The following is a 1,153,433-nucleotide window of genomic DNA, read 5'->3' on the forward strand; positions in this document are numbered from 1 at the left end:
AAAATAGGGGCATGGGAGGGGGAAATCACCAGAACCATTACTCTCTGCAGAGCTGCCTGACAGACCTTGGCAGTGGTTAGTCACGGATTTGCCTTTTTGGAAAGGGCACACATGCATTATTGTAGTTGATTGATTCAAGATATCTGGAAAAGTACAGACTTCATCAGCACAGGTCATCCAGAAACCAAAGTCAGTAGTTTCAAGATATGGAGCTCCAGAAGGTCCTCATATCTAATAATGAGCCTCAGTTTACCTCTGAAACCTTCCTAGCATTTGCACAAGACTTTAATTTTGAACATTGTACTAGTAGTCCACATTATCTTAGAGTAATGGGGAGGTGAAGAGAAAGTCCACACTGCTAAAAAGACTTCTGCAAAAATCACTGGACCTACATAAAGCATTCTTTAGCATATCGGTCAACACTGTCTGAACTATCTCCTGCAGAACTTCTGATGGAAAGATGATTTAGGATGCCTTTACCTGGTTCAGCTTAAACCTAAGTGGTCCAACCTGAAGAAATTTAAAAAACAGTATACCAAAATAAAAATTCAATAACGAAATTTGAATGTTCAGCACAGAACAAAAGCACTCCCTGAACTGACACCAGGGAACAAAGTTTGGCTTAAAAGCTCCCAGAACTTGGCAGAAATTCACACTTCCTACCTAGCGGGAACTCTGCCAGTATTTCTCTGGAGGGATCAGGTTCATCTGCAGTGTTTCCTGATAATAGAGGATCTGGAACCTGCAGGTACTTTGGGAAGTGATCCTTCTCCACAGGGAACTCCCTGCACAAACTCAGTATGGAAATAAGAACATGGCCTGGAAGACTGATCAGATCCCTTCAAATATTTGAACTTTAGAATACTGCTCAGGACTATTTAATTCCTTTAAAACTATTTGCACTACTCTAAATGCAATTGATAAGGGGCTAAAGTTCATTTTGAACTGGGGGGTGGGGGGATGTATATGTTGTCTTAGTCTTTAATCTTCTGTTATAAAGAAAGGGAGATGTGATGGGTTTATAGCATTCATAGTCCTCCAGAGAAGACCAGGATGTGTTGCAGCTGGGTGTTTAAATAAAGATAGGAATTTTCTGGGTGAAGAATTGGTGCTTAAACATGGCTCTTGTGTTTGTTCTCATACTACACCATTTCCACAGAGTCAGAACATGACCGGTCCATCACTCCTTTCTCAGGCACAGAACAAATACAGGAAAAGCAATAGACCAGAGACAGCAGAGAGTTAAAACACAGCTTGCAGCTGGGCAGGAAGGAGGGGAACTCATGAGCCTCTCCTTCCATTGGGCAGTGGGGAAGGAGCAGGATTGGGGAGGAAGCCAACAGCTCAGAGGGTGAGATGTCAGAGGAACTGACAGGCTAAAGATACTGATCTTCAATAGCAGAGAGTAGGATGTTAGAACAAGTATATAGGAGAAGATCAGTTGGCTTAGAGCTGAAGTTAGAATTTTATCCATTTAGGCATTTATCATCCTAGTATCTAAATGTGTCACTTGGTAAGTCTTCAGTTGAATGGTAACCCCTAACATTTCTTATATTAAACTGTAAAGTAACTGTCATATGGAAATGGTGAAGCTGGCCCCTCCAGTTGGTAAGACAAACAGAGGAAATGGAGGCCTGTAGGGTATGGAGTTTATCCCACCACTGAGATGAAGAGATCACAAAAGAGGGAAAGAGAAAACCCACAGGTGACTTTCCGTTGTGAGAAAGTGCCCTTTATACAACCAGTTCCAGAAATCATAGGGCCTACTCTTACCATTGATTGAGAGGAGGGGGATAAGAAATCCTTTGAAACTAATAGTTGCTATGTTGAATTTTATACAGCTGCCGGAAGTCAAGATTTGCTAGCTTGTGAAACCTGTGGAAGACATTTTGCACAAGATGTTCTGGTAAAACAAAGGCCCTTTTCCCTCTACTTTAAGTTTTATGCATCTATGGGGGAATTGTGAGGGTTGGGAGGCAGGGGGCAGTAAATGCCAGTAGGTTAAACACAGATGTTGAAAGGAATTTTCACTATGACTGTGAAAAAAGACTAACTGATCTGATCAGTATTCAGAGTACTGACCTGCCTTGGGGTGTAAATAGGTTATTTGTGCTTTCTCTCAACTAGCAATATTCCAGAGTGTGGCAGAAATAATTACAGAAGCAGCATTAAGAAAACATAAGGTCTTTGCCATAAGATTTTGTTTTTTCTTTGCATCCCAGTTAAGGCACGAGCCAATATGCAGGAAAGTCTTCAACAAAAAGCGCAAAACTTTCAATTCTTTGAAACAGAGACTGCAGGGAACTGAAATTCCCTCAGTGAAGAAACAGCCACCACCAAAGGTATCGTTGAAATTGTAGCAGGCATGTTGACTTCATTCTAATATTTTTGGTCAACGAATGTTGTCATTCGCTCCAGCAATGAATGGGTGTCCTGAATGAGCCTAGGGTTCTTCACTGTGTGTGGCATTCTCTCCAGAACGCTGTCTCCTTGACTGGGTCTGGCTTTGTTCTTGCCTTCCCCTGTCCTCAGCCCTAGCCTTTGTTCTTTATCAACTGCTAATAAGTGACTTGTTGCCTCCCCTAACTTGAGGCTTCCTCTGGTGCAAGAGCCATGCTGGTGTACAGTGAAACCATTTGGAACACATGGAGGCCTCAGTTCTTATAGGCGTCTTCCTTAAAAAGAAAATATATGAATAATGTACAAAAGGGGTCAGCAACCTTTCAGAGGTGGTGTGCCAAGTCTTCATTTATTCACTTTAATTTAAGGTTTTGTGTGCCAATAATACATTTTAAACCTTTTTAGAAAGTCTCTTTCTATAAGTCTGTAATATATAACTAAACTATTGTTGTATGTAAAGTAAATAAGGTTTCAGAATGTTTACAAAGCTTCATTTAAAATTAATTTAAAATGCAGAGCCACCCGGACTTGTGGCCAGGACCTGGGCAGTGTGAGTGCCACTGAAAATCAGCTCGTGTGCCATCTTCGGTACCTGTGCCACAGGTTGTCTACCCCTGACATACGAGCTTCTGACAGCTTCCTCGCTAGTTAGGTCCGTGAGAGGAAGTGATGGTAGGACACTGATCTAATGCAGGAATGCTCAAGGTTTAGCTCAAGAGCCATCTGTGGCCTATAAAGTCCCAAGGACAAAGCTGCAGCCCTTCATTGCTATTAAATTCAAACAGTAAGCAATTTTTATTCCTTTATTTAAGGAAGATCATTATCTACATTGCTGTGGTAGCCATAGGGTCTAAGCAGGACTGGGGCACACACACAGCATTTATCTCACAGATGCCAGTACTATGGTTGTGTGCTCTTTATCATAGAATCATAGAATATCAGGGTTGGAAGAGACCTCAGGAGGTCATCTAGTCCAACCCCCTGCTCAAAGCAGGACCAATGCCAACTAAATCATCCCAGCCGGGGCTGATGATCTAGTAACAGCAGTAGGCTATGCAGAATCCAATTTCAGACTTTGACTAATTTGAGGAAAGAGGCAAAAAAATGTAAGAGGAGATCAAAAGGGAGGGGGGAGAAGTGATTGCCATGCTAACTTTCATATTTCATCCAGTATAAACTATAGTCCTCTGTGACCTAAATGTCTTGATATGAGTGGCTATTCTTTTATTGGTCCCTTGAAGCACTGGTTAACTTGTGAGAATGGGGAGATAGGTCAAATCCACTTTCCTGAGTCTTGCTAAGATTTTGTTCTGTTTTTAATATTTCTTCTTCCTCTTGAAATTCTATTTAGAAAAGAACCCTCAGTCAAAGTCTTTATATATCCCAATAGAGGGATATATATACAGTTTTTGTTGCAATACATTTCCTTTACAGAAACAACCAGAAAAGAAATCTAACTGGAGACAGCTGCATGAGGACTTTATTAATGCTATTCAGTCAGCCAAGCAAGTCGCAAAAGCCATGAAAGAAGGCCGACCCCTTCCTCCTCCACCACCTCCAAGCATCAATCCAGGTTTGTGATTTAGTTTCACTTACTGCTACTCTTGTGCTTGCTTATCTTTGGTAAAACAGTGAGCTCCTGTTATTCACAGCTTTACTCCATTCTGGGCTTCAGCTTTACTCCATTCTGCACAATCCAAGGTGAACATTAATTCCCTGATTCCTGATTGTTTTTTAAAATGTAGTGGTGGAGCAGAGCATGAATTAGGAGCAGCCCTGGAAGCAGCTAAAGAGGGTTTCTGCATTCAGTGAGTAGTAGCATCAGGGAGAAGTAGAGCAACATAGATGAATTGCAGAGGAAGAAAAATAATTGGGCCTTTCAACCTTAATGGTAGCAACTCATCAGTCTAGTAGCAGAGCTCTGGTGTGGGAGTTGGGATGCTTGGGTTCTAGTCCTGACTGGCATTGACTAACAAAGGGTGAAATTCACCCCTTACCGCTTGGAATAAACTGTAAGTCAGGCATAGGCCTCATGCTGGCCCTCTGCATTGGGATGAATGTCACCTTTTGGATTTTCAGGGGTCAGTGAGGGAGGTGTGGGTGCTCAGCACCTTTGAAAGTTGAGCCTCTTGCTTCTCATAGACTTTAAGGCCAAAAAGGACCATCGTGATAATCTAGTCTGACCTCCTGCACTTCACAGGCCACAGAACTTCACCCACTCCTTCAACAGGCCCATAACCCCTGTCTGAGTCACTGAAGTCCTCAAATCATTAAAGACTTAAAGTTACAGAGAATCTACCATTTACTCTAGTTCAAACCAGTAAGTGACACATGCTGCAGAGGAAGGCAAAAACCCACCATGGTCTTTTCCAATTTACTCTTCTTGTAAAGTAGGTTCTCCATTTCTCTGATCATCCTTTCTGTTCATTTGTTCCAGTTTGAATTAATCTTTCGTAAGCATAAGAGACCAGAATTGTGCACACTATTCCAGATGATGTCTTACCAGTGCATTGTACAGTGGTAACACTTCCCTGTCTCTACTGAAAATACCTTGCCTAATGCATCCTAGGATTGCATTCATTTTTTTCATGGCCATGTCATATTGGCATCTCTTAGTCATCTGTGTTAGACCAAAACACCCAGGTCTTTCTCTTCCTCTGTTGCTTCCAACTGGTAAATCCCTAGCTTGTAGCAAAACTCTTGTTAGTCCCTAACTACATGACCTTACACTTTGAACTATTAAATTTCATCCCATTTCTACTACTCCCGTTTTCAAGGTCATCCAGATCTTCTTGTGTGACATTCCCATCCTCCTCTGTATTGGCAATATCTCCCAACCTGTGTCATCCATACATTTTATTAGCACATTCCCATATTTTGTTTCAAGGTCATTAATGGTCAAAAGACTGATCCTTGAGGAACTCCACTTGTAACATCCTTTCAGCCTGATAGGTGAGCTATCAGTATGACTCATTGTAGTCTCCCCTGTAACTAGTTCCTTACCCACCTTTTCAATTCTATGTTAATTCCCATCTTCTCCAATTTAATAATTTCCCATGTGGAACTATATCAAATGCTTTACTGAAATCCAGATAGATTAGATCCACTGCATTTCCTTTGTCTAGAAAATTGAAGATATTCTCAAAGAAAGAGAACTGGTTGGTCTACCTTTTTTGTAAAACCGTGTTGTATTTTATCTCCTTTACTGTTTACCTCTGTCTTTTATTACTCTGTCTTTCAGAATTTGTTCTAAGACTTGGCATACAACTGAGATCAAACTAATGATCCTTTAATTTAAATATATGTATTATATTTGCAATTCTCCAGTCATAGGGTATAACCCCCGAGTTTACGGATTCATTAAAAATCCTTGCTATTGGGCTTGCAATTTCATGTGCCAATTCATTTAATGTTCTTGGATGGAGATTAGCTGGGCCCCCCAATTTGTTCTCATTAAGCTGTTTGTTTTGCTTTCACTTTGCATCTGGTAATTTCTCCTTTAATATCCTTGTTCCAAATAGCCACCCTGTAATTGTCCCCAAGCTCCTCATTCTGGTTTATTTTAATACTGAGGCAAAGTATTTGTTTAGATGTTGGGCCCTACCTAGAATTATCTTTAATCTCCACCCCATCCTCCGTGCTTAGCAGTCCCACTTTTTTTTTTCTTTTTAGTTATGGTTAAAGAACCTTTTTTACTATTGGTTTTAATGTCCTTTGTAAGGTTTTTCGCAGTTCTCACTTTATCCTCACATTTTTCGACCTCTAAGAGGTAGCTTTCCTTGCTGATCCCTCACTTTTTCCATTCCTTGTAGGCTTTTGAGGTGCTTGTTGATCCAGTTTGGTCTTTCGACCCTTCTGTATGAGATTTCCCCTCTCTTCTTGCCCCCCTCCTCCCCCCTTGGAAGGCAGGCTTCAGATAGTTTCTGCAACTTTGACTTAAAATAATTCCAAGGCTCCTCTATATTCAGATCCCCGAGTTCTTTTGTCCAGGCAACTTCCCTAAAAAATTCAGGGAATTAGTTAAAGTTTTCCTTTTTTAAATCAATGACCCTAATTGCAGACATACTTTCGTTTATTTTTCCATTTAGTTTAAACTGAATTAACTCATGTACCTCTATACCAGATGACTGGAGGATAGCAAATGTAATGCTGATTTTTACAAAAGGCTCCACAGGCAATCCTGATGCTTACAGGCTGGCAAGCCTAACTTCAGTACCAGGCAAATTGGTTGAAACTATAGTACAGAGGTGGGCAAACTATGGCCTGCGGGCCACATCTGGCCCTCGGGACTGTCCTGCCCAGCCTCTGAGCTCCCGGATGGGGAAGCAGGCCCCTGGCCCCTCCCCTGCTGTCCCTCCTCCCCTGTAGCCTCGCCTTGCTGCGCCGCCAGTGGTATAGCCTGCCGCTCCTGCCCGGCAGCGTGGGCGGCGTGACTGGCTGCGTCAGGGCTGCGAGCTTCTGCTACTCTGAGCAGCGTAGTAAGGGGGTGGGGGTTGGATAAGGGGCAGGGGGTCCCCAGGGGAAGTTGGATGGGGTGGAGGTTCTGGGGGGCAGTCAGGGGACAGGGAGAAGGGGGGGTTGGATGGGTTGGGGATTCTGAGGGGGGCAGTTGGGGCGGGGGCCAGGCTGTTTGGGGAGGCACAGCCTTCCCTACCTGGCCCTCCATACAGTTTTGCAATGTCTCGGGCCAAAAAGTTTGCCCACCCCTGCTATAGTATATAGTACAGTAATCCTTTTGGTTAATCACATAGACATTTAACAGAAAAATGGCAGATTTTTCTAGAGTTTTATTCAAAAAAAAATTTTTTTTAAGCCAAGCATAATATAATCCTCCACATTTATGTGAAGAAATGCTACTCTCTGATCCAGGCTACACAGCCTCAACGTAGCGCTCTCTTGCCCACTCTGCATTCATTCCACATGTGGAACTCCAGTTGTGCTCAGTGAATGCAGAATAGAGATTTGTAGTGCAATATCAGAGGGGAGAGAAACTTGCATTGATTTCAGTGGGCTTTGGACCAAACCTCATATGTCAACAACAAGAATCTCAACACTTTGCAATTGATCATGACACCCACCTTCATCCCTACAACAAACAGATCAAATGAACATAGTTGCCAAGGTGTGTGGAATTTTGCCAAGGGCAGTTCTTAGCATTGATGGGGAAACTGAGGCACGGTGAGGGGAAGCGACTTGCCCAAGGTCACCCAGCAGGGCAGGCAAAGCTGGGAATTGATCTCAGGTCTCCTGAGCTCTAGCCTCCCAGAGAGTAATCAATTTTCTCTCAATATCTTATAAGCTATTGATTCAAACATACCTGTTCCTTTGTTGTAATCAGACTATATTCAGTGTCCCTACTGCTTGAGAAGGTTTAACGAAGCTGCAGCAGAGAGGCATATCAGTTTTTGCAAAGAACAAGCTACACGACGTGTCTTTGCACCAGGCCAGAAAGCAGCCAAACAGGCCCCGGTAAGTAACACATTTGCCTTGTGTTTTTTTGCAGACAGACTCACCAGACAGAATGGGTTGTGATGTAGGGAAGGAAGAACCACATTCATATGTAGCTTTAAACCACAGTGAAGTTAATGATATTTTTGTTTTTTTTTAATTAAATGCCATGTGAGTTGCTGCAAAAAAGAACCCCTCTGTCTGCAGGAAGTTGCAGAAAAGTGTGGTAGCAAACGCTGAGGAGAAAATAGCTTCTTCAGACTCTTCTCTAATTGGATTCCAGGACAGAACTGTAGAGTAATGGAAACTAATACAGCTTCCATGCTGGATACAGAGTACTACTGTACTATCCTAAGGAATATATCAAAGGCCGAATTTCTTCGGTAGCCTCCGAAATGAAGTTAATCCTCTGTATCTTGACCTGTGCTGCTGTATTTATTCAATGTTTATACAACTTCTACTGAAAGATTTAAAAAAAAAAGATTTTATTAAAACATAAATTGTTAATTAATAAAAAAGAGTAAGTGACAGAGTTTGTAACTAGTAATCAGCAAAGTAAAAATCTTATTGTTATGCCCACCAGTTCATTTCCTTTAAGTATTTCAATTTTAGAGGAGGATCAGCTTTCTGATGAAAGGAAAGGTAAATTCTGCAATGGAGGGGAAAAAATCGAGGATAAAATTCTTTATCTACCACCAAAAGTCTTAAAATACTCCATAGTTAAGATGGTAAGTGTCTAATCGAGGGAGTTTCTGGAGAACCGGATGTTTCAAAGGGGTAATGCCATTGAGAGGGAGATGCCTACATGTGTCACTGAAAGGCTGCTTCTCTGAGTGTCTTGTTTGTTTTAGCCCATGTCCAGACTAACCCGCCGTATCGGCGGGTTAAAATCGATTGCTCGGGGATCGATATATCGCGTCTAGTCTAAACGCGATATATCGATCCCCGAGCGCGCTTACATCGATTCCGGAACTACATCAACCCAAACGGAGTTCCGGAATCGACACGGAGAGCCGCGGACATCGATCCCGCGCCGTCTGGACGGGTGAGTAATTCGATCTTAGATATTCGACTTCAGCTATGTTATTCACGTAGCTGAAATTGCGTATCTAAGATCGATTTTCCTCCCCTAGTCTGGACGAGGCCTTAGGCTGAATGGGAAAACAATGCTTTGGGGAAGACGGAAGGTACTAGTGGCCTTGCCCTCTGCCTGGCCTGCTGCTGCTGTCTCCGAGGGGATTAAGAACATGGGCTGCTCTCAACACCTCCACGCAATCTCTCCTGGAGTTGAGTCCTGGTCAGTTTTGTCATGAAACTATGCAAACTGCTTGTGTTCTCCTCACCAGGGCAAGCAACAAATGACTCAAAGAAGAGAACCAACCTTAACAAGTGCTGTGGAATCACTGCTTCAGAACAGAGCCCAAGAAGCTGCCATTGCAGGTAAAGTTGCAATCGATTGGGTGAGTGAACATTCAGAAATACTTGCACAAGGTCATTACTACTCTGCAACTGGGCATCAGTTACTGCTACCACTCAGATGTCACAGAGTAGCATCACCCTGTCTGCACTACCACTTTTAGCCAGCTCTGTACCCAGTTAGGCCTCGTCCAGACTAGGGGAGGAAAATCTATCTTAGATACGCAACTTCAGCTACGTGAATAACGTAGCTGAAGTCGAATATCTAAGATCGAATTACTCACCCGTCCAGACGGCGCGGGATTGATGTCCGCGGCTCTCCGTGTCTATTCCGGAACTCCGTTCGGGTTGATGGAGTTCCGGAATCGATGTAAGCGCGCTCGGGGATCGATATATCGCGTCTAGACTAGACGCGATATATCGATCCCCGAGCAATCAATTTTAACCCGCCGATACGGCGGATTAGTCTGGACATGGGCTTAGTGACCCGGCTGGCTCTAACAGCGGTTTGTATCCTCCAACAACATGGTTAACATTATTTTAGAACCCCGGCAGCTAACAGCATTTCCTCCTGCCAGCAGCATAGACTAGTTACAGGAAGATAGCCATCTATGGTAACTAGTCATCAATCCATCTGTCTGTGCAGTCTGGCCCAATCCTGCAAGGTGCTGAGGAGCTCATGAGGCATCAAGCACCTTCAGCTCTCATTGAGTTCAATGGGCATTGAGGGTGTTCAGCAACTTGTAGGATCAGACCCTTCCTGTGAAAGCACATGCCAGAATGCATTGGCCCCTGTGTGGTTTGGTGTCGCTCTGTGTAGAAATTGTTCAGGCACTGTAACACCTGCTGAAGCACTATGGAATAGCTTCTAAGACTTTTCCTAGAATGCACTACAACAGTCAGTTAGGCAGCATGGTTGGTATGGCTGCACAAATGTAGTTTGTGTTGTTTTTGTGGGGGTTTTTTTTTTAAGCAACACTTCTGCTGTGTGGACAAAATGTAACAATGTTTGTAATTGGATCACGTGAGTGAGTCACAGACTGGCAAAGAAAATATGGCTTTGTTTGTAGACTAGGATGGGAAGGTGTTGTTATACGTGTAGAACTTGGTAAATGAACAATAAATTCAGATTTCAGCTTAATTCTGTCATGAGCAGGAGCAGCTATCTCCCTCTTCCTCTGCCCTCCCCACCCCCCCATTGGAAAGGACAAACACACAGAACTAATATACTTAGCACTTTACATCTTCAGAGTGCTGCACAAAATCTAATGGAATCCTTACAATAATCCTGGGAGGTGCAGGGTGAGAAAACAGAGGCAGAGCAGTTAAGTGTCTTGACCCATAGCCAATGACTGAGTCAGTGGCAGAAGCAGAATTAGAACTCAGGAGGTCCTGACAAGAGCTGATCACAAAATGGGATTTCCATGCTGTTGGAAACTAGTATTTCTACATTCCTTTTCATCCAAATCTGGACAAAGTTAAATGGCAAAATATTTCACAGAATGAAAAAGTTCAACTCAGAAATGCCCAAATGCTTTGTTTTGAGTTGTCATTAATCTCTGCATTTGGCTGAGCAACTGCAGCGTCTCATGGTAGTTGTGGTTCTGAGTCCCCTCTGCAACCTGGGCAGATTACATCTTCCTTAATGTACCACAGTGTCTCCTTATTATTGAGATACTGCAGTGCTTCATGGGACTTCTGTGGCTGAACGAGTGTGGTTCTTTATGGGACCCAGAAGTATACCTTCCATAAGGCATTGCAGTAATTAAGGCAGATGCAGAGATTGTCAATCCAAAGTAAAAACATCATTTCAGTTTTTTCTATGGAAAATGCCAACAAAATCATTTCCCAAAGAAAAACTTCACTTTTGACACAACCCCATTTTCCAATTGCAACATTTCAATTGAAAATCTTCAACCAGCTCTAGTCCTGAACTCACTTCCCTAGAACATCCTTGAGGCCTGGTCCACACTACAGCATTAAATCGATTTAAACAGCATTAAATCGATTTAACGCTGTACCCGTCCACACTACAAGGCACTTTAAATCGATTTTAAGGGCTCTTAAAATCGATTTATGTACTCCTCCCCAATGAGAGGAGTAACCCTAAAATCGATATTACTATATCGATTTAGGGTTAGTGTGGACGGAAATCGAAGTTATTGCTCTCATTCTTTTAATGAGCTACCCAGAGTGCACGGCTCTGGAGATCGATGGTAGTCTAGGACCATGGACGCACACCACCAAATTAATGTGCCCTAGTGTGGACGCGTAAAATCGATTTTATAAAACCAGTTTTATAAAACCGGTTTTAATCATTTTGATTTTATGCTGTAGTGTAGATGTGGCCTTAGAAAAGAAATGCAGGAGGGAGGGAGAGGTTTTAAAGCTTCCAAGTAGGAAGCATTGGAGAGTTTTTAAGAATTACTTGTCTGTATCCCTTTGTACCTTGGGTTTTGTTTTTTCCTAAGTCTTTGGGTTTTCAAAAATGACTAGAAATGCATTAAAAGTGAGCTAGGCATTTTTAAAATGTAAACATTCCCCTGCATGCCTTGGAACCCCAATACTTGCAGCATGATGCAAATAAATGCATGATTCCAGAAAGTGAAACTAAAGAGAGAGATTTTTTCAGTAGTAGTCCTTGAGGAAGAGAATTAGTTTTTAGCATTTGAGCTCTATTATTTGAGAAGTAAGGTTAATGGCAGTGAAGGATTTTGCTAAATGAAGAATTCAGTATTGCTGCAACCTCTTCCTTTTGCTCTCAAAGAACCAGGTTGTGACTAGAAGCAAGAGAAGGAGAAGAGTAATGAGAAGGGTATTGCACCAGTATTATTCCTCTGTCTACTGTAATAGTTATTTTGTAGATGGCAGCAATTTGAAATTTGTTGGATCAAGCTTGATGTAGGTTTAATATTAATGTGAAATAAAAATACAGCTTAGTAAACTGAATCTTTCTGTTAAAGTGGACCTTGTTGAAGGAATGGGGCAGAATGAGATTAATTTCCCTTGCCACTTGGTGTCACTATAATTCCAATATATATGCTGTCCTTTATTTCATTTCTTACATATATTGCAATTGCACATTATTGGGCTGGAAACGCTGGAATCTTTTCCTTGTAATTCGGTCTGAGATCTTTTATAATGAATGTTTAAAGATAAGTATGTACCCAAATTATAAGAAGGGGGCCCCATTATCCTTCTGCCCTTTGAGATCCCTGAATGAAAGGTGCTATGAAATGCCAAGTATTATTGATAGGACACCGCTGTCAGCGGGCGTGTAATCTGTATGACAAGGTTTCTTTTGACCCACACGGGGCACCCACATTTTTAATCTTACTGCAGTCAGTAGACATTATGACTTGTTCATTCTTCTCTTACACTGATTTATTTTTATTTGATTTTGACATCCCTTTATCTGAAGCATATAAGTGCATGGGACAACAAATTAGTAATGATAACATGGAGGCTATGGCAGTCTTCCCATGCAGAACAAGAAAACCCCTTGAACACACCAAACGCATTGAATTTGGCATTCAGTATTTTTTAAGAGCAGGGGATAAGTTAGAAACCAGGTGCTATTTGTTATCTCTCCCACTATTGGGCTTAGTATGCTTCTTTCAGGGTCCGTCTCCCCCCGCCCCCACCTTATCAGACTGTTTTAAAAATAAGTTACATTAATGATTATTGGAGGTATAACCCAGGCAGTTATATGTATGTGTGTATTTTGCAATAATTAATTTAATGTAAAAATTATTGAGATATAGTACTGTGCTTTTAAAGGACCTGCTGTGCAGTCCTCTGCTGGAATGCCAGAGAGAACCAAAAAAACATCCGGTGTACCTTTTGGAAAAAATACTTCAGGAGAGTCTCGGTAAGAAATATCTTATACTGAGGCTCTGAAGGATTAGATTTTTATCAGTAAATGTTGGTAAACATCAATTTCACTGTACACACATGCAAAGTGACATATCAAATACAAAATTTACAGATAGACAAAAACAATGCTTGAGAAGTTATTAAGAGTTTGCTTCAAGGATATTTACTTGGTATGTTTTGATTTGTGATGTTGACAATTTGTTTTAACAGTTATAAAGCTTTAACTTCTTAATCTTAACATCTATTGTCATTAAATAATACTGACCCTAACTTCCCACAAACGTGAATATTTAAATTGATTAAAATTGAAAAAAATTGATATTGTCCATCAAAATTATTTTTAAAAAACTCAAGCCGATGTATATTTTACAATAAGGTTAATCAAATGATCAGCTCTGCGAGGCTTGTTAAATGTAAACAGCATATACAGTATGTAGAAATATGTCACAGCTAAGGCCACTGGAAGTTAATGTAGGAGAATTTCTACCCATTCTGTGCCGGGAGGGTTTCCTTATGGGCTTTTCTGGTATTCTTTTCTATAGAACTTGAGTTTTCTCAAGTGTTGGGTGGAACTCTTTTGGCAGGTAAGGGAACAGTTTCAATGTAAACTGATAGTGCTTTCTGCCTGAGTCTGCAGACACAGTGGGTATATCTACACAGCAACTAGACATCTGCAGCTGGCCCATGCCAGCCGACTCAGACTTGGGCTCGGGTTGCACATCTGTTTCATTGCTGTGTAGACTTTCAGGCACGAGCTGGAGCCTGGGATCTAGGACCCTCCCACCTTGCAGGGTCTCAGAGCACGGGCTTCAGCCCATGCCTGGAAGTCCACAATGCAATGAAACAGCTGCGCAGCCTGAGCTCTGTGAGCCCAAGTTGGCTGGCATGGGCCAGCCACAGGTTTTTCTTTGCTGTATGGACATACCCCAAGAAACATTAGCTTTAAGAACTATGAACTTCCCTGTTGCTCTCAGTGGAATAATCACTCTGAAGTATACTAATAAAAACATCCAGCTATGATACTTACCAAGCATAGGTAGACTATATGAAAGTACGTTCCATACAAATTTCAAGTTTTACGTTTTACCAAAAATCGAATATTATGTCTATAATATATTTTTTGTCCTTAGAATGGGGCCCGCGAGGTTGAGGACAGAGAAAATGTCTGATGGGGAAGTGGAAAGTCTCCAAGGCAGGGGAGGGTTCATGTGAAAATCTCAAGTAGGCACTGAAAGCTCTGAACTTGGGGGGACAAGAAATGTAAAAGAAGACTGGGCAACAGTTTTATTTCAAATTATTCAATACAAACAAACAATTTGGTATGAATTTTCTTTTAAAAATCCAGTAGATTTTTCTGCAAAATCCAAGGCAAAAATTCCAGTGAATAGGGAAAATTTGCTGCCAATTTCCACTGGCTCTAGGCATGAGAAGATTTAATATTAGGGAAAATACCACACTGAGAAGTATTCCATAATCCACAAGCAACAAAGGAATAAGTTAGAAAGTAGAAAATTTCTGAAAAATCAATTTTTTTCATTGAAATTTAAATTATTGAAAAATGTAACCACTTGATAAACTGATAACAACAGAGCAAGCAGTTTCTGTGAAAACATCCAAAAAACACATGCAAAGAATTTGTCAAGTTTGAAAGCATCCAGTCAACTCTAGCATAAGTAAAGGGTGGGGCAATCTAAAAAGAAATGCCCTAGCTTTCACTCACCTGGCCAAGGCTCATTTAGTTTATTCTTTTATTACATATAAAGGTATGTCAGGTTCATGGGCAGTGTGTTTTTAATATTTTTTCTACTTTAAAAACAGAAGAATGGGTCTGATTTTTGGGTTAAGCATTTTTTGTTGTTCCTTTTTTCTACTCAGTTTCAGCTCATGAACATATGGAGCCTTTCATGAATGCCTAAAGTTATTCCATGGTTGACTGAGTTCATCTAACTGGCTGTGATTATTTATGTTGTTTCTGTTGCTTTGGTTTAACCTTATTTTGTTAGGAAAAAAAATATAAGTAACACAGTATGAAGGGTTTGTTCCAGTACTAGTAGTAAGTAAATGTCACTTCACTGATTTTCAGACTCCCAGCACAAAGCAGAAGATAAAGTAGCAGATCACCCATGACTTGAAATGGCTGCCTTTACTTGTACAGCATTGCTACTGAAGATCCTAGGAAACCAGTTCCATAAAACCATCAGCATTCCAACTTGTCACACAGTTTAATACATGGAAGACAACTGTGTGTTACTGATTACAATACAATGTGCAAGCTGAAGCTTACAGACTTGCTTAGTTTCTTTTCTGGGATACAAATTATTTTCTAATACCCTTTTTAAAGCATAATTTACTTGACTGATTGATTGGTAAATTGTTCTGCTCCACTTATGACTGGTTAAAAGAGGATTCCATCAAGATATTGAAAATTATTTTTAAACATAATTGTGATTGTAATAGTGTGCTCGGAGGACCAGGAAGCCAAGTGGCTGGCATACGTGACTTCTGGCCCCTTGCTTCCCTGGCAAAGGTACCTCAGTCATTAAGAAGGTATGATAGAGGGACTTGGGCCCTCCCCCTCTACCAGATTCCAGCCCAGGGCCCTGTGTGAGGCAATGGCAGCAAAGCCATCAGAGTCCAAAATCTGGTCTACCCTAGAAAATTAGTCAGCTTAACTACGATGCTCAGTAGTGTGAAAAATCCACACCCTTGAGCAATGTAGTTAAGCTGACCTAACCCTTAGTGTAGTCAGCGCTAGATTGACAATAATTCTCCTGCCAGCCTATTTACTGTCTCTCAAGGAGGTGGATTCCCTATGCTGAAGGGAGAACACCTCCCATCATTATAGGGAGTATCTACACTGAAGCACTACAGCAGCATAGCTGAGCCACTGTAGCATTTTAAGTGTAGATAAATCCACTGCCCTGGGCTACCGTCTGTGTCTCTTCAGTTTTGGGAACAGCCACTATAATGTGTAGTGGTTCAACTCAAGCAGCACCCCCTTATGGACCTTTTTGTAGCATCCTGCCACAGTCCCAGGACAGATGTAAGATTGGAGGGGTCTAATCTCACAATATCATTCTCACAACTCAGCCACTGCTGGGTGCTCCTCAGTAATCTCCCTCACTCAGGGACACAGTGCTTCTTCCCTGGAGGCTGTCCTAACTATCAGGCTCCTAGTGATACTCCTTTCATGTAAGGAGGCAGCTAGCTCTGAACTGTGCAAGGTTCTCTCTTCTTTTCTTCTCCCTCTAGGCCTGGCATTGGCTGCAGGATTAGGGAGGGCCATAGGCTCTCTTTAACCCTTTTTGTACTGGTGTGAGGTTTCTTAGATTCACCACAGTTAATAAGCCCAAGATGCAAATACCATCTTGCATGTCTTTGTGCATACCATAAAAACATTTATGCCACTCTAATATACCTGTTTGCAAATCTTGGGTGAATTGCTCTCATCAGGTGTTAACCAGAGCACCAATCATATTGCATTAAAATGTTGGCACCAAGAATTCTTGCCATGGGCCCTTCTTTCTGACACCTCCAAAAATTTCCTAATATTTACAGTACACATACCTCTAGAGCAAGGTAATATCCCTGGAATATTACCAGAAATTAAGGATCTCCAAAAAGTAGTGTGTCCCCTGAGAAATTGTGTGCTTTACACTAAACCCAGTGGCATGCTTGAGTGATCTACAAAGTTTAGTCTGGGCCAGGTGTGCAGCTATGCCATGAAAACATTAAGAAGTCTGATAGTTATGTACCCTACTATGCAGACTCACCTGAGACATGAGTGTGTTCCTGCTCCTCCTTCGTAGAAAGAGGTGTACTGCAGGAGAAGAGGAACTTCTTGTGAGTCAAAAGGCAGATAAACTGAGAAAGTGGCAGAAAATGTTTAATAGGTTGAGAGCTATGTCTGCTGGTCTGTTTACCTCCACTACCATCAGGATTCCAAACTGCTGTTACGGGAGGGTTTCAGAGTTGTCTGTTCTAGGACACTCAACTTCTAGTAGTTATAGTGAACCTTTCTTGACCATGCTGAAGTCCACGAAAAATGTAAGCAACTCAGCTCAGTCTGTCTAATTTTGGAACATCTAATGCTGATTTCAATTTCTTCCTGCCTAACTTAGCTTCCCACTTGGCTAAATCTTTTGTAGAAGTTAGAGTACAAGATGAATTCTTTATTCAGCCTAGCCCTACTCTGCCACCTAAGGTCAGGCCTACTTCCTCAGCCAGAGGGACACAGATAATGACCAGTCTTTGTCCACAGTTCTCCACTTTTCTCCAATCAAGATGTAAATATTAGCTTAAATCCTCTTTCTTCTCAACCACTGAAGTAGTAATATCCTCTTCCAATCAGTAGTTATGAGAGATATGGTATTCTGAGCAAGAAAAGTGCTGCAAGAGAGACCAGTTCCTGCCGATGAGTTCTGCTAGAAGAGTTGCTTATGTGTCAGAATGTTACTAAAGAATATTATTACAATTCAGTCTGCCATTACTTGCAGGAGAACTCTCCCTTTATTGAAGGAGAAAAGCCTGAGGATTGTTTTTTCCATCCATCAGTAAATTCCCTTATTGATAAAAAACCTAGGAAATTCATATGAATTATGCCTTTTCTGCTCACTCAGTTAAGCTTTAAACTCCAAGTTGCTAAGGTAAAATTAAGGTCCTCAGTCCCTGCAGTAGACACTGCAGTGTCCTCTTCTTTAAGCAAACCGTTCCTCTTGAAAGGAATGCCAGTCCCCAGAATATACTGGAAATGCCCTCAGTAAAATAATATGGTAGAAGGTTGCATTGGCTGGCTTAGACTTGCTGGGGCCTGGGGCCAAAGCCTGAGGCCCACCACCCAAAGATGAAGCCCAAGGGCTTCAGCCCTGGGCATCACAGCTCAGGTTAGAGGCTTCCTGAAGCCACTGGACTTTGACTTTGCCCCGCCCCCTCTTTGGCCCCCACTTCTGTAATCTAATTTATCAGTTGCTGGCATATTGTCAGGGGACACTATCCTGTGAACTTGCTGCCAGCTGATGTGAGAGCAGTATGCACTCTGGTATCCATCTGGGGAGAAGTCTATCTGAAATTGATCATGTGTCACATCCTGGCATGTGACAAGGCAGCCAGGCATGGCTGACATGGGCACCAGTAAGACTGGCAAACAGGCCATGAGAAGATAAAGGAACCAAAAACACAAGGCCTAGGATGATGACCCCCTGCTTTGGCTTAGAGCAGAAAATGTGCCTCGTTTTTTACAATGAGCTGGACTGAATCTTGAGAACTGAGACCAATCTGCTGGTAGATACTGCACAGAAGCATCTTGAGGCTTAATTGTGAGGGATGCAGAGGAGGAAACACAGTTGTTCCTTGGACCAGGAGATGCCTGATGCATTCCTGGGATCTCAGAATCAATTTACTGGATCCAGGATCCCGATCCAGGAGCACAGATGAATGATGATACCTGAACCAGCTTGGAAGGAAGAGGAATCTGGAATCAGGAGCCCCTACTACAGATATGTAGCTTGCTTTTTTTTTTTTTTGTAAGTTGTACTTGTGAGAGTTGATTTTGCGGGGTCAATAGGAAGAGTTTTCCAAGTTCTTACGAGTACTGCTTTAAGTATCTGCAAAGGTACAGATAGAGCCTCATGTAGGTACAAGTGTCCATTTGTCCCACTGCTTTGCCATTCTCTGCTCTTCAATGCCACCCTCTTTCCTCATGCAAGAGGGGCAGCTTTTAAGCCTGACTCTCAGATCTCTGTATATCTCCTCCATCTGTTTCTCTGAAGGTAGAGCTAGGGCATATGTAGTCACTTCTTGACTGTTTTAAAAACTCCAGCAGAAACCTTTCTTAACTGAGCAAGACCTGAGGTTGAGAGCTGAATGTTCACTCTTCATTTTAAGACAGTCTAGGAAATGGTGGTACCAGGACTTCTGGGGTATTACTGGAGTTTGCTATATTCTCAGAAAATTTCTAGTTTCCCAAGTCTTTGAAATCTCCCCAAATCCACTGTTTTAGGGAGCTGGATAAGGAAATGAGATTGCAACTGCACAGACATGGGACAAAAACTGAAACTGAAAACAGCCTAGCCAGTGTGAGCATACTGCCCTGTTGATAACTTACAGCAGTGGCATCCCACCAGTTCAAGTACTAGTGATTCATTTTGTTTAGACAAGATAGGAGTAGTTCATTAGTTTGATGGGGGTGTGAACTGTGAATCCAATTCATATTCTTAATAGTCTCATATTCTTCTTCCAATAGAGAGAGAGAGAGAGAGAGAGAGAGGTGTAAACTCTATCTTGTCTCTCAACTTCAATGCTCTACATGTTCCCTGATTAATTCTCAAGTTGATTTCTTTTTCTGGATACACAAATGTTACACTTTTTATAAAGGAGTTGTCATTACAAATTGTTCAATAGTATATATAGGAAAAGGAGGGTACCTTTCATCATTCTGTTTGTAATACACTAATTTCAGCACAGTGATTTCCAAGAGTTCTTAATTCAAAAAAAAAACAAAAAACCTGAAGGAGGTGCTGCTTCCATATAAAATGTTTATACAGTAAATGAAAGACCAGAAATAATTCTCAAATAATGCCTAGTAGGATACAACAGTGGTAGAGTAATATAGACTATATAACAGTTTACTTAAACTAGTCAGAGTTAAGTTTGTCAGTTATGACAGGTTAAAATAAGACACGTGGCCAAATTCAAACTAGTGTGACTCCATTGACTTTCAGGGGTATAGAGCAAGGATAATTTTAGCTCAGTTACATTAGAAAACAGTATATTTAAAATAAAATTCCCTGTTGTTAAAAAATGAATAAAGCAGTAACATACAAATCTTGTCAAAATATTTCAGACTGACTTCAAAAAACACTCTTGAGAATTAGCAGCAGTAAGTTGATTAAGAAGAGAGAGAATCTAAACAAGAACAGTACCTGAAATGAAACCAGAAAAAATGATAGAGAAACAAACCTCTTGGAGTGCTAAGGTTGCATAGTTTCCATCATACCTTTCCAAGACTACACCTTTAATATATGGCAATTAATTCACTCAAATTTCTCCATTATATTTTCTAATCTCTGCCTGTTGATGGTTATTCTATTAGCTGTTATATAGCACATTTTATCTATAGTGTGCACAGGAGGGAAGTATTGTCATTCCTGTGTGATAGAAAGTGAAGTGCTGAAAGGTGAAATAACTTGTTCAAGATCACATAGTAGGTCAATGGCAGAGCTGAACCTAGAACTCAAGTCCTTCTGTTGTCTAGCCCAAGGCCCTATCCAGTGGGCCATGCTGCCTCTGAAAAGGTTCTCCCCCTGCCCCACTCAATGAGTGAATAGGATACTGTTTTGCTAATTTTACATAAATATAGCATATAGTATTTCATCCTGCTTGATTTGCACACATTGATTTCAAGTGCAAAACTCTGACTGACTTCCACAAAGCAGGCTCCAAAAGACCCACTTTTCATGCCTGATAGCTATATTCCTGATTTGCACTCAAATCTTTGTTAGAAAGAGTCAAAGCCATCACATCATGTAAGATTTGAGGTTCTACCACTTGCCTAGTCTCTCCCATGCTGTCACCACAGGCTTTAAGTTAGTAGCCGCTGATTAACATAGTAAACATTACACATTAAAATAATTCTCCTCTACATAGCTTATTTTATTACAATATAAAAGTTGTTTATAAACTACATGGAAATATTACACAGAAACTGCTTTAGACTTTAGGGGACAGACATTATGAAGTATTTTGCCCTGTTGTACTGTATTGCTTTAAAGTAACATGTAGGTTCATATTAGAGATAGAAAAGAGTGATTAGATCATTGTCTATTCCAAGCACAAAAACTAGTCTTGCAGTAGAGGACATATTAGATATTAAAGTGATATGATGGTATAACCCACTAATCACTGTGTAGTGTCTCTCCGTATATGCTCATTCCACAGAGGACATGGGTTTGCTATAGAGCCTGCCTCTTTCACTCTAGTTGTAGGGATGAATGCAACAGCACTTGAGGTCACAAGTTCAATCCTAAGTGTCAGCCGTGCTAGAGGATATCTCCAGGAAACAAGATGGAATCACCAAACCAGCAAGAAAACGCCCAGGCCTGAAGAAGGCCATTGTGTAGCTCAAAAATGTGTCTCATTCACCACCAGAAGCTGGTCCAAGAAAAGATATTCCCTCACCCACCTTGTCTCTCAGGCCTAATTAGGTAACTTATCCTGCCTGTTCCTGAAAAAAGAGCAGGATATGTAAAACTTAGTGTACATCTACTTTGCAACCATGAGGTGTGATTGAGTAGACATACTGAGCTAACTTCAGTCTAGCTAGCTTGGGTCCACAAGTAGTGAAGTTGCAGTAGCGTGCAGCAGCTCCATGAGCAATTAGGGTTCTGGGCGAGCTGGTTCAGCCCACATTATAGCACACCCTGCCATGGTTTTATTGCTCCGGTACCCAAACTAACTAGATTTAAGCTAGTTCATGTATGTCTATTTGAGCTGTAACCACACCCCATGATTGCAGTACTGATGTACCCTTTGTGGTTTTGGTTTACACAAAGGATAAACATCAGCAGCACCGCCATGTTGGGAAGCTGACAATATAAGAATGATGCACATAAATACTGCAAAAATAGAGACAATTCAAGAAAAAATCAGCTGTTTCAGTACTCAAGTTGGGGAGAAGAACAGTTACATGATGCTGAGCTCTGATTTTAAGCTCATCCTTGTTCTAATGGGTGTCATCCCCAGCTGTCTCCCTCTCTTTTCTTCTCACTAACACCTGCCATTGGAAGCACAGTTTATAGTGTGATAACAGTGACAATGTGTAACTCATGCTTGGTTATTGAACCAGAGGAGTTCTGTGAGATGCATTACTGTAGTGATAAGTGTAACTTCACTTTTCTGTTCTATATTTGTTTGAGACTTTATTACAGACTCCACTAAGATAAAGGATGTAAGGAGTGGTGGTGTGAAGTGAAATGACATAATTGTGTTGGAAAACTGTTGTAGAGGTAGCTTGATTTGTATGCTGAGGTAGCTTAATGTGAGTTAAATCAACTCCTTTGTTAGGAGTTTACCTGGGGCAAAGTAGCTTTTCAAAAGTGCATGGGTGATTTAGGAGCTTACAGCCTCTTGGTTTTTCCCATCAATCATTTAGACACTTTTGAAAATTTTGCCCAAGATGCCATTATAACTTGATCATCTTGTTGAGTTTACAAAGTGCACCTGACTTGAAGTGAACTAGTATTAATACTCACAATGGGCACCCAAATTTACAACTGTGCAGACCCAAATGCATAAATGTATGCATGACTTCTACAACTTTGTGTTAAGGTAAGCAATTGTGCTGTGCTGGTATAGGATAATCTACGCTAATCCATACTTCTGTTTCGCATTTAGGCATAAATGAAACCTTTGCAATGGAGTTGTGTCAGATAATCTAGAAAAAGAATAATCCTGTTTACAGAAAAAATACACGGGTATGGGGCTATATAATGTACAGAATACTGCTTCACACTTTACATATTCAAAGCTGTGTAGAGATGAATGTTCACGCAAACCTGTGAAGTAGGTAAGTATCACTATCCTCATTTTACAGATTGGGAAATGGAGCCAGATAGGTGAAGTGACACTGCTGGGATAGTATCAGAGGGGTAGCCGTGTTAGTCTGGATCTGTAAAAGTAGCAAAGAGTGCTGTGGCACCTTATAGACTAACAGATGTTTATTAGGTGGCCATCCTGCAGCAAAAAACTTCAGGACCAGACTTCAAAGAGAAACTGCTGAGCTTCAGTTCATCTGCAAATTTGACACCATCAGCTCAGGATTAAACAAAGACTGTGAATGGCTTGCCAATTACAGAACCAGTTTCTCCTCCCTTGGTTTTCACACCTCAACTGCTAGAACACGGCCTCATCCTCCCTGATTGAACTAACCTCATTATCTCTAGCTTGCCTGCATATATAAACCTGCCCCTGGAAATTTCCACTACATGCATCTGACGAAGTGAGTATTCACCCACGAAAGCTCATGCTCCAAAACATCTGTTAGCAAAGAGTCCTATGGCACCTTATAGACTGCTTTTACTGCTGGGATAAGAATTTGTGAGTTCTTGGTTTCCAGACTGGTTGCCCAAGCTCAGATATTTCAAACACCCCCCAACATAATAATGTCACTTCACATATCAACATTTTCCTTCCACTGACATGAGGGCTCACTCCTAAAGCAGCTCAGCTACTGCAGCTTTTGCATAAAAGTGTGGAGGAAGCTATTGTGGGCCTTGTCCTTGTCCTATGGATGAACACACATCAATCTCCAGGGCTCTCAGTGGAGGCCTTCTTAAGAACACTAAATGTACAAAAAAGAAAATCTCCCCCTGCCCCTGCCCCCGCCCCAAACTCCTACTTTAAAATAAATGATACAAATCTTTAGTATTTGTAGTGTTCTGAGATTCTAAAGATAAAAATTCTTACTGGACACATGGCCTGTGCTGCCCTTAATGATTCAATACAAAACGGCCTGTGTTCAGGCTCCCCCTACATTTAAGCTTTCAGGAATGTTAGAAGCTAATTTTGAATTTATTGCCAGGATTAAAATAACCAATTACCTTTTTCATTAGAATGTTTTAATCACCATTACCTCATACTATCTAGAAGCTCTAGTAACACAGTGATATATGTTTTTTTTTTATTTGAATTTGAAGCACTCTTCATTAACTACAGAAGACTAGCACCCCTCTAGAAGGCACAATGCTGTATTTCAAAATAGCTTGAAAGCAGGTATGGGCACAGGTTCTTTTGATGGATCATAAATCTGAACATTTCCATACAGAGCATGGTCATGATTCTTGCTCAATATCTGTGTTGCATTTTCTTTTAACCATGACCTTTAAGTGAAGGAAAATTATTTAAATATTTAGTTAGACCTCTTTGCAGAAGTTCAAATCAAGCTGATAAAATGCTCATTAATATTATATGTTTAGACAATGCCTATAAACATCCATATTGTTAAAGAGATACAATAGCGGATGAAGCAAAGTGACTACAATATGAAAGATTAGAAAGGACAACACAGTAAATGAATTCATCTAAATCTACACCCACACAACAAATTTTTAAAGCTTTATCCATAATGTCCTAGAATAATTTAAAAATGCACAACAGGCATACATTATCATTCTCGAATTTTTTCACAGAAGGGCTTTTTTTAGTAGTTCATTAATAAAGCAATCTATTTTTAAACAATGGGACTTAAGGGCAGAGAGCACCTAGTGGGATTTGGACTTTACACTTCAATGTTTTCTTTTGATGCAGAAGAACCTAATCAGCAACAGCAGCAAACTAAAAACACAGGATCTTTGTGAAGTGGTTTAGGGGAGATGGATGGACCCTGAAGGCTTTCTTTACAAACTGTCCTTAAAAAACATTAAAAAAAAAAAAAAAAAGTGTGGTATCTTTTGCAATTTGCATGAGTTCACCATACCTTGTCAGTTGATGGCACTTTGACACCTGAAGACTTTTAGAAAGGAACTATATACAGACAACTTACAAAAAAAGAGCATATTTCTGTTTTGGTTTATATATATGAATGTAACTTAAGGGCTAGATATAACCTGTTAAATATTACTGTGCTGAAACCATAAATATAAAATTACTTAACATTTTGATACCTACTGTATATTCATCCAACTTTAGTAGGAGTTAGACACTGTATGTAGCTGTGGAAGGCACACCATGGGACCTTGTCTGATCTTGCAGTCCTGGATCCAGACCAGTCATTGACTGTAACAGAAGCTACCATGCATATGCTGAGGACTGTAATATTAAGCTTATGTTGCTAGTGTAGTTTAGCTGCCAAAGAACATTTGTACTACAGATTGTTACACTGAATAAGTATCAGAGGGGTAGCATGTTAGTCTGTATGCCACCGGACTCCTTGTTGTTTTTACAATGAATAATCACTTTTCTGATTGAAACAAAGGCCATCGTTATCAACCAAAAGTGAACAGAGCTTGCTTGGATGGGGAACATAATCTTTACTGAGGCTATGTCTACACTACGGATTGTACAGTAGCACAGCTGTACTGCTGCAGCTGCACTGCTGTAAGGTCTCCTGTGTAGTCACTCTATGCCAGAGGAGGAGAGCTCTCCTGCCGGCATAATTAAAACACCTCCAACAAGCAACGGTAGATATGGCAGCGGGAGAGCATCTCCCGCTGACATAGTGCTGTCCACACCAGCGTGTTTGTCAGTGAAACTTTTGTTGGTCGGGGTGTAGTTTTGCCAACAAAAGTGCTAGTGTAGACATAGCCTGAGAGCTAGATTGTGCAAGGGGCTGAGTCAATGGGGCTATTTGTGCTTAAAGCTAAGTATAGGCTTAAGTGCTTTCTTGGATTAGGCCCAGAATGCCTAGCATCTTGCAGGATCAAGGTCTAAATTAAAATTAATGTATTGTCTTAACCACATACTTCCTCTTCAGAAAAAGCCATTTATACAAGACATCTATTCTTAGGCTACGACGGTGGTAGTTATTTCCAGTCCTGGAGAAAACACCGTATCTCCACACACAGGAAAGTGCACTTCAAAAAAACAAATTCTAGTTCAACTTAATCACCACAACAATGTTTTGTTTTTAAAAAAGTGAGAGGAGATAAAATAAGTGAAGTCATAACTTAAATTAAAAATTCTTAAAGCTCAGTGATTAAGTGCTTGCCATAAAAACCTACTGGATCCTCCTAGATTCTACATATGAACAATGTTCAAGTCATTTGTATACAACGGGGTAGGCAACCTATGGCACAGGTGCCGAAGGTGGCACGCGAGCTGATTTTCAGTGGCACTCACACTGCCCAGGTCCTGGCCACCGGTCTAGGGGGCTCTGCATTTTAATTGAGTTTTAAATGAATCTTCTTAAACATTTTAAAAACCTTATTTACTTTACATACAACAATCGTTTAGTTATATATTATAGACTTATAGAAAGAGACCTTCTAAAAACGTTAAAATCTATTACTGGCACGCGAAATCTTAAATTAGAGTGAATAAATGAAGACTCGGCACACCACTTCCAACCCCTGGTATAAAATTACTGCAAGTCATGGCTCATTTAAAAATATATGTTTCCCACCCTCATCCCCATAGCAGCCATCATGTTTTGTGCCTGTTATAGATACATTTGTATTTCCACTGAAGAACACTAGTTCAACTATTTGGTTTAACTGTAAAAACATGGAGGGTATTGAGGGGAAAATATGGCATTGTTGCAAGTGTCATATGCTACGAAACTAGTAAATATTATATAAAATACATATATTCATTCTGTTACTTCCTGGAACATTCTATAATATTTACAATGTCCTTTTTAAAAGTTTGAGATGGTTTAGGGCTTTCCTCCTTTGCAAATCTGGGTATGAAAAGGAGCCCTAAAAAAGGTGATAGTTATCTGAATGCATGGTGAAAATGAGGCAATGTTACAGAATTTGTACTAGATGGAAAAGAATGGGGGACATGATGAAGCTGGTTTAGGGCCACTCCACCCAGAGCTAGCTGTGCATCTTGCTGTTGACTGAGGCAGCTCAGCCTGTGTGGTGCTTCCTCCTGACCAAATGCCATTGTGATGTCCCCACTGTTCTGGTTATCACTCTGAGGGAACTGCCAGAAACCCAGTATATGAGTAAGATCCATGGAGGGCATGCTAATAGATTCAACTGTTGTCACAGTCTCCTTGTGCAATATGTACTTGCCAGCATCACCTGCAGCCCCCGAGGAAGCTTCTTCCAGATTGACTTTGTGAGGTTCTGGTAAAGGCAGGTCCTCGAGTAAATTCACATTATGAGCTTTAACATCCACTTCCATGGGTAGATTTTTGAGGGATGTTGGTGCAAATGAGGTAGTACTCAGTTCATATTTGTTGTGCCGATGAAGATTCTGGTTGGCAGGAATTGATGGTGGAGATGGTTTAGAATGAGTGGCTGAGAGACTATCTACACAGCTCATCCTTAGCAAATGAGGAGGTTCAAAGGAATGAGTAGACTGGAGGCTTTGTTGACAGTGAATATGTGGGCTGCTGTACTCTTCTGCTTCTAATGTGTTCGGAAGCCCATGCTGCATAGAAGCCCTCTCAGGAAAAGAGGACAGGATACTGGCATCTTCCTTCAGTCTGAATGGAGAGAAAGGGGCAAAGAGACCCTGCAAGTCACCATTCTGCAACCTGCCTTTCAGCAGCTCTTGTGGATGTGTTTTCTTCATGTGGCGAGTCAAGTGGTCCTTGCGCCCAAATCTCTGGGCACAAAACTGGCACAAGAAGTCCTTGCAGCCTGTGTGAACCACCATGTGACGCCGCACATCTTTGCGTGTATAGAAATAGTTTTCACAATGATCACACTTATGTTTCTTTTCCTTGGTGCTGCTGCCTGACTTCCCTGCATGAGTTTTGAGGTGTTCTAACAATACCTCAGTGCCTCCAAACTCTTGGGAACACACCCTGCAGGTAAGGTCACCACTAGTGGCTGCATGAAGAGCCAGGTGTCGTTTGTAACCCAGCTTGGTGTTGTACTTCTTGCCACACTCTTCACACTTGAAGGCCATTTTGTTGGGGTCATGAGTCTGAAGGTGATTTTTCAGATGGTCCTTTCTGTGGAAGGTCTTTTCACAGTAACCACATTGGTGAGATTTCTGTGGAGAGTGGGTGGCCGAGTGCCTAAGACAGAAGAATAACAACATGTTTACAGAACTCATGCACACAAGTGGGATACAGCTTCAAAATGTGAAGGCACTTGCGCTCTCTAGGGTAACAGTTTTTTTCAAAAAGCCAGACTCTATTAAATAGTAAACTAGTGGGTTTTTTATAGTCTGTAGAGCTAGATGAACATTAATGCAAGAAACACCTTTCGAATAGCAATCATAATTGTACTTGAGAGGCAGAGAATAGCTAGTGCCGAAAACAGAGGACTGGGAGTTGGAATACCTATTGTCCTGCCACTTATTCATCCTCCCTGTGCCTGTTCTCTCATCTGTAAAAGGGGTATAACACTTACTCTCAGAAGTGAGGTGAGACGTAATCAATTGAATGTTTGTGAAGTGCTCAAGTTCCTTAGAAGAAAGGACCCATATATAAGCGAATCTGACTTGGGTCTCAGGTGTATGCACACGCTATCAGAATGGATAGTTATAAGCAACATATGGCAGTGAATCTATTTTAGTCACATACCTTGAACAGCATTTATTTAAATCTTAACATCTTATATAGAAATATGACCAATGGAGTTTAGCGAGTAGTTGTCACTAGTGCATGCCAAGAAAAGACATCTTTTTCTCCCCACACCCCCACTGGGAAGGGCTGCTATCCCTTCAGGAGATGTACCTTATCAGTTTGTATTTGGAAATGAAAGCTTTCGTGCATCCCTGCTGGGAACACCTGTAGGGACGCTCTCCTGTGTGGGCATAAGTGTGGGCTGTGAGCTTTTCAACAGAAACAAATATCTTCCCGCAGAGTGGGCAGTGATAACTGTCTGGCTGCTTCACTTCTCTTTCCTTTAGTAGTGAAGACTGACCATTTCTCCATGTAGGCACAAATCTCACAATGGAACCACAAACACTTCCTGAGCTGGCACAGGTAGACTTTGCACTAGGGGAACAGGAAATGGCCCCATAGCACTGGACAATGCTTGCGCCCATGCCAGTTTCACTCAGTTTGCCTTTGGTTTTGCCCTTTGCTTTTAGAGGTTCTAATTTATTTGCTGGTCTGAAGCTGGTGAGAAGTGCTTTGTCTTTACTGATGCATTGGTGAGATTCCAGCAGAGCTAAAGTCCCAAAAACGTTACTACAATTGGAGCATATCCAAGCGTCGGCACACTGTCTCTGCAATGAGAACAGAAACAGTTCCCTCAGATTAACCATTACAAAGAGAGAGAGGTCACATTCTTCTCACCAGCCCTATGTTGTCTTTGGTCGTCCCAAGGCCTCTCACTTCCCTCGGTGACAGGAGCAGGCACAGCACGTAACTGTCCCACCCAGACTGCTGTTCAGTTGGAGACATATTAATCTTAGCTGTGTACAAGCATGAAAACAAATGATTGGTAAATGATTATTTCCATGTTCTTGTCTGGTATATGCTATTCTAGCTCATGCTGAGCCATTGGTGATTTCCCCCCCCCCCTTCTTTTTTTCAGTGTCTCTGTGCTTGTTCTTATTATGGAAGTGCTAGTCACAGTTCCATAGTTAAGACTGAGTCAAGTTTTCCACTTAATTTTAGACTGAGAGCATTCTGTGATACTGCAGCTGTACAGAAGTCATGGGCCTGTGGGATTATTCTGCCAACAATGCAGGGTATATGTCTGTGTGTATCTCTCTCTCTCTCTCCATAGAGACATGGAGAAAGAAGAAAATAATGAGATGTAATACCTTTTGTGCTTTAACGCTGGGGGGCGGGGAAAGGGGGCGGGCGCTGTAACATGCAGCACATGTATGCCAAAGAATTAGGACATAACAAGTTAGAGCAGTGAACGGGTGAAAGGAGAATTTTAAGGACTGGTGTACTCAGTTTCCCAAGAACGTATGCCAGCATGTTAGTCTTTCCAGAGTTTAGCATTACATGCCAACACTGTATTGTGCTCTGTTTAGAGTACAAGTACGGTACACACAATAATAGAGCTTCAGATACTTTTCTTTTGCTATTTGATTGAAACTGTTAATTCAATGTTGGACTAGTTGACAATCATTTTCTGTCATGTGAACTGAGGCAAGGTGTTGGCCTGCATGCAGTCCTTGGACACTTACTGTTGTTAAAACTGGTGATAAAGCACAGATATCAGATTCTTCTTTGATGACAACTGCAGAAGCTTCCATAAACTTGGCGTAATCTGCAGCATACCACACTTTTAATTCTGTGTGGGGTTCAATTGGCTGTGAATGGAAAAAAATCCCCATTATTTTCTTGTATTGTCTTTGTTTCTATAGGAAACGTTTACATCTTATTTAAAACAGGTGGTAGTCTAGTTGTTGCCTTTACAGCAACTGTTTTCTTCACATCTGCTTAAACCCTTGATAGCTTATGTGATGCTGTATGGAATATGGGTGACCATTTATAATATTATTGATACCAATAGTATAGAATTGCAATGAATCTTACAAGATGCGCCATGTAAGGTATCAGTGGAAAAGTTCTGATTTGCTAAGTATAGTGGCCTTGTTTATATGCATGCATCATCTTTGTATCATGAGTTATTAATATGTATGATATCTGCATCTCCAACCTGTGCTGTTTCTGGATGGCATTGCTGAGGCCAGTCTGTCTGGGACTATCTAGACTGTTGGATGGCCAATCAAGGGCAATCAGCTCTACAATGAACCTACTGAGAGAAGCCAGGAGCTATGCCTATGAGCAGGGCCGGCTCCAGGCACCAGCATTCCAAGCAGGTGCTTAGGGCGGCAATCTGCAAGGAGCGGCAGTCCCTGTTGTTTTGTCCCCAGGCAGCGCGCCAAATTGCCACCGCGGACAGCGGGGGCAGCACGTGCGCCCTTAGGGCGGCAGGCGCGTTTCTGCGGCGGCCGCAATTCAGCAGCAGCTTCTATATTTAGCTGTCAGCGGTAGCTTCAGCTAAACATAGAAACTGCTGCCACCGCGGAAACACGCTGCCGCCCTAAGGGCACACGGACTGCCCCCGCTATCTACGACGGCAATTCAGTATGCTGCTTGGGGCGGCGAAAACTGTAGAGCTGGCCCTGCCTATGAGTCAGCAAGACATGTTGGGACATGCCTGTGGACAGGGGATTAGAAGATCTCTTCCATGCCCGTGAGCTTGGGTTTCGGACAGAAGATGTACAGGCCACATGGCAAAGGATAGTGAAAGGCAGCTGCATCTTCTCCATTTTGTCTTCAGTCCTGCTTCTCACCTCTGGAGAAACTTCTCTACGAACTGAAGCTTTGAACAAAGGACTGATAGACCCATCCAAGCTTTGGATGTGTTCCAGAGGAACTCCACAAGCCAGCAAACTCACCAGTGCTGCTAAGAACCTGATATATGGACTTTGAAATCTTATGTATGTATACAATTGCTTTCATCATTTAATGACTCTCTTCTCATTCTTTTCTAATAAACCTTTGGTTTTAGATACTAAAGGATTGGCTGGCAGGGTGGTATTTTGGGTAAGATCCAACCTAATATTGAGCTGGTTATGTGGGTGGCCCTTCGGGATCAGAAGAACATTTTGTATAGTGACTAGAGTTTTAAATAACTTCTCACATTACTGAACCTATTTGCTGTTTTGGAGCCAGAGACTGAAATTCAAAGGGAGCTGAGTGATTTCTTTTTTTTAAGCTTCCTGATAACCAGTGTGGGGTCAGGAGCACAGTTTAGTTAGATTAACCAACCAGTCACACAGTTTTGGGAGAATCTGCTCTCCTTTTAGCAGCCTGCCCTGGTCTTGACATTTTCAATGTGGGCTACTCTAGGCACCTTAGTTCACAGCTTAGTTTCAAAATTCAACTTTTTCTTTTTTTAAGAACAACTGTTCAATGTGAGTTGAAAAATCAGTTATTTATTTGTACAATTCCTAAAGACAGGGAGGAGGAAATTTAACAAAGGTCACTGAGGTTAAGACTAAGGTAAATACTATATCATAATATCTTTAGCCAATAATAATGCAAATTACAGAAAAATACAGAGTGAGCAGCAGTAAATACATTAGCATTTCACTCTTACATACTTTAAATTATTTCCATGCTGCTGTGGAGGAAACAGCAAAGATGATCAATGGCTGGGTCTTGTGCTACGTGTGACATCTTTACATCAATATTTTTGTTCTTTCCTAGCCTCAGTGTTTAACATGGGAATGATGGGGTAATACACACAAACTCTTAAGTGGCCAGATGGACTTTGAGCATGGATGATGCTTACTCACTTGTATACTGTGGGATTTTTGTTTTTAAAATGTGTGTTGTAGCGATTTGTCGTTTGCAGTAGTATTCCTCCAAATTCTCTAACAGTGTCCTCTAGTCACTCAATAGGCAAATGAGAGCTAAATAAGTGCCACTTAAAACTGCTGCTACAAAATGTGTATATGTACATGTACATGTCATTTTTATTTGTCTCATTGCAGTTTCTTTTCTTTGTTCCAAACTGAATCTTAAGGATCTTCATCTCTGTATTATAAAGGGGAGAGGAGGTGTCACCACTTTTTACCAGTCTTAACAGATTTTTTTTTTATGGTGTTCTTTCTCCTGCCTGTAGGAAATAGCTTTCTCTGTGACCAACTCCATGGCTATTCTGTGAAGCAAACAGCAGGGTGTGCTTTAGTATAGCAAGTGGCCCTCTCTCTCTCCCAGGAAGAGTTCATCGCACTCCCACAATACAGTGAGCAATGCTTTTCCTCAGGAGTGAGAGGAGCAAGGTCACTATTGAACCAGCCTCTCATATAATGCAGAATACACCCAGGCTGGTAAGACTCAATCCACCATACCCTGTTCTTCATGTTAGATATGTGTGACCAAATTTTCTGCTGGAATAAATGAGCACAGTTCCATTGAAGTCCATAGAACAGCACTCATTTACACTTGCAAAGAGTTTGACCTGTAACATTTAAATTATGCAAGAAAATATAGATTGACTAACTCATTATCATAACCTTGAAGAGAAAGCATTAGAGCTGTTGATTAATCACAGTTAACTGATGCAATTAATTACAAAAAATTAACTGCGATTAAAAAAATTAATCGTGATGAATTGCACTGTTAAACAATAGAATACCATTTGAAATTTATTTAATTTTTTTGGATGTTTTTCTACATTTTTCAAATATATTGATTTCTATTACAACACAGAATACGAAGTGTACAATGCTCACTTTATATAATTTTTATTACAAATATTTGCACGGTAAAAATGATGAGATAGTATTTCTCAATTCACCTCATACAAGTATTGTAGTGCAATCCCTTTTTTGTGAAAGTGTAAACTTACAAATGTAGATTTTTGTTGTTACATAACTGCACTCAAACAAAACAATGTAAAACATTAGAGCCCATAAGTCCATTTAGTCCTACTTCTTGTTCAGCCAACTGCTAAGACAAACAAGTTTGTTTACATTTATAGGGAATACTGCTGACTGCTTCTTATTTATGTCACCTGAAAGTGAGAACAAGCATTCACATGGCACTTTTGTAGCTGGCGTTGCAAGGTATTTACGTGCCAGATATGCTGAACATTTGTATGCCCCTTCATGCATCGGCCACCATTCCAGAGGAGATGCTTCAATGCTGATGATAGTTAAAAAAAAATAAATAATGTAGACTGAACTCCTTGGGAGAGAATTGTATGTCTCCTGTTTTACATACATTCTGCCATATATTTCATGTTATAACAGCCTTGGGTGATGACCCAGCTCATGTTTGTTTTAAGAACACTTTCACAGCAGATTTGACTAAACACAGAGAAGGTACCAATGTAAGATTTCTAAGGATAGATGCAGCACTCAACCCAAGGTTTAAGAATCTGAAGTGCTTTCCAAAATTTGAGAGGGACGAGGTGTGGAAAATGCTTTCAGATGTATTAAAAGAGCAACACTCAGATACGGAAACTACAGAACCCAAACCACCAAAAAAGAAAATCAACTTTCTACCAGTGGCATCTAACTTAGATGATGAAAATGAACATGCGTCGGTCCGCTCTGCTTTGGATCGTTATCGAGCAGAACCGTCATCAGTATGGACACACATCTGCTGGAATGAAGGTTGAAGCATGAAGGGACATATGAATCTTTAGCACATCTGGCACATAACTATCTTGCGATGCCGGCTACAACAGTGCCATGTGAACGCTTGTTGTCACTTTCAGGTGACATTGTAAACAAGACATGGGCAGCATTATCTCTTGCAAATTGTAATCAAACTTGTTTGTCTGACCAATTGGGTGAAGAAGGACTGAGTGTACTTGTAGGCTCTAAATTTTTACATAGTTTTATTTTTGAATGCAGTTATATTTTGTACATAATTCTACATTTGTAAATTCAACTTTCATTATAAAGAGATTGCACTACAGCACTTGCATTAGGTGAACTGAAAAATACTATTGTTTTTTACAATGCAAATATTTGTAATAAAAAATAAATATAAAGTGAGCACTGTATACTCTGTATTCTGTGTTGTAATTGAAATCAGTATATTTGAAAATGTAGAAAAATCCAAAAATATTCAAATAAGTAGTATTCTATTATTGTTTAACAGTGCGATTAATTACAATTAATTTTTTTAATCGCCTGACAATCCTAAAAAGCATTTTTGTGCTTTCCAAATAATGATACTTTTACCAGTTTTACTTATACAGCATAGATGTAATCATACTTTGTATAAAATCACAAAAGTAGCGTGGATACAGATCTATTCACTTCTACAAGACAATGTGACAATCTGTTACATATTACCACCTGTCACTTTTTACACTAACTTTCTTATGTAGCCAAATACTACTAATACTTCTATAGCACTGTATATCTTAAAAGCACTTTACAACCATTAACTAATTCTTGCAACACTCCTGTGAAGTAGGCAAGTATTATTCCCATTTTACAGATGGAGAAATGGAGAGGAAATCAGTTAAATAACTTGCCTAAAGTCGCACAGAAAATATGGGGTAGAGCTGGTATTAGATACTGTGAGTTCCTAACTCCTAAGCCTCTAAAAAAGTCCTACTTTAGAGAAGATATACTGTAGCTCAGGTAAAATATGGTTTAATAAAAAAAGCAAAACAAGAAAAATTTGGCACATTTACTCCAATACTAGAAAAGCTTCAGCTTTGTGAGATGGTAAGAGAATAAAATTGCATAGTCTTATAGTAAACCAAGATTTACAGCTGCTGTAGTCTTAGGATCCACTTTATAGTGGTCAAAACAACAAACAAACCCAAGAAGCAAGTTGCTATATTTCATTTCCACCTATAAATACAGTTTCTCTCAGAAAAATAATAATCCAGAGAATCTCTCAGAAACTGGTCACCTTGCAACAGGATCACAGTGCTAGAAATTCTGAAAAGTAAGTCTCTAACTAAATCACTGTTCTCGAGTATAGTATTCATTACTGTACCGCTTTCAAATTTTTCTGTTTAGTATCCAGTTTCTGAGCAACTGGTCTCCAAAAAGTTGTTCCAATATATATCTAAGAAAAGAAAGGTACTGTTTGTCCTTTCCGGAGCAAAGCTGTGCTAGAGCAAGCTCATCACAAACCAATTCAGATTTAAAAAAGAATATTTTTATAACAGCCATGCTTAAATTACAATTATCAACCATGCTATTTGAGTTGCGTTTTTTTTTACCATCACTATCATTGTCTTTCCTATCCTTTGCAGCAGATTCCATGACACATTAGGTCTAGTCCAGTAGTTCTCGGACTTTTGTACTGGTGACCCCTTTCACATAGCAAGCCTCTGAGTGAGATATCCCTTATAAATTAAAAACACATTTTTATATATTTAACACAATTATAAATGCTGGAGGCAGAGCAGGGTTTGGGGTGGAGACTGACAGCTTGTAACCCCCCACATATAATAACCTCCTGACTCCCAGTTTGAGAACCCCTGGTCTAGGCAGAAGGCCCAGTAAGCAGCCTGTTTGATTGATTGAACATTAAGTGTTATGAAGGGATGTATGTAATGGAGAAGAGGTTACTTAACCATAATCAGTCTCTCATCTGTGATGAGGTGAGCCAGTCTCCTCAGTTTTTGGGTACAGTAAGCTATCATTTGCATGGTAGTCATGGCGGTGGTGTAGCCTTAACTACCTTAACAGTCGTGAAGTAGACTTCTCCAGCGTACTGATAGGCTACAAGGGTCTGTTCTTCCTGGTTCCGGGCAAGTCGGACAAACATCATCCAGTTACCACAGTCTTCACTGGGAGCATCCAGAAAGTACTTTCTGCCATCTTTCAATACCTAAAGAAAAAGGAGAGAGGTTATGGGAGAAGGAATGAGTTACACCGGAGCTGTGGAAAGGAACACACTAAACTTTTCTGTTGAATTTGAGTCAGGGACAGGGCTTTTTATATATTTCTTTCATACACAGATGTTTTTAAAAACAAAATAAATGACACTTAAATGAGCCAACTGAAAAAAAAAAAGGTTAAGACTGTACAATTTTTGAGGAGCCCAGGCACAGAAATAACCAGGTATTTGTTTGAAATATGTAATTACAGGTTATATTATTTGTCAAATGATTTTTAGAATGATGTAAAAAGATATTTTAAAGGTTTAAGCGTAAGCAGACGGAGAAAGATAAGCTTTGAACTGTAATGCATTTTAAGTGCTTGATATCTCAACCTTCGGTTTTGTGCTGAAGTTTTGTTTTGTATGGAACAATAATATAATGAGTCTAATGGATAACATGCAGTATATTGATACGTCAACGCTCATCCCTCTTGACTGACCACATGTTGTATTCCCATAATAATAAGGACGTCATACTAATGAATGACAATGCCTGGAAAGTCTCTCATTCTCTCTGCTTCACTTTATTCCTTCTGGATTCCTTTTAGATGGAAAAAGAAAGGAATGTGTTGGGCAAGAGGCTTCAGATCTGCTGCCAGGATGTCACCCTTCAGTGACATACACTGAAAGATGGATTGTCTTGCTGTAGCAGTATGTCCATTTTCAGTATGTTGACACTTCATGCACAAATATGCCATTTATCTGCTCCACGGCTCATTTGAAAGCTCTTGAGAGTTAAGAAGCAATTATGTGAAACACTCTACATTTCCATTGCCTTTGGGAGCTTTTCATCTAACGTAGTTGCTGATGAAAATACATTTCTGCTGCATAAAGGCTGGTCTCAGTCACACTCAGGATTCTGGCAGATGGAAGGCAAAGCTCCTGCTGTTGTGCTGAAAGAAATTCAGGGTAAAGTCTCATGCCATTCTCTCTCTCGTGAGGTAACTCATCAGCCATTTAGAATATAAATCTTAAGATATTTAAGGGGATAGAGAGACTGACAGAGGAATGGGGGTGGGTGTTGTTTGCACTGTCAACCTCCCAAAGGGTTCCATCAGAGGACAGCTTTAACTTGCTGGCAGAGGCTATAGGCAGTCTTTGCTAGTGGGGTTCCTACCAGGTGCATTGTATCAGCTATTGCTGGTCACTTTCAAGGCTGCACTGGTTGTCCATGAGCCTGCCTGCACAGTGGGGGTAGCGAGTGTCCTATGCCAATGCAACCTTCCCTAGGCAGATGGCTAGGCTAGCAGTGGATAGTGTAATTCAGAAGGGAATCAAGGCTAATAACTGTAAACAAGTATTTTTTAAATTTAAACAAAGGTGTGCTTGATTAGGATGGTATACCTAGATACAACTGTACACAACTTTAAGATGCATATTATTTATTTGCATTGTGGAAGTGCCCAAAAGCTCTCATCATTGTGCTGGACACTGTACAAACTCACAGGAAGACATGGCAAAATAGATTATAACCAAAAGAAACAAGACAACAACGATATAAGCAATATGTCAAAGGTTGTGTCTCTTGTGGTTTACATTAAAAAAATGTGCCCCCATTATCCTGTTTTCCTCAATGAACAGGTGCCTTAACCAGTTGCTGCCATTATTGCTGAGTCAGCCACAGAAAAAGATTAATCTTTGGTGTGAGTGGGTTGTTTTTTTATAAAGTCAAATGGTGCCTGGATTACTGGTTAGTGAAAATATAAAAGGACAGACTTTGCCAAAGCTCTGCCTGCTCTTTAAAAATCCTCTGGAAAATTTCCTAACAGCAATGACTGAGGAATAACACTCCCATTAAACTAGCAGAACCCCCGGCAATAGACATTTTAAAAATTGATTGGACAAATTCTAGATTGGGCAAATCCAAGCCAGAACACCTCAGCATTACACTAGAAGATCAAATTGGTCTGCATCATATATTAAGTTTGTATCAAATTATGCATCACTAGATCAAAATTGGAAAACCAGTTGGCAATTAAAGTTACCCTGACCTGAAAAGCATGAAACTTTGGACATGACTGCATGTGCAGTATGAATACTCTTGCATATGAAACTTGAATAGGAAAAAGAGAGATGCTTATGCCACTTAAAAAAGAAATAAATACAAAATTGAAATATTACAAATCCTGCTGCAATAGTTTAGAACCCAGCAAAGAAAATCTTCAAAAGCCCGCTTGAACCTCTGAGTTTATTACCTGTAGAACTAGCCTGTTGTCATCATAGTGGGTAAGTTTTGTAGATAGTTTCCCAACATAAGGACCAAATTGTGTTCTCTTCTGTATAACTTTCTTAGCAAACACTCCAAGGACTGTGAATAAAAATAAGACCAGTCTAAGAAGAATATGCACATCATGATCTAAATCCCAAATATCTTCAACTGAGGGAACTGAACATAGGGAAGTGTAACATAGGAGGGACACATGGAATTCCTCTCCTAGACTCAGGCTGAGGAATAAATCAGGCAAGTACTTCTAAATGCAGTGGTTCTCAAATTGGGGGTCCTGACCCCTCAGGGGATCACAAGGTTATTACACGGGGCATCTTGAGCTGTCAGCCTCCACCCCAAAACATCACTTCACCTCCAGCATTTTTAATAATATTAAATATAAAAAGTGTTTTTAATTTATAAATGGGGTTGAACTCAGAGGCTCTCTGTGAGAAAGGGGTCACCAATACAAAAATTTGAGAACCTCTGCTCTAATGGGTAAAATTTTCAGTCACTGTTAAAATGGGACTGGGTAACATTTCCAAAACCACCTAATTCACAATGAATTGCCAATTTTCATATTAAACTGTGGGCTAGAAGTATGGATCAGTCAGAATGATGTGAGCGTCAGCAGGGCTATTGTAAGCTACTAAATATCACTTCCCCAGGGTTCTGCACCTTGGCATGTTTGACAAGGTTGTCCTCTCCAGCAATCAGTGTGTATAGCTATGAAAATACAAAGTAAGCTATCTTACATGTTCCATTATTCCCCCATATTAACAGTGATAGTACTGCACAGAAGACCTTCATTTTCAGCAGTACTATCTAGGGAGAATTAGAGTTTTATAACAATCATTAGGGAATATCTGTAAATTAGCAAGGAGTTTGTAATTCCCCTTCTCTCTCCAAACTCCAATGAACTACCATGTGGCCTGAAAGAAACAATACAATCTTTCTAAAATGCTGACTTTAGATGCTGAAAAGGTGAATTGTACTGAACCTTCATATGCCATCTGAATTTTGTTTCTTTCATTGCTACTTTGTTTATTGAACCTCTTTCCCCCTTTGCACACCTATGTCACAATTAAGTGAAGTACCTATAGGTAGGGCTACAATTTTGTCAAGGAGGTCACAAATCATGAATTTGAATAACATCTATGAAATCTTAGAAATGGCTGTAGAAATACATTTGATGAGGACCCCCAAACAAAGTGACATTGTCACCAGGTGCACGGGGTCACAGCACTGCTCAGGTTTGGTCTGTCTGTCCCTCTGTCTCCATCAGTGGTGGGTTCTGGGATTTAGCTGTGCTCAACCGAAAATTAAGATAGGCTGTTTAGAACTATCTGAACAAAATGCCACTTTTAAGTTACTTCTGAAAACAAGCACTGTTAGTACCTTTTTGTCGCTTCTTTCCCAAGCCATAGCCAAAAGAGCTACGATACTTACTCTGTTGGTTCCCAGCTCGCAGCTCCAGCACTCGCAAAGTGAGGTAGTGAGGTAGGGTAAGGCGGGCTCGACTGGGAATAACCCTGTCTTTAACCCTGAAGAGTGGTCCATGGAGTTTGCATTCTCCTAGAAGGCTTTTGCTGCAGTCCTCACACCCTATAAGCCAAGAAGAAAGTTCCCAATTACAAAAGTAATGTACTATCTTCCCCCTATTCCCAAGAAGTTGAGCATGAAAAGGAGACTGCAAAATAACATCTTACTCTTCTAGCACCCTTCATACTGGAGGATCCCAAAGCCCTTTGCAGACTTAAACTGATACACTTGCTAATACAGGGCTCACTTCACCCTCAAATGAAATACAGCCACCTCAGAGGCATACCGCAAAAAAAAATTCTGCATTTCCATGGACACAGAATTTGCCCCCTACTGCAGAATTTTCTGCTGCCATGAAACTTGTCACATCTGTCCCCTCCTTTCACTCTCAGCATACGTCTACACTGCAATAAAACACCCGTGGCTGGCCATGGCAGCTGACTCAGGTTCAGGCTGTCAGGTTATAAAATTGCAATGTCCATATTCAGGCTCAGGCTGGAGCCCAGGCTCTGGGACCACAGGCTGAGATCAGCGGACTGGTTTTTTTTTTTTATTGCAGTGTAGACACATCCTCACATGCCAAAGCAGAGCAGGGAATTCATGCTAATCAGTACTACGCTCTCGCTACCTGAGCTCATACAGAAGGAGTACAGGCCAGCACAGATCAAAGTACTGCTCCTAACCCAGCGCTCCTCAAACTTTTGAGGTCTATGCCCCCCCACTGCCCCTGAGCTGGGGTCAGGAGTGGGGCCATGGCAGACAGGGTTAAGGAGGCCCAGCTGGGGGTAGGGGCTGCAGCTGGGGCCAGAGCCGCCACCAGGGCTGTGGCTGGAGGTGGGGGTGGAGCCACAGCTGGCTGTGGTGGGGGCCAGCAGTCCAGCCCTGCGGCCAGGTGCGGCTCCACTCCCAGCCTTGCCCCCAGCCTCAGCCCCAGTTCGGGAATGGAGCCATGCCCAGCAGCTGATGATGGGAACGGGGAGAGCTGTGCATGTGGCCAGGAGCCGGGGACACGGCTAGGGGCCGAAATGGAGCAGAGCAGGGGATAGGAAGGGGCCGTGTGGTGCTCCTTTCCTGATCCCATTGGAGCTGGCCTGGGCCCTGCAGCACCTCCCCAATGGTTCTTCATGTCACCCTAAGGGAGCGCGTCCCACACTTTGGGGATCTCTGGCCCAACCTCTAATGCTGCAAGGTCCTATCTCATAACAAATATATTTTCTCTGCATTAGCAGTTGTATAGAAAAACTGGGAGAGAATTTCACCCATCCCCTTATCTGCCCAACCTGCTGGCTCTTTCGGTCATGACTAAGAAGGAAATGTGCCGCCTGCTCCATCACCAACAAATTTCCCTGAAGCACTTAGCTTCAGGACCCAGCCTGACCACTTGCTTGGCTTGATAGATCTTCGCACAAAATAGTTATACTGTGTATTAACATAATAAAGCTTAACGTCTCCTCCTTACCGCTCATAAAAACTATACCTAAAATGAGAACTAATTAAATCAAACTATTTTGGAAAATGTGCTATTTTTGGATTTTTTATGCCTGTACCTTAATGGATATGATTGTTTCCCCTGTTTAGGGTGTCTTACTGCATAGTATTGCTATAATATTTTGACATGTAATTCACAGAAAACATCCTTTTTTTGGACTATAACATTACAGTTAGACTAAAGTGGCTTAGAAAAGATTTTGGGGGTACTTTGGAACATATGTCCCCTCAAAAGATTGGATATTTTGAGTACTCAACTTCATCCGAAACAGGTAACTGACATCAAAAAATCAAAGCAGATTAATCAAGACATTTATTTAGACCTGTTTAGCACTTGTCTGCCTTTGTTGATGTTGTTTTTCACAGAGAGAGAATGAAAATGATAAATCTATTATTCTAGAACATGAATGCAGTTTAATGTGAAAGACAATTAGTTTCTCCGAGTGCTGAAATTAAAGACATTAGCAAAGACACTTGATACAGGGTTCAAATAATTGTCTGTGCATGGGTTTAAGTGGGTATGCAATTTTATTTGCCAAAGTATTTGAAAAAAAAATGTAGGTGTTGCATGTTAATGGGAAATATATATGCACACAGAATTCTCAAAAAAATTGTTTACATGTTTTGAATGCCAAACTTCAAAGGAACTGCACAAAAGCTATATATACACATGTTCTTAAAATTTGTAAGTGAGGTCCATATTTAATAGTTTATACTAATGACTGTAAATCAAATTTTCAGTGCAATGTATAGCTGTTAAGCTCTAACATACCAAGATCAGCAGGAAACGTGTGGCTGAATGACTGCGCACCAGTTCAGAAATGGGCCCTTAGTTAATACCACAGAAACAAGCTTACTACCAAGGACTCTAGAATTCAGGTAAGAACGATTCTTACAATGAATAAAACTGTCCTTTTTTAAGGAGCTACAAAATCCTATTGAGGCACATGGATGAATGCTCTAATCAGTATAATGCTTGTTTTCTTATGCAGCACAAAAGACTATTTTCACTCTTTTTCCCCTCCTAGATAGCATTATCTTTAAAACAAATCCTGCTACTTTAACTTTTCATTTTAGTCCATTTTAAAAGACTGATTAACAGTATTTAGGCAGTTATACTCAAAGCTTAACCTTTTCAATTTTAAAATCACTTTGTTTACCAATATTTAATATAGTCCCCTTAAAGAGTATAGTTAACATCGAAGTGATACAGTATGTTGTTCAAGAAGATCAGGAAAATGAGCTATGAGCTTTCATTCAAATTCTCCAGATACTCACTTTCTATATGCAATGCAAATCATCTATCAGTGTTATAAAGAAACCAGTTGCAACAGATTAGTTAAACTCCACATAAGTTTTTATGATTTGGTTAACTTTCAATTAAACTATGCTGGTGGACTATGCAACTGTGTTCAGTACAGAATTCTGCATACCAAAGGTGAAAGTACATCCCAAGATGATGGGGAGGAATCAGAATATTTTAAGATGCTCAATTGTACAATAAAAGTGAGCACTTGCATAGTTAAAAATTCCAGTGCATCTTGGCTATGTGTCGAAAGAGATTTTTAAATCGTATGCAGGTTCTGGCCAAATCTGAACTTCATGAATATTTATTTCTTTAAGACTTAGAACACTTACCAGACTTCTTAGGAGGATGTGTCTATAATATATGCAGTATTAAATAAAAACTCCAAAGTAATTACATGAGTTTGAAATCAATCAAATTGTGCCCTCTGGTAATTCCTGTATAATTCCTTTTGAAATCAAATGGAACCAGAAATGCCTTCAAAAGCAGAATCAGGCTCAATAACTAATTAAAATGGAACGCTTATGCCAAAATTCATATTTAGGCACCTAAATTAAAATGTCCTGACTTTTTTGAGGTTCTGAGTCCTCAAAACTCCAATTTATTTCCATGGGAATTCAATATCTCTGAAATTTACAGTATTGCCAATCCCAAGCATTCAAAAACCATAAACCATGACTGGCTAAAACAAATCATTAGACTTTAATAAATAACAAATTGGGATCTTTTTCAATTTCCCTCATGATGTTTAAACTTTCCAGGTTCATATTTTCCTGTTAATTTTGGCATTATTGAGGGCTAGAAACCTACTTTTGTTTTGTATTTTAAATGAAAGCTGAGATTCTCACATATTCAATTATTCCAGAAGCTTGAGCTACAGAAAAATTATCAAAAATCATGAGACTTGTAATAAAATCACAAGTGTTAGCAACAGTGAAATTAGGCCATTTTTATTCAGGTACCCAACTACGGACTTTGGGGCCTATCCTTTGGCACTAGATTTGAAAATGCTGACCTAAATTTTTATTTTTTTTAGGAAGCCACTATTTGGATAACCAAATAACCATAGTTGAGGAGGTAAGAAGTGGTAAATCAGCATGAGACAGGTTAAAAAAAAACTTTCAGTGGATACTAAAGCACTAGGAAGGGGGGAAAAAAAACAAACAAAACCAGATAATTAACTTAGTTTTACAACAACACTAAAAGCCTCTTCTTGCCTCTCTGACTTTCCTGTGCTGTCCTTCCTGCATCTAAGAATGAGTCATCAGAGCAGCCTGAGAAGTATCAGCAAGATCGCAGTTCTTGGTAAAGATGGACATTGGAGCTAAATGAAACCGTGGCAAGTGTCTTGCCTGGTCTACACTACGCGTTTATACCAAATTTAGCAGCGTTAAACCGATTTAACCCTGCACCCATCCACACAATGAAGCCCTTTATAGCAATATAAAGGGCTCTTAAAACCGATTTCTGTACTCCTCCCTGACGAGGGGAGTAGCGCTTAAATCGGTATTGCCATATCGGATTAGGGTTAGTGTGGCCGCAATTCAACGGTATTGGCCTCTGGGCGGTATCCCACAGAGCACCATTGTGACCTCTCTGGAAAGCCATCTGAACTTGGCTGCACTGGCCAGGTAGACAGGAAAAGCCCCGCGAACTTTTGAATTTCATTTCCTGTTTGGCCAGCGTGGAGAGCTCACCAGCACAGGTGACAACGCAGAGCTCATCAGCACAGGTAACAATGCAGTCTCCTGAGAATCGAAAAAGGGCTCCAGCATGCACTGCATGGGAGGTACTGGATCTGATCGCTGTATGGGGAGAGGATTCCATGCTAACAGAACTCTGTTCCAAAAGACGAAATGAAAAAACATTTGAAAAAATGTCCAAGGCCATGATGCAGAGAGGCCACACCAGGGACTCAGTACAGTGCCATGTGAAAGTTAAGGAGCTCAGACAAGCCTACCAGAAAACCAAAGAAGGAAACGGAAGGTCCGGGGCAGGGCTGAAAACATGCCAGTTCTACGCTGAGCTGCATGCAATTCTAGGAGGGTCCGCCACCACTACCCCACCCCTGTCGGTGGATTCTGAGCTGGGGGTAGTAATCTCAGCCATGGCTGAGGATTCTGCGGACGGGGAAGATGAGGAGGAGGAAGAGGAGGATGAGCTTGCAGAGAGCACACAGCACTCCGTTCTCCCCAGTAGCCAGGAGCTCTTTCTCACCCTGATGGAATTACCCTCCCAGCCCTCCTAAGCCACTATCCCACACAATGAAGCCATGGAAGAGACCTCTGGTGAATGTACCTTTGTAAATATAAAACATGGTTTAAAAGCAAGCGTTTTGTAATGATTAATTTGCCCTGAGGACTTGGGATGCATTAACGGCCAGTAAAGTTACTGGAAAAGTCTGTTAACATGTCTGGGGATGGAGCGAAAATCCTCCAGGGGCATCTCCATGAAACTCTCCTGGAGGTACTCCAAAAGCCTTTGCAGAAGGTTTCTGGGCAGGGCAGTCTTATTCCGTCCTCCATGGTAGGACACTTTGACCACGCCATGCATGTAGCAAGTAATCTGGTATCACTGCATGACAAAGCCTAGCTGCGTATGGTCCCAGTGTTTGCTGGCATTCAAGCAATATCCGTTCTTTATCTCACTGTGTTATCCTCAGGAGAGTGATATTTTCATGGTAACCTGGTTGAAATTCAGGAATTTAATTAAGGGGACAGAGATGGTTGGGCTGTTTGCCTGTGGCTTAAAAGAAATCCTTCCCTGCATTTAGCCAAGCAGCGGGAGTGGGGGGGGTGATTGGCGCTGAGCTTTTTTGCATTTGGCTAGCTGGGATCTTCCCTGCTACCAGCCACGTGGTGGGGGGAGGGTGGCTAGCAGCGATCTTCCATGATACCAGCCATGCGGTGGGGGGAGGGGTAAAGCAATCATCCCAGAGATTTGGATGGGGGAGGTTCTGGTGCTGCACGTTAATAGGAAAGCAGCAGCACTGAATGGGCTTTTCTTGCTATTTGGGAAAGGAGGGTGCTGGATATATGAAGGCTGCAGAAGCCGAAAGACAATGGCTTACCATGGCCACATGCAAGCCGAATTCTGAGGCCCGCACCTGCGTCTGTGATCTCTAACACCAAAGCTGCAGGCACTCGATATTAAGATGCAAAATGTGACCTTGTAGTGAGATCACAAGTGCTATGTAGGGTGAATAGTGTTGTTCACCAGGAAGAGTATAACCATTGTTCTGTAAAATGTATCTTTTTAAATACTTCTCTCCCTTTCTTCCCTCCCTCCTGCAGCTGCAAATTTTTCAAGTCTCCCTCCTCCATCCCAAAGGCTATCTCAGATAAGGCGGCAGAAAAAAAAGATGCGAGACGAAATGTTCTCAGAAATCATGGAAGTGACCTGCAATGAAAGAGTGGAAGGACGTGGTATCAAAGTACAGGAAAGATGCCAGTGACCGTGAGGACAGGAGGGACCAACGTGAGGATAGGAGGGACGAACGTGAGGAGAGACGCTTGAAATGAGAGGTGGCGGCAGGAAGATCTGAGGTGTCGGGATGCAACTCTGGGGCTGCTGCGTGATCAAACGGACATGCTTCGGCATCTGGTGGAGCTTCAGGAATGGCAGCAGGATCACAGAGTGCCGCTGCAGCCCCTGTATAACCACTCTCCCCCCTCACCATGTTCCTTAGCCTCCTCACTCACCAGACGACTAAGAACGCGTGGGGGGAGGCTCTGGGCACCCACCCATTCCACCCCAGTGGACAGCCCAACCAAAAGGCTGTCATTATTTTGAAATTTTTTTAGTGGCCTTTTCCTTCCCTCCTATCCTCCTCCCAAACCACACCCGGGCTACCTTGTCAGTTCTCGCCCTCTTTTTATAATTAATTAATAAAGAATACATTATTTTTAAACGAGAGTGATTTTATTTCCTTAGGAAGCAAGCGGTAATCGAAGGAGGGGGTGGCTTACAGGGAATGAGTCAATCAAGGGGGAGGGGGATTTCATCAAGGAGAACAAACAACAGTCACACCGTACCCTGGCCCGTGATGAAACTGGTTCTCTGATGCACACCACTTCCTGGTGCGCTCTTCTAATCATCCTGGTGTCTGCTGTGTGTAATCAGTGGCCAGGTGATTTGCCTCAGCCTCCCAGCCCACCATAAAGGTCTCCCCCTTACTCTCAAAGAGATTGTGGAGCACACAGCAAGCAGCAATAACAATGAGGACATTGGTTTGGCTGAGGTCTGAGCGAGTCAGTAATGTGCGCCAGCGCGCCTTTAAACGGCCAAATGCACATTCTACCACCACTCTGCACTTGCTCAGCCTGTAGTTGAATAACTCCTGACTACTGTCCAGGCTGCCTGTGTCTGGCTTCATGAGCTATGGCATCAAGGGGTAGGCTGGGTCCCCCAGGATAACTACAGGCATTTCAACATCCCCAACTGTTAATTTCTGGTCTGGGAAGTAATTCCCTTGCTGTAGCCGTTTAAACAGAGTAGTGTTCCTGAAGACGCGAGCATCATGAACTCTTCCCGGCCATCCCATGTGGATGTTGGTGAAAAGTCCCTTGTGATCCACCAGTGCTTGCAGCACCATGGAAAAGTACCCCTTTCGGTTTATGCACTGGATGCCCTGGTGCTCCGGTGCCAAGATAGGGATATGGGTTCCATCTATCGCCCCACCACAGTTAGGGAATCCCACTGCAGCAAAGCCATCCACTATGACCTGGACATTTCTCAGAGTCACAACCTTTCATAGCAAGTATCAGAGGGGTAGCCGTGTTAGTCTGGATCTGTAATAGCAGCAAAGAATCCTCTGGCACGTTATAGACTAACAGACGTTTTGGAACATGAGCTTTTGTGGGTGAATACCCACTTCGTCAGATGCATGTAGTGGAAATTTCCAGGGGCAGGTATATATATGCAGGCAAGCTAGAGATAATGAGGTTAGTTCAATCAGGGAGGATGAGGCCCTGTTCTAGCAGTTGAGGTGTGAAAACCAAGGGAGGAGAAACTGGTTTTGTAGTTGGCAAGCCATTCACAGTCTTTGTTTAATCCTGAGCTGATGGTATCAAATTTGCAGATGAACTGAAGCTCAGCAGTTTCTCTTTGAAGTCTGGTCCTGAAGTTTTTTTGCTGCAGGATGGCCACCTTAAGGTCTGCTATAGCGTGGCCAGGGAGGCTGAAGTGTTCTCCTACAGGTTTTTGTATATTGCCATTCCTAATATCTGATTTGTGTCCGTTTATCCTTTTCCGTAGCGACTGTCCAGTTTGGCCGATGTACATAGCAGAGGGGCATTGCTGGCATATGATGGCGTATATTACATTGGTGGACGTGCAGGTGAATGAACTGGTGATGGTATGGCTGATCTGGTTAGGTCCTGTGATGGTGTCGCTGGTGTAGATATGTGGGCAGAGTTCGCATCAAGATTTGTTGCATGGATTGGTTTCTGAGCTAGAGTTAATATGGTGCGGTGTGCAGTTACTGGTGAGAATATGTTTCAGGTTGGCAGGCTGCCTGTGGGCGAGGACTGTGAAAGTGTGGGATCATTGTCCAGGATGGGTTGTAGATCCCTGATGATGCGTTGGAGAGGTTTTAGCTGGGGACTGTATGTGATGGCCAGTGGAGTCCTGTTGGTTTCTTTCTTGGGTTTGTCTTGCAGTAGGAGGCTTCTGGGTACACATCTGGCTCTGTTGATCTGTTTCCTTATTTCCTCGTGCGGGTATTGTAGTTTTGAGAATGCTTGGTGGAGATTTTGTAGGTGTTGGGCTCTGTCTGAGGGGTTAGAGCAGATGCGGTTATACCTCAGTGCTTGGCTGTAGACAATGGATCGTGTGATGTGCCCGGGATGGAAGCTGGAGGCATGAAGGTAGGCATAGCTGTCGGTAGGTTTTCGGTATAGGGTGGTGGTAATGTGACCATCACTTATTTGCACCGTGGTGTCTAGGAAGTGGACCTCCCGTGTAGATCGGTCCAGGCTGAGGTTGATGGTGGGATGGAAGCTGTTGAAATCGTGGTGGAATTTTTCCAGAGTCTCCTTCCCATGGGTCCAGATATGAAGATGTCATCAATGTAGCGTAGGTAGAGAAGGGGCGTGAGTGGACGAGAGCTGAGGAAGCGTTGTTCCAGGTGGGCCATAAAAATATTGGCATATTGTGGGGCCATGCGGGTGCCCATAGCGGTACCACTGATCTGGAGATATATATTGTCATCAAATTTGAAATAGTTGTGTATGAGGATAAAGGCACAGAGCTCAGCAGCCAGTTGTGCTGTGGCATCATCAGGGACATTGTTCCTGACAGCTTGTATTCCATCTTTTTGTGGGATGTTCGTGTAGAGAGCCTCTACATCCATGGTGGCTAGGATGGTGTTTTCTGGAAGGTCACCAATGCATTGTAGTTTCCTCAGGAAATCAGTGGTGTCAAGGAGATAGCTGGGAGTGCTAGTGGCATAGGGTCTGAATAGAGAGTCCACATATCCAGAGAGTCCTTCAGTGAGAGTGCCAATGCCTGAGATGATGGGGCGTCCAGGATTTCCGGGTTTGTGGATCTTGAGTAGTAGATAGAATAACCCTGGTTGGGGCTCTAAGGGTATGTTGATTTGTTCCGCTGTTAGTGTAGGGAGTGTCCTGAGTAGATGCTGCAGTTTTTTAGTGTATTCCTCAGTGGGATCTGAGGGAAGTAGCCTGTAGAATTTGGTGTTGGAGAGTTGTCTGGCGGCCTCCTTTTGGTAGTCAGACCTGTTCATGATGACAACAGCACCTCCTTTATCAGCCTCTTTGATGATAATGACTGAGTGGTTTCTGAGGCTGTGGATGGCATTGCATTCTGCACGACTTAGGTTATGAGGCAAGCGATGTTGTTTTTCCACAATTTCTGCCTGTGCATGTCGGCGGAAGCATTCAATGTAGAGGTCCAGACTGTCATTTCGACCCTCAGGAGGAGTCCATGTGGAGTTCTTCTTGTGCTATTGGTGGGAGGGTATCTGTGTATCAGTGCGCTGATCAGTGTTGTCCTGAAAGTATTCTTTGAGTTGGAGATGGCAAAAGTAGGCTTCCAGATCGCCGCAGAACTGTATCATGTTGGTGGGGGTGGCAGGGCAGAAAGAGAGTCCCCGAGATAGGACAGACTTCTCTTCTGGGCTGTGTGTGTAGTTGGATAGATTGACGATATTGCTGGGTGGGTTGGGGGTACCACGGTTGTGGCCCCATGAGGCAGGTAGGAGTTTAGACAGCTTACAGTCCTTTTTCCTTTGTAGAGAAGTGAAGTGAGTAATGTAAATCTCTTGTCTTATTTTAGTGAAGTCCGTTTGTATGGAAGTTTGGTTATTAATGAGAGTCTCCAGGTTGGAGAGCTCTTTTTTGATGTTTTCCTGTTTGCTGTATAGGATGCTGATCAGGTGGTTCCTCAGTTTCTTTGATAGAGTATGGCATAATCTCTCGCTGTGGTCTGTGTAGTATGTGTAGTATGTAGATAGCAGTGGATTTTTCACCTTTAGTCCATTTGGTATGATGTCCATCCGTTTGCATTTGGAAAGGAAGATGATATCTGTCTGTATTGTATGATATCTGTCTGGACAATCGCTACGGAAAAGGATAAACGGACACAAATCAGATATTAGGAATGGCAACATACAAAAATCTGTAGGAGAACACTTCAACCTCCCTGGCCACGCTATAGCAGACCTTAATGTGGCCATCCTGCAGCAAAAAAACTTCAGGACCAGACTTCAAAGAGAAACTGATGAGCTTCAGTTCATCTGCAAATTTGACAACATAAGCTCAGGATTAAACAAAGACTGTGAAGGGCTTGCCAACTACAAAACCAGTTTCTCCTCCCTTGGTTTTCACACCTCAACTGCTAGAACAGGGCCTCATCCTTCCTGATTGAACTAACTTCATTATCTCTAGCTTGCCTGCATATATATACCTGCCCCTGGAAATTTCCACTACATGCATCTGACGAAGTGGGTATTCACCAACGAAAGCTCATGCTCCAAAATGTCTATTAGTCTATAAGGTGCCACAGGATTCTTTGCAACCTTTCGTAGCAGCAGCTTAATGATTGCTTTAGCTATTTGCATCACAGCAGTCCCCACAGTAGATTTGCCCACTCCAAACTGATTCCCGACTGACCAGTAGCTGTCTGGCATTGCAAGCTTCCAGAGGGCTATCGCCACTCGCTTCTCAACTATGAGGGCTGCTCTCATCTTGCTATTCTGGTGTTTCAGGGCAGGGAAAAGCAAGTCACAAAGTTCCAAGAAAGTGCCCTTACGCATGCGAATGTTTCGCAGCCACTGGGAATCGTCCCATATCTGCAACACTATGTGGGCCCACCAGTCTGTGCTTGTTTCCCGGGCCCAAAATCGGCGTTCAATGGCTAGACCCTGCCCCATTACCAGCATGATCTCCAAAGCACAGGGGCCCGCGGTTTGAGAGAATTTTGTGTCCATGTCCTCATCACTCTCGTCGCTGCGCTGCCGTAGCCACCTCCTCCTCGACTGGTTTTGCAGGTCCTGATTCAGCATTGACTGCACAAGAATGCGCAAGGTGTTTACAACGTCCATGATTGCTGTCTTGAGCTGAGCAGGGTCCATGCTTGCCGTGCTATGGCATCTGCACAGTTCACCCAGGGAAAAATGTGCAAAATGGTTGTCTGCTACTTGCACGGAGGGAGGGGTGAGGTTGTACCCAGAATTACCCACGACAATGTTTTTTGCCCCATCAGGCACTGGGATCTCAACTCAGAATTCCAATGGGCGGGGGAGACTGTGGGAACTAGGGGATAGCTAGGGGATAGCTACCCACAGTGCAACGCTCTGGAAATCGACACTAGCCTCGGTCATGGATGCACACTGCCAAATTAATGTGCTTAGTGTGGCCGCGTGCACTCGACTTTATACAATTTGTTTTTAAAAAACGGTTTCTGTGAAATTGGAATAATCCCGTAGTGTAGACATACTCTCTGTTTAAAACTCATCTTATTTAATAATTTACCTATGATAAGTAACCACTGCCATTTTCCTTTCAAGCATCTGTCTCTCTACATAAGGTGGTGATAATATAGTCTGTTTTAATCTGAAGATTAAGGCTTTTGAAACAGAACCACTGAATTTTGCACCCATACTTGTGTAAATACAGCTAAATAGGCCCATAACTTCCAAAGACTTATATGCGTGCTTAATTGTAAGCACTGTGAGTAGTGCTAATGGGAACTAGGATTAGTGCAAGATGAATTTAAGTACGTACTCTTGTGTACCATGTCCAAGATGTATACAGAACTGCACAGGGAGGTCCTGAAACTACAAGGAAGACTGTGCAGAGTTCCAAGGAGGGTAGTGAGGCTCTGTGTGGATTCAGAGGTCTGCGCATGCAGTTCTCAATGCAGGATTGGAGCCTCAGAGTTGTCATTCAAATAAACAATTGGTGCAATGGGTTCTTCTATTTCCAACCACCCAGACAATCATGTATGGCAAATGCAACTGACAATGTCAGAAGTACTCTACAGAGCATACTCGGGAGTCTCCCTGCCATTATTCCATAGGGATGGCATCTGAAAGGCTATATAACTGACCCAGTCAGAGAGGGCATTGATGGGGAAACTAATGTCTACAACTTCCAGCATTACTACACTTCTTAGACCTATACTTTTTGATACAGTCTCTCTCAGATTGGCTGACAATGCAGTGGTGGCTCCGTGACAGGAGCTTCCTGGACTTAGTCAGAGAAGAGCCAGGGGAGTTGAGGTTGGGAGTGTGGAAAGAGTTCACAGCAGCTCTAACACACTCTGGCTATCCATCTGGACAAAACAATAACCACCACCTTTTCATAGACACAAATGTCTGAACCAGAGAGAATACAGCTTTTCATAGCTGACTTCAAATGTGAAGCTGATGTTGGTCATCTATGTTTTATTTCCATAAAGTTTATAGGAAAACCCTTAATCAAGTAAATTGCAGTAATCCAATGACACAGTGAGCAGGAAAGATGGATGAGGAGAGAGGATGGGAAAGATGCCATATGAGGTCAAAAGGGCTGTGGGAGACTGGAGAGAAGGCTGGAAGGAAGGACTTCCAGTGGATCTGTGGGTCACAACCATCATGGGCCAACAGCTAAGCTCAGGTCAGGGAAAGCCTTACGGTGCTGGGGAGACACTGAGGGCCACTGCAACAGACAGCAGGTTTTCTAAGGAAAGGGACTGGTAGCATATATGCAGGTATTCACTGTTAGTTCCAACAACAGGTAATCCCTCATTTGTCAAAGCACTTACACACATTGAAATGTTCTGCTGAATCTGGGGTCTATGGGCCTGATCCAAAACCCACTGAAGTCCATAGAAAGATTCCTGTTGACTTCATTGGGCTCTGGATCAGAGTAAATGAGGAAGTAGATTTATAGGCAGTTCAGAATATTGGCAAGTATGTATGGTAACTGAAAAAGGGGAGATGTCAGCAAAGGCTATCACCTAACAATATTTTTTAAATGGTAACACTTCCCAGATTCATCAATCTTGATAGATAAATAAATGTAAAATATTTTTAACAAAGTTAGGAAACCAGCCGGAGTTTGAAGCACTGCAGTGGCTCAGGTTCTACAAAAAAACTGGGAACTATTTCCATAGGGCAAAAGGTTACTTTTTTTGTTATTACTCCTTAGCTGTGCGGTCACACTGCCAATAGTTGAAATTGATTTTTTTTTTGTTAGTGATACTGATCAAGTACATTTCATTCAGAAGGCATACAAATTAACCTCACTTAAAAAGCTCACAAAATTTAGCTGCAAAACAGATTTTTTCTTGCTATACATTGTTTTATGTATTTAAAACTTCCATATAGCTAGGCTTCAAGAAAGCATCCATCTCTTTGTGATTTAACGTTAGAGACATTACAATAAATCACCGACAGTCTGTACGTCTTCTGAGGCCAGCAAAAGTGTTAGGGGTCCTAGTTTGGCTTCCTGAACTAAGGTGGAATAATGGTGGCTTTTGTTTCAGATTGTAAGGCCACTGCTAGAAAAGAAACTGTGGGCTTTGTTTTGTGCAAACCACTGAAAAACACTGCCAAAAGCAGAAAAGAGACAAAGAACTGCTGTTATAGGGAGGATGTATCTAATCACAGAGTCAGTGACCTTATCAATCCATGCCATTCCTCTGTGATTCATCAAAACTGAACTCTTGAACAACCCTTTTAACAGTCCCCAGGTATTTGCCCTTTAAAGAGTTAGCTGCTATGTAAATAGCCTTGCTGACTCCTCCCCCTGTAGGACTGTAGATGTCAGGAAGAATCACAGCAGAGTGCAACTTTTAATAGTGTCAGGGGTACAACCACCAGAGCAGGAAGCTGACACCTCTAGGGCTAGTGAGAAGGCAGCGGGGGCAGGGGGGAGGCCTGAGAAGGGGGTAACTGGAGAAGGTGGAAAGACGAGAGCAATTTATCTCCTTTGAATGCCTCCTCAAATTCATTGCTCCTAACTAACTAGCAACATATCACATCATAATCTCCACTCAAGCATCCCTACTGCCAATCAAGTGCCTGACTTTATTTTAGTCAACAAATGAATGTAGCGTAACTAAAATGCTTGCAGCCTAAAATTTCCACACACACATCAGTCACATTATAAAAGGCTTTCCTAAGCACTTCTTTCTCTCTTCTCCTGTTTGATCACCCCACTAATATTAATGTGGTGCTGATCATTCCTCATGTTTCTATATAAATTAGATTGTAAAATCCATGGGGGTTTTATTTGTCTGTCCTGAGACTGCCATGGTATCTGAGCAAGTTACTAAAATCTGTTGGCCTGAATTTCAAAATTGAGTTACCGGAACGCTAGTTGAAGTCAGTAGGAGCTGCTGATACCCAGCACTTCTGAAAATTCAGTCCCCGTAAATTCTACAAGAAATCTAAACAAAGTTCTGTCTTTGGTTCTCTTTCCCAACCACCATTCCAACATAGGTAGAGGTTGATCATTATGTGTGTGTTGCTGTTCTATATACTACCATAAATATCTTTGACAGTATGCAAATAAAGCGTCTTCCCTACAAGCACACTAAAAGTGCCTACAAGTCTATATGAAACTAGAAACTTCACTTCACAGTCAATTTATTTGTGTGTGTAATCACAGTAAGCAAATTTTTATCACCCTTAACTTCACTATTTCTTAATGAAACATTTTCTAATGTAGTATCTTAGTAAAGCCTATGTTTCTTTTTGGAGACTTATGAACAACCAGATTTGCACATTTAAAGTAAGACATCAAAAAAAAAAACCATCTTAGGCAAAACATTCAAACTTGTAAAGCATTTTTCTTGCTCCTACATAGTATTCTAAAAAAAAAAAATTCCACTCGGCTCCACCCAAAAGTTTCAACAACGACAAAAATCACCTTTAGGCTCTCTGAAAACAAGCATGAGAAATTTCAGACCAAACTTTGGAAAGTTAGAAGAACTTAAAATAGGGAGGAAAATTGCATAACTATCTTATCTACAAAGTTAGGTTGACATAAGCTGCCTTGTGTCAACGTGGCTGTGCATGTCTACACTTAAATTTATCTCCCACCAATGAAAGCTCTCCATTATGCCAACATAGTTACACCATCTCCTTGATCATTGTTGAGCCATGGTCTATGTACTGAGGTCAGTGCAGTATGAATGTAAACACTGTGTTTCTTATATCAACCCTAAAGCCATGTCTACATTACAGTTTTGTTGACCTTAGGCAGCTTACATCAACCTAACAATGGGGGTGTACACACTGCAATGCTCCTCCTGCCACTTTAACTCACCTGCTATGCTGACATTAAACCGCCTCGGTGAAAGGAGTAGAGCTTAGGGCAACAAAGTTAGAGCAACGCAGTATCATTGTAAACACTGTATTGCTTACATCACCCTAAGTGGCCTCCAGGAGGTATCCCACAATGCCCACCATGACCACTTTGGTCACCATTTTGAACTCCAGGTACACAGGTGAACGCCTCTCCGCTGTTAAAGCCCCAGGAAGTTTTGAACTTGCTCTTCCTATTTGCTCGGTGTGGAGAGCTCACATAGCAACTGCCCAGCTGAGTAGGCCAGTTCCATGCAGCAAAAGTGCTCCTGCCTGGAGTACATGGGAGACTGTGGATCTCCTAGGTCTGTGGGGAAAGGAGGTTGTGCAGGCACAGGTCCAGTTCAGCTGCAGGAATTTGCTTGGGGCATGGAGGGGAAGGGCTATGATAGAGACATGCAGTGGTGCTGGGTAAAATTCAGAGCTGTGGCAAGTATAGCAGAAGGCGAGGGAGGCAAATACCTCTGGTGTGCAGCCACAGACCTGCCACTTATAACAAGGAGTAGTCTGGGGTCAGGGTGGTGGTGAATAGCCCCCACATGCCCTTCCCCATTGAGCTCCTCTCACAGCCTAGTGTTCATAACGCACAGCATGATACTGAAGAGCAGTGCAGGACCCATGCTTTCTGACACAGATAGCTGGCTCACTGGTTACCAGGGCAGTTGAAAAGCAGCTGGGAAACCTAGTAGGATGCCCATGGAACCGTCATCATGTGATGCTGAACCTACCCCCATGAGGCATTGCAAATCCTTCTCAAAGCACCCTGCGGCCAGTTGCACAGTGGGATAGCTACCCACAGTGCACTGCTCTTTGTGTCAATGCAAGAGCTGCTTCTGTGGATGTGCTCCGCTGACATAGGGGCATAACATGGACATGAAACAGCAGTTTAATTACAGCAGTAACTTAAGTCACCTTAACTTTGTAGTGTAGACATAGCCAAACAGTGCTCCAGCTGCTGTCCCAGAATGCCTGACACTGAAAGCTCTAATAACAATTGTGAACTCCACTGCCCAGGGGACACAAACACCTGACTCACCCCCTTTGAAGCCCTGCGAATTTTTAAAAAAGCTTTTCCTGATTGCCCAGTTTGGCAAGCACATCCAGCACCTCTCCATAGTTGTGTGCAACTGCCCTGCTGACCCTGCTGGCTACATGCGCGAGATGCACTCCTGCCTGGAATAGACAAGAGATATTGGAGCTCCTGGGCCTGTGGGAAGAAGAGGATGTGCAAGCACAGCTACGAACCAGCCATAGAAACATGAACATCTATAAGCAGATTGCACAGGGGATGCAGGTGGTGGTGTATGACAAGGATCAGCAGCAACGCACCGTAAAAACAAAGGAACTATAGCAGGCATATTAGAAGGCCAGGGAGGCCAACAATTGATCCAGTGCTGAGCTGCAGACCTGCTGCTTTTACAAGGAGCTGCATGCCATACTTGGCAGACTCCACCACCACTCTGTGCATCACTGTGGATACCTCTAAGGAGCCCAAGTCACAGGACCGTGTTGTGAACAGTGAGGAAGAGGAGGAGGATGGGGGACATGCGACTGAGGGGAAATGTGTCCAGTAATGCTGCATGACCTGTTTGAGACTTCACTGCAGTCCTGTCCGTCCTAACAGTCAAGCACATGTGAGCCTAATGCAAGGGAAGGAACCTCAGGTGAAGTGTGCACATTTATTTTCCATTACAGTGATGATGCCTCCAACTTATCAGGACACAACTATCAACTTTTTATTAAATTTACTCCTACTAGAAGATGTAGCAGTACAACGAAGAGAGGCAGAGTTTATCTGCTTTTCATTCCCCTGTACAGTTCCACGGGGGGTGAGGAGGAGGCAGGCAAAACAATTTGTTTATGTACACAGGTATGTCCCTTGAATCTTCCTGAGAGATCCTGATGAAACTTTCATGGAGGAACTCTGCAATCCACTCCTGAATAGTTGTAGGGATAACAGCCTTATTTCTTTCTCCATGATTTTGTTACAGAATAAAATGATATTCTTTGGAACGTAATTCACCTTTATTATTTCACTAAATATGTGGTGTGGGCTCAACCCATTACCTGTTACTGCACGTCACACAACTAATAGGGTAATTCACAAACAAAATTAATTGGTGCATTGACAATGCTGTATTTCTACATGTACATTAATCACCACATGATTCCTACCAGGTCACAAAAGAGCAGGACCAGATAGAGCACACCACAACAACATACACACTACTCTAGTTCACTGATAAAATTATCTTTCAAAGGCTCCCTGAGCCATATAGTTCTGTGTTGAGCTCTTCTAATAGGCTTTGTATCTGGATATCCAAATTCAGCATACTACCTCCGCTCTCCACTCCACTGGAAACTTTTGCATCACATATATTATGCAGGACACATCAGGCAGTTGTGAGTAAACAGCACCAGCAACCCTTCAAACAACCAAAAGCACATTCAACTGTCATTCTGCATCTGCTGAGCTGGTAGTGCAATCGTTCCTTGGTGCTGTCAAGGTGGCTTGTGTATGGCTTCATAAGCCAGGGGAGCAATGGGTAGGCTGGGTCCTACAGGTTCACTATTGGCATTTCAACATTCTCAATGGTAATATGCCATTTGGAAAATAAAGTCCCTCCTTGCAGCTTTCTGAACAGTCTTGTGCTCTTAAAAAATGTGAGCGTCATGCACCCTTCCTGACTACCTCACACTGATGTCACTGAAGCATCCTGGTGATCCACCAATAATTGCATAACCATAGAAAAGCAGCCCTTTCTATTGATGTACTCTGTAGCAAGGTGGTCTGGTGCCAGAATTGGGATATGCATGCTGTCCATTGCTCCTCTGCAGTTTGGAAACCCTGCTGTTGAAAATTCATCCATTATGTCCTGCACGCTGCCAAGATTCACAGTAGCAAGAGATTATTTGCCACACAACAGCCTCTGCGGTGGATGTCCCAACTCCAAATAGATTTCTGACTGATCGGTAGCAATCTGGCATTGCAGGTTTCCACAGGGTGATCGACACTCACTTCTCCGCTGTCAGTGCAGCTCTCATTCTGGGCCACAGCGAGCTCAGTGCACAGATCCAGGAACATGGCCTTGTGCCTCCAAAAGTTCTGCAGCCACTGCTCATCATCCAAAACCTGCATCACAATGCAATTCCACCAATCAGTGCTTGTTTCTTGGTCCCAGAAGCAGCACTTCACCATCTGCAGTTGCTCCGTGAATGCCACTAACAACCTAGAATTGGTTCTCACTATATCTCACAGCAATCTGTCCTCCAAGGAATCATCATGTTCCCCACTTATTCGGTTCTTACAGCTCTGCAAATACTCCATGATCACTTGCCCTGTGTCTGCAACACTCATGACAATAGGGCAGAGCTGTGTAGACTCCATGCTTCTGTGAGAGATGGTGGACAGTGACAAGTCCTGTATGGGTTTGTGGGACTTTGAAATTTTTTTTAAAAGGCACAAAAATTATGGGATACATTTAACATTATGGGATGGAGATAGTTGCAAACTGGGAAGTTGACCCCATGCTCCCAGTCACCCCTGCATGGACTCATTTCAACCCCATCATGCATTGCTAAAATTTCCCAAACGACTGCGCATTGGACAGTGGTAAGTTGTACAGTTGGATCCCGACCCACAGTGCACTGCACTTTGCATTAATACAAGCACTCCTGCCTAATACACACACTGCCGACAAAGAGCCAAGTATGCATTCACACAAGCAATACACTAACTGCGGCTGCTATATGCTGACATAACTTGAGTAAATGAAAGTTTGTAATGTAGACATGGCTTAAGAAGATTGGCCACAGAAAGAGGACTAGATGAGACATGACACTCTAGTTGTGGGGAAGACGTCTGAGCAAACTGCCACTCATGGAAGGACTTGATACACTGGAAGATTGTTCATCATATTTTGATATTTTAATTGAAGAGTCTACCTATGATTACCATAGTGCTAGCCTAGCCATGATTTTACCTATTTATTATTTATTGTGATTTTTTTCTCTCTTATTTTTAATCCTGTGCATAATACCTTGTTAGATAACTGGAATTCATGGCAGAGACTTTGGTTGGGGACAGGCACAGTACACATTTCCAAGGGAAGGAACCTGATCTCCAGTCTCAATGATGCCAAGTCAGGCATGCAGTATGAGCCTAGGCCAGGGGTAAGCAAACTACACCCTTTGGGCTGGTTCTGGCCTATCAGTCGTTTTTATCTGGCCCTCAAGCTCCCATCGGGGAGTGGGGTCGGGAGCTTGCCCTGCTCCACCCGGAGTTCCTCAGCCCCCGACTCACAATTCTCCCAGTCTCCTACGGCCCCATCCTAAAGAGCCTCGAAACCGCCCAGGGACCACACCTGTCTCAGCGAGGGTGCCTCCACACATAGTGATGCCTGATACAGCTGCTTTGATGTCACTGCTGGCAGGGTCCCTAGGAGTCCCCGGTACTGCCCCTGTACAGCCACACACATCCCTGTGCCACACCCCATGAGCCCCCCCTTCTCGGTAACATCCCTTATAGAGCTCCCCCCATGCTACACCCCTTAGAGTCCCCCTCCCCCACCAGGCATTCATGACCCGCCATACAATTTCCATACCCAGATGTGACCCTCGGGCCAAAAAGTTTGCCCATCCCTGGCCTAGGCAGTTGTTCAGAAGAGTAAGTGAACTCTAGAGGCACACTCCCAAAAATCTAGGAAGACAATTGCAGTAGGGAACAATGGGCATTAGGTGAGCCATAAAGCTTAAGGAATGCTAGTGATTGGTTTCACAAAGTGAGCTAATGTTTATTTTTCCCAGTATTTTCTGCACTTTATTATCTGGCGAATACTTGATCATTTAGCTATGTAACAGTCAGACCGCTGGTGCTAAGTTTGTAGACAATATTTACAATCCTTTTGTTCACATATTAGAAACCTGATCCTCAATACCTTGTGCACCAAAAATTCCCCATCTGCTTCTGCTGAACATCGGTTGTGCCAGGAATAGACGTTTGTGCCCATGTAGGAAAAAATAATTGGATTGTTCAGAACGTCGACCTTTTCAGGAATTAGCATGTGAGGGTGCCCGCCACCATTTTCTTCCAAAAATTCTGAAATATGTCAATCTTAAATTTATTCTCTGAAGAAAATTACATGAGAACTCATAACTTATTGCAAGTAGGTATACACTGAATTAAAAACATTGCCAGGAAAGAAGCATGTAAGTTACGCAGTCCCAAAATGGCACCAACTTCCTGGTGACAATTTATACCAGTTCTATATATCCTTTTAACTGTGCTGTTCAAGTAAAAAATGGATAATTCAGTTGTTTCTGCAATACAGAACATTTTGCTACAGGAAACAGACATGGCCATGCTGTGTACTTTACAGAGTGTTAGTTGTTGGGAGTGAGAAGGAAATGTGTTTTGACAGAAAAAAATATTCTGCCAAAAAATTATTTCCCAATTTTAATAGTAACTTTAACTTATTGTTCCATGCCATTATCCCCTTAAATTATTAAGTGTATGTAAACAAAATTAATGGATTCCATTTCAAGTTTAAAGGACCATTTGACAATGTGTAAGCATGTCAGAAAAAGCACAGAAACTGCAGAGACTTGCCATGTCATTTAGTATATCCCTGCACTGGTTAATACAAGATTATCCCGCTGTATTTTTGTTAGTGCTTTGTCCACTCTATTTTTAAACATCCCAGATGATGTGGCTTCTGTGTGTTCCTTTGGAAGCTTATAAATAGCCCAACAGATCTTGCCCCTAGGAAGAATTTTCTCATATTTTGCTAAATTTGGCATTGGCCAGGGTGAGGGATATAAGTGAAGCCAAACATATTAGTTCATACTTCTGACATCCAAACAGAAAAACTGTTTCTGGCCATTGTTGCTATCTTTTGGCTAGCAAAAAAATGGGGTCTTTTTCTACCAAAGGACTTAGACACGGTAGATCACTCTATGCTGGACTCCTACTATCCACTACTAAGGGCTGACCACAAAGGCATGTACAACTTTTAGCTGATCCAAAATACAACAGCTGAGTTCCCAAATGGGATGGATCATTGAGAGTACAGCTCACCTGTAGAGTTTTCACTACAGTGGCTCCCTCATCCAGTTTTGGATCTGGTTTAAGGTCCCAGAGCTCTCCTTTTGTAACCACTCAATGGACTTAAGCTGACTACCTCAGGGACTGTCACTTTCTTTTTGCACCCCACTGTGAATATTATAATTACTTGCACTTTTTCAGCTAACTGAGCCCTGGGTAAACTGTCAGGCATCAAATACCTAGCATTTTCAGCAACAGGCCTACAGCTGTGGAATTCCCTAACACAAGAGATCAGGATGAGTTTGTGGCTTGTGTCTTTGCAAGCACAACACAAGATACACCTCTTTGTCGAGGCCTTCCCTAAAAAAAAAAGAACCTACAAATGGCCAGTGATTTTTTTCTTCCCTTTAGGAATCTTTGTCTTAGAATGACCCAAAGGTCTACCACCTAACAGGAGTAGAAAAGAAGGTTCATAATTGGATATGGTTAGGAGAGAACGTGAACCATAGTTAGCCAAAAGCATAAAAACAAAAGCAATTATTTAAGTATAGCAGAAGCAGAAAGCCTATATGAGAATCAATGGATCTACCTGATCACTAGGCAACCCAAGGCACAATTGAGGAAGGGCAGAACATTGCGAAAAAGCTAAATTATTTCTCAGCATCACTCATAATCGGAGATGATGTTGGGGAGATCTGACTTAACCATGAGATGCTGGCCTATTCCAGTGCCTAATTTCCTGCTGAAAGAAGAGTCTGGAGCCCAGTTTAGTGAAATAGCAAAAATTCACTCTTTCTCACCAAATAAATGACTGGAGGGAAGTTGCATAGGCAGATGACTCCAGGAGATCCACTTAGGCTTCTTAGCTTTATCTTCTGTCTTATCCATTTTGAGAGCCTGGCTGTCTGCTTTTGTAGTATAAGCCAAACTAAGTCCATGTGTTGCCTAGAAATATTATACAATACAACTGACAGCAAAAACCCTTTGAACAAATTCATCTCAACTACCATAAGACAGGAAATTCTACTATAGCCATGTCCTTTTACATTTTCTGTGTTCTCCACCTTCAAGTGACCAGTTCAATTCTTTGAAAAGCCAAAACCAGTTGTTCACACAATTATTATAAAATAATGAATGAGCACATTGAATGTAGAGAAAATGCACTCCTTTTAGAATGTCTAACTGCAATAATCTAACCTCTAAATAGGTTTCTGTGGCAAAATGTTGTCCAGATGAGCTGTATTTAAACTTTTACTTTGTTCTGCAGGTGAAAAGGCTAGAAGTAGATGTTAAATGTAACCAATGAACAAAGATCAAGATATACAGTACTCCCAATCTTGGTTTAACCACAATTGTAAGATTTGCGTAACAAACACAAGTAATTTATCCCAGAGTAAACTGCTCTGTCCTATTATCATTTAGTTTTTATGTAGTGGAAGGCTTTTTGTTGGCTGAAGAAATAAACATCCTGGGAGAATTTATTTGTCTAACATACACTATAATTGCAGTACATATTATATCAGATTTGTTTTCTATTATATTGTGACTCACAATATTTCCTCTGATGGAACGCAATAGTATGAACAAATCCTCTTCTAAAATTACTTAAGAAGAATACAGCAGCAACACTAATGGATGCAAATCTTGGCTCTCCTTACTTAAGAGTACACGAGGTTTTCTCGCTTTGTGTTTGTTCTGAAGAGTACACTGTTGGAGAGCTTGAAAAGCTTGTTTCAGAATGTAATTTCCTTGGCAGAAATTCAAAAGTGCTCAATTAGTGAACAGTTAATCCCAAATAGTTTTCCCTTTACCTTGGCCCACAGCCACACATTTCCATTGTTGAAAATGTGTTTGTGAAAGAAACATTCAATATTCTAAGCTTTGAGTGCACAGTGCATTTATATGTAAAGTATCTGAAGATCCGAACTGATTAATAACAAATTCAGTTTATATTGTGGTAGAATAGCACATCAACTACAATTACAGAATTATGAGGCCAAGAACTTTATTTGAAGTATTTTAATTAGTCTATAATTTTTTAGTCTAAAATTTATTGTAATTATTGAATTTCAATGTTTAGCTATAGTAACTGATTCCTTATCTAACAAGAAGACTGCAGAATGTTTTTTCAAATTCTCCATGACTTCATTCCTTATTTCAGTCTTATGTAGCCTTAATTTTTCTATGCCATGCAAATAGTCTTACATTGAAAGAGCATTATGGTTGGGCTCATGAAAAGTGCTACAGAAGAGCTAAGTACTGTTGTTATTATTATTATTGTACAGTTAAGCACTTAAGTCAGGAAATGACAAAACGAAAGTTGTGAATGCATAACCTTAACTCTGCCCACTTGTGTGACTGCACTAAGCTACAATCTTTAATATACGTCACACATTGTATTATTAGATAAATGGTATGGCACACTATTTTCCATAATCATAGATCCAGAAAAACATATAGAAAGAAAGAGCTTTAGTCTTCAGCACTTTAAAACTCAGATGCCTTTCAATAAATTTCAAATAGTGAATGAAAATTCCATAATTTGGAACTAATTAACTAGACATCTCACATCCATGTAGCCCTTATGTCTGCCACATCCTGCTGGGGAAGGCACAAAGACTTTCTTCCCCAGCTGTGAAACCTTCAAGGCAGTGGTTCTCAACCAGGGGTATGCATACCCCAGGGGGGTATGCAGAGGTCTTCTGGGGGTACGTCACTTCATCTAGATATTTGCCTAGTTTTACAACAGGCTACATAAAAAGCACTAGCAAAATCATTACCAACTAAAATTTCATACAGACAATGACTTTTTATATTATATTACATGGTAACGTAAAGTGCAAATATGTCCAGTATTACACATGTGTTTTAGTCATTTACTGATGCATGCATGCATGTTAATGATGTTGCAATTATGATGTGCATGCACTTGCGATGTAAAAATGGATAGATATTTAAAATGAGGAAGTGGTAGTGGCAACAGTGAAAATTTTAAGAAATTGAAAATGATTGGAAAAAAAAATCAACCCATTGTCAGTTCTGCAAGGAATATATTGCTTTTGAATTCACATCTACAAATATTGATCCACCTCAAGCTTTGTCTTTCTTTTGCGGAGAAACTCTATCAAATAATAGTATAAAGCTGGCGCATTTGCAATGACATTTGAAGATAAAACACCCTGTGCATAAGGGTAAGCCAGTAGAATCTTTTCAAAGAAAGTTTAATGACTTCCAGACTTGCCAGCTTAAAATGAAAAAAGCTTCAACTATTTCTACAAAATCACTTGAAGCTTCAAATAAAGATCATTTGGCCCATTGGACATCTGAGTTCAAGTCACATTTCCCCAACATTCAACACTACCCAGCTCAGCTTGAATGAGTAAGAAACACATTCATTTTGTTAGATGTTAGCAGCATTCTGCCAATCAGCAATCTTCTTAAGCTGTCCTCAGACCTAGTTTGCAAATGAAGTTTAATGACTCCACACTAACCGAGTTCTGGTGTTTAGTACAGAAAGAGTTCACTGACCTTGGGAACCACATTTTGGGTTGTTACACCTTTTGGGTCAATATCTCTTTGTGAAGTCTCATTTTCTGCTATGACTGCTATCAAAAACAAAGAGTAGAAGTAGTCTCAGTGTGGAGAAAAACTTAATTGTTGCTATTGTTTCACTGCCTCCCAGAATGACAAAGCTCACAACTGAAAAACAGGCTCAGGTATCACACTGAAATGTAAGTACAATATTTATATTCCAATTGATTTTATTTGATAATTGTATGGTAAAAATGAGAAAGTAAGCAATTTTTCAGTACTAGTGTGCTCTGACACTTCTGTATTTTTGTGTGATTTTGTAAGCAAGTAATTTTTAAGTGAGGTGAAACTTGGGGATATGCAAGACAAATCAGACAACAGAAAGGGGGTACAGTAGTCTGGAAAGGTTGAAAGCCACTGCCTTAAGATGTTCCTGAGTGGGTGTCTTCTAATAGATTCTCCTAAAATATGTAAGAGAATGGGTCTCTCTGCTGAACTCCTAAAGCACACAAGAAATGGGTCTTCCAGTTGTGTCTAATAATCTGTAAGAAGGAACTCTACTCTGGCACATTTTAGGAGATTCACAGCTGAGGGAAAGCCATGAAACCTACCTTCAGTTTTGGAGCTCCTAAGGTGCACTGGAGTGGGGTTCACTTCTGCACATTTTAAGAGGTGTTCAAAATGGAACCACTCACTTATATATAACAGTTTAAATTATGTTTTAAAATGTAATCAAATTTAGGTGGAGAGGAGGATGTGTGCTTACACATAATTGACCTGCACACACATCCCACTGCCAATCTGCCACATAATTCTAAAGTCATTCCTAAAAGACAAAAGTCAAAAGACTGCTTATATTTTACACTTAGGAGTTTGGCAGCTTGGAGGTCACCAAGACTTCCCAACCATGCCGCTTTCTCCCAGCAATGCCCTCTACATTGGGGGCTGGCATAGGAACTGCTACGGCAACCCTGCACTAACAGAGGTTCTTCTTCGAGTGCTTGCTCATATCCATTCCAATTAGGTGTGCGCGCGCCGCGTGCACGTTCGTCGGAGACTTTTTACCCTAGCAACACTCGGTGGGCCAGCAGGTCGCCCCCTGGAGTGGCACCGGTATGGCACTTGATATATACCCCTGCTGGCCCGCCCGCTCCTCAGTTCCTTCTTACCGCCCATGTCGGTCATTGGAACTGTGGAGCACGGCTAGCCGTTCTCCACCTCCCTAGCGTTTCACTCTTCTACAATAGTGTATATAGTTCTGTAGTTATAGTATTAGTTGTAGTTATAAAGTTAGTTAAGTGTAGTTTGTAAATAGTTATACAGAGGATTGGGGGGTTGCCCCCTTTTTCCTCCCCGCGGTGCTGGGGCCCATGCCCGGTTCACCCGGGTTTAAGCCTTGTGCGGCCTGTCATCGGCCGATGCCCACAGGAGATCCGCACGACTCCTGCCTGAGGTGCCTAGGCGAGTCCCACCTTGCAGACAAGTGCCGGATCTGCAAGGCATTCAAGTCCCGAACGAAGGAGCGGGACAGTCGCCTGAAGCAGATCTTGATGGAGGCAGTGCTGACTCCCCCACTGTTGGCACCGACTCCAGCACCAGGACCAAGTGTCGCCTCCGCCCCGGACCGCCCAGCGCCGGCAAAGGCTTCAACTTCCCGCTTGGCACTGGCACGGCACCCTAGCCGGCACCGCTCCCTCTCCCCGAGGAGCAAGCAGCACAGGGCTCCTGCAGTGCCTACAATTGCACCGCAGTCTGAGCATGCCTCCAAACCTGACCGCCCGGCACCGTCATCCACCGCGGCACCGAGCGTCGTCGCACCGTCGACTCCGGCCCCTCAGAGACCGTTGAGTCTGGTGCCTCTCAGCTCCCCAGTGAGGACAGGGGTTGAGCTTGTCGCGCCCTCCACGCCAGAGACCTTCTCCGTTGCAAGCGACCTCATCGCTCTGGCAGAGCCCGAGCTGCCCCAACCCCCGGCACCGCCGGTGCGGGTTCTCCAATCGATGGGCAAGCCCGCCATGGTACGGCTGCATTCGCCAGGCACTACTGGACATTGGTCCCGTTCCAGATCGAGGGACCACTCCCAGCATCGCCGTTCGAGATCTAGACGCCGCTCGCAGTCCCGGGACCGCTACCTGCGGCACCGGTCGTACTCGCGGCACCGTTCCAGATCCCGGTCGCCGTCGTACTACTCTCGGCACCGGTCTAGATCGTGGCACCTGTTCCTACCGCAGCCGATCCCAGCACGGCAGCTTACGGCACCGGTCGACCTCCCGGCACCGAGCTGGTAGCAGGTCCCGGTCCAGATCGAGGTACCGCCATGACTCCCGGTACCGTTCGCCGGCACTGCGCAGCAACGTCGGGATGCACAGAGGCCTGCCACAGTCATCGACGGCTCCTCCATGGCCTTCAAGGCACTCGTCCGCTTCTTCCCATATGGACAGCGCCTCTTACGGGGGTTCGGATGTTCATGCCCGCACGGACCAGGGACCACCTCAGTGGTCCTTTTGGACACCCTGGGCATACCACCAAGCCCAGGGCGAACCTTTGGGCCAGGCTCGCTTCAACCAATCAGAGCGTCATGCACCAGAGGCCACAGTCAGTCGCGCCCCCCCCAGGTATGGAGGAAGACCCCACGGATCCCCTGGCGCAGCAGGATGCCCGGGAAGCGGAGGTCCCTCTGGACGAGGCTTCCGTTCAAGAACCACTCCTCCCTGGGGTGTCCTCTTCCTTGTCCCCAGATGAGGTGGTAGCGGGCGCATCTTCATCAGGGCCCCCGCCGATTGATCTCCGGGCACATCAAGACCTTCTGAGGCGAGTTGCCCAGAACATAATCCTTCCTGTAGAGGAAGTCCCGGAAGTAGAGGACCTGGTGGTAAGCATCCTCTCTGTGGAGGCACCAACCAGGGTAGCCCTCCCCTTCATCAAGTCAATCCAGGCGAAGGTGGACACCATCTGGCAGTCTCCGGCCTCCATTCCACCCACTGCCCCGCGGTGTGGAAAGGAAGTATATGGTACCATCCAAGGGGTATGAGTACCTCTATGTGCACCCCGTTCCCTGCTCCTTGGTGGTACAATCAGTCAATGAGCGGGAACGTCACGGCCAACAGGCTCCTGCACCAAAATCCAGGGAGGCCAGGCGCATGGACTTGCTGGGCCGCAAGATTTACTCTGCTGGAGGCCTTCAGCTCCGTGTGACGAACCAGCAAGCCCTCCTGAGCCATTACAGCCACAACACCTGGGAGGCTGTCGGCAAATTTACAGAACTGCTTCCCCAGGACTCACGCCAAGAATTTTCATCTCTCCAGGAAGAGGGCAGGAGGGTCGCCAGGATCTCGCTACAGGAGTCCTTAGATGCCACAGATTCGGCAGCGAGGACACTGGCGTCGGGCATAGCCATGCGCCGTATATCGTGGCTGCAGTCTTCCGGACTACCGCCGGAGCTACAGTACACGATCCAGGACCTGCCATTCGACAGGCAGGGCCTCTTCTCTGAAAAGACGGATCCCAGGCTACAGAGCCTGAAGGATAACCGGGTCATCATGCGTTCACTGGGAATGCACACGCCCCAGACTCAGAGAAGGCCATTCCGTCCCTACCATCAGAGCGTTTACCCCCCGCCTCGCCCCAGACAAGATTTCAACCGGAGGCGAGGCCGGCCGAACCGCAGACGTCAGTCAGGTCCTCAAAGGGGTAATACTTCTGGGTCCGAAAAGCCACCGCAGGGACCCAAGGCGAACTTTTGAAGATGCGCCCGAGAGCAGCTTACCAATCCCCTCTCTGGATCCACTTCATTTCCTCAACCGCCTCCGCCCCTTCCTACCGTCATGGTCCCAGCTAACTTCGGATCGTTGGGTCCTGAGCACGGTGCAGTTTGGTTACCATCTTCAGTTTGTTTCTCCACCCCCCTCCCATCATCCCTCCTCGTCCCTCTTCAGGGACCCCTCTCACGAGCAACTTACCGTCCAGGAGGTTCGCAAGCTCCTGTCCATTGGAGCTATAGAGGAGGTGCCAAGGGAGCTAAGGGGCAAGAGGTTTTATTCCCGGTACTTCTTAATCCCCAAGTCAAAAGGGGGCCTACGACCCATCCTGGACCTGCGAGGCCTGAAGAAATTCATCAAAAAGTTCAAGTTCCGCATGGTAACCTTAGGAACCATCATTCCTTCCCTGGATCCCGGAGATTGGTACGCCGCTCTCGACATGAAGGATGCTTACTTCCACATTGCGATCTTCCCCCCGCACAGACGGTATCTTCACTTTGTGGTAAATCAGGACCACTACCAATTCACGGTCCTCCCCTTTGGGCTCTCTTCGGCCCCCCGGGTATTCACCAAGTGTATGGCGGTCGTCGCCGCTGCCCTGCGCCGTCGTCGTATCCATGTCTTCCCTTACCTCGACGACTGGCTCATTCGGGGCACGTCGGAGGCGCAGGTGACCGGACACATCACCATCATCAGGGAGCTGTTTGCGAGCCTAGGTCTGACCATCAACCCGGACAAGTCCACTCTGGTGCCTACGCGGAGCATAGAGTTCATCGGGGCAGTGCTGGACTCCAACCTCGCGACGGCCAGCCTTCCCCGGCACCGATTCCAAGCCATAGTGTCCATGGTCACAAGCCTGCAGGCCTTCCCGACCACGTCTGCTCGAACGTGCCTCGCTCTCCTGGGGCACATGGCCGCATGCAGCTTCGTCACCAGACATGCAAGACTCCGCATGCGCCCGCTGCAGACCTGGCTCACATCGGTCTATCGACCAGGCAGGGATGCCACAGACACAATCGTAACGATTCCACCGAATGTTCTAGGTTCCCTAGGCTGGTGGACAATGCCCTCCCAAGTGTGTGCGGGCCTACCGTTTCACGCCCCGCAGCCCTCAGTGTCCCTGACAACGGACACATCATCGTTGGGCTGGGGTGCGCACCTGGGGACCCGGCGTACACAGGGTCTATGGTCACATAGAAAGTTGACTCTTCACATCAATGTGCGGGAGCTACAGGCAGTTCGCCTAGCATGCCAGACATTCCAACGCCATTTACACGGTCGTTGTGTTGCGGTATTCACGGACAACACAATGGCCATGTATTACATCAACAAGCAGGGCGGGACCCGGTCCTCCCTGCTGTGTCAGGAAGCAATACGTCTGTGGGACTATTGCATAGCCCACTCTATTCATCTAGTGGCCTCCTTTCTCCCGGGAGTGCGGAACACCCTTGCGGATCACCTGAGCAGATCCTTTCTGTCCCACGAATGATCCATCCGTCCGGATGTCCTCTATGTCGTTTTCCAGAGGTGGGGGGTTCCCCAGGTAGATCTGTTCGTCTCTAGATTGAACAGGAAATGCCAGGTGTTCTGCTCTCTACAGGGTCGCTCCCCGGGCTCCCTGTTGGACGCGTTCCTCATACCGTGGACGGGTCATCTTTGCTACGCCTTTCCACCCTTCCCTCTCGTCCACCGAGTCCTGATCAAGGTCCGTAGAGACAAGGCCCGCCTCATCCTGATCGCTCCGGCGTGGCTGCGGCAGCCTTGGTACACCATGCTGCTCGATCTGTCCCTGGCGAATCCAATTGCCCTACCTCTTTGGCCGGACCTGATCACACAGGACTGCGTCAGGATGCGCCATCCGGATCTACAGTCCCTCAATCTATCTGCATGGCTCCTGGCTGGTTAAGCCAGTCCGAGTTGCGCTGTTCCGATGCAGTACAACAAGTGTTGTTGGGCAGCAGGAAGCCTTCCACGCGTTCAACCTACCTAGCGAAATGGAAACGCTTCTGCTGCTGGTGCAGCCAGCACGGCCACGACCCACTCGCCGTGATAGTCCCCACCATTTTGGACTACGCGTGGTCTCTCAAGCAGCAGGGCTTGGCGATGTCCTCTCTGCGCGTCCACCTCGCGGCTATATCCACCTTCCATCCAGGCGAGGCTGGCAAGTCCGTCTTTTCTCACCCGATGGTGTCAAGATTTATCAAGGGCCTGGAGCGACTATACCCTCAGGTCAAACGGCCTACCCCTACTTGGGACCTGAACCTTGTCCTAACCAGGCTCATGGCGCCCCCCTTCGAACCCTTAGCCACATGCTCGCTGCTGTACCTGTCCTGGAAGGTGGCCTTCCTAGTCGCTATTACGTCGGCCCGGCGAGTCTCGGAGCTTCGGGCTCTGACCGTGGACCCTCCGTATACGGTGTTCCATAAGGACAAGGTACAGCTGCGACCACACCCGGCGTTCCTCCCTAAGGTCGTCTCTGCCTTCCATATTAACCAAGACGTCTTCCTGCCAGTCTTTTACCCAAAGCCGCATTCATCCCGAAGAGAGCAACAGCTCCACTCCTTGGATGTCCGAAGGGCTCTCGCGTTCTACATTGAGAGAACTAAACCCTTCCGACGTTCACCACAATTGTTTGTGGCAGTAGCGGAACGAATGAGAAGCATAGCAATCTCCTCCCAGCGTATCGCATCCTGGGTCACGTCCTGCATCAGGACATGTTACGACTTGGCCCGTGTGCCAACGGGACCCCTTACCGCCCATTCTACCAGGGCTCAGGCTTCGTCGGCCGCATTTTTGGCTCATGTCCCCATACAGGAAATCTGCCATGCGGCCACGTGGTCTTCTGTGCACACCTTCGCATCACACTATGCGCTGGTCCAACAAGCTAGAGACGATGCCACTTTCAGCACAGTGGTTTTACAGTCCGCAACGTCTCACTCTGACCCCACCGCCTAGGTAAGGCTTGGGAATCACCTAACTGGAATGGATATGAGCAAGCACTCAAAGAAGAAAAGACTGTTACTCACCTTTGTAACTGTTGTTCTTCGAGATGTGTTGCTCATATCCATTCCACACCCGCCCTCCTTCCCCACTGTCGGAGTAGCTGGCAAGAAGGAACTGAGGAGCGGGCGGGCCAGCAGGGGTATATATCAAGCGCCATACCGGCGCCACTCCAGGGGGCGACCTGCTGGCCCACCGAGTGTTGCTAGGGTAAAAAGTCTCCGATGAACGTGCACGCAGCGTGCACACACCTAATTGGAATGGATATGAGCAACACATCTCGAAGAACAACAGTTACAAAGGTGAGTAACCGTCTTATTTAGGGAGCTGGTTCTGCTGCCTTCCTAGCTGCCTTTCAGCAGCCAGAGTGAGAGCTGTGACCGGACCCAGTGTGAGCGTCTGATTTAGGAGGCGCCATCAGAAATAATAATGATTTTAAGGTTTTGTCTCTTTAATTGCATAAGTTAACAGATTTATATTACTAATAACGCTTTCCTTTATTAAAGGTCAGTGATCTTAAAATTCCAATTTGCTATTTATGCACTACATCCAAGCTGAGACACAAAAAGTAATCAGTGGAAATAAATGAAATCCCTTTCTTATTTTTTAAATGGACACTTTCATTTTTAGGTCATCCTTGCTTCTGGGTTTAGATTTCAAACACTGCAAGGGAATGTTTATCTTAAAACAATTGTTCTCATTTGTTTTTAAATACAGTAATATTTCTATTAGTTTTTATTTTTTTAATAAAATACTGATTTTTCCGATATTTAAATCTGGCGACAGCTTACCTTACAATTGTAATCAATAACTTGAAGCGTTCACTTTATGGAAAAAAAGTTATCAAATTGAACTCTATGAAGTTGTTCTTTCAGATTGCTTTGGATATCTGTTATACATAGGCTTGGCAGAATTTGCTTTTTTTTTTTTAAATATAATTTCAACAGATAATATGGACATTAAAGAGTTTTTCATTTATTTAAATTTTCATCAATGTGCAAAATTATGGGTTTTAAGCATATTTTTGATTTTATCTATTTCAATTTTCACCATTATTATGGAGGAGGGGGTCAAACAATTATTTAATGGCAGTAAACAATGACATTCAAAAAGTTAATGCTTTTTACAGCAAATCTTTCTGTTGATATATCTTCTAAGTAGCCTTTTCAATTCAACAAGTATAATTCTGCGGTTTCTCTTTTCATATATATGCATGCATTATAGGAATAAAAACAAAAATATGCATCAAAAATAATAATAAAAAAAATTCAATTTTCCCTCTTGACACTCATTCACTCACCCACCAACTTTACAATGGTGAAATCAACCTAGATGGTGAATTCAGCAAATTTTCCATTTTTATGAACAATACAAAAATAGCATATTGTGGTGACATTTATAAAAAGAGAGGTGATTTCAGACATTGGAAGGCATATCAAGTTTAATTTCTCTACTTCTTTCAAACCAAATTGTTTATCCAAATTTTCAGCATTTTTCTCCTGTTGAAAATGAATTGAAATCTAACTTTCAGTGGTTTGAAGGGTCAGTAAAAAATTATCCTTTTCTGATTATTCTCAAGGCTAAGATATATGTGTCAGACTTATGATGGGCCACAATGTTTTTTGGTTGCTATCAGAATTCATATGCATAATAGGTATAGTTCAAATGAACTCATTTCCTGTAGTCTACATGTAAGTTTCTAGTAAGCGTGAGCAAAGATACTTCCCCTCATTGCTGAAAGTTGAACCCATTTCAAAAAAATCAAATTGAAAAATAGTTTGACATGTTTTCAGCTTTTCTCCTCCCTTCCCACAATGGTTTGGCATGAAGTCACATAAAATTACTTCCAGAAATAGTGGGGAAGTTAGCAGCAGTCAGAAAAATGATTGCCAATTTGGTTGAAAAACAGTTCATTGCCTTATTGCAAAGCTAATCTTCTGCTGGTCTCAGCAGGGTGACCAGACGTCCCGATAAAATAGGGACTGTCCCAATTTTGAAGAGTTTGCCCCACATCCCGACCAGAGTACGGTCGGGATGCCATTTGTCCTCATATTTTGTTTCCTGGTCTTTGGCGGCAATTCGGAGGAGAGTCCTTCGGTCGCTGACAGTCTTCGGTGGTATTTTGGTGGCAAGGTTTATTACCAGTTGCCGAAATACCGCCGAAGACCGTCTGCAACTGAAGGACTCTCCGCTGAATTTGCTGCCAAAGTCCCCGACGGGTGAGTATAAACCCCACCCCCCACCCCCACGGCGATCCCGATTTTTCCCCTTAACATCTGGTCACCCTAGGACTCAGCCATTATGCAATTCTCTTTAGGGAGACTTTTTGCAGGTTGTTTGTTTTTCTTGCCAAATCTCCTAGTGAATGATACTTACACAAAACAACCCCGACAGAACACTGGCATTTTCCAGCGTTGACCCAGCCAAATGTGCACTTAGGAGGACACAGGCATATGTGCACAGCATCCAGAGTTTTAACAAAGCTGGCAGTTTTACTTACGGATAGTCCATGATTTTGGTGTCAACACTCTTGAGTGCAAACCTGCATGCTGAAAAGTGAGGTACAGAGACACAAAACACCAGTGTTAGCCACCCAGGATTTGCTTAGTACCTGACTTTTTAGGTGGCTGGTGGAGGGTTGCTGGGGTATATTTTGTCTTCCTCTCCAAAAAAATTCTGAGCTGGAACCACTTGGTGGAGAGGGTCTGGGGCAAGGAGAGGTGGGGCACAGATGGCGAGAAGGGAGTGTGGGGTGAGAGATCCTCTGGAGTAGGGGGAGACAGCAGGAGTGGGGTGGGAAGGGCTGTTGAAGAGGGGGGAAAGTCTAGAGCAGGCAGCAGGACAGGGGGTAGGAGCGGGAGTCAGGACAGCCTTACATAGTTTTGGGCAGAGAAGTGGGGGGGGGGGGTCAGAGAAGCATTGCTTCTTGCAAAAGACTAACCCAATCCCATATTGTTTTTTACAATGTGATGTTATCACATATATGAATAATTTGTATAGGTTATTTAATATGTAGATTTGCAACTCTTCAACCCTAAAAAGTAACACAAATTCTATGTGTGGGTGTGAATCATGTGCATTAGGTCAGTGGTTTTCAAACTATTCACCAACACACCCCTCTTTTATCACAGAAAATAAACCAGGAAGGGGTGGAGTCAAGGCAGTAATAGAAAACAGATGACAGTTTCCCTCTCTTCCGGGTGAGAGGAGAGTAAGCAGAGCCTCCATCTGAGCAGCCAGGGAGAGGCATGCATTTTTATGTAGATTAAAAGTTGACTTTTTAACTTGAAATTCTCTCGCATGCACACACCGGCAGAGAAAAAGTGGGGAGTTTAAAAGTCAAAAGACAGACTGAAAAACATTCAATGTTTCTATTTTTAAACTCATGATTTTCCAGGGTCTGACGCATGACTTTTGATTACTTTAAGGTTGGCAATACTGAAAATGGGGCCAGATCCTCTAACTTTGCTAAGATGCATGGGAATAGGAGTCCAGGGGTAGCCAGAACTCTATGCTTCAGTGATCCTGAGATCATGGAATAGCTAGAACAGCCTGCTGTAACATACTGGGGCTGAATTAGATCCTGGCCACCCCTAGGACTGGGGGAGTTTGATTAGGACTCTCCACCTCTTCTCAGGTCCCACACTGAGCAAGGACTTTGCCCAGGGTTCTTTTGGGGGTACAGCAATTTAAGTACAATTTTGAACGTGCTGAACATAGCTGTAATTGTTGTTTTCCATTTCTCTCAGCATAAGGCACAGAAATACAGGATCAAAAGTTTTGGTGAAGATTTGCAAAAATAACTAGTGCTTCAGTGAGTGCTTTAATTTTGGGGTGCTTAATTTCATACCTCCAAGCATTTAAAGTGGCTAAAATGGGACACAGCACCACTCAAATTTAGAGCAGGCACCCCTCCTTCTACAAAAGGGCAGCCAGGTCAAACATGCATGGCGCTGCGACCCCACATGCCAGGTTGCAACATTACTGGGTTTAGGAGCCCTCTCAAATGAGGTCCCTGGAACAAATTTGTCCTTCTTTCTCCCTCCCCTCCTGCCCCCATGTGGCAAATGTTCTCCTTTAACTGGGACAGGGAGTCAAAATGAGACATTTTCTGCAAGACTGTTGGGAGGTCTGCAATCTTATTAGGTCCACTCTGTAAATGCTGGGCATATGCTGTCTTAAGATGCCTCAGAATTACACCTATAAATTTCCTAGAGACAGAGACAGAACAAATAAATATTAATATCAGCATTTAATAATGACACTGGGAAGAAGCTGGCAAAATAACTGTTAGGAGCAGGGCCTTAGGTATTCTATATCCCCCAAATTTGCTATGGAATCCTCCACTTGCTACATAATTATGTTGTAGAATCAAAACTTCCATTTAAAAAAAATGTTTCATGCTTTTCTTTGTGAAGAAACTTTCATAATGGGAAATACTGAAGCTTTCTCTTCTGGGTCGAAACAATAGATCATTAGTGACTGAAAATTATTACCAGCTGACAATCAGATGACCTAAATGAAATTAAGTTGGTAATCTCACTCCAGTTCCTAATATACAAGACTCCACAGTATATTTTTAAAAAGCCAGCCATCCCAACTGGCACATGTTGGCAGGATCAGTAGAGAGGTAAAGGACTGAGTGGGTGTGGAGAGTGAACTATCCTCTCTCTAGCGGTGATTCAGGGAGTTGGCGTGATGACATGAGGAGATGATTGTATTTATTTTCTGATTAGAAAACTTCAGCCTCCGGAGTAGAAAGTCTGACACCTGTTACCAGCACTAAATTAACTGAAAAGAAAAAAACAGGCATGTTTTTAATTATTTCCAAAGTGTATGTTTGGATAGGATACTCACACATGTCTGGACAATCTTGATCAGACACCGCCTCTTTTCATAAAGTTCTTCTTATAAGTGAAGGTCATTACTTGGCCCAAAAGTGTAGCTTTGACCTTTTATTACATCATTAGTGAGGTCAAAGAGGCTATAACTAATGGATAAAACAAAAACATTCCCTCCCAACAAATATTTTCAGTTAGACTAAGAAATGTCTAATTTATATAATAAGGAGGGTCTTTTTTACTATGTGTTTTAGTTTTCACTCGGACTTGGCATCTCTCAGCTCTATCCTGGATAAGTCTCTGTTTTCTGTATATTCCTACTGCATGCCTTGTTTCTCTGATCAGCTCCCTAAGATACCAGCCCTGCAAACATTTTCACATGTATTTTACTTTGTTCACAAGAACTTTAAACATTTGCTGTACATCCAAATGGAAGCATAGGCAGAGTTTTTTATTTTAGTTTTGGAGTGGAGAAGTTGTGTTATACATTAAGTAAAATTGAGAAGTCCAGTTCATAAATAGATAAAGCAGCAATCCTGTCTTTCCAACTAAGGAGCTGTGTTTCCATTTACTTGTCTGATTGTACTTCTAGACAGTCATCATTACAGGTCCAGAATAAACTTCTAAGGAATTATATTTCTGACAGCTTCACAGATCATAACAGGTTCATAAGAAAATACTCTAAATCTAATGCCTTGCCAGCTAGGTTGCTAAAAAACTGGCAACCAGTTTTTCTAATAAATAGCATAATTGGTCAGGAGACCAAAACAAAATTAGCAGTGACTGAATTCCTCAGGGCTTGGATTTGGTCATAATGTTTGATGACTCCATATAAGAATTATCCTTTTTGGGTAGAAGAGGATTTTTGAGTAGATGTCTGTGAATTTGAGAGTCATGTACACATACACCTTTCGTTTTAATAAAGACTTTGTTTTCTCCTTCCCATAATTATACTGTAATCTGAGTTTGGAGTGCCATTTCACTGTAAAGCCCTGTTAATTCTCTCATTAGGAAACATCTGAAAGTGAAATAAAACTAAAAGTGAAGAATACAGTATCTGGTTAGTGAAAAGATATAGCTTTCTAGTCACTTTGGCCCAGATCCTCAAAGGTGTCTGGGAACCTAAATTCCAGTTGGAATTAGGCACTTAACTACCTCTAAGGATGTATGCCTTTGTTCCCAATGTCCCATTCCTGCCTAACTTATTGCTACACTTGTTTCCACTGTACAAATAGAGCTAGAGCAAGTGGTGATCTGGGTGCATTATTTTTTTTTTTTAATAAATGTTGGGTCAACAAATATAGCAACCACTCTGCCTGAGGTGCAGATTTTTACTTCTCTGCCTAAATCAGGCCTGCACAACTCGTAAAGTGGCGAGGGCCACATTACCCTAAAGAAAACAGCTGAGGGCCGAAACCCCCCAGTCCTGTGGAAACACACACCCCCAGCACCGCCCAGCCCTGCAGAAACAAACCCTCCTTCCCCAGCGCCACCCCACCAAAACAGCTGTGGGCCAAAAAGGAAGGTTGGGGGTGGGGAGGTGATACTTGATTTTAAATCAATCAGGGGCTCCCAGCTGAAGAGGTGGCTGGGAGCTATCAGGGGCAAATTAAAGGGCCCAGGGCTCCAGCAGCTGGGGGAACCCGGAGCTTTGTGGGCCTGGGGCAGGGATTTAAAGGGCCCAGAGTTTCTGCCACTGGGGGTAGCCCGAGCCCTTTAAATCCCAGCCCCAGCCCATCCGCTGGAGCTGTGGCCTGGATTCAAAGGGCTCTGGGCAGCCTGCAGCTGCGAGGAGCCCTGAGCCCTTTAAATCTCAGCTGCCGCTGAGATTCAAAGGACTCTGGGCTGCCCGTGGCGGCGGGGAGTCCTGAGCCCTTTATATCTCAGCCGTGGCTGGGAATCTCTGCGGGCAGCCCAGAGCCCTTTGAATCCCGGCCGCGGCTGAGATTTAAAGGGCTCGGGGCTCCCCCCAGTTGCGGACAGCCCAGAGCCCTATGAATCCCGGCCATGGCTGGGATTTAAAGGGCTCTGGGCTCCCCGCGGCTGCAGGCAGCTCAGAGCCTTTTGAATCCCGGTCACGGCTGGGATTTAAAGGGCTCAGAGATCCCCACGGCTGCGGGCAGCCCAGAGCTCTTTGAATCCCGGCCGCGGCTGGGATTTAAAGGGCTCAGGGCTCCCCGCCGCTGCCGGCAGCCCAGAGCCCTTTGATTCCCCTCACGGGCCACACAGTGAGCCTCTGCGGGCCGCATGTTGTGCAGGCCTGGCCTAAATCATGTACATAGTTGTTTTTTATTGTTGTTGGTTGGTTTGGTTTTGGGTTGGTTTTTTTTGGTTTTTTGTTTTTTTGTGGGGGGGGAGGGAGGGTCCTGAAAATGTTGGGGATATAAAAGCAAAACCTGAAAACTTACATACATATACTCTGCAATACCACTATTTCATTCACAGGATTTCAAAGCATTTTACAAGCATTAGTAAATTAAATCTCAACACCTCTGAGAGATAAGTAAGTAAGAGTTATCTGTTCTACAGAACAGGATACTGAGGCAAAAAACAGTGAAGTTACTTGGTCAAGGTACTACAGCAAACCAGTGCCAGAGATGGGAATATAGGCCCAGATTGAACCAGTTCCTTAAGTTTATACATAACTTTAAATATGTGAGCAGTTCCATCAAAGTCTATGGGATTATTCATGTGCACTAAAGTTACACACATATTTAAGTACTGTACACTGCTGAATCAGGGCTATAATGCATGAATCCTGACTGCCCCTTCCCACTGTAACTAGTAGGCATCGTCATAATTATCATTTCATCTCAAGTTTGCACTTGGATTTAAGTCGGTATATAAGGAGACTACTGGTAGGTTGTATAGCTTTTTGCCTTCGGTCAGTCCAGCTGTAATATCTGAAAGGTGTAGTTTCATGAACCAAAAGCCTTTTACTTTGGTCACCACTCAAACTAATATAAATACTGTCGGGTTTTGTTTTTCACTGCTTTTATTAGTAAATTTACATTTACATTACAATTCCTTTCCTCTGACAATAATTTTGAACATGTAAACAGAAAAAACATTGGTTCTTGGTTATCTTCTTCTCTATATTTTTACAGAAGACAACTGGCACCCCAAAGTCATCAAAAATTATCAGTGATGGCAAACCCTATCTTGCCTTTGGTGCACCTAAATGGAAAAGCAAAGGTAGAGAGGTTTCTTTACAAACAATACTTATGTTCTGAGGATGCTAGGTTTCCTGCTAAATAGGCCTATCAATCAACTGTCCTATCGGTGAATATTAAGGTTGTGATATACACTGGTCACTGAAAGATCCCATGCAGTTCAATTAATTTTCATACATGTAAAGACCTGCATATAAATACTACAGCCTACAGAAATGAATGAAGGGTAGGGACTTAATTTAAAGAGAGAGCCTTAAATGTCAGTCAAAGGAAAGTATCAGAGGGTAGCCGTGTTAGTCTGGATCTGTAAAAGCAGCAAAGAATCCTGTGGCACCTTATAGACTAACAGACGTTTTGGAGCATGAGCTTTCGTGGGTGAATACCCACTTCCTCAGATGCATGCATCTGAGGAAGTGGGTATTCACCCACGAAAGCTCATGCTCCAAAACGTCTGTTAGTCTATAAGGTGCCACAGAATCAAAGGAAAATCTTTCATTCTATTTCTAGTTATTATCTTTTTACTTTCATTAAAAGTTCTCGTTATTTCTGTTTTTGTTTAAAAGAAAAGTTAAGCAACAAGCTAGTGTCATTTATATGTTCCATGGGAAAGAATACAGTGAGATCAAACTTTTTGCATTTAAGAATAATACAGTATAAATACTTCACAAGCCTATTATGTGTCGTAAAACTGAAACAGCTCTTACCAGATTGCAAATTCTATTTTTAGACAGAATTACTCTAGTGCGAGATGGCAGGAAACATGTCACTCTCCTTCAGCACTATTTTCCAAATATCCCCATGTTAAACTAAAGTCTAATTTTGCTCTGCCTTGTTTTCACAAGAGGACCCATTCAGTACCATGTGCTCCTTTTCAGCTGTCAATAAACAGAAGCAGCGAATTCCCCAAGGCTTCACGAAGCTAGTTAGGCATGGCCATTCGGGTTTTCAGGAAAACAGGGCATTCATTTCAGAGAGTTCCCGAGGAGCCAATACAACAAAGAGATCAAAGACCCATCTCCTCTCCTTCATTGTTTTCACTAGCCCTGGCCCAGATGAACAGCAACAGGTTTCCGCAAGACAAGGAAAGGGCCCTACAGACCACTTCAGGGTTCATTCAAATTAATCTGCTTCCTACATTCCAGTGACAGTGCAGAATGCTAACTGTGACAAACTCACATATTCAGACAGCATTATATACTGCCCACTAGTTCATCCAAGGTAAGAAAGAAAAACAAGCTCCAAGGGAAGTTACTTACTTCCCTGGTCAGTCAAGCTTCAATAAGTGTCTGACATTTCATAAATAAACTCTCTCTTTTCTTAATTTCCCAGGTTAAGGCTACTAGTCAGAGTTATTTGCTGTCTTGTTAATTTATCATATTAAAATTTCATTATGACTTTGGTTTTCAGTTTACTTCCCAAAGTTTGTTGACACTGTTACTGATGTTCGAGCTGTGGGCATGTTTGTCTGTATTACGTATCTGTGAATCTTTCTGTAGAATCCACCCCTTGCAGCAGATGTGTGTTCTAAGATTTCTAAGAACTTGAGATTTCTTCTTTATTATTATATTTCTAGTCATCACGTTTAGGAGGATAACCTTGAAAATGTGACTGGACTCTGCACACAACATGAAACAAGCCCCGAGAGATGTGAACTGTGTCATTCATGTCAATGGAGTGTTGACTCTGGAACGTAAAGGAAACATCTTAAAACGTCAGCTGAACTATTTTTACTGCTAATCATTTTAGCAGAACCATCCAGCTCATTCACTTAACCCAAAATGCCTCCATCGAAGCCTCAAACCCCAAATTGTCCCCTGACCAGTGGCCAAATCCTCCTGTTTCCCCACTGATAAATGCAGTGCTACCAGTGTTATGATGTCAATACAAACATCAGTATCATATCAAAATCTGAAAATGCAGAAAATGTAAAATACATGTAATTTAATATCAAAATACATGAGGCTACTGCACTGTTTGTCTTATTCATTTTCATATTTAATATTTCAAGAAATCTCTAGTTTTTATTTAAGCTGCTGCAGAACTTTCAGTTCACTGCACCAGAGTGTTGCAGAACTCAGGGGACTGTGCAGCAGAATTTGGATCCAACTTGATGCACTATATACATACTGGTGTAATGAATGACGTTACCCACACTCATTAGCATCACCTTCTGTTTTGTATACCTTTTATTTAAAAAGATATCAATGTACTGTCACTGGGTCCTTCAACTACTCTCTTTCCTATAGCATTCCCTACATGTGGCAAGATTCATCCTGATCTTTGCTGCCAGAAAGCTGCAGAGGCAAGCATCCTACCCTGAAAATGCAGTGTTCCCTGTGAAAATTGTCCTGGTTCTTGATAGTCTCCCTGCAGCCCCTAGGGTGTCAAATAACAGTGATGACATTGACTCATCTTGTTAATTTCACTCTGCCGCAGTATGTGAAAGACAGGAGCACAAGAAGAGCACTGTAAGTCAGCAGGCTTAGGAAGACAGCAGAGCATTGTTTTACATTCAGTTCTCTCTAAGACAGTCATCTTCACAACCATTTTAATTAAAACTTAGATTCTGCAAACACTGATGGCTCTCACTCAGGGAAGCTTCCTACTCATCCGGGGGAGTGGATTTTTTCAAGTTCTGTATATACCTATCTAAATTCTTATGTTATGCCCATAACTGTGTCATCTGAGTGTCTCTCAAACTTATTAAAGTGACTACAAAAATGTGTCTCTCTCTTTGCACCCCATTGTTTTAGGGGATGTGCATATGTGCGCGTGCACAGGTATTTCATATGAATTTTGTTGAGTTACATAAGAGAGGCTTGGTGTGAGGTTCATAGTCTTCCTGATCTCTTTTGGAGATAACTCCATAGTAGTGAACCAGCGGCAGAGAAAGCCTTCTCCTGCACATGCAAGTTTCACTGCTGAAGTTGACAGTTCCATTGCCCAGAGGAGAAAGTAAGCCGGTACGGCTTCTTTGGTGGTGATTTAAAGGGCCCAAGGCTCCAGCCATTGCGGGGAGCCCTGGGCTCTTTAAACTACCACCAGAGCTCCAGCAGCTGGGTTTGGGCAGGGATTTAAAGGTCCCGGAGTTCCGGCCCCTGTGGGGAGCCCTGGATCCTTTAATGTGCTGCCTGAGCCCCGCTCCTGGAGCTCTGGCGGCTATTTAAAGGGTCTGGGGCTCCCCGCAGCAGCTGGAGCCCCGGGCCCTTTAAATCGCCTCCGGAGCCCTGCCGCCACTATCCTAGCCCTAGCCCGAGCCCGAGCCCGAGCCCTGTCACCCCAGGGTAGTGGCAGCAGGGCTCCCGTGGTGATTTAAAGGGCCCAGAGCTCTGCGGTGGCCGGAGATCTAGGCCCTTTAATTCACCCCTGAGCCCCGGGGCTCCCAGCCGCCTCTGTAGCTGGTAGCTCCAGGGTGGTTTAAAGGCCCTGGGACTCCCAGCCATAGCCGGAGCCCCAGGGCTGTTAAATATTGAAAGGTCCCGCCCCTTCCAGTTAAGGCCACACCCTGCTCAGGACTCCAGCGTACCGGTAAGTCCTTTAAGTTACTTTCACCCCTGCCATTGCCCCAATGGACTGGAGCCCTATGATCATGTACAGTAGCCACACCCTCAGAAAGCTGGGGCCAGTCCCATAATTGACTTAGAAAAAGAGGAAAGGAACCTTGAATTTGACGTGATACTCACTAAGGGCTTGTCTACACTGGCTCTTTACAGTGCTGCAACTTTTTTGCTCAGGGGTGTGAAAAAACACCCCCTGAGCACTGCAAGTTTCAGCACTGTAACATGGCACTGTAGACAGCGCTACAGCGCTGGCAGCTGCTCCCCTCATGAGGGTGGTTTTCTTACAGCACTGGGAGAGCTCTCTCCCAGTGCTGGTGCTGCGACTACACAGCTGCATTTAACATGGCTAGTGAAGACATGGCCTAAGAAGCTAGGAAAGGATGGCCTTGGTGTTAACCAAAGATCCAGGTTCTAGTCCCTACTCTATCATAAAAGTCCTGTATGATCTTGAGCAAGCCACTTAGTGTCTGTGTGCCTCAAATCCCCATCTACAACCTGGGGAGAATAGCACTTCCCTACCTCACAGAGGTATAGGATAACTATCTTAATGACAAAGAGGCATTTAGATATTACAGAGATGAAGGTCATATAAATACACAGAAAAGAGTAGAGAGCTGAAGTAATGTGCATGTGCTGCTGAGAAAGAATCTGTTGTGTTCTGAACCAGCTGAAACTTTCTAAGTTAGCAATTTAAGTCCTAGGTACAACAATTGAGCAATACATGCTGACAAGCTCCCTGCCACATGGCAGATCTGGTTTAGAACTAATGCTCCAAACACGGACCACTATTTGTGCCAGCCTGTCATGGACACAAACAAAAGTCTCTGCTTCCAGGAAAACAATATTTGGAGCAGAAGCAAAAGCAGCAGCATTATGATGTCAATTACAAATCAGAAAAACAAGATGCTAGGAGTCCAAAACCGGGAGTTTTCCTTGTTACACATCATATTGCCAAGTATATACGTACATTATAAACCTTTATGTCTGAAGTTTTCCTATACTTGCTAAAGAGCACTAAATCATCCACCAATGTCTCCAATTAGTTGCTGCGTGCATAAAATGTACTCTCTCAAATAACTGCGTTAAAGCAGGTATATCACCTCCAAGATCAGTTGCTATCTGCCAGCTGTTAGCCTATATACATCTATTATCTGATTTCAATTCGCAAGAAAAATCTAAATTTTCCTTTATTCTTTTTATGGAAATCACTCACCTCTGATACAATACATTTCTGATACTTCCCTCCCTTACAGGTCATATCCCCTTTTTTCCACAGTTCATTTCTTTAGTGACCGTGTTTCACCTAAATATGGAAAGGCAGATAACTAAGCACACATAGACAGACAGACGGTATTTTATTGTTTACGTGAGATAAATGGATAGAATATAAAAAATAAGTAGAAAATCACAGGCATCACAGATGAAGTGGGTCTGCAGGAGAATGTAAAGGAGAGAAGAGTAATTTTGCATACCACTTCAGAAAGGGCTTTGTGGAAGAAAAAGCAGATGTTTACTGGAGATGTAGATAGCTCAACACTGGTAGAGTGAGACGGCAGGGTGCGTCACAATAAAAGTAATTTAATACTTGGACAAGTCAAAAAAGTCAGGCTGGAATGGAGTTGTGTAGGGACTTGAAGGCAATGCCAAGAAGCTTGAACTTGATGCAGTGGAGCGATTTAAAGAGAAGGTAGTTTTTAAGTGAGATAAATCTTGGGGTATGCAAAACAAATCAGCCTTCTGAAAGGGGTACAGTAGTCAGGAAAGATTGAGAGCCACTGCTGTATATAGCACAAAACAGAACAGTTTTGCTTTAACCATGTTAACAGATAATTATAATGTAATCACATGCCCCAACACTGACACACTCATACAGGTCAGTCCTCAGCAGATAATTTTGTGATCTTCAGGAATATATACCGTATGTACTCAATCATAAGTCGGTTTATTTATAAGCTGACCCCCCCACAAGATGGATAAGTAAAAATGGAAATCTGTTATGACCCGTTCATAAGCCGACTCTATAATTCAGGTGTCAGCAAATTTTGGCTCCTGGACCATCAGGATAAGCTGCTGGTGGGCCGAGATGGCTTGTTTACCTCGAGCGTCCACAGGCATGGAGGTAAACCTAAGTACACCAAGTGTCCCAGCGCACCAACTGCTTACCCTGACAAGCCGGGACTGCAACTGGTGGGGAAATTTTTTTGGGGGGAAGAAGCTGGGAGTAACCCCTGTGACCACCCCCCACATGACCCCACCCCTAGCCCAGGACCCCCACACTCTCCCCATCCCATCCCTTCCCACCTTATCTGGGGAGGGCCAGGGGAGGATGTCTCTGGTCTGGCTGGAGCTGCTCCAGCAGGCTGGGCAGTGTGGCTGCAGCCTGCTCCGGCAGGCCGGACCAGGCGGCATGTCCACACCATGTTCCAGCAGGCTGGGCCAGGTGGCACAGCCACAGCCTGCTCTGGGGAGCAAGGCTGAGTGGTACGGCTGCAGCCTGCCAGTCCCGGAGCTGCAGCTACTTTGGAGGCCGGGAAGAGAGCCGCGTGGCCAGAAGTGGAGAGATTCTGGCCCTGCCTCTTCCCTTCTGGCTCTGCTGGCTGTGCTGCCTCTCCTTGCTCCCTCTGTTGGGGGGAGGATCTCTCCCTCTCTACACTCATTCCTAAGCTGACCCCCTTCTCTGGTGCTTCCCTTTTTTACTAAAAAAATTCAGCTTATGAATGAGTACATACGGTAAGTACTAGCTTGTTTGCCGCCAGGCAACGTTCTTCCCTTTGAATCAAGTAGAGACACCATCAACTTGAAATCTAGTCAGCCTAAAAAAATGTGCTTAAAAAAATAGTCTCAGTTGCCACACCTTCCTTGAGCTTCTCTGACAATTATTCATAGATTCTAGGACTGGAAGGGACCTCGAGAGGTCATCAAGTCCAGTTCCCTGCCCTCATGGCAGGAGCATGTCTAGACCATTCCTGATAGACATTTATCTAACCTACTCTTAAATATCTCCAGAGATCGAGATTCCATAACCTCCCTAGGCAATTTATTCCAGTGTTTAACCACCCTGACAGTTAGGAACTTTTTCCTAATGTCCAACCTAAGCCTCCCTTGCTGCAGTTTAAGTCTATTGCTTCTTGTTCTATCCTTAGAGGCTAAGACGAATAAGTTTTCTCCCACCTCCTTATGATACCCTTTTAGATACCTGAAAACTGCTATCATGTCCCCTCTCAGTCTTCTCTTTTCCAAACTAAACAAACCCAATTCTTTCAGCCTTCCTTCATAGGTCATGTTCTCAAGACCTTTAATCATTCTTGTTGCTCTTCTCTGGACCCTCTCTAATTTCTCCACATATTGTGGTTTTACAATTCTATGTTTCTTCTTGTCTCCCCTCTGTCACTGTGTGAAAGGCAGGTATGCAACAAAGAAAACTGACAATAATGAAACAATTAATACAGAACATGCTGTCAAATGAAGAAAGAAAGAAAGAAGAAAGAAAGAAAGAAAGAAAAGAAAGAAAGAAAGAAGAAGAAAGAAAGAAAGAAAGAAAGAAAGAAAGAAAGAAAGAAAGAAAGAAAGAAAGAAAGCTTATTGTAATCTTAGGTTCACTTGCAACAAAGGCGGATAAAACACTTTTAGACAGAAGTGTGATTTTTAAGTTGATGGTGTCTCAATTAATTTGTGCCTGTTCTTCAACTGATTTTCACAACTTTAATCACGGCAATTAGTACCTTTTTCCAAGCGTAGTGTCACTCACTAACAATAGTGTTTCACAGATGTCTCACAAAATACACAAACATAAAAACAGTTCTTCAATTTAAAATGAAACATCAGTCCTGAGCACACCTGATCATTCTAATAAAGCCATGTGGCACTAACATTTATTAGGAGGGAAGTTTACTTACATAGCAGATCCATGGACATGTTTACAGATCAGGTAAAGGAAACCTAAAATAAAGGAAATGGAAAACTTTAGTTTTCTATAGGGGAAGTGTTCATGTTTAACCCTGAAAAAGACAATCATATGTAGAGCTGACTACAGAATCATAATATTATAAGCTACAGACACATGGACACATCCTCATGTGTCAATTTTGTTGCAGTTGGAAGAGTCTGACAATGCAATGATCAGCATGGGCAATTTGAAGTGACTCTTAGACAGTTGTTCAGTTCCTTTATAAGTCAGAGGGATCTTATCTGCAGAGGTTTAATAAAGAAAGAATCTCATACTTTGGAGAGCAAAAAAGGAGTAAAAATCTTAATTTAGTAGAAAGGATTCTCTCTTTAATTCACAAACGCTCCCAAAAGGTCAACAAAAAGTGTTTCTTTTTAATGAACCCAATGCTATTCAGAATAAGCCATCCTTTGTTAATATTTGGCATAAAAAGAGCATGTCCTGATGCCTCAACTTTTATGTCCTTAACTGCCATTTTTATCTCTGAATCTATTATTTCTGGGTCTGATCTTGGAGTCCTTACACTGGCTAAGCCAAAAGAAGTTTTGACTGAGTCAAGGACAGCAGAATCAGGTTCTGTGTTAGCAATTTTGGAAGCCTTCTGGGGACTTCTGTTTTTCTGCTAAACTCTATTCATGTTATTTCATACTCCCACCCACCCTAATTATCTGTTTCATCCATCTGTTGTACCCTAACACCTAGATTGCAAGCACTCTGGGCACAGGCTGTTTCCTTTGTTATTTGTCAGTTCAGTGCCTAGCACAATGGGTCCTTGATGCTTGGATGGGATGCCTAGAGCTGTGTAATACAAATAATAACAAGACAACACTACACAGCAATGAAACAGCCCCACAGCCAGATCCCCGCGAGCCTGAGTCGGCTGGTATGGGCCAGCCACAGGTGTCTAGTTGCTGTGTAGCCCTACCGTTAAAGGTTTCAGGCAGTGGATGAGGGTACAGAGACACAATTGTTAAAAATCAAGTGTGAAATCCTGCCCCCGCTGAAATCAGTAGGATTATGCCATTGAATTAAATTGATCCAGGATTTCATCTTCACTTTTAAAAATAAATGAGCTGTTAATAAGATGCTTCTAACTGAGACATTTTGGGGTTAGGTATGGGGACTGATGACATTGGTTTGAGACAGAGGAAGTGACAGAGGAAGAGGATGTTTGGAAGGATGGGTGGAAAAAGAGCATGAGCAGGGGGGCAGGAATAAGTCCAAGAGGAGAGAAAGAAGTGGTAAGTTCAGTAGCTGCAAGGCATGCTGAGGCAGGAAAATCAGTAACATGTCAGTGGTATTAAAACTAGGACAGAAAGGTTGCGGCTGGCAGTCATTACACTGTTGTTGGAAGCCCATGGCTCTGCCTCTTACCCCTGGCTGCCAGGGAACTGATGGTGATGCCAGACAAGGCAGTGTTCGCCTGACATCGTGGGAAAGGGCATTTCTCCCAGGTTGGCTGACAACAGCAGAGATTTCTGACTGAAGCAAACATCCCCTGCTGACATCCCTGAAATTATGTGAGGACAAGTCATCGTCTGGGTAAAGAACCCCTCCACATGGCGATTGGTGGTGGGCAAGAAGAGAGGAAATGTGTCTTCCTTTCCCCCATACACATGCACACATCTTCTCTGCAAAAAGGTAGCATTTAATAATTCTACTCACCCTACCATTTCCCCTGTAGGGCAACTACATGAGGGATAATTGCAGACTTAGGGTAGGCAGCAAAGGAAGAGATGAGGAACAGGATCCACTGGCTGGTGCTCAAATTGGCACAAGAACTTCATTTACAGGAGGTCTCCACCCCACCACGCAGGACTGCATCCCCCACAGAACAGGTGACGTCTGCATCCCCTTCTGCCTGCACCCTGCTGAAGAGCCAGTGGGAGCTTATCCACTTCTTACAGACTGTGTAAGCAGGCCATAGACTAGTTTGTATTGTTTCATATAATGGTCAGAATAATCAAAAGTGTATACGAACACACATGCTGTGTAGCTAGACTCCAACTCTCTCCTCAGCAACAAAACATATTTGGTTTTGTTCTCTTAAGGGAAGTTGGGACACCATAAACCTTATCTTCCTTCCATATTGTAGGTATTTGTTGATTGTCCTAAGCCATATGATTCTCCATGCTTGTTTTTTCTCTTTTAACTATCACTGACACTTTTGTGTTTGCTTGTCTGTATTTCTTCTTATACAGTTTCTGCTGTCTTTAATTCATAAAAGGGGAAGAATATCATAGTAAAGTAGAAACTGTTTAACTATTAACAGAGTCCTAATGGGAAGAGACTAATATACAAGACCAAATTTTAACTTTGGAGACACATGCATAGCTCCATTGAAGTTAAAGGAAGCTTCACATGTGCGTCCAAGGTTAGGATTTGGCCCATGTTAAGAATAACACATCAGGATTTTCTATGAGTGAATCTTCTTGAATGTGTGTGTGTATTTTGGGTCTGTCGTATATAGCGTAGAACAGCAAACACTAAACATGGAATCTTAAGTTACTGGAAGAGGCTATTATATTTGCTATAGGATTTTTCTTCAGTATATGGGATTACAAAATATTTTTTTTAAAAAGAGATTGCAATTTCCTCTGGTTGATCCTTAGCAGACAGAAAACCTTGTATTCCAATTTCAGAAGGCTGGCTTGTTAACATAGCAGAAGTTTCCTGATGTGGAAATCTTATGTATAAGCAACAAAGCTAAAGAATTTCAAATGTCATGGGAGGAATGTATCTCTTCCATACAGGATCGCACAGATATACAACAAAGGAAAACATGAAATCACTAGGTAGATGGTGTAGGTGGAAAGTAGTGAAGCAATTCAGGATTCAGTTTCTCTAATGTGCTGTGCATAGTTTTTTTTATAGTTTTGTGGTATTCTTTTAAAACAAATGACATGGCTTCTGAGGAATACTTTTCTTTAAAACTAATTTTTAAAGGCACCTCTAAAGGCTATTATGGCTTGATTTTCAAATAGTGATGAGCACCCTCATTATTCATTGATCTCAGAGATCAATCAGACTAGGAGACTCCCATTGACTTCAGTGAGCTTAGATTAATGGCCTATGTTTTGCCCAAGCTTACATAGAGTTGCAGAGTTGGAAATAAAACCCAGACATCCCCTGCACTAACTAGTACACATATCCACAAGTTCACAATAATCTCAAAATACTGACAAATATATTCTGCTTCTGAGCAAGCTCTATCAAAAAGTCTTATTTTAGCTAAAAAACACAAAACTCAGTGGCCAAGGTCCTGTCCATTACTGCACTCTTGTCACATACACAAGCTTCCCTGTCCTGAGATACAGCGTTGGGACTCTCACTATGGTTTTACCACCATTATGCCCTTTGGATTGCGTAATGGTATTCTGCCCTGACCAGCAATGTCTCCATGGCAATAGATGTACCAAGCAAGGTCCTCGCTCATCCTTACTGCATTAAGGAAGGCAGAAGCTCTACAGATTAAATTTTAAAAAGTTCCATTAAAATCCAATTAAATTGCAAGTACATCGGAGAGAACCTCAATATAAAGTTATAATCTAGCAGCCAGCAAGCCAAAGGGAAAAAAGAAGTGTACAAATCTGACTGACAAAACAAATAACTATCAGTTTGATTATTTCCCTCCAACTTTTAAGCTTCTATGATAAAAACACCAGATGCCTAAATTCATAAGATATTAAAAGAAGCACGGACTTGTGGTTAAAAACTAGGACTCAGGATATCTGGGTCCAATTCCCACTTTTGCCCCAGACCTTAGGCAGGCTCTCTGTGCCTCAGTTCCCCACTTGTAAAAGGGTAATAACAACACTTCATTTCTCCCACCCTTTGTCAGTCTTGTTTATTTAATCTGTAAATTCATTGGGGCAGCAGCTGTGTCTATTTATGTATGTGTGTACAGCACCTAGCACAGTGGGGCCCTGATCTTGGATGAAGCCTCTAGCTGCTACTGTAATATGTAATAGCAATAATTTTTTTAAGTTGATAATATACTGGGCAACGAATAATAGGATACAGCAGGAGGCGAGTCTCTGTAATAATCATAAGACCATTTTAAATTTTGTATTTGGACAGTAAAAATAGAACTTCATGAAATTGCTGTTAAGTATAGCATACAAAGACAATTAGGGTGTGGTTATATGCAGTTGGGAACATGCCTCCCAGCAGTTGACAGACACATTCTAGCTCAGCTTGAGTTAGCATGCTAAAAATAGCAGTATGGCCACAGCAATGCGGACAGTAGCTACCTGAGTACATACCCAAGCCAGCACCCGTGCTGCTGCAGCCACACTGCTATTTTTAGCATGCTAGCTTGAGCAGAGCTAGCATCTGTCTATCTGAACTGAGAAACATGCTCCCAGTTTTTGTATAGACATACCCATAGGGACTGACCCCACATGCCTTACTCAGACAAAACTGCAGGAACATAGAATCATAGAATCATAAAATATCAGGGTTGGAAGGGACCTCAGGAGATCATCTAGTCCAACCCCCTGCTCAAAGCAGGACCAATTCCCAGCTAAATCATCCTAACCAGGGCTTTGTCAAGCCTGACCTTAAAAATCTTTAAGGAAGGAGATTCCACCACTTCCCTAGGTAACACATTCCACTGTTTCACCACCCTCCTAGTGAAAAAGTTTTTCCTAATATCCAACCTAAATCTCCCCCACTGCAACTTGAGACCATTACTCCTTGTTCTGTCATCAGGTACCACTGAGAACAGTCTAGATCCATCCTCTTTGGAACCCCCTTTCAGGTAGTTGAAAGCAGCTATCAATTCCCCTCCTCATTCTTCTCTTCTGCAGACTAAACAATCCCAGTTACCTCAGCCTCTCCTCAAAAGTCATGTGCTCCAGCCCCCTAATCATTTTTGCTGCCCTCTGCTGGACTCTTTCCAATTTTTCCACACCCTTCTTGTAGTGTGGGGCCCAAAACTGGACACAGTACTCCAGAGGAGGCCTCACCAATGCCAAATAGAGGGGAATGACGACGTCCCTCGATCTGCTGGCGATGCTCCTGCTTATACAGCCCAAATACAGTCTCAGTGTTTGATCCTGCAAGGAACTGAACCCTCTGATCCTGATCTAGCAAAGCGTTTATGCACATTATTAATTTAACCAGTAACCTGTGATCATTTACTTCAGTGGAATTACTTTGTGTTTAAAGATAAGCATGTGCTGGATCAGGGCTAGGATGTTCATGACCAAGTCCCACAGAGAAGGTATTATATGCAGATAGTTGTTATAGGAATCAATGAAACTAAAACTAAAAATTCATAAAAGTGTGAGTTTTTAAATGACAAGTGACCTAGAACACTTGAAGAAGAGTTCTGTGTAGCTCAAAAGCTTGTCCCTCCCCAACAGAAGTTGGTCCAATAAAAGATATCCCCTCACCCACCTTGTCTCTCTAAAAGACCAAGACACATATCTAAAATAATATATATTCCAAAGCAGAGGGAAGGAAATCTCCATTTCAGTGTGCCTGCATAAACAATATTGGATCACCAGTTCAAATTCTGGATTTAGCTAGAAGAAAGCAAATGAGAAACCCATTCACATGAAATCATGTGAAAAAGGATTTTCTCAGGTTACGTCCTTCCTCAGCATATCAACTAAACTATTTTCAGTGGTTTGGATTTGAAGCTGAATATGCATTTTAGGATACCAGGAGGGACACTCATCACAACTTTACTCAACTTATTTGACAACACGGGAAAAAAAGAGGGGGTGGGGGTTGTTTTGTCTCTCTGAAGCATTGTGCTCCCTTGCAACAAACTATCAGAAAAGGCCAACAAGCCTTCTGGAGCTAAACAGTGGTTTTACAAAAGACTTGGCTCTAACACTGTCTTTTTTCATTTTCCTACACAGCTCACTATGAAGAAATCAAACACTACAGGCTGCCAAGTTTCCAAACATGAGGATTCAAGCTATAGTAAAGAACAGAGAGATATGCCTGCATCCTACCACATAGACCAGGGGTCGGCAACCTTTCAGAAGTGGTGTGCCGAGTCTTCATTTATTCACTCTAATTTAAGGTTTTGTGTGCCAATAATACATTTTAACATTTTTAGAAGGTCTCTTTCTATAAGTCTATAATATATAACTAAACTATTGTTGTCTGTAAAGTAAATAAGGTTTTTTAAATGTTTAAGAAGCTTCATTTAAAATTAAATTAAAATGCAGAGCCCCCTGGACGGTGGCCAGGACCCAGGCAGTGTGAGTGCCAGTGAAAAATCAGCTCGCGTGCCGCCTTTGGCACGCGTGCCATAGGTTGCCTACCCCTGATATAGACCAATCATGCCTTGAAACTCCCCCTTCGCCTCCCCCCCCCCAAAAAAGGGGTGGGGTGGGGATCTGGTCATATGTAACACCCATTTCTGTAGCAGAAATAAATCATAAAAATAGATCTGACTTATGTAAATCAACATGCTAATTTCACATCTTGCTTAAATTATTTTAGAATCCCTCAGTTTCATATACTCGCTACTGATATTGCAAATACCTAGCACAGCGCCCATAAATGCATTTCCTGCCCTGTTTTACGTACTTGTTTTGTCATTGTTAAGTATGAAAAAGTGATGTCTAAACTTAGTGAGCTATGTCGTAAGATTTTGTTAAAAATACAATAGTTTGTCATTTTTAAACCTACACACATCTTTTTACTGATTTAGGCTCCAGTTCTGCAAAGGGACTATTCACTTCCTATGGAAGTTTTGCCCGAATAAGGACTTCAGGATCGGAGTCTTGATATCTTCACAGGTTATTTGCATATATTTTTTCGGATCTGTCATACACTGTTAAAGGTGACCTGTAGGGGTTGAGGAGAAGATTGTGTCTCTTTGGCCTGTTACAAGACTGTTACATAAAAGAGAGGTCTGTATATAGCAGAGGTAGGAAAACTTTTTGGCCAAGGGCCACATCTGGGTATGGAATTTGTATGGCGGGCTATGAACGCTCACAAAATTGGGGTTGGGGTGCAGGAGGGGGTGAGGGCTCTGGCTGGGGGTCCATGCTCTGGGGTGGGGCCAGGAAGGAGCTCAGAGTGTGGGAGAGGGTTCCAGGCTGGGACAGGGTGTTGGAGTGTCAGGGAAGAGGGCTCTGGCTGGAGATGCAGGCTCTGGGATGTCATAAACAGATAGTTAAGGGTTAATGTCTCTTTTACCTGTAAAGGGTTACAAGCAGTGAACCTGGACCACCTGACCAGAGGACCAATCAGAAGACAAGATACTTTCAAATCTCGGTGGAGGAAAGTCTTTTTTTTGTGTTGTTTATTTGTCTGTTGTTCTCTCTGGCTTCTGAGAGTGACCAGACATACCTACGGGCTCTCTAATTTTCTGTTTAAATAGTAAGTACCAGTAGAAAGGCGGTTTAGTCTTTTTGATTGTTTTCTTTATTTGCAAATGTGTATTTTGCTGGAAGGATTTTAATTTGTATTTGTGCTGGGGGGAAGGCCTCTCTCTAGTGTCTATAAGCTGAAAGACCCTGTAACCTTTACCATCTTAATTACAGAGACAACTTTACTTTTTTTCTTTCTTTTATTAAAAACTTTTCGTTTTTAAGACCTGATTGATTTTTTTCCCCTTGTTGAGGCTCAAGGGAATTGAGTCTGTACTCACCAGGAAACTGGTGGGGGACAGGGAGAGAGAAGGGAGGGGGGAAGGTGGAATCCCTCTGTTTTAGATTCACGGAGCTTGAATCTGTATTACCTCCTGGGGAGGGGGAAAGAGGAGGGGGCAAGGTGCACTCCTCTCTGTTTTAAGATTCAAGGAGTTTGAATCACAGTGATCTTCCAGATAACCCAGGGAGGGAAAGCCTGGGAGAGGCAACGGTGGGAGAAAGGGTTTACTTTCCTGGTGTAAGATCCAAGGGGTCTGGGCTTGGGGTCCTCTAGGAAGGTTTTGTGGGGGACCAGAGTGTACCAGGCACTGCAAGTCCTGGTTGGTGGCAGCACTACAAGATCTAAGCTGGTAATTAAGCTTAGGGGGATTCATGCTGGTACCCCATCTTTTGGACGCTAAGGTTCAGAGTGGGGGTTATACCATGACATGGGGTGCATCTGGGAATGAGGGGTTTAGGGTGCAGGAGGGTGCTCCGGACTAGGATTGAGGAGTTTGGAAGGCAAAAGGGGGATCAGGGATGGGGCCAGGGCATGGGAGGGGCTCAGGGGTGCAAGCTCTGGGCGGCACTTACCTCAAGCAGCTCCTGGAAACAACGGCATGTCTCCCCTCCGACTCCTATGCAGAGGTGCAGCTAGGTGGCTCTGTGCACTGCCCCGTTCACGGGCGCCACCTCTGCAGCTCCCATTGGCCACAGTTCCCAGCCAATGGGAACTGCAGGGGCAGCACTTCAGGCGGGGGCAGCATGCAGTGTCCTCTGGCTTCCCCTACGTATAGAAGCCAGAGAGAGGACATGCCGCTGCTTTCGGGAGCCTTGCGAAGCCGAGGCACGTATGCATGGAGCGGCCCCCAACCCCGCTGCCTGGCTGGAGCACAGGAGCAGGTCAAGCCCCTAACCCTGTTCCCCAGTGGGAGCTCGAGGACCGGATTAAATCAGCTGGTGGGCCGGATGTGGCCTGCGGGCCATAGTTTGCTCACCCCGGAATATAGGTAGACAGTGATAGATAAAATGCCAGTAGATGGCACCCAAGAATATGCAGCATTGTTTCTTAAATTTTATAGGATCAATAAAACTTCTGGTTGTCTGCAGCAACTAGCTTTCTTTTTGCAGCTCTTTACATCAGCTTGTAGCAGGCCCCAAATGTAGACAAGCACCCAAGCGGCATGAATGAAAAGTTACATTCTGCCACAGGAAACACATAGATAATGCCACCTTCTAATGCTTCTTAATCATAGAATCATAAGACTGGAAGGGACCTCGAGAGATCCTCTAGTCCAGTCCCCTGCACTCATGGCAGGACCAAGTATTATCTAGACCATGTGTTTATCTAGACCATGACAGGTGTTTGTCTAACCTGCTCTTAAAAATCTCCGATGATAGAGATTCCACAACCTCCCTAGGCAATTTCTTCCAGTGCTTAACCACCCTGACAGTTAGGAAGTTTTTCCTAATGTCCAACTTAAACCTCCTTTGCTGCGATTTAAGCCTGTTGCTTCTTGTCTTATCCTGAAAGGTTAAGAAAAACAATTTTTCTCCCTCCTCCTTGTAACAACCTTTTATTTACTTGAAAACTGTTATGTCCCCTCTGTCTTCTCTTTTCCAGACTAAAAAAACCTTTTTTTTTTTTTCAAATCTTCCCTCATAGGTCATGTTTTCTAGACCTTTAATCATTTTTGTTGCTCTTCTCTGGACTGTTTCCAATTTGTCCACATCTTTCCAGAAATGTGGTGCCCAGAACTAGGACTAATCCAGGACTATTGCTAAGCAAAGACTTCTACCTAGACATAAAGAATTTAACATATAGAAATGAGGAGCAACAGGACTGTTGATTTATTATTAAATATTGGGATCCTTAACAGTGGGTCCTAATTAGGGTAACTGGATTCCATTATATGTCTCAGTGCTTTTCTGAGTCTTTCCATTTTCTCACAATTCCCAGAGGTATTAAGGCTTCTGCTTTCAATCACGCCTGTGCTGATACATTGACTACTGAAGGGGATATGTTTCAGTATGTAAATTCTTCAACATCTGTAGGACTGGCTTTCAGGAGAGGCTTAGTTTCCCAATTCCACTACTAATTAGGGTGTTATATGATGAGGTGTGTACTCCACACAGGCTCTGAAAGCATTAGTTGGGCCTAAGAGGCATACTGAGCTGCACCTGGAGGGTAGGTCAAGCTTCCCTGAGGCAGCGGAGAGCAGAAGGGTGCTGCAGAGAGAGTGTGAAGAACTTTCCAGTCACTCTCTGGGATTAGAGAATGTAGTCACCAGGACGGTTAAGGAGGAAACCCAAGGTAAAAAAGAGTTGGCTCTGGGATCCTCTCCTAAGTGTAGAGGTCTGGTAGGCAGCTAGGAGAGACATGGAGCAGGCTTTGGTAGGAAATCCTAACAAAAGGGTCAGGAACTGAAACTGTAGGGAGAGAGCCCCGGGAGGCATTCCATTAGGGAACAGAGCAAGAAAAAGTGGAGAGGGGTCCAAAGTTCAAGTGAGCCCAAGTTGGGATGAGAAATGGGTTATGTACATATTTTATGGTTTGGGAGTTTGGTAGGAGCATGAAAGCCCTGGCCCTGAATGAAGGTTTAGCCTCGGAAGGGGAGAGCCTGAAAAACGTTGGATGGAGAGCAGTCTAAGGATCCAACAACAAGGAGTTGTGCGGAGCAGTTCATGAGCTAGAACCTGGTGTAGTGGGAAGGCCTGGGTTCCCCTACCAGCCACCAGAGAAGGTGATCTGAAGTCCCATTCATGGGGATAAGGATGACTGGGAGCTCTAAGAGAAGGGTGTGAGGACCATGCAGCCCAGAGATAGGGCTGAAGACCTTTTTGGAAGAACATCAGGACTCTTGTTCTGTTGGACTTTCTATTACCTTGAAAGCAGTGAACTTAATCTGATCTGATTGGAGGGCCAGGTTATGGAAAGAGAGACCACTGTCTGGTGGGAGAGACTGTCGGCAGAGGGTGGGAGAGAAGAGAGAGTGTGTTACATCTAGCTACGAGGGAGGTTGTCAGTGATGAGACACTTTTTCACATACAGTACTCTCATACACAAATGTTCGGATCCTTCATGTCCTTTGATCCCAGATGTAAAAAGACCAATTTAAGATCACAGTAAACACCATTTGAATATGCCATGGATCAGGTGTTAACATTTAACTCTCTCTAGCCTTATCTATGCTACCATTTTTCAGGAAGTCTCCAATCACTACACTAGCACTGCCCTGGTGCTAGCAACAGTAGAAGTACTAGTGTAGGAATGGGGCATGTATTTTTACCACCATGTCATCTAGACTTGCAGTGAGCCATGGTGGCCAATCCAGCAGTGAAAACAATGTCTAAACCAGGCCTGCACAACATACGGCCAGCGGGCCGCATGCAGCCCGCAGAGGCTCACTGTGCGGCCTGCGACGGGGAATCAAAGGGGTCTGGGCTGCCCACAGAGATTCCCGGCCGCGGCTGAGATTTAAAGGGCTCAGGGCTCCCCGGCGGCTGCAGGCAGCCCAGAGCCCTTTGAATCCTGGCCGCGGCTCCAGCAGATGGGCTAGGGCTGGGATTTAAAGGGCTCGGGCTCCCCTCAGTGGCAGGAGCTCTGGACCCTTTAAATCCCTGCCCCAGCCCTGTAAAGCTCTGGTTTCCCCCAGCCGCCGGAGCCCCGGGCCCTTTAATTTGCCCCTGACATCTCCCAGCCACCTCTTCAGCTGATTGATTTAAAATCAAGTATCACCTCCCCACACCCAACCTTCCTTTTTGGCCCACAGCTGCTTCGGTGGGGCAGCGCTGGGGAAGGAGGGTTTGTTTCTGCAGGGTTGGGCGGTGCTGAGGCGGGGTGTTTCCGTGGGCCGGGAGGTCCTGGGGGGGGGTGTTTCCGCGGGGCTGGGGGGTTTCGGCTCTCAGCTGTTTTCTTTGGAGTAATGTGGCCCTCGCCGCTTTACAAGTTGTGCAGGCCTGGTCTAAACCAACATTCTCACAAATGTTGCCACGAGTGGAACTGCAACAGTGGGAGACTTCCTGAAAAATGCTAATGGAGACCCAGCCCGTCACTGAACTTATAGGTCACGGAAGCAGGGGACATATGTTAAAACTACTTTATTGAACTTGTAGAATTAGTTCCTGTAAATTTAAATAATAGTTCAAGAGTTGAATTACAATTTGTGGAGTGAGTTTATTTTTCTTCTAAGCAAAAAGAAATAAAATACAATTTCTAATTTTAGGGACATCCTTTCTGGGGAGTATTTGGTGTGACAGAAAAATTCTGATTTCCCAAGACTGCATATATCCCTGACCATCAAGAATATTACACATTTACCAAAGTCCTTTGGCTATTTTCTTCCCTTCCTTCTTGTTTCTTCTATTAGATAAATTAACCACGCAGCACTATGATAACAGAATGAGATGTATGGCTCATGAGTAACTGCTGAACAGATACTGCCACTGGGTGAAAAGTCAGTATAATTATCTGTTTCTCAGATAGAGAGAGAGTTCAAAATGGGGAGTTTGTCCCGTCACCCTGACTTGAAGACTAGTTATAGAGACATAATCAGACCCTTTCTCATCTTGAGTGCTGGTTGGAATTGTTACTTGGGCTACGTCTACACTACAGCATAAAATCGAAATAACTAAAACTGGTTTTATAAAACCGATATTATAAAATCCATTTTATGGGTCCACACTAGGGCACATTAATTCGGTGGTGTGCATCCATGGTCGGAGGCTAGCGTCGATTTCTGGAGTGGTGCACTGTGGGTAGCTACTGTAAAATGATGAGGCCAATAACTTCGATTTCCGTCCACACTAATCCTAAATCGATATAGTAATATCGATTTTAGCGTTACTCCTCTCATTGGGGAGGAGTACATAAATCGATTTTAAGAGCCCTTAAAATCAATTTAAAGTGTGTTGTAGTGTGGACAGGTACAGCGTTAAATCGATTTAATGCTGTTTAAATCGATTTAACTGCATAGTGTGGACCAGGCCTTAGATACTGTTAGTAATGTCAACATTCTGCCTGGCTTTTGAACTGGTAAGGAGAGGCTCCTTGCACCTTTGTTCAAACAGGAAGCCAAAATGTAGCACTAAGTCTACAATACTCATCATGCTAGTTTGGTTATGTAAAAATATTAGTCCTTGCTATTTCATCTTTCATAGTATTATATCTCTTCTCTTGAATGATGCAAACAAACCTGAAGCTCGGTTAGATAAAAGGTTGGCTCTTTTCTGTGCAAGGTTCTCTTAAGTACTGGGGAATGCGGAAGGAATAGTGAAATCTGAGTCACCTTGTATTAGAATAACAAGGCCCATGGCTCAAGAGCTCTGTAGGAAGGCAGAAGAGGAAAGAAATACCTTCACAGAATGAAGGAGCTCTGAGAAATAAGAATACAAGCAACAGACAGTTATTTTCCATTCCTCTGTTGAGCTAGAATCTTGAAATTTGGTTCACTCATTCATTATCCAAATGTCAAATACAGCAGAATGTCAACTATGACCATTCCCTCAGAGGTCACTGAAAGATTAAAAGACATTCTTATGGGATTCACCTATTTGTATACCCCTTTTCAGGTATAATCTTGAACTTTATTAAATTCACAGGCTACTTTTCCAGCATTGGAGAGAGAAAGAACCCAGGATTTATGTAATTCATAATGGAAAAGAAACTCCAGAAGAGGAAAAGCTTGCAAAAAGAATTTTAAAAAATCCTAAATTTGAACTTTGACCTTTCAATAAGAGGTCACCAAAAGATCATCAGTCTTTCTTATTAGATTTCAACCAATCATGTGCCCTTTTTAGCTCCCAACTTGACATTCAATACATTCAGTATGGGCCAATGTGTCATGAAAGAACTGGCATTTGACATTTCTATCCCCAGTCACCAAAAGGTCACTCTAATTTACAACATTCCCTCTGCGAGGTGGTCATGTTTGGTTTGAGGTCTCCAATTTGGAGAAATTAAGGTCATCTAAGGAAAACAGCTGTAGAGCATTTAAGAGACTTAAGCTAAGAAAATTGTCAGCAGTGAGGAAGTGCGTGATGTTGATTGTTAAGTCCACTAAAAAAATGGACTTCTATCAACTAATTAATAACATGCACAGGAAACTATCCATTGTATAACGTTTTTATATTGGCTTTCTAAAATGTTATGCTGCTACCAAACTTTCAATCTGCTGCAGATGGTTGCTATGGAAATATGTAACTACACTGTAGAACTTACCAAGTGGAAAGCTGAAGATTGTTCCCTAACCAATTGTTATAATTGGGGATGCTGGCATGCAGTAAGGTGTGGAACCAGCTTTGGTGTTTTGGTACCTAGTAATTAAGGCTTTTGGCACTGGAGAAAGAATGTTGTATCCTTCCCTCCCCTTCTTGGGCAAGGACAAAGATCAAGTTAAATTTGAAGGTTTTGTGAGGAATTCCTTGTTCTCCACCCTAACAATTTTTGATAGCTGCTGACTGCTCTACTATGCCCTCTGATGGGGTATATACCTCACACAGGCTCCAAAAGAGTTAATGTATGCCTGAGATGCCAATTAGAGTACAAGGTTGCACCTGGAGAGTGGGATAGGCTTAATTAGACATGAACCCCAGCTGGGTTGTGACTATAAATGCAGGAAGCCTAGCGCAGAAAAGGCTGTAGGGAGGAGAAGAAGAAATTCTGTATTCACTCTGCAGGACTAAAGTTAGATTTATTCTCCTTCTTTCCCCAGGGGAAGAGCAAATGCTGAGATCCTCACCTAAGCAGAGATGGCTGGCAGAACGCTAGGAGCAAGACAGAGAGGCCAGTAGGTGGCACAGGCTCTGATGGTGCATACACCCTGAAAGAAGGACAAGAAGCAGACTTCCAGACAGTGAGCCCTCAGAGGCATTTGCATGGGGAATAAGGCAAGAGAAACAAGACAAGGATCCAAGTCAAGCCCAAGCAGGGTGGAAGTGGGTTTAAGTTTATATTTGTTGGTTTGGGATGTTGTTGGATTCCAGGGGAGGGCCCTGGGTAGCCTTGAAAGTAGGGTGAACTTAGAAAAGCTGTAGAGGAGAAGTCCTGAGGAAGGCTATGATAGGAAAGAGTCCAGGAAGGCAGCACCAAGCAGTTGAATGGAGCAGGCCTTGGCAGCTGGTCACGGATTCCCTGGACTAGAGCCCAGTGGAGTGAGAGGGTGTGGGTTCCCTTAGTGGCATGAGGCTTAGGAAGGAAATAAGAATGGCTGAGAGGAGGGGGTTGAGGATCTTTTTGTAAGGACATAGCCTTTTATTTTATTGGATTTTGTACCCCAAGAGGGGTGGGTCTAAATTGTTGCCACTCTGGAGGGCTGAGTTATGTGAATAGAGAACATCGCTGGGGCACTAGAGAAGCGAGAGCCTGCTATGCCACATTCAACTATGAGGAGGCACTTTAGTGGTGAGTTCTTTCTCCACCCACTTTCATCTCCAATATCTGCTACTATATAACAAAAGTTAGCTTGATGTTTCTATTCAAATAGTCAACAGTGAAATACTTAATCATGTTAGCAATAATGTAAATGTCATCTTCAGAATTTTCATTCCTTTGAGAGAAATGGGAGATGCAATTCAAGCTTATTTCAATGCTATTGTTTCAGGTTCTCTGCAAATTCCAGCAGAGATTATTTTTAGGGAAAATAACCTTCAAAATATGAACCCATTCAATAAAGGGCTGAAGAATTATTATTTAATAATCAGATTCTAGATCACAATTATGTTCAGGGCTTTTGTGAGGATCTGCTGGTCTGGAACCTGGATCTGCAAACTCCTGGGCAGTTGCTGTATCCACACTACCACCTCTATTGAAACAGAAAACAGCAGCCTATGATCCCTACAGGTTCAAACAACCTGGGATGTCCTACCCATAGAGGTTCTGACTGGTAGAGCCTACTGTGTTTCCTGATTTCCCAAGGTCTTAAATAGTGTGCCTGGGCCAAACACCTGCAGCCTGTCTGTGCAGTTAGGCAGATACCTGGCTTGCTGCTGCAAACAGACCTTGCTCTGCACTCCTGATGCCTTGCCTTGCTCCTGGTATCTGGCCTGGTCCTGGTCCTGGTCCCTGATCCTTGCCCCCTAGCTCTGCTCCTGATGCCTTGCATTCCCTCAGTTCCTGGCCCCCAGCTCCACTCCTGACTTTTTGACGTGCCTCCATTCCTACTTCAGCTGGTTCACTTGGCTCTGACCTGCTACAGCTCATCAACCTTGACTATGACTTGATGCTGTGGCACAACACTGGGATTGACTGCTGCTTCTGGCCATGACCCTGTAGACTGAACTCAGACCACATTCTCATGTCTGCTCCAACCAGCCCCTGGCCTTGATCTGCTGCTCCTCCTTCCCCTCAGTAGCTGGGGTCCTGACAGCTTCCATTTTTTTTTACTTTTAATCAATAAACACTGATTAAATATCCCAATACAAAAAAAATGGTGTTTATCCAATGAACACCAGAAATGGTTACTTGCCCAAAGTCTTGTCTACATGGAGCAGTAATGAAGACTATGTTTTTAAGCTAACAAACGTGTGAGACAGCAGGACCAATTTAACTTAAATTTATTCTATTATATTTTTTTGTATACACACATTCAGGACCTGAAAACTACACATTGAGTTGAGAGTTGCTTGCTGTACCAAAATAGCTCCTAGGAACCAATAAGGAGTTTTAGGCCAAGGTTTTCAAAACTGTCTAAGAGATTTTTGGAAGCTCAATTCCCATTAAAACAAGAGAGAGAGAAGCATCAAACCCCCTATGCACCTTTGGAAAGTGCTGTGTTTAAGGCATGGTAACTGGTGAAGCAGGACTCAAATTGAAGAACGTGGTGGTATGTTCAAGCTCTGCCCAAATGAGATACCAGCACTACTGATGGTGCAGATGTTCAAAATCTAATATGCAAGCTCTGCTGGTCCCTTTACAGTGGGAAGGAGCAAGCTCAGATATGACTTTGGGCTCCATTAGGATGGAGGCAACTTAGAACAGGTACCAGAATCATGTTACAGTGTCAGAATCTAAGCATTTATTAACAAAAAAAAGTATGCTTCTAGCCCTTGCGGCAGTTAACAAAAGTATGAAAAAGTGAATTAAGCATAACTAATGTCTGCCTGAGTCTGCAGGGCTGTATATATAGACAAGCCCACAGAGTTTTCTCTCTCCACTTGAAATTCCTGGATACAATCAAGCAATAAAATAAAATTGGAAACAAAATATTTACCTGATTTTTGGGGGCGGGGGGGTTATATATGTCATTAAATTTAGTAGCTGAACTCCAGGGCTACCTGTACTGATTTCAAAGCAGACTAACCTTCCTCCTGTCTTAACAAGCAGCAAGAAAGAAAAGTTATCAGGAAAATAGCAGCATCCTTGAGATAGCTTTCAAGAGGTGTTTCCTGGACTACTTTTTTTTGGTACATTTATCTACCCTTGTGAAGTTGAAAAGCACTTTTTTTTTTTTTTTTTTTTTTTTTTTTGCACTGGCAAAATAGAACCAAAATAGTCTTTGCTATTTTAGTGACTTGACTAAACTGTATTTTGTACTACACTGCCATATGCTGGAGCATGAGTGTAAGATTGCTGTCCATTTAAAACTCTTGTGAAAATTAGAGGTGAATCAAATGAGGCTATTCCAAATGAGAACATCTTAATATAAATAAAATTGATGTGAGACCACTGAGGAATTACCTGACAATGTGTGCTTTAATAAATATGGCCCTGATCCCATAAACATTTCATGCACAGGAGTACCGCTAGTGAAGTCACGGATACTACTGATATCTGTAAAGCTAAACATGGGGGACATGGATCAGCATTCACATCGCACTTCCCCTCAGTACCCAGCCCAAGCTGGGGAAGCTAATGATCCAACCAGCGGACCAAATTCGGTGATGAATTCAGGTCACATGCCACCTGAGGCATGTCGTGCATACACTAAGAAGAAGCCGCAAATATGTGCATACGTGTTTGCTGGATTGGGAGCCTATATCTACCACTGTAAATATACGACAGTAACTGACTTTTTTTTTTAATGGGGGGGTGGATTCTACCCCTATTACTTTACACTTTGGTGGTGTAAAGATGTCATAAAAGGCTAGGAGTGGATTCTCCCCATGCAGCAGCAGTATAAGACTGACATAAGCAACCTTACATTGCTTCCTCTCTCATAGGCAGTGGTGTAGACGGGTAGGCTGGAATGCGTGTGCTTGTGACACTCAATGCTTGGGGGATTCAGGACTACAGAGAAGATTACTGAATTCAAAGAGAGCTAAAGATAGTCTTTAGTTCAGAAGAATGAATCTGTGCCCTATTGGTGGGTTAGAGTGCATTTTTGAAAAATAAGGTGCATATGAAACATCTCCTCACTAAAAATGTTAGTTTATAAATAGATAATACAGAGAGGACATATTAACCTTCCATCACTGATTTTAAAATACTCAAACTCAGTATTATTTAAAACTACACAGTTATTATGTGGGCTCTATGGACACTCTACCTGGTCAGACTCTGAGACTCAATTAGATCAGGGTTCTAAATTATTTTTCCTTAAGGTCCAAATTTCTTGGCCAAGATATAGTCAAGGTCCAGACTCCAGAGAAAATAATTTTTAAAAAAAGTAAATAAAAGATGTTGGGGTCCATTCAAGAGCATCTGGCAATCTAGATTTAGCCCACAGTCTGCCTGTTGACTACCCCAGGATTAGATTACCTGCTGTCCTCAAAAACCTGTTTGGAAAAACTACATACCCCTCCCTCTCATTTTTTCTGTCAGTTGTGGCCCTAAGTTTATTTTATATAAGTCTAGAAGAACTAGTCTAGAAGAACTAGTTCTGGTTTAAAAGCTAGAGCAAGACCTTGAGACCATTCAGAAACTACTAATATGGCAACTGACTTATTAAGTGGAGTTTCATGACAAAAGCGTGCTCTGGGATCTACAGATTTTCAAGTGGCATTCTAGCAGCCTAAATCAAGATGCAGGACAACTGAATGCAGCCATTTACAACAGTGCAAGGTAGGTGTCAAATGCTGCCATTCTGACTTGATAGCATTGCACACTCACTTTACAAATGGTACAAGTGACTACACAAGCATTGGAGTAACTGAAAATCAGATTCAAAGTGTTATTAACTTTGCAACCAAAGATTTGGGACTTGGAGTTTGGCTTCGTGTATGCTGATGCAGCAGCACTGCTGCACTTCGTTAGTGAAAACACTACTACACCCATGGGAGAGCTTCTCCCATCAGGGCAATTAATCTGCCTCTGTGAGTAGTGGTGGCTACATCAATGGGAGAAGCTCTCCCATTGACACAGCGCTGGACTACACCAGGGGCTAGGTCAGTATAATTACGTCAATCAAGGGTGTGGATTTTTCACACCTCAAGTGACATAGTTATACACATATAAATCTGTAGTGTAGATTTGGTTACTTGTGAGACTACTTCTCTCCATGAGACAAAGTTTCATAGCAGAGGCTCTTCAGCTGGGGCTCCCTCACTGCAAATGGAGAGGAGCTTTCTGAGAGGGGTCTTCAACTGTGGAATTTGCTCTTCCCTCATTTGGTCAGAGCCTGGATGTCAGCTTTTTGGTTATGCTGTGAAGCACATTGTTTTCTCTGGGCCTCTCTTCCTCCTGGGTGTTTGACATGAGGTGAGCTAAATGGTTTTGGGTTTACTAATGTGGATGTGTGTGCATCAAGGTGAGATGAATAGTCTTGTATATTGTGCTATGTATTTTTTTAATTTAAGTAATTGGTACCCAAAGCATAGGATGGGTATCTATAGTCTTTTATAAATCTAAATAAAATATTCATCCTGTGAAACATAAGTTTATATTAACCCTCCACACTAAAAATAGTAATAATTTACACTTATAGTGTCTTTCACCAAATGATTTCAAAGTACTCTACAAAAGTTATTTGCATTATTTGCCCCCTTTGCAAATGGAGAAATTGAGATACACAGGTGATATACATATGGAATGCAGGAAGCAGTAGTATTTGGACTAGAAATTAGGTCTCCTGGCTGCATCTTCCCAGAAAAGTTAAATTTTTGTTTGCTGTCTTTGTAACAGAGCTTAAATTCTAACTGAACAGTTTAAAAAACCCCAGAATATCATGAGGCAAATTCTCTCCTAAGATACGTGCACAGAGCTCCCTTAGAAGTCAATGAGAGCCAAAGACATTCAGGATCAAAACTGACTCCACTATCTGAAGTGAGATGTTTGTCTCTATACAGTATTTTTATAGAAGGATAATTCCACTTTCCTTAAATTGTAGTATGACTGGGTTAGTCAATGGGAATGTTTTGAGTGGTGGTTGCAATAGTTGGCCCACAGAAGGGGTTTTTTAAAGGAAAACATAAAGCTCTCATGTCAAAACATGAAATTTCACACTGCATAGATGCTACAGAATGTGTCAAAACACAGTTAGCTACTTCACATCCACAGACTCTCTTACAGCACAATTACCGTGGCAAAATGTAAACTAGCAAGAACTAGGTATAGATGAACAAAAAAAAATTCTGTAGCCTTTTTGTTCATAAAGTCAATAGAAGTTGTATCGGGCCCAAACACCATCAGCCCATCCTCAGGCTTTTGTAAAAAGCAAAGAAGAAAGACAAGTGGGAAAACCTGGCTTGTGGTTGGATTTGCATTCCACTGAGGGCAGAGGTTGAGACTTGTGGATAAAAACATTTGGAAAAGAAGAAAAAAAATCTTTTGGAGGCAGATATATGTGCAGTAATTTGCTTTCCTGTTACTCAGTGGAGTTTCCCGTGCCTCAGAAGGCACCTGTGATTACACAGAAAGTGGTTCTACTGCCTGGAAAAGGAAGGAGGCTGTATATGTCTGTAGCTGCACAGCACTCAATGGTGCTCCAGGATCCTGGTAAGGGCATATCACATATAACATGAAGATATCTCACATTTTGTCCCCCATACCTCTTAATTGCCCCCAAATTTTGAAGCACATCATTTGTTTTAGCCTTAATGTTACCTATGTTCCACACCAGTGGTTCTCAACCAGAGGTAAGTGTACCCCTAGGGGTACACACAGATCTTCCAGGGGGTACATCAACTCATCTAGATATTTGCTTAGTTTTACAACAGGCTACACAAAAAGCACTAGCCAAGTCAGTACAAACTAAAATTTCATGCAGACAATGACTTGTTTATACTGCTCTATATACTATACACTGAAATATAAGTACACGATTTATACTCCAATTGATTTATTTTATAATTATATGGTAAAAATGAGAAAGCAAGCCATTTTTCAGTACTAGTGTGCTATGACACTTGTATTTTTTATGTCTGAGTTTGTAAGCAAGTAGTTTTTTAAGTGAGGTATAACTTGGGGGTACACAAGTCAAATCACACTCCTGAAAGGGGTACAGTAGCCTGGAAAGGTTGAGAGCCACTGTTCTACACAAATGTATAGTGTCCCCTACTTTTTAATGCTGAAAAATATTTACATCAGAAATATTAAATCATTAACTGAAGTTACAGAAAATTATTTATATGGAAGGAGGGAATCCCCCAGTATTCTAAATTTCCTCCATGAATAATTTTTGTCTTTGTCATACACTGCATTCCCCATTTAGACCTTTGTAGATTTTGAGGAATGTCACTTTGTCCAATCCTTTGTATTTCTTTATTCTAATAGTGGGAATATGTTGTTCTTCCCCTCTGCATCCCCTGCCCCTCACTTTGTAACTTGATCTGATTGTGCAGCTCTTTACTCATTTCAAGACTGACAACAAGGAAATGCCTGTACATGTAAAAATGAAAATCACCACACCTTACACACATCTTGTAATCCCTTCCCATCTCTCACTTCATTCAACACGGGAGAATCTACTTTCCCAGAATACTTTGCAGGAGAAGAAAACACATTTTGTACATCATTGTCCTCAGTCCAGTTCAATACACAATACTTTACAAATGGCAGCAGCAGCTTCCTCTTTAGCCCAAGAAGGTGGCAATAGAGAAGGGTGTGAGAGGGATAATGTCTCAGGAAAAGCAGTAACAAACAGAACTATCATGTGTATCTCCTTTAAATCTGTGAGGCTAATAGGTGCTGACACTAAATATCTTTCCCCTCCCACACTCAAAGTAAGGCCTGGTCTACACTATGCGTTTATACCGGTTTTAGCAGCGTTAAACCGATTTAACGCTGCACCCATCCACACAACGAGGCCCTTTATGTCGATATAAAGGGCTCTTTACACCGGTTTCTGTACTCCTCCTCAACGAGAGGAGTAGCGCTGAAATCGGTATTACCATATCGGATTAGGGTTAGCGTGGCCGCAAATCAACTGTATTGGCCTCCGGGCGGTATCCCACAGCGCACCACTGTGACCGCTCTGGAAAGTGATCTGAACTCGGATGCACTGGCCAGGTAGACAGGAAAAGCCCGGCAAACTTTTGAATTGCATTTCCTGTTTGCCCAGCGTGGAGCTCTGATCAGCACGGGTGGCGATGCAGTCCTAAATCCAAAAAGAGCTCCAGCATGGACCGTACGGGAGATACTGGATCTGATCGCTGTATGGGGAGATAAATCTGTTCTATCACAGCTCCGTTACAGAAGACGAAATGCCAAAGCATTTGAAAAATATCTCGAGGCTATGATACAGAGTCCACAGCACAGTGCTGTGTGACAAGCGTAACGGAAAGTCAAAGAATCAAATGGACGCTTATGGAGGAAGGGAGGTGGGACTGAGGACTCCAGCAATCCCACAGTCCACACAGTCTCCAAAAAGCATTTGCATTCTTGGCTGAGCTCCCAATGCCTGTGGTCAAACACATTGTCCGGGGTGGTTCAGGGTATATCTCGTCAATTTACTCCCCCTCCCCCCTCTGTGAAAGAAAAGGGGAAAAAAATCGTTTCTTGACTTTTTTCAATGTCACCGTATGTCTACTGCATGCTGCTGGTAGACACGGTGCTGGGGCACTGAACAGCAGCACCCTCCCTCCTCGCTTCCCCGGTGGCAGATGGTACAGTGCAGTAGGACTGGTAGCCGTCCTTCTCATCATCCCATGAGTGCTCCTGGCTGGCCTCAGGTGAGGTCAGCCGAGGGCGCCTGGGTAAAAATAGGAATGACTCCCGGTTATTCCCAGCAGATGGTACAGAACGGCTGGTAGCTATCCTCATCATAGCAACTGGGGGCTGAACTCCATCAGCCACCCCCCCCCATTTCATATCTAAAGAAAAGATTCTGTACTGCTTGGACTATCATAGCAGCGGGATGCTGGGCTTCTCTCCCCCCCACCGTTTAATGTCCTGCCTGGACTATCATAGCAGCTGGAAGCTGCCTCTCCCTCATTTTACCTCACTAAAAAGTCAGTGTTTCTTATTCCTGCATTCTGTATTACTTCATCACACAAATGGGGGGACCCTGCAACGGTAGCCCAGGGTTTGGGGAGGAGGGAAGCAACAGGTGGGGTTGTTGCAGGGGCACCCCCTAGAATGGCATGCAGCTCATCATTTCTGTGGGATCTGACATGGAGCGGCTCTGCTCTCTGGTACACTGGTTCTCTAGTACACTTGCCCAATATTCTAGGCAGGACTGACTCTATTTTTAGATACAACATAAAGGAGGGAATGACCGGGGGGGCCATTCCCATTTTTGTCTTTGAGCCCTCAGCCGACCTCAGCTGGTCAGCCAGGAGCACCCAAGACAGCAGCAGACGGTACAGAACGACTGATAACCATCATCTCATCGCCAATTTACAATGGCACAGCAGACGATACAGAACAACTGGTAACCATCTCTGCTACCTTGCAAAGGCAAATGAATGCTGCTGTGTAGCGCTGCAGTACCGCCTCTGTCAGCAGCATCCACTACACATACGGTGACAGTGACAAGGCAAAATGGGCTCCATGGTTGCCATGCTATGGCATCTGCCAGGGCAATCCAGGGAAAAAGGGCGCGAAATGATTGTCTGCCGTTGCTTTCACAGAGGAAGGACTGAGTGACGACATTTACCCAGAATCACCTGCGACACTATTTTTGCACCATCACGCATTGGGATCTCAACCCAGAATTCCAATGGGTGGGGGAGACTGCGGGAACTATGAGATAGCTACGGGATAGCTACCCACAGTGCAATGCTCCAGCAATCGACGCTAGCCTCAGTACATGGACACACACACCACCGAATTATTGCGCTTTGTGTGGCCGCGTGCACTCGACTTTATACAATCTGTTTTACAAAACCAGTTTATGTAAAATCAGAATAATCCTGTAGTGTAGACATACCCGAAGTTGCTAACTACGTATCAATAAATATGCTGTCACCCATATGCATCTCACAGCATATGCCTACAGGGCAATAAAACACTTGTGGCTGGATGTGTCGAGTGATGGGCTCAAGCTGCAGAGCTATAAAATTGCAATGTGGATGCTCAAACTGGAACCCTGGTGGGGTCCGAGCCTGGGCTCCAGCCCAAGTCCAAATGTACACAGTGCAATTTTTTAGCCCCACAGCCCAAGACCCACGAGCCTGAGTCAACTGACAGGGGCCATCCCCGAGTGTTTTATTGCAGTGTAGACAAACCCTAAAGCCTATATGTCTACACTGCAATGTAATCATGGGGTTTGAACTCAGGCTCAAGGGTAACCTCTCTTTCGTCCACACACAAATAATGCCAACCCAGGGCTTAGACCCAGGGTCCAGGGTTGCCAACTGTCCCGGATTGCCCTGGAGTCTCTGAGAATTAAAGATTAATCTTTAATTAAGGAATTCATCCAACTGAAGTTGGCATCCATACCAGGGTCCCAGAAGTCCATAGAGGAGTGCGGGGGGGCAAGCTGGGACACTTCAAGCCTTATTGTTTTGTACTGTAGATGCAACCCTATTGGACTCACCAAAAGTATCCCACAATTCCACAGCTTGTCATTCTTTGTCCTTGGGACAGTCAAGTGTTCCCACACTGCACCATGAACAAAGGGCTAGAGCAGCCCCATTTTGGGAGGATGCTAGGAAGTGTGGGATGGGGGAGGAAGCCTGTACAAATTACTGGGGCCCAGAGGTCCGGAAGGGGACCCGGGGCCAGGCTTCTCCAGCCCTGCTTAGCTGGTCCGCCCTTGCTGGGGGGACCCGAACAATTTTTTTCACCGTGGCCCAAACCCGCTCTTGGCGGCCCTGGACAGGGGTGGTTGAAATCAGGCCCCCCCAGTGCAGTGCTGATGCTGGCGCTGCTGGTTGAGACCAACCGTTCAACAAGTCCTAACCTGGGGTCACAAATGAATGTAGACACTCAAGCCCTAGGTTAACAAACCCAGAGTCTGCTAACTCCAGTTCTACTATCCCTGGCCTGACTGCAGCCTAGTCTAGACATAAGACTCCCAGTGCCTATGCGGGTCCCATTCTTGCCGCCTGGCTATTTAGCCTGTAAGCGCCTAGGGACAGGGAGTGTGTCCTGGGTACCCGCTAACAACACTGGGGAGCAGAGCCAGTGCAACCATTTAGGCAGACTAGGCGGTTGTCTAGGGCGCCGAGATTTGAGGGCGCCAAAAAGCGCCCTCAAATTTTTTTTTAAATGGTTGAGCAGCCGTTGATGCTGGGACAGAGAGGGAGTCTGAGCTGCCGCAGTCATGCCTGCACGACCGCCCGCAGGCACCACTTATCACTGTTTGGAATGTTCAGTGTCCCCCTTAGAAATGCTAACAAGCTTATTCAGCGAAGTTTTGATGTACTTGATGCATGCTATTAGATCGTCAATTAAGCATCAACGAGATAATTTAAGAGTAAATGTCTTTTTGTTTGAAGTACCACTGAACACTAATCTGTCCATTGCCCCCTCCCTCCTGTGTTACTGCTTGAAGCAGAATCCTGGGTAACAGTAATGGGGATGCTGGATAAGCCTTTTTAAATATTTCCCCTTTATAATGCCACATTTTTAATACAATTTTAAAATTAGATCCCATAATTTCAAGGCATCGATTTCCCCGTTTAGTCAATTAAATTGCAATTGTCGGCATGAACATCATTTTAAAGCTGGGTTTTGAAAATCTAATTTAACTTCAAAAATTAATGACCAAAAGATAGGCACGTGAAGTTAGGTAAAAGTAATTAACCGAGGGTCTAGCATTCACTCCCAACACTGCAAAAGAACTGAGGGATTTCCAAAGAACTCCGACACCACTACAGTGTATTATTCAAATGTGAGAACATAGTTACTACAGATAATAAATAATAAGTTACCTGGGTTGGAAATAGATCTTTGTGGAAGGGAAAGCAGGAAACTTGTCTTTTTGATTACAGAATTATTTTGCGTCTGGATCCATTAAAATCATAACCGATTTCTTGGGAGAGGGGATGTGGGGAAGAAACTCTTTTCTCTACTAGGTTTGTTTATAGGCAGCTGAAAAGAAAAGTTAACTGGCTTTGCACAGAACTGAAACCTAAAGGTCTCTCCTCCCTCCTTCTCTACTCTGACCCCTCTGGGCTATTCCAAGTTAATTGTCATCTAATTGCCCAGCAAAGAAAGAGATAGTGGCAGCAATTAGGCATAGCCCCCACCAGTTCAGGAGTCATTAACACAGTACAAAGATATGCTGCATGCTTTCCGTGCACCCAGGCCTAATGAGGGACTGGGGGGCAAGAGGAGCAGGGCTGAGCCCCTAGGGAGTGAGCCGCAGAGAGCCAGTGCCCAGGAGGCTGAGGCCATGTCTACACCTAAAATTTTGCAGCGCTGGTTGTTACAGCTGTATTAGTACAGCTGTATAGGGCCAGCGCTGCAGAGTGGCCACACTTACAGCAACCAGCGCTGCAAGTGGTGTTAGATGTGGCCACACTGCAGCGCTGTTGGGGGACTTCAAGGGGGGTTCGGGGAACGCGAGAGCAAACCGGGAAAGGAGACCAGCTTCGCTGCGGTTTGCTCTCGCGTTCCCCGAACCACCCTGCAAACCGCCGGGAAGGAGACCTGCTTGCTCGGGGGTTCGGGGAACGAGAGAGCAAACCGGGAAAGGAGACCAGCTTCGCTGCGGTTTGCTCTCACGTTCCCCGAACCACCCTGCAAACCGCCGGGAAGGAGACCTGCTTGCTCGGGGGTTCGGGGAACGAGAGAGCAAACCGGGAAAGGAGACCAGCTTCGCTGCGGTTTGCTCTCGCGTTCCCCGAACCACCCTGCAAACCGCAGGGAAGGAGACCAGCTTCGCCGCGGTTTGCTCTCGCGTTCCCCGAACCACCCTGCAAACCGCAGGGAAGGAGACCTGCTTGCTCGGGGGTTCGGGGAACGAGAGAGCAAACCGGGAAAGGAGACCAGCTTCGCTGCGGTTTGCTCTCGCGTTCCCCGAACCACCCTGCAAACCACAGGGAAGGAGACCTGCTTGCTCGGGGGTTCGGGGAACGCGAGAGCAAGCCGGGGAAGGAGACCAGCTTCGCCGCGGTTTGCTCTCGCATTCCCCGAACCACCCTGCAAACCGCAGGGAAGGAGACCTGCTTGCTCGGGGGTTCGGGGAACGCGAGAGCAAGCCGGGGAAGGAGACCAGCTTGATTACCAGAGGCTTCCTCAGGTGTGCTGGGATACCTGCTTATTCCACGGAGGTCAAGAAAAGCGCTGGTAAGTGTCTATACTTGATTACCAGCGCTGGATCCTCTACACCCGAGACAAAACGGGAGTACGGCCAGCGCTGCAAACAGGGAGTTGCAGCGCTGGTGGTGCCCTGCAGATGTGTACACCTCCTAAGTTGCAGCGCTGTAACTCCCTCACCAGCGCTGCAACTTTCTGATGTAGACAAGCCCTGAGAGAGCAAGGGGCTGCAGGGGCGTCCCCACTGCTATTTAAAATGCAGATCCCGCAGCGGTACCTCTCCATGGGACAGAGCCGGTTCCTCACAGAAGCTTCTGTCCAACAGCTCTTCCTTCTGCAGCTGCTCTTTGTGCTCCAGCTCCATCCATAGCAGCTGAACCCCCTGTCCTGACTGCAGCCAACCCCTCATCCCCTGCCCTTCCTCCAGTCAGCCCCACATCCCTTGCCCTGCCCACAGCCAGCCTCACACCCCCTGCCCTGTCTCTAGCCAGCCCCACACTCCTGTATCCAGCCAGCCTCTCACCCCCTGCCCACAGCCAGCCCCGCACCCCCTTCCCTGCCTCAACCAGCCCCGCACCCCCTGCCCTGCCCACAGCCAGCCCCTGCTGCACCCCCTGCCCTGCCCACAGCCAGCCCCACACCTCCTGTCTCCAGCCAATCCACACCCCCTGCCCTGCCCACAGCCAGCCCCTCACTCCCTGCCCTGCATGCACCCAGCCCCTGCTGCACTCTTTGCCCTGTCCATAGCCAGCCCCACACCACCTGTCTCCATCCAGCCCCTGCTGCAGCCCCTGTCCTTCCTGCAGCCAGCCCCACACCCCCTGCCCTGCACGCAGCCAGTCCCGCACCCCCTGTCTCCAGCCAACCCCACACCCCATCTCCAACCAGCCTTGCATCCCCTGCCCTGCCCAGAGCCAGCCAGCCCCATATACCCTGTCAGGTTATTCAATTATTTTCATTAAATATGTAGGCTAAATAATGAAATTAATAAATTTTCAAGCCAAATATGTATTAATTCTAATGAACAATGCCACATTATGCAGTATTCATTTTTGAAAGTTTATAATAAGCAATGCTCTGGGGGGAGGGCACAAGGTGGAAGTTTCACCTAGGGCACAAAATATCCTTGCACCGGCCCTGCTGGGGAGCAGGGGCGAGGAAATCTCTCTCCCCTGGCGCCTCTCACGCTCTGTCCCCAGCCCAGGCAGCCCCTCCAGGGGAGCGTGAGGGCAGCGCCCCCGCCTGGCTCACCTGGCGCTGGTCCGCAAACAGCCGCCTCACTCAGCCCCCAGGCTCCCCAGCAGCGGCTGCCACTCACCCGCAACTCTCGCTCATCTCCCGGCTCCGCAGGGGCCGGCCGCCCGCTCCAAGCGCTGGGGTTGAGCCGCCTCCCCGCCGCCGCTGCCTCCTCTGCCCAGGGCTGGCGCGCGATGCAGATCCGGGGGAGGCTGCGCTGCGGCGGGGAGCTCAGCCGCGGGCCGGCGGGCGCCGGGACAGCTGCTGCCGCTGCGGCGGGCGGGGGACTTGCCCAGGCACGGTGAGCGGGCGCTCCTGCGTTGTATGGCCGCTCGGCCGGCCGGCCCTGCCCCCGCCTCCCGCTCTGCCCGGGCGGAGCAGCTCCCGCTCCGCGCGCAGGAGAAGCCGCAGGACTGGTTTGGGGGCGAGGTGGGTGGCGAAGCAGCCGGGGGAGGTGAATCGGTTCTGCCTTCTCGCGGTGTAACTGCGGAGTCACTTCCTGGCGGAGCCGGAGTGAATGCGGGCGGGCGGACGCTTGCCAGCCCCAGGAGAGGGATGCGCCCGGAGCACAGCGCTACAAAGCCCAGTAGCGCTTCTCCAGACTAACACATGCTTAGCATTGGGCCAGTGAGCAGCCCCGCTGAAGTCCTGGTGCACAGCTGGATAGGCGCTGGTAGGATTGGGGCCTCAGACTGTTGACACAACGGTGGTTAATGCTGGTCTACTGCACTAGCTGGCCCCAACCCTAATTCTTCAGTGCCTCTTGTTTCAACTCCAAAATTACCCATGTGGTTTCACCAACTCCAAGCCTTCAAAATCGTGAGATTAGCTTTGATTGTGAAAGAATCATGCGATTTCAGAAATAACTACTGGATTATTTTCCATTTGCCTTTTGATGTTGGAGGTTTTTCCAGCTTTTCTCTGCAGACTAGAAACTGACTTTATTAGGCAAGGACAACTGAGACTCAGCTCCAGCAGTTGGGAACTTTAAGAAAACCTCCAAAATCACTAGCCATGATAAAATTGCAAGAATTGGTGATGCAGCCTATATTAACCACAAATGTGGTGTTCCCTCACTCTTATTGCAGAAAATTATTTAAATTCAAAATCATGAACACGAGATTGTAGAAGGGGTTCTTTGCACTGAAGGAAGGAATCACACACCATTTTAAGTATCAGAGGGGTAGCCCTGTTAGTCTGGATCTGTAAAAAGCAACAAAGAGTCCTGTGGTACACATTTTAAAACATTTTAAGTTTCCTGAATGATTCCTTTTTTGTGTCCCTTATTTTGGATCTTTGTGACACATTATGGCCAATGGCCCACCTTTGGGCCTTGGTTGGTTAAGGGTTATTACAATATTAACCTTAATCTATATAAAATCTTCAAATTCTGTATACATAAACAGGGCTTCAGGCAGTTATAGGTATTTTAAGCACTGTGTTCACAGAAGAAGAATCATAGAAGCTTAGGGTTGGAAGAAACCTCAGCAGATCATCTAGTCCAACCCCCTGCTCAAAGTAGGACCAACACCAGCTAGGGTGTTGTCTACCCCAGCTTGAAACAGAGCTACATTATACCATGATTAAAATGGTGGCACCTAGTCTACTAATGCTCCCACACATTTAAACAGGTTCTTTGTGGTTTTCAGTAACCTGTTGCACTCTGTACCCTCCAACGCTACCATACTAAAATGAAATGTTTCTCAAATGCAAGTATCAGAGGGTAGCCGTGTTAGTCTGGATCTGTAAAAGCAGCAAAGAATCCTGTGGCACCTTATAGACTAACAGACGTTTTGGAGCATGAGCTTTCGTGGGTGAATACCCACTTCCTCAGTTTACATGCATCTGAGGAAGTGGGTATTCACCCGCGAAAGCTCATGCTCCAAAACGTCTGTTAGTCTATAAGGTGCCACAGGATTCTTTGCTTTCTCAAATGCAAATAATTTTACTTCCCAATATGGGATACAATAATGCTTCCCACTGAGCAAAATTTTGCCATCAGTTGATTTTTAATGGTAAATTTTGTCTGAATAGGGATTTCAGGGTCAAATTAAGTCCCATTGCAGCAATTTCTTTACATTTCTCTCTCACTCTCTCTCTCTCTCTCATACAATTTCAGCCCCATGCTTACATCTACATTTTCTGTTAATGAGGGTGAGAGTAACCACCATCCCACAATATCAAAAAAAATAAACATTTTAACCACTTAAACCTTGAGATATTTTAATTTATGATTGCCAATGGCATATTATTATATAGTAGGCAGCTGTAAAAAGCAACATGATTATTTTCAAACTATTTTCATATGCAAAATATTCTGAATTATTTTAAACTCAGATGATCAATTTAATCTTTGTCTCAGGAAGATCTTTAGTGGTCCAATCCTGCAGTCTTCTGGGTAAGCAAAGCTCCCACTGAGGTTTAAGTTATTTACTCTAGTTTCAAAACAAGACTGCAAGAAACTCATTTGTAGTATTTCTCAAATTCTTATTTCTAAAATCCATCTTTTCATGTGAGACTTAGCTATTTCTATTAATCTTATGCCACTGTGTCTTTTTATGTGTTCAAGGTGAAGGAACTAGGAAAATTTTAAAACTACTTACAACTCCATTTTTAATTTCTTATAGTCTTGCCATTTATACAGCTTACCAAAATATTTATATATAATGTTTATTTCCTTAACAGTCCTTACCTGCTGTAATTGAAACTTCTGTGAAGTCATAATTATGATGAATTTTCATATCACGGTAATTCTCCTGGCAACTGACTAATCTAAAGTCAGAATGTAAGGATCAAACAGAGAAAGAGTTGGAGAGAAGTTCGTTGTGAAAGGAAAGGAAGTAATAGCACTGGAAATATCTAAATTACTGTCAAGTTCTTCTTCCATTAAATTTCTTTTGTCAAATATGCCATGGAATTAAAGTCTCTTTTTGAAACATTGCCAGGAAAAGTCATTAGTTCCTGTTACTGCTGGTCCATAGATATTTTGCTGAATTCCTGCTGTGCAGGCTAATCCTAATTTTGTAGATAAAATGGATTTTTCCCTTGATCTTTGAAAGTCATGCAACTCTGCTTTAACGTTGTCTATTACCCCGCCCCAGTATCTGATTCCATTCACCATACAGTATTGCAATCAAGTGCTGGACCATGTGTCAAAGGGAATCCACTGAAAATGCTCAAAGTGGCCCCAAACATTTTAACTTAAGTGCTGAGGTTAAAGTAAGGAGAATGTGGAAATGGCAGAGGAGTGCAGCTTCCTGTGCTAAAATAAGAGGGGAGGTTCCCCTCCTCAACCTGTTTTGGGTAAACAGGGCTCTTCCCACAGCTCACCCTCTTCCTTAGCTGGGGCAGAAAGAGCTGCCTGACATTGTTAAATCTACTTTAACCACTGTTAAAATGCATGTTCTTACCTAACTTCATGGGAAGAGGGAAGCATTGATGAAGTAAGGGCAAAATTCTGGCACAGACAAAATTCAGTCCCTGGCTAATGACAGGGCCGCTCGGGGGAGGGCAAGTGGGGCAATTTGCCCCAGCCCCGCAGGGGCCCCACGAGCCCTGGCCCAGCGGCGGTCTGGATGTTTGGCGGCATTTCAGCGGCAGAGGGCCCTTCAGTGCTGCCAAAGACACAGAGTGATTGAAGGGGCACCTGCTGCCGAAATCCCCCATGAGCCCTGGCACAGCAGTGGTCCGGGTCTTTGGCAGCATTTTGGCAGAGGGGGGCCCTTCAGTGCTGCAGAAGACGCGGAGTGACTGAAGGGCCCCCCGCTGCCAAAATGTCACCGAAGACCCGGACCACCGCCAAATGAATATAAGCACCAGAGCTCCCCCACTTTGCCCCAGGCCCCCTGAATCCTCTGGGTGGCCCTACCTAATGAATGGATGGAAGGTCAATCAGCCAGGAAATAATCTTAAAGTCAAGGAACCATAGTCCAAACTTGTAGTGGGTGATGGTGGCACTAGTGTTTGGGGGGAATTATTGGGTTTTGGGTTTTTTCCCCCATGGGTAAGCAGTACTATCAATTTGAACAATAGATGTAAACATTTGTATGTATATGTTCTATTAACCATTTATAATTCTCTTCTTTTCTTTTATTAATAAATCTTTAGGTAGGTTACTAAGGATTGGCTCACAGTGTGATATTTGGGTAAAATCTGAGATTCATTTTGACCTGAGGGTATGCATCTGATCCTTTGGGATTAGAATGAATCTCACATATGGTGACATGGGTTTTCAAAAATTATATTAGATTGGGTTGTCTGGATGGGAGCCAAGGGTTGGAACACCTAAAGAGGACTGTATTGGGCTTCCAGTTAACCAGTGTGGTGCTGCAGAAGCTCTTTTGTTACTGGATTGGTGAATCGAATTATAGAATAAACCATCAATTTGGGGGAGATTGCAAGAAATATGGCAGACAGTCTGCTCTGAGTATGGTATTCTCAGTGTTTCCCATCCCAGGCATGTGGTCACAGTATTATCTTTGTTTTTGGCCTGATGTGACATCTACAGGAATACTGTATCCAGTTCTGGTGTCCACCATTCAATAAGGATGTTGATTAATTGGAGAGGATAACAAGAAGAGCCATAAGAATGATTAAAGAATTGTAAAACATGCCTTATGGAGATGGACTCAAGGAGCTAATTGTATTTATCAAAGAGAAGGTGAAGGGGTGACTTGATCACTGCCATTAAGTACCTACCTGGGGAACTAAAATTTTATAATGAAGGTCTTTTCATTCAAAAAGGCAAAGTCATAACAAGATCCAGTGGCAGGAAGAAGAAGCTAGACAAATTCATACAGAAGATCAGACTAAATGATAAAAGTGGTCCCTTCTTGGGCTTATCTCTGAATCTAATGTTGTAAATTCTGTACCTCAAGTAATAAGTGGTGTAAGTTTGTGCTGCAGCACTGAAGGTTCAGGGTTCAAAATGAGCTGAGAATGCATGATTTATTTGTTGGTGAGGGGAACAGAATTTTTATAGACTCATAGACTCATAAGTCAGACCTTCTGTTAAAAAAATACCCTAAGTAATTACATTTTAAAATAACCCTAATATTAAAAGAACATTATTTAGATTGGAAAGTCAAGTACTTGAAAGTTGGGAAATCCCAGATTTATAGTTTCATGTCCAATCTTAATTCTGCCTTCTCATGTGTATGCATGTCATAAACAGATAGTTAAGGGTTAATGTCTCTTTTACCTGTAAAGGGTTAAGAAGCTCAGGGAACCTGGCTGACACCTGACCAGAGGACCAATAGGGGGACAAGATACTTTCAGATCTTGGTGGAGGGAAGTCTTTGTTTGTGCTTTTTGTTTTGTTCGTTGTTTGCTCTTGGGGCTAAGAGGGACTAGACGTACACCCAGGCTTTCCCAATCTTTCTGAATCAGTCTTTCATGTTTCAAAATAGTAAGTAAGAGCCAGGCAAGGCGGATTAGTCTTATGTTTGTTTTCTTAACTTGTAAATGTGTCTTTTTGCTGGAAGGATTTTTACCTCTGTTTGCTGTAACTTTGAATCTAAGGCTGGGGGGCGGGGGAGTCCCTCTGGTCTATATGAATCTGAGTACCCTGTAAAGGATTTTCCATCTTGATTTTACAGAGATCATTTTTACCTTTTCTTTAATTAAAAGCTTTCTTTTTAAGAACCTGATTGATTTTTCCTTGTTTTAGAATCCAAGGGATTGAGTCTAAACTCACCAGGGATTGGTGGGGGGAAAGGAGGGGGATGGTTAATTCCTCTTTGTTTTAAGATCCAAGGAGTTTGGATCTGTGTAAGCCTCTCAAGGCAACCCAGAGAGGGGAGAAAAGGAGGGGGATGGTTAATTTCTCCTTGTTTTAAGACCCAAGGGGTTTGGGTCTTGGGTTCCCCAGGGAAGGTTTTGGGGGAACAGAAAAAAGCCTTGACAATGCATTATGGTGTTTAATAACTTGATCACATACCATTTTTTTTCACGACTCTACCTGTAGATAGGTGGACTAGAGAGCAGAATTAATGTTACAGGGCAACTGTACATGTAATTTTCTTTCAAGTATGTGACTTTGCTATCTATATGTTATTAACTTTTTATTGGTAATTTCTATTTATTTTATATATTGCTGTATATATATATATAAAAAAATAAATGTAAGGCAGAAATGCATTACTTAACTTTTCAAGTAAGTGTCATATGAGTGTCATGTATGGGCTTTTCAAACAATTAAGCTTCATCACTGCGGACAAGACATTCTGACCAATTTTACAATTAGGGATACTGTGTCACAGAGTGATTCCTGGCTGAACCACCGTCAGCTCTGTTGCAATGCAACTTAGTAATATAGTTAAAACATGGCTTACTGTCATTTTTATAGCCAACACTAAGCTATATTATAACACAGTAAAGGGGTCACCACTGAGGTATGTGTCCTCTAAATCAGTGTTTCTCAACAACTGCCAGTGTAGGAAGAATATTTTCTTCCTATGGACTATTCATTCCAAATTGAGAAATCGTTTGGGACCTGAAAAAGCAGGAAAGTTTGTTTTTCTTTTCCAGATTATGAACAAACAGGAAAATGAAGATGAAGACAACTGAGTTAGCTGCAGAAGTCAATATTTTAAGTTTCTCAGGTTGGACTGGCTGACACAGTCGATTTGTTGCTGTTGTTTTTTTAATATTTAATTTAACAATTTTAACAAAAAAACTGATTTTAAAAAACTTGAATGTTTACCTAATTCAAAAATTTACATGCTTCTTTTGTTAAAATATTATATGTTTGCTCTGGAAGAAAAAAATCCATTGTTGTTTTAGTTAAATAAAACAATTTAAATGTCTGTCTGGTGATGTTCTCCTAATATAGCATGGCAAGAAAATCCTCCAAATATTAATAATTAACCTGTTAAATTGAAGATAATTATGAAGTCATTGGTTATATAGTTCACCTACCAATCATTCATTTTCTGATATAGCTATAAAATTAAAGTTTTCAAAATAAATCGCTTTAAAAATGTAGTGTGTACCTTCTAAAAATGAAACCTACATCTATCTCCGAGTTGTGAAGAATATGTATTAAGGTTATAACAACCAACAAGAATGCACTTTTATGTAGAAATCCATGATTAAATCAAGTCTTCCTGACTAGTGAATTAAATCAAATCCACCCTGGCACTGTCCCATTGTCTTGAAGATGTTCAAACCGGGCAGTGATTGTAAAGGATGAGAGTATATAGAGAGGTGACATGTTGTGGACTTTCTGAAAGAAATCAGTTGTCATGGAGAAAGCTGTCCCTTTGCATGGTAAGTGGCTTGAGGATGGTTTCTCTGAATCCTGATATTCCTTCAATAAGAGTGCCACAGCCAAATATGATGGGCCTGCCTGCGTTCCCTTGTTTGGGTAGCTTGGGAAGAATGTAGATGATCACTGGGATGAGTTGGGGGGGGGTAGCGGTTTTGAGTGTTTTTGAAGTTGTCTGAGGAAGGATTTGATGATATCCTTAAATTCTTGGTGAATTGTGATGTGGGGTCTTCTTTGAGCGGTGTCAGAACTGTCAACTGTGACATCATCAATGAGGCCAGTTGACTGACTATAGTACCCCCTTTGTCTGCTAGCATGATCATTATCTGCATTTCAGGGAGTGTATAGTTATCACCATTCTTCTCAGCTGCGGAGAGATTGCAGAGGATGTGATGTTTACAGATTTCAGTCAATTTTTTTCCCGAAGTAATCAGTCTAATGATCAAGTGTGTAGCTTCATCCATTGTAGGGTGTCCAGTCTGATTGTTTTCTTGTAGTAGTGGTGGGTGGTGTCATTATTGTGAAAGAATTTTTTGAGGCAGAGTCAGTGAGCATTTTCTAGTTTTTCGTGTTAGTATAGTATCAAGTTCCGTGGTGGAGCACAAGTTCAGTTTCTTGAGGAGTACAGCCAGTTCAGCTCGTTGGGGGCACTATTGATAAATTGATGATGGTGGGATGTCATGCAGTGTCCATGTGGTGGGACCCAGTGCCATGGTTTATTCTGGAGATGAAGTTCCATGGGTTGTGGAGTTGTTGTAGTTGGCTCCACTTTTTGTATTGGATGGCTGTCATTACTACAAACAATGTAATGCAATGTAAACTGGTTGGTTTTGGTTTTAACAGCAAAGTAATTAATATAAGAAAGCAGGTATTTTACATTCAGAGTAACCACTACTGCGACCAGACATTGTCATCACCGAGACCAGTAGAACATCATGGTGGACGTCCCAGTGCCCTTCAAGAACAGGACTCCGGCCTTCCATGATACCTGAGCTCAAAAGGTAGAAAAATACACCCCTCTGGACCCTTAAAAGCTAAGGGTTGTCGGGTTCAGACACGCACTGATTGTTAGAGCCCTGCGCGTGGGACCGCAGTAACATGAAAGTGCTGAGAGAATGCGGAATTGGTCAACGCTCTGCTGATGTGGAACCTCATGTTGTCCGACGCCATCAGGTGGTCTAGGAACATCTACATAAAACACATCACCAGATGTTGGCAATACCAGGAGGGATGAGCTGGAGTGCTAATGAGAAGCGCAGTCATGAAAGTAACTGAAATATTTTCCTCACGGAAAGTATTTCCTAAATAGACCTACCTAATTCACAATTACTGAGGGACAATCTCCACTCATTGATATGTACTTTGCTTTCCACAACCAAATCTCTGTACAACTTTTCATGAGTGATGTACCTGACTATTTGGATTCTATTATCTAAACTGTAGTTAAATCTATTCACCTAAATTTGGGTTATTGCTGATTGAGCTCTATGTATCATATGTCTTTAAAAACAAACTTTGTGGATAATCTAAGCACTATACCCAGAGGTACAGACACTCTTTTCTTAACCTATGTATAATATTTTTTAACATTAACTTTAATAAAAATTTTGGATTGGACCCATTATGGATCTGATTCTGCAAACATAATTCCCACTGAAGTCAGTAGGAATTTTTTGTCCCTAAAGACTACAGAATTAAGTCAGAAGTTAGTAAATGTCAAGGGCTCATATTAGTATATATGTACTGTACACAATTTATTACCCATTATAAAAGCTTCTTTATAATTTTTAAACATTAAACTATTTTGACCTCAAATGTTTCACAAGTAAAGCAACAATACCTACTAAAAATCCTTTGGTTTTTTTTTTGGACAGAAAAAAGGATAACATTGCAAATTTGCATCACTTATTCTTTGATTTGTAATCCTTACCCACATGAGAAGTCCCACTTGTTTCAATGGGAATACTTCAGTAGGAATTCTCATGTGAATGAAGGCTTGCAGGGTTGGGCCTTCAATTTATAACAAATTTGAGCTTTTGCAAAACGAGATGTTGTTACTTCTGCAGTATTCATAGCCTTAGCAGTCCAGCATTTTCTCATAATACCCTTACAGACTTTTAAACAAAGCGGTGGCTTTTGGACGAGAAGCATTTTTAATTAGCCTCCGGCAAATTAGGTGTCATAGCATCGCTGTTTACTAGCTATTCAAACATTCATATCAAAGTATATCCCTTATAATCTGAGACCTGAATATTGAGTGGTCAAACAAAAATGAGTTAGGATAACCTGAGTCCTCATTTCTCTGGTGCATTTCTTGTATAATAGCTTAACTAGTTTTGAACCCTATGAAAGATGAGGGTTTGTTTTTCTTAATTCAAACCTTTAAATTGTCTAGCGTATATACATTCAAATTATATTTTTGTCTTTTGAAACAAATCCTTGTAGCATTATACAATAGAATATTGTATTAAATTTAGGGCTGTCGATTAATGTCAGTTAACTCATGTGATTAACTCAAATTAATCGGGCAATAAAAAAATTAATTGCAGTTTTAATCACACTGAACAACAGAATACCAGTGGCGAACCACAGCCACTGGGAGCTGCAGGGAGCTGTGCCTGTGGATGATCAGTATCAGCAAAATGTCTCACAGCCCACAATCAGATTACCGTGATGGACTGCATGCATCCTGCAGATTGCCCACCACTGATGTAGACACTGCTGATGCACATTAAGTTCCCTACTGCACTGCCCTAAATTCCATTTTTTAATGTAATATGGACAGGAACGTGCATTGTTACACTAGATAAGCCAATTAATAAAGCTTCCCCATAAAACATTTCATAAGGTTTCTTCAGGAATGGATTTAATAGTGGGCAAGGTAGAGCCTTTGGATTCTTTTTTCATTTTAAGAGATTCAACCTGCCATTTTTAACCCATAGGATTGCAGGACTTTCCTGGTTTCCTGTCTGCCCCTGCAGGAGCTTCCTCACCCTCACTCTACCCATCTGCTACCTGTTGAGTCTTGCCATTGAAGGTCCAAGTTACCAACAGTGCTTTTATCCTTCAAGCTGTGGGCTTTACATATTTGTGCATCATCTGGCACAAATAACCACACTTTCAAGAACACCATCAATTTTTTAAAAATTAAACTATTTTAAACTTAGTCACTTGTTACACCACGTACTTTGTCTTCAGACAGGAACTGCAAGCATTATTTGTGTAAAGCTGTATCAGCCTCAAGCACCATTTTTACATCTAGTATTAGAGGGGCAGCCGTGTTTGTTGCTTTTTACAGATCCAGAGTAAGAGTCCTGTGGCAGCTTATAGCCTAACAGACGTAAGGGAGCATAAGCTTTTATGGAAGCTTATGCTCTAATATGTCTGTTAGTCTATAAGGTGCCACGGGACTCTGTTGATTTTTACCTCTATACATTCAATGTACTAAAAGTCAAATGCTAACAGAGCAAATATTAGCTAATCACTGGTACTTCTAGAACAGGGTCTCTATTTAAGGCCTTGTCTACACAGGAAAGGTTCAGTATAACCTAAAGCTGTGAATTTAGAAGTGATGGAGTTATATAAAAACCTCCCCCCTGTGGCCACTTATAGTATTAAAAGCTGGAGGGTTGTTTTTCTTTTGGTTTTTTTTTTTGGTTTAGCTTGTTACTGGAGAAAGGATTTAAGCTAAACCAAAGTCACTCATATGGTATCAACACCGGGAGGTTCACAGTGATATAAGTGGTAACTCATGAAAGCAAGGCCTTAATAAAATAATAGGCAGCACAGAAAGGTAATCTGTCTCCCCTAAACTTAAAACTGTTGGTTTAAAACGACAAACTTTATATCCAGATACACCTCTACCCCAATATAACACGACCCAATATAACACAAATTCGGATATAACACAGTTAAGCAGTGCTCTGAGGGGCGGGGCTGCACACTCCAGCAGATCAAAGCAAGTTCGATATAATGTGGTTTCACCTAGACCGCGGTAAGATTTTTTGGCACCCGAGGACAGCATTATATCTGGGTAGCGGTGTATATTGAATTGTAATGAAATGCATTTCTGTATCTATCCTGTGCTAGATAAAAACAGATTTGCTGAAGCTTTATTTTAGCTTCTGCCTGTGTCCAGACTACATGTGATAATGGTGTATGCCCTACTAAATAGTTGAATTAATAGATTCCCCTTCATCTCATATGGAAAGGGTTATAATTTTGGAAACACGTTTGCAGGAGGGAGGTGACAATGCAGCTCCAAACTGCACACAGTACTAAACTTCCACTTCCTGAACTAGAAAGACAAACCAACACTTCAATTTGGAACTAAAAAATAAAAGACGGTGGCCATTGCCATCCAGTTCCCAAAATAAGAGCTCCATAAGTGTTACAAGGTTCTACCTCCCAAAATTCGAACTATTCGGTTTTGCAAGCAAACAGTATGATATTCTCAAGTTAGAAACACGCCAAGAGCAGCAGAATCCACTCTGCCAGTCAAGTTAACTGTAGTTGCAAGTTGTTGCCCCAGCATTTTATCACTCTGCCCAACACTCCTACACTAGGGTTTTACATACTTTACTCTTCCAAGATAGAAACATGAACATTATTAAAAAGATATCTGCACAGAAAAAAAAAATAGATTTTTGCTTGTTGTGGAAATGGGTAAAAGTTTATGTAAACTACTAATAGGGGAGAAGTCTTTCAGCAAAAGTTATTTCATCTTTCCCAGACTTCCCGCAGTGTTTTACTCTGTTGCTGTATGCAGTCAACATTTAGGAGATGAAGTTCCACTTTGCTGTTAGTAAAATAGTCAAAATAGAAGAGGCAACAGAACTATATACCATGTAAGGGAAGAAAAGAGTGAAAGCGACAAAGGAGAAACCAGAGGAAAAGACACACACCACACAAAATGAGGTGGTTTAGAGAACCCAGCAGCGCCCAGTGGAAACAGAGACAAGAGCAAACAGGATACTAGAGAAAATAATTAGTGAACAGTATCCCACATAGTAATTCAGGGCCAGGGAGCATCAACTTACTTATTGTATAGGGTGGCTGTGCTGCGCCTTTTACTAGCACACTATACTGATGACGCCAATTAATCCCTGGGAGCACCATAAAAATCTACAGGTTGTTTGAATTTTGGTAAGCAAATGCATGGAATGCAGGATGGGGAAATAGCTGCAGTTATGGAAGCCACAATTCATGCTTCAGAAACAAATGCACCCAAAAACTCTGCAAACACACAATACTATAGTTACACAGAAACCAGGAGTCCAGTGGCACCTTAAAGACTAACTGATTTATGGGGCATAAACTTTCATGGGTAAAAAATGCATTTCTTCAGATGCATGGAGTGAAAACTACAGATGCAGGCATTATTGGTCAATGTAATAATGCCTACATCTGTAGTTCTTCAGATGCATGGAGTGAGAACTACAGATGCAGGCATTATTGGTCAATGTAATAATGCCTACATCTGTAGTTCTTCAGATGCATGGAGTGAGAAGTACAGATGCAGGCATTATTGGTCAATGTAATAATGCCTGCATCAGTAGTTCTCACTCCATGCATCTGAAGAAGTGCATTTTTTACCCATGAAAGTTTATGCCCCATAAATCAGTTGGCCTTTAAGGTGCCACAGGTCTCCTCTGCTGTTTTTGTGGCTACAGACTAACACCACTACTCCTCTGATACTTGACTGGTCCCTGGTTTTCCTACCAAGCCTTTAGTTACCCCAAGGGCAGTTCACCAAGAGCAACATCTGAAAGCATTCAAAGCATTTTTATTTCACATATTTAAAAAAACCAAACCGGTACAGCTAAACAAAGGATGGCGTAGGACAGCAAACAGTGCTACCCCACAGGAAAGGCCTAACGGCTAAGTCCCTCCAGCCCAGGTCAAGTCCTCTCAGGAGCAGCGGGCCACACAGTGGCTGAGCCCGACGACACGTGCTTTCCTCGTAGTTAGGCCCCATATCGGGAAGTGGGGGTCCCGGGTCCCTCACAGGGCACGGCTGGAGGCAGGGCGACGGATCAATGCGTCTGCCGGGCTAGGTCGTGATCGACAGCGGGGAGGAGGTAACAAGGTCCAGCGCGGCCAGCCCAAGCTCCCACCCCCGGCGGCGGCGAGGCAACTTCGTCTCACTCCTCCCAAGAGCCGCTCCCGCCCCGAGTCCATCCCGGCTTCGCTCCCCTGAGGTCGGGCGAGTTCTGAGGAAATCGGGCCCGGTCCAAACGTTTTTGGCTGGCCCTCGGGCAGGGGTCCCCTGGCAGGCGGAGGGCGGGGCGGGGCTAGGACTCCTCGGGCTTGTCGGCGGGCGGGCCGCAGGGCTGCAGCATCTTCTCCATGAGGTTGAAGCGCACGCGCGCCTTGCTCTCGTTCTCGGCGATGGCGAAGTAGTTGAGCAGGTCGAAGTGGCCCATGTAGGAGCAGTACGAGTCGCGGTGCTGGTTCACCAGCCACTCCCACTTGGTGGTGTCCGCGTGGCCCGTGCCGATGTACTTAGACTGCAGGTGCTCCAGCTGGCTGTGGATGGTGTAACGATCCGTCATGGCGACAGCAGGGGAGACCTGACTCGAAACCACCGAGCCCCAACCACTTCCAGACTTCACCCGGCTCAGCCACAAAATGGCGGCCGGAAGTGACGTTTGGGAGGAAACGCGAAATGTTCCCGCATCTAGCCCTTCCGCCCCTCGAGCAATACCGCGTCGATGAGTCACCGGAGCAGTTTTACCGTCCGCCACAAAACTGTGAGGAGAAAAACGGAACTGTGGTGCGCGTCGCCCAAAGGCATGACGGGATCGCGCCCGGCTGAGGAACGAGGTAAATGCACCCGCCTCTGGACGGTGTATGCGCTGACTGGACTAGCGCGTCCCCAACTGCATGCTGGGAGCTGTAGTTCCGGGGGGGGGGAGCGCGGGGGCAGAGGGTTGGTTCCGTGGACGGGCCCGAGCTGTGTCTTTCTTTTCACAAATGGCCACTGGATGCCACGCGCGCTGCCCCTCCCCAACTCCGCGCTCTCGGGGAGCCTCGTGCAGCGCTCTCTGAGCCCCGGGCACGGAGGTGAGGGGAGCGCCGCCCGCCCCGTGTGCCACGGAAACGCCCAGCCTGGGACCGGCCACTCGCCCCCTCACCGCGCTCTTGGGCAGCCCCGAGGCTGGGGCGTGTCTGTAACGGGTTTAACTGTTCGGCCCAGCCCCCATTGGCCGGTCAGACGGGTTCCCCACAGCCAAGTGCAGACAGTGCAGCGGGGCAACCCGCGGGGCACTGGGCAGCGCCTCAGCAGCCCCCGGGCAACGTTCCCGCTCTGGCTCTGCTCAGTGCGGCTCCGTCTTGAGCCCCAGCCTGAGCCTTCGCTGCTTGTCCGAGCCCTGCACCCTGGCCGGGGAGAGCTGAGTAGGGTCCCTGCAGCGGGAGCGGCGCTGCTGGCGGAGCGAGGACTAGTCCTAGGGACAGAGGTGAACCCAGAGGGGGATGTTTTTCCGGATGGCTTTAGGAGTGGATCGGTCTGCTGCTGTGCACGTGTTTGCTCCTTTCACTCACGTCTCGGGGTTACTAGCCCAGACTGGAGACGTGCCTCTGAACAGAGGAAATGGTTAGAAAACAAAACACTTTAGAAAAGAGGCTTTACTTCCCTCCAGCTGCACCACAGCCTGGCTGTTTTCGGTACAGTTCTGGCTCTTCAATGTGAGACTTCCTGGGGTGCTTATTTATAAAGCAGGAATGAGATTCTGCTTATCTAAAGGTAACCTCAAGAGCTGGAATAGGCTGTGCCCTAGAACACTAGCTTTAAGGCACTGTGGGAGCAAAACCACACTCATTACACAACTATGTTTAAATAGTTTGCCTGATAAAAATAGGTGGGTTTTTTGTTTGTTTTTTTTTGGTGGGATGGCAGAGAACCCGTGGTTGTGGAACCAGCCTATCCTATGCAATTCCCCAGATAGTCTTTAGCTTGGTTTTATAATACGGTGCTTATCTGATTCTCAGATAGGTGAATTATGTAATACCTGCATTATCAAATCCACATCTTCACTTCACGGAACTACTTGATGCTTGAGCTTACACCCATGGAGGTCAAGGAGAGCTTTGGTTTTGACTTACTAGTTTGGGTATATGAAATCCTGAATTACTGACAATCTTCAGGCATATATTTCACAGTAATAATGTATTAAAGGTATTGGCCTATACTAGTAACTGTCAGTTGGCTCACTTTTAGAATTTTCAATTAAAGTAATTAAAGCTTCAGTAAATGATTGTATACAAGATTTATGATGATAATTAAGGATTTACAGTTTCTCCATACTTGGATTCTCTGAAGTTACTAGTGTTTTTACTTGCAAAAATATGTTGATGTAAACAATAAAAACACTTGGAAATTGTTTATTATTTGCTGAGATTCATAAGGAGTAAAAGTTGTATCATTCCAAGTTGTTAGGAGATGCAATAACCAGACGAAATCTACACTTGCAGTGACTCGAACTGGCCATTGGATGTCAGAGTTGTCCTGTACTTGAATACAATAATAGTCTGGCTGTGCAGACTCTCTTCTCAGGCTCTACCCTACCAGCACTCCCGGCTATCTTTGAGACAACACTGACTTTCTGAGGAAATTACAATCCATTGGTGGTCTTCCAGAAAACACCATCCTAGCCACTATGGGTGTAGAAGCCCTCTACACCAATATTCGACAAAGATGTAGTACAAACTGTCAGGAACAGTATCCCCATTAATGTCACAACATACCTGGTGACTGAACTTTATGACTTTGTCCTCATCCACAACTATTTCAGATTCAGGGACAATGTATACCTTCAAGTCACTGGCACTGTTATGGGTACCCACATGGCCCCACATTATGCCAACATTTTTATGGCTGACTTAGAACAATGCTTCCTCAGCTCTCATCCCATAATGCCCCTACTCTGCGCTACATTGATGACATCTTCATCATCTGTACCCATGGGAAAGAGGTCCTTGAGGAATTCCACCATGATTTCAACAATTTCCACCCCACCATCAACCTCAACCTGGACCAGTCCACACAAGAGATCCACTTTATGGACACTACAGTGCAAAAAAGCGATGGTCACATAACCACTCTATACTGGAAACCTACTGACCACTACACTTACCTGCATGCCTCCTGCTTTTATCCAGACCACATCACATGATCCATTGTCTAAGGCCAACCTCTAAGATACAACCACATTTGCTCCAGTCCCTCAGAGACAAACACCTACAGGATCTCTTTCAAGTGTTCTTAAAACTACAATACCCACCTGATGAAGTGAAGAAACAGACTGAGAGAGCCAGAAGGGTACCCAGAAGTCACCTACTACAGGACAGACCCAACAAAGAAAGTAACATAATGCCACTAGCTGTCACCGTCAGCCCCAACTAAAACCTCTCCACCACATCATCAAAGATTTACAACCTATCCTGAAGGACGATCCCTCACTCTCACAGACCTTGGGAGACAGGCCAGTCCTCACTTACAGACAGCCCCCCAACCTGAAACAAATACCCACCAGTAACTACACACCACACAACAAAAACACTAACCCAGGAAACTCCCTGCAACAACCCCCATTGTCAACTCTGTCCACATATCTGTGCAAGGGAATCCATCATAGGAGCTAACCACATCAGCCACACCACCAGGGGCTTGCTCACCTGCACATCTACCATTGTGATATATGCCATCATGTGCCAGCAGTGTCCCTCTGCCATGTACATTGGCCAAACCGTATAGTCTCTACGCAAAAGAATAAATGGACACAAATCAGACATCAAGAATTATACTGTAACATTCAAAAAGCAGTTGGAGAACACTTCAGCGTCCCTGGACACTCAATAACAGACTTAAAAGCGGCAATTCTTCAACAAAAAAACTTCAAAACCAGACTCCAGTGAGAAGCTGCAAAAGTGGAATTAAATTGCAAACTGGACGCTATCAAATTAGACCTGAATAAAGACTGGGAGTGGATGGGTCACTACAAAAACTAAAAACTAATTTTCCCCATGCTTATTTCCCCCTACTGTTACTCACACCTTCTTGTCAACTGTTTGAAATGGGCCATCCTGATTACCACTACAAAAGTGATTTTTCCTCCTGTTGATAATTGCGCACTTTCACTTTAATTGAATTGTCTCGTTAGAACTGACCACCCACTTGGTAAGGCAACTCCCATCTTTTCATATACTGTGTATATATATCTGCCTACTGTATTTTCCACTCCATGCATCTGATGAAGTGGGTTTGAGCCCACGAAAGCTTATGCCCAAATAAATTCGTTAGTCTCTAAGGTGCCACAAGTGCTTAGTCTCTAAGGTGCCACAAGTGCTCCTCATTGTTTTTGATAATAATCAGTATGGGTTGCTGCTGCAAAGTCAGTGGGACTGTTCTTATGTGAGACAGCTAGGTAATGGAGAAGGACACTGTGATTTTCTACTTCAAGGTTTACCTGAGCTTTTAAGCCTCCCATTGGTCCTGCATGTAACAGGAGAGCCCACAGATGCTATGTTTGACCCTACAGTTCGATCATAGGGACAAATCAACCCAGAAAGAAGGGCATTGTTATATTTGGCATGCACCTGGAAACATTTCAAAATGCACTTTGCTAATTTTATGACACTTACTAGAAATCACAGCATCCCTTACTATGTTGGTTTGTTGTCCTGCTGATACAGTATCACAGAGATCTCCCTGACAATAAATTCCTTGAGATTTCTCCAGAGACCAGGCTGAAAAGAACGGAAGTATGTGAGAATAATGTGGGGCTAGGGTTGGAAAGAATTCTCATTCCTGGATGGAAAATACATTGCATAGGAAAAGATTATTCATTTTCCTTATAGCAGGCCTCTCTGGCTCCTGAATAACAGGATTCTTGGACAATTACTTGCACAGATCCTATCACCTCTGTCATGGTAGGCTAATAAAACCTATCTCTTGTTAATTCTGTGAGGTTTTTTCCCCCAAGATGTCCCATGGTGTCATATACGTTGTACATACCTTTTTATATGCACATAATTGGCCAAGTACTGTGATGACTTACAGCTCATGTAACCGCAGAGTGTGCATAAATTGGTCCAGTATCAGCTGGAAGATCTCTTTTCTTCTCTGCTGAACAATCCTGTGTAAAGCTCTTTCCGCAAACTAGACCTCTCCTTCCCTCTCTCCCCATTTCTCATCCTTGCTATCCAAATCTTGATTCCTTTCCAATAAGTGAATTGCTCATGATATATCTTAGCATAAAACAAGGAAGCCATGGTAAAAAAAAAAATTAAATTATTTCCTAGAAATTTTGCTTTATTTATTGTTTTGAATCTGTGATTTAATGATGTTAAAAAAAAATTCTTAGAACTGGATTGTATCAATGGATCCTAGCCAAAGCTGTGCATAGTAAGAAAATGATTTTAAAAAAGGCATAAAAGCAATAAAATACCATGTCCTACCACTTCAAAGCATATGCTTCGAGTATGTGTTTGGCTTTTTTAATCAACCTGCAACTAAAATGTTTTCTCTTTTGTCTAAATCTAGCATCCCCTCCCAAAATATTACATTGTCCTGAAGCCCAGGGCAAGCACTATCCAGAACTGGGCCTGTGACATGTTTAAGGTTTGATATTTAGCAATGCATCCCAGCTAGCGAGAATGGAGTGATTCCGAGCTTATGACCCTGGAAGGGCCTGAAATACTAGATTTAAAAATTTTGAGCTTTTTAAAGGAAATTTGTAGAGAGGTTATTTCAATGTTTATTTTTCCTCTGCAGCATGTACTGTTGGATGTACACACCTCCCCTTATCAAAACTCTCTGAAGCATTTTTAAAGTAGTTTTTCTATAACATGTGGCATGTATCTGATGGCATAGAGGGGGATAAAGGCCCTGACAGGGCCATGCTCAGGATTTATGGGGCCCTATGCAGTATTATTAAACTGGTGCCCCTAAGCCCTATGGCAGCCCTGGCTCACATGCGTATTTTAGATAACGGTGGTCTTTTTAAGGATTTATTTAAAAAACTATATGTCTGAAAATCCAAGCATTTAACACTAAAGATGAATACTCAGATTGTGCATATAAAAATCTATGCAAGGATTTTTTAGAGATGTGATTTTTATAATCTTCAGCAACACACTGAGATATTTTAAAGCAAATTTTAAACTAAGGTCTTGTTGACTAACATGTTGTGCATTACTGTAATATTTATTCAGAAATGTTTTTGTCAATAAATTCAGAAATTGTCAGTATATACCTGGGGGTTGGCAAATGCCTGTTAAATGGCTTCATTACAACTTGAATGGCTCTTTAACAGTTTCAGTGTTGTGCTAATAGGTCTGGCAGGCTGGAAGGCTTTTTCACTTTCAAGTACTAGATCCCATCTGGAGAAAGATTCACCAGGCTGCAGCAGCCAGCTGTGGTAGGAGCCTGCAGGAAGGGTCAGAACAGTGATAGGAAGAGTGGACACTAAGGCCATGTCTACATCTAAAATTTTGCAGCGCTGGTTGTTACAGCTGTATTAGTACAGCTGTATAGGGCCAGCGCTGCAGAGTGGCCACACTTACAGCAACCAACGCTGCAAGTGGTGTTAGATGTGGCCACACTGCAGCGCTGTTTGGCGGCTTCAAGGGGGGTTCCGGGAACGCGAGAGCAAACCGGGAAAGGAGACCAGCTTCGCCGCGGTTTGCTCTCGCGTTCCCGGAGCCACCCAGCAAACCGCAGGGAAGGAGACCTGCTTGCTCGGGGTTCCGGGAACGCGAGAGCAAACAGGGAAAGGAGACCAGCTTCGCCGCGGTTTGCTCTCGCGTTCCCGGAGCCACCCAGCAAACCGCAGGGAAGGAGACCTGCTTGCTCGGGGTTCCGGGAACGAGAGAGCAAACCGGGAAAAGAGACCAGCTTCGCCGCGGTTTGCTCTCGCGTTCCCGGAGCCACCCAGCAAACCGCAGGGAAGGAGACCTGCTTGCTCGGGGTTCCGGGAACGCGAGAGCAAACCGGGAAAGGAGACCAGCTTCGCCGCGGTTTGCTCTCGCGTTCCCGGAGCCACCCAGCAAACCGCAGGGAAGGAGACCTGCTTGCTCGGGGTTCCGGGAACGAGAGAGCAAACCGGGAAAGGAGACCAGCTTCGCCGCGGTTTGCTCTCGCGTTCCCGGAGTCACCCAGCAAACCGCAGGGAAGGAGACCTGCTTGCTCGGGGTTCCGGGAACGAGAGAGCAAACCGGGAAAGGAGACCAGCTTCGCCGCAGTTTGCTCTCGCGTTCCCCGAACCACCCTGCAAACCGCAGGGAAGGAGACCTGCTTGCTCGGGGTTCCGGGAACGAGAGAGCAAACCGGGAAAGGAGACCAGCTTGATTACCAGAGGCTTCCTCCTTCCACGGAGGTCAAGAAAAGCGCTGGTAAGTGTCTACATTGGATTACCAGCGCTGGATCACCAGCGCTGGATCCTCTACACCCAAGACAAAACGGGAGTACGGCCAGCGCTGCAAACAGGGAGTTGCAGCGCTGGTGGTGCCCTGCAGATGTGTACACCTTCAAAGTTGCAGCGCTGTAACTCCCTCACCAGCGCTGCAACTTTCTGATGTAGACAAGCCCTAAGACCCAAGGGTGCCCCAAATTTTCGGGTGCCATACGCAGCCGCATTTGCTGCATATGCCTAAGGACATGTTACCAGATTTGGCCATTATTTTGGGGTATGCTCATTTATTCGGGTTACTCTTTAGGGGGGTGGTTTCTGTAATTCTGTCAATGTGTACTGCTTGTATCACTTGTGTTGTCATATGGAGCTCTACTTCTCCCTGCACTGCAAGTCCCCTCCCAATGGAGCTATCCTGCAGGACCTAGGTTCCCTAGGGCTGGGTTTTTCCAGCCCCAGAACCGGATGAACACACACGCACCCACACGTACATTAATAGAGCAAGTCTGAGCAGACCGGGTCAATCAGCACTGTCAAGCTGACACCTTATATGTCTCTATACTCACTGGGCTGGATGGAGCAGCACTTTAAAGCTTCCCTCCCCAACCCACCCCATATGCCCCTGGGCTCCATGGACTGGGTCAAGTAGCACTTTTAAGCTGTCACCTTTATGTGTCCCAGATTCAGCACGTCCCTATCCCCACTCACAATTGTACGGGCAGTAACCTACTTGATGAGCAAACCCCACAGTATTTTGGGCACCGCAGGGATCTTTAACTTAGGTAAAAGAAGTGTTGCTGTAGAGTGAATGTGGGAAGCTAAAAACATAAAAGAGTAAAGTTCAGCAAGAGAGAGAGAGAAGCAACCAGCTTAACCATACAAGTTATTTATTGAATAATAGTGCTAACTACACAAGGAGGGCCTAAACAAACATAACAGTTATGTTATTAAAGATTAACCCCTAAGGTAGAAAGGAAAACAGAGAGAAAAAAGGGGATCTTGCCCACTCCATAAGGCTTGAGCTGGTCGGGGTTCCCAGGTGGTGGTGGTAGTTCAGGGTCCTGAGTGCTGGAGACAGGCAGAGCCCCCAGCACAATCAGTCAGGAGAAGATGGAGTCCCAGTGGAACTGATGCATAGTTTGGATCTAAGGATTAGAACATTGAGTGGAGGGTGATTAGGGATTTTTGTAGAGAAAATACAATGGTTCAAGGGAGAACTAGATTTCTTTATAGGTAAACTGATGACTCAAAGGTTTTCTTTAGGCTAGACAATAGGAGCTGATCACTCAGGCTATGGTTGATGTTTTTGTCCAGGGAGCTCACAATGCAACTAGGCTGCTTCGGTATTTTGGATATCAATCAAGGATTCATTACTGGAATTGGTCTGATAACTGCTGAGCTGAGTGTGGGCAGGCGTAGGTTCATTAACATCTGGAGCAGAGATTTCCATAATGCAGTGCTTTTCTGGTCCCAGAGTTCAGTGCCGTTATCAGTTCTTCATTCTGCATGTCTCCTTGTCCCCTCTTTCATGCAGATGAGGCTAGGAGAGCTGTCTCTGTTCTTCATCCTGTATGCTAATGCAAATGTCTTAATCTTGTCACTGTTATCAGGAAGAGTATAGATATTCCTACACTACGGGATTATTCCGATTTTACATAAACTGGTTTTGTAAAACAGATTGAATAAAGTCGAGTGCATGCGGCCACACTAAGCACATTAATTTGGCGGTGTGCGTCCATGTACCGAGGCTAACGTCAATTTCCGGAGCGTTGCACTGTGGGTAGCTATCCCGTAGCTATCCCATAGTTCCCACAGTCTCCCCTGCCTCTTGGAATTCTGGGTTGAAATCCCAGTGCCTGATGGGGCAAAAAACATTGTTGCGGGTGGTTCTGGGTACAGCCTCACCCCTCCCTCCGTGAAAGCAGCAGACAACCGTTTCGCGCCTTTTTTTCTGGGTGAATTGTGCAGACTCCATAGCACAGCAAGCATGAACCCTGCTCAGATCAAGACCGCAATCATGGACATTGTAAACATTTTGCGCATTCTCGTGCAGTTTATGCTGAACCAGGACCTGCAAAGCCAGGCGAGGAGGAAATGGCTACGGCAGATCGGTGACGAGAGTAATGAGGACATGGACACAGAATTCTCTCAAACCGCGGGCCCCTGCGCTTTGGAGATCCTGCTGGTAATGGGGCAGGTTCTAGCCATTGAACACCGATTTTGGGCCTGGGAAACAAGCACAGACTGGTGGGACTGCATAGTTTGCAGGTCTGGGACGATTCGCAGTGGCTGCGAAACTTTCACGTGCGTAAGGGCACTTTCATAGAACTTTGTGACTTGCTTTCCCCTGCCCCAAAACACCATAATACTAAGATGAGAGCAGCCCTCACAGTTGAGAAGCGAGTGGCAATAGCCCTCTGGAAGCTTGCAACGCCAGACAGTTACTGGTCAGTCGGGAATCAATTTGGAGTGGGCAAATCTACTGTGGGGGCTGCTGTGATGCAAGTAGCCAAAGCAATCATTAAGCTACTGCTACAAAAGGTTGTGACTCTGGGAAACGTGCAGGTCATAGTGGATGGCCTTGCTGCAGTGGGATTCCATAACTGTGGTGGGGCGATAAATGGAACCCATATCCCTATCTTGACACTGGAGCACCAGGGCACCCAGTACGTAAATCACAAGGGGTACTTTTCAATGGTGCTGCAAGCACTGGTGGATCACAAGGGACTTTTCACCAACATCCACGTGGGATGGCCAGGAAGGCTTCATGACCCTCGCGTCTTCAGGAACACTACTCTGTTTAAACAGCTGCAGCAAGGGAATTGCTTCCCAGACCAGAAAATAACAGTTGGGGATGTTGAAATGCCTGTAGTTATCCTGGGGGACCCCTTGATGCCATGGCTCATGAAGCCATACACAGGCAGACAGTAGTCAGGAGCTGTTCAACTACAGGCTGAGCAAGTGCAGAATAGTGGTAGAATGTGCATTTGGCTGTTTAAAGGCGCACTGGCGCACATTACTGACTCTCTCAGACCTCAGCCAAACCAGTGTCCTCATTGTTATTGCTGCTTGCTGTGTGCTCCACAATCTGTGTGAGAGTAAGGGGGAGACCTTTATGGTGGGGTGGGAGGCTGAGGCAAATCACCTGGCCGCTGATTACACGCAGCAGACACCAGGGCCATTAGAAGAGCACACCAGGACGGTGCGCATCAGAGAAGCTTTGAAAACCAGTTTCATCACGGGCCAGGGTACGGTGTGACTGTTGTTTGTTTCTCCTTGATGAAATCCCCCTCCCCCTTGATTGACTCATTCCCTGTAAGCCACCCCCTCCTTCGATTACCGCTTGCTTCCTAAGGAAATAAAATCACTCTCGTTTAAAAATAATGTATTCTTTATTAAAAACTCATTATAAAAAGAGGGAGAGAACTGACAAGGGAGCCCGGGTGTGGTTTGGGAGGAGGATAGGAGGGAAGGAAATGGCCACTAAAAAAATTTCAAAGCAATGAAAGCCTTTTGGTTGTGCTGTCCACGGGGGTGGAGTAGGTAGTGCACGAAGCCTTCCCCCACGCGTTCTTACACGTCTGGGTGAGGAAGATATGGAACATTGTGAGGGCTGAAGGTGGTTACACGGGGGCTGCAGCAGCACTCTGTGACCCTGCTGCTGTTCCTGAAGCTCCACCAGACGTCGGAGGATGTCAGTTTGATCACGCAGCAGCCCCAGCGTTGCATCCCACCACCACTGATCTTCCTGCCGCCACCTCTCATCTCGAGCGTCCCTCCTCTCCTCCGTTCGTCCCTCCTATCCTTACGTTGGTCCCACCTGTCCTCACGTTCACTGGCATCTTTCCTGTAATTTGATACCACGTCCTTCCACTCATTCAGATGAGCTCTTTCATTGCGGGTCACTTCCATGATTTCCGAGAACATTTCGTCTCACGTCTTTTTTTTCCGCCGCCTTATCTGAGATAGCCTTCGGGATGGAGTAGGTAGGCTTGAAAAATGTGCAGCTGCATGAGGGAGGGAAAAAAGGGAGAGAAGTATTTAAAAAGATCCATTTTACAAGACAATGCTTTTACTCTTTCATGGTGAACAGCACTATTCACCTTACATAGCACATGTGATTTCACTACAAGGTCGCATTTTGCATCTTAATATTGAGTGCCTGCAGCTCTGGTGTTAGCGATCTCACAGATGCAGGTCCGGGCAGCAGAATTCAGCTTGCATGTGGCCATGGTAAGCCATTGTATTTTGGCTTCTGCAGCCTTCATATACACAGTGCCCTCCTATCCCAAATACCAAGCAAATCCCGTTCAGTGCTGCTTCTTTCCTGTTAACATGCAGCAGCAGAAACCCCCCCCCCTCCAATTCTCTGGGATGATTGTTTTACCCCTCCCCCCACCGCGTGGCTGGTAGCAGGGAAGATCCTGCTAGCCAAATGCGAAAAAGATCAGCGCCATTCCCCCTCCCCCCCGCTTGGCTATCTGCAAGGAAGGTTTTCTTTTAAGCAACAGGCAAACAGCCCAGTAGGAATGGCCATCTCTATCCCCTTACTTAAATTCCTGAATTTCAACCAGGTTACCATGAACGATATCACTCTCCTGAGGATAACACAGGAAGATAAAGAAAGGATGTTGCTTGAATGCCAGCAATCACCGGGACCATACGCAGCTAGGCTTCGTCATGCAATGATACCAGACTACTTGTTACATGCATGGCGTGGTCAAGTGTCCTACCATGGAGGACGGAATAAGGCTGCCCTGCCCAGAAACCTTCTGCAAAGGCTTTTGAAGTACCTCCAGGAGAGCTTCATGGAGATGTCCCTGGAGGATTTCTGCTCCATCCCCAGACATGTTAACAAACTTTTCCAATAACTGTACTGGCCACGAATGCATCCCAAGTCCTCAGGGCAAATCAATCATTAAAAAATGCCTGCTTTTAAACCATGTTTTATATTTACAAAGATACACTCATCAGAGGTCGCTTCCATGGCTTCGTTGTGTGGGCTAGTGGCTTTGGAAGGCTGGGAGGGTAATTCTGTCAGGGTGAGAAAAAGCTCCTGGCTGTTGGGGAGAATGGAGTGCTGTGTGCCCTCTGCAAGCTCGTCCTCCTCTTCCTCATTTTCCCCATCTGCAGAATCCTCAGCCATGGCTGAGATTACCACCCCGACCTCGGAATCCACGGACAGGGGTGGGGTAGTGGTGGCGGACCCCCCTAGAATTGCATGCAGCTTAGCGTAGAAGCGGCATGTTTTCGGCCCTGCCCCAGACCTTCCGTTTGCTTCTTTGGTTTTCTGGTAGGCTTGTCTGAGATCCTTAACTTTCACTCTGCACTGCACTGAGTCCCTGGTGTGGCCTTTCTCCATCATGGCCTTGGACATTTTTTCAAATTTTTTTTCATTTCGTCTTTTGGAACGGAGTTCTGTTAGCAGAGAATCCTCTCCCCATATAGCGACCAAATCCAGTATCTCCCGTGCGGTTCAGTTCTCAGGAGACTGCATTGTTACCTGTGCTGATGAGCTCTGCGTGGTCACCTGTGCTGGTGAGCTCTCCACGCTGGGCAAACAGGAAATGAAATTCAAAAGTTCGCGGGGCGTTTCCTGTCTACCTGGCCAGTGCATCCAAGTTCAGATTGCTGTCCAAAGCGGTCACAGTGGTGCACTGTGGGATACCGCCCGGAGGCCAATACCGTCGATTTGCGGCCACACTAACCCTAATCCGATATGGTAACACCGATTTCAGCGCTACTCCTCTCGTCGAGGAGGAGTACAGAAACCGGTTTAAAGAGCTCTTTATATCGATATAAAGGGCCTCGTGTGGACAGGTGCAGCGTTAAATCGGTTTAACACTGCTAAAATCTGTATAAACGCGTAGTGTAGACCAGGCCTATAGGTGTGTCTCCCATCTGCCCTTCTTTGCTCTCTGCAAGTCTTTTCTCTGATGGATTTTGGTTTAAGCAGAGGCTGGGGGGTATCTTTCATGAGTCAGAGAGGCTGGATACTGCACCCTGGTTCCCCAAGAGCTGACTGGTATCAGATGGCCCCGGGCCCTGATCCTGCAGGCTGCCTTCCACAGGCCCCTACACCAATGCTGAGCACCATTGACTTCACTATGGCTCTGCATAGCCAGAAGGATCCACTCAGGTGGAGCAGTTTACAAAACATAGGCTAAGGGCTTGTCTACATCAGAAAGTTGCAGCGCTGGTGAGGGAGTTACAGTGCTGCAACTTTGAAGGTGTACACATCTGCAGGGCATCACCAGCGCTGCAACTCCCTGTTTGCAGCGCTGGCCGTACCCCCTTTTTGTCTCGGGTGTAGAGGATCCAGCGCTGGTGATCCAGCGCTGGTAATCCAATGTAGACACTTACCAGCGCTTTTCTTGACCTCCGTGGAAGGAGGAAGCCTCTGGTAATCAAGCGGGTCTCCTTTCCCGGTTTGCTCTCTCGTTCCCGGAACGCCGAGCAAGCAGGTCTCCTTCCCTGCGGTTTGCTGGGTGGCTCTGGGAACGCGAGAGCAAACCGCGGCGAAGCGGGTCTCCTTTCCCGGTTTGCTCTCTCGTTCCCGGAACGCCGAGCAAGCAGGTCTCCTTCCCTGCGGTTTGCTGGGTGGCTCCGGGAACGCGAGAGCAAACCGCGGCGAAGCGGGTCTCCTTTCCCGGTTTGCTCTCTCGTTCCCGGAACGCCGAGCAAGCAGGTCTCCTTCCCTGTGGTTTGCTGGGTGGCTCCGGGAACGCGAGAGCAAACCGCGGCGAAGCGGGTCTCCTTTCCCGGTTTGCTCTCGCGTTCCCGGAACCCCCCTTGAAGCCGCCCAACAGCGCTGCAGTGTGGCCACATCTAACACCACTTGCAGCGCTGGTTGCTGTAAGTGTAGCCACTCTGCAGCGCTGGCCCTATACAGCTGTACTAATACAGCTGTAACAACCAGCGCTGCAAAATTTTAGATGTAGATATGGCCTAAAGGTTATCTGCAATGACCTGGGTAATGCAGTCATAGTTTCACAAAACGTGACTAATACAGTTAGTAATACACCGTCATTCTGATGACAGCTTTAGTCCAGTTCCGAGCATTACATAATACATATGTAATGGATTATGTAATACTAATAAATAAATACCCTAAGTCAATATTTAACACTATGTCAGTTTAGTTTAATTTAGAAAGTGATTGATAATCTATTCCATAGCATTCAGGAGCATTTAAAGGAAGTTTCACACTAGAGTTTCACTAGCACAGCATCTATGGAAAAAACTTGAAATAGAGCAGTTTAAGAAACATGAGACAGAGAGAGAGAGAATCTGTCTAAAGAACACATCAAATGTCTCAAAAAAGGGATAACTATCACTTGATATTTGGAGAGGAGCTCTGTATTCCTTTATTTTGAAAATAAAAGCCTCTCTAAACAAATGTGCTAAGTTTCTGCTAAAGCTAAAAATAGAGCAGTCAGTCTGTCAGGTGAATTTAAATTGTTTATAATTACTGAAGGATAATTTTTAAAAAATCACAAATTGTAAATGGATCTTAAAATCAAGAACCAGTAATCAGCAGTTATGTAGGTAGCTATGCTCTGATTTCTCCTTTCCTTAATCTGTCTCACCTTTCTTCCAGGACCTTTTTATGTCATTAATCCCAGGTAAAGTATCACAGCTAATACAGAGCTGAGGGATACAACAGTCTGCCCTGAATAAGTGAGCTTGTATGGTAGCATAAACACATTTAAATCACCATTAACAGAAAACCCCCAGTTTAACTTTTTATGGTCAGCCTAAAATAGAAGGAGCTGATCAGAACAATGACCAATATTCTGTATCCACTACAGTGTTTCTGTGCAATAGGACAAGTTAGGACAGAGAAGAAGACAACTCTCATTCTCCCTTCTTTAAGTCTGACCCTTAAAAAGCTGCTTAATACCACAGTCGTCTTGTTCATGTTTTTTAAAGATGTATTTACTTTTTTAAATAAACTATTTTAAAATTTCTTTCCACAAAGAAGCCTGTCTACTTAAAAAACAGTAATGTTTATCATTTCAATTAGATACTAGAACAGTGGTGTCATAATCCTTATCTTGACAGAACTCTTAACGTTTCTATTCCGCTCAAGTCTAAAACTCATCTGTAAAAACACTGAGTCAATAGATAAGACATTTGAGAAAGTACAAAAAATACTTTCAGTAGAAGTGCGGAGATGTTGATCTCTGAATCACTAACATGACTGACCAAAATGGATCATTTTATGCTGTTGTAAATGCATTATACTAATTTATTTTATGGAGTTTTGATCTGAGGATTACTGACATGACAGACAATAATGGATACACAGAAATCATTAAAAGCAGCAAAGAATCCTGTGGCACCTTATGGACTATAAGGTCTATAGACTATAAGGTGCCACAGGATTCTTTGCTGCTTTTACAGATCCAGACTAACACGGCTACCCTCTGATACTTGACAGAAATCATTGTGGTTGATCATGGCAATAGATATTTAGGAAAGTTTAACCTCAGGATAAGTTGAACAATACAGTAAAACTGGTTCATCTTTGTTACTGGATTCTGGGGTATCGATAACAGAAGAGACTGTTAACCAGACCAGTGCTTTACAACCTTCTGAGGTTGGCAACCTCTTATTCAAAAGCAAAAATTTTCATTACCCTCTTATGGTTTTAGCTTACATTACTATAAAAGTATTAGTGATAACAATGATAAGCCTATATTAGTTAATATGCGCACGCGGGCACACACACACACTACATTAAAAGAACATTTGTAAGATTACCAAGTCAAGTACTCAAAAGTTAGAATGCGTCAAAATTAAAGTTGTCTGTGGAACCTTAGTTTGATCTCTCCTTTGCTTTATGTATCAGGCAGATTCCTTGTCCATGGTACGTGGGCCCGGCCAGGTGACATTTGAGAGCACAGGAGAGACAGTCTTCGCTCACGAAAGCTCATGCTGAAATAAATTTGTTAGTCTCTAAGATGCCACAAGTACTCCTGGTTTTTTTGCAGATGCAGACTTACACGGCTGCTACTCTGAAACCAGTCTTCCTGCTGTTCGTTGAAGTGCTTGAACCTAGACCTGGCCCAGCCAGTAGCAGCCCAAAGCTGCAATATCTGAGAAAATCCTGGGCAAACAGAATCTTCAGAGATTTCAGTAGCTACAGTCTCTGAAGTCTCTACTGAGCATGTGCTATCTGCAATTTTTACAAAGGCTTTTAAATTGGCCCAGTTTGGGTGAATTATAATAGGGGACAGCACAAGTCACCTGCCTGCCAAATTTCACATCCCTGCTCCAAACCTGGGGGCACTAGAGCTGTTCAAAGAAAAGGTCACCAGATTAATTTTTTTTTAACGTTAGTAAAGCAAAGTATTTTTTCCTAATCTCATTCTTGGAAATGGCTATACTGTTTTGGCTGAAAACTTCAGCCTGAGGAAGACACCAGCATTGAAATTTCCTCCCCAAATGGTTAAACTATGACAAAGTTACAGGCAATTGAAAACAGAGTTTTATAATGTGAAGTGTCAGGCAACCTTAATAATAGGCAGTGTTAGCAGTCCTGCCTATAGTTTTTGTGTGTGTTTCGAGAGCTTGTCAGAGAATACTTGACTTTAAAGGGTAAGAGTGGGCAGGGAGTGGGGTAGTGAGAATTTCTATGCTTTAGATCAGCGGTTCTCAAACTGTGGGTCGGGACTCTGTTTTAATGGGGTCACCAGGACTGGAGTTAGACTTCTCAGGGTCTGGGGCTGGACCCCACTGCCTGGGGCCGAAGCCTGAGTCCAAAGGCTTCAGCCCTGGGTGGCAGGTTACAGGGCCTCCCATCTGAGACTGAAGACCTTGGGCTTTGCACTGCTTCCCTCCACCCCCACTCTGGGCGGCAGGGCTTTGAAGCCTGAGCCTGTCCATCTCCCCTCCTGGGGTCCTGTAGTAATTTTTATTGTCAGAAGGGGGTCACAGTGCAGTGGTGTTTGAGAAGCCCTGCTTTAGATTGTAATAATAATTTCAGTTCTGCAAGGGGTCATCGTGACCAATTGGTTGAGAAACACAGCACTAGACTATTTGGTACAGAGTACTATACATAGTGTTGCCAACCCCAAACATTCAAAATTCATCTTTCAGACCCTAACAATCGTAAATTGGGTTAAAAATAATGAGGTTTTTAAAAACTGTGATTCTTTTTGTCTTCTGTATTTTGAGCCATTAGATTTCACTGAATCACATTGTTTTTTTCCTCTACCATGAGGGCTAGACACTTACATTTTTGGAAAAATAAAACTGAGATTCTCATTTATTCAGATGATTCCAGGAGCTCAAGCTTTAAGAAAAACACCTATTATTGTGAGTGTTGGCAATACTGTCATAAGACCAGGAAGGCAGTCAAAAAATCCATGTGAAAAATAGTTTCCTTGCATATTCATGTACAGCAGCTGCTTCCTCCACCTTGGTATTTAAACCATACAGAAAAGCCCCTACAGAACTGATTCATGGTGATTGTAAACGATCATTCTCCTTGTGTGCTCTTTGTTTTTTCACTAGCTTTGTCTGTCTTAAACATTTTGATTTCAATCTCTCAGGGACAAGGACTGGCTCTAATTCTGCTTTGTACGGAGCCTACCACAGTGAGGCCCCTAGGCACTATTGCAATAAAAATAATAATGTGGATATTGGTAAAATTGACCTCTGTGCAGAGGGCCAGCACAGGCATCTGTCAACACTAGATACCTTTAATTTTTTAATTAAATAGGAATGTATGTTTTTGTAGATAGGGAGAAGGAAGTAATGGAAAATTATCACAAGCATAGTTCTAGGGTGTTCTCCAGTTTTCTGCTCCAGATTGGGCCTAAATATGTGGTCACTATTCACTAGGGGCTGGGTGTTGCAAGATGCTGAGCACAATGTCCCCAATCGACTACACTTAGCACTTTGCAGGATCAAACTCTAATTGTAAAGAAGAAATGTTATTCCCTGATGTGCCAGAAACAAAATCACTATTGCGAGAACAGAATGATAGCTATTCCAATTGATGCTCACGCATGGTTTAACGTTGACATTTGAATCCATGTGGCACACTAAAAGATGTGAAATTATTTCCTGCCTTTTGGGGAAAAACACAAAGACAATTAAAGAACTTACTTTCAGGCTGGTCTTTACAGTCATACACCACTCACTCTATACAAGCAAGGAACAAGTGCACATCAGCATCAATTGGAAATGGCTTTATAAAAGTATATTTAATCCATATATCACATACAGCACAAGCACTGATCAGTCCAATCAAATTCTGTTACAGTTCCTTTCTTTCCATACATAACAATTACAATTATTTGGGGTGGGGAAAAGTGGCAGGGGGCAGGTGAGGTGGTTACCATTCTCTAAAAAGTATTTGTCCTGTCCTATGCTAGTTAACTAGTCAGTTACATCAGACACAGTTGTTTCCATCCCTTGGCTCTCTTGTACATGCATCACCGTTTAAAGGTTCTTTCTGAATGACTCTTTACTGCAGAATTGATTTATATTGTAAATGAAGAATGGAATCTTGCACAGATTTCTGAGTCATAAACTTACTTACATAATTTAAAAGAATAAAACAAGCTCGTCCAGTGACTCAGCTGGATATCACAGTCTTTCACACATGCACACACACCTGTAACCTGGAGTGGAGATCAGATTTAATTACAACATGAACCATTGCAGTGACATGTCTACTTCAGATATGCTCTTCTGTCCAAATTTCTGCTAAACAAGGCATGATTTATGACTTCAGGTACACAGTGTGATCATGCAGTCAGGAAAATAGGACTTGTCATACTGGATCAGACCCATGGTCCTTTTTGTTTGGTTTCATGTCTCCAGCAGTGACCAGCACTAGATGTTTCAGAGGAAGGTACAAGAAGCAACCCCATGCTCCCAATGTCCCTAAATCTCCAACTGATAGAAGTTGGGACCGGATGACAGGAATAGATCATTTGAAGTTGCCCTGTCCTGTTCATTCTCTCTGAAGCATCTGGCACTGGCTACTGTTGGAGACAATACAGGGCTAGATGGACCGTTGATCTGACTTAGTATGGCCATTCTTATGTTCTAAAACTTGCAATAAGCAGATATGGGATAATCTGGCCCCCAAATCCATCAAATATAGATTGTGATTACTGGACTACCCTAAGCATTTGCTTTTTCAATAAGATACCGTTACATATTTTAGGAGTAGCTGAGAAACTAATGTTTTCATGGTGACTCTTTGTAGAAAGAAAATGGTAATTGGAAAATGTCTTTAATAAAACTCACCCACCTCTCATTTGCATTTGTTTGCTGCGTTTTTGGACTTTCTGAACGGGAGTAGAAATACTAAACTTATACTCCATTAGAAAAGAGTAAATGTAAAAGGGCACAGACTGAATCATATGTTCACTTATAAGTAAGATCTAGAAAATAGGATGGAATATCTGAGTTGGTGTAAAGTTTTTAAATGATGGAATGGAAACCAAGAGCCAAATGTGGTAGCTGGTATGAATACCTGAAAGCAGAATTTAGCTTTTAATTCAGGAGGTCTAGAGGACAAAGGAAAATTAGGGAGAAACTTCTTTACACTAAGGAAAATTAGTCTGTGGAATGTTTCTCCAAACAAAGAAACAATAGCGACTAAAGTATGATTAAACAGTCATGGAGCCTTATGTCTGGCAAAAAACGTATGAAGGGTAACCACCAGCCAGGCAATTACACATCACTTCCTTATAATACAAATGAATAACTTTTTAATAGTACTTTTCATCCAATGATCTCAAAATACTTTAAAAACATTAGTTCTTTAACACTCCCAACCCCTTTGTGAGGCAAGGAAGTATTATTAGCCCTGTTTTATAGAATAGGAAACTGAGGTAGAGAGCATTTAAGTGACTTGCCCAAAGTGAGTTAGGCATGGATCTGGCATAGAACCCAGATCCTCTGATTCCCATTCTCCTGTGCTAAACATCTGACTATGCTTCCCCAGTCTAGCCCATCTATTTTCTTGTGAGTCACAAAAGCTAAATGCCCAAGCACAGTACATAATGTCCAGAAAAGCTTTGCTTATGACTACAAGCAAAAACATGGCCACAAGATATAACTGCTTGCTGTTTGTAAATTAGCCCTATGGAAAATTTCATTATCAGTTAAAATTCTGTTTCCTCCTACATTCTCAAGTAGTCATTAAGCTGAACCCACACTGTCACTGACACATTTCTTACCCTTCACACTTTTAAGCATTACAACTTCTTTGTAACCTGATAGGTATGCAAAGCCAGTCAAGTGTTTAACCCCAGTAAAATCTAACACTTCTACAGCAAAATGAGAAACTGTCACTTCCTTGTCAGAACCTCAATTAGTCAGCATCAAGCCCATATGAATACACTTTTAAAGCAGTACCATCAATGTAGCTTGTACAAACAACACATGTATATCTTGAAATACTGAAGAGTACATTGGTGCTGTTGAATGCTGCAATGCTTTGAGTTACTTAGGTGAAGATGCTCTTTAAGTGCAAAATATTATTTATTCTACTAGTACTGTATTTGTTTATCTGGTAGTGGTGGGAGTCACTAAGTTTGGATTCAGATCTGAAATGAAATTTATTCAAAATTTGGGTGCATTAGAGCCAGAATTTTGGTTTAATTGGTTGTGAAATACGGGCGCCAACCACAACGTTCAGATATGGCTGCGAACTTCTAAAATGCTCTGTGGGTGGTTGGATCTAGGGTAAGGGAGGCTACACAGCTACTTACCCCCTCCCCAGAGCAAGTGAGTGGGAGAGACCAAAGAATGGGCACAGTGTGGCTTCACCCCTGTTTCCTCTCCCCAATGTGCATACACACACTCAGTGGCCAGAGTAGCTGAGCCATTGTGCAGTAGGTATAGCCCTGCAGTAAATTACTTTTCCTCAGGAATAAGGTTGAAGCAGTGAAGCAATTCTGACTCAGAGGTGAACCTACTCCACCATGAAAAATATTGCAAAGCCTGCCTCAAAACCTGGTGAATTCCCAGAAATCCTCTCTCTGTCTAGAGGCTCCAGCCCCCATGGAGGGGCTCTGGAGAAAAGATAATACAGTCTTACCATAGGCTCCACACAGCTGGAAGGGAGAAGGTGAGGATTTCCCTAGCGCTGTCCAGTCTCTCTCCCTGATATCCTCCACAGGATCTGAATGAGGGGGAAGACAGTGCTGCCAAGGCAGCTGAACCTCATTCTTTGGTGAAGAAGGAAGATCTGTGAATGAAGGGGTGATCTGTGTGTCTGTTGGGTGTCCAAGTATTTGATGCTAAAAGTGTATACTTACTCCTGTTCAAAATAATGCATCTATAGCTGAATAGTGAGCATTGTTTACTCATGAAAGTAACATTTAAAGCACTTTTCCATTTACATTTTAGATTAATGCCTGGTCTACACTAGCATAACTATGTCACTCAGGAGTGTGAAAAATCCACACTCCGAGTCATGTAGTTAAGGTGACCTAAGTCCCCATGTAGAGAGTACTAGGTCGATGGAAGAATCCTTATGTTGACCTAGCTACCGCCTCTCTGGGAGACAGATTACCTACGCTGACTGGCGAACACCTCCCATCAGTGTAGGTAGTGTCTACACTGAAACACTACAGGAGCACCACTTTAGTGTTTTTAAGTGTACACAAGCCCTAAGAAATCATGTTTTGGGTTTCTACATCAATGAACTGTGTTTATCTGCTCCTGAATGCTTTTATAAAAGTGTTTGGGGGCGGAGGTGATGTTTTACGGTGAAGGATTATACATCCGATGACATGACAAATTATGAAAAATATATAGCACATCTACTCTGACTCTAGGAATGGTGTTCACATGCTAAATTTGAACATAGTATATTAAAATATTATTTACATAAACTCATACATCTTGTATAGAGGAGCATATTTCCATAACTGCAAAGAAATAATTGTTAGGTTTTTTTCGTCAGTCCTTACAAGTATTATTCCATAAGGAGTAAAGTTTATTTCGCAAACTTTGTATAGCTTTTTTCCTACCAATGTGTCACAAAACACTTTTATTGTATTCTCTATATGTTTGGAATTACTCTGCATGACTCCATACAGTTAGTTTAGACTGTATTGCATTTTGTCTTGTGGTAGATGTTTCCTGTGTACAGTAACTCCCCACTTAAGGTCCTCTCGCTTAACATTGTTTTGATCTTACATCCCTGCTCAATTACAGAACATGCTCCATTTAAAGTTGTGTAATGCTTTGCTAAATGTCGTCTGACTGCCTGATTTGTCCACAGCTGGCAGCCCCCTTATCAGCTCTCCTACGCCCTCCCCCACATACACAGCACCTCCAGTAGACCCCGTGTTTCAGCACCTTCCCCCTCCTCCGCCCATGGCAATCTGCTGGCTTGTGGCGTTTTGGAGGCAGGAGGATGCGAGGAGGAGCGAGGACTTGGCGCACAGGCTTCCCCTGCCTCCCAAACATCGCAAACCAGCTGATTGCCGCGGGCAGGAGGGGGCGGGGAGCCTGCATGCCAAGTTCTCGTTCCTCCCTCCTGCCCCCTGAATGTCACAAGCCAGCTGATTGCTGCAGGCAGGAGAGAGGAGGGAGGAACAAGGATGTGACGCACCTTGCCCCTCCCTCCCCACCTCCTGCCCACAGCAACCAGCTGGCTTGCAGTGTTCAGGAGGCAGGGCAGGGAGGGGGAGCCTGCGCGCCATGTCCTCGCTTCTCCCTCCTGCCTCCTGAACGCTGCAAGCCAGCTGATTGCCACGGGCAGGAGGCAGGGGAAGAAGGGGGGAGGAGCGAAGACACTGCGTGCAGAGTAAAGGAGAAGGGGGGGAAGAAGAGGCAGGTTAATAATGGGGGCTTGGGAAGGGGGGGCATGGGTGGGCCGAAGGTTGAGCCCCCCCACCCCTAGTGCTTGCAGAGTAGGGGAAGCTGCTGCTGCACAACATGCTTCTCCTAGCCTACAGCACCTTCAGTCTTCTTGCCTGCCTCACTGTCTGCAGTGTCCAGGGGCTGTGCCTGTGTGGGGTAAGGCAGGGGCACCTCCCAACTATAGTACTGTACAGTATATGGCAAAAAAAAATTTCCCTGGAACCTAACCCCCCTATTTACATTCATTCTTATGGGGAAATTGGATTTGCTTAACATCATTTCACTTAAAGTCGCATTTTTCAGGAACATGACTACAATATTAAGTGACGAGTTACTGTATTATTTACCCTATTATAGTGCCTCGACCAAGAAGGGATGCTCAGTGTGCTAGCCACTGACAGTTACTGCCCCCAAGAGCTTCCTTTGAGTAAAGGAAAAAAGTAAGAGTAAAAAGATTGTACAAAAATACTCCCCAGAAACAAAGTTCAGTCATTTGAATTTTCTGTTGTAGCTCTAATATGTAGCTTTATATTAATAATGTGAAATTCATTGCCTCTAAAAAATAATCTTTTCTCGTCATACATATATAGTAGACCCATTATCCCTTGCAGGTAAAAAAAAAAAAAATTCTGATCAACTCTGTGTGGATATTCTGGAATAAGCGAGTCCACACATGGAGATAATCAGGAATAACTCCATGTGTAGACAAGCCCACAGACCTTGGCTACATCCGGATTTTTTTTTTTTTACCTGCAATTCCCAATGGGTACAGATCCGTTGATGGATGGTGTAATGTAGCCAAGGCTTAGGTCGACTAAGGTATTTTTAAGGAGCCACAAGTACTCTTGTTCTTTTTAGAGACTAACAAATTTATTTCAGCATAAGCTTTCGTGGGCTACAGCCCACTTCTTCGGATGCATAGAATGGAACACACAGACAAGAGATCTTTATACATACAGAGAACATGAAAAGGTGGAAGTACGCATACCAACTGGAAGAGTCCAATCAATTGAGATGAGCTATCATCAGAAGGAGAAAAAAAACCTTTGAAGTGATCATTGAGATGACCCTGCTGACTAACTTGACTTTGAGCCATCACCTGTGGGATTGCGCTCACTAGAAATTACTGGTCCTTGTATTGATACTGTCATACAGTTGCCCTCCCACTTGCCACCCCACTCATTTTCATTTATAAATGGTGAGCCAGTTCCCTAGCTGATGTAAATCACTGACTTCAGTGAAACTTTTAAAGGACATTTATAACTATTCAGTGCCAGTAATTCTTCACTTTCTGTACTCTGAGTGCTTGACTGTGGCTGAAAAACTATTCGCAGCATCTTTTAAATAGCCACAACTTTCTGCAGCTAGGTTTCAAAAAATAAAACACAAACCCGTGTTTTCCTCAGATCAGGTTCATGACTTGTTTGACATATATCCCTGCACCTCAGTATGTACCATTGATTTTTATTTGTTTCCTTGCTAGAAAAGTCTAGGACACAGCTACCCTCATGGTACCTCTCCCTTCTGATCTGCCAGGCAATCTGCCCAATCACTTTCCTAAGGGTGACAATTGAGGAGGCTAGAGGCAGGGCATTCTTGGTAGCAGGAACTGTCCTCTAGAATTCACTGCCAGAAATACACCTAAACCTGAGCCAGGCTGTGTTCAGAACTTGTTTGAGCTGCACCTCTCTGATCAGGATTTTTGCTATCTTCTGGCTCTAGTATTTCTAATATTGAGACCATTGGCACGGTTTTTCCATCTCTACTCTTTAAAGCTGCAGTGTCACAAAGGGTTGTGCTCCTTATGCTTTGAAAGTTTTATTGTTTGTAATGTAAGCCATATTATGTGCATGCAGGTATACTGTGATGCTAGTTATGGTAACTTACTTGTATTGTACTATGGTGATAGGTGGTGGATAAATACCTTTTAATAAAAATAAAATGTTCACTCAAACAAAAGCTTACCCTTATCACACATATAAGGATTTTATTCTGCATCCAAAAGCTAATGAAAACAGTGCAAAAATCCAGTGGTTTATTACTAGCCCATTATTAGAAAATACTTTGAATTTCCATTTACTCAGCTATTAGGTTAGTCAAACATGCTGGTACATGTCATCTCTTCTATGTCAACACAAGACACAAAATTCATCCAATCTGGCATTTGATACAGTCTTAACTGGCTCTGAGGCTATTAAGAATCCATGTAGATGCAATAAACCTAAAAAGCCATGCATGGATGCCAAGTTGTGGTTCACAAGGAATTCAGAAGTTTGTTTCAAATGCTTTTCAGGTGTAATTGAAAAAGAATTCTACCCCATTGCTAAATAAACAAGAGAAAAGTCTCTAACATTGGAGCATTATGTCTGTAGATCTTTCAACAGTCCATTCTTTTTCAACAGTTTCTCTTAGTCCAGTGGTCCTCAAACTTTTCAGTGTCATGCCCGACCCACCCCTTTCTGTGCCCCCAGGAGCTGGGCTGCAGCTCCCAAGAGGTGAGGCCACGGCCAGGAGTAAGGGGGCTACAGCTAGGGGTGGGTCTGGGGCCAGGAATAGAGCTGTGGCCAGAAGCAGAGCCACAGCTGGGGGCTGAGGCCAGGTGTGGACCCACAGCCTGGCTGCGGCTGAGAGCCAAGGCTGTGGGCTGGGCCAGGCTTGGAGCTGGGGCCGTGGCTGGGGGAGCAGCTGAGGGCAGAGCGAGGCTGGTTGGGACTCCCTCCCTGCCCCCCATGGGGGTTGGCCCAGGCCCCGCCAAACCTCCCCAATGTTTCTCTGTGCCCTCCTAGGGGAGCATGTCCTACAGTTCAGGGACCACTGGCTTAGTCCTTCTAATGAAGGACTGGAAAGTACATAGAACACCATTCACTCGGCCAAATACTACTCTCATTTATTCCCTTGTAAATCCATGGGTTTCAATTGAATTAATCTGGATTTACACATGTTTAAAAGTATTTGGCTTCTGAGTTCTTTTCAGGAGAATTTATTTCACACAGAAAGGTAAGATTTAAAAACCCAGCAGTTTGGTACATTTGACGGTCTCTGTCCAAGGCAGAAGACTAGTGCTGAAATAGTAGGTGTAGGTTCAGATACAGATCCATTGGCAGACCAGTATGGTGAGGAAGTTTCCAAAGCATCTACTCCACATCATATTCCACTACTCAGCTCAGCAGTTAGTCAATGTTTCAGCTCCATGAAGACTTAAATTCACCCAGAAGACTAAAAATAAAAATGTGGAAATTAATTAATCTAATGGTATGTGTCCAGGGGCTTGGAGTGCTAATATCTGTGATTATTAATATGGGCTAGATTACATTTTCTGAACCTTACTTAAACTAAGGTGACTTTACATTGCTCTGGCAGTATAAATGGGCTTACAAGTAAGCGTAAATTGTGATGGGGCAAGGCCAGATGGCTACAGTAAAGTACTGAGAAACAGGTATGTTAGCCCCAGGCTAAACAAATCCCTAGGACCCTGGTTGCCTCCTGGCGAAGGACGGCACCCCCCTCACGGATCCGGCGGAGATGTGCCAGAGGGCCAGGGCCTTCTACGCCACTCTTTTCTCCCCGGATCCAACCGATCCTAACGCTTGCAGAGTGCTCTGGGACGGGCTCCCGACGGTCAGCACGGGCGACCGGGACCGGCTAGAGCTGCCTCTCACTCTGGCCGAGTTCTCGGAAGCCGTCCGTCGCATGCCCACCAATAAATCTCCGGGCTTGGACGGGCTGACCGTGGAGTTCTACCACGTGATCTGGGACGTCCTCGGCCCAGACCTGGTCACCGTCTGGGCCGAGGCTTTGCAGAGCGGGGTCCTCCCTCTCTCGTGCAGGCGAGCCGTGCTGGCCTTATTGCCGAGGAGGGGGGCCTCCGTGACTTACGGAATTGGCGTCCCGTCTCGCTCCTCAGCACGGACTACAAAATTGTTGCGAAGGCCATCTCGATGTGGCTAGGGTCCGTGCTGGCGGACATGGTCCATCCAGACCAGACCTACACCGTCCCGGGCTGCACCATCTTTGATAACTTGTATCTGGTCCGGGACCTTCTGGAATTGGGGTGTAGGGATGGTCTGTCGTTCACCCTCTTGTCCCTGGATCAGGAGAAGGCGTCCGACCAGATGGATCACGGGTATCTCCTGGGCACTCTGCGAGCGTTCGGCTTCGGACCCCTGTTTGTGGGTTTTCTCCAGGTGCTGTACGCTTCTGCGGAGTGTCTGGTCAGGCTCAACTGGACCCTGACCGAGCCGGTCAGCTTCGGGCGGGGAGTGCGGCAGGGGAGCCCCCTCTTGGGCCAGCTGTACGCTCTGGCGATCGAGCCCTTCCTCTGTCTCCTCTGCAAGAGGTTGACGGGGTTGGTGCTTCAGGAGCTGGGGCTGCGGCTGGTCCTGTCGGCGTACGCTGATGATGTGCTCCTCGTGGTCCAGGACCCGGGCGACTTGGCGCGGGTGGAGGCTTGCCAGGCTGTGTACTCGGCAGCCTCCTCCGCCCGGGTCAACTGGGTCAAGAGCTGTGGCCTGGTGGTCGGGGACGGGTGGCAGGCGAGCTCCCTCCCACCCACACTTCAGGCCATCCGGTGGAGCGCGGGTCCACTGCTCTATCTCGGCGTTTACCTTTCTGCCACGCATCCGTCTCCGCCAGAGAACTGGCAGGATTTGCAGGGCAGGGTGACGGAGCGGCTCCGGAAATGGACAGGACTACTCCGGTGCCTCTCCCTTCGGGGGAGGGCACTGGTGCTTAATCAACTGGTCCTGTCCATGCTCTGGTACCGGCTCAACACCCTGGTCCCGGCCCCGTTTTTCCTGGCCAACCTCCGGACGGCGATTCTGGAGTTCTTTTGGCCAGGGACGCACTGGGTCTCTGCAGGGGTCCTCCACCTGCCCCTGGAGGGGGGGGGGGGCAGGGCCTGAAGTGCTTACACGCTCAGGTCCATGTCTTCCGCCTCCAGGCCCTGCAGAGGCTCCTGTTTGGTGCGGGTAGTCCGGCGTGGAGCGTATTGGCGCACGCCTTCCTCCGCCGCTTCCGAGGGCTCCGATACGACCAGCAGCTCTTTTACCTCCATCCGAGAGGTCTTCCGCGAGACCTCTCTGGGCTGCCGATCTTCTACCAAGACCTCCTCCGGACCTGGAAGCTCTTTTCAACGACCAGGTCCGTGGCGGCCACCGTGGGGGTTGACCTCCTCGCGGAGCCCCTGCTACACAATCCCCAGCTTCGTGTGCAGGTGGCAGAGTCCCCCACGGTGTGCCAGAGGCTGGTCTCGGTGGGAGTCACCAGGGTCGGAGACCTCCTGGACTACGACCGGGGAGACTGGCTGGATCCCCTGACGCTTGCTCAGCGCATGGGGCTCTCCAGACCTCGTACTCCCCAGTGCGTACTTCAGGAGGTGAAGGCCACTTTACTGCCTGCTGCTCGGGCTTACCTCGACTGGGTCCTGCGAGAGGGCACGCCCTGCCCACCCTCCACCCCAGGCCCCGTGGACATTTTTATCGGGCCCCTGCCCCGTGGACCCAATCGGCCCCCTCACCCTTTCACTGCCAGCCGGCTGCATGATCTGCAGCCGGTTTTGTTCCAGACCGCGCCACGGAAACATCTGTACTCGCTCGTGCTCCATACTCTTCACTACCTCACCCTCGCGTCCCGCCCCAATACCAAATGGCGGGACCTCCTGCCGCCTCTCGAGGGTGAGGAGCCCCGGTGGGCCAGCCTGTACTCTGCCTTGGTCCCGAGGCCCGCCGGGGATATCAGTTGGCGGCTCCTTCACGGAGCCGTGAGCACGGGCGTGTTCTTGGCGCGGTTCACGTCTGTCCCTAGCACCTGCCCTTTCTGTGGTGAGAAGGAGACCTTGGCGCACGTTTATTTGGAGTGTGCCAGGTTGCAGCCCCTGTTCCGGCTCCTCCTGAATATTTTCCTGCGTTTTTGGTTGCACTTTTCCCCTCACCTTTTTATCTACACGCTCCCCATCTGTGGCCCCACGAAGTCGCGGGATCTCCTTCTCAACCTCCTCTTGGCCCTGGCCAAACTGACCATCTACAACACCAGGGAGAGGAGGTTGGCCGACGGGATTTCCTGCGACTGTAGGGCCTATTTCCGTTCCTCCGTCTGCTCACGCATCCGGGCAGAGTTCCTCTGGGCGGCGTCCACTGGCTCCCTTGACATCTTCGAGGAGCAGTGGGCATTGTCCGGGGTTCTCTGCTCGGTGTCCCCATCGGGTTCCCTTCGTTTAGCCCTATGACCTCACTCCCGATCCTGTTTTTTTTCATTAGTTGTCCCCCGTAATTATTTGGTGTCCCAGACCTGTGGGTCCTCCCCTTAGGCTGGGGGGAGGCCCTTTAGAAGTGGGCGGGCTTCGCCCGCCCACCCCCGCTGGATGCCAATAGGACCCTGGTAACCAAATGGCAGTTGCTCCAGGTTAATCAAGGCACCTGGGGCCAATTAAGATCTTTCTAGAAGGCAGTGGAGATAGCTACTTTAATTAGAACACCTGCAGCCAATCAAGGCAGGCTAATCAGGGCACTTGGGTTTAAAAAGGAGCTCACTCCAGTCAGGCAGGGAGGAGCCAGAGGAGAAGGAGCATGTGTGAGGAGCTGGGAGCAAGAGGGCAAGGAGCTGAGAGTGAGAGAGTGTACTGCTGGAGGATTGAGGAGGACAAGCATTATCAGACACCAGGAGGAAGGTCCTGTGGTGAGGATAAAGAAGGCGTTTGGAGGAGGCCATGGGGAAATAGCCCAGGGAGTTGTAGCTGTAATGCAGCTGTTACAGGAGGCACTCTAGACAGCTGCGATCCACAGGGCCCTGGGCTGGAACCCGGAGTAGAGGGCGGGCCCGGGTTCCCCCTCAAACCTCCCAACTCCTGATCAGACACAGGAGGAGCTGACCCAGACTGTGGGTTCCACAAGAGGGGAAGATCACTGAGGTGAGCAAATCCGCCAGTAAGCGCAGGACCCACGAAGGTAGAGGAGGAACTTTGTCACAAAATGTAGTTTACACTCACTTTGCACTGCAGTGTACTGCCAGAGTGGTGAAAAGGAGTTTGACGTAACTAAAAATTGGGCCCATTATGTAGTAGCTGATTACTAGCAACCTATTATGTTTAAAATTAAAATTTATCCTGACCCAAAACAAATAATCAAAACAATTATAGATCCACAACACGGTAATTCACTATTTGAAATAGTTACAGGTGTGAGAAATGGAGTTTGATTTAGCATCTGATGATCCATGCAAGCTGATCCATGCAAATGGCTGTTTAAGCTTCGGCACAATTCTAGTGAAGTCAGTAGGGCTCTACACAGGCTTAGGGACCTGCCTGCATAGACTATCTTGCAGAATTGGGGCCAGGCGTGTAACTGCAGATAAGAGTTGGAGAAGATGTAGTATCTGTCTCATCTAATATTGCTTCAAAGGAAGGTGCCAGAAACCCCACAATTGAATTATGGAATATCTGCTTGTGAGAGAAGACTACAGAATGAGAAATCTTCATGCTTCTAGACATAAACCAACCATGAATATATATGATTTAGGAAGAAACTTCCCTATGCGCAGGGTATTCTACGTTGGAGTTTGTAAACCATCTATTGAAACATATGGTATTGGCCACTGTCAGAAACAAGATACTGTACTAGAGGAACCACTGATCTGATCTGGCATAGCAATTCTTATTTCCATCCAGTGAAACATTGAAAGAGTACAGTCTATGTCAAGGAACTGAGGGTGATATTTTTCAACAGTTGTATCCCAAATCACTGCTGTTCCACGTCTATGAATGTTTCCATTATCCATATAACAATACTTTATATGTTCAAAGCATTCGTAAAAGAACATTAACTCATTAATCCTAACAACCTCTCTGTCAGATCTGAAGGTGGTCATTATTATTTCCATTTTACCAATGCAGAAACTGAACAAAAGTATAACTTGCCCAAGGCTACATAGTGAGTCAGGTCACAGAGCCAAGATTGGAATTAGGAATTTCCTCATTCTTCGGGACCACACTCAACATGTGTAACTTTAAAAAAAAAAATCCTAGTATGATCTTGGTATAAGTGATACTCTTTGAAAATGAGTCACATAGTTGAACTATCCATTGTGTAAAAATGTTATCTCAAAGGGGAGCCAAGATAATGCGGAATGCATAAATGGTGCAGGTATCAGAATAGGAACAAGCCCCTTTTTCCAAAAAGAGCAGTTTCATCCTCTGCTGTATCTGTCACCAGTGGACTGGTGCAGATTTCCTCCCCTCTTTCCTTGTGTGGTGTACAATAAATAAAAACTGGTAAAGAAATAAGGGTTAAACAACAGGTAAGTGTATTAAGGGATAAACTACAGATAAGGGAAGGGATAAATGTGAACGAGCAATAACTATATAAACAACACAAAACCAGTGACACAGCAGCCCTTCCTATGAGCATAAAGCAAAATTGAAACCAAACCCATCCTGGCATTGAAGAAAATATAACCCCAATTAAGAAATGCTAATTATTTGTCTCACTATATTCCCAGCACTTCAGTGGCGGTGAAGTCCAGGACCTCTACTCTGTGGGTAATTGGAACCCGTGGAGCAGGAGCACTGGAGAGTCCCTTGATGACTGTTGGAACTGAAGGAGCGGACCGAGAAGCCTCAGGATGTTGGTGTCTTTTTCTGTCTTCTGGTATTCTTCGGTAGTGTACTAGTGCCACGAAGACCTAAACTGCGCACACAGAGTTGCTGTGATGGACTGCGCCACTGGTCTGTGATTACAGTTCTTTTATAGAGTCTGTGGTGGGAAAACATGGTATGATACTGGGAAAGGCGGGAAACAGTCTGAGGTGGTGTGACCTTGGGATCGCCCAGTGCAGGGAACAAACAGTTCAATCCAGTTACATCCAGGCCAAGCTGACAGTGCACAGAGGGGGTCACAAGATGACAGTTCAGATTCATCTTGGATTGCTGCAATATTCTTAAAACTGATTATTGGGTCTGATACACACATGTAACTCAATAAACCATAACAGCTTATACCCAACATATCCCCTCCTTGGGGCCTTTTACTTAACTAAGTACAAAGGTCCCAAACAACCTTGGTACAATGTAGACAATTATAACAAATGTAAGTATCAACATAATAATGCACATATTAAGATTCACAGATAATATAACAGGCAAGTATCTAACTGAATAACTATACCTAGGTATTAAGAATAGAGATGTCAAAGGGAACTTGCTTAGACCTTTTCTTAACCTTTCTGAGCTTGCACAGATAAACATTTAGTACAACTGCATAAATGATTAAAAGAAATTGTATGATTAAGAATACCATAATTGGATGGAGCATGGTGATCCAAGCAGCATGAGCTTTACCCGCATGGGTGGTAAAAATACCTTCCCATTGTTGGTGTCACTAGGCATAACCCTAGGTAACTCGTGAGGGTGGAAGATCACGAGTGCCGATGAAGCCCTCCTGCTCAGGCCTCAATGAACCATTGTTCCTCCATGTTAAACACTTTGTGTAACCTTAATGTGTTAACAGCTGCAAAAGTGTAGTGTCAGCAGCCAGTGATTTGTTGTAACAGACTGGAGTTAGGCTGAAATGAACTCAAGGCCGCTTTTAGATATGTATATGTCTACAGCTGGACGGAAGAGGGAGGGGGGAACGGGGGATGAGCTAGTCAGCAGATTTTGCAGTAAACAACTCGGGTATAAAAGAGAAAAGCCGCTTGTTTTAGGTGTGCTTGATCTGAGGCATCACTTTCCTTGCACCGCTTTGAGATCTCAATTAAACTTGGTTTGCTTCTCCATCCTGGTGTGTTTATTGGTGCTACGCACACCAGGCAACAGACCCTGCTGTTGCTTGCCTTGGGCACCCTGTGCCGGCAACACCACCAATGTAGAGATGTGGTTTCATCCTTTACTTTCTTAAGGATTTGTTTGATTTTATCCACTGAATGATGGACAGTGAGAAGAGTCTTAAGACCTTCTGTTTTTAAGTTGTTGATATAATAGGTGAGCTGTTTATGGCGCAGTAATTTCTTGATAGCCTCTAAGTCAGCTCCAATATGTATAGGCTGTATGTAGTCGTATAGTTGATATTCAGACTGAATGAATTCTGACTCTGGGTCATGCAACGTCACATTTGTATCACACCCCCTTAGACTAGATACTTGACACAAATATTTGCAGTAAAATTGTTTGATTATATGGTAAAACCTATTTACAGTAAACATTGGACACAGACTTTTTACACAGACACAGTGTCTATCTACCTGCACTATGGCCAACTGGTTACCAAGGAAATGGTGGTGCAGCTTGTAATTACATGTTCCTGACAAAGAGTTTAGGCACACATGGGCCTCCTCCCATATGCCTGAGGTGCAAGTGTATCCCAACCCTTTCTGCTTAGTACAGGGTTTTACATTAATGAGTTTATACTTTTTCTCTTTAAGATGCACCCATTTACTTTCTTCCACAAAGGCACCATTAGGGATTGGTTGGCAAAAATTCCTAGCAGAATGAGAGGATAGATATTTTTCTCAATAGCTGACCTTAAGGTGAGTACAAGGGCTATAATAGTCTCATTATGGAGATAGTACATAAAATTAACGAGTCTCCACCATTCATGATGCCTTTTCTCAAGTTCATTGGAGTTATTTCTGATTATTCTTTTTAACTCCAAAGGCATGGTTCCATTTAGGCCATCTCTTACAATTGATTTTGCCACACTTAATAACCATTGCTGGGCTTCCATACAGGTAAGTGCCTCAGACAGATTTGATTGGAGGATGTCAAGAGCTCCCAATACCTGTAGGTGATATTGTTCCTGAATATCCAACCAATAAGGGAAGATATTTACAATATTGAATTTGGTGGGTCTTAATCCCATCAGTGCTGAGGATAGTGGCTTCAATAAGGTTGATGCGTCATGACCTAGATCACCTATTCTTTTGGCAAGGAAGTTTTGATCGATGGTATTAATTACCCCAAGTCCAGCTCCTACTCCTCCAAGCACCTTTACTGTCACATCTCTTTTCTTCCTTTGTTGTAAGGAGGATGGCAAGATTCCTTGTAGCCATGCTCTCCATCCCATTAATAATGGCATCACAAAGGGTGCACACAGAAGATGTAGTGGAATGATAGAGATTTGAATAGGCATTATGAACTTCTTTAGGGTGAATTTAAGTTCAGTGATCATAATTCTTGATACATCCTTTTTGACAATAAAAGGTCCCACGTATGGGGGCAGCTCTATGTATTTTGCTGCCCCAAGCACGGCAGCCAGGCGGCTTTCGGCGGCATGCCTGCAGGAGGCCCACCGGTCCCGTGCCTTCAGCGTACCTGCCGTCAAAGCCGCGGGACTGGCAGTTTTCCCACAAGCACACTGCCGAAAGTCGCCTGCCTGCTGCCCTCACAACGACCGGCAGGCCACCCTCCCGTGGCTTGCCACCCAGGCATGCACTTGGTGTGCTGGTGCCTGGAGCAGCCCCCGCCCACGTAACTAGTTTGTGGTGGTGGAGCAATGGTCAATTTGAACAATGTTTTTTCAGTTCAAACGGGCCTCTAACAATCCACACCCCAGAGTGAAAAATACTAGTATTAACCATGAGAATTCCTGTGCAGGTGAAGTTGTCATTTTACTGAGTCATCCAACTTGCAAAATTTAGGTGAAACCTAATTAGTCAAAGAGAGAGAACATTGATTTCTGCATACTTGATAGGATAGATTCATGATTAAATGTTCGTTGGTATAAGGGAGTGCACATGTAATTTAGTTGAAGTGGATTGAAAATTATGGTGATGTAGGCTAGAAGTAATATTTATAAAGCCTGGTGTTGTGGTAGAAGGTGCACTGGTTTTAAAATTGATACACTTGGATGAGTCCCAGTCCTGTGAACAACCTATGAAAGGGGAAAGTTCCAACATCCATGCACATCCATTAGATAACTTTTTAATATATTTTAGCTATCCGGTTGGATTTAGCACTGGGTCGTGTGTTCGATTGTCGTGTAGGGTGAATGACACCAGTGAGTTGTTGCCTTTATTCTCCTTTATAACTAAATAACAATACCCTTCCATTACGTAGGAGTAAATGCTGGATAATCCAGTCATACATCCTCAGCGACTACCCAATATGCAGGAGTGAGAGGGATTTGAGTTGCTGACAGATCTTGTTTTCCCCATTTAAATCCAAAAGTGTGTATTTTAAATGGTGTCTTAGGCAGTGCTTCTGCCCTAATTTCCTCCTGGAAAGGGTTTTGTAGGGGCTTTAGGTGGTGCCCTTGGCATCATTTGGATTCTATCTCCTTTGTTTTCCTTCTCGTAATTCTTGTCATACGCCTCATCATATTCCTCATTTTCAAAGTCCTCTTGTGTATATACCTCTTTCTGAATCCTTGTCCTGGTCATACTCAGAAACAGGAATCTTCCATTTGTAGAGTAGACTCTCATTCACTTTACAAAACCAATGCTCGTTTTCTTGAACTATTAGACTTTGGCAAATCCATAGGCATAACCATGCCATAACTATAGACATCAGATATTTTCCAAGAGTGTTCATGCTTTCTTCAGTACCCTATAAAAGAAAACATGAAAATATCCATTTTACCTAAGGTGGTTTATGATTATTTTTCCTCTCTTTTTCCTTTACAGTGTTGTCTGGGCAGATGTTTCACTTCCACTGTGCGCTGTGAAACCATTTGGTGACTCGTTTCTTCCGAGACTTTATTCCAGCTGGTAAGTAGTCGGACTTGCTTTGTTTATAATGGTAACAGGACCAACCCATCTAGGACTGAGTGGATGGTTTTATTCTGAATAATACTTGAATAGAACTTGATCACTCACATTCTATTCAATGAATTTAAGGTTATTATTGAGCCTTTGGTCCATCTTCCTACAATTGGCTTTTAGGGTGACAGCTACTGCCCTTTGCACACCAGTGATGACCCTTAGCATGGATTTTATATATTGGTCTGTTATTGCTCTTGGTCAGTATTCATCAGGAGGTCCCCCTCCTGGCACCCACCATTGTTCCAGCATTACCATAGGTCGTCCGAATAACAACACTTGAGGAGTGAAACCATGGGATCCTATGGTGGATCTCATTGCCATGAGAATTAATGGGACCTATCAATCCCAGTTTTTGCCTGAGAAATCAATTACTTTCCAGAGTGCAGTCTTCAGACATCTATTTGATCTTTCTACAAGGCCAGATGCTTGAGGGTGGCCTACTACATGGTATCTTTGATGCACCCCAGGGCTATACAGAGTTGTTTGGTTATTTCCCCGGTGAAATGAGGACCCTGATCAAAATCGATGACTCTTGGTAGACCAAACCGACTGAATGCATTTTCCGGCAATAACTTGACTGTAGTTTGAGCTGTACAATTACATGCTGAATAAGCCTTGATCCACTTTGAGAAGGGGTCAATGCACACTAAACAATATTGATTTTCCCCTATTTGTTCGAGGTAGGGGACCAATATAATCAATTTGCACCTTAGCTATGGACCATCCACTGGTTGATAGAGAAGAGGTCCTTTGATGATTTTGGTGTCTGGGTTATTTTGAGCACATCTCAGGCAGTTGTTGATATAATGCTCTATATCTCTTGCAATCTCTGGCCATCAGGCCACAGTAGCCAACTTACATAGTGTTTTCTGGACTCCAAAATGACCCTGTCTATGTGCCAGTTGTATCAGTTCTTGTTGAAGCACAGTTGGGATTACAAGCAATGGAATACCACCCTCTGTAGATTCCTGGTCTCCAACCTTGTTTTTAGTTGCCATAATTAAATCAGATGAATGATGTTTAATGGTATAGGATTTGTATTTGCCATCCTTTACTAGCTGCTTAATTTCTGGGTCTTGTGATTGTAACCTTATGATGTCCTGATGATCAGTGGGGTCTGTTGATGTTAAGGCATCAATGGTTGCTTTTACCTTATCCCATCTGAACTCTGGTCCCAAACTTGCAGCTTGTTTTGACAGTCAATCCACCTTGCTATTCAGGAGAGTGATTTCTGATTGATTCTTTCAGTGGGCCTTAACCTTAAACAAGAAAGTGTCACCCCTCCTGGACTCAGCTAACTGCCATGCATATTGCAGATATCGGGCATAAGCCACTGGCTGGTTATCTGCTGTTCTCATTTCCCTCATTTTCCAAATAACCATCCAGTCCAGCAATGCCCTCATTGTCCAATCAGAATCTGTGCAGATGGTAATATCTGTGGAAGATTAAACCTTTTCCAAGGCTACAATGATTGTCACTATTTCTGCAGCCTGGGCTGAGTTGTGTGCGATGGTTCCTTTGAATGCTTTGTCAGATGCAACATGTAAATCCACAAACCCTGTGGCTGCTTTTCCATTGACATACACGCTGCTTCCATCCACAACCCACAGGTCTCGGTTATAAGTTTTAGCTTCTTCAAGCACTGATTCTAACTTGAAAGGTGATATGATCTCAGGATTCATATTCTCGGGAAGAGGACACTCATGATTTATCAGGAGCTCTTTTGGTGCAGGAACGCAAAGTGTGAATGGTGCCAGGCTGGGACGTGCAACCTTTTCTACTTGTATTTCTTTGTTGATCAAAGCTAAGGTCCAGTTAGCTAGACCAGGGTGGCTTACTCCTCCAGAGTTGGCTCTCTCAGTCAGCACATACTTCACAGGAGTGTGCAGGGTCTTTAACACTATAGGAGCCATGCCCACTATATACCCCCAATATATGCCCATATAAGAGCCAATACCTCTCATTCACATTTAGTGAATTGCTATTCCACTGCTGATAACATTCTGAACCCATATGCTATGGGCTTCAGGGAAGTTCCATGATGTTGCAGTAGGATAGCAGTGATTGCTGTGTTAGTGGTTGCTAGTTAGAGGTGGAAGGGTTTGTTTACCTGCAGAAATGCCAGGACAGATGCTTCCATTAAGGCTTGCTTCAACTGTTGTACAGCTCTTTGCTCTTTCCCTCCCCTCTTCCATAGTTGACCTTTCCTAAGTAGCTGGTAAAGTGACCTTGCCTTCTCACTATAACCTTCTCGAGAAAAATCAACCAGGCCTAGGAAGGACCTGAGTGTGCTATCATCTGTTGGAGCAGGCTGTTAAGATATTAGCTCTGTTCGACTGGTATCAGGTTTCCTCCTGGCAGGGCCCAGTTGCATCCCTAAGTAGACTAATTGTTGTTGAACTAGCTGGGCTTTGGTTGGGTTTTCTAGGAACCTGCTGTTTTCAGAATTCCTAGTACTTCATATAGAACTTTGATGTTGTCTTGCTTGATTTTGGTAACTATCAGTATGTTGTCTACATAACTGACAATGTTGTCATGGTAGGAGGCAGTTTTCCATAAGGCTGCTACGATGCAATGACATAAACTTGGAGTATTGTGATACCTTTGGGGAACCCTTGTAACGGTGACTTGTTCTTAAGTGAAGGCAAATTTAAAGTAGTAGAAGGGATGGAGTTGTTTGGAGAAGAAGGCATTAGAGATGTCTAGGACACTGTACCAGCATGCACCTTCAGTGATTAAATTCATCACCTCTGGAAATTTAGCAACAACAGGGGCCAACCTGAGTGTCACCTTTTTAATCTCCTAGAGTCCACGGTTAACCTCCAGGAGCTTCCATTGGCCTTTCTAACCAGCCAGATAGGAGAGTTTCAGACACTTTGACAAGGTATCAGCACTTCTTAATTCAATAATGTTTCTATTGTGGGTCGAATCCCCTCCTTCGCCTCTGCAGAGTACTGGTATTGACGTATAGGCTTTGGATCAGGACCTTCTACCTTTATTGAGGCTTGAACCTTTCCACAAATTAGTTTGTTAGGAGCAAACACTTCCTTGTGATTTTTTTGATAACTTGTTGGATTTCTGTCTCCCATACAGGAAGCTGCAATTCTTCTGGAGCCTTGACATCACAGATGTGGTGTCTTGCAGGAATTAGAATACCTGCTTCTCCATGTTCGGCTTGAATCAACATCTTATCAGGTAAGTCAATAGTTATATTGAATTGTTGCAACAGATTTATTCCTAATATGCCTGTACCATCCAATTTTTGCAGTCCAAATGAGGCCTGTGTAGATAGAGAGACAATATGGCATGTAACTTCATAAGTAAATGGAATGACATTTTCTTTACCATTATATGAGATCAAAGATTTCAATTCTCATGCTGGCAAGTTCTTAGCTGTAGGACTTCCCTTGAGACATGACATAAACTAGTGGAGTCCCTGTATCCACCAGCATTGATTGTTCTATTTTTCCGAAGCTTCCCATTATTTTAATTTTTACTGTAGGCCTGCCCCATTCGTCGTTAACTACAGTAAGTATGCTAGTGGAGACAGACTCTACAGGAGCGTCAAAACTTGGCCCTCCAGCCTTTTGCCCAGATTCGTATTTAGCCAATTTTAGAAACATGTCCTCTGCTGACAGTCTCTGCTTATTTAGCTTGTCCCATGGCTCATACTGAGACAATCTTTTTAGCATAAGCTTTTTAAAAATCCTTATCTCATCTCCAGTTCCTCTAAACATAATGTTTCTGTTGTCCAGGGGTTTCGTAGTGACGGAACTTTGTCCTATGTGGCCGCTTTTACCACTTGTTGTCTCCTTACTATTATATGCTGATACCTTCATTTTTGCTGATGTTCTTTGATGGACTAATTGCTGGAGTTCAAAAATCTCCCATGCTCTTGCTTCTAGTAAAGGCAGCTGACTGTTACATGTATCTATTGGACCCATAGCTAGTCGTATGCTAGGAGATAAACCCTGCACATAAAGTTCTCTTAATTCTTGTGTATCATAAGTGATTATCCCATTTCAGTTCACCCCTAGTCTAGCCAACCAGAATAACAATTTTTTCCTCAGAAAATATTTTTCTGGCCTTTCATCTACACTCTGCTTTTCTGAATATGCCTTTCCCATTACATTATCATGTGGATAAAACAATCAAAATACAAATGAATAGATAGTAGATGGTTCATTATTTGCATCAATTAATACATTATAAGGAAGAGTTGCAAAATCATAATTAGACATACATTCCCTTAGTATACATATCACATCATCTTGAGGTAAATGTGGTGTAACAGATAATTTGGCTAACCAGTTAAGCACTGTATCTCAGTCACAAGGGCCCATGTGCTTTCCCATGGCTCTAGCCTCCTCTGGTGTAAGAGTTTTACTTCCATGTTTTACCAAGGGCGGTTGTCCAGTGTTTTTAAATTGTGTAACTGTGGTCACCATAGGAGCCAATGGGCATCCTTTCTGTGCCACTTCCACCTCCTCGCAGCTTGAAGATGCAGAGCGTAGCTGCTCTTTCCCATACCAATTTTCTGGTGGATGTTCTCACATTGACCATTCAGATTGTTTGTGTAGTTCCCTCTGAAATTCCACACCGTCGTCTTTAGTCTTAACTAATTTAAATTATTTTATTTTCTGCTAATTATGGCATCTCACTGTTCATTCCCTTTTCTAAAACATTAATTAGTAACAGTAATACAGCATTGCAGCAAATCTATTGAGGAGATAATAAAAATTGCATAGATCATGAGAGAGACAAGAGCCCAGGAGGATCCTCAGTCCTGACCCATCTTATCTTTCATACCATATCTGTAAGGCTAAGGCCTTTATCTGCAGCCATTTTGTAAGGCCTAAGGCCTTCGTCTGCAGCCAGATTGAAAGAGCAGCTGAGCAGCAGCCATTACCTGAGAAGCAGGAAGTCACGTCCTCACATTCCATCTAAATTGCATTAAAACAATGTAATATCAGGCTGTTAAGAAGGAGACCCTATCCTAATAGCACCCACTATCACCAGATAAAGAAACAGATCTTAAGATGGCTAAAGAAAACTTAGTTTGTTTGCATTCTGTCTGCAGGGGTGGCTCTAGACATTTCGCCCCCCCAAGCATGGCATCATGCCGCTGGGGGTGCTCTGCCGGTTGCTGGTCCCACGGCTCCGGTGGACCTCCCGCAGGTGTGCCTGCGGAGGGTCTGCTGGTCCCGCGGCTCCGGTGGACCTCCCACAGGCGTGCCGGCGAAGGCAGCCTGCCTGCCACCCTCCCAGCAACCGGCAGAGCACCCCCGCGGCATGCCGCCCCAAGCATGCGCTTGGCGTGCTAGGGCTGGAGCCACCCCTGTCTGGCTGGCAATAAGTCACTTATCAATAGTTGTGGTTGTGAAATCCTCATTTCTTTATTGTTTTGTCATTATTGTCCCCACTTCCCTATTGTTTATCTGTATGGTCTCTGTAAGGTTCTTAAATTGTTTCTGTCTGTTACATAATTAATTTTGCTAGGTGTAAATTAATGAAGGTGGTGGGGTAGAGTTGATCAGAGAATTTTGTTCCACTGTGTTAGGATTGGTTAGACAGATTTCAGTATGATGATTGGTTACGTACAGCTAAGCAGGACTCAAGTTTCACTATATAAACTGGGGTCTGTGGGCTTGTCTATACATGGAGTTATTCCTGATTATCTCCATGTGTGGACTCGCTTATTCCAGAATATCCAGGACACAACCCCAAAGATCAGAGCTGCCAGACCTCAACACTCTGCTAATGACACCATGCAGAAACTGGAGTCCCCCAGATGGACCTGATCCTGACTGACCATCAAGAAAAGTTCATCTGGCTTATTGAGAGTGGTGAGCACTGTATGTGTAGCATGTGCAGTCTGTTTTTGGTAATTGTTAATAAATAGAGGTTATGTAGTATATTACTGTGTAAGGCTCTCGCACTGGTAAAAGGTCCTGCAAATCTGCAGTAGTAGTATACGCCTAGAGCCCTACGAATTGGGAAAAGGTGGGGGTACCTAAATTTACCGGGTTATGCCTGGAGCTCGAGGGCCTGGAAAAAGAGGGGTGCCCTAATGTGTGCAGGTAACAGTCTCCACCAATGATGTTGCAGGCAGCAAATGTTTCTGGACAAGCATCTCATTCCTCGCTTGGTCAACTGGCCTGTCACACAGTGCATTGTTCACTGCAGTTTTGCTGGAACAGCCTACGATTTAATTGATTTAATTCTCAATCAATGTTTTATGTTATACCAGCCAGAATATATCCTTGATTACCCATGCAGTTACATTAACAAGGAATTTTATTTCTAGATGTTTGCTATATTGGTTTTTATTTTCTAAATTGTCCTTTAGTTTCTTCAGTGCAGTGTAAAGGAGAAAGCTGTGTCCTTAAAATCTTGTGATGTAGTCAGCCTTATGAAGGAACACTATGTTTGAAGAGGGAAAGCAAGAAAGTATCCAATCCTGTGATCCTGCAGATACCCTTAAATGGATGCTGGGATCCAGGCCTAACTGATCAGTACTACCAAAGAGATGGATCTAGATGGATGTGAAAAAGAGAGGGAAGAGGAGGAACAAGTCTTGTATTTAGAAATGTAAGGTTTTCTTTTATGGCTGCTTAATATTATTTATAGAATGCTTTTAAGTGTACGCTTTGATTTACATGCAATAAACCTATGGTCCCTCCCACTCTGATTCAGAAAAATATAATGGGTGAAATCCTGGCCCCTTTTTAAGTCTTTGGAAGTTCTCTCATTGACCTCACTTGGACCAGGATTTCACTCAATAAATGGAATACTCTACCAAGGGTCCTCAAACTTCAACGCACTGCAATCTCTTCTGACAACAAAAATTACTACAGGACCCCAGGAGCAGGGGCCAAGCCTGAGCCCCACCACTCCAGACAGGGGGACCGAAGCCCAGCAAGTCTAACACCAGCCCTGGCATCGCATTAAAACGGGGTTACGACCCACTTTGGAGTCCCAACCCATAGTTTGAGAACTGCTGCAGAAAGATTTCATGAACAGGGAGGGAGATTAACATAGGAAGATTATATAAAAGCAGTAATTTTGGAGAAAGATTTAGAGGATAAGAGAAGAGGTCATATAATTTATGAAATTACTTCTTTAATATAAACTTTTAAATAAATTTTAGTTAAAATTATTTGTTTGTGAAATCAGAACAAAGCCCCAACTACATCATGTCAAATGGAAAGTAATTCTCTCCAAGACTGAATAATATATATATGTGTGCGTGTGTGTGTGTGAGAGAGAGCGCTTTTAACTAGGCCTTTGAATATCTCTGGAAAAATCTTCCGCCATAAAATGCTGTTTTGTTTCTTTCACAGCTTGATTCTGGCTTTGACTTCAAGTTGTTCTTATTGCACTTCATTCTTTCATCAGTTCCTTATCTGAAACTGTCACATGGTTTTGAGAACTAGATATTGAGTAAATGTACCAATTTAAATAGGGTCAGCATTGGAACATATTACATAAGATTACTGATGCAATATCTACACATTGTATTGTGAGTTATGTGACTAAGAGGGCCAAAGATCCAGTTCTATAGCTTGTACTCATATTGAATGTGAGTAAGGGCTGCAGGATCTGGTCCCAAATCTTTCAGTCTTTATTCAGTCAAAACTCCTGTTAACAATTTGTGTGTCTGTGAACTGACTTGGCTTTCAGTTCTGTTGGTAGGTAAGTGTGTCAAGGAATGAACAGTCAAGATAAGATATTTAAATATTCAAATTCAGTCATAGTTTATCTCTTCAGATTCTATTACTTACATCAAAAATATGACCCATTTACTATACAAGTAAGCATAAAAATATCAGTTATAAGCCTATATCAGTTATTATACACACAAAGCTACATTAAAAGAACATTAATGTTGCAAAATGAAGCACTCAAGCGTTAGAAAATGATAGAACTAAGGTTGCCTGTTCAGTCTTAATTTGGCCCCTGGTGGATAGCATAACAATAATTTTTAATTACAGGATCATGTAGTATTTCTTAGGGTTTTTTAAAAAGCTAACTGAAAAACAGAAATTCCATCATGTGGCATCATGTGGACACTCACATGGTGCAGCCCTGTGTCTGGAACCTTTAGATCCACTGCACATACCTCAGTTACTTGAGCTAAGGTAGTAACAGATAGCAGTAGGAAATTGTCATCATCCATGTGGACCAGCACTTAAGGGAGAGGAGACACACACTTTGCCAGGGGGTTTTCTGACAGCAGAGGAAGGGTGAGTCTTGGGTTCCGGTCCAGACTCTGCAAGGAGTGGACTGTAGTCGGCACAGGCTCTTCTGCCTGTTTCCTCCAAAGCCTGACCCCTTCTGCCCATCCCCTCCGACCTATTCCTCTCCCAGTCCTGTCTGTTCCCTACTCCAGCTCTTGTTGCAGTGTCATTGCCTGCTGCAGGGGTGGCCAGCCTGAGCCTGAGAAGGAGCCAGGATTTACCGATGAACATTGCCGAAGAGCCACAGTAATAAATCAGCAGCCCCTCACCAGCTCCCCATTCCCAGCATCTTTGGGATGGAGTTTGGGTGCTGGGTACAGGCTCCGGGCTGGGGAAGGGGGTGGGTGTGCAGGCTCTGGGACTGAGTTTGGGAGCAGGCTCTGGGCTGGGGGTGGGGGTGTAGGATGGGGTGAGGGGTGCAGGCTCTAGGAGGGAGTTTGGGGGTGGGAGGCGGTACAGGCTCTGGGAGAGAGTTTGGGGGCAGGAGGGGGTGTGTGGGAAGGGGGTGCATGCTCTGGGAGGGAGTTTGGGGATAGGAGGGTGTTCAGCAGGGAGGGCTGTGGGGCTAAGGATGAGGGGTTCATGATGCAGGAGGGGGCTCAGGGCTGGGGCAGAGGATTAGGGTGCAGGAGGATGAAGGTTGGGGCTGAGGATGAGGGGTGCGTGATGCAGGAGGGAGCTTAGGGCTGGGGCAGAGGATTAGGGTGCAGGAGGATGAAGGTTGGGGCTGAGGATGAGGGGTTCATGATGCAGGAGGAGGCTTAGGGCTGGGGCAGAGGATTAGGGTGTGGAGGGATGAGGGTTGGGGCTGATGGGTTTGGGGCATTGGAGAGGCTCAGGGCTAGGGCGGAAGAGCAGGATAAGGGCAGCCTGCCCTGCCATTAGGGGGAGGGGGGCGCTAGGACCCTGGGGCAGCAGACAGCAGTTCTGCCGGGAGCCACTCTGCGTAGGAACGTGCAGGGATGCAGCAGTGGGGTGATGCGTAGGGGAGTGGGGGCTGGGGCCCAATCCAGGCAGGGCCGGCGGAGAGACCCAGCTCCAAATATTGGTGGAGCAGGGCCCTCAGCCCTGAATATTCCTGGTGCCTGAGCACCACAAAAGTATATAACCTGCCGCCTATGCCAGCACCCTGTTAGGAGGGGGATCCACAGTTTCTCCCTGAGAGAAGGGAGTTGGGATGCTGGCAAGCTCAGTGAATGGGGAGACATGAAGGTAGGAGAAGGCTTGGGGCATAGCAGCAAAGAATAGCAGTGCAGGCCTTGGCTGCTAACTGGAGGGCGCCTGAGCTAGAACCCAAAGTAAAGGATGGGCCCAGGTTCCCCTACCAGTCACTGAAGACGTGGCAAATACCAACAGTGTTTAGCTAAAAGAGTTTTTAAAACTGGTTAGAATTTGGGGGAAGTTTTCTGCAGTAAAGACCCAATTTAAGGCAGAGTATGTTAGTACAACTCCTCTGACTGAGGTCTGGTCTACACTACGCTGTTAAAACGATTTTAACAGCGTTAAATCGATTTAACGCTGCACCCGTCCACACTACACTTCTCTTTATATCGATTTAAAGGGCTCTTTAAATCGATTTCTGTACTCCTACAAAATGAGAGGAGTAACGCTAAAATCGATATTACTATATCGGATTAGGGTTAGTGTGGACACAAATCAACATTATTGGCCTCATTATTTTACAGTAGCTACCCACAGTGCACCGCTCCAGAAATCAACGCTAGCCTCAGACCATGGACGCACACCACCGAATTAATGTGCCTAGTGTGGACGCGCACAATTGACTTTATAATATCTGTTTTATAAAATCGGTTTAAGCTAATTCGAATTTATCCTGTAGTGTAGACGTAGCCTGAGTAAACTACACTAATCAACTCACAACTGAATTTGGCCCCAACTCTTTGGGGCACTGTCCATGCAATACTTTTTCATCTTTATTTGATAAATGGTTACAAGTGATGGGGTATAGTTTGTATTCCCAGCCGTTTTTCTGCCATCATACTGTGTTTGCATATCTGCCCTGCCATGTTTGTATTAGTGAATTCTGGGAAAATCTGGACAACTATCCCCTAGTGCCTCAGTACCCTGTTCAGTAAGGTATTCAAGCACATCTGGTGTTAATTACCCAAGTTGTCCCATTGAAGCCAATGACACTATTCACATTTAAATACCTTTCTGAATCAGGACTTCAGTAAGGGAAAAAGCAACTAGAGGACATGCACACTGACCGATTAGTATCAGCAATATGTGGGGCAATGTGTGGGCTTTGTACTTCACACAGAGCAGTGAAGAAGGACTAGCCAAACTGGTTATACAAATTTAGTTAGGGTGTCCAGTCCACACTGCAAAAAAGCTGAACTTGTTACAGCATGATGCTTTGTCTACCCCTAGGCCTCTGGTGTAGCAAAATATGGTTAGCTCAACACAGTTAGTATACTTACCACAGACACAGAGTTTTAGCCTTGTTGTATTCAGACACAAGCCATGTGTACAGCCAACCATGCCAGCAACTGATTACAAGTTATAACATGAACGGAGCCCAAAAGACTGCAGTCTGACTTTCTGCCACTTCTGTTGCTGCTGGTGGTTGTTCACATTCACTGAGGCAGCATCTGTTCCATCCACAATTCTCAGTCTATCACTTACCTCCCTTCTCCTGTATCATTCTGCGTAGTGCCGCCTACTGCCCATCGGGGCATAGCCACCCACCAGCCCTGGCTCTGCTTCAGCTCCAGCTTTATCCCATTCCGTCCACCCAGCGCTCAGTTCTGCCCGCCTGGCACTTCAGCTGGGGAGCGTGGTTGTGACGTGGGGGTTTTCTCCGCCTGCCTGGTGCTCCAGCTGGGGAGCAGAGTCAGGGCACAGGGGCTTGCCCTGCTCTCCAGCCAGGGAGCAGGCAGAGCAAGGCAAGCTCTTGTGCCCTGACCCCGCTTCCTGGCAGGAACACCAGGCGGGGAGTTAGAGCAGGCAGGATGCCCATTTTTCCCTGGGCCCACAATTGGCTGGGGGCCCTGGGCATGCTCCTTTGGCCCAGTGTCTAATCTGCCACTGGCAGGAGGGTAAGCTTCAGGCAAACCAGTGGCAGCAGAGGAATCCTCAAAAAAGGTAGTCCTGCCACTTGGGGAGCCAGGACTGGCATGGGACTGGGATGGGAGCCATTGCTGCTGGAAAGCAGCTTCTCCTCCTGGAGCTGGGTGCACGAATGGGGCCCCAGAAGGCCCTGGCCAGAGCATCCATTGCCCCCTGCAAGGCTGGCTGGAGGGAGTGTGGGCCCCCCCATCATTGTCTGCCCACCCAAATGTCCCATCCTACCTATGCCATTGCTCCTGATATCCCATGCTCTGATCCACCCCCACCCACTCTGGTCCCCAGGAACTCCTGTGCTTCTACCCTTCCCATAACTTTACTCTTCACCCCCTCACTCCTTCATACCTCCCCAGGAGCGGTGCGAGGGTTTTTGGCACCCTAGGCGCAGGGCCGGCTTGCTGGTCTCGCGGCTCCAGTGGGCCTCCCGCAGGCGTTCCTGCGGACGGTCCGCTGGTCCCGTGGCTCCGGTGGACCTGCCGCAGGCGTGCCTGCGGATCCTCCACCGAAGCCGCGGGACCAGCGGACCGTCCGCAGGGACGCCTGTGGGAGGTCCACCAGAGCAGTCTGCTGCCCTCCCAAATTCGGTCACCTAAATGGAAGAACCGGCCCTGTACCTCCCCCCACTCACCCAGCTGCTTCCTGCTCTGATAGTCCAGTCTCAATCATCTCCACTTTCATTCCTCTCCCCCACACTGTTATTTAGCTCCCCGACCTGCTCTAACTGCGCTAACAATAAGGAGTCCTTGTGCCACCTTAGAGACTAACAAATTTATTTGGGCATAAACTTTTGTGGGCTAGAACCCACTTCATCACATGCATGGAGTGGAACATACAGTAGGCAGGTATAATTTACACAGCACATAAAAGACGAGAGTTGCCTTACCAAGTAGGGAGGCGATCAGTGCTAATGAGATCATTCAATTAAGGTGGAAGTGGCCTCTCCTCAACAGTTGCCAAGAAGGGGTGAATACCGAGGGAAGGGAAATCACTTTTGTAGTGCTAATGAGGCTAAAGCAATCCAGGTGGCCCATTGCAAACAGCTGACAAGCAGGTGTGAGTCTCAGCAGAACAGAGTTAAAAGAGCCGCTTAAGCGAGGTTTTGCTGACCCCTTGCACGAAAAGGCCCCCTCTAAGCTAGAGCACCAGGAAGGGAGTAGCATGGCGCAGTAGGGCACTGCAGCCCCAGCAGCTGGCTACAGCCAGAGCCACCCACATTTCCTAGCAGCTGGGGAAACCCCCTCGGCCTGTTCTCCGCTGTGACCCACCGCCAACCTCTCCCCTGAAGCAGGCCTGGGAAGAGTAGGAGGGGGCTGCACCACGGCTCTCGCAGCAGAGCCTTGGCGAGCCCGGCGCACCCCCGACCCCCGGGCTTCCCCACCATGCCGCGGCAGCCACTGGGAGACCCCCTCCCCCTGCGGGCTCCCAGGCTCTGGAAACCCCCAGCGCCCCGCAGCGCTGCATCCCGCGGCCGATCACTACCCCGGCCTCGAACTGCGGCCAATGGGCCCGGACGGGGGAGGAGCCTGGGCGGGGCGCGCGAGGGGCTGGGGAAACTCCCCGCGCCCAGCCCGGCTTGACAGGCTCGCTGCAGGCAGAGGCACGTTTCTCCGGGAGGACGCGGCCGAAGCAAGCAGCGGGGACTCAGCCTCTAGCCCAGCTTCCTGGAGCGGTGAGTTCCGCCGGGGTCCTCGGGGGCTGGAGGGTTTGGCGGCGTGCGCCCTTCCCCGCTCTAAAGCCACCGTCTCTTTGGGCTGCTCGTGGGAGCCCGGAGTCTGCCTGTCTCCTCAGCCTCCCGGGTCGGGGCGCGCTCCTCTCTCGGCTGGGTGGGGTGGGCGTGAGCCGCGCCGCGCGCCTCGGGGGAAGCTGGAGCATCTGAACTTTGCCGAACAGGCCGATGCGGTACCTGCTGGGTGGCAGGGGACTAAGGGAACAGTCCGCACACCGGGCTAGGAAGGGGGCTTGGGGCGCCCGGGGCGGATGGTGGTTTTAATTGGAAGATCATCAGCCAGTGAGAAACTACACACGTTCAGGTTCCCTTCAAATTGTGCCACATCTGGAAAGCTCCGGGGAAACTAACTTCTTTCTGTCCCGCCAGAGAAGTGCTTGAGACGCAGGTAAAGTACCACGGCCCTTTCAAACAAAAGTAAAAGAGAGAACAATTAGGGTATAGTAGCTAGCTAGTGTTGTGAATGTGGGTGTGCTCTGAAATAGTCCTTTTGTTTAAAAAAAATAAAACAACAAATTTTTGAAAAAGAGATGCAGTGTGTCTGTTTTTCAAGAAAGTACCAGGTTTGGAAGGTGGAAGGTGAATTTGTGATATGTCTGAAAGCTCTTTTAAATCCTATATATAACATATTCAGCTGTCATTTCTTAATCTTGTCACTAAGAACAAAATCAGGATCCCCCTACTCCTCCAGTTTATGTAACCTAACAAATGCTAACTTCATTAACAATTCAAACCTAGCTAATGTGTATTACAGTCCAAACCCAGCTAATATGTGTATTTGCCTTTAGATCCAGAACATAAGTCATTTTGCTCTCCCCTTAGTCACCCCAGAATTACCTGACTGAACAAGTTACCTGAGTGAACAAGTTTAGCTGACTGAACAAGTTACCTTTCTTTGGCTCTACCTACTAACTGATTGGAATTGATGTTCTTGCTAAAATGAATAAGTACCTCCATATATTTGGGATAAACTTTTGTAATACAAACTGTATGGTAGTGGGACAGGAAGTGTCCAGAGGACTGGCATTGGCCTGAAAATGGTAATTTAAACTTCCTGTTCCGACTCTTGAATTGTGATAGTAGGAATTAGAACTGTGAGGCTTTCTTTCTTTTTTCTTTTTAAGTCTTCAGACATTGAAGAAGGAAAATCAGTGGCTTTTATATATGGGCGAACAATTTGAGGAGAACTTAAAGTGGGGCATGATTTTCTGATAATACTGTTACTTGCACCTTAAATTTTCAAAGGGCTGTGCAAGTGTGATGCTCCTGTATGATAGGTAACACAGTATTCTTATACAAAACTAAGGCTGAGCCTTTGGTCACTCTTTCTTATGGTGCCCTCCACCCATGAATAATTCACTTTTCTTCTGCTTAAAGCTTGAGATTAGCTGCTGCTCACAGACTAAATATGGCAGGTGTGTTTATGAACCAGACAATGGATTTAGCCAGCTGGTCCCCATGGTGCTTTTCTTTTTCCCTTTAGTCTAAAATGGTAAGGTAACAAGTGGTGTTAGGGTTACGTTTCAATTAATAGAGGGGTGAGACACAGCATCTTCTTGTGGGTAATGTGTCTAATGTTTCAGATTATCATTTTCTGTGGTAATAGCAGCTTCTGATCATTGCAAATAACTGCAACACAATAGCATACAAAATTACATGCCGTACCATGCTGTCATGAAAGTTAACCATGTAATTTGGTTAGATTTACTGCTATAGTTTTAATGGTAAATAATAAACTGCTATTATTTTTATAGTGCTGCGAAGTCTAGACCTATACTTGTATGTCTGGGGGGCAGAATGTGAGAAGGAGAGGACTTCTATTTGACAGAAATGTAACAGTAATTTAACATTAGTCAAAGTCGCTAACTGCTTTACTGTAATAGTTTCTTTGCATGTTTATGGGGCAAACTAGTGTGGGGAGTGGTGGGCGGGGACAGTACTATAGTACATTACAGCTATAGACAGGCACATGTGTTGCACCTGACTCAGAATTGGGGGAGGGAGCACACAGAGAGCAAGAGGAATTTCCTGTGGGTTTGTGGTGTTGGAGCAGCACAAATAGGGTTCCACACTGCAGGCAGGATGTAGTAGGAGATTTAAAGCGATGTTCTGTACCAAGGTACAGAGTAATAGAGTAGCAGCCTGGTAATTTACATGCTTAAGTTCACTACAATTTTCCATCAGAAACACTTTCAACTATTAAAAAAAAAAAATGCAGTGTCTGCTTTCCTCAACTTCTTTTTTAACTGAAAATGGTTGCCTAAAAATGAAAATATTTTCATTTGCAACTGCCAAACTCTTTTTATGAAAAGTCAAAATGTCTGCAGGATGATTCCAGCCATCTCTCACTACCACTGAGTATTGGATTGTTTCACTGAATGTTTTTATTTGAAAGAGAAGTTTGCAAAATGAGACCACACACAAATGGGTGGGGGGGGGGGAGTAGCCCTGGTCACTAATGGTATTTGTCTGAAATCATCTGGAAATCTGACCAGCGCCTCAATTTGTGAACTTCTTTTAACAAACAGACCCGTGGCCTGCCTGAATGAAAGCAGAACTAATAGTTACTTTCCCCCCTTCACTGTAATATCTGAGTCCTACTTGGCTCAAGTCTGAACCAGATCACTGTTACAAATCCTTCAGGGCTTGGCTACATGTGAGTTACAGCGCTGGTGGTGACTTTACAGCGCTGTAACTTACTCCCTGTCCACACTGGCAAGGCACATACAGCGCTGTATCTCCCTGGCTACAGCGCTGTCTGTACTCCACCTCGGCCTGGGGAATAACGACTATAGCGCTGCTCTTGCAGTGCTGGGGTGCCATTGTAAGCAGTGATTAATCTTACTGCGGTAACTGACCTCCGGAACCTTCCCATAATGCTTTTTAAGTAAAGAGAACACTTTATTTTGTTGTGATGCCTCTCTTTGTTTTGTTGTGAACACTCCCAGAGCTGCTTATCTAAAAAACAAACACAGCTACTGTTTGCTCCAGCAGAGGCAGGCAAGGGGATGAATGTCCACAGCTAGTGTTTGCTTGAGGAGAGAAGCAGCCCGGAGGCAGGGAGGAGGGGCTCCATTTTGGAGCAGCTGCTTATCTGGTCTGAAGGCTATTTGCATCTAGTGAATGAGAGAGGGGTGGGGGAAGAGGTCAAAACTTTTAAAATGATTGAAGGTTGGTGCTGTGTATCTTCCAAGTCCTTAGAACTTGCAAGGCAGGGAGCTGACACAATATCCAATATCCAAAAATCCACACACTCTTCTGTCTCCCCCACGCTCCCTGTCAGATTCCACCCCACCCCCTCTTTTGAAAAGCACATTGCAGCCACTTGAATGCTGGGATAGCAGCCCATAATGCACCACTCCCAACACCGCTGCAAATTCTGCAAGTGTGGCCATACTGCAGCACTGGTAGCTGTCAGTGTGGCCACACTGCAGCACTTTCCCTACACAACTGTACAAAGACAGTTTTAACTGCCAGCGCTGTACAGCTGCAAGTGTAGCCAGTCTCACCTAAACCACAAGAGACACTTGGCTACACTCTCCAGGCCCGCAATAAAGCTGATGAATGTTGCAGTCATTCTGAAAACACTTCAGTCCATGCCTCCTTGCTAAGTCTTTCATACATCTAGAACAGGAAAGTACCCAAAATAACCCTCTAGAATCTATTGGAAGGAAGGAAAAAGAGAGAAACAAAAATTACCAGGGGCAGCCACATATACTTCTACAAATCAGCACCTCATTATCCATAGATCAATGACTGCTAATAGATCTAACAACATCAGCACTGCAGAGCCTTTTATGATACTGACTTGTGTGGCTGCAGTTGTGCATTAGAAGTCAATTTGTAAATACAAGCAAGAAAAACACCTTGTGAGGTTATATGCTTGATCAGGACGGGACACTCTTAAGTGCCATATGCCATAATATTCCTAGTTAGGCTTTTGCACCATTTTCAACATTGCTGGTGTCCCAGGAATATATGACAAAGAATACATTTCCCCCTCTCTATTTAGGGAAATCTTTCTTTTGAAGGATGATCTCGTTAATCAGTGCTGGTGATTTTAATCTTTGATTTGCCTTTACACAACTCTGTATGTGACAAGTGGCCAAGGCAGATTACAAGCTACTGCTTTAACCTCTACATCTTCTTGTACATTTAACTTCCTCGTGGTGGCTTTCTGTTTTAACTCAAATTGCAGGCTGGGAGGATAAGGGGGAGTGACTATGGGTCTTGCACATGGCTGGACGGAAATGAACTAGAGTGCAAGAGCGACCCTCTGCTTCAAATTAGTTTGTTTACTTCTCAAAAATATCTACTCTAGAAGAGTATGTGTATGTATATAAAATATGCATTAAAGACACAAATGAGATAGGGACAACATGCCCCTGCCACAGAAAAAGAACAATTTATGAACCCACTCCTGGGCTCTCAGGCATGATTCCCATTAATTTTAGTCAGGGGCTTGCCTTGGGAAGAAGTGCAGAATTAGACCCAGTGTCTCAAAGCAGGAGTGGTTACATTTTCTGTATTTGGAGTGGAATGCTTGTCAATATTTTGCAGCTCTAGACTAAAGATCAGGATCTTTGCTCTCTGAGTGTAATAGGGCATGTGTAGAAAAGCGTGTGGTGGGAAGGTTAGCATTGCAAAAGTGGGTTTTCACTTCCAGGATTCATTCTTGTTAAGGGGCTGGCATGGATTGGTATGCACTACAGAATAATCAGTACAAAGCATTCCAGCTATTGGCATGTCCCTGTGCTGAGTTCATGGGGTGTGAGTGTAATTGCTGGGGGTATCTCCTGCAGCTAGTTAAGCTGGCTTTTTGGACTCTTTATAGCTCTTGAGCTGCTGTAGAAGTTGCAGTAAACTCCAAAATTGGTCCCTAACTCTGTCAAAGCACTAATTTAGATTAATACTATTGAACAATAATCTGTTGTAACACAATATGTTGGTTGGAGATAGTTTTAAAAAATGCTGTCAGATCAGCAGCATAACTGTATGAGAATGCAAACCTCCCCATTGTGTGCCCCACCCATGATATTCCAATATGTGCGTTCTGAAGTGTGTTGATTTTATCTGAAACGTAAAAATTTCCTCCACTCTTATCCTCAAACTTGCATCCTGGTGTAATAAGTATGGTCTATGGGCTTAGACAATTCTGAACAGTCTGTCTTTAGAATTCTCAGTATAAATGGGTTTATCTAACTGGTAACTACTGACAACCTCATTTTACTACTCTGCTGTATGTTTAATGTCCCCTTGCTTGTTTGTTTATACATTCTATTTCATAACAGAAGTAGCATTTCTGTGATCATATTGTACTTATGTGGTGTGATGTTTTGGGGATCACCCAGACCAATAAATGGTTCTGTCACATCTCCTTGTAAGTTTGAGTATCTTAATACTGTGCTGCTATGGCTCAGGGCTCTGACACCAGTAGCCACCTTACAAGCATAAGGTCCCACTCTGGCTTCCACCAGCCTCGTTACTACTTGCATGGCAACCTCAACAATCCCTTTTGGTCCGAGTTCCTCCTCTCCAAATCCATCTCCCCAAATTGTCAACTATCAGACACTTGGGATTTTCCCCTCTAGTTCATCACCCTCAAGACGTGAAACCTGTCCCCAATTATTAGTGCACTTTTTGGCACACACTCCATACAGTTTGCCCAATAGAGATCTGCTTGGGGTAAAAGTAAACAAAGTTTATTTAGTAGAAAAATCCTTGGATTCAAAGATGAAATAATAAGGAAAAGCAAATGCATCTGAGTTGCACAGAAAATAAAGACGTAATCTCAGGCTTTACACTTCTATATTAGAAAAGGGAATATAGGTTACCTGTTGCCTTAGAACAGTTTCCCAGTATGCCCTTGGTCCTAAAGGGGAGTGCTTTCCAGAAAATGTCCTCCTTTCTTGTTGGCTCTCAGTTTCTGGATAGCCTTCACTTCAAATCCCTTCCCTTTTAACAGGGTTTGCGGTTCGTTTGTTGTTCTTCTCTCCCCCCCCCCACCCTTCCCTTTTTCTCAGAGGGCTTGGCTACACTTGAGATTCCAGAAGACTGGAAAAGGGCAAATATAGTGCCCATCTATAAAAAGGGAAATAAAAACAACCCAGGAAACTACAGACCAGTTAGTTTAACTTCTGTGCCAGGGAAGATAATGGAACAAGTAATTAAAGAAATCATCTGCAAACACTTGGAAGGTGGTAAGGTGATAGGGAATAGCCAGCATGGTTTTGTAAAGAACAAATTGTGTCAAACTAATCTGATAGCATTCTTTGATAGGATAACAAGCCTTGTGGATAAGGGAGAAGCGGTGGATGTGATATACCTAGACTTTAGTAAGGCATTTGATACAGTCTCGCATGATATTCTTATAGATAAACTAAGAAAGTACAATTTTTAGATGGGGCTACTATAAGGTGGGTGCATAACTGGCTGGATAACCGTACTCAGAGAGTAGTTATTAATGGCTCCCAATCCTGCTGGAAAGGTATAACAAGTGGGGTTCTGCAGGGGTCTGTTTTGGGACCGGTTCTGTTCAATTAAATCTTCATCGATTTAGATGTTGGCATAGAAAGTACGCTTATTAAGTTTGCGAACGATACCAAATTGGGAGGGATTGCAACTGCTTTGGAGGACAGGGTCAAAATTCAAAATGATCTGGACAAATTGGAGAAATGGTCTGAGGTAAACAGGATTAAGTTCAATAAAGATAAATGCAAAGTGCTCCACTTAGGAAGGAACAATCAGTTTCACACATACAGAATGGGAAGAGACTGTCTAGGAAGGAGTATGGCAGAAAGATCTAGGGGTCATAGTGGACCACAAGCTTAATATGAGTCAACAGTGTGATACTGTTGCAAAAAAGCAAACGTGATTCTGGGATGCATTAACAGGTGTGTTGTAAACAAGACACAAGAAGTCATTCTTCCGCTTTACTCTGCACTGGTTAGGCCTCAACTGGAGTATTGTGCCCAGTTCTCGGAACCGTATTTCAAGAAAGATGTGGAGAAACTGGAGAGGGTGCAGAGAAGAGCAACAAGAATGATTAAAGGTCTTGAGAACATGACCTATGAAGGAAGGCTGAAGGAATTGGGTTTGTTTAGTTTGGAAAAGAGAAGACTGAGAGGGGACATGATAGCAGTTTTCAGGTATCTAAAAGGGTGTCATCAGGAGGAGGGAGAAAACTTGTTCACCTTAGCCTCCAATGATAGAACAAGAAGCAATGGGCTTAAACTGCAGCAAGGGAGATTTAGGTTGGACATTAGGAAAAAGTTCCTAACTGTCAGGGTAGTTAAACACTGGAATAGATTGCCTAGGGAAGTTGTGGAATCTCCATCTCTGGAGATATTTAAGAGTAGGTTAGATAAATGTCTATTAGGGATGGTCTAGACAGTATTTGGTCCTGCCATGAGGGCAGGGGACTGGACTCAATGACCTCTCGAGGTCCCTTCCAGTCCTAGAGTCTGAGTCTGAGAGTTACAGCGCTGGTGGTGGCTTTACAGCGCTGTAGCTTACTCCTTGTCCACACTGGCAAGGCGCATACAGCGCTGTAGCTCCCTGGCTACAGCGCTGTCTGTACTCCACATCAATGAGAGGAATAAAGAGAACAGCGCTGCTCTTGCAGCACTGGGGTGCTAGTGTAAACAGTGATTAATCTTACTACACTGTAACTGACCTCCGGTACCTTTCCATAATGCTTTTAAGTAAAGAGAACACTTTGTTTTGTTAACTCAGGGCTCCTGGAGCTGCTTATCTAAAAAACCAACACAGCTACTGTTTGCTGAAGCAGAAGGGGATGAATGTCCACAGCTAGTCTTTGCTTGGGGAGAGAAGTGGGGAGGGGGATGTCTGCTTTGGAGCAGCTGCTTATCTGGTCTGAAGGCTATTTGCATTTAGTGAATGAGAGAGGGGTGGGGGAAAGGGTTGAAACTTTTTTGAAATGATTGAAGGTTGGTGCTGTATCTTCAAGGCCTTAGAACTTGCAAGGCAGGGAGCTGACACAGTGTCAGCTCCAAAAATCCACTCTGTCTCCCCCACGCTCCCTGTCGCACTCCACCCCACCCCCCTCTTTTGAAAAGCACACTTCAGCCACTTGAACACTGGGATAGCTGCCCATAATGCACCATTCCCAACACCACTGCAAATGTGGTCACACTGCAGCACTGGTAGCTGGCAGTGTGGCCACACTGCAGTGCTTTCCCTACACAACTGTACGAAGACAGCTTTAACTCCCAGCGCTGCACACCTGCAAGTGTAGCCAAACCCAGAGTGTGGTAATTCATGGTGACATAGAGCAGGGGGTTCCCAGACTGGGATTTTCTTTTCAGGTTTCAAATTGTTTTCCCATAATGGTCCACCATTGTCTACCTAGTAAGAGACAATGTAGGTGCTTGGAACTGGTTTTGTATAAACATCTGGCCTGGGAGAGATCTTTCCTGCCTGATTGCCTCATCATGGTTCTATGAGATGATGCTCTAGATGTACTATAGTTACAACTTTCTGCACACATTTATAACAATAACCTGTGTGTGAGGATGTATCCTCATGACCACTGAGTTCAGGACACTACAAGCTTTCATAAAAGATCTTACTTGACTTTTTTATATACACAGTAACAGTATGTACAAACAGCTGATTCAATTGCTTATTCTTTGGGATCCATTTTCTCCTTGGTGTGTCAGGACCCTGATTCTTATATATGGGTACAGTCACTTGATCCTGTCTTCCATTCAGAGATATCATCGTGATTATATGTTCTAAGCATTGCAGCAACATTACATTATGTGCATTACAGTATGAGTAAGTGCTTAGTATTAATACCTTGCCTACTGAGTCATAGTGAGCCCAAGAAGTATAGTAGTTGCCCAGAAATGCATGGATGGCTGTGTCTTACTGCTTGTATTAGTGGTATGTATGTAAGTGTTACTGTATGATTTGCATAATGTATGATTTCTGTGACTCTATTCAAGTCACTTAATTCCTCTGCTCTATTTTACATAATTGCCAAAATTGATATAAAGATATATTTTGTGAGATTATTTAAAAAAAAAATCTAGAGTAAGAGCCCAGAACACTGTATGGGTAGCTATAGTTGTATTTTTAAAACATTGAAGAAATATTTTATCAGGAGTTCCGTGATGAATAGCTGTTTTTTATAAAGCGCCCTGCAAATGCTAAAAATTTTTACTAGAATGGGTCCACTAGCCCCAAGCCTTCAGTGTTTCTGATAATTGCCTCTTGCAAAACCATTTTAAAAGTTGGTAGACATGCACAGTCTCCAGTACAAGCCTGTAGAATTACTTTCCTGTACACCCAAAGGCACCCAATTAATTTGTCCTCTCCCCAACCCTCACCTAAATCCTTAGAATGCTTTTGGCATAGACATATTTATCTTCAGTTGAAAGGAATCAGCAATATCGAGGGCAGGGGGAGGACAAAAATGCTAAGGGTAACTCTGTTTCATGGGCCTTATAGTGAGGGTGAATAAAACTTTTTTTTTTCCCTCAGTCACCACAGCCCTGGTATAAGACACTCAAAAACGAAACTTACTTAGCTGTAATCAGTCAAATTCAGAGAGTGACTTCCAGCATGCTAGATTCCACTATTCATACCCTCTTTCCCATATTTGTATACCAAGATGACCAAGGGACTCCTACTAGTAATCCAGGTCAGAAGACTGTCATAGGATGCTGGAAACCGGTCAGTAGCGATACATGAGCTGTACAGAATTCTCTCTCAGAGAACTTGGAAAATGAATTTATGGTCTCTAATTCTTGAAGAGATTTGAATCTTAGCTAAGTGCTGTAAAACAGGCTTTCTACAGGGCTGGAGCACCCACAGGGAAAAAAATTGGTGGGTGCTCAGTACCCAATGGCATTTTCCCACCCTGCTCCATCTTACCTCTACCTCCTCTATGAGTGCGCTGCTACATCCTGCTTCTCCCCCTCCCTCGCAGTGCTTGCATTGTGAAACAGCTGGTTTGCAGGGTAGGGAAGGAGGGGGAATGTGGCATGCTGGGGGAAGAGGTGGGCCGGGGGGATTTGGAGAAGGGATCCAATAGGAGCAGAGTTAGGGCAGGGACTTTGGGGATGGGGTTGGAATGGGGGCAGGGCCGGGAGCAGGGGGCACAGGCACCCACCAGTGCCAGATGAAGTTGGTGCCTATGCTGGGAACTATGTTGACTTTCATGTTGTGGTGCTACTAGAAAACGAACAATAAAAAATACTTTAATTTCAAATTCTTGCCCGCTGCTGGCATATAAATACATCAAGGCGGGAAACAAAGCAATTATACATGTATTTATATCCTCACCTGTTCCCAGCGCCCATTTACCGCAAGCCTTCTGGATAAAAGGTCCAATAAAACTCCATCCTTGCAAAAGATGGCTGGTACCACCTGTAAGGGACTCATTAATACTGGCATCCAGATACCATTTATCATTTTATGTTGGAAATATCAAGATAGACAGGGTTATGGAATAAGCCTGGGAAATATGAGATATGAATAGAAAGACCTGGAAAGAGTTACTCAGGAAGTGCAATACAACCTTACTCTGAAGTTGTTGAACACTATTACAGAAATGTGGACTAGTCAAACAGGACACTCAAAGGCAATTAACATTCAAGTGGTTAGTGCTTCATTTCATAGTGCTAGAGGCACCAACCATTTGAATGTTAATTGTTTTTGATTCCTAGTTCTTCTTGTCACCTAGGGAGGACAAAGGCCTGGTCCACACTACGCTGTTAAACCGATTTTAACAGCGTTAAATCGATTTAACGCTGCACCTGTCCACACTACACTGCTCTTTATATCGATTTAAAGGGCTCTTTAAATTGATTACTCCTCTCGTTTTGTACGAGTACAGAAATGCTAAAATCGATATTACTATATCTATTTAAGGTTAGTGTGGACGCAAATCGATGTTATTGCCCTCATTATTTTACAGTAGCTGCCCACAGTGCACCGCTCCAGAAATAGACGCTAGCCTCGGACCACGGACGCACACCACCGAATTAATGTGCCTAGTGTGGACACGCACAATTGACTTTATAATGTTTTATAAAATCGGTTTAAGCTCATTCGAATTTATCCTGTAGTGTAGACATACCCATAGACATCCTGAAGACAGATTACTGGATAAAGAAAGCCATCAAAAGTTGGAAGCACCATTGAAAGCCAACATGTCCAGGGTATTAGATATGGCATAATTAACTTGTTCTGGGATGACATCATGCTCTGAGGTGGGACTCAGTATTCAAGAACTTTGCTATTTAGCTATTCCATGGGGTGAGGGGAAGCAAGCTTATCCTGAAAAACTTGATTAAACCTTGTTAAGAAAGGGAAAAGAGAAGTGTGTGAGCAAGTCTTTAAAAGAGAATTGGCCCTATGACCTTGTCAACTGGACACATTCCCAGGTAGAGTAACTTAAAACATAGTGGTGGATAGGATGATGGATCTCTCTCTCTCTCTCTCTCTCTCTGCCTATCAGAGGAAAGGAAGCAGGTCTTAGCTGTAACGTGAAATGGATAACCAATATTCTGTTGATGAATTTTTGATAGTTGTATGAGATTTCTGTAGGTCTCTAAATGTTAGTGTTAAAGGATGCCTTTACTTACTTACTTTCTCTAAATTTGGGGAGAAATAAGATGATTAGTTTCTTAATTCTCAGTGTTGCGATAAATCCCCCACTTCCTGGTTTTAGAGACTGTGTATGTTCTACTCTGATGTTATGAGCAAGAGCTCTTAAAACCACTCCAGGGCAGACAGGCAGAGTCCCAATTACTAGGGTGTGACCTTGCCTATGTATATGTAGCATTGTCCAGAGCTAGTTTGGGGAGAGAGAAAAAACAGCTAAGTGGCTTGAGGGATGAGAGGGCTCCACAAGCCTGCTGGCTATGGTGGAGAAATTGCTTCTCTAGACTGTCAGGGAATGATGTTTTGGGAGCTGACAGAGTTGTGATAATTTCAGAAGTACAGGATGCTTTCCCTAAGCAGCCCTTGCTTCCCTGCTTACATCCCCTTCCTTTCCCTGCTACTGTTAACTATTTCTTTAGCGTTTTAAAAACTTCAATAGCTAGTGATCTTTTTATTCCTATAATTCAAAGGCCATAATTTGAAAACATTTGGTTTGGTGCGTATTGTGATCTCAAGAACTAACTTCAATATCAACTACTACTTGCTGTGCACAGTGACTCTTAAAATATACAATATGCACTCTACTCAACATTGTGATACCTTTGGAGAGATGACCATCACTTTCCTGTGAAAGCCTTCTTAGCTTTTACAACATGGATTTGTTATCTGTTCTCCCAAGTTTGTGTTGTATCACTATTGCATTAACATTCACCAGACAAATTATTTAAATCTACTGTACAAATAAGTACTACTTTCATAACAGAAATAAGTCATTAGAAAATTGTCACGCGATCAATGTTGACATCTTTTAAAATGAACATTTCAGTTATATTTTAATGTTTCTCTTACGTAAAATCAAAATAATTTAAGGAACAGTGAGACTGTTGTCTTGTGACTGCCTTCTAATCTACTGCCAGACAAATGAAAGCTCATCTCTCACCAACAGAAGTTGGTCCAATAAAAGATACTACTTCACCCACCTTGTCTCTCTAATATTCTGGGACCAACACAGCTACAACAGTGCATATATACATAAGAATGCTTGGACAATCAAATGATCTAACTGGGCGAAAGCCCATCAGCACTGAATTGTCCACAGTGTGGGAAAACTACTGAAATGTACTGAGATGGATTATAAAACATCTTCCTTTGTGACCAGATTATTTCAAAATTGTCCACTGCAAGGTTTCTTGTATCTTACTCTGACACATTGGGTACTGGCTATTGCTAGAGACAGGATACTAGAGTAAACAGACCACTGGTCTGATCTAATATGGCAATTCTTATGTTACAATATTGATTAGCTCTTAGCTTCTTGGAAAAAGGTTAAGATGAAAGAAGAATGTATATTGTCTCAATGCATTTTACAAATGTTTGTATTTTGTCGTCTTAGATGGCAACTGACACTGTTTCCATATATCAGGTTGCTATATCTACATCCATTTTAGTATTAAGATTTTCACCAGTACTTAAGGAAGTAAATGCTATTAACCAATTCTCATTAATATTACTCTGTGGATTAATTATTAATGCTACAAAAAAAGGAACAAACATACACTGAATTTCCCCAGTGCTGTTTTGATCTTTGGAGCATTGAAGGCCTCTGAAACTTCACTAAACTTCCTTCTCAAAAATCAAGGGCACTGGACACGTACATCTTAAAATTTAAACAAAGGTTTGTTTTGTTTGCATGTGTAAGTTCCGTTACCAATAACTTTTGGTGCTATCTACCATCCAAGATCTGGCCTGCTATGATACGCATCAGGGTTTAGTTGACTGCCTGAATCAGCAATAATAACACTGCCTAAACTGAAACTAGTCCTTTGCCATTACAGATACAATGTTTTTGGTTTTTGCCTCTTTAAATTTGGGAGGGTGAATGCTGCTTGGAGTTGGGATAATTAGTGAAGCAGCATGATGTGTAACACTGGAGCAATAGTGGAAATGAAAGCTTGCAGTACTGAATAATAAGTCACCTGTGCCCTGAATTCCTTGTTGCAAATGTCTTGTTTTGACAAGAATTTTAAATTGCATCAATTCAGAGCCCTCATTATCTGACACAGCTTTTGCTTGTACGTAAAGTGTGCTCTGCTCAAGCCACTCAGTAACCAGGCATTTCAGAGTGCTAAATGTAGTTGCAATCTTATTGCAACACATACCACATCAAGAATTTGTAACCCTCCTGTGCATCATGGGAAAACTGTTTGCTTGTGGTGGTTGTTAATAGACAGAAGTTTCATTCTGTCATGGGAGGATCACTATGGGACCGATTCTCAGCTGGCTAAATTTTAAAATTTACACCAGGAGAGTATCTAGCTTCAGGCACCTAACCTGACTGTTGCAGACATTAGGTAGCCTACTGTGTGTGTGTGTGAGAGAGAGAGAGAACAGTTGAATTGCAAAAGGAAAATACTCTCTCTAGGGACAGACTTGCTGAAAGTGTACATTTCAAAATGAAGAATATTAAAAATTGCATATGAAATAAATGAAGGCTAAACCAGGACATTCAGTCAGCTTTTTCTATAGAATTGGAAGTAGCTCAAGAGGTCAACTAGTCCAGTCCTCTGCACTCGTGGTAGGACTAAGTATTATCTAGACCATTCCTGACAGGTGTTTGTTAACCTGCTCTTAAAAATCTCCAATGATGGAGATTCCACCACCTCCTTAGGCAATTATTCAGTGCTTAATCACCCACACAGTTTGGACATTAGGAAAAGTTTCCTATCTAACTTCCTTGCTATGATTTAAGCCCATTGCTGTTTGTCCTATCCTCAGAGATTAAGGCCACGTCCAGACTAGGAATTAAAATCGATTTTAGATACGCAACTTCAGCTACGAGAATAACGTAGCTGAAGTCGAATTTCTAAATCGAGGTACTCACCAGTCTGGACGGCGCCGCATCGATGTCCGCGGCTCTCCGTGTCGATTCCGGAACTCGGTTCGGATTGATGGAGTTCCGGAATCGATGTAAGCGCGCTCGGGGATCGATACACCGCCGTCCAGACTAGACGCGATATATCGATCCCCGAGCAATCTATTCTAACCCGCCGATGCCGCGGGTTAGTCTGGACGAGGGCTAAGAAAACTTTTTCTCCTTCTCCTTGTAACAACCTTTTATGTACTTGAAAACTGTCAAGTCCCCCACAGTCTTCTCTTTTCCAGACTAAACAAACCCAATTTTTTCAATCTTCCCTCATAGGGTATTTTCTAGACCTCTAATAATTTTTGTTGCTCTTTTCTGGACTGCAATTTGTCCACATCCTTCCTGAAATGTGGTGCCCAGAACTGAACGCAATACTCCTTTTGCTCTACTCAAGCCTCAGCTGAATTACTTCTTGTATCTTGCTTACAGCTTGCCTGCTAATACATCCAGAAGGATGTTCGCTTTTTTGGAACTGCGTTACACTGTTGACTCATATTTAGCTTGTGGTCCACTATGACCCTCAGATCCCTTTCCACGGTACTCCTTCCTGGGCAGTCATTTCCCATTTTGTATGTGTGCAACTGATTGTTCCTTCCTAAATGGATTACTTTGCATTTGTCCTTATTGAATTTCATCCTATTTACAGTACTTTAGACCATTTCTCTAATTTGTCCAGATAATTTTGAATTTTAATCTTATCGTCCAAAACACTTGCAAACCCCTCCCAGGTTGGTATCATCCACAAACTTATCAAAGTACTCTGTATGTATGCCATTATCTAAATCATTGAAGATATTGAACAGAACCAGACCCAGAACTGATCCCTGTCGGACCCCACTCATTATGTCTTTCCAGCATGACTGTGAACCACTGATGATTACTCTCTGGGAGTGATTTTCCAGCTAGTTTTGCACCCACCTTATAGTAGCTCCATCTAGGTTGGGTTTTCCTAGTTTGTTTATGAGAAGGCCATGCAAGACAGTATCAAACTTTACTAAAGTCAAGAATATACCATATCTACCACTTCTCCCTTGTCCACAAGGCTCGTTACCCTGTCAAAGCTGTCAGGGTTAGTTTGACGTGATTTGTTTTTGACAAATCCATGCTGACTGTTACTTCTCACCTTATCTTCTAGATGTTTGCAAATTTGATTATTTGCTTCATTATCTTTCCAGGTACAGAAGTTAAGCTGGTCTGTAATTTCCTGGGTTGTCCTTATTTCCTCTTTTATAGATTGGCACTATATTTGCCCATTTCCAGTGTTCTGGAATCTCTCCCCCATTGTGCTTGATCCTCACAATATCACAGTATTGGACAGTACTGCATATCCCTAAGTGAATCTTTATGCTAGTGTGCAAAATATTCACACCGGTTCACATAGGGCTTAACGAAATCAGTTGGAGTATTACCACTGATTTCAAAGGGTGAGTGTTTAGGCCAATACTTATGTATGCAGTGTGACTGTAGCTCTGTTGGTCCCAGGATATTAGAGAGACAGCTGGGTGAGATAATATCTTTTACTGGACCAAATTCTATTGCTTGTACATGTCCAAAGAATAATATTTAATGCCCTAGTGCTAGTTAGTTATAACCCACCCATAGCTAAGGTTGCTGATACTCTCCATTTTAAGACCTGCTTTCAGTTGCTTATAATTAGCTAAAATGGTTCAGCTGTTTCTGAGAGTGAGATTGGGAGAAATGCATTGGTAAAAACAATGTTAAAAGCATTTATACCCATTTTGCTGAGATACTCTAGTCTCTTTGGTGCCTTGGAGCAGGGAATTTGAAATATGGCAGCTGGGTTGCCCTTGCTGTTGGGGATGTGCCTTTTGCAATTGATGGGAAAATTCACCCAACTTTGACCAAGTTACAAGCCTTTGAAAATAGTAATTTACACATACAATGCTCAGTAGAGATTTGTTAGATGTTGCTGGCAAAATTTCCTCAATTCCAGCTGCAGTGTGCATGCTCCAACCTGACAACTCTTGTGTGCTGATTAGACTCCTGCATGTGCCAGCCATACAGAGTGACTGAGAATGTTCCATCCCAGAGCCGTTGGGGGCCAAGCAGGGACTTTTCCTGCAACTGCTGCTCCTTATAGCTACAGTCTGGTGTGCTTTCAGGTACCAGAACAGAGAGCAGGAATACTGTGTCTTGTGCTTTGCATACCTCCTGGTGGTGCCCAGGTAGTGTGGTGAAATGGGAACATCCTGACATGCTTGAATGTATAGGGATGTAGTGAGGGAGACAGACAGGCAGGATGGAGGATGCATTCTGGGAACAGAGGGAGAAGGAGAGGGTTCTGGGAGGACTGGAGGAGAGGAAGTGGACAGAAGGGCTCAGATGGGGAAGGAATGGCAGGGTCAACTGGGTGATATGGGGCAGCTATCTGCAACCAATAGAACATGCTCTTTCAGAATCTGGAATAGAACCCAGAATTCCCTAGTCCCAACAGTTTCTTTGTCTGTCAGTAGCAGTAAAGTGGCGATGTGTGTTGTCCTCTAGTGGCTTTCCCAAACAGCGCATAATAGCCTCTTAATGCTACCAGTTGACCCATTAACTGAAGTGGAAGAGGTCTGTTCTGTGGATCTACAGTGGATCTGCTGATGACCTACAAAATTGCACCAAAAAAAAAAAAACTATATTCAAAGAAAATTATGGTCGCTAAATCAAGCGGTCAAAAGTTAGGAAATGCCAGGATTGAAGTTGCCTGTGCAGCCTTAATTCAGCACCTTTGTGCATCTGTATTATGATCCAGTTTTCATTACATGGATCACATCCTTTCAGAACTGGATTCTGTTCCTGCCTCTGCCACAGAGTTGCTCTAAGATGCTGGGCAAATCTCTTAAAACTAAACTTTGTGTGTAACCACTAATTGTGTTCCTCATTAACTTATGGCCAGCTTGAGACCTTGGGATCAGATTCACAGAAGTATTGAACACCCACTGCTGCATCCTGAAGTCAGTGGGAGCTGTGCTTCAAATATGTGAAGTACTACAAAAGCCTTTATCTGAAAAATCAGGCCCTGAGCATCTCAAATTGGGCACCCAAAACTAATGCACCAATGACAGTTTTGCCCTTAATCTTTACCGCCTTGCCCTTTTATAGATGAGGATTAACACCTTTCCCCACAGAGTTATTCTAAAGATAAACTATTAAAGTTTTTGAACACTCCGTTATTACAGTGAGTACCATGGAAAAGCCCATGAGGAAATTAATACTGTACTCAGGTATGGCTCAAATGATGTGCAATAAACAAAACTTGGTCATACATGGAGTATAAATATCGAATAGCTGCTCATTCAGTGAACACTATCCATCCTGTTCAGTGAATGTGGCAGGGGCAGGTGTGTGTGTGGGGGGGGTAATATTATGTGATCATATAATTAAAGACTGGATCACAATGCTATATGCACAAGAGGGGAGCAAACGAAGGTTGCACAATCATCATCTTGGCATTTCCTGGGTTTTTTTAATGCTTGACTTTGCAACTTTAACATATATCGAAATGTAGTTTTTTCTCTGTTAACATGACAATGGCACTTTAACCAGGATTCTGCAGGCTTGCCAGGAAGGAATTTTCGGTACATAGTTTCACATTACATGTTGTCTCCATAGTATGAATTGGCATCAACCACTCTGACATGATATTCCAAGTCATCTTCAGCTCGACTATGGCATTACAATAAGTGTAGAATTATGAACTATCTCTCTTGCTCAGCTGTTTCCAAAAGTGAGTGAGAATTTTTTCCGCTTCTTAAATTGACACACTAGTTACTGGGCTGTAACGGGAGGTTTTGACCACCACCAGGTAGGGTTTGTTTGGTTTTTTTGTTTTTCTTTGTTGGGCTGTTAATCAGCATGTGAACCTCATACTTAGGGTAAGTTAGGTGCCTAGTGAGATTTTTCAAAACTACATATCTGCATCTTTAGACACCTAAATAAGCAATGAACATCTTGCCCTAGACTAATTGTTGAGCTGTACAATTATGATGATCAGCCTGTGCCTATAGACCTATATCCAGTTTCTCTTGTCTCTGTCTAGAATTTGGGTTTGATTAGCTTTCCTCTGTTTACCTAATTTGGGGGAGCACTCACTATAGGGACCAGAACTGCAACCCTCTATCAAATACTCTGTATGCGACAGAAGAGTTGACTAGTCACATAGTACAGGCTTTCCTAACCTCCAACTGCTGAATCACATTAAAAGACTATTAAAAATACACTCCTTGCTTGACTTCGTTTTTTATGTAAGTAAAGTAACTTCTCTAGTTACTGCAGGGATGTCATGATTGACTGACTGAATGGGAAGGAGTGATCCCCAAGGCAGTCTCTAAAATTGTGGTCCACACTATAAACGTGAGAATCTCAGTGTAAATACATCTAGCTATATAATTCTCCTTTGCCTCTCTTTTAAAGGAATTAAATCTTGGAGCATTCTTGAAGATAATTTGATAGCAATGCTGAGCCATATTGATGGTTGTGAAGTGAATAGCTTTCAAAAACCAGTGCCCTTGTAGAGAAGGTGTGTATTAGCTTTTTAATATATAAAATCATGACCCATCCTTATCTCAAAAGGGTGTTAAAACTAATTCATTAAAGTTGGAGCAGTGCTCCGATTGAAGCCACTATGTCTGCGTGTGCTTCAAATTGCCTCTATCTCTAAGGGATTTTAAATGAGAACATCTTTCTCAGCTGACACTGTGTTTTAGTACCTTGCATCTCACCCAGAGATTAGCGTACTATTAATTAGTGATTATATTTATTTTAGATCTATTGAAAGCAAATCAGTATCCCTATATATTTGACACTTCACATTGAGTATGGGCTAGATGATCGGCAGTACAAGATTTTTGCATCACTGGACTCGGTATACAACCATACTGGAATTATTGCTGGTAAATGAAAGCATAGTTAATAGATTACAGTGGTGACACTCAATTGAGATGAATGTGGTTCATTTTTCACCTCTTTATATTTGCAAGAACAGCTTATGTTAAAAAAAAAAAGCGCAAATCTAATTACATTTTAATTAAAATAATCATTCCCAGCAATATTGGGAATGCAACTATTACAGCATGGAGGACCCAAAAGTGAGAGTCTAAACAAACATGAACTGACCTCATTGTATTCAAGTTCTCTGTTTTAACAATGAAAATCATACATACACGCATGCGTAGATGCGTGTACACACACACACTTTCCAACAAGCAGTGACAAACACTTCTAGTGATTTTAGATATTAGTAACATAGTAAAGTGTGGTCATAAGTTGACAATGTTCCTTTAAGTCCATTCTACATACTAAGGTGTGAAACTAGTGGTGAAGGCTGTTGGCGAGCTGTAGCTGGCCAAAATGACATCTCTCTTGGACTTTTAGAGTTGGTGGTACTTAGGGGTGCAAAGGTAACCTGACAAAACCCAAAGCTATGCTGTCTTATTGAGTGCACAGACAACCTTTAAAGAGACATTTTTAGGGATTCTCACTAAAGAGAGAAGAGGGTATAGCTATTTAGATTTCTCTAACACAAATGTTTTTTTGTTTTACTTCAGTTGCTGTTTGTGGGTTTTTTGTCAATAGTCCTCCTGTGGTGGCTATCCCCAAACACTTTAGCATTGTGCTAGTGCATGATACCTGGGAAAAAAAACAAATTTGTAAGCAAAACTATAAACTGTCCTGGTTTGTGTGTTTCTTCTAAACTGAATGAAATATAGAAAATAAACACATGGTGCACACAGTGAAGGATAGTTTAGATTCTCTAAAAATACTCTTGCAGTTTAAAAAACCTTCAGATCCTTTTAAGAGTAAGGAATTAATTTTCTGTTTTTTATCTTGGATTTAGACTACTGTCATACTCCATGAGCAGATTGATCCTTTAGTGTGGCTCAATCCATAGTCTGCCTCTCCAGTACTTCACAACAGTGCCCAAGTCAATTTCATATTATTTCACATTTTCTATTTCATTAAGGGTGGCATGTAGAACTTGGCTATAAAACCTGACCATGAGAACAGGAAGACAAACATCGTCGTCTTTGAAATCATTAGGAGTAAATCATTCTGTTTCATGAGAAGGTGCTCTGGGCCTGCTTTTAAAGCAGAAAGAGGCAAAAAATATCCTAGCAACAAAATCTTACGCTAGGTCCCCATTTTCACTTTGTCACAAGCTTTTTGTGGAAGACTGAATTCTATATCTTAACAGGACCAAAACCATCTTTTCCTCTTTCTTTTTGGTGTTGGGAGGGGATATCTCATGCAACACTTCATTTAAATTAACAAATTAAAAACTGTTTTGTTTTGGCCTCAGAAAATGAGGTTTATGTGCCTTAGCTCATTTCTGCTACCGTAGTGTGTATTTTTAAATCACCACAAACACTTTGATGCTATTAGCTATCTGTAGTATAGAAACGTTGTGCTGTGTAATCGCTGTTTGTCAGTTCTCCTGCTGACAAAAAACTTCCACCCCAAAGAGTGATGTTTGTGGTGTCGACAGGATAGCGCTCCTGCCAACAATGTGCTGTTCACATTGGTGCTTATCGTGGTGAAACTTTTGCCTTGGGGGGCGGGGAGGGGAGGGTTAATACCTCTGAAAGACAGTTTTGTCATTCAATTGCCAGGGTAGACATAGCGTTATACAGGTGTAAAGAATGTGGGTTTTTTGTTTAGCTTATTGCCTGGAAGGGAATAAAGCTAAATCCAAAAAGCCACTATTATGCCAAGGTAAGAGTGTCTACCCTGGAGCTATACTACTATAATTTATATAATCCTACAAACACTTGCACGTGCCTCTTTAAATAGAGTTATTCATGTTCCATGAGTAAGTGTATGCATGAGCATTTGCAGAATTGTGGCTTAAAAGTTCTTTAAAATCCCTAGCAAGAGTCCTGCTAAGCCTGTTCTACAAAACTTTAAGATATGTGTATCAAAGAGGGTAGTTACTGTGTGAGGGGGACTGCAATTAGGATTTTGTTTTTGTTCCTTAACTTTTTTAAAAACTATGCAATAGATCATAAATCTGCATTTTTTTTGACTGTCACTGTCTTCACTGGATCCACACCTATACTCTTTGGCTGTGTCTGCACTATGTTTTTTAAACCTTTTAAATAGTTGACACTAAATTAATTCATGGTAGTTAACACTTTTGTAAAGGCTAGTGTGGACATGCCCTTGAAAAATGAAAATGTAATTTGATTCAGTATCAAAACATAGAACACAAGACATAGCATGCCTATTGTATTATTCATGTATGTATCTAATTCAGTAATCACTCTTTAATCTAAATGGCTTTGTCATGGAATTCCAGCTTCTCAATTGCAGTGCCACAGAAAACTTGCTTTAGTAAATTTGATTTCTTGTATTTGCTGTCAATAGTTTTGTCTCAAGTACCAAGAATTTGAAAATAAACAAAGTGCTGCAATAATGGAAGAGACGTGCCACTAGGATAATCTGATGTTTAGTTTTAGTTTTTATTCAGCTCTATGAAGAGTTGGTTCTCCACATTTAGTGCTCACTGAATTTAACAGAAATTCAATGCGTTGAATGATGCCAGAATTGGGCTTTAACTGACATAGATCCCCTTAGGAGCTCTACTCCTTTCCTAAAATTCCAGCCTGAACTTTTCCATATCAATCCTTGTAACTAGAATCATAGAATATCAGGGTTGGAAGGGACTTCAGGAGGTCATCTTGTCCAACCCCTACTCAAGCAGGACCAGTTCTTTCCCCTTTGTGTGTGTGTGTGTGTGTGGTGTGGTGTGTGTGTGTGTGTTTGTACTCTGCAAACATGTTGACAGGTTTTATTGTAGGCAAAAACAGCAAAGGCAGAAATTCTAAGGTTTCTGATCATTGAAGTTAATGATTCAGTAAAGGGTTCAGGGTCTAGAAGGCATCTAGATGCAAAGAAATCTGGATGGGTTTTTTTCCAATGAGATGTGTACTGCTGTGTGTAGAACAGCAATGACTGCAAGCTTCTTATTAAACCTTAATTATTTGTTTATAAGAATCATGCAATTCTTTTATTTTAACTATTGAAAGCTGTACATCCAAAAACTTGTTAAGGTGTGTGTCGGAGGGGGGGGGAGGGTATTACTGAGCCCTATTGCAACCACAAGGGGACTCAGGTGGCCAATGTCTAGCGCCTCTATTCCAGTGACCTGTGTCAAGCATGCAGGGCAAGTTGAAAGGATGGTATTTTGTGATGTTTTATGCAGAAGATAGTTTTAAAAAAATTATTTAATACATTCTTTAATTTTTCTGTTTTGTTTTTTTTCCCCCTTCTCCCCAACCCTCTTTGCTTACAGGAGGGATGAAAGACCGGTTTATGTGAACTGTATGAGTTAGCTAGGCTTTATAACCAAACAGTTTCCTAACAATGAGGATGATGAGAGTTTACCTCATGAACCCTCCTATTTGAGACTGATTATGCCCTCGCAGCTCTTTACAAAGATATCCAGAGTATCAGAACAGACAACCTCCACCTGAAAGAGGACGTCAAACGGTTAGGTAAACAAAATAATCGCTTTCTTACCTCCATGCGGCGTCTTAGTAGTATCAAACGAGATACTAACAGCATCGCCAAAGACATCAAGGCCCGTGGAGAAGGCATCCACCGAAAACTCCAGACAATGAAAGACTTCAATGAAGATGCAGAAACAAAACATGGCACAATGTCTGTTATAAACCCGTGTATCAAAGAATCACTATGTTGACCTCATGCATGCCTTTCAGGAAGCCATGTTTGAGTACAATGAGGCAGAGATGAACCAGCGGGAGAACTGCAAGATTCGGATCCAGAGACAGCTGGAGATCATGGGCAAGGATGTTTCCGGAAACCAGATTGAAGACATGATCGAGCAAGCAAGTGGGACGTCTTCTCTGAGAATCTCCTGTCTGATGTCAGAGGGGCTCGTGCAGCATTGAATGAGATAGAGACGAGACACAAAGAGTTGATGAAGTTGGAGAGTCGCATCAGGGAGGTTCATGAGCTCTTTCTACAGGTGGCACTACTGGTGGAGCAACAAGCTGACACTTTTGACATCATTCAACTGAATGTGGAAAAAGTTGAGGACTATGTCGAGAGGCTAAATGTCAGTGTGAGGAAAGCTCTGGAATACAGGGGAAACACCCTTTCGAACGCTCCTCTGCTGTTGCTTTTCATGCATAGCAGAAGATGATTCTCCTACTCAAGCCGGTACAGACCAACTTGAATGTGCCCTAAGAATGTATAGTTGAAATAGTGCTTTTTAAAATGGGCTAACTCCTGGAACGGGGTTGCTTTTGGTTTTGGGAGGTTGGGGTGGTTACCCCTTATCTTAGATGGAGATGCCTTAAGCACATTTATATGCTAATAAAAGCCAAATGTTGCTTTCAAATAACTTTTTATTATCTTAAAAAAAAAAAATCAAGCCTAACCGATTTGACTAATCAAGGCTAGAGTGCTTAGAGAGCCTCATAAAATGATACATGCTCCAATCTGACACCACCTAATTTAAAGAATGAATGAAAGGCTCATAGCTTCCTCAATGAAGGATGAGTGTTGTATACCACAAGGTGGCTATTTTCTATCTTCCACAGTGAGACTGCATGGGGTACAGCTCTACTGCTGTAGTGAAGTAATTCTGTGGTGCTTCGTAAGTTTGCCTACCTTTAGGAAATTTGGAGCACACATGATGCAATCCTTGAGCAATTCATTGCCACATTCATTTGAAGAAACAGTAAATCTGTTAAACTGTTAACGAAAATATAGAATTAGTTTCTTAAATCTTTTACACAAGGAGCTTGATGTGATGTCACACTGGTTTTACACCAGTGGAACTCCCTTGAAATGAATGAAGTGAATTTTGATCTATTCCAGTGTAGATAAGATAAACTCGGTCCCAAGAAGTGGTCATTCCTTCCCGCCCCCCTCCACCAAAAAAAAAAAAAAATCCCTTTCATCATGTGAACGCACCAGAACTTTGAACCAGGTCACAGGAAACACTGTCAAATTAAGACCTCTCCAACTGATTCTTACTTTAGTCATTAAAGAACAACATTACAACTTTAAATACTATTTAAATGTAGTCTGCTGAAGACTGAAAATGGTCATGGCAAACTTTTCAAGATTTTTAGCCCTGTGAATAAAATTAATACAACTATCTCCTCTCAAATGTGACTTAAACACCCATAAATGGACACTTGTCTGGAGGGCAAAGGCAACATTTTAGAGATTCAACATAGAAAACAAATTTGAAGTGTAGTGACAGATTCCCTTGTAATAGATGCTTATTTTGTAAGATGTATTGATATATTATGTTTGTATATGTTAACATGAAGGTATTAATAACAATGTTTACTCTGGTTAATCATAAGACTGATGGGGCGTCTTGTGCCTCTGGGACAACTGCACATTGAAAAGAGAATAGACCCCTTTATTCAATATTCTGTATGAGCCAACATTTTGGAGTCAAAATAACACTTCTTTTATTGGGTTTGAAAAGTTTTCCCTTCTCCCTCTACCTCTCTGACCATATTAGGTTTGGACAAAAAGGGAGGAAGGAGAAATTAAAGGCCAAATTTGCAGTCCCTTAATTGATACAGTTCTCATTGGTTTTTCACTTGATTGAGAGATGAAGATTTGGCCCTTCCTTTTGAATATGCACAATATTCCAACTACAGTATTTCTAAGCAGCTTTCTGCTACATTGTGATTTTATTGGTACTTTGACTCATAAGACTTTTCCAGAAGTTAGTGACTTCAAAGATCTTCTTTTGGTTAACTTAATCTCCCTTTTGTCCTTTTTAATATGTTATTTTAACATTTCACATTTGTATTTTGGTGGTTTCCTGCCCAGATGCACCCAGCTATTCTTCTGCACCCTTCACAGTTAAGGTTTCTCTGTCTTTTGCACACTAAATGTATATTGTAACATTCTTTTAATTACTTATAAAACAATAAGGCCTTGCAAAAACAAATTGATACTCACTTCTAAGCTTTCTTTGCCTAGCAAGAAAATGTTTCTGGTCAGGCTTGTCACATGGAGGATGAGGGAGTTAAATGAACTTGGACAAGAACTTTTCTTTTCCTCAAGCTGAAAGTCACTTTGCTTTGAACTAAATATTATATGAAGCACCTATGTCTGTATTTCATGTATTCATTAGTTAGAATTTATGTAGGGGACAAATGAGCCTCAAACAAGAGTGTCTGTGGTATACAGTGAAGTCTTGAAGCCATCAGTGTTAGATTTTGCTTGGGGAAATGCAAAACAATTCAAATCTGAACTGCAAGGGGGGAAGAGAAGGGGGTGTAAAATGCACTGGCTGGCACCCTTTACTAATATTTAAGAGCTGTGTCATGTTGAGTAGCACCTTACTCCATAAGTAGTCCCAATCAAGTCAGTGACACACTTCCTGAAGAAAGGTACATGTGCATGAGGATATCCGAATCTGGACTTAAAACAGGCCACAGAAAACCTGAATCTATTTGCTCTGTGTATTTGTAGCTTTTTCTACCCCCCCTTTTATGTAGTTATGTAAATATTCTAGTTGTATGTTTTTTTGTACATGTATGTACCTAGAAATGCAATAAAAGTATTTGTGGTATAATGGTAAAGATACATAGTCACACTTTGAATCAGCAGATCCAAATAGTTTCTTGCACATGGATATTCTATGGGACTGGAAAAGTCACATTACCAAACTGTCTGTCCCTCTTTCATCAACTCACACATGTGCCTGAAACATTAATGTGAAAAAATGTTCTATGTTTCCCTGCCAATGTAATTCACACTTCATGTTTTTTCAGAAGATCTTAAACATTCATCCAGTGCAAGAAATACAAATTAAATCCAGCAGTTCTGAGATCTTTAAGATCATATTTAAAACATCACATTGTGAATATCCCTTCTAATGCTGCATCCTCAGTGGCACTCAGGAAAAGGAACTGAGATAAGCAAGAAGAAACCAACCTATTTTGAAACAAGAAAAATACAGTGAAGGCTGCATGTATCCAAACAGGCTCTGCTTGGCAATCCCCGATTATATAGTTTTTCTACCTTGGATAGTATATATAGGAAAGGTATATTAATTTTATAGTATATATCTTGTACAATATATTCTTAAGAAAGCTAAAACTTGCAAAGGTGCTTTTTAAACTCCTCCAGCAACAAACATTTTTAAATCTCTTTTGAGTACTGTAGTCCTGTTTGAATGTGCATTGCACAGTCAATACAGGCCGGGAGAGTGAGCTAGCATCTATTCAGACTTGTGCATCATCAATAAAACTCTTACAAATTACTAATGGAGGGCCAGCTTCAGCCATTAACACTCACATAAGCCTACAGAAAACAAGGGAGTGTACATGTGTAACTGTTGTCCAAATTTGACCTGCAAAACACTATTGTCCTGTCATGGTGATGTTTGAGCCAAAAAGCATTTGAATACAAACCCACACAGAGAGCTTGACCTTGAAATCTTGGGGAGTTGGGGATGAGTCAGAGAAGAGAAAATTGTTTAGCTTCCAGATGGTGGCAACTAGAGCTGGAAGCTATAGAAACAACAGTGTGGAATTTTTCAAAATTAACATCAGTTCCATTTTGTTGTAGAAACCATGTCAAGGTCCTTCCCCACTCTGAACGTTAGGGTACAAATGTGGGGACCTGCATGGACACTTCTAAGCTTATTTACTAGCTTAGATCTGGTAAATCGCTGCACCATCCAGAAATTTTAGTGTCTGGAGCACTTCCTGTTTCCCAAAAACTCTCCCCTCCCTGGGTGGCCTTGAGGGGACTTCGCAATTTCCTGGCGAACTCGGATCCAAACCCCTTGGATCTTAAAATAAGGAAAAATCATCAGGTTCTTAAAAAGAAAGGTAAAAATCATCTCTGTAAATCAGCATGGAAAATACTTACAGGGTAATCAAATTCCATCTAGCCCAGAGGAACCCCCTATAACCTTAGGTTCAAAGTTAAAGCAAGCAGAGGTAAAATCCTCTCAGCAAAAAAAAGGACATTTACAGGTTGAGAAAACAAAATAAGACTAAACTGTCTTGCCTGGCTATTACTTACAATTTTGAAACATGAGAGACTGATTCATAAAGATTTGGAGAGCCTGGATGGACCTCTAGTCCCTCTTAGTCCCAAGAGCGAACAACCACCAAAACAAAGGAGCACAAACAAAGACTTCCCTCCACCAAGATTTGAAAGTATCTTGTCCCCTTATTGGTCGTCTGGTCAGGTGGCAGCCAGGTTCACTGAGCTTCTTAACCCTTTACAGGTAAAAGAGGAATCAACCCTTAACTATCTGTTTGACAAACCACATGTTAAAATAGGGAACTACTTTCAGGAATTAAGATTTCTGTTTCCTGTAATTAGGTATTGCTTAATGCTGTGCTTTTTGACTTTAACCCATCTGTGACCTTGCCTTGTCCTGCATAGTTTTGGAAAGGATAGATTTCACTGTAGTTACAGAGAATGAACACAATGTCATGTCCTTGTAGATGAGTGGGGGAAGAAGATAAAAGGGCTTGATAGCGTGTCAGGCATTTATAAAACAAGCTAGGCAATGAAAGCAATAATGGGAAAGAATGAGCTACTAGTAAATCTAGAGCCATGCTCAGGGGAGATGCAAACAGTTTGATTGCATGTACCTTTCCTTTTTCCTATGACACAGCAGTACCTTCTAAGCCACAGGATTGGAGCCAGGAGCAATGGCATTAAAGAAAGAGGGTGTTTTGGTTTGTTTTGGGTTTGGAGAGAAGGCAGTTAATGTAAAAGAGGAAGTGTTGGGAATGACAGAAGCTTCATGAGGAAACTGGTGACAGTATCCTCTTGATACTGGCAGAGGGGAACTGAAAACCAGACAAGCCCTAACGCAGTGCCCCACTTCCTCTAAAATTATACACTTGGCTTTGAAGAAAAAATTGTATTACTCATACAACATGCTCACTAATAGATGAGGAATATTCAATGCTATGTGTTAGTGGTTACTCCATAGCACCTTTTGGGGGTTCAATGTTTGTTACACTGTAAAAAATTTGCTTTGAGTTACTGGGGTAGAACTCCTAAATTGTAACTTCAACATGGAGGGTTCCCGCCCTCCCAAGAACTGCAGCAGTCTAGGGGGCATCTCTATGGCACTTGTTTTGAGAGAATCTTCTAGAAAAAAATCTTGTACAGCTTCTAGGTGCTGTGTTCTCTCCCCCCCCCCCATTTAAACAATAAAAAATAGTCATTGGTGAAACTTTTTTCCTCTCTTCTCTAAAGCTACTGAGGAGGGGTTGGGCTGAATGGATATATTTATTGGCAGCCCTCTATTTACTTTGTAATATTTAATTTATGGGATTTGTGGCCAGCACACCAGATTGTGGCATTAATTTACATTTAGTTACATTTTAGAAATTTGAAATAAACTTTCCAGCACTGTCAGAAGCCAGTAACAACTGGAAGATAAATGAGATGGGCACAATTGCAAGACTTGATGCTTCATATCTCTCTCAAAATGAAAAGGATATGACCATGACAGGAATGAACTATTTTATAGACAGTTTACATGACTACCTCTAAAGCAATAAAACACAATGTGATTTTTCATGTGAACCTAATACTTTTTTTCTTCAGAAATGTAATAAGCAGCCACTGTGCCCTATTCTCAATTATTACCCTGTTATGTTAAATGTGCTGACAAAATTCAGATACTTAACTTTAGTGCTATAGGTGCACACTGCACAAATAGGATGGTTTTGCAAACACACTGGGAAATATACAGTAATGAGAGAGTACTGAGAGACAGTTTTACACACTCCATTTACCAGTTTCATTGTAGGTCCTATGTATATTGAACCTATGCTGTGGAAGAGCAGGGGATATTTTACAAAGTTAGGGTGCAAGTGCACTCCCCAGTTATAAGCCCCAATCTCACTATTGTGCTACTGTTTTACCACCCGCAGCATGGAGACTTCTACTAAAGATGCCAGAAAGTTGCAACAGTATCAAGAAAACTGAGGCAACACACATTGGGATCAAGCAGAAGCACAACATGGGAGAACACTCAAACATTGTGTGTTTTAATTGTGAGAAACAGTATCACCATGCAGATAATTGTTGGTTCAAGGAGAGAACCTGCAAGAAATTGGAGCGCACACACAAAAGACAAAGGTCAACACAAAACACTCAATCTTTAAAAGGCCGTACCAGCAATTTCACATTCACTAGTTTGCAGGTGCCAACATGGAATCCCCCAGAATACTGAAGCATCTCTACAACTGTATAATTTAGATGACAATAATTGTTGTAGTATTTCATTTAGAAATAGAAGGAACTTAAAATGGAGCTTGCTGTGTGCTGTTTCTGTAATTTCAGAACAGGGTTAGCAGAGGCTACTTAAAAGTGTGAAGTTGCAGAAAACTTCAGTGCTTCTAAAACCACACACTGGTGGAATCCTCACTCCCTTGGATGTTATTACAGAGAAGGTGATACGTAATTGTAAACAGCTGTGAAGTGCAGTGCTTGGGTACACGTCTGTAGGGAAGCTTTTCAGCATTCAGGTTCCTGTAGATGCTGCTGATCTGAAATGCTTAAAAGATTTTATTCTTGTCAGGAAATTGCAGAAGAGTGAAAATGTTCTTTAAAATATTTATCTTGTAGCCTCTCAACTTTTATTATCATCCGTCACTTTCTGTTAGCTAAAGAGGTTACTTTTAAGGATTGGAATTTATACATACAATATATGTTGCTGTGGCACAAACTGTAAAATATAGTTTCCTTCAATAATAGACAGCTATAAACATTCACTATAATTCAGTTCTTGAACGAGAGGTAATTTTAGTCTGATAAAATGAGTGATCTTAATTAAAATAGTAATGAAGGAGAGAGGTGGAGAATAAATAATTGGATATTTTAGATTAAGAATTACAGTAATTGAAATAGTGTTGAATTGGGGTGGGCTAATGACTGAAATATTTATTTTTATCAATTGACAATTAAAATATTAATACTCCATTGTTCAAATAGTGACTAAATGTTACGTAATGAGAGACATTATATTCACAGGTGCATGCATCCAGCTGTTTAAATCCTAGTTTTGCATAGGCCTGTGATTGTTCATCTAGGAGCAAAATGTCTCTGAAAGGTATCAGCATTTCATTGCACTATCAGGAAGAACCACTCTCTCTTAGGAAACAGTTGTATGTGACTTTTAAACCTAGCCACATATCCATAATACTAAGGAAATCTTAATTACATTACTTATCCAGCTCCTTTTCACTTCTCTCATAATCATTATCTTAATGATTTTGCAATTGTAAAAGAAAGACGATTATCAGATTAGTTCTGGTGCCTAGCACCAAGAACATTTATTTTCATCCAAAAAGATGATGGACAGTGATTATTGGATCTAGCCATTTAACACTTTTTGTTTGTTATAAAGTCCTGTAACGTTCTTATTGAAGTCAGTGACAGTTCCCAATATATGTATGAGGGAAGAGCCCAAATTTGGGTGACTCAAACTGAGGCTATGTCTACACTACAAAGTTGTCCTGATGCAATGCATATAGCTGCTACATTTAACATATCACTTGTGCGTGTGCATACTTGATTCCTTGCATCAGTGCTGCATGTACTCACTAGGAGGGCTTGCGCTGATGGACAGTGTGGTGCACCATAGGTTTGCAACCTGCCACCATAAGCACACTAACTGTTGGAAAGTTGTGACAATGATTGTTGGGGCAGAAACAAGTTGCCCTGAAGAAAACTGGGAAAAAGAGGTCAACTTCCCATAATGCATTGTTCTTCATCTCATTATGTCATCTCTATCCTAAATTTTTGTGCCCATTTTGCAATTTCCCATGAGTCCACATGGGACTTATAGCTGTCCACTATATAGTCTGCACACCTCTGTGCTATTGTTATAGATGTAAGCAGAGTGAGGCTGAGCTCTACCCTGACATCTGGTGATGAATTATGGGAAGTGGCGGAAAGAATGTCAAGAGGTGAAATCTCAGATATTTGCAGTGGCACACCCAGCAAGGCAGCCTGGGATGGTTATTTTGACAGCTCTGGGATCCCCAATTTCTTTGTTACTGGGGCAGGATAATAAAGTGTTGCCACCTGATTATGTGAATGAGGAACTACCAGACTGCTTTATGACAGAGAGTCTCAATATAAATTAAGTGACACTTGCTAGACAAGGGACATGGGTTCCAAAATTGTGAGAGGTTGGGGATTGGTGTGTGTATCTGATGGTATGGGTGCTTTTTGAGGGCCTGGAACACCAATTGCACATCCTCCTCTCTCCACTGTTAAAGAATAGAACTAATTTTGATTCCATTAGGAGTCCATCTAGAGATTGCTGAGCTGAATTTATGTTGGGCTAATAGTGCACCAGCACCAGGGCTCCCCTACTAAAAGCTGAAATCACTGAAAGAGCTGAGCTGAGATCACTGAGTGCTGTGTTAACTAGTGGGGGAGCCTGAAGACCTATTGTTAAGCGGCTGGCAGAGCGGAGCAGTTTGCAGCTTGTTGGAGCAGCCCATGGAACAGTGAGCGAAGTGTAGTGGTTTGCAGGGACAGCTGGAGAAGCGGCACAGCTGGTGTGGTGGAGCTGGTCGTGGTGAAGGCTGCAGCAGAACTCCATGGAGAGGCGGAGCAGTTGGCCCTGGCCCACGTAAGGTGCCTCTTAACACCCTGTGTGGACTCCCCTCATTTCCACCCAGGCTGGGGGGGGAAACTCTGCAGATAAACTCTTGAATTCTGGGGTGGCACTGACCAGAGACTTTTGGATTGTTGGACTTTGGGGTGATTGGACTTAAGACCCTAAGGGGAAAAGGACATTGCCAAACATACTTGGAGGTGGGTTTTTGTTTATGGTTTGTGTTATAATCCTGTATGTGGTGTTTCTCCAATGGGATGCCGCATTGTTTCCTTCCTTTATTAAAAGGATTTTGCTACACAGACTCCGTGCTTGCGAGAGGGGAAGTATTGCCTCCTAGAGGCACCCAGGGGGTGTGTATGTAAGTGTCCCAGGTCACTGGGTGGGGGCTCGAGTAACCCCTGGATACTGAACCCAGCCCTTGTTGCTGCCAACTCAGAGGGGCAGAAGGGCGACATAAGCATTTTAAGCACAGGACGCATGAGCCTCTGTATTTGCAGAGCTGCAAGAAGAACTATGGGGAACATGATGATTTCCTGGTGGTCAGTTTGCTGTGGGTCATTGCGAGAATCAATTCAAAGTTATTGGTGGCATTCATTGAGGAGCTGCAAATAGCAGAGCACTACTTCTGGGCTCAAGAAACAAGCAGTGACTGGTGGGTTTGCAACGTAATGCAGGCTTGGGATGATGAGCAGTAGCTGCAGAACTTTCAGATGCACAAGGCCACATTCCTGGATCAGTGTATCGAGCTTTCCCCAGCCCTACAACACAGGGACACCAAACTGAGAGCTGCACTGGCAGTGGAGAAGCAAGTGGCTATCATGCTGTGGAAACTTACACGCCATTTTGCTACCAGTCAGTGAGACGACATCATTTTGGAGTGGGAAGATCCACGGTGGAGGCCATTTTCATGCAAGTGCCCAGGGCCATTAACTATCTCCCACCATACAGGATTTCAGCTCTCGGCAACATGCAGGACACAGTGGATACCTTTGCAGCTATGGGGCCAAACTGCAGTGGCACAATAGAGGCATGCACATCCCTCTTTTGGCCCCAGAGTACATCAGCATAATGGGCTACATGGTCATGCAAGCACTTTGCCAACATCAGTGTGCACTGCTCATGAAAGGTATATGACACGTGCATCTTTAAGAACACAGAGCTGTTCAGAAAGCTACAAGCAGGGACATTCTTTCCTGACCAGCGGATTACCATTGGCAATGCTGAAATGCCAATAGTGATCCTGGGGGACCCAGCCTATCCCTTAATCCAGGGGTAGGCAACCTATGGCACGTGTGCCTAAGGTGGCACACAAGCTGATTTTCAGTGGCACTCACACTGCCTGGGTCCTGGCCACTGGTCCGGGGGGCTCTGCATTTTAATTTAATTTTAAATGAAGCTTCTTAAACATTTTAAAAACCTTATTTACTTTACATACAACAATAGTTTAGTTATATATTATAGACTTGGAGAAAGAGACCTTCTAAAAATGTTAAAATGTATTACTGGCACGTGAAACCTTAAATTAGAGTGAATAAATTAAGACTCGGCACACCACTTCTGAAAGGCTACCGACCCCTGCCTTAGTCCCTGTCTCATGAAGCCATACAGTGGCCACCTAAACAGCACAAATGAGAGAGTCAACTACAGGCTCAGAAGGTGCAGAATGACAGTTGAATGTGCTTTTGGTAGATAAGGGACAGTGGTGGTGGTTCCTCACCAGATCGGAAAGAATATTGCAATGGGTATAGCTGCTTGTTGTGTCCTGCATAATATTTGTTAAGCAAGGGAGGAAAACTTGTTGCAGGGTTGGAGAGTGAGCGGTTGTCTGCTGCATTTGAACAGTCAGTCACAAGGGCTATCAGATGAACTCAGCGCGGAGCTATACAGCTCCAGAAGACTTTGAAAGAGCACTTTACTGTGGCTCACTGTTAATGTGCTGTGATGTTTAGGCTCAACGTGGTGCTGCAGTGCATATATCACTGACAGTGCACTTATTAATGGTGGGGGCTTGCTATACATTTATGACTACACTGTTTGTCATTGATCCTATGGGTTGTGAGTATACAAGACCATTACTTTCACTGCCAGCAGGCATTATACACCATGTGCTGTAAACTAATAAAGATGACTCACTTTCAAAACGAAAGAGTTTTATTCACTTATGAAAACAGCTCAAAAATTTCCTGAAGAATTTAAAAGTAAATACATTTTAACTTAATTTTTTTTAGGAACCTTAATAAATAAAGCAGAAGAAGGAACACTGATGTCCATTGTAGCTACACATACATGAACCATGGTTCTCACAAGTCAGCGTAGATGAAGCGGGGATTGTCCATGCTTTCTCCCAGCACAGTGTGGAAGCAGATGTGAAGGCTCTGAAGCCATGTGGAATACTGGGTGGGGGCGGGGGAGTGCTGTAGGGAACTGCTATGCTGCAGTTCTCCCCAGACAACAATGGTATTGTGGAACCTGGAGATCCACAGGAGTCTACACTACAGCATCTGAGTTTGCTGATGGAGAGGACCCATTAGCTATGTCCTGGTGTATCCCGTTCTCCTTTTCATGTGTCTTTCTCCTGTCTTCTCTTTCCCTCTCCATACAGTCTGCAATATTCACCCTTCATGCTCTCTTTCGAGGTCTGATACTGCACTGGCATCCAGAATCTCAGAGAACATGTCCTCTTTTTTCCCCTCCTTATCTGGGTTAGTTGTTCCAGTGGTGTGGAAGGGAACCCCTCTCAAGGCCACAGCTACAGATAAAACTCACTGAAGTACTATTGTTAAGAATATAAAAAGATTAGAACATAAGAACAGCCATACTGGATCAGACCAAAGAACCATCTAGCCCAGTATCCTGTCTTCTGACAGTGGCCAATGCCAGGTGACCCATTGATAGTATAACCATGGAAAGCAAAACAAACATTGAGAACTCCCCCTTCCCCTTGATCCCCTAAAGTGTTAAACAAGATGTGCTTATTGACACTTCTACTTTGAGTGCTTGTGCTGGTACCACTCTCATCTCAAGCCATGGTGAGTATGACCCACCGGGGTAAGGGAAATGAGGACAGAATTGCTTAGTTCCATTAAACTATTAGTATAGGACACTAGCTATGAATACTGGCACCATTTTCCACAGGCAGTGGTTCTAGCTGATATCTAACTCCTGAGGGTAATAATGGCAGAGAGAGCACAGCTGCTTCTGGCATCTTAAAATCAACGAGGTCCATATGCCATTAGCTTGTTTACTGCAATGGTGCCTGCTGGAGTTATCACTGACTGGCATGGGAAAGTGTCCTACAGTGGAGGAAGAAATAAGGCTGCCATCCCCAGAAACCTTCAGGAGAGGAGTATAGCGTGTACCTCCAGGGAAGTTTAATTGAGATCTCTCAGGAGGATTCAAGCGACGTCCTTATTTACAGAAACAAACTGCTATGCATGCCCCTCCCGCCTAATTCTAGAGGGGAATGAAAAGCAGATAACAACTAAGTTGGGGCGGGAGGGGTGCGCCATCATTATAATAAGAAATATATTTACGCATTTACCCAACGTTCTTTCCCCTCTATTAGGATCATCCACGCTCGACTGCAGGGACTGGCTGAATCTGGTGCAGTCAAAAACAGGTCCTGGCTCACAGCTGGACTCCCTGGTCACCCAGCCCCCAAACTCCTCCTCCACCTTGCAGTTCATGATGGGGGCCTGTGACTCAATCTCCTTGGAGGTATTCACGGTGGTCTGCAAGGTGATGGTAGAGTCTTCTCCAAGTATGGCACACAGTTCTTTGTAAAAGTGGCAGGTCTGTGGCTTGGCATTGGATCAATAGTTGGCCTCCTTGGACTTCTGCTGTGCCTGCTGCAGTTTCTTGTCTTTCATGTGACACTGCTGCTAGTCCCCGTCATACCTCATCTGCTGCACTCCCCAAGCAATCTGCTCAGAGATGTCAACATTTCTACAGCTGGTTTGGAACTGTGCTTGCACAGTGTCTTCTCCCCACAGGCCCAGAAGATCTAAAATCTTCTGTCTACTCTAAGCCAGAGCATGTCTGGAGTGTATAGCTGGTATGGTCAGCTGGGCAGTTGCTCCGAACAATAGAGAGCAGATAGAGGTGTGCTCACCATGCTCAACAACCAGAAGACGACATGTCAAACATTTGTGGAGGTTTTAAGGATGGATGGAGGCGCTCCAAGTATGTGTGACACCTGGGCAGTGGAATTCACAATTGTGAACAGAGTGGTCAGTGCTGGGCATTGTGGAACAGCAGCTGGAGGACTGTTAGGGTTGACATAGGTAACATAGGGTCTACACTCGTGCTGTGTTGATCTCCATACATTGACCATGGCTCAGTGCTGCTCAGGGAGCTGATGTTACTATGACAGCGTAATGGGGCACATACATTAGTGGGAGAAAAATTTAAGTATAGCTATATGCACAACTAAGTTAAAGCAAGATGTTACGTCAACCTAACTTTGTAGTGTAGACCAGACCTGAGTGAGTCTCTCTCTCTCTCTCTCTCTCTTATGTATAATATAAATGGGGTAGAGGGGGTTGTTTTTTTGTTTATTTCTGGGGGGGGCAGGGCAGGAAGAGGTGAAGCGAGGATGGTGGGCGCTCAGGGAAGGGTGTGGAATGGGGCAGGAAGAGTCAGGATGGGGCCTTGGGGGAAAGAGTAGAGTGGGGGCAGGGCCAGGGGGAGAGCAGGGGTCAAGCACCTCCAGGGAAATCAGAAAGTCGCCACCTCTGCAACACTCTCCTGACTCCCTATGCCCAGAGTCCCCTGGACCCGCTATGCCCAGCATCCCCACACACACACAAATGCACAGCACCTTGCACACCACCCCTGCACAGGGCCCCCCAGCCCACAGGTCCACCACAACTGCCCAGCACCCCACACAGAACCCTCACTCCCTAGTGCCCCAACACACACAGATCTTCCCTGCTCCCTCACAGCCCAGAACACCCCCCAGAGACCAACTCCCCCACTCTCTGCCTCCTGGCCGCATTCACTGGCCCTGCTGGGAGGCGACTGTGTCTGCTGGGCTGAGCCACCAGTGCAGCCAGGGCTGGTCCCGGGACGGGGAATCGCTCCATCTCTTGGGAGTGGCGCAATTAGCTAGGCCAGGGCCTGCCCTGGCCTGGCTCCCTCAGACCCATTTGTCTGGAGGGGCCAGCCAAGCCCCCCACACTATCCCCCACAGCTGGTCAAGACTGGCCAGGCTTCTGCACCAGTCCCAGGTGGCTCAGCTCCAGGGAGACAGGTAGGAACCCACAGGTGGTGGGAAGCAGAGACTGCCTGGAGCCTGAGGTGCACTGGGGTCCATCCAGGGAGCGGAGAGGAGCCAGCAGGTGGGGCCAGAGGGTGGAGAGGAGCAAGTGGTGGGCATGGGGATGGGGAGCAGGCTGGGGGGGGTCTTGGGGCACAGTGTAAACAGAGCAGGACGCGGCACCTTCTGAGCATGGGCCCGGCTCCATGGCACCACTGTAAATCCAGCACTGCCGTGACCTTAGGATCCATTAATATAAACAGCATATGTTACAGAATTCTAAGAACATCAGCTAAAGGAATTATAGATGGTTAGAAGCAATGGATTGATCTGTGCGATACTAGCAACTGATTAATGATTTGTTAAAGAATTAATAAATGCTATTTATAAATGGAACCTCAATATAAAGTGTCCTACGTATTTACAGAAAAAGAGGAACATGAAAGACATGAAACATTTTTAATGGTCAAATCCTGCTTTTGCCTTTAGTTATTGCATACAGAAAATATGCCTTTGAAGGGAAAGGTGTGGTGACACTGTACAATTTCAGGAGTAACATTTCGCCCCCTAAAGAAACCTGTTTAACTAGAGAAGCCTGTTTCTATCAGCCAGGGCAGTTATGTTCCAGCATATAATTAAATGGGGATAAGTAAAATGTCAGTAAATAATAAAGTTAGTGTCTGTTTTCTACTCTTTCTTTCCTTTTTCATAGGCTGAGGGTCTCTTCATTATCACAATTGATTGGGACTTTTTCTAAACAGTTCTTCGTTTCCTTAAGGAAATGCTTTGCACCATAGGGTTTCACTGCCATAGAATGTGACTGTTTTGCCAACTTAATCTCATTTTCAGAGCATTAATTAAATGGCCAAAGAACATACAAAATGTCATTTGTTCCCTAAGTGTGAAATAGAGCAGGAAGGATTTGTTTTCACTTTCATGTAGGCTCAAAGGCCAGTTTCACATGCAGGACTAAGGGGAAAGGGGAAACATCTAATACGGCTTTTATTACATAAATTAAACAGAAAACGAAAGGCAGCATTTCAGCCATGATACCTGCTTCTTGCTGGCTTTGGGCAAAATGGAGCAAGTCAGTAGCCTGTTATGGTTCTTAAGAGTGGCACTTTCATGACACAGCACCACAAGAACATAAGAATGGCCATACCGGGGTCAGGCCAAAGGTCCATCTAACCCAGTATCCTGTCTACCAACAGTGGTCAATGCCAGGTGCCCCAGAGGGAATGAACAGAACAGGCAATCATCAAGTGATCCATCCCCTGTCGCTCATTCCCAGCTTCTGGTCAACAGAGGCTAGGGACACCATCCCTGCCCATCCTGGCTAATAGCCATTGATGGACCTATACTCCATGAATGTATCTAGTTCTTTTTTGAACCCTGTTATGGTCTTGGCCTTCACAACATCCTCTGGCAAAGAGTTCCACAGGCTGATTGTGTGTGCTGTGAAGAAATACTTCCTTTTATTTGTTTTAAACCTGCTGACTATTAATTTCATTTGGCGACCTAACAAGGGCACTGGAATGATGGGGGTGGAAGCACTTCTAAACTCCACAGACTGCAACTTTTCAGAAAAATTTACCCTTTAGCCAGGCAGAAGTTTCCATGTTCTCTGTCTGGCTATTTGTGAGGGAGGGGAGTGTGTTAGTGAATTGGGGAGGGGGTACAGTAGTGCAAGTGTTTGTGTACGGAGAATGTAATGGTGCGTATGGGGTGCAGGTGTACAGGGAGGGGCAGGGAAGGGCATAGTGGGTGGAGTGTAAGCGGGGCTGCATATAGGGGTGCAGTGGGTGTGGGTTAATTTAGTAAAGGAGCGCAGGAGTAGGTTACAGTGTGGGGGGGTGCAGCTGGAGGGTGCAGTATGGGGGGAACAGTGTGGAGTAGGGTGCCATGTGGGGTGTGGATTGGGGAAGCAGGGGATACAGTGTGGGGTGCAGTATGGGGGGAACAGTGTGGAGTAGGGTGCCATGTGGGGTGTGGATTGGGGAAGCAGGGGATACAGTGTGGGGTGCAGTATGGGGGGAACAGTGTGGAGTGGGAGTGGATTGGGGATGGAGCGTGGGGGGTACACGGGAGGGGTGGAGCAGGGGATACAGTGTGGGGGTGCAGTATGGGGGAACACTGTGGAGTGGGGGTGCCACGTGGGGTGTGGATTGGGGGGAATACAGTGGCAGTGTGGAGGGGGGGGCGCCGCGGGGGCACCGAGCTTCGGCCTGGATGTGGGGCCCGGGGCGGAGCTCGGCGCTGCAGGGGGAGGGGGGCAGGTCCAGGCGCTCCCCTCTCGCGCGGGGGTGAGGCCGTGACCCGGCGCTGCCAGGCGGAGGCAGCGACCCCCGCTGTTCTCACTCCAAATCTCCCGCCCGCCTCTCCCCGCGCGGCCGCGGCCCGCCTTCCTCCCGGCGAGCGCCGCTCGCTGCTCTGGGTTCTGCGCCCTCCCGCGCTGACGATGACAAGTTGCAGGGGCCCCGCTGGGGGGGTCACAGCCCAGTTCTCTTCTCATAGATGGGGCAGGCAGGGCTTGGCGGCGGTATGAGCTATGTAGTAGTGTCTGCGTGCCATTCTTGCACCTGCACCAGGATGGCCGAGTGGTTAAGGCGTTGGACTTAAGATCCAATGGACGCATGTCCGCGTGGGTTCGAACCCCACTCCTGGTAGGTGCTGTTTTTTTCCCCCGGTCCCTTAAATTAACAAGGAGGGAATGTAACAAACGCCGAAACCCCAGTCATGCCCCAGGGAGACTCCCACCCTCTGCCTGTCACCCAGCTAACACCAGGAGGAGTGGCACGTAACTGAGCTGTGGCTGCTGCTTGCACATTGGGACGGGGACTGGGCAGAACTGTCTAAAGAAAAATCTGTGATCACAGCACCCCCAGTGTCACCACAGAGTAAACATGGCTTCAGGCATGGTCTCTGCACACAAACAGGGGCAGATATGCCAGATGCAGACATACAGGGACTGATACATGGGGACAGGTACACAGACGCTGAGACTGAAACACACACATACATGCAGAGATTGACAGACGTGCACACACACAGACGCAGGCAAAAACTGACACACAGACATATGGACAGGCAGAGAGACGTGCAGAGCCCGACACACAGACTTCTAGAGACCCAGACATGTAGGGACAAGCATGCAAACACATAGGGAGAGATGCATAAAGATGCACAGACATGCAGAAACACATACACAGGCATGCCATGACAGAAGTAAAGACCTGCACACACAGGCAGCCACAAACACACAGCAAGAGTGAGAGAGACACACAGAGTCTGAAAATGACGGGAAACATACAGCGACAGATGCACACGCAGGAGAAGACAGACACGCGGTCACTGACACAGGTATGCATGTGAAGACTTACATACGCAGAGGGACAGAGACATAAGAACATGCAGTAATACACACATAGAAAGAGACAGAAAAATACAGGGACAGACAGGAGTACAAATGGAGACAGAGACTCAGTCGGAAACATATGTATTGAGACATGAAAGACATGCTGAGAGGAGATTCCAGGCCCAAAGCACCTGAGGAGGCAGCAGCAGAAAGGCTGTTAAAGCTAAAGTGTGGAAGAAATGGCCCAAGAAGGGGGCCCCGACCCAGTTCAGAGGAGACAGTGGGTGGCCTGTTTTACCCAAGGTTGTGGGATCTAGAACAGGGGTTCTCAAACTGGGGGTCGGGACCCCTCAGGGGGTTGCGAGGTTATTATATGGTGGGGGAGTCACAAGCTGTCAGACTCCACCCTAAACCCTGCTTTGCCTCCAGCACTTATAATGGTGTTAAATACATAAAAAGGTGTTTTAATTTATAAGGGGGGGGGGTCGCACTCAGAGGCCTGCCATGTGAAAGGGGTCACTGTACAAAAGTTTGAGAACCACTGATCTAGAAGAACATATAATGATGTTCCTTAAGAAATGCAGGGCAAGGAACATAGCCAGAGCCTAGTTTGTGGCTGGGCTCAGGGGTGGCATGGGGGGTGGGAGGGAAGCTGCTCTCTGGCCTGGCAATTGAGCAGAACCTGGGGACCTGCCCCTGAGACAGGCTTGGAGATAAAAGGGGCCTGGTAAGAAGCAACTAAGTGATATAGCAGCAATAGATTGGAGTCAGCAGTGCATGAGGGTCCCTGGGTTGGACACTGCAGTAGTGGGCAAGCCCGAGTTTCGCCACAGGTAAAGAGGCATAAACTCTAAGAGGGTAACAGGCCTTATTTGGGAGTAGGGTGACCAGATGTCCCAATTTTATAGGGACAGTCCTGATTTTGGGGTCTTTTTAATATATAGGCTCCTATTACCCCCACCCCCATCCCAATTTTTCACATTTGCTATCTGGTCACCCTATTTGGGATCCTGAACAAGTGGCTGAATTTAAAGGACCCAGAGCTGAAGACCCTAGGGAGGGCAAATAATCTGTTTGCTAGACTCTTTCCTGCCCTGGGCAGGGTGCATTTGGACTTTGTGATGTGGCGAGAGGGTCAAGCTGCTGAGGACACACCAAGGTTGCCTGGCAAGCTGCAGAGGGTACCAGAGTTGAAAAAAAGACTGCAGAAAAAGGTTGCACGCTTCTCCATTAGGAGACACTCAAGAAATATGTTCCCTGTTACAGAAGTCAATGGGAGTTTTGCCATTGACTTCAACAGGAGCAGGAACTGACCTTTTATTTTAATTTATTCCTTAGATTTAGAGAGCTACTATACACAAGCTACATGTGCCCTCAACATAACTTTAAACTACATCACAGAGAATACTCTAAAAGTGCAGCGGTATAATTCAGCATAACTCACTATGATTTCAGTCGTCGTGCCATGATTTTTGAGATGTTTGAATTGCCACATCATGATAGTGATGGGAGGGGCATAAAACTCATGGAATGACAATATTATGCTAGCCCAAAGAATATGTCGGGATAGCCAAATGCAAATCAAGAATGCCCCACTATAACTGAGATGGGCAACCTTTACTATTAGTTTAGCCAGAATATTCAGGTCTAATTCCAGCTGAGGTAATTACAGGTGATCCTGCTGAATTTTTCCCCTATAGTTTGACTTGGATATGTGATTTTAAGCTTTCGGTCTAAAACTGTGGTGTAGAGTTGAAAATGTTTAAAAAACTCAACTTTGGTCAGTACTGAAACTCAAAGGACAACAAAAGACTCAATGTAGTATAAAAATAAAGATAATTTATTTCATACAGTCATTCTTTATTCTGTACCATACAACGTGCTCAGATATCACAGACATGACTACATATGTTTGATTGTTTAGATGAAATTAAGGAGGCAAACATATGCTGTTGGTAAACTTCCAGGGAATATGAGTATCTACCTACATGGTTTAATTATTCATCATTTGATCTTCACTGAGGTCAAACTCCAAAATTTAAAAACACAACAGCAGTTCTTACAGGTTAAAACTATGCCAGGCTGACAATATCCTGAACAAACCGTATGAAATTAAGATAAACTGTATTGAATTAAGTTAAACCTCATTGAATTAGGGTTAATATCTTTGAGGGTCTATTGTATTAAAAATGCAACTATGTATGTGTTGTGGCATTGTATGTACCTTCTCAAGTAGGGAGGAGAGATGCTAATGAATGTCCTTAGTTATCCATCTTTGAAACCCCCTCCTGGGAAGATATATCTATACTAGTTCAAACCTGATTCTCCAGAGACCAACAAACAAATTAAAAGACTTTTGGGTAAAAGCCTGGGTTTTAAGTGACCCTGTAAATGGACAGGACCTCTGATCTATGGAGATCTCCAATCCTTAGGTGTTGATTGGAAGGACTTGGCCCACCAAGACTTCATAAGACTGTGTGCTTGTTCTGAGCTGAAGCTCTGATGAATATATAACTGCAACTGTCTCTGCTGCAATTTTTAGCAGCTCAGCTCTCACAAGCCTGAGTCAGTTGACATGGGCTCTGAGACTTCGTGCTGTGGGGTTTTTGTTGAAGTATAGCTGTACCCCTGGTTACCAATATTTGATACTAAAATGAAAGGTACCAAAAAAACCAAACAAACAAACAAAAAAAACCTCATGCGATATCTGGTCAGTTGTATAATGGGAGAAAAAATAATTCCTCTTGACTCTGCGACCCTAGTGCTGCAATTAACTTTACAGGCTGACTGCACAATGTGTAAAGAAGTATTTCCTATAATTACTTTTAAATTTACCTTCATTCAATTGTTCTCATATTATGAGACCCTAACCCTAACCCATGGAACTCTTCCCTTTTCATTGCAAACTAATCCTTCTTTGGATCACTTCCCATTGTGTGTGAACCCTGCTTTAATGATAATCACCGTCAGTTCCCTTCTCTAGATCTCTTCATTATCACTTGACTAAACTCAAACTCACTATTCGACAGGGATGCATATAATTGTTATTAGCATATGCATTAGTTTCTATCACTTGAAATGCACCCTAGCCTCTTATTTTCATTTTTCTGCTGCTGCACAAAGAGCTGAGATCTTCAATAAGCTACCAATACTGATGCCTAATTCTTTCCCTTGCAGGATACCTGTGCAGAGACCACTGGTACTCGAGTTTAGACTATTTTTTGCCATTGTGTATAATCTTGCATTTATCTAAAATCCGTTTCAATATCTGTAGTGTTACTCAATCCCTCCAATGTGTCTAATTCTATATGAAAAGAATAGGAGTACTTGCGGGCATATATATTTCCTTACTATATGTTCCATTCTGTGCATCTAAAGAAGTGGGCTGTAGCGCAGGAAAGCTTATGCTCAAATAAATTTGTTAGTCTCTAAGGTGCCACAGGTACTCCTGTTCTTTTTGTGGACACAGGCTAACACAGTTGCTTCTCTGAAACCTGTCGTAATTCTATGTGGAGTTTACCCAATCATCTATGGGATTTAATAGGTGCAACAATTGAGTGTTGTCAACCAGACTTCATTAATTCTTTGTCTACTTCCTACTCCAAATCCATATATAACACTAGTCTCTAAACAGACCTTTTAAGAATTTTACTACTTAATCCCATCACTCTTTGGCCTATCTTGAGAGGCAAAAAAGGATGTGTTTTTTTTTTTTCAATCACATTGGGTCTTTGTCTTTATTTTAACAGGATTGAAAAACTTCTTTAAGAAGCAGGCTAAGAAATGTGAAAACATGGCTAGCTGTATTGTTGCCTAGACTCCAATAGGATCAGACAACATGGCTTCAAACAGGTTAGTCTGCATCTTACTGGGCCTTTTCAGTTGTGTTAAAGTAATCTGACTGAGCTAAAAGGATTGCAAAACACACTTTTTGCCTCTCAAGACAGGGCTTTTGATCAGAGGCAGCAGACAAATGTAATATCTGCTGCAGTTTGTTTTCTTCAATAGGAATTTGTTAAACTGTCTTCCTTTCTCTTAAATGGGGTGTAACTATCATGGCATTTTTAGGAGTAGAGTACATCTTACAGGATTCCTTTGTTTTCCTGCATTCCTTCTTTGCCGCCCTCAAGAATTCTGTGTTATGGTGACCCTCCCTCTTGCTGTAGAGGGCTCTATGCTCTTCCCTTCAGAATTTATCAACCCCACTCCTAGGTGTTGGCCAAAGTGGATCAGCAGATTATAGGCAAGAGGTCCTCCCTCATTGTAGTTACTGACTCAGCTGGTATCTCGGGACATTAGGCCACTTTGGGGTCTGATTTCTATTTAAACCTTATCCACCATTTTAGGCCTGGTCTACATACACTGTTTATATGGATATAACTGTGACTCAGCGGGCTATATTTGTGTCAAAGTATGAACTCCGTGTTGTACTCTTGAGTAAAATCATCCAAAGACAACCTACTGTACTGCATTCAGACAGCTGCCCTGGCCAGTTAAGGTTTTTCACCCCTCGTTGAAGCACTAGCATTGAAGAGCCATTATTATTATTATGATTATTAATTATTTATTTATTCTACAGTGTCTAGGAGCACTAGTCAGGGACCAGAGCCCCATTTGCTTCTCCAACTACTGTGCCATCTCCCTTTAATCTTCTAATCAAATTGTGTGCTGTTTAAAATCACTCTCTGAAATTCCTCTCCTCAAATTACATCCTAGACCCTCTCCAATCTAGCTTCTGATCTTTGTACGCAATTGAAACTGCTCTTACCAAAGTCTCTAGAGACGTCTTCTTTGGCAAATGTCAGAACCAGTACTCCATCTTCATCTTCCTTATTCTGTCAGCCAGCTTTGACAGTTGACCATGCTCTTCTTCTTCAAGTCGTGTCTTGATAACTCTTTCTGTATATCACTAAAAATGGAAGTGTCTGAAGTTACTGCTTTTGCTATGTAATCCATTTTCTGTATGTAGCGCACATATTTTAAAAAGGTTTCAGGGGTTAAAACTTTTCGGAATTGAGGCAAATGTATTTAATTCTGCTCTGAAGAATATTTTATTTATTTCCCAGACAAATCTCATTTAAATATATTTGAAACAGTGATACCCCAGGACTGGCTTTGACAATAACTGTCAGACCATTTTTAGAAATATTTCCTAACATGCTGCAGAGGTAACTGACAAAGCTATTTAAAAAGGGAGTGTCTGAGCTTGTGTCTAATATTAGCAAAAACCTGTAATCCTGAATTACTTGCATGAAATGGAGATTTAAGTGGGTTATTCCCTACAGAGTCTATCAGATAGGCCATGATATTTTCCTATTGCTTTTATTCCCAATAGTTTGTATTGGGGAAGTAATTATTTTATCGTTTGTGTTCTTATAGTGAACACAAAAGATCTTGGGTCAGATTATGGCCCCTTCTCCAGGCCCTATACACTGCTCCGCTTATAAAGGGAAAGCAATGGTCTGAGAGTAGCATAGGGTTCATGTGAACAGCCTCATGCTGCACTCCTGTGCTGTCCCTGCTGTAGGGGCATGTATAGAGGGGCAAGGGAAGGAGTTGGAGAGAGTGAACCTGTAATACTTAATACTATGGCAGTTCTGGATTGCAGAGCCACCCATAGGCAATCAGGTTGCTGCTCAAATTTATACTAATCTGGGTCATTTTGATTCCTGCAGCATCCCAGAATCCAGGCAATGCAGGATGGTGTAAAACTTGCTTTGCCTCCCCTGCTTCTGGGCCTCACCTTCTGTATTGTGTCTCCCAGGAAATGCAGCACAGACTTTATCAACCTGATCCCTATCAAGGAAAGAAATAAACTGGAAAAAACAGATGGGTTGTACTGTAGCAAGACAGCTGCATCGTACCCTGACAGCTGAAATCCCAAAATAGTGACAACTATTTAAAAGTTCTTCTCAAGAAACCTCCAATCAAGAAAAGCACAGGAAGTGGCATTTGTGAGCCAGTAGGTGGTGCTCTTCCCTCTGAATTAATTACAGAATCCATGCAGTTTGGTGCATGTGTACAGAGACAAATGTTAGTAATTAGAGGACTGACTATAATCAGTAAGAACAAGTTCAGAGCATAATGTAAAACGAAGATGCACATAGTATGTAGCATTTTCATAGCCTCTAACATTTTTAAATAAATGCACTTCACCTTTGATCCCAGATTTATGCTTTCAGTCCGTCCAGTGATAGATCTATTCTTCCTGATACCCTGGGCTAAGACTAAAATTGCTGCTCCCTAACCCCCTTCACCTGATGAAAGGAACTAATCAACTTGCTACCAACTATTTTTCTTGCTCCTCAGATCTGGCCAACTTCTGTCCTTGGGACAACACCACTATGCACAAGGCCAGTCTAAGGATCCTGGCGTGGGCTAAGGGAGGTGATTGATTGTGTGTTTGCTTGTTCTGCCCATCAGACATCACCAGCTCCTCCTCCCCCAAACCTGAGTTATTTTATATAAAAAGGAGGCAGGTAATCTTCAGGTTACCACCAGTCTCTGGCTGTATGAGAAGTAGAACCCAGCTGCTTGTGCCAGGGTCAATGCATAGTTCTCAACACCGAAACTAGAGGTCTTGGAGCCTCTAGTAGATGCAGGAGGGGTTGTGTGTATTTGGTGAATGTTAGCAGTACACAGAGCTTTACAACCATTAACTAATTCATTATCACAGAATTCCTGATGTGCAGAACCAAACTTTTTTCAGGAAAGGGTTGTGTGGTTAGAAGACTGACATGGGAGAATTGGGTTCAAGTCTCTGATCTGGAGCAAGGACTTTAACGAGAGTCTCTTACATCACAAGTGAGTGCTCTGACTACAAGCCTATTGTGTGTGTATGCGAAAACATTTAAAATATCTTTTTTGTCCCATAGTGGACTGGGAAATGTTTTGAAATCTGAAACATTTTCACAGAATGGGACAAATGTCTCCTGCCCACTTCTAATACTTAAGAGGGTGCAGGATCAAGACTTTGATAATTATTTACTTGTTATTTTCTGAACACCCAAAATATGCTAGGTACCTCACATAAACAAACGAAAACAGCCCCTGGCCAGAAGTGTGTATGGTCTAAATTTGACAAGAGACAACAAAGTGAAAGTCATAAGCGGACAAAAAAGGGGGCAAGGGGAAAGGACAGACAGCCTGAGGATACTAAGATCCCATGGTTATGCATCTCAGTAAGCTATGTACACATCTGGAGGGTTATTGTATCTTTTTTTGTTTTTGATGAACATTTCCACCATCTCACTTCTTCTGAGTTAAATGGCAGAAGCAAGTTTTTAGGAGGATGTGAGTCTTCATCTTAGCGTATGTGCAACATGCCTCAACTGGCACATGACTAGGATTCCTCACCAAATTTGGTCTGCTGGTTGGCTCATTAGCTTCCCTGGCTTGGGCCAGGTACTGATGGGGAGTGCGACATGAATGCTGATCCATACCCCGCAGGATATTAGTGAAGGCTTGGCCAGCACGTTTGGAGAGAGCTTTCCAATAGGGCTGTTGATTAATTGCAGTTAACCCACATGATTAACTCAAAAAAATTAATTATGATTTTAAAAAGTAATCACTGTTTTAATCCCATTATTATAGAATACCAATTTAAATTTATGAAATATTTTAGATGTTTTTCTATACTTTCATACATATTGTATTTTGTGTTGTAATTAAAATCAAAGCGTATTTTATTTTTATTACAAATATTTGCACTGTAAAAATGATAAACAAAAGAAATCGTTTTTCAATTCATCTCATACAATGCAATGTTTTTATCATGAAAGTGCAACTTACAAATGTAGATGTTTTTGTTACATAACTGCACTCAAAAATAAAACACTGTAAAAATTCAGAGCCTACAAGTCCACTCAGTCCTACTTCTTGTTCAGCCAATCGCTCAGACAAACAAGTTTGTTTACATTTATAGGAGATAATGTAGCCTTCTTCTTTTTATAAAGTCACCAGAAGGTGAGAACAGTCATTTGCATGGTACTTTTATAGCTGGCATTGCAAGGTATTTACATGCCAGATATGTTCAACATTTGTATGCTCCTTCATGCTTCAGCCATCATTCCAGAGAACATGCTTCCATGCTGATGACACTTGTTAAGAAAATAATTAAATAGTTAATTAAAATAGTTAATTAATTTTGTGACTGAACTCCTTGGGGGAGAACTGTATGTCTCCTGTTCTGTTTTACCTGAATTCTGCGATATATTTCATGTTATAGCAGTCTCGGATGATCCAGAATATGTTGTTCATTTTAATAACACTTTCACAGCAGATTTGACAAAATGCAAAGAAGATACCAATGTGAGACTTCTAAAGATAGCTACAGCACTTGACCCAAGGTTTAAGAATCTGAAGTGCCTTCCAAAATCTGAGAAGGACGAGGTGTGGAACATGCTTTCAGAAGTCTTAAAAGAGCAACACTCCGATGTGGAAACTACAGAACCCGAACCACTAAAAAAGAAAATCAACCATCTGTTGGTAGCATCTGACTCAGATGATGAAAATGAACATGCCTCCATCCATACTGCTTTGGATTGTTATCAAGCAGAACCCATCATCAGTATGGACACATGTCCCCTGAAATGGTGGATGAAGCATGAAGGGACATATAAATCTTTAGCGCATCTAGCACATAAATATCTTGCGACGGTGGCTACAACAGTGCCATGAGAACGCCTGTTCTCACTTTCAGGTGAAATTGTAAACAAGAAGTGGGCAGCATTATCTCCTGCAATATAAACAAGCTTGTTTTTCTGAGCAATTGGCTGAACAAGAAGTAGGACTGAGTGGACTTTCAGGCTCTAAAATTTTACATTGTTTTCTTTTTGAATGCAGGTTTTTTTTTACATAATTCTACATTTGTAAATTCAACTTTCATGATAAGGAGATTGCACTACAGTACTTGTATGAGGTGAATTGAAAAATACTATTTCTTCTGTTTTTTTACAGTGCAAATATTTGTAATAAAAAATAAATATAAAGTGAGCACTATACACTTTGCATTCTGTGTTGTAATTGAAATCAATATATTTGAAAATGTAGAAAACATCCAAAAATATTTAAATAAATGATATCCTATTATTAACAGTGTGATTAATCATGCAATTAATCATGATTTTTTTAAATTGTGGATTAATTGCGATTAATTTTTTTAATCGCTTGACAGACCTACTTTCCAGACAAGGCAGCATCAGAGCTAGGGTTAGAACACAGATGTCCCTTGCTACCAGTTCTACATATAGAGGTTGATCCTGATCCTATTGAAGTAAATAGCAGAGTCCCATTGATTTCAGTGGTGCAGAATCAGGACTTTATTTACTGGACCATGTTGCTTCTTGTGCTGTTGAGCTGCTCCTTCTTGTGATCAGAAGCTATGCTGGTTAATCAGTAGAGGAGGTAGTTGACTGAGAAGGAGCTTGATGTGTTCCTTCTGCTCACAGCCACAAAATTAGTCTGGCCTGCTCTCAAAAATGGAGGGACCTAAGAGCATGATTTTTAACAGAACCATTCGTGGCTCTAAGGGGGACTCCAAATAAGCACACATTAGGAGAAATCAATGACAGCCTTTCAGTCCTAGTGATCAGCTTACATTTTCAAGATATTTCACAAGGAGAAGGGCTAGATTTTTTTAAAATTGAGATTAGTCCTGACATTTCCCATTCCCCAAGATTAAGTGGGAGTATGGGCATGCTTCACAGGTTCCAAAGGCTCTGCATTGGCTCTATATTGAGATTACTGATGCTGCATTCAGTGAACATTCCAAGCTTCAGGCATGCATAAGAATGCATGAGATAGTGTCCACATGACCAGAGAGTGATCCAGTGGGCTGGAACGAACCATGAGACCCAATCTAAACAAAAATGGAAACATTTGTGGAAAATTTTCTGTTTTCATTTTTGATTGGTGGACACTGTGTCTTGTTCACTGCAGCCCCAGGCCTTGCTCCATTGGACCACAATTAAATACTGCTCTCTCCGTTCCATTGTCCCATTGTTTTCCTCAGGGGATTCTCTGTATCTTTCTGGAGCTCTGCCCTTAGGGTGACCAGATAGCAAGTATGAAAAATCGGTATGGGGGTGAGGTGTAATAGGAGCCTATACAAGAAAAAGCCCCAAATATTGGGACTGCCCCTATAAAATCGGGACATCTGGTCACCCTACCTGCCCTCCTTCTCTCTCAACCCACTATAGGGCTCTGTGCTGCTCTGGGAGTTGAGTCCATGCAGGAGCAAGCTACAGGTGGGTGAACCACAGAGCTGTCTGCTATATCCCTTGCTTTCTGGCATGAGCAGGAAGTGGAGGCGGACCCAGGGCATGACAGCACCATTGTTCTCACCTTCTTTCATGCTCTCTGCCCTCTGTTTTTTGGCCCCTGCCACTCTCCTGAGGCATCTGGTCAGTCAGAGAAAGTGGGAGGATAAGGAACAGAGCTTCCCTTTCCTTTATATTCTGAAATTAATGGCACTACAGGCCAGGTAGTACCAGTGGCCAAAGAAGCCAGAGCTTGTTTGTTTGTCTATTTATATTTTAGATTTATAAAATATGATCTCTTTTTTTCTCATTGTGCAGCACCCATTGCAGTCTACCTAGAATGCGCATACCTAATGCACCCAACATGTCAAGAACAGGTGCCGTATTGTATTTGCTCATCAAATGATTTTTAGTACTGCACTCTCACTAAATAGTACCTTAAACAGCACCTTAAATATACATATGTAACACAGTATTACTTCATAAAAATTACTGTTTAAGGGCAGACCATGTAAAAAACCAAAAGGCTTTCTTGTAGTGCATATGCAAAAAGAGGAAAAGTTAAATTTGCTGTAGGACCCACCACTGAATATCCTGACTGCTTTGCAATTAAAATCTCAAACCTAACCTTGTACTTATCCAGCTTTTTGCATAGCTTGTAATATATCAAGTGTTCTGTTGCTAGAGACATTTTACTGTTGCCTCTTGAGGTCAGAATAAGGTCAAAAGCCTGGTGTTTTAGGGTATTTGGCATTCTTAGATAAAGCCTTTTGTATTCCATTCATGTGCACACACTACAGATGGGGATGCGGTATAGGAAAAGACCCAGCTGTCTGTGTTAAAGGGACAGACTTTCATTTGCATTTCAGTACATTGCATGGCTCTACTTTGCATTCGTCAGCTTATTGCCCCATTCCTCTTTATAACACTCTTTTGCCTTTTTTTTTGTACTGCAACTGTTGGCATTTGGTGCCTGTTGCTGTGAAGAATCTGTCATCAAAACATTCGCTTCTTGAGCCAAAATGTATTTCAGTTCTTCCAGCACATTCATATCAATATGATTACAGCTTTCAGGGGTTTAAAGTGAAATTATTTTAACATATGGTAAGAGTATTTACTGGTTTCCTTTGGGAATTCCACCCACTGCGTTAGTTGCACACAGCTATTTTAAGAATACTGTTCTCATGTTTTAAACACTTGTAACACTGTTCCACCCAGTTCAGCCTCTGTTTCAGAATGACTTCTAATCTGTAAACTAAATGAGCTTTGGAACTATCAGCAACTCTGCCTTGGATTTTTTAATTATTTCCCCCTTCCAAAATACTAACAATCTCTATTTTATTATGACAAAACCAAAGTTTGCATAATTATCATAAAAGCCAGGTGTTCAGGCCTTCATTAAGCAGAGGAGATACGTTATTTTGATTTGCTGTGAAAATGCAATAAATAATTCTGTCACTACAATAAAATCAAATCTAGCATATAAAGATATACTTTATCTTAAGTAAAATAGAAATTTGACTTGCATTAGGCAAAATGGTCTCTTAATTACAATTTAAGTCAAATGAAGAATAAATTTCTTTAGTGCAATTTTTAATTTTGTATATATACATTTTAATTTAAGGCTTACAATCACAGCTACAAATAATCCTGGCATGATAACAGCACTGCTCTAAAATAGTATCAACATGGTGATAAATTTGACTGTATTATATTCCATAAAAGCACTGGACTATCTATCAGGATAATGTGGAACTTTTTTTGTTTGATCATAATCCTCAGATAGCTTTTCTCACCCTAAAATGAATGGTGTTATTATTTTTTGCTTTAATGGGATCCTATTCTTTTGCCTCTCTAATGTGGTAGAATAATTGGGATAGGTGACATGGAATCAATGTTGTTCTATTAATCTGGTATCTTCATCTCCTGCAAAGTTTAGTTGTTTTGGTAATAATGTCTCAAAAATCAGTGAAAGTGGATAAAGTTGTATGATGGAGTGGCTATACCCAATTCTGAGTCTAGTGGGGAGATTATTAAAAACCTGCTCAAGATCAAGGAAATGACCGGTATCTGCCTTCTCCGTAGCAAATGGAGAGAACCCTTTCTGTGGTGTGAAGTGACAAAATGAGGCTGGTCTCGGCTAATGAGCATTCACCTCCATCAGGAAGAGGCAGGGGAAAGACTTGCTTATGAGTTGAAGTGGAAAATGAGCAGACTGTACTTGAGACAATGGAGCCTGAGAGATTCTGGTGCCAGAAGCTTTTCTTAACTTGTTAAGATTCTGTCTGCACGAAGCTTTATAATCTTTTGCTTGCTCAATATGAATGCCAGTTGCGAGAAGCAGTTTATTTTGTATTGGACTTTGACTTCTAGAGGACTGATATTATTTTGTGGTAGCTGAGTCAGGCAAGTCTCATTGAACAGCTGAACAGTAGGCTGGTTCTGCTATAACAGGAACTAGAGTGATGGCTTAGACTAAACATATTGTACATGGGCACATGCACAAGCTTGTGGGACAGAAAGGCCATATGATACAACCTTATGTTGAACCAATATCTCTTTCATGCCCACTTTTTGTAAACATCTGCTTTAAAAAGCAATGCAAGATAAAACAAAATCCACGTTATGTGTCTGCAGTAGCGGGCTCTCAGTGTGATACAACAAACTAGTCAGACTTGTTTCCTTGGCAGTCTTTACTTTCTTTCCCCCTGAATCCACACATCCATGGTAGGGGTGGCAATAATACTCATGGCAATAGAGGTTCCTCGGTTATTGTTCCTTGATAAATAGAGATTCCTTCCCCACCCAGCATCACTCATGCTGGCACTATGCCTAGGATGATCAGGAAGTGTCAGAAAGTACCTTAATCCATCTCTTGCTTATTAGGAAGATTTTCCACTTCATTCTGGATGAGGGCCTGGCCCTTGTAATCCTTATATAAGGATCCATAGGATTAGAAGCTGGATCTACAGAGCCTGGGCCAGCTGACATTCCCACATCTCCATGCCACAGGAAGTATTGCCCAAAGGGTCCAGAGTGATACTCTGATTGGACGGTGCTCACAATTTAACTCTAGAGGACGGCCCAGGAAGTTGTCTGGGAAACCACACGGACTTCTGGACTACTGTGAGTCCAGATCTCATATCATTTTCTGAAACTGCATATGAAAACAATGCGAAGGCATGAGCAGAATGCAGCCTCCTCAGTCGGGTTCCCTGTTCTGATCACATTACCCCTCTGCTCCGGACTGTCCTCTAGCTCCCACTCCACATCTAAATTGACCTTCAAAGCCACTAATTGATAAGGTCCCAGCTACATTAGAGACTGAATCTTCATCTGTGAAATGTCTGAACAATTGTATCCTCCTGAGGCAATGCAGATCACAAAACCTAGGTCAAAGCAAATAAGATAGGAGGCAAAGCATTCTCAGTCAAGTGGATGGATGCACTGCAGAATAAATTCCCAGAGGAGATTAGACTAATCAAAAATATACAACTTTTAGGCTGTGCTGCAAGACCTTCCTCTTTGATAAAACGTTTCTATCATTATTCTCTCACCACTGTGAAACTCCCTAAACCAAACCAAAAACACACCTCAAACATAACTTCCAGATACCAAAAGGGAGAAGAGCTGAAGATCACATGAAACCTACTGAGGGTCATGCATCCGACGAAGTGGGTATTCACCTACGAAAGCTCATGCTCCAATACGTCTGTTAGTCTATAAGGTGCCACAGGACTCTTTGCAGCTTTTACAGATCCAGACTAACACGACTACCCCTCTGATACATGAACCCTACTGAGGACTTCTCTATGCCAATCCAAATAACCCAGAGAGTGCTCAGATAGCAGAATTATGGGTGCTGCTATTACAAACAAACCCCTCAGCTTCTTAGAAATAGTGTGGGTAGAGCCTTTGCCACTTTCCTGTTAAGAGATTGCATGCTTCGCTGGTAATTCTGAGACCTCGTCATACTCCAAAGCTTAGGGGTGTTGGGAAGCTTGCAAGGCTATGTGGACAGCACTTTGAAAATAATGTACTACATAAATGTTTGGGGCTTCAATCTGCTCTAGCCACTTTGTGCCAGTCATGTGACACAAAAAAGCATGGATTCCAGCTGGAAAAAGTTAATGGAAAATTCTCCTTGCAGAGTGGAACTCCCTGCTGGCAAAAAACCAGCAGAACCAGTAGAGCAGGCCCTCACTCCAGTCTGCTGTACCAGACGTGGGGTGGGATAGAGCCTGACACAGGCATGGTGCGCTAGGGATGTTGCAGAGTTGGGCTCCATTATGCCAATTCCTCATTACTGCAAGTTAAAGTAACCCCTCAGTTGCTCTAAGTAATGCCAGGGCCAGGTCAGCACTGAATCAGGGCTCTTCATTGGCTTCCTGATGGTGCCTTTCTCCTCTGTGCTAAGCGGAGCTCAGGTACACAGAAAACTGAATCCTTGGTAATTCAGTGCTGCCACTAGGGTGGCCAACCCTCCCTATTTGGCTGGGAGTCTGCCAGAACTGGGCTCGATCTCCCAGAGGCTACTGAAGCCAATCTGGGAGATTTTAGGCTGTTTAAAGTCTGGGGGTGCATCAGGGCTAAGGCAGGCTCCCTACTTGCCCTGGCTCCATGCCACTCCTGGAAGCCCTAAGCACAGAAGGGGTACTGCCCCGAGTACCAACTCCACAGCTCCCATTGGCTGGGAACGGGGAACCATGGCCAATGGGAGCTGTGGGGGCAGTGCCTGCGGGTAGGGGCAGTGCCTGCGGGCAGGGGCAGTGTGCAGAGCTGCCTGGCTGCCCCTGAGCCTAGGAACCATCGCCGGACATGCCGCCACTTCTGAGAGCCACCTGAGGTAAGCACCTCCTGGCTGGAGCCTGAACCCTTAACCCCCTTCCACACCCAACCCCCCTGCCCCTGTCTCCTCCCAAACCCAAACTCCCTCCCAGAGTCTGCACCCCAAACCCCCTTCTTCACCCCAACACCCTGCCCCAGCCCTGAGCCCCCTTCTGCACCCTCCAGGAGCCAGCACCAATCACCCCCTTCCTCACCCCAACCCTCTGCCCCAGGCTCAGCCCACAGTCCCTTCCTGCACCCAAACTCCCTCCCAGAGCCTGCACCACCTCCTGCACCCCACTCCCCTGCCCCAGCCCAGTGAAAGTGAGTGAGGGTGGGGGGGAGTGAGCAACCGAGGGGGGCTGGAATGAGTGGGAGTGGGGCCTCGGAAAAGGCACAGGGGAGAAGTGTGGCTTTGGGGCAGGGGTGGGGTAGGGCAGAGGTGTTTTTGCGATTAGATATTTGCCTACTTGCCATCTCATGTGGTCTTGTCAGAGCTCATAACCGAAGCAGTTAGTATTTGGCTGGGAGGCTGCTTAAGGAAAACATAGGGAGCTGCAGAAAGGTGTTGGTGGCATTTTTCAGTAGGTGGAACTTTTCTCTCCTAGGTTATAGCCAGACTGCAATCACTGGTGATTAAAAGTCCAGATCCTGCATCAGGGAAGCTGTTGCAGCACAGGCTGTACAGACCTTCCTGGAACCCTGGGCAATTACTCGTGGGACTGGCGCACGGTGCTGAAGCTTTACTGTTCTGGTACCTGAGCAAACTCGACTAAGGCTAGCGGGGGTGCGCTGGCTCAAGCTGCAGTCATATTCCATGAGCTCAATCTACACATACCCTTAGTCATTACTTAGCCAATGACCCTACAATGGTATTAGAAAATTGCTTTGCTCTTAGGTGTCCCATTCTTTGGCTGGGAGTTAAAATGGAGATGGCAGCATCCTCCATCTCTTCTGAGAAGAGTACAAGTGTTAACCCTGATTTCCTGGCTAAATGCTGACATGTGTAATGACATTCCATTTACCTACATTCTAGTTTATTTCAAATTGACAGAGTAGCCTTTGCATTCTGTGTTGAAATGTGCAGTTTTCCTGTGTAGTCTTAGGCCCTAATTACACATGCAAGTAACTTCACCCTCCTTAGTCACTGGCATGACTATTGCAGGCTCAGGGCCTCGAACAGTTGTTACTCATCAGAGAGGTAGCTGTATGGCAGTGGTGGGTAAAATGATCCTATTATACATACATATCATTATACAGTAGGTGGTGTGGCCTAGTGGCTAGCACACTGGCCTAGCCTCAGGTGACCTGGTTCTATTTCTGGCTCCTCTACTAACCTGTTGAGTGATCTTGGGTAACTCTTTGTTTTCCTCATTGTAAAATGGGGATAATGATCCTGACCTCCTTCATAAAGTGCTTTGAGATCTACAGGTCAAAAGTTCTGTATAAAAGCTAGATATTATTAGAGTCTGTGTGTCAAATCAAAGTGATTGATTGTATAATAGGATCATTTTGCGCACCAATGAAATGATGATATAAATAAAATGGAGGAATTTAATTATTAAAGAAATGCAGGATCATTATTCTTCTTATTTCAAATAGGTGAGGCTGCCAAAAAGCCATTATTATGTTACAGAAATTTTCAGTCAGTGACAACTTTGGTTGGATTTGAATTTGTGTCTTGGGGGTGTAAGGCTTTGGATTAGCAAGACGCTTGAGCCAACTCTAGGGATTTGCAGGCTTACTCAAAAGCACTGAAAGGATTTTTTATTTTATTTTCATATTCTAACTTGTTAACATTTCTTTCCTGTTGTTGCTGTTACTCTGCTTCTGTTTATTTGTTGCTTCCAGAAAAATCCAGGTTTAAATAGACATTCATGGGAAAAGATATTCAGTGGGAAAAGAGAGAAAGTCCTTTGGAAGATTTGTAGCATTTGATAATGTTATGAATGGGTCAAACAGCTATTTTAAAAATAGTTATTCAGTGATTTATTTGCAATAGGAATGGAGGAAGCCAAAGAAAATCCTCTATATTATCTGTTCTGAAACTCAAAATAGTCAGCCAGTTGTATTTATCCTTCGGCTGCATTCTATATCTTTTGGTGGTGGTGGCTGCATGATAATTTGCACAACACATTATTTATTTCAGTCTACTACTCTGAGACCTTTGGCCCACTAGGAATGTAATAAATAATTTCTTTTCACAAATAAATAATCTATTATTTAAGTTGGGCAGAAAATTAAAAAAAAAAACCAAACAGCAATTTTAAAAATGTTTTTGTATGTTTCTTTGATCAGCTATACCAACTATTTATATCCAAGGAGGTATAAACAAGCAGCACAACTAACCAGTAATCTAAACTTCTATATGTGCTTCTTCTGGCCTTCCTGCTTTATATTTTAGAAACCTGTTACTGTGTGCCCATAACATCTCCTCTGCAGATTATTGCACATTGTTTTAATAACACATAATTAAGGCTTCAGTGATTATTTTTGCAAAGCTATTTGGACCCTATTCTCCAAAAAGAACCATATGAGCAGACCCAGGCACCCACTGAAGACCTTACTGCGGTTCCTTGGAGGCAGAGGGATATGTCTGCATGATGCTCTTGGCAGCACAGGGGCCTAGAGGAGGAAAGATGCTCATAACCCAACCACCTAAATCTTCCTCTCTGTTCAAAAGAACCCCCCCGCCTTTACTTTACATATGCTGCAAACAGAATAGGTAAATCACACTTGACCTTTAATAGAAAGAGTCCTGTTGTAAAATCCTACGTTCCAAATTAACCAATCAACAATGCCTGCAACAAAATGACCATTTAATTGCTAACCTACATTTCCCAAAAGGCCATGGTCCCAAGGTCTATGTTCACTGCATCCTCCCAGGCCTAAAAAGCTCCATTTCCAGCCACATCTGCAATGTTTATTCTCTTGAATTATCTTCACTATCAGAAAGGTTAATTCCTCCAATGAAACCTCTAGGCCATCAGCCGAACTAAGAATAAACGGCAGAGGGCAATCGGAGGGAGAACACATGAACAACTGAAACTCTAATCCCATGGTTGTGGTGGCATAGTTGAGAAACCTCATGAATGGTGCTGAATATTTTTGTTTTCTGCCTGTAAAGCCATGTTTCTCAAACTCTTCTGTTGGTGACCCCTTTCACACAGCAAACCTATGCGTGCGACCCCCCACCCTTATACACTTAAAACCAATTTTTTTGTATTTAACACTATTATAAATGTTGGAAGCACAGTGGCGTTCAGGGGTGGAGGCTGACAGCTTGTGACCCCCCATATAATAACCTTGTGACCCCTCAGGGGTCATGACCCCCAGTTTGGGAACCCCTGGTGTAAAGGCTTATGTCCTTCAAATACTAGGAATTGATCTTTTGGGGTTTTTCTTTTTTAAATTCAACAGCAAAACAATAAATACATTAGGCTTTATTCTTCACTCCCTCTGAGTGCAGTTTGGATGGAATAAAGAGGGTTTGTAAGAAGACATTTGCAGCACCCTGATTCAGGGCTGTCTGTCCCTCAGTGCAAGTTAAGGCTTCAGGTGGGCCACCTCAACTTAAATCAGTGGAGGACTAGGCAGAGTAGAGCTGAGCTCTGCCCTGATCCCTTCTATATTCATCCTGCCCACTCTCTGACCCTGGCACAGTCCCAACATGCTCCCCCCTCTCATTAACTGAAGTAAAGGTGGTGGCTGCTGAGGTGGCGGGATGGTTGGCATAGGAGATAGTTGAGCTATCTCTGCTAGCTGAGCATTCCCCTGTGGAGAAAGAGATGGTGATGCAAAGTAGCCGTAACTACCTGGAATACTGCAGCCCATTGCTGATCCGAAATATGGTTTTACATTAGCTTTTATTTATTTAACACTAACATCAACAAATGGCAATAGAGCCTTGAAAAGAATATTTCATTGTCGATATTTCATACAACGACACGCTTAGACAGCGAGGATCCATATCACCGAATGTCTCTGGCCTCATTATACAGCTTTATTCCAGGCATCCAAAGGCTCCACAGGATTATTACCGAATCTGGTGCTGACAGGTTAATCACGGATGACTGCATTCGTGGCCTTTCCCAGTCTATGGCCAGGCAACGTTCCCTGCTGACCCAAAGTCTGATCTTCAGGGCTAGATATGCAGGGACTTTCTCTCTGAGGCAAGCTATGTAACCAAAAAGTACCAGGTAGAGGTGACCAATGATGACTTTAATCCTCTTGAGGCCAGTGTTCAATAATATATACCTATTACTGATAAAATCAAACCATCTTATGCCTAGTAGTTGCTTCTGGCAAGGCAACACATATGAAACGCCTCCAGCCTCCTGCTCTCTTGTTTAAGCAATATCCACATTTCAGATCTGCATAAGAGGATCAGAAGTACACAGGTTTGATAAATCTGTACTTTTGTATATAATTTCACCTTTTTGGGGCTCTAGACTCTATATAGATCCTTCATGTCTGAGGTTGCTAAACTGACACTCCTTAGGATGTCTCATTGGCTGCTCCCATTTGGTGACAATTTATTGCCTAGATAGATTAAATCTTCCACTACTTCCATAGTTTGTCCACCAGCACAGAGGTCTTGTATCACAACTTTTAAGCTGCCACTCTGGATTTTTGGTTTTCTCCAAGAAACCCTTAGCCCACGGGCAGCTACCATGTGCTAGAATCTCTCTATTACATCTTTAAGGTCATTTGTGTTCTGGTTGAAGAGGATGACATCATCCATATATTCCCAGTCAGTAAAATAAATTGAACCTACAGTTATACCGGTATTGGTGGAGATCTCTTCAGTGAGCCAATCTGTTGCATGGCAGAACAGGGCTGGTATCAGGATACATCATCCCTGCTTCTAGTGTAAAACCTATTGGGTCTATGGGTCCTCCATCGCACCCTGCCCCAAGTCATTATGTACATTTTGAATTAACCTCAGAAGGGTGTTGGGAATGCCTTTCACAGGGCAGCTCTATTGACAGAATTGAAGGCTACCTTTAGGTCTACATATGCTGCTGTCAAAAGATGATTGAATTCATGACAAGTCTCAGATAAAAGACAAAAATCAAGTATAGCGTCCATTGCAAATCACCCAGCAGCAAAGCCCAATTGGTCTAAGTGATAGGGTGACCAGATGTACCATTTTATGGGGACAGTCCTGATATTTGGGGATTTTTCTTATATTGGTGCCTATTACCCTCCACACTCTGTTCTGATTTTTTCATACTTGCTATCCGGTCACCCTACTGGGTGATGGCATCTCACAAGGATAGGCTGGAGCTGGGTGAGAAGGACACGTGCAAATGCTTTTCTGGAATAGAGAGCAGAGCTATTGGACTGTAGCAGCTACACTCAGTGTGTGGGCCTTTCCTCTTATAAAGTGGGCTAATGATCCCTTCTTTCCACTCTGCTGGTGTCTTCCCAGTAGTCCAACCTTGGACAAAAAGCTGGTGTAATGCTACACTTATGGGGTCTATGATACACCGGAAAACTTGGGTCAAGCAGCGCGGCTGCTTCATAGTTTCTTTATGACAGATTGAACCTTTTTCAATATAGGTATGTCTACACAGGTGTCATCCAGATCTGGACATGGAGTCACAGGATGGTTATGTGCAGCTTCATAATATTCTTTTCATCTTTGCAGGACTTCTTCTTAGGTTGAATATGTTTGACCATCAGCCTTATTTATTGTCACAAACCCCACGTAAAGTCCAGTTTTGGATCAAAGTGACAGAATAGCTTTGAATGCAGGCCGTGATTTATTAGATCTGATTCCCTCTTCTGCCTCTCTTGCCAAGTTCCCAAATTAAGCTTCATCATCTACTTTTTCTCTTGCCCAAAAAATACCTTGTAAACGTTTACATTCAGTGTCATCATGGTGCTGTCTCACCTCAGATTTCTTTTGCAGAATTTCAAATGTCTCATCAGATGACCAAGGACGTCTTTTGTAACATTTCAGTTTGGGAATGGCATCTGCATCTTCTCAGATGACTGTGCTTATGGCTGTCCAAAGTGACTCTACATCACCCAGGACATTGCCACATGTGTCACATTTGTTATGCGCTATGACAGAGTACTTGTTAGCAAGTGCTGAATTTTCACAGATGCATTGTGCCTAATGTGTCATAACGGATGCACTTGTCTAGAAATTGGGGGTTAATTGCCATTTTAGCAACAAGGAGACGATGGTCAGTATTTTCCAGGGCTTCTGCACCTCTGTAGACCCAATATGACCTTGCTATACTATGATTCCAGTATATGATCCAGCTCTTTCTTCGTCCAGCCATCATTGGATATCCAGGTTTCCCAAAGAATATCTAAGCGCCTGAACTAACTGCCAGTGATGGTAGTATTATTAGAAGTGCAAAAGGAGAGAAATCTCACATAGTTGTCATTTATGATTCTCGAGCAGAAGGGCCTGAGTATAGTCTCCAAGCCATTTCTGGGACAACTTGGTGCAGCATTCATATCTACAAGTATAATAAGATTGTCTTGCAGTGGGACAGAGTAAGTCACTGCTGTGAGCTTTTGACAGAATTCATCTTTATCAGTATCTGTAGCTTCCTTGGTGGGCACGTAGGCTATCCTGATGAACAGCTGCCCATGGCAATGTACCAATCCAGTATATAGCAGTCAATCAGAAATAGGGTGCCACATCGTAAGTGATTTAGTAAAGGGTGGACAGAGGGACAAGTGCTACCCTAGTTATATGGCTGGTTCCTCCAGAGTACAGTAGACTTGCATCCTCCACAGAATGTTCACCATTTTTCATGAGTCTCACCTTGGTTATCCCAGTGACTGCAACTTTGTATCTTTTCAACTCTTGGACTAATGAAACCTGGTTTCCAACCTTATTTAGGGTTAGTACATTCCAGGGGGCAAACCTAGTATATTTTCTTAGATCTGTCAGGCAGGGCCGGCGCTTTCATTTAGGTGGCCTAGGCAATCGCCTAGGGCGCCAGGATTATTGGTGGGCGGCGTTTTGCCGGACGGGGCGGCAGGCGGCTCCGGTGGAGCTGCTGCAGTCGTGCCTGCAGACGGTCGGCTGCTTGTGCGGCTCCGGTGGACCTCCTGCAGGGACCACTGCGGTAGCTCCACCAGAGCCGCAGGAGCAGCCGACCGTCCGCAGCCACGACTGCAGCAGCTCCACCGGAGCTGCGGGACCAGCGTGCGGGGCGGCGAATTGCCGTGCGCCTAGGGCGCTAAAACCCCTAGTGCCGGTCCTGCTGCCAGGGATGCCATAGGCATTATGGAGTTCGGTCTAAAGTGTGGACCATGTTTTATCAGATGCCTCTTGATTCGCTCTATCTCCTTGGGATAGGGGAGATGTAGGGTGGTGATTTTGTTTGGAAACACCAGGAAGAAGATGGTTCTGAGGTCATAGCTCATCCGCCTTCACCATCATTTGGGAAGTATTTTGCCTTCTCTGCTGGGTCCGTCATTGGCCTTTGCTTATAACCCTGAGCAGGGGCCCTTATCACATGCTACTGGCTGGTGCCTGCTGGAACTGAGGTTCATGTTGCCAGGGGCAACCGCACCCTGAAGTAGCACAGCAAATACTGCTGCCCAACCCTCTACCCAGTGGGTACTTCATAGGCTTCTTATGAATATTTATTGGCTGTTGGGTGGGATTTGCTGCTGTTCTGCTGATGTTGGGTTGTTTTGTTTTTTTTTGCTTTGCTTTGTTTGTTTCTTGTTAAGGATTGTGGTTTTAATTATTTGTCAAGGCACCTGGAGTCTGGAGAAGATGCTTTTTGTGTCTTAAGTGAATTAAATCAATACAATTAAGAAACAAGTATCATGATGAAGATTAGGGTTTGATTTCACTTATTACTGAGCATTGTTCTAATTACTTTGAGTGTCCCCAGGGACTTCAGCAAAGCCTCTCCCACAAATACCTCTCTGCTTTGCTTATCAATGGAACACTCTCCCTGAGCTCTGTCATGCCACTACCTTTTCCTCATTCAAATCTCTCCTTCAAACCGTTTCTGCTGAAATACCTACAAAAAACTGTTGATTGCTCGATTGTGTAAGGGTAGCTGATTTTATTATTATTTTTAATTTCAAATGATTTAAAAAACTCAGATTCTACCCAAAGCTAAACTTTATAATCCTATGATTTATTATTGTTATCCGCATCTTCTCTTTCTCCTATTGTTTATCCTAGCCTACTTCACTTATTGTTTATTACACTTACTGCATCATGTTTCTGATTAGATTATAAACTCTTTGGGTTTGTCTTGACTAGGATTAAAAAGTGTATTTTTAAAACACGATAGCTAAAATGTTTTAACTTGCCCTGTCTACACTTCAGTTTTAAAATACAGCTTTTATCCTAGTCTGAACAAGCTCTTTGGGGCAGGGACTGTCTTCCTATGTGTCTTTATGCTGTCTAGCATGATGGCATGCACATCTCAGTTGGAGCTTTCAGCACTACTGTACTGTACTAAGCACTACTCTTGGTAGTTAAGTGTTCGCAGGATCAGTCCCTAAGATTGTACAGTGCTTGAATATTATATTACAAATGAATAATGTGCTAGCATACTAGTTCCTCTAGAAAGAATCTGATCCCTGTATGCTTGGCAAAACTCTCTGTTCAGTGACAAACTTATTTTCTGAAATGAGGAATGTTGCTATGACTTCTTTGCTAGGAAGAACTAATTATAACATTTCATTTTCACTTGCACATTAGCATCCAACTCCAGTTTACAGACTTCACTGATTTTCTAAGTGTGTCTTTTTCCATTTCCCCCTCCTCTTCTCAGTCTATTCAATTATACCTTCAAAAAGGAATAACTGTTTTTTTCCCTTGAACATCAAAACGGTTTCAATAATCTTTTCAGATGGTTCTGTGGTCTCTGTCTCTTTGCATTACAATGATAAAGTACTTGGCAGGGCTGGACTTATTTAAGTTCCTGTCTGGATTGGAAGATCATTTTTGGCTTTGGTTTAGAATGTCCCAAAGTAAATGATGTTCAAAAGTTCCCCCTCTGTCTGCTGTAATTTTAAGGCAGTTTGTCTGGCAGGGGTTCAGATCTGCTTCATGGAAGAAAATGGAGTAGGAATAATTACATGCAGAAATTCTAGCACAGCAGTTAAATAACTGGCTTCAAAATTATTTAAATAGCCAGCAAAAAAAAATAATAAAAGTCTTATTGGAAAATGTCTAATTTCCTAAGGAATTACATACATTGGGCAAAATTCTTCTCTCACACACATGCATGCAATTCCCATTGGAGTCTGAATGCAGAATTTTTCCCATTACACCAAGTATATAAAGACCAAGAATACAATTCATAGGCCTGATTTGCAGAGGTGCTAAATTCACACAGGTTCCACTGATTTTGTCTGGAATTGTGGGTGCTCATCATTAGTGGAAATCCAGCCCTGCATGCACGTTGAAAATAGTCCCAAGAATATAAATTAGACTTATACACTGTTCAAAACCACAACATCTGTGGGGCTCAGTTCTCTTGGTTCCAGCAACACAAAAGCAGCTGGAAAGCTGCCTTAAAGGGGCAGCCAAGATTTTCCTCTGACACAGAGGAATCCTCAGAAGCTGCAAAACTGGCATGGCCAGATCTATACCACCCACCTCAGCATAGGGAGGGAGGAAGGGAGGAGAGCAGAGCACGTGGCATTCCACCAGATCTTGCTGTAGGCAGGGCTAGCCTAAAGGCTGCAGAAAGGGTATGTCTGCACTGCAACTGGGAGGTGTGACTGCAGCATGTGTAGGAGTGGTGAGCAACCTGTGGCCTGTCAGGGTAATCTGCTGGAGGGCTGTGAGACAGTTTGTTTACATTGAACATCAGCAGGCACGGATTAAATGGCGGCTGCGGTTCACCATTTCCAGCCAATGGGAGCTGTGGGAAAAGCGCAGGCCGCACAGATGTGCTGGCTTCAAGTTGAGCATGTGCATAAATATTTGCAACATTAGGGACTAAAACTGTATTTTTATTATAAGGTTTTCACTTAGAAGCATAAAATCTTTGCCACTTTAAAACACAATTGATTCAGTGTTGACAAAAGTGATTTAGACTTTCAATGCATTAATAACGTTACTGAACATTTTAATACACACAGGCCAAATTCTTCAAAGCTCGGAGCCTAAACTTAGGCACGTATGGATGGGGCTTCAAAAACATCTCAGAGTATGTCTGTCTTGCAATTGAAGGTGTCATCACGGGGAGCTAGTGCGACTAAAAGGAGCGGTGAAGACATGGCAGCACAAGCTTCAGCGTGACCTAGCAACACAAGTACAAACTCGGGGTCCTGGGCAGCCTCATACAGCCGTCGCTGAAGCCTGCACTGCTGTGTCTTCATTGATTAAAGCCAGCACAGGTCTACTTATCCAAGCTGCAATGATACTGCTGATTGCAGTGAGGGCACCCGATGTGACCTAGGAGCACAAGTCCCACTGACTTCAGACTGTAGACCCTGGTGGAGGAGTATAGTGAAAGTGTTCAATATAGGGAAAGTGGAGCAGGTTGTAATGAGAGCGCCGTCAGTTTGCTTGTTGATTTTATGTTTAAGTCTGTGGCCCTTGGCTTGTCTTTTTCATCACAGATGTGCATTTTAAGAGTCTACAACATTCTATATAAAATCTGAAAATCTAACAGTTAGGGAACTGTATAAAGGAACAAGTACAAAACATCCACCTGAGCCATTTAAGACTCTACAGTGGGAAGAAAATAAAGAACTAGCAAATTTACATAAAAATCTGATTTAAATTTTCCAGCACTGATCTAAATTAAACAAATCACAGTTTAATTTAAATGGATTTTCTTTGATTATTTTTTAAACCATGCTTATAATTCATCCTGTGCTGGGGGCATTTGGTTGACTCAGGATCAGAAGAGTAAAAAGGTGGGTTTGGGGACTGAGTCCATTAAGTGTTACACCCTCCCCCCCAAAGCAGACCCTCCCAAAAACCCACCCTATCTTTCAGACCCTCTAGATTATGAATATTTTCAGCAATGTGGGACCATTAATTTGTAAAATACATTTCTGTATCATCTTTCAGTGTTTATTTTACAAACATTAGTTACTGAAGCCAGGGGCAGCTCCAGGCACCAGAGCACCAAGCGCGTGCCTGGGGCAGCAAGCTGCGGGGGGCGGCCTGCCTGTTGCCATGAGGGCGCAGTCAGGCTGCCTTGGGCAGCATGCCTGTGGGAGGTCTGCCGGTCCTGCGGTTTCGGCGGCAATTCGACGGTGGGTACGTTGAAGGCGCGGGACTGGCAGACCTCCCCCAGACATGCCGCCGAATCCACATTACCAGTGGACCTCCCGCAGGCATGCCGCCGAAAGCCACCTGACTACCGTGCCTGGGGTGACAAAATACATAGAGTAGCCCCTGACTGAAGCTTCTCTGAAGGAATTCTTATCCCTATTTTACAGATGAGTAAACTGAGTGACAGAGAGGTTCAGGGAATTTTTAAAATTTATATAGTAAGCCAGTGAAAGAACCTAGTTCCCTGTTCTAACTACTAAATGACACTCTCTTTAAAAAGAAAGAAGTTACAATTTGTCTGCTCAACCGTTGTGTATTATATGTCTAGCCACCAGTCAAGCCAAGCCAATTCTATAACTCAGACTGATAAAATAAGAACAACTTGGAAACAAATGGAATAAAAATAAAGAAATAAAATGGAAAACAATCTGTAGCAAACATGACTTTGAGTAATAATTTACATCTGCCCATAATATGAACACACCATTTTATTAACCTAAAGCTTCCTGTCTTGCAAAGATACTTTGTTGTTGGTGGTGGTGTGGTGGTGTTTTTAATTGTCTAATTCAGTTAAGAAAATCAAACCCAGAAGGTAAATTGATGGCTATAATTGTTCATTAATGTAATATTTATGTAGTGTTCTTAAGGTGGTTATCTTCTAAATTATGATAAATTATAGTAGCTTTGACTGGTGTCATAGTTAAGGGAATGTCAGCATCTCTATTATAAACACAATTTCCAGGGTTCTATAACTAAGCCATAAAAATTTGCTGCAGGCTGAAACTTTATACACAAGGTTCCAACACAGACACAAACACACAAATATATATATAACAGCGATAATATATATATTTGTGTGTTTGTATCTGTTTTCGAACTCTGTGTGTGTGTGTATGTATTTTATGTATATAATTCCATTGAATCTAATGAGCTAAAAGTTTCTGCGTGGAAATTACCATGTTGATTGAGATCAAAGAAGCAACCAAATCTAATAAAGCTGTAATAAGTGGTGAGCATGTTGTTTTTTGCTGCTCACTGTATTCAATATGATTGTTTCACTGTTCACTTGTCCTCCCACTCCATCTCTCTGTTTTTCTGCACCTGTTGTCTCATGTCATCTGTTTAGAGTGTAAACTCTGCGGGGCAAAGACAGTCTTGTGTATTATGTTTTACAGCGCCTAGCCCAGTGTTCTTCACTGCTAGGCCCGTGAGCCAGTGACGGCTCCTATAGACCCTAAGTGTGGCTCCCTGTCGATCGCAATCTCTGGCAATCTCTGTTGGTGTAACGGGGCTGCTGCTAAGGCTGGCTCCTTGCCTGCCTCAGCCCCACGCTGCTCCCGGAAGCGGCCCTTGAGGGGTAAGGAAGGGGAGCAGAGGTCTCAGTGCACTGCTCCTGCCTGCAAGCACCGGCCCCGCAGCTCCCATTGGCTGGGAACAGGGAACTGTTGCTAATGGGAGTTGTAGGGGCGGTGCCTTCAGAGAGGGCAGTGTGCAGAGCCACATGTCCCCCCAGGGGCCACAGGGGTGCGTTGGCCCCTTCCAGAAGTGATGTGGGACCAGGGCTGCCTGAAGTAAGTGCTGTCCCCTTCAATGGGCAGGTTCTGAATAGTTCTGCAGCATTAAGACCAGGAGTAGCATGAATACAGCAGTCCCAGCTATGCTGGACAAGCATTTCTCTTCCACCACCCAATCTGCAGCCTCCCGGGGCCAGCCCCCCATACTCCCTCCTGCAGCCCAAGTCCCTGCCCCAGCCTTGAGCCCCCTCTCAGAGCCAGCCAAAAAAAAAAAAGAAAAGATAAAGGTATGTTCTTTGGAAGATGTAAACGGAAAGTTTCAAGAAAAGTGGACTGATGAGTTTTTCTTTGTGCTTAATGAAACATGCATGAAACCTGTTTGTTTAATTTGTCAGCAGACATGCTCTGCTTTTAAGCACAGCAATTTAAAATGCCATTACACAACAGTACATGAAAGTTTCAGCAAAAATTACCAACCTAGAAGTAATCTAAGAAAAAGTAAAATTGAACAACTTGCTGCTTCACTAAAAGGCCAGCAAAAAATAATACAGAGATCGAGGTCCGTTGCAGAATGTTTGACAGAAGTATTTTTTTTAATTGCATGGATTTTAGCTAGACATAAGAGGGTATTAACTGACACAGAGATCGTTAAAGAGTGTTTTCTGGATTCTGCAGAAATCCTGTGTGCTGATTTCATTAACAAAAATGCAATCCTTAAGCATAACAATCATAATGAGAAGGATGGAGGAAATCGGAAAAGAATCTGACAACAGTTAACTGCAGATATTTTGGCAGCACCGTGTTTTAGCATAGCAGTGGATGAAAGTACAGATATATGTGACATCTCACAACTGTGTGTCTGGGTTCATTTCCCCAAAGAAGAATTATTCCAGGAAGAAGTGCTGTGTTTAATACCTTCGAAAGGTGAAACAAAAGGGGAAAATATTTTGAGTGCCCTACTTGATTTTTTTTGCTGAGAATAACTTGGCCTGGACAAAGCTAACTTCTTTGTGTACAGACGGTGCTCCAAATATCTGAGGGAAGGAGAATGGATTGATTGGCCTGATGAGGAAATGAAAGGAAATACCCAAATTTGCAGAGTTTCATTGCAGTATATACCAAGAAGCAATTGTGGGTAAACTAAAAAATAGTGAAATGCAAAGTGTTATGTAGTTGGTTGTAAAGGTGGTCAATTTTATTCTTTCAAGAGTGCTGGATCACCGACAGTTTCGAGTATTACTGGAAGAATACGAGATAGAGTATGGCGACCTAGTGATGCACAATCAAGTGAGATGGTTATCTCATGGCAACATCCTTGAAAGATTTTTTGGTCTCCTTCCTGAGATTTGTGAATTCCTTGAGAGCAAGGGGAAGAAGGAGAAAGGCGTAGGAAATCCAGAGTGGATAATTAAGCTGGCATTTTTGACTGACATCACTTGCCATTTGAATGCACTAAATCTCCAGTTGCAAGAGAAACAGAAACTTCCTACTAACAAGCTGCATGTCGTAACTGCTTTTCAAAACAAGATTATGACATTATTCATTCCCGACATGCAGTTTGTTCACTTTCCAAAACTCAGAGCAGTCACCTCAGAAAATCCCAAGCTTTTGAAACATTTAGAACATAAGAATGGCCATACTGGGTCAGACCAAAGGTCCGTCCAGCCCAGTATCCTGTCTACCGACAGTGGTCAATGCCAGGTGCCCCAGAGGGAATGAACTTAACAGGTAAATATCAAGTGATCTCTCTCCTGGAGTCCATCACCACCCTCTGACAAACAGATGCTAGGGACATCATTCCTTACCCATCCTGGCTAATCACCATTAATGGACTTAACTTCCATGAATGTATCCAGTTCTCCTTTAAACCCTGTTATAGTCCTAGTTTTCACAACCTCCTCAGGAAAGGAGTTCCAAAAGTTGACTGTGCACTGTGTGAAGAACTTCCTTTTATTGCTTTAAACCTGCTGCCCATTGATTTCATTTGGTGACCTCCTAGTTCTTATACTTTTCCTTATTCACTTTCTCCACATCACTCATGATTTTATATACCTCTATCATATCCGCCCTTAGTCTCCTCTTTTCCAAGCTGAAAAGTCCTAGCCTCTTTAATTGCTCCTTCAATTTCAATTCATTTGTACAAGTATTGAGACAATTGAGGGTGGAATTCAAGTCTTGATTCAAAGATGTAATGGAGTACAAGGAGTTTTTTAATTTAATTGAGAACCCCTTAAATTTATCAGTGACGTCTCTGTCACCAGTTATCACAGACATTTGTAATAACTGTGCTAAACTGGAGAGTGAAATTGTGGAACTTCAGACAAATGACAAGAAGTCTGAAGAGGTGTTTATCATTTCTGGAACATGGTCCCTGATACACAATCAGGGATGGCTCTAGGTTTTTTGCTGCCCCAAGCAAAACATTTTTGGCTGCCTTCCACCCCAGCCCTGGGCTCTCACCCCTCCCACCAGTGCCCTCCCCCACCTGCACCCCCTGCCGCCCCAGCCCTGGTCTCTCTCTTCCCCCTCCACCAGCATCCCCTGCTGCCCCAGCACTGGGCTCTCTCCCTACCCCACCTTCACCCCCTGCTACCCCAGCCCTGGGCTCCCCCCCACCAGTGCCAACTCCGCCCGCTCCCCCCTTGCCTCCAGCCGGTCCAGCGCTGGCAGGGTCGGGGTAAACAGTGGGAGTCCCGGGCCACACCTCAGCCCAGGGTCCCTCCAGCCAGGGCTCCTGCCTCTAGGACTGGCCGGGACCGAGAGGGCAGAGGTGGAGGACCGCCCCAGCAGGGTAGCCCCAGAGGGAGCAGAGCCCCAGAGAGCAGGACGTGGGCCCTGCAAGGCACCACCCCACCCTCTATAGCCCCACTGCTACTTCTGGCCACCCTGCCGCAGTCTCTGGGTGGCTCGGGCCGCTTCACTCAGCCTCAGCTGCAGCGCTGAGGGGCGGCCCCCAGCCCAAGTGTCCCCTGTTCAGAGCCCGCCTGGTCCAGTCACAAGGTGCGGGCGCTGCTCCCCCGCGACATGAATCGCAGTGGCTCCAGGGCATTCTCCGCGCACGACACGCTGCTGCTGCCAGGGCTGGCTCTAGGCTTTTACTGCCTGAAGCCAAAAAAAAAAAAGGATGACCGGAATGCCCCCTGAAAATGTGCTGCCCCAAGCACATGCTTGGTTTCCTGGTGCCTAGAGCCGGCCCTGTACACAATACCCATCTCTGAAACACTGTGTGCAGAAATGCTGTCATATTTTGTCAGTATGAATACCTGTGAATCTACATTTTCAACAATGAATATTTTGAAAGGAAAACAGAGGAACAAATTGACTAACGAACATTTGGACTGTCTTACTAGGATTACGATGTGAGATTACAACTACTACATGAACAAAGTCAAGGAGGAACAGGCACACTTTCACTCATCCAGTTTTTAAAGTAAGTTCTACATTATTCTGCTCTGAAAAAGTTTATTTGCATAGGTGCCTTTTTAATTCCATATATTTTCCTGGTTATTATTTTATAAAAGGAATATCGTTTTATGGTACAAGTAGATGTTGTTTTAGTTACATGAGTGGCTCTATAACATTACATCATTAAGTAGTAGTAAGCAATGTAGTAATTTAGTAGTGGATGTGGCTCTCACTTTGAAGGTTTTTTGCCAAAGTGGGCCCAGTTAAAAAATAGTGAAGAGCACTGGCCTAGCCTACTGGGACCCTGACTGGGACCTGTAGAAGCTACAACAATGCAGATAATAAATAATCATAATTAAATAATGTGTAACTTTAGCTCTACAGGTGGTCATATGTTATGTTGGAACAAGATTCTATACAGACCTTTGTTGATCCATGGAAGAAGGCCAAGATCATCTCTGCAGAGGCCTTGTATCCTTGTAGCAGTTCTGGTCTCTGGTGCTGCTTCTACTCTGCTCTCTGGAATTTCCAGCAGACAGAGGCTGCTCTTGCTGTACTGCCTCCAGGTTCCTTGGAGGCAGAGGGACCTGTGGAAAAATCAGGGCAGTATGAGTCTATATTTGTTTTTGGAGGCAACTTCTGTCAGATGAGAGAGGACAACGTGCAACTCTCCAGCCCTACCCTGACTCCACCCTATCTACAGGACCTGAGGATGGTGTGGTACTGCAGACACACCTGAATCTCTAATTCCATGCAAAAGAGGCAAGATCTGTGTGTGAGAATGGTTCTAAAGGTGGGCCCGATCTTGATCATTACAGTTTGAAGTACATCAGAAGCAGAAAGCCTGGGAGAGAGCCTGCTGTGCTAAGGACATGTGAAGGGAACAATGAAGGAGAATAAGGACATTGCAGAGAAGCTAGATAATTTCTTTCCATCAGTCCACTGCAGAAGATGTTGTTGAGGTTCCTACCTTGGACTTCCTTTTTTCTGGTAATAAGGGTGAGGTACTGTCAGGAAATGAGGAAGAGGTGCTGAAACAAAATATAAATTAAATAGCAACAAGTCATCAGGACTGGATGATATACATGTAAGAGTTCTGAAGGAATTTAAGCACAGAAATAGCTAAGTTATTAACAAAAATATGCAGTCTCTCATTAAGTTCAGCTACTCTAACGGAGGGCTGGAGGGTAGCAAATGTTGTAGTACCTATTTTTAAAAATGGTGCTAGAATGTCTCCTAGTTATTGCAGACCAGTGAGCTGTGTTTCAGTACTGGGAAACTGGCTGAAAAATAATTAAAGGGAAAAAAGCTACAAAACACTTAGATGAAATCATGTGATAGGGTAAAGGAAAACTGTGCCTGTGCAAGCTACTAGAATTCTTTGAGCATGTCCCTAAAGGAGTAAATAAAGATAAACTAGTAGATATCGTTGTCCTGGATTTTTCAATGACCTTTGATCAAGGCCCTCACAAGAGGTTATTATGGAAAAGTTAGGTAAAGTTTTGTCATAGATCAGAAACTGGCTAAGAGAGACAAAACAAACAGCAGAAATAAATGGCGAATTTTCAAAATGGCAAACAGTTATCAGGAGGTACCCCTAATTCTTATACAAGAACCAGGATTTTTTAATGCATTTCTGAAATCATGAAAATGGATGGCCAATGAGGAGCAAAATGTACAAATAAACCACAATAATCTGGCTAGTCGAGATTAGAAACAACTGTAAGTACCTTCTGAGGGACTTGACAAGGGTTTGTGAATGGACAGCATGATCGCACATAATATTGATACTCCTGTGTTCATATATATATACAATGGAATATATTTCTAAGTTTACAGATAATGTTTGTTGTTTATGTATTGTCTTGTCTTCTGAGAAAATGAGATACAAAAATAATAAGAGGCTTGTATCTACAGATTTGTATAATATATCAACATGGAAGCACTGTATAACTATTATCTGAGCTAAAGATACAAATGCTGAAGAATAAATGCCTGCCAAATTACAGTCTACCTAATACATTAACTGAGAATGACAACATGATGTGATCTGCAGGTAGGGACAATGAAGCTGTTCTGTTTACACAGCAATCCATATGGTATCTAATGTCTTTCTTAATGTAGAATGGTTTTCTGAAACCATGACAAAACATTGATGAATGGGTACGTATATTATTATAGCAGTCTATCACCAGCTACTGACACACAGCATTCTTTGTTATATTGTAATCCTATCAATCATGAGTGCATCCTAAAAATAGCAGTAACGAGAGCAAAGGAAACAAAAGAAGACAAGGTAAGACTAGCTGAGGGTAGAACAGTTACATTGTTTTAGTGGGTAGGAAAAAAATATTTACTGATGTGGGCCAAAATTGGAGGGATACATTTCATTTCAGCCAATTTCTTCATGCTTTCTGCTGCTTTCCCCCCTGCTTTTCCTTCCTTCCCTTTCCCTGGAGGTATTCTCAGCTTTTCATATATTTTTCTTAATTTCTTTTACATTGTTTAGACGTTTAGATCATGTCATATGATGTAATCTTAAAGTCCCACAGCAATCAAGGGGTCTTGTTGAAGTATTTTAGACAAATACTCTTGTGGAGCCCTCTTTATGCTTGAATGAATACACTGTTGTGCTATAGATTACTTTCCCATTTGTGCTGACCATTCCAATCCAAAGCCCCAAAATATACATATGTGTAGAATATACATTATTATAATTATTTACATTACAGAAGTACCTAGAAAGGCCAATAAGATTGGCACTCCATTGTGCCAGCCACTGTATAAATACGTTGTAAAAAGAAATTCTCTGCTTTTGCCTTATTTACAGTCTAAATAAACTAAAGGATGGATGCACAGAGTTTAATCACTTGTCTGAACAGAGGCATGTTTAAAACCTTAGGACAAAATTTTCTTCCCATATCCATATGACAATACTTACCTTAGGTATTCTACTCACCTTCCATTGACACTGTGCAGGTCAGAGAAGAAAATGTTACTGTGTTTATTACAGTGTGGCATAAGGAGCAACCAAGAATTAGAGCCCCCATTGTGCTAGGCACTGTACAGAGTAGTAGACAGTCCTGCCCTGGAATGATGTCCCTTCTTTGTAAAACGTTAAAAATAGTTCTTTAAATGTAAAGAGGAAAAAGATCTCACCCGATTAAACCAAAATTAATTGATTTACAGGAAAAGTTTAATGCTTTAACTTCTTTTTAAGTAACTGTCAAAATCAGTTTATTAGAGAGAGAAGGTGGGTGAGGTAATATGTTTTTTGGACCAACTTCTGTTGGGAGAAAGAAAAGCTTTCAAGCTTCACAGGGCTCTTCTCTGGGTCTGGGAAATGTACTTAGGCCAGATCTACACTAGGAATTTACTCTGGTATAACTACATCTCTCAGGGGTGTGAAAAATCCACACCCCCTGAGAGACATAGTTATACCAACCTAATCCCTGATGTAGATCAGAGCTAGGTCAATGGAAGAATTTTTTGCATCTGTTCTGGCAGGATCTGGTGTCACTTTGAGTTGGTGCATCCTGGTTTGTGGGGAACTTGCATCTGATGATTAGATTGGCAAGGTTGGGGTGTGGGGGTTGTTTGAAGGCCAGAAGGGGAGGTTCAGGAAAGAGATAATTCAGGCTGGGGTCCCATTGAGTATAGGTTATTTAATGATACCCATTATGGATTCCAGTGTGGAAAGACAACTATAGGTGTGTGGTCAGAGAGGATTTTAAGTGTAGACAAACCCTCAGAGTATCATAGCTAAATAGAAGGCGGAATAGATAGGTTAGCGTAAGGAGTTAACACATATTTCAAGGGATCACACAAGGTGAAGTTGCTTGTTAACACCCCTCTGTTAATAGGGGGCAATGAAGGGGGGGAAGGGTTAGAGATTGTTGTAATAAGCTATAAATCCAGTGTCTCTGTTCAGTCCATGATTTTTAACACCCAGTAAAGTTATGAATGTAAGCTCTAGGCTCATCTTTTGAAAGTGTTGTTCAGATTGCCTTTGAGGATAAGGGCGGAGAGGTCAGATACAGAGTGATCACTCTGTGAAAAGTGTTCACCCATCGGTGACTGGGTGCTTTTGTCTTTTATCATTTTTCTGTGTGAGTTTGTTCAAAAGAGTAGTGATTGTCTAGTTTCATCCACATAGTTGTTATTGGGACACTTAGCATATTGGATGAGATATATCACATGTTGTAATAAGCATATGTAGGATCCATGGATCTTGAAAGGTATGTTGCGGGCAGAGGTGGATTAAGGTTTCCTGAGGTCCTGGGCCAGACCAAGTGGGAGGCCCCTCGCACACCCCTTTTGCCTGCAGCTGCAGCCACAGCCCCATCTCTTTCTGCCCCTTCCCTGGGGCTGGGACCTGCTCCTCTTCCACCCAGGGTCCCTCCCATTCTGCCCCCTACTGTAGCCCTGCAAACCTTTTGCTCCTTTCTGCCACTCCCCACTGCGGCCCCAAGACTGGAGAAGCTCTGTCCTCATGCCACGACCTCGGGGCACAGTGGGGAGTGACATCTCCTCCAGTCCCAGGGCCGCAACGGGATTTTGGCTTCCCCTCTGCATCTTCTGTGCTTCTGTGGGAGACCAGGGTCGGGGCACTGGGGCTTCTCCCACTGCACCCACCTGGCATTTCTGCTAAAGAGTAGTGTTGGGCACCCGGGTTTCCCATGCCATCCTGTGGCTTCTGCTGTGGACGTGTGAGGGGCACTGGGGCTTCCCCTGTCTGGGGGCTTCTGCTGAAGGAGGCTGTTGGGGGGAGTCCCCCATCCCATGGCTTCTGCCAGGGATGGGGGCTACTGGAGGGGGCTTCCCCCATCCCGTCACCCAGTGCTGCTGCCAGGGAGCCAGGTTGGGCCTTGGGGGTTTCCCCAACCGTGCTCACCTGGCAGCCAGGGCTCCAGGCTTCCGCCGCCTGGTTGCAGATTTTTTCCAGGGGCTCTTTAGTTGGCTGGCGCCCCTGGGCATTGGCCCAGTTAGCCCAGTGGCTAATCGGACACTGGTTGTGGGGTGGGGGGGGTGTTGATCATTGTAGCAATGAAGATATATCTGAAGGTTTTGCATCTATTGTTCTGGCAGGGTCTGTTGCTGCTTTGAGTTGGTGTGTTCTGGTCTGTGGGGAGCTTGCCTCTGATGATGAGCTTGGAGAGGCTGGACAGTTGTTTGAAGGCTAGAAGAGGATGTTCAGTAAAGATTTCATTCAGGATGTGGTCCCCTTTGGGTATGGGTTGTAAGTATTTCATGATACCCTATATGAGTGTGCAGTTGGAGGGGAGTTTATTTCCATACTGAAGCAGATTCTCTTGGGATATTTGGTTGGCCCATTAATGGTGCAATCTACGTCTCTGGTGGAGTGTTCTTTGGTGAAGGTGGTTTAAAGTGTGTTAAAGTGTATACCCGAGACTTTCTACTTGGAGCAGATTCTGTGGTATCTCAATGCTTGAGATATAGATTTCTTAGTGTGTTTGGGGTGGTTACTGGATCTGTGAAGATACTATGGTGATCTGTGGGTGTCAGTTTATGAAAGTCAGGATTTTGTAACTGGATGCTGAGAGAATTTGTAATGGGATATAGAGCCTTTTAATCTAGCCCAAGGTGTAATGACTGAAGGCTATTACCGTCCCATGGCTCTTTGGTAACCTGTGTGAAATGATTCTGATCATGTCACTCCAGTTTCCAAAAGACAGACCTCTTTTTCCATCCTTTCACTGAAGATTCCCCTACATACATTAAGGCAGACTCAAGAATTGCTAGACTCATTGCTAATCCTAGACCACTAGGTAACAACAGCGGTGAGAAATTACTTCTTTTTCATCCCCAACTTGCTAGGATACTCCTTGCTCTTGGATAAGTATTGAGTCATAGAGATCCATGTGTTTGTCATCTTCAGCTATTATATTTATGGAAGCTCTGTTATAGCAGGATTCTGGAATTTTACTGTTGTGTTATTTCATGCTATTGTTCAGGCACTGAAGCATAGATATTCGGTATGTACTGGGAATTTCTGGGATAATAGTGGAATTACAATATAATATGTATGCGAACAGTTGTTCATTTAAGAACAGTAAAGCGGAATGCAAGCAGCAAAATGTGTTTCTGTATATATGCAAGTTATTTTTTATACTGATCTATCGGAGTAACATATAATAGACAACAAACAAACAAAACCCCCAAACAAGTTATCAAACAACACATATAGAGGTGTGTGATATATTACATAATTAGATTTTAACATAAATAAAACATTGCATTTCTATAGTGCCTGTCATTTCAGATCTGAGGCTATCAAAGTGCTTCAAAACATGAATAATCATAAAACTGTAGGGATGTAGTTTAGTATTATTATTTCTGTTTCAGAGGTGGGGATACTGGGGCAGAGAGAGATTTATATTGCAGTAGGGGCCCCAATCAAATATCAGGGTGCTAGGCTTTACATTATTAACAAAACTCTGTATTGTACAAACTCAGAACAAAAAGACTGACTCCCTGTTCTGAGAGATTATTTTTCTTAAATTACCTTCTGCATCTGAGTCCTGTGTGCTTACTGTAAGACTAGTACAATATTTCTTTGGCATGCAAGTTATAAGCCTCCACTGTCTATTTTATTTACATCACTGATATAGATGATAGAACCATTTTTCTCAGTTTCTGCACTATTCCCTACTATGTCCAGTGATCTTCCAGTATTGTGGACAGACTCGTTTTAATCATTCTAGGGGTATGTGTGTGTGCGCGCATGTCTTCTTTGATCTCCCTAAAAATGTTTCACATGCAAGAAAACATTGTGTCTCACTTCATTGTCTAGGAATGAAGGGTCAAAGAGACTATATTACTACATTAACGCCAATAGACACATTCACTGTGGAGGCAAATTACCTAACTCATCCTTCTGGCCTGAAATCGACTACTGTTATTTAGTGGTTTTGCTTTTGGCAATGAGTCTCTACCAGGGTAAGTATGAATTTATCCAATTTCTCAATGTCAATTGGCATTTATATAATTTTTTTAAAATTATTTGTATTACACTAGTACCTAAAGGCCCCAAATCAGGACACCTTTGTACTAGATGCTCAACAAACATAGTAAGACACAGTCCTTGTCCTATACCAGGGGTCAGCAACCTTTCAGAAGTGGTGTGCCAAGTCTTCATTTATTCACTCTGATTTAAGGTTTTGCATGCCAGTAATACATTTTCATGTTTTTAGAAGGTCTCTTTCTAAGTCTATAATATATAACTAAACTATTATTGTATGTAAAGTAAATAAGGTTTTGTAAATGTTTAAGAAGCTTCTTTTAAAATTAAATTAAAATGCAGAGCCTCCTGGACTGGTGGCCAGGACCTGGGCAGTGTGAGTGCCATTGAAAATCAGCTTGTGTGCCACCTTCGGCATGTGTGCCATATGTTACGTACCCCTGTCCTATACATTCTAAACAGGCAAGATAATCAAGGAGGTGGTACATAAATATTTTGATTAATAATGTCACAACCTCTGTGACTTCATGTTCTGTCAATACCCCATGAGCTGAGGTTCTTTATTTATGGTGTAATGTCATTGTAAATGGTAGTAATGTTATGATATGAGACCCAAACAATCTGAGACTTTAACTGTTCTGCAGATGTATGAGACATGCCCAGGACAGCAAACTCCTGCTCGATACACAAATCTGCATGAATTTAATCGTTCTTTCATTTTTAAAAATCCCTCAATATACAACTTTAAAATTAACTGTAAATGTGATTGTGCTCACAACAGCAAACCATATCAAAGTGAACTCAGGACATTGTTTGTGTTGCAGTTGTTAACATCCCTTCACCTTATTTACAAACTCATTCCACTTGAAGCTAGAATGCAGTAAATTATATATTTATAGCATCTCCCTTGCATTTTATTTTGCCCCTCAGTAGTGTTATTCCACAGAACAAATGTCCAGCGCAAACTCCTCCTCTCCTGCTGTCACCAACTGGCAGAGATTTATGTGTTAAATTTAAAGAGAAAAGGAATCCACAGAAAGATCTTGAGGTGGAAAAATGAGGTAAATAGACAATTGATATATATTTAGCAAAGAATAATGAAAAGTGTCAGCAAATATATAGAGGAGGAGAAAACCCCTAGACAGGAAAATATTTGAACTCCTAGACTACAGAGAGGGCCACCTTTTTTAAGCTAGACACTCTGGTCTAGCTTAAAAGTTTTGCATTTCTTCGCTGCCTGTCAATTGTATGTACAAACTGGCAAAAATGTGTGCACCATTATCCCATTTGTACATGCAGATATGTGGTTTGGAGGGCCGTCTCTGAATATGCAGGTTGCTCCAGCTCATTCCTTCAGTGTGCAGGGTCCTTTCCCTACTTTCCTCTTCCTTCAAGTAGCTCAGTCCAGCTAGGGAACAACTTGGAGCTGGGCTCTGACAATGTGGAGTCCTGAACCACCCACAGAGCACAGCCTTCCCTGCTAGCAGACACAGCCTGTAATCTTCACCCAAGCTGCAGAGGGAGAGCAGGCACCCCAGACAGAAGGGCAACCTGAGGCTGAGTAGGGGAGAGGCGTCTGGCGTCCCGTGCCGAGGATCTCCGAGGGCTGATTGACAGGGCAGGCGGTCACATGACGCTGCCACGCCACTTTCCCATAACCAGCGTGCAGCAGCAGCCACTGCTCTAGCTGGAGGGCGGGGAGGGGGGTTCTGGGAGCAAACAAAGTTCCCGGCGCAGCAGCAGCTGGGAGCACTCGTAGCCCGGACGCTGCCTGTCCTGCCAGCTCTTGCTCGCTTGGTCGGAGGGAAGCAGACGCGCGGTTAGCGCCAGCCCCGTCCAGAGCCTCAGCCCCGTCCTGTCTCACCTACAGACAAAGGGGAAGTCCCGGGGGCCAACACAGCAGCAGGAGGAACAGCAACAGCTTGTACAAAAAGTTGCTGAGAGCTCGCCTGCAAAGGGCGCAGCTGGAGCCGCTTCCTACTCCCGAAGGACGCGGCGAGAGGGCGGAGGAAGGTGTTCCGGAGGTGGGAAGATTAAGCAGGAATTCTTCAGCTGGAAAAGTTTTTTTTTTTTTTAAAATCGAGTGAGTGTTTTGCATCCGTTGCCGCTTGTTTGGGGCGACTTCTGCAGCCGCTTGCCCCGGCTCCGGCGGTGGGGAGGCCAGGCGGGCGCAGGGGAGAGGCGCTGCCGCCCGGGGCGCTTCACGTTAAGCTGGAGCTCTCCGGCCCCGGGGTGCAGCGGGGCCGGCCACGCAGCGCCGTAGGTGAGCTGGTGAGTAAGCGCTAGCCCGGGGGCGGGACGCCGGCGCCCCCGCGAGGAAGGGGACGGGGGTGTTGTGCCCTGCTCCGGAGGGTCCTGGCTGAGAGCTCCCCCTGCGGGATTGCTTGCTCTCTCCCCGCGTGGGGGGCGGGTGTGCGGGGGGGGAGCCCCCCGCACGAATGGGGCAGGGGGTTCAACATTAGCCAGAACCTTTCGAGGGGAGCCAGGACCCCTAGCCCGCGTGTGGGGCCGCGGGCGGCTCGTGTGGGGCTGCAGGTGCCTTTCCCGCCCTCGCGCGGGGCTGGGGCGCGCGTGGGAAGAACAATGCCTGTAACGTGGTGTCTGCTGCTGGTAATCGCCTGTGGGGTTGGCAGCAGGTCCCGAGGGAGGGGCCAGGGCGACGCCTGGACCCAAGGGAGTGGAGCCCCTCGCGGCTCAGGGGGCTTGCGGGCTGTGTCCGCTCTAGCGCTGCCCCGCCGCCCGTGGGGATGATCCCGATTGAGACCATAGGTGGAAAGGTTGCTCTGGGTCACTCGGGGGCGGGGAGGGGGGAGATGGTGGTGTACCAGTTGAATCCAACTTGCAGCCCGCCTTGTTGTTGCTCTAGTGATCTGACCTCTTGTTTGGTCACTTTCCTCTTTCCCCTTCTCCCACCCGATTTGTTACAGTTGTTTCTCACCACATAATATCTCGAGGCTACTTCTTTCTCTCTTCTCCCTGGGCTCTCCTTTTCTGCAGGTGTCATTTAGATGAAAACAAGTGTGTGTGTCGGGGGTGGGAAAAGATGGGATGATGAAGAAGAAAAAGTCACGCTCCTCTTTCATGGTATATGACTAAACTCTATAGGAGACAAGTCACTGAACCCCCTATATAACTTTGTGACCAGTGTGTGTATATATAAAGTCTGGGAACTGATCCAGGCTCTGGGGTAGTTGGCAAACAACTTCCTTCATAATTAGTAAGGGTTAAGCCAGCCAGTCCTAGTTTGTTTCTGTTCTGTGGAGAGTGACTAGTAAGTGGTGAGGATAATGTTCTTAATAGTGGTTTGATTAGTGTTGCATTGGAAGAAACTTGGAACTGATTTCCAAATACCTAAGATTTCAAAGCCAGGTATAGAATCCTGATATTCCAGTTATGACAAGCTTCATAATTCTTGATCTTTGCTCCAAAGTCTGTCTTTGATGTCCCGCCTAGATTTAAAGAGTAATGACTTCATTTTCATTTCATTTGTATATTTTGCACTTCCCAGTATACTAACATTAAGCAGTTTCCTTGGCTGTGTTTTTCTGTATGAATTGTAATCAGAGTAGAAAATTTTAATCTTTTTTCTTTGTGAGTTGTGTTGAAATGCTCTTTAATTGGAAAAGGAACAGAAGTTTTTAATGACAGTGATATTTATAACACTTGATAAGCACTGAAAACATGTATGAATGTCAAGCATATACCATTGTTCACATGTATAGATTTTAATAACTTCTGGTTTTAGTACAGGGAATGATCACTTAACTACTTTTTTCCTTGTATGTTTTAGGTATTGTTGCTGAACTAATCCTGTACATAGAAACTGTTTTTGGAAGAGTTTAGATTATACCAGAGAAGATTTTCAAGACTGTTAAAGAATGGCCACGGTTTCAGATCAAGAGGAAGGACCTGGTGGAGAACACAATGAATTCAGTGATATCATTAAGTCCAGATCTGGTAGGTTGCAGAAAAACAAAGTTGTATATCTCTCTCTCTCTTTATAGATCATTGATGATGAAAATGTCTCAAATTATGTGATGCAAACTGCCATTTAATTGACAAATTCCTAGCTTCTGTTTGCAAGAAGCTGGGAATTGGCCACAGGGGATGGATTACTTGATGATTACCTGTTCTGTTGATTCCCTCTGGGGCACCAGGCATTGGCCACTGTTGGAAGACAGGATACTGGGCTAGATGGACCTTTGGCCTGTTCTTAAGTTCTTGCAACTTTTTTATCTCTTTATATGTTTGTATAGTATCTAGCACTAGGAGGCCCTGATTCTAACTGGGGCTTCTTCATACAACTAAAATGTGTCTGCGTATGTATAAAAATAATAATTGAATATCTCTAAATTGGTAACCAAATCTCTTTATAATGCAGGAGGTGGATCTTAAATAATTACCTCTAGTTTTGTAAATAAGCAAGTGTTTAAATAAGTGCTCTTATGCAACCCAGTTTTGGCGGCTGCTTCTGTGTTTATTTCGAGCTGTGGAAAATGGCTACTACAGGTTGCAACACTGTAAGGTGCTTTATATGTTTGTTAGTATGCTGTAAAATGAATCTACTTTTTTGACTTGCTACTGTCTGACTTTAGCACCACAGACATATCCTGTATCAAAAACATTTGTGTCAAAGAAACAGTTTCTGGATAATGTTCTTTTCAGAATTGTTTTTAAATGTTCCGCTTATGGGCCTTTCTGTAGTTCCTATTACTGTTGTATGTGAGTGCTTCACAAACATTAATGAAGTTATTCTTACAATAAATAGGGAACTGTTACCCCGTTTTACAGAGGTGAAATGACTTGCTTAAGGGCACCCAGGAAATCGTTTTGCAGAGACAAAAACTGAACACACTCTGATTACTAATTCAGTGCTTTATCCTAAAGGCAGGGTATTTGATATCCACAATGTAACAAATTGGAACTTTTCCAATCATTTACTACAATAGTAACAAAATCGCTTTGTAATTAAAAAATATATTTGTGTCCTAGTGTAAATGCAGGTAGATAAGACTCAAATTATGTATATGCAATTAGTATAATCAGGTTATATAACAAATTAAGTAGGATACAAATTTGAGATCAGATTCAAAGCCCATTGAAATCAGCGGCAATCTTTCAATTGATTTTTCAGATGTCTTTGCATCAGGCCTTTGAACACAGCTTTGAGTAATCACCATTTTTGGTGCATGAGTTCAGAGGGTGGAAAGCTTTTTCTTAACTTCTGGAAGTACAGTTTGTGAAACAGTATTTGTGGTTTAATTCATATATATTTTTTTTAAAGTTCTGGGCTATATTTGACCTGGTTGGAAATGTCTGCTATATGTCAAGGACTCTGGGTTGGTGAGCACCTGTTTTTTTGTGTGTGACAAATACTATAACTTTTGCAGGCATTTTGCGGAATCATTGCTGTATTTGATAAGTCCTCTGTATAAATAGAATGTACTGTAGTTTCCATTGTTCTGATATGGACCTGCACCTATCTACAGTAGTCCTTACTTCTCTCATCTAATAAATTAATTTAAGATATTTTTTATACTAAAATCAGGAATGACTTAATTCAACTTTTTAGCCTAAATTGAAAATGGAATTTTTTTTATATCCCATTTTCAAAACTCCTAAGAACTAAATTTGGATCTCAAGTATGCAGCATGCATCCCTACATATTTTAAAGTTAATTATTACACTACATAGCTGAGATCTGAACCAGCCCCTATAACTAAGCCTGTGGGAGGGATTTTTTTAATGAAAGGGACATAATGTATCCAAGCATAGACAGCAACAAATTAAAGGCCAATTGCCAGGTCTAAAATATATATTTTGCATACTTTCCCCCTCCTCTTAACTCACTGAAAGAGAGAGAGAGAAAAAGCAAAGTTAAAGGGATATTCATGTTGGCACTTAAATGGAATACTGGGTTGCTTTCCATTAATCATTTGTATTTTCAGTTTGGGTTGCTGTTCATGCTAGAGATACAAATGGTCAGAGTCCAACAAAAATATTAGCATAAAATAATTAACTTCTCATAAAACGCTCCCAAATTATTTTTAACAGCTGATTGCACAAATATATTTTTGGGAGGATATGGGATGGGACTAAATAAGGAGTCTTTATTTTGATTTTCTTGTATGGTGAGGGAGGGTCTCTTTATTGTTTTTGCTTCTGAGATGTAAGTATGCACGCACAACTTTTCATTATTAGTGGAAGCAAGAAAACAGCTGCTTGTCAAACTTTTATTTACACATCAATTTAAATTGTCAGAATATTTGTTTAAAATTTCTCATTACTGTGGTGCAGGATTTTTTTTTAAATAGTAGGGATTATAAAAAAGCAGCTAATTTGAGTCCTCTGTGGGAGGGTAATATAGTGCCACTTATAAATAGACTTGGCTGAATTCAGCTTTTCAATTTTTTTTATAGTTTTGACAAATATCAGTATGTACTTTCAAGCATTTTTATCAATTTACATTTTCACTGTTGTGGAAAAGTGTTGGGGGTAGGAGCCAGACAATAATAAATAACCATAGACCGTGAGATTCAAAACATTTAACTTTTTTCCAACTTTTCTTCCATTCATTATTAGTTCTTTTTCTAAATAAACAAAGCTGCCAAACAAGATGTTGTTTAGGATGCCCAGATTATTTTAATGATTTAGGGAGCAAAATTCACCAGTAAAATAGTAACTTGCGTTCAGTAGAATGTCAGAATTAAAAAAAAGGGACAGCAGGGAAAGAATATATAATATAAACTTAAGAAGACAGTCAAACTGAGTATATAACCAATCTTTGTAAGATTTGATGCTTTAATTAGTTGGCTTTGGAAAATTCAGTAGCAGATAGTATGAATGCATAGAAAATTATAGAAATAGCTATTTTAATTGATGAAACCATTGATAGAAATGTGTGTTGAGCTAAAATGGTATTTACTCATGGTAATTTTATTAAAATACACCTTTATCTTGATATAACGCTGTCCTTGAGAGCCAAAAAATCTTACCGCGTTATAGGTGAAACTGTTATATCGCACTTGCTTTGATCTGTCAGAATGTGCAGCACCCCCCCCCCCGCCCGAGCACTGCTTTACCATGTTATATCCCAATTTGTGTTATATCGGGTCACGTTATATCGGGGTAGAGGTGTATATCAGGCCTTACAACTCTCCTAGGATATGTAGCATGTGTTGCATTGCATTTGTCTTATGTTGTTTCTCAATTTTATGGAATTAAAAGTGAACTATAACTTAATTTAAAAATACCATTAATTTTAAAGAATATGGTATTTGCTATAAAAGTTCCATCTTTTTTTTTTTGGTGTTTTTTGTACAACTTAAAAACATCATTTATACAAAGAAAAAGAATCCTGGGTTACACAATTTCATGACCAATTTGCAGGGAGACGGATCTTTTATATGCCTGCCTTTTTAAAATAAAATATTAATATCTTCAAAACTGTTTCTTAAGAATATTTGGAAAAATACTAACGTTTATAGAAAAGTTTTGGTTCAAGATCTAGTTCTGTCATTCAAAGATTTAAATTCACCATGTGTGGGAGTTCTTGTATGTTCAGATTGTGAGGGTGGTACATCATCCTTTTTTTTAATTAGGAAGAGTTACCCAGTGCGTAAATGGCTCTAAACTGGGGCGGGCGAACTTTTTTTTTTTTTTTTTGGCCTGAGGGCTGCACTGGGTTTTGGAAACTGTGTATGAAGGACCGGTTAGGGGAGGGAGTCGTGGCCCAACCCCCTCCTCCCTCCGGGGACTCCTGCCTCACCCAACCCCCCCTGTTCCCTGACTGCCCTCCGCCACCCCAGCCAACCCCTCCTCTCATTTCTGATGTGCCTCCACCCCCGGACTCCTGCCCCACCTCTGCTCTAAACACATTATTGAATGCATTACCAATTCTGTCATCTTCAATCATCAGTAAGAAAGCATATTCCAAGACAGTGATGCACTTCTGTGGCCTTCGTAAGTCATAAATGCTTGAGAATACCCTGCTCTAACCCCTCAGACAGAGACCAACACCTACAAAATTTCCACCAAGCATTCTCAAAACTACAATACCCGCATGAGGAAATAAGGAAACAGATCAACAGAGCCAGACGTGTACCCAGAAGCCTCCTACTGCAAGACAAACCCAAGAGAGAAACCAACAGGACTCCACTGGCCATCGCATACAGCCCCCAGCTAAAACCCCTCCAACGCATCATCAAGGATCTACAACCCATCCTGGACAATGATCCCACACTTTCACAGGCCTTGGGTGGCAGGCCAATCCTTGCCCACAGACAACCTGCCAACCTGAAACATATTCTCACCAGTAACTGCACACCACACCATAATAACTCTAGCTCAGGAACCAATCCATGCAACAAACCTCGATGCCAACTCTGCCCACATATCTACAACAGCGACACCATCACAGGACCTAACCAGATCAGCCACACCATCACTGGTTCATTCACCTGCACATCCACCAATGTAATATACACCATCATATGCCAGCAATGCCCCTCTGCTATGTACATCGGCCAAACTGGACAGTCTCTACGAAAAAGGATAAATGGACACAAATCAGACATTAGGAATGGCAATATACAAAAACCTGTAGGAGAGCACTTCAACCTCCCTGGCCATACTATAGCAGACCTTAAGGTGGCCATCCTGCAGCAAAAAAACTTCAGGACCAGACTTCAAAGAGAAACTGCTGAGCTTCAGTTCATCTGCAAATTTGACACCATCAGCTCAGGATTGAACAAAGACTGTGAATGGCTTGCCAATTACAGAACCAGTTTCTCCTCTCTTGGTTTTCACACCTCAACTGCTAGAACATGGCCTCATCCTCCCTGACTGAACTGACCTCGTTATCTCTAGCTTGCTTGCTAGCACACATATATATATACCTGCCCCTGGATATTTCCATTACATGCATCTGAGGAAGTGGGTATTCACCCACGAAAGCTCATGCTCCAAAACGTCTGTTAGTCTATAAGGTGCCACAGGATTCTTTACTGCTTTTACAGATCCAGACTAACACGGCTACCCTCTGATACTGGTTTGTTTGACTAATCATAAACACATTTGGTTTCATTCAGTAACCTTTCTTTTAAAACATAGTACTAAAGAAGAGTCTTTTGCGGGTGTGAGGGTTTTTTTAAGTATGTCTGATTAGGATTTATTAGTTATCAAATGTTGGAAGATACTCTACTTATACTAGACAAATATAGGCACATACTTTGATTAGACAGTGTATTAAAGCTGTATTGCATAATGATGTATTTTATTTTTAAAAATCTATTGAATGTTTAGAATAACATAATGATTGTGACCAAAACTATATTGTGTAATAACTATTTTAATCCTGGCAATTACATGGAAGCCAACCCAAGGTTTGCAGAAGAACTGTATTTACTGTTAGCTTCTCTTCTTAGTGCACAAATATTAGTGTTTTTTTCCTTGAAAAACTATAGCATATCTGTCAATTGAATGGTTATATTATATTTTTCAGTAAAATATTTACCATTTTATATAGCAGGGGTTGGCAACCTTTCAGAAGTGGTGTGCTGAGTCTTCATTTATTCACTCTAATTTAAGGTTTCGCGTGCCGGTAATACATTTTCACGTTTTTAGAAGGTCTCTTTCTTTAAGTCTATAATATATAACTAAACTATTGTTGTGTGTAAAGTAAATAAGGTTTTAAAAATGTTTAAGAAGCTTCATTTAAAATTAATTTAAAATGCAGAGCCCCCCGGACTGGTGGCCAGGACCCAGGCAGTGTGAGTGCCACTGAAAATCAGCTCGTGTACCACCTTCGGTACACGTGCCGTAGGTTACCTATCCCTGTTATATAGGGTATTGCATGCATCTGAAGACATTAAATGGGTATAGGTCAGACTTTACATATGTCTGTATTATTCCTTAAAAATCATTTTCATGGGTGTGTTTTCCATAACAGAAACTATTTATTTTTATATGTAATCTAGAATGTACCTTTTTCTTTTTTTCTTTTCTTTTCTTTTTTTAAAAAGATCCTTTTTGGGGAAATAAGTGCTTTTATGTTTGGTTTTGAAAAGAAGCTTTCAAGAAGGAATGCAAGGGGATGCGTTCTTTATAGTGGGTGAGAAAAACAGTCTGTCATCAGTGTGTTTTGAAGAACAGATTAACTTTTGCTGTGATTAATTATGAAACACTGAGGAAAAAGCCCCACTTGAAATCTGTCATGGTAGTTTCAATGGCAATGTATATAATTAAGAAGTAAGACATGACAGGCAAAACATTTCTGGAATATTACTGAGTGCTTTAGGTGTGTTTTAAGGTACAAGAGTAGATTGGTAGGAGCTTAATTCTCCTGATCTAGCTTTCATTTTTAATTAAATTAAATGTGGTTTACAGAGTCTTGGAAGAACTGATCTAAAAATTGTACTTTATTTTGAGAGCTCTTTCGTGAGGATCACTTTTGAGAGTTAACACTGGTCTTTGTAGAGAAGTATGACTGCCTGTTTTGTGAGGATATTTAGATAGCAAAACAGAGCTGTTGACTAAGATATCTCCCTGCCCTGGGACATGCTTTGAGAAGCAGACTTGTTCATTCCATAGTTCTTGGATGATGGCCCATAAAACAGTGAGTGTTAAATATATTGTATGCAACACATGTCCTAATAATCTATTTTTTTAAGTGCAAAAATTGCCAGGTGAAGCACAGGGCTGGCTCCATGGTTTTTTTGCTGCCCCAAGCGGCAGGGGAAGAAGGGAAAAAAAAAAAAAAAAGCCGCGGTCGGCGTCAGCTCCACCGGTGCCGCTTTCTTCTTCGGTGGCAGATCCTTCCCTCCGAGAGGGACCGAGGGCCCCGCCGCCGAAGAACCCGACGTGCTGCCCCTTTCCCTTGGCCGCCCAAAGCACCTGCTTGCTGAATTGGTGCCTGGAATCGGCCCTGGTGAAGCAACTGTTAACTAACTGGTGATGTAAAGAAACCAGCTGGTGATGGTATCACTTTGAGCATTTGTATGTGTATGCCATTGTAGCAATCAGAAACTTGTTAAACATTAATAAAAGAATTTGAACTAAAGGGATTGGCCTGAATCCAAAGGCTACTGAAGTCAACAGAGAGACTCTCATTGATTTCAAATGGGCTTTGGATGAGGCCTTTTCTCTGAGGCTTCTGGGTGCTTCCTTAAATAACTTTTTTGCTTGTTAAATTCAAGCTGTGAGTCTCTAGCAAATTGTGCCTTGTGAATTTGAAAACCACATCTGAAAATTTTGCAGCTATTAATATAAGTAACCCCTGAGATTGCTAAAACTTAAGTTAGCAAGTTTTTCTCCTTTTGTCTACGTATTCACTTTGTATATACACCTCTACCTCGATATAATGCAACCCTATATAACACAAATTCAGACAGAACATGGTAGAGCAGTGCTCTGGTGTGGTGCAGGGCTGTGCACTCCGGTGGATCAAAGCAAGTTCAATATAACGTGGTTTCACCTACAACGCGGTAAGATTTTTTTGGCTCCTGAGGACAGCATTATATCAAGGTAGAAGTGTAGTTATTTAGCTAGGGAGAAAATGGCTAACTGAAACAGATCTAAACATAAACAGGGGAGCAGAAATACTTCTGTTACCTGTCTTGGTAGCTGTCATGACCTGTCACTACTATCATCTCATTGTTTCATGTTACTTCCCTGTATCCATCTGTTGTGATTTGCTTGATATTTAGATTGTAAACTCCTTAGGGAAGGGACAATCTTTTTGTTCTGTGTTTTGTAGAAAAATCTGATCTGATTTCAGCCCTCTGAGTAGGATTTCCTGTTTCCAAACCTGACCTGATTGCCTGGAATGAGCGGAAGAGCCATGGATACTGGTGGGCTCTGAGGGGTTCTGGTATATGACTGGCATTATGGTAATAGAAATAAATAACTGTCAGTGCATTAACAAATTGAACTCCCCATGCAAGAGTACTGTGATGGAGAGACAACAACCAAACAAGCACCACCGTATCATTGCACTAGAATTGCAGCCACTGAGAGGTTTGAGGTGGGAACAGGGAGGGTGCCTCTTCCTCAAATTCTTAACCTATTTTCTTTTCCTATCAATGTGATTGCAGTATCTTCACATCTTCTTCTGCCTTTCATGGCTACAGTGTTTTCACCACTGTGTTTGCGAGCAATGAATCTTCATGTCTAGCTTCTTTAGTTCCTGGAATCGTATAAGTAATAGATTTTAAGCAAACATATTTCCCATATTTATGACAGACAGATTCAGAGGAAAGTGAAAACACAAGTATAGGTAACATGCTTGGACAGACCGCCGACATTCTTTGTCAACCCTACCCCCTAATACAAATGTGCATTCTTTTGGGGAAGATTTTAGCATTCACAAGTTTGAGGGGGGAGAGAGGGGATGAGTCTAATCTAAGGTGGAAACCTCTTAATTCTACTCTATTCTATATATCTATATATATCTATATATACACACACACACACAATGTCCTTAAAGATTGTAGTACTGTACTTAGTATATAAGCTAAGCCTTGCTAAATGGCTTGAAATGTCATTACTGGGATCTTTCATAAAATTACTTAATTACCTTTTCTGTCACTGAAAACTCCTCCTAGTAGAGCAAGCACAGTGTGTCGCACGTCTATGAATAGAGAGGAGCAAGGCAATATTTAACTAACACTTTTGGTTTTGGAGGACTGGCAAAGAGCCTGGGAAAATATAATTCAGAGTGTGTTAAGAAGGGGTGAGAGTGGGGAACAGGGGCAAAACAAATTGACTGTGACCATCCTTCAGCTGATACAGATGCTCTGCTGTGAAATATCTATAGCTGTAAAGATTATGCATGTTTTGAATAAGTTATTCTGCCTTCATTGTGCTGGACAGTACCCCTCCCTTCATGGAAATCAAAAGTCAGGAGAGAACAGCTGTTTTCCCTCCTGCATACTGAAATGCTCCCAGCTCAGTGCAGGGGGGAGTTGCATTTTTTTTTCCTTCGGTTGGGGCTGTGGTTTCCATTGGTGGACTTATGTTGGTGGAAGGAGAACTTAATTGTCAGCGCATGTCAGGAGTCTGGTTTTCTCTGTTAAATTTCTGGAATTAAGAAGGGACCCAAATGAACTAGAATTTCAGAAAGTGATTAATTTATTCAAAGTGAAGGAAGAGAATTTTAAATATCTGCACAAGTAACTGGGCAGATAAATAAACCTCTGTGGGACTAGAGAGAGAATAATGGAAATGGTTCCACACAAGTCAAGACCATGGGATTATTCAAGAAACTGCAGATTTATAAATGCCAGCAGCTGCAAAATGCAGTGTAGTTGTAGCTGTATTGGTCCCAGGATATTAAAGAGACAAGGTGGGTGAGGTAATATCTTTTATTGGATGAACTTCTGTTGGTGAGAGACAAGATTTCAGACTTGTACAGAGCTCTCCTTTGGCTTGGGAAATGTACTGTCACAGCTAAATACAAGGCGGAACAGCTGTGGAGGCAGTAGAAACTCTGAATGGAGGCAGAATAAAGGAACACTTAAACACTTTGGAGAGAAAGGTATAACATTGTCCGATGGCTGAAAGTTGAACCTAGACACATTCAGGCTCAAAATAAGGGGTACATTTTTGACAGTGTGAGTAAAGAACCATTGGAGGAATTTACAAAGGGTCATGGTGGATTCGTCATCACTAACCATTTTTAAATCAAGGTTGACTTTTTTCCTGAAATATCTGCTCTAGGAATTATTTTGGGGGAAGTTCTATGGCCCATATTACACAGGAGGTCAGACTAGATCATAGATTCCAAGGCCAGAAGGGGACCATCATGAACGTGAAAACTGCGATTTTTCTTAGGACATGTCTGAGTTATTTTTAAGAGGTGGTCAAGAAATATGATACAGTGATTGACCTGAGGAAGTCATATGCATAACTGACTTGGACTTAGGAAGGCATATACAGAAGCTTAGCTAATGTTGAGGGGGGTGTGTGTGTAAGTGGGGAGGGGGGACACAAAAGTCAAGTCAGAAACAAAAGTCAGAAAGCAAGCCAAAATGAGGAAATGCCAAACAGATCTACACAAAGCAATAAAGGGGCTGGGGGAGAGAGAGAGAAGAAGCACACCTCCCACTTCCTCAGCAACACTTACTGGGTTAATTACCTTGTGCATTTGCTAGGCTTGGCAGAATGAGGGGCTGTTGAGGAGCTGATTGCTATCCTCAGGGCACCCCTTCCCCCCTGGGTTACAGTAGCTAGGGGCTCCAGCTGAACTCTGGTCTTTCCTGCAACACATCTTTCCACACTCCCTGAGGTAGAGGCTGTAAAGTAGAAGGTGTCAGAGCCAGTTCTTTGCCTGTGGGGCCTCTCCCATGCTGGAGTAGAGATATGGATATCTTCAGCTGACTACAGACAGTTTCTGTTCTCTTTTCTCTCCTTTGCAATACAAAGGGAACAGAGTGGGTTTCTACCTAGAAAAGGATATTCCAAAACTGGAAATCATGGCAGAAAAATATCTACAGGAAGTGTACTATAGCTGCAGTTTCCTCTAGTGTCCAGAAATTCTATTAGTGTGAGGTTCAGAGTACTCCTGCACAATATACTCCTTTCTGATTGGCTGAGCAATTCTGAACGTGAGCCTCAGTAGCATGGGAGAAGCTGTTAAGTAAAAGGGAATAGCATGGACTAGAGTGGTGATGTCTTTAGAAAGTATTCACTGTATAGGCTAGAAAAAGCTTTACACTTCCACCTGCTGCTTATTATTAGGATTTTAAAATATAAATCCTTCCTTAAAACTCCCCTTCAGTTACACATACAAAAGAACTTGATGATGGCAAGGCTGCTGATGTGCTGAGATCACTGTTTGTTTGTTATGCTGACCAATATTGTCTCATTGTTTCCTTGTACAGTAATATTATTGCTAACTAATACCTTCATCCCGTTTAGCATGTGTCTGATTTCAGAGGTTCTGCCAACTTGTATATCTATGACTTCATTTGGAGCAGGTGCTGAGCACCTCTGAAAATTAAGCAATATACCTGTTGTGCTCTAGGTTTTCTTTCAAGTTTGAGCGGGTTAAAATTTGTTGTCTGACCTATGGAAGAGCTGTGGGAAAACCTGCTGATTGGCACGTGTATTGTGCTGATAGAATGTGGCATATTTTTGCGGACAAAGTAGTAACTTGTGTATTTAAAAATGTTGGGTACTTGTGAGTGAAAGAAATTGTGATTGAGTGACATGTGGATTGGAATTGAGGATGTATATAGTTGAGAAAAATATTTTGTCTGTGGGATATTGAGAAGGAACGTGTGACAATTTATTCTAATCACCCAGAAGTTGTGGACTGTGTTGTGCAGGAAGTTTAGACAAGGCCGTCCAAGTGTTTCTTTCTGGCCTTAAAAATCTGCTAGTTATATGAAACCTGGTGGAGGTGGAACAAAGTAATTCGGTTAAGAATGATATGGAATTGGCCAGGTATGCAGTTAAGGGCAGATGCTGGCTTATGCAGTTAGCTTGGGAGAAATGCGAGGTTTTGAGTCTTGGAACAAAATATTTTGGAAACATTTTCACAATACATTTTAACAAATAGTTTTTGTTAATCTCTCTGTACTGCCTTTTTTTTTTTTTTTTTTTTTTTTAAAATGTAGCGTGTAGTTCCCTCCTCTCCACCCTATTTGAAGTGTCAAAGGAGGGAATTTTAGGAAGGACTACGCCCCAAAAATATTAAGTCACAAATTATCGAGAAGGAAAAAGTGTTATGGATAAAATGCTAAATATTTTGGATGGTATTTAACAGCAAGAAAACAAAAAGCAAACAATTTTGGATGCACAAAGAAAATACTGCATATATGAATTTGTTTGGGCAGTTAGGTGAGTGTTGGGACTAGCATGCACATTTCTAGTCTCGAACTAAAACACAGCTATGTAAAAGCTGTTACATAAAATGAGTTTGGGTTAAATGGTATTTAAATGCCACAACAGGTCCACCCTTTTTATCTTATTCTTCTGAGACATCTATCTGATATAGCCTGGCATTGAGCAACAACTAGGGTTAGCATACTCACAAAGGGAGCCCCAACTCTCTGCCTTGACTTTCCAGAAATGTGCACTGCTGCTCTTTTCCTCCTGGGACTCCGTGGGAACAGATTTCAGTAGTGAGAGAAGGCCTTTTGCTGGGGAAAGGCTGTCCTGAAGTGATGGAACTTGCAGTTAACTCTGAAAACTGTCTGGTTTGGTCTGATGGCTTCTGGGATGGCATTACATGTTCAGATTTCTCCTGCTTTTGCTATTGCGCCTGTGCTCAGGAATTTTCATATGGGGCTTAGCTATAGTGTCCCTTTAGAGTGTCCCCCCAACTTGTTTGTTTGTGGATTGATAAGTGGTCTCTTCAGGCTTGTATATATGAACATTTAGGCTATGTCTACGCTACAGCTTATGTTGGCATAATTTTGTGTTGCTCAGGGGTGTGACTAAATCATCGCCTCCCCCCCCCCCGTGATATAAGTTACACTGGCATAAGTGCCAGTGTGGACAGTGCTGTGTTGGTGGGGGAATAGTTAAATAAATGCTCTAGTATAGTTGTGCCTTTAATCCATGGCAAATTGGGATGTGTCGCGGACTGTGTGGATCCTGCTAATGTCTATTAATAGTTTGTTAATGTGCTTTGCTCTAGTTTTATTTCAAGGAGGACTAGATCAAAGCATATTAACAAACTGTTAATGCACGTTAGCAGGGTCAATGTGGACGACTGGTCCCTGGCAGGCTAATGGGGGGTAAATTTTCACCCCAACTTTCCAGGAACTAAGTGCTCACACAGACAAGTTCTTATATAGCCTGGTTGTAGTCCATTCAGAGCATTGTAGATTAGGAGTAAAACTTTAAATTCAAATGGTGAATAAATATGGGGTCGTCAGGAGTCACAGAGCACAGGAGTGATGTGTTCTCTCTGGCCTTTGTTGCTCAATAAATCAGCTGCTGGGTGATGTGAGAGTCAGTCTGTCTTCAGCCCTGGACAGAAGGAATTGCAGCTGTCTAGCCTGGTTGGTATTGAAGGCTAGACCGGGGTAGGCAACCTATGACACGCATGCCAAAGGCGGCACACAAGCTGACCTTTCAGTGGCAATCACACTGCCAGGGTCCTGGCCACCGGCCCTGGGGGCGCTGCATTTTAATTTAATTTTAAATGAAGCTTCTTAAACATTTTAAGAACCTTTATTTACTTTATATACAACAATAGTTTCTTTATAGAAAGAGACCTTCTAAAAACATTAAAATGTATTACTGGCACATGAAATCTTAAATTAGAGTGAATAAATGAAGACTCGGCACACCACTTCTGAAAGGTTGCCGACCCCTGGGCTAGACTATCACAGTGCCAAGGACTTCATTGGAGAAGAAGGGATATGCTCTCTGGGCTCATGAAGGTAGTAGAGAATGTTCCATTCTGCTACTGTTTGTGTCCAGAAGCAGTGAGGAATCCTTCTGATTAGTTGTTGGGTATCTCAGTTTGAAGAGTTTGCATTATTTTATTAAGATCATTTGGGACAGAAGAATGGCCTGATGCAAGGTAATAAATTTCTTAGAGAAGCCATTTCTAATTCATTCTAACTCCTAAGCTAATTAATGGGTTCACTTATAAATTCTCAAAAAATTCATTCTATCCTAAAAGAGAGAGTGCTGTAATTTTTGGGGAGGATGGACTGTAATCTCATTTGAAATACAAAACTCAACTCTACTTGAATTATAGAACCACAACCGGTGCTTCCATAATTGAGCAGAGGGAAGGGGAAATAAGACTCACTAGTAGCTGCTGTCACACTAGTTCATTTCCCCTCCCCCCCCACCTTCTTTGAAGTCAATGCATCTTATACAAGTTCAAACGCTTCATTAACTTTCATCGAGAAAACAGAGTTGTTTCATAATTAACCATGTACTAATTATTGGGCTACTGGAAAATAAATTTAGTTTTAAAGAAAACTGTGACCAGTGGCTGCTCCAGATTGTTGTCAGTGCCTCCAGCCCTTCTTTGCTACCCCTACACCTACCTTTTCAGAGTTCCTCTCAGTCTTCCACTGCAGTTGCTAGGCTCTTTGATGAAATGCAGGCCATTTGACTGATGTCATCTTCTGCTGCTTGGGATGTCTGGAGTAGGTTCCCTTCCCCCCCATGAAGATGAGCTATGCTGTTAACAATTGTGGAAGTTGAATAGAATTGGGATCATGGAACATATACTCTGTCTTGGTCTAAGTTAGAGCAGTTCTTAAACTAAGGGCTGGGGGAAAGCCGACAGGTGTGGAGGAGCACGTGGTTTGGATATCCCTTCGGGGAGGATCTATAAATGGAGATTCCCTATGTCCTAATAAGGAGGAGAGGATGGACGATGATAAAATACCGGTAGGGTCTGATGAGAAACAGTCCAATGGGGGAAAAAAAGGCTCATTCAATTATGTCGTGTAACGGCAGGCAGCTAAGAAGTGACAAGTTTTTAAAGTGCTTATACAGACGTCTAGCATTGGTAAAAAGATGGCTGAAGTAGAGTGCCTCATATTAAATGAGAGTATTAAAATAATAGGCATCACAGAAACTTGGTGGAATGAGAATAATCAATGGGACACAGTAATACCAGGGTACAAAATATATCTGAAGGCCATAACAAGTCATGCTGCTGGGGGAGTGGCACTATATGTGAAAAAGTGTAGACTCAAATGAAGTAAAAATCTTAAATGAACCAAACTGTACCAGGGAATTGCTATCCATGGAGATTCTATGCTTTAATAAGAAAATATAGCAGTAGAGATGTACTGCAGAGCATCTGACTAGGATGGTGATAGTGACTGTGAAATGCTCAGGGAGATTATAGAGGCTATTAAAATTAAAAAACTCAATAATAGTTGAAATCCCCAATTATTAACTATCTCCATATTGACTGGGTACATATCATTTCAGGAAGGGATGCAGAGAGTTTCTTGACATGTTAAATGACTGCTGCTTGGATCAGCTAGCCCTGGAACCCACAACGGGAGAGGCAATTCTTGATTTAGTCCTAAGTGGAGCACAGGATCTGGTCCAAGAGGTCAATATAGCTGGACCGCTTGGTAATAGTGACCATAATATAATTAAATTTAACATCCCTGTGGTGAGGAAAACACCACAGCAGCCCAACACAGTAGCATTTAATTTCAGAAAGGGGAACTGCACAAAAATGAGGAGGTTAGTTAAACAGAATTTAAAGGGTACAGCATCAAAAGTAAAATCTCTACCAACTGCATGGAAACTTTTTAAAGACAGCATAATAGAGGCTCAACTTGTATGTATATCCCAAATTAGCTCTTTTTTGGTTCTCCTATCATGTTTGTTAATGTGGCTAAAAAACAAAGTAAAAAAAGTAGTGAGAGGCTATCATAACCTAGTCCCAGATTTGGACCTTAGTGTCCAAAATATGGGGGTTAGCATGAAAGCCTCCAAGCTTAGTTACCAGCTTGGACCTGGTAAAGCTGCCACCACCCAAAAAATTAGAGTGTTTTGGGGCACTCTGGTCCCCCCAAAAACCTTCCCTGGGGACCCCAAGACCCAAATCCCTTGAGTCTCACAACAAAGGGAAATAAACCTTTTCCCTTCCCCCCTCGAGGTGTTCCTGGAGAGATACACAGAAGCAAACTCCGTGAATCTAAACAGAGGGAGTCCACCCTCTCTATTTCCAGTCCTGGAAACACAAGCACTTCCCTCTTCACCCAGAGGGAATGCAAAGTCAGGCTAGTAAATCTATAACACACGGATTTCCCCCTGACTTCTTCCTTCCACCAATTCCCTGGTGAGCTGCAGACTCAATTCCCTGGAGTTCCCCGCTAAAGAAAAACTTCAACAGGTCTTAAAAAGCTTTATATAAAAAGAAAGAAAAATACATAAAAATGGTCTCTCTATATTAAGGTGACAAATACAGGGTCAGTTGCTTAAAAGAATATTGAATAAACAGCCTTATTCAAAAAGAATACAATTCAAAGCACTCCAGCAACTATAGACATGTAAATACAAAACAACAAACCATCTTTGTACTCACAACTTGGAAACAGAAGATTAGAAAGCAGGAAATAGGAAAAATCACTCCTCATAGCCGAGAGTGTACAGGCAGAAGACAAGAAGTCAGACACAAACTTCCCTCCACCCAGACCTGAAAAAGTCTGGTTTCCTGATTGGTCCTCTGGTCAGGTGTTTCAGATTACTTCTTTCCAGGTGTAAGAGACATTAACCCTTAGCTATCTGTTTATGACAGAGGCAAAAAGGCATCCTTTAAAAAGTGGATGTTAAATCCTAGTGAGAAAAATATAATGGAGCATAAACTCTAGCAAATGAAGTGTAAAAATAGAATTAAGAAGGCCAAAACAGAATTCAAAGAACAGCTAACCAAAGACTCAAAAAAATAATAGCAAACTTTTGCATCGGTCTTCATGGTTGAGGATGTGAGGGAGATTCCTAAACCTGAGCCATTCTTTTTAGGTGACAAATCTGAGTAACTGTCCCAGAGTGAGGTGTCATTGGAGGAGGTTTTGGAACAAACTGATAGACTAAACAGTAGTAATTCACCAGGACCAGATGGTATTCACTCAAGAGTTCTGAAGGAACTTAAATGTGAAATTGCAGGACTACTAACTGTCATCTGTAACCTATCATTTAATCAGCTTCTGTACTAAATGACAGGAAGATAGCTAATATGAAGCCAATTTTTAAAAAGGGCGCCAGAGGAGAAGCTGGCAATTGCTGGCTGGTAAGTCTGACTTCAGTACTGGGCAACGTGGTTGAAATTTGTAGTAAAGAATAAAATTGTCAAACACATAGATGAACATCATTTGTTGGGGAATAGTCAACATGGTTTTTGTAAAGGGAAATCATGTCTCACCAGTCTATTAGAATTCTTTGAGGTGATCAACAAGCATGTGGACAAGGGGAATCCAGTGGATACAGTGTATTTAGATTTTCAGAAAGACTTTGACAGGGTTCCTCACCAAAGGCTCCTAAGCAAAGTAAGCAGTCATGGGATAAGAGGGAATTTTCTCTCATGGATTGGTAACTGGTTAAAAGATAGGAAACAAAGGGTAGGAATAAATGGTCAGAATGGAGACAGGTAAATAGTGGTGTCCCCCAGGAGTCTGTACTGGGCCCAGTCCTATTCAACGTATTCATGTATGGTCTGGAAAAAGGAGTAACAATGAGGTGGCAAAATTTGCAGATGATAAAAAACTACTCAAGATAATTAAGTCCCAGGGAGACTGCAAAGAGCTACAAAAGGATCTCTCAAAACTGTGTGACTGGGCATCAAAATGGCAGATGAAATTCAGTGTTGATCAATGCAAAGTAATGCAAATTGGAAAACATAATCCCAACTATACATATAAAATGATGGGGTCTAAATTAGCTGTTACCATTCCAGGAAGAGATCTTGGAGTCATTGTGGATGGTTCTCTGAAAACATCCACTCAGTGTGCAGCAGCAGTCAAAAAAGCCAACAGAATGTTGGGAATAATTAAGAAAGGAATAGATAATGACAGAAAATATCATATTGCCTCTATATAAATCCATGGTACGCCCACATCTTGAATACCGTGTGCAGATGTGGTTGCCACATCTCAAAATATTGGATTTGTAAAAGGTACAGAAAAGGGCAACAAAAATGAGTAGAGGTATGGTACAGCTTCCATATGAGGAGAGTTTAAGATGGGGACTTCTCAGCTTGAAAAAGAGATGACTAAGGGAGAATATGATAAAGGTCTATCAAATCGTGACTGATGTGGAGAAAGTAAATTAGGAAGTGTTGTTTACTCCTTGTCATAACACAAGAAGTAGGGGCCACCAGATGAAATAAATCAGCAGCAGGTTTAAAACAAACAAAAGGGAAGTATTTTTTCACACAGCACACAGTCAACCTGTGGAACTCCGTGCCAGAGGATGTTGTGAAGGCCAGGACTATAACACGGTTCAAAAAAGAACTCGATAAGTTCATGGAGGATAGGTCCATCAGTGGCTATTAGCCAGGATGGGCAGGGATGGTGTTCCTAGCCTCTGTTTGCCATAAGCTGGGACTGGGTGACGGGATGGATCACTTGATGATTACCTGTTCTTTTAATTTCCTCTGAGGGCACCTGGCATTGGCCACTGTTGGAGGACAAGATACTGGGCTAGATGGACCTTTGGTCTGACCCAGTATGGCTGTTCTTATGTTCTTAAGTTAGATCAACGTAGCTACAGTGCTCAGTTGTGTTTTTTAAAAAAAATAAAATAAATTTATGCTCCTGAGAACCAAAGCTGTGCAGACCTAATGCCTGGACTTACTTACTGCCATTTGGGATGGGAGATTACCAACAGCAATGAAAAACCCTCCTACTGCTGTAGGAAACATCTACGTTATGGGTGCTACAGCAGCACAGATGTAGTACCAGAGCTGTGCTGCTGTAGTGGCAATAGTATAAACACGGCCTCTTATCAATTTCCCTGCCGCACCCCCCCCCCCAGCTGCTCAAGTGTAGGAACTGCTGCTGAGATTTATTCTTGTTCTCATACTTGGAAAAGTAAAGGTCAGAAAACTAGTTATATTTATAGTGTGTTGTGTTTGTTTTTATTTTTATTACATGTGGCTTCCTTTTCTATCCTCCTTGCTCCTAATAAGAATGTTGGGCTCCCTCAAGATCCTATCCATTATTCGTTTTATTCCCCTCTGTTCTCTCCAAAGTGTCATACTGTGTGTCTGTGTCTGTGTGTGTTTTAAAAAAAAAAACAAAAAAAGTGGTAGTTTTTGCCCTGGGGCTGAGGTGGGCTAGACATAGCTTCCTTTGGAGACCAGTTGTTAGTTAGCTAGAGGAGGCCACTTCATAGTTGAGTGAAATCTCTTATTTCCCTAGGTTCAGTGCAGTGCCAGCAACATCTCCTTTCTTATGACCTGAGGAGGAGAATTGAACTCTGATGTCCCTCCCAACTTCCTTTACACATGACAGTGCCTTCCCTTACACAAGAATGCTAGACAGGCCTCTCTCACATCTTTATACAGTCTCTTTTTTTTTCCTTTTACCAGAGGGAGCATGAGGGTGTGGACACAATTAAAACTGAGAACAGCTAAGCTTCAGACTTTGTTTGCCTGGATCAACCGTTGAGAAATGTGCTTATTTAGTCATGAAATATTGAAGGAAATGGGTTTAGAAGTTTGGAAGCATAATGTTAATGAATTCCATGTGAATTTTCTTTTTTCTTTGAAATAATATCCATGATAAACAGCACCAGTGATCTAACTTTCCAGATCTTTGCGAGCAAAGATTTCTCAGCAGTTCTTTGACCTCTTTTCTCCCATTAATTTCAGAGAGAGGGTTTTATGTTAATATATTCTTATCACTCCTTTTATCAGGAGGCAGAGCTATATAAAGTATATAAAGTTATCACTTAAGTATACTTGTTCAGTATTATTGCCCTATATAATGTGGATTTTCATCTCCATAAAAAAGAGACAAGTACGAGATCTGTTCTTTGCTTTCTTTGACTTGAAAAATTTCCAGCTAATTTTGGCTTTCACTTGAACCGTTCAGTCAAAACCAGTCAGTTTTTGAATAAATGTATGACATAGTTGTGCATGACTGAACCCTGTAGCAGCTCTATGCCAATGAGTTCCAGAATTGTAAAGAATGAATATGTTGATTAAAATAAATATTGGTATTCTTATCAAAGGCGATAATGTAAAGAGTAGGGACAGTATCATTTTGCTATGGGACTTGTCTGGACTGTCACCACTGGCAACTTCCCTGTACACATCTGAATTAGCACTTTACTCTCTCCAAGATAAATTGTAGGGAGGAGCAACAAACTTGGTGCCAGAGGCAAACTGAGGGAAAATTAAAGAGATTTGGGCTATGTCTATACTGGAAATTGAGCAACAAAACTTTTGTTGTTCAGAGGTGCTAACGCCCCGCCCGGACCCTGCCTGAAAGGCAGTGTCAGTGTGAACAGCGCGTTGTCGGCATGAGTGGTCTCCTGTCGACAATGTGAATACCACTTGTTGGGGGTGAAAGTATTTTGTCGGCAAAAGCGCCCGACTTTTAGCGATACGGCTGTGTCGCTAAAAGCTGTGTAATGTAGACAAAGCCTTAGTCCTGTGGTCTAAATGATGTGATTCATGAAGTGAAATGTAATATTAGCAGTAATATATACCGTATGAGGGAGGAAAAAGGATTGAACTAAAGCAAAACTCTTCCTCCCCCTCCCGGAATTCTAAGACTCCTTGCTAGTGGTATGTCCCTCCAGCTCTTGTTGCAGTGAGGCCAGCAGACTGCCAAGCTGTGGAGTGGAATGAAGCTGGAGTATAATATAAAATGTTTCAGTTCCAGTCACTGGGTTATAAAAACACATTATAAGCACTGAGGTACAGAACAGAATAGCAGTGCTAATCCTAGCACTAGGTATATTCAGTGTGTTACGACAGATTGACAAAATCTATATTGGAACATGATTTGAAACCTGTCATCTTCAATGTGATATAGTGTAGTGGACAGATGCTGTCAGCCCATGTTGCTAATTTCAGTTTTGCACGGGAAGTAAATGCAATGTAAATGAAAACTGTGAAGTACTTTTATCAGGCTTCCTGTCCTTTTTGCTCAATGGAGGATGGAAACGGATTAGTGAACCTTCCTCCCTCCACCTTCAAATGTCTGTTTTATTCTAATCTCAGTACTTTCCCCCTTAAACGGTTCAACTTCATGGCAACTCTTTGGGCTTGGAGGAGGCATTATTGTGGCTATCTTGGTAACTGTCCCTGTGGCCTGGGTAGGATCATTCAAGCCACAGGAGTGCCCTTTTCCCACTGTTCTTTCCTACCTCCCTCACCTCAGGATGGAAAAAAAAAAAATTACATAGCAGTTCTCTTCTCTGCTGGTACAGGGGAGCAAGGACCCAAACTGTGCTTCTCTGTATGACATGGCAATGCTCGGGCTGCTTGGAAACTGAAATTATATTCTCCATGCAGTGGACAGACAAACGGGTCAATCCGGTAACTACTCTCAGAAATCCAGTGAAGCCTTGTGGACAACTTAGTAAAGCTTTTTTAAGTCTGAAACAATATTGCCAGCCTCACTGTAAAAATTGTTTTTATATTACCATAGTGCCCCAGATCTGCACTATTGGACCTGAAACCCATTGTGTTAGGAACTGTACTAACACAGAACAGAAAGACAGTCCCTGCCCCAGGTTCTTATGTTTCTTCCCCGTCAGATAGGCTTGGCAGAATTTAGTTTCTTTATGCTTATTTTTAAAAGCAATTTTTATTTTTATCTTTTAAATTTTCGCAATTTTGGAAAATTATGGGGCAGGGATCAGATGATGATTTAATGACAGTGGACACTGAGATTCAAAAGGTTAAAACTTTAACTATTAAAACACAAATTCAACATGAGATGTCAAAAATACAAAGTAAATATCTGTAAATCTAACTTCTCTAGCAGCATTTTATCTTTTACCTGTAAATTGATAGTTTTTTTTAATTTGGTTTGTGCGCATATGGTGAAATTGGGATTTACTGACACAGATTTAAAAATCTAATCCTTGCAAGTTTAGTATTAAGCACTTATATGAAATCATAATTTTTGTTTCTTAAGGGTTTGCCTGCTCCTCCTGCTCTTTTTCCCCCTGAAGTCACCTTCTGTTAAGAGATGTTGCAGTTTGGTACTGCAGGTGTTCATATGATTACACATACAGAACATGTGACTTTCAGTGGAGAATGAACTGCAAGTAGATATTTAAACTAAAATTCTAGGTTCATGAAATAAGTGGATAAAAGGGTTGTTGGTGGCGGGGAACGGGGAACAAGACATGGAGACAGAGTTGTTTCTAAAGAGAGTAATGTCTTTCTCCCCCTCTACCCCTTCTTGTTTTCCCTGAGGCATCAGGAGGTAAGAGATATCCAAGCAATATCAAAGAGGGGATATGTCCATGATCTTCCCCCATTTTACCATTTTGTTGGTCACTTCCTCCCTCTCTTTGGGTATAGGACTTGGTTGGTACTGAAGCGTCGATTGTTCTAATCTGCCCCTTTGCGGTTTTCTGTTCCATAGCCAGGGTTGCTATTCCTTGAGTGAATTTACACCAAAGATGATGGATGTGACTTACTGACAGAAGCAGGAAGCGTCACTGTTTTAAGACTGATGGCTTATGGGCTGAAATTTGAGAAGTTTTGTATTAGAAGTTAATTGGAGACATGAAATGCACAAAAGCTGGCATGTGCCGCTAGACTCTGCTCTGACAGCCTTGGAAAGAGTATGATACTAGTTGAATGCCAGGCTGTTACCACCTCATGACCTGGAAACAACCGGGTCAGAGGGGTTGAAGCTAGCAAACATCAGTTATCTAAAATTGTGTAAAGTTCAAGCCCTTATCGGTGTCTAATTTTTTTCCTCAGATTTTTTACCTTTATTCCCCAGCTTCCTGAAAGTTAGAAATTTTTGTTTTTGAAAGATGATCCTCCTGCAGGATTGGCTTTTTAAAGCTATTGCAGTAGTGAGAGGTCAGGTCATAACTCACCTTCTCATTTGTTGTTTGTGTAATGCACTTGCTGTTCACAGGCCCAGTGCAAAGGAATGCCCCAGATTGTTCCTACCTTCAGGTCTTCCACATAGCAAGACCTGTTGAAGTGCTTTTAAAGTCTTTTGTATTCAAAGGACAGTTATGTTTTTGAAGGAAGGGATACGTTGGTCTTAGTGCCATGCTGATTTAAATTAATCTGATCACCCTTCTATGTCTATATCCCACACCTTGTCAGTTTATTTTAGCATTATGCCTTTGGGCTGCAGCGTGGGGTATTTTTAAAAGCATTGGCCACTATACACTGCCACTTAAAAATGACTGAGTCCACTACAGATTTGGTATTTCATACACAAGTTTACTGTAGCAGTGAACAAATATACCTGTTTGCTTTTTTTTCTCACAGTTGTTGTGTAGATTTATCAAATAACGTCTGACTAGATTAAGAACTGGGTGACTTTTTTTTTAAATAAATGTTTAGCTATGAAAGGCTAAGTTTGAAAACTTGAATCAATTAAACACACAAAAAAAAAAGGTTGCGGTTGGCAAGTATTCTTACCTGTTTCATAACTTATAAAATCCAAGCACTGAAAAGCAAAGAAAAAAAATAAAGATGTCCTTACTATTTTACAGTGCCTACATAAATGGGAGCAGAAAATTGGGCCCATAATTCCCACTGAGAGTAACAGACATAAAGCTGAGCCCCAAAATCATCTAGAACAAAAAAATTGGATAGTGCTGCAATACAAATGAATATAGCTAGCATGAGAGTTTCCGGGGAGAAGTAGTTACACCTCTACCTCAATATAATGCTGTCCTTGGGAGCCAAAAAATCTTACCACGTTATATCAAACTTGCTTTGATCCACTGGAATGCGCAGCCCCGCCGCCCCAGAGCACTGCTTTACCGGGTTATATCCGAATTAGTGTTATATTGGGTCATGTTATATTGGGGTAGCAGTGTACTTGCAAGGTTTGAGGGCGTAATAGAGAACTTTTTGGAGCTAAAGGGAAACAAAGAAACAGACAAAAGTCAAAGTTCCAAACTGGAGTAATTTTTTGACTAATTGCAGCTCAGAAATTGTTTGTCATTTCTTCTAACTTTACAAGAGGATTCTCTTTTTCACAGATAATGTTTAAAAAAAAAATTTCCTTCCAAACTGAAACAAAATCAAGTTCTGAATATCAAAACCTCCCAAAAATTGAATTGCCTTTCTCTGCCCAGCTCTAGTGGTGAGGTTTTTGATTGTCCTTAGTTCAAGATCATTCTACAGTCTCCGGACTGGCCTCCAAGAAAGCTGCTGTTTCCTGTACAGAGGATCTTTATCTTTATGACAAAGTTCCATTGTGCCTAAGAAGTGGAGGAGTTTACCATTGTCTCCAGCCCAGAGCTTTATGTTGGGGGTTGGCAACCTCTGGCACGTGGCTAGCCAGGGTAAGCACCCTGGCGGGCTGGGCTAGTTTGTTTAACTGCCGCGTCGGCAGGTTTGGCAGACCTGGGGGTGGCGGGAAGCTCCGGCCAGCACATCCTTCACCCGCGCTGGTTCCCGACGCCCCCATTTTCCTGGAGCAGTGAACTGCTATTTTCTCGTGGCTTCAGGAAACACACCATAATAAATAGAAATAAACAATTTCATTCTACCACTCAGGTTACAGAAGTATTTTGACTGTTACTATTTGTGTAACAAATCCTGTGCTCACCCTGGAAAGAGGTGCAGAATTTGCTTAGTTGTCCTCCTCGAGGTTGGAGGGGAGAATGTTTTTCCTGTATTCTCATTTACAATAAGGCCACTTTACACTGTTTTAGCGTTGTAATGGGATCTTTAAAATAAGGCCTCTTTACACGTCCAGAACAGTGTAGGAGGCTTTGCTGTAACTGAGAATCAAGCCCTTAAGTATATATGGTGGGAAAGAATGAGTGAAGTCCTGGCATTTATTGAAATCAAATGCAAAACTCTGATTTCACCCACTGAGGATCTAGATGAGTTTGTAGTTCTGATTTTTTTTTTAATGGAAGTATTTTAAATAATGATTGATGTTTTAGTACTCTCTGGTATTAAAAGAAGAGTTAATTCTGTTTAATCTGGTTATACTTGATGGCTGATATAGTCTGACTTTGGTCTGGATTTGTGCAAGTAGAATATAGCTGAATATGAATCATTTTTGTTACTAAGATATCGTGTAACTTTATTTTTCTAAGCGTTCCACAAGAAAAAAAATTTCCTTCTTTGTCATTTCTTTGTGAATGAAGAAACTGTATATATCAAACTGGGTGGAGCCATCTGGGTATACAGTCGACATACTTCACTATAGAAGGACTCCAAGTCTTGTCAGGACTTAAATAAAGCCTAACCAGTTCTGAAGCCTCATTTCTGTGGAAATGACATGAGGTACGGCATTTGTAGTTGATACACAAGATGAGCATATTGCAAAATGGCTACAAAATCTATTTGACTGACCATAGTGACTTGCTTTTTAAAGACAACAAAACTAGAATATTAAGACAAGGGTGTGGATTTAATAGATGTGGAAGTGTACGGGTTGTCGCTACAGTGACTTGAGTTTTGGCTTTCTTAACCATTATATTGTTGTGGGTTCCCCTCATCAGTCAGGGGAATAATACGAAGTATTCAGATTAAAATATGCAATGGTTAGTATAAATTTCGAAAGGCTTCCAAATCAAAATAATTATCTCTGGTTAACCAATGTACCTTTATTAAAAGGAACTGCCTCTAACTTACTATACAAATACTATATTTTCTAATAGTCTTTGATTCTTTTCTTCTTTTTCCCACTTTTTTCCTTTAGGGTGTGGGTGTGTCAAATCTCAAATTTTCCAAATCTCATTTCATTTTACAAATAATTAGCTGTTGTTTGTCCAAATGTCAGCATTTCAGCATCTTACTGCTAAACAATTGCAATACAAAAAGCTTTGCAATCTCATTACAAAATAATTATACTTCATAATGGAGAGTGTTTATGGTGGGAAAAGGTCAATGGGTTTTTTCTTTTCTAATAGTTTTAAGGAGAGCTGATCCTGTAATTTACAATTCACCTTTTTCCATAATAACATATAACTAGTTTATCAAGTCTGCTCAGCAATTTCTAAAGTCCATTTCAGGGTTCCCTTTATGTGTGGAATAAATAAATAAGTGTAATTTGCATAACCACACTTAATATTGAAAAAGATCAATATCTTCAATATGTCTTCAAATAAGAATACAGATGTAGCAGAGATTTTATTCAGGATTTTAAAATGGCGTTCTTAAAGGGAATAAATAAATCGAATGTAGAACAAACTGAAATAATGGTGGAAAGAAATGGGATGACTAAGACCTTTGCCTCAGTTTCCCCATATGTAAAATGGAAATAATACCAGCCTCTCCAGGGTGTTGAGAAACATAACTAATCCTTGGATGACAGATGCTGCTGACCAGAAAAGAGTTTTTGTCTGATTCTTCCATTTTCCTTTTTTCTTCCAGACCCCCTCCCAAACCATAATGATTGTACAGAATGCCTCCCCAAATGGAAATGCTTCTTAGTACCCAAACTTTTTAGTTTAATGCAGGGATGTCTAGTGTTTGTGATCTGGCCATCAGCAATGGAGCCTGGAGATGATTCTTTCAACCTCACATAGTTTTCCTTGTTTAGCTGAGAGACTTGATGGACACCAGCTGTGTGGAGGTAATATTCTATGCTTTTTGGTCAATTTATTGGTAAATCCAGTGAAGAGTGTTCTAGCTGCAATACAAAGTTTTTGTGTAATACCTAAAGCCTTCCAAAGAAAAGTGTCAGTTCTCTCCAGACCCATCACAATTATTTTATAGACTCTAATTCTGTCTTGGTTTTCTTTATTTTCTTTTAGGCTTGTTTTTAGCTAAAAAGCATGGCAGACCTGCATGCCCCAGTGCTTATGCATCTTTGTTGCGTCTAGTCTGAGAATTTTGGGGGAATTCTCTGATTGCGCTAGTTGCTTGGGCCTGGTCTACACTAGGGGCGGGAGATTGATCTAAGATACGTCGACTTCAGCTATGCTATTCTCATAGCTGAAATTGATGATATATCTTAGATCGACTTAGAATCACTTACTTCATGTCCTCATGGCGCAGGATTGACAGTCGCCGCTCCCCTGTCAACTTTGCTTCCACCTCTCACTGAGCAGTCGACGGGAGAGCAATTGGCAATCGATTTATTGCATCTACACTACATGCGATAAATCGATCCCTGATGGATTTAATTGCTGCGGCAGGTAGTGTAGACCTACCCTTAGTTAATATTGGTAAAAATGCTATGGGCTGGCCTACGGTAGTGTTCCTGTTGCTGCTCATACTTATATAGGAGCACCACTGGTGGGAGAATTTCCTACAATTCTTAGGGCTCAGTCTTCTCAAGTGGTCAGTGTGACTGCACCTGTGTGAAGCCCCAGTGAAATAAATGGGATTTGACATGGCCCTGGGGCCTGCGCTGCATTGATCCAATTGCAGAGTCAAACCTGATCTGTGTTTATAAGAAGGGCAGAAAATCTTTCAGGGTCTCTCAAGCTGCTCCAGGTGAAGTCAACAGTTTATTTGCAGATAATCTATTTTAAGCACAAAATGCTATTAGTAAAGTTTAAAAAAAAAAATTGGAATCAAATCTGCTAGTTTGCTACTCCAGGAAGTACAATATGTTAACTTTCTGACAGATGGTAATTTTTGTTCATTCAGATTTTTTTTAACTTTTTAAGTGTGTGTGTGAGAAATATCTTGTAGCCTCCCCCCCTCAACAGTTTGTCTCAACTTAATTTCAAATTTTAATGTTGATATTTTGACTGATTTTCTTTTTGAGTGAGTTTTAACTTTTACAGAAAATGTCTGATTGGCCTGGGGATTGACACCTCTCCATTCTGCTGTATTCTGGGCTGTGGTACAGTTCATTCTTTGAATAGGGCGGAATTCTTTTTTCCAATAAAATGAGGAGTTTCACTTTAGTGGAAAGATTTGAAGAATATTCACTTTCTTTCCTTTAATCTTTTCAAGCTGACTTTCTTTTCAGAATGGCCATTGTTCTTCTGTGGCAGCCTGCCCAGACTGAAGGGAGCCAGTGTTAGGAATGAAAAATATATTCACTTTGAAGAAGAGAGTTTAACAAATCTGAAAGGACAGAGACCATAAATATCAGAAGAATAGAGCTGGTTATTAAAATGGCTTGATTTGTGGTGACTGAAATAGTGGTAGACGTGGTTCTTGAGTAGCTTAGTATCTACAAGACAGTTCCCTCCTAATATGCACACCCAGTTACATTATGCCTGTGTCACACTTGACCCACCTGCTCTATTTAAACTGGATACAGGATGTGTGGCAGGCAAAACAATAGGCTGAATGAAACAGGAGTCACTCTTGACTTGCCTTGTGTAGTGTGGAGAGAAATAAATTATTTATGCAGCTTTGTTCAGGTGGAAAGCTAGGTAAATTTTACTGTCTGTTCTAGGTAATGAAAATTCATGCTGTAAAAGATCAGGACACTATACCTCTGTCAGTAGTTTCTTCATTAACCAGACCTAGCCAAAAATTACTTGAAGTAAAAATTTAACCGATGACATTAATGACTTGTTACAGACAAGCCTTTCAGTCACCACAAATCAGCCTGGGTCTATGAAAGTGGGCAGTACCTTGGAATACATTAGAAACCTTTTCCAGCTTAATATAGGTAAGGAAACTCAATATGGTTGATATCTATGCACTAACTTTCTGTATAGTAAACCTCAAGCAAATTGATCATGGATCCAGCGTTTGGGCAGTGACACTGTTTTAACAAATGTTTGTGTAATCTGTTTATACGCTTCTTCTCTAGTTGTGTCCTAGAAGGTGTTGTAATTAGGTTAAATGTGGCTTGTATATTTTCCTGTTGTCTTTCTTTAAACATTCATTATCTTTATCAGCATTGGCAGATCATCTAATATCCCTTTTGGAATTGCATTTAAGATGTCTTGGAAGAATATAAATTTAAGCATCAGGATACTTAAAAATATTCCCTTGTTGTAATCTGTGACTTGGATTGTAGTTACCCTGCCTCTTGGATTCTGATCTCCTGCCTTCTATGCGTGTGAGTTGGGGGTGTGGTGGTTTTTTTTGTGTGTGTTTTGGTTTTTGTTTTTTTTGCTACTCACCCTATCTTATTTTTCATCTTTCTTTTCTTCAGACTCCTGAGTTGTTTCTGCTGATAATGGGATAAGGCTTTTGTGGTTTTCCTGTAGCTGGAGACTTTGCCTGGCATATCAAAGGTTTTGTAATTCTTGTAACTTAAAATGTCTATTGATTGCTTGAATCTTTTTAAAGCAGTTCAACAGTCCAAGAAATTTAGTTGTAATCTTTCAATATGGCTGACTAACTGCAGTAGTTCTCTCTCTTAAGCACTGGTGTATGTTTGTCAGTGGGGGACACCAATATGTTTAGGGCTACTAAGGCCTGGTCTACATTGGGTGGGGGGCGTTGAGTTGATATAAGTTATGCAACTTAGCTATGTGAATAACATAGCTGAAGTCAATGTACTTAGATCTACTTACCATGGTGTCTTTGCTGCAGTATGTCGACAGCTGACGCTCTCCCGTCGACTTTGCCTGCGCCTCTCACTTTAGTGGAATAGCAGAGTCAACGGGAGAGCGCTCAGCAGTCGATGTGTCGCATCTGGACTAGATGCGATAAATTAGCCCCCGGTGGATCGATCGCTGCCCATGGATCCAGCGGGTAATGTAGACAAGCCTTAAGATTTACTTGACTCACTATCTTTAATTTAATTTGTTCTACTTGCTGTTTGTTTCATTAGGCAGTCTCTACATGAGCTGTGAAGTGGGAGAGTGTTGATTTTATTTTGGCGAGTGAAAAGTATCATTTGTGGTATTAATCCCACTTAAATTTAATCACCAAAGACCCGTTTACGTTAAGACAGTATCTCAGGGCAACACAATTATTCTTTACTAACAGTCATTGATTTATTTTTAAAGAATTATTTTCAGGTTTTGTGTACAATTGAGATTTTCTTGTTTATATTGTAGAAAAGCTTTCTTCTCTTAATCGAGAGGTAAAACTGTGAAATGAGTTTCCTTCTCCTACTTCATCTGCTTACAGATTAGTCATGCCATAACAAGTGATTATGCATAGTAGGCAGGCTCTCTGTAACTCAGGCTTTGTCTACACTAGCACTTCTGTCAATTAAAACTTTTGTCAGTCAGGGATGTGACCGCTACTGCTGCTGGGGTGGTTTAATTATGCTGACAGGAGACGCTATCTCCTGCCAGCACAGAGCAGCTACACGGGAGACCTTACAGTAGTGCAGCTGCAGTGGTACAGCTATGCCGCTGTAAGTTCTGTAGTGTGACATGGTCTCAGATGCCTGACATGAGGAAACCAGCAAAAACAGGGAAGACTAGCCTTGGGGTTTGACATAATTTTTTTAAAGATATATAAAGGCTACTAGGATGATCTGAGGAATGGAAAACCTATCTTATGAAAGGAGACTCAAAGAGCTTGGCTTGTTTAACCTAACCAAAAGAAGGTTGAGGGGAGATATGATTGCTCTCTATAAGTATATCAGAGGAATAAATACCAGGGAGGGAGAGGAATTATTTAAACTCAATACCAACATGAACACAAGAACATATGGATATAAACTGGTCATCAGGAAGTTTAGACTTGAAATTAGATGAAGGTTTCTAACCATCTGAGGAGTGAAGTTCTGGAATAGCCTTGCAAGGGGAGCGGTGGAGGCAAAAGACATCTCTGGCTTCAAGACTAAGCTTGATACGTTTATGGAAGGGATGGTATGATGGGATAGCCTAATTTGGGCAATTAATTGATCTTTGACTATTAGCGGTAAATATGCCTAGTGGCCTATAATGGGACCCTAGATGGGGTGGGATCTGAGTTACTACAGAGAATTCTTTCCTGGGTGTCTGGCTGGGGAGTCTCACCCACATGCTCAGAGTTTAGCTGATCGCCATATTTGGGGTCGGGAAGGACTTCTCCTTCAAGGCAGATTGGCAGAGGTCCTGGGTTTTTTCGCCTTTCTCTGCAGCGTCGTGCATGGGTCACTTGCTGGAGGATTTTCTGGACCTTGAAGTCTTTAAACCATGATTTGAGAACTTCAGTAGCTCGGATATAGGTCAGGGGTTTGTTACAGGAGTGGGTGGGTGAGATTCTGTGGCCTGCGTTGTGCAGGAGGTCAGATTAGAAGATCATAATGATCCCTTCTGACCTTTAAAGTCTCAGTCTAAAAAGTAAAGCATTTTTTCCTAACAAGAACAAAACAAAAACAACCCACTCCCCTTCCTCCTGTATTAGCAAACAAAATATCTTCAGAGCTTTTTGGTACACACAGAGAAATAAAGTAAAAAGGGGGCACAAACACCATTTTTCCCTTTCTTTCTAGATTACTCTTAAGAAGTAAAAGGAATATTTTTTGGGGGTGGGGAAATGGGGGAATCCCATTCAGAAGATGAGATTCCACTGAGTTAGCTGATTGGGTAAAGTTAATAATCTCTTTACACCCTGGTGAGTACAGAGTGATGGATCTTGAAGACTTTTATCAGGAGTCCTCTCTTAAAATGGCCTTTCCTAATGCTTGAAAAGAAGAGTGGAGTATTACAGGTTCTTCCGTTCACAGCTCTTTTGCCTTGAAAATCCTCACACTCTCTCTTCATTTGTGTAAATGGACTCTAGGATCTGGCTTCTGCCTCTCCTCATATTGGCTGTCTGCGGTTTAGGGCTGTTGGATGGGGGTTCCACTGGCAACCCTGTGGAGCTGCAAGCTGGTATTAGGGAGGCATGTTTTGGTGATGACAGCTCTGCTGTTGTGAATGGTAGTATTCACATCTGACAGTGGCACCATTTCTTGTCCTCAACTGTGAATTATTCAGGGATTTCTCCTTAGACTTTGTGTATCGCTGAGACAAACTCCAAATCCCATCAACTAGTTTAAATTTTCAGTACTACCTCCACAGTCAAAAACAAATCTTAAACTTAATTAATGTAAAAACTATTAAGAGTTAAAAGGGATTTCACAGCTGAGCAACAAAATGGCAGATGAAATTCAATGCTAAGTACAAAGTAATGCACATTGGAAAACATAATCCCAACTATACATACAAAATGATGGGGTCTAAATTAGCTGTCATCACTTAAGAAAAAAGTACAGAAGAGGACAAGAAAAATGATTAGGGGATATGGAACAGCTTCTTTATAAGAAGAGAGTAAAAAGACTGGGACTCTTCATTTTAGAAGAGAAACAATGGGAGGAGGGGGAATATGATCATGAATGGTGTGGAGGATGTGTTTACTCTTCCAAAAAATACAGGAACCAGGGCTCACCCAACGAAATTAATAGGTAGCAGGTTTAAAACAAACATAAGGAAGTACTACTTCATACGACTTAGTCAGCCTGTGGAATTCATTGCCATGGGATAGTGTGAAGTTCAAAAAATAAGTGGGTTCAGAAAAGAACTGGATAAGTTCATGGAGGATAGGTCCATCAATGACTATTAGCCAAGATGGTCAGGGATGCAACGCCATGCTCTAAGTATCCCTAAACCTCTAAATGCCTGAAGCTGGGAATGGAAGATGAGATGGATCACTCGATAATTGTCCTGTTCTTTTAATTCCCTCTGAAGCATCTGGCAGCGTTAACTGTTGGAAGACGGGATAGTGGGCTAGATGGACAATTGGTCTGACTCAATATGGCCATTCTTATATTCTTTAGTATTTAATATCTGAAAAGTCAGGGGACCTGTGATTTTGCAGGACCTAAAGGCTCTCCTTGCCCAAACAAGTTGCATGGATTACAATCTATGGCCTTGAATAGCAGCTGTCTTGGTTGTAAACAGAATTCATTCTCAAGAATGAATGAAATACCAGGCAGGGAAAATACATACACTTTTCTTGTCATTCCGTATTTGTTTAAAAAGTCAAAATAGACCAAATTTATGTGCCTAAGATAAATAGGGATGAGAGAGTGTGCATCTTAGACAAATGACCTAAGGGTCATCAGCCTACTAATCTCTTGCCCTCCTTTATGGTATTTCTATGACACATTTAATATGTACACATCTCTTCTTGGGCTCTGGATCAGACTGTGAATTTGAAAATCCCTGCTTGGGTTTACAAGCTGTTCTTTCTATAGCCCCTTTACATTTCTCTTTCCTACCTCCTCCAGGGTTTGTTTATATATCTTTGTCTGGTTTATATTTATATTTATAAGTTTTTGTATATATAAAAAGTTGAAAACTGTGGTTGAGCTGCTAGAATGAACGTGTAGGAAGAGGCTTGCAATTTCATGAATATGCTGGAAAATCTTACAATTGTGCGTCAACATGAAAAGGTCCCCACCCAGTTGGGCAGCCACAAATAAGCATGCACAGTTCTGTGGGGGTAGCAACAGTTGGCTAGCTTTCTTGAGCTTGACTTATTTAAAATGAAAACCTAATTTCACTTCCAGATGTGCTGTATATGGCTTTCTTTTTGATCTTTGACTTTATTTGCTGTCTAAACCTTATGTGCTCCTTCTCAACCAAGGGAGGAATTGCTTTGTGTTTTTTTATTTTAGGTTGGTCTGTGCTGGGAACTTACATTGGCATAGCAACATTGCTTTTGTGGAATTTTTTTTTTTTAACCCCAAGAGATGTAGGGTGACCAGATGTCCCATTTTTAAAGAGACAGTTACGTATTTAAGTTCCCCTACAGTGTTCTGACTTTTTCTTAAAAACTAGCAAATTGTCCAGTATTTTATTCTGTAACCGCCCCCCACCCCATCCCCTGTCAATACCAATGGGTCCTGCTGCTGACTGGATTCCTTCTCGTCAGCTGCCTGCTCACCTGCAGCGGGGGTGAGCAGTGGCAAACAGTGGCGGTGGGTGTGCAAGGTTGGTGGTGGGGTGAAGATGCAGTGCACGGGGCTGGCTGTTCCCCTCGCTGGTCCATCAGCGCATCCCCCACTGCGTGCCAGCTCTCAACCAGCAGGGTCTCACCCCCCCGTCTCATTTCTGGGAGGCACTGGCTGCGGTGGTTGGTACATATGAGAAGGCACCACACAGTTGTCACCTCTGCTGCCCACCCATTGGTCCTTTACATGCTTCTCTCTTGCTGTCCTTTTCCTGCTTTGCCCCTCCACCCACGCCCCGCTGCTCTCCATATCTCCCTCAGTGGCACGCGTCCTGCTCCCAAGGCTGTGTGGAGAACCAGCCCCTGGTTGGAGCACTGAGCTCACCAACAGGCTCCATCCTTCCCCTGCTGCCTCTGGCTGGGCAGAGCCCAGGACTCTCTGGCCTGGGGTGCTGGCCAGGAGGAGCTGAGCCCTGCATGAGCTGAAGTCCTGCACAGCAGTGGCATGGGGAAGCCTCTCTGCCCCTCAGCTAAGCTCTGGAGTGGTGGTGGTGAGTGATTTTTCCAGCCTGTTCACAACCCGAACCTGCAGGCACCACAGTAGCCCCCCGGGCAGGGGTTTAGCACCCTCGTCACCCATCCCCATCCCTGGGTCCAGCCCCCAGGGAGCATGGCTGCTCCATCCCCTAGGCACACTTCTCTGCTGAGCCACCTCTCTGGCCCAGTTCGTTGAAGCCCCTGCAGTCAGGTTCCCTGGGTCCTGGTGCACAATGCATCCTTAGAGCTTAACCCTTTCCTGCCCATGCTGTAGCTAGGAGATGGGAAGCGGCTGGGTTAGGTCTGTGGCCAGCAGCAGCCTGGATGTGTTGGCCGCCTTTTGACACTGCGGGCAGGAAGGGACAAGCTGCTTCCACCCACCCGGGAGTTATAGGGGGCAATGAGGGGAAGAGATGAGCTATGTAAAGACATGGGCCAGATCCTCCCTGCCCCACAGCTTGAAACAGCTCCCATTCCTTCCCTCCCACATAGTGCTGAAAGGCTGCTGCTGGCTCCATTCTGGTGTGAACGCTGGCAGAAATCTGGGGACCCTGTATGCCCCCCTATGTTGCCTCAGGAAGGCGTGGTACCAGGAGAGGCAGGTCTGTCTTGGGGGCATGTGAGAGAGGTAGGTAGGGGTGTGTGTGTGTGTGTGAGAGAGAGAGAGACCCCCTCCCTGTTTGTGGAGGGTAGGGTGTGTGTGTCGCCCCTCCCCGTGTGAACCTTAAAGATAAGGTAAATAAAAAGAATCCAACTATGCAGTATTTCTTTTTAACGGCCTCAGTCAACTTGATGTTAATCTGAATGTTAGTACGATTGATTGCTGTTGAACTCGCTTGAATATGAGTAATTTTTACCAGGCGTCCTGTATTCAGCATAGGGAAATATGGTCACCCTAGAGAGGTGCAACTATTATGACTTAGCCCCTAGTGTAGATAGTATTAAGTCAATGGAAGAATTTGTCTTTCAACCTAGCTACTGCCTCCTGGGGAGGTGTATTATCTATGTCGATGGGAGAACCCCTCCCATTGGCATAGGTAGTGTCTACACTGAAGTGCTATGGCTTGTGTGTTCTGCATTTGTTGTTCATAAGACCTACTTGGGTTGGGGAATCACTTTTTAGTATAAAGATTAGGTTTGTTCTAGTTTACATATCTACCTAGCGGAGGATGATCAGACGTCCCAGTAATATGGGGCCTATGTCTTATATATGCAACTGTAGTCCGTCACCTTCTGAAAAAGTGTCCTGTTTTTTCACACTTGCTATCAGGCTAGGCAAGGGTGACCAGTCTCTTAATAAGTGCATACATGCATGTGTACACTGAGTAGTTTCTGCTCTTTTGTTGCATGTCCTGCTGCTAGTAGCAAGGAAGGGAAAAGAACAGAAGACTTTATGGAGTCCAATAGGGTCCTCAGTTTGCAGGTCTTGCTTACTTGGGAAGTGGTTAGATTACAGTGTCGTGCATTATAGATTTGCAAGTAAAGTAAGTGTGTGTGTTTGTATGCTCATTTTATGTATAATATATATTTAAAAAAAATAAAACTAAGATACTCAGGCTGTTACAGAAACATCCTGGGGACTTTTTTAAACTGACAATTTTGGCAGACAGTATGGTTTAATTACATCTTATATGGATTATTGTAATTAATTTGTTCATAAGAACAATACTTTGCACTATAACATCTTTCATTTGATTGATGGACAAGTTATAAAAACTAACGCTCTGGCTACACTATGAAGCTTTTAGCAACACAGCCATGCCGCTAAAAGGCACGTAGCGTAGCTGCTGTTTGTCGTTCAATATGTACTACTTGATCTTACCCAAACACCGCACTTTTAGCCAGTCTTTAGTAAATTAACTTAAATATTTATTACATAAAAAAAAAAGACAAGGAGAATTATTAAATAGTTAAAGTGAATCATGTACATTATATAGTTGATTTCAGAGCCTATAGATCAGGATAAAAGCAGTGTTGTTAAATCTGCTAGCTTACAGCAAGTCTCTGGATCACCCAAAAGATTGGGGGTCCTCGGTCCGTTGTTCAAAGCTTCATTGTTAGAAATCATAGTCCAGAGATGTGGAACAGGAAAGAAGCAAGAAGGCATTGTTACAGTCTCCAATTTATACCTCCCAGTCCATGTGCATGGAAAGTTAGTGTCTCAAACATGGAGTCAGACCCTGCTGAGTCATAGGGCCTCCATTGTCTATATGCTCTCTGAGGTGTCCTCAGGAGGGTCCCACTGGAAGTTGACTCTCAATGACCCATTGACCCTGGTTGGTCTTGATGTAATTCTGTCTTGTGGGTGGAACACAATATGTTTGGGATACAAACATAGCAAAGATCCATAACTTCATATACAGTGATAATATACACACAGGATATTGTTCAACAGATTACAGTTTTTCCAGTGATACCTTACAAGGCATACTTTGTACAAGATTTATCACAGTTGTGCACCAGTGGTGAAAAAAGCATGGTCACCTTTTTTTCTACACAGTATTGACTATACATTTAAATTACAGAATGAAATAAGGGAGGAAAAATTAATTACAGTGGAACAGCTAGTGTTGGAGTGACAGTGACTGATGAAGGGTTATGTGGTGAGATATTGGCTGGATTCCTTAACTGTTCACTTCCAGAGCTTTCAGCATTTTTTTAAAAATGTAGAATTTATGTAAACAAAGAGTGTGTGTGTGTGTGTGTGTGTATGCGGGGGATGGGGATAGGCAGGAAGGAGCTGTTAGCTGAACTTCATTGAAACACCTTTGAACCTGAATTCTTTTTTTTGCAGGGGAAGCTTGTCATATTCCTTCTGTGCTCTTTTGGCTGTGTGCTCCCTAGAACTCTGCCACCTCTGCCTGTATCAGTTTACATCTGAGTATGATTTAAAAAAAACCCTCTAATTTTAACTAAAATTATATTTCAAGTTAAGTCGATTAGGAATTAGTTTATGCTAAACTGATATATGCTACTTTTAAACTGAAATAAGAGTGTCAACAAAGAGGTTTGCACTGGTTTAATTACACTGGTTTAAAAAAACACCTTTTAGTTAAGCAGGTGTAACCTTTTTCTTCATGCAAGGCCTAAGCCTCACTTAGGCAGAAAAAGTTTGTGCTGCAGCTTGAACCTGGGTTTCAGCTACCATCCTAGACTATAACCCACCATAAATAGGGCATTGGAGAGACAGTGTTTCTAATGGATAATGAGCTCTGGACTGCTCCCAGCATTGCCACAGATTAGGTTTGTCCTTGGGAAAGTCATTTCACCTCTTCATGCCCCTTTTTTCCTCTTCTGTCCCATGGGTTATCCTATCTGTTTAGATCAGTGGTTCTCAACTCACAGCCCAATCAGCACACAGCTGCAGCCCATGTGACATCCTCAAGGCCATACAGGTAGTGTGTATGTATATTGTGTAGATGCAGCCCACATAATACCCACAGAGCTGCATATACAGCCCACAATGGTAAATAGGTTGAGAAGCACTGGTTTAGACAGTAAGGTCTTTGTGGCAGGGACTCTTTCATACTGTTTTGTTCAGTGCTTAGCACAATGGGGCTTTGATCTTGGTTGGGGCCTTTAGGCATTCCTGTAATAAAAATAATAAATAGTTATTTTAAACAGTAACATCCCTATAATAGGATTTTAATGTGCTGAAAGGTCAAAAGCGCTGTGATGACAGAGAAACAAATTAAAAAACAACTTCAGAGTAATGCTGTGGTTGTGCCAGAAGCTGAAAAAAGCAAAGCAATACAGTGCAATACAGTTCTGTAACTTACCGTTCATACAACTCTTACAGTGTACTTAAGTTAGAATATATGGAACTGTATGTGAATGAGAAGTTATATGAAAGAGTCATGGTCCCACAGGATATGCTGTGCCTTTGACCTTTTAAACAGTCTTTCAGAGAGTGTATTCCTGCTGCTGATAATCCCTGGCCCTCCATTTTTCTCAAGGGGGAGCCCCATGACTCCCTTACTCTGAGACGTGGTCCCTGTCTTCAGTACTTCTGTTTCTCAGTGAGGCTCTTCAGTAGGTCCAAAGGACATTGGACCCCCATTGGATGCATTCTCCGCTTGATAGCTATGAAACTGGAAAATGTTGGCAGTGACAAAGGGACAGCCTTTTCAAAAGAGGACATCATTCTGAGACAACAGGGTTACCGTATAGTGGGTTAAAACGGAAAAGCAAAGCATAATATTTTCACTCGTCTTCGACTATGGACGTCAGGCTTGTAGGAAACCTCCCTCTGACTGTCTCTTGGTCAGTCCCAGTCTTTCAGCTTTTGACTGACATCCCTTGGGCAGCTGCTCCCAAATTGGTCAAAACTTCCCCCCCCTCCCATTTCTTTTCTGAGCCCCCAGCCTATAATTTTTGTTTGCTTTGCCCTCTCTTTTCCTGTTATGGCTAGAAACCTGGCCATTGTGTTTGAATGTTTTGCAGGAATACTTCTTATCTGGGCCATTGTTTTGCCTTTTGTGATAAATGAAGCGGGGGGGGGGGGAAGGTGGGAGGGGGAAGCGCCCTTTTATGGACACCCAGCCATCCAGTTAGCTATAAAACCCCTGTTAGTAGTTGTTCTCTACTTGCTTTACCTGTAAAGGATTAAGAAGTCCATAGATAACAGGAAGGGAGTGGGCACCTGACCAAAAGAGACAACGGGAAGGCTAGAATATTTTAAAATTGGGGGAAAAAATTTCCCCTTTCTCTGTCTGTCGGTCTCCCGGAGAGAGGGGCTTGCAGCTATGCTGTAAGAGCTTGGCCAGATATGAAAATCAGATCATACCTAGAAACTACTAATTTGAAACCTCAGATACGTAAGTAGATCAGGAAATGTTTAGGAAGATGTGATTAAGTTTATCTCTTTTATTTCTTTATGGCTTGTGGACAACTCCTGTGCTAACCCCAGGTGCTTTTGTTTTGCTTGTAACTTCTAAACTGGACCTTAAGAGAGTGATCTTGATGTTTAAATCCTTTGTAGGTGTTTGTTTTTTAAATCTAGCGAAAAGCCTACGTTCCAAATGTATTTTCTTTCTTTGTTGTTTTTAATAAAATTTACCTCTTTTAAGAACAGGATTGGATTGTTGTGTCCCTAAGAGGTTTGTGCATGTTCTTTAATTAGCTGGTGGCAACAGCTGATTTCCTTTGTTTTTCTTTCTCAGCTCTTCCCTGGTGGGGGTGTCTTCCTGGGTTCTCAAAGGGGTTTTGCACTTGGGTGGTGGCAGCATCTACCCATCCAAGGTCAGAAAAAAGCTGTAACCTTGGGAGTTTAATACAAGCCTGGAGTGACCAGTATTAATTTTTAGGGCTTGTCTACATCAGAAAGTTGCAGTGCTGGTGAGGGAGTTACAGCGCTGCAACTTAGGAGGTGTACACATCTGCAGGGCACCACCAGCGCTGCAACTCCCTGTTTGCAGCGCTGGCCGTACTCCCGTTTTGTCTCGGGTGTAGAGGATCCAGCGCTGGTGATCCAGCGCTGGTAATCAAGTATAGACACTTACCAGCGCTTTTCTTGACCTCCGTGGAATAAGCAGGTATCCCAGCATACCTGAGGAAGCCTCTGGTAATCAAGCTGGTCTCCTTCCCCGGTTTGCTCTCACGTTCCCCGAACCCCCGAGCAAGCAGGTCTCCTTCCCTGCGGTTTGCAGGGCGGTTCGGGGAACGCGAGAGCAAACCGCGGCGAAGCTGGTCTCCTTTCCCGGTTTGCTCTCTCGTTCCCCGAACCCCCGAGCAAGCAGGTCTCCTTCCCTGCGGTTTGCAGGGGGGTTCGGGGAACGCGAGAGCAAACCGCGGCGAAGCTGGTCTCCTTTCCCGGTTTGCTCTCGCGTTCCCCGAACCCCCGTGCAAGCAGGTCTCCTTCCCCGCGGTTTGCAGGGGGGTTCGGGGAACGCGAGAGCAAACCGCGGCGAAGCTGGTCTCCTTCCCCGGTTTGCTCTTGCGTTCCCCGAACCCCCCTTTGAAGCCGCCCAACAGCGCTGCAGTGTGGCCACATCTAACACCACTTGCGGCGCTGGTTGCTGTAAGTGTGGCCACTCTGCAACGCTGGCCCTATACAGCTGTACTAATACAGCTGTAACAACCAGCGCTGCAAAATTTTAGATGTAGACATGGCCTTAGAATCCTTGCAGGCCCCTACCTTCTGCACTCCAAGGGTATGTCTACATCTACAATTTTGCAGCGCTGGTTGTTACAACTGTATTAGTACAGCTGTATAGGGCCAGCGCTGCAGAGTGGCCACACTTACAGCAACCAGCGCTGCAAGTGGTGTTAGATGTGGCCACACTGCAGCGCTGTTGGGCGGCTTCAAAGGGGGGTTCGGGGAACGCAAGAGCAAACCGGGGAAGGAGATCAGCTTCGCCGCGGTTTGCTCTCGTGTTCCCCGAACCCCCCTGCAAACCGGGGAAGGAGACCTGCTTGATTACCAGACACTTCCTCAGGTATGCTGGGATACCTGCTTATTCCACGGAGGTCAAGAAAAGCGCTGGTAAGTGTCTACACTTGATTACCAGCGCTGGATCACCAGCGCTGGATCCTCTACACCCGAGACAAAACGGGAGTACGGCCAGCGCTGCAAACAGGGAGTTGCAGCGCTGGTGATGCCCTGCAGATGTGTACACCTCCTAAGTTGCAGCGCTGTAACCCCCTCACCAGCGCTGCAACTTTGTGATGTAGACAAGCCCTAAGTGCCAGAGTGAGGAATCAGCCTCAACACCCTTCTTGCTTGGTTTCTTTTAACAATCTAACAAACCTTTTGATATAACTCCCTAGCAAGTAACTCGCCATAAACACAGAGGCATGTACTATATTCATAAATAAGAATACTCATATATTTCCCAGTTCGAGTATAAAGGGGGTGTGGAACCACAGACAGAGGGGTAGGGAATAGATAGTAATAGGCAGTGCTGGGTCGAGATGCTGGTTGGCATTTTACTGAATTAGGTAGTATATAAAAAAAAAAAAAATTCAAAGTTAGAGCAAATCAGTGACATAGCTCTATGTGCCTTGGTAATGAAGAACCCTGATATATTTGCATTTATATGCAAGGTGTTAAATTAAGGACTGCAAGAGATCCTTTGGCTCCAATTTTGCCCTCTGGTTTTGTAACAAAAGAGCTAATCCTGAAAATGACACTAGGATTTTTGCCAGTATAGCAATGTTGAATAGGGGTGTTTTTTTCTTTCTTTTTAAAAAAAACACTGCTATGCTGTCAATAGCCCTAGTGTATGTGCAGTTATATTGGCAAGAGTGTGTTTGCCATTATAACTTACTTTGTTTGGAGAACCAGTATAAGGTATGCTGACAAGGCATACCCTAATTGGAATCAGTGGCATCTACCCTAGGAGAATTTGCTGGGATAGCTGTACTGGAGCCTTTTCTAGTACAAACAAAGCCGTAAACTCTTGTCTCTCCTGGTTTATTGACCAAGTGAATTTGCCTGGCCTTGAGTGCAAGGTTGCTTATAGGCAGCAACTGGAAGATAAGCATTATTATGCATATATTCAATAATCCATTAAATTGTATGCATTGCAATGTTCATTTTAAGTTTAGATATAACTTACTACTTAGCTGTCAGACACCTCTGTTTTCACTTACTCATGCTGGAGTATGTCAACATGTGGCTGTGTTGCCACTTCCTTGAATCAGTATAGATTGAAAGAATCGTGACAGCATGAATAAGAGTAGTGGCTCAGTAGATAACACCAAGATATTATCTCTATCTTTGATGCAGCATATTACTTCAGGCAATATTGTGGAGACATTAGTAAAGCAGGTCTTTTGATTTGATTGTACTGTATTAATATGTACTTGGGTCCTGTTAATACTTGTATGAAAATGTGTATTTGAAAAATACTATAAATTTTTATTGGGCATGGAAATAAGGAGAGTGTTAAATGTATTTTAGCATAGAAGGAATTTTGACAGAGTAGTTCTAAACCACTAGAGCTGGGGTCGGCAACCTATGGCATGCATGCCAAAGATGGCACGCGAGCCGATCTTTAATGGCATGTTGCTGCCTGCTGGGACTCCAGCATACCATTAAAAATCCTGCCCAGCCCAGCCCGGCCCGCTCTCCTCTGCCCTTCACTCCCACCATGGGGGCAGGGAGCAGAAGCATAGGCGTGCGTATGGGGTGGGCACATGGCCCCAATCTGTCGGCGCGGCAAGCTGCGGGATCCACGCTCCTGGGCCAGAGCGCCTGGCTGAGCGCAGCAAGCTGCTGGCCTCTCCCCTGCCTTCCCTCCTCCCCTGGAGCCCTCTGGGGGTCTGGGCTGCATGCTCCCACTGGGCAGTGTTCGGCTCCGTGGGGAGATTGAAAATGTTAAAGCTTTCTATAATTATTAAAATGCAAATTGTGAGCATCATCTCAAAATACACACAGAAATATTCTTAAATCAAACTCTAATATGTTCTCAAGCAGTGTCTTTCTGTATATTTTGTCATTGATGGTATTATTTTATGGTTGGTTTGTCTGTGTACAGTGAAGAGTATCTCAGTTCCGCATGTGGATCAAGGTTCTTGGGCTCAGTAAAGCAGCTCACCATAGATATTTTAGATGAAGGGCAAATAATATTCTTGTGTGTGTGTGCTTGGTCTTTTAAAAATAAAAAATGTAACACCTACATTAAGTACAATTAGAGAGGATACTTAAAACTATTTATATAAAATTTAAGGTGCCTAAGTATACAAATCCAGCAACAACATGTCTATGGCCGTAACTTTAACTTTAGAAAGCTGTTTACTGGACTTCAGTTATACGGGAAGGAGTTAATTTCTGTTGTTTTTGGAGATGGCTGTTCTTTCAGTGAGACTCAGACTCCTACGTCACTTAAACATTTTTGGAAGTTTTACCCAATATGACTGAACTGTAGGAACTGTCTGATATGATACTTTCTGTTCTTAGATTTGTACATAGATTAGTATATAGTCTCAGGTCTCTTTCTATAACTGATTTGATTCTTAGATTTTTATATATATAATATGTCATGACATACCTGTGTTTGGCTAGAGATTCAACTAGCTCATGCCTCTGCAGATTTAACAAATATAAGTTTTTGATAGAATAGCTCTGTGAACCAAGTCCAAATCAGGTTTTGTCACACCGCTGTTTTTCACATCAGAGTCAGGCGAAACAATATGAAATTCCTTTTTGTTTTCCTCTGGGTGGGTCTGCCTAGGCAGAGTGCTCTCATCATCAGAGATATGTATATAGGTAGTAATGGAATGGTTTCCCTATTACTCATCTAATAGCTATGTAACAGTGACAGCATTACTTGTTCCTTATTAGTGACACTGCTGCAAGTTTTAGCTAGCAGCCACTGTTGGGGGGAAAACCTAACTTCTGACACAGTCCGTCTGCTGACGGATCAGTCTCAGACTCCTGAATCTGTTATCCATCATCAGCATAGTACACGCTACTAAGGCAGCTAAGATTTTTAAGCTTATAAACAGCCCAGCAAGAGCAGCTGGTCTTCAGATCAGTTACAAACCCAACCCACTATCCCCCAAGGATGTGGACTTGGAGAGGAAAGAGGAAGTATATAGTAGCTGCTCCTATCTTGTAGAAGTCACATATACTGTACAGTGAGAAGCTAATAGCAGGTGCAGGACTTCAGTGGAAATAAAACTGGAACAACCTCATATCCCCAGTTTTGGTTTCACCTACTTTACAGAGGTGACATTGCTGGGGAGACACATGTGGGCTCGCTGCCCCCTGAGATTTCTGCCAGGGTTTTTGTTTAATATATATAATGTAATTTGTGAGGAGTGGTTTCATAATATGTGCCCTCTCCACTATCAACAGTTGCGAGTCGCCTCTAGGGTAAAGTAATGCAATGCCATTCCTTTTTTTCCCTACATCTGTAGCAGCTTCATTAATATTTCAGAGACTGACTCTAACCTATTTATTGGGTTTGGAATACCATTTTTTGATAATACTTTAGCTTTCTCGATTCAGGTAAAAAGTCTGTACTAAAAGCAGTTTATTTTATTTGTTCAGGTTTATTTTTAAGCTTTGTCTTAGTGTGATTCTGTTCTGAGAAGGGACTTTGTGAAGATAGTATTGTGTTCCATGTTTATAGTGTTTCACCATTTGCAAAATGGTTTTTCTCTCCCCATAAAAATGTATGTGTGTTCTCCCTTCGGTAAGTATTTCCTTCCAAGCATCATGCCACAACTCCAGCCAGCTGCCCACCCACAATAACTGGCTACCTCCTGCACCACGTAAAAATAAGTCTCTATCCCTGCCAGAGCGCTTGTTGAAAAGAGTTGTCTCTAATCCTAGGTCCCATGTTCCAGCTAGGAGATGGTGTTGAGGTGGCCTAAACCATAATGGAATGGCAGATCTGGATAAGAATGTGTTTGAACAAAATCTTCACAGGAAAGAAGACCTGGAAAACTTCTGCTGGTTTTTTGGTCATTCCATTTAAACTTAATTTAGTAGTTTATTTCAACAATAAGCAAACATACTGTAAATCCTACACCTGTGATGATTTAAAAAAAATAATTGACATAGCTTTCTTTATCAATGTTAGTGATAAACTCTTCTGTTCTAAAAGAAACCACTGACTCATAACCGTAAGGATAAGTATTATGTAAGTGTCTATGCTAGTGTCTGAATGAACCTGTGAGCATCCTTGTGTGAACTATAGCAGTGGTTCTCAAACTGTGGGTCGGGACCCTGTTTTAATGGGGTCACTGGGGCTGGCATTAGACTTGTTGGGCTTGAGGCCAAAGCCTGAGTCTCACCACCTGGTGCTGAAGCCGAAGGACTTCACCCCTGGGCGGCAGGGCTCGGGCTTCGGTGTGAGCCCTGGACAGCGGGGCTCAGGTTTCAGGTCCCCAACCCGGAGCTGAAGTCCTTGGGCTTTGGCTTTAGCCCCCCTGCCTGGGATGGCCAGGCTCAGGCTTCAGTCCCCCCTCCTGGGGTCATGTAGTAATTTTTTTGGTCAGAAGAAGGTTGCAGTACAATGAAGTTTTGAGAACCCTTGAACTAGAGGCTTCCAGAAGCATGAAGAGTCTCTGATAGAGTTGGCTGCTCATGCGGTTAATGTGGGTGTTGTGGATGCTCTCCTGATGAGCCTGAATGAGTGCTTACTAAGCACTCACTGTTAAACTACTCCTAGGAAGCCATTGAGATGTCAACCTCCATCTCCAGTCTGCATATGATGTCAGTATTCGTCACCCATTTGGTAAAATTTCAAAGATGCTTTTTGTGCTTTCTCCCATGCTGCCACTCGCACGTGAGGGCTCCTCATAAACGTCTGCAAAGTGCATTTATTGGCCTTCTCAAATCTCTCCTTAAAATTCTATTCTGTCGTGATGCCTAGAAAAAACGTAACCATGGTTGGGCAGTTGATGTGGTGAAACAGCTGTTATGGTAATTACTATTGTCTTATTATCGTGGGTTCTCCTGTTTGTCCCTTGTCTTGTACTTTAGGCCGTAATCTTTGCCCCTAAGAGATTACAGCCTGTCCTTTTTATACAATGCTTTGTAAAGTGGGAGCCCTGATCAATGACTGTAGATGCAACTACAATATAAATAATATATTCCTAAATATTTATGGTTTTCCAGATGTTCTGTGATACTGTCTCTGAAATATTTATCTCTCTGATATTTGACAAGGAACAAAATATGGCTTCTCTTAATGTCATCAGTTAGGAACACTTTTCAGAAAGAATGAGTGAAACTGTGGATTCTTGAAAGATTTAAGATTTTGTAATCTATAATTACCTCTTATTTTGCAAAATGAGTTAGTTGACTAGTTATTATTGAACAGCCACATTGGTGGTGCTGTTAATAAAACTGAATCAGTTGTCAGAAGCATATTAGAGCTCTAAAATGATTGATACCATCGCCTCTTCTCTTTGCATAGTAGAAGCTATTTGTCCTCTTGGTGTCCATGAAAATAATAAATTTTCTTCCAGGTTGACTACACAGTGACACACTGTACCTCAAAATAGAGCCCGTAACCCCCATATTCATCATTCATAAAAGATTGTGATATTTCATACAAAGCATTCCATGTAAGAGATCATGTGAAAGGTCATAATCTGCTCAAACCCATTGTTCTGTCAAAATATGTACATCATTAGCATCTATGAAGTTATGAGACTTTATGTATGGTTATTGTTGAAATATGGTGAGAGTTTGGGAGTTGTCCACAGCTAGATATCCAGTGACAACAAAGGAGGTGATCCACAGCCAGACAGCCGTTAAATGACCATTAATCAGCAGGAATGTTATAAACAAGAGACTTACAATTCTGAAAGAGTTGTGCAAGCATCACACAATGAGGATTGCTCCACTCTGGGACACAGGAAAGCACACCAGAACATGTCTGGGCTAGTGTTTTCCAGGCACATGGACTAAGGATATAAAATAAAGGTATGATGCCACTGTCTCCTTTCCTCTCCCCAACTATGCTGGAAGCCACAAGAATGCTGGGAAGACAAAAACTTGAACTGAGGACACTGGTTCCAGGCTTAAAGGGGAAACCTGTGTATTAAGGACTGTGACCTACCTGCAACATCCAGTAGGGTGAGGGAAACTGCTTGATCCACATATTAGACTGTACAGTATGGTTTAGGATTTAGACTGTGTGCTTGCCTTTTATTTTTTTTTGGTAACTATCTCTTCTCTTTTGTGCCTACCTCTTATAATCACATAATCTATTTTTCTGTAGTTAAAAAAACTGGTTCTATGCTTTATCTAAAACCATGTGTATTGGTTGAAGTGCTTGGGGAAATCTCCACCCAGCTTACAAAGGCTAGTGTGAGTCCTCTGGGTAATGGGTAATGAACTTACACACTGGTCAGGTTTCTGACCAGGGCAAGATAGTACAGTTCTGAGATACAAGGCTGGGGGCTTGAGGGGAATTGGCTGGAGCTTCTCTATTGTTGGTTCATGAGTGCAAAATGTTGGGTGTGTCCCAGACTGTGGATGGTTGTGTAAGTGCAGTCCCTGCCAGAGGTTGGTAGCTTGCCAACAACATCACAGCGTGAGAGGCAGCCCAGGTTGGTGGATGGAGGGCTCAGTGGTCCCACAGTCCAGGTTGCACCCTGGGAATCCCATCACATACTCAGGGCCGGTGCAAGAATGTTTCGCAATCTAGGCAAGAATTGCACCTTGTGCCCTCCCCCCCCCATGCCCCTGCCCAGAGGTGCCCCCCTGCAGCAGTTTCCCCTCTCCACCCTGCGGTGCCCCCTCCGTGGCAGCTCCCCACCCCAGCTCACCCCTGCTCCGTGTGCGAGCACCCTGAGCACGCCGTCGCTGCTTCACTTCTCCCGCCTCCCAGGCTTGCGGTGCTGTCATGGTATAATCCCCACTCTGAACCTTAGCATCCAAAAGATGGGGTACCAGCATGAATTCCTCTAAGCTCAATTACCAGTTTAGTACTTGTAGCGCTGCCACCAACCAGGAATTCCAGTGCCTGGTACACTCTGGTCCCCCCAACACCTTCCCCGGGGACCCCCAAGACCTAGTCCCTCTGGATCTTAACACAAGGAAAGTAAACCCTTTCCCCCACCGTTGCCTCTCCCAGGCTTCCCCTCCCTGGGTTACCCTGGAAGATTACTGTGATTCAAACTCTTTGAATCTTAAAATAGAGAGGAAAATTCATCTTCCCCCACCTCCTTTTCTCTCCCCCTCCTGGACTCTCCCTGAGAGAGAAAGTAATCCTAACACAGAGAGAGAATTAACCTTTCTCTCCCTCTTCCCTCCTTTCTCTCCACCAATTCCCTGGTGGATCCAGACCCAGTCCCCTGGGGTCTCACCCGAATAAAAAAACAATCAGGTTCTTAAACAAGAAAAGCTTTTAATTAAAGAAAGAAAAAACAGTAAAAATTATCTTTGTAAATTTAAGATGGAATATGTTACAGGGTCTTTCAGCTATAAACACTGGGAATACCCTCCCAGCCTAAGTATACAAGTACAAATTAAAATCCTTTCAGCAAAATACAAATTTGAACTCCTTCCAGCCAAATACATATTTGCAAATAAAGAAAACAAACATAAGCCTAACTCGCCTTATCTACCTAGTACTTACTATTCTGGACATATAAGAGACTGTATCAGAGAGATTGGAGAGAAACCTGGTTGCACGTCTGGTCACTCTCAAAACCCAGAGAGAACAACAACCAAAAACTAACAGCACACACACAGACTTCCCTCCCTCAAGATTTGAAAGTATCCTGTCCCCTGATTGGTTCTCTGGTCAGGTGACAGCCAGGCTCACTGAACTTGTTAACCCTTAACTATCTGTTTATGACAGGGGCCTAAGCTGATTGGGAGGTGGGAGAAGTGAAGCATGCTCAGGGAGGAGGCGGGGCAGGGGTGAGCTGGGGTGGGGAGTTCCCCTGCATGCCGCTGCCCCCCACTTTACTTGCTGCAGGCGGCCCTCCCCACGCTCCTCTGCCCCAGCGCCCTCCGCCTAAATGCCGACTGCAACCAGGGCGGCTGAAGATCCAGCCGCCACGGTCGCTGCCGAAGAAAATGGTGCCCCCCAAATGCCAGTGCCTTAGGCTACCGCCTAATTCGCCTAAATGGTTGCGCTGGCCTTGCACATACTCTCTCTGCATTCAGGGTCGGCTCTGTTTTTTGCTGCCCTAAGCACGGCAGTCAGGCGACTTTCAGCGGAGTGCCTGTGGGTGGTCCGCTGGTCTTGCGGATTCGGCGGCATGCCTGCGGGAGGTCCACTGGTGCCGTGCCATCGGTGTGCCCACCGCTGAATTGCCGGAACCGGAGGACCTCCCACAGGAATGCTGCCAAAAGCCGCCTGCCTCCCACTCTCACAGCAACCAGCAGGCCACCCCCATGGCTTGCCGCCCCAGGTATGTGCTTGCTGTGCTGGTGCCAGGAGCTGCCTCTGTCTGCAATGCTATTCTGAGGGGGGAAAAAACGAAGTTGTTTCTTTTACCTGTGCACCTGAACATCGTATTGCCTATTCATTTTATTATAGGGTCGAGCAGGGTACTTTATATTGGCCCAAAATTCTGGTGTTTGAATAGAAGTTTCAGAAGAGGTCTTAGAAATCCTTTTACTATGCAGTGGAATTAACAGTTCTATAATTTAAAGGTGAGCTTGCTTCCCAACTTTAAACCTTATTATGGATTCTCAACATCCCCCCAAAATGAAACCAGTTCTCCTGAAACATCACGTGTTGCATTTCAAACCAGGGTAGAATTTTTACGTAAGTTGTTTTTTTTGGTGGATAGGCAGGAGATTTAAAGTTAAGGTGTTTAAATTCCTCTCCATCCATTTTTAGCATTTCCCCTAACTTTTTTTTTTTTTCTGGCTCATCAAAGCTCCAAAATTGTTTAGCCTAGTTATTCAACGTCTTTTTTTGATTGGCCTTGTTGACCAAGGGTGGTCTTAGTATTGTGGTGAATTACAATGGTATAATAAAAAGAGCTTGTGATGGATGCCATGTCAATACCGCACAGAAAAACAGGACAGGGAAGGAAGGGGTTAACTAGGAGTTTATTAGAGCAGGGACATAAAGGAGGCAAAGGAAAACTGGGACAGTGACCCCAGGGAATGAGTAAAATACTCATATTACTCCTACTGGAGCAAGAAATTTCTGACCCTGCATCACCAAAAAAGGAAGAATTGGCTACCTAGCCATTTAGCTGTATTGCTTATAAGAAAGTCAAGTTGTTCCTTTTCTTTCTTCCCACCCCACAGATAAAGCAAGCCATTCTTTACTGACTTGCTTTTTGATGTGGAAGAGAAGGCAGTGTTAGTAAATGTAACTGTAATGGTAAATGTAAAGTGCAATGATGAATGTAAAGTGCTTGTGATCAGGTGCATGTACTCTGCAATAAGATAGATAGGAAATGGTAGAACAGGGCTAAAAAGAAGTTCCAGGAAAGAGAATGGAACGCCCTCCTCCTAGCCCAGGCAGCAAACAGACTCTGGAAGCTCCCAGAGCCAGAAGGCCAGGAACTAGAAAATGGTCGTAAAGAAGACTGTGGTGCTTTGAAGAGACTGTGTAAGTTAAGGACTCTGTTCCCCTGCACGCCTATCCTCTTAGTTTGTGGTTTTTCACTTTTAATTTTTGTTTTTGGACCAGGCGGAAGAACCCCTGTCCTGACACCATAGATGTTGGGGCCAGGATGGAGATTGGTGATGGTGCTTAGAGTCATAGACTTTAAGGTCAGAAAGGGCCATTATGATCTTCTAGTCTGACATCCTGCACAACACAGGCCACAGAATCTCACTCACCCACTCCTGTAATAAACCCCTAACCTATGTCTGAGCTGTTTGAAGTCCTCAGATCATGATTTAAAGACTTCAAGGTGCAAAGTATCCTCCAGCAAGTGAGCCATGCACCATGCTGCAGAGGAAGGCGAACCCCCCACCCACCCCCGGCTTTTAATCCCTAAATGCATGACTTTGCCTGTTTCACTATTAAATTTCATCCTATTTTTAAATGCTTGTGCTTCCCATCCTTTGGCCCTCCTGGGTAATCATTGGCCCACACAAGGTTGTGCTTAGCTTTAACAGATTCTACATATTTCAGTAAGATTTAAAGTCACTTGTATTGATTTATATTTAAGTTCAGCTTGTTTCATATGTATTTAGATTGTTTCTATGTATGGCATTGTGTATGTACACACTTGTAAACTAAAATGATGTAAACATGACAATGCTAAGGAATTGGCCATTAGCATACTGTGTTGAGGCAGGCTGCGGGCCTTATGAAATGCTCTGGTGGACCAAGTATGGACCATGGGCCATAGTTTGGGCACCCTTGCCTTAGCATAACAGGATGTAGATGTTTTTTTCCTCTCTCTCTCTCTCATCCTCTTCTCCTTTTAAAAAAGCAAAAAAAAAAAACCACAACCCTTTCTCCCCTCCCCCTCCTTTTCTGTTTCCTGCTGCTGTGGTCTGAGCTGGTGGATGTAGACTCTGTTTAAGTGTGGAGTTGAGATTTCCTAAAGGAAAATAATCTCTACTCAAATGTGCCTCAAGACTATATTCCTGTCAAAACTATTTATTAAAGGTGCTTTGCTTTGTGCTGGTGTCAGTCTGGCCTTGTTTGAATATCATCTTGCCTGGTAATAGGTAGCTGTATGTCAAAGACTTTTTTAGTTTGCGCTGGTGGGAGAACCAAATGTCTTTGCTCCACTTCTTACACCCTCACTCTATAGTTTCAACTGGTTCCTTGGGCTTTTTTTAAATCTTGTGGGATGATAAAAAAAACTAGGCAGCCGGCCAGTGACTGTTGGGCTATAATAGAGCTAGTGGTATGTACAAAATTTGATTACTGCTGTCAGCACCAGAATGAATAAAAGAGACTGCATACCCTAGACAGATAGCTGTTAAATAAATGGTCTATTGAATTCTGTAGTGGTAGGAATGAGACCATCTTATTAGAATGAATGAAGTAACTTGTAGCTAGAATGCATGTGTTTGAACACTTAGGATTTTGTTTTTAAACATTCTCCTAGCTCTAGTATTCAGGCTACTTCCCAAAACTCAGCATGTCCCTCTCTTGATTACCAACTATTGCAGTTGATGTATGTATTTCATATCCAGTATGTTATATTTTGGCAGAGGTTCTAGCTTCATTTTGACTTTAGATTATTTTAATGCCTTATTGTTCCTGCAACCTACTAATTCTATAAGTGACTCCTTTGCAAATCACATTTCTCACAGTTTAGTTTTACATCAGTGAGCGTCATTACTTAGATTCAAATTTAGGGCCTGACTTTGCAAACATTTAACTATGTCAATATCTTGATGAATGGGAGCTGATTACACACAGATGCAGGACCAATCGTTAGCAGTAATGAACTTTGAGTTTTAAGTAGGCCTATCAAGTGATTGAACAAATTAATCGTGGTTAATCGTAATGTTAATAATAGAACACCATTTATTTAAATATTTTTGGATATTTTCTACATTTTCAAATGTTTATTTCAATTACAGCACAGAATACAAAGTGTACAGTACTCACTTTATATTTTTTATTACAAGTATTTGCACTGTAAAAAAGAGACTTTTTCAATTAACGTCATACAAATACTGTAGTGAAATCTTCATTGTGAAAGTGTAACTTGCAAATGTTGTTTTTTTTGTTACATAACTTCACTCAAACAAAACAATGTAAAACTTTAGAGCCTACAGTCCACTCAGTCTTACTACTTGTTCAGCCAGCTGCTAAGACAAACAAGTTTGCTTACATTTACAGGAGATAATGCAGCCAGCTTCTCATTTGTGTCATCTAAATGTGAGAACAGGCATTCGCATGGCACTTTTGTAACCAGCGTTGCAAGGTATTTACATGCCAGATATGCTAAATATTCCTATGCCCCTTCATGCTTGGGTCACTGTTCCAGAGAATATGCTTCCATGCTGATGCTGCTCGTTTTTTTTTTTTTTTTAATGAGTTAATTAAATTTGTGACTAAACTCCTTGGGGGAGAATTATGTCTCCTGATCTGTTTTACTCACATTCTGCCATATATTTCATGTTCTAGGGGTCTCAGATTATGACCCAGCACGTTTATTTTAAGAACACTTTCACTGCAGATTTGACAAAACTCAAAGGAGGTACAAATGTGAGATTTCTAAGGATAGCTACAGCACTCGACCCAAGATTTAAGAATCTGAAGTGTCTTCCAAAATCTGAGAGGACAAAAGGTGGAGAATACTTTCAGAAGTCTTAAAAGAGCAACACTCCGATGCAGAAATGACAGAACCCGAACCACCAAAAAAGAAAATCAACCTTCTGCTGGTGACATCTGACTCAGATAATGAAAATGAACATGTTGGTCCACTCTGCTGTGGATCATTATTGAGCAGAACCCATCATCAGCATGGATGCATGTCCTCTGGAATGGTGGTTGAAGCCTGAAGGGACATATGAATCTTTAGCACATCTGGCATGTAAATATCTTGCGATGCCCGCTACAACAGTGCCGTCGAACGTCTTCTCTCACTTTCAGGTGACATGGTAAACAAGAAGCAGGCAGCATTACCTCCTGTAAATGGTAACCAAACTTGTTTGTCTGAGAGAGTGGCTGAAGTAAGACTGAGTGCCCGTGTAGGCTCTACAGTTTTATATTCAAAAATAAAACAATGCAGTTATTTTTTGTACATAATTCTACATTTGTAAGTTCAACTTTCATGATAGAGATTGCGCTACAGTACTTGTATGAGGTGAATTGAAAAATACTATTTTTACTGTGCAAATATTTATATTTTATTACAAAGTGAGCACTGTACACTTTGGATTCTGTGTTGTAATAGAGATCAATATATTCAAAAATGTAGAAAAATATCCAAAAATATTTACTAAATTTCAATAGGTATTCTGTGTTTAACAGTGCGATTAATCAGTTAATTTGTTTGAGTTAATCATGTGAGTTAACAGCGATTAATTGACAACTCTAGTTTTAAGTAATTTTTCTTTTATTAAATTGATCAGGAGGAAAGGTGTCTTGGTAAAATTTGTTTGGGAGAAGCTCATCAGTCTGACCTATTAAAGAAATCCACTACACTGCTGTGTGAGCACCATTCCTAAAATATACTTTTAATACAAGTACCTCAAGTAAGTTTCATGGCATCCTTTTTGGCAGCCCTTTCTTTTCTATATGGAGATTTCCCTCTGGTCCTCATCTTTATATACTCCTTATCTTAAATCACGTACCTGATGTTACTTTCCCTTTGAATATATAAATGCAGATTAATATCCTAAAATATGTAGCCTTGAATTACAAATATATTTGTAATTAAACTGAAAGACATTTAATTAGCTAAATCCAGAGCTCTCTTTTGCTTGTTGATTTCAGAACACCAAAGGGAAGATAGAGTTCTGTGCCCTGTGCTTTTTGAAGCAACACCCTGGGGTATTTGTGTATACAAATGATTTTTAACTTATTGTTAACTGTGTGGTGCTAATATTGCTTTGCCTTATTAAAACTGAATATTACTATTCTTGCCTATGTGTGTCTTGACGTTTCTACATATTGAGGATTTCAACTTTTGTTTATGCCTACATTACGGAGATGATTTTCAGATCATTTTAGCTGTACATCTTCTATTAATTTTAATGGAAGATTTATGCCTAAATCTCCTGCACTGCTTTGAAACTCCTGATGAAAGTACTTACTGGTACTTGCCTTACAGGAGTGTTGCTGTAAAGAATTAAGCAGTGCTATGTCCGTGTAAGTATTATTTTATTATTACTACAGCTGTTTTCTTTTTAGCATTTAATTTGCATATTTGTATAGCCTTTAAAGGATGTTCCATTAAATTTCAACAGTCTAGAACAGCATAGGAGAATTGCCACAGATTCTTTGCTACTTTCAGTATGTAGAACTATTGCTTTGAAGTTTTTTTTGTCAAGAACACAAATTGTTACACGGGGGCACCTTCAATTAGTTCGTCTACATTGTTTGCATACGTTCTTCAACTGTAAAATGCTTACGTGTTTCCTGAGTGGCTCACGTTGTGGTTAAGTCCAGTTCTTTCATAGAAAAACCAATTCTCTCCTCTACTCCCCCTCCAAAAATCCCAGCATGCAGTTCTCATGCTGTTATTGGTGTGCACTTCCTCTGCATCTTCACTTTTTCCTGTTTTTAAACATTAAGCTTGATCATGAGCATTCAGACAGTCAAAAGAGTTCAGTGGAAAAAGTATATGTTTGCTTTTCTTGGACATACAGATATCCAGGCTTGTTCTCTTCTGCCAGGTGAGTGCATATTTAATATTCAAATATATTTCGAAGAGTAGAGAGAATACAAAAATTTGCTAGCCATTTTTTTTAACACAGTTTGTTTGCTTAGTCCAATAGCATTGTGTCATTAAAGGCTTGGCAGGAAACAGTCCAAGGGAAGCATAGTTTACAATTTGCTGTTTTGTGGCAGAACTCCGCTGCAAGCACTGTGAACTGTGGCTAGTTAACATTTGCTGCTAGACGATTGCCACATAACAACACCTTTGGCACTGATGTATATATTTTTTAATTTAAAGTGTTAACTTGGTGAAGAAAGTTATTAAAATTGTCAACTCTTTCACTGACTGACTTCCTTGAAAATACATATTAAAGTATGAAAAATGAGCATAGACAAAATCAGAAAGTCTTGCTGACATTTCCTGTTAGCTGAGAGAGACACTAGATCTTTAGGATTTGATTATCCAATTGTGCATATATAATAAAGTTCTGCTTATTGTGGGGGGCGCTCTGCTGGTTGCCTTCAGCTGCATGCTTGCGGAGGGTCGGCTGGTCCCACAGCTTTGGCGGACCTCCCACAGGCGTGCCACCGAATCCGCGGGACCGGGGACCTCCCGCAGGCAAGCCGCCGAAGGCAGCCTGCCTGCCGTGCTTGGGGCGGCAAAATACCTAGAGCCGCCCCTGGATTTGCTGCAACCGAAAATAACACAGATGGGTTTTGGGGGGAGAGAGAACTGGGCACATGTTCTCTTCCTGTTTGAACCCCCTTTAGGAATTGAAGGAACATTTTTGAGCTCTGCTTTTCTACATTTTGAATGAAAAGCTGTTTTTGAAGACTTGTTTGTATCTGTTTTTCCTAGAGTACAGGCTTGGGTGAGTAAGTAGTGTGTTTTTGTTAATTGATTAACGGCTGCTTTTGTGAAAGCTCTCAAGAGTTTAATTCGTCCACCAATTAGCTGTGAGTTGCATTCCTTTGGATCTTCTCAGGGGAAACACTGAAGCTTGAGAAAAGAAGCTAAATTAGAAAAGGAAACCATTTCTTTAAACAAAGAATGAGGAAGTTTTAGTGAAACAGTAAATGGAAACATTGAAAGGGTGAAAGAGAGAGAGAGAGAGAGAGAGAGGTTAAAGAGGAAAAGACCTTTCAGGATATAGATGGATAATCAAAGGACCGGAAGTGAAACAGGAAAGAAGATGGGGGGGAGGGGGAAGAGGGAGAGATCTTTTTAGCAGAAATTCATAGATTCCAAGGCCAGTAAGGACCATTGTGATCAACTAATCTGATTTCCTGTATAACAGGCCACAGAACTCTCCCTGCTTCCTCCCCCCACATGCTAGACTATATTCTTAAGAAAAACATCCAATCTTGATTTTAATCATTCTTGTTGCTCTCCTCTGAGCCATCCCCAATTCTCAGCATCCTTCTTGAATTGTGAGCACCGGAACTGGACGCAGTTTTCCAGCAGCAGTGCCAAATACAATGGTAAAATAATCTTTCCACCCCACTCATGAATCTTCTACTTATGCATTCAAGGATTGCATTAGTCCTTTTTGTCACAGCGTTGCATTGGAAGCTCGTGTTCAGATGATTATCCACCACAACTCCCAAATCTTTTTCAGAGTCATGTATAGAAAGCTGCAGTTTGTAATGCTTTGACTATATGGTTTAATGGTGATTTGACTGTAGCAAATGCACAGATCTGTAAATTTTCCAGGCTTTGACTCCCTTTTGGGTGCTATAGATCAGTGGCTCTCAGCCCCTCCCAACTACTATACCCCTTTCAGGGGTCTGATTTGTCTTGCATACCCCAAGTTACACCTCAGTTAGGAGCTACTTGCTTACAAAATCAGACCTAATTTTTAGTAATAGTGTGCTGTGACACACTTCTATTTTTGTTTACTTTCTCATTTTTACCATATAATTATAAAATCAATTGGAATATAAATATTGTATGCACATTTCAGTGTATAGAGAAAAAGGGTTCTTAAACTTCATTGCACGGTGACCCCCTTCTGACAACAAAAATTACTACATGACCCCAGGAAGGGGGGACCTAAAGCCTGAGTCTGCCTGATTCCCACTGCCCCAGGTGGGGTAGGGGTCAAAGCTGAAGCCCAAGGGCTTGTAACCAGAGCCCTGCCCGCTTCCTAGGGCTGAATCCCTCAGGCCTTGGCCTGGGCTGTGGGGCTTGGACTTCGACCCTGAGCCCCGTCAAGTCTAAGTGATCCCCATTAAAATGAGGTCTTGACCCACCTTGGGGTCCAACCCACAGTTTGAGAAACACTGATATAGAGCAATATAAACAAGTCATTGTCTGTGTGATGGGTTGGATCACCTGCCACCTGATGTACCAAGACTACCTCTACCCCTGCCTGATCATCTTAGGACTTCAGTGCCCTGCCTGATTTGAGCCAGACTTGCTAGCCTGCTGCAGACCCAGACCCAGGTCTGAATCATGTCCCCTAACAACTGTAGGATTACCTGAAAGCAGCTAACAGAAATGTTCTTGTCTTTAACACTCAGATGCCCAACTCTCAGTGGGGTCTAAACCCAAATAAATCCCTTTTACCCTGTATAAAACCTATACAGGGTAAACTGATAAAATTTTCGCCCTTTATAATGCTGATAGAGAGATGCGCAGCCATTCCCCCCCCCATGGTATTAATACATACTCTGGGTTAATTAATAAGTAAAAAGTGATTTTATTAAATACAGAAAGTAGGATTTAAATGGTTCCAAGCAGTGACAAACAGAACAAAGTGAATGACCCAGTAAAATAAAATAAAATGCACACAAGTCTGTCTAATACAGTAAGAAACTGAATACAGATAAGATCCTCACCAGTTCCAGGATGCTTCCTTTTACAGAGTAATCTCCTTTTAGTCTGGGTCCAGCAATCACTCGCATCCCTTGCAGTCACTGTCCTTTGTTCCAGTTTCTTTCAGGTATCCTGGGGGGTGGAATGGCTCTCTTTTTAGCTAGTTGAAGACCAAATGAAGGGGTCTTCCCTCAGCTTAAATAGACTTTCTCTTGTGGGTGGAAACCCCTCCTCTCTATGCAAAGTCCAGCTACAAAATGGAGTATTGGAGTCACTTGGGCAAGTCACATGTCCATGCACGACTGGGTTCCTTACCAGCCAAGCCACATTCCTGGGAAAGTCCAGATGTGGATTGGTGTCTCCAAGTTCATTGTTGGCTGAAATGTTTCTTGATGGGGCTCCTACTGCAAATAGTCTTTTCTCAGGAAGCTGACCAACTGCTTCACTACAGCCTACATAGAATCAAACAAGTATGCAGCCAGTATTCATAACTTTGAATAAAAAAATGATACATGCATACAAATAGGATTAATAGATGCAGTAGATCATAACCTTTACAGAGATATGTTACATGACATATGTAGCATATAGTTATGTTATATATGTACATACATAAGCATATTTCCATAAAGCCTTATGGGTGGCACCATCAGTCTGTATTAAATTTTAGTTTGTACTGAGTTCGCTAGTGCCTTTCATGTAGCCTAAAACTAGGCAGATACCTAGATGAGTTGATATACGCCCTAGAAGACCTTGGTGTACCCTCCAGGGGTATATGTGCCCCTGATTGAGAGCCACTGCTATAGATCACCTGAACTTTTTTTTCTGAAAAAGCTGATATTTGACAGTATGAGCTAGGGCTGAATTAAACTGTTTTAGGAAGAAGAAGAAGAAGAAGAAGAAAAACTAGACTAAACCTTTTGCCAATTCCTTGTATTAAACCCAAATATTAAAAAAGCCCAAACTGTTAGGAGGACTCTTCTTTCTCCAAGGACATGTCTACAACTGCACGTGAAAGCGTGTTTCTCAGTGTGGCTAGACAGATTCGTGCTACTTGTGCTCAAGCTAGCATGGTGGTAATAGTTATGTGGTCACAGTGGCATGGGTGATGTCTTGGGTTAGCCATGAAAGTGTATTTGTGCATTTGTTGCAAGGCCCAGCTGAGTCTTACCTATGCCCTAGGGTGCTCATGCTACATGCCTGTGATCCGCTACATGCCTGTGATCCACTACATACAACAATATGTAAAAGTTCAAACCAGACGTGTGTCTAGTCCAGTGCCCCATGTCTGACAAGAGCCAGTACTAGATGTTTCTGAAAAGTGTAAGAAACCCTATAGTGGGCAATTATGGAATAACTTCTCTATAGTGGATGTTTCTAATTCGGGGCTGTCTTATGCCTTGAAACATGAGGGGTTTATTGCCATACTAATTTTTATCTGATTGAATGGGATAGTATCATTACATTTATGAAGATTGAATCTTTCTAAACTCTTGGATTCTGTGATACCTACTGGCAGCGTGGTACACGCATAAGTTGGGTTATGTAAAATATTTAATTTTTCTACAGTTCCTTTTTGCATTCTACTTATCCAAAACCTTTTTAGGAGTGATGAGTTATGTACTGGCTGTTCAGGCAAATGCACAAACTGTTTCTCTGTGTAAGGAGTTTTCAGTTGAGTGCATAAATAGAATCTATTGGGTTTGAGATGGTCTTGCATCAGAGAAGTCAGAAATAAACATTCTTCCCTGAGTAGGTTTAATCTTACAATGTCTGTCTTGTGTCTCTTTTTCTTAACATCTTAATGCTAAATAGGATCATGGGGTACAAGCTCTGTATACTTAGGAATAGGTTTGTTGCCTCATTCAGACCTCTGGCTGTGGTGCTCAATGATAAAATTTGACCTTCAATTCAGCTGGTTTGATTCTGGTGACTTGGTCCGGCTAGAGATGCCTTGGATTTTCTAAGTTTGGACCTTAACTGGGAGAAAGAATGGAGGTTCTGCCTCCTCCAGCTGTTTCCTGCTCTGTGCAATCCCATGACACTGGTAGCCTTTTATAAGTGTGTGACTTAATTGTTTCAATCATTTTAATTTTTTTGTTTTCTGCTATTTAGAAACACATTTAAAAATGGTATACATTTAGTTATTTCCTTTTGGCAACAACTCTGCCGTTTAACCTTTTATCTTGAAATACATTAGAGATACAGTCAGCTTGATACCTAATTGATTTGTAAGAATAAATGGTAAGTAGTTTCAGGTTGTATACTTCTCCTTGGGCCTTTCTGTCAATTTTCATGGCTTTTCAAGGAATTTTTTCTAACCTTTTTCTCTCTGCCATTGCTGTGTAAAAGGACCCACATGAGCAACGCAGGAAACTGACTAATAATGGTGGCAGGTGTTGATACTGACTATCCCTTAAGTGTTGTTAAACTCAGAGTAAACAACTGAAAAACAGAGAAATATTATTTTTCTCTATACTCAGAGTAATTTTTGTAACACTCCAGAACAACAAGAACAAAAAAAACCTCTGCAAAAAATAAAGAACAACCCTTCTGTACTTGTAGCATTGTGGGAAATTGGGAACCTCCCTAGACTGACCCTGAATTTGATGTTGTCACTTTCATGTATTTCCACTGAAATGCTCTGACCCTTAATTGAAGGGCACCATATGCTTCCTGTTCTAGTCAGCTATGACTACAAGAATGGCTGAAAATACAGTCTGTTATGTGATCTGGTTTGTGAATTGTATTGCTGGATGGAGTGTTTTTTGTAAAGCTTACTAAGCAAGTAATTAAAAAAGTGAGTGGTCTAACTCCTGGACTATCCTTCCATTGAATTAAAAGTAATTGTTTTGGAGGGGAAGTAGATGAGTCATGGTTCAACCCTCAAGATGTGGTGAAATGAATTTTTGTAGTTTTTTATATATTAATCTTAAAGGAGCGATGGAGAAAGTGATTGAAGTTTCTGCTTAAAAATGTAGGTTGTAACAAATGAGTTGGTTTGGTGTCCATATGGATTAGATTATGGAAACACTTCCACAAAATTAAATAATTTATAACAAAATGTTAGGTATAAACCTCCTGTATAGTTTTGGAAACTGAATTTTCTTGAAGTTTAGTCAAACATTTGACTAAACTAATCTTTTAAATTCTAAGATGAGATTTAACTGAGTGGAGGGGAAAATACCTTTTGAGTAAAGTAACTTTCATATGATAACAAATGTGTGTGTGTGTGTGTGTGTGTGTGTGTGTGTGTGTGTGTGTGTGTGTGTGCGCGCGCGTTGAGAAGGAAGGGAGATACGTTTGTCAAGTGGATTCCTTTACAGAATGGATTCTGTTGTCTGTTCAAGTAGACAGCTATTCACCCTTCTGTCCAGTCTGCACTAGTAAAATCTGTGATGTAAGCAAAACCAGTGATAACTTGGTAATGCTTGACAGTTAAAACATTGTTTAGGATTGCCTGTGCAGATGGGACCAGATAATGTTTTAATCATCTTACTGAAGCACACAAGTGTTGAAGTGCAAGGCTGTTGAATCCTTCGGTAAGATGCAGTTCAGTTACTCTAGACAAGTGAGACTACACTGCTTTTTAACCATTTTGAGCACTACCCGTTTGTAATCCGGTACTGGAGCATGGTAGGTTTTAATACTGTAGATAGAATGTTAGGCTGTCAGTACAAAATGGCATAGACAAGAAAACTCTGAATATTTTGCTAAAGATGGCTTCATATAACTGAAATTTATGAAGTAGATTTCAAGCATATATACGTGCCCTAGTAAACTCCTGTGAAAGAGTTAATCTGTTTTCAACCATTACACTATAACTTTGAAAAGAAATAATTAATGTGCCTTAACTGCATGCATTGTATATAATGGGATAGATAACTAATGTGGCTTCATCATCCTTTTTTTTTATTTGTTGATCAGTGCATTTAAAACAAGAGAATCAGGCTGGAATTACATTTGGGATTCAAAAGTGAGTCATTAACCTCTCAGCCATTGACTTGTGGCAAGCACAGCACTGCTGTGAGAGAGCTTGCTGCTGTAGTGCAGCTGAGGGTAACTATGGGAAGATGCTGAAAACGAGCCAATCTGTACAGCTCATTTTCAGCATGGGTGGGGAGACTGATAGCAATCAGGTAAAACAAGCAAAGGTAAATTACAGTTGCCCCTGGAAAAGGGTAGATTTTCTTTTCTTCTCCAGGAAGAATGTCATATTATACCTTGTATTTCCTTATGTGATGTGATGCTTCATAAAAATGTCACACAGTAGAAATATTTGGATTCTGCAGAAAATGCACGCTCTACACACCAGCAAATGCCTTAGTCCAAGCAGCTTTTCAGATTGTTAATGAAAGAGAATGTTAGATTCCAAACAGAAAGTGGCTGGCAACCGTCCACACACAGACTAGACTTCAGAAATGCTCCTGAGGGTCTGTCCTGCAGGAGTAACAGAAGATATCTAGACAGAAGGATAGAGGACAGTAGAACCCACATGACAATGCTTGTGGGCTGACAGAAGTAACATATTGCTCACCAGTTGGCTGACATTGAAACACATGACGAGCAGCAGACACAGGGTTCAGGTGGTAGATTCATCCCAGCTGATGAACAGATCACAACAGACAAAGCTTTTCAGAACAAAATTGACAGTTTGATCAGAAAGTTCTAGAGATTCAGGGATAATAGTTATTGGCAGATAGAATAGCCCTCTCTTCTGTCAGGGATCTGATTGTCATCCTGGATATATTTGTGTATTTTGTTAATTGGCTATGTTAGTTTGTGGTGCTTATTTTTGGTTATTTTTGTTTGCATTTGGTTTTTTAATGAAGAAGATATAAGAGCAGCTCCTGGGTCATTGGATACTGGGCCCCTGTCGTGTGGCAGGGTTATAACTGCTTATAATCCTGAGCCATGTCATGTGACTGTTGCCAAGAAGTACAAGCTAGTCTCTTCTGAGTGCTGCTTTTCACCTGGTCCTGGTCCTGCAAAAGGCTCCATGCAGGCCCAGAGGTTGTGGTAGACTTGGGGGTTAGAAGAAGGAAAAAGAAGAGAGAGTGTCATAAGAGATGAGTTGTTGATATTGAATAAACTTCGAAGGAAGAGGAAAAACTGGGCTTCTGCCCATTTTTGCTTCTTGTTGATTTACAAAGAATACAGAAGTCGGTCTCTTCCCCCCTTCCCCCCGCCCTACTTGAATTTCTAGAGTAAAAAACCAGATCCTCTCTACGCTGGAAGACTATGGGTTATGTCTACACCACCAGTGAAGGTACAGTTTCTGTGCAGGTAGGTATACTTGTGCTAGCTTTAACTGAGCTAGTGCAGGAAATAATAGCACCCTGGTGAAGGCCAGCAACCAGAGTACATATCCTGAGTTCCTGGTGGGTTTGTACCAGGACAGCTAGGCTTCACAACCACATCCTCACTGCCATGATTATCCGTGCTGCCCAAGTTAGTGTGGGGTGGGTATACCTACCAGTGCAGCAATTGCACCTTCATCTGTGGTGTAGATGTACCCAAGGAAAAGTATTCAAGGTTAGGTAGGGCTTAGCTAATACTTTTAAATTAACCTTACCTTAACCCTAAACTGCATTTAGACTAGGGAAAAAGGTCAACACATTTTACCTCTATGATCTCACCAGGCTCCCTTCTAGGGTAAACCTCAACTGGTTACATCAAGGTAAAAGTGGTTAAACCTGCATCTGTTGGGGATGGGTAGGGGTTAGGCTTAGTTTAAACGTGTTACTTAACCCTGACCTAAGCCCAACCACTTTTTCAAGTTTATATAAATCCTTTGACAGTAGAACTAGTGAAATGATGGTATCACAAGAATCAAGTGAGTGAAGGCTGAGCAGTTGAGAATGGCAGAGATTTTTAGGCAGACTGCTAAGGGGGATGGGAGATGTTATGTTTCTGTAACTTCCCTGGTGAGTAATGATGTAGGCTACATGTGGATAAAAAGTGAGAGCTCACATGACACATTGTCTATCACCTGGTGTATACTACATAGTTAGGTCAATTTAAAGCAACTTACGTTGACCTAATTACATCAGTGTACAGACGATATAGCCTTGTCCCACGAATGTAAGTGCCCTACTACACTGATGTAATAACACCACCTCCCAGAGAGGTGTAGCATGTGTCGGTGTAGCTAGGGTGATGCAGTGTCTGTGTAGACCCTACATTACTTACCTGGGCTGTTGGCTGTCTTGTCAATTTCAGGGCTCCAGGCTTAGTTGTGAAATTGACAATAAAGCCTGGCATCTAGAGCAGGGGTGCTCCTGGCTCTCCAGTTCCAGCTGGGCTGCTATGCAGAGGCTCCCCACTCCCAGAGCTGAGAAGCTCTGATGGCTGCCCCCCACACTGCCCCTCTTCAGTTGGTGGAAGTGCTCCTGGTGAGGATATGTACCACCAACGGAAGGAGGGTGTAGTGTAAGTCAGCCTAACATAGGCTGACTTAGGGCTGTTGTGGAGATGTGTCTTTTGACACCCAGAAGAATCACCATCGAAACAAGGGAAGACAAGACTTGACACTGCTGATGTGTCTAAGGTAAAAAACCGAAACCACCCTCAAAGAAAACCAACCAAAATTTTCAGGACTTCTTCATACAGTATCAAAGAATCCTGTGGCACCTTATAGACTAACAGACGTTTTGGAGCATGAGCTTTCGTGGGTGAATACCCACTTCCTCAGATGCATTCACCCACGAAAGATCATGCTCCAAAACGTCTGTTAGTCTATAAGGTGCCACAGGATTCTTTGCTGCTTTTACAGATCCAGACTAACATGGCTACCCCTCTGATACTTCATACAGTATAAAGGAGTAAAAAATAGTACAAGCACAATTTTTTGTTTTTAAAAAGTAATTTCAGATCATCTTTAAGTATCAAAGGTATTTACATTGAAGCTTGAGTGAATCATAATGTGAGAAATGTAGAGAATGTGGCTTCCAGGTCAAAGTATCCATTTAGCATCCTGATCTAATCTTAGAATGTGATTCACATACTCTTTTACACCTAAGTAAATTAAAACAAAGGTCCTTTTCCTATTCTAGATCTGTTCATGAGGCTAAATAGAAATAAATCTGTGTTGCTGGTGTTGCAGACTTCTAGTGGTGTGATTGGTGGTTTTTTTACTTTTTGGTGACTTTTGATGCTTTTGTAAAAGAAGCTAATCATGAATAGCAATGTGGGCTTGTTAAGTGGGTTTTGCTCATTTGGTTTATTCTGCCTGAGAAATAGCTTGAGAGGGAAGAATGTTTTACAAGGTCTTCCTATTATGTGGAATGTTTTAAATCAGCTGGATGGAAAAGGTCCTGCTAATTTGAATTCTTAGTTAAATGTCTAAACAATAAAAAGGCTTTTTTAAAAAGTGATTTTTAATTGTTAGGGTAATTTCTTTAAGAAAATCAACAAAAAGGCATTGGTTGATAGTTGAAATTTTGCCTTGCTGCTTTGTACATTAAGAAAAGGCACAAGCTAGCTAACAAACTCAATCCCAGAAATTGCCAGATGCAATTATACTGATACATGGATCATTCCATTACTCTGAAATGTAAACAGTAGAGTCAAAAATAATGCAGATAAAATCCAAGGTTGCTAAATAATATAGGACACAATTGGTAGAGAAAATGTTTTGTAGCTTCTCAGAGGATATAAGCAAAACGGAGATTTTTTTTAAAAAGTATACAAAAGTTGAATTTATTATGTACTGGGACAGAATTTTAAAATGCATGTAGTGGGTTTTTAAAATTAAAACAGCAGCTGCTGATCTACAATTTTTCCACATCTTTCTGTTTGTTTTTATCCACAAGAATGGAAACAAAGGAGTTCTTTCAGAAGTCATTTAGATTATATATAATTTGCATCTTGTGAGACATCACAAGTTGTAAATGTAAGGGGGGAAAAATCTAAATGCAGTTTGTAAAATCAGGTTATCATGAGACTGTTAATCATATGATACAAGATTCTTGAATCCATGACTACACTAATTAAGGACTCAATCCACCCAAGGTTTTCATGTGGGCGCATCCTAACACCACATCCTAACATGTGGTTGCATAAAGTTGCATAAAGTTGAACGGGACTCTGTTGCAGGATTGGGGTGCAGAGTACTAAAAGAAAATATGGAATCCATGAGATGAGGATTTGCAGTCTAATGCTGAGAAAAATCTTTAAAATTCACCTTGCACAATCAGTGTTCTGAAGGAATCCATAGAGTTGCTTACGTATTGAAGACTTGGACCTTGACCCTGCAAGCTGCTTAGTAAGGGGAGACCTCACTCAGTGGAACCTTACTGAAATCACCAAGAATACAGTAACTCCTCACTTAACGTTGTAGTTATGGTCCTGAAAAATGCGACTTTAAGCAAGACGACGTTAAGTGAATCCAATTTCCCCATAAGAATTAATGTAAATGAGGGGGTTAGGTTCCAGGGAAATTATTTTCACCAGACAAAAGACACTCTCGCTCTCTCACACAGTAAAAGTTTTAAGCAGTTTAATACTGGTAAACAGTGATGATGATTGTGAAGCTTGATTGACGTGGAGGAGTCAGAGGGTGGGATAGTTCCCAGGGAATGCCTTACTGCTAAATGAACTAGTAATTGACTAAGCCCTGAAGGGTTAACTCTCACAACATTCTACAAGGCAGCAGGAAAGGAGGGAGGGCAGACAGAGAGACACTCTGTGTGAGAGAGGAAGAATGCACATTTCCCCTTTAAGTAGCTGACCCCAGGCTTAAGTATACTGCCTTGTTTAATTAAATCAGCTTGCTGAGACCTGAGACAGCAGCTACCTCCTAGAGGCTCCCTTCCTCCATCATTTGTCCCCCCTGCTCTATGGAGAATGGGGTAAGCGGGATGCAGGAGCAGGGGGGAGGAGGAGACACCCTGACATTAGCTCTCCCCCCTCCCCCCCCCGTACAATAAGCAGGAGTCTCTAGGAGCAGCTCCAAAGGCAGAGGGCAGGAGCAGCACATGGCAATGGGAGGAGGGACAGCTGCTGCACAGGGAACTTTGGGGAACGGGGAGCTGCTAGGGGGACTGCTGGTCCACCCTGGTTCCAACCACTCACCAGCTAGCTGCAACGGGCTGCTCTTCCTACAAGCAATGGACAAAACAGGCGACTGCCAAACGATGTCAGAAGGGAACATTTCACAATTTTAAACAAGCATGTTCCCTAGTTGGTCAGCAACTTAACATCAAAACGATGTTAACCGGGATGACTTTAAGTGAGGAGTTCCTGTACTCCACAGTGAGTAAAATTCAGCAAGTTGTGTGTGTGTGTGTGTGTGTGTGTGTGCGGGGAGCGGTGGCTGCGCACTCTGACGGATCAAAACAAGTTCTGTATAACGCGTTTAAGATTTTTTGGTCCTGAGGACAGCGTTGTATCGAGGTAGAGGTGTATTTGAATCTGGATCTTAAATTTGAGTGTGTGAACAAGGCTTGAGAGTGTATTCATCTGCTTTCCACAGCCTCTTGATATGGGCCAGCAGGCAAATGCAGCCCTGTTTGACAGTTCAGTGTCCTATTTACTCTGTATAAGCCTGTAGGAGCATATCTTGTGCTGATCACTGGAGCATTCTGCTTGGTGAGCGTGTGATGTAAGAATGAAAGTTATCGACAAAAAACAAAACAACCTCCCCTTTCACTAATGCACAGATTTTACAATACCAGATTAATCCATTGCTTTGATTCTGACATATGAAGGGTTATCCTCACGAAATGTCAGTGGAAATGAGAAATGTAACAGTGAGCCTATGTATTCCTTTTGGAAGGAACAATTAAATACCTGAACTTAATAATGAGACTTCAAGTGCGAGTACTGGGGCGTCAGGATAGATCATTATCAAGTGCATTAGAAATAAAGGAAAAGTTTATCAGGTGTTGCAAAAATTATCTTAGCATCTAATTCTTAGCTTTTGTCTGAGTAACAATTGTTTCTATTGTGGACTTTAGTGAAAGTTGAGAGCTTCCTGGAAAGAAGAGTAACTGTTGCCTGGTTGTGTGTTTTACGCTGTACAGAATGGCCAGGTCTCATGCAGCTTCATATGTGACATTTTATGCCAAATATTTGCTAATATGCAATTTATTTGCAAATGACCACAAACCTCAGGTTAAATTCCATATGCCCTGCCTCAAGCAGTGGCAGGGGTAGAAATGGAGCAGCACAAAACTCGGTAGCTGTGACAAGTTAGTATGTGCTTAAGGGTATTTGGGAAGTAGGAGGCAGCTGTCGGGGGTTGGGAGTGGGGAGAAGCAAGAGCAGCTGTCTTTGTGGGGCTGTCTGAGTGAAAAGTGGGGGGTGAGTGGGCTGAGGGAGTGGCTGAGGGAAGCTGGGTTTGGGATGTCCAGAAAGGAGGATGTTTGGGAGGAGATGTGAGGCTGAAGGATAGTTAGGTTTGGGGAGAGGGGGTATCCAGGACGCATAGCTGGATAACCTGGAGAAGAAAAATATAGCTGGGTTTGTGGGGGAATTTGAGGGCAGCTGGGTGGGAGCTGAGACCTGACTGGATGCTCTAACGCGGTTGCTGAGGGGGGAGATGGGGTGGCACTTGGCCCTCCTCACCTTCAGTCCCTGCTCTTGTGGCTGCTACCTGTTTGCTCCCCACTGATGGATCCCTGCGGGAAAGGACTTGCCAGGAGGAACAATGAGACAGAAGCCATATGGCTGCTTGGGAGGCACCACAGAGGCCTCTGCTCTTTCTTTTTTCACACCACTGCCCAATGTAGGTATACAGATAAAACATTTTAGTCCAGACCAAGCCTGGGGGTCTGTTTAAACCACTACTGCCTATGCCAATGGCAGGCATTTGGCTGTTGGCATAGGTAATTCACCTCCCCAAGAGATGGTAACTAGGTTGACAGAAGAAGCGTTCTGTCTACCTACCACGGGCTACACAGGGGAAAGGGGGGGCGGGTTAGGTTGGGATAACTATCTCTCAGGGGTGTGGATTTCTCACATCATGAGACATGTAGCTATGCCTATGTAAGTTGCCAGTGTAGACCCAGCCCCCTGGCTTTGATTTTGTGTTCAGTATTTGAATTTCCATTACTGAGGTTGGCAAAGTTTTTTTCCTAGATTGTCTGAAGGATCTTGAAAACACATATTGCACAGTTGTTTTCTCTGCTAAATGTAGAGTATTCCAACAGTGCAGTCCTTCTGTGGTTAAATTGGGGGGTGTGTTTGTATATATATATAGTTTACTGGCTTACACCAAGGTAACATATAGGAGAAATAACACTGATTTAACCATATGTTATAGTCATTTGGTATACGATAACTCAGAGGAAGGAGTCAGACATTTTCCAAGTGTTTTGTTGAAGTCTAACTACTTGGCTTCTCCTGCTCTTACCTCTTCAGACCATCACATCCCACACAAACCCATGTATATGTAACCAACTACATTCAAATATGATAGAAACAAATCAAGGCAAATTTACCAGAATTTCGTGTTCCAAATGATAACACTGCCCTATTAAGTATCCTTAATCATTCTACAGAGCAGAAGCATGCACCCATAAATAATTAGCTACCGCTTGAGTGTCTCCATCTGTGAAATAAGGAAACCCTGAGCATTGTGATGAGTTTGGTTATTTAAGGAGCCATTTAAATTTTGTTTTAATGCATAAAAACAAAACATTAATGTTTAAAGGTTTTTGATAAATTCTTCTATTCCTTCTGCTGACTTCATCAGTTGAGAAATTCTGTTTACGCAAAACCCCTTCAATCAATCACCGATCCTGTATCGGTTACTAATTTAATGCTACAGTCGGAGTAATTCTTGGTGGTATGTTATTTTCTGTACTGAAATCCATTAGAGCGTGACAATAAACTCCCTGCAAGATTACTTGCAGCATTTGGGACACCCTGGACTTCCAATAGAAACTATTTGACAGCCTTGTGTTCCCCCACAAGAAAGATTCAGGAGGAAGTGGGCAAGGGGGAACCACTATATCACAAGGCTGATGTCTGTTCTATTATTATTATTGGTAATAATAACCATAATATGTACCATAGTACTTTTACAAGGTGCTTTGCCTTATGTTCAGATAAGTGTGCAGGCAATAGACCTTGAGGTGCAGATTGTTAGTAGCCCGACTTTTATTAAAATGAACAGGAGATAGTGCAGCGCAGAAGTTCAGAATTTAATTAGAGATGGCTCTCCTGAATCTTGGGTCTTGTCTACATTGCTACTTTACGTTGCTGCAACTTTCTTGCTCAGGGGTGTGAACACCGCCCCCACCCCCAGCACTGCAAGTTTCAGTGCTGCCAGCACTGGTAGCTACTCCTCTCATGGAGGTGTGGGGTGTGTGTGTGTGTGTGTGTGTGTGTGTGTGTGTGTGTGTGTGAGTGATATAATATAGCGTTTGGAGAGCTTTCTCCCAGTGAAACCAGCAAAGAATCCTGTGGCACCTTATAGACTAACAGACGTTTTGGAGCATGAGCTTTCGTGGTGAATACCCACTTCTTCAGATGCATGTGGTGGAAATATCCAGGGGCAGGTATATATATGCTAGCAAGCAAGCTAGAGATAACTACAGAACCAGTTTCTCCTCTCTTGGTTTTCACACCTCAACTGCTAGAACAGGGCCTCATCCTCCCTGATTGAACTGACCTCATTATCTCTAGCTTGGTGCCACTACTGCACAGTGCAGTTAAAGCGCTGGTGTTCCTAGTGAAAACATACCTGTTGTCATGCAAAGTTATTTTCTGTGTTTCAGAGGCATTATTTCAGTGCTTTGTCATCTTTCTTTGTATTCTCATTTGAGACCTTACCCTGCAAATGGATCTGTATGCCCGGACTCTTACTTCTGTAAACAGTCCCAAACCCAAACCAAATAGTACAGAAAAATTTGGGATGTAACGTTCTGAAATGGAGGAACAAAGTTCTTGTGTGCTTTCAGTGAGATTGAAAAACAAGTGGCTAGGCTGAGTTGGTTTTATTATCTTCTTTCTCAAGTATCACTTGGTTTATCTGTAGGTTAGCAGGGACTACTCCCTGTGGTTAGCCTTTTCTTTTTATTACATGGAGCCACCCTTCCCAAGTCCTTTGATTTCTTATTTAAATATCTGCTGTTCCCCTGCAGACATTTAATATCCTTTCATGGATAGTTTCTCAGGGCTGGCCAGAGGGTTGCCAACCCTCCAGGATTGTCCTGGAGTCACCAGGAATTTAAGAGTGACCTTTAATTAAAGTATCAGAGGGTAGCCGTGTTAGTCTGGATCTGTAAAAGCAGCAAAGAATCCTGTGGCACCTTATAGACTAACAGACAGACCTTATAGACAGACGTTTTGGAGCATGAGCTTTCGTGGGTGAATACCCACTTCCTCAGATGCATGTTACTACCCAAGATCCACAAACCCGGAAATCCTGGACGCCCCATCATCTCGGGCATTGGCACTCTCACTGAAGGACTGTCTGGATATATGGACTCTCTACTCAGACCCTATGCCACCAGCACTCCCAGCTATCTCCGCGACACCACTGATTTCCTGAGGAAACTACAATGCATTGGTGACCTCCCAGAAAACACCATCCTAGCCACCATGTAGAGGCTCTCTACACAAACATCCCACACACAGATGGAATACAAGCTGTCAGGAACACTATCCCTGATGATGCCACAGCACAACTGGCTGCTGAGCTCTGTGCCTTTATACTTACACACAACTATTTCAAATTTGATGACAATATATATCTCCAGATCAGTGGCACTGCTATGGGCACCCGCATGGCCCCACAATATGCCAATATCTTCATGGCCGACCTGGAACAACGCTTCCTCAGCTCTCGTCCACTCACACCCCTTCTCTATCTACGCTACATTGATGACATCATCATCTGGACCCATGGGAAGAAGACTCCAGAAAAATTCCACCATGATTTCAACAGCTTCCACCCCACCATCAACCTCAGCCTGGACCAATCTACACGGGAGGTCCACTTTCTTGACACCACGGTGCAAATAAGTGATGGTCACATTAACACCACCCTATATCGAAAACCCACCGACCGTTATGCCTACCTTCATGCCTCCAGCTTCCATCCCGGGCACATCACACGATCCATTGTCTACAGCCAAGCACTGAGGTACAACCGCATCTGCTCTAACCCCTCAGACAGAGACCAACACCTACAAAATCTCCACCAAGCATTCTCAAAACTACAATACCCGCATGAGGAAATAAGGAAACAGATCAACAGAGCCAGACGTGTACCCAGAAGCCTCCTACTGCAAGACAAACCCAAGAGAGAAACCAACAGGACTCCACTGGCCATCACATACAGCCCCCAGCTAAAACCCCTCCAACGCATCATCAAGGATCTACAACCCATCCTGGACAATGATCCCACACTTTCACAGGCCTTGGGTGGCAGGCCAATCCTTGCCCACAGACAACCTGCCAACCTGAAACATATTCTCACCAGTAACTGCACACCACACCATAATAACTCTAGCTCAGGAACCAATCCATGCAACAAACCTCGATGCCAACTCTGCCCACATATCTACACCAGCGACACCATCACAGGACCTAACCAGATCAGCCACACCATCACTGGTTCATTCACCTGCACATCCACCAATGTAATATACGCCATCATATGCCAGCAATGCCCCTCTGCTATGTACATCGGCCAAACTGGACAGTCTCTACGGAAAAGGATAAATGGACACAAATCAGACATTAGGAATGGCAATATACAAAAACCTGTAGGAGAGCACTTCAACCTCCCTGGCCACACTATAGCAGACCTTAAGGTGGCCATCCTGCAGCAAAAAAACTTCAGGACCTGACTTCAAAGAGAAACTGCGGAGCTTCAGTTCATCTGCAAATTTGACACCATCAGCTCAGGACTGAACAAAGACTGTGAATGGCTTGCCAATTAATGAACCAGTTTCTCCTCTCTTGGTTTTCACACGTCAACTGCTAGAACAGGGCCTCATCCTCCCTGATTGAACTGACCTCGTTATCTCTAGCTTGCTTGCTAGCACACATATATATATACCTGCCCCTGGATATTTCCATTACATGCATCTGAGGAAGTGGGTATTCACCCACGAAAGCTCATGCTCCAAAACGTCTGTTAGTCTATAAGATGCCACAGGATTCTTTGCTGCTTTAATTAAAGATTATGCCATATGATGAAATCTCCAGGAATACATCCAACCAAAATAGACAACCATAGCTGACCTATGTGGAAAAATTAGAGCTACTCAGTTACATTACTTGGGGGTGTAGAAAAATCCATGCCACTGAGCAACATAGTTAAGCTGAACTAATACCATGGTGTAGACCAGAACTGACTTTAGGAAGTGCGGAGCCCAATTCGAACATTTTCCGCGGGTCCTCGGCAGGGATGACTTAAAGGATTTTTTTTTACATTTTTTTTTTAATTTCTTAGCAACTGGTTCCCTATAAAAAGTTCTTATTTAAGGGATGTGCCACAGTATGTATTTTTTGTACCAATAGAGTTACAAAATGTCCATATTTTCTTCCCGGATGGCGATTTAAGAACCAAAAAGCCTGACATGTCCGGCAAAATACAGATGTATGTTAACCCTACCTAAAGTTTTTTTTTAAAAAGATGGACCTGAACTAGAAATGAGCTCCGTTTTACGTGTCTGGGTCCCACCATTCCCTGGGGGTGTGCTAGCATGACCAAATGTCCTGATTTTATAGGGACAGTCCCAATTTTTGGGTCATCTTCTTATATAGGATCCTATTACACCCCCCATCCTGATTTTTCACACGTACTGTCTGGTCACCCTAGGGTGTGCACATCTGTGGGTCCCAGCTGCTCCTTGCCCCCCTCATTGAAGCAGGTGTGCAGGGTTACTGCCCTGGGAACTGCAGGGCACCAGTGGACATAGGGCTGGCTGGAGGCAGGGCAGGGGCTGGCTGGAGGCAGGGGGGGTGTTGGGTGGGCTGTCTGGCTTCAGGCAGGGTCACAGGGGGATGCGGGATGGGTTGGCAGGGATGGGGACAGAGGAGTGCGGGACTGGCTGGCTTCAGGCAGTGGGGTGCGGCAGGGGTTGTCTGGAGACAGGGCAGGGGGTGGCTGGAGACCGACTGACTGGATACAGGGCAGGAGATGCGGGACTGGCTGGACACGGGCTGCTGCGGGCAGGGTAGGGGGAGTGGGGCTGGCTGGAGACAGAATGGCTGCGGGCAAGGCAGGGGGTGCAGGCAGGGCAGGGAGTGCGGGGCTGATGCGGGCAGGGGTTGCAGGTACAGCCCACCCTGTACATGAGTGCGCCCTCCACTTCCCTCACCCGCCAGAGTAGCAGCAGCAGCCTGGGGCTTGGGGGCTATTTAAAGGGCCCTGGGGATCCCCTGATTCTAACGCCCCGGCACTTTTAAATAGCCATGGGAGCGCTGGGGAAGAGGTGGGACTCCGGTGGCTATTTAAAGAGCTGGGACGGTAGAAGCAATGGGAGCCCTGGACTTTTTAAATAGCCCCCCAGAGCCCCGCAGCCCTACCCCAGGGCTCCAGCAGTGGGGCTCTGGTGGCAATTTAAAGGGCTTGCCGCTCCAGCCCCTGCTGGGAGCCCCAGGCCCTTGAAATTGCCCCCTGGGGAAGCTGGGCCACCCCAATACAGCGCACTGGCTCTTGCCGGTATGCTGTACTGGGGCTTGGGCGCGGGACCCTCTTGGGACGGGGTCCGATTCAGGGGAGTTGGCCTAAAGCAGGCCCTGGTGTAGAGAGCACTAGGTTGACAGAAGAAGTCTTCCCTCAACCTAACTACCACCTCTTAAGGAAGTGACTAAGCTACAGCAATGGGAGAACCCCTCCCGACTGTAGATGTAGTGAATGTTTAAACTGAAGAGCTACAGTGACACAGCTGCATTGCCAGAACTGAGTGGCTGTTATGCCTACACTTAAAACACAGCCTCAGTTTGTGTGGTTTTTCTCCTTTTTGTCCCTAAATAAGTCTTCCTCAAAACTTGTATAACTTCCACAAACTTATAATGCAGGATTCTTAATTGATTTAACATTTAACAAAACCTGATTGCTTTTCCTTGCTACCAGGCTTATTCAGTGGGCAAAACTAATTGAAAATGTTTGTCGCTCAGTGACCTAAGTACTTCGTTGCTGTTTTCCTTAAGATTAACACAACTGTGAGGAAAATCATTATAGGATGAGGGGGTGGATATGTATAGGAAGGTGTTTAAGGGCCCGGCAGACACTAATCTCAACAATTTTCATCTCTGTTGATGAAATTTGTTTTGTTTCAATACTGTCAGACATCTAAGTTCATATTAACAATAGAAGAGATTTTTTTTAAAGGAAATGTAGACCATAGGCCAGATCCCTGGCCCTACTTCACTTTACAGTTAACCTGAGTTTGAGCACCTGGGTTAGCTTACTGGGGGTGTGCATTCCTTCAGCAAAGCCCTACCCGTTTTACTATGTCATCACTGTTTCTGCATTTACCCATGTGTGTCTGGGGGTGTATCCCATGGTTCTTTGTGCTGAGATGCTGTAGGTATCTTTTTCTGGTCAGTTGTGTCAACTGTGAGAGAACTAGTCTGTCCTTTGGGGCAGTTGTGGGAAGAGTATTTGAGGATTATCAGCACTCTAGTGATATTTTTGCTTATGTTCTCACTACAAAGTGAGCAGATTGCAAACTGAGTTAAAACTGGACTCTAACCTGCCCTCTCAACTGTGTAAACTAGCCTGGTCTTAAGTCCTCTCCAAACACAGAGCACATATTTTTGTGTGAGGAGAATCTGGTTAAGAGCCCAGCTTAACAGTGTAGTGAAGACATACCCTTAGATCCCTTTGGGTTGTGTAGAGAAAGTAGTGCCTGAAATAGGTGGTTTAGGATTCCTCTGACTGCCAGGGATGACAGCTCTGTCATCTGGCAATCACTTTTAGTCCACTGGCTGAGAATCCCCTTTCTGCTGCGCCCACTGCTAGCTACAGTATTAGCCCTCCTGCTGAATAGCTTACCTTTGCCTATTTGACTGGCATGCATAACAAACAAGTTGAGTAACAGTTTCATTGAAAGGTGAACTGTAAATTATTTTTTAAAAAATCCACTTTCTTTAGGAGTAGCTCCGGAGTTGCCCCACTGTCCAGTCAATGAGGAACAGTCAATACATGAACAACAGAATGTTTGTTTTCTGGTTCTTTGAAGCAAGGAACTCCAAAAGCAGTATTTGAACTGATTAATTTGCAAGATGGGTGGGAGTGCATAAGTCCATGATCCAGGGATATCTTCTCCCATGACACTATTTGCATGTCATTTCTTTCTTCTTTTCTTGTTGTTCTCCTGCACCTTCAAGTGCATAGGGTGTCCAGCTGTTTCCACCACTTATTTTGTTCTTGTGCTGGTCTGTTCAGACTTCTGAGTGTCACGTTGAGGTATTCGACTTCTTTCTCTATTGTTCAATGTAATGTTTCTCTACATTGCCCTCTTTTTCACTTGTCAGGTGGTGTCCATATTATCACTTGAACTGGAAGTTGTGGTGGTAGCAGCAGCATCCTTATAGCATGTTCTAAATATATCCATTATCCTCTTCTCTCCATGTTTGATGCTTTAGGTTGGTTTGCTCTACTTAGACTTTCTAATGTTGCAAGAAAGTCTAATGAACTCTCTGAGGATCTTCTGCAGGCGTTTACTTTGGAATGACCTAGGTATCAATTTCTGCTGTAGATTTTCATGACTCTTCTCCATAAATGAAGACAGGCATGATACTGGTGTTAAAAATGTGTATTTTTATATCTTTTCCAGTCATACTACTTTCATAAACTTGAAAAGATTGGGAAAAGTTGTTAGCTGCTTTCATTGGTTGACATCTAACATGGTGTCACCATCATTGCACATCTCACTCCGTAGATAGGTAAAATAACTTGCTACTTCTAGTATTTCTCTGTCTGTTCTGGTAGCCATATATTTTCTCTTGTTGGTTGTTCCATTAGGAGCTATACTGATCTAAGCAGAACAGTGTCATCAGCAAAAATTAGGTAATTTGGTACAGTCCAAAGATAAAATTTGCTCTTTGAGTGAACCTTTCTGAGCCATGACTGCTTTAGCAGCATCTAGAAAAAGGGGTAGATTGAGCTAGAGTCAGAGAATAGTTATTTCCCCAACTGTTTGAACACTATCCAAAAGAATATAAAATTATTCTACCCCCCAAAAATAAAATGAGAAGCATGCAGTATACAAAACTACTACCTCGTATCAGTTCTCCCCTGCCGCCTAAATGCTCCATGCTTCATGGTAGGTACATAGAGCGTGTGACATTGCAGATGGATGCTTTCTTGGGAGCCAGATGATGCAACTGAATATGTATTGGTAATGTAAAGAAATATGATTTTTTTGTCAGTTCACCTTTATTCCAAACTCTTTGTTCTAAATGAGAATCACTTCTCCATTGCATGGGTTTATTCCATGAGTACTATTCAAGTATGCACAAGTAAGAGGGTAGAACAGATAAAAACACACTTCTGTTAAGCAGATGTCACAATCTATCTTTGCTTTTTACATAGCACTTACTACTGTTTGGCAGCTGGAACCTGTGTGTGTTATCTTTTAATGCTCACTTAATGAACCCAAATTAGTTTATAGATTTTAAGGATAAAAAGCTTAGTAGTCATCCTTTATTCTTTCTCTTCTTCCACAGCCACATAAAGGCTTGAGGAGTAATAATGGCCCAGAGTGACATGAATTGAAAGAATAGAACAACTCTGATTATAGACACAACTGAGGCTTTGGAGCTTTTATTTATTCCTTTGGCAAGTTATCTTTTTTTTTCCATTGTGTTGCTCTCTGTGTGATTGAAAGCAAACCTCTTTCTTGGAAAAGGTTGTAATTAAATACAAACAAATTGCTAACCAGTATAATCTGCTAGAGACAATGCTTGCGCACACTGATACTTTCTAGAGCATTCCTCCTCCTACAAACTGCCTTAGGATCTTCTCTTTTCTGGGTATTTGCAGACTTTTCTTCCCCATTTCTTTTTCTGACTTTGACTGTCATCTTAAGGTGTGTTTTACACTGCAATAAAAAACCATGGGCACCAAGTCTCAGCACCTGGGTTAGCTGACTTGAGCTGGGGCTGCAATGAGATTCTGACAGGAAATTCAACCAGAGTTTTCTACATAACAGTGCGGTAAATGAAGGACTACTTTGGTCCACTGAGGGACTTTTCAAACAGAGTCCTGCTCTTTGGGTATGTCTACACTTGGAGCTGGGATTATGATTACCAGCTCAAGGACACACAACTGTGCTAGCTCAATGAGAGCTAGGGCACTAAAAATAGTGCATAGCCATGGCAGTGCAAGTGGTGGTGGGGGCTGCCACCCTGACTGTGGGCCTGTCGGAAATGCCCATGAGACATGATGCGGTAGCTCCTCCTGCCACTTGTGCTGCCATGGGTATGCCATCTTTAGCATGCTAGCTCAGTTGGAGGTGGTGTGGGTATTTTGTTCCTCTGCTGGGAATCACTCCCTCCCGCCCCCCCAGCTCCAAGTATAAACATGCCCTTAGATTTCCAAAAGTACTGAACTGCGAATGACTGATATCAGATGTATTTTCCTACTTGAATGTGAATTAAAAAAAAATAGCAGCGAAGTGACTGATTTTAACGTGTCTTCTGGCCATCTGTACAAGCGCATAAAGTTTAAAAGTGCAGTCACAATAATTCCTTCCTCAGTGACTATGAAGTGGTAAATCCCAGGGACATTACAGAATCTTGCCACTTGTGTCACAGGTCTCTCACATTTGTCAAGACTAGTGAGTGTTGCTGCTTGCATTCATGACGTTTTTAAACAGGGTGCAAATGATGTTGTATGCTCCTTCATACATCATTGTATTCCCCCCCCCCCTTTAGCTGATTAGCTGATTAAGTTTTTTCTGCTTTCTGTAATGCATGTTATGCATAATGTACAATTTTAGAAGAACAGGTTTGGAAAGCAGTAGTGCTATGGAAAGATCTAAGGGATGGTAGATAACAGCAAATTGGGTAGAAGCTTTCAATTTGATATGGTGGTAAATATTATTCATGCAGGTGCATCATATCACGGACCAAGGAGGTGACAATCCCTTTCTAAACGGCTTTGATTGGATCTCATCTATAATTCTGTGATTTCTTCTGTGCTACTCAGTACCAGAAAGATGACTAAAAACTGCAGCAAAATTGTAGAAGAATTATTAAGATTTAATTAAGTGGGAAGATTTAAGAGCTACATATGGAAAATGAAGTTGACTAAATTCTGACTAAGGAGGATGTGATCAATCTCCCAAGTATTTGGCAGACAGGAGGCAGTTGAGGATTTTGTTGTTTATACTTTTCAAACATTAAAACTTCCTCCCATGTTGTCCTGAGGAGCAGGAGCCCCATCTGTTCCCTGCTCAGCTGCCAAATCTAGACAACTTCCACAATTCAGGTCTCTCTTGCAGTGCAAAAATATGTAGTGCTCTGAAAACTTTGACAAAGTGAAATAAGTTTAATTTAATGCCAAATGAAATATGACACACAGGATTCATTGTACTGCACTGGGGACTTGGAGAGAGGAGACTACTTGATGAGGGGAAAAAAAGTAGTGTTGCAGGGGTCTTTGCTGCACAGCTTGGGTCTAACGTATAACACAGGACATTGGATGGAGTAACCATTATTACTACAATACCATATAGAATATAAATAGTCACATACTAAGACTTTCATATTTTTAAAAGAAGTATAGTGATTCAATAAATTTTGTGTGTAAACTGCAGTGACCAGCCAACAATTTTGTGAGCTACTACAAGAAGGAAAGTGATTTTATTTTATATAGCCTATTGGCAAAATTTAGCAGACAGTTTAAATGTTCCTAATTTTGCCTGGCATGATACAGAGATGATTGACAATAGGGCTGGAGTTGCTTATAATAGCCCTGGCTACGTAATGTTTTATTTTAAATTGTTTTGCCTTCCTAAATTATATCAATGGAGCCATGAAGACCAGTAAAAATACCATTTAAATCCTAGGTCAGATATGCTATGCCTTTAAAACGAAACATCACTATAATAAGGTGGTGAACAAAACTAAGCTAAGTATTTCTATCAAGGTCTGTGCTGGCCAAATAATTAATGTTTCAGCAGATTGTCCTGTGGCTATTACGATACAGTCATGTTTCAGCATATTGCTAACATTTTGAGACCTTTCTCTAGAGATGTGCAGTGATATTCTAGTACTTTAGAAATAATAATATTCTTGCTTTAGTTTTATTTCTATTCATTTGATGCTTCTATTTATGTACTTCAGCCAACGAGAAGTATGGTATTTATTTATGTTACCATTTAACTTCATAGCCTGCCCAGAGTGTGTACAAATCACTTTATATTTATTGCTCCTGGTAACGTGTATAAAATGAATTCAACTAATTTTTAGTAGGTTTCTCCATCTTGCTGGTTTATAGAATCAGTGTGAGAGAAAAAAGTAAATCTCCAGTGACCCCTGAGGGACCCCACTTAATAGTATTTCCCATTTTTGAAGCCCAGTTGTTCTCTCTATATGTTGTCTTATGTTTAAGCAAACACAATTTTAGTATCAGAGGGGTAGCTGTGTTAGTCTGGATCTGTAAAAGCAGCAAAGAATCCTGTGGCACCTTATAGACTAACACACGTTTTGGAGCATGAGCTTTCGTGGGTGAATACCCACTTCGTCACTTGCATCTGACGAAGTGAGTATTCACCCACAAAAGCTCATGCTCCAAAACATGTGTTCGTCTATAAGGTGCCACAGGATTCTTTGCTGCTTTTACAATTTTAGTACTCAATGATATATTTTAGTATGAGGCTTTTCTGCCTCACGCAAAAGGAACTGTCAAAATGTAATAAACTTCAGCAGTGAGAGTGCTAAGTGGCGCCAGTACCTAGATGAAAGGATCATTAGGTAAATTACCTAAGTAGGAGGAAACACGTTTTTAAGTTCAGCAGTGTTCAGGCACTACTCGATCACTGCCTGCTTCTCCAGTGTGCTGCTCTGTATTGTGATGTCACATCAACCACCGGAGTATTCTGGAGCTTGGAGCCAGCATATACTGCTTTCCTCCGCTATAAGTGTAGTTTTACTAGTGTTTTAATAAGCTAATCTTCAAATGGTTCAGAGTGGCTTTTTGAGTTAGAAATCTATGCACAGTGCAGGGTTTTTTGTTTTTCTGTGTGAGGTTTTTTTTAAAGCTGCACTTCCCAGAATAAATGCAGATATCTGATTTTTACTTTAGTTCCTAATTTCTTTAACCTTGTAGATTACCCTGTCTCAATTCTGGGTAGGGTGACCAGATAGCAAGTGGAAAAATATTGGGACAGGGGATCGGGGGGTAATAGGTGCCTATATAAGAAAAAGCCCTCAAAATTGGGACTGTCCCTATAAAATCGGGACATCTGGTCACCTTAATTCTGGGCAAGCAGACGATGACCAATGTTCTTGCAGACTCTTTTGCCATGTGTTGAAGTTGACATGTTGGTTTGGCAGTTCCTGACGTACCTATTTGTCATAAAGACACAACCCTTAAAAATTAACTACTCTTTAAGTCATATTTCTCTTTTGTCAAAGAGGGAAGCCAGTAGTACAAGTTGGGTTCTAATTATGTTTAGTAAGAGCCTTTGATCCTCATTGCTTACTAGATTTGTCATTCTTAAAGGGAAAGATGCAGATACCGCATAACCTCCCCCCGCCCTGTCAAAGGAGCAGATGTGTGACCCATCCATGATGGTATTGTCCAGCAATCCTTCAGTTTATTTGAATTCCATCACCATGTTAATTTAGCCTAGTACTGCACCTGATGGACATAATAGTTATTCATCAGCATTTCAGGGTGAACATCCTACATCCACAGCAAGGGCTGGGGAGGTGGAAAACTTTTAACATGTACTACACTTCCATTCAGTGATCTCAGAACTCTATGGAGCAATCTTCCCAGTGCTCCTGTGAGGCAGTTAATAGTAATTTTTAAAAGCGGTGCATGCCAAAGTACGTAGAGCTTGTCCCCTACTGGAGAAACATTGTAACCAGTTTTAAAATTGTACTGTTCAGTTTTATATCTAGTTAAAGCCATAGTGCGGACCTAGTTTTAGGCCATTTAATGTGGCCTTGACTCTTTTATTGATACATACATACTGAACTAGTTTCAAGTCAGCTTTTACTTTAGTCAGCTAATGGCACACCTACACAGCCTGTGGCAGCCTGCATCAGTGAGCCTCCTAACCTGGGTCAGCAGACTCAGGCTCATGTTATTGCACTAAAAATAGCTGTGTAGACAGAGCTTTGAAGTTGTGGGGCTCTGGAGCCCATCCCCCCCTCTAGGCTTCAGAACCAACCTGAGCTTCTATGTCTGCATAGTTGTTTTTAGCATGGTAGTGCGAAACCCGCAAGCCCGAGTCTGTCAACCAAGGTTGGAGACTTACTGTAGACATTGCTTTAGTTTTCAGATTGGTTCAGTAGAAGTGTTTCAGGCATCCTTAAACCACCTAAAACTGAATCTGCAGTATGGTTTTAACTGGTTTTAAAATTTCTGAAGATGTTGTTGTTTTAAAACTGCTCAGAAACTTCTCCAGTGTGCACTGTCTTTGTGGACCTAACTGACTTAGACAAGGTGTCACCAGAAGCTGCAGGAGAGTTGTTTGACTTCCAGTCTTCTGCGTTAATTAGATACTCCCTTTTTTCTATATGGACAAAATGGGATGCTGATTTCCACATTCCCAATGCTACAGTTCCATCAGAAAAACCTTTAGTATATGAGAATAACAGAGTTTTGAAATCCAGATCATACTGACTTGACTTTACCACAGTCCTATTAAATAACTGAGTAAAGCATGGGGAGTGGAATGTGTGTACAAAATTACTTACCCGAGCAACTGTCTGCTGAAATCCTTTGGCTTGGAGTGCTCTGAAAGCCCTTATGCTTTGACAATCTCTTCCCTTTGACTACAAATTCCATTTCTGTGTTCTCATTTCTTTTGATACTCTGTTTAGGTAGAGTTTATCCCGGGGAACATTTTATAGTATCGTAGAAATGTAGGGCTGGAAGGGACCTTTAGGTCATCTAGTCCAGCCTGCTGCACCAAGGGAGGATCAAGTATACCTAGACCATCGCTGACAGGTTTGTCTAACCTGTTTTTAAAAACCTCCATTGGTGGTGATTCCACAGCCTCCCTATTCCAGTGCTTAACTATTCTGATAGCTCGAAAGTTTTTCCTAATATCTGTCCTGAATTTTCCTTGCTACAGATTAAACACATTACTGCTTGTCCTATTTTCTGTGGAGATGAAGAACTGATCACAGTCCTTGACATATCTGAAGACTTTTATCTGATCACCCCTCATTCTTCTTTTCTCAAGACTTACCATGCCCAGTTATTTAACATTTCCTCCTTAGGTCATGGTTTCTAAACCTTCTCTCATTTTTGTTGCTGTCCTCTGGATTCTCTCCAGTTTGTCCATCATTTTCTGAAAGTGTGGTGCCTGGAATTGGTCACAGTACTCCAGTCTTACCAGTGCTGAGTAGAGTAGGATCATTACCTCCTGTGTCTTGCCTATGACAATCTTGTTAATACACCCCAGAATGTTGTTAGCATTGTTTGCAAAGGCATCACATTGGTGGCTCATATTCAGTATGTGATCCGGTAAAACCCCTAGATCCTTTTCAACAGTACTACAGCTCTTCTCCATTTTGTAGTTGTGCATTTGATTTTTTTTTTTGATTATAGTACTTGGCACTTGTTTTTATTTAATTTCATCTTGTTGATTTCAGACCAATTTTTCAGTTTATTATGATTATTTTGAATTTTAATCTTGTTCTCCAAAGTGCTTGCAACCCCGCTCAGCTTGGTGTCATCTAGAAGTTTTACAAGCATACTCTCCATTCCATTATCCAATTAATAAAAAATATTGATTTGGACTGGACCCAGGACTGACTGCTGTGTGACCCCTCTACATGCATCCTCCCAGTTTGACAGTGAACTATTGTTACCCTGGTGAGCTACAATAAGCTCTGCAAAGTCTAGGGTTATCTGTATATAATGTGGGTCATACCAATTTGATATTCAGTGGTGGTGGTAATTGTATTAAAAACCCATCTTTCAGTGCATGCTAGATAGTTACTCTTTCCTTTAGTAGGTAGGTCTGAATTTACAAACCCTCAAGGCCGTTAATCAGGCAGGGTAATCAACATCGGGGGTAAATTGGCTTAGATAACTATTCTGTTGAAGGTAATGGGCACTTAATTAGGGTATAGGGCAGAGGTTTTCATACAGTGGGGCACACTCCCTCTAGAAGGGCATGGAGGAATGTTTGGGGGGGCACGGTGACGCCAGGCGGCTTGGGCTTCAGTCCAGTGCAGCGGGGCTTGGGGAGAGAGTGCCACCTCCAGCTGAGACTCATCATAATTGGCTGGGTTAGGGGGCAAAACCAAAAATTTGGGGAGAGGGGCTCAGCTCAAAAAGTTTGAAAACTAGTTCTGTAGGGCCAGCCATGTGTAGACCTCTTGTTATCCTGTTCAAACTGCAAGAAACAAAAATTATGTAACGTGCCAGGAGCCATAAGAAGTGACGCTTTATGAGAGATGGCATTTTACTCCAATGCTCCATTTATCGTCCCTTCTTTCCTCCTCAAATTGCAGCAATAAAGAAATATATTTGATAAAAAGCTGCTATATTCCCATTCAGAAAGGTAGTGTTTGCATATGCTCAACCATTTAGTCAGATGTTATTGTGCAAGGGCCTGTTGCTCATGACCGTGTAGAACACATTTCCCTGGCAGCGAGGCAAGTGAAAGGGCATTACTAAAGAGACTAGTATGCCTTTTTGTCTAAGGAAGTGGATTCCTTTCCCCCACTTCAGATATTTCTTGGCTCAAACTATAGTGTGTGGGCATACTTTTGATAACTTTGTTTTTTGTGGGATTTTTTGTACTGGCTTTCATAGAGCATTGCATGGATTGAAGGTAAGATTTTTAACCCAGTCTCTTTCAAGTAGTAATGGGATTTTAATTGCTCTATGCCCCACTAATGCTAGCCTCTGTCACCTACTTGTCCCACAATCATCTTCATGCATTTCTTTCTTAAAAGGGGTAAACAGAACAACGTGGATAATTATAGGTGTATCCCCTTGATGTTGATCCTAGGTAAAATGATGAAATGGCTGATATGGGACTCAGTAAAGGATTAAAGGAATGTGATATAGTTAATGGCAATCAACATGGATTATGGAAAAATAGCTCTTGGCATACTAACTGCATATCTTTTTTTTCATGAGATTACAAGTTTGGTTGATAAAGGTAATATTGTTGCGGTAATAGACTTAGACTTCTGTAAGGTATTTGTTGGTATCACATGACATTTCGATTAAGATACAAAATAAACATTGCACACCTTGAATGGATTTAAAACTGGTTGATGTATTTCAAAATGTGACACTAAATGGGGAATCATTGAGTGGGAGTGTTTCCAGTGGAGTTCCTCAGGGTTCTGTTCTTGGCCATAAGCTATTTTATCAGTAGCCTGGAAGAAACCATAAAATCCTCACTGATAAAGTTTGCAGATGACCCAAAAATTGGGAGGGGGTAAATAATGAAGATGACCATCGTTAATTAAGAGTGATCTGGGTTGCTTTGTAAGCTTGGCACAAGCAAATAATCTGGGTTTCAATACAGGCAAAGGTACAGTAGAACCTCAATTACGAACCCCTTGGCAAGGGAGGTTGTTCATAACTCTGAACTAAACATTACGGTTGTTCTTTTTGAAAGTTTACAATTGGACATTGACTTAATACGACTTTGAAACTTTACTATGCAGCAGAAAAATGCTGCTTTTAACCATCTTAATTTAAACGAAACAAACACAGAAAGTTTCCTTACTTTGTCAAATCTTTTTTTAAACTTTACCTTTATTTTTGTAGTACTGTACTTTATAACACAGTAGTGTTCTGTATTTGCTTTTGTCTGTGCTGCTGCCCAATTGTGTACTTCCAATTCCAAATGACGTGTATGGTTGACTGGTCAGTTCGTAACTCTGGTGTTCGTAACTCTAAGGTTCTGCTAGTGCAAATATTTAATGCTGCTGATGATAATTAAGCATTGGAATAACTTAACAAGGGTTGTGGTGAATTCTCCATCTTTCCTAACAGCCTAGTATAAATTCCATTTGTTTTTAAATAACCCTAGTTAATTTGTCTGCTGATGAAATAAACTGGAATAGTGGCTACAGTGCCTGTGTTGTATGATATTTAGTTAACCCTCTTTGTAGGCATGTCTAAGCAGCATTAATATATTTAAATACAGTTAAATAGTTTTATTTTATACTCCCCTCAATTTTTTTCATCTATTGGAGTCTATTTTTGTTGGTGTGTGAAAGGTTAGTGCCCTGACTTCAGCATAAATGTGATTATAAAGTTCACACATGACTGGGGAAGGGGGGAAGAGATGTTGGTGTCATAGGGTTATGTTGATAGGATCCAATCGTGTGAAGTACTCAGCATCTCCTGTGAGTTCCCTCAACACTCGATAAAGTCAACACTCGGGAGAAACCAAGCACTTGCAGGATTAGGCTGTTTATTAAAGGGTTCAGCAGAGTGGTACAAATAGTTGCATGGCTTTTAGTAGTACACTGGCATTTCACTTCTGTACCATTACATTAAACATTAGCCATGCTAGCCTAGCCTGGAGCATGTTTAACCTCCATGACATTTTTTTGACTTCTGAATTATCCGTAGTGTACATAACAACTTCACCGTCTTTCCTTTTATCTTACTGAAATACCCCTGTCAACATGAATGTCTTTGCAGGTGAGAAGAATATTTCTGTTTTATGTTTTGAAGTGTTTTTTCTAATATTTGTTGCGTGATGTTCTCTTGAGAAACTCTTTGTTTCTGAGGCATCTAGAAAATAATTATGGTAAATTCTAGACAGACTGTAGGTTGTTTTATCACCGGCATTCCGATCTGTCTCAAATTTGTAGCTATTAAATGTCAGTCGTGTGATAGTGTTTCTCCTTGGATATTTAACACAAATTACTACTCAGGAAAGTTTTTTTTTCTCTAGTCTTTCATGCTAAATTTAAAGTTCTTTACTATCAACAGTTCTCCCACATACATCAAGATTTGCAACAATAAATATAAATTGGCTGTTGGTTCACACATAAATTATAAACTGACAATTGGGACACTTTTTTTAAAATAGTGAGCCGTCTTTGGACCCTTTCTAGTTTGACTATAATCTCTTCTGAACTAAACTAGTGAGTTTTATGCCAAGAGCGATTGGTGCGGTCCAAGAACTTGAATCTATCCTATCATTGCATTCCAACTGGGATAGTGGACTATTTTTCCTAATTAATTGCTTGCTTTAATTCAAAACTCAGAGTTGGTCAGTTTTACCTTAATCCGAGCATTGTGAACGAAAAGTGTGGTGATTTGCTTCTTAAGACTCTGAATCCTAGTTGTAAGATCTTGAAATGAACCCAGGCATTTTGGCTTCTGTGGTAAGCTAAATGGAAGACAGATGTATGGAGCTTCCTCTCTGCATACAGTAGTCTAGTACTATTTGCCATGCTCTTGAAGCTTAGTTATTGCTTAAATCTAGTGTTCAAGTTGTTTGACTCCAGTTGTTGTGTGTATTTAGCCTTGTGCCTTTCTCGGCACAACTCTCTCTCAAGCAGGAAATTGCACCTCTGCTATAGAATACCAAAATGTCTCCTTCCACCTTGTATCAATTCTGTTTTACAAGTCAGCAGTTATAGCCTTTACAAAATTTACTTTTTGAAAAGTTACAAGATGTAGTAAAGATTGCAGAATAATTGGAGATATGGGTCTGCATATCTCCAGTCATTTTCGCCCTTGAAATGTTGAACAGTCTATCGAGTGCCTGGATCATTGGTGGTTCTTGATATTGTCCACTGGATTTGTAACCTTTTTTTGTTGCCATAACTAATGGTTTTTCACCTGGACATCTTACTGACAGCTGAGATGTATCGGGAAATCTACAAATTATAGTCCTCATTTGCCTGCCTGGCCTTCCTCTGCCCCTTAACAATATCTCTACTGCTATATTTTTCTCAGCTCTTAATCAACATCAGTTGGATGTCTTTTCATTCTGGTACACAGGTGGTCTTTATGTGGGAGTTACATGGTGAAATTTTATGGCTTGTGTTATGCAGGAGAGTAGACTAGGTGACTATAATCATCCCTTCTGATCTTAAAACTGGTGAGTTATCTCCATGAATGCAAGTGAGCCTAATAATTCCTAAATTAGAGAGATTAAAAAGGGAAAAAGGTAGCACATGGCCACCTGAATGTGTGGAAAACAATTATAATATTAATGTAACCTCCCTCAGAAATGTAAACACCTTCACTGTCCATTATGCAAATCTAATTCATAGTTACCTTTTTCGTATCTCTGTAGCCAGTTAATTGTCCCCTTTTCAACCTCAGCACTGAGAGAGTCAAGTGACTTGCTGAAGATCACACAGGAAGTCAGTGATAGATCAATAACTTTAGCCCAGCTCTCCCAAGTCTTGATCTAGTGCCCTAACCATTGGACCTTCCTTGTACTCTAACCTTCATCTGTGTCTCCTGCTTGCTCTCCCTGCTCCTCTTTGAACCTATGTAACAATCTGGAATCGTAATGCAAGATTTTAGCCCCGGGCCCTACATAAGTCAATAGAACAGCCCTGGATTCCTAACCACCTGCCACCTACAGTGGGTACTTTGTTGGTGTTATGACACTGTGCCTGGAATTTTTTGTTCTGCATTGTCATTGTGTAAAAACAATGCAGTAACTGACTGATATGTGTAGGTGTCTGAAAAGGGCCTATTGTCTGATATCACAGTATCATTGGTGTGTCTGCGAGCCTTGTGCGCTCTTTAGTTTCTTTTTAAATTTCATTTTTATGTGTGGAGACGGGCAACATGGCATGTCAGAATATTTTTGCTGGGAGGTATGGAAATAATTTATTTTAGTATCTCATTTTAGCAGTTGGGACACTGGTTTCCAGGTAAACTTTGTATCTTGTCAAACAAATACTGTTAGCTCAGAGGCTTGCAGCATGCTCTCATGAGAGTCACAGGAGTCCTTGATGACTCCTCTCGGGTGTTTTTTCTGATGTCATCTACCCTAAGAAATAGTTAACAAGTGAGGTGTAATTTTGTTTCAAGAGGATGTATCCTGTATTCCTTAGCCTTGCCTACATGGAGGTTTTACCACAGTTACAGTCATTGAAGTAACTGTGTCGGTGCAAGCCCCAGTGCAGACAGGCACCATCGTTACTTGCACTGGTGGAGTTATTACCCTGCCTTTTTAGTTTTGCCTTTCTTCAGTAGTAGAGTGTACCAGTGCAACTACATTAGTAGCTAGCCACTGATGACTGAATTTTGGGGCAGATTCCCAATACAGACAAGGCCTTTCAGAGAGATGAGTGGCCAGACACAGATCCCATTGAAGTCAATGACCAAAGTTTGTCTTCATTGTGAGGTGGGATTTGGCCCATGATGTTAAAGAACCACAGTTCTGGCTGACCTTCTAAAAATTTAAATTGTTGTCAATTGACCATTACTTCCTCCTTTCCTATCAGCTTCCTCCCCTCATGCCCCAACCATATTTCTCTATCCTAACCTGCACTGACTGCCTCAACGTGTCGGGGGTTAGTATTCATCCTCAGCTGATTCTTGGCTTCTCTAATGACACTGCCAACAAGGATACCAGTTTTGGCATGTAGATACTTGTACCTTAAGACCTGGACTGAGACCCCCAGCTCTTCTCACATGGACAATCAAAGCGTCAGAAGGTGGTAAGACTTGTGGTCATTGACCTGGGTGAAATGCAGACTTACAATATGGAGGTGAAAGGTTACAAATACTATTACATAACCCTTGAGCGATTCACTCCTTGATCGTATTTGAGAAGGGAGGGGATTTGCTTAATAATCTTAAGTTTATCTTTTTAAACAGTGACAGTCATTAAGATGATTATTCAGTAATTATATATGGTAATGCCCAGAGGCCTTCATCAGCATCAGGGTTGCTTGTGCCTAGCCACTGTATGAAATCCTACCATACTTACAGCATTTTTAGTTTGACTTTTATTACTCCATTAATTGAAAGTGAACACTTAAGTAGTGTCTGTTTGTTTGTAAATAATAGACACAGATTTCATATGTGAGTAAATCTCTATTTTTAAGTACACTTAAATTATAAATGCTAAATGCTTTTCCTGCTCAGAAAAACTGAGCTCTTTTTCCCTTTCTTCTGTAAACTCATACTGGTGTGATGTGGGGAGATATTTATCACAAATACAGTGTATGTACCCCAAGGCTAGACAAGTAGGCATTTCTAATTTTGTTACATTCCTAGGACCATAATTGAAAACCCAGAGGCTAATTCCTTATTTTATTTCTAAATTCCTTCTTTGTAGAAAATTAGAAGTTTAAACAAAGGGAGCAAGGCAAATTTAAGGCTGACTTAGATGAGTGTTGACTCTTGCTGGACTGGTTGACACACAAGGCAGTGAAACTGTCTGATCTGGCCCATAAAACCTCCCTAGTGCCCTTTTCATGACAAAAATGTGCTTTTCCAACTTTTTGTCTTTCAGGATTTAAGTAAAAAAAAAACCCCTGTATAGTGCAAGTATAATGTAAATGGTAAAAGGAGGAGGCTGGTTTTAAAGATGACTTCTAGAAACAGAGCTTAAGCGAAGGGCAAACCACAACTCAGTGAGGTCTCCCCCTATATGTATATCCATATGAATAGTGTGTTCAGGAACAAAAAGGAGACATAAAGCTGAAAACTGGAACAGAGCTGGAATATGAAAGTCCTGATCAACTCAAAGGATAATGTTCATGGTGGAGGAATACGCAAGGCTGCCAGTGACTTCTGTAAGTGATTAAACACCAGAATGAAGCTCTGGCATTTGATCTCAGAGACATTTGTTATGAATGCACTCAAGTGACACAAACGTACTTCTGTTACACAACATGGTACAAAATCCTTTTTTCTTTTCTCTTTGTTAGAGTTTGAAAATGTTTTTTTACTATTGTTAATGGCAGGGGTTTTCAACCTTTTTCTTTCTGAACCCCTTCCCCTTTTATTACACATTCAGGGGCCCAGCAGGGGACAGGGCACAGTTTTACTTCTGTTTTGGTGGGGGCAGGGGCTGTCAGGGCTCAGGCCGGCTCTGCACAGTGGTGTTCAGGGAGAGCGTGCCATCTCCACACTCTGACTCACCTCAGCAGGCCACCCAGCCTGTCTGGGTTGTGGGAGACAGGGGTCAGAAGCAAAAATTGTAACTGAAAAGGGGAGGAGGGACTCAGCTCAAGAAGTTTTTGAAACCACGCAGAGTGCAGGCAGGGGGTAGTTAGGGACTGTGCGCAGGCAGAGAGGTAGCTCAAAGTGCAGGATAGATGTTTGTGTGCAGGCGGGAAGGTAGCTCAGTGTGCAGGCAGGGGGTAACTTGGTGCAGGGAGAGGGATATCTAGGACTGTTTGCTGGCAGGCGGGTAGATCAGGGTGCAGAGAGGTAGTAGTTAGGGGCTGTGTGCTGGGAGGGGGCCCCCACTGTGGTCGCTGCTCTCTGAGGGCTCTGCTGGCCCTGGGGCCAGGGCCACCGCCTGGGCAGCTCTCCTCTTACTGGCTGCATGAGCAGTCAAAAGGGGCTGGGAGCTGAGGCAGAGCTGCAAGCCCAGGCACTAGCAGGAGATGGGGTGGTGGGGAGGGGGCACTGCGGCTGCCCATTCCATGGCACCAGCCAGAGCAGCAGCTGCCTGTACTTCCCAGCTCCCCACCTCCAACCTGGACATGAGGCAGGGCCTTGGGGGCAGAAGGAGAGGAGGAAGTATGTGTGTGGAACTGCTCCTCTATGGGTAAAGCACTGCAGTTGGGGAAGTCATCTCTCAGTATGTCCCCTAAACTCCACCCTATGGGCTCAGGGCTTCTGCCCTGCAGGGAGCGTTTAGGCTCCAGGATTCTGCAGCTTCTGCTTATGTCCCTGTGGGGGGTGCTGTGGCTCAGGGCTCTGGGTTTCAGCCACAGGGTCCCGTGGACCCTTGAAAGGACTGGTTGGGCTGCGGACCCCCGTTTAGAGCCTCTGGTTAACGTCCGCCACTAACTGTTGAAAGTTCATTAAATGTCTGAGGGCAGGGCTAACAAGTAAGAAACTAACCGAGGGAATGATTTATGTAATAATGGAGTGAGTTATGTGCCAGATTCTGTACTATCGTTATGCAACCCCATTGACTTTGGGGTTGCACATGTATTACTGAGAACATCATTTTGGTTCATAATGTTTGCTTATTTCAGTACCTTTTTGAGAGAATTTTATAGGTCTGTGGCTGAAAATCTTAACTTTATGTCATGCACTTCACTGAATGGTAATATTTTATATGGTCAAACATATACAGTTTGTCATCTGTGTCATAATGTCAGTCTCTGGTAGTTACCTTTACAGACAGGTAGAAATCGACATACAATTAATTGGGCATTGTGTATGTTGCTCTAGTTCAGGGGTAGGAAGCTATGGCAGGCGTGCTAAAGGCGGCATGCGAGCTGATTTTTGGTGACGCTCTCACTGCCCGGGTCCTGGCCACCAGTCTGGGAGGCTCTGGACGTTAATTTAATTTTAAATTAAGTTTCTTAAACATTTTAAAAACCTTATTTACTTTACATACAACAATAGTTCAGTTATATATTATAGATTTATAGAAAGAGACCTAAAAACATTAAAATGTATTATTGGCACGCAAAACCTTAGAGTGAATTAATGAAGACTTGGCACACCACTTCTGAAAGGTTGCCGACCCCTGCTTTCTAGTTAATAGTACATCAGAGTTTCAGATGGGAAATTCTCTTCCTGGAGATTTATAACTGAACGGTAGATGCAACCTCATATTAACTATAATCCCTAATTACTAAAATGCTACTTTCCCATCCGGGCCACACTTTTATATTTGATTTATAAAGCTCGGAAATTAACATCCCCAGGTTCTGAAAGTGAGCAGAATGCTTTGCAAAATCTTAAAGTAAATGTGACTTTTTGTGTTGCAAGAATGCTTAGTTGTTAAATTGATGAGGTCACATAAATTCCTTGATGGATAGGTAGAAAATACCTAAAACAAAGGATTGGAGTGAGAGTGTGCATTTTTGACACTTTGTCAGAGGCTGAAAAAATAAGGGCTTCCCATTTAAAGTAAAATGAAAGTCTGCTAGTCCAGTAGCTTGTGTTGTCTGCACAATCCTTGGCCCAGATACCACAGTGGTGAATGTAGTATAAATGCCTAGATAGTACTTCAGCCCTTGGGTCTGAAAACTGGCGGGTGGCGGGGGGAAGGGGGAGAAGGGGAAAACAAAACTATGGAGCAAAGCTTTGCTGGGATAACACTAATTGTAAACTCCTGGTGAGGTGTCAGAGTGTGCCTATCCGTGTATGGGGTTATGGTGGTGAAGGTCAGATCAGTTCACTGCAAATGCAGTTTCATTTGTTTCCTAATCATTGTTGGTTTACGTGATCATTGAGACTTTTTTATTTTTGCAAACATTATTAATAATCCTGATTTATTATTTTTCAGTGGTAACCAAGTTAACATAAAACTACAAATATTGGTTTAAATTATTTGTGTTGGTTCTCTCAAAGGCTTAGGAATGCAAAAAGTCAGATCGTGCCCATGAGAAGATATGTTCTACATGCATATCGAGGGAGTCTTTGTAGGGGGATGGAGATTAGTGGATGATGCTCAATATTTCAGTCTTCATCTAATCTATCATTTATCTATTTATTTTTGTGTTATTAAACACAGATGATAGAAGTGTCCATCCCAATATTTTGGCACCCCTACAAGGCTTTATGTTCATATTAATCTCCAAAATTAATATGAAATGCTTAAACCCATACAGTCCCTATCTCACTTCCAGCCCCCAAACTTGATTATCTCATGGTAATAAATAACCTCATCCAACCCTTATTCTGTCTTCTCAGCAAATGTCTGAAAAATAGATAAGCTTTATCAGTATATCTGGGCCCTGGAGGACCATAGAGGAAAGGTTTTTGAGTCAAGGGGCCCTGGTGAAGAATGTGAGGCTGGCAGCTTCCTCTTCTCTATAATGTCCCGGGAGTGCCATTTCAAGTGGCTGTATTAATCAGAACTGTGGCAATGTGGCATGGGGAGAGGGATGGTGTTTTAAGTAATTAGGTCCCCAAACATTTAAGGCTTTAACGGATCAAAACCAACTCCACTCAGATGCTGATAGGCAGCCAGTGCAGCTTTTGCATCATCAGGGTTCTGTGTCCAATGTGAGACAGTTATATTTAAAAGGCTGCTATGCTTTGGATGAATTTAATCTTCTGAATAGGCTCAATGTGTAGCTCAAAATAGTGTGGTGTTAGTCTGAACTTGTGGTGACAAAGACATAGATAAGTGTAAAAAGTCTGAATCTGAAACACAGCCTAGCAGCCAGGAGGGATGTGAGTTAAATGCATAGGTAAAGGCTCAAAGTGCCCCCAGAAATACACTGTCACTGGTTGTAACTTGAACACAGTAGATTCCACAATTGCTGTCTTAGAGTCATGACATTGCCCTGTATCCTGGATGCAGGAGGTTTGGTCTGAATCTGAGCAATTCTATCTGCAAAGTAGCCAGCAAGTTCTTCACAGTGAGGCTGGGATTGTTTTGTTTGAAATGTGCTCTCTCTCAAACACCCCAGGATTGAGGTGGTATTCTTATTTGGGGAATTTTAAAGAATAAATGTTCACTCATTGTCTTTCCCCCTTCCTTCTTTTCTCTCTAGATGAACACAATGATGTACAGAAGAAGACCTTTACAAAATGGATTAATGCTCGCTTTTCCAAGGTAGAAATAATTTTCAAAAATTCCAGTAGGAACGAAATAAATGTCAGCTCTAGGTACCATATTTTGTTTCAGGGCTTTTAGCATTTTACTAAATGTACTTGGATCAAAATTTTGAAGAACTGTCTCAAAAACATAGTAAAGTGTATAATGGCAAAATATGTTTTTTAAGTAAAATATTGGTAATGTGTCCCCCCTCACCCCCCGGCAAATAAACACACTGTATCCCCTCAAAAATATTGCAGCACTATACTCTTGTTAGTTTGTGAGAGACACTTATATTCAACAGGTGTTAAGAACTACAGTTTTCTGCAGGCAGTGTCTGTTCAGTTCATAGTTGTCCTGCTGGAGTTTACTCTGTATACAATATCTTGAGTGTATTAGAGTGGATTCTAATAACTAGCCTCCACTATGTTGATGCTAAGTCAATTCTGCTCATACACAATATTCGGTGAACCTTCACTCTGCTTCACAAAGTGCTTCCAGTTTGAGTCTTGGTTATAAACTGGTGAATAACTGTTCATTCATTTTTGCACACTTCTTTGCTTTCACACGAACTTTCCTGTGACTTAAAACCTATTGAGGACATTGCTTCTTATTGTGGGCTGGGAAAAGAAGTTGTAGCATTGCACAGGGAAGAAAAATAGCTATTTTAAACCTCCCTTTATGCCACTCTGCTGATTACTGAAGATGGAACACAATGGCCATGGGATTATTTCCTAGTTAATAGCATGAAGAGAGGAACCCTGGTTAGCCTCAAGTGAAGAACATATCTTTCTGGACCAGAAAGGCTACTGAAAATACAACAGCTAGTGTGGGTGCCTCACTTAATGGAAAGGTACATGCATGTGAAGTCCAATGTTTGAGGACAAGTACGAGGAGACAAATTTAAAAACCTTTGTGACACTGTTACGGGAAGTGATAATATAGACTTCTCAAAGCTATAGCTTGGTCTGCAGAACGCAGAGGTTTGATTACCCTCCCCTTGGCTCTCCAACTTAAAGTATATTGTTTAAATGCAAGGTTGGCATGATTTTATTCATTTTGATCTGATGGTTCATTTTGCTGGATAGCTGAGATTCTTAGCTTTTAGCCAAGGTAGTCTTGGCCAGTGTTTTAGTATGGAGAGAAGAGTGTATAAGTTGATCATGCCAGACACATCCTTCTCAATGCTGCTTAATGATCAAAGAGAAAAATGTTCTGAAAAAGCAAAAACAAATTGAGAGAAACTTGAAGCATGATGTTATTTTTCTCCCTACTTTGGGCCCCAATCAGCATATAAATAGAAAAACTGACAATGTTATTGCATTAGCATATCACAATTCAAGTGAAAGGTCAAGAGTTTTCTATTTATTCATCTCGAGATACAATTTTTGGTATGACATTGGTAAGTGCAATTTAGAGTTTCAAGCAATGAAATTAAGGGCTGTTTTTATTTGTGTGTGTGTGTATACGTGTGTGTGTATATATATGTATGTGTGTGTGTGTAATATATATATGTATATATATATTAATGAATGAGTCACGAAATTGCCAAGATCCTTCTAAATCCTTAATAAAAAATATGCACTTCACACAACACATTCTACCTGTTGGATTCTCTTTCACGGGAAGTAGAGTCTAATACTATGGCTGGATTTAGAAGGATCTTGGCAATTTCGTGACTCATTCATTAATAATACATGAAGTTATGCAAGCTAAGTTAATGGTTAGAAGATTTGTACTCTAGGGCGTAAAGTGATCACCTGTATGATGCACTTCTAATACTTTTTTCATTTTCAGCTCAAGCACTACTTTGCACAGGAAGGGCACTGGCTTAGGAAGATTAATGCACTTGGATACAGTGGTGATGAGCATGATAAAAGGTGTAGGTAGAAAGATAATATATATAATAGAAAGCTTAGTTCCTTATAGTTTTAAAAACCTAAGGAAATTAAACAGGAATACTTAGTAGTTGAAAGCAGTCTCCTCAAAATGTGTTTATGAAATCATTTTGGCTGCTTAAAATGTAATTTCTACAAGTCACAGCTGGGTTAATTGGAACACCTCTCATGATAGAGAAATGGAGATGAGAGAAATTGGATAGGTTTATGTAGCTTATATCACAGGAAATTGTCGCTCCTCCACAGTCCAAGTTGTGATTTTCTCCCCGTTAATAAATGGCCACGTGATGTTTTGAAGTTTACATTTGTCTGGTGTTGATTTTCCTCTCTCAATCAAACAATTCACCGAACCTGCATTAGGGACGGACAGAAATAAGCAATTTCTTAGTTTTATATCCATTTATAAAGAGTTTCGAAGTTCAGGCTCTAGGAACTTGAACATTAATTGTACTGTAATTGCCCTTCGTTTTTGAATGTATAAATGAGTGGAAAATAATTTATGCGGTACTTGCTGTATAACACAATTTAATGTACAGAGAAACAAAATATTATATCTCAGTTTCATAGCCTCTATAATTTCATGCACTTTAAAAATTGCTTGAACTTTAATTAAACCAATTGGACATAGTCTAAGAATCTTCTGTACAGTATAGAACAATGTCTTTCTCGTGTCTCGTCAGTCACTGTAAGAATTCCATTGGCAGTTTAATAACACCCCAATTGTACATAAACTATTTGGAAGTAACTTGCCTTTTTATAAAAAAAATTAAGTGTTAAAGAAGGCAGTTAATTTACTTTGCTAAACCTCAACCTATTGAAAGCTGTAGTATGCTCAGCTTCATCTGACTTCAGCAAGTCTATGAAGCTGGCACCATAGGAAGATCATCCAACTAATTAAAAAAATCTATATACTTTTAAAATTGTACACTTACAGGTACTGTAAGAAAAATACTCCACCATATTAGTATGTGTCCAATATAAAAGCTAAATATACAAACAATTATAAATTGCAAAAATGCTGGAAAGCTGCAAACCAACACAACTAAGCCAGAGGAATTTGCCCCTTAATATTCACTTTCTATTGTGTTGTCCAATCTACTGTTAAGAGACAGGTTGTAGGACTTCTGCCACTTTCCTAAAGAGACTATTCCACAAAATAATGTAACTGATTGTCAGGAAGGTTTACAGTGAATATCTGGAAAATGTTTATTTTTTTAATTGCATACTGCTACTCAGAGTTATACTTGTGTGTAAATGTTTGTTCTTGAAATATGTGCTCTTCAAACAATTGTTACCTCCTATCCTGTCCTTCCCCCTTCTCCTTCTGTCACCTCTAATTTAATCTATACTTCTAATTAACACATGAAAAAACTACATTAAAAGAACATTATTAGGGTTGCAAAGTCAAGCACTCGGAAATTAGGAAGTGCCAGAATTAAGATTACCTGTGCCACATTAATTCCCCCTTCCCCATGTGATTGCATTATGATACAGTCTTTAATTACATGATCACATACTGTTTTTTCCACAGGATCCCTGCCTCATGCAGTACGCAAAATGAATGAAGTTCAGTTAATGAGCCGCTATTGAATATTTTGTTCTGTGTGGCCCCAGTTGTTTACTGCACCCTATTCAAACCCTGCTCTGAAGACTGAATTATTAATTTCCTTATGGACTTTTCTCTGGCATTCATTAGAGTCTGAGTGCTTCACACATGTTAATGAATTTATTTTCACTGTACCCCTGTGAGATTGTGTGTGTTTTTTTCCTTCTGCTGATGATAGCTCATCTCAATTGATTGGCCTCTTCCAGTTGGTATGCGTACTTCCACCTTTTCATGTTCCCTGTATGTATAAATATCTCTATGCATCCGAAGAAGTGAGCTGTAGCCCACGAAAGCTTATGCTGAAATAAACTTGTTAGTCTCTAAGGTGCCACAAGTACACCTGTTCTTTGTGTGTGTGTAATATTATCTCCATTTCATAGATGGGGAAACAGACTCAGATCTTAGGTCAAAAATTTGGGGTTCCCAACTTGAGACATGTAGGACCTGATTTTTCATAGTACTTACAGTACTCAAAGCTCATCTCCCATAGATTTCAATTGCAGCGGTGACTGCTCAGCACTCATGGTTTGGAGCCCTCTGTTTTGCATGGTCTCGGTTTCCCCGGCAGCTCGCTGCTCCCCCTGTCTCATGTGGTCCCCCTCCTCTCTGCTGGTGACTTGCTTGTTACCTGATTCTCCCTTACCTCTTTACCTCTTTGCCGTTTGCTATATACTTCCTCTGCCCTGCTTGGTCTTTCCTGCTTTTTTGCTGTTTGTTTGCTTACCTCCCCTGTCCTGCCTGGTGCCCGCTTTGCTTTCTCTTTGCCTGCCTCCCCTGGCCCTGCTGGGCCAACCTTGTTCTTTGTTTACCTGCCTTCCTTAGCTTGCCCAAGCCACAGCTTTTGTTGTTTGTCCCATAACCAGATCCCTTCTGCTTACTGTTTTGTCTTCTGCCCTGTCTGGCCCTGTTTGCCCCATGCACTTGCGCACTTTCTGCACTTCCATTTCATCCCCCCTTCACTGCTGCCCCTCTCCTGAAGGAGCTGGTGCTCCCCCACACACTGCCTATTGTGCCCCTCGCCCTCCTTCCTTTGTTTGGTTAACCCTTCCTGTTTTGTTTGTGCCTTCCCACCTCCTGCATCCTACATAGCCTAGTGGGGAGGAGCAGTCAGCCTCTATTTTCCCTACCCCCATGTTTCCCTTTATTTCTTCTCTCCACTGGTTGGCTGTTCCCATCATCTGACTTTGAAGGTGGACTCTGAGCAGGCCACGTGCGAGTTGTCCTCTCTAGCAGCTTTGCATTGGGTGGGGCTGGGGGCTGAGGAAGGGGACCCCTGACCTTTGTTGTTGCCCCATCTTGGCTATCCTAGGGTGAATAAAAATCAACGATTTAAATAAAAATTGGATTTTTTATTTAAAGAGGATTTTTTTAATTTAAATGCTTTTTTACCTCAAAAAGCATTTTATCAAAACAATCGATCTAAAGATTATAGCTCAAAGATATCTCATCATGGAATAGGGATTATAAATTCTAATTCTATAGTATGAGATGATATATCCATGTAATGTTTAAGAAACGTTATGTAAATGAGTTCCAATAGTTCATGGATTAGGGACCCAATCTTACAGAGTTCCACAGGCTTCTGTATAGATTATTTAGGTAAATCTTTCTATCTGCCTAATGGGGCTCAGTGCTCAGTCTAGAAGATAGCATCAGAGATGCTTAGTTTTGCAGTTCTCAAACTGGATTTGTGTCTCCACAGATAACATGCTTGTTAACAGCAAAAATGTTTTAAAATAAATAATATAGAGAGGTGAGAAATAACAGACCTCAACCCTATTGTCCCTCTGCAAATTTGTGTGCACAGAGTCAATCCCTTACCTGTCTCTCTCGAAAAGTGCATACTTTCAAAAAGTTCAATGAATAGAAGATTGTTGGGGGCAGAATAGATCTGGACAAGAAGTCTGGAGCTAAATGTGAGAAGGGAGGGACAGGCAGTAGAAACAAAAGTGAAACTGTTTGAGCAGCATATTCCAGAATGCACTTTTATGTAGAAATCCATGATTAAATTGAGTCTTCTTGACAAGTGATTTAAATCAAATCCATGGTGCTTTCTTCCCTATCTGCCCCTGTGGCAACCCACCACTAGCATCACTGCTGATACCATCAGCATTGCTGCTGGGCAGTGGCAGCAGCAGGCAGAAGAAGGGACAAAACTGCCAAAACTCCCATTGCCATCAAGGGAGCTCCCATAGCTGACAGAAAGGGCCAGGACAGGAAAAAGGGGAAGAACCCTGCCCAGAAGGCTCCTTCTGTGGCGGCACCCACTACTGCCGCAGCCCTGCCATTGGTTGCAGCTCCCTGTCACCCACCAGCTCTAGGGCCATTGGCTACTCAACACCCCGGGCCAACCTGCAGGTGGCTGTTCCACCTGCCATCCCAAAACCATCTGCTGTGGTCCCTGCACCCGCTACTACTGCCACCGCAGCCTTCTCCCCACCCTGACCAGGAGGCATGGCTTCTCTTCTGCCGGCAAGTCCCCATTCACTTACTGGTGGCGGTGCATGGGTAGCTTGGAACGTCCTTCCTGGTTCCCAACTAGGATGCCCTGTTGGGTCCACTTCTCATCAGGGAAAGGCGCAGTGCTCCCCGTGCTGGGCTTTGGGGCATGTCTGGAGGGATGCTGGCCTTGCCTCTGCTGGCGATCCTACCTGCCAAGTTCCCTCTCCTCCACCAGCACCAGCTGACAGTCTCGCTTGGGTGCTGGGGATGGTCCCATCCTCGCATCCAGCTGAGTGAACGGATCCTGCTGCTGATAAGCCATTAGGGAGTGTCTGTGGAAGAGGAGGCTGCTGTGACATCTGGGGCCTATCTCTGGAGAAGAACAGCCCTGTCTCTGTTGCCCATCTTCCCCCCTTCTCCCCCAGTCCCGATCCCATTGCCCCCTGGACCCAACCCCACTGGCTAACCCTCCATCAACACCACGGAGGACTGTGTACTGGTTACCGGGGGAAAGCCTCCACAAATCGTGGACACAACATATCTCCCTCCTCGAACTAGGCCTCCTGTGAAAGTAATCTAGGAGAACAACCACTAGGGCTGCTTCTGCACCCCCTGAGAAGGTGGGTGAAGCTGGCTGAGCAGCCTCTGGCAGCAGTGGGGGTTGGTGCTGTCCCCCTCAGAGTCCCTTACTAAGGAGGCCTGAGAGGGAACCCTCCACCCCTTTTCTGCCATCTTTCCCCTCTGCTGGTGCCAAGATGGAATGCTGATGGGGAGGAAACCCCTTATGGCAGGTGAGGACCTCTGAGCGAGCTTGCAAGAGATCAAGGCCCTGGGTTGAACCCTGTAGGTGGGGAAGGGGGATGGATTTTCACATGCATAGCAAAAGGTACATCCCGGATGCAGAGGTCGTCATCTTGACAAATTTCAGTTTCCTGCTCCAAAGCATAGGGGTGTTAAGCTTCTAAAAGAGAATGTTTCCAGAATTGTTTAACATGGATGACACACATTTTCCTTAGTCGTCTTCTCAGAAATAGTCAATCTGAGACAGACACCTGTCATGGAAAAATTCAGCTAAAATGGTCAAAGTTTGGCTAAGTTATAAGTAAATGAAACCCCATGTTCTTAGTATCGGAAGTGGCGGGCAGCTGTAATAGATGGTGCTATCAGCCCGTGCCTATAATTACGTTATCAACTATTATTATTTTTATATATTTGTATTAACACCCAGTTGTGTTAAACACTGAAAAAACAACATACACAAATCAGTCCCTCTCCTAAAGAGCTGTTTATATGCTAAAGCACTTTGCTGAACTGGGGTTATTAGAGAGGGACTGTTTAGGTCCCAGTTTTGTGAGATTATTCCCTTGTGTCTTAAAATGCACCTTAAAATCACACTGGCCTTTTACATTTTTTCTGCCATACTTATCAGACATTAATTTTGTTTTGAGACTGAAAAGTTACTGAAATCTTCTTTCTGCAGTCACTTCTAGGTCTCTTTCAGCATTACTGCTTTGTGGTTTTCTCCCTTCCAATCTAAGGTTTGTTTTACCACACAACAAACCCTGGGCCCCTTACCTTTTTGATATTTTGCCAAATGCACTGCAGTATCTTGGCAAGTCTGATAAATCTGTGTAATGATGTTGCCTGGGTCTGCTGTTGTCTACAATTTCACGTGATTTCGGGATTCTCCAGGCCAAAGACATTGCAAAAGGGATTACATATGTCTGATTCAGGGAGATCATGGAATGTGTAGTGTATGGATCAGGCAAAAATAGAGATCATAATGATCTGTTAAGTCATGTTGTCTGTCCAAGGAAATATCATCCAAGACATCTGTAGTACTTTCTCCGGTTTAATTTTTGAGTGGCTCAAGTTAAGAAACTTTTTTCATTTATTTGTAGAATATTCTATAACCGAATTATTGTTACTGTTGCAGTAGCAAACATTTTTCAAAACTCAGTCTAGATTTTCCTTTGCTAAATTGCATTCCATTTACCCTGAAAGATGTAACCTGGCTCAGCAAGATAGCTAGAGCCTGGCAGATTGGTGGAATATCAGCATCAATTTGGGGACAGAACATTTCATGTATTGGCATAAACTGTATTTATCTGTCTGAACTGATCTAAACCTTTGAAAACATTTGGGTTCAGTTTTTGCGTCTGTTCTTATTTCTTCTTCTACTTTTACCTACTTCTTAACAGAGCTCAGAATAATGCTCTAAAATGATTTTTTTGTAAAGTAATCCTGATATGCAAACATATCCTAATTTTTAATTTTAATATGTTGGATGATATAGTCTGAGGCTAAATGGCGTTTGGCATAAAAGTAATAGGAATCAATTAGTTTGCTTCTAAGTTAGGAGCTAGAAATGAAATAGTCTGCCCATTCAGTATGATTTTAATATGTTTAATTTTGAACTGAAATATTTTCACTTAATTAAGGAAAAAAATCAAGAGAATAGAGATTCAAAATGCAGATGTTTGGTGTAGGGAGGAGGGGTTTAGATTTATTAGGAACTAGGGAAACTTTTGGGAAAGGGGAGCCTATAGAGGAAGCATGGGCTCACCTAAACCGAAATGGAACCAGATGGCTGGCACTTAGTTTAAAAACTGATCTACAACCTTTTTAATGTTAAGAGCCAGGGGAAAGCTGACAGGTCGGAGGAGCACATTGTTCGGACATCCCTTAGGGGAGGATCTATTAATAGAGAATCTCTATGACCTAGTGAGGACGAGAAGATGGAAAATGATAAAATACAAGCAGGGTCTGATCAGAAACAGTCAAAGAATCCCATTCGATCATATAATGGCAGACAGCTAAAAGGAGACAAGTTTTTAAAGTGCTTATATACCAATGCTAGAAGTCTAAATAAATGAACTAGAGTGCCTCGTATTAAATGAGGACATTGATATAATAGGCATCACAGAAACTTGGTGGAATGAGGATAATCAATGGGATATATTTTGTACCCTGGTAGTACTGTATCGGAAGGATAGAACAGGTCATGTTGGTGGGGGAGTGGCACTATATGTGAAAGAAAGCATAGAATCAAATGAAGTAAAAATAGTTAATGAATCAAACTGTACCATAAAATCTCTGTGGATAGAAATTCCATGCTCTAATAATAAGAATATAGTGGTAGGGATATATTACCGACCAGGATGGTGATAGTGACTGTGAAATGCTCAGGGAGATTAGAGATGCTATTAAAATAAAAAACTCAATAATAATAATTAATAATAATAATTTGGGAGTTCAATTGTCCCCATATTGACTGAGTACATGTCACCTCAGAATGAGATGCAGAGATAGTTAGTTATTTGACACCTTAAATAACTTTGTCTTGGAGCAGCTGGTCCTGGAACCCACAAGAGGAGAGGCAATTCTTGATTTAGTCCTAAATGGAGCACAGGATCTGGTCCAAGAGGTGGATATAGCTGGACTGCTTGGTAATAGTGGCCATAATATAATTAAATTCAATATCCCTGTGGCAGGAAAAACACCACAGTGACCCAACGCTGTAGCATTTAATTTCAGAAAGGGCAACTACACAAAAATGAGGAGGTGAATTAAACAGAAATTAAAGGGTACAATACCAAAAGCGAAATTTCTGCAAACTGCGTGGAAACTTTTTAAAGGCACCATAATAGAGTCGCAACTTAAATGTATACCCCAAATTAAAAAACATAGAGAACCAAAAAAGGGCTAATGTGGATAAACAACAAAGTAAAAGAAGCAGTGAGAGTCAAAAAGGCATCCTTTAAAAAGTGGAAGTTAAATCCTAGTGAGGAAAATAGAATGGAGCATAGAGAAATAGAGTTAGGAAGGCCAAAAAAGAATTTGAGAAACAATTAGCCAGAGACTCAAAAAGTAATAGCAAAAAAAAAAAAAAAAAATTAAGTACATCAGAAGGAGGAAGCCTGCTAAACAACCAGTGCGGCCACTGGACAATCGAGGTGCTAGAGGAGCACTCAAGGACAATAAGGCCACTGCAGAGAAACTAAATGAATTCTTTGCAACAATCTTCACAGCTGAGGATGTGAGAGAGATTCCCAAGCCTGAGCCATTCTTTTTAAGTGACAGATCTGAGGAACTCTCCCAGATCTAGGTGTTACTAGAGGAGGTTTTGAAACAAATTGATAAACTAAACAGTAGTAAGTCACCAGGTCCAGATGGTATTCACTCAAGAGTTCTGAAGGAACTCAAATGTGAAATTGCAGAACTACTAACTGTCATCTGTAACCTATCATTTAAGTCAGCTCCTGTACCAGATGACTGGAGGATAGCTAATGCGATGCCAATTTTGAAAAAGGGCTCCAGAGGTGATCATGCCAATTACAGGCCTGTAAGCCTGACTTCAGTACTGGGCAAACTGTTTGAAAGTATAATAAACAATGTTGTCGGACACATAGATGAACATAATTTGTTGAGGAAGAGTTAGCATGGCTTTAGTAAAGGGAAATCGTGCCTCTCCGATCTACTAGAATTCTTTGAGGGGGTCAACAAGCATGTGGACCAAGGGGATCCAGTGGATATAGTGTACTTACATTTTCAGAAAGCCTTTGACAAGGTCCCTCACCATAGGCTTTTACACAGCGTAAGCTGCCACGGAAGAGGGAAGGTGCTCCCATGGATTGGTAACTGGTTAAAAGGTGGGAAATGGAGGGTAGGTATAAATGGTTAGTTTTCAGAATGGAGAGAGGTAAACAATGGTGCCCCCCAGGGGTCTGTTTTGGGACCAGTCCTATTCAACATATTCATAAATGATCTGGAAAAAGGGGTAAACAGGGAAGCGGCAAAATTTGCAGATGTTACAAAATTACTAAAGATATTTAAGACCCAGGCAGACTACAAAGAGCTACAAAAGAATCTCTCAAAACTGTGTGACAGGGCAACAAAATGGCAGATGGAATTCTGTGTTGATAAATGCAAAGTATGCATATTGGAAAGCATAATCCCAACTATACATATAAAATGTCTAAATTAGCTGTTACCACTCAAGAAAGAGATCTTGGAGCCATTGTGGATAGTTCTCTGAAAACATCCACTCAGTGTGCAACAGTAGTCAAAAAAGCAAACCGAATGCTAGATAATAGGACAGAAAATACCATATTGCCTCTATATAAATTCACGGCATGCCCACATCTTGAATACTGTGTGCAGATGTGTCGCCCATCTTAACAAAGAAATATTGGAATGGGAAAAGGTTTGGAAAAGGGCAGCAAAAATTATTAGGGGTATGGAATGGCTTCCGTATGAGGAGAGATTGGTAAGACTGGGACTTTTCAGCTTGGAAAACAGACGGCTAAGGTGAGATATGACAGAGGTCTATAAAATCATGACTGGTGTAGAGAAAGTAGATAAAGTGTTGTTTACTACTTCTCATAATGCAAGAACTAGGGGTCACCATGTGAAATTAATAGGCAGCATGTGTAAAACAAATAAAAGGAAGTATTTCTTCACACAACACACAGTCAATCTGTGGAACTCCTTTCCAGAGGATGTTGTGAAGGCCAAGACCACAAAAAAGAACTAGGTAAATTCATGGAGGATAGGTCTATCAATGGCTATTAGCCAGGATGGGCAGGAATGGTGTCCCTAGTCTCTGTTTGCCAGAAGCTGGGAATGAGTGACAGGGGATGGATCACTTGATGATTACCTGTTCTATTCATTCCCTCTGGGGAACCTGGTACTGGCCACTGTAGGAAGGCAGGATACTGGGCTAGATGGACCTTTGGTCTGACCCAGTAGGGCTGTTCTTATGTACTCTTTAAAAAATCCAGTTCAAGAGGGTGAAGAAAGGAAGGATCTTTGTCTGTAGCATACATGCAAGAACCCAGGCAAGAAAAATGATCAAGAATTAATAAGGTATCTTTTTTTACTTTTAGTGGGACCAGGCTCAGTAAATTTGCAGGTGTCCAGATAAATCATTGATTTTTCTGATGCAACATGTTTGTCTTACCTGCTTGTTAGGTTTGAGGTTTGCTTTCATATTTTGTTTGCTTTTTTCTCTTTTCAACATTACTGTCAATAGTGTTTCTAGTATTCTGTGAGTACAGTGGTGGTATCTTTCTTTTATTTTTTATGAGTGGTGATTGCTATTGTATTCCACTCAGTTATGCATGCGCAACATGCTTCCAGAGATGGGGAATTTGAAAAGTGTCCGTTGGTCCACACATGCGCCCTGGCTCACCTTGTGCCTTTGTCTAAGGGGATGAAGGGCAGGGTCGACTGACTGCCTCTCCAGTTCCTTCTCACTGCGCTTATTCTGAGTTGGAACCTTTAGTGTCCACAGCTTTGGCTTTGCTCTACAAAATAAGAATGATCTAGTTTGTAAATAGTTTTAGCAGTTTTAATAGTTTTAGAAGTTCAGTGTTCTCAAAACCGCATGCCTCAGCAGAGAAACGAAGACTCCATTCCGTCAATGTTCGACAGGCCTTCTTGGCCTTTACCTGCAGAGAACAAAACTAGTTAAAAAATCCCTGAGATTATTCATCGCTGTAGCTGAAAGAGTGAGAGGGCACATCATTTCTACCCAGAGAATCTCCAAATGGATCTCAGGCTTCATTCTATTCTATCAGCGATCGAACTTTCCCTCCGCTCTATCCCTCAATGGAGTAAGAGCTCCTTCCACCAGAGCGCAAGCAACAACTATGGCATCTCTTCAGGAGGTACCCCTCCTGGAAATCTGTAAAGCATCCACATGGCACTTGGTTTGTATGTTTCCAAGACACTATGCCCTGGTGCAGGACTCTTCTGCTGATGCCTTCTTTGTGATGGTGATACTCCACTCAGCTCTACCATCTATATCGGGGTGGCTAAACTGACCCTCTGAGCTGCATACGCTAATTTTCAGCAGTTCGAGAGCTGGACACGTCAACCAGAACTGGGGGCTTTGCCCCATTCCTACTGAAGCCCTAAGCCCGGGAAGCTGCTTCTTACAGGGCAGAAGCCCCAAGACCCTCTTCCCTGCAGGGCAGAAGCCCCTAGCCTGACTATTCTGCTTCAGGGCAGAAGCCCTGAGCTCCCCGCACCTCAGTCTTGTAGGTGAAGAATGGAGTAGCAGTGTAGGGGACTCTGCGAGCTACATTTTAATTGTAAGAGTTGTATGTGGCTTACATGCCGCAGTTTGGCCAGCCCGATCTATATCCTCACACCCTCTTCCTACTTAGGTACTGCTTGTCAGTGGAATACGTTAGGGAAGATCACTTGAAGAAGAAGGGGAGGTAACGGAAGGTTCTCCGAAATGTGTGATCCTTATCTGTATTACACTACCTGCCTTCTTCCCCTTCCGCTTTGGATCCTACCTGATTTATGGTACAGAAGGAACTGTGGAGAGGTAGTTGGTCTGCCCCACCCTTTATTCCTTCGGACTGAGGCATGAGGTGAGCCAGTGTGCACACGCAGACCATCTGATGCTACTTTCAACTTCTCCAGCGCCAGATGCATGGTGTGCATGCGTAACCCTCAGTGAAATACAAATAGGGATCACACATCTTGTAGAACCTCCAATTACAGGTAAGTAACCTCCCTACTTCAGTTCTACAAATAGTTTAACCCATATCTGTCATCTATATCTTGTTTGTTTAAACTTTGCACTGTAGCTCAGCGATGAATTTTCTTGCTTTTCTCTTCACCTGTCTTCTGGAGACTTAGTTGGTTATTTGATTGTTTTCATTTTTTAAAAAGCATCAACATTAATGTTTAATTCTATTAGTTGATTTTTGTTAAGATGACCAGAAGATTTTGGCTGCTGGCAATGAGTTGCCAATTCCACAAAGGACTTAAGTATATTTAACAGGGGACTTAAGCACGGGCTTATGTCCTTTTAAAAAGAATAAGACTTAAGATATGCTTAAATAAATCACATGCATACATATTTTGCTAAATTGGGGCCTGAAAAATGTATTCTGTTTTTGTTTATGTATGTTGGGTCCTATTGTCCTTTTTGTGTGTGTGTGTGTGTGTGTGTGTGTGTGTGTATTTGGAGGACTAAGAGAAAGGAGAAAAGTTCTTTTTCATATCTTAAAAATATTTCTGTAAATTAAAGTTGTGACCTACACTTAAAAATTGGGAAACTGCAACAAATTTTATTTGTTGACACTGTAGTTTAAGTTGTACAATGACCTTTTCACTTTCCGAACTGTTTCCCACGTCAAGTTCCCATGTACTGGACTCATGATTTGGCATTGGGCATGATCAAGTTACCTTTGCTGTTTATTTGGTGCCTATATTATTGAGGAGTGCAACTAAATTGCAAAGTTCATGATGTTTTTCCCAAAGAGTTTATGCTAAAGTTAAAACAAAATAAATAGTTTGTGTTCTAGTTACTTAAATTAACTACATTGATCTCTTTCCCTCTGATTTAATCTCCACGCCTCCAAGACTAGAGTTTACACATGGCCATAATTTTATGGGAATGTCCCAATTTTGACTTAACTACTTAGCATCTTATAGGGTGCTCAAACTTGACAATAATTGCAGGTTAAAAAATCCCCAATCTTTTCACAATGTAACTTAGGATATCTGGGAAAATGACTAAATGACTGGTCTTCATGAGGCTGTGGATGACCTAATGCTTATTATAGTTCTTGCCAGCAGTGCTTTAAACAGTGGAACCTGTTTTGAGTCTCCCCCATGTAGCTAGTGGAGAATTATCCTTTGCTTTACCAGTGCATACCATTTCCCTGGTGCCCCCTAAGGTGCATCAGTGTGAAGCTGACGGGGATCATGACTTTCATTCTGTTGCTGCCATTCTTGCGACTGTTTCTGTAAGCGTAGGATTTTAATAGAGGCTGGATTTCTGCAGGCCTCCTTACCCCCCATGCTGACATGCTTACTAAAATAGTTTTATTATAGGCTATCCTCAATTCATTTAATGAGAAAAGCATGTTAAGACCTCTGCTACAAGTAATTCTGCTAAAAGTGACCAGGCACTACTTTATTGAATATATTAAAATGGCTTTTGTTTACAGATTTTTATGATTCTGGGTTGATTTTGTTTTTAAACTAACATGCATTACAAGTAAAACACACAGAGTGCAAACAGTTGAGGTTGTAAAAACAGAATAAATTGCACAGTGCCTGTAACATAAAATAAACTAAGCAAGAACCAAGAAAAAGCAAATCTCTTAATGAGAATTCATGAACTTTCTTATTTCATCATAATTGAATTTGAAATATTTCTTATTAGTATTAAATGGAAACTGAAGGATGTTTAATTGCAAAATACAACAAATGTCACTTGTTCTAATAAAACTGCACAGATTTGCAAGCTAGCAGCAGAAACTTATGGTTGTAAGTGGATTATCTGAGAGCTGTTTGTAGTATAAGATGACTTAACTTTCAGTGGGCTAGATCTTATTTTATATCATATAAATTTCAGGGATGAGGAACACTTAGCATAGCTCCACACTGATCTAATGGTGCAACACCCTCCTTTAGAAAATTCAACTCATTTGCACAACAAGTAATCCTAGATACACCGAAGGAAATTTGATTCACTATTTGACAGTGACATACATCCGCTCTGGCTGGTGAATGATGGCCAAGAGCATCTGGGCTTGCTGCTCACAGAGAGAGAAGGCTTCTTTCAAAGACTGATGCCTACTTCTCTGTTTAGAGAGGGAACAGTCTCACTGGTATGCATGAAACTGATGCTTGAGGTAACTGATCTTACAATTACTGGCTTGTGTCCAGTCACTCAGTTCTAAGAAGGTAATTGAGAAACTAGTTAAAAGGTGTCTCAGGCTACATGTGTTCTCAGCTAACCTGGTTATATGTCAATATGAGTGGTGCTTCTATATATGATTAACTGCCAAACTTGTTCTGCTCTAATTCTTTGCTGCACTTAACGCTGGTTACTGTGAAGTTCTGCTCAGAAACCTGGCAGGAGTAAACACAGCATGGTGGTTCTGTTCCTTATGGATGAATAGTACCCAGGGTGTTTGTGGTAGGCAGCAGCACCTTTGCTTGTGGAACTCTTCTCTATAGAGTTCTGCAAAGCTTCATTCTTTCCCTGCATTCTTCAACATCTATCTCTAAACCAGCAATGCATGTTTTGAAATGCAGGAAAGAGATAGCTGGGTATCTCTTATTACAGCACCTGGATGAAAAGTAGATGCCTAATCTGAGGCAAGATGGCAATGATGCTTATGCATAAAAGGAAACAGTCTTTTTTTAAAAAATCAGCCAAAAAAACATCACCTTCAAGAGAGCATGTCTGAACCACCATTCTTCAAGTGGTTTATAGCCTAGAAAAAAATCTTGCTGAATTTTAGATACCCAGAGAGCAACAGCACCCAAAATGACTCCCAGCTTTCCAAGAGACTTTGGCCTATCTTGTCAGAGGTAAAATGAGTCAGTGACGTATGTATTTATGACCTCCAGATTTGAGGTGTTATACCTTAAAATGCAACTAGTGACTGTAAAGCAAACTCCACCTGATGAAGCATGCAGCCCGCAACTTGTCTGCTGAACAGCACACTTCATTCAGAACGCATCCTTCCAGTGCTTCCATCACTTCACTGGCTACCTGTTGAGTATCTGATCAAGTTTAGAAACCGTGGGGTGAAATTCTGGGGAGAGCTACAAGGAGGTACAGCATCAAACTTGCAGCCTGAGGGAGTGGGATTAAGGTGGCATTGATATGAAATTATTATAGTACAGTTAAGATAGAAAAAGTCCATTCTTGTTCGTTAAAGTAGGGATAAAAGAAACATCTAGGTTATGTTTTTGGTTTCTGATCTAGAGCAGAGTAAATGTTTTAAGATGTTCCACTGCGGTAGTGATGAACCTGATAGCAATATCTGATGGGACAGATGTAATCAATGGGACTTCTCACTAGGCCAGGGGTTCTCAAACTGGGGGTTGGGACCCCTCGGGGGGACGCGAGCTGTCAGCCTTCACCCTAAATCCCGCTTTGCCTCCAGCACTTACAATGGTGTAAAATATATAAAAAGGTGTTTTAATTTATAAGGGGGGTCGTACTCCAAGGCCTACCATGTGAAAGGGGTCACCGTATGAAAGTTTGAGAACCACTGCACTAGGCCATATTCGAGACTGGTTTTGTCTTTTATTTCAGTCAACAGAGAGAACCTGAATGGTTCGGAGATGTAACATGAGAAGAGGAAATGTGTCTGTTAAATGTTTTCAGCGCACAGTGGGCCTAAAGTTTCATATTTCATTAGTGTTTTTGGTTGCCTCAATTTTTGGATGCTTAAACTGTCACCTTAAAGAAGCCAGGTTTTCAGAATTGCTGAGTGCTTGCACTTTAAAAATCAGGCTCCTTTAGGTGTCTCAAGCTGGGCACCCAACATTGAAATTTAGTCCTATATGAGTAATATTTTTCTCCCTCTCATGCACCTGCACTGGTCCTTCACTATTTTTTGCTGTGTTGATAGTGTCTACTGTTTAAAAGGACATTATTGGCTTAAAGTGATATGCATTTACTTGCTATTATATGGGTTACATAATGAGAGGTCAGAGGAAAAATCATATTTTTTTGTTTGTGACTTTGTACCTCTAACAGCACTCTTGTGTACAGTCAACTTAATCTTTCCCCTTGTACAGCCATTCTGTTAGTTTTCATTGTGTGTGTGTGTGTGTGTGTATGTGTTTCAGTCAGCAATAAGGAGAGAGGAAAAGAATAAAAATGTGTTCTGTAAAGCCACAACCATTGTCAGGAGGATTTGGGGCCAGTGTAATTAGAGTGACTAGATTGCAACAGTAAAATGTCAGGACACATTGGGGCTCTGTCAGCTCTGCTCCTGCTCTACTGGGGCCCCCTTGCCCTCACATCCTACCTCAGCCCCCCCCCCCGCCTGCTGCTGTCTTGCAGTGTCCCTGCCTGCTGCCTGCCGCTCACATCCTCACTCCCCTGCCATGCTGCCCCCCACAAGGAGACAATACAAGTGATTGATCCCTTCAATGGGTTTTGGGGCGGGCCCACAGAGAGTCCTGGCTTTCCCTTAACACACCCTTCCCTTCCCCTCTCCCTTAGCCATGTCCCCTCGTGGTGTCCTTGAGCTCTGTATGGATTTGAGCAGGCTATATTGCTGAGGTGGCCAAACATACTGACCTCCAAGCCGCATATGACAATCTTCAAAAACTTGAGAGATGGGGCGTGCCTGTCGGGGTTTCAGCAGCTGCGCACCATGGGGTAGAAGCCCCAAACCCCCTCTCTCTGATGGGCAGAAGCCTCTACCCCACCATCCTGCTGCAAGACTGAGATCCTGAGCACCACCCTGAGTCTGGTAGGTGGAGAATGGGGGAGGGGAGCTGTTGGGGGGACTCTGTGAGCTACACTTTAATGTTAAGAGCCACAAGTGGCTTGCAAGCCACAGTTTGGCCACCTCTTCTATAACGTTTCCAAATCACAGTATACTCTGGGAACCTAATCATGGTAGCAGGTTACACAGTCTTTCCTTGGGTAGTATCAGGATTTGGCCCTAAATATCTTGAGTTAGTTGCACAAGCCAAACCCACAGAGCAAATCCCTACTACCGACAAGCACACCCCAGCCTGTGCCCAGAGGTCTGGGCAGAGGGTTAAAAATATTTACCTTCACTGGGGAGGACTTTCTAGGATTAGGTAAGGACCCCTCCACTTGTAACTTCTGAGCTCACCTTTTCAGTGTGGTGATTTGTCTTTCATCACAAACCTCGTGTTCCGCCTAGGCTGGGGAATTAACTAGAGGCTGAGGCAGCATCCACCCCTGAAACTTGAGATTCTACCCTCGTTTACACCAGTGCAAATCTGGAGTGATTCCACTGAGGCCAGAGTAATAACTGAAGCATCCTTGAAGCCCTCCCTCTGGAATGCAGCATTCAGAAGGAGACAGCAGGAATTTGCTGGTCAGCCGTGAATATGGAGTCTCCTGTTGTGGTAAAATAATTCTAGGGACAGGGCTGATTTCGGAAAACTCTGGCTCCCTTTAGAGCAACCACATGTGTCCAGAGAGGCAGCGTCTGGATCCCCCTTGGAGTAGTCGAGGCCATGTGATTTGTGTGCCTTAGGAATGGCTGGGGTCGGGGACTTGGGGCTAACAGTAAAGCTGCTGTGTGCGGGGTGCTCGTGCTGTGCTGAGTCAGGTGCATGCCCCCCCAAGTGCAGCCTCTGCTCGCCAGTGTGGGTAAGTGACCTGGGCAGCAGCTTGCGGCCTGCCCTGGGTGGAATCAGCACATGCAGGGCTGCAGCAGCAGCCTCTGCAGCCCTGCCCCCAGTATGGTTGGGCGCCTCTTCTCCTAGGTTCAACAGTGAGTTAGGTTGGCCAGTCTGTGCACCCTGACGGTAGGAATGCAACTATAACCTCGGTGGGGCATTTTCTTCCCCCCCTCCTGATGCAAAAACAGTGGGGAAAGAAAAGCTTGGAAACGGCTTCTGGCAGCCTCCCCCATTGAACATGGAGCCATGTCTCATTTCAGAGCCAGCGGTTCTAGCCCTTCCACTGCATCCACGGAGGCAGCCTCTGTCTGGCTCTGGGTGTGAGCTGCCCTGCCCAGCCCTTCTTGGGGCACCCCGAATGCAGAGGGGTCCTGCTCCAGGGCTGTCACTCAGCCCTGGGTGCTGAGCCATTGGAACACTCCAGCCCGGGGGCTGGGCCAGGGGTCAGCAGCCCTCTGGGCTCAGTTGGCTGGGGTGGGTTTTCCTCTCTGTTGTGGCCACAGAGTGAGTCTTCCTGATGGCAGAGATTTCTGAGGGTGCTGCCCCTGCCCTTAAAATAAATGGGGGACTTCAGTTCTCTTTGGATTGGATCCCAAAGCTTGTTCACCAAGAGCTGGTTTGAATCTGGCGCAGCGCTAAACCTGGTCACAAAGCGCTGGTAGGTGACAGCTGAATTGAAGTTCGACTTTTTTGTTCCCAGCCTCAAGGAAAGGCATGCCTTTCCCATGTCTCCAGTCTGCTCAGTGATAGCCAGGAGTCAGCACTCTGGGGGTATGCTGGGTTGGGGGGGGGGGAGACCCTCCACCAGCCTCCTCATCCTCATACCTGCCTGCTGCTTGCCTCCTCACTCCTTCGCCAGAGGCCCCCCCCACCTGCCATGAAACCCCCACACTCCACCTGCCTCCTCACCTTCCCCTGGCTGCCTGCCACGCGCCTCCTCACTTCACAGCCTGCCGCTCGCCTCCTTACCTGAATATTGGGACCAACTGCATTCTGATCGTACATCAATTGGGATGTGGGACAAAAGGTAAAATTTTGGAACGTCTGGTCACCCTAAACGTAGTAGCTGAATCTACTAATTTTTGTCTGTTAAGTAGCTTTAGTGTCCCTTTAAAACTTCTCATCTGATTCTGTTTGATGAGTAGCCAGTTTTCATTTTATAACCTGTTAAATCTGTTTCTTCTGGTCGTCTCTTCCTCCTTTCACTTTCTCTCACTTCCTGGCTGATGGCCTAATGTGTTTGCCCTTGCCTCTTGCTTCAGGTCCTGGTATAATTTGTCTGCTTGTCACTTTAATAGTGTTTAGTACCTCAGTTTTGTTCAGATCTCTTCAGTGATAAAATGACTGTTTTATGGGATATCGGTAGACATTGGGCCTCCATTGCTTTGCCCTTGTGTAGTTACTTACACCCGAGAAAAGTGAATATAAAATACACCAGTTCAGAAAGGTAAGATTGCAGATCTGAAGTAATTGGGAGACAGTTATTCTGTGAATTTCCTGGGGCTTTGTATCTGGCCATTAACACATTGCCATAAAAATAACATTTATGTAGTTCACTTCCTACAAGGTTCCAAAGTGCTCAGCAAAATTTACAGAATAGTGAATTATATCAGAAACTTGGCTCTATGACTATGTATTTTTTGGGGAAAAAGGAAAAATTCCCAAGGCATATTGGATGGAAACCTAACAAAGTACTTACAAACCTTTATTATTTTATAGTCTGACCCTAACTCTCATCCTAGTACTGTGCATTGTTTTCTCTGGAAGCTTTCTACAAATGTACAAAACAGTGCATTTTTAACATTGCTTTATCTGTCTCTGTTTTGAGGATAATGAATGCTGTAAAATAAAGTAGAAATGAGTAGTTTAAATTTCAGAAATAATCTAAAGCTCTTTTGATGGCTGTTTAAACTGGCAGAAGAAAGTGTTGCTCTGATGCCAGTGAAATAAAACCATTCTTTTGAGAAAGCAGATCAAAACTTTTTCCAGCAGTACAGTACATGAAATGTTACATGTACGTGGAAAATATCATGACCTGCACAACAAAATGTCTGAGAGCAGGAAATCAGGTTTATTTTCATATACTTAAAATGAGAAATAAAACATCCAAGTGGAAAAAAAAATCAGGTGGTATGTGTCCCAGACCTCCTAAATGTAATATAGCACCATGAAGATCTTTTTATCCTCTCCAACAAAACTGCTACAATCCTACAGAAAAGTTGCTTGTGGTCTATTTATCAAAATCCATGTCAGGATATTTGATATTGGTATTTTCAGTCTCTGCACATTTTATCGATCTCTCTGAATCTCTGCATGTGTTTGTTAGCCACTAATATGAAGAGGAATGCAGTTCTTGCGTGTTGCACCCATAGCTGAAGCCTATAACTGTGGACACAAAATAGAATACTTGTTCTCCTTTCTGTAAGATGTTTGGCAGGGTTGTAGGAAACTTTGACTGGTACATCAGACTAACGACAACAGATTCCAAAGGGAAAAATCCTTGGACTTTTAGAATATGAACTTCCCTACCCTCTTCCTTTCCCCATGGCCACAAATCTGGCACCTTAGGTTTTGCCGTTTACCCTGGGCAGGGGTAGACTCTGTAGTAGCCACCTAGCCCAACCATTTACACACACATCCGCAGGTACTTGCATTTATACTGAGGGCTTAGGGCTTCCTCCAATTAGTCAAGTTCCTATTGGCCCCTGATGATCAGTGACTTGTGCTCTTTAATTGTCATGACCCATCACCTAAACCTTGATCCAGTCCCAAATTAAGTTGCCTTGCATGTTGGTATTCATGATAAAGGTAATTTGTGATGGCTGAGCTGCTCCCATGGCACACCATATATCCCCTGAAAAGCATATGCGAATACTGTCAATATGTGCTGTTCTTACCATGCTTGAAAGGGTATTGTTACACTTATTAAATAGTGACCTGTAGTGTTCCTGCTTGTAAAGGTTTGTGCATTGGCCTGCTAAACCCAGGGTTGTGAGTTCATCCTTGACGGGGCCATTTAGGGATCTGGGGCAAAAATCTGTCTGGGGATTGGGCCTGCTTTGAAGCAGGGGTTTAGACTAGATGACCTCCTGAGGTCCCTTCCAACCCTGACATTCTATGATTCTATAAACTCTAATTTGTGCACATTATCTCATAATTACTCTGTTTGGAATTATGGTCTGTCAGTTGCATTGCTCTCTCTATCCTAGATTTGTGTGTGTATATACAGTCTGTAGACACTTTTTTATAGATTGTGACAGTAATTGACTGGTAGCCCTTCTGCCAGAAAAGTTTTTTGCATTTAATTTAATGTCAGAAACCTTGGATGGTTGCTACTTTATTCTTTTTTTTTAAAAAAAAAAGGAAGGGGGGAACATTGAGTGGTGTCAGTTACATGAGCATCCTTACCATTTTTGTTCAGATGGTTTCAGTTAAAACTGGGAGCTGCGCTTTGATTCCAGTTATGCTGATGTAAATGAGATCACAATGTGGTTCAGTGACTGAAATAGCTTAACTTGATTCAATATTAATTCTTTTAATAGTATTGGACCTTTTTGGCAGCTTTTGCTCTAACTAAGGTTTTAAGTTTTGAAACCAAAAGGTAGCTTCGAAATAATAAACATTATTTAAAAAATTGGCTGTATTGAGTCGCATGGAAGTAATCCCATTTTGCAATTGTGTTGACATTACAAAATGTGACATCTGCTTTTTCTGGTTTAATATATTAGTAGAACTCTGCAATTCTTCTCTTTATAAAACTGTCATTAGGGAAAGAGGAGTCAGGATAGTGAAGATTGTAATAGCACAACTACTTGACATAACTGTGTCAGTTGACCAGTTTTGCTTTCTGAAAGAGTGGCATGTAGTTAAGGGAATAGTGGAGTGAGATTCTGAAATGCTGTGGACATTAGAAACCTTTTGGAATTATTTTGTTCTCCAATCTGGCAGTCAACTGACTGCTTTTTTTCCAGTCCCATTTCCATAGAATCTGTGATTGGATCCATGGATAAGACTAAAGGGAGGTATAGGAAAGGATTGCTATTACCATGCTGCTACCTAATTTACAGCAATTATGTGCCCATTTCAATAGAAATGTTTATTGGGAGTTGAGCTTGGGCAATTCTGTTCCTGTACTTTTTTCCCCCATGGAAATAAATACATGGCTGGGGAAAATAAGGGACCAGTTTCAAAATATTAATGGAAATCTCAATTTCTGCATATTCTAATCCACTAATCTGGACAGAAGTGGTGGTGTTCCTTCCTAAGGACTCAGTTCAAAGCCCATTGAAGACAACAGTAAGACTCCCAGTGACTTCAGTGAGCTTTGGATCAGCCCCAGAATGAAAAGCAACACGACCAAGAATCTTGTTGTTGAGATTCTGTTTCCCTTTCTCCTTTAATATTGTCCATAATCTTGGTTCTGCCTTAGGTATAGCCAGAACTGAACATTCCTTCTCAAAGAAATCTCCAAAAGTATAGCATGTGTGTTTTTTTTTTTCTTTTCCCTGGGATGTTGAAGCACCTACATTAAAGTTAGGAGAAGCTGTAGGTACTCAGTGTGTGTCGATATTAGGCTGTTGATTTACAGTGATGGAGAAAGCAAAACGGTAAGGAAAGAATTTTCATCTGTGGAGAATGGTCATAACACATAGTTGTGGGACTCTTCTTTTTTCCTTTATTCAATAACTGTGAATTGAAAATATGATGCAAAATTAAATTTTCTCTAATTTTAAAGAGGCTTTTGTTGCTGAAATAGACTTTCATTTTGTTTCCATATTGTTTTTTTCCTGTAGAGCGGGAAGCCACCAATTAAGGATATGTTCACAGAACTCAAGGATGGAAGGAAGCTCTTGGATCTTCTAGAAGGACTCACAGGAAATCCATTGGTAAGAAAAGTATTAATTAGTGATTGTGACGGAAGCTAATCATCTGACCTCTACTTTTTAAATACAAACATCCCAGTATGTAGTGCATGTAACTTTGGGCCTGATCTAAAGCCCATTGAAGTTGTAAGGCATCACAAAAGGGACAGTTTTCATGCTTTGATACCCACTTGTGACACTCCATGTTAAGCTTTATGATCCTGCAATTGGTTCTGCAGCAATAGGGCTCCACACAGGCCTGCTTCATGAGTCAGATTGTGATAGGTCAGGGGAAATGGAGTGGCCAGTATTGTCAAGGGTTGCTTTGCATTTTAAGTTCTCTCTGCCGCTACCCAAAGTAGGGCATGAAAAAAGAGGAAGTGCGGCCTGTCCCCAGTGCTCAAGGCCTCAGTTGTCTTCTGGGTGCCAAAACAACAAATTGCCTCTTATTCCTTCCAGGAGCCAATAACTCCTGCTGCTCTGTCAAACTTCCAAAAGTTTCACCTTACCCCTTGGGAACTTCCACAATGCAGTTACGTTGCCAGTACAAAATTCTGCAGCACACTGAAAATTTAAAAATTGTGGAGTTTGTGTAAGAAATTTGAAACATTCTGAAACTGAGGTTTTTTCAATATATAAGGAATATTGTATTGTTACTCTTTTACATAGTTAATTCAGTAAAAAACCCTCTTTAATTTCTGTAGTCTTCCTTATTTTTCTGTTTTTCTTTATAAAAATAACACTATAAAATGACAAATTTCCTGTTTTTTGTTTATTTTGTTTTCATCTGTCATCAAGTGTTTTGACATGAACAAAATATAACTTTGTATTCTTACTTTTAGCCCAAAGAACGTGGTTCCACAAGAGTACATGCCCTAAATAATGTCAACAGAGTACTGCAAGTTTTACATCAGAACAGTGTAAGCTTATATTGTAACTTTAAAATATTTTTTTGCGGTCAGTTTGGTTTACTAAGTCTTCTAAGATAAGTGACTTGGAATTGCAGATCAGAAACCTACCGCACACAGCAAATAAAAATGCCAGCAGACAGTGAAAATGATGAGCAATTCATGTGGTCAGTGTTTTCAACTGTCTGATGGTTTTGTGAAATACATGAATGCAAGCAATATGTTACCAAATGATATAGTTTTGGATGAGATTTTGATGAAGAGGAACTGAATGCTTTGGTTATAGGCATTTGTTCTCTCTGTGGGTTAAACTGTTTTGCATTTTCACCTCTCGTTATTTGCCACTTGTAAGTCAGTATCACTTCTAGTCGATGTATTTTATTAAATCAATATTATTTAATCTAATCTAGTTTCTTAGATGCACTCATGATAGTATTTGAGCACTACTATACCAAACCTTTGGCATATAAGCCATATAGGGCTTCTTTAGAAATCTCTGTGATTCAGCCAGTAAGTGTTCTGAAGAGTAGTTTGATCAATCCTCAACTGGTCTTGTCATAAACAGATAGTTAAGGGTTAATGCCTCTTTTACCTGTAAAGAGTTAAGAAGCTCAGTAAACCTGGCTGACACCTGACCAGAGGACCAATAAGGGGACAAGATACTTTCAAATCTTGGTGGAGCGAAGTTTTTGTTTGTACTCTGTTTTGGGTGGTGTTCGCTCTTGGGGCTAAGAGGAACCAGACATCAAATCCAGGCTCTCCAGATCTTTCTGAATCAGTGTCTCATGTTTCAAACTTGTAAGTAATAGCCAGGCAAGGCGTGTTAGTCTTATTTTTGTTTATTCAACTTGTAAATGTACCTTTTTTGCTGAGAGGATTTTACCTCTGCTTGCTGTAACTTTGAACCTAAGGCTAGAGGGGGTTCCTCTGGGCTATATAAATCTGATTACTCTGTAAAGTATTTTCCATCCTGATTTTACAGAGATGATTTTTTTTACTTTTATTTCTTTAATTAAAAGCTTTCTTTTTAAGAACCGGATTTAATTTTTCCTTGTTTTAAGATCCAAAGGGATTGGATCTGGACTCACCAGGGATTGGTGGGGGGAAAGGAGGGAGGATGGTTAATTTCTCCTTGTTTTAAGATCCAAGGGGTTTGGATCTGTGTTCACCAGGGAACTGGTGAAGCCTCTCAAGGCTGCCCGGGGAGGGGAACAAGAAGTGATCCCGACACTGAAATTTCTGGATGGTGGCAGCATTACGAGATCTAAGCTAGTAATTAAGCTTAGAAGTGTCCATGCAGGTCCCCACATTTGTACCCTAAAGTTCAGGATGGGGAAGGAACCTTGACAGGTCTAATGCCATCAGACCTTAGAAATAACACATGGTAGATATTACTTAAAATTAAAAATACAATAAATTTAAGCACATGCTTGAATGTTTGTGGGATTGGAGCCTTTGATTGTTAATTCTCTGGAGCAGAGAGTAGGTTTCTATAATTTGCGCAGTTCCTAGCACAGTACGGCTCTGCTCTTTCCATTGCTGCAATACATACAATACTTTTAGATAGTAATTTTAGAGAACATCAGTTAAAACATTTATTGCAAAAATTCCCAACTCAACAAACCAAAGGATAAATAGGATAAACAGAAGGATCCACCACTGAAGATGCAGCAGGAATCTATCTCTATCCCTTTAGGCAGAGATTCTCAGGGTTGAGAGTGTCAAAGTTAGAATCAGGACTCAATTTGTCAGACCACTCTGTTTTATTAGCGCAGCGCTCCGCCAATAACACCCAGATAATGTGAGTGGCCGTGCAAGACCCAAACAGTCTTATTTATACAGATAAAAGAGCGGGAATTAGACAAAGGGACAAAGAAAGCAAAACAGTAAAATTCACCTGGGGCACAGCATGCATATCCTACTTCCTTATTGACTCTTATCGATCTAAGGCTAATACTTCACCAGTTGCCTTTGAACGGTGCAATTGTTTTATGTTAATGTCTGTATTCCTGACACCTGGATTGCAGCATTCCAACAGTTTAAAGGTACAGACAGAATTTCTTTAATCCTTTCTATTTTCACAATATAATTCATTCTACTTTCACAAGGGGGTGTCAAACTTTTGGGGGAGGGAGAGAAGCACAGCAGGCCTTCCAGTAAATCAGTACTTAAAGTAAAAGGGATAGAGGAGGGCCAAGTTGCAACACCACTCATCACGAAGGGGTGTACAGGCCAAATTTGAGTGAGTGACATTATGTCCTTATGCGTGGGGTTGCAGTACCACTCACTCACATTTAGCTTGGAGGGTCAGATTTTAGTGGCATTGTGACCCCATGCTCCAGGTTGCAATGCAACTCACTCACAATGCCATAGATTTTTTGGGGTGGGGCTTCAAGTTTACAAACCCCCAAAAACCTCCTAAGTGGGGCTTGATTTGTAAAAAATTGAGAAGCCCTGCTTTAAGGCCTGACCCAAAGTGCCCATAGGAATCTTTCCATTGACTACATGAGTTTTGGTTCAGGTCCTTAATTAGTTGTCCCAGGCTTATAAGTGGTCAGTGGCTGATCAAAAATGAACAATACAGCTTTAATGAAAACAAGAGTTTTTAAAATTATACTGTAATCTTCTAGTGAAGCAGTTGTATTTTTTTCTTCACAGAACAGTTTCATAAGCATGCTTTTTTTTTCTAATCAGAATTGCTGTTTTGCATGTGGCAGGATTGAAATAATTCAGAATAACAGCTTCAGTGTGTTTCACTACAGTGTGTCTGAGTTTATTGTAATTAGGTTCCAGTGTATTTATATACTGCTGACGAAACGATGTTTTGAAACTGCTGTATATTACTGAGCACTTTCCCCTTTTGTATTGCTGGACTGAAATCATATTACTAAGTGACTTGAAGCAAGCAAAGATTTATTCTTCTCTGACATACTGTGCACACACTTATTTGCTTTTCTAAGGATAAGTAATGAGCCTTTCTAGCCTGAAATTAATTTAGTTTATTTTATGAAAGTAATGGGATTGAGTTAAACTACTGAGTGATTTATTGGTTCTTCCTTGACCTGCCATGATCTGTAGTTTTGGAAATGTGCGGATAGCATTAGTCTGCTGACTGCTGTGAAGATTCTGCACATGGTTTACACCAGGTGCTCAGAAATATTAAGAGTTTAAGATAAAGGAGGAAGGAGTGCAATTGAATGTGAATACTTCCCTCTTATCTGGAAGCTTAGAGACTATAAAATATCATTAACTTTTGAAAGAATTAGTATTGAGTATTTAAAAAAATTTGTTCTAAGGAACAGGTGAGTACTAGGTGTGAAAATTTACAGTAATAGCTGTGACTTCAGTTCACTTACGTGAGCAGAATAGTTTAGATTATGATGATCAAAAAGGCTATTTGAAGATCAGAACATGGAGTGGTTTTCATATTGTGTAATTATAGGGTTGGATGTAGGATTTAGTACAGATACAGAGAGGATATAAAAAGAGTTGTCTATAATCACATAAGCATTTCTGTTATGTGTTCTCAGGGCCTTTCCTTCTCCACTCAGATTAAATCACACCTTTTGCAAAATAATTTTCAGCAGACTGCACTTGGAGTACTTCCATTATAATGTGTTTGCATCCTACTTTTCTTTCCACTGTTGTGGTTGAATGATGTGTGATGACTATTTTTTCTCTCTCCCTTCTTCCCTCCCTGTGTAACTTTTGTGAGTCTTGAGAGAGCATATGTCCAGCATTTACAGACTGTGCCATAATAAGATTCTGTATGTTTTACTGTAGAGATTGGAAGAGGATCCTTTCCCATCCCATTGCCTTCCTCACCGTCTTTCCAAAAACATATGTTTCTGCTGCTTTAAAATGTGTGTCTACCTGAAAAGTGATGCTGGATTGTGGGGTTCCATGTCTGTCCCAGTGATTTCATGTCAGTTTCATTCTTCTAACAAATTAAAAGATCAGTTGAAAAGGTGACACTCGGCACTAGTTGAATTCAGTGGAGTTACATGGGCAGACTGCAGAATCTTTATTATTGGTGATTATTCAAAGATTGCAAGGGCAGAAGGGACTATTCTGATAATTTAGTATGACCTCCTGTGTAACATAGGCCATAGAGCTTCTCCAAAATAATTCCTAGAACATATCTTTTAGGAAAACATCCATTCTTGATTTAAAGATTGCCAGTGATGGACAATCTGTCATGGCCCTTAGTAAATTGTTCCAATGATTAATTACCCCCACTTTTAAAAATGTACACCTTATTTCCATCCTGAATTTGTCTAGCTTCAACTTCCAGTCATTGGATTGGGTTGTACCTTTCTCTGGTAGATTGAAGAGCCCATTAATAAATTTGTTTCCCAAATAGGTAGTTATACACTGTAATCAAATCACCCCTTTAACCTTCTCTTTATTAACTTAAATAGATTGTGCTTCTTGAGTCTGTCTCTCTAAACCATGTTTTCTAATCCTTTAATCATTGGCATAAATTATATTACCCTCCAGCATGTGTCACTTAATTTGAAGTTCCGTCCCACATGTTCACGCAGCTTTTTATTCACTACACATTATAGATAGGAGCATAAGGAGCTGGTTCCCTAGTGCGATTTACAGTAGACACGAACTAGTACCCCATCTTATCATAGAAGATTAGGGTTGCAAAAGACCTCAGGCGGTCATCTAGAACAACCACCTGCTCAAATCAGGACAAAACGCCACCTAAATTATCCCAGCCAGGGCCTTAAAAACCTCTAAGGATGGAGATTCCACCACCTTCCTAGGTAACCCATTGCAGTGCTTCACCACCCTCTTAGTGAAATAGTGTTTCCTAATATCCAACCTAGACCTCCCCCACTGCAACTTGAGACCATTGCTGCTTGTTCTGTCATCTGCCACCACTGAGAACAGCTGAACTCCATCCTCTTGGGAACCTCCCTTCAAGTAGTTGAAGGCTGCTGTCAAATCCCCTTTCACTCTTCTCTTTAGTCTGCGGACTAAACAAGCCCAGTTCCCTCAGCCTCTCCTCGTAAGTCATGTGCCCCGGCCCCCTGATCATTTTTGTTCACATCCAATTTGTCCACATCCTTTCTGTAGTGGAGGCCCCAAACCTGGATGCAGTATTCCAGATGTGGCCTTTAATAATAACTTCCCTCGATCTGCTGGGAATGCTTCTACTAATGCAGCCCAATATACCTTTAGCTTTCTTGGCAACAAGGGCACACTTCTGACTCATAACCAACTTATCCACTGTAATCCCCAGGTCCTTTTCTTCAGAACTGCTGCTTAGCTAGTCGGTCCCCAGCCTGTAGCGGTGCATGGGATTTTTCCATCCTAAGTGCAGGACTCTGCACTTGTCCTTGTTGAACCTCATCAGACTTCTTTTGTCCCAATCCTCCAATTTGTCTAGGTCACTCTGGCAGAGCTGCCTAGGGGGGCGCAAGTGGGGCCATTTGCCCCAGGCCCTGGGCCCTGCAGGGGCCCCGTGAGCCCTGGCCCAGCGGTGGTGCAGGTCTTGGATGGCATTTTGGCAGCGGGGAGCCCTTCAGTGCTGCCGAAGACAGGGAGCAACTGAAGGGCCCCCCACTGCCGAAATGCCGCTGAAGACCCAGACCGCCGCCAGGTGAGTACAAGTGCCGCAGCTCCCCCACTTTGCCCCAGGCCCCCTGAATCCTTTGGGCGGCCCTGGACCCTATCCCTACCCTCCAGTGTATCTACCTCTTCCCCCCCAGCTTAGTTTCACCTGCGAACTTGCTGAGGGTGCAATCCATCCCATCATCCAGATTATTAATAAAGATGTTGAACAAAATCTGCTTTATCTGATGAGATAGTAGGGAAGAGTTTCACTGTTGTATCAGAGTAACCATGTAAGGCAGAATGGAATTTGTTTTCCTTCTCTGTTCACATTCATTCTGCCAGTGTAATGACCCCTATTCTGCATTGAGAAAAAAATTGCTGCTGCACCTGACATATGTGTGTATGTGCTTTATGAAGTCCCTCAACCCAGGCATAATCTGAGTTCATCCACTGAGTGCCTTTCTTCTATAGCCTCTAGATTTGCTGCTGTAGGTAGGCTTATCCCATTGTCCATTTTGGATTTGGAGAGCTCATAACCCAAAACAAAAATTTCCAGTCTCTAGTTCTGGTTTCCCTACATTAAAGTTATCAATTCAGATTTCTTCCCATTAAGACATCTTACAGACGTAGTTTATGGACTGCTGAACTTTTAAAAGATAACGCTACCTTGGCATTACACACAGCTTTCTAGGTCTGAGGCACTTGGCTCTTTTCATTGCTCCATCTCTTTATTCAATCCTCTGAGAAAAACCTGTGGAATCTGACTCACTTTTTTGTACTCTCTTGTGAAAAAAGGAGTAAGAGCTGAGTTTGTTTCAAAAGCTTGATGTTGCACAGTGTAAAATGGAAATGAAGATGAGTTCAAAAGCTTCCATAGGTGATGGTCAAGTTAAAATAAGAGAGGAAATTTCAAGAAAAAGCAGAACTCATTAGTGAATAAAGAAATTTAAAAAGGAAGATAAGACCAATGTCGTCATCCCCCTTGCAGCCCCTCCTGAAAAATTAAATAAACCCCATCCAACACTGCATACATATAATTTCTGTTGAGTTGAGCCCTCATTAAACTTCTTCAGTTAAAAGTAATGCAAGCTGATTCTCCCCTGGACTCTTTTACCACATACAAAGCTTGTCATGTGTGGCTCCTGGTCAGTCTGAAAACTAAAGTTGTTTGTAATTATGACACTTTCATGGCTCTCTATAATGCTATATAGTATTTAGGATTACCTTTTACCTTGCAAAACAGACCAGTTACTGCATGTTTGCCTGTGTATTGGTTGATTTTTGTATCCCCCTATATTGCTGGTCAGGACTGAACCCTTTCTCTGTTGCCTATGTATTTTGCTTCTAATTGCCTTCATGACAAATTCAGGTAAGTTGCTCTCTGCAGAAATCTCTGCTTGGAAATTTCCACAAAATTAAATGTATCTGTTCATTTGCTAGTGTCTGGTAGGTAGATAAGAAAATGGGAGGACACTGAAATCCTTGGTGAGAAATATTGATTGACTTAGTTGAGTTAATGTCTCCAGGTGGAATTGGTGAATATAGGAGGGACTGACATTGTTGATGGAAATCACAAACTGACACTGGGATTACTGTGGAGTATCATCTTGCACTGGCAGGTAAGGACACTTTGGGGAGGTCAGTCTCTTTCTAGGAATTTCCACATTGATCTTTTTGAATTCTTACAAACCATTCTTTGTCCTCTAGTGTGGAAAACATCACTTCTCTTTTGAGTTTGTAACTGGTGTAGGTCAGAGTTTAGTTTCTGACCATTTCTGTTGGCTGAATCCCACAATGCACTTCCTAATTGTGTGTCTAGTTGTGCTCAGTCAGCTGGTTCTGTGGTGTTACCACACAAATGTTTTAAATGAAGACTAAAGAATTACTTTTTTATTCTTTTCACAAGTTTTCTGTACAGATCTACCTGCAAGGTATTTTTAAAGTATTCTAGCAGAATGGTCTTGATACTGTTATTGTGGCCTGGTTTCAGTGTCTCACCAAAGTACCTCCACTGACTTGAATGCAGTTACTCATGATTTACACCAATATGAGTAAGAGGAGAATTGGATACTTTGGGAGGGACTTTGGCCCCTCCTTAGGCATCATGTAAAAACAGCAAATGGTGTGTAAGAGGCTCAGGAGAATTCCTCATGTGGAATGATTCCCCCCCTACAAGGCCCAGTATAGAGGGATATGCTTGGGCTAGAATCAAGGACAGGAGATGGCAGAGCCATAGTGTATGCCATGTCATGCAAGCCTGGGCAGCACTGGGGATGCTGTTGTAACTTAGAACAGTCCTGGACTGTTAAACTAGGGTCCCATTCTGCCCACACAGCTGCCCTTGATCAGAAGGGTGCAAAGTGTCTTAAAGGCTCCTGTTGTGTTTAGTGAAAACAGTGTTTTGAACTCTGATACCAGTTGGTGCAACAAATCCGCTTAAGTGCAGGTTTGGCAGATCAACAGTTAACACATATGTAAAATTGTAGTTGTTACTGATTATTTACTTTCTGCAGGTGAAAGATGTCATGAAGGACATCATGTCAAACTTGCAGCAGACAAACAGTGAGAAAATCCTACTGAGCTGGGTTCGGCAATCCACAAGGCCTTACAGTCAGGTCAATGTTCTGAACTTTACTACAAGCTGGACCGATGGACTTGCCTTTAATGCTGTGATCCACAGACACAAGTGAGTGACATATTAGATCGTTAGCTGCACAAATAAGCAGCTTTTGCCTCTTCATCTTGGAGTACTGGTGGTGGGTTTTGGGATTTCTTTTTTTGTTTTGTTGGTGTGGTTACATTAACAATGGAGGGAAATTTGCCAATCCAGCATTTATGTGGAGAAGGTAAAGCTAGGGCTACATTGCAACTCCCACTATTCCTTTACTCGCTTTTCAATTACCAAAAAATAAAAATACTTGAGATTGTTTTAAATCACAACTAACATATATTAACTACAAAGTCAGCTGAATACGTCTTTACAGAGAGGATATCTTGGCTGTTAGACCATCTAACTCCTTTTCCCCCAAACTGAAAACACTTGGGAAAAAAAGGCTCCAGTCCAGCTTGTTTTTTGTAGCATCTCTGGTGAGTAGATAAAGGAACACTTTGAAACAAATCAACAAGTAATACAGACACCATGGCTCCCTCTTAGTTTTGACTAAGTGTGATTTGAGACACATAGTAATTATTCTCACAGAATTGGCATACGTTACTTAACAGAAGAATCAAAGAATAATACAATTCTTTGTTTCTATAGTGGTGGTGTTTTATTCTCCCTTGGCCCTTTTTCTAAGAGATATTGTTTAAGCTGCTCTGTGCAAAGATCACATATTCTTTGTTTTGAGAGGTGTGTTTTGGGAGTCTGTAGATATAATCATCACTAATTAAAAAAAATATGACTTTCATCAGATATTTCTGCTTTTGGTCAGTCCAGTGTAATTTTAATTTTCACAAATGTTTCAGGATCTATCATTTCCCAGAATGGGCTATTCCACAGTATAATTTATAATTATTCATTTAAAATTTATAGTTATAGCACCTGCGGGCCTACCAGATCACAACTCCACTCTCAGGTGCTCTACTGACCTATAGAAAATGACAGTCCCTGCCTCAGTGATCTTCTAATCCAAAACACAAGACATAATATTTGGATGGGATGAACAAACAGGTTGGAATGAGGTTCAGGGGAGACAGGGTAACAAAAATAATAGGAGGGGTGAAATTCTTATCAGCAAAAATTTCAGTTTCCTAGCTGCCTAATGGATAGTGTGTGTGGGTGTTTTTTCTTTTTAAACCCACACACACTATCCATTAGGCTGCTAGGAATATTTTATTTTAAATATTCCTTCTCTTTACTTTATTCCATTACACACAGGGGTATCATTTTGTAAATCCTTTCTAACCCTCCTGTTTAAACCCTTCAAATGTGTAGTCAATTATTAAAATCCTATTACTTGCAAGTTATCCTATTTATGTTAATGTTAGAACTTTTTAACCTTTTCCAACATGTCAGAACCTTTAACTCCCTATTCAGTCTTGTTCCCCAGCTCTATATTCATTCCAGTTGCATGCGAATACCCACCCCTTCCCTCTCCACCAAGTTTTAGAAATCTTTCAAATAGCCATTTTTTTCATGACTTCGGTATTTAAAAAAAAAAAAAGAAAATGATTATTCATATCCCTGTGATGTGCAGTTCAAACACTGCAGCACTGTGCAAATCATAGTGCTCTGAACTTGGAAGCAAAATGACTAGAAAGAAAAATGAAGCTGACTTTTTTTTCTTTCATTATCCAAACTAAGTGCAATACAAAAAGTAAATACTCAGCAGTAATGTTGAAAAATAAATATTTTAATAATAGATTTGTACATTTTTAAAGTTGACTATATTTCTTTAAATGTTACTACAAAAATAGTAGTTATAGCGTATATTATGTGACATGGGATGAGAATATAACTGCAGTCATATGGATATAGAGTTAGTGATTCAAATATGTTCAGAATTTTGTTAGTATTAGTGTGCACATACTATAACTTTCTGCTTGGAATCTCAGTGACACTTTTTAAAATCTGTAATTGCATTGTAATATTATTATCTGATGTGTGTGAAGTCTTATTTCTTCCCCCCCCACCCACACCTCCGTTTTTGATTTTGTTTTCCTTATTCTTTCAGACCTGAGCTCTTCAGTTGGGATAAAGTTTTGAAGTTGACCCCAACGCAGAGACTAGAACATGCTTTTACCATAGCCAAAAACCACCTGGGAATAGAAAAATTGTTAGATCCTGAAGGTAAAATGTTTCGTTTTGCTCTTGATCATAAATTCATTTTTGAGATAAGTGTTCAGAATTTACTTCCATTTACTTTTAATGTAAATACAGAGTCAAGTTGCTTTCCAGTTGTAACTTCTTGTTGTCTTCAGCTATTGACTTGGAAGAGAGATCTAGTAATAAGGGAGGGGTGCGCGTGTGTGCGCGTGTAAAAGTGACATCTATCTTCACTGATTTTTTTAACTTAAAGTAAGTGATGCAACAAATGATCATGGGTTAAGGAAGAGAAAAGCAAAAACTGGTTTGCAATCCTTTTTTTTTTTTTATTGAAGTATGAGTTGATTATAATTGTACACGTCAAAAAGTGTAGGAGATAAAACTAAAAATAACTAAGCATTTTTCAGGCTCATGTAAAACATTAAATGCCATATACTGGGTAGCTCTTCTCATACAGAAACCCACTTTGCTGTCTATGCCCACTGAACAGCAGGAGCCACTTATTAACTGCTTAAGTGCTTCACATGTGGGAACACTTGCCAGCAAGCTTTTATGACTTCTGTTGAACCCCCTCCCCTCTGAATGGACTCTGGGCTTCCCAAAGGTGTGTCCTGCATAATAGATCAGCAGATGGCCTCTACGGCATTAGGTGATCAGTCCTAGAGGTGCAGGTACAGAGGTAAGATTCAGTCTAGAGAAAACTCTTGAAACCCATCACCCAGTGTATCCCTCACAAGTGAGGATAATGGGGCCTGACTCTCCATTGGGAAAGGACTGGACTGTACAGTTTTGGTGCAGCTATGAGGAACCTGGTATGTTCAGTTACAGGATTTGGTAGCTTCTACTGCACTGTCTATACTGTGTAGGGACTGGCAGAACGTGGACTTTCCATTTTCGTTCTTTGCTCAGCTTTTGTAAACACCGAGTTTCCCAAGACTTTCCAAACTAAAATCCTTGATTTCAGGAGCCTCTTTGCGCTGAAGAAGTTGGGGCAGAATCTCCCCAACCTCTTACCAAAAATATTCTAGCATTTGAAGAAATAAAAGGGTTGTTCCATTATTATTTGCATTTTCCATTGCTGGCGCTTCTCTGATCTGTTAACCATTCCAGATGCATTGGGGAGGGTAGGCCAGACCTTTTGGCATAAAACTTTTTGATAATATTTGAGACCCTGACACTTTCTGGTATACAGACCACACTGTAGCTATCTAGGAGATTTTCTAGAAAAGCAGTCTTGCTTCATTTCTTTTAAATTTCCTGTGTAGATGTTGCTGTACAGCTGCCTGACAAGAAATCTATCATCATGTATTTGACCTCTTTGTTTGAGGTTCTTCCTCAGCAAGTCACCATGGAAGACATCCGCGAGGTGGAGACTCTTCCAAGGCGATACAAAAAGGAATGTGAAGAAGGAGCGTTTAATATACAGCAAGTACGTTTCTGTCCATCCAGGTCTGGAAGCCTCTTGGCTATAATTTTCACCTGTTTAAGTATACTGGTAGCCCTCCCCACCCCTTGCAAAATCCATGGGAGGATACTAAAATCGCACCCTGACAATCTGCCTCCTGATTCTGTCTCTCATCTTCACTCTAGCATTGCCTTTCCTTTTCCTCCTCCCCCCTCCCTCCCTTTCCCCCCCCCCTCCCTACACTGATAATTGTCTACTTGTCCTGGAAAGTTTCAGATGCTTTAAGCTTCCTGCTTCTGCCCATCTTTCTCATTCATCTTGGTATGCTGGACAGGATGGCTCCTGATCCTGAATTGAATTTGCGTTGGGAGAGTTTTTGTTCTTCTCTGGTACTCCTCCGCTCTACTTCAGTGTCACCTGCTGACTTAATTTAATAAACACTACTGAGGGTGATTTTATTTCTTAGTAATGACCTCTAGATTCTATAGTCGCCGGGGGGCGGGGAAGGAAAATAATCAGATCTGACAGTTGTCCCCTCTAGTCTACAAAGTAACCACTATCATATTTTAATATGTTAAAAGATGGCATAACAGACACATTGTCACATCACTGAAGTACTCAAGGGATCTTAAACAATCTGTGTTTGGTGCCAATTATGGAAACCACATCTCTGCGTTTCTAAGAAATGTTATGTTCCTCTTTGCTATGTAGAGTGCAACACCTGAAGAGGAGCATGAAGGTTCTAGAGCAGAAACCCCTAGCACTGTGACTGAGGTGGATATGGACTTGGACAGCTACCAAGAAGCTCTGGAAGAGGTCCTCACGTGGTTGCTTTCAGCTGAAGATACATATCAGCAGGATAACATATCTGGTGATGTTGAAGAAGTCAAGGAGCAGTTTGCTACCCATGAAGTAAGTTTGTGTTGGCAGATCTTTTTCCAGCCCGTTCTTAAAATTGTTAGTTCTTGATACTATAAAAATATCATTCTGTTTCATTTGTGTTGCTTTTGCTAAATTTATACTGAAAGTTTGTAGGATATTTTAAGGCTTGTGACATTTGCATCATGCTTTTTTTTGTGCATTAGATTTTGAGTTTTAGCTGTTTGGGGGTTTTTTGTTTTGTTTTTTAATAATAGAAATAATTGATTATTAGAATGTTACTTTTAGTGCAGTTTATCCTCATTCCTCAACTTCTACATTGTTTGATGAGAATTTTATAGACTTTGTCATGATTTATGGGCCAGATCCAATGGTGCTTGCTGATGTACGCCAGTGGAGGAGCTGGTTCTGCTGTTTCCCAATTTTTAGTACGAGGTTTCTGGTTGTAAGTGTAATGTTGCTAAAAGCTGTAGGTGCTAGAGTTGGAAAAATTCTGTTTGATACTTTAATCTATCTTTCTGTCAATGTAAAATATACAATCATATCTAATCAGAAAATAGAACTACCTTCACAATAGTTGCCCTTCTCCATGCGTAGGAGCTGTATGACCATATAAAGAGAAGAGAAGAGACCCCTCTCATGTGCACATTTTTGGACTCTTTGTTTAAAAAAAAAAAATCCAATTTTTATTTCCATAGTTGAAAACGTATTTATCCGCTTTCTTTGCGGTATGTTTTGGTTTTGGTTTTCAGTGTTTCCAATTAATATGTTTTTTACTGCATTTATTTGTAAAGGTTGTCTCCTAACCAGCAACCTCTTCTCTTAGGAAAGGTCTATTTTTATTCCTTTGCCACCTCTTTTTTGTGTTACCAAAACAAATACTTATAGTTCTTTTGAAATTTTATGATGTAGAGACCAGTGGGTTAAGGTCTGCTGTGCTTGTGCTTTTGATGATACCAGCTTTATTCTGCAGCATTGTGGTTTGAACATTATCAGGTTACTATGGGTATGTCTACACTATGGAATTATTCTGATTTTACATAAACCGTTTTTTAAAAACAGATGGTATAAAGTCAAGTGCACGCGGCCACACTAAGCACATTAATTCGGTGGTGTGCGTCCATGTAACGAGGCTAGCGTTGATTTCTGGAGCATTGCACTGTGGGTAGCTATCCCGTAGCTATCCCATAGTTCCCGCAGTCTCCCCTGCCCCTTGGAATTCTGGGTTGAGATCCCCATGCATGATGGTGCAAAAACAGTGTCGGTGATTCTGGGTAAATGTCGTCACTCAATCCTTCCTCCGTGAAAGCAACTGCAGACAATCATTTCGTGCCCTTTTTCCTCTGGATTGCCCTGGCAGACGCCATAGCATGGCAACCATGGAGCCTGTTTTGCCTTTTGTCACTGTCACCGTATGTGTACTGGATGCTGCTGACAGAGGTGGTACTGCAGTGCTACACAGCAGCATTCATTTGCCTTTACAGGGTAGCAGAGATGGTTACCGTCCCTATTGCACCGTCTGCCATTGTAAATTGGCAATGAGATGATGGTTATCAGTCATTTTGTACCATTTGCGATTGGAAATTGGCGATGACAGTTATCAGTCATTTTGTACCGTCTGCTGCTGTCATGAGTGCTGCTGGCTGGCCTCGCTGAGGTCGGCTGGGGGCGCATGGACAAAATGGGAATGACTCCCTGGGTCATTCCCTTCTTTATGTTTTGTCTAAAAATAGTTGGTCTTGCCTAGAATATGGGTCAAGTCTACTAGAGAACCAGAGAGCACAGCCGCTCCGGGTCAGAGCCCCATAGATCCCGTAGAAATGATTAGCTGCATGCCATTCTAGGGGGTGCCCCTGCAACAACCCCACCCGTTGCTTCCCTCCTCCCCCAACCCTCCTGGGCTACCGTTGCAATGTCCCCCCATTTGTGTGATGAAGTAATAAAGAATGCAGGAATAAGAAACACTGACTTTTTAGCGAGATAAAATGAAGGGGAGGCAGCCTCCGGCTGCTATGATAGTCCAGGCAGGACATTAAAGGGTGCAGGGCGAGGAGAGGAGCGCAGCCTCCCTCTGCTATGATAGTCCAGGGAGTACAGAATCTTTTCTTTAGACACGAAAGGGGGCAGGGGGGCTGATGGAGCTCAGGCTCCAGCTGCTATGATGAGGACAGTTACCAAGCATTCTGTACCGTCTGCCACGAATGACAGGGAGTCATTCCCATTTTTACCCAAGCGCCCCTGGCCGACCTCACCGAGGCCAGCCAGGAGCACTCACGGGATGATGACGGTTTTCCACTATTTTGTACTGTCTGCCATCAGGAAAGGAAGGGGAGGGGATGCTGCTGTTCAGCGCCACATCTACCAGCAGCATGCAGTAGACATACGATGACATTGAAAAATGGCAAGAAATGATTTTTTTCCCTTTTCTTTCACGGGGGAGGAAAGCGGGAGTAAATTGACGAGATATACCCTGAACCACCCCGGACAATGTTTTTTTGACCCTACAGGCACTGGGAGCTCAGCAAAGAATGCAAATGCTTTTCGGAGACTGCGGGGACTATGAGATAGCTGGAGTCCTCAGTCCCCCCTCACTCCCTCCATGAACGTCCATTTGATTCTTTGGCTTTCCGTTATGCTTGTCACGCAGCACTGTGCTGAGTCCCTGCTGTGGCCTCTGTCTATCATAGGCTGGAGATTTTTTCAAATGCTTTGTCATTTCGTCTTCTGTAACGGAACTCTGATAGAGTTTCCTGTCTACCTGGCCAGTGCATCCGAGTTCGGATCGCTTTCCAGAGCGGTCACAGTGGTACACTGTGGGATACCGCCCGGAGGCCAATACCGTCGATTTGCGGCCACACTAACCCTAATCCGACATGGCAATACCGATTTCAGTGCTACTCTGCTCGTCGGGGAGGAATACAGAAACCAGTTTAAAGAACCCTTTATATCGCTATAAAGGGCCTCGTTGTGTGGACGGGTGCAGGGCTAAATCGGTTTAACGCTGCTAAATTCTGTTTAAACGTGTAGTGTAGACCAGGCCTAAGCCTGTTACAAATTCATAAACTCCTCATGGCAGTTCAAAAATCAAGATGGTTCATTGTACATTTTCCAGGCTTTTATGATGGAGCTAACTGCGCACCAGAGTAGTGTGGGTAGTGTACTGCAGGCTGGGAACCAATTGATAGCACAGGGCAATCTATCAGAGGAAGAGGAGGAAGAGATCCAGGAACAAATGAAACTGCTAAACTCTCGATGGGAAGCTCTCAGAGTGGACAGTATGGACAGGCAAGCTCGGTGAGTTGCACTCTAAAACTTCTTGTATAGCTGGAGAACTAGTTAATGGAAATCCTTGTGTGTTTAGTCCTCAAAATCAGGCTAATGTCAGATTTTTCAGAATGAACTTGTCATTTTGTAGCATTAAATCCATCCTGTTTGTGTCTCAGTAACACATCTGGAGCAAAGCAAGAAGGAGGGAAAAATATCTGTGTTCTTGGCTACTTTAATGTAAACATTTATTTGTATGTATATAATATAGAAGGTGCCAAACTGAAAATGCAGAAGGAGGGAAAAATATCTGTGTTCTTGGCTACTTTAATGTAAACATTTATTTGTATGTATATAATATAGAAGGTGCCAGACTGAAAATGCAGTGTACTGCTTCTACTAATAGGAAATAGTCTTAAAATTGTTGTAATAATTTAAGTTCTTAACAAATAAAAGCCTTCAATCGTTGTAAAGAGTAGTATTTATATAATACAAAGGACTATCTGAAGGATTTTTTCCTGCTATGTTTTATTACAGTCATTAAGGGAGAAACTGCATTTCATTGCTGCTCTTGACATTGTCGTTAAGAAGAAACATCTGATGCAAGAAACAATTAAGCTGTTAGAAAATGTGAGCGTATTTCTGTGTACGCTGGTGGCATCTTTCACTAACTTTTGAGGAGTAAACCGATATTTAACTGTTTTCTTTAGTTTTAGAACTAAATGCTAAATAATTTATTTAGACATAAATGGCTTAGATATGGCTATATGGCTTTCCTCTTATTTATAACTAGATCTTATGCTTTTTACTTGCAAAAGCCTTTCTGGAATTATTCTGCTTTTGTGTTCTCCCATTTGCAGCCTGCATGATGTGTTGATGGAACTGCAGAAGAAGCAATTGCAGCAGTTGTCTGACTGGCTGACTGTCACAGAAGTGCGCATTCAAAAGATGGAATCTCAGGCCTTAGCTGAAGATTTAGAGTCGCTTCAAAAACAGATGGAAGTACATAAAGTAAATGCCTTTTTGCATCTGTAATACATGATATGGAAAAAAAAATACTCAGATGCTCTAATAACTTAGTGACTGCTACAATGGAGAAACTCAATTGTGGCAGCCACTTCACGGTCCTCTCGTTTTTAGGCAAGATTCAGATCTGGTTGTATGCTGAGGGGACATGCTTGATAGTTTTGATGTGGAAGGGGATGGTAATGGAAATGAAGAGACTGGACAGTTTTGAAAGCACTTTATTTACTAACTGAGTAAAGGACCTTTAGTGGAAGTTGCATTGTGACAGGCTGGATCGCAAAAACCCCCTTGGGAACTGCCAGCTGATGTGCCAAGACTACTACTGCCCCTGCTTTCCCTGCCAGCTTGGGATTCCAGCACCCTGTCTTGTTGAGCCAGACGTGCCAGTCTGCTCCAGCACAGACCCAGGGTCTGAACCACATGCCCCAAAGCTGCAGACTTAACCTGAAAGCAGTTTACAGAAGTGTTCCTGTCTTTAATGCTCAGATGCCCAACTCCCATAAGGTGTAAACCCCAAATAAATCCATTTTACCCTGTATAAAGCTTATAGTGGGTAAATTCATAAATTGTTCAACCTCTGTAACACTGATAGAGAGCGATGCACAGCTGTATACCCCCCCCCCCGCAGGTATTAATGCATACTCTGGGTTAATTAATAAGTAAAAAGTGATTTTATTAAATACAGGAAGTAGGATTTAAGTTGCTCCAAGTAGTAACAGACAGAACGAAGTGAATTACCAAGTAAAATAAAATAAAACACGCAAATCTAAGCTTACTACAGTAATAAAACTGAATACAGATAAAACCTCATCAGTTTCAGTAAGCTTCCTTTTACAGACTAGTCTGCTGCTAGTCTGGGTCCAGCAGTCACTCTCACCTCCTGTAGTTACTGTCCTTTGTTCCAGTTTCTTTCGGGTATCCTTGGGGGTTAGAGGCTATCCCTTTAGCTAGCTGAAGACAAAATGGAGGGGTCTCCCAGGGATTTAAATAGACTTTCTCTTGTGGATGGAGACCCCCTCCTCTCTCCTATCAAAGTCCAGCTCCAAGATGGAGTTTTGGAGTCACATGATCAAGCCACATGTCCATGCATGTCTCAGTTTTTACCAGCCAAGCCACATTCCTGGGAAAGCTCCAGTGTGGATTGGTGTCTTCAAGTTCATTGTTGGCTTACGTAGTTCTTGACTGGGCATTTAATTTGCACATTACTTTCTCAACAGAAATCAAACAAGTATGCAGCCAATATTCCTAACTTCAAGTACAAAAATGATACATGGATACAAATAGGATTAATAGTTTCAGTAGATCATAACCTTTACAGAGATATGTTATATAGCATATGTAGCATAAAACATATTCTAGTTATATCATATACACATTCATAAGCATATTCCATAAAGCCTTATGGGGGGGGCACCATCACATGCATATCTTGCCTTGTTTGCTGCATAAAAAATTCTCCATTAAATTGCCTATGTAGGGGAGGGGCTGAAAAATAACAAATTATTTACCCCTAATGAAAAGAAGAGTGCGCTCAAGTGCACTGTACCTCTTGCCACTTACAAAACAAACAATCTCCTCCTCACCCCCTGCAGAACCCCCCCCCCAAAAAACCCCAACAACAAACCACTAAACCAAGAATTAAAGAGTCCTGTGGCACCTTATAGACTAACAGATGTATTGGAGCATGAGGTTTCATGGGTGAATACCCACTTCATCAAATGCATGTATTCACCCATGAAAGCTCATGTTCCAATACATCTGTTAGTCTATAAGGCGCCACAGGGCGCTCTGCTGCTTTTACAGATCCAGATTAACACGGCTACCCCTCTGATACTAAGCCAAGAAGAAATTGCTCTTTCATTTGTACAGCACTCCTCTAGTGGTGTGGCTCTAAGCCGCGTTTCTGGGGATGAGTCTTGCCTTCTGCCCCAGGCGCTTTTAGATTGGAGAGGGCTTTTGGATGCTCATTACTCTTACAGCATTCTGTGGTAAGTGTTAAAAAGAACATTCATTCTGATGTGGAGGCAGCTTATTGACCACCTTCCTGTTTCCCAGTAAGGTACGTACCTTAAGGGAAAAGGGCATTAGAGATCTTATAAAAACTGCCACAAGAGTAGGCTTTGTCCTTGACTCATTGGTCAAAATTTCCCCTCCCCTCAAACTTTTGTGAGTTGAGTGCAGTGTTTGTTTCCCTCCTCCATCTTGAGCAGGGTCTACATTTCAGTGAGGCTTGAGGTATATAGATTTTGAATAATAATGTGCAGCTGTTATATAGCATTCTTCATTAGTGGATCTCAGAGTGTGTTGCAGAGGACAGTATCATTATCTTCATTTTGAAGATTGGGTGAGGCACAGAGAGATGAAGTCACTAGCTCATGGTCACCCAGCAGCCCAATGGCAGAGCTGAGAATAGAACTGAGGTCTCTCATGTTCTACGCTGATGTTGTATCTACTGGTTGAAGGATCCTTTGGGATAAAGGATGTTACAGAACATATAAAGCTATATTTCTGGGGCAGAGTTACTCTGGTAATGTGATATTTACAATAGATATTTACAATAACTACACTTCTATATTGCTAAATAACAGGAGAATCTCTTCTCTCCTACATTTTCTTTGTAGTTGTTGTGTAGTCTTTTCAGTATTGTCTCTGAACACAGTGTACAATATATATGATCAAAACCGTGCAGTTGTCATTATTGTTCCATCAAAACCTATTAAGAGTGTGCATAGTAAGCAATTTAATCTGCTGTTATACTCGCAATATCGTACTTTATTATGTATGGCAACACATTTTGTAGAAACCCTTCCTTACATGTATTTTTAGAGATTCAGAAAGTCATTTGCTGTTCAGAGCCAAACATTTGAATGTTTGGACATGCCTTTTTATTTTTTGAGGAACACAAAGTACTTTTTTTTTTTTTTTTTTTTTTTTTGTAAATGAGAACAGAAAGCTGGTAAAATCTAAATATATAACTTGTCTTATTGCCTGGCATCTTCCATCGTCTGAAATATTTTAGGTTCATTACACCTTTTCTAGTTGCCTTTTCCTAGTGCTTAGTTACATTATATATTTGTCTCCCCTTAATAAAATATTTGCTTAATTGTTGAGTCTTTAGCACTTTGCCACAGCAAGAGTTTTAACTGCTATGGCCAAAAAGCTGGCTCTTTACCCATATATAGTTTCTGTAACCATTGATTTGTTCTTCCAGGGGCTGCAGGATGATCTTGAGATAGAGCAGGTTAAGGTAAACTCACTGACCCACATGGTGGTGATTGTAGATGAAAACAATGGTGAGAGTACCACAGCTGTACTAGAGGAACAACTGCAGGTAAATGTTTTGTGTTGTTGTTTGTTGTACTACATTACATGTAAACTATGTAAGATGGCTTGGTTTTTGTACATTTGTTATCTGATAGTTAATTGTGAAGCTGCTGTAAATATAGTACACCTCTACCCCGATATAATGCGACCCGATATAACACACATTCGGATATAACATGGTAAACCAGCGCTCCAGGGGGGTGGGGCTGCGCGCTTTTGTGGATCAAAGCAAGTTTGATATAACAAGGTTTCACCTATAACGCGGTAAGATTTTTTGGCTCCGAGGACAGCGTTATACCTCAGGGTAGAGGTTTACCTCTTAATTGTAAACTAGCTTAATTCACAATTTTTCTCCATGTTAAGTCACTAGTGTATTTTGACATCTATGATTTGTTATCATATGCTTTATTCCTCTGAAATAAAATATTAGAATTGAAGTATGGAAAGGTGTTTGCTGAAAAACCTGGCTCACAGGCCCAAAAATAAGTTAATTTGTCATTACCTGAATACAGATAATGCCACACACATCAGTTTTAATGGAATTTTAAAAATGGACACATTTTTGTGCTGTAAACAAATTCTTATTAAATCACTATCTCTGAGAGATTACTCTTGGTTTCTTATAACATAAAGAATTTAGAAAATTTTACCTTGAGCAATTTTATTACGTCATAATTCCCATTTTTAAGAGTGCCAAAGTCACTTTGGAGGACAAATCCAGTTACAGAGGATAATTGATAGTCTGTTGGACTTGTACTCTTAAGAGGCAGACACTCTTTTTTGAAAATTTTACCCTTAATGCAATTTTATTTGTGGAACTATACAAAAGTAAGGGGATGATTTACAGTAGAGTTTTTTTACCTTCTCAATCAAAATTATTTATTCAAAAGAGATGTTCATGAGAAATTTGGTTGTAAAGTATATTGCTGTTTGAAGAGTTGACCTTTTTATGTTCTACCTAAATAACTTGTAGTTCTAAAGTATTTCCCCCAAAATGTTCTACATTATAAGTACTACTACTTAGCTTAAAACAAGAGATAAAGCGTGGGATTTTCAAAAGCAAATTGGAATTAGTCCACCTGTTGAGGACTCTTAAAAGTTCCCTCCTTTGACTTTTTCAGAACAATAGTTTCAATTCTAGATTTGAATAATTTTTATTTTAGAAAGAGGTTGTAGTGATTTAGAGAAAATAATCGTGTGTGAATATCTGGCTTTTTATGCATTTCAAAGTGTGACTGTGAATATTCATTAATGTTTCTTGCTGTTGTAGAGACTTGGCGAGCGTTGGACAGCAGTTTGTCATTGGACTGAGGAACGTTGGATGAAGCTGCAAGACATACAGATACTGTGGCAGGAGTTGGTAGAAGAGCAGGTAGGAAGCTGTGCAGCTGTCCAAAAATTCTGATTTTAACTCATTACAATTGTAACTACCAAAAACATTTTCCAAACTGTAAAATTTTCATCTGTAAAATTGTTTGCCACAAGATGCAAAATTAATCTCTTCTCTTTGGGACCTGCCAACCTGTACATGACAGTAATATAGGAATAACTGTAGTGGATCAGACCAATCTTGTCCAGTACCCTGTCTCTGCCATGCTTCTGAGGAAACTTTAAAACCCTTATAATGAACAATTATGCAATAATGTGATGTGATAGGATGCAATACTCTGCTGGCAGCTGAATCATGAAGTAATTAAATCCCTTTGCTCTGTTGAGATCAAAAGTCCAAGTAGTAGGAACTGCTTGAGGTTTCAGAACTAAATAAAGGGACCTGGGAACTAATAAGTTTGAAGATTGGAGGAAAGAGCTGTGCCTTATGAAAGAGAAGCCATTAAGTATCTCAGATTTTCAATGAGTCAGGGTGGAGAGGGGCTGCTAGTAAGAGATGAGCGGAGCTTCATCTCCAATGCAGAGAATTGGACTGGGGCCTGGTGAAAGGGACCCAGGTTACTCTTCTTCCTCCACTTGATACAGAGGAGGATTTGGGCTATGCGGCAATTCTGCAGCTGCTTGTTTTGTTTTTCTGATGACGGACTTCTGAGAGAGACTAACTGCTTTCAGGGAGAAAACAGCCCTGTGGAGCTGGATTTTGATTGTCATTTTGGTTTGGGTTCCTGAGCATAGTGACCCTTTTACTCAAGCCTCTGAGGAAGAAGTTTCTTAAGCCTAGGCATGAGAGCTTTCACATTTTTGTCCTGTCCAATGTAGTGGTTTCATAACTGTGAAAATACCATATATACTCATTCATAAGCCAAATATTTTTGGTAAAAAAGTGACACGTCAAGGAGCGGGGGTTAGCTTATAAAGAGGTCTAAACCAAAATTTGATGATTTTAAACTCTATGGAATCATTGAATTGAATATCTAATACATTGTTGTTTTGTTTACCTGGAGTGTCTGCAGGCACGGAGCCCCTCAGCTCCATGCCTGCAGAGGCTCCAAGTAAACAAAATGTCCCAACCCATCAGCTGCTTACCCTGGTGTCCGGGAGCCAAAGTTTGCCAACCCGTGAAATATAGGGTCGTCTTATGAAAGGGTCATACAGTTTTTGCTATTTTTACCTAACCAATTTGGGGGAGTCGGCTTATAAATGAACGGGCTAATGAACGAGTATATAATCCCTAATTGTTTTTCCTTAGTAATATGTTGTGCCAGTGTGTTCCACAGGTGAAGTGTTGTAGAAAATAAAATTTTTAACAGTTGCACGTTTTTGCATTTCAGTTTAATTTTTCTTGCATTATTAAAATAAATAATCCTAACTTCTTCATAATAATATCAGTGTTCATTCCCAGTGACTTTAATATAGAAGTAATTACATCACAGTGCTCTTCTGAGCATCTCATCTTGCAGGATCAATATCTGTGGAGTGTTGGGGATAATTTATCAACTTTGAACCCCATAGTCATTGGACTCTCCTGTCTTGTTAATTAACCATGAATACATGGTTGGTGTGTGAAACCCCCTTCGGGGAGGCTAGCCACACTCCTTCTGCCACTCCTCCCCCCATTACAGCTGGAGGAGCTTAGCTGGGCCATGATCCACCCGCACCAGCTGTCTTGGGTCGCTGGCCAGCCTGAGGACTCGGGCACACAAGTATGCCTGAGCTTGCCGCTGGCCATCAAAGCCCCAAGCTCCAGGCCACTGGCCTGAGCTGAACCCCCACCAGCTTTGGGGGAGCAGGGGAGCGAGGAAGAGGCCTCAGGGTGGAGCATGGGTAGGGCTGTGGCCTGGGTTTGGGCAGGCTTACCCTCCCCTTGCCTATTATACCTGCCGCCCATGAGTGCATGTTTGTCTGTGTAATGGTGAGACAGTTAAAGGATTTGTATCTGATTTATATTCAAACTGTATAACAGTATTTAAATAACAGATTGTTTTATTTGGGTTAAGACCAGTAAAGAATGGAGTAAAATGGAAACTGTTTGTCATTGACTCTGAGAGTGAAGTAACAGTGAATCACTAAGTAATTGGCAGCCTGGTAATTCTAGAATCTTTCCCAAATGTTTTGTACGTGCTGCCAACATGAACGAACAAACACATCATTTTCCAGCCAACTAATCAATCCTATGACTAATATTTTTACAATTATGGATATAAAATAAAACAGGCAATTTAACAGAGTGAGATACGTGCCCTATCTCAAACTTTGCTGATTTGAATATAATTTTGAGACACACAGATGGCAATATGAGTTTAAGCCTACTTGATGTGGCACTACACTTTATTTTTAACTTGCTGTGCAAATAAACATATTTAGGTCTTAGTAGAAACAGTCACACTGGGTGCTTTCTTCAGCTGTGATAGAGCCCTTGTTTGAGAGCTAGTGCTTATTCTGTAGTCCTGTTTAATAGCAATAGTTGGGCAGTACTTCGACAGCTTGGCATTCTTAAATAGTGACATGAAATGCAATAAACAATAAACATATATATAAACATAATTAAAATCTGTTTGGGTCCTATGGATGCTGGGTGTAGAACAGTATTACCTATCCCATTGTAGCTAGCAGGGTTCCAGCCTGGCTTCTGTGACCGAGAGCAAATCTACACAAATCGGTGAGCTCTGCCCAGGGCTGATGGTCACCAGGTGATGTAAGTAACACAGAGCTTACACAGACACTGCATTGCCCTAACTACATCAACCATAACACAATGCCTCTCACGGAGGTGGAGTTAAGTTGAGATAATGGGCAATCATCGGTAGGAACTACACTTTAGTGTAGATGCTTACAGAGCTAGGTTGACATAAACTGCCTTACGTTGACCTTACTTCTATAGTATATACACGAGGCCTGAGAACCATGTTATAGTAATGTTTTCTATAGACTACCAGTAGTCCTGGTTGTAGTTAGCATAGCTCTGCTGCTATTGTGGACCAGGTTTTAGAAACTGGTTTCTCAAGTATCATATATATATTCTTGTATAATCAGAGAAATGTACAGCAAAATTTTATGGCAGTTTTTGTGTGGTGTAGGTTTATATCTGAGTCAAGGAGATGAACAGAGGAGCCACTAATCCCACTCTAGGTCAGGGTACAGGCCCTCAACTACTCCCATGTTAAAGTAGCTTATGTGAACGTGCTTCTGATCTTTGCAGAACTGCAAGTGCAGTTCTTATCAGATGTGCATTCTGGAGGACTGCTTGCTAACCAGGAAGTGGGGACAGCTTAATCAATAGAAATGAGTGCGTCTTACACAGGAGTCTCTTCATGTGCACATATTTTACATAATGTACATGAACTGTGGGACTCTGAAAATAAAAAATCCTTAAAGGTTTTTTACTGTGTATTTAAAATATAGTAAGCGTGATGATGTGGAAATGTTAGTGTTTTACTGAAATGTCCTTTCATCTGAAGGTATAATTAAATGGTTTAACGCAACCATTGTTTCAGTTTGAGGTACTGGCTCAGGATCAGTCATCTATGCTACCAAGCTTAATTGATCAGTCCCTATGTTTCAGGAAAATTAAGTTAACTAGAAATTCTGAAATTAGAACTAATTTCAAGTTCTAGGAAAATATTTGTGTTCATTGACAAAAATATTTTAGAATATTCAGCTGCTGTCACTTCCACCATTTCACCAGTCAACTGGAAGAATGAACAGAGATGCATCAGTCTTTGTATGACTTCCTAAAGAATCTTTGGAAGCCTAACTGCCTAGTCTGCATAATTCTTACCACTCAGGAAACAAATTAGTCATTGCCATTTATTTCTTGGCACTGTCATAATTATAATGTTTCAGTTTCCTGGGGAAGGTTATCATTGTCAGCTAAATTAGCAGAGATTAATCATTCATGTTGAAGAGCTGCTTAACTCAGCTATATAAAATGTGTTGGCTGGAACATCAGCTTAGTTTTTCCAATGAATGTGTGGTGTTGTGGTCTTGTTCTTTCATACTTTATGGCATTTTCATCACCCTTATATTTTTCTGTCTATACATTTATGTACTCAGGTTATATAGGAATGGAAAACTAAAGTAGTGTTAGGTCCAGGAGTTGCTAATCAGTTCTGGACCAATGCCAAAACTGCACAACTAGAGTGAGGATCTAGTGACACTTCTATAGTCTAATGTCCCGTGAACTGCTAAGGCTGCTTTGAAACAAACAAACAAACAAACCCTACATCCCTGTGGTTCTTAAACTGTGCTCCATGGAGTGTTGGATGGTACATGGGCAGCTTCTCATTGCTTCCAGCTGTTAAATTATATTAAAAGAAGCTAATATACAGTACTAACATTTTTTCACATAAGGCGTAGTGGTTGCCACAACAATGATATGTGACCAATAATGAGGAAGGACAGTGGTCTTCACAATTCCAGATGAGATGGGTGGAAAAGCTGCGAGACAGTTTTTCCACACTATGAAAAAGTTAGAGCCCTTCTCATTTGTGTTGTTCGATAGTAGTGTATCCTTACAGCGTCAGTCTCTGTCTCTAGCAGTTTGTGAGGCATTGCCTGCTAAAGCTGTGTTGAAGTTGAGAAAGATTCAAGGATGGTAATTAGAATGTTGTGATTTGAAAGTTGATTGTGACAAACTGCCAAGGCTAGAAACACTGAAAGGTCCAGAGAGCAAGCTTTTTGGAGCACTAGGCCTGCTAGTGATGAGAAGGAAAATAGATTATTCTAAATATTTCACTATATTTAACTCTGGTATAATAATTTGTAAATGTAGGCTGAATTTCTGGCAGATCTCTAATCTGATATTCTTTTATCTCTGTATGTGTGCTACTCCCATTAATGCCAATAGGAGTTTGATGCATGATTGCAGAACAGTGGTGGTGTGATCTAACAGGAAGATCTGAAAGGAGGAATTTGCCATTAGTTGTTTGACACGGTAGTATGTTTCAGAAGTGCTGTATTCTTTTTCCTCTGCAGTGCTTGTTGAAAGCTTGGTTAACTGACAAAGAGGAGATTTTAAATAAAGTCCAAACAAGGAACTTCAGAGATCAAACAGAGCTGAGTGTGAATGTTCGAAAACTGGCAGTGAGTATTCCTATCCTGGTCTTCCCTGTCAATTTAAACAACATGAGTAAGTAACATGTTGTTGGCCTGACTTCATTTGACATCAGTAGGAGCTGTGAACATTTGGCATCTTTGAAAATCAGGCCATACATTCCCTCCTTATGTTTGTCAAAGTCCTTCATGGAGTTCTTTCTTTGTAAAATAACATCTATTTTGAGTATTTAACTTATTGTGGCAAACTCTGGTTCTCTGTGCTGCATTATGACCAGTTGCCTTTGTGGTCAACAGTTCCCATTATTTCACTGAAGACTGTCAGTAAAAGACACTTTCCATAATTCCCAGTGCTAGCTAAGACCTATGCAAAATTTTGTAGTAAATGTACTCTTGAATACTCTACAATATAATAGCTGATTCTGGGGCTGATTCTTTTTAAAAAATTTCTTTCTCTTGTTGCATGATAAAGAATTGTGTTTTTGAAACACATAGATCATGGGATAAGTTTGTCTATGGAAATAAGAGAATTTGAGTAAAATCTGGGAAGTGGTGGGAAAATATTTAAGATCTTTAAGTGAAAACAGTTAATGGATTTTTTTAAAATGACAGATTTTGAAGGAAGATATGGGAATGAAGCGTCAAATGCTAGATCAGTTAAGTGAGGTTGGTCAGGATGTGGCACAGCTCCTTGGGAATAACAGGGCTTCAAAGAAAATTGACAGTGATCTGGAAGAACTAACTCAGAGGTGGGACAGCTTAGTTCAGAAGCTTGAGGACTTCTCTAATCAGGTAAGCCAACAATATTAAATTGTCTTTCAATCCTTGATGTGTCCTTTGGCACCAGCTTTGGTAAAGGAAGGTTCATACAATTACTTATGCCTAAATTAATCCATAATGTAATTCTGTGGACTTCCCTTGGTCTGTCAGAGCCCAAATTTGTTACCCTTTTGGACACAGCTGTGTGAGGCCCAATTTCTTCCACTCAGGTTGGGGGAGGGGAGGGGGCAGGGCCAGCTCCAGGCACCAGCATAGGAAGCAGGTGCTTGGGGCTGCCAATTCAAAGAGGCGGCACGTTTGGGTCTTCGGAAGGAATTCGGTGGCGAGTTCCTCATTTCCTTTCTTCCTCTTTGAGCTGCCACCAAAGAGGAAGAGAGGGAAGAGCTGCTGTCGAAGAAGCGGCGCAATGGAGCTGCCACTCAAGTGCCACCACTTGTCTTTTTTGCCGCTTGGGGTGGCAGAGAAGCTGGAGCCTGCCCTGGAGGGGGGCCTCATTAATATCTTTATCTTTTACTGGTGGACAAAATAGTTTATTTTATATTGTTGGGAATTTTATTGATTATGTTGTTGTAAGGGTGCTGAGATTTGGCTGAATTGGTGATACTGTAGAAGTCAGAATAAATAAGTACATGGAATCATAGTAAGGTTGAATTTAGACCTTGTGATTTTTCTCAATATGGTACAGATTTACCATGACATATTGAAATTATACACAAATATTTATATTGGCATGCAAGAATAAGAACAAGGCTTGCGTGTTTACGCCATATCTTACTATTTAGGGCTCGAGTTAGTATCTCTTTCTTCCACAAAACTCCCATTCAGTAAGGAGTGCTGAGTAAGCTAGGCCACATTTCTGAAAAAGACTTAATCATGTGCTTGACTTTGACTATCTAGAGCACTCCCATGAGTCCAGTTCAAAGCCCTGTAAAGTCAATAGACTCCCATTGATGGTAATGGATCTTGGATTGCATGTCAATTTTTGCATAGTTGGAGTCTAGTTGTGATGAACTGGCAGCATAAGCATTTATAAAGTTTTGTGTTATACTTCAAAAAAAAAAAACAACTCCTTCAACTGTCTCCCCTTCTCTCCCCCGAGTGTTTGGTTTTTACTGGTGAATGAAAATCTGTCATTGGCTTTGTTGGTTATATTTACTCAATCTGCCGCAAACTTTCAGTCAATTTTAGAGTTTTGATGCTTAGTTTCCCCATCTGGAAGAATTAGGATAATGTTACTTACTTCTGTCTACGGATAAGAAGGGCTAAATATGTGAGGAGTTGTTTTTATTGTTAAATGGGTTTGAATGACATGTAAATGTAATTGGAAAAAAATGCACAGAGAATTTCTACCGTAAAGAATAAACTCTTTGCTAAATCATTCTGTGTAGGTAACACAGGCTGTGGGAAATATAGGAGTGTCCCAAGTGTCACAGAAGACAGATACAGAAATGATTTCTGTAAAGGAGCAGCTAATGGTAAAACAATACAGACAGGAACTACCACCACCTCCACCACCAAAGAAAAGGCAGATACCCATGGATATTGGAGCAAAAAAAAGGTAAGAATACATTATTGGTATTTGTTACTCACTAGATAATATTTTAAACTTATTTTCCTTAGTCATTATATATGAAATTGTCTCAATGCAAATAAGAAATATCTATAACCTCTAGTGCTCGATGAAATTTTTCAGCCACAACTTTTTTAAACAAAAAATGCAAGTTTGGTTTGACCAAAACATTTTGCGTACTTGTAGAATTGTTTGTTTTTGATTCAAAATGACTTAATTTTGAAATTCATTTTAAATTTTTTTAAGAAGTAGTTAAAATCTTGAGATTTTGAGATTTTAAAAATCATCTTTTTTTCCCCCCAACTTTTTGATTTGCCAAAAATTTTGTGTCAGGTTGACTCAACTATTATTTTTTGATTCTTCCGCTCCCCTCCCTCCCCGAACGGCCAATGATTCAAAAAAAAAATTAGTTGTTTTCACATATTGTCTCCTAATTGTCACATAACTGGGAGCCCCAATTATGCTTGGTTGGTCCCCTCCTCTGACAGTGACATGTATTCTGCATTGCGTTTCCATTTGTGCAAAGGTTACACAAAATATTATGGAAATTGGTGTGCAACAAATAATCATGAATTTTTCCACAAGTCAAAAAGTGAAGGAGAAGAGGCTGAGAAAACTGGGGTTATTTAGTCTGCAGAAGAGAAGAGTAGGGGGAGGATTTGATAGCAGCCTTCAACTGCTTGAAAGGGGGTTCCAAACAGGATGTTAGGAAACACTATTTCACTAGGAGGGTGACGAAGCCCTGAAATGGGTTGCCTAGGGAGGTGGAAGAATCTATATCCTTCAAGATTTTTAAGGCCCGGCTTGACAAAGCCCTGGCTGGGATGATTTAGTTGGTGTTCGTCCTGCTTTGAGCAGGGTATTGGACTAGATGACTTCCTGAAATCTCTTCTAGTCCTAATATTCTTTGATTCTATGTATCTCCATATTATTATTATTATTATTATTAAAGCATTTTCTCATAGACCTGAGTTCTGTTTGTAGCTCTGGCCTGGTCCACACTATGCTGTTAAACCGATTTTTAACAGAGTTAAATCAATTTAATGCTGCCCCCGTCCACACTACACTGCTCTTTATAACGATTTAAAGGGCTCTTTAAATCGATTTCTGTACTCCTACAAAACGAGAGGAGTAATGCTAAAATCGATATTACTATATCGATTTAGGTTAGTGTGGACGCAAATCGATGTTATTGGCCTCATTATTTTACAGTAGCTACCCACAGTGTACTGCTCCAGAAATCGACGCTAGCCTCGGACCACGGACGCACACCACCGAATTAATGTGCCTAATGTGGACGCGCGCAATCGACTTTATATCTGTTTTATAAAATTGGTTTAAGCTAATTCAAATTTATCCTGTAGTGTAGACATAGCCTCTGTGACTGCTGCACCATGTGGTTTTTGTGGAAGTCATTCACTATCTGGTTTTCAGAGCTACAGAACACCTGCAGATCTTGTTTAACTTCAAATGGAGTTCTGGGTGCTCAAGACTGCTGAAAAATGTGGTGGTCAGCCCCTCTGTGCCTCAGTTTCCCCATTGAAAAATGGAGAGAATTTCCATTGTAAAGCACTTTTAGATCTTTAAGTGAAAAGCACCATCCAAATGCCAAGTAATATTTATTTTATTTAGTAATATATAACACATTAATTTATTATTTATTTCTAATTGTGTTAAAATACATTGTTGCAACTATCTAGACAGAAAAACTGGTGGTCTGCCCCCAGCTTTCCTATATATTTAATGTATTGAGGTCTCATTGGTAGGAACTCACCGTTGTGGGTTTTTTTTAAAGCAAAATGTATTTTAGTGTCCTTTATAAAATATTGTAATTAAAACTAAATTACTATGGTCAAGATAAATGAACAGAGTAAATGCTGTGCATGCATATGTCTTACCCTTGCCATTTTCCGTTTACTCTCCATTTTGAAAAATTCAGTAATCTATCTGACCAGCGGTTTGGCTTCTGTACGTCATTAATATTACCGGCCTGAGCCAAGAGCAGGGCTTTACTGTGCTAGGTGCTGTTCATTCACATAATGAGAAATAGCTGTATCTTTTATAGCTTAAAATATCCCCATTTTAAAGATGAGAGAACTAAAGCACAGAGAGAGAAAGGAACTTGCATGAAGTCACCTGACAAGTCTGTAGCACAGTGTCTGATTGAACCCAGAGCACCTTAGTCCCAGTCTGATGCCATAACCATAATATCATCTTTCTCTGTTTACAGTTCTTGAATTAGAGGTTCATGATGCTATATGTATATGTATAATAATTTATTTTTTTTTGCTTTTTAAGAAAGTGATTGATCCTGCCTCATTTTCCCGTCTCCCTTTACTAGTGTCAAAGCTGTATCAGAGAATGAAGTCGGTAAAAACAGGTTAAACTTTCAGTTGCTTTTTTTGCCACTTCCCTATAACACAAGTTTGAGCCAATAAGTGAACAATGGCAGGAAACCTGCAAATTCTCCCACAAACAGTTTGACTGACTTAACAGTAACTTGCTCAAATACATTTGTTAGTCTCTAAGGTGCTACAAGTATTCCTGTTGTTTTTGCTGGAATTAGTTTCTTACTAGGTTAATTACAGGCTGTTCTGCATTAGGGTTTGTCTGCATGGGAAAGTAACAAGTGTGATTTTAAACCAATATAGTTAAACTGGTATAGTCCTCATACATAGCCTTATAAGAGTGTTTGTTTTATTTTATTTTTTCTTGTTTAATTTGTCACTTTGGAAATGGTTTAAACTAAAAACGCCACTCTCAGTGAGCTGTTCTGGTATAAATATGTTGGTTTAAATTCACACCTTAGCTGATACTGACTTAGCTTTCCTGTGTAGACCAGCCCTTAGTGTAGCTGAAGAGCCTGATTATAAGCAGGGCTGCCCGGGGTGGGGGGCAAGTGGGGCAGTTTGCCCTGGATTCCGCAGGAGCCCCATGAACCCTAACCTGGCGACAGTCCAGGTCTTCAGCGGCATTTCGGTGGCAGGGGGCCCTTCAGTGCTGCCGAAGACACGGAGTGACTGAAGGGCCCCCCACTGCCGAAATGCGACCGAAGACCTGGGACCGCTGCTGGGTGAATATAAGCGCCGTAGCTCCCCTGCTTTGCCCCAGGCCACCTGAATCCTCTGGGCGGCCCTGATTATAAGCTATTTCTCAATCAGCTGATCATTTCTAATGCTTTTGCTAGCTGCTCTGAGTTATTATGTAATTCTTTAGGAGCAGGTTCTTCATTTAAGTTAACTTTACAAATTTTTGCAGAGTTTGGAACAAAAATATAGTCCTTAGTTGTCTGTCATTCATATTTTTAGTTTTGTTTTGTTTTTTAGGGAAACCTTATGCTTACAAGCCTTGTAAGATTCATCCTATAGGACTGTATGTTAATAGAAATAGTAATCATGTGTTGTAAGGTATCATCTGTAAAATGAGAAAGCAAAAGGTACCATTGCATCAAAGTTCATGCAAAGGAAATAGATGACGATGAAATTGTTTTCACTGTGGCAGTTTGATGAAGAGTCTGTAAGCAGTGAGATTTGTCGCTACTCGCTTGTGGTAGGGCAGTAATGTGAAAATACATGAATGCATGTGTGCCACCTTGCTTTCTCAGTATTGATGGAGGAACATGAGGAACTTAATAAAAGACACAATGGCTGAATGGGGAGAAAAAATGATGAAAAATGTTATCTGACCTTTTAAACCAGGTTTGATTCTGAAAATGCTGAGCTATTGAACTGGATTTTGAAATCAAAAGCTGCCATTCAGGCCATGGAGATCAAAGAATACAAGAAGATGAGAGAGACTGCAAACATGAAAGAAAAGTTTAAGGTAAACTAAGAAGGTGGAAGGATGTTTCAGTGAATAGTTTGTCAGTTTTCGCTTCCTATCAGCTAGAGGTACAGTCTGATCTGAGAGCTTTCTGTGGATTAAGTCCCATTGTTAAATGGCTCTGGAATGCTGGACAAACGTGGAACTCTCTGGCTATGGGTCATGCGTACTGATTTACTGGGAGGAGTTTTTTTCCTTTTTCTTGCTAATATCCACCTTCAGTGTAGTAATAGGAAGTGCATTTCTAGAGGATTATTGTATTTTCTAGCGAGCTACTTATTTTAGCCCCATGGCTGACAACTGGAGATGGGGACCTATTTGAAAACACTCAAGTAACATTGAGAAAGTATAGAGCTGTGGGCAGTCTCTACCCACAATCCCCTTGAGGTATCTATTGACCCTTGACCCACCCTGTCCCTCAGAAGAGCCTGAAGTGTTTTATTGCTAAAGTAATTGGAATCTTACTACTTAGAATCTTAGCATAGGTCAGAGTCCCTGTAATTATACCCTTTATACAATACTGTTGCTATAAAACTGTCACCATCCTGTGAGCCAGTGTAGAATTTACAAGACCCTGTGGAGCTATGCCTACTCTGTCTTGAATTCATGTCACTGGAAGAGTGAATCCTTGTGATTTTTTTGTTTTTTTTTTAATAAGCATTGTCTTTGTAAAAGCTTACTGGAATATTAGCAGCACTTGAATCTGCTTGTGGAATTAATCCAGAAGGAGGCTCGCTTCTGAGTAGACTCCAGTGCAAAAAGATGACATTGAGGCTATATGGAAGGATGTTGTAGCTGCTGCTATTATTATTATTATTAATCATTATTTATAAAGCTCCATAAATGTGCAAGGCTCTTCACAAAACAGAGTCCCTGCCCAGAAGAGTTTACAGTCTGATCCCAATTCTGTAATTTACAACAGTCAGACGACATGCTCCTCTGTGGAGCCCCATTTAAGTAAGGGTTCCAGGGAAGTATAGCAGTTCACCTGTCTGTTGTCAATTGCAGGCTTGGAGCCTCTGTTAAGACAAGAGGTAGAAGAGGATGACAAACATGGAGAAAAGTTAATGGAGAAAAGGATGAGTGTGCAAACATTAAGTTCATAGGTCACTGGCATGTATCAAGGGGGCTTATAGTTAAAAAATAAATAAATTTAACTTTAGACTGTGGCTTGTATATCTCCTTGAAGAGATGCATTTTGGGGGGGAACTAGAAGGAGGGATAGATGCATGGCAGAAGAGGGAGTAGCCAGGAGCTTCTTGGCATGTGTGTGATTTAAAAAAAAAATAAAAAAAAAAACACCGGTTAATGTGGGTAAAGGATGTGAAGGGTTATTCAGCTGAGCTGCTTGACCTGAGCAAAACAGACATGTTGGGGAATGAAAAGGAGAGAAGAGCTAAGATGGGAGATGGAGCCACTCCAATTTCAATATGACAGACCTATATTTACTAATAAGTTAAAGAAGCCAGTCTGAACCAATAATTTTCCCCGGGCCTCCAATTTAAAAAAGAAGGAAAAAGGGAAATGATTTTGACAGTTTTGATTAAGAAATTAAATTCAAGGGTGGGGAGTTAGTATTCAGGGCTCTCCACAGAGCTGGCACAGGTTATCTGAGGAACCATCTCCCTTTATGCAGTCACACTGGAGCAATACACCCATTAGTACAGAGGACAGGTTTTTAGGCCTTCAGCCCACTGTTACATTCTGGGAGTGAAGTCTGCATCAAAAGGACCGTGACTCTCACTGCCTTCGCACCACATTTGAAAGCTCGTTAATTCGACTCAGATTTCTCTCATTACTCAATTATTTAAAAAAAAAAAAGCTTTTTTGGGGGAAGTGGTAGGAGGGAAAAGAAGCTTCAGTTATTTGAAAGAATTAACACTTCCATTTCTCATGATGAGTGTAGTATGAAGGGGGAAAAAATATGCCTGGAGCCCTGATCTTGCAAGCATTAAAGCATTCCCAAAAGAACAAATTAAAAACGTATAGGCAGGGCAAGCTGGAGAAGCTTGCATCTGCAATATCTGCTTGCTAGGTGAATTGGAAGCTTCAGATTTCACAGGATTCGATGCATTCTTTAACAGAATAACATTCTCCTGCAGGGCCAGCTCTGCCACTCGCAATGTAAATTACTGCAGTTAGCTCTACTCAGTGGATAACACTGTCCACTTACTGTTAATTTGGGGCCCAATCTTACTCCTGTGAATTTATGAAAGTTTGCCAGTGACATTTAGGAGACCAAAATGAGGCTCTTTAAGGCACACACATTTAACTGGAAAGAACATGGGAGTCAAGCGTTCAAGAATAAAAGGCCAGGAAATTTTACCGATTGTCTGTCTGAATTTGACTTGGACTAAGCATAATAAACATGGATCAAACAAAAAACCAAGAGTGCTACAATAACACTAGGAATAAAATTGCAGTGTTTTATCAACTACTTGCAACCGGCACTGGGAGAAAATGCTTGTGTTGGCTTTAAATGCAGGGAACAAAATATTCCATGGGGAGCCAGTACAGAGAGTGTAGTGTGGCGTGCTCTTTCTGGCCCGTGTTGCTGAGTAAGTGGGATGTTACCTTCACCTCATTGTTTTCTTCTGAGATTTCCAATGAAGGTGTTAATTTTTACTGTATTTTTTAATACAAATTTAACTGAAAAGTCACTTTCCCATGGGGTGCTGAATGACTACCGAATAGTTAGTCACATTCAGCATGTTTCAGGTTTGAATTGGAATTTATATATGAAAGTTTCCACATCTCATCATCACTGGCTAACCAGACTGTTTTGGTCACCTTTTATTTTTGGTGGTATGATACTATGATTGATCATTTTTTTTGACCAGTAAGTATTACTGTATAATACAGTTTGGCATTAGTTTCTGAAGTGAACAAACACTCAAAGATATGTTGCTGTTTGCAACTGGAATCTCCTGCAAGAAATCCCGAATTACCTGGGAAGTGGTAGAGAAGTATGTATTATGTGCTGTACTGAAAAAGTTTGTGTCAATTCAAATGCCCATCTTTGAAACAACGTTCTTTGTTGGGATTTGATTTGCAGGCCCTAAAAAATGAAATGGCCGAGAAAAGCCAGAGGTTAGATGATCTGAGCCAAAGTGGACAGAATCTGTTGGCTCAAATGGGAAAAGGTAAGAGATCTTTAAAGTTCTTTCATTTTGTTTTGGTGGAGACAAGTGATTTAAGCACTTGACGGAGTAGAAGCAGAGACATTTACTGAAGGTACTTTTTCCAGATGAAGCCGTTCTTCAACTCTTTATCTTCTAGAGAGAGATGAATGGGTCTTAATTGGTGTTTATGAACACAATGCATGTGAATGTTAACCAAACTTATGAAAGATCAGCTCTGAAAACATTTATCTAAAGTAGTATGTGTCCATTCACTTCGTCTTAGGGCTTCTGTTTTATTTCCATTCATCTGAAGATGTTGAAAAAGGCAACGTTAAAATTATGTATCGTTCTTTTGGAATCTTACACAAAGAATTTGTCTTCAAGACTTTTATATGTTATTGGCCTGCTATTTTAGGGCAAAGTTTGGATTGGACAAATATCAGTGTATCTATCTCTGAATATTTGTCTGCTTTATGCATGTTTGTGATTCAGTGTAAAAATTCTTTTCAGTGTGTTCGGGTAATACAGTCACTACCCATTGTACAAAGGCAAAAGAGATGATCATAGCTTGAGCCGTAATCTGAGTGAATGATTGTTAAAACCCCAACTTCTGAAAACTTACAGTTAACATGAGTGAAAACTGGATCTTTTAGCCATGCCAAAGGATTGCTAGATAATAATTCCAATAAATAGAATGAAATGCTGTCAGTAAAGCATATCTCATTCTCCTGTAAAGCAGCTCTTCACGTACTCTGGAGACAGAATGTTGGTTGCTCTGGGGTCTAGTCCACAATTGCACTGTGGTACCATAGTTATGATTAGCAGAGTCCTCAGCTAGTCAAAGGGGTAGTGTCTGTGTATGCCACACGTGCATTACATGCCCAAGGATTGGCTGTGCTCACAGGATGATTCTGTCTTGTCTCTGAACACTCATGGAGGACATGATTTTGTAGACCAGGTGGCATTCTCCACACCATGTGACCTCACACACAAGAGGTTATGCCACATGTTCTACAAAATGAGATCCTTCGCACATACAAGGTCATGACCTCACATACACATGTAGAGTTGCATTCCTTACTAAAAATGTCATGGTGCACACGGCTGATGTTGACCATTTTTTCTGATAGACTTTGTAAAACTTCTGCCAGGCTACCCAACATTTGGGCTTTTCCCACTCAGAAAGCCCTCATTTGCTCGGAGTCTCTAGCCAGACGATTCTTTTCCTGCTAGGGGTGAAATCTCTAATTTTGTTAGTGACCTGGTGTCACGTTCTGGGGTGCAGTCCAGACCAGTGAGAGGTTGTCATTGTCTGTCCCTGTACCTTAGGGGTGTCTCAATGCTTTGCTGTTGTTGCTCCCCACCTGGGCCTTTAACAACCAGCTTACCAGCATGCAGATTGCACCCTGAGTGTCTGTGTGCTAGACAGCCCTGGTTCAGCAGCACTGACCTCAGCAGCCGGTCTATGTTCCTACTCTAGATTCCACTAGCCATGGTTGCTACTTGCAGGGTGACTCCAACACACTCTCAGTCCCAGATTTTCCCAGAACCATGTGTTCTGCAATGTCCAACCCTCTCCTGGGTAGTTCAGAGAAATATGGTTTATTTAAAGACACAGAAACACATCACAGCTTATTAATTAATGCACATTTTTATTTAAACACAGTACTGAGTTGGTTTATGGTAAAGTGAAATAAATTTTTAAACAAAATTAGGATTAATAGAGACAAGGTGGGTGAGGCAATATCTTTCATTGGATCAACTTTTGATAGTCAGAGAGACAAGCTTTGAAACCACACAGAGCTCTTCTTCAGGTCTAAGAAAGGTACTCCGAGCATCACGGCTAAATGCAAGATGGAACAGATTGTTTAGCATAAGTAGTTAGCACACGTTCTCAGGGACCATTCAAGGTTGAGTAGCTCATTAATGTCTCTGCAGTCACAGGACAAAAAGAGGGGTCCATGATTTTTAGGATCTAGCAGAGCTAAGAATTTAAGCTGCCAGGCTCATCTTTTGAAAGTGTTGTTTAGGTTTCTTTGAGGATGAGGATTGATAGGTCAGAAATAGGTTGATCACTTTATGAAGTGTGTTCATCCACAGGTGATAGAGTGGTTTTTGTCTTATCATTTTCCCTGTGAGAGTTCATTCAGGAGCATAGGGCTTGTCTGGTTTCATCCACATAGTTGTTGGGGCATTTAGTGCACTGACTGAGGTATACCACATCTTGATAGGCATGCATAGGATCTGTGGATCTTGAAAAGTGTTATGGGGAGTTTTGATCTTTGTGATGGTGAAGATAAGTTTGCAAATTTTGCGTCTGGTGCCACTTGAAGTTAGTGTGTCCTGGTCTGTGGCGAGCTTGCTTCTGACGAGGAGTTTGGAGAGGCAAGGGGTGGTGTTTGAATGCCAGAAGTGGAGTTCAGGAAAGATTTTCTTTGAGATGGGGTCCTTATTAAGTATAGTTTGTTGTTTGATACCCCATATTGGTTCAAGTGCGGGGTGGCAGGTAATAACTAGGGGTGTGCAGTTGGATGGTTCTTCTGGGGTATTTAGGTGGCTTGTTCCATGATTTGACATACTTCCCTGGTGGATTGTCCTTGTTTGGAGAAAGCGGCTTTAAGGGTGTTAAGGTGTATATCCCAGACTTTAAGTGAGTTAAAATTTAAGGAATGAAGATAGTTATAAGGAAAACAAAATAAAATATGCTTCTAAAAGTCTAAATCTTAATCTAGCAAGGCACAGGCTTTGTTCGAGATGGTTTCTCTCGCGAGCCATTCTTCTTCCCAGCCACGTCTGACTTTCCCTCAATAAGGACCTTCCACAAAAGTAGAAGGTACTAACTTCCCTTGTTGTCTTAGGTGAAAGATCTTTGCCTAAGCAGGTAACTCACCTATGTTTGGTTCCAGAGATTTCAACCACCACTTGGTTGAAGGACATCCTCTCTGCTTGCATGAATTCTAGCCTCTTGTATTGTCTAGTGATGGATGACAAAGACAGCTTCTGTCCTTACTTATATGTTCCAAAATTCAATGATTTTGAGCAGGTCTATCCTTAAAATGCTGCATTTGCACAACTGCAGTGCTTAAGTGAAGATGCTCATATGCCGATGGGAGGGCTTCTCCTGTCGGTGTAGTTAATCCACCTACCTGAGAGGCGGTAGCTATGTTGATGGGAAAAGCTCTCCTGTTGGCATAGAGGGTTAGCTCAGTATAACCATGTTGAGCAGGGGTGTGAAAAATCCACACCTCCGAGCAATGTAATTTATACCGATATAGGTCTGTAAGTTAGGGTACATCTACACTATGGGATTATTCCAATTTTACGTAAACCAGTTTTGTAAAACAGATTGTATAAAGTCGAGTGCACGCGCCCACTTTAGGCACATTAATTCGGCCGTGTGCATCCATGGTCCGAGGCTAGCGTCAATTTCTGGAGCGTTGCACTGTGGGTAACTATCCAGTAGCTATCCCATAGTTCCTGCAGTCTCCCCCGTCGCTTGGAATTCTGGGTTGAGATCCCAGTGCCTGATGGGGCAAAAATCACTGTCGCGGGTGGTTCTGGGTACAGCCTCATCCCTCCCTCCCTGAAAGCAGCAGACAACCGTTTCGTGCCTTTTTTCCTGGGTGAACTGTGCAGACGCCATAGCACGGCAAGCATGGACCCTGCTCAGATCAATACCACAATCATGGACGTTGTAAACACCTCGCGCATTCTCGTGCAGTCTATGCTGAATCAGGACCTGTAAAGCCAGGCGAGGAGGTGGCAGCTACGGCAGCGCCCCGACGAGAGTGATGAGGACGTGGACACAGAATTCTCTCAAACCGCGGGCCCCTGCACTTTGGGGATCCTGCTGGTAATGGGGCAGGTTCTAGCTATTGAACGCCGATTTTGGGCCCAGGAAACAAGCACAGACTGGTGGGACTGCATAGTTTTGCAGGTGTGGGACGATTCACAGTGGCTGCGAAACTTTTGCATGCATAAGGGCACTTTCATGGAACGTTGTGACTTGCTTTCCCCTGCCCTGAAATGCCATAATACCAAGATAAGAGCAGCCCTCACAGTGGAAAAGTGAGTGGCAATAGCCCTCTGGAAGCTTGCAACGCCAGACAGCTACCGGTCAGTTGGGAATCAGTTTGGAGCGGGCAAATCTACTGTGTGGGCTGCTGTAATGCAAGTAACCAAAGCAATCATTAAGCTGCTGCTATGAAAGGTTGTAACTCTGGGAAACGTGCAGGTCATAGTGGATGGCTTTGCTGCAATGGGATTCCCTAGCTGTGGGGGGGGGCGATAGATGGAGCCTGTTGCCGGCAGATAACTGCCTGAGGCCAAGCAACAGCGGGGGGGTCCGTCGCCTGGTGTGCCGCGCCAATAAACACACCAGGGTGGAGAAGCAAACCAAGTTTATTTGAGATCTCAAAGCGGTGCAGGGAGATTGACTCAGATCAAGCACACCTAAAACAAGCAGTCTGTTCCTTTATATCCATGAGAACTTTTCTCACTGACTAGCAATCTCCCGTTTCTCCTCCCTCCTCCTCCTTCCTCCCCCTGTAGCAATTACGTAAGCGCAGGTGCATTAAGTAATCTTGGCCACGGCAGCTCGTTAGTAAGTTTTCCTTCTGCAAGTTATCTTGTCCTTCTGCTAAAGGTGCACAGGCCTCATTATTTCTGCTTTAGACCAGTTAGAACTGTTGCAACTGATAACGGCTGTTACACCTGGCCATTTAGGTCGATTAAAGTTCAAACATGGAGGGACTCTTGTCTGCTGAGGCCTAAAACCAGGAAGGCTCCATACTCTTGTGGCCTTCCACCCTCCCGAGTTACGTAGGGTTATGCTTAGTGACACCAACAACTCCCTCCTTTGAGAATACTCAACAAACTTTTGGCTGAGTGTTCTCACATTTAAAGGATAACATGTGATTAAGCTCTAGAGCTGGAGTGCTTTACAGCAAGCAAGCAAGAGAAGAGTAATGATACACAACACCACACCAGTGAGCAGGAGGTGAACAATGCCTTCCCCTAGTTCTCCCAGGTTGAGTAACCAGCCCCAGAGGGAATCAGAAAGAGTAGGTTTCCTTTCCTGGGCCTTCCATTGTTCAAAAGCCTGTTTGGCTGACAGGATGTGCTTATTAATATCCTGTGCGCTTTCTGGGACATAAGTACAGCATTCATCCCCTATAAGGGCGCACACCCAGCCCTGGGAAGCCACACTTCCACCCAGGAAGTGTCCAAGTATGTCTCCATGATCACAGATCAGATGGTATTCCTGATGCATCTGTAAGGGCAGTGGGCCAAGTCTGGTACTCAAGATAACTCCGAATGGCCATCAGCTGGTCATTTAGGAAATCGAGAATTCCTAAACATACTAGATCCCACTGCAATGCCTTCCCAGCCTCAGTTATATTTAATACCATCTTTTCTTGGTGTAGTACTATAATACACCTGTTATTTAACTATTCTCAGGTACTGTCAAAAGGCATTTTCATTAATAGCATACATTATTAGTCACTGGAATGGTTTCAATACGGGTAAAATTTCTAGTAGCAGAACAAACTCTTTGGGTACTTGTTATTTAAAATCCAATTAGAGAGAGATATATATGCTGAAGGATTTATCCAAAACACAGGGCGCAGCCTGTAGAATAAACCCCAAAATCCAATTAATACCACATTCCCAAACATGGGTCCCACAAAATGTCCTCCCACCAGTGTATAATTCTTTGTTTCTTCACCAGGGTCAGTTCTTAATGTCCTTTCTAGTCAGGAATTCCTGGACTTTGGCAATTTCAGTGGAGCGAGTGTTCCTTCTTCTTTCCCAAAACAGTCGTGGTGCAGCATCCTTGTACTTTTTCCCTACTGTCCAGAAGGCACAGTGGAGCTAGAAGGTGAAATAGGCTAATCATCAGTAGGAGAATTCTCCCGATGTGGAGGGGTCTTTTTGCAGTGAGAATCTTGGGTCCAAGCAGTCAGTCTTTGGCACTTCACAGTGGTGTTGGTAGGTAGCAGGACTTAATAAGGGCCTTTCCAGGGTGTAGCCAGAGCAGTCTTTCATTGGTGGACCTTTACATCAATCCTGTCTCCTGGTTCCAAGGAGTGGCAGGGCTGCTAGGGTCTTTGGGTAGCCCTTCTTTACCTGTGAGAAAAGAAACTTAACACATTTTATTAGTGCCTGGCAATGTTTTTCAGATCTCATAGCTGCGTGGGCAAATTCAAGCCCTCCTTTTCCTAGTTGTTAGCCAAGTCTTAACTGTGAGCAGTGTCCTTGAATGGAGTCAGTGTCTTATCTATAGCCTGAGCTTGCTAGCTAACTTTTTTTTTCCCCCGTTAACTCATTCTGTGCTTTGTTCTTCTTCCTTTCTTGTCTTCTTTTAACCTGCAAAGGAAACTTCCACTTTTTACTTATACACCTTTTTCCCAACAATGAAGACATAAACATTGTCATTATACAGTCATTAGTCTTATTATTTAATATATGCCACACACACCCTTTTACTAAAACAACCTTATTACAGAGCTTTGGAGCAACAAGCCAGGACAAGCACACCCACTTTGAGGAGTTAACTTAATACAACCTCTAGTCCAATAGCCTTCCACCATCCCCAGCCCTCTGGCTAGAAATCTGAGGTAGCCAGAAAGATCCCATGTACAATATGGGGAGTGGGTTAACTTTTCATGTCTTTGCTTTCAAAGACTGTTGGTATGCAAATTTTAACAACAATTTTTGCAATTAACAGTTTGACCAATTAAATTTCTTTTTCTTGAGGAAATGCATTAGACTTTAGTATATCACATTCTCCTGATTTATCCAAACACTTTGTATTCCAAGTTGAACAAAACAAATATCTGCATTTTAATTTAACCTTTTTGTTTGATTTTATACTAGACTATTTTATAAAAATATTAAACACAAAAATTCCGGCCACAAGACAAACACCACAAGACAGAACATAGAACACAAAACATAATTTCTGTTGTGCCAGTAAATGCATGGTATGTTGAATGCTGTTCAGCTGGCATCAGTTTTCTCTGATTATCTGAAAGACAAAAAAACAAGAGGTCTACCCACCCTTTCTGGGCAGACAATCATCACTTGAAATATACAAATACTCTTGTTGGCTTCAGGCAAAACAGAGGAATTACCCCATAGTTTCTTGTATTTGTTTCATAGGCAGCCCAGGTTTTCAATTACATAACACTGTATACATTCTTCAGCTAATTCAACTAAATTGTTCATAGCCACACCAAATGATTGCAATCCAATAACTTCTTTGCCTGAATTTATTTACAAACATTTCACAGACAACAAAAACTTTTTTTTCTTTAGCATTTTTACAAAGTTCAACTGCTGTTTTCTCCAGCAACTACAGAGTTAACTTCTCACTCTCTCTTAAATCACTTGCTTGTCTCCCAACAGCCACTTTTATCAACTTAAATCACCATTCCAAGTAAGTCCTGGGTATTTGAAATCTCCATGCTTACACTTACTGACTCCTTCCTTCCACTACACCCTTAAAGTTTTCCAACCTGCTTTCCAATCTCTCTCTCTCTCTCTCTGTTGCCTGCCTGCCTGGGCCCGATCCTGCTTTTCTTGCTGAACCGTCCCTTCCATGGGCACCAACTTGTTCCACTACCAGTTTAGCTAGGAGGGTGGGCTTCTCAACTAGCCCCCAGCCCTCCTGGTCTCTTCCCTTAAACATTCTTACTCACAAGACTACCCAAGTCCTCCTTCATGAGGCTTGCCACCTGGACAAAAACACATGGCCCATTGGGCAAAGGCCATTTACTTAACATATAATTTAAAGGACTATTCTTAGAGGGTTTACCCAGAGACTCATTCATCTGTTTGACACTTAAACAGAAAAGAGAATTACACAGAGAGCAGAGGGAATTACAGTCTAAGCCAGACTTTCCCACTTCTATACACTGACCGCTACAGGGGACGGGACAGAAGGATCTCAATTCAACCTCAGAACTTTCTCGCACGCATGGCTTCCACTCCGAGGAATTACGAACGAGAGGTTCAGTTCCACCCACACTCCTAACGTCCAAATGAACAGAGCAGGAAAACAACAGTAACCGGTTAAACAGAACAGAACCAGAACCAAATAGCGTTTTCTTATCCTATTAGGACTCACTTTTACTCATGCAGTTCTCAACATATAATACCAACAGTACCAAGCAAAGCAAACACAAAATAACAAGGGTAAAACAAATAGATGGTGTAAATTCTGCAGGGCTCCCCCCTTCTTAATTGCTCACCAAACTGTGACAAATTTCTGTTACCAATCTATCCCTCGTGTCAGATGATCAGGCTGACACTACAGGATCGTTGGAGGAAGATAAAGAAAACACACCATATAACTGAATTTTAAAGCTTCATTAATAAAATAATAAAACAACAACGGAGAGTGTTGGGAACGCTCCCTCATCACTCAGGAAAACATTAATGCCCCAAGCCCCTTTCATACCCACATACGTACGTCCAGACTGGCCACTTCTGTGTATAATGTTCAGAGAAGGGGGGAGAGGTGGACTGGAGATTATCCTGTATACAGCTTGTCCAGAATTTCTAACATGCTTCCACTCTTTGGAGGGCTGTTCTCTTGCACCCTGGAATCTTCTGCAGCGTCTCTTTCAGAGATTCCAGTCCAGGTCAGCTGCCTGCGGCTTCTTCAGTGTCACCAAGCCACACCGGCTCCAGGGTCACAAAGGCACACTGTTGGATCTCACTGGACAGTTAAGCTTTGCAAATGTAATCTTAGTTCTATAACTTGTATTGCCTTTGGTTCGCCTCTGTCTATATTTTTTTCCTTCACAGCCAGCTGGGGCCGAAAGCAGTTTTTCTTTGTACTTAGCATAGTCTGCTTTGATTCTGGACCTTGAACGCAGAGCAATCCCCCCCCCCCTTCCATCCCTGGGCCAAGATGATTTTTAAATTAACCCGTTCCTTTCCTCAGTAGACAAATTTGCTCACCCTGTGTCAGGGCTTTTTGGTGATTAAACGCTCCTCTTAGATATATGATCTTATCTAGATTGAAGTACCTTCTAGTGGGCATTGTTTAGATGGATTTTCACGCGTGTAAATATTCCATTTCTCTAAATACCTGCAGGTTGTTGAACTATAATGTACGTACATGTAATATGCTGGGGTACCCTAGGGGGTGAGGTGGAATGTTTAGACTGCCCCCCCCACCCATTTTCCACTTACACACACAGGGAGGGTGCCCTGTCCGCGCTAGCGGCTCATAAACTAAGGATTTTTCCCTACAGGGTACTCACACAGGAGAGGCTAACGAGGATGGCCACGACCCTCCTACACCTCCCTTCAGCAAAGAGCGTCGGCTAGTCTCTGGGAGACGGCGCCGCTTACTCTGATTGCATCCAGTGAGATGATCAGACTGTCAGTAGCACACACGGAAAGGAAAGGGGAAGGGAAGATGGGTACACACACTCCTAGACCCAGGCAGCTTCCTCACCGGACAATGCCAGGCCAAGTCAGCCCACCATGGGTCGGACCTCCTAAAGATCCACTAGTTACCGGGCTTGCGTTAGAGTAGTCCTGGTCACGAGCTTTTGCTTCACAGGGTACTCTGGGCGTCTTCCGGTAACAGTCACTCACACTGGCCCCCAGTACCATTCTGCATCTGATCTTGCTTTTTAGCTACAACAGGGAGAGAGTGCACTAGGACATAGGGTCTCCCTTTTCTAGACAGGTCCCTCCTTTGTCCCTGCACTATCCCTAACCTGCTTTTTGGATCCTTGCACTCTGCCAGACAGCTGGAAGAACTGGAGCTACAGTGGGGTATTTTTACAAGAGCTCTCCATACAAACAGCTTCAGAAGCTACACATTTACTGACAAAACAGGAGTAATTGGAGGATCATGTTATAATTAAGTGATCCTTCTGGTGGCCACCTTTCTGGTCCTCTAATTGATATTGAGGCCAGTCTACTATACAGAACTTTTTAGTTTGCTTTTAGTTAGTGGATCTGATCCAAGCACTTCCCAATTCGCTAGAATGCATTCTAAGGGTGTACACCGTGCCCTGCCTGTACTCTGTCCCTGCCCCATATCCTAGGGTGACACTGGGCGTCCCCAGGTCATAACAGGCAAAAATCCAGACCACTGGACTGTTCCTACCTTATCCAAGGGACCGGTTCCTCACCGTCGCCCTCAACTGCTTCTCCACTACTTGAGCGCGTTGCACCATTGTGCCCTCTGGGGTCAGTCGAACTGCGTCTCCGCCGAGGCCCCCGGTGAAGTCACCGGTGCGCGCTGGGCGTCGGTCGTCACCGCAATCCATCGACCACCAGAAGGGATCCAGGCAAGGCTAATTTTAGCCTCAATGCCCCACGTTGGGCGACAAGAACTGTTGCCGGCAGATAACTGCCTGAGGCCAAGCAACAGCGGGGGGGTCCGTCGCCTGGTGTGCCGCGCCAATAAACACACCAGGGTGGAGAAGCAAACCAAGTTTATTTGAGATCTCAAAGCGGTGCAGGGAGATTGACTCAGATCAAGCACACCTAAAACAAGCAGTCTGTTCCTTTATATCCATGAGAACTTTTCTCACTGACTAGCAATCTCCCGTTTCTCCTCCCTCCTCCTCCTTCCTCCCCCTGTAGCAATTACGTAAGCGCAGGTGCATTAAGTAATCTTGGCCACGGCAGCTCGTTAGTAAGTTTTCCTTCTGCAAGTTATCTTGTCCTTCTGCTAAAGGTGCACAGGCCTCATTATTTCTGCTTTAGACCAGTTAGAACTGTTGCAACTGATAACGGCTGTTACACCTGGCCATTTAGGTCGATTAAAGTTCAAACATGGAGGGACTCTTGTCTGCTGAGGCCTAAAACCAGGAAGGCTCCATACTCTTGTGGCCTTCCACCCTCCCGAGTTACGTAGGGTTATGCTTAGTGACACCAACAAGCCCATATCCCTATCTTGGCACCAGAGCACCATGGCGCCCAGTACGTAAACCGCAAGGGATACTTTTCCATGGTGTTGCAAGCACTGATGGATCACAAGGGACGTTTCACCAACATCCACATGGGATGGCCAGGGAAGGGTTCATGATGCTCGCGTCTTCAGGAACACTACTCTGTTTAAACGGCTGCAGCAAGGGAATTACTTCCCAGATCAGAAAATAACAGTTGGGGATGTTGAAATGCCTGTAGTTATCCTTGAGGATGCAGCCTACCCCTTGATGCCATGGCTCATGAAGCCGTACACAGGCAGCCTGGACAGTAGTCAGGAGCTGTTCAACTACAGGCTGAGCAAGTACAGAATGGTGGTAGAATGTGCATTTGGCCATTTAAAGGTGCGCTGTCACACATTACTGACTCGCTCAGACCTCAGCCAAACCAATGTCCCCTTTGTTATTGCTGCTTGCTGTGTGCTCCACAATCTGTGTGAGAGTAAGGGGTAGACCTTCATGGCGGGGTGGGAGGCTGAGGCAAATCACCTGGCCGCTGATTATGCACAGCCAGACACCAGGGCAATTAGAAGAGCATACCAGGAAGCGGTGAGCATCAGAGAAGCTTTGAAAACGAGTTTCATCACGGGCCAGGGTATGGTGTAACTGTTGGTTGTTTCCTCTTGATGAACCCCCCGCCCCCTTGATTGACTCATTCCCTGTAAACAACCCACCCTCCCCCTTCGATTACAGCTTGCTTAAGGAAAGAAAGTCACTATTGTTTAAAAATCAGGTATTTATTAAAAAGTCATTATAAAAAGAGGGAGAGAACTGACAAGGTATCCCGGGTGTGGTTTGGGAGGAGGATAGGAGGGAAGGAAAAGGCTACTAAAAACATTTCAACGTAATGACAGCCTTTTGGTTGTGCTATCCATGGGGGTGGAGTGGGCAGGTGCACGAAGCCTTCCCCCACGTGTTCTTACATGTCTAGGTGAGGAAGACATGGAACTTGGTGAGTGGTGAGGGTGGTTACACAGGGGCTGCAGCGTCACTCTGTGACCCCGCTGCTCTTCCTGAAGATCCACCAGATGTCAGAGGATATCAGTTTGATCATGCAGCAGCCCCAGCGTTGCATCCCGCCACCGCTGATCTTCCTGCCTACACCTCTGATCTTCCTGCCGCCACCTCTCATGTCAAGCGTTCCTCCTGTCCTCAACGTTCACTGGCATCTTTCCTGTAATTTGATACCATGTCCTTCCACTCATTCAGATGAGCGCTTTCATTGCGGGTCACTTCCATGATTTCCAAGAACGTTTCATCTTACGTCGTCTTTTTCCTCCGCCTTATCTGAGATAGCCTTTGGGATGGAGTAGGGAGACTTGAAAAATGTGCGGTTGCATGAGGGAGGGGAAAAAAGAGAGAAGTATTTAGAAAGATAAGTTTTACAGAACAATGGTTATACTCTTTCACAGTGAACAACACTATTCACCTTACATAGCACGTGATTTCACTACAAGGTCGCATGGCTGGTATCATGGCTGGTATCATGGAAGATCACTGCTAATCACCCTCCTTTCCCCCCCCCCCACTGCGTGGCTGGTGGCAGGGAAGATCCCTGCTAGTCGAACGCGAAAAAGCTCAGCGCTATTCCCCTCCCCCCGCTTGGCTACCCGCAAGGAAGGATTTCTTTTAAGCAACAGGCAAACAGCCCAGTAGGAATGGTCATCTCTGTCCCCTTAAATTCCTGAATTTCAACCAGGTTACCATGAACAATATCACTCTCCTGAGGATAACACGGCAAGATAAAGAGCGGATGTTGCTTAAATGCCAGCAATCACCGGGACCATGTGCAGCTATGCTTTGTCATGCAGTGATACCCGATTATTTGCTACATGCATGGTGTGGTAAAGTGCCCTACTATGGGGGACGGAATAAGGCTGCCTTACCCAGAAACCTTCTGCAAAGGTTTTTGGAGTACCTCCAGGAGCGCTTCATGGAGATGTCCCTGGAGGATTTCTGCTCCATCACCAGACATTTTAACAAACTTTTCCAATAATTGTACTGGCCACGAATGCATCCCAAGTCCTCAGGGCAAATCAATCATTAAAAACGCTTGCTTTTAAACCATGTTTTATATTTACAGAGGTACATTCCCAGTCTTTATTCAAGCCTAATTTAATAGTATCCAATTTGCAGATTAATTCCAGTTCTGCAGTTTCTCATTGGAGTCTGTTTTTGAAGTTTTTTTGTTGGAGAATTGTGACTTTTAGGTCTGTAATTGAGTGACTAGGGAGGTTGAAGTGGGGTACTCACAGTTATGGTTGGCCTGGGTCAACTGATTTGGGCTTGTGGGGCTCAGGCTGCAGGGCTAAAAATTGCTGTGTAGACATATGGGGTGTGATGCGTTGGATCACAGAACTCCCCTTGGGAGCTGCCACCTGATGTGCCAAAACTACTTCTGCCCCTGCTTTCCCTGCCAGTTCAGGACCTCAGCACTGTGTCTTGCTGAGCCAGACATGCCTGTCTGCTCCAACAGAGATCGACGGTCTGAATTACTTGCCCTCAAAGCTACAGACTTGACTGAAAGCAGCTAACAGAAGTGTTCTTGTTTTTAACACTCAGATGCCCAACTCCCAATGGAGTCTAAAACCCAAATACGGTAAATTCCTTTTACCTTGTATAAGGCTTATGTAAGGTAAACTCATAAATTGTTCACCCTTTATAACACCGATAGAGAGGTATGCACAGCAGTTTGCTCCCTCCACCCCAGATATTAATACATACTCTGGGTTAATAAGTAAAAAGTGATTTTATTCAATACAGGAAGTAGGATTTAAGTGGTTCCAAGTAGTAACACAGAACAAAGTGAATTAGCAAACAAAATACAATAAAACACGCAAGTCTATGTCTAATACAGTAAGAAACTGAATACAGATAAGATCTCACCCTCAGAGATGTTTCAATATGTTTCTTTCACAGATTGGATGCCTTCCTAGTCAAGGCACAATCCTTACTCCTGGTACAGCCCTTGTTCTGGCTCAGGTGGTAGCTAGGGAATTCTTCATGATGGCTCCTCCCTTTATTCTGTTCCACCCGTTTATATATCTTTTGCATAAGGTGGGAATCTTTTGTCCCTCTCTGGGTTTCCACCCCCTTCTTCTCAATGGAAAGACATCAGGTTAAAGATGGATTCCAGTTCAGGTGATCACATGTCACTGTAAAACTTCATTGCCCTCTTGCCAGCACACAGGTATACAAGAAGACTTACAGGTAAAACAGACCCATCTGCAGTCAATTGTCTTGGTTAATAGGAGTCATCAAGATTCCAAACCACCATTAATGGCCCACACTTTGCATAATTACAGTAGGCCCTCAGAGTTATGTTTCATATTTCTAGTTTCAGATACAAGAGTGGTACATTTATACAAATAGGATGACCTCACTCAAATTGTAAGCTTTGTAATGATATCTTACAAGAGTCCTTTTGCATGAAGCATATTTCAGTTACATCAGCATATTTTCATAAAATCATCTAGAGTGCAACATCACATGGGGCACTATGAGGGTGGAGGATCCTGGAGCTTGGGCTGGAGCCCAAGCTGGAACATGTACACGGTGATTTTTGGACTCCATGAGCCCAAATCAGCTGGCTTAGTCTAGTCATGTTTTTTATCCCTGTGTAGACATACCTTAAGTTTTACTTATATTATAAGCTTGAAATTAAAAGCCAAAATGCTTGTTACCACTATTAGACATAGTTTCAAGGAAGGCTGACTTGGAAGTAAAAAAAACAACAAAAAAACCACCTCTGTGATTTATAGATGAAACATGTATATGTTTGTATTAGTATAGCTGAAAAATGGAATGATTAGATATTTGTAAATCAAGATGTGCTGCAGTTTCTGTAACCACAATGGTTTATTTCCTTCATTGACACAGAGGGACTTTTTACTGAGGATGTGAAAAATGCCCTGGAGAAGATACTGACAGAGTGGAAAGAGGTGATAATGCACCTAGAGGAATTGGCAAGAAAGATACAATACCAGGATGAAATAAACACATACTTTAGGAAAATGGGTGAACTTGAGAAGATTGTAAATGAGAAGGAGGTGTGGCTAAAAAATGCCACTTCAGCATCGCAACAGCCACCTTTAACAAACCTAAAAGAGTCATGTGAGGTAAGGTTGGCAACCTTGTTTACTTTGGTATTAAACTTCTGGAAGAACGGAATACCCCAGATTAGTTTAGCGTGTGTCAACAGTGTAAGGGTAATCATCTCAAAAGCACTCAAATCTCATTTAAAATTATAGGATTTAGATGCTTTTGAAAACTTTATCCTAAATCTGTTGAATAGTCATAGCACAAGTATTTATACAAAATGGTTTAAATGTATATCTTGTTTTGTTTTTGTTAATTTTTCACAGCGGGAGCTCACTCATCTGTTGAGTCTGTGCCCTCAAATAGAACATCAGACTGCTACCTGTAAGGGGCTCACATCCCAACCTGATGCTCCAAATTTCATCCAAGACAGCTTGAGCAGTATTACTGGTTGCTTCAGAACTGTCCGACGCAAATTGGAAGAACGACAGCAGCAGCTGAAGAAAGGTAAATATTCCATTTCTTCTATTTAAATCACATTGATGCCTCTCTTGATTCTGTCCTTTTTAAAAATCAGATTTTGATACATACTCTTTTGGTGCAAGTCTGATGAACTCAGAGCCTGGAAAGAACTTCTGCTGCACTGTATAATATGCATGATTGTCTTGTGTCTTCATTGACACACTGCAAGTGCCATGTAGAATTTGTAGCTGTGTAGAAATATAAAAGTAGCTTTTCCATTTTCCTCTTTTATCCACAATATGACAGTCTGTTCTAAAAAAGTTTCCAGTTCTTTGTGTAGGTTACATGATAAGTCAGTGATATCCGGAGAGAGTTTCAGAAAATGATAGAAAGTGCTGAAAGGAATGATTAGAATGTCTGAAAGGTAATATAAGGACAGATGATTTCTCTTGATATATTTATAATAGTGCTCAGTATACTATGTAACATTTTTAAAGAAACCTCTTGCAACTATTTTTGTCAAGGACAGTGCACCCCTTATGAAGATGCATAGTACACTGTTGGAACAATATATAATACATTGAAAAAGTGATACATTTATCAGTCTGATTCTGTAATCCTTCACTCCGGCACTATTCCTATTGACTACAGTGGGAATTTGTAGGATTGTAGGACCAGGTCCAGCAGCAGCCAATTATAGTCTAAGAAAGGAAAAAAAATATGCTTTTTGAATTGTATATGTTAAAATTATGGGATAAATTGCTGTGCTGCCAAGAAACTTAGTTCTCTTGTGATTGTTGGCTGGTTGGTTAGGCCACAGTTCTTCGAGTGATTGCTCACATCCATTCCAGTTAGGTGTGCGCGCCGTGCGTGCACGTTCGTCGGAAACTTTTTACCCTAGCAACTCCAGTGGACCGGCAGGTCGCCTCCTGGAGTGGCGCCGCCATGGCGCCCAATATATAACCCTGCCGGCCCGCCCGCTCCTCAGTTCCTTCTTACCGCCGTGTCGGTCGTTGGAACTGTGGAGCGCGGCATAGCTGTCCTCCACGTCCCTAGCTCTCCTTGTTATCTCTAGATTATCTCTCGTACTGTTAATTAGATTGTTGAGTGTAGATAGTAGTACTTAAGTTAAACAGGTTGTAAATAGTTCTTCGACGGGGGCTTAGCCCTTCCCGGCACCCGGCACCGGGCTCATGCCTGGTTCGTCGGGCTTCAAGCAGTGTGCGGCCTGCAAGAAGCCTATGCCCACCAGCGACCCCCACGACGCGTGCCTGAAGTGCCTGGGGGAATCGCACAGATCGGACAAGTGCTGCATCTGCAAGGCTTTTAAGCCAAGAACAAAGAAGGAGAGGGATCAAAGACTCCGAACTCTCCTTATGGAGGCGGCACTTGACCCGGCGGCTTTGCAGGCTGTGATCTCGGCGCCGGCACCGGATCGCACCGGCACCAAAAAGACTCCCCGGCACCGACCTTCTCCGGCACTGGGGACAGAACCGAGGCCGTCGAAGTCTGCTACTCCGGCCAGGCAGACCCGACTGGAGCGCCCGGCCTCAACACCGGCCGCGGCGCCGCCGGCACCGTCGACTCCGGGCCCGGCGGGTCCGTCGAGTCCGGTGCCGCCAAGCTCCCCCATGAGATCTGGGGTTGAGATATTGGTCCCATCCACGCCGGAGACCTTCGCCTCGGCTCGGGACCTCATAGCCCTGACTGAGCCCACTCAGCAGCCACCCCGGTACCTCCGGTGCGGGTCGTGTCCAGAGGCAAGCCCATGATGTCGGCACCGTCGCGGGACTCACGCTCACGATAGAGGTCCCGACGCCACGGTCGCTCCAGATCCCGCCGCCGCTCGCAGTCCCGGCACTGCTCCCCTCGGCGGTACCGGTCGCACTCGCGGCGCCAGTCGGCCTCAAGACGGTCGCGGTCGGACTCCAGCCGCCGATACCGGCACCGCGACTCCAGGAGCCAGTCCCGACGTTACTCGCCGCACCGGTCGACCTCCCGGCACCGAGCTGGTGGCAGGTCCCGGTCTCGGTCGACCTCCCGGCACCGAGCTGGTGGCAGGTCCCGGTCCCGGTCGACCTCCCGGCACCGAGCTGGTGGCAGATCCCGGTCTAGATCCCGGCACCGTGATAGAACCCGGTCCCGGTCCCGATCCCGGCACCGTTTTGACTCCCGGCACCGGTCCCCGGCACCGAGACATTCGTCCATGCCGACCCGCGCAGACCCTTACCAACCAGGGTCAGCCCCGCTGTGGCCTTCTAGACAGCCGTCGGTCTCTTCCCAAACGGACAGCGGGTATGCGCTGGGCACCGACCGGCAGGCGGCGCTATTTAGCGATCCGCCACAACAAGACCAAGGCCCGCAGCAATGGGGGTTCTGGACACCCTGGGCATACCATCAAGCCCAGGGGCCCCAACAGCTCCCTGCTAGGCCTGCGACGGCGGAGCGCAGGGTGCCGGAAGCCTCATTGTCTCGCCCCCCTCCCTCTCCGGATGGGGAGGAAGGGTCCAAGCAACAAGACTCCGCTCTGGCTCCTGAGGCAGAGGCGAGGGCCGAGGGAGACCCTCCATTAGACACTCTCTTGCCGGGGGTCTCCTCATCCTCCTCCCCTGATGAAGCGGTGGCTGGTACCTCCTCCAACAGCCCCCCCCCCCCCCCCCGCTGGATCTTAGAGCGCACCAAGACCTTCTCAGGCGAGTAGCTCAGAATCTGAGTCTGCAAGCCGAGGAGGTCTCGGAAAGAGAGGATCCGATCGTCACCATCCTCTCAGCAGACGCTCCCACCAGGGTCGCCCTGCCCTTCGTAAGAACCATCCAGGCCAACGCCAACACCATCTGGCAGTCTCCGGCCTCCATCCCCCCTACTGCGAAGGGCATCGAGAGGAAGTACATGGCCCCTTCTAAAGGCTATGAGTACCTTCATGTACACCCGACACCAGGTTCCCTGGTGGTTCAATCGGTGAATGACAGAGAGCGTCATGGGCAGGAGGCTCCAGCCCCCAAATCCAGAGAGGCCAGGCGAATGGACCTCCTCGGCCGTAAGGTATACTCGGCTGGGGCGCTGCAGCTCAGGGTTTCGAACCAGCAAGCCCTGCTGAGCAGATACGCCTTCAACTCCTGGGTGGCAGCAGACAAATTCAAGGAGCTGCTGCCGCAAGACGCTCGCCAGGAATTTGCAGCCATCTTGGATGAAGGCAAGAAGGTTGCACGCACGTCCTTGCAAGCTTCTTTGGATGCCGCAGACTCGGCTTCCCGTACCCTCGCGTCGGGAGTAACGATGCGTCGCATCTCCTGGCTGCAGGTTTCTGGCCTTCCGCCGGAGCTCCAGCATACCATCCAGGACCTCCCTTTCGAAGGCCAGGGCCTGTTTTCTGAAAAGACAGACCCCAGACTCAAGAGTCTGAAAGATAATCGGGTCATTATGCGGTCCCTCGGGATGCACACACCGGGAACGCAACGCAGACCTTTCCGGCCACAGCAACAACAGCAGCGCAGGCCGTATTCCCAGTTCCGCCAGCGGCAGGACCTTAACAGGCGCCGCGGCAGGAATGGAAGGCGCAGGCATTCGGGGAACCAAGGGGGGCAGAACCAAGGCTCCTCTAAGCCCCCGCCTGGACCTAAGCCTTCATTTTGAAGGTGCGCTCGAGGGCGCAGTAACAGTTTCCCCCATGGATCCTTCCCCCCCGTTTTCCAACCGCCTTTCGTTTTTCCTCCCGGCGTGGTCCCAAATAACTTCGGACCGCTGGGTCTTACGCACGGTGCAGACGGGATACCGCCTGCAGTTTGTATCATTTCCTCCTTCCCTCCCCCCTTCCTCGTCCCTCTTCAGGGACCCCTCTCACAAGCAATTCCTTCGGCAGGAGGTGCAGACGCTCCTCAGCAAAGGAGCTATAGAGGCGGTTCCGGAAAACGAGAAAGGCAAGGGGTTTTATTCCCACTACTTTCTGATCCCCAAGGCCAAGGGAGGCCTCAGGCCTATCCTCGACCTGCGAGAGCTCAACAAATACCTGGTGAAGTTGAAGTTCCGCATGGTATCCCTGGGGACCATTATCCCATCCCTGGATCCGGGAGACTGGTACGCCGCCCTCGACATGCAGGATGCGTATTTTCACATTGCCATTTGGCCACACCACAGACGTTTCCTTCGCTTCGTGGTGAGCCCCCTTCATTGCCAATTTGCAGTCCTCCCATTTGGCCTGTCCACGGCCCCGAGGGTGTTTACAAAATGCATGGCAGTGGTTGTGGCGCATCTTCGGCGCAATCGTATCCACGTGTTTCCTTATCTGGACGATTGGTTGATTCGGGGCACGTCGGAACAACAAGTCCGCAGCCACGTCCGAGTGATCACCGGCATGTTCGCCACTTTGGGCCTCTTGATAAACACGGACAAGTCCACCCTGATTCCCACGCAGAGGGTGGAATTCATCGGGGCCGTGCTGGACGCCACTGTGGCCAGGGCCTTGCTGCCATTGCAGAGGTTCCAGGCCTTGTCGGCGATCGTTCAACGACTGCGGACAGCCCCCTTGACATCAGTGCGGACATGTCTAGCCCTGTTAGGCCACATGGCGGCTTGCACCTTTGTGACCGGTTACGCTCGGCTCCGCATGAGGCCCCTCCCGTTGTGGCTCATCGATCATTACAGGCCGGCAAGACAGCCGCTAGACATGCTAATCACAATCCCCCAAAGGGTGTTAGATTCTCTTGGCTGGTGGCTAGACCAGTCCGTGCTATGTGCGGGACTCCCTTTCCACCCACCTCAGCCCTCGGTGTCCCTGACAATGGATGCCTCAGATCTAGGCTGGGGGGCCCACCTAGGGACCCTGAGAACGCAGGGCCTGTGGTCCCAGGAGGAGGCGGGGTTGCACATCAACATGCGGGAGTTGAGAGCGGTCCGCCTTGCTTGTCAAACGTTCTGCCATCAGCTTCAGGGTCGTTGTGTCGCAGTGTTCACCGACAACAGGATGACCATGTATTATATCAACAAGCAAGGTGGCACCAGATCCTCCCCCCTGTGTCACAAGGCGATGCGACTCTGGGACTTTTGTGTAGCCCACTCAATTCACCTCACGGCTTCCTTCCTCCCCGGAGTACGGAACACGCTGGCGGATCGATTGAGCAGATCCTTCCTGTCGCACGAGTGGTCCCTTCGCCCGGACGTCGCCCTCTCCATCTTCCGGAGGTGGGGTTATCCCCGGGTGGACCTCTTCGCGTCCAGGAGGAACAGGAAGTGCCAAGCGTTCTGCTCCTTTCAGGGCAGGGAGCCCGGGTCGATAGCGGATGCCTTCCTTATTCAGTGGTCGACCCACCTGTACTATGCGTTTCCCCCGTTCCCTCTGGTCCACAGGATCCTTCTGAAGGTGCGCAGGGACAGGGCTCACGTGATCATGGTAGCCCCGGCATGGCCCAGGCAGCACTGGTACCCCATGCTGCTGGACCTGACCATAGCCGACCCAGTTCCCCTGCCCCTTCACCCGGACCTGATTACCCAGGAGCACGGGACCCTCTGTCACCCGGACCTGCAGTCGCTGCACCTAGCGGCGTGGCTCCTGCGTGGCTGACTGGTTCTGAGCTGCGCTGCTCCTCGCCGGTGAGGGAGGTGCTTTTGGGCAGCAGGAAGCCTTCCACGAGAGCAACATATTCGGCCAAGTGGAAGCGTTTCTCCTGTTGGTGCGTGGAGAGAAATCTCCGCCCTATGGAAGTTTCGGTGGCCGACATCTTAGACTACGTTTGGTCCCTCAAACAGCAAGGTCTGGCCATATCGTCGTTGCGAGTCCACCTGGCAGCTATCTCCACCTTTCACCTGGGTGCGGATGGTCGCTCTGTTTTTTCTCACCCGACGGTGTCTGGATTCCTTAAGGGGCTGGAACGTTTATACCCTAACGTCCGTCCCCCTGCTCCAACCTGGGATCTTAACCTGGTGTTGTCCCGGCTCATGGGACCCCCCTTTGAACAGTTAGCCACTTGCTCCCTGCTTTTCCTCTCTTGGAAGACTGCCTTTCTAGTAGCTATCACCTCAGCTAGGCGGGTGTCGGAACTCTGGGCTCTTATGGTAGACCCCCCGTATACAGTCTTCCACAAAGATAAGGTGCAGCTGAGACCACACCCTGCCTTTCTTCCCAAGGTAGTCTCGTCCTTCCACATCAGTCAAGAGATATTCCTTCCGGTTTTTTTCCCGAAACCTCACTCCTCAGGCAGGGAGCAGCAGCTCCACTCGCTTGATGTCCGTAGGGCTCTCGCGTTCTACGTGGAGAGGACTAAGCCCTTCCGCAAATCCCCCCAGCTTTTCGTGGCGGTAGCGGACCGCATGAAAGGGCTTCCTATCTCCTCCCAGAGGTTATCCTCTTGGGTGACGTCCTGCATCAGGACCTGCTATGACTTGGCCCATGTCCCTACGGGCCGTGTGACTGCGCATTCTACCAGGGCTCAGGCGTCGTCGCTGGCTTTCCTCGCCCGTGTGCCCATCCAGGAAATCTGTCGGGCAGCGACCTGGTCATCGGTCCACACCTTTGCTTCCCACTACGCCCTGGTCCAGCAGTCAAGGGAGGACGCGGCCTTCGGATCTGCAGTGCTCCATGCCGCGACTTCTCACTCCGACCCCACCGCCTAGGTATGTCTTGGGATTCACCTAACTGGAATGGATGTGAGCAATCACTCGAAGAAGAAAAGATGGTTACTCACCTTTGTAACTGTTGTTCTTCGAGATGTGTTGCTCACATCCATTCCACACCCCCCCTCCTTCCCCACTGTCGGAGTAGCCGGCAAGAAGGAACTGAGGAGCGGGCGGGCCGGCAGGGTTATATATTGGGCGCCATGGCGGCGCCACTCCAGGGGGCAACCTGCCGGCCCACTGGAGTTGCTAGGGTAAAAAGTTTCCGACGAACGTGCACGCGCGGCGCGCACACCTAACTGGAATGGATGTGAGCAACACATCTCGAAGAACAACAGTTACAAAGGTGAGTAACCGTCTTTTCTCAAACTTTACTATTTTGTGGACTATGTCTAAAATACATTTCTCTTCTAAAAGTTGATAACCTTAGGAAGGCACTTTATCAGCGTCTCAGTATTACCTTGTATTTCTGTTGTCTATTTTTGTATCTACCTGTTGTCTCTTGTCTTGTACTTAGATTCAGCTCACTGGAACAGGAACCATCTCACATGATTCTTGGGTACCTAGCATAATGAAGCCCTGATTGCTGCCCTTTGGCACTACAGCAATCAAAATAATTGATAATACATATAATAATAGTAAGGTTCCATGTTTATCGTGTCTCTGATTTCCTTATCAAATGTGTTCAATTTACAAGTTTTAAAAACAAGTATTAATTGCTAGCTCTGCTAGCCTTTGATCTATTATTAATCATGTTTATGATGTATGTTGTGACTAGGGCCAATCTCCTGTGGAAGCCCCATTATGCTAGGCACCGAAGAAGCACATAGATCCTGCTCTGAAGAGCTTATAAATGAGGTTATGATTTGGTCAGAGGAGTCACAGAATCAGACCTCCGTGACTTGACCCCACAGTTGCTGGGAGCTGCAGGGTACCCCCACCTCTCCTGGTGGCCAGGAGCTGCGGGATATCCCTACTGGCAGTTGTGCAGGGGGGAGGGGAATCCACAGCAGGTGTAGGGTGCTGGACCCTCTTCCCTCCCCATTTTGTCATGGCTATTTTTATTAAAGGTCAGGGACAGGTCACAGCTTCCATTAATTTTATTAATTGCCTGTGACCTGTCCCTAACTTTTACTAAAAATGTCTATGACAAAATTATAGCCTTACTTACAAGCCAAATAGATGGGACAGACACAGGGTCTTAACAAACAAAGAGAACTGTGTGATGGCAGCAAACAAAATATTAGTACCACTTTTTTGTGGGTGGATTTTGTTAGGAAGGGGATAAGTTAAATAGAAAGTGAAGGGGGCAGAGGAGTGAGTGAGTAAGAGGAGCAGGTTTGGAGTGAAGCTTAAGGGGAAGAGGCTTGAGGGAAGAGGGTGAATGGAATGAACAGCCAGTCAGCGCCATTTAAAACTGTAAAAAGTTCTGATTGTCCAGAAGTCCCTGCTTTGGCTGCGTCTGCCCCTACAAGCTGCAGTCTCTGGCTGGCTCCTCTCTGTAGTTTTCCCCCTGTGTCCCATGAAAGTCAAGATAGCTGCTTACATATTGTGACAGACCCAGACCAGTGGGGTAGAGGGCAAATATACTGGTCACTGGATGAGTAGTTTTCTGTTCCCTGAGTGACCAGAGCAGGGGCTGCACTAGAGTAATCAGGATTAGATTACCTGCAGCCAATCAAGGCAGGCTAATCAGGGCACCTGGGTTTAAAAAGGAGCCAAAGCCCAAGCCCGGCTGTAGGTGGGGGCAAACCTGAAGCCCCATCAGCCAGAGCTGATAGTCTTGGTCTGAAGGCTTTTGCCCCTGGCAGTGGGGCTCGGGCTTGGGTCCTGGGCCCCAGCAAGTCTAACGCCAGCCCGGGTGACCCCAGTTTGAGGACCACTGTTCTAGAGCAGGCCTGCACAGCTCATAAAGCCGCGAGGGCCACATTACTCCAAAGAAAACAGCTGAGGGCCGAAACCTCCCGGCCCTGCAGAAACACTGCCCGCACCCCCCGAACCTCCAGGCCCCGCGGAAACACCCTGCCCCAGCACCGCCCAGCCCTGCAGAAACAAACCCTTCTTCCCAGCGCCACTCCATCAAAACAGCTGTGGGCCAAAAAGGAAGGTTGGGGGTGGGGAGGTAATACTTGATTTTAAATCAATCAGGGGCTCCCAGCTGAAGAGATGGCTGGGAGCCCTCAGGGACAAATTAAAGGGCCCAGGGCTCCAGCAGTTGGGGGAACCCGGAGCTTTGCGGGGCTGGGGCAGGGATTTAAAGGGCCCAGAGCTCCTGCCGCTGAGGGGAGCCCGAGCCCTTTAAGTCCCAGCCCATCTGCTGGAGCTGCGGCCGGGGTTCAAAGGGCTCTGGGCTGCCTGAGCCCTATGAATCCAGGCCGCGACTGAGATTTAAAGGGCTCTGGGCTCCCTGCCGCTGTGGGCAGCCCAGAGCCCTAGGAATCCCAGTCGCTGCTGAGATGTAAAGAGCTCTGGGCTCCCCGCGGCTGCAGGCAGCCCAGAGCCCTTTGATTCCCTGCCGCGGACCGCACAGTGGTCCATATGTTGTGCAGGCCTGTTCTAGATGAGTCATCTGACCAACTAAATCTCACAAAATCCCAATATCTTTTTGCACCCTTCATGACTACTTAAATTGAGGTGTGGTGTGTGGAGCAGGATGATGTGAAATCACATACCCTTTTTTAATGTGGGTATATGGATCAGTACTTGAATATTGGCTTCTAGGGCTGAAATGGCCTTTTAGTTCATCTGTGCGACTACTGTAATGGAAGTAGCTCTGGGTACCAAAAGTAGCCTCTGTGCTGTTGAATTTATCTTCTGAATCTCAGTAACTGGTTCTGTCAAGCAGAAAAAATAGGTGATAGTAACAGTTATTGTTTAGATCACAAATGTAGAGGGATCTTATCCGGCTATGGGCTTTATCTTGCAAGGCTGTGAGTGCCCTCAGTTGCCATTGTGAAGTAAAGGGGAGTTGAAGGTACTCCCACGTGTTGTAGTCTGACAGTACACTATTGAATATATGGAAGGTTTCAGTGAAATATGATGTTTCATGGAGTCAGTCAGTAACTTCACGTACTACCATAACCTCTTAATGGAGCTATTTTTGTAATTAACTGTAACCAAATATATAAATGGTAAATGCTCAAACACATATATGGCAATGATCTGTTAGGGAATCTCATTTAAGTCTTTTATTAACATCTTTCATATACTTCTAGCATTTCTGCTGATGCAGAATTTTTGAATGGATTCCTGCCAGACTGACCTATATCTGTATCATCATATATGCCTGTAAACTAAAGTTGTCCAACTACTTTTCCATTAAGCAAAACTATTAAAATTTCTAATGTATTTTTAATTTTTAGCCAGGTTTAAACTTAGTAAATGATGATTTGGGGATATATGTACCTTTATTTACAAAAAAGTAGCATTCTTCTGAGTGAAATAAATCATAAGTAATGTGAACTATGTGTCAGTATCTGCTTGAACTATATTTAAATGTAGTGTGATCTATGTGCTGTTTGATATTTCATAGTCTGTTGGATCATTGACTTTCAGTGCTATGAGTTTAGGCTACATTGAAATGTATTGAACAGGTACCTCATTTTCTGCTCTCAAACCATTTTGTGAGTTGAACAAGGCAGTGATCTTGTGGAGAAAAACGGGATGTGCCCATATCATTCAAGACTAGAACATAATACAGCCAAAGTTGGTATTGGTAGCAAAGAGTTAAGATTCCACAGACATCCTTAACTTTGGAATTTTTTGACTGCTAAATGCTTCACTTTACAATGTTTTAAACCTCTTGCAGTGCACATCTTTCTCACTGAATGAGGTGAGGGAGTCTCTAGTCTCATTCATCATTTAATTCTGATATAAAATAAGGCAGGGGCCCTTCAGAATAAATAAAATTACTCTTGGGGGGATTCTGCACCACTGTGCAATGCAGAATTTTTCAGAAATTTATATTGTGCATGCAGAATTTCCTCCTCCCCCCCCCTCAGAAATGGGCTGCAGAGATGTTGGCTGCCCATAGGGGCTGCTGGACCCAGCAGAGCCTAGCTCACAAATAGAAGACAAGGCTGGAGGGAGTTCCCAGCTGTAGTTCCCAGAATGCCCCTGCGGAAACTCTGTGCAAGCCTGGGATCCAGCATCAGGATGTTTCTCCCTCTGGATTCCTGGGCTGTAGGAGAATAGGGGGTGAGTGTGTCTGGTCTGAAGGGGCCCCGCAGCTGGCCTTTGGGGGATAAGGGTGAGAATGTCTGGGCTAGGGAGGCCACAACTGGCCTCTGTGTGTGTCGGGGGGTGTTTCAGGTTTTTGGATTGGGAGGGCATGGCTTGGCTCTGTGGGGGAGGGGATGTCTGGCTCCCCAGCTGAGCTCTGTAGAGGAGGGGGCAGAGAAACAGGCACAGAGTTGTCATAGAGGTTTCTTTAACTCTCTCTACTTCTGGAGTAATTTTTTGTGTGTGCCTGTATTGTTACAGACATACTTGCTCACAGGTATTTTCAAATAGTTTGGTAATTTTATTTCAAGTGGGTGTCATAATGTAGTGTTGTTTTGACAAATAAAATTTGCTGAATTTTTAAATTTTTGATGCAGAATTTTTGGGTCAGAATTTTTAAAATTTTTGGCACGGAATTCCCCCCAGGAGTGTAATATGTAAAGTGTAAGGTGTACACGCAAAGCCTTAACTCTGGCATTTCTGGACTGGGGCCTGATTCAGAGTCCACTCGTGTTAGTGGAAATGCTTGCATTGCCTTCAGTGGGCTTTGGATCAGGCCCTCAAGCATTAATTTAAAAAAATGTTTTTCCATCAGTGTCACTGTCTAAAACTCATACATGAAAGAGCAACTTTTAAAAATACTGAAAGGTCACTGTGTAATTACTTTAGCAAATTAAAATGGTGGGCTCCCACTTACCATGTCTAAGTGGGAGCTCAGAACCCCTTGAAACAGTTACTTACTGTTATTTGGTAGAAAGGTGCAAGCAGGATAGTTCATAATTGGATTCAAGAATTGCTTTTTCTATGTACTGACGATTAAATTTAAGTAGTTATTTATATAGGGCCTGGTTCAGAGCCTATTGCAATTTCCGGGAGTGTTTCCATTGACATCAGTGGGTTTTTGATCAGGCTTGTAGAATGTAACAGAAAATTGGAGTGCCAGATTACCTCCTCCATGCACCTTGCTAAATATGTTCTTCCCTAATGTGAAAAGTGATTATGCAAGGGTGCTGCATTCCTGAAATTAATTAATTAGCAAGACATATTTGAAGTACATGATACAGGATAAAGAACTAGGTATGCCTATAGCACTATAGAAATAATGCTTTGGTGCAGGGTAAATTAGCCAACTACGTGCCACTGAAGAATGGAAGATAGGGAGCACTGTGAAATTGAAATGTGCATAAGAAATTTATTTTCTCTTTCAGCTTTGTCGAGCATATTAATCATACATAATTCTTTTTGGAAATACTTGTCTGAAGAAGAATTCCATCTTTGAAGCTTTTAGGAGTTTGAGCTGCTTCTCAGGAACATTCTCCTTGCCTCTCTGTATCATTAAAGCTTCACTATTAACATTCAAACCAGGCATACTGACTTCGGAGAGATTTTAAATGTAGTGCACAAATATGTAGCTTTTAATATTTTACAGCCCAATATTAAGTGCACTGATCTATAAGTAGATTCCTCACCCCTGTAGTCTTTTTTGTTTTATGCATTGAAGAGGCTGGATGAAGTGTTTTATGCTGGCTCCAGCTGGGGGAGGAGAAAAGCTGTCTTTCCAGTGCAATAAAAAATAAGATTAAACTGCTATGCTATTAAGGCAACTATTTAATGCATCACATAAGGAACGAGCTCTTTAAGTCACATTGTCAGAAAACTTTCCCACGGATCATGCTTAAATTATGGGTTTTTTATCATGCTTATTGTGACGAAGAATTATTTTGTAATTGTTATGATTTAGTTCATGTGCATATGAAGAGATATATGGGTAATGTGCATTGCAGTAGATCATTGCAAGACGTGACTAGAATATGCCTGAGATTTTTTAATATCTAGAAAATCATTTGAAGTAAGCTTGTTTGTTTATGAATGACAATGTATTTTAACCATTTATTACCTTGTAAATGCATCCTAATTAAAGGGGTCAGATAATATATTCAGGGTAGATTATAGTTTTTGAAAGTGTCGTTTGTCTGCAGATTGGAGTGCATGGTATTTGCCCCCAAGGTACTCTCCAAACTTTTATAAAAGAACTTATTGTTTGTTTGTGACTTTCTTATATAGTGGAAACTGCGTATAGTGCAGTATAGTGTGTTTTTTGTCATTTAACATAAGTTGAATTGCTTGCAAATAGAAGGGACCTTCAGCATTTATAAGCTCCTACAATGACGAGAAGTACTGGTGCTGCAAGTCTGCAGAGTTTATAAGCTTGTACAGCTCCATAGGAATATTGTTGAGAATTGCAACTTGAATTTTATTTCAAATAAGGGTGGAATTTCATTGCAAGTTCCTTATCAGCAGGTTTCACTGATTAAAACTACTGCTTCTACTTGCTATACCATGGAAGCTTTCCTTTTAAAACTGATATGGCTTCCTTTGAGAAACGATGCTACTGGATAGGTCTAATTGTCTCTAGAAGTGTTCACTCATTATTCAGTTAGAAATGGCATGAAGTAGCACTGATAGTTTTAACAATCCATTGTTGAAAGTGAGCCTTTTGATTATTTTTTGGTGATGTCAGTGAAGAACTTGCATATGTATCCAAGGCCAGAGAATATACATACCGCAATACTATTTTGATAGCCACCATGGTGTTCAGTGCTGATTTTAAATTACATATTTTTTTGATAGTTTCTGAAACACACAAACTAATGTGCCAAACAAATCCTTTGAGATTCCAAAGAAGTCAGAAGCAAGAAACCTAATTAAAAATAAATAGGCTTGCAAGGATTAGATTTCTATCAGTAAATGTTAATAAACGTTGATTTCACCTCATACACACAAACTGATGAAAAAATATTTCCTTTGATGATTGAAATTTCGAGACAGGGAAACTAAGAAAAATGCTACTTTGAGAGCTTATTAGAGTTTGACTTACGACTATATACTTTGTTTATTTTGATATACAAATTATCCACATAATGTTTTAACCATTATAAAACTTTTATTTTTTGAATCTCAACATCTACTGTCCTTTAAATAACGGTCTGATGCCCCCTGATTTCCCACAACTGAAAATTTAAATCAATAAAAATTGAAAAAAAAATTGCTTAAAATAACTGATATTATCCATCAAAATTATATAAAAAAGAATTCTGCCAAGCCTAAAACCAAATGAAGATGTGCAAACAGTCCACAACACATACTAACCTGCTGATTCATTGGTCCCAAGGTCCCTAGTTTTAGGCTGCTCCTCAGTGTTTCCAAATAACATTTGATGTATTGCCAGCATGAATTCACTCCCTGTCATTGCTTCAGGAATATTAGATGTAGGCTAAATTTTTCAGAACTCCATGTTCAAAAAGGGTCTTAAGTGTCTTAAGTCTTTTTGGCTTTCAATGAGACTCAGGCTACTAAGTGCCTAAGTCACTTTTGAAACTGGGATTTCAACTCTTGAGTCACTTAAGCATTTTTGTATCGGAGGGGTAGCCGTGTTAGTTTGGATCTGTAAAAGCAGCAGAGTCCTGTGGCTCCTTATAGACTAACAGACGTTTTGAAGCATGAGCTTTCGTGGGTGAATATCCACTTCGTCAGATGCATGTAGTGGAAATTTCCAGGGGCAGATATATATATGCAAGCAAGAAGCAAGCTAGAGATAATGAGGTTAGTTCAATCAGGGAGGATGAGGCCCTGTTCTAGCAGCTGAGGTGTGAAAACCAAGGGAGGAGAAACTGGTTTTGTAGTTGGCAAGCCATTCACAGTTTTTGTTTAATCCTGAGCTGATGGTGTCAAATTTGCAGATGAACTGAAGCTCAGCAGTTTCTCTTTGAAGTCTGGTCCTGAAGTTTTTTTGCTGCAGGATGGCCACCTTAAGATCTGCTATTGTGTGGCAAGGGAGGTTGAAGTGTTCTCCTACAGGTTTTTGTATATTACCATTCCTAATGTCTGATTTGTGTCTATTTATCCTTTTCCATAGCGACTGTCCAGTTTGGCCGATGTACATAGCAGAGGGGCATTGCTGGCATATGATGGCGTATATTACATTGGTGGACGTGCCTGTGAATGAACCGGTGATGGTGTGGCTGATCTGGTTAGGTCTTGTGATGGTGTCGCTGGTGTAGATATGTGGGCAGAGTTGGCATCTCGGGCATTGGCACTCACTGAAGGATTGTCTGGATATGTGGACTCTCTACTCAGACCCTATGCCACCAGCACTCCCAGCTATCTCCGTGACACCACTGATTTCCTGAGGAAACTACAATGCATTGGTGACCTTCCAGAAAACACCATCCTAGCCACTATGGATGTAGAGGCTCTCTACACGAACATCCCACACACAGATGGAATACAAGCTGTCAGGAACAATATCCCTGATGATGTCACAGCACAACTGGTTGCTGAGCTCTGTGCCTTAATCCTCACACACAATTATTTCAAATTTGATGACAGTATATACCTCCAGATCAGTGGCACCGCTATGGGCACCCGCATGGCCCCACAATATGCCAATATTTTCATGGCCGACCTGGAACAACGCTTCCTCAGCTCTTGTCCACTCACGCCCCTTCTCTACCTACACTACATTGATGACATCTTCATCATCTGGATACATGGGAAGAAGACTCTCTGGAAAAATTTCACCATGATTTCAACAGCTTCCACCCCACCATCAGCTTCAGCCTGGACCAATCTACATGGGAGGTCCACTTCCTAGACACCATGGTGCAAATAAGTGATGGTCACATTAACACCACTCTATACCGAAAACCTACCGACCGCTATGCCTACCTTCATGCCTCCAGCTTCCATCCCGTGCACATCACACGATCCATTGTCTACAGCCAAGCACTGAGGTACAACCGCATCTGCTCTACCCCCTCAGACAGAGACCAACACCTACAAAATCTCCACCAAGCATTCTCAAAACTACAATACCCACACGAGGAAATAAGGAAACAGATCAACAGAGCCAGATGTGTACCCAGAAGCCTCCTACTGCAAGACAAACCCAAGAAAGAAACCAACAGGACTCCACTGGCCATCACATACAGTCCCCAGCTAAAACCTCTCCAGCGCATCATCAGTGATCTACAACCCATCCTGGACAATGATCCCACACTTTCACAGGCCTTGGGTGGCAGGCCAGTCCTCGCCCACAGACAACCTGCCAACCTGAAGCAAATTCTCACCAGTAACTGCACACTGCACCATAGTAACTAACTCAGGAACCAATCCATGCAACAAATCTCGATGCCAGGTCTGCCCACATCTACACCAGCAACACCATCACAGGACCTAACCAGATCAGGCACACCATCACTGGTTCATCCACCTGCATGTCCACCAATGTAATATATGCCCTCTGCTATGTACATCGGCCAAACTGGACAGTCTCTACGGAAGGCAGTCGGGGGACAGGGAGTGTGGCGAGTTGGGTAAGGGGTGGAGTATTATGCATTAAGGGTGTTCTAGCATTCATTCAAATATATGAAATATAGCTTAATTCCTTTTAGAAATAAAAGCATTTTCCTCCCTTTTTTAAAAATAGCAACCTTTTTTATCAAAAACAGAGTTAGAATGCCAGCCTAGCCAGGATTACTTGGACACTTTGAAGAGAGTGAAGGATACATTGAATGAATTGGAGAGTAAAGTACAATCCATCATGAGCGCTGTGAGTGACCCTAGTAAGGTTGAGAGAGCCTTGCAGCAGACAAAGGTAAGTTTATTTTCACTTTTGCATCTAGAAACTTGGCTGTCTTGATAATTTACTTACCCAAAAGAAGCATTAATGCAACTGGCAGCTGCTTTTCCCCATCCCACATCCCAATGTTTTAGCCAGATTATCTGTGACTAGTGGTGCTTGGTGTACCCTAGCCAAATCCAGAGGGATAATTTAAACTTTTTCTCTGCATCACCTTGAAATTTCAGTTGAGTAAGGGATGTATCTTTCTTTTTTTTTTTTTTTTTTTTTTTTTTTTTTTTTAAAATCCTAAACCATGAAGTATTATAGCTGTGAGCTGTTGAAAGACCTGTCTTTCAGCCTGCTTTTCAGAAGCAAGGAGTACTGACCCTTTGGTACTATAGAGAGAGAATTGCTTTAAAACATCTGTAGCCAGAAAGAAGTGAGACTTCACTTTATATATGTGCAATAGTAAGTAGATATCTTTGTCAAAAGCTGTTATATAAATGTACGAACCTCCTACTTCATTTATCTGTGTGTATGTATATATACACACACATATATCTCCAAATAGTTAAATTTAAAAAGAAAAAAAATCCCCATAAATTAACTGTTCTCCCCTCCTCACCCCTTTTTGTAACCACTCTGTGTAATGGAGAAATCTTTTTCTATGCATTAGTGTAGGAGTGCGGGGATGAAGCTAGAGGAACTCTGCTGAAGACTAATCACTGGTTATTTTTTTTCCTTTTTTTGGGTTTTCCTTTCTTTTGGAGCAGGGGTTAGTTGGGGATGTTAATGTCCTAGTAAGTGAGGCTATCAGTGCTTTACTTTATAGACAACTGATTACGACATGGCAGGAATTCTGTAGCTTGATCTTCTGATGCTGCTATGTAATTTAAAGATGGCAGAAGTCTTTAGTACATGAGCTGTTGGGAATCATGAACGTGACTTTTTCTTTAGTCTCTGGGGATCTGTATGACTGGACTGCTGTTTAAGAATTCTACTCCACCTCTGTGACTAATTGACCCGAATGGACATACTGTGCAGATGTACGATAGTATAAGAATGACACACATGAGAGTTACAGAGGAGGGCAACAAAGATTTCAGAGTGATGTTGATTAGGAGGAGCCTGATTCTGTCTGCTCTCTTCCCTCACACTTACAAAGAACCATAAGTGCTACCCATATGTACATTTTTTTCCTGTTTTCTCCTTGCAGACTGTATGTAAAACAATAGAAGACCAGAAACCCATAATAGATAAACTTGCTGCAGAAACAAGAGCTTTGGAAAAACATGCTTCCTCTGATATAGCAAAGATCTACAAGCAAGAGTTCAAGTGTATACATGAGCAATGGGACAAGTTTTCTAAAGATGTTCACCTACTGGAGGAAATTGTCTCTAAACTGAGAATATTTGAGGTAAAGTGAAAAATATTTGGGTTTATATCCATTAAGAGTCCATTTTCTTCTCCCTGTGCAAGCATGAATCCAGCTAATGTTTAACTTTGACATTTAAATATGTATTGGCCACAGATTTAAGAAGAATATAAAAATCTTATCACAGGGAATGCTGAAGTATACTGTAGTGTTGTCATGAGTCTCTCCATTTTAAAACCTCTGATGTACTTCTTCATCATCTGATAGAATTGTTTTTACTTACATAAAAAATTCCTCCTTTACACTCTGTTCCTGGAATGGCAGGGGTCAAGTGTATCATTAGGAATTTACTCCTGCTAGGTGCTGAGTGCCCTCAATTCTTGATGTCAGTGGAAGCTGAGAACATTCAGCACCTCTCAGGGTTGTTAAGCACCTTACAGGATAGAGCAATAAATGCTTTGCTTTTCTGCGTCTGAAAAGTAAGAATCACATTTCTGCTCCTGAACCGGAGTCCCTTGGTGTTGTTTGTATTAAGTGTAATACTGGATTGGCACAGTGCCTTCAAAGAATAAGGGGAAAAGGAGGGTGATAGACAGGAATGGTTTTCCAGTTCCAAAAACTCATCTTTGAAATGTCAGGAAGGTGGGTAATGGTTATTAAGAATAATTAGCATTTACAGTATGTGGTGCTTCATCCTTTTTAAAAACGTTATACAAACAATCCTCACCAACAGCCCTCTGAGGCAGGAAAGGAAATATCCTCACTTTAAAATGGGAGGGATTGCTTGCTGTGTGTCACACAGATTCATTGTGTCAAATGGATTTAAATTAACTTCTGGGTCGCCATCCCAGTCTCAGTTTATTAATCTGTGCTATCTTTATGGGGAGGCAAAAACGTGAAAATTCAGTGCATCATAACTTGATTTCAAAACGTAGCTCAAAAAATATAGTACTAACCATCATTTGTAATTATGAAGTGAAGAGTGTGTGGCAATCAGAGCAGATTAAAAACCAGTCTGTCTGTTAATATGGAGTCATTGGTGTGTCTAATGTGATTAGTGTAGTGCTTAAGCAGACATTTGGAATATATTTCAGATCTGGGCTTCCTCTTCCCCTTTTTTTTTTTTTTTTTACTTTAAAATCTAGAAAATAAAAAATGTGTGTCTGGGAGATCTACTCATCTATCTCTCATTAGACCATTTACGGTAGTTCCAGATTCTGAATATAAAGTTTCCTTTACCACTGTTTTGCAGCTAGAAATTGCTGACAAGGGAGATGCTGAGCTCTCAGATTGAACTGCTGTCTGAATTATATTTCCACTTCAAGAATCTGCCTTATTTGGAGATTTTTTTTATATGCATTAAACATCTTTGAATACATTGAATTATCTCTATATTCTCTTCCATTTGAAGAATATATGTTTTATACAGTCCATATACATGCAAATTTTCTTATTGAACCTCATTTTTTGGGGCCATAAGATTCAGAGGAAGGGGAGAGGGGAAATCAGTGTGTGTGTGGGTGTTTTAGTTTTCCTCTTCTGATTCCACTACTTTTGGGGTGGGGGCAGGGGGTAGAATGTATATTTTACTTGGAGAACACATGTAAGCTTAAAAAGAAATTTTGATCTGGACAAGGATGTAACACAGGGTGTTTCGTTCCAGGGACTGCTGAGCCTCTGGCTAAGTCAGCGCTGATTACAGGTTGAGCTTCATCATAGCGGGATCAGGAAATTCCATATAAATGGCAGCAAGTGGCTGCAGTTAGCTGGGGAATGCTCAGGAAACACAAGTCAGAAGAGCTACTTTGCAGAAGCGAGAAAGATTTGACTCTTGCTGAGACATTGAACTGTGCCCAGCTCTGGGAAAAAGAAGTTAGCCCCGTAATGGAGGGGGGAAAGATGCTGAACTGGGGTTGGGGCCTGGAGGGCCTTGTATACCTGAGGACTGAATAAAATGGACCTCAGGCTAGGAATGTTTTTTAATTTCTTTTGGACTGTCTTGATTTTGAGGACCCATGTGAAGGAGACTACAGGAGCGGAGTACTGCAGAGGCACATCTGGGCACAAAGGGGTGCTTGGGTGGTGGCCAACCCTGGTACTAAGAACTCAAGTGGAGACCTACATTTGTCTATGTTGAAGCTGTTAATAGTATGGCTAGTTTTAAATGTGCCAAGTGATGAAATTTCAACCAAAGTCTTTGGTGATTATTCTTGTAAGAGATTTAGCTTGATGTTAAGCCTACAGTTGTCCTTTCTTAATCTCACCCCATTCTTCCTAGTTGTGTTGCCCTTCATCATGCTAAATAACGCCTCTTCTTCCATGTGTTCACATCATTCAAATACTAATAGACTTACAATGGTTCCCTCTTAGTTCTCAGTTTGTTGAGTTATATATCCTTAACTTTTTAAATATTACCTCAGCTCCTCATTCAGTTTTGCAGTTCTTTTCAGAACTCTCTAATTTCTTGTCATTGCAATATCTTTCTTGTAACTAGTTGCACATCAAATTTAACATTTACTGCAGTCATTTGAATAATCCCCACGTTCACCCACTTAAACATGCTTATCCTGTGCAGGATTGGGCCTTGAAAATGGAAATGCTCCCTTTTGCATATACATAAGAACAAGGTAGTGTACTCAGTTATTGTATCAGAATTATCTCAGAGATGTGATGCAGCTACAAGCTGAGGGCAAAATTCTCCTTTCTGGTCTTCACAGTAGTACTCAATGTTAGTGTACTGCTTTCACTGTGTGTTTGGGTCAACCATTGATGTTAAGGCTACTGATATTCCACTAATGTCAATAGGTGTCCTGGAGGCATAGGGAGAACAGAATGCTGAAGTTGAGTACATAGTTTTAGTGGAGGGGAAAAGCTTAAGAAAATTGCAGGAGGAGACCGTATTGAAGTATTCTGAAATTTGCAGTGATGGTGCCTGAGGAGACGTACTTCAAAGAGCTTAAATGTGGGTGTTTTTTAATACATGGAAATTTTTTCTGATAGTTTTTCCCAGCATTTCCTGAATGCTCTGTAAAGGCTATCAATATACAAACAAACCTTCATAAAGCTGCATGTATGTAGTTTCCTATTTCCTTTGAGGAGCTTTGTTAGTACATACATTGGTGGTGATATCCCGGGATGCTGTAGTTTAAAAACCATCATAGTTTGAAGATGAAGATTGAAACAAAAACTTCATGGTTAGGACTGGGCAGATCAAAGTGAAGTTTGCGTTGCAGGGGGAGGGAGGATCTAATCTATAAACTAGTTTTATTTGCATAGATATTCTATACTACTCAGCAGGTGCTGGGTACTGTTGGAGACATGATACCAAATTGGATGGGTTGATTGTATTTTACAGCCATACCCAAACTTAGTAAAACAGATAGATGAGTGGGTAGACAAGAGACATGGGAAGCAACATGAGTTGAAGCAAGTGAGATCATGATGAAGATGATGATGATGTGATCATACATAGGAAGTTAGTTTGCATTTACGTAAGGATTTTTGTTTTGTTTTAATCAATTTTCTCATGGTTTTTAAATGTACATTTTCCAGTAATATGAACACTTAGTTCTGAGAACTACACCTGCCAAATATCATTATCCCCATTTTACATTTAGGCAACAGAGACAAAGAGAGTGAAGTGACTTATTAAAGGTTGTACAGCAGATCAGTGGCAGAGCCACTTAGAAATCCTGACTCCCAGTCCAGTGCCCTGTCCGCTGGACTGTGATACAAGAGACCACGGAATTTCCCCTTAATTGTAGGAAGCAAATTCTGTGTGTCATCGGTGGCACATGGACTAAAATATGTTTTTAGATTTCACTTTGGGAAATGAGAGGAAATGTATTCATTTTACTCAGTTTTGTTATGGTGCACAGCTTTACAAATTTTAGTGGAAAATATTGTGGAAAATACTGTTGGGCAAATGATCCCACTCTAAAGAGACCATCACACTCACACAGCCTCTGGATTGATAGCTGTGTGAAGGAGTGCTGTGTAGAAATATCCAGAAGGATTCTTCCTCAGCATCTTGTCCATGGATGGCAGGGTTTGCCTCCCTGTCAAGAAGGCACCAAAATCTGACAGATCTCCTCAACTTTCTGCAGTGGTTCTGGTCTCTTATATCTCCCAGGGAACACAGCTAGTAATGGAACAGAATGGCCAGGGATCTCTCCTGTTCTGTGGTTGTAGCTGCCCCTGGGTTCCTGCTTGCAGGGACTCACTGGGGAGAAAGAATACAGACAAGTTTGTCCTGTTTTTTTAGGTAGAGTTCTGAAGGGGCTTCTAAGGGTCTTAAGATATACATCCCCCTATCCTTCACCATCTCCACTCCTTTCCTCCACATGGGAAGTGGACAGCAGAGAGGCCCTCGGCAGGGGTGGGGGCAGAGCCAAATAAGTGTGTGAGCTCCCGTTTTGTGCAGAATGCTTCATATCTGCATTGAGAGGACTACCCCACATGTGAGAACATAAGTGGTATGATCTGGCCCCAAGTTTTAATATATGTTGTATTATATGTCTTTGTCCCATGAGTTGTTTTAAAAGGAATGCTGATAAGTAACTCCTCTCCTCAAATTCTTTTTTAGATTATCATACCTCCACCATATTGTAATATTTGGTTCTCTTGTTTTCATTTTTCTTTAACCTACTGCAAAGAAATATTGCACATGCTTCTTATAGGGCTCATGTTGATACTCAGTACATGTAATCTTTGTTTCTAGTTGGGATGAAATTGGGAAATAGTCCTATTATTGAGCTCATCCCAAATTTAGAGTATAATTTAAAAAAAACCCACCCCCCTGCCTTATGCATTTGACTCATTCTCTTTCTCTCTGCATGATGTGTAAGTATTTACTTCACTAAACCTAGAACATAAGACCCATACTGGGTCAGACCAATTGTCCATCTAGCTCAGTATCCTGTCTTCCAACAGTGGTCAGTGCCAGATGCTTCAGAGGGAATGAACAGAACAGGGCAATTATCAAGTGATCCATCTCCTGTCATCCAGTTGCAGCATCTGGCAATCAGAGGTTTAGGGACCCAGAGCATGAGGTTTCATCTTAATTACATTTCATCTAAACTGTCTCAGACACAAGGGTAGGTGAAGTAAGATCTCCTATTGGACCAACTCCTGTTGGAGAAACACAAGCCTTTGAGCCCACGCAGAGCTCCCTGTCAGATTTGAGAGAGGTACTCAGCATCACAGCTCCATCTCCAAGACCTGAAGAAGAACTCTACTTAAGCTCAAAAGACTTGCTGTCTCACTGACAGGAGCTGGTCCAGTCAAAGACACTACCTCACCCACTGTGTCTCTGTATTCCGGGACCAACATGTCTGCAACACCACTGCAAACTGTCTTAATATTCTGGTTTTCTCAAATAAGAACATACGAAAGGAAAGTACTTAAGCACATGCCTATCTCTAAAGCATGTGAATAATCCCATTGCATTTAGTTTGACTAGTTATGTGCTTAAAGTTAAGCACATGCTTAAGTAAATTGTTAAATCTTAGTCTTAATGAATACATATTTTACACTGAATTGTTGTTTCACTGTTGGAGCTTCCTATGGTCTGTTTAGACTGGTTTGTGAAATCAGTTTTCAAATCAGCTGCAGAAAATTACAAAAGCTGGAGGAGGAACAAAACAATGTAAAGAATATAACCGTAAATCTTTCCAGTAGTGAGTTTGGCACAAAAATAAGTACTGCAGTGTTTTAATGGGCTTCCAATGCAGACATTTTTTTAGAAGTTGGCAGTGTAATATTTGGATCCTGAAAGTATTATTGTTACAAGGTTCCAATGAAGTAAGGTATATGTTTCTTCAGTTTTGGAATGCAGTATGGAATATATACTTTGTAAGGCTCAATTGTAGCTTTTAAGGCACAGCTCTGTATTGGGATGGTTGCGTCAGCATAAAGTGAAACTGAAGGACAATAAATTGAAGAATGAGAAAATGAATACTTTTTTCCTGCAAAGTGTAGCTAACCGAAGGACCTCTTTATCACAAATATAATTGAAGCAGAGAGTATAGCAGGGGTTTTAAAATATTGGTCGTAAATAAGAATATTACACATCCACAATTACATTAGACAGGATAAAACTTTTTTGTTAGAAGGGATACAAATCTTCATTCTTCAGGGCATAAGTTAACTGATAAGAGTTAAGAGACTGCCCCATATCTGGTAATGGCCGCTGTCAGGCTATTGGATTTAGTGGATCATTGTTGTAATCAAGTATGGCATTTTCTGCCCATCTGTGTTCCTCAGAAAGGCAAAATGCCAGTGGTCCCCAGCAGGCATGGAGGAGGAGCATCCTTGCTACTGCACCTTTTTAAAGAGATACAGTGTGCAACCTTTCTGCCTGTGTCAGTGCAGTGCAATGGGGAGGGAAATGATTCCTGTCTCCACCTCCTTGGGCACAGCGCATTCCTGGGGAATATGGTGGGGACAGTCCTTGCACTCCTGTCTAAAAAGTGGCCTATAGTTGTGTCTGGTCTTCACAGAGGCCTTTACAGTAAGTTGTGGGCAGAAACTCCTTAATCCTATACTCGCCCGCCTCTCTGTGCGCCTGTTTAGTGGCCAGGAAGAGTGCAGCCTGTGTTTAGAAGTTCTGTTACGTGCATGTAATACTTGACAATCATTCATACCAGTCTGAGGGTGGGAAACAAATCTCTCAAACAGAACAGAAATTGAAGCCATGCTAGCAGCTTTTAAAATTGCCCTCCCTTGTTGCTGATAGCTGTTGAAATGCTATAGTTATTGGCTGTACATCATGGAGTTACTGTGTTCAATTCAGGCTGATTCAGAAATCATTCACAAGTGGATGGATGGTGTGAAGGACTTCTTAATGAAAGAACAGGCTATCCAAGGAGATTCTGAAGGGCTTCAAAAACAGCTTGACCAATGCACAGTGAGTTCTGCTGATATAAGGAATCTTCTGCAATAGTGGTTTTTCTCATCTTTATTATTTTGCTGCTATTATTAAACAGAGCGTGTGACACATACAGTAAAGCATGCCAAAACATTCTTTCACTTTTTGTCTTCATCTTTTTTTGTCCAGGTAGTATTTTTCAATTAGCCCTTCAATCCATTTGACCCTAATAATACATTGCACTTCAGAGAGCTTCTTCCAAATCTCCTAGCATGCTTACAAATTTTTGTATAATTTAGTTTCACAACTGCCATGATAGATGGGTAAGTGTTTACTGCATTTTATGGATGAGGAAACTGGGGCAGAGGAAAAAGTGACTTTCCTTGGTAATAAAGGAAGTCCTGCACAGAATCAAGAATGACATTCAAATCTCCCAACTCCCCAGTTCTGAAATCACTCAGCCTTTCTTCCCAACCAATGACTGGTAGTGTTATCCCCCAATGGTTATGAATTTTGGCTGAGAGCATTTGAATAAACCCTGATATGTAGTCAGTTTGTTTGTGTGGCTTTCCCTGGTTGCTGGAAATTTGGAAATGTCCAAAACACTTGTGCATCTTCTTCAAACCTATGGCATTCCAAAGAGATGATACAGGCATCTGGCATTTTTGGAATATTAATTTGAATGATGTCATAACTGAGTCAGGTGGGCTGTACTTACATTGTCTATTATGCCTTAGACACATTAGTTTGGTACACTCTCTGCTGACTGATATATGGATAAGATTAATATTTATCTTGGTGTCGCATTGCCTTTAATACAAATGTATTTGGGAAAATTGAGTAATAGGAATGCATATCATACAGATATCTTACAAAAATGAATGCATAATTAGTGTACTCCCATAATAGAGATTAACACGTTTTTTCTCTGATACATGTTTAGATGTTTGTTAATGAAATGGAAAAGACTGAGCTATCTTTGAAAGAGATGAAAGAAGTAGAGTCCAGTTTAAGAAGCCAGCCTCTTGTAGGAGTTGATACCTGGATAAAATCTAGGCTATTAGACTGCCAGGCACAATGGGAGAAACTGAGCAAACAGGTCAGTAACTGATAGCATTATTACTTACTTGTTTTATCTTATCTGGTACTGTAATAATTAATTGCTTTTTCACTCTATGGGTGTTAATGGGCTAGACGGGTAGTAGTGTAACAGAATAGTCAAGCCTTTAGATATAACATTCCATTTATAAAATCTATTTAAAAAGGAAATTTGTAGTTTTAAGATATTGTAGCCTGCTACGAAAAAATGGTATGATGGGCTTGTTCAAGGAATTAATGCTTTACTTTGGCACTGTACTTTTTGAGTTAAATGTCTGTTTCTAATTTTTAAATGTTCATAATTTTAAAAAGTTGTTGTTACAATGGTAAATCAAAAGAGAAGATGATCAAGAATAGTTCTTTTACCAGCGCATGTGTTTTGTTTTATTAAGTATGTTTAAATCACATTTTTACATCTTGTGATGTGCGCTTTTGGTTCTATTGAGCAGAACAGCCTGCAGCACACATGCTCTATTGTCAGAAGTCTTAGAACACCCTCCTATTGACTTCATTTGGAGTTGCATTTGTGGCTCTGGGAGATAGATGACCCTTAGTTTACATTTTAAAAGTAATATGTTGATATCCTTTTTAATGAGAATAATGGAAGAAACAGGTATGTGATCGGATCCCATTGCTCTTGTCCTCTTTTTGTTTTGCACAGACTGCACAGAGACCTTCCTTCCTGTAGATACCACCATGTTGTTTATTTACAGTGTGTCACTCCACCAGCTTTTACATACTAGTGTAGTCACAGTGTTTACAGTATTATGTAGCTTTACTACTACTTGTTTCAAAGCATGTGTGTGGGGGAAGTTTCTCCTCCCAGAGAACTGCATTTTGTCAGGTCCTGCTAGTCTTGTCTGTCTGTGTTCTGTCACCTGCATTTCCTTCCTGTGTTCTTTTATACAGTCTCCTTGTTAATGGGCTCATTAGCTTCACAACCCCAATCGGAACTAATAATCAAAACTCCTCTTCTTAATCAGGCCCTGCCCAGGGCCTAGCTGGCTAAACAGTGACCAGACTGCTGGTTAAGTTCCTGATTCCCAGCACTCTGTCACAGGAAATATAGTTTTAATATTGTACTTTGTCAAATCAATATTTCATTTTACAATAAATGATCAAAGATCCAGTTAATTTAAATTTTGGTTGATTTCAGTTTAGTGCATTGTTCGAACTAGTCCATTGCTTTTTCACTCAATGCATTTGAGCACCATATTAGGAAGTGTTAGCTCAGGCATGTCTGGAAAGTGGCTTACAAAAGGGAAGAGTTTCAGATAGACAGACCCAAATTTAAAATTTTATCCTAAAAGAAAAATAGTAGCCTTCTTTTGTGTTACAATGTCTCCCTAATGGAGTTTAAAAAATCTGTTCTCTAGAGTGACTGGTAATTCTTCGCTGCTGGTAAAAATAATGTTTTTGTTTCCTAAAACAAAGCTTCTGTGTTCTAAATTACAGTATGCCTTATATATTTCACTTTTAAAATGGCTGAAACTCAACCCTGGCCCAGTAAATCCTCTGAGAAATGCATTATTCTTCTTCGAGTGATTGCTCATATCCATTCCAGTTAGGTGTGTGCGCCGCGCGTGCACATTCGTCGGAAAACTTTTACCCTAGCAACTCAGTGGGCCGGCAGGTCGCCCCCTAGAGTGGCGCCACCATGGCGCTTGATATATACTCCTGCCGGCCCACCCGCTCCTCAGTTCCTTCTTACCGCCCGTGTCGGTCGTTGGAACAGTGGAGCGCGGCTTAGCTGACCTCCACTTCCCTAGCTACTCGTATTTCTCGTATAATAACCCTTATATATATATATATATTGTATAGTTATGCGTGTTTTCTTTGCTAACATGGTTAGTTTAGTTAGCGGGGTTCAGGAAGTAGCCCCTTCCATGATCTCGGTGCCGGAGCCCATGCATGGCTCACCGGGTTTTAAAATGGGCCCGGCCTGCCAGAAGCCGCGGCCGAAGGGAGATCTACACGACTCCTGTTTGAAGTGCCTCAAGGAATCACACTTGACAGCTAAGTGCCCCATTTGCAAGGCTTTTAAGCCGAGAACAAAAAGGTGCGGGACTTTCACTTACCCCTCCACCTTGGGCGCCGAGCGATGTTCAAGCGGTGGACAGAAGCGCCTTCTCGGCACCGGACCCCGCCGGTACTACCAAGGCCTTTTGGCACCGATGTCGACTCGGCACCGCTCCCTTCTTCCGAGGTCGAGAAAGCCTACGATTCCTGCTGGTGCCTGACGGCTCCCCGGCACGCGCCGTGGTTGAGCCCCCTGCTCCTGCTGCTTCCGTGCCACCTGCATCGCAGCCAGAGAGCTCGTCTAAGTTGGATTACCCGGCACCGACACCTGCAGAGGCACTGATGACATCGGCACCGTCGATTCCAGTCCCCCAGGACCACTGAATCCGGTGCCTGGCAGCTCCCCGGCACGCGCCGTGGTAGAGCTTACTGCTCCTGCTGCTTCCGTGCCAACTGCACCGCAGCCAGAGAGCTCGTCTAAGACGGATCGCCCGGCACCGACGACGTCGGCACCATCGATCCCGGTCCCACGAGGGCCGTAGAATCCGGTGCCTGACGGCTCCCCAGCACGCGCCGTGGTTGAGCTACTACTCCTGCTGCTTCCGTGCCAGCGGCACCGCAGCCAGAGAGCTTGTCTAAGTCGGATCGCCCGGCACCGACACCTGCTACGGCACCGATGACGTCGGCACCGTCGATCCCGGTCCCACAAGGGCCGTAGAATCCGGTGCCTGACGGCTCCCCGGCACGCGCCGTGGTTGAGCTACTTCTCCTACTGCTTCCGTGCCAGCGACACTGCAGCCAGAAGGCTCGTCTAAGTCGGATCGCCCGGCACCGACACCTGCTGCGGCACCGACGACGTCGGCACCGTCGATCCCGGTCCCACAGGGCCGTAGAATCCGGTGCCTGACGGCTCCCCGGCACGCGCCGTGGTTGAGCTACTGCTCCTGCTGCTTTCGTGCCAACGGCACCGCAGCCAGAGAGCTCGTCTAAGTCGGATCGCCCGGCACCGACACCTGCTACGGCACCGACGACGTCGGCACCGTCGATCCCGGTCCCACAAGGGCCGTAGAATCCGGTGCCCGACGGCTCCCCGGCACGCGCCGTGGTTGAGCTACTGCTCCTGCTGCTTCCGTGCCAACGGCACCGCAGCCAGAGGGCTAGTCTAAGTCGGATCGCCCGGCACCGACGCCTCTGAGGCACCGACAATGTCGGCACCGTCTATTCCAGTCCCACAAGGGCTATCGAATCCGGTGCCCGACGGCTCCCCGGCACGCGCCGTGGTTGAGCTTATTGCTCCTGCTGCTTCCGTGCTGACGGCACCGCAGCCAGACAGCTTATCTAACTCGGACCACCCGGCACCGACACCTACCGAAGCTCTGACGACCTCGGTACCATTGATCCTGGTCCCACGAGGGCCGTCGAATCCGGTGCCTGACAGCTCCCCAGTATGCACTGTGGTTGAGCCTGCTGTTCCCTCCACGCCGGAGACGTTACCAACGGCGAGGGCTCTCAGTGCCATGACAGAGTCGATGCTGCCTGACCCCGACACCGCCGGTGCGGGTAATACAGTCTCTTCAGGTGACCATCCTCTGTCAGCACAGCAGAGCGGCACCGTTTATGATCACGGTCCCGCAGACACTCCAAGTCCTGTCAGCACGCCGGACACCACTGGCAGTCCCAGTGCTGTTTTCCTCATCGGTACTGGTCGCACTCGCTGCACCGGTCGGTATCCCGTTCGCCGACCCACTATCGGCACCGTTCCGACTCCCGGCACCGCGGCAGGTGCCTTGACTCCTGTAGCCTCTCCCCGAGCCTCGAGATCTCGGTCGACCTCCCGGCACCGTTCTGGTTGCGGGTCTGGATCTCGTTCCAGGTACCGATACGCCTCCCGGTGCCGGTCCTCGGTGCCGAGTTGGACAAGGTCCGAATGAGTCAGAGACTCTGCCTGTGCCTTCTTTTAGTACCTCCATGGCCGTCCGGACACGCATCCGTGTCATCCCATATGCGCAGATTTTATGCTCAGGACCACGATTCTGATATGATGGCCAGCGGGCGCCAGCCCCGAAGCCGAAAGAGGCTTGGCGAATGAACCTGCTTGGCCGCCAGGTGTACTCTGCAGAGGCCCTGCAGCTCTGGGTAGCAAAGCAACAAGCCTTGCTTAGCTGCGATAATTATAGCACCTGGGTGAAGGAGTTTCTCCCTCAAAACTCCCACCAGGAGTTCGCTGCCGTCTTGGAGGACGGGGGAAAGAAGGTTCCCAGAGCGTCCCTCCAGGCCTCGTTGGACGCAGCAGACTCTGCGGTCAGGACTCTGGCCTTGGGTGTCGCCATGAGGTGCATTTCATGGATTCAGGTTTCATACCTCCGGCCGGAGCTGCAGTATGCCATTCAGGATTTACCCTTTGCTGGTAAAGGCCTCTTCGCGGCAGGGACAGCCCCAGGCTGCGAAGCCTGATGGACAATAGGGTCCTAATGCGCTCTCACAGCATGCATACGCCAGCGACCAAAACGCAGGCCTTTCTGGCCCCAGCCGCCATACTCTGTACCTAGCCAGAGGCAGAACTCTGGCAAACGGCAAGGCCAAGGTGGTCGCAGACGAACGTCAGGACCCCTAAAGAGCCAAAGTCAAGGTCCCTCGCAATTATGGCGTGGCCCCAGTTACTTTCAGATCGCTGGGTCCTGCGCACGATGGAGCATAGGTACCACCTTTAATTTGCTCCAGCCCTGTCCCCCTTCAGCGGACGAAAGGGGCAAGGGGTTTTACTCCCGTTATGCCCTAGTCCCCCACTCGAACGCAGGTCCCAGACCTTCCTGGTCCTGCACGGACTCAATCGGTTTAGGATAAGGTTGAAGTTCTGCATGGTATCCCTGGGAACCATTATTCCATCCTTGCCTCCTGGGGGCTACTATGCCGCCCTGGATATGAAGGATGCGTACTTTCGCAATGCCATCTTCCCTCCGCACAGGAGATGCCTCCGCTTTATAGCCAACTGTCAATACTCCTGGTTTACGGCCGTAGTCGCCGCCTACCGTTGCTGATGTCGGATATGCGTTTTTCCGTATCTGGACGATTCGCTTATCCGAGGAGACTCTGAGACACAAACCACTCAGCACGTGGGCATCGTCACGGTCTTATTCACAGGTCAAGGCCTGATGATTACTATAGAGCAATCCACTCTGGTTCCCACGCAGAGGTTGGGCTTCCTAGGGGCTATCCTGGTCTCCTACCTAGCCGGAGCCTGCTTATCACAACTGCAGTTTTAGGCGATGGCAACAATCATCTGAGGTCTGAAGGCTTTCCCAACGACCTCGGCTCGTTCTTGTCTCAGTCTCCTGGGTCCATGGTTGCCTGCAAGTTTGTAACCAAACACGCCAAGCTCCGCCTCCGTCCTCTCCAAGTCCGGCCCACCTCGGCGTACCGCCTGGACAGGGAGCCAATGGTCATGGTAGTCACCGTTCCCTCGAACACCTTAGGCTCCCTAGAGTGGTGGCTAACTCCCTCCTTGGTGTGGACAGGGATGCGGTTTCATCCGCCCCAGCCCTCACTGCCCTTGACGACGGACGCATCATCTCTCTGCTCGAGTGCTCATGGTCACCTCCGAGCTTAAGGCCTTTGGTCTTCTAGGGAGCTGGCATTCCTCATCAATGCCCCAAAAATGAGAGTAGTCCGCCTGGCGTGCCAGGGATTCCAGCGGCAGCTGCGAGGCCGTTGTATCTCGGTGTTTACAGCCAACACAACGGCCATGTGCTTCATAAGTATCCAGGGAGGGACATAGTCCTCCCCCCTTTTTTGTCAGGAGGCCATCCATTTCCGGGTCTTCTGCATGGCACACTCGATGGAGCTGGCGACGTCCTTTCTCCCACGCTCACCGCGAGAGCAGGAAATGCCAGGTGTTCTGCTCCTTCCAGGGTCTCTCCTCGGAATCGATCTTGGACGCGTTCCTGATGCCGTGGAAAGGCCAACTGCATTATGCCTTCCCACTGTTCCCACTGGTTCATTAGGTCCTGCTCAAACTCCGCAGGGGCAGAGCGCGCATCATCATGATCACTACAGAGTGGTCCAGGCAGCACTGATATACCACGTGGCTCGGCCTGTTGGTAACAGACCCAATTACCCTTCCACCCCACCCAGACCTCATCATTCAGGGCAACGACAGGCTTCGTCACTCGAACCTGCAGCCTCTTCGCCTCACGGTGGCTGCTGCGTACCTGAGTCGGGGGTGACAGGCAGCCTTCCACCTGCTCAATGTACCGGGCCAGGTGGAAGCGTTTCTTCTACAGCTGCAATACGCTCGATCGTGCTCCTGCTGAGGTCTCGATCCCCCTCTATTTGGCCTGCCTCTGGCCTTCAGCGGCAGGACCTGGCAGTATCATCGCTGAGGATACGCTCAGCAGCCATCTCTACCTTCCAGCAGGCTAAGGTGGACATTCCGTGTACTCACACTCTACGGGTTCGAGGCCCCTCAAGGGCTTGGAGCGCTTGCACCCTCGGGTGCGCCGCCCAGCCCCAACCTGGGACCTCAACCTAGTCTTGGCCAGACGGGTCTCCGAGCTCAGAGCTCTTACGGAGGTTCCACCGTACACTAAGTTTCACAAAGACAAGGTGCAGTTATGACCGCACCCGGCTTTCCTCCCTAAGGTGGTTTCGGCCTTTCATGTTACCCACAGCTCAACGCAATGGGCACAACCATTGCACTCCTTGGACATCTGTGGAGTGCTCACATTATATTGTGCTGACAGAACCATTTCCTAAGGTGCCCCAGCTCTGTCCCGGTAGCGGGCCACAGGGAGGGCTTGCTTGTTTTCCTCTCAGAGGATCTCATCTTGGGTGATGGCGGACATCCCCACTTGTTATGATTTGGCTCATATTTCCCCAAGCCACATCACCGTGCATTCTACCAGGGCTCAGTCTTCATCTGCCGCCTTGCTGGCTCGTGTTTCTACCCACGAGATCTGTCGCGAAGCTCCATTGGTCCTCGGTCCATACCTTTGCTTCGCAGTATGCCCTGGTTCAACAGTCAAGAGAGGCTGTAGCCTCTGGCTCAGCAGTTTTCATTCTGCCACATTTCACTCCGACCCCACCGCCTTTGTAAGGCTTGGGATTCACCTAACTGGAATGGATATGAGCAATCACTCGAAGAAGAAAAGACGGTTACTCACCTTTGTAACTGTTGTTCTTCGAGATGTGTTGCTCATATCCATTCCACACCCGCCCTCCTTCCCCACTGTCGGAGTAGCCGGCAAGAAGGAACTGAGGAGCGGGTGGGCCGGCAGGAGTATATATCAAGCGCCATGGTGGCGCCACTCTAGGGGGCGACCTGCCGGCCCACTGAGTTGCTAGGGTAAAAGTTTTCCGACGAATGTGCACGCGCGGCGCACACACCTAACTGGAATGGATATGAGCAACACATCTCGAAGAACAACAGTTAGAAAGGTGAGTAACCGTCTTTTCCCATATCTAATGGGTATTATTGCTTTAGGTCTTTTTCCTGTTCACTTTTTAATTGTTTGTAGTTAGAGATTATCTGATTTACCAAGTCAACTTGCCTGTTGCTCATCTTCTCTTTCACTGACAGGCAATTGTAGGCCTTTTCTCAAGTTGTGTGTGAAGTCTGGAATGCTATTCCTGAAACTGTGTGCCACCCAACTTTTGACCCATCCTTCAAAACCCTCCTGAAAACCATTTTTTTCCCTGTTAATTTTCCATTCCTGACCCTCCCTCTCCAGTCTTTGGTCTGCGCATTAATCAGAATGTGTTTGTTTGTATTACTTCTGGATAGAAAAAGAACTACACATCCATATGCCCTGTACTGCTTGTTTCTAATGACTTTCCTTTAAAGTGGCAGGGACATGTACTTTTGGAGCAGGAGAATTTGTGTTTTGAGTGGCTGTGGTGAGCAACATAGGGACACCTGTGAAGTTCTTAAGTGACTACTTACTTATTCACCCACGAAAGCTTATGGTCCAATACGTCTTTTAGTCTATAAGGTGCCACAGGACTCTTTGTTGCTTTTTACAGATCCAGACTAACACAGCTACCCCTCTGATATTTATCTTTTTAGTATATAAGTATTAATAAATATGATACCGAAGGCACTTGATACTCTCTAGTACAGGGGTCGGCAGCCTTTCAGAAGTGGTGTGCCAAGTCTTCATTTATTCACTCTGATTTAAGATTTTGCATGCCAGTAATACATTTTTAACGTTTTTAGAAGGTCTTTCTTTGTCTATAATATAGAACTAAACTATTGTTGTATGTAAAGTAAATAAGGTTTTTAAAATGTTTAAGAAGTTTCATTTAAAATTTAATTTAAAATGCAGAGCCTCCTGGATTGGTGGCCAAGACGCGGGCGTGTGAGTGCCACTGAAAATCAGCTCATGTGCCGCCTTTGGCGCACGTGCCATAGGTTGCCTATCTCAGGGAGTGTCACCAGCCTATACTCAGAGAGGAAAGACATACCGTTTGTTCCCTCCAGATCTTGGTCTTCCTCCATGGAAGCAGGTGGCTTGGTCTGCTTAAAATAGCTCTAATGATTAGTTTTGAATTTCTGAATCTTTCAATCTAAAAAGAGAACTGTAAAGAATGTTTTGGTTGAGGGCAATTAATTAGTTGCACTTGACTTTGAGCCTATGTTAAAATGCTTTTCAAATGATATGAGCAACTTCAAATAGTGAAACCACCTTAACTTTTCTTGTTGGCATTTCTAGATTGTTAGTCAGAAAAATCGGTTGTTTGAAAGTCAGGAAAAAACTGTAAACTTGAAGAAGGATTTGGCAGAGATGCAAGAATGGATGACACAGGCTGAAGAGGAGTACTTGGAGAGAGATTTTGAGTACAAATCTCCAGAAGAACTAGAGAATGCTGTAGAGGAAATGAAGGTCAGAAATACTTTAGATCATTACAAAGACCTGGTTATGCACAAACAAATAAAACACAACACTTAACACATGTTGTCTGGGGGTTTACCTTGAGTTTTATATGATGATTACTTACATGGAAGGGAGTTCTGCTCATAAGAATAGTGCTATTCTCAACTATACTTTATGGAATTTTAATTTTTAAAGCACTGACTAAATAAGCAGATTTTCTCATTGGGCAAAGAGCAGCAAGAGTTCCATAATAAAAGGCTACCCACCCTGACCGACAAGCAGGGTTGGTGTCTGTAGAAAATTGGGTTGGTTGTGGAGGTGGGGAGAAGGAAAGTTGTGAAAAGTGAGAATGATAGAAATTTATTGCATGAGCCGAAAATAGAGGGGGAAAAAGAGAAAATGTGGTATTATACTTAGTAATTCTAGTAACTGATCCATCCGCTTACAGCAATTGGGTCAGAGTCCCATATGTCCTTGAATAAATATAGTGTCTCCATATGGGGAAAAAATTGAAACAAATTTGCTTTGTATTTTGGAACCAAGACAAAATTGTAATTTTAATAGTTCTAAATGCAGCCCTGTCCCTGCTCCTTTCAACTTTCAGGCCAGTAGTCCCAAATTTAAAATGTCTTTTCTAGTTGAATATAGATAATTGAGCCAACAGATGGCTATATGATCTAATATTTTTGGTGAAGGTACAGAACTGACAAGAGCATTTTTATCTGGATTAAAACAATTATAGGCCCAGGTTATCCAGTGGAATACTAAGTATAGGGTCTATTTTTACTTTCTACTCTACTGACAAATCTACATTCAGAATTGTAAATTGCTTTTCTCAAAGGGTCTTCGTGAAGTAGTTTTCAGCAAGGATTTTTCATAGATGTCAAGGCAACAAGAGACTATTATGATCTTCTAATCTGACATCCTGAATAACACAGACCAGAGGACCTCCATGCATCTTTTCTGTAGAATAAATGTCTGAGAAATCTGAGTGCAGTCTGTGTCAGTTTAGTCCAGATTCATACCCTATACTACTTAATGTGATAAGGACATTGTAGTAATCTAGATGGTTAACCATAGTTTCATCAGATACCCTTTATCAAAAACAGAAGCGTTTGGTTACTGATTAAGTATTATTTTGGGATTGAACTGAATATGTGAAAGGAAAAAAAATCTCTAGCTTTTCAAGGATTTTCAAAAGCCTAATTCCATTGTCATGGAAATTGATTAGTAAAACTCCCATTGTCTTCAGTGGGAACAGAATTAAACCAATGATAAGCGCTTTCGAAAATCCCGTTCTAAAAGAATTTTGTGAATAGAACCATGTGCATATAGTCCAAACTGGGGAGGTGAGGGCCTACAGAGAAAGAGGAGAAAAGGACCCCAAGGGCAGCGTTTTTTTTTTTTTTTTTTTTGCAGTGTCTAACCTACCTCTACCTTTTCTGACCCAAAGGCATAATATCTTTTCTGGTAAGGAGGCTTTCACTTCATGTTGTCATTCTCTTATGGACCACACTGCCTCAATCCTTGGCTTGATGTGTGTGCTGCCCTCCTGCCATTTGCTGCCACTTAACTTATATTTAGCATGCTTGCATTATGTGGTGTCTCTTCTGAGCCATAATATTGCAGTATGGTAAATTTCAGCACAAGATGTAATATAAGATAGCTTGGGCCAACAATCCCTTTCCCACCTGAATCTCCACTGACTTCACTTTGTGCTTCTCTCTTCTATCCCTTATTGCCCAGGAGTCTTTTGGGGTCTAAGTTCTGTTGGAATTAAGTTCTGCCAGCCAAGATTGAGATCCACATATCAACAGCATATGTGCTTAATCTTACACTGCTTAGACGTCTTGGGAAGCTCCCTTCTCTCTCAATAGACCATTCTGTGTGTGTGTGTTTATCATCTGTGTGTATATGTTAAATATGCACAAACACATACAAAGACATGGCCTTCAGTCAAAATATGTACAAGTCAGAATTTGGTCCATTCATACGTAAGCATAGCAATATAAGGATGAGCCTTTTAAGCCTGTAATTAGAATAATATTTAATGGTTAGTTATTAGATTAATAAATTGTTTTGGTTTCTTTTATGTTAATTACTATTGGGGAACACTGAGTTAAGCAGAGACTGATCAAGTAATACATCTTTTTGACTAGAGAGCGAAAGAGGATGTGTTGCAGAAAGAAGTGCGCGTGAAGATTTTGAAAGACAATATCAAGGTGTTAGCTGCAAAAGTGCCATCTGGTGGTCAGCACTTGACATCCGAACTTAACATTGTGTTAGAGAACTACCAACTACTGTGTAATCGGATCCGGGGGAAATGCCACACTTTAGAGGTATGATTGATAGCTCTCAAATTAACAAAACTCAGGAAAAAGGCACAAGAAAAAGATGGTGATGGACACTTACAATGTGAGGGTTCATCATTAAATCCAATATCCTTTGTGTACATAGTTTGCTATCACTTTTTTCCTTCTTACTGGAATCCACACGGAACCACCTAGTTTTTCTTTTATACTCTGTCCAGTAAGTAGCCCCACAGATTGTATTACAATAAACGTTTCTCTAGCAAAGGAGTGCTGTCACACAGCTCTGTTATCTATCACCACTGCTTCCAAAATGGCAAAAAGAATCTCCAGAGCAACATTATTATTTATCCTTTTTCATGTAATAGAACTGAAATAAGTAGAGGTTCATGTGGGATAGGAGTAAATGTGGTCATTTTTACAAAGGAAAGATGAGTGGTATGGTGTGATAATCTGAGTATACGTAGTAATTCTGCAGATAAATTTCATATGTTGCATTATGTGATTTGCAGATATCTAGATTCTTTACATTATGTGACACTTTTTTTTTTTTTTTTTTAAATTCTTATGTCCAGGAACCATGTAAAAAAAATAAATCCAACTCCAGAACCCAATTTACAGAACCTGTAATGTGTGTGTGAATTTTGTTGCATGAATAATAGTGCTCATTGTTCTAGTATCATAGGCAAATCTGTTCACACTTAGAATGCTCATAGGCATCTGAATATATGCTCTTCAGGCTAATTTCAGTTTTTCTATTACCTTTAGGAGGTATGGTCCTGTTGGGTTGAGCTGCTTCAGTATCTAGACCTAGAAACTGCTTGGCTAAACTCTTTGGAGGAAAGGGTACAAAGCACAGAAAATATGCCTGATAAATTGAATGCTGTCAATGAAGCTCTTGAGGTATTAGTCATGCTATTGAGTTGGTGACTTTTCATATAGCTCTGTTAAGAAATGTCTAAATGAACCTCAATTGAAGACAAAAATGTATATTGAACTTTTCATTTCCTATGTCAAATGGATATATCATTTATTTGAATCTACAGGACAGATAATTGTAAAGATAACCAGTGAAAAGATAAACTTTAGCCTTCCTGGTAATTGTATTGTACTTTGTATCATTTAGAGATACAGTTGCATGTTGTTTTCTGTCCCCTATAAATTGCTAAATCTTTGCAGTAGTCTTCATTTTGGAATAGTTGTGAATAGAAAATAAGTGCTATGACATCCCTTTTGAAAAAAATGATTGTTGAACTTGCCCTCTACAGTCACTGCAGTAGCAGTACCTAACTCATTCTGTTAGAGGACATTTGGAGTATAAAAGGTGCCGTGCATACAGCCAAAATTTGAATTCTAAAAACAAAGCAGAATTCAGCATCCTAACAGTTATTGTCTTTCTCTATTGTTTAGTCCCTGGAATCTGTCCTGCGTCATCCAGCTGATAATAGAACCCAGATTCGGGAGCTTGGTCAGACGTTGATTGATGGAGGGATTCTTGATGACATCATCAGTGAAAAATTGGAGGCTTTCAATGCCCGCTATGAAGAATTAAGTCACTTGGTAAGTATTTGGGGATGTGGTGGGAGGAAGTCTTTAAGTGTCACAGTCAGCTTAGTGCACTCAAATGGGTTTGAACAAAAGCTGAAATTATTATGGTTAGCCCATTCAAATCATGGACACAAGACTGAAAGGCAGTAATACAGAGAAGTGTTCACAATGGAGTCAGGAATACTTGATTTAGCAAATCACCGTAAGACTCAGATACACGATCATTTATGTTTCTATTAATTCATTATTATTTGGAAAAGCTACAGTATCTTTTTACCTAACTTTCCAAATAGTTGTGACAAAATGGAAGACATTTAATCCTCAAAACTTAAAATGTTCTTTGAAATGGAGTTCATCCCAGTACTCCAGATTAATTTTCCTCTTCCACTATTCTATATTCTAGCAAAAGAGAGATGCTGCTGGCACTACAGTGCACATTTTCCTTAACACTGAAAGAACATGAATGGTTGCCATTTTTATTCTTGAATATGATTAGAACAAAGTCAAACTGAAATAAAGTATGTGAGGAAGCCATTGCAGGAGGTCAGACTGATCTTGAAGTCTGAGTCTTTTTTTCTTTTTCTCCTCCTTGTCTTTTGACATGTGGCCAAAAGGGCTAATGCAATCTTTGGCTGCGTAAACAGGTGACTCTTGAGTAGGAGTAGAGAGGTTATTTTACCTCTGTATTTTGCACTAGTGTGACCACTGCTTTAATACTGTGTTCAGTTCTTGTGTCCACAATTCAAAAACGATGTTGGTAAGTTGGAGAAGAGCCATGAGGATAACTAAAGGGTTAGAAAACATGCCTTGTAGTATTAGACTTAAGGAGCTCAATCTCTTTATCAAAGAGAAGGTTAAAGGGTGACTTGGTTACCCAAAAGAATCTACATAGGGAACAAATATTTGATGATAATGACTCTTCAGTTTTGCAGAGAAAGGTATAACACAAGCCAATGGCTGAAAGTTGAAGCTATATAAATTCAGACTGGATAAGCTGTAAATTTTTAACAATGAAGGTAATTAACTATTGGAACAATTGGCCGAGTGTTGTGGTAGATTTTTTCACTGGCAATTTTAAAATCAAGACTGAATTCTTTTCTAAAATATATGCGTGTAAGAATTATGTTAGTGAAGCTCTGTGTTATAAAGGCCTGTGTTATAGAGGTGATCAGACTAGATGATCACAATGGTCCCTTCTAGTCTTGAAATATGTGATATAGATATAATGGGCAGTGAAATGGTAGCTGCATCTCAGAGTTATTAAATTTACTCATCATAATCACATAACCCAGCAACCCAGGCTCCTACTTGAAGGGTGAGGACAGAGAAGCATAATCTGAGTCCAGTGTATTTGGATAATTGGCTGTCCTATCTTGGAATGGTGTGTGGCGATGTGCTTTTAAAAAAAAATTATATGTCAATATTATTCTTGATTTTTTTTCACTTTGGTAATTGGTTTCCAAATAACCCTCTTTCCTGGTAGCTGCATTGATGATACTTTCTAGTGTGGTCATTTAGAAGTTAAGTAGGTGTTTCTTTCTCGTGTGCATGTATGCTGGTGGTAGGGAACTGCCATTCATTTGTGAGGAGTGATTCTACAGGTAACATTCCCTTTTTGTTCTTGAACAGATGGAAAAAGAATTCGGAAGAGAGTTTATTGACAAAGGAAATATGTGTTTGTATTCTAGTCAGGGAGAAATGTTTTTTGATGCATGTTACAAACTCCGCCAAATCCTGTACTGTCCAATTTATGAAACACAGCTGTATGAAACAACTTTCCTTCTGTTTACTGAGATGATTAAAAAAAGACTTTCTCAATAATTCAGACATAACATGAGTTTCCCTTCTGTGTAACTCTTTTTTTTTGTTTTATCATCAATTTAGTGGTATAAATCGCACACCAGGTTTCAGAAGGCAGTGCTGTGTAGAGTTCCTTTTCATGACTATTTTGTGTGTGAATTTATTTTTCATATTCTGAGGCAAAGCTTAAAAATATTTGTGCAGAACAACTCCTCCTTATACTTCTCTCCCCTTTAGGCAGTGAGCAGGCAGATTGCCTTGGAACAGCAGCTTCAGACCATGCGGGAAAATGACCACATGCTGCAGGTCTTGCAGGAAAACTTAGCAGAGCTGGATAGACAGTTGACCTCATACTTGACTGATAGAATAGATGCCTTCCAGATGCCACAGGAGGCCCAGGTATTCCAGCAGAGCTTTTTCACTGCATAAGATTTTTCTGATGTATGATGATGGTAGATTACTCCTTGGAGTACCATATTCTGTTTTTGTGTGGGAAGGATGCATTAGAATAGCTGCTGTAATGGCCATAATGGCATTCAGCCTAGCAAGCAGTCATCAAAGTCAGCATAGACTCCATAATATTTACGACACACTTCTTCAGAGTGGATTTACTGTTTGATATCTGACATACCCTGAGGGTTTTGTATCCTTTCTCTCCACCCTGTTTTTACATATTGGCAGAAAATTCAAGCAGAAATCACAGTTCATGAATCCACCTTGGAGGAGCTAAAGAAAAATGCACGGTCACTGCCTCCAGCTTCTGCTGAATGCAGGTCCCCTCGTGGTGGAACTCAGCTGGATGCCCTGCAGGTAAAGAAATCCCAGCCATGAATTTAGGCTCAGTCAGCTTCCAGTTGTAAACCACTTTTGTCCACCTGCAAATCACTTTGTGCAGTCAACCAGGTTTTAAAAATAAATGGTGGATGCATTTATATGGTCTAACTGGGGAGCTGAAAGTACCAGGGGGAGGGATTAACAAATAAGTTAATTCCTTAAGTTTCATAGACGGGAATGCGCAGAGCCAGAAGGGATTTTGTTTTCTTTTAATTGGAATGGTTACTGTGGATGTATGTGTGGTCTGAGGCCTGTTGTACTGCAGAAGAAAGATAATTAAGGCTGGATAATGTAATGTTGTTAAATTGTACTCAGAAAATGGCATATTCATGCAATGGGTTGTTTAATTATGATAAAGAAAAATGAAATGGAATCTGAAGGGAGAAGCTTTAAACATTGTTTCAGACCTCAGATATTAATGTAAAATGATCCTTTTTGGTGCTCTTATAAACAGAGGAAACTCCGGGAGGTATCCACAAAGTATCAACTTTTCCAGAAACCTGCCAATTTTGAGCAGCGCATGTTGGACTGTAAGCGGGTACTGGATAGTGTCAAGGCAGAACTCCATGTTTTGGATGTAAAGGATACTGATCCCGATGTAATCCAGGGTCACTTGGACAAGTGTATGGTAATGACTTTTATTGATGGATTTTTTCCAAATCCTTATTTTTAACCCATATATAACATTCTCTTTCTCTAAAATGATGTGCTTAGGATTTTTTGCATAGTTCTGTATCCCAGTTAAAGTAAATGCTAGTATAACTTGCCACAGTATACAAACAGAACTGTTACTAGGTAAAGGCTTGGATAAAAGTTATTACTTTTGAGTGGAAAATATGTAGTCATAAGGGTAATGCATTGTTAATTACAGGATATAAGTGTTACAACACTTATCAGAATTCCCCACCCTGGCTATTGCTCATGTTCTGGAGGCAACATACAATTTAGAGACAAGTGTTTACTTGGCTCTTCATTTTAGCTTAATTTCTAATACCTTATGTAAAAAAGAGCATGAATCATGGGAAATCTCTGCCAACTCCTTTGGTGGTGGTATACAGTAAATTATGAAGTTGAGTAAATGTTATGAATATTAGATTTAATAATAAAGCAGAAAATGGATCATCTGAAATTTGAGAATTGATCTATGATCAAACATTTTGCTTCTTACTATTTGAGATGAAGAAGATGATACAAAGCATTTATATGCATTGTGATGTCCAAGTTCTTAACAGTCCCGGGGAACAGTTACCTACAAAATCTGAAATGTTGTTAAAATGTATTTTTCTCTGATTTCAGAAACTGTATAAAACTCTAAGTGAAGTGAAGCTTGAAGTGGAGACTGTAATCAAGACAGGAAGACAAATTGTACAGAAACAGCAAACAGACAATCCCAAAGGAATGGATGAACAGCTCACAGCGCTAAAATTTCTTTATAATGATCTGGGTGCACAGGTAAGAAGAGTGACAAATATATACCATATAACCTGTCTGTGTGCTCCATTCTATGCATCCGAAGAAGTGAACTGTAGCCCACAAAAGCTTATGCTGAAATAAATTTGTTAGTCTCTAAGGTGCCACAAGTACTCCGGTTCTTTTTGCATATAATCTAGAGCACATATCTTCTTCCTTTTCTTAAATACTCATGTAGGAGCAGTGGTAGTTTTGGTTTCAGAGTTTCAAATTAAGGTTGTGTTCTTGAAACTGGCTAGTGCAATCCTAGGCTGCATCAGGGAAGGTTTTTCAGTTGACAGGGAAGTCTTAGTACCATTGTACAAGGCACTGGTGAGACCTTATCTGGAATACTGTGTCCAGTTTTGGTCTCCCGTGTTTAAGAAAGATGAATTCAGACTGCACAAGTGCAGAGAAGGGCTACTAGGATGGTCAGAGAAATGGAAAACCTACCTTCTCAGAGGAGACTGAAAGCTTAGCCTGTTTAGCCTAACCAAAAGAAGGCTGAGGAGAGAGATGATTGCTCTCTATAAATACATCAGAGGGATAAATACCAGGGAGGCAGAGGAGTTATTGAAGTTGAGCACTATTGTGGACACAAGAACAAACTGATGTAAACTAGACTTCAACAAGTGTAGGCTTGAAATTAGATGGTTCTAACCATCAGAGGAGTGAAGTTCTGGAGCAGCCTTCCAATGGGAGGGGTTAGGTCAAAAAACTTAATTGTCTTGAAGACTGAGCTAGATAATGTTATTAATGGAATGATATGATAAAACTGCTAGTAGAAAATATTCCCAATGGTCAGAGACTGGACACTAGATGGGGAGGGCTCTCAGTTACTAGAGAGAATTCTTTCCCAGGTGGCCATTGGATCTTGCCAAAATGCTCAGGGTCCAACTGACCATCATATTTGGGGTTGGGAAGGGGTTTCCCTCCAGGTCAGATTGGCAGAGACCTGTTTTTTTATTTTTTTATAAAATTTTTTTTGCCTTCCTCTGGAGCTCAGGGCATCGGTCACTTGCAGGTTTAAACTAGTGTAAATGGCAGATTCTGTGTAACTTGATTTACTGAGTTCCTCAACTCAACCAGATATTATGGATCTGATCGGAGTGGGTGGGCAAGATTTTTGTGGCCTGCAATGTGCTGGAGATCAGATTAGATGATCATGATGGTCCCTTCTGGCCTTCAAGTCTATGAGTCTGTGAACTGACAGTATGTAGGCAAACTGCTGCACCCATTCATAATCAGTTGCAGGATCATGAAACTTATGCCCAAATACATTTGTTAGCCTCGAAGTTGCCACAAGCACTCCTTGGTTTTTTTTGCAGATTCAGACTAATACGGCTACCACTGAAACCTATTACATGGGAGTTCATTTAGCTTTAAGCTTCAGTCGGTTAGTGATCACCTAGACAATGGTTACATTTGTCAGTTAGTAGCTATAAAGAAGTGACGTACCCGTTTCTTTATTCTGACCTTTTTTAAGTGTATTATGTAGTTTCAACTGTTGATCAGTTAGCAAGAGGAAATTTGGTTATTTTGTTCTTTCTAGTAAGATGTAACAGCTGTAAAGAACCTAATATTCTTTTCAGGGCACTTTGCAATACAAGACAACTTGACAATGCCATGATTTTATGTGTTCAAGTGAGTTTTAATTGCTGGCTTCTTTCTGCAGGTGACTGAAGGGAAACAAGACCTGGAACGTGCATTGCAGCTGGCGTGCAAAATGAAGAAAGAAACTGCCTCTTTGTCAGAATGGCTAGCCCTTACAGAGACTGAATTAGTACAGAAGTCCACTTCAGAGAGTTTGCTTGCTGATCTCGACACAGAAATTGGCTGGGCTAAAGTAAGCAAGCTATATTATAATAGGGCTTTTCAACTATTAAAAAAGTTAATCTCAATTAATTAGGACATTAAAAAAATCACAATTGCAGTTTTAATCACACTGTTTAAATAAATGATATTCTATTAATATTTTTGGATGTTTTCTATATTTTCAAATATATTCATTTGTATGAAGTGATTTGAAAAATACTATTTTTCAGTTTCTTTCTTATAGTGCACATATTTCTAATAAAAATAATATAAAGTGAGCAGTGTACACTTTGTATTGTGTTGAAATTTAAATCAAAATATTTGAAAAAGTAGAAAAACATCCAAAAATGTTTATAATTGTTTAACAGTGAGATTTAAATTCTGATAAATTTTTTAAAGTTGATTTGTTTTGAGTGAATTGCTTCAGTCAACTGCAGTTGACAGCCATAATTATAATTCCAGATTAATTATTATTTTTATTGTATTAACTCTGGGAATAACTAAGAATTTGGCATCCCTTTGTTCCCAAGCCTATTAGATGCTTAGTTCTTACTGGAGTTGACCATTGTGGAATCAGATCTGTGGTATCACAAATATCTTAAACTGTGAGCACATTTAATCTGTATAAGTGCCAGTACAATATTAAAGATGTTAAGAATTAGCTGTTCAATAATGTCTAACTATCTTATAATGTTTCCTACATAGTTCTTAATATTTAATAAATACGGTGTTAATCAGTGCACACACTTATATTACTATCATCGCAACAGGTCTGTTCAGAAATTTACATCAAAACTGTTCTAGGTGGAAAATTGGGTTTTCAGTGGAAAGGGTTTTTTTGGTCTGCTTTCTGTGGAAAATTTTGATTTTTGTTGGAAAAACTGAAGAATTTTCGAATTTTGCAAAAACCTTTTGGGTTTTGGTTTTTCAATGATAGATTGAAATTTTCCACAAAGGGGGGGAAAATTTCTGACAAGCTCAATTTATTCTAAATTAAAGGATTTATAGCATTACACTGATGCATGGAAATTTATTTAAGGTTTCCTGGTTTGTTTGCAACTGCAATATTGCATTGGCAAGAATACAGTCATGTTATATCTGATGCAATAGTTATTCAGCAGTCAGGTTTTTCCATTAACTCAGCTTATTTTTCTAACTATTGCTTATTTGTGTTTCATTATTTGTTGCTGTAGTTAGAGAACATAGAAGTTAATCAGTAAATAATTATTCACCTAATGAACTGAAGGAAGGCCGAGTGCCTCAAAGTACTACATATTGTGTGTGTGTGTGTGTGTGTGTGTGTGTGTGTGTGTGTGTACATGTGTGTGTGTGTGTGAAGTGCAATAATATTTTATTTATATATTTTATATAAAGTTATATATATGGAAATATACTGGTACGCTCAGTTTGTAAGCTCCTTGAAGATAGTAGGTTGGTTTGGCATGATTTGCCTTCACAAATCCCTGCTGGCTATTTCTTATATAACCCTAAGTTCCTTCTTTGATAGTGTTACTGATGTAGTGGATGGGGGAAGCAGTAGATGTGAGAGATCTTGATTTTAGTAAGGCTTTTGATACTATCTCACATGACATTTTCATAAGCAAACTAGGGAAATCTCTTCTAGATGAAATTACTGTAAGGTGGGTGCACAACTGGCTAAAAGACAATAGTCAAAGAGTAGTCATCAGTGATTTACTGTCCAACTGGGAGAGTGTATCTAGTGAGATCGCACAAGGATCAGTCTGAGGTTCAGTACTGTTTTTAATATTTTCATTAGTGACTTGGTAATGGGATGGAGAGTATCTTATAAAATTTGCAGATGACACCAACTTTGGGATGGGCTGCAAGCAATTTGGAAGACAGGATTAGCATTGACAAATTGGAGAATTGGTCTGAATTCAACAAGATGAAATCTTTATAAGGATGAGCGCCAAGTACATTGGAAGGAAAAATCAAATGCACAAAAATAGTATGTGTAATAGCTTGCTAAGGAGTAGTACTGCTGAAAAGGATCTGAGTGTTAGTTAGAATATGAACCAAAAATGTGATGAATTTGCAAAAAAGGCTAATACCATTCTGGGGTGTATTAACAGGAGTGTTGTATGTAAGACGTGGGAGATAATTCCGACTGTACTTGGCACTGGAGTACTGAATCAAGTTCTGGGCCCTACACTTTAGGAAAGATGTGGACAACTTTGAAGAGAATCCAGAGGACAATAACAAAAATGAGGGAAGATTTAGATGGCCTGCGCTTGTTTAGTCTTGAGAAAAGAAAGGGGGATGGACCTGACACCAGTCTTCCAATATGTTATCAAGAGGATGATGCTCAGTTGTTCTCCATGCCCACTGAAAGTAGGACAAGAAGAAAGTGGGCTTAATCTGCAGCAAGGTAGATTTAGGTTAGATATTAAAAATAACTTTCTAACTAGAATAGTAGTTAAGCTCTAGAACCGGCCTCCAGAATGCACATCCTTTCTTAGGTGAAAAGCAATAAACCATTTAAAAAAAAAAACTAACTGCCACCTTGCTTTTGTGATCCACTGAAGGTGGTGGTGTGCTATTAAGTGTTTCTCTTGTTTCAGAATGTACTCAGAGAGCTGGAAAGAAGGAAAGCTGATCTGAACACCATCACAGAGAGCAGTGCAGCGCTCCAGGCCTTGGTGGAAGGCAGTGAGATTTCCCTGGAGGAGAAGCTCTGTGTTCTTAATGCAGGTTGGAGTCGAGTTCGAACCTGGACTGAAGACTGGTGCAACACCTTGTTGGTAAATTGTGAATAAAATATTTCGTATGTGTGGTTCTTTCACCCCCTGGAAACATTTGCAGTTTAGAGTACTCTTTCTACATTGACAGTAAAGCTTCCACCATGCAAATTGTCTTAAAGGAAGTGGGGGAGAGATTTTTGGCAGCCCACTTGCTGTGCAGACAGAGAGAGCGAAGTTATGAAGATCTATAAAATAAGGAAGCTAGGAAATTCTTTTGAGGTGGTATGTGTTTCAGACTAGCTGACAGACGTTGGCCCCCATAAGGTCTTTGGGAATGGAATGCACATTGCTAGTCCTTACTTGCTACAGTGATGGAGTTACATAAATTCCTGAAGCAGACAGACAAGTTGTAATTTTTAGCTCACTGCATTGGAAGTGATGCTTAGTCATAATGAATAAAAACAGTAATATATCTTTATTTCAGCATTCAGGCTTTTCTTTCTGGCTGCACTTATAGAATTCTTGTCCAGGTCCTCATCTCCTGTCTGACTTACTGCAACTTCTTTCTTGCTAGTCACCCTATCACACATGCCACTCCACTCCAATACATTCAAAATTCACCTTGTCAGCATCATCATGTTAGCTTATTGCACGGATCTCATTACTTCCCTTTTTAAATCCCTGCACTGGCATCTTCTCTTTCACCACTTAAGTTTTAGCTTCTTGTCTTTACTCTCATGGTCTACCGTAGCTCTGCTCTGCCCTACTTGTCCTCTCTAGTCCCTTATTGTGACACCTCTCTGCCTCTTCTGATCCACCAGTGATGCCAGTCTTGTCCACCCATTTGTTAGCTTATCCCATAACTCTCTCCTTACCGTCCTCTACAGCCCTCCTTATACATGCAGCGCTCTCCCATGAATTAATCTGGATGGAAGGTCACTACTCTCTTCTCACCAAAATGTCACCTCAAGACCCATCTCTATTTTGACACCTATAAGAAATTATGTATCCTGTAATGGTTTAGTCATTAGTTGGGGATAGTTTATTTTATGGAATAGAATAAAATAAACCAAAATAACAAAGCAACTCGCGCCTCACCCCTCTCCCTGACACCCCACCCCCCACGACTATTTTTGGTACTTTCAGGTACCTTCTCACATCCCTTTTTTGTCCTCATTATGATCATACTCATCTGTGACCACCTCAGATTAGTCTGCAAGCCTTTTGGAACAAAGACTTTGTCTTATGCTTTTCTACAGCTCTTGCCACAGTGTGCTCCCAGTTCTGATTATGGCCCTCTCACTGCTATCACAATACAAATAAATAGCAACATAGGTAATGAATCATTGATTTGATGACTTCCTGGGTGGCATATAGTTCCATGTAACCTTTTCTAAGTAAGTTGCTATGTTGCTAGTGGTTAGCATTGTTGCATTGTAAAGAAAAGAAACAAGCAAAGATAGATTGATTGCTCGTCCTACGAAGTCTGCCAGTGCTGCTTCTTAATCAGCTTGCAAGAGTCTTTGTTGAGCAATACAAAATACTGCTTTTCCCCGCACCCTGTAGGAGGCTGAATGCAATGTGTGAGGGGCACCCCAAGCTCCTGGTGGCTTAGCTTGTGATTGTGTAATATATTGATACCTGGAGGGTGGTTTCTGTTTCCAGTTCAGGAAAGCGCATAGGAACCTGCTTAAGTCCATTTGTACTTAGGACAGTTCTTAAACACATGCCTAAATTTAAGTGCTGTCCTGAATAGAGATGCTTTCCTGAACTGGGGCCACTATCTGTATCTTAAATTAAAAAAAATCCCTTTTGGCCCCCTCTCCTGCTTATCTGTCCCCTTTCCTCACCTGTTCTTTCTTTATAATGTACGAGCCTCTTCTCTGAAAATAACTATCCTATGTTTCTCCAATGGGAATTTTGGAGCATCAGACAGAGGAGTGCGGAGATGCATGTGTCTCTGTTGCTAGTACACAGTTTAAAAATTCTGTTTATATGAGCCAATCAGAGGAGAAGGATTAGTATATTCATTGCATGACTATTTCTCTGTGAAGTGAGAAATGCATATGAGATGTGATGAATCAGAGTACAGGAATTGAATAAATGGCAACAAAATATCAAAACCACACCAAACACTGAAAGCTATATACAAAAAGGTATTTCTTCAACTTCAGACTAAAATGTGATTTTTGTTTGTAATTGTTTTTACCGAGTATTGTTGTATGACACATCTAGGATTACTATAATTGATAGAGATTAGAGGAAATATTCTGTTTTTGTCATGTGTTTTCTTTGTTAATCTGACAGTCCATTTCAGTATTTCTCCTGTAGAATCAGTCACTGTTCTTTGTGTAGGTCTCTTACACAGCTACAGGGGGAGAAAAATATCCTTTTTAAAAGGGAAAATGCACCACTTTCTGATGGTCATAGTGGACTAGTGATGAAATTGTGATGTAAAACAGGAATTCTTGAATTCTAATCCTATTTATGCTACAGAATTGTGTGGCCTTGTGGAAAACATCTTACTTACCTTTGTCCGTTTCCTTGTCTGTAAAACTGGGACACTAACTCTTACCTACATCATCAGAGTGTAGAACCATGTTTATAAAGTTGATTGAAGGTGAAAAGTGCTATAAAATGTTCAATGTGTTTCTTCCTAAAGTATGTGTAGCATTTTTATATTTCATTAGGCTTTCCCTCCCTGGGACATTGAAAAATATTTTTGTTTCCTACTTGGATATATTTTTTGCTTTCCTTTCCAGAATCATCAGAGCCAGCTGGAGATCTTTGATGAGAATGTTGCCCACATAAGTACTTGGCTCTATCAAGCTGAAGCCCTGCTGGATGAGACTGAGAAAAAGCCAGCGAGCAAAAAGGAAGAAACAGTGAAGGTTGCAAACTTAATCTTTTAAAGCAGGGAGTTATAAAAGAATAGCACTTTTTGAGTCCATGTGAGATGGAGTTAGCTTTTCTAGTTGATTTTTTCTTTACACTGCAGTAACGTTCTGCTGCTTTTGCTTCTCAGCGTTTGACATCAGAATTGGATGGTGTGAGTCTCCGAGTGGATAACGTGCGGGACCAAGCCGTTATCTTAATGAACAGTCGTGGCCTGTCATGCCGTGAACTTGTAGAACCAAAGCTGTCTGAACTGAACCGGAACTTTGAGAAAGTATCACAGCACATCAAAAGTGCTAAGGTGAGCAAGAAAGAGTCACAAAACCAGGAAGTTAATTTATATTACACACACATTATTCAAATGGTTTTTTATGTGTATACTATTAATAGGGATAACTTCATTTTAATATACAAAGATACTTTTTTCTATGTAAATCTATGTAAAAAATTTCTCTATTTGTGAAAATTAATAGATTCAGTAAGTAGCCAGTCACACCTACTGATCAGCAGGGTATGAACCCTGAATTGGATCATAGGTGAAAGGGTGCAGTGGCACTAGGGTGACGAGATGTCACAATTTTATAGGGACAGTCCCAATATTTGGGGCTTTTTCTTATTTAGGTGCCTTTTACCTCGTACCTTCTGTCCTGATTTTTCACACTTTCTATCTGGTCACCGTAAGTGGCACCAATCTATTATCTATTAGTCATTTATTAGACCATAAGGTAAATCCATATCTTGGCATGATTGTCAGCCTCTGTTAGAGAAGGGCTGCAGGACTAGACTAGCCAGAAGCCTGTAGGCTGAAATTCATTGGCAGAAACTCTCTAACATATACCAATATTCTACTTAGCTATCTCCAGTTATTGTAGCGAGGCAACTCCTGCAATTTCATTACAAGTCCCATGATATTTTGATGTTTTTCTGTCATGGTCATGTATATAATGAGAATCTCACTTTTCTTTTTAAAGAAAGCCAAGCTGCTTGCCCTTTTGGTTGTGGAAAATAGCTTGAAATTATGAACCTTAAAGGCTCAAATACCAGAATGCAAATGAAAACACTCCAAATTAATTATTTTTAAAATCTCATGATTTTGAGGAAATCTCATTCAGGATTTTTGAATCCTGGGATGAGCAATACTGTTTGTTTGAGCAGGGAGTGGGTTAGCTTTCTTTTCTGAAAATAAATAGTTCAATATACAGTTTTATGGCCTGATACTTTAGACAGGCATGTGGATTGATAACTACTTACACAGAGAGTCACATTTACATGAGTTACTTCAGTACTTGCAGGATTGATCCTTTAATGTGTGTGGTTTTTGTTTTGTTTTTGTGCTACAGATACTTGTTGGTCAAGAACCATTGCCTTATACATTTCCTGTTGAGCCAGAACCCCAGGAACCTGGAGTGGCTTCTGCAGACCTTGACAAATTTGAGAGTGATTTACAAAACATGTTAAAAGTTGTGGAAAAGCACATGGAATCAAGTGATGAAGATGAAAAGGTTTGTGAGGAATGGATGAATTAAACAGCTTCATCGTGTCGTCTTTGTTTCTGTAATTCAGCAGTGTCTTTTAACTGAACTGATCTCTGTGAAAAGGAAATTGTTGATATCTCTCTATGAATATGCAATATCACAGTTTTACTGAAAACCACCTTAAATTGTCAGTAAAGTAGAGCTGCTGGGGCAGAATGAGAGGATGAGTAGAATAGCTTCTCCTCCTCACCCTAGCATGAATAAGCTGTGCTCTCTACCTAGCTCACTGTGCTCTTTGGCTGGTGCAGTGAGAACTCCTCATCCTGTCTTAATCCGTTTTAATGATGGCTTTATATGTGCTTTAGTCTTTGCTTGTGGAGAATTGGAATTTCTCAGCTCCAGTTTATTTTGGGTGACAGTGGGATGCTTAACAGTACTGAAGTGTTAATTTTGTTAGCATTTGGGCAGTCAGCAAATCCATTTTGAATACTCTAACATGGCTTTCTGTAAATGACCATAGGCTTGTGTAATTTTAGATGGATGAGGAGAGAGCGCAGATTGAGGAGGTTTTACAGAGTGGAGAGCAATTGTTACAGCGGCCCATGGAGGACAACAAGAGGGAGAAGATCCGCTTGCAGCTGTTGCTTCTGCAGACGAGGCACAACAATGTAAAGGTGTGACTTCAGAGTTTTAACATGACTGACTTCTGATGCAGTTTACGTGGTGGACTTCTGGAAGCTTATTTGAAATCTGATTGTGACCACTTAATAGCATGGTTTGGGGGATGAAAGCCTTCAGGATATTTAGTGTACATACAGAAAAAATGACTGACTGAACCTCAGTGATCCCAAATTCAGAAATATTCCCCAAAGTTAGTTTTGTTTTTCTGCAGTTTGATTTTCCTGAATTTTTAAATTTGTCCCCTGGGCCAATCAGAACTTGCTATGATTAGTTAGTCCTCACATCCCACTAAACGGAGTCTGAGCTTGATTTAAAATAAATAAGTAAAATCCATCCCCCAATTTATTTTTCTCAAACTGCATATCCCCTCCATCCCTATTTTGTGATAGGAACTGAAGTCTTTTCAAAGGAGGCAGGTGGTGGAGCTCTCCCCTGCGTTTTCACAATATAAGAGAGAAAAGGACAGTCTGTTGAACTGGCTGAATGAGACAGAACGTCGTCTGTCAGGACTGCAAGGAGAGGAAGATGAACAAAAACTACAGGTAAATACAGATGTTCAAAAAATTAAGAGTGGAGGTAATGACTTCATATTAGAATTGTGTGCTGGGGCTCGGGGATATTCTTTTGATTCTACCATGGTAAGGAATGTGTCCAGAAGGGTTGTATTAACTTTTCTGTTGTGTTTCATCAGCTTGTGTCAGTCTTGGATTAACTTGGAGTATTGCCTCATTATTGGGGGACCGATCAGTAGCAACCATGTCTAACTTTCTTTTAAATCTGTTATTTTGTGTACACAATATTTATCATGGGCAAGTGTTTAGTGCTGCCTCTAGTTAGGGTTTTCAGCTTCCTCTAATCTTGATGCCAAACTTTGCAGATTAGCTTGATGTATACTAGTAATATTTTTGATCTGTTAAATTTTCAGATATTTTTCTCAAGATAGTTTGTTCACTTGAGACTTACTTTTAGCCAGTCCATAATTTTATCTAGTCTCAGAAGGGAAGCCTTTCTTTCCCTGGTTGGTCATCTTGGCTCCTAGGAGGGTAATCTGACAACTTGGCCTTTTTAGGATTTCTTAGAATGTCTGGAGTTGGCGCAGCATCCATAATCGTGTTAAAAGAAAAGCGTTGCAGAATAATATCTGTTAAATGTTAGATGGGGAAAGAAAAGCAATCCATTTGCTGATGATTGTGGATTGTAGGAAGTGAGGAAGAGAGCTGTAAAGCTGTGTATCCACCATTCTTCAGTGGTGTCCATTAGGTCTAATTGCATTCAATTTTAATACACACATACAAATGTATCTCTTAAAATTTGAAATATATGTATTTAGAGAGATTTTTATATTACCATATCTATTTTTTATTGTATTTTATTATGGTCATCTTCATAGATTTGAATTATACTCTGTATACCAGAGCTACTGAATTGATTGGGTTTGGGTGGTCCTGTTTAAATCCTATTACAGTGTAATAGCTTTACTATATATGGGGGGGAGAGATAACTCAGTGATTTGAGCATGGGCCTGCTAAATCAACGGTTATGAGTTCAGTCCTTGAGGGGGCCACTTAAGGATCTGGGGAAAATCAGTACGTGGTCCTGCTAGTTAAGGCAGGGGGCTGGACTCGATGACCTTTTTGGGGGAAAAAACACATTTGTCCACAATGAAGAATAAATTTCTGTCTAAAGAAGTAATTACATACTAAATCCCCATAAATTCATTTTCTGTTAATTTTAACTTGGAAATATGAATTTTTTTTTTTAGGTTTCTCTTCTTTGATTTTATTTATTTATTTATTTTATTTATTTTTAAACATATGTTAATATGTCAGGCCCTAATCATGCAAAGACTTACACGTGTGGTTAACTTTACACAATATAAAGTCGCATTGAAGTCTGTGGGGCTACTTAATGTGTGTAAAGTTAAGCAGGTGCATAAATCTTTTCTGGATTATGTGCTAGTTTTCTAAAGAAAAATGATATATTCTGTAATTCAGTGGAATATAAAAATTAAACATAGATATTAAGCATTTGAAATAATTTCTCCTAAACTTTGAGAATACTAATTTTGTTTACATTATGCATAAAATTATACACGTGTATTCAATGTAGTATAAAATAGTATAATTCTGATGCCTTGTAGTATTTGACTACTAGTATGTGATCATGTAAAAAACACGGACTATCAGGGCACGTGCAAAAGAGGGCGCAGTTAAGGTTTCATAAGCAACTTTCACTTTGTCATGTCCAAACTTCCGAGTACTTCACTTTGTAACCTCATAATTCTTAAAAGATAATTTTTGTCTGAGAAGTAATATTTAACTACAAATGGTGAAATATTACTTATGAGAGTTACATTGTGTGTCGTAGTTAGAGTCCCAAACAGCTAGAAGTTCTCAACTATTTTGAAAGGACTTTCTGCTCAGACACTATTTATTGATTTAGTTTCTGTCCAGAAATCCATGTTTTTAGATGCTGAGGATACGAATTCCTTACTTTTTTTTTCTATTTATCCTTTTCATCCTACCAAGATAGTTTGGCTGCCATGACAATTAATTTAATATTTTATGCAATAACTATGAAAAGCCCTGTGAAGCAGTAAGTAATTTCTTGGACAAGCTTGGGGGTTAGGCAATCTGTGAAGTTAGTTCTGAATTTTCGGTTATGAACTTTCATAATTAAAACCAATCAATTTCTTTGACTGTTCTGTAACTTTTTAAACCCAGGACCAATTAAAGAGGGGGATGGGGAATGTTCATGCTCTGAATGAGACCTTGTCACAGGGTCCCGTGCAGACTCTCTCCCACTTTTTTGCCTACAGCCCGTGTTTAGGCTAGTATAATAGAGTGTTCACTCCTTCTTTCGTTGGGTCACTCAAGTGTCTTTATTTACAGTGCTCGTGCAGTTCCCAGATCCCCCAACAGTTAGTGCCCCACAGACCCTCCCCAGGGTCTCCTGGCCCTTGAGGTTTCCTTGTTGGTAAGGGGACAGAGCTAATACCCTCCTGTCTCCTCTCAGGCTATCCTTATCATAAACCTAGTCCCAGATTTGGACCTTAGCGTCCAAAATATGGGGGTTAGCATGAAAACCTCCAAGCTTAGTTACCACTTAGACCTGGTAAAGCTGCCACCACCCAAAAAATTAGAGTGTTTTGGGGCACTCTGGTCCCCCAAAAAACCTTCCCTGGGGACCCCAAGACCCAAATCCCTTGAGTCTCACAACAAAGGGAAATAAACCTTTTCCCTTCCCCCCTCCAGGTGTTCCTGGAGAGACACACAGAAGCAAACTCCGTGAATCTAAACAGAGGGATTCCACCCTCCCCGTTCCCAGCCTTGGAAAACAGACGTACCGAGAGCTAATCTCTCTTCCCCCCTCACCCAGAGGGAATGCAAAGTCAGGCTAGTAAATCTAACACACACAGATTTTCCCCTGACTTCTTTCTCCCACCAATTCCCTGGTGAGCACAGACTTAATTCCCTGGAGTTCCCCACTAAAGAAAAACTCCAACAGGTCTTAAAAAGAAAGCTTTATGTAAAGAGAAAGAAAAATACATAAAAAATGGTCTCTCTGTATTAAGGTGACAAATACAGGGTCATTTGCTTAAAAGAAATATGAACAAACAGCCTTATTCAAAAAGAATACAATTTAAAACACTTCAACTATACCCAGGTAAATACAAAAGAAAACAATAGAAACCTTACTGCCTTACTATATTTGTACTTACAACTTGGAAACAGAAGATTAGAAAGCAGGAAACAGAAATCCTCTTATAGCCGAGAGAGAGACAGGCAGAAGACCAAGAACAAAGGACTCACACACAAACTCCTTTTTCAAATCTGGGTGGAGGGGAGTTTGTGTGTGAGTCCTTTGTTCTTGGTCTTCTGCCTCTCTCTCTCTCGGCTATAAGAGGATTTCTATTTCCTGCTTTCTAATCTTCTGTTTCCAAGTTGTAAGTACAAATATAGTAAGGCAGTTTTCCAAGGCTGGAAACGGGGAGGGTGGAATCCCTCTGTTTAGATTCACGGAGTTTGCTTTTGTTTGTCTCCAGGAACACCTGGAGGGGGGAAGGGAAAAGGTTTATTTCCCTTTGTTGTGAGACTCAAGGGATTTGGGTCTTGGGGTCCCCAGGGAAGGTTTTTGGGGGGGACCAGAGTGCCCCAAAACACTCTAATTTTTTGGGTGGTGGCAGCTTTACCAGGTCCAAGCTTGTAACTAAGCTTGGAGGTTTTCATGCTAACCCCCATATTTTGGACTCTAAGGTCCAAATCTGGGACTAGGTTATGACAATCCTCCTCACTGAGGTTTGCCCAGGGCTTTTATAGCCCTCTCCTGCTTCAGCCCAGCTGTCACTACTTAGGCCTTGGCTACACTGGCGCTTTACAGTGCTGCAACTTTCTCACTCAGAGGTGTGAAAAAAACACCCCCCTGGGCGCTGCAAGATACAGCGCTGTAAAGCGCTAGTGTAAACAGTGCCACAGCGCTGGGAGCGCAGCTCCCAGCGCTGCAAGCTAGTCCCCATGAGGAGGTGGAGTACATGCAGCACTGGGAGAGCTCTCTCCCGGCGCTGTGACCACACTCACACTTCAAAGCGCTGCCGCGGCAGCGCTTTGAAGTTTCGAGTGTAGCCATACCCTTAGCTCAGTATGTTCCTCTAAGCCAGCCTTCCTTAGGGCTTGCAGCTGGGCTCCCTGCTGAGTACCTGCATCTCTACACCAGGCCTCCTGGCCAGAGAGCAGACTGCAGCCAGCATTTTGGCAGGGCTTTAAAGGGGGTTTTACCATACCCTGCCACAGACCAATATAGCATAAAATATGTATGTGATATATGTCATTTAGAGTTACAGTGCCCCATGGCTGTCGTAGATGGCTGATGCAATAAGGTTATAAGAGCTTGTCTGCTGTCCTTAGCTACTTTGTGTATCCTGATAGCTACATTAAGGCTTCAGGGTCACATTAATGGTAATCCTCTTTAGATAGACATTTTAAATCATTAAGCTTCTATTGTGTACCTGTGGAATCACTGGGCTGTTAATTATGGACTCTAAGTTTGCCGAACCTGTATCTGATTGCTCTATCAGGTACTTCATTAATCACTCCTGCCTCTTTGCATAACCCATCTGGGTTTACTGCTGCACCAGGAGGCAGGCACCCTGAGACAAACCATCTTAAAATGGGACTAGATTTACTTCATGGTCTACTTGAGATCTCCCTGCATATTAGACAGTACTCATACTCTACCAGAGCCTCTTAAGCGTCCATGAAACAAAGGACAAATCTAATAGCTAAAGGGGAACTCCTGAGGTTGTCTAATCTTGAGGTGAGCCATTGTAATCTTTAACCTTGCCCATATTCCTTTCGGACACTGAGTCCAAATGGGTTTGATCAGGAAAGACAGTAGGGGCCTCTCAGCACAGATCTCAGATCTTCACCATTCACCCAAGAGTTCCTTCCAGTTTTCTGGATTCTTCTATACTGTGTATTCCTGACACAGAATCTCTGAGAGGAAGCAAGCCCCAAAAGCGTAAACCAACAGTCTCATGTCTCCTTGTGGGATGAAGAACTGCTTCCACTCAGTGCCAGGAAATGTAATTTCCCACAATCTCAAGATGTTATACAGACAAACAAGGCTGCATTTTAATGTACGTCAAAACAAATCCAGTCTGGCTACCCTTCCAGAGATCATTGAAATGTAGGGCTGGAAGGGACCTTGAGATATCATCAAGTCTAGCACCCGCGCTATGGTAGGACCAAGTAAACATAGATCTCAAACTAGTTCCTCCTCTCCCCCACCCCCAAGCTTTAGAAAATTGTTTGACATGAACCAATGTTCATTTTACAGATTGGAAGGGAATTTGCTGCTGGTACCCATGCTGTTCTCTTCCTGATAAACTGGTGTTGACATTTAATTGAGTCAGAACACAACCATTAGAGTCTCTTAAGTAATATTCTCTCATAGTTAAGTAAAGCTCTCCATTTTTACTCTTATTCTCTCTACTTAAAAAGACCTCAGGATTTCGTAAATGTGAGCATTTTCTTTTGCAGTAGTTAAGTAGCAAATTTGTGCACTCACTGACTGCACTGATTTAACTCGAGCAGATAAAATTGACACAGCAATCTCAAATGAAAAAGTCTGTTTCCAGAATTCAGTGTGTATGGCAAGAGTGGTTTGAAATGCTGGATTTCCCTGACCAACAGGATGTTTATTTGCAAAGATGAGAATACAGTGGAAGCTTGATGAACATGCTCTGAGTGTGTATTCCCCATTCATATTGAAGATGTGTATTTTGTAAAGAGAAATGCCCAGATCCTCAAAGGTATTTAGGTGCTTATTGCTATCAAGAGAGATAAGGGTTAGACTCCTTAGATATCATTGAGGATATGGGTCAAAATGTTTAATAAACCTGCCTTTTCAGCAGTGAAATTAGTGATGGAAAAGGGAATTAGCTCATCCAGTCCCATTTCCCGAGGCAATAGCTCTACCGCTTGATCTTTTATTTGCTTTTTATCTTTTAGTGCTCAAGATAAAAATGTTGGGCGCCAAACTTCCATGCTTATGATTTTTTTAAAAGAAAAACACCAGGCTTATATGAGATTTAGCTGGAGTGAGCTAAGTTGCAAGAGACATAATTATGTGAGGCAGAAATTACTGTTCTTCGAGTGATTGCTCATATCAATTCCAGTTAGGTGTGTGCACATGCTGTGTGCACGGATGTCAGAACTTTTTCCCTAGCAGCTACCCATTGGGCTGGTTGGGGAGCCCCTGGAATGGCGCCGATATGATGTTCTATCTAAGGCCTGGTCTACACTACACGTTTAAACTGATTTTAAAAGCGTTAAACCGATTTAACACTGTACCCGTCCACACAATGAGGCCCTTTATATCGATATAAAGGACTCTTTAAATCGGTTTCTGTACTCCTCCCCAACGAGAGGAGTAGCGCTAAAATCGGTATCACCATATCGGATTAGGGTTAATGTGGCTGCAAATCGACAGTATTGGCCTCCGAGCGGTGTCCCTCAGTGCACCACTGTGACAGCTCTGGAAAGCAATCTGAACTCGGGTGCACTGGCCAGGTAGACAGGAAGAGACCCACGAACTTTTGAATTTCATTTCCTGTTTGTTTGCCCAGCGTGGAGCTCTGATCAGCACGGGTGGCCATGCAGTCCCAAACCCAAAAAGAGCTCCAGCATGGACCGTACGGGAGATACTGGATCTGATCGCTGTATGGGGAGACAAATCTATTCTATCAGAGCTCCGTTACAGAAGACGAAATGCCAAAGCATTTGAAAAAAATCTCCAGGCTATGATACAGAGTCCATGGCACAGTGCTGCGTGACAAGTGTAACGGAAAGCCAAAGAATCAAATGGACGCTCATGGAGGGAGTGAGGAAGTACTGAGGGCTCCAGCTATCTCACAGTCCCCGCAGTCTCCGAAAAGCATTTGCATTCTTGGCTGAGCTCCCAGTGCCTGTAGGGTCAAACACATTATCCGGGGTGGTTCAGGGTATAGCTTGTCAATTTACCCCCTCCACTCCATGAAAGAAAAGGGAAAAAAATCATTTCTCGACTTTTCGTATGTCTGAATGCTGCTGGTAGACGTGATGCTGCGGCAGTAAAGAGCAGCCATGACAGCAGCAGACGGTACAGAATGACAGATAACCGTCATCTCTAATGATGCAGCAGACGGTACAGAATGACTGATAACTGTCTTTGCTGTCATGCAAAGGCAAATGAATGCTGCTGTGTAGCACTGCAGTATCGCCTCTGTCAGTGGCATCCAGTATACATACGGTGACAGTTTAAAAAAAAAAAAAAAGAAGCTGAACGGGCTCCATGGTTGCCATGCTATGGCGTCTGCCAGGGCAATCCAGGGAAAAAGGGCGCGAAATGATTGTCTGCTGTTGCTTTCCCGAAGGAAGGAATGACTGACGACATTTATCCAGAACCACCAGCGACAATGATTTTTGCCCCATCAGGCACTGGGATCTCAACCCAGAATTCCAAGGGGCAGGGGAGACTGCGGGAACTATGGGATAGCTATGGAAAAGCTACCCACAGTGCAACGCTCCAGAAATCGACACTAGCCTCGGACCATGGACGCACACCGCCGAATTAATGTGCTTAGTGTGGCCGTGTTCACTTGACTTTATACAATCTGTTTTACAAAACCGGTTTATGTAAAATCGGAATAATCCCGTAATGTAGAAATACCCTAAGACCCTGCCAGCCTGACCCCCCTTCAGTTCCTTTTTGCCACCTGTGACCGTTGTTGGAACAGTGGTCTCTTGTCTCAAGTGCTCCACTTATCCCTAGCTTCTCTTATTTTGATTGTTGATTAATTGTTTTTAGTTAGCGTTAAGTGTTTCCTATAGTGTTAAGTGTAGTTTAGTAGTTGAGGGCACTCCCATCAATGACTGCCCTGCGGGGCTCTGGGGCATGCAGTCCCAGGCTTCAAGTCTTGGAACTTTCGCAACAAGCCCATGCCTACAGGTGACCCCTACAACTCCTGTCTCAGGTGCCTGGGAGAGCGCCATCAGGCGGACAAGTGTAGAATCTGTAAGACATTCAAGCCCCAGACATGAAAAGAGAGGGAGATTCCACTCAAGCAACTCCTCATGGAGTCCACTTTGCGGCCCTCTCAAGACGCGGGCCCAAGTGCTTCAGTGTGGAGTGCCCCTCCTGCGGTACTGTCTTTGGCATCATCTCGGGACCGGCGATCTCCCGGGCCCCAAAAACGCCCGCCTTGGCGCTTCGCCTGTTGCTGGGAAGAAGCAAGCCTTGGAAGGGCCCTGTTAGGCCCGAAGCAGTTGTCCCAGTCCCGACCGAGCAAGACTCTAACCAGGTCTCTAAGCAGGGCAAGGCTGCCCGGCCCAAATCTGTTCATCCCAGCCCTGCACAAGGGACAGGGCAAGTGGAAGAGATCACATTACCTTCCACATCATATACCTTCGAGGCTGCCAGAGGGCTCATCGAAATGAGCACTGGCTCCAACCCAAGTCCCGGTACTATCCAAGGGTAAACCGGCAATGTTTGGAATGGCAGCCCTCAGACCAGCATCTCCATGCCACTCGGAGTCCTGGTACCGATCTGACTCACGGTGCTGGTCTCGCAGTCCCGATCCTCGGAGCTGTTCCTGAGGTCGTTATCAATTTGTTGGATCATGATCCCGCTCCATATCCTGGTCACGGTCGGCAGCCTTGTGGCACCGTTTGGACCAATGCAGTGTGGAACTCTGATCCCCATGTCAACTGTCGCACCGGCCTGCAGCCCGCTGCCACACTCCATCACGGCACCGGTCATCAGAGCGGCATTGCTCTCTATCAGGGTGCTTCTCTTCGGCGCGGCACCGGTCGCTGTCACGGTCAGCATTCCAGCACCGATCCCCGCATGACCTGCACCTACCAAGGGACTCAGTGCCACCTTTGCTTCACTTGTGCACCGCTCCTCCTTGGCCGTCATGAACTCTATCCCCTTCCGGCAGGTCGGAGAAATCTTCTGGGTTCTCGGACATTCCCCAGTTGGGCCTGGGGAGCCTTGGCCAAGATCACCCAGCTGGCAGCCCATACCATCCTGCCCTCCCACCCCTTTTCCCCATCCCTCTTCAGGGACCCTTCTCACAAGCAACTCCTCATTCAGGAGGTTTAATCCCTCCTTGCCCTAGGGGCAGTGGAGGAAGTTTCCATATCCCCAAGGCAAAGAGAGGCTTAAGACCTATTCTGGACGTCAAGGAGCTCAACAAGTAACATCGTCAACCTGAAGTTCTGTATGGTCTCCTTAGCCACTATCATTCCCTCACTGTATCAGGGAGACTGGTGTGCCACCCTCGATATGAAAGACGCATACTCTCACATTTCAATTACTCTACCCCAGATGTTTCCTCCAGTTCGTGGTGAGCAAGATGCACTATCAGTTTACAGCCCTCCCGTTCGGCTTGTGCACAGCCCCTCATGTCTTTACCATGTGCATGGCGGTCGTGGCAGCTTTTCTTCGCTGACACCACGTGCATGTCTTCCTGTACCTCGACGACTGGCTTATATGGGGCCAGTCTCACTATCATGTCCAGTCTCAGGTACATCTAATCACGGACACGTTCACTCACTTGGGTATCATGGTAAATGTCAACAAATCTGTCCTTGCACCTATTCAAACAATAGAGTTCATAGGTGCACTCCTGGATGCAAACCAAGCGAGGGCTTTCCTTCCGGAAACACGGCACCTGGCTATAGCAAGCATAATTACCAGCCTCTGTAAGTTTCCCACCACCACAGCAAGGCAGTGCCTCAGGTTGCTGGGTCACATGGCTTCCTGTACCTACAGGGTGCAGCACGCCAGACTGACTCAGGCCGCTACAGACGTGCTTGGCTTCAGCCTACCCTCCTGGATGCGACAGTCTAGAAACGGTCCTCACAATCCCGAAGTGCACACTTGACTCCCTACAATGGTGGCTGGATCCTTGGATGGTGGGTGCTGGGGTCCCGTTCCATCTTCCTCAACCCACCCTTACCCTGGTCACAGACGCATCTGTCCTGGGATGGGTGGCCCACCTCGGGAACCTGACAACGCAGGGCTTATGGCATGAGAGCAAGCTGTCATTGCATATCAACATCAAAGAGCTCAGGGCGATTGCCTTGTGTGCCAAGCCTTTCTCCTCCACTTGCAGGGCCACTGCGTAGTAGTCCTAATGGACAACACTATGGCCATGTTCTACCTGAACAAGCAAGGCAGAGCCCGATCATCGCTGCTCTGCCAAGAAGCCCTCCTTCTGTGGGACTTCTGCTGAGCCCACCCCTTCAACTTTTCAGGCCTCGTACCTGCCGGGTGACCAGAACATTCTTGCAAACAGCTTGAGCAGGCATTTTCTTACTCACGAATGGTCAATACGTCTGTATATTATTAGTTCCATTTTCCGCACCTGGGGGTTTCCCCGAGTCAACTTGTTCGCTTCACAGTCCAACAGGAAGTGCCCAGTCTGCTGTTCCTTCTGGGGTCACAGCCTGGGCTCGACTGCAGACGCCTTCCAGATCACGTGGTTGGGTCAATTGCTTTATGCCTTCCCTCTGTTTATGTTGGTACACAAGGTGCTCCTCAAGGTCCGCTGGGACAAGGCAGATGTCATTCTGGTAACCCTTGCCTGGCCGCGTCAATGTTGGTACCCGTTCCTGCTGGACCTGTCAATCCAGGCTCCCCTGTGTCTCCCTCTCAGCGCTGAACTCATTTCTCAAAACCACGGTCATCTGCACCAGGACCTTCAGTCGCTCCACCTCACGGCCTCCACTTCAGGCTTAAATTCCGTGCATTTTGGACTGCCTGATATTCCTAAAGGACCAGCACCTAAACTTTGGATCCCTTGAGGTCCAGCTTGCAGCTATCTCAGCGTTTCACCCAGGCGCGGCCGGATGCCCTGTGTTTGCACACCCGGTTGTGTGGCGTTTCCTTAAAGGCCTGGAGAAAATCCATCCTCCAACGAAGCCACCCTTGCCTGCATGGGACCTTAACTTGCCTCTCTTGCCTTATGGGCCCTCCTTTTGAGCCGCTGGCCTCCTGCTCACTTCTCTCTCTCTCTCTCTCTCTCTCTCTCTCTCTCTCTCTCTCTCTCTCTCTCTCTCTCTCTCTCTCTCTCTCTTGGAAGGTCGCCTTCCTAGTGGCCATCACTTCTGCACGTCGGGTGTCTGAACTACAGGATCTCGTGTGTGAGCCGCTTTATACCGTATTTCATAAAGTTCAACTAAGAACTCACCCGGCCTTCCTACCAAAAGTGGTGTCCTGCTTCCCTGTGAGCCAGGATATCTTCCTACCCATTTTCTACCCAAACCCGCATGCTGACCTTTGTGAAAAAGGTCTCCATTCTCTTGATGTTTGAAGGGCACTCACCTTCTATATAGACTGGACAAAGCCCTTTCGTAAAACAACCAAGTTGTTTGCTGCTATTGTGGAGTGGAAGAAAGGTGCCCTGGTTTCCTCTCAATCTTCGTGGATCACCGGGTGCATTCGTGCTTGCTATAACCTGGCAAACGTCCCTCCGCCTGCTTTTATGGCTCACTCCACGAGAGCTCAGGCGTAACCAGCTGCCTTCCTGGCACACATTCCTCTCCAGGAAATCTGCAGAGCTGCCACATGGGCCTCCGTTCACACCTTCACGACCCACTACACCATCGTTCGGCACTCTTGGGATGGTGTGGCCTTTGGCAGAGCGACCCTCCAATCTGTGGTTCCTTGACTCCGACCCCACCTCCGAGTCACCAAACTGGAATTGATATGAGCAAGCACTCAAAGAAGAGAAAATGGTTACTCAACTTTCTGTAACTGTTGTTGTTTGAGATGTGTTGCTCGTATATATTCCATTTCCACCCACCTTCCCCTCTCTCGGAGTAGCCATCAAGAAGGAACTGAAGTGGGGTCGGCCTGGCAGGGTCTTAGAATGCCATATCGGCACCACTTCTGGGGGCTCCCCAGCCAGCCCGACGAGTAGCTGCTAGGGACAAAGTTTCCGACATCCGTGCACACGGCACAAGCACCTAACTGGAATAGATATGAGCAACATATCTCAAAGAACAACAGTTACAGAAAGGTGAGTAACCGTTTTTTCCGCCCCAGGCCTTGTTTGTTCTGCATTTTCACATTTAAGGAGGAGAAAAGCTGAATTTATAAAGCAGTACTGTAGTAATACACATACACCACTCTGACGTGTTTACCCATTGAATGATGTGTGAAAAGGGGGAAGTAACTTTTCAGTGATTGCAGACAGCTGTAATTAGGTGTACTCTGCAGGAACTGCTTCAGGAGCTTGAACAGCACCGTGAGGAATTCACTGCTTTGCAGAAGAAGAGCAGCAACCTGTCCCAATATGGCCCAGTTGGGGAAGCAGAGCACACCAGTGTGCGTCAGCGCTGGCAACAAGTTGAAACCCAGTTTGCTGCATGTCAACAGATGCAGTTCAAACCCCAGGTAAGTGTGTGTCTCTTTCCCTCCCCCTTACCCCACCCCCAGTGGTAAACAGTTGTATATTATAATGCAGCAGGACAAGAAGATAAATCAAAAGAACTATCCATTTGAATGACATCCAGAGACTTGCATTTGGCCAGTGCATACTGGCATGCAGCTGCAATAATTTGTAGTATCCTACATCCTCTGCCATTGAGGTAGCTGCAGAACAACAGCATGGGGGTTACTGCACCTTAGTGGTCCTACATGACTTTTAGGCATATGTCCATTCCCAGTCTTCTCCCACCCCTTGTGCACTGCTGAGGAAAGAGCCTGCAGAGAGCAAGGCTCTGAGTTTTGCAGATGATGCAGAGAGACTGCCTCTCCTTCTGCAGCAGAAACACACTGGTTCCAAGGCCAGGGAGGCCTGCCTGTCTGCAGAAGAGAGCTGGATTTATGTCTTCAGAATTAAGTCACTAAAGTTGGCGAAAGAATAAAGCATGTGAACAAAATGAACATATAGGGACACCCTGAAAATAGTAGCATGCCCATAGTTATACATTTTCTAGATATGTCAGTCATAACAGGCAGAATTGCGCAATCAGCATATGCATATGTTGTGAATTTTTTTTCTAATAGTTCCTTTGCACTATTGTAATGTTGCATCAAAGGTTATTCTTGATATATGATAGAGGTCTATAAAATCATAACTGGTGTGGAGAAAGTAAAAAAGGAAGTGTTATTTATTCCTTCTCATAACACAAGAACTAGGGGTCACCAAATGAAATTAATAAGCAGCAGATTTAAAACAAACAAAAGGAAGTATTTCTTCACACAACGCACAGTCAACCTGTGGAACTCTTTGCCAGAGGATGTTGTGAAGGCCAAGACTATAACAGGGTTAAAAAAGAATTAGATACGTTCATGGAGTATAGGTCCATCAATGGCTATTAGCCAGAATGGGCATCCCTAGCCTCTGTTTGCCAGAAGCTGGGAATGAGTGACAGGGGATGGGTCCCTTGATGATAACCTGTTTTGTTCATTCCCTCTGGAGCACCTGGCATTGGCCACTGTCGGAAGACAAGATATTAGGCTAGATGGACCTTTGGTCTGACCCAGTATGGCCATTCTTATGATTACTTTAAGCCCCTGTGTTCTAATTATGCTCTCAATTGCATTAGAGCCAATTTTGTGCTTGTACATCATGATTTTTTTGTGTGCATGATAAATGGCTGAAACATAACATATGAATTAGTAGTCTCATGGCAGCATCCAGATGTTTCCAGTTTCAATACACTGCTAGCACTGCAATTTGGCATCCTTCCTTAGAAGTGTTCAGTACCTGAGATAAACTTCATTCAACAGTTAGATGTCCTGACTTGAGCTTCTTCTGTGGTTCTTTTACTCTTGACCACACAAATTATGCCCAATGGATTCTAATAAATTTGAACAACATGTTCAAGCAGCAAAGAGTCCTGTGGCACCTTATAGACAAACAGATGTATTGGCGCATGAGCTTTCGTGGGTGAATACCCACTTCATCGGATGCATGCCCAGAAACATCCAGACATTGAATACAACTTTAAGCTTAACAAGTTCATAGAGTGAAAGACCCAAGTATGTTTTCTCAGCCACTGCTATTGATCAAACGCAGAATTATTATCTCCAGGGAGAAGGAGAGCTGTTTTTCTCACTGACAATTGAAGTACATTTGGGTAATGTATGATGACTAGGCCAGATGTTGCTTGAGTGATTTGGCAACTGTAAGAGGTTTAGCAGCACAATTTGAGGAAGAAAATGCAAAATATCACTGATGAACAGCAGCTATGCAGGAATCAATTGCAAAAGTTGCCAATTTTCCTTCAGTCTTTCTGAGATTGAAGAACTGGGCTGTCCACTTGCAGTGGAGCACAAAAAGCTGATCTTCCTCAATACTGTTCTAAGGATTGCAGACTCAACTGCAGAAGAGACCTTTTGTAAGTAGAGGCATTTTTTGAAAATCACTTTTAATAGCTTAACGAAAGAAAAAATGCCACTTCATGCTGTTACTGATGTAGTTAATTATCCTGCTTTGGTTACTGAACACCTGAAGTGAGCTTACCAAAAAACCCAATCATGAATTTTAGAATATCTTGGAATTTTTCTCATGGTTTCTATATAGAGTGATAGACACAGGATGAAAATTTAGATGAATCCTTCTGATATGTGTTTCTACCATCATGCTAACTGACAGCAACACTTAATGTTGATACTAAGAGTGATGTATTCACTGTCTACAAAATTCAGTGGAGGTGATTAATTAAAGGCATTGAAGTTACTAATGTTCTTGCTACTGTCATTAAAAAGAACACTTTTTAGAAGATTACACTCAGCATCACTTCACCCTTATCTCCCCTACTGCTCCCAAAATACAGTGTGGGACTACTATATATTTTAAAAGGTACAAGTAGATTTGGCATTTAATTGGAGTCCAAATAGGACACTGATCCTGTAGGCACTTCAGTATACTGATACAACCTCTTACCTATAAGAGAGAACTCTTTCATTTCCTCTCCAATTTCCTTACTAAGCCATTTGCTCAAAACACAAAGGAACTTGCAGATTTAGAGTTCTGATACTCATTGTGCCATCATGCAGTGTTCTCAACTCATTTGCTTCTTGTAACCATGATAGTGTGTTATACATACACCAGATGAAGCAAAGAATGTTCATTGCAAGATTTTAATTTTTTACAGTTGATGTTAAAGCTCTGGTGTTTTCAGTGATGGCAACACAGTGTCCTCTGTCCATTAACAAGCTTTTGAAACAGGAAACTATTTCCAGGATGTTTCAGCCCACAGAAAATTTGTTTTATAGACCTGTGACTACTGTCTTTGCCAGACATGCCAACAATGCAACTTAGGCTACCTGGAGCTAATTTCCAGGAACTCTCCAGTGCAGTTATGTCATCTATATCATGTGCCATAGAAGAGAGCCACATTTTACTACCTCCAGTGCTTCCCTCTCTATTAACTGGGAACTCAACCCATATAGATTGTGGTCTATAGAACCACATCAGACGATTCCAGAGGCCCCAGAAGTTGCTAATCTCTTGTGGCTGCAAAATGGATACAGTGGATACTGTGTGCATACAAACATGAAACTCAATTGCACAGTTTTTTGGCATTATGAGGGAAAGTGAGGCACCAACTATGATGCTGGAAACCATGTAAGCACCTTTCAGTATGCTGGAAAAGTGCTCACATGCTTTAAAATCTTTTGTAGGGTCTTAGTCATCCCATGCAAAGCTTAAGACTTATGAGAGGATATTTAAAAATACTTTTGGGAGCAAAAAGTGCTAAGAAGACTAGGGGAGGAAAAATGGTGGGATGTGCTGGAGTAAATTTACAGCTCTGTTTTGTCTTCAGGAAAGCAGAGACTGTCTCTTGTTTCCATGAGTCCAGGGAGAAAAAGTGTTACACCTTTTTGGCATGAGGTATAAAAATGAACGTGGGAGAACTAAAAGATTTGTTTTTTTTTAAAAAGGATTTAAAAAAAAATTAAATTAATTACTGGTATAATCCTGATGGCCCTCTGTGGGATTGGGTAATTTTGAAAAGGTTAGAAAGAACTCTCATGTTTTTTGTTTTTAATTTAGAAAATGCCTACTCTGAATATAGTAGAAATTTTTCATTTGTAACAGTAGCCTTTTGCTTAGGATTTCCTTTTTTCCAAAATGTATTAAATTGAGAAGAATAAATAATTAAATGACTTTTTATGTTTCTTTAGGCAATCCCAGTCCTGAGGTTAAAAGGCAACTATCCATCAGGAATTAGGGCCTCTCCCTTCCCTACTGAATACCTTGTTGAAATTAACAGAGTGTTGCTGGCCATGGCTGATGTTGAACTGTTACTGAATGCACCAGAGCTAAACACTGGTGTCTATGAGGACTTCTCTACGCAGGAAGATTCATTGAAGGTATTGCAAATTGAAGTGCTGTATTGCTAAAAGAGCAACAAAAAGGGATGAAAACAATGAAGTGATTCAGTGGTTACATTTTGTGTAGTATAATGGTTCAATATATATCATGTGGAAAATAATAAGTAAATCCTACTTGTGTCTTTCCCACTGTAGCTGTTGTTGGTAACTCTCACGTGTCAGTGCATATTCTCAGTTTGGAACACTCAAGTTTGAAATGGAAAGTAGAGACGTGAGAAGTGGTTTTCTTCTTTCAGTGAAATTTTATAGTTGTGTGTTTATAAATATTGGTTGCTACAGGGATTCCAATTTTTTTCATAGTGTGATCAACACCTCATTTAAAGAGAGAGAGAGCCTAATGGGTCAACTTCCCTTCCACTGTCTCAACCATGATTTCATACATGTATCCCTGTAGTAATCACAGCCGTTACTTATTTGGAAAAGTATTAGGAAAGAATTTGTTCATAGCTTAGCTTACTACAAATAAAGTTTGAGTAAGCAAACCACATGTTTAACTTTAAGCATGAAAATACTCTTGTCCCAATTCAGCACTTAAGCACATAACTCATCCCAATTGAAGTCAATGGGACTACTCACATCCATTAATTTTTGTTTTTGAAAAAGTAACTTGCTGGGTAAAATTTTCCAAAGCACCGAAGTCCATTTTCAGAAGTAAATTAGATACTCAAGGGGTCTAAGTCTCATTTACTTTGAAAGTTTTTGAAACTTATACCTGGTCTCCTTTTATTTTTAATTTCATTCCTCATCTCACATCTACGTCTCTTGTTCCATGCATGTTTCTTTGCCTTCTGATGTTTCCCATTCACTGCACAAGCTTCCCTTTGTAGCGATGTCCCCTAACAGAGGTAGCTAGGCTGACTGCTACTTTTCCTTGTTGCCTGCTGCTTGTGTGCATGTCTCGGTGCTTCTTTGTAATTTCTTTGCAAAGTGTTATAAAAGCAGCTGGAAACAAGGAGAAAGAGCTAGCAACATGTGATTCACCAGCTCTCTACAGACCACAGTCTGAGGACTCCTGGACTAGTACTATTTATTAGTTTTTGGAGCAAGGGAGAATTAAAATAGCTGAACTATTTCACTGAGAAAAGCAATTACTATTGCTCATCCAAATGTTTTCAAAAGTATACATAACTATAACATCATGCCTTGTTAGGGTGAGGTATTTTGATCCATTTTGATGATCATGCTGTTTTCAGTCCCTATTCCCTCCTTGCTGTATGTGTGCACCCATAGAGGAATTATTCCAGTGATGATAGTAAAACTGCATGTGTTTAAAAAGGCTCATCATAGTTTTAGGTAATAGTGTCCCATACATTTTTCTTTTTGACAATCTGACATTATTTAAAATACATTTTGGAAGAAAAATAGCATGCAGAAGTGTATGGAATTTATGGAAATAATGAAACTACAATTGACAGTCTGCAATTTCACCCATATGCCATTGTACCTAGATCATGGAGAAGTCTCAGAATAGTGCCAGCACTCTGTAAGGTTCTGGAACACCTAGACACAATGCTGTAATATGTTTTGAAATTGGCAGTATTAACTCTGAAATCTTTTTGTCCTTTAAAGTTAAAATGTTCACATTACTTTAATGCCATTCTGGGTATGTCAGAAATTGTGTGGGCGTAATTTAAACTATCCCTTTTCTTATGAGACTTCAAAGGAAGTTTTGATGAGATGAGGAAGAAAGAGGAAAATTAACCTTAAGTGTATTGCGAGTGCAATCTTTGTTCAAAAGAAGAAGAGAAAAAGTGAAGTTCATTCTAATACTTCTTGTTCCTTTAACTTAAAAACTGCTTGGCTGTAAATATGTATGTTGTCCTCTTATAAGCTTGTAGAAAGGACAGAAGATTAAAAAGGTGCAGCTGAAAACAATTTTTCTCTGTTGATTTATCAGCTGGTGGTGCTGATAAATCAATGATAGCTAGTGGTGGTGCACACCATGATAGCTAATGTCTTCCATTTCTGGGTGTTCAACCGGCAATATTCAAAATGTTTTTTTGACGGGGCTATTGACTATTCTTGTTTCCTGCTGGTGTTGACTTTACTAATGGGTTGGTGCCATCATTGTGCTTGTAGAATATAAAAGATGTTTTGGACAAACTTGGGGACCAGATTGCAGTCATTCATGAGAAACAACCTGATGTTATCCTGGAAGCATCTGGACCTGAAGCAATTCAAATAGGAGATGCACTAACACAGCTGAATGCAGAGTGGGACAGAATTAATAGGATGTACAATGATCAGAAGTGGTAAGTCTGTTTGATTTTGTAGGAATATTTTAATGCAAGTGCAAAGGAGTTCCATTTCTCTCCCCAGAACCAGCTGTAACTCTGGTAACAGATGTATCTACCAAAGTCTGGGGGTCCATCTCGGTCAGCTGCAGGCACAAGCTTATTGATCACGCTGGGACCACAGTCCAGTCATTTGTCATCTTTTTGTGCATTCCTCTAGTTCCTCTCATTCCAAGGATACTCAGGAAACTGAAATGAGACAAAGTAACATTAATCCTCATGGTCCAGGTGTGGCCAAGACAATATTGGTTCATGGACCTACCTTAGCTCTTCGTTTGGTCACTGATAACTTTATCTTTGGTCAAGAATCTCCTGTCTCAGAATCAGGCCAAATCTTTGCATCCCAACTTCCAATCTCTCTACTTCATGGCATGGGGTTGAATTCTCAGAAAAAATGGTTACTAGTACAGTAACTGCAGGTCTTCGAGTTACGTTGTGCACATATATGTTCCACAACCCTCTCACTTTCCCTTCTACTATGCACATTGCAGTGGGCTGAAGGAGCAGAAAGGGAGGAGGCAGGCATGCCTTAAACTTGGTGCATGAGGAGAGCAGGGGCGCATCATGTACCGCTTAGTGGTACTGCTGTAAACAGTCTCCAACGTGAGTGTATTAGGCATGTACACAACACATCTTGAAGAACAATAGCTACTGTATAGGTAACTGGGCTTTTCTTGCAGGGAAACTTAGCAACAGGCAAGTTTAGTGAGAGAGCTTGGATTTTGACTTAAGTTGTTTCAACTACTTGCAAAAGCAAATTCTGTTAGACTAGGTTTGGACTACATACTAGCTGTACGTATTCTGTTCAGAGCAGGGTGAAAATTTTGATGTGCTCACAAAGCTCTGTAAACCTTTTTCTGGACAGTCCAAATGTTGGTGTAACTGAAGAGATAATACAAAATGAGAATGTTAAAATGCGGGAGCTCATTAAATTCTTATTTATATAGAAGCATTAAGTGTGTTCTTTTACAAAACAGTTTATGGAAGTATCTGGTCTGCCCATGAGTTATAGATAGGTATAATTTTTGCAAAGGAAGGAGAATAAAAGCAAAACTGGTTACTCATGAGACAGATTATATTCATTAACGGAAGTTTTAAAGGTTGATAAGGTTTTAAAAAAAGTCATGCAAACAAATAGTGAATGTCACTTATTTATGAGGCAAAAAGGTATTTTAAAATAACACTGTATTGTTTGAATAACCATTTAAATATTAAGTAAACTAAGTATTACATGAAGTAGTAATCTCCTCTGACCAATGTGTTCATTTTCTAAGCCTCCAAAAAGCACATTGGCAATAAAAGAGAACTAGTTTTCCCATTTGGTTGTAGGGATCATTTTACTGGGTTAATTTCTTAAGGTGTGTGTGGGAAGTCAAAGCAAGTATTAGGAATTAGTGAAAAAAGAAACTTTCTCAATGTGTGCGTTTCTTGATTGGGGGGGTATTTTTTTTTATATGATGAATAAATTAAATATAAAATTCACTATATATGCTAATGTGAAGGAGCCATTTGGAGAAGCTGACCAGGCCCATGGTTCTTAAAATACCACTATCGGGATATTATAACAGTTTATTTGAAGAAATCAGGTGATGTTGCATTCTCATTCACTGGCTTTTAAGAAATGAACAATAAACTGTGATCTCTGAAGAAAAAACGCTTGTACCTAGTTCAATGGTTCATAAACCTGCAGGCTATTTGTGGCTCAATTAGCACAGAACCGCGACCCATGTGACAGCCTCAGGGCTATACCCGTAGTATATATATTGTGTAGATGGTGCCCACATGACGCACAGAAAGTTGCATATGCATCCCACAAGGGTAAATAGGTTGAGAACCACTGATCTAGTCTAAAGCATATTCAAGTTTACAGAACTTTTTAGATTAAAGTTGTATGTAAATTAAATGCTGCTCATTTTCTAAATAGCTTGTACAGATTTCGGTTTGGGAGAATCATTCATGTTTACAAACTGAAGCCCAGATAAGCCCCTCCTTCCACCGTTGTAAGATGTAAGCCAACTCAATTTAACTGACCTCTATAGTTAAAACTAAGCCATACAAACCAAGTAAAAGAAACATTTTTTCTTCTTCGAGTGATTGCTCATATCCATTCCAGGTAGGTGTACGTGCCGCGCGTGCACGTCTGCCGGAAACTTTTTACCCTAGCAACTCCAGTGGGCCGGCAGGTCGCCCCCTAGAGTGGTGCCACTATGGCACTAGATATATACCCCTGCCGGCCCGCCCGCTTTTCAGTTCCTTCTTACCGCCGTGTCGGTTGCTGGAACTGTGGAGTGCGGCTTGCTGACCTCCACGTCCTTAGCTCTCCTGTTCGTCTTCGTCGTTTGATTGTAGGTAGTTCTTAGTTAAGTAGTAGATAGCCTTTTAGTATAATAGTTAGTTAGAATCCTGTAAATAGTTATCGAACGTTGCCTGTGGGTGGGCCATTGCCCTCCCCGGCACCGGGCCCATGCCTGGCTCGCCGGGCTTCAAGCAGTGCTCGGCGTGCAAGAAGCCGATGCCTATGAGCGATCCCCACGACACGTGCCTTAAGTGCCTTGGGGAATCACACATTAGCGACAAGTGCCGCATTTGTAAGGCTTTTAAGCCTCGCACTAAAAAGGAGAGAGACCAAAGACTTCGCGCTCTCCTCATGGAAGCGGCCCTGTCTCCGGCACTGGCGACGCAGTCAGCCAGTTCTACTCCGGCACCGGACCGCGCCGGCACCGGCAAGACTCCCCGGCACCGACCATCTCCGGCACCGGGAGCAGATCTACGTCCCTCGGCGTCTGCGACACCATCAAGGCAGGCCCGAGTGGACCGCCCGGCACCTACCTTTGCCGCGGCACCGCCTGCAGGACTGCTGTCGACTCCGGGCCCAGAAGGTCCGTTGAGTCCAGCTCCACTTAGCTCCCCCGTAAGATCAGGGGTCGAGCTAAGGGTCCCATCGACCCCGGAGACCTTCGCCTCGGCTCGGGACTTAATTGCACTAACGGAGCCATCTCAGCCGGCACCCCCGGGACGCATAACTTCCAAGGGTAAGCTGATGCTTCGAGCGCTGTCTCCCGAGTCCCGGCACCGATCACCCCGGAGGCGCGAACGCTCACACTCGGGGCGCCGCTCGGAGTCCCAGCACCGGTTGCCCAGACGGTACCGGTCGTACTCGCGGCACCGATCACCATCCGCACGGTCCCGGTCGGGCTCATCTCACCACCGGCACCGAGACTCCAGGAGCCGTTCGCCTCGGCGTTCAGCCCCGCGGTCGACCTCCAGGCACCGAACCTGTGGCAGGTCCCGAACCCGGTCGACCTCCCGGCACCGCGCTGGTGGTAGGTCCCGGTCTCCGCTGCCGGCCCGGCACCGCGTTCACAGAAGGTTGCGGTCCCACTCCCGGCACCGACATCGTTCCTGCTCCCAGTCGGGATCTCGGCACAGATCATCACGCTGTTCCCGGTCCCGATCCCGGTACCGATGTGGGTCGCGGCACCGAGGGGAGCGTCAGTCACGGCGCATAGAGCTGCATATCAACCAAGCTCAGCGCCCCCCCTGGCCTTCTAGGGAGCCGTCGGTTTCCTCCCACACTGACAGTGTCTATGCCATGGCACAGGACAGGCACGCGGCCCTGTTCCAAGACCCTCCGCCACAAGAACGAGGGCCTCCACAGTGGGGGTTTTGGACCCTATGGGCATACTCTCAGGCCCAGGGTCCGCAACACATTACCCCCCGCCCTGTGGCGGAGCGCAGACCACCGGAGGCAACGGCGTCTAGACCCCCTCACTCCCCAGAAATGGACGGTACTCACCGGGACCCAGAGCTCCCTCCGGAAACGGAGGTGCAGCCCCTCACGGAACCCCGCGTGGACACCTTGTTGCCGGGGGTCTCCTCGTCCTCGTCTCCGGATGAGGCAGTGGCGGGCACCTCGTCCTCCAGCCCTCCCCCACTGGATTTGAGGGCACACCAGGACCTCATCCGCCGAGTGGCACAGAACCTGAACTTACAGGCGGAGGAGGTGTCGGAAATTGAGGATCCAGTGGTGAGCATCCTTTCATCCGATGCGCCCACCAGAGTGGCCCTGCCCTTCATAAAGACGATTCAGACTAATGCCACTAACATCTGGCAGTCACCGGCCTCCATCCCTCCGACGGCTCGAGGGGTGGAGCGAAAGTACATGGCCCCCTCAAAGGGCTATGAATACTTATATGTTCACCCGACCCCCTGCTTGTTGGTGGTCCAGTCCGTGAACGATAGGGAGTGCCCCGGGCAAGAGGCCCCAGCGCCCAAGTCGAAGGAGGCGAGGCGGAGGGACCTCCTGGGCCGCAAGGTCTATTCGGCGGGGGCGCTGCAGCTCCGGGTCTCAAACCAACAGGCCCTCCTCAGCCGCTACTCCTTCAATTCCTGGGTAGCGGCGGGGAAGTTTGTGGAGCTCTTGCCCCAGGATGCACGCCAGGAATTTTCCACCATCCTGGACGAGGGCAAGAAAGTAGCAAGAACATCGCTACAGGCCTCCCTTGATGCTGCCGACTCGGCCGCTCGGACCCTAGCTTTGGGGCTCACGATGCGCTGGATTTCTTGGCTGCAGGTCTCTGGCCTTCCGCCGGAGCTCCAGCACACAATCCAGGACCTCCCCTTCGAAGGCCAGGGCCTGTTTTTGGATAAAACAGACCCTAGATTGAAGGATCTTAAAGATAACAGGGTCATAATAAGGTCGCTGGGCATGCATATGCCGGCGACACAACATAGGCCGTTCAGGCAGCAAAACCGGCAGCAGCAGCAGCGGTGGCCATACTCTCAGTTCCGCCCACGGCAGGACCTTTCGAGGTGCCGAGGCAGGAACAACTGCCGCAGGCAGTCTGGTGGGCAAACGGGGCAGAACCAAGGCCCCTCCAGGACCTAAGCCTTCATTTTGAAGGTGTGCCCGGGGCGCAGTACCAGTTTCCCCTCCGGATCCTTCCCCGAAGTTTTCCAACCGCCTTTCCTTTTTCCTCCCGGCGTGGACCCAAATAACGTCGGACCGTTGGGTCTTGCGTACGGTGCAGGCTGGTTATCGCCTGCAGTTTTCTTCGCCCCCACCCTCCCACCCACCTTCCCCGTCCCTCTTCAGGGACCCCTCTCACGAGCAATTCCTCCGTCAGGAGATGCACGCGCTCCTTGCCAAGGGAGCCATAGAGGCAGTTCCGGAAAACGAGAAGGGCAAGGGGTTTTATTCCCATTACTTTCTAATCCCCAAATCCAAGGGCGGCCTCAGGCCCATTCTCGACCTGCGGGAACTCAACAAGTATATCGTGAAGTTGAAGTTCCGCATGGTATCCCTTGGAACCGTCATCCCTTCCCTGGATCCCGGAGACTGGTACGCCGCCCTCGATATGCAGGACGCCTACTTTCACATCTCGATTGCCCCCCAACACAGGCGTTTCCTCCGCTTCGTGGCCGACCGCCAACATTACCAATTTGCGGTCCTTCCGTTTGGCCTCTCTACGGCCCCGAGAGTGTTTACAAAATGCATGGCAGTCGTCGTCGCACACCTTCGACATTGCCACATCCACGTCTTCCCCTACTTGGACGACTGGCTGATCCGAGGCACGTCAGAGCTGCAGGTCCGCGACCATGTCGACAGGATCAGCACCTTCTTTGCGACCTTGGGCCTCGTAATCAATGTGGACAAGTCTACTCTACTCCCCACGCAGTGGATAGAGTTTATTGGGGCCGTTCTAGATTCTACCCTGGCCAGGGCCTTGTTACCCTTGCCCAGGTTCCAGTCGTTGTCGGACATCATTCTGCGTTTGCGAGCGGCCCTGCTGATCTCTCTATGAACGTGCCTGGCCCTCCTAGGCCACATGGCAGCCTGCATGTTTGTAACAGCATATGCCCGACTCCGCATGAGACCTCTTCAATCATGGCTCATTGCGCAGTATCGGCCGGCCAGACAGTCGTTGGACACGGTCGTCACCGTCCCTCAGAGGGTGCTGGACTCTCTTCGCTGGTGGCTGGACCAATCGGTAGTCTGTGCGGGGCTCCCGTTCCATCCGCCCCAACCTTCGGCATCCCTGACCACGGACGCCTCCGATCTGGGATGGGGGGCTCACTGCGGCACCCAGAGAACTCCAGGCTTGTGGACACCACAAGAGATCAACCTCCATATCAACGTACGAGAGTTGAGGGCGGTCCGCCTTGCTTGTCAAGCGTTTGTCCATCTCCTTCAAGGTCGTTGTGTCGCTGTCTTCACCGACAACACAACGACCATGTTTTACATCAACAAGCAGGGCGGCACCAGGTCCTCTCCACTCTGTCTCGAGGCAATACGTCTCTGGGAGTTTTGCATAGCCCATTCGATTCACCTGTCCGCCTCCTTTCTCCCGGGAGTGCGGAATACCCTAGCGGATCGGCTGAGCAGATCCTTCCGTTCGCACGAGTGGTCCCTCCGTCCGGACGTCGCCCTCTCACTCTTCCAGAGGTGGGGTCGTCCCCGGATGGACCTCTTCGCGTCCAGGGTGAACAGGAAGTGTGGAACTTTCTGCTCCTTCCAGGGTCGGGAACCAGGGTCTCTAGTGGATGCATTCCTGATCCCGTGGACAGCCCACCTGTGTTATGCTTTCCCGTCCATCCCGCTGATTCACAGAGTTCTCATCAAGGTGCGCAGAGACAGAGCCCGGGTGATTCTCATAGCTCCAGCATGGGCCAGACAGCACTGGTACCCCATGTTGCTGGACCTCTCAGTAGCCAACCCAGTTGCCCTGCCCCTTCATCGGGACCTGATCACTCAGGACCACGGCAGGCTCTGTCACCCGGACCTTCCGTCTCTTCACCTGACGGCATGGCTCCTGCGTGGTTGACAGACTCTGAGTTGCAATGTTCCACCCCGGTTCGCGAGGTTCTCATGGGCAGCAGGAAGCCTTCCACCAGAGCGACTTACACAGCTAAGTGGAAGTGTTTCTCCTGCTGGTGTTCAGAGAAAGCTCTTCGTCCTACGGAGACTCCCGTCACCACTCTTTTAGACTATATGTGGTCCCTTAAGACTCAGGGTCTGGCACTGTCGTCCCTCCGAGTCCACGTAGCCGCCATCTCTGCGTTTCATCACCCTTCATGGGACCTCAACCTGGTCCTGTCTCGGCTCATGGCCCCTCCATTCGAGCCATTAGCTACTTGCTCCCTGCTCTACCTCGCGTGGAAGACTGCCTTCCTTGTGGCCATTACCTCAGCTAGACGAGTGTCAGAGCTGAGGGCCCTCACGGTGGATCCACCGTATACCGTCTTCCATAAAGACAAGGTACAGCTGAGACCTCACCCTGCCTTTCTTCCCAAGGTGGTCTCAGCTTTCCATGTGAACCAAGAGATTTTCCTCCCAGTCTTCTTTCCCAAGCCCCATTCATCCCGCAGGGAGCAGCAGCTCCACTCGCTAGATGTCCGAGCACTAGCATTTTATGTGGACAAGACAAAACCCTTCCGCAAGTCCCCCCAGTTATTTGTGGCAGTAGCGGACCGGGTCAAGGGGCTGCCGATTTCCTCCCAAAGATTATCTTCATGGGTTACCTCCTGCATCAGGACCTGCTACGACCTGGCCCAAGTTCCGACGGGCCGTGTGACTGCTCATTCCACCAGAGCACAGGCATCATCGCTGGCTTTCCTTGCCCGCGTCCCGATCCAAGATATCTGTAGGGCGGCGACCTGGTCATCGGTCCATACATTCGCTTCCCATTACGCCCTGGTCCAGCAGTCCAGGGATGATGCGGCCTTTGGTTCTGCAGTGCTCCAGGCTGCGACTTTTCACTCCGACCCCACCGCCTAGGTAAGGCTTGGGAATCACCTACCTGGAATGGATATGAGCAATCACTCGAAGAAGAAAAGATGGTTACTCACCTTTGTAACTGTTGTTCTTCGAGATGTGTTGCTCATATCCATTCCACACCCGCCCTCCTTCCCCACTGTCGGAGTAGCCGGCAAGAAGGAACTGAGGAGCGGGCGGGCCGGCAGGGGTATATATCTAGTGCCATAGTGGCGCCACTCTAGGGGGCGACCTGCCGGCCCGCTGGAGTTGCTAGGGTAAAAAGTTTCTGGCAGATATGCACGCGTGGCGCGTACACCTACTTGGAATGGATATGAGCAACACATCTCGAAGAACAACAGTTACAAAGGTGAGTAACCATCTTTTTTTTTTTTAAATCTAGGCCAGGAAATATGTACGAGTCTTGGCAAAGATTAGATCTATCTCAATCAGCAACAATTGAAATTGAAACTTTTTTAATCACTGCAAGTAAATAACTGAAGCACAGTGATCATGAGACTCGCTCATTAAACTTAGATTTGGTATTTCCTGATGGGATACAATTCAATCAAGCTATATCTGAACTTATACAGGAACTCCAAATCTGTCTACAAAGATGGCCAGTCAGAATCAATGAATTCAAAAATATAAGGATGAATTAAACATATATTAGTGTGTGAAACCAAAGAAAAATTTGAGATTAGTAAAAAGATATGTGTTCTCAATTTTAAATTGGTTCACATCTGTAGGGTTTGGTGTATCATGACTTAAAGACAAGTGGAACTTATTTCTTATTAAACATCATTGTATACATAAGAATTCTGAGGTTTTCCTCTCTAGTGGAACTCCAGATCCAACTCCTATTGAAGTTTATGGAAAAAGGTTCATGCTCCTACTCTGCAAACTAGTACCATGTCTTAATTTCTCTTGAAAAATGAACTGCATTTGTAAACGCATACCAGATCTTCAACTTCAGATCCATTAATATAGCTCTGCAGATTTATGTCAGCTGAGGATATCTGCCCTCTGTTTTATATTTTATAAAGGCAAACAATAGGCACTATTTTCAAGTGGGACATGATCTAGTCCATCAGTGTGTTGTGTCTCTTCTGTATTGTCTGTCTTTCATGGACTGTAAATCCTTTGGGGATAGAGGTCTTATCTTCTATACAGTGCAGAAATATTGTCAGCACTCACCAAATTATAAGTCACATGCCTGGCTAAGATGCTTTTCCAAAAAGTATATTTTTGGTTTTGTTAAATAAATAAATAAATTCTTTTTTGTCAGCCTACTGTCTCTGTCCATTTAGCTAGTATGAAAACATGTTGTTTATACTACTACTGTACTTGACCTTTTGCATGCCAGAGAAAATGTTTGCCTGTTAAGTTAAACTTAGCACTGATATGATGCTGCAAAAGTAAAATATATTGCAACTTATTGTGTAATAAGGTCTGTGGGACCTACTGCATGCAGGCCCTTTTCTGATCCAGTTGAAGTGGAGTGGTAACACTCTCAATCAGTTCAGTGTGATGAAGATCAGCTTCACTCTTTACTTTCTTCTGACAGCAGGAATCATGGTTTTGTGAGCAAAAAACCCAACCTGGGCAATTCATCATATTTAATTTTTCATGCCCTCTGATGTATGAACCATTTAAAAAAATTGTTCTGCAGACCAGTTTTGCTGCAGCTAATTAATCTTTATTTCCCCAGTAATGGAAACCAAATATTTCTTGGTCCTGCTCTCAGCCGCTTCAATTTAGAAGGCAGTGATTGTTTGCGTAGTTGGCTTTCGCAGACAGTGCAATGACAGGAACTGTTCAGTGTATAAGACTTACTTAACTGTAATGTATCAGGCCTTTCTATTTTGCAGGGCAAGTTGTTTTGAATTAACTGCTCTCAAGATTAAATATAAACAGGTCAGCCCATCTCTTTTCCCTGAAACAGTCTAGGTAATTTTGAAACCCTTTCTTGTTCCCCAACAGTTGTTTTGACAGAGCAGTTGAAGACTGGAGGCAGTTCCATTGTGATCTCAATGACCTCACACAGTGGATAACAGAAGCTGAAGGTTTACTGGCTGATGCCCATGCTCCAGATGGTAGCTTGGATTTGGAGACCGCTGAGATGCATCAGCAGGTATTTGCATTCAGTCAGAGGACAGGAAAACTGACAAAAGTTTAGCATGGATTTGAGCCAAAAATTCAAATCTGCTCATGAATAAAAATATGTACTTGAAATTGTGGTGGTCCTCTATAAAGTTTTGCAGGAAAATATGCCTGTGTGTAATTTGAAATTGTTTTTCTGGTTGTAATTTCAGTTGATTTTTTTTTTAAATTAGATTATAAATGTAAAAGTTTTAATCAGGAGTTAGGGACATATGCCTTATTTTCTGTCTATTCCCCCCCCCCGCCCCCATATGAAGGTTCAGTTGGCTACATTTTAAAATATATTAGAATTAATGTGTACTGTACTCCTTAATTGGATATACTTTTTAAAATAATTAGTATATCTATAATTAAATATTGCAGGGTTTAGTTTCTTATTCTGAGTAGAAAGCAAGCACAACTGTTTTGTATAAAGACTCCAGAAAAAAATTAATGTAATATTTGCTTTAGTTTTACCTCTTCACATTTTGTTTTCCTGGTTCTTCTCATGTATCATCATAAAGGAGAAGCAATTTTTCTGTTCAGCTAAAATCTTAATTTAATTTTGTAAAAGCAAGAGGCTAAAGCATAACTTTAAAATAAATCTAAAACAAAAAAAATCCTTAGCAATGTGCAAGGTATCTGTATTTTAGAAATCCAAATGTTAAATACCCGTGTTTTACAGGAGAAATTTATGATCCACTGAGTATGCTTGTATTTTATTCTTGGTTTTTAGTGCTGTTGGGAGTTTTCTTCTAGGGCATTTCTTTTCTCTTCCTTGAATCATCATCAGTTCTGTTCTAGTTGCAAAGAGATCTGTGCTAGTAATGTAAGCTTTTTCTAGCTGATAGGGGTATGTTAAGGTTTGAACCTGACTTTTTCTGACTTCCCTCAGTTGCCTGGATTTTTTGTGATATCACTAGATCATGGCAGCATTGCCAAAATTATCCTAGCTAAAGTGTTGTAAGGTGTAGACGGGTTCCGCCGGGACTCGACCCTCCGTGAGGGGGAGAGGAGCCACACCGGCCTCGCTGTCGTCCCTGCAGTTACAATCAGCTCTGGCCCTTTGGGGCAGAGCAGAGCAGTGGCAAAGTCAAATGGGGCCCAGCCCTTTGTTCGGGCGGGGCACCCAAACACAGTTACAAACAGCTCTGGCCCTTTGGCCAGGGAGAGGGGGGAGTCTGCCACCCGGATACGGGTGGCAGGGGGAACGCAGGCCCACCCACTCCTCTGCGTTCCAGCCCGGGGCCCTGGTAGCGGCCGTCACCGCTACCGGTGGTCAGTGGGGATCCTGACCGAAACACACTGACATTGGCAAGGTTAGCTCTGCAGCCTGACTGGGGTCAGGTGCCCCGGGCTACTTCCTAGCTCCCCCTCTACTCCTACCTGGTCCGGGGCCTCCGTTCCGGGGACGTCCAGGACCATCGGTTCCTCCCAATCCGGGCTGGGCGGCAAGTCCGGTAATGTTTCGGGGAATGCGGGCCAAGCCTGGTCTGGGGGCTCCTCGGGGCCGTAGTAGGGGCGAGGCAGCTCTGGCGGCTCCTTGTCGTAGCGGCCTCGAGAATGCTCTGGCGGCTCCTCGTCATAGTAGGGGCAAGGCAGCTCTGGCAGCTCCTGGTCTCGGCCTCTGGCTTGGGCAGTCTCCCAGTTACGGGCGTCGGCGGACACCTCTGCTCCTGCTGGTGGCAGACCTCCAACTGAAGGCTGGGGCCCGGTTTTTATTCTTCTGGGTCGCTGCCTGACCCTCTGAGGGGCGGGACTTCCGCTCAGCGGGCCCGCCTCCGTGGATGACTGACGGGGCTCGACCCTCCCTGAGGGGGAGGGAAGCCACACCGCCTCACTACACAAGGTTACAACTACAGTGTGCACACAAGTTCGGAGAAGAACTGGTGAAAAGTCACAATCTGTGGGCAATCTTAAAAAAAGAAAAGAAAAATGTAGCACTTAAAAACATCAGGCATGAATGTAGATGCTAATGCTAACCATTGAAAAGTCAGTTCCTTTATATTCAATTGTATTCAATAGCCAATTGTGCATCAGTCTTTTTTTTTAAATTATATTTATTTGTAAGTTGGCCTAGACTTAATAACAAGCATTTAATCATTCTTTTAAAGCTGCAGATTGTTGATGTAAAGTAGTTTAAAATGTTCTTTTTGGTAAAATAATATGCAGCCAGGATGCATTCTCAATGTTATAAGCCATAAATCAAAGTCAGTTTAGGTCAGTAATAAAATTCTGCGTGGTTTTCATACTTGTGACAGGAACTAGAAGAAGGAGTCAGCAGTCATCAGACCAGCTTTTCAACACTGAACAGAACTGGGGAAGGAATCATACAGAAACTCTCCACTACAGATGGGAGCTTTCTGCACGAAAAACTGGCGGGGTTAAATAAACGCTGGAAAGCAATTACTGCTGAGATCATGGATAGACAACAGAGGTAATAAGTTAATCAAAAATTTGGGTGTCTGAGCAGATATGATGGGGGAATCTCATTTAGAAGACTCCAGAGGAGGTATAGATTTCTATTGCACACTATTTATTAGGCTGAATTTTCCTGACATTTAGACCCTGTTTTCAAACTGCCTCATAGAACCACTTTCTCATAAAAGCATCAGCAATTGATTACTCAGATTGCTGTTAACACGAACAAACACAAGCCCACCTCTTCCCCCTCCCTACAGTTTTCTCTTTTTAAAATGGCTTCACTGCAAAATCAGATTATTTGGAGGGACCACTGCTACATTCAGTTCAACCTAACCCAGAGGAATTAGCTGTAAGTACATTTCTGCTGATCTTTACATTGCAATAACCTGAACATTTTTGTCTGAAATCCAAAAATGAAGTAATAGAGGACACAAAGAGAAAATATATCGTTTGTAAGAGCTGAAAGCTTCATACACAATCGTTTATCTGAATGGAGAGTTTATAAGTAAGATCAGAATCCGTTTTGAAGGAGAAAATATAATCAGAGAATAGAAAGATCAGAATCCATTTATTACTGTAAATTTTCTGTAAAAGATCAAAGTTCAAGGGCAGTCTGAGATAAATGTGCACATTTTCAGTATTTCTGTGTCGGATATGAAATCCCCATGTGTCATTAATTTTAATGGAAATTGTGAAGCTAAATCCCCATAATTAATACAATTTTTGTGTTTTCTGAAGCAAATCTAATTTTAAGTCTTCACTGCTGCATATAGAAAATCTTCTTGATTATTTTATTAGGCAAAACCTGAGTAAGTTTTCACGTGCTACAAAAAATTATCCTTTCCCAATGTTTGCATATTTAGAGGCTCTCCTGAATATTTTCACAAACAATGGTCTTATAGTGGGTTATAGCAATTAGGCCCTAGTAATTTCTGAAACTTGGCTTTCTGATCTCTTGGTTCATGTGAACTTTTAAAATTAATATTTTATACAGATTTTTGGAAAAACCTATTTGGAGATTTTTAAAGTAAAGTTTAAGCCATAGTTATTTGAATGTGATTTGCTTTTTTATGATTGAGGAAAGAATCCTTTGATCAGGAAAACCAACTCTTTTGGTAACCATCATTAGTGTAAAAGAGAGAGCTGCATGTCATATTGGAGGTAGTGTGGGAATGGTACATACTGTTAGCAGTTATGGCAGCATATCTCACACCTCAACAGGCTTTAGTATTTGAACATGAAATTTTGCAAACGTTAGATTTGCTGCAAGTGTCTTTCTCAATAAATATGTATTTTCCACTTTTAATCAAGTTGTCTCCATTTGCTTCATTTTGGTCTGTTATCTGCTGTCGAATTTGTGTTTTTTAGACTGAAAGGAGAGAATCAGCAGCTAATGGACTACAAGAAGAAGCTGGATGAGTTTGGTTGCTGGTTGGAAAATGTAGAAAATTCCCTGGAAATGAGACCTACATTCAACCATGAAGAAAACCTGCGAGAATTAAAGGCAAGATGGATTAAAATGTGTTTGAGTGCCTGTGTGTCTTTCAGTAATTTTGAATCTGCCATGTCCAAATGTGGGATAAATATCCAAAATGAGGAGAGGCACAAGAAAAATATTATTGCATAAAGTGACATGAGATTAATTACCAAAATAAGGGACAGCTTTTACTGAGGGCCAGTTGAGAGTTGCATATGAGGTAGGAGAAGATGCCATTGGATGCAGTAGGTCAGCATACACTTATGCTGTGAAACCTTAAAATGTTTTTGTTACATTCTCAGTTCAAAAACAACAGCTGGCACTTCAGAAAAAGAATTTGTGGCATATGAAATGTAGTAAGAGCAATTGCACAACATCATATATCTTCATGCGACTAAACAGACTGAATACCATCAAAAATTATAACAAGGGCATGAAATTATAATTTGTTTAAAGTGGTGTTTTTACTTATCAAAGTGAGTTGTATTAACACTTTTGAGATTGAATGTAGGAAGTTATAATTAATATCAGAATGCATTTGATTACTATAAAGTTATCCAATGTGTGTCAATGTTTTATTGCACTTCAAGGAAAATAAGCAAGTAAATAGCCAATCAAAATACTTGTAAACAATGACACCTGTGTCCTGTTACTGGGAAGCTGAATATTTCTTTAATTGTCTTTTAGTCAGCATGGAGTACTTTTGGTTGTCTTTTAAATTTTATCAGTGTTGAACATTAATAACATAATACTGTCGTATCTGTGAGCATGATAATGAGAGAATGCTGTCAGTACCTGAATAGAATGGAACACATCATTCAGGAACACAACACTGTCTGGCAGTGTTACTTGGTTGAAATTTCAACTAATAGTCTCAAATAGAATACAGAAATCAAACTTCCTTCAGATCTGTTTAAACGAGGTAATTTGGTTAAAATTACATCAATTGTTCATTCAAGTGCAGTCTATTGTATAGTGCCCAACCAGTAGTTCTTCTCTGAGTGCTTGCTCATATTCATTCCAGTTAGGTATGTGCGTGCCGCGTGCACGTTCGTCGGAAGATTTTTACTCTAGCAACACTTAGTGGGTCAGCTGGGCGCCCCCTGGAGTGGCACTGCTATGGCGCCGGATATATACCCCTGCCGACCCAGCCACCCTTCAGTTCCTTCTTACTGCCCGTGTTGGTCGTTGGAACAGTGGAGTGCGGCTTAGCTGACCTCCACTTCCCTAGTTACTCGTAGTTCTCGTGTGTATAGTTATAAACCTTTCATATATTTTTTTATATAGTTACACATTTTTGCTGTACTAGCATAGTTAGTTTAGTAATAGTTAGAGCGGTTCGGGGAGTAGCCCCTTCCCCGCACCTGGTGCCGGAGCCCATGCCCGGCTCACCGGGTTTATACCATGCTCGGCCTGCCGCAAGCCGATGCCGACAGGAGATCCGCACGTATCCTGTTTGAAGGGCCTCCGGGAGTTGCACTTGACAGCTAAGTGCCCCATTTGCAAGGCTTTTAAGCCGAAAACAAAAAGGAGCAGGACTTTCACTTACACCTCCGCCTTTGGCGCTGAGCGATGATCAATCGGCGGGCAGAAGCGCCTCTTCAGCACCGGAACCCGCCGGTACTGCCAAGGCCTTTTAGCACCAGCCGTCGCCGGCACCGAAGTCGACTCGGCACTGCTCCCTCTCTCCAAGGTTGAGAGAGCCTACGACTCCTCCTGCCAGTGCCTGATGGCTCCCCGGCACGCGCCGTGGTTGAGCTCCCTGCTCCTGGTGCTTCCATGCCAACTGCACTGCAGCCAGAGAGCTCGTCTAAGTCGGATTGCCCCGCACCGACACCTGCCGAGGCACTGACGACGTTGGCACCGTTGATCCCGGTCCCATGAGGGCCATCGAATTTGGTGCCTGACAGATCCCCGGTACGCGCTGTGGTTGAGCCTACTGTTCCCTCCACGCCGGATACATTCCCAATGGCGAGGGATCTCCTTGCCACGACAGAGTCGATGCTGCCTGACCGCTGGTGCGGGTAATACAGTCTCTTGGCAAGCCTCCCTTTATATGACCATCCTCTGTCGGCACAGCAGAGCGGCACCGTTCATGATCACGGTCCCGCAGATGCTCCAGGTCCCGTCAGCACTCCCGCTCCCGATACCACTTGCAGTCCCAGTGCTGTTCTCCTCCTTGGTACTGGTCACACTCGCCATACTGGTCTGTATCCCATTCGCTGACCCGCTACTCTCGGCACTGTTCCAGCTCCCGGCACCGCTACAGGCACCGTGACTCCCGTAGCCGCTCCCAATGTCGAGCCTAGAGATCTCGGTCGACCTCCCGGCACCGCTCTGGTCGCAGGTCTGGATCTCGTTCCGGGTACCGGTACGCTTCCCGGTACCGGTCCCCGGTGCCGAGTTGGGCAAGGTCCGATAGAGTCAGAGACTCTGCCAATGGTTTTTCAGCACCTCCATGGCCATCCAGACACGCATCAGTGTCATCCCATGCGGACAGCTCTTATGCTCAGGGCCGCGATTCTGAGGTGCCCACCAACAACCTGAGAGCCCATTAGGACCTCCTAAGGAGGGTAGCACTCAATATGGACCTCCCGGTGGAGGAGGTCCGGAGGTAGAGGACCCGGTAGTGGGCATTCTATCGGCGGTTGCCCCACTAGAGGGGCCCTACCCGTTTATTGGACAATCCAGGCAAATGCCGATACTATGTGGCAGTCCCTAGCCTCTATCCCTCCTGCGGCCAGGAGAGTCGAGCGTAAATATATGGTGCTCTCTAAGGGTTACGGCTACTTGTATGTCCATCCATCTCCCTGCTCACTAGTTGTTCAGTCCGTTTCCCTCGCAATCAACACCAGGACCAAAGACAAACTTTCGAAGGTGCGCCCGAGGGCGGCGTACCAGTTACAGGCCGGGATCCCACTCCTACTTTCTCCTGGCATGGTCCCAGTTAACTTCAGATCACTGAGTCCTACGCACGGTGGAGTATGGGTACCACCTCCAATTTTTTCCTACCCTGTCCCCCTTCAGGGACCCCTCTTATGAGCAATTCCTCTTACAAGAGGCCCAGACTCCGATGGACGAAAGGGGCAAGGGGTTCTACTCCCATTATTCTCTAATCCCCAACTCGAACGGAGGTCTCAGACCTATCCTAGACCTGCGAGGACTCAACCAGTTTATAATAAGGTTGAAGTTCCGCATGGTATCCCTGGGAACCATTATCCTTGGATCCTGGAGACTGGTATGCCGCCCTCGATATGAAGGACGTGTACTTTCACATTGCCATCTTCCCTCCGCACGGGAGATACCTCCGCTTTCTAGCCAACTGTCAGTACTTCCAGTTTACGGTCCTACTGTTTGGCCTTTCTGCAGCCCCACAGGTACTGACCAAGTGTATGGCCGTAGTCGCCGCCTACCTTCACCGATGTTGGATATGCGTTTTTCCGTATCTGGACGATTAGCTTATCTGAGGAGACTGAGACACAAATCACTCAGCATGTGGGCATCGTCAAGGACCTATTTACACGTCTAGGCCTGATGATTACTATAGAACAATCCACTCTGGTTCCCATGCAGAGGTTAGACTTCCTAGGAGCTATCCTGGACTCCGACCTAGCCGGAGCCTGCTTACCACAGCTGCGGTTTCAGGCGATGACAACAATCATCCGAGGTCTGCAGACTTTCCCAACGACCTCAGCTCGCACTTGTCTCGGTCTCCTGGGTCCCATGACTGCCTGCAAGTTTGTAACCAACCACGCCAAGCTCCGCCTCCGTCCTCTCCAAGTTTGACTCAACTCGGCGTACCGCCCGGACAGGGACCCAATGGTCATGGTAGTCACCATTCCCTGGAGCACCCTAGGCTCCCTAGAATGGCGGCTGACTCCCTCCCTGGTATGGGCAGGGATGCCATTCCATCCGCCCCAGCCCTCACTGTCCCTGATGACGGACGCATCATCTCTTGGCTCGGGTGCTCATCTCGGTCACCTTCGAGCTTAAGGCCTTTGGTCTTCTCAGGAGCTGGCATTCCACATCAATGTCCAAAAATGAGAGCAGTCTGCCTGGCATGCCAGGGGTTCCAGCAGCAGTTGCGAGGCTGTGGTGTCTCAGTGTTTACAGCCAACGCAACGGTCATGTGCTACATAAACAACCAGGGAGGGACATGATCCTCCCCCTTTTGTCAGGAGGCCATCCATCTCTGGGAATTTTGCATAGCCCACTCGATAAATCTGGTAGCCTCCTTTCTCCCACGCATTCGGAACGCCTTGGTGCTTTGACTCAGCAGGTCTTTCCTGTCTCACGAGTGGTCGCTCTGCCCCGGTGTGATGCATTCTGTTTTCCAGAAGTGGAGACTTTTCCCCACATGGACCTGTTCGCTTACCGCGGGAGCAGGAAATGCCAGATGTTCTGCTCCTTCCGAAATCTCTCCCCGGGATCGATCTCTGACGCTTTCCTGATGCCATGGAAGGGCCAACTCCTTTATGCCTTCCTGCTGGTTCATTGGGTCCTGCTCAAACTCTGCAGGGGCAGAGCGTGTATCATAATGATCAGTCCAGCATGATCCAGGCAGCACTGATACACCACGTTGCTCGACCTGTCAATAGCCAACCCAATTACCCTGCCACTCCCCCAGACCTTATAACTCAGGACCACGGCAGGCTTCGCCACCCGGACCTGCAGTCTCTTCACCTCATGGTGTGGCTGGTGCATGACTAAACCGGAGTAGCAGGAAGCCTTCCACCTGGTCAATGTACCTGGCCGAGTGGAAGCGTTTCTCCTACAGGTGCGAAACGCTTGATCTTACTCCTACTGAGGTCTCGATCCTCTCTATTTGGCCTACCTCAGGCCTACAACAGCAAGGCCTAGCGGTGTCATAACTGAGGGTACACTTGGCAGCCATCTCTACCTTCCACCCAGGCTCAAGTGGTCGTTCCGTGTTCTCACACTCTATGGGTTTCTAGGTTCCTCAAGGGCTTGGAGCGCTTACACCCTCAAGTACGCCTCCCAGCCCCAACCTGGGACCTCAACCTGGTTTTAACCAGACTTATGTCTCCCCCATTTGAGCCGTTAGCGACCTGCTCGCTGCTATACCTGTCTTGGAAGACAGCTTTGCTCGTAGGCATTACATCGGCCAGACGAGTCTCCGAACTCAGGGCTCTTACGGTGGTTCTGCCGTACATTATGTTTCACAAAGACAAGGTGCAGTTACGACCACACCCGGCTTTCCTCCCTAAGGTGGTTTCGGCCTTTCATGTTACCTACACTCAACGCAATGGGAGCAACAATTGCTCTCCCTGGACGTCTGTAGAGTGCTCGCATTTATATTGCGTGGACAGAACCATTTCATAAAATGCCCCAACTCTCTGTCGCGCTAGCAGATGGAAGGAAAGGCCTACCTGTTTCCTCTCAGAGGATCTCATCTTGGGTGATGGCGTGCATCCGCACTTGTTAAGTTTTGGCTCATATTTCCCCAAGCCACATCACCATGCATTCTACCAGGGCTCAGGCTTCATCTGCCGCCTTGCTGGCTGGTGTACCTAACCACGAGATCTGTCGCGCAGCTCCATGGTCCTCGGTCCATACCTTTGCTTTACATTATGCTCTGGTTCAACAGTCAAGAGATGCTGCAGCCTCTGGCTCAGCAGTTTTACATTCTGCCACATTTCACTCCGACCCCACCGCCTGCGTAAGACCGGGGAATCACCTAACTGGAAGGGATATGAGCACGCACTCGAAAAAGAAAACACTTACTCACCTTTGTAACGGTTGTTCTTCGAGATGTGTTGCTCATATCCATTCCAAACCCACCCTCCTTCCCCTCTGTCGGAGTAGCCGGCAAGAAGGAATTGAAGGGTGGCTGGGTCGGCAGGGGTATACATCCAGCGCCGTAGCAGTGCCACTCCAGGGGGCGCCCAGCCGACCCACCGAGTGTTGCTAGGGTAAAAATCTTCCGACGAGCGTGCACGCGGCGTGCGCACGCCAACTGGAATGGATATGAGCAGCACATCTCGAAGAATAACAGTTACAAAGGTGATGAACCGTCTTTTATCAAAGCTAATCTTGTCATTTCCTGATCATTATATTCTCTCTGCCCACACTTGGAGCCAGAACCTGGCCAGGAAAGTATTACTAATGATTATTATAGGCATTCAGATATTCTGCTGAGGGGCATCAATATATAAAAATGTGGATGGATAAATGGTTGCATACATGTTCTCCTTGTTGTTAACAATGTAATTTTTTATCTAGTTGTGCTAAATGCTTTGCAGACAAATAGATGACCTGGTCCCTGTTATGCAGTGCTTATAGTTTAAGGCCCTGAACACACACTGTTTTCCCCATGTATAATCCCATTGAAGTCAATTGGTGACTACATGCAAGACAAACTTTTTGCTGGATCTGTCCTGCCATGTAACATTAACACAGGCAAGAGTGAATAAGGGGGGGAAGATTCAGGGGTCAAAATAAGATATGAGTTTTTTTTTAAAGGGTAACTTTCAAATTTCCTCTTAACCTCTATTTCCCCCCTACCTGCCATGTCTGCCTGTCTGGAGCTTGTTGCAGGATTGCAGCCTTAGTTTTTAAAGACCTGAAAACTGGAACAGACCATAGTTTTAACTGAGGTGGGGAGACAGGTAATCAGTGCTTTATAATTTGAATATATTGGCCACACCGAAAGGTAACCAAACCAAAGTATGCATGTAGCAGTTGAGTAGCTTTCATGAGTAATGTATAAAAGCAGATCCCTTTGCTATTCTCTTTTACTTTCAGTTCCTCAGATTTTTGTGTTTTATACAGGAAGAAAATAAACTCTGATAGTCAAATAAAGCTTTTAATCACTCTGTTTTCTGTTGTTGTTAGTAGTGCCCTGCAAATCTGCAGATATCTGTAGACCATGTTTGTGGATTGTAGATTAGATGCGGATACAAATATCCACACAGGGCTTTAATTACTAGATCTCTAGTTTATATGCTGTTGATTTGGTTAATTTTTCCTAATCAACTCTCCAAATGTCACATTCTTCAGTTAACTAAACATTTATTTGTGTGTGTGTGCGCGCGCGCGTGCATTCACACGCAGAGTCATCTTCAAACTAAAGTTCTCTCTTGCTCCCTGTAGGTCTTAACTGAGGAAATGGAAGTACAAGGAGAAAAACTGAAATGGTTGAACAGAACTGAATCTGAGGTACTTTCAGATAAAATCGTTGGTTTTCAGGAAAAAGAGAGAATTTCTGACACCTTAAGGGCTATCAATATGAAGTGGAACAAGGTGTGTATTTTCTCCATATTAATTATGTATAGTCAGCATGTCTAGTAGTTTATTAGGTAGAGGTCTTTCCTCCTTTCCATACATGTGTGACTCCCACTAATGCTTTTGGAAGCTGTCCATGCACATCAGCGGAAAGCTAGACTCCATAATATAGAGCATAAGTACTGTTCCATGTCTAAGTGCTAAGCTCATTTAAAAATTGTTCAATCAGTATGAATTCTCCTTTGGTTTAGATCTTTCTGGTTGAACTGGTTTTCCTTCAAAGAGCTAGAATGAGACAGTTGTTTTTTGTTTTTTTTTTTTTAAAAACAAGCTGGAAAGTATCAATTAGAAATTGACATTTCAAAAGATTTTTAATAAGAAATTGAATATTTGCAATTACCATAGCAAATATTAAATAAAACCAAACTCAAGTTACTTGAGGAAGTGTGGGTGGGTCATGTCTTACCTGGATATTCTCTCCTTTTAGATAGTAGGAATTAGAAATTCTAATGAAATGTGACCGCTTCGGCTTAATGACCTGATGAAGATAGGAGGATACCCGAGACTGGAGTAGTGTGATTGAGGTTGTGTGAAGATTGATGAGACAGTTTGATTGTGGGTCAGGAATCTGAATATTTGCTAGGGGGAAGAGGGATTCGGTAGCTGTAGAGAGGAAAAAAGGTCTGTATCTCTCTCACTGTCTCCTCAAGCCAAGTAACCCTCTTCCTTTTCCTTTCCTTTTCCCAAAATAATAGTGTAACTAAATTTGGTTGGCTCTAGTAGTCAGATAATTTATATATATTTTGTAAAAACCTCGCCTCATATTTTGGTACGTCTTGTGTGCCTCTGCTAATATCTTAGCTAGTAGGGAATGCATCACAGCTGGGTACTTCGGCAAAAAAGAATGGAAAAGATTATCTGACCTGTGTCTAAATTCTGTTCTGTTTGACGCAAACTTAACTCAGGTGTACACACGTATATAAAACATTACACTGTATATAGATAGATATAAAACTCTTATCTGAGCACAGGGTGACATTGCTTGCAGTTATTAAATTATAGGTGTTTATGGTGCTTTCTTTGCTGTCTGAAGAAATCTTCATTGTAAACATAGCTTTAGTATTTTAGTATATTTTGTGATCAATATTTTAGCTACGTTAATGAGTGTTTCTTTATAGCTGTTAAAAAGCAAACAGCCTGAGTGGTCTTTTTTGTTTTTGTGGTTTTTTTGCCCTTCCATGCTGTGCTGTAGTTGTTCAAAGAGGTACCTGACAGAGTGAGAGAACTCGAGGCATATATTCAGCAGCTCCATCTTGTGACACAGGCAAAGCCTTCTGGTGAGTGATGGTCAGAAAACATTTTACAATCATGTCTAATTCAATTGAGTTTAATCCTGTTTGCAGTTAAAAAAAAAAATTGTACTAACTTGGGTGAAGTGGAGATTGTAATATGCAGATTTTGCATCCTTGTATTTAGGACTGATTTTGTATTATTGGCAACACTGGAGCACTTAATTGGGGAAAAGGACAAGTTAGAGTTTTTTGTTGTTGCTTGAGAATTGAATATTGATGAATAAAACCACTTTTCTTTATTATTTGTATTACCATAGTGCTTAGGCACCCCAGTCATGGATCAGAAACCCAGGTGCTTTAAAGGCACAGAACAAATACAGTCCCTGCCTGAAAGAGATTGAAATCTGAAATTAAGTAAATAGATTCATAATGTTTTTCAAAATTCCTCGCCCAGGAAAATTTAAATGGAGCAAATAATTCTGTTATAATCTCAGCCTGTCAAGGGTCTGTATTGTCTTGAGTTGAAATCAAGACTGTTAAGCGAACAATGGTTCATATTTTTTATTACTGGAAGGCAAATGTCCATGATTTGAACTCCTGCTTGATTAACATATCTGTGCAGTTGTATTCTGTGGTATTTTTGGAAGGTGATCTGGTGATGCATTGAAATGTGTGTGTGTTTTAAAATATACACATCCCAAGTCATCGGACAGTAAGATTGGGAGCCCTCAGTGTAACCAGGTTTGAGTGTTGAAGGAAGGGATAAGGACCAGACTAGAAGTGTTATTGTTCCTGCTCCATCCAACCAGACATCACGCCAAGCTGTGAATTGCTAAATCTGTGCAAGGCCTTAAACCATAGCTTAAGTTGTTTGTGTCTGAGGTGAGCTCTGTGTTGAGAATTTTAAAGATCTTGTGGTTTTCCATCAATAGTATTAGTTTTGGACCTAGTAATAATGGAAGAAATACTTCAGTTCTCTTTGAGTGCTGGTTTGTATGTGTATTTCAGTGTGGGTAAACGTGGGTTGGGAACCAGAGAATTTTGAAATCAATGTCTGTTGGTCCGCATGTGCACCCTGGCTCATCTGGTGCCTCTGTCTGAAGAGACAAAGAGCAGAGTAGACTTTCCTTCTCCTGTTTCTTCTCACTGCTGCATGGTCTGGGTTGGAAACTAGGCTATGCCCAGGACTCCGGGCTTCAAAACTTGTGCTTCCTGCCCGCGATCCTTCTTGTTCAGCGATGACCGCCACTGCTCCTTGTACACCTTGAGGAAACCCACATTGCAGCAAGGTGGGAAGGGTGGGAACTTTGCCTCCTGATGGAAAAGGCCATGAGGCCCAATATGACCACGGCTAGGGAACCCCCACCCCCACTTTCTTATGCATTAGCCAGACTAAGCAAAGAGTGTGTCAAATCAGGAGCAAGGGAATGTGCTTCCACAGAGCCTTTGGTAGGGTCTTGTTGACAGAAGAGGGAGCATTCTCATAAACTTGAGACTAAATCTTCCTTCAAATCCACTTAAAAGTCGTCGGATTCAGTCTTGCCTAAACTGAGTATTAGCTCAGCCCAAGAGAGCTTAGAATGTACTAAGTCTCAGAGGCTTGCTGAGAGAGCTCACAAGGGCTTCATTGGCAGTGGATCATGATCTGGTGGTACTGGTGTCTCCAGTACCTCCCAAGCACAAACTCAGGAACCTCCAGCACTGATGAAGACTGATCGGTGAGAGCATTTGTCACCCACAGTACCATCTGCAACGGTTGTGGCACAGACTTTCTTTACTGCGGCTCCAGTGGTTCAGACAGACAGGAATCCTCTCACTCTGGGAAGAGCTGAGGCCTATTCTATTCCTGAGGATATCTTTGCTCTCCCAGACCCAAAGTCTCCCACTTCTTTGGATCCCCTTCTTTTTGAGAGAAGTTACAGCTCCACCAGAGAAGCTGGCCTTTGGAAGGAGTTTGTCTCCCATTCCATTTCTGGGCTACTATTTCCCTCCAGCAGCAGCATGGGCACTGCTTTTGGAACTGGAATCAATTTTTTTTCTTCATTGGGAGATTCTGAACCGCCCAATGAACCTATGTGTCATCGTCCTCCAACCCAGTCGGAAGACCCTGGGCCAACTTGTGACATACCTGCACCTTACCATCTACCTCAGAATTGTTGACCACCATGAACCCCATTTGATCCATCCTTTTGGCTATACTGGGGGCCATCGGATCAGTGCCATCTTGTTGGTCTGGTCTGCTAGGGAGTCAATCCTTCCCTCCCCTTTTAAGGGACAACTGAAGCGGCCCCTGAACCCTATTGAGGAGGAGTATGTGCCAGATCCAGTGTTTCCATCAGATCTGATGAGATTGCCATCTTAAGTGCCAGACATGGTGGTGACTTTGTTTCCATCTTCCCCCGACGACTATAATCAATTCCAGGAGCTGCAGATTCCTGTTGAGGAGGTTCAGGATCCTTAACCCAAGCTCGTGGACATGCTCCAGTACAATAGCCCTCCCAGTTAATGAAGCCATCCTGGAACCAGCTTGGGTGGTCTAGAATATCCAAGCTACCAGAATCCCCATCCCTAAGGGGGCAGAAAAACGGTATGTCTTTGTCAAAGAGACAGAATTCCTGTTCTCTCACCCTACTCCTAGTTCTTCAGCCACTGCAGAGCGATCTAGGCAACAACCCTGATCTACCCCAACTTATTGGGAAGGAAGGTCTTTTCTTCTTCCAGCCTCTGGTTCAGGATAGCCAATTACCAAGCACTACAGGGTGAGTGTGACTTTCTGAATTGTTGAAAATGTATGGATTTTACTGACAGTCTCCCATAGCAGGACAGAGCTGTTTCAGGCTATATACTGTATCATAGACTAGATCAGGGGTGGCCAACCTGAAAAGGAACCAGAATTTACCAATGTACATTGCCAGAGAGCCACAGTAATACGTCAGCAGCCCTCCATCTGCTCCCCAGTGCCTGTCGGTGGCCCCCCACCAATCAGCTCCTACTCTGCCCTCCCCCTGAAATCAGCTATTTCTCGTGCGCAGGAGGCTAAGTGGAGGGAGGAGCGAGGGCATGGCAGGCGAAGGGGCAGGGGCCGTGGGGAACGGGTGGAGTGGGGGGCAGGGCTTGGGGCAGAGCAGGGGGTCGAGAAGTGAGAACCCCCAAGCACACTGGAAAGTTTGCATCTATGTCTCCAGCCCTGGAATCAGTGCCTAGGTAAGGAGCTGCATATTAAGCTCTGAAGAGCTGCATGCGGTTCAGGAGCTACAGATTGGCCACCCCTGGACAAGATTGTAATTAAGGCTACGATTTTTGTCATGGGTCTTTTTATTAAAAGTCAAGGTCAGGACACAGGCAGTAAACAATAAATCACAGATTTGTTGAAGGTGGAGTCCAAGCCCTGCTGCCCCGGATTGAATTATTGGAATTTTCAAGAAGTCACGGAGATCTCGTAAAATTGCAGAATCCATGGCTTCCGTGACTAATTCATAGTCTCAATAATAACCAGCCACAGAGTGCCTGTCAAGACCGCTCCACCTCCCCCCTCCCCGACTTATGGTCGCATGCACGTACGTGACACCTTTTGCTAGACTCCACCTTTGTTTCACCTATAAGCATGGCTTCAAACTATGTGCTTGCCAAACCAACAGTCCATGAACGCCATAGTAACTGTTCCCAGCAAAGTGGTGTCATCCTTGTCATGGTGGAAGAATCCCCTCCAGCTATGCGTTGGCATTCCCTTCCTTGCCTCCACATAGGACAGGACAATCATGTGCGCTCCTAATGGGAGCGCACATGAACAACAGTGCAGTGCAAGGCACCTGGATGTTTCAAGAGTCCATGAGCTACAAGCAGTTTGAAGGGCTTGCAAAAACTTTCCCCTGTTTGTTCAAGGTCTCCGTCCCCCCATAATGTCAGACAGTGTCACAACTGTCTTTTACATCAACAAAAAGTTGAAGTGAGATTCACCCTTCTGTGCACAGAAGCGGTTAGTCTGTAGAACTGGTGTATTGCTAATCAGATTGCCCTGTTAGTAGTCCTCCCAGGAAATCAGAATGTGCTAGCGGACTCTCAGCTGACACTTTGTGGTCCGATCATGAATGGATGCTTCACAACTCTGTGGTAAACAATATTTTTGCTCTGTGGGGGTTCCCCACCAATCTGCCTCCCAAATAAATAGGAAATGTAACATATACTGTTCTAGAAGAACCCTGGGTTGCCACTCACGGGACAATGCTCTACATCTTCCATGGTCAGATCATATGAACTATGCCTTCCCTCCACTACAGTGTCAAGTTTTGTGCAAGATTTTGCAGGATAGGGCATGAGTTATTCTTATTGCCCTCAACTGGCCCAGACAGTTTTGATTCCCAAATATTCCTACGCATGTATCTCAGGCACTGATCATTATTCCTATTTCCCAATCTCCTTACTCAGTGGAATGGCAAGATCAGGCAACCCTACTTGTGTCCACTACATCTCAGAGCCTGGATGAGCATTGTCCTTAGAGTAATTGTGCACTGAAGCTGTACAGAACATCCTTTCTAATAGTAGGAAGGATTCCACTAGCAGATTCTAGAAGGGCCAAATCAGAACCCCTCTGCCTATTTAAAAAAAACCCCTCAATGGAACTGGAATCTTGTTCTCTCAGTATGCCCTAAGCCTCCTTTTGAACCGTTAGCTTTCTTGCTCCATGTCTCTCCTGTCCATGAAGGTCTCGTTCCTGGTAGTAATCACCTGAGCCAGGAGAGTTGGTGATCAGGGTGTGTTGATGGCCAATCCTGCCATAAGGATGAAGTTTCATTATGTTTGCCCCTAGATTCAACCCCAGAGTAGTCTGAGTTTCATCTGAACCAGTCTATCCATTTACATGTATTCTTCTTAAAAGAAAGGAGGCTCCATTCCCTCAACATTGGGTGAGCCCTAGCCTTTTATCAGCAGAGAATGAAAAGAATCAGGAAATTCCCTAAACTTTTTGTCACCATGGTGAAAAGGGTCAGGCTGTATCCTCTCAAGCAATCTCAGAATGGATTTCTGGCCATATTTTTCTCTATCAGTTGTTTAATCTTCCTCCTTCTCATGGGATAAGAGCTCATTCAACAAGAATTTAAGCAACATTTATGACGTGGATTCAAGAAGTGCCTCTACTTGATATTTGTAAGACAGCTCTGTGAAGCTCAATCTTTGTTAGATGCTATGCCTTGGTACGAGACCCCTCTGCTGATGCATCTTTTGGAACAACACTCCTTCATTTGGCTCTGCCATCTGCAACCTCACACCCTCCTTCTGTTTGAGTACTACTTGTCAGTCATCCACAGTGGAATACACCCAGGGACCAGCACTCGAAGTAGAAGAGAAAGTTACCTACCATATAGTAACTTCCAGTTACTATAAGGTAAGTAACTTTTCTCTTTCAGAGAGTGGGTCAGTAGTTGCCTTTCCTACCCAACTGGAAACAAGATCTATATGTCCAGGGCATATGCACTCTTCTTTGGACCTGATATTTTTAGTTCAGCAAGTTATTATATATCTAGAAATCATGATTCAAGTTTGATTTTTGCAACGTTTTCTTTGGGAGCTGCTATTGTTTTCTAATGAATGTGAATCATTGGGTCACTCTTTGTTGGTATAAAATCAAGCGACATGTATTTTGTTTTCTCTGATTTGTGTGTGTGTGTGTGTGTGTGCGCGCTGTTGTCAAGGTGCTTCAAATATCATTGTTGCTATTCTTTCACTGTAGACACTGGCATGAATTTGTAGATATTACAGAAAATGTCATATTTTTTGTAGTTCTCACCAGTGTCACTTTGGACTTGATGTTTTTAAATATTAGGGAAAGAATCTTTTTAAAAATGCTGACTATATTTATTGTTTCAGCTTATCCTGCTGTCCAAAATGTGGTGCTAGTATCCTCTCCCTTTGAAGCTCCTGTACAGACTCAGCAGGCTTTGGAATATTCTGCACCTGCTGATCTGGATAAAACTACAACTGAACTGGCTGATTGGCTGGTGTTGATTGACCAGATGCTCAAGTCAAACATAGTCACTGTGGGAAATGCAGAAGAGATCAATCGGACAATTGCACGAATGAAAGTATGTCTCACTGGAGAAGCTAGTAATCTTGATGTGCCACAACAACTTTAATTTTTTTTTTTCAAATTTCTATATATTCTGAGGGAAGAAACAAAGAGAAAATAATTGTATCTTACTGCAGCTAGTACAGAGTTATTTGAAAATGACTGAGAAATAAAAATCTTTATCTATATCTATAGATATCGATAGATATATAGAGATATAGATGTAGATATCGTAGTTCTAAAATTGTTGTTCTTCTTTCCCCTGTTAAGCCCTTGTCCTACATCTCCAGGGCTGTACTGTTTTTACACCTAGACCTTTAGATTTGGAGAAAAAGTGCTGTATGTGGAGTGTATATGTGTAGGGGCATTACCAATATCCTTTGCTGGTATATGCCTTTTGTTGAAAGTCAGTACATCAGCTTTTGGTCAGTTTAGAAAGCTGTGCTTATTATCTATGCAATATAAGTGTATTTTAGGCTGTATTATAATGCAAGTTAATTTATTTCCATTTAATTTTAAATTAGAAAAACAGTTGTAAATGCTAATGTTAGACACTCACAAATGTTTGTTCCTGATCACAGTCCATGTGAGGCTGAGCCAGGACTAGGCATAGATGTCTGTGAGTATCTACATTAGCATTTATGTTCATTTTACTGATGTTAATTGTAAATTAATCAACATGAGTTACAACATGACCAAAAACTGTAGTCTAGGCAATTCCTAAGAAACTGTTTGTGTTGTGACTTCTAATGTCAGAATTTTTTGAAGAAGAGTTCAGTGTGTGGTAGATTTAGAGAAGTTTTTTTTTTAACTTCATAGCATTCATTAAATGTGGGTATAGTAATTTAGTCATCATTTTGCCAAAATCATGTGATACTCACATTTCTGATTGTATCAAACAGGCTGATTTTCTTTTTCTCCTTTGATAATGATTACTGTTAGGTTTTATAGTGAGAAACTAATTTACAAAAGAGAAAAAAGAGGCAGCCAGAAATATTGTGCAGCACTTCCAATTAATGTGTTGTTCACATAGATTAATCTGCACTTCAGAATCTTCAATAATAGCCAATCAAAATAAAGTAGCTTTATGATACTGTGACACCGAAAGTATGTTATACTTGTAAAATAAAGATGGTAACAGCTGTCTACAAGCACAGTTGGTCTTAGGTTCATAACTACACGTAGTCCATAAAATGTTTTTATAATGTTAAAATTTGCATTTTCTAATTAAAAAAAATCAAATATTGATTCTTACAGATAACAAAAGAGGATTTAGAACAGCGCCATCCTCAGCTGGATTCTGTTTTTACTTTGGCTCAAAATTTGAAAAATAAAACTTCCAGTTCAGATGTTAGGACAGTGATTACAGAGAAATGTAAGTTCTCCCTCTTTTTTGCAAGCATAATTAGTTTTTCATTGTACTAAAATAAACGATTATTTTCTTTCCTGGTAAACTATGAACTTTTCCCCTATTATAGCAGACTAGTTTGTATGCATCTAGGACTTAGCAGTCAAAACAGTCAAGTGACTTTCAGTTTCCCAGTGTTGTTTAAAAACATTCATCACTAATTAAAATGTTGGTGCTTCTTCACTGTCCATTTCTTAAGTATGGGGGGAGGTGGGGCAATACCTTGGGTAGCTCAGTACAGAGTAGCTCATGAAAGGCTTGAGAACTGCTTGCAAAATCCTTCCTGCTTATTCTGTTCATCCTATTCAGTGGTATAAAAGAAATAATGCATTATTTGTTCATTATGAACTACTCTGTTCTCAACACTTTGTAATTGAGGGCAATAAAGACTTTGCTAGTGTTTGTCCCTGTTTGTTGGATTTGGGGTATAGGAGGAAAAAAAGTAAAAACCAAGATAATTGAGTTGTGTGTTGAAAGTGGAAAAAATCTGTGATAGAGATGAAGAGTTGAGGGTTAAATTGAGCATATAATGGGGGTGAGGGAAGTCTTGATCTGTAATACAGAAAGGATATTTCTTATCTGTAATATGCCATAAAAACTTCAGAGATAGTGAGTTGGGTTTAGATTTTTAAAGCTATTTAGGCATTGCTGCACTCAGTGTTTCAATGGTTAACTGACTTAAGAGACTAAAATCTCATTTTCAAAAGGGAGTTAGGCACTTAGTAACCTAAATCCCATTGGCAGTCCTTCTTGAAAATGAGATTTAGTTGTCTAAGTCAGTTAAGCATTGTACCAATAAGTACCGCAATGCCTAAATACTTTTAAAAATCTGAGTCCTGGTTTAAATGGACAGCCACTGTAGGTAGTTGTCTCAGGAGTTTTTTTTCATCCAGCTTTGCAGAGGAGAACTGAATGCTCTGGAGATTCTCCTCTTCAGGTCATTAGCCAGTGCAGAATGTTACACCATTTTCACTCCTATTGTTTTCACTTTTGCTGTTTTAATGAAATCACTGATTCTTCTTCGAGTGCTTGCTCATACTCATTTCAGTTAGGAGTGCACGCGCTGCGTGCACGTTCATCGGAGATTTTTTACCCTAGCAACACTCGGTGGGCCAGCAGGGTTCCCCCTGGAGTGGCGCTGTTATGGCACCTGATATATACCCCTACCGGCCCATCCGCTCCTCAGTTCCTTCTTGCCGCCCGTGTTGGTCGTTTGAACAGTGGAGCGCGGCTTAGCTGATCTCCACCTCCCTAGCTATTCGCTCGTTATATAGTTATTGTGTCCATAGTTCCTTTTTCTGTAGTTCTAGTTAACATTTATATTAGTAGTTCTTATAGTAGTTGTGTATATATAGTTAAAGAGGATCGGGGTCTAGCCCCTTCTCCTCCCCCGGTACCGGGGCCCATGCCCGGTTCACCAAGCTTCAAACCCTGCATGGCCTGTCATCGGCCGATGCCCACAAGAGACCCGCACTACTTCTGTTTAAAGTGCCTGGGCGAATCCCACCTTGCGGACAAGTGCCGAATCTGCAAGGCTTTCAAGCCCTGAACGAAGAAAGAGCGGGACATTCGCCTGAAGCAACTTTTGATGGAGGCAGCTCTAACTCCTCCATCCTTGGCACCAACTCCAGCACCGGGGACAAGTGCCCTCTCCGCACCGGAGCGTACGGTTCCACTAAAGACTTCTCGGCAACAGCCTTCACTGGCTCAACTTTCTGGCCGGCACCGCTCCCTCTCCCCGAGTAGCAAGAGGCACAAGGCTCCTGCGGCACCTGTATCTACACCGCAGTCAGAGCGTACATCCATGGGGGACCGCCTGGCACCGTCAACTGCCGCGGCACCGCTTGCCTCCGCACCGTTGATTCTGGTTTCACAAGAGCTGTAGAGTCCAGTGCCTACCAGCTCCCCGGCGCACGCTGTGGTCGGGCTCGTAGTGCCCTCCATGCCAGAGACCTTCTCCACAGCTCAGGAACTAATTGCTTTGACGGAGACTGAGCTGCCCCACCCCCCGGCACCACCGGTGCTGGTTGTTCAGCATTGGGCAAGCCCGCCATGATGAGGCCATCTTCGCCGGGCACTATCGAATGCCGCCGGTCCCGATCTAGGTCCCGCGGACACTCTCGGTCCCGCCATCGCTCCCGATCCTGGCGCCACTCGCAGTCCCAGTACCGTTTTCCATCCCGGTACTGGTCGTACTCGCGGCACCGCTCGGGATCCCGGTCTCCTTCGCGGTACTCTCAGCACCGATCTTGGCATGGAGACGTAAGGCACCGGTCGACCTCCTGGCACCATGCTGGTTGCAGGTCCCGGTCCTGCTCCTGGCACCGCTACGACTCCCAGTACCGTTTCTGGTACTGCTCAGCCAAGAGTCCAGTGGACGCAGAGACCTGGTCCAATCGACTTCAGTTCCTCCGTGGCCTTCGCGTCATCCATCCATCTCCTCCCATGCAGACAGTGCCTCCTATGGGGATTCGGATATGCATGCCCATGGCCTGGACCACGGACCTCATCAGTGGTCCTTTTGGACACCTTGGGCTTATGATCAAGCCCAAGGCGAACCGACTGGCCCATCATGCTCCGGTCACTCAGAGCACCGTGTTCCCGAGGCCACCGTCAGCAGACTTCCCCCCGCTGGAAACCAGAGGAAACAGAGGAAACCAGTGCACATGCACCGGACCCACATGATCTTCCGGAGACGGAGGTCCCCCCGGCCCAGGCGTCAGTGCAGGACCCACTTGTCCCGGGGCTGTCATCCTCCTCTTCCCCGGATGAGGCAGTAGCGGGGACATCATTGTCAGGGCTGCCTCCAATTGACCTCCGGTCACACCAGGACCTTCTGCGGCGTGTCACCCAGAATATCAACCTTCCAGTAGAGGAGGTTCCAGAGGTGGGAGAACCCGGTGATTAGCATCTTGTCCACAGAGACACCAACCAGAGTGGCTCTCCCCTTCATCCGTTAGATCCAGGCTAGAGCAGACACTATCTGGCAATCCCCGGCTTCCATCCCACCCACAGCCAGGGGGGTCGAACGGAAATACATGGTGCCTTCCAAGGGGTATGAGTACCTCTGTGTGCACCCTTCTTCCTGTTCATTGGTGGTACAGTCCGTCAATGAATGGGAGCGCCATGGCCAACAAACCCCTGCACCTAAATCTAGGGAGGCCAGACGCATGGATTTGTTGGGACGGAAAATCTATTCCGCGGGAGGCCTCCAACTTCGCGTGGCGAACCAACAAGCCCTCCTGAGCAGATACAATTACGATACCTGGGAGGCGGTCGGGAAGTTTACCGATTTGGTTTCGCAGGATTCCTGCTAGGAATTTACAGCACTCCTGGAGGAGGGGAAGAGTGTCACGAGGACCTCCTTACAAGCCTCACTAGATGCTGCCGATTCGGCGGCTGGGACGGTCGCCTCTGGCATAGCCATGCGATGTATATCATGATTGCAAGTGTCCGGCCTGCCACTTGAGCTGCAACATACCATACAAGACTTGCAGTTTGATGGACAAGGCTTGTTCTCGCAAAAGACGGACCCCAGACTGCAGAGTCTGAAGGACAACCGCGTAATTATGCATTCGTTGGGAATGCATACGCCTCAGACTCAAAGACGATCATTCCACTCCCAACCTCAGCGCCCTTACCTCCCACCTCGGCCAAGACAAGACCTTGCCAGAAGACGAGGTCGCACCAACCACAGACGTCAGTCTGGACCTCAAGGGGGTAACAATTCTGGACCCACCAAACCAACACCAGACCCAAATCAAACTTTTGAGGGTGCGCCCGAGAGCAGTGTACCAATTGCCTCCCCGGATCCCTTTCAGTTCTACAACCGCCTTTCCCCGTTCCTCCCTGCGTGGTCCCAATTGACTTCAAATCGTTGGGTCCTATGTATGGTGGAGCTTGGATACCATCTTCAGTTTGTTTCACCCCCTCCCTCCCACCCCTTCTCCTCTTCTTCAGGGACCCCTCTCATGAGCAACTCCTCATCCAGGAGGTCCGCAGGCACCTCTCAGTTGGAGCTATAGAGGAGGTACCAGAGGAATTAAGGGGCAAGGGGTTTTATTCCTGATATTTCCTAATTCCCAAGGCAAAAGGGGGCCTCCAGCCTATTCTAGACCTGGAAGGACTGAACAAATTCATCAAAAAGTTCAAGTTCCGCATGGTATCCCTTGGAACCATCATTCCTTCCCTGGATCTGGGAGATTGGTACGCCATTCTCGACATGAAGGATGCATATTTCCACATTGCAATTTATCCCCCGCACAGGCGGTATCTGCGCTTTGTGGTAAATCATTGACACTACCAGTTTACTGTTCTCCCCTTTGGCCTCTCCTCGGCCCCTCGTGTCTTCACGAAGTGTATGGCGGTCGTCACTGCTTCCCTACACCGTCGTCGAATACACGTCTTCCCTTACCTCAACGACTGGCTTATCCGAGGGGCCTCCGAGGCACAAGTCATCAGCCATGTGACCATCATCAAGGACCTGTTTATGCGTCTAGGCCTGATCATCAATTTAGACAAGTCCACTCTGGTGCCTACACAGAGGATAGAGTTTATCGGGGCAATGCTGGACTCCAACCTTGCAACGGCCAGTTTAGCCCCACACCGGTTTCAGGCCATAGTCTCCCTCGTCCAAAGTCTTCAGAGCTTTCCAACAACCTTGGCTTGCACTTGCCTTGGTCTCCTCGGTCACATGGCTGTATGCATGTTCGTCACAAAGCATGCCAGACTGCGAATGCGTCCTCTACAAATCTGGCTCGCCTCCATCTATCGGCCGGGCAGAGACGCCACAGACATCATTCTGACAGTTCCACCGAGTGTTCTAGGCTCCCTCGACTGGTGGCAAATGTCATCCTGGGTGTGGGCAGGTCTACCGTTCCATCCTCCCCAGCCCTCCACGTCCCTAACAACGGACGTGTTCTCCCTGGTCTGGGGTGCTCACCTAGGGCACCTGCGCACCCAAGACCTTTGGTTGTCTCAGGAGTTGACGCTACACATCAATGTCAGAGAGCTGAGAGCGGTCCGGCTGGCATGCCAAGCATTCCATCACCATTTGCAGGGCCATTGTGTTGCTGTATTCATGGACAACACAACGGCCATGTATTACATAAACAAACGGAGGGACACAATCTTCCCTCTTGTGTCAGGAAGCGCTCCAACTGTGGGACTTCTGCATAGCCCACTCCATAGACCTAGTAGCCTCCTTCCTCCCAGGAGTCCGGAACACGCTCGCAGATCATCTGAGCAGGTCCTTCCTGTCGCACAGGTGGTCCATCCGTCCGGACATTCTCCATTCAGTTTTCTGGAGGTGGGGCTTTCCCTACATAGACCTGTTTGCCTCCAGAGTGAACAGGAAATGCCAGGTGTTCTGCTCCCTACAAGGTCGTTCCCCGGGCTCCCTGTCGGACGCGTTCCTCATTCCGTGAACAGGCCACTTCTGTTATGCCTTCCCACTGTTTCTTCTCGTCCACCGAGTTCTACTCAAGCTCCACAGGGACGAAGCCCACCTTATCCTGATCGCTCCGGCTTGACTGAGGCAGCATTAGTATACCATGCTGCTTGACCTGTCTCTGTCAGACCTGATTCCCCTACCACTCTGCCCGGACCTGATCACACAGGACTTCGGCAGGCTGCACCACCCGGACCTGCAGTCCCTTCATCTGACAGCATGGCTGCTGTCTGGTTGAGCCAATCGGAGTTGCGTTGTTCCGCCGCAGTGCAACAGGTGCTGCTGGGAAGCAGAAAACCCTCCACGCGATCAACATACCTCACTAAATGGAAGCGCTTCTGTCACTGGTGCTCCCAGCAGGACCTGTCTCCACAATCTGTATTGCTCCCCACTATCTATTTATGGTCTCTCAAAGAGCAAGGTCTGGCAATCTCTTCTCTAAGAGTGCATCTTGCAGCTATTTCCACCTTCCATCCTGGGGAAGCTGGCAGGTCCATTTTTTCCCATCCTATAGTCTCCAGATTCCTCAAGGGCTTGGAGCGACTCTACCCCCAGGTCAAATGCCCAACCCCTACCTGGGACCTGAACCTCGTCTTAACCAGGCTCATGGAGCCCCCCTTTGAGCCTTTAGCCACGTGCTCGCTGCTGTACCTGTCCTGGAAGACAGCATTCCTAGTCGCTGTCACCTCGGCTAGATGAGTCTCAGAACTTCGAGCATTGACTGTGGATCCTCTATATACCTTGTTCCATAAGGACAAGGTACAGCTGCGACCACACCCGGCGTTCCTCCCTAAGGTCGTCTCTGCCTTTCACATTAATCAGGACATCTTCCTGCCGGTCTTTTTTCCGAAGCCGCCCTCATCACGATGGGAACAGTAGCTGCATACTCTGGATGTCTGCAGGGCTCTTGCATTTTACATCAAGAGGACCAAACCCTTCCGGCGTTCACCTCAGCTATTTGTAGCGGTGGCAGAACGTATGAAGGGCATGGCAATCTCTTCCCAGCGTATTGCATCTTGGGTGACATCCTGTATTTGGGCATGCTATGACTTGGCTCACGCTCCGACTGGCCATCTCACCGCCCACTCGACTCGGGCTCAAGCCTCATCTGCCGCGTTCTTGGCCCATGTTCCCATACAGGAAATCTGCTGCGCGGCCACCTGGTCTTTCATCCACACCTTTGCATCGCACTATGCATTGGTCCAGCAGTCCAGAGACGATGCCGCCTTTGGCTCAGCGGTCTTACATTCCGCAACGTCTTGCTCGGACCCCACCACCTAGGTAAGGCTTGGGAATCACCTAACTGGAATGGATATGAGCAAGCACTCGAAGAAGAAAAGACCGTTACTCACCTGTGTAACTGTTGTTCTTCGAGATATGTTGCTCATATCCATTCCACACCCGCCATCCTTTCCCTCTGTCGGAGTAGCCGGCAAGAAGGAACTGAGGAGCGGATGGGCCAGCAGGGGTATATATCAGGCGCCATAGCGGCGCCACTCCAGGGGGCACCCTGCTGGCCCACCGAGTGTTGCTAGGGTAAAAAATCTCCAACGAACATGCACTCGGCGCGCGCACACCTAACTGGAATGGATATGAGCAACACATCTCAAAGAACAACAGTTACACAGGTGAGTAACGGTCTTTTTTTCACGAGCAACTGCTGTTTGGTTTTGAACCTAACATTTTATTCAATATAGTAACATTTTTCTATTCTCTGTTAGGAGTGCTGGAGCTCTTTCTTCATAGCTCTAATTTAGCACTACTGAAGTCATGCCTGAAATTATCCTGAAGCTACTCTCAGGTTGCAGTTGATGACTCTAGTACATTTTATGTATCAATACAATAGCTTTTCTGGTATAAGTCATTGTCAGTATTCTTCAGTGAGAGAGTTGTGAAGCTGAGTGTAGCGTTTCTTACTGGCAAAGGATGAGTAAAGAGGCTCTCATGCAGATAAGAGAACTCTTATGGCTTAGAATACTTTGAAATCACTTACAGGGGATTGGAATTCATATAAGTGCCACTAAATTAAATATGGCCCTTTTCTTTGCCTTTGTTCAGATGTGGAAAATAAAATGACTTGAGTACCCAAGTGTATTTGATACCCACTTATATCTGTTTAACAGCAAAATAAATACCCCCTGGAGCTGATAAATATAAATTAGAATCAAGGATAACAGAGACCCATATCATACCATCAATATAGAAGTGAAACTCTCCATAGATTTCTTTGCAAAATTCTACTTAAAAATTCAGTGGAGCAATATGCTCCTGACTATAGGCTTTACATAATTCATTGGTAATCATTACTTAAATTGACTTTAAGAGAGTTATTTGTGTGAGCAGGGTGGGCAGGATTTAAATCTGTTCAGGAGAGATGGGTCTGCTCATTGTTAAGGCTGCAACCAAGTTCTCTGTGAACCTAGAGCCACTTCTGTAACTTAGGCTGATATAATTGGCTAGTGCAGAACATTGCCAAGCTTTACCCTAAATGCAAAGGAAAATATTTCTTCAAAGTTTGATGAAAATTGGTCAAAATTCTAGAGTAATAGGTCATTTTATAATTCTGCAGTCAGAAAATCTGACATCTTAAGTTTCTTAGTTTACCTCTAGTTCTAGCAACAACATAGTTTGTTACTACTGCTTCTAACTTTCAACAGAGCTAAGTCTTCTTGACACCTCTTGAACTGGTAATATTTGAAGGAAATACATTGTAATGCATGGTTATTGTATATTATTGTAAAAGCTACATAGGTCTACACTAGAAACTGTTTTTGATTATATTAATACGGATTAGGGATGTGATTATTTTTTCTTTTGGGTGACATTTCTGTATTGGAAAAAGCCCTAGTGTAGAGGCAGTGATGCCAGCATAAAAATATGCTGACCAGTATAGCTTATTGCAGTCAAGAGGCCAGTATAAGCTATACTGGCATAAGCACTTTTCTGCAGTTGTAAGCTGTGTCTTCGCTATGAAGGTTAGCCAGCTATCAATGGCTATCCTGGCAAACCTTTTCTAGTGTAGATGTGGCATTAAACCCACACTTTATTACTTTGCGTCTCACTGTAATTGGACTGTGGTGGACTGACTATATATGCGTTAATAAAAACAGTCTTCCTAACCCTATTCACTATTGTTTATCCATTGGCTAATCTGTATAACCACTTGCCTTTTTTTCTTGCTTCTGCGAGTATGAATACTGATAAACAGCAGAAATATTTTTATGGGTCTTGCAGCAGCTCTGTATACAGATGGTTTGCTCCATTTCTGGTGGTCACAGGGAACAGTAGATAATGAAGTCATGGCTAGTGGATGTGAACTTCAGGTTATAACTTCCTGCATTCTCCTCTGCAGTAGAGAAGGTCAAGAACCAGTGGGACAATACTCAGCATGGTGTGGAAGTACGGCAGCAGCAGCTAAAATACATGCTTTCTGACAGCATGCAATGGGATCAGCACAGGCAAGAAATGGAACAGCTCATAGAACAGTGTGATATCCATCTGCACATGCTTCTGCAGGCTCCTAAAGAGACACTTATCAAACAGATCTCTGAAAGCAAAGTAAGATTTGTTCATGCTTTCTAATTCCTTCCTCCGGCTGTATGACTTCATTGGGTCAGCAAAGGGTCTTCTCTGACTTAAGCGTATGATTCAGTCTTGATAACTTCCTTTGACAGGTTCTCTGTGCTTGTTTGAATATATAGCTTTGTTTATATGTAATAATATATATCCTAAATAGCCATGTTTATTTTTGTTCAGAATTCCTGAGCCTCATGTTTAGTGAAAAGTAGTAAGTTTTTGGGGTGTGTGTATGTGTTTATATAACCAATGTATTTATATCACATTCACTTAATATATCCATCTAATAAATGCCCTTACTTTAGCACAGAATTAATGATATGTGCTGACACAAGCTTATCATACAGTCACTGAGTATAGTGCATGTTACTTCACAGCAACTTATTAGCCCTACTGGAGACAGTGGAAGTAATTATTAGAAGTGGGCCAACTGAGTCCAAAATTGACCTGAATTGTCACCACAAATGCAGAGTGCAAGGGCCTTTAAGGACTTCTTATTATGAACCGCTTGGAATAAATGTATCCTCCATCCCCCATGAGGCTCCCTGCTTTTGGTATTCCAATAAATCCTTTGTTGTACATCGGCAAGTCCAACTGCCTTAGAGCTGACTGCTGTCCCCCTAGGACATGAGAGATTCTCAGAGATGAGCCATACCTCTCTGATGCAAGGAAGGATAGAGTGGACTAGGGGAGGAGTAGGACAAGACTGAACTGAAGTTAGGTGACGTTAAAGTTAATATCTAATGTACAGCTGCATATTATTTGTTTGTAAACAGACATGCACTTCTGATCTTTGTTTACCAAGTATGGCATATCATCCCCTGTAAAGAGAGCATGCCTACAGATCCTGAAGAAAAATTCCAACTCCTCCCATTGTTAATGGCAGGAGGTTTATGTCTCATAACATTTTTAGAGGTTTTACTTGGCAAACTGTGCTAGAAAAATGGTGAGACAAACTTTTTGAAAAATATTTCTAATTTGAAGTTCGCTTTTATTTTTACTCTGTATTTTGCTTACCATCTAGCAGGATGGGCAATGAAATGCAGAACAGAATTTGTGTAGTCCCTTGTTCTCTTTGGCAAGTTTTTTCTCTCTCATTTCTATTTTGAATAGTTCATTAGCATCTATTGAAATTTATAGTGCCTTAATAATAGAGGATTTAGATCAGACAAGAAAATATGCATATAAACATGTTCTATAGTCAGTGTGTGCAAGAAATCAGACTTTGATTTTAAGTTTGCACTGGTGCCTTGTTTTTTAACGACTTGACTTGTTCTGAAATTTCTCCTTAGCTGCTAATACAAGAACTGCGTAAAGGGGACATAACTGTGGCTGCATTCAATAACCTCTCTAATAAACTTCTTCTGGACTACAGTGATGATGACACAAGGAAGGTGAAAGAAATCACTGACCACTTAAACACATCTTGGATAAACCTGAACCAAAGGTAACTTCAAGGCTCTGTTGAGTGTAAATATTGCACATGGTAAATCTAATCTTGCTGTTTTAAGTAGTCAAAATATTGGTTATAAACTCATGGAAATGAGAGGCCCTCATAGGTCATCTAATCCCATTCATTTTCTGTAGCATGCAGGGTTGTCACTGTTCAATAGTCACATATATCAGAGTGAGTCTATTTTTGAGTATTTCCCATGATGGGAACTCCCGTAACTGACCCTGGAAGACTTTTTCCATACACATACTGATCATCTTGTTAAATAAATAATTCTGATGTTGAGTCACAATTTTTCCTTGGTTCAGTCTCATTTCTTTGCCCCTAACCATTTCTCTCTGCAACATTTGGAACAATTCTTTCACTTCTTTGAAATCAGCACCTTTGGATATGTGTAGATTTTTTGTGAGTCTATACGTATTCAGTTCAGTCTGCTGACATATATGTTAGTTCCTACGAGCCTCTTCGTATCTTGGTGATCCTTTTCCTGAAGTGCCTCCAGTTTGTCATTTTTTGTGGGTCCCATATATGGTACCTTTTTATTTTTCAACCTGAATATCTAACTTGAGGAGCTGTAAGAACAATAAATTATTGTCTGCTAGGAAATTTACTTATTTACACTCATTGAAAAAGATGTAGTTACTTAGGTGCTGAAAGTCTTTCAATAAAAATGTGGTCCCAGACATGTATATGTGCATAGTACTATTGCCTGGAAGGTAATCAAATCTTCATTCAAATCCTGTGTTTTATTTTTATATATATATATTGGAAGGTAATCAAATCTTCATTCAAATCCTGTTTTTTATTTATATATAAAATAGTAGCTGACAGACAAATGATACAAGAATAGTATATGACTGATATTTTTTGAATATCAAAAGCTTTAAAAGACAATAGTTGTCTTACCCAATTTAATGATGCTTCAGAAGGGAGACTCATTCTTCTTTGAGTGATGGCGTAGGTGTGCATGCTCGCCACATGCACTGGTGCTGGAAGTTTTTCCCTTAGCAGTACCTGTACTAGGGGAGTGCTGCTGCAACCCCTAGAGTGGCACTTCTATACCACACTATTAGGGGAGCTGTGCACTTTCCCCACTCTCAGTTCCTCCTTGCTGCCAGTGAAGGTAGTCAGAACTTTGTGCTCCAGCTCTGCTGCAGTCTTTCTACTTGACCTTAGTGGTACCATTCCTGGGATTGTTACTTCAGTTGTTAGAGTGGGCTCGGGGCATGCCCCATGCCCCAGGCTTCAAGTTGTGCAACTTCTGTCGCCGTTCAGTGCCTAGGAGTGACCCGCATGCTGAGTGCCTCCGGTGCTTGGTTGAGACTCACATCGGCAAATATTGTAAGATCTGCAGGTCATTCAATCCGCGGACCAAGAAGGAGAGAGACATTAGACTCTGTGCTATCCTCATGGAATCAATGTTGGGCCCCAACTCCGGCATGCTAGGCGGACTCAGCACCCATCGCCGCATCATTGGTGCATAGCGAGGCCCTCTCTACCAGCCGGCACCACTCTCCCCTCCAGGAAACAGGGAAAGGGCCATACCTTGCAGTGGCACTGAGACAAGGAAAGAGGGGAGGCTGGTCCCATGTCAGGCAGCCTATGGTTCCCCCCCCCCCCCCCCCCCCGGCTCAAGGCCTCCATCTCCGCCGGTACGGATGCCATCAACGCCGGAGGCGATGCAGGCTTCGAAAGACATTGAGTTTGCCGGTTCCAGGCATGCAGCCGGTGACGGCTCCCCGATCTCGGGGCAAACCTCCATTGGGTGGCCATCAGACCTCTCCTGCGGGTTGCAGTTCCTACTCTGAGGACTGGTCCCTGCACCATTCAGCATGCAGCGACTGATCGTCCAGCAGCTCGCGCCCTCCCTGGACGACCAGGCCATCCCGGTCATCGTCTGCACGGGAGTCTTGGGGACCCTCTACGCTGCCTGCCAGTGAGCACAGGCACCAAGATAGGTGCCGGGAACATTTCCCTTTGCGACACGACTACTGCAACCGGTCTCGACGGGATAGGCGTCGTCATTCTCGTTCCAGTTCCCGCTCAACTAGACATTGCACTCGGGATTCCCCTTGCGATGACTCGGCACCAGAGCTCCTGCCTCCATCATGGGTACCAAAGTAGCACTTTGGGCGAGTACTGGTCGTCAATGTTGAAGCTCAGGTCCCGAGGGAGGCGACATCGTAGGCACCACCACACACACTGTTCCTGTGAGACCGTGCACTCAACGGCCTTGGCATCCAGCCACCCATCCCCGACCCGCATGGTCCAACCGGGACAACAACTGTCACCGGGCCCTCAGCTGGGTCAGTGGCAAGGGGCCCCGTGACAGGGACAATGGTGCCATTGGGCACCATGGCTCAGTTGCCGGAGTGTCTCAGACCCCATCAGCATCATCTGGCCGTCTAAGAGACCTGTGTCCAGACTCTGATCTGGGGCTCGACCCGCTGGTACTGGCTGAGGCCCATGGCTCTGTGCCGGCCCTTTCCCTGGCGCTGGACAACACCATAATTGCTCCCCCGCCATCAGTCCCTCAGGAAGACTTTAAGGCGCACCAAGACCTGCTGAAGAGGGTGGCATCCAGCCTCCAGCTGCAGGCCAAGGAAATGGAGGGCCCTTCCAATTCCCTCTTTAACGTGTTGTCCCCCTTGGCCTGCTCGATGGCTTCAATAATTTCCATGCGCAGGGCATTGTGGCTCCTCTTGTCTGGACTGTCGACAGGGGCCCAATCCCTTATGCAAGATCTCCCATTTGATTGGAAAGCGCTCTTTGCAGACCAGGCTAATGTCAGGTTGCATGGCATGAAGGACTCCTGTACCACCCTGTAGACCTTGGGCCTCTGCGTCCCTCCAGCTAAGGACAAATCCAAACTGCAACCATCAGCTCAACCTGCGAGGAGCCCCCATATAAGACCGAGGGACCAAAAATGCTGGTCTCAGTGACAATCCCACTCTGCCCCGCAGCCTGGACCCTCTAAGGGCAAGAGGCAGGGAAAGAGGTGTTTTTGACTATTTGCAAGGGTGCACTGGGCCAGTTGCCAGGGAGACCCCCTGATTAATAAAGTTCTGCAACTGTTTGTCTGCCTTCTGCATGACGTGGGTCCTCAGCACCATTTCCAAGGGATGCATGTTGCAATTCACCTCACCCGCTCCAAACCAGCCACCCTCCACAGTGCACTTGGGGCACCCAGAGCATGCCCACCTCCTAGGGCAGGAAGTGGACCATTTACTGCACCTGGGGGTGGTGGAAAGAGTACCAGTAGAATTCCAGGGCAAAAGGTACTTCTTGATCCTGAAGGCCAAAGGGGGCCTCAGGCCCATCCTGGACCTCTGGGGCCTAAACAGTTTTCTGGCTTGCTCCAAGTTCCGCATGGTGTCCCTGGCCTCTGTTATCCTCTCCCTGGACCCGAGGGACTGATGTGTGTCCCTGGACCTCCAGGATGTGTACTTCCACGTTCATATATTCGAGGTGCACAGGCGCTTCCTTTGCTTCCTAGTGGGGCTGGACCACTACCAGTTTGCGGTCCTTCCATTTTGACCTATCCATGGCACCCAGGGTTTTCACAAAGTGTATGACTGTGGTAGCAGCCTACCTCAGGCGGGACGCGATACAGATCTTCTCATACCTGGATGATTGGCTTCTCAAGGGCGAATCGCGTTCTGAGGTAAAGACCCATGTGGAGCTGCTCCTCTCGACGTGCGTCTGTCTCAGCCTAGTGGTGAACGAGACCAAATCAACCTTAGCTCCAGTTCAGTGCATAGAGTTCTTTGGGGCGCTGCTGGACTTTGCAAGGGCCACAGCCTCTCACCTCCTAGACCGGTTCGAGGCCCTGAGAGATCTCATCGCCTCGGTCACGGCTTTCCCGATGACGACGGTGAGAGCGTGCCTTCAAATTCTGGGTCACATGGTGGCATGTACCTACATAATCCTCCATGCTGGACTCTGAATGAGGTCCTCCAATTCTGGCTAGCCTCCCAGTTCTCTCAGGCCAGGGATGGGCCGGACAAGGTTCTCATGGTTCCTTCCCTGATACTGGCTTCCCTTCAATGGTGGTCTTGCCCGAGCAATATGCTGCAAGGGGTTCCCTTTCAGGATGCCAGCCCGTCTGTAGACCTGGCGACTGACACATCGCCCCTGAGTTGGGGAGCCCATACAGGAGACATACAAGCCCAAGGGACATGGTCGATCCGAACTTGTCTCTTCACATAAATGTCAAAGAGCTCAGGGAAGTTTGGTTGGCGTGCGTGGCCTTTCACAAGCATCTTTGCGGCAGGCTGGTCAGGGTCCTCATGGATAATACCGCTGCCATGTACTACATCAACAAGCAAGGTGGGACTCGCTCTCTAGCCGTCTGTCGGGAATCTCTGAGCCTATGCGAGTTCTGTATAGCCCACAATATCTCCCTGAGGGCCATATACCTCCCAGGCGTCCAAAATACGCAAGCAGATTGCCTCAGCAGGGTCTTCTCCCCCCAGTATGAGTGGTCGCTCCATTTGGAGGTTGCACACCAGCTCTTCCGAGACTGGGGAGTTCCCTAGGCCGACCTCTTTGCAACCCACCAGAACTGGCGTTGCCCCAAGTTCTGCTCCTGGGGCGAGATGCGTTCCTCTTGTGGTGATCAGGCCGGCTCCTCTATGCTTTCCCACAGTTCTCCCTCATTGACAAAGTCCTGCAAAAGGTAAAAGCAGACAAGGCGAGAGTCATCCTCATAGCCCTGCCATGGGACTGCCAACACTGGTACAGAACCCTCCTTCACTTCTTGGCTGCTTTCTCACCCCAGGACGCTGCCGCTTCACTCGGACCTCCTCTCCCAGGATGGGACCTGCCTCCTCCATCCCAGTCTAGCCGCGCTCCACCTGACCGCGTGGTTTCTCCATGGCTAGACGAGGAGGAGAGCAGGTGTTTGAAGCAGGTAAGGCGGGTCCTCCTGGAAAGTAGGAAACCACCCACGCGCCGTACATATATGGTGAAGTGGTCCAGGTTCTCCAAGTGAGCAAGTGAGCGGAGTGTTTCCCCCTCCTCCGCACCCCTCCATCTTATCCTGGACTACCTCCTGTCCTTTAGGACCCAAGGACTGGCAATTGCCTCAGTCAGGGTACACCTGGTGGCCATATTGACAAGGGCACTTGATCTTCTCCCACTCTGACCTCCTGCTTCCTGAAGGGCCTTGACAATTCTTCCCATATGCTAGACCCCTTGTGCCACAATGGGACCTGAACCAGATTTTGTCACGACTCATGGGTCCTCCCTTTGAACCTCTGGCCACATGTTCCTGGTCTCAGCTCTCATGGAAGGTGGCCTTTCTTGTAGCAATCATGTCAGCCCGCTGTGTCTCGGAACTCAGGGCCTTGACCTTGGAACCCCCCATACGGTGTTCCACAAGGATAAGGTGCAGCTTCGCTCACACCCAGCTTTCCTCCCACAGGTGGTCTCCGCCTTCCATATGGATCAGAGCATCTTTCTCCCAGTGCTCTGTCCTAAACCCTATTCCTCCAGTGTGGAACGCCATCTCCACACGTTCAATTTACGTAGAGTGCTGGCAAACCGTTCTGGAAGTCCTCGCAGCTTTTTGTTGCCTTGGCTGAGTGGGTAAAGGGGCAACCAGTCTCCACCCAACGTCTTTCCTGCTGGATTACCTTCTGTATATGCACGTGCTATGACCTGGCAGGGGTTCCCCTGCCACCAGTCATTAGGGCACACTCAGTGAGGGCTCAGGCCTCATCGGCTGCCTTCGTGGCCCATGTCCCTGTCCAAGATGTTTGTAGAGTCGCCACTTGGGCCTCAGTTCACACGTTTACTTCGCATTACACAATCGTCTCCCAGTCTAGGGATGATGGCAGGTTCGGCAGGGCGATACTCCATCCCGGTCTATCATGAACTCCTACCCACTTCCCCTAGGGATAGCTTGCAATCAGCTACTGTGGAATACATAGGAGCAATCACTCGAAGAAGAAAGGACAGTTACCTGTTCCGTAACTGGCGTTCTTCGAGATGTGTTGCTCATGTCTATTCCACATCCCGCCCTCCTTCCCCTCTGTTGGAGTTGTCCACCAAGAAAGAACCGAGGGTGGGGGCATGCACGGCTCCCCTTATAGCTTGGTTCAGAGGCGCCACTCTAGAGGTTGCAGCGATACTCCCTCAGTACGGGTACTGCTAAGAGGAGAAACTTAAGGCACCGGGGCACAAGGCGAGCATGCACACCTACTGTGGAATACACCTGAGCAACACATCTTGAAGAACACCAGTTATGGAACAGGTAACTGTCCTTTTATTAGGGGAAAAATTCAGTATGTTTTAAAAAGTCTTTTTAAATAACGACAACCAATGAAACTGCTTTTCTAGCTGAAAGTGAATGAGAAGAGAGAGATGTATAATGAAGGTTGTGTAAGTGACATTATGTCCTGGGGAGAAGAGGAGGAGGTTACTGCAGTGGCATGCAGTAAGTGTCAGAGGTAATTAAGGAAGCAATGTATAGAATTTTATTACGCTTCCTGGGAGGGAGAACTCTACCTTAGTAGTAGTTTGCACTTTTGATGTGGCAAGGGGTATATACAAATGCTTTCCTGATTATTTCCAGAGATGACACTGAAATGGCATACAACTTTGTAGCTCATTCTATGTGATGCTTTGAGAGAGAGAGAACAAAAATATATTCCTCTTTAGATGTGTCTTGAGATATAGGCTGGGATTTTCAAAGGAATTTGAAAACCCGTTGAAGTTCACTGGGATTTGGGCACCTAACCCCCTGTGGCTCCAGGCAAATTGTGGAAAAAGGCTTTGGTTTATGACAGATTCCCAGTTTTTTCCATAGTGTGGACCACTTCATAGTGTTGAGGACGTCTCCTGGATCAGTTCCTTTTTTGATCATCCATTCGTGTTCAGATTTGAGGTTTCGGGTCAACCCTATAGCTATTACTGTAATTGCCCAAATGAAAAAAGAATGGAGGTAAAAATCTGAGTTTGTGTATGTCATTGGCAACATAGGCCATATATACCATACAATCTGAGGCTTACTTCGTGTGGGGCATCTGTGGGGGAGAGATTGTTTGGTGCACAAAGTTCAGTTCTGTCGCTTACACTTTTAAATAAAGATTTATGCTTATAATATCATTTTAGAAGTGTACATTGTCTGTTCTGCAGTATCCATGCATGGAGAAACCAGGAAGACTCTCTTTAGTTACTTTAGCTGGAAGACTCATGCTTCTGAATAGCATCACAGTACAGCTATAAAACGTAATTCCAGCAGAACTTTAAATTTTCAACAGCTCATTTTAAAACTATTTACATTTAAGAGATTTAGCCCTCCAGTTTGATGTGGTGTAAATTGGATATGCTGTACAGTGGCTAATAACATTTTTATACTCAAAGGCTAAAACTACGGTAATTCATCAGTATCGTCACAACCTCAATAATGGATTACATTCTATGTCTTCAGCAGACCAGTTGTTTCTTCCTGACACATTCTCCCCCCTGCGCTCACATTTCTTTGTACTGCAGAGTATAGATTTTTAGTTTGCATCCAAAAAACAAGTTGATGGAATTTAGTGTTCAGACTGGGCTGGGAAGAGTCTAAAATTAAAAGGGGAATGATATTCTTGTTCTTGATTGTGGCTTTACTAATAGAATTCACATATTTTTTTTCCTATGCACTCCTTGAGTCCTGTGTAACTTCTGCAGTTTTATGGAAGTCTGAAGCTCATTCAGATATGGACTCCACAACCTTGGAAGACCCTGGTCAGCACCTCCTATCCTTTCATGACTAGATTTAGACTCCTCTTGCTTTATTGTCATGAAAGGTGATTACGGCACAGTGTAGTGTGCTCTCTTTTCCTTAGTTTTGGATTTGCAGTCTCTTTGAGAATGAAATGAAAGGATCTAAGTCTTTTCTATACCAATGTGGATCACTACTAGGCCATCACATAAGGCCTAGTTTTTCTTCTAACTGGAAAATTCCCAGTTTACCCACATCATCACTCTCAAACCATTTGATATAGTAATCATGCTGCTGGAATATGAAGAGCATACTTAATAGCATGTTTTCAGCTTCAGTTCAGATACCATGAGAGTGATAGGACTATAACAGGCTTGCATTCTTTCTCTCAATTTCAACTAAGCAGAATGTTTTGAGAGATTAAAACTTAGTGCAGGAGCCATCATTCCTGACATAATGAAATTCAGCTTGTTCTCCTGTGCAGTGCGTCAGTTCTGTAGGCTTACGGATCTGGGTCAATTGTCTTGATTCATAGAATCAGAGAAGATCAGGGTTGGAAGAGACAGGAGGTCATCTAGTCCAACACTCTGCTCAAAGCAGGACCAACCCCAACTAAATCATCCCAGCCAGGACTTTGTCAAGCCTGACCTTAAAAACCACTAAGGATGGAGATTCCACCACCTCCCTAGGTAACCCATTCCAGTGCTTCACCACCCTTCTAGTGAAAAAGTTTTTCTTAATATCCAACCTAAACCTCCCCCACTGCAACTTGAGACCATTACTCCTTGTTCTGTCATCTGCTACCACTGAGAAAGGTCTAGATCCATTCTCTTTGGAACCCCCCGTCAGGTAGTTGAAGGCTGCTATCAAATCTGTCGACCCTCCCCACCCACACATACACTCTTCTCTTCTGCAGACTAAATAAGCCCAGTTCCCTCAGCCTCACCTCATAACTCATGTGCCCCAATCCCCCAATCATTTTCATTGCCCTCTGCTCGATTCTCTCCAGTTTGTCCACCTCCTTTCTGTAGTGGGGGCCCCAAAACTGGACACAGTACTCGAGATGAGGCCTCACCAGTGCCAAATAGAGGGAAATGATCACTTCCGTTGATCTGCTGCCAATGCTCCTACTGTTGGACTTCTTGGCAACGAGGGCAAACTGTTGACTCATATCCAATTTCTTGTCCACTATAATCCCCAGGTCTTTTTCTGCAGAACTGCTGCTCTAGCCATTTGGTCCCTAGCCTGTAGCAGTGCATGGGATTCTTCCATCCTAAGTGCAGGACTTTGCGCTTGTCCTTGTTGAACCTCATCAAATTTCTTTTGGCCCAGTCCTCCAATTTGCATACGTCTTGCTGGAGGGTAGGGATAGGGTTCAGAGCATCTGCCTCTCCCCCCAGCTTAGTGTCATCCATTGAAGGTGCAATCCATCCCATCATCCAGATCATTAATGAAGATGTTGAACAAAACTAGCCACAGGACCGATCCCTGGGGCACTCCGCTTGATACTGGCTGTCAGCTAGACATCGAGCCATTGATCATTACGTGTTGAGCCCAACAATCTAGTGAATTTTCTATCCACCTTATAGTCCATTCATCCAATCTATACTATAACTTACTGTCAAGAATACTTTGGGAGACCATATCAAAAGCTTTGCTAAAGTCAAGGTATACTTTGAAACTTGTCTGTTTCTTTGAAAGCCACCTTTGTTTCCAGCCTGTTCTTTCTGTTCCCAATTCTGTTTCACCTTTAAACTTACTTCCTTGCTTGTGAAGGAAATGCTTACAGAGGGAAATGATTTTGAAGTCAAGACTTCCTCGCTGCTTTAATGTCTTTATTTTGTACTCTCTTTGCCGATTTACATTGCTTTAATTTTAGAGGGTGGTTTGTGTTGTCGTTAGACAACATATTTATCGAGTGCCCTATCCTTCAAATTAACATTCCGTTACTATTTCCTCAATAGGAGGATAAATGTTGAGGCATGTTCCCACCAAATCTAAAGCTGGAAGCATCAAGCCATAGATGCAGTGATTAAATTAAAGGGTTCTGCTCTGTCAGTAGTTTATATGGCAGTATCCAGAATTTGGACTGTGTAGGAACAACTTAGTTTCAAAAAAATGAGAATTATTCAAGCAATATTTCTTTGATCATAATAGTTGTAAAGATGACATTAGACTTATTGCTCTTGAATGACAGTTCTTTTGCATTGATACAGTGCTTTTCCAGAGTGCCAGTAAACTAATGTACAAACCATGGGCTTGATCCTGAGGGGAACTTGTCACCTGCAACTTCTTTTGATTCTGAAATCAGGTCTTGCACCTATGGATCATTTCAGCCACTGCTGAAATTCAGCCACCTGTAGCTTCAAACACAGCAACTATTTAATACTATTGAGGAAACACTGCACAGTACAGTACGACAGGAAGGGGGGAAAGAAAATATTAATTCCTTCATTTAAAATGTAAGGAGGTTGAATGTAAATGTACAAGGTTAGAATTTTGGCCAAAATTCCTGGGAAGCTCCTATACATGCAAAATCCTCACAACTTGTCGTTTTTGTTTTTGTCTCCTCTGAACAGCATCTTCATAAACACTTCACCGTTGACAGCATATGAGAGTGTTACTTTAGTTCTGACTTGGAGAGAAGAGACAGTTTACTGAATTAGTAGCAGTATTTCGGATAGCAGCTACTGGTATATGTGCCAATAAAATGAAAGACTGCTACTGAAAATACTCACTTTTATTTTGTCCATATTTTGGGGAAAAAAAATCAAATTCAGTTTCGTACTGTGCAGAGTCCTGCGCTTAGGAAGGAAGAATCCCATGCACCGCTACAAGTTGGGGACCGACTGGCTAAGTAGCCATTGTGGAGAAAAGGACCTGGCATTAGAGTAGATAGGAAGCAGGATATGAGTCAGCAGTTTTCCCTTCTTGCCAAGAAGGCCAACGACATATTGGGCTGTATTAGTAGGAGCATTGCCAGCAGATCAAGGGAAGTGATTATTCCCCTTTATCCAGCACTGGTGAGCATTCCACTTGGAGTATTGTGTCCCGTTTTGGTACTTCTCTCCCCCCCGACCCCCAAGGGATGTGGACAAACTGGAAAGAGTCCAGTGGAGGGCAATGAAAATGTTTAGGGGGCTGGGGCACGTGACTTATTCAGAGAGGTTGAGGGAACTGGGCTTATTTAGTCTGCAGAAGAGAAAAGTGAGCGAGGATTTGATAGCAGCCTTCAACTACCTGACGGGGGATTCCAAAGAGGATGGAGCTAGGCTGTTCTCAGTGGTGGCAGATGACAGAAGAAGCAGCAATGGCCTCAAGTTGCAGTGGGGGAGGTCTAGGTTAGATATTAAGAAACACTTTTTCACTAGGAGGGTGATGAAGCACTGAAATGGGTTACCTAGGGAGGTGATGGAATCTCCATCCTTAGAGATCTTGAAGGCCCAACTTGGCGAAGCCCTGGCTGGGTTGGTTTAGTTTGTGTTGGTCCTGCTTTGAGCAGGGGAATGGACTAGATGACCTCCTGAGGTGTCTTCCAACCCTAATAGTGTATGATTCTGTGTATAACTGGTAATGGTTAAATGATTTTTTAAAAATATTAACTGTAACAATTTTGAATTGTTACATTTCTGTAATAAAGTTGTTCTATCACGCAGTTTTATTCTGATCCTTTGTAGGATTAATATGAATGAGACTACTTAAACATGTTATAACAACCTCTACAGCAGTGGTTATCAAACTTTTTTTTCGCGGACCACTTGAAAATTGCTGAGGGTCTCAGTGGACCACTTAATGATTTTTCCAGTGTTGTTTCTACTGTTAGCTAACTATTGTAAAGTGCTTTGGACAAAAGCACTATATTAAAAAAAAAAACTTTTTGTTCTTCAAATGAAAGCACACAACTCATATTTTAACATCAGTAGTCTTACCCTTCTAATGCGATGGATGTGCCCTCTCTTTCCCACCATGGTAGCCTCTGAGCTGGGTCTTGGGAGGAGGGAGGTTTCTCCCTCTTTCCTTCCCAACCCCAGCTCTGTGGCTGCCGCAGCAGGGGAGAGAGCCATCTCTCCTTGGCAGCTGCAGCCCTGGAGCTGGGGAAAGTCACCTCTTTCTATGGTCTCCGCAGCCCTGCAAGTCCCAAATTCCTCCCATTCTTTCTCACCCTACTCCTCTCTCCCATCTACCACCTATTCCCCGCCCTCCAAGGCCACCATCTCACCTTACATGTATATCTTTTCCAGGATCCAGACGTGGCTCCACTAATTAGTTGGGTAACCCTTCATTCCCTCATATGCGGCTGCCCAGGCGTGCACCTTAGAGGGAATTATCCGCGAATCACCTGAATGGAGCTCGCGGACCACCGGGGGTGCACGGACCACAGTTTGAGAACTTCTGCTCTGCAGCCTTTTGAAATGATCCGTTGTGATTTATGATGATGTTGCCAGAGCACATCAGTAAGATCACAAGTATGTGTGGGTTATACAGTTGGAAACCACACATTGGAATTCCCCTTTCTGTATGTCTGTTTTGGACTAGATTCTGCCAGCCTTATTCAGGTATCCCACTACTTGAGTTTACTCTTTTTGGTACAAAGCTACTATTCAGCATGAGTGAGGCTGGCAAAATCTTGCTCTTTATGAGAGATGGCCTTAGTAGGTTCCCCCAAATTTGGCTTTTTGATCTGTCCACTGAATGTTATCAAAACTTCAAGTCTGTTTAATGCAATTTCAGTCATTTGTGTCTTTTTGAATCATATTTAAATTTGGCTTATTACTTATGAGCTGCTATCTACGGGGAAAATCTCTGATTTGACCATTGACATTTTTGTCAAATATCACCAGAAAGTTATCAGTGGATTTATTGTTCACATGGCCTTTTGAGCTAGAATCTTGTAACCAGTGTCTTTTTGGGGTTATAGTTTTGAAATATGGCACATTCTTTAGGTGTGGACTCCTGATCACAGGGAGAAAAGAAAAACGCATAGATGTTAAATATGACACTTCTTTCCTAGGGTACCAAAAGGTGGTCAGTATAGGGAATTGCAAACATTATTTTAACTTCCAGTGTGAGGTGTCATGCGGGGCATAAGGCCACCAATTTGGAGAAATTAAGGTAATCAGTGGTAACTGCTTTTGCAACATTTCAATGATTTTCACCAAGAAAATTATCAAAGGCAAGAGGCATTGATACAGCTAGATATTTGCACCCTAATGGGGGCTGTTGTCAGCTAGTGTTAAGTAAACATTGTCACATAAAGGCAAATACCTTTTATGTTTGTGGAAGCCCTGTATTTTTAGGGTATGGAAGTCATTTGGCCCTCCTAAACAAGTGCAAATGAAGTACGTCTCTTCCATTTTCCACAGTGCTGTAATGTGTAAAGCGTATACAATTTTAGGAAAATGGTTTCCATTCACAGCAACAGACTACTGCTCTCTCTTCAGATAGTGGTTGCTGATAACAGCAGTGAGAAAAACATTCAAAGGGTGGAAATAACAGCTTCTCACACCTGAAATGTCACAAACCCATTATGGTAACACATAGAAGGAAATGCTAGGTTTTACTGAATAATTTGTATCCTGCTCACACTCCTCAGGGGTTTGGGTGTAATACATATATCCAGTACAGAATGATAGATACAGATACAGATGAAACCTTCCAGGAACCAATGACCTGACGTACAAGAAAACAGATGAGAACAGACTGTACAGTTTTTAGTGTTGTATCATAATGAATCTTCAGATCATCTTACAGTATCTTCATTTATGATTCACACACAATATGGTATGTCATTATGGGGGGAAAAATTGAGATGCCTGTCTCATTTGTACTTTCAGAGTTGGTGATAGGCAGAATGCCTTGGAGGTTGAACTGAAGATAGTGCAAGCCTTACTCAAGGATCTAGAGAGCTTCTTCAAATGGATGCAAGAGGCAGAAACTACAGTTAATGTCCTTGCGGATGCATCCCAGCGGGAGAATGCTCTGGAGGACAGTGCTTGTATTGGGGAACTGAAAAAACAGATGCAGGTAAGAGCATGAGAGAATATTGTTGTTTTATTGTTTTGTTTTCTGCTTCTCCATTATTGTGAACCTGACTAGGAAAAGGCACCTAATAAGCTGGAAGTCCTGCATCTTATTCATGAAAACAATATTTTAAAATGGTAACGGGTATGGAAGGAATTATTGATTTAATGAGATCTAAGAATCCTTACTTGGGAATAAAGAAAGGGTGGCCAGCTTGTGTCCTGGGCAATTTGTATCCTTCAGGTTCTAAATTGTGACCCTTGTGGGTAGCTGTGTTAAGAAGAAAATGTACATTATGAATTGAAAATGTGCTCCCTGAGCTACACCCAGTTATTATTTAACTTAAGTTCTTGACTCTGCCCTGCTGCTAGGGAGCACAGGTATCTCTCCTCAGCTGCCTCCCATACTCCCCCTCCTCCTACGCGCTTTCCCTGCAGCCGCAGCAGCCAAGCCGAGCTGCTGTTAGCTGGGAGTGCTTTGAGCAGTTGCTATCTCTTTATTGTTGCTTAGCAGTTCCCCTGCTGGTAACCAGCTGCATTACATGGGAGTGAGAAGAGAAAGTGGCTCCACTTGCCCCATTGCCTACTTCCTTGCCAGACTGTGACAGCTAGGTATTTCCCCCCCCCCCTCCACCCCCAGGCCTAGGGAAATACCTAGCAAAGAGAGGCTCCTTCTCCCTCACACAGCCACTCAGGAAAGGCTAAAAGGAGGATGGGGGAGGAGAGGAGACTCCTCCTAGGGTCAGCACACTCCAGCTACTCCCCCTCTCCGTACCCAACATGTCTCTTTATTGGGATGCGTGGGAACAGCGACACAGGCTCTGCTTTAGGGATACAATTGGAGGAGAGCAGGGCAGAGAACATGTACCAAAGGGTTGATTGGAGACACTTGACCTCTTTGTTATGCCATATTTGGGCCTCAGGCTGCAAAGATTGGATTCCACTATATTAAAATAATTTTGCATGTTTTGCATTTGTGCTAGAAAATAAATAGTTAAAAATGATTTCTGAAGAAATATGGATTCTTTGGTTGCCCTGTTGACATAATGTGAATTCCCTTCACAGCTATCCCCCTTTCTTCCTAATTTTTTAAATATTTTGTAACTGAAGGAGAAAGTTTACTTCATCTAATATAGTGTATTTTCTTTCTGTGGGGAAAGAAAGCACAATAAGTAGGTCAGCCACACAATCCAGCCCCAAGTTTGTAGAAGGAAACCCTTATTTTGGCCTCCATGTCATGAGGCGTGATCAGCTCTCCGTAGTTGTATAAAGTTTCCATTTTTAAAATAACAGATCTTCTTTTGTGAGGGAGCGCAGATATGACTTGTGTGTGCTAGTGGAGTGGTTGTACGCTAGCTCTTCCTGCTATCTGTGGCTGCAAACCATCCGCAAGAAGCAGAGTTCTTGTATTGTGGCCACCAAGAAGCTAGAGGTGACTGCTTGGGGCTAAGAAAGCTGAAGCACAGTCACCTGTCCACCTCCCTTAGTTCAGCACCCTTTACTATTGTTTTCTTTCTTTCCCAGGACTATGCTCTGTTCTGCACTACGCAGCAGAGGGAGCATTGTCTCCTAACCTGCCCATGAGTCAACACATAATTTTAAGTTCCATTTCAAATATGAAAAGTTTAGCTATACCCCATATCAAAGGCTTTCATAACTCAGTGACTTTTGAAATAAATTTCCCCTTCCCCCGCAACTTTCAAAGTCACTTTAACTTTCTGATGAGCATTAATCTTCTAAAAGTATAGATGTTTATATTATTGTATTGATGTAATAATTCCAGATGTATTCCTGTGTTTTCAGACATTTGTTTTTTGTCTTGTATTGATTTTATCACTGTGCAGTTAGTCCTGCTTGTTAGACTTACAGGAAAGAGAAATAAAATTACTCCAGATTCAGACCCACAATATCTGTTCACATTAACAATATTTTTTCCCCTGGTGCTGTGGTATATACAGTAACATGAAACTGTGTTTATCTCACCATTTCATGTGTTTACATGTATGAAAAATTGTATTTCCTAAATCAAATTGATTACAAAACAGGCGCTGTGTTCTTACTGTCCTTGCTCTTATGAGAAACTATAGGAGAACTATACACTGATTGAATAGCACTTTACATGAAAGTCAAATGAGGTGGGGGAAAAAAAGGCCAGCTGGGAAATCTGTTTGTAAATTCTTCAAGGAGGAAGAACCTATGGTCAGGGGACCACCCAATCCGGTGCATAGGTTGTGGTAGAGGAAGCTGGTGTTGGGCAGAAGAATCTACTTAAATGAAGAAGGCTGGCTCTGGTCAGACTCCATGCAATAGGCATTATCCCACCCTGAACACAGGGTGCAGAAGAGCAGGCTGGCATTAGCACAGGTATAAGGAGAGGGAAGTGTGCATAGGAGACCTGGAATAGGGGGGACGTGTGCAAGTGATGGAGCCTGGGAATGGGAAAATGAAGAGCAGACAAGAAGAGGAGAGAAAATAATTACAGAGATGGAGAAAATGTATACTATTAAATTTGGAGATAAAAGAATGAAATGGGGAGAGAGCGAGAGTGTGAGCAGAGAATAAAGAAATGAAAAACACAAAAGCAAGTAAAGCCAGTTTAAGGACAATAAGTGTTTAGTTTTCCCATATTCCTATCTGCTGTCATATTTCTCAGAAAAGGGAGTATTCGGAAGGGGGGAGAACTGAGGGAACCAAGGCAGAGGATATAGAATCTTCAAGCTGATCACATCTGTTTGAAAGGGAGTACGCCAGCACTTGAAACATTTATAATTGAGCAATGTATAAAGCATATGCTTCAAAGCTATGCAATACCTGAGGTTCTGTGAATTCGTCAGAGCCTTAATGTTACTTTTAATTGGTGCCTCTGACTGATGCATGAGAAGGATGTATGGAGATATTCACATAGATAATATGCAGATTAATAGTAGATGTATTAATTCTTTCAGATTTTTCAAACTAAACCTGAAATCAGACATTGGCTATCCATTCAGGCTAGACATTGAAAAAAAGTATGCATCTTCTAGGTGAACAGGTAAATTATATTCTAGCTCTGTAGAACATATCTAGCTCTGCAGTCTTAAAAAACAAAAAGAAAAAAACTTGAGCAGTTGCAGTGTAGATACTCATCTTCATCCTGTGCTGTGTACTAGGTCTCGTATCCTAATTCAGTGGCTCAAACCTCTTGTATGCTGTGACCCCACATTACAAAGAAAAGTTTTAATCCTTTAATTTGGGATATAAATGTATACTCCATATCAAAAAAGATGATAGGAGGACCAAGAGAGTGCCACCACAGCTAAACAGCAGATTAATGGATGCCATTAGAGCCAAAAAGGCATCCATTAAAAATTTGAAAGACAAATCCTAATGCAGGAAATAGGAAAGAGCGCAAACTCTGGCGAATAAAATGTAAAAGTATGAGTCAAGCCAAGAAAAAATTTGTGAAGCAACTTGCTAAAGATGCAAAAACTAACAGAAAAAAATTATTTAAGTACATCAGAAGCACAAAGCTTGCCGACAGTGGGGCCAATAATGACAAAGGAGCATTTGCAGGAAAGCTTAATTTATACTTTGCATTGGTCTTCACTATAGAGCAGATCCCTACATCAGAGAGATTCTCTTTGGGCAACCAATCTGAAGTACTGTCCCAAATTGATGTGTTAGTAGAAGAGGTTTTAGAACAAATTGACAAACTCAACACTAATAAGTCACCATGAGTGGATGATATTCACCTCCAGAGTTCTGAAGGAACTCAAATTGCAGAACTACTAATTGTGGTATGTTATCTAACCCTGAAATCAGCCTCTGTACCAGATGTTTGGAGGGTAGATAATGTAATGCTGATTTTTATAAAGGGCTTCAAAGGAGATTAAATTCACCTGAGGACAGTAAATTACTGTCCAGTGAGCCTAACTTCAGTACTGGGCAAACTGGTAGAAACTATAGTCAAGAACAGAATTATCTGACACCTAGCAGATAAACATGATTGGTGGGGGAAGAGTCAACAGTGCTTTTGTAATGGAAGTCATGCCTCACTAATCTATTAGAATTCTTCAAGCATCTGTGTAAGGGTGATCCAATTGATATAATTGTATTTGGATTTTCAGGGGCGGGGGAAGGATAGCTCAGTAGTTTTAGCATTGGCCTGCTAAACCCAGGGTTGTGAGTTCAATCCTTGAGGGGGCCACTTAGGGATCTGGGGCAAAAATTGGTCCTGCTAGTGGAGGCAGGGGGCTGGACTCGATGACCTTACAAGGTCCCTTCCAGTTCTAGGAGACTGGTATATCTCCTACTAAAAAAAAAAAAAGGCTTTTGACTTGCTCTCTCATCATTAAAGGCTATTAAGGAAACTAAGTAGCCATAGGATGAAGAGGGAGGATCTGCCCATGGATCAGTAACTGGTTGAAAGATGGGAAACAAAGGATCAGAATAAGTGGTCATTTTCTCAATGGAGAGAAGTGAACTACGGCATCCCCTATGGATCTGTACCAAAATCAGTGCTGTTCAACATATACATTCATGATCTAGAAAAAGTGGTGAACACTGAGGTGGAAAAGTTTGCAGATCATATAAAATTGTTCAAGATAGTTAAATCCAAAGCAGAACGTGAGAAGTTAGAGGGATCTCACAAAACTGGGTGACTGAGTAACAGTATGGCAGATGAAATTCAACATTATTAAGTGGAAAGTAACGCACATTGGAAAAAATAATCCCAATTATAATTATACAGTGATGGGTTCTAAATTAGCTGCTGTTCTTCGAGTGATTGCTCATATCCATTCCAGTTAGGTGTGCGCGCTCGTCGGAAGATTTTTACCCTAGCAACTCCGGTGGGTCGGCAGGTCGTCCCCTGGAGTGGCGCTGCCATGGCGCTGGATATATACCCATTGCCGACCCGACCGCTCTTCAGTTCCTTCTTACCGTCCGTGACGGTCATTGGAACAGTGGAGCGTGGCTTAGCTGTCCTCCACTTCCCTAGCTTCTCCTTGTTCGTTTGATCTCTTGTTGTATATTGTTGACTTAGTCTATAGTGTAATTAGTTTTATAGTTATTAGTTAGTTACTGTATATAGTTTAGCGGTGCTTGGACATTAGCCCTCCTCCTTGCTCCCTCATTGTCCAGTCGGTTAATGACAGGGAGCGCCATGGCCAGCAGGCTCCGGCCCCTAAATCAAAGGACGCGAGGCACATGGATTTGCTAGGGCGAAAAGTCTATTCCGTGGGGGCTCTCCAACTCCGCATGTCCAATCAGCAAGCCTTCCTTAGCCGCTATAGTTACAACACCTGGGCAGCAGCGGACAAATTTAAGGAGTTGCTTCTGCAGGACGCACGACAGGAGTTCTCGCCGATCCTCGATGAAGGAAAGAAGGTGGCAAGAACCTCCCTCCCGGCTTCCCTGGACGCCACGGACTCAGCCGCCAGGACTCTGGCCTCTGGCATGACTATGCACCGTATCTTGTGGCTGCAGGTCTCTGGCCTCCCTCCCGGAGCTCCAACACACTATCCAGGATCTTCCATTTGAGGGCCAAGGGCTGTTCTTGGATAAAACTGACCATAGGCTGCAGAGCCTAAAAGACAACAGGGTCATTATGCGCTCATTAGGAATGCACACGCCGGTAACAGCGCAGGCCCTTCCGGCCCCAACCGCACCACCCTTTCCCTCAGCCCCAGCAAAGGCAAGACTTCGCCAGACAGCGAGGCAGAACCGGTCGCCGCAGGCAGTCGGGCAACCAAGGGGGCCAGAACCAAAGCTCCTCCAAGCCTTCCTCAGGGCCAAAACCCTCCTTTTGAAGGTGCGCCCGAGGGTGTTGTACCAGTTTCTTTAAAGGATCTGTCTCCTCCTTTTTCCAACCATCTTTCTTTTTTCCTCCCTGCGTGGTCCCAGCTAACATCAGATGGTTGGGTCTTACGCACGGTGGAACTTGGATACCACCTTCAATTTATTTCAACCCCCACCTTCCACCCCCCTCCCTTGTCCCTCTTCAGGGACCCCTCTCACGAGCAACTCCCTCCTACAGGAGGTGCAAGCGCTCCTCACCAAAGGAGCCATAGAGGAGGTACTGGAGCACGAGCGGGCCAAGGGGTTTTACTCCCGCTACTTCCTAATCCCGAAGGCAAAGGGGAGGTCTCAGACCTATCCTCGATCTGCGGGAACTCACCAGATATATGATGAAGTTGAAGTTCCATATGGTATCCCTGGGGACCAGTTAGGTGTGCGCGCTCGTCGGAAGATTTTTACCCTAGCAACTCCGGTGGGTCGGCAGGTCGTCCCCTGGAGTGGCGCTGCCATGGCGCTGGATATATACCCATTGCCGACCCGACCGCTCTTCAGTTCCCTGGATCCTGGAGACTGGTATGCCACCCTCGACATGCAAGATGCCTACTTCCACATAGCCATCTTCCCGCCTCACAGGAGGTTCCTCCGGTTCATGGCCAATTGCCAACATTTTCAGTTCGCGGTCCTCCCGTTCGCCTCTCTGCTGCCCCAAGAGTATTCACCAAATGTCTGGCTGTAGTCACCACTCGCCTTCGCCGAAGTCGGATACACGTCTTTCCGTATCTAGACGACTGGCTCATCCGTGGGACCTCCGAGGCGCGAGTCCTCAGTCACGTCCGCATTGTCAAGAACCTTTTCCTACACCTAGGTCTAATGATCAATGTGGAAAAATCGACTCTGATCCCCACTCAGAGGATAGAATTTATTGGCGCCACCCTGGACTCCACTCTTGCAAAAGCCTGTCTACCACTGTGACGGTTCCAGACTATGGCAGCCATCATCTGGAGACTGTGAGCGGCACCCTTGACATCGGTGCACACTTGTCTCGCTCTCCTGGGCCACATGGCAGCCTGTACGTTCGTAACGAACTACACCAGACTGCACCTCCGGCCCATCCAGTCGTGGCTCCACTCACAATACCGTCCAGCCAGGGATCCTATGGACCTGGTCATCACTATTCCCCCGACCATCCTAGACTCCTTCGAGTGGTGGCTAGATCCCTCCATGGTGTGTGCAGGGCTCCCGTTCCACCTGCCCCAGCCCTCAGCGTCCCTGACAACGGATGCATCATCCCTGGGTTGGAGGGCTCACCTCGGGCGTCTACGCACACAGGGCCTTTGGTCATCTCAAGAGCTGACCCTCCACATCAACATCCGGGAGCTGAGAGCGGTCCGCCTCGCTTGCCAGACATTCCAGCACCACTTACAGGGCTGCTGGGTGTCAGTATTCACCGACAACACAATGGCCATGCACTATATAAACAAGCAGGGCGGCACGAGATCTTCACCAGTGTCAAGAGATCTTCACCAGTGTCAAGAGACCTTACGACTCTGGGACTTCTGCATAGCCCACTCCATACACCTCTTCGCGTCCTTTCTCCCGGGAGTTCGGAACACGCTGGCGGATCGCCTCAGCAGATCCTTCCTTTCCCACGAATGGTCCCTTCGCCCGGATGTTGCTCTTTCGCTTTTCCGGAGGTGGGGGTTTCCCCGGATGGACCTCTTTGTGTCCCGCGGGAACAGGAAATGCCAGACGTTCTGCTCCTTTCAAGGCCTCTCACCAGGTTCAGTGGCGGACGCCTTCCTTGTACCGTGGACGACGCACCTGCTCTACACCTTTCCACCATTTCCGCTCGTCCACAGGGTCCTACTGAAATTACGCAGGGACAAAGCCTGCTTGATCATGATAGCTCCAGCGTGGTCTCGGCAGCACTGGTACACCATGTTGCTAGACCTATCCATAGCCGACCCTGTCACACTGCCTCTTCACCTGTACCTGAACACCCAGGACCACGGCAAACTGCGTCACCCAGACCTTCAGTCCCTCCACCTCACAGCATGGCTCCTGCGTGGCTGACCCAGTCTGAGCTGCGTTGCTCTACCACAGTGCAACAGGTGCAGGAAGCCTTCCACTAGAGCGACATATTTGGCCAAGTGGAAGCGTTTCACTTGCTGGTGCGTGGAGCGGAACTTCCTTCCCACCGAGGTCTCCATCTCCAACATTTTGGATTACCTCTGGTCCCTTAAACAACAGGGCCTAGCGGTATCGTCTCCGAGGGTCCGTTTGGTGACCATCTCTACCTTCCACCCAGGGGAGAATGACCACTCGGTATTCTCACACCTAATGGTGTCTAGATTCCTTAAGGGCCTAGAACGCCTTTACCGCCAGGCACACCACCCTGCCCCTACATGGGACCTTAACCTGGTTCTTGCCAGACTCATGTCCACCCCTTTCGAGCTGTTAGCAACTTGCTCTCTTCTCTACCTCTCATGGAAAACCGCTTTCCTGGGGCCGTCACATCAGCGAGACGAGTCTTGGAGCTTTGAGCCCTCATGGTAGATCCCCCATATACTGTGTTTCACAGGGACAAAGTTCAGCTGCGACCACATCCGGGCTTTCTCCCCAAAGTGGTATCGGCCTTCCATGTTAACCAGGAGATCTTCCTACCTATCTTATTTCCAAAGCCCCATTCGTCTCGTAGGGAGCAGCAGCTACACTCCCTAGACGTCCGTAGAGCGCTTGCTTTTTATATTGAGCGAACTAAACCATTTCGCAGAACCCCCCAACTCTTTGTCGTGGTGGCTGAGCGTATCAAGGGCCTACCTGTCTCCTCGCAGCGGATTTCATCCTGGGTAACGTCGTGCATCCGCACCTGTTATGACTTGACGCATGTCCTCTCGGACCACCTGACTGCGCACTCTACCAGGGCTCAGGCCTCATCGGCTGCTTTCCTCGCTCACGTGCCCATTCCTGAAATTTGTCGTGCAGCGAACTGGTCCTCGGTCCACACCTTTGCCTCCCACTATGCCCTGGTTCAGCAGTCTAGGGATGATGAGCCTTCGGCTCCGCAGTGTTACACTCTGCGACATCTCACTCCGACCCCACTGCCTAGGTAAGGCTTGGGAATCACCTAACTGGAATGGATATGAGCAATCACTCGAAGAAGAAAAGACGGTTACTCACCTTTGTAACTGTTGTTCTTCGAGATGTGTTGCTCATATCCATTCCAAACCCACCCTCTTTCCCCACTGTCGGAGTAGCCGGCAAGAAGGAACTGAGGAGCGGTCGGGTTGGCAGGGGGTATATATCCAGCACCAAAGCGGCGCCACTCCAGGGGGCGACCTGCCGACCCACTGGAGTTGCTAGGGTAAAAATCTTCTGATGAACGTGCATGCGCAGCTCACCCACTTAACTGGAATGGATATGAGCAACACATCTCGAAGAACAACAGTTACAAAGATAAGTAACCGTCTTTTACTATCCAGGAAAGAAATCTTGAAATTGCCATGAATAGTTCTCTGAAAACATCCACTCAGTGCACAGCAGCAGTAAAAAAGGCTAACTGTTAGGAACTATTAGGAAAGGGATAGAAAATATCATAATGTCCCTATATCAGACCTATGGGGCACCTGCAGCTTGAATGTCACGTGCAGTTCTGGTTGCCCTGTCTCAAAAAAAAAAAATATGGTGGAACTTGTAAAGATTCAGAGAAGGGCAACAAATATAATCAAGGATATGAAACATCTTTCATACAACGCGAGAGTAAAAAGATTAGGGCTGTTCATCTTAGAAAAGAGACAACTAATGAGGGATATGAAAGAGGTCTGTAAAATCATGAATGGTGTAAAAAAAAATGAGTAGAGAAGTGTTATCCTTTCACACAATACAAGAACCAGGGGTCACCCAATGAAATTAATAGTCAGCAGGTGCAATATAAACAAGATCAAGTACTTTTTCACATAATGCAAAACTAACCTGTGGAATTCATGCTAGGGGATGTTGAGGTGGCCAAAAGCATAACGGGGTTAAAAAAAAGAACTAGGTAAGTTCATGGAGGATATGTCCATCAATGGCTATTAGCCAGGCATGCAACCCCCTGCTCAGATGAACCCAAACTTTGGAGTAAACTGGGAGTAAAAAACAGAGGTGGGTCACTCCATAGTTGTCCTTTTCTGTATACTCCCCCTGAATCTCTGGCCTGCTGGAGTCAGGACAGTGGGCAAGGTGGACCATAGTCTGATCCAGTATGGAAGCTCTTAAGTTCTTAATTCCCATAGGCGAGCAGAGGGATGTCCAGAAACTAACTATACATAAAGAAAGAAAAGGTGGTCAAGAGCCACAGAACATGTTGGTAACTCTCCTTGGGGACATGACCCCCCCATGTTGACACCCAGCATTCTAATTAATATGTTAATTTAATGTTTTGATATGTGTTGGATAAGTGCATTTCGTGTTCTTTTGGAGATGTGGTTATCAGCTGTGTGATTTTTTTTCCTCTTTTAATCTGGAGAATTTTTAGGATGCCATGATAGTGGAAGGCATGTACATGAACGTAAAAATAATTCAAAAGGGTTTTGCTCATTGGGTGTTCTTTCCTCCCTGTGCACTGTTTTTCAATGGGTTTCTAGAACACTTTTTTTTAACTAGTTTGCATTGATTGCCTCACCTGCTATAATCAAAGTTGGATCTGTCTCTGTTTTGAGGCAGTGATGTTGTCCAGTGTTGTCCAAAACTCTATCTGTTTTGCTTCCTGCTGTGTTGATGTTTGTCCTTGCAGCACCTGTAATAGAAATGAAAATGTCTTTATTGACTCACCTCTCTTAAGGAATAAGACATGGCTGCATGTGGTGGTGCTGTAATATGGCTATGTATGTTGGCTGGATTACACTTGGAGTATGGTATAGGTAGAAAAAAAATCCCACATTGTAGTGTCTTATTTCTGCTGTTAGCTTGCTTAAATAATACTGCTTTATGGTGAATATACATCAAAGTGTTGCCTCTGAGGATTCAAAGCAGTGGAGACCCTGTCTAGGGATCATGATTTGAAATGTTCAGTTTGCCAATATCATATTCTCATTCTTGTTGTTTCCATTTCTCAATGAGTCATTCAGGAAAAGGTTCTAACTGGAAATGGCATCTTAAAAATATTCATGCTTGCTGGTGTGGAAATTATTTGTTTGGGAGCCCTTTGGATGAATTAGCTTTAGAAGAGTTTTCACATGAGAGATTTGTCCCCAGCAGTTTTTCCTTTTGTATTAATAATCTAGCTTTAAGATGTGCCTGTATGTGATTGATTATCCCTTAACATAAGGCTGATATAATTAGGGCAAGTATCCCTCTGCTCTTCTCTCAAGATTGATAACATGGTCTGTTGTTCACTCACTCCACAGCTCTGCCAGAGCTGCATTTAGTCTGAGAGGGAGAACACCCTTCTCCAGAGTGAGGGAGTGAATGCCGTTCTCTCTCTCTTTCTCAGTATAAAGCAGCTATACGGGAAGAACTGTTGGGATATGTTGGAGCTGTCTTCCTAAGGGAATTCTGTTTTGTTTCTGAGCTTTAATGTTTCAGTTAGTAATCTCTCTGCTATTCAGTGCATTCCAGTATGGTAGCAGACATTCGGCTGCTCAACAACTTCATTCTTTCTCTGTGCATGCTGAGCTGAGCAAATACTGGCTAGGAGGATCTGTGAAGGGTTTTATTTTCTTGGTTTTTATTTTTTATTGAGAGAAACTTATGTTGTATCAACCTCGTTTGCCTTTGAGACATATAAAGCTTTTTAGCTCTCAAAAGCAGTCCTGGAAGCGAGCATGCTCAGAGAGCGGGTAAATCGTTGTCCAGTGACCCGGAGGAAATGATAGTTGCTCTTCATTTATAATGCACATTCTGAGGTGTCTTCAGAAGTGTGGCAAACTTAAAATGATGGCTGTGGTGAGAACATCTCTGCAGAAAGTTGTGGTCTTGTTGCATCGCTTGCAGAGGATGGCAGTTTCTTCCCCACGTTACCAAAAGCTTTGTAAGGTGAGTAAAAAAAAATGGGGAAAAAACAGATCTTTGGGAGTCTGTAGACCTTACTTTTATCTCAAAAAGCCAACAGATAGGATGGGGTGTCAGGAAGGCATCCGACTCTAGAAAGTAAATTTTGAAAGCCTGTTATATTCTGTTGTACGTACATACATGTGAGTTATTCACGAATGTGAAATATGTTGCTTTAAATGCACTTGCTGAGGTGGTGGGGTTTGTTTCCTTTTTCTTGATAAAATGTATTTGGTTAACATTTAAGGATTTCTGTGAAGAAACTGTTCACATTCAATTACCTTCCTTAGAAGTCTATATTTTTTGGATGATGGTTAGGTTCTGGCAAATGGCTTACAATTCTTTAACTCCTATTTAATTGTTATCCAGGATACTTAAGCTTTCTTAAATTCTTATTTTTTGTTTGTTTTTGAGCTGAAACAAACTTTAAGCAAGCGTATGTTTTCAGCAGGCTAGTAAACAGTGTTAACACTTCTATTTTCCTATTCTATTTTTAGTACTCTACAAAATTTTAAAAAAAGTTAGATGAAAATCATGTTGATAGATTTGACAGCTTTTTGTTTGAATAGAACTATTATCTCATTCCTTGAGACTGAATGTTCAGATTCCAGCAGGACTGTAGTATTGTTCCATACATTGCACAGGTACAGCTGGACAACTTTGTTGCTGTGAAAGTATCCCCAGCAACCCACTTGAAATATTTTTTTTTGGTCACTTCATGGATGCACGACTTTTGAATGCAAGTTTGTGCTGTATTTCGGAAGTCATTTATTAGGCAGTTAACATACCCTGACATAGTCAGTCATGCTCTCATGGATTATTGGAGCCTAACAGGTGGATTCTCTTTCATGACTTTTGACAGTACAATTATAAGGAGAGGTGCATGCCCATGAGAAAAAGGGTATTTTGACATTACCATGAAATCCATTGGCTGTTTTTGAAGCCATTGTTGGTTATCGGTGCTTATGATGTTTTTAAACTCTTTTGTTTCATACTGAAAGTACACACAAATTGCATATGAAGTATGTAAACCAATGCACGCCTGAAGGTAAACTGAGAAGTTCTCAGTGTTCATTTTTTATTAGATTGGAAAATGGCATGCTGCTAGCTAATCATGAAGTTTTGCATCAATGTGAGAGAGTTTCTGTTGGGGGAAATTTGGAGGTGAAAGAAGCTACAAAGACATTGCCCAAATGCTTTATATTCTTTCATTGTCTCTTTCATTACTTCCAAACTTGACCATAAAGTGATAATTGTTTAACATAATGTAAGTTAGCACGGGTAGAGTTTTGGCATGTCAGGATGATCGTACTCCCTTTGTATATACATTTGAAATTGTCCTGTTTACCTAAAGTAGTTAAGTGATGTTTTAATTCACAGAAATGAATAATTGAGGATAGCTAGTTTGTTGTGTAAATGCAAGTTATTTAAGCATGTCTGCTTCAGTACTTTTTGTTTTTCATTTTAACAGTGAATAATTTGCTTTGATAAAGAACATTTGTTATGCAAATAAAGCATTTTTTTATTAATGGAGAAGAAAACGTTCATTCTCGCTTTCCTTTGCAAAATTACTAGTAATTATGAATACATAAAAGCATCTTTTTAGTCATTTTTATGTTTGTAGATAAACTACCTTGTAACAGAATGTTTGTCAACCTGGTAGTAAGTACTCAATGAATCCTATAGATGGGAGATAATAGCAGCAGTAATGGTGTACTGAGTGGAAGTCTAGACACTAATCGTGTATATAGTTTTCTGACTTTAAATCTACCCATGGGATACTAAAAATCTTAAAGAAGCTGTTACTTAAGACATTTTCTGACTGAATGGTAAGCTCTGGGAAATTTGAGATTATATATTGTATGTTTTTCTTTAAAAACTTTGCTTTAGTGCTCTTAAAGATAGCCTGGTGATTAAACTGGAGTTTGACTTGTTCTGCCCTGCTAAATCAGCTACTGATAGAAAAGGAAATATTTACAAACCCAGCCACTTCCAGCAGGTGTCAGTGTAAGGCAGTGATATGTGAGACTGATGATGGAACGTTTCATTCCTTTTTTGCTTCTGAGAATTAAATTACAAATTGAAAACCGTTTTTAAGGAAATCATTATTTACACTCAAGTTGTTGTCTCCACCTCCTCAAATCTTTGAAAAAAAAATGCGGTATCTACTTCTCTTGTATATTCATGGAAATATAGCATTAACAGTTAAATACTGCATGAGAAGTTACATAATCATTATTAGGGTTTTGAATGAACAAATTGGTGCCTCATTTTTTTCCTTGTTGCATAACCTAGGAAATGCTAATTACCTTCCATGTAAAAGAAGCCCCTTCTGTGATTAGTGAGAAAGTCAGCAACGGCAAAGAGATTAACATCAACAATATAAATGCTCAGATGAACAGAGTGCTTATCTAATTAAGAGCATCATAAACGAAAACGGGCATGATCCTCAAATTGTAATCAAAACTGCTTTTTTTCTAATTTAGTAGCATGGTAAAGTAATAACTTAAAACTCAGAGTCTTCAGACTGTAAATTTGTTAAAAGCAGAAACAAAACCCAGCCCTTCCTTAAACTACATTTAGAATGTTGCTGAAATGGAAGATCATACAAAATTCTAAGTTCAGGTTAATATTTCATATGTGAGGAATTCCTTTTTCCTCTGACTTCTCCAGATGAACACAATGATGAATACTTAAGTCTTTTTTTTTCTGATAATCCTCCACTGAACCTGCTACGTAACTGTGGTACGTTGAAATCATTTGAGGACATAACTAGTATTTATAGCAGCACAACAGTTACATTGTACCAGAACATACTAGTGTCATCATTCAATGGTTAACTTCGCCTTATTTGTCAGACACAATTTTTTTAAAAATAGTTTATTGCATCATAAAATTCAGAAGTAAGAGATGGAATAACCTAAAAGGCCAATTGTTGAATGCAAAAGTGTTCAAAGAGCACATTTTCTACTGTTATGTCCAAAGTGGTTCACTGAAGACTAGAGAAGTTGCTTCATGAGAAGGTATAAAACTGATAGATTTTTTCCCAGAAGCGAAAACTGCAACATTACTTATGAAAACAGTATATGAAATTAGAAAGCTTTTATGAATGCTTGTAACAAAAATGATAAAATGTTTTATAGCTCAAGCAGGTAAATATAGGGAACATTTTGAAATATGCATTATGTTGTTGGAGAATTACAACACACTATTAGCACGTATGCAGACCAATTGAAAGAGAGAATGGGAAAGAGCTGGTATTTGAAGAGAGAATATTCTTTTGAAACAATGTGTTCGTTAAAAAATTATAAAATATGTATAAATTCATATTTTAAAGATAATCGTCCTTTTCTGCTATTTATTTTCACTACTGTTATTGAATATACTAAAATATAGTAACATTAAAAGTTTTGAACCATGGAAATATAGGACTGAAAGGACCTTGACAGTTCATTTAATCCAGTCCCCTGCACTGAGGCAGGACTAAGTATTATCTAGACCATCCCTGATAGGTATTTGTCTAACCTGTTCTTGAAAATTTCTCATAGTGGAGAATCCACAACCTCCCTAGGTAATTTGCTTAACTACCCATACAGTTAAGAAGTTTTTCCTAATGTCTAACCTAAATCTCCCTTACTGCAATATAAGCCCATTATTACTTGTCCTGTCTTCAGTGGTTAAAGAGGACTGTTTGTCACCCTTTTCTCTATAACAGCCTTTTATATACTTGAAGAGCGTTATCATGTCATACCTCTGTTTTCTTCTCCAGACTAAGCAAACCCACTTTTTTCAATCTTTCCTCCTTGGTCATGTATTCTAAACCTTTAATCAGGTTTGTTTCTCTCCTCTAGACTTTCTCCAATTTGTCCAAATCTTTTCTGTAGTGTGGTCCCAAAACTGGATACAATATTCCAGTTGAGGCCTTATCAGTGTTGAGTAGAGTGGAAGAATTACTTCTCGTGTTTTGCTTGCAATACTCCTGCTAATACATCCCAAATGATGTTCACTTTTTTTGTGACAGTTACATTGTTGGCTCTTATTTAGTTTGTGATCCTCTATAACCCCCAGATCGTTTTCTGCGGTACTCCTTCCTAGGCAGTAATTTCCCATTTTGTATTCGTGTAACTGATTGATCTTTCTTAATTGTAGTCGTTCACATTTGTCCTTATTGAATTTCATCCTATTTAATTCAGACCATTTCTCCAGTCTGTCAAGATCATTTCGAATTTGCAACCCTCTAAGTTTGGTATCATCTGCAGACTTCATAAGTGAACTCTCTATGCCATTATCCAAAACATGTAAGAAGATATTGAATAAAATGGTTATAATGAACACTAAGGCAGCTCAAAGTCATCTTTCACGTGACGTTGGTGATGTCCTCATATTTTGAAAGTAGCAATAACTAGAGGTCTTTGTGATGGGATCTCTGGAGTAAAACCTGGAACTGGGGTACTGCTGTGCCCCCTTAACTCTCCAGCCTAAGCTGTCTCTCACAATGCTTTGTTACTGACAAGCACCAAAGTCCGCCAGTTCCTGTTATCACTCTGTACAACAGCATGTGGGGTCCCACGCCCAGCTAGATTGCATGAATGCTCCCTGAGCCACTCATGAATCACACTGAAAAAGGCACCAGCCAAATGCTCCCAACCTTGTACCCCAGAACTATGTGGTCTTGCCCTGGTCAGAAGCCTGACCAGTGTAAGTTTATTACTCAGTCTGCCCCTCCCTGGATGTGGAGGGGATACACACTAGCCTTTATAAACTGAGCTGAGATTTCCCATTCATTTCAACCAAAATATAGTTTTAGCTAAAATATAAAACAAATTTATTAACCACAGAAAGATTTTAAGTGATTATAAGTGGTTGCACAAAAGGTCAGAGATAATTACCAAAGAAAATAAAAGGTAAGCACACAGTCTAAATCTTAAATCTTATTAGACTAGGCAGTATTTGGATCAAGCAGTTGTTCTTATCTCACTGGATGTTGCAGCCAGGTTACTGTTTTAATACATAGTCTGTCTCCTCTAGCAGTAAGTCTCTGAAGCTTACAACATGTTTCAGTAACAACCATACGGCAAAATCTCATAACTTCATACACACTGGTGCAATACGTATTTTGACAGAAGAATCTGTTTCATATGATATGTTACATGGCATATTTTGTATGAAATATATCATAATTATATGATGGGTGAATATGGGGGCTACAGGGTGTTGCTTTGAGGTACAGAGTGCTACAGTCTTATGGAAGTTTGAAAAACATGACTGGGAATAAAGCAAAAAAAATCAATAAAAGGATAGTTGTGGCAAAAGGCTAGAGTAAAATTGTGGCCTACTGAAGTCAATGCAGGTTTTTCCATTGACTTCAGTGGAACCAGGATTTCACCCTTAATATTTAAATGGTCTGAACTTGGTAAAGTATTGACATCTGTTCAAGCTGATGACGTAGTGTCAATCAATTGGGTGCAAAAAGGAGAAACCGTAGCAGAGTAAAAGGACACTGTGGGGAGAGAGAACAAGAATTTCCTGAAGCAGCTCTTGGGGTGGTCAAAACCACAGGATACTGGACCTGTGGCATTGTTTAACTACCTTATATTTGATGAGTGACAAGTACAGCCATATGTACATCATCAGAGACATTCCTGAACTATGTATAAGACAAATTTATGATCTCAATAGTAGGAACTCTGGAGCTAATTCTCATTTATAGTATGGCTGCTTTATATTGCTCTGTCAGTGTGAAGAGACCTTAAAGTGAGAGTAAATGTAATTTATGCCCCTTTTAAGGTCACTTCACAATCCCAGAGCTGCTTAGTCGCATTAACAACACAGTGAAAGTCCCAGAGTATGGCTGCTGCACTTGGGAATTTTACTGTGCTGTAGCAGTGTCCACACTGGACAGACAGCAAGCTGGTGTGCTGTAGATTCACACCCTAGCTTGCAGCTCAGTAACTTGCCATGCAAACAAGTCACAAGACTCAGATACTCCATCTACAAAGATCTGCCACCAGCGAACTTGTTGACAATTATAAGAACGAAAGCAAACCTTGGGAACATGAGCAATTTGAATAAGGAATGAGCTTAAAGAATGCTCTAGCATAAGGATATTAGATTTCAGGAGAGTGAATTTTGAGGAATTGAGGAATCAAGTGAATAATGTCTGATGAGAGTCGGTAGTAAGATCCCCCTTTTTGGAAGAAGCCTGACAGAAATATGATGATTGAAAGACAACACACTATTAATGTTGAAAAATACAAAAGCAAAGAACAATTAGTGACCAATATGCTTTTATAAAGTACCACTCAAAGATCTGAAGGTTGTTTTTAAAACATCTGCGCTGTAAATTGAAGGCAACCCAAAGAGGGATGGTTTGCATGGGGCAATTAAGAGCAGCAACAGTAGGTTGGTGGAATGCTAGTGAGAGAGACTAAAGAATTTATAAGAATTGAGAGGAAAGGATTGCTAGAGAGAAATTAATAAATTAAGAGTGAATTAAATTAAATGAAGTCCTATCTGGAATCTGTCTCCCGCAAGCAAAATAAAGAAATGTAAACAACTATGAAGTCTGAAAGATCCTATAAAAAACACTGTTGGCAGAAAAACAGGCAAGGTAATACTTGGAAATATGAACACTTGCAACTCAACTGGCTCAGGTTTCAGAGTGGTAGCCGTGTTAATCTGTATCAGTAAAAACAATGAGGAGTCCTTGTGGCACCTTAGAGACAAACAGATTTATTTGGGATTCTGGGAAGTGGATTCTACCCCACGAAAGCTTATGCCCAAATAAATCTGTTTGTCTCTAAGGTGCCACAAGTATTCTTCATTGTTTCAACTGGCTCAGTTTACATGCAGTATAGAGTATTTAAGGAACTGATAACAATTTACATTTAAAAAGCCATGGAAAACTTAATGAGGTACTGGGAAAGACTTGGGAGAAAAAAGCATATTAGTACTGATCTTCAAAGAAAGAAAGTCATCTTGGAAACTACTGTCCTCTATCTATCCCCTCTCCCTAGTAAAAATATGGAAGGAATATTGAGAGAGAAAATAATTAAAAATCTATAGAAAAACAGAGACAAGAAATAAGAGAGAAGAGTTTATAAATAGATACTGATAAAAAGTAATTGATTGCTTTTTGTTAGAATTTATGAAATTTGTGGATGAAGGGAAAACAGTGGGATCAATCTATTTGGATTCAGAAAAACATTTGATACTGTATATCCCAGTCTGATTGAGAAAAATATAACTGATATTGCTTTGGAATGAGCCTTGTCTTGGTTGGATTGAAAACTGGCTCTAGTGTATTACACTGCAATTCATCATAAGCCTGTGTGTATTTAGTTAGGACATGGCGGTTAATGTGGTTCCATCAATATCTGCCTTAGGTCTGGTTGGTCTTAACATTCTTTTTAAGGTGTTGATCTAGAGGTGAGGTAAACCATACATTAATTCTAAATTAGAAGGAGTTTTGGACATCATTGAGAACAGGAAAATAACTCAGAGACAGGTAACAATTAAAAATGTAGGCAAAAATATAAATCATGGGACTGGAAGGGACCTCGAGAGGTCCTCTAGTCCAGTCCCCTGCACTCATGGCAAGACTATATTATCTAGACCATTCCTGACAAGTGTGTGTCTAACTTGCTTTTAAAAATCTCCAATTATGGAGATTCCACAACCTATCTAGGCAATTTATTCCAATGCTTAACCACCCTGACAGTTAGGAAGCTTTTCCTAATGTCCAACCTAAAGCTCCCTTGCTGCAATTTAAGCCCATTGCTTCTTGTCCTATCCTCAGAGGTTAAGGAAAACCATTTTTCTCCTTCCTCCTTTTATGTACTTGAAAACTGTTATGTCCCCTCTGTCTTCTCTTTTCCAGACTAAAGAAACCCAATTTTTTCAAATCTTCCCTCATAGGTCATGTTATCTAGACCTTTAATCACTTTTGTTGCTCTTCTCTGGACTTTCTCCAATTTGTCCACATCTTTCCTGAAATGAAATAGAAATTTGAAAAATGAAGGTAGGGAAAAATAATTCGAAACACTAATACTCAATGGGAGTAAAAAATTTAGAAAGCAGTAATGTCTGCTGTCACACTTTAAATATTTATTGACATCAAATTAGACTTGATTTGGTGTGTGTGTCTGTGTGTGGTGGTGGAGAGGTGGTAAATAAAAGGCCAGGGCAACTAGGGATGCATTTACACAGGCATTATGTCATGGGACAGGGAGATAACCATCCACATGTCAAATGTTATGTTGAGGTTTGAGCATCTGTAGCAAAAGAGAGAGTGATAAATTGGAGGAAGATCAGAGAAGAGCATGAAATGGTTGGGAACTAGAGGAATTTACTTATAAAGACAGATGAAAAGTGCTAAAGATGTAGAGTTTGGCCAGTATTTGAGTGTTGGGATGTCACATAGCCATTTCCAAATATTTGAAGAGTGTAACCACTTACCAAAGATGTATATTATTTACTATAAGGGGTAATAATTCAGAGTACTAGAATGAAATAAGTTATATAAACTAAATTTATGGAAAAGTTTTTGACAGTAAGAAGTAGTACCCTGTGACTTCCCAAGGGGTGTAGTTCGTTAGAGGCCTCAACATCTGTCCCATTTTGAGACTAAACTAGACAAAATTCTTGTGGTTCTATAATAGGGAACAATTGTGTGAAACCTGATGTTAAGACTGGATGACCTGAGACACTTTGTTCTTTTAGGGCTAGTCTACACTATTGCGCTACGTTGGTGCCAGTGCACTGATGCGGCTGTGCTGCTCTAGCCAGGGGTGGCTCTAGGCATTTTGCCAACCCAAGCACGGCAGGCTGCCATGCACGCCTACGGGAGGTCCACAGCCTGCCTGCCGTGCACGCCTGCGGGAGGTCAGCTGAAGCTGCGGGACTAGGAGACCCTCTGCCGGCAAGCTGCCAAAGGCAGCCTGCCTGCTGCCCTCGCGGCGACCGGCAGAGCGCTCCCAGTGGCTTGCCGCCCCAAACACACACTTGGCATGCTAGTGCCTAGAACCGCCCCTGGCTGTAGCATGTCAGCTGAAGATGTGCTTTGCCAACATGAGAGTGCTCTCCCTCGGTGTAATTACACCACCTCAGTGAGAGGCAGAAGCTATGTTTGTGGGAGAAGCGTCTCCTGCCGACTGGTGTGGGTCAATGTAACTTGTTTCGCTTGAGGGCGGGGGGTGGCTTTTTCACATCCCAACTAAAGTTACATCGACTTAAGTGGTACTGTAGACAAGCCTGCAGTCTCTAAATTCTGATTCTAATAAGAACACAGTTTAATATTCTGTATAACTTGTGACCTCAGGTGATTCTGCTTTTTCCACTTGTTCTTTTTTTTTGGTATTCCTGATGCATTTTCAGGCCTGGCTTTTAATCCTCCAAAAGGAGGTATATTATATATCACCTGCTTTCTGTGGCTAGGAGCTTCTTTTCAAGTGAAGGTTGCTCATCCTCTTGGAAATTATTATGAGCAGGAGCTCAAATAATTGAAAAGGAAGATAAAGTGGTTTGTTTCAGCCTGTTTCTTTTCATAGCCCCTTCTCTAATTTTAATTTGTTGGAGGTCTATAAAATTTATAAATAGGATTTGTGTATTAAAGTAGGTCATGCTTACGAGTGCTCAGTGCATAACATGGACATCTGGAGATGCCAGTCTTTTGTTTGAAAAAGAGAATGAGGAGAAACAAAATGGGAGCAAGCACAAAGAAATTCAGGTTTAATATTTTAACTTCCCCATCAATCATTATTTTTAGCAAGTAGAATAAACTTAAGCAAAATGGAAACAAGACAAGCCCAGATACTGTGTATTTTTTTTAAACAATGTTTTAAAAGCAGTATTTTAAAAAAAAAATATTTCAGGACATTCTTTAGAAATCATATCAGGTTTAGTTGTGTGTCTGGCTTGTTGAACTGAAAACAACTTGGCCACTGCAGAAAAACGAAAATTAAGACGGAATATAGGGTATATTTATTCAAGACTGAGCGTGGGATTAATGGGAATATTGACTTCCTTGAACTTCATGTGTTCACAGGAACTGGATCAATATTTGATATATGATGTCCTCTATAATAGTATTTTACACAGCGCTTTTTGATTGCTACTCTTTTTGCAGTGCAAGAACTCTTTTCTGTCCCACTAGCATCCAACTGTGAGCTTGCCTCAGCCCAAATCCCATACTCCTGCATAAAAGTCATATGTGATACACTGTTTCATAATGTCTCCCTCAAGCAGTACTTAGGCATTTCTAAATGGCTCCAAGGAAGGATTATAATGATTCACCAACTCTTTCCTCCAAAACTGCCTATCTTCTCCAAATATAACATAATTCTGTTTCACACAGATCACCAGAACTAATAGCATGGACACTGCACTTGCTGAACAACTAGAAAAATAAGCAACCTCTTTTGAAGTTGTAGTGCCATCCCAGCCATTAGGAACTCTGAAAGAATGATGCAATGTGAACTCCTATCACCTCTTACCCTCCCTTTCTTAACAGGTGCAGAGAGTGAGGAGACCAAATGTCCTTAGGTCACATGTGAAACTGAATATTTCACATTAAAGTTTGCTGAGCTAATAACTGCAGACTTGCTTTGGTTTTATGCTGCACTGTCCCATATTCACTTAACGTACAACTCGTACCATAGTTTGCTACAAAGCTTTTCACCGGAAAACAAATAATTTTTGCTATATGGTGTGTGAGTGTAAAGTTACTGTTGGTGAAAGGTGAGGGTGACTATCCTGTAGACTGATGTATGTTTGTATAGTTGTCACTAAAGAAAATAATAATATGCAGTGCCATTGGTACCTTAAGGTGGTATTTTCTATTCTACATTAAGTATATGTATTATTGCAAATTCAGTGACAAATAAAAATACTAGGATGCTGTAAATGTTAATTGTGCAGTGGTGACCACTGAATCTGCAGGCTAGGTACTGCTCTGGCAAGGGAGTACAAGCTTTTCCACATTGTCCCAGCAGCGTAGCAAATCTCTGACCCGGAAACACTATGCTCTAATGGAGGGACGGATACTTCAGTCTCAATGCTTGTTCTGTTCTTGCCTCTTTGGCTGAGGCTGACAACTAATGTGCCAATTAGTGCTAATTGTGGTGGGCTTTGTGGTTTGGTCCCTGAACAGTAACCTGAGGTCACGACTTTCTATCATTGCCATCTTGGTCTCAGTTTGAACCATATTGGAGAGGAAGGACACAGTATTAGCCCACTGAGCCAACCAGTCATCTTTCGTGTTCTGTTTCAAATGTTCCAGTTCAATCACTCTGTCTGGTTCGCTCTGTGATGCAAAAGAATTACTCAGTGGCTTCAGCATCCAACATTACAAAATAGAGAGAGTTCACAATTCCCCCCCGCCCCCTATACCTCCCCGAAACTGACAGACCTTCCAAAAATCTCCCCATGTCCGTCCCACGCTTACCCTTCCCCATTTCTCTGTTTGGAGGCAACACTTTCCCCCTCCTTGTCCATAAAAAGATCTTTACGGTTCCTAATGGTATTTGCTGGGCCACTATGTATTTGCCAGACACTGGCAGCTTAACAGCAGAAACATGCAGACTCCCTCAGGTATTTTCACTAAAAAGAAAATCTCCTTTCAGTCTGATCTTTCACTGTGTATTGTCTAATAGTGTCACAAAACAATCAGCTCTGAATTGCTTCCTTTACTTAAAAAAATTAATACAGTCTGAGAGAAGTGTGGTGATTTGTCTTGAGGCAAATAATATGGATTGTGTCAGAGTAGTGATTCTTTGAAATAAAGTGATAAAATCTCTCCTTTGTGTAGAAGCATGTGTAAAAAGAAATAGAAAGATAGTAAAAGAGAGATTTGATTAGTAATGGGCCTGTGCAGTAAAATTTGGAATTGTACCTCAGTGAAAATCAAGGTGTTACAGTCCTTAAATTAACCGGATTCCTGGAATCTGATTATTTTCTCGAACTTTTTTTCCCTACATACAATTCTAATTTTGTCAACATTTTTTTAAAAAGGCGTGCGTACGTTTCATTTCCCCCTTATCCTCCCTGGCGCCTAAACTGTAGTTCTATGCTAAAGGGAAAAACTCTTTGGTAGCGACAGAAATGATGAGCTGCAAGATTCCATGGCACTCAGCACAGCCTGTAGTGTTCAGAGCATGACGTTCATGTATTTTTTGCAATGCACACTTATTTTTCCCCTTTCCTTCCCAGGAGCAGGAAACCAGCCTTCCTAATAGAACAGATTTTTACCGAACCAGCACAATCAAGATCTGATGATATTGTTTGAAAAGCTTAGAAAAAATGTGACTGTATGATTTAAATTGAGGTTTTGCAGCAGAGAATAAGCCTTGAAAGTGTCCGCATTAGTCCTTTGAATGACAGTGCTAGCAATTGTAGCTCAGCTGTTCAGCTGAAAAATGAGGCAGTGTTTTTCTAGTGGCTAGAATGAATGTCCTGAGTTCTGTTCCCAACTACTCCACTGCACTCTTGAGCAAATTGCTTAACGTCTTTCTCTTGGAAAGTCACAAGGATAAAAAGAGAGCACTTAAACTTTTGAGATGAAAGGAGTGCAATTTAAGAGCAAACTCCTGTATACACCAATAAACTATTTTTTATGCCACTCATAGCTGATTTTTAGAGGATCCATTATTATTAGTCTCAGCTGTTGATTGGTTAGGTTTGGAAAATGAAAAAAATCAGAGGGAACCAAGTTATCAGACTGCTAGTGTTCTACCCATAAAAGAACGACTGGATTCCCTACTGATCTAAAAATAAACAATATACAAGCTTCTCCTGTGGTAGAGGTAAATTACCAAGAGTGGGGACTAGACAGAGTAAAAACAGATGGATCATATGGAATTTTTGGGTTGCAAAAGAAGGGAAAACGGATCACCCCCCCCAACTTTGCCAGAACAATATGCAGCTATTGAAATGAGGCCCTAACTTGTACAATTTGCTATGCTGATGAAACCAGAAAACTTCCTGACAGGAAGGATAATGATAACGTGAAATGTGTAGATAGAAATATGCTAAAACCTTTGGAATTTATCAAAATGGAAGACCGCATATATATCAAATGTTTGTATCGCATCCACATGAGGACCAAAAAAAGAAGTTAATGAGCAGATTTATTTTCTGTTGTGAAGCTGTCTGAAACATAGCTCTGGGACAGAATACAACAGGCAGTTAAATAGAAAACTGCTATAGGAAGGCTTTAAACTTTATTCTTTCCAGACCTAACTCCAATTATCTACAGAATGTGGAAGAGGACTGTGATTTAGAGTCCCTTAAAAAGCCTATGGCATAAAGCTATATATGATGATTTGTTGGTTTAAACTGATTTAACATGTTTAGACATCCATTTCTGTTTGGTACTGTCCCAACATCTGTGCAGAAAATGATTCTTTGTCAGTTTTATTTATATTTACACACCTACACACTCCAGTTTTTTATTTTCCATACCTCTCTTCCACCTGCTGGTTTGGTATTTAATTTCTTGATACTTATATTATTACTTTTACACACTTAATTCTTGGGTGGGATGAGTAAAGGAAGTGAAAGGCAACTCTCTAATCTAGATGTCTGCATAGCTCAGTAGACAGACTTGTGCTAGTTTCTTGTGAGCTAGTGCACTAAAAATAGCAGGGTCGATGTTGTGGCACAGGCTGTGGTTCATTCTAGCTGCTTGAGTCCCAGCCCACTCTGCCCCCTGGATCCAAGCTTAGATGGCTAGCTCAAGTTGCTGTCTGTCCCACATTGTCTACACTGCTGTTTTTAGTGCACTGGTTAGAGCTGCTAACTCAAACTGGGAGGCATGATTCCAGCTGCAGTATAAGCATACACCTATGTGGCAGTTTGTGCACTTCATTCTCCTGGGTGGTCCCTGAAGGAATTTACCATGATCTTTGCCCAAGGGCCCCTGACATGGTGGAGCAATTGAGCATTACCACGCCAAGTCCAGGAAGTATCCAGTTTTGGAGGTAGCTTTGTTACCTGTCACAGGAGAGGAATTTTGCCATGCCTGCTGGCAGCATTCAACCATCATTCAAACACGATGCTCTGAGTCTTAGGAGGGTGAAGATGAAGTAGAGACTCCTTAGGAAAGCACAAGAACGCCTAACAGAGCATATGCAGCAGAGGCCCAGTCTGCAGTATAATCCTCCAGTATCTCCCCTCCTGAAGATTCTGCCATTGTAAGTCAGGAGTTAGCTCTCAAATTAAATATTCTGCCAGCTCCTGAAAATCCCACAAGTATAATTTGAAATCTGCATTCAAGGGCAAGCAATCACCAAGCCAGCAGAGAGACTGCCATAGATATCTCTAATTCAGGAATCACTCCTCACATAGCAGACAAAGCCTGAGTCATTATTCTCCATCGGGTTATCCAGTCATGCAGATGGTGGAGAAACAGGAGTTCTGTGATGGAATGAACTTTGCTGCAAATTCTGGATTTACAAGCTCTTTACAATGGATATCGGCCAACTGAGCTGTGAAATGCATGTGGACCAGCAAACTGCTCTTATGGGACTAAAGTCCATGTATCTACAGCATATTAGAACGTCAGTTTCCTAATTAGTCTACTTTTATTTGGGAGGTTTTTATTTCTTTTGGTGTATATGGCTATATGAGAAGTTCTCTCACTGCTCAAGAGGAAGTTAAGGGGTGACTTGATTAGTCTATGTGGACAACAAATATTTAATCTTGGACTCTTCAGTCTAGCAAAGAAAGATAACATGATGCAGTGGCTGGAAGTTGAGTCTAGACAAAGTCAGACTGTAAATGAAGCATAAATTTTTAACGGGGAGAGTAATTAACCATTCAAACAATTTACTAAAGGTCATAATGGAGTCTCCATCACTGACCATATTTAAATCAAGATTGGATGTTTTTCTGAAAGATATGGTCTTGGAATTATTTTGGGGAAATTGTATGGCTTGTATTGTACATGATCCCAATGGATCCTATTGGCCTTGAATCTATAAATTCATAGAAATACAGGGTTAGAAGGGACATGAAATCCATGGCCATGCTTTGAGGCCGGATGAAGTATACCTAGACCATCTCCAACAGGTGTTTGTCTAATCTGTTATTAAAAACCTGCAATGATAAGTATTCTACAACCTTTTTAGGTAATCTGATGCAGAATTAAATTGGAAAACAGAGTTTTCTAGAGCAATTAGATTTCTTGCAAGAGATCTGCTCACAAATCTGTGGTTAGGTAAGCACAATCTATAATGCCAATCATTCATGGTCGTACTTCTTTCTTTTTGAGCTCCCCAAAGGCACCATACTTCTGAGATGATCATGGTTAGCCATGCCAGCAGTCTGTCATATTTTCTTGTGTGAGAGTTCAACTGTCTGTATGTTTACTTTTATTCAAGTCTGCTTTCTAACGCTCTCCCTAGCCAACGTTATGGGTTAGTGGAAAATGCTGCTTCTGTATTCAAAAAGCATATTGTGTCTTCTAAAATGACAAAATTGCTTTATGTACCTTAGAGCATAGAATCCCAAATGGCCGTACTTGTGTTTGATGTCCCATCAATTCACTTCACAACAATTTTTCAGCAGATGGTGCATGAACTCACAAAGTTTGGGAGCTGCTGCTGGAATAAAACCACCTTGAGCACTTCCCAAAACAGTCCCAGCCAGGAGCACCATGAGGAAATGTTAGTTGTCAACAATCTGAAAGTTAATGAACCATTTAGAAAATCATCCAAGCTTTCTTTCTTTCCTTCTTTCTTTCTTTTCTCCATAGTAGCCAAATCCTTCAGAATTTCCATAGCCCAGCTTGATCAAATGCTGTTTTAGAAAAGATTGCTGTACATAATATCCAAACAGCTAGTCACTACTATAATTAAAGCTTATTCTACTCACTCCATTGGGGACACAGAACTGAACTGCAGTATTTCCAGTGTGATCACAATGGAGCTGTGCATGGTCTGTTACTTACCTATGCTGTCTATCTTATGCTGTCCACTTTTGTGGGCATGTGGATAAGGTCACCTACATATTTCAGCTTGAGTGATGTAAATAGACTTGGTTTAAAATAAGAGAGAGAGACTGTAGTTCTCTTGAGATAAATCAATTGTCCCGCAGGTGTGGGAGGAATTTCAAAGTTGCAAACAGAGCTCAATGATGAGTTTGCTAAGAAGGCAGATGTTACTGAAGATAGGAAAATGTGTTCTAAGATTTGCCATCTGGGTTTAGAAAGGAGGATAAAAAGATGGCTTGGTGTGATTCCACCTAGTGCATTTCTTCTATTAAAATTTTAAATATGTTAAGTATAATCCTAATTAAAATTGAGAACCAACATTACTAACTAGTATATGGAGAGTTGAAGCAGCTGGGCATGCATAGAATAGGCATTCATAGAAGTTGCTGAGTACACCATGATCCTTTTTATGTTCTTCTCATCAAGTACCTTCTAGTAGAACTTGCATGCAGCTCTTCTTGTGACTTAGTCTGTAGCATGTAGATTTTATATTGTTGTACACTCAAATGTTCCTTCCCCTTTTTGCTGAAATTTTGGAGCATTTTGTTCACCCTAAAAATATAGTGTGTGTGTTTCTGCATTAAAAAGGTCTCGTATGGTTGACATGATTGATATGTAGGACTCGGTCAACAATTAGAGCTGTTTGGGCAGACCTCCGGCTAGTACTGCTCTGCATAGTTGTAGTGGTCCACCCACGGGATCCAAGGGCATGATCAGGTTGCAACAAGTTTCTTCTTAATCACAGTATTTAATAGTGAAGTGTGCAATATGTTATAGGCATTATTGTTAACCAGAGCATGAGAAGTCTATAGAGTTATTTTTTAAGGTTAGAAGATTTCCTCTTCCAGTGAGTTTTATATGCAGGAATGAACTGTATATCAGGGTGGTCAAACTTACTGGTCCTCTGAGCCCCATCGGACAAATCTTCAGAAGTTTGAGAGCCAGGACACACCTGCTGGGGGTCAGGGCTCAGGGCTTCAGCAGTGCAAGAAGAGCCTGATGGGGTTCAGGGCTTCAGGCTTCAGCGTGAGCCCCTCCTCCCCTCAGGGCAGAAACCCTGACACCTCCCTCCCCACTAGGCAGAAGCTCCTACCCTATCACCCCACTGCAAGGCAGAGGTCCTGAGCTCTACCCCGCCCAGTCTGGTAGGTGGAGAATAGGGTGAGAGTGTGGAGCTAAGTTCTCTCTAGGCTGAATGGCTGCACAGCAGCCTATTAAGCGCCATGCAGCTGCTCAGGGCTGCGGTGGGGAGAGTCCTCTTTCTCTGGTCCCAACCTAGCCTGGCCTGGACCTGCCACGGTTATGGGAGATGTGCCCCAGCCCGGCCCAGTTGTGGGAGAGGCGCCTCTTCTGCATCCCCAACTCAGCCCTTGCCTAGACCTGCTGAAGCCATGGGAGAAGTGCCTATCCCGCAGCCCCAGTCCTGGAGCTGCTGTGGTGGAGAGAGGCCCTCTTCTCTCCCCACCATAGCCCTGGGGCAGCCTGCACCCCAAACCCCTCATCCCTGGTCCCACTCCAGAGCCCTCCCCCCAGCCAGAGCCCTCCCCACCTCAACCCTCTGCCCCAGCACTGAGCTCTCTCCCATACCCCAAACCCCTCATCCTCAGCCCCACTCCCAGCTGGAGCCCTCATCCCCTCCCCGCATCCTGGCTTCAGTCCTGAGCCCCCTCCCCTGTCAATGAATTTTGTTATATGCACCAATATGGAGCTGATTTGTTTGAGGGAACACTGATGTGGGGGTGTTGCAAGCAGCACTTTAACAGTAAAAGAGCTGCAGGTGGCTCGTGAGCCACAGTTTGGCACTTCACGCGCTGTGTGTGTGTGTGTGTGTGTGTGGGTGTGGGTGCACGTGCGCAGATATAAATATTTGTTTTAAAGTATGCTTGAAAAAATCCTCCATATATAAGTTTGAATTCCTTGAAACAAGGTACAGGGGCAAACAGTGGGTAGGAAGAGGAGATAAGGAATGGGAGCAGAATATCTTAGTTTACTACTTACATGGTGTGACTTAGTTTAACATTCTAATGATTAAGAATGTTCTTGTTTGGTTTAAATTCCTTCTTGCCATGTAAGACACCACAAGAAATAAAAATTATTTTATTAAATTGCATAAAACCACCAAACAGTTTAACTTGATTTAGTTGCTAAGAAGTGCACATGTCCTGTTGTCATACTGTAGCATATAAAAATTTTCACTGATGGTAGGACTGGAGAATATGTGAAACACTTGTATTGAAATGTATCAGTCTTTGAAGTATCTGCTTTAAATAGAATGACTTGGTAAGAGTCAAATCAGAAACCTACTGAAACAAAAAACACCTGTGTTTTATGCCCAAATACCTTCATTAAAATATTTACAGTGTCATTTTACTTGTAAATAAACTAGAGATTAATTCTCATTAATGGGATTGAGACTTTATCTGTTGCCCTTTGAAGAAAGGTTGATGGGTACTAGGACTGTTGCATAGACCTGATTACATAGAAATTATTGCGCAATTTCCCATAGGCGCTGGAAAGTAAGTAGGCATTATATGTATGTATTCCATCAACAAAGGGACTACAAATGTAGAAGGATGATTTTAGAACTTTCTAGGAGCTCATTGTTTTCTTCTGGTTTATCAGAAATGGAGCAAACTACAGACAGTATGTAGAAGCCGGTGGTTCTCAACCAGAGGTATGCATACCCCTAGCGGTAGCAGAGTCTTCTAGGGGATACATCAACTCATCTAGATATTTGCCGAGTTTTACAATAGGCTACATAGAAAGCACTAGCGAAGCCAGTGTAAACTAAAATTTCATACAGTGATTTGTTTATATTGCTTTGTATACTATACACTGTAATGTAAGTACAATATTTATATTCCAGTTGATTTATTTTGTATGGTAAAAAGAGAAAGTAAGCATTTTTTCAGTAATAGTGCATTATGACACTTCTTTATATTTGTATGTCTGATTTTGTAAGCAGGTAGTTTTTAAGTGAGGTGAAACTTAGGGTATGTGACAAATCAGACTCCTGAAAGTATGGGAAGTCTGGAAAGGTTAAAGCCGCGGGTCTAATTAGTGAACGCTCTATGGAAAATAAAGTAGTATGCAAAATAACTCCAGTTATTCACTTGAAGCACAGCAAATTAAACTGGTGGGAATTACAAATGGTTAGTAAATGGCATCATTTGTGTGCCTTGCTTACATTTTTTGTCTAAAGGCTGAGACAGAATTAAAAACTTGTTGCTTTAAGCAGTGATAAAATATTCACAGGGGTTGAATGTTTGATTCTCTTAGCTTAGTTTGAAGACTTAGAGTTGTCATTTTATCTTTAAAATAAAATGCATGTTAAGGCCTTTAGTATTGCCAGTTTCTTTACGGACAAAATCTGTCTCTGCACATTTCAAACCCATACATTCTAGTACAATTATATCAGGTTCAGTGCTGCAGGAAAACTATGGCAATATTCATATTTCAGGAGGGCAGTTCTTATTTACCAGAAGCAAAGCAGATTTTACTCTTAAATTACTGAACCATATGTGCTTATGCCTTAATTGCATTTGCTGCAGAAGACTGCTGTGCCACTTTTCAATTTTTCTATCGTTTCTTTACTTTATGCCAGGCAATAAATTGCAAATTCCTCTTAACAAAATGGTAGACTGATACTTTCTTGTCTTTACTTCAATACAGATACAAACCTTTTGTTTATAGAGCAACCTAACATTTGAAGAAATTTTGTTAGGTTTATTAGCACATTTGTTTAATGAAGCTGCTGGCTCAGAAAGCTTAGAGTACTGTAGTAAAAGTTTTTGGATTCCAAGAAATGAGTGGTACCAGACAAATCTATAAATGTCTTCTCTCCTTGACTCTTCAGAAAACTGCCTTTCTTGTCCGTGTCCCATCCTCGTCTTCATGGGATTACCCTCCTCTGAAAGCTACCATTTGTTATGTGTACATATGCATGTGTGCATATAATGGCATATTCTTCTGGATGGTTGAAAAGGGTTGTGGGTTTCTGCAAACCCACATTGGGACAAACACTATTTCTTCCCAACTCCTGCTGAAAATCAGCTGTCCCCTCCACCAAATTTTCTAAGTTTTGGCGCTTCCAGTTGACTTGAAATTCAGCACTGTTAACTCTTCTGATTAACTTAAATAAACCAACATGCAACAGTAAGGACCCCAGTATGGAAAGTTACAGAGATGATCAGCTCTTATTTTCCCAACAGAAGTCATTCTCACAGCACATATAAAAATTAAAATGGTTAAACAATAAAAGAGAAGTGATTGTAATTTATCTCTTAAGTAACATTCTTTGCGTATAGTAACACAGCTTGTCAAAAACAACAGAATATCCTTTGGCATGCCATGTACCTTGAAAATCTGTTACATGATAAATATATAGAGAGAACTTCCTAGGCAAGTGCTTTTTTTATTTCTATTTGAGATATTCCTGAATTACAGCAGAAGTCAACAATTTAGTATCTGGTTAGTCAAATGTACCTTATATAAAATTATTCCATGTCCCATAAGGTAGAAATGTGTGTTCTTTTGTTTAATAACTAATAAAAATGTAACCTAAACCTTTCAGGAGTTAGAGTTCAGTTTTTTCATAAATGAAAAATGTGGCGGTCCATAGGAAATAAACAGTTAGGTTTAAAAATATTAATTGGAATTTTTTCCCCCCAGTTGGCTCCAACCATAATACATCAGGCCTTTCGGTTCAGAGGAAGTGTTTTACTATTTGACATGTTTTCTCAGTAGAGTATATCCTCTTAGGGAAGGGAACACCATCATTTTAATAGTTCTTTAAAGTCAATAGGATTCCTATGAAACGACTGATAATTTTAGAATTATTATAAAGATAAATAAAGATAGTTGACCAGATTAAAAAACAGTAGTTGGCATATCAGTCTGAAAATTAGTATTGTTTAGCCATTTTCTCATGCAGGTTTTAGAATCATAGATGGAATTAAAGACAGATATTCAGCAAAACCTATCCACACATGCCACACTCACATACAGAAATCAGTTATCATAAGAAGTATTGTAATGAAAACAGGCAGAATAAAATTTTTAAATTTCCCATATATCTGCTACCTTGTCCCACTTTTAGCTATTTCGTTATATTACTAAATATATTTATATAGCCACTTTACACTTTAAACACTGTTCAACTGCTTGTCCTTACTACTTAGGTCTCACTAATTAGGATAATTTATAACCTACTCTTCAATCTTTGAAAACTATCTTTTTGGCTATTCATGGAATCTGCATAAAGGGAATTCCCTCCAAAAGTTGCAGTGGCAACAGTGGTAATCATATTGGGTCAAAGTAGACAGTGAATTGGAAGTGTTCAGTTAGAAGTACTGATCCCCTGGAGAGCTGTAGAACTTGTGTCCGGCACATCTTCAAAATAAAAAGGATTCCGTGATTTTTGGAGGGCTTAACATATATATTGAATGTTTACACTCCCTGTAAGCCGGTTGTGTCGGGGCTCGTCCCACTCAGGCGCGGCGGGGAGCCAGGGCACCTCCTTGCACGCCGTAGTCCGGGTAGGCTTAGCCCTCGGCAGGTGTTGAGCGGGGTACAGGGTCTGTAAACAGGGTAGAGCCCCGGCCCTCTAGCCGCGGTCGGGGCTCTCAAAGTCAATAAGCCCCAGCCCTTGGAGAGGGCGGGCAGCACTAGTTCAGGCTCCGGCCTTCAGCGGGGTTGAGCAAACACAGTATCAGCCCAGGCCCTTGAACAGGCCGGGCAGTAATAGTTCAGGCTCAGGCCCCTAGCAGGGGCTGAGCAAACACCGTATCAGTCCGGGCCCTTGGCTCGGGCAGGGCACCAAACACAAGTCTAGTTTGCTCTGGCCCTCTGGGTCAGGGCAGCGCAGTGGCAAAGTCAAAGGGGCCCAGCCCTTGGTTTGGGCGGGGCACCAAACACAAGTCTAATTAGCTCTGGCCCTTTGGGTCAGGGCAGAGCAGTGGCAAAGTCAACGGGGCCCAGCCCTTGGTTTGGGCGGGGCACCAAACACAAGTCTAATTAGCTCTGGCCCTTTGGGTCAGGGCAGAGCAGTGGCAATAGGCGGGAAGAGGGGGAGTCTGCCACCCGGTTACGGGTGGCAGGGGGAACGCGGGCTCTCCCACTCCACTGCGTTCCAGCCCGGGGCCCTAGCAGCGGTCAAGACCCGCTGCAGTCAGTGGGGATCCTGGCCGCAACACACTGACATGGGTTCGGGCTCTTCCGGAGCCAAACCAGGGTCGGCTGTCCCCGGGCTACTTCCAACCTCCCCCTCTCTGGGTACCTGGTTCTTGCCGGCGTCGTCTGGTGGGTCCTAGACCATAGGTTCCTCCGGGTACCGGTCGTGGGGAAGCTCAGGCCACTCCTCGGGGTATCGGGCACACGGCAGGTCAGGCCGACGTTCCTCCAGGTAGTGGGTGCGAGGCAGGTCCGGGCAGCGCTCCTCTGGGTAGTGAGCGCGAGGCAGGTCCGGCCAGCGTTCTTCTGGGTAGTGGGCGCGAGGCAGGTCCGGGTAGCGCTCCTCCGGGTAATGGGCGCGAGGCAGGTCTGGGCAGCGCTCCTCCGGGTAATGGGTGCGAGGCAGGTCAGGCCAGCGCTCCTCTGGGTAGTGGGCGCGTGGTAGGTCCGGCCAGGCAGGAGCCCGGGACCCAGCGTCTGTCCTCTCCGGCGGCCAACTGAGTGCTGGGGCCGGGCTTTTATACTTCCTGTCCCGCCCCTTGACTTCCGGGGGGCGGGGACAGGCCGTGCTGACTCCGCCCATTGAGGCTCCTGCTCTGGCTCGTCCCCCTCAGGCGCGGCGGGGAGCCAGGGCGCCTCCTTACACTCCCATTTCTGATGTTTAGTTTAAGATATTTGGACATTGGTAGTGGGGAATCCTATGAACTTTGAATAGAAAGCTGTACAGCTATTTTGGATTTTTTCATTTTTTTTGAGGAACCTCTGTGTACATACTAGGTTTGTTTGCTTAAAATCTGTTACACTGCTATCAAGGACTTGGAATTTTTAATGCAGTGTGAATCATTTAATTTCTCTTTTGACCTACTACTGAAATAGTTCCACTGTTAAAAGAAATATTTTTCAATCAACATAAAAATAACGTTCTTTCCAGAGTGAAAGGAATAATGTGTTTTGGAAAGATAAATATGTAGGCACACAGTATTTTTGTTGGTACACAAAGCTGAGTTAAAAATACGATATGAGACTAAGTGACAAAAGCAAGGCAATTCAATGTCTATTTGTCCCACTAGGCTTATGTGGTGCAGATCATTTAAGGCGTAACTTCAGACAGTGATAAAACATATTCTGTAAGCTTTACAACCCCAATTTTCTTAAACTATTTTGTTCTGCTGTTTTTGTTTATTTTCTTTCCTTAAAGGGTTCTTCCTCCCCAAATACTAAAAATAAAAAAAAGAGGAACTCTGCTCATCATCAGCTTCTCACAATTATTAAATACCATCCCTCTTAAATCTACAATCCCACCCAGTTCTTGAGAGCCTTGGAAAACAGAGAGGCTGTTAGGGAGGGAGTTGAATGAGGAACAGAAAATGGCTAGGCATGTTGAATCAAGGAGGCTGTTTGAGGCATAGTGGACAGCATGAAAAATTGTCCAAAGAAGCAAATTGGAGAAATTAAGGCTGCTCTTTAACTGACATCTGTTTCTTCATGGTCCTATTATATATATTGTTACAGGTGCTGAATTCTTTTTGTGATGCTAAATTTTAAAGAGGGGTGGGATGGGAGGAAAATGTTAGCATCATGTAATGAACAAACTTAAATAAAATACAGTGTTGTTGCTAGTCACCAGAGTGGTTCAGGTTCAGGTTTAATCAAATATGGTTGATGCTGAGTGTTCTTTGCCTCCCTCTGAACCCTGTATCTCTTTTGTTCTTTAGTTGTAGATGCAAAATGTAAAAATTTGCTGTTAGACCAGATCTGGCTACATTGTAAACCATTTTATCCCCATCCAGCATTTAGTTAATATTATTGGTTTCCAAACAAATGACCAAAGTAGTATTTGTTATGCCTAAGTAATATTACTTATTTATATGGCATCATTTGCAAGCCTTTCCAGAATTACAGACCATACATTCCAAATGGGAGGAAAGGTAGAATGTGGTAGCTATTCTGTCTCAGCCATATAGCAAAGCTATTTAAAGAGAAAAAGTCTTGATCACCTTGACCCGTTAAAGCAATAGGTGAAATTGGGTAAGTGAAATGCACTAGCTCAGGTTAGAATTAGATCAAAGCACGGAGGTAGTTCCTATTACTAAGAAAATGACATGGACTCTTTGACCGCTTGCATTAGGGTGTTTTTTTTACCTGTCATCTGAAAGTTGGGTCTTTTGATAGCACAATATCTTTTAATACCATGCTGATGCTTCTGTTCTGATTCAGAGAATCACGTATTGAATCATATATCAGAGGGGTAGCCGTGTTAGTCTGGATCTGCAAAAGCAGCAAAGAATCCTGTGGCACCTTATAGACTAACAGATGTTTTGGAGCATGAGCTTTCATGGGTGAATGCCCACTTTGTCAGATGCATGTAGTGGAAATTTCCAGGGGCAGGTATATATATGCAAGCAAGCTAGAGATAACAAGGTTAGTTCAATCAGGGAGGATGAGGCCCTGTTCTAGCAATTGAGGTGTGAAAACCAAGGGAGGAGAAACTGGTTCTGTAGTTGGCAAGCCATTCACAGTCTTTGTTTAATCCTGAGCTGATGGTGTCAAATTTGCAGATGAACTGAAGCTCAGCAGTTTCTCTTTGAAGTCTGGTCCTGAAGTTTTTTTGCTGCAGGATGGCCACCTTAAGGTCTGCTATAGTGTGACTCATAGACTCTCTAGAGGAAATAGAAGTTTATAACGAAGATGCTGATACAATCTTAGTCAACCTCCTTGTAATTTGAAGTACTTGCATTGCACCAAAATTGTACTAGTTATTTTAGGCAAGAAAGAAGAGAATGTCCCTGCTTAGGGGAGTTTACAAGTTAAATAATTCCATAATAATTTCATCAATAACTCCACAACTGTTTTTATTTTCCATATAGACTTTACTCTTTGATTTAAAAAAAAAATCGTAAGAATGAGCCTATCAGTTACTTGGCTCAAAGGAGTTTCTTGGAAACCAATCATTGGAGTCAGGTCATTCTATTAAAAGGCTAGTTTAAAAGGTTGCAGTCTTATGATTTTTACAACATTGATCCAGGAATCCTTCAACTTTAAATTGCAGTTTCTTTGTTCCTCTGTTTTTATCATTTGTTTTAAATCAGTGTGACTTTATATTAAGAAACATGTTTAGTCTCTCACCAGCATGCCCTTGTTTGGTTAAGCAGTATGCAACGAGTTTAAAATGTGTTAATTTAAAGTTTAAAAAAAATCACATAAACTACATTTAAAATAAACCCAACATTATTAGCATTAATGATAGTCTTTGTATTCAGGCAATACTCTTACTGCAGGGGAAAGTAGTTTATCTGATTTATCTTCTCTCCTCCCACATTTTTGGGGAAAAGAGGATACACTGTGCTTTTTAAAGTTCTTTGTTCATGACTTTTAGCTTTTAAATTGTTTGAAAATAATTTATTCTACATGCATAGGGACTATTTTCACAATTGCTTTGTATAGATTTTGTACTGCATGTATGTTAACACTACAGTTCTTATGATGGGTCAGCTCTGAAGGTGCTGCTATGATGATGTGCAGTGCTTTCCACTGTAGTGTTTTATTTCAAGCTGTGCTGTGTAGGCACTTATGCATAGCACACTTAACACATATTGACCTCTCGCTGGGGTGGAACGTAAGAATGACACTCTTGGTGTGTTTCCCTTCTTAAAAAAAAATATTGCCACAATCAGTTGAAATATCATTACATTTCTAACATAAAATAACACACGGAAAGAAATTCCAAGCCTAAATTTACTGTCTCCCTGGTTTTTCAGAGTGGATAGGACTTTTGAACTATGTCATTCTTCATATACCACATCAAAGGCTCAGCCTTTCTTCTTGTGATGATCTTTAATTTCCATCTTTGTCAACTCATGGCATATTCCTTCTTTTTTTTTTCCACCCTTTACTTTAAAAAAAATCTGGGGGAAAAAATAAGTGGAGTGCTTAAATATCTGTAGAATTACCAGTAAGAAGGTGTGCTGTGGGATGACTGCAATATGGATTGGGGCCCTGCCAAAAATCTTTTTGGTGGAAGGGGCTAAGCTTAACTAGCATTTCTTTGCCCAACTCAGTCACGCTGCCAGCATGATCCTTGCATCTTTTGCCAGATTGTCTTGGAACACAGAACAATATATAACACACATTATGTGTGTGCCATTACCAATAAGTACAGGGACAGTGCTTTAAGGTTGGGGTAAGAGTTCTTATTGAATAATTGTTTTTTCTACATTGTTAGAACATATGGCATAGATTGATCTTAGTGTAGGTATTCAGAGTGTCATAGCCAAATACAAGGTCAAACAGATTGATTAGCATGAGTAGGTAACACATTCTAAGGGACCATTCAAGGTGAAGTGTCATAGGGCAAAAATGGGGGTTAATGGGTTGTAGATTGTTGTAATAAGTTATAAATCTAGTGTCTTTATTAGGAGCAGGATTTTTTAGTGTCTAGCAAAATTATGAATTTAACCTACTAGGCTTGACTTCTGAAAGTACTGTGCCAGGTTTCCTTGGAGAATGAGGGCTGAGAGGACAGAAAGAGAGTGATCTCCTGTGAAAAGTGTTCAACGTACAATATGGTGTTTTTGTCTTAGCATTTTCCTGTGTGAGTTCATTTGAGAGCATAGGGATTGTCTGGTTTCACCCACATATTTGCTATTGAGGTATTCAGTGCATTGGATTAGGAACACCACATGTTATGCTAGGCATGTGTAGGACTAATGGATTTTGAAAGGTGTGTTGTGGGGTGTGTTGATCATTGTAGCAGTGGAAATATGTCTGCAGATTTTGCATTTGTTGCTCTGGCAGACTCTGGTGCTGCTTTTAGTTGTTTTGTCTTGATCTGTGGGTAGCTTGGAGAGGCTGGAGTGTTGTCTGAAGCCAGAAGAGGGGGTTCAGGAAAGATTTCTGTCAGGAAAATATCCATTAAACTATGTGCTAACTGCTTATGCTAATCTATCTGTTTGACTTTGTATTTAGGTGTGATACTCTGAGGGCTTGTCTTCACTACAGGGGGTGGTGGTGGTAAGTTGGCCTAAATTATGCTACTCCAGCTATGTGAGCAGCATCCTTGGCTGTAAGGAGAACCTCAGATAATTCATTTTTGCCATGGAATCCACCATTTTGCTGCCGCCTGGCACTCAGCATTTTCTCTTGTCTCCCTGCCCTTAGATAGCTTAGCTTGACTTACCCTGGCGTCTTCACGGTGCTGAGTGAATGGGAGACGCTCTCCAGTTGACTTCCTTTACTGTTCTCTGAGAGCTGGAGTACCTTGGTTGACCGGAGAGCTCTCTACCATCTATTTAGCAGATCTTCACTGCACTTCTTATATTTCCATATCTTGTCCTGGAAATAGCATAAGAGACACCAGGTTAGTCTACTAAGACTAAGTCTATACTGGCGGTGGGGGGGTCGACCTAAGCTAACCAACTTCAGCTATGCAAATCACGTAGCTGAAGTCTGCATATCTTAGGTCGATTTACCTGGCCATAAGGATAGTGGCGAGTTGACCACTGCCACTCCTCCATCAACTCCACATCCACCTCTTGCCGCGGTGGAGTTTCAGAATTGACGGCAGAGCGATCAGGGATTGATTTTATTGCATCTACACTAGATGCAATAAATCGATCCCTGATAGATAGACCACTACCCGCCGATCCGGCAGGTAGTGTAGATGTACCCTAACTCCTTCCGTCTATTACACTTCCTGTAGCTCATAGTAATGATCTGATTCTACAGCTTAGTGAGCTGGGTACAGTTGGAACTGCATAATTTATTCATTTACCATCACATTTCTTGGAAGGCTTGCAACAGCACTAGTGTGTCTTCAGACAAAAGCTTGTTTGCTCTCAGTTCAGTAAAGTTACATTTTAAAATGAAAAATGCTGTTGGTAAATCTTATTTTCTCCTATTTTATTTTGGTCAGTTATACATTGTGTTTATTAATTCTGCTCCTGGGCTTGACCTGTTTTTTGCTTCTGAGTAACGTGGGTGATAATGCGCTCTTAGGAATCAGGTGGATTTTCTGCATCTCCTATAAATATTCTGAAAAAAACCATTAATTTGTTCCTGAGCAGTATGTATCTTAGATCAGGGATTCTCAGTCTGTTTCCTTTTTATTTAAAAAAAATATGTTTGTAATCCAATGGCTGTAGGCAGTGATGTTGGAACTATTTTTATAGTGTAGGTACTAAAAGCCTTTGAACAAAACTGTAAAACCTATATAGGATTGAAACTACTTCAAGCCATGGGTGCTGCTGTACCCAGAGCCTTTTAGTTTCAGCACCACTGGCAGTAAGGAGAACCTCAGATAATTCAGCATTTTTGCCATGGAATCCACCATTTTGCTGCAGCCAGGCATTCAGCTTTTTGTCTTGTCTCCCTGCCCTGCTGGGACCAGCCTGCAGCTGCCTCTTGCTCTCTAGCTTTCTTTTAAATTGGGGTACAATACATTTCCCTGCACTGTCCCATGAGCCAAGCAGCACAGTGGCTGCAATCTCCCTTCAAAGGAGTTGTCACTGGTGGCTGGCAAAGGATACTAGGGCATGCATATGGCCTTTTAAAGGAGAGAGCGCTGAGCCATTTGGAGACCTGACATCCACCTTCACAGAGGAAACCAATGGCATTTCTCAAGCATATGCCTATGGGTTTACAAAATCAGACGGCTGTTTCATTAAATGGCAATGCTGTAAACATGAAATCGTACTTGGAGTCACTGTTTACTGAAAAGCGTTTCATTACTAGGGAAACATTGACTGCATGTGTATGCCCGTCCACCCATGCACCGTGGATGATGTTAAAGTTAAGGTGGGATCTGCTGCTGTCAATGGCTCAGCAATTCCTGCAGTTAGCTAACAAGTTCATAACATGGCTACAGATGTTTGGGATCAGCCATTCAGAAGTGTTAAAGGGAGGTAGTACTTCTCAACAAAACAGAGTGAAAGTACAGATATATATTCTTCTGTCAAATTTTTATTACTGGATCAATATGAAAGGGAAGGAATCATGTTTTGCTCTCCACTGACAGGATATGCCGCAAGAGGGGAAAAAATCTTTGAAGCTTTCTGACAATAATGTTGCAACTGGGTTGGATTTCATTGCTGTATTGATATTTGCACTGTTAGTGCCTGACCAAAAACACACAGCAGCCTTCTGACTATAATCCAATGTGTTCTACCAAGCTATTATGACACGTTGTTTAGTTCACCGGGAGGCTGTGGCAGCAAAGACGATGTTCATGAACAAATGTTAAGAAGTCATGACCACCTTCCCTCTCCCACATTGCCAAATGGGAAGGGGTCCCAACCAAGCTGGTGGAGGGTGGTCACGTATGGAAAAGGGGCTTGTGATATGGGAAATGCTTGAGAACTATTGGCTTAGGTAATGTTTTGGTTTGCATGACTTAGTGTACTGTATTGCCCCAGCAAAACAATATACTTCTCAAGCCAATTTCTCTTCCTGGATGCATTGTGACAACTCTCATTGATTTCAGTGGCATTTGTTTGTGGGAATCCAAGCAGAAATTAGCCCACTGACCCATAGAAAACCTGTTTTAATACAGAAATAAAATCATCTTTGACTATCCATCCCAAATTGTCACCTACTACACCACACTGGAACCCACATGGGGTGTCAAACAAGTAAAACCCATACTCATTGGGAACCCCATCTTGAAAGTAATCTTTCCTGAACCCACTGTTCTTGCCTTCAAACAATGCCCCAGCCTCTCCAAGCTCATCATCAGAAGCAAGCTGCCCACAGACCAGGACACACCAACAAGTGGCACCAGATCCTGCCAGAACAGCAGATACAAAATCTGCAGACATACCTTCACTATTGCAATGATCAACACACCTTTCAAGATCCATGGTGTGATGGGGTCCCCGGGGTGCAACCTGGACTGTGGGCCTTCTGAGACTTCTAAATCCACCAACCTGGGCTGCCTCTCACACTGTGCTGCTGATGTCAAGTTACAAACCTCTGATAGGCACTGCACTTAAACAGAGATCCATGGGCAGGGACATGAATGATCTCCCTGCCACTTTGCCAATGGAGATGCTCTAGCCAGTTCCCCCCAGCTTCCCAGACTTGCACCCCTGTACTGTACCAGAAGCCTGACCAGTGTAAGTTCATTACTTAGTTCACCACTTCTTCATAGGAAAGTGGACATGCACTGACCTTTGTAACCTGAGCAGATTTCTCAAGCACTTTAGACAAACTTGTTAAGGATAAAAAATTAAAATAAATTTAACTACTACAGAAAGATAGATCCTAAACTTTTAGTCTAAGCAAGTGTTGAATCAAACCACTTTTCTCACCCTAACAGATGATACAAGCTGGTTACGGTTCCTCAGTACACTGACTGGGACTAAGTTTCAGCCTGGGGCTAAACTTCCCTTGTTCAAAATCTTTGTCCCCCAGATGTTCTTCTAGATGTTGAGTTGGGGAGAGAGAGGCTAATTGATGATGTCACTCTCTTTTTATATTTTCTTCCATCTGCTAGAAAGTTCCTTGCTGTGACAGAGTCAGACAGTCCCTGTTGATCAAGCAATTTCCTTTGTGTATGTGCCTTCTCTTAAGGAGAATAGTGGATAGAGTGTTAATTAGCCATTAATGACCATCTGGCTACCAATAGTTACTGCTTTGTTGTAACTGAAAGGCTAGTGGTGGGTGTTCCCAACCTCACAACGTATTTCAGTGATACATACAGCAATACTTCATAACTCCACATATAAAAATAGCACATACAATCCAGCAGGATATTAATGTTCAACAGATTAAGATTTTTAAAGTGATACCTCACAAGGCATACTTTGTACAACATATCATAATTTATGACAGTGGTGAATATGGAGGTTCCAGGGTGCTACTTTGAGGTACAGAGTGCAACACATCGGTCTTACACTTGCCTATCACAATGTGTGTTGTATTTCAACCAGTTTGCTAAATCCCCCAGTAGCAACTATATTGGTGAAATCAGTCACTATGCTCTTGAATGAACTCACATAGGGAAATAAAAGACAAAATCACCACATCACCTCTTCACAAAGCGATCACTTTTTTCTGACCTCTGTGCTCATTCTCAAAGGAAACCTGCACAGCACTTTCAAAAAACGAGCCTGGGAGCTTAAATTCATAACATTGCTAGACACTAAAAATTATGCACTGAATAGACACACTGGATTTATAGCTTATTAAAATGATCTGTAACCCACTAACAATCTCATCTCCCTCTTCCATTCTTCTGTATGACTGGAGGGGTATCAATGGGCCATCTCACCTTGAATTGTCTATTGAAATGAGTGGTGACTACTTAAACTAAGCAATTTGTTTGACCTTATATTTAGCTGTAACACTGTGATTATGTTTCCAGATCTGAGGAAGAAACTCTGTGTGAGCTTGAAAGCAAGTCTTTTTCTCCCAACAAAAATTGGTCCAATAAAAGATATAATCTCATCCATTTTTTGTCTCATTGAATTGTCGGCTGTTATGTATACCCACCTGAGATTAAACATGGGATTTATCATGGAGTTAAAACAAAGAGAAATTCTGTTTAATGTGTGAAATATTTAATGTTACTTCCTCATTCTAGACTTCTCTCCCTTATCTCTCAGGAAGTTAACAATATATTTTTAGGATTCTATGCCACTAGGTAAATCTGCTTGTCTGTGGTAAGTATTTTATTTTAATGGTTAAGTAAAATTAATCTGCTCTTCGTTATTGTTTAGTTTTTATGACTGGATTGTTAAGTTTTCATGTCAGGCTGAGTTAAGTGTACAATAAAATTCTGTCTTTTCAGTTAGAGGTAAATTAAAGATAGCGAAGTTTGTACGTACGTTGGTATGAAGATAAATGTAAGCAAGCACACCTCGGAACTGGCGAGTTCAACAGACAAACAGTGCAATTGGTCTCTGTCTTCTTCCTTCTGGTTCTTTGATAGCTTGTCACTAAAGGGATTAAAAGTTTTCTGTACAGAATTGACAGGTTTGACTGAAAAATGACTCAATAAGAGTCTGCCATGAAGTTTGTTAGAACAGGTTTAATGACTGGCAGCAGCAACAAAATATTATCATCATCATCCTCAGGACTTCTTGGCTTTTTGTTTGTGGTTGTGACTTTTGCTGCTGATTCTCCAAGCAATGAGTGCAGTCCCTTGGGCTGCACCTGTGCTTGGGTAGCCAACATGGTATGCTGATATTGAGCCTCAGGGTCTGGCGGGTGCTCACTTCTGAAGCTGGACAGGGACTGTTAAAAATCAGACAATTTTTAAATTGAGCTTTTGAAACCTTTGCCAATAGAATTATTTATCTGTAGAGAAATTGCTGTTGCCCAAAAGTACTGGTGTTGCCATTAGATCTCCGGACAGGTATCAAAAACATTGAGGGTATATACAAGCGTGTTCTGTTGTGAGGCAGCTGCACCAGATGATATTGGTGGTTTTTGCTTATACAAATCTGTTTCTATAGAAAATTGCATGAGAAAACACTTTCTGTTTGAAGATATTTTGCTTAATCCACTGGTTTGTATTTCTCTGTCATAAACTTCTCCCTCAAAGATATTTTCATTTTGGAAATATTGATTGATCATGATGAGGAACAAAGCACTGAGAACTTTCAATCTGTGGGGATTAGCAAACCAGATCCATAAATACCACAGGCATCTTAAATATTACCATCTTCCAGCAAAATCAACAGATGAGGATGTTTAGAAAACATTTAATTTAATTCAGCTGCAGTTTTCTGTTGGCAGCAGATTATTTTTATTACTATTGCGTAGAATTTATCCAGTACTGTATGAAAGCATGGCATTTTACACAAATAAAAAAAAAGTCCAGTGGAACTCACAACCTAAATTAGACAAAAGGAGGAAATAATTATAAAAATAGAGAAAAGGTGGAGGGGTAAATTTTAAAGAGAGTGTAAGTGTTTTTAGCTAAATGCAGCTCGTTAGAATTTTTCCACTCTGAACAAGAGGACAAAAGTAATGGCACAAATAGAAAAGTAACGAGTAGAAAAAAGTGAATCTTTCTTACTGTCTCATCAGATAAAGCATGTTTTGTTCAACATCTTTATTAATGATCTGGATGATTGGATGGATTGTACCCTCAGCAAATTTGCGGATGACACTAAACTGGGGGGAGAGGTAGATATGCTGGAGGGTAGGGATAAGGTCCAGAGTGACCTAGACAAATTGGAGGATTGGGCCAAAAGAAATCTGATGAGGTTCAACAAGGACAAGTGCAAAGTCTTGCACTTAGGATGGAAGAATCCCATGCACCGCTACAGGCCAGGGACCAAATGGCTAGAGCGGCAGTTCTGCAGAAAAGGACCTGGGGATTACAGTGGACGAGAAGCTGGATATGAGTCAACTGTGTGTCCTTGTTGCCAAGAAGGCTAATGGCATATTGGGCTGCATTAGTAGGAGCATTGCCAGCAGATTGAGGGAAATGATTATTCCTCTGTATTTGGCACTGGCGAGGCTACACCAGGAGTACTGGGCTAGTTTTGGGCCTCCCACTACAGAAAGTATGTGGACAAATTGGAGAGTCCAGCAGAGAGCAACAAAAATGATTAGGGGGTTGGGGCACATGACTTACGAGGACAGGCTGAGGGAACTGGGCTTATTTAGTCTGCAATAGAGAAGAGTGAGGGGGAATTTGATAACAGCCTTCAACTACCTGAAAGGGGGTTCCAAAGAGGATGGAGCTCTGCTGTTCTTGGTGGCAATGACCGAATAAGGAGCAATGGTCCCAAGTTGCAGTGGAAGAGGTCTAGGTTGGATATTAGGAAACACTATTTCACTAAGAGGGTGGTAAAGCGCTGGAATAGGTTACCTAGGGAGGCAGTGGAATCTCCATCCTTAAAGGTTTTTAAAGCCTGGCTTGACAAAGTGCTGGCTGGGATGCTTTAGTTGGTGTTGGTCCTGCTTTGAGCAGGGGATTGGACTAGATAACCTCCTGAGGTCTCTTACAACCCTAATCTTCTATGAATCTCTCTCTCTCTCCCTCTCACTGCCTGTTTTCCCCCCTTTTTACTTCTTTCCTGTACCTATTTGTGGGCTCTGGCTTATGGCTTAATTAGCCTTTCTGCCCTGCCTCACCCACCAATTAGGCATAGCTCTGCCTAGTCAGCTCCAATCTGCATTGCCTTATTGGAGCTGCTGTGAATAGAATGCTGACTTAGGTTTTCATACTTACCACTGTCACAGTAATCAGTATCAGGTCAGATGGCATATGCCAGGTCTTTCAAAAGACACAACTTTATTCCATGGGTAAAATCTTGGCCCCTTTGAACTCAGTGTCAGAATACCCATTGATTTAAATAGGGCGAGGCTTTCACTCACACTCTCTCTTCATTTCAATTTCTCATTATGTACTCAGTTTTCTTACATGGAGCAATAGAGAAACTAGTATTAGCGGGAGATTGTGAGCCATTGTCCTGCTGTTTATCTTGCTAAGTCTCATACTGAATTTTTACCTGACTAGGTGTAGATGTTTTTGCATGGTATATCAGAATAATTGAAAACCAAGAAGCCTTTGTGGTAACATCTAAGAAATTATTGGTCGCTTATTGCTGTCACTTAAAAACCAACCAGTGAAGAAAAGTTATTGGCTAGTATACACGCTAATGGCTTAAAGGACATTATATGATCAATAACAATTACATATGAATAGGCAGAGAAAGAATAGCAGTCAGTGTATACATGACCTGGAACATTCTCTGGATGCAGAGAATCGACTGGAAACTTTGGAATTTTAAATTATAGGAAAAACCTATAATTATAGCAGACATAGGTAGCTGTAACAAATAGTGTGATATTAGTAAATATTCACTACAGCATTCTTAACTCATTTTTTGTGCGCAATTTGCTTTTGTAAGTTTCTAAAATAGTACAAAAGGAATTTGAATAATCATGAAGATTTTTAACTTAATATTGTTCAGGACTGGAGTTTCACTTAAGTTTAGAGGTATTTCAGTGTTGTACTTCATCAGCCTAATAACCATCTTTTATATTAATTTAGCAACTAACAGACACAAACTTGACTTTTTAAATGTGTGTGTACGTATTACCATATAAAAAGCCAGAGCCCTGAAGAAAGTTCAGGGAGGGGTGTACTGGGCAATTAAAAATGTGGATCATGGAAACTAGTTGTAACTCTCACAGTTTCCGGAAGATGTTACTTTGGAATGCTTATTACAGTGGAATTTTTTGTTTTGGTTGGTTTTGTTTGGAACAGTCAGGTGCTTCCAGGAATCATTTGCGCTGGAAACACAGTAAATTTTTAAAACAAGTAAAATGTGTTTGGAAGCGGTTCAGCAATCTGTAGCAGGGACTGCTGTATAGTGTAAGAACATTAGCAGCATTCAAAGGCTCCATGCAACTAACCAACTAAAGTCCCTTTTGGAAAATGGCTTCTTTATCTTTATCATCGGGAGATGCAGAAGACATTTACTGCATGTCAAATTATCACCAATATGAACTGTTTTTAGAGTTGTAGCTTTCTAGGTACTTCAGTCATTTTAAAAAAGGTTTTTCTTAGCACTCTGGAGTCCAAGAGCAATGATTGGTTGTCTAGTAATAAAATTTCTATATTCAGTATTCTGCAGATTTCATATTGTCTGTTAACAAAACACTATTTTTTTTCTTTGAGACGAAAACTTTTTTCTTGGAACAGGGGGAAGTCTAACGAGCTCAAAGCTTTAATTAAACCTGTCACTTCAAATACAGCTGTTTGATTTTGTTGACATTTAGAAAATAGCTCCTTATATCAGTGACCAGAGTGGTTTGTGACTGTAATTGCTGGGTCTACATATGTAAAAGGTACTCTCCAAGGTTGTAGTACTGCAGTTTGGTTAAAAATTTCTTATTCTGTAAGAGGAAAATTACATTTTTTTTTGTGGGGGAAATTTTGTATTTTAATATAGTCACAAGCTACAGTATGGTGTCTTTTTTAGCAGGCTGCTGATATAGACACATTACATTGTGAACATAAGGCCAAAAAACGATTTTCAAAAGTGACATGATTTTGAGTGTCTCAATTTTTGGATGTCCAACTTGAGACATCTTAAAAGGGCCTGGTTTTCAGGGTGCAGGTATCTCAGTACTTTTTGAAAATTAAGCTTTTTTTAAAGAGTCTTAAGTTGGGCACCCAAATCATGCAAAATTATTAGTCATGTTTTTAAAAACTTAGATCAAGTGTAGTCAGCCACCTGAGAAGCACAGTAAATTACCCAATGTAATGGTACAGCTTATTGACTTTAGAATCTGGCACAACATTTTAAATGATCTTTTTAATAAATCAATTATAAGAACAATTAAGCAGTTCATACAACATATCTTTATGGTATGCTCTTAACTAAACTTTAACTTTGGAACCAGAAGTTAAACACTACTTAGTTTGAAACATGCCATTCATTTAAAAACTATCCCTGGGCCTGGGGGGAGGTATTAAGAAGAGGCAGCAGAGAGACTGGGCCTAGAGGAGGAGACGGGTAGAATCATTCAGTGTTGGTCATCTTGTACAGCTAAAGCTTGTAATGCTTAAATGAACAATACAGAGAAACTGTGGTTACTACTTTTTAATTCTATTATTTTCCTCCTTTTTATCTTCATGATGGCTGTAGGAATTTTCATACTTCTTTTTTGCTCCTTTTTTGCAATAGCATTGAAAGTTTAGGGGTGTCCTATTCAGGAAAGAGCTCCTTATGATTAATTGTTTATCTATTAGATGAAAGTGTAAAATGGTATTTTATTAACATAGATAACTGGTTGCCCAATCAATTGTATGTGCTCTTTCCAGGACTAGATAAGTTCATGGTGGATAGGTCCATCGATGGCTATTAGCCAGGATGGTCAGGGATGGTGTCCCTAGCCTGTGTTTGCCAGATGCTGGGATCGGATGACGGGATGTATCACTTGATGATTACCGGTTCTGTTCACTCCCTTCTGGGGACCTGGCTTTGGGCACAGTCAGAAGACAGGATGCCGGTCTAGATGGGCTTTTGGCCTCACCAAATATGGCCATTCTTATGTTCTAAGATATTGGAGAGACCAAGCTTCATTATGGGTTGTAAGAATCATAAATGAATGAGAAATATAGAGTAGCACTCTAGCAGAAAGATTAGCTGTTACAGTCAAAGTTTTATGGCTAAATCCTGTTTATCTTATTCACACAAGCAGTCCCACTGAATGTGACAATATATTTGCTTACCTGAGTAGGATGAGCAGGATTTGGCCCTTAGTGTGTGAAACTCGTACAATTGCTCAAAAGATTTGGGCACTTGTGACCTAAGCAAATAAGAGAACTTTACTGCCTTCATTCAGTGCAGGGTCTTGCCACTGGCTTTTGTGGGAGCAGACTCAATCTCTAATGTGGAGAGGGAAAACTTACAATACCATTCTAAAAAGCTTAAAATACCACTATTTTTGGTACCATTGCTTTTTTCTAACATCATCAAGGCACTGAGACTTTTTTTTAAGAAAAACCTGGAATATTTTAAAAGAAAGAGAAACATGCCTTTGCTAATTGACGAATTAGCTCCTTTAAAATCAAATACTATGCTTTTTTATTTTACCTCCCTCAGAACTAATGGTGGATCAAATATAATAGAAAGGGATAATGAGTGTGTCAACCTATTAACCTATAAATGGACTAGAAATTGCTTATAAATATATTTCCTGTTACATTTGACAGTAGCCTGCGATTAATTTTTATAAACGATTCTAAACAAGCTTTTTCTAAAGGGTAAGTAACAATTATCACTTTGCAGACATGTTCTCTTGCAAGAAAGCAGTTCATTATTTGTTATATTTTTTAAAAAATAGATGGCGTCATCTTGTAAATCCAGTTAAGAAAACACATATTCTGCTGATATACTTTATGCAATAGTAGGAAATCATGTAGACATCATATTTTGCCAGTTACAGAATGACTGGGAACTATATTAAGTGCTATGTGAAAATATGAAGTATGCTAATTTACAGTATAGTATTTATTTATGTACATATATGTATTTGTGTGTGTGTAAAGTGTGTGTGTATGTATATATATACAATTTAAAAAAATGGGAAGTCAACTTCAAACAACTAACAAAATCATCCAAAGCCCAAGATTTGGTGGTGATGGGGGACTTCAACTATCCAGATATATGTTGGGAAAATAACACCGCGGGGCACAGACTATCCAATAAGTTCCTGGACTGCATTGCAGACAACTTTTTATTTCAGAAAGTTGAAAAAGCTACTAGGGGGGAAGCTGTTCTAGACTTGATTTTAACCAATAGGGAGGAACTTGTTGAGAATTTAAAAGTAGAAGGAAGCTTGGGTGAAAGTGATCATGAAATCATAGAATTTGCAATTCTAAGGAAGGGTAGAAAGGAGTACAGCAGAATAGAGACAATGGATTTCAGGAAGGCGGATTTTGGTAAGCTCAGAGAGCTGATAGGCAAGGTCCCATGGGAATTAAGACTGAGGGGAAAAACAACTGAGGAAAGTTGGCAGTTTTTCAAAGGGACGCTATTAAGGGCCCAAAAGCAAGTTATTCCGATGGTTAGGAAAGATAGAAAATGTGGCAAAAGACTACCTTGGCTTACCCTTGAGATCTTGCGTGACCTACAAAATAAAAAGGCGTCATATAAAAAGTGGAAACTAGGTCAGATCACGAAGGATGAATATAGGCAAATAACACAGGAATGCAGAGGCAAGATTAGAAAAGCAAAGGCACAAAATGAACTCAAACTAGCTATGGGAATAAAGGGAAACAAGAAGACTTTTTATCAATACATTAGAAGCAAGAGGAAGACTAAGGACAGGGTAGGCCCACTGCTCAATGAGGAGGGGGTAACAGTAACAGGAGACTTGGAAATGGCAGAGATGCTTAATGACTTCTTTGTTTCGGTCTTCACTGAGAAGTCTGAAGGAATGTCTAGTATAGTGAATGCTTACGGGAAGAGGGTAGGTTTAGAAGAGAAAATAAGGAAAGAGCAAGTAAAAAATCACTTAGAAAAGTTAGATGCCTGCAAGTCACCAGGGCCTGATGGAATGCATCCTAGAATACTCAAGGAGTTAATAGAGGAGGTATCTGAGCCTCTAGCTATTATCTTTGGGAAATCATGGGAGACGGGGGAGATTCCAGAAGACTGGACGGGGGCAAATATAGTGCCCATCTATAAAAAGGGAAATAAAAACAACCCAGGAAACTACAGACCAGTTAGTTTAACTTCTGTGCCAGGGAAGATAATGGAGCAGGTAATCAAAGAAATCATCTGCAAACACTTGGAAGTTGGTAAGGTGATAGGGAATAGCCAGCATGGATTTGTAAAGAACAAATCGTGTCAAACTAATCTAATAGCGTTCTTTGATAGGATAACGAGCCTTGTGGATAAGGGAGAAGCAGTGGATGTGATATACCTAGACTTTAGTAAGGCATTTGATACAGTCTCGCATGATATTCTTATAGATAAGCTAGGAAAGTACAATTTAGATGGGGCTACTATAAGGTGGGTGCATAACTGGCTGGATAACCGTACTCAGAGAGTAGTTGTTAATGGCTCCCAATCCTGCTGGAAAGGTATAACAAGTGGGGTTCCGCAGGGGTCTGTTTTGGGACCGGTTCTGTTCAATATCTTCATCAACGATTTAGATGTTGGCATAGAAAGTACGCTTATTAAGTTTGCGGACGATACCAAACTGGGAGGGATTGCAACTGCTCTGGAGGACAGGGTCAAAATTCAAAATGATCTGGACAAATTGGAGAAATGGTCTGAGGTAAACAGGATGAAGTTCAATAAAGATAAATGCAAAGTGCTCCACTTAGGAAGGAACAATCAGTTTCACACATACAGAATGGGAAGAGACTGTCTAGGAAGGAGTATGGCAGAAAGAGATCTAGGGGTCATAGTGGACCACAAGCTTAATATGAGTCAACAGTGTGATACTGTTGCAAAAAAAGCAAACATGATTCTGGGATGCATTAACAGGTGTGTTGTAAACAAGACACGAGAAGTCATTCTTCCGCTTTACTCTGCGCTGGTTAGGCCTCAACTGGAGTATTGTGTCCAATTCTGGGCACCGCATTTCAAGAAAGATGTGGAGAAATTGGAGAGGGTCCAGAGAAGAGCAACAAGAATGATTAAAGGTCTTGAGAACGTGACCTATGAAGGAAGGCTGAAGGAATTGGGTTTGTTTAGTTTGGAAAAGAGAAGACTGAGAGGGGACCTGATAGCAGTTTTCAGGTATCTAAAAGGGTGTCATCAGGAGGAGGGAGAAAACTTGTTCACCTTGGCCTCCAATGGTAGAACAAGAAGCAATGGACTTAAACTGCAGCAAGGGAGATTTAGGTTGGACATTAGGAAAAAGTTCCTAACTGTCAGGTAGTTAAACACTGGAATAGATTGCCTAGGGAAGTTGTGGAATCTCCATCGCTGGAGATATTTAAGAGTAGGTTAGATAAATGTCTATCGGGGATGGTCTAGACAGTATTTGGTCCTGCCATGAGGGCAGGGGACTGGACTCGATGACCTCTCGAGGTCCCTTCCAGTCCTAGAGTCTATGAGTCTATAAAGGACTAGATGTTGTTAGCTTGCCTTACGTATGCTATAGAATGTAAATCTGCTTATACATGCAGCCTGGGATTTGAGATGTTAATGTAGTAATTCTAAATTGTTTTTTAATGTGAAACTGATTAATATGACAGAAGGATATTTACAGGTTAATGAGTATGAGTACATCGAGTTGGTATCTTACCTCTGAAATACTCATATGAATACCTATAGCTAAAATTCAGAATCAAGGCTGAGCTCTACGCAAACTCCTGTAACACAATAGATATTTGCTACAGCAAGTAGAAGAGCACAATCCCTCTTGAATTACCAGTGTCCTCATATAGCACAAACCAGGAAGGATGTCACTGGAGTCATTAAAAACCTAGAACTGCAGAAAAGTTATTTCATTGTGTAGCAGCTAGAATATTAGAGTTGTACAGTAGGTACAGTAGTTTTGGTTGACAGTGTAATTCTGTTTTGTCCTTGGAGCTGTTCAGGGGTCAACAGAAAAAGAGGAGTTGAATGTTTAATTATTGCAGTAAGAAATTGCATGTCTTGCACTGTAGACTCCCAAATTATTAAATGACTTCAGCTGACATTAATCATCCCTACTAAACTGTAACAGTGATTATAAATAGAGAGACATCCCCTCCAGGGGCTTTCTCCATCCAATTTCATTACTGACTATACAGGGACCAGTGTGGGCAAGGCTTCAAGGAATATGATTAAACCTTGAATATTTGGATTCTTGTAGTATACATCTGGGTGAAACAAAGCTTTAAAAAATACATAGTAGTTAAGAACTAATTATCTTATTTGGCTATTGTTATTTTGAGCCATGATGCCATGATTTTCATATCCTGTTCCTGACTTTGTTGGCTTTGTTGTTCACCACTGCCAATATTGGAAAATTGAGCTTTTATTATAAACTGAATCACAATAACATTTATCTTTAGACTGCTAACAGTTTTGCAAGACTCCAGTGAGGTGATACCTTTGTTGACAATAACTCAGGAATTGTCTGACAGGTGCCCCCCCCCCCCACACACACACACTTGCTGTAATACAATACTTTCAATAGGAAGTGTCAAAACTATGATACTATAGAACAGTGGTTCTCAAACTGGGGGTCGGGACCTCTCAGGGGGTTGTGAGGTTATTACATGGGGGGGGGTCGCAAGCTGCTTTGCCTCCACCATTTATATGGTGTTAAATATATTTTAAAGTGTTTTTAATTTATAAGGGGGGTCTCACTCAGAGGCTTGCTATGTGAAAGGGGTCGCCAGTACAGAAGTTTGAGAACCACTGCTGTAGAATGTATTGTGTTCTAAAAGGCTTCTCCCATCTTTTGATTATTAGTCTTCGTTAGCATGTTTCCTCTATTGTCTTTTCCTCAATGGAAACAGCAGACTGCTATCAACAGCAATAGAATCATAGAATATCAGGGTTGGAAGGGACCTCAGGAGGTCATCTAGTCCAATGCCCAGCTCAAAACAGAACCAGTCCCCAACTGAATCATCCCAGCCAGGGCTTTATCAAGCCTAACCTTAAAAACATCTAAGGAAGGAGATTCCACCACCTCCCTAGGTAACCCATTCCAGTGCTTCACCACCCTCCTAGTGAAAAAGTTTTTCCTAATATTCAACCTAACCTCCCCCAATGCAACTTGAGACCATTACTCCTTGTTCTGTCATCTGGTACCACTGAGAACCGTCTAGATCCATCCCCTTTGGAACTCCCTTTCAGGTAGTTGAAAGCAGCTGTCAAATCCCCCCCTCATTCTTCTCTTCTGCAGACTAAATCTGAGGAACTGTCCCAGATTGAGGTGTTAGTAGAAGAGGTGTTGGAACAAATTGATACCATTGCCATGAAGCTAGTATTTTGTAAATGCTGTGCTATTGGCCTCTGTTGTTGTTTGTGGTTTTCTAGAATCAATGGATTTAATTTCTCCTTTACACTAAGATGTTTCTGAAGTATCTGAAAAACATTTACCAATGAGAGAATATTCAGTTATTGCTAATGATTTTGAAAATCCTGTCATCATAACTGATTCTTTTTCAAACCTAGGTCTAAGACTGTAGGCTGTAGAGAAAATCAGTTACTGACTAAAGGGGAGGGAAGAGATGGATGCCTATTTGAAAAGAATCACTGAAGCAGCAATGTAACAGAAAGCAATAAATATGCAGTTACCCTTCAGACAGACTTATGTTTTTCCTGTCTTTTACAGTGTCCTCAGACAAGATTGTCATTACTCTACGGGGTAATGATTAAACTTCCAGGACCTGAATAAAAGAACGCCACTCTAGGGGTCGACCTGCCGGCCCACTGGAGTTGCTAGGGTGAAAAAGTTTCCGGCAGACGTGCATGCGCGGCGCGTACACCTACCTGGAATGGATATGAACAATCACTCGAAGAAGAACCTTTGTGACTCAAAAGCTTATCTATAGTGTCTGCATTAATACAAATATGGACGTCCCAAAGCTACTATCTAAAGCACATTTCAAGTGATGGTTGCCTGCTCAGTGCGCTTTCCAAAGTAAAGGAGTTTCAGCATCTCCTTGGCTTTGTTACCATGGAGGCTAGTCCTATTTTATTCTTAAGAGTGGCCGTTTAATGCCTAAAGACTAGACTGTGCATATACAATGTTAGCCTGTATAACGGACAGCCTGCAGCTGAGATTCCTTCTCTAATTTCCCCTTGGTCCAAAGGAAAAACAATCTGCTACTGGCCCTGGCCAGTTGTGATTATTATCCCTTCCATCCTCTGCACTGGCTCAGTTGCTCTGGCTGGAATGGTGGGAAAATAGGTCCCACCCACTCTTTGCCCCTCTTGCATGCTGCAGTGTGAGGTGAAAAGTAGCAGACACACTGTCTGTTTACTTCTGTGCACTAACATTCAAAGTCTAGGGAAGTTTTGTTCTAGTCTATTCTATATAGGTTCTTACCTATAAACTTGATTCGAGATTCTGTGGGAAGCCAGTATAGTGAGCAGAAGACAGATGTATTTGTGGTAACCTGTGTTGCTGAGAAGATGCTGAGGAGGCATAGTGCAGGATTCTGTACCAGTTGAAGTTCCCTAGGCTGTAAGCTTCATGCCTAGATATATTGCACTGCTGCATTCTGTCTGAGCCATGATGAAGATGTGGCAGGGGTTTGTGTTTAATCTCACTTTTATGTCCTGCATGGTCATATGATCAACACTATGTGGTTGCTTAAACTTGCCTGCTTCTCGGGGAGGATGGAAGGGGCAGAGCCATAGAGTCTAGGAATAATACTGGGAGACTTGGGGTGTGTGTGCAGTGAGTATACCCAAAATCCTAATGGAGAGAGGTTTGATGAGTCATACAGGAAAGTATTCTGAAACTTTCCCTCCCTGCATGACTGCTCCAAAAACTCTGGGGGAACAGCAGAATGAAGAGATGAACAGGCACAGAATAGGAAATTGTGGAGCATGGCAGTTGGGCATTGTGCTTTCTCTCTTTAGTCTTGTGAAACAACTTGCTCCTTGGATTTGGATGAGCTGCTAGATTTACGGGCACTTTAAGCTGGATAAGAGCCTGTGAGTGTGCATTTAATTAGGCTTCGAAGGATTAGATTTTTATTGATAAATGTCAGAAAAACATATAGGTTTCATTGTACACACAAACTGATGAAAAAATATTTCCATCAATAAATGAAATCCACAGATACGCAAAGTTAGTAAAATGCAGCTTGGGAATTTATTGGAGTCAAAATCCAGTGATTTAGACTTCTGAATTAGGCATGTTACAAATGGACTAGCAAATGAATAGTAAGAACAGGTACAATTTGTTGATTTAAGAATATTTACTTCGTATATTTTGACATGTGCTGTTGACAATTTGTGTTTTAACAGTATATAAAGCTTTAACTTGTAGAGTAATGTCACTAAGAGTGTTCCACTTCAAGTCCACGTGCTCCTCAGCACATTTGATTTGGAGATTTTTGGTAGCAGTGTCCCTTGGCCTGCACATGCACTCTATATATCCTTGTGCCCTGTACTGAGGGTAATATAGGGCTGCATGGGTGAACTGTCCTTAGTTCCTTCTCAAGTGCCTTCCACCTGAGATGGAGCCTCTAGCATGTCTGTGTCTGCTGAGTGCCTTAAAGAAGTTAGATAATATATAATTGTCAATAGTTCCTTTTTACTTCATTTGTGGGGTCATTTTGGATTTTTTTTGTTTCTGGGATATGTGAGTATCTCCGGGTTTAGACGTTTTTCCTGCTAGGAATCTGTTGCAGTTAGTGACACCCACTCTTCTTGTCTGAAGTTTTTGGACGTACATGTATTCCCTCAAAGTGTAAGATCTGACTTTGTTTTAAAGCAGATCTTATAAGACCACAGTGATGAAGTTCAGGCTCCTTGTGATGGAGCAAGCCTTAAAACTGGCTTCAGAGTAGTACTCTTAAGAACTCCCCTGTACATACTGCCCCATCTCCCTCTGGATCTTGGTCTCTCAGAGTTTCAAGAGGCAAAAGAGTACCTGATAACCCATCTATTTTCAGGTCCAGGTCATTGAGAGCTTCAGGGGGTAAGATTTCTGATACCCAGTTGTCAGGATCTCAGTCACCAAGGGGTTTTAGGTCAAATGTAAGTTGTTGCTCAGGGTTATGGAAAAACTCACCCTCCCGAGCAACTTAGCTTTCATAGACTTAATGCATTATGCACACTACGCTATGTCATCAGGAGGTGCTGTCCCACTGACTTGCCTTCCACCTCTCAGGGAGGTGGAGTACTGAAGTCGATGAGAGAGTGCTCTCATTGACTTATTGCATCTTGATCAACCCTGCTAAATCAGTGCTGCTGCATTTATCACAGTGGCCCAATTTAGTGTGCCAGTGGAGACAAGCCCAAAGAGAGAAGATGGTCTACCTTAGCCACTTTGAGATCTCAGTCACTGAAAGCCTTCAGGGAGGGGCCTCTGTGTGTGTCAGTGGTACCAAAAGCCTCACGCTCCATGCCGATGGCTATGGATAAGAAAAGCAGGAGAGTTGAATCTCCTTCTAAGGCCTCGATCACCAGATACCTCAAGACCCAGAAGGAGCACTACTGAAGTTCCAAGCGTTTCTGGTACCATGAAGATGTCTGCTTCTAAATTTCATGCCTCTACTAAAAATGACCTGGTACTGAAGACCACCTCAGCTTTCGATGGTCATGTCCACTCTAACAGGAGTTCAGTGCAATTAGATTCTTCACTATCCTCAATATCTGTTTTGACCTCCTGGATTGCTACATCTGAATCTGCACCTGGGCATACTCATTCCTCAATGTTGGATATGCAAGTTCTTACCTCAGTATTGACGCCAACCTCCAATGTTCTTTCAATACTGTAACAGCTCAGATGCTCTGTCTATTCATCTGTAATGAACTGGAGTCTCAACTGTTTACTAGTATTGTGCATTTCTTGGTACTGAGATCTTCTGGGTCATCTACTACTCTTATTTTATTGAGACCCTCTACTTCCCGTACCTCCATCATCCATGGAGACCATGTATTTCCTTTAAAATATGTATAGGAGGACACTGACTTGGACTCATAGCTTTCAGTTCAAGGATCTCCTGTCTATTCAAGGAAATGTTTCTTGCCTCTGCATGCTGTAAGAAGGGAGGATGAATGAACATCCTTCACCTTCAGCTAACTGGGATAACCAATAATGGCTACCTCTTTTAATGCCCTATGGTCCTCCTCAGTGGCTTTATTGGGTCCCCGAGGCCTGTTCCGTCGTCAACTTCTAAGGACTCTGTCTGCCTCCCTTAGAGATCATATCTCATGCCTTTACTCCCTTCTCACCTACCAGCACCACTAGAGGAGATCTTTGTGAAGCAGGAGACAAGGGCTGACAAGGTGACCTTCAAAAAATATCTCATGATTATCACCTAATGAAGCTGTAAGCCTCACTTCCCCCCCAATTAGAATGTTTATTCAAATTTAAATATTTTCGCCAAATTTAATTTTCCTTTTTAGGAAGGTAAAGGCCAGATGACTCCGTGAGGGTAGCACTGTGCATAGTGGTTTCATTATAGAAATCCGTGTACATTTCTGTCTGCAGAAAATTGTTAATGTTGCTATAATCAGGAGGTCGGTATCATGTAGGGGAACAGATGCCTAATGGATGGAGTATTAGTTCCAACTCTCTAAGGGCTAGTTTGGAACATAGTCACATTTCCATTTATTTTTATTAGAAAACTGATACAATATGAATGTTTCAAGCAGTGGTCCAGTTAAATGATATGAAGACTTTTCACACATTCCTTTAATGTACTGTGAAAAGACACTGGTTTTTACCACTGATCAAAGACATTTCTCTTCTTCCAAAGATAATTAGGACTGATTTCATTGTGATTCAGGCTATAGCTACGATCCGAGGCTTTTAGTGACATGGCTGTGCCGCTATAGCTGTGCCACTAAAAGGCATGTAGTGTAGCTGCTGTTTGTCTGCAGGAGAGCTCTCTTCTATCAAGAAAGAACTTCCATCCCCACCCCCCACAAGTGGCAGCGGCTTTGTTGGCAGGCTAGAGTAGACCAGGGCGGCTCCAGGCCCCAGCATGCCAAGCTTGTGCTTAGGGCGGCATGCTACAGGAGGTGCTCTGCCGGTTGCCAGGAGGGCGGCAGGCAGGGTGCCTTTGGCGGCATGCCTGCGGAGGGATTGCTGGTCCTGTGGCTCCACCGGAGCCGCGGGAGCAATGGACCCTCTGCAGCACGCCTGTACGAGGTCCACCAGAGCTACAGGACCAGAGGACCCTCCGCAGGCATGCCTGCAGGAGATCCACTGGAGCCGCAGGACTGGCGAGTGGCAGAGTGCCCCCCGCGGCATGACACCGTGCTTGGGGTGGCGAAATGTCTAGAGCCGCCCCTGGTGTAGACAAAGCCTCAGAGTTTTATTAAGGAAGGGGGAATAAAACAACCCTGAGTGGAGACTATTCATTTTAATTCTGTGTCCAAGTAAATCAAATCAGAAGGGACTGATCTAGAAAAAGATTTGCTAATATAGTTGAAGGAAAGAAGAGAATAACCAATATGAGAATGACATATGTTAATGAGACAAAGTGGATCAGGTAATATCTTTTATGGGACCAACTTCTGTTGGTGAGGTAGGCCAAGCTTTTGAGCTTACACAGCTGTTCTTCAGGTCTGGGAAACTTATTCAGAATGTCACATCTAAATACAGATGAAACTGATTGTTTACATAAGCAGTTAACTCGTCTCCAGGGACCATTCAAGGTGAAGTGGCCCATTTAACAACCCTGCAGTCATAGGGAGGAAGGAAAGAGGGAGTGTGGTGAGGAGGTGGCAGGGGCTTCTTAGTGAGTTCTAGATTGTTGTAATAAGCATAAATCCAGTTTTCAGAGTAGCAGCTGTGTTAGTCTGTATCTGGAAAAAGAACAGGAGCACTTGTGGCACCTTTTGGCACTTGTGGCACAAATTTATTTCAGCATGGGCGCTCATGCTGAAATAAATGTTATTCTCTAAGGTTCCACAGATACTCCTGTTCTTTTTGTATAAATCCAGTGTGTCTATTCAGTCCATGATTTTTCATGTCTAGCAATGTTACGACTTTAAGCTCATAGGTTTGTCTTTTGACAGTGTTGTGCCATGTTTCCTTTGAAGATGAGGACTGATAGGTCAGATATAGGTTGATCGCTTTGTGAAAAGTGTTCCCCCACAGGTGATGTGGTGTGTTGTCTTCGAATTTGGAGTTTCATTTGGAGTAGGGAGAGACTGTAGGTGAGTAGCCCGTTGAAGTCTGGAGCTATGCTGAGGCGGATAGATAGGTGGAGACTCCTTTTACTGATTTCCCTTCTGTGGATATCAAGTTGTGATATCCCTCCAGAGCATAGTCTGATGAAGTGGCAAGAGCTACTGATCATGTGTGTCCTGTGTGGAGAAAAGGATACTTTATTACGAAGAAATTTGAAAATTAAAATAGCTGTCTGGTCTCTGTTCTCTTTCATATGCTTGTTTCTTGCACTGAAAATAATTTTAGTTTAGCTGTCAGAGTAATATAACCCAGTCATATCAAGTGAGTAGGCATGCAATATACCTTTTGATATCAAAAAACTATTGATACCGGGGAGAGTGTGTATGTAGGCTTTTCCTCAGAGGCATAAGTAGGGTGACCAGATAGCAACTGTCGAAAAAAACAGGATGGGATGTGGAGTAATAGGCACCTATATAAGAAAAAATTCCAGAAAAGGGACTGGCCCTTTAAAAACGGGACATCTGGTCATCCTAGGTATAAGGGAAAGAAGTGGCCCAAGTCCGTATAAGCCAAGTTTTCTCTTTATACACTGTATATAATACTCTGCTTTGTTGAGCCAACACTGCGTGCTTTCAAAAATCCTGCCCTAATGAGGAATGGGTCCAGGTAACTATAGTACATGGACAACCTGTGACAGATGAGGTAGTTCATGGTGCATTCAAAATGTGGATTGATGCTCTAAAGACATTTTTACATTCCAGCTCAGGATCTGTGTTCCTGCACCTTTATTTTGGTGAAGATTTAACCTGTAGTTAGAGTGGTGAGCGGTCTAGTGCACTCAGACTTCTTGTACTTAACAGCTACAAGTTTTCCTTGCTGTGGAGTTTTCCCTCCCTGATCTGGTCTGCCATTGCCATTACTTTTCTCCTCCTTCAGATTTCTCCTTTAAGCAAACTTCTTTTGCCAAATCTTCAAATAGTAATTTTCTCCTCAGGGCTGTGTTCACAAACCTTGCATTAAAAAACAATGTGAAACTAACGAGATGTGCCATGCTTCTTTTTATTGATTCCTTCTTTCACTCTTTTGTTTGTATGTTGCTTAATTAGATAAGCTCTTCACCACCACATAAAAATAAAAATAATGAATGCATGTGGACCATTTATTGTACTTGCACCCAAAAAAACTTTGTAAGAAGCTGAAAGATCTTGGGTTTCTAATTTTTAATGTAATATAGGACAGGATCATGATTCCACTCTGCTTTATAATTGCACAGGAGAGAGGTTGAGGGGAAGAGGTAATTTCTTCAGAATTATTTACTTATAATTTAAAAGTCTCTGAATTTCTTTTCATACTGTTTAATAAAATACATAATGTACAACTGAGAATTAGTTAGTTTCCATTTGATTTTATTGTTGCCTAGAGAATTGACCAAGACTTGGTCCTATATAGTGCTTTTCATATAACATAGACATCTTTAAAATAAATTGATTCTTGTTCTGATTCATGTCCATTGGTGACTTTTGCCAGCTAATTCTAAGAGGAAAAAGTCATGTGGTGAGTAATGCAGATACAATTAAAGTTCACTGGGGAATATCTCTTTTCATTGCGAAAACCTATATATAAATATTTTATTGTTCGGTAGAAAAACAAATTCCATTTAATTAAGAGTTAATGAAAATTATTTTCTCAGATACTAAACCACAATTATTCTAAAATGTAATGAACTGGTTTTTAATTTGCTGCAAATACCAGATTATTATACGTTTAAATTGTTTGCAGTCCCTCTCCCAAGATGTAGAGTAAAGCCACCTAATTTGCAGCTTAATACATTGTTACTGTGCACTTAAAGATATGGTTTGTACAGTTTTGAAATCTTAAGATGACAAGCCAAGACATGCTGGATTCACAAATTGTAATTGCCAATGTGGGAAAATTGCTTAAAAAGTGAGGTTACTATATTAGGGCAGAGTTCAAAGTTACAGGTAATTTTCTTTTTAGCTGACTTGCACAGGACTTTTTTTTTGGTAGAAGATAGCATATCTTTTAAATGCCATGTTCCATGGCTTTCGCTTGTTGACACATGTTAATGGTACAGTACTTGCTGTAATACACAGTGCTACAGGAGCTTGATAGAACATATTGAGAGACGAGGTACTGTTTTCAGAGACATTTTCTGTTTAATTTTTGATTGAATTATTTTGAGTTTGTTTTTACCTAATGAGCATCGGTGTCTTTACACATGTCTGCTATCAGACATTAGGAATGGCAATATACAAAAACCTGTAGGAGAGCACTTCAACCTCCCTGGCCACACTATAGCAGACCTTAAGGTGGCCATCCTGCAGCAAAAAAAACTTCAGGACCAGACTTCAAAGAGAAACTGCTGAGCTTCAGTTCATCTGCAAATATGACACCATCAGCTCAGGATTGAACAAAGACTGTGAATGGCTGGCCAACTACAGAACCAGTTTCTCCTCTCTTGATTTTCACACCTCAACTGCTAGAACAGGGCCTCATCCTCTCTGATTGAACTGACCTCGTTATCTCTAGCTTGCTTGCTAGCATATATATACCTGCCCCTGGAAATTTCCACCACATGCATCTGAGGAAGTGGATATTCACCCACGAAAGCTCATGCTCCAAAACATCTGTTAGTCTATAAGGTGCCACAGGATTCTTTGCTGCTTTTGCAGATCCAGACTAACACGGCTACCCCTCTGATACTTCTCTCCATTACACATCCTGGCTGACTGTCGCTGATAGAACCTGGACAGGAATGCCTGTATGGCAGGAGGACTGAGGGAACAGAAGAAAATAGAACACACAGAATCCTAAATAGCAGCAGGTTCTCTGCAGGCTTGTAGAAGTTTCACTAGAAGTTTTCTCACATTATATGGTTTCTAATATGAGTGGGCTGTGTGCAGTGTTCTCATTTTTTACATCCATGTGTGGAATTAATTTTCTGTGCACCAATATGGAGGTGATGTGTGACAACCTTAAATACATGTCTTAAAATTGAGAGATGGCAAAGTGGTGTGGGATGCCTGGCAGATTCCTTGCACTTCATTCGTGTGAAGAATATTTCTGTAGCAGTGTTTTACAATGTACATTACCATAGGGATAAATCCCAACTGGATGGATTTTGTGAACTCCAAAATGCAGAGAATTTTGGGTGCTGGACTTATTTTAAAATATGACTTGCTGACTGACTTTTTAATTGATAAACACGGTAGCTTTTACTTCCAGTAGAAAAGTCATTGATTTGTTCTGTGAGTAATTGTTTTTCTCCCCTCCTGTTAACAGTACAGTTCACACCATTAAGCTTTTGTGCAGCATTCCGCCTGCTACGATAAAGGAAAATCTGACCATTGGGCATGGGCAAATTAATTCTTCCCTTACTTATGTATCTAGTGCCAACCATAGTGGTATCTGGACTCTAATTCCATGTATAGTTTTGTAGCCACAAGTAAAGTAAAAGCAGTATGTTTGGATTTCTATGGTGTGTCCATCATTCTTGTGATTCCTTGTGGCCTCAGGACCAGTACAGTTTAATTGATAAGCCACAAAGTAAAAGGTGAAATTGTGGAGTAGTGCATTGACTGAGAATTAGATCAGTCAGCAGCCCAATGAGACTTTTATTTTGTATAGCTATGGTAGTGCTTATTGCTATGGCAGCATAAGGCACAGTAAATACAAAAATATTTCATGAGCATCTGGATAAAGCCTTTTAAAATTGATTTTAAATCCTGGAAATCCGGGACGCCCCATCATCTCATTGGCACCCTGACAGCAGGATTGTCTGGCTATGTAGACTCCTTCCTCAGGCCCTACGCTACCAGCACTCCTAGCTATCTTCGAGACACCACTGATTTTCTGAGGAAACTACACTCCACTGGTGATTTTCTAGAAAACACCATCCTAGCCACTATGGATGTAGAAGCCCTCTACATCAACATTCCACACAAAGATGGACTACAAGCCATCAGGAACAATATCCCCGATAATGTCACGGCAAACCTGGTGGCAGAACTTTGTGACTTTGTCCTCACTTATTACTATTTCACATTTGGGGACAACGTATACCTTCAAATCACCGGCACTGCTATGGGTACCTGCATGGCCCCACAGTATGCCAACATTTTTATGGCTGACTTAGAACCACGCTTCTTCAGCTCTCATCCTCTAATGCCCATGCTCTACTTGCACTACATTGATGACATCTTCATCGTCTGGACCCATGGAAAAGAAGCCCTTGAGGAACTCCACCATGATTTCAACAATTTCCACCCCACCTTCAGCCTCAGCCTGGACCAGTCCACACAAGAGATGGACTTCCTGGACACTATAGTGCTAATAAGCAAAGGTCACATAAACACCACCCTATACCGGAAATCTACTGACCGCTATACTTACCTACGTGCCTCCAGCTATCATGCAGACCACACCACACGATCCATTGTCTACAGCCAAGCTCTACGATACAATAGCATTTGCTCCAACCCCTTAGACAGATACAAACACCTACAAGATCTCTATCATGTGTTCTTACAACTACAATACCCACCTGCTGAAGTGAAGAAACAGATTGACAGAGCCAGAAGAGTACCCAGAAGTCACCTACTACAGAACAGACCCAACAAAGAAAGTAACAGAACGCTACTAGCCGTCACCTTCAGCCCCAGCTAAAACCTCTCAAGCGCATCATCAAGGATCTATAGCCTATCCTGAAGGGCAATCCATCACTCTCAGATCTTCGGAGGGAGGCCAGTCCTTACTTACAGACAGCCCCTCAACCTGAAACGAATACTCACCAGCAACCACAGTCCAATGAAGTGGGCTGTAGCCCATGAAAGCTTATGCTCAAATAAATTTGTTAGTCTCTCAAGTACTCGTGTTCTTTTTGCAGATACATACTAACATGGCTGCTACTCTGAAACCATGGTGACCTGGTCCAAATGAGAGAAGAGGGGAATTAGCAGTCTCCTAGCCAGTTACAAGGAGACAAAATGCAGTACAAGTCATTGCTGCTGCTGCCATCACCTGCGTATGCAAGAGGCGCAATGAGTCTAGGAGGGCTTGGAGGCTATGAACCATTTTGCAAAAATTTGTCCACAGCCCACGCTTTTAGGTGCTTCCTTCTGCTCACAAGCATTATTTCACTTTATGTGGATAAAGTTGTAACTTGGCTCTCCTCATCTAGATCTCTAACGTAGACAAACCTGTAGAATCTGGGTTTGATGAAAAAGAGATGGAGATGAACGTCACCTCCACAGTAATTCCTGCTGGCCCCACACACTGGACAGGAGGGATAATAAAAAGGAAACACTCTGCTGAACCAAGCGTAACCTCCAGCTTCTGGGCTCTCTGAATGGAAGGAGTGAACCAATGGATGGCCAATCGGCCACTCCTGTAAGTAAGCTATGACCTCCGAATCCACGGTATCAGATTAAAGAAAGATGTTTAAAAAACTAAAACAAACAAAAAAATAATTGGATCATTTACAATAAGATATTAGTTATATTTTCTGGATGCACATAGGGTACATACCTTGATATCAAAATATGATCAATGTACAAGATGTTGCTTAATACTGTTAATTCTGTATTAACATTTCCCTTTTTTGAAAATTATTTAAACATAAACATATTAGGGAGAGTGTACGTTTGTGTGTGGGGAGGGGTGAGGAGGTGTTATAAAAATATTCATGTCAACTTTTTTCTTTTTGTTTGGGAAACAATGTTTTTTGGGTAGAAGGGGGAAGCATTTCATGGAAACATAAAGAAAGAAAAGCTAAGGGGGATGCAAGCCAATTATTATCCTCTGTGTATATTCTTCTTGACTGTCCTATTAGTATAGGATTACTGTATCTATATCAAAATGTCTTAATCATGTCAGTATTTCTATTGCACTGTTTTCCTGTGCAGGGTATGCCATTATTTTAATCAATTTTTCTGTGAATCTACCTGGTACTGTTGTTAAATTTAAGTCTTTTGTTATAAGATTATTATTATTTTTATATGTACAGTCCAAATCACTGCCTGGGTCCACACATTTCAAACGGCTTTTTTTTTTTGTTTCCCCTGTAAAGAGAGAAAATAGGAGGAGATTCCTTAGTCAGGTGTCAATCTTTTTAACAGGCTAACTGCCAACAGAAGTCTGAGTCCTGTTAAAGTTCTGTTCTATTTTTTTTTAAATTTCTTTTGAAATGGTTTTCCAATTATGTATTTTGTCATACAGAGATGAAGAAATATACTTTCTGTGAATTAATACTGAACTTGCTTTATTTGGTTAGTATCAGAGCCCATATTTATCATCTGTATTATCACATTTCATTCTTTTTCTGGTATTTCATATTTAAAGTCTGCACTCGACAACTTAATAGCTTTTTGCAGGTTGTTCTTGAAAAACAGTCATGAGAGATGTTCTAGACATGATCTTGATTGCTGAAACTTCAACCCATGTATACAATTTTGTAATACAGATAGCTTTGTTTGTTCCTTTCTTCTCTGAAAGTGTTTTTAATAAAGTAAGCAATTTGTATAAACTCATATTACACATTCTTTTTTTAATATATCAGCTACATCTGTTGGTTTAAAGGGATAACCATCCCTAAGGAAATCCTTCTACTTATCATAGTGATGTTTCCCCCAACATCTAAAAACTGTTCAGCTCGGGTCTGAAAGCACTATTATTTTTTGTTCTTGATATTACCAAGACCTGCTCTTCTTGTTTGGGCAAATGCCTTATGTATGCCCAATTAGGAAGTACACTTTTAAGCAGTGGGTGATGTTCATAAATGTTGGGATATGAATCTAGCTCACAATTGTATGATAAGATTAGATTTGCTAGTTTCTATTCCATCTGTATCCATGATGGATTCTCTCTATTAGTGATCCATTCCAGTATCAGTCTAATTTGTATAGTATCTTTTGAAATCTAGTAGTGCCAGGTATCCCACCTCAACTGGGTGATGTAGCCCTTCTGTTTTATTCTTGGTTTCTGATTTGACCATAGGAATATTTGAATAGCTTTTGTAAATTCATTGAATAAATTTTTGGGAGATGTAATGTAAATCATGGCAAAAGGATACAAGACCCTAGGGGAGTGTGTGTGTGTGTAGGGGGGCGGGGGGGGGGGAGGATGACATTTTGTTTTAAGTGTGTGAATTTTACGTATCAGAGTCAATGGTGATAATTTCTGCCTTTTGAGATCATTATATAACCTCATTGACTTCAATGGGAAATCATAGTTTGCACTAGCTGAGGATCTGTCTCCATGCCTTTTAAATTGAAGAGAATTCATTTTTACCATTTAATAGAGGGGGGAAAAAGGCTTTTTCTTCAGGTTTAGGTTCCTGTGTGATTGGTCCAGTGCAACTCCCATTGCAGTTTAGTAGTCTTTCCATTGGTTGCCATCTGAGTTACAGATCATGCTCAGGCATCTCTTGTCTTTGACACTGGGGGGCATACCTACCATTAGTACAAGTACTGATGTCCAGCAGGAGGCTGGTGTCTTTGTTGACAGAGGCCAGGACCTTGTGGTGTTGGTGTGATGAGCTTTGTGTTGTTCCCACTCCAGAGAATGTAAATAGATAAGATAAACATTATTCATTGTCAATAGTGAAATGGGATTTGGAGATTTTACTATTTTTCCATGTCTACATACTCATATACATACTGTGGTCACTCTAGTTCATTTATGGTGCAAACCAACTTATTAAAATTTTAAATTCATAAGATCCGGGTCTGGGAAAAGAATGAGATACAAAAGCATCAATGGCTGTTAATCTGCAAATAACTTGTTAGCTGTATGGTAAAGTGTCATACTAGATTGCTCAGACTTTCTTCCTCCTGTCTCCATTCACTTCCCTTTAAATGAAAGATTCTTTAGGAAGGTACTGTCTGAAGAGATGGTTGGGGGATAGCTGATATGAGCAGGAAAGTCAGACCTGTTAATAAAAATCATTTGGAAATGCAATGTGCAGTGTTTCTATAGAATTTTTGTCTGCCTAGCAGAGCGTAGACTTGCAGTATTTTACATGATGATCAATACTACCGTAGTGGGAGTAACAAAATGTATGATTTTCATTTCCTTTTAGTCTAGTGAGCTGAAGGAGAAATGGATACTGCTACTGGAACTTACTACTTTCAAAAAAGATTTGTTGCTTCTATAGGGCCCCAAATAACTCACCCTTCAGAAACTCATCTGTTAGCACTGGTGTGCTAAGATTAATTGCAGTATATAGCAGAAACCAGCATGACTTTAGAAAAATGAAATACCGGTAAATCTGCTTTTGTATTAGAAGCATAGATAGCTCACAGTGTACCAAGCCCCCCGATGTGTGACAGCAGCCTCTAGATTAGAAGACACCAAGCAGTCATGGAGGAAGCTTGAACTAGAATGAGATTCAGTTTTTAAATTAAAATGAAGTTGTCTGTAACTTAATTTCCATGATTCAGTATTTCTGATGTTAAATAATTCTGAGGAATAAGCAATGATGCAATTATCAGAGGGGTAACCGTGTTAGTCTAGATCTATAAAAAGCAAAAAAGAGTCTCGTGGCACCTTATAGACCAGGGGTCAGCAACCTTTCAGCAGTGCTGTGCCGAATCTTCATTTATTCACTCTAATTTAAGGTTTTTCGTGCCAATAATACATTTTAATGTTTTTAGAAGGTCTCTTTCTATAAGTCTATAATATATAACTAAACTATTGATGTATGTAAAATAAATAAAGTTTTTAAAATGTTTAAGAAGCTTCATTTAAAATTAAATTAAAAGCAGAGCCCCCTCGGACTGGTGGCCAGGACCTGGGCAGTGAGAGTGCCGCCTTTGGCACGCGTGCCATAGGTTGCCTACCCCTGTTAGTTTATAACAGACGTATTAGAGCATAAGCTTTCGTCGGTGAATACCCACTTTGTCTGACACACGTGATGCAATGTTAGTTACATGGGGATGGAAGGGAATTTAGAAATGAAAAACAACAATGTGATGCTTGTTTGCTTCTGCATAATGCACATCAGTTCAGCTTTTCTGTTTTAATTCTGACTTTTTGTTTGGCTCAGATTGAGTTTAATAATATAAAGGAAGAAATTGTGATAATTAAAAATGGTGTATCTATTTAATACCAAATACATGTCCTCTCTGGTACTGTATCATGACCTGCATATGGGGATGGGACAGCTTATTTATTAATTGTTTTACATCTTTAACTTTGATATTTAATTTGTTTTGCACCTTAAATGTTTTATTTAAAATCTACATGGAAGACTGGAAGGAAATTAAGAGCTGAGATGCTCCTGTTAGCCCTGTCCCTACTCCTCTTTTCCCCAAGGCCCTGTCCCTGGCCAGGGTGGAAGCCAGAAACAGACTGTTGTAAGAGCTGCCCATGGAGCCTGGGCCATTGTGGGCAGCCCCGGACCCTCCATCTGCCTGGATGGGTGCCAGGGTGGCTGAGAGCAGCTTCCAGCCCATGTCCCTATCCCTGAGGTGTGCTGCTTGGGGCAGGTTGAGGGTCCAGGGCTCCCCACAGTGTCCTGCACTCACTGGCTGGTTGTTACCATGGCTTGGCTCCGACTTCTGGCCTGACCCAGGGGGTGGGGCTATGGGGGAGAAGACAAGCAGCATGGGAGGGGCCTCTTAGTGGAGCTGGGCCTCATGGTGGGGGGTAGTGATTGCTCACCTGAGCCTCTCCACTAGGAAGAGGCTGGCACCACCAACAGGGACTGCACTTTGCAGTAGAGGATGCTGATCACCTTATCAGTTCCCCCACCATGAAGTGCAGCCTCTGCCCCCGGGTTCACTGCATGCCTGCAACACGACTCCCGGCCCCCAAACTATGCCCATGTTAAAAACTGGACAGGCATGGCCCCCTGGCCCCTCCGGTTCCGGTGCCCCTGGCATGAAAGGATGTCAATATTTATGAATTTGTTCAGGTGCTAGTTAGATATCGAAAGCTTGAACGCTGAAATATAACAAAGTAGGCTTGTCAATAGAATAAGTGTTAAAATCAGTATAGAATGAAATCTGATAGAATAACCTCTTTGTATTGAGTCCTGGGAGGCAGGAGCATTGGCTTATTAATTTTAACACTCGATTCTTTTCAGGTCAACTTTTAACTTGAACAGTATTTCTCAATTCTGGCCTCTTGATTATTCTTAATCAACAATTTCTTAATTCAGCCAGAAACACATTCATATGGAATCAACTGTGGCTCAATCAAGTGTAGACAAAGCCAGTGTGTTCAAGGCATGTATTGAACAAACCGATACAGTCTTTCAAGCTACTGTCAGTGACTAAGATTGAGGCTCAGCAGTTATGTCAAAGAACAGTGCAAATCACCAAGATTTCTTACTGAGTTTACTTCTGATCATCATTTCTTTAATATGTAACACATCTATCTCCCTTCCTGCATTTCTCCAAGGAGGAGGGATGTACTTGTCTTTAAGGCATCTCTGAGTGTTTGGTCCCTGCTATTTGAATGTATGGGTTCAAAAGGGCCAAGCCGAGACTATCAAAAGCAATTGTTTGAAGTTATGGTTCAAATTTCTTTTAGGCCAATTTGCTTGGAATTATAAAGAATTTAAAATCCAAAATATGGTTACTTGAGATCTCACTAGAGAGTGTACACTTAACAAGATACCTAATGCTAATGCTTCCTGGGCTCAGTAAAAAGGGGTTATTCTATATGATTCGAATCTATAACGATTGTAACATCTATCCAATTGGCAAACCTAATTTGTTAGATTTTAGCTTTAAAATCTAATTGGCAAATTCATAAAATTTGAAACTCTTTCATGCTTACACAGCCTGGTTGGGCTTTCTAAATTATGATGGGAGCCATAGCCTTTAGAGCAGTAATAGGGTACGTCTACACTACGGGATTATTCCGATTTTACATAAACCAGTTTTGTAAAACAGATTATATAAAGTCGAGTGCACGCGGCCACATTAAGCACATTAATTCGATGGTGTGCGTCCATGGTCCGAGGCTAGCGTCTATTTCTGGAGCGTTGCACTGTGGGTAGCTATCCCGTAGCTATCCCATAATTCCCGCAGTCTCCCCCGCCCTTTGGAATTCTATGTTGACAGCCCAGTGCCTGATGGGGCAAAAACAGTGTCGCGGGTGGTTCTGGGTACAGCCTCACCCCTCCCTCCGTGAAAGCAGCAGACAACTATTTCGCACCTTTTTTCCTGGGTGAACTGTGCAAACGCCATAGCACAGCAAGCATGGACCCTGCTCAGATCAATACCACAATCGTGGACGTTGTAAACACCTCGCGCATTCTTGTGCAGTCTGTGCTGAACTGGGACCTGCAAAGCCAGGTGAGGAGGAGGCGGTGGCTACGGCAGCGCGGCAACGAGAGTGATGAGGACATGGACACAGAATTATCTCAAACCATGGGCCCCTGCACTTTGGAGATCCTGCTGGTAATGGGACAGGTTCTAGCTATTGAATGCCGATTTTGGGCCCGGGAAACAAGCACAGACTGGTGGGACCGCATAGTTTTGCAGGTGTGGGACGATTCGCAGTGGCTGCGAAACTTTCGCATGTGTAAGGGCACTTTCATGCAACTTTGTGACTTGCTTTCCCCTGCCCTGAAACACCATAATACCAAGATGAGAGCAGCCATCACAGTGAAGAAGCAAGTGGCAATAGCCCTCTGGAAGCTTGCAATGCCAGACAGCTACCAGTCAGTCGGGAATCAATTTGGAGTGGGAAAATCTACTGTGGGGGCTGCTGTGATGCAAGTAGCCAAAGCAATCATTAAGCTGCTGCTACGAAAGGTTGTAACTCTGGGAAACGTGCAGGTCATAGTGGATGGCTTTGCTGCAATGGGATTCCCTAACTATGGTGGGGCGATAGATGGAACCCATATCCTTATCTTGGCACCGGAGCACCAGGGCACCCAGTACATAAACCGCAAGGGGTACTTTTCAATGATGCTGCAAGCACTGGTGGATCACAAGGGACGTTTCACCAACATCCACGTAGGATGACCAGGAAGAGTTCATGACGCTCGCGTCTTCAGAAGCACTGCTCTGTTTAAACTGCTGCAGCAAGGGAATTACTTCCCAGACCAGAAAATAACAGTTGGGGATGTTGAAATGCCTGTAGTTATCCTGGGTGATCCAGCCTACCCCTTGATGCCATGGCTCATGAAGCCATACACAGGCAGCCTGGACAATGGTCAGGAGCTGTTCAACTACAGGCTGAGCAAGTGCAGGATGGTGGCAGAATGTGCATTTGGCCGTTTAAAGGCGTACTGGCGCACATTACTGACTCGCTCAGACCTCAGCCAAACCAGTGTCCCCATTGTTATTGCTGCTTGCTGTGTGCTCCACAATCTGTGAGAGTAAGGGGGAGACCTTTATGGCAGGGTGGGAGGCTGAGGCAAATCATCTGGCCGCTGATTATGCGCAGCCAGACACCAGTGCGATTAGAAGAGCACACCACGAAGCAGTGCGCATCAGAGAAGCTTTGAAAACGAGTTTCATCATGGGCCAGGGTACAGTGTGATTGCTGTTTGTTTTCCCTTCATGAACCCCCCCCTTGATTGACTCCTTCCCTGTAAGCAACCCACTCTCCCCATTCAATTACAGCTTGCTTAAGGAAATAAAGTCACTATTGTTTAAAAATCATGTATTCATTATTAAAAAGTAATTATAAAAAGAGGCAGAGAACTGACAAGGTATCCCGGGTGGTTTGGGAGGAGGATAGGAGGGAAGGAAAAGGCCATTAAACACATTTCAATGTAATGACAGCCTTTTGGTTGGACTGTCCACAGGGGAGGAGTGGGCGGGTGCACGAAGCCTTCCCCCATGCGTCCTTACACGTCTGGGTAAGGAAGATATGGAACATGGTGAGTGGTGAGGGTGGTTACACAGGGGCTGCAGTGTCACTCTGTGACCCTGCTGCTCTTCCTGAAAATCCACCAGACGTCGGAGGATATCAGTTTGATCACACAGCAGCTCCAGCGTTGCATCCCGCCACCGCTGATCTTCCTGCCTACACCTCTGATCTTCCTGCCTACACCTCAGATCTTCCTGATGCCACCTCTCATCTCGAGCGTCCCTCCTGTCCTCACGTTCACTGGCATCTTTCCTGTAATTTGATACCACATTCTTCCACTCATTCAGATGAGCTTTTTCATTGCGGGTTACTTCCATGATTTCCGAGAACATTTCGTCTCGCGTCTTCTTTTTCCCCTGCCTTATCTGAGCTAGCCTTCGGGATGGAGTAGGGAGGCTTGAAAAATGTGCAGCTGCATGAGGGAGGGAAAAAAGGGAGAGAAGTATTAAAAAAGATACATTTTACAGAACAACGTTTATACTCTTTCACAGTGAACAGCACTATTCACCTTACATAGCACATGTGATTTCACAACAAGGTCGCATTTGGCATCTTAATATTGAGTGCCTGTGGCTCTGGTGTTGCAGATCTCACAGATGCAGGTCCGGGCGTCAGAATTCAGCTTGCATGCGGCCATGGTGGGCCATTGTCTTTCGGCTTCTCCAGCCTTTAGATACACAGTGCCCTCTGATGCTTCTTTCCTGTTAACATGCAGCAGCAGAAGCCAACCCCCCCCCTAATCCAGTTCTCTAGGATGATTGCTTTACCCTTCCCCCCACCGCATGGCTCATATCATGGAAAATCACTGCTAATCACCCCCCTTCCCCCCCCACCACGTGGCCGATAGCTGGGAATATTCCTGCTAGCTAAATGCAAAAAAGCTCAGCGCTATCCTTCCTCCCCTCCCCCTGCTTGGCTACGTGCAAGAAAGGATTTATTTTAAGCAACAGCGCAGGAGGAAAATGGCCATCTCTGTCCCCTTAATTAAATTCCTGAATTTCAACCAGGTTACCATGAATGATATCACTCTGCTGAGGATAACAGAGCAAGATAAAGAACAGATGTTTCTTGAATGCCAGCAATCACTGGGACCATGCGCAGCTAGGCTTTGCCATGCAATGATACCTGATTACTTGCTACATGCATGGCATGGTAAAGTGTCCTACCATGGTGGACGGAACAAGGCTGCCTTGCCCAGAAACCTTCTGCAAAGGCTTTTGGAGTACCTCCAGGAGCGCTTCATGGAGCTGTCCCTGGAGGATTTCCGCTCCATCCCCAGACATGTTAACAAACTTTACCAGTAACTTTACTGGCCGCGAATGCATCCCAAGCCCTCATGGCAAATCAGTCATTAAAAAACGCTTGCTTTTAAACCATGTTTTATATTTACAAAGGTCCACTCACCAGAGGTTCCTTCCATGGCTTCACTGTCTGGGCTAGTGGCTTGGGAGGGTAATTCCGTCGGGGTCACAAAAAGCTCCTGGCTGTTGGGGCTAACGGAGTGCTGTGTGCTCTCTGCAAGGTCGTCGTCCTCTTCCTCCTCCTCATCTTCCCCCTCTGCAGAATCCTCAGCCATGGTTGAGATTACAACCGCCACCTGAGAATCCACGGACAGGGGTAGGGTAGTGGTGGCGCAGCCCCCTAAAATTGCATACAGCTCAGCGTAGAAGCGGCATGTTTTCGGACCTGACCCAGACTTTCCGTTTGCTGCTTTGGTTTTCTGGTACGCATGTCTGAGCTCCTTAACTTTCACTCGGCACTGCACTGCGTCCCTGGTGTGGCCTTTTTCCATCATAACCTTGGAAATTTTTTCAAATATTTTTTCATTTCGTCTTTTGGAACGGAGTTCTGTTAGCGTTGAATCCTCTCCCCATATAGTGATCAGATCCAGTACCTCCTGTGCAGTCCATGCTGGAGCTCTTTTTCTATTCTCAGGAGACTGCATTGCTACCTGTCCTGATGAGCTCTGCGTGGTCTCCTGTGCTGATCTGAGCTCCACGCTGGCCAAACAGGAAATGAAATTCAAAAGTTTGCGGGGCTTTTCCTGTCTACCTGGCCAGTGCATCCGAGTTCAGATTGCTGTTCAGAGTGGTCACAGTGGTGCACTGTGGGATACCGCCTGGAGGCCAATACCGTCAATTTGCGGCCACACTAACCCTAATCCGATATGGTAATACCAATTTTAGCGTTACTCCTCTCGTCAGGGAGGAGTACAGAAACCGATTTAAAGAGCCCTTTATATCGATATTAAGGGCCTCGTAGTGTGGATGGGTACAGCGTTAAATCGGTTTAACGCTGCTAAAATCGGTTTAAACGCGTAGTGTAGACCAGGCCATACCGAGACCTCAGAGGTTCAGGAGCCAAATTAGAAATCAACATTACCCAAAAGAGCCACAGTAGTGTGGATTCATTATTTCATTCTCTCTCGTGTGTGTGTGTGTGTGTGTGTGTGTGTGTGTGTGTGTGTATGTATATAACCAAGTGTTTTATTAACTACAATTGGTTAATAACATAGTAGAAGCATCCTGATTGGTTAATAATTAAATCAGTGTTTTAATATTGTGCCGCAAAGAGCCTCGGGCGACACATTAAAGAGTCACTTGTGCTGCAAAGAGCCTCAGTCTGAGTATTGCTGCCTTAGAACATCTCAGGACTGGGAGGGAACAACTCCTTCCCCCCCCCCCCCCCCGGCTATGAGTTCTGTGGCTCAGTACAGAATCTCACCCTTGGCCTTCTGGCTACATCTGTCTGCCTTTATGTATTTAGAAGGAGGGAATACTTATCATTTTCAGATTATGCAGAATGTAAGTACTTGTTTATTTCAAAAATTTAAATTTCTAGCCCTCATGGTTCTGAAGAAAACCTTTCAAATATTAACATAGTGTAACCTGTGCAGTGTATACTACCTGAGCCTACAAACAGCATGAAGCAGACATCCTGAGAAATGTGAGTGCTTCCTTTCCCAGTAGTTTGTAGTGGGTGTTAACGCTCAGATCTAATGAGGACACTTTAAATGTCAGTATTCACTATTGGTTGCTGATCAGTTTAGCGTATGGGATGGAGTAAGAGATGAGAACAAAAAGTAGAGTGGAAGTTACTGAAGGGAAGGAAATGCAGAGGATGAACATGCAGGTGAGAGAGACAAAGACAGAAGAGTGAAAGAAACGTAGAAAGCAGGATTAGGCTATAAGAGAAACAAAGGGGTGAAATAGCAATACTCTTAATGGGGACCACATTTTCCCATTGAATGATGCTGAGTATGAGAAATTACTGAATAAATAATAAGCAGAAAACAATGATTAAATAATAATTACTACTTACAGTCAATATTCTTTTGCTGGAAATTGCTTGTTGATATCATTAGACGTTCTGCTATGGATTAAGGGTATTATTACATAGTCCAAAATATTTGCCTGAGACCACTGACCATAAATAAATCTGGACTTCCCTGTCCACAGAATGAGTTTGATACTCCTGAAAGAAATTGGGGATCCCAGAGCTCTCAAAATAACCATCCTAGGCTGCATTGGGCTATGCAGTTGTCAGCAGACTACCAAGTGGAGAGTTGAAGCGTGGCTACTTCTCTGAACCCAGATGGAGGCCTGTGAGTCATGATACTGCCTTTATGTAACAGTTTGCAGGAATGTCAGATATTCAGTCTAAATTAAGTGATTGTCTGTAACAACTGATTTTCTTTGGTACTCACTTCAGTAAGAACATCACTCAAAGGTTGAGCTGATTTCCTCACAACTTACCTTAGCACACATTAAAGCCTTTTGAATCCAGTCAATTCATTTTTTGGGGAGGGAGGAAATAAAAGTACTTTCAGATACCACACCTGCCTCTTGGTCCCCCAGCCACTCTTTGGAATTTTACAGTCAGATTCTCCTATATTTAAATTTTTCTCTCTCCTCTTCTTGGTGTGTGAAAATCCCACATATATAGTTAGGGTATAGGAGGACTCTACAAGGCTAACAGTGAAATTGATTACACTACAAGCTTGCCAAATGCACAAGGTAAACTGGGAATATATTTCTCTCCTTTTTTTAGTTAGTAATTGTATGTACTGTGACAATAACAGTTTAAAAAGTTTAAGTTGATTGTATTCCTTTCAACCTATCATATGTGGATGGTTCTTTAAATTTTCATAAGAAATGTACATGGGGAGACTTGCCCGGTAAGATAGCCAGCCCTCTTTGGGGCTACAGTAATTATTTGATCTGATTTTCTCTTGCCCTGATGATTATCTTGCACTCTTCTATTTTCACTTTTAATTTATATAATTGTATAATTTCAAATGTTGATGTGTGCTATAGAGTTGCTCTTGCTTTGGCTATTGGAAATTGACAAGATTCACTACCTCTAACCAGGCTCTATAACAAAAATTTCCAGTAATGATGAAGGTAATAAAAGGAAAAAAAAAACATGCTACAGCGTTTCATAAACAGATGGTTAAGGGTTAATGTCCCTTTTACCTATAAAGGGTTAAGAAGCTCAGTGAACCTGGCTGACTCCTGACCAAAGGACCAATGGGGGTACAAGATACTTTCAAATCTCTGTGGAGGGAAGTCTTTGTTTGTGGTGTTTGTTTTGTTCTTTGTTCGCCCTTGGGGCTAAGAGGGACCAGACGTGCAACCAGATCTTTCTCCAATCTTTCTGAAACAGTCTTTCATGTTCAAAATAGTAAGTACTAGCTAGAAAAGGCGGATTAGGCTTATGTTTGTTTCCTTAACTTGCAAGTGTGTATTTTGCTGGAAGGATATTTTACCTCTGTTTGCTGTAACTTATATCTTGGGCTGGGGGGAGGGAGTCCCTCTAGTCTATATAAGCTGAATACCCTGTAACATTTTCCATCTTGATTTTACAGAGATAATTTTTACTTTTTTCTTTCTTTAATTAAAAGCTTCCTTTTTTAAGAACCTGATTGATTTTCTTCCTTGTTTAAGACCCAAGGGGATTGGGTCTGAACTCACTAGGAGATTGGTGGGGGGAAGGTTAATTCCTCTCTGTTTTAGGATCCAAGGAGTTTGGATCAGTGTATCTCTCAGGGTAACCCAGGGATGAGAAGTCTGGGAGGGGGGAGAGGAGCGGGAATGGTTTATTTCCCTTTGTTTTAAGACCCAAGGGGTTTGGATCTTGGGTTCCTCAGGGAAGATTTTGGGGGGCCAGGGAGTGTACCAGACACTGGAATTTCTGGTTGGTGGCAGCGCTATCAGATCTAAGCTAGGAACTAAGCTTATAAGGGTACATGCAGGTCCCCACTTTTTGGACGCTAAAGTTCAAAGTGGGAATAATACTTTAACAAGTGGGACTGTATTTTTTTTCTTCATATTTCTAGCCATTTTGATGATACATTTTTATAGCCTCCCCAACACAATAACTTGGGCTCATAGTCATTTGTAATGTAACATTTTATGATAGCTTGTGTATTTTTTCTTAACCAGCTAGAAAATAAACAGAATTCTCTCCCTTTTTTACCTCTCCTTTATTTTTTGGATTCTCTCCTTCCTCTGTCTCATTGGCCCTTAATCCAAGAAGTGTTGTACTAGCTGTGTTCTATTTGCTATTTCCTTTGTACTGTTCCCATTTTCTTCTTTCTTTTTCTCTTCCCTATGTAAGCAGAGTCAGGATGAGCTCTACCCTGACATCTGGTGGTGAATTATGGGAAGTGTGAAAAGAATTTCAGGAATTGTGAATTCTCAGATATTTGCATGGGCACGCCCAGCATAGCCCAATGCAGCCTAGGATGGTTATTTTGACAGCTCTGGGATCCCCAATTTCTTTGTTATTGGGGCAGGATAAATAAAGTGTTGCCACCTGACTATGTGAATGAGGAACTATGAGACTGCCTTATTGAGACATCTCTGTCATATAACTCAAGTGACACTTGCTAAACAAGGGACCTGGGTTCCAATACCCAGTGAATTGAGAGAGGTTGGGCATTGGTGTGTGTACCTGATGGTATGGGCCCCTTTTGAGGGCCTGGAACACCAATTGCATAGCCTCCTCTCTCCGCTGTAAAAGAGTAGAGCTAATTTTGATTCTATTAGGAGTCCATCTAGAGACTGCTGAGCTGAGTTCATGTTGGGCCAAGGGTCCACCAGCATCAGGGCTCCCCTACTAAGAGCTGAAATCACTGAAAGAGCTGAGCTGAGATCATTGAGTGCTGTGTTAACTAGTGGGGGAGCCTGAAGACCTATTGTTAAGCGGCTGGCAGAGCGGAGCAGTTTGCAGCATGTTGGAGCAGCCCGTGGAACAGTCAGTGGAGTGAAGCGGTTTGCAGGGACGGCTGAAGGAGCGGCACAGCTGGTGTAGTGGAGCTGGTCGTCACGAAGGCTGCAGCAGAACTCCACGGAGAGGCGGAGCAGTTGGCCCTGGCCCACTTAAGGTGCCCCTTAACACCTTGTGTGGACTTCCCCCTGCCATTTCCACCCAGACTGCGGGGGGGGGGGGGAGTTAAAACTCTGCAGATAAACTTTCGAATTCTGGGGTGGCACTGACCAGAGACTTTTGGGTTGTTGGACTTTGGGGTGATTGGGCTTAAGACCCTAAGGGGAAAAGGACGTTGCCAAACGTACTTGGAGATGGGTTTTTGCTTATGGTTTGTGTTATTATCTTGTTTGTGGTGTTCCTCCAGTGGGATGCCGCATTGTTTCCTTTCTTTATTAAAAGGATTTTGCTACACTCAGACTCCGTGCTTGCGAGAGGGGAAGTATTGCTTCCTAGAGGCGCCCGGGTGGGTGTGGTATGTAAGTGTCCCAGGTCACTGGGTGGGGGTTTGAGCCGGTTATGCACTGTGTTATTGAAATGGAACCCCTGGATACTGAACCTGGCCCTTGTTGCTGCCAACTCAGAGGGGCAGAAGGGTTACGCCTATGTATTGGCTGGACTGCCTTGATGGTATGCTGGAAAGTAGACTGTCAGTTCTATGAGAGAAGATGCTGTAGTTTTGCATTTGAGAGTGAAGGAACTCTCGATATAAGTCATCAGTAGTCCCTGACAGGACTGGCTTTATGAACGGTGGGGTCCAATTTGAACATGCAGCGGTGGTCCGGGACTTCGTCGGCACTTTGGCAGCAGGGGGTCCACTCCGGGTCTTCTGCTGCTGAAATGCCATTGAAGATCCCCAGAGGGGACTGTGCCGGGTGAGTGAAAAAAAAATAAATTAAAAGTGCTTACATCGTGGGGCTCGATTCCAGGGAATTGGCCTAAAGCCGGTCCTGGTCTCTGTGAGGTCTCAGTATCTCATATGGCTTTGACTAGAAAACATAACCGGATTAAATATAACTTCACAAAAAAGGGGGAGACTTTAATAGATGATTTCTATTTCATACAACCCTAATGTTAACAACAATTTAAAAAAGTCAGACTAGATAGTAACTAGATGTGTAATACTGAAGAATCTGTTGCTAAAATGAAGTTGTCTCCATACTCTTCCCTGATTTGTCTATGTATTGCCTCTTTAAATGTATTTATTCAAAAATTGCAGATAAGGTTTACATAACTTGTTTTAAAATTTTTCTTTAACAAGCATCACAGCTCTTCTTTCATTGCCTTGTTATTTACTTCTGCCATCATCGTATACATCAATTACTCAGGCTAAGAGGCTTATCTGCAAAAGCAAACAATATATTCTTCCTGTAGCCCCTCATTTGTAATTGCAAAATTTTAAAGTTGTTCCTGCTTCCATTGTTTACCGATGAATTTCAGGGGGAAATTACGTGTTCAGTAGAATTTTCATCACAATGCCTTGCAGATACTGCAGCAATAATAGCAAAAATCCCAGTGGTGTTCACTGTACTATATATATTTGAGTAAGTAAGTAGTGTTAATAATTTATATAGTTGAGACATAGATTGCAGTCTTGTTCTTTGTGGGTGAAAATATAAATCTGGAGTTTATATTAAACAATCATTTCTTTAGTAAGTCAATGTTTATATTTGTCATACTGAGACTGTTGTGTGGCTGGGAGCTGTCAGATGGAAATGTTTTTCCCCTTCTGTGAATTAGCATGAATTGCTTCTTCCCTTCCTCCTCCAAACCTACTTCACATGCCCCCAAAGGGTAGTATTGATCCCAGAGAGTAGTATTTATTGTGTGAGGCTTTCTTGTTTTATAACATTACGGACTTAAATCCTATTGAAATGTAATGGGATATGGGTGCCGCACTCTTTGTAGCCTCCTTTGAAAAAGTTTTAGTTACTTCAATACATGAATAATTCTTTCTCCCAATTTCAGTGTTGTTCGTTCCATTTCTTAATTTTGTTTTTGTTCACTATAGTCACTGGAGTGCTGGCAAAGCCATCTCTTCAGTTTGGAATCTGTGATTTTCTCCCCCCCCCCAAAAAAAAAACAACAACAACAACAAAAAAAAACCCTTATCCAAACAATTTCAGATGATCCTTCCCTCTAGCTGAAAGAGTGGAACATTATTCTTCAGAAAATAGTGTTGCTGTTGCTTCCTCCTGTGTAATATTGATTTCATGCCATCTTCATTGCTCTTTTGTCTTTATTAGCCACAAACTGTGGGAGTTTAGGTCACTTTTTGACTCCATGCTAAGTGATGGCGCTGCAATGAACTACACTAGATCCACTCAATTGTAATTCTGACTCAGTTTAAATATGACTCATGTTGTTACTGCTAAAGAGATATTTGTGCTCCAGCATGGGATCAGTGATAACATTCCAGTATTGCCAACCCTAAGTGTTCAAAAATTATGAGTTAGGCTAACCAAAAATCATAAAATTGGCGCTTAAATCATGATTATGTAAAAACAGACTTGGTGGTTTTTGTTTGCCTTCTACTTTTTGAGCCTTTAAGGGGCAAGGGAGGTCACATTTTGACGCTTTCTTCATAGCCGCAAGGGCTGGAAACTTACTTTTTTCTTTAAGAATGAAGGCTGAAATAATCACACATCCACTTGACTCCAGGAGCTGAGGATTTAAAGAAAACAATTATCCTGAGACTAATGACAAAATCATGATAGTTGGCAACACTGTCATTCCTCAAATTCTGCTTGGTCTCTGTTCCCCACATCACCAATCAGTGAATGACAAAACAATGAAAAAGTCAAGTGTACCTGGGTAATTAAGACTTTGAGCCTGAAAAACAAGGCTTTAATTAGAAGCTAATGAGAGAGGCAAGTGTTTCTCATTTCATTAATAGTTCTGAGCTTAAGAGAACTGACTCATATGTGCCATTTAATCAGCTCTATATCCTTCAGTCGTTAACAGATATCTTTCCCCATTGCATTGTGAGGCGTCCAGAAGGGGTTTAAACTAATAGCAGGCGAGAAGAGGAAAAAAAGGAAAAAAGATAAGAGTACTCAGCACAAAATTGAGATGTTGAGAACAAAATTAATCAAGGAACCAAAGTATATTAAGAGGATAAATTCTTTAATTTCCTATGCTAGGAGCCTGAGTAATGAATAAGAGGAAATAGAATTTCTCATTTGTAAGTATAAACTCAACCTAGTTGGTATTACCGAAATCTGGTGGGATGATTTGCACAATTGGTTTGTTACAGTCAGTGGTTATAACCTATTTAGAAATGATTGAATGGGCAAAAAAGAATTAAGTTGAGTGGGACTCTCAAAAATGGCATTGCCTGTTTCTGAGTCAGTGATAACTCAGAAGAAAATGATCTTGAATGCTTATAGCTCAGTGTCGTAACAGATAAAGCACAATATGAGTACTAGTTGGTGTCTGCTATAGACCACCAAATCACACCAGGAAACAGGATGTCCACTTCTTTATGCACCTATCTACAAGTGTAAGGAAAAAACCTCTGTATTATCAAGGGGGGCTTCAATTAGAGTGACATATGCTGGAGGTCTTATGCTTCCAGGACTAAAACACCATTGAAATTTGTAAACATTATAGCTGACAATTTGCTACCTCAAAAAGTCTTGCAACCAATATGGGAGACTTCTATATTAGACCTTGCTCTAACAAATAAAGAGGAACTGATCACAGAACTAAAAGTTAATTGTAGGTTAGGTGATTGTGACTTAATCACATTTCCAATGTGCAAGCAAAATAAAGTCTAGACCAGTAATAGATATTGGGTGATTTAATAGGGCCGATTTCACAAAGCTGAAAGCAATTATGAGCCAGATCAGCTGAGAGGAAGAATTTAATCAGAAAAATGTGAATAATAATTGGCAATAATTTAAGAATACTTTGCTAGATGCTCCAAAAGCCACAATCCCACAACTGTGAAAGAAGGTGGTGCTATTTAAAAAAAAACAAACCTGCTTTAGAGAGGAAATGAAGGCAACTGTAATAAATATATCTAATATTCATAAAGCAAATGGAAGAAAAAGGAAGTTGTTAATGAATATAAATCAGAAGTTAGGAATTGTAGAAAATTCATCAGGGAAACCAGGGGACACATGAAGATATCTATAGCCAGCAGAGGTAAGGACAATGAGGAAGAGTTTTAAAAATACGTTAGAAACAAAAATTATCTTGTCAATGATATTGGTCCATTACTGGATGGAAATGGTAGTATAAATAATAGAGCAGAAAAGGCAGAGGTGTTCAGTAAAAATTTCTGGTGCTGTCTCATCATATGGTGATAATGCTTTAAATTTCGCTAGTATCCGTGGAGGATGTTTGATTCATAGATTATAGAATCATAGATTATTGGGGTTGGAAGAGACCTCAGGAGATCATCTAGTCCAACCCCCTGCTCAAAGCAGGACCAATCCCCAAATAGCCCCCTCAAGAATTGAACTCACAGCCCTGGGTTTAGCAGGCCAATGCTCAAACCACTGAGCTATCTGTCCCTGCCCCCTGCACAGTTAAACAGAAGCTGTTAAACAGAAGCTGCTGAAGTTAGACATTTTAAAATCAGCAGATCCAGATAATTTGCTTCTAAGAGTTTTAATAGAGTTGGCTGAGGAGTTTGCTGAATCACTTATGTTGATTTTCAATAAGTCTTGGAGCTCTAGAGAAGTTGCAAACAACTAGAAGGAAGCTAATGTTGTGCCAACTTTTAAAAAGGGTAAATGGGATGACCCAGGTAATTAATAGGCATGTGAGTCTCACATCAATCCTGGACAAGATAATGAAGCAGCAGATACGGGACTTAATTAATAAAGAATTAAAGGAGGGTAATGTAATTAATGCCAATCAACATGGTTTTATGGAAAGTAGATCTTGTCAAACTAACTTGATTTTTTTGATGAGATTACAAATTTGGTTGATAAAGTTAATGTTTATGTAATAGACTTTTGTAAGGCATTTGACTTGGTACACGTGACATTTTGATTAAAAAACTATAGCATTAACATGGCACACATTAAATGAATTAAAAGGTCTTAAAACTGGTAAGGTCTTGAAATGTAATTGTAAATGTGGAATTGTCATTGAGCAGGTCTGTTTCCAGTGGAATCCTGCAGGAATCGGTTCTTGGCCCTATGCTGTTTAACATCTATATCAGTGACCTGGAAGAAAACATGAAATCATCACTGATAAAGTTTGCAGTTGACACACAAATTAGGAGAGATAAATAATGAAGAAGACAGGTCATGGATTCAGAGTGAGCTAGATCATTTGGTAAACTGGGCACAAGCAAACAGTATGTGTTTTAATAGAACTCAATGTAAATGTATGCATTTAGGAACAAAGAATGTAGGTCATACTTACAGGATAGGAGATCCTGAAAAAAAATATGGGGATCATGGTGAATAATCAGCTGAATATGAGCTCCGGGTGTGACGCTGTGATCCTGGGTTGTATAAAAAGAGGAATCTCAAGTAGGAGCAAAGAGGTTATTTTACTTCTGTATTTCTGACTGCTGCTGGAATATTAAGTCCAGTTCTGCTGCCCACAATTCAAGAAGGATGTTAATAAATTGAAGAGGGCTCAGAGAAGATCACTGAGAATGATTAAAGGATTAAAAACGTGCCTTATAGTGCTAGACTGAAGGAGCTCAATCTATTTAGCTTAACAGAAGGGTTAAGTGGTGATTTGTTTACAGTATATAAATACCTACATGGAGAACAGATATATAATAATGGGCTCTTGAGTCTGTCAGGGAAAGGTGTATAACACAATCCAATGGCTGGAAGTTAAAGATAGGCAAATTCAGAAATAAGGGTCAGAGTAATTAATCGTAGGAACAATTTACCAAGGATTTTTGTGGATTCTCCATCACTGACAATTTTGAAGTCAAGATATGGGATATTTTCCTAAAAGATACATAGTAGGAATTATTTTGGGGAAGATCTATGGCCTGTGCTATACCAAAGGTCAGACTAGATGCTCGCTTCTGGCCTTAGAATCTCTGAATCTGTATCCCTTCAACTTTTGCTCAATTGTTTTATTCTCAGATTTATTTCAGTTCTGACCTGCTGCTATTCCACACAGATGCCCTCAAAATACTGTGAACTTTACCATTAATTGGAATATGAATGTGGAAACATCATAGATTTCATCCAGGTTAAAAATATTTTTTTCTCCTTTGCTTCAAACAACTTTTTCAGTTATGACTATACATTTTGTTCAACGTCTTTATTAATGATCTGGATGATGGGATTAGTTGCACGCTCAGCAAGTTTGCAGATGACACTGGGCTGGGGGGAGAGGTAGTTACGCTGGCAAGTAGGGATATGAGTCCAGAGTGACCTAGACAAATCGAAGGATTGGGCCAAAAGAAATCTGATGAGGTTCAACAAAGACAAGTGCAGAGTCCTGCACTTAGGAAGAAAGAATCCCATGCACCGCTACAGACTGGGGACTGACTGGCTAAGGAGCAGTTCTGCAGGAAAGGGCCTGGGGATTACAGTGGACGAGAAACTAGGTATGAGTGAGCAGCATGCCTTCATTGCGAAGAAGGCCAACGGCATATTGGGCTGTATTTGTAGGAGCATTGCCAGTAGATTGAGGGAAGTGATTATTCCCCTCTGTTCGACACTGGTGAGGCCACACCTGGAGTATTGTGCCCAGTTTTGATCCCCCGGTACAGAAGGGATGTGGACAAATTAGAGAGTGTCCAGCGGAGGGAAACAAAAATGATTAGGGGGCTGGGGCACATGAGTTATGAGGCGAGGTTGAGGGAACTGGGCTTATTTAATCTGCAGAAGAGCGAGAGGGGATTTGATAGCATCCTTCAACTATCTGAAGAAGGGGTCCAAAGAGGATGGAGCTAGGCTGTTCTCAGTGGTGGCAGATGACAGAACAAAAAGCAACGTTGCAATGGGAGAGATCTAGGTTGAATATTAGGACACACTATTTCACTAGGAGGGTGGTGAAGCACTGGAATGGGTTACCTAGGGAGGTGGTAGAATCTTGATCCTTACAAGTGTTTAAGGTCCGGCTTGACAAAGCCCTGGCTGGAATGATTTAGTTGGTGTTGGTCCTGCTTTGAGTGGGGGATTGGAATGGATGACCTCCTGAGGTCTCCTCCAGCCCTAATATTCTATGATTTTAAAGGACCAGTGTCTCACATTTATCCTTTTCCAAGCTAAGAGTAATCTAGAAAAGAGTACCAGCAAATGTTTCAGTGCATTTTAAAGCTCTTTAAAGTGCCTTTGTAAGACGGATAGAGCTTTTATGGACTAAAATATGGAGATCCCAATTCTGGCTGCATAGTTAAGGTTGGCTTGAGTTTTGCACTTATTCTGAGTATGAATGAGTTTGAGTATTTACAAGTAAATATATCGTGTAGCTTAGGAGTTAAAATTAGTTTAAAAATAAAGTATTAGGAAATTTAGTAACTGGTTTCTCGCTTTAATTTTGTTCTGAATTATTTTAATAGAATAATGCAGAAGCTTCAAACTCATTTAAACTTTCTACATAGATTACATTTGAAGATTTTTTTTTAAGATCGAGTTTTTTCAGTTATTCACATCTGACATCTTAAAGTTTCTTGTTTAGTAGAAGCTGAAGAGTAATGTTCTTCTACAGAGATTTTTTCAAAATGGCAGGCATCTCCAATCCTCCTTAATGGAACTGAAGGTGCCCACTTTGAGAAAAACATTTCTCTCTCATTGCTTTCAGTAGGACTGTATGTTCACCTCTGCCTTCTGACAGCACAAGCCCCACCACATTCCTTGGTTTCACTCTCTTTGGGAACAATGGGAGGTGGTGGCCATTCACAGACAGCTGTTCTTCGTGAGTATTTCTGAAAGAGAAAGTTTTAGGCACCAGCCTCTGCTCACAAGACAGATTTTTTCAGATATTCAAACCTGTATTTTGTATATATTCTCTGGCATGCTATGTTAAAACAGAGTTAAAACTGAAGAGCACATGTCAGTAATTTACAGTTGTTCCAGAGGTGCCTTGGGTAGCCCTCACTGGATGATGATGCTTGTCGGTGGTGATGCCTATTGACGTTGCCGCTTGTCAGCGGCATTTCAGCAGATGTGCATCCGCCGCCACGATCCTCCGTGGCTCGTTGTCTGGTGCCCGTCAGGCAAAAAAGGTTGAGGACCACTGTTTTAGTGTTTAAAATGAAAGGTTTATTGTAAAGAAAAAAGAACAAGTGTTGTTAAATGGTAAAGCAGTCAGATTAATACAGAGACTTCGAAGTCCATGTATCAGGTTCTTAGCAGTACTGGTGAGTTTGCTGCTTGTGAAGTCCCTTTGGAACATATCCACAGCTTGAATGAGTCATTCAGTCCTTTGTTCAGAGCTTCATTTGTAGAAGTTACTCCAGAGGTAAGAAGCAGGAATGAAGACAAAATGGAGAAGATGCATCTGCCCTTTATATTCCTTTTGCCATGTAGCTTGTACTTCGTTTGTCCCAAACACAAGCTTCACAGCACATGAATATGGACATGGAAAAGCCTTAGAGTTTTGTACCTAGGCATGTCCCTATATGCTTTGCTGAATCATAAGGTGTATCCCCTGGCACCTTTCAATGGGTTCATTGTACAGTTGATGACCCTTAATGGGCCATCAAACAGACTAGGCAGTCCTGATGCCAATCTGTCTGGGGATGTCACCCAGAAACACAACGTAAGTTCTGAAATACAGATATACCATACATATCTATAACTTTTATAATACAAAGATGATACAAACATATAAAAGATTATCATACTTGGCAATTTATAACATTTTCACAGATACCTCACACAGCCTATCTGGTCAGATTTCTTGCAGTTTTATTATAATAGTATCAACAATATCATAAAGTGTTCCATATATTCCATACAGTGTCAGGAGGATGAAGTAAATTGCAAGGATATAGTAATTACCCCAAAACAGTTATAAATCCAGGAATTTCAGAGTTAAGCTTAAAAACTTAAATCAAAATGTGTAAAGGTATGAAAATGCACACATGGAGGAACTACACAGTACTATGTTAACAGCTCCCTAAGGGTTCTTTAAGGTGCACCAGAAGGGTCTTCATGGGACAATTAATATTCAGCATGTTAACGACCATTAGAAATTACACTGCTGTAGTGTGCATTATCCTACCATATAGACAAGCCCTAAGTTTAACTTTAACTTGGAATTTTTTGGTTTAAATAACGTTTGGTTTGGGATGTTTACAGCACTCCAATCTTAACTCCATGTTAACAAAGATTTTTTTCCTGGGTGTGTATATACAAAATACAGGCAAGGTCCAAAAGAGTCAGCTTCTCTCAATGATGGATGTTAAGTCCAGAGTAAACGAATGCAGGAATGATGGTGGGGTCAGCCAGGTAATAATAATAGTTACTCAATATTTGCAACTTTCTATTAAACCAGGGCTTAACTTATATTGTTTTGTTGACAGTATGTTGACAGGTCTGTGTACATGTCTATCTGTTATCAGGGAGTCTTGTGGGTTGCTGAGTATAAAGAAGGTTTTTTCATTCACTCATTTTTATAAGGATTTGGAAAGCATATGTAGTGGTCTGTAATGGGGGTGCACTCACCTCTCGCAAGTGCCCCCCCTTGGCCGAGTGCATATGCCTGCACTTTCTCTCTGCTTTGTGATGAGTCTTCAGCGACCCAGCCCTATGGCCGAGTCACACACAGTCTGTATGCGAGTGTCAGGGTTCCTTCCCCACTCTGAACTTTAGGATACAGATGTGGGGACCTGCATGGACACTTCTAAGCTTAATTACTAGCTTAGATCTGGTATCGCTGCCACCATCCAGAATTTTCAGTGTCTGGATTACTCCCTTTCTCCCCCAAACCTTCCCCTCCTTAGGTAGCCTTGAGAGACTCCTTCCCCAATTCCCTGGTGAGTCCAGATCCAATCTCTTGGATCTTAAAACAAGGAGGAATTAACCATCCCCCCTCCTTTCTCCCACCAATCCCTGGTGAGTCCAGATCCAATCTACTTGGATCTAAAAAGAAGGAAAAATTAATCAGGTATTAAGAAAAAGGCTTTTAATTAAAGAAAAGAAAGGTAAAAGAAAACCCTCTGCTGTTACAGATCCAGACTAACACGGCTACCCCTCTGATACTTGACACCATGCATGGCACTGCATTTAGCTGTATGGAGTGAAAATCCATTAACCTCATGAAGAAACTTGATATATACCTGCCCCTGGAAATTTCCACTACATGCATTTGACTAAGTGGGTATTCACCCACGAAAACTCATGCTCCAAAACGTCTGTTAGTCTGTAAGGTGCCACAGGATTCTTTACTCCTCTGGGAGAGATTAGCGTACCAGCTACTCTCACAGACAACAGATTCAAAACACAGAGGATGTTCCCCTGGGCACAAATTTAGTTACACAAAAAAAATCCAATTTGATTCTACCTCTAATTGCATAAGTCAGGTTACAAAGAAATAAACATAAACCTCCTTATTCCTTTCTAAAACTTACTACTCTGATAAGAGGCTGGTTCCTTGATCTTTTTCACTCCGGCTGAAACTGAAACTCTAAACAAAGGAAAAACTTCCCTCCTTCCTTTTGAAACATCTTGTTCCCCCATTGTTTCCTCTGGTCAGGTGTTAGCTAGGCTAGGTGAACTTTTTAACCCTTTATAGGTGAAAGAGGCATTAACCCTTAACCATCTGTTTATGACAGTGAGATAAATCAAACCCCTTCCAGGATATAAATCCAACAGGGGGCCTATCTGAGTGCCCTGTGTAAGGTCTCTTTATCTGCAGCCCTATCCCTGGGCTTGCTCCTCAATCAGTCTAGCAGGGCCTATCACAGTACCCTGGTCCAAACTCTCTCTCTCAGTCCCTTCTGGGCTCCCTTGAATTGTCCCTGCACTTCAAGCCATCCTGGGCCTAGTGTGGGGCCATGTCCCTCAGGACTCCCTCTCTGGAGACTCTTTGCATTTCTGGGATTTTCTGGACGCAACTCTTCAGCTTGGCCACTGAGAGTTCCGTTCCCCTTCTAGAGTGTGTCGAAGTCCAGGCCACTTTCCCTGTGTGTATTTGTGGGGGGAGAGGGAGCGGCTAAGGTTGCCACCGTCCAGGACTGGCCTGGAGTCTCCTGGAATCAGCGTTGATCTTCCGGTGCCTATTGAAAGCAAGCTGGGAGATTTTATTAGGATATTTTAAGAAAATAACATTGTCATGTTGAGGGGAAAAAAATCTCCCATAATAGCTTCAGTCAGAGTTGGCAACCCTAGGGGGACCCAGGCCTGCCCTCTACTCTGGGTCCCAGCCCAGTGACCCGGCAAATATCAGCTGTCTACCCTGTCCCTTTAACTAAGCTCATTTCTGCTATGATTTGCTGGGCCACTTTCCCTGCTCCTGCAGCTCATTCTTCACCCTTACTTCAGGGTTCTATCTTGGTTGAGTTCCAGAAGCCATCCCAGAGCTCCTTCACATACCCCTGGTTTCGGGTGTGGTGAGACTAGTCCATCCCATCACATGGTAACTGAAGAGAGACAGGTTTGTTAGCATAAACATGAAAATAAGCAATTTGCTCAACAAGAGAGAACAATCACTTAATAAGGGTTGGCCTTAAATTTATTTGAATCTAATGCCTGGTCTGCACTGTGGGGGGGGGGGAAGGGGTCAAGTTGATGTACGATACGCATCTTATTTCGACTTACTTCCCGTCCTCACAGTGCGAGATCAACAGCCACGGCTTCCCCGTTGACTCTGCTTCCGCCGCTTGCCCTGGTGGAGTTCTGGAGTTGATGGGAGTGCGTTTGGGGATCGGTATATCGCGTCTAGACGAGATGCGATATATCGATCCCCGATAGATGGATCGCTACCCATCGATCCGGCGGATAGTCTGGATGTACCTAACTTGTGTTTCTGTCTCCTTCCCGACCTTACTTTTTCTTTAGTTGGAGATGTGATTTTAGTAGCTGTTCTTCACTCATTCTATGTTTGTGACTCAGAAAAGATCTGCAGTGAAGTCAGTAAGAGTTTTGAATGAGTAAGGAGTGCTGAAGAAGGCCTTAATTTAGCATGAGAAATCAAAATGGAAGGGTGTACTAAGTATTTGTTAAAATATGTGTTTTTCTTGTCATGCTGACATGAAATGCAACTCTTGAAACTGAACAACTAAAATCTGTCAAAAATCTGGAATTTTATTATATATTTTACAACATAAAAGTACTAAGTAAAGATACCTATTTAACCAGAAAGACAGATATTGGAAATACTTATGTATAACAAGGCCTATTTAATATTGATGGCAGAACCTATGCTAAAGATTGTGGTATGGCATCCTTTTGCAGTTACTGTTTTTGGAACTTTAAAATAATAGAAAAAAAGAAAACTGCAGGTGCACAGAAGCATAGCATATATGTGAGGACGCTTTCTGCTGCAAATGCTCGGTACTCAAATTTCAAATATTATTGCCAAGTAAAGGAAAATGTATATAATTTTCAAAATAAACAAAACCATTAGTCATCAGTATAGAGACAAAATACTATCAAGTTCCAGATTTGAAAGTTAACTGTTTTAGCTGTAGCACTCAAAAAATATTGAGGTTAGAACTGTTTTGAAAGAGAAAGCAGATTTTCTTTTCACTCTCTCATAACTCAGGTCTTATCTGTGTACAGAATTGCACTTGTAACTTGCAATTTTAAACTGATTTAATCACACCAGTGCAAAAGAAGGATGTGGACACACTTATTTTCGTTCAAACTAGGCTTATTTGGTTTAGCTTAAATTAATTAGGAACAGGTTTAAATTAAGCCACAGTATGCCGAGGTAAGAGAGTCTGCCTAAGGGTTTGTACTGATTTAATTAAACCAGTGCACATTTGTGTATACAGTAGGCCTCAGAAATGATTGAATGCATTTTGCACAAACTGCAAAACAAAACTGAAAACCATCTACAAGGTCTCATTTGGGTAGGGATCAAACATAAGAAATTTTAGCTCTAATGAGGTTGTTTTGGAAATTTACAAGCAAGTGAAAGGAAAGCACTGGATGCTTTCTTCTGCAACTTTAACTGTAGATGCCCCTTCCTGTGAGCAGTAGAATACAGACTTGAACAGGCATATAATTTCTTATTAAATAATGATGATGATAAACATTTACATGATTTTGTATGTTCAAAGCACTACATAAAAATTAATTTATTCTCACAACATCCTTTTAAGCAATGTGCCAGTAATATTGTGTCTGGTTTCTGGAATCTTTTTGCAGAGCTTCGCAAAATCATTTCAGCAAGAGTAGTTTTTCAGTCTGAAATACTCAAAACCAAGCCAATCAAGTTGGATTGCAAATGACGCCTGTCAGAGGTTGTTCAGTCTCTTTTGTTATGAAGAATTTTGTGCATGCCATCAGTGCAATAATTAGGCTTCTTAGAGGTACAAGGTCGTATAGCTAGTTTATTATCAAAATAGCAAACTTGTGTTGGTTGAATACTTTTCTTATTTTTAGTATTCAATTACCCAACTCTGGTGTTTGGAAAAAGACCGGAAGATGCATTTTCCTGAGGATTTGAGATACTTGGAATTTTGGCCTCATACCCATATAATTCCAGTTGCTGAAACCCCAAGATGGATAAGTTTCTTACAAGTTTTCCACACAACAGGTTCACCTTTGATCAAGAAATCATCATACCATGCATTCACTTTTCCTTCAGATGAATCCAGGGAAAATTAGGTCTGGATAATTTTGAACTGGGTTAGTTTAACATTGTGATGCTTGGTACTGCTTTCCATTTTCATGTTTGTGTGTGTGTGTATGTGTATATGTGTATATATATATATATATATATATATATATATATATTTATTGCAGACTTTATCTTTGTTGCTGTTGTTCCCAAAGATCTTTTTCTAGCTGATAATTTTTTAGGGCTGTTTTTAAAAATATTGTTTTTGAAAATGCCAAATGCTTATCTATAGCCACTGGATGCCTTCCTCCATCCATTAGTTCAACAGGCGGTGACATATGGAATATGATGTTTACCAAATGAAGTTTATGTAGTGTGGGTGTGGTGCTTGTTTGGTGTTTTTCACCATTCACGCTGGCATGACAGCTGCATATTGTATAAACCTGCCTTTCCATCCTGAAAAATAAACTGTTCAATAATAATCCACAGAAACCTGATCAGTAATGGCTAATAGCCTATCTGTGATTAAACACAGCTATTGATATTTAACAGTTCAGTCAATAGCTATTTTTATGATGCTTGGGTTAGCTAAAGCATTTCTTTATAATATAATTCTTTAAAATAGCAGAACTTTGAATTAAATGGAAGGGCTTCCTACAGGTAAGGCTGGTTAGGCATGTGATGAATACTGGGAACAATTAAAACACTGAAGTACTAAATGTTTGGATTTGTTGGTGTCTCCCTCCCCCAAAACAGGAATATCTGATGATAAATTAAGATTTCAATATATGAGAATTGCATCAATCCAAGCTTCCAATATTCAGTACTGTACATCTACACTTGTTGGCTAGAATTTTCTAAATCACATAGTATTGAGAGTTTTTAGATAGACTTAATTGGAGCAGAATTAGGACAAAACTAGTGCTTTGGAAAAATCTCTTCCCTTATATAGATAAACTAGTCAGAAAGACCAGAGTTAAATTCTCACGCACCCCAAACCCCTCCTCATTTCCCTCAAAAAAGAAAAAAAAAAATCCTAAAAAGCCACCGTACCCAGTAGGAATGCTAAACAGTCCAGATACAGTCAATGTTCTTGGGTTATGGATGCATTTTGGTCCCCTTTCTTCCCATCTTATATTATTTTAACTTGGAGGTAGTATGTTGCAGGTGAGCTGTGAGGTGAATTGCAGGTGATCTGAGAAATCTGCTCCAGTGTGCTTATAAACATCTATGTCAAGCTTGGCACACTGCAGCGCTTTGTATTCTTGGTGTCTTCTTCATTGACTCATTCTCCAAATCTAATCTGCATTCTTTCTGGTAGAATTGGCGTTCTGGAAGATTAGCAGTTATACAGTGTGTCGTTGTCTGGTTGCAGCTCTTTATAATCTCTCTCCCTAGCTGCATTCTGGGGTGGGGTGGTGGGGTTCTCTCTCTCTCTGTCAGGAGGGGAAAGAACAGGGGACTTCAGGCATTTGCAGTATTGCTGTATTAAGGACGATCCTATCTTTAGAGTGAAGTGGCTTGTGGAGACTGAACAAGTATAATTTACTACAGAATTAACATTATCAAATGGATATTAATACTTGGCAATATTTGTGCTAGGGACAAGTTCTGGACTTAATCTAGGCAGACCAGTTTGTTGAGCTATCTATTAGGCTTGGCATTTCTATTTATAACGGTAGCTAACCTAGTAGTCTCTGTAAGACATTGTTAGTATAAGCTACTGTTAACAATTGCAGCACAGGAATATCTCTAGCTACCTGGAGCTGAATCCACTTTCTGATGGAAATGATATGTATGTCATGATTTTAGGGGTGGGGAAGAAAACAAATAGTCACATTCCTACTTTAGAATGAACCATGTGCTATTGTTAACTTAGCTGATAACCATAGGCTCCTGTTTGAATATTTGATAATTTGCTATTTGAATTTTTGCTCCACTGCAACAGTCTTCCCAGCTTCAGTATATCTAAATGGGTATAAGTTGTTTTTTCCTTAAAGTTACATGCAAATAAAAAAATCTCAGATCAGAATAAGGGTTTGATTTAAGGAACTAACTGAAACAATTATGGAACCGACGAAGTGAGTATTTGCGTCCTACGAAGTGGGTATTCACCCATGAAAGCTCATGCTCCAATACATCTTTTAGTCTATAAGGTGCCTCAGGACTACTTGCTGCTTTTACAGATCCAGACTAGCATGGCTACCCCTCTGATACTTGAATTTTGGAACCATTAGTGGTTATCTTTGAGAGCTCATGGAGATGAGTGAAGTCCTAGAGACTGGAGAAGGGCAAATGTACCTATCTTTAAAAAGGGGAACAAAGAGGACCCTAGGAATGATAGACTAGTCAGCCTAACTTTAATGTCTGGAAAGATACTGGTACAAATTGTTAAACAATCAGTTTGTAACCATCCGGAGGATACTAGAATCATAAGTAATAGCCAACATGGATTTGTCAAGAAAAATCATGCCAGTCCAAACTGAATTTCCTCTTTTGTGACAGAGTTACTGGCTAGTGGATAGGTGGAAGCTCTGGACACAGTGTCTTGGTTTTAGTAAGGCTTGTATTAATTTAGATTGGATATATGGGCAAAAGGTGTTAACATAAATTAGTCAACATCCAACATAATACAGTGTTAAACAAGGTTCAGGGTTTGCTATACAGGGACCTCAGCCTGCTTAGCACCATGGCAAAGACATCATTACAAATCCTTTAAACCTTTTATTAAAGATAGAGAAAGAAGGAAAAACAGTTAAAGCTTTTGAAATGTGAAGTATTAAAAAAGACTGTTCCTTTTCCCTTTAGCTAGAGAGAGGTTTTAGAAGGAAAACCCCCTTTGAGAGTCTGTTTAATACTATCAAAGATGGTAATAACTGTCCTTTTGGGAAGAAGAGATTAAGTGATGGTTGAGCTTCAGCTGGAGCTGGTAGAGGTGGACATCTGGATTTGTCTTGTCAGAACATTTCTCAGGATCAGGATGACAAAGGTCTGGGTCCCAGAGTCAGTGGGGATAGCAGCCGTAGGTTGCTCCAGTAACCACAAAGCCTATTCCACCTACTGTTCCCTCATTATTTTGTCCAACAATTTTTGACATACTAATTTGAGATCACTGATTTCTGGTTCCACACATTTCTTGTTTACCAAACATGATCTTAATACAGGTTTTGAATTATATGAATAGGCCTTTTTGTTTGGACTGATTTAGGCTATCTTCCTATCATATCTTTTCCCATCAACATTTGTTATTCTAGGTTATTGTGGCATTTTATGGACTTCCACATACTTTTTACAGTTTAGCTTGCAATTAGGGTAAATTTGAAGGCCCAGTTGCCACAACAGGCTTTTGACACAGACCTGCATGACATTCTTATAAGCAAACTAGAGAAATGTGGTCTGAATGAGGTGTGCAACTGGTTACAAAACCTTACTCAGAGTAGTTAGGAGGATGTATCTAGTGGGTGCTGCAGGGGTCTGACCTGGGTCTGGTACTATCCAATATTTTCATTAATGATTTGAATAATGAAGTAGAGTGTATGCTTACAAAATTTGCAGGGTTGCAAGCTCTTTGTGAAGCTGGATTAGAATTAAAAGTAATCTTGACAAATGGAGAATTGGTCTGAAATCAACAAGATGATATTCAATAAAGACTAGTACTTAGGAAGAAAAAATCAAATTCATAACTAGAAAATGGGGAATATCTGGCTATGTGGTAGCAGTGCTACATAGGATTGGGGGAGGAATAGTGAATCTCAAATTGAATAAGAGTCATCATAGTCACAAGCTATGGGATATGCTTGTGAAAATGGCTAATATTGTTCTGGGGTGTATTAACAGGAGCGTTGTACATAAGAATTAAGCCTTCAGCTCCTTTCTTAACTCACTCATGGCTCTCTCATTATTTACAGATACTCTAGTGTCAATGTGAGAGAGGAAGGCGCATAGCAGAATTCTAATAGTTCTCTTCTATGCTATAATTTATATGGTGATCAGAATTAGCATTTTCAGGGATTTGTCCAGCGCTGTGTTAAACCAATGTATAGCCTCCTTGTGGTTCTTTTGGTTAACCCTTTGCCTCAGTGTTAGATTTCTCTGAGCCCCATACTGTTGCCTTTGGCACTACTTCTCAAATTATATACCTCCAGAATATAGGGGAACCTTTTCAGGTACAAGGAGGATCCAGTTTGGTGAAACTCCTGAGTGTGGCACCAGATTGAGCTTCAGCCTTCGTGAACATCTTGCTCGTCCCCTTTTTTGCCTCCCTCTAAGTAACATCTTATTTTCTAGCACCTTCCCTCCCTGATTTCAAAGTGTTTTATAAACATTAATTAATTAAAATCTTACAGCCAAGTGTTCTTATTTGTCATTTGGCCTAGAGAGTGCCTGAGGTCTCACAGTAATACGTTGGCAGAATTGGAAACTGAATGGAGCTCTACATCTATTTAAGCTTGCATCGCCTCTTTTGCTTTTAAACCAAAGCCGTCTTAAAGACTAATTTGTATTTCTTACTATTGTGATTATTTTATTTCTTGAACTGCTCAGAGAAGTCTGAAATCAGTACAATCATGCCCCCTTTTCTTTTTTGAATTTTTGTAGAATTTTAAGGAAAGAGAGCAATTAAAATATGAATATAACTGGTGCCATTTGACACCAACCAAGCTCTAAGTACATGAAGAAAGGTGATTTTCTACGGAAAGCTTAAACTGATCTCTAACCGCAGTACAATAAAAACTCTGAAAGCTTTTCTTAAAATGATGCTGTTTGTCACTACACTTTATCTCCGACAGGAATTAGTGTTGCTATATTAAGTAAAACAATTCAAAACTAACTTTTAGGTGTATTAATGCCATAGCATTTCCTCACACGTAGTGGTTTGTTTAATGAGTTGGAAGCAATTTTGGGGACTTTTATTGAGTTCAGCTAAGTGGAACCCAGCTACTTTTTTAAAAAACATTTTTTACGATTATGGTCCTTCGTGAATGGTGGCTGACATGATGTAGATTCATTGAGAATCTAATTGCTCAGGGACTGATAGTAGAAATTCAGGTATTAATCTGCAGAGAGAAAATTAGCAATGATTTTTTATTCTGTTGCATGTGTGTTTAGGAAAAACTAGTTTGTCATGGAGTGAGAGTTAAGCCAAGTTAAGATATCAGATATGGCTGTGGGAAAATGACTTGCAAGCTGTAAGAGGGCTAAGATAAGAAATAGTGCTTATGATGTGTTTCTTGAGTGGCTATTTTATTCCTTGCATAGTGCTGTCAGTGTGGATTGGGAACCATGGTATTCTCATTTTGTCAAACTAAGGGCTGCATTAAGAACTTCCCACAAGCTTGAGGGAGGAACTTAATTGGAGAATACAGAATACATCCTGTCCACCCTCCTTTTAATATTGAGTCCAAGCATGAGGATCAACAGGTGTTCGTATAACCCCCCTGGTATGTTTTATAGGTCACCCTCTCTGCCCAGCTCAGAGGATAAGAGTTGTTATAGCTCTGTTACATAGGTTTGACCTTTTAGCTTGAGCTATAGCAGCACATGCTTTTATCTCTGGAGGTTCCCAGTTCAATCCCCGGCCTATCAGCCAAGAGGACAGCCATCACACTAGCATGGACATGTTGGCAGATCAAAAGGATGGAAGATTAAAGAAAATTTTGGTCACGGTTACTGTGGCAAACCCCTATTTTCATGACAAATGCCATTGGAACATTAATATCCATGCAGCACAGAGTAGTTCTGTGGCTTGGTATTTTTGAAATGGTCATATCTATAAACTGCATGGAACTTAGTACAACTTGTTTGGAAGGATGAAGGGCTTAGTCAACCTTGTAGCAATTCAGACCTGTGAGGAATTCTAAACTGATGCTTAGACCACTAAGTCATCCTTTTTTCATTGATAAATGATTGTGGCTACTGGTTGTATTGTAGCACAGAGAGAATTGCTATATGTATAATAGCTCAAAAGAACTGACACTGGTCCATATCCCACCTACTCTTTTCTCTACTTAAGGCGATTTTAAATGCCTTTCAGGATGCACATATAAGGGACAACACAGCAATTGTTCCATGTCAAATTTATGATTACTTGATTATTTACGTCAGCTGAAAGAGGCCAAAATCAATGGGAGTTCTTTTGTTCTAAGAGTGGAACTTCATTTTATTCCTATCAGAGACTTCATTTGCCTCAGTGGCTGCTGTTGTCAAAGTAGGGCACAGGCACCTTCTGCAAAGACTCGAGTCTAGAATTGCTAATGCTGCTCTCCCCTTTAATCAGACATACAGTTTCACAAAGGAAATAAACGTAAACATATACTAGCCGTGAGTGATGCCTCTTATTCTGCCCTCTGGTTCTGTGTGTGGGATTCTTAAAACTCATATCCTTTCTGGGAAGCATTTTAAATTAGTGGCTTCCGTTCCTCAGTCTCCAGTATGAAAAAATGTTTGTTTTTCTTGGTTTGAACATCACTCAGCTTCTTTCTCTCTGCCATAGTCTAGAACTCTTCTGAACAGTCAAAAAGATCTATCTTGAGGCTATCTTGCAATATGTACTGATGGAGTTATTTTATACTTTTTGTAATATGCCAGTTTTGACAGCATTTTAATGCAGATCTCAGAGGCTGAGGATTGTATGAATGTGTTAATGAGAATGTCTAGCCATATGGTCTATCTCTTATTTACCAGAATAATATTATTTGAAAAACAGCAGTCAAACTATTGTGCTGGTTCATTTTCCTGTGAAGCTAAATGTGAATTATACCATATTGCTGTCATTATTTTAGAAGCTTAGTAATAGTAAACTTGATTTTTAAAAATAAATATATGGTATTTGCATATGTTCCTTAAATTATAACATAAATGAAACTGCTTCTTCACTTCCCTCAGTGAAGATACAATATGATTTTGCCAGTTGCTACAGAAACATGTTAAATATACAACCTAGTACCATTATGGGAAATATGTTCCTCAAACAGGTGCTTTTTTACAAAAATAATAATAATGACTCTCTTGTTTTCTGAAGTACATTTGACACAGTGAAAACAGTCGTTTCATCTATTGGCAATGCCTTTTAGTGCCCTGCCATCTTTTGATTAACTTTATTTCCTCACAAGCTGGCTTTTACTGTATTTCAGTTGATCTTAATGATTAAAACATATAAAACCTGACTTTTTCAGAGGTTCTGAGTATCTGCAGCTTCAACTGTCCTCAACAGAAGCTGCAACTACTCAGCATCTCTGAAAATAGGTCCAATGTTATTTTAACAAGTATGTTCCTTTTATTTTAAGTCTTCTATATAATCTTCTTTATATCTCTTTATGTTGAGAGAGAACATTGTGGGAATGAAAAAACAAATATGAAAATGTGGCCATCTTTTACTGCTCAATGTAGTGGAGGTGTCAAGAGAAAAGTGCTGGAATAGATCAGTGCCAAGAATAAACTTGCTGGCCAAACTAGTGATCATAAGAGCATGTTCAAAACCACTGTACATAAAATCTATTCATCATTTAATTATTTCTCTATTGAAGTAAAGATTAAGTGTGGGCAAACTAAATTTTTGAACTTGGAACCAAAATTGATATTTGCATTATTGACGAATAAAATACAGCCTCTGATTAACCAACGATCAGCCTTATCACCTCAGATCAAAGAACACCAGGCATTGTACACCCATTAAAGAGAGGTGTGTGTGTTTGTGTGTGGTCATCCCTTGTATAAGACAGATTTATGTAAAAGCACCCAGGTATGCTGACAAGTGCTTTAGGCATGTGTATAATCATTGTTTCAGGTTTATCCCAAATCCCATTTTTTCCCCAGTAGCTTTTCAGTTCCCTTTTTGCACAGGAACTGAAAAGAGCACTTAACTTTTGTTTGGCTGAATGTGTATTTAATTTGCACGGTCTCCTCCCTTTACCATTTCTTTCTTTATATATGTTACAGTGAAAGTTATATTTTGTTATGTTTATCTTAATTAGGTATCTCACTGAGGCACAGACCAGAAATAAAATCCTTAAATAAAACACACAGACCAAGAAAGCAAACAGGCTGCCACGTCAGGGAAATGTATCTGGGAATAAAAAATTAAATTCTGAGTCTGCATCATGTGGAGCCACTCCACGACTCCTGCTGCAGACTATGCACAGGAGAAGCTGAAACTCTCTTCCCTAGTTGCTGTTTGGGTCAGAGGATCCGTATTATACATGATCTCACTAGCCATGCTTTCTTGGCTCGCTCACCTCTGGCCACCTCTAGTGTTCTTGCTTAGATAAGCCATCATAGTACTTATTCCTTCATGTACACAGAAGGTGAGGAGTCATTCTGCTTCCTGCTGAGGGTAACACTGAATTTTTCCTGCTTTGGGTTTTGCACATGCATGAAGGGGTCCATAGAATTGAACCAAAATGCTTGACGCATGTATAATGCAGGAGAAGCACTTTCACTATCATAAATTCATTTACACATTGGAAATCTCAGATTGTTGTCATTTGCAAGAAATAGTAACCTATTTTAACCTAACTTTTCCAGTGTTTTTAAGGGAGGCTATGAGTAGTCGTTTCTGTCACTTTCTCTCATTCATTTACTTGTTCAGAATTACATCACTCAACCTCCTTGTGCTCCTCCATGCCTCAAAAATCCCCCAGAACTGAACTTAAAATCATCCTCTGAATTTTAAATTTAGTTGACCAAATCCAATAAGATTAAAGCATCATTTAATTTAAAATATTTTCAGTCAGGACACGTTGTTTAATTTTCCTTAACATTTAATTGTAGGTTTTTTTCACTGATGGAACTGCAAAATGCCTAGACATATTTGAGGCTATGCCGGTGTTTGAACTGAAAAGGAGATGCCAGAGTATTATAACATAAAGTTTATTATGTTACCTCACTGATTCATGGAAACCTACAAATCTCAATATAGAGAAATTAAGAATAAAGAGGTGTGCTAGGAAGATTGTTACATTTAGAAGATGCAAGGGCTTCATAAGAAAAGCCTACACAATTCAACTGTGTTTTCTGTTTCATTTATAGTGGGTGCCAACAACATGTTCAGGACAGTATATACAATATAGACAGTGCTTATTAAAATTCGGTTCAAACTAAGAATAAATAACTGTTTTTGAAAATGGTTTAGTGTATTTTCAACTGCATAACCGTGTTATGTTAAAATGATTTAATTCTTGTATTAGAAATCCCACCTAATATTTCTAAGGAATGAAGTGTTTTAGGGAACCCTTAAAGTAAGCTTTTTTAAAAGAAATGACTATGAACTATAAAAATAACTTTTTATTAAAATGATCTATAGAGGATCTGATTAGGGCAGATTGTACATTACACGTGGTCCTGCCTAAACTATGATCAGCTGCCTCAGATAACTAAATTCAGTTCATAGTGTTCTTTAAAAGGTTCCCTACATTCAATAAAGACAATACTGCAAATAACTGAAGTGCTATCTTTATCACAAAATTGGAAAGGTTTTAAATGCAGCCACTGCACTCTGTTGTAAAAGCAAGTATAAAATGAACATTTATCAAAAACTATGCAAATTCTCCAAAGCGTAGTTTTGCAGTGACTGGTTCAGATGTGCTTTGGAATGCATTAAATCAGGCCAGATAAAGTACTGTCTCATCATGATCAGCCCCTGGCACTTGTACTCTGACTCTCACATCCCCCCACCAACCTTTCCGTATTGCTTTTCTCGATGTGTTTTTGATGTTTACTGCTGTAAGTTAAGAGCAGCCACTCACATTCACTTAACTGGTTGACATTATGCTGTCAGTTGTGGGAGCATCTAGGAGGAACAAATAACTCGTGGGAAGAGTTTGCTGCATATGTGAGATTCAATAACTTTAAACTGAGCCCTTCTCAACAGTCAGCTGGTGTACTCTCTCTTTTTTTTGCAGACATAACTCCTTAGTGTAGTGGTTAATGGCTTTAAAAATAAACAAATGTGAATGCAAACTGATATTTTTCTTACGCTGCTGTGCTACTTTCCTTAAGTTGTACTGTTGGGTACCAGTTATAAATGGTCACTGTTTGGTGCTAACAGTTTCCTGAAGTTTTTTTGGAGAGAGTTTCCAGTACTTCTATTATTAAAGCTGTTCATTACATCTTATGTTGGTTGAGTTGTAAATAATGTAAGATGACCTAACATGCTTGTGGAGAAACTGACTTTCTTCATGTTGTCTTTTTATCTGCAAATGTTCAGCCTTTGTCTCCCAACACACCAGATTTGACATTTTAGGGCAATGGCTCTCATTTCCAGAATACTGTACCCCTTTCAAGAGTATGATTTGTCTTGTGTACACCCAGGATTCACCTCCCTTAGAAACCACTTGCTTACAAAATCAGACCTGAAAATACAGAAGTCACAGCACACTATTATTGAAAAATGGCTTGCTTACTTATTTTTACAATATTATAAAAGAAATCAATTGGAATATCAATATTTTACTTACATTTCAGTGTATAGTATATAGAGCAGTATGAACAAATATTACTGAGTTCACTAGTGCTTTTTTATGTAGCCTGTTGTAAAACGAGGCAGGCATCTAGATGAGTTGGTGTACACCCTGGAAGACCTTGGTGTACCCCCAGCAGTATGAGTACCCCTGGTTGAGGACCACTGTTTTAGAGGAGTGCGTTGTTTTCTTGATTTCAACTGAGGTTCTGAAAAGATGTTACAGTGAGAATGTATCTCCTGCCCTAATGTTATAAAAAGTTATTCATGTTAATCTATTTGTTCCCATAAAGATAACTGGAAGTACCATTGGGGGAGGAGAGAGCCCTAGGCTCCCTCTATTTAAATAAACTCTTCATTCAGGTCAGTGCTAGATTCACAGTTGTAGATAATGCAGCTTACCGTTTATTTCAAGAGTAAAGATGATGTATTCATAATTTCAAATGTAGATGTTGTTTTCAACAGACGAATGCTAAAATCTGCATGTGAACCACTTAGCTGATACACTAGCTCTGCATACCGAAAGCTAATAAGAAACATGCTCCCATGACGATCTTCAGCTCAGTGTGTAATAACTTCACTTGGGTTGGAAATTTCAGCAAAAGAGGAGTGTGGTTGCTGTCTGGGTATTTACAAATCATGTGACAAGCGCTGCTTTAAAAAAAAATTATATATAAGACATAAACCTGAAAGGGAATCGGGTTCCTGGCTTGACTGATCTTAACGAGGATATTTTGTATGTTAACAGCTCAAGACAACCTCTCTTTTTATACTGATGACTTGCCCTGTGAGCAGCTCAACAGAGACCCTTTTGCTAGTTTTTGCCTATCTCTAACTAAGGATTCCCAACAGTCTGTAAGATGAAAGCAGACAAGATTGGGAGCATTTATTAACACATTATTTTGAGCCAGCCTAGAGACCCACAGAATGCACAGTTGTGGCCCCATATGGACATTTCTGCTTCACTGTAGTTTTGGGGACAAGTTAAAGGTTAATTTCAGCTGTTATACTCTTCTTTTTTTTTTCTTTTTTTTTTTTTTTCCCTTTTTCTGTTTTGAAAATATAAGTTTCTAACCCTTTTCTTTGTGGATATAGCCTTGAAAACATTTATCAGTTTAAACAAGTTGTTGAAGTGAATGTCACTGATTTTTGTTCAGGATCACAGGTTCTCCATGGTCTTCCTTCCTCACCACATAAAGCTGCAAACTCCTGGGAATTAGCCTTGGGGATCTGTCAAACCCAAGGCAAAAGGGGCTGGATGTTGGCATTTCTTCTTGGGCTGACACTGATGGTACTGCAACCACCAGAATCTTCCAGCAAGCTGCCTGCAGTTGTCTTGGGTTCTTTGTGGAATAACCTCTGGCCTGAGTTTGAGTCCAATAAATTGATTAGAATATATGTCTAGTGGATTAAGTATAGGACTGAGAGCGCTGTTCTAATCTGAACATTGACACTGACTGCCTCTGCCATCTTGAGCAGGTTCCTTAGTGTGAGATTCTGTGCTCTGGCATATCCATTCAGCCCCTTCTGAGTTTATTAGTGTCTTATTGGTGTAACTGGGAGTGGCGTTTGGTCCTTCCCCTTTCTGTGTGTTTCCTTATATATTACAGAAAAATGAGACAGAATGAGTACACACTGAACGATGAATGAATGGATGCTAAGTTATACTGTAGAAGAAGATAAAGAGAAGGAAGAACAAATGCTTAGTTATTACTTTTCCATTTAATATTACAATGTAATGCCTAAATGCTGCTAATATAATAGCATCATTCTATATTATCTGCACAAAAATACAGTAGGAACACTTACACTATAGGAAAGTGTATTCGGGATTCATAGTGGCATGGCTTTGGGAGTTGTGGCTAAATAGGCGTTTATCACTTTGGCTACAAGGTACAGTTTTCAGCCTTAATAATTGCACACCCTTAATAATTGAACCAACATCTTTATTTTAAAATCCCTGCTCCTGAGCAGTGCTCACAGAACAGCCTTTTGGGCATCCCATTGTATAATAAATGAGCTGTTTCTTTAAGAGTTATCAGAATGATCAGGAAGACATTAAAGGCTGATCTTGACCGGGTGCTATATATTAAGGGGCATACTGTTCATCCACTAGTCACCGTTAGATATTGCTATTGGAAGGTTACTGTATAGAGAGAAGGTTTAAAAAAGAACAATAATATAATATAGTGCACTAATTCATGATACCTTCTGAAATGCATGGAGGAACCTTTTTACCTGCTGTGCTTGCTTTTGCATTTTAGGGATTTTATCGACAATAAACGCTAACTAAGTTTCATTTGTTATCTACATTGCATTGATTTTCCTTTAAGATCAATAACACTTTGAAAGCCATCATGGAACTTGAACTCTCACTTTTAAATTTAAGATGATTTTTGTTAATTATCTAGTGCTTTTTTTATTTCAGGGATGATTTATCTCTGACTACAGTTATAGCTAGTTTTCTTTGGTAAGTGGGGTTACAAGATATTAGTAATAGAACTTCCATTTTTGCCTTTGAAAAATCTCACCCTTCTTCCTTAAATTTGTGTGTTCTAATCAGTCAACACAAAAGAAGTTGTGCCATATTTTTATATAAATTATCAAGTAGACTAGTTTAGGAGCTACCAATGTCTCAACAGTTTTTAATTCATTTGTTTTGTGTGCTTTAAATTTAACTGAGATGTAGGTTTTTTATATTATAATAGTTGGAAATACATGCCTTCTTACTGGATATTTATGGACTTATAATCTTATATTTAAATAAATCACTGACTAAGATGCAAGAAGGAGATGAATCCTTCATCTTTCATGGGTTATAGAGGGATGGATGTGAAGAAATGACATAAAATATAAAAGTACAACAGAAAAATAGGAGTTTTTAAATACAACTTGCAGAAGAACCTAGTAATTTATTTTTCTCCTGTTCGCAAGGTAATTGACAGAGTTCTTCTGCCTATCAGCAGATCAAAAACATTTTAAAACTTGCTTCCTTTGCCAGTTAGCTACATGACAAACTTGAAAATTATTCGTTGCAAAGCTTAGCTGACAGAGAAGAATGCTGTTCTTATTATTGAGCTGCTAATTTAGGATTGCTTTCACTCCTTAATCTTGGCCAGTTATCAGAAATTATTCCTGTAATAGTATTTATGGCTATTAATTATACTTTAGTTAATAAGGCCATCCATTTCATGTGTGACTTTTAATTCTTCTGTTGACAGACATGTTTCTTTTAGAGATGTCTTCTTACTTTTCACCTTTTTTTTTTTTTTTAATAATGAATATCTGATTTCAGGGTTCAGGTAGCTGATTTGTAAATAAAAGGTATGTGGCAGCAGATGAACCAGAAAATAATTAACAGGTTGAAAATAGAAGGAAATTTAGAGTATGTTTGGGATACAAGATCACCTTTAATTTCTTGAGCTAGAGGTAGAAGAAAAGGTTTGAATTAGCACTTCACTTCTCCGTAAGAGCTTGTTCCTGCAGAAGGCTTCATGATCAAAATGGCAACGTGAATGTCCTAAAATTCATAAACCATGTGTTTCTCAGTCAAATCTTTGTTTTTGGGAGCATATTTGAAGTGTTATTGATCTGGTGTGTTATGTAACTAGAGCCAAATGTTATTGCTTTGTACAATACATCAGTAGAGCCAAATCTAATTTGAAGGCCTTTTAACCTAGGTTCAGCAACAGTTTGGAGGTGTTTTGATCCATTAGAAAGAAACAATTTTTAGTGCATGAGTAAAAAGAATAAAAAAAGTTACCAAGAAAAAAGAGTTATTTTCTGAGCAATTAAGTCCTATCATAGTAACTTCAGTTTCTGGCCACTAAGGAAAGGAAAGCTTGATGCTCTAGTTACTAGATGGCAACTTCATTAATGAAGGCCAAATATTAACTTGCCTCTTTGTCCCTGTCATGGAGATAATTATTGCTGTCAGTGGTGACCATGTTTGTGACCTTCTGCATTGGATGTGTGATATGAAAGTGAGAGGGTTTGTTTTTTTTGACATAAGCATGTCCTGTGGATCCGGGGACAGAACAGGCCCAATGCGCCTCCTGCATGTTGTAAGAGGGGGCTGCCTGAAGAAAGATGGTCTCCGCCAGGTTAGAAATTTACCCAAGACACACCATATGATGAGCAAGTCAACGATGTCCATACCAGATTGATCTCAGCCTGGGTTAATAATGACCACGCCATCCGTCTCCCACAAGGGCAGACGCAACAAGTATACTATTGGCATAACCCCAACAAAGAGATAACATCACCATAGCCACATGGAATGTAAGGACATTGAGACAAATAGGGAGGTTTGAAGAACTCACGTACGAAATGGAACAATACATCTGGCACCTCCTAGGAATCTCTGAAGTCAGATGGAAGAACTTTGGAGAGGTACTAACAGAAGAAGGCCATGTACTCTATTACAGTGGAGAGGACAAACATGTCAACAGTCTACAATTTCTTGTGCATAAAGATATCAAGAATTCAGCATTAAGCCTGCTGGACATTGGACGGCATCCTGTTTCCATTTGTCTAAAGACAGTATCATTTAATATCACAGTGGTACAAGTCTATGCCCCTACAACAGACTATAACAGTGATCAAATTGAAGATATTAACAATCTGCTCTAAGACATCATTGATAAGGTACACAAGAAAGATATCCTGATTGTACAAGGAGATTGGAATGCTAAAGTGGGTACTGATGCACAGGCAAATTGGTGAGATTTATTGTGGCCCTTTCTGTAATGCGGTAACCAATAAGAGAGGATTGAGACTTCTGGAGTTTGCTGGCTATAATAATCTGGTTTTTGCAAACACATTAGGCGCACATAAGGCATCCAGACAGTCAACATGGCACACACCTAATGGTCTACATCACAGCCAGATTGACTAAATCATGGTCCAAAACTGATTTCGTTCTGGGATTAACAGAGCTAAAACAAGGAGCTTCTCTGGTGCTGATATTGGAAGTGATCACGACTTTGTGATGCTAAATTTTTGGCTGCGGCTAAGGAAAACCGTCAGACCAAAGTTCACCAGAATCAAGTTTGACGTAGAAAGATTCAGAGACCAAAACATTGTAGAGTCATTCCGTGCAATGATTGGCAAAAAATTTGCCCCGCTGCTTGCTCTAGAGGAAGACATAAAAACAATGACCAACAATTTTAATGCTGTAATGAATGAGTCAGCAATAGACATCCTTGGGAAACATTGTAAGAAGACAAAACCATGGGTCACATATGAAATACTACAAATGTGTGACATTAGAAGAGAACTTGGAAGACAAGAACAGCATGGAGGAAGCTGATAATTACAAAGTGACTGGCAGAAAGATCAAGAAAGGAATGAAGATGGCCAAGGAGATATGGATTGAAAAACAATGCTCTAAAATTGAAGAGTGTATCAGTAATAAAAATAGCAAACGAGCCTTCCAGGTTGTACAAGATCTGACAAAGGAAAAATGGACTAAAACTAACGCAATTCAAGACAAAGAAGGCAACAATCTTACAGAAGAAAGGGACATCATCAATAGGTAGACAAACGACTGCTCTGATCTATACAACCACCAGACTAATGGAGATCCTAGTGTCCTAGACAGCTCGGAAAAGAATGACTTTCCAGATACTACATGAAGAAGTGGCAACAGCTGTGAAATCACTCAAGAACGGAAAGGCTACAGGTATTGACATCATCCCAGCCGAATTGATGAAATTTGGAGGAGAAATAGTAGTAGATGTACTCACCAAGATGTGCAACAAGATCTGGCAGACTGGTGAGTGGCCCTCCACGTGGACACAGTCACTAATCATCACTTTGCCAAAGAAAGGCAACGTGCAACCTTGTCAAAATTACCAGACCATGAGCTTAATTAGCTATCCCAACAAAGTACTGTTGAAAGTCATATTGAACAGATTGAAGCCACAAGCAGACAATATCATTGCTGAAGAACAGGCTGTCTTTCATGCTGGAAGAAATACTACAGAATAGATTTTCAAAAAGAAAAAAACATGATTTAGAATAAATGAATACATATTGAGTCTCTTTCCAAATAGGAAAGATCATCTTATGAAGAAGTATGGGTGCCAGGATGGCTGATCTGAAACTACAGTCTTTTGACATTAAAAAAGCTGCCTTAGTGAAAGTTTCAGTTCTGACCAGAATCAACAAAGAAACAAAGAAAGAAGAAGTGGGGCCGCTATACACTGAGGATGGAATGGAGGTTAAGGATAACCTAGGCATGGCCCAATATCTAAATAAGTACTTTGCCTCAGTTTTTAATAAGACTAGTGAGGAGTTTAGTGATGATGGAGGGATGATAAACGGGAATGTGGATATGAAGGTGGATATTACCGCAACTGAGGTAGAGGCCAAACTTGAACAGCTTAATGGGATAAAATCGGAGGGCCCGGACAATCTCCATCTGAGGATATTAAAGGAACTGGCGCGTGAAATTGCGAGCCCATTAGTGAGAATTTTTAAGCAATCGATAAACTCGGGGGTTGTGCCGTACGACTGGAGAATTGCTAACGTAGTTCCTATTTTTAAGAAAGGGAATAAAAGTGATCCGGGTAATTATAGGCCTGTTAGCTTGACGTCTGTAGTATGTAAGGTCTTGGAAAAAATTTTAAGGGAGAAAGTAGTTAAGGACATAGAGGTTAATGGTAATTGGGACGAATTGCAACATGGATTTACTAAAGGTAGATCGTGCCAAACCAATCTGATATCCTTCTTTGAGAAGGTGACGGATTACTTAGATAAAGGAAATGCGGTAGATCTAATTTACCTCGATTTCAGTAAGGCATTTGACACGGTTCCACATGGGGAACTGTTAGTTAAATTGGAAAAGATGGGGATGAATATGAAAGTTGTAAGGTGGATAAGGAACTGGTTAAAGGGGAGACTCCAGCGGGTTGTATTGAAGGGTGAACTGTCAGGCTGGAAGGAGGTTACTAGTGGAGTCCCTCAAGGATCGGTTTTGGGACCAATCTTATTTAACCTTTTTATTACTGACCTTGGCACAAAGAGTGGGAATGTGCTAATAAAGTTTGCGGATGACAAAAAGCTGAGGGGTATTGCTAACACGGAGAAGGACAGGGATACTATTCAGGAAGATCTGGACCACCTTGTAAACTGGAGTAATAGTAATAGGATGAAATACAATAGTGAAAAGTGCAAGGTCATGCATTTAGGGATTAATAATAAGAATTTTAGATATACGTTGGGGACGCATCAGTTGGAAGCGACAGAGGAGGAGAAGGACCTTGGGGTATTGGTTGATAGCAGGATGACTATGAGCCGCCAATGTGATAACTGCTGTTAAAAAAGCAAATGCGATCTTAGGATGCATCAGGCGAGGTATTTCCAGCAAGGATAAGGAGGTGTTAGTACCGTTATATAAGGCGCTGGTGAGACCCCATCTGGAGTATTGTGTGCAGTTCTGGTGTCCCATGTTCAAGAAGGATGAATTCAAACTGGAACAGGTCCAGAGACGGGCTACTAGGATGATCCGAGGAATGGAAAACCTGCCTTATGAAAGGAGACTCAAAGAGCGTGGCTTGTTTAGCCTGGCCAAAAGAAGGCTGCGGGGGGGGGGGGGGATATGCTTGCTCTATATAAATATATCAGGGGGGTTAACGTTAGGGAGGTAGAGGAATTATTTAAGTTTAGTACTAATGTAGGCACGAGGACGAATGGGTACAAACTGGATATTAGGAAGTTTAGACTTGAAATTAGACGAAGGTTTCTAACCATTAGGGGAGTGAAGTTCTGGAACAACCTTCCGAGGGAAGTAGTGGGGGCAAAGGACTTATCTGGTTTTAAGACTAAGCTTGATAAGTATATGGAGGGGATGTTACGATAGGGTAGTTTAATTTGGGCAATTGATCTTGGATTATCACCAGATAAGTCTACTCAGTGGTCTGCGGGGAGATGTTGGATGGGATGGGAACTGAGTTACTGCAGAGAATTCCTTCTTGGGTGCTGGCTGGTGAGTCTTGCCCACATGCTCAGGGTTTAGCTGATCGCCTCATTTGGGGTCGGGAAGGAATTTTCCTCCAGGGCGGATTGGCAGGGGCCCTGGAGGTTTTTCGCCTTCCCCTGCAGCGTGGGGCATGGGTCGCTTGCTGGTGGATTCTCTGCATCTTGAGGTCTTCAAACCAATTTTGAGGATTTCAATAACTCAATCCTGGGTTAGGGGTTGTTATAAAAGTGGATGGGTGGGGTTCTGTGGCCTGCCTTGTGCAGGAGGTCAGACTAGATGATCATATTGGTCCCTTCTGACCTATGAGTCTATGAGTAACACTATCTCTTGCTGCTTATGTGGCTTGAGTTCACAGAAAATTGAGAGAATAATCCCTGTTTGAAAAGTGACTAGAGCCTATGCGATCTTCACCGAAAAGTGTTCTTCCTGAGATATGACCATTTAATTGATTGAAAATATAAGACAAGATACAGCAATACAGAAAGACCCAGTCAATAGTATGTATCAGGCTGCATACCCTTGGAATGTGGCAATATTATAAATGATGCTGTACAGAAGGAATGGCTTGGTCTCCTTGTCAGGGACTTGAGTATAAATGCCATTGCTTGAAAGTAAACTCAGAGAAAACTACAGTATGTTATTCGAATGAATTATAGATCCATAGGTATTGAGCTGGCCAGAAGTCAACACCAGTGTCAAGGATTTTAAGGTAGTATTTCAGTGATTTATGAAGACCATTGTAATTTAAGTATGATGCTTCATATCCTTCATACTGGAGGGATTGGGAACTTGTCAACAAAACAAAGGTTTGCTAAATTGCTAATCATCTTTTGATGGGTCAGTTCTAATTCTTGAGAGATTGGTAATCCTCTGTGGTTTAATAAAATAGAAATCAGTTGCCACTTTTTGCAGATTAGCAAATCTTTTTAAAGACAGATATTTCATTTTTTGTCATATAGTATGTCTTTAATCTGCCAGGAGGATAGATATCTTTAGTTATGGCAGGAAAATGCGAGATGTTAAGCTCTATTTTCAGTGTTGCCTTGGATTTAAAAATCCCAAGTTTTAATTAAGGTAATTTATTCTGAGAATTGGGGAACAGGAACTATGAGAACTATAGATTTGTCGTCCTCTTACCCTATGCCCCAAAAGGTTCCATAATGCAGAAATCTTGCCTCCAAATGAGAGGCTTAACACAGCCCCATCCAGAGTTGGTCAAACATCTTTCAGTCAGGTGAAGGAGTAGCTGGAAAACAGCCTGTGACACTTGCTTCACTCAGGGCACTTGAGAACTGTGGAGATAGCACAATGTCAGTTTTGTGTTTGGAGTGCCACTGTGGTTAGCACGAAATCTTGTTTCAGTCCCACTAGACTGGTTTCATTTTAAACATTTTGATTAGAGTGGGAAACTTACATGCATACAAGTGTAAACACTTTCCATGCAAAGAGAGAGAGAACACAGCTAAATATAGTATTGGTGGACTTGCATGCAAACTGCTTTGTTTAGCTCCTGATAATTTCCAGTGGGATCTGTGCATGTGAACTCAAGTGTTTCACGACTTCTAGTTCTGTGCCAAGACCAGGAGAAGATAAGCATATATAATCAAATAATATATTCTTAAAGAAGTACTATTTTCTTTCTTAACCTTTAGAGCCTCCCGACTGGTGGACCAGGGAACTTCTGCTGCTCACCAGCAAGATCTAAATGAACCAATTAATGTGCAACATGTTAGTGTGCTTTAGAAATCACACCCCCATAGAGTGCATTATTCTGCCCTGTGTGGCAATAAAGCCAGCTGTTCCCTACCCACTTTCACTTCCTCCCATGTAGAACAGAGAGGGGATAGGAAGAAAATGGAAGGGGTGGGGACAGAGTGCATGGTTTTCTGGCTAGTCCTCCAGAATGCACAATTTAAAGCAGCCATTAGGCTGCTCCAAGTTACCTTGAGGTGTGCTTTGGCCATCAGTGGCTCTAGGGTGGAATAAGCACAATGGTGGCTTAAAATCAATTTCCCCCCCTCCTGTCCTTCGTCTCAGTTGTACCAAGCCTGTCCTCTCTTCTGGGTTTTTGTGGTCTGTGTATGTTTGAAATGGATACAACAACCAAGAGCCATTGGGGATAGGTGTTTCTAAGAAGTCAAAATAAATAAAAATAACTTGCAAGTTCCATATCCAATACCAATAAGAATTGGAAAAAATCACCCCCCCACTTCACCAAAAAACCTTTACTATTGGTGACATTTTATTGCCTTTTCCAAAGACTTGTATTTTCAGTGTCCCATCTGGAATTTCAGCTATTGTCCTCTTGAGATTTTATGTCTTGTCTGATACTTCATTTTCTGAAGAAGGTCACGATTATGAAACATTAACTTGTCTTTGTTATCAGTACTCGTGTTATTTCTGTTCACCTAATAAAGATTGTCTTTGTTGTTAGATACTTCAGAGGTTGCACAGGGTTGCACCTGGCTGGTCGATTCATCTAAATATCAAGTAGCAAAGAGGAATGAGAGCTTCTTTTATGTGTCATTTGGCGGGAAAAAAAAAAGTACTACAGAATTTTTTGGGTCTAAATTGCTGATATGTGAAAGGGGCCTATAAACCTTTCCATGCAGCTTGTTGCAATTTAAATATTCTCATAGTTTCTCTATTAGAGCAGTTATCAAAATTAGAGATTATTGAGGCTATCTCATTTTAAAGTATTATTTTTTTTATTGATTCATCCCCACCATGGTGGAATTTTCCCCCATTTATTGGCAGATTCTCAATGACCTTTTGGGATGTATATCACTTCAAATGTTGCAGCTGACTCGGCTGCTGGCTGAGGTTAGCTGGGAGACATGTTTTGTACTGATAGAGTCTTGTTAATAGAACTGAGGTGTTTTCGTTAATACGTAATGAATTTAATGCTATATAATATGAGCCTTCTTGGAGCTATTTACAGTATGAAATTAAACTCTGATCTAACAGAGGAGTTAGAAGGGAGTGTAGATTTGACTTTTTCAGTTTGGATCAAATTGCCATCATAAATTGTTTTACATGGGGAGAAAAATACCAAGATGGCTTTTGAACAAGTGAATCTTCCTACCCCTGTCCAAAGCCTTACATTCTGAGCAAAGCCATGATATATTGATTTGCTGTAATCACCTATTGACCTCCATATGGTTTACTTCTGTTTCTTCTGAGATACACTGTTAGTTTTATCTTTTTGTTGTTTTTGTTGTTGTGAATCATACAGGTAGGAATTCTGTATAAACCTGCTTCATAAATTCTTGGACTTTAGCTTTTGTTGAAAAAAAAATAGTAGTTGAATTTCTCTTGGAAAACACTTTTTGTTAGATTTTGAAGTCAGGTGGTGGTAGTGTTTTGAAATTGTTCATTGTTTTGCACATGGCCTTGAATACTAAGCAAACTGTTTTGAGTGTGTTGATGTGTCCCAACACTTACTTTATTATTGTGTACAAAGAGAAGTTCAGTGCACTGCCTTATTTGAAAGATATTCCTGTAAACTTAATGCTGCAACTGTACTGTAAATCAACCTTAGTGTTGTAGATCTTGTGAAAGTCAATCAGACATTTTTCCTTCCTGTGGCAATGGAATATGCAATTTTATTGATTCCATTGGTTCACTTGCACTAGTTATCTGCAGTTGTCCAGCTTTCAGTTACTTGTGGCTACTGCATCTTTGTTTGATAAAATTGCTTTTTAGTGGTGACTCTTTTTAGAGCCCTAACCATTCAGACATTCCATTCTACTATTATCCATAGAAATCCTGCATTAGATCTTGCCAAATTTAGACTGTAGTAGAAGTAGTGGTGTTTTTTCTTTCTCTCTCTCTCTCTCTCTTTTTTTTTGTTTCCCCGAGCATACAATTTTGGGCTAAATCCTGCAGATTTAAATCTGTCATGGACTTAATGGATTCTGCATGTGATTATGGATATACACTGTAATAACTATTTGCAGTGTTGGCCACTTTATTTAGCCCAAGGAATAAATGCTTTGGAACTGATTGTCCTTTCATATACAGAATAAATCATTAGTAATTCCACTGAAGTCCATGCTAAAAAATGTTGTGTTACTCTTTGTCATGTGTGCAATATTTAAAATGAACCAAGAAAAACTAGTATAATTATATACAATAATTTTAATGTATGTGATAACGTTCTTCAGGAACAATGTGCTAAATGTATTAGAACATTCCCAATATCTGTTGGAAATCCCTTTGTGAATTTTGTTTGTGAAAATGATATGTGCAATTAATTTCTATTACTGTTACTCCTGGGGGAATTCTGTGCCAAAAAATAAGAATTTTGCAGGAAAAAAATAAAAATTCTGGGCACAATGTTTTAAAATTCTGCATATTTTATTTGTCAAAATAATACAATATAATCACTCCGGTTTCAATTATTTCAGTAATTTATTTAAACTATAATATAATGCATGGAGAATGGAAGTGGGGAGCATTGGAGGAAATCCCCCAAAGCCCCTTGCCAAATAGCAATTTAGATAGATTTCACCCTTTATTACTAGTTATTAGTCAACAAATATATGCAGACATATGCTCAGTGTTATATCATAGGCAACTGAAGAGCAAGTGAAGACTGGGGGATCAAACTCACAATTTATTTGAGCTATTAATCATCTCCAGAAAAGGAAGTAGCAAATAGTTTGTAGAGCACATTTTGATAAGAAATATTTTCAGTCCCAAAAGTTAGACCAATTCTAATCAATAAAGCATTTATAAGGCCATACTGACCTTTTCACCACTCTGGCAATGTAAAGGTGCCTTAAAACTTTTACACCTGTTTTATACGTCTGGGGGAATTCACAAGGACAGTGGAAACAATTCACTAAGCAGGCAGGCTGCTACATTCTGCCCTGCTTGAATGGACAGAGTCTGTCCCATGCCTTCCTGAAGCCCTGTCCCTCCACGCCGAGCGTGCCGCAATAGTGAGTGGGAGGACAGTATTTATCTGGTGATTTAGTCAGGAATACTGACTGCTCCGGACACCTGAACCAACCTGCCTTCACTGCTGGGGAGGGGCATGTGACTGCTCTTGCAGCTTCCTTTTGCTTCGCATTCAGAAGTCATTTTTCTGCAAGGAAGCAAAGAAGTCAGGGGGGCACATGAATTCTGCGCATGTACAGTGACGCAGAATTTCCCCAGGAGTAAGTTACTGTACTGTTAGTGGTAAGCTTGTTTCATCCATAGAAGATTAGCACAGAGGTATTTGCATGAAGGTTTAAACTGGCAGAATATCAGCTTCTTAGAACTCTGGTATTGAATTATTAAAACTTTTGTGTGAGCTGTACCTTTCATTATAATATATTCATTATAATATTCCATTTTTATTATCAGCGTAGATAATATAATAGTGCTGATCATGAAAATTTAAACAGTAATATGAAATAAATAGTGTAACTTTTTATGGTGTGTGTGTGTGTGTGTGTGTATGTATGTATGTATGTATAGCATGGTTGGTACCTCTCATACCCTACACCACCATTCAATGTCTACACAATTATTTTCCCGCAAGGCTATAGTAAGTATTTGGCTAATTGAGTGAGGATTTTTTTTCTTTTACAAATGGGGACTTTTGTGAATATTAGTCTATTTTCATTTCATGTGAAGGGGCATCAAGAACACTTTTATTGCTACTTTTACAGGTCAGATTGAAGAGTCAATTTACAGAAAATGTTTGTCTTAATAGTACATTGTATATTGGAACATTTTTCACAGAATTCTACAAAACAATTCAATACATTTCCACCTCACTCTACCTACCTTTCTATGTCTCATGTAAGATATATCTTGTTTTGGAATGTATGATTTTTGAATGATAGAATAGGTAACTGGGAGCTGCCCATTATTGTCTCCAGCTATGCAATGTAAGTGTGTGCTTGTCAAACAGAAATTGACGTATGCATTTTGTGTACAGGCCTGGGGTCATTGACCTTATTTTCATTTACACTAAAACTCCCCTAGTGTAAAGACACCTTTAAAGTGGGTATAAATGTAATTTATTATGCCATCTTTAAAGCCAACCCCTTTACGCTGCCAGGGCAATGGAAAGGGACCTTAGTGTCAATAAGAATCAGGCCTAAAATTTCTGTGTTCTGCAGGAAAGAAGTGGGGTTTTGTTGAAACAGGAATTCACTGGAATCCCCGTGCAGGGCAGATACAGTCTTAAGGCCCTGACACTCTATATTTTCAGATTTTTCAATAAATTGTTAATTTAGAAAAGAAGAAAATTGGTTTTAGACATATTAACTCTGCTCAGTCAGACTAGTCTATATTTCAGATCTTTGCAGGCTCCATTATAGAAGATTAGGGAGTTTAAAATGAGCCTTTATATAAAAAGGGGAAAACTCTTAATATAATTAAAAAAAAATTGACTTGGTAGCTTAACATTTTAACACTTGCTTTCTTCACTGACTTTGATGGTGCACCATCAAAACTAATGGGCCTTTAACAAGACTTTATATGTTGTGAGTTGGTTGGAGGGTGCACAACCCCCTTATTTTACCTATCTGTTCTGGTGAGCAAATAAAGAATCCTACTCTCTCAACTGCTCATAGGGGGCAGATCTTCAGCTGTGGTAAATTTTATGTCTCCCTTGACTTCAGTGGAGCTATGTCAGTTTCGCCAACTGAGGATTTGCCCAAAGATCCTTGTACGCTTAAATCCAGTGCCTGATGGTCACCCTTGGGAATAAACTCATTTTGTTTAAAATGTATTTTCTAAAAGTGCGTTTTTAGTGCTGGTAAAATGTGATAGATGGACAGCTTTGGTGATTGCATTCCTCTGTCATTGGAGCACAACAACACTGCAGCAGCCTTGCATATAACCCCAAAACGTTGTGTCAGTGTGAGCGAACCTTGAGCACGTAGTTTAGTCTCTGTGTCCATTTGTTCCTTAAAGTATGTGCTTAAATGTCAGTAGGGCTAGTAAGTGCCAATGTGTTTGTCTTGTGGTGTGGATGCCTGCTCATTAGAACTGCACAGAGGCCACCAGCAAGTCTGATGGAGAATAACAACTATTTAGTAACTCTCCTTATGCAAATTTGAAACCAGCCACCTCAGGTGAAAGCTCTATGTGAACTACCAATCCCACAAGCCATCTGGCAGCCTGTGTTATGGAGGTAAAATGCAGAAGGTTTTCAGGGATCAGGATTCAATCTGAGTCATGTTTCTTTAACTATTTAGGAGTTTTATAGAGTTTATGACAAGAAATTTAATTTAAGGGAAATATAGACTGCAGAAGGGGAGAACAGTCTTTGCAAAATACAGATATAGTCAGAAGTAGTTGAACTCACTTTTCACTAGTAACGTATTGATAGCTATTGTTTTCCATAAAAAAAAAATTGAACGAATATAAACAATTCCTGATTCCCTGTCTATGAATTTGGTTAGCTAAATAGGGTTGTCAGGTGTCTGGTTTTCGACCACAACACCCAGTCGAAAAGGGACCCCGACTGCTCTGGTCAGCACTGCTGACCAGGCCATGAGAAGTCTGGTTGGCGGCTCAGCAGGGCAGGCAGGCTCTCTGCCTTGTTTCCTGCCTGGCTCTGCATGGATCTTGGGAAACAGCAACATGTCCCTCCAGCTCCTGGGTGAAGGGGTGGCCAGGGAGGCTCTACGCACTGCCCCTGCCTGCGTACGGTGCTCTGAGCGCCAGCTCTGCTGCTCCTATTGGCCGGGAACCATCGCCTATGAGAGCCGCAGGGGCAATGCCTGTGGGCACAGGCAGAGTCCCCTGGCTCCCCTTCCACCTAGAAACTGGAAGGACATGTCTCCGCTTCTCGGGAGCTGCCTAAAGTCAGCGCCTCCTGGGCCCACTCCCGCACCTCAATCACTTGCCTCAGCCTGGACTCCTTCCACACTCCGAACCGCCCATTTCTGGCCCCAGCCAGGAGACCCCTTCTGCACTTGGAACCCCACAGCCCATACCTCCTCCTGCACATCTGCTCCAACCTTGAGCCCCCTCCCACACTCTGAACCGCTCAGCCTCACCTCCCAGCCCAGAGCCCCCTGTTGCACTGCAAACCTGTCATCCCCAGCTCCACCCTGGAGCCCATACCCTCAGCCAAAGCCCTTGCCCCCTCATACACCCCCACCCCATTCCTCAGCCCAATGAAAATGAGCAAGGGTGAGGGAGAGCAAGCGATGGAAGGAGGGGAGGATGGAGTGAGTGAGCAGCGGGATAGGGTAAGGGTGTTTGGTTTTCTACAATTAGGAAACTGGCAACCCTATAGCTAAATTATTCTAATTTTATCACTTAATATTATAAATATAATTTAATTTCTGTAGAACATTTGTCTAGTTTGTTTGGGTGTGTTCATGTGTGTAACATAGTTATACATATATGTGTAAACAAAATAAAGACCATATTAATGTTCATATTAATGTATTTTACAAAACATGTTCATCTTAAAAACATCCCCCAGTCCCCAGAGACTATACCACAGACAGTGAACAATCTTTCTCTTAAGCAGTTTTGTCATATAATAATTTTCTTTGCCCTCTAAATAGTGACATAATGAATAAGTAAAAAAGTGAAACCATCTCATGGCTCACAGAAGGGTGACATGAGTGATAACCGTAGCAGAGAGATTTTGTGACTGTTAGGGTTGTTTTTTAAACTATTAGTATATTTTTCACTTGCTGGAAAGCATATTGAAGCACTTGCCAATTGAATAATAAGTGATGTACAGAAAACATTGATAGCTATAACAGGGCGCCACGCACATGTTTACTGTTTCAAGTGGAAATTATTTTAAATTGAGATTTCCTAATATCCAAACTTCAGGTGTCAGGTTTCTTGCTGAAATGAGAGCAAAGGCCTCAAATGAATACAATCTGCATATGAAGTAATAAAACGTGTGTGTGTGTGTAGGCTTTTGTTGCAATATTACAGCTACTATAACAGTTAAAAAAAAAACTATTTAACGATTAAATATCAGTTTCCTCTTGAGAAGAGGGAAGTGTGATGAGTAAGTAGAGAAGTGGGGAGCTGATGGTCTAGGAGTTTTGCACTTCTTAGATTTATTAATGTTTTGCAGCAAGGGAGGCCTCCAGGAAGTGGGAGTGAGCTTAGCTGCTGAGCAGCCTGGGGGGTGGTGGAAGGGAGGATGCTGAGTAAAACAATAAACAAATGCTGGGGAATAGATTAGCACTCTGCTGTCAGAGCAGCAAGGGAATCTATAGATGAAATCCCCAGCAAAGGTTTTAGAGGTTACAGTGTGATCCTTTGTTGGAGGTTTTGCTTAAGTAGGGAAAGCAACTTTTTTTTTTTTTTTTTTTTTTAAACTGGGCCTTATTTCTGTTGCTCTACAGCATCCCCTACACTAGGCCGACAGAAGGAAATTGACTGAAACTAGCTTGGTCATTACCATAGCAACACATCTGCTGGTGACTGAAAGAGAGTGAGAGAAGGGGTGCCTCCTGTCCAGCGTTTCGGTGATCTCTTCTTTTTCTTCAGACCGAAGTTTACTTCACCCTATTTTAATCCCTCTAATGAAGATGGCTTTTGGTTTCTCTACCCAAAAATGTGCTTTTGGGAAAGATCTCTTGAATGGAGCAAGATTGGAATAGTTTGCTTTTTTCTTTCTGCACACCACGGGGATAAAGCTCCTTATGCTGTGTGTAATTGAGACCAAACGTTGAGCTTGGGGCCCAGCAGAAAACAGTTGGGATCTGCAGGTCATTAGAGGGGTGAACAAAAGGGAATCCTGGGTCGTCTAGAGAGACAAGGAGAACATGCCAGCATCATGGAACCTGGTTAACAGAACAAATAGCATCGATTCCATTCACTCTGAACTGCCCAGTCCATAAGAACAAGTGGGTACAGTGGGAACACTAAAATGTTGATACAATATCAGCTGCCACCGAAGGAGTACAGTGCAAGGGAGGTACGTGCTCAGGATTTTCCTAAGGGTTTAAAGGAGGTATAGTTGGAAAAAAACAAAACTTTTTGGCGGCTATAGACTTGACTGGAGGATCTTTATCAGAAAGATGTAGGCTCAAAGGAACACTTAACCATGATTGGCCTGAACTTCAGCTTACGGGAGTTGCTGACAAAATTTGAAAAGGTACGAGGAGACAAGTTTCAAGTATTTATTATTTTTTCAAACAAATAAAGAAACAAAAGGGCAGGTCATTCTAATTTTCCCAACTTCATTTTCTGTTTGTCTAGGTCTTTAAATGTCAACTCCCAAATATTGAAAAGTAATACTCCCCCTTTTTCTTCCTTCACAGCCTGTAGAGGTATTGTTGTAGCATTTACTCTGCCATTCACCTCTCTCTTTCTTAAAATAAGTCACAGAATATTCAGCATCGCTCAGCCTTGAGTACAAGGGTGCTTTTCATGGTACTTGTGCTTTCATGCAATTTGATATCTGGAGAGAGTGCTCTATCATTTGCTGTTAATTTAACTGAAATTAGTTTTGTGAAACGAAAAAATCTGAGTGAAATTAACAGTAAAATGACTTCATCAAATAGGAATACTACTCTCCCCACACCTTCATCACCTCTTCTTCATCCCAAGCTAGTTAGCCTTTCCCTTATCTAAAACCCTGATAACAGTAATGTTGTGAGGCAGGATGCTTGGTTGTGTAGCAATTACACTGATTAGAGTTTATGGTACTTGGACTCATCTAAAGTCCCAAGTGTCAGCATTTTTGAGACTAGTAGTGTGTGTTCATGTAACAGAATCTTTAGTTTGGCTCCACTTACTGTGTTTTCATGCAGTCTTTTTTTCCATGGAAAATACACAGTAAATCTGCTGGTGTTATACAGAGCCACAGCTGGGAGGGTGAATAAATGTTATCTTTCCTAAGCGTTCAGCTTTAAAAATAATTGTAGGTTATTGCAAGATTTGGTCAGAAAGGGAGAAAGCCACACACTCATGCCCTAAAATCCTAAAAACTGTTCACACCCTGTATTCAATTTTTGTTACAAATAAATACTTGTCACCTAAACAACTCTAAAAGAGACATTGCCAATGTAGTCCCTGATGGAAACTGAACTCAGACTATTTGTTGAATACAGTGAAGGTTTTTTATTCTTCTCATAGGAGGAATGGTTTGTTTAATGATTTCATTTTATTTCAAAATCAAGTAGTACCACTGTTCTGAAAAGATTGATAGGTGTTAACTTTCTGCAGTATCTTCAACTGCAGTTTCATCTGCGACTGAGCGGCTAGTTTGCAGAGACAGAGAGATGGGTACTGTACTGCAGGTCCACCATTATGAATGAAAACATGTCTTCCAATGACAGCTGGTAACAGCAGGTGACAAAGTTTTTGACAACAAAATGGTCTGTTAGTTTGTGTGTACATGTGCTTTTTCTTAATAAGTATATAGTACATGTAGCACGAATCATTTGCTACACTTAACCTCTCTGAGAGTCAGTAATTTTAGGCAATATCTGGACATTTGTGCTGTAATTGCTGCTGTTAGTCTTAAAAGCTTAGGTCAGACAGCAGATGTTAGTAATCTTCATTCTTCTAGGTGCCTTTGGGCCATTTAATGACATGTTTAGAAAGTAGCTGTGGTACTAGCACTAGTGTATTTCTTTTGTACCACATAGAGCCCTGGTTTCTGCACATTTCACATCCTCCTTTGGGTTTTTGAATGTGTCAGTGAAAGACATCCAGTGTCTTGTTCTTGTTAAAAGAATTGATTGTAGCAGTTTTAGACAAAAGGCAGAATTTACAAATCTCTTGTCTTTCTATGCTTTTTTTGCCTAAAGCTTGCTGTATCCTTTTATCTTTTGTGTTGGGTTTTCTAATATGGTATAGGAGAATAACTAAGTACTGCAGAAGATTGTTAATATCCGTGCAACGTTCACTACTTGAACTGTGATCAGAAATTTAAACATGTTCTGAAAATACAACTTTTCTTCATGTGCCCTTTCCACCATGACATCCATAAACACATGCACACATCATGTTTATCCTTTGGCAGAATGGTTTGCTGCCAGGAATACTAGAAGCATGAGAGGTCCTGCTTTGCAGCTACTCCTAACTTTTCTGGAAGCATGAATACATGTTGTAAGGAGAGAATTACAAGTGCTATTACTGTGGTAGTAATGCAGAAACCAGATGGCATTCCCAAAGCTTGAGCAAACCATATGCAAAAGCAGTCACATTACACTGAAGAGGGTTGTGCTGCTTTGGCTTTATTCAATCCCAAAGATGTAACTGCTGGAATTAGTAGAACTAGATTTATGCCGCCCTTCAGACGTTCAGTCACTGCACATAACTGGGCTGCAGAAGTTTTCCAATATCAAGTTAATTAAAACATGTCAACACTCTTTAAAATCTCAAGCTTAGAAAACAAATAGTTGTTCATGTTATTAAAAGAATCCTTAACCATGTGTCCTGTCCCCTGTTAAGCTTTTCGACAGGTTTGATTGAGAGTTGAGTCAGCTTCTTGCAAACCCAAAGCTACAGTGCAAGACTTTTGATAATCTGAGCATGGAAAATAAAGACATGAAAAATATTATCCAGAGGGTTTTTTCTTTGAAACTCTTTTTTAGAAATTATCTGAGAGTTTAAACAGTAATTAAGTTACTGTCATACTTGAGTCAATTGCTTTTGTAGACTGCTTTGACCTACTTACACAGTAATCACAATAGATATAATGAATAGGCAGTGCTGTCTGTGTGACATTTTAGAAGGTTTAATGTCTTTCTTTAATATGTAGTTCTGCCAGTACTGGATTTATGATGGTGGCAGTTCTACCCAAGGGTTTGCGTGTACATGTGTGCTGCTCTTCTCTGTGTGAATTCCTTCTGAATTGATTGCCTAAAAGCAGACAAATGCAGGCTTCTGTGGCATGGGAGATGGGAGGAATCCTTCAAAAGTCAGAATTATCTTCTGAGGCCAGAAGAAAGTACCTCTTGAGGCTATCCTCCTCTATTTCTTAATTGTCTCTTTTTGGTGGCAGGTCTTTTTTGGATAGGTAGGAGTGGAGAAAAGCACATAATTGATGTGTATTCTTCCCCATAAGAAATGCGTAGCCATTGCTGCAGTGGAGGCTAGTGAACGTTGAATCTGCCTTACAAGTGCGCTCACAGGCAATTTACAGCAGTAGTAGATAATACAATATAATATAATAATAATAATAATACAGTAATGTATCTGATTCAAAACAGAGCAAGTAGTCTGCCCTAAGGAACCTCTACTACCTTGCTACCCACTGTGGGCCCTCCTTAGTAGTGACCAAATAGAGATGTGCTGGCTGATGTCTGTCTGGCGTGATGCTGTTCCATTTGGTTGCAATTGACACTCATGGGCTATTCCAATTGAAAGATCTTTCCCTGGCATTTGAGTTCCCTTGTGAAGCACTCGTAACCCTCAGAGGTCAGGAGTTAGAGAGTGGCAGATGGAGAGAGTGACAAAATAAAGCCACAATGGTGAAATAGCCTGGGGGAATTGTCCTCTGGGGATTTTCACTCTTAAAACTTTATTACAGTCTCTGCTTTGTGAGAAACTCTTATTGAGTTTGCTGGGAATGAAACCAATAGCTTTTTATAGAACTTTAATGGAGTTCCATAGCAATTCTGTAAAACCCTATAGAATTTTTACAAGAGAAGAAAAATATTCATTAAATTATATGCAGTTGTTACCAAGAAACGTATAGAAAGATTATAATTTTGTATTAAATTGTACAGGACTCTTCCATAATGGATTTCAACTATTAAACTATATCATTATTTAATATGGTTTTGTATACCTTTAACAACCTATTTAGGGAAGCCTGACATACATCTTTTTATCCACAGTGGCTAATAAAATAACTTCTGTGCATTAGTACCTATTACCAAATAACTGCAATATTCTGGGGTTCCAGTTTCTTAAGAATAGGAAAGAGTGAGATTTTACCTCTTACTTAAAAAGTAAAAGTCATTCTATTTGTTCTGCTTAAACCACAGGCTGGGAATGAGGAGTTTTCTCCAACCTGCCATATTTTTACCATTAGTGGAGGGCTGGCGCTGAAGACCTTTTTCAGAAGAAAATATTGTAGCTCTGCATGTAACATTGTGGAAACACGTATATAAATAAACGAGCAAAATCTAAACAAAAACATGAGTGGCAGTAATTATAATGGCACAGTCTGTGCTACTGCAGTCTGAATTGAAGATCTTATGGCGTTTCTATTCTGAAATAGCCATTTCAGACATGAGTGCTACAGGATACTGTTGTGTAGTTTAGGCCCAGAATTTCACTCTGTAATAGTGTTGCCAGGTGTCTGGTTGAAAAGGGACCATGGTAGCACTGGTCAGCAGGATCGGGCTGTTAAAAGTCCTGTTGGTATGGGGCTGGCAAGCTCCCTACCCTGCTCCACACAGCTCCTGGAAGTGTCCAGCATGTCTCTCCGGCTCCTCGGCACGGGGTGGTCAGGAGGGTTCCACGTGCTGTCCTCGCCCCGAGTGCCGGCTCTGCAGCTACCAGTGTCCAGGAACTGTGGTCAATAGGAGCTACAGATGCAGCGCCTGCAGGCGCGGGCAGTGCATAGAGCTCCCTGGTCCCTCCACCTAGGAGCTGGGCATGCTGGCTGCTTCCGGGAGCCACCTGACGTAAGTGCCGCCAGAGCCCACTCCCTGACCCTCCTCCCGCACCCCAACTCCCAGCCCTGAGCCCCCTCCTACACCCAAACTCCCTCCCAGAGCCTACATCTATCACTGCCTTCTTCACCCTAACCCCCTGCCCCAGCACTGAGCCCCCTCCCCTGGTCCCTCCACCTAGGAGCTGGCCATGCTGGTCACTTCAGGGAGCCACCTGAGATAAGTGCCACCCAGAGCCCACACCCCGAACCACCTCCTGCACCCCAACTCCCAGCCCTGAGCCCCCTCCTGCACCCAAACTCCCTCCCAGAGCCCACATCCATCACTGCCTTCTGCATCCTAACTCCCTGCCCCAGCCCTGAGCCCCTTCCCACACCCAAACTCCCTCCCAGAGCCCACAACCCTAACCCCAACCTGCGCCCCAACTCCCTGCCCTAGTCTGCTACCTCCTTTCTCCACCCCAAACCCCTCATCTCCAGCCCCACCCCAGAGCTCGCACCCCCAGCCGTATCACTCACCCTCTCTGTGCCCCAGCACAAAGCCCCCTCCTGCACCCTGAACTCCTCATTTCTGGCCCCAGCCCTGAGCCCCCTTCCACACCTAAACTTTCTCCCAGAGCCCACAAGCCTAACCCTAACCCCAACCCCCTCCAATGCCCCAACTCTCTGCCCTAGCCAGCTACCTCCTTTCTGCACCCCAAACTCCACATTCCCAGCCTCACCCCAGAACTTGCACCCCAGCCTGGAGCTCCACACTGCACCCCAAACCCCTTGCCCCCAGTCCAGAGCCCTTCCTGCACCCCAAACCCTTTGACTCTGGCTGCAGCCAGAGTCCTCACAATTCTGTACCCCAATCCTCTGCCCCAGCCCAGTGAAAATGAGTGAGTGAGGGTGGGGAGAGTGAGTGACAGAGGGAGGGGGGTGGAGTGAGCAGAGGGTGGGGCGGGGGTGGCTTTAAACCATGTGATCATTTTAAGTGGCCCATGCCCATCAGTGATCTGTGCCAGGGGCTTTCTGATGTCTGAAGCAGGGGAGCCCCTGTTCTGATTGTCTTCATAAGCTCTGTTGAGGCAGGGCTCTGCTCTTGTAGAAACTCATACACCACATACCACTTTGTGTTTGTTTATGTAGCAACTGGTAGTATTTGTTTCTGTCTAACCAGAGAAGGTCAGCAATAGGAAGACAAGTTAATTAATAAAGCTTATTCACTGAACTGTGCTGTCAGCAGAATGCATCATGTCAACAGGAACGCAAACACAACAAATTCATAGTGCCTCGTTCAACATAACATGGCATTTTTCAAATACAAGGATTAAAACCTTTTTGAAAAACATTATTTTTGACCTTCTAAGTGTACATAATAACCAGTATCCCTTTTAAATGAAATCAAGGCTGAATTTTTGCATTGAGGTTCTAAATAGCCCAAAACAGATATTCTTGTCGTAAAATTAGAAATCAGTTTGGCAACCCTGGATTTGCAGTTTTGGTGAGGGAGAGGTAAGATTGGAAATGGAGGTATAGCTGGCTCTGTGAAATACATAGTTCAGTGTCAACTTCACTCTATTATCTATGAACATCTTACCCAGTCTCCCGTTCTTAACAGATCAGCCTTTTGCAACTGTACAGAGTCTAGTTGATGTTAAGGTGTCTACACATTTGCAGGGATCTGCCTGCATGTATGAATTTGAAGGATCAGAACCACAGAAGGTTATTGGAATGTGATGACGCTGCTGCCTAATTCAGGTTCCAGTACTGCAGTGCAAGTTCTTTCCCGTAATACCCCTTTCATAAGGGTTGTTCTCAGCATGATGAGAAATATAATATGATCTAGCTCTTCAAAGCAGAACAAGTATCATTTTCCCTATATTACATAGGTGAAACTGAGGCACAGAATAGCAAAGTGATTTGCCCAAAGTCACATGGCAGTTCAGTGGCAGTGCCAGGCAGAGTTACTGTGCCATGTTCACTGGCACAGGGAGTACTTTACTTGCCTTGCCCTATGAAGGAACAGATATATACATGTTCTTGAAGTCCATGATTTCTGCCTCCCCCAAATATTTCATTTTTCAGCTGTTCATCAGATGTTTTGAAGGAGTATAATTAAAAGTTTCACAGCATCCCAAGTGAACATTAACACTCAGTGCATTCCCAAATATCTGTTGTATGCGTAGCAGCCATTTTTAGCTGCAGCACCACCCATTTGGGGGGGTGTTTAAAAGCCACTGGGGAAGGACAGCCTGGGTTGAAGAGAGTTTGGAAGAATTAAACCTTTTAAGGGATTTCATACTTGCTAAACTTGTTCCCCCTGAAAAAGGAAGTTTTTGTTTGTATCTGTACCATGTTTCTGTAATAATCTTTGTTGATTGATCTCGTTGAGATTTGCAGGGCATCCCAGGGCTCTTTCATTCATTTACATTTGTCTATTTATGCATTCATACACAGATGTTACAAAACAGTCGCCGATCACACTAGAGCTTCTTTCAATGTCAGTCAGTGCTGTTGCATTTTATTTTAATGAAGGCTGGGATGTGCTTGGTTTGATGGATTACAGTAATGTCTCTTGGGGCAGATGTGAGATCAGTGAATATACTCCATTTCATTTGGAGGGTTGGGAAATTAACTTTTTACTTTAATTGGTTTTTTTTCCAGTGGTAGTATCTACTGTAGATACTGCCCTCTCATATATAGCAAAAGCTAGTGTACAGTAGTTGAACTGGAAAAATATTTTTAGTGATTGCTGTAGTAGAGTCAGTAAAGTTAGGTCTAAGTTGCAGAAATACACAGTGAATGTTTTTAACTAGAATATATAGCCTAAAGCACTGTAGGGTGAGTGGATCTCATTGGATACATACATAATTCCTGCTGTATTTTATTTTAAAGAGCTAAGGGGCAAGTGAGTGTGATGAAGCTTGAGATCACATACTTTTTACCTGTCAAGATTTGGGAGTGCATTTGTAAATGTTGTGTATAGTAGTCACCTTAAATGACATCTGAAGAGGTCGGGGACTTCATTTCTGCAGCCACATATAGACAGGTGTCAGGTGGGGGAGATTTTCAAAGGCATAAAGGACAGTGAGAAACCTAACTGCTATTTTTATTATTTATTAATATTAATAATAGCAATGTCAATGGGAGTTGAGTTCTTTTCTCCCTTTGGCTCTTTTGAAAGTGCCAGCCACAAAGGTCAAGTCACCTGCTTTGGAGGATGCTGTCTGAAGGCTTTAGGATAGGATGAGGATTCAGGAGATTTAGTTCCCACATTGGCTTGCTGTGTAGTCTTGAACAACCCACTTAATATCTATAACTCACATTTCTCCAGTTGTAAAATAGGGATAATGATAATTACCTATATGTTTTGAGGGTTAATGGTGGGTAAAGTGCTATACAATTGCAAAATACTATTAAGGCTAAGTGGTGGTGGAAACAGAGCTCCTAGCACTATGGTCAATCCTCTAGACAGCCTGGGCTTGAGTTACTTCCTCCTTTGGCAACACTTTGAAATTTCACAAGTACAAATTTCATGCAAATATGGCTCTCTTTTCTGTAAACATCCAGATAGTGGGAAAATTTCTATTTAGTAGATAATGTTGCAAAATAGCTCCAATGTTGCAATCTTAGTAACTGGCAAATTTCATTAGGAGGGAAGGGAGGGCTCATAACAAATATATCTCTTCTGCTCTAGTTACAGAACTAACATGTCTGAGTTTTTCTCTTTGTTTTTCCAGGACATCCAGGCTGAGATTGATGCCCACAATGACATCTTCAAGAGCATTGATGGAAACAGACAGAAAATGGTAAAAGCCTTGGGAAACTCTGAGGAGGCGGCATTGCTCCAGCACCGAATTGATGACATGAACCAGCGCTGGAATGACCTGAAAGCAAAGTCAGCTGGCATCAGGTTAGTAACAGAAGCATCAAAGAAAGAATGGAACAATGTCTTGCTTTCATTGCTATTCTAAAATATTGCTGTACAGTAAAAGAGAGAATTCAGTTCTCTTTTTCTTAAAAGCCTTTTGGGCTCAGATATAAGAATTCTGGACACTTGCTCACCATGGAGGTTTAACTACTTAAGTAACTCTCTTCAGTGGTGTACAAACTGGCAGGTTACAACTGCACGTGCTATTAAGGTCTGCTGAAGGTGGGCCTGGTTCTCCTCTCTGTGCTGCAAATCAGAAGCTCTCTGTAAGTTGCATCTGGTGTAAGGAGAATCTATATTTTTAACTGAAGTTAGTACTTTTATAGGGTTCATATCCTGGATATGTGGGTTTGTATTTTTGTGTGTGTTGTGGAAGATCTTTGCAAATGATGGTTTATAAAAAATTGTTTAAAAGTGAGTAGATAGGCAAAAGGAGTGTGTGTTTGTTTGTTTGTTTGTTTGTTTGTTTTATTTTGAACCTAATAATGAAAAAAACACTGCCTTTTCAGATGTTCAGATTGATAGATTCCAAGGTCTGAAGGGACCATTGTGATCATCTAGTCTGACCTCCTATATGGTATAAGCCATAGAACTTCCCCAAAATAATTCCCAAAGTATATCTTTTAGAATGTCCAATCCAGTGTTGTACAATAGTCTCCATTAAAATCTTTAAAATATCGTTTGTAAGAAGAGACATCCTATAGTTGTTGTAGGGAGTAGACTGAATCTTATATTAAAGTTAATTAGTTATCAATGCTTTTACAGAGGTTTTAATAGCTATTACTTTGCTATTGATTAAAGCAAACTATACTGTATTCTATTCCAGTAATGTTAAGTATCTGTATTAATTCTCTAAACACCAGAAAATTCAATCAAGACTTGAATTTTGCCACAACAGTTTAAATTATAAACTAAGTGTAGAAATGACTGAGTCATTTAATTTTAGACTCCACTTAACCATATGACTGACCTGCTACATAGAAAAGCCCAAGGAGCAGCCTCTGCTCAACCCACAGCCAGAATAGCATATTTTGAAATTTGAGGGCTCTAGCAGAGTTTGGAAGGGAGCTTGCAGAGACTGACTTGCTCTATGATTAGTTGAAGCAAGTCTCTTTAAACTTGGACTTCCATGAGCTTCACTCACCAAATAAATTAATAAAACCAAAAGAGGGAGATTAAAAGATGTTCATATGTTATGGTTTAATCAACAGCTGAAGAGTTCCAGCAATAACAGCTGAGTTACTTGACCTTTCCTGGGGATTAATGATCATTTGGGAGAAATTAATGGTCCAAATTGCCCTCGAGCCATTTACCCCAGTCAGTCATTAATTCCCAGGCAGGAGGCTATGCACAAAACTGTGATTGCTATTATGAAAGGGAAATTTGTGGAAATACTTCTTTTTTTGATATAAAACTATTTTTATTTTTCTATGTATACATGGAACATGCTGTCCACAGAACATCATTAATGTTAGCAGCATGGATGTGATTACTGTTGACATCCACTGTGCTGCTGAACAGTGTGTCGCTCTGAATATGAACTAGAACTGAAAAACAGTCTGGGAAGAGTTTGCTGACAAACTGGAGTAACACATGCGAAACAGATTAATATCCATTGAAACTGAAATATTTGTGATTCTGCCCATTCAGCCCCATGCTTCTCTTATAGTTGTATTGTCTAAATCCAGGAATAAAATAATGAAAAAATCTGAGAGAGACAGAAATGATAAATACTATTAGTATGAAGACTGTGTTTCTCTAATTGTTTGCCTTTAATGCTTCTGTTTTCTTGTTGTGCCTGGTTTGAGAGGTGAGCTATAAGTGAAGTGTAGGATAGGTCTGGGAAGAACCACAAATCATATTTTATAGGCTAGTATTGATGTTTGAAAAATCTGATTTTGCTGTGATTTTTGTGTTCAGTTTTTGTACTGTGCCCAGATGAAGATTATTCCATTTCTTTTACAGAATAAAATTTCCAATCATGCAGTTTCGTATCTGGGCTTTAGTCCTTGTTGAAATAGGCACCCCGAGTATAATTCACCCTATGCAAATGACTAGCCCATGCATCACTTAAATCCAGTTTAAACCCTTAACATCAAGCTGAAGTGAAACTCAAATGGTACATTGAGCCTAGTGCTAGCCGTGTTTACAGGAGTTGATTTTATCCAGAGTGATTAGTTTCCTTGTTTGTTGCCATGTGTAAAGGTGCTATAGTTTGAAAAGGATGCTAACATTTAGAGGTGTGCTTTCAGATACAATCCAGAATCTACTTCAAAATTTACAATTCTGGCAATTGTGTCCTTGCCCACAATCTCAGATACCTGGATTTGCATCCCTCTTCATGCTAATACTAGAGGAATTTTAGAGTTGACCACACCTATTCCACTTTCAGTCTGGATTCTCTGCCGTCTACGACACGAACAGCAGCAGCTCAGCATTTTTTTGTCTTGTACATTAGAAGCCTGTCTTTTAAAGCAAAATTTTGGGGCATCAGTGATTGGTGTTTTTTCCCCTTCTACCCTTTTCATGTAGGAGACAAAAGGTTTTTGTGGGGTGAGAGGAGGAAGCGTGGGAGAGGAAGAGTGATTCTCTGAATGAGACCACCCACTGAACTTCTTTCCTCCGTTTGTTCCATTGTCCCCTAGTGTGATGGAGTTATCCAAACAGAGCAAGCCAAAAGGCCAAAAGGTGCTCCAGCTGTGAGAAGAACCTCTCAGGGTCCATAGAAAGGGAGTTCTATCACAGTTGCTCTCAGCCTGCAGGGACTCTGAATCTGGCGTGCTTTTTGGAGCCTCTGCCTTCCAGCCAAGAATCCAATAGGGACATCACCAGAAGGGATATCAGCCTAGTTCAGTGCTTGGGATCCAGCAGGCATATTCTTCCTCACGAACATTGTAATGCTTTTGGAATAAATCCCTCAGTCACTGCTGCCGCTACCCCCAAATCCCTTGACCCAGTCTGCTTCAAATGGCCTCCTCAGGGAAGTTCTTTTGTATGAATCCAGTGACCGGGGCACAGAGAGTCAAAGCTTTCCTTGCAGACTAAGTTCCCAAAGGAAGCACTGTCTAGGGTGGGACCAGTCTCCAAACAGGGACAAAAATCTTTTCTCCATGAGGCACAAAAGAAAAGCAAAAAGTCCCCAAAACTCAAGATGCCTTCCAGACTCACATAGTTTTCCGCAGGTTCTAGCTCTTCCATTACTGATGCCTGCGTCTCAAATACAGATGAGGTTACAAAATGGATTCACTGAACCTTGTGAGTGAAACCCAAACCTGATGCTAGCTTTTCCCCCCCACTCCTGCTTAGCACGTATCCTGAGCAGAATTCCCTCAAAAGCCTAATTGTTCCTTTATAGATTTGAGCATGTATCTACTCATCTGCGGCAGCTATATATCACACCTCTATAAGGAATAATAGTGAAAATAAAAGCAGGAATGTTGGGTTAAAATAAACAATGATACTCACATTAAATGTGCATTTCTTTTATCTCTTTACAATGTTTCTGGTGAGATACTTCCTCATTTTCATTACTAAGCAGAAGGTACTTTTATATTACTTAACTGGCTTTTTCTGAGCATCAGGATTCTACCAGACTTTGAAACCATATGCTGGTAATGTTCTGCTACTGTCATTAATCTGGCACACAAGTGGACACTCATCAATGGTAAATTATAGTGAATTTAATCTAGTATTGTATACCACAAAATTCACATTTCATATCAAATGAGTTCATTTACGATTAATGTTATTGCAGAGAATGTTAAATTAACAGTGAACCACTGTTAAAGTTTCCTTTTAATTATCTGACTAGTGACATATTTTTTCCTCTCAAAGTTCCAATTCATTATGCATATAGGAAGTCTGCTAAATAACTGGAGCAGAATTGTAAAACCTCAGCAATACCAGCTTTTACAGGTGGGAGCAACTTAGATGGATAGTTGTTTGTTTTTTTAAAAATCTGATTATTTGTCCTAAAAATCTCCACAAATGTCTCATTTCAGTACAAGTAAATCATTGCGGTTAGAGATATTTCTTTTATTTATAAAAAGGCCAGTCTGTTGTTTCAGCAGCAAAGCAGTGAACTCAAAGCATGGTGGTCTTTCCTAAAAGGTGCAAAAGAGAGCAATAACATATGCGGGAGAAAGCATAATACAGTTTCCATCTACTGTAAGGAGGGCTGGTGCAATGTGGTGATTAAGGGGAAGGCAGAGTGTTGAGAATCCTAGAGTTCCCTGAATTTATTATTTTTAAGAGAGGCGTATGGTCAAAAAGTCAGTTTAAATTAAAATATGTAAATACAAACTGTGCACATGAATCTCTTCATATTGCTTTGAAACACAATCGCCTCTGGGGTGAAATGTTTTGAATCGATTCGGTTGAAGTTTGTAGGCACAGTGCAGTATCTTAATATAAGGGGAACATAATCTTTATTAGATATAAAACAATGGACACTGAAAATGTATTGTTTAGCACTGATTTTGCGTGTGGTTTACTGGATGGCAGTGGATGCCTATTTACGAGATTATCTTGAGTTAGCAGTCCTGGGGTCTCAGACCTTTCTGCTAAAACTAGGGTTTTGCCATTCAACTGAAATCCCTTATTTTCCCTCTCTACCTTAAAGCTGTGTTCAGGCCTTAATTGGTTCAAGTGTGCCACTTACCTGTCTGTTGGCTTTCTCTCTTTTGAATTAGAAGATTCTGTGGAGCAAGGCACTATGTGGATCCTGACATCATGCTCTGTACTCGGTTGCAGTACCTTATTCACATGCCAGTGTGGGCTGGCTGCAAGCTGGCTGTATGTTCAGTCTCAGCATATAGACAGCTGGCTTGAATTTAGCATTAAGAGAGGAATGGTGGGGAAGTTGAGAGTTTAGGAGCACCAATTTAGGAAATCACCTGCTTAAGTGCATCTCTGTTAGGAAAACATTTAAGTACTTGCTAAAAACAAAGTAGGTGCTTAAGTGCTTTCATGGATCAGGGTGAAAGGAGAACAGATTCCTCTCCTTAAATCCTCCTAGCTCAACCTTCATGGAGACACCTTCCCTCTACAAATTAATTCCAATGACAAGTGCTTCCCAATTCATCCACCTTGTATCCCTCACTTCAGAAGCACTCCCCTCCTAAGTATCACAACCCCACCAAAATGATCCTCTTGAAGTAGACCTTCCAGCATATTTCATATGCACCTCCAAGTACTGCCAGATTAGTAACTGTTATATTGAGCATTCATTGGAACTGCTATTTAGGATGACAGCACAGGAGAAGGCAGGTGAAATAGTGTAGCTTTGAAAGAGTTAAGGTTTGAGTAACAGCTAACATGGATTAAAAAAATTGAAATAGCAGGTATTTAAAAAAAAAAAAAGGCAGAAACCAAATATATATAATACTGCTTGTTGATAACAGAAAAGCAGAGACCGTGGAGCTAGCGGCAAGTTAAATTGAAAAGGATTTAGTTCTGCTCTGTAACCTGGCTGACATGAAATTATTGTTTACAAGTGTAAGTAATTATATGTTGGGTTCAAAATGAATCGACAAAAGTACAGAATGACCAGAATAGAAGTGGAGCAGTGGGACATCACTACAATTGTCTTGACAATGTAGGGAAGCCAGCTAGAGAATAGAAAAATACTACGTATATTTGTGATACAGTAGAAAGTCAGTGGTGTGAGATTACACAACTGCTTTTTAAGTGTTAGGCTTGCTTGAAGGTCCCATGTCAGGATAGCTTGGAATGGAGCAGAGAGGGGGAACAAAGGAAATAGGAATGCGTCTACCATTATCAAGAGAAATTACATGAGGGCATGCTTTAATTGCATTACTGCACAATACTGCGATAACTAATCACTGCCTCAGACTTAATGTAATAACCTGTGCCACCACTGTGTTTTCAGTAGGGCTGTCGATTAATTGCAATTAACTCATGCAATTAACTCAAAAAATTAATTTTGATAAATTGCAGTTTTAATTGCACTGTTAAACAATTGAATACCAATTGATATTTATTAAATATTTTGGATGTTTTTCTACATTTTCAAATATATTGATTTAGGTTACAGCACAGAATACAAAGTGTTCAATGCCCACTTCATATTATTTTTATTACAAATATTTGCACTTTAAAAATGATAAAAGAAATAGTATTTTTCAGTTTGCCTCATACAAGTACCATAGTGCAATCTCTTTATCATGAATCTGCAATGTACAAATGTAGCTTTCTTTGGGTACCTAACTGCACTCAAAAAGAAAACAATGTAAAACTTTAGAGCTTACATGTCCACTCAGTCCTCCTCCTTGTACAGTCAGTTGCTAAGAGAAATGTTTTTTTACATTTATGGGAGATAATGCTACTACTTCTTATTTATAATATTATCTGAAAGTGAGAACAGACATTCACATGGCATTTTTGTAGCCAGCATTGCAAGGTGTTTACGTGCTAGATATGCTAAGCATTTATATGCTCCTTCATGCTTTGGCCACCATTCCAAAGATCATGCTTTCATGCTGATGACACTTGTTCAAAAAATGTGTTAATTAAGCTTGTGACTGAACTGCTTGCGGGAGTGTTTTACCCGCATTCTGCTATATATTTCATATTGTAGCAGTCTCAGATGATGGCTCAGCATGTTGTTCGTTTTAAGTGCACTTTCACTGAAGATTTGAAGGTACCAATGTGAGATTTCTAAAAATAGCTACAGTACTTGACCCAAGGTTTAAGAATCTGAAGTGTCTTCCAAAATCTGAGAGGAATGGGGTGTGGAGCATGCTTTCAGAAGTCTTAAAAGAGCAACAGTCCAATTCAGAAACTACAGAACCCGAACCACCAAAAGAGAAAATCAACCTTCTGCTGGTGGCATCTAACTCAGGTAATGAAAGTGAACATGCGTTGGTCTGCTCTGCTTTTGATCATTATCAAGCATAACCCATCATCAGCATGGACGCATGTCCTCTGGAATGATGGTTGAAGCATGAAGGGACATATGAATCTTTAAGGCATCGGGCATGTAAATACCTTGCAATGCTGGCTACAGCAGTGCCATGTGAACGTCTGTTCTCACTTTCAGGTGACATTGTAAACAAGAAGTGGGAAGCATTATCTTCTGTAAAAGTAAACAAACTTGTTTGTGTGAGTAATTGGCTGAACAAGAAGTAAGTCTGAGTGGACTTGTAGGCTCTAAAGTTTTGCATTTTTATTTCTGAATGCAGTTATTTTTTGTACATAATTCTACATTTGTAAATTCAACTTTCATTATAAAGAGGCACCGTGGCTTAACAACCATGTAAAAAGCAGTGAGAGATAAAGAGACTTCCTTTAAAAAGTGGAAGTCAAATCCTAGTGAAGCAAATAGAAAGGAGCATAAACACTGCCAAATTAAGTGCAAGAATGTAATAAGAAAAGCTAAAGAAGAGTTTGAAGAATGGCTAGCCAAAAACTCCAAAGGTAGTAATAAAATGTTTTTTAAGTACATCAGAAGCAGGAAGCCTGCTAAACCACCAGTGGGGCCCCTTGATGATCGAGATATAAAAGGAGCACTTAAAAGACGATAAATTCACTGCAGAGAAACTAAATGGATTCTTTGCTTCAGTCTTCACGGCTGAGGATGTTAGGGAGATTCCCAAACCTGAGCTGGCTTTTGTACGTGACAAATCTGAGGAACTGTCACAGATTGAAGTGTCACTAGATGAGGTTTTGGAATTAATTGATAAACTCAACATTAACAAGTCACCAGGACCAGATGGCATTCACCCAAGAGTTCTGAAAGAACTCAAATGTGAAGTTGCACAACTGTTAACTAAGGTTTGTAACCTGTCCTTTAAATTGGCTTCGGTACCTGGTGACTGGAAGTTAGCTAATGTAACACCAATATTTAAAAAGGACTCTAGAGGTGATCCCGACAATTACAGACCGGTAAGTCTAACGTCAGTACCGGGCAAATTCGTCGAAACAATAGTTAAGAATAAAATTGTCAGACACATAGAAAAACATAAACTGTTGAGCAATAGTCAACATGGTTTCTGTAAAGGGAAATTGTGTCAACAAACGTGGACAAGGGGGATCCAGTGGACATAGTGTACTTTGATTTCCAGAAAGCCTTTGACAAGGTCCCTCACCAAAGGCTGTTACGTAAATTAAGCTGTCATGGGATAAAAGGGAAGGTCCTTTCATGGACTGAGAACTGGTTAAAAGGCAGGGAACAAAGGGTAGGAATTAATGGTAAATTCTCAGAGTGGAGAAGGGTAACTAGTGGTGTTGCCCAAGGGTCAGTCCTAGGACCAGTCCTATTTAATTTATTTATAAATGATCTGGAGAACGGGGTAAACAGTGAGGTAGCAAAGTTTGCAGATGATACTATACTGCTCAAGTTAGTTAAGACCAAAGCAGACTGTGAAGAACTTCAAAAAGATCTCACAAAACTAAGTGATTGGGCAACAAAATGGCAAATGAAATTTAATGTGGATAAATGTAAAGTAATGCACATTGGAAAAAATAACCCCAACTATACATACAATATGATGGGGGTAATTTAGCTATAATAAGTCCGGAAAAAGATCTTGGAGTCATCGTGGATAGTTCTCTGAAGATGTCCACGCAGTGTGCAAAGGCGGTCAAAAAAGCAAACAGGATGTTAGGAATCATTAAAAAGGGGATAGAGAGTAAGACTGAGAGTATATTATTGCCCTTTTATAAATCCATGGTACGCCCACATCTCGCATACTGTGTACAGATGTGGTCTTCTCACCTCAGAGATATACTGGCACTAGAAAAGGGCAACTAAAATGATTAGGGGTTTGGAGAAGGTCCTATATGAGGAAAGATTAGAGGCTAGGACTCTTCAGCTTGGAAAAGAGGAAACTAAGAAGGGATATGATAGAGGTATATAAAATCATGAGTGATGTGATGAAAGTGGATAAGGAAAAGTTATTTACTTATTCCCATAATACAAGAACTAGGGGGTCACCAAATGAAATTAATAGGCAGCAGGTTTAAAGCAAATAAAAGGAAGTTCTTCTTCACTCAGCTCACAGTCAACTTGTGGAACTCCTTACCTGAGGAGGTTGTGAAGTCTAGGACTATAACAGCGTTTAATAGAGAACTGGATAAATTCATGGTGGCTAAGTCCATTAATGGCTATTAGCCAGGATGGGTAAGGAATGGTGTCCCTAGCCTCTGTTTGTCAGAGGATGGAGATGGATGGCAGGAGAGAGATCACTTGATCATTGCCTGTTAGATTCACTCTTTCTAGGGTGTACCTGGCATTGGCCACTGTCGGCAGACAGATACTGGGATAGATGGACCTTTGGTTTGACCCGGTACGGCCGTTCTTATGTTCTTATAAAGAGATTGCACTACAGTACTTGTATTCAGTGAATTGAAAAATTACTGTTTTTTATTTTTACAGTGCAAGTATTTATAATTAAATATACAGTGAGCACTGTACACTTTGTATTCTGTGTTGTAATGGAAATGAGTATATTTGAAAATGTAGAAAACATCCAAAAATATTTAAATAAATGGCATTCTATTATTAACAGCATGATTAATCATGATTAATTTTTTAATTGCTTGACAGCCTTAGTTTTCAGCCGTTCAGAATTAATCCCTTAGTTCTGATGATTGCTGGTGTACATCATTTCTTTCAGCCTTGGAGATTCGTGTTCCTGGCATCAAAGATTTAAGTTTGCCTCTAAAGTCCAGAAATAAGGTATTTCAGTGCAAAGATTAGATGTATATCATTTGTACACTACAAGTTCAGATTCATAACAGAGTGTGGGGATTTTCTTTCATCCCTCTCAAATATGCACTCTGCATTGTTTGAGACAGGTTCACACATCAGACAGACATTCATCCACATTCTGTTGTCTCTCAGATTAATTTGCTTTTGCAGTGCAAAATGATTTGAAGTGGTGACTTTTAATGCACGTTTGAGCAGTTATTTTGCATTTAGGTGTTAGGGAAATGTTCCTGTACTAACAGAGACAAGTTTCTTCAAATAAACTATAGCAGATTTGGAATGTAGGGCAAGCCTCTGAGTAGGACACTGTTTTATCTTTTTGCAGGGCCCACCTGGAGGCAAGTGCAGAAAAATGGAACAGACTGCTAACATCACTGGAAGAGCTAATCAAATGGCTGAATGTGAAAGATGAAGAGCTGAAAAAGCAGATGCCCATTGGAGGGGATGTTCCATCTTTACAGCAACAGTATGACCGCTGTAAAGTGAGTTGGTTGCATTTAGCAAATAAATATATTAAATAAAGGAATAAGCAGAAATAGATTTGAATTTCCCTTAATGATAAATCTTGAGAAGTGTACCTTTTTTTAAATCATGACCACATTTTCTTACTAGATAAGAGTAATATAGAAACTCTATTTAAAATTACATCAGAATGGTTTCTGATTTATATATTTTTACTGAAGAAAAACTTGGTCCACTTCCTGGTGTTCTTCACCTTCTAACAGGTAAGTCTGTCATTCTGTGAATGGAACTGATCAAGACCCTATAAAAGAGAGCTCAATGTTGATTCTAAATTTAGTAGAATTATCTTAAGGGTTCTCCACATACTGTTAAATAGCCATTATTTTTTTTTCTGTTTAGTGGATAGTTTGTTTACAAAGACTCAGAATTGCTTACAAGCACTCAAACAAAACTAGTTAGGCCTCACATTTTGTCATCTAGCTCTTCTAAATGTGGTGTTTAGTGTATCCTAAAATATCATGGTGTACATTAAAATATAGACAAACAAAAGCCCTCAAGGTAAATATACTTATTAAACCAAATGTATCCTGGTAGTGAGCATTATAACTTTAATCATAATGTATATAACTTGTCACATTGAGTAGTTCTGCACAATAACACACTGGTTTCTTTTCTATGACTATGTTTAATGGAGATGTAAATATTTTTCACATTCAATTTTTTGATCAACAGAAAGATGCTTTGCCTTAGTAATGTTTTGGGGGGAGGCTTAGAGTTGCTAAATCCTAAGAGGACAACTTAAAAAAAATCTGCTTTGGTACCATATATTTCTCTTCATTCATTCATTTTTAATAAAAAATATTTCCATAAATACAGGATCTTTTTTCATAACAGTTCATCTTCTCTCCCCCCACCACCTGGTCAAAAAAAGAAATAGAAATAAAATAATCATGCTCTGTTGCAGGCATAACTTCTCTGAATACTTTATGGTGATCAAACAGAAGGTTTTTTAAGATCAGATACGCAATAAAAGACTGGAGCACATAAATATATACAGGAGATCCCATAAGTTGAATTTTGCATAAGTGGGGAACTCCGACAGGTATCCTCTGCCCCCTCCACCCCCCCCCCCAAAGAAAAAGAAAAAAAAAAAAGAAAAAAAGCTTATGGAACTTTTCCCGTAAGTCCGGATTTCTATAAGTCGGGTTTGCGTAACCTGGGAGCATCTGTATTTTAAAGTCTCTGTCAAACAGGTGTTACTTGGTCTTCAAATGAACTTCAGCACATACTGTATGCTAGTGCTACATAGAAAGCAAACCTTTAATATAACATTTAACGATCTTAAGTGCTTTACAAAAATGGGAGTTATACCCAGAGTTAGGAAAACTGAGGAACACAGAAGTTAGGTGATTCATCCCCAGGTGCTAGTGAGATAGTGGCAACATGAAGGAGAAAACATCAAGACTCCATATTCCCTGTCCTCTGCTTAAGGAGTAACTTTCACATTATGGAAGAGGGTGAAGCTAGGTTTAGACTATGAAGCAAACTAAGTACATCTGTGTAGAGATGGGGTTTTGGAGCATCCTTACAGATTATTACACGATTGTTCATTTTCCAGAATTTAAATGATCATTTAAAATGATGACAAACCCCCACTGTGGTCCAAATACCGTTTTTAAATGCAGATGTGCAGCATCTGAGGGCATGTGTAGATGAACAGTTAGTATGTGGCAAGGTTCAGTGTAAACCTGCCACGCTCCAGCAAGCCGTGCACTAACTGTCCATGTGGATCCTGTTGCCATGCACCGTCTGGGTATACACAGCTGCTGAACAGTAGAAGTTCCCTAGTATACTGCTGTTTGGGTTAAATAGGAGTTCCAGGCACGGACAGACATATAGAATTTGACCCTGTCAGCTGAAATATGATATCCAAGAACAATGTCTGGTTTTAGATTTGATTCTGAGCATTTTATCACACCACCCAACAAAATGAAATGAACAGATTTCTTGTGTGTATATATATGATGTGTATATGTATAAATAAATAATTTTGAGTTGTAAGGTGAAGTTAACTTTTATCTTAGCTCGGATGAAGAGATCCTTTACTTACCATCCTCTCTTCTCATCCCACATATATGTCATTGCATCTACCCAAGTGCGAACTATTTGGATGTGGTGTTTCACCTTCCTCTGTAGCATTGTCGATTAGATTTCTCCCTCTGGCAGTAACCAGACAAGACGCACCAAGTGATTTGATTCTCTGTGGCAGCACTTACGTTTTCCTATTTTTAATAGGCACTGTATGTTACTTCACTTGATATGTAGTTTTCCAGTATTACATCAAACAAAGCAATTGCTGTCTTCTATGAAAACTGAAAAAGATCTTTTTGCTGATTCTCTTCCTCCAACGTATTTGAATTGTCCCTACTTAGGACTTGGAATGAAGAGGATCCCTTTTAATCAACTCTTAAAGGCTTATGCAGGTGATTTTCCCCTTCTTCCTCAAGTAGTGTCCGTATGGGTCCACTTTAGGTGCACTTCAGTACTACACACAGGGATGCAACATCTTCAGTAGCAGTGCCTACATGGGCCACACATGCGAGCGGGGACAGCATAGCGCTCTGCAGTCCAGCTGCCCTCAGCTCCCTCTCAATTGCTGTTGATGTGGTATGGAATCTCTAGCGGAACCCTTGATGAGAGAGTCTTTACTGCCTTTAGCAACGTTAGTGTTTCTGTTAAAGGTTTATAGTTGGTCGTTCCGTTTCTTACATTTTTCTGCCACGCCTTTTAAATTTGTATTCCTCCCTGTTACTCTGTAGGCTAGGATAATATTTTTTTTCTTCATCACATGGGGTTATACCTGGATCCCCCGGGTTTAAGATGTGCTACTCCTGCCATGAGACCATCCCTGTAAGCAACAGGCATTCGTTGCTTGGGAGAGGGGCATATACCACAGAAGTGCACTGACGTCCTCAACTTAAAGACTTGGACCCAAAAGAACTGGGAGCTGAAATTAAAAATGTTTATGCTGGTGAGTGCACTGCAATCAGACTCAGGCTGTGGCCCCAATATCTCTCTTTCACAGGGGTCACTGCCGGCACTGTCATCTGCCGCTCCACACTCGACATGCACCGTAAAAAGAAAAGCCACAGACTCTCTTAAAGATGGCAGTAAATGGACCTTGAACTCTCCTATCAAGGAGCTATCCCAGGAAAAAGTGTCCCCGCACAAGGTCGGTAGCCTCAACATCTTCCACAGTGAGACTCAGCTCTAGTGACTAGCTGGGGACTCCAGTACAGTCACTACTGATAAGTCCAAGAACCCTAAGAGCGCAGGACCATGGAAGACAGTACTAGCAAAGACAGGCCCAAAGCTGAACAGGTGGCACTGGCTGCTCTGACTATACATGTGGCACCAAGTGCTTTGGCACGATAAAGCCTTCGGTGCCACCTACTGGTCACTTGGGAAAATGCAGACTAATGTTTGCACCGTGGGCATTTACCTCACCAATGCCTAGATCGGGGCGGCCAAACTTACTGACCCTCTGAGCCATATGCAACAGTTTTCAGAAGTTTGAGAGCCTGGTGTGCCTGCTAGGGCTCGGGGCTTCAGCCCTGCAAGGTATGTCTGCTGAGCCCCAGCAAGCACTTCCCATGGGGCTGAAGCCCCAAGACCCCCCCTTCCCACAGGCAAGAGACTTAGCACCCCCACACCCTGCTGTAGGGCAAAAGCCCTGAACTCCTCCCGTCTCGGTCTGGTAGGTGGAGAATGGGGAGCTGTGCAAGCTGCACTTTAACTGTAAAAAAAAAAAAAAGGCACAGTTTAGCCACCCCTGGACTTACACCTTCCACGGCAACCAATGCAAGCACAATCCGTGATACCAATGTTGCTGCTGTCAGTACCATGAGAATTCCGTTCCTGAGAGACCTGATTGTCTCTGAAACCCCGGAGTTGCCACACCTCCATACCAAGTTGCTAGCGGTACACATCTCTCCTTTGGAGAGGCAACTGGTATCACACTGATCATCTTCACCATCTAGGCCTCCTCTCTCTTCCCCAGTGAAGAGGAAGAGGAGGGTGAAGAGCAGGGGTTCTCAAACTGGGGGTCAGGACCTCTTAGGGGGTCGTGAGGTTATTGCAAGGGGAGTCACGAGCTGTCAGCCTCCACCTCAAACCCCACTTTGCCTCCAGCATTTATAATGGTGTTAAATATATAAAAAAGTGTTTTTAACATATGGTTGGGGGGTGGGTCGCACTCAGAGGCTTGCTGTGTGAAAGGGGTCACCAGTACAAAAGTCAGAGAACCCCTGGTGAAGAGGCTTACACCATGCACTTCCCCCTACCCCCAGGGTACTCCACAACATGAACCATATATGTGCCCTCAGTATCAGGAAACTAGAACCAAACCAGGATCTTGGTACAGGCACCCCGGATGCCACCCTACATGCCTATCCCTCCACACAGGCCCTATTGGGACTCTTGTGCTATGTACAGGCAACACTTTCACAAACCACCCATTGATCAGAGGGATCGACACCAGCACTCTCCATATTCATCTTTATACAGGCCTCCCAAACCTGAGGTAGAACCTTTAGAGGAGCATGAGGAAAAACTGTAGGAACATCTTTGTCCTTGCCAGAAGGAGCAATTATGCCACTATCTCCAACATCTGGTAAATATTTTAAACTGTTTCAAGAACAGTTCAGTAGAATAGCAAACTTTCTCCACGTCCCCCTGGAGGAAGTGCAAGAATTACAGCACAAGTTGTTGGATATATTGCAGACTTCCACATCGGCTAAAATCTCACTCCCGGTCAGTGAGGCCTTATTGGACTCAGCCAAGGTGTTCTGGCAGACCCCAGCACTCATACCTCATTTGTGTAAACAAGTAGACAAGAAGTATTATGTCCCCAGCATAGACAGACCTCAAGATAGTCATCCACACCTCACCCATCTACCTCAAATCAACAGTTTTGAAAATTTGGTTGGGGTCCTGAGACGCCTCCCTCCTGGATCATGTGCTGCATCCATCGAAAATACTCCATTTGTTTGGTAACTGTATGACCCACTTCTTTGGCAGAAGATCACCTTTCACAAGTGAGTGTTGGAGATCATCAGCAATGGGTACTCGATTCTGTTCCTCTCCCTTCTGCCTACCAGCTTCCCATCCTGCTCCCTCTTCAGGAACTCTTCCCACAAGCACCCTCTGCGAGACTAAATAAATCAACCTCCTATGGTTGGGTGCCATAGAACCAGTCCCATTTTGACACAGAAGGAAAGGATTTTATTCCAAACACATGATAATGCAAAAGAAAAATAGCAGGTGGAGATTGATCCTAGATTTGAGAAACCGCAACAAGTTCGTCAAACAACCGGTTCAGGATGGTTATGTTATCAACAATAATTTCAGCAGTGGAACAAGGGACTGGTTTTCGGCCCTCAACCTCCAAGGCGCATATTTCCACATCACCACACACTCTTCTCATAGGAGATTCCTAAGATTTGGCCTGGAGTTGGAACATAATCAGTACAAAATGCTACCCTTTGGCTTTTCCACAGCATCCAAGTGTTCTTTAAGGTTTAACAGTGGTAGCAGCACATCTTTTTAAACAGGGAATTATAATATTCCCATACATAGACAATTGTCTAATCAAAGCTCCCTCTTGAGCTGACGTGCTTGAAGACATATGAAGAACAATGGACCTTTTCACAAGACTAGGCCTCGAAATAAACACATTAAAATCAACATTGGCACCAGTACAACAGCTGGTCAGTGGACATGTTCATACAACCTTACACAATTACCCAAAACTCAGCGTTGGATACCATACTAGGAGGAACCACCCTATGCTCTTTAACAAATCCAACTCTGAAGTCCCAGCCTATCAAGTCGAGGTTTTGCCCTGCAGTCACCTGAAGCGGAGCACCCATAGAGACACTACTGAATAAAGAAGAGAGAGTTATTTACCCTGTGTAGTAACTGATGTTCCCACCTCTTACACCAAATGTCTGCCTTTGTAAATGAACACCAAGGGATTCCATTTTATCACTCATGTTCAAATCCTAATGTTGGGATCACTTGCCTTCCAGTTAAGGATGACATGATGGGTCTCCTTTTAGATTCCATCAGTGCCAATCCTTAATTGGTTGGAGGGTTCTCAAAGCTGTGTGGCATGCTTTCCCTTTCCTCTGGGGCTAATTATCTTTCCACAGTACCACTTTCAGCCCTCTCTCGATTTACAGAGCAAAGTACCCAGGATTTGAAACTTGTTCTTTCAGATGCCAGGTATTTGATATTTATTGTTCTCTGACATATGTTCAGTGATTGGTTCTGTTCATTGTGACATAGTGAGGGTCATGGGCATTTAGTTTAGAATTATGCTTTAGTTGTCACCATAAATATTGTAAACGTACAAATTAGAGTAAATATTCTTTGTTTATTAGCAATCTTTAAATGAAACCATTCAATTAGATTTCCCCATATTTATTGATGCATGCTACAGAACAATTAATTTCTTTCGGTTCCTCTTTTGATTTTCTTTTCTCTTTGGTGAAACAAGCCAATCAAATTTCTCTAAATCTGACCAAGAGAAAATTACTTTTCAAAGATACTCCCTTCATGCCACTTATAAGCACTGGGAACCCTCACATCATTTTTGACCACCTACCTCTCAGATTGTCAAATCTTCTAAACATTTCACATATCTGCAAGATTTACTTTTAATACTACTAAATTTACTTTTAATACTACTAAAATCCTCAACCGCATGGTGGTTGTTCCATGCCCTGCTGTTTGCAATGCTCCCCTTGCTGGTCTTCCAAAAGTCTGTCTTCAACTGCAGATCAGCCCAAAATCATACAGCAGTCTACTTTTTGCTTCGCCTTATTTTCATGTGCTACCTCTCTTTTCTATTCATTAGCTTCTACTGTTGAGGTTGTTGTTTGGAAATTGTCATTCCTGTGTCCACATTGATGCTAAGCTTAAATAATTCCTCTCCTTCCCTGATATTTATCCCTTGGATATATTTATAAAGAGTAATCATATCTCCCCTCAGCCTTCTTTTGGTTAGACCAAACAAGCCAAGCTCTTTGAGTCTCCTTTCATAAGACGGGTTTTCCATTCCTTGGATCATCTTAGTAGCCCTTCTCTGTACCTATTCCAGTTTGAATTCATCCTTCTTAAATATGGGAGACCAGAACTGCACACAATATTCCAGACGAGGTCTCACCAGTGCCTTGTATAACGGTATTAACACCTTCTTATCTTATCTGGAAATATGTCGCCTAATGCATCCCCAGACCGCATTAGCTTTTTTAACGGCCATATCACATTGGCAGTTCATAGTCATCCTGTGATCAACCAATACTCCGAAATCCTTCTCTTCGTCTGTTACTTCCAGCTGATGTGCCCCCAATTTATAACCAAAATTCTTGTTATTAATCCCTAAATGAATGACCTTGTACTTTTCACTATTAAATTTCATCCTATTACTATTACTCCAGTTTACTAATACATTTTTCTTTAAAGTATATTTGGGAATATTCACCTGGGGCTATTCTGAAAGAAGCAAAATGAACTTATGGACACTGGGGCAACACATTACTAGACTTGTAAAAGGTTTCTGTTCATTTGAGTAATTTGGTCTTGATCTTGCAGCCCTTACTCATGGGAGTGATACCAGTATGAATTCTCTTTGAATGTAAACCTTCTTCAGAAAAATTAACATGATCACTGTTATCAAAATCAAAAGCCAAATTTATAACTAATTTGCAATTCATTTCTTTCCACCCACCCTAACACTTCTTAGTAGCACACAAATAAATCAAGCAAACAAACATTTAAAATTACATTATATTGTACTTATATATAGTGCCTTTGAACCTGAGCATTGGGGAATGCTAACAGAAGGAGAGAGCAATAAAGCAAACTGCATTAAACAGGAACAAACAAATTAACAACAGGCATTCTGGAATGAGAACAAAATATTAGGTTTACAAGGAGGAAGAGGGTATCAAATCATTAGAAGTAGCAACGCTAAAATGAGGAAAAGATTCAGGACTTATTAAAATGAAGTGAGAGAAGATGATATTTACCAAGAGCTAAATGTGGATAAAGTCTGGGGTGAAATCCTGTCCCCATTAAATTAACTGGCAAAACTCCCGCTGACTTCCTGGTATTTTTAAATGGCAGTGGCAGAATGAGTTGTGGTAAACTGGCTCAGTGAATATGAGTGAAAGAAGAAAACAGGAAGGCAGGGAGAAGTGGGAATAAAAAAGGGAGGAAATATTGACCAGTTTGGACAATGGCATTAAATGCTAGAACAAATGGATATAAACTGGACATTAGGAAGTTTAGACTTGAAGTTAGACTAAGGTTTCTAAACATGAGAGGAGTGAAGTTCTGGAACAGCCTTCCAGGGAGAGTAGTGGAGGCAAAAGACATATCTGGCTTCAAGACTAAGCTTGATAAGTTTATGGAGGGGATGGTATGATGGGATAGCCAAATTTTGGCAATTAATTGATCTTTGATTATTAGCAAGTAAATGTGTCCAATGGTCTGTGATGGGATGTCATATGGGGTGGGATCTGAGTTACTACAGAGAATTCTTTCCTGGGTGCTGGCTGGTGAGTCTTGCCCACATGCTCCGGGTTTAACTGATCTCCATATTTGGGGTCAGGAAGGAATTTTCCTCTAGGCAGATTGGCAGAGGCCCTGGAGATTTTTCGCTTTCGTCTGCAGCATGGGGCATGGGTCACTTGCTGGAGGATTCTCTGCAGCTGGAGGTCTTTAAACCATGATTTGAGGACTTCAGTAACTCAGACATAGGTTAGGGGTTCGTTACAGGAGTGGGCGGGTGAGATTCTGTGGCCTGCATTGTGCAAGAGGTCAGACTAGATGATCATAATGGTCCCTTCTGACCTTAAAGTGTATGAGTTTAATTTGAGAGGAATTCATAGTAAATACAAATGAGCAGTTTAAAATATACCTAAGGCAAAGATTACATTCAGCCTCACATACTATTGAAAACTCAGATGTAACTCAATTCTTCTCTTAGGGGGTTATTTGCTGTGCCAGAAAGAAGTGTTGGAATGAAGGCAACTCCCTTTTTAATCCCTATTTTACTACTCCATATTTCCATGTTTCTCATTAATGCCAATCTGTTTTAAATCTGATTTCTCTTTCACTCTCTTGGCTCTTTCCCAGGCTTTCTTGTAACAGTTCATTTTAGGTTTTCAAAGCGTTATATGGTAATAGCACTTTTGTATAAAAATTCTAATAATTACAATGATCACATCAGAAGATGCTTCTAGTTCCTGATGTAGGCTCCATCTGTGGCCTGGGACAAATCACTCTACTTTTCTGAATCAGTTTCTCAATCTATAAAAGGAAGTTAATACTTTCCAATTTCATAAGGCTGTCTTGTGGAATAGCTACTTAATTTGTGCAAAGAGCTTTGAGGATGGAGTACTTTATAAATTTATGAATTATGAAATTTTGATGACACCTAGATGTGTAGCTGAACAAAGGTCTAGCTAGTGCTGAACAGAACATTCATCTTGATTCACGGAAATGATAAAATCTGGCCTCATTCAAGTTCAAACTGGATGGGGGAAGAACCAGTAAGTGTTTCATTAAAACCACACACGAAGATTTTCTGCAATTTTTTCTTCTTCTTTTGGATACACCAAACTTTTTTCAGACTGCTTTCAGAATATTTCTTGTTCAGATTGGTTCTGGAAGTGGGTCATTTGGTGAAAGCTATATGGGATTTTTTTCCTGAGTCCCTGATTGGTTGAGCCATTCCCAGATGATCAAGAATAGTAGTTCAGCCCACCAAAAACTTTGCAGCTAATTTCTCACAGGGAGGCTGCAGTTCCATTTGAGCTTTCTTAAGCAGCAGGAAAAATTTGGGAGAAAATGTTCTTCTAATCCTAGCTCCTGTGGCCTTCTGACTGGCAGGCAATTGCCTACTGTGTTTAGCAGTTTATGTAATTTCTTTTGGCGCTGTCTTATTTTGCAGTATTTTATCTCCGTTTTTACAAAGGGAAATTTATGGAATTCAGTGATATTAGAGTTCTTGAACCATCGAACTGAAGCCTACAATTATAATGTATCATTCCTAGACAGAGATTGAGTGTTCTTTTAGGCATGAATTGCTACCTTTCTGGATGCCTTCAATTATTCTCTACAAATGCTTTAATACTTTGTGTTTGCTTTGTGTCAGTTGTCACCAAATGTACCCTATAGTATTAAGAGGATTAGACTCAGACTCTGTTTTAGTGTCTTTTTTCACAAAAAGACCCAAGATGCAGCATTATCAAGATAAGGAGGGAGCCATAGCAAAACATAGGGGCTAAGGGGAAGCACAGCACTGGCTGTTCTTCAGTCAGGCAGTTGTACTGTGGTGAGCTGTTCCCCAGGAAGTGTTAGAGCCAGGCTTACACAGGCTGAAGGGTGCAACAGTTCAAAAAAGACAATGATGTAGAAGCTGCTCATAGAGAACATTCCCTGTCAGTTCCTAAATATAATGAGGATGCTGAAATGATGCCCATGAGGGAGGCTTATGGGGTAAGTGTGGGGGAACAGAAAATCAGGAAGCCAGCAGACTGATGGAGAAGGGCAACAACGTCTTTGATTTGAAAAACGAACTACAATCTGATCCCTTAGCCTGTGGTCACTGTAGAGTAAAGTCCTTTTCCCCACTACAGCACATGCTAAGTAGCTTTTAAAAGCAAGGTTGCTCCTTAAAAAAAATTGTACATTCTATCAGGAGGAAAAATGGCCTCTTCACTAGTCAGTCAGTATTCCCAGCATTCGGAGAGCTGCTTAAGAGACTCTTGTAGCATTAAAGTGTTTCTGAGTGTTGGCTGGTGAGAAAGTAACAAAATATTCAGAAGAAAGGTGCAGTTTTTTTTAGTTTTAACTGAGGTGAACCCTAAACTTTTTTTGTGTTGTTGTTAGAAATGGGAGAAAGGGACTTTGTGTGGATATTTTGGTCAGAGAGAAGGAAAGGGAGTGTCTGGTAACGCCTGTTCTACTCTACTATTGTGAGAGTGGAGTGGACCCGTCTGATATAAAAAGCTTAGAACCACAGTTCATTGGGAACTACTTGAATTGATTTGTATGTTACTTGTAATGATTTACGTTTATATTTTTCCTCTTAATGTTCATTATTTTCCTCTTTCATTAACAATTTCTCCAAAAGGATGGTGTAAAAATAAGTGTCACAAAGAATAAAATTTTAAATTAGGATTTCAGTGAAGTGTATTTTTAAGTTTAAAAGGAAAATTTGCCTTTGACTGTTCCAAAAAATGCAGTTTCTTATGATAAGTGTGGAAAATTGCATGGGTTTAGTACTTAAAATAATACACCACTGGGACAGTAAAAGAAACAAGCATGCTGTTAACAGTGCGAAGTACAATAACTTGTTTTACAATGCTGAGACCAATAGCTATAATCATCCCTTATTCATAGGCATCTCAGCAGAAAAATCCTTTCAATACAATAAAAAGAAAGACTTCAGGAAAATTGTCGTTTTAAATATTAACCTCTTGCCGTAGACATTTGTCTAAAATTTCTTTTCTCAGGATCCAGTATCCATTTGTATCAAGGGCTCCATTATTAAGCTGGTCTATTTGAACCCACTGAATAAAACCTGTTTTAGAGAGTCTTCATTGTTAGAATGCCCTTTTTGCTGTTTTAGGCCATTATTACCCTGGAGGAAAATATATGTGAATAAAGACCAGTTTACAGTGCAGAAATAGCATATTAAAAAATTTCACATCTGTCCCAGAACCCTGTGAACACAGTTTGAGCATTACCTTCCTCTCAGCTCCTTATCTCCTGTGGTGAACACCACAGTGCACACACCTTATCTTCTCTAGAAAATGAGGTTATGCCAAACCCTTGCCTTGGCTCACTCCAAATATCTGCTTCATGCACTCCTACTTTCTAACTGCGGAGTGTCTGTAGCAGAAATCCCATGACCAGTCTGACTTTCCTCCACTGCCAATTTGTTCTATTTCTTCAGTTCTGCCATCTCCCTAGATTCTGCTTCCAACTTAATTGAATCCCGTGCCTGCAATTTCAGCTTCCTTTTTGCTATTTTACTCACTGCTCAAAACCTCTCTTCCCCCTGCCTCCACATCCCACTCTGTAGATATTTTCCAAAAAAAAAAAAAATGTCATGACCTCTTTCCTCAGCTTGCCTTTCTCTCTCCTCTCCTCTTTCTGCCCTATCATAGATACAGAAGTTTCTCATCTGCTCTTGTCTTAAAACTCCCTGCACTTGCTCCAGTGATCCATCCCATCCCTTAATCTCCCTTGTGGCCATTCTCATTCCCTTCCTTACTCTTCTCCTTAACATCTCACTCTTACATATCTTTCCTCAACAATGCAAAATACTTTGTTCTCGCCTATTTTTTTTAAAAAACCTGACCTTTACCTTTCCAAATACCAGCCTTTCTCTCTTTCATCTCTAAGATCATTGAACACTCTGTCTACAGTCTGTCTGGAGTTTCTCTTCCTCTGTTCCATCCATGTAAGTTAATGCTCTATCTGTTCACGAGAGGGAAAGGTCCCATAGAGCATGAAGAGGAGTGTGTGGAAAGCTTGGAAGATTAAGAACTCAGTTTTACCAATTTGAGCATGAGCTGACGGCCAGATAACCACAAGGAGCTGGCAAAGAGACAGACCAAGCTTTTAGTTTGGACAGAAAGAGATAGGTCTGGAGTAGAGAGGTAGATCTGTGAGTCACCCGCATGCAGATAGTAATGGAATTTGTGTTTGCAGATGACATTACCCCAAGAAAAGGTGTCGAGGAACAAGGACAGAGCTCTGAGGAATTCCTAAAAAAACTGGAGGTGGGATGAGGCAGACTCTCCAAAGGATTAGATATTAGAGGGGTAGAAGGAGACCCAGGAAAAAACAGAATCGTGGAAGCCAAGGGAAGACAAGATTTCAAGGAAAGCATGGTTGAATGTGCCAAAGACGGCTGATAGGTCAGGAGGGATGAGGGTGGAATAGTGGTTCTGAACTTTTGGCTAGGAAGAGGCAGTAGAGACTTTGACGAGAGCAGTTTCAATGAATGTAGAGGCATACATTACTACCTGAATGCCTGAGTTTAATTCTTTAAATATTTTTGGTGGAAGTAAGGAAAGAATTGTTTGTTCTAAACTTGTGCAATGTAAGATTGTATCAATAAATTGATTCCATAAGGTTCGTAGCATTGTGGTTAGCAAGTTTACTTTTCTAAATAAATGTATATGATTTAAAAAGGAAAATAAACCATTCAGTAGGGATTCAATTAACAAGATTGTTTTATAAAATTAATTAACCTGAAATAGGATTATACATTGCTAAAATTATGACCTCTTAGAAACCTATAGATACTAATATGAAGAAGTAGTTCTCATATATTCTTAAAAAATAGAGGAATATAGAGCTGACTCATCATTTTACATGATTGAAGGAGGTTTCCAAAAGAACAAAGTTAGATATCTTGATTTATGAAAGTGCTATGTTACTACTTCATAAATAGTAGTGAAAAAGTAACTATACTCACGTATGGATCTGTTACACATTTAGCTGTAAATTGGATTTCCTAGACAACCAAGCGCTTTGGACATTGAATTAAATCCTCATAGTTAACAAATTCTCTTTAAGTGAATAGAGTGGATCAGTGGGAATGTCAAATTAGCAGTAGAGAGCAAGAATACCAAATGACATGGTTTAAAGGAAGTTATTAGAATAAATGATTTTTCAGTTACATCAGTTATCTTTTCTCATTTTTGTTCTTTTCCTTCAAAATGTCTAGTTCATTTTTTATACATAGAGCCCTGATCCGCATCCAATCCATGATCAACAAACATGGTCCTCAGATTTGCAGTGCTTTAGATATAAAATTTCAATCTGCATCCATCTGCGATCTGCAAACATGGTCTGTCAATATTTGCAGATATAAAGCCAATATCCACAGATTTGCAAGGCTCAATTCGTACACTTCGTACTCGTTCACCTGCATATTAATCAGGCAGTTTTTAAATTAGTATGTTTCCTCCTTTTTCTTGGTATCCCTTATTTTTTGAGCAATGAGCTGTTTTTGAAGCTAGACTGGAAGATTACAGCTGAGCCCCCAAAAGCATTGAAGATCCAGGTTCCAGTTATTAAACAATAATATCACTAGACAGGTGTAATAATGGTAATATTCTCATGTTCTGAAGGAGAGGGAAGATGAGGAAAACTGATCTGCCAAAGTGATAGTTTTAGGGATCAAATAATACATGTTCTGGGGCTTGATCCTGCATGCTCTATGCTCTTAAAAACCAACTAAGAAGTGGAGTTTGAGCTACATTTTTTTCTGCTTCAGTAAATAAAGAGTGCGCTTTAAATCAGGAATAGAAATCGTTATTACTGAAAAGCTATAATTTAATACTGTATCTATTTTATTAGATTTTTCTAGGTTTGGTGTTTGATAGTCCTGACGGGAACTTGGGACTATAATATTAAATTATTTTAATATTGGATCTAGAGGGCTGTTAGGCTTCAGAAATTAGAACAGGCAATGTCAGGGACTTTGGTAAAAAGAACTATTGATCTGTCTGCTCATTTGACAATTCATTTCTTCAAAAGCTTTTTGTACAGAAAAGGGAAACTAGTAAATTCATCATAGTTGACTCAACTACTACTATTTTAATGTTTAAACTACAAAATCTATCATGCTTCGGTAAAAATGCGTAGCTGAAAACCACTAATGATTTTAGGATTGTACTGAGAAATTTAGTGGGCAGTAACACTGCACAGCAACTTGCCAATACTATAGAAGTTAGAACACTTGAGTTTGCTAGGTGTGCCTTTGTAACCTGGACCAACTAATCTGAGGCTGAAGCCTGAGGGTTTGTCCACACATACAGCACATACGCTGTTGGGAGAGCTGCTCTGGGCTGGGGCTTGATGTGCAGGAGGGGTTATGGGTGGTGGGTCCTGGAGGGGGCTGGTGGTTGGTATGTGGCCTCCCGCTGGGCATCACTTACCTTGGGTGGCTCCCTGTTGGCAGCGAAACAAGCCTAAGGCAGGCTTCCCCTGTCTGCCCCGGCCCCTGTACGTGGTTCCGCATGCTGCCCCTCTCTGCAGGCACCATGCCTGCAGCTCCCATTGGCCACAGCTCCCCGTTCCTGGCCAAAGGGAGCTGCAGGGGCAGTGCTTGCAGACAGGAACAGCACGTGGAGGGAGACCCCCACCTCTCCAGGGTCATGGGGCCACACTGGCCACTTCTGGGAGTGGCTTGCAGCTGGGGTAGGCATCTGCCTTAGTGGCAGCCAAGCTGCACCGCTGGAGATCATGACTGGTTGACGACCACTGCTCTAGGCTCTGTCACAGACTGTGACCTCGGGGGGAAAAAAATCATCTGATCACTCATGGTCTTGATTCCTCATTTGTAACATGGGGAATAGCATTATTTCTCAACTTCACAGGAGTGTTTTGAGGGTAAATTGATTAATGTTTGAGGCACTCAGATACTAAATTGGTGAGCCTTGTGGAAAAGTCTATAGGGAAAAAAAAAGTTCCTTATTCAGGGCAAAAATTAAATGGCACTCACTGTTTGAGGCATGAAACACACTCTGAAGAACGATGATAGGAAGAAATACTGAACAGTGGCCTTGTTCATTGACCAGTGTTGGTGAGGGGCCCTGTGGAAAAAGTAAAATACAACTATGTAATTCAAGGCAGTGTTGTGTAATGGGCAGAGCTAAGGGGTATGCGTGTGAGATATATGCTATGCTTCAAATTCTTATAATATATTACCTTAAAAAGAGCAGCCTCATTTAAATTACATTATGGGTGAACTGTGGAAAAGATGCTGGTTTGCTGCCTGAGTAATAACAAAAATAAATAACCTTTGCACACTTTACAAACAAAGCAGGGAAAGGAAATGAAGTATATAAACTTACATAGTAAATGCATTGCAAGACTGTCTGATGGAGCAACCTCTTGTGCAAATTTACCTGTACAGTCAAGCCCACTTAGGATCAGCTTACTTAATGGAAATGTGTTTTCCAAGCACCAACCCATTTCATACTATTTCAGTACAACTGAGCCAATTTAATATCAGTTCATGCTACATGATTCCGGTTATATGTCAATAGAAAATCATTGTGTTATACTCCAAACAGCAGTTAATGCTAATTACAGCAGGATGGTGCAAGTGGGTTTTTTTCTTCAAGTTTACAGTGAACTACATTATATGCTTGCATGTTTTTGATCTAGGTGCATGGTTTGTGTGAACAGCTGTTATGGGAAACAAGGACATGAGGCAAAATGGGAAGATGATTTCACTTAGCATTAAAATGTTTTTTAAATGCCTCTCCCGGGGCTAATTAATTTTGATTTTTTTTTCCTTAGAAAATCCCAGGTAAAGTAAAATAATCAGTGACAAACTTACTTGTGTGTATGAAATCTGATGATTTACCACAGTCAATTTAAAATTTAATTTAGTGTCTTCGCCCTGGTTTAACCAATATTTATAAAATAAATACGTTCTGTGTCCACTAATGTTTTATTCCTGTTGCTATGGCTGAGTGAAACTGGCAATAAATTACAGGTGTAACTTCACACCTTTTGGTTTTGCTTATCCATTTTGTGTGGTTTTCAGACCCTTCCTGTTTTGTTTTTTGTGAAATTTTTTCAGACGTTGAAAATTTTATGTGCATGGTACCAAGGCAAGTTTGGGTTCTGGAGAGAACTGGAAATAATAAAGCAAGGCAGAGGATTTCACACAGGCAGTTGTTATATATTATACACACAGACATATTCCAGGAAGGGACAGAAAAATGCAGGGATGGTGAACTCTGGTTCTAATACTAGCATTGTCACAGGTGCAGTTACCAATAAGGAAAGAGGGGGACAAGACCCATCCCTTTACTCCCCAGATTTTATTATCTATCCTATTGATCTCTCCTGCAGCACTGATGTAGAATATGTGAATTTTCACTCCCAGATTTTCCCAACTTATTTTTTTGAGATTGGGCCCACTGGGCACTGGGCTATATACCAAATCCTTTATCTCCCAAGATCTCACAACCTATGGTGCAACTAAGGTGGAGGACCAGCTAAGATGATGATATCTGAATCACATGCTGTATCCTATTTGAAAGAGGAGATTTCCATCTCCCTAATGGTCTTTCCAGATCTGATGGTGCTTGAAATATTGGAATTTAAACTTGAGTTGCCCAAATTTATAATCCTTGTATAATTTTGGGAGGAAATTCTACATTGCAGTGAAAGAAGGAAACACATTTATGGCAATTTTTTATTCTTTTTTTGTTTTAAAACCCATCAGATATTTGAAACATTAGCAGTAGTTCTGGCAGAGAGAGATTAATAGGTGAGGCTGTCAGAGGTGTAAAATAAATATAATGAATCACATTGACATCACCACTATATGTGGTCCAAGTGTATTTATTAAATTCCTTAGATTTTTGTCAGCTATAAGAATGTTTGGAAAAACTTTGCTAGACACTAAAAATCAAACTGAATAGAGACAGCAGATTTATGATTTATTGCAATAATCTACAACCCAATAACAACTCCCTCTCCCAACTGCCTCCCCCTCATTCTATCAGGGGTGTTAATTGGTCACTTCACCTTGAGTGGTACTTTGGAATATGTACTAACTGCTTATGCTAAACAATCTGTTCCACCATGTATTTAGCTGTGACACACTGTTTCTTAGACGTGAAGAAGAACTCTGTATAAACTCGAAAGCATGTCCCTCTCACCAACAGAAGTTGGTCCCATAAAAGAGATTTTCACCCACTTTGTCTCTGAAAAAACAAGAGGCTGCTGAGAGATTGGGGTAAAGAAGGGGGAGAAAGAGAGACATTCTGATCTTGGGGAGCTAGGAATGATGGGAGAGATGATTGTATTAGTGATCAGAGAGAGAAAAATCAAGAATGTAGAAAAATAAAAATTGAATGGCTGCTGAGGCAAATGCAATTGAAATGCCACTTGACAGGTAAAAAATAGTTCTTCGAGTGCTTGTTCATGTCCATTCCACATTAGGTGTGCGCACACCTCATGCATGAGCGTCAGAAACTTTTCTCTTAGTGGCACCCGGCGGGCCAGAGGGGCCCCCACCTGAGTGGCACCACTGTGCCATGCATATATACCCCCGCTGGCCTGACCTCTTTCAGTTCCTTTTTACTGTCCGTGGTGGCGTTGAAACAACCTCTTGCTCTCATACGGGAATCAATCCCTTAGCTTTAGAGTACTTAGTTGCTATCAGTTTGTTACCATTCCCTTGTTGTGGACGCTTAATAGATTAGGTGCTTGGAGGCTTCCAGCACGCACCCCAGGCCACAGGGCATGCCACAGGCCCATGGGTTTAAGACGTGCCACATGCCGCAAGCCTGTGCTGGTTAGCGACCCCCACAACTCCTGTCTACGTTGCTTGGGGGAAGCCCGCCAAACAAAGAGGTGTAAGATTTGCAAGGTGTTTAAGCCTGGTGTGGTCATGTGATGCTCGGCATGGATTCAGGAGTCAGGTCAGCCACCTGAGGTCCAGAAATTGCTCCAGGACCTTCCCTTTGAAGGGTCTGGGCTCTTTTTGGACCAGACGGACACAAAGCTACATAGCCTCAAGAACTCAAGGACTGCACTCAAGTTACTGGGTATGCACGTCCCAGCAACTCAGAGGAAGCCCGTCAAGCTGCAGCCGCAGCCGCCGCCTCAGCGTCACTGCCAGCCTTGTCCTAGGCATGAGCCTTACTGCAGGCGAAGGAGGGATAACAGGTGATGTAATAATAATAGATCCAATAGGCCGGGCCAGAGCCAAGGCCAACATAAGTCACAGCCTGGCCCGGCCTATTGGATCTATTAGGCTTTTGAAGGTGCACTTGAAGACAGCGTACCAGACCAATCACCAGATCCGTCCCCTTGTTTCCTGAACCGTCCGTCCCGTTTTTCCCATGTGTAGTCCAGCATTACGTTAGACCGTTGGGTGTTACACATGGTGCAAAGCGGATACATGCTGCAGCTCTGCTTCCTGTCTACTCCCCGCCTTCCCCGTCCCTCTTCAGGGACCCCTCTCACGAGCACCTCCTGAAAAAGAAGGTTCACATGCTCCTGGAGGTGGGGACGGTAGAGATGGCACCAAAAGGTCTAAGGGGGAGAAGGTTCTACTCCTGATACTTCTCATTCCCAAGGCCAAAGGAAGCCTTCGACCCATTCTAGACCTGCGCGGGCTCAACAAGTTCCTGGGAAAGGCCCAATTTTGCATGGTCTCTCTGGGCATCAGCATCCCTTCCCTGGATCCGGGGGACTGGGACACTGCCCTCGACGTGAAGGACGTGTACTTTCATATCGCCATCCACCTGGTGCATCGCTGATTCCTGCATTTCAACATGAACCAGGAACATTACTAGTTAACGGTTCTCCCATTTGGCCTAGCTGAGGCCCCACGGGTGTTCACAAAATGCATGGCAATAGTGGCTGCCTTCTTACGGAGGCAGAGGATTCGAGTTTACCTGTACCTTGATGACTGGCTCCTGGCAGGCCGGTCCGAAGAGGGGGTTCGGTCCCATGTACAGGTGGCCCTGAGACTATTCCACACACTGGAGCTCCTTGTCAGTCTCCCCAAATCCACCCTCATTCCAATGCAGAGAATTCATAGTGGTGGTCCTAGATGCGGTACAGGCAAAGGCGAGCCTTCCAGTATCACGATTCCTGGCCATCCAGCAAGCAATAAACTCCCTGTGCCAGTTTCCCACTATAATGGCCAGATGCTGCCTGAGGTTGCTGGGCCACATGGCAGCATGCACGCATGTGGTCAAGCATGCCAGACTGAAACTCAGAACGCTGAAGGCTTGGCTTGGCCGTATACTGTATATTGCCCAGGCAGGTCCCCCCTGGACTTGGTAGTGACAGCCCCAGGGGACATGCTAGACTCCTTGCGGTGGTGGCGGTCCCAGACTGTGGTTTGCGAAGGCATCCCCTTTGCTGCACAACAGCCAGACCTGACACTTTTGATAGACGCGTCAGACCTCAGATGGGGTGCTCACCTAGGGGACCTCAGGATTCAGGGCTTGTGGTTGGGAGCAGGCCTATCAATGTTGCCTTTTTCACAGAGGTCAGAATTTTAAGTCCTATATTGCTGTTTTCTTGATCATTTGAATTTAAGCTGGAACAGATACAGAGAATTACTAGGATGATTAGGAGTATGGAGGGCCTACCTTATGAAAGGAGACTGGAAGAGCGTGGCTTGTTTGATCTAGCAGAGAGAAAGCTGAGAAAAGACATGATTGCTCTCTATAAATACATCAGGGAAGTAAATCCCAGAGAGGGTGAAGAACTGTTTAAGCTAAAGGACAAGAGTTGATCTAAGAATGGATGGTATAAATGGGACATGAACAAATTCAGGTTGTAATTCAGAAGCAAATTCCTAACCATCAGAGGACTGAGTTCTGGAACAGCCTTCCAATAGAAGTTGTGGGGGCAAACAATTTAAGTTACAAGAGAGAGCTGGGCAAATCTGAGTTCATGTGTATGATGGGGTTGCTTGTGTTGGTAAGAGGCAGAGCTCATCAGTTTGAGGGCTCACTTCCAGTTTAAGTCTTATGTTCCTGAAAGCTCAGGCTTCATGATTGCAGCTGGCCACGAGCAGGGGTCAGGAAGGGGCTTTCCCCCCAGATATATTCTGGGAGTGTTTTATTTTTAATTCCCTTTCTCTGGAGCATCAGGGGTGACCATGGCTGGAAATGGGACACTGGGTGGGGTAGGTGAGGTCTCTGAAGTGGCATTCTCTCACTCTCATGCTTAGGATCTAATTGATCACCATATGTGATGTCAGGAACTATTTCCAAGGTTAGACTAGCAGTGACCTAAAGGGTTTTTCACCTTCCTCTGCAGTGTGTGGGTGTGGATCACGTGCTAGGATTATATGGATATATCTCTCAATCATTTCCCTGCCATGGTGGAGGCGTCGGGCATTGGTACTCTTTAGTCCTACCTATTCTCTGTCTCTGGCACATCATGGTCTAGTCTCCTGTGGGCTGTTAAACTTGGTCTAATTTCAGTTGTTGGATTTAACATGTGAGTGCTGAGAGGTGGTATTGGCCTGTGATATACAGGAGGTCAAACTAAATGGTTTGTGTTCTGTTCTGGCCTGAAACTCTATGACTTCATTATATCAGGACTTGTCTTCACTCGGAACAGTACAGCAGCACAGCTGCGGCACTGAAGGTGTGCCACTGTAGCACTTTAGCATATACACTACCTATGCTGATGGGAGGACTTCTCCATCCATCCCCATAGGTAATCCATCTCCCAGAGAGATAGTAGTTAGATCTACAGAAAAATTATTCCATTGATCTAGCGCTGTCTCAATGGGGACTTAGACTACATTGCTGGGGGGGTGTGTGTGGATTTTTCATGCCTTTTGAGCAAAGTAGCTGGGTTGATTCAATTTTCTAGTGTAGACTAGCCCTCAGTCTTATATCTGGACAGCTAGTCCTATGTAAATACAGATCAAATTATTACAGTGCTATATTTGAAGCCTCCTTTGCAGAAAGTGAATCTTCTAGTTTGAAGAAGGATACTTAATTAAAACAATGATCTGTTTGATCTGCAGTGCCATACTTGGAGTTATTCAAATACCACATATCTAGAGATTGCAGTAATTGTCAGTATAATTAATTCTCATGGCAATTACATAGGTATTATCAAATCACATTTGCTTTCTGCTATTTTGGAAGATGTCTTTGGTTTATATAGTCTGGCAGTGCTCAGCACAAACAAGATATTTTATAATATCAGAAATGATAGAAGTTTTTCATTCTTCTGAGGAAATGTTTAAGAACCATGGATTGTTCTTCATTATTTCTTTTTGCCATATATCTCAAATGTGCTCCATTTGGCTGATCAATTTTTTCTATTAAGTTACATTTAATCTAAACTGTTTTAAAACCTTTCACATAGAGTTGGGTCATACGAGGGCAATGACAAGTCTCTTATGCTTCTAGAACGTAATTAAAAATAAAAATAAAAAGAGCAAGCTGTGGAATATTTCGCCCTTTTTAGACAAACTTTTTTAGGGTCTGTTATAATTTCCTGTTGGAGCCCTTTGGGGAACATAGGAAAGGAGCAGACAGACGTTCTTGTCTGAAAGATGGAGGAATGTGATGCTGGCTGGGATTTGTAGGACATGCCATTACTCAATGGGCAAAATTTTCCAAAGTGCCTTCAGTGGGGCTTACGCTCTTAAGTCATGTAGGCACTTTTAAGGATTTTTCTCAACTGGATTCTATTGTCTGAAGCTTGGGTCAGATTATTAGGTGATCTGAGTTTTCTTTTTAGATCTCTTTATTATAATTCCCCTTCTTCCCCTACTACTAGTAAAAGGACTGTATGCCTACACCTTGAATACTGCATGCAGTTCTGGTCACTTCATCTTAAAAAAGATATATTAGAATTGCAAAAAGGTACTGGAAAAGGCAACAAAAATCATTAAGGATATAGAACAGCTTCCATATGAGGAGAGATTAAAAGACTGGGACTGTTCAGCTTGGAAAAGAGACGACAAAAAGAGAATATGATTGAAATCTATACAATTGTGAATGGTGTGTAGAAAGTGAATAAGGAAGTGTTATTTACTCCTTCACATAACACAAGAACCTGGGGCCACCCAATGAAATCAATAGGCAGGAGATTTAAAATAAACAAAAAGGAAGTATTTCTTCACACAATGCACAATTAACCTGTGGAACTTGTTTCCAGGGGATGTTGTGAAGACTAAAACTATAATGGGGTTCAAAAAAATAATTAGATAAGTTCCTGGAGGATAGGTTCATGAATGGGTATTAGCCAAGATGGTCAGGGTTGCAACCCCCTGCTCTGGGTGTCTCTAGCTTCTGATTGCCAGAAGCTGGGACTGCACAACAGGGGATGGATTGCTCAATGATTGCCTGTTCTGTTCATTCCCTCTGAAGCGCCTGTCACTGGCCTCTGTTGGAAGATGGGATATTGGACTAGATGGACTATTGATCTGACCCAGTATGTTGTTCTTATGTTCTTGTCTAAGTACGTTTTGACAATTGAGTTCTTCGGCTGTCTACAGTTCTGTCTAGGATAGAGACACTGGTATCCATTTTGTTGATTTTTTTTTTTATAGTGGTCCCTGCATCATCCAGTGACTCATCAGTGAGAAAGAAACCCCCATTACAAGTGCTCACAGATCCTGCTCAAGCTACTGAGTTGGGCTTAGCTCATAATCTGGTCCAATCAATCAATCTAGCAGTAAAAGTATGTAAATTACTAAATAATTGTAAAATATAATAAAAATGACTAAAGAACTTGCCTTCTTCCCAGTCTCCTGATATATAAGGTATGTCTTCTCTTTGAGCTGCAGGTGAAATTTCCAGCTCGAGGAAACATATATGTGCTAGTTCTGATTGAGATAGTAAGCTAAAAATAGAGAGCAGCCACAGCAGAGTGAACAGCAGGAGGGGCTATTCGCCCCAAGAACATACCTAACACTTTGGATGGGTACGTGTGTGAGGGGGTTGCAAGCTCCTCCCACCACTTGTGCTGCTGTAGTTATACTCTGTTTTTAGTGGGCTAGCACTAGTGCAGGTATGTCTCTTCGAGCTGGAAATTGTAACCCTAGCTCAAAGTGTAGTCATACCCATAGTTTGACAAAAGCATGAATGCATAATGCATATAAGAAGTTGGAAACTTAATTATTATGGATTTGGTTTTTTTTGTGTTAAATTAACATTAATTTACTGTGAACAATACATTATGTTCATATGGGAATGTTTCTAGTAAGCCGCTTCTCAGAACCAATATTGACAATTCCAGTCTTATTCAGACTTTCAGCAGCTGACGTCAATAGCACTTACTTGCTGCTACCTGGATGAACCATCGAGTACATCAATACATTAAATGTTATTTCTCCACTGATGCGGGCTATTAACTTCCTGAAATGCAAACATGTGCTTAAAACTTATCTCCAGTGTATTAGTGAGAAAAGGTGGGTGAGGTAATATCTTTTATTGCACCAACTTCTGTTGATGAAACAGAAGCAGTTGGACCAACAGAAGTTGGTCTAATAAAAATTATTAACTCACCCACCTTGTATCTCTAATATCCTGGAACCGACGTAGCTACAACAACAATGCATATTTCCAGTGTATGTGTAATGAGTTTGGAAGGGGGGAATCATAAGGGATATATAGTATTCTTTCTTTATCAATTGTATTATAACATATAACTCATGGGGAGTGAGAGACAGCCTGGCTCTGTTTTACATAACTACGCACATGTGTACTTACTTATTGGAAAGCCCAAGGAAAACCTACTTTCTACAGACCATAGTGGTAATGGTTCAGTAGATGGCACTCTAGTCTTTTTGGCATGGCGTTAGTGGATGTTATGTTTTGGAAATGCTCTCTTTTTAGCGGGTCTGATCTCCTCTGGTTATTGACGTTTTCTTCTGCAAGAATCCTTGGTTAGCTCCCAAGTACTAGTTGTACTTTCACGTGTAAACTATTTAATTTTGTGTTCCAGATTTTCTGTGGGGAAGTTACTCTGTGTCCTATCCCATATTAGATCCCTCCACCAAAAAAAAAAAAAAATCCGGCCCTTGTAATATTGCTAGTAGAGGATGGTTGCTGTGTTTCTACTCCAGAGAGTGGCTGCATTCCAGGATAATAAGGTTAATTCTCTGTTGGAATTAGAGAATGAACCCTATTAATAAAACACATCTTTTGGCATAAAAGCATCTGTATAGTTCGAGTTTATATAGCTAATTTAGAATAAGTACTAAAGCTAGCACCACTGTAAAGCACCACCTTGAAAGTTGAGAAAAATACTGGATCTCTTTTCTTCATCTAAGAGAGAAGCATCAGACACTGGCCTGTTTACAGTCTAATGAAAATAGAACAGTACTAAGAGATGGAAGAAGCAGAAGTCGTCATGGCTCTTCCTCCCTTCCTCTGTGTGTGTTTTTCAAAATCCCACTGGGGACATGATTTACTACCTGCTGAGAGACTGTAGAGGTCTCTTTCCCAGTCATTAGCATGCACATGGCGCACTCCAACTCAGACACATCATTTTTGCTGTTACTGGGGTGGAACCAATATGAATTTTCATATTAAATGTTCATTTAGGGATCTTAACCAGATAATTTTTTTTAAAGCACTGTAAGAATTTTTTTATAGCCCACACGTACCAATCTAAAGTAAGTCTACATTCATCCAACACTTTTGTGTAGTTTTATTAGTGCTATCAAATATGATTCTTCTGCCCTTCTTTAGCTGTCATATTGTAATGGCCTTAAAATAGTATAAGCTGATTTAGCTTTGAAACCAGGGGATGAGCAAAAAAGAATTGTATTCTAATAGATCTTGTTACATTATCTTTTTTTAATTTCATTCTGCTTGCTCTGTCCATTAAAGAATAGGCACATATTTCATTGAAGGAAAACAAGCTTGCTGCCCCATTTACTGTTCTATGCCAAAAGTGTCATTGATAAGAGAGTGAGGCTAAAATACAGGAGAGTCAGGAAGGAGGAGCCCTGGCTTGACTCAAACATGCTGCAAAATATAAAGGAGATATTGACTATTAGATGATTCTCTTGAAGACAAAAATACAAACTCCCCAAATGCAGTGAATACACAAGATTCACAGCGGACCTGCGAAAGCTGGGGCATTGAATACACGCTACCTGAGAAATTCAGAGACAGGGCACTGCTGCAGTGCAGTCTTAATCTTTCAGGTTACTTTTATGTGACAACAAAGACCTCAATGTTTAACAAAACTGGCCCCAAGACAGTGGGCACTGTGGAACCAGCTAGCCTTTTAGGGTCATACCGTGTAACATTTTACCTGGGTTTTTCCTCTCAAAACCTAATTTCATAATCATTCAAACTTTCCGGTGGCTGAGGAGAAGGCTGTGTGTTCTGCAGGGCCCTTCAGATTTTGTTAGCAACATAACCCAGGCCCTTTCCTCAGCTGAAACAATCATTGACCTAGAAGTGCAAACAATAAAAGTCTCATTTCAGAGCACTCAGAATTATGAAGTCCAGTTCTGTAAAATTACTGTCAGTGGAAGACTTATTAATGAACATCATTATGCCTCCTACTTTGTAGCCTTTACTCAATTAAGCAGTGCCTTAGCTCATTCCTGGACATACTCAGACTCTATCATGTTCATGGGAGTGGAAGGGCTTACTGCAGCTCTTCTTCAGTAAGGACAGACTGTTCCCTTTTGATGAGTGGTTAACTGCAGGTTTAAATCTTTTTCTTAAAAATATTAACCCAATGTTAATTTTTCCTGTATAGACGTAAGAATGCAATACAGTTGTGTCAATGCCATCCATATTAAGTGTGCCTTTGTCTATAATTATGATGTAATAAATATCAGGTTCATTTTAGTCCCTGAAATAAATACATATTTTCTGGAGTCTTTCAAGATCTCCGTAGGTGAACATTGTTAATTGTGGTTGAAAAATTCTTATGTTAAGAAGAAGAAAATAACTTTCCACCTTTGAAACTACCCTGTGCAGGTGAAGAAGAAAGGGGTGAGGAATGAGAGCCTCTTTACTTATTTAATTAGTTGTGAGGCACCACAAAAGTAATGAGTTGTATATACAGCATGCAAAAAGTATGAATACTGGGGTGAAAGCCAATAGTTGTATGGGCTGTAACCATAGATATTCCAATGACGACAAATGTCATTAAGGAACTGATGTTTTCCATGAAGAATACCCCTCGTCTCAGATTTCATATAATAAATCTAATGTGCGTACCAGACAAATTAATGGCACTTACAGGAAACAAATTCAAAGTCAGAAATAGAATATTATTACCTTTTCTTTTTTTATGTCTGTAATGTCATCACTTTTCTAGGTGCTTCACAAACATATCTGAAGACAATGCCTCTGCTTCAACGAGCTTATGTTCTAATAGCCTTCTTCTGTACACACTTACTCTCAGATATTGTGCTTAATATTATGAGTAGTCACATTAAACTGAATAGGATTTGTCATGTCAGGAAGCACTATAATTGGTATTATTTGCAGGGTGGATGGGGAACAAGAAAGGTATGCAAAGTAATCTAAGAGAATGATGATGTTTAGCATGCTTTTTGTTAATTCCATACCTTTTGTACTTGGTGTGAATATCATTTTCAATAAATTAAAGGGAAAGACCTAGTTAAGCTAACATTTATGGCCTTCTAGTAAGAGAACATCAGCATACCTAGTCTAATTCTCTCCCTTACTCAGAATTATGATGATAAATTCTGACCAACCTGCCCTATAAGTCAGAGAAAGTTGTGCAGGGCTTTTGTACTGCATAGCATTTGTTATGGCTCACGAGCAACTCCTATCCCCCTTGTGTTACATGAGCTAAGGGTAATCACTTGAATTTTGTGTATAATATTAGTTATCCAGGCAGCATATGGGAAACGAAAAGAGACTAGATTGCAATTTTTCTGAATCTTACCTTTTTGTGTGTGTGTGTGTGTGTGTGTGTGTGTATTTTGGATAAGTGTGTTACTTTTACCCCCTTTACCACATTTCCCCACTCCAGTGGTTTACCACCATCTCTTATGTCTTCTCTGAGGCCATGTCTACACTACTGGTAGACTGGCGCTTCTGCAGTCCGCTAATTGATGACAGAGTGCTCTCCAGTCAACTCCAGTATTCCACCAGAATGAGAAGAGTAAGGTAAGTCGATGGGAGAACGTCTCCCCTCGACACAGTGCAGTATAGACCTAAGCTACATTGACTCTAGTTAATGTTATTCACATAGTATAACTTAGGTTGACTTACCACAGTAGTGTAGACAAGGCCTTAGTTTAGATTGTTAGTAGGGATGCTGTCTTATATTTTTATGTGAAGCACCAGGCTTGCTTTCAGGGATTTATAAATGAGAATAAATATCAGTGGGCCTATGTAGATGAAGTCTGAAGTAACAACTGAATGCAGCAGTTAATCACAGAATAAAATGTATCGTTTAGAATATGTCAGGGTGGTTTGTTGTTTTCTTGATGAGTGCTGATGTTTGAGAGAGAATGTAATGTGAAACCTGCCTCTTATGACAAAATTATTATTATTGGCTTGTGAGCATAGTTTTATCACCTGGGGATAATTGTTTTATACCTGGTTTTTCCACACACACAGACTAGAATTTTTTTTCTAGGGAGTTCATATAAACAGCAAGACGATGCATTGACTGACATGGAGGAACAGTCACTACACATTATTATATTTATCTTTTCCATTATTTTTATTTGATCAAGTTCATGCTTTCATAATGCGGACATGTTTAGTATTATACCACATCTACCAGTGACAAACTTGATTTCTCTGTGATCTATAGAGGCAGCTTCTCCCCAACACTTCTCAGTGCTCAATTATTTTTTATTTCCATTCAAAACGTAAAAGAAAATGTAGTTTCTCCAACACCTGGTGAAGAATGACTAGGTAATTAAACACCAGCGGAGCTGATTGTTACATAAAGCCACAATGTGGCAAACAGTTCTGAGTCCCAGTAATGTGTGTCTTTATTTCAGTGAAAGGGGTGCATAATGAATCCTGATTTAAATGTGTTCTGTTTTTAAGAAATATCTCATCTGTTATCATTGAAATTAACTTTGTCTTCAGAGCCTCTAAGCAGACCTGCTCTTTGAGTTATTCTATGCGAGTCTGTGCAACAAAAAAAGAATGAAAGACTATAAATCAGTAGCTCCTAATTTCAGAAGCCCACTCATTATGCTAGAAATTTTAAGCAGTTAACTCTGAAAGAAGTTTGTGCTACCATATAACATAAAAATCATTAATTGCCATGATAATTTTTGCTATGTAATTCCTCAAGAGAGGAAACACTTTTGGTATAAAGCATTCCCATCAAATCTTCCTCAAGTCCTCAGTTCAATAGATTCCTTTGTTTGAAGGAGGTTTAAGAAAATGTTAGCTTTCAAATAGTGTTATTTAATATGAGAAGTCACATCTAGTCATAAATAGCTCTGTGATGGGGTGTGACTCACCACTGCTGTGCCCCCTGCTGGATGCCCCAGGGATAAGCTCTTCTAGCCAGTGAATCCTCTTCTGGTGGCGTCTCCCAGGACCATGGCATCCTCTCCATGACAGAGCCCTCCAGCTGTGCCGCACTATGTGCTCCCCACCCTTCCAGGGGAATATCGCAATCCCTTAGTCCAGCCACTTCCTCAGTGGCAAGTGGGGGTAGGGGAGGACTCGGGCCTGCCCACCACTCCAGGTCCCAGCCCAGTGACCCCATACATAGCAACCATGTGCTGCGTCCCCTCCAACCCCTCCGTCTACTTCCCTGGGTTACTTCCTCACAGCCCTAGTACCTTCTTCGCCCTTGACTCAGGGCCTCAGCATACCAGCAGTCAGCCAGGAGCTCGTTCTCACTCCCTGAATCCTGCCCAGCACTGCTCTGTCCAAGTTCTTCCTGAAAGGCAGCCAGGCCTTCCTCCTTGAGCTCCAGGGAGCAACTGAAACTGCTCTGCTTTGCAGCCCTTCTTATATGGGCCAGCCCGGCCCTGATTGGCTGTTCTTTGCAGACCCTTTCTAATTGGCTGCTTCCTGTGCAGCCTCCCTAGGGCTCTATTAACTCCTTATGGAGCTATGTGGAGCGGGAGCCCCATCACCATGTCCCTTGAAGAGATGGCACATATACCAGGACAATCTAAGAGTATAATGGAATAGACATGAAATCCCAAATTAGAATTGGTCAGTCATACCCTTCAGAGTTATTGAAGGAAGAATGAATCAAAATAGACAGCAAACCATAGGATAATGATTTTACTAAATCGGGTGTATAATGTTTTAGTTTATTCCATGACCTCAGAGAACCAATATTAGATGACAGAAGACTTGTGTATAGTAGGTTAGGGATTACCATGTCATTTTCAAGCCATCAGAAGGATGTCCCTCATCCCTGTGAAATTAATGCTGCCATTGGTCTATTGTTGCTTTCTGAGAGTTTGCATAAAATGTAACAGTAGACGGCAATGTTGTCTGTATTAAATTTCATCCTATTTACTTCAGCCCATTTCTCCAGTTTGTCCAGCTCATTTTGAATTTAAATTCTATCCTTCAAAGCATTTGCAACTGCTCCCATCTTGGTATCATCCGCAAGCTTTATAAGTGTACTTTCTGTGCCATTATGTAAATCACTGATGAAGATAATGAACAGAACCAGACCCAGAACTGATTCCTGCAGGATCCCACTTAATATGCCCTTCCGGCTTGACTGTGAATCACTGATAACGACTCTCTGGGAATGGTTTTCCAACCAGTTATGCACTCACCTTGTAGTAGGTACATCTAGGTTGTATTTGTCTACTTTTTTATGAGGTCATGTGACACAGTATCAAAAGCCTTACTAAAGTCAAGATATACCACATCTACTTTGCCTTCCTCCTCCTCCCCTTCCCATCCGCAAGGCTTATTATCTTGTCCACAAAAAAAAAAAAGTTACCAGGTTGGTTTGTGTCAGGTTGGTTTGACATGATTTGTTCTTGACAAATCCATGCTGACTGTTACTTTTCACGTTATTATGTAAGTGTTCGCAAATTGATTGCTCAATTATTTGCTTGATTATCTTTCCAAGTACTGAAGTTAAGATGACTAATCTGTAATTCCTCAGATTGTCCTTATTTCCATTTTTATAATTGGCACTAGTCCCGTTGTCTGGTTTCTTTCCCATCTTCCGTGACTTTTTGAAGATAATCACTAATGGCTCAGATATCTCCTTAGTCAGTTCCTTGAGTATTTTAGGATGTATTTTATCAGGCTCTGGTGACTTTAAGGCATCTAACATGTCTAAGTAATTTTTAACTTGTTCTTTCCCTATTATATCCTCTGATCCTACCACATTTTCACTGGTATTCACTATGTTAGATGTTTAACATAGTGAGTGCCCGTGAAAATGAGGTACGATCAGACATTTAGTCTGATGCCCTGCATATTGCAAGCCATTAAATTCACTCAAATTCCCTGTGTTGAGCCCGACGAGTTCAGTTAAACCAAAGTGTGTTAGTCCTCAGGACAATAAATTGTAGTGTCCCACAGGCAGAGAAGAGGAGAGACTGAGGTATCACCAATGCTCGAGGCCCCTGCAATGGCAGGCAATAGTTGAGGTGAGATGTGCCTAGATGATCCTAGCAGGCAATCTGTATCTCATGCTTCAGAAGAGATGAGGGAAAAGTACCCAAGTTCCCATATTGAGATTCATTTGGCAAATGGTCCCACATTTTCTGTGCTGGTCTTGTATTCATGGGGACAGTTCTTTATACCTGTGTCCAGTGCTGAAAGTCCTCCCATCCAGTGAAGTTAGAAGCTTATCTCAGTTAACCAGTCTGATCCCAGAACAGGGCAAAGACAACTGCCATGAAGTTGCAACAATATAAATAAATGTGACCACTGCTTATGGAATGTAACTTTAGCTTAACAATGTAATTGCTGTATAATGACCATAGATGTGCACAGGGTGATCCAAAATTTCCCCATATCTCTGCAGCATCACCTAGTCAGCCACAGTAAACAGCAACCCAGACTGCATTCAAAGCAGGCAGTTATGGGCCAGCACTGTGTGTGTATGCCTTAACTAATTTAGTCCATGAGGCCATTGCAAAACTAAATAAAACCTAAAAATGTGTTCATGCTTTTTGCAAGTATTATACCAAAATCTTTAATATAGTAGTAAAATTTATTATTACAGCCTTCTTTATGATTCTCAATAGGTTTTTTCATCTTATTTTTACTCTCCATAGTGTTCTTATAGATCTGAATTTCCAATCAAATCCTGTCCTCAATCCAGTCCAGACTAATGAAATTTGAGCGAAGGAGTAGACTTACAAGTGGATTTTTGTTTTTCATTATCTGTACACTGCAGAAAAGTTTGTCTGGAAGGAATTGTAGGATATTACTGATAGGTTTGGTTATTATTACATCATATATTCTCTTTGCTATTCCTTTTTACTGGCACAAAAACAGACTAGGAAATTAAGTACTGCTAAAGAAATAAGGAATAAAGAGGCTGGATTGGAGCAGCTATTTTTGAAGTAGATTTCCGTATATGTAAACTACTAGGCCATGTTGCACGAATAAGATATTAATTTTTACTTTCAGATTATTGCTATTTGAATATTTATTTTTCATCTGTAAAGTTCCTTTCATGCTGAAGGATCTCTCAGTAGGGAGGAATTAATGATGAGGAATTCCACTGATGATGTGGAAGTAAGTATACATGCCCCTATGCATACTTAATGCCCTTATGTTCCTCATCCTCTAAATAAAATCCTCCATTAAATGGAGTCTCAATTCAGACAGCTACAATGGAGGGCATGGTAGGCAGAGAACCAAAGGAGGAGCCATGGAGAGAATTTAAATGAGAGCTATGAGGGAAGAGTCTCATTAGTGTTTGAGATTGTAAACTGGAGGCAGGCAGGGAAGAGACAGGAAGATGGGGAGATCTATCCCTATAGAGTTTCAAAGCTTAGCTGGAATTTCTGCACAGATTCCACATGGACTTCTTTCTCTGAACACTCTCGAAAAATTAAGAGATTGAACAATCCTATGGAAACCTTTATGTGAAAATCTTCATTAATTTGGAGTTAACATTGAAGGAATCTCACTTCAGAGGGTAAAAAAACAAACCAACCCATAAACCTTTTAAAATATATTTTTTGCACAGAAATATAATCCTGTAAATTTTAAAGCTAAGGTTCTATTTTAATGATATGCAAACAACAAACTTTCAGAAGTAGAGACTTGCATCCAAGGCTCACCCAAGGAAACTTATGCATATACTGGTGATACTGGTCTCCTGCCTTATTTCCTTATCTAGTCTCAGTTCCTGCATACAGAGTGCTTTCAGGAGTGGTCTCTTGGTAATGTGTAGATGATTCCTAAAAGGTTTATTGTAATCTGTTCTGTGTGTAATTTAAATATTGATGTGGACTGACTTGATTTGTAGGGCTTAAGTAATTGCGGTTCATCATCTGCCTAAGTCAGGAGGCTGGGTTTTGTATGCATTATAATGAGACTAACGGATGCATCTCAAGAAGGATAAGGAGAGTCAGTATAGAATTTTATGGAGAGTATTTTTGATGCATAAGTGTTGGTTTGAGTGTGCACTAGAGGTGCTTGAGGCAGAATGGTGGGTGATGAAGTCTGGGGAAGCTGATGGAGCATTGTCAGTGGTAAACAAGAGGTGAAGTTACACAATCAATTAACTGAAGTGGAGCAGGGCAGAGCTGTGAATATCCATAAGGGTAAAGATACAAAACTTTGATGCAGAGCTAGAGGGGGAACCAGCAGAAAGATTCAAAGAGCAGATTGACGTGGTCAGAGCAACAAGCCAAGAAGATAATTATAGCAGCAGAATTTTGATGGACTTGGGGAAAGTAAGTTGTCAGGAATTAATACATGACAGTTTTAATGGAATGGCCAGAAGGAGGACTGAATCCTGGAGAGGTCGTGTAAGAAGAAGCCATGAGATTTCTGCTTGGATGTATGTGTCTAAAGCTAGGGCTGGCTGAATGATGGCACCCAGATTATAGGTGTGAGTGACTGAGAAGAAGATATTGTTATCCATGGTGATGAAGCAAAGGAAAGAGGAGTGACCAAGAGGTCATGTTTGGCCATGTTGACTTTAACGGCATGTCTACACTTACCTCCGGAGCGATCGATCCAGCAGGGGTCGATTTATCATGTCTAGTGAAGACCTGATAAATTGACCACCGAGTGCTCTCCCGTTGACTCCGGTACTCCACCGCAGTGAGAATCACAGGCAGAGTCGACGGGGGAGCTTCAGCAGTCGACCTACCTCAGTGAAGACACCATGATAAGTAAATCTAAGTACATCGATTTCAGCTACGTTATTTATGTAGTTGAAGTTGCGTAACTTAGATCAACCCCCCTGCCCCTCTATTCATGAATCAATTTCAGGAAGATGGATAGAGATGTGAGTTTACATGGAGGAAAGCAGATCTGGAATGGAGAGAGAGATTTATGAGTCATCAGCAAAAAGACAACCGGTAAAGTTATGCAAGTGAATAAGATTATCTAGTGATGTGTGATATATAGGGAGAAAAGAAAGGACAGAGCCCTGTGTGACCCGCACCAGAAGTTGGAAAGAAGAAAAGGATGACCACTAACTGTATCTCTGATGATACAGTTCAGCAGGAGGAGGAGAAACCAAAAAGGCTACGGGAGGATTGAAGAGGAGGAGCATGGTTGACAGTATCAAAGAAGAGAAAGATGGAGTACAGGCTCTGTGAGTTGACCATGAAGAGGTCATTAGTGACTTTGACAAGAACAATTTCGGTGGAGTGTGGAAGACAGAATTCAGACTGGGGGACTAGGGGGTGGTGGAAGGTGGGAATGGGATAGAACTGGAGGAAAGGAATTGCAGACAGCAGTTGGTGATATACAAGTTTTATATTTTAGCTTTGTGTTCTATATTGAAATGTTATGGGCCAGTTAGTTTAAAAAATATTGAGAATTTTTCTGACTTTGTACTAGTTGTCATGTGATCTTATACTCATATTGGTGTTTTTATTGTAGTTACTTATGTAGAGTCTGCTTGACTAGGTGGTGATAAAAGAAATATTTGTATTATAAAAGAGTCTTTTAATTTACTCTGTGTGTGTGTGTGTGTGTGTGTTTCTGTTTCATGCTGAAGTTAATTGCTTAATGGAACTGTTTTGATGTACTACGAATATCTAATAACAATGGAAGGGCTGTGAAATGAGTACAGTACCATTCCCCTCTGCCTCACTACTGCAAAAATGTACTGCAAAAATGTAGTCTTTGTGTGCAAGTGAGGAATTAGAAAGTAAACTGGGTGGAAAATCAATGAAAGATTATCTGGCTTTAATAGACTTTAAGACTTTTAAAATAACATATCTATTGTACTGAACTATCTCTAATGAAAATGCCCTCTAAAGTGAGGGGTAGAGTTTAAAATCAGGGTAAGCTGCTCAGTAAGGCTTATTTAAAGTTTGGGATCTGATGCACAAATACATACTTTGTCTTCGCTCATATGAGTAGTCCTAGTGGGGTCAAGCCTTGGTGTTGGGAATGTTGTGCTTTTGACACATCCTCCCTAATGTCAAATGTGCGGGAGAATTTCAGTATGATGCTCTATACCCTGGGTTTGTTCTGAGAAATAGCCATGTGTGTTCTCAAAGGAAAAACTGTTTTTTTCACATGTTCATTGCTGTGAAGAAAATTTGGGGAGAGAATGTGGAGGAGGATTAGAATTAAAATTAAGCTGCAAAACAAAATCAAGCCTGATTCCACAATCAGATCCATGCAGTAGACCATTGTGTCCATATGGGGTCCCACTGGGTTTTCCCACATGTAGATCCAGTTGCATAATTGAGGCCTTAGTGTGTGTCACTTCCTATGTAAATATCTGGAGAAAAGACAGTAGGACACTTTCCTACTTTCTGCTCTTGTCCTTCCCCTAGGAACTCTTTTCTATAGGGAAAAGATGCGTGTTCTGTTATACAGTGCCTGGAGTACTGTGCTGTTTCTTGTGGGCAGTGGGGAGTGATTGGACTTTTTCAATAAAATTAACATTTATTTTTAATTAGAGATGTTTAAAATATTCATTGAAAAGCAGAAAACCATAATACATGGCATTAAAAATATGCTATTGTGTATTTACAGTGGTAGTAACGTAAATATTTCATGAAAAATTATTTCTGAGAAGGATCTTTTAAAAGTTTATATGGAACTAAATGTTTTTTAGGAGAGAATATTGGAGCAGACTGTGCTCATAAACACAAGACTCCCCCCACCCCTTTATAAATAAAAGAACAAAAGCACTATAGAACAAAGTTTGATGAGATTAATTTACATTTGCATGAAAAACCTCTCAGAGAAAAATTGCAATTGCCTTGGCGTAACAGGCTGAAAATATTTTAGGCTAATTGGAGACTGTCTTTTCATAATATGTTCTTTTTGGTTGAGTTTTGATTCTGTGTAGTTGAATTTGTTTCTGCTTCTTAATTTTCATATTTTTTTAACTTAACATATTCTGAAGAATTTAAAATATTCTGCAGTTCTCATTACCAGTAGTGAAATTATCATCTTGTGTTCCATTGAATGTTTTTTTTTGGTTGTTTTTTTGTTTTTTTTTGCTCTGGCTGACTCTCTCTCACACACACCCACCAGAGCAGTCTATTATATCCTATGAATCCTTCAGATAGTAATGAAGGCTTCAAAGTGTGTTTTTGTGTAAGTTCAAGTATAATAATTTCCTTTTCGTGAATATTTTAAACATATCATCATATTTCTTGTATTCACATATTTAAGTTAGTTCTGCAAAAATCACCTCTGCAGTCTAAATTCATTTTCTTCCCATCTCTCTCTTTTGCAAAATTTACATTTTGTCTTGCAACATGAATTAAATGTTGACTATTAGTCACTCACGATACGGGTCAGAGGGATGAAAATGGAGCGATTGCTACGTTGCCTGTTGTACAAAACATTAAGTTACAAATGCAACTCTCATTTTCTCTTGCATAAGGCACTGAGGCGTGAACTGAAGGATAAAGAGCAAACCATTCTGAATGCTGTAGACCAGGCACGAGTTTTCCTTGCCGACCAACCAATTGAGGGCCCTGAAGAACCAAGAAAAAACCTGCATTCGAAAACGGGTCAGTTACTGTTTTCTTCATATTTGGAACATGTCAAATGAATGTTGCAACATCAATATTTAGGTCCCAGTATACATTTTATAGCTCATTATTTATGTAGCCTAGAATTTCTAAAGCAATTGGGCATTTCTCTTCCTTTAAATTGATCAAGTAAAACCATAATTGCTTTATAAATATCCAGTGTTCAGTGATGGAAGGGGGAAATGTACAAATAAATCACAGAAGGCTATATTTTATATTAAAAATATTTTGAGGAGGCATATCTGGAATTTTTCACCTTTCATTATAAACTCAAAATATGGATAACATCAGTGCAATTTTGTAAATTCTTGCTTCAATAACAAAGCTATGCACCTGAAATATATGATTGTGAAGAATAAGCCATTAAAATCTGCATATATTACTCTTTTTTGTAAAATATTAACCAAATTAGATTCTGGAATTGCCTGATGAATAATGCAACACGTCTGTTCTAGATCGGTAGTCTTTTAACTCTTAGCGACTGCAAGAGTTGACTCATATTTAGCTTTTTTCAGGAACCTGAGAAAAAGTAGTAAGTCTATTCATAATTGCTCAAAAGAAAAAAATATAATAATTGTATAAGTGCATACGGTCAGTATCATCTAGCTATAGAGTAAATTCATAATTGTATCTCTTCTGTTATCATGAAATCTTACTGCTGAAAATTGCATGGTAATTGTACTAGAAATAAACTAGTAATTTAAATTATTATGGAGTAATCTGCAGAAATCTGAATTACCGTGCAGATGCATATCATTTAGTACTCTATATAATTTGCAAAGTCATTATATGATTATTTCTATCCTGTGTTAATATTCATTCTCCTGATTTCATACATCCTGTAGAGCCTTCCTAGACTACTTTTCAAGTTAATGTTAATTAAAAACAACTAATGTTATAGCAATCTGACATTACTTTTGTGTAATTTTCTACCACAGCGAATTTATTTTCCTCATTTCTGATTCCCTTCTTTGGCTTTGCATAGCATAGTTTAACCTGCTGGTTAAAACAAATGAACATTTTTATTTTGTTGACTAATACTTACTTCTTGGTTGTTATATTAGATCTTATCTCCTGCTATTTTGAAAAATCAAGAGTATGTTATGCAAAATTCAATTGTTTTGCATCTTATTTCATATGTTGCATATATAATAAATGTGCTGTTTGGCCAACATTGCATGAAGTATCATAAAGATTAAAATAATATATTCTGATTTTAGATTTGCTCATTCAGCCAGTCATGACCTCAGCAAATTTTTAACTTACATCTCAAAATGTGTAAAAGCACCCAAATCAATCTGTGCCAAATCATACTTGGCACTAGTAGTGTATTGTTTTTTATTCAGCAATATTTGTCAGGACTTGATTTTTGGTCAGTGTTGAATGAAAACCCGAGAGTGATCTTTAGATGACGATACATGTTAAATGTTCGCTGTGCAATGTTTTGAAAACATAATATTTTGTAATATTCAAAAGGTGGTGGGGACAGACTAGGAGAGTGGGTGACCATGGTAAACCACCAAATGATAATTGGCAGGCTGGTGGTCTGTGAGTGTTTTATGAATATCTCCTGTCCACACAGCATATTGCAAAAACAGTACCTTAGTGTACATAGATTCATAGAGTCTGAGTCCAGAAAGGGACCATTTCATCATCTAGTTTGACCTCCTGTATGTCATAGACAATTTGGTTCTCCCAGGTTACCCCTATGTGGAGACCAATAACTTGTGTTTGGCTAAAACATATCTTCCGGAAAGGCACACATGTGAAGACATGAAGTGGTGGATTCTCCAGCTCTTGCCTTGGGAGTTCGTTCTCCTGCTTAATCACCCTCAATTAAATTTCTGCCTTATTTCTAATTTGAATTTGTCTGGCTTCAGTTTCCAGACACAGGTTTTTGTTAGGCCTTTCTCCACCTTATTAAAGATGCAAATAGTCCCATTGATTAAAGTACTCTTCTACAGGAGTAGGTGTGACAGAATCTGGCCTTTAGATCATAGTTTTCTTATTGCAGTGACTTTCTTTCAGTCTATGCTTATCTAGCACAATGATATCTAGAAGTAGATTGAAGCCTCTAGGCACTACTCTTATGCAGATAATAACAAAATAAGAATTAGAGTTTTCATCTTTCTTAATGAGAACATGTCTGGTAACCCACCTCTTGCACTGGGGCAACACCAGATGTTTGAGTAAGGAGGGAGGAAAAAAACCTCTACCCAAAACACCAAATTCTAATGCATCATAGCCAATTGTGCAAGGATATGCCTGGGGTTGCACTGGGATAAATACCCTCATGGTCTGTGCAATATCTACATGCAGTGAAATGAGAATTCCAGAGTAATGCAAAATGATGACCAACTAATTCCAATATGAAACCGATTCATTGTCTTAATAAACAGGAAAATGCTTGGTAATCTCACTGTTCTCTTTCTGCACCTGAAAATACACAATTATTATTCAATTAACAAAATTACTATATTTCCAGAATATGTCATAGTTGCTGATAGTATTTTAAAATAGATCCTGTCAGACAGATATTGTCTTTGAAGCATTCTCTGTTACCCTTTTATGAAAGGCACTTTACAAAGATGAATTGAATTATACTATAATTTAGTTTTTGTATTAGATTTAGCTTGGTATTAGCTAATTTATGTTCAGACTTATGTAAAATGTAATTTCTGTCCAGGCATAAAGTATTCAACAGTATCTTAGGGCTTGTCTGCCATAGAACACTCAGGCCAGTTAGGCTGGTTCAACTAAAGGTGAGAATTTAAAGCATGTTAGTTAAACCCCATTAAACCCATGTGGACACTTTTGAAGTAAATTAAGATGAACTGAATTAATGGCAATTTAATTCTATATGAGCATTTCCACACAAGGGTTTAATAAGGTTTAACTAATGCAGTGTAAATTGATACCCTTAGTAGAGCCAAACTGGCTTTCCTCTGTTCCTGCGTAAAGAAGACCTCAGATTGCAATATAGTAAGGGTGTATGGAACATATGGAAAGGTGATGAGGAAATGTATGTGGAATAACAACGTAAGTAACTTGCTAGGCTCGTGGCTTAGATGAGGACTGAACCTGCACAAGACTGAGGTTATGCTAGTGGACTGGAGAAATTGATGGAGAAGATACCAGCTACCTAGTTGGAAGTTTCCTTTTCATTGTTACTCAGGTGCACTAGTTCTAAGCGTTAGGTATAGTGGCAGTGGTCAATACTGTTTCTTATTTCTGACACTCAACAAAAGGGTTGTGTCCACTCATTTACATGTGGACCTTGCCACAGTATCCACACCTTTTTCAGCACAATATTTGATTATGACAGTGCACTTTATGTGGGACTGTACTTTAAAACCAGTCTGAAACTTGCTGCCTGAAAGTATGCAGGGGGTCTCTTTAAGATGTATTCTTTATAGGAACCACCTCAGCACCAGTGCTCCAACTTCTTTCCTGGTTTCTATTTATTTCCAGATCCAATTAAAGATTTTTCATATACAGCCTTCAGTGGATTGGGTCCTAGTTACTTCAGTGACTGCCTTTATCCTTTTGTAGTACTACAATAGTTGAAATTGTCCAAGGTTCATGGTCTAATACCCTGTGGCTTAAGTGCAAAGAGAACAGAAATGGAGCATTATCTGCTCTGGGTCCTCAACTGAGAAATTCACTTCCCTTTTCAGTTCACAAGAGCCTGATTCTGTTAACCTTACAGTCATCTAGCAAGGCCTGTTTGCTCCTCTGCCCTTTTTGTGGAAGGGAAGAAATACGTTGTTTGAGGGTGCTGGGCAAAATCTGGAGGTGAGCCCACACTAATCAGTGCGGGGTTTGCTCAAAGAAAAGACAACTTTAAAAATTCTTTATTGTTGGGTGATACATTTTAAGAGGGAGTATAATACCTGCTCATGCATTACAAGATAGCTTATATTAACTCCATTGCTTCATTACATGTAATAAGATCTTGTTATATGCCCTACGATAACAAGTAGATTAACATGGATTATGATGTTAGCTTTGATGCTGTTCCCTTTTTGCATGTTGGCCTTATGTTGCAACTGTGCAGTAACTGGCGCTTCTGAACACTGAGCCTCCATAATCCAGGAAATTTTGTTTTTGAGTTCTTTCTTAGTCCGTATGTTTTTTTTTTCTTATGATTTCATCTTCATCTCTCCAGGGATCACATCATCACAAAAGAACAATCCCCTTTCTTGCTTTTGAACTTCTAGTTTCTAAATACGGTATAGTGATAAATCGCCATGCCAGCTGCTAGATTTTATAAATCAACAAGATAAGGGCCCTGTGAAAATGTTTGTTTTTAGCTTTGTTGTCACTTGTCCATGATGTATAGTAAGAAAATTTAGAGAAGCATAATTAACTGCTTGCAGACATTTAGATCAAGAACACAGCTCCAATTAGTTTCTCAGATCCAAAAATTTTTAGTGATGTTACAGGCCAAGAAAAACACAGAAAAACAGAATATTATTTTCTTTTCCTTGGGTTCTTAACTGCAGATCAACCATATGACCTTCTTGATATGATAAGCATTCCTATCCTTAAAATGAAGTGTACTATAAAATAAAATCCTGGCAGATCAGGATGATGCAGTGAAATTGTGGACATTTCTATATGTCTTCAGTCATATCAATGTGCTTTACTAGTGTGGAAGCTGGTTAGAGTGATCAAATCCCCACTTATAGTGAGCAATTACTTGGTAGCAAAGGTTATTTTGATGGACACATCACTTTAAATTAACTTAATGTTCATCATCTGTTCTACCTTTAAATTATAAATGCAAAATAGATATCACAGTTGCATCAGAACAATATTATATATCAGTAATTTACATGCATATACTTCAGTTATTCTAGCAGGCATCTGGCATGTGTTCATGTTTCATACATAAATGAGGGGGAACCTCTTTTTTTTCTTTTCCTGCTGCCCAATGCAATGAGAGAAATTCCCTGATGTAATATTTTTATCCATAGCAAGGAAAAATAAATAAAGAACTTCAGTTTTTAAAAACTTTGCTTGTCATTTTGTCTGATGGGTGGGAATTGAACTGGTGCCTGCAACACCTATTTCTGCCAAAGTATCAGTCCCGCTAGTAACCATACACCTACCAAGATACTGAACCAGCTGGTTGTTAGAAGGCCTGAAAAGTCACTCTTCAATCTCTCCCTATATTACAATTTCTGGTCCCATCCATCTTTGTCTTTTCTGAAAGTTTCTGTGGAAGAATGGAGACGTACTAAGATGACAACATTATAACTATGGAGAAGGGATATTTAGCCAGACTTATGGGTCACTGGTTCAAGTTCAGTCCATGGTGGTAAAGCCCAACATTTTTTTTTTACTATATATTGGCTCTTTGGTGTCCTAGATGAAGTGGTCTCAAACTTACTAGTGGACAGGTGTGTGACAGATCAACAAGCACAAGAAGTGGCCAGGGATGCAAACACCCTCTTTCCCTCTCCAGAGATGGCATTGGAATCCTGCACGTGGCCAAAGATGATATTTTAAAACAGAATTTTGGGCAGCTGGAGTAAGGGAAGTGAGGTTTAATCTGAGGACATAATGGTAATTTTTGGTATTGTAATGTGGCAGCAAACAGACCAATTTGTTTACTAGGACAACCCCAGAAAGTTCCCAGAGCAGTATTGATTCTTACAATGTGTACACTGTGCCATGGATACACTAGGAGATGTTACCCAAAAATCCTACCAGTGCCATCAACAGCACCAATGGGAACCTTAAGATATGTCTATACTGCAATTAGAAACCCATGGAACTGCCAGGCATGGCCTTTGTGCCACTAAAATCATAAATGGTCTTTGGTGGGGGAATATTAGGCCCTCACACCATTCACCCCCAGTACATCAAGAAGCAGAACCACATACTGGGCTGCCAAGAATCAGCACTTACGCCAGTGGTCCCCAACCTTTTCGTCTGGCGGATGCCAGACGAAGGACCATGGCGGTGGTCGAGCATCTGCCGAAATGCTGCCGAATTTCAGCGGTGATGCCTCTGGATGACGCCACTTGTCAGTGGCAAGAGGCATCATCCAGAGGCGTTGCCACCGAAATGCCGCCGAATTTCGGCGGATGCTCGACCACTGGGCTGGACGCGGGAGCATTTAGATGCAGCGCTCGCAGGCATCGCATTGGGGACCCCAACTTACATAGTGGAGGAGTCATCAGGGAGCCAGTTAAAGCTGGTTTTTCAGCTGCTCTGCACTGATGAGAGAGTTGGGCCCTAGACTTCCATTAATTTACTTCCATTTTGCAAAAATATTGTGACCTGATTTGAGGTCACAACGCTCTTGCAAAATAGAAGCAATTTTTGGTTTAAACAAAAAAAAGTTGAGTAATTTGTGCCGGTAACATGTGTATGTGCTCTCACATGCGCTCTCCTCTGCATCACATGACTCTTCTTGGCCTTGTCAAAGTCTGTGACCAAAGGAATGCTGCAGAGCAACTGAAGTTTTGCTTCTCTGTAGGGGTGAAGCACTCTGCCTCTACAGTACTTCCATTGTGCTTGGGAGCCAAGAGACTGTCCCATGAAATTAATCACTTACTAGGTTGGCCCATATATTTTTTTTAATTTAAATAATTTTATAGTGCAAATAATAAAAAGGATAAATAACAATTTTTTCTAAATTTCCTTTTTAAAAATAGAAAAGCTTAGGAATAAGCATTAATATGCTTTTCTGACAAGCTCAAAAATAGTTTTGCTGTGTGTGAGTTTTCAGCTTAATCTCTAAAACCCTCTTTTTCCTGTCATGGTACAGTTGTCTTTGATTTACCTGGTGGTGTGTTAAGGCAATGACTGCTGAAGAAGAAGAGCTCTGTGTGGCTTGAAATCTTGTCTTTCTCACCAACAGAAGTTGGTCCAATAAATATTACCTCACCCACTTTCTCTCTCAAATACCCTGCCACCAACATGGCTTCAACTACACTGTATTTAATATTAAGGGGAGACATGTAGTACTAGCATCTTCTTTCCCTTTATTGATGACTTTATACTGGTCTTCCCAGAAATATCAATTGTATACAAACTCACACTTCAGATATTCCGTGTTCTTTGCTCCTAGTAATTCATTCATCTGCAGATAAAAGTAATTTGTCTTTTATCCTGCAGCCATTTTCCTCACTCTTTATCATTTTTTAATTTTCTTTGATTTCAAAAACCTTCAGTGTTAATCAGAGAAAAACCAAAGGGTTAAGATGAAAATGATCAACTATCTTTTTTCCCCCAACTATATGCACATTAGATATATGAATTATGAGGAACTAGTGGCATGCCGTGTTATGCCTGCATGGATGGCTGCTTTAAATTTGCCTAATTGCTACATTTTGTGGTACCCAGTTGCTTCTTATTATCTAAACTTCTTGTTCCTGTAATACTTTTTGTTGTAAGCAAGTTTTCTGCCAGGGTTATTAGAAGCTCAAAGAATACTTTTCATTGGAGTGATGCTAAAGACATAATTTTGTGATGACAGTACTATTGGATTCTTCCAATTATGAGCTTGAGCTTGACAGTATCCCATTATGCCTGTTTAAATGCTCTGAAAGTGCTCATAATGATGACAGTGTCATTTGCACCCATCACTTTCTGCTCCAAAGACTCACTGAACCATGGAAAAGAGAACATGTTCTGTATAATTGGGGGAATGGACATTAAATCAGCTCCAGTTCTTCTATGCTGTTTAAAGAACATGTAACTATGGCTAGGCAGAGAAAGAACACTAGCTGCTGTCAGGCCCTAAAATAAGCACTTTTTCTATAGATTGAGGAATGAACAAGAATAAGTGCTTAAAAAAACAAGAACTGGTGGAACTAGAAGCAGCTTAAATTATCTAAAATAAATGTGTAAACAAGCAACACACTGTTCATACATAATATTTTCTTTTTTTCATATTGACCACTCCTTGGAATCTGTTTGCTTAGTATTCAAAATAAGAGTTCTAAACCTCAGTTTTAAAAGTTCGCATCCCATTGCAGTTTACCTCCACTAGACATTGAGAATTTTTTTTTGCTATTTTTGTCACTTTGTGACAAAAGATGCTTATTGAAATGAAGCAGTTGCAACCAGAGCAATGGATTTTTTTCTCTCCCTGATTCCAAGGTCAGTTAATATTTTTCCTCTCTGGTAACCAGATGGTCTGATTATAGAGCTTTTCTTACATTCTGAGCGGCTGCTAAAGTGGAGATAATGTAATAAGTAGCATAAAAAAAGAGACTGATCAGTCAGAAGATTTCATACTAAGTGAAGACAAAAAAAGCAACAGCTAGTGTACAGTGTTTTCGTCAAAGTATAAAGGAGTTGTGTATCCCTGTGCCAGCTTACTTAATGATGGACTGATGAAAAGATTTCCTAACCCAAGGAAAATTGTCACTGTTAAATCATCTTTTATGAAATCCGGTCTACAGTTCTATACTATGCAACCAAAGTCACTGCAAATGTTCTCCGCTTTAAAAAATAAGAGGTTTCTTGTTAACGACAATCGCAAACATTGTTATGCTAGATGAATTTGTCTCTTAAGTGAATAAAAATTAAACAATTTTATACTCATAAAACTAATTATCTGGCTTTATTTCCATAGTAAATGCCTTTTTAAAGCAAGTTGATAAGCACCCCCAAGGGTTCTATAAAGTTAAATAAAACAATCTCAACACATTAATACATCTAGTATTTTTTTCAAATAAAATGCAGTAGTCATGTTTGCAAAATGACAGTGAATTAACAAATAACTTGTACATGCCTTTCAACAGCTTCAGGAGAATGTTTCTATTTTTATTTCTGTTCAGTTCTAATTCTTTCACCACACCTGTCACCATGGACTCTAGGTGCCTTCCACACAGTAAGGGATGTGACTAACATCTGTCACATGTGCTTCTGTTTGGTGTTAGATAGAAGGACAAACCAAGTGAAAGAATCTTCCTTCTTCTCTTCCCCAACACTTGCCATCACCGCCATCTTCTCAGGGTCACCTTATTAGTGTGTGTGTGGGGGGGAGTTCCCCCTTTCAGTGTAGAATGCTTATCTGATTTCTGTACCCAATACTGTCATCAAGTGCTGTCATACTTGCTTTCCAATCAGGTTGGAGAATGAGGCCTGCCTTAAGCCTACTGTCAATGCCAACAGCTCTTAGAGAGATTTCCCATTCTTCCAGAATTGAGGCTAGTTAGCTGGTGGCTTGTGTAGTTTAAATTATCACTAGCCACCTGACCAAGATGATTAAGTCCCTGTATCTGACCACCATTTTATGCAGAGATGCCAGATTATTTCTTTCTTAGTTTTTAAATCCTCCAAAAAGGATCATTATCTTTTATCATAAAACATTTAGTTTTTAACAGTATTCAATTTCCAAAATTAAACCTGCAAGTTGTTATACTGTACAGAAAAGTAACTATTTGCAAGTGCATGATTCGGAAAAACAAATGGAAAGTATTTATTACACTTTGGTTTTTTTATCACGGCATCAGTATATTTGGTACACAAGAAATTATTTTGAAATAGTCCTGGGACTTTACAATCAGTAAATTGACTCTTTGTCATTGGATTTTAGTCAATTCAGATGATTTTAGAAAAACTCATGACAGTTTTAAACTCTTAACATGAATAATTCCCAAATGAATTAAAATGAAAATTCCCTTGCTATCCCCAAGTAATCAAATCCTCTGTTATTGTCCTTCCTATATAATTTATTACTTTAATAGTTGATTCTGTCTCAAATTTTTTAAATTACAGTTCTCTCTCTCTCTCTCCCCTTTGCAGAAATCTGTTGCAAAGGCTGGGGTAAAAGGTCATCTCAAAACTGAGCATAACGTACAAGGTAAACCGTGTTGCAGAATCCAGTGGTGGAGTTGTTCAGGTGGCAGGATAGAGTCAGAAATTTTCATGTTAACTATAGGAAATAAAATTGTAGCAAAAAAGCAAACAAACCCAGAACAACATTGAATCTCTGTCTCTCATATGCTCCCAAGTGGTTCTTAATATCCCTATTCATAATTCCTTTCAAAGCATCTCTTAGATGATCTCCAGCTTTCTTCCATTCCGTCCTTTCAGTCACAGATATTGGATCTTCTTCATGCCTAGATTACCAGTTCCAGGTGCCTGGGATTCTACATACAATTTATACCTCATAGCCTGTTGACTAGTCATATCTACCTATGCAGCCCCATCTTTCTGTCACAAGTGTCCCTGGAAGTCCGCTCTATAAACATCCTTGGTATCACCAAGTGTGGTCAGCATCTGGATCAGTAATGGCTCTGCAGGCTAAAATTTACACAGATGGAAGTTTCCCTTAATAGTTTGTGGCTTGGAATATTTCCCTGAAACATTTGGTAAGCGTGAGCGCTCAAAACTTCCCTCTGCCTTTTTCTCAGACTTTCTCCAAAACAGTTTTTCATTTTTCAGAGGTTTTCCCGCCCCATCTCAGCGATTGCTGCAAGATTTGCTGTCATTTAAGCCTTGGATCAAGAGAGAAAGGGACATTAGGCTCTGGGCTATTCTGATGGAGTTGGCACTGAACCCGGCACCGGTGCGCCGCTCCGAGTCAGCACCAGGCACCGCAGTGTCAGTGTGTGATGACCTTTCGGCGCAGTTAACTAGTCAGCACTGCTCTCCATCCACAGGGCATGCCAGGAAGGCTAGGAAGAAGACTTCTTCGCTGCGGCACTGGAGTAAACCCGGGACAGAGGCTAGACCAATGTTGGGCAATCCTCGATCCCCACCGGCCTCTAACTCAAGTCGAGCAGAGTATCCAAGCCCATTCGGAGCAGGCCTCCTCAGATGTTCAGATGCCCTCCACACTGGAGGCCCTGCAGGCGGCCCGGTATGTTCATGCCGGTACCAGGAGCGCCACCGGTGTCGGCCCCGCACTTCAGAGGCAAGCCACCACTGGGATCTCCGCAGTATTCCACCTCATGGTGTGGCTGCTCAAGGGTTAGGTAGGGAGGAAAGGATGTGCTCAGAAGGGGTTCAGTGTGTCATCCTAGAAAGCAGGTGGCCCTCCATGCTCCGAGCCTACTTGGCAAAGTGGTCTTGGTTTTCCAGATGGGTGGATGAGCGGGGCGGTTCCTGTGGCCACCCTGATCCAGCTTATTCTGGACTACTTCCTTCACCTTGTAGCCCAGGGCCTGGCACCTTCGTCTGTCAAGGGTCACCTGGTGGCCATATCGGCCTTTTATCTACCGATGCAGGGCCACACAGTATTTTCCCATACTATGACTGGCCGATTCCTTAAGGGGTTGGATCGTCTCTTCCCATATGTTACGCCCCCAGTCCCACAGTGGGACCTAAACCTGGTGTTGGTCCAGCTCACAGGGCCCCCGTTTGAGCTGCTAGCCATGTGCTCCTGGTCACACCTCTTGTGGAAGGTGGCTTTCCTGGTTGCGATCACATCAGCTAGGCGGGTCTCAGAACTCAGGACCCTGACCTCAGAGCCCCCCATATGATGTTTCTTAAAGATAAGGTCCAACTCTGCCCACATCCTTTGTTCCTCCCAAAGGTGGTCTCCGCCTATCACATGGGTCAGCCAGTCCTCTGCCTCAAGCCCCATGCGTCCAGTGGGGAGTGCCGCCTCCACACGCTGGATGTGAGATAGGCGCTGGCCTTTTACCTGGAGTGGACTAAGACATTCAGAAAATCCTCACAACTGTTCATTGCCTCAGCCAAGAGTATGAAAGGTTGGCCGATCTCCACCGGCAGTTCTCCAACTGGATCACCTCGTGCATCCATACCTGTTATGACGTGGCGGGAATCCCTCCATCAGCAATTGTGAATGTGCACTTGACTAGGGCGCAGGCCTCGTCAGCTGTCTTTTTGGCCCATGTTCTCATTCAGGACATTTGTAGGGCTTCCACTTCAGTTCACACGTTCACCTCACATTATGTGATTGTCTCTCAGACCAGGCAGGACGCCGTGTTCAGCAGGGCCATTCTCCATCCCAAGAATTTTTGAACTCTTTCACACCTCCAACAGATATAACTTGGAATCATCTTTTGTGGAATATACATGAGCAATCACTCGAAGAAGAAAAGACAGTTACCTTTTCCATAACTGGTGTTCTTCGAGATGTGTTGCTCATGTTCGTTCCACATCCTGCCTTCTTTCCCCTCTGTCGAAGTTGTCTGGCAAGAAGAAACTGAGAGTGAGGGGGGGGGCTTGCAGCGCCCCTTAAACGATGCCACGGAGGTGCCATTCCAGGGGTCGCTAAGGAAAAAAACTTCCAGCACCAGTGCACATGGCGAGCGCACACACCTATTGTGGAATAGACGTGAGCAACATATCTCAAAGAACACCAGTTACGGAAATGATAACTGTCTTATCAGGCTCCCACCAATTGTTTATAACAAGGAAGAGATCCGGCATATGTGTACTTAACACATACTGTCAGAGAGTGAAACTTTAGACAGTGTGTTTGTAAGTTACAGTAATGTCAAATAATGCTATGCATGCTCAGGTCTTGACTCTAAGTGGGATTTAAACAAAAACTTCCAGACATAATCAGTGTCATCATCCAAACTATCTCCTTAAGACTAAGAGTACGTCCAGACTACCCGCCTTTTCGGTGACTAGTGATCGATTTCTCGGGGATCGATATATCGCGCCTCATCTAGACGCAGTGTATCGATCTCTGAATGCGTTCCCTATCGACTCTGGAACTCCACCAGTGTGAACGGCGGTAGCGGAGTCGATGGGGGAGTTGCGGACGTCAATCCCGTGCCATGAGGACCCAAGGTAAATCAAACTGAAGTTGCGTATCTTAGATCGATCCCCCGCCCCCAGTGTAGACCAGCCCTGAGGCTCCCATCCTTGCCATATTTATCCTACCTTCAGCTTTGTTTGCTCAGTTATAACAGCTACCCATTGACATAAATAGGATTTTTCTGGGGATCCCGGGTGCAATTTTCAAAGCCGCTTAGGGGATTTAGACATACAGCATTGAAATGAATGAGGAATGTGCATCTAAATCTCAACTCTGTCATTTTGGTTAGCAATCCTGGGTTTGTTTTTGTTTGTGTTGTGCAGTTCTAAGGTTTACAGTACTCCATTTGTATGACTGTTTAAGTGGGAAATTAACATTAAAATCACTATTGCGGAGCTGCAGAAATATTTAAGGTGTGGTACTGAGAAAACGTGATCCATTTTAACGTGAATTAAAGAGCGCTAAAAGAGAAGAAAACATGGGTTGGGGCAGAGGTTCATGAACTGGGAAAGTGAGGTGGCACAATTTGCAGATTACTCTTGCCGGTTCCAGAGGTACTGCAAACACCAATAGCCAGTCCTAGGCTCTTGCTTTTTGTAATGTGTGGAAATGAGGATGAATTTCTCAAGTTATCCTAGCCATGTTGTTCTTTAAGAATAAAGTTTTGTTTTTCATTTTATGTTATTTGTCAACATGGACTTTTCTTGTTGATTTATTTGAAGAAAAATCTGCTGAGTTATGATGATCTCTGAATTGGCTGGACATCTTATCTGATAGAGTCTTATTGAATTGCTCCTTGTACAGAATTAAATCTGTTCAACCAAAAATGAACAGCAGCTTTAAAAAAAGAACAAGGGGAAAAAAAAACACCTAAACCCTGAAACCACCTTTTCACTGCAGAGTTGACCCCAGAGGAGAAAGCACAGAGAATTGCCAAAGCTATGCGCAAGCAGTCTTCAGAGGTGAAAGAGAAATGGGAGAGCCTGAATGCCAGTGCCAACAACTGGCAGAAGCAAGTGGACAAAGCATTAGAGAAACTGAAAGACTTGCAGTGTGCCATGGACGACCTTGATGCTGACTTGAAAGAGGCTGAGAATGTGCGAAATGGCTGGAAACCAGTAGGAGATTTACTGATTGACTCATTGCAGGATCATATTGAGAAAACTACAGTAAGCATGACATTCTTTGTGAATATAACAACTGTTTTTAGCAATGTAGTGACCTACTGCTTCCCCAGAGCCAGAACCTTTCCCTAGTATAGGGAAAGGCTCCAGCAGTAAGGAAAGGCTCTGGTGGTGGGTTGGCAGCAGGGAAATGCTCTGGCAGCTCCTCACAGCTAAAGCCCTTCCTCACTGCCTCCCCTCTGCCACAGTCTTTTCTTACCGCAGTGAAAGGCTCTAGTAGCAGGGAGCTGTCAAAGCCTTTCCTTGCTGTCTCCCCCTGCCAGAGCCTTTCATTGCCACATGTAGCTACATGCTGCAGTGTGGACACAAGCTGCTTTTCACTAGTTACACATACCCTACAGGCCTTATAGTTAAGTTTGCTCCAGGGCATTTCCTATCAACACCATTATTAAACTTCAAGGAAATTGCTAATTAAGGCAACATCTATGATTGTCACTAACTTCATTTGATATTCCTTAGTACTCAAATGATGTCATACCCAGAAAAACTCACTCTTCAGCTCCACAGTATAATCTCTTTCAGTTCCAATATACAAGCACGCACAATACACACTGATCAAAGCCATGCTGAAAGGCACAGGTTTGTCTCTGACCTTAGCATCTAAAGTTACTCATGAGAGGATCAACTATCTTGGATTGTAAACATTTGCAAGAAAGATTCCATCTTTATATGTATTGCAAATAATTATTTGCATGTATGGTACTATGTAAATAGTATATCTGACTGCTTCACTTCACTGTTGTTCATACATAAATGAGTAGGGCTTTACACCTCTATCCCCTGAAGTTTTGCTCAGACTATTCAGGTTCAATGGAACCTAGGAACTTTAAGTCAAACACAGTCAAAGCAGAATTATCTACACACTGCAGTTGATATAAGAGTAATGCATACATTCCTCACCCTTTTCCATTTTAGTATAGAAGTAAACCAAGCTCTCGCATGCTGCAGGGAATATCTCTTTGTTCTTGTGTTAAGAAACCGTTTGTCATATCTTGATGTCATTTCGGCAATGGAGGGTAAAGCAAAGTCTATTAAATTTTCATTGCTGTGGAAAGCAGAAAGATCTGCTAGATTTGTGGGGGACTGTTGGCAGCCCACAAACCAAAATTTCCCCTCTTGCCTATAGATGTCTCCTGTGAATGGGACTGATTAGGAATAGTTTCAAGGAAGGTAGGGAATAGTTGTCCAAAAAAAACCCTTCTCTTTTTCTAGTTGTTGGCTTGTTCACAGCATCAAACAACTATCTTTACCTGCTCACAGCAAGAAAGACATTTAGTGCATATTTTCAACCATAACTGTAACTTTTATTTTTTAATGTTATATTTAGTTTTGTTTGGTTCAGAAAACCTTTCTTCTTTTTTACTCATAATAGATTTAACTGTCCAGTCAGAATCCCATGAAGTATTCTGTTCGTTTTCCTTGGAAGATGCATTGCCTCATGTTTGCTAATTCAGTAATGAGGTATTTGAATAAAGATTTTGCCAGCAACTTTTAATCAGGGAACAATAGTCAACCTTATTCAATAAATTTGATTTAAGAATCCTTGATGTGAACCAGTATTTCTAAAACTCACTGTAGAATATTTCAGTATTGATGAAATCCACCCCTGTGCAGAATGACCACACAAGCCCTATGCACCCCTGAAAACTTATGTAAGGCCTATTTTTATAGCTTAAATGGGATGTAAGTAGGCTTTATATGGGCCCTGTGTACAGGAGTGGATTTAAAGTCAAATAATACAACAGGGTAGAATCCTTTATAGTCAGACTATATTTAAGTAAATAGGCTTTCCTCCATAGAGAATGCTAATTACCTCCTTTGTATGTTCTTGTTTAGTATATCTGTACTGCCGTGTCAGTGTCAACCAAATGTAACTGTTTTTTATATGGCATGCAAGCTTTCATTCTGTTCTGTAAGATGGTGGTCAAGCCAAGTGTGTGTCGTCTTTTTCCTATCAGGCTTTCAGAGAAGAGATTGCACCAATCAACTTGAAAGTTAAAACAGTGAATGATTTATCTAGTCAGCTGTCTCCACTTGACCTTCATCCATCTTTAAAGATGTCTCGCCAGCTGGATGACCTTAATATGCGCTGGAAACTTTTACAGGTATGCCCTCCTCCTTTCCCTGAAGGGGGAAGTGCATCAGCAGTACTCTTCTTTTTCTCTTACAAAATAAATTATTACTGTTTTTCCCTTATTGCTCTCTTGACTCTGTTACCATAGTGGCAAAAAGCAATGAAAGGAGCTGTCTTTCCTTCACTGTTTTGACTGATAGCCTGCCTCCCTTTTCTGCTCTCTCAGCAGTTCACTCGCTCAAGGGACTCTGTTAATCTTTACAGACTAGATCTTATTTTCATTTCACCTGTGTGATAGCAATATTTGTACCAATTTGTAAGCACTGAAATAACTCCATAAATCATAGTTATTGAAACTTTTGAAAGTTTGAACATACGTTTCTGCTGTGTTGCCACCCGTATAAAAGTTGATTTTTTTTTTAAATGTCCAATTTCCGTAGGGAATTTTTCATGAATAATGTGAATACTGATAGGTCTAGGACCATGGGAAGGTTTAGGAGCAGAAAACATGCTTGAGGGGTCTGGAGTGGATTCATATGGCTTATATTTGACTAGTGCTTCAGTGGTCTAGGACTGATAAAGCAGAACCTGTGTATCCATTTAGGTGATTTACAGTTTTGTGCTGAATGAAATAATGAGGATTCTTAATTTACCGGTTTACCAATCTTTTCATCCCTGCCCCCCCACACTGCTATCTTTTATGGATTTTTTTTGTCAATCCACTTCTATTAATTTTGATTTTCCCGAATCTCAGACTCTCTCTCCTGCCACACACAGAAGGAATTGGGGAAATCAAAATGCTGTGAAAGAAGGGGAAAAAATATGTCTCCTTTATGTTTGATGCTGGGAACCTGCAGAGTTTGAATGTAAGCTGCTGGGCTACTAGGCTCAAAACGAGCTGGGAGGCAAAGTTATTAACATTTCTGAAGCATCCCTCCTTGTCTCTCAAAATGTAATTTTGGCGTTGGAATGATTTTCGGCCTTATAGAGAATTAGCTAAGCAGCCAAGCCCCTGCTGCACGTGCTTAGTGCAGTTTAATTAGTAAACCAGAAGGAAGTCTGGCCATCTTGTCAGCTCCAGAATGGTCTCATCTTGTAAAGGCAGCTGTAAGATTGATACAATCAAAGTGAGGCCTGCTGACTACAGACAGTTGGACAGGAGAAATGGGGAGAAATAAAACAGACACTTCAATGGACAACTTTAGTCACCTTGAAACTTCCGTTCATTATTGATCTGTATTGCTTACACAAGCACAACGTTACCTGGAATTGAAAAAGAAAAACAGTGAGTGTAATGAACTGAGAGTAAATAAATGTAGAAGATACACGAAAATTATTTAGAATTGCATGCAAACCAATGTTTTTGTTGTGACTCCTGCTTTACAAAATAAATAAGAAATCGTGTTATTTTGTTTGTGTATAGGTATCTGTGGAGGATCGCCTTAAACTTCTACAGGAAGCACACCAGGATTTTGGCCCTGAATCTCAACATTTTCTCTCCAGTAAGTGCTAGTAATACATTGATAAATTTGAGACAGTAGCCTTCTCTCCAGTCACCTCTCACAACCCATCCTGGACGATGATCCCACGCTTTCACAGGCCTTGGGTGGCAGGCCAGTCCTCGCCCACAGACAACCTGCCAACCTGAAACATATTCTCACCAGTAACTGCACACCGCACTATAGTAACTCTAGCTCAGGAACCAATCCATGCAACAAACCTCGATGCCAACTCTGCCCGCATATCTACACCAGCGACACCATCACAGGACCTAACCAGATCAGCCACACCATCACCGGTTCATTCACCTGCATGTCCACCAATGTCATATACGCCATCATATGCCAGCAATGCCCCTCTGCTATGTACATCGGCCAAACTGGACAGTCTCTATGGAAAAGGTTAAATAGACACAAATTAGATATTAGGAATGGCAATATACAAAAACCTATAGGAGAACACTTCAATCTCCTTGGCCACACTATAGCAGATCTTAAGGTGGCCTTCCTGCAGCAGAAACTTCAGGACCAGACTTCAAAGAGAAACTGCTGAGCTTCAGTTCATCTGCAAATTTGACACCATCAGCTCAGGATTAAACAAAGACTGTGAATGGCTTGCCAACTACAAAACCAGTTTCTCCTCCCTTGGTTTTCACACCTCAACTGCTAGAACAGGGCCTCATCCTCTCTGATTGAGCTAACCTCGTTATCTCTAGCTTGCTTGTGTCAAAGTTAGACTCAGGACTCACAGTTTGTCAGACCACTCTGTTTTATTAGCGCAATGCTCCGCCAATAACACTCAGATAATGTGAGTGGCCATGCAAGACCCCAACAGTCTTATTTATACAGATAAAAGAGTGGGAATTAGACAAAGGGACAAAGAAAGCAAAACAGTAAAATTCACCAGGGGCATAGCATGCATATCCTATTTCCTTACTAGCTCTTATCCATCTAAGGCTAATACTTCACCAGTTGCCCTTAAACGGTGCAATTGTTCTATGTTAATGTCTGTATTCCTGACACCTGGATTGCAGCATTCCAACAGTTTTACTTAAAGGTACAGACAGCATTTCTTTAATCCTTTCTATTTTCACAATATAATTCATTCTACTTTCACACTTGCATATATATATCTGCCCCTGGAAATTTCCACTACATGCATCTGACAAAGTGGGTATTCACCCACAAAAACTCATGCTCCAAAACATCTTGGTCTATAAGGTGCCCACAGGGTTCTTTGCTGCTCTCACATGATGATACCCTTAACTGACCCATAATGTCAGGAAGTTTCACTTCCTTGTAGTTAACTACATCGTTCTTTCAGCTAGGTTGATTCCCTCTTCCTCCTCAGGGAGAGATAGCTCAGGGGTTTGAGCATTGGCCTACTAAACCCAGGGTTCTGAGTTTAATCCTTGAGGGGGCTGTTTAGGGAACTGGGCTAAAAATCTGGGGATTGGTCCCGCTTTGAGCAGCCGGTTGGACTAGATGACCTCTTGAGGTCCCTTCCAACCCTAATATTGTATGATTCTTCCTTTCACTTCATCTCTCTATAGTATTCCATTCTCATGGATCACCTATCTGATCACTCATTCTTTGTTTGCAGGTTTTGCTGCTTTTTTTCACCAAGCATCATTTTTTTAATATATATATATAGAGAGAGAGAGAGAGAGAGAGAGAGAATGTGTCTCACATGTCAGTTCTTGTCCTTTTGCCCTCTGATATCTGTCGTCTTTTCATTCAAATTATCTTTACCTCTGACCTTGCTACCAAATTGATACAAGACAAGAGCTGGTCAAACTTCTTTTTTTAAAGAACCCATATTAATCAAAAGTTTCACTGTATGACCTGCTCTTTGTTTTCAGAATTTCAAATGAGGGGAAAAGTCCAGCAAAATTTTCTTCTTTGTAGAGGCAATTTTATTTATTTAGTGCCATGTACTGAGTTTTTAGAAATTTAGATCTGGAACCTCCAAGTGTTTGAGATTTTCAGATCCATGGCCGACATTTCACCCATTATAGAAACATAGTGGAACTGTGAAATAAAGATCCATGTTCAGTTTCTGAATCTTTCTCTCACCCACCAGCACCCCCCAAAGTTCAAATATGTTCATATACAAGGTGTTAATTCAGGCCTGTCTCTAGTTTTTAGATGAACTCTGCAATAATAATCATAGCTCTTTGTCATGTATTCTCCTCGGGAGCTTTGAGATAGGTGGATAGTGTCATATAAATGACTTAACTCCTATATTCCACTTTTGATTCCATAGATCTCAGTATATTGTATGCATAATGCTCGGAGCATCTTGCCAGCTGACAAGCCAAATTCCCTAAAATAATTTCAAAAGCCCTAGATATCTACTGTCCCCTTTTCAGGAAATGTAACAATGATATTCTCATTTCAAACCCACAATTATGTTCAAAATAAAGAGCGTGGTGAAAGAGGTGCAGCGTCATACATTTAATTAAAAAATACAGGTAATACATAGGACAGGTGTTTTTTTTTTTTTAGAGCAATTCCTCCAAAATGGAACCTATTTGCAGACCAGCTGGAACCTCTGAGTCTTTCCAGTTACTTCAACAGTGACCGAACAGAGCTACTTAATTCCCTTTTTGCGCAAATATGTAAATAAAATGCATCAATAGTATCGGGAAATGCCTGGGAAACTTGAGGGCTCTGTTTAGTCTTAGAATTAGTACAGCTGAAGAAGCATCCTCATGCTGCCTTACCAGCATCCCTCTGCTTTGTTCTTGAGGAACATCCCTTACCGGGGATTGACTGCCAATCCCAGAACACTAATCACTCCTGTTCTACAAAGAACAACCGGACACAGAGGACAACTTGAAGCAATGTCAATCGATTGCCACAACCTATGCTCCAACTCTTCCCTCATCTATTTCTGTTATCCCACCAACATTTTATTAGCAGGAAGACAGCTGCAATCTAATTGCATCCTTTCTCAACTTGGAAACCATGGGCTCCTTACAGCTTACCCTCATGTTGGCAAAGTTTATCCATCCCTAGTGTAGATGGGTACAAAATAATCCAACCTCAGAATGTTTTAGAATCCATAATTCCCCTAAAAAACACCCATGCTACTGTCCCAAAGCTTTCAGAAATACTAGCTTGATTTTTTGCTCATTTTAATTTATTTTACATGTCCAAAGTTCCACAACTCTGCAGTTCATTTTTTGTATTCTTACAAGAAGAGATTAGTGACAGTCAGTTATCTTCATATGCTCTGTGTCTCAGCCTGCTGTACTCTTCAACCAAAGCCTTCAGCCACCCTCTTCAATGCCTCCCTCAACTGCATCCAACCTTTTATTAATATCTGCAGTATTTGTACTGGGTGCCAGAATCAATAATTAGTCTGTTCATCTTCCATCCGTAAATAGTGATTTTTTGAAAAAAAAATTTCATCTGTGCCACAGGTTCATGCAGCACAGAAAATGGACAATGTTTTTATTGAGTATGGTTCTAAATAAGTACAGTATCACTTGATCCACAGGAATTAGAGATAGTCTTGATAGCATAATAATAGATTTATCTGCCTGCAAGTGCAGAATATCTGCAATCACTCATAACTAATAAGTCAAATCTGAGCAAAACTCAGAGGGGAGCTGATCTTCTCAGTTAACATCATTCAAATAATAGTGCCACAGAAACCAATAGCAATGACTAATACTATTAGGAAATGAAGGTCTGAAAGCAGCATATTTCTAAAGTTGTCTGCTATCTTGGCCCATCTGTGTGATTTCAGTTTTTCTCTCCTCCAGAGTACAAACCCCTAAAATACAAGCCCAACTATTCTCTTTGTTTCAAATTATGGGAAAATAAAATGATTGTTTGGTCACGGAACTTTTTTCTTACAAATTAGCAACACTTTTTAAAATATGGATGCCTTTTTTCTCCTTAAAGGGTGGCACAAAATTTTTGCTTCATTCTTTCAATACCATATAAAAATATAGACCTTTTTTCATAAATTCATATATTTTTCCACAAAGCACTGCACAGTTAATCTGTTGTTTAGTAAATTAATTTATTAACTCTGTACAGTGTGGACAGAATTTTCATCCCACTTGCCTAGATGTTTAAATATGGCCTTTGATGCCTAACTTTCTGGATCTAATGTTGGCTTGTGTGTTGAATATAAATTCGGCTCATGGTGCTATTTAATTATTCCTGCTTATTCTTTCAAGAACAAATATCATTTGCTTCCACAGTGAATATGATGAAGTGAATTTCCTATACAGTAGAAACTGTTTAACCAAACACCAATTTGGTTATGTCCTCTGGGGAGGTATAAAGCATGTGGTCTGGGAAGGTATAGAATATGTATACAGAGATGCCTATCATATGGCCACTTCAAAGATAATCTATCAGATATCCTAATCACTCTTCATCTAAAGATTTCTGGTGTCTCCCGAGATTTTTAGATTAAACAGAGTTATACTGTATTGTAAGTTTTGCATCTCTTATGTGTGGATGTGTTATAGGGCAACCTGACTTTACAGATTCTCTTTTTTGCTGTCAGGTTTACATAAATTTTGCACATATTACTATCTCCAGGAGCATGGGAATGGGGTCTAATGTTCTGTGTGTTTCACAGAATATTAATCAATATTAATTTGGATTGCAAATAGGAGCTGAGGAAAATAACTAATAATAGTGTAGTTATTATTTTTATTTTTCATTATATTGTAATGTATTGATTATGGTAGCGAAGGCTCATATTGTCAAAGCTTAAATTGCTTGTATTTTCTGGAACCCATTGCTGGAGATAAGAAAAAGTTTTTAAATACCCCCTTAGCCTGCCTCTGAGTGGATGGCTTACTAAGCTACAATTTATTATCCTTCTTTGAAATGGAATTACCATATATGTTTGTTTTTATTTCTTGCTTGCCATCAAATAGATAGATAACACCACCCTGATATATTACCATGCTTTTCTCCAGCTGAATTACTGAAAGCCTGACTGGAAAATTAGAGCTTTTTCCACTGAATTTATTATAAGTGGGTTTAATTGTAAAAAGGAATCTTGTTTTTAAGATAGGTGCTATCTAATCACCATCTCCTGTGCTTTTCCCCCTGCAGCTTCAGTTCAGCTTCCATGGCAGAGATCTGTTTCACATAACAAAGTGCCCTATTACATCAAGTAAGTTGGCCTTGATTCTCATTTAGCTGCACTAAAGAAAGCGAAGGGTTTTGTGAGCTAAGTCTGATATGTACCTAATGCTACAATATTAGTAGAAATGTTACCAGCATACTCACTGCTTAGTCTATCATGCTGTATGTGCTCTATATTTTTTTCTGCAATGTGAGCACTCGTTTACAAATATATACAAATCATCAGCATAGGCGCTCTGATTCAGCAAGGTTATTTAAGCACATGAGTAGTGCCGTTGAAGCCAATAGGGCTACTTATGTGCTTAAAGTTAGGCACATATTTAAGAACCTTGTTCATTCAAAGCCTAACCCACAGAGAAAAAGAGAGGAGGGGACAGATTGTTTTTCTGTAAAAGCCTGAATACATGGTATATTAACTCTCAATTATTTAATGACAAAGTCCATAGTTGAGAAGCATTTTTGTAGTGACTAATTTTTGCACAGAAAAAGTAAATGATTTACAGCTGAAAATCTGTTTTTCTTTTTGTTCAGAGCTCCTGTAATGCATAGCCATCTGGCTGATCCTTCTGCTTTTCCTGTTCTCTTAATTTTTTTCTTTGCTTTTGAAATACCGACCTGCCATAAAATTAATCATTTGCTGAATAAATTGTAAATAATGGAAATAGTTCTTCATGGAGACATTCAGTGTGCTCTAATGGAAAAAAACATCCACAATCATTAACTGTATCAGTTTTCTTATATAATTATGTTTATATACCTGTACTTTCTCCCTTATGTTAGAAGGACAAAGATCACGGCTCTATCAGGAAACCAGCAGCTGTTTGTAAAAGGGATAAATGCTATTTTGGAATATCCAATGCACAGTCATTTTAAACCAAACCTGTATTTGTTTGTTTTAGTTCTGAGGGGGGAAAGTCCATTTTAAATGTTGTCAGCGTCTGTTTGGAAAGGCCATATTACTCCTCAGTGTAGCGTATCTACGAGTTAGCATCGTAGGTCATCCCAAACCAGTGCCATCAAAACCTTTATGCTATCGTACATGACACTGTCGTTTATCTGTAGAGCTTATGTTAAGTGTCTCATTAAAAACTATTTTAGAAATATTTGAGGTTCTAAATATGAAGTTAATACTATTTTTGTCTCTCTGCCTGTGTTTGCCCAGCCTTTCCTACTCTTCCTTAGAGTAGGAGATTCCTTTCTTCTTGGCCAGGATGGGGGAGAAGAGCAGAGGTGAGAAGGAGGGGACTGAAAAAAACATAGTCTATAGCTCTTCTCCCTTCCTGCAGTGCTTCAAAAGGCCACCATGCTTCAGGCAGCTGCAACCATGTCTGCAGTGGTGGGTGTACAGGGAAGTTAAATGCTTGACGAAGTGAGTTTGTCTGCTACTGTCCTTGCTCACTCTTGCTCACACTGACTCATCCTCCGATGGCTGGAGCCTTTGGGGGTAAAGAGGTATTAGTACTGATAGAGGTTCTGCCAAGCTATGCCTATTTGGGGAGGGGGGATCCCGCCCCCCAGCACCTCCCAAATTGCCTCTCTCATTCTGGGTGTGTTTGCTCCCTTCTTCACTGCTTTATATCCTTGGGTAGGAGGGGGAGAAGTCACTGGTGCATCTTCTTCCAGCCTACAATTAATGCCTGATTTTGTGGCGCTTGATCCTCTGCGACACCAGCAGCTATGAGAGCCCTGTAGAGGCTCCTTGTACCTCACACTTACATCATCTGGGCTGCTTTGTAAGCCTCATCCCCTTCTTTTGACAGAAAGGAGCACTGTGGGGCTCACTCTCAATCATGATAGCAACATCATGGGTCTCCGCCTCACAAAAATTAACATAATGTCCCTATGGCTGCTCCACATCAGGATGTCTGCAAACCCATGCACCCTTAATTGGAGATTTTCATTACCAGTTCTGCAGGTCCATGCCTGCAACCTCGACCCCATTGTGTTCTGAGGCAAAGGTATACCTGTTGCCTCTCCAGTTCCTTCTCATCACGTCTGCAGCTAGTGACACAGCATAGTGGTGTCTGTTAGCTAATTACACAACTTGCTACCTCTCTCGCTTAATCTTTTCTTTTCTTTTTTTGTTACTTAGTACATTATGTGCATTTTGGGGGTTCCCCTCTCCTTCTGTTGCCTGATTTGGACCTTTGGGGGGGACCTGGATCCATGGCCTCAGGTATGGGTCAAGGTCACCACCCAGGTTTCAAATCCTGCCAGACCTGCCATTAGTCTTCCCCTCGCAATTACAAACATTCAGGTTGCCTCCACAGCCTGGAAAAGTCACACATCCCCTCCAAATGTAAGATCTGCTCATTTATTAAAAGCAGATCTAAGCAACTGAGGGGAAACAGGCTAAATTTCCTGTTGCTAGAACGCTCCCTGAGACCTGCAGGATCAAGTCACATACCTGTACCTTGGATCCAGTTGATTTGAGAGCTTTGGCAATAGTCTCTGCTATGACAGTAAGCAAAGACCCTGGGGGCCCTTCAGAGCCATCTAGTCCCTCAAAAAAGAAAAGACCTCTTTCTCCAGAATGGGTCTCAGGAGACTGCATGTCCCAATAGGGATAGCAAGTTCCCATCCCCTCCAAAACTGAGACCATGGCACTAGCTTAGAAGACCATGGTGCATGCTAAGAAGCCATTAGGTAAAGAACCTAGAGTGGCCCGGGTATCAGCATCAGATTCAGAGCCTCCAAAACACAGGGTCTCAGAGCCAGGCCAAAATCATCGTCAGTGCCATCTTCTGTAGCCAGATATGAAGGGCACACCAATCACACTTCAGTACCATCTCCAGTGACATCCAACATACAGAGTGTCCCTACTCGTAGTCTCCCATACTCCTATTCCATTAGGACCTTTTGAATCCTGGAAAAAGCCTGAATCATACTTACTGATGGACAGTAGAGGAGCAGGAGTCAGCTGAGGAAGAAAGACAGCACATCCAGCCTGCTCACTGAATGAAGCAGGCGTCTCACATGAAAGCTTATATTATAGTTAATGTATAATAATGCATAAATACCGAGGGGTGAGAGCAGCAAGATACAGTTGCGTTAGCAACATGATCTTTGCCATTTCCTGCCTTTGAGTGCATCGCTTTGCAATTTTAATGCACTTTTTTGATTGGCAAAGAAAAACAATTTAAACATATGTAGCATATATATTGCAAAAGTAGGCTATAAGTTATTTGAGACTGGGCCAACTATGTAGATCCTTGTTTAAGAAATTCAGAGGAGTATTGAGTCTTTCCAATCATCTTGTTAATGACCTTGGTGAAAAACAACACAAAAAAAGAATTAAATTTTCAGGGCTGGCCGAAGAGAAGAGTTTGCTAATGAGATTTAGCTGAAATACATGATTTTATATAATGAAGCAGAGGAATTTTTTAAAATTCAACAAGGATGCTCACAAAGCAGGCAAAACAGTTACTCTAATCTGGCAGCCCCACAGATCTGTGGACATAATTGGAGTTGTGAATGTGTCCAGTCAGGATTTTTAGACAGTGCACTAGCATCATTCAATAATCATTAAGACAGCATTATAAAAGGGGAAAATGGTCAATTGTGGGCAATGAGTGGAAGAGTCTTTTGATGGCCCCCCCTAGCTTTTATTCATCATTTGTCTATTTTTATAAATGTTGGTTTTAATAAACAAGACCAAAGCAATTGAAGTAAAAAATTCACCCACTGCCCCCACAAGAAGGCTTTTGCAGAGCTTTTTCTGTACTATCAGCTTGATGGAAAGTGCCTTGATATTTATGTCTTGAAAGAAAAGTAGAATGATCTGATATTTAATTGGCAGATTTTATTTATTTTTTAAAAGCAAGCTGAAGAATGCTAAATATTTATAGCTTCACAATCTGCCAGGCCAGCTTTCCTTGGCAGTTGCCTTATTTTCTTGTTGCATACTGTCTCCAGACTTCACACTTGCCAGTAGCAGGTAAGGAAAGTACTGAGTTATGGAAAATCGAAGTCAGAAAAAAGCTGATTCTTAGTTGTGTCTTTTGGGGCATTATCAGGCTGAGGCATTTTATCCAGATTTAAATGTATATATTTTTGTAAACTATGTCTATTCTCTACTTTCAGACCTTGTTAGGAGAAGAGAGGAAAAATAATGCCATAATTGAAAAGGTATTTAAGTGAACAATTAGTGTGCTTTGACAGTACAATTCAAGAGAGAAATCATATGTCTGCAATATTTACCCTTTATACAAAGAACCAGTTATTGGACAGTTGTACAGATTAGCTTGTCACTTAATTTTTCTAATGATTTTTCTGGATTCACCATAAGAACGGCCATACTGGGTCAGACCAAAGGTCCATCTAGCCCAGTGTCCCCTCTTCCAACAGTTTCCAATGCCAGGTGCCCCAAAGGGAATGAACAGAGCAGGTAGTCATCCAGTGATCCATCCCCTGTTGCCCTTTTCCAGCTTCTGGCAAACAGGCTAGGGGCACCATCCCTGCCCATTTTGGCTAGTAGCCATTGATAGACCTAGCCTCCATGAATATATCTCATTCCTTTTTTAACCATGTTATAGACTTGACCTTCACATCCTCTGTCAAAGAGTTCCACAGGTTGACACTGCATTGGGTGAAGAAATACTTCCTTTTGTTTGTTTTAGACCTGCTGCCTATTAAATTCCGTTGGTGACCTCCAGTTCGTGTGTTATGAGAAGGAGTAAATAACACTTCCTTGTTTACATTCTCCACATCAATCATGATTTTATAGACCTCTATCATATTCCCCCTTAGTCGTCTCTTTTTCAAGCTGAAAAGTTCCAATCTTATTAATCTCTCCTCATATGGAAGCTGTTCTATACTCCTAATCATTTTTGTTGCCCTTTTCTTAACCTATCCCAACATCTCTTTTTTGAGATGAGGTGACCACATCTGTGTGCAGTACGCAAGATGTGGGCATACCATGGATTTATATAGAGGCAATGTGATATTTTCTGTCTGTCTTAATGATTCCCAACATTGTTAGCTTTTTTGAGTGCCGCTGCACATTCAACGGATGTTTTCAGAGAACTATCCACAGCAATGCCAAGATCTCTTTCTTGAGTGGTAACAGCTAATTTAGACCCCATCATTTTATGTGTATAGTTGGGATTATGTTTTCCAATATGCATTACTTTGCATTTATCAACATTAAATTTAATCTGCCATTTTGTTGCCCAGTCACCAAGTTTTGAGAGATCCTTTTGAAGCTATTCACAGTCTGCTTTGGTCTTAACTATCTTGAGTAGTTTTGTATCATCTGTAATTTTTGCCATCTCACTGTTTACCCCTTTTTCCAGATCATTTATGAATATGTTGAATAGTACTGGTCCCAGTACAGACCCCTGAGGGTCACCACTATTTACCTCTCTCCATTTTGAAAACTGACCATTTATTCTTACCCATTGTTTCCTATCTTTTAACCAGTTGTCAGTCCATGAGAGGATCTTCCCTCTTATCCCATGACAGCTTACTTTGCTTAAGAGCCTTTAGTGAGGAACCTTGTCAAAGGCTTTCCGAAAATCTAAGTACGCTATATCCACTGGATCCACCTTGTCCACATGCTTGTTGACTCTCTCAAAGAATTCTAGTAGGTTGATGAGGCATGATTTTCCTTTACAAAACCCATGTTGATTTTTCCCCAACAACTCATGTCCATCTATATGTCTGACAATTCTGTTCTTTACTGTAGTTTCAACCAATTTGCCAGGTACTGAAGTCATGCTTTCTGGCCTGTAACACTACTCTACAGCCAAAATGCTTCTGAAATAAATGTAGTCCAACTTTACTAATTCTGGGTCACTGAGAACAAAAATGATGCTTAAAATTGTTGATTGGCTCTAGTTTTCAAGATATGCTATTGGGTCAGTATATACGACCCTTGACTTGGGAATGGCGGAGGATAAGTGAGTTATAAAGGGAAGGGATCTCAATTTAAACCAGAAATGACTAAAATACATCTTTGACTGGATCTATGAATAAATCTATGACTGGGTTTGGACAGTACTTGCTTTTTAGGCAAAACAATGAATGATGCAATCAGAAGCTGGTATTGCGTCATACATGATATGAATTGCATCATGTTATTCCTAGAAGTCATGGATGATGCAATCATAACGAAGCTTACATCACTCTGCTGAACACATTGCCCTATATCAGCTCTAGAAATCATACAGTGTCAGGTGCTCTCTTATTTGTCAGTGTTTTATTTTGCAAAGGGACACATTTCTGTTTAGCCCAAGTGAGCAGAGATGCCTCGTACTTGTGTGAACAGTGGAGATAACTTCTGCTATGTTTGTGGTGAAGTGACTTTTGCGTCACAAAAGCGCAGTATAACCACTATGGTTAAGAAAGTCTATCACTTTTATTTTGGCTGCAAAATTGGAGATCAGGACAAGAGGTGGGCCCCACACATATGCTGCAACACTTGGGCAACAAATCTTCGCCAGTGGTAGAACAGGAAAAGGAAATCTATGCGTTTTGCAGTGCCAATGATTTGGAGAGAGCCAACAGATCATACCAGCAATTGTTACTTCTGCATGGTGCCTCCAGTTGGAAAAGGTGTGTCAAAGAAGAAAAAGTGACTGTGCATTATCCAAACATTCCATCATCTTATACACCCAGTACCCCACGGAGAAGGACTGCCAGTTCTTGATGCACCAGAATCATTCTCACTTGAGTCAGGAAGAGGAAGAGGATGAAACTTCTGGTCCTGAACCATCAATGTCACAGGACCCACATTTTCTCCCATCCTTCTCCTCTGAACCACAACTCCTAACACAAGGTGAACTGAATAACCTTGTCAGGGATTTGGAACTACCCCAGATTAAGGCAGAGCTGTTGGGCTCCAGACTACAGCAGTGGAATCTCCTGGCAGGCTATCAGGGCAAATGGAGCCCATCAATGCTTGCAGACTATTGCTGGACAGTGACAAGAGATGCTCCATTTAATGAATACAAGAGACAAGCCAAGAAGCGCCGAGTAGACACTGAATAGGACTAAACTATGTACATAATAGTTTTTTGCCTTTTGTTTCATAATAAATTTTATTTATATAACGCTTTTGCTGATTTTTAAAGTGTTACATAAACAGGACAGGTGAAATATTATCATGTAAAGCAACCATAAACACATGAAAAGACCTAGGTTTACAATTTATGATTAAAACTCTACTATCTACACAATATACATAGACATAAAATGTGTAAACTTAAATATCTTAGAAACAGTAGCCAATCAGTTGTTTTAATTGTCATATTTGAATTCAGCACATCAAAATACATAATAAATATCACATTTTATCTCTGAAGCAGACGACTTCTCAAAAATTGTAGACCAGTGTAATTGCCGGGATCACCTCTAGACCCCTTTTTAAAAATTGGCATTACATAAGCTATCTGCCAGTCATTTGGTATAGAAGCTGATTTATATGATAGGGTCCAAACCACAGTTAGTATTTCTGCAATTTAACATTTGAGTTCCTTCAGAATTCTTTTGGGTGACTTATTGCTTTTTAATTTATCAATTTGTTCTAAAACCTCCTCTAATGACTCCTCAATCTGGTACAATTGCTCAGATTTTTCATCTAAAAAGAATGCTCAGGTTTGGGAATTTTCCTCACGTCTTCAGCCTTGAAGACTGATGCAAATAATTTAGTTTCTGCGCAATGGCCTTATTATCCTTGAGTGCTCCTTTAGCATATCGATCATCGAGTCGCCCCACTGGTTATTGAGCAGGCTTCCTGTTCTGATGTACTTTAAACATCATTTGCTATTACTTTTTGAGTCTTTGGCAAGCTATTCTTTAAATTCTTTTTTGGCCTTCCTAATTGTGTTTTTACACTTGTGAGAATTTATTCTCCTTTCTGTTTTCCTCACTAGGATTTAATTTCCACTTTTTAAACGATGCCTTTTTGCCTCTCACAGCTTCTTTTACTTTGTTGTTTAGCCATGGTGGCTCTTTTTTGGTTCTCTTATTATGTTTGTTAATTGAGGATGTACATTTAAGTTGAGCCTCTATTATGGTGTCTTTAAAAAGCTTCCATGCAGCTTTCAGGGATTTCACTTTTGGCACTGTACTGTTTTATTTTTTGCTTAACTTCCTGATTTTGGTGTAGTTCCCCTTTTCTGAAATTGAATGCTACTGTGTTGGTCCACTGTGGTGTTTTCCCTGCCACAGGGACGTTAAATTTAATTATATTATGGTCCCTATTACCAAGCGGTCCAGCTGTATTCACCTCTTGGACTAGATTGTGTTCTCCACTTAGGACTAAATCAAGAATTGCCTCTCCTCTTGTAGGTTCCAGGACTAGCTGCTCCAAGAAGCAGTCATTTAAGGCAGCAGTCCCCAATCTTGTGGAGGACCGTTGTTATGCTCATACAAAGCATGTGGGATCTTTATAGAGGAAGGTAAATACACAGCACTTATTGAGAATACAACAGTTAGCATATCTCACATACACACACACACACACACACTCTCTCTCTCTCTCTCTCTCTCTCTCTCTCTCTCTCTCTCTCTCTCCCCCTCCTGCCAGTGCTGTTCATAGTTACCAGTCTGTTGTAGCTTGAGTCAATCTAATGGCCAGTTAGAGTGTGGAACTGGGCTCTTGTCTGTCGCAATCCTATATTCCTAGAGTGTGGCAGGACGAACCCAACGTCCCATGGCCAAGGACTCTGGTTCTTATAGTTGTTTTTTTTTGTTGAAGTCTATGGATTTTGCTGTGTCAGTTTGTGAATTGCTGTAAACATTCCAATACACCTCTGAGAGGGTCATCCTGTCCTTTGTTTGATTTAGTTTATTATCCTCAGAGGTGCCAGCCTTTACCTCAGAGTCGTCAATCTGCCCTTCATTATGGATGCACGTTGATGATTCTTTGATGTCCTTTAAGTCTCTTTATTTTTTCTTCCTTGACTCTGGCTATAACAATGTCCTTTACACCTAATCTTTTCCTGATGGATACATCCTCATTCACAGAAACAGATTGAGACTACAAACAGTAGTATTTTATATCGAGCAGAAAGGCATTGCAAATTAAACCTTGCCTTCAATGTTTCTCTAATCTACTTACCATAGATACAATAGAGAATCCTGTCTCTTACTTGCTAAACCTTAAAACAAAGACGTGTATTTAACTAGAGTGCCTAATTTGTAATACATATAGGAAACCATAGTAGACATTATAACACATCCTAAAACAAAAGGTGACCATAATCAGTCAGAAGGATTGTTCTGATCGGTCATTCCTTTCTGCTATTCAGAAAGGGGTGGCTAGCAGGATGAAATCAAATCATACATTAATTCTTATAGTACATTATAAAATCCAGCTCCTACACTGTGGCAGCGGACGAGCATTCGCCGAAATGCTGCCGACAAGCAACGTCATCTAGAGGTATTGCCACTGAAAATCGGTGGCATTTCGGCGGTGCTGCCTTCAGATGACACAGCTTGTTGGCGGCATTTCGGTGGATGCTTGTCCACTGGCCAGTACAAGGGACGCACTTAGACACCCCGGCAGGTGCTGCAGTGCCCACGGGCACCGCATTCATGACCGCTGATTTAAGGTGTCAAGAAACTTTCTTTGCATCCCATCTTGAGGTGACATGTACTCATTCAATATGGGGATAGTTGAAGTACCACATTATTACTGAGTTTTTTATTTTAATAGCCTCTATAATTTCCCTGAGCATTTCGCAGTCACTGTCTCCATCATGGTCAGGTGGCCAGTAATATATCCCTACTGTTATATTCATACTTTTCGAGTATGGAATTACTATCCATAGAGATTGGTACAGTTTGGTTCATTTAAGATTTTTATTTCATTTGATTCTACACTTTTTCACATATAGTGCCACTCCCCCACCAATATGACCTGTTCTGGTCTTCCAATATATTTTGTACCCTGGAATTACTGTGTCCCACTGATTATCTTCATTCCACCAAGTTTCTGTGACGCTTATTATATGAATATCTTCATTTAATATGAGGCACTCTAGTTCACCCTTCACTTGCTCCGGGGGCCCCGGAGAACTCTCGCAGGGCCCGGGCCCCAGAGCTTCTCCCGCTCCTGGTCTTTGATGGCACCTGGGTGGCGGGGGGTTCTTCCACTGCTGGACCCGCCGCCGAAGTGACCTGAAGACTCGTGGTGGGGGGTCCTTCTGCCCCGGGACCCGCTGCTGAAGTGCCGGGTCTTCAGCGGCAATTCGGTGGCAGGAGGCCCCGGCCGCGGGTCTTCGGGGCACTTCAGCGGCGGGTCCCGGAGTGGAAGGACCCCCCGCTGCTGAATTACCTCCGAAGTGGGGGCCCCCTGCCGCTGAAGACCGCAACCCCCCTAAATCCTCTGCGAGACCCTGTCTAGCCCACCCTTACGCTCTCCAAACTCCCTCGCAAAACTCCCTTTTAGCTGCATCTGTTTGCTGGCTCCTCCGGTTGCTTAGGCAAAGGTCTGGTCTTTAAATGAAGTGTAAACCTGGAGTGATATACGGCATAACTTAAGCTGAAAGAGAAGCAGGGCTGCCTTGTAGTCTAGTCAGTGATGTCTTTCAGCATCCCACATCTTCCAAGAATAGTTATATTTAAGATTAATGGTCTCAAGGAAATATATCCTAAGGCATGCTGCATCTGCCATTTCTACAGCTGGGGTTTTATGTAGAGAGATGAGGCTTAATAAACTGGATATTCTTTTGTCTGAGTTGAGGGATAAAAATGAACCAGAAAAAGAGGAGAATAAGAGTATCAATGAATTGCCACCTCCTGGTGTCCCCTGGTGGCCTTAGGACTATAAGTCCTGTAAGTGTCTCCTTGCCTCAGTTTCCCCTGCAAAGGGCTTCTTAAATATATACTACACATCCTTTTCAGGGACCATTCATAACACCCCTTGTTGGGGTCTGGTTTTATTCATAGGCTATGTTTTGGGATGCTGAGTTTTATTTTCTATCTCTTTACCCTCTTATTGGGTCACTCCCAGGCCTTTCCTGCCTATAGTCTCGTTTTCCATTCCCAAGGTCTTCTGCGGGAGCCTACTCACTCCCAGCAGCCTATGTCCAATTTTCTTTGCTCTGATCTCCCTAAACAGACCCCCTTCACTGCAATGACCTGCTGCTCTTTTATAGAAGAATCACCTGATCTCTCTCAGGTGTGCCTCTTCATCAGGGTTGTCTGGCCCCAGGCATTCAGCCGTTAAGAGCAAGTCACCCTCTTACAAAGAGTAAGATACAATGTTTGACATCTGTCAGAGGTATTCAGAGAGTGAGAATGTGCTAGGTGAGTTGCAGATAATCTCACCTTTGAATTGGGATACTGCAGAAGTACACCTGTTAAGGCTATGATTTTTTGAAAATGTACTACATCCTCACCAGTTTTATAACACAAATAAGGGAAGTGTTTTTCACAAATTAAGAAACTCTCAGAAGGTGGGAGGGTGTGTTTTAGGCTTGAATGGATCTGTCAGTAAGGATAGTGTCAAAATGATTTAAAACGTCTGTATTTTGAGATAAGTAGCATTTGTTCTGTCTCCTGCCTGATGCCCATGGTAACAGGCTTTTACGTGCCCAGACAGGAATGTCTCAAAGAAAAAGAGGGTTCTATTGCTGGCTAGTTTCCTCCTACCTGTTTTCTAATTTTGATGTGCATTCTGGTTCTGATGTCATATAGTTATTCAAGTACACGTAATGTGCTTGAGAGGTTTGCGCAAAACCGTTTTGACCCCCTATTACTTGAGCAAGTGGGTAACCAGCGAAGTACTTTGAAGGGGAGCAAAAGTTCTGTTTCCTTGGAAGTAAGATTCATTCTCTAGAGCCCAGATTTATGAAGCTGTTTGTGTCTATGCTCTCTGCACAGTGAAAATATTTGGTTGAATTGAACATACATGTTTGTTTACATATATAATTTAGTCTGTTACTTTGTTTCCTCCTGTTCAAACCTTTTAATATATAAAATAAGTTGCCAAGTGGCTTTTGAGATTTCTCTTGGTCCTATTTAACTTCTATTTTATCTCTTCTTAATGCAAAATATTACCAAATAGTTCTATAGTTCTGTCATTTTGGGTTAATTATTGCTGTGGACGGTGTTTGAAATTGAGGATCTGACTGAGCTCTAGATCTGTAGAATCTAAATGCTCTTGAGGAAAGTTGATTCTTTTTGAACTTTTTGACAAAAACGTGTCCAAGAGACTGGGACTAATGAGCCGTATGGAGAAGGATAGAACATAGGTCTCTCAGTATTTACTAATCCACTGTTTGTGATAAATTTGGAGAAATGGTTATGAGAGGCAAAAATTGATTTCTTTGAGCAATCATTAAATTGAATGCATTTTTCATTGGCTGTGCTGCAAAGATATGTGGGCTTTAATGGACATTCTCTACAACTTTTTATTTATAACCATTTGATGCAAACAAGGCATGTTTTTGCATCATCTCTATGGAGGGCAAATAAAACATGGGAAAATATATATTCAGACAAAAATTTTAAAAAATCACAGAAATTTACATCCACTCATTTTTTTAAAAATGACATTGAAATATATGGTCATTAAAATTCACAGTCTGTAAATAAATTTGACAAATATGTCGTCAGGTGAAAGGAATGGAAGAAAGAAATAATTATCCTAGCATTTCTCAGTGTTATTCAGTTAACCATAACTAACCATATTACAATTATGTCTTTCTACATTTATAATATATTAGGTATTTGTACTCTCCAGAAGAACTCAAAAGGAAATGAGAGAGATCAAAGCAAATTTAATATTGTAGAAGGCATTTTACTTAAAGACAGTGATGTCTCAGCAGTCGTCATCATCAAGCTACTCAATTTCAAGATCCACAATCACATACTTCTGAACGCTCTTGAAAAGGACCTAGCATCATCAAAAACATTTTAAACGCTACTTTATCCCCCTCTGTTTCACATTTAACTCTCTAGGGTAAGGAATCTTGCAGCTGTACTTTTCAAGTCTTCCTTCAGAACAGCAATTCTTTCTCTTCTGACCTTAGTTGTACCATTAGTTTGGGGGAGAGAAAAAAATCCACTGACTCTGGAAGTAAATCTTTTTCTTCCTCCTGGCCACATTCATAATACCATCTTCTCTATGAGCTAAAGGGAAAATAATAATTAAATTGCCTCCAAATGTGATATAGGTTTTAATTTTGAGATTATTTCCTTAGTTACCACTAACCTTAATTTTCTACTTAAGAATTACATGTAGTACTTTTTGTCCTGAGGGAGTTCAAAGTATACGTACAGAAATTACTCCACCCACTACTGAAATGCAGCTCCCCTTACAACAGCATGCCAGCTATTTTATGGCACACTTTTCAATAGTTTAAGAAAAGAAGTTAATATGCTGTATGCAGATGAAATTGTATGAGGAGCTTAGACAGGTAGGAGTTTAGACAGGCAGGAAGTGGGTATTCACCCAGGAAAGCTTATGCTCCAATACTTCTGTTAGTCTGTAAGGTGCCATAGGACTCTGTTGCTTTTTACAGATCCAGACTAACACGGCTATCCCTCTGATACTAGGCAGGAAGTAATTCCTCCAATTTAGCCAGGACAACAATGCCAATTTGTAAAGTGCCATGGAATCGTTAATGATTATTAGAGATCATAACTTCAGTTTTACATCCTATCCAAAAGACTTCATCTTCAGAAATACAGTGCTGCTTACCACCATGCCAGGGTATATTTTTTGTGAGCCAGTCAGTATTAGAACTGACTCTAGCCTTGTCTATGCTAGGGAATTTTACAAAAATAATTCCCACCTCTAACCTTAATTGTTATGAAGAAAACCTTGATAATGTGACTAGATGGTGTAGTCTTCCTGAGTCTGCAGGCAGCCTAAAACAAAAGCTCTGAAATGTGTGAACTGTCCCATTCAACTCAATTGAGTGGTCAACACTTATACCTATTAATCACAATTTAAGTGGCAACACTGTTAACTATTTCACTACGTATCATTTTAATAGATATGTCCAGCAAATTTTAAAAATGTATTAATTAACAAAGGGAATTTATTAGAAAGTTTATCAGCAAATGGATTTGATAACACATGGGTTATACGATAATACATTTGGCATCTAAAACTTTAGTGTCTAAAAGAGTTGAGGACAAAAACTTCGATATTGCTTCCAGTTTATTCTAAAATTGAAGGCATGGGTTATTTTTTCAGATTTTTAAGTTATAACACTATTAGTTGTAACCAGTTCTATTTATTTTTATTTATACATAAATCCATTTATGCTGTGATGTTATTTTGGGGGAGGCATCAAATTTCTCATGAAATGTATCTTACTGGGAATATTGTAGATTATGGTTTTATATTGTCAATAATTTTTGTCAAAGAATGAGATGTACAGCATACTTTTGCTGAATGAGTCACATGTGAAACCAACAGAAAAAGAATTCAATATAAAAAATACTGTCTTGGGGCAGTCAGTGAAACAATTCACTGTTTTTCTGGCTAAGCATAAAGAAAGGACCCACTCCCACACAGATTATCTCTGGGATCCCATGGAGCTTGGCATGTCTGTAGCAGTGGAATTGCTCTCCTGCAGACTTCCTAAGTTCCACAAGAGAAGAACTCACCTCTTTTTTCCCCTCTTATGGGCCGCAGGTTGGGAACATCTTTCTGGACCCTCCTACAGACCTTCTAAAGCCTACTTGCCCACTGCCCCTCAAACAGTTCTGTTTCAGAGGCATATTCATAATAGGCCTGATTTGCGCCTCTCAATCAAATTGAGTAATGTATTATTCCACAAGTGGTCTCATTGAAATCACCCATCTTCTTGTGGAATAAGGTGCTATTCAACATGGGTAAGGCAGTAGAACTGGGTCTAATAGTTTGCATAATAAATAAAACACAGATTATATTAGGATTGTATGTTGCAGTAGCTTTTCAGTTCATTGGTGTGTGTTGAAGTTGATAGCACTGTTGAACTGTGTATGTGTGTGAGTAAATGAGGGGGGAAATAGGTGCTGGTGGAACCTGTGAGTTTTTTGAAGTGGGAGAGTTCAGAGTCAAATGTCTAGATCCAAATGTACTACTTGGGCTTCAGTTCTGAATCAGGTCCTATTTTCTGGTTCAGGTTGGGAAGCTTCTTAAAATTTCCTGGAAGATTGTTATGAGGTTTCAGTCCAAATTGGTAGACCAGCTGCTCTTGTGAAACTCCACCACATCACAGTCTCATCATGTTTATGCCATTTTTAGTACAATACATCCATTATAGAACAGTTGTCTTTCATCTCCAGGTGCTAATTGAGATATTTGACTTGAGTCTTTACTGACTGCCTATCAAGATCTAACTCTTAAATGTATTTAGCTGTTTCTGTGAACCAATGACAAGATAAGATGGCTGAGGTAATTTCGTTTATTTTACCAACTTTTGTTAGTGAAAGGGACAAGCCCTTCTTCACCTCTGTGTAAGCCTGAAAGCTTGTCTCTTTCCCCAGTAGAAGTTGGTCTAATAAAAGATATTAGCTCACCCACATTGTCTCTCTAACATTCTGGGATCAACACAGCCCCAACAACACTGCAGGTGAAAAGACAGTCTTTTTTTTATAATTGCAGAAAAGAAAAACAAACCACATATAAAAAATTATAATTACATAATAAATATCACATCATACTATAAGAACTGTATTGATTTTTTGGCTGAGATTTGAGCTGAGTTGAATCTGAAGCCCAATTGCAGACTAAACAGAAATCTGATTTTCATACCTCTTTTTAACTCATCTAGATTGTATAGTAGGTGGCTTTGTTGTGTTGTTTTTTGTACAATAATCTAGTTGCAGCAAGTAGGATTCATTCTTTACATTATACATACTATAGTGTCTTCCAGTATATTTTGAAAATGAAGACAATATTTTTTTCTTCCCCTGCCTCCCCCTAACACTGGTATCTCTGTCTGATGAGTCAGCTAGTGGTAACATCAGAAGAAAAACAGTGGGGAAAAAATAGTTTTCCTCCTTACCAGTTGCCAAATGTGAGTAGGTTCTCCTTACATATACTGCCATTATAAATCACTTTGGCATAGTAACGGTGTTGTTGGATCCGGTATGTCAAACCCCCAATTACTCATTTTTATTTTTTCACCCAAGGATTTGTGTGTAATGCAATATTTTAATTAATACAGTACAGGTGGTGTGGTATACAGGCTTTGAGATGACTGAGCTATTCATGAGTGCCAAAGCTTCAAATTAAGTTATTGAGAGAGATGGCAGTAAATATTATGCTAGCACTCAAAAGGGATTGGGTCTCCATTGTGTTGGGTGTTACACAAAACAGAAAAAACAGACAAACCCTGTTCCAGATTGTTTACAGTTTAAAGTTAACAATTATCCCAAACAGTGTCCATTAAACCTTACCTCCACCATGTCTCCATCATAGAATCGTAGAACTAGAAGGGATCTGCACTCATGGCAGGACTAAGTATTATCTAGAGGTGTTTATCTAACCTGCTCTGAAAAATCCCCAACGATTGAGAGTCCACAATCTCCCTAGGCAATTTATTCCAGTGATTAACTACCCTGACAGGAAGTTTTTCCTAATGTCCAGGCTAAAGGGCCCTTGCTGCAATTTAAGCCCATTGCTTCTTGTCCTAGTCTCAGAGGTTAAGGAGAACAGCTTTTCTCCCTCCTCCTTGTAACCGAATTTTTTCATTCTTCCCTCAGAGGTCATGTTTTCTAGACATTTAATCCTTTTATTGCTCTTCTCTGGACTTTCTCCAATTTGTCCACATCTTTCTTGAAGTGCAGTGCCCAGAAGTGGACCCAATTCTCCAGTTGAGACCTAATCAGCACGGGGTAGAGCAGAAGAACTACCTCTCGTGCCTCGATTACAACACTCATGCTAATACGTGTATTCAGCATATGCTGTTAATACTAAAGACACACTTTTAGAAATGTGTCAGAGTTTTAAAAACTTGTATTGAGACAGTTCTACAAATTCAGGCACTGTAATTGCCACAAGTCCAATTGTACAGGGCTCAAACGGGAGCAAAATTTAAAATGAATAAATCTCCAACACCTCTAAAAATACCTAAAATAGCTTTTCTATGCCTGAAAATGTCACAAATTTGAAGTGAGATTTCTTGGGATTTCTAGAGCCAAGATCAAGTGCTGTGCATCCTAAGATGGAAAACTAGAAATCTCCCCTTTCCTATAATATACATTTCCTGTTTCTAGCTCTGCCATTTGAGAGATAATCAGAGTTTAAATAACTGAGACAGAATTAAATATTGCCCAGTTTGAATTGCTTGAAGACCATAATTCAGTTTCCCCATGTTTACAGCACACACCTTGCTAGTAACTGAATTTCATAAGGATTGACTGTGGTAGCTGTGTGGCAAAAACCATCATGACACTTTGCCCTAAATGTTATCCTTGCATGGTCTCAGTGGGGGTTGGGGCCTAAATGGGAATGGAGACTGAACTCTCTTCTCCTTCCCTCTCCCCTCCCCTGCAATTGTCACGACCTCTCTGATCAGGGAGAACTTTCAGAAAAAGATGGAAGCCCATTGGCAGGATAGTGAGAAGGTTTCACTGTCATTACCCTGCTGTAGCTGTTTTTGGTCCCAGAGGCTGTCAGTACAACACCCTTTACAAGGTTTTTGTTTGTTTGTTTTTAATGTTTTTAAAGGAAAAATATAGTCTTAATTTTACTACAGTTTTTCTTGGTTTTCTTTGTTATCAAAATAGTTTCTTTTCTGCATCCAATGGCTCCTTACTGTGCCTGGAAGATATCCCTGCTGGGCATTCGTAACTAATATTGATCACTATGGCTTGAGCATGCATAAAAAAGGTGTCAGGACACAGCAAAAGAGTCCTGCCTCCAGTCTCTGCAAGTCCACGTCATCTGTGCAGGAGTCTATCCAGCATTATGAGCCTCTTTACTTTCTAAGCACAGTTTTTATAGGTTGGTCTATTTGCATTAGTCATGCATCAGTAGCACAAAAGCTAATGTGTCTACAGCACAGAAAGATGGCTCTCATTTCAGAGGGCTGCTTTATAAACCAAATCCACACAAATTGATGTATCTTGTTTGCCTCCTATTTTGAAACCCTTAAAATAATTCTTTAACTGACATTTGTTGCATGTTAAGGTTACCTGTACATGCATTCATTCTTCCTGTGAAATTCGATTTGTGTGCACATAAAAAGTCCTTGTGTGTTATGAAATTGTCATCAAACACAATTTTGTAGTGAGAAATAGCAATGTTGAGATTGGTTCCTTTTTAACTCCTTATTAATATGAAGCTATCGTAGCGTTTTTACAGCGCTATCCAATATGCCTTCATTTGCAGTTTTCGTATAGCTTTTTTGTGTTTGGATATGATGTGTATGAAAGGTGCCAGCTTTACTGCCCTGGAAACTGCAGTCTGTAATTCCACAGAATAGATATAACATGAATAGTGACACCACTAGCAGCAGCAGTGACAGTGCACTTCTGCTTTCACCTGAATGGATCACCTCCAACGCTTGGGTCGTTCAGGGAATGTCTACATTGTGGCTGGGAGCAAGCCTCTCTGCTAAACCTGCCAACAAGAGTGGAAACTGTGAGTGGTGATTTTATGATTTAAAGCTTTGTCCTCTGGGGATAAGACTTAGACATCCAAATTCATGTCATGTAAACACCTGCCAGCTATCCAATAGTAATAACTTTTTGGTCACTAGCAAACAGGGCTATATTGAATCAGTGACCTAGAGGGAAAAAGTTCCATATCCCATTTTCAATTCTATGGGTCATCGAGTCGCCTTTCTCATACAGTTTACTAACAGATGGAATTGCATTTGACCGAAAGCATACCAGTATGAAAGGAGTGAGAGAGAGCTTTAAAAATCCATTAGTCTATGAACAGGCATGTTTAGAATGCACTGCTCCAACTGGTGAAAAATAAGGGATCTTTGTAGAATTATAGGGATAATTGTTGAAAATGGCTGTGTTCTGGGAAGATATTTGCATAAATAGCACAGATCTCATATTGATATTCTTTGTCTTTTCATGTCAAAGGGGAAATTCAGCTGTCCAGGTGGTTATCACATTACAGGGAGGTAGCGAGGGGTAGTGCAAAGTACAGAACATTGGGAAAGTGTGTTCCTCAATTCTAAACCTTACTCTACCTTGGAGCTATGTCACATGGACAGATTCACTTAACCTCTCTCTCTCTTTTTTCAATCATATATAAAATAGGAAAATAACACTTCATGTGGCATACAGTAAGGCTAAAATACCACTTGTGAAGCCCTTTGAGATTTTCACTTAGTGCCACAGCAAAGTATATATGTAATTTTAATAATAATAATAATATAATATTCATTAAAAGAAAAACTATCCAGGGATCTCAGACTGTTCTTAATACTTAGTTATCCAATTTGGGGGATGTTAATCCTGCAGGACCAGGAATCCAGATTGCCTGTGATTATGCCAGCGAAGATGTCCTGGCATTCCACAGTAAGTGTTAATAAGATGTTCTGAAGTGATTATTTTTTCTGTGTATAAGTTGTTTTAGGTTCCTTCCACCTTTGTCATAAATATACTGAACTGAATAGTCTATACAGTAGTTCTTAAACAAGGAGAAAAATGCCACTACTTTGGGCCTTGTAGAATATAACAATTTTGTGTTGGGGAGGAGAAATTTAGAGCCATCATTGGCAATATAATTTCATCATTATTTTTGTTAGGTAATAGGAGCTAATACTAAAATTTTGCACTTTTATAGCACCTTTCAGCTGAGGTTCTCAAAGCACCTCACAAATGGTAGTAAAGTTCCATAGTACCTATTTGACAGATGAGTTGACAGAGGTACGGAGGCCCTGATTCAGCAAAGTACTTAAGCACATGCCTAAATTTAAGTGTGTGAATAGTTCCATTGAAGACAGTCAGATAAACAGAGTTTGGGAACCAGAGAGTGATCTATTACATGCACTGCCATCTGGGGATTGGACTATAAGATATCTGAGCTTTTAAATGATTTGAAATGTTAATTTAAAAAAAATCTGATATAAACAGTATTTTCAAGTGTTTCTCAAACTGCCATGTTTCACTTATGCTTGTAATTTAGAGATTTGCAGGTCTGTCAGATCAAATCCAGATCCTAATGCAGACTGTGCCAGATAATACTTTTCCCTTATGATGTTGACAAGTAAATCACCACCCACTTTTTTTTGAGAGAGAAACTCATTACTGCTTCAAATGAGAGTTCCTAAATGAGCTTTACTAATGGCCCTTATTTTAGATGTGACCATATGGTTTGATGGCTACAACTGATGCTAGTAATGTAGGCCAGCGATAAACAGTTGAGGTGATAATGACAGCATTTCACTCAACGCTGTATTGGAGACACTGGTCAATATCAGCCTCCTAATCCTCAGTGAGAGTACCTGAGGCACTAGTTCTCAGATTACTTCATTGGTCTGCATTGATCAGCCCATTTAGTACGTTTTCCATTCTCATTTACTGAAGCTATACAGGCCACTTACCCTGGCATAGGAATCTTAATTTATTGCTACACTAGAATCATTCAGAATGAAGCGCAGTAAATCGCCATAGTCCTGTGCCAACAGTGGACCAAGAAACACAGGTTTTCTTTCTTTCTGAGTTGGTTTCACTGCAGATTTATTAGTTTGTCTGACAGGGAATAACTGTCAAGTCTAGAAATGTTACTGTTTTCTTTCAGGTGACTTTGTTGTAGACAAGGACATACATTAGTGGCATTTTTAAGGCTTCCTTTTAGAAGTTGTAAAACTTTAATGATTGGATGTGTTTCTTTTGGCATTAGCAGTATTTTCTAGTCCAGGATATCAAGGCTTTGACTTTTTTTTTGTTCAATTCACATAATTTTATTATGAAACCAAAACCTTTCTAAGGTTGCAGTTTGGGAAGTTGTCCTTGTTCAGGAAATTTCACATTTAAGCATATCAGTAACTTTAAGCATTTGTTTAAAGTTAAGAACATGTTTAATTGCTTTCCTGAATAGAGATGGATAAAGTTTAAACAGATGCTTAATTCGTTCCTGAATTCAGGTCCAACAGACTAATCCGTAGGTTGAGTAGAGTCCTGTCACTTGGGTATGCTGTTATTTTTTGCCTTCAAGTGTCTATCTGAAATACTTAGTAAAAAAGAACAAATGCTTCCACTCTCTACAGTAGTGGTTGAAGGTGTGACTGGGCCAGATCCTCAGTTGCTATCAATCAGGAGGTACATCCATTTACACCTGCTGAAGATATAGCCCACTGAGTTCAGTGGCAAAATACCATCTTGTAACTGAGTTAAGAACAAAAGCATCTATGCATGGGCAAATTAAGTGCCTCCCTCTGCCCAGGAAGCTTTGACAGCCACATTTGAAACAAACTTTTTCTGCTTTAAAGTTCTGAAATATTTGGATACTCTTTTATAAGATACCCAGTTCTTCTGAATGTCAGAAATGTCCCAAGAAAGTTTATTTTCATGAGACTTTCAGTCCTGATTTTTTTTAAATGTTTGAATCCCTGGATTCTTCTCAAACCTTGACATCTTTCTTGTTTCCCACTTCACTTTTTTGGTAAATCCCGGTCACAGGCCCATCCGACCTTGTTTTGTTGTTATACTATGCTAAATAACTTCTACCAAAAAAAGTACAACAAGCAGAGAACCTTTTAAAAATCAAAACTGTCAAGAGTTAAAATGTAGCCGATTCTTAATATTTATTCTGTACATGTGTTTATGCTTATCTGTGTGTCTGCTTACTGACAAGTTCAAATAAATGCACCTCCTTTTTGTAAGAGTATGACAAATATATAGAGTCCTCAAATTACTGTCTTCTTTTAATAAAGCTACAATTAGCACATTTTCTCACACATGGTAACATTTTTATTCATTCAGAAATTAAGTAATTTTATGAAAACATTTGATTATGCTTATCTCTGTGTCTGCTTGCTGACAAGTTCAAATGAAAACAAAGATTAAAGACAGTAGGTTTTTCTGCCTCATTAAATATTGCTTAATTCGCTAACTTGGGATCATTTCATTTTACAATATTAACTAGTTAATTTTTAGCAGGAATGTTGTGGTCTTTTTTGTATAACATCCAGTATATTAATTGTCTAATTAATCTGATTTAAATTTAAATGCCTGTGTGTGGTCTGAATGTATAACCTTTCCAACAATTAACATACAGAAATAGAACCAAAACATCACTGATTAAAAAACTGAGATTTCATTGAGCATGAGATGAACTGCATTTTATTCAGAAGGCTGGATACATGATACTTGATAGATTAACCAGTGCTGTTAAAAAGTGGTGCTCATTGTATTTTTATGTTCTGAGAGCATAAATGCAGAAAGTCATCCTGTGACATTAAGTAGCTACAGATATGCATGTGGGAAAGTGTAGTATGTGCTTCATTAAAAGTGTTATGGATAAGTCATAAGATCACTGTTTGTATTCTGATCTTGACTAATTGCAAATATATAATGAAGACTATGAAATAAAAGCCTCCCTTTTTGTAAAAACACTTCAGAAAATTAAGAATGAGTTTGGTATGCTGAGAAGGCAGGGAATTTGTATCTTTATCTTATTAGTTGTCGTCTTGGTTTCAGAAGCAGAGTCCAACTGGTACAATGAGAGAGAACAGACAAAAGTAGGACTGAAAAAGGATCAGAAATAAATCAGTCTTGTGGATGCTAAATATGGGATGATTATCTTACAAGTTATTATTTGATCAAATGCATCAAGCAACTGGATGATACAAATCTTGTAATTTGATATAAGAGCTGAGAAATGTTTCTGTTTTCCTTATAACCAAAGAGTTTAATCTGTATGTGCCACAAAATGTGTTTTCTTCTATGTTTTTTTCCTCAAACTTTGCTTCTCTCATTCTCTTATAGTCACCAGACACAAACAACCTGTTGGGATCATCCTAAAATGTCTGAACTCTTCCAGTCCCTAGGTGAGTACACTTCCTTTACATAAACAATTTTATGAAATTCATCTAACACAGAGGTCCCCAAGTTGTGGGGCATGCCCCCCTATGGGGGCACTGAGGACTGTTCACGAGGGTGCGGCTGGGACCTGAGCCAGCCCCCTGGGGGGCAGGGAGGAGCACTGCCCTCCTCTGCTCTTAGCTACTGGCCCCAGCTGCTGGCCTGGGGCCCCGGCTTCTGGCCTCAACCCCCAGCCAGGGCTCTGCTCCTGGCCTCAACCTTGGCCCCCTTACCCCGGTCCACATCGCTTCTCTTCCCTTGGAGCCGCAGCCCCGCTCCCAGCCCCAGTTGGTGAGCAGTGTGCAGACAGGACTAAAGGGGGCGTGAGCCAGAAACGTTTGGGGACCACTTCTAACTGGTTGACTGAAGCTCTCATTGTCTGCTGACCATGACTGAGGTATCATGAATTTAACTAAGCATACCTTGCTATGTGACTGAAGACTTGGAGCTAGGAAATTTGATATTTTAATCATACAATCTGTGTTGTTGTTCAGTAAACAACTTTAATTCAAGAATGTTTTCTGTGACTTCACCTTGTTATGTAGTATTTTAATTAATTAATTCATTAATTTTAAATAGCAATTATATCACTATCCTCAGATGATCATAGGACTCAGACTCCCTGTGCATTTAAGCAAGGATGCATAACCTGTAGAATGCTATGGTTTGCAATGACTCAGCGCAATAAAGCCTAGTTTATGATGTTAGGGTAGGGCTGGTTCAGCAGCATGCCCATGTAAACATCTGCATTTACTCTGAAATGCCCTCTGTCTGAAAAATTCAAGTATAAAATGTTATTAAATAGGAAAAGATATGACTATCAATTTTACAAACTGTTAAATATAGTATACATCTCTTTCTGACTGCCCATCTACCTGTCCATCCACCCATGTTCCCATCTCAGAGTTGTTAACAAAATCATGACATTATGGAAATCATAGTTAGTAAGACTCTTGCTAAACTTCACCACTCAATCACTATGACATTTGTTGCATCATATCTCCTATCCTTCATCTGTATATTGTCTGTTTTTAGATTGTGAGCTCTTTGGGAGATGGACCTTTTCCTTTTATTTCTGGAAAATATTTAGCACACGGTTGTCAGTGTAATAATGTCTAAGGGCCTGACCCACTGATGTCCAGGAGTCTTTCCGTTGACTTTAAGGGGTTTTAGAGGGTCCTAACTCCATGGTAGTCTTTGTATTTTGATTTGAAATATTATATTCCCTCCTCCTCTCCAGCTTTTTAAAATGAAATGAACCTCAGACTTTACTGATATATGATTATTTAGGAAATTGTTTGTCAAGAAAGACTTGTGCATTTCTTGGTTTTGATGCTTATTTAGAAACAACTAATATTTCTGCTCTGTAATATTTCAGCTGACTTGAACAACGTACGTTTCTCTGCATACCGTACAGCCATCAAAATCCGAAGATTGCAAAAAGCATTATGCTGTAAGTTTATTTTTCAAAATGAATTAATCACTCTGTAGAGTGCTTGGGGGGAAGGAGGGTGGGCCTGATCCTAAAGACACTACAGCAATAAAAAGAGAGGAAAAAGATGGGGGGGTCGGATGTCTCCTTGATAGTTTGTTATTTACACCACAAAATGACATTAATTGCCTGTGGTCCATGTCACTGTTATGAATCAATAAAGTTAATAAATACAAAGGCAGGCACATCAGTGGAATGAGCTATGCTAACATGTTTTCTCCCCTGGTTATTTTTTGAAAAGCAAATGGGGAAAAAAATTGTAAATGTGCGTCATATATATACACAATCCATAGTGTGAAGTGATACTATACAGTAGGAAATGATTCTTGTTAAGAAGCTGAGCTCTGATCATCAAGTCCAATACTGGATATTTTATCATCTTTTATAACTGTTAGTATGACACAAAAATATTTGCCCTTATAGAAAATGACTCTCTTATTGTGTGAACTTCAAATAGAGATGGATGTAAACTGCTCGGAGTTGGGGTTTACTTTAGTCTGTTTTCTAACTTTATTAGATGGGTTTGCTGTAAACTTTCCTTACAAATAAAGGAAAGTTGTGGAAAACAAATATACTACTAAAGGCAATAGTTTTCACTTTATATAATTTTTCTCTGAGGTATCCAGAAAGCTCCGTATTGCCCAGTATTTTGAGAAGTCCTTTTGTGTTATTTCATTATTATAGTGTTGTTTAAAGGCTTATTTTTAAGGTTGACTTGTACAGTTTTGGTAGCCTTAGAAGTAGCATATCTGGGGATTTTGTTTGGTTGATTTTTAGAACTATCCTTCTGATTTAAAACTGTCAATTGCTTCCTCATCCTCAAAACAAGAGATCCCAAATTGTCTTCTGCTCAGGGCCTTAGCTTTCTTTGAGATTTATCCTTTCACTCAGCATTTCCTCTGAATTCTTACGAATAGTCAGGGTAAGGAAAAACAGAAAAATCCTGTGTTGGCAGTTAACTTGGCCTCGGACTGGTGTCTGTTACTCTTAGGGAGGTAGGTTTCAGTGGAAATTGATGAGTAGTGCTTTGATGTTGTTGTTTTTTTAATTTATGAAAGAGAAGGCTGAAGGGAAGGGGAAATGCAGATGGGGAAGAAACAGGGAGGGAAGTGGATGAGGGAAGGAAGAGGAAACTAGGAAAAAGGTGGATGAGGAAATGAGGAGGAGCCTGAGGGAGACGCAGCTAAAAGTAAAATAAAGAATAAAATGGAAAGGAAAAGCCACTAAATACATAGAAAAGGAAGAAAGATAGGAGTTAAGAGAGAACAGCAGTAAGGGAGAGAGAGTGGATAAAACCAGGCGTGGTATGGGAACCATGCCAGTGTGTGGTATTGATGAGGGGGCCAACACTTGGATCTGTCATAAGCTTGGCAACAACTGGCTTAAAATACTGTGTGAATTTTGTAGATCCTCTGATTTGAACTTTGGAATCAGACTCTTGTATTATAAATGGAATAAACAACTGTCATGTTTCTACAGTACAGTAGCCTTAGAGCAGTGGTTCACAAACTGGGATTCGTGAAAAGTTAAAGGGGGTTCTTGGGGGAAAAAGTCCCTAATGGCAGACAGATCTGTCCCTAGGGACCCGGACGCTGGTCACCACGGGGCCAGCAGCCCGGAACCCATGGACTTCCGAGTGCTGAGCAGATCAAAGCAAATGTATCTATCACAGTGAGACAATTTAACCTTCAAGACCCCTTATAAGAAATGGAGAGGGAGGTGGATATTTTTTGCTGTTTTTAAAATTAAATAGGCAGCTAATTCATGGGAATTAAGACTGAGGGAAAAAACAACTGAGGAAAGTTGGCAGATTTTCAAAGGGGCGCTATTAAGGGCCCAAAAGCAAGTTATTCCGATGGTTAGGAAAGATAGAAAATGTGGCAAAAGACCACCTTGGCTTACCCTTGAGATCTTGCGTGACCTACAAAATAAAAAGGCGTCATATAAAAAATGGAAACTAGGTCAGATCACGAAGGATGAATATAGGCAAATAACACAGAAATGCAGAGGCAAGATTAGAAAAGCAAAGGCACAAAATGAACTCAAACTAGCTATGGGAATAAAGGGAAACAAGAAGACTTTTTATCAATACATTAGAAGCAAGAGGAAGACTAAGGACAGGGTAGGCCCACTGCTCAATGAGGAGGGGGTAACAGTAACGGGAGACTTGGAAATGGCAGAGATGCTTAATGACTTCTTTGTTTCGGTCTTCACTGAGAAGTCTGAAAGAATGTCTAGTATAGTGAATTCTTACAGGAAGAGGGTAGGTTTAGAAGAGAAAATAAGGAAAGAGCAAGTAAAAAATCACTTAGAAAAGTTAGATGCCTGCAAGTCACCAGGGCCTGATGGAATGCATCCTAGAATACTCAAGGAGTTAATGGAAGAGGTATCTGAGCCTCTAGCTATTATCTTTGAGAAATCATGGGAGATGGGGGAGATTCCAGAAGACTGGAAGGGGGCAAATATAGTGCCCATCTATAAAAAGGGAAATAAAAACAACCCGGGAAACTACAGACCAGTTAGTTTAACTTCTGTGCCAGGGAAGATAATGGAGCAGGTAATCAAAGAAATCATCTGCAAACACTTGGAAGGTGGTAAGGTGATAGGGAATAGCCAGCATGGATTTGTAAAGAACAAATCATGTCAAACTAATCTGATAGCGTTCTTTGATAGGATAACGAGCCTTGTGGATAAGGGAGAAGCGGTGGATGTGATATACCTAGACTTTAGTAAGGCATTTGATAAAGTTTCGCATGATATTCTTATAGATAAGCTAGGAAAGTACAATTTAGATGGGGCTACTATAAGGTGGGTGCATAACTGGCTGGATAACCGTACTCAGAGAGTAGTTGTTAATGGCTCCCAATCCTGCTGGAAAGGTATAACAAGTGGGGTTCCGCAGGGGTCTGTTTTGGGACCGGTTCTGTTCAATATCTTCATCAACGATTTAGATGTTGGCATAGAAAGTACGCTTATTAAGTTTGCGGACGATACCAAACTGGGAGGGATTGCAACTGCTCTGGAGGACAGGGTCAAAATTCAAAACGATCTGGACAAATTGGAGAAATGGTCTGAGGTAAACAGGATGAAGTTCAATAAAGATAAATGCAAAGTGCTCCACTTAGGAAGGAACAATCAGTTTCACACATACAGAATGGGAAGAGACTGTCTAGGAAGGAGTATGGCAGAAAGAGATCTAGGGGTCATAGTGGACCACAAGCTTAATATGAGTGAACAGTGTGATACTGTTGCAAAAAAAGCAAACATGATTCTGGGATGCATTAACAGGTGTGTTGTAAACAAGACACGAGAAGTCATTCTTCCGCTTTACTCTGCGCTGGTTAGGCCTCAACTGGAGTATTGTGTCCAGTTCTGGGCACCGCATTTCAAGAAAGATGTGGAGAAATTGGAGAGGGTCCAGAGAAGAGCAACAAGAATGATTAAAGGTCTTGAGAACATGACCTATGAAGGAAGGCTGAAGGAATTGGGTTTGTTTAGTTTGGAAAAGAGAAGACTGAGAGGGAACATGATAGCAGTTTTCAGGTATCTAAAAGGGTGTCATCAGGAGGAGGGAGAAAACTTGTTCACCTTAGCCTCCAATGATAGAACAAGAAGCAATGGGCTTAAACTGCAGCAAGGGAGATTTAGGCTGGACATTAGGAAAAAGTTCCTAACTGTCAGGGTAGTCAAACACTGGAATAGATTGCCTAGGGAAGTTGTGGAATCTCCATCGCTGGAGATATTTAAGAGTAGGTTAGATAAATGTCTATCGGGGATGGTCTAGACAGTATTTGGTCCTGCCATGAGGGCAGGGGACTGGACTCGATGACCTCTCGAGGTCCCTTCCAGTCCTAGAGTCTATGAGTCTATGAGCCAGTATAGTTTTTAAAATTATGAAGAACAAGTTTAAGCTTTGTTGTAATGTGCATTGTTTGCCTGGATTGCTTGAGACCTGAATGCTTGTGTAGGAGAAACTCTTTAAGTTGATTTTTTAAATACCTTCATGCTGGTTTCGCATCTGATACTCCTTGATGAAACATAGCAGCCTTGTCTTATAACAGGCTTATTCAAAGTGATTCAAGCTATGAAAGTGAGATCTTGGAAGAGTGTTGCCATTTTTATAATGTAATAAAAATACTGTAATGATTAATAATAATAATAGTGTGTAATAAGCATGTTACCAAAACAAATTTTGTATTTCCAAGATCACTGCTTTTATCATTTATATTCAGGTAAAGGAGAAAATCTCTGGAAATATTCATTTTTAGGAGAAGGTTAAAGTTTGGGAACCACTGCTGTAGAGTATGTGGGAAGAAGTGAGAGAAAAGCTAAGCAAGGCTGATGTACAAATGGAGCAAATGATTAGTTAGAACTCCTGCTTGCAGATTCACTGCTTGTGGACCGGGCTGGTCTCCCACCTCTGACAACAGGACTGCAAGTCTTGGAGTGTGTCTCATACCACAAAGACTTCATTTCTGGAGCTTTTGGAAAGAGGGGTTACAGCAGCCATTTGAAAGGCAGTTGTCAGAAGGAGAAATTAAAATGTGATAGGTGCAAAAAGAATATTCAGACTCTGCTCAGTGGGTTGGTGGTAGCACTTTTATTTTTGTTCCAGCTCTCTAACCTTAGCTGCTTGCCCAGAATCCAGCTGACTAGTTAATACAAGTCTCCGCAGACCTAATGAAGTGCAAAATAACTACAAATGACTCAGCTGAAAAATGTCACTTTAGAGAGTTTGTGTCTCAAAATCCAAACGCAGTGCTGACTTTCAGCCTGACCTCTGCAAAATTGAAGTTGAGATACTAACCATCCATCTTAATTCATGGTGCTTGTTTTGGGGAAGAACTGCCTTCCCTTTCCCTCCTCCGCTATTTCAAAATGGGAAGATGCAGTAATAACAGTACTTAGCTCCAGGTCTTTGGAGCATAGCCCGGAGCTGGAGTGCGGAGCAGCTCTGGAGCAGGGGAGCGGCAGGTTTTTGCCTGGAGTTGGAGCGGAGCCAGAACACAGTTCCAAAGCCCTGCTTAGCACTTATATAGACCTCAAAGCGCTTTCCAGAGGAGATGTAAGTATTATTACCATTTTACAAATGGGGAAACTGAGGCAATGAGAGAGGAAGTTATTTTCCCTCGATCACCAAGCTGACCAGCAACAGAGCCATGAATAGAACTCTTATCTCCTGAGTCTCTTGTGTGAGAAGGTAGCTATCAAGTTGAAGAAAGGAGAGACAGCCAAAGAAATCTGCTAACTTAATTGTACACGTGTTTTGGAATATGGATTTATTTATACAGGAGGAGGGCTCAGGAGGCGTGCGGATCTCTGAGAAACACATTGCTGTTTGCCCGTGACAGCAAATGACTTTGAGAAATTTTCAGCATCCAAACACACTTTCTTGCCTCCTTTACTCAAACTCTATATTTGCTAGCCTGATTTTATAAACGCTTTCAAAAATCTATGCTATTCTTTCTGTCACTGTTTGCCTACAAATGAATACTTAACATCCAGCCAAAGGTACAGGCTGCGGTTTGATTCCTTGTGACCACAGTAATTAGAACATTTCTGTTCTTAGGAATACTACTAAGATATTCAGAGCACTCCATTAGCATATACTTCAGGGTAGCCTATACATAAAAGAGAGTCAAAATGAGAAATCTATAATTCTGCTTTTGATTTGGGGTTTTTTTTAAGGAAGAGTGGACATGTCTGCTGTGCCTCTTTCTCATTCATCCTTTGGACCAAGTTATCATTTGCCTTCCATTGAAAAAAGAAAATCATTTCTCATAATTTAAATGTGGAATGTCTCTAAAGGTGTCTGAATGTAGAACACTTCAGAAAGGCTTATGTCTGGCTTATGCACTAGGGCAAAGAAAGTGTCAAATTGAATCACTACATATAGGGTCATCATAGATTGTAAAATGTGCCAATTTGCTGTCACAGCTGCAGAGTATATTACTGAAAAGGCCTTTTTGAGAAGAATGCAAGGGCAAAGCTGAAGCAGGAGTGTTAATCCTACTGACACTTGATAGACTTTGACTTTGCAGTGTAAACTGGTAATGCAGTAGTAGAGCTGCATAACCCAATTAATTAATTCATAATTTCAGGACGCTGCTGGAATCCAGGTTTTGGGCTGTCGTTTACAGTCTGTGTCCACTCAACAGAAGGATAGAGTTTTAATGTTAAGAGCAGGTTAGTGGAGATAGGGCTTCCTGGGTTCTATTCTCCTATTCTGCCGCTGACTCACTATTCAACTTTGAGCAAGAAATTTAACTTCTCTGTGTTATTCATCCGTCTCTGAAACTAGTATAATATACTAGTAAAGTGTTTTCAGATCTTTGCATGTAAGGTGCTATTTCAGTGCAAGATATAATTTATCAGTAGCCATGTACAGCAGCCAGAGACAGACCTAGTTAAGTTATGTGAATCTGATGGAGTATGTCACAAAATTGTCCCCCTAACTTACTTGCTCTTGTGGTGTTTAAAAAGTTGACCTTTTGAGACGAGAGAATTTTTTTCTTTTAATACCAGAGGGGTAGCCATGTTAGTCTGGATCTGTAAAAGCAGCAGAGAGTCCTGTGGCACCTTCTAGACTAACAGATGTATTGGAGCATGAGCTTTCGTGGGTGAATATCCGCTTCATCGTATGCATATGACAATGAAGTAGGTATTCACCCACGAAAGCTCATGCTCCAATACGTCTGTTGGTCTAGATGATGCCACAGGACTCTTTGCTGCGTTCTTTTAACAGTAAGCAGGCAGAATAATAATTATTTTTTCATTCTAGTCTACTCTTTGGAAGGTAGATTCTGCCATAGATTGATTTTTGTAGTAAATAAAGAACAGTAAACAGTAAATAAAGTTCATCTGCAAAAGGTTACATGAGGACATGGCCTTTCTCTCTCATATGTTATGTGGGGTGGATGCCAGGGCTGGATTAACCCATCACTAGGCCTTAGACAAACATACTGGGACTCTACCTTTTTAATGAATCAAAACAAACAGCCCATAAGTTGAAAGAAGGGGGAAAAATACACTTCAGTGATGTTCCTTCAATGTGCCATTGCAGTAAATTCCCATCCCAGCCTGTTTGGGTAAGGAAACTGCTTCCTTCCCCGTGTTGTCCTCTCTCCTTGGCTCTGTTGGGAATGGCAAGGCAAATCCAGCCATGGGGAAAGATGATCTTTGTCCACTCATCCTCTAGTGTAGATTTGCACGTGAACTGAAAGAACTTCACTCACGTGGGTGTGTGGTGTTGCGACCTGGTCCACCAGTCTATAGAATTCAGTATACTGTCTCTAACAGAGGACAGTACCGAATGCTTTGTATGATTACCTCCTATGTCTATATTCAATTAGCCAGATGAGCAGTGTTGTACATTGGACTAGGGTAAATTCTGTCTTTCCTCCACAAGCAATTAGTCTTACCCAAGACATTATTACACTTGCATTGATTTATTAGTTTAATTTACGTAACTATAAAATATTTCCTTTAAGTGCTCTAAATATACTACTCTTAAAGTGTGTTCATGGATTGTGAGATATAAAGCTAAAAGCTGAATTCCTCCAGGATCTTAAGCGCTGCTGTTAGTAGAAGATCTTCATAAGCATAACACGTCAAGTCCTACAGTCAACAGAGTAGCTCCATTATCTGTTTGCACAGAGGTTTTCATTGCAAAGGCCACTGTGGTAGGAACATCCAGTTCCAGACAACGTTATTTCCTTTTTAGAATTGAAAAGGGGTGGGAAGTTCCCATTGCCTTAATGAAATAAACTAACAAGGATGAAGACATTCTATTTTAATACTGGGGAAGCTGCAGTTATCAACACAGAAAGAATAATAAAACAATTTATGATGACACCAGTTATGACAATCTTACAATTGTAAGTTCTCTCCTGTATTTCACACACACACTGCGTGTGAAGAAAATAACATAGTCTTCAACCCGCTTGGACTTGATACGTTTGAAGATTGATAGTACTTTATAGTCTCGCTTCTGACTCCCCAGAATATGAAATAAAAGATTTATTGTACTGTGTATGTTTCAGTCATTGAATTCTAATTTTCTTGTGTGCCATTTTGAGTGTATTTCACTCATTCCAACTACTGTATAATGTTACCCTGATACTGCAAGGGATAGCAGCTTCCATGCGAACAAATGGTTTGCTATAGTTAGTCTTCCCTTATCCAGCTTGTGCATGTGTAGTGTTTTTTTCCAAGCCTGAAAGATCTGACAATAACTTCTCCTTCAGAAACAATCTACAAGAATCTAACTTCTATATGGATGAGGGCTGTAACGTCAGAGTACAATATGCATGTGTTCAGAAAGGGAAAAGCAAGGAAGGTACAGGAAATCTTTATTGCCTTAGTCTCATTTTTATAAAGATGTGTAGGAAAATGGATTGGACAAAACGGGGATAGGGAATGTAGGCTTCTTTAAACAATGTAGTAGAAGAAAACATTGAGGTTCAACTGAATTACTCATAGGCAGAAGAAAGATAGCTAGCCATCCAGTAACATTCTAGTTTTTGCCATTATGGTGTCTGTTTTCTGTGTATCTCATTTTACAGGCCATGTTGAACCAATCTGATGCTACATCCCATGCTACATAAAGACTTACACCTTCTGGGGTCCTTATTTTATACTGATATACAGCAATTTATAACTCATCCTAAAACTGTCAAGACTTATTTCCATTGAGAAATGACATCTATCCTGTTAATGCACTACTAACTCTGCCCACAAAGAAACAATTTTGAATGATGGACTTTCAAATTCATGCTATAGATACTGTAGTTACTATGGGAAAAGATGCCAGGAAACTGCCACTACTTCTTGCTAAAATTCTAACTTGTGTAGTTAAAGATGTCACTGAGAATTATGCCACCATTTGGCTTTTACTGTCCTTCCTTCCTTTTAGACAAAGATATGCCTCTTTTCATTACATAAAGTGACTTGGAAGAATTCAGTAAAAGCCTTCTTTTCCTTCTCATCATCCAGCTGATAATTAGGTTTTCATGATCACTACGTCTCTACCCTGATGTAACCCGACCCGATATAACACAAATTCGAATTTAATGCAGTAAAGCAGTGCCCCGGGCGGGGGGTGGGGGGGAGCTACGCACTCTGGAGGATCAAAGCAAGTTCGATATAACGCGGTTTCACCTATAATGCAGTAAGATTTTTTGGCTCCCAAGGGCAGCATTATATCGGGGTAGAGGTGTATTACATTTGAGTGTGCTTTTTGGTATCAGCACTCCTTATTATCTATCAGAAATTCATAGCAGAAATGTGTTCTTTTATGAGGGGAGTCTGAAGATTTTGCATGACTCTGCATGTTATCACCTTGACTAATCGGTTAAAAATAGAAGATGAAAATTACATATTTTTCTGGAAAATTACATCAAGCTGCTACCCCTTAGTTTCTTTTAAATCTTCATAATTCTGCACCTACTATTCAGTTAATCAGTCCTCATTGTATCCCTAGTGCACATTACTGTCAAATATTACTGTCAAAGAATTTGCACAGCTTTACACTATTAGAGCCTTTCAATGCTAGTTTGATACCTTAGCAGTCAAGGCCAAATTCTGCCTTCTGAGCTATGCAGAAGACTCTCAGTAAAGTGAGTGGAATCCCATCTGAATTCTGCAGCTGAGGGCGGAATTCTCTGATCATACAATTCTCGTAAACTGTTTTTAAACAGTATGCTGAGTAGCGTAGTGTCTTTGTTTGCTTGTAAGATTAAAAAACCCAAATTAACCCAGAAAACAAACAAGAAACAAAAACAGCCAAAGCTCTAGCTACCTGCTTAATAGGAGTGCTTCATCAGTGTTAGTACAGCTAAGCCACTGCTTCAGCTAACCTGCCTGTAATTAATACTAAAATGACATGAGGATTCAGGAGGCAAACACTGAATCTAGTGATGAGGCATCATTATTTGTTTTGTTTTTTATTATGTTGTTAGTGGACCTATTGGATTTGACCAGAACAAATGAAGTTTTCAAAGAGCACAAGTTGAGCCAAAACGACCAGCTCCTCTGTGTCCAGGATGTGATCAGTTGTCTCACTACTATTTACACTGGACTTGAAGAGAAGCACAAGGACCTGGTGAATGTTCCCCTCTGTGTAGATATGTCTCTCAACTGGCTGCTCAACGTGTATGACACGTAAGTAATGTGTTCTTATTTACAGCATGTAGCTCGTTGTTTCAATGTGCTGTACACAAAATGTATACCATGTGAACAGTGAGTTCAGCGGGGTTGTATTTGGTATGATGTGTGTAAAAAGAAAATACTAGAGCATAGCACTCTAGATTAGATTTGTCTGTCTTTTTTTTTTGTGATTTTTCTTTTTGGGAAGGGTGGTGTGGTGAGAGAGAAGCTGTGATAGCAAAACTTTAATACTCCAGTGAAAAACATGCATTTGTTCTTTTTGATAAAGCTTCCGTCTGAGTCACTGGTGACACTGAGTTTGTTTGATTCACCGGTGATACTGTAAGTACTTAAAATGGCCTGTTTCTTATCCCACCTACTCAAAAGCCCTGGAATACAAGCGTGTGCGTGCGTGTGTGTGTGTGTAATATAGCTACATATGCTACCCTAGAAGCATAGAAAAGTTGAAGGAGGTATGTCCTTCATTTGGCAATTGGTGTTACTGTGCTGGTTGCAGAACCAGAGAAGCACTGAAAACATGGCAACCTGCATAGTATCCATTCCAAAGTTAAAGGTAACAAATGGCCAGAATAACAAAGCAACTGTCAGAAAACCTTGATTACAACCATCCAACACCAAACAAAAAGGAAACCAACTACAACTCCACAACCAACTGAATACTGCCTACTGCAGAAACCAAGATATTGGACACTGAACAACACCCTAACAATATCAACCTATCAAGACTACCCCTAACCACGAGTGGGCAAACTACAGCCCATGGGCCACTTCCTGCCTATCAGACATTTTCACCTGCCCTCAAGCTCCCACCAGAGAGCGGGGTCAGAGGCTTGCTCCACTCTGCCCACCTGGTGCTCCTGCCAGGGAGTGGGGTCAGGGGCTCTCCCCACTCTGCCCATCCGGCACTCCCCAGCCCTCACTCATAATTCCCTTAATGAGCACCATCTTCCGGCACGCAGAGCCACACTGCTCAGACGTGACCTTACCACATGGTTTCCAGGACTGGAATCCCACCCCTACGCGGCAGCATGCCTGATCTCCTCATGGTCTTCTACAGCCCCACTCTTGAGAGCCTCAGAGCTGCCCAAGGGCTGCACTCATCCCAGCTAGGGTTCCTCCACCTGTGGCGGTGCTTGGTACGGTTGCCTTGGTATCACTGCCAGCAGGGCTCCCATAGAGCTGTCCCCCTGCCCTCAGAACACCATCGTTGCCATGACAATCACTTCCCTATACACCAATATCCCTCACTATGACTGCATCATTGCCTGCCTCAAACACACACAAGATAATGCACAATGCTCAGAAATCCACCCAAAACACATCACCAAACTCATCCATTTCGTCATTATCCGCAACCACTTCACATTTAATAACAAACATTTTGCAGCCACATGTACTAGGATGGCTCCCCAATTTGTCAACCTCATCATGGGCCACCTTGAGGAGGAATCTCTAGAAAAATGTACCACAAAACCAGTGATACATAGATGATGATATTTTCATCCTCTAGACACATGAACTAAACTCCCTCAGGGACTTGCACCACAACTTCAACAACCACCACCCATCCATCGAAATCTCTTTAAACCACTCCCACACCAGCATCAACTAGACACCATGATCAGCTTAAAAATGCTGCAAACCATCCCGGACGCACCAAGAAATCTGTCTTCTACAGCCAGACACTCAGATACCACAGAATTTGCTCCAAGATTCATAACTAACACACTTCAAACCTCCTTCACCAAACAAGGATGCTGCCCCAGAAGAGTAGATTACATCATGGAAAGGGCCACCCAAATACCCCTGGAGAACTCATTTCATTGTAGGAAAAAGAAACCCACCGACCGCACTCTCTATAATTGTCACCTCCCACTCCATACTGGAACCCATACAAGTATCATCAATCAGTTACAACACACATTTCATGGGGACAATATCCCAAAAGAAATCGTTCAGGAAGCCCCTCTTCTGGTCTTTAGACAAGCCAAATCTCCCCATCCCCCAAACCTTACCAAGCTCATTATCAGAAGCAAACTCCCCATAAACCAGGACACACCAATTCAGAGTGCACCAGATCCTGCCAGAACAACAGATGGAAAACCTGTAGGTATCTCTCCACTGCTACAATGATCAGTATACTCTGCAACACACCTTTCAAGATACATGCGTCTTACACATGCTTATCCTACACGTGGTGTACTTCATTCAGTGCATCAAATGCCCCAATAGCAACTAAGTGGGTGAAACAAGACAATCACTATGTTCTTGAATGAACTCTCACAGGAAAATGATAAAAGACAAAAACACCATATCAACCATGGGAGAACACTTTTCACAAAGTGATCACTCTGTTCAATACTTGTCCTCAAGGGAAACATGCAAAACACCTTCAAAAGGCAAGCCTAGGAACTTAAATGCATAACTCTGCTAGACATCAAAAGTATGGCCTTCACCGGGGTTTTATGGCTCATTACAACAATTTGTAACATGCCACATTGCCTTCTATCCTTAATTGCCCACTTCAACCCCATTATGCATAGCAATCTAAACCACTATTGCCAACTTCATTTCAAGTGACTGCCTACCATATGTTACCCCTTCTTCTTAACAATCTTATCTCAACTTGTGTTTAGTTCAGACACTCTTCTTCCTTCCCCAACCTGAAGAAGAATTCTGGGTAGCTCGAAAGCTTGTATCCACCAATAGAAGTTGGTCTGATAAAAGATATTACCTCACTCACTTTGTGTCTCAGAATTTTTTTAATCATTTACTGTATCTAAATAACTCCATAATTCTAGGACTACAACAGAGAACATCTGTTATGTATTTATTGTATAATGAGTTATGTATCTGTAGGCTTGTCAGAATATGTCTCATTTTTTTATAATTTTAATGTATATTGATTATTGATTATTTTTAACCACTTTTTCAATTATCATCATTTTTAATGTTCACAGTTGCAGAAAATTCAGGGGAGAGGGGTCAGACCATAATTCTTTTTAACAGAGTTGTAAATACGTGCTTTATGCAGCCTTCATTACAACACATTATATACACATTAAGGTGAGACTCTTAAGTTCTTAAGCAGCAGTTTCTCACTTTGTCTATCTGTAAATTTTACTTCTTATCAATGTAAATATTTTTCTGTGATTTGTGTTTATACAGTGAAATGTTTACTCTCCCTTAAATCAAATTCTTCCAAGCTTATATTTCTGTCACAGACTTGGTTGAGTTCTCCCTGCTGGACATTTACCTGTTTGGATCCAGCACTGATCCCATGTGTTTCTCATTCAGCGCACTGAGTCTGAGCAGCATCCAGGCCACGTCTCTGGCTCTAGCTTCTTCGGCTCACTCCCAGGGTGCAGACTCCCTGTCCTAGTACCCCTTCTCAGAAGTGGAGCCCCATGATTTAGCTGCCCTAGGCCCCAAGACCAGTGCTTAACCCCAAGTCTCCCCAGTAGGTTAAGCACACCTTTTCCCAGAGCTCCACCCTCGTGAGTACACATTTAATCCTCCAGGGATGTATGCCAGTTTTAGCAGGGAGCCCAGAGTCTTTGCAAAGTATGTTCTTACACACGCACACTCACGCATGCACTTCATTCATAGAGAAAGCAAGGATCCATACAAAAATAACATCTGCCCACAAAATCCCTCTTTCCAGTGTCCCCACTACACTGAGTGCTCATTGAGTGTTTGTTCAGTTGTTTCAGGGTCCTCAGACTCTCCACTCCTCCTGATCAGCTTTCAGGTTCATTCTCTCAGCCCCTGTAACAAGCTCCCGCAAGCAGATCTGATAATTGAAAGTATGTGTCTTTGTTTCATGGACCTCAGAGTTGGAATTTTTCAAAGTCAGTTCCAACACATTATTTCTTCGTTGATTTTTTGCTGCTGCAGCATTTCCACTTCTCCAACCCTCCTCCCTGCAGATAAACTGGACAGAAAACCAGTTTCCTACAGCTTGGCCAAATTTCACTGTGTTGCCAGGCAGAGTCATTCCGTGTAAATGACTGCTTTGATTGTCCTGTGGCTGTTTCCAGATAGGGTATGTGATATCTGATATGATCCCTGTCAGTGCATGGCTGATTTTAATACACACTATAGGTTAATTTGTAGATTTCCTAAAATCAGTCAGAATTCATATGTTGTGCGTAGACAGATTCCCCAAGTCGTCACATATCTCTTCCCACTTCAAGACGAACAGAGCAGAGGCATCTCCCAAGTACTCCCTTCCCTTCCCCGCAACCCCACATACACTGCAAAATAGAACATCTGCTGTTACATCTTATTGGTTTAAACTTCATACAGTAAAACAGTCCCAACATCACACCAATATACAGTTTTCATTACAACATTAGTAATCAGTTTCTGTATACATTGTTACAGATCTCCTCCCTCATGATTCCCCAAGAAGGGGTACATATGGGGAGCATGTGAACTCTCCCCATATGCTCTTGTGACCCAAAACCTTAAGATTAGTTGGGGTGGGCCCAGAAGGATTGACCCCCAGCAGAGTGGGCCTCTGAGAGATGAGGAATTCCCTTCTTCCCGAGTGCCAAGTTCCCTTCTTCCGACCTACTGAGGAGAATTTCCTTCCTCACCCCTCTTAAGTTCATTTACATTTTGATTGACCAACCAGCAGTTATAAATTAGGGAGGGATTTTACCTACCATGTATTTATCTTGTGAAGTTCTTAGGGGAAGGGGAGCCACAGAAGTGTCTGAAAGCTGTGCCCTAAGATAACAAATGTGACTATTACCAGCCTAGGTTCACTAATGGTCTTTCTGAGTGCACCTCCTCAAACTTCAAGCCTCAGACCTTTTCCTCTCCTGGGGTGGCATCCACAGTTTGCCCCGCCTCAGATCAGGTCTTTGGTTGCAGCCTGATGGGTACAATGGACCAAGATTATGCTGACAACACTGCCTTGCTTGTGGAGAAATAAGAGAATTTCAGTCCTCCCTTCCAAGGTCTCTAAGAACCACCCACACCATGGGGTTTCTCTTTGGGAGCCTGTGACAGCATACGTTTGCAGTCAGAGACAGCTTCTTCAAAACAAAAGATGCACAGTGCTTAGAGAAGTGGCTTTAAAATAGCAGAGACCTATGTGCATGTTCTCTTACCTAAGTTTAACCTCTCTATTCATCACTGGTGCAAGTCTGGTTTATTCTCCATCTCTGAGCTGGGAGAAAAAGCCCAGGCTCCTTGAAGCCTTCTCTTGTCTCTGAAGGTATATCTACACTGCAATTCAGGGCCCCCACAGTTCCAGAGTCATCTACAGGATATCCTAGCCTGGATGGACCCAGCTAGGTAATTTCTCCCCTCAATTGATGGCCCAGCCATTGTTGTTTTAAATCCCTTGAAGCTGAGTACCTGGCTATCTTATCATGTCACTATTTAACTTTCCTTCTGGGCCTCTCATCATTCCCTTAACAGCTTCCTTCGATCTAATTCTATGCAGTCAGGCTGTGGTCAATACACAATTGAATGGGGAAACTGACACACACTCAATATTCATGAGAAACAGTGCAGAGATTTTTTTCCAGTTCATCACAAACGTATCAGTGGAAAGCAGAGCGGGGGCAGGTTCAGATACATTCCTTGACTTGGAAGCTGTTGCATGCTTAGTATCAGAAAATAGTGTCAAAGGAGAATATTAGCTTCTGATTCCTATGTATTTATCATTGGAACATTATTTGGTTATTGTGTTGAAAGTGTTGATATGATGTCTCTAAACTCTTTAGACTGTTTAAAGAAGTCTTAGGGTACAAAATGTGAAAAATATTAGATTTCTTACTCACAGTTAAAGTAAAAGCAGCAAAGAATCCTGTGGCACCTTATAGACTAACAGACGTTTTGGAGCATGAGCTTTCGTGGGTGAATACCCACTTCCTCAGATGCATGACATGCATCTGAGGAAGTGGGTATTCACCCACGAAAGCTCATGCTCCAAAATGTCTGTTAGTCTATAAGGTGCCACAGGATTCTTTGCTGCTTTTACAGATCCAGACTAACACGGCTACCCTCTGATAGTTAAAGTAAATATTCTCTCTTTTTCCATCTTCACCCCCCCCCCCACTCTCCACCACCAAAAATATTAAAGATTGGGAAATCATTTTAAATTGCCATTTTTGAATGTCCTTTAGAAAGGAAATAATTTGCCTCCTGACATTTCCTTTGTTGATTGCGTTGGTGTTATACAGTGTTTCAAATCACTGAACTTCCTACAAAAGCACCTGTTTGTCATCTGCTATCAACCTGAGATTTAATTAGTGGTTTGCAGATTGAACAATTTCCCAGTTTGTAACAAAACTCACCTACTGATGTATGTGGCCATTTAAAAAGCAATTTATTTTTAGAGACAGTTGACAACAATGAAGTCTATTGTGTTTGGTATTTTCTGACTCATTGAGAATTATTAATTCTTCAAGCTAGATAGAAAAAAGGAGCAGACTCCTTGCAACCTTTACATTCTCAAGGACCCAAAAGGTTATTTTGTTGATTAGCATCTGCCTGTAAATATGTTTCAGCCTTAAACTTGATTCCTTAAGAGAATTTTGGCTAGTCCAGAACACCTTTAAAAATACAGTATTGAAAATATAACTTGTAGGTACAATGTGAAATGGTTTTAAATGTCTTACTGAGGTAAGATAAGTGTGTGTATGAGAAGTCAAGTACTTTGTATGGGTTTTTAATAAATCTCACAGGTAGATTATTACACTAGGACACTTGCATAAATTTAATTAATCTGAAAGCACACGTAAGTAAATAAATAGATTTTCTCTTACGGCTATCATATATTGTCCAATCTTGGGAAATATATGTGTCACTTATATGGAAATGGGCTAACAAGCTATAGTACCCCCTGAAGCAGTTGTTTCACATGTGTTAAGGTGTACACAATACCTGGTGTATAGTATGTTTCCCTATGGTGGTCAATGACCCATTCTTATTATCTGAAAGTAATTCAATGCACCCTAAATGAACCACATAGTAGCCATAAGGAAACTTGTATGAGTTTTCTGCTGGTTTTGTAACTGCTTTATCAGGTTGTTGTATTTTGGAGGGAAATTTAATCTTTTCAAATGTCTAGGTCTCCTGAAGTGAGGGGTCCTTTCTATATGAATGCCTGTTTGAAAGACTGGGTGTGCTTTTTTCTTGCATTCTTATATGTCCAGTTCTCTGGGATGTGTATGCTAGGCAACGTTCTATACCCAAGCTTTTCTGTAAGGCTCAAAGCTGTTCTCTTAGAGCTACCTCTTTTTCTTTTGTGGTTCGCTCTTCCTACAAAGAATCATGGCTTTGTTCTAAAATTATCAGTGATCCATTCATAGATGTAGTATTTACTGTAATTTTTTACTTGAAATTAGGTCAAATGGCAACGAATTCCAGTCTTCGTGCTGGCTCACTTGTTGTGCTCTTTTAATCAAGAACTGGCAACTTTGCTCCAACATATCTTATAGTAGTTTTATGGACTTTTTTCCCATTAGGATCCCACAGTGATGTAACAAACAAAGTTGCTACAGTGATAGGTGCACAATAAATTACATTGGCTTGTCCAGGTAATCTTTACGATGATGCATTTGAGTTGTGTTATACCAAATGTCATTAGATCAATATAGTGACGTTGGTCTCAGGAGTGTTGGGTTGAAATTATAGGTCAGGCTGGTAGCACTGCACATTATTAAGATTATCCACTTCTCATTATAGAACCCTGTTTTCAGCTGTTCATAACTTTGTCAAAACTTTAACTATTTGGGCTAAAATTTTCCATGTGTGAATTTTTTTGAAAATAACAGTGAAAATGGTTCAGCTGTTTCTCAGAAAATGAGGCTAGGGAAAAATAATGTGATAGACCCAGGCCAGTTGGGAACAGTAGAGTAGTAGAAGGGAGATATACTGGCCACTGGATAAGCAGTTTTCTGTTCCCTGAGTGACCAGAGCAGGGGCTGCTCCAGGCTGATGAGAACACCTGACTCCAGTTAACCTGCTAAGAATCAGGTGAGGCTGTTAAGCACCTGACTCTAATTAAGGCCCCTCTGATGCTATGAAAGGGCTCACTCCAGTCAGGCCAAAGGGAGCCAGGGAGCCAGAGGAGAGGAAGTGCGTGCGAGGAACTGGGAGCAAGAGGCATGCAAGAAGCTGAGAGTGAGTAGGCATCTGCTGGAGGACTGAGAAGTATAAGCATTATCAGACATCAGGAAGAAGGTCCGGTGGTGAGGAAAAAGAAGGTGTTGGGAGGAGGCCATGGGGAAGTAGCCCAGGGAGTTGTAACTGTCATGCAGCTGTTACAGGAAGCACTATAGACAGCTGCAGTCCACAGGGCCCTGGGCTGGAACCCGGAGTAGAGGGTGGGCCCGGGTTCCCCCCAAACCTCCTAACTCCTGATCAGACACAGGAGGAATTGACCTGGACTGTGGCTTCTACCAGAGGGGAAGGTCTCTGGGCTGTTTCCTGACCCACAGGATGAATCTGTGAGGCGAGCAAATCCACGAATAAGACCCACCAAGGTAGAGGAGGAACTTTGTCACAGTACATTGTTTTGCCCAGACTAAAACATTCTGGTGATCTTTTTCTATGGAAAGCTCTATCATCTCCATGCTTTGGAGCAGGGACTTGAAGGTGAAGAGTTGTGGCCTTGGTGTTAGGGATGTTTGTTTTCCTATTCTTGTAAAAATACACCCAAATATGGCCAATTTATAGGCCTTTGCCAAATTGCATTTTGCACATGCTCAGTGCAGACTTTTTATATTTTAACAGCTGAATTCCCCAAAGATGCTCTGTGTACTGGGTATTCTTCATTCTAGGCTGAACGGGACTTAACTTGTAGTTGCAGCTCTGGGCTAATATGTGCTTTGTTGGATCCAGGTCCCAGTAGCATAGAGGAGGAAGCTGCCTGATTCAAATGCAGAGGAGGAAGAGAGGTTCTTTCTCCCTCTGCATTCAAATCAAGCAGCTTCCTCTTCCATCCTGTCTGTGAGGGGCTGTGTGAGTAGAATAAAGCAATAAGCACGTTTGGGGATTGGAAGGAGTAGATTGAGACAAGGAGCCCGGATAGAGGAACTAGGATTAGAGGCTGGCAAGACAAAGGGAGAGAGAAACTGGTCTTGGGGATTTGGGTCGGCAGAGATTAAGATTAACAGCAGGAAGGAAAGTTAGGACCGGTTGGTCAAGGGGACCGGGATCTGGGGAGGAAAATGCCCTGTATGGGAATGTGAGCCAGGAGGTGGCGAGGAGACTAAGACTGGATGAGGAGCCAAGAGAAACATTTGATCTGGCTGGGCAAAAAGGCTGGGACAGAGAACCAGTAGGGCAGGAGGGAAGGAATTGCTGGGGAAGGGAAGGTAGGTCTGACAAGGAGCTGGGATATAGAGGGAAGAACTGGCATTGGTTAGCAGCAGGGGGGAGGACAAGGAATCGGGGTGGATGGGGGATTCTGAAATTGGACTAGGAGCCTGGGATGGGAAATTGAGACTGGAATTAGTCCAGAATTTTTTGACAACATTTTTTGAAGTAGAAAGTGACAATTTATCAAAACAAGAACTGTTCACGGGAAAGGATCGGTTTTGACAAATTTCCCATTGTTTCACTTTTTGGTTCAAAAAAGATTTTTTTTTCAAATAAACAAACAAAAAGTGTGTGTAGTGTGTGTTGGTTTAACACCTCCTCTCTTGCACACCATGTCAAAAATGATGGAAAAGCATGTGCATATTTTTCAGTCTTAGAATGGTCAGTAGTAAAGGCAAAAATCAGCAAGTCCTTAAGTAGTGCAGTTTTTGCAATGAGCTTTTGAATTTTCTTATTTATGGTGCCTTCTCTCCATTTCCTGATTTTATCACATGAGTATCAATTATGAACTGCATTTTGCTTATAGGTTTAAAATTGTATCATTTGGAGCCCTGTGTGTATCCTGATTTTTTTTTAAAACAGCATGAGTCTGAAGTCATATTGCCAACAGCTCCACATTCTCTAATTATCATATACATTAAGCTGTTTATGTACTGATGCACCTATGCACCAAAATGTTTTAAAAAGAGAGATGAAGCACAGTGAGTGAAAAACATTAATGAATCTGTACAGTATCAGAGCTCAGCTTCATTTTACAGACCTCATCTCTCACTGTGTAGTGTGCTTCCCAGCTGTCTGCTGGTGTGTGCATTTTGTTGTGTAAATCACAGTTAGCAAATAATGCTATGATTTTGTAGTGCTAAATTTCATCATTTTGGGGGTAATGTGAAATGTTAAGACAACGTGAACCCAAGTTGAGGGGTTTTTGTGAAGGAGAATTCCCTTATTCTTCTTCGAGTGATTGCTCATATCCATTCCAGTTAGGTGTGCGCGCCGTGCATGCACGTTCGTCGGAAACTTTTTACCCTAGCAACTCCAGTGGGCCGGCAGGTCGCCCTCTAGAGTGGCGCCACCATGGAGCCTGATATATACCCCCTGCTGGCCCCCCCCGCTCCTCAGTTCCTTCTTAACGCCGTGTCGGTCGTTGGAACTGTGGAGCGCAGCATAGCTGTCCTCCACGTCCCTAGCTCTCCTTGTTCTACTGTTTATAGTTGTAGTTAGTTGTTAAGTGTAGTTAGTTAAGTAGTAATATAGTAAATAGTGTAAATAATATTTGTAAATATTTGTTAGCCGGTTTGGGCCGTAGCTCTTCCTGGCACCCGGCACCGGGCCCATGCCTGGTTCGCCGGGCTTCAAGCAATGTGCGGCCTGTAAGAAGCCGATGCCGACCAGCGACCCCCACGACGCGTGCCTAAAGTGCTTGGGGGAATCGCACATATCGGACAAGTGCCACATTTGTAAGGCTTTTAAGCCTAGAACAAAGAAGGAGAGAGACCAGAGACTTAGGACTCTCCTCATGGAAGCGGCACTCGACCTGGCAGCTTCGCAGACTGGCACCAGATCGCGCTGGCACCGGATCGCGCCGGCACCGGAAAGACTCCCCGGCACCGACCTTCCCCGGCACTGGGTACAGAAGCAAGGCCCTCGAAGTCTGCAACTCCATCCAGGCAGACTCGAGTGGAGCGCCCAGCACCTACATCTGCCGCAGCGCTACCGAAAGGGATCCCGTCAACTCCAGGCCCGAAGGGTTTGTCGAGTCCGGTCCTGCCGAGTTCCCCCATAAGATCTGGGGTTGAGCTATTGGTCCCATCGACGTCGGAGACCTTCGCCTCGGCACGGGACCTCATTGCCCTGACTGAGCCAACTCAGCCTCCACCCCCGGTACCTCCGGTGCGGGTGGCGTCCAGAGGCAAACCAATAATGAGAGCACCATCTCGGGACTCATGCTCGCTGTCGAGGTCCCGGCACCGTGGTAGCTCAAGATCCCGCCGCCGCTCGCAGTCCCGGCACCGCTCCCCTCGGCGGTACCAGTCATACTCGTGGCACCAATCGGCCTCCAGACGGTCCCGGTCTGGTTCCAGCCACCGATACCGGCACCGGGACTCTAGGAGCCATTCCCGCCGTCGATCAGCGCCCCGGTCGACCTCCCGGCACCAAGCTGGTGGTAGGTCCCGGTCCCGGTCGACCTCCCAGCACTGTGTTGGTGGCAGGTCCCGGTCCCGATTCCGGCACCGAGTCAGCGGCCGGTACCGGTCCCGATCCCGGCACCAAGTCCAAGACAGACCCCGGTCCCGATCCCGGCACCAGTATGACTCCTGGTACCGGTCCCCGCCACCAAGAACATCTTCGACGCCAGGATGCGGAGACTCTTACCAGCCACGGTCGGCCCCTCCATGGTCTTCCAGACAGCCGTCAGTGTCGTCGCAGGCTGACAGTGTATATGCGCTGGGCACTGACAGATAAGCGGCCCTTTTCCACGACCCTCCGCAACAGGACCAGGGACCGCAGCAGTGGGGGTTCTGGACACCCTGGGCGTATCACCAAGCCCAGGGCCCCCAACAGCTTCCTCCTAGGCCTGCGACGACAGAGCACAGGGCACCGGAGGCATCGTTGTCTCGCCCCCCCCCCCTCCCTGGACGGGGAGGACGGGTCAAAACAGCAAGACCCTGAACTCCCTCCGGAGTCAGAGGCGAGGGCTGAGGCAGACCCCCCGCTGGACACACTCTTGCCGGGGGTCTCCTCATCGTCTTCTCCCGATGAGGCGGTGGCAGGCACTTCTTCCAATAGCCCTCCTCCGCTAGATCTCAGGGCACATCAGGACCTCCTCAGGCGCGTAGCACAGAACTTGAGCCTGCAAGCTGAGGAGGTCTCTGAGATCGAGGATCCCGTCAGCATCCTCTCCTCCGATGCTCCCACTAGGGTCTCCCTGCCCTTTATTTGGACGATCCAGGCCAACGCCAATACGATCTGGCAATCGCCGGTCTCCATCCCCCCTACTGCACGGGGCGTTGAAAGGAAGTACATGGCCTCCTCCAATGGCTATGAGTACCTCCATGTTCACCCGACACCATGCTCCCTCATGGTACTGTCGGTGAACGAGAGGGAGCGTCATGGGCAAGAAGCCCCAGCCCCCAAATCCAAGGAGGCCAGGCGTATGGACCTCCTCGGCCGCAAGGTCTATTCGGCTGGGGCCCTTCAGCTCAGGGTTTCCAACCAACAAGCCCTTCTTAGCCGCTACGCCTTTAACTCGTGGGTGGCAGCGGATAAGTTCAAAGAGCTGTTATCACAGGAGGCGCGTCAAGAATTTGCGGCGATTCTTGACGATGGCAAGAAGGTCGCAAGAACCTCGTTGCAGGCCTCCTTGGACGCTGCGGACTCGGCTGCCCGTACCCTCGCCTCGGGGGTGACGATGCGCCGCATCTCCTGGCTTCAGGTTTCTGGCCTTCCACCGGAGCTCCAATACACCATCCAGGACCTCCCGTTCGAAGGCCAGGGCCTGTTCTCGGAGAAAACAGACCCCAGACTGAAAAGTCTCAAGGACAATCGGGTCATTATGCGCTCCCTTGGGATGCACACGCCTGGGACGCAACGCAGACCCTTCCGGCCGCAACAACAGCAGCAGCGCCGGCCGTACCCCCAGTTCCGCCAGCGGCAGGACCTTAATAGGCGCCGCGGCAGAAATGGCAGGCGCAGGCAGTCGGGGAATCAAGGGGGGCAAAACCAAAGCTCCTCTAAAGCCCCACCTGGACCCAAACCTTCGTTTTGAAGGTGCACCCAAGGGCGTAGTACCAGTGTCCCCCATGGATCCTTCCCCCCCCCCCCCGTTTTCCAACCGCCTTTTGTTTTTCCTCCAGGCGTGGACCCAAATAACATCCAACCGCTGGGTCTTACGCACGGTGCAGACGGGATACCGTCTGCAGTTTACATCTTTTCCTCCCTCCCGCCCCCCACCCTCATCCCTCTTCAGGGACCCCTCTCACGAGCAATTCCTCCGCCAGGAGGTGCAGACGCTCCTCGACAAAGGAGCTATAGAGGCGGTTCCGGAGAACAAGAGGGGCAAGGGGTTTTATTCCCACTTCTTTCTGATCCCCAAGGCCAAGGGAGGCCTCAGACCTATCCTCGACCTGCGAGAGCTCAACAAATATCTAGTGAAGTTGAAGTTCCGCATGGTATCCCTGGGGACCATTATCCCATCCCTGGATCCTGGAGACTGGTATGCCGCCCTCGACATGCAGGACGCTTATTTTCATATTGCCATATGGCCACACCACAGACGTTTCCTTCGGTTCGTGGTCGACCGCCATCACTACCAATTCGTGGTTCTCCCGTTTGGCCTCTCTACGGCTCCGAGGGTATTCACAAAATGCATGGCTGTCGTTGTGGCACATCTTCAGCGCAGTCGCATTCACGTGTTCCCTAACCTTGACGATTGGCTAATTCGGGGCACGTCAGAGCTTCAGGTCCGCAGCCACAGCCGCAGGATCACTGGCCTGTTTGCTACCTTGGGCCTCATGATCAATGTGGACAAGTCCACTCTGCTCCCCTCGCAGAGGGTGGAGTTCATTGGGGCCGTCCTGGACTCCACCTTGGCCAAGGCCCTTCTACCGTTGCCCAGGTTCCAGTCATTGTCGGCGATCGTTCAGCACTTGCTGGCAGCCCCCCTGACATCGATACGGACATGCCTAACCCTGTTAGGTCATATGGCAGCCTGCACGTTTGTGACAGGGTATGCACGGCTCCGCATGAGGCCCCTCCAGTCTTGGCTCATCGCACATTACCGGCTGGCAAGGCAGTCACTAGACTCGCTTATCACAATCCCCCAGGGGGTGTTGGATTCCCTCAGTTGGTGGCTAGACCAGTCCGTCGTGTGTGTGGGGCTCCCATTCCACCCACCCCAGCCCTCGGTGTCCCTAACGACGGACGCCTCAGATCTCGGCTGGGGGGCCCACCTGGGAACCCTGAGGACACAGGGCCTGTGGTCCCCGCAGGAGGTGGAGCTACACATCAACATGCGGGAGTTGAGAGCGGTCCACCTTGCTTGTCAAACGTTCTGTCACCAGCTTCGAGGTTGCTGTGTCGCGGTATTCACCGACAACACGACGACCATGTACTATATCAACAAGCAGGGCGGCACCAGATCCTCTCCCCTATGTCACGAGGCGATGCGACTCTGGGACTTTTGTATAGCCCACTCCATTCACCTCACGGCTTCCTTCCTCGCCGGAGTACAGAACACGCTGGCGGACCGCCTGAGCAGATCTTTCCTCGCGCACGAGTGGTCCCTCCGCCCGGACGTCGCCCTCTCGATCTTCCAGAGGTGGGGGTGTCCCCGCGTGGACCTCTTCGTGTCCAGGGGGAACAGGAAATGCCAGGCGTTCTACTCCTTTCAGGGCCGGGAACCCGGGTCTATAGCGGACGCCTTCCTTATTCCGTGGGCGACCCACTTGTTCTACGCGTTCCACCCGTTCCCGCTGGTCCACAAGGTCCTTCTGAAGGTGCGCAGGGACAGGGCCCGCGTGATCATGGTAGCCCCAGCGTGGCCCAGGCAACTTTGGTACCCCATGTTGCTGGACCTGGCCATAGCCAGCCCAGTTCCCCTGCCCCTTCACCCAGACCTGATCACCCAGGACCACGGTACTCTCTGTCACTCGGACCTCCAGTCGCTGCACCTAGCAGCGTGGCTCCTGCGTGGCTGACCAGATCCGAGCTACGCTGCTCCACCCCGGTACGTGAGGTACTCTTGGGCAGCAGGAAGCCTTCCACTAGAGCGACGTACTCGGCCAAGTGGAAGCGTTTCTCCTGTTGGTGCACGGAGAGGGGTTTCCTCCCGATGGAAGTTTCGGCGGCCAATATTTTGGACTATATTTGGTCCCTCAAGCAATAGGGCCTGGCGATATCGTCCCTTCGGGTCCACCTGGCGGCTATCTCCACCTTTCACCCGGGTGGGGATGGCTGCTCAGTTTTCTCTCACCCGACGGTGACTAGATTCCTTAAGGGGCTGGAACGTCTATACCCTAACGTCCGACCCTCTGCCCCTACCTGGGTTCTTAACCTGGTTTTGACTCGGCTCATGAGGCCCCCCTTTGAGCCATTAGCGACTTGCTCCCTGCTCTCTTTCTTGGAAGACTGCCTTTTTAGTAGCTATTACCTCAGCTAGACGGGTGTCGGAACTCCGGGCTCTCACGGTAGATCCCCCGTATACGGTCTTCCATAAAGATAAGGTGCAGCTGAGACCGCACCCTGCCTTTCTCCCCAAGGTGGTCTCAACCTTTCACGTCAACCAGGAGACCTTCCTCCCAGTTTTTTTTCCGAAGCCTCATTCTTCATGCAGGGAGCAACAACTCCACTCGCTTGATGTCCGTTGGGCTCTCGCATTTTATGTGGAGAGGACCAAATGGTTCCGCAAATCCCCCCAGCTTTTCGTGGCAGTAGCGGACCGCATTAAGGGACTTCCCATTTCCTCGCAGAGCTTATCCTCAGGGGTAACGTCCTGTATCAGGACCTGCTATGACTTGGCTCATATTCGTACGGGCCGTGTGACTGCGCACTCTACCAGGGCGCAGGCGTCGTCGCTGGCTTTCCTCGCCCATGTGCCCATCCAGGAAATCTGTCGGGCAGCGACCTGGTCATCGGTCCACACCTTTGCTTCCCACTACGCCCTGGTCCAGCAGTCCAGAGAGGACGCGGCCTTCGGATCTGCAGTGCTCCATGCCGCTACTTCTCACTCCGACCCCACCGCCTAGGTATGGCTTGGGATTCACCTAACTGGAATGGATATGAGCAATCACTCGAAGAAGAAAAGACGGTTACTCACCTTTGTAACTGTTGTTCTTCGAGATGTGTTGCTCATATCCATTCCACACCCGCCCTCCTTCCCCACTGTCGGAGTAGCCGGCAAGAAGGAACTGAGGAGCGGGGGGGCCGGCAGGGGTATATATCAGGCACCATGGTGGCGCCACTCTAGGGGGCGACCTGCCGGCCCACTGGAGTTGCTAGGGTAAAAAGTTTCCGACGAACGTGCACGTGCGGCGCGCACACCTAACTGGAATTGATATGAGCAACACATCTCGAAGAACAACAGTTACAAAGGTGAGTAACCGTCTTTTGTGATTATCAGTTCTAAAGACCTGAAGTATCTTGTTTAAGGAATTTAAGTATAGTTTGTATAACTTGCCAGGTGTTTTGAATTTGGAATGAACCTATATTATAATATTAACTGTGTTCAAGCTCTCTAATAGCTTCATGCAATTTCAGGGGGCGGACTGGAAAAATCAGAGTGCAGTCCCTGAAGATTGGGTTGATGTCTCTTTCCAAGGGTCTTCTAGAAGAAAAGTACAGTTGTAAGTAAGAACTTATTCCATAAAATGTGTGAATCTGTACTTTTTGTATTAAAAGACAGTCATGGTTTAAACAAAAATCATAATTATCCTCTTGCCCAGGATAAGAAATATTTTTTGATGCGATAGTAGATTAACATTAGCTTTTGCACTGTCATCAGTCATAGTGGTAAAGTGTGGGCAAGTAGATTTTATGCCGTGACTTGTAAATTATGCAGTTATAACATATATGGTAAAGCGGGATGAAATGGTTGTACATGGTTTCTATGGAGAAGCCAGAAAAATGTCTTGTTTTATGTACTTTGCCCATTTAACAAAATAGTGCAACATTCATATGTTCAGTTTATGGAAAAATCAAACAAGTCAGAGTTGATAGGAACAGGTGCATAGGTTTGATAAACTACTGCAAGGAAATATACCAAAATAAAGCAGCTACATTAAATGTGTCTGTTTGCAGAAGGATGACTGTCACTTTGCAGATACTGCTCCATCATCTGAACTTCTTGCCTAAACCTTGCCCAATGTAATCCAACAAAGGCATGAAGTTATATTGATTTAGATATTTTGAAATTTTTGAGGATGTTGAATATTTTGAAAACATTTAGTAAATTAGCAACATGTAGCAAAAATAGTTGCAGAAACATGGAGTGACATTCTATTGTATAGTATTTATAAGTAATTCAGAACAAAGGACTTGTGCAATCCTACAGTATGGACTTATGGAACTTAAAATTAGTTTTTATGGGAGTAGCGGTTCGACACATTTCACAGAAGCAGAAGTAAGTAAAAGTATGTCGAGAGAATATTTGTTATACCTTTCACAGAAAACTGTGGAGCTCCTTGGGAATATATTCCTTGCTTTTTTTAAAGAGCACTTTCACGTAAACTGTTGATTACCATGTCTACATTAGCAAAAATCTTGTGCACTGGGGCCAGTTTCAGCGTCTGATTTTGTACAGTCGTAGTCTCTCCCCAGCATGTTGTACATTTTTTTTTAATTCCCTAGCATAGTTTAGTTCATATGAATTGGTCAGTTTTCATGAACAAGGAGGAGGACTGAGTCCATATACAACAAATCAAAATTCATAATAAGGCAGCAGAATGGGATTTGTGAAAAATGAAAAACTGATTGTAGGATCTAAGGGTTAGATTCCCTTGATAAAATGGTAAGAGCTAACCAAAAGACTAGAATAGAGATTGATTGATTTTTTTTCCAAACTCAAAATTGCCCTCAACAGTGTAAAATAGACCTTGTTGATCAAATATTCCCATTGAGACTAAGTACAAACATTTAAGTTGACTAGTAAATTAGGTAGGTGAAAGTAAATTTCAGCAATTATTTCTAATACAAAACAAAAGTGGCAATTGACCACCAGTACATACTTGCATAATTGTCTTACACTTTTACAGCATTCTTCAGAAACAAATTAAAGTGAAGAGTTCTGGTATTTTGGAGCACAAAAGGTTAGCTTACTTGTCTCAGAAGATTTCTGTACTAAGACAATCACAAGTTCAATTCTAAAACTCGTCATATCAAAGAGACTTTAGATATCTAAACGGCTTCCTGCTCTGGTTTATTAGGACTTCAACAGTTACTCTGTTACTTAACATAAAATATCTTTTTATATTTTAATTTCCATATTCTTTTTCAGTATGTCGGGTTTGGGCAATTCATAATTGTCAGCTTTAGTGTCCACTTCCTGATGAACCTCCAGAGCTTTTCTTTAGAGGAGCAGAAGCATTATCTAATGTGGTCAAATTGTCTCAAAGCAACTGATCCACACAGATTGTTGGTAGCATCTTCCTCTGTTGCTCTGTTTTTGGGAAGTTGGTTTTATGGGAAATAAAGAACAATTTCTCCCTGGGCAACTCTTCCATTTACATTATTAGTTTATTATTTGTTTATCAACCACATAGAGCCAAGTTCATGTCCTATACAGTTAAGAATGCATCTTTGATTCAGATGCATTCTGAAAATATGTTTTGGTGTAGCAATTCCTGATATAATTAAACTGCTTCCCAGTCTTCTTTGCAAGACTCAGAGAGGTAGCCATGTTAGTCTGGATCTGGATCTGTAAAAAGCAACAGAGTGTCCTTTGGCACCTTTAAGACTTAACAGACATAGCATAAGCTTTCATGAGTGAATTACCTACTTCATCAGACGCATATAATGGAAATTTCCAGAGGCAGGTTTAAATATGCAGGCAAGAATCAGTCTGGACCTCCCCCTCCCTGATTGAACTACCTCATTATCTCCAGACTGATTCTTGCCTGCATATTTATACCTGCCTCTGGAAATTTCCATTACATGCGTCTGATGAAGTGGGTATTCACTCACGAAAGCTTATGCTCCAATACATCTGTTAGTCTTAAAGGTTCCACAGGACTCTCTCTGTTGCTTTTTGCAAGACTGTGGATTTGTGTAGGTGATATAAAGAAGAAGCTTTATCAAATAAAATTCCTAGTTGTATTAAGAAAAAAGAGTACACAATTAAAGCCCCAGTTCAAGAAAGCATCCATTTTCAGGAAAATCCTTATGCTTAACTTTAAGCACTTGCCTGTGTGGTTTCTTGAATAGAGGTAGAGTTAAGAACATGCTTAAGTGCTTTCCTGAGCTGGAGACTAGAGGTATACAGCAAACAAAGAGTTAATGAATGTGTTAAAATGTTTATTAGTTGCTTTAATAACTATATAACCTAGTCTAATTCTGAAATATTAAGAACAGGATAAACAAAATGCCTGCTATTCATTACTATTATTACTATCCTTTATTTTATATAGTATCATTACTATTATTACTACCATTTATTTTATATAATATCATTTGTACTGCAGAAAAAATAGGCTATTTATGAGTTATTTAGTTCTACTGGCACAAATACTCTTGGAAAGCAAATTCCAAAGTCGTATGTAAGTATTCACAGAAACCAAAGCTTAAATTCACATGTGGTTTTTTATGGCTGAGTTCTTTCACACTCATCCAGACAGGAAACAGAAGCAACACTATATGACTTATCTGACCTGTCACAACTAAGAAACATAACTTGAAGACTGATTATCAGGTAGTCACAGAAAATTGTTTGCAATCAATCCACAATTGAAAACAATCAGCAAAATTCAAAAAACAAATATATTTTTTAAAAAAGCACATTCTGCTTGCTTATAATTCATGAGCAGAAAACAAAGGTAAATTTACTTGAATAAATGATATGTTGTTAATTATTTATTGAACTCTGGTACTGAATCTGGAATTCACCCCCAGGATATGAGGCTAAGTGTGAATGGCAATTAAATCAAGTTTAGAACTGACAGAAAAATCTGAAAATTACTGTTTCCTTGGATTTTGGGACGATGCCGTGCAGGGCTCAGGAACTGTAGGATTTGGGATGCCACGAGGAAGGCTGTTCATTGAAAGATCTCTGCTTTTGGTTCAAAATGAACAAATTAAATTAGTCTTAAATACATTTTTCTCTCTTTATGCTTCTACTGAAGGCCATATTTCATTGTAATTGTGGAGTCTCTGTCACTGGCCTCTTTACAGCTGCTTGAATAACTGTGATTTGACAGTGCTAAATATGTAATTTGATGGCTCCACAATCTTTGCTAGCAAAAGACACAGACAACACGCTTGTGGTGGAATTTTTACTAGGAATGATGAACTGTTGAACAAACTTTCTTGCACTGCCTAGTGTGCACTGTAGTTACCAACCTGTGGTCATAGTTCTTCAAAGACTCTTCTTCCAATAAGCTAGGTCAGAATTGTATTAATCAGAACATTGTGTGTGCATTCTCAGGAATTTGGGAGTATTTGATTAGGTTCCCCCATACCTCTAATATGTCTAAGCTCTCAGCACCCCCATCTCACCTTTCCTGCCTGTCTTGATGAAGGGGAACCTCTTTTTTTTTCCAGTTTAAACTACTTACTGGTTTCAGCCTACACATGATCAGGGCCGCCCGGGGGGGGCGGGCAAGAGGGATAATTTGCCCCGGGCTCCGCAGGGGCCCCCACGAGAGTTTTTCGGGGCCCCTGGAGCGGGGTCCTTCACTCGCTCGGGGGCCCCAGAAACTCTTGTGGGGCCGGGCCCTGGAGCTTCTTCTACTCCCGGTCTTCGCTGGCGGGGGAGTCCTTCCGCTCCGGGGCGGAAGGACCCCCAGCCATCGCATTACCGCCGAAGCGGGACCTGCCGCCGAAATGCAACCCAGTCTTCGGTGGTAATTCAGCGGCGGGGGGCCCTTCCGTTCAGGGACCTGCCGCCAAAGTGCCCCGAAGACCCGCGGCGGGGGCCCCCCGCCACCGAATTACCGCCGAAGAGCGGGCTGCACTTCGGTGGCGGGTCCCGCTTCGGTGGTAATTCACTGGCGGTGGGCCCCCGCCACGGGTCTTCGGGGCACTTCAGCGGCGGGTCCCAGAACGGAAGGGCCCCCCGCCGCTGAACAGGGCCAGCTCTAGACATTTCGCCGCCTGGGAGGCCCCCTGCCACTTGCCGGTCCCACGGCTCCGGTGGACCTCCTGCAGGCGTGGCTGCGGAGGGTCCGCTGGTCCCACGGCTCCGGTGGACCTCCTGCAGGCGTGGCTGCGGAGGGTCCGCTGGTCCCGCAGCTCTGGTGGACCTCCTGCAGGCGCGCCTGCGGGAGGTCCACCGGAGCCGCCTGCCGCCGATGGCCCCAGGCCTCCAGAATCCTCTGGGCAGCCCTGCACACGATCTCTTGGAGTCTATGGGTTGTGGAATCCTCAGAGAGTGATTGATGGGTTCATCTACTAGAGTAACAGACACAGTGTGTTCCCCATCAGAACTACTAGCAACTTGCTGTCCCCTGCCGCCCCCACTCAGTACCAGAACCACTGCCAGCATCTTCACCTGTCAGGATTCCTGTTTCCAGGCTAGCTGAAGTCAGTTTGGTCAGAAAGTGCTAGAGCTTTGGCTTGTTGTATTCTTGATTCAGGAGGTTCCTTTCCCCAGCAGAACGCAGACCAGCAGCTGGTGCTGAGTGCCCCTGACTTCTCTCTACACTTGGCCCCAGCACTGTCAGTCTCCCTGGGTTAGTCATTCACAGGGAGGGATTGTGAATGATTGAAACAAATCTAGTTTGCAAAAAATTAATCTCCTACCTATATCACCATTGTCTGATCACCTTTCTCTCCCCCTACCCACTCTTAATTCATCTTTTTACCCCCTATCCATGGAAGGGTTAGAACTTGAAGATGTGCTATTCCACCTTTCTCCCAGTCACTGCCAAGCCATTGTGCCTTGTTCCTGCTTTTGTGTCAGCTTCTAGAATGCACAGAGACCAGCAGAAACACTTCAGGGGGGCTGAGCTAGCTGTCCTCCCATCAGCTCTGCAAAGCTGACCCGTAGTTGCTACAAAAATGACTTCATCTACTGTTCTCTAGAAAACTGGCCAGGACTCTGAAAGCCTAGGACGCGGTTGCCAGAACTATCAAGAAATACATAAAAATTCCCAAAATGCAGTTGATAATCCAGATGTCCCTTCGTAGAAATTCCTCTTACGACCCCCAACCACCAAAAAACATCTGTGACTGATTTTTATAAAAGTGCTTACACCTGCTAACATATTCTTCCTGCTTCTCCATCAGAAATATAGTCAGATGGGATTTTTAACTATACTCATTCTTAAACAACACGTGTGTTATGATAAGAGAGCTGCAATATATGGAAAACTGTACAAATAGATTCTTTTTTAATGAAAAAGTATGAAAGACCTCATTTGGGAACAGAGAAAAATTTGGGAACAGAGAGGAAAAACCTCTATTGACTTTACGAAGTCCATGATTTCACCCTTCAATTTCTTAGCTGTGAAAAAAACCTTTTGAGTGAATATGAATTGCTTCATTGCTCTCCTTCTGAGACTCTGTTCAGCACCCTGGAAAAACAGCTCTGAGACTTTTTCACTGCTCCATTAATCTCAGCAGCTAAAGTTTTAAGTAATAGTTTAAATGATCACCCTGTTAACTATTTAGTTGCTGATCATTTATGCAGAAACATCCAGCTAATGCAATTATCTCTTGAGTGCTTGGAATTTATATAAATGAGAAAAGGAAGACACCTGTTTGATTTGCATCTAATCCATATTCAGTAGTCAGTGCAAAATTGTTGCTGACAAACTATTCTGCAAAGCTTGTCTTGCCTGATTTTAAATGATTCAAGTGACTTCCAACATTTCCCTTGAAAAATTGTTCCGATGTCCAATAGGTCTCACTATCAGGAACTATTTTCCTGACCTTTTTCAGCCTCAATTTTTCTTTTCTTAATATCAACCCAATACTCCTAGTTATGCCCCAGGCGTTGACATGCCACAGGAAAAGAGGAACCAGTGAAAGGAAAGTGTGTGGAAGGATGTGGTTATCCAGGAGTGTAACATAAGTAGCTGTAGATAGATCAGTGAGCAGTTGACTGGTTCTCAAATCTTTCAGCTTTTGTATGTACCACATCTGACCGCTCCCAGATGCAAATTTTCTTCTATTGCATTCTCACCTGCTGATAGCTCAAGTTTTAGCATAAAGTGTTGTCAGATATACAGAATGATTCCTGTGATAACCCAGAAAATTTTATAAGTGTTGCAAAAATAAATATAATATAATGTCTTATTTTAATCCTATATTCAGGGGCGGCTCCAGGCACCAGCACGCCAAGTGCATGCTTGGGGCGGCAAGCCGCTGGGGGCACTCTGCCGGTCTCCGCGAGGGCAGCAGGCAGGCTTCCTTCGGCAGCTTGCCTGCAGAGGGTCCGTTGGTCCACTGAAGCCGCGGGACCAGCGGACCCTCTGCAGGCAAGCCGCCGAAGGCAGCCTGCCTGCCGTGCTTGGGGCGGCAAAATGCCTAGAGTCGCGCTTGCCTATATTTTGTTTTGTGGTATTTCCCACATTTTTATCAAATAGTTGATTGATTGTAAGTTGGGGGCTACAATACAGTAGTGCTTATTCCACTTCTTGTTGTAAAGAATATTAAAATAAACAGCATAAACTACACTTACTGGGTCTGATTCTATCCTCATTTACACCAGTGTAAATCAGGAAAAATACTATTGAAGTTAATTGATTTACACTAGGATAAAACGGTTGTAAGCCATGGGAGAATCAGACCCATTTTAATTACATTTGGAATAGGAAATATTCATTAAACCAACAGAACTGAAGTGGGAAGAGAAAAAAGAGCAGACTGAGACTAAAATGACTTTCCCATATGAGCCATCGACTATTGTCTGTCTTGCAGATCTCTTTAAGGAAGTGGCAGGGCCTACGGAAATGTGTGACCAGAGGCAGCTTGGCCTTCTGCTTCATGATGCCATCCAGATCCCCCGGCAGCTTGGAGAAGTAGCAGCTTTTGGTGGCAGTAATATTGAACCCAGTGTCCGTAGTTGCTTCCAGCAGGTAAGATCATCAACTGTTCTTTATGTATGAAATGTGTCCGCTGTATCTTTTTGTTTTATACCTCTTTATATATTCACAAACTTTATTTAGGTCAAAATCAGCTGTGGAATTAGCAGACAGTCTCTTCATAGTGAAGTGTAAAAATAATAAAAGGCACACAGTATATTTCATCCAAATATGTAATTAGAATGAGTATTAAATGAAGCTCTTTCATGGAAGACCAACAGAAGGAAGATCAAGAATTAAAATATGTCAGTGGTTTCAAGGTATAGACTTGATCACCGTGGAAAACAAAAAAGAATTATGCATTAGAGCTATATTAAGAAATACCTATTACAGATGTGAAAAAATAATTTTACACATTTTTATTTTCTCTAAAGTATTTCAGCCATGGGCCAAAATTTTTAAACTTGGATTTGTAAAGGCAGACACCTGAATCCACAGTTACATACTTTAGTAAGTGGTGTGATTTTCAGTAACACCTGTAGCTTCGATTAATATCAAAACTACAATGTAAGGGTTGTTTTTGTAGTAAAGAAAAAAAACGGACTGGGCTTACTCTATAATAGCACGTTTAAAACCCATTTTAAGGTGGTAACCACGACTCTTCTCTGTCTTTCGCACAAATCATAGAACATCAGAGTTTGAAGAGACCACAAGGGTCAACTAGTCTAACCCTCTGCCAAGATGCAGGATTTGTTGTGTCAAAACCATCTAAGACATCTGAAATGTCTTTAAAAGGTTTTTGTTTTCTCTTCGTGGGTTGTATGGAAAATGAGTCAAATTATTGACTGAGGCTGTGTTTGGATAATGGCCATACTGAAGATAATAATACCTCTTATATAGCAATTTTCATCAGTAGATCTCAAAGCACTTATGTCTTTAATGTTTTTATCCTCACACTATCCTTCAGAGATAGGGAAGTACTATTTTCCCAATTTTGCAGATTGGGAATTGAGGCATAGAGAAGCTTAGTCACTCACCCACTGATCTACATTACGCGTTTAAACCGAATTTAGCAGCATTAAACCGATTTAACCCTGCACCTGTCCACACAACGAAGCCCTTTATATCGATATGAAGGTCTCTTTAAACCGATTTCTGTACTCCTCTCCGACGAGGGGAGTAGCGCTGAAATCGGTATTGTCAGATTAGGATTAGTGTGGCCGCAAATCGACGGTATTGGCCTCTGGGCTGTATCCCACAGTGCACCATTGTGACCACTCTGGAAAGCAATCTGAACTCGGATGCACTGGCCAGGTAGACAGGAAAAGCCCCTCGGACTTGTGAATTTCATTTCCTGTTTGCCCAGCATGGAGCGCTGATCAGCATGAGTGGTGATGCAGTCCCAAATCCAAAAAGAGCTCCAGCATGGACCGTACAGGAGATACTGGATCTGATCACTGTATGGGGAGACAAATCTGTTCCATCAGAGCTCCGTTACAGAAGACGAAATGCCAAAGCATTTGAAAAATTTTCCAGGCTATGATACAGAGTCCACAGGACAGTGCTGTGTGACAAGCATAATGGAAAGCCAAAGAATCAAATGGATGCTCACAGAGGGAGGGAGGGGGTACTGAGGACTCCAGCTATCCCAGAGTCCCTGCAGTCTCAGAAAAGCATTTGCATTCTTGGCTGAGCTCCCAATGCCTGAAGGGTCAAAAACATTTTCCTGGGTGTTTCAGGGTATATGTCGTCAATTTACACCCTTCCCCTTCCCCCCACTCCCCGAAAGAAAAGGGAAAAAAAAGTTTCTCGCCTTTTTTCAATGTCACCATATGTCTACTGCATGCTGTTGGTAGACAGGATGCTGCAGTGCTGAACACCAGCATCCCCTTCCCGGTGGCAGACGGTACAATATGACTACTATCCATCATCATTATCAGCCTGTGAGTGCTCCTGGCTGGCCTCGGCGAGGTCACTGGGGATGCCTGGGTAAAAATGGGAATGATTCCCGGCAGATGGTACAGAACGGCTGGTTACCATCCTCATCATAGCAACTGGAGGCTGAGCTCTATCAGCCCTCACTCTTTCATGTCTAAAGAAAAGATTCTGTACTGACTGGATTGTCATACCAGTGGGAGGCTGTGCTTCTCTCCCCTCCCCACTTTAATGTCCTGCCTGATCTATCATAGCAGCTGGAGGCTTCCTCCCCCTCATTTTATCTCACTAAAAAGTCAGTGTTTCTTATTCCTGCATTCTTTGTTACTTCATCACACAAATGGGGGGACACTGCCACGGTAGCCCAGGAGGGTTGGGGGAGGAGGGAAGCAACAGGTGGGGTTGTTGCAGGGGCACCCCCTAGAATGGCATGCAGCTCATAATTTCTACGGGATCTCTGGGACTCTGACGTGGAGCGGCTGTGCTCTCTGGTTCTCTAGTACATTTGCCCCATATTCTAGGCAAGACTGACTCTATTTTTAGACAAAACATAAAGAAGGGAATGACCCAGGGAGTCATTCCCATTTTTGTCCATGCGCCCCTGGCCAACCTCAGCGAGGCCAGCCAGGAGCACCCGTGACAGCAGCAGACGGTACAAAACGACTGATAACCGTCATCTCATCGCCAATTTAAAATAGCAGACAGTGCAATAGGGATGGTAACCGTCTTTGCTACCTTGCAAAGGCAAATGAATGCTGCTGTATAGCACTGCAGTACCGCATCCAGTACACATATGGTGACAGTGACAAAGCAAAACGAGCTCCATGGTTGCCATGCTATGGCGTCTGCCAAGGCAATCCAGGGAAAAAGGGCGAAAATGATTGTCTGCCGTTGCTTTCACAGAGGAAGGATTGAGTGACAACATTTACCCAGAATCACCCACGGCACTGTTTTTGCATTGGGATCTCAACCCAGAATTCCAGTGGGCAGGGAGCCTGCGGGAACTATGGGATAGCCGCAAGATAGCTACCCACAGTGCAAAACTCCAGAAATAGACGCTAGTCTCGGTACATGGACGCACACCGCCGAATTAATGTGCTTAGTGTGGCCGCGTGCACTTGACTTTATACAATCTGTTTTACAAAACCGGTTTATGTAAAATCGGAATAATCTCGTAGTGTAGACATACCCCAGAATCACAGAGTCTGTTGCAGAGAAGGGCATTGAACTCTGTCTCCCACGTCCTAGGCTAGTGCCCTGGCCACTGAACAATCCTTCCTCTCAGAAGTACAGTATGCTCCTGATCTCCACTTTTAAAAGGCATATACAAAATAGACGGATATGTGTTTTTTAAAAACATATGCATCAGTTAAGTTTTATTCAGAGACCTGCATGCTCTAGAAAACGAGCTGAGGATTTTGTTAAAAGGTAACTCCAGTGAATGACTTATCAGTGCAGGAAAAGATCCACAAAATTAGTATCTGGGTGCATCTGAATATATCTTAAAACCCTTAGGCTTAGGGCAGTCTTGGCAGCCTTCAACCCTGTTAAAACTTATGGTAGCAGTTACCCTGCATTACATTTTCTGGTCAGCCTTATATTGTGGGAACAACAGGCTTTCTTCTGCTGGTACAAGGCTTCATCTCAGCAGTTCAGGGGAGTGATGTTGTTAGTAATTTTGACCCTACACATCAGGAGATGACTTAGTGTTAGTTTTTTGACAAGGGAGCTGGCAATTTCACAATGTTTGTAACATAGTCATTTGTATGTCTGGAGTCTTTATACAACAGACAGATCATAGTACAAGACTGCAGTTCAGCTGCATGCAGGATGTTGATTAGGCTGCAGGGGATGTCTGTCTTTTTAGGGAAGATAGGAGGAAAGAGAAGACATTCTAATAGAACACAATCAAATTTTGAATTTGTAAAGGATGCCCAAGGCTCTAGCTGTTTTTGTAGTGATAATTACACAGGTTGCATTTAGTTTTTTTTTGTGAACGTGGCTGCCTTTGAGCAATGCTAAGACTCAGATAGGGGTTAAGAAGTCACTATGCTGTATATAAATCAATCTCCATAAGTGAAATGTCAGACATTTAGTAGTATTGTGACTTTATTAAATCCTACAAAAGAGAATATAAGACGACTTCGTTGGAAGAGAGGCAATATCTCTTCTTTTACTTTTCCTTATTGCAGCTTCTGGGATTTTTTTTCCAGTCATTTTTGTGCTTTATTCCCTTGTTACTAGTTCAGAGCTTAGAAAGGTTGAGTGTTATAAACTGTTTTACAAGAGATAAGTGGTAGATTCCAATGTGGGTTCTGGTCTTCCTTTGGAATTAAGACCATGTTGATTAGGAATTATTTTTGGGAGGTTCTGTCGCCTGTGTTATACAGGTCAGACTAGATTGAAATGGTCCCTTCTGGCTTTGGAATCTATGAATTAGTTTCATGAGTAATCTGTTGATTAAGATCAAGATCAGTTTGCCAGTTGGCCCTCATGGACCTCTCCTAAGCTTTCATACTACTGCTTCAGTAAATAGGAGATATTGCTAGTGTGTCTGTTACTGGCCTCAAATGGTTCAAGTCCTCTATAGAGGAGAGGATTCAATTGGTGGTGATGGACTTTTTGTGTGTCACCACTAAGGGATTTGATGTGCTGTCCCTCAAGGATCAATCTTATATCCCATGATTTTCAGTGTATGCATAATACCTCCTGGCAAGATAATCTTTAAACACACACTAGGGTATCATCATGTTGTTGATGATAAAGTTACATCTCTCTTGTCGGATGGACCCTGCCAGTTAAGCCTCTGCTCTAGAGGAGTGCTTGGATGATATTTTCAGCTGGATGTGTCAGAGCTATCTTGTCCTTAGTCCTGTGAAAACAAATGTCTTACTGATGGTAGAGCTCATCATTACTTTCTTCCTTGGTGTTCCCACTTACTGAGAGGGATTCATTTGGGCAATGAATAGGTTAAAAATCTTGAAGTCACTTTTGGTCATGCATTATTACTTGCTATGGATGTTTTTTAGGCTGTGTCTGATTTATCTTGCCGTGAACTCAGAACAGCAGCAGAGGTCCTTTATGATCATAAAATATGATTAATATATTTCCATTTTATCAAGATTTCTCCACTGATTTCAACATATTCAGACTTCACAAGCATGTTTGCTTGCCACCTGGAACAAGTGTGATAATATTTTGACTGCCTATAGATTTACTTTAAATTATTATTTATATTAGATGTTTACATGTTAGTTTAAATTAACAATGTTGGCTATTTTTTTAAGAAGTCCTAAAGATTGTAGATCACTTCTTTTAGCCTCACCATGATGAGTAATTACACTCAAATACTTTATGCTTTTTAGGTGGCATGTCGCCACATCTTCCATCACAGACAAGGTAGCCTTTCAGTGCAGATCTTGCTTTCCCATGACTTTCCAATTCCTTCTAAAAAAACGTTTATTTCAAAGCCCTGGTCTGCACTACAAGTTTAGGTAGAATTTAGTAGTGTTAGATTGATTTAACCCTACACCCATCCACACGACACAGCCATTTTTGTCTACTTAAAAGGCTCTTAAAATCAACTTCTGTACTCCTCCCTGATCAGGTTAAATTTGGGGTAGTGTGGGTGCAAATTGATGGTATTGGCCTCTGGGAGCTATCCCAGAGTGCTCAATTGTGACCGCTCTGAACAGCACACTCAACTCAGATACGCTGGCCAGGTAGACAGGAAAAGCCCCACGAACTTTTGAATATCATTTCCTGTTTGGCCAGCGTGGCGAGCTCAACAGATGACCATGCAGGGCTCATCAGCACAGGTGACCATGGAGTCCCAGAATCGTAAAAGAGCTCTAGCATGGACTAAACAGGAGGTACTGCATCTGATTGCTGCATGGGGATATGAATCCATGCTATCCAAACTCGGTTACAAAGACGAAATGCTGGAATATTTGAAAAAATCTCCAAGGGCATGAAGGACAGAGGTTATAACAGGGACCTACAGCAGTGCCGCATGAAACTTATAATAGGTATATTTCCAATTAATTATTATCTCCTAGAACTGGAAGGGACCTTGAAGGGTCATTGAGTCCAGCCCCCTCCCTTTACTAGCAGGACCAAGTACTGATTTTGCCCCAGATCCCCAAGTGGCCCCCTCAAGGATTAAACTCATAACCCTGGGTTTAGCAGGCCAATGCTCAGACCACTGAGCTATCCCTCCCCCTCAGGCAAGTCTACTAAAGAACCAGAGGGGCAAATGGCCGCTCTGGGTCAGAGCCCCAGACATAGTACGTCTATGATGAGCTGCATGCCATTCTAGGGGATGCCGCTACAACTACCCCACCCTGTGCTTCCCTCCTTCCCCCACCCCTCCCAGGCTTCCTTGGCAGTTATCCCCCCATTTGTGTGATGAATTAATAAAGAATACGTGAATTTGAAACAGCAATGACTTTATTGCTTCTGGAAGCGGAGATCAATGGGGAGAGAGGAGGGAAGGGCGGCTGGCTTACAGGGAAGTAGAGTGAACCAAGAGGGTGGGTTTTCATCAAGGAGAAACAAACAGAACTTTCACACCGTAGCCCCCTGACCAGTCATGAAACTGGCTTTCAAAGCTTCTGTGATGCACAGCGTGCCCTACTGCACTCTTTTAACTGTTCTGGTGTCTGGCTGCACGTAATCAGTGGCCAGGAGTTTTGCCTCAACCTTCCACCCCTGCATAAACGTTTCCCCCTTACTCTCACAGATATTGTGGAGCACACAGCAAGCAGTAATAACAATGGGAATATCAGTTTCGCTGAGGTCTAACTGAGTCAGTAAACTGCAGCATAGAGCTTTTAAACGTCCAAAGGCACATTCTACCACCATTCTGCACTTGCTCAGGCTATAGTTGAACTGCTCCTTATTATTGTCCAGGCTTCATGAGCCATGGGAGCAAAGGGTGGATGCGACCGCACAAGGCAGAAGCCCCCAGCTAGCATGATATTCCAGGCAGGACTGAATCTCCTCCATTAGACGAAACTTAAAGAAGGGAATGACCTGGAGTCATTCCCATTTTTGTCCAGGCGCCCTTGACCGACCTCACCAAGGCCAGCCAGGAGCACCCATGTCTGCCCCGGTGCCCCCGACCAACCTAATCGAGCTTGGCCAGGAGCACCCACAGGACAATGACAACAGTTAGCAGTTGTATTGTGCTGTCTGCAAGCCATGGCAAGGGAATGCAGCTGTGTAGCACTGCAGTACCACATCTGCCAGCAGCACCCAGGAGACATATAGTGACAGTGAGCTGAGCGGGCTCCATGCTTGTCATGGTATGTTGTCTGCATGGGTAAGCCAGAAAAAACGATAAACGATTTTTTGCCATTGCTTTCACAGGGGCTGACAAGGTACCCAGAACCACCCATGACAATGTTTTTGCCCCATCAGGCATTGGGAGCTGAACCCAGAATTCCAAAAGGCAGTGGAGATTACGGGAACTGTGGGTTAGCTACCACGGTGCAATGCTCTGAAAGTCGATACTAGCCTTGGTACTGTGGACGCACACTGCCAACTTAATGCGCTTACTGGGGGGACACACAATCGACTGTATCAAATCGGTTTCTAAAAAATTGACTTCTATTAAATCAACTTAATTTTGTAGTGTAGACATACCCAAAGATAATTTTTAGTATGGATTACTGGTAGCTCCGAATTTATTAGCTTTTCAGCTTTCTTCCTCCTTTTTTACAGGCTCACCTTATTAGTTCGCCTTGCTTGAAATTTAAGGAAAGCTGTGGCTTACATCTCGTATTTATAATTATATTGTTGGATTTTTTGTGCAGTGCCTACAACTAGGTTGATTTTTGGTTTTAAAATAGAGTGATGGAAAAAAAATCTTGTGTTTAAGTTTTTATTGTTGTTATGTTTTGGTTTTCCTTCATCAGAATCACAATAAGCCAGAAATTAGCGTAAAGCAGTTTATAGACTGGATGCGTTTGGAGCCGCAGTCTATGGTATGGCTACCGGTTCTGCACCGAGTGGCAGCTGCAGAAACAGCAAAACACCAGGCCAAGTGCAACATCTGCAAGGAATGTCCAATTGTTGGCTTTAGGTAAGAGTGGAATTGGTACAGAGTTTTATGGACAGAGCCCTATCAATTTCATGGCCGTGAAAGGACTGTGAAATAAGCCCTTCCCCATGAAATCCGATGTCTCCTTGTTCCTAGGACCACCCCAGCAAAGGGGGCTCCTAGCTCCAGCTGGGCTGGAAAGGGATATCCCCCTGCACAGCTGCTCAGGAGGGTAGGGGAGACTAGACCTACCTCCGGGTGCCTCCACCTGCTGTAGTACACTCTGGGACTGGGCAGCAGTCCCAGAGTTTCCTGCAGCTGGAGGAAGTGTGTGGAGCTGGATCCGATCTTCCCTGTGCTGCTGGGAGTGCCCCAGGAAAGGGGCTCCTAGATGCTAGTCTGGACAAGGCTGGGGCAGGACAGGACTTGCTCTTTGCCTGCAGGGCTGCTCTTGGGTATCTCTCCCGGCTACCGATAGCTCTGCATCCCTCATCCCCACTCTGTCCAGCTCTGAAGGTAGCACAGAAGTGAGGGTGGCAATCTCATGACCTCCCTACAAGAGGTTTGTGACACCCCTTCCTCTCATCTCCTTTTGGATTGGGACTCTACGGTTACAAGACCGTGACATTTCATATTTAAACGTCTGAAAACATGAAATTTATCAAATTTCAAATCCTATGGCTGTGAAATTTACCATAATGGACCATGAATTTGGTAGGGCCCTAGTTATGGGTTTTTCTTAATATAACAGATCATATTTTCCCGCCAATTTACGTGCCCTTCTTTGTTTTGTCACTCCCCTCCCTTCTGACTATTGAGTTCCTCTTGCTCTCTCCTCAGGCTGCTCAGAATCTGGATTTCATTGCTGTGTCCCCAGAGCTAGTTTATTTTTCTACCTCCTGCAAATGGTGCTGTTAGACTCTAAAGGACTCTGTGATTGACCGGTGTACCAGAAATGCTATCACAGAGGTGTCTTTGCATCAGTGGAGGCAAATAGGCACTGAATGAAGTATAAATAAGCTTATGTGCTCTGTAGACATCAGAAATAGAACTGAGCAGCAGGAAAGTTTTATATATATATATATATATATTTTCCCCATGTTTATACTTTACACTGAGTCTGGCATTATGCTCTCCAGCAAATCATGCCAGAGTAATGGACACTAGCCAATATTAAAATACCCTAAAGCTGCAATCTCTCTTTGTTTTGGCTCTAGCATTAATACATTGTACAGAAGACTCATCATAGCAATCTCTCCCCAAAAGCACTAAACACAATCTAACTTGGGTCTCTCTTCCCACATCTGTTCAAAAAAAGCCTGGGAAATTTTAAAAGAAAGACAGTGAACATTCTCCAACTTAGTCCCAAAAATAATATGATCTGGATAGGCAGGTGACCACACTTGAAACCTCTGTTACAGCTAATGAATGAATACATATATGCTGATCCCATATAAAAGCATACTAGAACAGAGCAACGTTTAGGATTTTCTTATCACTTCCTCTTCACCTTGCTGTGCTCATGAAGGTAACCTGTGACATTTAAGAGCTACAGAAGGCAGGTTCTGCCTCTTAGAACTCTCCCTCATGTCCCCTTTAGACAATTCAGCCCATTCCGAGAGTGGGTCTGGTGGGACAGGTGATTCTTGTGCTCATTTGAACTATAAAGAATCTCCTCTTTTTGCCCCTCCCTCTATCCTTGTAAGGGCAACAATAAAGGGCCCAAATGCAGGAATCTTACTCAACTCGCTCTATGGGAAAAACACAGAAACAAAACAGAGATGGAAAAGACAGACAGGCAAGCTGAGAGCAGGAAGATGGTAGGAAAATAGCTATTTTTACGCAGTTTATGCAGCACAGCCGGAGGATTATATAACATAATGGCAAAGAGTGATCTAACTGGCCATATTTTATGTGGGGCCCTGCATAAATCATATAAACAGCTGCATCAGTGTACCTTAAAAGTAAATCTATAAATTATACACACACATTCTTATGCATCACAAAAAACACCTAGGTTTTCTCTCCATTTAACATTGCCCAAACTAGTAGGATTAAAATCTCTGTAAGGTGACTAAAGCAATCACTCAGTTGCAGATTTAAATCTATCTGGCATGTTTTAAAACTGTCCAGCTTTAGGAAAAGTTATACTACGACTATACTATACTATAGATATATATACTGTGAGTATACTTATACTCTCTGAGATCAAAATGATTGAAATGAGGTAGTGGCTCAATAGTTGAAGTTTGAAATTCCCTTTATGAACCCAGTTTTCAGCACTACCCCACAACTTTCCCAAAATGGAAACCAATTCCTCACAAATTTCACATCACATCTCCTCCCAGCTTACCTTAATTTTTTCCCTTCAGAAGTTTGGAAAAAATCAGAATAGAGGCTTTTAAATTTTGTAGCCAGGGTGCATAAGGAGATGTTCTTTTAAAATTCCCTATTGATGACTTTCTGAAAAAATCCCTGGTTTGGCCTATTAACCCTAAATGAATTTTTTGAACTTCATTGGTCTTGCTGAGGGCAAGTGCCTTTTAGTCTGTCTGAGCTGTTAGTTGTAACAAAGGTATATACTGTGCAAAGGCTAAAAAACTACATTAATGCAGTGTTAAGGTCACTTGGTGAACACTGAGTTGAGCAAAATCCAAATGTCTGAAAACCAAGAAATGCCACTCACCCCTTTTCAGCAGTATGCCCCATTACTGCACATACCTTTGTTCTGCCGACTTGACAGTTGCTGAAATGTACGAGCCATTCACCTTCTTTTACAACCCCTTCACACTCCCCATAGGAGTCCATTCTAATGCTAATAATAAAAAAGCAAAAGTTGCCTACACTGCCTTCCTTCTGTTCACCGGAATCTGGTGGTAGCCAGTGGGCATTATTTGCATACATTCTAGGGGCAGTCATTGTGTTAAATGTTCCAGACACCCCCAGCAGTGCAAAGCAAGGCCCCATATCACACCTTATATGAGGGAGGTAGCTCAGATTCCCTTAGAGGGGCAAGAGCCCCTCCCTCCCCACCCCAAAGACCTGGACAAACGCATGGGAGCAGAGTCAGAGTCATAGAGTTTAAGGCCAGAAGGAACCACTAGATCACCTAGTCTGACTCCTGTATGTCACAGGCCACTAACACCACTTGCACACTAAACCTAGCAACTGAAATTAGATGTAAGTATTACAGACCAAAGGAGACTAGGCTGTAATGTGCCACTGGAAGAGAATAGGAGGGACTGAGGTGCCCCAATGCCTGAGCGCTTGCAATGGCAGGGGAATGATTAAGTGCAGTGCACCCGGATAATCTTGGCAAGTGACCTGCACACTCACACTGCAGAAGAAGGCAAAAACAAAAAAAATTCCCAAGGTCCCTGCCAATCTGACCTGGGGGAAAATTCCTTCCCAAACTCTCATATGGTGATCAGAAAGACCTTGAGCATGTGAGCAAGAAACAGCTAGCGAAGCATCTGAGAGAGAGGATGCTCCGTGCCTCCTCAGAGCCCTGGCCAAGGAGAGCAAAACCTTTCCCCACCAGAATACATGAGATATATATAAGGGGAGAATCCCTTCCTGACCCATGTAAGTTTTGGCTAAAGCCCTGAAGCATGAGCTTTCAGGAACATAAGGTGTAAACCAGAAGGTGAGCCCTAGTGCTATTGAGCCCTGCCCCACAAGCAACCCCACCATAAACTCATAAAACTCTAATAAATAAATAAATTCCGGGGAAAAGTTAGCTAAGCTATTTTTTTTAAACTAGAAACTTTCATTCTCCATTCCATCTAGGTCTCTGAGCTATTGCAGAAGCCATTCAAGGCAGCTTGTTTATAACACCTTTTTATCATTGATCAGCATCAGCACCCAGGTGTCACTGCACACTGTCAGTCATTCTAGTTTCTACTGCATAAAGTTGCTTAGAGGATAATTCTGTTTTTCTCTCATGTGTTAGTACACAGTAACTTGACGTTTTTATTTAAATGTGCTTAGCTACTGGAAGTCACTACCCTATAATAATAACAGCGCAGATTCCAGCTTCACTGCTCCCTTTAATTTCTTGGAACCTGGGCCAAAAGATCAGGCAACCTTTACTGCTACAGGCTTAACTTCTGGCAAATTGTGGGGCTGGATGTCTTCCAAGAATTGAGATAGAAGTGAAAAAGAAAACAATGATAAATCCCTTCAACAAAACATCTTGGCTTCTTTATACTAAAGCCACACAAAGCACGCCTGAATTGGCTCACTCATAAGCAGCCCCTGCTTGGTTCTGATAGCTGAAATCAAGACATACCAGATCATATGTGCAAGTGCAGTTTAGAAACATGCAACATATTTTAGGGGGGTTGTTTTTATTTGCTTTCTCTAACTGGGGCTAGATCTGAGCCAGACAGCACACCTGCACAGAGGTATAAGGGTAAAAAAAACCCTTACACTCCTATGTGGGCTACCTGGATCTTAGGTCTAGGTATGCAGGAGTGAGTGCATGCTGTGCACCTTTAGTTTCACCACCACATTTGCTGGGCAGTGCAGCTGGCTTGGTATCAGATGGAACGGGGCATTGCAATTTGCTTTTAGTATAGATCAATAGCAAATATGATCCCCCTAAGCAAGTAGACAGTGGGGGAGAAATTGTGGGTCAGAAGTGTCTTCCTGTATTATAGAGTGGTGCAGTTTGCACATCAGCTATGTTTTTCTGTCTCTACTAACTATTGTTTCTATGCTATGCTGCTACATAGGTGAAGATCTCTACTATGCAAAGGAAGGTGGTAAATTGTGGATGTTTACAGGAGGATTGCTGGGGCATATTTTTGTAAAAATGTGTTGTTACTAAAATAAATATAGAGTTTTAAAAGTGGATTTAAATGGTAGAATTATAAACTCCGCTTTTTCACATTATGCCTCCCGAGCCAACCTCTACTCCCTGAATATGAATTCATGTTCTGCACGGTTTTCTGTTCCGAAGTGTCATAGATACACAGACATGGGGCTACATCCTGCAGGCACTATTATAGAGATGCAGTGGTTCAGTGGTAGGCACTTGACTGCAGTCCTGAAGATCGTGGATTCAAGCCTTGCTTGATCTCACACAGAAAGACCACCTCCAGTTCATCCAGCTGCACAACGGGTACCTGATCTATCAGGTTAGGGCAATCAAGGCAGTTGGATGTGATGCTTGCAGCATCACTCCTTGGTCTGCTGTTGGCTATGAAACTGATGTGCCTTAACCACATCAGGCAGATGAGCCATGCTCCCACAATTTAATATATAAAGACAAACACTGTTATTTCTAAGCTTAGCTTCACAAACTCAAGTGTCCCCCTTGCATTGCTGTTGGTGCAGAGCATCCGAGTCAAATGAGCTGTCACCATTTCAAAGAGGAACTTCCTCTCCACTTTAAGAACTCGAGAGAGAGAAAGTAAGCTAATTTACCTTGTGAGATTTAATAGCAAGCAAACAATAGAACTTAAATTTAGGAAGCTCAGGTAAATGACTTAATCACTCTGCTTAATATCTCCACAGGTACCGGAGCCTGAAACATTTCAACTATGATGTCTGCCAGAGCTGTTTCTTTTCTGGCCGTACAGCTAAGGGCCATAAATTAAATTACCCAATGGTGGAGTATTGTATACCTGTGAGTGCTGATTTACTAACTGTTTCCAGTAGATTATTTTTGCATTAGTCTAGTTTTTCTTTCACAGTCTTTAACACCTAAATAGGCTGCCTCTTTTTGGTATAGACTCTACCATGGTTTGTGTTGCTGCATTTCTCCATGAAATCCACTAGGGACTTTGTCTTTATATTGATTTTACATGGAAGGCGCTCAGATAGGGGGTGGCAATATATAGCTCTAATATAGATAGATTTTTCTTTTGTAAAACAAATGTACTGTATTGAAGAAACCTAAAATATACATACAGAATTTGCATGGAAGAGATGTTAGATTAGATTGATACACTGTGCTACTACTGCATTATAAGCGTTTGTGTGCACATAAAAACGTCAGTATTTTTCAAAGTACATGATAAATTTGTCCAGGCTCAGTAGCTGGCCTACTTTATCAAAATCTGGTCTGGAAATATGCCAGCCGTTCCCCTGAATTCATAATATTTATTTGAATTTTTTAATTAGATCATTGCTGAGAAATGAAAACAAAATAGCTTATTTTTTATAGGGGTACCTCAAAAAACAATGTGAAAAGTCCTCTTGCAGTAGCTAACAACTATTAATTTCCACAACTGTGCATCTTCTTGCTGATGTAAGTAGTCATGGTATTCTCAATTAAGACTGTTTCTAAGAGGTTTTTCTGTGAAACTTAACTAAAGTAACTGGTAGTTCTTCGCATAGTGTCCCTATAGGTGCTCCACTTCAGGTGTGCATGTGCCTCTTGAGCCCTTGATCAGAGATTTTGTTAGCAGTGTCTGTTCAGCCCATACATGTGCTTTGTGCCTTTATGCTGAATGCCAAGGCTATATAGTGATGCACAGGTGAACTGCCCTTCTCAACCACCTTGGCATGAGACAGAGCCTTAACATGTTCACCTTGAGCATGCGTTAGCTATTTTGTTTACAGTTTCTACAATAGTTTGTTTAGGGTTATCCAGTCCATCATTTCAGAGGGCCAGTTATTGGCCAGAGCCACTCTTCAAGCATCCTTGGATGCTGCTGCCAAGTCCATCTCCACCGCCGTAGTTACGTGCAAGGTGTCGTGACTCCAACTCTCAAGGTTTTTGAAAGAAGACTAGAACACTGTTGAGGAACCCCCCCTTCAGTGGTCATAAGCTTTTCTTGGAGACCACTGATGGGTCCTTGTATGCACTAAAGGACTCTAAGGCTACTTTACAATCCCTGGTGGGGGCAAGGTATATACACCTTCAACTGCTGTTTCCTGGGTTGGCTTAGAACAACCTGTTCTACAGACAGAGGCTCCATGGACAGGCCTATGACAGTTCCTCTCCGAGTGAGGAGCTCCCCAGACTGGTGGAAAGATTAACTCAGTGTCTGTGAAGGCATTTCTTTCTGTCACTCTGCTCCATGAGTAACTATGACAACAAACACATCACTGTTGGGTTGAGGAGCTCACTTCACTGACCTCATGACTCAGGACAGATGGATACCTCAGGAAAACAGTTTCCACATCAATCTCTTAGAACTCAGGGAAGTCAGGAACATCTGCTTTCATTTCCTATCTCTCATCAGTGGAAACACTGCTCTACAGCCAAAATGCTTCTGAAATAAAAGTAGTCCAACTTTACTAATTCTGGGTCACTGAGAACGAAAATGATGCTTAAAATTGTTGATTGGCTCTAGTTTTCAAGATATGCTATTGGGTCAGCATATACGACCCTTGACTTGGGAATGGTGAAGGATAAGTGAGTTATAAAGGGAAGGGATCTCAATTTAAACCAGAAATGACTAAAATACATCTTTGACTGGATCTATGAATAAATCTATGACTGGGTTTGGACAGTACTTGCTTTTTAGGCAAAACAATGAATGATGCAATATGAAGCTGGTATGGCGTCATACATGATATGAATTGCATCATGTTATTCCTAGAAGTCATGGATGATGCAATCATAACGAAAGTTACATCACTCTGCTGAACAAATTGCCCTATATCAGCTCTAGAAATCATACAGTGTCATGCTCTCTTATTTGTCAGTGTTTTATTTTGCAAAGGGACACATTTCTGTTTAGCCAAAGTGAGCAGAGATGCCTCGTACTTGTGTGAACAGTGCAGATAACGTCTGCTATGTTTGTGGTGAAATGATTTTTGCATCACAAAAGCGCAGTCTAACTACTATGGTTAAGAAAGCCTCTCACCTTTATTTTGGCTGCAAAATTGGAGATCAGGACAAGAGGTGGGCCCCACACATATGCTGCAACACTTGCACAACAGATCTTCGCCAGTGGTTGAACAGGAAAAGGAAATCTATGCCTTTTGCAGTGCCAATGATTTGGAGAGAGCCAACAGATCATACCAGCAATTGTTACTTCTGCATGGTGCCTCCAGTTGGGAAAGGTGTGTCAAAGAAGAAAAAGTGGACTGTGCATTATCCAAACATTCCATCAGCTTATACGCCCAGTACCCCACGGAGAAGGACTGATGCACCAGAATCATTCTCACTTGAGTCAGACGAGGAAGAGGATGGAACTTCTGGTCCTGAACCATCAATGTCACAGGACCCACATTTTCTTCCATCCTCCTCCTCTGAACCACACCTCAAAACACATGGTGAACTGAATGACCTTGTCAGGGATTTGGAACTACCCAAGAGTAAGGCAGAGCTGTTGGGCTCCAGATTACAGCAGTGGAATCTCCTGTCAGGCCATGTTGGGCTCCAGACTATAGCAGTGGAATCTCCTGGCAGGCTATCACGGCAAATGGAGCCCATCAATGCTTGCAGACTATTGCTGGACAGTGACAAGAGATGCTCCATTTAATGAATACAAGAGACAAGCCAAGAAGCGCCGAGTAGACACTGAATAGGACTAAACTATGTACATAATAGTTTTTTGCCTTTTGTTTCATAATAAATTTTATTTATATAACCCTTTTGCTGATTTTTAAAGTGTTACGTAAACAGGACAGATGAAATATTATCATGTAAAGCAACCACAAACACATGAAAAGACCTAGGTTTACAATTTATGATTAAAACTTTATCATCTACACAATATACATAGACATAAAATATAAAAACTTAAATATCTTAGAAACAGTAGCCAATCAATTGTTTTAATTGTCATATTTGAATTCAGCACATCAAAATACATAATAAATATCACATTTTATCTATGAAGCAGACGACTTCTCAAAAATTGTAGACCAGTGAAACCAGTCTGGGTCATGACAGACAATATATCCTGCATGTTCCCTATCAACAAGCCACGAAACTATGGAGCTAGTGCGTTAGCTCAACAGATTCAAATTTCAGGTAGTCAGAACACCACAGGCGATATTCTCTGCAGGACTATAAATGGAAGCTAGACTCTCAAATTCTCCACAGTATATTTCAGAGAGGGATACTTCCAGAAGTGGATCTCTTCGCCACCTCCAGGAACAAGAAGTGCCCTCTGTTCTTCTCAAGAGGTCTGGGACACCACTCTTTGGGAGACGCCTGCCTTGGAAGAAGGGTCTGTTTTGTACGTTTCCTCCAACACCGCTAATGCTAAGGGTGATAAACAAATTCGGACAGGACAAGGCCAAAATTATCCTTATGATGGCAATCTGGGTGCTACCCTTGGTATGTGCTAGGTACCCTTACCTGCTTCATGTATGCGTTCAACTGATGTTCAAGCTTCTGACCATTCCTTATCTCCTCTCCCAGGATGTGGGTCATGTGCTTCCCCCTCACTTAAAGGTTCTCCACCTTAGGTTATGGTTCCCCCATGGTTCACAGGATTAGGATCCTACTGGTCTGAACAATGGAAACGAGTCAACCCGTATTATTTTCCTGCAGAAATGAAAAGATTCTTCTATCGGTGGTGTCTGCCACTCTGTCATCCTGGATTACCTGTTGGATCTAAAGAAATAAGGTTGTCTGTTCAATTAAGGTCCATTTGGCCACAATATCAACCTTTCATTCCCTAGTAAATCGTTCTCCATATTTGCCCACCCGATGTCATCTTGGTTTATTAAGTGCTTGGGGACTCTCTTCCCCTAGAGTAGAGACCCCAATCTGCTATTAAAATACCTAATGAGATTTCCATTTGAACCAATGGCAACCTGCTGTCTGCTCCGTTTATCTATTAAGATGGTATTTTTAGTAGCCATCACATCAGCCTGTAGGGTCGGGGTCAGGGGTGGCTCTAGGTATTTTGAATACCTGAATGCCTGAAACACGGCAGGCAGGCTGCCTTCGGTGGCTTGCCTGCGGGAGGTCCCTGGTCCCGCGGATTCGGTGGCACGCCTGCGGGAGGTCCGCCAAAGCCGCGGGATCAGCGGACCTTCCGCAGGCATGTCGCCAAAGGCAACCTGCCGGCCACCCTCGCGGCAACTGGCAGAGAGCGCCCCCGTGGCTTGCCGCCCCAAGCACGCGCTTGGTGTGCTGGTGCCACCCCTGGGTCGGAGAGTTTGGAGCCTTGATGGCAGATCCCATCTCCTTTACACTGTTCTACAACAGCAAACTCTCTTTACGCCTGCACCCTAAATTCTTACCTAAGGGACTATCAGAGTTTCCTCTTAACCAATCTATTCATCTACCAGTGTTTTTTCCAAAACCACATAACTGTCTTCAGGAGACCTGTTTTCATATCTTTGATGTTAGAAGGGCATTTGCTTTGTACTTAGATAGAACAAAACAATTTTGAAAGTTCACCTAAACTTTTTATTTCCTTCGCAGATAGCTTCAAAGGGGTCACAATCTCTGCTCAAGCTTGTTGAGTTGGATATCTGGGTGTATTACCACTTGTTATGATGCAGCCAGTGTTCATCCACCCAAAGGGCAATAGCACATTGTACTTGTTCACAAGTAATATTTGCAGCATTACTCAAGAACATGGCAGTGTCTGAGACATGTAGGGCTGCTATATGGATATCAATACATGCATTTTCTAAACATTGTGCATTGATCCATGCTTCCAGTTCTGATAGTATTGCAGTACCAAGCACCTATCTTCAATTCTAGACTCAACTACGAATCTCCCTCCTCCCACGGGTACTGCTCGGAAGCCACCTGAAGTGGAGCACGCATAGGGACACTACTCAGAAAAGAAGAGGTTACTCATCTCATGCAGTAACTGCAGTTTTTTAGATGTGTGCCTGGATGGGTACTCCATTACCCGTCCTTCTTCCCCTGTGCTTTCGACAATTCTCTATGGGATGTTCAGGTGTAGAAGGAACTGAGAGCAGTTTGCCTGTGCATCCCTATATAATTTCGGTGTCCAGCATGAAGAGTTATAGGGCGCATGTGTGGGCCAAATGGACACGGCTAATGGAAAGTTTCCAATCGTGCTCAAGAGGCATATGTACACCCAAAGGGGAGTACTCATAGGGGAAAATACATCTAAAAGAATCAGTTTTTTCAGAAGGTGAGTAACCTCTTATTTTCTGGTATGAGGATGGCAGTATCATTTTTGGTGTTTTTGTTTTCTAAAGTTTGCTTTTTTTTGATGATATGTGAACTGTGTGAACTCTCAACTAACCAAAAATAAAGGATATAGTGTTTTGATTTGCATCTTAAGTACAACTGTTCAAACATCTATACCTTGAATATACAGCCCAAAGAACAAAATTCAGGTTTGAATCTGACCTTCTTTCATTCATTTCTTATAGCGGTGCATGAACCCTATGGAGAATCCTCAGAGTGAGAGAGCATTAGAGAAATTATTTGGTTGTTTTCCATTACTGCAGTAGGTGGGGTTATTAGTATAGCATTCTCTTGCATGTTGCACATCTCTATGAGCAGAATTCAAATGATCTTGAGTAGCATTAGTGGTTCATTATAATCCGGTCTAGCCATGAGTTGCATTACATTTCAGTTCATTAATTTTGTAAACTTGAATGGTAGGATTGGGCAGGTAAATTAGCATGGCAGATACTGCAGCTGTATAAATGAAACTACTCTGAGGAAAGCTGATATTCATGTTATATCACAGTTTTGTTGTTAAGTCACTTCTGGTTTTTTCCATATTCTGTAATTAGTTTTTTCTTTACATTCTCATTTTTCCTCTCTCATCTTCCCTAGCAGTTAATTGGCTGGCTGAGACCTATATTTTGAAAATTATATATCAGAAAAATGTGTTGCATATACAGAATAAGTAACTATGCACAGAACTTCAAAGTAAACCAGCAGAAACTGCATGTGCAATTATGTATTTTGTGTTCACAACTGCATGTTTTAGATACAAAACCTCAAAACATTTTAAAAGAAAATCAACATTTAAACTCAAAAAACTGATGCCAGCACTGTAGCAATGACCCCTGCATTTTAACAACTTTTATTCAATATTAAAATGTAAATATTTCAAAATGTTTAAACTATTTAATCTTTATTTTACCTCCTGTTTCTTTCCTTTCTGCTGTTGAATGCGTGCATCTGTTAATTCCGTGACTGTTGCCATTAATATTCTCCAGGGTATTCCATGAGGGGGTGGGTTTCCTTTCCAGTGCTCAATAAATGAGGTCCGTTTACTAACCTCTAAACAAGTTATAATAACAACTTGTCCTTCTGCTGGTATTTTATATCCCAGATATGAAACAAGGTTTACTTTATATTTCAGTACCCTTTCCTTAACTATCATTTTTATATTTTCCTTGTGATAACGTTGGATTATACTGTACAATCAAATTTACAGGCCGGAATTCTGACGTTAACAAATTGCTTCACTTTAGCAAATATAGCTGTTTGTGCTGCAGACACTGAAACCTACAGAAAGAGATGTGATATTTCTGTGCTGTTCTCCATTCTTGTAGATGCTCTTGGCTTTAGCTCTATGACATCGTTTGGGGGGAAAAAATTGCATTTTGGCATATTCAGCCAACTTCTTGGTTTATGTGTCCTCATCTAATCAATAACATCTGTTAAGCTTCCATTTTTATTTTAATTGCTCATTGTTTTCTTTTACATCTAGTTTCAGTCTTTTCTTTCTCTGTCAAATCACTTGAAATATGAGCCTACATTTCAACTCTTTGATTGGTTCTTCATATATCGATGTGGCTTGAGTCAACACTACATCAACTTTCTGCAATGGAGTCTGCCTCTATGGCCATTTTATGTTTCATATAGAAGTCACTAAGGAATTGTATGGTCCCCAAATTCGTCTGAACTTTGTCCGTTTCGTAAGAGTAAAATATCTCAGCTCATAATTAACATCCTTGCTTTAGCATATCTTTCACATTTATCTATAATCTGTGCCAAAACCTTTTTACTCCTTCCTCCTCCCATATAAAAGAAATTTACAGTGCCGCTGGGCCCATCATGTGGGAAAGCACCATCACCTGATTTTAGTGCTTTCTCTGCAGCCCCCATGGCAATTAGAAAAATTTCACCTTTTGCTTAAATTGGCAGAATTTTCCTATAAGATTCATTTGAAAATTGAGAGGAACTGAAGGAAGTAATTGTTCCTCCTTTGGTGTGATATAATTTCTAACACAGTAAAACATTTGATGAAACGTCAGAAGTCCCATTTCCCAAGATCTGACCTGATACTTTTAAGTGCTGCTGTGTGTGTTACAAGGTACCCCCTCTGTGCCCAGGCCTCTGAGGGCTTGAGACTGTTACAACCCCAGCTAAAGTGTTTTGGTTTATTATCTTAAGCTGTTGCATGCTTTTAGCTCTGGAACTTGGAAGTCCCCTGTTCTGTGCTCAGTATGTCAGCCAAGGTAACAGCCGTCACAACAGTACTTAGATCAGTTGACGTCACCTCTACTTCTTGCTGGTCATACTCAGATATTTAATCATAAGTCTTGGTATAGTCAAGCTCATCCTAACATTGCATTGTTTTATTTGCGGTCACCCGTACTAGAAACAGGGATCCAGATCCTCAAAGGTATTTTAGGCATCTAACTTTCATTGAAATCAGTGCCCTGAAATCAGCATCTTAGTGCCCTGGAGGATCTGGTTTAAGATGCCTTCCCGTAGCCATCCATAACATTAAGTCTTAGCAGTTTCAGGATTAATTTGCAAATACATAATGTAAGAAAAGTTGCTTCCTCTTCATCAGGGATCCCTAAAATTGGAACATTTCGGATATCCATTTTCTTCTCCTGAATTTCTAATTTTTGCTCTAAAAAACAATCTTGTTTTAAAATCTGTGGTTGGTTAGTCTCATTTTGGTCTATCGTATTTTCACATACCTCAGTTCTTGGTTTTCTCTGTACTTTGTTCCAGGTCTGACATAAGCCAATTTATGTTAAGTGTGCCTATTTTCAAGGAAAGATTTTTTTTTTACCTTACTCTGTAATGAGGACAAGGAGCTCTGCAGTCGTCTTCGAGAGATGTCCCTATGAGTGCTCCACTCCAAGTGTTGGTGTGTCGCTGCGCCTTTACTCGGAGGTTTTTACAGCAGTACTCGTAGCGGTCACACCAACCTCCAGTGCTGAGGCTTCAGGCTTTCAGTTGCCTATCTCTCCCACGGAGCTGTTTAGCACCGCAATGGAAGCTGTGCCGGCGCATGCTAGTCTGTCTAACCCCCCACAGGCTCTTCTCACTGTCCCAGCACTGTCCGCCTTTCAGCTAGCCCGCAGTGACAGAAGGCTCAGGACACTGGTGCAGAGGAACCCCCTTCACAACAAATTCCTCTAATGCAGCCCTCGCCACACAGAGGCACTGCAGTACTGCAGTTCACACAGTCAAGGGACCTGCTGGTGTCACCTATCTTGCAGTCACCCCTACTTAACACCTACTTCTCTCCGGACACAGGCAAAGTCCGCTCAGCTTTCCTCCAGTAATGAGGAGTCTGGGGCTGCAGGGAGAATTTTCATCTTAGCAGATGTCCCGTACACAAACGCCAATCAAGAGGTCATAGAAAAGCTATCTCGTCCGAAGGTCCTGCCCCATGGTGCATAAACCCCTGGATGGCACCCATGCTCTTCCCGCCACAGTGGCAATATTAGGCTCCTTATACTCAGGACCACCACATTATACCACTGCAGCCAGGTGTGAGACCTGCTTGATACCACCAGCTGACGACCCTGCTACTGGCTCCAAACGCCAGGCAGCCCTGTCACAACCGCAAGAGTAATCATGGCCTGCCTCTAACCCGGTACAACCAGTTGTTCTGCCTGATGAAGCAGTGCTTCCTCCTACCCTGATGTTTTCAAACAACTTCTCAAAATTTCAGACCTCTTTAAAAGAGTTGCCAGTGAGCTACGAATTAACTTCAAGGGAGTCCCTGAACAGCAGCATGAGCTAACTGACATCCTGCAATCCTCCTCTTCTTCTAGAATTGCATTACCTAGCAACACAGCCCTTCTAGAACCTGCAAAGGCCATCTGTCAAACTCCGGCTACAAGCCTGCCTACCTGTAAATGAGTGGACCAGAAGTACTTTATTCCTTCCAAGGGGTCAGAATTGCTTTTCACTCACATAGCGCCAAACTCACTGGTAGTAGACGCAGTCAACCAAAAGAACAAACACCAGTTTCCCCACTCCATTCCTTCCAACAAGGACAGTAAGCGATTAGATCTGCTCAGATGTAAGGTATATGCTTCTTACACATTGCAATTTTGCATTGCTAATTATACAGCTGTTCTAGCAAAATATGACCTCAAAAATTACAGTAAATTCATGGACTTTATTGATCACATTCCAGAAAAATAGGAACAACAATTTACAGCCATAGTTTCCGAGGGACAAATCATCTCCCACAATGCTTTTCAAGCCGCCCTTGATGCAGGCAATACTATGACACAGTCCACTGCCACAGCAGTTGTGATGCACCAAGGTTCATGGCTCTCATCCTCTTCCTTTCCCCAGGAGGTCCAGAGTGCCATTGAGGATCTCCCCTTTGACGGTGAGAAACTATTCACCTCCACTACGAATGATGTACTCTACTCCATGAAAGACTCCAGGGCAACTCTCTGGTCTCTGGGAATTCAAACCCCTATGACCAGAAGGCGACAATTTAGATACCAGCCTTACCAGCGACCACACTACCCCACATACACCCTGCAATTCCATAAATCTCACAAGAAACAGCAACAGCAATGCTAGAGACCCAGATACCAATGCTGCCATTCCAACTCCTTGGCAGTGTCTCAACCTCCTCCAACCAATAAACAAATTTGAAGCCTTGGTTGAGGGTACAGAAAACAATATTCCAGGGTAGGCAACCTATGGCACGTGTGCCGAAGGCGGCACTCGAGCTGATTTTCAGTGGCACTCACAGTGCCCGGGTCCTGGCCACCGGTCTGGGGGACTCTGCGTTTTAATTTAATTTTAAATGAAGCTTCTAAAACGTTTTAAAAACCTTATTTATTTTACATACAACAATAGTTCAGTTATATATTATAGACTTATAGAAAGAGACCTTCTAAAAATGTTAAAATATATTACTGGCACATGAAACCTTAAATTAGAGTTAATAAACGAAGACTCGGCACACCACTTCTGAAAGGTTGCCGACCCCTGCAATATTCCCACTTCAGCCCTTACACTGCTTCCGCCTATGCACATTTTCCCATCAATGGTGAAATATTACCACCACCAAGAGGGCTTTAGAGGTTGTCACAGTTGGCTATTCTTCTATCCTTTTCCTCTCCCTGCCTCCCTCCCACCCGCCCGCCACGTCCCTCGTCAGGGACCCCTCTCATGAGCAACCACTCCTCCAAGAAGTACATCGTCTCCTTCAATTGGGAGCAGTGGAAGTCATGCCCGAACAACACAGAGTGAAAGGTTTCTATTCCCATTACTTCTTAACAGAAAAGAAAACCAAGGGATGGTGACTGATCGTCAACTTCAGGTGGCTAAACAAATTTATCAAAAAGCAAAAGTTCAGAATGGTTACCCTCACCACCATAATCCCAGCGCTGGAGCAGGGCAATTGGTTTTCAGCCCTCGACCTACAGGGTTCCTATTTTCATGTGACTATTTACCCAGCACAGAGAAGTTTTCTTCGTTTTACCCTTGGTTTGACACTTTTTTCAAAAGAAAGTGTTGCCCTTCAGTGTATCTACCATCCCCTGAGTTTTCTCCAAACTCCTAGCGGTGGTCACTGCCCACCTCAGGAAACGGGGGGTTATAATGTTTCCTTTCCTTGATCGTTGTCTCCTCAAAGCCTCAATGCTTGATGAAGCTCTTCAATCCACGCAGCTTACCGTCGCTTGCTTCCTTTCTGTTGGCCTACAAATAAACAAAACCAGATCCACCTGGTCTCCTAACCAATTACTGGAGTTCATAGGAGCACACCTCAATTCTCAAACAGGAATCGCATCTCTCTCGCTTGATCATTTCAACAACATAAAACTTCTGGCTACAAAACTTTGCAACAGTCCCCAGGCCACTGCATGAGACTGCCTGCAACTGTTAGGCCACATGGCCTTGTGTACTTTCGTGGTCAAAAATGTAGGCCTATACATGAGGTGCTTCCAAACTTGGTTGGCCACGGTTTACAGACAGAACATATATGCTCTAAACAAGCCTCTATCCATACCCTTCAGAGTCAGACTCCCTCTGATGGTGAAGAGTTCCCTCCAATCTCTGCTCAGGAGTCCCTTTTCTCCAGGATGCTCCATCAGTCATAATGACTTCCGATGCATCCCTCACGGGATGGGGAGCACACATGTCTGACTACAAAGCCCAGGGGCTATGGTCTGCCACCGAAGCCTCTCTACACATAAACATCCTACAACTGTGAGCCATACACAACACCTGCCGTACTTCCTCCCATTCATTCTGAACTAACATGTTCGGATAATGACAGACAACATTGCATGCATGTTCTATAGCAACAGGCAGGGAGGGGCTCAATCTCACTCGCTTTGCGCAGAAGCCATGAAGCTCTGGAATTGGTGCCTTGTGAACAACATCCGGATATCAGCCGCCTATCTTCCCGGGGCCCTGAATCCCACCTCGGATGAACTAAGCAGACATTTTCCCTGAGATCACGAATGGGAGATAAACGACATGATCATACACAACATATTCCACATTTTATCATAGAATTGTAGGGTTGGAAGGGACCTCAGGAGGTTGTCTTGTCAACCCCCTGCTCAAAGCAGGACCAGACAGACTTTTACCCCAGTTCCCTAAACGGCCACCTTCAAGGATTGAACTCTCAACCTTAGGTTTAGTGGTCCAATGCTCAAACCACTGAGCTATTCCTCCCCCCACCCTGGACCTCTTCACAATTACGAAGAACAAGAAATGTCCTGAATTTTGCTACAGAGTGGGGTTGGGCAAACATTCCCTAGGAGATGCTTTCCTAATCTAATGGGCTCAACACTTAATGTATGCTTTCCCCCCGATACCAGTTTTCCACAGAATTCTGACGAAGATACGAACAGATTGTGCCATAGTAATTTTGATTGTCCCATCGTGGCCCAGACACCCATGGTATCCATTCCTCACCAGAATATCAATTCATCCACCGATTTTGTTGCTTCTCACGCCGAATCTCCTATCGCAGCAACACGACTGATTTCTTCACCCCAATCTATCCATGCTTCACCTCAAAGTTTGGTTCCTCCATGTTTCTCACAAAGAGAACTAGCATGCTCTAAACATGTTCAAAGAATACTCTTACATAGCAGAACACAATCTACTTGCGCCACATATCTCCAAAAGTGGAAACGATTCACACGTTGGTGCTCAAACAACCAAATTCTTCCCATTTTCACACCTTTTCTGGCCATATTTGATTACCTAGTAGACCTTAAGCAATCCAGCCTTTCTTTCATTTCCGTCAAAGTCCACTTAGCTGCTATTACAACTTTTCACATCCTCGACAGTGCTTCTGTTTTTGCTCATCCAATCACCAAGCACTTTCTTAAAGGGCTCCAATCCTTATACCCGGACATTAAAACTCCTACTCCTCCATGAAACCTTCACTTAGTATTAGCCTATTTAACATAATGACCTTTTGAGCCCCTAGCCACTTGCTCCCTCTTACACCTCTCTATGAAAACAGCATTCTTAGTGGCAATCATCTCTGCCAGACATGCAGGAGAAATAGCGGCTCTCATGGCGGACCCACCCTACACAATATTTTTTAAGGACAAGTTTACTCTTCAACTACATCCCAAATTTCTTCCAAAGGTACATTCGTCATCTATGAACCAGCTGTATTATCTACCACATTCCTACCAGATCCAAAGTCCCTGTACACCTACCAACCTTCTTTCCTAAAGCACGTGCAAACTCCTTTGAATCCACAATGCATACATTGGCTGTATGCAGGGCTTTGTCCTTTTATTTGGATAGAACCAGACCCTTTAGAACCTCTTCCAGACTCTGTCTTATTGCAGAACGATTCAAGGAGACGCCTGTTTCCACCCAGAGACTTTCCAACTGAATCTCTGCTTGTATCCGTCTATGCTATCAATTAAAGCAGTCAATTCCTCTAGCCTGCATCAGGACTCACTCCACTAGATCTGTAGCTACCTCTGTGGCTTTTCTATGCCAAGTTCCCCTGGCCGACATCTGTAAAGCGGCCACTTGGACCTCCGAACACACATTTGTTAAGCCTTATGCTCTTACTTAAGGCTCTCTCACTGATACAGGATTGGGCAGAGCTGTATTATCTACCACATTGCTACCAGCTCCAAAGTCCCTAGCTCCTTGAGATACACTGCTTTTAAGTCTCCTGGAGTGGATCACCCACAGGGACATGTCTCTCTCGAAGAGGTGGTTACTCACCTGTGAAGTAACTGATGTTCTTCGAGATGAGTGTCCCTGTGGGTGTTCCACTACCCATTCTCCTCCCCTCTTCTTCAAAGTTGGGGTAGCCTCTGTTGTAGAGAAATAATGAGGAGACCAGTCATGCACGCTTACTATTAAAGCCCACTCAGGACATGGGGCAGGCTCTGCACGTGCACGACTGCTACTAGTACTGTTGTCAAAATCTCCGAGCGAAGGTGCAGGGACACACCAACACCTGGAGTGGGGAGGTTCTCCAGTTCCTCCTCTTCAGCTTCTAACATGGTAACCTTTGTATTTGTTAATATTTGAAATATGTGGAAAATTCAAACGTAAGAACAAAACACATTGTTTGCCATACCAGATGGGACCACTGATCCATGTAATAAGATATCCTTTCCTGCTGTGCTAGTCAAATATATATTGGGGAGCAAGGGAAAAAACATAGTGCACTTAGCTATGTATACGCAGTTCTCTAAATACAGGCTGTGAAAAATTCCTGCCTGACATCTTAAAGTTTTAGTGTGAAACAAGGAATTTGATATGTGACAGAAACAAATATTTGTGGTATTCACATTAGAAGTAATTATCACAGTGTTTACACTGATGCCGCATGGTACCAGTTGGGATCAGGATCATGTTGTGCTACATGCTATGCAAACATGTAGAAAGACAGTTTCCACTCCCACCCCAAAGAGCTTACTGTCTAAAAAGCCCAAACATTTTAAAAAAATAGGGAAAAGAGGTACAACATATAAATGAGGCCAGGTGAAAGTTTGTATGCAAATTCACCCTGTGTAATTTTGGTGGGGATGGTGGCATCGAGGTTTGTTGCATGGATTGGTTCCTGAGCTAGAGTTATTATGGTGCGGTGTGCAGTTACTGGTGAGAATATGTTTCAGATTGGCAGGTTGTCTGTGGGCGAGGACTGGCCTGTCACCGACCTGGAACAACGCTTCCTCAGCTCTCGTCCACTCACTCCCCTTCTCTACGTACACTACATTGATGACATCTTCATCATCTGGACCCATGGGAAGGAGACCCTGGAAAAATTCGACCACGATTTCAACAGCTTCCACCCCACCATCAACCTCAGCCTGGACCAATCTACACGGGAGGTCCACTTTCTAGACACCACGGGGCAAATAAGTGATGGTCACATTAACACCACCCTATATCGAAAACCTTCAGACCGCTATGCCTACCTTCATGCCTCCAGCTTCCATCCCGGACACATCACACGATCCATTGTTGACAGCCAAGCACTGAGGTACAACTGCATCTGCTCTAACCCCTCAGACAGAGACCAACACCTACAAAATCTCCACCAAGCATTCTCGAAACTACAATACCCGCATGAGGAAATAAGGAAATAGATAAACAGGGCCAGACGTGTAACCAGAAGCCTCCTACTGCAAGACAAACCCAAGAAAGAAACCAACAGGACTCCACTGGCCATCACATACAGCCCCCAGCTAAAACCCCTCCAACGCATCATCAAGGATCTACAACCCATCCTGGACAATGATCCCACACTTTCACAGGCCTTGGGTGGCAGGCCAGTCCTCGCCCGCAGACAACCAGCCAACCTGAAGCATATTCTCACCAGTAACTGCACACCGCACCATAATAACTCTAGCTCAGGAACCAATCCATGCAACAAACCTCGATGCCAACTCTGCCCACATATCTACACCAGCGACACCATCACAGGACCTAACCAGATCAGCCACACCATCACCCGTTCATTCACCTGCACATCCACCAATGTAATATATGCCAGCAATGCCCCTCTGCTATGTACATCGGCCAAACTGGACAGTCTCTACGGAAAAGGATAAATGGACACAAATCAGACATTAGGAATGGCAATATACAAAAACCTGTAGGAGAGCACTTCAACCTCCCTGGCCACACTATAGCAGACCTTAAGGTGGCCATCCTGCAGCAAAAAAACTTCAGGACCAGACTTCAAAGAGAAACTGCTGAGCTTCAGTTCATCTGCAAATTTGACACCATCAGCTCAGGATTGAACAAAGACTGTGAATGGCTTGCCAACTATAGAACCAATTTCTCCTCTCTTGGTTTTCACACCTCAACTGCTAGAACAGGGCCTCATCCTCCCTGATTGAACTGACCTCGTTATCTCTAGCTTGCTTGCTAGCATATATATACCTGCCTCTGGAAATTTCCACTACATGCATCTGAGGAAGTGGGTATTCACCCACGAAAGCTCATGCTCCAAAACGTCTGTTAGTCTGTAAGGTGCCAAAGGATTCTTTGCTGCAATAAAAGATATTACCTCACCCACCGTGTCTCTCTAAAGCAAGATGGACATTATTGTTGAGGCTGATTAATGGATAATGCTTGGGGTCTCTTGTTATTATTGAGATCCTTTTGTCCTTTCCTTCAGCTCATGGTACCTCCTGCCATCCTGCTCCTGTTAGGACACAACTAATTTCTTTACTCTTTCATTACTCTCTCTACAATATATGATTTACAGTTTCTGTCGCTGGTTAGCTTCTTCATGGTAAGCTGAGCTGTCAGAAGTGATGCAAGAAATATGAAGGGTTGTCTCCTTTCTACAATTTCTTGTGGTAATGTTTCAAATCTGAAAAGCAAATTTCCCTGAGGATTGCTCCTTTGTTATAATTATTCTTGACACCTTACCTTGGAAGGAAGCTGACCAATATTGTATTTCCCTGAAGAAACTCATAACATGATTGGCAAGATGTCAGAAATTATTAGGCCGACCGATAGTTTGACCTCAGGGAAAAATATGCTTCAGACACAATAAAGCTTACTTGCAACTATGCCTCTTAAGAACCCTGCTATAGGGCAACACCCCAAAAACATAATTATTGCTGACACTTTGAGAAGGCAGTTGCTTTCTTGATCGTTTAAGCAGCGTGTTTGAGTATTTTGTAAGCAACAAATTGGCACAGGGAACTGCCACTTTACGATGCCTTCACCCCCTTCAAGTTTATCACTTATCGTGTTCCATTCTATGCATCTGAAGAAGTGGGCTGCAGCCCACTTAAGCTCATGCTGAAATAAATTTGTTAGCCTCTAAGGCCATGGCTACACTGGCGCTTTACAGCACTGCAACTTTCACACTCGGGTGTGAAAAAACACCCCCCTGAGCGCTGCAAGATACAGCACTGTAAAGCCTCAGTGTAATCAGTGCCGCAGCACTGGGAGCGCAGCTCCCAGCGCTGCAAGCTACACCCATGGAGGATGTGGTTTACGTGCAGCGCTGGGAGAGCTCTCTCCCAGCGCTGGCACTACGACCACACACACTTCAAAACGCTGCCGTGCTGCGGCAGGGCTTTGAAGTTTCAAGTGTAGCCATATCCTCAGGTGCCATAAATACTCTTGTTCTTTTTGCGGATACAGACCAACACGGCTGCTACTCTGAAACTTATCACTTTGTTTTTATCTGAATTACCTGTTCTATGAAGAAGAAGGAAAATAACAAGTGTGCTGAAAGAAGATGAATCTAGCTATTTCAAATGCAGAAGGTTATTTTCTGCTGCAGAGTTCAGAGATTAATCCATGCCCTTAGAAGATTGGACAGCTGATCAGAATAGTCTGAATCCAAACAGTTGTATCAAAATGAATATTGCTTCCTGTCTCTAGCACTGCTTGTATAATTGTTGTTCTGACATTTGGCAGCCTAGTACCTATTTTCCCTCCAGTTTGCTAAATTCTAAAATCAGATGATTACTCTTGAAATCGCAGAAAGATCAATTTTTGTGTGACCTGTTTTTTTAAATACTATTTTTCCAAAGGTACAAGATGTAATGAACTCTTGGGTTTGTACTCTTACTGTGGGACAGGCGAAGAATTCCTGTAGCTTAGAATTCCAAAACCATCATCTCCCGGAGAAGAATCTCCACAGTGCTTCTGCAGTGGCAGGCAAATTCCACTTACTTTTTAGTGATAGCCATACAATAAGTTCATTTGTGATGCACCTTTGGAAGCATCATTTATACTCTACCTACTAATCCATCTTACTACTCACTAACAGAAAAAAATTACTTAATTTAAACATGTGCCTAAGTGTTTTGCTGGATAAGGATGGATTTAAACAGATCCTTAAAGTTAAGCACATACTTAAGTGCTTTGCTAAATCAGGGTCTTAATCTCCAAGGTATTATGAATTTTCAGGGCAAGGAGCTGACACATTTTGTATCATTGGATTGGAGAGCTTCCCAGGTTTCTGAAAGGTAGCTTACAGCCATTTAAGATCCAGAGTTGTCTCACCTTAAAACTACAACACCCATGTATATGTAAAATCTATTTTAGATAACTTTTCTAGTACTTATGAATTTTCTTTTATACAGTACAATTGGACTCATCATACAGAGTCATCCTGACTTTACAGGCAGAGTGATTTAAAACTCACTAAAACATTTCTAAAACATTTTCTGTAGAATGTCTGAATTGTTGGAAAATAATTGATGGTGTGGTGTGTTGCAAAAGCTTTCCTAGCACTTGTTTAGGGTTACCGGCGTAATTCAATAATAGCTTCACCATTTGTGAGTAATAATAAGGCCATCCTAACTAATATAAAACTTTGTTTTATGTGCACATGCATTACAATACAGTCTCTGATTACAATCTTTTACTCTGTACGACGCTTAGCACAGTCAGGTGTTTGGAGTCTTGGGTACTACTTTAATGTAAATAACTTGTAGCTGTCACCTGAGTATACTTCATAAAGTTGTGCCTTTAAAAAAAAAGGGGGGAGGGGGGGGTTGAAAATGGCTTCAGAATTGGATGGTAACAGACCACAAATGCCAGTGATGATTGAACTTGGTGATAGTGTAAACAGAAAGAGCTCTCAGCCATCTTGTAGCTGTTTCCATCGCTTCAATGTTATAGTCTTCAGAGTGATGTCTAGGGTTATTTTGTGTGATGATTGTATGATTATTTCAGAACATGAGTTAAATCTAATAAAATGGTCATGAAACAGTTTTCAGTTTTTACTATGGTGCCATTCAGCCCATCTTCACCCTCATGGTCTCACCCATCATGGGCCCTGATTTCCCCCCACCCCTCATCTCAATGCCTGGGGAAAACACTGGGCAGGGCAAGAGTGTTCGGTTTTCTGCGAATGGAAAGCTGACAACCCTAGAATACCTTGCAACACCAGCTACGTGCTATGCACCCATGACTAGCACTTGACTTGTAATTACATGATGATTTGTTGGAGTGCACTCCTTTCTCCTTTCATTCTTGTAAGCTCTGACTTATACATATTTAAGATAGATAAAATATTCCCTCAATATTAATATATCAGCACTTAGTGTGTTCTGTTTTTCCTTTCTTAATCAAATTGGTCCTTTTAAGCAGTTAGGTCAGGCTGTCATAACACGTAAACTGTAACCCAGAGAAACATTTTGGCAAATTAAAAGGCATTTGTTTTTATAGTTTGCAAGAGTTAGAAGTTTAGTTTATTGGCCTTATGTCAGAGTTCCATCTGTTCAGGTTATTTTGCATGAAAGTAGGCAAACCCATTGGGCTGCATGTTCATTTTTTTGATCATCTGAGAGTCTAATAGATGTTTTCTGGGACTGATCTTGTGAGGCTGTCCCCTGAGAGCCCACCTGGTTATATCTTCTGGAGCTTAAAGGACCTGTGAATTCCATTCTAGCTTTTTTACCTTCTTGCTCATTGTATTCTACACTGCTCTTCAAACGCTTCTCAACCAGATTTAAGAAACTGTTTCCAACAGACAGTAATTACATACATTTAATCATTTACAGTTAGTGACGGCAGTTTCGTTTGCATAAAAAGATATAATGAAATACTCAGGTGTATTTACATTAAATACTTAAACCTGTGAGATGAGAGAGATCTATTTTCACAATAGGAAATAAAAGGCAGGAAAGGCTTGGCTTATTAAATCTGAGGTTGTTATAGTAGTTAATGAGGAAAAAAAATACACCTCTGAAAAATGTTAATAGCTCTGCTTTCACTGTGGATTTCCACCTAGCTTTAACAACACTTTATGTAGCTGAGCTGCTCCCAAAATAGAATTTTCTGTAGTTCAGCCGCACCATATCATATGAAACAGGAGTACTTGTGGGACCTTGGAGACTAACAAATTTATTTGAGCACAAGCTTTCGTGGGCTACAGCCCACTTCTTCCGATGCATAGAATGAAACATATAGTAAGGAGATATAGATAGATAGACACACACACACACACACACACACACACACACACACACACACAAAAAACATGAAAAGGTGGAAGTAGCCATCAATTCTAAGACACTAATTAATTAAGATGAGCAATTATCAGCAGGAGGAAAAAAATTTTTGTAGTGATAATCAAGATGGCCCATTTTAAACAGTTGACAAGAGGTGTGACGATACTTAACATGGGGAAGTAGATTCAATCTGTGTAATGACTCAGCCATTCCCAGTCTCTATTCAAGCCGAAGTTAATGGTATCTAGTTTGCATATTAATTCAAGTTCAGCACAGCTGATACTCTGAAACATATCATATGGTGTTTCATGTAATTTTACAAGTTGTAGTGAGGAGAAAACACCTAAAACCATTTGGAAAGAGTACTTTTGTATATAAACCAATGGATTCCATTGTGATCTTCAATGAACACCTGCTTTTGAAAGGAAATAGTCTTTTTTTGTTAGGTTGGTGTTGGGTTTTGGTACTGCAATTAGAAGCATGCTGAAGATGTTATAGCTAGAATAGATGGGAACAGTTCTATTCATTTTAAGTGTTGGTTTAAAAAAAAAATACAACTCCCTTCCTGAGGTTATTTTAATAGTCACTTCGTATAGACCCGTCAACATGTTTTGTACTCTTTCTGCTGTTTCTTTAGCAGAAGTTACTGAACTCTGTGATGAAAGAGGTGTTGCCGTCATCATTCAAATTAAAATCGATATAGATAATGTTGTTAAAAGCAGTCATTCCAAACACAGATGCAAAATGAATGTGTGCCAGTTTGAAAAGAACAGCATAAACAGGGAAAAATAAAAAGCTTCTGAGAGTATTGATGGCTGTAATCTTGTATGTTTAGGCTCTTGGGGTCTGGTGAATAGGGTGCTAGACTGGAAGTCATAAGACACCAGGGTTACATTCCTGGTTCAGACCTATCGTGTGACCTTGGGGAAATCACTTCACTGTTCTGTCTTTTTTCCTGTCCACCCTTTGCCTGTCTTTGGGTATGTCTACACTGCAATAACACAGCTGTGGCTGGCCAATGTCAACTGACTTGGGCTTGTGGAGCTTCTGTAAATTGCATAAAGTTGCAATATAGACTTCTGGTCTCCGGCTGGAGCCTGAGACCCTCCCACCTCATGAGGTCTCAGAGTCCGGGCTCTATCCAGCCTGAGCTTCAGCATCTACACTGCAGGTTGATAGCCCTTCAGCCCAAGCTCTGCTAGCCCGAGTCAGCTGATGTGGGCCAGTCACGGCTGTTATACTGCACTTGGACATAGGTTTAGAATTAAGCTCTTCAGGTCAGGGACTGTCTCTTACTAGGTCTTTATACAGCCTCATGTAATGGAGCCTTAGTTTTAGTCTCAGCCTCTAGGAGCTACTGTTATAGAAATAAGGAGAAGTAGGATTAGTTCTAGTAACTTAACTAGGAAGCATCCAAGGAAAACTCAGGTGTTGCAGGCAGGGGAGTTCTTATGATTTAGCAGATAGTACCTATTTTTTTTAAAGGCAGTATTAAATCAGTGACCCAGCATGGAATCTGAGCAGGCAATCTACTGCTTGTGTTGCTCTCTTCAGTTCAATCATACAATGGAGAGGTCATTCAATACTCTATGGCACTTTTGCATATACTTTATGAACAGGGTCACATAAGAGACTTTCCTACCCTACCAGCATTCAGACATGTAAATGGGGAGAAGGGTTAGAGAAGCAAGTGCTATAGAACACATCATCATAACTGCTTTATATAGTTAAAAGAATACAATACTTTTTTGTGAGTAGAATTGACTTCAATTGTTTCTAAACAAAATAGCTTGTTACTTTCTATAGTTTTGATTATAATATGATGCCTTTTTAGGCTTGTAACTATTCTAGTTTTTATTATCTGTCATTTCATAAAATATAAAGAAACCTTGTGTATTCATTGTTAACAAGTTTAAGCGCTGAGTTTTCAAGCCAGCTTAAATCTTGGAGATGCAATCTTCGCTGTTGCTAACGTACATTTCAGGCCGTTCATAGAGTATAAAATCACCAGCTTTTAGAAGTTTCCCCCATATGTCCCCTTCCAGCGTTCTTAAAGATATAAACCAGTGCCAATTAGAAATGTTTAATTTTATTTCTCTACTGTTCTAGACAACATCTGGAGAAGATGTACGTGACTTCACTAAGGTGCTGAAGAACAAGTTCCGGTCAAAGAAGTATTTTGCTAAGCACCCACGACTTGGCTACCTTCCTGTGCAAACAGTTCTTGAAGGCGATAACTTGGAGGCGTAAGTTTGAATGAAACATGATCTCTGCCATGTGGTTCACAAACCTCTTCCACCCTTAAAAAAACATCAAAAACAAAATTAATGTGAAGCAACAGTAGCAGAACCTCAGTGAGGGAATATTTTCTGTGAACCCTGTTTTGTTTTATTTTAATTTCCTTGCTTGTTTTCTAGAAATAATTTTATACTTTGGTTGTATAAATATGTTGCCATAATGTCATGGAATTCAGCAAATAGTGAAGTTGGAATTCTTTTCTTCTTTCTTTTCCCATGGAGAACAGTTTTTTTGTTTGTTTGTTTTTAACTCCTTGTCAGAGAGGCCCCTCTTAGTAGAACAAAATTAAGATGCCTTAGAGACACAATGAGAGTAGTTCCATTAATTGACTTTACTTTATTTCCTGGAATTTCAAGTGCTATAAACATAATACTTGTCTTAAAGTGAATGAAATCATTCTGTATAGCAAAACATATATGCATGGTTTTCCTGAATATGGTGGCTGTAGCCGTTATTGATCATTCACTTTCATAACAGGGACAGTACTCTGTATTTTTAACACACAATAATAAATAAAAGACTGAGCATAAGAGGTTAAGAAACAAGATCAAATGGCCAGATTTCAGGGTTGCTGAGGACCAGAAATATACATCAGGGTTTAATCTGATCCCTGGTTTCAGATGTGAATACACCTCTACCTTGATATAACCAGGGCCGGCTCTAACATTTTTGGCTCCCCAAGCGAAAAGAAAGAGCGCCACCCTGCCCCTCGAGCGTTGCGTCGCCCAAGGCCCCGCCCCCCGGGCGTCGTGGCCCCCCAGGCCCCCGAGCGTCGTGTCACTGAAGCCTGCCCCCGCTGAGCTTCGCGCAGCCCAAGTTCCCACCCAAGTCCCCGCCCATCCAGCACTGCGCCATGCCTCCCAAGCCACGCCTCCCCCTAGGGCTGCCCGGCCAAACCAAAAAAAACAAAAACAAACCCCGAGTGCTGCCCTGTCCCAACGTGCTGCCCCAAGCACGTGCTTGGTAAGCTGGTGTCTGGAACCGGCCCTGGATATGACGCTGTCCTCAGGAGCCAAAAAATTTTACCGTGTTATAGGTGAAACCGCGTAATATCGAACTTGATTTGATCCACCAGAGCACGCAGCCCCTCCTCTGCCCCCAGGAGCACTGCTTTACCACCAGAGCCGGCACTTCCAGGATTTGGGGGGGCAGCAATTCGGCGGCAGGGGGTCCTTCCGCGCTCCGGGTCTTCGGTGGCAATTCTGCCACCGGTCCTTCACTCGCCCTGGGACCTGCCACCGAAGTGCCCCGAAGACCGGGAGCCTGGAAGGACCCTCCTGCTGCAGAATTACCGCCAACAACCGGGAGCTCGGAAAGACCCCCGCCTAGGGCGCCAAAACCCTGGCACCGCTCCTGTTTACCACTTTATATCCAAATTCGTGTTATATTGGGTGGTGTTATATATATCAGGGTAGAGGTATATATTGCCTGTTTAAAATAGTCTCTCAGTAGTCCATATTTTAAACACAAAACCAAGGAACAATGTGGCATATCATCTGGCACGATTGGTAGTCCATGGTCAGGAGTGGCCAAGTATTAAAATAGCAGGGATATTTCATCAGGTCAGGATAAAGGTGTATTGTCAAGCTATGAGGGAAGCATCATATAGTCTCTCTGTAAAGGGTGATTGTAGCCCATGTTATCAGTGCTTCCCTTCCATAAGCAATAGAACAGCCGTAAGTATTTTGTCTTTTAAAAAAAATCTTCTCCCTTATAGCATTTTTGTTTATTATTTGCTATGTAATAGAAAAATATTGTAGTAATGACCTTGATTTTAGCCTTTTAATTTTTCTACAAATAAGTTGTTATAAGTTCAGTTTCACAGGTGACTTTATAGAAAAGTTCCAGCAATTAAATGGAAGAAATTCCAAATTTAAACAAGCCAGACATGGTTTTAGATGATTAATTCAATGTGTGATGTGTTTGTGTATTTTTTAAAACTCTTTTTTTTTTAAAAAATGCTTCCGTTACTGTCCTGTCTTCCATATGGCACACTGCAGTCTCTGATGCTACTGCTTTTACAGTAGATGTTGCTAATGTAAATCATCTGGGCAGGCTGATGGGTAGATAGTTTGTGCTTTTACACCTTATTCTTGCTTAATTGCACTAAAGTTTTTGTTCTGTGGTTTCCTTCTCTTTTTTTTTCTTCTTTGCAGTCCTATCACACTCATCAGTATGTGGCCAGAGCAATATGAGTGAGTATGCACAACTCTTGTGTGTAGAAAGCTGAATATGCTGATTGTTTTCTTAATGTTGACTAGTTGCTTACCTATTTGTATGACCTGTTATATACACCTGCCCAAAAGCTCACGTAACAGCCTATTTTTTGACAATTTCATCACTTAACTTTTTAAAAAACTCTATCTTGTCTCTCTAATTAATTACATTAGATACTACTAACATTTTTGTGCTTATTTTCTTTTAATAGTCCCTCCCAGTCTCCACAGCTATTTCATGATGACACACACTCCAGGATAGAGCAGTATGCCACCAGGTAAGAAACACACAGATTTCTTATTTTAATTGTACCTCTTCGTTTTGGGATGGATTCCTGCGGTGTGAAATGTATGTTATATTGAATGGACAGTATTTATTAAAAAGGCATGACTAAGTCACATGACTTTTTAATAACCAGAGATAAGTTAAATTTTTCCACCCCAAGAGTTGGGGAGTTGTCCTAACTAAAATGTAATGATATTTAATGAAATGCATTGATCAGTATAGAATGGATAGTGTTGCAGAATTACTGTGGGATGTTTCTGCAAATGTTAGTTTCTTTCCCCTCTGCTGTCCACTTCTTACCTTCTAATATGTCTAGTCTTCATAAATTAAGACCCAGCATGGACAGAGAGAGAATTTCTCCTTCAGGTTTTTGAGATACTAGTATTACTCATTTTGTTGTCACTGCTAATTGCAAATAAGTAAGGAATAAACTGCCATTTAATTTGCTTCTGAAACAAACTGAGGAAGTGTTGCATTTACTTCCATCCACTTTTAAGGTATGATAGAATAGTATATTTGATTATAGAATAGTCTCCCAAGCAATATGGTGGAAGCTCTGTGATTTGAGTCATAACGCTAAAAAATACGTCTGTTAGTCTATAAGGTGCCACAGGACTCTTTGCTGCTTTAACAGTAAAAAAGTAGATGGGACAAAACTCTTGACAGTTCCTTAGAGAACAGTCTTATATCATCTGGGAAGGAGGACTAGGGACTGGTTAGGTCTTGTTCATCTCTGGTGTCTTGAGATTCTTAGAGATTTCTGCATTGTGCGCATTAACTTCTTTTTGGGAAAGAGTTGCTGACCTAACATAAAATTTTCTTGTTTAGTTACTATACAATATATTCTTTTCCCAAAGAAAGTTTTCATTGAATAAGTCATAATTCTTGGAGCATAAATGATTTTCTGCAAAGTAACCTCAGAGCCATTTTGTAAACTTCTCCTCCTTTCACTTGAGGCTACAGCTGTATTTGTAAATTTGTATTTGCAGCTCCAGTTGTAAATCGTGAATATTCATTCTACATCAGATGAACAAACTGTTAAAAATAGACTGTCAGGTGTATTGGGGCAACCTGAGCATGATTCTGGTTTACCTGAACAGAAAAGAAAACTCAGTTTAATAAACATAACAACATACATTCAGCAATTAAGGACCAACACAATATCCCAAGGATAAGGGCTAAGAATTTCTGGAGCAGAGAAGCATACAAATAAATAGCAAGCAAGAGAGCATAATTCTAGACCAGGAATCAGCAACCTGCGGCACGCGCGCCAAAGGCAGCACTCGAGCTGATTTTTAGTGGCACTCTGCTGACAGCCAGGGTCCCGGCTGCCAGCCCCGCTTAGCCCACTGCCGGCCCAGATGAATGGAATCCCAGGCAGGCAGTGGGCTGAGCGGGGCCGGCAGCCAGGACCTCGGCTGGCAGGAGCCGGTGGATGAAACCCCAGACCATCAGCCCGCTGCTGGTTTGGGGTTCCATCTGCTGGCCCCACTCAGCCTGCTGCAGGCCTGGGATACCAGCTGCTGGCCCCACTCACCTCACTGTTGGCCTGGGGTACCAGCAGCCAGCCCGGGGCTCTGCTCCTGGCCTTGGCCCAGCACTGTGCAGCCGCCCCCAGCTGTAGCCCACTGGCCCCAGCCTGGGGCAGTTAGAAGTGCAGACAGAGGCAAGAGGGTCCGCAGCTCAGCACCACCCACATTAAAAATAAGCTACTGGGATATTTTTAAGTCCTGGTTTGCTGCTTATATTGGACCACATCTGTGTTTGACCTTGTGCATGCCCTCTTTCACCATTTTCCTTCCCACTGACAGTTGAGGGGAACATTTGACAAAATGAGAGCTCCTTAGAAAACAAAGTTAGATGTCCGTTCATTTCAGCCTTCTTGGACAGACAGATTTGGATTTATTCAAAAGAAGGACAGTGCTGTTTGTGCTTTCTGTTGTGAAAGTGTTTTGTCACACGAAGTGTTCAACATTTTGAAACAAAGTATGAGAAAACCTTTCTTGACGAAGCAGATAAGACTGAATCAAAAAGGCAGTAGCAGGATATGAGAAGCAAAGCAGTGTTTTTAAAAGCTTAAGTGTAAGTAAAAATCAATCTAGAAAAGGAAGTTACAAGATTGCACAGTGCATTGCAAAAAACAGAAAGCTGTTTACAGATGGGATTTGCATGGTGTCATTTATCACGAAGTAGCCGTGTTAGTCTGTATCCACAAAAACAACAAGGAGTCCAGCGGCACCTTAAAGACTAAGATTTATTTGGGGATAAGCTTTCATGGGTAAAAAACCTCTCTTACCCATGAAAGCTTATGCCCAAATAATTCTGTTAGTCTGCCACCAGACTCCTTGTTGTTTTTATATAAAAGACGTTTTTCTCAGAAGTTCAGAGGTTTTGTTCAATGATTTGCCAAATGAAGATATGATAGGCAGTTCTTTTATTCTAGATACTATCTCTGCCAGAACAGTTGAGAGACGCATAAGCGAAATGGCAGAAAACATTAAGGAAAAGCAGACGACTGCATTAAAACACAGTAGTGTTTAGCATTGCAGTTGATGAGAGCATGAAATATATACGATGTTCCACGTTTGGCAGTTGTTGCAAGATATTGTGCTTCTGAGGAAATCCAAGAGGAATTTTCTTGCCTAAAACCCTTGCATGGCATAACAAAGGGGGAAGATATAGCTGAAAGTTTTGTAAACCATTTTGAAGAACGAGGACTTGACATCAGAAGAATATTTGGTGTGACAACAGACGATGCTTCTGCCATGGTTGGAAAACAGAAGGGTTTTGGTGCGCTTTGTAAACTGTTTTGATGCAATCAAGGCCTTTTTGGAAAAAGGACAAAACTACCCCGAACTGGATGATGACAAATGGCTGTGTAAGCTCATGTTTCTTACTGACATCGCCGCTCACCTAAACAAACTCAACCTCTGTCTCCAGGATGCAGGGCAAACGGTTCTGGATCTTTATGAAACCTGGTAGGCATTTGTTGTAAAACTAGCAGTTTTTTCTCAGGATATTCAAATGTCTACTTTCTGCTACTTCCAACACACAAAAGAGCTAACAAAACATTGCACTGTCAGTGTCGATGAGGTTGGAGTGTATAGAATTTTCTGACAGATTTCAAGATTTCCAGCAATTTGGCCCAATGCTTTCTTTTCTAATTAAACCTGAAAAGTTCAATGAAATCAACTTGGATTTGTCTATATTTCAGTGGATGGATGTTGAAGATTTCAAAATGCAGTTCATTCAGTTAAAAAGCTTAGAATTGTGGGCATCAAAGTTTGTAGATCTGCAGAGTGCACTTGAAGCTAGTGAAAGAGATCATCGGACCTCTGTTCTGACCTGCTGGACATCCCTGCCAGTGAAGTTTAATTGGATCACACTAAATTGAGAAGATCTGTGTTTTAATTTAATTTTAAATGAAGCTTCTTCAACATTTTAAAAACCTTATTTACTTTACATACAGCAATAGTTTAGTTATATAATATAGACTTATAGAAAGAGACCTTCTAAAAACATTAAAATGTATTACTGGCACACGAAACCTTATATTACAGTGAATAAATGAAGACTTGGCACATCACTTCTGAAAGGTTGCCAACCCCTGTTCTAGACTGTCTTTTTCTGCTGACTGGTATCAATAATTCTGCACATGTCATAACTCTAAAAATATCAGTGCCAAGGTGTTATAAAAGGAGCATTTATCTTCTTTATATCTTCTAGTGTCTCCTGCATTACACCAAATAATTGTTAGAATTTTAATCTTAAACAGAACTCTGGGTATTGTCTTGCCCTTTAATACTCACCATTTCTCAGTGGTGGCTGCGTATCAGAACAGGGATATAATTTAAAGCAGTAAAGGGTCTGGTCCAAAACCCATTGACATCAATTAATTTCAGTGCTCTTTGGATCAGACCTTAAATTTTCAGAGGTGCTCAAGTTTTAGCCATTTGTTGACCACTGACCTTTACATAAAAGCCAGATTTGTAAAACTTTTGGTCGGGATCAAGGGGGAATCCCCCAGCAGTGATGAAGGGGATGGAGCCCCCATACTTGAGTGTCTAGAGGATGATGATCCCCTAGGTAAGAGAGAAAATTTAAAATAATCTCTGGACTCAACTCCCCACTCTGGATGGAAAGATGGCAGCTCAATAACTAGGGCAGAGCCAGGCCCGGCACCAGGGTTTCTTGCGTCCTAGGTGCACGGGCATTTCGCCACCCTCCGCGCTGATCCTGCGGCTCCGGTGGAGCTGCCGCAGTCATTCCTGCGGATGATCCGTTGGTCCGTAGCTCCGGTGGATCTGCCGCAGGCATGCCTGCAGGCGGTCCACTGGAGCCGCGCGAGCAGCCGACCGTCCGCCCGCCCGCCCGCAGGCATGACTGCGGCAGCTCCACCAGAGCCGCGGACCAACGGACCCTCCACAGGCATGCCTGCGGCAGGTCAACCGGAGCCGCCTGCTGCCCCTCCCCGGCAAAATGCCGCCCCCCCGAATAATCCTGGCGCCCTAGGCGATTGCCTAGGCTGCCTAAATGGTAGCTCCGACCCTGGGCAGAGTCCAGGAGGACCCTCACTCCAGAAGGAGAAATGGTGGTTCAGTAACTCGGGCAGCCTAGTTACAAGGCCATCATCACTCATTCTGGAGCAGGCCCAGAAGCAGAAGATGTAGAGGAGACAGCATGAAGAGGTGGCACCTTCCTCCACCTCTTCTGCTTCTAGGTCTGCTCCAGAAGGAGAGATGGCAGTTTGGTAATCTGGGTTCCCCGGGGTCTTCCCAGGTTACCAAGCCATCATGACTCATTCTGGAATGGGGAGCTGGATCAGAAGTTCTAGAATGATTTTCTGGCTCCAAAAGGAAATTCCAGGACTCTGTTCTGGCACAGCTTGAATGTTGGTATGGCAACTTTCTTCTCTGGGGCTGGGAGGTGCCAGTGCAGCCCCAGAATATGGGTGGGGCATGGGAGCCATGGGCCCATGTAGCCAGACAGTATAGATATTTATGAGAGTTGCACTGAACTAAAATTTCCATCCATATGTTTTGAAAATTTGGGGATACTTTCTTAAAGTCATTTAAAAATTTGTTTTATCAATGCTTTTTAGTAAGTACCAATGTCCTCCCTGTCTCTCTGGTCCAGAACCAGGGAGACTCTTCGACTGTTCCCTGTCCCTTCCCCCAAACATGGAGACCATATCCGAACCTCTGTAAGAATAATTTCTTCCTGTCAACAAAGCTAAAACTCTTGTCCTCATCATTTCCCAAAATCCTCCTCCAACACACAGCCACAAATATAATTTCCCATACCTATCACTCTGTGTCCCCTCCCTCTTCCTTTTGAATCTCTTATCTGACTCCCGCATTTTTCCATCACATCAGGTTCAAATTTCTTGTCCTCACTTTCATGGCTCTTTGTAATGCTGCCCTTATTTATCTATCTGCTTTTTTCTCGCATTATGTCACTCCCTCTGCCATGTGACCATTGACACCTCATTAGTCCACTTTTTCCACAACTATCCTCATATTTTCGCCCACTATGTCTATTTGAGGAGTTTTGTACACTGTAATGATAGACTTTATGTGCTGTTAACAACTGTTCCAAACACGTCTTCACAAGACTAAAATAACTGAGGGGAGAAAGTATGATGTAGAGCACAGGCCTGGGAGTCAGAGGATCTGGGTCTATTCCTAATGTTGCTACTGAGTTGCTGAGACACCTTGGGCAAGTCACTAAATCACTCTGTGCCTCAGCTTGCCCACCTATGAAATAGTGATAGTTATGCCACTTCTCTATTTTACAGGGGTGTTTTGAAGTTAAATTTATAATTTTTTGTCAAGGCCATAGAGATGCTTACATGGGAAATGTTACAGAAGGTCACTAGCATTGTTATTACTGCAGGCTTATTCAATGTTAGCTAATGCTGAAGATCTACAGGAGATCGTCTAGAAATAGGTTGGCATTCAGATAATTCTCTATCAGTTAAAAACTTGACTTCCAAATACACAATCCAGTCTAGATAGTGCTATTCCATCACATGTTATACCGTGTCTCCACTTCAGTGGAATAAGGTGACGAAGAATATCAAGGGTCCTTTATCTCATAATAGGTTTTCCTTCATTGCTTCTAATCTTTACAAAGAAGGCTAATTCGTTTACAGATTAAATAATTTGCTCTCAGACAAAAAAGAAAACTAACAAAAATGAGCCCATGGGGCAGTGCACACTATTTTTTTCTTCAGCTCAAAGATGTCTATATAATGTAAGTGGTAATACTTCTTTATAGTGAATGCCATAGTAGCTTGCTTAGGATCCTAAAAATTAGAAAAGGAAAAGAAAGGTTATTTGGTCCAACTCCTTGGGGACAGAGGTAGTTCAGGTTTCAGGTAAGCCAAATTGTACATCATACTGATCTCTGAACAGGCAGTACTCCTGGCATGAGGAGGGAATTTCACTTTCCTGAGGTCAGTATAAGTTTGATGAAGCCTTCTGAATGATCAAGATACAAAAGGAGCACTTAAAGATGATAAAGTCATTGCAGAGAAACTAAATGAATTCTTCGCTTCAGTCTTCACAGCTGAGGATGTTAGGGAGATTCCCAAACCTGAGCTGTCCTTTGTAGGTGACACATCTGAGGAGTTGTCACAGATTGAAGTGTCACTAGAGGAGGTTTTGGAATTAATTGATAAACTTAACAGTAACAAGTCACCAGGACCGGATGGCATTCACCCAAGAATTGTGAAAGAACTCAAATGTGAAATTGTGGAACTATTAATTATTAGTTGTAACCTGTCCTTTAAATTTGCTTCTGTACCCAATGGCTGGAAGATAGCTAATGTAATGCCAATATTTAAAAAGGGCTCTAGAAGTGATCCCAGCAATTACAGACCAGTAAGTCTAACATCAGTATCGGGCAAATAGTAAGAAACAATAGTAAAGAATTCAATTGTCAGACACATAGAAGAACATAACTTGTTGGGCAAAAGTCAGCATGCTTTCTGTAAAGGGAAATCATGTTTTACTAATCTAGTAGAGTTCTTTGAAGGGGTCAACAAACGTGTGGACAAGGGGGATCCTGTGGACATAATGTACTTTGATTTCCAGAAAGCCTTTGACAAGGTCCCTCACCAAAGGCTCTTACGTAAATTAAGTTGTCATGGGATAAGACGGAAGATCCTTTCATGGATTGAGAACTACTTAAGACAGGGAAAAAAGGGTAGGAAAAATGGTAAATTTTCAGAATGGAGAGGGGTAATTAGTGGTGTTGCCCAAGGGTCAGTCCTAGGACCAATCCTATTCAATTTATTCATAAATGATCTGGAGAAAGGGGTAAACAGTTGTTGTCAATGGTGTTGTCAGATGCTACCGGTGTGGTGCTCTGCTCTCTCCTTGTTGGTATCACTCGGCTGCGTGCGTGTGTTCCCTCTTTGTGCTGCCCCAGCTCTGCGCAGATAGCAGACACAGCAGACCGAAGAGAACCCCCAATGACCATAGAGTCTAGTAAGGTACGAAGGCACGTCGGCCAGGTTTATTGCCATATTGGATACAGTAGTAGTTCCCTGTAGGTTTCTTAGCCTAATTCATGGCATACTACAAATATGTATCCACGGTCAATGGAATCGGCTCAGTCAGTAGCGGGACTTTCCAGTGCCCCCTAGGCCGGCCAAAGACATCTCCCCAGGGATGCATTCTTATACACAGGTACAACAAGTTACACATCACTCCTGATGTATTGAAGTGCAACCCCTCTACGTAGCAAGGTACAACCCCTCTACATAGTAAGGTGCCGCCTCTCACCTTGTACATGTTGGTTTGATCAAAACAACTCTATCCATCATTTTACCCTTTTGCCCCTGTCATCGGGATGGGTCAGTCTGTTCCTTGTTATCTGTGTGGAATGTGCAAGTATGTGAATGTTCTGATCTCTAGTGTTCAGTGCCTTTTAGGTACGTATCTTCTTGCAGCATTAGTCCTTTCCTTGCCAGCTTCTGTGAGCAGGGCCTGCCTCTGGCTCACAGCTTAACTTTGCTTTATGTTAGCAAAGTCTTGACCATTACTTTAGTTCAGGCCTTAGGCCTCATACCAGGCCTCTGATACCAAGGTTTATATCTTAGGGCCTCCTCTTACTACAACAGTGAGACGGCAAAGTTTGCAGACAATACTAAACTGTTCAAGATAGTTGAGACCAAAGCAGACTGTGAAGAACTTCAAAAAGATCTCACAAAACTAAGTGATTGGGCAACAAAATGGCAAATGAAATTTTAATGTGGATAAATGTAAAGTAATGCACATTAGAAAAAATAACCCCAACTATGCATACAATATGATGGGAGTTAATTTAGCTACAACTAATCAGGAAAAGCAAACAGGATGTTAGGAATCATTCAAAAAGGGATAGAGAATAAGATGGAGAATATCTTATTGCCATTATATAAATCCATGGTACACCCACATCTTGAATACCTCGTACGGATGTGGTCTCCTCATCTAAAAAAAGATATACTGGCATTAGAAAAGGTTCAGGGAAGGGCAACTAAAATGATTAGAGGTTTGGAACTGGTCCCATATGAGGAAAGATTAAAGAAGCTAGGACTTTTCAGCTTGGAAAAGAGGAGACTAAGTGGGGGGATATGATAGAGGTATATAAAATCATGAGTGGTGAGGAGAAAGTGAATAAGAAAAAGTTATTTACTTGTTCCCATAATATAAGAACTAGGGACCACCAAATGAAATTAAAACAAATAAAAGGAAGTTCTTCTTCACACAGCGCACAATCAACCTGTGGAATTCCTTGCTTGAGGAGGTTGTGAAGGCTAGGAATATAGCAGGGTTTAATAGAGAACTAGATAAATTCATGGAGGTTAAGTCCATTAATGGCCATTAGTCAGGATGGGTAAGGAATGGTGTCCCTAGTCTCTGTTTGTCAGCAGGAGAGAGATCACTTGAACATTACCTATTAGGTGCACTCCTCTGGGACACCTGGCATTGGCCACTGTTGGTAGACAAGATACTGGGCTGGATGGACCTTTGGTCTGACCTAGTATGACCGTTCTTATGTTCTTATGAAAGATATTTGATTTTTCGATTGTTACTGCTGCTGTTTATTTTGTTTATTGCACACTCCAGTCATCTTTACTTCCAACATTAACTCAGTAAATCTCTTGTAACCAGGTTGAACTCCTTCAACTTCAAGTGTATATATCCAGTGCTGGAAATTCTTCTTGTCTTCTGTTTTAAACTTCAGTGATTTCTTTCATTATTTTTAGTCAGTTATTGGATTTGAAAATGTTAAGAGACATCCTTACAGTTTTGTAGACTCCAAGAGGATGGTTCTATAGAAATATTCAGTAGAGTAATAAGTGGAGTTGTCTGTGTCACCCATTAATATACACACACCATTATATGTTTCTAGAATGTCTTGTATTCCTTTTATGCAGTGAAAACTACTGAATAGATGTGAAACAATTTCTAATGCATCTTTAAAGAAACAAATAACTAAGATGATGTTTGCTCCATGAACATTAAATTTAAATGATTCATACTGTGTTCTTTCTTATTCTTTCTATAATGCTGTGCAAACTATACAATAACAAGATAACATATCTGCAAGATAGCATGACAAAAACATTTATATTCATAATTTATAAAAATGTAATACCCAAACCTTTTAGATTAATTCCATTAAAATGGGAAATACAGGCAGTGGCTCCCCACAGTTACTCTATATTAATTTATGATTTTTCCAGGAATGTGTCTGTTAATACTTTATAGGTCAGTTTGTCCATTGTGCAATAGTATTTATTTGAGCATTGCTTCAGAGGTTGCACAATGATTGTGATAATACTAAGGAAAATCTAATAGTCTTCTACTGGATTACCAAAAAATGTACTTGATGCAGATGAGTGGACAGGTAAAATTTGTTAATTCTCATAAAGTTTTCTCATAAAAGTCCATCCGTATTAGTGGTTCTTACCACTGAGCTCCATTTTCTGTGGATAAACCTATAACGTCACCATATTTTCTAGTTATGTTAAAATACTTGGAACACCTTAGTTACTAGAGTGTTTTTGTTATCCATCCATATTGTCTTTTCTATGAACTGCCAGCAGTTTAGGGGTTCAACCCTCAGCACCTGCAAGAATTGGCATATCTGAAATATTCTCAAATAGAATGATCCCAGTCTGATTTCTCCGCATGATCTCCCAAAGTCACATTTCTCTTTTCTTTCAGGCTGGCTCAAATGGAAAGGACCAATGGCTCCTTATTGATGGATAGCAGCTCCACCACAGGAAGTGTGTAAGTAAATCATGCAATTAGAGCTACTGGGAAAGGCCAACTCATTTGATTATAAATGTCTAATTAATATAATCTTCATTGGTTGCGGTGCTGAATTTTAGTCCCAATCAAAGTAGATAATAAATGGGACCCAGAAAAGCCTGCATAAATTTCATGCTTCCAAACAGTAATGGTATAAATTGGCAGTGTTTGTTTAGCTTGATGTGTCATTTAGTGAAGTGGTTCTACCTCAAGAAATTGGGTCATTTCAGCTGAAAGGCACATAAAAATTCATTCTAGTTTGTCTCTTTCCTAGCTTGGCCCATTAATTTAAAAGAAAAAAGTTATTCAGTAGAAGAATATACAGTGCTAGAACAGTGTCGTTACCTATGCAGAACAAATACATTGATTTTGCTGGCTATTGGCTCATCTACATGTAGACATACTTACTAAAAAGACCACATTCTTATTAGCATTATGGGATGTTTTGCTTGTGAAATGTTTTAATTGATATTAAATGTGCTGAATAAAAAAGAAAGATACCAAATTCCTGATAGATTAAATAGGAATAATTTTTCATTGTTAAGCAAAAATATTTGAAAAATTTAGGTCTTTGCCAAGACCCAAATTGTGAGCTTTGTGAACTATTCAAGCATAGCAAGATAGATCCTGGCTCTTTTTAGGTATTTGTGATATTATGACCTCTTGCAGGGCAAACACAGATCTTTGTTGTTCGACTTTCATTAGGTAGAAAGCTCTGTCATTTTTAAAATGAATTAATTTATTATTTTAAATCCTAATCATGTATTGCGTTTAAGTATGAATTTCATTAGTGATTAGAGATTGCAAAAAGTTTGTTTCAAAGAAACATTTAAGTTTAACTTGATGTCTTCTCCATACTCCTGCACACTTGGCACGCTCTCACTCTCATTTTATAATGTTAATGCGTATATTTCACAATGGTATTAATCAACAGTATGTCACAGGTTTACTCTATACACTTTTATAATACAGTAATATAATATACAATTAGTTGATTCATTTGCTTATCATTTGAGATTCAGACCCTCTTTGTATAGCCCTGTAAACCTTTGAAATGTATTCTTCTGTAGCATTTCCCAAGCTAAAGTTTCTCTCTTTTGCTGGGGTATGGGCAGCATGCTGTCTTCTTCCCCACTTGCTAGCTTTATTTACCTTCTACGTAAATATACCTTCATTGTCTCCACTGACAAGCAAGAGCGCATTCTTTGTCTAAGGCAGATTGGGCTTGTGCATTGCTTTCCAAACACATTTTAAGAACATAATTCTAGTACATGTTTATTACTCTTTGTACACGCCCTAATGATTATCAGTATCAGCATCTTAACCAGTTTGTATATGATACCTTATATGAAATCTTTTAGATTCAGATTATGACGATAGTGTGTTGGGTATAGTGAGTATGTCAGGCTTGACAAGACTTGATGACACAGAGTGGTGAATGGGCCTCTGTCGCAGGTCCATTGTAAATATAGAAGACATCTGTGAAATTCAGCTCCAGATCCCAGTTCATGCCCTGAACTTCTGTAATACCTGGAATTTTGGTTCAGGCCCATCTGTAGGTTATTTTAGATAAAATATACCATAGAAATGAAATCTCTGTATGTGAATAACCTGAACTTTATGGGGTGGCTGAAATTTAGGTCAAAATTTCATCTCAGGCTCTTCTAATATAAACATATCTGGGCAAAATCTCTCTATCTTAATGCATTCTGCTGGGCCTCAGGAGATAATTGCTGATTTGTAAATCAAATTCTGTACTTCTCATAATCAGAACTCTGTTCTTTGATATTATTTTATTGGTCCCTGAGAGTCCTTCAGTTTATTGCAAACTCATAATAGGGGCAAAGTCACTTTTAACATTGAAAAATTCTGGAACATGTTGTATGGTTCAGAGGTCATTTTTCAGAGAATTTGCTTTTTCTTCTCTGTCTTATCCTGGACTTCACTATAATTTCTGTTTTGCCTGAAACTCAGTTCTCATAACCTGACAATATAACATGAAGTTCACTAAAATATAAACATTTTCCTCATTTAAAGCCATATTAGCAAGTTTTAGAAAGCATCGAAAGTGTCCAGTACAGAATGTCCAAAATGTCCCTAAAACAAGCAAAATATTAGGATCTTCCTGATGTAAAGGAGAGGAGAATTTTTTTCCTTCATAGCCTTTGCTACAGTACATTCTGGAAGAATATTCTAACATTTGGACAAGAGTGTCCCTGTTAATTTTTCTTCTAGATTAATTTTGGTTTTAGCTAGGGCTGTCGATTAATCACAGTTAATTTATGTGATTAACTAAAAAAAATTAATTGCAATGAAAAAAATTAATCACAGTTCATCGCACTGTTAAACAATAGAATACCAATTGAAATTTATTAAATATTTTTGGATGTTTTTCTACATTTTCAAATATATTGATTTCAATTACAACACAGAATCCAAAGCATACAGTACTCACTTTATATTCTTTTTATTGCAAATATTTGCACTGTAAAATGATAAATTGTATCAAATTTCAGTTCACCTCCTACAAGTACAGTAGTGCAATCTCTTTATCATGAAAGTGCAACTTACAAATATCATTTTTTGTTACATAACTGCACTCAAAAACAAAACAATGTAAAACTTTAGAGCCTAGAAGACTACTGATTCTTACTTCTTGTTAAGCCAATAGCTAAGCAAAACAAGTTTGTTTACATTTATGGGAGATAATGCTGCCCACTTCTTAATTAGAATGTCACCTGAAAGTGAGAACAGGCATTCACGTGGCACTGTTGTAGCTGACATCCCAAGATATTTATGTACCGGCTGCGCTAAAAATTCATATGCCGCTTCATGCTTTGGACGTTGTTCCAGAGGACGTGCCTCCATGCTGATGACACTCATTAAAAAAAATGTTGTTAAATTTGTGACTGAACTCCTTAGGGGAGAATTGTATGTCTCCTGCTCTGTTTTACCCACATTCTGCCATATATTTCATGTTATAGCAATCTTGGATGGTGACCCAGTACATGTTGTTTGTTTCAAGAACATTTTCACTGTAAATTTGACAAAATGCAAAGAAGATACCAATGTGAAATTTCAAAAGATAGCTACAGCACTTGACTCTTGAGTTAAGAATCTGAAGTGCCTTCCAAAATCTGAGAGAGATGAGGAGTGGAGAAGTCTTAAAAGAGCAACACTCTGATGCAGAAATTACAGAACCCAAACTGCCAGAAAAAGAACATCAACCTTCTGCTGGTGGCATCTGACTCAGATAATGAAAATGAACATGCATCAGTCCACACTGCTTTGAATCGTTATCTAGCAGAACCTGTCACTGGCATGGACATGTCCTCTGGAATGGTGGAAGCATCAAGAGACATATGAATCTTTAGCACATCTGGCATGTAAATATCTTGCCATGCCCACTAGAACAATGCCATGCAAATGCCTGTTCTCACTTTCAGGTGCCATTGTAAACAAGTAGCAGGCAGCATTGTCTTCTGGAAATGCAAACTAACTTGTTTGTTTGAGCGATTGGCTGAACAAAGTAGTAGGACTGATTGGACTTGTAGGCTCTAAAGTTTTCCATTATTTTATTTTTGAATGCAGGGATTTTTTTGTACATAATTCTACATTCAAAAATAAAACAATATAAAACTTTAGAGTCTACAAGTCCAATCAGTCCTCCTTCTTTGTTCAGCTAATCGCTCAAACAGTGAAAGGAGAGAAAATTTTTGACAATGCTGTTGAACTTTCAGGATTTTGCTATTTCTCACAGCAACGCTAGGCTAAAGGGGGAAATATAATTATCAACAGCACATTCAGGTTAGTGCATAAGATTTAATTTATTATCTGGTTTTCTCAATCAGATAGAATCATGAATACACCAGAGCTCAGAATGATTCTGTCAGAAAGACTTGATCTTTTTTTAGAGCTTAGACAATGTATACACACCTATTTAAAGACATTCTCTCTCTCTCTCTCTCTCTCTCTCTCACACACACACACACACACACACACACACACACACACACACACACACACACACACACACACACAGAGAGAGAGAATGGCATGTTTCAAGTGCAGATTTCCATGGCTTGTTACGTGAGATGCACCTCTCTTAATTTTGACCTTCCTGCAGCTCATTTTTACATCTTAGTGCTGTCATTCTGCTAAATGGGGCAGGCACTAAAATTACAGTGCAGTCTGATAACTTCTCCATCTTCATGATCCTGATTTTGAATCAAAGTAAGCTGAAAATCTTCAGTGGAATAACTACTGAAAAAGGCTGAGGAGTTAATTTTGATGCTTTGCTTTTATTCTGGTTGTTGCCTACCATCCCCTATCAGTTCTGGAGAGGAAAGCGAAATGGATTCTCAATATCAAAAGGTTTGTTTGCCAGAGTGCATTTGCTGCTTCCTTGTCTTGTAGGCCATTCTGTCATCATGAAACCCTGAATTAAAACTCCAGTGCCACTAATAGATCTATCTTAATTACTGTCATGAGGTTTGTTAGTGCAGACACAAGGTCCTGCCTTTCAGACCAATAATTTAGCAAGGCAGACAGAAGGTTGAGGGGAGAAATACATAGCAAAGATTCATCTTTTCCTGAAATAGATTTCTTCCTTTATCTGGTGTTCATTGAACAGGAATGTTATCTGTAAGAGTATGCTGCTTATAATGGACAAATCAATACTTCCAATCTTTGTCCTCTATATTCCTTGTGGGGTAGCCACAGTGAGAGAGAAGTGGAGCAAATCTCCTCTGTCCTGAATGAATATGATTGTGGAGTTTGAAATAAAAAAAAAATTACTGGATTTTTTTTTCGCCAGTTTGTATTTATCTGTTGCAGTCACACCAGCTAGTAGCAGTACCGTGAGGGTTCTGTCAACAATTATCATTTTTAAATTTCATTTTTCAGTGTCTTATAAATGTTATGTAAAAATTCACAGATTACACAGATTATTAAGTCATACCAGAAATGACAGAACAGGACTTTAACATATAAAACTCAACTTTGGAAGCACTTTTAAAAAAAGTTCTATTTTAGATGTCAGTGCTTAATGAATAAACTTGTAATTTAGACAGTGCCTTTTTGGTCTCCATTTATTTAAAAACTAATTCAAGTAGCCGAATGGAAATATTTGACTTCGTGTATCACCTGAACTTTTCACAAAAATGTCTCTCTCTTACCATAAGGATATCTCTGCACTTCAAAATGATGCCATTTGTTCACACTTATCAGTTAAATGTTGCACTTATCAGTTAAATGAATATTTTAGACAATCTTTTTTTGAAAAACCCAAACCTGATTTCACAATGTTCTGTCTCTTCGATCTGGTTCAGTGTTGTGTTGTGGCACTCACTGCTCATTTGAGGTCTAAGGCTAGAATTGCCAATATTTCTCAGCATGTCCAAGAACCTGCCGGTTTGAGGGCGGTGATTCTGTATGGCTTCCAGGATTTTAAGAAACCCTACAAATATTCTACGGCTTCATGCAACATCATAATTTGAAATACACTTAAACAATAATCTTAGTTATAACTAGAGAATATTTTTAAGGTGGATAAAAGAAGAACATTGGCAAGTTACTGCAGTTTTTCACTATTGTTTTAGGATCTTATCCAAAGTCTGTTCAGGTCAATAGAAAGATTCCTACTGGTCTTTGAATCAGGCCTTTAGTTTGTAACTAGGCTACTGAAAAACAAGCAATTATGAGTTTCGCTGAGATAGGAGAGTAGCTGGAGCAGAAAGGAGCAAGAGGCTTGTTTTTGTAGGTTAAGAAGAAAGAAAAAACAACCTGCACATTGATCTCTTTCTACACTTGACAGCACTGTTCATCAATAAGGCTAAGTCACAGACAATACAGGTCATGAGCAATAAAGAAAATTTTCACTGGACCCTGTGACCTATCTGTGGCTTTTACTAAAAATATGGAGGACAAAATGGAGAACTGTGGGGTCCCCATATCACCCCAGGGGCCCCAGCTCTGAGCTTGCAGGGTCCCCCCACCACCCGTGGGTCGAGCTCAGGGCACTGTCGCCACCCATGGTGGCTCCAAGTTCCGGGGCACCCCTGCCACCCACAGCAGTGGGGAGCTCCTGGGGGCCCCACTGCCCGCAATGTTCAAGAGCTTTGGGGCATCCCTGCACCTGCTGAGAGATTATTACACAAAACAGGAGCGTAGAGGAGTTTCTCATCTCTACTCAGTTTTTAATTCTTGTAAGGTAAATGATGCATATGGACTGAAACAGCATGAATTGAAACAATGGCCAGGACTGTCACATGATATAGATGGAATTGGTGGTTTTTCACTTTGTGTTACTTAACATAAAAGTATTTGATTAAAAACCCCAAACTTTCATATCTTAACAACAAGGAGTAAATCAAGCTAGAGTCAAGAAGTGGAAGCCCGCGTAACAGGGTTTACAGTGAGTAGTTTACTTATACTCAACCAAAGAAATATCAGAGATATTTTCATTTTACTCTAACATAGGAGCCAAAGAGGTGCTGGAAGCAACTACTCAATGAGCTTACACCAGTTAGTTCTTAGTAGAAGCGATCCTCTAATAAAGAGCGGAAAACTACTGCATATGTTTGTGGATATTTTGGCATTGTCTCTAGGAGGTTACCTAATAGCCATGGTCTTTTGTACAGATTTTGCTGCGTATGCAGTGAACTATCAAGAAACACCCTTGCCTCAGTAGTGTACCCAGTTGAAAAAGATTTAACATACATACACACTCAATTTATGTTTACAATTCTCATTAGCACTTATATCCATTGGTAAGAATAGAGGATGGTTTAATGTATCTTTGAGGAGTTATTGCTATCCATAAAGGTCACTTGTAATTCACATATACGAGTGTTTAACTCCTCTTGATTAGCAACCACCACAACTGTAGTTTGTCTCATCAAAGCAGTCTGTTTTTAAGCAGTTATTTTTCAAATCATTAAAATGTGACTGTACATTTGAATATTCTGGGATGAATGATGTTACATAAGTAAGTGTGTTGTTTATTTGCCATATTCTATAAAAAAAAGGCCTCTTCAAATGTTCCATTACATTTGATTTCAAAAATAAGTATTTTCCATATAATCAGTTGTCATGTTAAGTCTGCCCATTATAGGGCACTGGCTCAGGTTACTTTTGGTTATGTTCATTGCACCATTGATTGGATCAAGGAGTTATTGGTTAGTTCATTGACGAAAAAGTCAGAACAAGAGATAAATGTTGTAGATGAGAAATAGTTTGTGTATCAGGATGCGACTGTTTATCTAAATTAGACCCAACTAAGTTGTATGTTCATTTTTAAGAAAAGGAAACTTCCAAGTATCTGTTTTAACTCCAGTTAGTATTTTTATTGTCTCATGAAAAGAATTCCAGTAAGTTTATTCCAAAATAGGTGTCTGAGTGAGACAAGGACTTCCCTCTTTGGGAAGGCAGAGTTCAATACTAGGAACATTTTGCAGAGGTTTTTGTGTAATAGCCTAAGACAGATGTTAGCATAAGAATACTCCCAGCTGTAGAGTTATGCTGGGTGAATTTTAACTGTTTCAATAAAAAAAGGGTGAGAATTTATTATTCCTAATAAATGTCCAAAATGCAACCGTTAAACTAAAGAATGTTGGAGACATGGATAATGGAAGGAGATGGCTATAAATTCAATAGTAAATAGTTTATGGTTTATCTTTTTATCTTTCAGAAGTGTGGATTATTTTTAAAGAAATTGGTTTTTATTTTCACACACAGAACTGTCATATCTTTTTGCTGCTGCCACGACCTGCGCTAGGGGTTTTAGCGCCCTAGGCGCACGGCAATTTTGCCACCCTGTGCCCTGGTCCCACGGCTCCGGTAGAGCTGCTGCAGTCGTGCCTGCGGAGGGTCTGCTGGTCCGCAGCTCCGGTGGAACTGCCACAGTGGTGCCTGCGGGAGGTCCACCGGAGCCGCAGGAGCAGCCGACCATCTGCAGGCACAACTGCAGCAGCTCCACCGGAGCCGCGGACCCTCCGCAGGCACAACTGCGGCAGGTCCACCGGAGCCGCCTGCCGTCCCCTCCGGCAAAATGCTGCCCACCAATAATCCTGGTGCCCTAGGTGATTGTCTAGGCCACCTAAATGGAAGCGCCGGCCCTGGCTGCTGCCCATCTTCTCCCATGTACAAAGAAGTTAGCCGTATCACTCCTATTCTCATGGAAGAACACCAAAACAAACAAAGAACACCCTCTGCTGATTTCAAACTATCCTCCTAGTGTGAAATCCTAGGCCCCACTGAAGTGGCAAAGTACTCATTGACTTCAGTGGGCTAGGCTTTCACCCCTAGTATCAAAACAGCCCTCTTTCCATCCACTATCAGATTAGATGCAGCCTACCTCGCAAGTCTTGTCCTCTTGTTCCCTGTCCCTTCTCTTTCTTCTCCCTGTTCAACACCTAGCACTGTACTCTCCCACATTGTCAGAACATCTGGTGCAGGAACTCTCTCCTCTGTGATTAGTTCCCATCTAGAATTTTCTTTCCATCTCTCTCTTTCACTCTCTTTGACTTTGCCAAATGTTATCTCAAAACATATCTGTAAATGTTAATGTGTTTCTTCCTATGTGATTATTCATTCTTTAATGAAGTACAGTTTGTCTGACAGATGCTATACAGAGTAAAGTATTGCAGCTTTTGTTTGTAAGCAGATGCGTAAAGATTGGAATTTATCAGGAATGTTCTCTAGTGTTCCAGCTGTTGTGATTCAGCAGTTTCTCTTTAAAGAAGAGAATGAATTTAGAGACTGTATCTTCTACCTCCTATCCATCTGAAGATTGTTAGGGAGAAAAGGCAGGATCATTTAATAGACTTAGAAAGGGATGGGAAAGGATGATGCGTCTAGAAAAGCAGGTTCAGCTGAACAGTAATAGCCATTACTGGATCCCTCAGGTCCTCGATACCTCCTACCACAAGATAATTTCTGCTCTGGTCAGAAGAATCTAGCTACTTCCTTCAAAGAACCTAAGCACGTTTCCTATGTGAGAACCACAATCTTAAGAAATGGACGACAAAAAGACCAATTCGTAACCTATGTGTGTTATACTTATAAAAATTTCATGGAATCTTTTATAAGCAGAACATGTTTCCTCTTTAATGTCACAACCAATCCACTTTGCGAAGCACACTGATCTTTCTGTATCTCTGATTTTTTTAAGCCTATGACCATGCTAAGATATCTGTGAACATTCCCATGTATAATTTTTACTAGGTGTATTGAGCATGTAAAATGAATGTCTAGCATTTTCTCTCCCATCTCTCAAAGTACACTCATTGTCAGGTGTTTGTTCTGAAAATGCACAACTGCTGCAAAAGACACCAAATAGTAGCTGATTTTTTTTTTGACCAAAAAAAAAAAAAGTACTTGAAATCAGTCATTATTAACTTACACCATTTCAGCTTCTTGGATTTTTGGTTTCTTTTAGAGGTATCACCAGCCATTGTGCTGTGTGTGTGTGCATTTAAAATAAACTGGCTTTACACTAATACAGAACATCTTTCTTTTTCATTTGGATTTTTTAATCCTGCAGGATATTTATGCCTGGAGCGAGTCAGAACAAATACTGATATGTATAGTTCACCCACACATAACTGACAGCTCTGTCCCAAACTCTTGGAGATTAACTTACCTCTGTGCAAGCCTTTTTTAAAAAGATATACTTAGCAAAGCTGTTAGATCATTGGCTAATTTATATTTCCAGTAGTATCAAGTACATTTACATGAGCTATTTCCATCTATGTTGCTTTGTTACTCTAGAGAGGATGAACATGCCCTCATCCAGCAGTACTGTCAAACTCTGGGAGGAGAATCACCTGTGAGTCAACCGCAGAGTCCTGCACAAATCCTGAAGTCAGTGGAAAAGGAAGAACGAGGGGAGTTGGAGCGCATCATTGCCGACCTCGAGGAAGAGCAAAGGTTTTGTCATCTTCCTGTGCAACGTCTGAACTGGCATTTCATTAACTGTGTTTTAATCATGCACCATACTGCATAATTGTTGTTCGGACAAAATGAGAAAAGGGCCTAAAATGGGCACTGGAGTCAGTTTCTGGTGAAAACTGGATCAGAGCGTTAGCTCTTCACAATGGCCCTTTGTAAGTTAAGTTGTTGGGCCTGTGATCAGACAGTCTAACAAAGTAGCAATTTCACTCCTACTTGTTTGTGCTGCAGCTGTCTAATTTATCATACACTTTGGAGCATAGACTTTATCTTGGTATAGGGTAGTTAAGCTCCACATATATAGATAATGAAAAGATTCACTGAATTAGGGGAACTATATTAAATTATGTTGTCATGTATGCTGTCATAAAATGTAATCTCCTTTTTCTCTTTATAATTGTATTAGGAGCCTCCAGGTGGAATACGAGCAGCTAAAGGAACAGCATCTTCAGAGAGGAATAAACCCTCTTGCCTCCCCTCCAGACTCCATTGTATCTCCCCAGCACACTTCTGAAGATGCTGAGCTCATTGCTGAGGCCAAACTCCTAAGGCAGCACAAAGGTCGTTTGGAGGCCAGAATGCAAATATTGGAAGATCACAATAAACAGCTGGAGTCTCAGCTTCACCGGCTACGACAGCTGCTTGAGCAGGTACAATAAGTAGCAGTGCCCTTCCGCAACTCTCATGCTTGTGAGGTGGCATTCATGTCAGCGTTGAATTTTTTTGCATTAAATGCAAATGCATTGAATGTTTTGTGGACATTTCTCCCTTAATTATCTTACTCTGTTGCCTTCAGTTTTATTGATAGGGTGGAAAAGGGTGTATATTTTTCTACCTTCAGTTATAAATATATTTGCTATAGCAAAAAACAAAACCTAAAGCAAAATGATGCTTCAAAAATCCTCCATCAATGAAGCCTGTCACATGAAGCAAATAAAACATTTTCTATCCCTAAAACTGCCAGTTTTGGCACCCTCCTGCCAATAACCACATAATAATCCGGCATGTTCAACATGCTAATAATATGGCTGGCTGGCTTGATTGATCGATTTACAATGTCTTTCCAAGAGCTCAAGTTACTTTTGACATCTATAAATGTTTCAGAACGACTTAAATAACAAAAATAAGTACAGCAATTTTCTCAAAACAAATAAAAAGTGAGGACAAAATATCCCTCTCCCCCTCCAGCCAGTGGGCCCTAGCCACACAATACACCTGCCTAGCCCTTCTGTCTCTTCTCCTTATCACTCCTTTCCTCGACGCTTGGTCTGGCTGTTAAAGTTGGGCACTGCACCATTGCTCAGAATTACAGTGATAGAGAGGACCAAGAGATTTGTCTCTCAGACAGTGAAGAAATTAATTCCTAAGGAAAGTGGGGAAAACTAGACAATTCCTTCACTAGCTCTTTTGAGTAGCACATATATACATCTGGTATGTGCAGTAAAATGATGGTGTAGCTACAACTGAATGTTGCAGTACAGAAACTTACCACTTTCTTGAAAGTGCTAATAACTATGGGTGGGTTTTTTGATTCTTGAAATGTGCACACACAGCTTCTATAGATTGCAAGTCTTGTCTAGGTGCAGAAAAAGCTGTAAAAGCTTTTAAGCATTGTTTTGATTGCACTGTTTTGGATCTGGAGACTTAAGAAATTTGCAGAGACAATGCATCACCTTTCCCTTCTAGATCACCAGTTCAGATCAATTCTAGTTCCATGTGACAAATATTCCCTGTCCTAGGTGGGCCTAGTGAGTGGTCTTAATCTCGTTCCAAATGAACCAGTTGGCCACATCAGTGCATATTCCCCAACTGAGAAGTGGGTAAAGTCCATTTACTGTTACAGCTTCATTCGCTGTTGCTGTTATTTGAGCATTTTTCACCAAGACTCAAGTGGCTTAAATATTTAGGTAGGAAAATGGGAATTGATACAGTGGTTATTCTTCGAGTGATTGCTCATATCGATTCCAGTTAGGTGTGTGCGCACCGTGTGCACTGTCATCGGAAGGTTTTTCCCTCTAGCAGCACCCATCAGGTCGGCTGTGGAGCCCCCTGCAGTGGTGCCTCTATGGCACTAAATATATGACCATGCTGACCCGACGCTGCCTCAGTTACTTCTTGCTGCCAGTAGTGGTCATTGAAACTGTGGTGGCTTGCTTAGAAAGTTCTCCTCTCATTCTCCTAGCCTTTCAGTTTGCTGTAATATACACCATCATATGCCAGCAATGTCCCTCTGCTATGTACATTGGCCAAACTGGACAGTCCCTACGGAAAAGGATAAATGGACACAAATCAGATATTAGGAATGGCAATATACAAAAACCTGTAGGAGAACACTTCAACCTCCCTGGACTCTCAATAGCAGATTTAAAGGTAGCCATCCTGCAGCAAAAACACGTCAGGACTAGACTTCGAAGAGAAACTGCTGAGCTCTAGTTCATCTGCAAATTTGGCACCATCAGCTCAGGATTAAACAAAGACTGTGAATGGCTAGCCAACTACAAAAGCAATTTCTCCTCCCTTGATTTTCATACCTCAACTGCTAGAAGAGGGTCTCATCCTCCCTGATTGAACTAACCTTGTTATCTCTAGCCTGCTTCTTGCATGCATATATATGCCTGCCCCTGGATATTTCTACTACATGTATCCAATGAAGTGGGTATTCACCCACGAAAGCTCATGCTCCAATACGTCTGTTTGTCTATAAGGTGCCACAGAACTCTTTGCTGCTTTTGTAGATCCAGACTAACACGGCTACACCTCTGATACTGTAGTTTTAGTGTTAGTTGTAGTTCTAGTTCATTATTGGTGTTAGTAGAGTTTAGCTGTTGGGAATGGGATTTTCCCCTCCACCCCGACTGTTTATCTCCCCTTGGGGACTCTGGGCAAGCCTCAGTCCCAAGGGCTGAAACCCTGCAAGTCCTGCAGTAAGCCCAAACCACTGGACGACCCCCACGACACTTGTCGAAAGTGTCTGGGGGAGGCGCACCAAGCCAATAGGTGCAGGATTTGTAAAGGGTTTTGCCCTAGAACAAAAAAGGAGCAGGACTTCCATTTAAAGCAGCTCCTTATGGAGACGGCGCTGAGACTGCAATCCACCTCGGCGCAGCAACACCCAGCATAAAGTTAATTGGTGCAGAGCGCTCCAGCTTCCGTGGCAGAAGCAGCACCATGGAAAGATGCTGGGTACAGAGACCAGTGGCACCGCCACTCTCCAGTGCCAAAGTCAGTGGGAACTGTCTGGCACCGGTCCCATTCCCTGGCACCAGAGAAGCAGGGTAGGAGCAGATCTCCGCCTTCGAGACTCACTCCTTCAGAGCTGGCCAATGGGGCGTATCCCAGAGAGGAGCAGCTGGCACTGAGAGCTTTGAAGCCAGCACTGTCAATATTGGCGGGTCTGTTGAGTCCGGTGCCATTGGACTTCCCAAGCCATGTGGTGAAAGAGGTGGGGCTATCAGACACCTTTAAGGCTGTGAGGGATCTCATTGCCGTGATGGCACCATGGTCCCTTTCTCTCCACGACAAGCCTCCAGCGCCACTAAAGGCAGTACTATCCCAAGGCAAGCCGGCGATGTTGTGTCCGCCTGCATCTCCAAGGCATCGCTCGCCATTATCGACAAGGAGGCACCACTCTGAATCGCAGCACAGATCCATCTCACCACGCTGCTTGAATTCGCAGCGCCGGTTGGACTTGTGGCACCGCTGACCATCCCGGCACCAATCCCCGTCTTGACAGAAGTCCCGTTCTCGGCACCGGTCAAGGTCTCAACCTTTTCGGCAGGAAGGTCTATTCCACAGCCCCCTCAACGTCCCTACCAACCTTGTCCTAGACAGGATTTTTCTAGGAAGCACGGTAGGGATGGCAGGCAGAAACCATCCCAGCTCTTGTCCACTCAGGGCCAGGTGTGCACCTCTTTGGGCTCCAAGCAGGCCTTTTGAAGGTGCACCCAGGGACAGTATGTCAGACTATGAACCAGATCCTCAACTCTGTGTTTTCTGAACCATCTATCCCACTTCTACTGTGCTTGCTCCCAAATAACATCAGACCTCTGGGTTCTTCACACGGTAGAAGTGGACTATTCTCTCCAATTTTGCTTCTCCTCTCCCTTCCCCATCCATCTTCAGGGATCCTTCTCATGAGCAACTCCTTATCCAGAAGATGCGGGTGCTCCTCGCCGCAGGGGCAGTAGAGGAGATTCCTCAGGAGCTAAGGGACTAAGGGATTCTACTCCTGTTATTTCCCAATCCCCAAAGCCAAAGGAGGTCTCAGACCCATTCTAGGTCTGTGGGGTCTCAACAGATTCATGGTGAAGCTGGAGTTCCGCATTGTCTCCCTGAACTTGGTCATCCCCTCTATGGATTCAGGAGACTGGTTCGCTGCCTTCGATCTCCAGGACACGCAGTTTCATATATCCATACGTCCTGCTCACAGACGATACCTCAGGTTTGTGGTCAATAACAACCACTTCAAATTTATGCATTTCCCCTTTGGTCTGTCCACAGCCCTTCAGGTATTCACTAAGTGCATATCAGTTGTTGCCACCTTCCTTCACCGGAGGCAGGTGCAGGTGTATATGTAACTCAACAACTGGCTGCTCTGGGGGCACTCCAGGGACCAGGTAGAAGCGCAGATAGATATCATGAGGTCCACATTCATCAGGTTGGGCCGCCTTCTCAATGAGAGCAAGTCGATGCTGATATCAGCTCAAAGGGTAGAGTTTATCAGGGCAGTGCTGGACTCAGGTTGTGCCAGAGCATTCCTGCCAGAGATCCGTTTTCTAACTCTCAGACTCCATTCAAGGTTTCCAACAGTACCCTACCACCACAGCAAGAGCCTGCCTGAGACTACTCAGTCACATGACATCTTGTACATACATGGTACAACATGCCAGGATGCATCTCAGACCTCTCCAGATTTGGCTTGCATCAGCATACCGTCTGGGATGCGACAGTCTGGACTCTGTGGTCACTCTTCCAGGTCATGTCCTCCAATCCATGGGCTGGTGGCTCAACCAACAAGACATGTCCCTGATAATGGACGTGTCGGTGCTGGGGTGGGGCCCTCACCTAGGGAACCTTCAAACGCAGGGCCTCTGGTCTCAAGATGAGCTCTCACTCCACATCAACATCAAGGAGCTGAGAATGGTTCAATTAGCGTGACAGGTCCACTTGAGTGGTCAATGTGCAGGAGTCATGACAGACAACACAACTGCAATGTTTTGCATAAACAAGCAGGGTGACATCCATTCTTCTCCCCCTCTGTTAGGAAGCCCTTCAGCTGTGGGAGTTCTGCATTGTGCCAATTCAAGAAATTTGCAGGGCGGCGACGTGGTCCTCAGTGCACACATTTGCCACTCGTTATACCATAACCCAGCATGCTAGAGACGATGCAGCCTTTGGCCGAGCAGTGCTCCAGTCTGTCGTTCCATAACTACAACCCAACCTCCTCGGTAGGGCTTGGGAGTCACCTAACTGGAATTGATATGAGCAAGCACTCGATGAAGAAACAGTTACTCAACTTCTGTTGTTCTTGGAGATGTGTTGCTCATGTCCATTCCAGACCCACCCGCCTTCCCCTCTGTTGGAGTAGCCCGCAAGAAAGAACTGAGGAAGCACCAGGTCGGCAGGGTCATATATTGAGTGCCATAGAGGTGCCACTCCAGGGGGCTCCACAGCTGACCCGATGGGTGCTGCTAGGGGAAAAACTTTCAGACAACTGTGCACATGGCACACACATCTAATTGGAATGGATATGAGCAACACATCTCAAAGAACAACAGTTACGAGAAGTGATCCATCTAGTCCAGTATCTTAGATGACAGTGGCCATTACCTGGTGTTTCAGGGAAAGATTTTTTTAAACTTCCTTTGTAGATGGTTGTTCAGTAACATGCTCTTGAGGGAAATTTCTATTAAATTGCAGATAGTTAGTAATTAGCCTGCAACGTAAAGTATGAGGGTTTACATTCCTTAAGACTCTTTATTCTGTCCAATATAACTGTGGATATTCTTCTTATTCATATAATTGTGTAATCCTTTTGGAATCCTCATAAGCTCTTTTTCTCAATAATATCATTTGGCAATTAAGGTGAATTCTGTGTCGTGCAACAACAACAAAAATTACTTGTAGCAGGTTTGCCTTTTAATTTTATTGTGTCCTCCTTGGTTCTTTCTAACTGGGTAAATGGAAGAGCACAATTCACCTTCACTGTACAGTTCATTATTTTAAACTCATCGATCATGTCACCTCTTCTCTGACGTAAATAGATCTAAATTCCCTTTGTCTTCATATGGGAGTCATTTGATGCTTCTAATCATCGTGGCTGCGCTTTTCCAAACCATTTCTCTTTCTGCTCTTACCCTTCTTGAGGTGGGGTGGTCAGAACTGAGTGCCATGTTCAAGGTGAGGGTGTATCGCTGATTTACATAACATTTTCCATAGTTTTGGTATGCCTTTCTAAACAAACGCCTAATATTTTCTTTGCTTTTTTACCCACTACTACACACTAAACAGGTGGTTTTTAGTGAGTTGTCTACAATGACAGCTTGGTCTTTTTCCTCGATGATTCACTTACAACACATCAGTGTTTATGAATAATTCCAGTTGTACTTTCAAGGGTGCATTACTTTGTTTTATGTGAAAGATCATTAATGCATTGATTATCACCACTGGTCCTAGTGTGGATTCTTGGGACACCTCACTATTAACCTTCCATACTGACCATTTATTCCTACTTTTTCTGTCTCTTAGCCAGTTTCTAATCCATGACAAACCTTTACCTTCAACGCAGTCCCTTCTTTGTTTTCTTGTGAGGGATTTTATCAAAGCTTTTTGAAAGTCCAAATAAAATTTATTTTTTACTTTTCCTTTAATTTTATTGACTTTCTTAAAGAAATCTGTTTTTAAAATATATAATTTAAGAGATCATTTTTCACCACTGATGAGATGGATGGTTAGCTGACTGTCACAATGTTTCTTTATAATAATCACTAGTATTAGTCTGAAAATAGACTGTCCTATTTACAGTAATTTTTTTTTGCCATCACTGGCAGTTCTCATGATCTGTTTGTTTCTGTCTTCTGTCAGCTGCAAGACTGTCTTTTCTCACTCAGCTGCCTAGTTACAGTGGGTAGCCTCATGATCGCTGTTTGGGTTAATAACCTGTCAATGAAAGCACTGGTACTTTTTTCTCCAGTAGATGCAGGGTGGGTATCTCTCTACACAGATGTGTGGGGAGAAAACTAATGAAACTTAAAAACTGTCCTGCCGTAACAGTCTGATCTGTATTTGAGAATATTGAATGAAATTCTTTGGGGAACAAATGTAGCAGAAATATGCATCACTCACATATATCCCAGGCCACAATTCAGAGGTGAGCGTGCTGTTTTTATTTTAGCAAAGCCCAAAGGGTTGGTAGCTGTCACACAACATTGTCATGTCTGTCTGTCTGATTATAGTGCCAAACACGGAGCTGAAACAGAAATGGCTTGTGACAGTTTTGACACCAACATGCTAATTGTAAAGAAGAGAAATAAAAAGGCTATTTTCTTTTTCTTCATCTCTTTTAGAAACTATAGGTTCCATGCCACGCAAAACCAAGATCCTATTACTAGGGACATTACAAATCTGTCGTGGTTCTTTCCTACTTGACTAATCTACTGAACAGAGATTTCATACAGGGCCTGATTCTGCACTATTGACGTCAATGGGAGCTTGCTAGTTACTTCACTGGGCACAGGATTAAACCATAAGGAGGAGCAGGGGTAGAGTACAGCTCCCCCTCTTTTTGCTGAAAGCAGAGAGCTAGCTTTCCTCATTCTCTTACTACTGGAGTAAGGATGTACCCAGCAGAGATAGCTGAGGTGGGTGCAGGAGAAGGAAGTTGATGCGTGGCTGAGGTTTCCTGTGGCTCCTTGTCTTTCCCACCAGTGGGTGGAAAAGCAACAGCAGCTGACAAGGGAAGGAAGAGAGTGTTTCTTATCCACGTCCTAGCCTCTAAACCCTGCCATCTCCCTCTGGAGGTAAGACAGTTGCATGGGGCATCTGATACAGAGGGCCAATTTTAAGCGATAGGTTACATACCACAGTTGTTAGTTGTGCAATTTCATATTTGAGTTCCTTCAGAACTCTTGGGTGAATATCATCTGGTGCTGGTGATTTATTACTGTTTAATGTATCAGTTTATTCCGAGAGCACCTATATTGACCCCTCAGTCTGGGACAGTTCTTCAGATTTGTCCTCTAAAAAGAATGGCTCAGGTATGGGAAATCTCCCCTACAGCCTCTGCATTGAAGACCGATGCAAAGACTTCATTTAACTTCTCCAAATGGTCTTGTCTTCCTTTAGTGCTCCTTTAGCACCTCAGTTGTCTAGTGCCACCACGGATTGCTTGGCAGGCTCCCTGCTTCTCAAGTACTTCAAAACATTTTTGCTGTTGGTTTTTGTCTCTTTCTAGTTGCTCTTCAAATTCTTTTTTGACCTGTCTAAATACACTTTTATACTTGCCAGAGATTTATGCTTCCTCCTATTTTCCTCACTAGGATATGACTTCCAATTTAAAAGGATGTCTTTTTGTCTCTAACTGCTTCTTTTACTCTTCTGTTTAGCCATGGTGGTATTTTTTGGTCCTCCTAATGTTGTTGTATTTTTAATTTGGAGTATATCTTTAGTTTGAGCCTCTATAATGATGATTTTAAAATGTTTCACTGCAACTTGCAGGCCTTTCATTCTTGTGACTGTTCCTTTTAATTTCCATTTAGCTTGTTTCTCATTTTTGAGTGATTCCCTTTTGATGTTAAATGCTACTGTTTTGAATTTCTTTGGTATTTCTCCCCTTACAGAGAGGTTACATTTAACTACATTATAGTCGCTATTACCAAGCCGTTCAGCTATATTCATATCTACACACACACATTTTTTAAAATGCATACTCCATGCATTTTAGAATAGGCTATAAGAAGCAGCTGAAGTTTGAAACTTCATTTGGACATAATTCTTATTGAAAATAGTGTGTGTTTGACGTGGTGTATGGGCAGAATTTTATAAAGTTATACGAGACTGAGCAGTTTAGAGTTAACCTCTCCTCAGGTTTCCAAGATAGTCTAATGGAAGACCCAAACCCCGTTGTAAGATCCTTTCATATTATCCCTTCCTGGCCTGACCTATGGGTTTGGGCAAGAAGAGTGGATTGTTTTGTGTAATGGAGATTGTTTCTCTGTGGAACACATGCACAGCCAAACACTGCCTTAATGTGAGGGAGCTAATTGGAGGCTGATTATGACAACATTGAAAAGTCAAATCTTTTTTATAAATTATTTTCCTAGAAGCTATTATCTTCCTAAGATCAACCCATATTTGAACAGAGATGAGTGGAGGAAAATTAAAAGGAAACAAGAAATAACATGAGAAGAGAAAGCAAGAAAAATGGGTGACGATTAAAAAGGGAGCAACGTACACACACACGCAACTTGGTATCTGTAATTTACATAAATTTCTGCATTACTATAATGATGGAATTTTTGTTTCTTAAACATCTTTCAGCCTGAATCGGATTCCAGAGTTAATGGAGTCTCTTCCTGTGCTTCACCCCAGTATTCTGCTCACAGCTACTCATTTGATCAGGACGCCAGCTCACAGTTTCATCAGACGGGTTAGTGCTTTGGTCAGATATTATGCCATGTTTGTCTATAAATGGTTGGAATCAGTTTTACTGATGTGTGCCTAAAGTAGCCATGTCAGTCCCATTATAAATTTGTAGCTAACACTGCTGGGTGCAAAGCTCACTGCAATTGACAGTAAGAGGTTTTCAGAACTGGGCATCATAAGAAGAAAAATATAATGTGATTTGGGGAAAGAGAACTTTGTTTTTTATCAGTAATGGATGACAGTCTATACTACTTGGTCTCCTGTCCCTTCTGGGAAGGAGAATTACTGACACAATCCCTTAATGCACCAAGGGAAGAATTAAATCCCATTGGACTGAAGGAACCTATAGCAGTGGTGTGCATCTCACATTATATTGATTGGCAGCAAAGCACTCTTTCTTTAAAGACAGCGAGTAGTATCATTTCCTGGGTCTAAATGCAATTCTGGGTGTCATAAATCTCTTCGTCTCATAGTGACATAGTAACATTTATTTGTTAGGACTTCAGTGGGACTTAAGTTATGCAGGCCCTCTGCACAGGGGTGAATCTTACCCTAAATGGGTATTTTAAACCTTACTCTGTTGGAACCTCAGTAATTTGCACCAATGACTGGGAAAACCTTTGCAGATGAACACTAAAAAGCAAGACTAATGCATCATACTTTGTTCCATCAACATACTTTATTCATGTATTTTAGCAGTTGATGTACATTTTAATTACCATAATATTATATAGATGTAGTACTACATAGTATTTTGTAAAAGTAATGGAGCTATACTACTACAGGACTATGGGTCCAGTTCAGGACAGCACTGAAGCACATGCTTAAATCCATCCCTACCAGGACAGCACTTAATTCAAATTCACATTGACTTCAGTTGAACTTAAGCACAGGCTTAAAGCCCTTAATAGGGTTAAACTCTTGACTCAAGGCCTCAGTGATTAAACCTTTGCTAAGAGGGGACAAACCACCACTCCTTGTGTGCAAATCACTGAACTATGGATAATCTGATTCCAATGCAATGGAAACAATTTAAAAAAAATATTGATTTTTGTTTTTCATACTAAGGCATTTTCTTTCAGTATTGGCATAAAAAATGTAAATGTGATATGGAACTTTTGTCATGCTGTTTTCATAAATTGATAGATTTATATATGATGCTTTGTAATAACACTGCCAAAAGTGAAGCAAACAGATTTCCCTATTCATTTCATTGGCTGAATTTAACAAGCCCTTTAAGAAACAAGCAAGCAAGCAAATGGCCTGAAAAACATTTGCACTGATAGGCTTGCTGATGCATATTGAACAAAGACTATCTGGAAGATAAATGTTTTTTGAAAAATCTCAGATTTGTTTGTTTTGGAAATGACATGACAAATTGTTTGAAAATAGAGCAGAATATCAAATGTGCAGCTGCCAAATATGCTTAACAAGATAAGAGAATATTTTATTTATTTTAACAGTAAGTTCTTACATTCTGCTTCATGTGGGCAATTTCCTTTGGTTAAATCTCAGGAACAGTGGTTAAGCCTTAATAATAAAAAAAAAACATGAGATTAGTTGTTAATTGATAAATTGAACTTCCACCTCCCCTCCTAAGACTGGCAATTATCAATGAGCAATTCCTGCACATTACATTACAAATGCTTCAAGTAGGGGGTTCTGGTTTAGATATAAAAGAGCATTTAGCCGGTAGGTTAGATGGGAATGACTTTCAGAATCTATTGTCTCTTTTTTTTTTTCTCTCCCCCTTATTAAATTCATTGCTCATCTTGTTTTCATATCTGCAGATGACTTGTTAGGCCCACCTCATGATACAAGCACAGATCTAACAGATGTTATGGAACAAATCAACAGCGCGTTTCCTACTTGCTGCTGTAAGTGTTAAGTATAGTGAAATCTGTCTCCCTTCCCTCCCCCACCCCCCATTGTGTCTTTCTCCTTGTCATTCTCTGGAAACTTAACACAGAGCAGTATAGATATGAGACTGAAGCTTATTTGCAAATAAGTCATATGCAGAATATTGACCCAAAAAATGAAGTTTAACTCTGATAAGAACGTTTACCAAGATGTGATGGCTGTGTAATCCTGTTCTTTGAAACTGTTTAACATACATAGAGAGTGATAAAATGGAAGCCAAATCAAATCATAGTCATCCTGTGTTTAAAAAAGAAAAAATATTCACTCTAATATGTGGCCTACTTTAAGAAAAGCGCATTGCTTCAAACAAGATCTTCATTTGTGTCTAGAAGAAATGGAGATTCTCTGCTGATGTAAATAGAGTTATGCTCACTTATACCAGCAGTAAATATAGCCCCTGGAATTCTGGGTGCCGGTGATTTAATTTAGTGAGAGTTGGGGGAAAATAGGAGCTGCAGGATTGGCTCCTTCACCACACCACTGACCTCCCAGATCAGGAATCTGTGCAATTTTCTAGGCAGTGACTGCTCCTAATCAGGGGAACACCAACCTTACATTGTACTTGCCCACAGGAAATGAACATGTTAATACCCAGCACCTCCCTGCTTTAATTCACAGCCAATTAAAATATAACCAGCATCAATTAAAATATCTTAAAATAGATCAAATATAACCATATAAAATATCGAGAGACGCACATCAGGCATTGCCTCCTGAGCCGGACCAGATTGACCCACATAAATTCACCCAGTGAGAGCTCTCTGGGGATGGCTTTCCAGGATCGAGGGGTGAGGCCTTCCTTGGAATGCCTTCTCCCATGCCCCATAGAAAAGACACTGTTGACATGCAGGAAAGGCATGGAGACTGGACCAGCCATGGAGAGAAGTACAAAGAGTTGGGGGTGGAGAGAGAATTATGGTCTCTCTTCCAATGCTGTGAAGGCTCCCTAGTAAAGATTATACAGCTGGAGGTACCTCAGACATCTGTGAGCGCTTTACAGCAATTAATATATGTATCTGCCCACCTCTCTTTCTACTGAGTGTTGATGCATTCTCTGTTCACACAAGATTGAATCGCTTTAGTTCTGCCAGCATTTTGTATATGCTATTGTTCCTAGCAGTGGGAGCTTGTGTTTATAATATGTAACAAATTTGTTTTCAATATTAGCTAAGCAAGAGCAAAAACATCCATAAACACTTGAAAGCTCTGGTGTTCAATAGTGTCTTCGTAAAGCTTTGTTTTTAATGTCCACACAAAAAAAAGTTGAGGGCTTTTTATCTCTTATTCCTGCCAAAGAAGTCAGCTATTTGCTCAATGTTGTATTCTGTTTCCCAAACTCTACTGAACCCTATTAAAACACTTCCTTTATCTCTGCTACACACTTTGCGTGTCTTTGAAGCAGGGCCAGCACTTCCATTGAGGTGAACTAGGCAATGGCCTAGGGCGCCAGGATTTTCGGGGGGCGGCATTTTGCCGGGGGGGCGTCAGGAGGCTCCGGTGGACCTGCTGTAGTCGTGCCTGCGGAGGGCCGTTGGTCTGCGGCTCTGGTGGAGCTGCCGCAGGCATGCCTGCGGACGGTCCGCTGGTCCCGCACGGCTCTGGTGGACCTCCCGCAGGCACGCCTGCAGTAGCTCCACCGGAGCCGCGGACCAATGGATCCTCCGCAGAAATGGCTGCGGCAGCTCCACTGGAGCCGCAGGAGCGGCGCGCGGGGCTGTGAAATGGTCGTGCACCTAGCGCGAAAAACTCTAGCACCGGTCCTGCTTTGAAGCATTGCATCAGAGAAAATGCATTTTACACATTTTTGAGAAAGCAGCGTAGTATCTTGCAAAACATGGCTTGTTTCAACAGTCTCCTGAGGTCCTGAGTTAGTGCTAGATTCCTGGCCACTATAGTGCATGTTAAGGGCCTAATTCTGAGAGGTTCTGTGCTCCAGGAACTCTCACTGAAGTCAGTTGGTAGTGCTGGTGCTCAGCGCTGCTCAGATTTGGCCATAAGACTGTTTCTTTGTCACTGCAGTGAATGGAAAATGCAAAGAAAAAGTATCCCCTCCTCCCATGTTTTTTGTTTTGCTTTTGTGAAGGCCTGTAATGCAATGGTGAAAGCAATATGGGGTTAGATCATGGTTGGACGTGCTCAGATCCGCAGGGAATGGAAGGTTCTTCAGCTCCCTTGCATTCCTGTTCTAGAGACAGCCATAATCCCACTCTTTGCTTTCCCTGAACAGGACTGGAAGAATCTGCTGCCCATAGCAACTCTAAACTCCATGCCCTTTCTACATTGGGGAGTGGTACTGAGCTTGTAATAGTGGTTCTGCATCCTATTAAAGGGTGCCCTCAGCCCCACCTCTGATATGAGTTTCCCTAGCACCACCAGAGCGTTCCTCACAGAGTTAGCCACAGTCCTTCCAGCTGACGTGATCCCCTCCTGTTGTCCCCCACATCTCCCCCGCCCCTCCCCCAAATGCAGGATGCTGTTAGTCACAATATAACTCCTGGGCTTTGCTAATGGTAATATCAGCCACTTTTGCCAAAGTCTCACCAGTAACCATTGCAAACTAGTGCTGTTAGCTCAAAATAGAATTTCCTTTGAGAAATTCCTTCACTGCAACCCAATCAGCTGTGCCTTTTTATGTTTCCCTTTCATGAAGCTAGAGTAGCTCCACTTACATTAAACTTTACACCTGCTGTTTTATTTATAAACCTTATTTTAGGTCTCTATCTCACTCATTTAAAAGTACATCAGGCTAAGATTTGGTTTTTGAGAGGTAGGTCCAAACGCTAATTATTTTGCTCAACAGTGGTGCAAAATGCTTATGTTGTGGTTCTTACATACTGAGTAATCAAAAAGTTTGGAGCAAATTCAAATAAGTTGTGGGAGAGGGAAGTTTAAGACCATTCTAACTGTAAAGTAGTGTTCAGTTTTAAAAATTGAAGCTTTAGTAAAATGTTCATCCTCATTAAGGAGTTTGGTTTCTTCTGCTAGTTGGGGGAGAAGGGGTCAGATCAAGAGAGCAGGTAATTTAATGTTGAAACGCATCTAACGTGTATTATTCAGTGTGTGTTCCAGAATAACATCTGCTATAAAATGTTGGATGATGAGTTCTACTTATGATAAAAGGATATGGGAGGTGTGTGCACACTTGATGAAAGCAGTGGGTGAAATGTAATGGCTTATTTTGCTGTTCTGTTGGGATGTCAGCTGTGAAACTGTCTATGAATCATAACCATTCAATTGATTATGAACTGATGCCCTCCTTTCCTCCCCTTGCTAATCCTGGTGAAGGAGGACCCCAGGGAGAGGGGAAGCCCTTGCCCTGCTCCCTTGCATCCAAATGAGCAAAGTGGTTGTTCTTCCAGGACCCCTCTGTCTTTCCTCTTGCACCTTAATTGTGCTCTTCAATTCCCCAGCAATTAATATAATTAGTTATTTATAGTGCTTTGAACTTTGCAGTCAAAACATATGAATGCTAATTATTTCTTATTCATTATATTTATGGCAATTTCTAAGAATCCCAAACATAGATTAGGGCTCCATTGTGATAGACATTGTGCAGACAATTAGCATGGAAGCAGGACCTCCCTCAGGGATCTTACTTTCTAGGATTTAAGATTAGGGCTATCAAACGATTTTAAAAAATTAATCAAGATTAATGAAGCTATTAAACAGTAATAGAATACCATTTATTTAAATATTTTTGGGTGTTTTCTACATTTTAAAATACATTGATTTCAGTTACAACACAGAATACAAAGTGTACAGCACTTGCTTTATATGCTTATTACAAATATTTGCACTGTAAAAACCAAAAGAAATAGTATTTTTCAATTCAGCTAATATAAGCAATCTCTTTATCATGAATGTTGAAATTACAAATATAGAATGATGTATAAAAAACACTGCATTCAAAAGTAAAACAATGTAAAACTTTAGAGCCTACAAGTCCACTCAGTCCTACTTCTTGTTCAGCCAATTGCTCAGACAAACAAGTTTATTTACATTTGCAGGAGATAATGCTGCCCACCTCTTGTTTACAGCGTCACCTGAAAGTAAAAGCAGGCATTTGGATGGCATTGTGGTAGCTGATGTTACAAGATATTTACATGCCAGATGCACTAAAGATTGATATGTCCCTTCATTCTTTGACCACTGTTCAGAGGACATGCATCCATACTATGAGTTCTGCTTGATGATAATCCAAAGCAGTGCAGACTGATGTATGTTCATTTTCATCACCGAGTCAGATGCCACGAACAAAAGGTTGATTTTTTTTTTTTAGTAGTTCGGGTTCTATAATCTCCACATTGGAGTGTTGGTCTTTCAGGACTTCTGAAAGCATGCTCCACACCCCGTCCCTCTCAGATTTTGAAAGGCACTTCAAATTTTTAAAGCTACAGCACTCAACCCAAGGTATCTTTAGAAATCTCACATTGGTACCTTTTTTGCATTTTGTTAAATCTGCAGCGAAAGTGTTCTTAAATTGAACAACATGTGGGGGGTCATCATCTGCGACTACTATAACATGAAATATATAGCAGAATGCAGGTAAAATAGAGTCAGAGACATACAATTCTCCCCCAAGGAGTTCAGTCACAAATGTATTAATGTTATTTATTTATTTTTTTTAACAAGCATTATCACCATAGAAGCATGTCCTCTGGAATGGTGGGTGAAGCATGAAGGGGCCTATGAATGTTTAACATATCTGGCACGTAAATACCTTGCAATGCTGGCTACAAAAGTGCCATGCAAAAGCCTGTTCTAACTTTCAGGTGACATTGAAAATAAGAAGTGGGCAGCATTATCTCTTTAAATGTAAACAGACTTGTTTGTCTTAGCAATTTGCCTGAACAAGAAGTAGGACTGAGTGGACTTCTAGGCTCTAAAGTTTTACGTTGTTTTGTTTTTGAGTGCAGTTATGTAACAAAAAAAAATCTACATTTGTAAGTTGCACTTTCATGATAGAGATTGCACTACAGTACTTGCATGAGCTGAATTGAAAAATACTATTTTATCATTTTTACAGTGCAAATATTTGTAATAAAAATAATATAAAGTGATCACTGTACATTTTGTATTCTGTGTTGTAACTGAAATGAATATATTTGAAAATGTAGAACAGAATCCACAAATATTTAATACATTTCCGTTAGTATTCTATTGTTTAACAGTGCAATTAAAACTGCGATTAATTGCGATTAATTTTTTAATCTCAAAAAAATTTTAGTTAATCGTATGAGTTAACTGTGACTAATTGACAGCACTAAATAAGATATTTACTAATAGTACAGGTATTGTTGTCATTCCTTAACTCAATTTGTTGTGGCTGAGTATTTCAGCATGTGAGATGAAGCGCTATTGTAGAATGAGATAAGGACAAAGTGCCTTCTGTCATTTTGTAAGACTGTAATGTTAGAGTACAGCCTGTTTTTAATATGTAATTTCCCTGAGTTAGACTCAGTGAGGAGCCTGGGAGTAATTCATGATAGCTGCAGTTTCAAAAAAATAAAACCTAATGGAAGTACGGTCCCTCAGAAGGCCTTCTGTAGTGAAATCTTACAATCCAAAATATAATCTGTTGGGAAAGCTTTGTATGTTGTAATGACATTAACTGGTCCATGGGACTAAAATAAGGGTCCATTATCCTCAACAAGATACAATACTTTTGACCTTTTTCTGGAGTCAGGAAAACATTTGTTTTGTTTTTTTCCCCAGACTAGCTGTAAAGGAGGAAAATTAACTATGAAAAATAAGAATTCTTCTTCGAGTGTTTGTTCATATCTATTCAATCCTAGGTGTGTGCGCGATCACATGCACATTTGCCTTAGCAGTATTTGTAGGGTCGGTTGTGGTGCACTCTGGAGTCCTGCATTCATGCATCAGTATATCAGGCGCTGGCAGCCCTACACCCTTTCAGTTCCTTCTTGCTGCCCCAGAGCACCTCTCTCCCTTGCCCCGCAAGTGGTCAGCGGTTTCCTTCTTCACTTTGTGTATTAGAGCTGTAAATAGTTTTGTTTACTGTAGTTAGTGAAGTATCTGTTAAGCACTGTAATTAGTAAGATAGGGTCCAGGTGGGGCATGCCCTGGTCTCTGGGTTTGAAGCCCCGGGCTGACTGTAACAGGCCTGTGCCTGTTAGTGACCCCCAAGGCAGCTGCCTGAAGTGCTCCAGAGAATCGCATGTAACAGACAGATAGGTAACTGGCAGGGCTACCCAGAGGATTCAGGGGGCCTGGGACAAAGCAATTTCGGGGGTCTCTTCCATAAAAAAAGTTGCAATACTATATTCATGTGAAAGCAGCAAAGAATCCTGTGGCACCTTATAAACTAACAGACGTTTTGGAGCATGAGCTTTTGTGGGTGAATACCCACTTCGTCAGATGCATCTGACGAAGTGGGTATTCACCCACAAAAGCTCATGCTCCAAAACCTCTGTTAGTCTATAAGGTGCCACAGGATTCTTTGCTGCTTTTACAGATCCAGACTAACATGGCTTCCCCTCTGATACTATGTTCTTGTGGGGGCACTTGCAGGACCTGGGGCAAATTGCCCCACTTGCCCTCCCCTTTCCCGCCTCCTCTCCACCCCACTCCCACCTCTGGGTGGCCCTGGTAACTGTGTTTTCCCTCTGGGAAAGGGAGGCTCTCTGCTTCTAAAAGCAGATTAAAAAACAAAAAACCTGGATATTTTTGAGGTGGGAAGATGTTCTGTTGTGTATTCTACCACCATTATTTTCTTTTGTCTCCTGGATCAGGTTTCATATAATTAGAGCTCAAGTTAGAGGGCTTTTTATGACAAAAGAATGTCAGGTAACATACTTCTATAATAACCATTTCATAAAGATATATACACCGTGACCACTACTGGAGGATTTATTGCAGCAAACAAGAATTGAGTTCCTCCAGACTAAAGCAGATTCCCCACCTTACTATAACTAATGGGAGCCTTGTAATAGTGTTACTAGCCCAGCTCGAAGTCCTTTGTGCTTTACAAAGTTGAATCGACATTGCTTACGTGGACTGAATATACACGATGCTTCAGCAATCCCATCCTTTCAGTAATGTGGGATATTAAATATCTTCTGCACTAATTGCCACCAAGTCTGCTTCTATGAAGTACTGAACATCTCCTACAAGTTGCTCAATGCCACCACTTTCCTGTAACTTCACTGGGAATTGAGGGCACTTAGGCCCAGAACCACAGAATTTAGGGACCTAACTCTCACTTTAGGTACCTAGATGCAAGTCTAGATACCTTGACATGCTCAAAACCCCTGCTAAGCTGCTGTCTAACCCTAGATGTTCCTAAAATCCCATAGTGCCTAAATTTACACTGTTAAAGTCCCCTGCGTGCCTACATTTCCACTGCTGGGCATGTGCACTGCTGCCTCACCCATGAGCATAGGTTCAGTTGTGCTGCTGTAAGCTCTCTAGTATAGAGAGAGCATTTATTTTCACAAAACCTCTGTGAGATAGGAAAGTGCTGTTATCCCAGTGTTACAAATGGGGAGCTGAGGCACAGAGAGCGTAAGCAACGAGCACAAGATCACCAGGAAGTCTGTGGCAGATCAGGGAATTGACCTCAGGTCTCCCAAGTCCTAGGCTCGTGCCATAACCACTGGACTATCCTCACTCTTGGTAGAGCATTCTGTTTTTATTGGCTATCTAGTTTTGTGATGCCCACGCTGATATGAAGTGTGCTCTGTACTAGTACACTGATGTGTTACACAAGAGCACAGGTCTGTACATACATCTGTGATAGACCAGTATCTTTAAAATAGATAAATACAAAGAGACCGAAGAGGGTGCAGTTTAGCTACAACCTCTGTCTTAACACTTGAGTTTACTAGCATGTACCAAAGAGGCGAAGTTGGTGAATACAATCTGTTCTAATTTGTTACAGCCAAAGGGGTAGCTAGAGATTTTAATGACACTTACTTATTAACTTTGACGTGTAACCTTACTGATGTGCTGCTAAACAGTTCTTTTGTGAAACCACCACTGAGATTTCTTCCCCTCCACTCCATTTCATTTTGGCTGTTTGTTCTCTAGCAATTTCTAAAAGATTTCCTGAAATGCATTCAGTTTAATGAAGTAAATACCTGGGGTTAGCTGTGGAATATAGCTAACTGCATATTTGCCAAGGATATTTCACAGTGTTTATTTGTGTGTTTGTGTGCTGTTTTCCCTTTCACACCCTGACCTTTACTCTTTCTCCTTCATTAATATGCTTTGTAAATCTTGCTAAATAGAGCACTGGCTCATCTGTTAAAATGTATCCAAAGAAAATCAATTGGAAAAAAATATTGTGGAACTTAACAGAGAGAGCATTAGCATAACATACTATTAGCATAACCCTAAGGAAGTTAGTGTACAAGTCCATATAGCCTTTGATTCCTAAGGGATGATCATCAGTTGTTGTAATGGTTGCACTCATAATGAGCTATGAGTTATCCACATAGTTAACGCAATATTTATAATATTTATATTATTACTCTTAACTGAATCCAGATTGCTTTAGAATGACTCAATTTATCGTTCACACTACTGTAATGCAGCAATCTTAAATATTGTATAGATATATATGACACAAAGTGTTAACTGTCAGCAACTCAGATACTCATTGTTTACAATGATGTGATAAATCAGAGTAATTATGATGCTAAGAAAATTATGCCTTGGCCATCAGAGCACCATTCAGCTCTTTTATATTTTATGAAGTTCAAATATGAAATTTTCCTCCTCTTCTGTTGCAAATATTCTCTGTATACAATAATATTTAATTCTCACACTATTCTGTACTTTTGCATTTTAACTTTTTTTTTTATTTTTTATTTTTACAGCAAGTCTCACTGGCAGACCGCAGGTATGGTACATGGTGCAGTCTTTCAGTAGTGTTAATGTAATACAGGCAGAAGAGCTCTTCTGGTTTTATAACAAATTATTGGCTTTCAGGTATACACATTCAGCTGACAAAAACAAAGCAAACTAGTTTCATTTAAATGCTACTGATTTTTTGTATCAGTAAGTCAAAAAAGGTGATTCAAAAACAGATGCCACTTTTTTTCTTGGATGGAATGTTTGCTAATAAAACTTCAGTAATTCCTGTTATAAACTGCAGAAACATAACAAAAAATAGCATATGCTGTAAATATATGTACTAATTATATGAGAAAGTAACACTGTATGTCTATAAATAACAGAAATAGTCTAGTTTTCATGGCTTCTCCCAAATTATCATAATTTCTGAAGGTGATAAATTAAATTGTGTCTTACAGTCGATAACTAAATAACTTGGGGCTGCAGTCCCTTTAATTCCCTCCCTCCCCCCGTAGTTTAACTTGCATTATTTTCCAGAGAAGAACCTTACTTTTTAGCAGGCTTTCGGAGGACTTTAAACATGGCCCATGAGTTCTCTGATGAAAGTTCCATAACCCCAGTTTTTGTAGAGATACCGTATGGTAAGAAGATAGCCAGACTTACAAATCTGTCACTCCACAATTTCCACACCCATTAGAGAAGGGGTGCTATTCCCTGAGTACAGGAAGTAGCCTAGCTCCAAAACTTGGAAGCAAGTATCCTGGCCCAGTGGATTGAGCATGAAGCTAGAAGCTCTGTATTAATTCCAGCTCCGCCACTGACTCACTATAAGGCTTGGACAAGGCACTTCCCTGTATAAATGCTAAGCATTATCATCTGTGGTTGTAATACTCAGGAGGCCCACACATTTTCTGTGGCCCATCTTTGGCCCAGATTCAGAGATTCAGCAAGAACTTAAATGGTAAATTGCTAAAATTGTTGAAGCACTTAGCACAAAGCACTTTAAAAGACTTATTTTTAGCATGTGCTTATAGTTAAACCAGGACAAGTGTTTTGCTGAATCCAGAGCCTATAAGCCTAGAACTTGGAATACTCCATTTATTTTAAATTACCTCAAAATGTTGTTATTTGCACTCTGTCATGGGTGTTCAGGGCTCTGCGCTGTGTATGTAAATAGTAGTGTGACATTTATTTCTTATCACTGTAGGCAATGTGAAGTACTCATTTGGAAGGCAACCAACACTCCCTGACCTACAGTATGGCCCTTTTCTACAAATGCCAATCACAAGTTCTGCTTAGTCAGAAGACTGCATGGGACCGTGGAACATGCTGTTCAGCTCTGATTGTGTGTTCTACTTGAAATAGTAAAACACTGAATACCCAAAGATGAGGAAGTTGTGTTTTTATATTATGTTCTTTTTTTCTTCTTCTTTTTCTTCCCTTTCTATGCAACTGTAAATTAATGAATAGTGCAGTATTTGGAAATGATTATACATTTGTCATTGATTTGTATAAATATATAGCATTGGGAAAGGGGGCGGGGGCTTTATATACATTCTTTTTAATAACAGTAAAGAGAACTGCATAGAGTTTGGAGTAAAATGTTACATTTATACATTCCTTTCAGTTCTTTGCATTTACATTGCTGAAACATTTATTTTCTGACACGCTTGCTGTTCTGTACAGGTTATTTATAATTGTGTCAGTCATCTAACCAGATAGATTTCTGAAGACCCTTCAGTTGTTTCCAAGATTGGCAAAATAACAAGTTCACATAACTTGCACAATTATTATTTAACAAAAAAAATCACATTGGCAACACGTGAAGGCTAAGCTCCATTTAACAATTGTAGACCCTCTTTTAAAATTACAATAATAAGTGCTATGCACCAAAAGGGCATTTCTAGATTTTATGTTGTCTAATAGGGTTTTTTGTTTTTAGGATTTATTTCAACTCAGAAATCAGGCGATAGCTACATAAGGACTTAACAATATTTTAAGTTGTTTTAATAAGATCTCTCTAACGAAATGCAGTTTTATTTTCCCCCAGAGACAAAGCTTTGTGGTTCCAAGTTGTGCCGAACATTTTTTTTAAAGCCTTGATTCTCCAGTTTGGAAAGTAAAGACCAGTTACTAGGGATCTTATACGTAAGATCTGAATGTACACACACTTCTTTTTTATTATTCCTTTTGGAAATATCTAATAAATTAAGAAGCCTTCTCCAGTAATATCAAGGCTGGAGCATTTTCTTTAAACCAGTTCAGGGCACCTGGGCATTTTCATTCAGTCTTGCTCTTTATTTTTGAAAAGCTAATTTGTTGTTCATTTATTTATGTGCTTAAGGTAGGGATAATTTTGGGAAGGTTGTGTCACTGATTTATGATATTCAAATTAGCAATCGGGTGATGGGTTCTTCTGCCTTCACTGTTGAGTTTACAGTGTTGCATGGACACTTGCTTTAATTTTAGAACACATATTTGATTGGTAAATGGCATGCAATAATCAATTTTCAGATATAATGAGAGGAAACAAATTCGTATCCTAAAATGTTGTTGAAGAAAAATCTCTGGTCTTGAAAAAACCTACAAATTGGGTAATTCTAGAGGTTATGCAGGTAAAACATCAGGATTTGTTAATACCTGATTATCTTTATGAGGTTGTGCCTATCAGAATGTCCTATATTCATAATTTTCACTCACCAGTGTATGCTTAAGGCATGGTCTGAGCACAGGTTCTAATCCCGACTCTGATATGGATTCTATCTGAAGCCGTGGGCAAGGAATGTAACCATTCTGCCTCAATTTCCCCATCTGTAAAATGGGATGATAATACGTACCTACCTCTCAGAGGTGTTGAGGCTTAATTAGCTAGTGTCTATAAAGTGCTTTGAAGATTAAAAGTGCTATATAAATAAGTATTATTATTTTTGGATGGGGGAATGGAGGAATTGTCAAGGTGGGAAGGGGAGAGACTGGCTGTTATAGGATTCCTTCATCTAGGAAAAATTATATTTTAGTAGAGTTATTTTGAGAAGGAAAATAGTTTTACAGGAGATTAAAAGCCATGACCGCCTTTCTACCTCAGACCCATCTTTGTGAGTAGTATTGAAAATAGCTTTATGCTCTGTTCTCTCCAAGATATTTTGTTTTTACCAGGCCACATCATATCAAAGCAAGAAATCCTTTTTAAAAATTCCCTGAATTGAAAAGGTCTCAGTAGTCAATTTGGTGGCTTTTTTGTTCTAACTGTGAAAGGTTATGTATAAAATTGTTTTTCTGCCTGTGTGTGTATGCAAGCTATGTCCTCTACTCTGCTGCCAAGTAAAAGCTACTTAAAACACTACATTGTAACATTCTTCCTCTGAGACAATAATAAATAAAAGGAATATATTGCAGTAACATTGAGAAAAATGTATGGCGTTCTTTTGAGTTTTGTGGTAGAGAATGATCACACCTCTCCCTTCTAATCTGGATACATATTATACATTTCATTTGGAATAAAATTAATTTTAACACAAGATTGCTTTGATATTCCTCAGCTCAGAAGTAAAGCACGTTTTAAAAACTATTCCCGTGAGATAGCGTTTCAGGCTTCAAGGTACATTTATGAAAACAACATATGGGGGGAAAATAACAAATCTGTGCATATTCTTCTGTAATTTTCCTTCCTTGGTGACAGACACTATGCAATCCTTCTCTGCTGTGTGACAGATTTAAATTTAAACAACCAAGCAATTAACTGCTTGCTTTAAAAAAAAAAAAAAAAAGTGTACTGTATGTATTACAAATAATATGTGAAAACTGCGTTGAACATTGGAGTCACAAATTAATTTCCCAGTTTCATTGGAATTCAGTCCTTCAGTTCAAATACATCCTTGTTTACTCAATCAAAAAACACACATTTTGTAACTGGTGGTATTTCATCACTTTCAGGTTTTAAATGTGCTGCTATACAGTCGTGTTAACCAGTTCCTAGGTGATATGACTCTTTTAAAAACATATTTTAAACAATTTGCTGTAGTTTCCGAACAAAGTTGGTTGATACTACTTATATACATTTTTTTAATTTAAAAAACAAACTACGGGGAAAATCTACTTATTTGCAAATGATTCAATACTCAATAAAAAATTTGATTGTTTGAAATAGGAATTGAACTACTTTAAAATTGCTACATTTACTAGAAAATTTTAAAGGAAGGAACACAATCAAGCATAGCCTTTATAATACATGTTTGCAGAGTGAAAGGGGAATAGGAGAGATTGGAGCAGTGGTCTAGGACATGATTTACAGATGCACTTAGCACCTCTGAAAATCAGACCGTAGGTGTACTCAGTCACACTTTGGAGATCACACTTAACCTTTACAACTTTAAAGACAAATGTATTTATTTTTATGTTTCTCCTGCCTAGCCCTTTAGTGCCTCTCTCTCCGTAGCCCTTCCAGCAAGAACTCTGCCTTTTTTCTACTGCCTTCAGCAAAAGGATCCCTTTGCTAAGCTACCCTACAATCTCCTGCTGAACCCTGGAACATGTACCACAGGTGGGCTGGCTTCATGTTTCCAACCTGCTTTCTCTTATGCTGCTACTTTGCTTTTCTATGGGGAGCCACTCTGGGTTCCAAGTCAGTCAGTTCTTATACTCCACAGTGCACAATGCAGCCTGGCTTTCCTATGGCTCTTGGCCTGAAGGAGTGATTCTGGCGCCATTTCCCAGGGATAGAAACCTTCCATCCCTCCTCCCCAACACCGTGCCCATTGATGATCATCTCTTGACTTTAAGAAATTAATTAGTTCCTTGGTGACATTCAGATCCTCAGATGGCATAAATTGATCTAGCTCCTTTGAAGTCAGTGGTGCTAATCCAAGTGATATCAGCTGAGAATCTGGCTTAGGATAACTAATTCCTTATGCAAAATAAATGTTCATTTCATAAGAAGAAAAGGGTGTTAGAGCTCGTTCTAGGATGAGCAGGGCTGGCGCTTCCATTAGTCGACCCTGGTGCCAGGATTCGGGGGGCGGCATTTTGTGCTCTCCTCATAGGGTCCATGGGAGCTTCCAATTCCACTCCCGTCGTGCCGCCGAAGAAGGACCTTCTGGCGACATGCCACGGAAAACAGCGGCAGGCAATTGAGCAGTTCAATGACTGCCACTGTCGCCTGTGGCATTTCGGCGGAGGATCCTTCTTTGGCGGCGCGATGGGAGTGGAACCGGAAGCTCTCGCGCACCCTGTGGGAAATGCACAAAATGCTGCCCCCCAAATTCTGCCTAGGGAGCCCTCCTGAGGATGAGTATCCACATCCCAGTACTAACACACAATTCTATATCTCAGTTGGTCAGGAAATAAATGAAAAACACCATAGCTGTGCTTCTTGCAGTAGCCCTTTAACTGTGGGGCCATTTTGGCTTTCACCATGAAATCCCCTTTCCACAATAGAGCAAGGCAGTGGCTGAAGCAGTTCTTGAGCTGTGATGGACAAAACCAGTCCATGCAGTTTCCTTAAAGGGGGAGAGAAGATTGTGGGGGCAAAAGTCTCCATGAAGCAGCCTCAGATGTCATGACTTCTGTAGATAAAGAGTGTCAGTGGTCAAATCCACAATTCTCCTGAGATGCCTTTCCTGGTGACTGAATCTGACTTTACCTCTCCTTCCAGAATATTCTCCCCTCTTCGCACACATATACACACACAAAGCTGATGTGTTCCCAGCATCCTCACCTACTTCCAGGGGCATGTTTGCTACAAACAGTCTTTTTCTAGAAACAAAATCTATAAGATGGATACTGTCCCTAACCCTTCACATACTTGGGATTTGGTAGCCATCAGTGTGGGCTCTGGCTCCAAATCAGGAAAAGGAGAGGTATTCTTTGGCTTAAAGAGGCAGGCTCTGGCCCCATTACTTTGGGTTGCATGTGAGGACTACAAGTGATTGCTGAAGCATATTTTCAGAGTCATGAAATTATAAGTCTCCCAAAAGAAACTGCTGAACTTGTTTTTAAGAGTAAGCCTTGTTCTATCAACTAAAAAAAAAAAATCTTGAGTCATACTCAAAGCAGAAAGAGATCCCTGTGGAATCCGACACTACAAAAGAACCCTGGATAGGGAAATGGAGCAGTCAAAAAGAGAAAATGTGCATGTGTGTATCTTGGACTGTGTGCCTGTGCATGGAGTATTATGGGGTAAAACATGGTGAAGGAGGTGGGATTTCTTCTCCCAGTTTAGAATGAAGGGTAGGGTCCAATGAAAGGGATAGGATTACAGGGCAATCTGAAATTCCTCCTTATCTGTTTTGCCACGTAAAAAAAAACACATGCTAGGCCAGCCTCCCAAAAAGGCAGCCTAATCTTCAGTGAAAACTCCCTTTCAGTAGGAAAACACACCCAAGTACATCCCACCCACCCTTTCTCAGAGGTTAGACATCTACCATTTACTAACATTAAACCCAAACTTTCTTTGGGAGGTTTCTCAGAAGAGAGGAACAGCTTTTCACATTTTTTGCATTCTTTCATATGTGCCAAATGCTGGCAAATATAAGACCAGCCCTACTGGGTGAGACCAATGGTCCATCTAGCCCAGTATCCTGTCTTCTAACAGTGGCCAGTGACAGATGAACCGAACAGAGCAATTTCGAGTGACCCAGTTTCTCATAGAGGTTTAGGGACAACCAGAGCATGAGGTTGCATTCCTGACCATTTTAGCTCACAGTCAGTGTTAGGTCTAGCTTCCATGAACTTACCTAATTCTTTTTTTAAACCTAGCTATGCTTTTGGTCTTCACAACATCCCAGTTCCACAGGTTGAGTGTGAGTAGTGTGAAGAAGTCCTTATGTTTGTTTTAAATCTACTTTTTTGTTTTAATGTCATCGGGTGCCCCCTAGTTCATGTGTTATGTGGAGGGGTAAATAATACTTTCTTCACCCTATTCATAATTTTATAGACCTCTATCATATTCCCCCTTAGTCATCGCTTTTTTGAGCGGAACAGTCCCAGGCTTTTTAATTGCTCTGTGTATGGAAGCTATTCTATACCCCCTAATAATTTCTGTTGCCCTTCTCTGTATCTTTTCCAATTCTAATATTTTTTTTTTACTTGGGGAGTCCTGAACTGCACACATTATTCAAGGTATGGCTATAGCATCAATTTATATCGTGGCATTATTATTATCTATCCCTTTCTTAATGGTTTCTAATTGCACATTGAGCGGATGTTTTTAAGAGCTATCCATGATGGTTCTGAGATCGCTTCCTTGAGTGGTAACAGCTAATTTAGGCTCCCATCATTTTGTGATTATATTTAGAATTATGCTTCCCAATGTGCAGTACTTTGCACTTGGCAGATGAAATTCAATGTTGATATTTTGTTGCCCTGTTCTGTGATCAGAATCAGCTTTGAACTTAACTACCCTGTTTAATTTTATATTGTTTGCAAACATTGCCACCTGTTTGATCCTTTTTCCAGATTGTTTATCAATTTGTTGAGCAGCACAAGTCCCTGTACAGAACTCTGGGGAACCCCAGCTATTTCCCCCTTTCCATTGTGAGAACTGACCATTTGTTCTGATCCTTTTTTCCTAACTTTTAACCAGTTCCTGATCTATGACAGGACCTTCCCTCTTATCCCAGGACTGCTTACTTTACTGAAGAGCCTGGGAGGGGACCTTGTCAAAGGCTTTCTGAAAGTCCAAGTTCACTATATCTACAGGATCACCCCTGACCAGATGCTTGGTGACCCCCTCAAAGAATTGTACTTGGGGAGATGTAATTTCCTGTTATAAAAGCTGGGTTGACACTTCCCCAATATATTGTTTTTATCTGTCTCTCTGATCATTCCATTCTTTACTATGGTTTCATACCATTTGCCTGGTCTGAAGTTAGGCTCACTGGTTTGTTAATTGCAAGGATTGTCTCTGGAGCCTTTTTTAAAAATTGGTGTTACTTTTGCTACCCTCTAGTCGTCTTGTACAGAGACTTATTTAAGCAATAGATAATATAACACAGTTAATAGTTTTGAAATTTCATATTTGAGTTCCTTCAGAACTCTTGGGTGAATGCCATCTGGTCCTGGTGACTTACTGTTCAAAAACCACCTCTACTGACACCTCAGTCTGGGACAAAACACACGCCATGCATCTGAAGAAGTGGGTTTTTTTACCCACGAGAGCTTATGCCCAAATAAATCTGTTAGTCTTTAAAGTGCCACTGGACTCTTTGTTGTTTTTGTGCATACAGACTAACACGGCTACCCCTCTGATACCTAACACCAATCTGGGATGGTTTCTCAGTTGGTCATCTAAAAAGAATGGCTTGGGTGTGTGACTCTCCCTCATATCCTCTGCCATGAAGACCAATACAAAGTATTCATTTAGCTTCTCTGCAATGGCTTTGTCATCCTTGAGTGCTCCTTTAGCATCATACAGTGCTCCTACTGACTGTTTGGCAGGCTTCCTTCTTCAGGTTACACGAACATTTATTTTGCTGTTAGTTTGTGTCTTTTGCTAGTTGGTCTTCACATTCTTTTTTTGTCTAGTTATACTTTTACACTTGACTTGCCAGAGTTTTTACTCCTTTTTATTTTCCTCAGTAGAATTTGACTTCTAATTTTTAAAGGATGCCTTTTTGCCTCTAACCACCTCTTTTAACCTGATGTCCATGTTTAGCCCTAGTGGCTTTTTCCAGGGGAGTGTCTTCTTACTACTTTTTATTTTTCATGTGGGTCAGCAAAGGAAGCAGGTGCTTGGGGCAGCCCTAGAAAGGGGCTGCACATCCGGGTCTTCAGTGGCAATTTGGCGGCGGGTCCCTCAGTTCCTCTTGGAGTGAAGGACCCGCCGCCAAATTGCCACTGAAGAATGAAGTGATGTGGTAGAGCTGCCGCCAAAGTGCTGCCAATCGCAGCTTCGTCTTTTCCCCCCCCCTCGCTTAGCCATTTGGGGCAGCAAAAAAGCTGGAGTCGGCACTGATGTGGGTACACGTATAGTTTGAGCCTCTATTATGGTATTTTTACACAGTCTACATGCAGTTTGCAGGCATTTCATCCTTGTGACTTCTTTTTAATTTCCATTCAACTAGCTTCCTCATTTGTATGTAGTTGCCATTTTTTAAGTTAAATGCTACAGTGGTGGATTTCGTTGGTATTTCCCCCCTACGGAGATGATACATTGAATTACATTATGGTCTCTGCTACCAGGTGGTTCAGCTATATTCTCCTCTTGGACCAGATCCTGTGCTCCACTTACGACTAAATCAAGGATTGCCTCTCCCCTTGTGGGTTCCAGGATAACCTGCTTCAAGAAACAGTCAGTGTCCAAGGGCTGGTCCAGACTGGGGGGGGGAATCGATCTTAGATATGCAACTTCGTAACTGAAGTCGAATATCTAAGATCGGATTACTCACCCGTCCAGACGGCGCGGGATCGATGTTCGCGGCTCTCCGTGTCGATTCTGGAACTCCGTTGGGGTTGATGGAGTTCCAGAATCGATATAAGCGTGCTCGGGGATCGATATATCGCGTCTAGATTAGACGCGATATATCGATCCCCGAGCAATCGATTTTAACCTGCCAATATGGCGGGTAGTCTGGACGTGGCCTAAGTATTTTATCTCTGCATCCCTTTGTGAGGTGAGATGTACCCAGTCAATATGAGGATATTTGAAATCTCCCATTATTATAGTGTTTTCTGCCTTTGTATCCTCTCTAATCTCCCTGAGCATTTCACAATCACCATCATTCCAGTCATGTAATTGGTAGTATATTCCTACTGCTATACTCATTGTTTATGGATAGAAATTCTCTGCTTGGAGAGTCCATGTTACAGTTTGGTTCATTTAAGATTTTTACTGTATTTGCCACTATGCGTTCTTTCACATCTAGTGCCACTTCCTCACCAGCACAATCTACTCTGTTATGTCTATATATTTGTACTCTTGTATTACCATGTCCAGCTGATTATCTGCATTCCAACAAGTTTCTGTAATGCCTATTATATTAATTTCCTCATTTAATGCCAGGCACTCTAGGTCATCCATGTTAGTATTAAGACTTCAAGCATTTGTATCTGTAATAATTGAATCTCCCACCACTATTACCTTGCTCCTCCTAGTAACTGGTATTCCCTCTTTAAGAGGAGTATCCTCAATGTGAGAGGATACAAAGACATTATCTGGAAGGAGAGTCTCAACTATGGGACTGTATTTCTACGATCCAGCTTGATGTTCTCCTTTGAGATTTTCATCCTCCTTAACAGCACAGAGGCTGTCAGACTGGGGGTGGGACTGCTCTATTGTGCCCCTTTGTACCTTTCTGTCTTCCTTAGCTCCTCCAATTCAGCCACTCTGGCCTCAAGAACCCATACTCTGTCTCTGAGGCCATGAGCTACTAGCACTAAATGCATACATACATCTTAATCATATGTGCCATATTCAGTGCAATAAACTGGAGCAGCCCTGTTCTGCTGCTGGCCTTCTGCCTGCGTTGTTTTTACTCTTGCAGGGTTTTTTTTTGTTTGGGTATTTTTATTTGTTTTTTTTGAGGGAGTGAGGTGTGTTCACTGGCCTAAGTTTAGAGAACATTTGCGGCTTCTCACGCTCCCACTCTAAACTCTGTTGCAAAACATCTCTGTTGATCCACTGGTTGTTTAGGAGCTGGCTTTTTAACCCCTCTCTTCTCCCTGAGTTAGTCTTGCCCTCTTGTCAGGAGATCCTAAAGGGGTTAGGGATCAAGGAATAGCAGGCGAGAGCCTTGATAGGAAGCTCTCAGCCTAGCCTGCTTGGCTCAGCACATAGCCCCCGAAAGAGACCACACTGTAATCTTCAAGCGCGCGCGCACACACTCTCTCTCTCTCTCTCTCTTTATGAACCTTTAAACCTGTTACAGCTTCCAGCTAGTGGACCTGGTGCTTTAGTTCAAGCTGGTGGTTTACAAACGAGAAGCAGTTTTGGATTTGAGTCCTTTCTTATCTCCTGGGGGTACCTGCTTGAAATCATCCAGCCCCTTCCCAGGATAGTTATCTCCCCGTTTCTCAGGCTAGAACACACCATTTTCTGCAAACACAGTAACTTGCATTTGAGACCTCCATATTGGCTTACTGGAATGTGTTCTGTCTGGGGCTTCCCTAGGGCCTCTAGTGGTACTGGCTGCCAACAGTATATCACAACAGAAAAACTCTGGATTACTGTTCAGTTCAAGGTTTTGATTTTAATGGATCTTGGTTATTTAAGAGACCACATCTTTCCTCATGTACTGCCAGGACGTTTGAGTTCAGATGGTTAGAGCTGTGCGTGGATACAAATATACATCTGTGGATATAAATCGGTATCCTTGGAACTTCAGGGCTTTCATGGGAACCACAGCAGCAAAAGGAGCAGAACGTGGGGCTGCCACTCCCAGCAGCTAGTGCCCCACACTGGCAACTCCTCCAGTGTAGCCCCCCTCCTGTACTGCCTGCAGCCCCACCTCCAGTTCTCCCTGCCATCCCTTCCACGCAGCTGTCTGCATCTCCTGTCTGGGGGCGTGTGTGCCACTTGATCATGAGCATGCAACCAGGGACAGCTGCTAGTGGGGCAGGACTGGGGGTGGTACAGCTGCACCGGAGGAGCTGCTGACATGGAGAGCTGGCCCCACATTCTGCTCCTTTCACTGCTGCAGTTCCGGGAGAACCCTGCTGTTCTGCGGATGCCGATTTATATCTGCGGATATCCGCATCTGCGGATATACATTTTTATTGACTCAGGGCTCTACAGATGATGCCCTCAAGCAATTCCATTCCCAGAGCCAAGTATAAGGAGGCAGGTGATTGGATACTATTAATGGAGGCTGATCAACTCTGGAATTTAATTTCCTGACCTTGTAGGCATTGTGGATCTCTTCTTGCCCCCAGGTTGTGCCTGAGAAAGAGTGCGGGCAGTTTTAGCAGGATGTACAACTGTGTTTTTAAATTGAGAGATCTTGTGATTTTAAACAGTAATTGTTTTCAATTGTGTACGTTTACCCTGAGGCTTCTTGTAATAGGACACATTTTTATAAATTAAGATATGAAATAAATGTTTTGTTCTCTTACCTACTTGGCATACCCATTGCAGCCAGAGAGAGAGAGAGCACTAGGATATGGACTTTTGAAAGACTGGCGTTTTTCAACTGAACATTTCAGTTTTTCCAGGAGCAAGATCCTTGATCCTATACATGTGCATTCAGGACTAGCTAAGCATGAAAAACCCTATTATGGATGGGGCGGCTGATGTCTTGTCTGCTTAAATCGTTTTGACAAAAGCTCTGTGAGCTGAAACATTACCAGCAAATCAGTGTGTGTATTAAACAGGGTGTAATATTGATTTATATGACTGGTCCTGGAGCACAGAAGCATTTCTGCTTTGGATTAAAAAGGAGAAAGCCAAACTTAAGCTAGACTTCCTAAATTCTGGATGATGAAGTTGGTGACAATGTTCTGGGGCCTTTCTCTGGACAAAGTTTTTTCTGATTCCTAACTTTCAACTTACTGGGATTTTAGCCCTACAGGATGGCATTGACATAAGGTCATTAGAGACAAGGCAACTAAGGGTGAACACTATATACACATACCTCAGAAATCCCCATCCTCTGTGACCTGGTGGGCACTAAATTGTTCTTGAATCAGTAATTGGAATCCTCTCTACAGTTTTGTTTTTGTCAGTAATAGAAATAGGTATATTTGTAACCCCCTTGTAGTTTATAGAATACAGCATGGCCCCTTTAAACCATTGTCCTAAGGGGAAGGACGTGATAATTGTTCCAGGAAGAGGAAACGCTGGCTGTTCCAGGGATGTGGAGAGGAGGAGTGTGACGGGCTGTCTGTCTGAGCTCCAGCCAAGAGGTCTACAGCGAGCAGACCCTCACATAGTGAAGCAGCCGAGAACCTGTCCAAGCCTGGGAGGGACAGACCCAGGAGGAGCTATAGTTACATATCCTTGATGTGTTGTGATTAATGACAGTTTAGAGCTGGAGGTATATGATGCCTGAAGATATTCTCTTCACAAGCACCCAGTTGGCAGCAGGTGATATCTATTTGTTTTCATAGAATCATAGATTATTAGGGTTGGAAGGGACCTCAAGAGAGCATCTAGTCCAACCCCCTGCTCAAAGCAGAACCAATCCCCAAATGGCCCCCGCAAGGATTGAACTCACAACCCTGGGTTTAGCAGGCCAATGCTCAAACCACTGAGCTATCCCTCCCCCCGTTTTATACCTTAACACTGAGTCACCCTAGAACAGAGAGGACTACTACATAAGGGAGATGTAGCTAAAGCTAATGAATATATCCTGATGCTATAACCGTCAAAAGATGAAAGGGCAAAATTACAAAGCAGGGGATTTGTGTATGTTCATTCCTAATAACAAAAGCAACGTTAATGGCATCAGTTTACAAGCTTGGCTGGATTTGTAACCTTGGTGTATGTGGTGATGTTTCACTGTATGGTTTTAGTTTTTGCAAAGCACCCTGGAGTGAAGAGCTTGAAAAGGTCACGTCTGTTTCACAGGCAAAGAGCTCCCAGGAATCATCAGCAATATGAAAAGTTCTTCGGCAGAGAAAATCACGCACACGAAGCACAGTGGCGGAGTCTACCAGAGCTGAAAACTGCCTTGGCTTCTGCATTCTGGGTGGCAGGGATGAGCTTCTCTCATATTTGGTGCTACTAGCAATTCCATGGTGTTGGGGCAGAATTTACAGGCTTGGCTAGCTTCCAGTTACAATCCATGCACCAGCTGGGGCAGATTCACAAATGGGATTCAGTCTTGGGTTCTGGCTGTGCTACAGAGCTTACAGTGGCATAGCTACATCAATGAATCCACAGTTTGAAAGGAGACTCCCATTCTCCCTGCAGTTCTTTGCATTTGACAGTACCCACTATACAGGAATGAGTCTTGCCCAGCTTTCAGAGCACTGAGACATGATTAGTCATTCTGCTGAATGTTGAGAACAAAACAAGATAGAAGTTGCCATCTCTTGGTTGTTTTCACTGAGGAGTCTCGGTGTGTGTTGAACAGCATTCTAGGGAATAGACTTGTCTAATCTTTTATCAAACAGCTAAAACAACAGAAAACTACAACACTTTGATATTTCATTTTAAGGACCATACTAGCTTAGGGCAAAAAATTTTTAAAATGATGAACAAGGCCTTGTGAGGAGAAGTGGCATGGGATTCTTAGATGCTAACTCCTGCAATTTGATTTGAAAACACATCGCCTAAGGTCTAAAGCAATGTAAGATGGCAAAAAATGGAGGGAGGTTTAAAGGGTTCAGGATCAGCTAGAATCATTACATATATGGCTATTAAAAGAATAAGTGATGATGAAATATAAAGGTTTTATCAGCCTTAGTTTAGGATTTTATTCTGTTCACCTACTTATCCCACACCCATCAGTGTACCATCTAAGCATCTTCCAACACTGAATTAAACAAAGTGGCCGGCACCTCTCACCTATGACTCTCTTTTCATACTTTTATCAACATTTATTTTGAGATACTCTGAGATCCTGCAAGCTAGGCTTGCTGGACTTGAAAGATGCCACAATAAAATTAGGATGACCCTTTAAAAATGCAACAGATAGGCATCTTAACATGCTCTTGATGAGATAATGGTCCCCAGTTATCCCTATGTGAAGAAGAAGGAAGCATGACCTAGTGAATAGCCCATGGGTCTATGGGTCTGGAGGTTTGGGATGAAATCCAAGCCGCACTGAAGTCCTCCTGACTTCAATGGATCCAGGATTTCATCCATGGCTTCTAATCCTCGTCTGAAAGTCACTCCCTGTCTAACCTTGAGTGATTTATATCATTTCTCTTGCTTCACTTTACATATCTACAAAACGAGGATAATGCCTGCTTCACCAGGGTGTTGAGGCTCCATCAATTGTTCAAAGAACTTTGAGATTCTTAGATAAAAGACTCTGTAAAAGCGTCATGTATTATCAATATGTCCACCTTCTCCTCCTGTTGTTTACCTTTATAAAAGTCATTAGGTTTGAAGTTACTAATACAGAATCAGTCTGTCAAAGATAGATGGATCACATCAAACCAACCCGCTTCCAGATGCTGTATGCCAAGGTACTTCAGTGAAAAGTAAATTAGCACTTCATTGTGCTTTGGAATATGGCAAGTCAAACAGATGCAGTCTGAGATGAAGCTTGAAAGCTGAAACTGAGATAATGTCCGGAGGAGAAAGACAGGGCAATTCCCAGTTTGAAGGGCCTGACTACACATAGCCCATGTCCAGACTAACCCGCAGCATCGGCGGGTTAAAATTGATTGCTCGGGGATCGATATATCGCGTCTAGTCTGGATGCGATGTATCGATCCCCGAGCACGCTTACATCGATTCCGGAACTCCATCAACCCGAACAGAGTTCCGGAATCGACACGGAGAGCCGCGGACATCGATGCCGCGCCGTTCAGACGGGTGAGTACCTCGATTTTAGAAATTCGACTTCAGCTACGTTATTCCTGTAGCTGAAGTTGCGTATCTAAAATCGATTTTAATACCTAGTCTGGACGTGGCCTTAGTTCACTGAGCCTGATGGTTTTACACCTGTAAGTGTGAATCACCAGGCAGCTTCTTGGATGGATCTCAGTGCTTCACTTAATGAATAAATCACAAGGAAGTTGCTAAAATAAGCCACGCCAGATATTTTCTGTAAAACAGAATATCTATCCTATCCGTAATAGATCTGATCAGTAGTTAGTTCAAAGACTGACGGGAACATGTTGAAAATGCTTAGGGTGGGCAATAATTCTGCTTTAATAATCTGCAGTTTTTAATCTGCACAGAGCTCTGTCTGGGAGTGTGTGAAACCATCCACTAGGGCAATTAAGTGTCACAGTCAGTAATAAGAACATGAATCACCACTTAAGTTTTATACCAGAATCTGGCCCATCTTCCAAAGCCATGAGATTTAGAAATTCCTTTGGACTTTAACTTGTATGTTTTTTAACCCATGGCACTTTAAAGATCCATTTTAACTTTGTCTTGAATGCAATAAACCTTGAAAAATGGAAAGCCAAGAATTCATCATGCCACATTCACACATGAGCTGGTGAATTCCAAGTGTTTGTGACAGTGTCAGTTCCATTGAGGACTGTAATCTATGCACGCGCTAGGGCAGGCAGCTTTTCTAGCCTTCTTTTCCTCCTCTGTTGCCCTTGTTACATCTATACAAACTATCACAACACACTTGTTTAAAAGTATTTGAACAGCTGATGGACATGCAAACAATTCTTCTTTGAGTGATTGCACAAATCCATGCCATTCAGGTGTGTATGTACTCAGTGCACAGTTGGTGGAGATTTTTTCCTTCTGCACTACCAGCTGGGTTGGTGCGTGTACCCACCTTGTGCCACTGCACAATGGTATAAATGACAGAGCATCTCCACTCAGTTCCTTCTTAGCACCTGTGACGTTTCTTGTAGCATCTCGTCCTGTCTTTGCAAGTTTGCCCAGTTTGCCTATTCTGTACATAGTTGGTACTGCTTTAGCCATAGTTTTAGCATTGGGTGATTTTTACTATTGTCTCTTTTTCCAAGTGTTGTTATTCACTTTGGTTCCCTTTGTTGGGTTTCGATACCAGGGCTGGAGCATGCCCTGGTCACTAAGCTTCAAACTCTGTCATTCCTGTAGAAAGCCAATGCCGGTAAGCGACCCTCACTGTAGTTGCCTAAAGTGTTTCTGAGAGTTTCTGATCAGGGATTGGTGTAAATCTGTAGGGACTTTACACCATGGCCCAAAAGAGACATGGAGGCTAGACTTTAAATTTCTACAGATGGAGGCATCTCTGTGTTCACATTCAGAGTCTTCCCTCTCAGAAAGGCTGCCAAGCACTCCTGCTTCCGTCAGGAGCACTCCTCCTGTGTTGGCTGGATCCTAGCACCAGTCTCCTTCTCCAGTGCTGAGGAAGAAGTACTACAAGTTGTCCTGGAAGGACTCAGCTTCTGGGAGAGGGAGACCCCTGTCACCAAAGTCCAGCAAGCATGTGGAAAAGGAAGTAGAGTGCACTAAAGTTGAGGCACTTCCTGTAACAGTCATCTACTCATGTGAGACTGTTGATGCCAGCACCAGCACAGACCTCATTGCAACAGGTCCCTGAAGTTGTACCACTGAGTTTAATGGTGCTTTCTTTGTTGTCACACCAGCAAGCCGTTATCCTGGTGCCATCAACTCATCACTACCACCCAGCTTTCGGTACCATGGTCACCTTCTTTAATTGCTTCATCATTTGGTGCTATCCAGAGGGAAACCAGCAATAATCTCTCCCAAGCTGTTTTTTCTGGGCTTTCAGCACTGTTCACTGGCACTGATAGGAACAGCCCTTCCATTGGTCAGAGGAAGCTGATTCATCTTTGGACTCAGAGGTTGGACCATACGTATTGTAGTCATGTCTTGTACCTCACCATTCCCCTCCAAGGGCTTACCTCAATGGTATCTACTGATGGGCCCATCTTGGCCTGCCATTCTGGATCTATGATCTCAAAGAAATTGGGCTCTGAGTCCTTACCAATGCCTATTTTTGAACCTTTTGGGGGTTTCTGCCTTCCAACAGCTCATCATCTCATGTTGTCCTACCAGCTCTGCTTCCTCAAGTAGGTGTTGAGACCAACCCAGTACAGTGGGAAGCTCTTGCCCAGTTCTGCACTTAGTACTGAACAGGAGTATGTTGCTCTGGTAAATCCCCTCCTTGGTTGTACCAAAGGAGGCTCCACCATACCCAATCCTCCTCTTCATCTGACAAGGCAGTGGTGTCAGAAGGTTACTCTCCCCCCCTGAAGGTGACTTCTACCTTGGATATCCAGGTGGAAGAGATTTGCGAGTCTGATTGACATTTTGGCTGCTGTAGGACCTTCTTGGATGGCAATTCCAATTAATAAAGTTATTCTGGAGCCCACCATAGTACTACAGCAGACTCTGGCTTCCCTTCCACCCACATTAAAGTGGGCTGAATGCAGGTATTTTGTACCTTCTGAAGGGATATGAGCATTTTTACACCCCTCCTGCTGGGGTTGCTGTTGGTCTCAGCTGCTAAGCAGAGAGAGAGTGTATAGGTGTGTGTGTGTGTGTGTGTGGGGATTAGGGGGCAAGCAGGCATCTGCCCAAAATCAAAGGATGCTAAAAAATTCGGTCTGGCAGAAAGCTTTATTCGATGGCTGGCCTGCAGCTCAGGATTGCTAACCAGCAAGCATTGTTGGGATGCCATGACTTTAGCCTCTAGTATAGTATATTAAAATTTAAGGACAGACTGCCAAAGGGCACGAGACAAAAATTTCTCTCAGTGGTGGATGAGGGTAAATTAGTGGCTAGAACCTCACTTCAGACAGGTCTGGATGCTGCTGACCCTGCACCATGGCATCAGTCATTACAATGCATAGATGTTTATGGCTCCAGTCCTTAGGTTTCCCTCAAGAGGTCCAACAGACAATACGGGATTTGCCCATTGAGGGGTCTGCTCTGACAAACTGCATAGGCTGAAGGGGTTCAGGGTAATGCCAAAATCACTGGGCATTTATACACCTGCCCCAAAGGAAAAAGCAGTTCTGTCCTCAGCAGCCACCCTTCTTTCCTACTTTCATGCCTTGCCACCAGGACCTGGCAAGGAAAAAGAGTAGAGGTTATAGAAGAAGACCACCCTGCCTCCTTTTGCAACACCTATTTCATGTAGCCAATCTCGGAGCACAAAGGAAATATTCTGATGTTTATATCAAGGACAGCATACTGGCTCCCATGGTGCCAGCCTCTCCTCCTACTCTGTTTGCCAGCTGGCTGTCCCACTGCCTAAATGGTTGGTCCTACTTCACTTCAGACCAGTTGGCCCTAAGCACAGTGGAATTGGGATACACCCTTCAATTTATTTTTATCCTTGCTTCACACTCCTCCTTCCTCATCCCTTTCAGGGACCACTTGCACAATTTAAGTTCTTCTCTGGGAGGTGCAATCTCTCCTCCAGCAGGGAGCCATGGAGAAAGTTCCTCCATTATTCAAGGGGAAGGAGTTTTACTCCCACTATTTCCTAATCCTGAAAGCAAAAGGAGCTCTCAGTCCTTATACTAGACCTGTGACAGCTCAACAAACATCTGAAGAATTCCTCATATTCATGGTCCATCAATTCCATTACCAGTTCATAATGCTACCATTTGACCTGTCCATAACTTTCTGAGTTTTCACAAAGTAAATGGGAGTAGTTGCGATGTTCTTGAGGAGGTCAGGAATACAAATGTTTACCTACTTGGATGACTGGCTGGTGAAAAGCCAGTCCAAGCTCAAATGCTGTCCAGCCTCTCTCTCCTCCAATCCATCTTCAATGCACTAGAACTTATCCACACAGAGAAGTCTCTCCTGTACAAAACACAGAGTTTATTGGAGTGGTCCTAGACTCTACAGAAGCCAAGGCTTTTATTCCTCGGTCAGGATTTCAGACAATACTTGCCATTGCTGTAGACCTGAAGGCTTAACCTATCACGATAGTACAACATTGACTCAGGCTTCTGGAGCATATGGCTTCATGCACTTATGTTGTCTGATATGCCAGGCACCATCTCAGGAAACTGTACAGGTGGCTAGCTTTGGTGTACTCTCTAGTTCCATATCCTCTAGACATGGTGGTTCTAGTGCCCACTCAGATCTTGGCCTCTCTAAACTGGTGGACAAATCCTTCCTCTGTGTGTGTGTGTGTGTTTCCATTTGCTCCTCCTCAGCCCGCTTTAAATCTGCTTACAGACACTTCTGCCCTAGGTTGGGGGAGTTCACCTGGATTCTCTACAGACACAAAGTTTATGGTCTACACAGTATTTAAATATCAGGGGGTAGCAGTGTTAGTCTGTATCCACAAAAACAACAAGGAGTACTCCCTTCTCTTCATGTGTCATTATATAATGCCTGCATCTGTAACTTTCACTCCATGCATCTGAAGAAGTGAGGTTTTTTTACCCATGAAAGCTTATGCCCAAATAAATCTGTTGGTCTTTAAGTTGCCACTGGACTCCTTGATGTTTTTACAATATTTAAATGTGGATAAATGTAGTGGAGTTGAGGGCTAGTTTACTGGCTTTTCAAGAGGAGAAATATGCTTGTATTTACAGACAATACAGCAGCCATGTTCTATGTGAACAGGCAAGGAGGAGCCTGGTTGACTCTGCTATGCAGACAGCCATTCAGGCTATGGGACTTTTGCATCAACAGTTCAATCAACCTGAAAGCCTCTCATTTTATGGGCATATAGAACAATTTAGCAGATCTTTCACCAGTCACCATGAGTGGTCTCTTCTTCCAGACATGGCCTGTTGCATTTTCCAGTTCTGGGGGACTCCTCATATAGACCTGTTTGCAATGAAAGTCAACAGAAAGTGTCATCAGTTTTGTTCTTGAGGTCACAGCCCAGGGCCTCTCTCAGATGCTTTCCAGTTGCCCTAGAGAGACACGTTCCTATATGTATTTCCTTCAATTCCACTCCTAACCAGATTGTTGTTGAAAATCAAGCACTGACACTGCCACCGGACCCAGCCCTAATCTCACAGGATCGTGATCACCTCCTCCACCCCAACCTGCAGAGCCTTCACCTGACAGCTAGATGCTCCATGGCTAACTTCTCAGGAAGAGGTTTGTTCAAAGGAAGTTTAAGTAGTAGAAAGATATCTACTAGATATACTGACCTGGTGAAGTAGAAGAGGTTTTCCATCTGGTCCCAGGGTTTCCCTGGTCTAGCTCTAATGCACTGTATTCTGGACTATCTCCTATTCCTAAAACAACAGAGTCTGGTCATTAGTTCCCTCAAGGTCCATCTGGCAGCTATCTTGGTTTCTCCCTACCCTCTGATTGATAATTGTTCTATTTGTCTTTATCTACCTGTTACTTGCTAAATCTTTCAATGAAGGTAGACTTTACGTTGGCAATCACTTCAGCCAGGAAAGCAGGTGAACTATGTGCCCAATTGTAGGGACTTCTATATACAACCTTCTTCAATGACAAGTCTACACAAGTGGTCTCACTAACCGTTAAGCAGGCAGCATATCTATCTTCTTTCTACCCAAAGCCTCATGCTCATAAGGATTAAGAGAGATTCCAGACTTTGGATGTCAGGAGAGCATTAGCATTCTGCTTGTTCAGGTAGACTCTGGTCCCACCTTGAGACCAAACTGCTCCCGAGTCACCTTAGCAGAATGGGCATGTGCTAGCACTCGGAGAAGAAGGAACGGTTACTGACCTATTTGGGATGTGTTGCACGTGTCCATTCCACAACCCACCCTCATTCCCCTGGGTGTAGAAGTCTGTTTGGTAAGAAGGGACTGGGGGTGGGCCAGGGTTGGCTTTGCCTTTTATCTCATCTTGCAGCACTGTGAGGTAGCAGAGGGCACATACTCTACCCTGATCGGTACCAGTGAGGGAAAAATCTGCAGTTGGGCACTGGGCACACCTGAATTGGAATGAACATGGGAAACACCTCTTGAAGAACAACAGTTAGGGAACAGATTAGTAATTCTTTCTTATCACGGGGGGGGAAACGAATGCTTTATAGCTATCATAATATTTCCTATGGCCAAACTTGTGGCAAGGATTAAATTAGTATGAATGAAGCTTTGAAAGAACTAGCTACTACAGAAAGGTCAGGTTATTTCTATCAGACAAATGATTCTTTGTTGCACTGGAGCGTTCTCATTTATAAGGTGCTCATCCCTGTGGTATCTTGTTTCAGTAAGGAATTCAAGTTGTAGAAAAGGAAGTGATGGTGGCAGGAAAACCTGTGAAACCATCTGTCTCTGAACCCAAAACCTAACAGCCTGAAGGGAGCATCCGTGTCAAGTCAGTAGTAAATCCTGCTGTGGTCCCCATTGTAACACCAACTAGAGCACTAACCATGATGACATCACAGCCCAAAATACAAGAACCAAAGCCCAGCCTGTCTCAGTAACCTGTCTGTATACTGGAGTGTAGTGTGCACAGCTGGCATGTTATCTTATGTTACAAAAAAGTCAACCCCCGCCCCCACACACTTTCCTAGAACATGAAGAGACTCAAGGGCTTCTCTGTAGCCACTGGGGAAACTTTCCTTCCCAACACGGCAGAGTTGAAATATTAGTGTAACACTCAGTTAAGGCAGTTCTTTGAAAGAGAAGATAGCACCCTCCTACTCATCTGTTGCCCTTTTCTTGACAGAAGCCTTGAGGTACATGAGAGGCTTCAGTTGATTTTGCTAGATGCCTCTTAGTGTGTATTGGTGGGTGATGGTGTGATGGAGTAGGGACTGTCTGTGTGGGAAGTGGGAGAGCAGGGGAGGACTTTAGGGGATGGACGATGCCAGAGCCTGTAACCTGAGCTAGGTAAGGGAGGGGAAAGGTCAACACCTTTGCCCGGGAAGGGGACAAAGGAAGGGAGCGGCAGGAGAGAAGCAGTTTGAGTTTGGGCTTGGGGCTGTGTGGGCGGAATTCAGGGTATCCTAGCTAGGATCCAAGCACCCTGAAAGCCCAGAAGGACTCGGTGGAGGGGTCCTGACTGTGCCTGCAAGCTCTGCTGTAACCTGTGTTCCTGTTGTCCAATAAACCTTCTGTTTTACTGGCTGGCTGAGAGTCACTGTGGGTCCCAGGAAGAGGGGTGCAGGGCCGGACTCCCCACACTCTGTGACAACTGGTGGCAGCGGCGGGACATACTGCACCCCGTGGACGGCGCTTCCTGCAGTAAGTGACTGGGGAGCAGTAAAACGAAGGGGTGACTAACCCCTGGGAGTGTGTGCCCAGCGAGAAGGACTTTGCAGTAACAGGGTCCCCCGGGGGATTGCAGCGAGTGGTCCCAGGGGCGGAGGAGTCTGCAGCTTGACCCTGGCAGAGAGGTGGTGACCTCACAAAGGGCTGGTGCACTAGGGGTCCCCCTGGAAACCGTGGGGAGTGGTGAGCACCCCGGCCTGTGAGTGGTCAGCCGGAAGATGTATGCCAAGCGGCGCAAGTGCGACCTGGTGGAGCTGTGCAAGCAGAGGGGGCTGCGCCCGGGGAGGCTCACCAAGGACCAGCTGATTGCCCACCTGGAGCAGGGAGACCGCATGAATGAACGGAGCCCTGTCTCTGAGGGAAGCAGCCGAGCAGATGCAGCTCAGGCACCAGTGTCTGTCCCCGCTGGGAGCGGTCAGCCGGCGGACGAGGGCTTCCCGAGACCCCCCCTTCCTAAGCGTAGGGGAAGGGCGGGGAGGAGCCCAGTGTATACCGAGGGCACCGTGACACCCCCGGCCAGCAGAGGATCCGCCTGGCGAAGCTCACCCCCCAGCAGGGTATCCTCCCGGCAACGCTCGGCATCCGTGGAGCGGAGGCGGCAGGAATATGAAAGGGAGCTGAGACGGGAGGAGCTCGAGTTAAAGAGGAAAGAGCTGGAGGAGAAGGCGAAACAGCGTGAACATGAGGAGAACCAGCGCCAGCGTGAGTGGGAGGAAAAGGAGAACCAGCGCAAACATGAGCGGGAGGAGAAGGAGAAACAGCGTAAACATGAGCTGGACCTGGCCCGGCTGAGGAGCAGTGAGGCTCCGGCTGCGGTGAGTGAGGGGGGACCCAAGCCTACAAAGAGCTTTGATAAGCACTTGCTGCCCTGGCGTAAGGAGGGGGAGGACATAGATACCTTCCTGACAGACTTTGAGAATGCCTGCGAGCTGCACAGGGTTAACCCTGCAGACAGAATCGCAGTTCTCACCCCCTTACTGGACTCCACAGCCGTGGAGGTGTACAGCCGACTGAAAGGGGCGGAGGCAGGGGACTACGAACTGTTCAAACAGGCCCTGCTCCGTGAGTTTGGGCTGACTCCTGAGATGTACCGGAAAAAGTTTCGGAGCCAGCGTAAAACCCGTGAGGTCACATACCTACAACTGGTCAACCGGGCACAGGGGTATGCCCGCAAGTGGATAGCTGGGGCCCAAACTAAAGAGGACCTGCTTGACCTATTCATACTGGAGCACCTGTACGAGCAGTGCCCGTCCGACCTGAGGCTGTGGTTGATGGACCAGAAGCCGGAGAACCCGCAGCATGCAGGCCAGCTGGCCGACCAATTTGTGGACAGTCGGGCAGGGGATGGCAGGGAGGAGTCTCGAAGGAGCAGGCCTGCCTCAATGCAGAGAGAGAGTCATCCTGGGACCTCCCAAAGGGGGCCTATGGAGAACCCCCCCAAAAGGGGAACATCCAGCGGCAGGTCCCTCCGACCCACTCAAGGGGACCCACGAGATATGGGCTGCTATCGCTGTGGCCAACGAGGTCACATACGGGCCCAGTGCCCCAAGCTCAGGGACAGACCAAGCAGACCCAACCCACAGAGGGTGGACTGGGTAAAAACCCAATCAGAGGAGGGGCTACATTCCCAGGAAATGGGGGTTGGCAACATACCACCTGTGGATGCTCCAGGCTCCGGGTTTTTGGTTTACCGGGTGGGCGCGGGGCTGCCCCTCCGGAAAGAGTGCATTGTTTCCCTGGAAGTGGATGGGAGGAAGGTCACTGGGTACTGGGACACAGGCGCAGAGGTGACGCTGGCCCGGCCCGAGGTGGTGGCCTCAGATCGGATGGTGCCCGACACCTACCTGACCCTGATGGGCGTGGGCGGGACCCCATTCAAGGTACCCGTGGCAAGGGTACACCTGAAATGGGGGGCCAAGGAGGGCCCCAAGGATGTGGGGGTACACCAATATTTGCCCACTGACGTGTTAATGGGAGGGGACCTTGAGGACTGGCCTAGTAACACCCAGAGTGCCCTGGTCGTGACTCGTAGTCAGAGTCGGCAAAGGGCACTGCTCCCCGACAACGGGGAAGGTACTCGACCTGAGGTGCAGGACCCTAACTCAGGGAACGGGGAACGCCCAGGGGCACGGTGCAGAGAGGCTGCGGCCTCAGACCCAGCCAGCAAGAGAGAGCCGGTCCCCATCCCTGTCCCAGCTGCTGAGTTCCAGGCCGAGTTACAGAAAGATCCCTCCTTGCGGAAGCACAGGAACTGAGCTGACCTTAGTGCGGTACAGACCATGAGGAGAGGTTGCAAGGAGAGGTTCCTGTGGGAGAAAGGGTTCCTGTACCGAGAATGGGCTCCCCCAGGGGAAGTAGAGTCATGGGGGATCAGGAGGCAGCTGGTGGTTCCCCAGAAGTTCCGTCGCAAGCTGTTGTACCTGGCCCATGACATCCCTCTCGCAGGGCACCAGGGAATCCGGCGCACCAGGCAGAGGCTGCTACAGAACTTTTACTGGCCTGGGGTCTTTACCCAGGTCCGACAGTACTGCCAATCCTGTGACCCCTGCCAGAGGGTGGGGAAGGCCCGGGACAAGGGGAAAGCGGCTTTGAGGCCTTTACCCATCATAGAAGAACCTTTCCAGAAGGTGGCCATGGACATAGTGGGACCCCTCAGCAAGACGACCCGGTCAGGGAAGAAATACATCCTGGTGGTGGTGGATTTTGCCACTTGCTACCCCGAGGCGGTGGCCTTGTCCTCTATCGAAGCAGACACAGTGGCAGATGCGCTGCTGACAATTTTCAGCCGGGTGGGGTTCCCCAAGGAGGTCTTAATGGACCAGGGGTCCAACTTCATGTCGGCCCTGCTCCGGTCCTTATGGCAGAAATGTGGGGTCCAGCACAACTGGGCCTCAGCGTATCACCCCCAGTCCAACGGGCTGGTAGAAAGGTTCAACGGGACGCTGAAGATGATGCTAAAAACATTTATGAACCAGCACCCGCAAGATTGGGACAAGTACTTACCTCACCTGCTGTTTGTGTACAGGGAGGTGCCCCAGGAATCTACCGGGTTTTCACCTTTCGAACTGTTGTATGGAAGGCAGGTGAGGGGGCCCCTAGACCTGATGAGGGACGAATGGGAGGGGAAGGCCACTCCCGAGGGAGAGTCAGTGGTGGAGTATGTCCTGACCTTCCGGGAAAGACTGGCCGAGCTCATGGGCCTGGCCAGGGAGAATCTGGCCCGAGCCCAGAGGAGGCAGAAGGTCTGGTATGACCGCACAGCACGAGCCCGTGCCTTCGCCACCGGGGATCAGGTGATGGTTCTTATCCCCGTGAGGAGAAACAAACTCCAGGCTGCCTGGGAAGGGCCCTTCAAGGTTATCAAGCAACTGAATGAGGTAAACTATGTGGTGGAGCTGTCAAACCGGGCACATCACCGTCGGGTGTACCATGTGAACATGATGAAACCATACTATGACAGGGGGAATGTGGTGTTGGCCGTGTGTGGACATTGGGAGGGGCAGGGAGATGACCCCTTAGTAGATCTATTCCCTGGGACAAAGGCTGGTTCCCCCCTGGAGGCAATTCCCCTCTCTGATCAACTGACCCCGGGCCAGCACGCTGAGATCAGGGGGGTGCTGCATCTGTACCGACAGCTGTTCTCCAACCAGCCTGGACGCACTAATTTGACTGTCCACCGGGTGGAGACCGGGTCACATGCCCCTATAAGATGCTCCCCTTTTCGGGTCACTGGGAAAACTGCCCAGGATCTTGAAAGAGAGGTCAGGGACATGCTGGCTTTGGGGGTGATCCAGCCGTCTTCCAGCCCTTGGGCCTCGCCAGTGGTGCTAGTCCCCAAGAAGGATGGGTCAATCCGGTTCTGTGTGGACTATCGAAAGCTCAATGCCATCACCGTATCTGATGCCTACCCTATGCCCAGGCCTGACGAGCTCCTAGACAAGCTGGGAGGTGCTCGGTACCTCACCACTATGGATCTTACCAAAGGCTACTGGCAAGTGCCGCTGGACGCAGATGCCAGGCTGAAATCGGCCTTTATCACCCCTCTGGGGCTCTATGAGTTTCTGACCCTGCCCTTTGGCCTCAAGGGAGCGCCGGCCACCTTCCAGTGCCTGGTGGATCAGCTACTGAGGGGGATGGAGAGTTTTGCCGTGGCGTATATTGACGACATCTGCGTCTTCAGCCAGACCTGGGAGGACCACATATCCCAGGTTAAACAAGTCCTAGACCGACTCCGAAAGGCTGGGTTAACAGTAAAGGCGGAGAAGTGCAAGGTGGGGATGGCTGAAGTATCTTACCTGGGCCATCGGGTGGGGAGCGGCTGCCTGAAGCCGGAACCAGCCAAGGTGGAGGTGATCAGAGACTGGCCTGCTCCCCAAACCAAAAAGCAGGTCCAGGCCTTTATTGGGATGGCGGGGTACTATCGAAGGTTCGTGCCCCACTTTAGTGCCATAGCCGGCCCCATCACTGAACTGTGCAAAAAGGGGAAGCCAGACAAGGTGATCTGGACTGAGCAGTGCCAGGAGGCTTTCCGGGCGCTGAAGGAGGCTCTGGTTAGTGGCCCCGTTCTGGCAAACCCAGATTTTGACAAACCCTTTATGGTGTTCACTGATGCCTCAGACACGGGACTGGGGGCAGTGTTAATGCAGGAGGATGAAAAGGGGGAGAGACACCCCATCGTGTACCTGAGTAAGAAGCTGCTACCCCGGGAACAAAGCTACGCGGCCATCGAGAAGGAATGCCTGGCCATGGTGTGGGCCCTTAAGAAGCTAGAGCCATATCTCTTTGGGCGACACTTCACCGTGTACACCGGCCACTCTCCCCTGACCTGGCTGCACCAGATGAAAGGAGCCAACGCCAAGCTCCTGAGGTGGAGCCTGCTCCTGCAGGACTATGACATGGACGTGGTCCATGTGAAGGGAAGTGCCAACCTGACAGCGGACGCGTTGTCCCGGAGAGGGGACCCTGAACTTCCCCAGGTCACTGGGCAGAGTGACCCCGCTCAGTTCAGTCTCGAAGGGGGGAGAGATGTGATGGAGTAGGGACTGTCTGTGTGGGGAGTGGGAGAGCAGGGGAGGACTTTAGGGGATGGACGATGCCAGAGCCTGTAACCTGAGCTAGGTAAGGGAGGGGAAAGGTCAACACCTTTGCCCGGGAAGGGGACAAAGGAAGGGAGCGGCAGGAGAGAAGCAGTTTGAGTTTGGGCTTGGGGCTGTGTGGGCGGAATTCAGGGTATCCTAGCTAGGATCCAAGCACCCTGAAAGCCCAGAAGGACTCGGTGGAGGGGTCCTGACTGTGCCTGCAAGCTCTGCTGTAACCTGTGTTCCTGTTGTCCAATAAACCTTCTGTTTTACTGGCTGGCTGAGAGTCACTGTGGGTCCCAGGAAGAGGGGTGCAGGGCTGGACTCCCCACACTCCGTGACAGATGGTGATGAGGTTTTAATAGATGGCAGAGAGAGAGACAAAAAGAATCTCTGGCCAGATGTCTATCCCTCTCACTAATCCCCCTTAGTAATGAAAAGTATGATTCTTACCGACTTGCTTCCAACAGGCTGTAATTACAGCCCCTATCAATTTTCCATAAAGACAGATGAGAACAAATGAAACCTTGACTGGATAAAACATGGACTTGAATAAGTGTGTCACTTCCTCCCCCAAATCCTAGGCCCCGTTCCTGTAATGAATTCACTCAGTCAGAGGTTGAACACTAAGACTTGTTGAAAGGAAACATCAACCGTGTTTCATTTTGTTATGAAAAATTATGAATCAAGCTTTGTAGACAAACAAGAGGTATCTTGGGATCCATCTGTTTGTTTGACAGTCTCTCTCTCCACAGATCAGTAAGCCTGCTTGATTAAGAAGTGAAATTAACATTAGCCTTACTGGAATGAAGGACGTTTTTGATTTTGTACGTTCATTTTGTTTCCCGAATTGCAATCAGGCTGTGCTGGCTTGGAGCTGTGTTCCATGAATTGAGGACCCGTGGCAAGGCCCTGAAACAAAGCTGGTGAGAAACAGCATTTAAAATCAAAGAACAGTTTTATTCCATCTTGCACAGAGAAAGCTCTAGCACTGAGCTCCAAGAGGCCGAAGTGGGGAATTTATAGGAGCCGATTCGCCTTCGCTTATGCAGGAGTAAATCAAGATTGAAGGCAATGGAGTCACACTAGAGGGGAATCAGTTCCATATCCTCCCAAAGCTCCCCACCCACATTGCCATTTCTTAATTAAACAGGAACCCCTGACCATAGCCAGCATCTTGAAAAGCCACCCTTTGAGGCCCCAGCCCTGCAAACCCTTACTGAGGTGAACAGTCTCTACTCATGGCTGAACAACTACCCTCATTGAATTTAGTGTCACCACGTTGCATTGTAACTAGAATACAAACCTGTCACACATTCATATTAAGCACTATCTAACAACTCTGCTAAATTACCCTTTGCCCTGTGACCACTTGCAATGTGTTTGCATTCAATGTGTGGCATCGTGATGCTTGTGAGCATCAGGAGGGTAGATGAAGGGGGCATCTCTTCAAAGTCCTGGAGGAATCAAGGACCATCCCTCCCCAAACACACTAAAAAAGCCTTAATGAATCAAGTAAATTTGGTTAAAATGTTGAGGCATAGTAACGTAATCAGTAGTTTATTACAGGGGTCAGCAACCTTTCAGAAGTGGTGTGCTGAGTCTTCATTTATTCACTCTAATTTAAGGTTTCGCGTACCCGTAATACATTTTAACGTTTTTAGAAGATCTCTTTCTATAAGTCTATAATATATAACTAAACTATTGTTGTATGTAAAGTAAATAAGGTTTAAAAAATGTTTAAGAAGCTTCATTTAAAATTTAAATTAAAATGCAGAGCCCCCCAGACCAGTGGCTGCCATAGGTTGCCTACCCCTGCCTTATGAGATATTTCTGTAGAGATTCAGCATCTCTTTCACGTCTTTCACAGCAGTAACATAAAAGACAATAGACAATTGAGGCTTGTAAGACTCAGCATTCCCCCCACCCCCAGGTTCAGCACTCAGAAGCTACTGGAATAATCAGGGCAGATATCGATTTGCAAATACATCACCTATTTTCAGTAGTTATTTCACCAAGTTTTATATTTATATGGCTGCACCCCTAAAAAGTGTACAATGAAATACAGCAGATGCATTCCTCAAGGGGTAAACATCACATGTGTGAATTGCTTTTTGGAGTGGAAAAATACCAGAAGAAAGTAATGAGGCTCACGTAGCTCTCCCCGCTGCACACAGGCTGCAGCTAGTCACTGAGAAGACTGGGAAATGTTTGCAGTGGTGTGTGAGTCTTGTTCAAAGATTATTCCTCAGCGGAGACTCAGACATATCAGAGCTCCGACTAATGAAAACAATCTGAAATGTGAACTATTCTAGGCACACCGCTGTGACATAGATGTTCACCTCCCAGAGGTGGCTTTTTTAAGTTTATAAGGGAAAGGAGTCGACATGATGCAGTATTTGAAATGCTTTCATGAAGTGTTGAGAGTCACAAAGGGTTTATTGTTTTGTCTGCCAGCTGGTAGCCAGGCAGCCACCGGAGTTGATTTGCCCATTTAGTGAATCTTCGATGCAGGACTTGGGGCATGAGGAACCTGTGCATTGTCACAGCAAAAGCATGAACCAATACCCACAGTCAGAGGCAGCAGAGTTCTCTGGCTTCATGCTTAACACTTATCCAAGATATTTCTCTCTCCTTTTCTGGATAACATTAGAGTTTCAGGTTTATTGAATTCTCTGATGAAGCTCAGTATTGGGTATAAATTTATTAGCACCTAGTACTTTCCTAAAGGATTTGCTTTTGAAGGCATTTAAATACCTGTATAAACATTTGGTGGATTTCCAGCTTTCCCACCATAACCATTACATTGAAGTTTCATAATTTGGTCTTTAAGCTGTAGATTTTCAATGACTAAATCTTATTTAAGACGCTCAGTGCAGCTGCTGCCGGGCCAATTAGTGACATTGTTTCTTTCTGGACATTCCCATTGGCTTGCATGTGACTACCATGGTATGTAAATTGACGCCTAGTATTCCTTTGCCTTATAAAGTAATGTTTGTATGGGAAGTTGCTGGTAAAAGATTGTTTTAAAGAATAACTTTGCCAGATGATGAAGTATCAACATTTTTTGCAGTGATTAAAAAATATTCCCTTGAATGTTGCCTCTTGGTGACACTGATGATGATAGCTTTGTATTTGGTTCAAAGAAAACTAAACATAAAAGCAGAATTAGCTATTTGGGAATCAAACTTTTGCTTGTTGGTTTGCCGGTATTGCATTTCTTTTCATTGCAATTACTAAAGCAGTTGTAAAGTGAATATGAACAGCAAGTTAGGTTCCTGAATGTCATACTGCATATGGATTTATGCTAATAATGTAGTATTTTTAGGTAACACAACAGACTTCTTAAACAGAAGTATAGTCTGATTCTTTTAATTCACTTTTCAAGAGCAGTTTATATACAGGGACGCTCATGAATATGCATGCTTCTTGTAATTTCTCCCACTACCTTTTCTCCAATTGGAGGAGATTATATCCATCTCTGTGAAACCATGAAAATATGAATTTACAAAGAAAATAGGTATTTCCCCTATCCCACTGTAGAATTAAGTGAGAAGGATTTGTCCCTGTCAATTACAAGCATACTTCCATAGAATATTATACCACCAATGACACAATTGCCAGTAAAGTTTCTGATCAAATTCCAATCTCTGAACACTGAGTCCTTACTCAAAGTGATACCATTTTTCTTCCAAAGTATATTTTAGATATTCAAGTATTGTGGAGTACTGGATAGAAGAAAGCATTGAGAAAAGAGGTGAACTTTAGGAATAGCCACTTCTTTTGCCTTTTGAAATTAGTAACTAAACATTTTAAAGCTACATCACCAAGACCAGGCTACAAAAGCTGTTTTTAAAAATCAAACTTATTTTTACTTTGAGTCAAGTGTTGAACTTCTATACAAAGCCATAATAGAAAATTTTTAAGATCTGTGATAACCCCAAGTGAGATTTTTCCCTGGACTGGCAGGAAGGGGGAGTATTAATAATACCTCATGCTTAATAGTGTTTAAAATGGCTTCACTCAGTCCCACAGGTTAAACAACCAGTAAAGGACCTTTCATCCAGAAAGATTGTGAAGTGTTTTATGGATCATATATAGACACTGCTTCACCCACCATTGAAAGGCAGACACCTCTCAGACAAATGCATCAGACAATTAACAGCCCCAGCAACACTTTTCCAAGAATAATTGCCTTAGTTGGAAATGGACCAGGAAACTGCCGTTCACAACTCTACCCTGCATAGGGAGAGAAACCCTAGGAAAAAAATGGGGTAGTTGTCTTGTGATATAACTCCATGGATTTCAGTGCAGGATAGCTCAGGTGTGTGTGGGTCTGTGTGACGCGTTTGTGTGAGAGAGATTTAAGCCAGAGCTTAAGCCCTCTGAGGATTTGGTCAGTTATATTTTGTTGCATCATTAATGAAATTTCAGGAGGTTGGGAATGATGATTTATTACTGTCCTTCAGGTTAATTTCGAGAGTGCTGCTGTGTTCGTTTATGGATCATTTCTTAGCCCAGCATAGGAAACTATTTCTTAATATTGATACTGGGCTTTTGAATTCATGCCTTCGTGCACATGACCTAAAAATGTTTTTGTATATATGGAATTTGTTGTTAACGTATTGCATGCTGTTGAGATAGTAGATGCCAAATTATTACCTTAATTGCTGTCTAAGATTCTGATCCTGAAATTGACCCTATGAACCCTGAGCCTGCATGGGGATCCATTGGGGCAGATCTTCAATGGAGCTATGACCATTTCACCAGCTAAGGATCTGTCTCACTGATGATCAGGTTTCATGTAGGTAGTGGGGTCTGCACATGAGGAGTCAATTACAGGATCAGTGCCTACATGTTCAGCCAGGTTATTATAGTTAGAAAAAATGGTAATTTTTTTCCATTCTCTAAGTCTGTAGTTCTGTTGATGGCCACGAAGTGGTAATCATGCTGTTTATGTGCATTGCACTGTGAACTCTACTCAGTAGAACAGGTAGGATAGTGAAAGAAATAATTTATGAATATATTATTTGCTAATAGGCCAGAGAAGAGAATAGTTGTATTTGCTGATGTATTTATCTAGTGAGCTGCTTGAATAGTGGGAATAATACTTTATCGAATAATCTATTTGCAACTGATGAGAAAACATTATTAAATATGTTGTATTATTCTACCAGCTCTGCTAGGTTCCAGCCTTGCAGTCAGGTCTTTCAGTGGAGTTTTGCCTGGGCATAAGGAACTGTCTACATGGACCCAACTGGAAGATTGGGATTTTAGTGAGCCAGATGCCTGGTCCCATGCATGGTGGTTCAGACAGGCCTGCTCAGATTATATCCTTTGATCGCTGCATAGTAATGTCAGAGTCAGCTTCCATGTTTTTCCTGTGTGCAATACTACTTCATCGCTTTTTTTCACACTTCCTTGGGAAATCTATTCTGTTTGCAATTTACTCTACAGAGAGCCTGTTAGTAATGTTATATGCATCTTTGGGTGTATAATCTTTATTTTCTGAGCATGAAAGGCAACATGACAGATGGTCTAGCAAATCAGTGAATGTTCCCACTAGGAAATCTCATAATAGATAAATTGCATATTTTAGCAGGTATTGTTTTTGTATTATGAATCAAGCCAGAGATTCTGAAACCTCTGCTCTACTCCGGTGTGCTTTACATCTGTGTAAACCTAATGAAACTAATGGAGTTTCACAGTGAAAGCAGAAATTGAAGAAATGCAGTGACGGATACAGATGTGTAACCTTGGGCATTATCTGGCCTTTATTGTTGTTGGCAATATACAAGAAGGAAAGAACTCAGGTTGATTTTTAAAGCCAATAATAAGATTCTTGTATTTGTAAACTAAACTCATTTGATCACGTATCACTGAGAGGCAACGAATGTAAATCTTCATAATCTACACTTAGTCTCTTTAAAGAGTAGAACCACAGTTTATTTGTAATTTAATCCTGCTAGTCCATCTACAGATTTTAAGGACCTGCAATCTGTGGCTGCAAATGTCCTGTGGTTAAGGCTACGTTTTAGTGATGGGTACTTTTAGTAAAAGTTATGGACCGGTCAAGGGCAGTTATCAAAAATTCACAGCCCGTGATCTGTCCATGACTTTTTCTATATACCTTTCACTAAAACTTGAGGAAGGACTTGAGAGACAGCCACCAGGGAGGGAGGTGTGGGGGAGGGTTGGTGGGGCTCAAGCACGCTCCCTATCTGGCTCCTGAGCGCCACATACTGCCTCCTCTTCGTTCCAAGCTCCAGTTCTGCAGCTCCCATTGGCTGGGAACTGTGGCCAATGGGAGCTGTGGGGGCAGTGTCTGCCGGCAAAGGCAGCAAGTGGAGCTAGAAGCTGAGGGAGGAGAGCCCCCCCCACATGTAAGCATCACCCCACACCCCAATCCCCGACCCTGAGCTCCCCCACACCCAAACTCCTGCTGCTGGGGGCCAGGGTGGGGCGAGATTGCCCCAGCAACAGATGGTGCGTCTGGCCTGGGGACTGCCTGAGCTGCTCAGATGGTCCCCGGGCCAGGCACACCAGCTGCTGCAGAAGTCACAGAGGTCATGGAAAGTCAAGGAATCCATGACCTCCGTGACAAACATGGAGCCTTACCTATAGTACATCACCCTGAAAGCAGTGGTGTTCATAATGCAGAGTTAGAGAGAAGTATTTGGGAAATTAACCACTAACCCTTTCCTAAAATTCTCAAAGGCACTGTCTTTATTGCAGACAAAGGAATAAAATAAAACTGGAGTTTCTACACAAATCTATTTTAAAATATACAAGAAAAAGGTAAAACTGAAAAAACAAAACTAAGTAAAATTCTCCCATGTCTGCTATGCCTTCCTTGTTCAAATAATCTGTTTTCTTACACACATGATCTCTGGCAGGAGACATTGAAAAACAGAGTGGAACAGATTTCTTAAAGGAAGTTGGTATATGCATAAATATTGTACTTATAATGGAAAGCTAGTAGCAGCCTTAGGCACTGATCCTGCAAACAGTTACATGTGTGGGTATTTCCATTGAGTTCAATGGGACTATTCACCTGGGAAATGTTGTCAACTTTTGTTATATTGGGTAGTGGTCTTAAAGCTCCAGCTCCTAGAGTCACGGGAATCAACCTCAGCTTTCTTTTTAAAAATAAGAAAGTTTCTCAGCTTTATGGTTGCAGAGAAAAGCTGGAAAATGTAAACTCTAAAGGCTGAAAAAACAAAAGGCAAGTAACCTCCCTGCAATTTATTTTTTAAAAATATCTTATTTTTAAGCAGTTCTTGTTACATTTTGAGATCTAACTCATGATTTTTGAATGTTTGGGATAGGCAATACAATGTGCCTAAGTGTTTGCAGGATGAAAGCATTTGTATGGAGTGAGTCACTATTATGGCTCTATAGTGACTTGAACAACTTAGTGGAGGTTTAAGTCAAACTTAAAGGTTCAGCTTTAATTTCTTTGAGTCAGACTTTGTAAGATAATTTAAATGTAATTTCTAGTGGTTTAATATTGTAATGGAGGCTAAATTGATTTCCTGTCATGTAACTAGCAGATAGTAGGAAACTTCACCAATCAGCTGAAGACACGTACACACACAATGCAATCAGGGACCTGTTTCAGCAGAAATATCTGTCTATGAAGGGACTAAAGTCACACCAGTTCATTAAGAACACTTCACTGAAGAGCCAAGGCCAAGGAATATTCATAGAATCAGAGTGTCAAAAAGGAGACATGTCTAGGAGTCTTTGATAATGTCTGTGAGGGATTCTTGGAGTAATAGATGCCATTTCGACTAGGAGACTTCGTAGTGTTCATAGTATAATTACTTGTTTTTTGTAAGGTAAACTATATAGTTCTTCACATTAGTTCTGCACTTGTTCTCTGTAGAATTTTTTGCATTGCATTAATTGCTTATCAATTTTGTGGTTTACATCCATAGCCTGTATCAAACATGTTGGAACACACTAGCTTTTTACAAGTGTGGTAAGTACCTTGAGTGAATTGACAGATTTGTTAACCTGAGGTAAACATGTCTTGTTCAGACAACTGAAGGTCTTGTCCCCACAAATGAATGTCCCCCATCATCAGAAACCAGAACAAGCTTCCCTCTCGTGTTCTGAGTCATGGTACCATTTGTGTCGACAGCCTGCTCATCAGATTGCTTTATACAACAAGATTAATTGTCCTCCTCCTGTTTGATTCATCAAACACAGCACAACATACACAAACAGAGCAAATTCCTATTTCTCAGTTTTCTGGCTATCTCCTTTCAGCAGGGCCTCACCTTCCTGTTTCTTTATTCTCAGTTAGTAATAATTGGAGACATACCAATCTCCTAGAACTGGAAGGGACCTTGAAAGGTCATTGAGTCCAGCCCCCTGCCTTCACTAGCAGGACCAATTTTTGCCCCAGATCCCTAAGTGCCCCCCCCCGGATTGAACTCACAACCCTGGGTTTAGCAGGCCAATGCTCAAACTACTGAGCTATCCCTCCCCTTGTCTCCTCTTGTACCTGTTATACAAGTCCCAGACATCAGTACAGACAGGATGAACACAACCCATGGGTCCACAAATACCGTGCTGAATTGTAACAATATTGCCAGCATTCTATATAACTATTGAGCCATGTGAAGAATACACACCAGCAAGCTAAGACTTCTGGGTCACCTGATTCTTCTCCCTTTTTGAAGACTGCCGAGATAAATGGCTGTGTATCATGATCAGTCCTTCACTCTTTGTCCAAGAGGAGTGCTGGGGGAGGCAGCATGTTCTGTCCCTGAAGTGCAGAAGGTACCTTGGGTCCCTCCATAGTTTCTCATTTAGCCATTTTTGATTCAGCAGTTACACTGAAGTGACCGCACCTCCTCTGCAGAGAGAGTTACTGTGATGTAGGGAGACTGAGGGTAAGTAGGAGTAAAAACTAGGGCTGTCAAGCAATTGAAAAAATGAATCGTGATTAATCACGCTGCTAAACAAGAAAAGAATACTATTTATTTAAATATTTTTGGATGTTTTCTACATTTTTCAAATATATTGATTTCAATTACAACATAGAATACAAAGTGTACAGTGCTTACTTTATATTTATTTTTATTACAAATATTTGCACTGTAAAAAAACAAAAGTAGTAGTATTTTTCAATTCACCTAATACAAGTACCGTAGTGCAATCTCTTTATCATGAAAGTTGAACCATACATATGGAGAATTATGCACCAAAAAAACCTGCATTCAAAAATAAAACAATGTAAAATTTTAGAGCTTACAAGTCCAAACAGTCATCCTTCTTGTTCAGCCAATTGCTCAGACAAACAAGTTTGTTTACATTTGCAGAAGATAATACTGCCTACTTCTTGTTTACAACCTCACCTGAAAGTGAGAACAGGCGTTTGCATGGCACTATTGTAGCTGGCGTTGAAAGATATTTACATGCCAGATGCACTAAAGATTCCTATGTCCCTTGATGCTTCAACCACCATTCCAGAGGACATGTGTCCATGCTGATGATGGGTTCTGCTCAATAACAATCCAAAGCAGTATAGACTGATGCATGTTCATTTTCATCATCTGAGTCAGATACCACAAGCAGAAGTTTGATTTTCTCTTTTGGTGGTTTGAATTCTTTAGTTTTTGCATCGGAGTGTTGCTCTTTTAAGACTTCTGAAAGCATGCTCCTCCACTCCTCATCCCTCTCAAATTTTGGATATTCGGTGCTGTATAAATAATGAGTAAGCGTCAGGCTTCAGGAAATTCATTTGATTGTCATTTTGTGTTTCACTTACTACGTGGGGCCAAGGAAAGTTTTATTTTGCAGTCAACTATCTGCACTAGGTTTTTAGACTTCAAAAGAAACAGGGATTAAAGTGGCTGTAGTATACTTCAGTTTCTGGAGGGAGAAAAGGCCTGTCTTTTGTTGTTTGCAGGGAGTTCCTTGTGATCTCACAGTAGCTCTGTTAGAGTCTCAGAAGAGTGAGAGACCTCACAAGTGGTATAACATGGACAATTAGGGACAAGTTAAGGAGCGATTGTCTTGTCTTTATTTGGTTTAAGTAATGCCCTTAACATAGTATTTGGTATTTGATTTTCTTATTTTTAATTGCAGTGTAAAAAACAAAGGGAAAGAAAATCACTCCATGACTTCATAATGAGACATACACAGATAGTGCAAAGTAATCACTTCCCACAGTCAATATTACTGCTTTGGACACCAGCACTGTGAAAAACAATTGACACTATCTGCTGTGCTGCTTCTCCAGATCCACTGTTACATCAGTGGAACTCTTTTGATGCAAACACCCAGTGCAATAAATTGTGTTTGGCATAATATCGAGTTGCCAAGAACAGTACACTGGTGTGATGCTCCCCTTCCCTTCATCCTGGCTTCATGCAAACCTTACTGTGAAAACTTGCTCTGGCTCTGCTGGAATTTAATGTCCTATCAATAATCTGTGACTGATGTGCCATTTGGAACATAACTCCCATTAAAACAGCGTGGAAAGTACTGTAAGTACTTTGCATGTTGAGTTGTTGTTTTTCAGAAGATTATAACAACATGCTCTTATCACAGGATGGTACAGGTGAACAGCCGGGATGCAATTAATCTATTATAAGGACTGACCATCTTCACACTTCCCCTCACCCGCCTCTTGAGTTGTCCTTGGGCCAGGTCCTTTCAGCTGCATTGCATTTTCCAGCCACAAAGGATTGTTAACTTTTGGTCCATAAGATTGTATCTATGTATTGCTCTTGGGGAAATTAGAACGTTAACATACCCTTACAGCATTCCAATTTCTTAAATATAAACTGCATTGTTCACTTAATAGGTGTAAAGATCCCAAATAAGTAAAAAGATATGTGAAAAAGTGCAGCTCCCATTGACGTTAATGGGAGCTGTGGGCATGCATCTGATGGCATATACAGCATGTGTAAACTTAAATATTGCAAATAATTTTGGCCTGAGATTGGCCAAAATTGCATCCCCTAATCGATTCCCCTTCATATTTCAGGGAAGACCTAGGTTAAACTCCTTGGATCTGAATTTCCTTCTTCAGTGTTGTAGGTTAGTTTCAGATCTGGAAGGAACGTATTATATGGTTCTGGTTTGTATGCAGCCAAAAATTTGCAGGAACAGATATTCTCACTAGTCTTCAGCCAAAGAACATGGGACTCTTGGGAGAATAGCTGGTCTCAGGAGATTGTCATTTTGAACCAAAATTTCCTCAAAACAAATTTCAGTGTCTTCACCCCCTGATTTGTCATCAAATTCCCACACCTAAATCTAATATGATTTTGATCAAAACACTGCCTCTTCAGCCTGGTTCTATGATCTGCCCAGATCTGAGTTCAGGAACTGCTGTTTGTCCTGCTACAGCAGATAATCTCTTCAAGACACAACATTGCAACCTTCTTGCACTTCCATGGACTATCCTGAAAAATGCTGTGTGACTGGTAAAAGGTGCTGAGCGCCCAGAGCATCCATCAATATTAATGTATCTCACAGGCTGACTTCTGAAACCACTGAGTGTCACTAAAAGGTGCTATGACAAATAGTGGTTTAATCTGTGTTTCTCTGAATGTATAGGAACTCAGCCTGATAGAATTACTTACCGTTGGCTTTGATGCCTTTCTTTTCAGATACTGAGCATGAGTAACGTTTTTCTTCCCTGAATCTTTTTCTCTCTCTCTCTCTGACTAAAAATCATTAGGTGCAGCTGCTGCTGCCTACAGATTAGTTTATAACCCACCTAAGCAAACAGAACATTACAAAGTTTTGAAATTATGATATCATCAGCTGTTAGAGGACAAACACAGCACTTGGGTCTTGGCAAGTAAAGTGAAGCAACAGATTTTCAGCTGTTTTACATATTTGAAATCTATGGATGCATAGATTTATCGGGTCTTTGATTTAGCACACAGTTCTGAAAAATATTTGCAGCACAAAATCTTTGCAATTAACTCATAATTTTACTTGCAATCGCAGATCTCTCTCTCTCGCCAGCATTTCTATTCTATATAGGTTCTTACACCACCCTCATCGCTATAGTATCTGAGCACCTTCCAGTAGAGCATTAAGTGATGTAACTACCATTATTCATTTGTGGTTCATTCCCTCTCTTTGCTTCTCCTCTGAGGGAGAATTGTATGCACAATTGAGTGTTTTGTTCTTGTAGGCATTTTAATTTTTTTTAAATACATGTTTTGTTTTGTTTTTTAAATATATGTTTATTGTAGAGAAGGCCAGGTTGAAAAAAAAAAAGGTCTCTCTTTCACTTGGAATGGAAGGTGGTGAGGATTGTGATGATCCATAGCTCCTGGGCGTTCATTCTGCGTTCTTGGACCAGCCCCCAAGAAAGCTCTGTCTCCTGCATAGATGAGGTTTGTCCTCATTGCAGAGAATTCCATTGTGCCAGAGGAGAGGAGTTATCAACCATGGTCTTCACCCTGAACTTTAGATGATCTTTTAGGTATTTTTGTCCCAGGCCATTGAACTCTGTGAAGATAAATAGAGCCATGCAAGCCCATGGATAACTGCTTTATATCTGCAGATATCTGCATCCACAGATGCCGTTGTATTGTTTACCATCTTTGCGGCTTGTGGTTTAGATGCAGCTCCAAATTTTTGTATCCGTGCAGGGCTCTTACAGTGCTGGTGCAGATGCGGATACATATAAAAGGTGGAGTACAGATCATGGGTTGGATACAAGTTATTTATCGTAGATGTGGATCAAATGTGGATCCAATGTTTTACATCTGCGGAGGGCTCTAAAGGTAAGGACCAAGATTTTGAGTTGATTCAGTATGCTATGAGAAAGCGGAATAGAGATCAGAAGACTGGTGTTTTTGGGCTTGTGGTAGCCTGTGTTGCTGAGGAGATGCCCTGCAGCCGGGGGCGGCTCTATGTTTTTTGCTGCCCCATCACGGCAATCAGGCAGCCTTCAGTGGTGTTTCTGCAGGAGGTCCGCCTGTCATGTGGATTTGGTGGCGGTTTTGCGGGTGATCTGCTGGTCCTGCACCTTCACCATACCCGCCGCTGAAGCCGTGGGACCGGCTGACCGCCCGCAGAAGCACTGCTGAAGGCTGCCTGACTGCCATCCTCACAGTGACCAGCAGGCTGCCCCTCGCGGCTTGCCACCGCAGGCACATGCTTGCTGTGCTGGTTCCTGGAGCCGCCCCGACTGCAGCAGTGTTTTCAACCTTTCCAAACTACTGTGCCCCTTTCAGGAGTCTGATTTGTCTTGCGTGCCCCAAGTTCCACCTCACTTAAAAGCTCAGTCTTTGGCTTCCACACTGCACAGCAGAGCTTGGGGTTCAGTTTTCTGCCCTGGGCCCTAGAGAATCTAATGCTAGCTCTGGTGACTGCATTGAAATGAACTCTCCCACAGTTTGAGAACTGCTGGTATAGTATATAGCACAGTATAAGCAAGTCATTATCTGTACAAAATTTTAGTTTGAAGCAACTGAAGAAGAGTGAATGGGGGTTGGTGCAAGTTCTGGCCAGATGCTTTTCTTTGAACACTGAATGATCATCCTTTATCCCAGTATTAAATAACAGAGCACTAAGGTAGTTGAAGAGGAGCTCACTTTAGCTATTTAAGTTTTCGTTCAATGAGCCTAGAGATCAGGGTCACTACCACTTATTCTCATACTATCAGCTGTCCTGACTGTTATTAGATAGGGTACTAGTTCTCCACTAGCTCTGTGTGAGTGATGTTAGAAGAAGCTGATGGTGGAGTTGAATTTCAATCAAAGATTGAATTCACTCTTTACACTCAGCTGCCTGTGCCCTGCCTTATTCCCCTGGTCCCAAAACCCCCAGTGAAGGAGATATAAGAGCATAATGATGATAGTTTAATCATGTCGGATGTAGTGTAATTCACACACCTTCTGGGTGTGGTGTTCTGTCCCATCTAGTCACATCGAGACCACTTAGAGAGATAAAATGAGTCTGCTCTACAGTCTTAGCTAACAGTGATTTGGCTTTTAGCTCATGCAGTAAGCTCCAGAGGCCCCAGGTTCAATCCTGCCCGCTGACAACTGGGGTCTGTCAGCATTGCAGTAGCATGGCACCAGGCTTGATTACCTAAAGCACTGCAAGGGTGTGTGCCTTTTTAATGATGATGGATTTGGGCAAAAGTGTCATGACCATTCTTAGAGTGGCTTAAATGGTTCCAAATCTTGCACACCAGCTCCAGCGTGGTTGTTATCTGCTGTTCACTGTCAAGAAAATCCTGTGTGATCAAATGAAATTAACAGGTGAAGCAGCAGATGTGTGAACCAGAATCCCCAAGTATTTTTTACATTGGCTAACCTTGCCTCCAGTGAAGAAGCCAGATGTGATACTTTGTGACTGGACAATCCAGCTGTTTTTGTATGGTCTGTGCATGTGTGAGGGAAATGAGCAATTTAGAGCACAGCTGTTTTCTTGTGTATTTGCTTGCTGCTGCCTCTATATATTGGTAACGGCAGAAGTGCAATGCCCAGTGGCAATGCAGGAAATAGGAATCCCACCTGCTCACTGAGTCTCCAAAGCTATCCCAATATCCTGTTAGAAAAAGAACGCCTTCATTTGGCTGCTTGTTCACATACCACTAGTACGGTGTAAGAGATATAGTGTACTCATCCAAGAGCCTGGCTTACTTTGATCAGTAAGCTGTAATAAATACAACACAGACTGCTCTTTCTGCATCAGAGAGAATAACCTGGTGCATTATGCTGCAGTAGCATTTGAGGCCAGTATATTTTTCTGGAATGCAGTGTAGCCGTAGATCAAAGTCTGTTGTTACTACTGTTTTCCGGGCTGTGGATAGCGTGGGTGGATAATTTTGGGAATGCTTAGCTTTCTTCTGGGAAAACCTAGTGGAAATAAGTTCTTCCTTTTTGCCACCCCTGGATAGCAGACATAACTGGAGTACATATTCCAAATATGTCCAACACTTCTTTCTAATTCAAGCAGAGATGAGCAGCTGGTTGGTGATTTATCAAGGTTAATGAGTATTAAAATCAGAGATAGTGGGAGGTTGTACTTAGTTGATGACTTCATTTTCTGTTTCACAGAAGTAACTCTTAGGTATAGTATAGCAGCCATTGGTGGATAGGTTAAATGTAGAGTGAATGGCATGTTGTGGGCTAGAAGGGTGGGGTAGGGGGATAGCAGGCACCTCCTGTGGGATTCTATGGATTTTGACATTAGTTTCTTTCAATTTGTAAATCTACTATTGCTCCCATGGCAGGCGAACAATACTAGTGAATAGTATTGAATGATCACTTGACATATACATTTTTGTTTAGCTTTTCTTCAGTAGAGCTTTAAAATGGATTTGCTGGTCTATATAACAAAGATCCCCGCTTTAGATACTGCTTTCATATGGATGTATTGGATTGAGTGGGATAGCTGGAGGACTGTTAATGGATGGGTAGTTACTGGGCATACAAAATAATGTGGTTGTCCTTAGGTCAGAGTCTAACTGGTAAACAAAATTCTTATAATATGAATTTGAAATGATCTGGGTCTAAGTACTGATATGTGTTTACCAGAGATAGCAGAACAGCTCCCATCACTACAGCTCCTTTAGTTTTTGGATCAACTCTCAGGCACTTTCCCTGACAGATTATTTTATTATTTTGACATGTTTTATTTTTAAAATGAACAAAGCCAAGCTACAAATGAGATTTGGTGCATAGCGATGAAAGTAGGAGAATTCAGAGTTTAGAACATACATTGGAGGTTTGCTGCATCCTGAACTTGTGCCTATATATTTGCAGTGTTCATGGTATGTAACCTTATAATTTGATCTCTGATCCATGCTCTGCCTAGGCCCAGGGCCAATCTTGGGGACAGGTGACATAGGCAGTTGCCTAAGGTGCCATGAAAATATAATGCCACAATGTGGGACATACTAAATCACAAGATTAGTGACAATGAGGGATGCTGATCCTGAAATGAAGGGCATCATTAGGGACATCGCACAGTGGCCTAAACTCTGAAGTCATAGGTGTGACGGGTTCGGTCACAGAGACCCCTTTGGGACTGTCACCTGACTTGCTGAGATGATCTCTGAGCCCATTTTCTCTGCCAGCTTGGGACTCCAGAACCCTGCCTTATTGAGCCAGACACACTAGCCTGCTGCAGCACAGACCCAGGTTTGCCCCACACCCCCAAAGCTGCAGGCTTAAACCAAAAACTGCTCAGCAGGTCTCCTGTCTCCAGCACCCAGACACCCAGTTCCCAATGGGATCCGACCCCAAATAAATCAGTTTTACTCTGTATAAAGCTCATACAGGGTAAATGTATAAATTGTCCACCCTCTATAACACTGCTAGAGAGAGATGCACAGCTGTTTGCTCCCCCAGGTATTAATCACTCTGGGTTCAATAATAAACAAAAGTTATTTTATTAAGAATAAAAAGTGGAATTTAAGTGGTTTCAAGTAATAACAAAGAGAACAAAGTAAGTCACAGAGCAAAATAAAGCAAAAACATGCAAGTCTAAGCCTAATACATTAAGAAACTGTTTACAGGTAACATCTCACCCTCAGAGATGTTCTTTCACAAACTAGACTCCTTCCTAGTCTGGACCCAATCCTTTCCTCTGGTACAGTCCTTGCTAGTTCCAGCAGACATCTTAGGTGGAAAGCAGGGGTGTTCTCATGATTGGCAGCCCCATTTGTTCTGTTCCGCTCCCTTTTATAGCTTTGGCACAAGGCGCGAATCTTTTGTCTCTCTGGGTCCCCACCCCTCCTTTTAAATGGAAAAGTACCAGGTTTAAAATGGATTCCAGTATGAGGTTACATGTTCACATGTCCTGTGAGACCTCAGCCTCCATTCTTCCTCGGCTGGCTCACATGAACATAGCAAGGCTTGCAGGTAAATAAGCCATTTACAATGAATTGTTCTAGTCAGTGGGAGCCATCAAGATTCTAAACTACCATTAATGGCCCACACTTTGCATAATTACAATAGGACCTCAGAGTTATACTTCATATTTCTAGCTTCAGATACAAGAATGATACATTCATACAACTAGGATGACCACACTCAGTTGATTACCAGCTTTGTAAAGATACTTTACAAGAGACCTTTTGCATAAAGCATGTTCTAGTTACATCATATTCACACTCATAAGCATATTTCCATAAAACATATGGAGTGCAATGTCACAATAGGGGGAGAGGCAAATGTGGAAGACCTTGGGAGTATGGTAGTATCATAATAAGATGCAATGTCCTGTGTAATGCAGGACATGAGGTATGGCCTGCAGGCTCTTCAAGGATGGTTCCTCCTCCATTGTAGTAAGGTGTCCAGCTCTCTGTCTGCATGCTGGGTTTTTTTTTTTAAGCTGGCCTCATGGGCTGGCACTCTCTAGTTCACCAGATTTGATGGCATAGATGTTTTAAGCTGGGTGGCATGTGGTCATTTTTTCTTTTATCCCAAGAAGGGTGGCAGGATCTCTGGAACTAATAATGCATGGGCCCAGCGGAGTATGAGTAACTTAAATTCCAGACACAGAGTTCAGCCTGATCACCGAATAAACTTCTGTTTTTACTCTGATCATAGAATGGCATTTGGGGAGGATTTTTTTGTGTCTGTGTTGCAAAAGAAGTCACATTGTGAAAGTTTTTATGTGCCTGTGAATGTTCCTCTGATCTTGGAGAGAAGAGTCTCCTTTGGGTAAGAAGGAAAATTTTACTCTTGAAAAAAAATGATAGGACATTATCTTCTGTCTGGTTGAAATGTATAGTGTGTGGCTGCAGCACTACACTTTCACATGGTCATTAAAGGCAGACAACCTCTGGAACATGCAGTGCACTGAAAGGCACACCTGTGTAATTCAAAGGATGGGGAGATTAGCTTATTCCTGATGGTGCTGGGAGGTGGTGTAAGAATGAATGAAACTAAATTAATAACAGAACTGATTAAACTGAAAGTTTCCTTGTGCTGCTCTTCATCTTACTTCCAATTTCTACAGCCTCCAACATTCTGTCCACTACTCCAGTTTCATTTAGACACTCAAAAGGAAAGCAAGGTAGGGTTCTTTTTTCCCTTTAATTTCTTTCCTGGTCTCAATGCATATGTGGTGGTATAGCTCAAATTTCATATTAAGTGACGCTTTCATGTCTCGCATGACCACAGTACAACATTAATAATGCCACTAGCAATCAGAAAATTGCACCCGCTGCTGTAATATGATACTGTAATGTGATCTTCCCATGGCCGAGATAATTACTGAAACCGTACACTGGGGACTCACAATAAAACATTCCACGCTTGCTTCTGGTTTCAATTCATTTGGCTACACCTATGAGTGTGCACAAAGACATTAATTCCTTTGCATTACATGGGAGCATTTATTTGTTAGAAGAAGTAGGGACAACAGAAGAAATATGGGGCTAGGTTCTAGCCATAAAGTTCAACCAACTCAATCCCGATTTCATACTCCCCTCCCATCGCTCTGTTACCTTTGTAAATGAGATGCAACTGGCAATGAAATTTAAATAGTGTTGCATCTGAAACATCAATGAAACAGAGGAAGTTGTTGTGAGGGAGGGAGGTTCTTTCCTATAAAAGCAATCACGCATTAACTTATGTTTGGATGCCTGCAACTTTTGCAGCTGCACTAAACAGCAGATGATAATGATTAAAAACATAAAAATTAATGTAGCAAATTATGCGCTTTAAAATCTAGTTACAGCTACGCATCAAAGTTGTGTGTCATTTTTAAACTCAGGCTGCACCTGCATGGATGTATAAGGAGCTGGAGGAAAACGCATAAGGTGTCTCAGCACGTTCCCAGAGCCTGAAGTCTTTCCCTGCAGATGCTTGCCTGACGTGAACAGGCACAATCAGAGTTCAGTGGAGAGAGACAGGTGAGGTAAGATTTCTGTCTGTGGGAGGAATATTCATCACCAGGGGCTGGTTAGTCATCTTGATCTGTTGGATGCCAGTTTTCCAAACAAGAAAAAAGTACAGGTGTTGGTTTATTTTTAGCTTTAATGTTCTCACTCTTGTATCTAGGAAGAAAATAATGAACGAACTGGAATATTTGCCATTGCTAAGTGGTTTAGGTTGGAAATGGCTCTGACTGACCTGGTCCCAGTCTGCTATAGGCTGGGTGTCACTAATATCTGCACTTTGGTGTATATGTCATATCCCGTTTCAGAAGGCCGATTTTGGATTGGAGTAAAGAACAAAAGTTTTAGTAAAAACTATAAATGCACATTTCATGCAATGAAATAAGTACAGCCCCAAGAATACTACCCTGAAGATTTGTTGCCTATGAGAAGGGAAGGAGATGAGGGAAAACATTTAAGGTCAAATTCTGGCATTGTGGAAATTGGTTGCCATTCTTCAGAGTTTCCACTGGCCTTCCAACACTGAAGCCTTGCAGGAGTGTACTGGGCAGGGTCTTTTGTCAGGGAATGAGATCTGCATGTTCACATATTTATGCCTTCTGACCTAACCATGTAGAGTTCCACTATACAAACACACGCTGCTCTGGAGTATATTGTATGTAGTGGGTTGGGGGAAGGCTCAGGAGAAGGGAATTGCTATCACTCAGAACACAAGTGTGTTCTTCATTTGCAGCATAAATGTGCATGGGTTCTGGGACCATTTAGACTTGTTAAATGAATATGGCCTTTTAAATGTTAAATATAATTTAATTTAAAAGTAAAAACGTCTTAATTTTTTGTAGCGCTGTTTTGGGCACTGTTTGTATTAGAGAGTACACTGTGGATGTTAAAATAGCCAGACATCTGGACAGCTGACAAGAAATCTAGTGCAAACAGAGAACCTGCAAGCCCCCAATAATGAATCTACATTCTCTATGGATTCCCATATTCCACTCCTAATTCCAAAGCAGCCCGGTTGTTTCCTGCAGTAAAGTCTCAATGCATATTCAGTGGCACGTTTGAAACATCACATTAAATGATACTTTCAATTCTCATATGTCAACATATATTACTATTAGGGTAATCAGACAGTGCGAAAAATCAGGACAGAGGGCTGGGGGTAATAGGAGCCTATATAAGAAAAAGACCTCAAAATTGGGATTGTCCCTATAAAATCGGGAAATCTGGTCACCTTAATCACTACTAACAGAGAATCCTTTCAGAACAGAATTAACCCGCTGGTGGGAAGGAATAAACTGTTTTCTCATAGCAAATAACACTTTGAAATGTGGGGCGGGGGGGAGCCTGCTGCTGGATCTGAAGAAAGATGGGAGAAAAGCTAAGGGTGCCTGAAGGGAATAATTGGCCTGTTTGAAGATGAGTTACCTACTAACCATGCATGCTATGTTGTGGCTCTATCCTATCTATTTGCATACTCCCACAAACTTGGCATGGCATTGACCATGGTGATGGAGAAAGCTCTCCGTGTACTGGACACAAAACTATGCTGAGAAAGAGTTAAGGCTGAGGGTACCTATCAGTATCTAAAAAGTTTTTAAAAAATCACAAGAATATTATATATATTCCCCAAACCAAGCATTATAGAGCCAGGAAATTCAGCAGTATGGTTCAAATAAAAATAAATCTAAACATGTTGAGGTGTGAAAATACACAGTGAAGGCACTCAAATAACTTTAACTTTGTTTGTAGTGATTCCATGGAGATGAAAGGAAATCAAATGAAAAAGATAGTTTTAAAAATCTGTTTAATCTAAACTGGGACCAAAATCACTAAGATGCACTAATTTTAATTACATGGCCTCACCACAGTTTTTTGATCAAGTAGATTCTTTAACCTGTCTTGTCCATTGCTCCAGGCCTGGACCAAATTTAAGAGTGTCACTAACTGTCTTGCTACATGAGTCACCTGAGATGCCAGAACACAATTTAGCTTATGAATTCCCCTGTGGTCTCCAGCTTGATCCTTATGCCTAACTTCCCACCATAGTCCTTGCTCTACCATTGATTCACCACAATAAAAGGCTGCAAGCCTGCTTTACGACTGACTTGGCATGTAATGTAGAGATGAGTTTGGATTTTTCTCTAAGAGCTCTGGTTACAGTAAAAGCAGTGTTCCTGGATCCAGTGGTATAACAGCAGTTGATGTCTCTGTTTACCATAATCTCCAATGAAAATAGACTTCTGGTTACCACACACAAACACTCCATGGGCTTTAAACTGGTACACTCACCCCATTGAGCTTATTCAGGAGACCGAGGCCCTGATTTTAATGTGAGATTCAACTTGGTACTTTTCAAACTGGGCTGAATCTTTGTATCCACAAATAACTGCAAGTATATGTTGTAGGTACTAATCAGTTTGGGTGCATTTTATATTACTTAGACATCTAAGTGCTAGATTTACAATTTAAACTCCTATAGTTAGACATCTACAATAAGTTTTAGAAAATGTATTCAGTTATGTGCTCCTGACAAGCTGTGTGTAGGGCTGGTCACAATTCAGAATCTCCATATTGTGGGAAGTTTCCACATTTCAAAGTATGGTTTTATTATGATTTCAATCAAAAACAAATATTTTTTAAATTTCCCATCCAATGGAAATTTCAAAATATTTCATTTCAGAAATGTTTTCTTAGTAACATTTTGAAGTTTTATTTTAAAACTAAACTTTTGTTTTCAAATTTATTTTTTATATTTTTGCAGCTTCATGTTTTATTATTTTTACATTGTTTCATGATGTGCATGGATCACTTGATGATTGCCCTGTTCTGTTCATTCCCTTTGAAGCATCTGGGATTGGCCAGTGTCACTGGGATAGATGGGCCATTGGTCTGACCTGTTACGCCATTCTTATGTTCTTATGTCAGTAATATTAGTGCATAATATGACATGTTGCATGTTAAGTCATGCCATAATATCTCATCTGCACTACTGCTACTGATAACTTATATTATGACATGATATATATTACGAACTGAGGTATCACATTATGACATAACATAATAGGCATCACATGAACCAATGACTGCAACCTGAAGCTTGGCACATTCTAATTGGAAATAAAGTACAACTTTTTAAAAGTGAGGTTGATTAATCATTGGAAGTAAGTGCAAAGGAAAGTGATGGATTCTCCATCACTTGATGTCTTCAGATCAAGGTGGAGTGCCTTTCTGGAAGATGTGTTTTCACCAAACACAAGTTATGTTTAGTCAAATACAAGTTACTGGTCTGAATATAGGAGTGACTGGGTGGAATTTAATGGTCTGTGATATAGAGGTCAGGCTAGGCAATCTAATGGTCCCTTCTGGCCTTGGAATCTATGAATCTAGAAACACCATTCTTGAGTTATGTGGGGGAGTGTAGCAGGGTGCTGCTGCAGAGGCAGCTAATTAGCCCCTGCTCAGCCAGCACCAATCAGGTGAAATGGATTGGGGCTGGGGAAAAGCCTGGTGCCTGGCCTCTGAATGGGCTGCACCTGTGGGCCTGCAGGCTCAAGGGCCATAAAGACTGGCTGGCAGCTAGAGGAAGTGGGGAGAAGAGAACAGCCAGAGGCATGGCAGTCTCCAGGCTGGGGTAGACTCCCGGTGGAGCAGGAGCAGGAAATAGAATCACTGGTGGTGGGAACTGTGTGTAAATAAAAAGCCACAGGTGCTGCAGCAAGGAGGGCAGAGGAAGAGATCCAGTTACAGGGAGTTATTACTATTGAAAGAAGCTCCTTTCTCTGTTTTCCCAGACACAGAGTAATATGCCTGCATAGCGCAAATGGACATTGCCAGCCTGTGGATGAAAAGACTAGGACCTAGGAAAGCCCAGAATGTGACATGTTTTTTGTCTTGCTTCTATAAATCCATAAATTGTTAAATACTCCCCCCAGTGTGTATACAGTTTGGGGAAGGGGCTGGGTCTCTGCTGTTCCTCTGTGTAGCCACTTGTTACAACAAAGAGGAAATTGAAGATGCTGTTTCTCCTGGCTTCCCATCACTTCTTTTAAGAGGATTAACTGAACAGCAAAGCATGGCTTGTTTGCTGTGAAACCTGTCCAGGAAAATATGTGTAGAGCATGAATGCTGGGCAAGCTTCATAATATCGTACTGCAAGGTAAATTTCCAGCAATGCTTGGAGAACACAAGATTAATTGAAGCTAGGAGTGGAAGTGCTGAAAGTTCAGGTGAGTTAAAGAAGTCATCCAAATTCAAGGTGTAAGCAACCAATTTAAATTACCTCAAATGATTTGCTATTAATCTTGTTTGACCAAAATCACTTTCTTTAAATGTGCTTTGGAGTTAACAGACTCTTTTCTTTTGTTTTGTTTGCTGCAAGAACAGCACACCCAGGATAGATGACTATCAATGTCATTGATTCTAGGCCCTTCCCCCCAGATTTATTTAATCCTCCCTATACTATTTCAGCATCCTGGTGTCAGAACACTCTCCCTTTAGCTGAGTCCTCTTAAAGGCTGACATCATTGTTGTGCAATATGCAGGAGCTGCTGAGGGCTCATGAAGAAATATGAAGGTTACGAATCACAAGATCTGGACTCTATTGCAACTTTTTTTTTTATGGAAGGGACCTCTGAAATTGCTTTGCCCCAGGCCCCCTGAATCCTTTGGGCTGCCCTGTAGCAGAGAGGTCTGGCATGTTGACTGTTATGTCTGTTGCATTATTAGTATTAATAAATATTTATATAGCATCATCATTCCATAACATAATTTCATTCCTCTCCCTTACACAGTATTCTCATACTCGCATGGAGTAATACCTAACTGCACTGAATTCAGTGGGACTGTTTGTGGTGTAAGGTACTATTCAGTGTGAATAAGGAATCATAATCTGGCCCTAAACCAGATATAATTGACTTTGAAGCTACAAAACAGAAGAGGCTAAAAAAGGACATAATTAAAGAGAACACAAAAGAAATGTCAGCAGTGTCACCAGCTCTTGGGATTTTTATCATAAATCTTGGGCTATTTGGTGTATGTCATAAAGCCCCAGCTCCTGGAATCCTCTGATTATGTGGCAATCTCAGCTTTCCTTTTTTTTAAAAGTAAGTTTCTAGCCCTTAGTGTTGAAGAGACGCCTGAAAATGTGACCTGTGTGTACCCTAACTACGAAATGCCCCCCCAAAGCAAATAAAACCTAGAATGTATCCTTTGAAAAAGCTTCAATTCTTTAAGCCAATTTTATGATTTTGTTGGGACCTGAGTCATGGTTTTTGACCATCTGAGGCTGGAAACACTTTCAATTATACTGAACCATACAGCAAGCAAATCACATTATCCTGATATGTAAGTAGAGACTGAGTAGGGTAAGAAAGGAAAAAGCAGAGGGATGGAAGTCAAACAAGCGGAAAACAAGACAAACTAAATGAGGAAGTTTATAGTCTATGGACTGAATCTCTGGTCCTCTTTAGGGAGGCTCAGCATGTGAGCCAAGGTGGCAAACAGCTCAGTAGGATTTGGTTTTACTGTCAACCCAGTTTGGGCTTTATAAGTTGAATTTAAAATAGTCTTTTTTAAAAAAATGGATATTTGTCTTCCGGAGCTCTGTTTGCAATAGCTCCCATCATCCCTGAATGCACAATATACCATTAATGACACACACTTCTTTTTCAATAGCTAATTTCCTCATCTCAGCCACAGGTGCTGTTAAGAAAATCTTCATTTAAACAGCATCCCTGGTGGAGGTGCAGTAAGCAATGCTATACTACAGAGAGTTTTGGAGTTTTATTAGGGATGAATCAATTTCTTTGGAGGAAAAAATTCCTGAACCTTGTCCCTCATCAAATGTGTATTGTAGATACAATGTCTATAGGTTCAAAGTATGACATTATGGAATGAGAGGAAGGTATTGCCCTGGTGTCAGGGATGTGCTATAGATTTCCTGGGACAGCTCAAAAAAGGGATGATCATGAGAAAACTTATGGGTCATCCTGGATATCTGTTGTTTTTTTTTTGTACCTCAGAGGTGGCAGCAACCCTAGGGGAACAGGAGCCACTGGTGAGTTTGATAGAAGGGGGATAAGAGGCATGGGATGGGGAAGTTGGAGCAGAGGGGGCAGGAGCCAAGCAGTTGAACAGGAGCAGTGAGGGAAGGGAGGAGTTCATGATAGGGATCATATCCCTAAGAGGCAGAGATAGGATCCATGTGTGGTTTTCATCTCTGGGGCAGGAAACTGTTACTTTCTTCATGATCAAAACTGTACTGTGTGGGAACTGATTGCAGGAGGTCCGCGGGACCAGCGGAACCTCCGCAGGCATGCTGCTGAAGGCAACCTGCCTGCTGCCCTTGCGGCGACCGGCAGAGCTCCCCCTGTGGCTTGCCGCCCCAGGCACGCATTTGGTGTGCTGGTGCCTGGAGCCGCCCCTGCAGATGATCATTGGCCCATTTCATTCCATTGAAGCCAATGGGAATTCTTCTATTAACCTCAGTGGCAATTGGTTCTCAAATGTACTTTGTCCACAGCCAAAGATGATGTGCCCCGCTCCAACAAATAAGCCCTTATTCAGCATTCTGATTTGTTCCTAGGAATAAATAACTGTCATTTACTATACTTCTGGGATGGTATGTGGTGTTAGAATGGAAAAGCATTAACTAAAGTGTTGGTTTTGGCAAATCTGGGCTTGCTTAAGGTTTGTCGTCTCTCAGGCATAACAGTGACAGTGTTAGGCTGACCAGACAGCAAATGTGAAAAATTGAAACAGGAGGTGGGGGATAATAGGAGCCTATATAAGAAAAAGACCCCAAAATGGGGACTGTCCCTATAAAATCGGGACATCTGGTCACCCTAGACAGCGTTGGGAGGAGCTTATTTGTGTGTTGCAACTGCACTCATACTCTCTTTAGTTTTTATCATTTAAACCAGCTGCTGGAGCGACTGACTCATGCCTTGCCTTTTTATAGAGGAGTAACATGATGCTGACAGTGAATCAGCACTCCAGTATTCCAAGTAAGAAAGATATACTTAAAGTCAGATTCAGAGTAAGGAGGAGTAGCAAGGAATGCAAATCCCTTTGATATACAGAAAGCAAAGGGAGAGCATCCCCTCTACTTTCGCTTACTATCTCTATTTATAGCTGGTGTAATGACTGCTCTCTCTATTGCTTCAATCCACGTTAAGCATGGCTTAAAATAGCCTTCCAATTGAATCTCAGGGGCAACTCAGAGCAAACCCTGGACTGGAGTCATCAAAAGTATTAAAGGGTAGATTTTGCTTTACTTTTGAAATATTCATGTATAAAGGGCATTGCCTATTTGTCCTTTAATTTTATTTTTTTTGAAATGCAAAGGAGGGCTAGTGATCATCAGATTTCTATATCTGTGGAAAACTAAAAGTTTATAAATATTGATTTCCCCCCACACTGTATACAGTGCTGAAATACTGTGACAGAAGCCCAGTCTCCCTCATGATCTTGCCCCATGGAAGCCATGAGCTCCTGTGATGCTAGACTCATTCCCAAAATGGTGGTTATGACACCTCCAACTGAGCCAATCAGAGGCATTAAATATAATGGTTTGTTTTGTAAAAGCAGCAGTGAATATGGATACCTACCAGAGGGGCTCTCTCTTTACAATGTAAACCTTTTTAATGGTTCTGATTAGCTCAATCAGAGAAGCTACCACCAGCATTTTTTGAAAATGCTTTTTAAGGACTGAAAAGACCTGTTGCCTTTTTAAAACTCCCAACTTTTTCTCCCTCTCACCCTCAGTCAGAATCTGCTAAAAGTGCCTTCCTACAGTGGTCCCATCAGCGAAGCAGCTTTACACTCTGGCTGTGTCTCTCTAGCAGCCCTGGGAGAAGATTTTATAGGTAGGCTGAGCCAAATCAGTGCATATTATGGGTGTCCCTGTCCCATCCCCATTTCCCAGGCCAGGCTCACCTACTTTCTGGTGATCAGCTCTTCAGTTTGTGTTCTGCTAACTTGAATTGGCAGAAACTGGCCAGTGAATGCAGCTTGTGAGTCTAAGATGTTCTCAGCGTCTCATATTGAGATTTAGCCATGTGCTATTAGCTGCAGCCTCATTTCTGGCCCTGACTGAGTTTTCTTTTTTTGAGTTAGCCTTAATCATGCGATTTATAAGACCTTGTTTTCTCCTATCTGTGTTAATACCTTTTTAAGCATCTGACCACAACCCGTGGCAACTAGATGTTTCCAGACCCTAAGAAATCTCAGGCTGATCTGCATACTCAGGCAGTTAATAAATAATAATGAATCCTAACTCTGATATGATCCTCTGTATCAGTAAATCTCTACAAAGGAACAAAGTAGTATTACCCCATTTTACAGATAGAGAAATGGAGGCATAAAGTAGTGATATGACTTGCTGTAGGTCAGCCAGCAGCAGAACCGGTAAAAGAATCCAGGTTTCCTGAGTCCCAGGCCAACATGCTATTCACTGGAGGCCACACTACCTTCCTAAGTGCTGTGGCTTCTCTACAACCTCCTGAATACTTACTAAACATCACAGCTTGAGTGGGCAGAAGCCCATTGTTCATTTTTAATCATGGTTGCTTCATCAGATTGAAATGTCTAGGGATTTTTTTCTGTGGGCACCATGTGGATGAGGGTGGACTTCAGTTTCCAGCCCAAACGTAGCAAAGCACCAACTCTACCAGTGTTCCACATGTTTGCCTTTGGTTCAATGGTCCTTCCAGATAAATGGAAATAAAAATAAAGACTTGATTCCCAAACTAATGTTTATTATTTGAAGCAATTTATGTAATGGTCTTAATAATCAAAACATGTCCCCTCCATTTGTGTGAATTCCTCTTTTTTTCCTTCATTGTCTTCTGCTATTGTAAATGGAAGGATCATAACCTCACTGGGATCTCAGGGAAAGTGAGCAATTGAAGTTCTGCCTCTGTTCGAATACAGTACCCCCTCAACCATAGGAATAGCCTGAATTGTGCATATAGATTTCCTATTGTTTTCTTCTATAAATAATCCTGGTCCCACAGAAGTCAATGACAAAATTTCCATTGACTTAATTAGGGGCAAAATTTCACACCATATCTTTGCAGCAAACACTAATATTCATCTGGACTTATTTATTATTTTAACCAGTAGATGGTGCCCATATTTTTCCACTAACGCAGTAGAAATGTGGTTCTACAATGAAATGTGACTCTGTAACAATGACCCTGTGATGCTCTGTGTTTGTCTCTGTCTCCATATAAAATGTACTTAATTTACAAGTCAAAACATGCTGTTATTTTTCTAATTGCTGGTCCTGTAAACTGTACCAAGAAACCGTAAGTCAATCTATGTTCGTTCTACCTCATCAGTGGTAAATAGTTTGCAGCTGGAAGTTATGTAACAATTCTGCTGATGATGCATAAACCAAAAAAGAATTTAGCTTACTCTGCCAGTGCTAAATTAGCTTTTCAGTGCTAACATAAGTGAAAAGCAATACATTTTATTTTTCATAGAATCATAGAATATTAGGGTTGGAAGAGACCTCAGGAGGTCATCTAGTCCAATTCACTGCTCAAAGCAGGACCAACACCAACTAAATCATCCCAACCAAGGCTTTGTCAAGCTGGGCCTTAAAAACCTCTAAGGATGGAGATTCCACCACCTCCCTAGGTAATCCATTCCAGTGCTTCACCACCCTCCTAGTGAAATAGTGTTTCCTAATATCCAACCTAGACCTCCCACACTGCAACTGGAGACCATTGCTGCTGCTTCTGTCATCTGCCACCACTGAGAACAGCCTAGCTTCATCCTCTATGGAACATTTTCAGGTAGTTGAAGGTTGCTCTCAAATCCCCCCCTCACTCTTCTCTTCTGCAGAGTAAATAAGCCCAGTTCCCTCAGCCTCTCCTTGTAAGTCATGTGCCCCAGCCCCCTAATAATTTTCATTGTCCTCTGCTGGACTCTCTCCAATTTGTCCACATCCCTTCTGTAGTGGGGGGACCAAAATGAAACTCAATACTTCAGGTGTGGCCTCACCAGTGTCGAATAGAGGGGAATAATCACTTCCCTTGATCTGCTGGCAATGCTCCTACTAATACAGCCCAATATGCAGTTGGCCTTCTTGGCAATGAGGGCACACTGCTAACTCATATCCAGCTTCTCATCCACTCTAATCCCCTTGTTGATCCTCATCAGATTTCTTTTGGCCTAATCCTCCAATTTTTCTAGGTCACTCTGGACCCTATCCCTACCCTCCAGCATATCTACCTCTCCTGCCAGTTTACTGTGATCTGTGAACTTGCTGAGGGTGCAATTAATCCCATCATCCAGATCATTAATAAAGATGTTGAACAAAACTGGCCCCAGGACTGACCCCTGGGGCACTCCACTTGATACTGGCTGCCAAATAGACATCGAGCCATTGATCACTACCTGTTGAGCCCGACAATCCAGCCAGATTTCTATTCATTTGTATAGTAATAAGATACATCTTTGGAACCAATCTGCTGAGTAAGAAGATGCCATTTCTGCATGACCTCTTTCTGACCATATCAATATTTTAATGATACAATTTAAATAAAACCTCTAAAAGAGCCCTAAAAGCATATTTCTTAGTTAATTCTAAAAGCTGCCTTAGGGAATGGCTAATAACAATAAACCAAATTTCGGTGGCAAATATTACTTGAAAGATAAAACTAATTAATGATATAATTTTTAGTAATTTAATTCTGAGAGAAAATCTCTGATTAGTATTTCATAAAAATTACAACCCTTAAAGGATTTGAACTCAATGGCTTTGAAATATGAGGCACTTTATTTAATAAATGAAATAGTCTTTGGAAAGAAGTCATGCAAACATACTGGTGTTAAATTACCCACTGGAGGGCTCCCATATTGTTTTCTGAATGCATTAGTAAGATATTGAAAATTACAAGACACTTACAAATATAAGGGATTTAGAGGAGGTTTTTACAAAACCCTGTACTTAGATCATGGGAAATTTATCTGGAAAATTATATGCAAAAAATTTATTCTGTGTATTTTTTTAAAGAAAACACACACAACCATTGATGTTAGATAATAATTTTAATTCATAGGAACAGCTGGTTTTATGACAGTGGTAGAGGATCACAAATAGTTTTTCTTTTAACACTGAAAAAGAAACTTTATTAGAATAAGGAGATCAGTAGAGGTGGCTGAAATCTTTCATTGTTTATTATTTATAAAGGAAAATTACCTTTTTCAAAACCAAAATCTTTTTCAAAAAGCCTTGTTGTTTTTTTCCCAGAAGTTTTCTGGGTTTTCTTTGTTTGAAATAGTAATTTTCAAAATTTATGTCTTGTTTTGGAACTCCCAACCCACAAATGTAGCAAAATGAATGATCCCCAGGTCATTTCTCATTTCCCAATTTTAATTTTTCCTTTTGCCACTCTAACTTTCCAAAATTTCTTTAACTTTTGAAAAGTTAGAGTAGGGGAAAAAAAGTGAAAAACAAACCTCTGGACATCATTCCTTCTATTGCATTCAGCAAAAAGAAGAAAAAAGAAAAACAATGACATTTGAAAAATTTTTAAATTCAAAATTGTGAAATAACAAAAAATGTATTTTGCATAAAACTGAAAATCATTCTGTTTTAGACCTTGAAAATTTGAAACAACTTTAGAAATTTAAATTATTTTTGTAACATTCCTTTCCAATTTTTGACCAGCTCTAGAAAACATTATTATTTGTGAAGATATACTGACTCTTTTTGCCTCTCTCTCTGATTCAATTTAGATCTTCTGCATAGAACTGTCCCCAGCACCTGTCTGGTTTTGTGCTCTATAGAGTTAAACAGCTAGCCTAACATTATCTCACTCCCTTCCTCAGCCCTGCCACTTCACTCCTTTTTTTGTATATACTTTAATAAGAATGAATAGATCTTAGATGAGTCGTCAGCTTCACCCTCATCCAGAGCTAGTCATCATCTGGCATTTGAGCAAGGTTTTGCCTAGTTGAGTCGCATCTGATTATGAAAATCCCAAAAGTATATAAACTCAGTAAATAGGACTCTTTTCAAAGATCTATTTTCACTAAGAGTTATCTCTCTTTATTAAGGCTGTGGTATAAACACTATTGCCACTAGGGTCACACAGCAATTAATTTGGGTTTGAAGCCTGATGAAGATGTTTACTGTTTCCTTTGTACTGAATGCCTTGGTCACACCCAACCATGTAGGATGGATCTCTAAGTGTAACTACATCTAAGGCCAGCAGTTTGTGTTCAATACTTCTGATCAGTCAACTCATAAGCAGCTGAACTGAGTTTGCTTTGATGACTGATGTATAGCGCAACCTCCATATCAGCAGAACTGCATTAGCAGGATCTCTTTGTTGAAAAGATCGCCACCAGTCTGTTCCTCTCTGTATAGTGAAGGATGGAAATAATGTCATTAAAATCAAATTGTATCCCAAAATTGTGTAATGTAGAGGGGTGCAACTGTGACTTTCTTTCATGATATTGCAGTAAGAAAAAATGCCTTTCAGTTTTCCTATGTTCATTGTACTGTGGGGGCAGCAGAGCAGCAGAATGTCTAAAAATCTATAAAAATGATCATTGGTTACCAGATGGGAACATCTGTCTGTCTCACACCAGCCCATGGATATTCTTTGTCATAGTCTTGTATTATAGGCAGTGGTGCTGGAATAATCTGCATAGTGGGGGTACTGAGAGCCAGTGAACAATATGATGGAAACCACTTCAAGCCAGGGGATGTGGCAGCCCCCCTAGTTCCAGCACCTATGGCTTTGAGTTGTGTCTTTCTGCTTATTATTAAAGACTTGTATGATTTCACACTGTGGTTTACGTTCTGCCCTAATTTGGGCCACCAAACTAACTTTTGGCCTCAATCCTGATATTCTGTGCAGCCCTTGTGTCTTTCCTGCATGGTGTGAGTATATCATCCTACTAGAATTGCAAGCCTACAATATGGCTGCCGGAGGTTACCGGGCCTTCAGTGTCAGTGAATTCCCTTTCTTTGCAGTAGAAGGCAGGGGTGCTGGAACAATCTATATAGTGGGGTGCTGAGAGGCATTGAACCAAACTGTAAACTCTGTATATAATAGAAACCACTTCAAGCCAAGAGGTTTGGCAGCATCCCCCAACAGCCCTAATTCCCACATCTATGAAGGCATAGGCAAGGTGTTGGGACCCTGATAAGTAAATGGGCCCAACCATGCTTTATTAACTTGGTACTGTTTGCAGTTTTGTATCAGCACTATATGCTATTTTTCATGCTGCCTTCTATGCCTGGAACATTCTCCTGGGTCCTGTATGTCATGCAATTTCTCCTACCACCTTCAAAACCCTTTGCAAGTGTGGTGAATGGCCAGAAAGGGTTAAACATCCTGCAAAATAAATAACCCTAAAAAATATGGGGAAATAATGTGTGTGTTTTTGTGTATTTACATATGTATGAATAGGGTCAACAATGTAATCAACAATCCCTGTCTATGCTGTATTCTGTTAATTCAGAGGTCAAAAGAACATCCTACCACTAAAATGAATTGTAAACACAGGATATCTCTATATTCATCTCTCTTTGGGTATGTCTACCCTATGGGATTATACCTATTTTACAGAAACCGGTTTTGTAAAACAGATTGTATAAAGTAGAGTGCATGCGGACACACTAAGAACATGAATTCGGCGGTGTGCGTCCATGTGCTGAGGCTGGTGTCAATTTCCGGAGCGTTGCACTGTGAGTAGCTATCCCGTAGCTATCCCATAGCTATCCCATAGTTCCCGCAGTCTCCCCTGCCCCTTGGAATTCTGAGTTGAGATCCCAGTGCCTGATGGGGCAAAAAACATTGTCGCTGGTGGTTCAGGGTACAGCCTCACCCCTCCCTCCATGAAAGCAGCAGACAACCGTTTCATGCCTTTTTTCCTGGGTGAATTGTGCAAACACCATAGCACAGCAAGTATGGATCCTGCTGAGCTCAAGACAGCAATCATGGATGTTGTAAACACCTCTTGCATTATCGTGCAGTCTATGCTGAACCAGGACCTGCAAAACCAGGTGAGGAGGAGGCAGCTACGGCAGCGCAGCAATGAGAGTGATGAAGACATGGACACAGAATTCTCTCAAACCGTGGGCCCCTGCGCTTTGGAGATCCTGCTGGTAATGGGGCAGGTTCTAGCCATTGGATGCTGATTTTGGGCCTGGGAAACAAGCACAGACTGGTGGGACCTCATAGTTTTGCAGGTTTGGGACAATTCACAGTGGCTGCGAAACTTTCGCTTGCATAATGGCACTTTCATGGAACTTTGTGACTTGCTTTCCCCTGCCCTGAAACACCAGAATACCAAGATGAGAGCAGTCATCACAGTTGAGAAGCGAGTGGCGATAGCCCTTTGGAAGCTTGCAACGCCAGACAGCTACCGATCAGTTGGGAATCAGTTTGGAGTGGGCAAATCTACTGTGGGGGCTGCTGTGATGCAAGTAGCCAAAGCAATCATTAAGCTGCTGCTACGAAAGGTTGTGACTCTGGGAAATGTGCAGGTCATCGTGGATGGCTTTGCTGCAATGGGATTCCCTAACTGTGGTGGGGCGATAGATGGAACCCATATCCCAATCTTGGCACCAGAGCACCAGGGTACCCAGTACATAAACCGCAAGGGGTACTTTTCAATGGTGCTGCAAGCACTGGTGCATCACAAGGGACGTTTCACCAACATCCACGTGGGATGGCCAGGAAAGGTTCATGATGCTCTCATCTTCAGGAATACTTGTCTGTTTAAATGGCTGCAGCAAGAGAATTACTTCCCAGACCAGAAAATAACAGTTGGGGATGTTGAAATGCCTGTAGTTATCCTGGGTGACCCAGCCTACCCCTTGATGCCATGACTCAAGAAGCCATACATAGGCAGCCTGGACAGTAGTCAGGAGTTGTTCAACTACAGGCTGAGCAAGTGCAGAATGGTAGTAGAATGTGCATTTGGCCATTTAAAGGCACGCTGGTGCACATTACTGACTCGCTCAGACCTCAGCCAAACCAATGTCCCCTTTGTTATTGCTGCTTGCTGTGTGCTCCACAATCTCTGTGAGAGTAAGGGGGAGACCTTTATGGCGGAGTGGGAGGCTGACGCAAATCACCTGGCCACTGATTACACGCAGCCAGACACCAGGGCGATTAGAAGAGCACACCAGGAAGCGGTGCACATCAGAGAAGCTTTGAAAATGAGTTTCATCATGGGCCAGGGTACAGTGTGACTGCTGTGTTTGTTTCCCCTTGATGACCCCCCCTTGATTGACTCATTCTCTGTAAGCAACCCACCCTCCCCTTCAATTACAGCTTGCTTAAGGAAATAAAGTCACTATCGTTTAAAAATCATGTATTCTTTATTAATTCATTATAAAAAGAGGGAGAGAACTGACAAGGTAGCCTGAGTATGGTTTGGGAGGAGGATAGGAGGGAAGGAAAAGGCCACTAAAAAAATTTCAAAATGACGACAGCCTTTTGGTTGGGCTGTCCACGGGGGTGGAGTGGGCAGGTGCACGGAGCCTCCCCCCACGTGTTCTTACACGTCTGGGTAAGGAGGATGTAGAACATGGTGAGTGGTGAGGGTGGTTATACAGGGGTTGCAGTGGCACTCTGTGATCCTGCTGCTGTTCCTGAAGCTCCACCAGATGCCGGAGCATGATAGTTTGATCACGCAGCAGCCCCAGAGTTGCATCCCACAACCGCTGATCTTCCTGCCTACACCTCTCATCTCAAGTGTCCCTCCTGTCCTCACGTTCACTGGCATCTTTCCTGTAATTTGATACCACGTCCTTCCACTCATTCAGATGAACTCTTTCATTGCGGGTTACTTCCATGATTTCTGAGAACATTTCATCTCGCATCTTTTTTTTCTGCTGCCTTATCTGAGATAGCCTTCGGGATGAAGTAGGGAGGCTTGAAAAATGTGCAGCTGCATGAGGGAGGGAAAAAATGGAGAGAAGTATTTAAAAAGATACATTTTACAGGACAATGGTTGTTCTCTTTCACGATGAACAACACTATTCACCTTACATAGAACATGTGATTTCACTACAAGGTCTCATTTTGCATCTTAATATTGAATGCCTGCAGCTCTGGTGTTAGAGATCTCACAGACGCAGGTCCGGGCAGCAGAATTCGGCTTGAATGCGGTCATGGTAAGCCATTGTCTTTCGGCTTCTGCAGCCTTCATATATTCAGCGGCCTCCTTTACCAAATAGCAAGCAAAGCCTGTTCAGTGTTGCTTCTTTCCTGTTAACATATAGCAGCAGAAACCACCCCTCAATCCAATTCTCTGGGATGATCACTTTACCCCTCCCCCCGCCACGTGGCTGGTATCATGGAAGATCACTGCTACACACACCCCTCCCCTCCCCCACCATGTGGCTGGTAGCAGGGAAGATCCCTGCCAGTGAAACACGAAAAAGCTCAGCTCCAATCACCACCCACCCCTTCCCCCTGCTTGGCTACCTGCAAGGAAGGATTTCTTTTAAGCAACAGGCAAACAGCCCAGTAGGAATGGCCATCTCTGTCCCCTTAATTAAATTCCTGAATTTTAACCAGATTACCATGAACGATATCACTCTCCTGAGGATAACACAGTGAGATAAAGAACGGATGTTGCTTGAATGCCAGCAAACACCGGGACCATACGCAGCTAGGCTTTGTCATGCAATGATACCAGATTACTTGCTACATGCATGGCATGGTCAAGTGTCCTACCATGGTGGATGGAATAAGGCTGCCCTGCCCAGAAAGCTTCTGCAAAGGTTTTTGGAGTACCTCCAGGAGAGCTTCATGGAGATATCCCTGGAGGATTTCCTCTCCATCCCCAGACATGTTAACAGACTTTTCCAGTAACTGTACTGGCCGCAAATGCATCCCAAGTCCTCAGGGCAAATTAATCATTAAAAAAAGCTTGCTTTTAAACCATGTTTTATATTTACGAAGGTACATTCACCAGAGGTCCCTTCCATGGCTTCATTGTGTGGGATAGTGGCTTGGGAGGGCTAGGAGGGTAATTACGTCAGGGTGAGAAAAAGCTCCTTGCTGTTGGGGAGAACGGAGTACTGTGTACTCTCTGCAAGTTTGTCGTCCTCTTCCTCCTCCTCATCTTCCCCGTCTGCAGAATTCTCAGGCATGGCTGAGATTACCACCCCCACCTCAGAATCCACGGACAGGGATGGGGTAGTGGTGGCGGACCCCCCTAGAACTGCATGCAGCTCAGCATAGAAGCGGCATGTTTTCGACCCTGCCCCAGACCTTCCATTTGCTTCTTTGGTTTTCTGGTAGGCTTGTCGGAGCTCCTTAACTTTCACACTGCACTGTACTGAGTCCCTGGTGTGGCCTTTCCGCATCATGGCCTTGGACATTTTTTCAAATGTTTTTTCATTTCGTCTTTTGGAACGGAGTTCTGTTAGCACTGAATCCTCTCCCCATATAGCGATCAGATCCAGTACCTCCCGTGCAGTCCATGCTGGAGCTCTTTTTCGATTCTCAGGAGACTGCATTGTTACCTGTGCTGGTGAGCTCTCCACGGTGGCCAAACAGGAAATGAAATTCAAAAGTTCGCAGGGCTTTTCCTATCTACCTGGCCAGTTCATCTGAGTTCAGATGACTTTCCAGAGCGGTCACAATGGTGCACTGTGGGATACCACCCGGAGGCCAATATCGTCGATTTGCGGCCACACTAACCCTAATCTGACATAGCAATACCGGTTTCAGAGCTACTCCCCTTCTCGGGGAGGAGTACAGAAATCGGTTTTAAGAGCCCTTTATATCTATATAAAGGGCTTTGTTATGTGGACAGGTGCAGGGTTAAATCGGTTTAATTCTGCTAAATTTGGTATAAACTCATAGTGTAGACCAGGCCTTTGAGGTGTGTAGCTAATAATCTGTGAATGGTGGAGGAACAAGCAAATTGCCTTATGTTAATTCTATAGCTAAGTACCAGTGATGGACCTCCTTCAAAGTCATACTAATTACCTTTTGAACCCCAGCGTGTCAAAAGACTTGAAGTTTAGGCTTCATCAGGAGAAGTTTGAGTGGCAAGACTGAGGTTCCAGTTATGCTGGTACACGGAGAATATGATATTTGAACTTTGGATTATAACCTATTAACTGAATTCTAAAGGAACTCTTTGCAACTACAAAGGTCACCAGCTCCGCTATAAATCTGAGCCTCAATGGATTGTACTCACGTCTGTATGTATATTGATCTTTTAACCATACTCTCTCTCTTGTTTTGTAATAAATTTTAGTTTAGTTAATAAGAACTGGCTATAGTGTGTATTTGGGTAAGATCTGAAACATTCATTAACCCAGGAGGTAATGTGTCTGATCCTTTGGGATTGGTAGAACCTTTTCTTTTATATGATGAAATAAGATTTACAGAAATTTTCATTGTATTTGATGTGAGTAGGCTGACATGGAGGCCTGAGGCTGGATCACTTTAAGCGAACTGTGTTGTTTGGGCTTCTGAGTAACCAGTAAGATAATAAAGAAGCTGTTTTATGCTGGTTTGCTGAATCTAAGGGTATGTCCAGACTACCCGCCTTATTGGCGGGTATCGATCGATTTCTCGGGGATTGAGATATCGCCTCTCATCTAGATGCACTATATCAATCCCTGAAAGTGCTCCCTGTCAACTCCAGAACTCCACCAGAGCGAACGGCAGTAGCAGAGTTGACGGGGGAGCAGCGGATGTCGATCCCGTGCTGTGAGGACCCAAGGTAAATCGATCTGAGATACTTCGACTTCAGCTATGCTATTCACATAGCTGAAGTTGTGTATCTTAGATCGATCCCCTGCCGCTAGTGTAGACCAGCCCTAAGTAGTGGAATATCCACCAGTTTTATGGGGATTGTCTGCCCTATTCTTTGCAGTTCATCCTAACTGAGTGATCATAGCTGGCTCCCCACTAGGACCCTGGTCACAGCAAGAATTTTGACAAGCCTTCCATTGCTGCTGAATCAAGAAGCTAGAGAGATGAAGTATATGCAACAGAAACATATCTCATGATCACTCCGTAATATCCCATGTCCTCCTGATTCTTTCCCCATCCACATACTTGTTCATCATTATTTATTGCTCTCTTTAGTCTAAATTAGGGAATTGGTCCTTTTATTTGTCTATAAAGTCTCTAGTACACAATTAGTATTGTTTTATTATATGTATTACTATTATTTATAGGAGCATTTTTCATTTGTTGGGGATAATTGGGTTCATGCTTCAGGCTCTTGAAATTACTGTCAAGTTGTCACATATCTTCATGTTACGTGACTCTCTACTTAATACCTAAAAAGACTAACTATCTTCTTCTCTGTCTTTTGGTAAAACTGACATCTTCAGCCTTATTTAGGTAATCTGAAATGCCTTCTCACACTAAGAGAATATCTTCTTAAATTAGTCCGATTTCCTTTATTACCATATTTTCTAGAACTATAGGTTAATATGTTGTATGTCTCAATTGAAGGGTATGAGTTCATTGCAGGGAAAACTTCACTCTGCAGACCCTATAATTGTTTACTATTTCTGAGGGAGCTATTAACTTCTTTGTCCTGACCACATGGATTAATAGTGCAAAAAACTCTTTAGTCTGATTTTCCTGAAAAAGTTGAATTTCAGTTTTAAATTAATTAAATGGAATCGCTGATACAAAAGGATACACTATTTCTAGAATATTCCCACCCTTTTGTTTCTCAAAATCCTGTTAGACCAATTAGGGTATGCCTACACTGCAATTCAACACCTGCAGATGGCCTGTGGCAGCTGACTTGGGCTCATGGGGCTTGGGCTGCAGGGCTGTAAAATTGTGGTGTAGATGTTTGGGCTCAGGTTGGAGCCTCCCAATAGTCTTTAGTCATGAAGGATGTGTCTACACTGCTATTAAATTCTCTTATGTTGATTGTCTCATGGAGTCTTTCTCCTCCATCTATCTCATCTTTAGGTCTTTTGAAATCATTGCTCTTTTTTGTTCAGAGATGCAGGGGGTGGGGGAAGAAAGGAGTTAAAGACTGAATTGAACTGATTGTAGAGTATAAGCATTTTTTGTATGTTTAGTTTCAATGTTAATTGTTGGTGTATAATCTATGCATTTATATAGACCTTCCTAAAACTCTTAACAATCCAGCTATATTTACTTTTCTCTTTGTCATCCTTAGTATTAGTTTTACCTTTACTAAGCTTTATATTTCTACAGACTAACTGGAAATGAGAATCCCACAATTCATGAAGAATCTTTCGTCTTCTCCTCATCCGTTTTCTCTCTTAATTCATTGTCATACGTGTTTGTTGCATCATGTATTTACAATTTAATAAAAAGCCCCTCTTCCATCAGAAGGTAGTTTTACCTCAGTACTATCATAAAAGCAGGTAGAAGAGTGGATTGTTGTATCTCATTTCTTTGGTAAAGACCTTCAGACTGTAATGTAATGATTTCTGAAACTTCTAAATTTGTTCTTGAATGTTTATGGTGTAAATCTAGTACCTGGTGAAAATGTGAGATTGATAATTCTGGAGACAGAAATTCCCTGTTTATCAACAAAACAGGTACATTTAGAGGACTGGCAGAGCAAGCTCTTCCAACTACACTAGCTGTCTGCCTCCATCCTGGCCTTCTTTTGATGTCTAAACTGGGTCATCACTGCAACATGTCCTGATTAACTTCTGAACAGATATGGAAACTAGTCTAAGTGACAGCAATCTTTCTGATTACCACTTAGTTACACACAAACACCAGCCATCTGGCTGCCACTGATGACTTCCTATGCTATAATAGTTCAGGTTTCTTATCTCTTTTGCACTAGTATTAATCTGGAGTAACTCTTATAGTCAATGGAGTTACACTGATATAAACTCTTGTAAGTGTGACCACAGCCAGACCCTTGGTGAGGTATCTTGACTTGTCATCTGGGGTCTTCAGTCTCCATTCTCAAGCACACAAGATGGGAGGCATCACAATTCTGGTTTTATTAACCTGAAATGAACATGTTTTATTGTTCTCTGTATTCCACAGGGGAAACACAATAGATTTTCTTTAGCTTCCACTAATAGTGTTTTAAAAACATGCAGGGGAGTGGATACAGCTTTTAGTAAATCACTACTGGTTTTGTTGTTGTAATGGTATTTATTATTATTATCCATCAGTATTACATTGTGGGGATTTTTTTAAACAAATAGGCTTCACGGTGTACAAGATTTTTAGGCATAAAAAGGGGAAAAGCTACTTTCCAAAATATATTCTCATGATGATGATGTTTAATGTATATTGCGGTAGTACCCAAAACATGCAAGGTATTTTTCAAACACAGAAGAAGATGTAATCCTTGCTTCAAACTGCCCACAATCTACAAATAAAGGGTCACATCTTCAGTTGGTATAAAATGGCATAGCTCCATTGACTGTTGTGAAGCTATGTTGATTGACACCAGCTGAGAATCAGACGCAAAATATCCATGTTTGAACAATGAAGTGATGGGGGAAATTTGGGTATGAAATAATTAGTGACACTGTCTTTTGTGAAGAATTTGAAATTGGCTTCTTAGTTCATTACAAGGGAATCAAGGACTTGAGTTATCACTGAAACTAAGTTTTCACTGAGACAAGAGTTTCCTGTTGCAAGCATCTTTACTTAGTTATTTATCAAAAGTGACCTCTGAGATGGGACCATTCTCCTTGGCAACTTTGGTTCTTCATTAGTAATCTATGATATGCTGCAAAATCTGCTGGGAGATTTTTTCTTTTTCTAACTGATGTTCACTTTTAGGAGATGTGAGTCGTTATTTGAAGAAATCATGTAACAATAGCTTTAAAAAAAACACTGTGGCCAGATGGCTGTGTACACCTCCACTGAGCACTGAGTGACTAGCTTTACCAGCACAGGTTATATGTGATGCCATCAGGGAGACAGGAAATTTTTAGCAATTTCCTTTGTCATTATGTCATTTATATTTCCTCGCAAAACTTGACATTTTAACTTGAGGGATGGGAGAATTAGTTGGTCAAACTACAACCATTATGGAAAAGTTCTCTAGAATATCATACAAAATAGCTATTCTATAGAATTTTTGAGCCAGCCTGTTGACTTTATTAAAGAATTATATCTACACTATGAAATTCTATAGGATGGGTAAAAACACCTAGAGAAAGGTAAGGATCCAAAATTCTGGGTGCTTATCAGAACAGAAATCAACTTTTTGAGGCTTGTCTTTTGCTAGCTGACATACAGTTTTGGAAAAGTTTACCCTCTAATTGGAAAACTATACACATTTTATAAAATATTCATTTTCATAGGTTCATAGAGTCCAAGGCCAGAAGGAACCATTGAATGAAATTCAATGTCAAGTTTACCGGCCTATAATTACCTAGGTAATCCCATTTACTCTTTTAAAAATTGGCACATTAGTTTTCTTCCAGTCTTCTGGATTTTCCACAGTGCTCCAAAACTGATTGAAAACCTGCAATAATGGTCCAGCGAGCTCCTCAGACAGCTCTTGGATGCAAGTTAACTGGACCTCCTGATTTAAAAATGTGTAACTTTAGTAGCTTCTGCTTAACATCCCCAGAAAAATGAGCAGAATGGAGAGTGTCGTCATCACGTATGATAAGACTCTCTCGTGTTTTTCCCTAAATACAGAACAGAAATATTTATTGAATATTTCTGCGTTGTTCTTGATAATTCTACCATTTCCATCTAGCACTGGACCAATACCATTGTCAGGATTCTTTTTGTTCCTAATATATTTTTAAAAACTCCTTATTGTCCTTAACTCCACTGGCTATAGAGTTCTCGTTGTGTCCCCTTGCAATTTTCTACAATCCCTAGCTTCTGATTTATATTAATTACTATCAACTTCCACTTTCTTCCATTTTGTTATATATTATTTTTTTAATAGCTGTTTTCACTTCCCCTCTAAACCAGGTTGGTTTCTTGATTGTGGCTTTTTGGGCATCTAATAAAGTGTTCTTAAAAGATTCCTCTATTAGGGAAACTAACTGATGTAAAATGTTTACAATCAGTTACATTTATTTAATATTTGTTTGCTGTGGTATCACTTGTGAATGAAGATGAACTTTGGTTTTGAAACATAAGTTACTTTGGTGAAGTGGGAACATGCTAATGGCCTTGAATCTTGCTGATGTATAGAAATATCAACATGCTGTAATTAAGATTAAAAAGGGATGATCTTTTAAGTAATGTTGGGTTCAGAGCCTGACGGCTGCTGCTGCTTTTTTTCCTCTCTCAAAGTGAGACATTTAAACTGCAGCTGGGGAGCTGTGATGATTCCATGACAAATGACTTCTTACAGCTGAATCTGTTTTTTTTTTTTTATCAAAATGTGTCAGTGAATTTCTTGCTCAGGAAAGAGAGTGAGTGTGAGAGCATTGAGCAGAACCATGCATAATATTTGAGCAAGTACTTCACAAGTTTTGACCCCTACAACTCTCTCTGCAGTGGAGTCCATTACTGCAGTCCTTTGCCTCTCTGGAGCAGTGTGTATTGTGTCTATGTTGTTATATATTTAAATTAGGGTGGATATGATGTTCTTTACCTTGGAGGAACATCCAGCAGCCCCATGTTTATCCTTATAATATGATTGTGTGCTATCTTATGCAAAGTTTGTCATGTTGGGTGTCTTCGGAAGGCTCATGATGGACTGAGCATTGTTATTATGGTAATGTTATAGTAATAGTTGTTATAATAATGTAATAGATTGTAATTTCATATATATAGTTATGAGGCTGAAAATGTGTCCTCTTGGCTTAAAGCAAGCCCAGGCAAAAACTCTCCAGAAGCAGAGGGGCAATTCACACCTCATCAGGGCATGTATGGGACAAACCCAGCCCAGCCTCAGAGGAACAAAGGACACTGGCCTAGGCAGCAACAAAGGATCTTTTGGACACTTGAGCGAGTGGATCTTTTGGACACTCCCCTTCCTTTGGTCAGTTTGGGACTGCGATGAGGTAATACTCACCTGATTCTGAAGGGAGGGGGGGAAGAAAGTCAAAAAGGAAGAAAGGACATGATAAAAGGGAGAGACATTTGCCATGCGCTCCCTCTTCCACCTACATCTACAGACATCACCACCAAGAGACTGAAGCGCAGATCAAAGGGGAGAGCCTGGCTGAAGGGTAACCAGACAGCCTGTGGTGAGAAGCATCTAAGTCTATAAGGGCACTGAAAGTGTTAAGATCAGCTTAGAATGTGTTTTCCTTTTATTTCATTTTACCAAATCCGACTTATGCTTTGACTTATAATCACTTAAAATCTATCTTTGTAGTTAATAAATCTGTTAGTTTATTCTACCTGAAGCAGTGCGTTTGGTTACAAGCATGTCAGAGACTCCCCTTGGGCTAACAAGCCTAGTGCATATCAATTTCACTGTTAAATTGACAAACTCATAAGCTTGCAGCATCCAGCAGGCATAACTGGACACAGCAAGATGGAGGTTCTTGGAACTGGAGATATTGGCTAATGTCATTCGATTGCAAGTAGCTGGGAGCAGCTTACATGCCAGAGGCTGTGCGTGAACAGCCCAGGAGTGGGGGTTCTCACAGCAGAGCAGGGTAAGGCTGGCTCCCAGAGTAAAGGATTGGAGTGACCTAGCACATCATCAGTTCAGATAACACCAGAGGGAAACGTCACAGTGGGGCAATCAAATACATTTTCACTTATCACCATAAAGAGTTGCTGTATCAAGGGGTGAAAGTAACTTACAGGACTTATTGGTACTGCCGGAGTCCTGAGGGGGGCGTGGTCTCATTCGAAAGAAGCATAGCCTCTCAAGATTTAAAGGCCCTGGGGCACCAGCTGTGGCTGGGAGACCCAGGGCCTTTAAATCAACCAGGGGCTCCCAGCTGAAGAGGTGGCTGGGAGCCTCCCCTAGGCTCAGGGTCCGGGGCTCCAGCCGCCGGGGGGGGCTCTGAGCTTTGTGGGGTTGAGGCAGGGATTTAAAGGACCCAGAGCTCCTGCCGCTGAGGGGAGCCCTGAGCCATTTAAATCCTGGCCCCAGCTTGGCTGCCAGAGCTGTGGTCGGGATTCAAAGGGCTCTGGGCTGCCTGCAGCGGCGGGGAGCTCTGAGTCCTTTTAATCTCAGCCACAGCAGGCAGGCTCAATGTTGGTATCACTCGACTGCATGTGTGTGTTCCCTCTGTATGCTGTCCCAGCTTTGCACAAATAGCTGATGCAGCAGACCTGAAAAGAACCCCCAATGATCACAGAGTATAGTAAGGAATGAAGGCACGTCGGACAGGTTTATTGCCGTATGGACACAATTGCCGTTCCCTGTGGATTTCTTAGTCCAAATCAGGGCATACTACGAGAAAGTGCCTCTTGGCAATGGACTCAGCTCAGTCAGTGGCGGGACTTTCCACTGCCCCCTCGGCTGGACAAAGATACCGCCTCAGGGATGCATTCTTATACACAAGTACAAACAAGTTACACATCACATCACGTACCCTTCTACGTAAGTAACAAGGTACAACCCCTCTACATAGTAAGTTGCTGCCTCTCACTTTGTACATGTTGGTTTGAACAAAACAACTCTATCCATCATATTACCCTTTTGCCCCTGTCATTGAGATGGGTCAGTTCCTTGTTATCTGTGTGGAATGTACAAGTATGTGAATGTTCTGATCTCTAGTGTTCAGTACCTTTTAGGTACGTATCTTCTTGCAGCATCAGCCCTTTCCTTGCCAGCTTCTGTGAGCAGGGCCTGCCTCTGGCTCACAGCTTCACTTTGCTTTATGTTAGCAAAGTCTTGATCATTACTTTAGTTCATGCCTTAGGCCTCATACCGGGCCTCTGATACCAAGGTTTATATTTTAGGGCCTCCTCTTACTACAGAGGGGGGATGGTTAATTCCTCCTTGTTTTAAGATCCAAGGAGTTTGGATCGCTGTAAAGCCTCTCAATGCAACCCAAGGAGGGGAAAGTCTGGGGGGGAAAGGAGGGGGATGGTTAATTTCTCCTTGTTTTAAGACCCAAGGGGTTTGGGTCTTGGGTTCCCCAGGGAAGGTTTTGGGGGAACAGGAAGTATGCCAGACACAGACTTCTGGCTGGTGGCAGCGTACCAGATCTAAGCTAGGAATTAAGCTTAGAAGGGTCCATGCAGGTCCCTCACATTTGTACTCTAAAGTTCACAGTGGGGGAAAAAACCTTGACAGAGCTGCGGGAGAGTAGCACCATCCCAAAATTCCACAGATGCCAGGGAGTTGAGGCTGGGGAGCAGGAAGAGCCAATGTCACAGCCTGCAAAAACAAGCACCTTGTGTGCTGATCTTCTCTACAAACTTTATTTTGTAATAGAGCTTCTGCCAGGCTACCTGCTCCCTGACATGACAATCTTTTACTAATTTCTTGGAGGGTAGCGGAAATGATGCTCAGTCTTCGTCCCATCCCAGAGCAAAGGATTAAGCACCAGTGTTCCTAACTCTCGTATTTATTGTGACTCTAATGATATTTGATGTATTTCTTTAATCCCCAGCTCTTGCATATCTGTGATTAGCTGAGAAGCTCAGCTTTCTATATAAATGTAAGTTTCTAGCATCACTGTTGTAAGGAAAAACTTGCATATGTAAACTCCAAATGCTCCAGTGCAAAAAGGCAAAGAAAAAGGGTCCTAAATTTTATTTATTTATTTAAAATCCCAGCCAATTATTAATTTTGGGACCAGGCTTGTGATTTTTGAATTCTTCAGGGATGGCAATACTGCAGCTCACCCAGATCCAGAAAGGGTAAAGAGAGATTGACCTGAAACAGCTCCAGTTTCCTCTCCTGCTCTTGGTCGTTCAAAAGGCTTTCTGAGCATTGAGAAGAATAATGGTGGCAGTTCTGCTTATAATGAAGAAGGATGTGGAGGAGATCAGACCCAAGTAGTCATTTTGCAGAGGCAATGAAACCAACTCTGCCTCTCCCTGTTCCTTCTCCACAGCTCTGGCATTTGGGATGGTGACTGTCCAGACTGTATCCACCTAGAGATGCAAATCCCTAATTGCTGGTCCCTGCCCGCCCCCCCCCGCCTGCCTTTCTTCAAGGGAGGGCCAATTTTTTAAACAAATGAGGCTAAATGAACTGACAGGGCAACCATCCTTTTAAATTGGATTTGAACACAGGACTCAAAATATTAACTCAATGCTTAGTTATGATACAAGGGAAAGGGAACAGTCTTTTAAAAAAAACTTATGTTCATGGCCTATTTAAAAGATATCCGCAGAGACAGGGTGAGTGCAACATGAAATGTCCCTTCACAGTTAGAGCTGGAATTCTGATTTGTATTTCTGCACTTTCTTCTCCTCAGTGTGTTTCATAACTTATTCATTGATTCTCAGTTCTCTAACATTTCAACCTTTGAATCAATGTGATTTAAAATATGAGAGCAAAACAAGTGAGAGTTTTTAAAGACCCTTGTAATAAAACATTTATGCCTAATTTAAACCTCTTAGTGAGGTAATTTAATTGGAGCTTATTGGATCCAAGTAGAAAGTGGCACTTTCTGCAAAGTTCAGAACTGGATCTAGATTCCAATTTTCCCAAAGTTTCAGGTGTTCCGATATGGGCTTCTGATTTCACCTATTCTATAGAGAGGCCAAATGCAAAATTTGGATCCTCATCCAGTGAGAATTTCCCAGTGTTTTTGGAATGTTCAGGTCTTGGTTCAGGCGTAGACTCATCCTTACTTGTAATTCGTCCATAGAACAAAGCACTCATTGGTCAGTCCTCCCTGATGTATTATGCATTCCATAGGTAGGTACAGAAAATTCAGGATCTCCATAAACACTCACTCCGCAATAACTTCTTAGCAAATTTTTTGTGTACACACACACACACACACACACACACACACACACACACACACACACACACACACACACACACACACACACACACACACACACACACACACACACACACACACAAGTGTATTTGTTTGGGATTAAATGGGTAATGCTGTATGCATAATGAAAGAGAAAATTGAATACAATGACTGTTTAATGCTGATAAAAATATCTTGAATATTTGCTGATCTCTTCCTTTTTTTTTAATAAGAGGATGAGCTTGAGATCAACATAAAAATTAGGCAAATGAACACTGTAGGTATTACAGTGCCAGGAATTCAATGCGATGTTCATCGCTATGTAAGATTAGATTGCAGCTTTCCACTGAGAACCATGATAATGCTCTGCAGGGCATACAGAACCTGCCTCCTCCCCACACAAAAAGGCAAAATGATAGAACAGTTCCAGGGCGCAATTCAGTAAACTGTTAGGAGATGAAGAAAATTCATGGTGGGATCTACATGGCTTAAAATGATGAAAAGCAATTCAAGAAAAATACTATGTTCAAAGGACAGTCTTTTACTGAGAATTAATTTTAACCCATAGTAAACAAGCTAATCAGCAGATATGTCACCATTGTAGGCTGTACAGCCACTTCTATTATTTTCTATGCTGCGGTACAGAGTTCTATTAGACACTATTTTTTGCACTGATTTGAGAAAATGTCATAACATCCATGGAATGAGTACAATGTGGGCAGCAGGAATGCAAGCTTCTTTCATCCACCCACCAGTAGGCCTTAAACCTTACATGAAGGCAACACGTCTAGGTAGTGACAATATAATTTCCATACTGGTCAAAAAGACACAGAATAGATGTGTGTTCCTTTTTGAGTGAATGACTGAGGGTGTGAGATCAATCTGTTTTCTAAAGACTTTTCTCTTTGAGCATGCTGTCCCCGTCAATAGTATAAACTTCCATGGAGTGAAGAGATGTCACTTTGTGATTTCTGTTAGTCTTGGCAGTGAATGTAAACGTACCTGGAGTGAAGAGACTTTAGGTTCTTCAGTTATTGAACCCTTGGACAAGGCTGTTGAATAGAACCTGATTGCGCATGGAGATTAATTTGTTCAGTCCTAATAAAGCTTTTTAGCTTTAGGATCTCCTGTGCCTAGTGGCAATGAGACAACCATTTTTTCCCATTGCTCCCTGTCCAGAGCAAGATGTTGGACTTCATCATAAGTTCTCTTCATAAAGGCAACATCCTTTTTGATTAGGTCATTTTTTGTCCTCCAGGCTCTCTGTTCCCTACGAGTGGGATCCAGTCTCAGACCTATCTTTGTGACAGATTTTTGTTACCAATCTGCCTAGGCCCACAGTTGATTAGGCTGGGATCATGGGATCTTTTTGGGGAGGAGATGATGAGGCACATCATGTGTCTGAATTTTAAACCTTTATTGATAAAATAATAAAATAACAGCAGCATGTGTTGGGAATGCTCCCACATCACTCAGGGGAAGAAAGAAAGCATTAGAGCCCCAAGCCCTAACCCACTTTCATGCTTACACACACCTGACCCACAGCTGCCAGGCCTTGGTGTAACATAAGAAGAAGAGTGCGGGAGCGGTGGATGGGAGTTCTTGCCCTGGGTCCAGGTCTTCCAGAGGATCTGCTGTAATCTCCGAATTACTTTAGTTCTCAGGAGAGTTTTAAGTCCTAGGCTCCTTTGAGAGTGGTTTTGTCCAGGTCAAGTTTGTTCCTTGGGCTTTTTGTACTAGTCCAAACATGCTTGCTACGGTCTTTTTCCTTTTTCCAAAACGTCCCAACTTTAGGGATGCCTGGCTGCCTCCTACTCTTGTTGTTTTGTTTGTGTTTTCAGCCTTTGCATCCCTGGGCTTTGTTTTCCTCTTGGCTGGTTTTGCTGTCCTGCAGGTGCAGGTCTGTGTAGTTAGTTTTTCACGGCCACTTGGGCAACTTTCAGGCCCACGTCTTTCTTGGCTGTTAGCCAGTCTCGGCTGCGAGCAGTGTCCTTGGGCGGGAGCCAGAGTCTTAGCTTTGAACTGAGCTTGTTATCTGAAGTGTTGAGTTACCCGTTCTCTGCTCTTTTTTTTTCTTCTTCACCCCTTTTCAGCCTCTTGTGACCTACAAAGAAACCTTCCACTCACACACCTCTGACCCTCCCCAAAATGCTTTGCGATGCTTGCAACAGCATTAGCAATATATCGGGCTGATCTACCTTCCCAGGGGACTCCCTAAGGGGAGGGGGCCACTGAGGTGTGACATATTGGGCTGCTTCTATGTGGTAGCCTGATGACATGGCCAAACCATAATAGCTGTCTCTGTTTGATTATTGAGTCTGCAGTCTGCTGACTTTTGCAGCACAACACTTTCACACTGGTTACATGAGCTCTTCAACGGATTCCCATGTTTATTCTTAAACAATGCTGTTGGAGTGCATTCAGCTTTCTGTTGTGTGTTTCCACCATCTGCCACATTTCTGAGCTGTCAAATAGTGTTGGGAGGACAATAGCGTTGTGAAATCTCATTTTAGTGTATAGATGTATGTTTTTATTCTTCCAAATGTTTGACAAATGGGAAAATGATCCACTGGCTCTGCTGATGCTTGTCTTCACTTTTTTTTTTTAGTGTGCTGGCCATTAGCATTTATTGTATTTCCAAGATAGATGAAGTCTGCAGCTCTTTCATACTCTTCTCCATCAATCAAGATATTCACCATTATGGACAGAATTCTCTTCTGTCTCCATGGTCTTAGTCTTCTGTGTACTGATATGAAGTCCGACTTTGTCCACTTCTGCTTTTTTGCTCAAGTATCCAGTATGACTATACCATCTGCAAAAGCTAAATCTTGAAGTTTAGCTCTTGCCCAAATAATACCAGTGTCCTCTGCAGCAGCTGTCACTCTTCTCATCACACTGTCTATAGCAATGCAGAAGAGAAGGGGAGAGATAATACTCAACCTTGCCTTACACCAATAACAATCTTAAACTCCTTGGTGTCGCCACTCGCTGTCCTAATGCAGCACATAGACTTGCCGTATAAAGCTTTTATCAAATTGACAGTCATTGCTGGAATTCCATAGTGTCTCTAGATTGTCCAGAGGACCATCACTTCCTCCCCAGCTTTAACATTTCAACATCTATCTTATCATAGCCTGGTCCTTTACCTCACTTCAGATGGCTTATAGCCTTTTAGTTATTTCCTCAAAGGCAATTAGTTCTAGTGAGGTAAGCAAGTCTGCTATTTCTTCACAACTCTCAATGTGTTGTTAATGGCTCTGGCTGGTTAACCATAGCCTCGAAATTCTCCATCCAGTGGGCTCTTTGTCCTGCCTCTATGGTTAAAATAATACCATATCAAGCCTTCATAATGCCACAGAGTTTAAGAATTGTGATGTCAGTTGTTTAGACACTAGAAAAAGCTTTTTAGAATCCCCTGTCTGATATACCTCCTCAACTTCTCTTTCTTTATTTTCCATCCATTCTCTCTTATCTCTTCTGGCTGATCTTTTAACTTCCTTGTCTTTGTCTGCAGAATAGCTTTTTACTGCTATCTTGTTCTTGTTGAATTCTCTTCTTTAATTCTTTCCCTTCTTCCTCATATGTTTGATTGGAGCCATTTTTCTTTCTTAGATATTCTTGCGCCCATTGTAATCTGGACTGCATCCACACTTGCTTCTTTGAAAAACTGCCATTGTTCTTTGAAGTCATCCATCAATGTATTTAATTTTTCACATCTATTGATTAGTTGTAGTTTGAAGTGCACCTTCACTGCTGGATCTTCTAACTTTCTAGTATCATACATACCCACCTTCTTTAGTTTATTTTGATTGTCCCAAGAACAAGACGGTGGTCACTTCTGACATCAGCATTTGTATACACCCTGCTGTCTAACAGTTATCTTCTCAAGTGCCTACTAATGGCAACATGATCAAGCTGCTTCAGGGTGAAGCCATCATTTGATCTTCATGTCAGTTTGTCTTTCCTGCTTGTATCCAGGTTCCTTATTAAACAATGATCTTTATACTGATTACAGTCTAATGTTGCCCCTTCTTTACTATCACAAGATATTCACATTCTCTCTGAGTGTGAAAGCAATGGCAAGGAAACAAGTATAATTTATGAAGATCTAAAGAAAAATTTGGACTCTTGTTAATTTTTTTAATTGAAAGGTTGTATTCATTAATGTTGGCTTTCATTGAGGACAAAGAGAGAGAGGCCTTGTACCAAGCTAAAAGTGAGCCATTTTGAGCTGTTATACCAGTCAGGAAAGTAAATTCCAGAACATTTTTTAGCTCAAGCAGCTCTGATGAACTACCAATATGATACACGAAAGTAAGTGATGTCATTCTTAATGGGTGAACAGATATCCAGAACCCAAAGAATTTGGTGGCTTAAAGATCTCAGTCAGATATCCAGCACCAAGAGAATATAGGGGCTTTTAGAGATTAGAGATTTGTGAGGTAAAATACATTCTATGCTATTACCCTAAATTACTCCAAGAGATTTCTATCAGTGACTGATACACTAAAGGTCATTTGACAACTGGTTCACAGTGATTTTGATACCAGCTTGCTTTTGATCTTACATTCTTTTGTGCCAAGCTTCATTTTCTTTTCTGAGCATAAGCAGGAACCTGATGATGGAAATTAGCAGCAGACGCCATATTTTATGAACCATTTTATGAACTGAATGTTAGTGTAGTGAGGCAGATTGGCCTCCCTCTGACCTTGATGGAGAGGAGCCACCTCAGAGAGCCCAGCCCTCTGTGCCAGAAACAGAGGAGACAAGAGGACTCTAAGATCCTTAGGGGTTATTCTTTGCTCTGGGTTTCCTTCCCATAGACTGTGAACCCTATGTACAGATTACTTTGTGGATTGGACCAGTGGTGGAAGAGTTGAGTTCCTCATCTGGAGTAGGCAGCAGCTGAGCTGGTGGAGCCCCAGACCAAGTAGATGCATGTTGGAACAAAACTATAGTGTGGGCTTTGCTGTTGGACTGGACAAGACAAGTGGAGAGAAGCCACCCTCGACACATACCTGACCACCACTCAGAGTACGTCTACACTACACTCTGGATCTGCAGGTAGTGATCAATCTATCAGGGATCGATTTATCTCGTGTAGTGTAGACGTGATAAATCGATCCCTGATCGCTCTCCCATCAACTGCCGAACTCCAGCTCGGTGAGAGGCGGAAGCAAAGTTGACAGTGGAGCAGCGGTCATTGATCCCGTGCCATAGGGATGCGAAGTAAGTGATTCTAAGTCGATCTAAGATACGTCTACTTCAGCTATGCTGTTCTCGTAGATGAATTTGCTTATCTTAGATCGATTCTCCCCCACAGTGTAGACCAGGCCTAAGCTTTCAGGCACAAATTGGGAAATGGTATTAAAATTGTCCATATCTTGGAGATGTTAATACCAGTGATCATTTTCAGGCACTTCAAAGGCAACACAATTTGTTTCTCTAGATTGTTAACAGCTTTAAGGGAAATTGAGCCGCTTATTAAAAAAATAAAGGTAGACAGGCAATAGATACTGGAGTTCTGCAAATTTTCAGGCTTTATCTTGATCCTATTGTCAAAGGCTATAAGTCTGAACTTCAGCTAACGGATATGTCAGATAAAAAAAAATTACATTGCAATCTAAGTAGCTCGACATCTCAGTATGCTCCCAATGGGGTATCTAATTCCCGTTATAGTAAAGCTGTCAATACATCTCTTTGGCTTATGATTAGATTTGGCCTGGGCTTGAAATCCTTACATTGATAGTCAAGGTATCAGTATATTGGGGTAACCCAACCCTCCTTGTACTCTGACCAAAAAATTATATCTCCAAAAAACAAACAAAAAAACCCAACAACCAAATGTAGTGGACTTGATTTTCCACTGCCGTGCCTTTTGTGCAGTCATGTATTTAGAACTGTGCAAAATGGATGTAAAATACTACCAAATCAGAATTCTTCATTCCTTCATGTGATGGTGGTATCATTTTATACCCACTGTGCACATAAGTAAATGGCTACACAATATGCCGGGCAATGGAGAATCGGACCTTAGGTATTCAGTAGCTGGAAAAATCATCCAGAAATGTCTGTCTAGGCATACGTCTGGTGTTGGCTATTACCATACATCATTGTCATAGCATGAAGGATAAACATGGAAAGAAAACAATGAAAAGAGGGAAGAGGGGTAAATATTTCTTAGCTGAGCTGTGGGCTTTTTCTTTTCTTTCATCCTTTCCTGGACATCCCTCTATGTGCAGCTTAATTCAGAAAACTGGTATTTGACCCTTGCTGCAGCTAGAAAGTTTCAGCTTTAGTAGCAGATGCAGCTTTATTATACTATAGGCTGCAACTAACTACCACTGGCTCCGGCAGTTGTTCCTTTCATGGTTCTACTTTCTTTCACTCTAACCATTTTAGGTCTAAAGAGACCTTGTTGCCATTTTGGCTTTGCAAATGAGGCTGTAAGTGGGTTGGAAAGTTCTTGTGCATAAGAGTTCTAGGCCTCAATAAACAAGACAACTAATAATTGTGATTGTGGGGTCAGCCATTCTTGTGATATATTGGGATTTGCTTAGTTTTATTTTTATGTAAGTATATGCTTATTTTGTGTTTCCCAGATAAAAGGTGTTTGTGGTTTCATATTCCCAAGGACTCCTGTGCACTTGTGAATGGGGAAGAGACACCTGGAAAGGATGCCATATATTTAAATTCCTAAATCTTGGGAGTGGATAACATTTTAGGTGGGTACTTGAGCCATACATTATATTTATTTGAAGAGAGGTCCCTGAGACCTGTTGCTGAACTGGGCCCTAGTGACTGACACCAGGCAGAAGAGTTACACTTTAGTGTTTGGAGGTATCCAAACTTCTCTGAAACAGTTCTGCTCACTTCTCATTTTGAAAAGCAGATCACCTCATCAGACACCTGGGATGCAGCATGTTGATACGTGCCAGGAACCATCCCTCCAGACTGTTGGGATCTTGGGTACATTTATATTAATGGTTGATTTCCACTAAATCTTTGTGGGCTGCATAATATGCAGTTCAGAGGCTGCCATTCAGAGAATGATGGTAGCCATGAAAGCATTCAGCTGAATTTTCATTTATCATTCCAGGACCTGCAAAGTACAGTATAAGCTTATGGGGTGCATGGGAGGAGAATTTAAACAGCATAATCGATTGTTACCAGCTTTTAATGCTATTCGCATTTAATCTTGGCTAGTCTCAGAACTGAGAAAATGTTTTGATTATTCATTATTTATTTTGATTCATTAGTTCTTTAGCTGTCTACCCATTCCCGCTCTCTACCCATGGTCTGCATATACTGTCCATTAACTGTAATGGAGAATTTGTCCCCTGCTGCTTACCTTTACAACACTCATCTATCAAAGAATAGTAAGTTAAAAGAAAAATGTAGATTTGGTTTATGCCAAATTAATGATGCATCATCTTTATTTTTAGTACTATTAAAGTCCAAATCTTTGCATTTTAAACTCCAGTTTTTTAAATTATTTGACCAACTATGTTTTAAACAGTCATGGAACTGAGAACGATATCTCAGACACTGAACTGAATATGAGGAGGTTTAAAAATAAAACTTTATAGGCACTTTAGAGTCCTTTCTTTTAGAAAAGAAGGTGCCTGGGGTGTCAGCCACGCGGGGTGGCGCTCTGCAGACTGTCAGTGCCCCACAATGCCCCACACTGACAGTTAAATCAGTGAAAACATTCATTTTGAGGATTGGCTTTGCCAACAGAAGGAATGTGGTGTGGACATAAAAAATCAATTTAATTACTACAGTGGCTGTATGTCAAAATAACTTACGTAGACTTAATTTTGTAGTGTAGACTTGCCTGAGATGTATGGGATCGGATTCTCCACTGCCTTGCAATTTTGTAATCATTTACATCTGTGCCCAGTGAGTGAAAAAGAGGTGTAAACATGCTACCAAATCTGAACAGTTATGTTTTACAGCCATTTGCAGAGGGGCAAGTAACTTCCCAAAGTGCAAGGCAGTGAAGATTCAGGCCCTCTGAAAGGACGTGCAGAAAGCTCCATTTCGAAGAATTCTTCAGTTGGCGTTACCGCGAAAAAAGGTGTCATCACTAGCATGCAGAGTTTATCATTTAAAGTTAAAGCATAAGCTGTGCCTGTCATAAACAGATAGCTAAGGGTTAATGTCTCTTTCACCTGGAAAGGAGTAACCTGAAACACCTGACCAGAGGACCAATCAGGAAACAAGACTTTTTCAAATCTGGGTGGAGGGAAGTTTGGGTGTGAGTTCTTTGTTTTTTGTCTTCTGCCTGTACTCTCTCGGCTATGAGAGGATTTTTCTGCCTCCTGCTTTTCTAATCTTCTGTTTCCCAGTTGTAAGTACAAAAGATAAGATAGTGATTTATATGGTTTTTTTATTTTGTATTTACATGGTGTAGTTGCTGGAGTGTTTTGAATTGTGTTCTTTTGAATAAGGCTGTTTATTCATATTTCTTTTAAGCAATTGAGCCTGTATTTGTCACCTTAATACAGAGAGACCATTTTTATGTATTTTTCTTTCTTTTTACATAAAGCTTTCTTTTTAAGACCTGTTGGAGTTTTTCTTTAGTGGGGAACTCCAGGGAACTGAGTCTGTGCTCACCAGGGAATTGGTGGGAGGAAGAGGTCAGGGGGAAATCTGTGTGTGTTAGATTTACTAGCCTGACTTTGCATTCCCTCTGGGTGAGGGGGGAAGAGAGATTGGCTCTCGGTGCTTCTGTTTTCCAGGACTGGAGGCGAGGAGGGTGGAGTCCCTCTGTTTAGATTCACGGAGCTTGCTTCTGTGTATCTCTCCAGGAACCCAGGGAGGGAACACCCGGAAGGGAGAAGGTGGGGGAAATGGTTTATTCCCCTTTGTTATAAGACTCAAGGAATTTGGGTCTTGGAGTCCCCAGGGAAGGTTGTTGGGGGGACCAGAGTGCCCCAAAACACTCTAATTTTTTGGGTGGTGGCAGCTTTACCAGGTCCAAGCTGGAACTAAGCTTGAAGGTTTTCATGCTAACACCCATATTTTGGACGCTAAGGTCCAAATCTGGGAATATGTTATGACAGTGCCTCAGGCAAAGATCAGTAGTATATTGTATTAGCAGTTTCTCATGTTAATTCTTGAACATTATTCATGTTCCTAGTGAGCAAACAAGGAGATCACGTAGGTCATGGTGATTCTCAACTTTTTCCATAATGAGACTCCCTTTTCCATACCCAAATCCTGGTGTGACTCTTCTTTCATTTGGGACTATGAGAAGGTATGGTTGGAAATGACCCCTTGACACTTGCTTGTGTCCTTCTAGGTGTCCATATCCCTAACTTGAGAACCCCTGGTTTAGCTAAAATAGATTTTGTGGGATTTAACTTGAATTTGACTCCTGATTTCTTTTTACCAGACTTTTGAAAGCCAGTCTTTAAGCAACTCTATGGGTTAAAAAAATACATGCTGAGAACTTAAATTAATACTCTTTTTAAATATTTTCTTTAAGAAATAGAATTAAAGTATTCTTCCACTTGTACAATTCTTGATAATAGTATGGATAGTGTGACAGGTGGTAATCATATGGGTATGGGACTTAACTTAAGATCTGACTTTAGGGAACACAACATCCTTGGCCCATTAGTAAATTGCCTGGGATTGTTTGCCATAAACAGATGGGATCAACCTGTTGATTCTGGATAATCAGCATCTATTTCAGTTTCTCTTCTAGTGAGCATGCTCCAACAGGAAGACGATCTCTTTCTGCTAGAAAGTGTAACTTCAGATGGAAGTTCTCAAAGAGAGAGACAGAGTGATTGTAATTGGGCTGAACTACCATATTGTTTTTCATTGCTTGTTCTAATTTATTATTCTCTTTGTAGCCCATTGGCTTCCATATTCTCTGCTAACTGGTGTAAAGTTACTTCCCAACATGAGTAAGAGTATCTCAATCCTGGACCTAAATTACTGGCTGGAGGTTTTTTTGTTTTCTGAATCATAGACTCCCTTGAGGTGAGAAGCACTCTTTTGTGACAATTTGGATCACCACTCCTGAATATAAAGCCAACAAAGACCTCTGTTTTTCCAGTCATGATGTTTAGTCACTTAGAGATAACATTACTTGGCATTCAGCATCTTCACTCATTTATAAAAACACCCTTGTTCACACCCATTTGCATTAGCTCACCTTCATCAAAGCTGAATTTTTTCTTGCTTCATAGCATAGCAGGGAAAAATCTATATGCAAGGCCCTTGTTTCAACCACCTGTATTCAATATACTATCAGAAACTGAAAATCATTTACATCTAACAATTTTTCATTTTTAAATAACCATTGGTTTTAAAGTTGAGTTTTTCAGGGGGTGGGGAGAGAGGAATTTCAGGAAAATTTCACCAACATTAAAAGGAGGAAGGAAGAATTTGTAACATTAGCTAAAATATGGGTGCAGTTTCACCAATGAGAGGCTGGAGTGGATAACAATAAGATTTTGTAACAGTGGTGAGGTTTTCTATAAACTTTTCAGAGTGGGACCCTTATAGTTTGAGCTGTTTTTGTGGGGGGACAAAAAGCGCAGTTCTTAAAAGAAATTCCTTGTAGAGCCTTATTTAATGGGCAGGATACACCCTACAAGAGAGTGGACACTTGGGAATTTAATACAGACTTTTTTTTTTGGTAAATGTCTTGCTGTTGAGAGAGGACGTACATTTGTTGGAAAAGAGACACTCTCTGACTAACTACCTAAACAGGTGCTCCAGTGGCACAATAGCCTTTCTTAAATCCTTTAGTTAGTCCAGTAGCCCAGGAGAGATAATTGCGGACAGATTTTGTAAACTATAAATAAATCTCTATTGAAAAAGTACCTATGTCTACAGGACTTTCTGTAGAAATCTGTAGGGGGAGGGAATCTTCAGGAATCTTGCAAGACTAGCCATAAAAGCTTTGGCTAAAATTACAACTTTCTGTACTAAAATAATTCAAAATAAGAGAGGTGGGAATGATCACAAGTAGTTCTAGAAAGCTGACACATCATTCTGGGCTTCTATCGATAGCGACATCTTAAATGTTGTGTGTCAAGTTGGTGTCAATTGCCTGCTTACAATATGAGCTGGCTGAATTCCTTTGTTTTTGTTTATCAAGGGTTCATGAGGCAATCCTGATTTCTGCAAATGCTTTTGTTAATTTCAAGTATGCACAATGACTGACTAGACTGGGTGAGTTGTTCATGGATTGGTAATTTTAACTATTTAGTAGCCATTAATATGGTTTATGATTGATCCGCTACGTCATATGGTCATGTTTCCTGTTCCATCATTTTCTGGCTGATACCTTATAAATTGGAAAATAAGTCAAGATGAAAGAAGAATATGAAATAACCCACTTCAAGCACGAATTTGCCACTCACCATTTGTTCCTGCCAAAATCTGGGAAACTTCTAGGACTGACAATGTTATTTCCACTAAAATACTATGCTTACTTTGTTCAGACTGACTTGCTTATTATGTTAAATGCTTGTGTGCATTTGGATGAAATTCAATTTAAAAGAAAAAAGTGCATTAGTAAGAGATTGATTGACTTTCAATACACAGTGAGAGGAAAAAAGGGGAACTGTGGGAAGAATAGATTAATTTTTATTTTAAAATTTGTATTACACCAAAGAGGTTGTTATGATTAGGGCCCCATTGTGGTAAGTTTTACAGACATGGAGAAAGAGAGAGTCCCTGCCCCAAAGAGCTTACGATTTAATACCTCAATCCTTCAGTGACTTCAGTGGGTGTCTGTCAGTATAGAACTCATTGCAGGATCAGGGCCTAAACAGACAAGGGAGACAAGCAATAAGACAAAAAAACCCCAAAGAAATAAGTCATGTTGGATAAAAAGAGGTGTTGTTTCTAAGCAGAACTTCACTAAGATCCAGAAACAAACAGAAGCCCAGTCTAATTTCTTCAGGGAGTTTGTTGTGACTCACTTGGCTGAGTGTGAGTTTCTTGAGCGTTTTTGCTGAATGTGACAGAACCTATGTAATGAACAGAAGTTGCCTAGAAACAGGGTCACTATTTAGATGATTTACTCCTCCTTTGGGCTCCTCTCTGTGATACTGCATGGGTTCTTTTTTGTTCTGTTGAATTAGTCCATAAATCAAAAGGGAACCACAAAGAGCAAGCAGGTGTGTATAAAAGGATAAGATAAGATACTTACACAAATATGTAGATTCTGAATTGAAACAATATGTTTTAGTATGTTCCTCAATGTTACTAAAATATAAATGGGAGTATTTTTGATGCAGCAAGCGTCTCAAGGACATTAAATGCAATGTGGTTTGTTACTAAGCGATTGTGACCAAACATCCCTATATTCCCATCCTATATACTACCACAATAATATTTGTACAAAATATGCCTTGTGAGGTATCACATGAAAGCTAATAACATGCTGGTTACTAATATCTCTGTAAAATGCATGTGTTAGTTATGTGTGAAGCTTTTAGTTATGTATGATGTTACTAGAACATGTTTGAGACCAGACAGCCTAGCCTGGATGAAAGAGAGACACTATTCTGTCCTAGACAGAGGAATCTGGGTTTACCTTAGTTCATGTATTATCAGTAAACAAAGCCACTGAGCTAAACTGGTGGGGTGGGGGCTTTGGTGGCGGCTGATCTTGAAAGACAGAGAATTAATATGGTTCCTGCATCTCGGAGAGAAAGAAAGAGAGAGACAGGAGACAGGATCCTCGGGGGCCTTCCTGACTGGTAAGACAAAGACATCCCTTTGGGGATATAAGGAACAGAGAGAGACTTCATCTTTATCCTTCAGCTTAGGAGACAAAGAAATCAAGTGATTTGATCTCTGTGAGGGGTCCTGGCCACGCCTGCCAGTAAAAAGCTGGAAAGGAGACTGGGCGTGAGAGAAACCATCTTGAACAAAGACTGCATCTTGCTAGATTCAATTTTAGATGCATATTTTCATTTGTATTTGCTTATAATCATCTCTATCTGTATCTTTTTTTCTTGGTATCACTTAATCCATGTTCTTGTGTTAATAAACTTGTTTTGCTTTCATCATCGATCATCAGCGCTGGGTAAATTCAGTAAAGTGTGTGATTCTAGAAGGCTTAAAGTATTTTTCTGTCTCTGTAAAGGCAGCCAACTAATACTTTCTCTATGAGGGTCCAGGGAGTGGGATTGCTCATTGCAGTAGGATGATTTGGGGGTGAATTCAGGAAGGGCACTAAGGTCAGCCTGCAAGCAATACCCAGGTTGGGCAAGGTCAGGGTAAGGTATTTGGGCTGCTGGTAGGCTGTTGGGTCAGAGCTCTGGATCAAAGCTTCACAGCCACAAGAATCCCAGGGTTATAGGTCAGACAGTGACTGAACCCATTACTAGCCTGGGTGAACCCCAAAAATGTCACAGTAAACCTGTATCACCTTCCTTCCACAAGTTAGGCAAGTTTATGGAGAAACAGTGGCTGCAAGCAGGAATTTCAACAGACAAAGTACAGAACCTGGAGGCCCACTAGCTGTTTCCTCCCTTTTCTCCTTTAAACTTTAATGAGTATTTTCTTTTCTAAAAGTCCTTCTCTCAGAGACCCTTTTCTAATCATTTCTTATTTAGTAGGTGATTTTCTGCAGCACTGATGTGATGTGAGAAATATTAATATTGAAGTGCTGACATATATTATCATAGAAGTAATGGTGGAAGCCATTATGTCTTCAGCTTGTCACAAACTGCCAGTCCATTAATACTAAGATAACATATTAATTAATCACAGCCCTTAATTGAAATGTAAAAATCTGAGTCACTGTAATCTTTTACTACTAAGGCCACTTAGCATCACCTGAAGGAAAAAAGACTAATGGAACACAATTAAAGTACACACCATTAAGCCCCTTGGGACTTTCCACTCTTCTTTTTTTGTGTGTGTATAGAATAACTTATTTTTATTAGGCAAAATTACATGCCTGCCAAGAATATGTCCAAGTAGATAACATTAATTTTAATTATATTGCTTAGTTTCCAAAGGTCTTCCCTTCCTGAATTGCATGACAAGGGGAAGAAGAAAAGATCCTTGGAATGAAGCTGACATAAAAGTAATTTCAGCCAGAGGGAAGTAAATAAACACATAAATAATATAGGCCCTGCCCAGGAAACACTTGAAACCAAGCTAGTGATAACTGTTTCAGCTGTGGTTGAAGAGAGACTAGCTATGCAGCTGACTTAGGGTATGTCTACACTATGAAATTAGGTCAAATTTATAGAAGTAAGTTTTTTAGAAATCGTTTTTATACAGTCGATTTTGTGTGTCGCCACACAAAATGCTCTAAGTGCATTAACTCTGTGGACTGTGTCCACAGTACTGAGGCTAGCATCGACTTCTGGAGCATTGCGCTGCGGGTAGCTATCCCACAGTCTCTGCCCATTGGAATTCTGGGTTGAGATCCCAGTGCCTGATGGGGCAAAAACAGTATCATGGATGGTTCTGGGTACATGTTGTCAGGCCCCTCTCTTCCTTCCTCCCTCCCTCCCTCCGTGAAAGCAACGGCAGACAATCTTTTCATGCCTTTTTTCCTCGGTTACCTGTGTAGACACCATACCACGGCAAGCATGGAGCCCGCTCAGCTCACCGTCACCATACGTCTCCTGGGTGCTGGCAGACATGGGACTGTATTGCTACACAGCAGCAGCTCATTGCCTTTTGGCTGCAGATGGTGCATTACGACTGGTAGCCATCCTTGTCATATTCCTGGGTGTTCTTTTAGCCGACCTTGGTGAAGTTGGTCAGAGGTGCTTGGGTAGACACGGGAGTGACTCAGCCAGGTCATTCCCCATCGTACTGCATCATCTTTTGGTGAGCACCCAGGAAATGATGATGGCTAGCAGTTGTACTGCACCATCTGCTGCCAGCCTAAGATGTATAAGATAGATGGAGTGGATCAAAACAAGAAATAGACCAGATTTGTTTTGTATTCATTTGCTCCCCCCTCCCTCCGTGAAATCAATGGCCTGCTAAACCCAGGGTTTTGAGTTCAATCCTGGAGGGGGCCATTCTGTGTGACAGTTGTTTGTGTTTCTCCTTGATGCAAAGCCACCCCCTTTGTTGATTTTAATTCTCTGTAAGCCATGTAATCAGTCGCCCCTCCCTCCAACAGAGCAACAGGAGACAATCGTTTCGTGCCTTTTTTCAGCAGAAGCCATAGCACTGGGAACATGGAGCCCCTCAGATCACCATGCAATATTTTGCAGTATATGCAGAACCAGAACCTGCAAAAGCAAAACCAGGCGAGAAGGCAACGGCAGTGTGCTGATGAGAGTGATGAGGACATAGACATGGTCATAGCCTTCTCAGAAAGTATGGACCCCGGCAACGTGCACATCATGGTGTTAATGGGGCAGGTTCATGCTGTGGAACACTGATTATGGGCCGGGAAACAAGCACAGACTGGTGGGACCACATAGTGTTGTGGGTCTGGGATGATTCCCAGTGGCTGTGAAACTTTCACATGCGCAAGGCACTTGCATGGAACTTTGTGACTTGATTTCTCCTGCCCTGAAGTGCCAGAATATGAAGATGAGAGGAGCCCTCACAGTTGAGAAGCAAGTGGCGATAGCCCTGTGGAAGCTTGACAGTTACCAGTCAGTCGGGCATCAGTTTGGAGTAGGCAAATCTAAAGTGGGGGCTGCTGTGATCCAAGTAGCCAGTGCAAGCTGTTGATATCAAGGGTAGTGACTCTGGGAAATGTGCAGGCCATAGTGGATGGCTTTGCTGCAATGAGATTCCATAACTATGGTGGGCCGATAGACGGAACCCATATCCCTATCTTGGCACCGGAGCATGAAGCCAGTGAGTACATAAACCTAAAGGAGTACTTTTCAATGGTGCTGCAAGTACTGGTGGATCACAAGGGACATTTCAACAACATCATTGTGAGATGGCCAGGAAAGGTACATGATGCTCGCATCTTCAGGAACTCTGGTCTGTTTCAAAAACTGCAGGAAGGGACTTTTTTCCCAGACCAGAAAATAACAGTTGGGGATGTTGAAATGCCTATAGTTATCCTTGGGGACCCAGCCTACCCCTTAATACAGGCAGCATGGACAGTAGTCAGGAGCTGTTCAACTATAGGCTGAGCAAGTGCAGAATGGTGGTAGAATGTGCATTTGGATGTTTAAAAGTGCGCTGGCGCAGTTTACTGACTTGGATAGACCTCAGTGAAATTAATATTCCCATTGTTATTACTGCTTGTTGTGCACTCCACAATCTCTGTGAGAGTAAGGGGGAGACGTTTATGGCAGGGTGAGAGGTTGAGGCAAATTGCTTGGCTGCTGATTATGTGCAGCCAGATACCAGGGAGGTTTGAAGAGTACAGGAGGGCACGGTGTGCATCAGAGAAGCTTTGAAAACCAGTTTCATGACTGGCCAGGCTACGGTGTGAAAGTTCTGTTTGTTTCTCCTTGATGAACCACCACCCTCTTGGTTCACTCTACTTCCCTGTAAGATAACCACTCTCCTCTCCTCCCTTTGATCACCGCTTGTAGAGGCAATAAAGTCATTGTTGCTTCACATTCATGCATTCTTTCTTAATTCATCTCACAAATAGAGGGATAACTGCCAAGGTAACCTAGGAGTGGTGGCGGAGGAGGGAAGGACAAGGCCACACTGCACTTTAAAACTTAACTGAATGCCAGCCTTCAGTTGCTTGGGCAATCCTCTGGAGTGGAGTGACTGGGTGGCCGGAGGCCCACCCACTGCGTGCTTGGGCATCTGGGTGAGGAGGCTATGGAACTTGGGGAGGAAAGCGGTTGGTTACATAGGGGCTGTAGCAGTGGTCTGTGCTCCTGCTGCCTTTTCTGCAGCTCAACCATATGCTGGAGCATATGAGTTTGATGCTCCAGCAGCCTGAGCATTGACTCCTGCCTTCTGTCAGCAAGCTGATGCCGCCTATCATCTTCAGCCTGCCACTTAATCTCTTCCTCCTGCCACCTCTCTTTGTGTTAAATCGAGGTAACGCTGCTAAATCAGACCTAAAATCATAGTGTAGACCAGGCCTTAGAAAGCTGGTGTGCTGTGTCTGCTACTTGTATTAGACATGATTGTTTCACGGTTGTAGGTACTGTGATCTTGAGGGCTGAAATTCGCAGACCATGAAACTCTTGTTGTTCTAATAAAGCCAGCTGGAATCAGACGCAGAATGAACACTTTAAACAATTAGTCATCACAGAACACAAGAACAGTTACCTTATCTTCCCTTCCTCCCTCATTTGTTTGTTTTATCTACTTTTTGTTTCTCATCATGCATATGGATTATAAACTCTCCTGAGTTTTTTATTACATGTGCATACAGTGCCTGGCACTATGTGGCCCTGACTTTTATTGAGGTCTCTTGGCACTACCACAAAACCAAATAAATAATACTAGCCCAGTTTCCACCTACATTTCATGAAAAGGAGCATTTCCTCTGAGCTGTGCAGAATGTGTGTCAAAGCCCATTGAAACTGGAATGATGTCAAACAGAACTCACATATCAGTTCAAAACCATCTTAAGGTAGAAGTTCAACTGCAAAATATCATTTGTGCTTGTAAAAACTGCAGGGGCAATACCATTCTTCAACAAAGGACTGTGGCTTTTAAACAATCATCATGTAAGAAGGAAGCCAAGAACTCCAGGTAGAAAGTACATATGCAGTTAAAAGCATATGATTGCTCTCCAGTCAGTTTGCTAAGTCAGTCCTCATTGGAAAAAGACTCAGCCAGGGATAACAGTTTTATTTAAAAGTTTGTTCTTTAAAAAAAAAATCAGTCCTTAAAGGCCTTTTTTATTTATTGGTCTATGAATCCTGATTTATTTCATGTTATTTTACTATCTTTTCATGTATGTATTACATTCATTCTTTAAAACCCCCCTCCAGCATTTCTTCCTAATTTGAAAAACAAATTGATTTCTAAGCTGATAGACAATTTGAAAAACAAATTTCCCCTCTGCCCCCTATTTGAGGTTTTTTTTTTCTCACATTATTTATTATTTTCCCACTGTGACATCCCTGGCAGTGTCATTGGGGTTCAGATGAGGTTGTAGTTTGAACAGTGATGCATACCTCCATTGTAGGTCTTAAATAGAGTTTTATTTCAGTTTCACTGGTGAGGTTAATACTCAGCCAAATGTCCCTTGCTCACCTGGGAACCCTACAACAAGAATCTCACGTGTCTCAAGACAGCCTATGCTTCACTCAGTGATGCGTGGCACCGAGCCTTCAGGAATGAGTTCTCTCAGCCTGGAGCCCCGTGTGTTACTTCCTGAAAGCGCACGAGTGTTTCTCATGCTCCAAAACCTTCATTTTAAAAATCTTACTTCCTAATGAAGCCCAGCAATCAGCCCCTTCCTCCAGAACTGATGGTATGTACAATCCTTTTTGGAACAGGCAATGTACCTACACCTCCAAGTCTTCCTAGACATGCTCTAAGGAGACTTCTAGAAATCCAGCATGAGAATGGACCAGTAAACCATGAAAGATAGAACTTGAGACTCTGATCACTGGGACTCAGTGGCAGCATCATTCATTCAATAAAGACCTGGCCCCACACTCAATTCCAGCAGCATGATTAGTAAAATAGGAGGCTCCACCAAGCAATGGCTCCTTGATGAACCGGGAGCTTTGGTACTTGAAAGACAATGGTATTGAACTCTGAGTCACCAGATGATGCAGGGCCACAAGAGGCTGAGGCAGTAGGTGCTGAGAGACAGAGCTAAGCAGCTTCACAACATGCCTACCTCCTAGCAGCTTAGAAATAAGGCCAGTAGATTTCCTCATCCCTGTATTTGTGTGCTTGAAGAGGACAGGTAGATGGTGATTCTGAATATCAGTAGGTGCTCATCAGTCTGATTCTTGCTAGGTTACCACTGAAGCCCAATGTATCAGCTTTGATGCATTAGTTTCATCCTGTATTAGCACGCACAGGATGTTTTGGCACAGTTGGAGAGCTTTTTGCATCAATGTGGATGTTAGCACTCTGACAGCCAGCACTCCTGGCACAGGGAGCTGTGGCCTCAATGCACAGTACACTCCTGACACCATGGGCTCTAGCACAACCTGTATCTGTGCTTTCCAGGGCACTTACAATGCTCTTGACTCTCATAACTTGGACAATTCCAGGTGCTTGAATGAGGGAGGCTAAGGATTAGGGATTGATGAAGGGTGTTGCTTGACACAGATGACTCTTTTAAGGACAAATGTCTTTCCACTACAGAGGAGACCAGGGCAGTGACTCCTACCTTTCCCTGTTTTTACATAAGGTGTCCATCTGTTAAAACCAACCCGGGAATCTTATAGGGGTCATAATCAAAAAGTACCTGGCCAATAGGGTTCCCATGTCTTGGAACCCCTAGTTTGGATCAGAAGGTGAAGAAGGTGTGGCAGGTCCCTCACACCTCTGTGCTAGTCTTATGGGCAGTTGAAAAATAGTACATCTTGTCCAAGGATGCCACTGAGCAAATCTTCCACTTTCCCTGCAATCTCCTGGAGGAGAAAGCAGCTATGGCAAGAAGGAAGAGAGGCCATACTTATGAAACTGTGCTCCAGAATCCTGAACTCTCTGGATTTCATATGTCTGAAGGGATTTTCCATTCGCAGTTACAAGCTGTCCCATTGTGGATTACTAGGTCTTCATGGCCAAAGCTCAGATGGGGCTTTGAAAGCAGAAGAATCCACTCTGAGTCATTTGTTTCTGCAAGAGAAATGATGGGCACATAAGAAGTTCATCCAAAGGGTGTAGACATGGCCTGGCATGAAGTTCATGTGCCCAAGATCTAAGAAATATTATGCCCCAGTGGTGGATGCTTCAGGGGCTAATTATTCCCTTAGATTGTCAATTAATCCCTTTAGGAGCTAGTCTCAAAAACAGCCTCACCTATGACTGTAATTATTGGATTTTAACTGGACTCAATTTAATTCCCATCACAAGTACCATGGGAAAAGAGGTTTCACAATAGCTTCTTTGCCTTATTCCTACTTACAGAGATAATGGGAATTTCTTACTTTTTTTAATCTCCCTCCTCATTGACACAACTAACTAATTAGTTTTTCCATTTTGGTTTGTTTTACTTTACCTTTCTGATTTTTCAGAGCCCTTTTTTCTATGTATTACTTCTCCATTGCCTCGGTGGAGCTAATTGGCTGAACTCAGTAATTAGAATATAATAGAAAGTGGAAGAATTTTAAGAAGCAGATGGGACTTCTGACAGACCTTCTTTCCATGTCTGCCTTATTCATTGTCATTATAGTCTCTGGTGATAGCACAGGTATCATTGCGGTCCTGAGCAAATATCAATGCAAGTTGCATATGCTGGAGCACCCACAGAAAAAAATAACTGTTTGGCAGCTTGGGAGAGGGCGGCGAGAGGCAGGGAGGGGGCAGAGTGGGGTGGGAAGTGGCAGAGTGAGGGAAAGACTTTGAGGGAGAGTGGGCAGAGTGAGGGTGGGGCCCTGGGGGAGGGGGCAGAGCAGGGGCAGGAAGAGGCAGAGGTAGGACAGAGCCTTGGGGGAAGGGGCAGAGTGGGGGCAAGGCCTCAGGGCGGAGCCAGGGTGGAGAACCCCTGGGGAAAACTAAAAATTGGCAAATATGGCAAGCTGAATTTCACTTTGCCCCTTGCTTCTGTTTTTACCATGACGTATATTTACCTTTTTTTTTTAGGAAGCCAAGAGCAGATTTTCCTTTGTAAAAAACAACCAACCAACCAACCAACCAAAAAACCTGCCCCTCTCTCTCTGAGTGAACTGTACAAAACTGCTTATGCCAGAAACTAATATTTTCCCCCTTCTTGAACTTAAAATATCAGAGAGTTACAGTCAGCCCTTTTGCACACAGCTGTGTAATCTTTTCACAATTATAATTTGATCAGTGAAAAGGTCAGGTGTTTTTGACACTCGTACCGTTCTATGTCCTCAGAGTGTGATCTTAAACTTTTCTGTCACTCCTGGAAGCATTAGATCCTAGTGGAGGTTTCCCAGAAATAACATTACTTGTAGGTCAGCAGTTTCCCATGTGGATGTTTTTTGGAGCAGTTCACCAGGCAGTCAGATACTCAGGGCCAGCGCTATCATTTAGGCAGCCTAGGCAATCACCTAGGGAGCCAGAATAATCGGTGGGCAGCATTTTGCCGGAGAGGGCGGCAGGCAGCTCTGGTGGAGCTGCCGCAGTGGTGCCTGCGGAGGGTCCGTTGGTCCGCGGCTTCAGTGGAGCTACTGCAGTCATGCCTGTGGACGGTCGGCTCCTCGCGGGGCTCCGGTGGACCTGCCACAGGCACGACTGCGGCAGCTCCACCGGAGCTGCAGAGCACCGGACCCTCCGCAGGCACCATTGCGGCAGCCCCACCGGAGCCGCGGGACCAGCGTGCGGGGCGGCGAAATTGCTGTCCACCTATGGCGCTCAAACCCTTAGTGCCGGTCCTGCAGAACTGACACAACTGCATTTCAAACAGCTGTGAGAGTCAGAAAGAGTGACAGCAAGTCTTAGAAACTATAGATCGTTTTTCATGTTTAGTGCATTATCTGCCTGATTATCTCTGAAAGTTTGAGCAGCTTTGTGACCTTCAATGATTTTAATTTCCAAGAATCAACCCTACACATTCATGGCAGCTCACACTCGTAGCAGCTCATAGTCCTCAAAGGTTAAAGAGTTAAACAAAAAGGTGCCTTTCTATTTTGACAGCAGGGTGGTCCACACTCTGTTATCTTGGTGGAACTCTGGAATAGTTTCACTGAAGTCATAAGGCTAGACACACAGCATACTAGGCCAAGAGGAACACAGGACGTTGTTGTTATGCATCACTGTCACTGCAGTAAGTGAATCATTACTCAGGTAATTATTCTGTAATTTAAAGGGCACAACCTTCATGCAATAGCACATCAAGACCTCAGGAAAATTACTGGGGATTTAACTGTTTTTAACTCTTCCAGGTTCTAGGTAGGGAAAAGAAATGAATGGATTTCATATCCATGTCTTCCTCCCCATCTTACCCCTCTACAAGGTTAAATACACAGGGACAAATTCTGCTATGTTACTCTGGCACAAATCTGGAATAAGTCCAATAAGGCAATATCAAGTGAAGAGACTGCTGTGGGACTAGCACAATAATTACCTGATAAATCACTTACTTACCTTTATTGTACCTACAGCACTGGTGTAATGTAGTGTATAAAATGTTCTAGATTAGGGGTCTCAAACATGCCGGCTGCATGCGGCCCGTGCAGCTATTTCCTGGGGCCTGCCATATGCACCGACTCCCCTCCTCTGCCCCTCAGCCACCCCCACTCCTCCTCCCCAGCATGCCGCTTCCCCACTCCTTTGCCTGCCTCCCAGTGTTTCCCGCTGCCAAACAGCTGTTTGGCAGTGCTTACGACTTTCCAGGAAAGAGAGGGGAGGAATGGGGACGCGGTGTGCTGAGGGGAAGAGGTGGAGAAGAGGCGGAGCCGGGGCGGGGATTTGGGGAAGGGGTTGGAATAGGGACAGGGAGGGGGAGCATGAGCTGTATGCTATCCTAGCTTATGCATCATCAACAGAACTTTTGACTATGAGTCTAATCCAACCCCCATTGAAGTCAATGACATTCTTTCCATTAATTTCAGCGGGAGTTAGACAAGACCCTAAATTCCAGTTGCAGAATATAGTACTGGTGAAGAAGCATAAGTGAGAAAAAGACACCGCTAGACTGAAATTACAAGGTACATTTGTCGACCTGTGCAAAGGGGTCCACTCACAGCAGGCGCACTGCCTTGTGGGTACTCTACTCTTTTAGGCCCCTTGCAAGAATCCCTAATCGAGGACAGAACCACAGGGTTTACTCTCCTCCTGACCACCTTGTTTCTAGCCAATTCCCTTTCCCTCTAGGGTGTGGCTGCAGACCTCCTTTCTGCTGTCACTTCCTGGCTTTATCATCCTAGCCCAGGTCTTCCATTAGTTCTGATCAGTCCCTGGCTTCCCTCCAGGTGCCACAAATAAGGTTAATTGGCCCTTTCTGGCCCACATCTACCCACTCAGGGCTTGTGTGGGATGGACACCCCATCACAGACTGACATTTTTTTTAACTTGTACAATTAACAAATTAATGCTGCCAGATAAGCGACCAAAAATGAAATGACTGTCAAAATTAGCACTGACTTCTCACATTATAGTTTTTAAAAAGTGAATATATTGACTTTTAATAGCATACTGTATTACTCTTCATTTTTTACTATACTTTTGTATTGTTGTATGAAAAGGTTTCAGTGATGCAGCCCTAGGGCCAATGTAGTATCCTCATGTGGCCCTCGTGGTGATTTAAGTTTGAGATCCCTGTTCTAGGCCACGTCTACACTACAGCATAAAATCAAAATTATTAAAACCGGTTTTATAAAACTGGTTTTATAAAATCGATTCTACGCATCCACACTAGAGCACATTAATTCGGTGGTGTGCGTCCATGGTCCTAGGCTACCATCGATTTCCAGAGAGGTGCACTCTGAGTAGCTCAGTAAAAGAATAACTTCGATTTCCGTCCACACTAACCCTAAATCGATATAGTAATATCGATTTTAGGGTTACTCCTCTCATTGGGGAGGAGTACAGAAATCGATTTTAAGAGCCCTTAAAATCGATTTAAAGTGCCTTGTAGTGTGGACGGGTACAGCGTTAAATCGATTTAACGCTGTAGTGTGGACCAGGCCCTAGATTCATGTCAGGCTAGGGTACGATAGGTTAGGGATGAATGGTTTTATGATGTTATTTGGGATGCAGGGCGGAATAAAAAACACTAATTGAATAACTTGACGCTTCAAATAAACCACAAATAACCTCTAAGTTATGCAATATTGCATTAATTACATAAATAGATATTACTCTGGTTGCTTCCGAAGCAAAGTCAGCATTAGTAACAGGAACCCTGTATGAATTCATTTCTGCTTTTTAATGATTTTTAGGATATCTTTACAAAGATAAATTGTGTAATTTCTTATTCTTTCCAGTTTTCTTCTATCTTTTGTGCATACTGATAATTTGTAAGTGCAGTGCAGTAAGCAAATAATTGTGTTTAACCAGAAGTCTTCCTTCAATGTAATATTTCATTTCCTTATCCACAGGGGCCACAGGCAAGGCAGCAGCCACGCGCACTTGCAATAATATTGTATAGCATGATGAAGTGCAGCATTCATGTGGCACAATATAGTAATCAGAAGGAAATTACACTATTCAAAAATACCATGCCCAGTCACAATACCTGCAACTATGAGATAATTGCTGTCATAGGAATACAGCAAAAAAATGGCAAACCAGTCATTAAACAAATACTGTGGCCATCAATAAGTATCATATAAAAGAGAGAATTTTCTACTAAACATTATACAGACTGCAGGTTCCTTTCATAGGATAAGCTGTTTGTATAAATCTAAAAACAGCTCATACATACAAAAATGTTTGGTCCGTTGCAGTATTCAGATATGAGATAAACAACTTGTGTGGTGTTTTATACATTGTACGTGAATATATATGTTTCTATATGCAGCACCTATATCTATCTATCTGTCTGTCTGTCTATCTAAAATTAACCCCACTTTGAATACTGTACCTCCATTGGCTTCCTGTTCCTAACAACATTTCAAACTCAAGCTCCTTTTGTAATCATGTCCTTCCTACTGCTCTGTTCTCATTTCCCAATGTACCTGCTCCCACCTCAGATGCTGTTCTCAATCAGCTTGCCTTATTCCTGACCTCATTTCTCCCTCATTCTAGATATATTCTGACTGAAACACTGCCTCTTCTTCCTGGAATTATCATCCTGTCCTCATCAACCAAGCACGCATGCTCTTTTTCAAACCCATGCAATCCTTCCACACTTCTTTTCCTCATCAATACTCCCCACATCCTCCCTCTATTGAAATGTTACCATGTGTGTTGTGTTTCTTTATATAAGCTGCTTGGGACAAGGGCTGTAGCTCATCGCTATGGACTATGTTGTCCATACGTTGCTTTTATATGGCTGTGCGAGAGAAATCACAATGAGTACTCTCCTGCTGCCCCATCTTGACCCGAGTGGCTAGTCAAAGTTTGGGGCCCTGAGGATGTTCCAGTTGGAAGTAGAAATTGATGGTCTGTTTTTTTTCTTTGATGTAGTCTTTTTATTTTGATGCACTTCTTGGTTTTCTTGTTTTTTGCCTCTACCTCTCTCTCTTTCTCAAAACACTAATAATGCTCAGCAAAAGCCCTCTGCTCTCTCAGTCCAAACTCCTGGGCAGATAGACAACTCCTTTTTGTCTTAAGTGGGCAGGTTTCTGATTCCCTCTTCCTGACAGTAATGTTAATTGAGTGCGAACATATCCTTCCATCTCAAAGAAGTTTATGATCTAAAAGAAACCTTTAGTTGACTTGTGTGTGTCTACACTAAAATTTGTCTCTGACAGACATAAGCACCTGTAAGGAGCAGGTGTGCCCCCCCACCTCAGAGAGTGACTGAGAGGGACCATAACAAGCCCCCTGGTGGACAGAACCAGGAGAGCCACATCTGCCCCGATGGAAGCAGAAGGATGAGACGGGAAGCAGAAGTACCAGAGGCAGTCTCTGCAGCTCTGTTAGGGTGGAGCTGCCACAGGAGACAGATGCATCCCATCTGCTGCTGGAGCCTGCAGAAGAGCTGCTGGGACTGCCTCCTGAGGACTGGCCAGAGATCCCTGAGATAACAGACGACCCTCACAATGTAGAGATATCAAACTCCAGGGAGGTAGGAAGTAGCCATGGGGAACTAGATGACTATCTGGTTGAATGTTGGCCTGATAAATGGTCGGTATGTTGCTGGTGGATCCCTGCTGACCCAGTGGCGGATCCCCGCTGACCCAGTGGTAGACAACTCAGCCACTGTTAGGGCCCTGACCCGGGACGAGATGGAGCCTGGAGTGAGTGAAGACTCCACTCTGCCGCCGAAGACCCGGTAGGGAACCGCGCGGTGAGCATAAACCCCACGTGCCTGTCTCCCCCCCACCTCTGACCCCAACCCAACCCACTGCCCCCCTCAGAACCTGCAACCCATTAACCCCCCCACCCCTTCTCCTTGTCCCCTGACCACCCCTTCCCGAGACCAGGGGTGAAAGTAAGTCTAGTGACTTACCAGTACGGTGGGGCCAGCTCTGGCCCCCAGAAGGGGCGGGGCCTAGGGAGGAAGGGCTGTGGCTGAGGGAGTCAGAGCCAGCTCCAGCCCACCCTGTAAGGTAAGTTTCCCCCCCACACACTGGGGTAGCAGCAGCAGCAGCCTGCGGCTTGAGGGCTATTTAAAGGGCCCGGGGCTCCCCTGCTTCTACCGCCCCAGCCCTGTAAATAGCTGAGAGAGCCTTGGGGAAGCGGCGAGGCTCCAGCAGCTATTTAAAGGACTGGGGTGGCAGAGGCAGCTGGAGCCCCCGGGCCCTTTAAATAGCCCCTGGAGCCCCCCGCTATTCCAGGGCTCTGGGGGCTATTTAAAGGGCCTGGGGCTCCCTTGCTTCTACTGCCTCAGCCCTTTAAATATCCACTGGAGAACACCCCCTACCCAACTCACCCTGCTCCCTGTCCCCTGACTGCCCCCATCCACCACCACCCTGACAGACCCCTGGAACTCCCATGCTTACCCAACCCCCCCATTTCCCATCCTCTGACAGCCCCTCCAGAACCTCCCATCCCTCCAACTGCTCCCTGCCCCTTATCCAGCCCTGGCCTGGGCCCCTTACCATGCTGCTCAAAGCAGCAGGAGCTGCAGAGCTGCCCAGAGGACTGGTGCTGGTGGTGAGGAGTGCTGGGGCTGTGCCGAGGGGGACAGCAAGGGAGCCTCCCTAGTTGGGAGCTGAGTGGGCTGGACAGGATGGTCCCGCAGGCCACATCCGGCCCGCGGACTGGAGTTTATCCACCCGCCCGCCCCTTTAATAACCAGTTGTATACCAGCTTCTAAATTTAACAACTGGTTCTTGCCAGCTAGCTCCAGCTCACCACTGGCCTGGTGATCATAGACTGCTTAGCTGCTCTGCCCTGATTGCAGGCCAGAGCCTACTACCTGTTTGCTGTCCTGGGGCTCATTAACCGTTGTATTGTTCTGCCTGGCTCTAAGGCCGGAGAACTAGGTGCAGCTAATTCCCCCCTTTGAGCTCACCTACAGGTATACGACAACGAGGAGCCATGGCTCCCCGCAGAGAGTGACCGGAAGGGATGCCCACGCAGCCTACAGTGCCCCTTTACAATGACACAGTAGAACCATCTCCCTGAATGGCATAGAGCCATGGTCGACCTATTGAGGTTAACACAGTGCGAGTGTAGACATTCCGTGATCTGTGTTCAATCTAACGTTCCTCCAGCAGCTGTCTCATAATGCCCTGTTCCCTGTGACAACGCTCTGGTCATCATTTTAAACTGCGCTGCTCAGGGATCACAGAGAATGGAAGCCACTTGCTCCTTTAAATCTCCTGCATGTTTTTGAAATGGCTTTTCCTGAGTGCCTACCTTGCTGAGCACACTTAGCAGCTCACCTTTGTTGTGTGCAACTGCCTAGTTGACCATTTTGGCTCCAAACACTAGATTTGCTCCTACCTGGAGTAGACAGGAATTATTGGTTGTCCAGGACCTGTGAGGAGAAGAGGCTGAGGAATCGCAGCTACCAGTTGTACAAACATGGATACCCATGAGCAGATTGCATGGGGGATGCAGGCCATGGGATATGACAGGGATCAGAACCTGTGCCATGTGAAGGAATTTTTCTAGGAATACTACAAGGCCAGGGAATGCAACAATAGATCCAGTGCTTTGTCACAGACCTGCTGCTTGTATAAGGAGCTCTGTGCCATACTTGAAGACCCCACCAGCACCCTTTAGGCCACTTTGGATACCTCAGAGGAGTCTAAGACAGACTCTCTCACACCCCACCCCCCAAATCCCCAAGAACAGGATGGGAAGAAAGACATGGAAAGGGACTGCAGCCAGGCAGAGAGTCAGGACCTGTGTAAGACTGTCACAGTCCAACCAGTCCCAGACGAGCCTGACAAGGGAAGGGAAGGGAACTTGGGTAGGTGTGTGAATGCATTTTTCCTTACAATGTTTAAGTTTAAAGATTGAGCCTGGACCATTCCTAAGTTAACAAGAGAGAGGTTTCAACTGTTCATTGTTTTACTCACAGGAGAAGAAGTAGAAATACAACAAACAGAGGTGGAGCTGGCACCTGATTTTCATTCCCCTGTTGGGTTAGGACAGGGGATGGGCAGCATACAGAACAGTTTGTTTATGTGTGTAGGGATGTCTCTTTTATCCTGCTGAGAGATTAAACTTTCATGGAGGTACTTGGCAATTGTCTCCTGAATGTTTATAGGGATTGCTGCCTTTTTTCTTCCTCCATGGTAGGACACTTTCCCATTCTACTCAGCAATGAGTTCAGCTGGCACCACTGCAGTAAATAGGCTGGAAATGTGGAAAAGTAACCATAGAAAAAGCCTTTCTGTTGATATCATCTGTGGCAAGGTGGTCTGGTGCCATAACAGGGATATGCTTATTGTGTCTCTGCCCCCTCCCCAGTTTGGGAAACCCAGTGCTCCAAATCCATCCACTGCACATTGCTGAGACTCACAGTCCTGCGTAGCAGAAGATGATTAATGGCCCTATGCACTTAAAGACAACAGCTGCCACTGTGGATTTTCCAACTCCAAAATGATTTTCCACTCACCAGTAGCCATCCAGCATTGCAAGCTTCCACAGTGCGATTGCCATTTATTTCTTTGCTGTCAATGCAGCTCTCATTCTGGTTCCCTTGCTTGAGGGCTGGGGTGAGCTCAGCACACAGTTTCAGGAATGTGGCCTTTTGCATGTGAAAGTTCTGCAGTGGCTGCTCATTCTCCCAGACCCGCATTATGACATGATCCCACCAGTCAGTGCTTGTTTCTTCAGCCCAGAAGTGGTGCCCCACCATTTGCAGCTGCTCTGTGAATGTCACCAGTGACCTGGAATTGTTTTTCCCCTGTGTCCCACAACAAACTTTCCTTTAAGAAACTGTCATGTCCCCTATTGTTGTACTACTTTCTGGGGGTTTGCAAATACAGGAGAATCATGTGTCCTGTATTTTCAACATTCTTGAGAATAGTGCATAGCTCTGCAGGTTCCATGGTTCTGTCAGAGATGGTAGGTGCTGAAAAGCACCACACAGGTTTATAGGATTTTTAAAAAGGCATGAAAATTATGGGCTATGAATGGCATTATGGGATGGAGAAAGATGACTTCAAGTTTCCAGTCATTTCGATCCCGCAGCACATTGCACAAATTTCCCAAAAGACACTGTGCTAGACAACGACGCATGGCACGTTGGGATCTCTACCCATGGTGCACCTCACTTTACATTGACACAAGCACTCCTGGTGAGTACACAAAGCACTGACGCAATCAGACAAGTCTGCTCCTGCTCGAATGACATAACTGTGGCAGCGGTATGCTGATATAATTTGCTTCACCAGAACCCATCAGAATAATGGTATAAGTAGGAACTATGTACCCTAGAAGACATTACTTTTGGCTGAAATTTCCTCCTCCTGCTCCCGTTTGGTAACTCACTTATATCCTCTCATAAATTGGGACTCTTTTAGAATAAGGAGGATTTCCAATTTTGTAATATTAATCTCTTAGTTACTAAAACAGATCTCAATTTAAATTATTATTCTTTTAACTTGGGTTCTTTTGTGAGAGTTAAATATCTTTGATAGGATGTCACTTTTTTTCCCCGTTCATTGTAGAAAGCTGGAATAACTAAGAGGAAATGATTAATTCATCCATATCACACTGAACCCCTTCTCAAACTATTAATCACAATCTGAATGAAAACACACAGATTTTGAAAGCATTTCTGTCACTTACATTGTCACAACATCATCGATTTTGAAAAAGGAGCCCCATGCAGTGAAATAAAGTCAGATTGAAAATGACAGAGAAAATGTAATTGATGTTTTTTGTACTGGCACCACAGGGTTCAAACAAAGTAAACACCTGATTCTTTGCTTTTTCTTAAATGTAGTGGGGCCCACCCTGACAGCTAAGGCCAGAATGCACTAAGTGCTGCACGCTCTGGTGCATGCTACCTCCATCCTGCAGGCACAGTGGAAGATCCTCTGCCAGAGTTCTGTGAGATTGAACCTTAAGACTCTGGCCGCCAGTTGGTGGTGCGAGAGGGAAAGGCCCAACGCGGGAAGGGCTGTGTGGATGCCTTGGATCTCACTAGATGTTCCAAATCTTCAATTTAGGGGCCTGCTCCTCTGTGGGGAAAACTGTATCCTGATGTGATGCTAGTGAGGAAATTAATGATCCTTCCTTCTCTTATACGCATTTTCCCTTGAAGCCTTGACTCCTAGTTCACATCTAGTTACATAGACACAGATCTCTCTAAATCACAATTCTCCCATACTTTACACCAATGGTAGCATTTCACACTCACTTTCTGCAGATGTAAATAACTACACAAAGTGCACAATAATAGAGAACTAGACCCATTATATCACGAGGTTAATTTTAATATACAGTACAGCTTCAGTGATTGGCACACCATTTTTTGCTGATTTGTGATTACTGTGTAGAAATACATCCAATATTGATTTAAAAATTGTCAGTGATGAAGAATCCACCACAACCTTCGGTAAGTTATTTCAATGGTTAATTACTATACTGGGAAGCTCAACACTATCTGCCCTACAAAAAACATTCCTCATTTGGGGTCTGTTATTTCTATTTCTTCTTCCTTTTGGTGATTTCCTGAGCTACACTCAAGTTTGAGAGCTGTTTTTCATCTTTATAGCTACATTTTTTAAAATATTCAAACTGGGTAATTTTTTCCATGAGCTGCAACTCAGAAACCGTTCAATCAATGTGTTTCATAATCTGTTTGAAAAATTCTCCTTAGTCTTCAGGGTAAACCTTGCAATTTTCAGGCCAGACTACTTTTATTAGTCAAAGTGCATTTTTGTGTGTGTTTGTGGGTGGGAGGGGAAGCGGGATGTGCAGAAGAGTGAGTGAATGCCCAGAACAGGGCTTGAAATGATCCTTTGATTATTAGTGGTAAATATGCCCAGTGGCCTGTGATGGGATGTTAGATGGAGTGGGATCTGAGTTACTACAGAGAATTCTTTCCTGGGTGTCTGGCTGGTGAGTCTTGCCCACATGCTCAGGGTTTAGCTGATCGCCATATTTGGGGCTGGGAAGGAATTTTCCTACAGGGCAGATTGGCAGAGGCCCTGGGAGGTTTTTGCCTTCCCCTGCAGCATGGGGCATGGGTCACTTGCTGGAGGATTCTCTGTACCTTGAAGTCTTTAAACTACGATGTGAGGACTTCAATAGCTCAGGCATAGTTTAGGATTTATTATAGGAGTGGGTGGGTGAGATTCTGTAGTCTGTGTTGTGCAGGAGGTCAGACTAGACGATCATAATAGTCCCTTCTGACCTTAAAGTCTATGATTCTATGATTCTTTGTGGAACTTTATCTTTAATAGCATTCGGTCTGATTTTTAGCTACTTGGCAGTTTCTGTAACCATTCGTACCAGTGCAAATCAGAAATCTCCTATCATTTACACCTATGGTAGCATTCTACCACGCACTTTGTGGAGATGTAAATAACTACACAAAACGTAAGACAATGCTGAATTAGATCCATTATGCTGGGAAATTAGTTTTACTGTATTGTACAGCTTCAGTTATCCAAAATTTCCTATTTTTGAAAAGTTATATCCCACAGTATCTCTTATGTAAGTCCTGTGGCCTGATGCTCCAGAGGGTAAGGAGCTATCTGCTGTCATCTGTTGGTAAACAGGGGTAAGAACAAACATGGAGCTGCTTCATTTGGATATCCAGAATTCCAGATGAATGGATGCTCCAAAGCGGAAGGAGCGCTATGACCCATCTATTGGAGAACTTCTCTCATTTGCATTTTCACTCCTGTGCCAGGAAACAGGCAGTGCTTCTGTGAGACACCCGTGGACATTTCAGTGGTGTTTTCTGGCAACTGATACATCTAATGATGAAACAGGAGGATACAGACATGGCATGCTCAAACTGGCAGATGCTGCTTATGGAACTTGGTATAGCTACTGATACCCCTCTGTAGACCAGTGTTTCTGGAGCAGGGCCACAAGCACAGACTAGTGGGACCACATCTTCTTGCAGACTTGGGCTGACCAGCAGTGAGTCCAGAACTTTCACATGAAGAAACCTACACTTCTGGAACTTTGTGAGAAACTGATCCAGACCCTCAAGCATGAAGACACACGCATGAAGGTGGTCATGCCAGTCCAGAAGTGGGTGGCTATAACCATCTGAGAGCTGGCTAACTCAGACTGCCATTTCCAACCAATCAGAGACCAGAGATTAACCAAAATCAGGCTGTACACCTGCAACCATGAAACAGAGCACTTAGGAAAGGAATTCATCTGGTCTGTGTTCATTGCAGAAAGTTCACTAAAGGTGTGTTTGTGACTTGGCAGTCACAATAAAATGGAAGGGTTAAACACCAACTTGCTGGTCTGCTTTACTAGAACAAGGGGGTTGCTTTTGTTTCCCTAGAGTTGATTGGTGATTCTTGGGAGAGAGAGGACAAAGAAATTGGCCCATGAGATTGTGGGATACTTTTGGCTGGGGAGTCTGAGGAACTGTATCTACAGTGTTTGAACACTGGGTCCTTGCTTGACTTGGGCTCAAACCTTTCACCATCATGGAGTCCTTGGATCCTGGGTCTGAGTTTGAGTCTGAGAGATTTGTGTGTAGATGGAAGTGCGATTTGGCATCAAGCCTGAAGCTGAGTCTGGATTTACATTGCTGTGTAGACATAGTCAGAGAGGAGCAGTCAGGTTGCAAGTCAGAATCAATACCAGAGACAAAAGCTGCATTCTCTTTCTGTTCTTTCCCCTGGGTCATGGTAACACTTTTGACTCTCTTGGACAATTTATTCCATTGAAATTAAGATACCACCACATACTTCCCTATATGATGTGAGGTAAGACTATCAGACATATGCCCAAAGGGACCAAATTAAGGTTGCATGGATGACCTATGTTCTGGCAATTCCTAAGTATGTAGTATTTGATTTTGTGTCTTTGAAGGTCTTTTAATATATTTTTGTATATAACATACAGAGCTACCTAGAGCACTGCAGAATTCATGTCCCATACATATATTATATGTAGGACTATCTGATAAGATCCTGCAAACCTTGTCATCAGCAAGACCAGTATTTCAGTTTAGTTCTATTCTATTCTATATAGGTTCTTACACTGCCTTTTTCACCAGAGTATTCAACCTCTTTTTAAGGCTGACCTGATTATATTCCTGAACTTTAACCTTGGACCGGCAGGGTCAGCCTCCTCCTTACCCTAGTTTAGGGAGATTCGGATAGAAGAGCAAACCAGTCCTGATATGGTTAAATCAGGTAATAGTTTTATTAAACACTGACAATTACACATAAACACTTACAAGCATGCTATAATTTTAAGGCACGGTAATTCTATCGCTAGAAAAATCCCCCTTTATTTCTTGAGCTTAGTTTCAAGCAGCACAGCAGCCCACTCCCTGAATACGCCCCCGACTTTTACCTGGTGAGTTTGGGGAGTTCCGGCCAGTCACTCCTTCACCTGTTCAAGCCCGATTTCTCCAAGCCCCACTTGAAAGCTCTGAAACCTGATCAGGCTCTTTTTTTGGCAAGTCCTCTTAATCCCTCTGATTCCCGCTGCCCTACGGCTAGTCGTTCAGAGGGTTCAGATTTCCCACCCCCTTTTTTCCCGTCGGCCCGAGATGAGGCCCGAGATCACAGCCCTGTTGATCCACCTATTCCTGATCTCCCATGGTGGGGATGTGTCAGGTAAGGATTTTCAAGCAGAGTACTGCAACTCAGAATCTCATCCCCCCTCAGGGACAGTCCAATTGCTCAGACTGGGCAAACAGTGGCTCCAGCTAGTCTTAGGATTCCAGTGCCAGCAGATCTCCCATGGTGGGGATGTGTCCACTAGTACCTTCGTCCCTTGACAGCCAGTTCACCGACTGAGTGCCCCGATGGATCTGTCCAGCCATCCTTTATACCCTTTTTGACTGACTTCCAACACGCATGAATCAGGCAGTTTAGACCATTTCCAAATTTGGGCTTGCCACAGGGTCAGTTTCTCGGAACGTCCCCACCCCCTTCCAGATGGTCAGCAAGACGTGACCCCAGGAGTGTCAGCAACCTGTTTCTTGGTAAAACTCCCTCCCCTATTAGCCAAGCTATTTCTTAACCTATTGCAAAGTTCACCTCCCCCCCTTAAGCCATTAGATGCTTTAAAACTTGTGCATAACAAACTTCCCCTTTTACTATGCCTTCTATTAACCCTTGAATATATTCCCTTTAGGCCTTCTATACAATAGGCCTTGTCCAAGTATCTAAAGTAGCGTAGCGACCATTTGTATAAGAGCCACATCTAGGTTTTATAGATAAGGCATAAATAATATTATAATGCCAGACCTCCAGGCCTCAGGCCTATCTGACAATTAGCTTAAAATAACCCAGGCCTAGCTTGACATGAGTAGTATGCAATAAGGAACTAGCTGACTCGTGACCTTGAGTCTCAAGATAAGTATGACAGTAAACAAAAGTGTTATGTGTTGGGAAAAGGTGAAGTACAAATCCACAAGAATATACTGTTGGAATTTTAGGGAAAGTGCAATGGATGTTGAGTTTAACTGAAACTTTCATGTACTAACTGCAGGTGCACCATGGCAACTAATTGACATAAATGCTAATGAATATAACATAAATGGCTAATTGACCTTTCTAAGTTTGGGATCCCAATATTATTGTGGTGTTGCAGTATGTATTAGGAAAAGAGGTTGAAACCATTATTGAATACATATTGAGGTATGGTGGGCAATGATGTAACCCCCTTTTAAACGCCTGTGTGCTCTGGCATACAATGGAACACGCTGACCTGACGATCATGCCTGGAGCACCTACTTTGAGGGCCCCCACAAAGGATGACGTGAATAATGCAAGTGCTGGACAGTCTGTATTGGCTCTATCTCCTTTGCTACATCATAGTGTTTGGGATTGTTTGAGAAGCACATGAGAAACAATTCACTACTTTGTATCTGACTAGTAATGTTATACATTTTATTAGCTAAACAAAGTCCTCAGTCTAATGACAGTTTCACTACTGTAGCTGATCTAGAGGCTGAATTCTCTCAAACCACTGTATGGTAGAGAATATCAGAGGGGTAGCCATGTTAGTCTGGATCTGTAAAAGCAGTAAGTCTCCTGTGGTACCTTATAGACTAACAGACATTTTGGAGCATGAGCTTTCGTGGGTGAATACCCACTTCATCGGATGCAATGGCAGAGAGAATCAAATTCCCACTGACAGATTAGCCTACAGTAACTTTGTTATATATTTGCTATATGTTGTGAACAGAACTGCTGTGTTGTGAGGTTATATTTCTTTTAAGTCCTTAGAGATGCACAAGTGAACTAAGCCAAGTTTTTGATGTGAAAAATAAAATAGGGCTTGGGGTACTGAGATATATCCAGATGGAACTAAACTAGATACTGTATCTCACCACCTGTTTTGCTTGTGCAAAATCTTTTAATTTAAGTTGACACTGCAATGTGAGTAGAAAACTTCCACCCACTGAGGAAAAAACTAAGTACTATCATAGCAACTTGAAAAATATTTGCATAAGTATTATCAGAAAATATGCTGATGGATTTAATATGCTGAGATCCCAAATAATTATAGTTCTACAAACCAAGTGGGAGGTGACTCAGACAGTTAGCACGTAGCTTGTTTTATATAAAGATGATGTTATTCATTTAACAGAGGGTATGATTACACTTCCAGCTGTACAGCGCTGCCGTGGGAGCACTCCTGCGGCAGCGCTTTGAAGTGCGAGTGTGGTCGCAGCGCCAGCGCTGGGAGAGAGCTCTCCCAGCGCTGCACGTACTCCACCTCCCCGAGGGGATTAGCTTACAGAGCTGGGAGTTGCGCTCTCAGCGCTGGGACACTGTTTACACTGGCGCTTTACAGCGCTGTAAGTTGCTGCCCTCAGGGTGGTGTTTTTTCGCACCCTTGAGTGAGAAAGTTGCAGCGCTGTAAAGTACCAGTGTAGCCAAGGCCTAAATGATTTGAAAAATGTGCAGCAAATATCTCAAAATATCCTCAAAGAGGTCCTCAATTTCCCACAAATAAATTAACCAATATTGTCAATAAAGTTGGTCAAAATTTTTCAAAGTAAGTATTTTTAGCTGAAAAATAATCTTTTAAAAATATTGACATTTTTGTTTTTCACAAAAAGATTTGTGCCTTTAAAATTATTTTATTGCAATATTTAATGATATTATTGAAAATGTTCTCAGAATGGCTATTGACATTTTTCAGTAAAAGGTTAGATTAAAAAAAGATCATGACAAGTTATAGAAAAATAACCCTTCTGAAATTTCACTTTTGTGAATAATCTTTTCAACAATTCACTGTTTTATTAGAATATATTTTTGATTAAATTAACAATAGAATACATAATTCCTCTCCCTCATTTATTTCTTGTCTTCCTGAATGAAAATAGAAGACTCAGCTTCAAATCATTGGTCATATCACTTTTGAGGATCACCGGTGACCATGACATGAGTCTGAGACTGTTTCTCTGATCTATAGGTGAGATTTGTGAGGGACAACAACTAATCTGCTACTTTCTGAGAGCACCTGGCAAAAGCCATGCAATCATTAGTGTTAAATGAACTACTTACTGCAGATTTTAGCAGGGCCACCTAGAGGAAAAAATAAGATTAAATATATAATAATACCGAAAAGCTTGTTGTTTATATGTCTGGGCCCTGAGGCCAAAGATGACTGTGAGGAGTTATCAAGGTATCTCACAAAACTGGGTGACTGGGCAACAAAACGGCAGATGAAATTCAGTGATGATAAATGGAAAGTAATGCACATTGGAAAACATAATCCCAACTATCCATACAAAATGGCTCTAAATTGGCTCAAGAAGGATACCTTCAGGTCTTTGTGGATAGTTCTCTGAAAACATCTGCTCAATGTGCAGTGGCAGTCAAAAAAGCTAACAGAATGTTGGGAACCCTTAGGAAAGGATAGACAATAAGAGAGAGAATATCATAACACCACTATATAAATGTATGGTACACCCACACCCCTGAATATTGCATGCAGTTATAGTTGTCCTATCTCAAGGAAGAGTTGGAAAAAGTACAGAGAAGGACTACAAAAATGATTAAGGCTATGGAACATCTTACATGTGAGGAGAGATTAAAAAGCCTTGGGCTGTTCAGCTTTGAACAAAGATGACTAAGGGGCAATATGATAGAGGTCTATAAAATCATGAATGGTGTAGAAAAAGTGAATAAGTAAGTGTTATTTACCCTTTCACATAGCACAAGAATCAGGGGTCACCCAATGAAATTAAGAGGCTGCAGGTTTAAATCAAGCATAAGGAAGTACTTCTTTACACAATGTGGAACTTGTTGCCAGGGGATGTTGTGAAGGCCAAAAGTATAACTGGGGTAAAAAAAAGTATTGGATAAGTTCATGGAGGATCAGTCCATTAATGGCTATTAGCCAAGATGGTCAAAGACACAACCATGTGCTCTGGATGTTCCTGAACTTCTGATTGCTAGAAACTGGGACTGGATGACAGGGGTTGGATCACTTGATAATTGCCCTGTCCTGTTCATGTCTTCTGATGCATTGTGCGCCAGCCATCATTGGAAGACAGGATACTGGGCTAGATGGACCAATGATCTGACCCAGTATGGCCATTCTTATGGCATATACAATTATGCTTTACCATAGATACTTATTAGTTATAGTGCAGTACTAGTATAAATAAAGACAATCCCAAATATCCTCTCTACTTCCACAGATGATAACATTTTGTTTTGCAGAGCACAGAAATACAGTAAATAAGCTTTATTTACATAATCTTTATCATAGAATTACATGAGGCAAAATCTTACTTTCCTAGCACAGAAGTTGACTTATATGGAATGGCTGTTCATTTATATGTGAAGTTTGTCCATTATAATTACATAGGTATACAATATACAGTGATTTAACACCTATTATAGCAGTTATCATGCAATGTTGCAGTATAGCTGCCTTTATGCTTAACAGGTCAAAATTAGGTCCACATAAGACTGGAAATGATTGCTGTGGACCAGGGCCGGCTCTAGCCATTTCACCGCCCCATGCACGGTGGCACGGCACAGGGGGCGCTCTGCCTCTCGTCGGTCCCGTGGCTCCGGTGGACCTCCCGCAGGCATGCCTGCGGATGCTCCACCGGAGCCGTGGGACCAGTGGACCCTCCGCAGGCACACCTGTGGAAGGGCCACTGGAGCCGCTTGCTGCCCTCCCAGCAACCAGCAGAGCGCCCCCCAGGGCATGCCCCCCAAGCACGCGCTTGGTGCGCTGGGGCCTGGAGCCAGCCCTGCTGTGGACATTGAAAACTGTCAGCTCATCATCTGGCAAAGATCAGCAAAGCAAACAAATCTCAGGTATACGTCAAGAAAGTAATAAAGCACAATTTGGAAGCAGTCATTATAGTAGCATACAAAGAGATTGTGAGTTTTTGACATAAATCTTTCAAGATCTTTTGTAGTAAATGTGAAAGACCAGTTTCAACATAATTAGCTGGGGCACTGGACTGTCCTTCTAATCCAGGACATCTGGTCACCCTATCCTCGGTGGAATATCCTAGTACAGCACAGAACATGCAATTACTATACACATTGCCATTATGTCAAAAAGGACCTGCATGGTGGAACTAATGAACTAATGAAACCCGGCAATATCACTCAGAGACATCAATTAGATTTGCTCCTTTGAGAAGGGAGACCCTCATTTACTTTTCTAGCTTTAAAGCTTTCACTTCCAGCAGAGAATATTTGACCATGGTCTGTTTTCAAGGACCCTGTCACAACTGAAAACAAAGCTTTTAAAGATCAGTAATCCAAAATAGTGCCTAAGATGCTGAGGCTCATTTGAGTTCTGCAAAACTCTGCACTTCATACTGCAAGGTTACACAGTGCTTTATAGTAATAGTGCTACAATTACCTGGGGCCAAATGCTCAAGTCCTTACTCATTTCCTGTCCCTACGAAGTCTTTCAGTCTAGGCATCTACACCATGCTTGTTATCTTGATATCTGAGTGCCTTACAATGTTATGTATAAAATGGTAGTCTGGAAATCAGTTGCGGTTTTATTAGGGCTGTCTGAAATTTTTCTATCAAAATTGTTTTTGACTGAAAATTGGGTTTTCAGTTAACCAATTTTTTTTTGCGAATATCTGCTTCTGCAGAAAATGTCATTTTTTGTGTAAAGGAAAACAAAAAGAAAAAGAAAGGGGCACGGGCCCCTCCAGTCTACATCTCCCATGGTACATACACTATGTCAAGGGACTACCATGATGTTCTGCCTCCCCTTTCCAGGAGGGGGAGACCTTGGTACACCCTGGAGAATGTAGTCTGACCAGGGATCCAAAGCTGCAGAGGAGAATGGGAAAATGTCCCAGAGCAACATTTTCAAATCAAAATATTTCAGCTTTTCGCTAAAATATTTGAGTATTCACATTTTTGTCAACAAATCAATTTTTCTGTGGAAAATTTAGAAGAAAACTAGGTAGAGATGCCAAGGACCAAATGAGTGAACAAACTTTCTACCTCCGACTCTTTCACCATGATGTATGTCCAAGTCAGTGATGCACATTGGCAGTACTCTGTGGGGCATCTCTCTGTTTACAGTATACTCCTTCTGTGAATAAACACGGGGTTTCAGTCTGTCAGGGCTGAATGACAGAAGATACCAAACCTGTGAGCAAAGGATGTCCAACCAAATGGGTCTGAGATGAAAGTCCTGGCATGGGCCAGTCAGGGTACACTAACAGAAAGCTGGTCTAGATATGGCTGTTGACCTTCATATAGAATAAAATTTATTTAAAGACAAAAATACATAAAATAATACTATGGAAATCTAAATTCTAAGAGACACATATTGCAACAATAACAGCCATAATCCCAGTCCTGCAAACTGCTCCACACAGGCAATCCCTTCCTCTCAATTTAATCAGTTAGGAGGAGAGGGGCCCAAATGTACATGAAGATCAATATTTTTAAAAATGGGAGAGGCTCGTATCTTGTTTTTAGGTGCTTAAATAAATGTCCTGCTCTTAGAAAGTGCTGAGTGAATGGGAGATGTTGCAATTTTAAAATCAGGCAATGACGAGAAGCAGAGTGACAGTCCAGAGGTTAGGAAACTAGCTCAAGTAGATCGATTTCATGCTTTGCTACTAACATCCTGTGTGACCTTGGTCAAGCCACTTAGTGTTTCAGTTCTCCAATTTTAAAATTGGGATAATAGCGCTTCCTTACCTCAACGTTTTTTTGTGATGATAACGCATTAGATTTTGAGGGCTCGGATACTACGGTGTGTGGGGGAGGATGGCTGGGAGGAAGAGAGGCATATAAGTACCTAAGATTTACACAAATTAAAATATTACCTCACTTATCTTATCTCTCAGATTATTAGTGATATTTGTGGTATCCAGTTGTATTTTCATTAATTTAATGTGTAGTTCCATAGGACCTAGAAGCACCACTCATGGACCAGGACCCCATTGTGCTAGTATAAACGCGATAAATTGAGTGCTGAGTGCTCTCCTGTCAACTCCGGTACTCCACCAGAACAAGGAGCGCAAGCGGAGCTGACGGGAGAGCATGAGCTGTCAATTTACCTCAGTGAAGACACCACGGTAAGTAGCTCTAAGTACATCAACTTGAGCTCCGCTATTCACCTAGCTGAAGTTGCATATCTTAGATTGACCCCATGTGGTAGTGTAGACAAGCCCTGAGGTGCTAGGGCTCTGGGGAAGTGGCCCAGGGAAACAGGTGGTGGAGTAGGAGATGGGGCAGAACATGGCTGCCGACTAAGGGTCCCTTGGCTGGGACCCGGAGTAGCGGGCAGGCCTGGGTCCCCACCTCGTGCCTTCCCACTTGCCACTGAGGAGAGTGACCGGTGCATGGACTGAAGTTTTCAAGTGAGGTGAGTGGCTAGACCAGAGACTGTAGTTTGCCACCGAGGCAAGTGGCTGGACTGAAGACTTTCAGGTCCCCCGGAATGGGGGAGAGAACCTAATGGGGCACAGCTGGAGGGCTGTGTCCAGAAAAGGATGCTGCAGTCTGGGGAGTGACATAAGTCCTGGAGGCAAAAGCGACGATGGATGAGACACCAGTAGACGAGGGCACTCTGGCGAAAGGAGAGCTAATTCCCAGGATGGCCAGCAGGAAGTGCCACAGTGGTGAGTCGATTACCATTACATATGGCATGTGAAGGTATAAGATTCCCATGTATGATATTATTAACAGATGTTCCAAACCCCACAGCCCTCTAGCTTTTGCTAGATAACTTCTCCGTATTTGACAGCAGAGGGCAATGATATGAAAAAAGAATGTCAGCAGTGCTGGCCACTTCATTCTTCCCTGAAAAATAGACATCTGTAATACATCGCTGGAGACTCTAGAAAAGTATCACAAGTGATTTTCAAAAACGAGGTGTCTGCTGCCACTATTGTGCTCTGTAGTTTGAACCCAAGACAAGGCAGAGCCTCATCGCCATGACAAGTGATCACATGGACAATTGTTTAACGCAGCCAGGTGACATTTTCTAATTCCACTTTTTGCCTTAGTTATAGAATAAATTTAGCCATTGAACTAGATACAGCCCCTGTTCTGTAAACATCTTAAATTGCTCCCTTTAAAACCATACAATTATATGTAAGGTTAGTTGCCCTCCTGGGTGGATGATTGGACTCATTTATCAGGTAAACAATATCTAAACCTATCTAGACTTAATGGTTCACAACTGCCAAGAGAGTAGTAACACATTTAAATATAACCGTGGATGAGTTTAAAGTGCTAGGAGGAGGCTAATGTGTATCAAAAAGGATAATGAAAAGACTGAAAATACCTTAGGGGAATGGTACACATTGTTAAATGGTGCTCTCACTTTAAATATTTTGCTGTGAGGCTGCCAAATGCTATTGAAACACTTTTTTTCCTATTACCTTGTTTTAGACCATGCCTGTTCATTTCACTCTGTGTCCATATTCAGTTAAATGATGCAACTAGTGAAACCACAGAGGTTTTGTGATAGAATGTTCCCTGTTGGCATCCATGGAACTGCATGAAATGAATCTTACAAACACAGCTGTGCAAAAAATTGTGCTTATGAAGAGGAAACTGCCTAAATTTGCTTTTCTTTTTTTTCAGTAAAGCACCCCAAGTGAAAAAAGTAATTGATTCTTCTTCGAGTACTAGTCCCTATGTGTTTTCCACATGTGGGTACACGTGTGCACCATGCACCCGATAGCACCCAACTGGTTTCTGGACCTTCTGCTAACCCATCTGCCCATCAGCATCCAACACTTCCTGGGTCTACTATCTCTGGAGAATGGCGAGACCAGACATCCCAACATAGGCCCTCTTCACTTTATGTCCTGTTGTTTGGACAGGCACCATATCTAGAATGTTCATGCAGGGAGGCTGTTCAATCTATTCACCATCGAAGACTTCACCAGAAAAATGTTACCTGGCTAAATGGAGAATTTTCTCTTCCTTGGTACAAAGTAACCAGTCATCTCCAGAATCTGTAGAAATCCCTGCTATTTTAAACTTACACCCTTGGTTCAGAGCATGAGGAAAGCAACATGTAGGTGCAGACCAATGAACATTAAATACCAGTGTCAGATAAATGATGTGCTTGTGTACCCACATGTGGAATATACACAGGGACCACACATCTTAAAGAACTTCCAGCTTACAGGTATGTAACCTACATTTTTCTTCCCCTCACCCTGCAATGTAGTTTCAACCACTTTTGCAATAGTAAAGAAAGTTGTTTGCTAAAGCTGAAGAACAAAGTGATACCAATTACACTTTAGAATACAGTGACTATGAGGACACTGTAGAACAGGAACTGGTGTGGCTTGATAGGAATGGGGAGGAGAGGATGGGGCAGAGTGGGATGGGGGCAGGAACTGAGGAGCTGGACAGGAACAAAGGACAGGCAGGAGCTGTGGGAAACAGATAATAAGGGCCAAGAGACAAGGTATGGGCACAGGGAAGGTAGCAGCAAAAACGGACAGAGATAGACTAGGAAATTGGGGCAGAAAGTCTATAACTATTAGTGCACATTCCCCTATAGAACCTGGAATTGAACCCAGGAGTCCATAGTGTCTACAGTCCTCTGTCCACTTGCAAAGTGTTTGTCTCTCCTTCCCATCTACTGACTATTTTACGGAGAAGATAACAGCCTACTACTCCTACCAGTTACTAGCTCAAGTGATAGAGTTCTGGACTGTTGCTCTAATGGGCCAGACCTTGCTGATGACCCCTGTCTTTTAGTCTGTATTTTAAAAAAATTAGGAAATGACATCCATCTATGTTAAAAGAATGTTAAAGTTGCAAAGTCAAGCACTGAAAACTGAGCAAAGGTCAGAATTAAGATTGCCTGTGCAGTCTTATAAGTCCTGTGACAGGGTGCTGAGTGAGAAGCACTTAATCAGCCCCTGTCAATGGATTGGGGCTAGTTGAATAGCCCTGTGTCTGCCTGGTAATGGGCAGCACCTGCCAGCCTCATTAGCCTGGGCTATAAAGGCTGGGAGGAAGCCACAGGAAGGGGGGGAAGAGAGAGGCCAAGCACAGAGGGAGGTGAGAGCCTTCTGATCTGTTGCTGGCCAGGCCTGCACTTTGCAAAGTTGGCTGTAAAGAAAGAACACTGGTGTTGCATCAAGCTGAGACATTCCTGCTGAAACCAGGGGGCCCAACAAGCGTCTCGCTACAAGCCCCCTTATGATTATGCATTATGATGTAATCTATAATTAATTATATGATCACATACTTTTTTTCCCGGAACGAATCAGGTTTGTGTGATGAAGACTTGTCTGTACTCAGCGTGCCTCACTTGTTTCAGAAGTTGGAAGATGTGCAGTGAATGAGGCAAGGCACTGAGGAAAAAAAAGGATCTCATGGATAAGGAAAATGACTGCTGCACTGGGGAACTGGATTCTATCCCTCCCTCTGCCACAGAATTCCTGTGTGATGTCAATCAAGATTCACTTAAACCAGACTTTTCAAAGATGTTCACTAATGGTGTGTTCATTTTCTGGATGCCCAATCTGAGACACATGGAGCCAGATTTGCAGAAGGGCTCAGCTCTAACTGAATTCAAAAAGCTTTTTGCACAAGCTTACCAAAGCTTAGGACTCTCACTTAATACTGAGAAGACTAAAGTGCTCTATCAGCCTGCCTCAGGCCTTGCACATGACCCATCACAAATTGCCATCAAGGGACAGACTTTGGAGACTTTTGAGCACTTCTGCTACCTCAGTAGCCTACTCTCTCACAATGCAAAAATTGACAGTGAGATCCAGCACAGAATCCAGTGTGGAAGTGCTTCCTTTGGGAAACTGCTCCAACACTTTTTCACAGACCGTGATCTACAGAAGGACATCAAAATTCAGGTCTATAAGACAGTTGTCATCTCTACACTCCTTTATGGATGTGAAACCTGGGTGACCTATTGATAACACCTCGAGTCTGGAGAGGTACCACCACCAATACCTCCAGAAGATCCTTTGCATCAAGTAGGAAGATTGCTGCATTAATTCTAGCATTCTCACTGAAACCAATGTCACCAACATTGAAGTGATGATCCTTATGCACCAATTCTGCTGGGTTGCAGATGCCATATTCTCACCTCCCAAAACAAGCCCTCTACTCTCAGATCACCCATGGTCAAAGATCTCGTGGTGATCAGAGGAAACACTACAAAGACACACTGAGAGCATATCTCAAGAAAACTGATGTTGACATCAAAAGCTGGAAGGAGCAAGCCACCAACTGATCTCAATGGCACCACATCCTCCATCTGGCAGTGGCCCACTTCGAGGACAAGCACCTTGTCTTCAAAGCTGAAAAAGAGAGGGAAGGAAGGAAAAAGAGAGAACTTTCTCCCGGCAGGCAGCTGCCTCGCTAGGAAATACCTATAACTATTGTGGGTGGATCTGTGGTTCTAGGATCAGACTCTTGAGTCATCTTGGGACGAATATGTAAATCCATGGTAGAGATCATCCTCGAATCAAGGGATTTCCACCACTGACAACTGAAGTCCATAGGAGCTGTGCTTTGAACATTTAAAGCGCTAAAAAAATGGTGTTAAGTACTCTGAAAAAATCAAGCACTATGTGTTTCAGTTTGGGCATACAAAATTAAAGGATTTCCCCCCACAATTTAGATATTAATAATCTCTCTGTGCCTCAGTTCCCTTGTTGTAAAATGAGAATACCACCACCTATTTCCACAGAGGATTGTGAAGATAAATCCATTACTATTTGTGAAGCACTCAGCTATTATAGTGAGAGCACAATAGAAATGCCCATGAGGAAATTTAGTAATTCTGTAATCAGTGCATGGTTTGGTTGGTGTGTGGTAAATAAGGCATGGGACCATACATAGAATGATGAAGATAAAAAGAGATATTAAATTCACTTAATAAGGCTGGATCCTGTGGAAAAATCATATGAGATCATGTAATTAAAGACTGTAGGAAAATGCTCAAGAGGAGGTGAGAAGAGCAAATTAAGATTGCACAGGCAACCTAAATTCTGGTGGTACTTAACTTTTGAGTGCTGGACTTGGCAACCATAATGTTCTTTTAACATAGTTTGGGGGGTAGGGGTTGGATGTAATCTCTTATAGCATAAATACCATTCTAAAAGTACTTATATGAGCTCTGAAACCAAAGGTGCGCTGAGTAATTAACCTTCTGATTATATTAATTACTGGAAAACTTTCATCAAAAAGCATAATCACCAAAATTGCAATCATTTTATCATAAAGTGTGACCATGGCTTTCTGTATCATGGGGTCTTGACCTGAACTATATCCTCAGGAGCAGGAGTACTCGCTATGATGAATAAAAACAAACCCAGTATGAGAGGTGGGAGATTGTGGGGAAATAGAAAGTCCAGAAACATCAGTCCAAAATGACTTGTCTCTTTTCTAGTTCTTAGCGATGATGGGAAGAATGTCAAAAGGTTAAATTCAAAATGTGTTTAGTTCAGGGTGGAAATCTCACAAGGCTGTGTGGTATTTTAATTCCTTTTAAGTTTCATAGAGACTGAAAAATCTCTGTGTCAGATGAACAACAACTCTTCCAGGATAATTTGGTGATGCTTGTAATTCACGTCACATCAAGGAGGAGCAGGACAATTTGCACATCTCTATTTGTTAATTACCATGTATCGTTGAGCTTTTGGGGCCGGGGGGAGGAAATCTATTCTCTCACTGACACAGAGAAAAATAAATCAGAAATAAGGCAACAAGATAAAAAGGACTACACAGGGAGGGGGGAAGACCAATAAATCTTTCCTTGCTTCTGTACAAGGAAAAGAACAAGGCAGGGGGTGAAGCAACCTCCTCTCCATTTTGTATCTGAACTTTGTGTCCTACTCTGAGTCACTGGCTTTATGATGGGCAGATATGGGGAGAGGTAATGAACAATTTGGCTTTCTCTCTTCTTCACAAATAAGCAACTGAGAAGATTCTGGTATGGCTTCCTGACTTACTCAGTGCAGTAACTTCTCATTTAAAGTTGTCCCGGTTAACATTGTTTCGTTGTTAAATTGCTGTTCAGTTAGGGAACATGCTTGTTTAAAGTTGTGCAATGCTCCCTTCTAATGTAGTTTGGCAGCCACCTGCTTTGTCTACTGCTTGGAGGAAAAGCAGCCCATTGCAGCTAGCTGGTGGGGGCTTGGAACCAGGATGGAACAGCAGCCCCCTATCAGCTCCCCACTCCCCTAAGTTCCCTGTGCATCAGCAGCCTGCAGTTCAGCTGTGTCCCTCCTCCTACTGCCATGTGCTGCTCCTACCTTCTGCCTTGGAGCTGCTCTCTAAGACTCCTGCTTGCTGTGCCAGGGGGAGGGAAGGAAGAGGGTGGCTAATGTCAGGTTGTCCCCCTCTTCCCTGCTCCTGCACCCCACTTACCCCATCTTCCATAGAGCAGGCAGGGCCAGCTCTAGGCACCAGCAAACCAAGCATGTGCTTGGGGTGGCACATTTATAGGGGCAGCATTCCAGTCTTTTTTTTTTTTTCCTTCGGGTGGCAAAAGCCTAGAGCCAGCCCTGGCAGCAGCAGTGCTTCCTGCGTGGGGGCGCCCTGGGGCCACTGCAGTTTGTGCCACGGGGGAGCAGCGCCCGCACCTTGTGGGGGGGCCAGGCAGGCTCTGAGTGGGGGACACTCAGGCTGGGGGCCGCCCCACGGGGCACATGGAGCCGTCTGCAGGTGCCGCAGGGTGGGATCCCCCAGCACCACAGCCGGGCGAAGCAGCCCAAGCCGGCCAGGGATCAGCAGCAGGAGTGGGGCCATAGACGGCAGGGCGCTGCCATGTGGGACACCGTCCCACTCTCCTGGGCGCTGCTCCCTCTGTGGCTACCCTGTCCCGGCTCCTCAGCCCCCTGCTGGGGCAGTCCCCCAGCTCTGCCCTTCTGGGTCCCGGCCAGTCCTGGAGGTGGGAGCCCCAGCTGGAGGGACCCTGGGCTGAGGTGCGGCCCAGGAGCCCCACTGCTTACCCTGACCCTGCCAGTGCCAGACCGGCTGGAGGTGAGGGGGAAGTGGACGGAGTCAGTACCGGTGTGGGTGGCAGCACAGGGCTGGGGCAGCAGCGGGTGCGGGTGGAGGGGAAGAGAGATCCCAGGGCTGGAGCGGCAAAGGGTGTGGGTGGAGGAGGGCCCAGGGCTGGGGTGGAGGGCAGCCAAAAATTTTTTTGTTTGGGGTGGCAAAAAACCTAGAGCCGGCCCTGAGAACAGGGCTCAGGATGGAGGGAGTTTGCAGCAGCTGCTGTCTCAGCAAGCTGATCTAATTAACAACGCAGTGTACTTAAAGGGAAAATGAGCATATTTCCCTCCATTCCTGCTGCCTTGCAGAGTGAAAGAGTTAACCCTTGAGGGCTCATCCAATTGCTAGTTCATCATTTAGCAGTAAGGGAATATCCCACCCTCTGACTCCTCCACCTCAACGAAGCTTTACAATCATCATCACTGTGTACCAGTATTAAATTGTTTGTTTAAAACTTATACTGTGTGTGTGTGTGTGTGTGTGTACACACACACACATAATATAGTCTTTTGTCTGGTGAAAAAATTTCTCTGGATCCTAACCACCTCATTTACATTAATTCTTGTGGGGAAATTGGATTCGATTAACATCATTTTGCTTAAAGTTGCATTTTTCGGGAACATAACGACAACCTTAAGTGAGGAGTTCCTGTAGTCTACTACACTGTTAAATAAAAGGCCAGATTCTTCCTTCAATTTATCCACAAGACCATACTGACTACAGTTAGTTAAATATGGTTGCTCAGGTACACTGAGGGCACACTGTATCCAGTTTATTCTTCTTGTATTATTATTATTTGTATTGTGGTAATGCTAATCATGGACCAGGCCCCACTGTGCGAGGGGCTGCACAAAGACAAAACAAAAAAACAGTCGCTGCCTCAAAGAACTTACAGCCTAAGTCAAACAGTTATAGTCATCACCTGAGTGACTTTTCCTTATACCCTACTCAAATCTCAAGCATCATCAATAAGCAGTTGCTACTGGAACAGCTGCCTGCAGTGAGAAGTTTCAGGCAGTCATAGCATGGTATTTTGCAGCAAGGATCTTACCTTATAAGATGCTTAATGAGAACATTTTACTATAAATGGTGGGTTAGTGTTCAGTTGTATTCAGCCACTGTGTGGTACATTTATTTGTGGCAGGATGCCATTTCTATAAGAGACACCATGCATTGTAATGGAAAAAATGGATTGCCTGAAGGATTCTCTAGACTGGGTAAGACTCTTGCTGCCTGCCCTACAGAGGAAAAGAATTTGCTTTAAAATTTAAGAACAGGTAGTTCTGGGAATAATTACACGTTATTTTCATCACTGGTAATGAACTGTGACTTTAAATTCTAGTGTCAGTTGAGCGCTTAAATCCCTCATGTGAAACATTCTACTGCTTCCCAGATCCTATTTAAGCAGTATTTACCTCCTGTAATTGATTATTTTGAACCAGATCTTAAGATATAAAGATTAAGGCACATGTGGAACATAAGTTGAAACTTTAATAGCATAAACAGGTTGTACAGAAGCATAGTACAAGTTAACTAGGCTTAACATCATTAATATTGAAGGAAGCTATCTCTTTCCCATAGGTATAAATAGATAAAATAGATGTAATCAAATATGTGTATAACGCAGATATTTGGGACTTCCAGGAACAAATGCAATTGGGTGCAGCAATAACTATACATTTCAACTTCCCAGGCATCCTAGAAAAAGCTCCATGTGACAGGGTGTACCTACCCTGCACCAGCCCTGAAAGGGTTAACTGTGCTTTGCAGGCTGAGGAAACCCTGCCCCTCCAACTCTGCTGGGCATGCTCAGCCGGGAGTAAGAGTATAAAAGGAAGCAGCCCTGTCAGGGCAGGCTGCTGGAAAAGGGAGGATGCAGACTGCAGGCTCTCTCCAGGGAGCTGCTACAGACCCTGACTACAGAGCCACAGCACATAAAGCTCCAGATGGACTCCAGGCTGCCAACCGAGCCCAGAGACAAGACCACAACGGCAGGAGCTATGTCACTTGAGGATCCCAGAGACCCAGGGGGACCGTGGAGCGTCACTGAGGAAGAAAAGGTAGGAAGCTGCCCAGGGGACTTTGACTTTTCTCTGGTGAGTGAACCAGGGAACCAGCCAGTGTGTTTTGGGAGGATCCCCGCTGACTTGGTGGTGAGCACCCCCACCACTGCCAGGGCCCTGGACTGGGAACTGGAGGAATAGGGAGGGCCTGAGTCCCCCACCCTGGGTGCCGGACAGCCCTAGGTGTCTCCAGTGAGCCAATAGGCCACACAATACCCTAAAAGTGGGCAACTCTATTGACTCTGGCCATTAGGCCACACAATACCCTAGAAGTGGGCAACTCTATTGACTCTGGCCATTAGGCCACACAGCCCTGTGTGGAAGGGCCGCTTTATTGACTCTGGCTTTTAGGTTATGCTGCTCTGAATTAAAGGGCCACTCTATTGACTGGCCATTGGGCCACACAGCCCTGTGTGGAAGGCCGACTTTATTGACTCCAGTCACTAAGCAATACTACCACGCTTTATAACAAGGGTCATTGGCATAGGACCTAACCAGCTGTGGTACCTTCTCTGCCTTTTCTTTTGGCCACATGTGACCTGACACCCAGGACAGGGTTTACCTACCCTGTGACATTCCAACTGATAGAAAACGTAGCCAGCCTGCCTGCCTGCTCAGCAGCACAGGACACTGAGAACCCTCAGCCTGGTGCTCCATTCATAGCACTGACTCCTTTTTCAACATAAAATCCAATTTAAAGTCCAGATACTCAAAGCCTTCTAGAGGATTGGGCCTATGTCTACACTGTTAGCTAGTATAAGCATACTTGCACTAGCTGTCATCAAGCTAGCATGGGTATAAACAACGGTATAGCCATGGTAACATGGGTAGCAGTGGAGGCATGGCTGAGTCATGTTGAGTTTAGGAGCTGTGTTGTAACTGAAATCTTTATATTTGAAAATGTAGAAAACATCCAAAAATACTTAAATAAATGGTATTCTATTATTGTTTAATAGCACAATTAATTGTGTGATTAATCACGATTAATTTTATTAATCGCTTGACAGCTTTAATAATTAACCAAACATTTATTTGTAAACTATATACTCCTGGGGCAATTCTGTGCCACTGTGCTTGTGAATAATTAATATGCCATGCATATTTTTAATTTTTTGTGCAGAAAAGAGCTTCAGCTGGAAAGTTGGTGCAGTTCAGCCTTTTGTCCACCAGAGGATGCTGTGGCAATAAAACAGAGCAGCAGCTCCCAGCCAGGTAAGAAAGAGGAAGAACTTGCCATGCCTTCTTCACAGCGGCTGTAGGGCCAGGTCAGGAGACAGGGGATATGGGGAGACAAACAGTGTAGGGCTGCTTGGGGGGAGGAGAGGGGAGGGTCACACAGGGGCTCATAAGGGCTAGTGGGAGAGGACAGACTGGGTCAGGGGCTGAATGGAAGTGGAGGCACAGGGCCACCGATGGGAGGGAAATACCGTTCTGTATTGTAGTTTAAATGAATTATTACTCAGTTCTCTATTAATATGCCTAGTAAGGAATCTATTTGTCAAAAACATTTCCTGAATCTTTTGTTGTCTGTGTTATTATGGACATACTTACTGACAGGTATTTTGCAATAATTACCAAAAATAATTGAAACTGGTGTGATTATATTATGTTATTTTGAGAAATAAAATATGCAGAATTTTAAAAATTTGTGCATGGAATTTTAATTTTTTTGTTGCAGAATTTTTAATTTGTGGCCATAGAATTCTATCTATCTATCTATCTATCTATCTATCTATCTATCTATCTATCTATCTATCTATCTATCTATCTATCTATCTATCTATCTATCTATCTATCTATCTATCTATCTATCTATCTATCTACTAGATTTGTCATGTATCAGAGGGGTAGCCGTGTTAGTCTGGATCTGTAAAAGCAGCAAAGAATCCTGTGGCACCTTATAAACTAACAGATGTTTTGGAGCATGAGCTTTCGTGGGTGAATACCCACTTCGTCAGATGCATGTATTGGAAATTTCCAGGGGCAGGTATATATATGCAGGCAAGCTAGAGATAATGAGGTTAGTTCAATCAGGGAGGATGAGGCCCTGTTCTAGCAGTTGAGGTGTGAAAACCAAGGGAGGAGAAACTGGTTTTGTAGTTGGCAAGCCATTCACAGTCTTTGTTTAATCCTGAGCTGATGGTGTCAAATTTGCAGATGAACTGAAGCTCATCAGTTTCTCTTTGAAGTCTGGTCCTGAAGTTTTTTTGCTGCAGGATGGCCACCTTAAGGTCTGCTATAGTGTGGCCAGGGAGGTTGAAGTGTTCTCCTACAGGTTTTTGTATATTGCCTTTCCTAATATCTGATTTGTCCGTTTATCCTTTTCCGTAGCGACTGTCCAGTTTGGCCGATGTACATAGCAGAGGGGCATTGCTGGCATATGATGGCATATATTACATCGGTGGACGTGCAGGTGAATGAACCGGTGATGGTATGGCTGATCTGGTTAGGTCCTGTGATGGTGTTGCTGGTATAGATATGTGGGCAGAGTTGGCATCAAGGTTTGTTGCATGGATTGGTTCCTGAGCTAGAGTTACTATGGTGCGGTGTGTAGTTACTGGTGAGAATATGTTTCATGTTGGCAGGTTGCCTGAGGGCTAGGACTGGCCTGCCACCCAAGGCCTGTGAAAGTGTGAGATCGTTGTCCAGGATGGGTTGTAGATCCCTGATGATGCGTTGGAGGGGTTTTAGCTGGGGACTGTATGTGATGGCCAGTGGAGTCCTGTTGGTTTCTTTCTTGGGTTTATCTTGCAGTAGGAGGCTTCTGGGTACACGTCTGGCTCTGTTGATCTGTTTCCTTATTTCCTCATGTGGGTATTGTAGTTTTGAGAATGCTTGGTGGAGATTTTGTCATGTTTGGTACCATTGTGTTCATGGAAGAAAGGGCTTTCAAATGATACCCAACTTGACTCATTTATGATATTGTATTATGAAAATTTCCAGCAACCAGAGGACCTAGAGCTGGGAGTGAATCCCCCTGCTCCAGCTCAGAGGACGACATAATTGAAATTATGATTCTGTCACTTTTTATGAATCAAATGCCAGCTCCCTTATCTTTCTATCACTAATATGCCCAAGGAATTACACATACTTCCAAACTAATGACTTTCTTTCGTGTCAGCTCTTTGCATGGAGCTAACTGCTGCAGTGGTAGAGGCTGCTTCATTTGGAAAATTCTTGGTGGGTAAAATCTCTTCCCTCCCCCAAGGCAACATCTATTTGTTTCCAATCTCTTTTATTTAAATTTAATCCTTGTTTATATCGTGACAGTGGTTGGTCACATCTTAAAGGAAGTTTTACCAAAAAACACTCTCCATTATTTTTGTGCAGCAATCACTCATACACATGAAGATGCCATTAACTACCCAAAGCAGACAGGAGTACTATCCGACCAACGCCTCAGTATCAGGATGCAACCGGTTATATTAATTCTAACTTATTTCTCTTACACCTTCACACTACTAGCAGCCCTTGCATCCCCTCTGGGAGGAATCATTTCTGTCTTGAACTGAACTCCCACTTCATCATACAGTTTCAGTGTCAACATCTCGCAAAATTGAACAGAGCTGAGAAGTTCTTTCAATATTTAATCTTTAGATATGGGACATCTTTTTTAGCTCAGCTTTATCTGAAATAAATTCTCCTGGGCCATTTAAATTTCCCAATATGATTTTGATCTATATGGAGTGGGGAAAAAAAATCTGGTTGTGAAGAATATTGGTATGTTTTGACTTCTTAAAGGAAAAGTCCTCCCGACTATGTTGCAGTGTGTTCTCCAGACAGATCCATACTTGTCTGGTGTTGGCAAAAATTCTCTACATCTGGATTCTCTTGTAATGAAACAGATATATACCTTCTTTGGAAATGTAAGCATTCTGCAGACCTGCTTGATTTCATATTTAGTGAGAAAAAATAATGAATGCAGGGGAATTTTCCTTTAGTTCCAATAAAAAACATCATGGTATCTGTAGAGTTATGTTATACTGCCTATTTCTGGAAAACCAAATCACTCTTGATTTCATGCTAGATTTTCATCTTTCTTATTTCCCATCCATCACCACCACTTGGATATCTCCAGTCAGTGTCTATTGATGGATATTTTAGAATTCAGAATGTTTGGCCAGCCATACTGGCAGTCCTTGCATTCTTTAGGGATGACACTATATTCCATGTGCTAGTAAATTTTTTTTTTTACTGTGAGAAGAAAGCATCCTTTTCTGTGAAACTTTTCCATTGTTTCATGATCCAGCAGCAGTACCTTGTACCCAACCACCATGCACGCATGCTCAGAGGCCAGCCACAGTCTGGCAAGAAATTGTTAAAATATATACCCTAGAGAGGTGAGAATTTACCATCTCAAAAGTATCTATCTATCTAAACGATGAAATTAGTGCAAGCATAACAGAATGAAAAAAAGTATTGTTATACATGTATCTTAGCTTGCAGGAAAACATATTATTGTTGAATTAGTTGAGAAATAGTGTGCAATCATGCATTTAATTAAAAACTGTTGTAATGCATGCACATAAGGGGTCGGAGAGAGTTAAGGTTGTACATGCAGCATTTAGCTTTACCATTTTCTGGCTCTGAGTGCTTAACCTGTTGCATACATTCATAATCTGACTCATCCCTGCCAAAAGATTTGTGTGCATTGATAGAAACCACAATTGCAAGGGCCTGAGATGCATATTACAGAGACAAGGTGGGTGAGGTAATATATTTTTATTGAACCAACTTCCACTGGTGAGAGAGACAAGCTTTCCTGGAACCTACATGGCTACAACACTGCATCAGCAATGTGCAATGTATATGTCACTTGAATTATATTGTTGTCTGCATTTGTTTTTCTTTACATTGTCAGCAGTTAATCTCCCTGTTACAAAACTCTTCTTACTTCCCCACTTCTCAGGGCCTAAGTGCATTTTATGCAGGGTTTGTTCCAGTCTGGCTGATTTTTCTTTTTCAAGGATTTTTTCGAATCCATCTCTATCAGTGACATTAGTCAGTTTTGTGCATGATGAAGGCCATTTCCTGACCTTGTTTGGGCACACAAGTTATTAGAGCATTACTTATCATATAAAACAGGTACCTGAAAAGAGACACTCATTTTACAAAATTGCTGTTGAAACAGTCCAATGTCTTCCCGGATTATAGCGTAAAGTTCAATAACAAGTCATCCTCCCCTGGAGGTTTCCCTTCATTGGGTTTTAAATAGCAATTTCCATTTCCTCTCCCATTATGGCAGTATTTAGCATATTGTTTTGTCTAATGTGAGTTGTACTAATGGGACTCTGTCCATGTATTCTCTCCTTTCTACTGCATCTGAGGCATAAATGGCTGATAGAAATGGTAAGAATCCCATTTTTATTTGGTTTGGCGAGGTAGTTATTATTCCTGCAGGCATCATCTTTATGAGGAACAATAATTACTTCCTTTAGCTGCTGCTTTGTTATTTTGCAGTTAATACTCTTCCAGCCAAATTCCCTATTTTGTAAAATGCAGTCTCCTTTATTATTATATATTTTTCACTTACAGGATAGTCGGCAAATTTGGGGATATAATTTAGGTGACTGGGGTCTCTTGTGTTTCCTTTCAGGGCTTTTTAATTGGCAGACAAGTTTTCATTTCCCTCTGTGTAACCATAACTTAGTTTTTTGCCAATGCATAACTTATTACCCTGCCTCTCACTGTGGCTTTGAAGAATGCCCATACATTTTTATGTTAATGTGACTGGAATTAGTGTTGTGTCAAAAGAAAATAAAAATCCTAAATATAAATCTGCAAACGTTTTAGAATGAGAAATCTTTTAATCAGGAGGGGTTAAACTGCCATCTAATATTTCACCCCAACTGCTCTCTTACCATTTATTCCATAGCATGAGGTGCATGGTATTGTGTAGAGGACTGGGACTATGCACAGTGCATAAGATTAAGCATGTGCACAAGTGTTGGCAGGGCTTGGGCGGTAAAGGAAATGTTATAACTAGAGGTGGATGAACACACATACATTAGTGTTCAGGTTCTAGTCACTAAGGTCCTGATATTCAGAGGTGCTCAGCTCCCATTGGACTTCTGGGTTTTCAGCACCTCTCAAAATCAGGTCCTAAGGGCTTCATCCTGTTGTCACTGAAGCCAAGGGTGCAAGGCTTCCAAAACCTTCCTCTTCAAAAAGCTTATCCACCCCAAGAATGACATTCACTATACTGACATGCTGTCATAGTATCTTTCCCAAATCTGAACCTTAACGTCCAAAATATGGGTACTAGCATGAATTCCCCTAAGCTTAATTATCAGCTTAGATCCTGTGGTGCTGCCACCAACCAGGACTTAGAGTAGAGCGCCTGATAGACTCTAGTCTCCCCCAAAACCTTCCCTGGGGACCCCAAGACCCAAATTCCTTGAGTCTCACAACAAAGGGGAATAAACCATTTCCCTTCCCCCTCCTTTCTTCCTCTCAGCTCTTTCCTGCCCTGGGTACACTAGGAGATCACCGTGATTCAACTCTTTGGATCACCATACAGAGAGGAATGATACCTTCCCCCCCTCCTCTTTTCCCTTCACCCAGAGGCAATCCAGATTCAAACTCCATGAATCTAAAACAAAGAGGAAACTCACTTTTCCCTTCTCCTCCCCTGCTCTCTTTCCCTTCTCCCCACCAATTCCCTGGTGTATAGACTCAGTTACTTTGAGCCTTAACTAGGAGAAAAAAATCAGACAGGTCTTAAAGCAAAGCTTTTAATAAAAAGAAAGAAAAAAGGTAAAAGTTTATCTCTGCAATTTAGATGGTAAAAAGTTACAGGTCTGTCAGCTTATAGAAACTAAAAAGACGCCTCCCCCCAGCAAAATACAATTTAAAATACTTCCAGCAAACTACACATTTGCAAATAAAGGAAAACAAATAAAAAGACTATACCGCCTTTCTATCTTTGTACTTACAAAAATGAAATAGAAGATTAGGGAGCCTGTAGGTACGTGTGGTCACTCTCAGAGCCCAGAGAGAACAAAGCAAAACCCAAAAAACACAAACAAAGGCTTCCCTCCACCGAGATTTGAAAGTATTTTGTCTCCTGATTGGTCCTCTGGTCAGGTGTTGCAGGTCACTGTTTGTTAACCCTTTACAGGTGAAAGAGACATTAACCCTTAGCTATATGTTTATGACACATGCCCTCTACTCCAAACTCCCAACCAACACATAATCCCAGCAGAGTTTTGACCTGAAAAGGGAGACATGCCAGAGACTCCATGAAGGCCATTAGGCACTTCATTATTGCCGTTGATTTTATGCTGAAGATGATCAGATACTGTGGTGATGGGTAGAATTATAAAACCCAGAGATACATAGGTAGAATAGCTACTCTCATCTTTTCCGGTAGGAAATATGGGGCTGATGAAAATGTTGGAATGGCAGCCCCGAAGAGTGAAGTCTTCTCATCCTGAGGTAGCAGCAGTGCAAGCTTTCCCCCACACCTGCCTGCTAATGTTCCCCAGTCCTGGACTGAAGGGATTGTTTCACAATTCAGCCCCTCTGCCCACTCAATAGCACACCACTGAGAGTGCTAAGAAAAATTCCAAGCTAATCCCACAGAGCTTTTTTGTTTGTTTGTGATGTAGATACCTGCACATTAGGAACTGGACTAACACAATATTTCATTTCATACTAAATCAGATAGTCACCATTTTGGAATGAATGCCTGATTGATAGTGACTAGAAATTATTACTCTCTTATTTCCAGTTCCCTGGACAATGTAGTTCCTTTGATGCATCCTTTCTTGCACAAATTCAGTACATAGCTTTTGTCACTATTTAGCTGCAGCAAGGCCCCAGAAGAGATCAACTTTCCATTCAAATTATATGCAACATCTGCTTTCCACCCTTGGCTTTATTTTATGATTAAAGAAATCGGTAATAACTCCTATGCAAAAATTAGTTTTTATTATTTAAAGTAGAGTCTTTAATACAACCTTTAGACATATCTTTGTTTAAAAAAGTGGCTATGTAAAATAAATTACACCCAGAGACCTGTCAGTCAGAGCATGCCTAGTTAAAAGTAATGATGTAGGTCTGACTCTAACAATTAGCCAGCCAGCCAATTAAGGGATTATGCAATTGCAGTAGGGAAGGGTTAAAAAAAATCCCCAAACTCCAGGAGAACATTATCCTTTTTGATTTAAAGGAGTTCTAACATTAATCACAAAGGGCACATCTGTCATTAGTTGTGCATATAAAGCTGTTCTTATTGTTTCCTTTCACTCACTGTGGAAGTGGAGCACAAAACAGTCACTTTGATTTCTTCATCAACGTTTTGAGATGACTGATTAAACTGAAGAGATGCTAGACACTGTATTTTATCTATGTTCTGACACTCCTGACTGTGCTGTTCTCTCAGCTTTCTCAGCACTGTGTTTCCAGGTCTCCCTTCAAATATTGTTCTGCATTTCAAGAAATAAAGGAGATATAATGTCAAGTACAGCATGATTATTTACTGTCACTATATTGTTTGAAAGCTGCTTAGTGCAGACATTAAAGAAATGCTGGGAGACTGGTCATTCAAGTACAAAGAAAGCTATTTCCAAACAATCAAGGGAAGGAAGAAAATATCAGAGAGCAAGAATATTTTTCATAGTCATTTATGATATGGTGAGTTCTCCACAAAAGAAATACAGCCTTGTTTGACATCTAATTTCTCATTCAGCCTTCATTATAGCATGAGTGATTAACAGTGCAAAAACATATTTCCAATAATATATCTGCACAGTAAATGGCCATGCACACTTTGAACTGTACCTACTTAATTTGCTGCCTCACATGCAGTAAACAACATTTGAGAGAGTGGTGCTAAATTTTCATAAGTTTGTGTAGGCAAGACTATGTGATATGAGAAGTATAGTCCCACATCACACTTTTCTGTGCATGAAGAAAATTGGCTCTGCTCTCTAAGACTTCAACAGCTTGTGCAATTGTTTCCAAAAACAGACTGCAGAGCTGTAATTTTTGTGGTAAAAATCCCTTTTGGAGCTAACCTACACATATTGAACAAGTGTATGTGTGTGGAGTGGGGGGGCAGGGGAAAGTGGGGCACTTTCTGAGAGATACTCTGCAATCCTTTCCTGGAGGGCTCTAGGGATGGCTGCCTTATTTCTCCTCCAAGGACACTTTCCCATGCCACTCTGTGATGAATTTGGCTGGTGTTGCAGTAAACATATGGGCCTGGGCAGCTTGGTGACACCAATAGCAGCTGTGTTCTCTGTGCCCTTGTGATCCTCAGAAGTGAGAGATCAGCTAAAAATCACCACCACCTGTGGAAATAGTGACAATATTTATTGCCATTGCCCTGTGTGCACACCCAAGGAATAGGTACTGAAATTGTATAGCTGAATGCAACAGAAAATCCTTCCTTCCCTCATGCCTGGCAAGATGTTCTCACCATAGCTGGGGCTGAAGAGCGGTGCTATGCTGAGGCCTTCCAAAGTTGAAGTGTCAATAAGAATTTCTGGTTAAAAATGTTCATGGGAATAAGGGAAGGATATTAAATGCATTTTTCCCTTTCCATTGTGACTTAAATTCAATGGTATATTTGTCTGTTTTTATGCACAACTTCTGGCATGGTGGCCTTGAGGTGTGTTCATCCATGCTCATAGGAAGCCTGACCCAGATGAGGAGGAAAAAGAAGAGGGAAAGGGAGGATGTTGTTTGTGAGATCCTACAAGTCAGTGCTGCATTGGACGATGAACAAAGGACTTGGAGGGCCAATATAACTGACAGCATGGTAAAAGACAGAGAGGACAGCAAGAACGCCCAGAAGTCACAACAGGACAAGTAGAGGGAAATGCACCAGGATATAAAGGGTCTTCTCAGATAGTAAACCCAAATATTGCAGACCCTGGTTGGTCTAAAGGTCAAAAATCCCCAGACTTTCCACCCTTTGCAATCCTTGGTCTCTCTTTTCTACACTCACCAATTTCCCTGTGGCGGGGTGCTGGATGCTTCCCGCGGCTCCCATTGGCCGGGAACGGTGAACTGCGGCCACTGGGAGCTGCGGGCAGCCGTACAAATATAAATGAACTGTCTTGCAGCTGGCCAGCAGATTATCCTGATGGGCTGCATGCAGCTCACAGGTTGCCCACCATTGCTGGATGGCCTCGGGGGAAGAGGAGGGGCAGAGCCCCAGGTGGTAGTGGTGGAGAGGAAGTTCCGTGCTCCTGTAGAGGGGGGCCCAAATTGGTTAAGGTCCCTGCCACAGGTCCTGTCGGCCCATGTGGTAATCCATCACTGGGGCTGGGGCAAGCCTGGCACACTGATCCAATAATGTGGCCTTTTGCCACCTCTGCTTGTCATCCCAAACCTGCATTACAATGTAGTCCCCAGAATCAGCTCTCAGTCCTCATGCCCAGAAGCGGCATTCCGCCTTCTGCAGCTGCTCCATAAAATGTCACGAACCACCTTGAATTGTTTTTTGCTATGTCCCTCAGCAACCTTTCCTCAAAGAAATCATCATGTCCCCTTTTGCTGCAATACTTCTTGTGGGTTTGCAAATACAGGAGAATTGTGGGTGCTGTATTGGCAGCATTCATGAGAATAATGCAAGGCTCTGTGAGTTCCCTTCTTCTGCCAGAGCTGGCGGACACTGAAAAATGCCACATGGGTTTGTGGGATTTTTTTAAAAAAATTATGGGATATGAATGGCATTATGGGATGGAGAAAGTTGCATGCTGGGTACTTGATCCCTAAATCCTAAAGGTTCCTGGGCAAGTAATTGCTATTTCACAATATATGGCAAAAATTTCCCACAAGACATTGTGTTGGATAATGGTGTGTGGCACATGGGGCTACCTGCTAATGATGCACTGCACCTTACATTAATGCAAGCACTCCTGGTAATTATGCACGGTGTTAACACAATGAGTCAAGTATGCACCCACCGACGCCATATACAAACTTCGACAGCTGTATGCTGACATACCTTGCATTGACCACTGTTTGTAGTGTAGACAGGGCCGTAGCAACAAAGAACGTGGTCCCCTCCGAACATATGTCCGGGGCCCCTTACAATGCAGAAACTGGAATGCGGTATTTATTTTATACAATATACAAGGTTCATATTATGTATACATAGGCCTATAGTGTACATGTATTCCGTATTTACGCAAAGCGCTTCTTTTGAACCTTGTTCTCCGCAAATTGGTTAATCAATGCGTCATAGTTCAGAGATCTGGCAATCTTGTTTTCAATTGAGATAACTGCAAGCGCAGAAAGCCTGTCATCTGTCATGGTTGAGCGCAGGATATTCTTGATCAGTTTCATTCTGCTGAAGCTCCTTTCAGCACCAGCGACAGTAACTGGTGTGGTCAGAAGAATTCTGATGCAAATGCAAAGATTCGGATATATCTCCTGAAGGCTGTTCTTGTATATGTACATTAAAAAATTGTTTGCTGTGACAAGTCCTCTCTCTTTCTCAATGACATAAATAAAACGATTCAATTCCATTATGAGTTTGTTGGCATCAATGTCTCCCATTTTTCTTTCAAAATTTTTGCTGTGATTCTCCAGTTCATTTTCTCTGTGACACTGCTTCAGGTTGTTAGCGTTGTACAGAAATCCAAACAACTTATACCACTCCACGAGTTGGTCAAATCGTGACGAAACAGAAGATATGGCCTGATCAGTGAGAACAAGAAAGAACTGCGATTTGAATTTTTCTTCGGCAGAAAGACGACTCGAATCATCAGCACATTCGTAATCAAACATTCTCTTCTTACGTCGCACTCTGGTTTCTGGAAACACCTGCTCAATATCCATATGCTCTGCTATTTCACATGCATTTGTGACCCCAGAGTTATATCCTATATTTCGATAGTCTTCCAAAAACTTCATTGTAGCACCGACTTCTGCCTGCAGTACGTCAATTGACACATCTAGTGACTGAATTAATTTGCTGGTTTTATTGACGTGAAATAGTATATTGTACCACGTGTACACAGTCAGAACAAAAGGCCACATAGTAACATGGTCTAAAAGCGCACCGGCTTCTGTTGCTGTATTGCCATCTTTCTTTTCGAGCGCATATTCTTGCAAAGATGACAAAGCATCGCACAATTCTTCAAGGTGAGAATGCAATGGCTTCACAGCATCAATTCTCGACTCCCAACGAGTGTCCGATAGCCCTTTAACAGATATTGGCATATGTTCTTGAAGTATATCCCAACGTGAAGGTGAAGAAGAAAAGATAACGTATATTCTGTTAATCAGACCGAAAAAGTCAACGGCATATTTCAATGACTTTGCCGCGTCTGAGATCACAAGATTCCAAGTGTGAGCTCCACATGGTACATACAAGGCACGGTCATTTATTTCTAGCATGAGGGCTTGAACTCCTTTATTCTTTCCTCTCATATTTGTGCCGTTATCATAAGCTTGGCCTCTCATGTAAGCAATGTCTATTCCTAAGTTGTTTGCCTTTTCAAGAAATGCTTCCAATAAGCCCTCGCCAGTTGTATCATGAACATTAAGAAAACCAACAAACACTTCACGAATATTGACACCATCTTCACCGTTGCATTCAACAAAGCTTAACACCACAGACATCTGTTCTTCATGTGACACGTCGGGAGTACAGTCCAAAATAACTGAATAATATTTTGCTTTTTTAAGCTGCTCTTTTTTGGCCTCTTGAATGTTTCTGGCAACAAGTTGAATCAGCCTCTTGAATCTTTCTGGAACAAGTTGAGGTACTGAACATGTTTCTCTGCCTTCTTAATCCTCTGTAAAAGTTCGCTGAGGACAGTATCATACTTTGCAAGCAATTCAAACAGTCCCAAAAAGTTGCCATTCGAAGGATCGCCAAGCTTTTCATTACTTCCTTGAAATGCCAAGTTTCTTTCGGACAAGAAAATAATGACATCAACCATGCGTTTGACAACATTTCTCCAGAAATCTCTTTCTTTCAGAAAAGCCTGCAATTCGAGTTGGTCAATAGAAGTACGGTTTACTATGCCTAACCGAAGGTCAAACCATTTCACCATACAGTCTTGATGACCTTTGCCCGTTTCATGCTGCTGAAGTCTTTTTGACAGTGCTTTCCAAGCAGATGTTCCACGACGTAGCAGTATGTCACCAGTGCCAAATAATTTACAACAAAAACAAAAAAATGGCATCTTTCTGAACTGAGTACATTAACCATGAACATCTTACTTTCTAGCCATTTGCCACGGTTCGATAGAAATGAGTACTTGTGAACCTCCGTCTTTCCTCGTTAAATGGAAATTCATAACTTTCATTCTGCTGCGGTGGGCCACGTGCAACAATGTCACACACTTGCCTGTCCGATATTATAGACGGCCAGTCTCCTGGATCATCAGTCAGTGGTTCAGATTCAGATACTTCTTTCCCGGCAGCAGCTGGAATATCTGTCACAGTTTGTTTGGTAGAACAACTGTCTTCACCTTCGACCTCATTTGAAGCACTTCTGGATACGATTCGTCACTGCTAGTGCTGTCCATTTCATGTGCCTGTACCTGTACGTTAGATTGCAGCGCAAAATACGTTGACAACTTTAGAATTTTCTCAAGTTCCTTCTCGGCATCTTTTGCTGCCTTTCATTTACTAGCTCCGGTCTTAATAAGCCTCTTATACATTCTCTTAGATATCACAAAGCACTCTTCTGAGTTGGAAATGATAAAAAACTAAACAACTAAATTAATAACATTTATCCACCGACCGCCATTATGAACGCAAATACACATTCTTTGAATGGGTCCAACTAAAATTCGAAACTGACCGACAGACAACTGATGTAGCCAATAGCATTATGATGTATCATAATGACTTCACGGTTTTGTCAGTAAAACCGACATGGATTGTGCAATAGCGTCAATAAATGTCACTTGCCTAGTTATACCTTACATTTTTTTTGCCGCTTTTAGGAGCTCCCTTCCTTGCGGGGCCCCCTCTGGTCGGAGGGTACTGAGGGCGCTCCCTACACCTCTGAGTGTAGACATGACCTTAGTGAAAAATTGGAAGGATGATGAGATACAGTTGCACCTCCTGGATCCAACATGCACTGTCTTGAATGCCCAGTGCAAACTGATGCAGTCTGAAGGCAGCGCTAGCATACAGCAGCTGCTCATGGCCTATTCAAACTGTCAGAAATTGCTGGAGCATAAGAACACCTCAGATACACTCGCTATACCAGTGGTGGCCTAGGAACTGCTTCAGTAGCTTTGTGCCACTCAAGGGCAGTCCTCCAGTGCAGGAGGTATCCTTAGGAAGTTGGTTAAGCTGCCTTTAAGTTGCCTTGTCTCAGTGGCACAAAGTAGTCATAGTTGGGTTTGGCCCTATAGGTAAAATAATTTATACCTGGTCTGTGTAGGATCAAGTCTCTAGGGCACTCAGTGTATTATCTGGATACAATTAGAGATAAAAGAAAACAATTTTTAATTTTTAACTCAAAAGTCAGCACAGAGAGAAAAGTTCACCTCTCCCATCTCCTTTCAGCATGCTAGATGAGATGTGGCACAAAAAGTTTTGAAAATTTAGCCTACAGTGTTAATGAGATGGAAACAATGCAGCCAAGAGGATAGGAAGGCACTCACTGGTCTCTCTTCATTTTAATCACCTCATCACATTTTTGAAGAAGAAGCCAAAGTGAGTGTTTTGTGCTCTACTTGTACAGTGGCTGAAGGGAACTAAAAAGAGCCATTTTACATTATACAGCTAATGACAGATGTGCCTTTCGTGATTAAAGTTAAAACCACTTTAAATCAAAACGATTGTGCTACCGCTTCATGGATTTTGTAATCTCCCTATGAAATTGCTGCTTCCCCTAATTGGCTGATGACATGATTAGTTGACTCTGACATGCAGTTGGTCTCCTTTTAATTAGGTGCTCAACTTCTTTAGCAAAGTTATTATGTTGAAACAGCTTTTTCTAAGTGTTTTCAGAAGTGATTTGTTTAATGCGTGGATGTTTTAATATCGTCTATCGTCATTGTCAGTAAAAGAATCTTTAAACTTGCTAAATCTTGCACTAGGAGCCAATTAGCTGGTACAGATTTGGGTCTCACAATAGTAACATAATTGATCTTATGCAATTCTGTAGTTTTTTTGTTTATCTCCAAAGTAAGTCACTAACTTCAATTTTTAAATCCTTGCTCAACTAACAGATAGACTAGGTGAAATATATAAAGGAAAATTCAGGCTTGATCTGCTGTGAAGATAATTTACTTCCCAAATCAAGACATTCTATCAAGCTAAGCTCCTTAAAAAGTAGTTAAAAATGACCACAACAAGACCAAAATATAAAAATATGTAGTTTACCTTTTGGGGCAGAATTGTCAACATATGGCCGCACTTGGTGCATCTGTTGCTTTGCGTCACTTGCTCAGTATCATTTTGCACATGAATGGTAGATTTTACTACATGCACCCATGTAAATGGGCTACACTCATGTAAAACTGTCGCTGGTGTGTAAAGAGATAGGCCACCAAAGGTATACGTACATCGGGGACAGTTGGGGGAAGGGAGGAGGCAGGGCCAGAAGACAAGGGTTAACAGGTAAAGGCCAAGGGGCAATTAAGGGTAGCAGAGGAGACAAAGGCAGAGGGCAGAAGACAGTCTTGCTGCAGCGGGGCTCAGCTCAGTTCAGCAACACGGAGGCTGCCATTACAGAAGCTGGTCAAGAGGTATGGTGGCACCTGGCTCTGTGCTGCCTCCAGGACCATCTGCATTCATTAAGGGCCCCCTGATTCCCCCCCACAATTCAAGCATTGGGTGTATAACACACATTTTCAGCTGGGGCTGAAGATCGAGCCCACCCTCCACTCACCCAGCAGCAGTAACTTTTTTCCCATGGAGCTGGCCATGGCTTCCCACTATGGGCGTTGTGACATGGCTCATGGGGTTGTGTGGCACTGAGACCTCGTGCAACTGAGTTGCAATAGGACTCACTGAAATTTGGCCTGTCTGACCCTCCATTGGCTGGGCCGAACCTGAAAGGTGTTGCAACTAAATGAGACAGGAGCTGCCGCTGCCAAGTGTATGCTGGGAGGACGTGCTTTCCAACCCCTTCTCCCCCAGGACTGCCCCTTGAAACCAGGCTGAGATTGGTGTTGCAGTGCCAGGTATGATAATGTGTAAAATACACAGGCATATTAAAGTGTGAAATTAGCAAGCCGATAGCTATAACAATATGTGCTTTAATGTAGTTAAATATAAATGTATACATTTAGGAGCAAAGAATAGAAGGCCATACTTACAGGATGGGGGACTCTATCCTGGAAAGTAGTGACTCTGAAAAAGATTTGAGGGTTGTGGTGGATAATCAGCTGAACATGAGCTCTCAGTGTAACACTGTGGCCAAAAGAGCTAATGCAATCCTGGGAAGTATAAACAGGAATATCAAATAGGAGCAGAGAAATATTTTTACCTCTGTATTTGGTAGTGGTGCGACCACTGCTGCTGTGGAATACTGTGTCCAATTCTGGTGACCAAAATTCAAGCAGAATGTTGATAAATTGGAGAGTATTCAGAGAAGAGCCATGAGACTGTTTAAAGGATTAGACAATATGCCTTATAGCGATAGACTCAAGGAGCTAAACTAAATTTTGCTTAACCAAATAAAGGTTAGAGAGTGATTGATCACAGTCTATCAGTACCTACATGGGGAACAAATATTTAATAATGGACTCTTCAATGTAGCAAAGAAATGTATAACCTGATCCAATAGCTAGAAGTTAAAGCTAGACAAATTAGACTGAAATAGGTGTACTTTTTTAATAGAGAGAGTAACTAGAACAATGTAACAAGGGTTGTGGTGGATACTCCATCACTGACCATTTTTAAATCAAGATTGGCTGTTTTTCTAAAAGATCTGGTCTAGGAATTATTTTGGGGAAATTCTATGGCCTATGATGTGCAGAAAGTCAGACTAGATGATCATTATGGTCCCTTCAGGCCTTAGAATCTATGAATAATTGAAAGTGGCACAACCAATGACTCGCCACCCTCCCTGTTTGCAAAACTTGGCTCTACCACTGTGTACAATGATTTGTGTGAACTAAGCTGCATGCATACAAATGGATGGTGAATTGATGCCTTGCTGAAATAATTCTCCATAATTTGGAGTTCCACTCTATAGTCAGAATCTCAAGGAAGCAATATGTTTTACAGTTTCAGTGATAACAGATACATCCTTCAAAATATTTCTCAAGGCAGTGCTGATTGTTCACAAACATAAGGGGACATGTTAAATTAATTACCTTACTGAATACAAACAAGCCTGGAAATATTTGTGTTCTATAAAGTTATAGTCGGGGTTAACTACAACAGTAGACCAATTCTATCAGATAGTGAAACATTTGGTTTCATAAAGAAGAAAGAAAATAATTGTATTAGCATTATAGATTTGATAATAATGCCTCATCTTATTACATATACTATATTTCAGCAAAATTTTGTTAGCATATATGTGCTAGTATGTAAAAATGTTTTAAATATCAGGAAGAGTTGTTGAAAAGTACACGAAACATATATTTCCCCATCTGAGGTATTTTATTGCCTGTAGCCAACAAGAACTTGTGGGAGAAACTGATCTAGGACCAAGAATTTAATTTTCTGGCAGGATTGAAGCTGGTGTGATGATGTACTGTTACCTCCTAATGCTGAGGGTATGGATTGTGCTTATTCTAGTAACTGGGACTGATGGTGGATGGATGCTCTTTATAGAAGCAATGGTTCTTTGATGTGTCTCTGCAGAAGCTGCTGCCAAGAGATGATGGCAGGTGTTTCAGGAGCAGCTTTTTGCTTGGAGAACACAGAGGCAGCAGCTTACAGGAAGTACAACAGTGCATCGGTGCTGGAACTAGAGGTGTGGGGGGTCTGCCGCACCCCCCTGACTCGATTATATACAGGGTTTACAGTTTGGTTCAATGGCTCTCAGCACCCCCACAGTATTCTTGCCAGCAAGTTAAATAAGTATGGGCTGGATGAATGGACTATAAGGTGGATAGAAAGCTGGCTAGATCGTTGGGCTCGATGGGTAGTGATCAATGGCTCCAGGTCTAGTTGGCAGCCGATATCAAGTGAAGTGCCCCAAGGGTTGGTCCTGGGGCTGGTTTTGTTCAATATCTTCATTAATGATCTGGAGGATGGCATGGATTGCACCCTCAGCAAGTTTGCAGATGACACTAAACTGGGAGGAGTTGTAGATTCACTGGAGGGTAGAGAGAGGATACAGAGGGACCTAGACAAATTAGAGGATTTAGCCAAAAGAAATCTGATGAAGTTCAACAAGGACAAGTGCAGAGTCCTGCACTTAGGATGGAAGAATCCCATGCACTGCTACAGACTCGGGACCGAATGACTAGGCAGCAGTTCTGCAGAAAAGGACCTAGGGGTTACAGTGGATGAGAAGATGGATATGAGTCAACAGTATACCCTTGTTGCCAAGAAGGCTAATAGCATTTTGGGCTGTATAAGTAGGGGCATTGCCAGCAGATCAAGGGACGTTATCAGTCCCCTCTATTCTGCATTGGTGAGGCCTCATCTGGAGTACTGTGACCAGTTTTGGACCCCACACTACAAGAAGGATGTGGAAAAATTGGAAAGAGTCCAGCGGAGGGCAACAAAAAATGATTAGGGGGCTGGAGCACATGACTTATGAGGAGAGGCTGAAGGAACTGGGATTATTTAGTCTGCAGAAGAGAAAAATGGGGGTGGGGAGATATGATAGCTGCTTTCAACTACTTGAAAGGGCTTCCAAAGAGGATGGATCTAGAGTATTCTCAGTGGTAGCAGATGACAGAACAAGCAGTAACGGTCTCAAGTTGCAGTGGGGGTGGGGGTTAGGTTGGCTATTAGGAGAAACTTTTTCACTAGGGGGGTGGTGAAGCATTGGAATGGGTTACCTAGGGAGGTGGTGGAATCTCCTTCCTTAGATGTTTTTAAGGTCAGGCTTGACAAAGCTCTGAGTGGGCTGATTCAGTTGAGGATTGGTCCTGCTTTGAGCAGAGGGTTGGTGTAGATGACCTCCTGAGATCCCTTTCAACCCTGATATTCTATGATACATTCTATGCAACTTGTTCCAGAAACCCTACAACAGTGGATCAGGACATGGTGGAGTGGATGGAGCTGATGCTATTTTTCACGGTAGTCTCTCCCTGCTCCCGCCATGCAAAACACAATGGTGAGAACATGTCATTATGGAAACATGGAATGACTTTGAAGTGGGTTTGTTACAGCAAAGAACTGTCAAATATGGAAAACCTCATTCCTGGAGTTGTGTGAGGAACTTGCCCAGCTTGTGAGCCTCAGAACACGCAGGTGAGAAAGACAAGTCCACTACAGGTGCATTTTGCTATCACTCTGTGCTGTTACCAATATGTTGGCAATCATCTTGGAACTGGCAAATCCACAGCTGGTTCAGTTGTAATGGAGGAGTGCAAGACAATTAATGCTGTGCTAGCCATCAGGGATGTAACAAATGGAAAAATCCCTGAAATAATTGTAGGGTTTGCACAGATGGGGTTTCTGAGATGTGCAGGTGTGATTGATAGCACACATATACCCATCTTGTGCCTGCCATTTGAAACAAGCAAACACATTAAAGGCAAAGCTACTACTCCATCATTATGCAGATCCTTTTGGATCACCATGGCATATTCATAGATACTTACACTGGTTGCACTGTCAGAGTGCATGATGCCAGAGTGCTATGGAGGTCTGGCCTGCTTTAACATGGACAAGCTGGTACGTCGTGTCCTCTAATGACACAGTTCTCTCCACTATAATTTTAGGCAACCCAGCTCTAACATCTGGTGCCCTGGATTATGAAGGCATTTCTTGATTTATGACAACTGATCAGAAGACTGTTCAGATATATGTTCTCATTTTCCCACGTGGGCACAGCTGTGGAGTGCACCGGATATTGCTGATGGTGTGTGGTTCCATGGCTAATTGTTTGGCTCCCTTGTACATTTTTCTTTGTAGACATGAAGATAATGTCAAAATGAAGCCACAGGACTGGGAACCAATGAGCTGGTGGTTTGGGTAGGAGAACTTGGTGGTGACTGGTTCATAAGCATAAACAGTCTCTTGAACGTATCCCTCTAAAACGACGAATCTTGCTCCTTTGGGCACCCACCTTTACCGTTCCGTGGGTTCAAGGTGTAACCCTGTTAATTGAAGCACCCACCAGTACCTTTCTGAGAAGTCAGAGTGTAACCTTACACTCTGTGGGTTTGCGTGGTCTTTTACCAGAAAGAGCCTTACACAGTAATATCCTTAATCTCTATTTATTAACAATCACCAAAAGAGACTGCAAATGCTAAACATACAATGCTCATACAAGGCAGACAAACTTTTCTGAGTGGTCAGTCAGGATCAGGTTATCTGGGGACTGCAGCTTCTGCATGATATAGAAATTTTACATAAAAAATGACTTTAGCTGCTGTTCTCATTTTCAAAGCAGAATGATGAATTGATAATAATTTCTATAATGTTCTCAAGAATGCACCAAAATATTTACTTTCAATTTTTTTGTTTTGTCAAGGGGAAGGTGATTTATATTTTTATATTAAGATTTCTGCCCCTGATCTGAAAATAGCCCAGTTCATTAGTGACTAGAAATGAGCAGATTCTAAAACACTGAAAAATGAACTAAAACTTTGTACAAACTTAAACTAACCCTGAAATTCCCATGAATTGAAAAAGAGGTAAACATCTTCTAATCTAGATAGTGACTGAACTGGATCAGGTGTTCCAGATCCAATCTCCTGGCTTGTCAAACTACACCTCTATCTCGATATAACGCTGTCCTTGGGAGCCAAAAAATCTTACTGTGTTATAGGTGAAACTGTGTTATATTGAACTTGCTTTGATCCGCTGGAGTGGGCAGCCCTGTCTCCCCGGAACGCTGCTTTATCGTGTTATATCCAAATTCATGTTATATCGGGTCACTTTATATCGGGGTAGAGGTGTATATTCAAAACTCACCAAAGGAAATTTCTGCTTCTGGAGTTTGGAAAAAAAGGAGGCAACTTTGATCCAAATTTTCAGAATGCTTAAAGATTATGGATTTACACACTTCCCTTGCACTATCAAAAACTTGCATTTGCATGCACAAAGTGGTATTTATGTTCATAATTTGGGTAATTGGCACATGTAAATAATTAAGTGCACAGTTACCCAATGTTTGTGCAAAAATATTGGTTTGTGTATGCAAGAACGGAGTTTTCAGGGTACAACAAAAACGCAGTGTGTGTCTTCTTTTAAAAATTTGAATTTTTTAGAATGTTTTTCTTTTCGTTCTTTCGAATCACAGCTATATTATGGTTACTCTGATTGTAAATATATTTCAGAGAAACTATTTTTAAATAGGCAAATACAGGAGGGAACAAAGGAGAGAAAGCAGAAGAGGGAATTGAAGAAGCCTGTTGACAAATAAGATAGAAATTCCAAAATAATTGCTATTGTCCCTCAGTTTGTGCTCAGGATATTAGCCTTAATTATGTTGAGTATCAGAGGGGTAGCCGTGTTAGTCTGGATCTGTAAAAGCAGCAAAGAATCCTGTGGCACCTTGTAGACTAACAGACGTTTTGTAGCATGAGCTTTCATGGGTGAATACCCACTTCATGCATCCGACGAAATGGGTATTCATCCACGAAAACTCATGCTCCAAAACGTCTGTTAGTCTATAAGGTGCCACAGGATTCTTTGCTGCTTTTAATTATGTTGCTTCATCCCAGAATGGATATCTCAAATATTTGTAGCCCCTAGCACAACTTAATATAAAATCATGGGGACTTTAACCTCAGCCTCACAAGAGAAGACTCAGCAGTAGCTTTTTGCAGCTGACATTGAAACCGGGTAAGACATCAGCTAAGCAAAGCAGGCCAGCCACGTTTTCCAAGTTCCACTTGCATCTGGGGCAGAGGGAATCAAAATGAAGACTGGGATTCAATGGGAATTGTGTGCCCAAGGCAGCTTTGAAAAGCTCATCAAAGACTTCAGGTAAATCCTCTTTCTTCTTCTCAAAAGGTTTGTATAGGAAGGCAAGCACATACTGTCAGTAGTTGCTCTGCCCACAAGACAGCTAAAAAACTGACTAGGAAGATTTGTAAAACCTGTTGTCCTGTGTGGGGATGTAGGGAATGGATTTCAAACCCCCAGAGAGATGGGTCCAGGCTTTTGATTTAGAGGCATGTGTTGAGCTCAGGGCTGGATGGAAAAAGAAGCATCTTTTGATTGCTGAATCAGGATGTGCTCAGGCAAGCAAGACCTCTAGGGTTCTGCAGTGATTTCTACAGCAACAGAACATTTTGGCAGGTAAAGGCCTAATAAAATCAATAAAACCTCATATCCCAGGGTCAAAAATTAGATCTCTGCTAATGGTAACAAACATTTAGAAGTTTTCAGTATTCTAAAAGAGACCAGTGTGCCCAGATGTCATTTTAAGCACAAGCTGCAGTCAATTACCTCTTCAGTCAATTATGAAGATTCAGAAAAATAATGCAAATGAGAAGTATTTGAATTCTTTCCCAGCAGCCTTTATATTCAAAACTACAGTAATTCTCACTCAAGTGAAAATATCTGATAAAAACAAAGAAGTTAAAATCTACAGGAATAGGATTTTGTGATATATCACTGACTTCAAGCTGAGAAAATGTATGTCTGCTCTGACTGACTTGGCCATTGGGAAGTTTCTTTTTAGCTCACCTGTTAGAAATTATCAGAGGGATAGCTGTGTTAGTCTGGATCTGTAAAAGCAGCAAAGAATCCTGTGGCACCTTATAGACTAACAGACGTTTTGGAGCATGAGCTTTTGTGGGTATGCATCTGACGAAGTGGGTATTCACCCATGAAAGCTCATTCTCCAAAATGTCTGTTAGTCTATAAGGTGCCACAGGATTCTTTTCTCCTGTTAGAAATGTTATTCTAATTCAGCAACGATGGTGAGAGGGTAACACTCGCAGCAATTTCATACTAGAGATGTAAGACTCTCCTGGTGGGCTAAGTTTGGTTTAACTGCCAGTTGGTATCATGACAGAGTATAGTACCATTTACTTTGGACAAACATTTGTTTGCCACACAGAAACTGCAGGGATGCTTCCTTGTTACTGAAAACAAATCGCATCATTATATAATTCAGTGCAAAAAAAATCTGTCAGTATTCTGAATATGCTTAAATTTTGCTATGTCATTGGATATTCTGTCCAGTAAACTCAGTTAAAAATTTGTAATGCATTTGCTTCATAGGGTTATTAATGTAAAACTTTTTACAGTATTAGCCAACCACTGATTATAAACGCATGAAAATATCAGAGTCCTGTAGCAATGTGTGCAGCAGCAGCAGCATTTTTGTTACTAATGGTCCTTTTTGTATTAGAAAAAGCTCACTACTTTATTATTATTTTCATTAGTCATTGTTATTCAGATAATATGCTCTGGTTTTCTTCACACCCTTCTGGGCACAAGAAGGGCTGTCATAAACGGATAGTTAAGAGTTAATGGAACAGAAGTACTTCATATCTCTTTTGCCTGTAAAGGGTTAACAACATCAGTAAGCCAGGCTGTCACCTGACCAGAGGACCAATCAGGGGACAGGATACTTTCAAATCTTGAGGGAGGGAAGTTTTTGTGTGTGCTGTTAGTTTTTGGTTGTTGTTCACTCTGGGGGCTCAGAGGGACCAGACGTGCAACCAGGTTTCTCTCCAATCTCCCTGACACAGGTTCTTATAGATTCAAAACAGTGAGTACTAGGTAGATAAAGCAAGTTAGGCTTATACTTGCTTTCTTTATTTGCAAATGTGTATTTGGCTGGAGGGAGTTCAAATTTATATTTTGCTGAAAGGATTTTAATTTGTACTTGAATACTTAGGCTGGGAGGGTATTCCCAGTGTCTATAGCTGAAAGACCCTGTACCTATTCCATTTTAAATTTACAAAGAAAATTTTTACTGTTTTCTTTCTTTAATTAAAAGCTTTTCTTGTTTAAGAACCTGATTGTTTTTTTATTCTGGTGAGACCCCAGGGGACTGGGTCTGGGTCCACCAGGGAATTGGTGGGGAGAAAGGAGGGAAGGGGGAGAGAGAGGCTAATTTCTCTCTGTGTTAGGATTACTGTCTCTCTCAGGGAGAATCTGGGAGGAGGTAGGGGGGGAAGGTGCATTTTCCTCTCTGTTAAAGATTCAAGGAGTTTGAATCACAGTGATCTTCCAGGGTAACCCAGGGAGGAGAAGCCTGGGAGAGGCAACGGTGAGGGAAAGGGTTTACTTTCCTTGTTAAGATCCAGAGGGACTGGGTCTTGGGGGTCCCCGGGGAAGGTGTTGGGGGGACCAGAGTGTACCAGGCACTGGAATTCCTGGTTGGTGGCAGCGCTACAAGTACTAAGCTGGTAATTGAGCTTAGAGGAATTCATGCTGGTACCCCATCTTTTGGACACTAAGGTTCAGAGTGGGGAATTATACCATGACAAGGGCAAATTATAGTGTAAAAACTATAAAGAAGAATTTTCATTCTCATTTTCTTTTCTCTCTTGAAACTGAATTTTCTTTTATTCTCTTTAAAATAGCTAATACATATGCAGCTGATATCTGTTTGAACCCAAGTGCTATTTTCTGTCTTTAAACATAATTTGCCACCTAGTCTCACAGTTAATATGGGATTATGCAGTGTTTTATTCAACTAAATCAAGACCCAAATTATGCAATATTACAAAACAAACAACATAACATAAGTGGATTAATTGCACTTCATTGTTATGAAATTGACTGATTGTCTTGTGTGTGTGTGTGTGTGTGTGTGTGTGTGTGTGTGTGTGTGTGTGTGTGTGTGTGTGTGTGTAAAAAAGGATAATACGGAGATAGAAATGATATAACAGATAATCAGATTATGATTTTGTCATCGTAATTGGGCCTACAAATTTCCGCTAATTGTGAGCTCATGTAAAATATATTTGAAAATTTGTAATACGATACAATAACTTAATAGAACAAATGTTGATGGGAAAAGGTACAAAAGGAAGACAGACTGAGTTACAACAAACAAGAAGGCCTACTGATATAACTCAATACAGTTGTATTAAGATCATACTAATAAACAAGAAAAGTTTGGAATCAGAAACGAGTGAACCAAAATGAGTGTGTTGAAAACTAGGCCTACTTAGTGGATGAAATGCTATTCTGCCCACCCTCTGTGGGTACTTAAGGAAAAAGACTTTATGGAGAAAAATGATCTAGCTTCACCATTATGGCTGTCCCCTCACCACCTCCTAGAAGCATGGGAAACAAACAGGGAGAACTGGAAGTCCTGGCACAGTCAAGGAACTGTGATGTGATTGGAATCACAGAGACTTGATGGGATAAGTCACATGACTGGAGTACTGTCATGGATGGATATAAACTGTTCAGGAAGGACAGGTGGGGGAGTTGCATTATATGTAAGAGAGCAGTATGACTGCTCAGAGCTCCAGTATGAAACTGCAGAAAAACCTGAGAGTCTCTGGATTAAGTTTAGAAGTGTGAGCAACAAGGGTCATGTCGTGGTGGGAGTCTGTATAGACCACCAGACCAGGGGGATGAGGTAGAGGAGGCTTTCTTCTGGCAACTAGCAGAAGTTACTAGATCGCAGGCCCTGGTTCTTATGGGAGACTTTAATCACCCTGATATCTGCTGGGAGAGCAATGCAGCGGTGCACAGACAATCCAGGAAGTTTTTGGAAAGTGTGGGGGACAATTTCCTGATCCAAGTGCTGGAGGAACCAGCTAGGGGCAGAGCTTTCCTTGACCTGCTGCTCACAAACAGAGAAGAGATAGTAGAGGAAGCAAAAGTGGATGGGAACCTGGGAGGCAGTGACCATGAGATGGTCAAGTTCAGGATCCTGACACAGGGAAAAAAGGAGAACAGCAGAATACGGACCCTGGACTTCAGAAAAGCAGACTTTGATTCCCTCAGGGAGCTGATGGGCAGGATCTCCTGGGAAAATAACATGAGGGAGAAAACAGTCCAGGAGCACTGGCTGTATTTTAAAGAATCCTTGCTGAGGTTGCAGGAAAAAACCATCCCGATGTGTAGGAAGAATAGTAAATATGGCAGGCAACCAACTTGGTTTAACAGTGAAACCCTTGCTGATCTTAAATGCAAAAAAGCAGCTTACAAGAAGTGGAAGATTGGACAAATGACCAGAGAGGAGTATAAAAATATTGTGCAGGCATGCAGGAGTGAAATCAGGAAGGCTAAATCACACTTGGAGTTGCAGCTAGCAAGAGATGCAGCAAGATGTAGCAAGAGTAACAAGAAGGGTTTCTTCAGATATGTTAGCAACAAGAAGAAAGTCAAGGAAAGTGTGGGCCCCTTACTGAATGAGGGAGGCAGCCTAGTGACAGAGGATGTGGAAAAAGCTAATGTACTCAATGATTTTTTTGCCTGTCTTCACAAACAAGGTCAGCTCCCAGACTGCTGCACTGGGCAGCACAGCATGGGGAGGACATGACCAGCCCTATGTAGAGAAAGAAGTGGTTCAAGACTATTTAGAAAAACTGGACGAGCACAAGTCCATGGGGCTGGATGTGCTGCATCCGAGGGTGCTTAAAGGAGTTGGCGGATGTGATTGCAGAGCCATTGGCCATTATCTTTGAAAATTCTTGGCAAACAGGGGAGGTCCCGGATGACTGGAAAAAGGCTACTGTAATGCCCATCTTTAAAAAAGGGAAGAAGGAGGATCCGGGGAACTTCAGGCCAGTCAGCCTCACCTCAGTCCCTGGAAAAGTCATGGAGCAGGTCCTCAGGGAATCAATTCCGAAGCACTTAGAGAAGAGGAAAGTGATCAGGAACAGTCAGCACGGATTCACCAAGGGCAAGTCATGCCTGACTAATCTAATTGCCTTCTATGAGGAGATAACTCGGTCTGTGGATGAGGGGAAAGCAGTGGATGTGTTATTCCTTGACTTTAGTAAAGCTTTTGATACGGTCTCCCACAGTATTCTTGCCAGCAAGTTAAAGAAGTATGGACTGGATGATTGGACTATAAGATGGATCGAAAGCTGGCTAGATTGTCGGGCTCAGTGGGTAGTGATCAATGGCTCCATGTCTAGTTGGCAGCCGGTTTCAAGTGGAGTGCCCCAAGGGTCGGTCCTGGGGCTGGTTTTGTTCAATATCTTCATTAATGATCTGGAGGATGGCGTGGACTGCACTCTCAGCAAGTTTGCAGATGACACTAAACTGGGAGAAGTGGTAGATACACTGGAGGGTAGAGAGAGGATACAGAGGGACCTAGACAAATTAGAGGACTGGGCCAAAAGAAACCTGATGAAGTTCAACAAGGACAAGTGCAGAGTCCTGCACTTAGGACTGAAGAATCCCATTCACTGCTACAGACTAGGGACTGAGTGGCTAGGCAGCAGTTCTGCAGAAAAGGACCTAGGGGTTACAGTGGATGAGAAGCTGGATATGAGTCAACAGTGTGCCCTTGTTGCAAAGAAGACTAATAGCATTTTGGGCTGTATAAGTAGGGGCAGATCAAGGGAAGTGATCGTTCCCCTCCATTCGACATTGGTAAGGCCTCCTCTGGAGTACTGCGTCCAGTTTTGGGCCCCACACTACAAGAAGGATGTGGAAAAATTGGAAAGAGTCCAGCGGAGGGCAACAAAAATGATTAGGGGGCTGGAGCACATGACTTATGAGGAGTGGCTGAAGGAACTGGGATTGTTTAGTCTGCATAAGAGAAGAATGAGAGGGATTTGATAGCAGCTTTCAACTACCTGAAAGGGGTTCCAGAGAGGATGGATCTAGACTATTCTCAGTGGTAGCAGATGACAGAACAAGCAGTAATGGTCTCAAGTTGCAGTGGGGGAGGTGTAGGTTGGCTATTAGGAGAAACTTTTTCACTAGGGGGGTGGTGAAGCACTGGAATGGGTTACCTAGGGAGGTGGTGGAATCTCCTTCCTTAGAGGTTTTTAAGGTCCGGCTTGACAAATCCCTGGCTGGGCTGATTCAGTTGGGAATTGGTCCTGCTTTGAGCAGGGGGTTGGACTAGATGACCTCCTGAGGTCCCTTCCAACCCTGATATTCTATGATTCCTAGGACCCTGGGCCTTCATCTTGATCCTGAGAGATGTTCTGACCAGACTTGGGCAATAAGGGACCCAGATGACATTGGTACCTACCCGGGCTTCAGCTGAATCCCAAAAACCACCTGGATGAAATGGGATTGGACTTTAATAATAGTAGCAACAACAGCTCTAGGCCATCTCAGCTGACTTTTCTCTTCTTTCCCAAAGGACAGTTATTACTATCTTTGATGCCATCTAAGAGATTGTCAAACAAGGGGGGCGAAGGTTTATTCTAAAACCTATCTCCAACTAAAGGAAAAGGGAATAAGTGATGTTCTTGAAATGAAAGTATGACACTGAGCCAGAAATGTTAAGGTGATTAGAGGGCTAAATGACCCAAATTCAACCTTTAAAGACATATTAGAAAAGTATATAAACGGTAATTAGGGCCATTCCTTATAAATAGCTAACAAAACCACGTTAGATAGATGAGCGCTTTGAAATGTAAACCTATATTGTTAGAGAAGTAGAGGTAAATACCAATGTTTACTTATATCTTGTTAGATGTTAACCATGTAACCAGAGGGTTCTTGTCTGTTACTATATTCTATTGCAGGGGTCGGCAACCTTTCAGAAGAGGTGTGCCGAGTCTTCATTTATTCACTTTAATTTAAGGTTTCGCGTGTCAGTAATACATTTTAAATTTTTTAGAAGGTCTCTTTCTATAAGTCTATAATATATAACTAAACTATTGTTGTATGTAAAGTAATAAGGTTTTAAAAGTGTTTAAGAAACTTCATTTGAAATTAAATTAAAATGCAGAGCCCCCCAGACCAATGGCCAGGACCCAGGCAGTGCCACTGAAAATCAGCTCCTGTGCTGCCTTTGGCACGCATGTCATAGGTTGCCTACCACCGATCTAGATGGAAAGTCCATATAGATTTCATCCTTTCTGGCTCCCATCTCTCCCTGCAATATTGATCCACACAAACATCCCAGATACTTTTCAAGTTCAAAAGATGGTAGCATGTGCATTTAAGAGGAAAAGCAGCGACTGTACCAGCAACAGGGCAGGGGAAAGGGGGACACTGTTACCACATAAAGAAGCATTAGGAGGTTCTTTCAAATGAACCTGTGCGCCGAATACTCTTATTGACACAGTGCCCAGGGGAGTTTCAGCTTCTCCCTTTTGGTGATGCCAATAGCTCAGAGAAACAGCTCAGCTGCAACTCCTAACATGAAACTGACACAGCAGGGACTGGAGATCTCAGAAGCGGCCCTTAAGACCCGGGTTCCTGCTGCCCAAAAAACTCATATGGCTGCTTCTAGGGACTACTGCCTTCCTCTTTGAGATGCAGATCCCCTGTGATGCAAGACCTACCCAGATCACTCTGCAATTTGTGCATTTTAAACCTGAACTCTCCTGGGGGCTGAAAGCTGCCCAGACGGGAGGCCACTCTTGCCTGAGCTGAGGTGCCACTGTGTTAGGATGTACAGACACAGCAAGAGCTTCCCTGTCTCCATCTGCTCTTTCCAGAGGCTGCAAAATCCTTCCAACACCACCGCTGCCCAGCCGGCTCAGGGGCGCCAGGGGCATGACCCCTCCCGGGCTGATGCTATGCCAGAGAAGGGGAGAGGAGAGTGGGAGCATGAGGCAGCAGCGGGGCCATGTAAAGAGGGGGGCCAGTTGCAACTCATTGCACCTTGCACCAGTCCAGGCTCCCCCTTTAAAGTCCAGGGGCCAGGAAAGAGTTGCACAAGCCGCTCATTCAGCATCTGGGAGCCCTAATGCAACTGCTTCCCAGAGCCCAGTTCCCCCAGTGTTCCCCGTGCGGGGGCTTTGGAACTCACATCCAAGATCACTGAGGTGCCTTTCTGCTGCCCCGTGAGGAAGAATCCCTGGCTGGTGGCTGCCTGCCCTTCCTGGAGCAACTCCCTGTCAGAGAGCAGCGGGCTGAGTGGGGCCGGCTGCTGGGACCCGAGACCGACAGCAGGCTGAGCTGCTCAGCCCGCCACCGCTCTGGGGTCCCGGCTGGCAGCCCCACTCAACCCACTGCCAGCCTCGGGTCCCGGCCACTGGCCCCACTCAGCCTGCTGCCGGCCTGGGGTTTCTTTCACCTAGGATGGCAGCGAGCTGAGCGGGGCTGGTGGCCAGGACCTTAGCTAGCAGCAGCATGCCATTAAAAATCAGCTTGCATGCCACCTTTGGCACGCGTGCTGTAGGTTGCCAACCCTTGTTCTATTGATTCAGAGATCAAAAGGGAGTATTAACATTTAGATGAAACTTTGGTGCAATATTCTAATATTTATTACAATAACCACCATTCTGGGGATCGTTTGCCCCATTTTTTGCAATTTGCCCTGACTGAGCAATCTCAGCGTGGCCCCTCCATGCAATAATGGTCACACAAAACCTTATTTAATACCTTATATTTCAAATGCTTCAGCTGTTTTTCCTTTTTTTGTATTTTAATAAAAGGTAAAAGGATTTTTAACTGTGTGTTTGCCATGGTACTAAGCAAGCTGAGATCTCTGCAGACCAAACACCAAATCTTGTTTAACAATGTTTAATGCTGGACAGTGACTGGGTTATGTTAAAATCTTTGGCCCATATACTACATTTAAATTAATAGAGCAGTGACTGCCAAAAAAGTAATGGTTTTTAAAATGCTGGGCTTGTGGGTAAAGCTATGAAATTTGCTATCACCACTATTTGGTCTGAGAAGTTTTTATAGACACATATTGAGTTTTCTTAGGGAAATTCCATTGAGGCTGGATAAAAATGCTTATTTTTAATACTGTTTGTAATTTTTGGTAGGAATTTTTTCTGCCACTTGTTGAAGAATCATTAAAACTGGCAAAAAACTGATGCCTAAAACCCAGAGTACCTAAGAATTTGTAATAGGAAAAATACTGATGAGATTTAGCTATACAAAAGTACCAAGTTTTTTTGACTTTGAGTAAAAATCCCCTGACAAATTTGTGTTTGTAGAACATAAGAAATGATATTAAAGAATCAATCATAGTATGCTCTCCAAAATCCTGCTTCTAATTTTTAGGGGGATTTAGGGGCAGGGAGGATAATATACTTATAAAAATATGTACTGATCTATAACATTAAAATGGAAGCTTGCTAATGCTAAGATTACAAGCGTTGTTAAGTATATTTTTAATAAATTGTAATTATGGATATTGAGTAAGTATAGCTAAGATAACATGCAGGGCAAGGTTTGCCTGGCATAAGTGTATTTTCATTAATTTCTCTTTGCTATAATTTGCTGATTTGTTTAAAATGATATTGTTGGCAAGATAAATAATGTGAAGTGTTGGGAGATGTAAGTAAGAGGTACAGACATGTAATTATTAAAAAAACCCTTCTCCTGTTTCTGAGAAACTAAGATACAGGGTGACCCAGGTAATACAACCCAGAAATTGTAAATTTGGCAGGAAAACTGTAGACATTAGGTGATTAACAGTTGTACATGGATCATGTATGGGTATGTAAAAATCAATGGATGGTAATGCGCAGGACCGGTGCCAGGGGTTTGAACGCCCTAGGTGCACGGCAATTTCGCCGCCCCGTGCGCTTGTCCCGCGGCTCCAGTGGAGCTGCCGCAGTGGTGCCTGCGGAGGGTCCACTGACCATCCGCAGGCACGACTGCGGCAGCTCCACCCGAGCCGCGGACCCTCGACAGGCACCACTGCGGCAGCTCCACTGGAGCTGCCTGCCGCCCCCTCCGGCAAAACGGCGCCCACCAATTATCCTGGTGCCCTAGGCGATTGCCTAGGCTGCCTAAATGGTAGCGCCAGCCCTGGTAAAGCGTTGAATGGTGATTTGAGGAAAATTAGGTAATGGAGAATTAGGGCTGTCGATTAATTGCAGTTAACTCATGATTAACAAAAAAATGAATTGTGATTAATCGCAGTTTTAATTGCACTGTTAAACAATAGAATCTCAATAGAAATTTATTTAATATTTTTGATGTTTTCTACATTTTCAAATATATTGACTTCAATTACAATACAGAATACAAAGTGTACAGTGTTCACTTAATATTATTATTATTTTTGATTACAAATGAAATAGTATTTTTCAACACACCTCATACAAACACTATAGTGTAATCTCTTTATTGTGAAAGTGCAACTTAGAAATGTAGATTTTTTTTTGTTACATAACTGCAAAAAAGTCTTAGAAGAGCAACACTCTGATGAGGAAACTACAGAACCCAAAACATCAAAAAAGAAAATCAGTCTTCTGTTAGTGGCATCTGACTCAAACGATGAAAATGAACATGCGTTGGTCCGCACTGTTTCGAATAATTATCAAGCAGAACCTGTCATCAGCATGGACACATGTCCTCAGAAATGGTGGTTGAATCATGAAGGGACATATGAATCTTTAACGCATCTGTCACATAAATATCTTGTGACACTGGCTACAACAGTGCCATGAGAATGCTTGTTCTCTCTTTCAGTGACATTGTAAACAAGAAGCAGGCAGCATTATCTCCTGCAAATGTAAACAAACTTGTTTGTCTTAGCGACTGGCTGAACAAAAAGGAGGAGTGAGTGGACTTGTAGGCTCTAAAGTTTGACATGTTTTTTTATTCAGTTTTTTTTTACATAATTCTATATTTGTAAGTTCAACTTTCATGATAAAGAGATTGCACTACAATACTTGTGATGGGGGAATTTAAAAATACAATTTTTTTGTTTATTTACAGGGCAAATATTTGTAATAAAAATAAATATAAAATGAGCACTGTACATTTTGTATTCTGTGTTGTAATTGAAATCAATATATTTGAAAATGTAGAAAATATCCAAAATATTTAAATAAATGGTATTCTATTGGTTAACAATATGATTAATCACGATTAATTTTTTTAATCACTTGACAGCCCTATGGAGAAAGTGAAAATGTATTAGAATATATGTGAAAATGGGCTCTGATCTGGAGAAATCCCAGATCAGAAACTGAAGAATGAGACTGAAGGCCAGACCAGGAGCTGAGGGGAGTTGATGACCACGGTGGAGGAAAAAAAAACTTCTTGGCACCTCAGAATGCAGTAATTTGGGCCCATTTACCTAATCCGTCTTGTGTGTTACTACTCATCTGTCATAAATATGTGTCCAGACACTATAAATGACAATAATTCTGTCTGAAAAGTATTAAACAAAGACAAAAACCAATTAACCCTAAATTGGGTGGAAATATGGCTCAGTTTCCAACTCTACACTCCCAACAGATTCTTTTTTATCTTTTGTTTTTATTGGAAACACCTCTGTTTAAATGCTCCTTCACTTCATGCCTTTCTTAACTGTGGGTAACAGAGTTCTCTTTTTATTGTTATCTTTATTATAGAGATCTTAATTTGTATTCATTTTTTTAAAGTGTGAGTTGACTGATATGAAAAAGTAACATGTGGCTGGTGGACATGACAGTCATTTCAGGTATAAGGTTTTTGATTAGTGGTATTCATGTTTATATTCCTCAGTCTGATTATTGTAGACTTTCCTCACTAAGCTGTGCTTTGATTTGGTTTCTCTTAAGCATATGATTTTTCAATTCCAGGTCTGTGTGTGTGCATGTTTTGTTTCTAGGCAATTTAGCTTTATGATGCTGATTTATTTCAAATGTACTTTTTTCTGGAATTATACTTTCATCTCATGCTTACAGGGTTGATTGTTTTGTTTTCTGGTTGTAATAGTATGCAGAATGAAAGTGTCCAGGGAGATTTTTTCCCTTGTGTGGAAAGCTTGTCTAATGGTGATAGGCAATGTATTTATTTTCACAGGATGTTTCTCAGCAGATGTACAGTTCCTTTCTCCTGGCTGCTGGAAAGTTTCCTAGGACTACTGAGAAAAGTTTTGCACTGCTCCTTCTGGTTAGTCAGAATTGAAGATTTCTATTGGTTCTTCTAAAAAAGCTGATTCTTGATTTGATGTCCATACCATGAGTATAGCCAACTAGTGGTCCACTTTAGAATTTGGCTGCCAGCAGCACAGAAATTGGCAAACATATTTTAGGTGGTCAGGTAGCTGATTGAACCTTTTGCTGTGACAGTCAGGATCATTACCATGATCTAGTAGACTATTGCTTGGACAATCCTTCAAAACTCCTCCACTATTAATTGTTCAAGTTTTTATATACATTTGCATCAGCCATGTCTGTGTCCTGTTTGTGTTTTGCTTTCCATCAATATTTGAGCAAATTAGTTTAGCATTCACCAAAACAGTGAATTTTAGAGGAACATTGTAGACTAGTTAACAAAGAGCACATTTCGAACTCACATTCGTAAGGATTAATATTGGGAAATAGATTTTAACATTTATTCTCATCCAATTACAGAATAGCTACATCTCAGGAGTCAGCCCCCTCACTCCCAATCTTGAGATTTAAAAACAGCAGCAAATGTGGGGTTCTTTTTATTTGCCTTCTGGTTTTTGAGCTTTTTGGGTGCGTCCAGTCACATTTTCAAGCTTTCTACTGCAATCACGAGGACTAGAAATGTACTTTTTTCAGAAAATAAAAGCTGAGATTTCCATATAATCACTTGTTTCCAGGAACTGGGGCTTTAAGTAAAACATGATCTATTGCCAGACTCTCAATAAAATAGCATGAATTGGCTGCACTGTATGAAGTGCACATAAACAAATGTGTCATTTTGTAGAGCAGGGAATGTAGAGAGGCACACATGCTTACAGCAGAGCTTATTTTTCTCTGCTCTGGTTGCTTTTCTCTTTGCCTTCTCATCTGGCTGTTGCTTCTCCTGCCCTCCACAGTTTAAATTGCTCTTTCTCCACTATCTGTCTTTCAGTGTAGCCTAGCAGCACACCCTCTTCATCCAGCTACTCTGGTGTTTTAGAGTGATGGAAACAAAGCCCCTTCTTTCTTACCCTTTCTGCCTTTATTCCTGTCCCTTTGTTTTCTCTCTGTGGGATCCAGCCAGTCCTGACTCAATGTCACCGTTGCGGGACAGGCAGGATCAAAAAGCACAAGAACAGCTGCAAAGGTGGTAATTGCTTTATCACCAAAAACTGGACTTGACAGAGGCAATCAATACTACTTCTGGCTTTGTATTAACTCAAGTGTCTTCCAGAACACAATGTACAGTCCAAGAATTACCCATTAATTATGAGCATCACTATTAGCATCAACAGTGAGACCAAGAGTGAATGGGCATGGATGTTGCAATGCCCTCAAACTTTTGTAAGTTAGAACCCCAGGCAAAGGTTGAAGCAGTACTGTTGGGTGAAAACATGTACTCCTGCTCCCCATGCTGTAACTCCATGGATAGAATTAGAGAAATTAGTTTCTAGGGCTGTCAATCTGGCACTTTTCACCCATACTGAGTTCACTTAAAATTTTAATAAAACAGTAGATAATTCTTTGATAGTGACAGTGAAATGGGACATTAAAACACTAGATATATACAGGAAACTAAGTAAAGGAAGAACAAAATAATGGTAGGTTTAGATCTTCAACGTTTGTAAATCACTGTAGCTCTATTGAAGTCAATGAAGCAATGCTATTTTACACCAGTTGAACATCTGGTCAATAAGGAAAAAAGGATACCCCACCTTCCTGTCAAGGTGAATAGAGGAGAATATTTATCTTATGGTGAGCTGCCATACTAGATATTATAGCAAGACCTACAGTAAATTATATTGACATAACACTTCAGACAGTACAGACTTTCTTGTCTTTTGTTCCTGTGCATTCCATAGCCTCCCAGGAATGCCAATGTGCAAGTTTATCTTGAAGACTAATGTGCTGACTCGATGAGAGTGATAAGTAGCGGACCTTTGCTAGGGCAGTGAAAGTACATAGCACCATTTCATATAAAATGCCCTTGAAGTCTTTCTTTACTCAAAAACTCATGACATACTGTTCCCAATGCCCTGTAAAAGTAGCTGCCTGTGTGTGTGTGCCATTATTAGGAATGGAAGGTCAGATTGCTGCTGGTAGGCTAGCCACTGCTCTCTGAGAGCAATAAAGCATTTCAGTAATAAGAGTTTTTTCCTTCTAGCTATAGTCACCACTAAACCTGACTGGAAATAAGGTGTGCATTTTAAACAGTCAGGGTAATTGACCATAGGAACAACTTAGGTTCATGATGGATTCTCTCCATTGCTGACAACTTTTAAATCAAGGTTGGATGTTTTCCTAAAAGCTCTGTCTAGGAATTATTTTGGGGAAGTTCTATGGCCTGTATTATACAGGAAGTCAGGTTAAATGATCACAGTGGTCCCTTCTGGCCTTGGAATCTATGAATCTATATTTTGGCTATTATTTATCCCCTTATTGTCTTCTGGGTGCTTACCAATTGATTGGTTAGTAATTTGTTCCAGTGTCTTTCCAGATATTGAAGTTAGGCTGACTGATCTATAATTCCCTGGGTCCTCTTTGTTCCCCATTTTAAAGACAGGTAATATGTTTGCCCTTCTCTGGGACCTCATGAGTTCTCCAAGAGAATTGTTAATGGTTTTGAGGTTTCCTCAGCTAGTTTCTTACATACCCCAGCATGAATTTTGTCAGTCCCTGTCAACTGTCCTACCTAGCTAAATATTCTTTAACCTGTTCTTTCCCTATTTTGGTTTGTGTTCTTTCCCCCTTGTTGTTAATATTAATTATATTAAGCATCTGGCATACTTATCTCTTTTAAGGAAGACTGAAGCAAAATGGATATTAATACCTCAGGTTTCTTGGTTTTGTCATTTATTAGCTCTCCTTCCCAATGGGCCTAAACTTTCTCTTGCTCCTAAACTATTTATAGAACCCTTTCTTATTGCCTTTATATCCCTTGTTAAGTGTAAGTCATTTTGTGCCTTATCCTTTCTGAGTTTGTCCATGCTTGAGCTATTCTTTAGTACTTATCCTTAATTATTTGTCCATGTTTCCACTTTTTGTAGGATTCCTTTTTGATTTTAGGCAATTAAAGAGCTCCTTATGCAGCCATACTGGCCTTTTACTATTCTTCCTAGCTTTTCTTCACATTAGGATAGTTTGCTGATATGCTTTTAATATTGTCTCTTTGAGAAGCTGCTAGCGTTCCTGAACTTCTTTTTCCTTAGATTTTCTTCCCATGGGACCTTACCTATCAGTTCTCTGAGACTGCTTTTTTAAAGTTTATCATCCTTCTTCTGCTACTGTCATTCATTCCTTTCCTTTGAATCATGAAGCTGTAATTAGGTAAATCTTGAAAGCCCTCTGTTTCACAAGAAGTGAGTTTGTCGTTAAACATTGTTTTCCCCATTTGTGGAATTTCCAGTGCATCCTGTCTGCTATGGGTCTGCTAACGCACAAATGAGCTCAAACTAGCTACAGGAATAAAGAGAAACAAGATGACTTTTTATTAATACATTAGAAGCAGGAGGAAGACCAAGGACAGGGTAGGCCCCCTGCTCAGTGAGGAGGGGGAAACAGTAACAGGAAACTTGGAAACGGCAGAGATGTTCAATGACTTCTTTGTTTCGGTCTTCACTGAGAAGTCTGAAGGAATGTCTAATATAGTGAATGCTAATGGGAAGGGGGTAAGTTTAGAAGATAAAATAAAAAAGGAAAAAGTTAAAAATCACTTGGAAAAGTTAGATGCCTGCAAGTCACCAAGGCCTGATGAAATGCATCCTAGAATACTCAAGGTGCTAATAGGGGAGGTATCTGAGCCTCTAGCTATTATCTTTGGAAAATCATGGGAGACAGGAGAGATTCCAGAAGACTGAAAAGGGCAAATATAGTGCCCATCTATAAAAAGGGAAATAAAAACAACTCAGGAAACTACAGACCAGCTAGTTTAACTTCTGTGACAGGGAAGATAATCGAGTAAGTGATTAAGGAAATCATCTGCAAACACTTGGAAGGTGGTAAGGTGATAGGGAATAGCCAGCAAGGATTTGTAAAGAACAAATCACATCAAACCAATCTGACAGCTTTCTTTGATAGGATAATGAGTCTTGTGGATAAGGAAGAAGCAGTGGATGTGGTATACCTAGACTTTAGTAAGGCATTTGATATGGTCTCGCATGATAGTCTTATCAATAAACTAGGCAAATACAACTTAGATGGGGCTACTGTAAGGTGGGTGTATAACTGGCTGGATAACCATACAAAGAGTAATTATTAAAGGTTCTCAATCCTGCTGGAAAGGTATAACAAATGGGATTCTGCAGGGATCTGTTTTGGGACCGACTCTGTTCAATATCTTCATCAATGACTTAGATACTGGCATAGAAAGAACACTTATTAAGCTTGCAGATGATACCAAACTGGGAGGGATTGCAACTGCTTTGGAGAATAGGGGGATAATTCAAAATGGTCTGAACACATTGGAGAAATAGTTGGATGTCAACAGGATGAAGTTTAATAAAGACAAATGCAAAGTGCTCCACTTAGGAAGGAACAATCAGCTTCATGCATACAGAATGGGAAGAGACTGTCTAGGAAGGAGTATGACAGAAAGGGATCTAGGGATTATAGTGGACCACAAGGTAAATATGAGTCAACAGTGTGATGCTGTTGCAAAAAAAAGCAAACATGATTCTGGGATGCATTAACAGGTATGTTGTAAACAAGATACGAGAAGTCATTCTTCCGCTCTACTCTGCGCTGGTTAGGCCTCAACCGGAGTATTGTGTCCAGTTCTGGGCACCCCATTTCAAGAAAGATGTGAAGAAATTGGAAAGGGTCCAGAGAAGAGTAACAAGAAAGATTAAAGGTCTAGAGAACATGACCTACAAAGGAAGGCAGAAAAAACTGGGTTTGTTTAGTTTGGAAAAGAGAAGACTGAGAGGGGACATGATAGCAGTTTTCAGGTATTTAAAAGGGTGTCATCAGGAGGAGGGAGAAAACTTGTTCACCTTAGCCTCTAATGATAGAACAAGAAGCAAAGGGCTTAAACTGCAGCAAGGAAGGCTTTGGTTGGACATTAGGAAAAAGTTCCTAACTGTCAGGGTAGTTAAACACTGGAATAAATTGCCTAGGGAGGTTGTGGAATCTTCATCTCTGGAGATATTTAAGAGTAGGTTAGATACATGTCTATCAGGGATGGTCTAGACAGTATTTGGTCCTGCCGTGAGGGCAGGGGACTGGACTTGATGATCTCTCGAGGTCCCTTCCAGCCCTAGAATCTATGAATCTTTTAGTCTGTGCTATACACTCTTTGAGGCAAGCAGACTATTTTTGTCTATTACATAGTGCTGATCAGATTGTCAGTACTAAATAATGAAGAATAGTAATATAGTCTTGTCAATGCATCTTTTCTATCCTCTTCCAGCTGACTGTTACTGCTGACCAGCAGATGGAAAAAAGGCATTCTCTATTTCAATTCAACTATTGGCTTTTATGTCGGCTAGTCACTAGTTCAAATCCTAAATATGCTAGCAATAGTATTATACATAGACCTGGCCTTTCAAATGATGCCTTTTTGCTTATGTCAGTGACCATGGATTCACTTTCATATCTTTAGCTTTAAATATTTGCTGCTCTTGCCGCTATCAAACTAATATCTTATTCTATTTCAGTCCTCTGCCACTGCCAGTAGGATGCATTCTCTGATTATTCTAAAGCTTTGGTAGACTAGGAGAAGACATATTTTGACAACTTGTGTTGTCTACTGTTGACATTTATGCATTTCTTAAAAATGTCTCATATTCTGTGCAGTGCCCATTGCTGTGATGTCTGGGAAACTTAGAAGCAGATTAAAATAACAAATAAGTTTATGAACCTGTTTAAATTAAAAACTTGTAGAGTCTGACATAATAGTTAGATAAAGGTCTTCATTGTACCCTGAAACTCTAAGCCAGGCCTGCACAATGCGTAAAGCAGCGAGGGCCATATTACTCCAAAGAAAATAGCTGAGGGCATTCAGGGGAGGAGATGGAGGCGGAGCGGCGGTGAGCTGGGGCCAGCTGCTGGCTCACCAGCCCCCCCGCCACTGCCCGCCCGCTCACCTCCTCAGCCCCCTCCCTCACCTGCCGCTTGCCTACTCATGCCCCCCTGCGGGCCACACAGTGAGCCCACACGGGATGCATGTTGTGCAGGCCTGCTCTAAGCCCATTCTCTTGTGGATTTTATGACACGGTAAGTTTCAGACAGGAGGGGCTCTCACCTGAAAATTCTCTTACTCTGAGCCTTGGTTAGTCAAACAAGTAGTCCCAATGCAGAGGCAAGAAGTCAGGACGGCAAACAACAGGAGGTAAGGTGGAGGGGAGAACAGCAGTAGTAATAATAAGATCAAATCATTCAAATCTATGGATATTTTTAATTATCATAATAAAGTTCCTATGAAACTAAAACTCCTGCTCTCTGCTAATATTTGCTCCTCCTACTTCACTCTGTTTCCTACCCCAAAAAAGTGAACCTGGACATACTGTCTCTTATTGTTTATATCTGTATTTGTGTGATAATGTAAGACTCAGAGAGATACCTGGATGCAAATTCTGATTTCCTCTAGTGACTTCTGCAGTGGTAGTTCAGCAAAGGCCCTTTCAAAGCCCTATTTAAAGCCCTCTTTCTTTCGGGTGAGCAGTATTACAAGCCTTCTTCAAAACTTGGCATTGTATCCCTCTGGTATAGCACTTAGCTCAATATGGCGAAAAATCACTTTCTGCCTTTCCTAATGACAGACCTAGTTACCTTTGAATCTTCAATGAGTCAACAGACTTATGTAGTGAAGTGAAGCTATTTGGGAGCAATGGAGAACCACCTAAGGTATAAAATAGTATATTCTGTTAGTTGAGAAATTAACTTAATGGGGAAGAATGGTCATTGATTGGGACATTAATTCTTATTAAATGGATTCCAATGTATTTTCCTTTGAAAAGGAGAGCTTAAAATGGACATTCTGGTAGACAGTTGACAACATCCTAAATATCAGGGGCGGCTCTAGGGTTTTTGCTGCCTCAAGCAGGCTGCCTTTGGCGGTTTGCCTGCGGAGGGTCCGCTGGTCCTGCGGCTTTGGTGGACCTCCCACAGGCATGCCACCGAGGGCAGCCTGCCTGCCACCCTTGTGGCGCTGGCAGAGCGCCCCCTGCAGCTTGCCACCCCTAGCACGCGCTTGGTGTGCTGGGGCCTGGAGCCGCCCCTGCTAAATACAATGCTAAAAAGCAAGAATTCCTCACAAAAAATTTGTAGTGTGGAACACAAGGTAATATATTTGTATTGCTGATTCACGCCCCCTTTCATTTTCAGTCACATAGGCTACCTCCTAGCTCATTCACAACTGTGAGGAGCATTTCCTCTCCCTTCTGTTACATCCCTATGGAAACTACAGCAATTGCTTATGTAGACAGGTAATATTAGGAAAAGTAATTAATACATATTCTAGCTGTCTTTTCCTTAAATTTACCAGCTAGAAAAAAGGAAAAGTTAGCACCAGACAAACAGCTGTGACCAGCCAGCTTTTTGTTGTCCACTAGTAGCCCATGGGCCAGTTTAGCAACCACCGATAGAAAGAAACTACTGCAGGAATGTTGTTCTGCTTCAAGGCTTCTTTGGCCAATCATGTCAAATTGTCTAACAGTTTTGTCCTGGGTGGACAAACACCCACTAAAGGCTAGGAGGAAACCACCTAATTCATTTCTGCTATAACCTTAATTGCATTTGATCCTATGGCTATGCTTATGCTGTAGTTCTCTGCACTACCTATGTCTCCTCCCTTTGATGTGTGTTTGTGCTTTATCTCATTCATTTGATCTATCTTTCACTCTTTAAAGCTTCTGTGAAAACTATGGTCTATTTTTCTTACTTTACTTGTCTTCCTCTATATCCTCTAGTATTGTTTGTTATGTTGTTTTTCTGTTTTTTATAGACCTTTATAAAGAGGTGTTTTTAACTGCATGATACAATTCCTTTCTCTATATGATGTTGAATAGAGTTATTTTTAGCCTGCCTCATTCTGCCAAGTCCTTTAAATCTTGCTTTTGTTTTAACATTTGCTTGGTTACTGTAAAATTTACTGATCCCATGTAAACCTTTTACATTTACTAAAACATTCTTGGTGTTTAGTGTGTATTTTATTCTGCCATTTAGTGGTCAGCCAGAAAGAGATGTACTGCTATTCTTTTTCTGAGAGGCATCCTTAAAGAGAATCCCCTGCTTTAACTCACAACTAGAACTGGTCAACCCAATCTTTGTGTAAAATATTAATGGCAATTAATTTGGGATTTTGGAATAATTATTCACAAATATATTTCCCCCTATTATTTGATTAGCCCTACCCATTCAAAAGGCCTTTGTTTCTGGTAGTTCATCCAGGGGTGTTGTGTTGACTACTTACTTAATAGTTTTACATACTTTTATAGACATGTAGCAACACAGCCTGCAAATAAACAGCTCAGTTTATATTCATTGTACCAGCGTGTATCAACTGACTCAGTCAGTAGATAGTCAGAATGTCTTTGGATATTGATGGAGACAGTTTTAAGACAATTTATGTGAACATGCTGCAATTTTGTAGCAGAATATTTCTGAGAAAGGTTAGAGTGCATAAGAAAGTCTTCAAAAAGAGAAAAATAATAGATTATGCATTTTTATAGCAACTTCTGGGGTAGGTTTAGGTGAACTTTGCTAGTAGTGTGAAAAATGCCAGCATTCTGGGTGTTAAAGCACTTCTTCCTTCACTCAGGAGATGCAAAAAGCTACTGTTGCTTCTTCCTCCCTCCCCCCGCCACACTTTTCATTTAATCATCCCTGCAGCCTGTAAAGAACAACTTTCATTTTCTTGGACTTCTCCCTCACTCCCACCATTTCTGCTTCTCTCGTATTTTTTGGATTATCTATCCTGGTTATGGAGGTCTGGCTCTGCTTCACTGAGCATCCTATTTCCTTTCTTCATCTATTGACAGTGACCAGTACAATTTAGGATTCATCCGCTTGTTGTTTTCAACAATATTCTTTACTAGCGAGCATTTCTTGGCACTGATGGTGGGTTGTTTTTTTCATATCTGGAGCTTTTCTCCTACTGTACTTTGCACAGTCCTCTGGTTGTGCAAAACTTCTTAAAATGTAGCTGAACTCAGGAGTATTCCCTAGGGAACAGGTGATGTGGTGGTTGCAAGAAAGAGGAAGTAATCTTGAGGGTTAGGGAGATGAACCCAGGCTACTTCTTGTCAGGAGCCTGCACACCAGCGACCCATCTTAGTGGTTAGAACCGGACTGAGGGGCCAGGAGCCAGAGGCAGAAAGTTAGAGACCAGAGCCAAAGGTCTGAACCAGAATCAGAAACCAGGAAGGGAACACAGAACTAGAGCAAGACAGGAACAGGGTGGGAACAATCAGCAACATTGCTTCTGCTGATCTTAAAAAGCAGGTCTGCAGGCTCCTGTCAGCCAATCAACCAGGCTATCCAATTAGGCCATCCTAATGCAACCTAGCTGAGTTCATTAACCAGCCTGGCTAGTCATCAAGCTCAGCTGAAAGAACCAGTTCTGTAGATACAAGGCCTGAGAGTAGAATTCCAAGGTAACCTAGTGGGCTAGAACTATTGAGGAAGATAGCTGCATGACATGTGCACTTAAGATGTGCAGTGCTGGCCACTAAGCTGCCAAGACATGCAATTTGGTATTGCAGAAGTGTCTACAAGCCCCACTTAACATTGGGGCCCCCTTTGCTAGGTGTTGTACAAATACAGAGGAAGACCTAATTCCTGCCCTGGAGAGCTGCCAATCTAATTTAAGACAAGAGAGAACAAGTAAGCATATCACATGATAGATGAGAAGAGGGAGAAAAGAGGCCAAGAGTAACAGTATTAAGTTCATACAGATACATGGGTAAATGACTCCAAGTCATAAATGTTGACTACCCTGAACATACCCATGGTTAGCTGGCTGACTTCTTAGCTTCCTTGAGAGGCCAAAGACTGAAGGGGGCATGGAAATTGAACTACTGTTCTAGGGGGTTCCTCCAAATCAGGCTATGGTGCACTGGGCTGGGAAGTGTAGGAAAACTTTCACTGCCTCTGCTTGTTTTGTGGAAAAGCAGAGGGCTTCAGTCTCTGGGGCTGCCAATCAGACACTTTTCACCAGGACTAAACTGACATAATTAAAAAAAGAAATGTAGTTAAACTTGCATTTGAGTACTCAGCCAAATTTTCATCTCTCACCTGAAACCAGGATTCCTGGGATTCATGCAGGGACCGACTCAATTGGACAACTAAATCTTCCTCTCCAGCAGGCACATAACTGCTATGCAGCCACTGGTCTGTACTATAGTAGTAGCACTGGCCTGGTACAGACCCTCTGTGTAGACCCACCAGCCATGTCACTGACTCTGCTTTCACACCCTCTTTGCTGCCAGAGACAGCTGAGCAGGTTGTGCAAAGTCCATTGTGGACAGAGGTTCAGCCACCCTTCTACATGCTCATACATAGCAGAACAAAAGGGAGTCTGCTGTTTTTCACTCCCTTTGAACCTGGGAAGATAAGGAGTTACTGAAAAGAACTTGGGTATTATTGCAAATGTTTATCCCTCTCTGCCTTTCCAAATGTGGTGACTTCCACTCCCTCCCTCATCTATTCTTCAGAAGATTCAAACAGGGGTGGTGCGGGGAGAGGGATTGTGGGAGCTATAGCCAGTCTAAAATTTGCCTTAGCCCTTCTGTAGCCAGTGCAAATGTCAAACATTACACAGAAGTAAAGCTGTCATGGCATGGTATTGCCAGCCTTACTTCTGCGCTGCCTTCAGAGCTGGGCAGCTCATGCTCCCCACCCCTGAATATATTTTACACCCAGTTTGAGATGAGCACAGCCCTCCTGATTTTCTGTCTAGCCCCACCTCAGCCCACATCCCACTAGGAAGAGGCTGGCACTGCCCTTGGATTCAAATATCAATACCTCAACTTAATTCTCTTGTGAGAATTAAAGAAAAAATTGTTAAAAGGGAGCTTTTTCTATTCACACCCATTATTAATAATAATAATATATGCAGATATACCTATCTCATAGAATGGGAAGGAACTCTGAAAAGTCATTGAGTCCAGTCGCCTGCCTTTACTAGTGGGACCAAGTAGTGATTTTGCCCCAGATCCCTAAATGGCCCCCTCAAGGATTGAACTCACAACCTTGGGTTTAGCAGGCCAATGCACAAACCACCAAGCTGTCCCTCCCCCAATGTATGTTTATCAAAGCATATTTTTGGGGACACTGGAGGAAGCTGCATTAGCTATTTGCACTTTAATATGTCATTCCCATTAAGAAAAGTGTGGCTAAAGTTTTGATACTTTTGTTTCTTTATAGGAGGTAGTAACCTGGGAGAACTTTTTGTGAAAATCAAATGAAGTGCAAATGAAAATTAGAGCAGGCCTGGTGTAGTGGTTAATGCATGGAAATGGAAATGGGAATGAGAACATTTGAGACTGTGCCCCGGACTCATTGGGTATCCTAGAGAAGGCCAATTAAATCTCTCTGGGCTTTGGTGTCATCATCTGTAAAATGGAGAAAGTAACATCTCACTGGAGTTTTAAGAAGCTTAATTCATTGTTAGTAAACTGCTTTGAGATTATTGCTGGGCTTCTAGCAATAGTCATTTATTTTCATAGAAGCCATTTAAATAGCTACCAGTTACCACAATTTAATCTTGAACATCCATCAGTGATTTAAACTATTCAGATTTAGGACTGGAAAATGATGTATTCCACACAGTGAAAAATATAGCAATGGATTTGCTGTAGCAATACGTAGAAGTGTTAAGGTAAGGCTTGAACAATGAGGTTGTCTAATGTAAAGTCCTAAACTGATCCATGTTTCTCACATCCTATAGGGACTGGTCTGACTTCCAAAGGTAATGCATATACAAAATGCATATTTTGGCCCTGCTATCCTACTAACTCATGTGTCAGTTGTCCCTTTAAATTTAATGGGATTGGGGCCTGAATTTTCACCCTTTGACTTCCTAGACATGCTCTTCCCTGAGTATAGTCTGTCTGGGGATTCAATGGTCTTTGAGACTCAGGAGTGAAAAGTCCATTGCCCCATTTCTCTATTACAATCACAGATTATTGATTCCACAGGCACACTCAATGTATTTCTCAGAGGAAAGAAGCATAACTATTTTGGTCCCCCCCCCCCGTCTCTGCTGATAAGGTTTCCAGTTTCCTGCTGAGGTGTCAGAAAGAGAGAAAATAATTAGAACTGAGGATGTAAAATTCCACCCCATACTGAGATTTGTAAGGACCTTATTTACAGGGAATAAAAATAGAGGGAAACAGCAGGGAGAGGGCACAGATGAGGATTTATGGTTAGAATTTCTAATTATATGTATACGATCAAATATAGAAATTCTTCCCCCACTAGATCCTTTCCTTATCACACAGCAGAAGGATACTCATCAATATGGCTCTTGATGTTAACGTCTCCCTGATCAAAATGACATGTGTAATCTTTATGCTTGTGACACTCGTTCCAATCTATGAAAGTATTCATATCAAAAGGGTGCACGTGTTCCATTGCTTCAAACTGATGGGTAAGTCATATCCTCCTAGGCTTTCTTAGTGGAAATGGCCATGTGCAAAGAATTGAAAAATTTATCTCACAGCTACCGGTAGCAACTAAGCTATTGATAGCCTCTCATTGTAAAAAGAAAAGTAGCCCCAAATTAGAGGAATGGTTCAAAAAATATGGGGGGTGGGTGTGGTTATGGAAAAATTAAAGCACCAGTTACCTCCCCAGCAAAATAGGCAGAAGACAAATAGATACTTAGATATTTGGTTATTATTTATTCAATATTACCTTCACTTGCAAAACAGAATCCAGCTCACCTGCCCAATTTTGTTGATATTAATGGTTCAATAAACATACATTTTTATATAAATATGTACAGAGTCAGTAGTTCCATTCAATTTAATAAAATCCCCTGAAAGAGCACATCCTGGGTGTTGTAAAGAGGCTTGCTCTGTAATATGATAACACCCTGCTAGGCAGAGAAATTTGATGATTACTGCATAATGTTTCTCTAAACAAAACAAAAATAAGCTCAGTGTTGTAATGATTGATGTTTTATTTCTGATGTTTACATATTAATGATTTGTAAGCCTATTAAAGCTTCCTAAATAGATAGTTATTAAACATAGAAATGGAAGAGTTGCCCCAATAGGACAGTCTGTGAAGAATTCTTAATATTGTTTTGCAATCATCACAAATCACTATCAATCATGTATACACTGATTTAGTTTTTCTAGTTCTATATTGTAAATTTTGTCTTTTCTCCGATGCAGTTGAGACATGAAAAACACCAGAGATTTTCTGGTGATTTTCTGGTGAAAAGTGTTTTTTCTCTTTCTTAGCACTATGGACAGATGGCTACCAAATGTCACTATCACTCTTTAATGGGAAGACCAAATCACCATGCCATTTTATTTAAAGAAGTTCATTTATATGAGCAATACTTCAAAACATCTCACAGAGTAATGAATAATGTAGGTTTCCTGTCAGTGTCTGCCTTATATCTCTGGTATTTGTTATAGGTGTTAGCTGCCTAATTAGGATCTGAACTTTCCCAAAATTTGGGAATGTTTGGATTTGAGGTTTTGGTTTTGACCTTTATAAAGAGGCCAGATGCAAAAGTCATATATTGACCCAGAGATGAAAAAGGGGTGTCTAGATCCAGTGATTAGGGGGTTAGTACAAATTACTTGCTGCATAACTCTATCTTTGTTTCGGTCTTCACTGAGAAGTCTGAAGGAATGTCTAACATAGTGAATGCTTATGGGACAGTGGTAGGTTTAGAAGATAAAATAAAAAAAGAGCAAGTTCAAAATCACTTAGAAAAGTTAGATGCCTGCAAGTCACCAGGGCCTGATGAAATGCATCCTAGAATACTCAAGGAGTTAATAGAGGAGGTATCTGAACCTCTAGCTATTATCTTTGGAAAGTCATGGGAGACGGGAGAGATTCCAGAAGACTGGAAAAGGGCAAATATAGTGCCCATCTATAAAAAGGGAAATAAAAACAACTCAGGAAACTACAGACCAGTTAGTTTAACTTCTGTGCCAGGGAAGATAATGGAGCAAGTAATTAAAGAAATCATCTGCAAACACTTGGAAGGTGGTAAGGTGATAGGGAATAGCCAGCATGGATTTGTAAAGAACAAATCATGTCAAACCAATCTGATAGCTTTCTTTGATAAGATAACGAGTCTTGTGGATACGGGAGAAGCGGTGGATGTGGTATACCTAGACTTTAGTAAGGCATTTGATACGGTCTCGCATGATATCCTTATCGATAAACTAGACAAATACAGTTTAGATGGGGCTACTATAAGGTGGGTGCATAACTGGCTGGATAACCATACTCAGAGAGTAGTTATTAATGGCTCCCAATCCTGCTGGAAAGGTATAACAAGTGGAGTTCCGCAGGGGTCTGTTTGGGGACCGGCTCTGTTCAATATCTTCATCAACGACTTAGATGTTGGCATAGAAAGAATGCTTATTAAGTTTGCAGATGATACCAAACTGGGAGGGATTGCAACTGCTTTGGAGGACAGGGTCAAAATTCAAAATGATCTGGACAAATTGGAGAAATGGTCTGAGGTAAACAGGATGAAGTTCAATAAAGACAAATGCAAAGTGCTCCACTTAGGAAGGAACAATCAGTTTCACACATACAGAATGGGAAGAGACTGTCTAGGAAGGAGTATGGCAGAAAGAGATGTAGGGGTTATAGTGGAACACAAGCTAAATATGAATCAACAGTGTGATACTTTTGCAAAAAAAGCAAACATGATTCTGGGATGCATTAACAGGTGTGTTGTAAACAAGACACGAGAAGTCATTCTTCTGCTCTACTCTGCACTGGTTAGGCCTCAACTGGAGTATTGTGTCCAGTTCTGGGCACCCCATTTCAAGAAAGATGTGGAGAAATTGGAGAGGGTCCAGAGAAGAGCAACAAGAATGATTAAAGGTCTTGAGAACATGACCTATGAAGGAAGGCTAAAAGAATTGGGTTTATTTAGTTTGGAAAAGAGAAGACTGAGAGGAGACATGATAGCAGTTTTCAGCTATCTAATAGGGTGTCATCAGGAGGAGGGAGAAAACTTGTTCACCTTAGCCTCTAATGATAGAACAAGAAGCAAGGGGCTTAAACTGCAGCAAGGGAGATTTAGGTTGGACATTAAGAAAAGTTCCTAACTGTCAGGGTAGTTAAACACTGGAATAAATTGCCTAGGGAGGTTGTGGAATCTCCATCTCTAGAGATATTTAAGAGTAGGTTAGATAAATGTCTATCAGGGATGGTCTAGACAGTATTTGGTCCTGCCATGAGGGCAGGGGACTGGACTCGATGACCTCTCAAAGTCCCTTCCAGTCCTAGAGTCTATGAATCTATGAATCAAACGCTTCAGTTTGTTAGGCCTCTTCAATGATCTGTCACTCAAGGCTGGATTGGATTGGCCATGATTGGTTGTATGTTTCTTATATTATTGAAAGCATTAGTAAAATATTCATTAAAAATATGTCAAAAAATTGAAATTTGTTTCCATTTTAGGATCCATTCATCTGGCTTCCTCTCTCATACAAAACCAAAAATACTCTGAATATATTGAGCATGCTAATAGTTGCTAACAGCAGGGGTTTCATGATAGGATATCAATATACATTACTAAATATTGTGGCAAATCAATATTCTGTTACAGTAAAATACTTTATTTTTACAACACTGTTGTTTGTTGCCCACTGATTCCAGCATGGCTTTTTCATCTTCAATAAATGCTACAGCTAACCAATATCATTTGCTGCTCTTACTTTTTTTTTAATAAATGAATTCCAATTGATGTCAGAACTTTCTTAGTAGAAGTCTAAATATCATAGAACATACAGTCTGAGGTATGTAAGGACTAGGATGGCTCTGCTAATCAATATACCAAAAGAAACAAACAAGGGAAATTGAACTTCTGGTACCATCTCAAGCAAAACATTAGAAGACCCAAACTAGAAATTACATTGGATTAAAAGAACATTCCACTTCCAAAAAGCCTTACTCCCAGTTCTTTGGTAAAAATAGCACCATCCAATATTCAAGATAGAAGATGCAATTATGTTTTATAATGGATAATGCTGAATGGGTTAAACCACACTCTTAAAGAAAGAAATTAGTATGTATCATACTGGAACAGACATGAGCACAATACATAGACCAAGCCAAGAAAATTCCTGTGGGATGTTTGTAGTGGAAGGCTGGCTCTGAATTGCAAAGACTTATTGGGAAGGCCATAAAGACAGCTGCAAACAAGAAGTCTAGATATTTGTATTAGGGGCCTTTGCTACAAAGGAGAGGGAGAAGAAATAGGAACAACCCATGGGTTGCCAGCCACCATTATAGAGGAACATCCAGGTAAGCAGGGAAAAGAGAATAAAGCGGAATGATTGTGGAGTGTGCTTTTGCCAGTTTAAAGGGCTGCTGGTGCTCTCTGTGTGGGAAGCTGGAACTGGCCGATGGCAACATCCCCACAGTTATATCCACATGCTGTACCCTCCATATCATTTGTGAAGGGAAGGGTGAAAGATTCACTCAGACATGGAACTTGGAGGTGCAACACTTGGAGGTGCAACTCCTGGAGGCTATTAGAGGGGCCCAGCGTGGGGCTGCAAGGATTAAGGCTGCCTTGAGGGAGCAATCTGAGGCCGAAAGCCACCAGTAATGTCCGGTGCCCTGCACTGGAGTGAAGTGCAGTAGTTCCAATGTTAGGAGGAACCTGTGTTTGCTATGCTGACTTGCAGTGCCTGTTGCTTTCCTGGGCTAAGGTATCTTTTACTTTATGCAATAAAAAAGAATGTTTTCAAAGCCAAAAAATCCATTTATTGAAAAGAAACACAACTGCTTGGGAAACAGAAAGGACAAGGGGGTGGGGTGGTGATCGGTACAATCACAGATTTGCATCTGTCCTGTTATCATAATCAGCCTTCCTGTCTGGTGCAGTGGGTAGGGGTCATAGTTTTCAGGGCTGGGTGGTGAAGCTACAGGCATTGGAGGCAGCTGGAGCCGATAAGAACCCGGATGTTGGGGAAAGTGGGTTGGAGGTGACAGGGGGGTACAAGGGAAAGAGTTTTGGGACAAGGGCTGCAGGGGAGGGGGGGCGCAGTAGTGGTCCACCTGCATGGCTTTGAGCACCTGGATCGAGTCCTCTTGGCGCTCCATAATGCTTATCAGCCGATCTATGCTTTCCTGCTGGAGCTCTGCGCTTTTGTGCCGGTGATCCGCATTCTTCCTAATTCTTCCGGCTAGTGATTACATTTGTGGCTGAGATCTCAAGGTTGCATCTGTAAAGGCAAAACGCAACATTTAACAGAGGCAGCATTGCTCACACCAGACAGAGCAACGATTGCCCTGTACTTAAGGGCATGCACAGTCTACACAATAGCATAATTTGCCCATCCCAAAGCAAGAGCACATACCTCATGGGAGCCCCAAAATAGTGAGTAAGCACAGGGTCAAGGGGGACTGATTGTTTTATGACTCTATTGTCTTCTGGGTTTCTGTGCCTTGGGGAGAGCTAACAGCTGCAGAGGCCTTCTGTACTGAACACTGTCCCCACATTTTCCACAGGAGTTCGTCCTGGAAAATATCTTGCTGCTGAGGGTGACCTGAGAAGCAAGGGAGGGTCTTTTACTGCAATGCGGCTTCAGCTCTGCAGTTTGCCTGTGTAGCAATGGTCCCCCTGCCCCTCATGGCACAGTGGTGAGGACAAGTTAGCCTGACTGGGACAAGGACCACGGTGGCTCTCCCAAGAAACCTGCACAAATGCATTTCCCAAGTTCTGGATGAGACCTTTGAAGAAATCACTGAGGCAGATTATTGCAATGTGAGAGAGCACATCAACACCCTATTCCGCATCTAGGCATGCATGCAGCCCTAACCCTCCTCGCCCCAAGAGCCTGCATGAATATCTTCCTTCCTAAAATAAAAGCTGCTTACTGGGAACCTCCTCTGGTGTTTGTTCTTCCGCAAGCACCAGCTGCCGCGACTGGCTACCTTCCTCCTGGCTTGAGAACAGCTCCTGGCTGCATGCATCTAAGGATTGCGGGGTGTCTTCCTCCGCACTCTCACTCCCACTTTGCTGCTCCTCCTTCTCCTGCCTTTCTGCACTGGGCTCTGAAGTGTCTGTGGAGATGAGGTTGCCCCCAAGTATCGCGCCTAGCTCTTTGTAGAAATGGCAGGTCACGAGGGCACCACCAGAGCAGCAGTTTGCCTTGCGGGCTTTGCGTTAGGCATTCCTCAGCTCCTTCACTTTAACCCTGCACTTCAGTGCGTCCCAGTCATGGCCCCTTTCCATCATGTCCCTTGATATCTGCCCAAAGGTTTTGTAATTCCTATGGCAGCTGAGACTGGACAGCTTCCTCCCCACAAACATTGATGAGGTCCAGTACCTCGCCATTGTGCCATACTGGGGATCGCCTGGTGCCTGGCAGCATGGTCACCTGGAAAGATTCACTTAGTGCACTCCACACCTGGCTGAGCAAACAGGAAGGAGATTTTCAAAATTCCCAGAGAATTTAAAGGGCAGGTCTGACAGTTGGTCACCTGAGAGCAGGGCCGTAGAGTTCAAAGAGATGACCAGAGTGGCTAGAATAGGCATTGTGGGACACTTCTGGAGGCCGATCAGAGCACATTAACAGACCAGGGCAGCCACTCTGATGCTGTGGCACTCCAGGAGGGGCGCATCAAACATTATTCCATTCGCTAAAGTGGAGTACCAGGAGCACTCTAGCTGCGGAGTCTTGGCGCTGTACATGCTTTGCCAGTGTGGACGCATCATGAGTTAGAGTGCATGGAGCTGCTTTAATGTGCTCTAACTCGCACGTGTAGCCATGCCCTATGTAAAGGGCTAACTACCTGAGAAATGTATAGTGAAAGGTCCTTAGGTGTAGGGTGTTAGCCAAAATAGTCCCAGGGTAAGAGACTTGACTATTAAGCAAAGCCTAAAAAAGGCAGATTTTAACCAAAGAAATGTACAGTTAGTTCAGCCATTCAGGTTCCAACCTTCTAGACTGCCCACTTCCATGACTGACAAGGACAGATCTATGCAGGGGACAATAGGACCAGATTCGTCTCATATACCCATGTAAACTGTGACTAGCTGCATTGAAGTCTGCGGGGTTATAATGATATAAAGCAGTGTAAGTGAGAGGAGAAACAGGCCTTTGATCCATAACAAATAAACACAAATATTTCCAGTCCCTAGTAGTGTGATCATGCACTATCAAGTTTGATACAAGCCGAAAATTTTCGCTGTTGAACTCAGAATTTAGAGAGTCTGATTAAAATGGTACCAAAACTTTAAGCATAAACATGCAAACCAGGATGCTCTAATCCTTATTTAAATGTTCAGATCATGATAAGAATTTGAATTATACACACAAAAGTAAGGAAGTTTAGAGTTAAGGCAGTCATTTCCCTGTTTCTCCTGCCAGATTATGCCTAAGTAGTATTATTAGGTATTTAAAATCTCTCACTTTTAAGACTTCACAATACTTTTATAGACAATGGGCTGAATTAAAAGATGGAGTTTTGGGATTTGCTTGGAAATGGTGGGCTTTTGTGGTAGTAGCTGAGTCCTAACATTATTTAAATTTCATCTTTTGTGAAAGATGACAGCAGACAATTGAACAGTGGAGAAGGATAGGTCCTGAATTCCAATTTCAGATCTATTACTGACTCACACTGTGACCTTGGGCAATTCACTTGGCTTTCTCCTGTCTCAATTCCCATGTAAGTAGGCAGATGCAGGAGTAAGATGTTGCATCTCAAATGATAAAGACCTTTTATGCATATAGGAAGGGTACGCATGCTAAGGGGCCAGTTGTTCAATAGAAAACTGTGATCATTAAGGTCTGCGCACACTATTCTGCATGATGCTTGGAACGTGTCCTAAAATAAAGCATTAGGCATGCAGTTAATCTCATGGTCATTCAGGATTTTCTGTACCTTCATTAAAAAAAAAAAAGGAAAATAATTACCTTACGTACTGCAAATTAGCTGTGGCTCTTTGTTATATGGAAAGAGTTTGCTAATTTTTTAATATTATAACAGATGTGTTTTTGTATGATTAAATAACAATAAATATAACATTCATATCTGTGCATAATTTAAAGCTAATATTCAATGACTGATATAATTAATTCATGATTTCTATTAAGTTGCTACAAGATCAGTATTTATATTTAATTTCATGTGAACTTTTCTTGTGGAGGCCATCTCTTATAGTATAGAAATACAAATCTTGAAGCTGGTCGCGTTTGCCAAGGGGAGTCAAAGCTGCTTTTGGGAACCTGCCATGTTTAAAAGCACAGTATATTAATAAATACATCTGACAACACTTCTCTTGCAATTAGCATCATTGTCAATTGACTGACAACAAAACACAAGTGAAAAGAGTGGTTCTCTATCATCCAAAGTAAAACTTTGATGGTGTTCTAACACATGCGGAGATGTCATCAGTGTTATAGCATCCCTCTAGTGGGCTTGGAAGCTGCTCATGCACCTTCAGGGTTCCAGTTCAAGTGGTATCTGTAGAAATGTGATGGACACACACTGCAAGTCCCGATGCTAGGTGGTGGAGGGGTTCTGCTGACTGGTTACATCTATTCTTGCATGGGGTCACCAGTTGTCAAACACAAGCCAGATGCATCTCTTCAGATTGTCCTGGCTTTCCAAATGGTCAAGGAGAGTTTGGGCTCCAAAGTGGGTTAGTTCTTGTTGGGAGATAAATGAACTGAAAAAGGCAAAAGATATTGAACTCCTAGTCCAGTTTAATGACAAGTTATTGAAATGGGATATCAATCGCAAATGCAAACAACAGTTTATAACTAACAGCTGTAACAACACTTTCAGAGCCTAGCAAAACAGCTTTGGTTTCAAGTGTAAAAAACCCTTCAAGATGGCTCAGAATAACCTCAGTTGTCAAAACAAGACTAATCTATCAGAGGTTCCTTTTTTGACAAAAAGGGAGTGATTTTGCCCTATGACATTTCAAAGGGACTCCTGTCTTTAAGATAATAGTGGTAATGAATATCTTGAGGACAGAGTCATTAAGCCTGAACTGTGAAGGGATGGACCATCTCAAACATGACATATTTCAGTTAATTTATTTTCACATCTTTATCACTTTTCTTGTGCAACATTCTCTGCTTTATTGCAGCTTGAGATGGACCCAAGTACCAACATTTGGATATAGGTTTTTAATCCTGAACAATACTGGGGTGTTTCTAATCCCAGGTTTTCATGCATCTCATTAGAAAAAGAGAGGCTAACTGAAGTTCTGAGCTGGGTTCAGATTCCACATTTCCATCCAATGTTTTGGGATATTCAAGCTGCATATAATGCAGTGTGCTAACCTCAGGAGGATGATACAAGCATTTACTCAGTTCATCAGGGTTTCTCCCCTTCAGACACAACTGCCCAGTGGTCAGTTTGGTAACAAACCTATAATTAACTCACCCTAGTCTGATTTTTTGTGTTTTGAATGAAATCCCAGGGCTATTTTTTTGTGCTTTTATGTACTGGCAGGAACATTTTGCACAGAACTAATTACAACATCTTTTTTCCAGATGTAAATCTGGCTACTCTCTGATGGGAATCCCAGGAAGATTTTTTTTTGTACACAGACCGCTATATTCTCGTCCTTACTTTTCTAATCTCAAAGCGATCTGAGAGCCGAGAGATTGTTTCTGAGAAGGTTATACCCAAACCAACAGTAGCTTGTAAAAAGCAGTTGGTATAGTTCAGGGGTAGGCAACCTATGGCACACGTGCCAAAGGCAGCATGCAAGCTGATTTTCAGTGACACTCATGCTGGTCCTGGGCCACCGGTCTGGGGGGCTCTGCATTTTAATTTAATTTTAAATGAAGCTTCTTAAACACTTAAAAACCTTTTTTACTTTATATATAACAACATTTTAGTTCTATATTATAGACTTATAGAAAGAGACCTTCTAAAAACATTGAAATGTATTAGTAGCACGCAAAACCTTAAATTAGAGTGAATAAATGAAAACCTTCTGGAAGGTTGCCGACCCCTGGTATAATTGATTGTCTGATGGTGAATTGCTAGACTGTAGAGTAGTCTCCCAGGGGAAGTGATGGAGTATTAAAATGCCTGGGACAAATAAAACTAGAGCAATAAGTCAAACTGCGTGGTATGGCCCACAAGCAGGTGGTGAGCAAAAGTCTGTTAGGTTACCTCCCACAGGTTTGGATCTGAGAGGGGTGGTGAGGAAGAGACAGAATACTACAGACACTGGAACCTAGGGGGATTGGGCAAAGAGCAGGTTAAGAGCAAACTGCCGCCTGAACCAGTGCTACCTGCAGCACTGAAAGCCGTGATGGCAGGGAGGAGAAAGAAGCTCCCCCACCCCCAATCATTATCCCACCAAACATCAGTCCCCCCACAACCAAACCAAGCCAGGGGTTCTTGCTATGTGACCCCAGCTGAACAATCCTTGTTGCCACAAAGGTCTGTGGGCTTTTGATGGGTCACGGTGAAGCCAGGGGTGCATTTTGTGTTCTGTGAAAAATGAGTGACAGCTGGATGACTAAACAGGTCTTTTCAATCTTTAATTTATATAATTTTTAAAACTTAAACTGAAAGATGTCTGAGTTTATAAACCAGAACAGAAGCTGCAGAGAGACTCCACTCAGGTGCATCTTTCTGAAACTATATCTCATAAACCTCTTGTCTCTTGCTCAGTCTTGTGCACTGATGCACTTGGCTTAAGGTCTCCTATAGAGAGCATGAATGCAGTGCTTGACTCCATTTACTTTTATTTTTAATCACTCAGACATTCCTAGTGTTCACCATAATTGAAATGTCAAGTGCTTATGAATATTGTTCCTCATGATATAAGAGCATGACTCTGAGTTCCTTTTGCAAGGTGACCCTGTCTCCTGTCACTTTTCCTTGTGAGGCCTTTGTACTCTTGCCTGTCCTGTTCATGGAAGTTGTGCATAGTTCTCTGAGACAAGGAGTGCAAAGGAAAGCTTTGCTTCCCTAGGATGTTGGCACCATACCATGGTATATTGTACCATGTCCTGACATTGCCAACCAGCTGCAATAATCATTGCTTGGTGTTTAACCACTGCTTTTCACGTTTAGGAACAGCTTTTCAAATGGCCTTTGTTTTCTGTATGCAACATATGCACACCCAGATCCTACATTTGTGTTTGCGGAACAGGTGACTCTGTATCTAATTATGGTAGTGAGCAAGCAACAGGTTGAGTGTAATAATTGTACATATGCACAAAGTAAAGTTTTTGAAAAATTGTCCTTAATTCATTGTGTCCTTGGGTAGTAATGGGATGGGCAAAGCTGGTTCAGATAAAATAGGAACTAACTCAAACCAAACCTAGACCTCAGTTTGACTTCTGAAATTGTTCACCTGTTTTGATTTTCCATCTACACATCCTAGAATGAGACAGGACAGAATACAGAAGTGTCAATACACTTCAGGAGAGGGCCATTTCTAATCTGCATGGCACAACATAATACCAGAAATCTAAAAACAGAGCATGTTTTAGTGAGATTTCCCAGCATAATGTGACAGATGAAGTGTGGGCCAGTTTCAAATAAGCATTTGCAGTTTTCAATGGTATTTGAGCCACTAAACCGTATCAAGTTCACCCAGTGACTATAAATAATTATGTTGTTCTGGGTCTAGATATTTTTTGTTTGTGCCAGCCAATTATGCTTCTATCTGTTGTAGCAAAGCTGTTACAAGCCAGGTCTTCAAGCTAAGAAGCACATTATTGTACTTCATAGACACTATGAGCGCACGCGCTCTCTCTCTCTCTCTCTCTCTTTTTTTTTTTTGGCCTGCAAATAATTGTGGACAAAATTGGAAGCAGGCAGACAACTACATAATCTACAGGTGAAAGTGGGGAGGCTGATTTTAAGAATCAGGCCTTCCAGAATGTGTTTTTAAGGGTCCTTGTGGTGGGGTGGCTGCCCCACACAGAGCGAAGAAGGGGTTTAAAGCAGCACCAGGGAGACTTCGCAGAACCCAATAGGAGGAAGGCTTGCTGGAGCAGCCAATCAGGGCCAGCAAGGGCCATATACAAAGGGCTGTTCAGCAGCACAGAAGGGAATTTCTCCCTAGAAGGTGAGGGAGGAGGACTGGGTGCCTGAAGATATACCATAGATAGAGCAGTGCTGGGAAGGAGCAGCAGATTGTGAGGGTGAGCTGCTGGCTGACCACTGCCGGGCTGGGGCCTTGCTACAAGGACTGAGAGGGTGCTAGGGCTACAGGGGAAGTGGCCTTGGGAAAATAGGCAGGGCCGCCCACAGGATTTAGGGGGCCTGGGGCAAAGAAATTTCAGGGGCCCCTTCCATAAGAAAAAGTTGCAATACTATAGAATACTATATTCTCGTGGGGGCCCCTGCAGGACCTGGGACCTGGGGCAAATTGCACTACTTGCCCCCCACTCTGGGCAGCCCTGAAAATAGGCAGGGGCTTGGAGGAGGGCAGTAGGTGGCTGCTGGTGGTTGGGACCCAGAGTAGTGGGAGGGCCTGGGTCCACCCACCCTTGCACCCCACTTGCTAATGAGGAGAGCGGCTGGTATCCAGACTGAAGTTTGCCCCTGAGGTGAGGGGCTGGACCTTGGATTGCAGTTGGCTGCTGAAGCAAGTGGCGGGAGTAACGATTGCCAGTCCCCCGGAAGGGGGAGATACTGAAGAGGATATTGTGGTCCAAAGAGTGAAGATGCAGGTGTGACACCACTAGTTGAAGGTGGACTGGAAGGGCTAAGAGCTAATCCCCAAGATGGCCAGCAGGCGGTGCCGAGGTGGTGAGTCATGTGCCCTGCTGTGTCACAGTCGTATATATTTAATTTTACAGTGGAGACTGTTTACGCTTATGACAAATACACATTAGTTTTCAGATCTTTGAGACTGCTGACTTGATTGGTAATGCATTCACATCCTATTGATCTCTTTCTAATGGTCTGAACACAGCCATCGAGAACTGACTTCAAAGCTCTTCATTTCTCATAGTTCACATGTTTCTATTAATACCTAACGTTCATGCTGCGCCACAGCTGTGATTAATGCTGCCACCTTTGTTTCATTTGAGCTGCTGGTCTTCTCCTCCTCCTCCATCTCTCTGCGTACGCAAGCCCCGTTGGAGATTGGCTTTTCCTCTGTCAGCAAAATTGCTCAGTATTGAGACTCAGATATGTAACATTGCACTCATTGGTATATAATTGCTATAGTTTGCCACTGAACATGTTCCTTTTCAGCATGTAGAGGATTGTACCAGCAGTCTGTAAATGCAGTCAGAAGGGGGGGGACAAGTAGGATATCTATTTATCTTTCCATTGAATGTTGGACTGCTATGGCAGTTTTCTGCAGCATCCTTAAATAAGCCTGAGCTCATTAAAATACAAGTACATGTTCACAATTACACAATAAAATAGGGTTCACAATATTGCATGTGGGCTCTCACTTCACTTAAATTCATTCTTGTATCTCACTGACTGACTAGCGATGCCCTGCCCCTTATATACCCATGAAGGCATGGCTGGCAACATTCCAGGAGGTTTGTGGAAAATGTAGTTCTCACAAAGTCTGGAAGGTTCCATGAGATTCTACAAAAGGTTGGAACATTCTAGGCGGTTAGTGAAAAATGAATCCACATACGGAATACCTGAAACTTGTTACTTCATCATTCTATTTTTCCTTTTGTTACTCAGAACAAAAAACAGCTCCCTGAGCCTAGTACCTCCCAAGCCCTGCACCCCAGGCAGTTGCCTGAGTTGCCTGCACCTTAATACAGCCCTATTCAGCTGTTCATAGCCTTCAGCAAGAAAGCAAAGCTCAGACAGTGGCCTGTTTAGGCAGCCCGGCTTGCTGGGGATATCACAGTGTAGTCAGGGAACTGTGCAGCCTGGAAAAATCCTTATCAGTAGGGAGAGAGATGTATATCTACCCAAGAGGTGTGATGGCTATGGAGCCAGCAGCCTAGAGTGTGTGCCCTTGAGGGATCACAGACGGAGGGGGGAATACAGATGTAGTTGTCATTCCACTTTGTATGAAATACTTAAATCATCATTGGGCCAGTGAATGACTATAGCCTTCTGGGTAGAATACACCTACTCCAATGACTACGTAATTATTTATACAATTTGGAACAGCTTCAGCTGGAGAGATTGAAGGAGACCCACACCAGAATAGCCGCTGGGTTAGAGCACTCTGCTAGGAGACCAGGGTTCACGTCCCTGCTCCACATCAGGCAGAGTGGGGATTTGAATTTTGCTCTCGCACATCCTGGGTGAGTGCCCTAATCATTGGCTATTGTACATAGGGGAAAGGAAAGTGGAGTACTATTATTGTTATCTTTCACATGAAGTTAATCATTTTCAGAGCTCATCTACTAGATTGGGTCCTGCAGGCATGATAGGCCAGGGACTGTCTAGTCTGTGAATCCTGCTGGGGCTGAGGCATGAGCTAGGCACTGAGCAGCCCTGCATCATCAGGATTTAGGGAACTTTGCACATGTGCAAAAATTTAGTCAGATGGTAGAAGTTTAGTCGCTATAGGAACTTTGCCAGTCAAAATTTGGTTGCCAAGGGAATTTAGGCATCTACGGAGTTGACGAACAATGGGTTTTGAGGATTGAAATTTTGGACTTGGGTGCCTAAAATGGCAGTGGGTGCCTAAATCCCTTTGTAGATCTAACGCTAAGAGACTTGCCCCAGGTCACACAGGAAATCCATGCCAGAGCATGGAATTAAGCCCACATATTATCATAGAATCATAGGACTGGAAGGGACCTTGAGAGGTCATCTAGTCCAGTCCCCTGCACTCATGGAAGGACTAAGTGTTGTCTAGACCAGTGGTGGGCTGCCCATGGCCCGTCGGGATAATCCACTGGCAGGCTGCGAGACAGTGTTTATATTAATTGTCCACAGGCACGGCTGCCTGCAGCTCCCAGTAGCTGTGGTTCGCCGTTCCCGCAGCTTCTCATTGGCTGGGAATGGCAAACCATGGCTACTGGGAGCTGCAGGCAGCTTTGTCTGCAGACAGTCAATGTAATCATTGTCTCATGGCCTGCCAGCGGATTTCCCTGATGGACGGAGTGCGGCCCATGGGCCGCAGGTTGCCCAACACCGATCTAGACCATTCCTGACAGTGTTTGTCTAAACTGCTCTTAAAAATTTCCAACAATAGAGATTCCACAACCTTCCAAGGCACTTTATTCCAGTGCTTAACCACCCTGACAGTTAGGAAGCTTTTCCCAATGTCCAACCTAAGCCTTCATTGCTGCAATTTAAGCCATCGCTTCTTGTCCTATCCTCAGAGGTTAAGAACAATTTTTCTCCTTCCTCCTTTTATGCACTTGAAAACTGTTATCATATCCCCTCTCAGGCTTCTCGTCTCTAGACTAAACAAACCAAATCTTTTTATCTTCCCTCATAGGTCATGTTTTCTAGATCTTTAATCATTTTTGTTGCTCTTCTCTGGACTTTCTTCAATTTGTCCACATCTTTCCTGAAATATGGTGCCCAGAGCTGGACACAATATTCTAGTTGAGGCCTAATCAGCATGGAGTAGAGCGGAAGAATTACTTCTTGTGTCTTGCTTACAATACTCCTGCTAATATATCCCAGAATGATGTTTGCTTTTTTCGCAACAGTGTTACATTGTTGACTCATATTTAGTTTGTGATCCATTATGACCCCCAGATCTCTTTCTGCAGTACTCCTTTCTAGGCAGTCATTTCCCATGTGGGCAACTGATTGTTCCTTCCTAAATGGAATACTTTGCATTTGTCCTCATTTAATTTCATCCTATTTACTTCAGACCATTTTTCCAGTTTGTCCAGATCAGTTTGAATTTTAATCCTATTCTCCAAAGCACTTGCAACCCCTCCCAGCTTGGTATCATACGCAAACTTTATAAGTGTACTCTCTGTGGCATTATCTAAATAATTGATGAAGATAGTCAACAGAACCAGACCCAGAACTGATCCCTGTGGGACCCCACTCATTATGTCCTTCCAGCATGACACTGAAACACTGATAACTACTCTTTCGAAATGGTTTTCCAATCAGTTTTGAACCTACCTTATAGTAGCTTCATCCAGGTTGTATTTCCCTAGCTCGTTTATGAGATGGTCATGTGAGACAGTATCAAAAGCTTCACAAAAGTCAAGATATGCCATGTCTACCACTTCTCTCCATCCACAAGACTTATTCTGAGTCCTAACTTAGAATGTTAATATTTCAGCAGTTCTAGTTAGGTTTGGAACCAATTGAAAGATCTAATATTTATATACTTAGCATGGCTTTATAAGAACCTCAAATTTATTTTAAAAATGACCAATATACATTGAATAGAACCAGCTGCCGCTCCACAAAATATAACTAATTCAATAGATGCAGATAAAGAAATTCTCCCCATCTCCTCTGAAGCATTATCTCTCTCTCTCTCTCTCTCTCTCTCTCTCTCTCTCTGTCTCCCCCCTTAACAGCTTCTGTGGAAAAACATATAAACACAAATGGAGATACAAGCTACTAATATTGAATGCCTACGCAAATAAGGTGAAACACCTACAGACACACCAGTTTCATAGCCTTGACTTGGTGCTTGGTATCTAATGATAGTATTTGCTAAGTTGCTTTGTTTTCAGTTGCCCTGTTCCTTGTACAGTCATTTATACCAGTGCCAAGGGGATGTCAAATGCTATCAGACCAGATGGTAATATTTTACATCCACTTTACACTCATTGAAATGACTACATAAGGTTCAAGGCAGTGATGAACTGGGATGTAATATTAAAGATGACTAGACCAAAATATCTGCATCTCTAGGATGAAGCACAATCCAGATTATTCCACCAAACTGTCAGGAATGTTTACACAATCAACTGCAGTGGGTACAAATTTGATGCTGTTTCGAAAGAGACTTTTAATTTTTTTTATTGAATGACTGAATAGATATGGATCACATTTCATACAGTCCAACATGATTACAAATAAAAGATGTGAAGAGATGCTTCCAGCTTGAAGCACGGCTCCTTCCTCTGAGCTCATGTGACACTGGCTGTAACTCTTGTGCCAATGGCAGCTTCTGTCTGAATAGCTCCCTGAAGACTTCACTCCCAGAGGTACTAGCAGTGGCTTCTGTTTTTCCCAGTGATGTGTGGCAAGGTGCTTCTCCCTTTTTTCTCTTAGATAGCAAAGGGGTTATTTTATTATTCAGTTTCAAAGGTAATGTTTTTCAGTGTGAATGATTTTGATTGGGCTTAAAGTTTCCCTTGGGATGAAATTCACCTCTGTGGGGAGGGCCAGCATGAAACCATGTAAGCTTATTTTGAGATTTTAAGAGTTGCATTGGCCTTGTGCTGGCTCTTGGCACAGGAGTGAATTTCACCCTTCTGTTTGTATTTTGAATCAGATTTGTAAGTTGCTTTCTTCAGTTATTGTGCAGCACCTAGGGCTATGGACAGGGGTCTTGTAATTTATTTAAAAATTAATAGTAGGATGAGCTACTAAACAAATAATTTGAGCTAAATTTTCTTTCCAAAGTGATGAAAAGGTTACATTTCAATAATTGAATGTTTTATTTTTGGTTGTGGCAACACCTACGCAAACCCACCATCAAAGACATGTATCTTAAGATAGACATTTTGTAGAAAGGGGTGTTGGCACCTAATCTTTATCTCCCTTAACAGAACTCAAATGAGATGGTAGGAAGAATTTCTTTTATCTTATTAGGATGAAGCAAAATATGATTCAACACAGAGCTGGATTCTCTTAGCACACTAGTCTTACACCATGATAGCTTCATTGACTTCAGCGGGGTTACTCCTGATTTACATCAATTTACATTAGAGGAGAATAGGCCCATAGTCTTCAGGGAATGTAAGACATTCCTGTTTCCTTGCTCGTAATTACCCTGCACATTTAAGTGTGCTAAAAAATATATATTTTTTTAAGTGCCAGTGAAAAGTCAGGACTCTTGGAATTCTACTCACAATGGCTTCTGAGGACTTACTTTCCCCCCCTTTAGTTGTACCAGTGTAAATCCAGAGTGACTCTGGAATTCAGAGTTACTTCAGTGTGCAGTGCAACAGAGAGCAGAATTTGGCTCTCAGGGTATGAAATTACATAGTTTAATTCCCACACCAATGCAGCCGGCAAGTGTTGCACCCCAGGCAAACTTTCCCTCTTAGTGGGAATATAATGTCACCTTGAGTAGTAAAGAGAAATAAAGGAATAAAATGAGCAGATTAAAAAAAGCAACACTGGATATAGTCTAATCTTTCAGGACATATTCTGTAACATTGCAAGCAAGGAATTCTGCTCACAAATCCTGTTAGCAAACAGGATTTGTGTTTGTAGCTCCCAAGGCACCACTTTCCAAATAGCTTTCTTTATGATTTTGCTCCTGCTATCAGTTCACAGTTTATAAAATCACCCATAGAAACAAATCCCTTGGGAATATCTGTATTATTCCACCACCAGTGGTTTGCAGCCTTTTTTTAGACAATACATAAAAACAAAATACTCTGCCTGAATTACCCCTTCCTTTCCCAACAGATCATAGACATTCTTGTGCCTGTTGCTTCCTACCATTTTCTGAGCAAGCACCTTTTTTTCTTATTTCTCTAGATGTACATCTTTTTTTCTCAAATTGATTCATCCCCCTCCATTCCTCTTTTCTGTAAATAAATCTGTTTTTATTTATTTTTAATGAAAAACTGAACACACAAGTCATTGAGGGGGAGGGGCTTGAAATCTGACAACAAAATCAGCTTTACATATTTTATTGTCAAAAACCCTGGTTGGGGGGAGGTGCTAACCCAAAAATATTCAAATTTCAATTAAAATTAACAATTTATATTCTTTGAAATTTGTCATGGAAAGTAGAATCACTTTTTTGACCAGCTCTACTAATTTACATCCTTATTTATTAATTTCCCATGAACATTAATGCAAGTAACATACCTTTACATTTCCAAGAACGTCCCATGAAAAAATCCCTTGAACATTCATACAAATATATATCTGTGCAAATATTCACAACAGAAGCACTCACAAGGCCATCTTGAAAAAGCTGTCAGGGAACAGATGCAATGCCATGTGACTTAGATGAGCAATTACACAGCTTCACTATTGATACTTGTAGCAAATCCACAGCGTGGAATTTGTTTGCACACAACTTTTGTCAAACATTTCAAGTGGTGAACAAATTAGTAAAAATCACAATCTAGGGAATGCAGGAAAAAGTGCTAATTTAGACAAATTGCTTGCTGAGACCTGTTGGCCCTTCAGTATCTTTCATCAAAGACCAGTGGACTGACAGCAACACTGCTGTGCATTGGCTGTTTGAATATAGAGTGATGATCAAGGTGGGCTACTGAATGGTGATTCATTAGTCATGCTGAGGGAAATGGTATATGTTAGATATGGCCAACAGATGGCACTGCTCCCGCTCAATTTTCCAGGTTCCTGTTACTCCCGCTAACTACCTCAATAAAGTAATTTTGTGGTGTGACAGCATTTTACCAGCCGAGCCCTGCCTGCATTCTAGGACCCTTGCTTTATGAAGACAGCTCTGCCTTGTTCTCCATTCTTCACCTACATCTTTGTGCTTATAACATATGCCAGGGCCCAAATTTCCATACTTTAAATCCACAGGAAAGAGCAAAACCCTGAAAATGATTTCTCTAAAATTAATTTTCTGTAATTCAGCCCTGGTGGCTTGTGTTTAAAAAAAAAAAAAAGTGCTCGGCAAACAGTTTGGGAGTAAATCAGAACATAATGTAACCTTCTACAGCAAACCTGAATGTAGGCAGCTGATTTTGCCAGACACTACTTAGACACTTCTGTTGCAACATCCTGTTATGAAAACAATTATATACACTCTAGATCTACAGAAGAAGGAAGAGTTCATCTCTGGGGGAAAAGTGTTCAGTTGATTCTGAACCACTCTCAACCCAGCCCTAAAAGCAAACCAGATAGTGGAATGGTACTCTGAGATATCTTATCCTCTGTTCATTATTATAATGGCTACCACTTCATTCTGTATTACAGGCAATCAGAAGGGCATCACTAGGGGCCTGTGAAAGCCAAGGTTGCAGTGATTCTCTGAGTCAATGGGCCTCCACCTCAAAAGATAAGAGAACTTTTGTTTTTCTGACACAGGAAATGCAGACTTCTCTTTCATCCTTCTGCTCACTTCAGTTTAATCCAGACTATGAAGGGGTAGGAGAATCCTCAGCACGTTTCTTGTGAGCTTCCACTGAACCAAGATGGCTGCATATTTGCAGTTCTAATTTATATAGTGCAATAACCATGGAGCTGGCTCTCGGTAATTACCACAGTAATTGGGTACATTAGAAACTGGTAGAGGGAGTGCTCGCTATCAAAGTCAGCATTTGCAAACAGTCACTATATAAGAGTAACTTCGATGAATAGGAATATGCATGGGTTAGACAGTCAAGAACTCTTGAGTTCTAAGCACAGTGTTAACGCTAGGTAAGTCATTTTTACCTATGCTATGACTATTGTATAAATGGGACAACTGAGGCACAGTTATTTCCTTAATAAAAGATGTTATACGACTTAGTTAATGTTAGTATAACACTTTCTTCATGTAAAATACCGTAGAAGAGAAGTATGGACATCATAAAAACACCTTGCGAGAGTTGAAATCTTCTATAGAGACATTTCTGTCTTACAAAGGAATCCCTATAATACTTCAGGCAACATCTCCAGGCAGTGAGTAGGAAAACTTAGTAACTTTGGTCAAATAAAAGGCTTAATGTGGCTTCTGCTGAATTGGGGTGTGTGGAATTGAAAATAGAAGATTTTTACAACAGTGTTGAGATAGCTCTGAGCCATTACCATGGGTCTGGGTTTGCCGTGAGGGACATGTTTGTAAATATAGACCTCAGTATTAGTACTTTACTAATCACAGAGTGAAGTCCACTTTAAACAAATGAATGTTAGAGGTACTATCGTGTATTTTAGTTGAAAATAAACCCATGGCAACTTTAGGAAAACAAGCTGGAGAAATGAATTGTAGAGGATCTCATAAATTTATATGTAATGCCTGAAGGCTTAGCAGTTACTTGTTCTCCCTGCTTTTTTATTTTGCTGCTCTATGCAACACTTCATGTGACATTTTACAGCACATCATAAGTTTTATTCCAACTAACAATTAACTTACCTCTGTGTAATATATCTTGCAGAATGACAGCATGGAGCTGCTAACAATACCTTAGAAGGACACATTAATGGCATACCACAGGTGTTGAGGGGGCCAGGAGAGAGTGACGGAGTTTGAGTACTCTCCAAAATTAAATACATTAAAACTTGCTTATAAGCAAACGAGTGTGAATATTTAAACACATTGCTGAATATATTTAGAGATCCATTGGAAAATCAGGATACCCATCAGATGTCCCACCATAGAGCACATTCTTTGAGCTTGTAGCTACTGTAGTTTGATCGTGAGCCCTTTAAATAAACATTTTAAGACAGATGCAGAATTTTTTTTATTATAGAAAAGGCATAAAATATTTATTGTTTTTGTTGGCTGGATTCTCAAAGGCTTTCACAGTAAAAGGGAAAGGCTCTGATAAAGAGAGGTGGCACTGAAGGTGGGCAATACATGACGATCAGACAGACTACTTGATTCACATCAGAGATGATGTTTTGAGCAGGGGGTTGGACTAGATGACCTTCCATCCCTGATATTCTATGATTCTATTCGATGATTGTCTTGAATGATAAAAGGTGTTGGTTTTTTTTTTAAAGATGTAAAATGATTCCTCTGCTTGTGGCTTCTACAGCTCAGGCAAAGCCTACTTCTTCACTAGAATTTTTTCACAGGGTTTGGAAAGCAGGAACTTTTGGGTCTCCTACTCGATCCTCCCGGCACAAGAGCAGCAGTATCCTCCCCTCAGGGGCTGCTCCAGGCTGGTGCTTGGGGTGGCAAGCCACTGGGGGTGCTCTGCCGGTTGCCGCGAGGGTGGCAGGCAGGCTGCCTTCGGCAGCTTGCCTGCCGAGGGTCCGCTGGTCCTGCAGCTTCGGCGGACCCTCCGCAGGCAAGCTGCCAAAGGCAGCCTGCCTGCAGTGCTTGGGGCGGCAAAATGCCTAGAGCCATCCCTGCCTCCCCTTATCTCTGCCCTCAAAGCTTTCATACAAATCCAGTGATTTCCTCCACTGGTCCCCCTGAAAGATCCCTTTCCTGTATAGGATCTAGGGAGCTGCCTCTGCCCTTCAACAGGCCCTTGGGAATCTCCTCCCCACCCCCAAACCACCTGTGATCATCCTCCATTTCCCATGCAAACACTTCCCCACAGCAGACTTTGACTTCCCCTGCAGTTACCATTAGACATCTGCTCTTAAAATAAAAGTGCAGTTTCTTTTACCTCACTCACTCCACTAAATTCTCAGATGTAAAGACTGGCCTGTTCTCCCATTCCAGGATATTCCAGATTGGCTGGTATCTTTTTGACAGAGTTAGCAAGGTAGGCCCCTGCCCTCTCGTATCCGTAGGTCTTATTGGTGCTCTCAGTCTGGAAACAGAGCCGATTACAGACTTATTGACAGCAACAAGACTGGAAACAGAGCCCAGGTCTGCTCACTCCTAGTCTCTTACCCCAACCACTTGACATTGTGCCTCTCCATCAACCTATGAAATATTATGTCTAATAGCCTTTGTTTGGGAAAATAAAAGACTAGGGGTCAAAAGCACGTAAGTCCCATTTTTAACAGCACCTAATCAATTACTTTCAATGGAACTTTGGCTCCTAATTGACTTTTGAAAGTTTTACGCATGGACTTAAGTTTTTCCAAAGTGATTCATCATTTGTGGTGCCTCTGTTTTTGGATCCCCAATTTGAGATACTGCAAGGAGGACTGATTTTTAGAAAGTTCTGAGCATCCTGCCCTCAGAAAATCAGACCCCTTTAAGATGCCAGAAGCTGAGAATGGGTGACAGGGGATAGATCATTTGATGATTATCTGTTCTGTTCTTTCCCTCTGAAGTATCTGGCATTGGCCACTGTCAGAAGACCGGATACTGGGCTAGATAGATCATTGGTCTGACCCAGTATGGCCATTCTGATGTTACATCAATTTATACTAGTTGAGGATCAAGATATTTACGTGCCAAATGCTCTAGATTCATATGTCCCTTCACGCTTCAACCACCATTCCAGAGGACATGCTTCCATGCTGATGATGGGTTCTGCTCAATAACAATTCAAATCAGAGCCGGCCAGCGCATGTTCATTTTCATCACCTGAGTCAGATGCACCAACAGAAGGTTGATTTTCTTTCTTGGTGGTTTGGGTTCTGTAGTTTCCATATCTGAGGGTTGCTCGTATCTCATCCCTCTCAGATTTTGAACGGCACTTCAGATTCTTAAACTTTGGGTTGAGTGCTGTAGCTATCTTTAGAAATCTCAAATTGGTACCATCTTTGCATTTTGTCAAATCTGCAGTGAAAGTGTTCTTTAAATGAACACGTTCTGGTCATCATCCAAGACTGCTATGACATGAAATATATGGCAGAATGCAGATAGAACAGGAGATATACAATTCTCCCCCAAGGAGTTCAGTCACAAATGTAATTAACACTTTTTTTTTTAAGGAGCATCATCTGCATGGAAGCATGTCCTCTGGAATGGTGGTCAAAGAATTAAGGGGCATACGAATGTTTAGCATATCTGGTATGTAAATACCTTGCAACTCCGGTTACAAAAGTGCCATTTGAACGCCTGTTCTCACTTTCAGGTGACCATTGTAAACAAGAAGTAGGCAGCATTATCTCCTGCAAATTTTAACCACACTTGTTTGTCTGAGCGATTGACTGAAGTAGGACTGAGCGGACTTGTAGACTGCAAAGTTTTACATTGTTTTATTTTTGAATGCAGGTTTTTAATGTAATTCTACATTTGTAAGTTCAACTTTCATGTTAAAAAGATTGCAGTACAGTACTTGTAGTAGGTGAACTGAAAAATACTATTTCTTTTGTTTTTTTACAGTGCAAATACTTGTAATCAAAAATAAATATAAAGTGAGCACTGTACACTTTGTATTCGGTGTTGTAACTGAAATCAATATATTTGAAAACGTAGAAAACATCCACAAATATTTAAATAAATAATATTCTATTATTATTTAACAGTGCAATTAATCACCCAATTAATTTTTGAGTTAATTGTGTGAGTTAACTGTGATTAATTGACAGCCCTAATTTAAATCCTATATATATAATATTTATTTTTTTAAGGCCATTAGAGTTAGAAATGGAAGCTTCATACTTAGAGGAGGAATTCTGGCTATCTCCATAATAGCATTTGGCATCTGATTCTAATATAGGTACACAGTGAGATATTGGATTTTAAGTGCTGAATATTATTTTATAAGGAAAAGCAATTTTAGGCATTTTTAGAGGTTTCTAAATATATTAGTTGTAATTTTTCTCTCCCTCAAGGCCGGTTCTATTGCCATGTAAAAGTTTGTTTTTTTTAACTCTCCTGTCACTGTCTTCTATCCTTAATTCTAGGAAATTTAAATTTCTTCCATCCTTTCCAAGAATACAAGCAGCATAGAAACTTCACTGCAATCAGAATGATATATGGAAATATAAAATGTGAGAAATGGACAGGACAATGGCAAAATGGTTTGTAAGTCTATGCAGAGTATCTGTCTGCACAAGCTGTGAGACGTATCTTCACTTGTAACTTGATTAAAACAATAAAGGCAAAATTCTTCTCTCAGATCTACACAGCATACTGCTGTGCTTTGGTATTATGCTTTCATTCCATGTGCAGCTCTCCCATTGACATCAAGCAGAGAGCCACAGATCTAGGGAGAGTGGGACATCAAAGTTGAATACTGCCATAGAGATCTGAGAGCAACAAATTTGCTCTATGAATGAATCTGAAAGTGTATAGTAAAATGAAGACATTAAAGAGCACCTTGAAGTAGGTGTGTGTTTGTGCATGTGCATAACTGCCCACTACTGAAATATGTATATGGAACTTTGTCAGAGCTATTTATATGATAGTTCTCTAGTACTGGATTGTCTACTTCAGCTCATAAGGGAAAGCTGGTGGTTTAGTAGCAAAAGATGGTGCATTTGATTCTTGATAGTGTTTCGGAGGTTGAAAGAGCAGAGGTGCTTTGCCATCCGTGGTATTTGCATGTATTATATCAGAGAGGCTCTGCTATGGTCCAAGTTGAGAATCACTTACTGTAAAGGACAACTATTCTAAGCGCTCTAAAATCCATATGCTGATTCAGATAGTCTTGCAATTTGCTGTGTCTCATGGGGCTGAAGGGTGCAGTTGGTTGGCTCAATGTGGGGTCACTTGCGCAAGAGGTTCCATGAAAACAACTCCTCATAACAATCATATATTTACAAAATCACTTGGTTCTTATAACTTTTTGTGCACATATTATCACTGTAAGCTACCCACTTGGGATTGATCTCCGCTAATGGACAGTCCCCATTGCTCCTTTGAGGAAGTAATATACAAAAAGATATTGAGAGTAAAGTTGGGGACTCCAGGTAAGAACAAGTTACCTAAGAGAACGAATTGTAGACATGCAGCGAAGATTAGGGTTCTAATGAAGCCAAAAAGTTTGCAGAAGGTCTGTCGTAACTGTGCCTGGAGTGGCTCAAGTAGACATGCTGTGGTCATTGAATCTGAACTATATTCATGTGCCTTCCCCTTGGCAGCTTTCAGAGAACATGTGTTCTGCATGGTCCTTACATTCTACAGTGGCTGCTTTTGGAAATTGTTTCCTAAGACCAAAAGTATTGTTATGGAAATCAGCATTAATGAAATAAAGGGAAGATGACTGACTCTAGTAAGTAGTTAGGGTATATGAAGAGCATAAGTGATAATTATTATAGTAATTTCCTGAACAATGGAACTGAGTGTGATCAGATGAAAGCAAATGGCTGGATCATTTGGTCAAGGGACTCTGGAAATACAATGTACCCTTTCAGGAGTTTCTCATAACACTTTCAGATTCGTATAACTTTTCTGGAGCAGATCTAGGGAATGTGGGGAGTGTTACAGCAGTGAGGGTGAAATGGGGTGGGGAAGACATGCTGGAGCAGTTCAGGGTGTGGGGGCTGCAAGGGTGCAGAGTGGGACCTCTTCCTTTTTACCAACCTTCATCCCTCAAGACTGTGCTCTGGCACAGCTGCTAAGGTGTCAGTACACCCCTTGACGACAGATCATCCCATTGCTGTTTTGAAAGTCTGGTTTGATGACTAGGGCTTTGATGAAGAGTTGAGATTTCAAAATAAGTAGTTTTCTGTGATCCCTCTGCAAATAGAGTCATTCCCAAAGGGACCTTTGCTGGCTGGGAGCTCAAAATGCTGACAGAGCAGAGCCATAAAGGGGGAAAGTTGAGCATCTCCCCTTCCAAGAAAGGGAAATGGTGTTTACCCTTCCCCCAGTTGGTGCTACTTCTTGGATAAGAGGGGAGGCCAGAGCAGTGCAGGAGTGTAGAAAGGAAGGGGTCAGAACTGTCCAGTGGGGGAATGTAAGGAGCTTCATCTCTGCACCCTAAACCCAACCACTTCTATACCCCCATTTCTGTCTCCATATCAAAATGTGTTTCCAGAGTGCTAAGACCAGCATGTGGATGAACAGGTCTAGTGGATGTCACAGGCACCAGCGCTGAGATGGGTGGGGAGCTGAAAGCAAGAGTGCTCAGTACATGGCACTGGCATACAAGCAAAGACTGGAGTGAGCAGATGGGAATGGGTATGACAGGAAGAGATGGGGTCCACCTGACCAAGAAGGAGAAGAGCATCTTCAAACACTAACTCTTCAACCTACAGAGAAGGGCTTTAAACTAGGGTCAAAGAGGCTGACAAAAGCCCTTAGGTGGTTATAGGAAAGGGGTGACCTTAGCTTTCTGTATGTGTGTGTGTAAGCTTATGCTCAAATAAATTTGTTAATCTCTAAGGTGCCACAAGTAGTCCTGTTCTTTTTGCAGACACAGACTAACACAGCTGCTACTCTGAAACTTAACAGAGGGCTATATGTTAGGAGGGCAATTACAATAGGGTTGTGATGCTGCCTTGCAGGTTGCCAGCTCAGATCAAGGCAGCACGCTAATTCACTCGCATGCTAATAGAAATAAAAAAGGCATTGTAATGTAATCAGGCCACTTCACTTTTGTGTTGGCATAGTTCAAAGGAAATGTGATGGTCTTGTTTTCATTTATCTGTAACCTGTTGAATGCTACTGCATTACAATTTGTTATATATGTATATCCTGTAAGTAGATAACCCCAGATCAAAAGTGTGCGATTGTATTGGGATGATAATTTACTTAATGTGTAAAACTGCATGGAAACTAATGAAGGATAGTTTCTGGCTATCACATTGTTCATGAAAAGTAATGAACGATAATTTGGGTTACTGTAACTAAATGCATTATGCATATATCTGTAATCTAATTGCCCATGAAATGGGATTGAAGCCTTAGAACTGTAAATGGAGAAGCATGCTAACTGCAAACGTAGGTCATTGTGTTCAACAAAAGGAAATCTAGAGACTTATGCTGTGGTGGGAACCTTTGCCAGACTGTTTTCTGGGGAAAACAGCTATAAGAATGAACCCTGGGAGTGATCCTGTATCTCTGGACTGATGGATTCTGACAGGATGAAACAATGAGCGATTGGACAGAACTCCAAAATTATGTTGGGTGAACCTGAGAGACTTACAGAAAACTAGCAGATCATTACATCTCTATCGCTGCTTTGGACCTACAGACTTGGATTCACCAGTTAATGTATTTTTCCTGGTTTAATGTCTCAGTATCTCGCCTTTCTTTTTCTTAGCATTGTCTTTGGGGTGAGTATCCACTGCCTGGGGTAAGTGACCCACCCCTTGGTTGGGACTAACCTATGGTGAGATTATTTTTGGTTTTAATAACCTTTCATTACAAAGTTCAGTTTGTCTGGGCAGTAAAGAGGAGCTGGAGAGCCTAAGGGGACTGTCTGTGACTCCCTGGTAAGGCTAATATAGTGACCCAGGACTGCATATTTATTACTGGCTTGGTGAAATCTAATTATAGAAATACCACCAGTCTAGAGTGTCTGTTCTGTTTTCTGACAATTTGACCTGATTTTGGCACGCTCAGTTGTAAGCCATGCCAGACAGCATGACAAGAGTCACAGAAGCAACAAGAGGCAAAAATCGGGGAATCGTAGATGTCCATTCACAAATACAAGGATCATGAGGAATAAATAGGAAGAACTGGAAGTGTTAGTACAGAAGCTAAATTGTGACTTAATTGACATCACTGAGACTTGATGAGTTAAATCTCATGGGTGGAATATTGATATAAAGGGATATAGCTTGCTCAGGAAGGACTGTCAGGGTCCTGGAACAGGTGTCAGGGCATGAGCTGCTCAAGGTCAAATTTCTGGACCAAGGTCAGTACCAGAGGCTAGAACTTGTGTCAAGATTTCAGGTCCAGAGAGTGGGTCAAAGGCCAAGTCAAAGCTGATGCCAGATGTTTGGGAGCAGAACTGGTTGTGACCATTCAGCATGGATCCATATTGTTGCCTAGACATTTCCTGGTGTGCCCCATGAGCTTATGAGGTCAAGAGGCCAATCGGGAGCCTACAAGGCCGCTGCTAATCAAGTCCCATGGGAGGGACTTCCTGTAGTGTATATCTGCAGTGGTTTGTGCATTGATGCTGTCAAGTAGTGGTGCAGAGGTGCCTGTTGCTTTGTGGCTCTGCTGACCTGGGTTTGAGTCCTGCCATTCTTTATGTGACTCCTTTCTCAGGGGCACCCCACATACATACCAGGCCAGGTTTAACTGGAGGGAATGCATGGAAGGCTGTTACAAAGTCAGGTGCATGGAGCTGGATGACTATTCTCAGAAGTGCTCTTTGGGGCTGTAGCCTTCCCAGTCAATGAGGTAGCAGAGGGAACTGTGGTTTTTGTTTTTTTTCAGAATCCAAAAATCTCATGGACCTCATATTCATGATGACCTTGGGCCTGTACTGGAGGAGGGAGCAGTTGTTGTCAGTGAGCAAAGGAGTTACTGACATGCCGTTTCAGCAGTGATACATGGAACACTGAGTGAACCCTGCTGGATCTGGACAGTCAGAGCCTGAGGTTGATCACCTGGCTAGTTTGCAATAAAACCAGTCCATGTGTTGTGCTGAGAGCCAGACCTTTTGTACAGCTGCAAACATTGGGCCTTTCTGGTCAGAGTATCACTAGTACTTCCTCTTTGCATTTTCAAGCTGCATGTTAAGCTCCTCCTGGACTTTGTGGTTGTGCCAAACCCAGCTGATGGTTGCAGAGTTTGTGGAGATGGCAGGTACAGCCGGATGGAAATGGGGATGGAACCTGAAGTTTAAATAGAATGGACTCTGTCTGCTGGAAACATGGTCAGCATTATTGTAGCAAGTTCTGCCTGGAGCAGGAAAGCTTAACCAGTCATTCTGATGACAATTTGTAAAGCAGCATAGATTCTGTTCTAAGACCTGATTCACTGGCTTGGACTGGCTGATGATCTGGGGTAATAGGTGGAGCATGTGTAGGCACAGACCCCGAGCAATCACAGGATTTTGCACAACAATTGCAAAACAAACTGCAGACCTCAGTCCAGTTTGGGGAGTCCATGGAGACAGTGTGCATCACCAGGAGTTAAGCCATCTCTTCTCTGGTGGGCAGGTATGCAACAGGGGCAAAGTGGGCCATTTTGGTTAACTGTTTGACCATGGTGAAGATGATGGTATAACTGTCAGATACAGGGAGCTCCACTATAAAATTGAAGGTGATTGCCTCCCAAGGTCTAGCAGGGGTCTTGCAGAGTGCCAAGGGATCTCATGTGCAGCCTCTTGGTATGAGTGCATACCTTGCAAGAATCTACCTAAGAGTGCACAGTTGCACACATCCAGGGGCACCAGTCTGGAGAAGGGTCTTGAGGTGGCTGAAGCCTGCTAGCAGGAGTTGTGGCTGAGTTTCAGTACCTCCAGTTGGGGGCGTCCTAGCAGAACATACAGGTGACTGGAGGCTGAGATGAAGCCATCTCATTTCTGATGTTACCTCTTGCTTCCTACCTCGAATTCTTGGGAGGATGCTCCTCCCCGTTCACTGATTGGATTAAAGACTTGTGAGGGCTTGGAAAATGGTGCTGTGCAGAAAATTGCGAGGCATAAGCATGCATAGTGGTTCTGTAGAAGAGTCACCCTGAGTGACCCTGGGCGCCCTTGTTCTGTGTTCTGGGGTGGTAAGTGATGGTGAAGTTAAAAATGTGCAGGACAGGGCCCAGAGTTGTTTAGCCTTGTGAAGTTATCATAAACATTTATGATCCATGCACACCTTTATTGGGTGCTGGGCCCATTTCAGGTAGTGGCGTCTCTTCAAAGGCAGGCATTTGTGAGACCAGCTGGTGTTACCAAGTATTCATAATGGCCATGCCTGGTTTGAAAAGTCATCTTCCATTCCTGCAAATTAACCTGACCAGTTGTAGGCTCCTTGTAAGTCAAGCTTAGTGAATACCTGGGCTGTTTGCATATAGCCAAACAATTCCAGATTTAGCAAGAGGGGTTCTGGTTTCTGACAGTTACTTGATTGAGAGTCCCATAATCCAAGCATAGATGCAGGGTCCCCCTCTTTTTGGCAAAAAGAACAGGAGCTAAACCCATTGCCCAGATTCTCCTGAAGGCAAGAATGTAGAGCAGCTAGTTCTGGTTCCAACATTGTGTAGATGCAGCCAGAGTATCTTGGCTTCAGGTTGTAGCTCAGTCAGACAGTCATTGTTCCAATGCTGTAGTAGAACATCCATGTTTTTTCCATAGACATCTGTGTCTTTACAGTACTTAGTGGGAAAAGCAGGAGTTGATTTGGGTGCAAATAACTCTGCAAAGTGGCTGCAAAAATAGCCTTTCTCGATTCCATGTGTACTGGCTGAGGACCATGTCCACAAAGGGGCTTAGGGGTTGCGGTACTCAGCATTGTGGTGCCTAACTTCTAGGCAACCAGAAATCACTGGAACAACAGCGTGATCCACAAAGCCTGAGTTAGGCACCTAGGCTCTGTCAGTGAGATACTTCAATATTGAAGCACAATTGTATTAATAAAATTATTATAATTTTAATATCAGCTCATTAAACATGACTGTGCCTTTACTGAAGCTCACAATATATTTATCATGACTATCATATATATGTATATGTATGCTTGGAGGAAAGTACCTCATATACATATCTGTTTGCTTAATTATAGGAAATATTCAAGCTAACCAAAGGAGTCTCGGGAGGTTTCTACCTTCTCTTCAAAGGACAAGCAAATGTTAAAGTTAAACATGGCTTTATGGCCTTTATTACCTCTGAGTGAATTTACACATACTTTGGAATCCAACGTTATAACTCCTGTTTCGTTTTAATGTTCCATACTACTTTCTTTTATACTATATTTTGAAAGATGTATATAAGTGTTAGTTATTGTGATCTGTGCTTTGTATAGAATATTATGAGTTTGTAATTACTGGAACAGATATGGCAATTTCCGTGCAATATCTGTAGGAGATTGTACTATATTGAGTTAATGTATCATTGTGGGACAAGGACTGCATGTAATTCTAAGGTGGAGGTGACCACAGATTTTCCAAGAACTAAGAACAGTGTGGGTGATTAGGCAAATTCACTCACATTGTAACACCTCCAGAATCATTACCTAGAGATACTTATATATACTAGTTCAGTTTGGATGCTCCAGAGACCATCAGACAAGGAAAGGACTTTTGGATAAGTAGCCTAATTTTAAACTGATTCAGGGCCTTCTTTTTGCTCCAGCGAATGGAGACGACCTTTTGTCCCAGTTCTTCTTGGAACTGTTCTGTTACACTCTGATGTACCCCAGAATTGTAATCCAAAACCAAACACACACACACAAGAAGTAAGATGTACTTGTAGGTTGTCAATCAAAACATGTAATAACCATGAATTGGGTAGGTCAGCACAAAACATGTTAACAGTCCAAACAGCAGATACATAGCAGTGGGCCCTGAGTTCATACACAGAGCCTTGAACAGGATCGGGAACACTGAGTTCAGGAAGCAGGAAACAACAGGAAGAGGAAGGTGAAACACACACCACTCATCACAACTTGGAAGGACTTTGGCCTACTGAGGCACCATAAGATTGATGAGTGACGTCTGCTAAGCATAGGAAATGTTATCGTTTTTTATGTTTTCTCTGCAATTATTTCACCTTACATGTACTTTCTATGCGGTGTTTGGCAAAAACTGTTCAAAGCAAAGTGCAGACGCTGGCCTGTTTAGGCAGCCTGGCTTGCTGAGGATATTACAGTGTGGGCAGGGAACTGTACAGCTTGAAAAACCCAGTCAGGAGGGAGATAGATACAGGTGTTCAATCACGAGAGGTGACAGCTGAGGAACTGGGAGCCCAGAGACCATAGAGGGGAAATATAGGTGCAGTTGCACTGATCTGTGACAACTACAAATTGCAAGATAGTTACAAATGTTAGGTAGTAAATCTGGAAACCATTTGGTCAAAAGGCAACCAAACCTATCAGTCTTATCAAAGGATAGGATACATCCCTCTTGTAAAAGATAATATCTATACTAATTTGGATAGCTTAGTCTAAACAAACAGAATTTGTAAGTTATTTGTGTTTGAGAAAGAGTTCTGGTTGTGTCAAAATGTGAAGATGTTTTTATTTTTATTTAGAAAACTCCAGGAGGAGGAATGCTTACGATGTGTTATCGGACCCATAAACCACAGCATCAAAGTGGTTTTGGCCCTCATCTTTGCAAAGAGAAACCTTAGTTTAAACTCACCAGAGGATTCTAGAAATATTATTGAAATTGATTTCTTTCGGAAACACACTAACGTCTTCATTATTCAAACCTGGAGAATATTTATTGTGGGAAATCTTTTATAGAAGACATTGGTTACTTCCAACTCATGTGTCCACTGAAGTTTGAAAACTTTATTGTTTTTTTCAAATGCTGAAGAAAGCATAAATATCTTTTAAAATGTATATTTTTATCTAAATGCAAGTCTTCATATAGTAACTGCCTGATATTGTTATGTGAATAGTAAGATGTTTTATGTACAAATATCACAAAGTCATTACTAATTACTAGTTTAAGGAGCTATTTAACTATAGAAAATGTATATTAATAGGAAATTGATTAATTACTGGCAGTGCTCATGCTAGCCCTAAACCAACTCAGAAAGCCAAGAATCTCTCAAAAAATTGTTATAAGATTTTAATTATTTAAGCTAAAGGCTTTGTAAGAGTTATTTAGTTTTAAAAAACTGTTCTGAGAACTAAGAACTTTTCTCTAAGAACAGGACTGTTTGAAATCTTTGAAAATAGAATTTCATTTCCTGTCAAACACTAATACATTGAAAAATTATCTCAGAGAGTGGATGAACAAAAGAACTTTCAATGTTATTTTTAGCTCTTTATCTCATGTTTTCCTGCCCCCCCCCCAAGAAAAAACAAAGGCAATTAAAGAAATGTGGCATATTCATTAAACAAACTTCTTATAAAGAAGTCACCTAAGCCAACCCTGAAGGCATAAAGCCAAGGAAAGGGTGACAGCAACCAATTCTGAATCTAAATAAGCCAGAAGTAGGTGTGTTTCTTCTTTAATTTCATGACACTAGGAAGGAGAGGGCATAAAAACTCTGAAGTGAGCACTGCTTCCCTCCCACCCTCTACCTTGCTTAAACAAACACTCTAGAACCAAGCTGCTTCAAACAGCTAAGAAAACAGAAGTCTCTAGAAGAAACCAGCCCATGTAAAACCTCCCCTAAACTTGAGTCCGGCACGGCCTTCTGGCTCTTGCCGGTATGCCATACTGGACTGGACCGGCTTACTTTCACCTCTGCCTAAGCTTCAACATGGATTGGTGAGAGAAAATTAGCTAACACTGCCAGGGAATTAGGTTTAAACTCCTACTGGAATATTGAAAGGCTGTTGTAACTTATTTTACTAAATGTTTCTGCTGTTAATCACTGAGTGGTCAGACCATGTATTCCTGGAGAGGAGACAGAGCTAAACTCCGGGAAACAGAAAGCAGGTGGGACTTTACTGGGATTTAGGATTATTAATATACATAATAAGCCTGTTTTTTAGAACAGTTCTGTAAATGGCTTTTTCTAAGAAACTGGTTTAAATATTTTCTTTGATTCCTTTGGATTTAGTTAAGATAGCCAGGCAAAGTAGGCAATCAACTGTTTAGAATATTATTATTATTAAGAATAAACAGACTTTACTTGCCCTTAAATAAATTGTTTTGCCCATACTTAAAGGAGTTTCAATTGTCTGATAAGATTCTAAAACTGAATTCACAGTAATTTGGAAAACAATATACTTTGGTCTTGATTTACCAAGAGAAAAGTGCCCCCCCCCCCCGAGGCAGTTCACTCTCTCAGGGGTATAATCCCTGTTAAAAGCTCTCTCCATAGAGGCATCTACAGAAGAGATTGTAATGTAAATAACCAGTTTATTGTTTGTGTTTAGTCATTTGCATGTTTTGTTTAATGTTTTCTTTCTTTAATAATAAAATAGCCGTGGTTAGTAATTGTGATTTGTTGCTTGGTTTTGATCATGGTGTCCCCTGAGGTATGTAATAAAATCCCCATGACTAAATAAAATTATTTGGCATCCCACAATTTTAAACTAGTCCTTTCAACCCCACTTCTCCCTATACAGTACTTGGGGAGAGAGAGGTGTCCAAAAGTGCAATCCACAAAAGCCAGCATGCTAGGCAGGGAGTCGCCTAAGCTACACAAAGGAAGATGCCAACAGGAGGGGTGTATCCTAAGCCCTGCCTCTCTCACAGAGTTGGGCACCTAAATCTAGGCTGAGGGGATGAGCCTAATCCTGCTTAATGATCCACCACTGGGAATCTGCCATCTGCAGTTAAGACATCTTAGGCATCTAAGTTATTTCTTGTAAGAGTGAGTTAGGCACCTTGCCCCATTCCATGCAAAGTGGCCAGTAGTGGTGCCCTCCTTAACTTTTAGCCCAGTAGTTAGATCACTCACCAGGGATGTGGGAGAGCCAGGTTCAATTCCCCACTATATGATGGGGAGAGAGGATTTGAACAGGGGTCTCCCACCTCTACAGGGGAGTGCTCTAACTATTGAGCTATGAGATAGTCTGATGTGGACTCTGTCAGTGTTTCCTGTTGAAGCTGTTCTATTTTGTATAACTAATTAGTGAGCCATTGACGCACAGGGACTACATCCTGTGTCTCCCCCATCCCAGGTGGGAGCTTTAACCATCAGGCCATAGAGTGATTCCGATTCTTTTCTCTGGCTATTAAAGTATTCATCCAAAGTGGAACAACTTCAACAGGAGTGACAGAGGGAACCTCACATGAGAATATCACATATCCCAAAGGTTACGGCACTCTCCTGAGAGGTGGCAAGACTCCTTTCTCGCCATCAGACAGAGGGGAGAATTAAACCTGTCTTTCCCATATGCCAGGTGAATGCTCTAACCATACGGCTAAAAATTATATGGTGGCACCATCACTGCCATCTCTTCCACAGGCAGATGTTGAATGGAGTCTGAGGCAGTAGCAGCCTCCGACCATGCCTACCAGATCAGGCCCGGCAGGTGAGAGAGGTGCTTCTCTGCCTATTTTCCCCTAGTTTGTGGATTGTGCTGGGGCTAAGGCGGAAGATGGGCATCTGGGTGCCTAGAGAGAGGCATCAGTGCGCATGCCCAGAGTCAGAAACAAAGTCACTTAAGGAACTTATACGTGAAAATTTAGCTGCTGAGTGAGTTTACGTGCCTACAAGATGAGAAAGTAGCTGAACAGAAATTCTGTAGACCACAGTGAAGCCTAAAACTGGGACTTAAGCGCCTAAATACCTTTGTGGATCTGGGCCTGAATTATTTCCATATCAAATGTGCTCAGCTTACAAGGACACAAACTAGCTAGCCCTGCAAACACAAGCAATGGAAAACTTTTTGGAAGTGCCTACATGTCTCTTAAGCACTTTTGAAAATGTTGCTGTTGTTTGAGTTTGCAGGTGTCAAGCCAGTCTTGTTATTACAAGTTTCTCTACTCACCCTGAGAGTGTGACTGAATCCTGAACTGGAGAGACAGAGGGGCTCACATCTAAGAATGAAAGGTAGTTTGGTCCCCTTAGATATGTAGCCACAGTCCCTCCACTGAAACTGCTATGAAGAATGATAATTAGTGTTGATTCTGATGATCGTTCAGACATGTAGATCTCTGTCTCTTGATATTTGGACAAAGACCATTTGTCACACCTAGACAAACAACGAAAGACGTGGCTTTTTACTAACATAATGGAAAAGGAAAATAGTTGGTGACAGAGATAATAGTTTCTTTTATGGCCCAACCCTTAACCATGGAACCAGTTCTCACTTATATTAATCCTTGATTTCAATGGACCTGTTCAGGTGATTTAAGACTATGCATGTGAGTGAGGACTGAAGGAGCCAGTTTTAAGGCCTTTGCTCGTTAAGTGATCAGTTTGGCTTGGCACTCATCTTGTGTATCACTGTGTCGTGATCACTGGGTCCATAATCACTGACAAAGCCTATTTAGGAGGGGTTGCCTTTCCTGAGCAAAGAAAATAGCCAAACACGTCCTTTTAAAAAACAAAATGTTATACTTTAGAGATTACCATCCAATCTCATTGCTCAGACATTTAACTCTTCTCATTTAAATGGAGAGAAAAAATCCAAAAAGCAAGAAAGGATTTTTAATATGGGATTGCAAAGCAGTTTTTATTTCTCACAAGCTCTTGTTTCTGCATAGTAATCTCCACGACAAACTCTGCCTTATGCTGCTCCTATTGATGTACATGGAAGAACTGCCATTAATTTCAATGGTAGCAGCAGCTACTCTATATTTGCTGCTCGTTTTGCGGGGGGAAACCACATTTTCTCATAAGTTTTAAATCAAATTTCTATGCCCCCCTGTCCTGCAGCCTCTGTCTGGAGGCACAGAGACCTTGCAGTAGTTAATTTATTATATCACTGTCATTGTCATGGCAACAAATTACAATGTCAGAGTACCAAGGACTGTATTGTTACAGCTCACTAGCAGAGGAAAAATGTTACTAAAATTTCACAAAATATGAGGAACGGCAGAAAGAAAACCACATAAATCTGTCTCTGTGCATATGGTGTCTGTCCCTCCCTCATCTGTTCAAGTAACCTTTGGCTTTTGGGAAGCCTTGCTAAAAGTAATTGTAATACACCTTTACCCTGATATAACGCGAATTTGGATATAACATGGTAAAGTAGTGCTCCCAGGGGCAGGGTGGGGGCTGCACACTCCGGCAGATCAAAGCAAGTTCAATATAATACAGTTTCACCTATAACACAGTAAGATTTTTTGGCTCCCGAGGACAGCATTATATCGAGGTAGAGGTGTATATCTAGGACTTTCTCTTTGGGAAAGAATACTGCATGCTGCCCGTAAGGAGCTGGTTCTGGGAAAGGCCAGAAAACTTTTTTTACATGGGTGTCAGCTCGTAGCTAGTGTTTTCACATCCTTGTTTTTCAAATCCATCATGGATCCTGTAGGGAATCTAGCTTCAGCCTTGAGTACTATATGGAACAGTTAATGTCCATAGAGAAGGAAACTAACACAGAATTAATATTTCTTATGCCAGCAGTATCCCAACTATCACTGCTGTGTGGATTGCTTTTAGGAGGCATCTTAAGAAACTGAAGAAAATTCCTATCACAGGTATATAAACTGTGTCTGTACAATTATATGTAACTTTGGGAAAATAGTCCCATATTTTAACACTGCAGCAACACCTGTAATCTCTGAAGCAGTCTCCAAAGAACAGTCTGCTCATACTGAGTGCAGGGGTTGGTGTGTAAATTCCAAGGCAAGGATTGTCTACATGGAGAGTTATTCCAGAATAGCTGTTCCTAATTAACTATTCCTGATTCACTCTCTGTGTGGCCATTCTTATTCTGGGATAAAAGTGCCTTCTTCTGAATGAGTTTAATCCATTTTGGAAGTAGATTAAGATAATTCAGGACAAAGTACTCTTATTTTGGAATAAGAACATGTAAACAGGGAGCTAATCCAGGGTGACTATTCTGCTTTAATGTCCCACCCTACTTCCAAATTAATTCCCCTGTGTAGACAAATCCTTAGTTTTTGAAGGAGTGTTATATTTTGATAACAGCTTTTCTTTTCCTTCTGTGATGAATAGACTGGGAGGTGAAATTGTGAAGGGTCACTGGCCCAGAAGAGGATCTGTAAAATGAGGTAATTAGAATGTGTGTGGTTTTTCCTGTGGAGAGGACTTTCTCTAAGAGTTTTGTAAGTCTCCCTTTCTCCTTATTGTTTGAATAAGTCAACATTTTTATAGCTGGTTCTGGGGATGAAGTTGTCAAAGTTCTCCAGCTGTGAGGACAGATATTCTGCAACCATTTCAATTGACAGCTGTAGACTTCAGTTAATAAATGTAGCAGATGCTTCCTCCGTCCTGCACATTGGATCTAAAGACAATTCTGAGCTTTATAGTCGGAAACAGAACCATGGCAGGTTAGCTGAAGGTCCTTGCAAAACCACAGCTCACTTTAATTTAGCTAGAGTTTGTAAATAATGGGAGTGATTCCTTGTGACTAATCTTTAATTTAGTTAGAGATGTTTTCCAACTCCAGTTGGTTATAAAATGATTTTGTATTCTTTGTCAGTCTTACATGTGCTATTTTTCTGAATGATGGATAGAGGAAACAGTTTTAGTGCTGAGAGTCTTTAATACAGGAGTTGGAAGTAGTAGTATGAAGAATGTGGCTCCAAATGAAAAGCATACATTGGTGTGGGGTGGGCTTATTGTGTTCCATACTGCACTGACAATGCCCACGTTCTTGTTGCATTCCCAGAAATCAAATGAGGGAATAGGATTTATTATAATTGTTTGTTTGTTTGTTTGCTAAACATAGACAATGCGCTTTGCTTTGTACATGGCACAGAATTAACACTGTCTCTGACCTGGAGTCCCTACTCTTATGGCTAATGGAAATAAGGAAGGCTGTGTGTATTTTGGAAGGGCTAAAAATGTGAAGGAAATTAGTTTGCATACATAGGAAAAACTCCAAGCTAACTGGATTGTCCAGAAATACACATTTTAATTAAAAGTAAATTGTTACAGGGAAAAAAATCTTCCTATATCTACCACTCAGAGAGAGAAAAGAATCACCCTCTACATGGGATGGAGCTGAAGAGCTAACAAAACACCACTCTTCATTCTTAAGAGAAGCATCATGAAGGACAACTTGACTCTATAGAGAGAAACAATGCTTTTAAGATTTTTCCTAGAAGTCTAATTTGGTGCATGCAATATGTGCACTACAGGATTTCAGCAAACAACGGGCATTATATCCAGTTATAATTTAGTACTGTGATTGACAGTTTCTTTTCTTTTCATGTTTTTTCCCCTTGTAAAGAGATGTGTTCTGGAGGCTATTAAATGGTTGTCTGGTTACTTTTGAGAAGGATTTTATGTTCTGGTTGCGGGGGTGGGGTGAGATTATCACATTTCCTCATTTCTGAGGAAGAGGAGATGATGTGTCTAACAGGACACCCTCCTCATTGATCTTGGATCTACTTCCACTAACAGGATGGAATTCCGTGGATTTATACATCTGTGAAATCAGTGTGAGAGAAGAGTTGGGCTGAGGGGGTAGGCAAATATTGGCTGAAGCAGACTGGCAACATAACTATAGTATAAAAGATGGCCATGCAGCTGGTGATCTCAATCAGGAAATAATTATATTCTATATCTAAATTGCCACTGCAGTTTCAATGGCATGTAATATTTTTCTTAATATCCTGCTCTAAACTATTTTGTAATGTTACCGTGAGCTGTGAAACAACTGCCAGATCCTGCCCCAGAGGTGATTGTGTTTTAGTGGTGGAAAAGTGATTCTTGCCCATCTAGAGCATCCACAGTGCTATGCAAGGTCCAAGGGCCAGGTTCTCTGCTGGGGTAAATCAGAATACTTCCATTAAAATCTATGGAACTGTGCCAGAATACATCATCTGAGGATCTGACTTTTATTATTACTAATGGTTAGTCTCTGTCTCACACACCACTCACACAGATTGTTCCCAGAAGTGAGTCTATAATAGCCATGGGTCTTTCCGTCTCTCTCTTCTTCTACAAAGCCCAAATATACATGTGACAGTCTATACTATTATGGTCACCCCTTTTACAAGACTTTTAAACATATTTTGTACAAAATATGCCTTATTGAGGAATCATTTGAAAAATCAGAATCTGCTGAATATCATTATCCTGTTAAAATATGTGTAGCAACATTGTTTGTGAAGTTATAAGATTCTACTGTATGATTATTACTGAAATATGTTGTAATTCTGGATAATACCCACAAACCAGTTTTTCAGAGACAAAGACATACTAGCATCTTAGACAGGTGTTAACAGGCCACTAACTACGTAAGTGGCCATCCTCCAGCAGGGGGAAGGTGTAAACAAGAAATTTACATTTAATCACAGGGGCAATCCAAACCTCATGTCCACATTGGACTGTGTTTCACCATGACTCAGCAAAGATGTTTCTAGCACAAGGAATTGAATTATAAAGAGGGAGAAAAACACTTGATTTCCCTTCTCTCTGCTCGTGACATCAAGGACTCTGAAAAAACTTAAAACTAAGGGAAGTGGTCCCAGGCTGAAAGGAGAGCCAGCCTATGAAATTTACAGCAGCATATGGTGAGGCAAAACCTTTGCTCTTACCTTCACTTAGTTTGTTACATTAGGTATTAGTATGTGTATTACTCTTTATTTTCTTTTGTAACCAATCCTGACTTTCATGCATCATCACTTGTAATCACTTAAAATCTATCTTTCTGTAGTTAATAAACTTATCTTACTGTTTTATCTTAACCAGTGTATTTGGATTACAGTGTGTGGGGAAACTCCATTTGGGATAACAAAACTAGTGCATTATCATTTTCATCTAAATGGTGGACTTTTTATGCGCTTGCATTGTACTGAACAAGCACGCACTACTGAACAAGACACACATTTCTGGGGGAACAAGGCTGGACTACGAATTTGTGGGTGTCATTCTGTATGTAATTCATGAGTGACTGGTCAGAGTGCTGCTCATGTTTTTATCTGGGAGTGAATTTGCATGCTGAAAGCTGAGCAAGCCAGGAATGGATGTTCTGACAGCATAGCAGTGTAAAAGGCACCTGTCATGGTATAATTCCCCACTCTGAACCTTAGCATCCAAAAGATGGGGTACCAGCATGAATTCCTCTAAGCTTAATTACCAGTGTAGAACCTGTAGCGCTGCCACCAACCAGGAATTCCAGTGCCTGGTACACTCTGGTCCCCCCAAAACCTTGCCCAGGGGATCCCAAGACCCAGTCCCTCTGGATCTTAACACAAGGAAAGTAAGCCCTTTCCCTCACTGTTGCCTCTCCCAGGCTTCCCCTCCCTGGGTTACCCTGGAAGATCACTGTGATTCAAACTCCTTGAATCTTAAAACAGAGAGGAAAATGCACCTTCCCCCCACCCTTCTCTCTTCCCCTCCCAGATTCTCCCTGAGAGAGACAGTAATCCTAACACAGAGAGAAATTAGCCTCTCTCTCCCCCTTCTCTCCTTTCTCCCCACCAATTCCCTGGTGAATCCAGACCCAGTCCCCTGGGGGTCTCACCAGGATAAAAAAACAATTAGGTTCTTAAACAAGAAAAGCTTTTAATTAAAGAAAGAAAAAACAGTAAAAATTATCTTTGTAAATTTAAAATGGAATAGGTACAGGGTCTTTCAGCTATAGACACTGGGAATACCCTCCCAGCCTAAGTATTCAAGTACAAATTAAAATCCTTTCAGCAAAATATAAATTTGAACTCCTTCCAGCCAAATACACATTTGAACTCCTTCCAACCAAATACACATTTGCAAATAAAGAAAACAAACATAAGCCTAACTCGCTTTATCTACCTAGTATTCACTATTCTGAACTTATAAGAGCCTGTATCGGAGAGATTGGAGAGAAACCTGGTTGCATGTTTGGTTCCCTTGAGCCCCCAGAGTGAACAACAACCAAAATCTAACAGCACACAGAAATACTTCCCTCCCTCAAGATTTGAAAGTATCCTGTCCCCTGATTGATCCTCTGGTCAGGTGATAGCCAGGCTCACTGATTTTGTTAACTCTTTACAGGCAAAAGAGATATAAAGTACTTCTGTTCTATTAACTCCTACTATCTGTTTATGACAGCACCCCAGGTTAGATAATTAAAGGGGCATAGCTGTTCAACAGTCCAGATTGTACCCGGAGTAATGTCACAATACACTGTATTCCTAACATTCAGCACTGCTCACTTCCAAAATTGGCACTGGAGGACCTGATAAAATCATTTTCAGGCTGCTGCAGTTGATACGTTTGATTTACTTGTTCACTTTTTCAATTACTTTTTGTTTCAGTGACATATTTTACAGTGAAGCATTGTGCTGTGTCTTCACAACCTCTTGTCCCTTTCTGAGTTGGGCAAACTTATGGGGAAAAATAGTGACTTGTACAGTATGTAGGGAGAAGGGGAGGGGGGAGGTCTGAATAATTGAAGTGCAGCATCTACTTGGCTGCTGTCCCTGTAATGCTAACCAGACGTTAAAGGGCATATTTATTTTATGGAATGGGTTTTTACATGGACAGACTGATTCAGGATTTTAACAAAAGCTGAACACGTGTACTGAGTAAAGTTACTGTGGCATAAAATTGAGCTGAACTGCTGTGCCTAAACACGGTAAATAGAAGTTAAATCCTTGTGAAATGGCCCTACACATGTGATGCTAAAAGCTGGGCTCCCAGTTTTCAACTCTACTATTTGATATGAATTTTTCAGAAAATGTTATAGTATATTCAAGTATTTATGCCCAAGGAAGAAGCCTTGTTTTCCCTCAAGTCCCCTGCTGGATTCTGTAAGTGCTTGGGCCACAGTTTCCATCAGAATGTGCCAGAAGCATCCCCATGGATGCTTTCCTGGATTTCCTACATTTCCTGGATGTACTGGGGCTGCATGAAAAATATTAAGCACCCTAGGGAGGGAGAAGAATGGAACTCCCTCCAACTCAGTGTAAAAGAGAGGATAGGTAGGCCAGAAGGAACCAGTGTGGTCATCTTGTCTGACCTCCTGTAAACACAGGCCATAGAACACCCCAAAAATAATTCCTAGAGCAGATCTGTTAGAGAAACGTACAAGAGCACAATGGGCTCTGTATTAGGGTACACGTCACCATTTTGTAAAAGATCTTGGATAAAATCAAACTCCATCTTTCAGTAAGTGTCAGAACCCATCCCTAACTTTGAATGCCACTCAGATACAGGAACACTTTTAGTTATTCCATTCAATTCAATAATGTGGAATTAAAGGAAGCTGGAAGAGGTCATTTTATTTCCATATGACTGACAGATCATCTGGGTAAGATAACTACCCTTTCAGGGAATCTCTCTGTGTGTCTATAAAATAATAGGGCCCCATTGCTCTTTGGGAAGTAGAACATGGTTTTTTAATGGTGCTCAGTAGTGAGGAAATATTTCTGAAAACAGGAGAGGAGGATTGAGCTGAGGGAAGATTATAGACAGCACCTGATTTTTATAATATGTACAATAAATCCTAAAAAAAAGAGCTGATGTGCTATCAGCCCCCAACTCCAGGCCCCTGTCCCTCGATTCCTTAATAACTTATTGTTAAATAAGTACCAAAAGCATTTTGACACATTCAGTTCTATGTATTCTTTCATCCTATCTGCTATATGTAGACATACTGATGCGGAGTTCTACATAATATTGGTCCTCTTTACATAAGAATGGCCTTACTGGGTCAGACAAAAGGTCCATCTAGCCCAGTATCCTGTCTTCCGATAGTGGCCAGTGCCAGGTGCCCCAGAGGGAATGAACAGAACAGGTAATCATCTGTTGCCCATTCCCAGCTTCTGGCAAACAGAGGCTAGGGACACCATTCCTGCCCATCCTGGCTAATAGCGCTTGATGGACCTATCCTCCATGAATTAATCTAGTTCTTATTTGAACACTGTTATGGTCTTGGGCTTCACAACATCCTTTGGCAAGGAGTTTCCACTGCTCCTTGGAAAATGTGACCCTAAAACCTGGGAGCTCAGCTGGAAGTGGTAGGAGGGTCCCAGTCTTTTCTTCTCTTGCCCTGAGATTGGCAGAGAGCTGGGAATATCAAAGGCAAACTAAAACTTCAGTTTACTAGAATATTGTCTGGGAGCCAACAAACAGTAACCATAGGAAAATAATCTCCTGCATTCCCTGTGTGTAGAACACAGCTGCAGGAGTGGAGTGCCTCCAGAGGTTATTAGCACAGTTTCTCTTGCTAACTGGAAAAGTAGATGAGGAAGAAGCCACAGCACCTAGGCTTCCCACATTGCAAAAGGTTAAAACACTTGTACAAAGTACTTATTGCAAGTGCCATTTACAGGGAAAACATAGTGACCAAACAAAGTTGGGCTTCTAAATAAGGGGTCTGGTTTTCCAAAGCACCCAGTACTTCCAACACCTATTGAGTTCAATGGGAACTCTAGGGTACTCAACACTTTTGAAAATCAGGTCACTCGGAAACCTAATGTGGGATTTTCAGAAGTTCCTAAAGGAGGTAGGCACCCAATTTCCATTGAAAGCTAATGTGAGCTAAGAACCTGTGTGTATGTGTGTGTGTGTGCACACGGACACGCACACGTGTTAAGATCCCACCCCTAAATATGAATGTTGGATGATTTTTAGATGTGTCTAATGAATTGAGTCATGCAAGCTCCATTTACTTTCAATGGGTCTTGGGTTCCTAACCCAGAATTGGCTGGGAAGAGGTGGTGCTGGGGTGAGGGATTGGGGGAAGGGGTGGAATGGGGGCATGGCCTGGGTGGAGCATGGGCCGAGCACCCTCAGGGCAAGAAGGAAGCTGGCACCTGTGGTTCCTAAATCCTTAGGTGTTTTGAAGCTTTCCCTCTTTGGGGCCCAACTTTAGCTTCTAGTTTTAAAAATCAAAACTTGGCTAATGGGGTTTTTGAATAGCAATTTTTTTTTGGCAAGGTAGAGTGTGGGCCCAATTAAAAGATTACTAAAATATGTTGTTTTTCTAAAAACGATGCTTTAGCTCAACCGGGAGCTAAGCTCTCCTTGCAGGAATTACAGGCTGAAAGTCTATGGACTGAGTTATTCAGGAAGTCAGGGTAGATAATTGTAATGACCTCTTTTGACCTTAATATCTTTGACTCTATGAAAATTCATTGACTCAGAATTCTGCAATAATTCTGTGATCTCTACCTATAATTAGAGCAGGCGACACCTGTAGTACTATGATCACAGGGCAGTGGCATGTGTTTCTATTCTTTCTCCAATCTTTTGGCTTTTTTTTTTGTTTTGTTCCTGTACAAAATGAAGAAGTCGCACTATCATGGCAGTGCAGTAAAAAAAAAATACACAGAAACATCTCAGTATTAATTTTGACAGGGATGATCTAGATAGACTTAATCTTGCCACAGCGTGGGGTGCGTGTGTAAAGGACTAGAGGTCCTGTCGAGCCTTACATTCCTTTGGTTCTACTATGATGTGATTTTCATTTGAAATTTCTCTTCATTCTCTTCTTCCATCTGGCAGTAGTGACATCACACACCGTAAATCAGTCATATGGGCTGATGAGTTAGTGGGCCTCCAAACATATACTGACAGGCTAATTAAATGGTCCAGAGAAAACTGCTTTCAATCCCGCAGCAGAAGAAAAGAAGAAGGAGACAAAGAATTTATGAATGCTTTGCATTATCTAGATGTGCTTCATAGCATTGTCAGTACCTAATAATAATTCTGCACCCAGTGATGGGGACCATCACTTCTAATAACGTGAATCTCATCTAACATGCCCTGGTTATATCACATCAGCTCAGTCAGTGAGATGCACAGAACCAGACCTCAGAAACTCCAGTGTCTGAGTGAGCTATTGCTTGCACCAGGTTTCAGTTTAAGTGGATGGGTCTGATAGTCCTGCCAGCATTAGCAAAATTAGGCATTTCATCCTCATAGGAAATATCCTCTGAAGACAAAAAGAGTTTCTCTTTCTAGAATCAGAGGGGTAGCTGTGTTAGTCTGTATCCACAAAAACAACGAGGAGTCTGGTGGCCCCTTAAAGACTACCAGATTTATTTGGGCATAAGCTTTCGTAGGTAAAAACCCTACTTCTTCAGATGCATGGAGTGAAAATTACAGATGCAGGCATTATTATACTCTCTTTCTAGAATTTTATTCCTGCCCTTTTCCCCTCAATATTCCTTTTGGGAGTAAGACTGGCCATACTGGGTCAGACCAATAGTCTATTTAGCCCAGTATCCTCTTTCTGACAATGGCCAGTGCCGGATGCTTCAGAGCTAGTGTACAGAGCAGGGCAATTTTGAGTGAACCATCCCCTGTCATCCTGTCCCTGCTTCTGGCAGGTGGAAGTTTAGGGATACCTGGAGCATGTTGCGTCCCTGACCCAAATAGCTATCAATGAACCTATCTTCCAAATTCCTTTTTGAACCTAGTTATCCTTCTAGTGCATGCTGTAAGTACTGACTAAATCAGTCTAAACCAAGGAGTCTGCTATGACTTACCCCACTTTTGTCCTATTGTGTCATACTGACATTATTGCTTGGAAACTAGAGGCACGCTTGCTTAGACTGGAATTAGGTTGTACTTAACTACAATGATAGTAAATATTGAAGGGTTTAAATAAGATTCTATAAATTTTTAGGACAAACAGGTTGTACAAATGAGAACTAGCTATATATGAACATTTTCCTCCAGCACACACATTCGCTGTCCGATTGTCGATGGAATCCCTATGCGCACACATCCCTCCCCTTTAAAATAAACCTCATACCACAAAACCACATACAAAAAAACCATGACTTGATCTAAGAGTGGATATTAAAAGATGGAACCATCCCCCTAAGGCTACCTCTTCAAAGTGTTTGGAGCACATCATCAGGCTTTAGTATATACCGTAACAGGCATAAGTGGTGTGTGTGCCAACTGAGAATTTTCAAAGGAAGGTCACAAGTGGCATATATTCAAAAAGTTACTCCTGGCAAGAGGGGTTTGATGGGGTGTTGCTGACAGTGCACACACCTGAGTGCAGTAGTCATTCTTGTGCAAATATTTTGCACAAACATTGTGACAGCTTGAGCCGGCAAAGTGTAAGCTACACTATGTTTGCATTCCACTGCCTCCGTAATACCACTATTTAAAAATCCAGTTGAAAACTAATACCCTCAACTGCAATTTGTTGAATGTTGTGTCATTCACATACAACACAATGCCTGCACATATACCTCAGGGGAAAAAAAGTGATTGATTGATTGGTGACCCCTCGATTCAAGGATAATCTCTACCACAGATTTACATATGGGTCCTGAGATGACTTAAGAGTCTGATCCTGGAACCACAAATCTGCCCGCAGTAGTACAGACATTTTGTAGCAGGCCAGTGGTCTGCTGGGAGAAAGTTATTTCTTTGTCCTTCTTTCTCTCTCTTTTGAGCTTCGAAGGCAAGGCACTTCTCCTCGAAGTGAGCCACTGCCTGATGCAGGATGTGGTGCCATTGAGGTCGGTTGGTGGCTTGCTCCTCCCAGCTTGTGATATCCACATCAGTTTCATTAAGATGTGCTTTGAGTGTGTCTTTGTAGTGTTTCCTCTGACCTCCACAGGATCTCTGACCATGGGTGAGCTGAGTAGAGGAGGGGAGAGTCTGGCATCTGCACACAATGTCCAGCCTAGCGAAGTTGGTGCATGAGGATCATTGGTTCGGTGCTGGTGACATTGGCTCCAGCAAGGATGCTGGTGTTAATGCAGTGATCTTGCCACTTGATGTGAAAGATCTTCCAGAAGCATCGCTGGTGGTACCTCTCCAGACTCTTGAAGTGCTGTTGATAGGTCACCCAGGTTTCACATCCATAGAGGAGTGTAGGAACAACAATTGTCTTATAGACCTGGATCTTGATGTCCTGCCATAGGTCACGGTGCATGAAAATGCATTGGAACAATTTCCTAAAGGAAGCACTTGCACGCTGGATCCTGTGCTGGATCTCACTATCTATTTTTGCATTTTGAGAAAGTTGGCACCGAGGTAGCAAAAGTGCTCAACTGTCTCCAAAGTCTGACCCTCAATGGTGATTTGTGGTTGGTCATGTGCAAGGCCTGAAGCAGGTTGATAGAGAACTTTAGTCTTCTCAATATTGAGTGAGAGTCCTAGGCTTCAGTAAGCTTGTGCAAAAAAATCCAGTGTGGACTGAAAGTCATCCTCGGTGTGCATGAGGATGGCACAATTCATCAGCATAATGAAGCTCAGTAATGGACGCGCTGAGGACTTTAGACTTCGAGTGGAGATGTCGAAGATTAAAGAGCTGCCCATCCGTTCTGTATTGAATGTCAACTGCGTGGGGAGGTGTTCTTTAATGGGGACCAAAATGACTGCTAAATTGATGGAGAGCAGGATTGGGGCAATAATGCATCCTTGCTTAACCCCAGTTTTGATAATGAAAGGTTTTGTCTCAAGGCCTTTACAGAGAACCTTGCCCATCATCTGATCATGGAGAAGACTTAGGATCTTTTTTTGAGGGCAGCCAAATCTGGGGAGCACCTTCCACAGGGCTTCATGACTGACAGAATCAAAGGCCTTTGTCAAATCGATGAAAGCCATATACAGGTCCTGATTTTGTTCCTGAGACTTTTCCTAGATTTGGCGGGCAATGAAGATCATATTGGTTGTCCCGTGGGATAGTCTAAAACCACACTGAGATTTCAGCACTATTTCCTCAGTGAGGGGAAGTAATCGGTTTAAGGGGATACAAGCAAGAATTTTCCCTGCTGCAGATCGCAAGACACTGCCTTAATAGTTTCCACACTCTGACTTATCTCCTTCCTTAAAGATTGTAACAAGGTTAGTGTTTCTCAAGTCTTCTGGAATCTTCTCATTATACCAGAAATGAAGAAAAAGTTTGTGGAGCTTCACTAGCAGTTCTTCACCTCCTTTCTGGAGGTAAAAAGTAATGGATAGGTAGTGTCCTAGGTTCTGTGCTTCCTTCCCTTAGAAGAGAATCAGTGAAGTAATTCTGGCCAAAAATGATACCTTTGAACTATATTCAGTCACATACAGACAAAATGAATGTAATGGAATACATGTTTGCCCCCATACATTTCCAACCCCTTTTGCTTCATTGCCAGTGTTACAATTGCAGGCAGATGAGAAACTAGGCACCAGGCAGGGAAAAATATGACCACATGCTTACTCTGGCTACACACAATAGATGACAGGCTCACACAGTTCCCAGCACACAGTATAGCATGCTGTTGTGGGACGAACGAGAACTAATGTGCCATATAACTTTTTGCATGGCAAGGATCAAGAGCAACATACAGTTTCTCTTTCCACTTTTGACCCTTGGCAAACAATAGTTATTTGAAATTCAGCAGAATAGAAAAATCCATATTTTAAAAACTCCTCTAAGACCCATAACTGCAGCATGAAGGACAAAAATGGTATTAAATATACAGAAAAGCTGCACTAGTGAAACCCTGATTTGTTACTAGAGACCATTCGATTCCGCTTTCCAATGTCATTCAGGCCTTGTGTACAATGTAAGTTGTATCTTTTTAATGTACCAGTAGAGTACATTTCAGTCTCCCTAGTTACACTGTTATATTGTTATATACACTGTTATATTGGTAAAAAGGCACTTAGCCCAGTATAACTTCATCCTTTATGGGAAGAGGGATAAAGCTGCATGGATATAAGGCAACTTTATACTTGTTTAGTTTGTAATTAAATTTCTGTTTCAAGACCCATGGGTAATATTTTCTATTCTTATTGTATAGAAATAATTGTTGCTCTCTAAGCTATGAAATAGTTATAACTATTAAAGTATTAAAAAGAAGCTCTTTAGGAACTAAAGATTTACTAATTATCCATGGATAATGGTATATACTGTACAATGTGTCAAAGGAGATTATGCCATAGCTGTATTGCTGTCTCTGCTATTAAGCAGTTGCATAAGCGCTGACTCGCATCTGTACATCTTCTCAATAAATCTCTCTCTCTTTAATTTAAATGATTCCTCTAGGAAGCTTGGAATCTTCATAATGAGTCTCTTCAGATGCTAAATAGTGTGGATCACTCTTTACCTTTCTGTTCATGGACACACTGACAGAATAAATACAGTGGTCATCTAGGTAACATTTTCTAAAGTGCCTAAGGGCCAGATCTGAAAAGGTTTCCGAAATATTCCTTGTAGTTAAAACAGAGAACAACACTACAACTGATAATCTCTCTAGCACCAAAGTAAACATTTTGAGTGTGCCCACTATATGCTGTACCCCCGTGGGTTCCAGCAACTGACCCAAGAGGGTATAGCTACATGGCAAAACAAAACAAAACAAAACAAAACACACACACACACAAACCACATGGCAGCGAGTCCCGGAGCCTGGATCTACAGACCTGGGCTTTGGAGTTTGTGCTATGACACTAAAAGCAGCTGTGTAGACATTTGTGTTTAGACTGGAGCTTGGGGTCTGAAACCTTCCCCCTTTCTCAGGCTTCAGAGCCCAAGTCTGGTTGTCTATGGATATGTATATATGGGGATAAAAAACCCATGACTGGCCTGGGTCAGCTGACTTGGGCTCACAGGGCTTGGGCTGCAGGGCTGAAAAATTGTTGTGTAGATGTTTAGGCTCAGGCTGGAGCCCAAGCTCTGGGACCCTAGAAGGGCGGAGGGTCTAAGAGCCCACGCTCCATCCCGAGCCCGAACATCTACACAGCAATTTTTAACCCTGGGAGCCTGAGTCAGCTGACCAAAGCCAGCTGCACTCATGCCACTGGGCTTTTATCCCTGAGTAGATGTACCCTCTGTGGCTATTTTTAGCACTGTAGTGTGAGCCCAAGTCTATAGACCCAGGCTCTAGTCTCCCTGCCACAGTGTTTTTTTGCCATGTAGACATACCCAGATGCTCCTTTGCCTCGCCTCACTTGTGATTTACATTTGAGGTAAACATTTTAAAAGCGCTGAAGTGTCTTAAGTTGCCCAGTCCTAACTGCCTAAGTCACTTTTGAGAATGGGGCTTACGCTGCTAAGTCACATAGGTGCCTTAGAAAATGTCACCCTTAGGGCTTTATAGGTCAAAACCAACAGCTTGATCTCCAGATGAAGTTGACTGAATGTGCCCTGCCATGCTCACAGCTCCCTGCCTCACTCTGAGGAAATTGCCACGTGCTCCCCCGAAAAGCTATGTCCAACTTAACGACTCAAGAATAATTTCCAATGGCCCATATTTGCACACTTTCTCTCAGCCTAGGGACATTGTAGTCTGTTACTAAAACAATACTGTACCCTAATCAGTTCTCATCCTTCAGGCTAAACTCAGTTTGCATCTTTCCGTTGGTTTGGTGCTGTGCTTTCTTTCAACAGGAGTTTTGCTTTATGGTTTTGTTGGTTAAAATGACCTTCCTGGCATCTTTCGACCACTTGAGACTTCACCCCAGAATAGGATTCTGTACAATAATTGCCCCTCTCCACAGTGTATGCACTCACATTACTTCCCCATCTCACCCATGCTGCTCTTCCTGTTGCCATTGGCACCTGTTCTGACTTGTAGCCAGTTGTCTCTCTTGCCCCAGGTGCGCACTTCCTTTTTCCGCCCTGCTGGTCACTGGTTTGTGGGTCACATTGATAACCAACAGTGGAGAGGTGGGCATATGTGGTGTTCTGTGCAACATGGAGGTCAAGGAGAGGTGCTAGCAGCCAAGAGCTGAGAAGCAGTTTGGGACTGCAAGAGATCCAGTGTGTCTAATATCACTGCTTCAGGAAACTCTCCTCAACTGCTCATCAAGTGGCCCCAGGCAGGCATCTGAAAACCCAGATAGCTACTTGCCAACGGTCAGCTCTCTGAGGGTTAATGGAAACGAGGAACCCCTACACAGTCAGCCACTACCTCAGCAATGGATGTTTGAATTGATATTTGTTCTTGTGATGAGGGAAGAGATGTGTCCTTAGAACCACTGGAGCTGTGCCTGAATGAGACATATTGCAAAAAATTATAGATCCATGGACTCAATTCGTAAGTCCGACAATGTAACGAATACTTGTGCTCTTCTCTTTTGACTCACATTGTTTTTCATTTTGATTAGTGGTTTTAAATAGGTCATTACTTACTTTACTATTTTACCTCTAGAAAGCTTATCCATTAGAGACGCTTTGTAATCGCATTCAGATGGTGATCACAATATATTTACCTAAAGCCATAACTTTTTTCCTTTCAGAATGAAACAATACTGCTGAGATAAACAGCTGAAAATATTTTACTGAAGTATTTACAGCCTCCAGATCTGTAGTTAATGAAGGGTTTGTTAGAGTGTGAAATGCCTCCCAGCTTCTCCTCAGGGTGCCCTAACTAAAATATTCCTGTGAATAACTGGCATAATTCTCCGTTCAAGTTCACCAGTGTCACACCATTGACTTCAGTGAAGTCAGTCCTGATTTACACCAATGCAAGCAAGAGAAAAATCAGCACCAAATTTTTTAAATATCACCTGTTTTAAAGGGTAAGTTGGCAGCAATGTTATTAACCAAAACAATTTTATAAATTATGTACAAGCTATGCTATATCACACTCACATTAATGCATCCATGTGCCACCCAGTGTTAGGGTAGTTTTCCACATTTTGACACTGAAGTAAAGATATTTTTTCCAAATCTCTACTTGACTATTCTTTCAGTCATTCCTGGCTATTCAGACAGTTCTTTAAAACAGAAAAAGGAAGCGGGAGGGGGGAAGCTAAAAATGTCATGTGATAAGACTTGTATTTTTGCTTTGTTTTGTCTTGCACTTCCCAATAATGAAAATCCCCAGTGGTTGGTTGTTTTTTTTATTTTTCTAAAAAAATTAAAAGGAAATTGTTTGAAAACCAATTCTGTGTAAGTATATCTCTGAACTTTAGAGATATGTGTTGTTTGAGAGGTATGTGTGGATTTTGAGAGCAAAAGTGGTGTCTATAGCTTAGAACAAGGGACAGGGAGACAGGACTTCTGAGGCAAGAATTCTTTTAAAAATAGGGTTGGGATTTTCAAAAGAGCCTAAGGGAGTGAGGCACACAAATCCCCAAAACCCAGCCCAGGAGGCTAAAGTTGCTGTCTTATTTAGGTACCTGCCTGAGTTTTCAAAAGTGCTGAGTGCCCAACAGCTCCCATTTAAATCAACGGGAACAGTTGCACCTCAGCAGCACCTCTGAAAATCAGGTCATTTATTTAGGTGCCGAAATCCAGAATTAAACCCTTAATTTTAGTCTCCTATTTTTTAAACTCTAGTTGCTGTGTTGTATGATTAGTTCTGCTGCTGATTTGCTGTTTGAATGACCTTCCTCGGGTCTCTGAACCTTGTCATTTCTCAGTTTTCACAGTTGTAGAATGGGTTTAACAATATTTACCTACAAGTCAGGGGTGTTGTGAAGCTTTGTTAATTTCTGTAAAGCAGTTTGCAACAGCAACTGAAAGCAGCTCTATAAATGGAACTTTTCATATAACCTACCTGCTCACTCCTAGTGACAGGAGGGAGGCTAATGGTGGATCCTGGGAGTGAGAGACTGGAAAATGTGGATTCTGTTCTCTGCAAGAATACCTAAATGGGGAGCAAACAGCACCTGATCCAACAAAGGTATTAACATGGAGCTTAGCAGAGGTTGTGAAGTAAATTTTCACTGTCTTGGGTAGAGTATGGTTTTCTGGATCACACAATGGTCCACTTTCTGTTACCTCTGGGGAACTTCTGAGAGTGTGTTGTGTAAGACTGGTGTTCAGTTAGCAGTAGCATGAACAGCAAATGAGTAAGATCAAAACTATATTGTCATGCACTTGAGTATATTTACAAAGGCAGTGAAGCACTAAAAAAATTAATGTCAGCTATATACCAGGCTTTACTTCAGGCAGCCAACTTCCCATTCTCCAGGCATTTTCAAATGACAGTCCCCTCACTAGAGGATTAAACTTATTGTAGGTGCCTGGGGATTTGTAGGTCATGTGTGTAAAGCTGATTTGGGCATTACTCAGCCCTGATTAGTTTCAGAAGTGTATTTGGAATGAACTCATTTAAAAGTGACTAAATGAAGAATAATTTTGATATTCATATGTTCTCCCTAATCATGCTTGAATTTATCTTCCCAATTATTTTTATCAATAAACATTTCCAGATTGCTTTTGACTTGTCTATTAAAATATTCTTGGTGCTAATCAAGTCTGTGCATAACCTGCTAATCACTCTGTCAGCTGGTACTAGGTCTGTAGAGATGGCATGCATCAGGGAAAAAATAAAGATTCACTTATTTGCTTATCTATCCAGCTATTGGCTTTGGAGCAGATTAGGTACTTTCTGGGGGCAAAAAAAGGGGGAGGGGGAACCTAAATCAGGAAAGTTGGATGGAGTTTGCCATATAGTACTTGACAACAATCAGATTACTAAATACTTGCAGGAAAGGACCGGCAAAGATACCCAATGAAACATGCTCTAGTGCGATTTTCTAAATAGCATTGAACAAATTAGCTTCAGTTCAATCTAACGAACCCACTCATGAAAAACAAAATGAATCAAACCAGAATATTTGTGCAGTTTGAAAAAGTTTTATTACCTTTTTTTTAAAAAAAAAAAATAAAGTTTAATACATTTCTGGATTCTATATTTTAGCTTATTATTTTATTACTTCATTATTATTTGTATTGGAGTAACACCTAGAGAACCCCAGCAAAACTTGAGCCTTCTTTGGCTAGGTATTGCGCATATACACTTAGTAAAACACAGTCCTGGTCCCAAAGAATTTACAATCTAAGTAGTCTACAGCAGACAAAGGAAGTATTATCTGCTGTCCTGCCCGTTGCCTGCTCTGCTGTGCTGTCTGAGGCCCGCATTGCTCCCTGGTTTGTGGTGTCCTCTTTTAGACACAACCCTCCTGCGGTGTCCCACCCAGTTCTCTCCCCTTCCAGGGGTATCCTTAGTTCTCAGTCTGCACCTGCCCACGTGGCCAGCTGCAGCCCCAGAGTCTAGCCCCTTGCCTCAGGGGCAAGCCACAGCCTGTATCGGGCCATTCTCCTCCATGGCCAGGTGAGGTGTAAGGGGGAAGCCAAGGTCCACCCACTACTCTGGGTCCTGGCCCAGTGGCACTCTGGCAGCAGCCATGTCCTGTCCTCCCTCTCTCCCCTCTACTGCTCACGGTCCCTAGGCCACGTTCCTTTGGCCTTGAACCATCTCAGCCCTTTCTTTCAGGGGTCTCAGCTGGAGCTTTCCCTCTGCTCTGCTCTGCCCTGCCCTGCCCTGCCCTGCCCTGCCCTGCCCTGCCCTGCCCTGCTCACTTGTCAGGGAGAGACTCCACTCCTCTCTGTCCTGCAGCCCTTCTTATAGGACCCAGCCAACCCTGATTGGCTGCTTTTAAACCTTCTGTGGTTGGCTGGGTTCTGTGCAGCTACCCCAAGGGCTGCTATTAACCCTTTGTCTGCCAAAGTGAGGCAACTGCCCCCACTACAAACATTCATATGGATGGTAACAGCTTATGAGGAATATAGCTAAAGATTGTCCTCATGTAATGTATGGTCACTTTTACCCTTATATACAGTTCCAGTGCCTTTCTTCCAGTGTGGTTACGGTTTAGGGTGACCAGATGTCCCTATTTTATAGGGACAGTCCTGATATTTGAGGTTTTTTCTTCTATAGATGCCTATTACTACCCCGCCCTGTCCCAGTTTTTCACACTTGCTGTCTGGTCACCCTGTTACAGTTAGACAGTTACCTAAAACTGACGTGTGAGCCAGGGTCTGAATGAGCGCTACCCTGCCGGCTGTTGATGAACTGGGGCAGAGGGGCAGGGAAAGACCTCAGGAGCTGACTGTAGTTGCATAGGCACACATAATTTGCCTAAGTGATCAGGGGACAGAGCTGCTTTGTGAAAGTAATCGATCTTGACTGTTCGAGGTTAAAATTCACTTTAGTCTTGGCTGCAGGGGTAATGGAATGTTGTTATCCTTATCATCTGACTAAATGGCAGGTGAACTATACTTAACATACCCCAATTAAGCAGGTTTCAGAGTAGCAGCCTTGTTAGTCTGTATCTGCAAAAAAAATAGGAGTACTTGTGGCACCTGAGAGACTAACAAATTTATTTGAGCATAAGTTTTCTTGGGCTACAGCCCTCTTCATCGGATGCATGTAGTGGAAAATACACTAGGAAGATATATATCTTGTGATGGGGCAAGGCCAGATCTTTGCTCACCACTTTCCTGATCATGGCCTTGAGGGTCCTATTAAACCTTTCTACAAGACCGTCTGTTTGTGGGTGGTATACAGAAGTCCGTAGGGCTTGTACATGGAGCAATGAACAGAGATCTTTCATCAACTTGGATATGAAAGGTGTCCCTTGATCAGTCAGTATCTCCTTGGGTAGTCCAACCTGGGAGCAAAGATATCACCCGACTTGACGCCAATCCAAAAACTCGAGGCAGCTGACATGATTAATCGCAACTGAGATGTGTTCTCTACAAAACCGGGGCAGACGACTGAGACCTATCACCATATTTGCACGATCCCCGGAGCCAAGGTAACACTGAGACCCTACAGAATCCCAGCAGCCAAAAGAGAAGAAATCAAGGCTGAAGTAAAGAAAATGTTAGCATTAGGCATTATTGAAGACTCCTGCAGTCAGTGGTGCAGTCTAATTGTTCTAGTGCCCAAACCTGATGGTACCATGAGATTCTGTAATGACTTTCACCGACTGAATGAAGTATTCCAATTTGATGCATACCTCATACCAAGCATTGACGAACTGGTTGACCGATTGGGTAGTGCCCGATTCTTGACTACACTGGATCTGACAAAAGGGTATTGGCAGATTCTCCTGACCAAAGAAGCTAAAAAAAAGACAGCATTCTCCACCCCAGATGGGCTATTCCAGTACACTGTCCTCCCTTTTGGGTTACATGGGGCCCCAGCCACATTCCAGCGCCTCATGGATAAGCGGCTGAGTCCCCATACTAGTTATGCAGCTGCATACCTAGATGATGTCATCATCCATACACCAGACTGGGGAACCCACTTGGAGAAAGTTGAGGCAGTACTACGCACCTTAAGGCAGGCTGGCCTCACCACTAATCCTGCTAAATGTGCCATAGGACTAGCAGAGGCTAGGTACCTGGGATATATTGTAGGAAGGGGTATAGTGAAGCCCCAAACTAATAAGCTAAAGGTGATTCACAACTGGCCCTGGCCGACCCGAAAGAAGCAGGTCCGTGCATTCCTAGGCGTGGTAGGCTACTACCGACGTTTTATTCCCCACTTTGCCAGTAGGGCAAGTCCTCTAACGGATTTGGTGAAGGCCCAAGGTCCAGACATGGTGAAGTGGACCAACGCAGCAGAAGGGGCATTTTTAGACCTTCGGACAGCCCTCTGTAATGACCCCATACTCATAGCCCCGGATTTTACCAAGGAATTTATTTTACAGATAGATGCTTCTGAGGTGGTGTTGGGGGCGGTTCTGTCACAGATGATTGGAGAAGAACAACACCCGATCCTCTACCTAAGCAGAAAGCTGCTCCCAAGAGAACAGAAGTATGCAGTAGTTGAGAGAGAGAATGCCTTGCCGTCAAATGGGCCATGGAGACACTGCGTTATTACCTCTTAGGCAGGTGATTTACTCTTGTGACAGACCATGCACCCCTCCAGTGGATGCAGAGAAATAAGAAAAAGAATGCAAGTGTCACCCGGTGGTTCTTTTCCCTCCAACCATTCCAGTTCCGCATACGGCACAGGGCTGGATGCCACCACGGCAATGCTGATGGTCCTTCATGAGCACACTGCCTGACGTCCCAAGTTGCCCAACTCTATGGTGTTGAGCAGAGGCGGGGATATGTGATGGGGCAAGGCCAGATGGCTACAGTAAAGTACTGAGGAACAGGTATGTTAGCCCCAGGCTAAACAAATCCCTAGTACCATGGTAACCAAATGGCAGTTACTCCAGGTTAATCAAGGCACCTGGGGCCACTTAAGATCTTTCTAGAAGGCAGTGGAGATAGCTACATTGATTAGAACACCTGCAGCCAATCAAGGCAGGCTAATCAGTGCACCTGGGTTTAAAAAGGAGCTCACTCCAGGTGAGGAGGAGCCAGAGGAGAGGAAGCGCGTGTGAGGAGCTGGGAGCAAGAGGTGCAAAGAGCTGAGACTGAGAAGGTGTGCTGCTGGAGGACTGAGGAATTATCAGACAATCAAGCATTATCAGATACCAGGAGGAAGGTCCTGTGGTGAGGATAAAGAAGGTGTTTGGAGGAGGCCATGGGGAAGTAGCCCAGGCAGTTGTAGTTGTCATGCAGCTGTTACTGGAGGCACTATAGACAGCTGCAATCCACAGGTCCCTAGGCTGGAACCCGGAGTAGAGGGCGGGCCCAGATTCTCCCCAAACCTTCCAACTCCTGATCAGACACAGGAGGAGTTGATCCAGACTGTGGGTTCCACCAGTGGGGAAGATCACTGAGGTGAGCAAATCCGCCAGTAAGCGCAGGACCCACCAAGGTAAAGGAGGAACTTTGTCACTATATATATATTCACACAGAGAACGTGAAACAATGGGTGTTACCATACACACTATAAGGAGAGTGATCAGTTAAGGTAAGCTATTATCAGCAGAGGAGAAAAAGAACTGTTTGTAGTGTTAATGAAAATGGCCCATTTCCAGCAATTGACAAGGAGATGTAAGGAATTGTAAGGGGGGAATAAACATGGGGAACTAGTTTTACTTTGTGTGAGCAGGATAACCCTAAATTCAACGTCACTCGCTAAGTGGGGGTAGTAATGCCATGTCCAAATGAAAGCCAGAGGGGGTAGGGACATGTACACTTATGTGGTGGTGTGGCTGTTATTTAAGGAGACTGAAATACTATGTCACTTTCCTCTTTTCAGTGTTTAAAGACAGAGCAGATCAGACTCAATTAAGAACTCTCCTTTCTTCTCAGTGATTACTGGAGCTGAAATCACTAGTCCAGGGGCTGAAGTTTAGAACTGGTATTGGGGCAGATTGCAATGATAGGTGCCTGAGTCCAAATGTCTACACAGAAATTTTTCAGCCCCGGTGCCTAAACTCTGTGAGCTCAAGTCTGCTGACCCAGGACAGCTGTGGGTTTTTATCCCCATGTAGACATACCCAGGGGAGGTGTTTAGTTTTACCAGATATCTGGGTGCGGGCAGATGAGCTGGTTCTGTTTTTTACTGTTAAGAGCCGGGCTGGCCCTAAGGAAAATGGCACCCCTGGTGAACTTTCCTTGGCCTCCTTTAACTACCGCTCCCCGAACAGCGGGAGGTCACTCAACAGGTAGAACAGCAGCAAGTGGAGCAGTGATGGCGCTGCAGGTGTCATACTGCCAGGAGGTTGGAGTGGGGACGTGTGTGAGTGTGTGGCTCCCACACTGCGGCCCCGTTTATCTCCTCCTTTTGCCTTCCAGGTGAGCACAACCCTTCTGCAGCCTCCTGACCACAGCGTCCAGGGCGGTCGCCCACCTGTAAGGCCGGTCCTGGTTAAGAGGAACCCCTGCCTATAAAGCCCCTTATTGCCAATACCATCTGGCAGAAGGGTTACACACGTTAGAGTTGCATATTCCATGTACACGAATGAAGTTCATAACTCATCTGCAGCATTTATTTTATTATTATTTCTGTAGCTCAATAAATTATGCATTACAGATAAATAAAAGATGTGGCCTCTGTCCCAACAACAGCTTCATATTTAATGTGCTTCAGTAATTACCATAACACATCTACCAAGCCTACAAAGTCAAGATGCATGAAGGATGTGAACAAACACCGGGGGGAGAGAAGGAGAAAAGCAACAGCGATAAAGTAATCTGGGGGTGCCGAAGATGTTGGTGCACACATCTTGAGGATTAATGTTTTTTCTTTGCTATGTTACTTATACCAAGATGCATAAGAAGTAAATGGAGTGCCATTTTTTCAGTTTGCCTATTACTACCCAGCGCTTACCCAGAGCCTCTTTCTGTGTATAGATGTAGGAGGAGATTATGGTGTCCATCCCAGTGTGTATTTATTAGGAGGCCTAGAGCCTGTAGAGCCTAGTGCTTGCAGCAACTACAGCATTTGCCTTTGAGCTCCTAATACACAGATCATACCACCAGACATCTAGGATATGTCTACATGTGAGCTGAGGGTATAATTCCCAGCTCAGGTGACCATACACAATCTAGCTTTCATCGAGCTAAACATAGAAGTGCAGCACCAGCATGGGCAATGGGACAGGCTAACCAACTTGAGTATATGCCTAGAGTACTGGTTGGATTGTACTTGGGGTGGCTAGCCTGTTCCTCCACCTGAACCACCGTGGCTAACACTACTATTTTAGCATGCTGTCTTTATCAAAGCTAGTATATGTCTGGCTGGAAATTACACCCCTAGCTCTAATGTTGATGTACCCTTACAGCGGACTAGTATACCACAGCTGTCATAAACAGATAATTAAGGGTTAATGCCTGTTTTACCTGTAAAGGGTGTGACAAAGTTCCTCCTCTACCTTGGTGGGTCCTGCGCTTATTGGCAGATTTGCTCACCTCAGTGATCTTCCCCACAGTCTGGATCATCTCCTCCTGTGTCTGATCAGGAGTTGGGAGGTTTGGGGGGAACCCGGGCCCACCCTCTACTCCAGGTTCCAGCCCAGGGCCCTGTGGATTGCAGCTGTCTATAGTGCCTCTTGTAACAGCTGCATGACAGCTACGACTCCCTGGGCTACTTCCCCATGGCCTCCTCCAAATACCTTCTTTATCCTCACCACAGAACCTTCCTCCTGGTGTCTGATAATGGTTATACTCCTCAGTCCTCCAGCTGCACACCCTCTCACTCTCAGCTCCTTGCACCACTTGCTCCCAGCTCCTCTCACACACGTCCTCTCCTCTGGCTCCCCCCTCCCTGACTGGAGTGAGCATCTTTTTAGACCCAGGTGCCCTGATTAGCCTGCCTTGATTGGCTGCAGGTGATCTAATCAGCCTGTCTGTCTTAATTGGTTCTAGCAGGTTCCTGATTACTCTAATGCAGCCTCTGCTCTGGTCACTCAGGGAACAGAAAACTACTCATCCAGTGACCAGTATATTTGCCCTCTACCAGACTCCTGTACCCCACAAGTCTGGGTCTGTCACAAGGGTTAAAAAGTTCACCTAGCCTAGCTAACACCTGACCAGAGGAACCAATGGGGGAACAAGATGTTTCAAAATGAAGGAGGGAAATTTCCTTTGTTTAGTCAGTTTCAGTGGGAGTAAAAAAGATCAAGGAACCAGCCTCTTATCAGAGTAATAAGTTTTAGAAAGGAATAAATAGGTTTATGTTTATTTTCGTTTGTGACTTGTTTTGGTGCCATTAAGGGAATTATCAAATTGGATATTCTTGTGTATATTAAGATTTCTGCCCAGGGGAACATCCTGTGTTTTCAATCTATTGTATGTGAGATACGCAGGAATGCTGTTTCCCAGAGGATTTATATTTTTTCTTTCTTTTACCTTTCTTTTCTTTAATTAAAAGCCTTCTTTTTAAGAACCTGATTGATTTTTCCTTGTTTTAAGATCCAAGGGGATTGGATCTGGACTCACCAGGAACTGGTGGGCGAAAGAAGGGGGGATGGTTAAATTCTCCTTGTGTTAAGATCCAAAGGGTTGGATTGTTGTTCACCAGGGACTTGGTAAGGAAGTCTCTCCAGACTATCCAAAAAAGGGAGTTAGTTTGAGAGTGGTGGCAGCAAGACCAGATCTAAGCTGGTAATTAAGCTTAGAAGTGTCCATGCAGGTTCCCACATCTGTACCCTAAAGTTCAGAGTGGGGAAGGAACCTTGACAACAGCACTTACACTGATATTCTGCCATCAGGTGGTTACAATATGTAAAGCATCTTCAGGCATTATAATGCAGTTAATATCTATTAGAATCACTGGAAATTGTTATTCAAACCTTTTTGTCTGAGCTTTCTATAGCACTGTCCTTTCCTCTAAGTTTGTGGATGTTAAACAGTTTGTTTTCTCATTTATAGTGCGTGTATTCAACACAGAAAATTAATAGTGGACATCAGCAGTGACTAGTATTGATGTAACTGGGAATTTTGCTTTTGAAAAATCCCACCCCAGGGACCCAATTCTCCATTCTATCACTGAGTGTCAGAGCCCTGGTCAACTAAGTTGGGCTTGTGGGGCTTGGGCTGCAGAGCTAAAAATAACAGTGTAGATATCGGGATGTGATCTGGAGCCTGGCCTCTGAAACCTGGCAAGGGTGGAGGGTCTCAGATGTTGGCTCCAACCCAAGCCCCAATATCTACACTGCCATTTTTAACTCTGCAGCCTGAGCCCTGTGAATCTGAATCAACTGACCCTGTGTCTGAGACTTGGTACTGAGGTTCTTTTATTGGAATGTAGATCTATTCTCTGAGACGAGTCTTACATTGGAGAGGTGGAGTGGAGAATCAGATCCCATCAGTGTTTGCAAGAGTAAAACCAGACTTAAGTACATAAATGTTAAGCATATGACAACAAAGCACTCATTTACAACCTTAAAAATTTACTTAGAAAACTATGTTTAAAAACCAAAATGTACAATAACTGCAATGCCTGTAGTGTGATATTCACCAAGTTATACAATCTGGATCTGTAGAAATGGATGCATATTTTAAACAAAACTTCTCCAAGTTCTGCCTTACTCCACAAACCACTTCTTCCCGTAAGTGCGCCTGCAAAAGACAAATTACTTTCTAGGACATGCAGTGTATAATCTTCAGCTTCGTTTTTTAAATCAATCTCTTGGATCCAGGCAAATGTAGTATTTATGTCTTCTGCCATTTGGCAATCCAAACTGAAGAGTCCAGTCAAACAAAAGCTGTTACTCACATGAAAATTTTGAAGAGTGAGGATTATCTTCATTAAGTCTTTGTCTTTATACAGAATACTCCTGGGAATGGCACAATACTGAAATAACAGAGGTGATATGGTCACATTGCTAATGTAAAATATATATTCAATTGTATTTATAACTGCTACATTTTAATAATTTTGGAATAAGCAGGAAAAGATCAAGAATTGACGCATCCTGGGTTCTATTCTATTTCTCCCACTCACTATGTAGGCTGGAATAAGTGATTTAACCTTTTAAGCTAAAGTCTGACTGAGGTTTAATTTACTTTGAGAGACAATGTATATGTTATTGCATATACTCATAATTACATTCATTCAATCACCTAGCTTAGACATCCATCTAGATATGTAAACCTCCGGAAAGTGCTGTTATTTTTAAACTAATGATCTAAGGGGGTGATGAAACTGGAGCTCCAGAAAAAGTTTACTGCCTGATTTTGTTTGGTGCTATATTTAATGAGGAATAGCTCCAAATAAGTCAGTGGAGCTACACCAACATAAAACCATGATCAATGTTAGGTGCTAAGTTTTCGCAGAATTCTTTGAAGCCAATTGTTTGCAACCATTTGGATATGAAATTTAACTGGTTAACGTTGTTCCACACTTTAGGATTATGGACTTTCTACAGACTCATCACATGGCTGTTTTCAGCCAATCATTACCCAGGATTCTTCCTGAATGTGACTTTTTTTCATTAAATCCTCAGCTAAATATTGAGAATGAACTCCTGCATTCCCACTGGTACTGATATGGTCATTAACTGCTAGAGAAATGCCAGTATGGTAAATGTAAAAAAATGCAACAGTGGCTGCACACCGAGCTGGAGACAACAGGTTTGCTACTTAGACATAATAATACTAACTACCACAGCTGCTTGCTCCGAGGCGTAATTAATGTTTGTCAAGTGCTTTGAGATGCTTGATTCAAGGGCAAATGATGATTACTTAGGATTTTATTCTGTGAAGGTAACAGAAACAGCAAACGTAAACTTCAAGTCCATTAATAGCCAAAATGTATTTAAAATAGAGTATTGGTGCCCTGCTGCAATGTGATTTTAACTTTATTCAGATTAGGGACTTGTTGCATAAGGAAGCAAAAGAATAATACAAAAATCTTTTAATTTCTCTATTTCTAAGCATCATTTGTCCCCATTGTGAAGAATGACATATACTACAGGTGCAAAATGATTTCTTAGTACGGATGTGACAAGCAGTAAATGAAGTTTCTGTTTGCCACTCACTAGCACAAAAAATCAATGTAACAACATTTATCAGAAGATAATATGATGTTACTGACCTTTCAAAAGCAGACTCTGCCCTCTTCCATATACCAAAAAAAAAAAAAGCTAACAAAGGAGGCTTTGAGAGAGGGACATTTACAGGACATGTAGATATTGCTCAGAGACAAATGTGTTATTTTTTGACTAGAAATAAGCTATGAAACATTATGCATATATATATATATAGCTTTATGAATAAAAGTAAGGAACATTAGTATGCCTTGTTCAGAAGAGATCTTGATTGCAACAACCATGACCTTAAAACACATGTGTGAGATAGCCACGTGCCTCTTTCAATGGGATTTGTGGGTGCTCAGCAATTCTGAACATCAGGTCACTTGCATTTAGCAACCTAACTTCAGGCATCCAGGTGTGAAAATTTTGACCCTAACTGTTTACTCCTCTTAGTATTGGAGAGCCAACAAAGGTATACAAATGTGAACTGGAGTCTAAACTATCTTGTGAATCATCCAGGAAACTTTCAGTTAAATTTTGATTGCAGAAGTTTTGATGTAAGAAACAGAAAACCCTTTGAGCTTCAGGTCTCTGGTTGAATTTGTTAGGCTGATGCACTACAAAAAATAAGACTTTGCAGGCATTGTAAACTAAGCACACAGTACCTGATAGGGAAGTCAGCACGAGAATAAGTATAGAATTTCACAATGTCCTTTTTAGTCACCTTTCTAACTATAATTTCACGTTAATGATTTGTAGATTGAGGACAGATGTATGTGTTCAGTATATGCACATATAAAACACTACACTGTGTATCAGCTAAAGTAGGTTGCACAAAACAGGTCAGAGCCTCAGCTGGTGTAAATCATCATAGATCCATTGAAAATAGATGACTGTCCATTCCATGAGATCTAATGCAAAGGAAACAAACCAGTTCAGCTGTCTATCTCTGCATATCCTCTACTCTTCCACCCAGAGATGCACAACCACCATCTACTACAGACCACACATCAGCAGAGGCATCAAAAACAAAGTCTCAGATTTGCACTGGTTTCATTACACAGAACAGTCATACTCTTTAGGTAGCTAAAGAGTTTGCAATGCTACTGGCTTTGTTAAATGTAACTTCTCAATGCATTTCATTACAAATTCAGTTTTCATTCAGTAATCCAAAAACAAGGTTTATATTGTCATAGCGGTCATAGGGGAAACCATTTTCAAAAAGACAAATGCTTTGTTGCTTTTTAAAGAGTTGGATGTTCAAAGGATGCTTATTCATCCTTTTTTAATAGATGGCAGACTGAATTCTCACAATTAAAGTTATTCAAATGAATATGCTTTCACAACTTCAAAGAAAATACACTTTCTGAGCCTAACGATAAAAAATAAAGTAGTACAATACTTTCTGCTTCTTTCTGAGAATACTACAAGGTTACCAGTATAATGGAGATGAGCTAGGTGTGCAGTTGTTATTTGAGTGTGTCTGTGTCTTGCTGTGGAAGTACACCTTAAGCCTGAGTTGCTTGGGTTTGTAACTTTTTTATTTCTGTATGTTTTTAACTTGCTCATTGTGCAATATGCTGGTATTTGCTCAAAACCTTAACTTCACCTTAATACATTTCTTTGTATGGGCTTATATATTATACAGCATATCCTCTTGTTTAAATCTACTTTTTAAAGCATTCATTCCGTTGGCAACCTGGAAATTTCTAGCATTCTAATGGAAGGCACATAGATTATATATATATTCACCCCAGTGAACCCTTATCTCTAAAATCAGACTCTATCTAGTTTTTTAAATCTGATTTGAGTTGTAGAGAGCTTTGAAGATTTCAAGAAAGGACTTTGGGGGCAAAGTTCCTGAAAAGTCTGTTAAATTAATATCATGGCAAAACCTTCTGTGAAGAGATAATAACTTAAAGCAATTCAGCATTACAGATATCCTCAGAAGACGATGCTGTGACTCCCTACATTACTGTTTGTTTAATGTCCTTAAGTCTTTCTAAAACTTAAGCCCCTAAAATTCTGCTTCAATGATATCCCCACCCGCTCCCCCCAGCATGCTTATTTTGAGATGTTCTAGAGGTATGGAAAAGTGATGAGATCTCTGCATTAAAAAACTCAAAAGAACGGGACTTGTCCCTTCTAGTGTTTCTGTACCCGTAATCCCTTAGGACGACTTAGTAAAGAGCTGCCCTAAAATTTGACCTACATGAATGTGCTGAAGGCTTTTACCTGAGTGAATCCCAGTAGCATTTACAATGTTGCAGATCTTGAGCAAACATACAGAAATTCAGAAGGATGCCTGAGGTGCTCTTCAATATTTGATGCCCCCTGGTGCTTTTTATAGCTGAACAAAAAGCTGAAAGGCACCACTGCAGCTACATTACCCCAGTATCATTGGCTTCAAGAACAACAATATTGAGAAAACATTCGGTCTGTTATTGACATCCCTGCATTTAAAGCAAAGCCGAGTTATTTTAAGGTAATTGGTCCTTAAAACCTTTCCTGAAACCCCATTTCACATGGCTACAGATTCTCTTCATTCCACTATAAATGCAAGCCAAGCTGAGCTTTTGGTTTTTTATAATGAAAAATGAGTTGCAAACATTTTTCAGACAGCCATCTATTTCAATATTTCGCTAACCCTTTTTGTTTATGGAAATTCAGTTTCTGAGTCACAAGTAAAGAATTGAATATCTAGTGCCATAAATCAATACAGCTCAGAGTGGGGGAAAACTTGAATTTTGCTCTGAAGCCAAAACTCATCTTGAAAACAATTTAACAGTGGTAGACTGAGTTGCCCTAATAATGGGGTATAGAGCTCTTCTTCTCTAAGTTGCTGGTGTGAATCCACTAACCCTCGGTAGTAACAGAAAGTCATTACCATCTGATGGTTGTTGGATATCATATGTAAAATGAGTTGATTTCAATCTAGTTCCTATTTGACAGGACTCCACTTCACTGAATCCACCAACACGATTAGTTCTATTTGACATAGAAGCCAAGGACTGAAGGAATACAGAGAATGAGTTATTGACGTGCCCAGAACCCAAGTTGTAGTTTCTGCGCAAGGATTCGATATAAAGAATCTTGCACTGCCATGTCCCAGGCTGCACCAGATCTGTAGATAAAGAGAGCTCATCGCTTTTAGCCTATTCATCTATCTTAGTTTCTTGGACTTTTTTCAGTCAATCTGTAGGCACACATTGCCATGCATGTACAGTAACTCCCCACTTAAAGTCGTCCCAGTTAACGTTGTGTTGTTGTTACGTTGCTGATCAATTAGGGAACATGCTTGTTTAAAGTTACGCAATGCTCCCTTCTAACGTCGTTTGTCAGCCACCTGCTTTGTCTACTGCTTGCAGGAAGAGCAGCCCATTGCAGCTAGCTGGTGGGGGCTTGGAACCAGGGTGGACCGGCAGCCCCTCATCAGCTCCCCGCTCCCCTAAGTTCCCTGTGCTGTGGCCAACCAGCAGGCTAGCAACTGCAGCTGTCCCTCCCCGCACTGCCATGTGCTGCTCCCCGAGACTCCTGCTTGCTGTGCTGGGGGGAGAGAAGGAAGAGGAGGGCTAATGTCAGGGTGTTCCCCTGCTCCTGCACCCCACTTACCCCATATTCTATAGAGCAGGGGGGACACACCAGGGCTGTGGTCTCAGCAAGCTGATCTAATTAACAAGGCAGTGTACTTAAAGGGGAAATGCACAATCTCCCTCCATTCCTGCTGCCTTGTAGAGTGAGAGTTAACTGTTGAGGGCTCAGCCAATTGCTAGTTCATCATTTAGCAGTAAGGGAATATCCCACCCTCTGACTCCTCCACCTCAACCAAGCTTCACAATCATCACTGTGTACCAGTATTAAATTGTTTAAAACTTATAGTGTGTGCGTGCACGCGCACACAATATAGTTCTTTTGACTAGTGAAAAAATTTTCCTTGAAACCTAACCCCTTCATTTACATTCATTCTTATGGGGAAATTGGATTCGCTTAACATCGTTTTGCTTAAAGTCACATTTTTCAGGAACATAACTACAACGTTAAGTGAGGCGTTACGGTATATGCACTCGTGTGTGGTGCACACAGTTCTAGAAGTGTACACCCACATCTTCTGCCTGCCCCGGCACATGGTTAGCTACACAGCTATCTAGTCACATGTGTATGCAACTCAATCGGGCACTTGTGCGCACACATCCAGTACTGCACAAGCCCATAGGCACATTTATGTGTTTTTGCTAACAGAGTAGGCAGCAGCTTCCTTAGAGATGGAACAGTTTGAAATTTCAGGTGCAATATGTAGTCTTTTAGAACTTTTTAAAACATTTCAAGATGCAACATTTATGGCAACAGCATCAAAAATGTCCACTTGCTGTTTATTTGGAATTCTCTACTTGCCAGCATGGCAAGTTACATTTTGTTAAAATACCAATAAGGGGCAAATCCACTCCACAGTGACCAACTCAAGCATTTGAGCTGTGACTAGGAGGATAAGTGAGGAAAGGAATCCTTTGATCCTATGCCATGGAGTGTGCAGGGACCTGTTCTACAGTCGTAGCTGCAGTAGCTACCATGGCTCTAACATCTCCCCTATGCAGAGCTGCACAGCAGCATATTTTCCAGACCTGCCTTCTCCCACACATGCTTTACCCATACCTACCCTCATGGTGTGCATGAGCCATTGCAAAGGAAACCCCTGCATCTCATTGTAGATGCATACCCACTGTGCATTCCCCTAAATCAGGTGCTTCCTTACTATGATGCATCATTTTCCACTGCCAGAAGATCTTCCACAGCCAATGAGGCAGGGACATTATTTGCCCTAAATCTGCTTCAAAACAATAAGACCTTGTGTCTTCATCTTGCGTCTCCCATCACACATTTATGGAAGATTGAGCCCAGTCACCCGTCAGACACACTGTTGTAAATCAGCAAAAACTCCAATGAGTTACACCCTTGAAAAACTGGTATTTGCATCATTACTACCATTTTAAAAGCAGACCTTCTTGCAACAATGCTAAGAGGAAGGCAGGACGTGGGAAGCTGCAGCAGGAGGGTTATGGTGGGAGACATGGGGCATCTTCCCCACTCTATCCCTCAGAGAGCCTCCATAGCTCTCTCCTGTTCATCTGTATCATGAGAGTTGGGAAAGTTTGGGGTTTCCCTCCATCTCTTTGGGTCCCCTCCTTCTGTGTATCTCCATCCCTGGTGAACCTTTGGGTTCTCCCTGCCCACCCACCACCATGTCCCTATGTGTTCAACATTTCCACATAACCAGCCCCCCCTCCCCGATTAATTCTGTCTTTTCCTTTCCCAAAACACATGATTTATTTTGTGGAATAACTGACCCATTACAGACAGAAATCCTGAATAACAATATCCTTCCATTGATAGACTGTTTCCAGCTCCATACATAGAAATCCTGTGCATCTCTCACTCACATACCTGGCAATACCCCTTCAACTTTTCCTCCCACATATGTTTAAAGTTAGGCATGTACCTTAACTTAAGCACCTTGCTGCCTCAGGGCCTTGCCCCCCTTTCATTTCCCACTCCTTCCCTTCTTGCTTTTCCACTGCTTCACTTTCCCTCCTTCTGCTGCTTTTTTCCTCTCTTTCCCACCCCATTTCCCCTCTTCCTAACTTCCCTTTCCCAGCCATTGCTCTGTAAACTTTGTTCCCTTCCCTCCATTCCATTATCACTTTTGCCTCTTTTCTTTCAGTAAGTTATCACTGTAAATACCCTTAATTCATAAATTACATTCTATGCTCACTGCCCTCAGTATTAAATCAGCCCTCAACCTCTCTGTGCATAATTTCCAACTTTGCTGTAATTAAAAGCAATAATAATGTAAATACTATTCCCACAGGATTACTTATTTAACATATTTTCCTCCCACCTTAAAATATTATTTTCAGAGGCAGAATACATAAAAGTTTAATAGCATTTATTCAATGAAACTACTTTAATTTAAGCCATTTTAGTCATGAAAACTGGTAACGTTTATTCAGTTTTCAAGTAAATGTATTATATAATTTCCTAGCTATCCCTAAATATTGTTCCTTCATCTCACTAGGCTGTCTACTGTTTTTCTTTCCTAATAGCAGGTTATTACAGAAATTCAGTAAACAGCCTAGCGAGATGAAGGAGCTATCCCTAATTTTTGTTCCTTCATCTCGCTAGGCTGTTCACTGTTTTTCTTTCCTAATAGCAGGTTATTTGAGAAATTCCCCTGTTTGCACTCATGTTTATTATTGAACTGTTGCTGTTATTGTTGTTGAACTCACGGACTGTTTGTTCATGTTTATTGAAATGAAAACTTCAACATAAAAACCCAGAAATTACATTCACAATCAGAATAAATCCCAGATACAAGAAGAAATCATCCAAACCCTCCCACCCAGACTCTTCCTTTGTCCTGAAAACTAGAAGATGACTCCAGTATCATAAGTTGCCCTATGCTGTTCATTCCCTTTGAAGCAGCTGGAATTGGCCGCTGTCAGAACACCAGACATTAGGCTAGATGGACCATTTGTCTGACCCATTATGGCTGTTCTTATGTATTCCTTAAGCACACTCTGATGTAGTGCTCTCTAAATTGAGCCACAGTGCTAGAATGCTGTTGCCTGAACTTGCCAACAGGAAATGCATCTTAAAGTTCTATGTAAGCCCTGGTCTACACTACGAGTTTAGGTCCAATTTAGCAGTGTTAGATCGATTTAACCCTGCACCCGTCCACATGACAAAGCCACTTTTGTCGACTTAAAGGGCTCTTAAAATCGATTTCTGTACTCCTCCCTGACGAGAGGATTAGCTCTGAAATTGACCTTGCTGGGTCGAATTTGGGGTAGTGTGGATGCAATTCGACAGTATTGGCCTCCGGGAGCTATTCCAGAGTGCTCCATTGTGACCACTCTGGCCAGCACTCTCAACTCAGATGAACTGGCCAGGTAGACAGGAAAAGCCTCACGAACTTTTGAATTTCATTTCCTGTTTGGCCAGCGTGGCAAGCTCAGAGGTGACCATGCAGATCGCATCAGCAGAGGTGACCATGGAGTCCCAGAATCACAAATGAGCTGCAGCATTGACTGAATGGGAGGTATTGGATGTGATTGCTGTATGGGGAGAGGAATCCGTGCTATCAGGACTCCACCCCAGAGGATTGCCCAAGCAACAGAAAGCTGGCATTCAGTACGTTTTTAAGTGCAGTGTGGCCTTGTCCTTCCCCCCTTCCCTTCTCTACCACCCCTCCTGGTGCTTCCCTCCTCCACCATCCCTCCTGGGCTACCTTGGCAGTTATCCCCCCATTTGTGTGAAGAATTAATAAAGAATGCATGAATTTGAAACAACAATGACTTTATTGCCTCTGCAAAGTGGGGAGGGGAGGGTGGTTGGATTACAGGGAAGTAGAGTGAACCAAGGGATGGGTTTTCATAAAACAGAACTTTCACACCATAGCCTGGCCAATCATGAAACTGGTTTTCAAAGCTTCTCTGATGCACAGCGCACCCTGCTGTGCTTTTCTAACCACTCTGGTGTCTGGCTGTGCGTAATCAGTGGCCAAGCGATTTGCCACATCCTCCCACCCCGCCGTAAACATCTCCCCCTTACTCTCACAGATATTGTGGCGCACACAGCAAGCAGTAATAAAGATGGGAATATTGGTTTCACTGAGGTCTAACTGAGCCAGTAAACTGCACCAGCATGCTTTTAAATGTCCAAATGCACATTCTACCACCATTTTGCACTTGCTCAGCCTATAGTTATAAACTCATAGACTCAAGGTCTGAAGAGACCATTGTGGTCATCTAGTCTGACCTCCTGCATAAATTTGAAAGTATCTTCTCCCCTTATTGGTCCTTTGGGTCAGGTGTCACCCAGGTTATCTGAGCTTCTTAACGGGTAAAAGAAGAATTAACCCTTTACAGGGTAAAGAGGGATTTTATGCTACCATTAGCTGTATGTTTATGATAGAGGGAATGAACAGAACAGGGCAATTATTGAGTAATCCATTCCCTGTTGTCTTGTCCTAGTATCTGGCAGTCAGAATGTAGGGATAACCAGAGCAGGGGGGTTGCATCCCTGACCACCTTGACTAATAGTCATTGATGCACTTATCCATGAATTTATGATGATGATGATAGCAGTAGACATTTTTAATGCATTTAGTACTTTGGGCAGAACTGACTTTTAGAGTTGTCTCATTCATTTTGTTTGCCTGTTTCTTTTGTTTTCACTAAATAGTTTGTCCTCAGGCATTTGAGAAATGTCCCTGAGCACCTGGTGGATAAAGAGCTATGAGAAAATAAAAATGTATACTGCTCATGAAAATTCATGGGTTTTTGTTGAATTCTTAATCATCTCATGCCTTCACCTGAACATTATGTCATTGCAAAAGGCAGTTTCTACTGGGAATTTAGAGAATGTGTTACAGCTGTGTTATGCAGGTTTTGCAGTTAAGGCTGAAGGCAGAACATGGAAGCTACTGGATATTGTATGGCATAACCCCTTCCCAGGTCTGTCACTAGATTGAATGATGCCTCAAGACACAACATTTAGCCCATGAAAGGCTCAAAGGCCAAGAATATAATTAATTCAGGGTTTAGGCATGGCACGACACCTCAGTAAACCTCTCTTCAATGTTTCTTTGGGCCCAGCTAAAAAATACTTATTTTCATTACAATTGTGAAAAAATATCTCATGGCATTATTTGGGTTCTCCTGCCCCAACCTACAAACACTTCAGTGCAGTTCTCTTTCTTTCTGTGTTTCTGAGGTGGCTTTGCCTTTTTCTCTGCTTCCAGAAAAGCTGTAATTCTTCCCTTTTTAAATGTTTTTATGTTCTTCACTTCAGTGCTACAGAATACAGGATTGAACATTATTAAACAGAACCAAAATAATTTGAAAAATTAAATAACTTTCGAGCAAGCAGGCTGCTTTTCAAAAAGGCAGAAACATTTATAGAGTAAAATATCATAAATCATGGGCTGGACACTAAACCAAGAAATTTTTTGAAAAATTTCTGAAATTCCTTGAAAAAAATGCTGGATTTCTCTACTTTACTATATGGGAAGATGGGAAATGATGTAGTTAATCATGTTTATTTCAAAAATACTGGAAAATAGTTCCATAATTACATTGGAGGGAATCATTAGTAATTATTCTAATTATAATGGAGAGGAGTAGATATTACATTTTCCAATAGTGCATGAACTCAAGAGGCTGAAAAACTACTAGCTCTTTGGGAGACATTTATAGTCTCATTCATAAATTGATATGATATACCATAATTACCTCTAAAAGAGCTACATTTCACTATACTTAATTATTCTCATTTTGAGTAGGTTTAGGCCATTGAGACTAACAAGTAGAAACTTTCTGGAAGTTGGGTTTATTTTAATAATGCATAGGTACCCCATTAAAGAGGTTTTTCGTGTTAAAAGTGGGAGACTGGCTTTGGACACTGATTACTCAAAGCAGATTGGACAGGGGTGGGGTAGATCTTTTTGATAATGTCACATGCATGCACTAACTTCTAGTCATACTTAAGTGCTTTGCTGGATCAGTGCCAGGGTGCTTAGCACCTTACAGGATCAAATATTTAATTCTTACTGTTATAACTCTGGATAGTCTGATTATCCATATAAATTTCCTCCAAATTATTGTATGATTAAGAAAAAATAAGGTACAAATGATGTTTTCCACACATGTTCCAATAGTAATCAGCTATTCCTGGATGTGCATTATTAGACTTTGTGCCCTGCAGCCTCTCTGAGGCTTGCTCCACTAGCTTACTAATGCATGTCATTCTGTGGCTTATTGTTTAATTACATTGCCTTGTGGTTTGCTGAATTGCTACTGCTGATGGCCAGTCTGGTTGGGAAAGAAGTGTCATACATTGGTTTGGTTATCTCTGGAGTAGCAGCATAGTCTTCCATACAAAATCTTGACTCCGCACTGTGGAACTAATTATGTAAATTATAAAGTAAATTTAAACATAGTTCCAGCCCTTGTACGGAATTTTTTTATTATCACCATTTGGCTAGAAAGTGACTAACCACAATATCTTCTCCCCTCTCATTTCAATGTGCTCTGCAAAAGAAGGTGTATGAGACAGAAAAGGACAGTGAGGGGTGAAAACAACCAAGTATCTGTCAGGCCTTTTTGATACTGGCCTTTTTGATACTGGGCTCTGCCACTGACTCTGGTTGAATTTTGAAAAAAAAAAAAAAATCATTTCAGCACATTGGCCCAAATCCTCAAAGGTGTTTACTCCCATTGAAATCAAGACACATATAACAACCATTTCACAAATGGATAAAGTGGGTGCAATGGCCCAGATCCTCAAAGGTAATAGATGGGAGTTAAGAGTCTAAATAAACTCCTTTGAAGCTCTGGGCCATCGTGCCTACTTTGCTCATTTGTTAAATGATTATTATAATTTGTGCCTTTCTTTAAGGGATGTTGTAATGTACTGGTGAAGTGTGAAATAATGTCAGTCTCAAGCATTTGGCCAACATAAGAGATACAATGACCTATTACTTCTAGTACTACTAGCAGATAGCTCCTAATGTTATACGCTGGAGTTGAAAGACAAGGTTTGTAGTACGAGCTCCACAGGGGCCTCTATTGTAACTCTGCCCACATGGATTTATTCCGCTATGGGGCTTAATTTATTATTAATATTTATAAAGTGCTTTGAGTTCCTCAGAAGAAAGAGGGTTATTTAAGTGCACAAGAAGTCGTCTTCTTCATTTGGGAGGGCAGAAATGGTCTGATTTTCATAAGGTTTGAACAGCTTCACTTCCAGGCCATGAAATTTTGAAAACTTAAAACATATTTTATCTTTTTCTTGTGATTTCAGTTTTATAATAAAAATACAGTACTTTGGACATTAGCAGCCCCTTCCATCAGACCATATCTAAACACTTTATAAATATCAGTGTATTTAACTTCACAACTCCTTGCTGAGGTAGGATTGGTGAGCAGTATTGTTTCCATTTTACAGATGAGGAAACTGAAGCACAGAGAAGTTAAGTGACTTACTAAAGTGTAGGAACAGGATTTTATAATGTCTCATGAGAACTAATGTATGATTTGATTTTATCCTGTCAACCACCCTTTTTGGAAAGCAGAAAGGAATGACAGACCAGAACAATCCTTCTGACTGATTATGGTCCCCGTTTCATTTTAGGATAAGTTATAATGTCTACTATGGTTTCCTATATGTATTGCAAATTAGGCACTCTAGTTAAATATGCATGTCTTTGTTTTAAGGTTTTAGTAAGTCAGAGACATGATCTTGTATTGTGTCTATGTTAAGGAGATAAGAGGAATGTTGAGGGCCTGAAGCCCCAGTGTGAATTGTTTTAGTTATAAGATTTAGCAAAGCTTGATTTACAATGTATTCTGCTAAATATACAATACTGCTGTCTGTATACCTTTGAAGGTTTCTGTAAGAGATTGTTTGTGTGAATGAGAAATGCATTCATCAGGAAAAGGTAAGGTGTGAAGGCCATTGTTATAGCCAAATAGTCAAGGAAGAAGGAGTGAAGAGACTTAACTTGACATCATCAATGTGCATCCATAATGAAGAGAGGGCAGATTGACAACCCTGAGACCCCTAAGGACAATTGATTAAATCTAAAACAGGACAGGATGACCCTTTCGGAGATGTATTGGAATGTTAACATCACAAGATACATCAATTAAGAAGTAACCCGGTGACAAACTGACACAGCAAAATCCATAGACTTCAACAGAGAAAAAAGAATATAAGAACAAGGTGCTCTGCCATGGGGCTTTGGGTTTATCTTGCCACATTCCAGGAGCATCGGATCGCGACCAGCGAGAGCCCAGCTCCTCACTCATGCTCAGTCTAACTGGCCATTAGATTGACTCAAGCTACAACAGACTGGTAACTATGAACATCAACTGGCAGGACTCTGTGTGTGGGTGTGTATGTGTGTGTGTGTGTGACTAAAAAGCATATGCTAACTTGTATTTTAAATAAATGCAGTGTTTTTGCCTTCTCCTCTATAAAGATCCAGTGTGCTTTGTATAGCATAACAAAAGGCCAAATTGGAAGTGTGTGTCAGACTCATCAAAATGGAACTCAAGTTTCCTGATTCCAAGACCTTTGCCTTAAACAAATATACATTATAGGCTAAGAAGAAATCACCAAATGAATGATACTGGGACCTGATTAATAAAGAATTAAAGGAAGGTACCATAATTAATGCCAATCATCATGGGTTTATGGTAAATGGATCCCATCAAATTAGCTTATTTTTTATGAGATTGCAGGTAACAGTGTTGATGTAATATGCTTAGATTTCTGCAAGGCTTTGACTTGGTAGCATGTGACATTTTGATCAGAAAACTAGAAAGATATAAAATTAACATGGCATCCATTAAATGAATTAAAAGCTGGATAATTGTTAGGTAACAAAATGTAATTTTAAATGGGGAATCTTCATCAAATTGGTGTGTTTCTAGTGAGGTCCCTCAAGGATTGGTTCTTGGTACTATGATATTTAACATTTTTATGAAAAACCTGGAGAAAACATAAAATCATCACTGATAAAGTTTGCAGATGATACAAAAATTGGGAGAGTGGTAAATAATGACGAGGATGGGTCGCTGATACAGAGCGATGTGGATCATTTAGTAAGCTGGGCTCAAGCACACAATGTTCGTTTTAATGTGGGCAAATGTAAATGTATACATATAGGAATAGAAAATGTATACCATACTTTCAGTATGGGGGACCCTATCCAGGGAAGCAATGACTCTGAAAAAAAATTTGCAATGGGCAGGGGGAGTCACAGTGGAGTTCTTAGTGTGACACTGTGGCCAATCCTTGGATATATAAACAAGGGAATTTCCAGTAGGTGCAGAGAGGTTATTTTACCCCTGTGTTTGATGATGATGTGACTGCTGCTGTAATACACTGCTGTCGGTGCCCACAATTCAAGAAGGATATTGATAAATTGGAGAGGGTTCATAGAAGAGCCATGAGAATGATTAAAGGATTAGAAAACTTGCCTTATAGTAATAGATTCAAGAAACTCAATCTACTTAGTTTAACAAAGAGAAGGTTAAGGGGTGACTTGTAAAGTCTGTGTACACATCTACATGGGAAGCAAATATTTAATAATGGACTCCTCAATCTAGCAGAGAAAGGTATGACATGATCCAATGTCTGGACATTGAAGCTAGACAAATTCAGACAGGAAATAATGTATAAATTTTTGACAGGGTAATTAATTATTGGACTAATTTTACCAAGGGTTGTGGTGGATTCTCTAACACTGTGACAATTTTTAAATCAATATTGGATGTTTCTTTAAAAGATATATTCTAGGAATTATTTTGAGGGAAGTTCTGTGGTCTGTTATACAGGAGGTCATACTAGATGATCGGAATGGTACCTTCCGGCCCTGGAATCCAGGACTCTACAAAGGATGTAGTGGGAAATACTCTGAGAGAACTTGGCTTTGCAGTAACATCACCATTGATGGAAAACATCAGGTTGGAGATCATTAAAGTGATGTGAAGTCTTGGGGTCCAACTGGACCCTCACTAACCCTGGGTACCCAGATGGTTACAGTGAGAAATGTTGCCTTCACCTCCTTTGGGGTAAGGATCTGGCGATATTTCAGATGGCTTTGCTATAAATTCACTATATTTGGAGTGACAGGTGGAAACAACACAGCAATGATAGCTGGTGCAGACTGTGGTGATATGCCTCCCCTGTGGGACAGGCCACCAAGAGCAAATCAATTCTGTGCACAACACCTTCAACTTGCTGCTCACTTCTGACTTCAAAACCATCAACAGATCAGGAAATAGCTACTGTAGAGACTGATTCTTCATCCAAGTGGGCCATTAACTTTTGGCAGGTAGTTGTATGTTACAGATTATTGTAATGAGCCATGAAGCCAATGTCCCTGTTAAGTCCATGACTATTAGTGTCCAGCAGTGTTATGAATTTAAGTTCCCAGGCTCAAACTTTAAAGCTGTTCTGCAGAGAAGAACTCAGTGTAGTTCAAAATCTTTTCTACTAACTTGGTCTGTCTCATACAACACCACTGCAAACAAATTTTAGAGAGCACTACGAGACTTATTTATTTGATAAAAAACTTGCCCAAAGGTGACATATTTAATAACAATCTCTTAGAGAGGACAAAGCCCTCTCATTCATGTCTCCCTTTCTTCTACTTCACTGAGATTGCATAGTGGAAGGGAAAGAGGCAGGGGAATCTATTCATTTCTTTTTTCCCACTGAAACATAATGACAACAAGCAAGGAGGCAGTCAGGCAGCACCACTACACAAAAGGCAGACAAAATTATATTAAGCAGCACTGATTGAAAATGTTTATAATTTACCCTGAGAAGTAATTGGTGCTGGAAGATTGAAGACCTCATAGGGGACTAGGCTTATACTCTACAAGAACAATTTCTGAAGCATACCTTATATGTGATGAAATCTTGTGTATGCCAAAGGCAAAAGTTTGCTCTTCAGAAGTAGTTTATGAGCTCAGAGACAAGAGTTGTATCCGGAAAGGGTAATCAAACTCTGTGTAGAAAGGAGGTGACTCAAATCAGACAGAGGAAAATCTTTTCTGCCTTTGCCTTCAACTTGGCTGCAGAATTTTAACAAGAAGCTCTGAATAGCTCCCAAATTCCTCCACCACTTCCCTGAAATAGGTCTCTTTCTCCTTTCCACAGTCCTCTCTCCAAGCCAGTGAGACAGCTTGGAAGTCTGGCTCATGACACAGCTGATCTAAAGTCAGAATTTCTGTGCTCTGGGAAATTCTGATATTTTGACATTGTTTTCATTCTGCTGAAAAGCTGAAATATCAAAAATTTTCAGAAAACAAAAAGTTCAGGAGAATTTTGATTTGGAAATAATCAAATGTTTTATTTCAGCTTTTTCTATCAAAATAAAATGTGATATTCCCAAATCAAAATTTGTGCTACATGTTGGTTCAACATTTAACTGCATCTGCCTGCTCTGTCATGATGCCTCTTGCCCCTCTTCTCCCCTAAGGGCCAGGCTTCCCAGCCAGACTATCGTTCCCATGATGCACCTCAGTGGTCAGCCAGAGGGAGACCATGGTGTAGCATGGAGATCCGGCCTGGTCCAAAGGAGTAAATAGGGGATGAGGCACCTCAAAGGCAGTTCCCATGAAGTACTAAGATGGGTCAGGCAGATGCAGATCGATGGTGAATTAACCCCAAATTAAAGGTTTTAATTCAGGTCAACTCAATCCAAAAATTAACCATTTTGTTTCAATTTTCCCAGCAGAAAATCGAAAATATTTTGTGGCAAAATTGTATTAATTTGATGACTGAAGAAACCACATTTTCCACCAAAAAAAGAAAAACCACAACAAAAAAAAACATTATCCCAACTAGAACTAATCATGAGTTCTACTTGCATAATCTAATATTTAAATTGTTCAAAATGCACTAAGAACATGGTGTACTATAGAACCATAACACGCCCAATGGCATTAACCCAAATCTGCAAGAAGACTGTTCTCATTATGAATAGTTCCATTAACACAACACACTGTGAGAGCTTAACCAAAATCATATGAGCTATTTCTTGTAACAAGGACCTAATTCATGCAGTGGTTGCCATTATACCCAGAGGTTGCTGAAAATACTGAGGTTTGCTGTGGCATTCTGTTCACTAGGCTGATAAGACACCAAAGATATGTTGATAGGACACCAAAATCTCATTGTGAACAGCCAATTATTTGAAAAATTAAAAACACAAGCTTTGAAAAAGTATGTTATGGAGTTGAACATCCATCTTATGCCATGTCATGTTCTATCAAAGCATTGCACTTAGACTGGCACCAACTAATGCAACCCAGGCCATTATAACAGGATTAATTAAAAAGGATGAGAAAATATAACTTCTCGAGGGCTAACTTTAAAGAATTAAGGAAATTAGTTAGAGAAGTGGATTGGACTGAAGAACTTGTGGATCTAACTGCGGAGGAGGCCTGGAATTACTTTAAGTCACAGCTGCAGAAATTATCGGAAGCCTGCATCCCAAGAAAGGGGGGAAAAACCACAGGCAGGAGTTGTAGACCAAGCTGGATGAGCAAGCATCTCAGAGAGGTGATTAAGAAAAAGCAGAAAGCCTACAAGGAGTGGAAGAAGGATGGGATTAACAAGGAAAGCTACCTTAGTGAGGTCAGAACATGTAGGGATAAAGTGAGAAAGGCTAAAAGCCAAGTAGAGTTGGACCTTGCAAAGGGAATTAAAACCAATAGTAAAAGGTTCTATAGCCATATAAATAAGAAGAAAATGAAGAAAGAAGAAGTGGGACCGCTAAGCACTGAGGATGGAAAGGAGGTTAAGGATAACCTAGGCATGGCCCAATATCTAAATAAGTACTTTGCCTCAGTCTTTAATAAGGCTAATGAGGAGCTTAGGGATAATGGAAGGATGACAAACAGGAATGAGGATATGGAGGTGGATATTACCACATCTGAGGTAGAAGCCAAACTTGAACAGCTTAATGGGACAAAATCGGAGGGCCCAGACAATCTTCATCCAAGAATATTAAAGGAACTGGCGCATGAAATTGCAAGCCCATTAGCGAGAATTTTTAATGAATCGGTAAACTCAGGGGTTGTACCGTATGAGTGGAGAATTGCTAACATAGTTCCTATCTTTAAGAAAGGGAAAAAATGTGATCTGAGTAACTATAGGCCTGTTAGTTTGACATCTGTAGTATGTAAGGTCTTGGAAAAAATTTTGAAGGAGAAAGTAGTTAAGGACACTGAGGTCAATGGTAATTGGGACAAATTACAACATGGTTTTACTAAAGGTAGATCATGCCAAACCAACCTGATCTCCTTCTTTGAGAAGGTGACAGATTATTTAGACAAAGGAAATGCAGTAGACCTAATTTACCTCAATTTCAGTAAGGCATTTGACACGGTTCCACATGGGGAATTATTAGTCAAACTGGAAAAGATGGGGATCAATATGAAAATTGAAAGGTGGATAAGGAACTGGTTAAAGGGGAGACTACAACGGGTTGTACTGAAGGGTGAACTGTCAGGCTGGAAGGAGGTTACTAGTGGAGTTCCTCAAGGATCGGTTTTGGGACCAATCTTATTTAACCTTTTTATTACTGATCTTGGCACAAAAAGCGGGAATGTGCTAATAAAGTTTGCGGATGACACGAAGCTGGGGGGTATTGCTAACATGGAGAAGGACCGGGATATCATACAGGAAGATCTGGATGACCTTGTAAACTGGAGTAATAGTAATAGGATGAAATTTAATAGTGAAAAGTGCAAGGTCATGCACTTAGGGATTAATAATAAGAATTTTAGATATACATTGGGGACACATCAATTGGAAGAAACAGTGGAGGAGAAGGACCTTGGAGTATTGGTTGATCACAGGATGACTATGAGCCGCCAATGTGATATGGCCATTAAAAAAGCTAATGCGGTTTTAGGATGCATTAGGCGAGGTATTTCCAGCAAAGATAAGGAGGTGTTAGTACCGTTATATAAGGCGCTGGTGAGATCTCACCTGGAATACTGTGTGCAGTTCTGGTCTCCCATGTTTAAGAAGGATGACTTCAAACTGGAACAGGTTCAGAGAGGGGCTACTAGGATGATCCGAGGAATGGAAAACTTGTCATATGAAAGGAGAATCAAAGAGCTTGGCTTGTTTAGTCTAGCCAAAAGAAGGCTGAGGGGGGATATGCTTGTTCTTTATAAATATATCAGAGGGATTAATATTAGGGAGGGAGAGGAATTATTTAAGCTTAGTACCAATGTAGACACAAGAACGAATGGGTATAAACTGGACACTAGGAAGTTTAGACTTGAAATAAGATGAAGGTTTCTAACCATTAGAGGAGTGAAGTTCTGGACAGCCTTCCAAGGGGAGTAGTGGGGGCAAAAGACATATCTGGCTTTAAGACTATGCTTGATAAGTTTATGGAAGGGATGGTATGATGGGATAACTTAATTTTGGCAATTGATCTTTGATTACCAGCGATAAGTATGCCCAGTGGTCGGTGATGGGATGTTGGATGGGATGGGATCTGAGTTACTGCAGAGAATTCTTTCCTGAGTGCTGGCTGGTGAGTCTTGCCCACATGCTCAGGGTTTAGCTGATCACCATATTTGGGGTCGGGAGGGAATTTTCCTCCAGGGCAGATTGGCAGAGGCCCTGGAGGTTTTTCACCTTCCTCTGCAGCGTGGGGCATGGCTCACTTGCTGGTGTTTTCTCTGCAGCTTGAGGTCTTCAAACCACAATTTGAAGACTTCAATAACTTGGACATAGGTTAGGGGTTTGTTATAGAAATGGATGGGTAGGGTTCCGTGGCTTGCTTTGTGCAGGAGGTCAGACTAGATGATCACATTGGTCCCTTCTGACCCTAAAGTCTATGAGTCTATATTATTATACAACACTAATATGCTGTGACAGGGTGCTAAGCAGAAAACTGTTTAGACAACCCTCTGTCACTCTAGCTCCAATTAAGGGAGGTGCATTGGAGCTGGGTAGCCCACCTGGCCCTGATTGGGGAAGCTTGAACTGCTGCTGCCTCATCTGGCTGGGGCTAAATAAGAGCCCCAGGGGAAGGAAGCCAGAGGGGAGCTGGAAAGAGGAAAGCTGCAGTAGAGAAAGGGCAGTGAGGGGAAGCAGAGATAGCTTTCCCCCTTTCTCCTGCCAGTGAACTGCAAGAAGGGGACTACTTGTATGGTGGAAAGGTGGTAGGAGCACAGCCTATAAATAAAAGCACCAGGTGGGCACTGCACCTAAAGGTTTCTGTGTGACATTCTCAGCCCAGTGGGGGCAGCAGCCAGGAGGGCCCTGCAGGCACTCTGCTACATATGCAAAATACATTCCGACCACTTTGCTTTTTTCTTGTTTCAAAGAAGCTAAACTCTAATGCTACATTTGTGAATAAGCTCGACTTGCACTCTTTCTGGTGTGTGTTCACAACCAGTCCTTTCTCAATTGTACATTTGTAGAGCACTTTTTGACCCAAAAGATCCCAATCCACTTGCACAAAAAGGTGTATTGATATCACTTACCCATCACTAAAAAGGAGCCACTTCTGCACAAGAGAATAAATTGCATGTTATTATTCCACTTGGTCACTGAATATTCTTCACCATCATAGATATGCATAGAACTTTACTAGGCATATGGAAAGACATAGTGCCTTTCCCAAAGAGCTTACTGTTGAAGAGTCAAATCAGGTAAGTTGCTGAATGCTTCCCCTCAGGTGCTGATTATCCTCAAGCCCCGTGGATAAAATACGCACTTCTGATTGTGAAGAAAACCATCTGAATGTGAACTAATGCAATGCTGTCCTCTTGAATCTGCAAACAGACAACCTGAAACAACAGTTTTAAAAGAGGAGTGGACTGTCCCAATCACCTTAACGGGGGTAATCCTTGAAGTCTAACAATAAATTTCTCAGCATTATTATTTTTTTCACTGATGATCATTCTGACTTCATCTGTTGGGGATTGTAAGAGGAGCTAAATTAATGTACTACTGTGACTGTTTCCAGTAAGTATACAGCATGGTCATTTTAAAATTACTTGAAACAAAAAGATTTTCATAATTCATTGCAATTCAAAAAAAAATATCTTTGTGTTACCCAGTCTCTCCACCTTTGGAAATACCACTCAAAATTCAATCATGGGAGATTCTTTGATATTGCATTTAGTCTTCTTGAGTTATTATTATTAGAATTTCTGTGCTTTATTGTCATTAGTCAGTCAGAACAGCATTGTATCTGTCAATTGTTATCACCATCTCTTCTGTTTTCCCCAGAGCCTCCTGTTATCTAGAACCAAAGCTTTCAAACTGTGCAGCCATTGCAAGCTGAATTGCAGAAACACCCCTTGATAGGTGAGATTTGTATTAGCCACCGAAGATAAACACAAACAGACAAATCCCTGCGACTAGGCAGTCTTTCACTAGACCTGCTAACTTGTGTGAAAATTACTAACCGCCTTGTCTTCACAAAGATTTTACCTCATATCAAAACCACACCTTTCTTAGTGAAGATACAGACTTAGAAATGCAGCTGCTCAGCATCTTTCAGGATTTGACGCTTAGTATTTTCCAAACCTGAATAACCATAAGAATTCACTAATAATGAAAATGGTCCTTTATGTTCAACTTACTTAATTTTAAAGATTCTAAGATCAATTACACATTCCAGGTAGGATTTTTCAAAAGCACGTTTTGCCTAGTCTAGTTTTAAATGACTCAAGCAATGAAGTACCCTTTGGGTGATTCTTCTACAATCTAATACATTTTGAGATTAGGATGTTTCTTGATATTCACCCTAAATTTTCCTGTGCTGCTGATGTTAAACAACACTCTTCAAATACTTGCAAATGGATATCTTATTCCTTCCCACATGCACAATTAGCCATGATTTGATCAATTCTTACTATCTTTCTCATATCTCAAACCGTTATATAACAGTTATTTCTGTTGCTGTTCTCCAAATTGAATTATCTCCAATTTATTGACATCTTTCCGGTACTGAGTTAACAAATTGAACTCGTTTATTTAGGTCTGGTCTATGCTTCAGCACTTAAAGAAGGGTTATCAGTTCTTTGGTATTAGGATGAGGAGAGGATGCCTTTGCACGTTTAGCTCAAAATCACATGTTAATTTTTTTCTGCCATATTGCGTCCTATCTACTGTGCTGTCCACGATCATTTGTAGGCCACTTTTGGCATTGCTGCCTTCCAAATATTTCTAGTCTGTTAAATTTTGAATTTTCAGAATGGCTTTAATATGAAATTATTTAGCACCATTTTTTTTGCAATTCTGATATACATTGGAAAGTTCAATAGTGCACAAAGTGTACACTTGCCCTCTGGGTCTAATACTCCTGTTTGGTATATTACATATCCTGCTGGCTAAGTCATATGGAATGTGGATTGGCTCAAAGCTTAGTAAAAGATTTTTGTCATAATTTACTTTAGGTTTCTCCCTGCCACAACCCACTGCAGAAATAAAGTGTCCAGATGCAGCAATTGGTTCATGTAGGCCGTCCTCAAAAGGAACAGGACTAGCAATTTTACTTCTTTTTATTTTTAAGAAGATGAAAGCTAAGATCCTCATTTACATTTCTGCATCTCCCAAATCAAGGGCCCAAAGGCCAGTTCTGGAAAGGGTGAAGTATCTGTGTGCCCATAAGTGAGAACTTCCATCAGTACTTCACATGTCCCTGAGAAGAGAGAGAATTACCTTCACAGGACTTCTAATACAAATCTCCTTGATCTCTCTCAAGTCTCGCCAGATCTTTATGGCTAGTGGGAAGTCCCAGTCATCTCAGGAGGTCTACAAAGTGGGAAAAGACTGGATTGACCTGTGCAGCAAGACAGCGAGAGAACAAAAACCTCTTAAGTAAGTGTTATTTGCCTTGTTACAGCTTACTCCCCATCAAGATTTCCTAGGGCACTCTAGACAAGTAACCAAGGGAAAGCTGGTCATCCAATTGCAGCAGGTTTAAAAAAAATAAGAGAACAGACCACAAAGCAGTTTGGAAATGTAAACTGTCCAATGTTTATCTTGCCTAAGATGTAAATATAATTTATAAAGCTTGTTGGCCACAAGTTCAGAATTTAGCAAAGGACAGTGATGAACATCTTCAACACTGAACCACTCAATTAAATATGACATTAATGAGACCCATTTAATGCATTCAGCTCTGCTTTGATGGCCATTTAAATTGGGATTGCTGCTGCGCTGAACTGAAAAGCTGCTGACAACATCAGAAAACCACAGCTTGCAGTATTGCACCTCATAAGATGTTGCTGGATCTCAATTTGCAAGTATTGTTTATAACTCGGGTCTCTTGGCATGCACCTCTTCCAGAAATGTAATTTGATTTAGAGATTGGACAAACACATGGGAATTCATTGTCAACTCTTTGCCTACAAGAGCCTTTTCTCCACATGGGCTCATATGGTGGAACTTCATGATTGATGTGACTCTGGTATTGTGTCTTGATTGCAAGACTCTAGGTAGTTGGTCTGTTGATTTAAGGGTGAGATGTTTTTCATTGAGGGATGTATGCCAACAAGAAGCCTAAGCTTAATTTTGATAGGAAGCAGGCGTTCAGCCTTTATTGTAGCACCTACACACTAAAAGTAGTACAATTTTATGTGACTTATTTAAAATTTGAGCCTATGCATTTTCCCAGTGGGTCACCACATAACTGTTTTGCACAAGTATTTCTGTCACTAGGATAAAACAGTATACCAGAAAAATATCACAGTGGTCAGTGATACTCAAATTTATACACCTTTCCCCTGAGGGATGGTAGTATATTCAACTCCCAGGTAACACATGTAGAAAAGTGGCTGGCTGAAGCCTTGGTAAAGGGCTTCCTTGCACTGCATGTGCCTTTAAACTACAGGCCTTGTTAGGCCCATTGCTACAGGGAACCTCCGTCCCCTGTTCGTTGGCTGAGCTGGCAACAGCTCAATGGCAGCACTATGAGTTTACAAACAATGCTGCTCTGATCACTCAGCCCCACAGCATTTCTTCCTACCCACCTCCTGCAGCCCAGGAATGTCCCCAAACAAACAAGTTGTTAGGATGTTTAAGGAAAAGGATGCAAAAAATACTGCAAATATTAGAGGGGTCACCTTCTCCTCAGATATTGTTCCTGTCACCTTATCTTAAAAGGGATGCAGCAGAAATCACTGTTGAAAATATTTGTTAACTGAATTTTTCGGTAAATGAAAATGTTCAGTAATGATTTGGAACACAATTTCAATAAAATATCAGTACCCAATTGGGTACTGTACCCAAAAAGGAAAATGGGTCCATTCTGAACCCTGCAAATTGGAAAAAGCTTCAAAATTTCCTTCAGAACTATTTCTATATTTTGAACAGCTCTAACTGGGATATTTCCCTTATGGAGAAGATCTGATTAAAGCATACAAAATAATGAATGGAACAGAGAGGGGAAATCGAGAGCTTCTGGTCACACAGGCCAATAACATAAGAACAGGAGGACACTGCATGAAATTGAAAGGCAGCAAATTAAAACTACCAAAATGAAGTATTTTCCCACACAATATATAATTAAGTCACGGAATTAATTGCCACAAGATATCATTGAGGGCCAAGAGCTTATCAGGATTAAAAAAGGATTGAATTTTTGTATGAACAACAAAAATGTCCAGTTACAACCATAAGGATTTAAATAAATAAATAAATAACATAAAAACTTGGTAAAGGATATAAAACCTAATGCATCAGGACATAAATCAATCTACATTGTATGGTAGTGGTCTGCAAAATTTTTACCTTGCACTCCTCTTTAACACCACTCCCCACCCTTTGCATTATAGATTGGTTTATGCCCTGATGCATGAGGTTTTATACCTTTTACAAAACTCTTGATATTTTTATGTTTTTAAATCTTTATGATTGTAACTGGATGTTCTTAATATCCAGGAGCTCCACCTCTATAGCAACCAGCAGCTCCTGCTCCTCTTATGGAACTCTACCCACTGCCTGCCACCTGGACTCCACCTCATGCCCCACTTCCAGCAGCTCTTCTTTCTCCTGCGGCCCTCACACACCAAGTGTGTGAGAATCCCCTCCTCCAGAACCCCACTCTGCACCTCATCCCTGCACAATAATCTGCCCTTTCCCATCCCTCCCCTAGTCCCTGCCCTGTGCCTCTTACACTTGCTGCCTCATGGGACCCTACTCTCCCCCACTTTCTGCCTCCTCCCCTCCACTTGAGAGAGCATGAGAGTGCATATGTATGTATGTGTGATAGAGAAATGAGAGAGAGAAGGAACAAGCATGTGATAGAGAAATGAGAGAGAAGGAACAAGCATAAGTGAGTGCATGAGAGAATGGCTGATGTCTGGAGGTGGTGATGCATGAGTGTGTGTGTATGAGGATGAGAGTGTTTAATAGGTCCAGTGAACATGAGTCTTTTCAGATGAGTTTAACTGGAATGAGAAGCTGAATTGCCTTAAATTCGTCTAAAATGAAGGAATTTCTACCTGGCATTTCAGATTTCAAAGAAAGCACTCAGATTCTCCAGTTCTGTTTTTTCCTGCCTCCCCTCAGCTCACCAATGCCTCCCAACTTCTGTTTCACTGGCTACAAGCCTTGGCTATGAGAATGCCAGCAGAACAGTTGAAAGTATTATTTATTTAGTTATAACTTTTTTTTAACCTATAAACACCTTGTCCTGAGGGGCCTGCTCGTCAAGACAAACAAAATTGGCAGCAGCGAACAAATTCTTAAATTATTTAGAAGAGACATGACAGGCATGAAATAATGTCAATTTCTTTAAAAAAAAAGAGGAGAGAAAGTAGAATGCAAAGCTCAGGTTGGCTCATTTCAGATTCCTTCAGCGTGAGGGGTCGGCTATTTTAAATGAAACACTATCATATTTTCTTTTCATTTCCTCAATTTAAGTAACAGGCCATACATGTAAGAGGAATTTAAGATTGGTGTTTGAAAGAAATATTTCTGCTCTTTGTACACTTTTCTTTTTCTATCTGGATTTGTGGTTTTCTTCCTTTTTCCCCATGGGAAAGAGAACGCTGTCACTGTTCAGGGCAGCTGTACCTGTATTACCCCTCCAAGGTCCACCAAGGGCAACCACTTGTAGCTTTCTAGCTCTCAGCCATCACCTCTTTTGGGCAGAGACCCACCTCTCTGTCCCTCCTGACCAGGGTTTTCAAGGCTGCACAGTTCCCTGTCTTACACAGTGATTTGCCCAGTAAGCCAGCACCTGCACTTTGTTTCTCTCCCGAGGCTATGAACAGCACAATTGCCCGCAGTTACCACACAGTCCCTTATACTCAAGCACATTCATTTATAAATCATAAGGTGAAAGCATTGCAACAGAAAACTTTAAAAACAATAAAAGAACTTATATGCATAGTCATCACTTACCAGAGGTCAACCTTCTGTCTATTGAGCCCTAGTAGATCAAGTCCTTCTAACCCTTCTGCAAGGATTGGAAGCCCCCCTTGGACATATGGCCCTTTCTGTTTGCTGGATCAGACAGAAGGCCGTGAACCAGTTTAAACTCAGGCTAGCTATCCAAAATC

The 1,153,433-nt window shown here is 42.3% G+C and overlaps 5 protein-coding genes, 2 long non-coding RNA genes and 1 other non-coding gene across 19 annotated transcripts; 6 read left to right on the forward strand and 2 right to left on the reverse strand.

Moving 5' to 3' along the window:
* The first annotated feature begins 1,583 nt into the window (after positions 1-1,583).
* Positions 1,584-13,139, forward strand: ZC2HC1B (zinc finger C2HC-type containing 1B). The gene is made up of 7 exons (XM_030558343.1): positions 1,584-1,608; positions 1,842-1,906; positions 2,223-2,342; positions 3,835-3,973; positions 7,739-7,869; positions 9,195-9,288; positions 13,045-13,139. Exons 1-7 carry the CDS (start codon positions 1,584-1,586, stop codon positions 13,137-13,139), a joined length of 669 nt encoding a protein of 222 aa, XP_030414203.1.
* A 13,063-nt stretch (positions 13,140-26,202) lies between these two features.
* Positions 26,203-115,799, reverse strand: PLAGL1 (PLAG1 like zinc finger 1). Its single transcript, XM_030556484.1, has 8 exons — positions 115,747-115,799; positions 87,256-87,298; positions 39,753-39,908; positions 38,293-38,405; positions 35,897-36,046; positions 29,905-30,030; positions 28,490-28,986; positions 26,203-27,826 (listed from the first exon to the last, which is right to left on the reverse strand). Exons 2-8 carry the CDS (start codon positions 87,272-87,274, stop codon positions 26,566-26,568), a joined length of 2,322 nt encoding a protein of 773 aa, XP_030412344.1. The 5' UTR covers positions 87,275-87,298; positions 115,747-115,799; the 3' UTR covers positions 26,203-26,565.
* Positions 115,800-128,694: 12,895 nt separating this feature from the next.
* Positions 128,695-129,749, reverse strand: SF3B5 (splicing factor 3b subunit 5). The gene has a single exon (XM_030556498.1). It carries the CDS (start codon positions 129,483-129,485, stop codon positions 129,225-129,227), a length of 261 nt encoding a protein of 86 aa, XP_030412358.1. The 5' UTR covers positions 129,486-129,749; the 3' UTR covers positions 128,695-129,224.
* A 32,851-nt stretch (positions 129,750-162,600) lies between these two features.
* Positions 162,601-172,024, forward strand: LOC115648623. 2 transcript variants are annotated; one of them, XR_003999623.1, is made up of 4 exons: positions 162,601-162,704; positions 164,799-164,882; positions 168,030-168,131; positions 170,642-172,024. It is a non-coding gene; the product is annotated as an uncharacterized LOC115648623 (long non-coding RNA). The 2 variants fall into 2 exon arrangements; XR_003999622.1 differs by lacking the exon at positions 162,601-162,704 and having other exon boundaries at positions 163,581-164,882.
* A 25,600-nt stretch (positions 172,025-197,624) lies between these two features.
* Positions 197,625-204,131, forward strand: STX11 (syntaxin 11). The gene is given in 8 exon segments (XM_030558344.1): positions 197,625-197,639; positions 199,210-199,263; positions 200,855-200,899; positions 200,901-200,940; positions 200,943-201,220; positions 201,222-201,396; positions 201,399-201,657; positions 201,659-204,131. Coding segments are annotated over 8 exon segments (981 nt in total). The 3' UTR covers positions 201,774-204,131.
* Positions 204,132-218,006: 13,875 nt separating this feature from the next.
* On the forward strand, positions 218,007-218,089 carry TRNAL-UAA. Its single transcript has one exon. It is a non-coding gene; the product is annotated as a tRNA-Leu (tRNA).
* Positions 218,090-258,705: 40,616 nt separating this feature from the next.
* UTRN (utrophin) lies at positions 258,706-897,333 on the forward strand. 11 transcript variants are annotated; one of them, XM_030556487.1, is made up of 77 exons: positions 258,706-259,275; positions 260,795-260,961; positions 355,163-355,224; positions 379,110-379,202; positions 380,021-380,098; positions 387,181-387,273; positions 388,168-388,340; positions 390,328-390,443; positions 391,685-391,848; positions 392,536-392,736; positions 395,816-395,997; positions 396,828-396,978; positions 400,205-400,324; positions 401,588-401,689; positions 406,681-406,788; positions 407,371-407,550; positions 408,927-409,096; positions 412,807-412,930; positions 415,986-416,073; positions 430,893-431,131; positions 431,378-431,558; positions 447,851-447,996; positions 449,180-449,380; positions 456,132-456,245; positions 457,150-457,305; positions 466,031-466,201; positions 468,352-468,531; positions 469,270-469,404; positions 469,912-470,061; positions 472,087-472,248; positions 472,531-472,659; positions 473,138-473,311; positions 473,980-474,135; positions 475,808-475,978; positions 478,530-478,709; positions 481,412-481,540; positions 481,675-481,845; positions 482,885-483,046; positions 483,556-483,693; positions 484,090-484,242; positions 496,466-496,642; positions 500,387-500,575; positions 502,676-502,848; positions 512,627-512,777; positions 515,047-515,222; positions 516,578-516,713; positions 523,800-523,949; positions 525,184-525,268; positions 531,089-531,303; positions 532,545-532,662; positions 541,497-541,702; positions 543,013-543,167; positions 556,719-556,908; positions 686,634-686,806; positions 696,880-697,036; positions 733,587-733,716; positions 747,344-747,612; positions 749,586-749,732; positions 751,125-751,203; positions 756,292-756,352; positions 779,173-779,234; positions 780,647-780,721; positions 790,720-790,921; positions 807,527-807,612; positions 814,841-814,998; positions 822,798-822,964; positions 828,443-828,554; positions 850,553-850,689; positions 852,898-852,936; positions 853,170-853,235; positions 863,467-863,532; positions 873,325-873,483; positions 873,911-874,154; positions 883,042-883,150; positions 884,937-885,023; positions 893,907-893,929; positions 895,091-897,333. In XM_030556487.1, exons 2-77 carry the CDS (start codon positions 260,883-260,885, stop codon positions 895,097-895,099), a joined length of 10,620 nt encoding a protein of 3,539 aa, XP_030412347.1. In that variant the 5' UTR covers positions 258,706-259,275; positions 260,795-260,882; the 3' UTR covers positions 895,100-897,333. The 11 variants fall into 11 exon arrangements, with proteins under 11 accessions (XP_030412347.1, XP_030412349.1, XP_030412350.1 ...); XM_030556489.1 differs by having other exon boundaries at positions 258,706-259,267; XM_030556490.1 differs by having other exon boundaries at positions 258,706-259,087.
* Positions 897,334-1,119,801: 222,468 nt separating this feature from the next.
* Positions 1,119,802-1,139,034, forward strand: LOC115647542. Its single transcript, XR_003999346.1, has 3 exons — positions 1,119,802-1,119,917; positions 1,129,160-1,129,170; positions 1,139,024-1,139,034. It is a non-coding gene; the product is annotated as an uncharacterized LOC115647542 (long non-coding RNA).
* Positions 1,139,035-1,153,433: the final 14,399 nt, after the last annotated feature.

This window comes from Gopherus evgoodei, chromosome 3 (genome assembly GCF_007399415.2).
Source record: "Gopherus evgoodei ecotype Sinaloan lineage chromosome 3, rGopEvg1_v1.p, whole genome shotgun sequence".
Classification (NCBI taxonomy): Eukaryota; Metazoa; Chordata; order Testudines; family Testudinidae; genus Gopherus; species Gopherus evgoodei.

What these genes read in the sequence shown, in the direction of transcription:
- ZC2HC1B (XM_030558343.1), top strand. Translation starts at nt 1,584, where the DNA reads ATGGTGAAGCTGGCCCCTCCAGTTG. An exon ending in AGAAACAGCCACCACCAAAG is followed by an intron (nt 2,343 to 3,834) that starts GTATCGTTGAAA and finishes TTTCCTTTACAG; the next exon opens with AAACAACCAGAAAAGAAATC. An exon ending in AAGCAGCCAAACAGGCCCCG is followed by an intron (nt 7,870 to 9,194) that starts GTAAGTAACACA and finishes TCTCCTCACCAG; the next exon opens with GGCAAGCAACAAATGACTCA.
- PLAGL1 (XM_030556484.1), bottom strand. An exon ending in TATCACCAGTTTTAACAACA is followed by an intron (nt 28,987 to 29,904) that starts GTAAGTGTCCAA and finishes TTCTCATTGCAG; the next exon opens with AGACAGTGTGCCGACGCTTG. An exon ending in TCCAAATACAAACTGATAAG is followed by an intron (nt 27,827 to 28,489) that starts GTACATCTCCTG and finishes CTTCTGTCTTAG; the next exon opens with GCACTCGGCCACCCACTCTC.
- SF3B5 (XM_030556498.1), bottom strand. Translation starts at nt 129,485, where the DNA reads ATGACGGATCGTTACACCATCCACAGCCAGCTGGAGCACCTGCAGTCT.
- UTRN (XM_030556486.1), top strand. Translation starts at nt 315,509, where the DNA reads ATGAGCATTCAGACAGTCAAAAGAGTTCAGTGGAAAAAGTATATGTTT. An exon ending in ATGAAGAATTAAGTCACTTG is followed by an intron (nt 470,062 to 472,086) that starts GTAAGTATTTGG and finishes TCTCCCCTTTAG; the next exon opens with GCAGTGAGCAGGCAGATTGC. An exon ending in ATCATGGATAGACAACAGAG is followed by an intron (nt 515,223 to 516,577) that starts GTAATAAGTTAA and finishes TGTGTTTTTTAG; the next exon opens with ACTGAAAGGAGAGAATCAGC.